The sequence below is a fragment of the Argiope bruennichi genome, chromosome 9, assembly GCF_947563725.1.
Source record: "Argiope bruennichi chromosome 9, qqArgBrue1.1, whole genome shotgun sequence".
Lineage (NCBI taxonomy): Eukaryota > Metazoa > Arthropoda > Arachnida > Araneae > Araneidae > Argiope > Argiope bruennichi.
In genome coordinates this window covers 11,082,054-12,235,486 of record NC_079159.1, presented here as the reverse complement: position 1 = coordinate 12,235,486, position 1,153,433 = coordinate 11,082,054, and the positions used below count along the sequence as shown (strand labels likewise).

At 28.5% G+C, this 1,153,433-nt stretch overlaps 2 protein-coding genes across 2 annotated transcripts; both read right to left on the bottom strand.

The window, feature by feature from the left end:
* Positions 1-124,211: 124,211 nt before the first annotated feature.
* Positions 124,212-129,647, bottom strand: LOC129983983 (uncharacterized). Its single transcript, XM_056093721.1, has 2 exons — positions 128,936-129,647; positions 124,212-128,707 (listed from the first exon to the last, which is right to left on the bottom strand). The coding sequence occupies exons 1-2, from the start codon at positions 129,645-129,647 to the stop codon at positions 124,212-124,214; spliced, it is 5,208 nt and encodes a 1,735-aa protein (XP_055949696.1).
* Positions 129,648-404,885: 275,238 nt separating this feature from the next.
* LOC129985171 (hemicentin-1-like) lies at positions 404,886-920,636 on the bottom strand. Its single transcript, XM_056095097.1, has 13 exons — positions 920,204-920,636; positions 593,603-593,938; positions 586,704-586,811; positions 577,041-577,244; positions 565,191-565,487; positions 551,914-552,204; positions 487,422-487,712; positions 441,364-441,561; positions 440,922-440,949; positions 430,168-430,262; positions 426,957-427,085; positions 417,455-417,583; positions 404,886-405,140 (listed from the first exon to the last, which is right to left on the bottom strand). Exons 1-11 carry the CDS (start codon positions 920,421-920,423, stop codon positions 426,982-426,984), a joined length of 2,172 nt encoding a protein of 723 aa, XP_055951072.1. The 5' UTR covers positions 920,424-920,636; the 3' UTR covers positions 404,886-405,140; positions 417,455-417,583; positions 426,957-426,981.
* Positions 920,637-1,153,433: the final 232,797 nt, after the last annotated feature.

Sequence of the window (1,153,433 nt, the reverse complement as noted above, 5' to 3'; positions counted from 1 at the left end):
AATAAACTGAAATTTTGATATCCGTTGTGTTAAATTTTGTCTTTTTTTTGTTGTCGATAATTTACAGAGATGGTTAGGAAGACCCGTTTATGAAACAATTTTTGATTTATTTGTCTAAATTTGTCTTTTTTTTTCACTCAAAATGCATCTTTGCTTTTTTGCCTCTTCTAAATAAGCATCTTTGGAACATTAAAGTGTATAAATTTCTATATTTTTCATTGTATATATTTTTTTAAATTAATAATGTTCAGTTTTTAATGGAGATTGAATTTTTTTGGCAGAGGGTGAAGTAGTGACAATTTCTGTTGTTGTTACTTCTGGCACATGTCATTGACAAGCCCACTGGCTAAATCAACTTTTTAAACCGGCGTCCTGGCCTAGGAGTGGAGCGTCCAAGGTTCGAGTCCTGGTTCAGGCATGGTTGTTCTTTATCTGTCAGGTGTGTGAAAGAACCTCCCTCTAAAAAGGGGTTGTGAAATTGAATGTATGAGTGTCATTTTCATATGTGCTAGAAGTCAGACTTCTGACCTCGGGTGTTCAGAGACCCTTACCCTCAGAAGTTACTGCACAATGACAATTTCTAACATTAATTAGTGCCTTATTAAATACTCATTATTATTTATAAATGTAAAGTAGTATAAGAAATCGTTAACATTTACGATGCGATAGCAACAATTCGTAATCCCCGCGCATTTTAAAGCAACAATATGTCTTGCAAGTATTTTTTTTTCTCGGTAGTCAAGAAAGCATGCTGCAAATAAGTACTTATTAGATGCGTAATTGAGTAATTTGTTTTTCTTATTCCCATCAATTAAATGTTCAAGAAGTGAAGATCCCGAATGTAGTAATAGTAGTAATAAGCAAGAAATTATTCTTCCTTTTAATATAGGCAAAATAATAAATTTACAGTAATTAAAAAATAAGAGAAAAACTGGCAAAAATTTTGACACAAAACTAGAACAGTTCTTTTTTAATTATGGAAAATCTGTTGTCACTCTAAAATACCCGTGAAGTTATTATCTCTGTCTGCCCAAAATGCTAATCATTTGAAACATCCTTTATCGGTTTAATTTAACATGGAAAGATATAATAATTATTTTATAAATCAGTAACTCTTCCACACAGTAGTCAAAATGTCATCATATGTATCTCCTGTGATGATAAAATTTATAGTACGGTCCTTTTAAAATTTGTAGAATACAGGATCAAATAGCAACTAATGTTTTACATAACTGCACAGTTTGTATACTCTATTTGTATACATGATGCATATATTTAACAACTGCCATAATTAATTTTCATAAAATGTGTATTTGCTTGGGCCTTATGGATTTGAAATATATAAAGTGGATTTTAGTTAAACTGTATTTTAGTTTCAATCAAATTATTTTTTTTCTTTTCAGATCTATTTGAAAACGGTACTAGTTTCATTCAAAATACTTTCATTGCTAACCAAACCAAATTAAAAACGATACTGCTTTCAATTAAACTACTTTCATCTCTAATCTAATCAAACTGAAAACGATATTGGTTTCAATTAAATTACTTTCATTTCTAATCAAATCAAATTGAAAGCGATGTTGATTCTAATCAAATGTTTTTATTTCCAATCAAATTGAATTGAAAACGATACCGGTTTAAATAAAATACTTTCATTTCTAATGAAATCGAAATGGGAGCAAAACAGATATAAAAAAATTACTTTTATTTCTAATCCAATCAAATTGAAAGCAATATTGGCTTTAATTAAAGTATTTTCATTTCTAATCAAATCGCACTGAAAACGATATTGAATTCAATAAAATTATTTTTATTTCTAATCAAATCAAATTGGAAGCGATGTTGATTTCAATCAAAATACTTTCATTTCTAATCAAATTGAACTGAAAACGATGCTAATTTTATTCAAAATACTTTCTTTGCTAAACAAATCAAATTAAAAACGATACTGGTTTCAATGAAATTACTTACCTTTCTAATTGAATCAAACTGAAAACATTACTGGTTTCAATTAAAATATTTTTATTTCTAATCAAATTGAATTGAAAACGATACTGGTTTCAATTAAAATGCTTTCATTTCTTGTCAAATCGAATTGTAAACTATACTTTATTCAATGAAATTATTTCATGAAATTGTGTTGAAAAACTTATTGGTTTTCATTCATATTAAGAGGATATTTTTTTCAACTTCTCATAGATAAAATAAAATTATAGAGAATAAAACTTGCAACGAAAGTACATTGTTTATGAGCACACCACTGTTTTTCTCCGTGTCTCACAGGTGGGACACACATTTCCTTATTAATTAACATCGCCTGGTATAAAGCCATCTCATTACAAGTGAAGAGATTACAAAACAGAGAGTATTCGAAATTAGATGGGGAAAATTATCTTTCCAAAAAAAATATACAAAAAGAATGTTTACTCGATTCAGGTCAGCTGCAATTTCGGTCGGATGTATCATCAACATCATAAAAAAAATTAAGGTGCCAAGGACGCTTGAAAGGAAAAGAGATAACATCTCGAATAAAAATCCGGAAGCAGTAAATTTAATTTCATGAATATTTATAAGATCGCTTCGAGGCTTGCGGAGCTTTTGCCGTCCCACTAATTTTAACACCGGGTCACAAATTTAAAACCACAGCCGGTGATTCATGTTTTAGAAATGTGGTTAGTTACTCCACGTGCATTTTAAAAATAATTCTGGGGCTTTATTAGAATTTTTCTGTCATCTAGGGATAAAATGAGGTTACACGTAGACAGGGAATGAGGGGAAGTGGGAATGCCATTTATGATATGCCTCATTTTAGATTTTATGAGCCTTCCAACTTACACTTAGTTTCGCAGCGATTTTACGGCTCGTTGCTGGTAAATCCGTTGCAAGGAAAATTAATGCTGATTCCGCTCCAAGCATTTTCAAAATTGTTTGCATTACCAAATGTAATTAGAGTCTGGATGGCAAAACAAATGAGTGAAATGACTCTCGTTGCTTTCAGATTTATTTTTGTTAGGATTAACGAAGAGTGTAATTGTATTATTTAGAACGCATTAAAGTGGAAAACTGGTTTAACACATTTGCATTTTAACAAATAAAATTAGGCATTATTTTGCTTTTAGAGTCACAATAACGTAATATATCTTTTTTGACTAATAACATGTCATGTGTGATAAAGTTACATTTAACGAAATTTCTTTTTATAGGATTATTTGTAAATTCAATGATAGAAAAAAAGGAATAAATTATAACTCCATTGTTACGAAATATTAAACATAATTTTTGGATTTTATCAAATTGCTTTTAATATGTATTATTCTGCAATGTTTATAAATGTTTGAGATTTCAAAAGGGCACATGTGTTTTAAATGCTAAAATTTTTCGATTCAATTTTGAATTTTTTTTAAAAAATAAATAATTACTAATTTTCTGGTGTTTTACGTAGAATTTAAGCAAAATTTTGCTTCTTTGGAATCAATACTGATCTGGATCTTAACTTATAGAACCAGGTTTTTGCTGTTGCATGAAATCCTAAAAAAACAAATCACATGATTTGAAATAAAGTAACATAAACTATTATAATATTTTTATTCTATTAAATATTGGTTATTAAAAATATTTTCTTTTACTATTGTTTTTATCTTATCTTTGTATTATATATATAAACGAATGTTATTGATATTTTGAAAAACATGTCTCTGATAGTATATTTTTTCTCTCTCTGTACTTTTCAATTTTGTTAAAAGAGAAAAAATATACAAGTTGATTAAATAAAATTTATTTGTATTAAAAGGTTAAATTAATATTTTTCATAAATGCCTAATAGATGTAAATAAATGATAAAAATATATTAAATAAATATGAAAAATAATATTTTTTCATCAAGTTCGTATACAAGTTTAATTACTGTAAAAAAATAATGCATTTAAGGGGACAGTGGACTTATAAGTCTAAAATAGATTAATTTATATTATTACCTTTTAGACTATAATAGATTAGGGGACTATAATAAGATTTAATACAATATGATTTATCATACTGAATTCCATGATATTCATTAATGCAAATAGTTTATTTTCCTTTGTATAGCTGCTGAAGAAGAAAGGAATATAAAAAAAAATATTAACGAAAGTCCTCCATTTAATTGCAATGATTTTGGTTTATTTCTTTGACTTCATCAATAATCCGCATGAAACTCTTTAATCCATATCCTTATGAAGTAACTTCTTTTCATTTAAATATGAAATGCCATAAATAATTTTTTTAAAATTAGAGTGATAAATAAAAGTTTATTAAAATTAAATGAGAAGACCTTTGTGGTCTTTGGACATTCTCAATTTTGAGACATGAAAATCAAGTTTTCGAAATGCAGTGGAATGGAAGTCTTCTAATCCACATTAAAACTGACGAAGATCTAAAATTCGGCTAAAATTTCTCCCATTATAATAATTTAAGTATAAATAAAAATATTAAATACTTCAAAAACATTCTAAACATTCGGAATTCCATTGCTACACCGAAAAGTATTTTTGGAATTCACGTTGAAAATATTCCTCTAAAAATATCAATATTCGATGAAAAATTGTAAGAAGAATATATTATTTCTATTAAAAAACATGGCTTTGATATTTTTAAATGTATAAAAATAACATTTTCGTGCATAATAATTTCAAGAAAGTACTTCATTAATATTGTTTGTTGTATTCTGAATAGAAATCTGAGATTTCAGAAATGTTTTCAGATCTTGAAAAATAATGGTTTACCTATCTTAGAATTTTTCTTGAAATTTTTAAGTTTCAGAACATTTACAAAGATAAATATATATTATTATATATTTATTTTGTAAATATGGCATCGATAAGGCCATAATACGCATCAATGATGCATTTAAATCATTTAAGTATCAGTATCTCTCGCAAAAAGAGAAATATTACCTATTCTTGAAAGCTGAAACACAAGAAACTAATTTTTCCGGTTTGTATTTTCTCTCCGAATTATTCAATTACACACTTCATATAACAGAGCGAAAGACATGGAAAATCAATTTAGCAATAATCAGTTTTCTGATTTATCTGAATCAATTTCCAAAATGAATAAAACATTAAATATAGTCAAATTTAATTATATCCGATGTTTTAATTATATATTTATTAAATTTAATTATTTATGAAAACTTTAATAGAAAAGGACTTTCAAGTTCCCACGCAGTCCGGCTGGAAAGTAAGTGTTTACTAATTCTAGAATTTAAGAAGCATGATCAAATAAAAATAAAATATTCAAAATACAAACAAAAAAGCATAAAAATATATATGCAAATATATGTAGGCAAATGCACAGAACTAAAGTTTAAATAATACTGGGAAAAATTATATTAATATATGTACAAAATGGAATGAAAGATGATTTGCTCTATACAAAGGCAAATAAATGAGGAGGTCAAGCTATATTGTTCTTTAGAAAGCAGTTTCTGAGTTTAGGTCTAGGAATAAATTTGGTGTATTCAAATATCAAATGTTTGGCATACTGGACTGCACCATTGCAGCACGAATACCTATCAGTCGGCGACAAATTGAAGCGTTTTAAATATGCTTTAAAGTTTACATGCCCAGTAAGAAACTGGGTAAGCTTAAAATTAGACTTAAAGCAATTAGCCTTTAAACGTCTCTGTATGTAAGAAATAAATTCCTTAGTGAACTGCGCATTAGTCAATACTTGATATAAGGTATATCATTCAGATATAACCTTATCTTTAAAGACATAAGACTTCGGAATGCTCATAGGAATGAAATTAACTAGTTTTGTCGCTTCTTTGGCAAAACAATCGACGCGTTCATTGCTATAGATTCCCGTAAGACCTCCAACAAAAGAAAAAAAAAAAACTTGCACACTTCAGCCTCAAAGAAAACTCTGATTGGATTGCATTTTAATAATTATTTGGTTTATAGAAGTGATGTTATTTAAGGCATATAGGGATGAAAGGGAGCCTCTGCAAATTAAGATTTTCGATGCAAGGTTTTCATTATTACAAATCTAAGTAGCTGCTTAGGCTATGGAAAGTAATTCAGCCTGTAAAACATTACATTCGTCACTCATTCTGAATTGGCGAGTTTCAGTTTCAATATAATCCTGTATTTATTAATCCGGGTTCACATAATATGTGTAAATTTTATCATGTATAATGAAAGCATGCTGTACAGGACTTAACATCAAACTAAAAATAAATGCATTTGGAATACAGCTTTTTTTTGACATAAACTGCGAAACAGTAAAGGATTTTTCAATTTTTAATTAATGATGCATCAAAATTTTAATATAGCTTCAGCAACTTAGGAGGATTTAATGTACACTAAACCTTTTAAACATTTTCGGTTTTTAATAAAAATATTAATCTCTCAGTGAAATTAGTTTTATTTTCTCAAAATGTTTTTTTCTATTTTTACTAACTTTTAGATACATATATTTCTAATTATTCTTTGCAAAATTATTTATTACAAAACAAATTATTCAATTACAAAACTACAAATTGCTAAATTATTTTAAAATATACTTTATAAAACTATTTCACATTCTTTTATTTTCTGTAGATTCACTAACTTTTAAAAGTATCAATATAAAATATAACTTATGTATATACGTTATCTGCGCTATAATATATACATTAAATTCAAAGAAGGTTGAATAAATCATAAAAGTATTGAGATGTTATGATGTTTCTGATTAGAAATTCAAATTTCCTTTTTGAATGAAATAAAACACTAAAGAAAAGAATATTTCAATGAGAAAGTTTTAAAGCAACATTAGGATTATTTTTGGACGAGCCTCGTATTTTTTTAATCGCTTTCGGATGATGAGGATGACACCTGATTAGGCACCCCCTCTCCAAACTTGGAGGGGTGGGTGGGAGGGCGTTGGGACCAGTGGGAGGGCGTTTGGCCCTGACGTATTTAGAGGCCCAACAGGCTCGCTTACACTGCGGTTCTTTGGTTGAATCGGGCCCCGAACCTGAATTCCTCCGGCTTTGAAGCCAATACTTTAAAAAAAAATTCTATGTATACCATTTGTTTCTTAGTTTCCAACCTTATAGTATTTTAGTGGGTATAGTTAAAATTTGAATATTTTGCTTGTTTCTCTCACTTTAATTAATGTTATATTTTTTTATATTAATACATATAAAGCAGTAGTACATTATATATATTTTAGTTGTAAAATTGGAGTCATTATATTAAAACTCTGATTTTATACGATTTTTTTTTTGTAAAATCAGGCTTAACTATGCAAAATGATTGGGCCTGTGGACATCGCTCCTTTTCCGGACGTTCTGTCCCGTGATAGCACTTCGTTATTCACTCACTGGGGATTTTAAAAATATATTTAATTCAATACACTATTAATGCAACAGCAAATTGGTTCATAGCGACAGCAACTTAAAATTTGTTATACATTTTTTTTAATGAATTCAAAATAAAATTATGTTTATTAACACCATTACTGTGGCAGTTGTTAATAGGAAATCGGAACTAACTGGATTTAAGTGAAGCATATTACAGAGAGAAAACTTTTACTAAAAGGCAGCCTCCATTATAAAAAGGAAGAATCTGGTAAAAGGGGGTAAAACATTCACATAAATAATTGCTTCAAATAAAACTGAAACCTCTTTTACCTCTCATCTACAGCTATTTCCAAAAAAAAGCAAATAATTAATTAGAACGTAAGTTAAACTTATTTCTCACAAATAAGTATGAGCTAATAAATTACCGAAAAATATGATTAAACTTGTTCAAGTATACAATTAAAAGTAGTCGAGGGACATCTTTAATTTGCTCTAGTGCAAAAAATATACATAATTAATGGATGTTATTTATAAAGTTCTAATGAATAAGTAGACAAAAAGGGACATTCACTTTCTCGGAAATATTAATACCATTTTTGGAAAGGAACGTTTACACAAGAAATTTTTCTTACGGGAGAAATTATAAAAATGACAATCGAACCTCTTCGCGTCTTTTAAACAGGCTTATGTTAATTAACTTTTGGTTTATGAATGAGTTCCTTGTTTGTTTTCTAGAGTTTCTTAGATAATTTAATTAAGTCAAGAAAGCGTTGAAAGTTAAAATAAATTAAATAATCGGCGTTCTTGCAGAAAACAACTATTAATGTGTTTTCTAAAAATGGCATTTTAACAATGATGGATTCCATTAAGCGCAAAAAGTTTCCAAAGGATTTAATCTTCTAAAGCGGAAAACTTAATTTTATTTAGTGCTGGTAGCGTAAGCGAATAGCCGATTCTCCGGGAGTATTGGTTATATTTGATTTTAGACAAATCGTTTTTTTTTAAACTCCACGTTCATGATTCAGCCAAATTGTCTGACATTAAAGCCCTACGATTTTACTCACCTTAGTTAAGTTTCTTTTTATCGTGTGCTTGAAACTTTCTAATCGAGTGAGTCCCATAACTTCTTGACGCTATTAAATAAAGTAAATATCTGATTCATTTACTTTCTAAATTTCACAATATTATAACTTCATTTTTTTAAAATTTGTCTTTTAAGCTACACGGGTGTTAAATATGTACGTTCTTCTTTCAATAATATATGGAAGTCATGTGATTAAGTATTCGGCGAAACAATGGAAATAATTTGAATTTCGAAACCATAATGTATTATTCCATGAGGTATTGTAAACATAATGTAATCTATTGTTGCAAATTGGGAAAAAAAAGAAAATAAATAAAAATAAAATATAAAATAAAATAAAATAATTCAGATCAACAGCAATCAGAATTCATCTGTAATATCAACTAATGCAGGTAACCAGGTGAGAGATATTCACTAACTATGAATGTGACAATTATTTCATATGAATGGTTAAAATAGCTTCCGATGCACTCTATTATCAATCAGATAATTTAATAATGCCCAAGCGATTGCTGTTCTTTAAAAAAAATGGCATTTTCGATTCAAGTTTCAAGCTGGTGAGAAGGTTGAAATCTGTTGTCTAATAATGATCGCATTTGTCACTTTTTTGCGATTTCAGCTCGTCGCACTAAAAGAGATTATTTGGTATCTATTTTGCCAGATGTTTCAAGCGACGTTTTTGGGAAAGGGTAGGGGTTTCGAAGGCCTTATGCTTATAAAGAATCCCCCCGGGGAGCGCCTCATATATATATATATATATATATTCGTATTCTACCTTATTTTTTGGATTGTATATCTTATATGCATTTCAATGAGAGTAAAAATTCAGCTATGAGTTAATTCAAATGATCTAAATGTTTTATATGAATTTTCAAGCGGAAAACATGCTTGCGAAAAATATGTTTATGAAACTGAAAATATTTAATTAAATTGAATTATGATCTGTAATTTTAACTAATTTGAATATAAGAGTATTGAAATGAGTCACAAAGAAAATATAGTTTTGATCTTGATATTTTTCTTAAATTTATATTTCGTTAAATGATGCTTCTTCGAATTGTAATAAGATCAAAGCGTCTCAAAAAGTAAAACAATTAAATAATGTTAATTAAATTAGCAGCATACTTTAATCTGGTTTTGGTCTAAACGATAATTTCAAAACCAGGAAAAACATTAGAACTGAATGCAAAAAATTGCTCTTCAATAAAATGGAATTCAAACAAAAGTATTTTATGGAAACTTTAAGAAATCATTATTGATCAGTGGTGTTAAAGTATAGGAAACCATTGATTAGACAAAAATTATTAAATCTAATGTTTTATATGATTGATTTCGGCATTTAGTGTATTTTTTTTAACTGGCAAAATATTGTTGCGAAATTCTTCAGCTGAATTCTTTCTGATTTATTGATCGATGAAATAAACAGTCCTTTAGTGACAGACGACGACTTTTATTAACACGAAGACGACAAATAAACAGCCGAGACAAACACAGGAAACACACAACAGTGCACTACAACAAACAATAGTCCACATATAGTAATTGGTAGTAAAGACAACCACAGCACAAAAAGCGGCCACACAGAATTCAGGAGAAAGACAGAATCTGCGTAGTTTCATTCTACAATCTCCCCAAACGTCTGCAATTCCCCACTATCTCCTCACTTTAGCTCCATCCAAATGCCTAAACACTACTACTCGACTCGATGCTGCTTCCACAATAAACACCAGAACTCGTCACACACCTCAATTCAGCAATCGCTTGAGCTCCAAACAACGCTTCTGTTCGCTGAACTCATCCAACTATTCGCCGCAGACACTTTACACGATTGATTTTAGCTTGCAACTGCAGGCCTTTTATAGTTTCCTGAGGCGTGCCGAAATGACTCTGGACCAAAAAGGTATATCCCGGTTCCTATTAGCTGAATCGCTAAAATTCTGGAAGATTCCATTATTATCTATTTTATCACCAAATTCATTGCAAAGTCGCCAAATGTTCGGCAAGTTTGTCGCCAAGCCCTGAGGTCACTGATTCGGCGCCCGATCAGTATCGAAAAGAGCTGATCGTAAAACGGTCTTTCCAGTGATTGAACCATCCATGCTGGGAAGCAACATCAGAGATTTGTAGCATTATGCCTATCTGCAACAATGTAAAATGTTAGCTCCTCTGCAACGATGTTGAGAGGGTACATATTGTAATCCTTGTTCACAATGTAAGTATGTGTTAATGTCGTATTAGTTATTTCTGTTAAAGCGTACATTCGACATCATCTCATAATTTAAGCAGATAAAAAATTTAATGTAAATTTTAATTTCAAAAGTCTAAATTAGATATTCCTATTCATATATAATTTATTTATAATGCAGTTATATCATATATCCCTGCTTCAACAAAGACAAGAAAAACCATTTTAGTATTTCATTTATAATCCAGATTCTAATTTCATTTGGTGTGATGTTTGGCCGCCATTGGCAACGTCTGCAGAAACTATTGGCGAGATTCGCCTCCACCATTGGGGGTTATTGTTTTTTTTTTATATGATATGATTGAGAAGAGCTGGTGTGGCAGAGGGAGAAGAATGGTTATGCTTTTGCTTTGATTTTGAATAGATAATTTTAAGAAAAGTCTGAGTGCTGTGTTTTATTTGAGATATGTGTTTTCTTTAAGAATACGCTCGTGTCATTAAATTTTGGGACAAACAATTTACTAAACAATTTTTAAATCTTTGACTCAGTTTTCATTTTCTTTTAGACGAATTTAATTGATTCCAGCCTCGAAATTGGCGTGTAATTTATCTAAAGTTCCATTCCTCTTTAAGTTAAAAAAGAGTAATTTACCCTTTTCTTTCCAGTGCTTTCCATAATCTTCAACCATTTTTAGGTGACAGAAAAATCTTAATAATCCTAAAAGCGATTTAAAAATCCATGTGAAACCGCAAGCCACAGTAAGGAGCAGGATAAGGTTTACAATTTGAGAGACGAAGTTAAAATTGAAAGCGCTGATGTGAAATCGGTGCAAATAAAAATGATGTTATAAATATTCATGAAGCTAAATGAGCTGTTTCAGAATTTTTATTCAGACCACACATAATTCCTCCTTTGGTCAACTGTTCTTTACTACTGTTGTAGTTTTGAGTAATGTAGACTGTTCCACAAAAGAGACGAAAGTTATAAAAACTGAATTTTAAAAATTAAACCAATATAAAGAAACGAAACTATTCTTTGGCATTTATGACGGAAGCAATTATTTCTACGGTAAATAGAAACCCCTTTCTAAATATAATGGAAGTACTTACCTTTGATTTTATGAGATGTCAAGGTCAGGGGATTAATGAGTTTTATTAGAATAAGAAATTTTAAATTTTTATGACACTTTTTTCCATGATAAACTGTTATATATAAAAAAAATGTTTAAGAGTACAATGGACGATAAAAATGTAAAAAATCGATGAAATCTGCGATTTTTTTTTATTTTGATCTTTTCTGTATATTTAGAGTGTAAGCTATCGTTTGCAAAAATAATTATTTTGATATCCTAATTAATTCGTTGCGGAATGTAGTGAGTTAGAGCTCCATTATATTCAGAAACACTGGTTTCTTTTTATTGTCATTTTCATAACAAATCAAAAATTAAGAGTTGAAAAGCTTTATTAAATTCGATATGACCATAATTTATTTAAAATACATTAATGAAAGAATCCAACTCTCTAAATATATAGAAATTGAAAAATTCCTATAAATAGAATTGAAAAATTCCTAGACAAATGTCATATGTTAAATGCATAATTATCGAGTTTTTCAATGAAAAAATTATAATTTTGGTATTTCAAAAATATGTCAACTGCTTCAAGTTCCCATTCCAACAATTTCTTTACTTAAAGCGAATTTAAAATCCTACATTATAACCAAGCTTCAAAATATCTTAAACAACTTAGCCTCTTTTTTTTATGATGTTTGTAATTGTTACGTTTCTAAAACAAGTAAAAAAATTGCTAATTATTTTATTTCCCAAAGTAAACTTTTAATAATAGCATTTTTTGAATGAAACAATTGTACTACTGTACAATTTTGACTTTTTTTTTTCAAATTATTGCAAGCCTTTTTCGTCAAATTCTTGCATGTTTTTTTTTTTCACAAATTATTATTTTCGCATGCTTTTATTTTCGTATTCTGTCTTTATTTGATTTTATATATTTCAGATGCCAAGACACACTAGGATTAAAAGGGAAAGTTGAAAGTATTAAATTAATGCTAATATTATTTTGTAATTGTGTGCCTCGACTGTGGTTAATAAGGAAATGATCAATGGAAAAGTATTTCAGTATTAAAAAATCCCTCAACAAATGATAAAAAATAAATGCCAAGTATCTACATTCAAAGAATAAAAAATTCTAGAATGCATTGGAGAGCTCTGAGGAAGATGAGATTTCTCGAATAAGTCCATATTTATAGAAATTGAGGAATGCTTCTTAATGTTCTTCATAAAGCTTTTCTAGCCATGGTGGCCTGGTAGTAAGGTCGGTACCAGATTGTTTCAAGTTTGAGACCCGATTTTTCCAAAGAACCGTCATGTAAGATGATATGGTGCACGTTATTTACGTCGGGGCCAAACGTTAATGTTGGTTTGGTGTGAAGTTAGAAAAAGGGGTGCCAGCTCAGGTATCATCCTCATTATCTGACCGCGGTTCAAAATTACGAGATCCGTGCCCAAATAGCCCTAGTGTTGCCTTAAAACAAGACGCTAATACAACTAAATTAAAAGCATTTCCGCATTTCATGATTAATGGCTTATTTTAGTGATACGAAATCAGATTCATTTGTTGAATTTATATTACTTCGTTAAAAATTAAAATGTTCCCTGAAAAATATTAAAACCAGGCATTACTTCATTTATTCTTTGTGATGGCAGACAGGAAAAGGTCAATCCCTTCCAAGCACTTCTAAAGCAAATCAAATTGATGTCGGGGGACTCGTAAGTAAAAGAGCGATCAGAAGGATGACCATATAAACAAAGATTAATCAGGTCATTTATTTCACATGACACTTCTGACGAACATCATGAATTGTCCTAGGACAAAGTAACCTACCGCAATTCAATATTCAACATGAACATCAACAGGAAATTGATGGCATGACCTTTAAAAATTAAGCTTGGTTTATTTATCGTGGTAAAGTTCTTGTAACGGAAGAGTGTTAGGTATTTTATTGATGAGTTTATTCATTTGTTTATAGTCGGGGAATTTGTAATATTATATCTACCTAGGAAGAAAGAATGGAACGTGCATAGAAAAGTTTTACTGTAAATACAAAATTTGATATACATACTTGACCCTCCATGTAGGGAAAACCGTTTTGTATTTCCATTTTCTATTGGATATGTAAACATATTTCAGCCTTTGAAATTTGTTAATTAAGAATATTCATATTTTTATATCTTGAATATTTTTGTACTTTTTATTCACAATTAAGAGTTCCCGTGAAAAGTGCTTTCGTAGTTTCAAATTTTTTTCCATATTTTTTTAGAAAGTTTCGAAGATTTTAAAATTGTTAGGAAAGTTGGCACGTTCCCACTTTACTTTTGCTAACGCTATTATATTTATTAGTTTTTAATACATAAATATTTACTAAAGATGTTATGTCTCTATAGACTATAATTCTAGGGACCAAGACTAATGCTTTAGAATGGGTTTGAAATATGTTTATGTATTACTTAATTAACAAGCAAGAATGGGTCACACAAAACTTTCTCCCATACGCGTTTTCTCATACTTGTTATGCCAGAGAATGATTTACATGGTATTAGCGTACAATAGTTACATAATATTAACTTTTGGCGCAAATTTAGCATATGTACTGAATCTTTAATGCCATTCTTGGCAAGGTATTTGGTGATTAATCACTGGCATATGGTTAATAGTATCCGAAAATCGAATTTGTGTTTTATACATATTTTTTTCAACTCATTAAAGCAAAACTTTGACGCAAAGCTGCACCCGTAGTTACAAAATCCCATACCAAATTTAAGATAAGCTATGGCGTTTTTAATCAGCGCATTTACATGCTTGTGAAAGTACAGACGGAAAGACTGTCAACTAGTTGTTGGATTTGACCCAAACTCTGACAGATGTCTACACTAAATCTGCACAACCGAATATTATATATCTAGTCCTCTTCGTTTTGTAATTATCGTGTTAACTTACATTCGAAAAGCTAAGCAGACGGACTTTTCCTGAATAGTATTTACTCAAAACTTGGTATAAATCTACAAATTTGGTGCATAGACCTTATTCCAAACTTAATCCTCTATTTCAAAACGTTTTTGAGTTATCTTTGTCACAGACAGGCAGACAGACAGAACTTTTCTAAAAATGTGGTTTTCTAACTGGGAGGTCTAAAGCAAGTAGATTTAACAAAATTTTGAGTTAGAATTGTTTGACGATTCCTGCACTGTATATGCGAGAAAGAAAAAAGCAGTTAAAAGGAAAGAAGAATGTGGCGTCATGTATTAGTTATGGAACTTAATATATTATACTAATGGCAACTTTGCTGATATTTCCTTTTTAAAATATTTATTTTATCAGGAACCTTCTCCACATTTGAAACCTTTGAATTCTGTAACTTTTTCTAAAGAATAAATATTTGTGTTGAATGAAACAAATAAGATATTTAAAAGAAATAAAACAAAAGAGAACAGCCAATCCTCAGAAGAAAAAAAATCAAGATATTGACGGAAAAAATAACTTTGCAAAAATATAAAGTAAAACAGTAACAGAAAAGTTTCATAAAATTCTAAAACGTGCCACAAGACATTATTCTTTGCTTTCTGCTTTTGATTAAAAAAATAGTTTGGTTGGTGAAAACAATTTCACTAGATTACCATTAATAGTCGCTGGGTTTCATTTTCTTGAATGCCTGGTAAAATTAATTACTAGCTCTGGACACTAAAGAAGCTTCAGCAATCAACGAGGGAACACTTAATTTCCGAAATCCATGTTTGCTTCCACCTTGGGCTGCCCCAGTCTGGCATTAATGAAGATCGATCTTCTGATTCGGTGGAAAAAAAAGATGCAATGCATGAGAAAAAGTGAACGCATTGCGAAAAGGGAAATAATTGTTCTTCCACTTGGCAGAGGAAGAATCACAATGAATAGGGAAATCAGCATTTGAATAATCAATATTTGCATTGTCTCCTCAAGGAAGAAATCAAAATCTACAAAGAATCTGTGCTCGGTGACTCACAGTAAACTCTGTCTTTCACTCTGTCTTATGTACTTACTCATCCCTTTTTTTTTTACTTTAATTATTTTGTTATAATGCATTTCAATTAACGTTTTTTATATAATGACTAAATATTTCTTATTAACTTCTTGAAATAATAATTTAAATTTAAATACAAGGGTAGCAAGAAATAAGTTACACACTTCAGAGCGCTCTAAAATGCTTTCTATTGATCCAAATGAGATAAAATTTGAACTACAGATTATTCAGATTTATATTTATAAAATAAAAAAGTACAAAAGTTTACCTTTAGGTGGCGTTGTAATACACATAAAACAATTTAATATGGTTTATAATTGTTAAATAAAGTAAAATTAAAATTGCTCAATATGTCCTCTTTCATTTACAGCAATATGCTCTAATCGGAGAACCATATTTTCTATAGATGACCGGAGTGAGTATGCCGGAATATTAAGAATATGGCGCCGAATGTTGTCTTTCAGATCTAGTAGAAATGGTAATCTTTGACGGTAGATATTGTCCTTCAAATAACCCCACAACTAAAAGGCACAAGGAGTGATGTACGGTGAGCAAGGAGGCCATGCTATTGCGAAATGATGGCTGACAACTCGTGATTCTGTAAAATGCTGTATTAACAACTGCTTTACACGGCGATCAATATGAGGTGGTGCACCATCCTGCATGAAAATGTTGTCTTGAAGGCATCCGCGCTGTAGAAGAGTTGGGAAAACAAAATCCCTCAGCATATCATGGCACCGTTGTCCTGTAACGAAAGAGGTTTGGTTTCCATTTGAAGTTTTCTCTTCAAAGAAATACGGACCAACTATAAGCGGAACCTAGTTATAAAGCTACGGAATAGCTTATACAGCTATTTTATTACGGAATAGCTTGTGCAGCTATTTTACAGCTTACGGAAGGTAGCTATAAAACCAAACCATACTGTCCCTTTTTCAGGATGAGGGTTTTCCTTTGCCCAAATTCGACAGTTATGGGTGTTAATAACTTGTCCAGTGAGGCAAAAGTGGGCCTCATCACTCCACAGAATGTTCTATGGCCAAGTTGTGTCAACCCCATTCGAGCAAGGAACTGAAGTGAAACGTTTCATGAACCTCTAAGACCCCGTCCTGCAACAAGTGCACAGACTCGATTTTATATGGATGAAAATGCAAAATCTATCGATTGATTTTCCGTGCAGTTGAATACAGCACATCCAGAACACGGAAAACTCACATTATTATGCGGCGACTGACTGCTGGCTTCAACGAGCGCGGTCAAAATATTTTCGACACTGGAAAATGGGATATTTTAGTCCTCTACCTGGAAGAATGCCAAGTTGCCCAGGTTTTTCAAATTTCGGCATCATCTTGAGTTGAGCTCCTGGTGACATTGAACCTCTCCGTATCTGCTTCACGCGACGAAATTCCTTTAGAGCTGCAACGAAGTTTTGTTGGTTCTGGTAGGACAATTTTACCAGTAGTGCATTTTCTTGCAACGTAGGCATGACAAACAGAGAAGAAACTAATGTTCTTGCAGAATCCGCCTTCTTTTTATCCAAAGAAAAATGACAATAGACATGCGCTGTAACGCAAATTATGTTTCACATTTTCAATATATGCAAATAAATGCCATTTGTGTTACAGAACCATCTTTTGGTGAATTTTTGTACTAAACCTTTTTAATCAATAAATGCAATGCGCATCATCTGAATAATCTGTAGTTCAACTTTTATCTAATTTGGACCAATAGAACGCATTTTAGGACCCTCTGAATTAGGTAACTTATTTCTTGCTAACACTGTACATTTCCTAAGTGAAATTTGAAGTTTACCCGTAGCTAGACACATGAATTTCTTCACGTCACCAGAGACAAGGAGTCAAAATGACTGCATTATTATTTTTCTTTTTCGTCTTTTGAAAAGCATTGGAATTTATTTTGGAAGCACAATATATTCTGGAAATGATGTAGTTACCGAAAATATTAAAAACATTAATATTAAGAATGTTAAATGCTATAATATTAAATGTCGGAAAGATATAAGAAAAACCTAAACAATATTTTAATGCGTATTTACTTTTGTTGGATATTACGTAATTACACTAATATCAATAACTGTTAGAAGTTAACAAACAAAAATGAAGAATACAATATTTAAAAATATTTTTTAAGAATATATCTTTATTCTATTTGCATTATTCAAATTAAAAGTGGTTTCAGAGACATGGAATAAATTGCTCCATAAATAGCAACAAAAACTTTGAAAAAGAATAACTCGGTTATATGCATGTGTTGACACTAAGATTTTTGCCAACCTATTGCTGAAAGAACAACTCGAAGGTACTGAGGAGATGATTGTATTCAAGGACAAAATGCTATGCCATAATCAGAGTTAATGAAGAACGCAGAGTCAATTTGACTCCCGTCTTCAGTTACGGGTTAAAAATTTCCTTGAAAAAATTATTTGAGTATCAAATTTTGATTGACATTGAGCACATATTATTTTAATAGGTGTAAGCTTATTTTTTATTATGTACATGAAGTCTTTTAATTGACTTGAGTTTTTGACGAATATAATACTTTTTCTTGATATACTTCCTATATGAAGAAATGAAAATTTGGATCCGTTTTAAATAATAGTAGAAAGGGTACCTAAAATCACTTAATAATATTTGTGGACAGAATTCAAAAACTTTATATTACAAAGCAAACAATTGTGTTAGGCTGTAAAAGATTTATTTACGAAGAATCACAAATTTTTGACTTTTGACAAAAATAACGAATTCTTTCTTTTGCAATATTGCTTTATAAGCTAATATTTGGCATCTAGATAAATGCTTTATAAAATTTTCACATTTATAAAAACATTGATGTAAAAAAAAAGAATTTTAAGAAGCGTTATCTTTGATATTTGAACGTTTCATTTTTTTTTAAAACAGCATATATCGAATTTTTAGATTTGTATTCACCCTGAACATTCTGAGTCATATGCGAACTGGTATGCTTCGCGAAGCACGAAGTTCAAGCATCAGTTAACATTATTGATATTTCGGACTGAAGCGTATCGATATGATTTCTAACCCTTCACATTTCAGTCATCTATTCTCGGTCATACATAACTTCAATGCCGTGAAAACTCATAGCTTCAATATTAAAATCGCGTTCCCCCCTTCGTGGTAGGAATAGTTCCTCTGAATAATAGTTATTATTCTGACATACTATGTTATTTTTCATTCTCATTCGTTTATAATGGTGTAATAGTATATTTTAGACATGCAATAAGTTTGAATTTTTCATTTCTAATATATACAACTTTTAAGTGGAAGAACATAAAGTATATAGAATTTTTATATAGGCCTTAGGCGAATAATTTAATCAGCAGGTAAGAAGTATAACCAGCGTGAGCTGTCTTCCGAAATTATCATCATATATTCCAGAATAAAGAAATTATCCACCCTCTTACTTAAAAATAATTGCTATTGAGCTGGGTTATTAACAACGCAAATACTCGGATTTTTATTTCTAACATCCCACACAACTCTTCACAGAATAATGTGAATAAGTTTGTGCTTTATAGAAAAGTGAAGAAAGCGAAATAAGAATTTCGGGAATGTATTCTTTTTTCAATTATTTAAAATCAAATTTGATATAAAACTACGATTTCAGATATATCACTTTTGAAATTTCTTTAATCTAAGCCGTTGGATTTTTTGAGCTAACACTTAAACAAGATTCAGAATGTATAGCCTGACAAAACGTGAGCCATAAGATGGTTTTGGCTTAAAAATGAATATTGTTCAACAATTTAGATGTTGGAATTGAATATCAAATTTTATTGATCTAAATCTTTCCTTTTGGCTGTTATTGTGTGCACTTGTGAGATCGTGAGTTAATGGAAGTAATATTTTTAAACCAGCTACAAATGTCTCATTTATTGCTATATGAAAATTAAAAATAAACTACAATCGCTTTTTTTATTTTTATACAAAAGTAAATAACGTTAACTGCCAAATTATATTTGATAAAAATACTTTAACCTTTATTTTCTTAGGAATAATATATATAATAATTATATATCTCTCAATATATATTACATATAATCTTATTTTGCTTGTAATTTAAAAAAAAATAATTTAGAAAAATTATAAAACATTAGTTTTAATGCGTATTATAGTTTCAATTAATTTTACATTGAGCTATTTTTAATTATTCGAAGATCATAGCAAATTATCGAAATTAACTCCTCTCTGCATTAGTACTCGAAACAATGTGGAGGTGGAATTCACGATGCTTCCTAATAATCATAACAGTTACTTTGAACAACCCTTTGAATTGAAGGTACCTCACCTCATTGAAATGAAGGTAACTTTATCCAACACATATAATGTATTCACCATTGAATTGAATTATACACCAAACAGGAAGATTTTCATATCCTTATCTGAAGTGCTCCTTGGTGATCCTCCGCCTTGCCTCGAAGGCATTCGCAAATATCTGAAAGAAAAGAAACACGGTCACAACATTGAAGGGATCTATGGTTGAATTATAAGGGCCATCATCAGACACGGTCCAACCCCTATCGAAGAGGCAAGCCCCACTATCGGTAGAGGGTACCCAATCCCAAATTTATGGGTGGTGATATCAAACCACCATGCCAATAAATCCTCATTCCCATTTTTGAGGTGCTCCACGGAAGTACGTAGATTAAATAAGAAATACCATCAGCATTGAAAATTATCATTCATTATTCAGTCATATATCATATTTATTAGTATGTAAATTAAGCTGAAAAATACTTAAATAAGTTTGTCTTAAAAACCAGAAAAATATTCTAGTCCGTTTCTGTTCTATAAATGGCAATTCTTAATTAGACAAGGCGAATGAAGGGCACATTTCTTATTTGCCCTCATCCTTCAAGTGGAAAAGCAGCTAGTACATTCAATATACGTTTCCATCATATTTCTTGTTTTCTCGCCTTTATCTGCTTTAGGTGTCTGAATCCGGAAAATAAATCTCCATTGAATCCCTAGCTGGAAACCCCAAAGTGGAAGGAGACAGGATTTTGGAATGAAACTGTTTCCCCGCTAATTGCAAAGGTTCCCCAGTGAGTAGGGCTGGTAATTAATTTCATCAGGAATGAAATAAAGGCAGCTCAACAAATGACATTGGATAAACAATAAGATCAGTCGGCAGAAATCAAATATTTTTTTTATCAACAAAAGAAGTTGATTAAAAAACATGATTTGCACTTTGAATGCTTAGTTTAATCGTATGGATCAATTATTTTGCTTCGTATTTGTTCTGCAAATATGAAAGCCGTTTTTGTTGGTGCTCTTTAAATCTATTATTGTGAATTTTCTGCTTTTCTTTTCTTGTATGTTTTTATATTGGAAATAAAAACTATACATCTTATTCATTATTTGTTATCACTTGTACCACAGATATAATTATCTCACTTAAATTAGGCATAAAATTATTATAGATAGTTTAATACTTTTCGAGATACTAGATGGTATAAACACATTCAGGGGCACTAAGAAATAAATAACAAGAAACGCTCCCTTACTCCAAATAGACAGGACTTAAAAAGGTAAAAAAAAAAAAAAAAATCTGAAAATACTTTATTCTCTAATACTTGTTGAGTAAATAGCTAAATTTCATTGTTCAGTAAAAAACAGATTCTATTACTAAGGGATATATTGAAGATACCTTTTGAAAAACCCCTTATTTCATGCACATTTGTAACAGCAATTTTTATTACGAGGTTTGTGTATTCGCTATATGAGCACTGGTAAAATACTGCAGGTTTTCAGTAAGATTTTGAATTTAAAATAGCTCGCTCTGAATAGCTACAGTACTTGCAAACAGCGTTTTCTTGTACAACGAATGTTATCTTCAATTTCCTTTAAAGGAAGATTTCTGTTTTTGTTCATGAGGTTATATTTTATCTACAATGGATTTTAAATTATCTCTATATATCTTGACTTGAGTTTCTTCATTTTATTTAGAAGAATGTATTTTTTTAATTATTTCGGTAATTTTTAAATTCAATTCATCTTAGAAAGGATTAATTAATGGGATTCTGAGGAATTCAAACTTTTTTCGAAGGAAAAGATACATTTCCAATGAGAAGTGATTTTTAATTGTGTCTTATTTTTCTCATCACATTGAGCCAATTTAAATTCTTTCATTAATATTTACACGTAATTTCAACCTACGCTTTTTAAAACAATAATTTTAAATTGGAAAACAATTATATGCAGTATGGATTGTTGCAAAAAAATTGACCAATTTTATTTTAATATAAAAGTTTTTTCAGGACATCCTAATAAAAAATAGTTACATAAGCAATTTTAGAAAATGTTCCATGTTTGTAAATTTAAATGCAGTAAAAAAGAACGAGACAAAATTATAGCTACCTAACTAATTGTATACGCTATGTTAGGCGATGAATCTCGTAAAAATATTATTTTAGAGCATTCTAATAAAAAAATTATTACATGACGATTTCGTAAACGGCTCAATGTTTTTGGAAGTTTGAAATGCAGTAAAAAAAAAAAAAAAAAAAAACAGATAAAATTACCTTATTCTACCTTGCACTATTTTATGTGATAAATCTCGCAAAAAAAGTTATTTCATGGCATTCTATAAAGAAAATTATTACATAAAAATTTTAGAAATTGCTTTATAATGTAAAAGTTTAGAATACAGTAAAGAGAAGAGGATAAAATTACAGTCACCTTATTCATCGAATACCGCTATGTTATGTGATGAATCTCGTAAAAAAGTTATTTCAAAGCATTTTAATAAATAATTATTGCATAACAATTTTAGAATTTGCTCTCTATATTGCTCTAAATATAATAAAAAGAACGAGATAACTGTTACCTGACTTACTCAACGAATGCTACTATGCTATGCGACGAATCTCATAAAAACAAAGTCATTCATCTTGATTTGGCAAAAATTGCCATTGAGAAAATCTCGGGTAGAAGGTTTATTGGATTTCTTCTTCTTGCTGTCAAATATTCTTTTTCAAATACTCACTCAGATAAATCCAGTTTTCTGTGTGGTTCCTCCATACTTCTATAAATCATCTTGATTTTTGATTTCGAATTTCCTTCAAAGTAGTTCACATTCTTCAATTTTTTTGAAATTGAATAATTATTCCCATATTGCGCTTATGGATAAAAATAGCATATTAAAAATGAAGTGATAATTGAAATATCTTAATGATTTAAAAATTATTTGTTATATGCTTAGGTATTTACTAAACGTTTAGCATAAGTGTTTTATGCTTTTCAATTGAAACATTTCCAGTTATAAAAATATATTTGTATGAACAATTGAACAGTAAAATTCCAGATCAAGTTCTACCATAAACAACGTTTGTTCTAAGAACATATAATTCAGGATAACTTTAAAAACAATTTTTATTTTTATCATTTCAATTTCGAATGCCAAGTTTTTGACATCAGACATACGATTACGTTGCACAGTCAATTTTATATCTTTCTTTATAAAATTCTTTGCATTTTATTACATTCAATCTTTGATAAAATTCATTTTTATATTCCAATATTTTAAGCTTTAATGTTATTTACCTATTCATTTGCTTTATCTTCAATTCTGAAATTTGGGAAAATCTTCTTTTCAGAACCTTATAAATTAAATTCCAATGAACCTTTTTTGTTTAAGTTCTGTTTAAAAATGTCTCAATATGCCCCGCAATTACTGAAATATATATAAAAAAACAGATTTGTACATTTAAGAAGATTTAATAATTGTTAAACGTACAATGGCGTTGGACTCGCATGCCTTGAGTAGTGAGTTCGAACACCACCGGCTGAAGATTCTCCGTGTGTGTGGTGGTTGGAACACGCATAAATCTGTCATGATCACAAAGTCCTCCTTGTCGAGAGGAATACCACTGAGAGTACTGGATCAGGGATGATCGTTCTCTGATTCAGGTCTAAATTGCGATCTGTGGATGAGTGAATGAAATGCATGAATGAAGCCGCTCCCCCATAAAAAGGGTTGTGAAACTTGAGTAGCTAAGTCGTACTCTTGACCCTAGTTGGCGCTACTGTTAAAAACAAGAGACTCGGCTTAAAACGCTGACAGATAACTGACAGCGGCCATGCTTGTAAATTGCCATAAGTTAAATATACAGCAACAATAATTGTTTAAAGATTTCATAATACAAAATAATTTTAAATTTGCTCCTTTCGTTACGATAGTCCTATCTGCCAGTGTAATGCACCTGAACGTAGTGCCGTTTTTAAAACTGTACAAAATGCACGCAGATTAAATATTTAAAATTGAAAGTTTGAAAGCCGGTCTCTCCATTAAGCACACTTTTGGCTAGTGATTTTTTGCTCTGATTTTGCATTGTTGGAAAGGATCGAAATACTATTCCTCAGTTCAGGAACACGATGATAGATTTTTCATGCTATCTTTAAAATTTTAAACACACTTTTTGAAAAAAAAAAAAAAACGTAATTTGGAAACTTTTGTTAAATTCTTCTTTTTAGCCTAAATGATTTGTTTTCCAATTTCAAACGTTTGTGATTTTTAACGGATATATATTTATTTCCTGGGAATTTTTCTTTTTTTAAATCTTAAGTACAAAAATACAAATATTTTAAATTTTTAAAAAACTCTTTCGCCAGAACGAGTCGAATGCCTTCACTCTATATTTTTAATACTAAGGCAAGACTACGCAATTTTAGGTTTCTGAGAATTTAGCACTGACGTCTTTTATAGGAGTTACAGATGAAATGATATAGCAATTTTCTTGAAAGTCTGACTATAATACTTGAAGCAGATGTAGCTGAATTATATGCTACAAGAAATAACTTACACACTCCATGACTAATTTTGATGAAATTCAATAGCCGTTCTTACAGTAAATAGAAGAATCACTTTGTGGAAAATACCCTCGCAGGCGCGTAACAATGTAACAATCAAGAGAAACTAGTAGGTGTGATAAAGTGACTAGATAGTTTAAGTGACACTAAAATTTCTATGTCAGCAATATAAATAAGAATTGTATTATTAGGTGAAAAATCATTTCAAGACAAATCCAGCCTGATTGATCACCCCAAATTTTCCTAGAATTTTCTCCATTAAATGTACTATCCTCTTTCTGTTGAAAATCATTATATTTGGGTAAAGCCGCATGTATTTACTGGATTTATTTGGTAATCTATGGCGATCCTTTTTCGATGATTAATCTATGGCATGCGATTAATAGTATTTGAAAATCGTCTTTTTATTTTAGACGTGTTTTTCCCATCAATTGAAATCAAAATTCTACATAGAATTAAATGTGTAGTCAAAGAATCCCATGCCATATTTGATACATTTAAGCCATTGCGTTTTTGAGTTATTTCGTTTTAAAATTTTGAAAGTACAGACGGACAGACGGATAAATTCTAGTTGGATTTGTCCCAAACTTTTTTTCTAGATGACTACTCTATAGATCTCAACTATGTGTAACGAAATGTATATCTCTAGATTCCTTCGTTTTGTAGTTATCATGTTGGATTATATCCGAACGGCCGGACAGACAGACTTTCTGTAAACAGTTGTTACTCAAAATTTGGTAGAAATCTACATGTTTCTTTAAAGACCATATACCAAATTCCACTCGTCCAGATGAAAATATTTTTTATTTATATTTATACCATTATCATAATAATTGGCAAATCTGCTTAAAAACGTATCTTAGAATGGATTTATTACATAAATAAAATTTCATTAATACCTTTTCCAATGTTTTTCAGTTGGCATATTTAAATTAATAATTAAACATATATTAAAATTAATAATTCTATGCTTTAAAAGTTTTTCTATCATTTCTTTGCCTTTTATCTGAATTTCTGAATGTTAACTTTTCTCTACTGTCTTAATTAATCAGAATTAAAAAAAATCTTCCACAGCTATTTATAACGCTGAGTGGAGTTTCAAGATATTCTCATTTTTATTGTTTGCTTCATTTTTGTATGTGAAATCCCAATTTCTGTTCTGTCGTTTAGTAACCGAGATATTTTTTTAAATATTTACATTGATTGATTTAACAGTTTATGAACAGACACGCAAATTATAAGCATAAATGCTAATTATAAATAAATAGCAAATATCAATGAATTGAGATCTGAAGACACTAATATTTTCATGTTGTTTTATATCTATATCTAAATCTTCATTATGTCTGATATTTTCACCTATAATTTTGTTAACCTATCTATGACAATCAGATTTGAGATATTTTTAAAAGGATGAAACCCGCCTAAATAAAAATTCCTCTAATAGCCTTATATTAATAACATATAATAAATAAAAAACATTCAATTTGTTGTTTTTGATGTATGCACTATAATTTTTTTTAAAACTTCCAATGAAACTGAATATTTTAACTAATCAATTTGTGATATAATTCTTAGGGCAATAAAATAATTCTACACAAATTCGAAAAAGTGAAAAATTTTAAATTCCAAGGCAAATGCATTTTTATCAATTTTAACGCTTTGTTGCATTGAAGGCATTTTCCTCCATATTTGAATCGAATGTATTCTATGAAATGAGACAGTGATGTTTCGTTCGTTTTTGTTTTCAGATGCTACAAAATATATATTTGAATATTCTTTCAATGCTTTAGAGAGACATTGTACTTAAAACACTCAAGCGAAAAAAGGAAGCATTTTAAAAATATCTTTGGAAAGGATAATCTTTGTTTCGCTTCCAGTGCTCAATGGTGAAAAAAACATAATTAAACGCAGATTCTTGGTGTTTTATATTTTTTGAAAAATAAAACCAAAGACAAACTGTATGGATTAAGTTTTTTTTCTATTGCGGGATATTAACGTAAATAGAATGAAATTCGATTCAGTATTCCGTTATAATACTTTTATTAGAACTTTTTTATTGTGTTGCATTGAAGAATTTTAAAAATTTTGGATTCTAAATAATTTTATTTATTAATTATTTATTAAATTATTTGGTGCTAAAACTATAGAAATATTATATCAGTTGTTTCTGCAACTTTATCTAAAATTTCTTTTTGAATCTATTGAAACGAATTTGTTTATTTACATTAGTTATGCCATCCTGTTCAAAGGAAAACAACCGACTAGTAATAACATGTTGCACTTATCTTTATAATTCAAATATATTAACAATTCAAACAATTATTTAAACAGTGTAGTATTTTTGCCATTCCAAAGCCGTATCTAGATATTTTAGACATTTAACTAATTTAATTTTTATATTAATTTGCATTTTTGTACTTTCTAATTGAACAACTTAAAATGTCCTGAACATTTTTATCCCAAATCAAAGGACATTCCTATGAATAGATTGGATCTTATCAAAAGAAATATTTTCTCCCGAAATAAACAATAGCAGCTAATGCAAGATAAATTATCAAAAATTATATTGAATTTCATTAATTTTTCTAGTATATTTTTAATTACATTTGTGTCTAAATAAAATATATATATAGTATAATATTTCCGAAATGCAATTCAATATATAATTTTTATCCATACATCGTCACTGATTTAGTAAAAAATTATATAAGTTGCCATTAAAGAAATCATTCAGCGGATTTTTATTACAAGAAGTCCAGCAAACTCGATAATAGATAATGACGTTTCATTCCATGGAAAACACAAAACTTAATTCATAAAAAGCAAGCACAAAATAAGAATTTTTAAGCATAAAAAAATAATAAGTCGCTCAATAGAAAATACTCAATGCAAAAATTTAGATTCACTCTACGGTATACGACACTAAGGGAGAAATGTGAGCCATTTGCAATTCAAAATCTTATAACAAGTTTAGGAATTTCAAGAACTAACCTCATAATGGAGATGTCGCTATAATTCCTGTTTTTTCCAAAACATTCTTTTTTTGTTACCAAATTCAACAAATTGCGAAATGGTGAACATTGGGAGTATGGAGAACATTCACCTGGCATTTATTCAGCATTCATTAAGTATATTTGCAAATTTCTCTTTCTATAAATATACTTGTTTCGAAAATCAAAATTAAGATTTCGTAACTTCATGTTTTTTTTAAAATTGTATTATCTAGTAGAATTTATTCCTGATTCAATTTATGATTAACAAATTTTTTAATGTATGTAAAAATTGTTTTAAATCAAAATCGGACAACATTATTTTTAACTTTGTTAGCAGTATCGAATAGCAGTATTCAAACACACATTGTTTATATTGAAAATAATTTTTCCTTCCATTGTTTGAGAGTATTTTAAAACTATTCTACAAATTAATTTGCTACTTTTTTCTTGGAACATCATTTTAATCTAAACGAAAGAAGTAAACAAGGAATTTTAATTAAAGGCAAACATTTCTTTTTCCTGCCGGTACTTCAAAATAATGATTGAAAACTAAAACATTTGCTTCCATAATTGATGTTATATTGCTCAAACCATTATTATTAACACACTCTGTGAACTCCTTAATGAAACGTTTGAAAAATTACCAATCTGGCATAATAAAATCATTTGCTTACGAATTATTTCACCTTAAGTTTTGGCTTATCGTCAAAGACATTGCAAGATTTCATTATGAAGTTTCACTATGTATTGTATTCATATAATTGAGCATTAGAAAATTCCACAACAGTTTTAAAATCAAGGAAACATATCTAGTAAATTGAAAGGTTTTTGTTTCTAAAGTTATGAATGAATTTTTCAGATTAATATAACGTTTAATTTTTTATTCATATTTATTCTTTAAATAATTTGCTGAGATCAAATAATAAGATAAACTTCTTACAATACATCAGGCGGATAATTTTATTTTTAAGTTTGATGGTGGCAACAAAAAAGTAGCCCATTGCCCAATCTATAAACAGCAAGACTCATTGCAAAATGTCATATATCAAAAATTAATAAATAAAGGATTGAAATACTCTCGTAAAAATGAATATTTATTTGAGCTTTTGAAATTAATTTTTAATTATAGTCGTTTCATTGTATTGTTGGCAATAACGGGAATCGTAGTTTTGACTTTGCCGAAACGAAGATATGCCTATTACTAAATTGCCCCTAAAAATATTCAATATACGACCTTTAACGCTGTGAGCTGCTATATACTTATACAAACTTTTATATAATTTCTGTCATATGATAACAGTTTTAAAATTTGTTTACTAGTTATTTTAATATTGCAGTAATTCTATAAGATTTCTGCGCATTTATAAATTAGTCAAGAACTCAGAAAGGAATAAATTATACACGGCATTAATTTGAAATTTAAGAAATATTTAAGGAAATCGGAAAAAGCTCTCTAAATCTTCTAAATGGAAGATTTTTAATTTCTTATAAAGGATTTGTTATAGGATCATTAGATAAATATCTGTGACATAATGGCAGATATTATATGCTCCTAACAAATATTCAGTATCATTCTTATCGATGATTTAATCATTCTTTGATTGGCTTTCCAACATTTTCAGAATAAATAACTAGGAAAACAATAAATCTTATACGATTAAACTAAGTATTCAATATGCAAATCAGGTTTTTTAATCAACTTCTTTTCATTCGCTGAATCTTCCGCGAAGCAAATATATATATATATATATATATATATATATATATATATCAAGTAGTTTATAATATAACTACATCATTTATTTTCTTAAACAGTGATGAATAAAATGTATAGTTTTTATTTCCAATATAAAAATATACATGAAAAGAAAAGCAGAAAATTCACAAAAATAGATTTAAAGAGCACCGACAGAAACGGCTTTCATATTTGCAGAACAAATACGAAGCAAAAGAATTGATCCATACGATTAAACTAAGTATTCAACATGCAAACCGTGTTTTTTAATCAACTTCTTTTGTTGATAAAAAAATATTTGATTTCTGCCGACTAATCTTATTGTTTATCCAATGTCATTTGTTGAGCTGCCTTTATTTCATTCCTGATGAAATTACCACCCCTACTCACTGGGGAACCTTGGCAATTAGCGGAGAAACACTTTCATTCCAAAGTCCTGTCTCCTTCCACTTTGGGGTTTCCAGCTAGGGATTCAATGGAGATTTATTTTCCGGATTCAGACACCTAAAGCAGATAAAGGTGAGAAAAACAAAAAATACGATGGAAAAGGGGATTGAGTGCACTAGCTATTTTTCCACTCGAAGGATAAGGGCAAATAAGAAAAAGGCTGCTATTTGCCTTGTCTAAATATCTATTGTCATTTAAAAATATTTTAATTTTCTGAAAAAGATAGCATTGATTTGAGTGCATCTATAATTTGCTCTGTCATTATCGAAAGCATTTAAGCAAAGCAGATTATATAAATTGGTAATCATTTATATAATCTGCTTTGTAATGTATCAAACATTTCCAAACCAATATGCCCAAACTATATATATAACAATCTAAAACAATCTAAAATTAAAAATATTTTGGAATCGAAACTAAACTATTTCGTAATAGCAGCTAAAAAATTATTTCTGATTCAAACTAAAAACTAAAAAAGAAGAACAGAAAAAGCACCATTGTATTTAGAGAGCGCAAATGCAGCTACAACTAAAACACAGATGAATCAAGACAATAGTAATAAAAACCAAGTTAATAGGAAAAAAAGTATCAAAATCAAACGAAATAAAATAAGAATCACTAGGGCTATTTTGGGACGGACCTCGTAATTTTGAACCGCGGTCAGATGGCGAAGACGACACCTGAGCTGCCCCCCCCCTCTCCACACCAAATCACACCAGTGAAAATTGTTTGATATTACAATACACACATACGCAAAAGAATTAGCTCTTCACCTTTCTTTCATTCTCTCCAAAATTCATGATAATAAGGCATTAGGTCCAAATTCGCAAATTGCAAAGTAACCATGAATAAAAAAAAGTAATACAAAATAATAAAAATTGAATTTTTTTTCTAGAAATTGGTGTAAAATATTCGCTTTCTCAAATATTTAGATGCTAAGTGTAAACAGATTATTTACAAGTAAATTGGAAAGTATTCTGCAACAGATTTCACTTTATTTCCGATTTTCAGACGGGAAACGGTGACTCTCCGTTATTTTTTATGATGTCTGTGTGAATATGAACACGATAACTCAAAAACGCTTAGATATAGATAGACGCTTAGATATAGATAAATGAAATACGGTATACGGATTTTCGATTGAATTTATAGATTCGTATTAATTTTTTTAAATTTCAACTAAGTATGTTCACAGGTAGTCTGTCTGGCTGTAATAGTAGAAGTTAACTCAATCAATACAAAGCGCAAAGAACTAGATTTTATTAAGAGCTAAATACAACTAGGTTTATTTTTTCAATTTTGAATGTAGGCCTGAATCGAACTGAATTCCTCAAAAAGTTGACAGATTGTAAGTCTATATTTTCGCATGCGTGCATATGCTATAATCTAATCATCATCAATGAAATTCGATATCTGTATGTTATTCTGTAATTGCCATTAAAGTTCCGTGTCAAATGTTGGCTCAATCAGTTGGCAAAATAGCTGCCAAAATACCCACTCCCAGGAAAGATTCAGTAAATATGCTAGATTTACTCCTAATCTCTATATTTGGTAACTATTGTTCGTCAATGAAATGCAAAGTATTCGTGGCTTTTCTAAGGTTTTATGCAGGGAGCAAGAGATGGCAAATTGCATGCGAGAAAGTTTCGAGTATGTCACTCCTACTGGTTGGAATTATTTATGTTTGCCTGTAAACATGATCATTCAAAACTGCTTTGAGCTTGACTGACAGAATCTGATATGCGGTATTTACATTTAAATCTGTGGCGTCTAACACATTTTCAGCTGAATTTTATGTCTACTAGAGTATTAGTAATTTATCAAATACAACCTCTAGTACAAATAAGCATAATAATTACATAATGCAAAGGCTTGATGAATGGTATTTGATTCACAGTTTAATCATCCTAGGTGTAGATACGAAACAAATTTTCAACAAACTCCGTTTATGCTGCATTAACAGCATTCCATTAACTCCATTATTTGCATTAACAGTATTCCATTAACTCCATTATTTGCATTAACAGCATTCCATTAACTCCATTATTTGCATTAACAGCATTCCATTAACTCCATTATTTGCATTAACAGCATTCCATTAACTCCATTATTTGCATTAACAGCATTCCATTAACTCCATTATTTGCTTTAACAGCATTCCATTAACTCCATTATTTGCATTAACAGCATTATATTAACTCCATTATTTGCATTAACAGCATTCCATTAACTCCATTATTTGCATTAACAGCATGATAATGCAAAAATATTTTGAATATTGAGTATATTTTTGACGGATAAAATTTGAAATGCTTCTTTACACTGAATTCGTAGATTACTACCAGTTTTTCAGCGAAATACTTGCATATATTTCTTTATAAATTTGTCTCATTCCGTCTAAGTGTAAATAAACACGATAGCTACAAAATGCAAGACACTAGATAAATGAAATTTGGTTCACTCTTTAAGCATCTAAAGAGCAGATATGTAATAAAGAATAAATTGAGTCTGTCGAAGGACTGACTTACGTCGGTTTACACATTTGCATGTATATAAGCGAAATAACTCAAAACCATAAATTAAATTTTGTATATAGCCATGGTAGTAAAAGTGCCATGTTCAATTATTGAAAGATTGAAAATTTTATATTTTTAATCACGCATTGCAAAATTATTCATATACATTGTAGTTAGCAAGCTTACATAAATAATCTTTATTAATTGATTATTAGAATTCATGGATCACCAAGGATTCGTGTTATTTGAATTATATAAGAATCTTAATTCTCACATTTTTCAGAGAAAGAGTTGTAGAAAAAGTTTCAAGACCGAATTATAAAATTGTAGTGTGAAATATATATTTACAGGGGGATCTTTGAATATTTCTGTACATCCAAAATTCTCATAAAACCTACTAAATGACAGTTTATATCTTTTTATTCATATCACGTTTATTAATATTATTTTTTTCTTTTTTAACAAATACTCAGAAGAATATTTTACGCACATGAGACAGCAGTGCAACAAGAAAGAATAATAAACAAGAAAATATCAAAATGGTGCATCATCTCACAGTTTCGTATATTTATGATTGTTTTTTAAAAATAAAGCCAGATCAAGTTTGTTCTTTAAATGTATGTCACATATTCGCTATCCTATCTGAAAAGGCGTGCTTCGCGAAGTATGAATTTCAAGCATCGATTAGCTTCAACGATATTTCGGATAGAAGCGTATCGAAAATGTGATTTTAAATCTTCCATTTGCCCCACATATGATCTGGGCCATGCATTCTTACATTGGCTTTGAAACTGAATGGCTCCATATTAAAATCATATGCGTGGCAGCCGAAACTTTTCGTCGATATTGCTAGAAGAAAACATCTGGCATGGTACTATTTTATTGCATCAGAATTACGTTTCTTTTGTTCCCCACCTCCACCCCAGTCAGCTAGTATTGGAGCACTTCGGAAGAGTTTATACTTCACTGAAATCTATTTTTAAATATTTTTATACACGTTTTCTTCTTCATTACGTTTGTATGTAATTATATTAAAATATTGAGATTGTTAATTGCCTTATAATGTAATTATTTTACTTATAGATGCTGAGAAATAATAACCTGTGCATATAAGATGCATTGAATTTAGCATTAAGTTTATTTCTCTTTTACTTAAGATAAAATATGGGGTTTCTTTATTTTCTTATTTACGAATTACACAAAAGGAAAGCATTTTATTCACAAATAATTTCGAAATGCTGATTTTGAAAAAAAAAATCTTATTTCAGATTTCTTGAGTACGAAAAATATATTTGTGGAGTTAAGTCGGTCTGTTCATCTTCTTTCTATCTGTGAACAACAGAATTAAAAAAAAAAGCCTTGAATCCAAATGTATGAAATTAGACATGTGATCTCTATACCAAAGTTGTAAATTTCTATAAAATTTTGAAATCCTTTCATAAGAAGTATGTTCCGTTCAGTTATGTATGTAAAATGAAAAAAAAAAAATGCGATTTAAATAATTTAGAACATAATTTCAGATTTTAAAGTATTTCCATATAAATGCTTAGGATACTCGTAATCATTGAACAAAATCTGGCAGAATATAACGTTTTATTGTTTCAAACGAAATTACTGCATTCCTTTAACGTAATTCTGAAATATTTCATGTGTATAGATAAGTACAATACTTTTTTTTAATGAAAATATAGATATTTTAATTTATATTTGTTATTTATGTATTAAATAACTAATTTCTATTCATATACAAAAAAATAAATAAAAAAAAGATATATTATAGGAAATAGTATTGCCGTTTAGATTTCAATTACGTTCGAAAATAATATTATCCATAATTTTAGGAACTCAGACTTCTGGCAGAATATAACGTCTTATTGTTTCAATCAAAACCACTGCATTACTTCACATAATTCTGAAATATTTCATGTGTATAGATAAGAACAATACTTTTTTCTTAAGAAAATATAGATATTTAAATTTATATTTTTTATATATGTATTAAATAATGAATTTCTATTCATATACAAAAATAAAATAAAAAAAGATATATTATAGGAAATAGTATTGCAGTTTAGATTTCAATTACGTGTTAATATTATCCATAATTTTAGGAACTCCGATTTTCGAAACAGGCCACTGATTTTATCTTGAGAGAATTTAAATGAAACGAATTGAGAAATTTCCATTAAACTCGGTTTAAATGAAAACTGTTATAATTCATAAAATGATTATAACTTATCCGTTCAGCTGCTCAGACGCCGGATCGGCATCCACTATTCTCAGGCGTCAGAAAAATGAAACGAAATATTACATTTCATTAAAAATGCATATGAGGTAAAGAGAAGTGCTACTAAATTCTGCACTCCTTAAAATGTGTGACCTAGTGTTAAAATTAAAGGCGTCTAGAATAGTTAAGCATGCAAAATAGAAATCTTATAAATATTCATGTAGTTAAATTTATCGCTTCAATACTTTCAGTTTAGGAGCTTTCCTTCCCCTTTTCCTTCCTGATTTTCACCCTCCAACGATTTGCTTTTGGTCAATACTGCCTGCTACATGAGCGAATATGAGATCGTTAAAATTTAACTGTCGAGAATCCAGCCTATTGGAGTGAAATTTCTACTAGTGGAGGTAAAAGTCTTATCTTGACTGCTTAACACTTCAGTACATGCATCCACTTTTTGAACAGCACACAAGTGGGGTCATTTTGAGCCCAAGTTATCAGGCTGTTATTACTCTCTATATTATTGGCTATTTGAATGGAAATAAAATATGGCCAGAGTATATGAATATTTTTTCATGCAAATATCTTCTTGTTCTTGTACATATATCCAAGATTCAATACAAGATATATATCTGCAGTTTGTATATATATATATTTCATGTTTCTTGGAAATGGTTGTAACTATTTGGAATAAGTTTTATATTTAGATAAGGTTTTGCTTCTTAAGTTTTTCTATATAGGTGTCTTTTCTAATAAAAAAATGCGATTTCGCATACAAAAAAAAAATATACCAACTATTAGAGCCTCTTTCAATATGGTTTCATACTGACAAAGTCATATCACACCATTTCGCCAATTTTTGTGGTACTAGCATAGTTGCCGTAGGATGATAAACTACTCATACCTCAAAATTTCATGAGATGGCCGTTATATGACATTATCCGAATACGAATACGTTCGGTTCACATCCAATAGCTACAATGCGATTATCGTGTTAACTAATTCGAATAATATGGCAAACTAAATGCATTCATGATTTTTTTTCTGTTTTAAAAAAAACCTGTTCATATGTAGGTAAGATTAAAAAATATCCATACGTAATTAGTATGTGGTTCATATCTAAATATTAAAAAAAACGATTTTATAAAAAAAAACCCGCCAAGCTAAGCTCCATATCTGTGATACTGCTCTATTTAAGACAATAATGCGGTTTTTAATGTGATACGTCTTTTTTGCGTATCTTTTCTGTATTCATTTCCTTTACCTTCATTTCGTAAATATAAATTATTTAACCCTTCCTAGGGCCGTGGGAAGTATGCTTCCCACCAAATTTTTCAATCTTTGTATGAAATTATGTAGGTTGGCATAAGTTCTGACAATTTTTTTTAGTATGTCAGAAACTTAGATGCTTCAGTTCTTTATCTCAGACAAAATGATGTGTCTTGATTTGTTACTTGATTATTAATTAACCAAATTTATTAATGAATCAAATTAAATGTATCTAATAAGCTAAATGAATCTCTTTTCTTATTCTAATTTCAAGCCTAAAAATATTTTAACATAATATGACTAGAAAAAAAAATGGCTCTTTAAAGGTTTAAAGTACTTTTTCTGCAAGAACAAGATAATCTTTATTTTACATACAGTTTATTTTTGAAATTTTTGTGGAACGGAGTTAAGACATATAATTTTGAAAATTCAAATCTGTATTTTATTTTTAAATGCATACTCCCAAAACATTTTAACGTTTCTTATTAAAAATAAAATGATTTTTTTAAATTAATTTCGAATCAATGCACTCTCATTATAAGAGAATTCATTTTATATAAGGATTTGTTATATTTTCAAATATTTTTTTTATATATATTTTAATATATTCACTTGAAAAAACTGCTTATTCTGTAGTTAAGAGATTGTAAGGAAACTAAAAATGAATTATTTCAAGTTTGAACAAAAAAAAAAAGAAATGCTTTAGCTTTCTTCAGCTAGAATAATTTTCAAAATTTGAATAACAAATATCAAATGTCATTAAAATACACATTATTCAACAATATGAAAAAAAAAAACGTAGCATATCAAAAAACAAACGTAAGGGAAAAAGTTTTAAAAGTTTTTATGAAAGAAATTTAAGAAATTAAAATAAAAAAAAGTGATTTTTTGCCAAAAATCGATTTTTTGAGGTAGTCATTAAAATTTAGTTGTTTTTGCGATACCAACTGCGTGATTTCAATTGAATTCTGTTTCAACATAATTTTCGTGAGGCTCAGAAATGAGGTGCAAATAAAATAAAAGAATGTGAAATATCTTTCTAAACATAATTTATGCTCTTTTAAAATGCTGAAATAGTATTTGTAATTGCCCCTGTGGAGTTGAAAAGGATGACTTGAAGCTATTTAATTGATCTATTAGTGTCTCGAGATACCAATAGCTTATACATAAGAACAGTTTTAATCAATATCATTTGTAAGCAAAATTATTGCAGTCATTTCTGTATTATCTATTTGTTCAGTAAGATAGCCAAATACACAACAACAAATTAAAATGTTAATTTCAAACCTTTATATAATTTTGAAACGAATGATAACGAAATACATTTGCATTGTTCGAAGTATAACATTGCATGATATTATTACTCAAAGGAAGAAACCTATTAAGGAAAAAATGCAGATACATAATGCTAATCGTAATAATAATAGTATTATATACATGTATAAACATTTAATTAGTACCATATATTATGAATTTAAATTTTGAATTACTAAACATTTGCAGTCAAGATTGTGATATCAAAAGATTTTTATGAATAATACTTCAATAGGTATAATCATATTTTGTCAAAAATAAAATAAAAATTGGCCGCATGTATTCTGTGAAATTTAATAAACTATTTGACTACCATATTCATCTGCATTGTGGTTTTAATTCTCATTAAAGATGAAATATATGGAGTTATATCACGCCGTTATAAGAATAATAGTATGCATTTAAAAATATCCAAGCCTAAGTGCCTTAAGAACATTATATTATTCATAACGTATATTTAGACAAGAATGTTATGAATCGGGGCTATATTTCCATCAAAGATAGACTAAGAATGTGATTCTGTTTGAAGGTTAGAAGGTTTTAAGACTCTGAATTCGTGATGGTTGAATTGATACATGATAGTTGAAATTGATATGTCCCTGATGAATTTTCTTTTACGCTGTCTTAATCTTATCGTATCTCGGCATGATAGGCTTAGAAAGAAGCAGGCCTGCAGAAGATAACTTATTTCGGTAGACTATTAAATAAACTTTAAGTTTAAAAAATGCATCTGGATGATTAAGTAAGACAAATTATACATGCTATTCCCTCTAATTGTGACCAAAGACTAATTTATAAAACACTAGAGATAGATATATGCATCCAGTTGGAAAAAGTGTTCTAAATGGATTAAAATATTCTAAGGTGTTTCAAGCAGTAAATGCATTGCCAAAACATACAAAAATTTAGAATTCTATATATTTTTTCAAAACCTAATCTAAGGCCGCGATGGCCTGGTGGTAAGGTCTCGGCTTGTGAGCCGTTAAGTGTCAGGTTCGAGACCCAATTCCACCGAAGAACCGTCGTGTAAAGGGGTATGTTGCACGTTAAATCCATCATGCCAAACGCCCTCCCGCTGATGTGGAGAGGGGTGAGTGCTAGCTCAGGTGTCGTCCTCGTCATCTGACCACACTTCAATATGGCGAGGTCCGTCCTAAAATAGCCCTAGTGTTGCTTTACAATGGGACGTTAATATAACTAAACTAAACTAAGCGAGTAATTCCTATTCACCATATTCGTCAGTAAAATTTTCTTAATAGAATAATATAATGCTTTCTTATTCCAATAAATCTGGATGAGTTTTGAATATGACTATTTTAAGCCATTTTAATGGTTGTTTTGGAATTTTCTAATGAATGCATGGTATTTCATCAAAGTAGCTGTTGAGTGACCGAAAATAATAATTATAAAAGACACCAAACCATCATATCTCAGTCAGTTTTAGTCGTAGAAGACTAGAATTTTATTTAATGCCAGATATTAGTGTTTCAGAAATATTTTAATATGTACAATTAATAATGTACAATTAATATGTACAATTAATATGTCCGAAGCACCATGTAAAGAAATTATTTCCATAATTTTCCAGAAATTTATTAATTGATTCAAATCACAAAATTCAGAACTTCTTTTTTTTCCTTATCTAGTATAATGCCTTTATCTAACGTTTCAATTTTTCATAATCAATTTTGGCTTAACTGTCTATTGAATCACGATTAGAATGGACAATTTGTTTATCGAAGAAGTAATTATGAGACACTGATTTTGAAAAATTTTCCTTCTTACTATCTTGAAATGAAATAATTTTTTCATATTACGTTGAATAATTGAAATAGCTTTCTAAACTTTATTCAAATACGATCTCGGATAAATTGCATCTAACAAAGCAGAAATTCTACAACAATTTATTGAGAATCTCGATGACTCGATTACGATTAATCGCTATCAAATTCCTTCTAAAACGAATAAAAAATGTTCAAGAAGAAGAAAAAAAATACAATCAAAGTATCAGGGTGAGAATTGAATTTAGTGTAGAATGTATCAGAAAAAAAGTATTAGGAAATGAAAAGAAGAAATCCAATAACGTTTCATTCCAACAAAAGCAATTTTCTTTAAATCAAAATAAATGATTTTTTTCTTCTTATAACATTTATCAAAGGATATGCTGCTATTACTTCTGTAGAAAACAATTTTACCGGATATGACGCAAAGACTTTAAGTAAAAATAATAACACACTTAATTAATTTCGTTGGATGCAAGATTTTAATCTACGTCTTAATTAGAATTTATATGCATACGAAATTACTTTTTTTACAGTGTGGTATGAATACATACCGATGACTGAAACTGATACTTTTTTTAAACAGTTCTTACATTTCACAATTATAAAATTGGTTTTGAATTGATAGTCAATAAAAGTAACACGAAATATAATGCTAATTAATGGATTTGAAAACCAATGTTTAAAAAAATTAAAATAGATTCAAATCTTTGCTTAGAAACGTAATTGTAGTAGAATTAATTATTTTATATTTATGTAATTTCTAAATATTTACACTCAGTTATAAAACATATTACAAGCGCATGCGAATTAAAATTCGTTTATCATTGTTTTACATACTTACCGATTATACTAAAATGTATTTTTAGAAAATTTTAATTACTCAGAAATATTATGGAAATAAAATTGGCATCAATGAAGAACTAAATATTTAAAACATAGCCCTGTGTAAGAAAAGTAATGTCCTGTAAAGTCTTTTTTCAAATTAAAATATAATTTATAAATCGTTACAAACATGTGTTTCTAACTGGAAAAAATCATTTAAATGGCGTAAAGAATATAATTTTATGTTATTTAAGTCAGTAAATGTAATTTCGAAAAACTCTTGGTGCCAGAATTCCTATAAATGTAAAATGTTTCCGAATGTTTGTTAACAAAACTGGCAGATTTAAATTTCATAATTTTAGTCCAATTAATATGCATTGAGTGTTACTATGCATAGATTGGTAGATATTTATTTAAGTGCCAGTTGAAATGTTTTAAAATAGTTTAAAATAATGATAATGAAAAGTTCTTAACTATACTACTTTAACCGCATGTACATGATTTTTTTTTTTTAGTTTAACATATTTAAAAGTTAAGAATTTGTTTCAAAAAAGGAACGATAACTTCCGAGAAAATGTATGATATCTAGACATCGAAGTTTTTCCAGATAAACAAACAACACATAATATAATTCTTTACGATATTTAAAGCATTTTTCTAGTGGAAGTATGTGTCTAACTTTAGTAGTTTAAAAATTAGTTATAGAATCTTGATTATAGAATATCTTTTATAAATAATCAATCATTTTACTATAAAATCCACAATTCCTATTGAAATTGCATTTAGTTATACTCAATTTATTGCCGATATTTTAAAGATTCCTTTTGAGACTCTTTCGTATTTCTGAGCGTTTTTCCTTAAATATTTATCTAAAAAAATTCTTTTCGGTTATTTTTTCCCTGTTTAGTGGCATCAATTTGTAATCAGAAACAATGAAAGCGAAAGTATAAATAACTTATAATGAGAAAAAAACTCTAACCCAGTGAAAAATGTAATAAATATGAATATACAGAAAAGAATCAAATACAATACAATACAAGTCCTTCAATAGAAGGAATTGTATTGTATTGTATTTGTCTAAAGCAACAAAGCATGAGCTTTGTTGCTTTAGACATGAAAACTCATTACATTTTCTCATTTTTTAATACTTTAATTAAACATTTAGTTTGGCACAATTTGTTCAAAGGCTGATCTAGTTCAGATCCAACTCCATTTTCGTCGAAATCAGTGAGAAGCTCTTAACATTTGGGGCTCAGCAATCAACAGAGAAACACTTCAACACAATCAACAGAGAAAAACCTATCTGTATTCACCATGGGCTGTTTTGTCTTGCATTAATGAAGATTGATTTATCGCATAGAACAAATGGAAAAAAACCCCTAAGGATATATAAAGGATGCAGGAAAGTGAATTCATTGGATAAAAGGATATAATTCTTTTACAAGGAGACTTATACAAAGCCATTTGACTAATCAATGTTTGCGTTTTCTCGGTTAGAAAGGTTGATATCAAAATGTACAGAATACCTGCTATTTTTGAAACTCAAATACCTGCTATTTTTGCTAATTCTACACTGTCAGACTTCTTATTCCTATTGGAAAATTGCCTTCATTGACATAAATAACTGTTGATTTTTGTCTTATTTAATTTCAATAAGTAAATAGAAATTGAAAAATTCTAAGAAAGTGTAAATTTTAATACATTCTGCCTGTCTCTTTTTTAATATTTAGAATAGCATTTTTCATATAATAATATTTTAAACAAAAAGAGAACCATATGGCCTGTTAGAAATTCAAATCCCAATTGAAATAAAGAGAAGTTTATAAAGTTAGTGTAATGCATGTTAAGTCCATCTTGATCAAATGTCCTCCTGCTTGAGCGGCAAGCAAGTTTTAAAATGAAGATGTCGTCCACGTAGTCTGATCTCGGTTCTAAATTGCGATACTAGTATCAAAATGCCCCCCATGTTACTTCAAAATGGAGTGTAAATAAATCTAAATTAATTTCATGAAATAAATATATTTATGCTTTTGATTCAGATATAGATTTAAATAATTTAAAAGCATAAAATTAAAATCAAATTTATTTTTTAGTAATTTTTAGCTTATTATAATATGCAGCATTGTTTAAAAGCTTTCATTTCAGAAATAATTGACACTTTTTAGTATACATCATCATATATCCCAAAGAAGATTTCTAACTATTTTTTTTTCTTTTTATCGTGTACCAGGAGACTCCCTTTTAATTGTATTCAGAAAATAAAAGTTGCCCAGCTTTATCAAACTGAGGAAATCTCCCAACAGCGGAAGGTAATTTCCCGTTTTACTATTCGTTGATACTGAAAGCTATCTAATTTTTCACCGGTTAAGTGCTTTTCGATAATTAGTTGTCTCTCCTTTCACCTGCATTCCGCATATAAACTACTGCACGAATAAAGCGTGGCGACGGACACTTTATAATTCCGCTTTTTTGTAGGTAGGAGAAAGGGTTATTTGCAATGTGTTTCTTGCCCTGATGCTTTGCAAGTTTTGAAATAAGGGTAATCTAATTTATCTTTGTTTGTAAAACTTACATTCTTTTTTTATTGCCAATTTAGTAGCGCCTCTGTAATTACCATGTGAGGATTAGTGAAATGAATCTATGCTCCCGTTCTAAAATCCTCTTATGAATCAAGATATCATTAAAAATTTTTTTGATGAATATAAAAAAATTCTTTTCAGATATATGAATCAAATCTTTGTATTATGCCCAGTTATATTTTCTTACTATTGAATTAAAAGACTCAAATTATCATTTAATGAGTAACTCTTTTTCATAATATAAATAATCAGAATTGATATTACCAATTTTTTTAAATAATTGACTTAAAAATCCTGTCCATGTTGATTTCTAGAAAACAAATTACAATAAGAATTGACAAATGTATAACATGACAATATCGGCTTTATTCTAAATATCGTGAAACAATATAGTCGATTTTTCAAGTATCGAATTAGAAGCGATTTTAAAGCTGTATTTTTGAATTCTAATCAACGAAAAAATGATACGTTTATTCTTAAGTTACGTTAATTTTGTACTGGATGTGATTGTTAGCTACTACTACAAACAATGTTCTTTCTTTTTCAATGCAGAATAACATGAAAAACACTTTAAAGAAATTACACTATTCGTTTTGAGTTTGCTCATTAGGGCTAAATATTTAGAAAGCCTTGAGAAATCCGGATTTCTTTTTAATATAATTAATATAATTGTGTGCAGTATGTTATTAAATGAAATACTGTAAACAAAATATGAACCAACTTTTACTGAGAAAAGGGAATTTAATTTTCCGCTGACGTAATATTTCCATCTTTTATGAATAAATAAAAGTTAAAATGCAAAAAAGAACAAAGTAGGACTAGAGTATTAGCATAATTCGTGAGGCTGGTGGGAGACATGTCTGTCACATGATACCAGTGAAAGAAACTGGCTGCCATTTGCGAATGCAGTAGATATGTATACCAATGAACAGGAATCGATTGATTATGATGTCTCAGCAACTAATGCATTGAGGAAAATGATGTTTACTGCAACATAGAATTTACCATTAAGCATCCATTGAAAATTACATGCTTATTACATGCTTACTTCATTTTAATGAGTCACTACTAACTAAGCGAATTCTTGGGCGAAGTGAAAACAAGCGCCAATTTGAAAACTTAGCAACTGCTTAGTAGTGAAAAAAATCAATTATAATTTTAAAGCAATTGAGTTAAAAATTAAAGTACTTTTTAGACACTAATAGTACCTTATAAATACTGCCAATATTTGAACTTTCTTACCGAAATAAGCATATCAAAAAATTATATTTCTAATCTGTATTAGGCTTTTCAAATCATAATATTTATAAAATCGAAAGTTAAGAAGAACATTTATTTTTTAAGAAGAATATTCATTACGGATATCCTACAAACGGTCAAAGAGGAAAACTATTAAAATGTTACCTGAAAAACGATTAAATGTACCGAGGAAAACGATTAAAATGTTACCTGACACGTCAGTCACCTGCAATTCAAATTTGTTTTTTAATTAGATGCCGCCTTCATTACAACAGTTAAAATATGGCAAAGAAAGGTTTTATATTTCAATAAAAGGTCCAGTTTATAAATGTGAGTCGTAGCAGCGAAAGTGTTAAACAGAGCTTCTTGTTAATATTTTGGATTAAAACATATCGAAAATGCGATTTCAGACATGTAGCTTACACGCTATCCATGGAGTGATACCTGAACTGCACAGCTACATGCCAAATATCATAAATTAAAAACAAACTTCTGCATGGATATTTATAGAATAAAACAGCAGCTACGGTTAAATTCTTAAATAAGACACTTCCCATACGTGACTTTGCCCCTTTTGAGAATTCTTGAAATGCTGGAAACGCTTTTATTTCAATGAATTTCATTCCGAAATAAAAATGATTTCTAAGAGGTTTTTTTCTTTGAAAACTGAAATTTAATATTTACTAAAATGAAAGAAAAAAATTCCCCAGATTTGCAATAATTATCGATGTAGTCATTTCTCTGCACATAAAGGGGAGTTATTGAACTTAATTCATCGCTTTTATTAGACAGGTATCTCGTAACTTGAATTATGTGTTAAATTAAGACTATAAAATACAAGAGTTATGTTGTTATGTTGCGAAGAGATGTAAATGTTATGCATGCAATTCTTCTTTAGTGTGAAAATTACGTGACTGCGGTTAAGGAACTCTTATTTTTATTCAGACTAAATCAATTAAATAATTCAAAAAATACAAATAGTTCTAAATATTAAAATGTAAGAAATAAAATATGCTATTATATTCTCAAATTATGATTGTGTTTCGTTGTCTTTTATTATAAATGCTTTTTTCAAACTAATTTAAAAATTATGTTTATATTTATGATGGTTAAAAATTATGTTTGTATTTATGATGGTTAAAAATTACGTTTATATTTATGATGGTAAAAGATTATGTTTATATTTATATTATCTAAAATTGAGCCACAAATGTTTGCATCAATTTGACTGTTAAATAATGGGATAGTAATAAATGATTATATTATCTCATCCCAATAAATTGTTACTATCACTAATATTCCTTATAAATTGGAAATTGAACAGACTTAAACAATCATACTAGTTTTCTGTAGCTATAATATTCAGCTTGATCATTCGTTGATGAATTCAGACGTCGCGCTCTTTCCTCGGTTTTCCTTTTTGCTTATCGTAGCTACTTCGTAGTTTAATTGAAGGCCTCACATGCCACAATGGGACAATGGCAATTAATAGTCCCGATGAGATAACGATGTATGACTCTCTGAAGCAGTCTTGACCTTATATTGTGCACAATAATTGACCTAGCGTGAACCCTGCTTCATTCAACTCCACATAAACAGACACACTGTAAGATAAGACCCTTAACCACTGAAGGGAGATTAGCAAAGTATACAGAGATTGAAGTAATGTCATTTATTTTGAACATATAGAAGACTTAGGGCATTTTTAAGGACGCAGACTTAAAGACACTTACAAGTGCATAGCTAAAAGTACATAGATCGTATCTTAATGGATTTCCTGACTGTGAATCATGGGGTACATATAGCGTCAAGCTTTGACGTATTTCATCATAACTGCATTTTACTTGACGTTACCACAGTTGCTCCTGATTGGTCCGACCTATAATAATAATAAAGATAAATGCGTTTTTGATGGTTTGCGCCCTACAAGTCAAACCGTTTGAACTACAGTTACCAAATTTGATATATATGTATTTTGGAGTGCCAAAATGTACAACTGGGAAACATTTAGTCGGAAATTGTAATCAGAATTCTAATTCAATAAAAAATAAACACATTTTTGCGTTTTTTTTATTATAATATCAGGAAATATTATAGTTCAAAATAATTACATCATCTTAAAATTCAAAATATTACTGAATGGAGTTATCTACCATGAGCTCAGCTCGATAATTTGATACTCAACATGCTCAGGCATTATACTGACTATATATCATCGTATGGGAGACATATAATGTATTATCATACCAAGCAGGTAAAGTTGATTTTTTGTAAGAAAGATATTCTTTGTAATTGCTCCAGAGAGCAATAATCACAGTTTTTATGAATAGTATCATACACATACAATATTTTTTTTTGTTTAATAAATGGGCTTTATGAATAAGTGATGTTTGTGCTATTTTTGAACCTTTATTTGCTGAAGCTGGCATTATTCTTAGTTTATCGGCATCAGTGTAAATCTTTTGAAAGTAAGACTGAAAACTGAATATTTTGATGAAGCAGATAAATTTTTTAATGAATATTTTTTGAGGTATAGCATATATTAAATAAAAATATTGTGTTCTGCATATAAGACTTTATTGATGGATGATTCTGTTTTCTATACATCAATTTAAAGAAATTCAGCAAAAGTTGTTTTTTTTAATTGATGTTTAACTATTCACGTCTCAAATCAAAGTTCAAATTGTATGGGAGCTCATTGAAAATAAGAGATATACATGTGTGTTGTGATTTATGGCTCTTAGGGCTAAGAATAAGACTTAACTACTCATACGTCACAATCCTTTTTACGGAGGCGGACATCATTGATACATTTCGTTCACTCAACCACAGATTTCAGAGAACGACCACCTCTGAACCAGTATCCCATTAGTATTACTCCCGATATAGAGGACTTTGTCACCACGACGGATTTATGCGTGTGCCAGCCACCACACACTCGGAGAGTCTTCGGCCGGTGTGATTCAAGCTCGCAACCCAAAGGATGCGAATCCCATGCCCTACCAATCAGGCTATCCCGCACCCCAGAGATACACCTAGTACAATGAACAGAACGGCATGAGATTTCTATCATAAAGTATAAGTTGCATAACTCTCGAAATTTGAAGATTAAAATATTTTGCTGAAAAAGATATTTAAAGCCCATGTAACATAAAATATTTTATTAAACATTTTAACAGATATTATATCCCGGTGAATCAGCTAGTCGACAAAGGTGATTAGCATGAAATAAAAATAAAGTAAGCAGCCTATTATTTCACGCAAATATATTTTCTTAATTGTATTTTTCTTTTGTATAGATATTTTTCCTTAATTGTATATATTTGCATGTGATATTCATCACTAGATGCTCTAAGTTTTTATGTTGATAAATTTTCTAATATTAAGAAAAGTCTCCTGAAATCATTTTGTTTCTCGGTTTTACGCATCACTTACTATCTGCGATCAAGTTTATTCCGAGTGTTTCACTAGTCACTGAAGAGGAAGGAAAGAATAGTACACAAGCTGTGAATGTGATATTTCTTTAACATGATTCGTAAAAATTCTTCTCGATACTTTTCCTTTCCCACTCATGCAGTTATCTGTCTTAATGCTCGAACAGTTACATCTTGAGATAGAAATGATACATATGCAGTTCTCAACTCAAGCTTGGTAAGATAGCATGAACTGTTGTGAAATAATTCGCTCATTTTTTCTTGCTGTTATTCCAGCTGTCATTCCGTCTGAGAAAAATGTGTGCGTATATTTCGCAACAGATGCTATTGTAAATGTTTGTGTGTAATCAATTTTCATCTTTTGATGTGGATTTATCATTTGATCTATTGAAATGTTCAGTTAAAGATAGGAATTTAAAACTGGAAAATATTTAATATCATCTTCGTCATTTTTCTATTGGAGTGTTTTTGAAAATAAAAAAATAATTAATCAGTGTTAGGTTTGCATGCATGTAATGTAACAATAAGTATTTTGTTATTTTAAAGTTATTATATAGAAAATTGATTTTGATCTTGATGATGATCGATTTCAAGCTTTTTAGTTAAGGATAAAAAAAATCAATTTATTACAATCTGCTAAGAAAAAAAGATAAATTTTCACCAATATCTTATATAATTCATCGTTAAATTTAGAGCAGTATTCATTTAAGAAACAAAACTAATTATTCTGAAAAATTCTAGTATTTCTTTAAAAATTTAATTGGATTTCCAATCATTCCATTAACTCTTTGAATCCTAAGCCAGCCTAATCGGACCGTGAATGTTTTATACTAATAGACCGTTTTTGAGCCGAATTCTGTTTCAAAGTTGGTGTTCAGAGTATAAAGCAAGTTATCACTTAGGATGACCTCGTTTGAGAAACAAATTTCCCCCGAAACGATTTTTTAGTACAGAATTTGAGTGTCCGAGTCAGTGGTGAGAGGGTTTTAAGAATAATGAAACCCAATAAGTATATTATACAGTATTTAAATAAATTACTATAATAAATCTAATGAATTATCCTATCCTATTTTTTTTCTGGAATTTGGTCTTGAAATTTGTAAAACTATGTTCAAACAGAATGATGGGAATCAAAATAAGTTTTTCGAAATATGTGGAAAAAAATAGCAAACACAAAAAAAGTTACAAAATTGTATTATTATTCATTACAGAAAGTATTCTTTGTTTGAAAGTGAATGAATTTACAAAAATGAGATTTAAATAAAATTAAATTAACATCTACATCACAAATTTCTATACCCTTGGGCGCAAAATTTTTTGAAGTCATTGAATCAATCCATATTTATTTACTAATAATTTTATTCGAAAATGTGATTTTTGAATAAAATTCCGACAGTTATTTTAACTCTTGAATAGTTATATTCATGGCATGTCAGTAGTTATCTGTAGTCCTAAAATCTATCACAACTTATTTATAGATGATATTAAACATAATTGTTTGCTTTTCGCTAATGGTATGTATCTTAATAAAAGAGAAAAATTCAATCTGGCTCCTGAAGTTATTAATATTAGTTTTTCTTCCAACTTTCCATACTTTGTAAAAATTAAAGCATATTATCACAAGTTGGTTTTAACTTATTTATTTACATTAATACCCAGGTTTGGAAAAAATAGAGCTATTTTGGACTTGATATCGTTAGTATGAAGTAAGGTAAGATGAGAAAGAGTCTAAATCTGCAGCTTTTTCCAAATTTCAACACCAGGCATTTGGGAGTACTTTTAATCCACGAAGTCAGTTTTATCGTTCATAATATCGTTCAAGTTAAAAAAAGTTATGAGCCTAATGTATTTATGGGTGATTTAAACTCTTTGCCATCATTTTGAGCACTGATAATTGATTTTATGTTTATTGAAGCTCAGTGCTTAAAATAAACTTTTATAAAATCCATGGAGCACTTACTTGAAAACCTACTTTAGTAGGCATTAGAAACGGTATGATAACATATTAAAAATGCTTCAAACCTTTAAAAAAATGTAATGATTTTGATTTATTATAATAAAAATCTCTCAGCCTGTTAAAACTAAAAAATATATATATTTTGCTCATTAACATAACTATTAAATAATAATGGAATTTTGTTATAATGTAATGTTGCATGCAAAGAAATACAATTACAAACTGTTACAAAACGTACTTCGATGTCAGAGAAATTTTTTTAGATGTAATTAAATGGAACATATCCAACATGACATGATAACAATAAATATCTAAAAAACTGAAAAAATACTAATTTGAGATTTTAATTTTAAAAGCTATTTTTAAATTAAACTTAACTATAGCACTTTTTAAACCAGTAATTTGTAATTAAAACAGAAACAAACAACTAAATAATGGAAAAAGGATCCTCCAAGCTAACTGTGGAACACTAATTAACGATAATGAACAAAAGTATGAAGGATAAAAAGTCGCTTTATTTTAACTCTATACTTATAAAAAAAACATGTGCATTTTCACATTTTATTATTGTTTGTAGGTTATTACTTCTGCTTTTGGAGATAATTGTCATTTTTGTTTCAAATATTTTATTTAAATTCACATTTGAAATATTATAATTAATGCAATTATTTTTCAAAAAAATAACAGACAATTACAATTCATGTTTATCACATTTAAAATAATCTTTAAGAAAATCAAAAAGTCTTAATTTTTGATTAATTAAATTCATTTAACAGATTATGTCAATCCTTTAATGAAAGAAGAAAATTTAAAATATCTTTTATTTTAATAAAATAAAAAAAAAATATTGCTTTTAATATTTGATTTCCTGACTTGTTAAAACAGCAAAGTGCTTGATTTCTGAATGATCTATTATTTAATAAAAGAATTACTGAAAATATTTAAAAAGAGAAGAATTATGACTTATTTGTGTTTGCACGATATGAAATATAAAAAAAAATATCTAAAATTTTCAGTTGCTAGTATTTATTATATTTTGAACAAAGAAAGAAACAAATAATTTATTAATGTGCATTTTTCATTGAACTTTAACTCTAAACAAAAAAAGTTAATTAAAAAGAATGCTTAAAAATAAATTTTTATTACTGCATTATAAAGGTGAAAATTACTTTCATCTTTTTAGTTTTCTGTTTGTAATTTATTGTTATAAATCTTACGAAATGAGATATATTTTTTCTTTGGATTCAAAACTAAATTGTACTACAGTACATAAAAATGCTATGGTAAAATTACATCTAAATTCATTGAATAAAATATGATTAAATTCTTAAAATATAAAGAAAGATTTTTATCTACCACAGCAAGTGGGCTTAACACTTTCTTAACAGAAAATCGATTGCAAAATTCAGCCTTTACAAACATGAAGAAGATTCAATTAAATAAAAGTTGTGTGAAAAATTATTTACAGATATATTCAACATGGACTTTTCTACTCATATAAAATGAAACTATATATAATTTTAATCTTTTTTACTTATTGGCATTTACTATAAATTCCGGATGTTTGGAAAGTTTCGACATGCATTTAATTAATGTATACTTATATGCAATTTACCACTCCATCACATTATAAAAGCTTTTATTTGTATTCGTCTATTGTCTATTTCATTCGTCTATTTTGTTTTCTTCAACTAACAATAGTTTTTTTTTCGGAAGTTATAGTCAATAATGAAAATAAAAATGACAACAAAAATGGCATGGCGAATCAAATCTATTTTGATTTTTTAAAATATTCTAACAGCAACTTTTTTTTCAAAAAGAATTCTAAGTTATCATAGAAAAAAAAAATATTCTGAAATAGTGATGAAACGTCAACATTAAAGATAATTATGAAATTTTAAGAAAATATTTTATTTAAATTTATAGGAACGTTTCGCTCTAAATACTTAATGCAAATAATGTTTGACTCATTATATATATATAGGTGGGGGGGGGGGAATAAGCCTTGTTATATTTTGGTTGTATATTATTATTTATTCTGTTGTATTTTAGAATATATTTGTCTAAACTCATATTTCATACTAACTAACAATTAATCAAAAATAAAATAAAGTTTACTAGTTTAATACGTTTTGTTATTTAGTATAATATAATAATTGATTCTGTTTAACATATCAGAATTTGAAGGATATTTTTATCGTAGATAATTGAAACGAATAAAATTTATTTTCGTTTCAAACAATTAAAACTTATTTAAACCTAAGTACTTCAATTGCAAATTTTGTTGTTAAAGCTAAAAAAAATAGCGTAATGACTGGAATGGGAAATAAAAAAACAACTGTTTTGCCAATTAAAAAAATTCTAAATAATAAATTAACTCTTCATATATGCTTAATACAATTTTAGAGAAATCAGCTTCTTTTCAACTAAACGCTTTAATAATTTATTAATTATCTCAGAAAAAACTTCACTTTAGTGAAATAATTCGTTAGATTCGTTAATTAACAATGAAGAAATTTTTGATTAACTAACGAAGAAGTTCCACCATAAAGCATATAAAATTAATGAATCGCATTTTATAGTTAATGAATTTTATTGATTGATAACCGAAGGGCTCTCTTTTAATCTTTACTCGTTTTTATACGTTTTTTGTTTATAATCTATATTTTGAGTGAAGTCTAAAATATGATATAAAATATTCAATAAAACGAGTGATTTGTAATATATATTCTTGTAACTTTTAGAACATCTTGAATGAAATTTATTATAAGTATGTGTCCATGAATTTAAAAAAAACTACAGGGTGGTTATAATTAAACTTCCCCTATGAAAGCATCATACAACGCAAATGGGTGAACGAATTGCAACGAAATTTGGTGTGTAGACTATACATGAGATGCGCGTACGGAATTTTGAAAATAAAAAATAGTTCCAAAATGTCCACTAGGGAGTGCCTTTACCGGAAAAGCATTAAATTTAACACAATAAAAGACTAAAATGGAATACAGAAACAATATTAACAATCCAGAACAAAAATTATGAGTAATAAAATGCAAAACCGGGAAAAGCTGTCGGTTGTAGGAAAAAATGTAGATATTTGTATGCTTGCGAAGAAGAGGAAGCTTTATGGTCACAGGTAAGGGTAAGAAAGCTTTATGAACATAGGTTAGATTTTTATAACAGGTTAGGATAAGAAACGTTTGCAGTCGTTGTCATGTTTTATGTCGATGTTTTTGGCTGTAATGATGATGATATCTTGCTGCAACGTTGAATGAGTTAACGAACTCCATAACGCTTCATGCACGAAGTATCACAACTGATCAGTTGCGATCGGCTGTTGAACACACTGCCCATCGACTTGAAATTTTGCAGATGAATGAAGGTGTTCAAATTTAGAACCTTTCCTTACATCATCCTGTGCACGATTAACATCTGTTCCTCTTAAGCAAGTTCGTCCTAATTAGTTCTTGTTTCTGCAAATTGAGCTGTTTTTACCCCTCTCAAACAGTGTACTGTTATTTTTTCCTCACCTTTGCTTAATGTGGTTCGATGACAAGGTGATCAGAAACTAGTCAATAAATGTTAATATTGTTTCTGTATTCCGTTTTGGTCTTTTATTGTGTTAGATTTAATTTTTTTCCGGAAAGGGCCCTGATAGATACTTTAGAACTAAAAATATATTTTTTGAAATTCCGTGAGCGCATCTCTTGTATAGTCTATGTACGAAAGTTCGTGGCAATCCGTTCACTCGTTTGCGTTGTATGATGCTGTTTATAGGGGAAGTTTAATTATAACCAACCTATACTTGGTGTACCTTAGAGAAAATTAAAGTTCTGAGTAATGAAATATTTGCATTATATAAAAATGATGCAAGGGCTAGTTAATGCATCATAATTCTAATGCATCATAATAATTTAGTCGATATCTATGTATAATTGTTTTGCTATCATGCATTTATTACCATTTGATCACTCAGTATTATCATTCATAAATTAAAAAATGTTTCTTAAAACGAAGATTTTAAAGAAAATAAAATATTGTTTTCGCTGATTTCTAAGGTAAAATTTATGGTTTTTCTTTCCACTTTATATTTGTTATAGTGTAGTTTCCTCTATTTCATTTGTAATAAACCAACATGAACTGTTTATCATTATAATTTAGAAAAGCTATTAAAATAATCATTAGATTTTACTGCAGATAAGCCTTCCAGGGACTGTGAAATTCTAAAATTTATTTAAAATTTGCATGAAACTTTTGCTTAGTTAAGAAAAAAAAATCTTTTGATATTTTGGGGAACAAGATTTTTTTTTCTTTCACTGCTGACTTAAAAGAAATTATTTTTGAAACGTCATATTTATATATACTTTTCACTACTTAAACAAAATTAAAATCTGTTTAATAATAACATTCAAAGACCTGAAAATGAATTATGATAGCGACATTGGAAAATAAGTATTCACCGCAGGAAGCAAAGCAGCTTTATAATTTAATCCTCAAATTAAGCTTTATTTTTAAATGGAGTTTTTTCTTTGTTGTTGGAAATTTTCTGCTACGTGTGCGTGACCAAATTCCTGCTTTCTTTTCAGATATCAAAATCCACTGGCCTAGAAGTCACCTCTAGATGATCTCCTTCAAAATGTCCCATTCATCGCACAAGACAGACCTCACAATTAAATCTCCTTTCAGATGCATCCTTGAAAGCGAAATGACGTTCGGAACCCGACATTTCTTAGAAGATTAAAAAATTCTGGAAGAAGAAGAAGAAGAGAAAAAGAATATACCCCGATGATTGCCAAATACCATTAAGCCAATAGATGTCATTAATCTCGATTCTCCCGGCCTTGCCATTGGCTTGCAATCTAGCAGAACTTGAGTCATAGCGAAGACACTTTAAAACATTTCCGCGGGGACACGTACTTTAAAGCGCGCATAAATCACTTTGGCCTGTGAACAAAAAGGATTAAACTGTCACAAACGGCGCAAATTCTTCGAAGGGGGGGGGAGGAGGGGGAACTGGCAGTTGCTAGATCAAGTCCATTTATATCTATCAAGAGCATGGCGAGCAGTCCTTGACATAGAGTCTGGAGGCCCGTCCTACTACTTCCCCAAATTAGGTTTAAGGACGACTTTTTTTCTGGGCCAGTGTCACTGTCAAACAGTTTATTGGAAATAAGCGAAAATTCTGCTGTTTACGTTTTGCTTTCTCTGAAACGGTTTTCTTTTTCTTAAAATTCACGGCTAATTTATGCGGTAAACGCTGCTTCTGAGGAAATATAAATGATTTTTTTTTCTATTTAGTAAAAATAAAGTTAAATAATAAACTGCTATTGAAACATGTTCGGTTTTTCCCCGTAAAAAAAAAAGACTGATAGTTCAAAATAAACACAGCCTTCGGCTCTTATTTCACTATGTAGAATTGTCATCATAATGTTAAATAGCTTTAATGTTATGACTTAAATCTTCAGAAGAAGTTTTCATTTTTATGCTTATTCAATTTAGCAAATGAATTAAAAATAATACATCAAAAAAGTATGAATCTCTCATAAAAATATTAAGTTCATCGCGATCATAACATCAAAGTTTGCTCATATTCATAAAATATTTTAATTTTTAATGATATTTTAAATTTTTATTTCAATTGATATTCATTTTGACATAATTTCATTATTATGTTCATCCTAGCACTTCCTGCTTTTCTTTTACACCGGTGTTTTTAAAAATATGTTCTGCATGGTAGTACAGCAATAAATTCAACTATTTTAAAAATGATATTTTAATATTCTGATATTAATGATATTTAGATTAATGATATTTTAAAAAAATTATATTAATCTTTAAAATTTTGTTCAAAGAAATCCTGTCTAATCCAGAATACGCGATATAGCAAATATATATATTTTTTTTAAGTTAGTGTGTGAGTCAAAGTATTGAGTAAGTCAGAAAATGAGTCAAAATTTGATTTCAAAATTATATATATATATATATATATATATATATATATATATATATATATATATATATATATATATATATATATATATATATATATAACCATATCTAAAAAAAAAAAAAAACATTGTGGAAACAAAACTAAATAATTTCGGAATCGCAACTAAAAATTATTTCTTATTCAAACTAAAACCAAAAAAAGCACCATAGTATTTAGAGAGGGCTAATGCAGATACTACTAAAACAGAGATGAATTGAGACATATATATATATACAGGGTGGTCAAAAAAAAAACTTCCCCTATATATGAAACCCTAGCTGCCTATCCGCTCAACCAATCGAACCAAAATTTCAGACATGGTTGTTTGAAGGTATGTGCTGGAGATTGTGATGATTCTAAACAACACAGGGTTCACGGTTACGGTTATAGTTAGAGAATTTTGAAATTTTCGAATGACAACACCCACCTTTTCCTTGCGCAAATTGATCAGCGTATTAAAAAACCACAAATGGCTTTAGAACGATTAGCGTGTGACGAAAATTGCCGCCGCAAAGCATTTGCAAAGAAGAGCATTATAAAGGACTAATGACAACACAAAGAGGAAAGAGAAAAAAGTTTTTATTGGAATGGAAGTTATAATTACAGGTTTTCAACGTGTTCATCTTCGCAGGCGACAACACATTGCATTCGGGAGATTGTGGACAACAATGCCGAACATAACATGAAGGGAGGAATCTGCATAACTGCACGTGTTAAGGCATCTTGTAATTCTGACACATCTCGTGGACCAGGCGTGTAAACCTTAGATTTCAGATAACCCCAGAACCAGAAATACATAGGAATGAGTCGGGGGATCGCGGTGGCCACGAAACTGCAAAGTTACTAGAGATGACTCTATCAGCAAAGTGTTGTTGCAGCACTGGTCGAACACATTGGGCGACGTGTGGAGGAGCCCCATCTTGCATCCATACAATGTCCCTAATGACATTTCGTTGCTGGAATTCAGGAATAACGGAATATATATATATATATATATATGTGTGTGTGTGTGTGTGTGTGTGTGTGTGTGTGTGTGTGTGTGTGTGTGTGTGTGTGTGTGTGTGTGTGTGTGTGTGTGTGTGTGTGTGCACATGTGTGTAAAAATTAGAAAGAAAAGTATAAAATTTTAAGATGATGACAAATCAAAATTACTTACATTAATTATAATTTCGCAGTACACATATTTTACTATTATTTTGAATTCTAATTCTTTTTCTATTAAATAAAATGTTGCTATCTTAGAAAACTGAAATTCATATTCTTTTCTTTTGATTTCATAATATTATGAAATGTTTCGAAGTACCCAATGTTCGCTAAGGATAAGATCTTTTAATTTACTTAAGCAAGACAACAGTTTTATTTTAGAAAAAGGACACATAAATAAATACTTCCAGTAAATAAAAGACATTGATTCTGTTCTATTAAATAAGTATTCTTTCGAGAAAAAAATGTTATTTTAAAATTTTCACATTTTACATAACATGTTGTTGCTTGTTATACATATTCATTTATTGCATTTCTGGAAAGAAATAAAATAAGTCTTTGTTAAAATTGAATTAAATTATCCCCTTTACGAAATTAAATAAATACTTGATAAGTTACTATATGTGATCAAAATAATTGAGCCATTTTCTACAGTTTGTAAGGGTTTTCTAAAAAAATTTTCGAAACTATTTCCATCAGATTCAAATGTATTCAATTCCCCATGAAGCCGATAAAACAGTTCTTTCACTAGATTTGCCACAAAAGCGTTCGCTTTCCTTTAAGCATTATTAGATTTTGCGAATAGAATAATCGAATTGTTTGGTTATATGAAACTTTTTGAAGACAAATTGTCGCTGTTTGATCTTTGCTCTACAATGAAAGATTCAAATCACTCAGATATGGAGGAATAAATTAAAAGCCAGGCTTGGATCGTCTGAATCAAATTTAATCCTGTTGTAAGATGGAGCGAGCATTTTCCTACTTGAAAAGTCTTGCCTTTAAAATTTTTTAATTGCGAAGGCTTTACCAATAAGCTATAATGCATAAAGAGAGAAGAAGGATTACCAATTTTTATTGTAGTTTTCAAAGAGAATAGATAGATACTATGCGTCATTCAATCAGTTTTAATCCTATTGGATGATGGGGCGTGAATGTTTACTATCTTTATACATTCTTTCTTTCTGAGAATCTTATTAACCACATTAAGAACCTTTGTTTAAAATATTTTGATCTTTGGTATTCGGATATGCTTCATAAGTGTTGTTAGAATCGTTCACTGGATATGAAAGAATTATCTGCTCACTTTTAGAGAAGTTTGTTTCTTCATTTATTTCTATATCATGCTTATGATTTTTATTTTGTAAGAACTTGTGAAATATTTAATGGAAAGTGTGAAGATTTTATTAAATTCCTTCTTAAGTTCATATAAAGCTGTAAATCGTAATTGCAATGTTACATAAGAAACAGAAAGAAGAAAGGATAGAAAATAACATTTGAAGATATTAGTTTTGGATTGCTCAATATTCTGACATATGAAACATACTCTTTTTTTAACGAAAGGAAGAACATATTTTAGTTACCAGAAACTCAAAAGGAAATTGATTCCAGCACCAGATATTTTACTGAATATTTATTAAGGGATCGATGATTTAAAAAGTAAAGGACATATTAAATTTTCTGAGTGAATTTTTGTAAAAAGAAGAGTCAAAACCAGATTAATATCTTAGTTAACTGATAAAAGAACCATATTTTTCTAGTAATAGCGGATTGTTATGAGCGAGGATAGAACCTGGGACCTTGTGGTTCGCAGCCGAGTAACAAGACCACAAGACAAAAGTAATACTCATGTCTCGTAGCTGTTAGCTGGCTTATAAGCTTCACCACAGTATCTTACAATAATTTTCAGTTTGAACTTATTTGTTGGTCTCTATACAGATTATGCTGTTTAGATATATGTATATATATTTTCTTTAGTGTGCCAGTTATTGAAACTAATTTATACCAGACTCATTAGATGGTTGTTTCACTTTGGCACCCGGTATATCTATTGTCCTGTAGCTAAGCCTTTGAGTCTTTAATTTACTAGGTATCCTGCTGAAGATGGCACTAGCATTAATACCATCTATATATACTTATATAAAGCTCAATGTGTGTTGTGTGTGTGTGTTGGCACTCTACAGGCCAGACCGTTCAACCTACAGCTACCAAATTTGGCACATGCATACCTTGGAGGTCGGGAATGTGCACCTGGGGTCCCTTTTTCTGAATTTTTAATTATAATTTTAATTATTAATTAAAAACTAACTTTCCAACCAAAAAAGATTATTTCAGATCCGGCAGAGGATTAAATTAAACATTGTTAATGAATCGATCTTTCAGATTCATTCTGAAGTACTTTTGAATTAAAATAAAACAGAATAAAGGAAATTTCTAATCTACATAGCGTTACCCCAACTGGAGTAGAAAATTTACGCATTTGCGTTACCATAATTGGCGTTGAAAATTCACGCTTGCGCAATGTCTTCTGATTGTTGACAACGGATACGGACTTGGTTTTGAATGTTTAATATGTTTTTGACAGATTATTTCAAACGATTCTATTTATTTTTTTAGTGTTTTATGCATTTAAAACTAAATATTGTTAATTAATCTATCTATTCATGATGAATCTGAGAAAATTTTGTTGAAAACTTCTTGAGATATAATATAAATTAAGAAAAATATTCTTTAGTGCCCATAAGGTTTAAACACTCAGCGGCTCTGTTTTCAGTACTCATATTTTTTAAAAAAGCTTCGTTTCAGTAAATATATATATATATATATATATATATATATATATTGCAGTTTAATCATTTCCACTTTAATTTAAATCATAAATTCTACTGGAGCTAACAGGAAATTAGAGAGATACGTATTACGTTATGGCTGAAGGCCTTTATAATATTATGAGTGAATTATATGATTATTAAAATTTGAAGTTTTAAAATATTTTAATGAAGAAGCAATTAAAATGGGAGTTCCATAAAATATTTAATTATTAAAATTTTAACGTGCATTAAGATTGTCGAACCGGCTGGTCGCCAAAGGCGAGTAGTACAAAATAAATTATAGACTATAGTAAAACTGTATAGATTATAAACTATAGTATATTATTGTATATAATGCTATTTAGAAATGAACGTCAAATATAAAATTGTAAATTTTACCTCCAGGTTACTTATCATGCTAATTTTTCCAAAAGGGAACCTACTATGAAATGTTCGGTCTATCTGCAGGATGATTTTAGATTGCATCATTTATTGAATTGAGGACTTTGATATTTTCCTCTTTTGCACATGTAAAAAAATCTAATTATTGTCTTTTCTATTTTAAAACTTGGTTTTTTTGTTCCAAATAACTAAACTTTGTAGCAAACTTTGTAACTCTGTAGCAAATAACTAATATGCAAACGAAAATGGCCATCTAGTCTGTATTTCAATTAACTGTTTTCTTCTCAAAAGTCATCAATAAGAAATTATCGTAACTAAAAATTTAATCTATCTATTTAGCGATATGTTTAGTGATTTAATATTAATTATAATTTTTATCTGGTGATTCTTAAGCATAATGAAGAAACGGTAGCAAGTAGCAACGATTTTAATGCATTTTTACTATTAAAAAATCTATTTCATGACATTGATATTACTTTATTATAATATCCATAAGAGTTTTAAAATGTAAGTTTCAGTTATACTTATATTTAGGTAGTAATATTTTGTGTATAAAGTGAAATTTACAATAGAAGTTTTCATAAATTTTTCACGATTCTCCAACCAATTCTAATCATCGATTTTCCTTCACTCTCGACGTTTTCAATGTCGCCTGTTCCAGACGGATTTCAAATATTGTTCGATAAGTGACTGTTATTGACATTGATAAATTTTACTTCAGCAACAAATTCGTGATGTCTTGGCGACTATTTGTTACCCTTCTGTCGCCACCTCTTTCCTAGACTGCACTGTAAAATATGATAAAATAGATTGGGCATGAATTGAAGCATTTTGACTACGATTAGGAAAAGTGACTCTAACTAGGCACAACGCATGGTTACCGCTGACGTTAGTGACTTTCTCCATACTTGAATGAAAGTACCTAAAGGAGAATATTGAATATTCTTTTTATTTTTTCGTATACGAAGTATGGAGTATTGCAATTCTAAATCTAGATTTTGACGTATTTCCACGTCTCAAACGATGAATTTGAATTTCTTCCTGAATTCGAAAATCGCAATTTTGCATTAGATCTGACTGTTTATGAACATGATAGCTTAAAGACTCTTTGAACTAGATGGCTGAAATCTGATGCATGGATTCACTACCGAATTTGTAGATTTCTATCAAATTTTGGATGAAATTCACTTGCAATGAAGTGTAACTGACTGGCTGTTCGAGTACAAGTGAATTTGAGAATTACAAAATGCAAAGAGATAAGTGAGCAAAATTCAATACATATATTTAGAAAATCCTAAGTATAGATAAATATCAAGTTTTGAACCATATTCACCAAACGGTCGACGGTCTGTCGGTCAGTGCTTTCGCATGAGTGTGAATGCAGTAAATCAATGAAATTCGATATGCTACACTGTAACTAAAAATTTAGATTTGTGTCACATTTTGGTGTCAGTAGGCTGACCAAAAGTTATCGAGAAAACATATTATATCGAAAGATTTAGCAAACATGGTAAATTTGCATCAAAGACCTATTTTTCATAACTATCGTGCACCAGTGGCATGCATTGGTGAATGATTGACGCTTTTACAATTCTTAGATTTGTCCAAGGTATGCAATTTTATATGGAAGGAAAGGAATTAGATATTTATTAGAGAATGAGCTAGTAAGTTTCGAGCAGACAACACCAGTAAGACTCTACTAGACAATTTTCTGAGTAATGAGTATAAATTTATGGAAAATAATACTTCAAAGTACCTCCGGTGTTTCGGGTGGTACTTCGATGAAGCCGTTAAGGCAATTGATCATAGCAAGTGTAAATCAGTCTTAACTTCTCTGTCGTCTATCTTTGTAAACAGTGAATTAAGAGTATCACTTGATTTCCTTTTCCGGAATCGAAAAATGAAGACACATGATAAAAATTTATCATTGGTTGAACTATACATTGGAGTTGTATGCCTCTTTTGAATATACAGCTACATTATCTGAAATTGTCTTTTACTGTACTTGTGAAATTCAGTAAAAATTATTTTATGAAGAAATTTAGAAATTCAGAAATTTTTAGTAGTGACTTGTTAGCACTTTTCTTATAATGAATGATATAAGAAAATCTAGCTAGATTTGAAATACACATAGTAAAACATATATATGCATTCTCAAACTTAGTTCTTAATAGGAATTTAATCCAAATTAAATTCATGAAATAGCATTTTGTTCTCATCTATAAATTTTAAATACACACACACATATACAAATCAAATACTAAATAAATTTTGGGACAAATTCGATTAGAATATTCACTTTTTAAAATGAAGAGAAATCTTCTTATTAATTTATTGAATGCACATGCTAAAATTAATAACACGTTTCCTACAATCCCCGAGATGTTTCTTGGATTTTGCTGGAAATAGTTCCATCAAATTCGAATTAAGTAAATTTACATTTCGTCCATTACACGAAACATTTCCTTTCTAAATTTTTGCTAATTTTTTTACTTTTCTATTTTTTAATCAGATTTTGTGTGATTTCTAATCAAATTTCTCATCTCGGAAAAAAGCAATCATTTTTACAGCTTTTTTCTAAAAGAGAATGACTGAAATCACTCAGAGATGTGAGTGGAATTAAAATTCAAGCATTCTTTTATGTAAATGTTATTTGTATACTTTAATTTTAATTTTGTTAGACGAAAGGAAGACATTTCAGTTTGAAACATTTTGCATTTAAAATACTTTAATTACCAAATTTTATCGTGATATTCTATTATGAAAATAAGCAACAAAAAAATGTTCCACTGTAGTTTTCGAATAGAACACACACACAGGAAATTTAGGTATACAATTTTGTGATTACAATTGTAGTTCTGTATCATATCCTGGTTTTAATCGATCGGAAAAACGGTATTCAAAATGTACTTTCGGTTTTGTAGCTGTTTTATTTTAACCTGCAACCAGAGATTAATTGCATAAATAATAATCAGCTATCGCACTCTGATACTCTTTTACAGTTGTTGTTCCCCGATGACAAGTAAATAATGATTTATCAGTACATTTATTTCTTAGAGTGTACGTATGAAAATTTAGGGAGATGAATCCTGCTAGTTTCTTCCTATTCTTACAAACTACGAAGTAATTTCGACAATAAGAGAGGCTTCATATTTTCGAATGATTTCTAAAGATTCTAAATGTCATTCTTTAAAATTTTATTTGAATGGTGGCATATAACTGCTCTCTTGAAGCTCATTTTTGTCCTTTAATTGAGCTGTTAAAATGATTAAAATGTTAAATCTTTTACTTTTTATCACTTTTTTTATTTCTCAATCCAGCTAACATATATTAAAGTTCGTCTCAATATTTATTATATCCTTGTTAATTTTAGAAAATGATTGAATATATTAGGGAATTCAATGTCTGTTAAATCGTGAGGCTTATTTATGTGTTTTATTATGTTTTTTTTCCCTCAGTTATTGCTCTATAGTATAATTGCAATGAAATTATTCAATTTTGGAGATTTAAATATGATTCTATTTGAGATATTTTTTAATAATAATTTTTACACAATTTTTAATTATGAAATTCATGTATCATCCATGGTCATATAATTTACACGGTCTGACTTGATTCAACAATAAAGAACAAAAAATTGTCTAAACCTTTATGTATACTTAAATTTATTTTTTTTAATATTATACACATATAATTTTATAGCATATTACACAATGAATATTAATTCACTTCTAATATCACAACCTACTTCATTATATGATTAGGTGTCCATTTATGTAATGGCTTTGATTCAATTATCTGCCCTTAGAGCTTACAGATATATTTATAAATTTAAAAAAAAAGAAATCTGTTTTGAAAATTGTATTTTGTTACAAAGTGAAAAATGATTCAGGTTAAGAAAAACTGATTTACTAGTAAACTGGGCTTAAAACAAGTGCGTGATTGAATTTTAATTAAAACGTTACCTGAAATAAGAATGACGAAAAGTTATAAGTAGCAACAGCCCGTAGAAAAGCAATTTTAAACTTTTTTTTTTAATTTTGTTTGCCATCCAGTTTATTAGATATTTAACTCGGATTTTCAGATTAAAGAAAAATGAAAAGAATCACTAATATGAAATGTATTTGACCTAAAATGCAATTTTTAAAAACAAAGCAAATTATCCTTTTAATTAGTTGGACAAATATATTTTTGAAAAAGATTACCTTTATTTTTTCCAGTCGCGTTAACAGACCAGTTTGTTGGTGCATGATGGCTATTTAGGGACGAGCCTAGTAAGTTTGGGATTCTGTCAAATGCCCTATAGGTATATGATATCTATTTAGGATGTCTGACCAGTGTACTTCCATCTATGTGTAACAAGCATTGTGTTCAAGACAGAGGTTTGCACTACAGACTGGGTGTACACCAACACCACATGAGTGAAGAAAATTAGGGAAACGGGAAGCGTACGGAACATTCTCGAGTATCCGGTTTCTTGACTATCCGGCTTCCGTATTATGACTATCCGGCAACGGCAGTCTTCTGTGATCCTCCTACGTGTCGTCTGCAAAATACAAATTGTGGCAGGAAAAAAGCAGCGTTTTGCTCGTTTTTTTTTTTTTTTTGTGTGTGCATGTGTGTGTGTGTGTGTGTGTGTGTGTGTGTGTGTGTGTCATTTATAAAAGACTTTCTCAAAAACTAAAATTAAAGTTTTGACTCTTATTTTAGGGTTACTTTTTCATATGTACAATCATTTATCAGAGAAAGATAAAATAAGTTTGAGTAAATATTCTTAAGAATTAAACCTATGATTTAAGCTAATGTTTTGTTTATATTTCATGCATTCGAACAATTATGTTAAAATGTGAAGAAATATCTTTTAATTTCCTTTTTCTCTAATAAATTCTTGAAACTTACAGTACAGTATATTAATATATATAAACTAACAGTACAGAACCTTCTATTTTAATTCGATATATTACTGGCGATTGCTTCTATTATTCACCTGGTCGCTACCTCCTTCACATTTTACGTGGATTGAGATAAATGGATGGCTTAGAACTCAATAAAAAGTGAGAAATTGAGTATTTTAACAGTGAGTTTTCGTACAAAAATTTTGTCTTCTGATATTGGTGGGAAAAGAATTGAGTTCATAGAACTCCGGAATATCCGGCTTTTTTGTTATCCGCCCTGCCCTTTCGTTACACTCGGGAGTGTACTGCATATCAAATTCGAAGACTTACTGGAATTAGGATACAACAACGAAATATGTTTCTACTGATAACCCTTAATGACAAATACAACTCGCTTCTTTTCGAAAAATAAATTTCACTTCCACTTATCGAAAAAATAAAATATACTGATTAAATAATAAATAAATCTTCCGCAAAATTCCATTGAACCACCCTTTAAGCACAACTGTATATTTTTTTCCTAATTTACTAAATATAGTTAAATAATTTTCTAAATATTTTCTTCAGGTTTTGAGATATTTTTCGACATATTCCCAAAACAAATCCACTTATTCAAATTTATTAAATTTGCGTTTTTCCACTCGAAGATATTCTCGTGAAGCTAATACAATTCCGATGTCTTTCGATTCACAAAAGCTTTTATTTCGGTGTGTTTAATCAAATTTCGTGAACCATCTTATCTTATTTTCTAGCTCTTTTGAATCAATGGAAAAAAAGTTTTTTTTTTTTTCATTTCTTTTATCTGCAGGGAGAGGATTCAACTAATTCCGCCATGGCGGACAAAATTAAAATACTGTCGCTCCAATTCCAAAATGTGATTCGTTTGCCTCACATTTAATCCTGTTTGGTGGAAGCGTAGATGTTTGGGTTTGAACCCCTTCGCATTTATAATTTTGAAATGGCGAATTTCTACACAGAAAATTGATCTGTAGAAAAGAATTTTTTTAAGAGAATAGATAGTACTTTATTGTGATCTTTCAGTCTGTTCTAGTACTGTTTGCTGCCTGAATGAATGTTTGAACTTCCATTCTTTTCAAAGAGAATAGTTTAAATTTTCAAGACTTGTTTAATATGTCTATGTTGGAGTACCGACACTCAGACACATTATTTGAGACATTTAGTAGAAAATTACAGATTAGGAACTAATTATCAGTACAGCTAATTTTATCATATTGTTCAAATTTCTATCACGTAACTTCTAATTATATGCCTTCATAAATGATATGGATAAATGATCATTCGCTTTAAAATTGAAGAACTGAATAAACAAATTCGTAATGTTCCACAAGTACCCAAACAAAGGTAAAAGACGGATTTAAAGATTATACAGTTCAACGTTTTCGAGATGGAATTAAATAAAAATATTCTTGATATTTATGGGCATAATAACGGATATACTTAAAATGCTACAAATACCTTTAGAGATCACTGTTGATATAAGATGTTTGATAGAAAATTAGTAAAAAGCTACGGTGCTCTACAAGTTAAAAGCTCTAATTGATATATTAATTTATTCCCTAATGAAATTGTGCTTTAACATTAAAGAAACGTTTTAATTATTTAAATCATATTTTTCACGAAACTTTTTACAATAATTCTTTAACAATTAGAATCCTTCGTTGAATAGAATAAATATGACAATGCGAAAGCTATTAGAATATTTTTCTCATTTTAATGTTGGTTTTATAGATATTACAATCAAAATATCTCAATCTCTATTTACACCTTTTTAATTTATATCTTTTCCATGTAAATGTAACTTTTTTCTTCTCGCTGTTCTTATATAATTTATTCATATATTTATTATTAATTTACATTTTAACTAATAAACCTCTAATAAATAAAATTGATCTGTGCTTTTTAGTTTATGCTATCTTACTGTTAATGTTGCTTTTCAGTGTCTGTGGTTTTGGGAAATATATTGTATTTCTCTAGAATATATTAAACTTCATAGGATTAGTAAGGATTTCTTCGTGTGATGCGAAAAACTACTCCTGAGCAAACTTAATGGCTTATTCAGGAATTGAATGTATATAGATTTCTTTTCTTTTTTTTTCTTTTTTTGTTATTGTTGTTTAGTTTTGGTATCTTCATAATTTGTGTGAATCAAAGATAAATTAAAGTGGTTTTTTTTCCCTTCATAATTGTGGGATTTTCTTAGAAAACTGATATAAATTATTTTCAACTGGAGATGTATATTGATATTTTTAAAATTTAAATCTTATTTTAAGAGAACTAAGTATTAGTTATTATCATTATTATTACATTTAGGCTTGTTCAAATGTATTCATGCAATGCTTAAAACATGCCAGTGAAAGAAAGAAATCATATATAAAACAGGGAATATGAATGGTATGTTTCTGTTAAAATTTAATTCTCAAAGAAAATATCTTAATTATGATATCTTGTAAATACACTTTGAATATCTTGAAACTGATACACACTGATAATACATCTTAAAATTTTCTGACAAAATTACAATATTTACATTTAATTTTAAAGAAATATAATTAATTCTTGTAGATTATAATTTTACCTTACATTTTATTGTTTCTATCATTTAACAAATTCGGAATTTTGTACAGATTTTAAACTCGAAACTTGGCATCTGTAACGAAATAAATAAGATTAATATCTTTAAAAAAAAACTCAAAAAAGAAATTTTAATTATTTACACATCTCTGTACTTTATGTGCGTATTTTATCGATAAACAATATGCTGAAAACGAGACAACTAGTTATCAACGGCTACGCGCAAAATTTCAGTAAGAATGAAGGGCACTTTTCAAACGATGCGCACTTTCTAGTCCTCTTCATATGTTACGGGGTGGATAAACGCGAAAATTGATTTGAAGAAACCCCACAGCCAGAAGTAGCAGGGGTTAAGAACTAGTGACCTGCCTGTCAACATAAATAGTAAAATATGCGTGATGACACATTCATCAAGCAAATCAGCTTGTTTCACGTTCTTTATACTTCTTACCTTACGTATTGCATAAATATTATGGTAGCCAAACTGACACTTTTCCAAAACACAAGCCAAACAGGCACTTTTCCATAACACAAACCAAACAGGCACTTTTCCATAACACAAGCAAAACAGACACTTTTCCATAACGCAAGCCAAACATTATCCTCCAAAAGCCTTCTGTATCATTCACTGGTGACTGATACAGCTGGTGCACCGAATGAGTTCGTTCATTGTGACTTCTTTGAAGAACTACGACGATCAATGAAATTCGTCGTGAATCAATACCATGCCTTGACGTAATCGGAACGTATCGGCTATTGTTGAAAACAAGAGGATTGATATAACCCTATATGCAACAATTCTTTTTTGTTTACAGCATCATCTAAGTGAAAATTAGTTACATCTGTCCATAAGATATGCGATGGCCAATCCTCAACCATTTGCATCCTCTCTATAAAACGCAAGACAAAATCAAGGCATGAATGGTTGTAGTAGAAAATACATTTTATACGAGTGCAACTTCAGAATTTCGAATAAAATTATGCCTACGGTTGCCACGGAATGTCATGCTATGCTATTACAGTATTTGAATAACAGTGCTCATGCTATTACAGTATTTGAATAGCTATCAGATATTTCAACGTACACATCATACTTTTAATGTTTTTAGGAGCATAGGCCTTTTACTTTGGCACTTTTATAAAATAATTTTACAATTAATATGTGCTCCTTCTTTCCAAGTGGCATTTCACTGTGGGTGAATGATTTCTACGAACCATACGCATCAATTTTACAGTGAAAGTCAATGAGTTACTCAATAATATAATGTTTTTGCAGAACAGCGCCATCTATTTGCGAAGTGTCAAATTATTTTTCTGAGAGTAACCTTTTCCTCATGGTCTGAGTAACAAATATAAGAAATTCCATTCGAATTCATTCAATGGAAACGAGCTACTATTCTTTGAGTATCATTTAACTATCCTGCTCAACTCTTATATCTCAAGATTTATAAGAGTCTTAATTTTCTGCACATTTAAACAAATTTTGCGAACAGTTCTTACGGAATTTCTGAGTTTTATTTTACCCAAGGAAGTAAATGCTTATATTGTAATCTTTTCTTCTGAAGAAAATGCTTGAAATCACTCTATTCAACAAAGCCATTCAAATTAAAAATCCGGAAAAGCATTATGCAGACGTGATTCGTCTACGTCAAACTTAATCTGGTTAGAAGGAAGGGAAAACTTCCATTAGAAATTCTTTATTTTGCAGTTTCTTATATTACAAAGCTTTATTGAGAAATTCTATTATGGAAAGAAATGGGAAGGACTACCCACTTTTAACTGCACTTTTCAAATAAAATAGATATGTACCGATTTCTATAATGTCAATCAATTTTAATTCTATTGCGCATTTAGAAAATTCACATTTTCTTCTTATCTTTTCAAAGACATTAGCTAAACTGAACAAACTTACGTTTAATGATTCTATTGTTTATACGCAAGTTATTCTATAAAATACTATTTAAGCATTTTATTGGAAATCAAAGCATAAAGAATTTATTTCTTAAGTGCCTTATAATATCTGGAAGCAATGATTATGCATGAAATAATTCACAAAATTTTTCTCAAGTCTTAACTGCATTATAGTAGAAATAAAGAAAATATTTTTTTCGACGTAATCTTTTTATATTAGTCTAATATTCGAGGCAAAAAAATATTTCTGATGTAGAAATGAAAATATTTCATAAGAAAACGCAGTGCAAGACATTATTTGCCTTTGTTAAGTTATAATAGAAAAATCTGCCAAATGGAACGTTCACTACATTTTCTAAATAGGCAGAACAGATAATATTATTCAAATAAGCGCTCTAATAAAGAATTCTTTAAAAATAAAATAGCATATTACTTAAACTTACGTTTTCAGTCTAAATAAATTTTAGTATTTTGGTTATAAAAAGACATTAACTGATTTATACAATGTGCCATACAATGTTCTTAAAATGTGCCAAATGGAACGTTCACTACATTTTCTAAATAGGCAGAACATATAATATTATTCAAATACACGTTCTAATAAAGAATTCTTTAAAAATAAAATAGCATATTACTTAAACTTACGTTTTCAGTCTAAATAAATTTTAGTATTTTGGTTATAAAAAAGACATTAACTGATTCATACAATACCGCAATTTATCATCTTTATATATTTATTCATATAATCAATATTTTCGATTTATTAATGCATTAGCGTAAAAGATAAATTCACGCTTTTCTTGCCTTCGGAATACAGCAAAAATCAAGTTATGTTGTTTTACCATTTCATAAATATTTTTGATTACTGTGCAAATATATTTAACCAATACTTTTGCTCAACGTATAAAAAATATGTTGATATTTTTATATTTCACTTGTTTGTGCTTCAAAGGATTGTAAGAAATTTTTCATATTTCCTCAGTATTACAAAGCTTATCGAATGAAGTGTAACTCCAAAAATTTTTTAAGTAATGACTGTAACATAAAATAAATGAATAAATATACCTCTAGAGACAACTTCCATGAAAAAAAGCAAAATTAGATGTTGGAAAAATCTATAAATCTCTTCCTTTTATCTTTCTTCATTCTCAGAGTACACAAAAAGGACTGTTTCAGATGACACTTAAATAGTATCCAACAAACTGGTCTTAAAATGGTAATCATCTTTTTATCAATAAATTACAAATGTATTAACGATTGTTTGTTCCGTTTTCATAATCTTCCAAGGCCCTTACTGCCCAATAAAATGTGCTAATTTTAGCACATTTATGATAAGATGATATATTTATCACTTTGGTGTGCTCTACGATGATATGTTTCTTATTTTCATAAAATAATTTACATTATCTGTATAATAATATACATTATCTGTAAATAATATAAATTATCTGTATAATAATATACATTATCTATAAATAATATAAATTATCTGTATAATAATATACATTATCTATAAATAGTATAAATTATCTGTATAATAATATACATTATCTATAAATAATATAAATTATCTGTATAATAATATACATTATCTATATAATTTCTTATTTTCATAAAATAATATCCTCTTGAGCCCAGAAATATTTGTACGAAAGGATTCTATTGCTATTAACTTTTATTTTTAATTTGATGTCGTGATATTCATTTAAAATAATAAAAATTAAAAATAAACATTTTTTTCATATGTATGTTGTTATTTTCTGCAAATGTCCACAGTAATTTAAAAAGTTTCTTATCAGTTAATTATTATCGTAAAATGAACTCAAATCAATCAATAATATTATTAGTATTCTTTTGATACAAGGAAATAAAATTTAGAGTAGATTTTTTTATTAATTCTACATGATTCTTCAAACAACCTTGATCGTCGATGTCCCTTCACTCTGAAGTACACATCAGTACTTGCTTCAAATGGATTAAAAATAGTATTGGATAAGCAACTGTTATTGACATTGATAAAATATCTTTTGAGAAACAAATTGATATGCGTAAGTGACTATTAGTTACCTCTTCTGTTGCCGCCCAAATCCCTGACTGCTCCTGTACGATGTGTCGAAATAGATTGGATGCCGAATGAAGGTCGTTGACTATGATTAGAATCAGTGACGCTAATTGGGTTCAAAGCACAGCCTTTGGTCACTGTTCATCATTCAAGCCATTTCTACTACACACTAAATACGAACATCGATCGGAGAGTATACTTGGTCACATTTTTAGGACAATGAAACGAAGATTTATGGGAAAAAATGCTTTAAGGTATGATCAGCGCTTCAGTTAGTATCCTCCTCTTGATTGTTTGGTACATTACCAGTAGTTCTTCTAATTTAACAATTCTATTTTACATGGCAAGATTTCAGAAAATAATTTAATGCAGTAGAATTTGAATGATTATCGAAAGTTCTTTTTCAACTCAAAAAACAGCAATTCTTTAAAAGTAATTTTTTTTAGAAATGAATTACAAAAATAATAATGTATGATGTTTTTCATCAGCACTTATTTTAGTGGCGATACCTTAGCTTAAGTTCCTAATATTTTGCGTTTTCTACATATTTAATAACTAATATTCGCTTTCTGCTCAATTTAGTATTTCTTGTATGATTTCTTCAAAAATAACAAGATTCATTTTGTGATTTTATGTAAAGACAGTTTACTGCGTCTATATTCAGAAGAACTGCCAAGCAAAACACATTTGAGTTAAAGACATATAAATGGCTTACATATATTTAATATCAGCATGCTAGATTTCATATCATGCAAAATCTTCGAAAACTAAGATGTTTTCGAAGTCCGCAATAATATGTGTTTGTTCTTTATATTGATGTTTATCTCAAAAAGTTTAGGTAGCTTAGTTTTAGAAGCATATTGTATAATAAATTTTTAAATGAATATAACACTCCGGCATTTCAAAACCTATGAAGAATTATATACAGTTAGTCAAAAAAGGACAGAACCAGATGATAAACGTTAGTTTATACCTGTGTATCTGTTAGGATATTATTAAGTGAAATGGTTAAGAGAAAGTGATAAACCGTAAATATGAATCCATTTGGATGTAATAAATTTCTCTATAATGATTATGAATCTTTTAGATCTAATTTTGATAAGTATTGAAAAACATTTATCTGCAACGTATGCAATGTGGGTCGTTTTTCTAAATTATTAAAACTGCATCTAAATACTGTAGGTTTCATAACTCTTTATCGTCTTCTTGGTTTCTTATTTTTTAATTTTTGTATTAATTTAATTATTAATTATCATGAAATTTGGTCAAAGTAAAACTCTATATATTTTAAATGGTTTTCACCTATAATTCGAAATTTTATAAATTTCTAAGAAAAATATTTTAGATTGCATTGATTTTCTTGAAAACAAAATAATAAAGCGATATAATCATTTAAGATAATATCACAATTTATTTATCATTGTAAAAAATATTTTTCTTGCATTCGAATAGATGATATAACTTATATTAAATTACATATTTCTTTAAATTTCATTGATTTAATCATTCCACAATTCCCAGGCTGTTATTTTTATTTATGTGGATTTTAGACTCTGTTATGGATATTTACCACATAAGTTCATGACACTAAAGCATTGAGAGGCAAAATAATATAATATAACTAATATTAGAAACATATTTTGCAAAACATAGTGAGAACTAGAATACTAATAAAGTGAAATAACTGGATCGATTGATGATATCACTCTCTTCATAAGATTCTTCTCCCAAAAAGTAACACGAGTCTGTAGACAAAAATATTTTTTAATGGAAAAAAAAATTGAGAAATCATAAAAAATTTTAAAAAAAGGAAAAAATTAATTGAAGCATTATCTGAAAGATACAGAAAGATTATACAAAAGATTTTTTTTTAATTTATATACGAGCCAAGTCTTCTTCCAAAAAGAGAATTCATCGAAATGGCTTCTGTATAGTGGTTGAGAGATATCAAACTACTTTGGAGTTCCTATATTTGCTAGGAAAGTCCATGTTAATATCTGATATTTGCACATATTACAAGTACGAAAATAAATATTACATATGCGAAATACGTTTGCAAAAATAAATGTACGGCTATGTATAATAGTTTTTGGATTATAATATATTTTATAAAGAATATCTTATTAAAACTCTTCTATCTAAAGAGATACCTTGTGTTCGCGTTGTATTTTAATATATAGCTAAACACTCTTTGCTTCGGAATGAATCAAGCAGAAAAAACAATAGATGTAGACTGAATATTTGAGACAATAGACATCGATTAGTTGTGAAAAATTGCCACTATAAAAGATATTTGTAAAAAAACTACCAAAAAAAAAGAACTTTCATTATATTCTCCTTACTTAACATTATTTTTATCACTTGCTGTCATGTTGAACAATTGCTTAACATAACGAATAAATAATTATAAATCAGAAATAATTAAGATAATTATAAATAGAAATAGAAATTAGAAAACGCAAGCTTGTGATTTTTCTTATTAATATAAAATATTTTATCAATGATATAAACAGATCACCAAGATTTACAAACAAATATCAAAATACATCTTTCTAATCTTGATGTGAACAAGTTTGGACTATTTTTGCTATACGCTTAATGTTAAATAATATCCCTATAATATCTTCTAAGAAATAATAAGAGTTTATAACCTTTCCTATTCCAAAATCTTCGGGAAACATCTTTTCATATCAGAATTTTCACACCTGATGTAACTCAAAACTTGATGAAAAATATATCATGATATCACATCCAAGCCACTAAACAATGAGATTTCCTTCAGACGATTTATTCTTGTCACCAAACGATACTGACCAGCTTTAGTGCTGGACCCTGGTTGAAATTTATCTCCAGGATTTAGCCAAGGACCCTTCGGCTGTAGTGACACAAGAGATTTTCAAGACGGATTGAATCCAGTATTTCTCTTTCAAACCTCCTTTGATTTTTTCTTTTACTTTTCCTTTTAGGGATTTCTCTATTGAAACCTTTCTCAAGAGAGGATTTCAAAATTCGTTTTAGCCGCCGTTTCTGAAGAGGCCTTCGAATTATCAGAATAGGAAATGAAGATTTCTACCAGGGAATCTTCCCTGTTTATAGATAAGAAGGTAAACCTGTCGATTTTTTTTTTCTTTTCTTTATTTTTGGGGTTAAAAAAATATACATTAATTTTATAAAAAGTAGATATTAATTAATTTAAAACATTAATTTAATAACGTAATAATTAGCAACGCATTCATATTTAAATTTAATATCATAATACTTATTCACATTCAATAATTAATTTAAGAACAAATTACCAAATTATTTTTAATGCACTACATGCTTTTGAATGTCTACTGAAAAATAGCTAATTCATTTTCAATTATTTTCAACTTTCAAGCGTTATAATTATAATTCAGTAATTTAAAGAATAGAAACGTTCTGGAAAAAGCTGTTCTTTTAACATGTTATTAGTGTTGCTTTTTTTCAACCAACTTTTAGACAATGCTTTATATCATAACCAAAGAAAGTAAATGAAAACAATTTATAAAAAAGTATTTGACAAAGTGAATAATGATTTTAAAAGTAATTTTAAAAAATAGTTTTCTATCTTAAAATTTGTCTGAATTCAGAAAAAGAAAAACAGGGGCTTCATTCAATTTATCTTTGATTTAATAAAGTTCATTTATTTCTAAATCGGAATGTTTATGAAATTGGTAATTTTCAATTATTGTTTTAAATTTTAAAATTATCCGAAGAATAATTTTTCGTTTATTCGTCCGTTTAAATTAAACAATTTGGTAAATTCCAGCATTTAATTTATTTCCATTTCTAAAATAACGGAATACAATTTAAAAATAAATGCCAGGAAAAAAACTTTTTTATGGTGGCACGATGATGGCATTCATTGCTTCTAGATCAAATTTCTTTCTTCAAAGTAAGAAATGGACCTGTTCAACACCGCCATCGCGAATGTTTGTATAGTTGAGGTATTTTATATACTGATATAGTTGAATGGCATTTCAACATTGATAAAAGTGCATATGATTCTTCATGTTCTGTCAACACTGAAGCTGAATAAATTTTAAAAAAAGAAATTCTACTAGAATTTACTAAAGAACGTAAAATATTACTTTCAATGTTAATTTGTGTATGAAAGAAAATTATATATATATATATATATATATATATATATATATATATATATTTCATTTTCCAACACAATTCCCTTTTTTTTCTTCATTATCTTAAAAACGCTACTTCTTGCGATGCATTCTATATATAGTTATAACGTAACTTATTTGTAATAAAATTCGTTTCTCAGTTTGATAAAATACAGTATTTAAAGATTTTTTTCAATAATTATAGTGTTATACTTATAAATGATAAAACGCCTGCAAAGTAATTTGAATCAGGATATAAAAGGACATGTTGAGATCATTCGCTACCATAAAGGAAAACTTTAAACTATAGACAAAAAAGATCAATAAATGGGAAAGGAAATTGATGAATTGTCTTAATTTAGAGCAAACAGCTCTAATAAATTGGATTAGTAGAAGACAAAAAGATTATTTAGATATAAAAGAACATAAAACATAATATATTCATTGAAGAAATTTGCATTCGCAAGTTCATTAAATGTTGTTATACGAATCATCTGGTGAAAGAAATCTAACATGTTTGATAATATAAAAGACGATTTTTCGCCCAGAAAACACATAACGTATATGGCAAAATTCAACAAAAGCTCAAAAAAAAAACATTTGTAAAAATTTCAAATTTTGAGAACTTGTTCTGTGAACTGCATACAAAAGATAGAATCGATATTTAAATCCTCATACTAATGTAAATTTTCAGATAAGGAATGGAATTTTCCAGAAGAATAAAAATTACCCTCAAAATTACCTTTACAATAAAAATTACCCTCATTTTTCCCCCTTATTTTTGTCTGCAAATTCACCATCGAATAATCGTCAAGGAGGGGGATCATTAACCTAACATCCATTAAGAAACGTTCCAATCCATCTTTTCAATCAAGACACTAACTTAACATGGAGACTATTACAAATGCATAGCAATACATTTAAAAGAAGTTGCTAAAAGCAGGAGAATTTTTTATCAGAACCTTTTATAAAAATAGGCCTTGATCCAATTGAATCTCTAAATGGTTTTTCAAAAACTAAAATACCTATGCAAAATGTAAATCAAGCTTTTCATTTTTAATGAAAATGAAGTTTAATTTCAAAAGAAATATTTTAATGAATTCATTTTTATCGTAAAATCTAATCGGTAAACAGCTGGATTAAATATTTAGCATTTTATAAAATAACATAATTGCTTAATGGTCCATTTTTATAGAAATTTAGAATAATCGTTTTAAATTCACATTTTTAAATTTTTTTCTCGCAAATACTGATTCATTGCACTTTTGTAATATTGTTTTAGGTAAATCTGTTTGTTGGTTGTAAAGAAAATTCAAAAGTGAGAAATTAATGCTGGTTTTGCATATTTTTATCGAGAGTATTAAAGCCAATGCACACCCCAGTTGGAAACTTTATTTAATCCGAAATTTAATGCAAATTCCGTAGTTAATCATTCCATTAAAATAAAGTATTTCGTTAATTCGTCTTATATATAAAAAAAGAACGCATATTTAGAATTCAATACCACTTAATCTTCTTGATTTTAAATCTATTTTTAAGCAATCTGCTACAATTTTTAGCTTGAAATTCTTATTTTCGGTCAAAAATTAATCTTTTCTGACAAAATGTAGAAAATATATTCATTTCAGCTCATATTTTTTACTGGATGTTCATTAAAATTATAGAAAAGAAATCCTCCTTCGATAATATTTTTAAATTTTATGAATTTGAAAATGAAGAATAATTTATTTCGTAATTTTAGCAAAAGGTGTAATGGAATTTTTAATTTTTACTATTAAGTATAACATTCTGTGATCCGTAATGCAGTTTACTAAGACCTCGATTTCAGATTTTCAGAAATTAAGGTCTTAAATGGCCCCATTCCCCACTTCTCCAAAAAAATATTTTTGGAATTATATCTGTGTGCGGATGTTTGACTACCTATCTTTGCATATGTATGAAAAAATTGGGTCAGAAATGCAATGAAATATTGATGATATTCGTCATGCAAACGTAACATAAATACTCAAGTCTGCATTGAGTTTTACATACAATCAATCAGATAGATTCGCTTCTCCAATTAATAAACCAAAAGTTTTTCTCCCGTTCTGTAAAGTTTAACAAAACGCGTCATATTTATATCTAGATTTTTAACTATCCTTATTTATTCCGTCTCAGTTCAGTATGATTATAAATTTTTTTAATACATAAAATGAATGTATAAAATTTAGTCTTCATAATATTTTCAAAAGTGATTTTATTGATTGAAACAAAATAAAATATCATTATGGGTAATTTAAATCTTTTTGAAAGCAAAAATAAAAGCTGTATTTTATTTTTTAAAGCCGATATTTTCCGTAAATTATAAAAAATATATATATATTCTGGAGTAAACATAAATTTTTAAAGATTCTATTCTCTGTACTCATATTTTTAAAATCCTGTTTGGATTCAGCAGGGAAGGGTTTATGATATTTGAAGTTTTAGTTGGAATTTTAAGGAAACGTAGAAAAAAAAAATGTAAAATTGAATTAATTGGGCACTTAATAGAATGGTGTAAGGTATCTAAAATAGTATGAGTTACATGATTATTAAAATTTTGAGTTTCAAAATATTTCGCTGAAACAATCATTAAGATCAAGCTTCATAAACTATTTAAATGAAGATTTTAGTGGCGATTACTCCCAGAAAACTAGCTAGTAGCTAAAGGCAGCTACTATCAAAATATTAAAAAATCAGGTAATTTATATATGACTCATTTCATTTGAAATACAAATTTTTGAAATAAGATAGATTGTTCGTTTAAATTATTTCTCTAAATATTTTAACTGTAAAAGGACCTTAAAAATTTCAGAGATAATCACTTACGATTAGATATAAAACACAGTAATGGTATTATCGTTCTCCTTCTCTCAGTTTTACGCTAGAGGGGATGTGTTACACCATACATTCAACTTACACTAGGTCTGCATGCCTGAAATAATTAGGTGGAAGTCAATTTAAAACCTTAACTCTCAGGATTAAAGCCGACAATTTATCACAAGACTCTTACGCGTCCTCAAAATAGTCAGCATCTTTCTTGTTCCAGAAGTAAATTTTATGTAAACATTTTGAAAAAAATTAAATGCTTTAAATAACAAATATATTTTTTACAAAATTCTATCAAAAACACTCCTTAAAAATTTAAAAAAAAGTTTTTTGTTTTCCTATTTTATTGAATAAATGTTAAGTATACCTTCCAGTTTTTGAAATTTTTCTCTGAAAATCCTCGAAATAAATTTACTTGTTCGAGTTTATTAGAAAACCTTTTCTCTACTGCAAAATGTTTTCTCGGTGCCATTGCGCTTCTCAGGCCTCTCAAATGCTTTTCTTTTCCTGAATGTTTAATCAAATAATGTGGTCCATCTTATCGAATTTACAAGCTCTCGGGAACTCAAGAAAGCAAGAAATTGCATCTAAATTATTTCTCTTAAAGAAAATAAATGAAATCATTCGAGCATGGAATCAAAATTAGAAAAGCCAACGTTCCGGTTCTTTCATGTGATTCGTCTGTGTCATATTTAATCCAGTTGGTGGGAATCGGATTCTTGCGTTCGAAAATTTTTACTTTTATAATTCTTAAATGATGACTTTCTGCATAGAAATCCTATTAAAAGAAGAAAACAGATTGATTAGTGTATTTTTCTGTACTTTTCGAAGCTAATAGATACTTACTGGGTTGTAAACTTTCATTCTTTTATAATCCCTTTTGATATGTGAATAAAAGTTCTTTTAAGAGCTTTTCTAAATCTTAAAGAGTTCGGCTAAATTCTTCAAATGTTTGTTTGTTATGTCATCATTATAATAATACTAATATAAGTGTGTAATAATAAGGTGACAAAAGTAATAAATAACAATATTTTGTATCATTTAATGAGAATTAATGGCATTATCAATTGGTAACTGTTGCAGTATTTTTATGCCTTAGTTCAAATTTATTTGCTATAATTTGTATTGATAAGCTTCTTAAAATATCTTAATCACCTGTTGAATGTTAACTTAAATATCTTGGTAGCATTAATCGCGTTGCTTCAAATTAAAAATGTAAGGAAATCGTAATGCAAGATTCAAATTAATGATGCAAGATAAACGAAATGCAATATTAAAATTAAAGAAGAAATTCTATTTCTGAATATATTTATAGTTATAAAATAAAAGGATTTTAAAGGCATTCAATAAATCCTATATCGGAACAACACAAATTAATAAAAAAAAAATATTACTAGGATCAGATGTTTGTTTGAGAATTTGTGAAAGGATTATAAAGCTTCAAAAGCTAGAATTGAAATGATTATTAGAATTACTGTTTTTATGAAAGCGTTTTCTAACCACATACACGTTTTATCTGTTTAACATAGAGTTTTATTTATACTTTTTACTTTGTTCACGTATCACAATTCACATAATCTATGATAGAATTTTAGGAGTATCAAATACAGGAGCTCGAACAATGCCTGTTTGAAATCCTGTTTGAAATTAATATTGCAATGTAGAGTGTTTCAATGTATAATTAAGACAAATGAAATTTTTATAAGGTCGTCTTAAAATTGCATGAATGCATATTATTCATATTCCCTACATAATGCTATTTGACTTTGAGACAGATATTAGACAGATAATATCCATAATACTTGCAATATTGTATAAAATTTTGTGGTTGTTATAAATTTTCTGCATGCGGCTCTAATTACATCGAATGCTAATTTCAGTAGTTTGCCTATATTCGACAAAATATAAAGCATAAAATTACCAATCTAATCTTAATTCTCATCAGCTAATGTTTCATCCTCATAAGAAATAATTTTCTATTACAAAGACATTCATTCTCCAATAAAGTAAACAAATAAATGTAAACATGAATCCTAAATGTGAAACTGAAAAAAATTATTTAATAATGGTTTTAAGCTCCCTACGGGAAAACCATTGGCAGAAAAATCATGAGAAAACATGGTAGAGCAAATACCATTAATGCATAATGCATAGCATGTTACAATAATTTTTGAAATGAAACTTATACAAACATATATATATATATATATATATATATATATATATATATATATATATATATATATATATATATATATATATATATATATATATATATATATATATATATATATATATATATATATATATATCCTGTCGGTAAAATAATATGTAACATTATTTTGGTTGAAGCAGAATGGCAGAATGCAGGTTCGAAGACTTTGAAGAGACATGCTATATTTTTCAATTAATTTTAATATACATTTGGTGAAAGCATAATTATTTACAAACAGATGCTAGTGGCACAAAAGCAGAAGTAAGGGAAAAACTGCCGAAACAAATGATCACTAGTCTTATATAACATAGGATTTCTGGCGAAGAGCCAATGGAATACATGTTTTGACCTTTGATAAGGGCAAATAAAGTATCACTTTCATTTGATATGTAGTACTGATGGCGCATTAGGTTTACAAAGGAATTAGTTAAACCGAAAGTGGAATTGGATAGTGAAATAAGAGAATATTTTAGAAGTTACTTGGGTTATAAGTTACTATATATATATATATATATTAACTATGATGTTATGAAAAGACTATCATGCTTCTATTGATTAATCTCTTATGAATCTAATCAATCATGCTGATTGCCACCAAACTCTTAATAACTCTAATTTCTTTATTATTTAATAAGAAATTAACTCTAATTATTTTATTATTTTATATGTAATTAACGTTAAAAAATCCCATTATAAATTATAAAATGTTCCTATTAAGGACTGAAACATAATGAAAATTTATTTTGAATTTGGCTAATGTTACTAAAAATTCCAGTATTTAAGAAAAAAATGTCCTAATATTCAAATTAAATTTTCATTTTTAAATAAAAAAATAACACTATTTTGAATTCAAGTAAAAATTCTATCTTTATTTCCAGTAAAAAAAAAAGTCTATCTTTATCTAAAGTTTCCGTGTGAAAGTCTATATTTATTTCCAGACATAATTATCAATATTGTAATCTAGTGAAATAAAATAAATGTAAAATCTCGAAAATCATTTCGAAATTATCATCATTTAAGTGCTTCTAAGGCTAAATTTCTTGGTGTATGTTTGGAATAGTATTAGAAATAATTATTTCCTGCTTAAATCTATTAAATTTACGTCAGATCTTTCTATAATGCCTGTTAAGTTCTGGTATCCCGCGATCTTACAAAATCTTTTGCTTTCATGTATTCATATTTTTTATTTCTTGAGCTGTCTTAAAACATTCGTGAACACTGGAGTACTTTAGCAAATTATTACTCACACTTAAAATGTTTTGATATATAATAATTTAAGTCATCGCGATTTTAGGGTTGAAATTAAAAATCTAACACTGCATTATACAGGTGTGATTCTTCTATGTAAAGTTTAATAGTATTAGAATGAAAGAATTTTTTTTTCCAAAAGAACTATTTTGCATTTATAATTCCTACATTGCCAATCTTTATTGAGGAAATCCGTTGTGGAGAGGAAAAAAAGAAGGATTAACAATATTTACTGCACTTTTAAAGAAGAATATATATGCATCTGACAGTAATCTTTCAAGCAGATTTAATCTTGTTTGAGGAGTATAGGAATGCTTACAGCCTTTTATGCTTTCTTTCAAAGATAAATGAAATACGCCTTTACTTAACATATTCACTGCCTATGTTCCAATATGTTTTGTAGATAAGATTTGGATATTTTATGGGTTATTAAAGCACAAGGAGATAAATATAATATAAAATGAAAATTATTTTCATTACGATTTATTCTGCACCTCAAACTATATGGAAGAAAGAATCCTAAATTCAATTATTTGAGACATTTTGATATAGATTACATCGAACTGATGGAATCTAATTTACATTAGAAAAAAATGAAGAGAAAAGATTATTTTCTGCAGAATACTTTTGTATCTATCCAATAAGTAAATGGAAATATTTGTGTTTGAGAAACCGCTATAATGGAAAATAAGTTAATTGAGAATAAGTAAATATTGAGGAAAGATAATTGTAATTCAATCATTCCTTGTAATAAATTCTTTAAAATGAAAAGAACATTATCATCTTTTCAGTTTAAATTTTAATATATCTTTAATATTTTTTCATTTTTAAAAAGAAGTTAAAACATTTAAAACGGTGATATGGTCTATCATATTATCTCTATTCCATTTACGGTATCGATCTTTTGGATTTACTACGAGCATCAAATGCATTTGTGCAAAAATAAAGTGCAATATTATGTTTGAAAATGTGTGCAACCTCTAATTGTTGATGAAAAGTAATATAAATTTAACGGTTTAGTTTAATGAAGTTGTAAAGAATACCGAAATAGCGTGAAATCATTAATGTAATAATAAATGTGTATAAATTACTTTAAATGAATCTTTATCTAAATATTTATATTTTACGAAAACTGCAATATTATTTTCCGGCCTAAGTTATCACTGTACTCATGTGTTCAATGTGAGCATCCCCGTACTCATGTGTTCAAAAATTAAGTTTACTAAATAAGTAGTGATATATAACATTATTTGAGTTCTTCGATAATAAACACATTGATTCATTGCTATAAGAGTTTTTATCATATTCATGAAAATTTCTTAACAAGTGAATAAACTTCTTTTATTATGTTTTGGTGTTAGTATTTGATTGATTTAAATGTCGTTTCTAGAAAATTATACCCAAATAAATATCTATTATTTTTTATCTACTGAATAGACTTTATTTTACATTTTTAATTTTTTTAACCTTTCATATTTGATCTAACTTGGGCTACATTAAAAGTAATTATTTCTTCTACATCCGTAACATTGCACTTCAAGTATATTAATGTATCCGAATATTTGCTATAAAAGAAAGGAGAATTAAAGTGTGATGCATTCATAACGCATATACTGAAGCTATAAAAAGAAATATATGCAATAATATTTAGAAATTTAAAGATACTTATTTGTTATTTTATCCCAATGTCCACGGTAATTATCTTTAAAATGTCATTTTATTTATTATCTTGATAAAGTGATCTGAAATTAATCTGTAGTTTTTTAATATTTTATAGAGTAAAAAAAATAAAATTGAACAGAATTTTTCAATAATTCTGCACGATTCTCCCAATAAACTTGATCAATCACTCTCAATGTACTTACCAACTTGTTTCAGATAGATCCTAATTAATGTTCGATAAGCGATTGTTATTCACATTGATGAAATATTTTTTGAGCAACAAATTGATGAGTGTTGGTAACTATCTATCATATCCTCTGCCACCATCTTGGTCACAGGCTGTCCCTGCAGGATGTGCAAAAATAGATGAGGCATCGAATTAGATGCGATGACTCTAATGGGCCACAACGCACAATACTCGTTGACTCTCTAATCATTTCATCTACATATTAGATGCAAACATCTAGCAGTGACTGTTGCTTGATTCAGTTTTCAGAGCAACGTCTTACGGGAAAAAAGAATATTTAATTTTAAGAAGGAATATTTCATATCGCAACTGTGATGAAACCGTGAGTCTAAATAAACTGGATTATTCCATAAAAAGTTGTTTATTATTCTTAGCTTCTTTGTAACCCATCTGTTGCTAACATAGAATTCAGAATATAACAAAGTCTTATATTGAATTCTTCTATCTTCTATGGAAGTACCAGAATGAAGTGTTTCTGCAAAAGTAGCTGATTACTGTTTGAATTACAATTAGAAATTTTATACATCCTCTGAATGTATAACTGTATTGTCTGAGGTTGTTTGTAATTAAACTTGCGAAATCTTATGCAAAGAATTCTAAAAAGAAATTTAAATTTCGTTGAAATATCATTGGTAACACTTTCGCTCTTAAGCAAGGGATGAATTTTAAAAAAAATGGCAAAGGCTAAAATGCACACCTTAATGTATGCAAACTCTATATTAGATTGATATTCTTGATTTGCTAGATATATAACCTGCGTTTTAAATTCATTAAACAGCATTTTATTATTGATTTTTCTATTTTGTTGCATTCAAATATTAATATTTTTAAGGAACTGTTCTACATGTACCAGTTTCAGATATTCCTATTTTTAGGCAGGCGGTTGAATAAAAAGCAGCTTTTACAAAGATAATTTAATTTCTGTTCTAACACACAAGAGTAATAGTTTATTTAAATACCGGATTAAAATTTAATAGTGAAATAATAATTATAATGGAAAAACAATACACAAACAGCAATGGGAATTTAATGATTATGTTATGTATTGTAAAGTTTAGGTAATATTAAATAGAATTTCCACAAAATATACTTAATTTTCTTTAATACTGAAGTTTCAATATATATATCTATATATAACAGCATTTAATAATGCAGCCCTAGAATGAGTAGAAGAGAATTTAAATACTATAATTTTTAATTGAAACAATTTTATTAAAAAAAATCCTATGTTCTTGTATTAAATGATTTCTTGTATTAACATGTTCTGACATGATTTCTTGTATTAACATGTTCTGACATGATTTCTTGTGTTTTTATCTTCAGAAAATTCCATTTTCACTCATATATAATCAATAAAGTTATTATATATAATCATAAGTTAATTATTAATTGCATGACAAATTTCAAACCATATTTTTCCTTTAGGAAGGAAACGTAAATACTAATTAAAATTAAATGAATATTCTTAATGAACATTTTAAAAAAACATTTTATAATTATTTTTAATATAAAAATCATTTTTAAAACATTAGTTATTTATTTTAAGTTTTCTGAAAAGAAAATAAATGAAGCAAATTGTAAATAAGGCTTAGAATGTCTCATAAGAAATCTACATTGAAGATTTATAAAAAAAGAATCGTCTTGTTAATTTGCTAAATGTTCGTGATTAAAATAATAATGTCTTTTTCTGCAGTTTTCTGATTTTTTTTATCTGACTATAGAAATAACTAAATGCAGTTCAAAATTTATTAAATTTCTTTTTTTTTTCATTCTAAGACGCTTTCCTTTTCCCCCGAAGCTCTTGTTTTCTGGCTATTTAATCAAAATTCGCGAAATGCTTAGTAAAATTCTCCAATTCCCAGAATTTCAGAAAAAAAGTAATTGCTTTTTAATCATTTTTTCTGAGAGAAAATTATTTAAATCACTAAGACATGCAAGCAGAATTAAAGCGCCAGGCTTTTATAATGCAAACATGATTTGACTGCATCAAATTTATTGCTATTAATAGAATGGAAGACCTTTCTGTTTGAAACATTTTTCGTTTAAAATATCTCAATTATGAAGATTTATCGAAAAGTTCTATAATATAAAGAAATACGAGAGACTGATAAATTTTAATTTTAATTTTCGAATAGAATAGATACACAGGGTGTCATTCTAATTGCATTATTGCATTGCCAACACACAATGCAATAAAAACTCCTAAGAGAAAAATACTACTTCTGTGATTACTTCACATTTCATTGTTTGACGTATGGTATGGATTTTCTAGAAAATCTTTAGATTTCGAAAGATAAAAATCAAAAACATACATTTTTCAGAATATTTTTTTATTGACAAAGTCGTCAGGTTTTTGAATCAATGACCAGGCATTCGTTCAGCATCCATTAAGAATCGCTGCAAATCTCTCTTTTCATTCATGGCATGAAAAAAGGCGGGAAAGCTTTATAACAAATTTTTCACAATAATTACAAACGGTTATATATTTAAAACTCCATTCTAATATGAAAAGAATCCAAACAGTGTCTTAATTATTCAAAACATTAATTATTTGATTAGCATTCTGAGTCTAATTAAAAAAGATGTGTGCTAGGATATTTGTTTCTGATTAATTGATATTGATCTGTCAATTCTAGGGCCAACCTGTGGAAATAAAAAATCGAGACAATTCAATAAAAACATCGTTATTATTGAATTCGATTTTTTCGTACACGAACTCTCGAGGCTCAGCAGAAAGATCGCCGGCGTTATAACTCCAAACATCGGATGGTGGCATACGAACCAGGGGATTTGGTAAGGATTTTTATTCCAGTTCGTAAAATAGGGCTTTCAGAGAAGCTCCTCAAGAGGTACTTCAGCCCTTATCGAGGCGGTTGTCCGACTCACCTATGAAGTAGCCGACTTTCGATTCTAGTTCTATAAGGCGGAAATCGAAGGCAGTTGTCAACGTCTTACGCATGAAGCCACACCATGACAGAAGAACAAGACGACCAACATTCTTATGAAAGTATGGGGGTACCGGAAAGAAACATTTCTCAAGAGATACTCCCCGTGAAGACGCGACGACTTATACTGGCCCTGTGACTTGATCAAGAACTAGAGCCACAAAATTAAATGTTACAACTTCGAGACGTTGTTCTTCTAAGGAGGGAGCAATGCCGCATTGAAAATAGATAGTCGACTCTCCATGGCCGAATGGTCATAGCGCTGGTCTCTTAATCAAGAGATCGTAAGTTCGAATCCCATTAGAGACAATGCGATTCACAGTCTGTGTACATATATAATTCCTTGATTTCATGCTCTCCTTTATTCCATGTTCCAGAAGATTCTGGACATTTCTTTAGTTTACTAGACAATTGTTCTGGGCTTTTCTTACTGTCTCCAGAAAAGTATTCTGGAACTTTCCCTGTTTGTATAAATGCAGAAAATCTGTCAGTCACTGTGTTCTCAGTTCAGAGTTGAGTTAATAAATTGGTTTAGCTCCACTTCTTGTGTGTGTCATTGAGTTCCACACTAAAGAACCTAGGTGACAATATCATTCATCGTTGAAGATATACATTCATATTATGAGTAAAAAAAAGCACAAGGCATACAACGTTTTATTCTCGATATCGGAACACGTTTTCCTGTCTCCCTGAAGATAGTCACTTCTTTTCTTTACAGTACCTTATGTTCATAATAATTCCATTTCTTTTCATAAATACACAACATTAATAAATTTGTTAAGTTCTTTAGTAAAAAGAAAAGTGTTAATTTCCAATCATGGAAATTAATACTTTTCCATGTTTCCATACATGTTCCATGTTTCAGTGTATGAATGACTTGATTTATATTAATTCTCTCCATTGTTAAATTTATTCATTCTACCTCCACAAAAATATTTTCCGGTAGTAAATTTCATTTTGATAAATATTTAAATGCCTTTAGCATCATATGAATGACAGTATTATTTTATATATTGTAAATATGCAAATCTGAGATTGCCGTATATAATATATAATTATGCCGTATATAATTATAATAGGATATTTATCCTTTTGAGAATAATTTGAAAATAAGTACAGTACTATTGTTTTAAAAAAAAAATTTATGCATTATTCAGTATTTGAGAAAATTTAATCACTTAATCTCCTAATTTTTATGAACAATGTTATAAATTTTTATTGAATTATGTGATAAAACAAGTTTATATTGACAAGTGTGATTTAAAAAAATTAGCTCCGGATCTTCACGAATAAAGACCTTCATCAGAGGAACCTGTCTATTATGCCTTTTAATTGCTTGGTTAATTTCATGTCTCAAAAATATAAAATATTTTGATACGTTATTATTAATATACCATGTTGTAATACACGAGGGCTATAATAGAGAGGTTCTCGCAAATTTGGGCTTCTATCAGATTCCAAGCTTAAAACGAGGATGGTAATTCCTGGAATCCAGGATTTTCCTGGATGGGAATATGCCGGAAAAGAGGGGGGAGGTGTAGGATCATGGGATTCGGCATGTACTTGATCAACATGAATGAAAAATCATCTGTGAAAGATCTACCAGGGAGGTTTTCGACCCTCAAGGCGAAAACTTACCATTTACCATAGTAGCTTGATTGATAAAGATTGATAAAGTGATAATGTTGAATAATAAATATAACTACTTACTTTTCAACGAATAAACTTATCATCCACTCATCAATAAAATAAAGTAAATAAATTCGATAGCAAATAAGAAACTATCAATCCAGAAATAATCAATATGAAAATTCACCTATATAAAATTTCCTGAATCTATATAATAAAGTATACAATGTATTTAGAGAGCGCTAATGCTGCTACAACTAAAACACAAATGAACTTAACAAAATTAGAAGAACTATTATTAGAAATAAATATTAAAGCATGTACTTACAAAGAATCAAAAAGAAAGATAAAATGAATCCGGCCTTAAGACTTTCTCAAACTGACCCCTCGTGACCGAAAATCCCAGGAAATTGAAGGTTTGGAGATAAAATTAGTACCACAAGATTAAAGATAATTATTTCCAAAATTTAATCCAAATAAGAGCACAGCAAATCAAACAACGACATACCATGAAAATAGAACCAAATTCATTTAAATAAGAAAGCAAAACACATACCAAATGAAAGTAGAATTCCAAAAGACAGTGTGAGGCAAAAAGGCTTGTTAGTGCAATTGCACTTCGTTAAATTAAACTAAATTTAATTTTTCAGCGTTTAAAGCAATACGCCTACCACGTTTTGTCATAATGCATCGCCATCATAATTGAAGCGCCATCTTTTGAGTTAAAACTCAAAGCGAACAAACCTGTGGAAGTCAGAAATTAGACAAACCCTCTCTTATCAAAACTTCTATATTGCAAAAGTTTTTGGGAAAATCATTAGTAGTTAAGTTTTTAATGTGATTGTTTGTTGCTAAAATATAAGAAATTTTATTATTGCAAATTTTTTTAATTATGTTAAATTGTGAAAATATCAAATTTTTGAAAATTTTAGAGTTTAAATTAGAATGGTAATTACTAAGTTTAATTATTTTAAAGTTAAATTTATCCCTTTTATCACAAATACCTATTAAATATTTTCCATTATCAATTTCTATATTTAAATCTTAATAGTTAGCTTTAAGTTTATTTTCATTTGTTTCAGTTAAAACTAAATCTTTTGGGTAACAATTAGTAACATCATTAGGATTATCCAAATTTAAAAAAATTAAGTCATCAATATATACCCAGAACTTTTTAAGTTGTGTTTAATTATTTCTTTTTCATAATATTGTAGGAAAATATTGGCTAAAGCACTTGAAAAAGCTGTTCCCATTGGAATTTCCTTTACTTGTTTATAAAAATTAATTCCGTTAAAAACATAGTTTTCTTTAATATTAAATGTACATAACTCTAGCCAATTACTTTTTGTAATAATATCTCTATTTAAATATTCGTCATATATAATAGTACAGACATCTATTAATTTTTCATGAGGCAGATTAGTGTATTCATTTTATCTTTCTTTTTGATTCTTTGGCTGTAAACTTAGTATTTATTTCTAATAATATTTCTTCTAATTTGGTTAGATAGCAAATAAAATTTTTAATAAATTTCGTTGAAAATTCCTTTTAAGGAATAAAAACATCTCTTCCTCTAATTTACTGAATATAATGCTAAAAATATCTAAATATATTTTCTTCTAATATTTGAAATATTTTTCAATTATTTCTACAACAAATCTATATAGATCCGGGTGAACCATGATATCTCTAAATTCTCCAAATCTTCTATTTTCAATATTTTTAACAAATTTTTCATACTGTCTTATTGAATCCTCCTATCCTTCAATTGAAAATCCTAGCTCTTCGAGACACAAGAAAACAATAAATTTACTTTAAAATATTTTATATGTAAGAAAATAATTCAAATCACTCAGAAATAACGAATGGAATGAAAAATCTAACACTCCGGTACATATATGTAACTCATTAGAGGCAAATTTAATCCTGTTTGTGGAAATGAGGATTCTTGCGTTTGAAAACTGTTGCATTTCTAATTATTAAGTAGTGTAGTTTTACTGAGAAGACCTGTGATATGAAACGAGAAGGATTAGTGATTTTTCACTGTACTTTTCACGTAATATTTACTCACTGGATTGCAGTATTTCAATCGGTTATAATACTGTTTGTGGTTAAATAAATGTTCAAGTATTTAGAATTTTCATTCTATTCAAAGAGAATGTCTAAATTCTTTAGATATTCATTTTTATCCTCCTTTTTATAATATCCATTAAACCGAAACAATATATAATCGCTATTTTCAAGTAGTCAACGGGTATTATTGGATTAGCAACTAATAATTAGTACAGATGTTGTATGTTTTTGTTTGAATCCCGTAACTTATATCTATGAGCTTCCTAAAATGTTTCAGAACAATGATCATTGGATTAAAGAGCTCAGAAACCATAATATCAGTGTTTCAAATGATTCAAAACAATGTAAAACAGTTTTTAAGATTTTATTGTTGAATGCATTTACACATTGAGAAAAATAAAAATGTGCATGATTTTTAACATTCACATTTCATAAATAATAAAAGAAGCATATAATAAATATTTAAATTCTGGAAATAAGCTTGGGGACCAAAGTCGGAATTAAATATTTGATTGAAAATTTGAGAAACAGTATAATATAAGGCTTTCTTAATCATTTTAGACATCATTTAGATTTTATTACTGACATTTCTACTTTTAGGGAAATGGTTTTAAATTCGAAAGCACATCTTTGATATTCGAAACTTGTTAAATTTTATTTTTTTCATTTCTTACAATTATTATTACAAGTGGTGCATATATGATATGAGTGTCTATTACAGTATAAGGGACGATATACATATAATTATCCTGTGTGAATTAATGTTGTTTATGTTTTTATATAAATCTAAAAATTAGGATTTTTTACTTCTTTCTGCATCACAAAAATTAGTCTTTCTTTTAGGTAATTCTCTCAATATAATTTATTTATACATTTATTATTTTTTTAGAATGTTTCAAGTAATGCATGTCTTAGTTTATTTCTAAAGCATAAGGATTTAACTATTTTATTTCGTTTTGTCGATAAAATTAATTTTCGTACTTATTAAAGTTTCTAGCGATGTATTATTATTTTAATCATCCTAAAATAAACACGTGTAAGTATATATCATTTAATATGCTCTTACCTGATCTTCTTTCACATTTATTAACTATGCAATATCTATAATATATCAGTGAAATCATACCATGTGTGTTATCTATGAAGATATTATACATCTTTTAATATTTGAAATACCATGCTGAGTAATATTATCATATATGTTTACATTAGACTCCGATTCCAAATCTTAAGGAAAATTAATTCCACTTTATTTTATTTGCACCGTTCACAGACATTCAAGAATTAGGTTGTGATTATTATAAACGATCACAAGTCACTCCTCCTGATTGTCATATAGTTATGCACCTCAGCTCCTTGTAAGAAATTTCAGATACATTATAGATATAGATTACTAAAAGCAAATTCAGATTATTTAAATTTCGTGAACTACTAAAATACAGATGCCATCATTGCTAAACACTAAATCATCAATTTCTAAATTTAATTTTTTTAATTTTTTGATAGTAGAATTGAAATACCTGTTGAAGACTGCGAGTATAAATGAGATTAATTTAGTCATGAAAATAAATCTTGATGAAGTACATCTTATCACTAAAGATAACTCATTACTTAAGCAATAATGATGAAACATTCTGAGTGGTTAGCTATACTTTAAAGAGGTGAAATTAATTTGTAACGATCCTGAAATTCGAAAAATTCGCTCCGTACACAAAATCCTTTTACACTTTTATTTCGTTTATTCTGACTGGATCTTTTTATGAACGAATTTTCAACATTTTCATCTGTCCTAACTTGATATAATTGAAACTTAAACTCATGCAAAAAGTCTTTGAATGTTCACAAAAGCGATGTCTCTCATTATTTATTGAAGTAAACTTGTGAACAATCCTAACGTGGAAACTATTTACAAATGACGATTAACAAATTTAACCTGAATCTGCGTTCACATAATTGTTTTATATAATATATAGAGAGAGATGGGAAAATACAAAATAAATTTTCTATACATTATAAAATAAGCATTCAGTTTTATTTGCACAATGTGCGGTTCGAAGATAACAAAATTCCATTATTTAAACGCAAGAGATATATCTTGACTAATGTTCAAAATAGCTCTACTATGCTTGAATTGAATAAATTTACATTTCTCCAGTACGATATGTTCCCATGAATCCACTAACATTTTGGCATCTCAAAATTGTAAAGAAAAATGCGTTTTACTTTTCTAAATGTTTTAAAGAATTTTGTGCATCCTGTAATCAAATTTCTTAGCTCTATGGAATCTTAGAAAACAACTACTTCTTACTTTTTACTCTTTGCTCTAAAAGGAAGTGATTCAAATCACTCAAACATGGTGGTCTAGATTAAAATTCCATTACTGTGTTAAACAGAGGTGATTCGTCTTCTTCAAATTTAATCCTGTTACAGGGAAATCTTTTTTCCAATAGAATTACTTTGCATTTATAATTCTTCAATTACAAAACTTTACTTAGAAGATATATTGTGAAGAGAAAGACAGGGATTTGCATGTTTTCCTATTCTGTTCGACGAGCATTGATATGTATTGTAATCTTTCAACCATTTAAAATACTCTTTGACGTGTAAAGGAACGTGACGTGTTTGATGTGTTTAGCCCTTTGCATTTTTCTTTTTTTCAAACAGAGACAAGCTGATACATTTTTCAGATACAAGCTGAAATGAATATGCCCGGATTTAATATTTCTTTTCTTTATGTACCAACATGATTTTTAATTATTGTTTGATAATTATATCGTTTGTTAAAGGATTAAATAATGACTTAAATATTAAGATTTATTTCATTAGTTCCTTTACCCCATCAGCAAACTCACGTGGTCTTTCTGATGCCATCATTTTTATTTTGTTTAGACATTCTAGGAATTCATAAAATTTTACACCTATTACTGTTTACCATCTCCACCATATTTTGTTCAACAAAATGACGAGATGCCCCAGAATCACATTGAATGGATACATCATCAAGAGAACCAAATTTTTTAAATATCTAGAAATCCATGTTGATGACCAATTAAACTGGTTGGATAGAAAAACAAGGAGAAAAGGCCATTAAAATGCATAAAGCCTCAAAAGAATCGCTGGCAGCACATAGAGAATCTATCAGAAGCATAGAAGAGTTCTTTATAAAACAGTAGTTGAGATAATTCTCGCCCATGGTTCATCAGCCTGGAGTCTAAACCCAACATACAGAATGAAGAGGAAACTCTCCTCCAGACCATTTCTTCTCTATATTTCTGGTGCATATCACACAACTCCAACAGCAGCGCTATATCCCATTCTCGGTTTTCCACCCCTGACCTGCAATTGCAGTTTGAAGCCAGACTAACTTCAATATATCACCTAAGAATTTCTCTTGCTCATAACATAACAGCTAGTTGGTCCACTCACACTTCACAGCATCTGAATCCCAACCATATCTCCTTGGAAGACGAAGGAGTAAATATTATCTCATATGAACAATATCAATATCTTTACAGATGGCTCGAAAACAGAACGTGGATTTGGAGCTGCGTTTTGTGTCCTGATCATTGATACATGGTCCTGGCACTGGTCTGCCAAACTGAATGAAAACAATACTGTTTTTCAAGCTGAACTCACCACACTTCATGAAGAGTTAAATATGCATCTCAGTTTCCAAACAACAGTACTTTTAAAATACATGTAAACAATAGAACAAATATCATGGCATCCTCTAATTCAAAGAGTACAAACAATATAGCAAGAGGAATGTTTAGTGTCCTGCTTTCAAATCCAACAATAAACGCCTCATGGGTAAAAGCACATGCAGGGAATATAGGCAAAGAAAAAGCAGACCAACTGGCGAAGGATGAAACGCGAACTGGGCAATTTTATATGCTAACAAAGCTTCCTAACCAGATATAAAAACCTTCTCAGGAAAAGTATGTTAGATTAATGGCATATATATTGTAACAATGTTGATACAGGGAGGAAAAATTTTAATACCCTCCCTGCAGTCAACCTTCATCCCGCTAACTGGATCAGGGAGGATATAATTTTCTTCTCCGAACACGTCCCTTTTCTTGCAAACCTCAAAAGTTTCAGTCTGTCTCAGAGTGATCTGTACAGTTGTGGTGGAATTGGCATGGCACTTCATGCTACTGAATGCATCCTAACAATTTCTTGGCATATGAAACAAAACCATCAGCATGCTATGAAGAAGAATGGCTGAAAAGAGTCGCTAGCCACTTCAGGCAAAAATTCCGTAGGATTCGCAAAAATCGCATTTGTATCTTAAATAAGAACATATTGTTACAAACCTGTAATTTTGCTTCCCAGCAAGAATAGTGTAATCATAAGAAAGACCGTTTTACATTCATCTGTATTGGATGCTGTCGGGTGCCGAGTCAGTGATCCTAGAGCTTGGCGACCATTTGGCAACTTGGTGACGAATTTGGTAACTTTGGCGACAAAATGAATAATGCTCGAAACTTCCAGAATTTTGTCGATCCGTCCATCAGGAACCGAGATACGCCTCATTGGTCTAGAAGATTCTAGGCCCGCCTCCCAGGAACTATAAAAGGCCGGCACTCTCAAGCTGAGTGGTCGAGAGTCGTTGTCGTGAATTGTAGTCGGACTCACCGACAAGTAACGTGTCTTCGAGAGGACAGCGAAGTAATAGCGGAGTGCCAACGTTGCGTGGAGCGAGTGCTGAACTGCTATGTGCCGAATTCTGTTGTCTACTTTGGAAGCAGCGTCGTATCTTTTGTGTAGTAGCCAGTTATGAGAAGTAGTGAGCCGGTAGCTAAAGCGAGAAGAGACAGTGATAAGTTCAGCCTTTGGAGAGAGAAGCTCCGAAGATCATTTCTCCTGCTGGATTTTTTCTGACCGCTTCGTGTGCTGTGGACGATTACTACTTGTGGGCTACTTTCTGCTGTAGTGCGCTTCTGTGTACTGTCCTGTGTTCATCTCGGCTGTAAATATTTGTTGTCTGTGTATTCGTCGTCTTTGTATACTCGTGCTCTTCGTGTAAATAAACGTCGTTGTGTTCTACTTAGGCCTGCCGATTGTGTTTTCTCCACCATATACCACTATCTAAACAAACCAGGCGGTGAGAAATCCGTAGCAATATTTGCATGGAGAAACGCACTCTGACCATATTTTATTTTTATACAAATATAATTTGGGGTGAAAATGACCCTGCTCATGTGCTTTCAAAGTTCAAATAATAGGTGCGTATGTTGAAAGGTTAAAATACATGGAAGCAATGATCGCATATTGTATAATGTGCAGTAGTTTGATTTTAGATATAGAACGCCATATTAAATGTCACATTAGAAACAAATCCAACAAAAAAAATCGATCTGTTCAATATTCAAAATTAGAGAAAAAGAAGTGTTGATTCAAAAACACACAGAAATAGAAGCATAATAATAACACAAAAATGTTTGAAAATCTACAAATGTATTATGAATATATGTCAGATGCGAAATAAATAATAGATAATCTTACTGGGAGTGCTGATTTCTAAATATTGAGGACCAATCATCTATTTGCCTCCATAAATAATTCTTATAATCTGAAATGATGATTATCACGTTTCGAAACAGTAATACACTGCATAAAAATGTAGAAGGACAGTCGTTTCCAGCAAAATTTCTTTTAATTTTTATCCTGGCTAATAGATTCTTATGCAGATTATGTTAATTTAGCAATGTTTTTTTAATTTTCAAGTCAAAATGAAATAGCTACTGCTATTTACAATTAGAAAGATGAGAATATATGATTTACAGTGTGTAACAAAATATGAAGGACACACGCTACATTTTTTTTTGGTGGGATGTGCACGAGTAGAAGAGTAAGTATATACTTTAAATTTTTTTTTCTTTTTAAAGAAACGCATTTTGTTAAAAATTTTACTTTTCTTTAATTTCAGAATGCCCAGAGATATATCCCTAAAAGATTTTCAAAAGGATTAAATTGTTGCATATAAAGATATAGGTATTAGACAGATTGTTCATATACAGCAAGTCAGAGCCAATACAGTTTCTAACTTTATTAAAAGTCCAAACAAAAACAGAATAAGAAATTAGGCTTGTAGAACTAAAAATTTAATGCCTCGTAATGAAAGAAAACTTGCTCATGAGTTAGAAAAGAGTAATGGAAGTGTTGCAAAAGCTCGAAATCAAGCAGGATTTATTCATGTGGTCAATCAAACAGTACACAGCTACATCCAAGGTCCAAAAAATTCGTTTTCAAAAAACGGATACATCATCCAAAGTGGTAACAAAAACATATTAAACCCATGTCATGGACGAAAAGATTAATATCTGTGATGTTTTCAGACGAAAACTTAACTTAGACAAAAAATTAACTTTTCAGACAAAAATTAACTTAGATGATGCAGACGGTTATCAATACTACTGGCATTGTCTGAAGAATGCAGAACAATATTATTCAACTAGACAAATGGGAGGAAGAAGTTTGATGGTCTGGTTAGCAAGTAGTTATGGAGGAAGAAGAAGTTTGGTCTTTCTCAATGGTAGGCAGAAGCATAAGACTACATTAATGCTCAGAATTCAAAGCTTCTTTCTTATGACTTTAATTTAGGAGCAAAACTGTAGATGTTTCAACAAGATAGAGCCTCAATCCGCATCTCCAATGGAGCTAAAAATTGGTTCTCTGCAAATAATGTACAGGTTTTACTATGGCCAGCTAAAATCCCCAATCTGAATATAGTAGAAAATATTTGTGCAATGTTTGTTCATCAAGTTATGCTCGTGGGAAGCAGTTTAAATCGCTCTCTGAGCTTTTAGTGGCATTAAATAAATCATGGGATAATTTTTGACAAACAGAAATCCAATTTTTGTATAATTTACTTCCAAATAGAATATTCGAAGTCATAAAAGCTAATGGAAAGAGTATTCCTTACTAAAACCGCTTATATTTTGTTCTTTTTATAACTTTCCTTTTACTTTTTTTATACGGTTTCAAATAAAAGAAGTCATTTTTCTTGCCATTTATACTTTAAGTTTGAATATCATGGTAATGTTAGTAATATTTTTTGGGTGAATGATAAAAAAAACAATTCTTATAAAAATAGTTGCAGTAAAAATAAAAATCCTTTTTTTTTTAATAATCTAGTGTCCTTCTACTATTTTTACACTGCATACTATGACTTTTCATATTTTCTGAATGTTTGAATCAATCACATGATTTTTTTATTAAAGTATCAAATGCATTAACTCAAAAGATATATTCATGTATCACTTTCATGAATATATTTTAAAGATGCCAAAATATTTTAATTTATGTATGTTTAGACGTATTATATTTCAACTCATTATAAGCATGTCACTATATTGTGCAAATATAAATGCTGTTATTCAAAGTTTAAAGAGGTATGTTAGTATTTTGATAAATATTTCATTTGCTCTTGATTCAAAGGATGAGTAGAAGTTTCTCATACTCCTTTTGTTGTGCTAAATCTTTCCATCCAAGTAACAATAATGTTTGCTCCCATATGAAATGCGTATGATTTGTTTTCCCATATCCTTTGAATAGAAACACAATGATTCAGAGTATCTTTTCATATCCCTGTCATTGTCTCTGCAAATAAATATATATTATTATTCTGATACTTCAGTATTCAATATTTTGTTGATTTAAATGCCGTTTCCGAGAATACACGCGCATATAAATACCTATTATATCTTATATCCCGAAGTTATTTGTAATTTAAATTTATTAAGCCATACAAATTTTATCAAAATTTTGCAACATTGTAAAAGTATTTTAACTATAGCTATAATAATGATTCCATAGTAAATGAATACGTTTCCAGAACACTTTTAAGAATACTTATCGATGCATCGATGTTGTAGAATATAATAAATATGCTTGTAGATATGTATCAATAGATAGGATGAGATATAATATCTGCCCTCAATATTCAAAAATCTGCATTTCCACCAAAATAATCTATTCTGTACTTTCCAATTGAAATGCATTCATAGTGTATATTTAACTGATCAAATGATATTGCTGTTATTCTTATTATTATATTTTTATGCGTATTTGAATCGGAAACTTCTTTTTCTCTTATTTTGAACCTTGATCGGATAGAAATTAATTAGTCTTTTTGATGTGTTTCTAATGTAACTTATTCAATATGGTTTACTAAATCTAAAATCAAACTTCGACAATACAGAATATACGATCCTTCCTTCTATGGATTTCAATGGGCGCATGAAGTAAATCTTACAATCTACGGTATCTTTTAATCTCTTAATAACCGCTATAATTATCAGATAATAATTAAATATTATGTCGGCACATAAATAAAAAGAAATATTAGATATAATTTCATTTTTTTCAGCTTTACTTTTTGAGAAGAAGAAAAATGCAAAGGTCGAAACATTCCTAAGAATATCAAAGAGTATTTTAAATGATTGAAACATTACAGCCTGATACACATCAATGCTTCCTTGGAAAGAAGAATAAAATCGGTAAATTTTTGCCTTTCTCTTCACAGTACATCTTCTCAGTAAAACTTTGTAATTGAAGAATTATAAATGCAAAGTATTTCAATTGGAAAAAAAATTATTTCCCTCTAACAGGATTAAATTTGATGAAGACGAATCACGTCTGAATAACACATTTGTAGAATTTTAATCTAGACCACCATGTCTGAGTGATTTGAATCAATTCCTTGTAGAGGAAAAAGTAAAAAGTAAGAAGTAGTTGTTTTCTAAAGTTCCATAGAGCAAAGAAATTCGATTAGAGGGCGTACAAAATTCGATTATACATACAGAAAAGTATTTTTTTTTTATCTTTAGATAACAATATTTCCGGTGGATTTACGGAAACATTTTGAAATGGAGTCAAGCAAATTCATTCAGTTCAAATATAATAGAGTTATTTCGGACATTAGTCGAGATATATGTCTTGAATTTCCATGGAGGAATTTTGTTATGCTTCGACTGCACATTGGAAAAATGAAAAGGCATGATTATTTGGTAAATTTTGAAAAGGATTTCTTTCAGAGGAATGTATTGAAAGATTATTTTGCATTTTTCTGTATTTATATATAAAACAATTATTTAATTAGCAGAATCAGAGGGAAATAATTAATCGTCATTTGGAAATAATTTGCACATTCGGATTGTTCACATGTTTAAATGAACGAAAAATAAGAAACATCACTTGGTTGAAAATTTTGACACATTTTGGATGAGTTTAAGGCGATTAGTTTCGATTATATTAATTTAGGACAAACGAAAGTGTTAAAAAATCATTCGTTAAAAGATACAGGAAGAATGAAAGAAATGGAAGTGTAAAAAGTTATTGCGAACATAGATCGTTTGAAACATCCAAAGTATCGAAATTTGAAAATTAATTCCACCACTTCGAAGTATTAATATTATAACTCAGAATGCTCTGTCGTTGTTGCTTAAGTATAGTTTAAAATAATGAGTTATGATAAGGTGGCTTAATCTAAATTTAGATTTACGACTAAATTTGTCTTATTTGGACCTGCCATCTCCAACAATTATTTCTATGCTATTAACATTATTTCGATCAATTTTGATGAAATACTCTAATCAAAGTAGGAGAAAAGAAATAGTATTATTGTTCTCTACAGTCTTCCCCTCTCTCTCTCTATAATCAGAAAATTTCAAATATAGAAATTGTTGATTTAATGTTTAGCAATTATTATTAATAATAATATATATATTAAAAAGAAAAGCAGATGTACCTGGAAAATTTCGAAGGTTTTAATTATAAAAAAAATCGCCAAAATTCTAAATGTTTTGGATACTAAAAATGTTAAGATGACTTTAAAATAGAATTATTTTAGATTAAATTATTTCTAGATTTATACATCGAGGATAAAATGGTAAGAAAATAAATGTATGTGTGTCTGTAAATCTGTGTAAATGAAGTATTGTCATTCATAAAGTACTTTCAGCCAATGTCTAATACAAACATATATCTTTGTATTACTCAACGAGTATTAATATTAAAAGCTTTATAAGGTATTCATAGATACCACTCCTGGTATGGTTTAATTGTATCACTGATACATTTTAGATATTACATGAATAAATTTGAGAGAATCGCAGCTTAAATTATATACGCATTCGTTTGCTTATTTGAGACACTAACATAATAATACATCCCTTGCAACTTTAATAATAAGTATCATTTATTATGTTATATTTCTTTTTCTAATTTTGTTCTTAAAAGTCCGTTTAGCAAACACAAGTGCGTCAGGAATTTTCATTTGAGTACTTGTACATGGTATACAGTCAAGTATAGTTCCAAAAAATTCTTACAAATAAAGATCACTTCGAAGAATTCGATCAAAGAATTTCGAAGGTCCTTATTATAAAAAAATCACCAAACTTCTAAATGTTTTGGATACTAAATATGTTAAGATTGGGTTATAATAGAATTATTTTAGATTAAATTATTTCTAGATTTATACATCGAAGATAAAATTTTAAGAAAATAAATGTATGTGTGTCTGTAAATCTGTGTAAATGAAGTATTATCATTCATAAAGTACTTTCAGCCAATGTCTAATACAAACATATATCTTTGTATTACTCAACAAGTATTAATATTAAAAGCTTTATAAAGTATTCATAGATACCACTCCTGGTATGGTTTAATTGTATCACTGATACATTATAGATATTATTGAATAAATTTGTGAGAATCGCAGCTTAAATTATATACGCTTTCGTTTGCTTATTTGAGATACTAAAATAATAACACATCCCTTGCAACTTTAATAATAAGTATTATTTATTAAGTTATATTTCTTTTTCTAATTTTGTTCTTAAAAGTCCGTTTAGCAAACACAAGTGCATCAGGAATTTTCATTTGAGTACTTGTACATGGTATACAGTCAAGTATAATTCCAAAAGTCTTACATATAAAGATCACTATAAAGAATGAACTATTGATATTGCAGCCGTCTAAAATATCTTAGTTTGCGAAGATTCTGCATGATATGAAATCTAATATGCTTAAATTAAATGCATATAAGCCGTTGATACGTCTTTAATGTAAGCGTTATTGCCTGAAAAACGCGAAGACAAGTGTTATTTCCTTAAGGCTGTTCTACTCATAAGATAGAAAGCTGTCTTTATAGAAAGTCACAAGAATAATAGTGTTGCAATACATTCCCGAATATCCGGTCTAATGTGTCGGAAGGGCCGGCAGGATAACAAAAAAAAAAAAAAAAAAATCCATATAGGCCAGACATCTACGAACTTATTTCTTTGTCCATCAACACCAGAATACACAATATTTTATGCCAAAGTTCACTGTCATAATGCGCATTTTCTCACTTTCTAAAGTACACTAAGCCATCCATTTATTTCAAGCCACGAAGAATGTGAATGTAGTCGTGGCCTAGTGAATTTTAAAAGCAATTGCCGGTAACGTGTCGAGTTAAAATAGAAGGCTCTGTACTAGTAGTTTGTATATGTTTATATACTGTACAGAACCCTTCAAGAATTTATTAGAGAAAAAGCAAGTTAAGAGATTTAAACTGGATTATAATCATTTACATAAATTCTGCAATGTCTAATTTACATGCCGGAAAAATAAGCAAAACAACATAAATCGTAGGTCTAATTCTTAAGAAAATTGACTCAAACTGTTTAATTTTTAGTGATAAATGAATATACAGATATGAAAATGTAATCCTATGATAAGAGTCAAATCTTAATTTTATTTTTCTTTAGTTTTTAAAAAAGTTGTTAATAGATGTTACTACACAACGCTACACAATGAAGAAGCAATGAACACCGAGCAGAACTCTGCTCTTTTCCAGTCACAATATTTTGCACACGATACATAGAAAGTTAGTAGCGGACGCTCACTTCCAATGACTAAGCGATGTTGGTAACACTAGGCCTTACTTTCCACCTTTAAGTACGAAAAAAGAAAACTAGTCCGGATAATACGGAAGTCGGGTAGTGACAAACTGGATACCTCAGGAGTATCCGGTTTGTATCTTGTATTCAGGAATATCTTGTATTTTTAACAAAAGTCTGTCAAGTGCTTAAATTCAGCAGAAAGCGAATATTAGTTATTAAACTTGTAGGAAATGCAATAAATAAAGCACGATAATTATAAAATTATCGTTAAAAATAAGTAGTGATGAAAAACATCTTCAATTGAGGCATTAATATCATTTTTGAGTAACATTATGCCCTGATACTCAATACGCGCAGAATTGCTTATTTCTAAGCTGAAAAATTGCTGCTGATAATAGTAATTCCTACTCCATTAAATTATTTTCTGTAATCCTCCAACGTAGCATAAATTAATTATGTACAAAGAATTATTTGCAAACAAGCTACTTATTCTAGAAATTACTGTCAATCCAAAGCGCTGATAGTAATTCCAAGTAATCTTTCAGGTCTCTTTTTCTGTCTCTTCATTTTTCAGCATTGATCATGCCATCAAACATTCTTTTCTATATGTCTTCATTTCATTGGACAGAAAAAGAGATCAAACAACGCTCTTCCCTCAATGTTTGCATCCAATATGGAATAGAAAGGGTAAAAGTGATGAATAGTCACCGAGGGCGGTACGCTGCGCCCAATTAGCGTCACTGCCTCTAATCGCAGTCAACTAGCTTGATTCGTCGCTCCATCTATTTCGGTACATCTTACAGGGGCGGCCTGGGACCAAGGCGGCGACAATTGGGTAACAAATAGTTGCCAACGCGTTACAAGTTTGTTGCTCAAGAGACGTTTATCAATGCCAATAACAGTCGCTTATCGAGCACTATTTGAGGTTCGTCCGAAACATGCATCTTTGAGATCGTTGACAGTAAATAGAGACCGAAAATCAGGATTGGACGATGTATCGAGCCTTCATATTAGATGCAAGCATTGAACAGAAAATATTGCTTGTTCTCTTTTTCTATCCACTGATATGAAGACTCATGGAAGAAATACTTGATAGTATTATCAGTACTGAGAAATGAAGTCTTACTGTTCAGATTACTTGGAATTACTACCAGTGAATTGGATTGTTAGCAAATTCTAGAATAAATAGCTTGGTTGCAAATAATTCTTCGAATATAATTAATTAATGCATTGTTGAGAGATTACAGAAAATAATTAAATGACAGAAATTACTATTATCAGCAGCAATATTTCAGCTTAGAAATTAGCAATTTTGCAATCATTGTGTTTCAGGAAGTGAAGCACTTCAAAATGATTTTAATGCCTCAATTAATGATATGTTTTATGTTTAATGATTTTTAATTTAAGTTTCATAATTTTATTGATTGATATATCGCATTTCTGCATGTTTAATAACTAATATTTGCTTTATGCTCAATTTAGAGCTTTTTACACTCTTCTGTTCAGAACTAAAAATATTCCTTTTATAACTTTATGTAAAGACAGCTTTCTTTGTCTCTAATGAATAAAACAGCCAGACCCTTAATACTTGCCTTTAAGACGTATCAATGGCTTATATACATTTAATGAACCATTGATAGCTTAGATGCTTTTAATTTAAGCAAATGAGATTTCAGTTCATGAACAATCTTCAACAAGTAAGAATTTTTAGAAACTGTATTTGACTATATAGCATGTGTATATATTAAAATGAAAATTATTACAATAATTTTATTTGATAAACGGATTTAAGAACAACATTTTTTTTAAAAAAAGAAAAGTATATAAAGTGGGATTCAATTGTACGATACGGATTATGTTAAATGAAGTTTCTAAGACATAATGAATTTAATTAAAATAATAGGAAAGACAAAAGTATGAAATAAACATGAATTTGATGAGTGATTAAAGTTTTCAGAATAATTACATTTTACTCAAAAATAGAGATAATATTCTGGAAGATATATTTTGAATTGATACGTACAAAAAAAAAAAAAAACATCGGAGCTGTTAACCTCACATATCTCTACAGTATGTTTCCTACATTTATCCTGCGAAATATTTATTCAGTGTGTTTATAGTTTCATCCTTTTTACCCGTAATTTTTATAACCAATTTTATTATTACTCATAAATCATAGAAGAATCAACACATTAAATATAAATAGTCGGGACAAGTTTTCTAAATGAGTTTAAGGAATTCTTCATGTCTGCAATTTAAAAATTCTAGAAAGTTAAAAATATCCAATTTACAAAGCTTTCCTAGGAAATTCTTCCATATAAAAAAGTCTTACCTTGATTATAAAACTATACAAAGAAAGAATCATAGTATCATAACATTTTTATCATTGTATAGATGCATTTTTAAAAACTATTTTATCATCTAGTAGATATCACAATATGTTTATAAATGTCAAAATTAAGTAACATTTTAAATAAATTATATTTTATGATAGTTAATCACTCCAGGAATCATAGTAAGCCTTTTTTTGTTCATTAGAATTTTGAGATTATGAATGGTATTTATATTTTGAATGGAAAAATAAAACATAACTGGTCTGTTATTAAAAAGATAGATCTCGAGAACTAGGTTACTGCTTAGTATTCCTTTAGTTAGGAGAAGAATTGGTATTAAAATTTGATGTCTGCCAAATTCGGTAATGAAATTTATATTTTCAACTATAAATATATTGCAATATATAATAGAGGTCAAATCATAATTTTTGCCATGATAACCTCATTAAAGGTGTTTCAACAAAGGAAAGAACTGGTGTACACGAGGTATTTTATTCTGTTTGGTCATGCATTATATATGTGGCAATCTAAAATTGAAATTCGACTTTTTTTTGCTTTAATATATAGCACATATATTATTATACTACTGTGCAAATACAAGCAACTGATACATCTACTAATTTAAACCATGAAATATCATTTCAATGTTGAGATTCACTAATGTAGCTCCTTATGTTTGCTAGGCGCTGATTTTAAATAATAGCTTTTTCACATCGTCTGGGAAATAATATGAATTTACAATCTTTCGTATTCCCAAAACATCAGATAAATCTCTTTCATATCTAAATCCTAGCACCTGACATAACTCAAAACCTGATGAAAAAATATCACACACAAGCCACTAAACAATGAGATATCCTTTAGACGATTTATTCTTGTCACCGGAGATACTGACCAGCTTTAGTGCTGGACGCTGGTTGAAATTTATCTCCAGGATTTATAAAAGAAAGTGTCGGTTCTATTGATACATGAAATCTTCAAGACGAATTGATTTTAGTATTTTTCTTCGAAATCTGTTTCGAATTTTTCTCACTATTTTCTTAAACATGGGTTTACGGAGGAAACTCCTCCCAGTGAGGATTTCAAATTTCGTTTGTGTTGCTGTTTCAAAAGATGGCTTGGAAGTGATAGGATATTAGATGAAGATTTCTTTCAGGGAAACTCCTCTGCTAATAGAAAAATCATATAAATTTTATCCACATATTTTTCATTCTCGTTTTTAATTTTTAAAGACAAACTTTGAATTTCCTTTTCTGAAAAAGAAGTCATTACGAAAAGTAATTTCAGGATTAAAATTATTTTAATTAATTAAAAAAAATTATTAAATTAAAATAATGTTTTTAAATTTTAATTGATAAATTTAGTTTTGTTTATTTAAATTAATATATTTTTATTTAAAATTTTTTGCCTTTTCATATTTATTTGAAATCACAATGATAAATACTATATGACTTTGGTTGCTATCTACAGGTGTTTATAAGGTATGCGACCAATAATTTTTACATATTCAGATAGAACACGTTAAGAGGAATATTTTGATATGCAACATGTTGGGTCCCCGAATATAGCATCATAGTTTAGTTACACGAAAAACGTTTATTACGAATCCGACAATTTGTATTCTATACGACGATTGCCCAACATGGAAGCTTCCCTAGGTGACTATGCAAATTCGTGGCAACCAATGAGATGAACAGCACGTCTTCAAATAAATATGCAAATTCTTGCAGCCGCACATAAGGCTAGAAAACACGTTTGATGAGAATGAGTCGAGCGTTATTCGTTAAAAAATTTCTGTGTAGTGTCCGTATTCGTTGTGGTTCTGAAATGAGCAAATATTCGAATGAACGTGTTTTCATGGTGCTGACTTATCATGAATTGCAATCATTTCACAGTGTGGTGAAAAAATTCGGCAATCACCACAACATAATGGCACGACGATCCAAAGAACGTACGAAAGATCTAAAGAAACCGGCTCTGTGTTGGATAACATGCTAGCAAAAATGTGAAAGGAAAAAAGAGATGTGTGCAAGAACAGAACCTTAAGTTCAGAAAGCGAAAGCTTTTGAATTACAGTGAAATCCCATTCTTGCATGGCATAGATAAAATTAGCGATTATGGGTTTATGCTAGATGATGCTAGGCATCGCCGCCCTTTCGAAACTTCTATCTCATAGCTGAACATTTTTACAATAGACCGATCGAGTTGGATTCCATTATGAACCAAATAATGGTAGAGAACGGCCCCCTTCCTCCCTGGATATTAACCCTTGCGACTTTTTTTTATGGGGACGTTTGAAAGACACGGTGTATCTCATACAGCCCCCGATATTGGATGACTTGAGAGCAGCAATTGAAACAGAGATTAAGGAAACTGGGACAGATGTTTTGCAGGAAACAATTGAGAACTGGATTCCAAACTTCGTCATTTTATTTGTTCGAACGACCGACAAGTCGAAATTTTATTGTATTGAAAATTCTCAATAAACATTTATTCTCATTTGGCTTTGTTCTCATTTCTTGAAATTTTCATGGCACAAACTTCACACCTTAATTAGACTATGAAGCTATATTCGGGGACCCTACATATTATACATCAAAATATTCGTCTTGACGTGTTCTATCTGAATCTGTAAAAATTAGATACCTCATACCTTGTGATACATCTTGTAGTTCATGAAAATAAGACAATCATTGATTGTATTTAAGCACTGCAGTCTCCTGTCACACATTTCATCAAACAGAGATTGTCTTCATTTCCATTTCCCAAATTATTTCCATCTCATTTTTTTTAAAAACTGCATCCTGATCTACTATATCATAAAAAATAAGTGAACACAGATTATATGCATATTTTTACAAATTTTATCTCTCAATCTGCATTCTATTTCTAAATTTTTTACTACAAATTATATTTCTAAGTTGAAAAATTATGTAAACGGTCTCATCATAATATAATTTCTTATATAATTGTAAATTCTGTAAATAGTTATTTTTGTTTCGTTTTCCTATTGTAAATATTTTGTTAATTAAATAAAATTCCCGTAAAATGCCTACCAAACCGTTCAGTGACCAGAATGGACACGTATACGGGGGTATGAGACGGCGTTCTGTTCTGTATTTATATACATTTAAGTCTGCAATGTATGACTTAATGTTAAATCAAAATATAAAGAATTTTAGCATTTTGACAGATATTAAAGACGTGTTGTTTTAATTATCTAACGTCTATTACTTTTATCTTGTGCATGAACCATCTAAATGTAGTCGAGCTCCTAGATATTAGGCCCAATCTAGTCGTACGAAGAAATATCGCCATAGGATGCGCAGGGACACTATCGAATGGAGATCCTGATAAATGTTATACAATAGCCAGCAACTTTAGAAATTGTCTCAATATCATCAAAACTTTGATAGTTGAGCGTTATAGCGGACAATATCTGGTGTTTGAATAAATAAGTATAAGTATCTTTTTAGTTAATTTATGCCCATCATTAGCATGTGTACACCTTTTATAAATATTCATTCATATTCATATATAATTTTTATGAATATGTGACTTCATTTGTCGTTCGCCATCTTGTTTAACTGGAGTAATGACTCCATCAAAATTGGTGTTATGTCGCCTTAATGGAGTCTAAACCCAATAAATCGCCATTGGATGTGCAGAGACACTATATCCTGTAAGGTGATTCCGATAAATATTATTCACTAGTGAGCACCTGGAGAAATTGGCTGAATATCATCAAAGCGTTGACGTTATTGCAGACGATATTATTGCAATCTCTGGCTATATAATGAATAAATAAAATCTAGTGAATCTTTCTAGTGAATTTATATCCATAATTAACATGTGTAAACCTTTTATTAATATTGAATCGTATTGCTATAAAATGTATATGAATAAATGACTTCACTTGTTGTTCGCCATATTATTTTATTGGAGTGATGTCGCCATCAAAACTGATGTTATGTCCCTTTATTAGAGGCGCAACCCAATAAATCGCTTTATCTCACATCTTATCTTTCTTTATTCACATCACATCTTATCTTTATCTTAAATAAAATCTAGTGAATCTTTCTAGTGAATTTATATCCATAATTAACATGTGTAAACCTTTTATTAATATTGAATCGTATTGCTATAAAATGCATATGAATAAATGACTTCACTTGTTGTTCGCCATATTATTTTATTGGAGTGATGTCGCCATCAAAACTGATGTTATGTCCCTTTAATAGAGGCGCAACCCAATAAATCGCTTTATCTCACATCTTATCTTTCTTTATTCACATCACATCTTATCTTTATCTTAAATAAAATCTAGTGAATCTTTCTAGTGAATTTATATCCATAATTAACATGTGTAAACCTTTTATTAATATTGAATCGTATTGCTATAAAATGCATATGAATAAATGACTTCACTTGTTGTTCGCCATATTATTTTATTGGAGTGATGTCGCCATCAAAACTGATGGCGACATCACTCCAATAAAATAATAACATTAATTAACATTAATAACCTTAATAACCTTAATAACATTAATAACCTTAATTAACATTTCAGACGCTATGCATAAGGAAAAGAACAACTTAAAAACTAGAATTACAACTAAAAACTTACTACAGCTGAAAAAGAAAAATAGGCAAATGAAGCGGTTAGAAGAGTTAGCAAATGTCGAAATGAAAGTCAATAAAAATAAGGAATTATTGTTTAATTATCCATTTACCATTCAGAGAGATAGATTTAAAAAAAAGTAACCTACAGTCTTTGAGTGATTCTTTAAATATCTGGTGATGATGATTACAAGATATGTCCTTGTGTGAGAATAATTCCACTTACATGATACTCTACCTGCTAATGGTACATTAATTGTACTTCGACGTGTAATAAATATCAGAGATAGACATAACCCACAAACATTATATGTATTATTTTTATACACGATAGAATTGCCATGTAGGTATTGCTATGAAACATTGAAAAGTGGACCCTTCGGGAATGGAATCTCTAAACCAGAATATTAAAAAGTGATGCTTTAATTCCTGTCATACCAGAAAATACAAATCATGAACACAAAAAATACAACTAATTGGTAAATAAAGAGTTACATAAGTAGACCTTAACAGCTGTACAAGCAGGAAAAAAGAGAAAATTATTTAATTATTTTTTGAATTTAAGAAATTAATTTCCTTGTTTAAATATTTATGTATGCAATTTTTAAATAATACGGAGAGAAAGCCTTTTTATTTTACATTTAATGAATTTTCTTATATATTAATTTCGAAAATAAATAGAATAATAAAATTAATAATTTTTTCATAAAAAAAACCGAATTTATTTTGTTAAGAAGATTAATGTCCTATCAAAAATAAAGATTACCTTCAAAAAATGATATAGGTACATTTAAAACGATTCTGAAAAATAAAAGGGATTAAGTGGAATAAAGTTCTTAATAGGCGATACCCTTTCTAGTTTAAGGTTTAATGAAATGATTAACTGCGCAACTCAAATTTAATTCCTGGATTAAATTAAATTACAAACTGAGGATTGAATGCGCTTCAATATAAGCTCATTAAAAATAAGCAAAGCTTTAGTTTTGAAAAATAGCTAGCAAATAGTTTTTTTTTAATTCCTTAGAACCTGCATTTCCTTTTCATTTTATAAATATTGCAATTTTCAATTGCAATATTGCAAATTGAAATGAATTATTACTGAATCGTAAAGATTAAATTAATATGAGAAAAAAAATAAAAATTTGAATACCGAAATTATTGTTTTATATTATAAAAAAATCATACTATGAAACGTATATGTTAGTTTTAAGAAAAGTGTAATTTTAAATAATGTTTAAAATGAAAATATATGTAAATATTAGGTATTTCGGATCAGACTACTTTCTCCTTCTTATAATCACAAAGCTCTTGCGTCTTTTGAAATGGTAAAAATGGAAATAAGCAGATTGAATTCCATTTATATATTTTTTGCTCTTGATAAGTGTTTTAGGTCAATAAATATTAATACAACAATTTTTATTTAAACGAATAGAGGATCTAATACAAGTTCCATAAAATACATGGAAATTCCCAGTGTCGTTCACTTTGAAATCAAACTTTATTTTATTTCGAAACGAATTAAGATTTATTAAAAAAATCAGTTAAATGCCTAATTTTTAAAAATTAATTTCGATTTTTATTTAGATAAATAGTTATTTAAATAAAATATTCTAGTAAAATTCTTTTCTTATGAATTTCCACTGAAAGCATTCAAAAGTATGTCAATACAATTTTTTTCAATGAATTATAGAGGATTTAAAATTGATTTATGCTCTTTTTCTCCTAAATAATAATTTTGCTTCTATTTGTTTATTCTTTAGATGTATTCTCAACATTAAAAAAGATTTTTACCAAAATCTATATCCATTTTTTAGGCTTTTCGTTAATAGTTTAAACTAGATCCGTTATGAAAGACTTAGTAATGAAGATCATATTTTTTTTTTTTTGGAAATTCGGTTATTATCAACTATTTTTTACATTATATGATATATAAATCATCAAAAATACGTAAATGAAATGCTCATTTTGTTTATAAAAAATTGAATTCAATCGTATATTAAATTACAAGATAATTGTTACTGCAAACATAGATTAAGAAGAAACATTTTTCAAGTTTTTGGTTAAAACAATGGTGATGCATTGTTAATTCACCTAGATATTTTTTACACATTTTAACATTAAAAATATTATTTCACTTTATATTTTGTAAATAAAGTTAAGTTAAATCAATACCAATAAACCAAACAAATCATGAAATTATTTTAAATGAATTTGTGATATAGATAAGCCTTCATTCTAAGAATGAGAGTCAACTGAAATTTGATTACATCAGAGTTCTTTTAAATATAAGAAAATGTAAATTTTTAAAAGTTTTACATTTTTGATGTAGGAAAAAGATATTAATTTCCCAAATAGAAAATGAGAAAAATTTAATCTTAAAAATGCGTGAATCTCATAGTCTTTGATAACTCACATTATAATGGAAGCCTAAAACAATTCGATTCTTTGTATTGCACATTACCCTAAATTTCTCTCATCTTCCCTCTTGACACTCTTAATTTTTATATAAGTGAATAATTTAAAAAAATCGGTTCATTCTTCTGTGACCAAATTTGCGCAAGCAAGGGCATTTGAATATTAATAGATATAACAGTATGGATTGCTTTTTATGTATTCTCCTGTAGATTTTTTTCAGTCCCCCACTTGCCTTTTGTGCAAAAAAGATACAATAAAGACATTAGGTATGTTTCAAAATCTGCATGATAACACAGGAAAACTAAAATATATTACTACTATGGTAATTAATATAAATACTAGACATTTTCTTGTTTTATTTCTATCTACAGACATAAAATTTGTAATATATTGAATTAAATTTGCATAAATCCATTGTCATCCATTGCATTACATTGGATTTTTAATCCTTTGCATCCATTGAATCATGATTGATACAATGGATACTTATTAATCCTTCCCCTGTGAAATTATTAAAGAGACTAGAAAATAAAAATTTCTTCAAAAAATGATATTAGCCTATATAAAAACTGATAAACACTAAGTTTACAGTGAAAACTTTTCATTTGATTCGAGAAGAACAGCATTCTACCTAATTCGCAATTTAAGTTTTCTGCACTTTTTTCTTTGGTGGTTAGGAAGCTAGATTGGAAAAAATGGGAGAAAATCCCCAATACCTCATTTATTGTTCAGTTTATTACTGAATAATTTGCATTGTCATTTCCTGAATGAAAAATTGAAATGGAGGTCTCCAATTCTTTAAATTTATCATTATAAGGTGAATCAGAGAAATAATTTAATCTCGCTTTAATCTCATTTAATTTACATCACAAAATTCGAACTCACTGGTCTTGACATAAAATTTTTCAGCGAGGAAATTTAGTTAATAGAAACACATCAAATTATTTCAATCCCTGATGACACTATTTTTTACATCTATTTAGATGATTTTATAGCGGGTGAAATAAATTCGTGTCGAATTTCTCTTTAAAATGTTCGATAAATCCATGAAAGTTTTGCACCTAATAATATCGGCTATAAGTAATTTTATTTTTATACTTGTTAAAAATACGTCACATCAATGAAAATATTCACATAACCAAATGATTCCAGGAGATTTAATTGTGTCAAGGAATTAAATAAAATTAGAATTGTTATCATCTTCATCGTCCAATTTGAAATATTTGCTTATATTGAATCTAAAGATAGTAAAGTCTATTTAAATTAAAAGACCAAAATTTGTTAAGTACTAAAAGAATTGATGCATTTAAGGATTAAAATGTGCAAACTTTTTTCAATAATTTGATGATAATATTGTTATAGAAAACATCTGATAGGCGTTCAGTGTATTTGGTATATCTATCTGGATAATTGAAACGGAAACTCTATTCTTCGAAATTAAACGAAGCGCAAGTATCTAAAACACAATGGAAGAAGACACTGAAAAATGCATTTATAGAAGGTTTAATATAAGCAGACAGCAAGTTGCGAGTTTGAAAATAGTAAGAGCAATCAGAATACCCAAGTAGAATTATTCCTCAAGCACAATTCTGGAGCGAAAATACTTGTGAATTCTTCCAAAATGATATGGTATGTTTCAGAAAAGACTTTAATTCCCGATCATAATAGAGACAGAGCCAAAATTTTTGCATTTTCCAGAATATTCATTTTTGTTACCAAATTCACCTAGATGGGCTCTCAATGATCTGGCGTTTATTCAGTATCAATTTTTTATTAGAATTATTTCATTCAGCAACTCTGTTTCCAAAACGAATTGGCAAAACAATTTTTTCGAATATTTCAAAACAAAGTTTATAAAATGATGAAATAATTTAATCAAATGCTTTTAACAAATAATTAATTTCATTTCTGATGAGATAAAATATTGGTTAAAAATTATGGAATATTGATTGCCCTGAAACCAATTTTACATTAACAGTTTAAAAAGTAAATAATTTTCTTGGCCATTAATTTGTAAACATCTGATCATCCAAAATCATTATGTTATATCTATATTATAGCGTTACAAAATTGGGAGAAAGTCAGTTTTAAATAATTTGGGTTATTCCAGAATCTTTTTAAATTCTAGATAAATATAGAGCTAAGCAAATAATCTGAAATGTTCCGAAATACGACACTAATTCTTAAGTTCCATGAAAAGATTTTTTTTATATTTATAAATTAAATTAATTCTCCAACTTTATAAAATTATAAAAGATAATTAATTAGAGGATATTATATGCTTTAACTTTCCTTTAATTCTTTCACTTTTTCTACTCTGTAACTTCATTTATATGACAGAAAAATATGAACTTATCTTCCGTATAAACGAAGGATAATTGACACAGATGGAAAAATGCTGTATGATTCAGACGATAGAGACATTCTTTGCTAACGAAAGAATCATAAAAAAAAATGTGTCATCAATCTAATGCTACTCGGAAGGATTGAGTCCCTTTTTTTGTGTCACGTCTGTCCCAGGTCTTTTATATTGTCTTTATTTTGTTTATTTTTTGTTTTGGGTCAGTTGATTTGCAATTCAACTAGAGATCTTCCAACCATGACAAGGAAGATGATATATGAATCCTCCATGGTAGGTTCCATGTATTGATTATTACAGAAAAAGAAGAAAAGAAATATTCATCAGAAAATGAAATAACTGTCATGTCTTTTGATGACAAAAAATATACAGTTTATCTAGATGTGATTTGAGGAGATTTACATTGATGACGTTCCAACAGCTTCCGATCCATGAAGAAATGTTTGTAATGCGACTGGACTTGGAGAATCTATTTAAATTTAATTAATGTTACAAGCGTATGGAAGATGCTACTAAAGTGCAATATATATCCTTTTAATTTGTTTATTAAAATATATTATCATTTAAATAGAAAATAAAACTTATCATTTAATTAGTGTTGGTAATTTAAACAGCTTTTTTTATTAAATAGAATTTTCTGATTTTTTTTTTTTTTAACTTTCTGATCTTTTTCTCTGTAGTTTCAATTTTTGTAATTACTGAATCTACAGGTCGGGATAGCCTGGTTGGTAGGGCGTTAGATTCGCGCCCTAGTGTTGCTAGTTCGAACCCCGCCGCCCGATGACTCTCCATGAGTTTTGTGGCAGGCGCACGTATAAATCTGTCGTGGTCGCTAAGTCCTCTAAGAGTAATACCACTGGGGGTACTGGATCAAGGGTGATCGTTTTCTAATTTAGGTCTAAATTACGATCTGTGGATGAGTGAATGAAATGCATGAATGTAGTCCACCCCGTAAAAAGGGTTGCGACGTGCATGAAGCTAAGCCGTGCTCTTGGCCTCAGATGGCAATACTGAAAAAACAAGAAACGCACCCTTAACTTAAAATCACTGACTTCGTCAGTGGGCTTGTCTGTAACAAGTGCCACTAGAAACAACAACTGAATCTCCTTTAAAGCACTTCAAAGACTTTCTTTAAAGTCATCAATAAAAAATATATCATCACTGTGGAACAATCTCGACATTTTCTTCAACAGCAATTTCTTTCTTTCTTTTTCTTAAGTCATGTATAATTCAGATTGTGCTGAAATTTAGTTTTGGAACTTAGTAAATTCTGAAAAGATTTTCGAAATTAATTTTTTGTCAATTGCAATATTTTCTCTATACTTCGTATACAAGAAAATAAAAGAAGGGAAATGAAATTCGAATATATGATTTATTTAGGTTTAAATGCATAATTTAGCAATATAGCAGATATTTCTTTTAATAAAATGATTAATTATCCGATAATGATTATCGATTTCATTTATGTCCTGTTATATAACTATATAACGAGGTATAAATGAAATCGATAATCAATACGACGGCAGTTTAATATCCGACCTCTTAAATTTGAGTCTCGGTTAGATACCAAATGCGATGTATGTATGCCAATGGCAGAGGCATGCCAAACAGATTGAGCATGCACCAAGTTCCCAGGGATGAATGATCTTATGCAAAATCGAGTTTCGAATCTTTAGCATTCTAGCCTAAACATCGAAAATTTCTAAACCTAATCACTAGATCAACATGGGTTCAAAAAACTCATGTGACAATTTAATATGACTAATAAATCAAAAAAGAAATCACAATTTTTTTTTGAAAATAAATTTTTATTTTCTAATAAAATACTTTTAAATAGAAAATAAATTTTTCTCGAAATTCCGTTACACTGATTCCTTAAGAAAAATATATTTCTAATTTAAAGAATATTGTGATGATAAAAAAAAACCCTTAAAAGTTTTAATTTTTGAGGTATTTCTCAGCAATACAGAAATAAATTCAACTATTCGTGTTTATTAGAATTACGTTTCACTATTCCACAATAATCACATGAAACAGTACTCTGATGTCATAAGATTTACAAAAGCTTTTTTTTTTTTGTATTCTTCATCAAATTCCGCTGACTACCTTGTAGAATGTCCTCCGGAATTCTAGAGAAAAAGAAGTTGGTTTTAAACCTTTTATCAGCAAGGAAATGAATCAAATCACTCAGTCATGGCAGGCAAAATTAAAAAGCCAATTCTACAGTACACACATGCTATTTGTCTCAATCTTAATTCTTTGTCTGTCTCAATTTTAATCCTTTTTGATGGAAATGAAGGATTTTTGTAGTAGAAAACCCTAGCATTTAAAATTCTTAAATGTCAAAGCTTTACTATCGGGGTAGAGAAATAAGGAGTTTTAATAACATCTTACTGTATTTTTCGAAAAGAATATCTATATCTTGTACTCTAATTTTTCAATCTGTTATAATCCTTTTTGATGTGTGAATGAAGGTACAGGTTATGGACTTTTACTCTTTTGAAATAGAAAAGCCAAATTTTTCAAGCTTTTGTTTAATGTGAAGCTTTTGTTTTGGTATGCAAGAATATTAAATAATCATTATTTAAATCATTTCAAAGGGATTGATGGCTTAGCAATGTTTGTTTGCACAGTAGTGTGGTTGAAATTTCTTGCTCACAATTTTTAATTATAAGCCTTTTAAAATACTTCGGAATCTCAATCACACACATTAAAATTTGTATTAAAGATGGTAAAAATAATCTCATAAAACAATGAAAAAATATTTTAAAGACTGCATTGTTGAATGCTTACAATTTTTAGAATAAGTAAGATGTGATGAAATTCTATAGCATATAATAAATCTGATATTTAAAATTCTGTAAAAATGTTCAGAAATTACTGCTATGGCCAAGAGTTTTATTGAAAATTTAGGAATAGGTTAAAGGATTCAGAAATGCAGTAATCTACTTTTCCTAAAAATGTATTACTGCAATTTATACTTATTACGCGGAAGGCTTAAATTTCCTTAATTATATAATCTGTTGTTTGAAAAGAAAAAAAAAAACAGTCTTGTTAAATTATTATTACATATTTGGAGAGTAATTAATATTTTCAGCAGAAACATTTACCTTTTATAGATTAAATAATTTAAAAATAGATTTTGAATGTTTTGGATTTCCGTGAAAATGCTGTGGAAAAGCATATTCTTTGAATTTCCAAATTAACATTATTAGATTAAAACGAAATCAAAATGATTTTATAAAACTACATACATATATCAAACTTTAAAAAATATCAAACTAAAATAGATGTGAAATTGGAAAGTAAATTGTTTTATGTATTCCATTAAAAGATAAACATTTTAAATTTTATAAAATAATCTATATTTAAATATTGGCAGACTATATTTAAAATAATTGAATTCTTTCGTTTTCCCTTTTTTACATTTAATTCCATTTTTTGGAGAGCATTTTTATTTTATTTTATAGTTAAACTTGACATTTCGGGGATTAAACCTCTACCTTTCATGTCATGATTGAAAATTAACTTGTTTCAATTAATGGAATTAATCAAAACCGCATGAGAAAATGAATTGGAGATATGCTAATTTTTTTCTTATATGCAGAATATGATGTGTCATTTCATTTCTCTTAATCGGTACATACTTCTCAGCGAGGTATTATTTTACAAGAAACTGAAAGTTGTCTCCACGATGTTGCCCTAAAATCTTTTACCCAGAACAGAGTGAAGTTATTTAGCATTTTGTAATTAAAGGGGAAATGCTAAATTGTATAACTAGTTCATCTGTCTGATTGGCATAACAGGAAAATGGCGTGGACGGAGATTCACCATGAACAAGAAAGAAATGGTGTAATTATTTACATTTAATGAATGGAAAAATAAACTGGATATATTTTCGACAAAAAAATAAGTCTTATTTTGTCAGAACGATTAATTTTCAATAGAAAGTAAGAATTGTAAATTTAAAAAAAACATTGCAAAGGATTTAAAAGGAATAAAAAAGAATAAAAAGAATAAATTTCTTAATAGCTGCTCTTTTTTTCTGTGAGAAAAGAATTAACCAAAGATTAGGTTTTAATGGAATGTTTAACAGAGCAACTTATATTTAATTCCTTAAATAAATTAAATTGCCAACTGTGGTGTGGGCGAGGTGAAGTGAAAGCAGGTTAAAAATCAGGAAAACCATCAATAGTTTCAGAAAAACTGTGTTACTCGTACTTCCGAAAAATTTCAACACTTATTTAAAATAAAATAATTATGAGTCTCAATGATTTGAAAAGAGAATTGAACATAACAGTTTGAAAGAGAAGAAGGAAACATAAACAAAAAGAATGATAATTTTGACATAAATGTTTCATATTTTTAAAAAATAGTATTTTAACATGATCATATATTTCTTATAAATTAGAAATATTTAATCAAGATTTAAATTAAAATATGTATAACAGATCTGGTTATGCACTTGTATAAATATGATGAAAATACGGATATTTAATTTAAAATTAAATCTTATTTTTAAAAAAATAAGATAGCGAATAATTTACTGTGTAAGTTCTTGTAATTCAGTTCTAGATTCAATTAGATACAAAATTATTGATATGAAATGTTTTGAGAATAATATACTTTTATCAACTATCTTTAAATAAATTGTTACGAATCTGTAGTACCATTTCCCTATGAAATGTGTGCCTTAGTCAAATAGATTTAAAACTATTATTAAGGGATACAAAATGTAATAAGTAATAGAGTCAATACCCATGATCATGGGAGCAGAGTTCGCGCCCTTTTGAGAAAAAGATTTAGTGAAAGAAAATAAAGGTTATGGAAAGTGAACAAATATTGATTATATCTGATCATTAATCAAAACGAAACATCAGATAAATAATAGTGGCTAGTGTTTCAGAAAGCTTTGTTTTTAAATCCCACCAAAACTGAAAGAAAAAGAGTGTAAATTTTAACATTGAAAACATTCCTTTCGAAATTATGTACAGTTAATATGAAAAGTTATGTACTTGTTATTTAAACTGATATATTTCATATTAGGAAAGTTAAAAATTCATAAATCATATAATTCTCCATTCCTTAGAAATTAAAACATTTAAATTCAGTAAAAATGTATATTCAAATAGTGTTGCAAACTATGATATAATATATTTTTAGAAAATATATTTTAGAAATTATTATAAATGTGTTATAGTAATATGTTATTGTTCCATTTTTAGAAGTGGTGATCTCTTTTCTATTGATTTGATTGAATTTCGATGGCGATTCCACAAAAATAGCACAAGATATTGGCGAATCAGCAAAATTTACCATAAATTGTAAATTTAAAATGAAAAGAAAAACAACAAAGAACCAATACCAAACTCAAATCCAACTCCTGGTCCAGTTTCTTCAATTATTCATTTTATATCAAAACCCATGATATCTAGATATGTCATTAGAGATCACTTGCCAGCCACCCCAATCTTCCTAATTCCGAGAGAAATCTCGAAAATACTTCGTTACCAGGGATTCTCAGAAGGGAAAAAATAGCGATTAAGTATCCCATCCCCTCGCAACTAATAGACACGACAAAAATTATCGCTTTCCAGAGCCGGGCTTCTCTTCGAAGGGGCCTGGGTGCAAGAAGTCATTTGGGGCCCTAATTTTTTGTAAAGCAAAAAAACAAACAAAAAAAAACAATTCGAACATATATTATTAATACATATTAATTAGTAACGTTGACAATCATAAATCTGAGGGAGGAATCTTATAATGACTTGAATTTGAAAAATTGTGGTGACAAAACTTTACAAATTCATAACATAATTCATCGCCATATATTTATAGCCAGTTATGACAAAGAAGATTAAAGGACTTATGGCCAGAGCCGGCCTTCTCTTCAAAGGGGCCTGGGTAAAGAAAGTCATTTAGAGCCCTATTTTTTGTAAAGCACAAAAAAAAAAAAAAAAAAAAAAAAACATATGGCGGGCCCTGTCGCATTTCTTTCACCACCATTCATGTTCGAGAGAAATTTCAATAACTCTACTTCGTTGTACATTCTATTAGAGGAAAATATATATGAGACAATGCAGCAGTCCTAAGGATTATACCGATTTCACCATTTATTATTTTATATGAAAACAATTATTCCCAGGTGCATATTTAATATTTGTAAGAACAAGTTTTTGAGGTAGCTTATAAATATTGAATATGCACCTAGTATATAGAAATATTGAATATTCACATTTGCAAGATCCCATTGAGAAGAGATTTCAAGATTTTCTTCCAAGGTTAATTTCAATACATTGAACCGAATCATTGCGCTCGGTGCGCATAATGAAAATTGAAATAATACTTTTCTATTGTGATGAGAAATATCATAATCTCATAAGAAATATGAGCATAATTTAATCAATGCTAATAATATGGTGTATAAACAATTAATATCGAAAATATACAATTAAAATTTCAGTACTATAAGACCTACAATAATTAAAATACATTTCTACTTTTTGTTTAATTATTTTAAAATTTGTATTGTGCTAAAAATCATAAGTGTTATAATTTGTTATTAAAGGTATGAAATATGAATCCTCTCTTAATAAAACAAAACTGTACAGAGACAAAAAAAAAAGAGAAAAGGTGGTTTAGATTTATCTAATCTTCTATCAGTAGGCATTATTCAAAAAAAAAAAACACATAACTTCATTTTCTATCCTATTTCCAAACCTCATTCAGAAAGGACAGCCAAAATGAATTGGAAAAATCCTCTCTCTCAGAGGTTTTCTACCTATACTTAAATTCAAGAAAAGAAAAAAACTTCTAAAAAATTCGAAAGAGATTTTGAAGAAAAATACTAGATTCAATACGCCCTGAAAATCTCATGTGTCAATAAATCCAAGGAGTCCTTGGCTAAATCTTGAAGATAAATTTCAACCAGGGTCCAGCACTAAAGCCGGTCAGATCTCTGGTGACAAGAAAAAATCGTCTGAAGGAAATCTTATTGTTTAGTGGGTTGAATGTGATATTTTGATACATTTTCATCAGTTTTGAGTTACATCAGGTGTGAAGATTCTGATATGAAAATTATGTCTTACGAAGTTTTTGGAATAGGAATGGTTATGAATTTTTATTATTTCTTTAACGATGCGATAGGGCCATTATTTAACATCAAGTGTATAACAAGCATAAAGAGCTGCGTCAGTGAATTTCAAGATTGAAATGATAATTCAAGGTTTATATTAGTAAATCTTAGTGACTTTTATCCGTAATAGTGTAAAATAATGCGTGCGTTATATATTAACGTTATATGCACTATATATTCTAATATGAAAATGGTGTCTCTCAAAGATTTTGGAATTTGAAAGGTTATAAATTATTATTACTTTTTGGATGAAGTAATAGGGCTCTGATTTCTGGCATCGAGTTTATAGCAAACATAAGGAGCCGTGTCAATAAGTCTTAAAATTTCTCGTTATTATTTAGTGAATTTAATAAGGTCATAATAGGTAGCCATACCTATTAACTAAGAAAAATCGTATGCATTTTAGTTTCTGCTTCTATTATGAGATTATCATTTATATTTTCAGGAATTATGTGTCACTAATATTATATAATTACATATTTTTACTGTTAGTAATAAAAGTAATATAAAATTATTTAAAATCCAAACAAATCAAACGCCTCTTCCTTTGACAGTTTATGATATAAATATTTTATATTTATGTATTTTTCTTCTTATTACTCGACAATGTCTTTGTTATCCTTTTCCTACTTTCAAGGACAATTTATTTTTAGCTGTAGTTTAAAATACAGAGTGAATTCAAGAACTTCCTTGTGACCAAGATCTTTAATAAGATGCTCAATACAAAAAATAACGATTCAATAACTCATTTACATATACGTATATTTATTTTTGTAATTTGTAAATTTTTGTAATTGTAATTTTTATAAGGTGCAATTATCTTTAGAAATATAAAAGTATGTCTTCTTTGTAACTCGAGGAACATAAAAGTGATGTATGGATTGATATATTTTTTTTTTCAGGAATATTAAATATATCTTCCGTTGCTTTACACTTGATGTTTCAATGTTTGGTTGCTTTTGATTAAGCCAAATGCATACTATAACGTATTAATATTGTCAATTTATATGTTAAATATCTGTAACAACATCTAAAATTCACTTGAACGGAAATGAGCAATTGGGAAACATGGAATGAAGAAAACGGTGCCATGTCTTTAAAAAGTGAATCTTAATTCAAAGCTTACGTTTATAATCATGTTATTAAACGTTTATAAAAATTATCTATTTGATGGCAGAAAAGACAGTAAAAATATGTTTAAGCAATGATAAAAATGATGTACATAATCTTCTTTTTTCTTTATACTAATTTTGAAACCAGGACATGTTTTTGTAAGTTGGTAGATTACTATTTTTCGAAATTTATGTAAGTGTAATTTTCTAAAGTACCTTGTCTTTAAAGTTTTTATATTTGTTTGAAATAATTTTATTGTTGTGTGTTTTACTTAATATAAAAATTAAGAAAATATGTATAAAAGAAATGGATAAAAATTAAAGAAACAAAGTAAGAAAAATGATATAATCAGAAAGAAATTTATGTAATGGAGCTGTTGTGTTATCATTTCTGAAAATAATCAATGTGTTTAATGGGCATAGCAAAATTTTTCTGTACCTTTCGAAATTAGCTCAGCAAGGATTAAATAATATGGAACCTAATTATCGTTGAATTTATAACCCTTATTTTTTCTACTTATAATATAATTTCCTTCACGGTTATTGCTTTATTAAAATATTTCAATTTATAACGTCTGCAAGATGAAGATTACCTTGCATGAGCAAGATAATATTTACTTGTAGGGAAAATTTAAATATCAATCGTGCAATTTAATAAAATCCTGCTCCTAGGCTTTTAATGATATAAATTAAATGTGCGTAAGTTATCTATGTGTCTTTACACGCTACAAACACGTGCTATCAATCAGACTGTCAACAGATATTTACCCAGAAATTTATTCTAGCAGAGAGTCACAGAAGGATTTGTTATTTTTCAAAACTCCTTCAAAATTTTTTGCAAATCAAGTACAGTAAGCAATAGATGGTGATTAAATTATGATTGAATATTATTAGAGAATTTCATCGCCAGAAAAAAAAAAAACATTTATAGAACTTTTGATTTCTGAACAGAAATATAGATGCTCATAAAAATCTATAAAAATAATTAAAAAGCTTCTCCATTACTAGACTAACTTAGAACTAACTTCATAAAAATGTGTATTATTGTTGAATTTTTTTATGCTGTAATATATTTAAACTTAGAATTTACAGGCTAAGAAAAGAAGATCTCTTTCATCAGATCATAAGGAAAAGCAAAAATATTTTTAAAATAAATTTTATTTACTTTTTTCTTCTAGAAACTAAACTGAATATTCCCTTAATTTTTTTTCTAAGAACTTTCAACGTTGCACCAAATTTTTACATTAAATATATATATATATATATATATATATATATATATTTGAATTTCATACCAACGTGAAGCATTAATCATATTATCAAGTTTCTTTTCCAAATACTGCTCTCTGCTAGATATTTGCATCCATTGTTTAGAGAACAGTCACCAAGGGCTAGCTGTACGTAGTGCCAAATTAGCGTCACTGCTTCTGCAATTGACGATCTTCATCCGACACTTCATATATTTTGACAAACCTTACAGGGACAGAATGGGATTGGGACGGTTGTGGTAGAGTTACAAACATTCGAAAATAATATCTAGTTTGTTGCTAAAATGACGTTTATCAATGTCAGTAACAGTTGTTTATCGAACGCTATTGTAAAAATTTTATGAATAATATCGAGTTTCGTTTTATTTTCCTGCAAAGAAAAAGGGCCGCGGGGACCTGGTGGTAAGTTCTTGGCCTCGGAGCAGGAAGGTTTCAGGTTCGTGACCCGATTCCACAGAAGAGCCGTCGTGAAAGCGGGTATGGTACACGTTAAAACAGTCCGGGTTAAACGTCCTCCCGCTAGTATGGCGTAGTGTGGAGAGGGGGGGGGGGCGGTGCCAGCTGATTTGTCGTCCTCGTAATCTGACCGCAGTTCAAAATTACGAGGTCCGTTCCAAAATAACCCTAGTGTTGCTTTAAAACTGGACGTTAGTATAACTAAGCCTGCAAAAAAAAATGTATCTAGAAATCCAATTTTTACTTAATTGAACGTTAGTGTAACTATAAATGAAAATAATCTTTTAATGTTTAAAAGTCAAGTAAAATGTATGTATTGGAATAAATTTAAAGATAAACACTTCTTGTTTATGGATAATATATAATAATTCTTGCATTATTGGTATGTTTATCTGGCTTACGATCTTTTAGATCAAGAATCAAACTACGGTGTGATGATTTTAGAAAATGATTTTAGAAATTTTTATGGAAATTTATACGGTTGTTTTGGTGTACAGTCATATTTAAAAGATTTTTTGCAACATTTCAAATGATTTTACAGAACAAATTGTATTACCATAATAAAATGTAATGCATTTTCTTTGCTTAGTAATATTTGCCATTTCGGAGAATCAATAGAATTAAATTTCTTGTATCCTGAAAAAGCAAAATTTTTTTTTCTCAGAGGTTAAAACGAAATAAACTCAGCTCTATTGTTAGATGTTTATAGAAGTCTCAAAACTTCTTCATAAAATTTTGCTTACTCTGTCTACTGTAAATGTGTTTTTAATTAAGCTTTTCAATTCCTTTTTAATACTAGTTTAATTTCATATTAATCCTTGACTGATGTATATGGCGCCAGAACTTTCATCAAATAAATCTAAATGTAATCGCGCCATTCTAACTCTATTATGTGGTTCAGTTATTTAATAATCTACATCTAAAATCTATTTCTAGCTTTCAATGAATCGAAGATATCATAAAACACAGAATAACATTTATTGACGAACACGAACACTAAGCAACATAGTTCTACGTTACATCTCTAATTAGGCATTACAAATTCTGAATCACAAAGTAATAAAAAAGAAGCGTATCAAAGTTCAACAGAAACTGCGCATGCGCCGGTTTCCTGATCACTACAGCAGAAAAAGGGGAAAGGCGTCTCTAGGATGGAACATCCCGGCCCCCGTTGGACAGTTGTCCAACACCTTCTTCGAAAGGGAGTGGACAGAGTCTGTTGATACTTCGCCGAAAAATTCCTTTAGGGGTTCTGATGTCTGCGACACGGACTAGTCCATCTGTTCCAGGATATGTCCTTTCAATTCGGGCCAAATTCCATTCCATGGGGCTCTTGCTATTATCCTTCAGGAGTACCAGCTGTCCGGGTTTGATGTTCAGTTGAGGTAGTTTCCATTTAGCTCGAGACTGCAAGGAGTTGAGATATTCTTGGCTCCATCTTTTCCAGAATTTGGATCTAAGAGACTGGATGAGAGACCATCTAGAAGATAAAGAAATGTTAGTCAAGGAATCACTGGCTTCTGGTATTGACAATAGTGGTGCTCCCACCAAAAAATGACCAGGTGTCAAAGGTTGAAGATCAGCTGGATCGGCAGAAAGAGGACACAGTGGTCTTGAATTTAAAACTGCTTCAATCTGAGTCACCAGTGTATTAAGCTCTTCAAAAGTCAACACTGTTGATTTAGTCACCTTCAACAAGATCCGTTTCATAGCTCCAATATTGGCCTCCCATAATCCACCGAAGTGAGGAGATGCTGGAGGTATGAAGTTCCACACTATACCTTCCTTGGAACAAAATCTTTGCACGGCATCCGATTTGCATGCTTTTAGCAGGGAATCCAAAATATTTTTTGCGCCCTTAGAATTAGTGGCATTATCACTCCATATGATCGATGGTTTTGACCGTCTAGCAATGAATCTCCTAAGACAAGCTAAAAAACTCTCAGTAGTCAAATCAGACACTACTTCAAAATGGGTAGCTCTGGTACTGAAACATATGAAAATAGCAATGTATGATTTTAAAGTCACTCTAGATCTTTTAAGATTAGGTTTAGTAATTATGGGACCAGCAAAATCGAGTCCCACCTTTTCAAATGGTCGAGATGGGATAACTCGGTCCCTGGGCAGGTCGCCCATCATTTGGTTAATAGTTTGACTTCTAGCTTTAAAACAAGTCAAGCATCTATTTATCACACGTCTGACTCGATCTTGTCCCGAAGGTATCCAGTATGATTGGCGAATAAGAAAAAGTGTCGTCTGCGTGCCTGAATGTAGAGATATTTTGTGAAAATGTTCTATAATCAAATCTGTGAAATGGTGCGACTTGGGTAAAAGCAATTGATGCTTCTGGTTATCTGACAGATTTGAAAATTTTAATCTTCCCCCAACTCGTAGCAGCTCATCTTTGTCAAGAAATGGATTTAGGGATAAAATTTTACTATTCTTCGGAATTGGATGCTTTAATTGTAAACACTTTATTTCTGATTTAAATTCAAATCGTTGTACATACTTTACTAACATTTTTGTAGCATTTTGTATTTCGATAGCACTTAAATAATCTTGCTTTCTATTAGAAATATTAATTTTACAGTTATTAATAAATCTTAAACACCATGCAGTGATTCTAACTAATTTGTCAAATGAAGAATATTTTATAATTAAATCGTTCTCTGAAGGGCACTCTACAATTGTTGAAGTTAAAATAGCTCCTTTGCAAAGCTCGTAATTTTCTACGTTTTCAATATTTAACTGTTTTGACAGTTCCAAAGATTTAGGCCAAGAGTGTTCATTCTGTGCTAACCAATCAGGACCATGCCACCAAAAATCACTATCACGAAGTTCGGCTGCCGACATACCTCTTGATATTAAATCGGCAGGATTATCCTTTCCAGGACAATGACGCCAATCTTTTGGATCAGTAAATCTTTGGATCTCTTGAATTCTATTTTTCACAAATGGTTTAAATCTACTAGGAGCGCCTTTAATCCAAAAATAAGTGATAGATGAATCGGTCCAGAAGTAATGAGTTAATGGATACTTTATAGCTTTGGAGATTTTATTACTCAATCTAGCTGCCAAGAGAGCACTCATTAACTCAAGTCTAGGTATTGAAATTGTTTTTAATGGAGCCACTCTGCACTTTGATGCTACAAAATTAGTAAAACTCTTTCCGCCCTTTAATGTTACTCGAAAATACACAACCACTCCATAAGCCTTCTTAGAGGCATCTGAAAAACAGTGCATTTGAATGTTATCTATTTCAGTGGAATGAGTATCTCCAAAATAGTAACGGGGTATATTGAAAGTATTCAGTTCTAGAACTTCCTCACACCATTCATTCCAATCAGTGTCTAATTTCATTGGGAAACGCTCGTCCCAGTCCAAACCCAAGCACCACAGTTCTTGGATTAAAATCTTTAATCTAATTATAAATGGCCCAAGAAACCCTACAGGGTCAAAAATACGACCTGCAGCTTGCAACAGAAATCTTTTAGTGTTCATTCGTTTCGAGAGAAATTGTATTAAACTTTTAGCATCGAAATGAAATAAATCCTGGTCGGGGTTCCATACAACTCCTAGTACTTTAGAAGGAATGAAAGCCTCGTTTTTAGGTTCAGTGGATGGACCAATGTCCATTCCAATATCTTTCCATCGATCACGTAATTCGAATGAATTAGTCTGCCACTTTCTTAAAATCATACTTGCATCCTTAAAAATCTTAAAACTTTCTAAGCTCGTTTTTAAAGCCTCTTCTACATTTTTCCGACCACTAATTAAATCATCGACATATAAAGAATTATTTAAAATTGCACAAGTATCAGGAAAATTATCAACATACCTTTTCAAGTGATGCTTGATTGTTGCAGCGAGAAGGAATGGACTTGAACTTACCCCGAATAAAACACGGGTCATTCTATATATTATCAAATTGTCTCCTTCAGAGCTATCTGGTTCCTGCTGCCAAAAAAATCTGGTCGCATTCCGATCCTCTTCATTAATTTCTATCTGGAGGAATGCCTGCTTTATGTCAGCTGTAAATGCTATAGGATTTTCTCTAAATCTAATCAGAAGAAGAAAAATATCAGGGTTTAAATTTAATCCAATATGTAAACAATCGTTCAAGGATAGTTCTCCTTTACTATGGGAAGACGCATCAAAAACAATGCGTAATCTACTTGTCGTCTTATCCTTACGGATCACTGCTCTATGAGGCAAATAAAATGTTGGTTCGTTCGTCTTTTTATTCAACCCACACGTAACTTGTTCAATAATGTTCTCCTTTAGATACTCATCCAGAACAGTTTTGTATTCAGTGAAAAGCAAGGGGTCATTAAGGAATTTCGTTTTTAACCCTAAAAACCGTTTTTGAGCAACTTCACGATTATCGTGTAACTGTTCCTTCATACCAGGTTTCCACGGGAGCTTTACGTTGTATCTGTTATTAGAGAAAGTAATTCCCGATTCAAATTCCTTCATAATCGTATCGTCAAAAATGTTTTCATCGGTATCAACCTCAACGCCTAAGTTTTCTAATTCCCAAAATTTTTTTAATTCATCCGATATCGTTTTTTCTTCGACTATAATTTTCATTTCCAATATTTGATTTGTCATATCGATTTTTCCTTGGAGGCACCAACCAAATAAAGTTTCAGTGGCTACAAGCTTATCATTTAACCTTTTTATTCTACTAGTAACTATATCATAATAGTAATCAGCACCCACTAAAAGCACAATTTTGTTATTTCTAAATTCATAGCAATGAGCAAGCTGTAATCCTTTTAATTGTTTATTTAAGTTCGGAATATTTTCATTAGGAGCAGGTAAATTAGTTGCAGTTATTTGTTCAGTTTCTAATGCTTCAATTTCAATATTTAAAGTCGGTTCGTCGCGATTCACTAATTTAATTTTAACAACATTATATGTTCGTTCAGTTGTTTCTTTAGCACCGAAACCATATACCGATAGAGTTTCCTTTCTAATAACAGGAAGTTTAAGTTGTTGAGAAATTTCTCTTGAAACGAAACTTCTCATGCTACCATTGTCTAGCAAAATGCGAACTGTTTCAAATCTATCATCATCAAATGGAGAGCGAATACAGGCAGTACATGTTTGCAATAATACGGAACACTGAGCGTTTACTCGAACTTCCGGTTCTTTATTTTTTATATTATAATTGCAATGGGAAACTGCGGATACAATTTTATTCTCTGCATTAATAGTTTTGTTTTCCAGTTGATAACAGAGCGATCGGTTATGTTTCTTGTTACAATTTTCGCACATATCCTTTTTCCTACAGTCTTTAATTCGATGATTTTGTTCTAGACATAAGAAACAACGACCTTGTTTTCTTAAAATATCCTTTTTTTCATCAACTGTTAAACCATCACAAAGTTCCGAAATATGTTTATCATTGCAATATACACATTTTTTCTCAACAACTGGTGCTAAATATTCATGAGTTTTTGACGAATTATTATTCCACGGAATGCGACTTCTATTATATTGCCTGTCATTTGTAAAGTTTTTTCTATCGCATGAATTATTTTGATTGTATTTAGGATTTTTAAAATCTACGTTATGAGTGACGGGTTTTTTTCTTTCACCTTTCCAGCCACTTAGCAAAATAGATGATTCTCGACATTCTATTTCAATTTTCAAAAATTGTAACAATTCCATAACATTGAATTTATTTTCTTCCGTTTTTGCTAAGTGTTTTCTATTAAAATCTAAAACTAGATCCTCGGGTATTAATTTAAAAAGAATTGGCTGAAGCAAATGACCATACATTCCAGATGTAACGTTAAGTGACTCTAAGCTTCTGATTTGTATTTTACAAATGTCATATAATTTTCTCAGTCCAACTATATTACTTGAATCCTTTACAGGATAAAGAATCAACAGTTTTGACATATGAGCATTAATAGCGAGCTCATCTCTCCCAAATCTTTCTTTTAATAACATTAAAGCTTTATCATAATTTTCGTCGGATAATGCGAAGCCATTCACCACATTACCGGCAGATCCTCCTAGTAAGGATTTTAGATACGTAAATTTATCTATTTTTGTTAAGCTTTCGTTTTGATCAATCGAGTTTTGGAATTTATTCCAAAATTCTAACCATAAACATGGGTCCCCGAAATATTTATCGATACTCAATTTAGGTAGACGAACAGAATTGACAGTTCTATTAGAATTAACAGCAGATTCAATAACCGAATTATGTAACGAACCATTCTGTGTACTCAATGCCAAATTTGGGTTAAACTGTGATGAAATACTAGAATCAACTTTAGAGAGTTTATTAATTTGTATTGAAATTCTAGAACATAATAAAGTAATCTTTTCATTGTATTGAAAAGCAGCTTCTATTTCCGTATCAAATTCGTTTTCTTCTGAAATAATTTCTTGAATCTTACTATCTAATTCTCTTAATTGTTTTAACATCTCATTCAAATATTCTAAATGCCCTCTTAAGCTATCAACAGATTGCTCATCAAATTCGCTTTCTAATTTATTTATAAGTTTAGTTACTGCTGTACGAATGACAGCTCTAGACTTTTTCAATTTCTTTTTTTCATCCATTCTTATAATATATAAGTAACTAAATATAACAGTACAATATCAAAAGTAATTTCAAAAACAAAAGCAGTATTTCAAATCAAAGAAATATTCATCAAAAAATAGTAATCAAAATTCTCTAGAAATTCTATAATCAAATCAATTCAATCAATATCAAAGGTTTTATCACATCAATAATATCAATTTCTATATCTATATCTAAAAATCAAAATAATATTTTCAGATGAGTTCTAATTATTTCTATCGAAATTCTATACAAAAGGTATTTCTTACCTTTCTTTCTCTTTCAACGCAGCCAGTATCCGAAAACGAAAGCGATATTCTAAATCATGGTACTATCACATCCGACTTCCTGTTTCCCGGCCGATGCACCAAAAAAAATGACTGATGTATATGGCGCCAGAACTTCCATCAAATAAATCTAAATGTAATCGCGCCATTCTAACTCTATTATGTGGTTCAGTTATTTAATAATCTACATCTAAAATCTATTTCTAGCTTTCAATGAATCGAAGATATCATAAAACACAGAATAACATTTATTGACGAACACGAACACTAAGCAACATAGTTCTACGTTACATCTCTAATTAGGCATTACAAATTCTGAATCACAAAGTAATAAAAAAGAAGCGTATCAAAGTTCAACAGAAACTGCGCATGCGCCGGTTTCCTGATCACTACAGCAGAAAAAGGGAAAAGGCGTCTCTAGGACGGAACAATCCTATTTAATTTATAGCAGAAAATTTCAATTCCCAATACTTCATAAAAATATTAGATATAGGATAGGTTAGTTTTAGATGAATTGGTTTCTTTTGATACATCTGAGACCATTGTTTTGAAGTTCAGATAGAAACATTAGGTAGGATTTTTTTATTTTTTTTATTTCATGTGCTATTGAAAATTATATGAGAATAAATGAAAATGCTTAAATTATTCTAGTCTATACCGTAACAGCACAGTATTCCTTACAATCTAATTCGATGAATTTCATCACAGCATTCCGATTCACATAGATTTTTTTAAGAATCAATAGAACATTTTGGGATGCAGGTAATTTTTACGAATAATGATAAATTATTTGGATTTCATTTAACTTTAAATGCTTAATTTTACTTTTAATCATTAAATTTTACTTTAATCATTAAATTTAATTTAATTTTAACTTTAAATAATTAATTCTTACTTTAATCATTAAATGTAATTTAATTTTAACTTTAAATAATTAATTTTTACTTTAATCATTAAATGTAATTTAATTTTAATATTAAATCATTCGTGTTTTGTTAATTCAATGAATGAATCTTCATACTAAAATGATTACAAAGGATTCAATTATTATTCTTTCTTTCCAAATTGAGAACATATTCACCAATTGAATCTCAAAATATTGCAGCCAAATTAGGATAAATAAACAATTACGATTTGTTAAATTCCAGGAAATAATTTAAGAATTTTACAGTAAAGTTAATTACATTATTTCTAAGAAGCACTATTATTATTTTTAATAATGAGAAAAATTAATTCCTTTTTAAAAAATAAATTAATAGTTAAATAAATAAATGTTTAAATGATTAAACACAAATTTCTGAAAATAACCATTTTTCATGAATTATTGATTATGTCTGATATGCAGAAAAATCTGACTAATATTCTTTTAAGTTAATTACTAATATTCTTTTTAAGGCAAGAAAAAGAGGAAAATGCCTTTTAAATGTTTAGTCTAAAATCCTCCATTAATGTACCTGTTTTGCATAATTTTTAAAAGCACACTTTAATTTTACCAATAAGCTTAAAAAAGAAGTGATTATTTTTCAGTTTTGAATTAACTGTTAGTGAAATAATTACATATTTTGATGTATGAATAAAGATAGAATTATCTTGTTAGAAATAAAATGACTTTTCTGATCATGAAGCTGTAAGCATCTAAGCGCCCGAAATCATCAGAACTGTCATTATAGGATTTAATGCAATTTAAGATCTGAACAATCGCGAAAGTATATGGAATAGACCAGTTTCATCCAATTTTATTGGTTTTAGAATGATTTTATCTGAAATGATTCAGTTCCCTAGATGAAGTATACTGAGGAAATAAGCTCAAATAAGATCTACAAAATAACAAAAATTCTACAACGTGTTTATGAACGAATATCTCAACTTTGCAGATCTGTTAAGAGAAAATTAATTTCAGACGTATTGTTCATTGTAAATAAAAAAGAAAAAACTTTTGAAAGTTTAAATGTAACGCATTATAAGAGTTCAATATTAGCCACTTCAGAAATATTAAGGATACACACAGTGCGATAACTCACCCCACAATTTTTTTCTGTATGCCTGGCGTAGAGGCCGTGGGGACCTGGCTGTAAGGTCTGCGAGAGTTCAAATTCAAGATCTGATTCCCCCGAAAAACCGTCGTGTAAACGGTTTGATGCACGTTTAATCCGTAGGGGCCAAACGTCCTCCCACTGGTGTGGTGTGGAATTTTGGAGAGGGGATGCCAATTCAGGTATCCTCGTCATCCGACCGTGGCTCAAAATTACGAGGTCCGTCCCTAAACAGCCTTAATGTTGTTTTGAAATGGGACGTTAATACAACTGAACTAAGCTGAAACTAAACTAAAGTATGTCTGGTGTGAAGCTTTGAAAAAATGAGGTATGCGTATATGGCAATACTTTATTTTTTTTTTTATATAACTACGTTGAACAGCAGGCGTTTGTTCCGCCACTTACAAATGACGTTAACTCACTTAAGACATGCATTTATGAAGGCTTTCAAAGCATCCAATTAAAGATTCTGAAAAAGTATAGGATGAGTTATCATATCACCTTGGTATGCTCGTATTTTTGCAGGGCCTCTCAATGAAAGCTTATAACTGTGTTGAATTCAAATTTTCATTATTTGTGATTTCCGATGGACAACAAGGAATTTAAATTTCCAATTGTTATTTGTGATTTCAGATGGACAAAAAAGGAATATAAACTTTCAGTTGTTATATGTGATTTCAGATGCACAACAAGGAATTTAAAGGTTCAATTGTTATTTGTGATTTCTGATGGATAACAATGAATTTAAACGTTCAATTGTTATTTGTGATATCTGATGGACAACGAGGAATTTAAATATTCAATTGTTATTTGTGATTTCTGATGTACAACAAAGAGTTTAAGCTTTCAATTGTTAATTGTGATTTAAAATGAACAACAAGGAATTTAAATTTCCAATTGTTATTTATGATTTCAAATGAACTACAATGTTGTATTTAATTTTCTTTTCTTTTAATAACTCAGAAAGTTAGAATATTTAATTATAAACACCCTGTATTGTCTGTAAATCAGAAATATTCTGAAATGTGCCAGTCATTCGTAATTGCATAGAAAGCTCCTTCTTGTGCTTATAAAATATATCAATTTCCAGATTTTCTATGTTTTCCAATAAATTTGGTGTGTTTTCTTCTATGATTCCTTTATTTATTTTATATTTTTACTAGAATCTTGATATAAAAAAAGGAATATATCTTCCGTTTAAGCGAAATATAAATGACACAGATGGAAAAAAGCTGTTCCATGCAGAGGCAAAAGACGCTCTTTACTAAAAAAAGAAGAGTTAAAAAAACATGTCATCAATCTCATACATGCTTGAATCTGTTGGTTTATCCCACGTCTGTTAAGTTCTTTTATGCCCTCTTCATTTTTTGTATATTTTTGGTCTGTTGATTTACAATTCGAATCAGGGTCTTTCATCCGTGTCATAGAAGATAATATATTAATCCTCTGTTTCGGCTTCCCATATATCGATTAATAGATAGAAAAAGAGAAAAAATATTCTTCAGAAAATGAAATAAATGTCATAAATTCCTATGGCAGAAAAAATAGGGAGCTTAACTTTATTTTGCTTGTTAAGCCCAACCATGGATGACATTTCCGGCTGTTTTCAATGTATGGAAGCTTGTTTGTATTTTAGAAGATGTTGTATGCTAGAAAAAAGAAGGCTGGTTAAATGATTATATGTTTGTCGTTGATAGATGTCCAACAGTATTATTATACATTTCGTACAACAATTTTGTAAAAGATGTCAGTTAAATCTTTATAGAATGATGGTACATTAAGAACTTAAAGAATAATATTTATGTGGTTGCAGTTCACTTGGAAGCTAGTTTTCTTGTTTATTACGGGGCACTGCCCATTTCTTGCTTCATTTCATTTATTCTTTGAAAATATATTATTCTTTAAAGGCTGTTGTTCCTTTAACAAATCATTGGTTGGTTTTATTAATTCTTTAATTTTTTCCAATCGATTTCAAATGCTACAAAATTCTGTATCTCTTTATTAACAAATTTAATCCATTATTTAAAGGAAATAATGGCAATTTTAGCGTATTGTTTTATTAAAATTAAAATTTAGCATTTGTTCGCATTTTCGTCGCCTTTTTATTCTCTGTAGCTTTATTTTCTGCAATTGCTTCGAATTTTTATGCGCTTAAGTTTTTTTAAAATCATTTTATAAACACACACACACACACACACACATATATATATATATATATATATATATATATATATATATATATATATATATATATATATATATATATATGCATATAAAGGAAGTTCTACAAAAAAGGTGATTGGATTTTAAAGAGTGGATTACTATTTGAAAATAGTTGTGTTAAAATAACTTTCTAATTAAATTTGAAATATGTATTCAAGGATCTTATTTCAATTATTAACACAGGCTTTTAAATCAAAAGGAATGTCTATGGAATTTTATAATTTCATGAAATCGTATTATATATACATAAAATGTATTACAACATGGGTTTATATTACTAATTAGACGTTTTGAAAATAATGTTATGTATTTTTCAAACAATATCAATGGATTAATACCGTTATTCTAAATCAGAATAATTTAATAAAATGATACACAAATTTACGATAATTAATCATAATCATCTTAATGTTAATCTAAATTACATTTCATGCATCTTAATCTAAATTATATATATATTACAAGACCAAGAAATGTTAATATTATAATTTAAAGATTTTATGTCTATTATAAGCACATTCATTCAAAATTCTTTTAATTGTTGAAAATACTACAGCATTAAATTATAACACAAAACTATATTAAATATCAAAAAAAAAAATATTTATATATAACAAAATTTGTTTGTTATGTGATATTTTAATACATATTTTATACATTTACATAAGTTTTATTATAAAAATCCTGATCTATTAGTAAATCTGCATGTTTCTCAGAATAAATAGTATTAATGCAAATCAAAATTTCATGATCTGAGATGATTTCGCTGAAACAAAGAAAGAATGAAATGTATTTACAGGAAATAAATTGGATTTCGTTCTTGCCTAGCTGACAATCCAAGCTGTTGGAACTAATGCATTATGGGTATACATTCTGCTCCTTACAAAAAAGGTAAATTTATAGCCGTCATCGGCTATTTTATGTACTGAATGTAGAAGGGAGGAGGGACAACTAATTATTGAAAAGCACTTAACCCGACGAAAAATCAAATAGCTTTCTGCATCAACGAATACGAAGAACGCGGAATTAATGTTGTTTGGAGATTTTTCCAGCATGATAAACTGGCAGAACCTCTTTTATTAATGCTCTTAAAATCGTATTTTGAAAGTACAAGAAGAAGTATAACAGCACAAAAATGAATATTTTGTTTCATAAAATTCATTATCGTATATTTAGTATTAATATCTATCGGGTGTATGTAAAATAAATAGTTCAATATGATAATGATATACCGGAATGACTTGTACTAATATAATGAGTTGTTTGAATATAGAATGCATAAACCACTTGATATTTTCAGACCAATAACCATTTGTATTCAAAATGGAAATAGAATTTATTTTCTGGCAAATATTAGATTTCTAAGCACAAACCACTTAGGAAATTGGTTTAAACTTGTATATAATATTGTATACACGTATAAGGCTGATTTATATTCAGCCTCTTGAAATTTAAATGTTAAGGAAGAGTTCTTAATTAGAAAAATAAAAATCTATTATTGTGGTAAAGCATCTGCGTTGATTACAACCGTGGCGAACATCGACAACCAAACATATGTTGCCAACATTCGTTTTCACAAGTTAATATAAGCTAAGCGATTACAATTCTTTCATCGATACACAAAGTGTACCTTACATTCGGCCCCGCTCAATATAAAATTTAGACAGACAGAAGAAATTTTAAATTGAAGTGTAAAAATAAAAGAAACAAAGTTTTTGATGAAATCATAGTTCAAGTCTCTGGGGAACACAGACCAGTTAATATCTTTTTGATGATGGCTCAGTGGCTCTCATTCTCTTCGTCTGTGCTGTTTTCCTCGATGGTTGGTGAATTTCGTTTAAAGTAAGGGCGAAGATGTTGTACGTGGACAACCTTGATAAATTTGTTCTGCTGTGTTGTAGACTTGATCTCGTAGCACACGGCCCCGACTGGACGTATAATCACAAATGGTCCTTTGAAAATGGGAGAAAGTTTGTGATCTCCTTTTTTCGGCCAGTCGTACAATACGAGATCCCCTGCCTTGAAGGAATGGGATCTGCGATGGAGATCAAATCGTTTCTTGTTCTCCAAATGTGTTTCATACACACTATTTGCTGCTTCGGCCCTGGCCAAAGTTAAAAGGTCTAGTTGGTCTTCACGTGGGGTGTCATCTATGAAGCTACCAATGTGAAGTTCACGTGGAAGGCGTGGCTCATATCCATGAAGTAAATAAAATGGTGATTTCTTAGTAGAATTTTGTTTTGTGGTGTTAATTGCGAGTAAGGCATTTGGAAGTAATTCGTCCCATTTATTCGGGTTTTTGTCAATCATTTTTTTCAAAGAGGACACAATGATGCCGTTGGCTCGTTCAACGATACTATTAGCTTGTGGTGAATAAGGTGGTGTCGTTGATTGTGTGATTCCATATTTTTGAAGAAACCGCTGAGTGTGGCGTGCGGCAATTACATAGCGTGTGGCGTGGTCAATTTGGACAAGCATATTTGTATTTCCATTTCTTGTTTCTGGCAAACAGATTATGTGGTCAGCAGATACAATTTCCCAAGGTGTGGATGGAATCGACAATTGCTGCAAAAGACCATAGGCATTAGCAGTACGTCGGTTGACAATTTGGCATTTATGACAGCTTCGAACATATGCTTTACAGTCCTTGCGCATATTTGGCCACCAATAACGTAATTGCAAATTGTGAAGAGTTTTTTTTGCGTCCATATGTCCAACATCATCGTGACAAGCGATCAGAGTTTTCTCTCTCATTGCCTTAGGAATCACTACTACAGATTTCGAATTATTATCTTTAACTCGCACAAGAGTGTTGTTATCGATATTATAATTGCATATGATTGACATTGTCCTTTTGTTTGGATTTTTTTCTCTGAGAAAGCGAAAAATATACTGACAAAAGTCATCTCTTTTCTGTTTCACACAAATGTCTGATTCATAACTTGCAGTAACTGTTAAACAAACAGGTGGTGTTGGAAAACGTGAAAGGTGATCAGCGATGACATTTTGCTTTCCGGGTCGGTGCTCAGTTGTGAAATCAAATTGAGCCAAATCCACTAAATATCGTGCAAATTTTCGATTAATTGCAGATTTTGCAACTACATAAGCGGTTGTATAGTTGTCTGTGATGAGTTGAAACTTGTGACCTAGGAGATAGAGTCGAAATTTTTCAGTTAGGGCCCAATGTACAGCAGTACATTCCAGTTCGTTACTGTGGTAGCGTGTTTCAGCATCTTTTAAGGTACGTGAAGCATATTCAATAACACGACGCTTTCCATTCTGTTCTTGAGATAAAACTGCTCCTAGTCCAGAATAAGATGCATCAGTTTCTACAAAGGTTGGTAATCCTTGTTTGAAATACGAAAGAATTGGAGAAGTAGTAATTGCAGTTTTTAAAGATTCAAATGTACGCTGTTGGTCATCTGTTAAAACTATGGGAGCATTGTTGGTCTTCTTTTCTAAACCTTTTAAAACGCTTGTTAAAGGTTTAGCAATAACGGCATAGTTACGAATATACTTACGAAACTGATTAGCAAATCCAAGGAAACTACGGACTTCATGAATTGATTTGAGAGTTAGATAACGTTCAATTGCTGCTATGCTTTCCGGATCAGGACGAACACCATCTTGAGAAATAATTCGACCAAAAAGAGTTATTTCTGATACTGCAAATTGCGTTTTTTCTCGTGTCAGCTTGAAGCCAGCTTTTTGAGTTGCTTCAAAGATTTTATATATCACTTTGAGATGATAATTGAAGTCATCATGAGAAGTTGATATATCATCAATGTATGTGTTTACATTGTGGTGTGCCAGATGACTGTAGGCTAATTTAATCGCTCTTGTCATTGTAGATGGGCCATTTGTGACACCAAAAGGCATTCGAAGAAATTCATAATGTCCGTCAGGAGTGACAAATCCAGTTTTGTAGGTGTCAATGTCTCTTATGGGAATGCAGTGAAATGCAGATTTTACATCCATTTTAGAATTGTAGCTCTTGCCTGCCATGCGTTGAATAACGTCTTCCATTTGGTCGATTGGATGCGGATCAATATTTGTGATAGGATTAATAGTGCGAGAGAAATCTACCACAACTCGCCTAGGAGTACTTTCATGAAAGGGCTGCTCCACAATGAAAGCTGGTGCTGCGTACGGTGAGTTGGAATGACGGCAAATTCCTTGTTTTAACCATTTTTCAATTTGCGTTTTTAGAAATTGGCGATCAGGCTCTGAAAGTCTATAAGGTCTACATCTAATAGGCTTTTCATGTTGCAATTCGATTTTGAATTCCACATATGGACATAGTCCAATGTTATCATCATTCGAATAAAAAACATCAGTAAATTTTCCAATTACTGCATCAAGTTGAGCTTGTTGAGTTGTAGAGAGTCCTGCGGATTTAGGGATAAGGTTTGTTTCGGATGAAATTATATTGGGTGTTGCTTCTGGCAAAGTAACATCATCTAATGATGGTAGTGAGGGTGGATGAAGAGCGACACAGTTGATGCTGGGTTTCGAAGCATGAATACATTCGTACAAATGAAATGAAGTTGCAGTAGAAATACATAATGAGCCATTAGGGTCGTAAGTGCATCTAGCTTGAACTTGTTGTTGCCAATCGAATCCTAAAATAAGCTTAAATGGAAGCTGGGTGCACACTCCAATTTTAGGCATCATATGTTCCAAATTACCAACAATTATGTTTAAAGAAATCCAACCTATTGGCTTTATTTCATGGTCAACAACTTGGAACTGTCCATCAGTCCAATGGTTAATAACAATATCATTTGGAACACAAGATTGTTGAATGACTGTGATATCTGCACATGGATCACAGAGGGCTTGAATTTCTGTATCATTGTTGATAATAACAGGTATTAAGGCACGTCTGTTAGTTTCAGTTCTAATACAATTTATGGAATTATTATTTGCACTATTTGCGGTTGTAGATCTTCCAGATGTCGAGTTGCGATTGTTGTTGTTGCGGCGGGAATTTGAAGAGTTCAAACTTATAGCTCTGACTACTGTGTTATTATCAGAACTAGTTGAACTGCTAGAAGATGGGATTTGGGCATTAGTTTGATTGTTGGTATATTGATTTTGTTGTGACGTGTTTCTTGGTTGAGCTATGGTTGAACCACGTGGAGGAGGTGGTAAACTGCACATAAAAGATGCATGGCCTCTGTTTACACATCTCCAACAAGTAATATCACGAACATCGTCAGTTACTGGATTGTATTTACGACGTTGTTCATCATGTGAATAAGAAGATCGAATTTCTGATTTCGGAGAATGTTTCTTATGCTCTTGTTTTGCACTGCGAATAGCATCAAGTGCAGTTGCCCTGTCAATTAATTCTTCAACAGTATTCGTATTTTGAGTAGCTAATGCAATTTGCCATTTTTCCTCGGTAATATCACCTATGATCATAGAAATACGGTCAGGTTGGGGAATGGTGAAGGGAGCTTTTTCCAAAAGAGCGTCTTTTGAATAAATATAATCTACTAAACTTTCATTATGCCTCAACTTTCGTTCACTTTGGTGAGCCAAAAATTCTTGCATTGTAATACGCCTTTTAAATCTTGAGGCGAGAGCATTTTTCCAAGTAATCCAATCATTAAAATTTTTTCCTGTAGTTAATTGCCAATTTTTTGCAGATCCTGAGAGACGAGAAATAGCATTAGGTAATTTTAATTCGTCGGACCAGTTAGCTAAAGTTGAAATTCTTTCAACTTTCTTTAACCATTCAAGTGCATTTTCAATTATATCACCTTTAAATATTTGGATTGAATTTGCAGTGTCATTTGTAGATGTGATTTGAATCACATTTGGATTTACTTGTCTTTCTAAAAATTGTTTTTGCGTTTCTATTAATGTAGAAAGAATAGCTGCGATATTCGGATCTATTTGAGAGGGCGGAGGCATAGGAAGTGGCGATTGTGTAGAAGAATTAATTAAAAGTTCTACTTGTTTTCGCAGAGATTCAATCTCTATCAATAAATGTGCATTATTAGAAATTGTCTCCTCATCGTTATTAAGATACTGCACTCGAAGAACATTTATTTCTTCCAAAGTTCCTTCACTACTTCTTTTATTATTATCCTCTACAATACGCAAAATTAGTTCATTCTTATTTCCAGTTAGCGAAAGATTTCTGAAAAGTAATTCTTTTTTCAGTTGAACTATCGTTAAATTTTGTAGCGGTTGCGAGTCTAAAGAATTAAAAATGATATCATCTTTTGTTGACATTTTTTTTTATTTCTGTTTACTGTTCTTGACGAACGAAATAAATTAGCGAAGATTGCTTGGCGACGTTCTTGTTTAAAAAGCGAAGATTGCTTGGCGACGTTCTTGTTTAAAAAGCGAAGATTGCTTGGCGACGTTCTTGTTTAAAAAGCGAAGATTGCTTGGCGATGTTCTTGTTTATAAAGTGAATATTGCTTGGCGATGTTCTTGTTTAAAAAGCAAGCAATAAATTTTGCAAACAGAATAATTTTTTTGAAGGTAATGCGAAATGAATATTCAACATTCGTTAGAATATTCGCACTGATTTGTACAAGGTTTTATCACAAGTAAAATGAAAGTATATAAAGTATCTCATAAACTTCACTTACTATGCGTGGGCGATTTTTGGAATACGTTCAGGCAGAAACAATCTTGGCAAGATTATCATTCCTTGGCGAGGATTCTGAAAGTTCCAAAGAAGGCTTAACGTGTGCGATGTTTTTTTTATAAAATATTATTTGAAATTCCTTTTGCAAGTCCATTAGATTCCGGCTGCGCCATATAAGGCTGATTTATATTCAGCCTCTTGAAATTTAAATGTTAAGGAAGAGTTCTTAATTAGAAAAATAAAAATCTATTATTGTGGTAAAGCATCTGCGTTGATTACAACCGTGGCGAACATCGACAACCAAACATATGTTGCCAACATTCGTTTTCACAAGTTAATATAAGCTAAGCGATTACAATTCTTTCATCGATACACAAAGTGTACCTTACACACGTTACACTGAGATTCTATTTAAGAACGATGAAGTTACGTACAATAAGTATTGAGAATTTGTAAAAATGCGATTTTTAATGACTTTCGAATTAAAATATTAAAAAAAAGTAATTTTTTTTTCATATTACAATTTTTTATCATTTGTGATATATATATTAGTAATAAAACCGCCTTAGTCGTTTGCAGTAAGAAGGGGGACTTCACTAGTTAAGCCATTCTTATATTTAGTAACTCGCACAAAAAATTATGGGAAAGGATGGAAAATTATGGGAATATATCTTATGATCGTTTAGTTTATTTTTTGTATAAATTAGATCTCAAAGACTGAATGAAGCGAAGTTAAAATTTTAAAAGTACCTTCTTTTTGGCCAAGGATTTGCTAAAACATGTTTACACACACACACACACACACACACACACACACACACACACACACACACACACACATATATATATATATATATATATATATATATACATATATACACAAAAATATTAAAGTCAAGTTAATAGGAAAATCAAATAAACCAAATAAAAAAATATTTGGTTTATTTGATTTTCCTATTAACTTGATTTTAATACTTTTGTCTCAATTCATCTGTGTTTTAGAAGTAGTTGCATTTGCGCTCTCTGAATACTATGAAATCCCTTTTTTGTATATTAGGATAAGCAACACAAATGAATCTTTGCCAGTTGATGATATTCATATTTCTTTTTTTTAATCATTTTTCATCAAATAGAAAACCAAATTCTTACCGTTTTAGTTGATGTTGTTTTTTACAAGTTACTATTGTTTTGGTTTTTGATTTGCAAAATCTCTCAAATCAATTTTCATTATCGACAAACTTAGACAAGTATCTTTGGTATCAGACAGGGATATCGGAGAGAAATTGCACTCCAAATGATTGCAATTGCCTCCAGTTTTCTGGAATTGGTTATTAATTTCATCTCTGATAGAACCGAATGGTATGTAATAAGTGGTATTGAATAGACGAATGAAATGATTCTTATTCAAAAAAATATCTTTAAAGCGCAGATAAAACTAAAATAGAAGATGAAGTTGTATTAGATATTATATATGTTCCAAAGATCAAAAGTCTTTTCCTTTGCTTTACATTCTACTCTTAAAAGCTGAAATATCACTTTTGTCAAGGCTTTCGAGTTTCTTTCTCACCGATTGACCTTTGTTTGGGTAAATTTTTTGGATTTCTTTTTACTGTGCTACCCTCGAACTCATATTTTTGTTTTTATTATGCACAATCGCATATATTTTTAGAGTTCATAGAAAAAGTGAAGATATCCTGGGAAAAATGATTTAAATTAATTATTTCAAAATACTTCATTTCATAACGGTATTACTTACAAAAATTATGTAAAAGACTTTAAAAAAGAATTAGTGTTATTAAGGCATGAATATAATTTGGTATTTAAAGTGGACTAAATCTGAAAATCTTGGACGATGTTATTGTGCTTTACTATATGCAAGATTCGATTATTGGTAAAAATGTCAATGTTCGTTATTCACCATTCTTAATTGTTGTATAATTTGCTTGTGCTGGCGTCCTGGAGGTAGCGCGTCTTCCCAGTGGTCTGGGAGTCCCAGGTTCGAATCCTAGTTCGCGCATCGTTGTTCTTCCACTGTGTTCTATCTGCGAGGTGCGTGAACTAAATCTGAAAATCTTGGACGATGTTATTGTGCTTTACTATATGCAAGATTCGATTATTGGTAAAAATGTCAATGTTCGTTATTCACCATTCTTAATTGTTGTATAATTTGCTTGTGCTGGCGTCCTGGAGGTAGCGCGTCTTCCCAGTGGTCTGGGAGTCCCGGGTTCGAATCCTAGTTCGCGCATCGTTGTTCTTCCACTGTGTTCTATCTGCGAGGTGCGTGAACTAAATCTGAAAATCTTGGACGATGTTATTGTGCTCTACTATTTGCAAGATTCGATTATTGGTAAAAATGTCAATGTTCGTTATTCACCATTCTTAATTGTTGTATAATTTGCTTGTGCTGGCGTCCTGGACGTAGCGCGTCTTCCCAGTGGTCTGGGAGTCAAAGTTTCGCATCGTTGTTCTTCCACTGTGTTCTATCTGCGAGGTGCGTGAACTAAATCTGAAAATCTTGGACGATGTTATTGTGCTCTACTATTTGCAAGATTCGATTATTGGTAAAAATGTCAATGTTCGTTATTCACCATTCTTAATTGTTGTATAATTTGCTTGTGCTGGCGTCCTGGAGGTAGCGCGTCTTCCCAGTGGTCTGGGAATCCCAGTTTCGCATCGTTGTTCTTCCACTGTGTTCTATCTGCGAGGTGCGTGACCTAAATCTGAAAATCTTGGACGATGTTATTGTGCTTTACTATATGCAAGATTCGATTATTGGTAAAAATGTCAATGTTCGTTATTCACCATTCTTAATTGTTGTATAATTTGCTTGTGCTGGCGTCCTGGAGGTAGCGCGTCTTCCAAGAGGTCTGGGAGTCCCAGGTTCGCATCGTTGTTCTTCCACTGTGTTCTATCTGCGAGGTGCGTGAACTAAATCTGAAAATCTTGGACGATGTTATTGTGCTTTACTATATGCAAGATTCGATTATTGGTAAAAATGTCAATGTTCGTTATTCACCATTCTTAATTGTTGTATAATTTGCTTGTGCTGGCGTCCTGGAGGTAGCGCGTCTTCCCATTGGTCTGGGAGTCCCAGGTTCGAATCCTAGTTCGCGCATCATTGTTCTTCCACTGTGTTCTATCTGCGAGGTGCGTGAACTAAATCTGAAAATCTTGGACGATGTTATTGTGCTCTACTATATGCAAGATTCGATTATTGGTAAAAATGTGAATGTTCGTTATTCACCATTCTTAATTGTTGTATAATTTGCTTGTGCTGGCGTCCTGGAGGTAGCGCGTCTTCCCAGTGGTCTGGGAGTCCCAGGTTCGCATCGTTGTTCTTCCACTGTGTTCTATCTGCGAGGTGCGTGAACTAAATCTGAAAATCTTGGACGATGTTATTGTGCTTTACTATATGCAAGATTCGATTATTGGTAAAAATGTCAATGTTCGTTATTCACCATTCTTAATTGTTGTATAATTTGCTTGTGCTGGCGTCCTGGAGGTAGCGCGTCTTCCCAGTGGTCTGGGAGTCCCAGGTTCGAATCCTAGTTCGCGCATCGTTGTTCTTCCACTGTGTTCTATCTGCGAGGTGCGTGAACTAAATCTGAAAATCTTGGACGATGTTATTGTACTCTACTATATGCAAGATTCGATTATTGGTAAAAATGTCAATGTTCGTTATTCACCATTCTTAATTGTTGTATAATTTGCTTGTGCTGGCGTCCTGGAGGTAGCGCGTCTTCCCAGTGGTCTGGGAGTCCCAGGTTCGAATCCTAGTTCGCGCATCGTTGTTCTTCCACTGTGTTCTATCTGCGAGGTGCGTGAACTAAATCTGAAAATCTTGGACGATGTTATTGTGCTTTACTATATGCAAGATTCGATTATTGGTAAAAATGTCAATGTTCGTTATTCACCATTCTTAATTGTTGTATAATTTGCTTGTGCTGGCGTCCTGGAGGTAGCGCGTCTTCCCAGTGGTCTGGGAGTCCCGGGTTCGAATCCTAGTTCGCGCATCGTTGTTCTTCCACTGTGTTCTATCTGCGAGGTGCGTGAACTAAATCTGAAAATCTTGGACGATGTTATTGTGCTCTACTATTTGCAAGATTCGATTATTGGTAAAAATGTCAATGTTCGTTATTCACCATTCTTAATTGTTGTATAATTTGCTTGTGCTGGCGTCCTGGACGTAGCGCGTCTTCCCAGTGGTCTGGGAGTCAAAGTTTCGCATCGTTGTTCTTCCACTGTGTTCTATCTGCGAGGTGCGTGAACTAAATCTGAAAATCTTGGACGATGTTATTGTGCTCTACTATTTGCAAGATTCGATTATTGGTAAAAATGTCAATGTTCGTTATTCACCATTCTTAATTGTTGTATAATTTGCTTGTGCTGGCGTCCTGGAGGTAGCGCGTCTTCCCAGTGGTCTGGGAATCCCAGTTTCGCATCGTTGTTCTTCCACTGTGTTCTATCTGCGAGGTGCGTGACCTAAATCTGAAAATCTTGGACGATGTTATTGTGCTTTACTATATGCAAGATTCGATTATTGGTAAAAATGTCAATGTTCGTTATTCACCATTCTTAATTGTTGTATAATTTGCTTGTGCTGGCGTCCTGGAGGTAGCGCGTCTTCCAAGAGGTCTGGGAGTCCCAGGTTCGCATCGTTGTTCTTCCACTGTGTTCTATCTGCGAGGTGCGTGAACTAAATCTGAAAATCTTGGACGATGTTATTGTGCTTTACTATATGCAAGATTCGATTATTGGTAAAAATGTCAATGTTCGTTATTCACCATTCTTAATTGTTGTATAATTTGCTTGTGCTGGCGTCCTGGAGGTAGCGCGTCTTCCCATTGGTCTGGGAGTCCCAGGTTCGAATCCTAGTTCGCGCATCATTGTTCTTCCACTGTGTTCTATCTGCGAGGTGCGTGAACTAAATCTGAAAATCTTGGACGATGTTATTGTGCTCTACTATATGCAAGATTCGATTATTGGTAAAAATGTGAATGTTCGTTATTCACCATTCTTAATTGTTGTATAATTTGCTTGTGCTGGCGTCCTGGAGGTAGCGCGTCTTCCCAGTGGTCTGGGAGTCCCAGGTTCGCATCGTTGTTCTTCCACTGTGTTCTATCTGCGAGGTGCGTGAACTAAATCTGAAAATCTTGGACGATGTTATTGTGCTTTACTATATGCAAGATTCGATTATTGGTAAAAATGTCAATGTTCGTTATTCACCATTCTTAATTGTTGTATAATTTGCTTGTGCTGGCGTCCTGGAGGTAGCGCGTCTTCCCAGTGGTCTGGGAGTCCCAGGTTCGCATCGTTGTTCTTCCACTGTGTTCTATCTGCGAGGTGCGTGAACTAAATCTGAAAATCTTGGACGATGTTATTGTGCTTTACTATATGCAAGATTCGATTATTGGTAAAAATGTCAATGTTCGTTATTCACCATTCTTAATTGTTGTATAATTTGCTTGTGCTGGCGTCCTGGAGGTAGCGCGTCTTCCCAGTGGTCTGGGAGTCCCAGGTTCGAATCCTAGTTCGCGCATCGTTGTTCTTCCACTGTGTTCTATCTGCGAGGTGCGTGAACTAAATCTGAAAATCTTGGACGATGTTATTGTACTCTACTATATGCAAGATTCGATTATTGGTAAAAATGTCAATGTTCGTTATTCACCATTCTTAATTGTTGTATAATTTGCTTGTGCTGGCGTCCTGGAGGTAGCGCGTCTTCCCAGTGGTCCGGGAGTCCCAGGTTCGAATCCTAGTTCGCGCATCGTTGTTCTTCCACTGTGTTCTATCTGCGAGGTGCGTGAACTAAATCTGAAAATCTTGGACGATGTTATTGTGCTTTACTATATGCAAGATTCGATTATTGGTAAAAATGTCAATGTTCGTTATTCACCATTCCTAATTGTTGTATAATTTGCTTGTGCTGGCGTCCTGGAGGTAGCGCGTCTTCCCAGTGGTCTGGGAGTCCCAGGTTCGCATCGTTGTTCTTCCACTGTGTTCTATCTGCGAGGTGCGTGAACTAAATCTGAAAATCTTGGACGATGTTATTGTGCTTTACTATATGCAAGATTCGATTATTGGTAAAAATGTCAATGTTCGTTATTCACCATTCTTAATTGTTGTATAATTTGCTTGTGCTGGCGTCCTGGAGGTAGCGCGTCTTCCCAGTGGTCTGGGAGTCCCGGGTTCGAATCCTAGTTCGCGCATCGTTGTTCTTCCACTGTGTTCTATCTGCGAGGTGCGTGAACTAAATCTGAAAATCTTGGACGATGTTATTGTGCTCTACTATTTGCAAGATTCGATTATTGGTAAAAATGTCAATGTTCGTTATTCACCATTCTTAATTGTTGTATAATTTGCTTGTGCTGGCGTCCTGGACGTAGCGCGTCTTCCCAGTGGTCTGGGAGTCAAAGTTTCGCATCGTTGTTCTTCCACTGTGTTCTATCTGCGAGGTGCGTGAACTAAATCTGAAAATCTTGGACGATGTTATTGTGCTCTACTATTTGCAAGATTCGATTATTGGTAAAAATGTCAATGTTCGTTATTCACCATTCTTAATTGTTGTATAATTTGCTTGTGCTGGCGTCCTGGAGGTAGCGCGTCTTCCCAGTGGTCTGGGAATCCCAGTTTCGCATCGTTGTTCTTCCACTGTGTTCTATCTGCGAGGTGCGTGACCTAAATCTGAAAATCTTGGACGATGTTATTGTGCTTTACTATATGCAAGATTCGATTATTGGTAAAAATGTCAATGTTCGTTATTCACCATTCTTAATTGTTGTATAATTTGCTTGTGCTGGCGTCCTGGAGGTAGCGCGTCTTCCAAGAGGTCTGGGAGTCCCAGGTTCGCATCGTTGTTCTTCCACTGTGTTCTATCTGCGAGGTGCGTGAACTAAATCTGAAAATCTTGGACGATGTTATTGTGCTTTACTATATGCAAGATTCGATTATTGGTAAAAATGTCAATGTTCGTTATTCACCATTCTTAATTGTTGTATAATTTGCTTGTGCTGGCGTCCTGGAGGTAGCGCGTCTTCCCATTGGTCTGGGAGTCCCAGGTTCGAATCCTAGTTCGCGCATCATTGTTCTTCCACTGTGTTCTATCTGCGAGGTGCGTGAACTAAATCTGAAAATCTTGGACGATGTTATTGTGCTCTACTATATGCAAGATTCGATTATTGGTAAAAATGTGAATGTTCGTTATTCACCATTCTTAATTGTTGTATAATTTGCTTGTGCTGGCGTCCTGGAGGTAGCGCGTCTTCCCAGTGGTCCGGGAGTCCCAGGTTCGAATCCTAGTTCGCGCATCGTTGTTCTTCCACTGTGTTCTATCTGCGAGGTGCGTGAAAGAACTACCCTGTAAAACGGAGTTGTGCAAGCGAGTGTATGAGTGTCATCTTCATATGTGCTACAGTCAGACTTCTGTCCTCGGTGTACTTAGGGGTCCTTACCCACAGAAGCTACTCCATCTTTCTTTCCACGATCTCTTGGACTTGGTTTGAATTGGAGTTCAATCCAAGGGAGTTTAACAACAACAATTGAATTAATAAAAACTGTTTGAATTTCATTTCTACATTCAATCTTTGGGAAGTTACATGTACATGTTTTATATATGCATAATATACTTTTTCATCTACTTTACCTATTTGAATGCCATTTTCTCAAATTCTGAACTTAAATTAAAATAAAATTATCCTGAGAAATTAAAAACTAATGCATTCTTTTTTTCGAATGTCATGTGTTAATTTCGCAATGTTTTCTTGATTTACATTATAAAGAATTTCTTCATTTTTACAGATATCCTAATTACTTGAGGCTTCATAAGGCGAAAAAAACTAAGAGTTTCTTCAATTTTCAGTAGAGGTAAAATATATATATATATATATATATATATATATATATATATATATATATATATATATATATATATATATATATATATATATATATTATATATATATATATATATAATCGTACAGATTTTTAATTTTGCTTTTAAGGTAATAGTCTTTCATTCCAAATTTTGAGTCAACCTCCTATGTATACTGAACAAAATCGTCTTAAAGCAAAAATATAAGATTTGGTTGAGGCGCATGCAAAAATTTCGGAAAGTGATCTAAAAAATCATTATCTCTCTAATCATAAGCCTTAATTAAAACAAAAATTGTTGGGTTCGGGATGGGTAACTGTTTCATTGCCATTTTTTATAATCTCAAATATATAAATAAAGCATAGTATAATAAAAATAATATTTTGCAAAATAATACTAACAGATTGTATAGTAACCTCCAAAAAAATTCATATTTTAATCTATTTTAAATAGAATTCTTTTTCTGAACAAAGCTAAAATTTTATAGGTTCTTTAAAAAAATGGGAAATATATGTGAAATAAATGTATTTTAAAATATATAAGAACGTCATTATTTTATTTGAAATTCCATTTAGTATTACAAAAATATTTAATTTTATACACGCATTTAAAATATTTGATTTCTAATTATTACCAATCAACTAGTAAATAAGCATATCTACAATCTAGTAAATAAGTATATCTAGTTATACAAATTTCAGAGTTTAAATCAAAACTCTTTCCTTCAAATAACTTTATATTGCCATCAAAGTTTAGACTGAATTAATGAGATTGACTATGTTAATGCGACTTATTCAACTTGCTGCTCTGTATTTTAAGCTTATTCGTTTGGCGCACATGAATGACAGATTGCTGACACATAAAGAGAATCTTCATTTCCATCCAGTTTTCTTTGCTTTAGTGTCTTCGAGCAAAAGATAAGGAAAATTTAGCTTCATCGCTGCATATTGAAGATAAGAAATGTTCCCGTCAACATATGAAAGAGTCAGATGTAAAACATTCTTTAATACCGAGACAATAAGACAGCAGAGGGAAAAAAGTAAACAAATGAATCCGGAATTATTCGACAGTATATTGCGACAGCCTTCTGAAATCCAGGAGAGATATAGCATGCGTCATTTCACATCGTGTCAAATCTGCACAAGAATGGGTTAAAAAAAGAATACCGAAGCAGCTTTTCAGATCCATATTAAAGAATCATCATACTCTGCAAATGATTACCTGCTCTTTGCTCAACAATTGAGGCATTGCATTGAGTGAATTTTTATAATTTCACTGTCAATGCAAGGAAAAAAAAAATTAAAACAATTTTTTCGTGATTTTCTCTTTTTAGACATTCTTAAAAATTTTTCCCATAAAATTAGCATAATTATGTGCCCATTCAAGTGTTAGAAGTAATAGATTTTAACGTTTCATTAGCTTCTCAAGATTATATTAAGACTTTAAGAAAGATTGTTAAATTTTAGATTAACTTACTTGAAATTTTGAAATAAATGAGTACAAACATTTTAATTGCAAAAATTTTTTTCTAGAACTCCTTCTTTGATACGGAGTCCATACACAAACAATTAAAGCACATATATTATATGAGCCTTACGCACATTTCCTATATTTCCTCATCTCCTAACTTTTCTCACATAATATCATAAATGATGGCAGCAGCTATTTTTGACAGCCCAGAATGCGATGAACATATAAATCTGGCATAACCGTGCGAACAAAAGAAAATGAGGAGTAAGTCATCAATAAAGGAGAAAAAAGGTGAAAAAGAATTCTGTACGTCCTTTATATTGCTTTGAGAGAACGGGAAAGAAATGTCATCAAATGAGTCCTTGCTCATATAGACTAAGAAATATATCTTATCTTATAGTTTAAGCGCATGGAAATTCACTTTTTAGAACAAAAAGACATTTGCACTGCCCATCCATCCAGAAAATGACCAAGAAATGACCGAGAGGTCAACATATATCAGATGAATATTCTCATGCTGCTGAAAAAGAAAAATATATCTACTAATAAGTTGTACGCAGTCTTCTGTGCTGCTGCACAAATTTGTAAACATTTCTAGAAAAAATATATGAAGATAAATCTGATTAGATAGCCCTGAAATCGATAAAATGCTTTAAATAATATCAATATATCGGAAACGTGGACCTGAAAAAAATGGTTTAAAAACTGCAAGCATTTTGTCATCATTGGCAGAGACAAAAATGTGGTAAGAAAAAAAAGGAAAATTATATAAATTACTACCACTATTCAGATTGTATGCGGTTCTTTAATATGTGAAAGTTGATAAAAATTTAAAAAAAAAATTCTACTTGATTATAAGTGTGCATGTTTTTCATTGTTGATAAGCAGACCAGAAAGTTATTTTTATTTATTAAATAGGGCTTAAACTCATTTATTACAAAAAATCATTTGATCTATAAATATCTCAAAATCTGGCAAATAATTTTTATTTACGAATTTTAAAAAAATATTTTTTTAATACCTCCATTGAAGAAATGAATAAAATCAATGTTTAAAAATAAAATCGTATACCATAAAATAATGAAATCTAAGAAATGTTAACATTTTTAACGAAAAAGGTGAAATATGAATTATAAAATTTCAGAATAAGAAATTTTCTAGAGGACAGTGTCAAAAGACATTTAAAACTTGAAACATAAACAGCAACTGGTGGAGACATTTAAGCAGTATGTAATCGGGTATGGTGACTCTGAAGTATGGCCTCCACTCTTACTAGATCTGAATCGTAATGGATATTTTTCTGCTTGGATAACTAAAATAACAAATTATTCGCTCACTTTATGATGAAAATATACACATTATTATAGCAATAAGAAATAAGAAAAAGATGTTAAGAAAATGATGAATGAGAAATGTATGTAAGAATTAAGGACAAACTATATTTTTTTTAAAAAAAGGGGATGACGTTTTATATCCCCTCTTGCAGAAAAAAACTCGATGGCATGCTTCGCCAAAGCTATCCTCTTTCAATCCCTCTCTCTAAAAATAAAAGCAAAAAAGGTCTTCTCATATTGCTTGAGCTTCTGCAAATTGACTTTCTGAAATAATGTTGACCTTTACATGACTTTTTCTACCAGTAAAGGTCTAAAAATAAACACACAGAGTTAATATATTTCTAATGTATATCTTTTCCTACTGTAATCTGTGTCGTATGTCCTTATGCTTTATAACATGTCCCTGGACTCCTATACCACTGCACCCTTCTTCAAATACTTTTGAAAAATGAAAGATGAGAAATCTTATTAGATGGCCATAAAATAGATAGCGTTCTTAAACTGACATTAAAATATCGAAATATATATAAAACTAATAGTATGGACTTTAGAAGAGATGGAAAACAATAATGGAAAATTTTCATTTATGAAGAAAATGGAGAAATGATATCTTCTAAAAAACGGATCATTAAAGTATGGGTTCATATGTTGATATGTATTACGTTATTTTCGTTTTCTAAGAAGAAAGATGAATAAAGAAGATTTCTAAGAAGAAACCGTCTGAGAAATCAGCGGGAAGCAAAATATGTTCATCTAATATACATGCAAATGGTAAATAAAACAGGGATTTTATAAGATGATGATAATGAAACCGTTTCATTTTTGCATCGTTTATGTTTGTGTTAAACAACAATTCTACTTTAGATTTAAGAACTAAACTTAGAATAAATTGTCTTTTGAATTATTTGGCGAAGTTGGAAATTATCAGTTCGCTATTGGGCTATTTGTATATGCAGACTTTTTTTAAAGGAACAGAAGCCAGTTGAATGTGTTCTTGGGTTAGGATCACGTGTGCAAACAATCAGTTTTTGAATATAATGAAAATATTGCATAATATATGATAACATTTATAAATGTTTATTGTAAATAAAATTTCTAAAGATTTTCAAACGCAGATAAATATTCAAAATATTTGTTGATTTCGCGCTGTAATGCATTCGGATTAGATTATCATTTAGACCATTATACAATATCGGAGAATTTGATAATAAATCAAAGTGAAAGAAAAGAAGTGAAATAGATAATAAATCAAAATTCTAATGCATTATATAAGCAAATTGAAAACGGAACAGCGAAAATACAAAATAAGATAAAAATAAAAATAAAATGAAAATATAATTATGAAATATAACTATAAACTAAGTAAATATCTGATTTTCCATTTTAATTCAACATTTAATACTGATTTACGATATCTATCTATCTATATGTACATATATAAATACACACTCACACATGAATACATACACACACACACACACGCGTGTATGTGTGTGTGTGTGTAAGAAATAATCAAAAATATAAGAATTATGAAAATTCCGATTAAAAATTATTTCTGAAACTATCTAAAAAATACTAAAATTATTTCGGGATCAAACTAAAAAAAAACACAATTATATTTAGAGAGTGCTAATGCTGCTACTACTAAAATACAGAAGAACATAACAAACTTAATAAAAATAAGGGAATAAAAATAGAATCAAAAGTAAAAAGAATCCGACCTGAAGATTTTTTAAAGGGTCACCTTCAAGTAGGGATTCAAGACAAGAAATTTTTTCTGTGACGGGTCTGCCTTATAGTCCAACAATATTGACCCCTCGTGACCCGAAAATCCTCTGAAATTGAGGGTTAAGCGATACACCATTTTTTACAGAAATAAAACAATAAATTGCATAAAATATAACCTCCAATTTAAGCTAATTGTTATCTTAAGCTAAATTTAAAGCTTAATTTAAGCTAATTGTTTAATTTATTGTTAATCATTATGTTAAGCTAACTAATTGTTATCCAAAAGATTTAATTCTAACTGAAACAAATAAAAATCAACTTGATGCTACCTATCTGGATTTAAAAATCGAAATTTCTAATGGTAAAACATTAGTTGGTATCTACGATAAAAGGGATGAATTCAACTTTAAAATTATTAAACTCAGTAATTATGATTCTAATCTAAACTCCAAAATTACAAAAATCTATTTTTCTCACAATTTAACAGTACTAAAAGAGTTTGTAATAACAAAATTTCCTATATCGACGAAACAAATAATATCTTTAAAAACTTAACTACTAATGAATTTTTCAGAAACTACTGCAATACTGAAATTTTAATAAAAGAAGGGATGGTTCGCTCCTAATCTTTTAACAGAAATAAAAAATAGACTTTCCGTTACATATTATTTAACGCAATGGATGGCGCTGAGACACTCTAATTATTTATCATATGAAATGGCGTGTCATTTCTAACCAGGAACAGACGCTGGTAACAAGAAAAAACACGAAGGGACACTTTATTTGGTAGATGTTTTACCTGCACTGGTATGTGCTTTCCTTTTTGTTTTAATAATTATTCGTGAGTGTTATTAATAGTATATTATTATTATGTTATTGTAATTTTCGCTTAAATTGGAGGTTATATTTTATGCAATTTATTGATTTATTTCTATAAAAAATGGTGCATCTCTTAGGCTTCAACTTCAAGGGATTTTAGGGTACCGAGGTTTTGTCAATATTGTTGGACAAAAAGTCAGACCCATCACAGAAAAATTTCCTTGTCTTGAATCACTACCTGAAAGTGACCCTTCAGAAGGTTTTTAGGCCGTATAGATGTATAGTAGATATATAGGTATAGATATAGATATAGATAAACCGAGAGATAGAGAAAGAGATAGATATATCAAATACTTTATTTTCCCATTCAAGGCAATATTTAGAAAAAATAACAACTGTTAAAACATAATAACAATCATAAAAATTGTCAATACGATGTCGCTAATGATTTAATCCGTTCTTACTGGAGTTTCCAGGTTCTCAATAACATAGTAAAGAAAAATCCTCTCATTTGTTGTTTATTTTACCTTTGTTAAAGACATCAGAACAAAAACCATCTACCATCTTCGCTAAAGAGAAGCTTGTTTTTAATCGTGACAATAATAAAATTTTGCGCAGGTATCATTAATGATCCTACAAACCTCAATACGTCCAGTGTAGGGGGAGGGAGATTAAAAGCTACATAATTTGACGGATCAACAAATGACTGAACACTTACAAAATTACCTATATCTGTCATTGATTTTTTTTTTTTTTGTCTTCGATTGTTAAAGATACCTGCAGCCGTTGCACACAATATATTGAATTTCTATCGTATTTCCTGGAATCAAGAAAAAATAATTTCTCATTCTCGAATTTATTTATTAATTTAAGGAAATTCATTTATTATATATATTTATGGTATATAAATGTATATATATTTATCCTATATTATTTTTTATGCTGAATAAATGTAATTAACGTGTTTGATTATAATATAGGAATGTGATTGAAAATTTTGCAAATAATTTCTGCTATAAACTTTATTGTGATCAATTAGTTCACTTTATATATCGTAATTAATCAAGAGTTTATTACTAACAATAGAAATTAACTTCTAATACTTCGGGTACAACGGAATTTCTGAAAGTCAAAACTGGTAATATATAATTCCTGTCTTTAAAGTCTGAATTCTTTCCTGTATATCAAGATAAGTTGTTTTCTGAAGAGTATTCAGAAGAAACTGGACCACATTTATATACCCAAATGAAAAAAATAATAATAAAATAAAAATAAGCAAGTTATTCAGTAGTTAGTTTAAATATAGTGCGTAATTTAATGTTGCAACTCATATGGCTTTACCATATTTTTGGATAATGCAGATTAAGAATATATTGGAGGTTAAAGCTCATAAGTTTCATTACATCTGTAAGTCATGATATGCCTCATTAAAGAGGGAAACTGCTTCCTCGTCTAAGTTTTTTCTTGGTATTTATCACCTTTTTAAAATATATTTAAAGTTGATATTTTCTTGTGCGTTTGCTATGCAATCTGAAATTTGCTGCTGGCAATAAATCTGAATAGAAGTCGAACATTTTTCCAAAAATAAAAACGCGCATATGCTTTTAGTAAAAAGAATGTGATTAAAATGACTTGAAATGACACGATTTAAAATTACTAATTGATGATGACAATCGTTCCGCTTTTGTTTTCTAAAAATTAAAAAAAAAATGACAATCTTTCAGTTTTATTTTTAAAGTAGGGAATGAAAGCTGCAAGAATAATTAAATCGAGATCATTAAATAGGAACAAACTTTTTCATTTTCAAACTCTCTACAAAAATGAAAATAATTATTAACAATAGCTAGAGAACACATAAATTCTACGGCAGTGTCTTACTGATATTGCCAAGAACAAATGAATTCCAAACGAAAATTATACAATTACGACAATGAACCTTATATTCAGAAAAGTAAACAAGATTATTCTTAATTTGCTATGACATGAAAATTTTTTAATGATAATCTTCTTACATAGGGCATGAAACCCCCGGGGAGCACTTCGAAATGAGTATGAGATGCAGTAGGCATGGCGGTTTTATCTCGCGACCCTGGAGGGTACACAAATAGGTGGGAGATCTGACTTCTCCCATCGATGGCGGGACGTACTTCCTTCGGAGAGAGTTGTACCGTGGCCACTGATGACCCTTAAGACTCAACCACAGTTCCCTCCGGTGTTGCTGTTGCAGTGGTCCGGTCATTCAGTTTTATGATTTAAATCCGTGTACCTTCGTTGCGGGTCGGAGAGTCAGATGGATGATTTACATAGGGCATTATAGGCTCACATTATCCGATAGTTACTCAATATACAATAGTTAATACCCTTAAACACATGGAAATAGTCTTTCCTTTAGAACCATGGTATTCCATTCTCAAATTTATAAAGAAATATGTGTGATTGATATATGCATTTTTGTCAAGCATAATACCTATAAAGATGATATTTGACTCATGTTTCAGTTACTTTTATATGTAGATGAAGATTTAAAATGTTTTCAATCGAAATACTTCCCATAACATTTCTTCAAATTATGTGTTTCATATACAGTTTCCAGCGAAGAATTTTTTCATGCCAAAGACTTTCTAATGACGATGAAGGAAAAGTAAACATGTTACTCAGTAAAAAATGGCACTTTTGCGCACAAATCACCATTTAATAGATGAAAATGGTAAAGAAAAGAAGGAAGATGACTATTTGAAATTTTAACTTACAATTTTTGGATTTGAAGTCACATAGCTATATGATCAATAAATTGTACCTTTGCCAATATATTTCATGCCATGTGAAGAAATAAACAAAATAAATTCGACCTTAAATTATAAATATCAATAAAACAGGCTTTAATAATACATAAAATATCTATGTATAGTCCTGAGATTGAAGATTTAAGGACTTCTAGCCAGTTTGGATGAGCATATGCAGAAAACTCTGATAATACAAATAGAATATCCTCTTCTGTCAACCACTTTGTATTTCAAAATACCATTTTATCATCCAAACACCTCTATAATGTATTCCAAAGCTTCTTCATTTTAATCAAATCAGACATTTTGTCTTAACATTCTCTTGAACTTCTCATCAATTAATTAATGCAGCGTCAAATAAAGCCTTTCTTTATGATGTGAAGAGACCTCCATTTAAAATAGCTGTCAGTAAGTACTTGAAACAATTAAGGCAAGGTTACCTCTTCAGACTCAACTGAGAAGAAGTGGTTCTTCCTTACACAAATGCTTTTTTAAAATTTAATTTCAACAAATCTCATTTTCATTTTGCATTTTCAACAATGTTTTCCAAAAAGAGATTAATGAAGTGTAGAGGGTTGCATGTTTGGAAGCCGTGCCAACTAAAGCTGTTGAAGCAGTTAGTTTCACTTCATGAATATTTATAAGATTGTTTATGTTCGGCAAACACTTGTTGGCATCTTTAATCTCAACACCAAGTTCCACACTTTAAACCACAGGTGCAGGTTGTGTTTTATTAATGCAGTCTGCTTCAGGCATGTCATTTTCAAATAATTTAGGAGTTTTGTTAGGATTTTTCTGTCACCTGAGTATGTTAGGAAATGATCCACAAGTAAATTAAAATCATAATAAAATGGTATTCGTTTTTTTAATCATAGTCATTTATCCTCGCTACTATGTCTATAATAAATTCATGATTCATTGATGTACAACTTCATTTGTTCATTTATGTTCAATTTAAGATTTATTCGTTTCTTTTAAACAAATAAGACGCCATGTTTCTAAATATTCGGAAAAAAAATAATAAGTTTCCTAATTCAATTTGAGAGGACAGTATTAAAATTTTCAAAATGCTTACCCTCATTCATGCAACTACGTTTAGAGTCAGTAAATTTCACCAAGCTATATGCACGATGCAACCTGTTTGAGAAAACAATTCATTCAAATGTTCTAAAGAGTAGACCATTTGAATAAACATATGAAATAGAGAAAGTATAATTTTTTATAATAAGTGCTAGCTAAGTCTAGTCTTGAAATTTAGAACATTTTTAGTTAAAAATTACTCTTGTATTAACCTTTCCCTCAATAAAGTTAGACCATATTATTTTCCACGTGTCTTTCATAAATCACTTTAAAATTAAAGAAACATTTTATTCAATGTCTCGTTTTATAGAGAGTTATATATAGAGTTTTAGCAGTTTGCAATGAAAATTGAAATCAACAGCTAATAGTTCATTCGGTGAAATAGGAGGATTTCAGTGTTTTTTAATGTGAAGATGAAGAATGCGAGTTCAATTCTTGAGAAAATCAATAATTTTTTGATACTTAATAATCTTTTTGATAGTTATTTAATAAAAAAATAACTAAAATAATTTTTTTATTTGTTGACCTAAATAGGTATTGAATTACTTTTTTTTTATATATTACTTGTTTATATATAAAAAAAGTTACTGATTTTACTTTACTTCACTTTACTTTACTTTACTGATTTTAGTTACTTCAGTTACTGATTTTAATTTCACATGAATTTGACAACATTAAATAATACTTTTGCGTATCCATGCTATCGCTACTATAAAATTGAGAACACATTTTAAAAATAAAACAAAGATTGGTGGTTGAAATCTAAAACTTTATGTACTATTGAATTTAGGCATAAAAGTTTGAATTTCTTTAATATTAAGTGTACCATGATTGACCCGACATATAAATAAGTTTTAAAGAAATGACATTTTTATGTGCTTACTGAGACCAAGAAATATTTCTACCAACTTTCGAAGGAGATAAATGTAACATATTCCTTCCTACTGAGACTAAATGGGGACAAAGATAAAAAAATAAACAAATAAGCTGATAAATATTCTCCAACACATTGCGGATGTTTTCGAGACAAAATATGAATATGCTTCCTTCTGTTTCGTGTCAGCTCAGCCATAAAACAGCCTTCACGAATCTTATTAAAGAATCATCACATTCAGAGGACACTTTCGGTTTGACGTCTAAACCAAACTCGTGGTGAAACTAGATTTTATATAAAATACCCCATGAGCGTGCAAAAATGTGAATAGTTAATAAATTTTGAAACATTTTACTTGGAAATTATAATTTTTTTTATGTTGTGGGGAAATGCAAGTAATCTGTATATTTATATCGATATATTTCGATATTTGATTTTATCGATATATTTTTACTTCATTAACTTATGTATGTATTTAATAACATGGAAGCCATGAAATAATCTCAATTACTATGAAATCTAAATAGCATATTCTTATTTATGTTAAAATAATCATAAAAAAATCGGAGCATCGTTTATTATTGACAGCATATTAAATAAGTTCGTAAATATATATCCATTTCCAAAAACAAATAAATAATTTAAAAACATTATGTAATTTCAATTCAAATTGAAAATGTTTCGGCGCCTTTTTTATATCGCTCTCCAACTTATGACAACCATTTTGTATTTTTATTTTTCAGAAAATAAATTGTGACTTAAACACTTTAAATCCTATAAAAATAGAAAAAAATAGAAAAATCCTATAGAAATAGAAATAGTAAAACAGGACATCAAAGATTTCTGTAAAAAGCGATAATAAATACATTCGATTCTCTTCTCTCTTCATAGAAAATATGCCAGCGTGTATCATCAAAGTTGTCCGTCCTTAATTTATTTTCCCAGAAGACAAAAAAATGACGAGAATCTTATTGCCAGAGCTTCTGCCAATTGGCTTTCTAAAATGAAGTAACCTTTTCTATTGCTTAAACTTCTGATAAATAGTGGAAATTAGTACTGGGAGTCATACATAACCACAAGATGTCGTATTGCTAATAAGTATCTTTAAACTTAATGATTTTTCCTCTAACTCTTATGTTTTTCCATCGCATGTTTTTTTTTTTTTTTTTTTTTTAAATGGAAGAAAAAAATTTATTATATGGCCTTGAAAAAGTAGCTTAATTAAGTTGATTATGATAACATAAAATATTTATATTGCATAATATAATCTGAAAGGACATTGATTGAACTGTTAGAAAATTTTGAATGTATTTTGCCTTAATCTATAAATGTGAAATAGTAGTATAGATGGATTGATATATGGGGAAAAATGGATGTGTCTAATTTGAATTTTTAGATGGCAATGTTTATTCTTCTTTCAGTATATATACTTTAAAGTATATCATAATCTCCGTGGTGAATTTATTGTAAAATATTTAATTTTGAATCTTGTATAAAATGTTAGAAGGATAATTTATGAAACTAAAATACCTAGTTAAAAGCAATTTTTAATTAGAAGAAATATAATATATTGGGTAAAGAAAAAGTATAAAGTAAAAACTTCTTGTTAAAAAAATTACTTAATCATTTTTTAAAATCCTTCTGATAATTAAAATATGTGTTATTTAGTACTTTAATCTATACTTATATAAAGCTCAATGTGTGTGTGTGTGTTGGCGCTCTACAGGCCAGACCGTTTGATCTACACCTACCAAATTTGATACATGTATACCTTGGAGGTAGGAAATGTGCAGCTGGGGTCCCTTTTTTTTGAATTTTTAAATATAAATTTAATTATTAATTAAAAACTAACTTTCCCTCCAAAAAAATTCCCCACCGCCATTGAGTAAAGCCTTCAGTTTTCTTTCCCCACACTAATCAGGCTTGGCTTAAGATTTTTCGGCAGATTATTTCAAACGATTCTGTTTATTTTCTTAATGTTTAAAGCGATTAAAATTAAACATTGTTAATTAATCGATCTTTCAGATTCATTTTGAAATACTTTTGAATTAAAATAAAACAGAATAAAGGAAATGAAAAATGTCTAATCTGCATAGCGTTACCCCAACTAGCGTAGAAAAATTCACGCATTTGCGTTACCGTAATTGGCGATGAAAATTCATGCATGCGCATTGTGTTCTGATTATTGACAAAAATTTTCAACGGATGTTGACTTCATTTAAATTATTTTTAGGTTAGTTGTGTGCTTTTGTAATTAAATTGCATTTATGTTAGGTATATATATATATATATTTTGTATATGCTTATAGTTTTAAGCACATCGGTTTTTAAGTAGTTTTTTTAACCTGTTTTCGACCGATTATTTTAAACAATTATGTTTATTTTCCGAGTATTTGATGCATTTAAAATTAAACATTGTTAATGAATCGATCTGCTCATGATGAATCTGAGAAATTTTTTTAACAAATTCTTGAGATATTACATAAATTAAGAAAGATATTCTTTAGTGGCCATACGTTTTAAATACTCAGTGACTCAGTTTTCAGTAATCATATTATTAAAAAAAATGCTTTGTTTTAGTAAAAAATCTTATTATATTAATTGCAGATTAATCATTTCCACTTTAATTTAAAGCATAATTTCTACAGGAGCTAACAGAAAATGAGAAAGATACATATTACGTTGTGGCTGAAGGCTTTTATAGTATTATGAGTATGAAAATTTGAAGTTTTAAAATATTTTGATGAAGAAGCTATTAAAGTAGAAATTACATAAAATATTTAATTATTAAAATTTTGACGAAGCATTACGATTGGCGAACCGGCTGGTCGCCAAAGGCGGCTAGTAAAAATTAAATAAATTGTGTATATCTCAAAGCAATAAATATGGAATGCAGCTGATAAGGAGAATAAAATATTAAACAATGTTTCCATTATGAAACATCAAAATAATTATAAATTCTTTCTAAATCAGAGAGATTTAATATATTGAAAACAAAGTGAATTTTAAAAAGGCAGAAAATATTAAAAATAATTATATCAATTTCGTAAAAATGTATGCATCAGATTTTAATTAATTATGATTTAATAATAATGCTTAATAATGCGTGAATTAAAAAGTTGCATTCTTTTTTATACGTAGCAGAAAAGTTTTTATCCTACATTATTAGTGCATGATATGATGTCAATTGCCGGTATAAATGAGAAAATATAATATTCACCGTTTGTTTCGTCTTTCATCGACGTATTTGATTTGTATCGACTTTCATCGAATATTATCGACTTCTGCCGGATTTCATGTTTGCAATGTCCAATGCATTAGGCATTGCGTGCATGAAATCTAGTAAACAACAAAATAAAGCAGACTAGTTATTTTTGGAAACAGGCAGACTAAAATAGCAATTCATTTGGGTTAGTGTGATGATATTTTAAGAAAACCAAAAATTTATCGAATATTATCAGAGTTTCTTAAAAGCAAATGGATAAGAACTATTTCTCGTCAAAAATAATAAAATGGCATTATTTGTTAGTTTCCAAATAATCTATAAAAAAGGAAGCCTCTTATATGATACTTAGAGTTTTCTTCTTCTCTATGAAAAATCAGAACAAAATTAATCTGATGTTTCAGAAACTGGCCGATCAGTAAATGGTGGACCACTTTGTTGATATACTTTCTCTTTCTATGAATCTCCCGATTTCCGCTGCTAAAGAAATGTAAAGTATTTTCACTTAATGTAATAGTCGGTTAACAGTGTTCCTTAAAAGCAAGTAGAAATAATTTTTTCTCTTCGAAGATAAAGTGACTTTATTCATCAAAGTTCTATCTGCCAAGTGAGGTGAGTGGGTTTATTTATAGTTTTGAAGCACGATGAAACATTTTAGAAAGGATTTTTTGTCGAAATAAAGTAAAATGCTAATACGAGTAAAAAAAAAAAAATGTTGGCTGCTCCTGGTGCTGTTATTCATGAAATCTGCCTAGGATTTTCATATTTTATGATAAAATTTATTTTAGCATAAAATATGAAAGAATTCCTCAATTTTTTTTAGAGAAAAAGTTATATATTTTATAGAAAAGTTGATTTAAGGAACTCATGAATAAGGATTTTTAAATTATTATTGGATATTTTTCTGACTGAAGATACTTTTCTGCAAGCGTGAAAAAAGAAATACATATACATTGAAAGGAGGAAAACGATAATATGATTGAAATTAAATTTTTAAAAGTTGAAAATTCATTATTACTTGAAGCAAAATTAAAATCCATGTGGTATTTTCCCCTGATAATATTCAGATTGCCTTATATTTATGTCAAGAAGACCCGATAGTGTCAGAATTTCAGTGTATCAAAATCCACGGAGACTCAGAATGCATGAAAACAGAATAGAATCACCTCTCCCATAAGAGCGGCTAATTGAGAATTACCTTTCGAAGTTAGATTTCAGTTACGTCTCCCAAAATGATCAGGGTAAATTATCAACTAAAAATTATTCAGAAAAGTAATCGACATAACTGAAATTATTCTGTTTTGTAATTATTCGGCAAAACTTGAATAATTTTTTTATCTCTGTATCATGTAAATTATACCTTACATTCTTACAGTTCCGATGATCCTCCGTGAAAAGTGTATTTAGTCATTCGATAGGATTTTCTTTCACACATTGTGATATTTTGTTTCGAAAGTAATCAAGATTCGTAAAAACTGCATAAACTCTTATCGGAAATACTGCAAATTACACATCAATAAGTGCATTAAATGAGTAAACATATTTCTCGTTATGGCAGCGCAGCACAAAAATATAATATCACACACTTGTGCTTCCCGTAGCAAAAATTATGAGAAATTTTCGATGACCGATCTCGAAACCATAAAAAAAGAAATTGATAAAATTCCTCAAATCGGTTTAAGGTGCAAAGTGGGTTCTTGTTGATTTTGCTGAACTTAGATAATGAAAGCGGCATAAAAGGAACAGAATATGCAATAGAGGAATACAAAAGTTCCTTTACAGTTGGACTGAAACTGTATATAAAAAGATTGAAACTTTTAAGAATATTTGAATATACTTAACTTGAAATAACTACTTATATATATTGGTATACTTATTTTACTTGAAATAATAGGATTTTAAAGCAATTTTAAAAGCAGCAAGTAGATATATTTTAGAGCATTATATAAATTAATTTTGAGATGATTAAATGATTTAAGCATTATTGAAAAGAAGCTATATTTATGTTTAAATATATAGTTTTCTATACGTCGCAAATAATTAGGCATTAATATCAAGCTTATTGAATATTGTTAATTTAATGAGATTTAAATTAAAATTCCCCCCAAAAATAAACATATAATATTTTAAATATTTATGCTTATAATAATTGTAAAATTGGAGATTAAGATTATTATGATAAATATTATTTTTTTAAATGTCTGCAGTGTTATTATGAATCATCAGATTTTTTTGTCATGGATTCCGAGGGACGTTGATAAATAGCTTACATGATGTTTTTTTCAATAAATTAAAAATATTTTATATGTATTACGATACAGAAAATATCTAAGCTAAAATAATCAAAGCGAATTTTAAAATTCTAAGAAGAATATGCAACAAATAATAAATCGAAGTCAAGTTTTTTTCTGGCAGTCATTGAAATCTTTTCTTCTCAATAAGTCATCAATGTTCCATAACATTTCACCTCCATTCGAATTCTAAAACCTTACCACTTTCAGAATAAAGAAACTAATTATTTTTCCCTGCAATGGTCCTCCTCATAAAAGGCTGTTTGCACTTCATTTATTGCTTTATTCCTTTCATACCCTTACTCTAAACCTGAACTAAAAAAGAAATATACCTCGTCTATAGATGAAGCCCAATTGACACAAATGAAAAAAAGTGTCTTTCGATGTCGAAAGCAGATAATTCATTTTTTTTCCAAAACCATAAATAAGCGTCATCAATCTCGCGCTACTTCACTTTTTTTATTGCCAATACTCTGACATTTTCTGTTTTATACATATTTTTAGTAATGTCGATTCGTAATTTAAATAGATCTATCAACCATGACTCGACAGATGATTTATTAATGTTGTTCTGTGTAACGTTAACATACAAAAAAAATAAGACAAATACTCATTGGAAAATAAAGTAACTGTCGTCTCTTTTGATGACAAATAAATGTAAAGTTCAGTGTGATGATAGTCGTTGCGTCTCCCAATAAATGTTCTGTTTGATGCAAATAATTCTGCATTGTTTGTTCGGTAAAAAGTCAGTAATTGAACTGATTTAAAGCTTAGAAACATATCCTTTAATGAAAAAGGATATAAATTCATCAATTTTTTTTTATTTATATAGTAAATTTGATGAATTTTTACATAAAATAAATACATGTATTTTTTTTTAATGTAACTGATGTATTTATTTATCACATAAATAAATTTTTGTAATAAATTTGATGTATTTGTTTTATTACATAAAATAAATGTTTGAATTTGTTTATGTAACGGATGTATTTATTTAGTATATAAATTTATTTATTCATAAATTTGTCGTAAAATGTATTCGAGCGATTTGGACTTCTAAAAGACAATTAATTGAAATGAAATAATTTAATTTTTTGGAATTTCAATTGAATTTCGCCAGTTGTGTTGCAGGAAACCTAGGCACATTCTTTACTGGAAAAGGTATTCAAACCATATAGAATTTGAGAAAGAAATAATTTGTTATTTTTCATTAAATCAGTGATATTTCGTCATTATCATATTAATAGGAATCTCGAAACATGTTTAAACATAATTAAATGTATTTTTAATCATATTAGACTTGCTTTTTATTTGGCTTCTTTCAAAAAATTTAAGGGTTTTTTTTTTTTTTTGTATGAAATGAAAATATTCACATAATAAAAATGGCTTAAGAATATTTGTCAAGTTTATATAATTATTTTTTTTAGAAAATAAATTAGTTACTTTTAATATATTCGTATTAAATATTTAAAAAAATGAGTGATATTCGCCATAAAATTTAACCATGGTTATTATAAAAGTTTTTTGAAAATTGAGAATAATGAATTTAAAATAAAGCAATCATACTTTATTTTAAATGGAATCATATATATTTAAGCAATACAGAAAGTAAATACAGTTTTATTTTTTATTGCCATATAATAATATATATTTGAATTGGTCAGACATTTTTAAAGCCTAATTATCCTAATAAAAGATTCTCTAAATTCAATTCTGCTGGAATAATGATATATTTAATTTATTCTTCTTTTTACTTTCACTTTTGGCAAATTATTTTCTTATTCTTTATCATCGTTTCATGCTTTGTAATGCTTATGAAATGCGACCGATAAAAAAAAGGATTTTTCCTTATCTATTTATGAAGCGTAAATTCGAAATTATGTTTCATTTGTCTTTTGACTTCGTTTATAATTTTCATTTATATATGTTCTTCTTTTATTTTATCAGTTAGTGTTCAGAAGCGATTAAATGTACTAAGTCATTTTATATATATATATAAAATATACTTAAAGATTCTAAAATATTTTCATCATTTGCCTTTTCGTTATATCTTTGCTTTATACACTGATATATTAAGATATATTCCTTTTCTGTAAATAAATACAATTGACAAGAAATGTCTTTCATTCAGAACTAAGTGAAGATGCATAAATATTTATCATCCGTCTCATTTTATCACTTCTTATCCTTGTTTCACTTCTTTTTGGATATCCTATTCTTTACATTTCATTTTTTTATTTCTTATCTTGTCATTTAGTAATTCAATTAGTGATTTTTCTATCATGACATGGTGGAAGATTTGTTAATCCTCTCTCCTATCCAATTTATATACTATAAAATAGAGACGAAATAAAATTCTCCTCTCTGAGTGAGACATTAGCTATCTGGTATACTATGACTCGTTCATTGATTATTTAGTTATAGTAAAATCTGGCTGCCTACATGGAATCATTCATTGGTATAGTCTAATTTCAAAGTTTTATCTTTCAACATATTATAGACAGAATAAAATAATCAAATCACCTGAATTAAAATAAGAAATGCATTTATTTGTAGAAACTTATATTTTTAAAAGAACTAATTTTCAGCGTTTTGAAATAAAAGGGAGTATTTAATTTTTTATGAACCCTTAAGAAAATGAAGCAATATTTTAAAAGCGTACTTAAATCAGATAAATTATTTGTGAATTTCACACGAAAAAATAATTTCGACCGTAAAATATACTAGGGATGATTTTCATTCTCATTATATTACCGATTTAATAATTTTTAGAGTAAAGTAATGTTGAAAGTGTCATGAGATTGTCAAGACTTGGCGATTATAGTTTTGTTTACATAATTATCATTAAGGAAAATGATGAAGTTGGAGTAAGGTGAAAGAACCTAAACATGTTTTATAATGGAAAGTATGGAATGTAATTTATTTTATGAATAAGATATCTGTAAACTGACTATCGAACTTCATTTTAGCAACATTAAGTATTAACAGCCTCGAGTTTAGAATTTCTATAAGATTTCTTAGGAATGATAAATGAAAGTTAAAATAATAACTGATAGATTCGTTCCTAACTTTAAATCGTTATATTATTTTATAGTTTCAGAAAAAAATTTAAATGATGGAAAGGAATATATTTTCTATAATTTAAGTTCAAAATGCAATGCATAAAATCAGAACGCCAAATTTTTTTATGCACTATTGATGTTAGTTAGTCATATTTTTAAAAATACTATTGATTAATTCATATTTAAAATAAAATAGTTAGCTCTTCTGTGATACAAACAAAAATTGAAAATTCGATTAATCTGTACTGATTTTCGGTCGTTTCGGCCATTGCTCCTTAAAGGATCATCATTTCCTGTCTATTCGAGGCCGGAATATTCAGTAATCTAAAATAAAGAAATACTAAACTTTATATTTCAATTAGAGTTGCTTACAAAAGAGTGAATCCTTATTTTTGCTAAAATGTGTGTAGAGCGAGACTATTTATTGAATATTGATTAATGTGATTGGGATAATAAATTGAATCTTTGATGTATTTTATTTTATCATCAATGTACTAATTAACTGAATTTTTTTTAAAAAAACATATCCTATTGCCATTTAAAGCAATAATTAGAAACATATATTAACTCTATTGATTTAGAAAGTTATTTACTCTATTTTTATGTTACTCTCTTTCTTTATATAATAATATGTATATGGATTCATGAATATAATAATATATGCAATAAACAGAATTCAGCAGAATGGCATTTAAAGCAAAGTGGGAAGAAAGAGGGCATTTATGATAGCAGGAATATGGTGGAATAAATCTCTCCGCTTCTAACTTTTTCCAAGGAAATAAGATAAATAGATGTCCCCAAAGTTGTTTCTTCTCAAACACTCTCTGGAAAGACAGACAAAAGAATAAAAAAAATCGTCTTTATCACTTGAGCTTTTGCATATCGACTCGCTGAAGTAAGCTATACAAATGTACTGCTCATTTGGCAGGTAACGACTGAGGATAAACACAGAGAGTCAATACATATTCAACAAAGGACCCTCCCAAGATTACAGTTTGTTATGTGCCATTATGGTAAATAATGTGTTCCTGAATTCGTATGCTTTAGCACTTATTATCAAACACCTTTGAATAAAGGGAGAAGGTAAATTTTATTTAGAATGAATTGAAAGAGAATATCAAGTCAATGAAATACACTAAAGTATAAAAGAGTTCAAATAATTATTTAATTTATTATTTTTATTACTATATCAAATCTGTTATTCTTGCAGATCACTAGAATAAAAAAAATATTTTCCAAATAAATAAATATTAATAATAATATTATTATTATTATTAATAATATTAATATTAATAATAATAATAATAAGAAGAAGAAGAAGAAGAAGAAAAAGGAAAAAAAAAAAAAACAGGAAGAAATATTTTTGAATTGAAAGAGAAAAATAAGACTGATACAGCTTTGAAATATATTTTTCTTTTAATAATATCCCAAATAATATCCGTAATAAATTATTAGGCGAAAAACAAGCTATTTCTTCTTTAACAAGAAAACTGTTTATTTATTATATGTTTTAAAATTAATATCATAATAATTATATTAATCTAATAATGATTTGAATAAACTCTATCTTGCCACACCAAATGAAATTTTTATCTTAGATTAATCTTGCAAGATGGGAATTATAATTATGTTTAATAATTTTATATGGATTAAACTTGCATACTTACTATTGAACTCGTATGCTTTAGAAATTATTATCAAACACTTTTTTTAAAAAAGAAGGTAAGTCTTATTTAGATTGAACTAAACGAAAATATCAAGATAACGAAAAACGTTTAAAAACATACAGAATTTGATTTTTTTTTTTCATTTATTCTTTTCTAACTGTATCCAATCTGTTATTCACAAGATTACTATAATATAAAATAATTTCTAAACAATTAAAAAAAATAACAAAAAAAGATTAAAGTGTAAAAAGAAGGGAAAAAAGAAAAAGAAGTAAAATAGAAAAACGATGATACAGCTTTGAAAAATATTTTTCCTTTAGTAATATCCTTTAGTATTATCTTAAGAAAACCTTTCATTAAATAATTTTGGGAGAAATATGTCATCTCTATATTAACAAGAAAATGATTCATCTATTATGTGCATTATAATTAATACAGTAATAATAAAATTAATCTCATAACGCCATCGATAAATTTATACCAAAGTTTATCGAAGTATCTTGTTACACCAAATGAAATTTCTATCTTAGATTAATCTTGCAGGATAGAAATATATCACTCTAATTAATAACTATGCATGAATTTAATTTTAATTTGGTACAAAAACAATTTATGTGAAATGAATGCTTTGTCAATGTTTTAATGTATGATACACTTGAAAATACAGAGCAGAAGCCATTGTTGATATAATTAGACACTATGAGCTTTCATAAAATTAAAACTGCTGTAACTGGTACAATTATTGTGATTGAGAAATGATGATATTCCCTCACATAAAAAACGAGTTGTGAAGAAGATTTTAGAAGATATTTTTAGAAAAGGATGTTTACTTCAGTATCGGCAACTGCTATGGACGTTTTAAGATTTCATGAGCATTTATGCGATATACATTTTTACGAAATTGGTACATTGATTGAGGTGCGAATACCTGAATTAAAAATAATTATCCTTAACATCGTTACCTATCTTAACATGCCACCAATACAAGAATTACTATAGTAGTGAAATAATTTTGAATATTCTGAAATGGTATAACTTTTGTGTAAAGCTATTGATAAAATTAATGGCTGAAATATTTAAAAATAGCTATCAAAAGTTCAAGACTCATTGTAAGTAAAAATAGATATATCTCATGGTATAGAAAAAAAAGCAGGCAAATGTATGTATGCACGTATATAAAAATATGTGCATATCAATTCAATAAACTATAACTTATAATTTAAAGAAAATTAAATAAGAAGAAAAAAAAGAAATATAAATATGACAAATATCTTCACAGATTTTTATTAAATCGTTTCAGTCAATTATCAACTAATTAAAGACAAAAAAGGATAAAGAAATTTTCATTGAATATTTTATTGAAATAGTTTGCTATTTATCTAATTAGAAACCACTTTCTCCCAAAACACATATGTCTATACTAAATTGATTATCCTAGTATACGAACCAAACTTAAGTTGTTGACATCGGTTCTGCATATTAAATCAAACATGGAAAGTTCCTTCAATTTCAGACTCTTTTGTTTAGTCTATAAGAGCATAAAAACTCAACAGGACTTCTTCGAGATGTGTGCTATTGGGGAATAATGTGTCAGATAATTTTAATGATCTAACAAACCTCATTGCTTCCAATGTCGGAAATCCCCGAAGCTCCAAAAATCGTCGAGTCAAGAAATGAAGGGAAAATTGTGAAATGACCCCTCTTTTCTTTGTTTATACCCTCTTCGATTGCTGGAAGTTGAAGGCATTGCACTAAATGCATTAGAGACTTATCAGATTTGTCTAAAAGCAACAAAAATCAGGTTTTTTTTTTGTTTTTTTTCGTATCAGGTATATCGACTTTTTTTGCTATCAATTACACTTATCTTAGATTTTCATACACTGAAATATAGTAACACAATAGTGTAGAAAGAGAGAAATAACTAATTGTTTAAAGAAAAATTCTTTTTTTTATGCAATTATCTTTTTTTCCACGCAAAATCGTGAATTTTCCTAAAAAATTGGTTATATTATTTTTTTAATTAAATTTCTTTTCCATAAATTGTTTTCTTTATTCAATTAAAGCTTCTTTTCTGAAAGCTAATTCTGAATTCTGAAAAATTAATTTTGGATTTCAAAATATCTTCCAGTAATATTTTTTTCATAATTGACAAATCTCTACTCATCTTTCATCCAGGAAAATAGTAAAAATAGATGTCGCCATAGTAATTTCTCCTCAAACATTCTCCAGAAAGACAGACGAAAGGAGAGGAAAAAAATCATCTTCTTTATAGCTTGAGCTTTTGCATATCGACTCTGAAGTAAGCTTTACAAATGTACTGCTCATTTGGCAGGTAGCGACTGTGGATAAACACGACGAGTCACTAAATATTCAACACGGAAACCACCCAAGATTACCGCTTGCAGTAAATAACACATTCCTGAACGCGAATGCCTGAACACTTACTATCAAACTCCTTTGAATAAAGGAAGAAGGTAAATCTTATTTAGGTTGACTTGAAAGAGAATCTCAAGGCAATGAAATATTCTAAAATGTAAAAGAATTCGAATGATTCTTTAATTTATTATTTTATAACTATATCGAATCTGTTATTCTTATAGATCACTAGAATAAAAAAAATATTTTCCGAAGTATGAAAAAACCGCATAAATATTTTTTAATGAAAGAAAAAAAACGCTGGTACAGTTTTGAAATATATTTCCCTTTTTATAATATCCGAAATAATCCCGTATTAAATAATTTTGCGAGAAACATGCCATCTCGTCGTTAGCAAGAAAATGATTGATTTATTCTATATATTATAATTAATATCATAATAATAAAATTAATCTCATACTCACCTTGATAAACTGTGTTTTAATACCAAATGATATTTCTATCTTAGATTAATCTTTATCGATAGAAATCGATCATTTTGTTTGGTAACTACTCACGAATTCAATTTAAATTTGGTAAAAAGAAAAAAACTAATTTATAAGTAATAACTGTTTCGTCAAGATTTTTATTACTAGAACAGCTGAAAATATGGAGGAGTGGTTATTGTCAATTGCAACTAGACTACATGAATTTTTATAAAATAAAAGTTTTGAGTATAGTACAATTATTGCAAATGAGAAATGGGAATTTTTTCCCGCACGTAATGAAAGCATTTTGTAGTAGAGTTTTTAAGAATTTTCAAGAAAAGGATGCATGGTAGATTACCAACAACTGCCATTGATATTTTCAAATCTCATGAACCTTTTTATAATAATTTTTAACGAAATAGGTATATTAATTGCGGCTAGAATACCTGAATTAAAAAAAAAATATTCAGAATGCAGTTACCTACCGTTACATACTAATAAGAAAATTAATATAATAGTAAAATAATATTCTGCAATGTCATCAATTTTATGTAAACATTTTACTGACTTTAAAAGTTGAAATGTTTTAAGAAAATAATTATCAGAAGTTTAAGACTCATTTATCCATCAATTCGTAAAGGGAAAATAGTATAATCTTGTATAAAAAGAAACGCAGCGGAATGTAAATCACCTGTTTTAACAGACTGATAGGAAAATTAATACAGTAGTAAAATGATATTCGATAGTGACATGAATTTTGTGTAAGAGTTTTGTTAAAATTATTAAATGAAATGTTTGAAAAAAGCTGTCAAAAATTTAAGATTCGTTGATCTATCTATTCATTAGGTGAAAAGACCATTATTTCACGGTACAGTTAATCAAAACGCAGCAATATACAGGGTGGTTATATTTAAAGCTCCAAAACTACTACTATTTAAAGCTCTGAAACTGCTGAACCAAAATTGGTAATAGTTTAAAGAAAGTCATTGGATTTTCAAAATAATTAAATAATAATAATAATAAAGTTTAAATACTCACCATTCAGGGGAGGGGAATGGAATGGGAAAATTGTTAAGCAAAGACATCGGTTTAAAATGCATTTAATTGTTTTAAAACGTGTTACAAAGCATGTTCAGTGTGGTGTGCATCATTTTCTGAAAGCAAGTTAAATCATTACTGCTTTTTCAATAATAGCTTTTAGCATATCTAGAGGAAGGCTACGCACATGTCGTATATTACAGTTCCACCAAATTGTTTCGATTATTACCATTAACTGTGTTTTTTTTTTTTGTTAACACAAACTGAACACGCTTTGTAACAGGTTTCAGAAATGATTAAACACATTTCACACTGAAGTCTTCATGTCGTATTTTGCTTAATAACATTGCATGTAGCGCCATTCCCCCCCCGGTGGTGAAATTTTAACCTTTTTTCGCAGAAAATAAATTCCATGAACTTTCTTAAACTATTTCTTTTAAACAATTGACAAGCTTGATAACATTTGGTCAGTAGTTTCCATTTTATGACCATTTCAAAGGAGAACTTTAACTATAAACGCACAATATGTATATATATTGATTTATTAATTCAATAAACAAAATCTTATAACTCGTTTTTTAAGAAAATTAAACAATAATAAAAGAAATATAAATATGACAAATGATTGATGACAAATGATTCTCAGATTTTTATTAGTTTTCAGTTTATGATCACCTATTAAATAAAAAAAGGAATAAATAAATTTCTTTAAGTTTTTTTATTGAACTTTCTGGCTATTTATCTAATTAGAAACTACTTTCTCCACGGAAACAAATGTCTATACTAAATAGATCATCCTAGTATACGAACCAAACTTAAGTTGTTGACATCAGTTCTGCATAGTAAATCAATGAATGAAAATTCATTCAATTTCAGCTTCTTTTGTCTGGTATATCAGAACATAACACTCTCTACAAAAACCAAGACATCTTCGTGATTTGTGCTGTTGGGGAGTAATGTGTCAGATAACATTAATGATCCAACAAACCTCATTGCTTCCAATATCGGAAGTCCCCGAAGCTCCAGAAATCGTCGGGTCAGCAAATGACGGGACGCTTGCGAAATGACCCCTCCTTTCTTTGATTATCCCTTCTTCGATTGCTGGAAGTTGCAGGCATTGCACTTAATGTATTAGAGACTTATCAGATTTCTGTAAAAGCAAGAGAAAAGAGTTCTTTTCTTTCTTTGGCACAGCTAAAAGTTAGACGTATATCGACTTTATTGCTAGCAGTTTTGTTGTCTTAGATTTTTACACTCTGGAATATGCTAACAGATTTTGCAAATGCTAATCTATTGTAGAAAGAGATAATTAATTTTTTAAAAATAAAATAGTTGTTTTATGTTATTATTTTTTTTCGCACAAACTACTTAATGAATTTTGATGGTAAAAAATAATTTGTATCTCGCATTATTTATGAGTTATTTTTTTTCTTCCACAAAATATTATCATTATTCCATGAAAGCACTTTTTTTCCGAAAATTTATTCGGATTTTTTCTGAAAAAATGAATTTGAGTTTTTAATATCTACCAGTAGTTTTTAAATAACTGTAAACAGTATAAAGCCTGCAGTGAAACATGATTTGTTCTCTTTTAATATAGGATCGATATCTTACTTAGAGAAGTAAAATCAGGACTTTAAATGCAAAAAGCAAGATAACTTATCAAAATAAAATTAATTAAATATGAATTATATTAGTTGTAGAAAAACAGTGTTAAAATTAAATTAGAAAAATAGATCATATTTTTAATAAAATTTATTGTTTATTAATGTATAATCTATAAACTTGAGTGTCACGTTTTGAAGAAGCAGGCAAAAGGTAATTGCGTTTCATTCAAAACGCTAAGTTTTATTTACCATTCACAATATTTCACTAAAGTTAACTCATATTTTTCTTTTTGACACTAATCGTGACTTAAAACTTTTGCATTAAATATTTTACTAACTTCATATTCATTAAAAAAAATCAAATTTATTTTGTTTTCTTTCCAGGCATATCTTCTCTGTGTAACAAATTTGTTTCTAGACTACAGAGGAAAAAGCACCCATTTCTGTGCAAGAGCTTAAGCTTGTAAGATAAGCTTAAAATATATGTATTAGAAAACGAAATCAGTATTTAAAAAAGTTTAATTAATTGCAAGGAATCATTTAATAAATATAAAACTGTTAAAGAAATTTAAAGCCTCTTTCATAAATATGAAGTTCAGATATTTTATTCGAATCCTCGTCAGTTTTATGTAAAGAATATTGTCAAAAAGAATAATGCGAGCTTTGGTAGTATATTGTGAATAGAAAATAACACTTAGTATTTTAAATGAGACGCAATTACTTTTTGCATGTTTTTGCAAAACATGCGACATTAAAGTTTATATATTATCCATTTATAAACAATAAATTTTATTAAAAATAAGCTATATTTTTCTCATTTTATGTTAAAAATATTTCCCTACAACTAATATAATTCATATTTAATTTATTTTTTTATAACTATCTTACTTTTTTGCATTTAAAACCAGATATTATTTCTCTAAGTAAGATTCCCCTCATAAATTAAGGAGAACATTCCCTTTTCCTCATTCCCTTATATTGTATTATAATCATTAAAAAATTTCTGGAAGATATTTTGAAATACAAAATCAATTTTCTGAAAAAAATTCCGAATAAGTTTTTAAAAACATGCTTTCATTCAATTAAGAAGATAATTTGTCGAAGAAAATCTCTTCATAAATAATATGAAAATCAAAATAATTTTTCCAACAAAATTCAAAAATTGTTTGAGGGAAAAAAAGATAAATTGCATAAAAAAATCTATTTTTTTAAATAATTAGTTATTTCTACGTTAATAAGCATATATACATACCGGGTGTTGCCGAATTCGACAGACAAATTTAGAGGGATAGTAATAGGCATCAGAAGGATAAAGAATCACCATACAACATGGGATCCTAAACGACGTTTAATTGGTGAAAATCGCAAAAATATAGAGCTTAGGAGAACTGTTGAAAAGTGTAAAAAATTAAGAAAAAGACAAAAAATGGTGTTTAAACTATGAATTTTTTTAAGTGAAAGCACATTCCAAAAACACATTTTATTTTATGCTCGTAACAATCGGATTTGATGATCTAGAGGGTCGCAAATTACTAACAACAAAAAGTAGTTTATAACCCATATTTTCAAAAATATTAAAATTAGAAGAAACATAAAAGCTCAAAAATGTTCGGCATTTTATATTCTATAATTTGATATAAGTGTGAAGTGTGAGAACCGGGGAGTTTTAAAGATATTCAAGAAAAACTAAAATGGTAACCAGAAAACGTATCTGTAACATCAGTACCGATGTTCGCAGAGAGCGTTGTCAAATTCGAAGGACAAATTCAGAGCAAGGATAATAGGCATTAAGTAGATGAAAAATTAACAGAAAACATACGGTCGCAGGTAACTTTATTCAGTAAAAATAACAAAAATAGATACTTAAAGACAATGAGTGTGGCGAAGAAAATGGCCCTATGAAAGCGAGGATTAGGAACAAGGTTATCGAGAAGAAGCTTTCTCGTATGTAAATTTTTCACGCCTTCGTGAGAAATAAAAGCAGCGAGCAAGTATTCATTAATGATCATGGTAGAATTAATATCGCTGTTCTTCATTTGTAAAGAATAAGTCCGAATTCACGAACTTAACTAAAATATGATGGGGCTCCCTCATGCATTATCCAAATTATCGGTGTTCCCTGCCATAAATCCGGATGAACGTGCTGGCAGAAAACAAGATACTTTTTGCCACTGAGGCGTTCGGGCAGAAGATACGATCCAAATAGAAGACTCTGCCCAGATGTTAATATCAAAAGTGTGTTGTTATTCGACGAGGTAGTGATGCGTTGATTTTCAGATGACCAAATATTCGCGTTGTGCGTGAAGATACTGTTTCTCGAAAAGCAGGCTTCGTCTGAGAATAAAACTCTTGCAGAAAGGTGTGCATATTCCTGTGTGGCATCAAGAATTAGGCATGTAAACTCCACTCGATTTGTGATTTTCATTGAAAAATGTTACCTGCTACCCTATATTTTCTATTAATTTTGTATATAATTAATGCATATCATTCCTGTTCTGAATTTGTCTTTCGAATCTGACAACCGCTCTCTGGGAACATAGGTACTGATGTTGAAGCGATGTTTTCTGGTTCCCATTTTAGTTTCTCTTGAACATATTTAAAACTCCCCAGTTCTCAAACTTCACACTAATGTCAAATTATCGAATATAAAATTCCGAACATTTTCAAGCTTTTATTTTTCTTCAAGTTTTAGTATATTTTCAATATGGGTTTTAAACTAGTTTTTCGTTTTCAGTAATTTAGGATCCCATACATCATCAAATACACATGTTACCAGCATGGAAAAAAAAACTTTTAAGAATGTGCTTTGACTTTAAAAAAATTCATAGTTGAAACACCATTTATTATTTTTTATTAATTTTTTTACAGTTTCAAACAGCTTTCCGAAGCTATATCAGCGTCCTTCTCCTTCATTTTAAAAATATTTTTTTTACGTGTTTCTTTTATTTTTTGGAAAATATTATCTATTTCAGTGATATTTAAAGGCAGCACATTAAAAATAGTTATAAGAGAATAAATTAAAAAAAAATAATTCAATTTTTTTTTAATACTTTAGCGTATTCCATTGCCTTGAAATTCTCTTTCAAACTAAATAAGACTTACCTTCTTCCTCCATTCAAAGCTGTTTGATAGTTAATGCACATTATTTACCATAATGGCACCTAGTAGGCGGTAATCTTGGGTGGGTTCCGTGTTGAATATGTATTGACTCGCCACGTTTACCTTCAGTCGCTACCTGCCAAATGAGCAGTACATTTGTATAGCTTACTTCAGCGAGTCGATATGCAAAAGCTCAAGCGATAAAAAAGAGGATTTTTTTTCTTCTTTCTTTCTGTCTTTCCAGAGAGTGTTTGAGGAGAAACAACTATGGCGCCATATATTTATTCTATTTTCCTGGATAAAGCTGGATGAAAAGAGATTTATTCTACCTATCTATTCCTCCTATCATAAACGCCCTCTTTCTTCCCTACCTTGCTTCACATGCTGAATTAAAGTAGTTCACATCGTTTGAATTTTATTTGTAGCATATTTTCTTCTATTCATGAATTCATATACATATAATTATATAAAGAAAGAGAGTATACACAAGAATAGTGACTCGATAACTAACTTATAAATTATTAGAGTTAGCGTATATTTCTAATTATTGCTTTAAATGGCATAAAGGATTGGATATTTTTAATGTTCAGTCAATAAGTTCAATGAGAATAAAATATAAGAATTAAAAGATTAAATTTAGTATTCCTATCAAATAATTTGATAAATATTCTTGCACCATGAACAGTTTAACAAAACTAAAAGTTTACTCTTCTATGAGTACTATTTTGTGATTACTCTGTTTTTTATTTCTTTAGTTTGGATTAAATAATAATCGAACAACGAAAGAACAGACTGAATTGAAAGGATGATCCTTTAAGAACTAGCTGAAGGGACCAAAATTCTTCTTAAAATATATCGATTTTTTATTAGTTTGGATGGCATAAGTACTTAAATTACTGATTGATTATTGCATGCACGATTTTTTCGTATTCTTAATGATAAATAAGTTAAAGCAAATTGATTGTTCTCTTTTAAGTAGAAAACAAAAGCATTTGAATAAAAAAAGGGTTATAAAAAATCAAACATGGAGAAAACTCCCTCTGTAATTTAAGTTTGCGTATATATTTCATTTGTTACCGCAGCTAAAAATCGAGGTAACTTCTATTTATCCTCTAAATCACAAAGAACATTTATGAATTCAAAGTTTTTGAGTTTAATTTACATGAAAATACACAATTTCTTGATTATTACTTCTGTAAAAAAATTACACGTATTTAAGGGAAACTAATTCATAAAATCATGGATAAAGAGGACTGATAAAAGAGCATCATGAAACAGGAAACTTGGCTTAAAAGTTATTTTATATTTATTTATCTTGATTTGTGCCACTTAAATATTATCCCAACTAAAATAACCGAGATAGTTATTTCAAAAGCTTTTCAATGCTACAGTAAAGAAGATTAACATGCCTATCAAAAGTGCCTTTAATTTCCCCTTTTTATTACTAACTTAAATGGAAACTGACAGCTTAAAAGGAATATGTAATGTATGTCATGTTGCAATCAAGCTAAAGGAGAATTCAATTTTAATTAAAATATCAAAATTGCATGGTAAATAAATTTGAAATGTAAATTCTAGTTAATTCATGATTATTAAATAATAAGTATTTAATACAAACAATTTCATTTCATATAGAAATGTTGATCATCAGAAGATTATAATAAAAGCTAAAAATAATGAATAATTTTTAGGTTTGTATTAAATGTCCCTTAAAATAATTAATAGCATTTGTAAAGTATAATGTAAACAGATCATTTTTAATTAAAAATTAATTTCCCGAGCCATCATATTCTACAGACAATCAGATGTTTCCGTTCTGATTAATGCGGTTTTGATGTAACTAATATATACTGATATATTTTCAATAAGTTTTAGGGTACATCAAAAGTAATTTTGGAGTGATTTTTTATTAAAATTTTTATTTAATAATTAAAGAAATGATACATCATAATACTGTTACAAATCTATAATGTATCTTTTTTTGTGTGTGTGTCAGCGCCATAGTTGGAAAATTTTAGTGAAAGAAGTTGATAATTTTATCCTGAAGGGATGACCGGCCATTTGTTTTCAAACTTAGTGACCCGTTTATTGATTTTGGGGAGGGCAAGATGTTTGGCTCTATCTCTAATAGGCCCGAGATCTTAAGATTCTTCTGAAGAATTCCATACGCCATTGGGGAACTATAAAAAAAGAGTTTCCTCACAAATATTAATTCTATGTTTAGATTTCTTTCAGGTTCTCTAGCAGTAGCTAGGTAACCAGAGAGCTAACACTCTTTTCACATCACATATTTGTTCAAATAAAATGCGTCTGGTGTGAATTTCGACAAGGACAGTGTTTGTGTATGTATCGACTGTATATTTTCTAACTGAGCTTCTAATTAACATGCAATGGAGAGCCATTTTTCATTATTAAACGTATTTCACTTCATTCACCTTACTCCAACATCACCATTTTCAATAATTGTGTGAACAAAACTGAAAGCTCACATCTTGATAACTTCATGCAGCTTTAACTTAGTGTACGAAAATAATTGAATCACTAATATAATGCTAATGAAAATTATCTCTACTGTATTTTACAACCTAAATGACTTTTTTCCAAGTGGATTTTACAAAAATTTTATCAAAATTAAGTAACTTTTTAAAAGAGCACTTAATTTTCCTAAGAACTCATAAAAATGAAATACTCACCTTTTATTTTGAAAAAGTGTAAAATTAATTCATTTAATAATATTAGTTTCTACATACAGCTTCTTTTTTCAATTTAATTCTATAAATTTGATTATTTTATTGGGTGTATAATATGTTGAAATATCAAATTTTGAAATTAGACTATACCAATGAATCATTCTTTGTTAGACAACCAAATTTCCCCATAATGCCTCATTCAGACAAACAAATATTATGTAGTATCTATTTTATAATATACGAGATACTGGATATGAGAAAATATTAATAAATGTTTCATCATGGCATGGAATTAAAAATCACTAAATTGAATTACATTACGCATTGATAATATATATATATATATATATATATATATATATATATATATATATATATATATATATATATATATATATATATATATATATATATATATATATATATATAAGGATGATTAATTCCAAGTATTTGTAGAATAAAGAATAAGAAGTGATAGAATGAGATTGATGATAAATATTTATGTATCTTCTGAATAAAAGACATTTCTTGTCAGTTGTGTTTATTTATAGATAAGGAATATGTCTTAATCTGAATTCAGCAAGAATATGAGGAAAATGTAAAGGATGAAAATCATTTGGTATCTTTAAGTACATTTTTTTATAAATATAAAAGGGCTTAGTATATTTAAATGCTTACGATGAAATAAAAGAAAAGCATTATGTATAAATGAAGTGAAAAGGCAAACGAAGCATAATTTCGAATTTACGCTTCATAAATGGATAAGATATTTTTTTTATCGGTCAGATTTCATAATCATTAAAAATCATGAAAGGATGATCAAGAAAACGGGACATATTTGCAAAAAGTGAAAGGGAACAGAAGAAGAAATTAAATATCTCATTATTTCAGCAGAATTGAATTTAGAAGATCTCTTCATAGGATTCTACGATTTTAAACACGTTTGACAAATTTAAATATATTTTATTAATTAGCTGTAAAACGCAAAATTATATTTAGTTTGAGTATGGTTTAAAATATATATGTTTCCATTTAAAGTAAGGTATGATGTTTTATTTTATAATTTATTTTTTAATTTGATGATTATTTTCATTTTACATAAAAACCTTCACAATTATGATTAGTTAGATTTTATGTTTAATATTGCAATTTTTATTTTTAAAAATATTTAATAAGAACGTACTACAAAATAATACGTCCATTATCCAAATAGTTATTGATATAGAATTGAGAAATTTTCTCTGTTTGTTCTGTAGTTTTCTCTTCTATGTGAATATTTTCATATCTTATAAAAGCTAAATTTTCTGAAAGAGGGAAGTAAAATGAAGCTAATATAATTAAAATATTCATATTTTAAAAGTTATATTTTAGCCTGTTTCTCAGTTATAAACTTCTTATAGTTTTTCGAAATTGCTATTGATAGAATCACAATTATATTAGAAGATATGGTGATTTTAAGAGAAAAAAATATCTTTTCTTTTTTTCCCAAATTCTACATGGTTGGGTAATTTTGTATATAAAAAACGTGTTTAGGTTCCTTGCGAAGGTGAAATTCGGTGGAAATATTAGAACTTAAAATTATTTCATATCCGATAATTGTGTTTTGAAAGTCCAAATCACTCGAAAAAATTTTATATAAAATCCATTACATAAATAAATTTATGTAATAAATAATGCATCAATTACATAAAAATAATATGTGTAATTATTCCATGTAATAAAAAAATACATCAAATTAATTACATAAATAAATTTATGTAATAAACTAATACATCAATGACATAAAAAATTATATGTGATTTTATATTATGTAATAAAACAAATACATAAAATTTATGTCATAAATAATACATTTGATGTATTTATATCCTTTTTAGTAAATTGTATGTTTCTGAGCTTTAAATCACTTCAATTATTGACTTCTTATGCAATAAAAAATGCAGAAATGCTTGCATCAGATTCTAACAGAACATATATTGAGGTCACAGCAAATATCATCACATTGAACTTATTTTACATTTATTTGTCATTGAAAGAGACTACAGGTTTCATTTTTTTTTGTATTTTTCGCTGAGTATCTCTCTTTTTTATTGTATGTTAACGACATAGAACAAAATTAATAAATCATCTGTCGAGTCATGGTTGATAGATCTATTTAAATTTCTAATCGGCATTACAAAAAATATGCATAAAAGACAAAATTCCCGAGTATTGACGATAAAAAAAATGTTAAATAGCACGATGTTGCTGACGCTTATTTATGGTTTTCAAAAAAAAAAAATATTTGCTTTCAACATCGGAAGACACTTTTTTCATTTGTGTCAATTACTCTTCATCTATAGAAGAGGTATATTTCTTTTTTAATTCAGGTTTGGAATAAATGTATGAAGAGAATAAATCAACAAATAAAATATAAATTACCATTAAAGGGGGAACATATGTAATTGAAAGAAGAAGAAAAAATGGTAGTTTCTTCATTCTGAAAGTCGTAAATTTTTATATTTGAAACTGCATGATATAATATCACGGCTCATTGTAATATTATATTACACTTTTAATATATATCAAATACATTATTCCATTAGAGTTCATAAAATGATTAGTCTATTATTAATTCACAAGACCTCATAAGATTATGCCACATGAAAAAATGCATAAATTAATGTCATTTATCTTGAGCCACAGCAACTGTCATTGCAGTCAACAGTTCTTTTACTTGTCATCCAAAGAGACAGCAGTTATTTCATTCTCCGAAGGGTATTTCTTCTCTTTTAACTTGACACAGGAGAGGATTAATAAATCATCCACCGTTTCACGGTCGAAAGACCGTCTATTCGAATTACAAATCGACAAAGTCCCAACAAAAACAACGAAAAAAAAAGAGATTGAAAAAGATGGATGACGCTTATTTATGCTTCACTAGATCTAAAAAAAAATTCGAATAGGTTCTGCATCAAAAGAAATTTTTTTTTATCTGTGTCAATTATGATTCGTTTACAAAGACGAGAGGTTGTTTTTTCGGTCAGCGCTTCAGCAAAAATACAAAAGAAATAAAGGAACAAATAACAATTTCTTTTAGAAAAAAAGAAAACCCTCGAAAATATTAATTGTAGATAACATTATTTCGAGGGATTTAAAATTAAGATAATTATGATTTGTTTGATATATTTTGGTGCATTTCTCAACTGTTGTCAAATTATTTTATTGATGAAAGTAATACATAATTTCACGTCGTTTATGAGAAGGGTTCACTATACATTTCTAGAGTTGTTAGCTGTGATTACTTAATATTTTTTTTTTTATAATAATGAAAGTTTATTTTTGATCTTCATGAGTAATTCAGTTATAGAAATATGCGAACTTCACCCTACCGTCTTTTTTTTTTTCAATATGATCCATTTACGAAATCGGATGATACTTTTTGCCACTCTAAAATATCTACAAATTTATTCCCCTGATAAATCTGACATGTATATGTACTGTTAATATTATTTCCTTTTATGTGTCTATTAAATGCTGATTTATTTTCAAACACACGCAGATATTTGTATATAACCGAACAAAAATATACCTTAGAAATATACCTTAAATAATGCCAAGACAACCATTGCGATCGATAGTTTTCCTTACTTCTTATATGACAAATATTCTGCCTTTCTTCTAGCAATCCTGATTAATAGACAGCCTCCCAATCTTTTTTATGATACACTTCCTAAAGTTTTTTGTTATATAAATTATTTAAATCCATATATATATATCATATATGCAAATCATGAGACATTTGTTTACAAAAAAACGTATTATTTCAGTGGGTATATCTTAATAAACCTCATAGCGAATTTCGTAGTCATATGGCGAATCTGAATAAATATCTATCGCGTTTCATAAAGGTAATATCTGTTAAAATTAGTCCTTGTAGTAGATATTTCTCATGAGGCATGTAGTTCATTGAGAAATAATTATTCCACTTTTCATATTCATTTAATTGCTAAGGTATTTAACTCATCTTAGTAAAAAAAAATTATAATAATAATGTTTAATTCTTTAAAAAAAGTCATATTTCAAAAGTCAATAAATTGACTGGTTGAAAATGAATATGGATATTTTAATCTCTTAAATGGTTGCTTAAATACCTCCTGTGAACTTGGATCATAAAATGTTCAATAAGAAAAACAGGAATAAAGATACATAAAAAGGATTTGAAAAATGGAATAGAATCCAAATAAAAGGATTCTAATTGTCTTTCTTAAACTTTATGGAACTCGGAAAAAAATTAATTGATAGGAAGAAAGATAAGCTAAACATCTTTCTTTGAAATTTCTTGTTTAAAAATTATAGAACGGGAAAGTAATGCTCTACTTTTTCATTCTAATGTGTAATTAAAATTTTTTAGTTCAAATTTTAAAAAAAATAATCAGTTAAATTATTTTGTATCTTTCCAATTTACTTCGTTCTGCTAAAAAATATAATTAACATGTGAATTTAAATAACATTTTTTATGATTCTATATAAATTTGAATATCATCTATTTATAATTTGCATACGTATTTAATTAATTACCACAATTTAGAATATTTTTAATTATCAAAATTTAGAATATTTTTCAAACTTCGTAAACTTTCTTAGATGTCTTTATCTTGTTTTGTAAAAAAGTTCATGTTGAATTCATGATTTGCATATATAATATATATGGAGTTAAATAATTTAAATAAGGTATAACTTAAGGAAATGCATCATAAAAAAAGGATTGGAAAATTGCCTATCATACACGATGTAATTAAGCTTGCTTGTTATATAAGAAGAAACGAAGCCTATCTAACGCAAGGACTATCATGGCATTATTTAAGGTGCATTTCTAGATAGTTTTGTTTGATTATATACAAATATCTGCGAGTATGAAAAAAAAATAATAAACACCTAAAAAGAAATAATATTAGCAGTAACTACACATATTAGATTTACCAGGAGATTAAATTTGTAACAGAAATGTTACAGTATCTAAAAATACTATCCAATTTCGTAAACGAGAAAAAAAAGTATTAGAAAAGATGGAGGAGTGTGGTATTTGCATCTTTCTATAAATGACATACTTATGAATATACAAAATAACTTTTCTTTATTATATAAAATATTATGTAATGACAGCGAACAACTCTTTAGCAAGTTCAGTGAACCATTGTCATAAACGAAGTGAAATTGTGTAGTACTTTCATCAATAAAACGATTTGTCAATAACTGAGAAATGCGCCGAAACATATAAATCATAATTTGATAAATTTTAAATCTCTCGGAGTAGTACCATTTATAATTAATTTTTTTCAAGATTTTTTTTCGAAAAAAACCTGTTTCCTCTTTATTTGTTTCTTTATTGCTTTTGTATATTTGCGGAAGCACTGACCGAAAAAGTAATGTCTTGACTTTGTAAGCGAAGCATAATTGATACAGATGAAAAAATAAATGTCTTTTGATGCAGAACCCATTCGAATATTTTTAGAGCTAGGGAAGCATAAATAAGCGTCATCCATCTTTTTCAATCTCTTTTTATTTTGTTGTTTTTGTTGTGGTTCTGTCGATTTGTAATTCGAATAGACGGTCTTTCGATCGTGACGCGGCGGATGATTTATTAATCCTCTCCTGTGTCAAGTTAAAAGAGAAGAAATACTCTTCGGAAAATGAAATAACTGTTGTCTCTTTTACTGATAAATAAAATAACTGTTGACTGCAATGACAGTTGCTGTGGTTCACGATCAATGGCATTAATTCATGCATTTTTCCGTCTGGCATAGTCATATGAATACAAATCAATTACTATTAGACCAGTCCTTTTATGACCTCATATGAAATGATATTTTTTATATATTTAAAAAAATAATATAATCACATTAATTTTAAGAAGTTTTTGACTCGATTGATATTTTACTGCGAGATTACATACATGCATACATACATATATACATCTTGCAGTTTCGTATTTTTCTGCTTATAATAAATAAATAAAAAGGCTATATAAAAATAAATTTTTCAAATTCCTTATAAAATATGTCTGCCTCCACCCTCCGTTAAAGATAAAGTAACTAGAAAATAAAATTTATGACTAAAAATGTACATCTAGATGTGATATTTAAGAAAATAAACTTTTGCTGCATTTTTATGGGGAATCTTGTCTATCTAATTCTACACTAATAAAAATCTCATAAATTTATTCGAATAAGAATTGTCCGCTTCTAGAAAATAATATTAAATTTAAAAATTGCTTAATTTGAATGATATAATTTATTTATAAACTTAAGAATTATTTCCTGCACCATTTGAGTTGCTCAAGGTTTTAATGTAAGTAACCACCTAATAGTGTGTAAAATATTTTCCTTTAATTTTCGGCAATTTTAAAACTTTATTCTTAATCATTTCCTCATTATCACATAAAGATATATCTGGGCAATTTTGAAATTATTTTTACATTTTATTTCAAACTTAATTTTTTAAAAAAAAGATATCTCTATGAGGACCCATTAAATTTTACAAAACATTTTGTGTTTTTTGAGCTAAAAGTTTTTTTTAACCATATAAAATACTTCGAGACTTAAATTGTATACACGGATTTTATTTTAATCTTTAGCAAGATTTTTTTATGCATAAAACTCATGTAAGTGTTGCGAAAATCAAGGAAAAAGGCAACAAAAACATTTCAAAGACATTTAAATTTGAAGGGAATATCGCTTTGAGAAGAGGATACCAAAACATATTAATTCCTCTAAACCTAAAAATATTCAATTCATTTAACAATCCGTTTTCAATTCTGTTTTAGCCACACATAAGCATATACTTTGGAATGAAGTTTCCAAAACGAAATTTCACATTTCAACTATTTTTCGTTTATATTATAATTCTCTTAAGTTACTAAGGAGAACGAAATATCGATGCGATAATGTGTCAATAGCATACAATTATCTCATCGTTTATAATGATGTCCTGAATCGATTCTTATGGCAGAAGATAAACATTCTTATGCGCTGCTGTCGGCTAACATTTATTTCATTGCCTTGACCAGGATGATCTTTCCTTCCGAAACTTTTGAGATAAATATTACAAGATATCTCTGCTAATGAGCCGCTGTGCGTACGTGTGTGTTGGATCCCTACATGCCAGACCGTTTGAACAACAAATCCCGTCGATACTGCTACGTTCAGCGGTGGCGGAGTGTTCGTCTGTACGTAAAAAGAAGGCGAGACCGTTTGACCTATAACTACCAAATTTAGCATATGCATGTCTTTCAGAGCGGAAAAGTACACCTCTGAGCGAATCTTCTGAAATTGTAATTAGTATTTTAATTAATTTAAATATATGTAAATTCTGCGCTTTTCTTGGGATACTGGAAATATATTTAAACAAAAATGAACTTTTAACGATTTCAAAGTTCAATAACATGTTTAGTAGTGATATGATGTCATGTACTGTTTTATATTAGAATGGTTCATGTACACAGGAAATAGAACGGGTGCATAAAAAAATTATTTTTTTTTTTTTATGTCTGACAATTTGACGGAATAACAAGAATGAAGTTATGTATAATTTGGTATGAAGTTATATAGTTTTAATTGAAAATAAAATATTCAGTGAACTAACTGGTCGCCAACGCCAGTTAGTTCACTGGCTTTTAAGTTTACTTGAAAAATGTTCAAAAGCTGGTATATTCTCCACATATTTCGATATGTTAGAAAACAAAACTTACTCAAAAATCTCTACAATGATACCTAAAACTACTAAATTTATCACTATTTAAGCGTTAGGTAGAAAAATGCTGTTTAAAAATAATTTTAAAAATATCAAATACAATTGTATTAAAAAATTTCTCCAAAATTATTGCAGTTTTTCACAACATCTTTGGGGTATATTATAACACAAAAGCTAATTTTGCATCTCTTTAAAATTAAAAAAAAAATCAGTGACGTCGATTTAATTTTCACACATATTTTTCGACAATTTTAATAATTTTTAATTGTAATAATTTAATAATTTTTTTAATTATTTTAATTTTAATAATTTTTAATTATACAGCAATACTTTTTGTTTTATTATTGTATTTATACATATGACGATGTCAAATTCAATTTTTAGTTTAAATATTATGCTTATGAAAATTGATTTTTATATAAGAATATTTTTGGAAGTTATTATAATTAAATACCAAAATCTCAATTAATTTTTATTTAACTAACATTTTAAATAAAATTTCCACATAACAGCATTCCCACCGTCAAAAGTAGATACGTAATAAAATATATCTTTTGATCAAACGGTCTTGCGCCAACACACAAACATTCTACTTTATTATTAGTAGGGATTGCAAAAAACATTTTTATACAGGAATAATTTTGGAAGTTATTGAGCTAAAATACCTACATCACATGATATACATGATTTTTAATTAGTTAACATTTTAGTTAAAATTTCAAAATAACAGCTTTATTTGTCAATCACATTTCAGCCTCAAATGTATGCGCTTCCGAATATATCTTTAAATAAAGCAGTCTTGCGCATAGAGCGTCGACACGTATATCCATACTTCTTTATTATTAGTAAGGATTGCAAGTTGATGTAGAGAGTATTGATATATTTCTACTCTTTTCGCAACACAAACATACTATAGAGGTACAAGGATTAATTGGCAGCAATCCTGAGATATAAAAAGACAGCGCTTTTTTATCAGCAGACATATTTTTCGAATAATCAGTTGTGTTCTGGGGATTATTAATTGCAAACTATACAAACTTTATATATTTATAATAGTTCTTTTTAAGATTCATAAGAGTGAAACTTCAAAAAACTGAACTCTCGTGTCAAAACTTCTAATGACACCGAAATAAACCATTTCTCCTTTGCAAAAGATTCGAAATGATGTATTAATTATTTGTCAGTAAAACACTTAGACTCTACTACAATTTTGGGAGAAAGAAGAGTCTGGATTATTATTCTTAATTATAGTCTGGATTAGTCTTATTAATTATAGTTTTAAAGGATTTTATTTTAGACTTATTCAATACTAGCCGCCTTTGGCAACCAGTCGGTTCGCCAATCTTCATGTTCGTTTAAATTTTAATAATTAAATGCTTTACGCAATTCCAACTTTAATAGATTCTTCATCAAAATATATTAAAACTTCAAATTTTGATAGTCATATAATTCACTCATAAGGCCTTCAGTCATAACGTAATATGTATCTCTCTAATTTTCTGTTACCTCTCTTAGAATTTATGCTTTAAATTAAAATGGAAAGAATTAATCTGCAATTAATATAATAATATTTTTTACTGAAACAAAGCATTTTTTTATAATATGATTACTGATAAAAGAGTCACTGAGCGTTTAAACTTTATGGGCACTAAAGAATATCTTTCTTAATTTATGTAATATCTCAAGAATTTGTCAACAAAATTTTCTCAGATTCATCAGGAACAGATAGATTCATTAACAATGTTTAATTTTAAATGCATAAAACATTAAGAAAATAAACAGAATCGTTTGAAATAATCCGCCGAAAAATGTTAACCCTAGCCTTATTACTGTTGGGAGAAAAAAAAACTGAAGTCTTACTCATTTGGCGGTGGAGAAAATGGAAGATTTTTTTGGCGGGAAAGTTGACGGTGGGGAAAATGGAAGATTCTTTTGGCGGGAAAGTTAGTTTTTAATTAATAATTAAAATTCTAATTAAAAATTCAAAAAAAGGGACCCCAGGTGCACATTCCCGACCTCTAAGGTATACATGTACCACATTTGGTAGCTGTATGTCAAATGACCTGGCCTGTAGAGCGCCAACACACACACACACACACATTGAGCTTTATTATAAGTATAGATTATATAATGTTTTATGAAAGTTTTCTTAAAAATCGTATTTATTATTCTCACACAAAGAACTTTACATTAACTTAATTAAAATTGCAAAGTGACTTACAAAGGTAAAAAAAAATGTAAATTTCTATTAATTATTGCACTATCAATTTATTGGTTATTTTAATTAACTATTTATTTTTAAACCACATGAAAGCTTCACCAAACAAGAAATGAATTCCAATATTTAAAAAAAAAACTTATCTTTTTTGTTATCATGAACAAAATAGCTATGGTCTAGACAAAGATATATCAATAATGAATAGATAGTTTTTGCCAATATTTGGTGAAACTGTTTGCATCAAATCGTAGCAAACCAGAACAAAAGTAATCTGAATAGTTTTTTCTTTTATTTCTGTCTGGGAAATTACAGCAACAGTAGTAAAGCATCTCTGCAAAAAAGAATATTTGCACCTAATCGCGATTTGTGCAGTCAGATACTATTATTGATACACGGAACTTCACTGCGTCCATTATCGGGAGTCTCTAAAGGATCAGAATGGGGCAAGTCAAGTCAGCAGATGATAGGAAACTGCGAAATATCGTTTTCTTTTCTTTTCTTTGATCAACCTCTTCTCGATAGCTGGAAGATGCAGGCCTGCACTTAATGAATTAAATTGTTATCAGATTTCTCTAAAAGCAATGGCGAAGAATTGTACTTTTTTTCAGCAGAGTAAAAAAACTAACTATATCGACTTTTTCTCTATCAATTTCTGTTATTTTGTCTGTTCATACAAAGAAGTATATTGAATTACAATCTGTAAACGATTACTAATGAATATATATATATATATATATATATATATATATATATATATATATATATATATATATATATATATATATATATATATATATATATATATATATATATATATATGCAATAATTTTTTTTTCTTAAACAATATTTGACTATATCTAAAATTAATTTTATATTTTAAATTATCTTCCATTATTTTCTTTTGTTTGAAAACAGTATAATTCTTAGGAGTAAATAAGAAATATTCCTTTTAAAGTATGAATGAAAATTCACTTAAGGAAATAAAGTCTTAGCTCTAAATGCATTATTAGCAACATTATTCATAAAATGTTGAAACTATAAAAAAATTTAAAAAAAATAAATACAATAAAATGTTATTAATCAGAAAGTGAAAACAATGAAGAAATGTCATTCAGAAAACTGAAACATATTTAAAAAAAATTCTTAATAAATTATCAATATATAAACTTATCAATCTCAGATGCAGAAAAAGTAATTAAATACCAACTAAATTGACACTGCAATCTTCCTTAATTATGCACAAAATATTTTATGGATAATTTGATACCCTTCCCCGCATTTTGACATCCACGTTTCAAAAGTATTTTGTATCGAAGTCTTTATTTTCATATTATGTGTGTTCTTATTTCAAGTAACCCTATTGTGTGTAATTGATACAGTTTCAAATAATATGTCAATAAATGAACTAAATGACGATTTTCCTTCAATTGTTTCTATTATTTACTATTTCTAAAAAAAGCTGCAGACTATTTACTTAAATGTGTGACATTTTTATTAGATTTCTATTAAGGGAAGAGTAAATATTATATTTCCTCTTCAAAAGCGTTGAAAATCAGAGAAAAAAATGAATACATTTATCGATTTTCGTACTATTAATCGAGTGTAACATACTTATTTAAACTTTCATACTTTGTTTTCATATCGAACAATTTAGAAAAGATTTCGGATGACACAGAAATCATCAGTACTTTTGGCAGTAATATGATTTTGTCATTAAATTGCAATTCTATGAATTGTTTAATTTGCTATTTATTTATTTATATTAATTAAAATATATTAATAAAATACAAAATAATTATATCTTAATTTCTTATTGAGAAACATAGAAAGTCTGTTAAATAAACTAAGTATAGAGGAAAGAAAATGAATTTGATCTGAAACTTATATTTTCACCCATGACGGAATAGAGTAAAGAAAAGCATATCCAATTTTTCGGGCAATATATTACTTTAAATATAATATCCTAGGTACATAAAAATATAACATTTCAATAGAAATATCAATTTTCATATCGAGATTTGTTCATAAAAAATTTCTAAATTTTCCAAAATTCAAGTTTAATTATTTAAAGAGGTTAATTTTAAATTACAAAAATAAAGAGTTTACTTTCAGTTTTAGAATGTAGAAACCAAATGGATTTATTTATTTTAGTTCCGCAAATATTTTATGAAAGAATTAATAAAAATTCATTTATTATGTAATTATTAAAAAAAAAGACTTTAAAATTCAATTATCAATTTAAACATGGATTTTTAAACATTTTTAAACATGTATTTAGTTCAATAACTTATTGAAAAAATTTAAGAATTATTGCAAACATTTAAGTCATTTTTTTACTAGATATATGTCTAAGGATTTCTTCTGTTTTATTTCAAATGCTTTCAATTTATGAACATGATCTACTAAATCACGAAATTTTACTACAGGGCTTCGGATTTTTAAAAGAAGGGGGGGGCATTGCAATCGATATCTAGTAGGGGTTATATTATGGTATTTAATTAGGATCTCAAGATACTTATAATTGTTTTTACAATATTTCATTTCCTTTTTCTGGAGAGACAAATATTTGGTAATATTTGAGTTAAAATTTTAATAAATTGTATTGGTTTGACACAATTTTGAAAGTATTATTCTTTTATTATGTGTCTGTTTAAAAGTTTGTAAGTTTTAAGTGAGGAGAAATATTTTTATGTTACTTTAAAAATGAAGTTTATTTTACTTGTGAATACATACTTTACTTACTATTACTAATTCATCTACAAAAAAGAAATACAAAACATAATTCGGTTAGAGTTACTTACAATAAATTAATCCCTTAGTTTTATTAAAATATGCATGGGACAAGAATATTTACCGAGCATTCATTAATTTGATCAGGCTACTTAATTGATCTTTATTTTGTATATTTTATCCTCGATATATTTATTGGCTAAAAAAAATTTTAATGAAATTTTTTCTATCAATTAAAGCTGTAGATAGAAATATATGCTACCTCTAAAGATTTAGAAATTAGTTATTGAGTCACTTTCTCAGTGTTCGCCCTCTTTCTTTATAAATTTCTATGCATTTGAATAAATGAATAGAAGAATATATGCATAAATAAAATTGAGCAGAATGACATGTAAGGCAAAGTAAGAAAAAACTAAAAGAGGACTTCTATGATAACAGGAATATAATAGAACAAATCTATTTTCATCTAACTTTATGCAGTAAAATAGAATAAATAGATGTCGCCAAAGTTGTTTCTCCTCAAACACTCTCTGGAAAGACAGACGAAAAGAGAGAGAAAAACAATCATCTTCTTTACCACTTGAGCTTTTGCATATCGACTCGCTGAAGTAAGCTATACAAATCTACTGCTCATTTAGCAGGTAACGATTCCGGATAAACACGGAGAATCAATGCATATTCAGCACGGAGCCCACCCAAGATTACCGCCTGCAAGGTGCCATTATCGTAAATAACGTGTTCCTGAAACCGTATGCCTTAGCACTTACTATCAAACACCTTTAAATAAAGGAAGAAGATAATACTTATTTACAAAGAATTGAAAGAGAATATCGGGGCAATGGAATACGGTAAAATATAAAAGAATTAGAATAATCTTTTTATTTATTCCTTTTATAACTATATTCAATCTGTTGCTCTTAAAGATCACTGGAAATAATATAATATAAATAATATTTTCCAAAAATATTTTTGGAATAAGAGAAAAAGAGAAAAAAATACCACTAATGCAGCTTTGAAATGTATTTTCTTATAATAATAATCCATATAATCCTGTAATAAATAATTTGCAGAGAAACAAGCTACTTATTCATTAATAAGAAAATGATTTATTTGTTTTTTACTGCTGGTATTTACACAGCGATTATTTCAAAACATCTAAAGCATTTATTTAAACAGCAGCACTCACAGGAAGGCTTTGCAATGAATGATTAACTAAGAAGAGCACGATGGAATGTGAGCAACATCGGAAGAATTCATCAAACAAAAATAATACATGTCACTTAAACATCAAGTATCAAACACATGCGCAGTTTCGATAGCTTACGTAACGGCATATACTACTTTAGGATAAAGAGGGTTAAGAAAGAGAAAATGAACATCGATATCTAACACATGAATTTCAATCAGTACGATAATAATAATATTAATCTCATATATTGAACTCGATAAGCAATATCTCTTCCTTTAATTTAACTTACAAGCCATAGATATTTCTGATTAATAACTACATATTAATTTAATGTAAATTTAGTAAAAAAGCAATTTTTAGGGAATAAATGCTTTATCAAGATTTTAATTTACGACACACTTGAAAATAGAGAGCAAAGTCATTGTTAATGCAAATAAGCACCATGAATGTTCATAAAATAAAAATTATTGAAACTGTTAGAGCTATTGTGACCAAGAAATCGATGAATTTCCCCATAATGAATGTCTTGTGAAGTCGATTTTTAAGAATTTTCAAGAAAAGGATGTATGGTGGAATACTGGCAACTGTTTCTGATTTTACATACTTGATATATGGTACACTGAAATCGGTACATTGCTTCAGGCTACAAAACCTATATTAAAAAAAATACCCCGAATGCAGTCACCTACCTTAACATGTCAATACGAAAATTAATATAGTATTGAAATAATATTCTGCTGTGCCATCAATTTTATGTCAAAATTTTATTAAAATTAATAGCTGAATTTTAAAAAAACAGAGAAATTTAAAACTCATTGATTCCTCAATTTATGAGATGAAAAAAGCATTACCTCGTAATATAGAAACCAAAAACTCAGCAAAAATTTAAATCTCCTACCTTAACACACTAATTAAATTAGTATAGAAAATTAACATAGGAGTGAAATAATATTCTACTATGGCATTTTCTGTAAAAATTTTGTTAAAATTAATAGTTAAAATGTTTTTAAGAAATAGCTGCTACAGAATGCAGTTTTGAAGACGGTAAAGATACTTTTGATTTCGTGACGTGAGAAGCACGCATTATGTACAAGCTGGGGCGACGAGTAATACACAGCACAGAATGACACAGAAAGAAATGAGGAAAAAGCTCTTGAACATTTTATTCCTGATCTTATATAACCTGATATATTGATTGGAAAAAATATTTATCCATAGTGCTTATATATATAAAGAGATTTCGATAGGGTTTTACACTACACGCGCCGACGAGGCAAACGAAATACAGGAATCTTTTAAAAAAAGAATTTGTCACTTCAGCGGTATTTTGTCCCTTCACTCGTAGTGTGGGAAAGTTAGGCTTTTAGCTGATTCAGCAGTTTTACAAAGCTTCTCTTGAATTAATTAAGTACAGAAAGTGGAATTGGATCAGGAAAGAAGAGAATATTTTAGAATGTAATTATCATGGGCTAAATTAAAACCTTGGACATTAATTAAATGGAAATTAGTACAAAATATCATTACACACACACACACGTATATATATATATAGTATATACTAATATATATATATACTAATTTTATTAACTTATTTAGTCCATTACACATTAACACTTTAACTCCAACTTTTAAGAAAATTAAACAAAAAATAAAGTAATAGAAGTATTTCAAACTCTTCACAGTTTTTATTAAATCGTTTTCAGTTTATTATGAACCAAATAAGTACAAAACACGGTATAATGGAATTTTCATTAAGTAATTTATTGAATTTATTTGCTATTTATCTAATTAGAAACCACGTTATTCCAATGAAAGAATTATCTATACTGAATTGATTTTCTAGTGTATAGGCCAAACTTAAGTTGTCTGCATCAGGTATGCATAGTAAATCAATGGGAGAATTTTCATTCAATTTCAGTGTTTTTTTGTTTGGTATATCAAAACATAAACACTCTCTACGAAAACGAGGACTTCTTCGTGATTTGTGCTGTTGGGGAGTAATGTGTCAGATAACATTAATGACAAAACAAACCTCATTGCATCCAATATCGGAAGTCCCTGAAGCTTTTGAAATTGTCTTGTCAGCAAATGACGGGACACTCGCGAAATGACCTCTTCTTTCTTTGATTATCCCTTCTTCGATTGCTGGAAGTTGCAGGCATTGCACTTAATATATTAGAGACTTATCAGATTTCTGTAAAAGCAAGAGAAAAGAATTCTTTTCTTTCTTTGGCACAGCTAAAAGTCAGAGGCGTATCGACTTTTATGCTATCAATTCTAGTTAACGTAGATTTTTATGCACTGAAGTATGGTAATACATTTTGCAACTATTTAGTAATGTAGGAAGATAAAACTATTTTTTTTTTTTAGTTTTTTTTATGCAGTTAATCTTTTATCCCCGCCAACTTCTTCTGAATTTTGATGGAAAAAATAATTTGGATCTCGTTTTATTTATGAGTGATTACTTGCCACAAATTATATTTTTATATAATTAAAGAATTGTTTTCCGAAAAGTAATTCTGAGTTTTGGATTTGAAAATTTTTTTCCTTAATTTTTTTAATAATTATAAATAATATAATGCATGGAGAGAAAAGGAACTTATCTTCTTTAATTTATGAGTGGCATCTTGTTTATAAAAACAATAGCATGATTTGAAATGCAAAATAAGCAAATTATATTATAACTGTTTTCCTTAAATTTTCTCATCCTGAAAACGAAATTAAATGATAGAAAAAAAGCTAAGATATGAATCGTTTCATGACATTCATCCTAATTGTTATCCATAAATTTACAGATACTGAAAACGAAATTGTTGTAACAAAAAAGTGAAGATATATGTATCTTTTCATGAAATTTCATTTTCATCAATTATAGAGCGAAAAGGTGATTCTGTAATATTTCATTCAAGATTGCAGATAATATATTATAGATCTAATTACAAAATAAATTAGTTAAATTATTTTAAACCTTTCCAATTTAAGTCATTCTATTGAAAAATATAATTTACATATGAATTTGAATAATATCATTTTTAATCCTACATAAATTGGAATATCATCTATTTCAAATTTATATAGGGATAGCCGCCTTTGGTGACCACCGGATCGCCAATCTTAATACTCGTTAAAATTTTAATAATTAAATATTTTATGTAACTCCTATTTTAATAGTTTCTTCATCAAAATAGTTTAAAACTTCATATTTTGATAGTCATATAATTCATTCATAATATTATAAAGGTTTTCATCCATAACGTAATATGTATATCTCTAATTTTCTTTTAGCTCCCGTAGAATTTATGCTTTAAATTAAAGTGGAAATGGTTAGATTGTGATTAATATAAGAACATTTTTTACTGAAACGAAGCCTTTTTTTAATATGAGTACTGAAAACACAGTCGCAGAGTATTTAAACCTTATATATTTTAGAATATCTTTCTTAATTTATAATATCTCAAGAAGTTTTCTACAAAATTTTCTCAGATTTATCATGAATAGATCAATTAATTGACAATGTTTGGTTTTAAATGCATGAAACTCTAAGAAAATAAACAGAATCGTTTGAATAATCGCTCGGAAACATGTTAAGCCTTCAAAACCGTTGAAAATAGATTAGATAGTCCGTATCCGTTGAAAATAGAGTTGTCAACAATAAGAACACAATGCGCATGCGTGAATTTTCAAAGCCAGTTATGGTAACGCAAATGCGTGAATTTTCTACGCCAGTTGGGATAACGCTACGCAGATTAGATATTTTTAATTTCTTTTATTATGTTTTATTTCAATTCAAGACTACTTCAGAATGAATCTGAAAGATCGATTTATTACCAATGATTAGTTTTAAATGCATCAAACACTAAGAAAATAAACAGAATCATTTGAAATAATCGGCCGAAAATATGTTAAGCCTATCCTCAATAGCGTGGGAAAAAAACTGAAGCCTTACTCATTTGGCGGTGGGGAAATGAAATTAAAAGTTGAAATTGGCGGGAAAATTAATTTTTAATTAATAATTAAAATTCTAAATAAAAGGGAGTGGAAATGATGAAGAAGGGTGAAATTTGCATCTTTCGATAATACATTTAAATAATGAATATAAAAACACAACATTCTTTATTATGACTATTATTATATAATAATAGTTATCTGCATTTAAGCTAGTATAATGTTCCATATTCATATACGACTTGAAATTATGTATTACGACAATCAATAGAATGAATTGTAAAAAGTTGAGAAATGTCCCGAAACATATCAACCAAATCCTAATTCCATAAATTTTAAATGTCTCCGAAAAATACCATCTACGATAAATTTTTTTCCTGATTTGTTTTCTAAAAGTACTTGTTTCCTCTTTAATTGTTCCTTCATTTATTTTGTATTTTTATTGAAGCGCTGACCAAAATAATAATAATAATAATAATCTCTCGATTTTGTAAACGAAGTATAATTGACACAGATGAAAAAAAAAGGTCTTTTGATACAGAACCTATTCGAATTTTTTTAGAGCTAGGGAAGCATAAATAAGCGTCATCCATCTTTTTCAATCTCTTTTTTTCGCTGTTTTTGTTGTGGTTCTGTCGATTTGTAATTCGAATAGACGGTCTTTCGATCGTGACACGGCGGATGATTTATTAATCCTCTCCTGTGTCAATTTAAAAGAGAAGAAATACCCTTCGGAAAATGAAATAACTGTTGTCTCTTTCGATGTCAAATAAAAGTACTGTTGACTGCAATGACAGTTGCTGTGGTTCACGATCAATGACATTAATTCATACATTTTTCCGTCTGGCATAGTCTTATGAATACAAATCAATTACTATTACATCCATCTTTTTATAAACCTCATATGAAATGAAATATTTTATATATTTAAAGAAATAATATAATCAAGTTAAATTTTAAGAAATTTTTAATTCAATCAATATTTTTCTGAGAGATTGAGATTACATGCATACGTACTTATATATATATATATATATATATATATATATATATATATATATATATATATATATATATATATATATATATATATATATATATATTAAATGATTATAGAAAAATTGAACTCAAATCTATGTTACCCTTTTGAACAACATTTTCTCAAGTTGATGAATTATGTTAGGATAAGCATTATGTTAGGAAATATTACAGCCATGTTAAAAGAAGAGTATGAGTTCTTGAAGAATAATCCAAACTCTAATGCTATTTTGATGGAAAGTAACTATTATAATAGTTTTAAATTATTTTATTTTATAATTATACAATTTTACAGAAATATTTATGGGAAAACGAACATATAATTTTATAAATACTTACTTAAAAATCATGTTACCGATTATTACAAAAGTGACTTCAAATTAAACTAATTAAAACCATAAACGGATTTATAAAAGTAAATAATCGTTTGTGAATGTTTTATTCATTTTATTACTATCAATTTATTGGGTAGTTTAACTATCTATTTATTTTTAAACTTCATTATATAAGAAATAAAAACCGGTTTAAAATCAGACCTTTTCTTTTAATCTAATTCAAAATAGCCCTCGTCTAGACAAATCTATATCGATAATGAATCGATATTTTTCGTCAATATTTGGGGAAACTATTTGCATCAACTAGCAGCATACTAGGAAAAAAGCCATATCAGTAGATGTTTCATTTTTTTTCTGTCTAGGACATTACAGCAACAAATCTCCCTCCTAAAAAACAAAACTTGAACCTAATCGCAATTTGTGCAGTGAGAGAGCAATGTGTCAGATATTACTGATACACCGAACTTCACTGCATCCATTATAGGGAGTCTCTGAAGTATCTGAATTAGGCAAGTCAGCAGATGAATGGATACTGAGAAATGTTCCTTTCTTTTTTCTGATTAATTTCTTCTCGGCTGCTGGAAGATGCAGACAGTACACATAATGAATTCAATTGTTATCAGATTTCTCTAAAAGCAATGGCAAAGAAATATTTTTTTTAGCAAACAGAAGTATATAGTATTTTTGTACTTATAATTTCGGTTTTCCTGCCTGTTTATACATAGAAGCAGAATAAAACACATTTTCTAACAATGACTAATGAAGAAAAATTATATAAAAAATATCCAGTTAAGTGTTTTTTTAAGCATTATCTGAATTTTGCTAAAATTAATTTTAGATTTTAAATTTTTCTATAGGATTTTTTGTTTGTTTAAAAACAATATAATTTTTGGGTGTAAATAGGGGATTTCTTTTTAATCTATGTGTGAAAACTAACTCTAAAGACAGTATAAAATGCATTATTCATAAATGCATTCAGTTAAAAATAAAAATTACAGAAGGTTATAAATCAAAATATGAAAAATTCGACAAATTCAATTAGAAAAATACTATGTGTTTTTTTAAAGCAATTAAATACCAACTAAGGTGATCATTGCGATCTTCCTTTATTATACAAAAAATACCTCGTTGAAGATTTTATACTTTCACCGCATTTCAACTTCCGTCTTTCTAAAATTTTTGCATTATTATTTTTGTATTCAGGGTATGTTTTCTGGAATAAAATTGAATTTTAATTTAAAGCATATTCATGTTCTTATTTCAAGCAGCCTTATGTGTAAACATGGTTTGAATTACATGACAATGAAGCTGCTATTAAACAAAATGACGATTTTCACTTCTTTGATTGCACTATCACCTATTTCTAAAGGAATCTGCATACAATTCATTTAAATGTGTTACTAAATTTCTATTATAGAAATATTATATTTCTTCTTCAAAAACGTTGAAAATCAGGAAAAAAGTGAGTTTATTTATCATGGATATCGAGCTTATTTATACTTCCATACTTTGATTTCATATGAAAATTTTAGAAACGACTTCTAATGAAATGAAAAACATTGATACTTTGTGCAATGATATGATTTTTGGCGCTGCTTACAATTCCCTGATATTGTTTTATTTAATACTAATTTATTTATAGTTATTAAATTATAATATTTAAAAAAAACAACTAAATTTTAATTTCTTATTGAGAAACTTAGAGAATTTGGTAGAGAAACTGAATGCAGAAGCTCAAATATTAAATTTTTGCTTTGAAATTTATATCTTTATTAATAACAGTATAGAGTAAATAAAAACGTATTTTGTATTTCGAGAAATATATCTTCAGGAACGATAATGTCGCATTAATATAACAATACAACATTTAAGTAGAAATATCTGTTTCCATCTGATAATTTATTAATAATCAAATTTCTACTTTTTCAGCATTTAAATCCAGTGGAAATCTCATGGATACTGTTATACTGTTTGAACTAAACATATATACACCTGATAACTGTCACTACTATATTCAGCAGCAAAATCAAGTTTTTGTTTTCTTCTTACGTCTGTTTGAGCTACAAGGAAAGTTCTTTTTGCCTGGCATCAAGAGAGTTTCAGCTTTGGGAACAATGCTTTTCTTAAACATTGAAGCTGTTTTTTTTTGTTCTGTTTTTTTACTGGAGGATTTAAAATATAAAATTAGCAAACTGGGATAGTTTAAAAAAGTAAATTTACAGTTAGTAATTATCAAATATTCCTAATTAGAATTATTTTTCAAAATTTATTTTTTGTTAAATAATTTTATTGAAAAAATAAACTTTTTTTTGGCAAAACATAAATGAAAAATTTGAAAAATGCATTTCAGCTTTTCAGTGTTGGATGTAATAATCATTTTAAAAAAACCGCTGATTTATAACAATTCATTAAATTTCTAATAATTGTTTACTATTTATTACTATAATTATTGTTTATCATTATTGTTAATTACTTTATTATTGCACTATGCAGATTTATTATTTTTTGGGGTTTATTGTTTTTTTCTAATTCTCATAAATAAAAAGATTATTCAGTTATTTTCTGATAAATATGGAATTCATGAATTAATTAAGCTTGTAAGGGAAGGAAACATTGTTAAAACATTTATTAAAAATATTTCACTAATTAAATTTGGATTTCCTTTTCTATATTTAACATTTTTTTCCCTTGAAAACAGTACAATCTTTCCTGAATGAAAATTTCCAAGCAACGTCATCGAAAATTGCTAAGGAGAAGTCATTCAGGAAGAAACGGATTATAAATCAAGCAGAATACTTTTGTAAAAAACATTTCAATACTTAATTTAAAAAAATAAATATAAAATGCATTTTCCATTAATGCTGTTTATAGAGTGGAAAGCTATTACAAATCTATAAATAGCTTAATAAAATCCTTTCACATACAAATGGAAGATAACACGAATGCAATACCATTAAAAACTATACTTAACTAGCCCTGTTTAAAATAGTTTTGATAAGAAGAATTTACTTTTCAAGAAGTCTAAAGATATGAAAGGAATATTCCGCAGTTTGAAAGTGTCGACAACAAACAAGACGTATGCATATTTTGATGAAAAGAATCAACTTTAAATCTTGAGAGAAAATTTGGGCTATGTTTTCAAACATTTCAACGATCCTTTGAAACAAGCCGTCAAATTATTGCAACAGATTATTTCTGAAAACAGTAAAAAAAAAAAAATACGACTATCTTTATAATTTTGATATTTATTTGAATTTGCATTCGTTGAATATGAATTTGCAGTATAAATATAAATCATTATAAATAAAATATTTGTAGTACAAATGGAAAGCAGTATAAATAAAATATTCGCAGTATAAATGAAAACAGTTTAAATAAAATATTTACGGTATAAATAGAAGGCAGCATAAATAAAAAACTTTCAGTATAAATGAAAAAAGCAGTATAAATAGAAACGCATAGTAAAAATAATGTTCATGGTAAAATTTAGATGCTTTGGAAACATTTGCGGACCGTAATCAAGGTTTAGACTAAATGTAAAATTTATTAAAAGCTATAATACACTTTATTTTCTGTTATACGAAGTATATGGATAGTATAGAAATCGTTAAAAAAAATTCAAACTTGAGCATTTGATGAACCTCTGCTTTGCAGTCTTCCATGAGGTCGAAAAACACATTTTTGGTATTATTTCTGTCTAAATAAGAACACGATAACTCAAATATGTTTTGAACTACATGGAATGAAACTTGGTATAGTATTTTGATTACTTATATCAAATTTGATATTGTAGGTATCTATCAAGTTTTGGAAATAAATCCATTCAAAGACATATTGTCTCCCTAACTATTCAATACAAGTGGATTCGAAAACATCAAAAGGTAAAGAAATAGATAAGTAGAATTTGATAGACAGTTTTAGCATCTAAAATGTAAATACTTATCAAATTTTAAACCATATATCTTAAAAGTTTGACCTCCTGTCGTTCTATACTTTCGAGGGATGTAAGCGAAATAATTTCAATCAGGGAAATTCGATATGTGAACTTTTGACTGTAGTTGCAGCTCTGTATATTTTCGATTCGATAAAAATCGTCCAAAATACATAATCACACTGTAGATTCAGTAGAAATGTTAGATTTTTACCAAAGATCTATCCATAACTATTTTTCGCCAATGCCATATTTGAAATTCACAATCTTATTCAAGTTTCACAGTTTCAATATACAAGAAATACAAGCATATACGAGAAAGTTCTGGAGAGACCATCTCGCTATTTTATTCTATTAGATATATATATTTATTTTTCCATGTTTATATAGGTTTTTCTCAAGAATAAATCTTCAAATCAAAATAAATCTCAGGAACTCGGTTCTTCAGTAGGAAAATTTAAATTTCACCAATTCTGTATTCAAAGTCGTTTGGAACATAAGCATAAATCTATAGGAGGTTGGTCCATTTCTTTTCTCACTGTCGAAATACTCAGGGCTCTAAACCAGAAATGTCACGGTAGCACTTCAGCATTAGATTGCTTAGAAGAAAGGTCCTATTTTGAATTATGTTGCATAATGTTTTAATTTATTTAATTCTTTGGTATATTATATTTTCTTGTCTATAGCGTGCACTTTTCAATTTTTTACCGACCGATAATCCCTAAAATTCTTTTAAAAATTTCCCATTATATATGAATTTAAGTCTATAATATTAAATGTTTATTATTACATGTGAATTATTCTTTTTTTTATATAATGAGATTGCATATAAATTCTGATGCATGTCCTCAAAAAAAGTAAATCTTTAACCCCTTGCCTGTCCCTGGCGTATATATACGTCTCCCTAAGTCAATGTGTTAACTGCCCCTGGCGTATATATACGTCTCGCAACTACATATATACGCATATATATTCGTGGCACTGGGGACCGAATCTCTCAAGTTATCCTCGGTGGGTAAGGGGTTAAGGGATAAATTATATAGCTTAATCTAAGCAAGTATGGATGAATTATTTTATTTTATAATAAATTTAAAACAAGATTTATAAATATGAAACTAAGGCTTCCTCCTTTGTCTTTATTATCAATAATATATTTTTAATAACGATATTACATTTATAGTTTGAAGATATAAATGCATATTTTCCGTTACATAGTACTTTAAAATACTTTTTTCAACACATTTTACAGTTATTCAGCAAACTTCGTGTGAACGTAAGTTTGTGTAGAATTTCAAATGTGAACTGGGATCTCTTGTGAGACAAAATAAAAATTCTTTTTGTGATTCAAGAATAGTCATCTACTCTCCAGAGAACCTTTCTCCTTTTTTTTGTATAAAAAAGACATTTTCCGGTTCGAATGATAAAATCAGATTGCAGAAAATATATTTCTAAGCCTCAGTAGAAACTGAAAAACTTCAAAGAAGTTTGTAACATATTTTATTTCTTTATAAAATTCTCCTTTTATTACATGCTTCCTACATTTTGAAACTTAAATCAAAATTTCCTATTTCAGTATTGATTCGAATAAATTTAACATATTCCCAAACTTCAAACGAATTTCTTTAATAAACGTAATAGACTTTAAAAAAAATGACATCAAATATAATTTCGAAAAAGAAATATTTTCTTTACAAGTTAAAATTACTATTAACACTCTATAAATAACACAACACAATGTTTTTAAGCGTTTATGTTTAGAGATACATGTTTATATACGTTAACACCCCGTTTCTTAAAGGACTCGACATCTGAATTCTACTCGAGCAGCATTTGAACAAGCCTTTATACACTAAATTTTTACGATCCAGTAATTTCATCTAGTACAGAGCATTTAATATGCACAAAATCAATATCTTATCTTCTTTAGAAGCGAGTCTAATTCCGAAATGAGAATATGAATTTATCAGATTTCCTTAAAAAATTATGACGTTATAAAAGTTCGCATTTATGTAAGTAAAAGACCCAGCTTCGCAAATTTTAAAATTAAAATTTATTATGAAGTTAATTTTAACACAGGTTAATAAAACTTGAGGATAAAACCTTTTGCTGTTTATTCTCATCTTCCCAAAAAATCATGTTTTGGTTTTGAACGCACAACGGTCGCCCGGAATAGTAATAAAAATTATTACATTCATTACTAAACGTAATTTTAAATTATTTATGCATGTAATACTGACATCAGTTTTCATTAATTATTAAAAATTATTCCACGGAAAAGAACCTGATTATTCCGCAGAAGCAAGCACATAAACAACCCGAACGTGCAAACTGTTACCAAAATGATGAACAAATTCTGCTTGAATCTGACACCGTATAACCATTTTATATATAGCGATTATTTTTCATTTTCATGAAAATAAAATGGAAGAAATTTTCTTTCAGCTTTATGCAATAAAACAAATACCATATTCTATTGTTGCTAGCATTAAGCATCTGGTTTTCAAAACCACTATTATAACGTTAAATCAACGAAGCCTTCATTCAAAGTCATTTGTTCTTTATTTTTTTTCAATTTATTTTTATTTTACTGTCTATGAAGCAAACTACTTTCTTCATTTTCTCTTACTTAAATACTATATATTAGAAATATCGATATTAGAAAAAGTACATATTTTTATGAGATTTGAATCGATATGAATTTTTCTAAAGTTTTTCTTTTATACTATTAAAGTAAAAATTAATCATAAATCATACTACATAAACTGTTTCCTTAAATGCGCCCTTAAATTTAAGATTATTCGATTCAAATGGTACTCCAATAATCTATCTCCCTATAGATGTGTGTGTGTGTGTGTGTGTGTGTGTGTGTGTGTGTGTGTGTGTGTGTGTGTGTGTGTGTGTGTGTGTGTGTGTGTGTGTGTGTGTGTGTGTGTGTGTGCGCGTACTTACTTGTGCGAATGCATTTATTTGCTTATGTGTGTGTCTGCTTGCCAGCGTGTTTTTCTTTATGTGTTTTTCTGTGTGTGTATGTGCGTGCCCGTGTTTGTGTGTGTAAGTTTTCATTTGTTTGCGTGTGCGCATTTTACTGTTTATATATTGTCTAGGTCTAGGTTTTAGGTGTCTGCATGTATAGGCATACTTGAGAAATAACAAATATCTAGAAGAAAGCATAAAGGAAAAATTATAATGTAATGTTCTCAGTTAATCTTCTACTAATTAAATCAGAGGCTCTGGCAGTGATCTGTGCAGCTATGATACGAATTGGCCAGATAATGTACTATTTTAATATGGGCATAAAAATATATATCCATATGGGCAGCAAATATATATATCCATCAATCATCTATCTTTTCAAAAATAATCACAGGGGCAGTTAATTCATCAGAGAGATAGAGGCAGACACTTATATAAAGAAAACATATGATATAAATCATTGGATTTCTTAAGTGATATTAATAAATGATATTTTAAAGTCATTAAATATTATTATTTAAATTATTTATTTTTTCTTTGAAAATGTATTTAATCATAATATTGGTGTATCCGTATACTTTCTGGTGTTTCTGTCATGAAACTTACTATGACCGATTTATTTTTCAAAGATCTCTTGATTCCTAAACAATACATTTACAATATAAGACTCACAGCTAAAGTCAGCATAACTAGCTGGCCTTAATCCAAGAATTAAAATAACAAGTGATTGAAAGGACGAAAATTAGAGATAAGACATGGGACGCTTTGGAAATAGTTTTTGCATCCTCAGGAATTTTTGATTCTGAACCAACGCTGTTAAAAATCGCCTATCCAAATTTAAAAGAATATTTAACTAAAGTATATCTAATTGTTCTGAAAATGATGCCCAATAAGTTTGAGAAAAAAATTGACATTATCCTCGAATAAGCAATTTGACTTCTGATTAAATATGTATATTCCTTGTTAATAGCCGGATTGAAGCAAATCATAGGTGGCCTCGGTTCAAGAACTGCAGTTACGATTGGAAATGAAATAAAGAAATAATACAACAAAGAATGGCCATAGCCGAAACGTAGTCGCGCATGGAAATATTCCTGGGGTTGAAGAAGGAAGAACCCAAGGAATTCAATGTTTTTCTGCGGGTTCATGTAATGGCCAAAGTTTTCCGGTGGGTAGTCTGGAAGCATTGTAGCATTCTGTAGTATGTGATGTCCACAAGAACCTTATTTTGTATTGTACTCAGGAAAAAAAAATCTAAAATACAATCACGTTTTTCAATTTTCACGCTGGAGAACATAGAAGTATTTCGTTAAATTCTGTTACAAAAAGTTTTTCGCTATAAAGTTTGAGATTCCAAGGAAATAGTTTCCCTTTACTTTTCTGCTAAAACAGTATTTTATTAAAACAAAACCTTGTACTTTGCCTTTACAGGAAAAATTAATTTTTTTAATTGCTATCTTTAAATTTAGCATAAATTATATAAAAAATTTATTAATTAAAAACTAAAACACCTTTTTCAAATCTTATGAGAAATTATTGTTCAATTCCATTATGACTGTTTATTAAGCATATTGTTAATTTATGACTTATACCAAATCTTTCAAATCAATCTTTTTAGTGAAATGCGTCTTCAGTGATTGAAAATATTTAATTTCCACAGAGAAAGAGAAAATTCTGAATGATTGTTTTTATATTTACGTCTTAAAACTAGGAAAAGGTCCATCACATAGTGTTAAGATACAATGGTAATAATGGCTCTTTTATGACTGATCACAGCTCTCTGTCAGTGGACGATTGTTGATAGTTGGTAGATTATATGTGCTAATATAGTATATTCCATGTATAGCAATTCAGCAATTGATAATACTAAGTAAAAGCAAACTATTATTCTCTAATAAAGCAATACCCATACAAAGCACATAAACAATCCTCTTTTCGCGCTGAAATGAAGTCATATCGAACGTACGAATGGACATTAATACAAGTTGCTATTAAATTAAATCAATCAGTCATCAAGACTGAAGAGAGCCAATTTAAAAAATACTAAGACATTTAATTAGTTGAAGTTATTTACAGAATTATATACAGGATTTTTTAGTATTAACATATGCAATGGAGCTGTAACATCACACATCGCAAAGTTCGCTGAAGAAAGTTCCAAATTTGTTTTCAGGAATTCCAGGAGTTGAGTTATCTCAGAAGAAGTGGAAGTGTTTTTCGCGACAAATGCTTCATTCATCGACATTGGCAACATATTGAAATTTATAATACATTTTATTACATTTATAAATTAAATATGAAACATGGATTAATTTGGATTTTATCAACTCCATATCGTATTGATGCAAATATATTTCATATTTAAGTGCAAAGCATCCGATATACAAAATATAAATAATTCAAGTGAATATATGAAGACTTGTTCCATATGTATATATATATCGATTTTCACAACATAGACCCTTTTATGGAAAAAAAAGCTGAGAATCATAATTGTTTATTTTGCAAAATCTTATTAAAGTGATTAATGTTAAGCATTTTTATCAAGAAATCTCAAAGTATTAAATTATATATGATAAATAAAATATAATATTGCGTCAAGATCAAACTCAATTTTTCTTCAGTATTTCTAAGAAAGTATTAATTATATTTCTATATATTATATTATAGATATAAATATATCTATAATATAATATAAAATAATATAGATATAGATATTTCTATATATCTATATTATTTCTATATTCTATATATTCTATTAAAATATATTTCTATTTATTGTTACGGAAGATTGGCCGTTGCACACTGAATGAAGTCCAAACAACGATGCAACATTCCATGAATATTCCATCTGATTGTAAAATAGCTTTTCGTTTTTTTTTTTTTTTTTTTGAATATTTAAAATTAGACTCATTTTTACTATGCTAAAAATAATTAAAGAGAAAACATAGCATTTTACTATCGATTGCTCTATGATAAAATAGGGAATTCAATATATATATATATATATATATATATATATATATATATATATATATATATATATATAATATATATATATATATTATATTATTTCTTTTTTTTATATTTATAAACTTTGTTTCCATCTTTTCTATTTAGAAAATTTAAGGAACACATTATTTGTGGGGGTTTAAGTTTAAAATAAGTTTTATGCTTCCATTCATTTAAGACTTCAATCAATAAATGCAATTTGTTTCTAGAAGAAGATTCGGAATAATTTTAATGAGATTGGAAATGGAAGCAGGAAGATTAAAAAAATTGAAATTTATTTGGTAGAATTTTATTGCAAAGAAGTAATTTTGAATTATATATTTTATTCTGAAGAGTAAGTTAAACTCATAAAAGTTATTCTCTTTTAATTAAATTTCGAATAGTGAAAAAATTCTTTCATCAACTTCGCAGTCGTCAACTTCATCGCCATTCCTTCATCAAACGAGTAAAACTTTTACTAAATATTTTTCTAAGTAATGAAATATCTTGAAGTTGGAACTCAAACAGAACTAAATCTAATCTTTAAAAATATCGTAGTAAAATTATTTTCTATCATATCTTGATTTTTTGAGCTAAAATAATTGAAACATAGTTTATAAGAGAAGCAAGAACTGCTTTAAAATTTTAATAATATGAAATAAATTGAATTTTATGTAGGAGATTTTAATCAATGAATCCTATCCCTTACAGGCAGTTCAAATAAGAAATTTATTTTTGAAATGAATTTCTCAAAATCGTTTTCGTCATTTCTTCTTTAAATCGAAAGTGATTAAATCATGGATGCTACTGATGTAGGAAGTTGAAAGATGAGAAAGTTAATTTGATTATCTACATGATTTTGTCATATTTTACTATCCAAAATGACGCACTGTTTTCACGAATAAATCTACATGACAATGGAATAACAGAACTTCAGAATAAAGTGTTATGCAAAAAAAAAGTATTATTCGTAGAACAAATCTAATACCAGAACTTCATTAAAACAAGAATGTAATAATCTACTGCAAACTTTTAAAAAAAATTAATGTTCATCCTACTTCTTATTTTCTTCCTTGAATATCTTTGAATGATTATCGATTTTATAAAAATAAAGAGAAGTTGCTTACATTAGAAACACTTTAAAAAGAAATATTTACGATTTTCCCCAAGGGTAGGTTTCAAATGTTCGAAATACTTGTTTAGTTCTTAGTCTTTTTCTTCAAATGCATTTTAACTTTTAAGCAGATCGATTTGATGATGCATTTTTTTTTTATTCGGGAATTTATTTCCTACAATAAATGCAGCTTTGAGGAAATGTTGCTCTAAAATTAGCTATGTTATTTGAACCTAGAATCATAATTGAAACATTCACAGCGTCTATTAACTGCACATTTTTAAACCAGTTATTATTAATTTAAGAAATTATTATTAATCCGATTGTTATTTTTTTGTATACTTTACTTTTAACCAAATCTCTGATATTGAAAAGAAAAAAAAAACTTTAATCATAATGCGTGTGTTTAAAATGATAATATATATATATATATATATATATATATATATATATATATATATATATATATATATATATATATATATATATATATATATAAGTATATATATATATATATATATATATATATATATATAATGTTCCAAAAATATAGAAGTTAACAAAATGTCCTATTTTTCTATTAAGAATTATTTCATTTCCGTGAAGCAAATGATTTTTTACGTAGAATATTTCATTTCCAAGTCAGAAAAATTATAAATTAAAAAAAAATTATAGACAATTTTTAATTTCATATATATATATATATATATATATATATATATATATATATAATGTTCCAAAAATATAGAAGTTAACAAAATGTCCTATTTTTCTATTAAGAATTATTTCATTTCCGTTAAGCAAATGATTTTTTACGTAGAATATTTCATTTCCAAGTCAGAAAAATTATAAATTAAAAAAAAATTATAGACAATTTTTAATTTCATATATATATATATATATATATATATATATATATATATAATGTTCCAAAAATATAGAAGTTAACAAAATGTCCTATTTTTCTATTAAGAATTATTTCATTTCCGTTAAGCAAATGATTTTTTACGTAGAATATTTCATTTCCAAGTCAGAAAAATTATAAATTAAAAAAAAAATTATAGACAATTTTTAATTTCATATATATATATATATATATATATATATATATATATATATATATATATATATATATATATATATATATATATATACAAAAGTATTAGAATCAAGTTAATAGGAAAAACAAAAAATCATATAAAAATTAAACCAAAAAAATTATTAAAAAAATATAAAAAAAAAAAGAATCCGGCCTGAAGACTTTTTCAAGGGTCACCCTCAGGCAGGGATTCAAAGAAAGGGATTTTTTCTGTGAGGACATACAGACATTGTCTAATAATGATTCCTCGTGACCCGAAAATCCCCTGAAATTATGCTCAAGAGATATACCATTTTAACAGAAAGGAAATACAAAATAACAAATTAGAAGAAAAAAATCACAACAAAGTAAAAATACAATAACAAAAATAACAATAAAAACAAAAACTAGCACTAAAATTAAAATTAAAAACGAAAAGTCCAGCACATACCATCCAACAGTCAAGGAAACTTTAAACTATCGATTGTGATTCCCTGTTTTTAAAAAAATTAACGGTAAATTATTTAAACAGAGGTAGGCTCCCAGCGCCATCTATTGAGCGATCCAATATGCAAGGAAAGTTCTATTTTTATTTAAGCCAAAGGATTAATCCCAAACCATACCTTGTTTAATTAAAAAATTGACATTACAGTAATTTCTAGGAAATTCATTTTTAATTAAATTTTTAAGGAGGATGTTTGATGCTTTATGAATGAATGAATTAAAAATGAATTTCCTAGAAATTACTGTAATTTCAATTTTTTAATTAAACAAGGTATGGTTTGGGATTAATCCTTTGGCTTAAATAAAAATAGAACTTTCCTTGCATATTGGATCGCTCAATAGATGGCGCTGGGAGCCTACCTCTGTTTACATAATTTACCGTTAATTTTTTTAAAAACAGGGAATCACAATCGATAGTTTAAAGTTTCCTTGACTGTTGGATGGTATGTGCTGGACTTTTCGTTTTTAATTTTAATTTTAGTGCTAGTTTTTGTTTTTATTGTTATTTTTGTTATTGTATTTTTACTTTGTTGTGATTTTTTTCTTCTAATTTGTTATTTTGTATTTCCTTTCTGTTAAAATGGTATATCTCTTGAGCATAATTTCAGGAGATTTTCGGGTCACGAGGAATCATTATTAGACAATGTCTGTATGTCCTCACAGAAAAAATCCCTTTCTTTGAATCCCTGCCTGAGGGTTACCCTTGAAAAAGTCTTCAGGCCCAATTCTTTTTTTTAAATATTTTTTTAATAATTTTTTTTGGTTTAATTTTTATTTGATTTTTTTGTTTTTCCTATTAACTTGATTCTAATACTTTTGTATCAATTCATCTGTGTTTTAGAAGTAGCTGCAATGGCGCTCTCTAAATACTATGAAGTTCTTTTTTGGTTTTAGTTTAAATAGGTAATAAATTTTAGTTGCGATTTCGAAACTGTTTTGTTTCGTTTTCATTTTAGTTTCGTTTTCAAACTTTTTCTTACTTTAGATTGGTTATATATATATATATATATATATATATATATATATATATATATATATATATATATATATATATATATATATATATATATATATATATATATATATATATATATATATATATATATATATATATATATATATATATATATTTGCTGATGCGCTTGAATAGTGCGGTAATTTAAAGAGAAAATATTAAAAAGTAAGCTTTTATAGAGATGTCTACCTTTTTTAAATTAATAAATAATATAAGCAATTACATAAGTAATAAATAACATAAGTTCCCGATACTTATCACTTTTGTTCTCCATGGAAAGGAATTTTAATCTTCCTAGGAAAGAATCCTTCCTAGAAAGGAATTTTAATCTTCCTAACTTAGATATTATAAAATTGAAAAAAGTAAATCTTAATTGGCAGCTGTTCAAAATCGTTTGCTAATAAGTAGAAATATAAAAAGGAAACAGAGAAAATTCAACAGTAATAAATTCGTTATCAATCCATCAGAAATATGAAATAAGAAATCTGGTATGTACCTGTACTAAAATGCGAGTATATCATCAAACGAAAACATTAATATAATCAACAGAAATATATCACAAAGATATGTTTACACAGAAGTCTGAAAGAGAATTTTAAACATTTCATACGAATATTTAAAGAATTATTTATACTAATATGTGTTTTAACTAGGTGCACTATTTTACTGGAAATCAAACATTTAATTCCAGATTTAAATGCAAAATAATTATGAAATTCGTAAAATTTACACAGTTAGAAAATATTAGCTTACTATAAATAGCTGTTAATAAATAGAATAATTTCGTATATAAACAAAAGCGACCCAAATTTTGATGTACTTTCAAAACATTCTTCTTTTGCCATTTTATTCCTTCAAATGGTAAGAAATTTTAGAATAATACTTTTCAATCAATAAAATGAATATGATGAAAGATAATAAAGTCAATAATCCACGAGAGGAGTCTCGATTTTTATTAAAATACTTTTTAAATCTTAAAGAGGAATAAATTTAGTTTTTTGGGATAAGCTCAGCAAATTATAGACTTTATCTAAATATAAGGTATAGTTATTCAATATTTATATTCATATATAAAATCAACTTCCTACATAATTTTAATATTTATATGTTAATCGAAGTTAGCGATTATCAATATTTTTCTAGTGAATGTCTAGACAAATCAAATAATTCAGAATGAAATCAAATATTTGATTATATTCTTATTATATCGAACCATTGCCGATGCATGTGGAATAAAACAGATAAGTTCTGGTGAGAATTGAAATCAGAAATAAAAATTACAAAGTACGTAGTTGTAAAAACATAATTTAATAACGTTAATCATATAAATTTATGTAAGTAATAAAATTATATTTAAACGCATCAGTATTTAAGAATTGCGAAAAATATTTCCAATTTAATAATTTTTCTGTTTCTGATTTATTTTAGAAATATTAAAATTAAAAAAAAATAAACTCAAATAACCTGATATCATCAGCCATCAATAAGAAGTGCGTCGCAGCAAGAATTTTGCTTTAAATTTACAGTAAATATTTTGCATTATATATATATACTAGCCGCCTTTGGCGACCAGCCGGTTTGCCAATCTTAATGCTCGTTAAAATTTTAATAATTAAATATTGTATGTAATTCCTGCTTTAATAGCTTCTTCATTAAAATATTTTAAAACTTCAAATTTCAATTCACTCATAATATTATAAAGGCCTTCAGTCATAACGTAATCTGTATCTCTAATTTTCTGTTAGCTCCCGTAGAATTTATTCCTTAAATTAAAGTGGAAATGATTAATATGCAATTAATATAATAATATTTTTTACTGAAAAAAAGCCTTTTTTTATGTAATATGATTACTGAAAACAGAGTCACTGAGCATTTAAACCTTATGGGCACTAACGAATATCTTTCTTAATTTATGTAATATCTCAAGAATTTGTCAATTTTTTTTTTCAGATTCATCATGAGCATGTCTATTAATTAACAATATTTAACTTTAAATGTATCACACACTAAGAAAATAAACAGAATCGTTTAAAATAATCGGTCGAAAACAGGCAAAAAAAATACTTAAAAAAAGATGAACTTAAACTAACAAAAATACAATTTAATTACAAAAGTATACAACTAAACTAAAAATAATTACGCTTCCGTTGAAAATAGATGTAAACAATCAGAACACAATGCGCATGCGTGAATTTTCAACTCCAGTTACGGTAAAGCAAATGCTTGAATTTTTCTACGCCAGTTGAGGTAACGCTATGCAGATTAGAAATGTTTTTATTTTCTTTATTCTGTTTAATTTTAATTCAAAAGTACTTTAGAACGAATCTGAATGATCGATTAATTAATAATGTTTAATTTTAAATGCATCAAACATTAAGAAAATAAACAGAATAGTTTGAAATAATTGGCCGAAAAATGTTAACTCTAGCCTCATTAGTGTTGGAAAAAAACTGTAGCCTTACTCATTTAGCGGTGGGGAAAATGAAAAGATTTTTTTGGCTGGAAAGTTAGTTTTTAATTAATAATTAAAATTCTAATTAAAAATTTAAAAAAAAAGGGACCCCAGGTGCACATTCCTGACCTCCAAGGTATACATGTACCAAATTTGGTAGCTGTAGGTCAAATGGTCTGGCCTGTCGAGTGCCAACACACACACACACACACACACTTTGAGCTTTATATTAGTATAGATATATATATATATAATATTGCAAGGTATTTAATGAATCTTAAATTCCTTTTAAAATATGCTCTTCAACTCTTTTTTTATTGTAAAGGAAAAGTTATCTTATGTTTTTATATTTTACAAAACATTTGAATTTTAATTTGAAACAGAAAAGATTTGGCGTCTTTTTCATGAGTTCTCAATCTCCAATAAGCAAAGCTGTTATGTGTATTTCGAATGAGCGATTCTGCGAAAGTACTTCTGATTGTGGAACTCTTGTAAACTCGTGGAATCAACGAACCTTGAATTCCAAAAATTATGTGGTTTTGGAAAATTTTAAAACTCTAATTACGGGTTGAAGCAATATTCATTTTCAGTTTGTATTGTGAAATGCTAATAACTTGAATTATTATATAATAGAAAATAAAATATCTACTCCTTCAGGCATTTTATTTTTTATCAAACTCTTCGCTAGATTTTTAAATTACACATCAATTAAATAGGCTGTCAGATTGCCTAAACGATTTCAAAGCATGTTATTCAGAAATGTCCATTTTATAAAACTTTAAACTTAATTTAGCTTTTTATTGAGATAAATTTTCCTCTAATTTTATTAAACACAACAAGATATTTTTAAGTATATTTTATTACTGTACTTTTTGATATGTTTAATTATTTTTTTTTTTTACACAGGCATGCTGTGAAGATATTAAATACAACGTAAAACGTATATAAAAGTCTTAAAAATAATGTAAGGATATATAAATTTAGACCAAAATATTAAGATTGAGATTAATGGTTCGAATCCTTCCTCCTACTTTATAATTAATGAAGTTTTTGACAGTTTTTGACAGTTTAAAAAATTTCTCTCTCAGAAAATTTATTTCCAAGTTTTCTTTAAAGTCTTATAAAAATAATTTTTCTTCCATTTTATATATCTTAATGCTATACAACAGATATATTGGAACGTAAGATTTTTGAGTCGAATTCAGATCTCTTGAGGGACATGAAATTTGTCTTTTTTTCCCCTGATACAAAAATTGTTATTTGATCTCCAGAGAAACTCTTTTTTTTTTTTTGTACTTTAGAAAAAGATAGTAATGGTAAAGCCAGATTTCAGAAAATACATCTCTAAGCTGAAAAAGAAAATGAAGCAGGGTTTGTATATTTATATCATTTTTTTTTCGTTTTACACTTAAAGTCTTTTATGAAATGATAGTCTAGGTATTGAGACTAAACTTAATATCTATTTAATGGTGTATTCCATAATGAAATCACTGCGTCCTTTAAGTAAATTAGTCCAATACTTTTTCCTAAAGGAAATATAAGTCGTGAAATTATGTCGAAAATTTAATTTCGGAATATAATGTGTGGTTTGTTTTTTTAATTTAAAGAACAAATGAAAAAAAAAAATTAAATAACACACAATGGATCTTACTGAATCGCATTACCTTTGAATTCCTAATTGTAATTAAAGAAACAAAAGGTTAAGAAATCTAACATGTTATTCAGTCTAATATCATAAGCTTGTTTATATGGAAAATAAATATTTTTAAACATTTTAAATAAAAAGTATACGTGCAATAATCTAGTTTTTTTTTAATTATATATATCTAAGGTAAGAAAAAATAAGATTGATTTTAAAAGGGCTGGATGTAAAGAATTATAAATATAAAACAAGATTGGTTTAAATTTTTCTTTGTTAAAAGTGGGAATTCTTGGAATTTTTTAAACAAAAATAGATAACTAAGTTTTGTTTCCAAGTGAAAAAAAGTTGAAGTTTAAACGCTAATGAAAAATATTACATGTGTAATATTTATCTATCTCGTTTTAGTTATAAAATTGTCGATTTTTCATAAAATAAATGTCAATTATTTATGACTTTACTTGTTTCTAGTCTGCTGTTTTATAAGGAAATTTTTAGTGCTATTAATATTTCGAAACGTAGCATCTTAATATTATACTACTATTTTATTTTAAATTATTTTTTTATTTACCTTAATGTTTTTTGTTTATAAAATTAAGCCTATTCTGGAGTAAAAGTAATAAAAACAAATTTAAAAATTAAATTAAAAATAGCACTATTTAAAAAGACCACATATTATTTAATATTTAAAAATATTTTATATTTTATCCTTATAAAAAGTGAAATATTTAATTTGGAAATTCCTGGGCAGTCGTAATTTCAGATATGAAGTTTCCTTTTTTTTTCGCATACTTTGAAAAGTTTTTTTTTTTCCAGTAATTTAAATCTAAGAACTGATTATGTATTTTCAATCTCAAACATTCTCAGAAGCATCTGTAATCTATTTTACAAATATTTCTATTCCTTCTTTCTACTTGTCAGTGCTGATGAATTTTTATTATTAAATTATGAGAGAGGGTTCCGGTTATATTGTAAACTGTCAATCAATAAGATCTATGCAGTTATTTGACTCAAAATTAACCTTTGATGGTTTAAAGGCATTCTTTACTGTGAAATGTATATTCTTTATTTTTAAATGACATTCTTTATTCTTCTATTTTTGTGCCATTTTTTTGTCAGACGTCTAATAGTTTTTCTTAAGTCAAACAACTTCCATGATTGGGGATGCACTGTGCATTCTCTAATTTTTCTGCAGACCTGATTAAATAATAGTCTCAAATTTATCTTTTAAATGATTGAGGCATTGTATCTATTTCAAATAGTCTTGTTACAGCATACTAGAAATTATAATTATAAAAAAGAAAATTGATAAATATCACTTATCATGTTGACTATTTGGATATATATCTAAGAATGCTTTTTGACTTCCCATTTGAAATTTCAAATTTATTGCATCAGAAGAATTGCAGTTTCTGCCTAACAGGCCACATTAATTATATCAATCATTCAGATACATATTTTGATGCCGTAAATATTTAAATATTGCATAAATTTCAATTATCATTCATTTAGCTGAATGGTTATGTTTTTGCATTAAAAATTACATGCTTTTCAAACTTAATATAAATTTGTGGTATCAGTTTAGTTGTTTCCAATCTATAGATAATATTTTCCAGTATCCCACTAGCTACATATATGAAAATTTAAAATATGAAATATATATAAAACAGCTTGAAAAATTAAAATGAAATCTACAATCACAAATTTCAAGTTATCATGTGAGAACATTATCATTTCTTAAGTAATTATCTGTCTAAATTCATTTATTAACCAGTTTAAACCGGTTTGAAACAATCACGAGACTTCTCTCTCTCTCTCTCTCTCTCTCTTTCTCTCTCTTTCTCTCTCTCTCTTTCTCTCTCTTTCTCTCTCTCTCTCTCTCTCTCTCTCTCTCTCTCTCTCTCTCTCTTTCTCTCTCTTTCTCTCTCTCTCTCTCTCTTTCTCTCTCTTTCTCTCTCTCTCTCTCTCTCTCTCTCTCTCTCTCTATATATATATATATATATATATATATATATATATATAGAGAGAGAGAGAGAGAGAGAGATAATGCTATTTTTTAAACTTTCTTTTTCACTTTTTCTAGTTAGCAAACAAAGTTTTGGATCTCGACCGATTTTAAAATGAAATAACAGCTATGATGTCATAGTTCTATGTCAATCTTTTAAAAACGCGTCTGCTGTCAAAGAAGCATACGCAATAATAAAGCAATACCGGTAAAAGCATGCCAGCATTTAAAAAAAAAAAAAACATATGCTATCAAAGAACCATACGTAATAATAATGCAATACTGGTAAAAGCAGGCAAAAAATGTGATTAAAAGATGATGATGAAAATTGCCATTTATGCTTTATTTATTGCCTACGCGATTTCGAGCTTCAAAATTTCCGAACCGAAACAACATCATGTTCTCACATGATAATAAAAAACAACTGAAATATTCTTTTTTCAAAGAATAAAAATTATCCTTCTCATGTGTTGCTAGTAAGTGAAGTAAGCGAAGAAATCTTTTCCGAGAAGGAGATTATAATATTTCATAGGAGTTAAAAAGGAAGAAAGATCGTTGAAGCTTCTCAGTCTCAGAAATCTTCTCAACGGTTGATTTGCACTTCTTTCCTATGTTATGAAATGTCAAAGAGAAAAATTAGATATATAATATATTTGAGTGTATATTCCACTTGGTATACCTTGAATATTTTTAGACATCTGAAACTGCAATAAAACCTTTTTTAAGCGAAATATCTAAATAAAAAAAAAACCGATATCTTTATTCAAAAAAATATTTTCACACCCACACACCCACACCCATTCTCACACCCACATCTCTTGTAAGTTGCCGAAGTAGACTATCAAGTTGCATACAAGTACCTTTGCTATTCGTCACGTCTGGTCTGGTTTCTGTCTGGTCTGGGTCTAGGAAAAGTTTTAGTTATGTCAATTTTTAGAAGAAAAAAAAATGCTAGTTATTTCAAAAGGTTGCTCAGTTTTTGATATTTGAGAGATTCATTCTATAACTATAATTCGGAAGTTCTCATATAAAATTCATATAAATATTTTCACAATTTCATTCTACCCGATGGTCTGATACATATTTCTACTGAATTTTTATATTTCTTTCCGTCTAAGGAGTTTTGCTTTGAAATAGAAAATTGTTCAATCACTATCCCTTTTGAAGCTGAAAGTTTGGAAATTAATTGAGAAAAGGAAAACTAATCCCTGCCAACAAGTAAATAAAAGTTTTTCAAAAAATCAATTAAATTATTTTTACTGAAATACAACTGTAAGATTGTTATTCTTATTTATTATGTAGTGCTTGTTGATTTGTTATAAAATTTTATGTAGTTAAAATTCTTCTAACATATTTAGAAGATAAATATAATGGTAAATAATGAATTAATTGAAGTAAATAGAAGTAATTGAAGAAATTAAATTTGTAAGTTTACAAATTTCATAATTTTATCCGATATCTTATATTAAGAGGTATCAAAGATAATAATTTTCCTAAATATATTTTATGTAAAGACACATATAGTATTTTCAGATTACAAATAAAAATTTCAATAATAAACATTTTTTCAATTTAAATTAATCTATTCAATTTCATAGTTTCAAATGCGTTTCATATAAGCATAATTAAAGGTGAAGACAGTTTTGTATGACTTCAATCTTTAACGAATAAAGTAGAAAAAAAACATTAAAAATATACATTTAATCTGAATATCAGTTTTAAACATTTTCAAAAGTTTTCATACTTTCTTTTTTAATATTGTGGAATATTTAATTTATTTAAATTATATTGAAGTAAATATATAAATTTTTGAAATTGTATATAATGTATATAACTAATATAATGTTTTTAGATATTAATTATTAATAGTTGAACAAATTTTAATTATTATTAATTTTTTAATTCAAATAAATTTCTGGAATAAAAATATGCTACTTCTTATTTGCTTAAGGATATTGTATTTTCTTGATATCCCTCAAAATTATCTTGTGAAATATTACATTGACTTAGATTTGCTCATTCAAAATTATAATGAGCTTATAACCATTTATTAAATATCAATTATTCACAACTTTATTTATCAGTTAGTTACAAATGATATTTAATCTTAAATACTTTAAAAATTCAGAGTATGTTGGTAATCACATGAGTTACCTCATTAAATAAAAATTTCGTTGCGCTGTAAGCTAAAAGATGCTACAAGTATACAACAATTACAAAAGTCTTGGCTAACAAAATATAATTAACGTTAAAATTACTAATTTATGAAAAATACAGAATAAATAGAAATAATAATGATATGTGTTGAAAAAAAATGATAATAACACTAATTGGATGAATAAATAAATCAATTAACAAATACAATTTATTCTATCAATAAAATCATTCCTCTATTCATGTCTTACTTGATAACATATAGGCCATTTATTTAAAAGTAGATACAGAAAATTAAATAACTTTATATTTAATTAAAATAAGGTTTTATAAATAGTTGTGGCCATTTTTTAAAAACTTTTGAAGGGTTAATTCATATGTCTAAAACATTAAAATATTATTATCTTAGATTAATTAGACTTCTACCTTACTCGCGTTGAAAAAAATGAAATGCCTTAAAATTTAATTTTCCTCGGAGTTAATTCTTAATCAATCGTATATAATTATTAAATTTAGTTCAGTAATATCACTTTTTATTCATTTAAAATATAAATAGATTTCATTAAATAATTTGACTGAAATAATGGTCGAATATCGAATTATATGTTTCTTTTCTAATTATCCAGTAGTTTTGTACCAACAATCATTTTATTTTGAAATTTAGTGCTAAATATTACAATATAATGTTTTTGCAACTATTCTATATGTAGCTGTGTCATTTATTTATTGTTTTTGATTCCTGAGAAATTAAATTACATTGGAATTAAAATTGAATATTATTTCAGAGCCACTGAAATAGATGAATATAAAATTAATTACTAAAGAGGCACTATTCTTAAAATTTAAAATAATGTTTACTTTTTAATTATATCATTTAGGTTCAGTTACAGTTGTGTTACATTATTCAGGTAATATTCAGAAAATCAGATATTGGTAAATAAATCAAGTTATATTCAAGAAATATCACCTTTCACAATTTTATTAGTCAAGAAATATTATTAGGATATTTTCTAAATATCTTTTGAATTTAACATTTATTAATAAAACAAGTCAATATGAAGATTTATAAAACAGTATTGTTTGAAAAAGTAGACAATAGTAGTTGCTCATCTACATTCTGATGTCATTTTTATTGTTTACAAATATTTGCTTTTAATGATATCGCACCATTAATCTATTTCACACTTATAAAGTAAAAGAATTCTTAAAAATTGAGCATATATTATTCTAGTTGAATATATATATATATATATATATCATACGTTGAAAATCATCAAATACATTACTCTTATAAAAATAAATATTAATTAAATTGTAAACAATGTATAATTTTAATTTAAAAAAGAAATTCCCTTTCTGTAAGCAATTTAACTTCATATTTTTGCATTTATTAATATTTTAAAATATTTCAGAAGTTTTGAATTTAAAAACGAAAATACGTCTTCATGCTTCAATTTCTCATGGGAATTACGATTATGACATAAGTATAACATTTTCAATTAAAATTATTCAAAATAACTATAGAAAAGAAAATTCGTTAAAAATGTATCGTACATTGTCATTTATCCTAATGAACTAACAATTCATGTTAATATATGCATCAATAGTAAAAGTGATTTTTAAAGATTTATTTTAAATTATAAGGCAAAGTATTATTATAGATCTTATTTTTTTTAGTTTGATCATCAAAGAAATATATTCCCAGAAAAATTTCTTCACAGAAAATGAGTATTTTTTTAAAAATAATTTTTCTTGTTTTTCACAGTGTAGCTGTTATTTAAAAGAAAAAAATAAGTCGTGAGAGAATGTGAAATCAAGGTTCCACATCACTTCATTTTGCCGAGAGACATTTTTACTGGAAAAAGGAAAAAAAGGTATGTTAAGTTTCCATGTGTTGATAGTATAGCAAACAGGAAATGAAGATCGGTGGTGGATTCTCAATAAGAAAAAATTGCTATTTGCTCTTCGGGAATATCATATCCAAAGCTAATTTTTCTTGTGACAAGTGGTAAAAAAAAGAAACCGAAACAAGATGGATTCTTCAAAAGGCATTACATTTTTATACAGTAAATAGATATTTCTCATAGATTTTAAGCAAACAATGGAAAAGAGAAATAATATAGATTACTTTATTATTGATTAGTTAACGAAATTATTTTCGGAAAAAAGTTGCAATTTTGTATGAATCACTATATTGAGATGATGTTTACTCCTCAAAACATATTGTAGATAGTTTGTAAATTGAATTATTTTACTTAATTGCACAAATAAAATTGAGATCAATGATATAGTCTAGATATAAAACTAATTCTTGTAAATAATTAAATCCGCTTTTTGATAATAAATATGGTCTAGTCGTAATAATATAAACAAATAATAATCATGATAAAATACTAATATATATTTTTTATTTAAATTATTTAAAATTTATTTTGAAGTGAAAGATTTTTTATCAGACCAATGATTCTTCACAGAATCAAATATAGTATGTTTAAGGGAAAACTATCAAAATGCTGTTGAGGATGCTTTTTGTTTTAAAAGAAAAATTTGTTGATTTTATTTGTTGTTTTCTCTAAAATTTGTAAATATATATATATATATATATATATATATATATATATATATAATTTTGATAAAAATTAGTAGTTAGAAGCATTTATAGACTTTCAATGCTTATTAAAATGTTTATATGTATGGAAACTTCCATAGGATATTTTGTCGCATTCATCTCTGAAAAATCATCAGAAAACAATATATTCCCATAATTCTCATTGCAAAAGAAGTTTTGCATTGTGAGGTACGTCAGTAAAGTATCTTTATTAGAATTTTTAAGGTTATAGAGACACAATACATAGATGTAAAACAAGTAAGGCTATATATATATATGTAAGCTACTCACACACTGCACATTTGTAAAAAAAAATGTTTTTTCATACTTGTGTGCAACATATTAAATAAGAAAATATGATTTGTTTTAAATACACAAAATAGCAAAACATAAATCGATGCATGCTTTCAATATATACTTTCTCATTACATTTTGGTACAAAATGCTATCGAAAGAGACGCGTAATAATTCTTATATATTCCCATGATCTCTTTATACCTGTGCAAAATATGTATAAGGTGATCATTTCTACTTTGACCTTTCTATACAGCGAACATACTCTGTGTAAAGGCTCCAAAATTGTTCAACACACTATTCAAGACATGGGAAAATGGATTACGCAAATAAAAAAGATTACTTCAAGAGGTATCGATAGATGACGCTGTATAACAGAAAATATGGTGAAAAGACACAAATAATCACTAAAAATACATATACACATGCGTTATGGAATTTTTTCTTCCTAATTTCTATTGAAAATATGACAAACAAAAGAAGATAAAAAAAAAAGTGAACAAACTTTAACTGTCATTGTGGCTGCATTTAAAGTAATCACAGTAACTGCGGATAAAGGTGGGAAATGTTATTCTTATCAGCGATAGCTTGCTTTGCTTGTGAAGTTGTTTTAGGAAAACAAAGGAATTGCTGCAGCTGCATTTCAAAAGTTTCGTCGACTTAAGAATTTTCGGAAAGAAAAAGGGGGTACCAAAACATGATAGAAAATTTTGTTGCACCCCAAGTGCAACAGCGCTCGTGCCTTGATTCAATTACCTGTATGCAAGATAGAACTCCTCTCACATTGGACTCTGTGTATAGTAGTTTCTTCGGCAACATTTTACTCATGATAGAGAAATTAGTCAACCGCTTCCGGCAACCTAACCATCTCGTTCTAAACATCTTAACCCTTATGATTTTTGGATTTGGGGATGCTTAAAGAATCTGGTTTATCGAGGACGTTGGCAGATTTGAAAGACAATATCACTCTGCATGTGAGAAGCATCTCAATCGATCAATTACAGTCCGCAGTAGAACATGTTGTCTACCGAATGCAGATTTTACATCTCGAAGATGGGAACCATATTGAGTAAATTCCTCTGCACTTATAAGGTCCTTATGATTGAATGTTTGATAAGGTCGAATAAAATGTGTTACAGATGTGTGTTTTGTGTTTTTTCAGCATATTTTCTGTTGTACAGTGCCATCTATCGTTTTTCTGGAACTATTTTTTTCGCATAATCCTTTTCCCCATGTGTTGAATAATATATTGAACAATTTTGGGGTCTTTCATTGTACAGAGAACTCAGAGTAGGGGTACTTTAATTCTGATCACCTTGTACATCTGTTTTCTAAAAATAATCGCAAAACCAGTACTTGTAAAAAAATATTTTAATGTCTAATTTTTTTATCATATATATAAGCTGTGTTCAAAAAAACAACAACATTACATTTGTTTTTAATTCTTACCTCTTAGAATGTATAAAGTCTGAATCATTAAACTTAATGAGGTTTCTCGGAATCTTTCCCTTTCAGAAAATAAAGTGCGATGAAATAATGATAATAATAATAATAAAAAATAAAAAAAAAACCTGCAGAGAAGTAAATTAAATCTTAAATGTTCTATTGCGTCGTATATCTTAAAATATGGATTATATGACATTTAAAGTAATTTCAAAATCTTCAGAAAACTCAATCAACTGTTTCAAACAAATTAAAAATCTTTTTCCAACATGTATCTCTTAATAACATGTATTTAATTTTAGAGCAGAGAAAAGAGCAAAATACATTTAAAATCTCTATCCTGCCTGAATTTACTTGCAGATTATTAACTGACACGCACATTTTTATTCAAGGTAAAATAATCAAAATATGGCTTAGATAAGTGGCAAGAAATGATTGAAGATTCCATTAGTGTAAACGAAATTACTTTTGAAAGAGAAATATTTCGACAATTAATTTTATTTCTTATGAGGAAAAATAATATCAAAGCCATATCTCGATGAATTTTCATAAAATACATCTTGCAGTTTTTACTTTATTTCCATTTCTACTGACAAAGTTAGTTTATAATGGAAATATTGGAATTTATTTGCAAACTTTAGCACTTTACATGTTTTTGTCATTAAAGAAATCTTGAGTTAAAACTATTTAACTATCACACATTAAAAATTATACACACTTATAAATAAAGTTTAATTTCAAAAATTACTTTTTAAATCAGAATTTTATTTTCAAAATTTTAATATATCAGTAATGGTGTAAAATTATTGTTAAAGAATCTTGGAAATATGTTTATTATACTTGGAATTTCTTTGAAAAAAGGCAAGCTTTTGCTTAGTGAATAGATGGTTCCATTCTGGAAATCAGTTTCAAAAGAAATAATAATTTTGGGACAAAAATATTTTTAAATTTATAAGTTTCTTCATTTTGACAAAACTATTTGAATATTAATCTTTCATAATTATAATTAAGTGAAGAAAGGTTCCTTTTCTTCTGAGTATATATTTTTATCGCCCCTTAAATGTATCACAAACGTTGCTAATGAATATGTTGAGATGTTCAACATGTTCGCTAATATGTTGAGATGAAATGCTATATTTTATATGATTTTTCTTATCTAGTTGCATTTTTAATTATATTTCGTTTTTTTTTAAATTTTATATTAATTTATTCATTCAGAGAAGATAATGATAAATATTTTTAAATAAAGAAAATCCATTTTTTACTTTTATTTTATTCAATTAATTTGAAACAAATAAAATTGGAAAATGATTTTAGTAATTGAAACCATTTATAAAAAATTAAAATCACATTATAGTGAAATATAAATAAAAGTTTTTTTTTAATTCAGCAAGAAAATTAAAATTCGAAAATTCAATTTGTATAATTAGTTAATTCAATAACTAGAAGTTTTTTAACTCTTAAAAGAGTTTCGTTCGAATTATTCAAATAACTGATAATTTTTTTTCAGGATCAAATAGTTTTCTTATTCCCATTCAGAAATATCACTAAGAAGGCTGCTAAACCAGAGGCCATAACAACAGAACATAATAATAAATTATTTCCAAATAGTACATCAAATCTAATATGAAGTAAAAGTTGTTGAATTCCTGGCAAATCACTTGAGATGATGGACGTATAGAAAGGATTATTTACCAGAGGATCTTACCAAAAGTCAGCCTACAGGCTTCATACCTTGTTTTCAATGGGTCATTAGTTGTTCTTCTTTGCACATTCATCAATTTGGTCTCGTCGAACCTCCATATTACTATTGAGGGATATGATATCCACTAACCATTCTTATCATTTAACACCACCTTGCATTCAATATTATTCAATATCATTCAATATTGCTGCATTCAAGTTTAGTTCAATATTGCTTTTGTGGTGGAGCAGACATCTCTCTCAATTCTTCTACACAATATAGCCTGACCATCTTTTATCATTTAATTCTACTATACACAAAATATCGGCAAGTCAGGTTCCATGTTTCTCTTATGGAAGAATAGGAATCTCTCATAATTGTGCTACAGAATATTTCTTGACCGTCTTCTTTCATTGCACTAGGGCTGCGGTGGCCTGGCGGTAAGGTCTCGGCTTCGGAACCTGACTGTTTCAGGTTCGTGACTCGATTCCACCGAAGAGCCGCCGTGCAAGGGGGTATGTTGTGCGTTAAATCCGCCATGACAAAACGTCCTCCTGCTGGTGTGATGTGCAGTGGAGAGGGGGTGTCATCTCAGGTGTCGTCTCTTCATTTCACCGTGGTTCAAAATTACAAAGTCCATCCTAAAATAGCCCTAGTATTGCTTTAAACGGGACGTTAATATAATTAAACTAAATTAAACTTTCATTACACTGAATATCAGCCAACATGATTTCATATTGCAGTCAACTATTCAATCTTAAGAAGTAAACTCAGGATTATTCACGTACTACAGAATGTTAAATGATTCTTCATATTCCTTCCCAATAAATTTATACGTATAATCAGCAATCACAATTCTAATCCAGTTGCACACAACGTCCTTCCATAAATTCTGAAATCTCCGGATAACAAATAATAGATATAGTCCATCCCAATATTCTTAACATAATGTCGTCTCTTCATCTGTTCATCATTCTTAATTTAATGTTGGTGCTTCATTCTTAAGGAATTGAGTATTTTTTCAAGAAGATATTTCTTATTCTTCAGATCTGGAATCACAAAGTTTCCAAGCAAAAACCGATCTTTGAACTCATAGTTATCAAGACAGTGAAATCCATTAATACTGTATGCTTAATTCCTTGCAGCACAATTTTAATTTGATGATCATGTTCAGACATTTTTTTCAATTGTTTATGATTGCTATATGAAATTGAGTATCAGTCATATGCAGACTAGCTATAACCGGCATTTGCCTACATATCGCCAAAAATCGGACTGGTATAACCGTCAATTGCGGCAACGTGTTAAAAATTGTGACGGAAGGTGTTTAAACTGCATGAATAACTTAAATGAATTAATGAGATATGTCAGATTTATTAATAGGTTAATTTACATGACTACATTTGCCTTTTTGTATAAATTCGTAGTCACTATCAAAATCCCTATTCATACTGAATAATGGAAAAGTTTTAAGTTATTCTGAAAAAACAGAAATTTTCTCAACAACAACGATCCTTCTCATGAATTTATATGATCAATATTTTAAGTAGCAATTTATGGAATTCAAACACATAACTATGTGTTACATCTTTGTTTAATGATGAATTTTATAACATAAAGAGAATTATTATTACTGTAGAGATATTTTTGTATTAACTTCTATAAAAATTAGTAATATAATTCAAATCTTATCAGCAATTCAAGAGCAAATCGATTTTTAGAATTGAAAGATATATTTCAATATCTTCATGATCCGAGTACTCTATTGAGATAATAATATACTTTCTTAAAAAACGTTTTTATTTTTTTATAGGAAAAGAGAGATTTCCGGTTGGATTGGTAAAATCATATAACGAAAGTACTTCTCAAAAGAAAAACAATAATTTTCAGATATTTGTAAGACTCCTTTCCTTCTATCACTACAATTTTATTACATTTTTAGCTCTAAATTGAAAATAAATTGTAACTTTTCTTTGTTACAAATAAATCTGTGATTAAAGAAATGTTTTCTGTCTCTTTAAACTGTTCAATGGTTTTATTTTATCACTTTTCTTTAGTGGTACAAATTTAAGTTCAGACACATTTAGAAAAACAGAAGGTAATTTCTTTCAGTTTATTGTATGTTTCTACTTTTAGTAAGACTGATCTTTTTTTTTTTTTTTTTTTTTTTGGAAACTAAAAATGTTCTATTAAATTAAATGGAACAAACTGAAGAGGATAAAATACAATGTATACTTTTAACATCAGGGATGTGTATTTTTATTGATTTTAAGATAATAAACAAAAAGTTAAGAATTTAAACTAAGCATCATTATTTAAATTAATATCTGCAAATGTCTATGCATTTGATGAAGTATTTTACAAATAAAACTCATTAGAATCAGGAAGTATGTACAATTTTAATTAAGAAATAAGTATTTAAGTAATATCAAAAAAATAAGAGTAAACAGACATCTATATTTACATGATGCATTAAGTTTTGGTGTAAAAATAGCGATTTTTGATATAATAAAGTCGAATTTTTCTATGACGTTTATATTGAAATCATCGATGGTTTAATCTGTAACTAAATTAGGCTTCATATTTCATAAATAAAAGCATTTTTAATCGTTTGATACATATATTTGGTCTTACGATAATTATAATTAATCTTTTTACAAATAAAAAAACTCAGCTAAAATGGTCTCAACAAAACTTTCTCTCATACTAATAAGGATACTATCACAACCCCGCAAAAATTATGGACAGGCGGCAGGATAGTGATTGCCACCAGAGCTAAGATTTTTATTTTCAGAATCCTTATATCAGTGTTTTGTCCGTCGTCGTATAATAATGAAAAACAAACAAACAAATCAACAGTTGGGGCTTGACTTTTGGTATGATATGAAGCAAAAATTTGACAGAGGACTACAAATTTATTGACAAAGTCAGTTATCAAATTTCCTTTACATAAGTCCTTATGTCTCTGAATTATTGTGTTAACATGCATGCAGATGTATGCACCAACAAATGGTGGATTGACAGGTTTATTGCTGATTTTTACTTATCTTGGTTTTACGTTTTACAATTATCGCCCTAATTTGCTTTGAAGCAGACAAACGTTCTCTCTATAAGTTTCGCTCAAAACTGGACATAAATCTTCAAATTTTATGTAAAGCCAATATATTGTCACCAGTCCAGTTAAAAGAGTTACATAATTCTGAAATTGTTTTGAACTAAGGGAGCTTTGTAACAAGGGAATATTTACAATTTCTGTTTTTATTTTAGTGACTGAATTGAAAAATATTTTGTTTATCTTATTGAATAATTAATAACTGATTACTTTTAAAAACTCAATAATTAATATAATTACAATAAATATATCCGTTTCAGGATTAAACGATTTATTTAATTGCCAATAATAAATAAATGTTCGGAAACCACCTGAACAATCCGAATGCTTCTTGAAAATAAGAAAAAAAAATGCTATCACCCAGAAATATATTTTTCGATTAAACTTTGAATCATCATTTTACTATTTTCTAGAAAAAAAAGTATCAGAATTAATACAGTTAAAGCATTTCAGAATATCCTATTTGAATATAGTTTGACTTTCGGTATAGCTCAGACTTCAGAGACCTAATCCATGCTAGAGCCTTTCTTCGGACAAAGAACTCTTAGTATTAAAAAAGAGAAAAAATGCAAGCCATTTTCACCTATAATAATAATCTTATACCTTCGTATCGTTCTTGGAAATTTCGATATTTCAATTAAATCATCTTTCAAGTGAAATTCATGTTCTTTTACTTTTCTTCTTACACTTTTGATTCTATTTATTATTATTTTTTGTCAAGAACTGATGCATTGGCATTTGTTTTTGGAAGAAATTGCATTTCTTGGAATTTCAAGAGTCTGGATTATTTATTTGTTTAAAGAATTTGAATGAGGTCAAAACCAAAATTCCCATATGGATGCACGATTTCCATTTCCATAGAGGACATTAACACAAACTTTCTCATTTCATCTTTCAACATTTTCTTCATGATCAAAGATTTGTTTTAGCTAGGAAAATAATTTTGAATTATTTATTTCTTCTGAAGCTATAATTTTAAAGAGAATAAAGTAAACAACAAATTGGCATGTAAAACATGATTTTTAAAAATAGAAGAATGGTTTTTGAGTAAACATTGTTTTTTTTTGTTTTTTTGTCATTTTAATACCTTTACTTCTTTCCACATAGAGCAATTACAATTTAAAATTTCTTAATAATCAATATTTCTTTGAAATTCCTGCAGCTAAAACAATTATATCAATTAAATTGAAGTGATTATTACAGTTCAATATAGCTATAGATTTCTATTCATGTATTAATAAAATCTTATTTTTAAGTTATTAAAATATTTATCACTAATTTTTCGAAAGAATCATATGTTAAATGTCAAAATTAGCATGGCAGAAGTGAATGATTCTAAAACTAGTAATCTAGTTTCACTAATTATTAAAACTGATTAATTCATTCATTTAATTCATTTATTTTAATACGTACTCGAATAGTACCGGAATATAGTAAAGAATATAGAGATGAATAATGATATAGAGATGATATTAAAGAATAGAATTATAGCTTATTTGAAGTTCTGTTGAAATCGTTTGTAGTAATTTATCGAGGTATTTAAACAAGAATTTGATTTTATATGAAAAAAATCATTTCTTTATGAAAAATAATTAATTTAAAATAAGACATTATATCATTACGTTGAAACAGAAAAATTTTAAAGTGACACTTATGAACTGCAGAGATTCATTAATGTTTCAATTTCATAGACTAAGAACTGAATTAAGAAGTTTTTAAATTAAATAAATTCGTAAAATGAAAGCCAGCTATTTCATACGTTGTTTGCAATAATAATATATTTATAAGAAAAGATACAAAACATATTTTGTTAAAGCTTTTATTTCTATTATTTCACTGTATTTAATGTTGCAAAATAAACACTAATAATTGCTAATGCTGAATACTTGAAATAAATTATCTCTCAATAACAGCTTGAAATCTGTTAACGTCACTTCATAGGAAGTTAAATTATATGGACGGCTTCTTATTGAAATTCTGATAAATGATCTTGCATTCATTAATTAAATATTAACTATTGATTAATCTAGTTTAATAAGCTACTGAAGCATAAAAATTTCAAAGTGACGCACAGAGAATCGAAAATTCTTCCATATAACAGTGTCTTATACCAGCGATGATTTTAAATGGATCCCTCCTAGGAAATCCACCCATTGCAATAATTTTAAAAAAGAATTTGCCCCCAAGGTGAAATCAGTACTTTTCAGTTAAGTCTGAATATTCCTTAAATATAAAATAAATAATGAAAGTAGGAAAAATATGTACAATTAGAAATAGATTATGAGTTTGGCAAATAGCAAATTTCTCTTTTATTTTGTTAAAATATATCAAATGTTTAGTAAATTATTCCCTTTTGATTGATACATGCAATATCATGAAAATAGTCTCACTCTGAAGCAAAAGATAACTTATAAATATCTAGCGATTTTTCTATTGCTATTTATTTTTAACCAAATATTAAAATTGAACAGAAAATGAATTGCATGTTATGATCCATGAAGCTAACAAAATACTTTAACTGTAATTACACTTTACTGTATTTACTGTAATGACACTTACAAAAAAGTTTGAATAATTAAGTACACCACATTATATGCAATTGAATTTTAAATAATAATTCATTTCGTACTATATATATATATATATATATATATATATATATATATATACCTCATGGAACAATCAATTCTAATAAAATGCCAATTGCATTGATACTTGGGTAAATCACAATAATTTATCAAACGTAATTATATATGATTATTTTTATATGGAAATACAGTATTATATAAAATGTAGTTATAAATTATCTATTGTAAAAGTAAATGCTAAAAACAGTTTTAAATCATTGTCATAAATTTGGAGAGTGAAGATAATATTGAAATAAAATATAGATCTATATAATTCAATATAATTTGTTATTATTCTGGACAAAACATATGAATTCTGTTCTTATTAAAATATTCTTCATTAAAATATTAATATTAAAATGTAATTTTTATTAAAGAATCTTTTTTAATTATAAATATGCGATATTTTAGTATAAAAATTTTTTATTCTGAAAAAAAGAATTTTATTTCATGCATGGAATTTCATTAAATGATAAAATTTCCTACATTTTAATTCTCATCTGCATTCCCGGAAAATTGCATTAATAAACTTTAAAGTACATAGATTAGAAAATTTACTAAGTAATTACGTGATAGTGAAGTATTTTAATTTTGAAATTCAAGCTGTCCGGAATTCATAAAGTCGTAATTTGAAATTCAATATAGAAACAATGTCGTAATTTGTAACGAAGTATAACTTCAGGGCTTAATAAAAAAACTTTAATTAAATAAATGTGATATTTATTATCTTCAATAATTTTGAAATAAATTAAACTTTTCCCAGTTAATGAAATATTTTATTTTTAGAATGAATGAGCAATTGCATTCGTAGAAAATAAGTATTTCATGAATAATGCAATGGCTTGCAAATGCACTCATAGCAAAATTATGAAACTTAAATTAAAAGAAAATTAATTTTGTTAATCTCATTTGGAGATTCCGTTCAGGTAAACAGGCCCTGCAATCGAATATTGTTAAGTAATAATGTCATACTGTATTAAGGAAAGTTAATAAAAATTCTACTTTTTCAAATTCATTTTAAAATGAATTCTGCATTCATTCCTATTTCACCATAAATGCTATTTAATCATGGGAGAGCCTGGAATTAATTTTCGAGTTTTAATTACCGGCATGACATCATCACAGCAGAGTTTTCGTTAATGAATTTGCAACTTTATAAATTAGAGGCAAAATGACAGATGGCAAAATAAAGCTGGAAAAAAAAAACTTCGTTTCTGAAATAAGCTGTGTAAACTTAATTTTGTTTCCAATATTTGTATTAACATGATAATTCAATGATTTGAAAGTCAAAAATTTCAGTACAACTGACACTTTAACTTGCATTTCTTGAAATATGTTTGAAATTTTTAAAAGATATTTTGATTGCATCTGTTAAATTAGTTTTGGATTTTATTTAATGAAATATTTTTCACTTAGAAAAATGATTATTCTGTAAAATTCACATTTCATAAGTTTTTATTCTTTAAATAACTAGAGTCTCTATTCTTGAAGAAAATCTGCTGTAATTCTAATTATTGATTTGTAAAATATATACAGCTCTAAGGAAAAGGGAAATCAATGCAATATTAAATAAAACAAGTAAGAAACAAAGATTTTAATTTTATAATGTTTTTCCTATATCTCATTCTTTTTTTTTTCTTTTTTTTCTATTTTTGAAAATTTATTTTTCAAAAAAATATTTTAATCTTAAGAAGACAAGAAATTCAGTCGGTCACAGCTTTTTATCATTCATAAGAATCAAGTATATGTCAGACTCATTCTAAAATTTTCGAACATTAAAAATATATATATATATATATATATATATATATATATATATATATATATATATATATATATATATATATATTTCAGCCATAAGTGAATTTTTATTGTGATTTTTCATTATATAATTATATATATTAAGGAATGATTATATATTTTTTTAAATAATACCTTAAAAATCATTTGTATATCTTCTTCACAAATATAACTTTTACTTTTGAATTATAACAGGAGAACATTCATTTCTAAATCCTGAAGACAAAATGTTTAAATTGTATTTATATTTTAACTTGGAACTTTATTTGGTGTTTATCCTTAACAGAATGTCTTATCTAGCATTACTTTTATTTTATTAGGAAATTCAAATTATAGCAAATTATAAATAATACATTTCCTCTGAAAAAATTATTTGCATGCAATTTTGAGATTCATTTCAAATCTTGTGATGACCAAAGTGGGAAATTCAAAATTATTCATTTCAGTCAAGTTTTATAATTCCTAGCGTTTAAAAATGTGGCTATATTATTCATGTCATCAAAAATATTTATTTTAAGAAGATAATTCTTTATTAGAATAAATATTAACAGGATAATTATCTTCCTTTCTTTCTTTCCTTAAAAAATTCAAATATTGCAAAAAAATTGTTTTGAGGTATCACAATCAATTGAATGAAAACCATATTCTGAAAAATTCACTGAATCAGCAAATAAATAATACATTCGGTTCTTGAATATAAAAGAATTTCTGTTCATTAAGATATTTATTTCAATTATTATTTTTCTTAATCTATTTATATGAAGTTCCATAAATGTCATATTACATTTATACAATTTTATTTAACTTCCTGTTTTATGTTTGAAAAATGAAATATTTTAATTGAATTATCTTTCATATTCTTGTATGAAACAAGATTTCATTTTTATTAAAAATTCTTTATTCCTGACAACAGATAATTATTTTAATATTTATTTAATTTTGATTTTACATCATTAACATCATCTGTTAAAGTATTAAAAAAAATAATTTTAAATATTTCTTAACATTTGTGCTATTAAATAGTAAATTAAAACTGAAATTTGGAAATAATTTAATTAAAATAATTACTTATTTGTACACTAGTAAATATGTGTTATTAAAATTGTTTTTATTATATTAATTGCACTTACCTTAAGATATTTCACGTTGTGTAATTTTATAAATGATTTCTCAGACTCCTTCTAAAGCTTCAAAGGTTTAAAGTGGTATATATTTGTACATTCTAGATGAATATTCGTTTTATTGAAATATACTTATTTTAAATATTAATTAATTAAATTACAGATTATTTCACATAATTGACCTTCTAGTCAATTAGAAAAATTGATTTTAAAGTTCCTTAATATTTATGAAAATAAATTATATAATATGACATTTATTTATAAAGAAATGTAATTAAGAGAAATAAATTCAAAGCAAAAGAACAGAAAATGATTAAAATAAATTTTCCAGTTTTTGTATACTAAAAATATAATGACTGAATAAAATTTTTGAATTTATATTCTTAAGAAACAGTTTAAAATTTATTATATAAAGTACATTTTACTCTTACTTAAAATCAATTAAAACATATTATTATTTCTTAAAATACATTAAATTTTATAGTTAGCATGGGATACTTTATTGTAGGACAAAGGTCAAAGGGTTGCAGTTCTTAAATGTGTTCTGTGGTTCGTCTTTTCACCGAGCATTATTCTTGAAATATCTCAGCATTTAAAAGATATATCTCTGATAGCCGCTACATCTTACGATATCCTCCTTGCATATATCTTGAATATTTCCAGACAGTGCAGAACTAGTCAGTAGTTCTACAAAATCTTTTTTATTTTCAAAATTCATTGCAAATGCAAGACGAATAAAAAAGAACATTATTTTTCACCTGAGGTAAGCCTATATTTCGGTTTCAGCCCCTGGAAGATGCTGAAGCCAGGCTATATTCTATGTCATGGTAAATTCGTGTCTTTTGTTCCTTATACTTCTGCTTATTTTTCAGTCTGGATCTGTTAGGTTTCATGTTTTTTTCCAAAATAATAACATTTCATGGCATATCAAAAGATAAGGTTTATGTATTTGTTATTTTGAACATATCCTCACTCGACTCAAATTTGCAGAGAAGTTGAAATACATAATATTTTAATTGAAGCATTAAATATTGCTTGCTTGTTGTATATATTTTTGCTTGAGTAAATAATTCTGATTCCTACTTCAACATTGTTTTCTGAAGTTTCGTCAAAAATGGAATAACGTGATAATATTGAAAAGTTGACATAGCAAAAATATCTAAAATATTTTTATTAATTGATATAAATCTCTGTGAGCTAACTTCACAAAATCATTTGATTTTTCAGACAGCGTTAATTCTTGAAGAAAATGTATTTAAGTTTATTTCTTAATTAACTTACTTTAAATGCTATATTTAATATTTGTATGTTATTTTCTGCAATTTCTAAATATTGGTAAACGCTTCTTACTGAAAGGCTTTTAAATTCTAACTAAATACCCATTTTTTGCTAATTCTTTTTATAATTAGAGAATTAATAAATTCTGTTATTAAAGAAGGACATAATAAGCAATCTATTCATTAAAAATATTTGATAAGTATTTTAATGGTCCACAATGAGTAAAAAAGTTAACATTTCATGTTACTTATCAGAAATAAAAATATTTCTTCATTGAGGAATTTGGTGCTGAATTCTTTAATTTATCTGCAAGAATTTCTCAGATTTTCTATTTCATAAACTTCAGAATTGAATAGCTTCTATTTGATATTTCTTTTTAGTCAAGAAATTGCTTTTATTTTGATCCTTATTCTTCTTATTTCTTTCAAATATGTTTGCATTTTAAATAATAAATATTCGATTTTATAGATAATTTATCAATCTATTTTAAGCTATAATTATTTATTAAAATATTTTAAGAATTTCATCCTTTCATTCTACCCTAAATCACTCAACAATAAGATATCCAAAAATTCAATACATTTCTTTAGTATATCTAGTCACACTTTACAATATTGCGAAATTCTTTTTTTTTTTTTAGAATTGTTTTTCAAGATGATTACCATTTGCATTTTCAAAAATTAAATAATTATAATTACGGAATTATCCCTCATGAACCTATAATAACTTTTTAAAATTATTTTACTTCTAATGCTTTTTTAAATATACATATTTTTTTGTATATTTGCAGTTAAATTATCTGTAGAATCATAAAAATTAAACATGGAATCCTTTTACTTGTTTTTGTATTTAATAATATCAAATCCAGCTGTATTCGGTATACAGATATACAGTGGCTCAAAAAATTGAGAGTACACCTTACGTTTACTTGATAAATGCGACTTTCAATATAAATAACACATTACCGGGAAGTGCAAACTTGTTTTTATTTTTACACATAACAAATGGTTTAATTTAGAGTAAAAATAAAGAAAAATCAACGAAAAATTTCTAAATTGAAAATTTTCAGAAGCATTTTAAATAAACATACGCAGATTTTTGCCTCAAAAAATTGAGAATACACCAATGAAATTTTTGCAATATCAAGCATAGAAATAAAGTATCACTATTAAATTGCATGTCTTTTGGCTCTTATAATAGTCTCTAAATGTCATGGTACCGATTCGATCAATTTTTGGTGGTATCTGAAGATATTTTACCCCATTCTTCTTGCACCACTTGTTTTATATAATTTTTGTTTATAATTTTGTATTTTTGAACCACTTTTTTGAGTATGGCCCACGAATATTCAATGGCATTGATATCAGGGTACTGTGGTGGTATGTGTAACTGTTGTTTATAATGAAAAAGACATCATATTTTAACATTATGTGCATTCTGTTTGGGGTCGTTGTCTTGCTGGAAAATGGAATTTCCATCTAAACCCAAATTTTTACCACTTTCCTTTAGATTGCTGCTACCATATGGTTCATCCAACTTATTGCAGAAACTTTTCAAATCATAGGCAGAAGTGTAAGTGCTTAAACTGTGCTAAATGCCATTAGACAAGCTGGATATAAAAGTAGTATTGTTAGAGAGAAACCGTTCATCTGCTTGCAAATTCAGAAAAAGCATTTGAAGTTTGCAAAAACTCATGAATTGAAGACCAGTAACCTTTGGAAGAAATCTATATTTAGTAATGAAAGAAATCTCAACATTTTTGGCAGTGACAACCATCTTACTGTATGGAGAAAACCTAATACTGCTTTGTGTCCAAAAAATTTACATCCTACAGTTAAACAGGATGGTGACTCCGTGATGATTTGAGGTTACGTGGCTTCATCCAGGGTAGAAAATTTAATTTTTATAGATGGCATTATAAATGATATGGTTTACTTTGATATACTTCGCAGCAATCTAAAGAAAAGTGCTAAAAATTTGGGTTTAGATGGAAATTTCATTTTCCAGTAAGACAACGACCCCAAACAGAATACACCTAACTTCAAACTATGGTGTCTTTTTCATTGTAAATAGCAGTTACACCCACCACCACAGTACCCCGACATCAATACCATTGAATATTTGTGGGCCACACTCGAAGGAGTGGTCCGAAAACACAAAATGAGAAACAAAACCCATTTAAAACAAGTTTCGCAAGAAGAATGGGGTAAAATATCTTCAAATACCACCAAAAGTGGGTCAAATCGGTACCATGACGTTTAGAGGCCATTATAAGAGCCAAAAGACATGAAATTTAATAGTGATACTTTATTTCTATGCGTGATATTGCAAAAATTTCATTGGTGTATTCTCAATTTTTTGAGGCAAAATTCTGCGTATGCTTATTTAAAATGCTTCTGAAACTTTTCAATTTAGAAGAATTTCGTTGATTTTTCTTTATTTTTACTCTAAATTAAACCATTTGTTATGTGTAAAAATAAAATCATGTTTGCACTTCCCGGTAATGTGTTATTTATATTGAAAGTCGGATTTATGAAGTAAAAGTAAGGTGTACTCTCAATTTTTTGAGCCACTGTATATCTATTTAAAAAAATTACATAATGGCTTTTTGATAAATGAGTCCAAGAGGTAATATGTGATAAACAGTTTAAACAAAATATAAGAACTGTTTCAAATTTGTTGGATAATTAATTAAACTAAATCTGATATTGCAAATAAAGTAATAAGATTTTTTTTTTAAAAAATCAGATATAAGTGGCTTACTGTTTGGGTAAAAGCAAGAAATAGGTAACTGCTTGATTTATTTTCACATTGTGAAGCAAAGGAAATTGCATAAAGGCATCCAAATATAATCCTATACTTAGATTGTAAACGAAATGCAAGCCATCTAGTTACCTAACCACCCATCCTAGCTACCTAAATAAACCAATTAAACCATACCTTATCAAATTTGATTGGCCTCTTTTAGTAACGACCGCATTAAAAGGAATTATTTCGTTTAGTTTATATTTCAGATATTACCGTTAAAGAGTCAACATATTAAAACAATATATTCTATTTTTATATTATCTTCAAGACTAAGTTTAAATCTTGATAACTTCCTATACCAAAGCTATAATAATAACGTTTATAAAAAAATTGAAAAGGAAAGTTTTTGATTAGTACATAAAAATGAGATATTTATTTAGTGCTCTCATTCACTAAATTTAGATGACGCTATTCACATTAACTGCCAGACGATTTTTAATAAACTTCATGAATTATTTACGTTATTTAATTATTTGTGACAAATTGTGTATAAGATATGTATTATTTTTAAAATTTGTGTCAGCTAAACCAAAATTAAAAATAAGATTTAAATATAAACAAAATGTGTATCAGATGTCTTTTCTAAAAATGTGAATACACCAGATGTCATATAAAAGTTTCTGTGTGAATCACGAGTTCTCACTGGAACCAAAATATGAGACCTAATAATAATAATAATAAATTAAAATTCAGTATAGCGAACCAAATATGGTATTTCATTTAATCGCTCAAAAAAAGTTGTAAAATTATTGAAAACAAATATTTTGCTGATATTCTGAATATTTTATGAGTACAGTTTATCTTATTTTATATGATAACAAAAATAATTCCATGTACATATGCTTTCTGTTTGTTGTGTAGAAGAGGGTTAAATTCAAAAACCGGAAATAAAGAACTTAATATATTTATAAGAAAAATAAACTATTTATGAAAAAAATTGTTTCAAGCAAATCTAAAAAAAGATATATTTACTTCCACGTTTTTTCTTATAAATGCCTATTCTTTTTAATAACAGTGTCTTCGTTTTTGGCAGGCAAGAGTGATCTCAAACAAAATGTATTGAATACAATTTTGGTATATAATTATTCAGCAACTCACGGATATTTGAAAGATGAGAAGGTAAAAATTTCAGAAGCGTTTAGGAAATTTCCCAATGAATATTTTTTTAAAAATACTTAGAATATTTCGGAATGAAAAAATTTCAGAAATACTTAGAATGTTTCGCAATGAAAATTTCTCGTAAATACTTAGAATATTTCATGAGGAACAGAACAAATCTTAGATTCATAAAATAACAGAAATCTAAGGTACATTGTCCTATTTCCGCTGCGTTTTGCTGGAAAGTTTAAGAAAGAAAAAAAAATTATGGCAATCGATAAATCTGAGGATATTTTTATGGTATATATCTCAAGTATTTTTTGATGTCGGGGAACTAGTTCGTGTAGTCCGAGCGAAGTAGTGTTTCTGACTCATACCGAAAAAAAAGGAAAGATATTTTTCACCGAAGCTAATATCATATCTCAGTTTCAGCTGCTGGAAGTTGCCGAAGTCAAGCTGTATCATATGTCAAACTCAATTCATGTTCTTCTACCTTGCTTCATACACAAGAGATTATTTTTTGGGAACTAGTTTGCTGTTCGGACTAAGCTCGTTCCAGAAAAAAAAGAGTAGAATTTCCTGATATTCCAAAAAAATTGGCTTATGCATTTGTATTATTCTAAACCTTATCATCAATTAGAAACATATAAATACCCAACATTTTTGTATTCAAGGAGTACTGCAATTTTTAAATTTTCTTAAGTGTAATATCTGCTTAGTTTATACGGACCACTTCCTTTTACGAAAGATGCTGTTTCAGAATATTTTTACAATTTTATACTGTAAATTGATTATGTGTTAAAAGTGAATTAAACAATTTAATAATAAAAAACTTTAATGATTATCAGTGTAATGTGGTTGAAGGTCAATACTACTTTTGTCATTTATCAAATCAACGTTTAATATATTTATAAATGTAGTATACTTATAATAGTGCTGTAGTATATTTATAAATATGCTTACTTATTTAAGTAATAATTATTTAGATGGCAATGATATATTACTGAAATGTCTTGCACATTTTTCTGTTGATTGTTTATAACAGTTCAAAAGAATTTCTAGATTTAACCTGAAAAGATCGTCTAGAATTTATATTATAAGCAAATTTCAAATAATACATTAAACAATTGTATTTTTGAATTAAAAGCGTATTTTTTTACAGTAGTGGCATTTTCCTCAAATCAGTATCGTACTTCTGTTCTAAAAGTTTTGAGTTTGACTAGAAACAACAAAACCTTAGAAAATCTGAAGGCAGCCGGGAATTCTTTAATCAGTAGTACAAAGGGCATTTATGTGTTTGGATTGTTTCTGGAAAAAATAAGAAATAAGGTCCAATAAACAATGGCCAATGGATGAACTGCAAAAACTCCCTCGATCTTTCCCGAGGGAGAAAAATAGCCTTTTCCCTGGCATCGCATGGAACGTCGAAACTCAGGATTCCTTCGGTTATCTATGATCCCAGGACTTTTTCTTAGTTCTACTGGGCCATTTGCTGGTGTTTCCGCCGTCCTTTATATTTGTTACTTCATCTACCAACAGAGGTTTCTTAAACCATGACCGACTCAGATTTATGTTGAAATTGACTTTCAACGGATAGCGTTGGGATGTAATCATGCGTAAAATTGTTCATTCAAGTACCAAGTCCAACTTTATTCCAATGATGCTGCTGGAACGCTTTTTCACGCCAACTGAGTAGATTTGGCCCAAGAGTTTTAAGTAGATGGAACAAAATGTTTTATTTCTAGTTCACAATAATGAAAATGAAAACATGAGTGAAGTTTGATGCTTGAATGAAAACATGAGTTTATATTTGTTACTTCATCTACCAATAGAGGTTTCTTAAACCATGACCGACTCATTAATTCGTGTGATGATTCGTGTTGCTAGAAAAAAGTTTAGTTACTGAAGTTATAGTTACTGAATACTATTTAATTATTATTAAATAGTATTCAGTATCAATATATAATGGAGAAAATTTCTGTTAATATTATAAGTATGAAACTGTATAACTTTCATGATGAATAACAGTTTCGATATGATGATGACAGGAAGGCCCGAATGATGAATAACTGTTTCATCAAGCGAACTTTCCTGTTTTTTCAATGTTAGTGCTAATATTTTTTATGATGAATCATTATAATTGTATAATATTTTTAATTTTTGATACAAACATCGTTTTGTGAGTATATATTTTAAGTTATTTAAAAGTGTGTTAGAATGCTACTCAATAAAATAAACTTTTAACGTTTCATAAAACTTGCCCATCATTTTTCTTTAACCCTTTCTTTTCTTGTCTTCTTTTCTTTCTTTTCCTTAACTTTCTTTTCTCATTCTTGTGATCATTCGTGTTCAGGTCTTCAGAATACTTGAATGTCCGAGTTTCCTTTTTGAAGGAAATGTTAAAGGGAATTCTCTAACTGTGTCATCCCCCCCCCTAAAAACGCATTGACAGACTATGTTTTTAAATAATTGCTATAAAAAAGAATATCTTATTTACTGAGTTAAAAGTTAAGCAAATTTATGCTTGGACATCCGATAATAGAAATTCTGCCTGTCTCCTAAATCTATCTCGTTGATCGTCTATAATGAATAAGTAAAATGCCTCATATATTCTTAAAAAATTCTCAGATACACTTAACAAAAAGGGAAAGAGAATTTCTCCATGCCTCTCGGGTGTCCGCCGTATTTCGTTGAAAGCTTTTGGGACCTTTTAGTTGATAGAGTTAATAATTTTTCCTTGGACACTCAAGTGAAGTTTTAAAAGGGCATTAAAAGTGTATAGAATGTCCCTAAAAATTTTAACAAATTAAAAATGCACACAGATGATTGAAATAAGTAGGAGATTTGTAATGTGAAGTTTGTATTGAAAATGCGTTTTTAAGTATAATGCTAGTTTTTTTTTTAAATTCATAACGGGAAATGGTCTGCTGACCTGAATCATCATTCAGAGAAAATGGTTAATAACCTTAATATTAAAACCGAAAAGTTCTAAATTTTGCGCCCATTTGCTTGCACAGACTGAAGTAGTCAATAAGGCAACAATCTTCTCTATTCTGAATTTAGCTTTTACTCTTCATTCAGTTTTCGAAAATAGTAACTTTTGATGAGATCCATTCAGTTGTGAAAAAGATAAATGACTTTCAAAATATTTATGAATTATATCATTTCGTGTTGTTGAATTATTTAATTAATTCCAATTAAAATTAAAAAATTATTTTAATTGGAGTAAATTTAAAATAAATCCTGAAATTTCATCTTCATCAATTAATAAATTTAAATTTATTAATTCATGGCATTTAATTTAAATCAAATTAATTTAATTATTTGTCCTTAAATTAATTAATTTTAATTAATTAAAAATAATTAAAATTTAATTTAATTTTCATTATTAATTTATTCATTCATCATTAAATATAAAATTAAATTTAATCCTTAATCATTTACATTTTAATCCTTATTGAATAATTAATTTCATTCTCAGTTAATTTAAATTAAATCTCCTTAAATTAATTAATTAAAATTTCATCCTAAAAATTTTATTCTTAAATTTTCATCCTTATATCAATTCCTTAATTGATAATTTTATTGCATCTGCACTATTAATTAATACGAAACCACATTAATTCCTTGCCAGTTGAAACGTTATGATAAGTTCAACGTTTAAAATAAATAATGTTTGACAGCTCTTAAAATGAATTATTACTATTTTAAAACAATTCAACATTAAAAATCATTAAAATTATTTTATAGTTCAAGCCTTAATGTTAGAGAGGTTTATCTAAAATATCTATAGAGGAAAATACACTAAACCAAAGTTTTTTTTTTTTTGCTAACAATTTTAATCCGATTTGTTTGGTTAAATTTCAATTGTTATAGATAGTTCTCTTCCTATATTCCAGATAATTCTTCATTAAATACACTATATATAAAGGAAGTTTTATAAAGACTTTGCAATAATCTGTACAATTATATTTGTCTTCTGCAAGTGCAAACGCTAAAGCCTTTCATTAGTGTACACATACATTTAAGCATACAATATAATTTAAAATGCTTGCAAAATTGCTTGTTTGTTTGATGCAATCCAAAACCTCATCATTTCTCGAACCTTCAATAATTAAGGGAACTGGTATGAAAGGCTGTAATTAATTGATATTTAATGTTTAGTATTTAATCAATGCATGTCGATAATTTATTACAATTTCCATTACGAAGTCTATCCATACCAAATTAATCTAAAATTTGAAATAAGATGCCTTAGTTGTGTTCCGGAATATCAGAGAAATCCTAATTTATATTTTGTAATTAGCATTATTAGCCAATTATAGATATTGAAATAAAATATTGTTAAAGAAAATTAGTAAAATAAAAATTTTATTCTTCTTTTAATCTTTTTGTTTCCAGTTATTTATTTTTTTGAGATTTTATGAAAACATTTTTAATACTTGGCAAAATTTTAGAAAGACTCCAGAAATGTTTATTCACTTTTCATTCCTTACATTGATTCCTTTTCTTTTATGTTTTTCTTAAAATATTATTTTAGACTAATCAACATTTTTTCTTTATTTTGCAACGGCGAGTAAAAAAAAATATTATGGTTGTTTTGTTGTTTTCAATTATTATTAGCAACTCAATTTTACTAATTAATTTTTGTAACATTTGGAAATTCTGCTCTAAAAATACACGCAATCTTTCAATGCATTGTAATGAAAAACCCTTCTAAAACTCCATTAGTAGGTAATAAAAAATGCTTCTTTCGTAAAAGCTTAAATGATATCTTTCCATTCTGAATCTGTTTTTTTTCTTTTCTGATAATAAAAATAAACAATATTTAAAACATTCTCAGTGTTTTTCTGTGTGAATCATTTTAATTTGATACATTAAGTATTTTCTGAAAAATTGTTTTTGTTTAACCCCTTCTTTTCAGTGATAAACAACAAAAATACATTTGTAGGCAAAAAATATAATGAATTAGGAACAAAATATTATAACTTGATGTTTAATTTAATAAAATGGTCATTCAGTTTCATATTGATTAAAGTAGAGCTTTAAATAAAAAATATTTAAAAATTCGAAAATTTGATAAGAAAAAATTTGAACAAATGAAAAATATTTCCATTATATTGGATTTAATTTTCATATATATTTATTTCACAAATCGTCAATGAATGTTTAGAAAATAATATTTAACTATTTTTAAAGAGATGACTGTCAACTAACCAAATCTATCAAACATAAAATTCATCCTCCAGTATTTAAAAAAAAAAAACATTGGTAATATTTGATCAACATAGAATAAAACTTGTATCTCTATCTTCATTGCATAACCGGAATTTGGGGTGCTTTTGGCAGAGTGAAGAATAGTATGTTGAGTTTCTACAGGGCAAACCACTTGGCATTTATATACCAAATTTTGCACAAATTTACTTTGGAGGGTAGGAATATGCACATCCGGGCATTTTTTTTTCTTTTTAAAAAATTCATTTGGTTATTATTCTAGCTTTATGGAGTTTCCAAAACAGGTTCTGCAAACGTTTCAATTTTTTTTTTCCTTTGAAGTTTTTATTTTTTTTATTGCTATATTTTCAATCAACCTTTGAAATAACAATATATCTTAATTAAATAATTTAAATTGTTGTTTTGATGAATAAGAAATTAAACTTACAATGCCGCAAAAGAAAACAAAATGTCTGCAAGATATGAAAAACTCATTTTTTTATATCCTCATTTTTAGCTGACCTACAATAGTGTAAAAACTATCAAATAAAATATAATGAGAAACTGAAAAATATACTTTATAAGATTTCCAATTAATGTAAAGTTTCTTTCAAAATTATTCAATTTTCATATTTGATACTAGAGAGTTTAAACAATATTGACATAAGAAATTAAAGTTTTTTTTAAGATTATTTTTTATAAAGAGTTAATAGTTCATAGCAATTGAGAATTAATAATTTTAGAGAAAGGCAACACCAGTTAATTATTAACAAATAATGCTTTTTTATTGTTTCCAATTAAGTCTTGTTTAGATTATCACACTACAAACTTATCACAATTTTTTTTTATATTTGATTAGTTATTTTTATTATAAAGTATGTTGCATAATTCTAAGTTCATTAATATTTTGATTACCTTTATCATACCTGATTTACACTAGCCAAGGTAAAATTTTAATTACGCGATTTATTGTTTCATCTACTCTTTTTGTAATGTAACAGAATTTTTGAAAATTGTACTGTATAATAGTAAAATTAAAGTTGATTTAATTATAAAACAACTTTATATGAATAGGATTTTTTTTTTCATTTTTCATTACTTAGAAAATGGAATTTAAATCCTCGCTTACTTTTTTAAATGGTTAATGAGAATGACTAAGGAAACTTAATTTAAGGATAATTTTGACAGCAAAAAAGGGAATATATTTTTAAAACCATTAACTTTTGAAAATATACTAATATAATAAAAGTTTATGTTTTAAAGTCATACGAATCTTGAATGAATCGAACTTTATATTTGTAAATAATGAAAAAATTCCATTAAGCATTTTTATTAAGAATTTAAAGTTTAAATGAACTTTATGGAAAAGGTGTTATTTTAATTTCTGTATTAAAAGATGAATATTACGATTTCTTCTTATCAGAGGCTAACTGCTGAAAATAGAAACTTAATATAGAAATGGAAAAGTATTTGGAAAAGAATTTAGTTAGATGATTTATAATATAGCTGAATTTACGAATGGACTTATTTTACACTTAAAAGGAAACTATTCCTTGCACCATTTTGATCAAATTCTTGGTTGCTTTCAGCTCTAAAACAAAACTGATGGATAGTAGAAACATTTATAATTATTTCAAACTTTTTTTATTATTTAAGTATCTTTGAAAATTTGAGAACCCCAATGTTTACTTCTGGAAGCAATTTCGCAATAAATTGACAAAATGCAGACAATATTTGTTGAGGATAATAAATATTTCTCTTCAAGGATATTTAATTGGCTTTCATTATTTATATTACCGCAAAAGATGACAGTTATTTGAGTAGAAGTTAAAAATTCTAAGAAATATGTTTCTCCTTGTTTGCTATCATTTGTTTATAGAAATGAATAAATAAATGCGATGTCGATTACATTGATGAAAGGAGTTTGAAAGATACCGGAAAGAAGTGAATTATATTTTCCCGAAAGCTAATTTAAATAGATTTCTGCTGATTAAATACTTCGTTTCTTCATGTTTGTAAAACTTCATTTTGAAACTAATTAATTTTAAATATATTCATTTGTTTTCTAACTTCGAAATTCTAGTTTTATAAAATAATTCGAATAAACAATGACAATTTCTGATTAGAAATACTTTTATTTTTATAATGAAAAATTTAATAAGTCGGAGACATTTTTTTTTCTTTGAGAATGCACTCGCATTTATTTTCAGTTTAATTCCTTTCATCTTTAAATATTTTTTCGCTTTGGAATATGAAAACAAATCCGTAAATTCATAAGTTTGTATTTTTTATTACAAAAATAAATTGCTTGCAAAAGATTTGTTATAATATTAATAAATATGCTGAAAAATGTGTTTCAATTTTATGTCCATTAGATTCGCGATATGTTGTATATACTGATTTTTGCTTCAAATTATGAAATTTATTATTTGGAATTTGTATTGCAAAAAATTTCAAATTGAAATATTTACTTAAAAACACACTGAGAAATAATGATTTTTATTGACTATATTGAATGATTTTTTTTATTATTATTGGGAGCAAAAATTGTCTAGGACTGATATATTGCAAATTCATAGTTTTCGCTTTTACAAGCTTTGATTAATTATTTATCCCAATTTCCTGGCAAATCTATGTTCTAATAGCTCTGAAAATAGAATAAATGCTTAGTAATTATCTATTCTTTCAGAAATATTAACTAGTAACTCTAAAATACTGAAATAGTTATGGGGAGATATTAATTAGTTACAGAAAAATAATTTGTTGAATCAATGAACATTAAAAATGGAATAATATTTGTCATTATAATTACTAAGCTGTATAAATGACGATCGATATGTCTCATGTATAATTCTATAATTATGATTTGGACAGTTTTGGGCGATCAGATGCTAATCCTTCAAGGGCAAGATAAGAAATAAAGCGTATACTTAAAAAATGTACATATTCCGGGAGTGACGCAAAATTGTCATGCAATATGATATGTCACAAATCCAGATGCTTCTAGTGGAACGTTATGGAAATAATGGATTATATTTCATAAAGGCAAATTCAAAAGTATAGTGTTGCAAATTAATCATAGTATTCCTATACCGAAAAGTCAATCAGAAACTCGAATTGTTTTATTGCTGGAATACTCATTTTCAACACACATTAGTATAATTAAGGTAATGTATTAATTCAAGAATGAGCTATGGTATCCTATAATGCTGATCAAGTTTCCTATTAAAATACTTTAGAATCAAAATATTAAAGCACTCTTCTGTTATATCAATTGTGCATTTCAGTGCCCCTAATTATGTTATCGGCGTAACTAGTATATTGTTATAAATCGAGTGACCTTCCTCATTTGTGGCGTTCCCCAGATATGAAAATGAGAAACATCTGATATAGAAGTTAGTTCTACTTCTTTGGTGGACAAAGTATCGGTGTGTGTTCCAATTACCTTCTAACGATGAGGGAATGTTTTTTTTTCTGCGGAAGACAATAGTAGTGCATTATGACAGCTGATTGTCATTAGCACTGGGTAATATTTTTTCTTCGGTGAGGCGGATGTAATCCCGGTATGGTTAAACATAAATCTGTAACTTTAAAATTGCCCTATTTCAGTCATTTATCACAATTTTTGAGATAGAATCCCTAATAGCTAAATTTCTTAACTTGTGTTATTGAAATAACGTTAATTCTAAGCATTCTGGGGCATTGAATAGTTGTTTGTTTCATTTTATAAACAAAATTGTATCCCAATGGTGTTAAAGTACCTAGAGTTAAAATTGCAATAAATTAAAATAATTTATTCATTGATTCAACAATTTAATAACAAAATAAATTTTCTGTATTGCTCAATAAATGCATTAGTTAACCCAGAAATGTCTAAATATCATTATATGATTGCGGATAAATAGTTTATAAAGTGATTAAACTCATTGTTTTTGTATTTAAGCATAATCTAAAAAAAATTAACCTGGCATTTTAGGAAAAGATGCATTTAAACATGAATGATATGTCTTCGAAGTATATTTGACAAGTTGTAAAATCTCATTCAGAAGATAAGAATGTTAAGTTACTAAAAGTGATAACTTAACTCTTTTTTAAACACAAAATAAAATATACTGTATTTGCCCTTTATGTTCTGCTCGTTATTATATTTATATTAAACGTTTGGACGTGAACTAATATTTTTAAATCATTGTATCGCTTTTTGCTGCAAGTAAGTCATAATATGCAAAGAAGTAATTGTTGCTCCTGCTGAATCCGCCTTCTTTCTTATCTAAACAGTAATTCTAATAGGATGCGTTAGAACTAAAATGTTATTTCACATTTTCAATATATGCAAAGAAATATCATTTGTATTAAAGCTATATTTATTGATGAGTTACAGCACGAAATTTTGTTTATTAATTAAATATGAAACGCCCAATTTGAGTTATCTGTAGTTCAAATTCTGTCTCAGTAGAACCAAAATAATGTTTTTTTTTAGTCATCTGAAGAGGAAAACTTATTTCTTTCTCTCCTTGTATTTTCAGTCACACATGAATGAAAACTTAATGATGACTTACTGTTGCATTTTCCAAAGAATAATCATTTTCCGAAGAGTGCGCTTATTCAAGGAATAGCTAGATTTCATCCAATAAATATCAATATTTAAATTATCATGAGTATTATTTTTTTATTTACTTTCTACCAAAAATATATCTGTTCGTCACTAAATGTAAAAAAAAATAACATATATCATACAACAAGAACAAATATAAAACGTACTAATGGTTCACTAATGCCGCTACCTTCATTTTTTTAAATTAATGTAATTAAATCTATGTAATCATAAAAGATGCTTTTTTTTCAATGATAAAATATAAAACAGCCAAAAAAAGTAATAAAAGATACAAATTTCAATAAAATCATTTCATAGGCATTCAAAAGAATTTTTTTTCTATTTCCATGAAAAATGTTTGCATTTGTAATGTGTTGACTTTTGTTCTTTTCTCTCTAATACGATTGAAAGAGTAACAATATTTTTTTTTCTCATTTATTGACGAACAATAATCTTATCAATTTCAGTATTAAAACCTTCGATCTCTTGAGTCTAATATAAACAAGAATATAAATACCGAAATAAATATTTGACGTTCTGACAAAAAGAAATGCTTTTGAAATATATATTTAAAATATTTGTTGAATAAATTTTAGAAATATTTTAAGAGCTCAATTTTTTATGTGCATTCTTTAGTTTATTTTTACAATTCGAAATCTTACTTTTAATTATTATTAGACTTGCTCTAGTGGAAAAGTCGCATGGTATGATAATTTCAAAAGCCAAACATCTGTTTAATATCAATTCCTTAGATGAAGTACAGAAGCAAGGTGTTAATTATTCTTCTTGCATTTTAAAAGAAAATATTACATAAAACTGAAAAATTTCTTTTTATCACTGTAAAGCTCTAAGAGTCGTATAAATATGGTTTTCAAAAACAGTTAATTAACCCTTTAATAATTGAAACTATATTTCCATTAAAAATTATTCGTTCCAGTAATTCAAAAAAAAAAATATTATTATTAAACATTAAATTATTTTTTTTTGATAGATTACAATAAAAGAAAGGTTGCATGTTTCACTTGACTTACTTTTAAATTCATTTTTTGCATTCAGTTTGTTTTTTGGGGGAAAAAATGTAAAATCTAAGAAATATGTTAATTATAGAAATTATGTTTTATGTTTTGTATCTTGAATTTAAAACAATAGCTACTATATCAGTTAATTCCTGTGTACAAACTTGTAAGAAAGTACATGTTTGTGTGGGTGGATGAAGGAGTTTTGGTTAAAAAAAACTTTGTACTTTTAATTTCAATTTGAAAAAAATCCAAAAGAATTACTTATTTACTTTTAACACGCATTATAGAAAGAAGATTTCGAACAGTAAAGAAAGATTTCTTTTTGATTTAGATATATAGTAATGAATTATTAATAATTATATAGTAATGAATTATTTTACAGAAAATCCAAATGCTTGAACATCTTCATTATTTATCTTCGATCACAGATAATTTATATCAAATTATTTCGTTAGAGGAAGATTTGCAATTATCTGTAAAGTCATAATTAATAAAAATAAAACATTATAGAAATTAATAGAATTTTTATTTCTAAAATATTTGTTTGACCTACATTGTGATAAACTGATAATTCCCCAAAAAATATCAGTTTTTGATGTAAGTTTCATGATGTAATCCAAAATCATTTACTGCTAACAACCATAAATAAGTAATTTACTGAAGTTTCCTGGAACAAACTTCTCTGATAGCATTCAAATTAAAGAAATAAAGATTCGAAGTGGTTTTTCGATTTCTATTTAGTAATTAAAATAATTGCTAGGCAATAAGCAATATCACTAAATATTGTCTTCGAATTTAAATTTTAATTCGAGTCTTTATTTCTTATATTACTTCATAAAAACTTGAATAAAAATCATTTCTTACTTATAATACGCTCACTACATATAAACATTTATATTGTTTTAAGGGTTTTTGTTCCAATTGTAATCTGTTTAGAGAAAAATTAACCGAAACGTAGTTGCTATCTTTCCATCATTTTTAATTTCGTAGTTGAAATTTCTTAAGGAGTCTCCTGTTGAAATCGTAGTTCTAGTCTAAACCTAAAAATCTTAATGCAATTGTATTACATCATTTTTATATAGTTGTTGATTTATTTGAAGTTTTAATACAAATCAAAATTAATTTCGAAATGTTTATTTTTTTGTAAATAAAACCTACACATTAGTAAACGCTCAGCTTTCTCAGTTCGGTCAGTGTTTATATCTTCTTCTTGATGTTGCATAAGCATATGTTCAAATTAGTTCGGTAAAAATTCATAATATTTTTGTATTGATAATTGTATTTTAAATCCTTATTTTTCTATTATGAAAACTAAAAGTCATCAGATTTAATTTATAAGAAGTAAGTAAAAATTACACATTCCTTTATATTACAGTAAACAAAACACATTCCTTTATATTACAGAAAAATTAACTTAAAAGTTATTGCTGTTCAAATTTGAAAAAAAAAATGTCATCTTATATAATTGTTATAATTCCTATTCAGTAAAAATAATCATTATAAGTATAATAAATATTTCCTGATATATAAAGGTAATCCAATTTTCCGTTAATAAATTGATTAATTTTTGTATGTCTATTATTATTTATATTTAAAAATAATTCAAACAAAGAGATATAAAATTCAACCATATTTAAAGAATACTTATAGAAAGAGGTTTAGAATTAGAATCAGATTTCTAAATTAATTAAAGATTTATCACTTACATTTCGAATGGGAATCTTTGAAAACCTTCAAAACATTTCTTTAATATTTCAAAGTGAAAAATTTATGCATGAGAAATGTATGCTATGAGCCCCAATCCTAGTCACTACTGTATATATTCGAAAAACAATTTGAAAGAAAGAAATTAGAAATTTTGATGTCCAAAACATTTCCGAATCTCCCTCATGGATATATCCTGAAAAATTTTAGGTATAGAGAATTATTCTCTATAGTTCAGCAAAAAATATTTCTTCGACGAAACAACTGTATTATTGAAAACTCGACAGAGGATAAGAAAGAAGGTATATTATCCTTCAGCTAAGATAAACTCATATGTCTCTTATATTCTAGAAGTGTTCGATGTCTGGATATATTGCATAACAAGGTGGCTTCATGCCCCTTCGTCATTCTTCATGCTATATTACTCATTTTTCTATTTGGATATTTGTGCTGCATACTTTCTCCAAAACAATAACTTTCATGACATTTCAAGGGGCTTTGCTGATATATATTTTCTTTTAGTATTCGAAACGAACCCTCACTCAAAAGTCGTATAAGAATCTAGAAGTTGCAATTTCAGAGGTGGCGGCAATATGTATTTTTCCTTCCTTATTTCAACATTCTTTTTTTTTTAAACTTTTTGTTTCCTAATAGAATGCGGAGCTGCTGTTGTTCCCTGTGTAGCTATAATTTTGGAAGTCGGTTTGAAAGTGAAACAAGAATATTTTGAGAATAAAATATGAATGAATAACCTTTTAGATTAAAATAATTCATTCATATATATGAAGTGAAGTAAGAAGCGAATAATTCAATCAATATACTTCTGTCTTATTCTAGTATTAGGCGTTCTATATACTATTTTAACACTGTTGATTATTTTATGTTATTTACTCATTTATAAATCGAAAATGTGCATGCAGGAAATATTTAATTACAATTTTAATAAAATGGAAATCTAAGAGTGAATTTGACAGGGTTTTTTTTTAGCGATGAGGCCTGAGAATATTTTTGCATAGAATTAATTTTAAACTTTTTTAAAATTGAAAAAAAATTTTTTTAATTACACTATTTAAATTGCTGTATAAAGTTGTCCTTCACTTAGGCGTAAAGATATTATTGCAAAATTTAATTTTTGAATTATTTTAAAATGTACGGAATCGTGTTTGTCAAATTACTTTTTAAATTGCCTTATAAAGCTGTGCTTTACTGTAATATTTTTGTATAATTTTCAACAATTGACTTCATCATCGCAGAGAAATTCAATTTATTCTAGTTGCTTCCAAAATATTTAGTTACGGGCTTCTCTTCCGTTTTAGAATATTTTTAAAAAATTGTATTCTGTTAGTTATTTGTGCAGGTTATATGAGGAATCAGAAATTTAAATGGCATTAAAGTAAAACAATGGTAATTTGAAAATTATATAGTAACGTTCTCCCTCTGGAAATTTCATTTTTTTTTTAATTTTAGGATAATACACACTTTTAATTTTTAAATTTCTAATTATGGCTGTTTAAAAACTGATGAATTTTTTAAATACAAGCAAGACTGCTCACTGCTTTTATATAACTTCTAATTTATTTTATAGCTTCCTTTAAATTGAACCTAAGTTTCGCAAGATTAAGAAAGAATGGGCTTTTATATATTGAATGGATTTATTTTAAGGAATCTAGCTTCTTCTATTTAGAATAACTGGGATATTTCCCAGAATAATGTTACGTATTGTAAAAAGGCACTATGCAACTTTTTTATACTATTTTTTATACCAAGAGGTAATATTGCAGATTATGAGCAGTCATTCCACTTATAAATAGAACAAATACCCTTTTTTTTTATTTAGAAAAAAAAAATTATGGGATTACTTATTTTTTTGAACTTCTTTAAATTTATTTAAAAATAATTCATAATGTCCATTTCTTGTTTTGGAAAAATGTTATACAACATTAAAATGAATTAAACAATGCTGTAATATTTAAAATTCATATTTATTCCAAATAAAAATAGGATTTTTTCAGAAGAAAACGAAAATATTGTTAAAAAAAAGGTAAAAATGTATTGCTAATATTTACACACCACAATTATTGTTTTCTCTATATATTGCTGGTATCGAAGAGGTGATCAGTAACTACTGTAACGTGGGACTTTTTGCCGATGACATCATCTTGTGGCATTCTGCCTCTGACATAGGGAGAATTGCATCTAATCTCATCTCTGCACTTGCTGAGGTATGTACTTTTGCTGAAACACATAAAATGACTTTCAATTCCCCAAAGTACTTGGTTACTTTCTTTACTACCAACATACGACTTTATAACTATCAACCAAGTGTCTTTATGAATGGCTGTCTATTAAATTATGAAAAAATGTCAAATACTTGGACTGCTTTCTCGATTAAGAGATATTGAGCAACCGCAACCGACATACAGAGGCTCTTGTAAATTAATGTAGGAAAACACTCAACATACTTAAATATATTTCTGGACGAGACTGGGGTGCAGACGCTGATACACTGATAGCCACCTACATCTCTTCTATCAGACCAATTCTAGAGTATGGTTTCGGAATTTACTTTTGTGCCTCAAACGCTAATTTAGACAAACTTGAAAGAGTGAAATTAAGTGCTTCAAGAATAATTACTGGCCTTCTTAATAGCTGCCCTAATGATATTGTACTGTACGAGAGTGATCTACCACTTCTTTCTCCGAGAAGAAGTTACTGTCTTTCAAAATATTACAACAAGCTCTTTAGCTACAATGATCTATACAGAACTTCTGCTTATCTTTATTCATGGCATAATAATAAGCGTTTAAAGAAACACAGGGTCTATCTTCTGGAGATGTGGAACCACATTCCTTAAAGCCTTATTGGCATTTTAAGTTTGACCTTGATCGAATTTATTTCCATACTGATCTCTTGGCCAAGATTAGAAAAAAGTCAGAGTTACCTGAATTTATTAGACAAATGTCTCTGGAAACAATTCATAGGATTCCGTCTTCAGCTCTGAAAAAGTACATTGATGACAGTAAAGGAGATGGTGGCGTTTCTGGTAGTGGCGTGCACATTGAGACTCCTGACGGAATTACTGATATTTTGTTTAGTAATCTTGTCAACTGTTCTGTATTCTGGTCCGAACTTATTGCAGTCTATAAGGAACTTCAATATATTGGAACGTCCTCTGAAATTTTCTTCGGAGACATTTGGATTTTATTTAATAGTCGTTCCTCTATACAGCACATTTCTCATTGGAAGAAAGTAGGGGTCAAGATTAGCTTGAACATCTTAGACCTTATCGCCATGCTCTCAGCTGATCACTCTATACACTTTCAAATGGTCCCCTCACATATTGGTTTAAATGGTAATGAGATAGCAGATAACTTAGCTAAGACTGCCTCAGCTGACATATTTCATGGTAATGCAATACTAACTTATTCTAAAATCTCCTCTATAAAAAAAAATGGAGTCGAGCGCACTTTGGAAAGTAACACCTGCTCACCCTTGGTACATTGGTAAGAGTGCTGGTAGGTTCGCCGCCTGAATATCTCCCGAAAGCAGCAAATAGCTCTCTCTCTCGTTTTTTGAGTGGTCACACCAAATCCCTCACCTTCCAAAACGAACGGATGATCTTTGCTGACTGTTCTTGGTGCAAAGCAGATCAAGCCTCCCTCAATCACATTCTTAAATGTTTAAATTAAACGAATTTTGAGATTTTAAAGGATCTGCTATTGTTTTTGGACATTTTAGAGATCTTTGGTTTCATGGAGCTGGTATAGCGCAGCTATAACACCTGGGATAAGAAACAACAACAGCAACACACCACTATATAGATTTGAAAAGTGTTAGAATACGCTATTCGATAATATACCTAAGGTAAATCCTTAGAGCTTTTTTACTTACACCTTTGTTTCAGTAATTAGACATAAAAGATATAGACTTATAATTTATGGCAATTGGATTTCGTATTTCATTATGTTGCGCCTTACTGCATTGTCTAAATTTCTGTCATGCGTTATTTGCTGTTTGAACTGCATGGTTTATGAAACATTAAACTTTAAAACATTTTAAAAGTTCTAGCTCAATTATTTAATTATATTGTTGAGTATGCATTTCTTATCTAAATATAAATATAAAAGTTCAAACTCCAATGGATTTCTTGATGTTTTTGAAACATCTTGAGCATGTTTTGTTACAGGAAATTTGTTAGAAGATTGTTGCAACATTATTCTTTTTGAAGATAATTTCTTTTTAATGTTTCAAAAGTGAAACAACAAAGTTCGAGGGAAAAAAGTGAAAGAAATGACTTCTTGAATTCCTTGAGAAAAAAATTACACTAATGTAGTGTCGCAAATTTGCTGTATTCATAATAGCTGTAGTTTAAAAATTTGAATAAAATTACATATTATTTAATATATTTAACTACGATTAAGTTAATTAAGTAATTTATTTTTTAAAGCTGATTTTACATTCTATTAAAAACCGTTTTATTTCTATTATACAGTTTTTAATTAACAATTATATGTTACTCTGGGGGAGGGGGGCGATAACTGGTAAATGTCGTTGTTTTCTGATGAATATCAGTAAATTTTTCAGACATATGTCAATCGACTGTTAGCATTTTCAATTTCTTGGTGAATATCCAAAACATCATTACTTTTTAAGTAAAGCTGGAAATGACGTCATTTGATTGATAAAAATGGTGAATAAAAAGGAGTATTAACATGGAAATAGGGTTAAATCTTATAACGGAAACCCTGCAGTGAAAATGCACTGCTCAACCTTTGACAAATAACGTATCCTAAATGAGAAAAAATATAATAGGTGACAGTATTGTACCTTTGACCGATTTTCAATATATATTTTTTATTAGATTTATATATAAGTTCACAATTCTCTTTTATAGCTGATCATAATTCTACTTCATTTTAATGTATAGCATATTTTAAAATACCAATCCTTTTAATTACTACATTATTAACTATATTTAAAAATTAAAATTGTGCCCTTAAACGGGTGGTATTATATTTTAATTATAAAAATAACATAAAAAGGAAAATAAATTTTATTTTTACAAAATAAAGTGATAGTTAATTTTGGCTTAATCTCTCTTTTATACATAAAAACATGTTATTTTAAAGAGTTCGTAAGGGTTTTTTTCTCAGTTTTTTTTTAAAAAGAGTGTATATTTTTTTCTTTTATAACATATTCATTGTGTTACTATTTACTGAACAAGGGATACCCTTATTTTTTAAATTGAAAAATATTATCATTATTTCCAAATTCATCTTTTTCTTAGTTCCGTAAAGCACCAAATTTTCTTTTACACTCATTTCTCTGTTTTTTGTTTTTTTTTAATGATCTGGGGCCATTTTTTGAGTCTAATCTGCAAGTCTAATATTTCAATACTTTTAAACTATAGTCTACTTTTAATTTTATTTTTCACTGAACTTTAGAGAAATACTCCAAACTTCGAATAGGATTATGGTTCAGTATCTGTGTTAACTAATCTTTAATGAATCAATCACACATTAAATATTTATATATCTTATGGATAAATGATAACCTGTAAAGATATTTGGATGCAAAAAATATAAATGATGGCCTGCCAGTGCCATATGAAGACAAATACTCCTTGACATTAAAAATATTATTATTAAAACAGTAGGAAGCTTCACCTTCTGGTCGCTTTTGCTTGTCAATCTCAGTATTCTTGATACTATACCCAATGTTTCTCAGTTTCAGTTAGCAAGTTTTTAAACTTTGCTGGATATTCATACGATGTTGGAAACTAAATTTGTCCATCATAACAATATATATTTACATATAGACCTATTTCTGATTCAAAACTAAAATCGCCACAACGAGAACATTTTTTAGGTCATACCTCCAATATCTAATTAAAGATTCAATTTTTCATGTTTTGTTACCAACTGCACGATCGGCTTATTTTTGCAAATTGGCAGATACTCGCACATCATTTCGTATCCTGATATTGCCGGAAGACGCATTATTATTTTTAAAAAAATAATCCAGGGTTAACACATTTATTGATTAGGTATAGTATAGCCGAGAGACGAAAACCGTTACTCCGTTACTTGAAAATGGTAAACAAACCAGAAAGCTATTCATTAGTATTGGCGCAAACAGTGTGTTTAAAGGTAGAATGGGCAAATGATATTGATTTAAACTCATTTTCTGTTAATTTGATGTTAACTAAAACTTTAATTTTCCTTTTTTGCTACCATTCCGCCGTTTAAAAGTGTAATAATAATAATAATACTTATTACGAAGTAGTAAGGACTTAAATTAAGTATTCTAATTAATACTGGCCAAAAAAAACCTCAAATATCATGCTTCAGGAAATTTGCTATTTGCCAATAATAAAGCGAATAAAAGTCATTGTTTACTTAATTTTATCTATACTTTAGGTAGATAAACAGTAACATTTTCTAAAAAAAGTATAATACTAAGATTATACATGATATTATTTGAAATTACATGTTTAGTAAGCTAATTTAGCCCCATATACGATAACTAGTTTATCATTAATACTAGGAGTTAACATCCGGATATGTATTCATTGCACGGATTATATACATCTCTGTCAAACGGATACATTTTATAATTGTGAAATTGTAGGACCATAATTATAACCTTTGTTTTATAATCTTGAATATAGAAATATATATATATTAATATAATTATGATTAAATATTGTAACCGACTTACTACTTCCGTCGGGGTTCTTTTTTTATTTGTTGGACGATGCTGAAATAAAACACAGTCCTTTAGTAACGGACGGCTACTTTTATTGACACGAAGACATTAACACAAAGACGACGAATACATAGACGACAAATATATACGGCCGAGACGAAGATAGGCAACACAGCAGCACACTACAACAAACAGTAACCTACAAGTTGTAATCGGTTGGAATCTTCGAAGCTTCACTTTAAGGTATCTCCACACGGCTATAGTTCTTTACTGTCTAAACGACTGGCTACTCCTCACAGGATTCGATGCTGCTTCCACAATAAACAATAGGCTTTGGCCCACAGGTCAGTTCAGCAACCTCTTGAGCTCCACACAATGCTGATACTTCGTCGGACTACACCGCCATTGCTTTGTTTCCACTCGGCGACTCTTTTCACGACACCGACTGTCTACGATTCCTTGCAGCTTGAGATTACCGGCCTTTTATAGTTCCTGGGAGACGGGTCGAGAAGGGGCTAGGACCAATCAGGTGTATCTCAGTTCCTATTGGAAGGATCGATAAAATTCTTGAAGTTTCCAGTAATTCCTATTTTGTCCCCAAAGTCGTCAAATGGTCGCCAAGCTCTAAGATCATTTACGCGGCAGCAACCACAGGGCTGATCGTAAAACGGTCTTTCCAATGATTCGACTAACTATGCTGGGAAGCAACTTTACAGGTTTGTATTAATATAATTTATTTCTTGTGACATCTTAATGATCCATATTCCTGTACTCGATGAATGTTAACAAAACCTTCAATGCAATAAAGATTACCAAACACGTTATATGTAACTTTTCTTCAAAATAAAAAAAATAAAGCAATTCATGCTAAATTCGCCAAATTAGCAATTATTGTAATAATTTCAAAATCAATTACTAATTTGTTCTTTGAAAATATATTCTGTTCCAAGATGCAAATATTAAAAACAATTTAAATTCTTCCATCAGAGAAAGGCTTGGTGAACACATACCCCTTCTGATTTTTTATATTTATTATATATAAATTTTAAGTCAACGATCATTGAAAAGAGGCAGTCAACTCTCCATGGCCGACTGGTCATGACGCTGATTTCATAATCAAGAGATTGTGGGTTCGAATCCCGCTAGAGACAATGCGGTTCACAGTTTGTGTAAATATGTAATTCCTTGATTTTATGTTTCTCTTTATTTCATGTTGCAGAAGATTCTGGACATTTCTTTAATTTACCAGACATGTGTTTTGGACTTTTCTTACTGTCTCTAGAAAAGTATTCTAGAACTTTCCCTGCTAGCGTAAAAGCAGAAGATTTGTCAGTCACTGGGTTCTCAGTTCAGAGTTGAGTTAATAAATGGGTTTAGCTCTACTTCTTGTGTGTGTCATTGCGTTCCACACTAGAGTATCTATGTGACAATATATTTGATTGTATTTCAATGGAAATGACATTACAATACAAAAAATTGTTTGTGTTTTATGCTAAATAAAGAAAAAAAATCTGTTTACGCCTACAATATTAATCAATTATTGAAATAAAAAACTTTTTGCTTAGTATTAAAATTAAATTAAAAATTGATACCATACTTTGAAATAACCACATAGAGTAATTTGCGTTTTCTTTAGCACTCCGAAGTACTAAAAATATCTTCCATTACTTAAAGGATTTTTTTTATGTTACATAATCATGCTCTTTCTAAGAACAATATTTTTAATATTTTCTTTCCGAAATCTTACATATATTTCTAGAAAGAAGGTAAATTGTCCTCTTTTCATTTCCAGGATACTTCGTAATATAGCACAAATGCACATGCAAAAGAAGAAAAAAAACTAACCGGAAATGGTAAATCCACCTCATTTCTTCTGTACAATGACATTTTTTTTTCAAAAACCTCTTGAATCAAGTCTTCCAGTACTATGATACCAGAGATTATTATTTTCAAGTGCGAAGGATGGAACTACGTAACTCTGAAAGGGAGAGGGAGAGTTTTGGTTTATTACTGAGAAAAGATTGTTGTTTGCCTTCCGCTTGTGCAATGTCTGATGCTAAATTTTCCTAGGATTCAGTGAAGGAAGAAAAATAATAAAAGAAATGCGAAGGGTAAAAGAAAATACATGGATTTCAGCACAGATTGTTTTTCAAGAAACACGAGATTTATCCACTCTTCAAAATTCTTCCAGAATAAATTTCAAGAACTGTAGCGTTACTATGAGATGAGTAAAAATGAAAAGTTGCATGACGATAATGAGATGTGTTTTTCTAAAGCGAGGAATGGGAACACCTAGCAACTAATTAGAATTGTTGATTTTGATATATTCAAGAATTTACAGAAATAATTAAATTTTCTTATTTTTTATGACCACATATTAGTGACGGTTTCATTCTTTATCAAATATCCAAGATAAAATTCTTATTTTCTGCTTTTCTTCAAGATTTTTGATTTTAAACGGTCAAAGTGTTTTTGATATATATATATATATATATATATATATATATATATATATATATATATATATATATATATATATATATATATATATATATATATATATATATATATATATATATATATATATATATATATATATATTACTTAGTATTATTCTATTTTTTTAAATATCGTCTAAAGATGCTATAAAACAAAATGAATGTGCTACAAAATTACTTAAGACATATATGAAATACTATATAATGATTTCATTTCAAAACAAGATTTCTTTACATTGTACAATTAGGATTTCTATCAAGAGTCTAACAAGTACAGTCTATTTGTCCAGAAAAGAATATAAAAAAGGACCGAAAACTCAATTACGGATGGAATGACGGATAATTTACATATCAACATTATTAAAATATTATAAAGCTCTTCATTAAGAGATTAAGTAATCTTCTTAAGTAACTAAGTTCTAGATCTACTATTTGTCTATTACTTCTAATTTTAATAAATAATTCCGAATTGGTATGCTTTTTTTCAAATATAAATGAATTATTATATTTAATATTATAAATGAATTGTGCATTTAATATTATAAACGAATTATGACATTTAATATTATAAATGAATTATGACATAATAATATACATGTTTCCTCTTATATCCATTACCCCCTCCCCTTCTTCTCTTAACTTCCAAATGGTAAGATCTTCGGATATAAAGTTGGTGTTATGAACCCTATATCAAATTTATGACATTATTTAAGCTTCGTTTAAGGATATTCGGAACTTATTACATATTTTACAAATGTAAATAAATTATGTCTTTTTTTAACCATATTCCAATCATAAAATATATTCATTGTTATGCTGTTATTTTTGTTAAAGCCATTTATTTTATCCCAAATATGTCAAACTCCCAGATCTTTACATCATTATACAATCATGATCGTTTATGCCAAAAATACCATAATTCCGATTTCACGCAAGGAATTTCTGAATTTGTTAGGAATTTAAAGTATAAAAGCATTATGTCCTTTTCTGCTTCCAAAGTGAATAATATAATCATAAGATCAGTTTTCATCCTGATCTTATTAAATTGATATGTACTGTTCAAATAATAAATGAACAAACTCTTATCTTCTGTTTACAAACATTTCAGGCTTTCCGTCGCCTGTAAGACCAATTCATAGGTACTCCATCAACATTAGGCACCGGTTCATTGATTACAAAATAAATCCACTGACATCAAAATAACTCTCAAATTACGATCCAGTATCCTTCCTTTATCCTTGGATGAAGACTTTTATTGAAGAACAAAAATTCTTAAGATATTAAAAAAACTATAAGGATACTGGAGGAAATGACAAAAAGGAACTTTTTATCAGCTATTTATATCTTAATATGAATGACACCAACAAATGTAAATACATAAAACAAGTACAATTATTTCTGAGAAATCTTCAAATAAACAGGTTCTCTCTGTGTTCTTTTTCCTTAGAGAATATTTCGGGAATTCTGACGAACGAAGTAGTATACATGTATAATCTAAAAAAATAATACTATTCAAAAAAGATAATAAGAAAAGGCATCAGTATTCTTTCGCTTTTCCTGACCAGAAATTAAGGGGGTTCCAAAAATGTTTTAATTAGAAATCGTAAAAGAAATGAATTTTTATTTGAAAAGTTCGATACTATTCGATTTGATAAAAGGGAATAAAAGTATTTCAGGTTTTATCTATGTTTTAATTTACGAAAATTTCCATTTCCCAGCCTCTTAATAAATAAAAAATATCATCAAATTGTAATTAAATATTTAAGTTTGGAAATCAAACTGGGAAAAATTCTTAAAATATTTATATCTAGACTACGAATAAGAAGCTTTGCTATGTTTCACAAGGAATAGAAACATGCAATGAGAAAGCGATCAAAACTTTTGTGAAAACAGATGTAAAATCACTTACAAGTTGAATGAATATAAACGAGATTACATTTTAATTAGTAGACTTTCTATAATGAATGATGCCCTACCAAAATAAAAGAAAAATACGAAAAATATTTCTTGCATCATTTTTTAATCAGATTTGAGTTATTTCGTCTTGAGTTTATTTCAGTTTCTGAAACAGCACTGATTGATCATGAAAATTTCCCGAGACAAGTTCACCGTTTTTAATAACTCGCATGTTTTTGACATTGCAGATTGAATGCTTGATTAATATATTTACAAAGTTTTCATCAAGAGAAATTTTCCTAGGGAATAAGCGAATGTGAAATAAACATAAAGAGATGATTTGTTTTTAAAAAAATGTATTTTCATTCACCCCCTCCCCTCCTCCCCCACACAACTTAGGTATTCACGAGATTTCTATTTATGATGCAATAAGCAAATACGAATCAGAAGTTCAAAATTTTAACAAATATATGTGCTTTTTTTATTTCAAATAAATTGAATTGATAAGTAATTTACCAAATAGATAAAGATGTTTGCTTTTTCTTAAATGAATTGGAAAGAGAATCTGTCGGATTTATTTCGCCTGTGAAATAATTTATTTTTGCAGAAAAATATTTTATTTTGATTAAAGGAGATTTTAAAAGTTCTCAAATGATCTTTATTGCTTCATATCTTTTATATAAGAAATGACTGTCACATCTATAAATTAATTAAATTTCAACTTTTAATTTATTATATATTTTCTATTTTAATAAGAAAATGTTCGATTGCAATCCAATTTTTTTCCATTAACTAATCAAAATAAAGTTTAGTAGCTGAATCGTATTTTTTGATTTAAATTCGTTTCACTGATCTTGTTGATCAAATTTTATAATATGTGTGTTTTCTAGAACGTTTTTTTTTTTTTTTCAATTTAAAAACATAATTTCTTAAAACTTCTAACAGCTTTAGATATAGGATATTAAAGGGAGTGTATATAAGGTGCAGCAAAATTTTATTCAGATTGCATAAATAAATATTTCTTGTCATAAAAATTATAATAGAAATTTAGGAAATTCTAATCTTATTGTAGAATAAACATCTACAGAAAATTTCTAAAGTTTCAATTTAAATTGCTGAAAATATTCTTCATGTCTTGAAATTTATTACCTAATTTTATTTAAATTTTGCCCAATTTTTTATTTTAAAAAATCCTAATTAGGAAATAAACAGAAAATGTATGTATTAAATGGTAAGTTATTTTACGAAGAAATTTTCATTAAACCTATCGAGAATTATTTGAATTTTTTTGAAAATGTTTCAATATTTTTAGCCTACCGGTACAATAAAATAAATTAATATTTAATTCAATGTTGATGTTTTGAGTCTAGTTTTACACTGTATATTTTATTCTTAAAATAATCTATATTATATTTTATTCTCAAAATTAAAAATAGATTTATTTTTAATGCTTTGACTTTGTAAGTAAAGACTAACAGACTTGAAAATAATTAATTTTATTTTTTAATTTCATATAACCAAAAATACATGCTTTATGAGGATTCTATATACAAGTAAGGAATGGGAGTGTTTTCCCCTTCAAAGCTAGTAAAGGTTGTTGTTTTAAATTAAGATGTTAAATATTTCTTTAAAAACTTCTAAATCCATTTTTTAAGTATTTATTACTATACATTATTATTTATATATTCAGTTTTTAAAAAAATCACATGCAACGAAATTTTGGTAGAACTTAGAAAAATGAAGAGGACACCGTGTCTGGAATTATAAAAGTATTATTATTAAATAAAGTTGAACATGTAATGATAAATTCCGAAATGTTTATGTTCTTCGATATTCCATGAATAATATAGTCCATTTAAAATTAAAAATCATAATTGAAAGGCATTATTTTTTAAATATTGTGTTATTAGATTAAATACTATTTTTGCATTTTTCTGATTTAAATATCGGTTAACAAGTAATGTCAATAGCTACTAGCAAATTGAAGTTTTTTCTTCTTCTTTTTACATATAATGTTTAAGGTTGCTTTGATTTTTCCGTTTGCTTGATAATTTAATTTGTGTATAACAAAAAGTTTATTTATTTATTTATTCATTTTGATAGAGGAAATAAAAAAATATATTAGAAAAAAACCTTGAAACATCTCCAAGAAAAGAGAAAAAAATTTCATTTCAAATCTGAAAAATTAAATTTTACAGCTGTATCATATCAAGTGGAACTCCAATATTTTAATAATATTATGAATGAAAAAGAAAGTATAAGAAACTCATTTTTCACAAATTATTTGTCATATCAAAGGAAATTCTAGTTTGGCTTCTAAGTTTTCTTTAAGAGATGATTTTTACTTTTTTTTATATATATCAATATTCAGAACTGGAATCTAAAGTTACCAGAAGAAGAATATAAGTAGAACCACCTTGGGATTTTTAAAAGGGTGTAAAATATTTCTGAATAAAGAAGAAAAAACGAAAAGAAAAAAATATACTTCAGAGCAGTTCTTCGCATCACCACTATGCTATTTCGGATAAATTCTGAGGCCAAAAGAAACTATGATATCCGATATATCTCAGGATATCCTACTTGGATATATCCTGAATATTTCCAGACCTTGAAGGACTTGTCTGCTGTGCAAGAGAAAAGTTTTCTTTGGTGAAGGAGCTATGCGGAATCTCGGCAAAAAAGTAGAAAAGGGAACATTATTTTTCACCTACGGTAATCTCATATTTCTTTTTTCAGATGCTGGAAGTTGCTGAAGTCCGGCTATATCGTATATCAAGCTGAATTCATGTTCCTTGGTTTAGTTTCCTACGTTAAAGGTATTTTTTTTTTTGTCTCGGCTGTGTTTTCTGTTAGGGTTTTAAATGCTTTCGAAAATGGCAAATATTCATCATTCTTAAAAGCTATATCTTATGGATATTCGTTATTCATTGCAATATTGATTTAATAGCTAATTTAATAGATTTTGATTTCATAGTTAATTTCTAATATGTTACAAATAGGGATTGCAATACCGGTATACCGGGATACCGAATACCGGTATTTTGAGCCATTTGTACAATTTCGTAATACCGGTATTCACAAGTTTAAATACCGGTTTTTCGGTATATACGTTTTTGTATATATAGTATACGTTTATACTATATACGTTTATATAGTATTATACAAAATAGTATACGTTTTTGTTTATATGTCTCCATAACGGGCGAAATTAATTAGTTAATTAACGGCTTAACTAATTGCTTAAATCTAAATTAGCGAAACATGGATTATCCCTGAAAGAAAATATTGTATCCATAACGACTGATGGAGCAACAATTATGAAAAAAGTTGGAAAGTTGATTGGTGCAAATCAGCAGTTGTGCTATGCACATGGAATTCAATTAGGAGTAACAGATGTCTTACAAATATGCATTTCAGTTTAGAGCAATTCTCTGACGATTACAATTTTTTTTTGGTTTGAATCAATAAATATTCTGTTGAAAAAATTAGTTAATTATGACAGTTCTATTGAATATCTGGGTTTAACTGTCATATTTTGTGAAATATTTTAGCCAATCTTAGATTTTAAATAAAGCTAAAATTTGTCAAAACTGTCATATATTTTCAAAGCCCGTTTCAGATCATTGCATTGGATCATTTTAATAACTGCCACAAAGAATATATTATAATAAACTCATAACTTCTTTTACCTAGGCCTGTTAAGAGACTGAATCTTTTGTCACACAAATGGATTAAAAAAATCATATTTTTCTTTAAAAAAATATTTTTCTGAAGTAGCCTTTCCTTATAGCCGTGCACCTTAAACTCATATAAATTACTTTATCAGTCAGATATAGCATAAAATTCAGCTAACCATTGTTTCAAAACTACTGTGTGAAGTAAGGGCAAAAAAATGAAAAACACAGAGAAAGAAAGGAAATAAAAAGCTGCAGCAAATGATCATTGTCCTAAACACAATTGTGCTTAGAAGTTTCAGCACCATAAATAACTGTAATATTTCAGCTTCCATGCGACACATAAGGAAACAATTTTTCCACTCTGTAAGGATAGAAAGAATTACTGTGATTCTCCGTGTTAGTAGTATTTCTAGCGACTTATGTATTATTACTGCAATAACACGGCATTTCTGTAGCAGAGAACTCCTGTTGAAAATAAAAAATTGTTATTATCAGAAAGCCCTCTAGATTGCTTTATTTTTCAATTTTTTTTCATTTTTTTTTTAAATCCTTAGATTTATATTAATTTGAGTAAGCATCATTTATTTTTTAAAAATAGTTTATGTCATGCAATCATGAATCATATTGCTTCCATTTTAAAGTGTGCTTAATTTAAGACTTAAAGTATAGTCACTTCTCTGGAATTGATCTGTGTTATAATAAAATAGATCAATATTTATTTTTTACCTTTTTTTAAAAAAATAAATCAAATTGTACATAAGATTATATCGAGCAGATAAAAGTAATTTATGGTATAAATGAATTATAAAATTATTATGATGATATCAATGAATAATAAAAATTACAGCATTTTTAATATAAATAAATTTTGTGGTTTACCTTATTTCTTGTGTACTTACATGTGTTTGGCATGGTGGTATTGAATCTCTAAATTAAAATATAACTGTTTGGGATAGCATTGTTTCATAAATAACATGATAAGATTTGGCGAAGACAAATTATTTTTACTCTAATTAATGATTTCGTATTTCTGTCACAACCATGAAATGGTTTATGCTAATACTTTAAGGAAAAGGAGCAAAGAAAGAGACAGTAAAAGCAGTGAAAGATATTTGAAAAATTGTATTATGTTTTATGACTCTCTTATAGCTATTACTCTTTATATTGTATAATAAAAATTTTATATTAATTATAAATGTCCAAAGATAAATAGCAATTAGACATTTGCATATTCATTTCACTTCGGCGTATTAAATGAACTCAAAACGAGACATTTGTTACTTGTTTGCTTTAAGTTTTACCAAAAAATTTTATTTCCAGATTGTTTTATTATTTTTGTGATATACTCATTTTGATTGTACTCCTTCAAATAACATATTTTCCATTCAATATTTCCTTCGCCAATATCACATATATCTCTTAAAATACGAAAAGTCTAGTTCATTTTTGCAAAATAATTTCTGCTGCAACTCAGTTTTACAATATATATATATATATATATATATATATAATGAGGAGATAAAATAAAAGAAATTTCCACTTCACTTCATTCTTCCGACGAATTTTTATATAAAAAATATAATAATTAAAGAAAATAATCATTCTACTTTCCCTGAAATAGCTTCCCCAAGATTAATACGCTGACATAAAAGATATGTTGATATAGCTTCGAAGGAAGTGTAAAGATTTTTGCATTATCACAAAAAAAAAAAAAAAAAAAAAAAAAAAAAAAACTGCCGCTTGCACTTGGTAAAATACCATATCCGATGCTAATTTTTCTGAAAACATTAAAAATAAAAATAATCGAAGATATGGAAAAAGATTGTGTTTCTTCTTTGATTCTTCAAGAGATATAAAAGTTAATTTAGCTTTCCTTTATCCTCTTAATAAATCTTCAGGTTGGGTTCATAGATATTAATCAAACCCTGATTAAGAAAAGAATGGAAGTTGTTTGAATCAAGAGGTTTTTTAGAAGAAATGAAGGATTGCAAGGTATTAATTATTCGTAGTTTTTTTCATCCTATTTTGTATGAATTACTATACTGAATGAAAGTCATTGTTTTATATATATATTGTCGTCATCTTTATTATAACAATTTAATGATTAAAATAGATTATTATATGGTATTTCTACATTGTCTTGTAAACAATTGCTATAAAACATTCATTTTTAGCATTCTTTATTAACTTTATAAAATGAATTGAATGCTAAACTAAATCGAACGATTTTATTTTGTTCCAACATTTTTCAAAATATTTTTAAAATACAAATAAACGATAAAATGTAATTTTCAATTGTACTTTTCATGAATTGTAAAATTCTTGTTACTTCTCTCCAAGGCATAATTCATTTCATAATTATCCTAAGAGAACAAATTCACAATTCTAAAAGACCTTTGTTTCCTCTGAATCAATGACGTAGCATTTAGAATAGTTATTCAATATATTTTAATTTTCAAAATACTAATTAACCTTGGTTAAACAAGTTAAATGCATGATTATTACTTCATAAATATCAGTGAACAAACGAACACATCTATATCTAATGTGCATAATTCTATTATTCTAATAATAAGGAAGGATGCGCATACACCAAGAAGAGTAAATTTCTAGTGCTCTCTTCTCTAGTACATACAGCTTCTTCACCCCATCCTACAATTTAAATGGAATACTAGAATTCATTAGTTAGATTTTTCAAGGAATAGTTCAGCCAAGAAATTTGATACATATCCCGAATCTTATAAATAATTACAGTTGGGTGCCAAAATTATACTAACAGCCATGATTTAAGCACCTATTTTAAAGAGGCAGAACGAGCATGTCACTTTGTACTCAAGTCAGCCAACCAATAGTGATGAAAATTAAGGCATAAGTCGCACAGCATGAATGGTAGATGTAGCATACGTCTACTGTAATCTCTCAAAAACTGAATAATGACAGACCTGTCGATGTTCAAATAAGGAATGATTGTTGGAATACGGAGCTTTGTTTGCTCGGTAAAGGAAACAGCAAAATATTTGAGATGTACAAGGAATACTACATCAGCCGTTATGACAGCGTACACGAAATGCGGAAATGTGGAATTTGCATAGCACAACATGGGATGAAAAAAAAAAGTTTAATGAGAGCAATCTTTACTCAGATAAGTCTTAGATAAATAATCATCGAAACCTTGTCGCAGGGATAACAGTCTGAAGGGATCAAATGTTTATGGAAGAGTTGCAATTCGTAAACCTTTGGTAACATCAAGTCACGCTTTTCAGCTACGCCAGTGGTGTAAAACACAAAAAGAACCTGGACTTTACAGTTAGTCATGTGGTCTGAAGAATCCATCCTTGCCATATTTCAAATGTAGGGAACGAACACTGTATCATTTTCTCTTGACTTCCTCTTGACGACCGTGAAGCACGAATATGGCTCCCTTATAGTATGGGGTATGCTATATTTGCGTGGTCTTGAGCCGCTTGCTATTATGCATGGGAAAGTTACAGCCGCTCAATATGTTGGTATTTAAGCCCCCCCCCCAAAAATCTTTTTTTTTCATGTTTTATTTCCAGGAGAATGCCGACTTATTCAAGACTCCTATCCAACTGCTAAAATCACCGAAAAGTTGTTTGATGAGTATGGAAACAACGTAAGATATCCTGCTTGGACGCCTCAATCTCCTGATATGAGCAATGTTGAATATTTGTGGGGGCATCTTTGTGTTCGATTCTTTCCGTCAACTGTGCTTTCGAAACAGAGACCGCTTGCTCTCAATGAAGAATGACTTTCTATTCCATTAAATGTTGTCCATGACTTCTGTACATCCACCCCACGTCGAACAAAATCTGCAATTAAATCAAAAAGAGATCAGATCCTCTATTAATAAAGCTTTTCTCTTAGTTCATGGCTGTTCTTATTTTTTTGTCACCTATCTATATGTAACAGTTGCAAAACATTGCAGAAGATATTAGAAAAATCGTGTTTACATCAAATCCCACTTAAGTAGATTCTAGAATGAATTCTTTTGATCCAATGGGAAGAAAATGTGAATTACACATAATTATATATATATATATATATATATATATATATATATATATATATATATATATATATATATATATATATATATATATATATATATATATATATATATATATATATATATATATATATATATATATATATATATATATATATATATATATATATATATATATATATATATATATATATATATATATATATATATATATATGTGTGTGTGTGTGTGTGTAATATTTATTTGTAAATGAATAGAAATATCATTCATGCGCAAATTGGCCTGATTTCATAGGGATAAAAATGAAACATCTGCCATAAGATTTTTTTTAGTGGAATAAGGATTATCCATTACAGTTGGTAAACAAATGGCACACTCATCATGCGGGACTGACGTTTCAGATGTGCTTTGATTTCGTCCTCTACTTGGAAGAATGTCAACTTGTTCTGTTATTTCAGATTTCTGTATTGTCTTCAAAAAGAAGTGTTGCTATTCTTTATAGTCTTCGTACAACTTATACTGATTCTTTACACCTGCAACGAAGTTCTAATGGTACTGGTTGAGCATTTTTACCTGTAACGCATTTTCCTGCAAACAAGGCATGATGTACAAAGAAGTAATTGTTGCTCCTGCTGAATCCGCTTTTTTCATCCATATAATAATGCTTATAAGAATGCTTTGTAGAGCAAATAATAATTTATATTTACAATATATGCAACTAAATATTTCTATTAAAGCTCTGTCTATTTCGGAGTTCTGCATTCAATTTTTTTATTAATTAAATATGAAACACAAGATTTGAATTAAATGTAATTCAAGTTTTATTTCATTTGAACGGAATGAACGCATTTTACAACCCTCGGAAGACGGAAACACTTGTTGCTAACCTTGTATTTTCAGTCACACATGAAAAAAAAATCCTCATGCTGGCATGCTGTTAAATTTTTTTGAAGAATAATTATTTTTCAAAGCGTGTGCATATTCAAAAATTGGGAAGGCTTAATAAATATCAATACAAGCAAAAATGAATATTATTTTTTCTTTATTTATTTATTTCAAAAATATACATATTTTTCAATGAAGTAATACGATAAATAAAAAGTCGTAATACTTACAACACGAACAAATGTGGAAAAATATTTGTTCTACCTTGTTTAATGTTTTTACCTTCAACTTTTTTTTTCTTTTCCGTTTTTGAAGATGTTTTTTTTTTCCTCGATGATCAAATGTAAAAACTCTCAAAGAGCCAAAGTAATTTACAAAAAATACCAGTTTCGGTAAAATCATTCCAAAGAAATGCAAAGGAATTTCTTGAATTTTCATGAAAAAATGTTTCCATTTGTTGTTTTATTTTTCCTTATTTTTCTTCAATTTTCTCTAATATGATCCAAATATTTATGAAAATTTTCATTTATTGACAAACAATAATGTCATCAATTTCAATGTTAAAATCTTCGATCTTTTGTGTTTACTATAAACATCAATATAAATAGAAAATAAATATTTGATTTTCTGAAAAAAAAAAAATGAATGGCTGTGAAATATATATTTAACATATTTGTTTAATACGCTTTGAAAATCTTTTTTTAAAAACTCAAGTTTTTGGGTGTGTTCTTTATTTCATTTTTATATTCCGTGATATTTAACAGTTCAGTTATTTTTTTAGTTTATTTTTACTCTCCGACATCTTACTTTTAAATCTTATTAAGTGTGATCTTGTAGAAATTTCTCATGATATGATAATTTCAAAAGCCAAGCAACTATTTAAAATTAATTACTTTGATGAAGAAAGGCACAAATTATTCTTCTTGTACTAAAAAGTATTACTTAAAATTGAAAAAAAAAATCTTACTCATCGCATTAAAGTTCTAAGAATTGCATAAATGCAATTTTAAAAACGCTAATTAATACCCTTTCATAACTGAAAATATATTTCGATTAAAATTATTCAATCAAGTGATTAAAAAATTACTATTTAAAATTAAAATATTTTGTTAATAGATTTCAATAAATAAAAGTTTGCACGCTTAGTTTGACTTTCTCTTAAAATATTTGTTTGCATTCAATTTACTTTATTACAGGAAAAAAATGTATTAATTCCAAGAAATGTATTAATTATAGAAGTTATGTTTTACGTCTTGTATCTTCATTTTAACACTATAGCTATTTTACCTGTTCATTCCTGTTTTCAAGCTTGTATGGAGGTACAAGTATTTGTGGGTGGGTGAATGTGTTTTGATTAAAAAACTTCGTGATTTTAATTTCATTTCTAAAAATTCCAAAGGAAATCACTCGTTTATTTTTAACAAGCATTACAGTAAGAAAATTACGAACAGCAACAAAAAAGATTTGATTTTGATTTTGATATCAAAAAAATATCCTTATCTTTTGAGTAATATAGTACTACTGTATTATTGAAAACTCGACAAATGATAAGAAAGAATGAGTATTATTTTTCAGCCAAGGTAAACACATATGTTTCTTATATTCTAGAAGTGTTCGATGAAAGCTCTATTGCATAACAAGGGGACTTCGTGCCCCTTCGCCTTGCTTCATGCCATATTACTCATTTTTCCATCTGGGTCTCAATACTGTTTGTGCTGCATACCTTTTCCAAAACAATAAAATTTCATGACATTTCAAGGGGCTTTGCTGATATATATTTTCTTTTAGTATTCGAAACGAACCCTCACTCAAAAGTCATATAAGGATCCAGAAATTGCAATTTCAGAGGTGGCGGCAATACGTATTTTTCCTTTCTATATTTCAACATTCTTTTATTGCTTTAACTTTTTGCTTTGCAATAGAAAGTGCAGTTGCTTTTATTCCCTCTGTAGCTATAATTTTGGAAGGCAGTTTGAAAGTGAAACAAGAATATTTTGAGAATAAAATATGAATGTTTAAACTTTTAGATTCAAATAATCCATTCATATATATGAAGTGAAGTAAGAAGCGAATAACTTAATCAAGATATTTTTATCCAATTCTAGTATTAGACGTTCTATATGCGTAGATTTTAAATCTCTTTATTATTCTAAATAGGCTGTTTACTTATTTTATTGCTTAATAAAAAGGGTGCACGGCGAAAACTACACATGTTAAAGAGTTTACTACAAAATGAACAATAAACATGCAATAAATAATTAAAAAGTTGTAAGTATTGAATAATAAGAGTTAATACCCTATTGCGTAAGTTTGTTAAGCTTAAGATTTGTTAAGTTGCCGTCATTCCCTCTTTTATTTTTGGAAGTCGGTTTTAAAGTTGGACAAGAAAGTTTGGAGAATAAAATATTAATAAATAATCTTTTAGATTCTAAGAATTCATTCATTTATGTGAAGTGAAGTGAGTAAAGAATAATTTAATCAAAATAGTTCTATCTGATTATAATATTAGGCTTTCTATGTACTTATATTTTTTGGATTGTTTATTATTATAAATATGTTAATTACTCATTTATTAATAGAAAATGTGTCTGCAGAAAACACAATGGAAGTTCCAACGTGATTCAGATGCTTATTTTCGCAATAAAGCCTGAGGAAATAATTGCACAAAGTTAATTTTTGAACTATTTTAAAATTTAAAGAATTGTATTTTTCATGATACTTTTTCATTGTCTTATAAAATAGTAATTTGCAATAATATTTTCGAATTAATTTTCTATGAAGTTCAATTTAATCTTGTTGCTTCTTAAAATATTTAATTGCGTAATTCTCCCCCGTTTTTGAAACATAAGGACAAATTTATTGTTTCCTTTTTCTGTGCAGGTTATAAGAGGAATCATAAATTTAAATTACATGAACTTCAAATGTTTGCAGTTTCAAAAATATAGAGTAATATTTCCCTTCTGAAAATGTAGGTGTTTTTTTTATTTTTTTTTATTAAATACATTAAAAAACTATCCTTATCTTCTTTTTTTTTCTTCTAATTATCGCTGTATAATAACTAACGCACGATGGATATTTTAGAAAAAAGAAATCTTCTGTCGCTGCTTTTATATAAATAAATTAATGATTGATTGTTACAATTAGAAAAAGAAGATTTTTGTAAATTGAATGGATTAATTTTAAGGAATATGGTTTCCTCTCCTGAGAATCCTTGGGATATTTCCTGGAAAGATGAAAAGAATCCCACATACCGAAAAACACATCCTGCGCTATATGCATCCTTTGTTTAATTCACTTTTATTACAAATGGTAACATTGCAGATTTTTAGTTGTCATTTCATGTGAAAATAAAACAAGTTCTTTTTTAAATTTAAAAAAAAATCAAATATGTAACTACTTACTTTTTATATTTTTCTCAAAAAATTATTTAAAAATAATACATTATGTATATTTATTTGAAGAAAGTTTTATATAATTTTAAAATGAATTAAACATTTCCGTATTTTTTTAAATGATTTTTATCTTGAATAACTATATGCGTTTTTGCAGAAACAACAAAAAATACTGTTTTAAAAAATATATATTTCTAATATTTACAGTAAGGACCATTGTTATATATATTTGAAAAGTATTAGAAGAAAAGAAATTATGATTATCAATAAAGATCAATAACTCTTACTATACGTAGAAGGATATTGGAAGACATTATCCTGAAATATATCATTTCGGAATACGATATTTTATAATATTCCTACAGTACATACTTACAGCATATACGTCCTATGCCATAGATTCATAATACGACCATATGTTTAAAAAGTATTAAAAGAAACTACTCAGTTTTCTACAAAAAATTCATACAGGACAAACCATTGAAAAAAACCCATTAGAGATGGATGGAATGAAAATAGAAGTTATTTTTTTATTTAAAGTAATCTAATATTTTTGTTCCAGTAACTAGAAATAGAAGATATTTAGTTATATTGAATTTCAATTCGATTTTGTATTCCATTATCTTGCATTTTATCATATCTATCTTTCTGCCCTGTGCGATTTGCTGTTTGAACTTCATGGTTATGGAAGACGTAAAACTATAAAATGTATAAAAATGTCTAGCTCAATTATTTAATTATTAAATGTTGTATAGGAATATAGAAGTTTAATTTCCAATCAGTTTCTTAAAATGCATGATATTTTTGAAGCATTTTGTACATTTTTATTGCAAGAAATTTATATTCGACAAAGAATATAGTTACAATCATACTCTTTTTTGAAGAACTTTTTTAAATTTTTTGCAAAATGAAACAATAATCTTGTGAATAAATTATAATTAAAAAGATTTCTTTTATTCACGAAGAAAAAAAAAAGTTCTTGTAGCAAGTTTCTACAACTGGTAATTACTGTAGTTTAAAAACTTGGGCAAAATGGCATTTTCTATCATTTATTTAAGATGTAGTTAATTAAGTAAATTATTTTTTCAAAGATCAGTATTCATTCAGTTAAACAAATCTGCTACTTTTCATTTACAATTTAACATTTATAGGTTACTCTGGAGGACTGATATCTGATAAATGTCAACGTTCTCTGGTGAATGTCAGCATTCTTACAGTCGCTTGCTGAATGACTGAAACATTTGTTAAACATCAGTATTTTTCAAGTACTGCTGACAATATCTCTACGTATTTTTGATGTATAACTTATTTAAAACAACAAAATTTTCAATTTCTGTAATTTAACTGTATTTAAAAAAGTAAAATTACACCCTGAAATAGGTGATGCTGCATATTTAATTTCGCTTATTATTGAAATGAAGATAAATGTGAAAATAGATTTTATTTGCACAAAATAATGTGATCCTTCATTTTTACTCAATCATGTTTTTATACGCAAAAACATGTTATTTGGAAGACATAGTTGCGAAATTTTTGTAGTATTTTAGTTTTTCTTTTATAACATATTCATTGTGAAACTATTTCAGGAACAAAGAAAAATCTTTTTTTATATATATAAATTGAAAAAAGATTATCATTATTTCCGAAATTAATCTTTTTCTTAGTTTATTTTATTGGCACCGAATTTTATTTTGCACTTATTTCTATGTTTTCTTTTATGATTTGGGATCATATTTGAATTCAACGCATATAATTCTAATATACCAGGACGTTTATCATATAGTTTTCTTCTATTTGTTATTATTTTTCAACAAGTGAAATGCTTCAAACCTTGTAGGTCTTTGGTTCAGTATTAGGGTTGAAGAATCTGTGATAACTGCGCCATGCATAAAACATGGAGAAATCCTATAGGTGCATGGCAGCCTGTACAGATGTATGTTGCTGTTGTTTCTTATGGCACTTGCCATAGGCAAGCCAGCTGTTCGAAGGCAGCGGATTTAGGCCTGGGGGGGGAGTGATTCTTGTTTCTATAGTAGCGCCATCTAGGGCCAAGAGAACGACTTAGCTACACACACGTCACAACCGTTTTCACGGGGCGGACTTCATTCACTCACACACAGATCGTAATTTAGACCTGAATCAGAGAACGATCACCCCTGATCCAGTACCCCCAGTGGTATTACTCTCGACATGGAGGACTTTGTGACCACGACAGATTTAACGCGCGTCAGCCACCAAGCACGCGGGGAATCAGCCACCAAGCACGGCGGGGTTCGAACTCGCAACCTAAGAGACGCGAATCCGACGCTCTACCAACCAGGCTATCCCGGCCTAAAAGATGTATGGATACAATAAATATAGATGATAGGCTGCCAGTGCCAGATACCGTAAAAATATTCCTATTAAAAGATCATTTTTTTCAAACAAATTATAATATTGATGCCATCTATGATATTATTTGAAATCATAGATTTAATAAGACAATTTATCATATATGGTAAACACGCACTGTCAAATTTGTTACCATATAAGTTTAACTATGTTGCCATATATCTTTGATCATATGGTAAGCATTGTTGCCAAAAGTTTGTTTTATCTTCTTACATATGGAAAGATAAACGTTTATGATAAATCTAACTATGATAAAATATAATTTGAATCTTATGACAGTTTAATGATCCAGATACCAGTATGCGATAGGTATTAACAAATGCTTGAACGCAATGAAATTTAGTTAATACGTTATATTATTTTTTCTGGAAAATAAAAAAAAAATATCAATTACTAATAAATGCAGTAAATCAGCAATTATTATAATAATTTCAAAAGCAAATATTTATTCTTAGAAAATATATTTGCATTCAAGGTGCATATATTAAAATCAATTCAAATTCTTCAACAGAGAGTTCTTTGATGAACATATACAGCCTTGTGATTTGTATATATATTATATTTAAATTTCAAGTCGTGGGTCATATGTTTGATAGTATTTCATTATAGATAAAATTACTTTACATAAAAAATTGATTGATTTCTTTTTTATGCTAAATAACAAATAACTATTTAAGTCTACAATATTAATTAATTATTAAAGTAATTTTTTATATAGCATTAAAAACAAAATTAAACATGCATAGCATACTTTGAAATAACCGAACAGAGTAGATTGCGTTTTCTTTAACACGCAGAAATATTAAAAATAACTTTCATTACTGTTATGTTTATGTTACGTAATCACGCTCTGTCCTTCAAAGAAAGATATTTTTAATGTTTTCTTTCCAAATTCTTACATGCATTTCTGGAAAGAAGTAAATTGTCCTTTTTTCATTTCCAAGATACTTCATAATATAACTCTAATGCACACGCAGAAAAAAAGAAACTAACCGGAAATAGTAAATCCATCTCATTTCTTCTGTGCAATGACTTTTTTTTTTTCTTTTTTCAAAAACCTCTTGAATCAAGTCTTCCAGTACTATGATACCAGAGATTATTATTTTCAAGTGGGAAGGATGGAACTACGTAACTCTGAAAGGGAGAGGGATATTTTTGGTTTATTACTGAGAAAAGATTGTTGTTTGCCTTCCGCTTGTGCAATGCCCGATGCTAATTTTTCTTAGGACTCAGTGAAGGGAGAAAAGAATAAAAGAAATACAAAAGGTAAAAAAAATACATGGATTTGAGAACATTTTTTTTTTCAAGAGATACGAGATTTACCCAGTCTTTAAAATTCTTCCAGAATAAATTTCAGGAACTGCAGCATTACTATGAGATGAGTGAAAATGAAAAGTTACATGAAGATAATGATATATGTTTTTTTAATGTGTGTGACATGAACTGTAAGCAATTAATTAATCTTTGTGGATTATGATATCTTCAACATATTACAGAAATCGATAGATTTCCTATATTTTTTTGTCACATTCATTAGTCACGACTTTATTCTTTATCAAATATCATAATTTAATACTCATTTGCTACTTTCTATCAAAAATTTTAGCTTGAAAAATTCAAAGTGGGCTTTTCAGAATTTTTTTTCTCATTTGTATTATTTTTCGAGGATACTCCGAAATAAGAATAATTTCATAAAATTATTAAAGACACATTTGAAATGCGATCAATTAGTTTCAATTAAAAACTACTCGCCTTCTATACATTATAAAATTTAAATCTTTATTAAGATTCTAACATGCATAGTATCCAGTAAAGAATATAAAGAAGACCAAAAACTCAATTATAAATGAATTCGGTAATAAGACACACGAATCTATTAAACGATATAATTAAAGTATTACAAATCTCTTCTTTATAAGATTAAGGAATCTTTTGACAATTTCTGCGTCTGCAATCTGTCAATTACCTCCAACTTTAATAAAAAAGGATTCCGAACTGGTAATTTTTTTTCAAATATAAATGAATTTTGACTCTGCAGCGCCATTATTCAAGCCAATATGCTTTCATAATTGTACACAGGTTTTCCACTTATATTAGTTACCTCCCCTCCTCTTAACTTCTAAATGGTAAGGACATAAAGGTGGTGTTAAGAACCCTACATGTAAATTATGATATTATTTCAGTTTCATTTAAGAATAATCGGAACTTATTACACATTTTACAAATTCAAATAAAGTATGCCTTTTTAGAACTAGATTCCAGTTATATTATATATCCATTATTATGCTGTTATTTTTGAACCGTTAAATCCATTATTTTATCCCAATTATGTCAAACTACCAGCTCGTTGCTTCATTATTGAAACATATTTTTTAAAAATGCCATAATTATGGTTTTATTTAAAGAGTTACGGAATTTGTAAAAATGTTCGCAGTATAAAAGAATTATGCCCTTTCCTGCTTAAAAATCAATATATATAATCATAAGATTAGTTTTCATCCTGATCTTATTAAACTGATATATATTACTCAAATATTTACTGCTTAAACTCATATATTTTGTAAGGCCATTTCATAAGTACTCCATCAACATTAGGGGCCGATTCATCGATTACAAAATAATTCCACTGACAACAAATTAACTCTCAAATTACGATATAAGTACACTTACAAGATTGGCTTATTTCCTTAAGATAATTATTCCTTTATCCTTGGATGAAGCCTTTTATAGAAGAACAACAATTCTTAAGAGATGAAAAAAGACGATAAGGATACTGGAGGAAGGGCCATTGGAAGCTTTTTATCGACTATTTACATCTTAGTATGAAGGATATCAAAAATTGTAAATACGTAAAGCAAGTATTATTATTTCAGAGAAATCTTAAAATAAATAGGTTTTCTCTGTGTTCTTTTTCCTTAAAATATCAGTTCGGGAGCTCGGACGAACGAAGTAGTATGCATGTATAATTTAAAAACATAATTCGATTAAAAAAGAGAAGCATACATATTTTTTCGCCTTTCGTGACAAAAAGTTAAAGAGGTTCCAAAAATGTTTTAATAAGAAATCCTGAAAGAAAAAAAAATCGATACTATTCGATTTGATAAAAAGGAAGAAAGAAATTTCAGGCCTTATTGATGTTTTTAATTACGGAAAAACTCCTGTCCCCAGACTCTTCCAAATTAAAATATATATATATATATATATCATCAAACTATAATTAAATATTGAAATGTGGAAATCAAACTGAGAATAATTTGTAAACTATTTGAATCTTTAGTAAGAGTAAGAAACTTTTCTTTGTTTTACAAAGAACAGGAATATGCAACGGGAAAGCAATCAAAAATTTAATTAAAACTGATGTGAAAGCACTTAAAAAGAAAATGAAGATAAACGAGATTACATTTTATTTAGTAGATTTTCGGTACTAAATTTTGTCCTACCAAAAACAGTATAAGAAAAATATAAAACTATTCCGAGCACATTTTCACATCAGAATTGAGTTTATTTCAACATCTCAAGCAACACTGATTGATCATGGAAATTTCTGGAGACAAATTTATCGTTTTTAATAACTTACATGTGTTTGACATTCCAGAATAAATACTTGATTAATACATTTACAAAATTTCAGTACAGAGAAACTTTCCAAAGAAATAAGCGAAGACGAAATAAATCTGAAGACATGATTTGTTTCAAATAGAAAGTAATTTCATCCCGCCCTTCCACCAACTTAGATGTTTCCGAGATTTCTATTTATGATGCAATAAGTAAATACGAATCACGAGTTCAAAATTTTAACAAATATATAAGTTTATTTTTTCCGAAATATATTGAATTAATAGGCAATTTACCAAATAGAAATAGATGATTGCTTTCAGGAAATGAATTTGAAAGAGTATCTCTCAGATTTATTTCGCCTGTGAACTCTTTTTTTTTTTCGGAAGCTTATGTTGTTTGAAAGATAGAATATTTCTGAAAAATTAAATTTCAAATGTTCTGTATTGCTTTTTATATCTTATATAAAGAAACGTGTGTTTCAACTATAAATTAATTAATTTTTGAAACATTTTCTCTTTTCAACTTTTGATTTATTTTACATTTCTTATTTTAATGGGAAAATGTTCGATTCCAATCTAATTACTTTTCACGATATAATTAAAATGCAGTTTAATAACTGAAAAAAAAATTATTTCATATTCTTTGATTTAAATTCGTTTCACATAGGTGCTGTTGATCAAATTTAAAATTTTGGGTAATTTCTAGAACTTTTTTTAAAATTTAGAAATGTAATTTTTTTAGACTTGTGACAGTTTTAGATCTAGAACCTTCAAGGGAGTATATGAGGCGTAGAACATTTTGTTCAGAGTACTTATACAAATACGCCAGGTCATAGAAAATATACCTGAAAATGAATGGAAAAATATATTTTTAATTATTTTATCAACTATTTTGATTTTAGTAACAAAATTGCATTAAACTTCTAGCCGCTATAAGCATAGTAAAATAAACATCTACAGAAGATTTCTAAAGTTTTTTGAAAGATTGCTGAAAATATTCTTCAGTACTTGAAATTTAATTCCTAATTTTATTTAAATTTATCTCTAATTTTTTTAAAGGAATTAGGAAATCTTCAGTAAGAAATGCTTGTATTAAATTGTAATAGTTATTTTACGAATAATTTTTCATTAAATTATCGAGAATTTCTTTATTTTCTTTGAAAAGAATTTGATACATTTTGCTTACCGATACATTTAAATAAACCAATATTCGAAAGAGTAATGACGTTTTAAGTGAATCTAATTTTAAACTGTACCTTTTAATCTTAAAATAAAATATAGACGTATTTTTAATTCTTTGATATTGTGAATAATATGTAGCAGAGTTAAAAGTAATTAATTGTATTTGTTTAATTTGGATTAATTACATATGCATGCCTTATTCCTTGCTTTGAGGAGATTTTATATACGTCGGAAATGAGAGTGACTTTTTTCAAAGCAAATAAGGAAAGTTATTTTAAATTACTATGAAAAATGTTTTAAAAAAGGCTTAATAATTCATCTTTTAAGGTATTTATATCTATGAAATTTTATTTATAAAATCATTTTTTTTTATTCTAAGGCAACGGAATTTTAGTATAACTTACACAGATGTAGTAGACAACACAGTGTCTAGACCCATAAAAATATTATTATTAAATAATGTTGAATGTGTAATGATAAATTCCAAAATTTGAACCTCCCTGCCTCCCGATAATCCATGAGTAAATTGTTTCATTAAAAATGAAAATTCTTATTTAAAGACACCATTTTAAAAAAATCCAATTATTACATGAAAAAAGATTTACGCATTTTTCTGATTTAAATTATTGGTGAATACTTGGTCACAATGACAAATAACAAAATTGAATAGTAATCACCTAAGTGAACAATGAGCTGCAATGAAATTTTCTTTAAAAATCGCAACAATTTTTATTTAAATATATTAATTTTACATACAATACTTACGACTGCTTTGATTTTCAGTTTGTAAGACAATTTATTTTTTATAAAAATAAGCTTTTATTTTTTACTTAATAATTTTGATAGAGGAAATAAAAAATATATATACAAGAAAAATATCTTCGATTATTTTCAAAAATTTTTTTAAAAAAGATATAATTTCTAATCAGAAACATTATATTTTACAATCCTATCATATCAATTAGTGCTTCAATATTTTAATACTATGATGATCGAGATTAATGAAAAATGTATTTTTAGCAAGTTTAAGAAACTCATAAATTTTCATGAATTATATATAATATAAACAAAAATTATCTTGTTTGGCTTCAACGTTTTCTTTAAAAAAATCATTTAAATTTTTTTTCATATATAATTATTCAGAACAGGAATCCAAAGTTAACAAAAAAAAAGGGTATAAAAGCAGAACCAACTGGAAATTTTTAAAAGGGTGTACAATATTTCGTAAAAAAAGAAAGAAAAAAATATACTTCAGGACAGTTCTTCGCATCACCACTATGCTTTTTCGGAAAATTCTGAAGCCAAAAGAAACTATGATATCCGATATATCTCAGGATATCCTACTTGGATATAATCTGAATATTTCCAGACCTTCAAGTCCGTAGTGCAAGAGAAAAATTTTCTTTGGTGGAAGAGTTATGTGAAATCTCGGCAAAAAAAGTAGAAAAGGAAACATTATTTTTCACCTAAGGTAATCTCATATTTCTTTTTTCAGCTCCTGGAAGGTGCTGAAGTCCAGCTATATCGTATATCAAGCTGGGTTCAGGTTCCTTGGTTTAGTTTCTTATAATAATGTTTATTTTTTTGTCTGGGCTGTGTTTTCTGTTTGGGCTTTAAATGTTATCGAAAACAACAAATTTTCCTCATTCTTAAAGATTATGACCTGTGTACATTCGTTATTCATTCTAATATTGTTTTGATGACTAATTTCTAATTAGCTATAAATAATTAGTTAAGTTAGAATAATTTTCTGAAAATTATAATTTTTATGGTTTGAATTGATAAGTATTCTGTTGAAAAAGTAATTAATGCTAAAATTTTTGTGGAAAATCTTGGTTCTAACAGTCGTATTCTGTAAAATATTCTAAACAATTTACATTTTGAACAAAGCTGAACTTCTTCGAAAAAAACTCGAACGTTTTCTAAATTCATCTCTGTTAATTGAGTGGACCATTTCAATAAATGCCTCAAAGAAAATCTGCTAATCAGCGCATAACTTTTTTAAGCGCCTGTTGGGAAAATGAATATTTCGTCGCAGAGATAATAAAAAAATTAATTTTTTTATCACATTTAAAAACAAACTTATTTCCGAAAATAGATTGATCCATAAGCCTTGAACTCATATTCATTACATTAACAGTTAAATATAGCATAAAGATTTGTTAATCGCTGTTCTAGAAGTATTGTTGGTGTAGGTATGTAGGAATTGAAAAATACAAAGAAAAGAAAAAGCAGTAGCAAATGATCATTGTCTTGTTCTGCTTCCATGCGACACATAAGGAAACAATTTTTCTACTCTCTTGAGATACAAAAAATTACTGGGATTCTCCATTTTGGTAGTGTTTCTAGCTACTTATATATTATTACCGCAATAACACTACATTTCTGAAGCAGATATAGTTTTTGCTGTTGAAAATAAACTTATTTTTTATCACCAGAAATTCCTATAGATTGCTTCATTTTTCAAATCTTTTCATAATTTTCTCAAAAAATTCTTAGATACGTATCAATTTGAATAAGCAATATTTTTTTAAATGTTCCTCTTATGCAACTAGGAATCATATAATTTCATTTTAAAGTGCGCTTTCTTTAAGATTTAAAATATTGTTTCGCATCTAGATTCGATCTATGTTATATTAAAATAGAGCATTATCCTATTCTTCCACTCCTCTTTCTAAAAAATAAATTAAAATGTACTTAAGATTTTATCGAGGAAATAAAATTGAAACTTTATGATATAAATGAATTATAGCTTTAATATTATGATATAAAGGAATTATTAAATAATATTTATATAAATAAATATTGTTGTTTGGCTTGGTGGTATTGAATATCTAAATTAAAATATAACTATTTGGGGTAGCATTGTTTAATAAATAATATGCTTTAAGATATATGATAAGATTTGGTTATGGCAAATTATTTTTACACTAATTAATGATTTCGTATTTTTATCAAAACCTTGAAAGGCTTCAATGCGAATATTTTAAGGAAAAGGTGTAAAGAAAGAGTCAGCAAAAGCATTGAACGAAATTTTCATTATGTTGTATGACTCTCTTATAGCTATTAGTCCTTATACTGTATAATCAAAATTTTGTATTAATTATAAATATCTAAAGATAAATAGCAATTAGACATTTGCATATTCATTTCACTTAGGCGTATTAAAAGAACTCAAAACGAGACATTTGTTACTTATTTGCTTTAAGTTTTACCAAAAAATTTTATTTCCAGATTGCTTTATTATTTTGTAATATACTCATTTTGATTTGACTTATAGAAATAAATTATTTTCTATTAAATATTTTCGTTAAATATTTTCGTAATATATTTTAAAAATAACCCCAGTTTCAACTCAAAGAAAATAAGCTATGGAGAGAGAAGAAAATACATTTCCACTTCACTTCATTCTTTCGACAAAATTTTAAATAAAAAAAAATGTAATAAATAAATAAAATCTTCGTTCTACTTTCCCAGAAATATCTTCTCCGAGATTATTATGCTGATATAAAGAAGATGTCGACATAGCTTCGAGGGAAGAGTGAAGATTTTTGGATTATCACAAGAAAAAAAAAGACTGCTGCTTGTACTTCGATAGCATCATATCCGATGCTAATTTTTCTGAAAGCGCTAAAAATAAAAATAATCGAAGATAGCAAAAAAGAAAAAAAAATTCCTTTTGTGATTCTTCACGAGATATGAAAGTTTATTTATTTTTTCTTTCCTTTTTAATAAATCTTCAGGTTGGGCTCTTAGATATTAATCAAACACTGATTAAGAAAAGAGTGAACATTCTCGACAAAATAAAAAAAGATTTTTAGAAGAAGTAGGAGTTGCAAGCAATTAATTATTCGTAGTCTTTTCATCCTCTTTTGAATGAATTATTCTACTGATAGAAAGTCAACTTCGATTATTTTTTTATATGTTGTTGTCATCTTTATCATAACAATCTAATGATTACAAGAGATTAGTATCTAATTTTACTACATTGCCTAATAACAAAATTACTATAACACTTTCACTTTTAAGATGTTTATTCACTTTATATCTTGCTAAAATTATTAAATATATTATCTTTTATTCTGAAATATTTATTAAAGACGTAAAAACGATTGAATATGATTTTCAAATGGACTTTTCAAGAATTGTAAAACTTTTGTTGCTTCTGCCCAATGCATAATTCATTTTATAATTATGTAAAATTGACAAATACGTAATTTTAATAAATTCTTCTTTATTTTTAGTTAATTCTGTAGGAGTTTCAAATCAAATAGGTCGGTGACAGAGAAGTAACATTATTGTTTCGATTATTTAGTAAACGGAAGTACTTCCGGCTCAATTGTAAGTGGTTGTTACTTGGTTGAACTTGTAGATTTAATATGATTGTACTTTTAAATGTGAAAAACGTACACCGACTTAGTGTGTATTGTGTATACTGCAAGATGCAGACATTTTAGTTTATTAAAGATTTTATTTTTAAATCAACTGATAGTATTTGTACTGTTTGCATTCTGCTGATAAATATATATCTTTTTGGCACGAAGCACGTTAATAACTTCCATAGCATAACTTTCAAGCTATAAGCAATTATTTGCATTTTCAAAATAACATTTAATCTTGGAAAACAATTTAAATTTTGGAATTTCGCATCATAAATATCAATACTCATTTATATCCAATGCCTTTAAAGTTCGATTATTATTCGAATATGATTCTCTAGCACATATTGCTGCTTCACCCCACCCCACTCCTACAACTTAAATGGATAACTAGAATTCAACAGTTAGATAACCCAACAAGTAGTTCAATTACGAAATTCGATAAACCATCAGATCTTATAAGCATTTACAAATGGGTGGCTAAATAATGCAAACATCCTCGGGTGGCTAAATAATGCTAGACCTCCAGCCTTAAAACACCTGTTTAAAAGAAGCAGAACGCTCATGTTACTTTGCACTCAAGTCTGCCAGTCAGTGGTTATGAAAGGTAAGGTATCAGTCACTCATTAATCATAAATGGTGCATGCATTTGCCGTACTTTCTGGAAAACCGACTGGTAAGGTAGCCTTTTCGGAACGCGGTGGTCTGGTGGTAAGGTAGCCTTTTCGGAACGCTTGGAAGCCAGAACTGTGCGTACCCGCTTACACGACATCTTGTAAGCGGGTACATGTTAAATCCATCGGGCCAAATTCGCTTCCCCTGGTGTGATGTGGAAGTGCGGAGAGGAGCGTGCTGCTTCAGGCATATCCTCGTCATATGACCATGGTTCAAGATTACGACGCCCATACTAAAATAGCCCTAGTGCTGCTTGAAAATGCACATCAATATAACTAAAATTGAATAATGACTGACTTATCAAAGTTTAAAAAAAATGTATTTCTGCCAGTTTTTTTCCCCTTCCACTCCTGCTTCCAGAGAAAATGGTTTCAAGAAATCTGTATGCATTCATCTTTGCTATTAACTCATTCTCATTAAGTCCCATCAACCCTTTCCAAACTATTTATTAGAAAATAAAATTGTTTTCCTCGGAGATATTTTATCGTTATACCATGATGGTATGATACAGGAAGCTTTTATGCTAAAACATGAGTATCGAACACAATGAAGAGATTAAAATTTAAATTTCTTTGGTTAAATTTATTATTTAGATCAAAATAGTTACATTTTTATACTGTAATGTCCACATATTTATGGAGACATTTTTGCTACAACATGTGTACCACCCTAAGGAATATATTGAAATTTAAACTTCTTCCTTATATTTCAGATGTTCTTAATAACAGATATATGCCAATAAGGAAAGCATTAACAAGTGCCTTCTGCTCTATTACGATACTTCGAAACCATGGCCAGAAGGAAAAACAAATCTAAACCAGTCTTTCACTCCAATTAATTCATTGAAACTCGTTCTTTTGTTCAAATGATTATTCAGTGATTTTAAAATATATCCTTGAAATGTTTCTAAAAAATTTAAATTTTTTAAAAAAAATTTGAAGAACTTATAAACAAAAAACATCGATGACGTGACATAACTGGGTTGCATTTATTATTGTATATCTCCCTGAATTATTTCTCTTTTAAAAATTATTGAAATATCTCAGTTTAAAGAAATATTTTTTTCATATCATTCATAATTCACAAATATATTTCATTATGAAAAATATATACATTCAAAAATAAAGATGTTTTGTCTTTTGAATAATTAGTCTAACGAAAATAAACGTAACATTCTATAAAATTGATTGAAAAATTTAAGATAAATTTTATAAATTATATAACATTAAAAAATAACGGTTTAAGAATTCTAATTAATACATAATATCATGACTTCTAAATATCATTTTTGATTTTATAATATGCCTATTATTGATATTTCTCATATCCGTTCATTATTAAATATTTAATATCATATCGTTTTTCCTTTTACTTTGTAAGGTGATGAATAAATATTAAATTCTTTTCTTTAAAGTTAATATATCTTTTAAAATCTTTAATCATATTTAATTACCAATACAATGCACATATAATCAAGTTTTATCTTATAAAAATATTTTTAAGAATTCATCAGTTTTGTTTATAAAATGCAGAAGATTTCCCCAATTTTTCTCCATTTCTTTCATATAAATTGCAAGCAGAATTTTTTTCTTTTGTCTATGCCAATCAAATAAGATATTTAGGATACAATTCCTTACTACTCCTTTGCTTCAATTTATTCATTTTATTTTTCAATTTAAAACTATCCCACTATCTATTATCAGTAGATGAAAATTCAAACTATATACAGTTTAATTCCTTTAAAAATCAAATCTCCCACTATTCCAAAACACCACGATAAACATTGTATTTGAATGGAATGTTTGAGACATGATAACACTTGAACAATCTTCGTCAACATTTGAATGTGGCATTACTCTCAGATGAATACTGTTCGAAGATACTTTCCTTGCAGGAGAACCAACAAAAGACAAAAGAAACCAGCAACAGCTGGTCATACTCATACTCCAGAATACTATGTATTCATAGATGAACTAAAGAATCTGGTGTTTCGATCTTCAATGCCACTAAGAGGAAAGCCTGTTCTCAAGTTCGCTGTTTTTATTTCTTTTCGTAATCATTAATGATAATATTTATTCTACTTCGAATAATCAGTTATGTTTGAGTCGCTGAAACTTGAAAATTTCATGTCAATTCCGTTTTTGCTTAGAGATGATGTTTCTAGCAAGAGCATTTCATTAAATCTATTCTTTACATTTTCTCGGGAATATTTTCTTGGTATGGGAAGGAATGTAACATAAGAATGATATTTATGTTTAAGCAATACAGTATCAGATGCTAACGTTTGTGGGAAAATCTGAACAGAAGAAAAATAAAATAAAAGAAATAATAAAATTTAAGTAAGATTCTTTGAAAGATTTTTTTTTATTTTATTATTATGGTATTCCATCAAGATTTGGCATTCCATGTCTCATATTAGATGGAAATATCTCTCAAATTGTATGATCATTTGTTCATCTACAAAGTCTTAATCACACTTTTAAAAATCAAATATTCAAATTATGATAGCTTCCTAATGCATTGATAAACAACATTTAACAAAACAAACAGTTAAATATCTTTGAAAATAGGAAAATAAGTCATCTTCGAATAAAATATTACTAAGCAGATATGAATTTTAGAATCGAATGTTGAAATATTTTATTAGATAATCATAATAGATATTTAAATTAGCTATTAGCATTTTTAATATATTAACTTCCACAAAAAATTACCTTCTGGAGATCAGTATTGTACCACATATTTTTGTAAGTATAAATAAGCACTCCTAGAAACCTTTTCCTGCCTTCAATACTTGAACTTGCCCTCGAATAAGATATTTTTCTCATGTTAAAAAGCGATAAGTACATTTTAAAGATATCTGTTTAATATCAACTTGAATGAAAACATTAAACCACTAATCTTATATCACATGCCTTAAAACCATTATCATTTAAAATTTTCAGCAGTTCAATGGTAAATTTTTGAAACAACATCGATGTATTTATTTTGTTTTTATTGGTAATTAAATATAAATAGATTATTTATTCAGTTTCCTTATTTCAGTATTTCTTAAATCTTTAAATACTGAAAAGTGCCAAACCACTATTCATCTAAATTTTGATGCACGTCCTACAGGTCCGGGTACCTCTGCGAAATGTCCTTTCCTTTCCGTTAAGTGCAATTGCTTACTTACCAATGGCGCATACTTTTTCCGTTAAACAGGCTTGACCATATGAGTTTGAGTGATAGGGATGATCAATCAAAGGATGTCTGAGTATACTTTTTCTCAACAGTCATCAGATAAATAGTTTCTTCAATAAATATGTCCACAAATCCTTTAAGATTACAAATTGTAATTTGATTTTTAAGACGACAGGGAATTTTTCTTGAATGTATGAATATTTATCTTTAATGAGAAACACTTGTGTCCCAATATTCTGGACTTGAATATTCTTAAAAATCAGAAGATTGATTTAACAAATTTATCTGCCTTATAATTTCCTGCAATAAATAATTTAAATAATTTTTAAGGAATATTTTACAGCAATATATTTCATTGTGGAAATAAAATATAAATAGTTTTCTTGTTATCACTAATATTTCATTATGGTTATTTTTCCACTGATCAAAATAAGAACATTGGGCTTATTTTTTCTCGCTGAGTAGGTTTCCGTAATAGACACGATTTTAAGATAATTTTTGATTTTTGTTTTGTACTTAAAATGAAAGTTTATTCTAAGAAATCAGCCGTGACATATCTATCAAAATTTAAAATTTAAAAATGAATTATTGATCTAAAATATGCAACAAAATTATTCAAAATAGTTAATTAAAATGCATAGTAACCATTAATTCCTCTGACTAGTTGTCAAAGGTGGTTGGTGAAAAAGGAATTTAATACAGTCAAAAAATATGACTTAAGTTCACAATCTCGCTTTTTGGAGCCTTTTCTATCAACATTTAACTTTGAAACTTTTCCTTCCTTCTCAAGGGTCAATATAGGAAAACTAAAAAGGCTTTAAAAAAGGCAGAAGATACGAAGCCGAAACCCAGACAATACTCATACATCTCAAAGATAATACACGGTACTTCATTAATAAAATTTTTCAGTTTGAGCACTGAAATCTTATGCAAACATTAAATTATGAAAAAAATAGATAATATGAGATTTATTTAGTTGTATTAATTGATGGCGGCTTCTAACAAATTATCCATAATGACTTTTTTGCTGTTGTCCAAAAATTTACAAAGTGATCAATATTTTTTATTTTAAATAAATCAACGTTTTCTAAAGCAGAACTTTAAAATTTCTTGGAAATATTTTAAAAATAACTTTGAAATTTTTTCGACATGCCTAAAATTTTTCTCAACATGAATGAAGTTAAATTCGGATATGTTTAGATATTTTCCCATATTTGCAAGAATGTTTGTGAAAAATCTAAGAAAGAAAAAACTATTGTGATCTATTTTATATCCGAATGTATCCTAAATAAGTATATCTTCTGCATTTTTAGACAAAAAGAATTGACTTCTAATACTGAAATATTTGCTTTTAATCAAATAACTATAATGTATTCTCCATCAAAATAAAGCACGAAACTAGGATAAAAAATATTATTTTTATTTTAGGTAATCTTAGATATTTGCTTCAGCTTCTGAACGTCAGCTACATCGAAGAGAAGCTGTATCGTATGTCGAGCAGAATCCATGTTACCTAGCCTTGCTTTTGATCTCTATGCTTACCTTTCTGTTTTGGTATATCTGGGTTTTTGGTTACATATCTTCTCGGAAACAGTAACATTTCATGACATTTGAAGAAGTCCTGATTGCTTGCTTTTATTATTCTGAAAGGATTCCCACCTAGGAAATGTATAGAATCTAAAACTTCCATTTTCAGAGGAAGTTGTCATACATTTTTACTGTAACTTATCTTATCGTTGCTAGTTTTGTAAACTATAAATAATTCATATTTTATTTCTTTGAAAGTTATATTTGAAAAGTTGGCTAGGTAATGGAAATGAAATCTATAAAATAAATTATAAAATAATAAAAATAAATTATAAAATAATGTTTATATAGAATTCAAACATAATTATGCATCACTCATATAGTACCTCATATTTTTTGTTTGAATTTCTTTGTAGTTGTATTGCAAAAATGTGTGTTGATTTTAACCAAATTATAATATTCTCTTGTAGAATGGTTTCGAAGGAATGAGCATACATATGCGGATAACTATGAAGTAAATTTAGGTTTTTTGGGTTGTAATTTAGATACCATAGCGTATGAACGTATCTCATTAAATGAATTAATAAATAATTATATCAGTTTTGAATTAATTAATTATTCATAAATTAATATCATAAAAATGCTTTTAGTGGCGTATAATTCACTATTTATTTCAGGGAATATGATAGATCAATGATCTTGCTTTTATTAGATGATATTATTTACAATGTCCCAAAATAATTGCCTGTGCCCCTAAATTTTCTGAGTCATGTTACCTGAAATTGAAACTATTTGTTTGCATTTTGGAAGCAAACTTGCATACCCTTTTGAATTTCCATAAGCACTGTCTTACCTTTTCTTCTTTTTTTCTTTTTGTGGAGACCAGAATGTTTAAACATTTGAGCTTTTGTTGACATTAGCTTACACGCCATCTTCTTTACTTTAGCCAATTTGTAATCTACAGTTCTGTGAATTAATGAATGGGATTACATCTTTCAATATTGTCAGATCGCTAGAAAAAACACTGCTACTAAATACAATTGCCATTGAATGATGTTTTGTGACATCAAATATGTTTTCAAAATTCATTTTAATTTTGTGGATTATTATCCGTTTGAAAATTACGAAAAAAATATCATTCTGATATATTTGAGATGTTTCAAATAAAACATCTCTCTTTCACTTTATCTACTGCGCAGTCATGTGATGGCGTTTATTATCAGGATTCTGTATACTATCAATCTTCTGTGAAAATATGGTTTGAATCTATGATAATATGGCGAGTTTTTATTATTTGCAAACATCAAAAACATTCGCGATAGCAGGTAGGAGAAAAGAAAAATATATATTTTTGTAATCTTCATTAGATTTTTTTACCTGATAAATTAAGAATTCCTTAATTTTCTTTTGTTTAAATGGCATCATCAACAATGGCAATTTTATCAACAATGCCATTTGTTGAATCTGTATTTATCATTATTTGTTGAGCATTTATCTTTGTTGGCACAGTTTTAAATCGTCTACATTGATTCTACTTTGCCTGAAATATTAAAATAAATCTCCCATCTCATTTTTCGAATATTGAGAATTACTATCACTGCAATAGCACTATGAATACATTTTATGCTTAGAAGAAGTTTTGTTCATTAAAGAAATATGAATAATTAAAATCTGACTGGTGATCGCATATAAAAAATTATAAAAAGTGGGAAATAAATCATAAATATGAGTATTTAAAGACTAAGATTATATCATTTGTTACTTTTGACTTATTTAAGATTTAAAATATCTTCGTTATTGCTTCCGTTCTTTAAACACCATCTTCGAAAAAATATTTTCTTTTGTTTCTTATAGAATTCCATTATTTAGAAAAACCTTAAAGCCTTAAACCTTAAAGAAGAAGTAACCTTATTAGCCTCTACACTGTCTGCAACATAAAACATTATAACACAATTGTTTCTAATCTATATGAAAGAAGGAACTATTGTCATTCTTCGAAGGCAGGCTGGTTCTGTATTCGAACATAATTTGGCGCATGATTGCACATGGAATATCCGTTAAATATCAGATGACCACAGATGAGTACTCATGGCAAATGGGCGAAAGAACGAGACCAGCCAAAGTAAACTACTAGAAATGGTAGTGGATGAAAAACAAAGCCGTGTTTAGAAGTCCTAGCATAATAGATAACCGAAGAAATCCAGTGTTTCAGTCTCCCAAACTGCCTGGAGAAGAAAGTAATATTGTTCGATGATTAGCGTTTCGAAGAGTTATTGTAGCTCTACCTATCACTTGTGTTTGTTCAATCTAAGTGTGAATTAGTCTGTGGAGTGAGGTATCTAAGAATAGACATACTTTTTTGTTTCGGTACCGTCGGGTTTCATCTAATTTTTATAGTATTTGCTTTTTTGAATGTAAACTTTACATTGAACTAATATTTTAGCAATCCATTGTGTTTTTAAATAAATATAACTTTTTTAAAATTAACAATTTTTATCATTCGAATTAGTATATATATATATATATATATATATATATATATATATATATATATATATATATATATATATATATATATATATTATAGTAATAAAAACCAAGTTAATAGGAAAAATTCAAAATTAAATCAAATAAAAAAAGAATCCCGCCTGAAGACTTTTTCAAGGGTCACCCTCAGGCAGGGATTCAAAAAAAAGGGATTTTTTTTCTTTGAAGGAATACAGACTAAACAGTCTAATATAGATTCCAAGTGACCCGAAAATCCCCTGAAATTAGGCCTAAATACTATGGAGCTTTTCTTGTTCTTTTTTTTGGTTTTAGTTTGAATAAGACATAAATTTAAGTTGCAATTCCGAAACTATTTAGTTTCGTTTTCAAAATATTTCTAACTTTAGATTGGTTACATATATTTATATGCATTGTTTATATAAGATTTTATAATAAATGATCTATAGGGCCATTAGTACAGCAAAAAAATTTAGTTTCATTGCTGATTAAGTGATGTTTAATATACGAAATTTTTAGTTTCTCTATCAGAATGAAAAATCCATTTCAAAATTCCTTCTTTCAAACAAGAAAATGTTGAATGATATATAAAGTGGAGAAAAACAGAATAACCGTTCTGCAATGAAAAAAAATTATAATTTATAGCATGAGGTCTTAGGGTATTTAATTAGAGGACCCTAAAAAAAAACAACATATACAAATTTTACAGCTTTTAAAATATAACGAGCATTGTAATTTTTATCAATCTCACTTATTGAAAAACAAATACTTAAAGGTCTGGTCAGCATTTCGCTTTTGTAGAAGGTTCAAAATAAATTGAAAATTATAAATAATTTAAAAATAAATCATCATAAAAAATAAAAATCGTCGTAGTAAATAATAAATCGTAGGTATCATAATAAAATACAATGACACAAAAATATCAATATTTTCATAGTTTTTCATTATTATCGATTTCAGAAAATAAACAAATAATAAAAAGGTTTGAAAGCTACCTTTAACATAAATGAGAAAATATATCATCTTTTTCAGAACTCAAAATTATACTAAGCGAAATATTTATTTTCATATTTTAAAACATGGACATGATTCTAAAATTATTTTCTTCCATGGCAAAATTGTACCATATTCATAAATATTTTCATATCTTATTTTTTTTAAATAAGCTTTACACAACCTTATATTAAACCCCATAATGTCAAAATTTTGGTGCTAAAAATGTCTAGAAATTTTTAGATTAATTGTTTTTAATATTACAAATTAGTAGGTCACTTATTTCTTGAAAATATTGTATAGCGTCAAACACGAATGTAATAGTAAATATCGTGGTGGGAAAAAAAAAACAACATAAGTACAATTTCTGCTGAAATTCAACTATTATAATAAAAAATTATATTCTTCAAATATCTGCACCATTTTAATTTGGAAGGTGAGAAACAGGCTTCCTTTGTGATTTTAAAAAGAGAAAAATATTAAAATTTTGTTTAACGTCAAACACAAATGTAATAGTAAATATCGTGCTGAAAAATAAAAAAAAATAAAAACATAAATGCAATTTCTACTAAAATTCAACTATTATAATAAGAAATTATATTCTTCAAATTTCTGCACCATTTTAATTTAGAAGGTGATAAACAGTCTTCCTTTATGATTTTAAAAAAGAAAAATATTAAAGTGTAAGGAAAGAGCATATACTTTTTTTGCGAAAGTTCTTTAATCAAACTGATTTTATCAAAAATTTTTCATTTAAGAAATATAATATTTGTAAATTGAATCTTTGTTAGTCTAATTAATATAATAAAATTAATTATTATTACATTAGTTAGTACATTCGTTTTTATTATTGTCAGTTGGCTTATATTTTATTTCAGAAATTAAAGTTAAAAATATTATAAATTGAATATATCATTTTTGGCATACATGTGCTTTTTAAAAAATAAAATTAAAAAAAAATATTTACTTTTGCGAGATTTATTAACAATGATTTAAAGTTTTTAAATTTCACTTATTTTACTGTTTTGAACGAAAATGCACAATTTTCATGTTTTACTAACTTAAATATAAATGAATAAATTAACTAAAACCCTATTTCTTATACAAAACGTTACGTCGTTTCAAAAGTCAGAAAAAAATATTTCAAGATTCTAAAATTTTAAAATGTAAAATAAAATAACTCATTCAAATATAATTAAAAAAACTTTTTTTCACATTTTGAATATATTAAAAAAAGGTGCATTCGAGGATTTTTTTTATTAATTTTGTGTTTTCTCAAAATTAAAGTTGCATGTGTTTTGAAAACTAACATGAAAAATACAAACATGCAATTTTAATTTTAGGTGATAAGAATTTATATTAATTAAATAAAATAATTAACACTATTATATGTTTAGCATTTATTTTTTTAAGGCAGAGTCATAAATAATATTTTGGAACATAACTTTTAATATCAATAATTAATATGCACTGAAGCTAAAAAGAAATAGTTAAACTTTTTCAGGATTTGAAAATTTCACAATTTACTGACGCAATCATTAAAATTTAATGTTTGGATTAAAAGAACACTCAAATTAATTTCTGCGAAAAATCAATGTTCTTACTAGATCTTTATCTCATAAATACAAAATGTTGAAAAATTGTCAAAAATATTATTATGACTAAAATAGTTTAATATAAATATTTTAATCAAAATATTTTTAACTATTTTTTTTAAATTATATCAAAAATTTCTATATATTATAAAAAATTTCTTTGAGATATATAGAAATATTTTATAATATAAATCGAATTTATCATAAAATCTATCTCATCTATCTTGACCTCGCATTATTTTATTTGTTACTTATTAAATAAACAAAATGCTCCCTTTCTTAATTAAAACAATTAAAAAAATATTAGAAACTATTTTTTAAAAAATCAAATAATTAATTGAATCAATTACTTGATTCTGAAAATCATGATTATGGTAGCCATTATTATTCCGATAAGAAAAATAAAATACATTAATTACTGTCATAAATTACATTTATTCATACATTCTTTATAAATAAAATACATTCAAGCCCTAGTGCACAGCTTTTGCACAATATTCGACAATATTGGGAGATATTGAGAGATAAAAGTTGGTTATTCACAAAATAATGTTTGCCATCGAAAAACTATAATTTAGCCAGTTTAATGATGCACAACTGTCGCATTAAATTTATAACCATCTACTGTATCGATCCTACTGACGTATAGAGAATGGTCTTCAATATGATTTCCCAGCCGTACTGATAAAAATATGTATATTATATTTGTCAGCATTCATAAGCACTATAATATATAAAATATGGTAGTAATTTCAATCATGGATTCATTAATATGTGAAAAATATAATAAATTGCCAACATGGTAAAGTTCAAGAAGTTAATTTTTGATTTCTCAATGAATATTATTTTGCCATGTTATTAATATTTTTGTAGAGTTGGAAATTAATACGCTTGTAAATATAAAAATGATATTCACGTTACAATAAAAATTATCAAGAGTAAATAAATATTGCTTCCACGCAAGTATCAGATTCTACAGGCACATGATTTATATTACTAAGCAAACTTATTTTGCATACACTGACTTAGAGATCTAATAACAACATTTTTAGGTTCTTTTTTAAATATCAATGCAACAAAAGCGAATTAAAGATATCGAAAAATATTTATAACAAGTGAAAAGTATTTGTTTGAAAATATCCAGTAGGTCTGCTATTAGCTAAAGAGTACCAACTGTAGTCTCCCTTCCAAACAAAACTCTTTGATTCTAGTATGTACCCATTTTTAAAACCTATTGATATGCTATTAATTTATAAATAAAAAAAAATCTATAATTGTTTTTACAAACATTACAATGATTACATAAGTTAAAATGGGACTAAGTTAAAATAAACCCGAACAAAAAGACTTTGCATATAATTATTATGAAATTAAAGCAGAAAGATTTAAAATGAATTTTCAGTACTTTTGATACCTCTTTTTAAATAAATGTCCTCTAAAGAGTAATTATATAATTTCGTTATTATCATTAGAATAACAGCTATTTATTCAGTTGCTTAAAAATATTTAATTATAATACCATTTTATAATACTTTTTCATTAAATAAGTAATAGAATGTACCAAAGTAATCATTGTTTCTTTGAAATTGTCTAAAAAAAATTTCACTTAAGTGAAAAACGTTTTTAATTTTAAACAATGTGTTGATGAAATTATTATTTGAGAATATGAATAATAAACATAGCTTAAGCAACATATATTTAAATCTAGATACAATTTTAATTTTTCCATACAGTACATGTTAGAATCAATGATTTTTAAACATTTTATATAATGAGAAATATGCAATACTATTTTCTGTAAGTTTTGCTTTTATATAGAAATACAAAATGGCAAATTAATTTCATTTATAGTAATCATAAATGCTACAATAGAAAAATATTATATCCAAGTATAGAATTCTGTTCCATAAAATTACAAAAATACACTTGATCATTTAATGGTGAAATGCAAAGGAAAAAAATCAAAGCAAACGGTTTTTTGTAAAATCGATAAGTTTTTTCAAGATAAAAAAAAAATATCCTATCTATCTGAAAAAAAGGCTATATCGGTTTCTTTATTTTTCCTTAATTGGTCACTGGCAGAAAAGAGAGAAATGTTATTGTTAATGCTTTAAATGTTTGCAGTTTATATCCATTAATCCTATCCTTTTGGGGGTTTTTTTTTGAAATTAAGTTCTAACGACAATTTTCTTTAGTAATATTAAAAATTTCGAAATCTGTTGGCAAGTTTAAAAACATCATAATGATTAAAAGCCTATATTTTTTAATCAAATCATATATTTATTAATGCTATTGAGAATTAGGAAAAGCTTAGTAGGCTTGAAACAGTTCATTAAACGATAGATCATTTATTAGTTTTGTATGGTATGAATCAATTTTTGGCCAGACTGCTCCATTTATAAGCTCCAAATAAATCCTAAGAGATTGAGGTAAACAAAAGAATAATGCTTATCTTTTGAATAATTATTAAGGTTTTTTTTTTTTTAAGGAAGAACATTTCTTTTAATTATAGAAAAATCAGATATATGAAAGTTTTGAAACAAGAATAAAATATTTAAAACTAACAACAATTAACCTTGTCTTGTTTATAAGCTAGTGCAGAGTTTTCTGAGAAAAATATAAGCAGAATTGCCAGAATAAACGGACTTGTTTGTGGCTAGCAATGCAAATTTCAATGCCTCCTTAATTTTAAAAATAAATTATTTGCATTGTTAATTTGCTTTGGATGCATTGTTAGTCTTTTCGAAAATATTTGTCTAATCTCAATTTAAACAAACACTTTCTATTGTGTTTAAGAATAACACATCCGAATCAAAGAATTCAAAAGACTTGAATATTTAAACTCCAATAAGCTCAAATTCGAATAATCCGAAAACATATTTGTTCTACGTTATGGAATAGAAAAAAATCGTTTCCAAAATGGATTCAGTAGAAAAGAAAATTTAAATACAGAAATGTTTAGAATAAATTTATTATTATAGCCGTTAGATTTAAAAAGTGCAACATCAACATAAGTATTTAAGTCTGACACCATAAACAAGTATCTACGTATCGATGTATATATGTATAACATCACACCGGATAAATGAAAAGAAAAATGAAGATATTTACACTTAATTATAAATTTTAAGATATTTTTATGATATATTTAATGTTCAAATATACAATCTATAGGATTTTTATGCACATTTAAACCAGGGTTTTCTCCTAAAATTATTATTATTTTAGCATATTTGGATTGAATAAATGTATTTGCAAATGAAGAATTAATGTAAATTCCTAATGAACTCTGCATATAGAAAAATTAATGTCATTTTTCAAAAAGTACAGTTTATGATAAATGAGTGATGTTCTTAAACTAATGACCATACAATAACTTCTCATCACTAATTAATCAATCAGAAATAAATAGTACTAATTTGTCTCCAAGATGAAATCGCTATTTCCTCTGTTTGTCTTCTATCTCAGTCTTTCTTTCTCACACGCACGCACGCGCATATTATTTAAAATAATCGATAACACCTAAGAATATTGGATTTTGCTTAACTTTCGTTCATTTTCGAACTTTTTAAAACATTTCGAAGATCATCTGCAATGGGGTCGGTGGTGGGGTCATTCCTTTGGATAATTATTTTAGTAGTTCTCATAACCATTCAATTTTTTTATATGTCTTCGGACGAGGAAGGTGTAGCTAGTTCATGGCTAATCCATGAAATTGACTTAAGAATCCTATATTTATCTAGCGCTTTTATTGACAATGGATAATTGTTGCAAATAAGAAAGAATAAGATGATAAGAATAAATGATTAAAATATCTCATATTATAAGAATATTAGAAAATGAAAACACTTTAAAAAAACACCTTTAGATTTCTTATTACTAATAGATTATATACTTCCTATAGATTTTAGAAAATTTAATTTAAAATTATTATTTAAAATTTGTATAATGGATTTAAAATCTGTATATGGAAAATTATGCATTATTTACTATCAGAATTGCAAATATGATAAGAATATATTATAAGAATTATAAATATCCGCCATGTTTAAAGTTTCCCTAATATTTTGTATTCTTCGAACTTATTTCAAAAATTCTTTTCCGCATATGCTTTTAAATGTTTATCTCGTGCAATTTCTAATATGCTTTTAGTTATTTATAATAAGTTTTTCATTTGATACAAAATAAAAGCATTTTACAAGAACATCAGAAATTAAGTTTGGTTTTCGGTATAGGAACTGAATCAAGTCTTGTTAAATTTGAGTAATAATTAATAAGTTAAATATTTTCATTTTAGATATTGCGGATGATTTTAAATTTCATATGTGCTCTTTAAGTTAAATTATCAATGAAATTTATAATGTATTTAAAGAAATAGAAATTAGATTGGCAGTCCATTTGCATAAAGTATCTATAATCAGAATCATTTGTAAATTTTAAAAAGTAATTATTCTATAAATATTTTAAATAATAATGGAAAGATATCAATAGTTTACCCGAAATAAATCAAAATAAAATTCCGATATAATCAAATGAAAAATTGTTCGTACATTTATGTCTTCTCAACGATTTGCATTGAAATTAAAATTCGAGCGCTAATCACAGAGAGTTTCATTAAAAAGCTCGGAATGTCTCAAAAATTTACATTTAAATAACTTTCAAAACAAATCTTTTTCCTAATTTTATTTTTCATTAAAAATATTTTGGGAGCTTTTATAATTCTTTTTTAAATTACTAAAAGTACAAAAAAAAAGTAAATATAAGTTTGAATATCTTAATTCTACGGAGGTTTCTAACCTGCATTTTTTTTTCAAAATATCTAATTAATTTTTCATGATAAATAATCTTAAGAAAGGATTTTAAACTTCAGAATGAATTTTTGTGATGCCTGCTTTTATTATCCTAATTTCAGTTAAATCCAAACAGGCAAAGAATGAAATTCATACTGGCGGGATAATATTGATTATTATATTTGTGCGCAATGTTCCATGTATTGTTTATATACTAGCATGCTATAAATGAAGTGTATGAAGGGACATATATAGTAAACAAATCATTCCAAATGCAGACCAGTGGGTCTAAGGATAAATTAATAAATAATTGATGTTATGAAAATACATGTTCACTAAGATAGCATTTTTCAAAATTTTAATTATATATTTATTTAAAAACGATTCAAACTGTTTAAAGTTTTTCTGTAATAACTTTGGAACCTATTATTGCACAAAAATCTTTTTAAAATAAATAATAAATTTTTCAATTAAATTTAATTTCATTAGAGTGAAGTTTTTGTTTTTTTACTTTTCATAATTCTTTAAAAAGTACTTTTAAATATATTTTGCAACAATATATATATATATATATATTTTTGCTGATATAATTACAGGATTTATAAATATCTGCTTTATGACGAAATTTTTTTTGTACCCGCATTATTCTGCCTTATAATAAGAAAATAATTTTATCGAAAAAAATGCCAAATGAAGTCTAAATCATTACAGTGTTACAATTGGATAAGGAGATTTGAATTACCTTTAAGTTTGCTGGTTAGTTTTGACTTTAACGGTGGCGAACAAGGTCTCGTAATTCTAGATAAAACTTTGTTTCAGAAACAACTGTGCGACCTTTAACAAATAAAAGAAGAAAACATTTCCTTCCTGTGAGATTGCCTTATATTTTTGCTTCAGCTCCGATGTCAAACTGTATCGTATGTCAAGCCGAATTCAAGTACCCGAGCTTAGATTTTTTTTATTCATTTTTCTATCCGGGTTTCTTTATTACTTATGTTGTATACTTTCTAGAAAACAATAACATTTCATGATATATGCCAAGAGGACGAACTTATTTATCTGTTTTTATTATTTGTATTTTATTCTCACAAAACTTAATATAAACAATCAAAAATTCCAGTCTTAGAGGAGTTTATAACATTCTTTTTTTTCATAGCTTTTGAATTTCAAGAAATTTAGTTCTTTGGAATAAATGGTATCTATCAGGTTTATTCTCTTATAAGCTGTAATTCTGAATATAGATTCAAAAGAAAAATTTAATTCTTTTCTGTATAAAAAATTTTAAAATTCCAAAAGTTTTCAGTGAAAATATGTAACATAGCAAGTTTCAAGTTTTCTAATACCTTAACTCTCAGATGTGAAAAATTTTTTATTCAAAATTATATTAATTTATTTATTAATGAAAACCCGGGACGCATGTAAATTAATTAATTATTCTTTCTATGATTTTGAATGATGTACATAAGAAAAAATAAGCGTATTAAAGATGCGACGCTGGAGAGTAAATAAAAGTAAGAATATTCCTTTTGGGTGGTTCACGAATTTACTAAAACGCTTTTAATTTATACATTTTTTATATTTTCCTGAATTGATACTGCATTAGAAACCTTTACACTTTATTTTACATTAGCTTGAGTACCTAGTTATAATTCAGAATACCTCAGCTTCTAATGGAGTTTTATAATTCTAGATGTGAATGAATTTATCTTTAAAGAAAACGAATTCAGAATCAGAGAGTTATTTTCAAATGCAATTTCAAATTTTATTTTATAAAATAAAAATTGTATTTTTCCTATCCTCTACAGATAGAAAAAAAATCCAAAAAACAGAAGGGAAAAATAAATTACTGTTTTAAATTGTAATTAAGTTATATTTAGCAAAACTTAAAAGTAATTATTATTTGATCAGATCTAACGTAATTATGAATTTTTATTGGTAGTTTAGTTTTAATTTATTTTGATACTGTTTTATTTAGCTTAATCTTTTTTATGTTAGTGGCAATGGAATTTGAAATCGATTACATTACATTTTATTTGCAATAATCAACACTTAGAATTATCGATGTCAATGCTTTATCTCACTAATTTTATAAAATAACTATAGTTATTAAATGAATTACTTTCAAATTACTATAAGAATTACGATTTCTACCTTATTTATACAGAAACTAGAATTATACGTATTTGACAAAAGCATTTCATTTCTTAATTAAATAATTTAACATCATATGTCTTTTAAAAAATTTATTTCTGTTAAAAAGTATTTTTTCACAATTTCTTTCTACTTTCCATTCTTTTATTTCTGATCATTATTATAACTATCGAGAAGTTTTTAAATAATTTTTTTCTTTAATTCAGATCATGTCTAACAAAATGAAGTGAATTAATACATAAACAAATAATTTTTTTATGAGAAATATTAAAATAGTGAACTGTCATTGACAATGCATAAGGGTTAATTTCTGCACGCAATTAAATATAAAAATGATAACACTTTTCATGTTTACTAACATAAAAGTCACGTTAAATAAAATCGATTAAAATGACTTAAAACCAATAATACAACTAATAATGCTGTGAAATATAAATTTATAATGTAAACATACATTTTTTATATAATGAAAGAAGTATTTTAGCTAAACGAGTTTGAAATTTATTTTTTAACAGATGAAACTCTTAATTAAAAAAATATCATTTTAATATTTCATTCTACTATGTCATTTAATTATCCAGTGCATCTGGTGGGTTTTTGTTATATAAATCATCTTGTGCTATTACTTTAGTTGTGAAATCCATTGTTTCAGATTACTTTATTACTGACTGCCATCATGGCAGCATGATATGCATTGTGAAATTATTATTAATATTTATTATTCTTTCATTTCTACACGTGATTTTATTTTTACTGATCTTCTTCGCAATGCAATTGTTTATTATTATAATAGCCTCTTTAGTGGAACCCCTTTTGTGAATGAAATCATTAGCAATTTTTGATAAGGAATATAAGAAATTAAATTCACGAGACACAATACAGAACAAAACACGGGGAAAATCTAGGAGTGAATAAATAAGACTCATCTGTCGTCTTCCGTTTTGCCTCCGCTTTTAAATATGTAAACATAAATAGAATCTTCGGGAAATGCGAATATATTTTAATTCAATAAAAACAACGATAATAGCAATGTATCTACAGATAAAATATGATAAAGCATGAAATGGAAGTAATAAAATATCTAATTATAATACAAAATTCCAATTTTTTTCCGTACAGCACCTGCGCTGCATCGTAACTGAATCATCGCTTATTAGAGAATACAAACTCCCGCCATCGGTAATACATAGATAAAAATGCTAAAGCACTTCAATAAATAAATGATGCTGTTTCTTAGGTTCGAAACAAGATCTTTAACTAAATTTCCAGAAATAATTTTCTCGAGATTAAGTGATGATAAGGGGAGGGTATGGAAAGATAACTACGAAGAAAAGAAGTAGAAATTTGGATTAATACAAAGGAAAAATTGCTGTTTGCTTTCCAAGATCAAAAAATCCGATGCCATTTTTTTTGTTTGTTTCTTGAGGTACGGCGAAAACGGGAAGGAAAAAATAAGATTGAGAGAAAATAAAAGAAATTTCTTTAGAGAAGGATAAAAAAAGTATTTTTTCCCACTTTTAATAAATCTTTCAGTTTAAGTCTTCAGACTTTAACCAAAGAAAGAAAGCTGTTTGATCATGTGAAGTACTTTTTAAAGTGTGCTCAATTAATTATTTAAAGTGGATTCATGCTGTCTTGAATGATTTATTAAGCTAACGGAGAGTGAACTTTGTCAAATTTATCTCAGATATCTTGATGTTTTTATGGGTGTGAATTAATTATTCGCCGGAAGTGCAGTAAATGTTACAGTTGATCGAAGGAAAATTAAATTAATGCGTTGTGATTTTTCGTGACATATAATAGGTGAAATACAATAATGACATACAACGGGTTGAAATTATTCATCTCATATTTCTTTGTAATTTAAAAAGTATATGAATAAAAGCGGAATGTTAAATTTTCTCGAAAAATCTTTAATATGGACACCAATAGCAATAATTTTATCTTTAAGAATGATATTTATTGAAATATAAAAATTAAAATTAAAAAAAATCATTTCTAAAAAAACCCATAATTTTTAATTTGAAATTAAAAATTTAGAAAAGTCTAATTATTTTATAATTAATAAAAAAAACTTTAAATATCAGGAGAATGAGGTAAAACGTTGGATTATTCTTTTATTTGTTTAATTTTATTTATCTATTTATTTTTCTTGTGACAGATTTAGTTTTTCTAACCAACATATATTACAGTAAGTTATTTAAAGAATTAAGATTATTTTTACCTTTATTTTATCATTAATAAAAAGAGCATTGTATTTTTTCATATCCTTATAAGTAACTCAAGGTATTAAACCATAATGTCACTTTCGGCTACTTGTGAAGATTAAAATAAACATTTCTTTCCTAATTTTATTAATAATAAAATATAATAATAATGCTTACTATTATTATTGGCAACTATGACAATTTTGAAAAACCCGAAAAAAATATTTAGGCTTTCTGTTTTTCTCTACAAGATGTTTAAGAAATTCTAAAATAAAACTATATATAAAATAAAAAGCTCAGTTTTTTTTTTCTTTAAACCAGATATGATATATCTTACAATCAATGTTTTATTTAGGAATTCCCAGAAAAGCAAAAATTTCAGTTGATCGAAATTGCCTCAGTATGCCTTAAAGGAAAAAAAAGTGAAAAGCTAATTGCAAAGTTCAAATATTTTACCTTTATAAAAAAAAAATTAAAAATCATAATTGACACTTTTAATTTAAGCACAGCAACAGTTGCAAAAATTTTAATTTAAGATAATGACGGCAAAATAATTACTTACTGTAAATTATATTTTAGTAAGCAATAGTATTTTCAATTTTCCATAATAGTTAAAACAAAAATCTGATTACAACCATAGACTATTTGAATTACTCCAAAGTTTGAGGAAAAACTGCATCAAGTACATTAACTGCACAGCACCATTATATAAAACATATTTCAAAGTCATAATTCACATTTTTAACTTAACCGCTCAAAAGCAGTTTCAAAACTTTAAAGATTGAAATAATGATGCAAAATAATTACTTTTTATTAATCATATTTTAATTTTTCTTAATAGTAAGGACGAAAACTGTGATAGCAACAACAGATTACTTGAATTGATCCATGGCTTGAGAAGCAATCATATTTTAGATGTTGGATTCTTATATACTAATTGGCTGAAGAGAGTAATTTGTTTTAATGTAATAATATCCCAATGTACATCACTTTCCATCACAAAAAAAAAAAAAAAAAAAAACGAGTTGGCAATATTAGCTTCTAGTTTTTATGGCTTTATAAAGGCAATGTTTATGGTTCAAAATTTTTGCACTTCATATTATTGTTCAATTATAATATTGATGTATAAATGTATTCACTTTCAATTTCTAACTAGAAAAAGTTATTTTTCAGTCAAAACACAAGACTGCATCTTATTCCATAATATTAGTAAATACAAAGGTTTATTTTGAGAAAATAGTATCATTAGAAGATGCAGTTGTTTATTTCAGTTCTGATTAAGATTTTTCAGAGCGAGTGTATGTCTTTCTTCTTATGTTGAATCTCTTCAATCAACATAAGAAAGAAAAATTAAACTTTATTGCAATTTATAAAATAATCTGAAGTTGCATAACCCTGCTGAGAACCTGCTGAGAACCCTGCATAACCCAACGGAGGTTTTTGCTTTCCTTCATAACAAAAAAAGGTATAACCTGATTTCGTATATACTGTTTTTTCTTTAACAATAACATTCCTAATATCAATCGAATTCAAATGATTCAATGTGCGGAAATACCGAAATTTTTCATTCAAAGTTAAGAAAAATTCTCTATACCCTTTCAAAAGCATAATGACAATCGTGTTTTTAAGGGACTGATGCATAAAATAGAACACACTCTTAACTCAAGGTTACTAAGCAAATTCATGATAAGTCAACCTTTCAAGATTCTCAATAAATCTGACTGTGCTCATAATCCACGTTATCATATGAACAATGCACAGGCTTCGAGTATTCATTTCATCACATGGGTGATTCTCTCTCAAGGTAGGGTAGATTTTTAAGATGGATATTTATAAATCAATCCGCAATGACTTCGTTGTTTAATTATATATATATATATATATATATATATATATATATATATATATATATAATTAATTAAATTTAAAAGATTTTCTTATTATTATTATGCCAAATTAATTACTGCGCTAAACGATTATATATTATACCTTTATCAGAATATTTTCTTATGCTAAATATAAAACAACTTCTTTATCAATAAAACTATGGTTTTAACTAAAACCTTCGATAAATGACAATATATTATTGTGGGTGGAATTACCAATCAAGCTATGCACAATTATCACTATAATGTACAACATACCAATTCACCTAATGTACCTATTAACTACCAATTTCAATAATGAACAATTAACCATTGTACCTCAAAATTATACAATGTTCTATGAAATATAAATATGGATTGATATCTGATTTCATTTTATTTAATTTCAACTCATTATCATGAGAACTTCAGGAAGAAATATTGAATATTCCTGATGATACATTGGAAAATAATTGCAATGTCAGTTTCCGTTGCAGAAAAATTGTATTTTACTGACACAAAAGCTGTCACTTAAATTTGAAAAAAAATGTTATAAAATGTTGTGAATTCATTCATTATAAATGGAAAGGGATTGTCGCAGAATTTGAAGGTATATATTAACTTTCTGCCATAATGTTAAAACATATCAATATTCATACTGATTTCTTGATCATAATAATTAATAAGATTCAATAAACGTAAATGAAAGACAGAGCAACACTATTTCTGTATCACTTAGTTATGTGAAAGAAACTTCTTTTTTTCCTTCCGATGCACGAACGTTGAATCACTGAATTTTCTGCGTTATTTCCTAAACCTGAATTTATAAAATACAACATTGTTCAAATCAAGATTTTTTTCACGTTATTCTTTAAGTAATTAGTTTTTTAATAATTTCCTTGTATTAACATACGCCTACTTTTTTTAATGTTAGAGTTTTAAAATGCCTATTAAGATATAATCGATAATAATATTACCTATAAAATAGATTATACCTATTTGTATAATCAATATTAATATGACCTAATGAAAATTTCTAATAATACCTAAATACCATATTATCTGATGGAGAAATATTGTAACATAACATAAATCATTGTAATATCATAATTGACAGTGCGCGGAAAAATAGTAATAACTGCATGTATGAATTATGGAAAATATACATTATTTGTGAAATTATAATATCATATAATATCTGAAAAAATGCTTAATACATTAAGTTGAACTTCACATATGAATCTCCGCCTTCATTTTAATGTCATAAAAAATTTGAAAAAAAAAGAACTTAAACATAAGAATAATGCTTTATTTTGTAAAGTTTTGATTATCATCCATTTTGATTTTCTTATTATTCCTTCTAATAATAACAATAATGTCTTATAAATGTTTGTGTACTGTGTTTGGAATAATTTTATGGAAATAAAATTAAAGTAATATTTGATATGTACTAAAAAGGGGGTTTTGATTTTAATATTGTTCTGAATGCCAGTCAGTTCAAAACAAATATTTCCCATATCATCAAAAATAAAAAAGTATGCCTTGGATACCTAATTATTTTGAAATTATACTCCATGTAACATTAAATAAATGAATATTATTTATTTTCAGAACTTTTAAAAGAACGACAATCCTGTTTCATAAAATATTTCTGAATAACTTTATTAAATAAATTGGTGCTGAATGAAATTATTCAGAAATAAATAAAGTAATAAAATGTAAAAATGCTACATGTTTTCACTTTATTTATCAATACGTATATTAACCAAATATTTAACAACATGTAATTTCAGAAGCAGAAATACAGAACAGAACGCCGTCTCATACCCCCGTATCCGTGACCATTCTGGTCACTGAACGGTTTGGTAGGCATGTTACGGGAATTTTATTTAATTAACAAAATATTTACAGTAGGAAAACGAAACAAAAATAACTATTTACAAAATTTACAATTATATAAGAAATTATATTATGATGAGACCGTTTACATAATTTTTTCCAACTTAGAAATATAATGCAGATTGAGAGATAAAATTTGTAAAAATATACATATAATCTGTGTTCACATTTTTTATGTTATAGTAGATCAGGATGCAGTTAAAAAAAAATTCAGATGGAAAATGATTTGAGAAATGGAAATGAAGACAATCTCTGTTTGATTGAAATGTGTGACAGGAGACTGCAGTGCTTGTTTTTTCCCTTAGTCTTTTTTGGTATGAGACATGATGTTGAGTGCTATGGGGGCGAGAATAGGTCTCTATTTCCACTTATAAATTTAATTATACTGTGGATTTTTTGTCTGGAAAGGAAGTTGCCGGCGACTCTTTTCAGCCATTCCTGTTCATGGCTTGGTGATGGTTTTTTCATATGCCAGGAGATTGTAAGGATGCATTCCGTAGCATAATGAAGTGCGGTGCCTATCCCACCACAACTGCACTGGTCACTCTCAGACAGGTTGAACATTTTGAGGTAGGCAGAAAAAGGGCCGTGTTCTGAGAAGAAAATAATTTCCTCTCTGTTCCAGTTAGTGGGATTAAGGTTGACTGAAGGTAAGATATTAAAAATTTTTCTGCCTTTGACACCATTGCTCCAATATCCTTGCTATTCCTCAAGCATGTTTTTCCGGAGGAGGGCTTTTATATGTGGTTTTGGTATCTTTGTTTGCATGTAGAATTGCCCATTTTGCGTTGCGTCCTTTGCCAGTTGATCTGCTTTTTCGTTGCCTGTATTGCCCGCGTGTGCTTTAACCCATGAAATTTTTATTGTTGGTTTTGAAAGCAGGACACCAAAAATGTCTCTTGCTTTTTGGTTTGTGCTCTTTGGATTTGAAGATGCCATGATACTAGCTCTATTGTCAACATGTATTTTAAAAGTATTGTTGTTAGAAAACTGAGATGTATATTTTACTGCTTCATGAAGTGCAGTGAGTTCAGCTTGGAAAACGGTATTATTGTCATTCAATTTGGCAGACCAGTGGTAGGACCAGGAATCATTGAACAGAACACAAAACGCAGCTCCAACTCCATGTTCTGTTTTTGAGCCATCTGTGAAGATATTGATATTATTTATTTGAGATAAATTTATTCCTTCATCTTCCAATGAAATTTGGTTGGGATTGAGATGCTGTGAAGGGTGAGTAGACCAACCAGTTGCTTTCTTCTCTAGATCTTCTGGTTGTATCTCTGTTATATTATGAGGAAGAGGGATTCTTAGGCGATATATTGTCGTTAGTCTGGCTTCAAACTGTAATTGCAGGTGCAGGGGTGGAATGCCGAGAATGGTTTGTAGCGCTGCTGTTGGAGTTGTGCGGTAAGCACCTGAAATGTAGAGAAGAAATGGTCTCTGAATGGTGGAGAGCTTCCTCTTCATTCTATATGTTGGGTTTAGACACCACGCTGATGAACCATGGGCGAGCATTCTCTCAACTACTGTCTTGTAAAGAACTCTTTTGTGTTTCTGAGAGATTCCCCATGTGCTTCCAGCGATTCTTTTGAGGTTTTGGTGCATTTTAATGGCCTTTTCTCCTTGTTTTTCTATGTGTTCTAGCCAGTTTAATTGGTCATCAATGTGGACTCCTAGATATTTAATAGATTTATTTCTCTTAATGATGTCTCCATTCCACATGATTCTGGGACCTCTCGCCATTTTGCTGAATAAAATATGAGTTGTTTTTTCCGTGGAGATGGAAAGTTTATTATTTGAGCACCAGGAATTAAATTTGGCTATTGCAAGTTCAGTTTCTCTTTCCAGGCTATTTTTTGTGTCCGCTTCGATAACCAGTACAAAATCATCTGCAAAGGCTTGGATGTGTACATTTTCTGGCCAGACCTGCTTGAGAATTTCATTGGCTACGAGATTCCAGAGAGCGGGACCACTGCATGATCCTTGAGGGCAGCCTTGTTTCTGATCTTTCATGGCCCTACCTTCTGGAGTCATTAGGGTCACTTTCCTGTTTTGGAGAAGACTGTGAAAGAGGCGATTGATGTTTAAAGGACAGGGACTTTCATCCAGACTTTTGAGAATTTCTTTGTGTTGCAAGTTGTCAAAGGCTCCTTTTATATCAATAGAGAGCACTAAGACATGCTTGCCCTCTCTTCTTGCAGCTTGAATTTTGTTTATCAGCTCATGGATGGCTGTGTCTACAGATTTACCTTCCCTAAACCCATGTTGAAGCTCACTGAGGCTATTAGTGGTCTCAAGATGATAAGTTAACCTTTGGGTCATTAATTTCTCTAGCACCTTCCCGATTGTTGGCAGGAGAGAAATGGGTCGATATGAAGATGCCAGTCTCTGATCTTTTCCTTGTTTTTGGAATAAAATAATATTTCCTATTTTCAAGGAATCTGGGAAGCAACTTAATTCTAGGCACTTATTAAAGAGAGTTGGGAAGATATTATGAAAGCGCTTGTGTATAATTTTAAGAAGGAGGTTGTCAATTCCATCAATACCGGGAGCTTTACCTGACGGAAGGTTGTCTATAATCATTGAAATTTCTTGGAGGGAAAATGGAGGGTCAAATGGCTGCGTTGAAGTGTTTAAATTATAGTTAGTTGAAATAGCAGGAGATGGGAAAATCTGGTCCAAGATGGTTTGCGCTGCTTCTTTCAGACTTCCTTTTGGGTCACTGTTCATCAGGTATGGGATTTGAGATGGGAAAACAGATTTCCGGAAGGCGGCTTTGTAATGCTTTCCATATGGGTTGGAGGCTGAACTGCAGAAATTTCTCCAGCCCGTGTTTTTTGCTTTTTTAATATGTTTTTTGTACTCTGTTTTTTCTTTCTTGAAGATCTGGTATCTCCACTGCTTTTCAATTTCTGGTGCCCTCTGTGCTCTCTTTCTTAGTGCTCTTACTTTCTTTTTATTAATTTCCAATTTTTCTGTCCACCAGTTTGGTTTCGTTAACAAAAGCTGTTTTTTGATCTTAAAGGTTTTGTTGCAGGCATTAATAATAGAGTTTTGAAGAACTATTGTAGCGTCATTTAGCTCTCTGGAATTTCTTGCTGTTGCTATTTTATTTTCTAGATAATAAATATCTTTACCAAGTATATTGAGAAATCTAGGATGATTCCCATGGCGTGTCTTGTATCTTTTGTAGAACTGGTTAGCTATAGTGGATGCTATTGTTGTTTGTATATATCTATGGTCACTTAAGGAAATATCATCCAGAACCTCCCAGTTAATGGAAGAGTCTATAATTGATTGGGAACATAATGTCAGATCTGGCCAGCCAATGCTGTTATTTCTTTGGAAAGTTGGTGGAGCATCTGATTTATTTAAGATGTATAAATTATTTGCTAAGATAAAATCCAAGACTTCATTGCCTCTGTTGTCATTGGATCTGTACCCCCAAAGGGTGTTGTGCCCATTGAGATCAGCGCCGATGATAATCTTTTCCTCCGGGAGGCTGGTAATGATCTCTTGGATTTCTTGGAGAGTTGTGCTGACATCTTGTGCTGGTGAGGAGTAGGCAGAAATTATTGTGATGGGATAGGAGGATGTTTGAATTTTTACAGCTACCACGTTCACTTTTGTTGCCAATAGAGCAGGTTTTATTTGGGCTGACGGGATGAGAATTGCAGCTTTCTGGTTAGTGGAACTAAACGTTTTCCATGAATTTGGAATTCCACGGATTTCGTTGTTATAGTGGTATTGTTCTTGCACTAGGATGATATCCGGTTTAATCGTGCTTGCTGTCAAATGAAGCTGGTTGGTGGATGCTTTGGCTCTAGCTAAATTTAGAAGCAGAAATACAAAGGATAGTAGAATTATAAATTTTGTTTAGTCTCTACTAATACGTTTTTGATCAGTAAAAGAATATTTATTCATATTTTATTCTGAAGTATTTCATTCCTCTTCTCCACCAACTTTCAAAATTATAGCTGCAGAGGGAATAAACACGGGGCCATTTATTCAACGAAACTGAACTTTCAGCATGAAAACGGGAGCCGTGGAGAAAAATGCGAGGCATTACAACTTTCCATGGAATTGGAAGTTCAGGAACTTTATATGACTTTTGGGTGGGAATAAGTTCCGAATAATAAAAGCGAATAAATAACCTGCAACTCTTGATATGTCAAGAAGTGCTATTGTTTCCGTGAAGGCACATAATCCAAACAGCAAAAGACCTCTCACAGAAAAATACGCAGGATGGTAAGAAAGTAAGGTCAGGAACATGACTTCAGCTTAACTTACGATATAGATTTGACGTTGGCATTTTCTAGGATCTGAACTAGAGATATGGGACAAATTCGTAAAAATAAAGTTCGTTTCTTTTATTCGCAAAAAAAAGTGTACACTTCTCTTGCCGGCATTTTTTTTTTTTATTTTCTTTTTCCGTAAGATCAAATTTATACATTCCACAAATAAGATTTCTGAATATATTCAACAAATGTGGCAAATAGGATATTCTAAAATATATAGAAAGTCATAAATTTATTTTTAAATTATTAAGTGTTTTAAAATTAACATAGTGGATAAATGAACTGCAGAATATATGTAAGAAATTTGTCTAAGACTTTGTGTTTTGTATCATAGGGTTTTAAGTTATGCAATAAATGAAGGGAAGTTCTCTTTGGTCGAACAAGGCCAGATTAGGTCCAAAATGGAATATTCATCTATGATTCTAATAATACAATTATATACTATGCTTCATACGTCTTAATATTCGAATTTATAAACATTCTATTCTTATACACAAAAATATACAGAATTATTTTTTGTCATTAATTTAGCGCAAAATCTGTGAGAAACTTATAATTCTAATGTAAAAGAAATATACCAAATTTCAAGTTCGTTAGGGTTTTCAGTGGGCCTGTGTCAAGCTCCAAGTTTGACTTCATGTTCGAAATCAGATTCCATCAGTGAAGCACTATGACTTTTTGTTTTCACTTTAAAATTTAAGTACATAAGTAATAGATTGATATTCCAAAGAAAAATCTCAAGAAATCATTATATTTCCAAAATATTTTTTTAAAACACAAAAAAAAACTTCTAGATTTTTTTATGTTAGTTTAAATAAATTTTGTTAATTATAAATGTCGAAATTAAATGGATACATATATTTAAGGAAATATGTTTCCTTTTTAAAAATTTTGTTTCATTCTAAAAGAATAATTTCCTCATATACTTCATTTATAAATATTCATTCCCTTTATTTCTTAAAAGTGTGAAATAATAATCACATATACATTTTCGATAATAATTAGATATTTTCCTATCAGTTATGTAAACTTCTCTGAAACTTAATTTAATCGAAACATAATAATTCATAAAATAATCAATATTATAACAATTGGAAAAAAAAATATTATGATCTTGCTTTATCCATAAACAAATGACTTTTTTTCTTTTCAGGAAATGTTTTATTTATTCCAAAGAGTCATATCTTGTTATTCTTTCAAAACATATTGCACAACATATTATCATTATTCTGGGTAAATAGAAATGTTTCCTTTCTCACTTTGGTACAAACTATACAAAAAGAAATATCACAATAGGTATTTTATCTTATCTCGGGAGACACATTAGTAAATTCCCACAGTGCTCTTCATAATGAGAATCGCTTATTTCCGGATCGAAAGTGATTCTTCATTCCAAGGTGCTATCCCATCAAATTCTTTATGAATAAAATCTGCAATTTTTTAAAAAATGGATCCCATGATGTGAAGAAATATTTTGCTATTTTTTATTTTGATTTCTTATGTAATTTTAGTAATAAACATCCTCTTTTAATAATAAAAAAATAAATGAAATATTTCGTATATATGAAGTAGATAACCTGAACTGAATCGGTCTGAATTTAATTTTTCGACATTATGAATTAAATTTAGAGGGAAAAAATATCTTTAGAACGAATGCAAATAAGTTAATAATTATCTTAACTTTCTTTTCTACTTTATCACTTGGTTAATCTTTAGCCTTTTTTATTTATTTATTTACTAATGCATTTCTATGAATTAACCATTTTCGGTTTTTGAGACTTAATCACTTGGTTAATTTTTGGCTACTATTTTTACTAATCCAATTCTATGAATCATCCATTTTCAGATTTAATCATTTGCTTAATCTTTGGCTATTTTTTTTATTAATGCATTTCTATGAATGGCTCCTTTTAGATGTTGCAAAATTAATCATTATGTGAATCTTTGGCTATTTTTTTTATTAATGCATTTCTATGAATGGCTCCTTTTAGATGTTGCAAAATTAATCATTATGTGAATCTTTGGCTCTTTTTTTTACTAAATGTCTTACTATGAATTATCCATTTTCGGTTTTGCACACTTAATTTTCGTTTTTTATTTTAACATTTGGAGTAAAGTAATAATTTAATCAATTTAACTACATCATCATTTATTTCTTGGTTTTATTTCATGAATCCGCTTGGATTTGTAGTTCACAATATGAAATTCTACTATATAATTATTGGATAGGTGTAATGTAATGTAATGTATAATAATTTATTGAACAAATTTTATTTTATTTATTAATTGAAACTAATATTAATTTCATAATATCGTGATAAAATGAAAATATATTGTTTGATTTATGGCGAAAGGATAAATCTCTTCTTGAGTTTCAGTATTTCCAATTCTTCAAAACACGTTATTGGAGCTCTATTGGAAGTTCTTTTTTTATTCTGATTAATGAATAATTTAAGTTAAACAATTTTAAATAATAAAAATATATTAACAAAACTCCTTTAAATTTTTATTACTTTCATGAAAGCAATTTCCTACAAATTCTTAAATGGAACTTCTTATTTATTTTTAAAATCAATTTTATATCCGCTTACATAGAATTATATAAGACGTCTTTTATATCATTTATTATATAATATCAGTTTTACTTAAGAGACATACTTATTATTAAGAAAAAAACGAATTACAAAGTCCGTATAGCATTCAAAATGAAGATAAGACGAATTCTGAAATAATATATCTCATGATTTTATGAATTATTTACATGAAACATTATGCCTGCGGCATTTTAAGTCTAATCGGATTGTAATTAAAGAGATTTTCAGCAAAATTAATTTTACTATAATTACCTTATTTAGAATAAAAAAAACTGAAAAACTAAAGAGATAATTGTTTGAATTTTTAAAAGGCACACATTTATTTGTATGTTGTACACTTTACCAAAATCTGTGTCTTGAATAATTTGTATTCTTTATAATTGTTTTTCTTTCTTTCTATAGCGAATTTGTAGAATTTCACACCTCTGAATATTCGTAAAATATCCCGAACTCAAACGCTGCATGCAAAATCGTTCGCTTTTATAACATAATCTAAAGTTTTTTTAGTTATATTTAAACCCTTTTTTAAGCAATACTAGGGCTATTTTAGGACGGACCTCGTAATTTTGAACCTCGGTCAGATGACGAGGATGACACCTGAGTAGGCGCCTCCCCTCTCCACACCACGCCACAATAGCAGGAGGATGTTTGGCCCTAACGGATTTGACGTGCAACAGACGGTTACAGGACGGTTCTATGATGGAATTGGGTGTCGAACCTGAAACCCTACGGCTCATGAGCCGAGACCGCGGCCCTTAACATAATCTAAAAAATTATCAAACTGGCATTGATATTTTTGAAGATCAACATACAACTATGTCGATAATTTTAGGAAATTAACTGAAATTATCATGAATTCTTAGAATTTCATTCTAAAGAAGTAAGAAAAATATCACATTTCAAAGAAATTCTTTACATTGCATCTGTCCATATTTACTATCTTATATTTTAAAATTACTGAGATATTAAAAATATTGAAATTATACTAGCTAATATATCGTAAGATTAACAAAATAGCTGTAATTTGAATATTTCTGCATATTAGAGTGTATGTTTTATAAAATATATTTTCAGGGAAGGAACTATGCTGGCTTTCGACAGAAAAAGAAAATAAAAAATGTTATTTTTCATCTCAGGAAGTTTCTTATTTCTGTTCTTGAACTTGCCGAATTCGAGCTATACATAACTCATGTTACTTCTTTTTTTTGCTTCTTGCTTTTTTGCCCACTTTTCTGCTGGGAATGCTTCCTGTTGTAGAGGCATTCATACGGAAAAATAATAACATTTCATGGCATTTCACGACGCCTAGCTTATTCATTTTTTTTTATTACACGGAACATATTTTAACCCAAAAGCCATTTATGTATTCAGATCTTGGAATGTCAGAAAAAATTGTAATGCATATGCTTTTTTTGGGGGTGGGGTGCTTTCAGTTTCACTTTTCCGAAATTTTAGTTTATATCAAAAATAGTTTCAAATTTAGTTCCTCTGCAGCTATAATTTTAGAAGCGGGTTGAAAGCTGGACCAATTACATACATAAAAAAAAAAAAAAAAAAAAAAAAATTGAAGGAATATCGTTTTGCTCCATGGCAATGTAACAGTGTTACAGTGTTTTATTCCCAGATTCTCGTCTAGAAATATTTTTTTGAAAAATTTTATATTAATGTACTTATTTTTTACTTACTTTTACTTTTGAAATACATGAAAATATAGATTAATTCAATTATAATCAATAACTGAAGTCAATTTTATATTATTCCACTATATTCAATAACTAGTCGATTTTATATTATTCAATTACAGTCAATAAGTGAAGACAATTTTATATAATTCGTTTACAGTTAATAATTGTCGTCAATTTTATTGCATTCAATCTCAGTCAATAATTGAAGTCAACTTTATATTTTTTAATTATGGCTAATAATTGAAGTCAATTTTAAATCATTCAATTATAATCAAAAATTGAAGCCATTTTTATATTATTCAATTATAGTCAATTATTGAATTCAATTTTATATTATTCAATTATAGTCAAACATTGAAGTCTCTTTTATATTATTCAATTATAGTCAATAATTGAGGTCAATCTTATATTATTCAATTACAGTCAATTTTATAATCGCTTAACTCTCTTCTTAGAATATTAAGATGTACCTTTTAGAGAAATTTTTGCTGTGATGGGAATGTATTTGTTTAGATAATAATTTATTTGAGTGAATTGTTTATTTCGGGCGAATAATAATGAAAATAATAAGGCTTTATTTTATAAAAAATATTAAACAGTACTTAAAATCTTCTTGAAAGAAAATTTTTAGATCATTAGAGAAGGTTTTTGACATAGTTACTAGATTTATACTCCCCATCTTCACGAAATATTTTTTATGATATATTTTTTGCATGTAGTCTTTATAAAATTTTAATTAAGAATCAATTTTATGGAAAATAAAAAAGGGTATGAAAATACTTATAATATTACAAAATAAGAGTTTTATATATTTCTTTTATTTCAAGATAAGAAATATATTTCCTTTATCTAAAAATTTATATATAGATCTAAATCACCTTTAAGTTTCGTTGGATATTTTCAAATCTTGGCAAACTAATCCTTATAGTTCTGCCAGAAACCTTTCCTCTGAGAAATACGTGTGCGAACCTTTAACGAATAAAAGGAAATAAAGCATTTCTCTTGGTCTGAGATTGTTCCATATCTTTCATTTAGTTCCAGGAAGTTACCGAAAAAAAACTGTGTCGTATGTCGGGCTGAAGTTATGTTCCTTAGCTTCGCTTTCTACCTGCTTTTCTGCGAGGACTTGTTTACTGTTTGGGTTGTATATTACCTTCTAGAATACAAGAGCATTTCATGATATGTCAGGAGCTCGAGCTTATTTATTTCCTTTAATTATGTGGAACTTATTTCCACTGAAATGTTATAGAAAAAATACAGAACAAATTTATAATACTCTTTTGTTTCTTCTAAGGTTTCGGTTTTCATAAAGCAAATTTAGCTTTGTGGGGTAAACAATTCTGAAACTAATCTTTCTAAAGCTTTTACAAAAAAATTATTTTTAGAAAAACATGCGACTGAATTTTTTTTTTTTTTTTTTTTTTTATGAAAAATAATTTTTCTTGCTTGTAAATATTTCCTTCCAGTCACATTAAAAAACTGTATGCAATATAAATAATATTAGTATACAGGGTGATTCAAAACTTTTCTTTCAAATTTCGTGGCGGGGAGAGAGGAACCTCAGGAAACCGATTTCACGTAGGAAAAGTATTTCCGCAACGTCATCTGCATGGACAATTTAAGGGAACGCAAAAGAACAGTAAAGTTAAGTGGTAATGAATGTGATTTTTATTCCAACAAGGTAGAGTAAATTCAATACCAGTAGGTGCTTCTCAGTAGGTGTTCAAAATTGCTACCATTTACAAGAACATGGGATTCACAGCGCCGTTGCATCTACCACCGAACAATTTCAAAAACACCAAGCATATCACGGACAATGCCTGCAGCGGCCACTATTCGTGCAACATGGGCCATTTCATTTTCGACGGGGATCTCGCACACATGGTCTTTCATGTCCCAACGCAAAAAGAAATTCATGGGTGATAAATCAGGTAACCTAAATGGCCATGCGATCGGTCCACCTCTGCTGAGCCGTTAAGCTCCGAATGTTCGGCTCAGATAATCACGCGCAAGAATTATGCTATGTTATGGAGTTCCGCCGTTTTAATACACATATCCCGATGATATGTGTATCTAAACGGTGTCCATGATATGCCAAGCATTTTTGAAATTGTTCGATGGTCGATGCAACGGCGCTGTGAATCGCATGTTATTCTAAATGGTAGCAATTTTGAACACCTACTGTAAAGCACTACTGGTAATGAATGTACTTTACCTTGTTGGAATGAAAGTCACATTCATTACCACTCAATTTTACTGTTATTTTGCGCTCCCTACGATTGCCCATTTTGTCCATGCAAATAAAGTTTGCGGACATAATTTCCTATTACTTACCTCCCCACAAAATTTTAACAATACGTTTTGAATCACCCTTTAAATACTTTCTAAATATAACTGAAAGTATATACTTTTCTTATTTCGTAAAATATTAAGACATATCTTTCAAAGATAATTTTTAAAGATGATGACAGATTTATTTGTTTTGATGTTATTCTATTAAAAGGAATTATTTCACATTTGTGTATAGAGTAGAGACTAAAAAAAATTCTTTTTAAAAAATTGAAATTTTTTTCTTAATCCAAAAATTAGAAAATATCTTTTGTAAATTTTATCCAAACTTTTAAGCAAATCGTTGAAAAATTTCTCAATTAAAAGGGATTCGTTGTTTACGTCTTTATAGTTAAAAAACACATTTTCCGAATTTTCAAAGTATTTTTAGCATTTAACCGATATATTTTATTTCAATCATTTTTTCAATCAATTTTAAGCAAAAATTTTTAAAAAAAATACATATATATAAAATTTATAAAAAAAATCATCGATAACGTAAGCACATCTTTAAATAATTATTCTCAAAGATGTACTTAAGTTTTTCTAGAAAAATGCATTAAAATCTGGAACAGAAAAATATTACATTATTTTCTTTTATTTTCATAATAACGTACTATACAACTCAACTCCACAAAAATAACCCGAGATGGATCGCGAAATAGCACTTCTATTTCAATTCGTTTCTTCTTCACGACGATATTCTTGCTAAAAAAAAGTCTTTGAAAACATCTTTCAGCAATATCTCGCCCGAGATTATTATGCTGATATAAGAAGGATATAACAGCACAGCTACGAAGAAAAAGAAAGTTTAGGATTATCGCGAAGAAAAGATGACTATTAACTCTTCGATACCGCCATATCCGAAACTAATTTTTCTTCGGGACACGGAAGATAAAAAATAAAATGACTGAGCTGCAAAAAGAGAGAAATTTCCAGCAGAGTTTCGTATAAAGATATGAAGTTTTCATTATTAATAAATCAAGCGTTTAATTTTTTAAACAAATTAATTGAAGCTTTTTAAACAAATAATGATTGAAAAATGTTATTTCATATTAGAACTTGATGGATATTTCTTTAAGAAATTTCTAGTAATTAATCATTAAACGTTATTTTTGTTGAATAATTTTTTGAAAAGTTTTTGGAAAGAATGCGTTCAAAACATTGGCATTTTAAATAATTTTCAAAAAAAAATTAAAATTTAATGAAGAATTTCAAAAGTAAGAAATTTAAAAGCCTAAATATCCAAAGCATACGTTGTCAAATTTGGTATTTTCAGGTTCATTTGTTTTGTAGATTAACAAAAACAGACAGGTGCATTGTTTTATTTTTTAACATTACGTATATTAGAAATAAATACACCAATAAGTTTATAATTTTTAATCATTGCATGAATTTAACAAAACTATTTTTTTTCGATCTAAAGCACCACGTTTTATTATTTATTTATTTATTGAAATAGCAATTTAATTACATATACTAAAAAAAGACTTTTAGAAAAAAAATCATTTTAATTTTAAACATTTTGGTATAATGTTTTTTTTAAAATTTCTTAAAAATTTTCACTTCCCAACTGTCTTTTACGTTTTCGACTTTTACATTTAAAAATGTGACAAAACATTTTCTAGATAAACTATTTTAATACAGAATTAGAAATAAATATACCCATGAGTTTAGAATTTTAAATCATTATACGAATTTAATAAAAATAATTTTTCTATCTAAAACACCAATTTTTTTTTTGAAATAGCAATTTAATTACATAATATACTAAGAAAAGTCTTTTAGACAAAAAATCATTTTAATATTAAAAATGTTGGTATGATGTTTTATAAAATTTGTTAAAAATGTTCACTTCACAACTATTTTTCACGTTTTCGACTTTTACATTTAAAAATTTGACAAAACATTTTCTAAATAAACTATTTTAATACAGAATTTCAAGCCCAAAGTCATTCAAACAAAGATTTAATGAGATTCTCAAAAGCCGAATGCTATAATCTCTTACAAATGTATTTTAATTTCGAACAAAAAAAATTGCAATTCCAACTTTATTTGAACAAAAGTAAATTTTTAAAAAAATGCATAAAAGCAAATTATACTGCTTTTTAATAAGTAGTTTTTCGATAATGCATTTCAGTTTGAAAAAATAAGGCAAAATGGAAAGCGATTTATTCTCTCATATTCTGTAACGTTTTTGTCTCTATCCATTGTCTTTTATTTATTTTTTAGTTAAATCTTTTACTTTCTGATCATTTAAAAACTTGAAGTTATTTCAGAATTTTAATTACAGCATGTCATATCCATCAGTGATATTTTTCGATTGAAAGAGTTTAAATGTTTCTTTCAGGAAAAATATTGACTGAGAATTTTTATCATTTAAGACAATTCAGAAACTATTTGTTTTCATTAAAAATCCATTTCATAAAAAAAAAAACACTTTGTTTTTTTAAGATGTATGACAACACGAGATGACAAATACAGTGAGCAAAAATTATAAATCTTAGAAAACGTGTTCGTGGCAATTCCCTTAAATATACATAAATTCGAGCCAATTTTGTTAAATGAATTGTTGATGATGTGTAAAGAAATAAATACGTTTTCATTTTTTTATACACATCTAACGATTTTGTTTGTAAATATGCTAAATATACTTCTTTTAACAGTCCAATCAAATTTTAATGTAGTAAAAGCAATAAAAGATGCAAAGCAGCTATTTCATTGCTTTAAGTTGTTAAATTGGCTATTGAAATGAGGACTGAATGTTTACACCAGGGAATGTACAAAGATCGTGGATAAAAGGAGGGGGTTGAACTTTAAACACCAATTTTCCATTTTTAAATAAAAATCTTTAATTTTAGAGGAACGATTTCAACTTAGAAGTTATAGGTATTAAAAAAGACTTATAAAATGAGAAATAGAATAGTATGATATATTTATAAAATCAGAATGTTGCAATTTGGAAATATATTTTTTTTTTATTTTCTTATAATTTAAATGAATATTTAGAAATTCCACTCAAGTAACTCTTACATAGGAAAGAATAAATTTAAAAAATAATGATAAATATCGACTTAATTCTTTAAAACTTTCGACTTTGTTGAAAAAAACTGGATAATCAAATGGATTTGTTTTTTTATATTCAGAATTCATGGTCGGAAAATCAAATTCTACTCTAGAAATGTTATCCTTCGGTATTAAGAAACTATCAACCAAAAAAAATTAATTCTAATGGTATTAAATAGTTTCACAATAGTTATTTTCATAAAAAAAGACATTAAAAATATATTTTAAGCCAATATTTATTTTTAATTTTTGATATTTTTGTGATTATTGTTATGCTTAAGGACATTAATGTTTAATATTTTTTGTGAATAAGTCGCATAAGAATAAGCCAATTTTTTTACAAATAAGATTGTTTTTATTTTTTATTTTGAAAATCAACTACCATAATTCTAGTTTAAATCGAATAATATAGCTTTAAGAATATTTTATTTTCTTTCTTTGAATTCAGACTGACAGAAAAAGTACTAATAGATATTTTAGAAAACTTAGGATTTTTTTAAATTTTCAAATAATGTACAAAACATTTGAAATTTTTAATGTTGATTTCATTTTTTATACATCTAACGTCTGTTTTATTTCTAAACATGCTAAATTTACTTTTAATTTTAAAATCAAATTTTAATGTAGTAAAAGTAATAAAATGTTCAAAGTAGCTATTTCATTGATTTAATTTGTTCAATTGACTATTGAATTGAATATTTTATGTTTACACCAAGGCATGTTCAAAGATCGGAGATAGAAGGAGATGGTTTATATTTAAACACCAAATTTTCCATTTTCAAATAAAAGTCTTTAATTTGAGAAGAATGGTTTCAACTTAGAAGTTAAACTTATTTAAAAGGACATGAAATAAAAAATGGAATATTATGATATAATTATAAAATCAGAATGTAACTTGGAAATATTTTATTACTTTTTCTTATAATTTAAATGAATATTTAGAAATTCTACTTAAGTATTTGTTACAAATAAAGAATTTTGTTTTTAAATTTCTCATTGTTATCGTCCTTGTTCTTGTAAAATTCAAATTTGTTGGGAAAAAAAATGGGCATCAAAAAATTCTTCATTTACTTTTGCATTTAGAATTCATGGGCAGAAAAATAAATTCTCCTGAGATTTTGTTTCCGTTTTTAAGTTTGAAGGTTATTCGGTTATCGTGACGTTCAAGGACACTAATCTTTAACGTTTTCAGTGAACTGATCACCTCAAAATAAGCATATTTTTTCAAATCGATTTTTTTAAATAGACTGCTGTAAATATACTTGAAAAAAGAAGCTTCCTTTTGTTTTCTATATGTAATTTCAAACAGATTGAAAAGATCGTATGGATATTTTTGTTTTGTAGTAAAGAAGACTCTGTTTCTATTTAGAACTATTTTTACCAGTTATTCTCTTGTATGTAAAGGATTTTGACTCAAATTTTGAAAAAAAAAACATTCGCTAGATAGCAAACTACTGCTAAAATAGAAATAATTAACATAAAAATATTGTTTTATAACATTTTTCAAATTATGTTCTTTGCAGGTAATGTATATCGTGCTTGGATTTAAATGGTAATAAAACATTTTTCAAATGATTTCCCACCAGTAAAGTATCATCTATATTAAGTAATCTGTTAAATTGATCTACTAGGTCATTTGATTCTACGTTCTCCAGTGCAACTGGTGTGTGTGTGTGTTATAGAAAGCATCTTGTTTTATTGCGTTAGTTGTGAAAATTTATTTTATTTTTGGCTTATGGCAGCATGATATCAAGGCAGCATTATTATGGCAGCATGATATCAAGTATGTTGAAATCCTTACAAATAGTCGTGAATCTTTTGTTTCTATCCATAGTTGTATTCTTATTGAATTTGTTTGCAATGCAATTATTTGTTATTATTATATCCGCCTTGACACGATCTATCTTGTAAATAACTTTATCAACAATGTTTTGAATAGGGATTTAAGTAATTAAATATACAAGCATAACTTAGAATAATACGAAAACCAAATAGTGAACACGAGGAAATAGACTGAAGACGAGAATCAACACGAGAAAAGTAACATTTATCTGTCGTCTTCCATTATGCTTCCGCTTTTAGATCTGTAAGCATATAAAATGTCTTTAGGTACGAAGAATATATTTTTATTCAATAAAAACAATAGTAATGACAATTAATTTACAAACAAAATACATCAAAATATGAAACTGAAGTAAAAGAATATCTACTTAAGATATAGAATTCCAAAGATTTTTTTAGCCATGCACCTGAACTGCATTGCGAATTAAATCGTTGCTTGTAAGAGAATAGAAACCCCTCCACTGATAATAAATAGATAAAAATGCTAAAGCACTTCAATAAATAAATGATGCTGTTTCTTAGGTTCCAAACAAGATATTTAACTAAAATTTCCGGAAATATTTTTCTAGAGATTATATGATGACAAGAGGAGGGTACGGCAAGATAACTAGGAAGAAAAGAAGTAGAAGTTTGGATTAATTCAAAAAAAAAAAAATACTGTTTGTTTTCCGAGATTGCAAAATCCGATGTTAATTTTTTACTTGAGGCACAGTGAAAAAGGGCAAGGAAAAAATATAATGGAGAGAAAATAAACGAAATTTTCTCAGAGTCGGATAAAAAAAGTATTTTTTTTCCTATTTTTAATAAATCTTTTAGTTTGAGTCTTGAGATTTTAAACAAAGAAAGAAAACTGTTTGATCATCTGAAGTATTTTTTACAGTGTGCTCAATTAATTATTTAAAATGGATCCATGCTGTCTTGAATGATTTATTAAGCTAACGGACAGTAAACTTTGTCAAATTTATCTCAGATATTTTGATGTTGTTATGAATTTGAATTAATTATTCGTTGCAGGTGTAGTAAATGTTACAGTTTATCCTTGGAAAATTAAATTAATGCCTTGTGAGTTTTCTTCAGAATTATAATGTACATTTGGTTGAAATTAATCAACATTTAATCTCATATTTTTGATTGTTTGAAAAATGTCGAGAAATGATCAATGCTAAATTTTGTGGGGAATTCTTTAATTATGGTGAAAAACAATATGTTTAAGAATGATATATATTGAAATCTGTATGCTTATGGGTAAATGTAAAAGTTAAAATTAAAAAGAAACATTTCTGAAAAACCGTGATTTTTAATTTTAAATTAAGACCTTACAAAAGTCAAATCATTTAATAATTAATTCTAAATAAACATTAAATACTAAGACAAGGTGGTGAAATTTCGGACCGTATTTTAATAATTTAATATCATTTATTTATTTATTTTTCTTGGTATGGATTTAGTTTTGCAAATCAACTTCTACTAGAGACAGTCATTTAAAAAATGTTGCATTTTTTTAAAGAATAATCTTATCTCAAATAGTAACACATATTTTCCTTTTCACATCCTCAAGGTACAAAATCATAATGTAACTTCGGACTAGAGATGAAAAATGAAACAAGCAATTGTTTTAGAATTTTATTAATAACCAAATTCAATAATAATAATAATTAATATTGGTAGTTTTGACAATCTAAAGAAAATATTTGTTTTTTCCCTCTTCTCAATGAAATTATTTAATAAATTCAAAATAAAGCTGCATGTAATAAAATTTATCAATTTTAAAACATCAATTATCAATTTATCAATTTTTAAAACCAGATATGGTGTATCTTGAAATCACTGTTCTATCTGAGTACAACAGAACAACTCAACATCTGAGTACAACAGAGTATCTGTACAACAGAAGTAGATATTTGATTCTAGACATTAATTGCGATTAACGTTGCTTAACTGTGGTATTGAGTATTTGGAGTTTAATCGGACATGGTATAACATAATTTATAAACAAGAAGTTTTCTGCATCGGCGTAGTGTTTTGAAATAATGACTTGTTCTTCTCTAGAGCTCTAGAAATAACGCTATTACAAATATTAACTATGTTATTATTATTTTACTATTTAATCTCTAATGCCCAAATAATGTGTATTAAAATTGCTTTTCAAGTATTAAAGAAAGTTATTTTCCTGTCAATATTTAATAAATTAATAGGTACATAATCTCGATATGATTATGAGAACAATTATTCAATAATTTAAAACAAATAATTAAGGAAAGGGGATTAGAGAAATAACGTAACATAAAGCGAGCGAGAAGAAGATAAGTGCTTTCTTAAAAATAATTAGAGTTCAAATATGACTAATAGAATAGGATTATTAGTTTAATTTAAATCTATGGTGGGCAATGAAAGAATTTGAATGTAAAAGCTTACCTTTTTTCGCAATTTAATATATATATATATATATATATATATATATATATATATATATATATATATATATATATATATATATATATATATATATATATATATATATATATATATATATATATATATATATATATATATATATATATATATATATATATATATATGTATGTATGTATGTGTGTGTGTGTGTGTGTGTGTGTAACATTATTTTGTTTGCAGCAGAAGGCAGGTTTTTGAAGACATAGATGAGACGTTGTATTTTTAATTTCGTTTATTCTCTTTCGGGAATACGTAGAATTGATTACGCAGTAATTTTTAAACAGATTCAGTTAAATTAAAAATACAAAGTCTCTTCGCTGCTTGTCAAACCTGTATCTAACAAATTTTTAATTTGCTTATTTATTTCAATTTCATCTCTAGCAGAGGCTCTGTAAGCCCTTTGTGAAACTGGTAAATCAGATGTTAAATTTATTCTGTGAAGTTCCATTCTTATTCTACCAACATCATATTTATTTTTTGCAAACACATGAGAATATTCTGACACCAGAGATAACGCAGGTTGAGATAGTTTGTTTACAGTCAGAGGTGGAAAACTTTCCTCTGAGGTATTCACTACCTTGACCTTATTATCACCAGTGTTATTATTGTCAGCAGTATGTAAATACATATAATTATTATTGGTATGCAAGTTGGTGATAATTTTTCCACTTTGAAATATTTTGTTTTTATCACAATCTATAATTAATTTATATAAACTACAATCTTGAAGTCCTAAGATGATATATGGTAAAGGATTGTCCAAAATATATAATTTGATTTTCTTATTTACTTTGCCAACTTTTAAATATATATCACAAATCTGGGTCAATTGGAACGTTCCATGAGCTTGTTTGACTCTAATAGGGTTTACATTCTTTCTTGTCAAGTTAAGTTTTTGTACAATATCTACCGATATAATTGAAAGAGTGGATCATGTGTCAATAACAATATTTACATTACTATGAGGGTTATAAAAATTTGTCCAAGTTAGCTAGACTTGGTAAAGTTGAGATGTGTCCGGACGCTAATAATTGTAACTGTCCTGGTTCAGAGACCTAATTAGAAGAATTTGGTCACAATTTAGAATTTTGAAAACAGCCTAGAAGGACATCTGAGCATGAAGAAGTCAAATTGCCTGTTATTGGAGTATTGGTCATAAATTGAAGTTGATAAAATGGACATACTTGTGTCCAATGATAAACATTTGGAATACCTATTTGAGTACAAATTCTATATGGAGAAGATAGTAATTTTTGTTGGTAATGCAAATTATGACCAAAGTTATTGAAATTATTGGGACGTGGTCTTATTAAATTATGATAATTTTGTCTAAAATTATTGTGAGCTCGAGGAATAAAAGAATTTTGAAATCTACAGTTAAAATTATGCTTAGGTGTAAAAGGTGCTGCTTGCCTTACTTTGATTCTGGTTTCATTACACCTTCTTGGGTTTTGTTCTGAAGATTCTTCCATTTTTTATAGTTTAGTTGTTATTGTAAGCCATTCTGTATTGGTACACGGAGCTTTTATGCTTACCAATTGTTTTAGTTGAGTTGGCAATCCATCACAAGACCTTCCAAAATCAGACTCAGGAAACACTTTTTTAAGAAATCCCAAAAGGTAATTTTGAGCACTGATTAACTGGAACTTCTCTATGATGACAAGGAGCACAAAAAGATAAGGATATTGAGCCGGAGCGTCGGATGAGATCACAGGTTATGGCAGGAGCCATCATTAGTAGAATTTCAGCGACGAGGTCGGATCTGAAGACTAATTAATTATAGATTGTGATATGCCACGGGAGGTAACCCGACAGGGACGGCAAGGAAGTGGCCGAGCCAGCACGGAACCATCTTCAGAGTAACGGCGAATGAAGGAGCCGTACTGTAGCTTCAAATTGCCTCTTATTCTGGGGATTTAATTCTTTTCATTCATTTGAATATTCTTTTTCACAGGAAACTATCCAGTCGACAAAATAATATGTAACATTCTTTTGTGTGCAACAGAAGGCAGGTTTGAAGGCATAGACGATACGTTCGGAGATATTATGGAAAAACATATATAGGGCATCAGAAAAGTAATGCATTTCTTATCAATATTCTGCAATTCGTTTTCTCTCTGTTAATTAAAAAAATCTTAAAATTAAATTTATGATTTTCGAAATATTTTAGAATATTCTACTTGCGCCTATACTGACTAAATTTTAAAAAAAAATCCATTTGTAGAATGAATCCATTTCATCTTATGAAAAAAAACATGTATATATCGATAACAGAATTTCACCCGTTTTCTTTTTTTGTCGAACCTTATTTAACGAAACGAAACAAATGTTATTTTTTTTCTGAAGTTGTCCCAAATCTGTCGTACTGATCCTAGATGTTGCCAACGTCAAACAGATATCAAAAGTTAAGCTGAAGTCATGTTCCTGCTCTTACTTCTTACCATCCTGCATATTTTTCTGTGAGAGGTCTTTTGTTTTTTAGATTATGTGCCTTTACCGAAACCATAACACTTCTTGACATATCAAGAGTTGCAGGTAATTTATTCGCTTTTGTTATTCGGAACTTATTCTCACCCAAAAGTCATAAAGTTCCGGAACTTGAAATTCCGAGGAAAGTTGTGCCTCTCATTTTTCTCCGTGGCTTCCTATTTTTATACAGAAAGTTCAGTTTCGATGAGTAAATAGTCCAGAGTTTATTCCCTGTGCTGCTATAATTTTAAAAGTCGGTGGAGAAAAGGAATGAAATATTTCAGAATAAAATATCAATAAATATTGTTTTACTGATCAAAAACGTATTAGTAGAGACTAAATTTACAGTTCGCTTGTGCTTTGCATTTCTGTTTTTAAAATAACATATTACTAAAGATTAGATTAATATCCATATTTATAAGTAAAATGGCAATATGCATTGTTTTTTTGCATATTTAATTACTCTATTTACTTTTGATATTTCTGAAGAAATTGATTTAATATCACATGGCTTGTAATTTCAAAATAATTAGATAAATAGGAGATATTTCTTTTATTTATTTTGGATGAGATATAAAATATAAGTTTTCAATTAGGGTTTAGTATAGTAACAAAATCAAATTTATCCCCCTATTTGGCACATATCAAATATTTCTTCATTTTTTATCCCCGTTAAAATTTTTTGAAACTCCCTGAACCTATTTTTATTATTAAAAGAAATAAAAAAAATCTAAATGCAAAATGGACAAATTATTTATAACTTTGAAATGAAAGTGTAAGTTCATATGTGCATTTAAACTTAATCATTTTCTCAGATATTATATAAATATTATTATTCTTTCACATATATTATATATTTTTAACAGTTCATAAGTGCAGTTATCACTATATTTTCCACGCATTATCAATTATAATATTACAATGATTTATATTACAATATATATAGTTTTTTTACATTAAAATGTTTTATTTGTTTCTGGATAATTTCACTCAATACCTTATTTTCTAAGATATTGAATGGAGTTATTCAGAAAACTCTTATGAAACAAGATTACCCTTCATTTAAATATATTGAAAATAAATGGATATTAATTTATTTAATATTAGATGAATTAGAATTTTAAAATATTTAGATATACAAGATATATATATATTTTAAATTTTGGAAGTATGTATCAAATTTTGATTTAGCGTTCAGAACAATAAAAAAAAATCAATGCAATCTTACGATTTGGAGCGTATCGAGTATTTCTTTGTTTTTTGTCCCCCATTAAAAATTTTCCAAACTCGGTGAATTCATAAGAATTTATTATTAATATTACAAAGAAATAATAAAAAAAAATCAAAATGATCTATGGACAAAATTTTACAAAATAAATTATTATTCTTATGTTAAGCGAATGATTTTTTTTTTTTAAGATTTGATTTTGAAATGAAGGTGCAAATTCTTAAGTGCAGTCAAACTTAATCTGTTAAGACTTTCACAGATATTATATATAATTATAATTTCAACAATAGTATATATTTTTTCACAGTTTGTATGTGCAGTTATTACTACATTTTCCAAGCATTATCAGTTACGATATTACAATGATTGCATTAAACTGTTATACTGTTATAATACCTTCCATCAAAATTATATAAATGATCGTGGAAAATATTACATTATTTAATTTAAAAAAAGATCCAGTAAAGGAACAGGGAAAAAAAGAGCAAATATCTTAATTGACATTGTAAAACATTATTATGCATGGTTACTCTTCATTTACAATGCGGCCATTTGTTAATATATGGACAGTATTATTATTCCCGTACCAAAGAAGTGTGGGAATAATAATTTTGATGTGAACAAAGTTATAATTTAGAAGCTCAAGCATGACAGAATCCATTGATTCCATTTTTCATATGTCACTTGGAAAAGGGAAAGTTTCATTCTCATGATTATGTAACACAGAAAAGGAGTTCTTCTGTTTTTCATTTGCATTCACTGAACCTCATTACTTTGTGGTGGCAACTCATCTTACTGGACAATATCAGCTTTGAATGCCAGAGACAACTCAACTCTTATTTCGAATCTTGTATATTCAATTTACTTTCTTACTGCATAATTTCCTGTTTGATGCCCGTCAACTCAAAATTAAGTATGTCCTAATGTAAATAGTTATATATATATATATATATATATATATATATATATATATATATACAGTGGGTAAAAAAAGTATTGGCAATTGCATTAATTTATTCATATTGACAAATAAATAAATTGTTATGCAATTTTAGCTGTCGTAATTAAATACAAGATATCTTGAAACAATACAAGATATAAAGAAATGAAGGTTTAACTTATCGTACTATAGGAGTGCAGTTGAATATAGGTTTATTTACTGTCAGAAGTGCTGTAGAAAAGTTCAAGGAAACAGGAAAATAAGACTAAAAGTGGACGACCTCGAATATTTTCTACAAGAGAAAAATGTGCCATTATTAGCAAGGTTAAGAATAACCCTAAAATAAATACCCCAGATAGCTAGAGATGTTGCTTTCACTTCGCAAAAGACTTTCAGCGTATAGACTGTACGGAATGTTTTACACGAGGGACGTTATTATGGAAGGGCAGTTAGAAAGAAACCATTCATCTCGCAAATAAATAGGAGAAAGAGGTTAGATTTCGCAAAATCCCACGTTGATTTATCCGAAGAGTTTTGGAACACAGTTATTTTTTCCGACGAATCAAAGTTTAACATTGTCGGCAGTGATGGACGACGATATGTGTGGAGGAGGTCAAATACTGAATTGGAAGAGCAACATTTAACTGCTACTGTAAAACATGGTGGAGGCAACGTCTTAGTTTGGGGCTGTATAGCAGCTAATGGAGTTGGCAACCTGTATTTTATTGATGGTATTATGCCAGAACGTAGATACATTGACATTTTGCGCCATAACTTAAAAATCAGTGCCCAAAATCTTGGCTTGGGAACATCATTCGTTTTTCAACAAGACAATGACCCCAAGCATACAGCGAATCTCACCCGTGAATGGCTACTCTACAATGCTCCTCGCCAGTTAAAAACCCCACCTCAATCGCCTGACATCAATCCAATTGAAAATTTATGGCACCTTCTGGATCTAGAAATCAGGAAACATAAAATTTCAAGTAAAGACGACCTCAAACGTTTACTCTTGCAAGAGGGGCACAAAATTCCCAGCAGTACAACAAAGACCATAGTTTCCTCTATGAGAAATAGATTACAAGCTGTTATAGATGCAGAATGTATGCATACCAAGTACTAAACATATACTGATTTTGTTTTCGCTCATAATTTTGTCAATACTTTTTTTATCATGTAAATTTTGGATTTTCTCGTAGATTTTGACTAAAAAAATATTTAAATGAAAATTTCGTTATATTTGTTTGTCTTTTCTCCTTCTGTAATCGCTATGTTAAAATAAAATTTGTAAACATACTTTGTTAGCAAATATGATCATCTATAGGCAATTGCCAATACTTTTTTTATCCACTGTATATATATATATATATATATATATATATATACGTAATTGTGTTGCAATTAAAATTAATACTTTTCAAAATCGCCTCATCAAAATGGATACGTAAACCATACATAAACATCACTCCCCCATAACTTAATATGATCAAGAAATCAATTCGAATGTTGAGATATTTTTCAACATTATGTCAGAAAGTTAATTTATACATTCAAATGCTGCTACAATCCCTTTGTATTTATAATGAATAAATTCAAAAATTTTATAACATAGATTTTCAAATTTAAGTAATAGCTTTTAACTCAATAAAATGCAAATTTTCTCCAGAGGATCAAAATTGTATAATATTTGAGCTTGAAGTTCCCATTATAATGAATTGAAATTATGTAATTAAATTGGAACCATATATCAAACCATATTTATATTTAATAGAATATTGCACAATTTTTATGTACAATGGTACAATATACATTATTGAAATCGGTAGTTAGTTGGTACGTTAGGTGAATTGGTACATTGTACATTGTTGTGGTGATTGAACATGGTACAGTTTCAAAATTGGTGATTCCATCAAGAATAATGTAATGCCATTTCTCGAAAGCTCCAATTAAAGCCATATTTTCACTGGGGATCGTAGTGTTAATTCATCATAATAAAAGATTTTGATTAAAGTATAATTCCTAACTGTTTAACACAGAAGTGTACTTAAGTGATTGATTTTGCATAATGATAAGAAAAAAATTCTCGTACAATTGTTGCCTTCTATGTCTAAATATTTTCCAATCTGTCTTGTTTTTAGAGAAATCAATGTGAGATGACTGCTGCTTGCCTCAATTTTAATCAGCTTTGAATTTTTAAAAAAAATGTTCTGAAATATATTTCTCTCTCGCTCTTTTAAAAGAACTCTGCAATTTTAAAAAGAGAGAAAAAAAATTATGAATTTTATTAAAATGCAAAAAATATTTAAAATAATTATTTTCAAGAAAAGAACAGAACATTTAGTAAAAAATTATTTGAATAAAGAGAAAAGTTGTTTTATTACATTTTAGAAATTCTTATCTACCAAATTCCAGAATGAAAAAAAAATCAATATTTTTATTCCACAAATTAAAATAAAATTATAAATAAATAGTAAGAAACCGATGAATTGATACAATAATTCCAAAAAAGGAAGTGTTTTATTTTTTGCAGGAAAAATTAATTGAAGGAAATTATGTGTATGTTGAATCAGAAAAGGATTTATGTTTAACAAGCCCCTTTTCAATTCAAAATTTGAAAAAATTGGAAAATTCATTTTAAATGCAAGATTACTGACAACATCTGTAAATACATAGAAAAAATACGTCCTTCTACGAAATTTGGCGCCATCGAGTGCAAATGCCTGAATGATATTCACAAAAAGTTGTCTTTCAATATTTATTTAGCTTTGTATCAATTATTTCATGTCTTGTATATTTAGAGTACTTTTAGAAGGAAGAAAATTCCCCATTAGATGTCAGATTGTAGAAAAATGTATTCCGAAAATTGTTTGGTTTTAAATAAGAAACAAATGTATAAAAGTATCTCAATTATTAAATTCTCTGCGTTCAGTATTCATTTACAGATCAAGGAAAAATAAATATGCAACTAAAAGAGAAGAATTCTCAGATAACTGCTTCATCCATTTCTTCGAATTTATTTGCAACTATGTCGATAAATTAAAATTGAAACTATTTGTAAAGAAATAATTTTTGTTTCGGAGAAAAATAATTTTAAAAATAATGTAGTTGCTAGGGATTATTTTTTCTTTATTTATTCAAAGAATAAGCCAAATCAAACAAACCTATTTGAATTGTTTACATGTTTTATTTACAAACCTGTTTTTAATTTTTATATATGCAGCTTGTTCTGAGTAAAAGAATAAACATTTCTACTGAGCTCATATCTTTTTATTAAAATACCTTTCTTTTTAAAATATTTTAAGGTTTTTTTTTTTTCATTTAAGATTGGTTAATTAAACACTAAGCCATTAATTAATATTTTTTTCATATTTTTTGTAATGTTCTAAGAAATTGCCTTTTATTTAAAAGTAAAAAAGAAAATTACGATTGCTAGAAAACCTACTTCTGACTAAAGAATAAATAACATGAAATGTGCTTTTTAAAAGTTTGTAAATTCTTCTTCATTCTGCAGGGAACTCGATTCTTAGTTCATTTTTCGTTTACTGAATAAACATAAATTTATGGAAAACTTTTTAATGTACATACTTTAAAAGGACTTATGAAAAGCCAAAAGGAAATTATGTAAATTTTTAATGAAATTATTTTCAATGAAAGATTTAATGATGCATTCTATATGATATTATTCTAATCGTTTTCATTGATTAATTTTCCTTCTAGGTTCTGCATATTGTTATGATTGGAAGTAGGTAAAATAGTCTGTAACAATGCCAAGCAAATTATATTAGCACCAGGATTATTAAAAAAGCATAAGTCTCAGAAGCAGGAACAAGCTCTCTAATGAATCTCATTCAAGGATGGTGACTTCACATAGTAACTGATATAAATAGCAAGATTGAAAAGAAAACCGTGATCACAAAAGAACGCGGGTCCTGAAATGATTCTTCCGGAGGAATGAGGTAATCGACTGAATAATAACAGAATAGAGATCACACAAAAAAGATTTAAATCCCGCAAATTAGTCTCATGCAAGCAAGAGGTAATCAATGGTGATGTAATGTAAAGCAGGAACAGAATAAAAAAGGAAGCAGACATCTCTGTAAGAGAAGTAATATGCTCAAATGAGTCTGATGTAGGAATGAGGTAATCGACTGAATAATAACAGAATAGAGATCACACAAAAAAGATTTAAATCCCGCAAATGAGTCTCACGCAATCAAGAGGTAATCAATGGTGATGTAATGTAAAGCAGGAACAGAATAAAAAAGGAAGCAGACATCTCTGTAAGAGAAGTAATATGCTCAAATGAGTCTGATGTAGGAATGAGGTAATCGACTGAATAATAACAGAATAGAGATCAGACAAAAAAGATTTAAATCCCGCAAATGAGTCTCATGCAAGCAAGAGGTAATCAATGGTGATGTGATGTAAAGCAGGAACAGAATAAAAAAGGAAGCAGACATCTCTGTAAGAGAAGTAATATGCTCAAATGAGTCTGATGTAGGAATGAGGTAATCGACTGAATAATAACAGAATAGAGATCACACAAAAAAGATTTAAATCCCGCAAATGAGTCTCATGCAAGCAAGAGGTAATCAATGGTGATGTAATGTAAAGCAGGAACAGAATAAAAAAGGAAGCAGACATCTCTGTAAGAGAAGTAATATGCTCAAATGAGTCTGATGTAGGAATGAGGTAATCGACTGAATAATAACACAATAGAGATCACACAAAAAAGATTTAAATCCCGCAAATGAGTCTCACGCAATCAAGAGGTAATCAATGGTGATGTAATGTAAAGCAGGAACAGAATAAAAAAGGAAGCAGACATCTCTGTAAGAGAAGTAATATGCTCAAATGAGTCTAATGTATTAATGAGGTAATCGACTGAATAATAACAGAATAGAGATCACACAAAAAAGATTTAAATCCCGCAAATGAGTCTCATGCAAGCAAGAGGTAATCAATGGTGATGTAATGTAAAGCAGGAACAGAATAAAAAAGGAAGCAGACATCTCTGAAAGAGAAGTAATATGCTCAAATGAGTCTGATGTAGGAATGAGGTAATCGACTGAATAATAACAGAATAGAGATCACACAAAAAAGATTTAAATCCCGCAAATGAGTCTCATGCAAGCAAGAGGTAATCAATGGTGATGTAATGTAAAGCAGGAACAGAATAAAAAAGGAAGCAGACATCTCTCTAAGAGAAGTAATATGCTCAAATGAGTCTGATGTAGGAATGAGGTAATCGACTGAATAATAACAGAATAGAGATCACACAAAAAAGATTTAAATCCCGCAAATGAGTCTCACGCAATCAAGAGGTAATCAATGGTGATGTAATGTAAAGCAGGAACAGAATAAAAAAGGAAGCAGACATCTCTGTAAGAGAAGTAATATGCTCAAATGAGTCTGATGTAGGAATGAGGTAATCGACTGAATAATAACAGAATAGAGATCACACAAAAAAGATTTAAATCCCGCAAATGAGTCTCACGCAATCAAGAGGTAATCAATGGTGATGTAATGTAAAGCAGGAACAGAATAAAAAATTAAGCAGACATCTCTGAAAGAGAAGTAATATGCTCAAATGAGTCTGATGTAGGAATGAGGTAATCGACTGAATAATAACAGAATAGAGATCACACAAAAAAGATTTAAATCCCGCAAATGAGTCTCACGCAATCAAGAGGTAATCAATGGTGATGTAATGTAAAGCAGGAACAGAATAAAAAAGGAAGCAGACATCTCTGAAAGAGAAGTAATATGCTCAAATGAGTCTGATGTAGGAATGAGGTAATCGACTGAATAATAACAGAATAGAGATCACACAAAAAAGATTTAAATCCCGCAAATGAGTCTCACGCAATCAAGAGGTAATCAATGGTGATGTAATGTAAAGCAGGAACAGAATAAAAAAGGAAGCAGACATCTCTGTAAGAGAAGTAATATGCTCAAATGAGTCTGATGTAGGAATGAGGTAATCGACTGAATAATAACAGAATAGAGATCACACAAAAAAGATTTAAATCCCGCAAATGAGTCTCACGCAATCAAGAGGTAATCAATGGTGATGTAATGTAAAGCAGGAACAGAATAAAAAAGGAAGCAGACATCTCTGAAAGAGAAGTAATATGCTCAAATGAGTCTGATGTAGGAATGAGGTAATCGACTGAATAATAACAGAATAGAGATCACACAAAAAAGATTTAAATCCCGCAAATGAGTCTCATGCAATCAAGAGGTAATCAATGGTGATGTACTGTAAAGCAGGAACAGAATAAAAAAGGAAGCAGACATCTCTGTAAGAGAAGTAATATGCTCAAATGAGTCTGATGTAGGAATGAGGTAATCGACTGAATAATAACAGAATAGAGATCACACAAAAAAGATTTAAATCCCGCAAATGAGTCTCACGCAATCAAGAGGTAATCAATGGTGATGTAATGTAAAGCAGGAACAGAATAAAAAAGGAAGCAGACATCTCTGAAAGAGAAGTAATATGCTCAAATGAGTCTGATGTAGGAATGAGGTAATCGACTGAATAATAACAGAATAGAGATCACACAAAAAAGATTTAAATCCCGCAAATGAGTCTCACGCAATCAAGAGGTAATCAATGGTGATGTAATGTAAAGCAGGAACAGAATAAAAAAGGAAGCAGACATCTCTGTAAGAGAAGTAATATGCTCAAATGAGTCTGATGTAGGAATGAGGTAATCGACTGAATAATAACAGAATAGAGATCACACAAAAAAGATTTAAATCCCGCAAATGAGTCTCATGCAAGCAAGAGGTAATCAATGGTGATGTAATGTAAAGCAGGAACAGAATAAAAAAGGAAGCAGACATCTCTGTAAGAGAAGTAATATGCTCAAATGAGTCTGATGTAGGAATGAGGTAATCGACTGAATAATAACAGAATAGAGATCACACAAAAAAGATTTAAATCCCGCAAATGAGTCTCATGCAAGCAAGAGGTAATCAATGGTGATGTAATGTAAAGCAGGAACAGAATAAAAAAGGAAGCAGACATCTCTGTAAGAGAAGTAATATGCTCAAATGAGTCTGATGTAGGAATGAGGTAATCGACTGAATAATAACAGAATAGAGATCACACAAAAAAGATTTAAATCCCGCAAATGAGTCTCACGCAATCAAGAGGTAATCAATGGGGATGTAATGTAAAGCAGGAACAGAATAAAAAAGGAAGCAGAAATCTCTGTAAGAGAAGTAATATGCTCAAATGAGTCTCATGTAGGAATGAGGTAATCGACTGAATAATAACAGAATAGAGATCACACAAAAAAGATTTAAATCCCGCAAATGAGTCTCATGCAAGCAAGAGGTAATCAATGGTGATGTAATGTAAAGCAGGAACAGAATAAAAAAGGAAGCAGACATCTCTGTAAGAGAAGTAATATGCTCAAATGAGTCTGATGTAGGAATGAGGTAATCGACTGAATAATAACAGAATATAGATCACACAAAAAAGATTTAAATCCCGCAAATGAGTCTCATGCAAGCAAGAGGTAATCAATGGTGATGTAATGTAAAGCAGGAACAGAATAAAAAAGGAAGCAGACATCTCTCTAAGAGAAGTAATATGCTCAAATGAGTCTGATGTAGGAATGAGGTAATCGACTGAATAATAACAGAATAGAGATCACACAAAAAAGATTTAAATCCCGCAAATGAGTCTCACGCAATCAAGAGGTAATCAATGGTGATGTAATGTAAAGCAGGAACAGAATAAAAAAGGAAGCAGACATCTCTGTAAGAGAAGTAATATGCTCAAATGAGTCTGATGTAGGAATGAGGTAATCGACTGAATAATAACAGAATAGAGATCACACAAAAAAGATTTAAATCCCGCAAATGAGTCTCACGCAATCAAGAGGTAATCAATGGTGATGTAATGTAAAGCAGGAACAGAATAAAAAAGGAAGCAGACATCTCTGAAAGAGAAGTAATATGCTCAAATGAGTCTGATGTAGGAATGAGGTAATCGACTGAATAATAACAGAATAGAGATCACACAAAAAAGATTTAAATCCCGCAAATGAGTCTCACGCAATCAAGAGGTAATCAATGGTGATGTAATGTAAAGCAGGAACAGAATAAAAAAGGAAGCAGACATCTCTGTAAGAGAAGTAATATGCTCAAATGAGTCTGATGTAGGAATGAGGTAATCGACTGAATAATAACAGAATAGAGATCACACAAAAAAGATTTAAATCCCGCAAATGAGTCTCATGCAAGCAAGAGGTAATCAATGGTGATGTAATGTAAAGCAGGAACAGAATAAAAAAGGAAGCAGACATCTCTGAAAGAGAAGTAATATGCTCAAATGAGTCTGATGTAGGAATGAGGTAATCGACTGAATAATAACAGAATAGAGATCACACAAAAAAGATTTAAATCCCGCAAATGAGTCTCACGCAATCAAGAGGTAATCAATGGTGATGTAATGTAAAGCAGGAACAGAATAAAAAAGGAAGCAGACATCTCTGTAAGAGAAGTAATATGCTCAAATGAGTCTAATGTATTAATGAGGTAATCGACTGAATAATAACAGAATAGAGATCACACAAAAAAGATTTAAATCCCGCAAATGAGTCTCATGCAAGCAAGAGGTAATCAATGGTGATGTAATGTAAAGCAGGAACAGAATAAAAAAGGAAGCAGACATCTCTGAAAGAGAAGTAATATGCTCAAATGAGTCTGATGTAGGAATGAGGTAATCGACTGAATAATAACAGAATAGAGATCACACAAAAAAGATTTAAATCCCGCAAATGAGTCTCATGAAAGCAAGAGGTAATCAATGGTGATGTAATGTAAAGCAGGAACAGAATAAAAAAGGAAGCAGACATCTCTCTAAGAGAAGTAATATGCTCAAATGAGTCTGATGTAGGAATGAGGTAATCGACTGAATAATAACAGAATAGAGATCACACAAAAAAGATTTAAATCCCGCAAATGAGTCTCACGCAATCAAGAGGTAATCAATGGTGATGTAATGTAAAGCAGGAACAGAATAAAAAAGGAAGCAGACATCTCTGTAAGAGAAGTAATATGCTCAAATGAGTCTGATGTAGGAATGAGGTAATCGACTGAATAATAACAGAATAGAGATCACACAAAAAAGATTTAAATCCCGCAAATGAGTCTCACGCAATCAAGAGGTAATCAATGGTGATGTAATGTAAAGCAGGAACAGAATAAAAAAGGAAGCAGACATCTCTGAAAGAGAAGTAATATGCTCAAATGAGTCTGATGTAGGAATGAGGTAATCGACTGAATAATAACAGAATAGAGATCACACAAAAAAGATTTAAATCCCGCAAATGAGTCTCACGCAATCAAGAGGTAATCAATGGTGATGTAATGTAAAGCAGGAACAGAATAAAAAAGGAAGCAGACATCTCTGAAAGAGAAGTAATATGCTCAAATGAGTCTGATGTAGGAATGAGGTAATCGACTGAATAATAACAGAATAGAGATCACACAAAAAAGATTTAAATCCCGCAAATGAGTCTCACGCAATCAAGAGGTAATCAATGGTGATGTAATGTAAAGCAGGAACAGAATAAAAAAGGAAGCAGACATCTCTGTAAGAGAAGTAATATGCTCAAATGAGTCTGATGTAGGAATGAGGTAATCGACTGAATAATAACAGAATAGAGATCACACAAAAAAGATTTAAATCCCGCAAATGAGTCTCACGCAATCAAGAGGTAATCAATGGTGATGTAATGTAAAGCAGGAACAGAATAAAAAAGGAAGCAGACATCTCTGTAAGAGAAGTAATATGCTCAAATGAGTCTGATGTAGGAATGAGGTAATCGACTGAATAATAACAGAATAGAGATCACACAAAAAAGATTTAAATCCCGCAAATGAGTCTCATGCAAGCAAGAGGTAATCAATGGTGATGTAATGTAAAGCAGGAACAGAATAAAAAAGGAAGCAGACATCTCTGTAAGAGAAGTAATATGCTCAAATGAGTCTGATGTAGGAATGAGGTAATCGACTGAATAATAACAGAATATAGATCACACAAAAAAGATTTAAATCCCGCAAATGAGTCTCATGCAAGCAAGAGGTAATCAATGGTGATGTAATGTAAAGCAGGAACAGAATAAAAAAGGAAGCAGACATCTCTCTAAGAGAAGTAATATGCTCAAATGAGTCTGATGTAGGAATGAGGTAATCGACTGAATAATAACAGAATAGAGATCACACAAAAAAGATTTAAATCCCGCAAATGAGTCTCACGCAATCAAGAGGTAATCAATGGTGATGTAATGTAAAGCAGGAACAGAATAAAAAAGGAAGCAGACATCTCTGTAAGAGAAGTAATATGCTCAAATGAGTCTGATGTAGGAATGAGGTAATCGACTGAATAATAACAGAATAGAGATCACACAAAAAAGATTTAAATCCCGCAAATGAGTCTCACGCAATCAAGAGGTAATCAATGGTGATGTAATGTAAAGCAGGAACAGAATAAAAAAGGAAGCAGACATCTCTGTAAGAGAAGTAATATGCTCAAATGAGTCTGATGTAGGAATGAGGTAATCGACTGAATAATAACAGAATAGAGATCACACAAAAAAGATTTAAATCCCGCAAATGAGTCTCATGCAAGCAAGAGGTAATCAATGGTGATGTAATGTAAAGCAGGAACAGAATAAAAAAGGAAGCAGACATCTCTGAAAGAGAAGTAATATGCTCAAATGAGTCTGATGTAGGAATGAGGTAATCGACTGAATAATAACAGAATAGAGATCACACAAAAAAGATTTAAATCCCGCAAATGAGTCTCACGCAATCAAGAGGTAATCAATGGTGATGTAATGTAAAGCAGGAACAGAATAAAAAAGGAAGCAGACATCTCTGTAAGAGAAGTAATATGCTCAAATGAGTCTGATGTAGGAATGAGGTAATCGACTGAATAATAACAGAATATAGATCACACAAAAAAGATTTAAATCCCGCAAATGAGTCTCATGCAAGCAAGAGGTAATCAATGGTGATGTAATGTAAAGCAGGAACAGAATAAAAAAGGAAGCAGACATCTCTCTAAGAGAAGTAATATGCTCAAATGAGTCTGATGTAGGAATGAGGTAATCGACTGAATAATAACAGAATAGAGATCACACAAAAAAGATTTAAATCCCGCAAATGAGTCTCACGCAATCAAGAGGTAATCAATGGTGATGTAATGTAAAGCAGGAACAGAATAAAAAAGGAAGCAGACATCTCTGTAAGAGAAGTAATATGCTCAAATGAGTCTGATGTAGGAATGAGGTAATCGACTGAATAATAACAGAATAGAGATCACACAAAAAAGATTTAAATCCCGCAAATGAGTCTCACGCAATCAAGAGGTAATCAATGGTGATGTAATGTAAAGCAGGAACAGAATAAAAAAGGAAGCAGACATCTCTGTAAGAGAAGTAATATGCTCAAATGAGTCTGATGTAGGAATGAGGTAATCGACTGAATAATAACAGAATAGAGATCACACAAAAAAGATTTAAATCCCGCAAATGAGTCTCACGCAATCAAGAGGTAATCAATGGTGATGTAATGTAAAGCAGGAACAGAATAAAAAAGGAAGCAGACATCTCTGTAAGAGAAGTAATATGCTCAAATGAGTCTGATGTAGGAATGAGGTAATCGACTGAATAATAACAGAATAGAGATCACACAAAAAAGATTTAAATCCCGCAAATGAGTCTCATGCAAGCAAGAGGTAATCAATGGTGATGTAATGTAAAGCAGGAACAGAATAAAAAAGGAAGCAGACATCTCTGAAAGAGAAGTAATATGCTCAAATGAGTCTGATGTAGGAATGAGGTAATCGACTGAATAATAACAGAATAGAGATCACACAAAAAAGATTTAAATCCCGCAAATGAGTCTCACGCAATCAAGAGGTAATCAATGGTGATGTAATGTAAAGCAGGAACAGAATAAAAAAGGAAGCAGACATCTCTGTAAGAGAAGTAATATGCTCAAATGAGTCTAATGTATTAATGAGGTAATCGACTGAATAATAACAGAATAGAGATCACACAAAAAAGATTTAAATCCCGCAAATGAGTCTCATGCAAGCAAGAGGTAATCAATGGTGATGTAATGTAAAGCAGGAACAGAATAAAAAAGGAAGCAGACATCTCTGAAAGAGAAGTAATATGCTCAAATGAGTCTGATGTAGGAATGAGGTAATCGACTGAATAATAACAGAATAGAGATCACACAAAAAAGATTTAAATCCCGCAAATGAGTCTCATGCAAGCAAGAGGTAATCAATGGTGATGTAATGTAAAGCAGGAACAGAATAAAAAAGGAAGCAGACATCTCTGTAAGAGAAGTAATATGCTCAAATGAGTCTGATGTAGGAATGAGGTAATCGACTGAATAATAACAGAATAGAGATCACACAAAAAAGATTTAAATCCCGCAAATGAGTCTCATGCAAGCAAGAGGTAATCAATGGTGATGTAATGTAAAGCAGGAACAGAATAAAAAAGGAAGCAGACATCTCTGTAAGAGAAGTAATATGCTCAAATGAGTCTGATGTAGGAATGAGGTAATCGACTGAATAATAACAGAATAGAGATCACACAAAAAAGATTTAAATCCCGCAAATGAGTCTCACGCAATCAAGAGGTAATCAATGGTGATGTAATGTAAAGCAGGAACAGAATAAAAAAGGAAGCAGACATCTCTGAAAGAGAAGTAATATGCTCAAATGAGTCTGATGTAGGAATGAGGTAATCGACTGAATAATAACAGAATAGAGATCACACAAAAAAGATTTAAATCCCGCAAATGAGTCTCACGCAATCAAGAGGTAATCAATGGTGATGTAATGTAAAGCAGGAACAGAATAAAAAAGGAAGCAGACATCTCTGTAAGAGAAGTAATATGCTCAAATGAGTCTGATGTAGGAATGAGGTAATCGACTGAATAATAACAGAATAGAGATCACACAAAAAAGATTTAAATCCCGCAAATGAGTCTCATGCAAGCAAGAGGTAATCAATGGTGATGTAATGTAAAGCAGGAACAGAATAAAAAAGGAAGCAGACATCTCTGTAAGAGAAGTAATATGCTCAAATGAGTCTGATGTAGGAATGAGGTAATCGACTGAATAATAACAGAATAGAGATCACACAAAAAAGATTTAAATCCCGCAAATGAGTCTCACGCAATCAAGAGGTAATCAATGGTGATGTAATGTAAAGCAGGAACAGAATAAAAAAGGAAGCAGACATCTCTGAAAGAGAAGTAATATGCTCAAATGAGTCTGATGTAGGAATGAGGTAATCGACTGAATAATAACAGAATAGAGATCACACAAAAAAGATTTAAATCCCGCAAATGAGTCTCACGCAATCAAGAGGTAATCAATGGTGATGTAATGTAAAGCAGGAACAGAATAAAAAAGGAAGCAGACATCTCTGTAAGAGAAGTAATATGCTCAAATGAGTCTGATGTAGGAATGAGGTAATCGACTGAATAATAACAGAATAGAGATCACACAAAAAAGATTTAAATCCCGCAAATGAGTCTCACGCAATCAAGAAGTAATCAATGGTGATGTAATGTAAAGCAGGAACAGAATAAAAAAGGAAGCAGACATCTCTGAAAGAGAAGTAATATGCTCAAATGAGTCTGATGTAGGAATGAGGTAATCGACTGAATAATAACAGAATAGAGATCACACAAAAAAGATTTAAATCCCGCAAATGAGTCTCACGCAATCAAGAGGTAATCAATGGTGATGTAATGTAAAGCAGGAACAGAATAAAAAAGGAAGCAGACATCTCTGTAAGAGAAGTAATATGCTCAAATGAGTCTGATGTAGGAATGAGGTAATCGACTGAATAATAACAGAATAGAGATCACACAAAAAAGATTTAAATCCCGCAAATGAGTCTCACGCAATCAAGAGGTAATCAATGGTGATGTAATGTAAAGCAGGAACAGAATAAAAAAGGAAGCAGACATCTCTGAAAGAGAAGTAATATGCTCAAATAAGTCTGATGTAGGAATGAGGTAATCGACTGAATAATAACAGAATAGAGATCACACAAAAAAGATTTAAATCCCGCAAATGAGTCTCACGCAATCAAGAGGTAATCAATGGTGATGTAATGTAAAGCAGGAACAGAATAAAAAAGGAAGCAGACATCTCTGTAAGAGAAGTAATATGCTCAAATGAGTCTGATGTAGGAATGCGGTAATCGACTGAATAATAACAGAATAGAGATCACACAAAAAAGATTTAAATCCCGCAAATGAGTCTCACGCAATCAAGAGGTAATCAATGGTGATGTAATGTAAAGCAGGAACAGAATAAAAAAGGAAGCAGACATCTCTGAAAGAGAAGTAATATGCTCAAATGAGTCTGATGTAGGAATGAGGTAATCGACTGAATAATAACAGAATAGAGATCACACAAAAAAGATTTAAATCCCGCAAATGAGTCTCACGCAATCAAGAGGTAATCAATGGTGATGTAATGTAAAGCAGGAACAGAATAAAAAAGGAAGCAGACATCTCTGAAAGAGAAGTAATATGTTTAAATGAGTCTCATGTAGGAATGAGGTAATCGATGGTAGAGATACATGGTAACATAACAGAATAGAGAAGAAAACCTAGATCATAGAAGGATGACCAAATCCCGCAAGTGAGTTTCGAGTGGGGATGAGATAACGGATAGTGATGCTACAAAGTAATTGCTTTCAACAACAGATAAATGAGGGTAATTGAGTAAATAATTTGGGTGTCATCTTTCATATAACTATATTAAACATTGAATATAAATTTACCGTTTTAGAGAGAAAATCTTCTATTTGAAATTATTTATTTAAGGCGTTATATTTTGTATCATAGGCTTCACAAGAAAGATAAACAAAGAGGCAGTCTCTTTGGGCGGACAATGTCAAATCAAGTCAAAAATTTGATATTGAAATATAATTTCATTACTTTTATATACTTTGCTTCATATATCAAAATATTCGAATATAAGAATATAGTATATATAAGATAGAATATATGTAGTATATATAATATAGAATATATAAGAATATAGTATATATCAAAATATTATACTATATTCTTAAACACATAGATGTGCAGACGTATTTTTCGTCATACATTTAGTCCAAAATTATTGAGAAACTAATAATATTGTTGTAAAAATAATATACCAAATCTCATCCTTCTTATTCTTTGACCTTTTGAGTGGGGCTCAATATATCGGTATCAACATTACTGTTTGGCTGCTAAAAGATTTCAAGTTGGAAATCATATTCTATCTATGACAAACTATTATCAATAAAATTATTTATTTAAAAGGCATTACAAGAAAATTATTATAAACTTAACTTTCATTTTAAAGATTAAATACATTAGCAATAAATTGTTATTAAAGATGAAAAGCACAAAAAATCCTTTTATTTGCAGAATATTTTTAAAAAAAAATAAATGGGAATTTCTAGCTTTTTATGTTAGTTTAAATAAATTTTATTGATCATAGCTGTTGAATCATTTGTTATTATATTAATTAAATATATAATAATAAAACTTATAATTTTTTTAAAATTATATAATAAAATTATATAAATTATAATATAATTATATAAATTATATAATATAGTTAAGTTATATAAATTTTATTCAGAAGCTATTGGAATTCATATTTTTAAGAAAATATGTTACCTTTTAAACTAATTTGATTGTATTCTAAATATATTTCTTCTCATATTCTCCATTCATAAATATTCATTCATTTTATTTCTTAAAGATGTAAAATAATAGTTACATACGAATATTTTCATAAATAATTTCTTATCAGCTACATAAACTTCTCAAACTTTATTTTATCAAAACCTAATCATCAAAAAATTATTATGTATTTGCTTTATCCATAAACAAAAGGCTTTTTTTTATCCAGTTGTTTTATGAGTTCCAAACAGTCATATCTTGTTATTCTTTCAAAACTTATTGCCACATATTATTATCCCTATTCTGAGTAGATAGAAATGTTTCCTTTCTCACTTTGGCACAAACTATAAAAAATGATTACAATAGGTGTTTTATTTTATCTCTGGAGACACATTGATAAATTCCCACAATGCTCTTCATAATGAGAATCGCTTATTTCCGGATCGGACGGGATTCTTCACTCTAAGTTGCTATTCCATCAAGTTCTTTATGGATAAAATCGGCAATTTAAAAAAAATGATTTTGTGACGTGAAGACATATTGTGCTATTTTTTTTTATTCCTTATATACTTTCGATAATGAACATCCTCTTTTAATATTAAAAAAAATGAAGTATTTGTGTATATGAAGTAGATAAGTTTATTTGAATCTGTCTGAATCTAATTATTCGACATTATGAAGAATATTTAGAAAAAAAAATCTTTAGATTGAATGTAAATAAGCCAACAATTATCTTGACTTTTAACTGCATCACTTGGTTATTTAGCTATTTTTTTACTAATGCCTTTCTATGAATTATCTATTTAAAGTTTTGCAGATTTAATTTTTTTAATTTTATTTTAACATTCGGCGTAACATATAATATAATTAATTTAAAACTTTTACTGATTATCTGATTTGGAATAAAAACAGAACACTAAACAGTTAATGTTTGAGATTAAATTGTATTGAGGATTTTTGATATATACATTTTAAAAGCAAATAAAATAAAGCCACATAAATCTCATTTAATTTTTTTGAATTTTAAATACAAACACCATTATTTTGTGTGTTGTACATTTTGACAAAAGCTGTGTTTTGAATAATTTCTACACATAATAATTTACTTAATGGTATACTTGATAACATTATATGAATCTAATCATTCCACATTATGAAATAAATTTAGAAAAAAATAATTTTTAGAACGAACGCATATGTCATTAAATATCTTGACTTTCAATTCTACTTAATCACTTGCTTAATCAATGGCTTTTTTTTGCTATTGAATTTCTACGAATTATTCCTTTTCGGTTTCTCAAAACTTAATTTATTTTGTTTATTTTAAGATTTGATGTAAGGTATTGATTTAATCAATTTAACTAAATTGCGATTTATTTCTTGTTTTTATTTCATGAATACGTTAGGATTTGTTATTCACAGTATGAAATTCGACTAATATTCGAATAATTTATTGAACTAATATTCATTTCATTATATCATGAGAAAATGAAAATATATGTTTGATAATTCTCTTCTGATGTCACAGTATTTTCAATACCTTAAAAAATGTTATTGGAGTTCTATTTGAAATTAATTTTTTGTTCTGATTTAATTTCTAATTTAAATTAAACAATTTTAAGTAATAAATACATGATAACAATTTTTTTATTTTATTTTTATTACTTTCGCGGACGAAATTTCTTGCAAAATCCTTCATAAAACTTCATTTGCAAGAGCAATTTTATATCCACTTATATTTGATCATGAAGGCGTTTATTATATAGTTATCATATAACATTACTTTTACTTAAGAGAAATTCTTATGATTTAGAAAGATACGACTTAAAAAGTTCGTAAAGCATTCATAACGGAGATAAAACGGATTCAGGAAAAATGTAAGATAATATTATGATTTTATTCATATAAAAATTTATGCCTGCGGATTTTATAAGTATAACCATGTAGTAATAAATGACATTTTCAGCAAAATTACTTTTATTGTAATTACATTATTTGGAAAAAAAAATATCTAAGTAATGTTTGAGATTAAATTGCGCCTCAATCTCAGTTAATTGTTTGAATTTTAAATATGTACTCCTTTATTTTTGTGTTGTAAACTTTGCCAAAAGCTGTGTTTTGAATAATTTCTGCTATTTATAACATCGTTTTTTTTCTTTATTTAGCTAATTGCAGAATTCCATACCTCTAAGGTTTAGTAAAAAAAATTCCAAACTTAAATGCTGCAAGCAAAAATTTCACTTTTATAAAATTATCTGAAAAATTTTAGGTAATTAACAGAAATCTTCATGAACTCCTAGAATATCATTCTAAAGAAGAAAAGAAATATACTTCTTTTCAAAAATATGCATTGCGCTGAATCTTTTCATATTTTCTATCTTTTTTATAAAAAATTACTTAGAGATTTTTTAAAAAATCAAATTTTACTAGCTAGTGTATCGCATGATTTGAAGTAAGAAACAGGCAAAATCTGAATATTTCTATATATTAAAGCATATATCATAAAATATATATTTTTCAAGGAAGGCAATATGCTGACATACGAAGAAAATACAAAATATAATTTTACATCACAAAAAGCCCCTTATTTCTGTTCGTGAAACTTGCCGAATTCGAGCTATACATAACTAATGCTCGGTTTTTCCTCCGTTTTTGCCTATTTTTCCTGCTGGGAATAGTTCCTGTGGAGGAAGCTTTTGTCTCAGAAAATAATAACATTTAATGGCATTTCACGACGCCCAGTTTATTCATTTTGTTTTATTACACGGAATATATTCTCACCCAAAAGCCATTTATGGATTCAGATCTTTGAATGTCAAAGGAGGTTGAAATACATTTTTTCCCCTAGCTTTTAGTTCCAACTTCTGAAATTTCAGTTTATATCAAAAATAGCTTCAAGTTTATTTTTTTTTGCAGCTATACTTTTAGAAGTTGGTTGAAAGGTGGACTAATAAACTAAATTCAGAAAAACAAAAAAATCTGAAGACATATCGTTTTGCTCCGTGACTAGGATATAATGTTCAGAGAAAACTTTATGTTAATATAAATAAAATCCTGAAATATATTAATATGATTACTTTTTTCATAATTTTGCACTTGAAGTACATATGAATTCAGTTACAGTCAATAATTGGAGTCAATTTTATATTATTCAATTATATTTAATAATTGAAGTCAATTTTTTTTATTATGCAATTATAGTCAATAATTGAAGACAACTTTATATTAGTCAATTATAGTCAATAATTGAAGACAACTTTATATTAGTCAATTATAGTCAATAATGGAAGACAACTTTATATTAGTCAATTATAGTCAATAATTGAAGCCAATGTTATATCATTTAATTTTAGTCAATAATTGAATATAATTTTATATCATTCAATTATAGTCAAGAATTGAAGTCAACTTTATATCATTCAATTATCTTCAATAACTGAAGCCAATTTTATAATACTCAATTATAGTCAATAATTGAAGCCAATTTTATATTATTCAACCAGAGTGAATTTTATATTCGTTTATCTCTTTTCCTAGAATATTAAAATCTACCTTTTATGTTTCTATTGTATTTTATTTAAGTGGATTGTTTATTTCCGCCGAAAAATAATAAAAATATTCTTAAAATAAATATTCTTAAAACAAATTTTTCAGATCAGTAGCGAAGGTGCATTTTTTAAAAAAAAATCTTAGTTACTGGAGTTATGGTTCACATCAATACGATATATTTTTATGATAAATTTTTTGTTGAGTTCGTATCACAAAATTTAATTAAGAATTAAATTTGGGGAAAATGAAAAAAGGACAAATAAGGCCTAAGATATTACAAAATTAATACTTATATATTTATTTTAGTTCTAGATAAGATAGATATTTTCTTCAGTTATAGATTATATGTACAAATCTGAATTACCTTTTAGTTTCCTTGAATATTTCATTATCTTGTTCAAACTAATCCTAATATTTCTCCCAAAAAACTTTTTTTGAGTGTGTGAAATGTGCAAACGTTAAACAAACAAAAAAAATTAAACTTTTCTCTTGGCCTAAGATTGTTCCATATCTTTGATTCAGTTCCAGGAAGTTAGCGAAGTAAAACTGTATCATATATGAACCTGAATTCATGTTCCTTAGCTTTGCTTTCTACCTATTTATCTGTCCGGGTTTGTTTACTGTTTGGGTTATATGTCCTTTTGAAAACAAAAGCATTTCATGATATATCAAGACGTCGAATTAATTTATTTCTTTTTATTATATGGAGCTTTTTCTCACTCAAAAATAATAAAAACAATCCAAAACTGCAATCCTAGATAAATTTGTAATACTCGTTTCTTTCTTCTAAAGTTTCAGTTTTCATAAAGCAAATTTAGCTCTATGTAGTAAATACTTTCAAGAATATTCTCGCTGAAACTGTAACAATAAATTGTTTTCAGAAAAAAGAGCGAATGAATTTGTTTTTAGTTCATAACAAAGAATTTATCTTGCATGTAGAGATTTTCTTCCAGATTTATTAAAACACTTTATCAATCTAAGTAAGATTAGCGTATATATATACTTTCTAAATACAACTGCGTTTATAACGACTACAATATCCATGTGTGAAATAGACGTTAGTTTATTTATAAATAGTTATATGTATGTTGATCTTATTTCGTAAAATATTAAGACACATCTTTCAGAGATAGTTTTATATGCTGATAATCGATTTCTTAGTTTTGATGCTATTCTATTAAGATGAATCGATTTTTCTATCGGTGCATCGATGTGTATAATGAAGACTAAAAGGGAAAATTGTATTCCTTAAACAGAAGACAGAGAGAAAAGAAAGAACAGAAAAGAAGAAACAGAAAGAGCAATTTTTTATAGTTCAAGAACAACAAAATATAATTTCTAAATTTTATCCAAATTTTTGAAGAAATCACTTGAAATATTTCTCAATTAAAAGTGCTTTGTTGTTTATGGCATTATAGTTAAAAAGTATATTCGCATTTTCAAAGTACTTTTAGCCTTTAATTGATATAGTTTTTCAATATTTTTTTTCAATATGATATAATTTTTAATCAGTCTTATGCCAAAATTAAAATACATAAAAATTGATAACATTAAAAAAAAAAAGAGCGTACGAATAATGATTAAAAAAAAATACAAGCAGCAGCATTTGGAAAGTAGAAGTTGTGGATGGAAATATTGTTACTCAGAGTGGATACAGATGGTGCTAGTTGTCTTAGACCGGTCATTTGAGCAAATAGTGTTAGTACTGAGACCTGAAACAGCAACAGTAAGGCAAGGCGTCTAGAGAAATGGTCTTTCACAGAGGTGCGAGCCATGATACGATTTCTATGGGCCAAGAATGTGTCCCCATCTGACATTTAAAGACAAATCATTGAAGTTTACTGGGGGCCAAGCAACGTATAGACAACAGGTGGTGAAATGGCGTTGTTCTTTTGAAGCGGGCAGATAGATTGCTGGAAACGTTTAGGTGGGAGGTCTGGAGCCACCAACCCCATACAGCCCCAATCTGGTAACAATGACAATTTCCTTTTCCGGGCATTGAAGAAACATCCGTAACAAGGTTGACATCATACAGTGATGTTCAAAAAGGTGCCGAGAACTGGCTCAATAGCCAGGCACCTGATTATGATCATGGCGGGTTAAACAAATTGGTCCAGCGGAGTAATAAATGCCTCAATAGGTTTGATTATTATGTAGAGAAGTGACCACCACATATGTCTATTAATTACTATTTGTATCCTGAGTCTATTGTTGATAAAGCATTTTTCATTTGCCTTGCAAACCTTTTTTTTATCACCTCTCGTAGTTGCATGTTTAAGTAATTATTTTCAAAAATGTATCTTCTTGATGAACTAGAAAATATATTTCTAACTTTTATCCTAATTTCTAGATAAATCTCTTGAAAAACTTCTCGCTTAAAAAGATTTGGCTGTTTATGCCATTTTTATCTTTAAGCCATAATCGATATAAGACATTCCGAATTTCATAAGTATTTTTGACTTTTAATTGATATATTTTTATTTCAGTTATTTATTTAATCAATTTTATGTAAAAATTGAAAAACATAAATATTTCATAAAATTTCTCAAAACATTTCATCCGGATTTGTAGTCACATCATTAAATAATAATTGTTCTCAAAAAATGTATCTCCTTTCATTTTTTTCTACAAAATGGTATTAAAATATCGCACAGAAAAATATTATATTCTTTTCTTTTATTTCCATAATAACGCAGTATACAACCCTACTTTACCAAAAGTAAGCCGAGAGAGATCTCGAAAAAGCACTTCTATTCCACTTCATTTCTTTCTCACGACGATATTCTCACTAAAAAGAAAGTCTTTGAAAACGTCTTCCAGCAATATCTCGCCCGAGATTATTATGCTGATATAAGAAGGATATAACAGCACAGCTACGAAGAAAAAGAAAGTTTAGTATTATCGCGAAGAAAAGATGACTATTTGCACTTCGATAGCACCATATCCGAAACTAATTTTTCTTCGGGACACGAAAGGAAAAAAAAAAAAAAAAAAGACTAAGCTACGAAGAAAGAGAGAAATTTTCAGCAGTGGTTCGTCTAAAGATATGAAGTTTTCATTATTAATAAATCAAACGTTTAATTTTTTTAATAATAGTAATTGAAGCTGTTTAAATAGATAGGGATTGAAATATATTATTTTATGTTAGAACTAGATAGCTATTTTTTAAAGATATTTATAGTAATTAATCATTAAAAGTTATTTTTGTTGAATAATCCATTTGGAAATAAAAAATGCGTTCAAAACATTATTTGAATAAATTATTTTAAATCAAAATTCGATGAAAATTTTCAAAAGGAATTAAATCAAGAGCTTCAATTTCCGAAATATAATTAGCCAAATTTGATAGTTCCAAATTCCTTTTTTTATAGATTCACAAAAGCAGATAGGTAAATTGTTATATTTATTAATATTATATTTTTATAAATATATCCATGAGTTTAGAATTTTAATTATCATACGATTTTATAAAAAATAATTTTAAAGCTTTAAAATACCATGTTTTTTTTTTTTTTCGAAAAATCAATTTAATTACAAATAGAAAGAAAAAATCTTTTATGCAAAAAAAAAATCACTTTAACTTTACAAATTTTAGCATGATGAGGTTTTCAAATTTGTCGAAAAATTTCACTTTCCAACTATTTTTCACGTTTCGGGCTTTTACATTAAAATCTTTTTTAAAGTTTGTCAAAACATTTTCTAACTAAATTGTTTTAAAACAGAAATTCAAACCAAATATAATTCAAACAAAGCTTAAATGAGATTCTGAAGAAACAAATGTTTTAATGACTTAAAAATATATCGTGATTACCTACAAAAAATGTAATTGCAACATGATTTTAACAAAAGTAAATTTCTAAAAGAATGCATAGAAGGAAATGAAACTGCTTTTCAATTAGTAATTTTTCGATAATGAATTTCAGTTTTGAAAAATAATGCAAAATGGAAAATGTCTTATCCTCTTATATTCCCTAAAGTGTTTATTTACATAAATAGTTTATTTTTTATTTAAATCATTATTTTCCGTCTGAATTATGCCTGAAGTTATTTCAGAATTTTAATTGCCGCATGTCATTTTCACCAGTAATATTCACAGATTAAAATAATTTAAATGTTTCTTTCATGAAAAATCTTCACTGAGAAATGATATCACTTAAGACAAATCTGATTTTTTTTTTGTTTTGTATAAAAATTCTTTTCCTTCATAAAAGATTATTTTCTTAAGATATATGACAACACTTGGTGAGAGATATTATGTGATCAAAAACAAGAAATCTTAAAAAAACGTGTTTGCGACAACTTACTAAACTTATACAAATTGTGTTAAACAAAATATTGATTCTAAGATGGAAACAAATAAATGTATAAATAAATAATGGCGTCATTTTTTATACATTTAATGATTGTTTTATTTTTAAATATGCTAAATGTACGTCTTTTAAAAGTCATATCGAATTTTAACGTAGTAAAAGTAATAAATGATACATAACAGGAATTCTATTGCTTTAAATTATTTAATAGACAATTAAAATAGGATCTTAAGTTTTATATGGGGCATGTTTCAAGATCAGGGATAGAAGGAGAAGTTGAAATTTACAAATTGTCTTTCCATGTTCAAATAAAAAAATTTAATTTCAGATGAAAGGTTTAAACTCAGAGAGTTATAAATATTAGGAAGATCTAGCGAATGAGGTATGGAATATTATAATAGCTTTAAAAAATCATAATGTTCAGATCTGGAAATGTATTTTTCGTTTTAATTATAACTTAAATGAATGTTTAGAAATTCTACTTAAGTATCTATTATAAATAGAGGAATACATTTTTAAAATTTCTGAATTTCAAAATTTGTTGTAAGAATTGAGCAATCTAAAAATTACTGAGGTACTTTTGCAATCAGAATTCAAGGTCAGAAAAATGCATTTTACTCTATAGAGTTATCCTATATTATTAAATAGCTGCACAATGGTAGATTTCCATAAAAAAAAGTCTAAAAAAATTTATTTGGGACTGACATACTGTAATGTTAATTGAAGCTTAGTTTAGTTATATTAACTTCCCGTTTGAAGCAACACTAGTGCTATTTCGGGACGGACCTCGCAATTTTGACCCGCTGTCAGATGACGACGACGACACCTGAGCTGCCACCGCCCTCTCCACACCACATCACACCAGATGGAGGATGTTTGGTCAGGACGGATTTAACGTGCAACAGACCCCCTTACACGACGGTTCTTCGCTGGAAACGGGTCTCGAACCTGAAACCCTCCGGTTCCGACGCCGAGACCTTACCACCAGGCCACCGCAGCCTGTAATGCTATTTGAAATAAGAGAAGAGATATTTTAGAATCTAATTTCTTCAATTTGTAATTTCAGGCAGTTTGTTTTCTTCAGACTGTTTCTTTTTAGAAAAGATCTCTCTCTATATATTTTTTTATTTTTAAATAGTGCAGAGAACATATGAAATTTTTAAAAGTTATTCCCTTGTATGTAAAAGGTTTTCACTTAAATTATGAAAAAAATAATAATAATAGTTTTTTCATAATTTGGCTTTTTTTAATTTTATAATTTTATTGACGTATAATATGTTCGCCACAGAGCAAGCTACTGCTATCATACAAATAATTAACATAATAATATTGTTTGACGACATTTTACAAATTAGATTCCTTTCAAGTAAATGTAATGCATATTGTGCTTATATTTAAATGGTAAAAAAATATTATTCAAATATTTTCCTACCTTTAAAATACTCTCAAGTAATCTGCAAAATGGATCCGCCAGGTCCTTTAATTCTACGTTTTCCAGTGTACCTGGTGAGTTTGTGTATATAACGAATATGCATCGTTACATATGCATTGAAATTATTATCAACAGTCGCGATTCTTTTATTTTAATGTATCATTTTATTTCTATTGAACTCGTTCGCATTACAGTTACTTATTATTGTTATAGTCGTTTTGGCGTCATCCCAGTTATGAAATTCTTCATCAGAAAATTTTCACCAGGAACTTAAAACATTAATTAGACGCGGCACACCCAAAACAAAGCACGAAGAAAAGCGAATTATAAATGAATAAAACTTAATTTGTAGCTATCCTTTTAGCCTCCGCTTTAGATTTGTAAACATAAAAAAAATCTTCGGGAATCTAGAATTATTCAAACGAATTCAATAAAATTCAATAAATTCAATATAAATAATAATAACAATTTATTTAGAAACAATGTATAATAAACGTGTAAATAAAATTAAAAAAAATATTTAATTAAAATATATATAAAATATCTAATTATAATAAATATTAATAACAACAAAGGGTTTTTTTTCGCCATGCACCTCAGTTGTTTCGTGAACTGAATCATTGCTTATTAGAGAATATAAACTCCTCCTCGGATAATAAATAGAAAGAAAAAAATGCTAAAGCACTTCAATAAATAAATGATAATGTTTCTTAGGTTCAAAACAAGATCTTTAACTAAAATTTCCAGAAATATTTTTCTTAAGATAAAGTGATGACAAGGGGAAGGTACGGCAAGATAACTAAGAAGAAAGGAAGAAGAAGTTTGGATTAATACAAAGAAAAAATTACTGTTTGCTTTCCGAGATTGCAAAATCCGATGTTAATTTTTTTTCTTCTTAAGACACAGCGAAAAAGAGAAGAAAAAATAAGATAAAAAATAAGATAATAAAAGAAATTTATTCAGAGAAGGATAAAAAAAAAGTATTTTTTCCCACTTTTAATAAATTTTTCAGTTAAAATCTTGAGACTTTAACCAAAGAATGAAAGCTGTTTGATCATGTGAAATACTTTTTAAAGTGTTCTCAATTAATTATTTAAATTGGATCCATGCTGTCTTGAATGATTTATTAAGCTTACGTAGAGTGAACTTTGTCAAATTTATCTGATATTTTGATGTTTTTATGAGTCTGAGTTAATTATTCGTTACAGATATAGTAAATGATACAGTTTTTCGAAGGAAAACTAAATTAAAACGTTGTGATTTTTCTTCGCAGTTATAACATACATTTGATTGAAATTAATCCACATTTAATCTCATTTTTTACAGTTAAAAAATGAGGAATGTTAAATTTTCTAGAGAAACCTGTATTATGTTAAAAAATAAGATTTTTATCTTTGAGAACGATATTTATTGAAATCTAAATGTTAAAGGTGAAATGTAAAAGTTAAAAAAATTTTGAAAAAAAAACACATGATTTTTAATTTGTAGTTTGTAATTTGGAAAAGTATAATCATTCATTAATTAATTCTAAAAAAAACGTTTTGTATCAGGAGACGATGTTAAAACTTCGGACAACTTTAAAGAAATAGTTTAAGTATATTTATTTATGTTTCTTACAAATGATTTAGTTTTATTAATCAAGATCTGTTACAGCTAGCCATTTAAAAATATTATAAGTAATCATTAAAAATATTATAAGTAATCATTAAAAATAGTAATTAAATAATTATTTTTAAATGTATCTTATCTCAAATCCATAGGTCAAAGTATTTTTTCTCTTTATTATAAGCGCCTCAAGGTACGAAAGCGTAGTGTAACTTGGGCCTACGAATGAAGACTTAAATGAACAATTGTTAAATTTCAATAATAATTAAATATAATAATTATTATTATTTAGGTCATTGGATTGTTTTGATTATCTAAACAAATATTCGATTTGTTTTCTCTCCTCAGTGAAAATAATTTTAAAAATTCTAAAATAAAGTTCTATGTAAGAAACGATTTAGTTAATTTTTTATAAGCCATATATGGAAATTCTTGTAATCACTGCTTTATCTTGAAATTTCAAGAAAAGCAAAGTTTTCGATTGATTGAAGTGACTAAATATAACAAAATGGGAATAAAAGCGAAAAAAAATTTAGAGGGATAATGCAAATAATGATTTATATAAATAATAATTCAAAATCATAGTTGAAATATTTAATTTAAACAGAAGCAACACTTGTAAAAATATAAAAAAACTATGATGATGATGATAAAATAATTACTTACTATAGTTCATATTTTAATTATTATATTATTTATTGTAATAGTAAAGATAAAATCCGTAAAAACAATAACATTCTATTTGAATTACTCCAGAGATTGAAGAAGAATTACATTAAGTCAGTTAGTTTACTGATTAGCTGAGAGTAATTTAAAAATAGATATTATATATCTTGAAATCATTACTGTGTGCTTGGGATTCTTCTTGAAGGAAAATTTCATTTTTCTCAAAGCTCAATAATGAGTTTTCATGGGAAAAAAATAGTGAAAATAACGTTCTCGTTTTTAGTTTAAGCACTAGCAACAGTTGTAAAAATGTACAAATCAAGATGATGGTTACCAAATATTGAATCCTATTTGTCATATTTTAATTTTTCATAATAGTAGCGAAAAAATCTGTAATAGCAACCACAAATTACTTAAATTGCTCACTGGCTTCAGGTGTAATAATGCCTAAGCCGTTCAATTCTCATACATGGCTGAAGATTGTAATTGGTTTTAAGGTAATAATATCCCAGTGTATATCACCTTCCATCACAAAAAGAGTGAGTGGGTGACATTCGTTTTCTAGTTTCACCGGTTTCATAAAATCAACAATTATAGTTCAAAATTTTTAATATATTATTGTTCATTGATAATACTTATGTTGATATAGAAATGGATTCACTTTTTATTTCTATTTTTCGGTTTATTTATTTATCTATTATTTTTTTACTACATGACCAGTCAAGAAATTTGCATGAGCTCCAAATTCATGAAAATGTGTGTGTCTTATGAACAATGCTCAGCTTTCGATAATTCAATTAATAAAAAGGGTGATTTTTGCTCAGAGATAGAATGATATTTATAAGAGGTATTTATAAATTATGCAAATCAATCACCAAAGGAAAAGCAATCTTTTTTAAAATCGAAATATTTATCTAGAATAAATAAAACACACACAAAAAACACACAAACGCACACACACACAAACACACACAAGCACACATACACATACTCACATATATAATTCATTGATATGTAAATGCTAATTAACAAAGCATTTACAAACTTATAATGTAATATGCATGACCATGCGCATTTTGAATTTAATACAAGAATTGGCTGCATATTAGTCTCACTCTGTCTATGAGATTTTAAATTCCTAATTGGAAAAAAGGCCACAAGTTAGATAAATGAAACTTCAGTATTATATATACAAAATGTCCATTTTGATATTTTAGAATCAAAAGTCCCAGAATAGATATCAAAAATTCCAAAATTCATTTCAACTAAGCTACGCACCAAAATTTGCAATATTCTACGAAAATTTTAAAGTTTTGTGGGGGGAGGGAGGATATTCTTCCCTTCTGTTTTTTCACTTTATCAGATATAAGGTGATTTAGTGAAAATATATCTTAAAAGGCAATTACTGAAAGACTATCAAATATTTAAAAACGTATTTTTTATCATTAGCATTTTATTGTTTGAAAAAAAGTATTTAGAAGATGAAACGATGTTTCTGTCATTAAAACCATATTGACAGAATTGATTGTACTTCACTTGCAATAAAAATAGGTTTCTTATTTATCAACTTTCTGAGCGCAAGTGCTCAGAAAATTTAAAGAAATCCGTAACATAAAAAAAAAAAAATCTTTTAAAATTTATAGAAAGGCAAGAATGTTGTTTTTCCAATAATTTTGTCATTGAGGCAAAAATCACAAAGTGTCATCTGAACAAATGTTTTTGTTTTTGTACAAAAATATGCTTATTTGCTTAGTAAAATCCAATTATGTCAATAACAACCAGTTCAGAAATAATGTTTATAATTTCGAATGTTCTTTATAACTCTCTAAATTTAGATTATCAAACAAATTACACCCCGTCGTTCTATTTAAAAGAAATAGAAAGAAAATTGTAAAAAAGAGAAAGAAAAAATTAAAATGAAATCTACTATCGCAAATTTCAAGTTAGCATGTGAGAACATTATTATATTTAACATTTAACTGGGGACGTGCGGTCTGTGAGACCACCAGCGATGGATTTTCTGTCACCTCTATTCTATTTTCATCTCAATGGAATGGATTGACCCTGTAGCTTCCTGTTTTGTGACCTTCAATACACGATCACTTTTTCAACCGATTTCAGCAGATGCTTTTTAAAGTAATTCAGTTATCTCTTCGAGCGCGGTCTCTAAGACCGCATCTCCCTGTTAGTGTCCCAGTGATAAACAAGGCGTAGCAGATGGCGTTAAAATTTGGGCCCCGAAATATCGTCCAGTTTACTGGTTCTATTATGAAGCAGTGCTCCAGACACTTTTAAATGAAACATAAAGTGATTTTAGTGATAAGGATAACCATACAGAAGAGTTTTTCGATAAAAGTTCGCATTCAACTGATTTTTATATGTATGTTCAAACATAATTAATTTTTCTAGTGATAATGTATTTTGAAAAACTTATAAAATATATTAATATACCAAGAGATATATATACAAAATTTATAGGTTGATTTTTATACTAGTTATTTACCTGTATGTTTAAAATGTCCTAGGAAACCGTGCTATGAAAGTCACGCAAGCCAATAAAAAAAGGGCCAATTTTACCCATTGCCACTTTTTTAATTTTTCATATAAATGTTGAATTTTACATTATATTGTCTTCTATATACCTTCATATACTGTAAAAATAAATATAATTTAAAAAGTAAAAAGTAATATGCCTTTTCAAGAATATTATTTATTGTAACATGTAATTTGAGAAGAAAATGTATGTTCCAACGCATTTACTTTTTTCAATTATAATATATTTTGAAAAATTTCTAAACAATATCTATATATCAAGAAAAATATCTCCAAATTAGATGAGCAGTTTTTCATACAAATACATTCATTAGATAATTTAATTTGAGTGTAAATGAAATGCGGTCTCGTAGATCGCACCTCCGCAATTAAGTCCCAAAATTTCACCTCCCCAGTTAAGGGTTAAGTCATTATTTGTGTTAATTAATTTAAGTTATTAACCAGTTTAAACCGGTTTGAAACAATGACTAGTCTTCGCTATCCGTCTCTACCCTCTCTGTCTCTCTCTTTATATATATATATATATATATATATATATCTGTGTGTGTGTGTGTGTGTGTGACCGATTTTGAGAGAAAATAACAGTTATGATGTCATAGTTCTTCGTAAACCTTTTAAAAACTCAACTTCTTTCAAAGAAGCATGCATAATAATAATGCAATACTAGTAAAAGGAGGTAAAATTATATGCGATTAAAAGATGATGATGAAAATTGCCATTAATGCTTTATTCATTGCCTAGGCGATTTAGAGCTTCAAAACCCCCTTACCAAAACAACATCTACGATTTATCATGTTCTCACATGATGAAAAAAAAACAATATAACTTTTTTTTTAAAGAATGAAATAAACATTCTGGTATTTTAGTTTCAATGTTCTGTTTTGGTCATATTATCAAACATATAGGGAAATAAAGTCTGGAAAGACTTTATCTATTCCGAAAAAAAAATGTAATATAAAATGGAAGAACTATTGAGAGATCTTTTATTCATTATTAGAAATAAAAGACCCTTATAATAAGTACTAAGTCAAATGCATCGTTTTGTTGTCAAAGTTTGGTTTCTTCTATTTTTTCAATCATTACCATTATCGCTTGAATATCAGTTTTACTGAAACATTATATTATCTCATATTCTATGAAAAATAGTTTCATCTTAATTTCTCTCACTATGTTTGATTTTTGAAACTTTTAAACTAAATAAATATATGGTGGATTCCGAAATATTTTATATATATCGATAGCAAACATTGTAAATACCTACACAAAGTGTTGCTTTATTAATATATTTTGAAAGTATTATGATCTCTTTCAAAATATTTACTTAATTCCGATGTAAGCAATTTTCTCCTAATCATTGTAAGGACAGTAAAATCATAATAAGGGGAATTAATACTGCTATGTGTCAAAGGATAAGGTAAATGAATAGAATTCTAAATATAAAAAAAAATGCCTAAAATGCCGTGAAAAAATGCTTATTATCACAGGTGTTTTAGTTGAAATGAAATTAAGTTTAATCCGTTTAATAAATTATATTTAAAACTAATTTCTTTCGTCAAGCATCATATATATATATATGTGTGTGTGTGTGTGTGTGTGTGTGTGTGTGTGTGTGTGTGTGTGTGTGTGTGTGTGTGTGTGTGTGTGTGTGTGTGTGTGTGTGTATGTGTGTGTGTGTATGTGTGTGTGTGTGTGTGTGTGTGTGTGTGTGTGTGTGTGTGTGTGTGTGTAATCAAAACTATTTTAGCATTTTCGAATTTACAACCAGATTGTTTATAACCAGAATTTACAAAATATTGTTCCTTCACTTTTTCATCATAAAAGGCGAAGGAATAATATTTGAACATCTGCCATACGAAAAATATTTGAAACTTGGCACTTGGCTATAAAGATTCACTCACGCGGAACATTTAGACTATTAACTATAAATTGATATAGAAAAAAAATTATATATATATATATATATATATATATATATACAGTGGTGGCCAAAAGTGTGGACATTTTTTGAAAGTTTCATGTTTTTCAACTTTGCGTGCTTGTATTGTAAATATTAATTTTCACTTAAATACAAATGTTTATATATCAAATTGAAGGTTATTTAATGTAGAATTTAATAACAAAAACAGTATTACAATATCTGTATTACAAAAAAGTTACGCTTATTTTAGTAGAACAAACAAACACAAATCGTTTTGAATAATGACATGTTTTGTAATAAAAGCGTACTAGCCAATCACAAAACTGTTCTGAGGACCAATCAAATGTCTGTAACTATAGTTTAGATTATTTGGATGGTAAAAGAGTTATTGTTGTGGAAATATTTTGCGGAATGATGCATATTAGTACAATTAAATAGAGTACTGCTGTTTTTTAATATTTTAAGTCCTTTTTTATAATTAAACTATTTTTAAACAATATCACCAACAAGAAGAACTGATTGGACATCTACAAAAAGAAGCCGAATTGTCATATTGAGAGAAAATGGCCTCTCTTATGCTGAAATTGCAAGATAAGTTGGTGGTTCAGTTACTTGTTCTGGTGTACGAAAGTTCTGTTTACGTTACGAAAAAACGAAATCAGTGGGAAATAAGGCCAAATCAGGCCGAAAAAAATGCACAAGTGCTACTGCCGATAGAAAAATTAAACGGCTATGCCTTCAAGATAGAAAAATTTCATCAGATGCCATTAGATGTGAAATGAGTGCAGCGGGTATTGCAGTAAATTCAAGAACAATAAGTAGAAGGTTATCAGGATTTGGACTACAAGCTAAAATTCTAAGGAAAAAACCATATTTAAATCAAAAGCAAAGCGAAAAATGAGTTAAATGGGCAAAAGAACACATTAAATGGTCAGAAAATCAATGGAAGCAAGTAATCTGGAGCGATGAGACTAAAATATCGCTCTTTGGTAGCGATGGTAGAAAATACGTGAGACGTAGAGTAGGTGAAGCGCTTCATCCTCATTGCATTGAAGCAACTATGAAAACAACAACAAATGCCATGATTTGGGCATGTAAGTCTGCAAATGGTGTGGGCCGAATTCAAGTGATTGATGGCATTCTGAATGCCAAAAAATACATCGAAACTGTCCTGGAACCAAAATTGATACCTTCCATCAGGGATTTCTTCCCCAACAAAGCACCATTTATTTTTCAGCAGGATTCAGCTCCATGCCACACAGAAAAAGTATGCAAAGCATGGTTTCAAAATAAAGGCATATATGTATTACCATGGCCAGGAAACAATCCTGAATTCAATCCAATTGAAAATTTGTGGCGACGTTTGAAAATGCTTGTACGACAAAAACGTCCATCCAATAAAAGACAACTTATTGAATCTATCATTGATTCTTGGCACCATGTTATTCCGAAAGATGAACTCCAAACACTCGTTCACTCGATGAAAAGACGCTGTGAAGATGTCTTAAAAAATAAGGGTTATCCTACTAAGTAGTGATTGTGTAAGTATCACTTTAAAAAAATGCAAATCTAAGATACATCTTACTAAAATTAGCGCAACTTTGTTTGTAATACAGATATTGTAATACTGGTTTTGTTATTAAATCCTACATTAAATTACCTTCAATTTGATATATAAACATTTGTATTTAAGTGAAAATTAATGTATTCTACAAGCACGCAAAGTTGAAAAACATGAAACTTTCAAAAAATGGCCACACTTTTGGCCACCACTGTATATATATATATATATATATATATATATATATATATATATATATATATATATATATATATATATATATATATATATATATATATATATATATATATATATATATATATATATATATATATATATATATATATATATATATATACATATACAGGGTGGTCAAAAAAAAACTTCCCCTACATATGAAACCCTAGCGGCCTATCCGCTCAACCAATCGAACCAAAATTTCAGACATGGTTGTTTGAAGGTATGCTCTGGAGATTGCGATGATTACAAACAACGCAGAGCTCACGGTTACGGTTACAGTGAGAGAATTTTGAAACTTTTCGAATGGCAACACCCACATTTTCCTTCTGCAAATTGATCAGCGTATTGAAAAACCACAAATGGCGTTGGAACGATTAGCTTGGGACAAAAATTGTTGCCGTAAAGCATTTGTAAAGAAGAGCATTATAAAGGACTAATGACAACACTGAGAGAAAAGAGAAAAAAAGCTTTTATTGGAATGGAAAGTTATAATTACAGATTTTCAACGTGTTCACCTTCGCAGGCGACAACGCATTGCATTCGGGAAATTGTGGACAACAATGCGGAAAGTAACATGAAAGGAGGAATCTGCATAACTTCATGTGTTATGGCATCTTGCAATTCTGACACATCTCAGGGACCAGGCGTGTACACCTTAGATTTCAGATAACCCCAGAACCAGAAATCCGTAGGAGTGAGTAGGGGGATCGCGGTGGCCACGAAACTGCAAAGTTACTAGAGATGACTCTATCACCAAAGTGTTGTTGCAGCACTGGTCGAACACATTGGGCGACGTGCGGATGCCCCATTTTGCATCCGTACAATGTCCCTAATGACATTTTGTTGCTGCAATTCAGGAATAACGGAATTCTGTGACTGTTAGAATTGCAAGATGCCATAACACGTGAAGTTATGCAGATTCCTCCTTTTATGTTACTTTCGGCATTGTTATCCACAATCTCCCGAATGCAGTGCGTTGTCGCCTGCGAAGGTAAACACATTGAAAATCTGTAATTATAACTTTCCATTCTAATAAAAGCTTTTTTTCTCTTTTCTCTCATTGTTGTCATTAGTCCTTTATAATGCTCTTCTTTACAAATGCTTTACGGCAACAGTTTTTGTCACAAGTTAATCGTTCCAACTCCATTTGTGGTTTTTCAATACACTGATCAATTTGCAGAAGGAAAAAGTGGGTGTTGCCATTCGAAAATTTCAAAATTCTCTCACTGTAACCTTAACCGTGAGCTCTGCGTTGTTTGTAATCATCGCAATCTCCAGCGCATACCTTCAAACAACCATGTCTGAAATTTTGGTTCGATTGGTTGAGCGGATAGGCCGCTAGGGTTTCATATATAGGGGAAGTTTTTTTTTGACCACCCTGTATATATATATATATATATATATATATATATATATATATAATTTATATATATATAATTTATATATATATATATATATATATATATATAATTTATATATATATATATATATATATATATATATATATATATATATATATATATATATATATATATATATATATATATATATATATATATATAGATCTCTCTCTCTATATATATATATATAGAGAGAGAGAGAGAGAGATGTATATATATAGTATAGTGTATGTATATATATATAGATGCTCACATAAAATTATATACAAAATTTCACGTACTTGGGGAAAAAAGGCACAAGAAAAATCAAAATTTAAGATAATTTCGAAGAAATGAAACAAATTACTGCTTCAAATGATTTGCCTTTTTTAAATTGCTACTTTGATTCGATAGAGTAGTTTTATTATAACGGATATAGATATTTGATCCCAGATATTGATTACGACCAAAGTTACTTTACTGTGGTAATTAAGTATTAGGTGTTTAATCGGATATGATATAGCATATTGTATAAACACGCAGTTTTCTGTATCGGCGCAATACTTTGAAATAAACACTTTTTCTTTTCTAGAGCTCTGGAAATAACGCTATAACAAATATTAACTTTGTTATCATTATCATACTGTTTAATCTCTAATAATCAAATAAAAAGTTTTAAAATTTCCTTTCAAGTATTAAAAAAATTTATTTTTCTATCAATATTTCATAAATCAATCGGAATATAATTTCGATATGGCTATGCAACCAATTACTCCATAATTCTGAAAAAAAAATTTAGAGAAGTTAATAAAGGAGGGATACTTTGAGATATACTTAGACAGTCCTTAACCCAAGATATTTTTTATCAATTCTTTCTTCAAGTAACATATATTCTCGATATAAAATGTGCACTTAATTTGCATTAAAGAGACAAGAGTAGAAGGTAAATATATTTTTATTTATTAGCACAAAAAAATAGATTAATGCATTTGTAAAAAGGATTGTAATTCCAAATATGACTAACAGAGTTATTATAGATTATGAATTTTGTTTAATCAGTTATTTGTTTTCTAAGGAGGGGGATGAAAAAGTTTTAAAGTAAAAGTTCAGATTTTTTAACAATTTGAAATTTATCATTTTCGTCACTCTTTTACAAAACTTTGTAAATAAATTCAGCAAATGATATGTGATTAGGTGTTTATACTCTTCGTTGTACCCAATATATACATGTGGTTGGATAACCCAAATATAGTTAAAATAGAATCAACTAAATAGTTCGATGTATTAATAAACTACGTATTGTCAAGGTTGTCAGATTTCAATAATAACACTTCATTAAATTAGCATCATTTGTTCATTGATTATAAGATGTATTTAACTTAAAGAGATGTTTGATTAAAAACTTATTTAAGTTTTCTGAAATATTAAATATACGAATTTATGTACAGACAGATTAAAAACTGATTTAATATCTAACTGATTTAATTCTAATCTAAAACGCTTATATTGTTTCTGGAATGTTTACTGGAAGAAAAGAACATAAATTCATATTTCTTTAAAAATAAGAATGATCTACCCTGACATTATTCATATATTCATGTATATATCCATACATGTGACGGTAAATGTGGTTGATGCGGTGATAATGTATAAACACCGGTGATAATTCATCACCGCCTCTTATAATATTTTTTGCTAATTGGTTTGATATTTTCTTAGTTGGAAAATCATTTCTGAACGGAAGTCGTCAAAAATTTAAATGAATGCAACATTTTTTTCAATAAAAATGTACTTTATCAAATATATTCAAAAGACTGAAAATGGAATTTCGAATCTTGGACGATATTGTGGAAAAATTATAGGTATAGCATTAGAAAAGTTATGCATTTCTTATCTATATTCTACATTTCGTTTTTCAGCTATATTAATCTATTCAATAATTTAAAACTGAGTTTATGATTTTCAAAATATTTTAGAATATTCTACTTGAATATATACTGACTATATTCAGAAAGTTCGTTTGTAGAATCAATCAATTGGATCTTAAAAAAAAAAAAAAAATGTCAGTAAAAGAATTGCATTCATTTTGTTGCGAATAAAAGGAACGACTGTTACTTTTTTCTGAAGTTGTCCCATATCTTTCGTTCAGATCCTAGAAATTGCCAACGTCAAACCTATGTCGTAAATTAAGCTGAAGTCATGTTCTTGCCCTTACTTCTTACCATCCTGCGTATTTTTCTGTGAGGGGTCTTTTGTTCTTTGGATTATGTGCCTTCACAGAAACAATAACATTTCTTGACATATCAAGAGTTCCGGATTATTTATTCGCTTTTATTATTCGGAACTTATTCCCACCCAAAAGTCATATAAAGTTCCAGAACTTCCAAATCCGAGGAAAGTTGCAATGCTTCGCCTTTTTCACAGCGGCTCCCAGTTTTCATGCAGAAAGTTCAGTTTCGTTGAATAAATAGCCCCGTGTTTATTTCCTCTGCAGCTATAATTTTGAAAGTTGGTGGAGAACAAGAATGAAATACTTCAGAATAAAATATGAATAAATATTCTTTTACTGATCAAAAACGTATTAGTAGAGACTAAACAAAATTTATATTTCTATTGTCCTTTGTATTTTTATTTCTTAAAGTATACGTTTCTAAACATTTTCTTAAAATACACAAATATTTATGGGTAAAGTGACAATATGTATCGGTTTTTTCCCTTCATTTAATTACTTCATTTATTTCTGAATAACTTCACTCATTGCCGTATTTTCTAAGATATTAGATAGAGAGTTAATTAGAACTTTTATAAAATAAGATTGCCACTCATTTAAACAGTCTGAAAATAAAGAATATAAATTTATTTAATTTTATATGAATTATAATTTCAATATATTTAGATATCCAAGAAATATTTTTTTTCATTTTATATAATATATAAAATATTGGTTTTAAACTAACTTTCAAAACAATAACAAAATTAAAACTCCCTATTTGGCTCATATAGAATATTTCTTTATTTTTTTATTAAAATTTTTCGAACCTCAGTGAATGTATAAGAAATTATTGTTATTAATAGAATAAATAGTAAAAAAATAAAATAGATAATGGTCAAACTTGACAAATAAAATATTATTATGTTGAATGAATGTTTTTTTTTTAATTTGTTTATGACTTGGAAATGAAGGTACAAGTTCATATATGTAGTTAAACTTAATCTGTTAAGCATTCTTACATATATTATACATTATTATAATACCACAGATATTATATACTTTTTCACAGTTCATATGTTAGTTATTGCTATATTTTCCATACATTGTTAATTATAATATTAAATCAGGGTTTCTCAACCTTTCAGTATTCGCGGCCCAGTTTTCAATCATAATTTTCATCGCTCCCCCCCCCACTTACAATAAAATGTATACAATAAAAATGTATATTGAGTATTTTGGATTCTGTTTTAAAATTATTTTTAAGTAACTGCCAAAACAAGAGTAAAAGTGAGCCAATGTTGGCGAGAAACCCCATTTGGCATTTTGCCATGCGGACGGTTAACAGATGAAGCGAATGAAAGCGGGGAAAATTTAAATATTATATTTGAAATGAAAGCCAAACAGGGAGATAACGTTAAAAGAATATGAAAGTAGAAAAACTCGTTAATGAAAGACGGGGTGAGCTAAATTTAGAAACTGTGAATACATTTTTTTCGAAAAATAAAGGAAATAAAACATAAACATAATTAACAAAAGAGAAAAGAAATAAGTAATGTATGTGGAAAGGAATCCACTCGACCGATGCCGTCTCAAGCATGCGCAGAGCAAATATTTTCTCATATGAATAAAGAAAATGTTCGGTAACGCAAGTTTCAATTCCAGCTAGTCTCATTCGAGTCGATCCTTTTATCGCTATCAAATCTATCGTGAATGTGTATGTTATATATGTTTTCGTGTTAATTACAATTCACCATATTAAATATTCACGGCAGAAGATTTATGCAGTCTCATGGATTCTTAAGCGGAAGTAAGCGAGCATTAGACGACAATCAAGCATTAACAAGTACACAGACGGGCGTGGTTCCGAAAATAAAATCAAGAAAATATTCTCAAGAATACTTAAATTTTGGATTTACCAGTACTGAAGTAAATGAAGAAGAAAGTTCCCTGTGTATCATTTGCTCAAAAATGTTGGCCGCAGACAGCATGAAACCTAATAAACTTAAACGACATTTGGAAACGCTTCATAGTGAGTACGTAAGCAAACCCAGAGAATTCTTCGAATTAAAATTAAAATCTTATAAAAAGCAAAAATCATTTTTTAAAGAAACTTTGTCTGTGAATAAAATAGCTTTAATTGCATCTTACAAAATTCATATAAAATAGCCAGATGTAAAAATACCTCACACCATTGGTGAAGAGCTTATTTTGCCAGTAGCAACTGAGATTGTAGAAACTATGTTTGGAGATAATTTTTCAAAACAATTGCAGTCCATACCTTTTTCAAATGATACTGTTGCTCGTCGAATTGGTGATATAGCTGAAGATATACAGTGTCAGCTTTTCTCGAAGTTCCGTGACAAATTGTTTTCATTACAACTTGATGAAGCAATAGATAGTAATAAAGATGCTCATTTAATTGCCTATGTTCGATTTTGTGATAATATGTCAGTAGTTATAAGAACTACTTTTCTGCAAACGAAATAACTCAAAACAACAGCGCTCGCATTATTTGCTATTTTAAATGATTTTATGAACGAGACAAATATAGAATGGAAAAACTGCTTCGGAATATGCACCGATGGTGATCGTTCAATGTCCGGAAGATTCCAAGGAATACACGCATTTGTAAAACAAAAATCTTCTCTGTGCGTCTGGACACATTGCATGATCCACAGCACTAAAAACAAGGGCATTTCGCATTCTATTACCATTTTCAACATCCTACCTTTGTGAAACTGGATTTTCTGCTGTGGTTTCTTTGAAGCAAAAATATAGATCTCGGCTAAATATATAAACAGAATTGAGAGTGGCTTTTCTAATACTAAGCCACTCTCTTCGAAAAACTTTGCTCTGCAAGACAGGCACAAGGAAGTCACTAATAATTATTAAATTTGTTTTAATTTAGTATGTTTTGATTAAGTAAGTTTTTATTTAGTAAATTTTGATTTAGTAAGTTGTTTTATTTTAATAAGTTATTAAATATGTCAAAATGTATTTTGCTTTCTATGTGTATGTGTGCTTTCCTTTTAATCAGTTAATCAATTTTTTTAATAATATTCTCTCTTGGATATTCTTGTGCCCCCCTTCTAGTGTGCTCGCGCCCCCCTAGGGGGGCGCGCCCCACAGGTTGAAAATCGCTGTATTAAATGATATATATACATTGTGATAATATTTTAAATCAGAATTATATAAAAAATCGAAATTGATATTATCTAATTAGTCTGAAGAAAAGATCTAGTAGAGAAACAAGAAAAAAAGTGAAAATATTTTAATATACATTTTAAATCACTATCATTATCAAGGTGGACATATGTTAATAAAAAGATATTATTGTACAAAAGTATTACGTAAAGAATAACGAAAAAAATCTTGATCTGAACAAGGTTGTACTTTAGAAGCTCATGCATGAGAGATAACACATTGAATCCAGTGATTCAACGTTTTATATGTCCACAATCAAAAAAGGAAGTCTCATTCATATAATTATGTGTCATAGAAATAATATAGTTGATGTTAAAATTATGTACGTTCACTGAACCTTATTACTTATTATGATGAATAAATCAATATGAATAAATGTTATGATAAAAAGTTAATAGATACATTCAAATGATGTCTCAATCCCTTTGTATTTATAATGAATACATTTTTAAATAATTATAGTTATTTTATTCTAACATTTCTCTCTATATGCAATTTTAATCCAAAGGGAATGGAATTGTTATTGTTTTCCAATATATCATTTGGATTATATAACATTTCTACCTGCCGTTTCTCTGATAATGTTAAAATAAAGTAATTAGACTGGAACAAAATATCATTCTAGATTTAACCCTAAAGTCGGCGAATTTCAGAATGCTATCCTTACCGAAAGTGGCAAGGCGGAATAACAGGTTCAACATTAAAAATATCACGGTTTGGTCAAAAGGATTACTTTCACCTTTCGCGGTCAGTTCAGCGCTGCAGGTGGGAAGTGATTAGCAAACTTCATGGTGTGAGTAATAGGTGTTGCTTGCGATGTTCACTTTCAAATATATCGATTTTCAGCATTTATCTGCATGATTAACAACTATTTAATATAATAAATGTTTATCTTTCCAAAAAAGCCACTTTTATATGTTGGTTCTATACAATTTAAATATCTCCCCCGTTTTTGAATACACTTATTAATGAAAACTAAAAAAAAAAAAATATTTCATTAAAAATTAAAAAGTCTCGTTCGCTAAGTAAATTCTGTACATAAGTTTAGTGTCTTATTTTCAAAAATATGTTGCATAAGCAATGTCAATTCGAAAAGCCTTAAATGAAAGCACGCTATAAAAAAGAAACTTGTCAACAAATTTTATATATTTTTTTATTTATTTTTTAGATTAACTATTTTTTTATGCTAGAAAGCTTTAAAATCTTATAGATCAAATTATTAATAATAATACGTATATGTATTCATTTAAGGTAAATATTTTCATACGTTCAATTTTATTCTCGTTATTTAAAACTCATTTTGGATGAGTAATTATTATCAAAATCTCAAAAGTAACGGCTCAGAACATAAGAGAAATTTCAAAATGCTTAAAATGACGCGAGTAGGAAGACGTCAATCATATCGTCCACTGATAATGATTCACTTTTCCTTATCTCACATTTCCTTCTCATTATCTCACATCTTGAGGTTGGGGGAAGGGAAAAAAAACAGGAACCCGTAAAAATACGGGCAGTGACAGTTTTAAAGGAGTTTTTGTTTCCGTCTATAGACGGATCCCATTTGATACATACATACAAATAATACAAATAATTCCTAATTCACAGTAAGTGAATTGAACCAATTAATAATCAGTTATTTTATAATTCGCAATTACTGCTATTTGATTAGCAAATATCCGAATAGTTTGGAAAAAATGGATCACTAATTCGAAATGCCTTTGCCATTACAAGGATTATTATTCGTCTTGTGAACTAAATATGAGTCAATAATATAAATAAATAACTTATGTAAATTATGAAGATTCATCATAAAATTTGTAAACATACAGAAAAAGAATATCTCCGCCTACGAAATTTGACCCCATGACCGAATTTAATAATTCACAATCACTGCTATTTACTTATCGAACTACCGAAAAGCCGAGAATAAATGTATCACTAATTTAACATATATTTGACATTGTGAAAATTATTTCATGTTTTGTTTATATATATATATAAGAATAATATCAATAAATAATATAAATCAATTTTGAATCAAGATTGTAAAATAAATTGTTAAACACGCAGAAAACAAAATACACGCCTGTTTACGAAATATGATGCCATAGAAAGAAATTGCTTGAATGATATTTCAATATTAATATTATTCAAGTAACTAAATTTATAATCCACTATTAGCCTTATGTGACTTTCAAATAACTTGGAAATGGAAAAAATGGATCATTTGGTCTATATTTATTTAGCTTTGTTCAATTATGTCAGATTGTAAAAAAATAATCCTTAAAAACGTATGGTATAATAGGAAACACATTTCGTAATGAATTCTCTGTGTTCAGCATCCAAAATTTGTAGCTGAAAGATAGAAATTATAAAGATAGTATAGATAAATTTTTAGCTCTTAGAAATCTGCAACATCCCTTTCCTGAAATTTCTTTCAATCTATGCAGATGAATAAAAATCAGAAGTTTTTATAAAGAAATAATTGTTGATTTGGAGAAAAATAATTTAATATATATTACCATTGATAGGGATTTTTTTATATAATCAAAGAATAAGATAAAACAAACAAAGCTATTTTACTTGTTTCTATATTTTATTAACAAAATATTTTTTTAGTTTTGATACATCCTGAGTAATATATATTTCTACTGAACTGATACTTCTTTGTAAAAATGCCTTTCATTTCGAAATAATTTTGATGAAACATTTTTTAATTTAAGATTGCTTAAATGAGCCCTATGCCATTAATTAATATTTTTCATATTTTTTTAATTTTCTAAAGAATCACATTTTATTTAAAAACGAAGAAATTTAAAACTGCTAAAAAAACTATTTTTGTTTGAAGAATAAATGATATAAATGTGTTTTCAAAATCCTCAAAAGACAATTTTATATATTCTTTTTCATTCATCAGAGAATTAAATTTTTCGTTTATTTTCCTTTTAACGAATAAAAATTTATTTGGTGAAAGCCTTTTAATATATATACTTTAAAAGGATTAATAAAAAAGTAACAGAATAAGAAAATATTTAAATTTTCAATGGAAAATTTAATTATGGCATTTTTTATTATAGTTAGATTCTATTATTTTTCATGCTTTCATTTTTTTAAAGTTGAGTATATTTTTTATATTTAGGAATAGATAAAATAGTTTGTGATGGCGCTTAGTAAATGATATTACCATCAGGATTATTAAGAAAGAAGAAATCACAAATGGGGGAAATTCTGACAAGTGAATCGCATTCTAGGATGGATTTGTGAATGGTGACTTCAGGTGGTCATTGATATCAATAACAAGATTGGGAAGACAACTGATATCACAAAAGAACCAAAATCCTTAAGTGAACGTGTACAGGAATGAGGTCATTGACTGAATAAAAACAGAACAGCGATCACAGAAGAGGCAAATCCTGGTAGTAAGTCTGGCAGATAGGAGTAAAGCGATGGTGATGTAATGTGATTACTGATACCAACAACAGTGAAGAAGAGAACAGAAATCGCAATAGGAAAATTAATATGCTCAAGTGAATCTTGTACAGGAATTAAATAACTGTTGGTAAAGATACACGGTAACTTACAACAACGGGAGAATAGAGAAGAAAACTTAGATCATAGAAGGAGAAGTAAAGCATGCAAGTGAATTGCGTGCAGGGATAAGGTAATAGATAGCAATTACTATTAACAACAACGCAATGAAGGTATTGGAAATTTACTCAGGGATTATTGCAAAACATCAAAAACATTTATTTATACAGCAACAAGCACACTTAGACATTAAGGTTAAGGATTAACAAAGAACATGGAAGCAAAAATAAGGATCAGCGTTTGAAGGTTTCTCATTCATATAGAATACATGAGATGTAAACATCTAGCGCAGCTTTGGCAGATGACGTAAAGGCAGATTCTACTTTAGAACAATGTGGATTGAATAGAAGAAAAGAACATTGATATCTAACGGAATGAAACTGAGTAAACGCTTTTGGTGTTTTCTTTCTTCGAATTGGGTCGAATAATTATTATAAATTCACTGTTTTCTAAATCAAATCATTTATCTACTACATTGTATTTGTATCTAGGTTCTCATAGGTAATGCAATAAATGAACAAGCGGTTTCTTTGGTTAGACAATGTCAGATTAGGTCTGAAATTTGATATTCTTCTAAATCCAATGATAAAAATGTATACTATGCCTCGTACATCTAAGTTTTAGAAATTATATATACTCTATACTTATATACATAGATATGTAAACAGATTTTGAGTCTAAAATTTAGCCCGAAATTCGAGAGAAACTTGTAATTCCGATGTAAAAGTATTTTACCAAATTTCTCCTTCTAGTTCTTTAGGTTTTCAAGTAGGTTTCAATGCCTGGATTTCAAGATCACGATTAAAGGTTCCCAAGTTTGAAATTAGATTCCATTGATGAACCAGTTTGATCAACGAAATTATTTATTTAAAAGACATTTCAAAAAAAATCCTGCAAATTCTCTCTTTTATTTTAAAGTTTAAATACATAAGGAGTAAATTTGTATTCCAAAATTTAATCACAAGAAATCATTATATTTTCAAAACACAAAAGCAAACTTCTAGGTTTTTGTATTTGTTTAAATAAATTTGTCAATAATAAATGCCGAAGCTATTTGATTATATATTTTTAGATAAGTTATTTCCTTTTAAACCTCTAGTTTCATTCAAAAAAATTTATTTTCTCATATATTCATTCATCAATATTCATTCAATTTATTTCTTAAAGGTGTAAAATAATATTCACATACAGATTTGCAATAATATATATTTCTTTACTATATTTCTTACCAGATTTGTAAATATCTCTGAAACTTTATTTAATCAAAACCTAATCATTCAAAATTGTTATGTTCTTTCCTGATCCACAAGCAAATGACTCTTTTTCCTTTCAGACAAATGTTTTATGTATTCCAAACAGTCATATCTTGTTATTTTTCAAAATATATTGCCACAAAATATTAACATTATTCCAGTCAAATAGAAATATTTTCTTATCACTATGGCACAAACTATAAAAAAAAGTATTGTAATAGATGTTTTATCTTATCTCGGGAGACACATTGGTAAATACCCACAATGCTCTTCATAATGATAATCGTTTATTTCTGGTTAGAACGTGATTCTTCATTCTCTGCTGTTATTCCATCAAGTTCTGTATGGATAATATCAGCAATTAAAAAAAATGTTTTTGTGACGTGAAGAAATATTTTACTATATTTGGTTTTGATTTCTTATATAATTTCAATAATGAACAACTTCTTATAATATTAAAAACATGAAGTATTTCGTATATAGGAAGTAGATAAGCTTATCTGAATCTAATTATTCTACTTTATGAAGTAAATTTAGACAGAAAAAATTTTAGAAAGAACGGAAATAAACCAATAATTATCTTGACTTTCAATTCTGCTTAATCACTTAGTTAATCTTCGACTATTTCTTTACTAATGTACTTCTTTAGATTATCCATTATCGATATTCAGACTTAATCACCTGGTCAATCTTTGACTTTTTTTTCGCTAATGTACTTCTATGGTTTATCCATTTTCGGTGTTCCGACTTAATCACTTAGTGAATCTTCGACTATTTGTTCATTAATGCATTTCTATGAATTATCCATTTTCGGTTTTGCTGATTTTTTTTTCTTTTGTTTTACTATTTGGCATAAGCTAATAATTTAATCAATTTAACAACATTGCAATGTATTTCTTGTTTTTATTTCATGAATACGTTTGGATTTGTTATTCACATTATGAAATTCTACTATATAATTATTTAAGAAATGTAATCCAATAACTAATATTCATTTCTTATATCATGACAATATAAAAATATATTGTTTGATAAATGCCGAATTGATAAATCCTTTCTGATGTTACAGTATTTTAATTTTTTAAAACATTTTATTGTATTTCAAAATGAAGATTTTTATATCTCTAATTCAAATAATGAAATTCTTAAATCTTTAATACTTTCGTGAAAGCAATTTCTTATAAAAGAGTAAACGGAACTTCTTTTTTATTTTTAAAAGCAATTTATAACCACTTACATCTGATTTTATAAAATGTCTTTTATATCATTTATTATATAATATCAGTTTTACTTAAGAGAAATACTTATTGTTAAGAAAGAAACGAATTAAAAAACTGTGTATATCATTCAAAACGAAGATAAAATAGATTTTGAAATAATATAAGATAATCTTATGACTTCATGAATTATTTATATGAAACATTATGCCTCCAGCTTTATAAGTATAATCGGTCAATAATGAATGAGATTTTCAGCAAAATTACTTTCATTGTAATTATCTTATTTGGAATAAGAACAAAGAACTGAAGAGATAATATTAGAAATTAAATTGAGTTGAAAATTTTTGATTTATACATTTAAAAAAAAATACCTATCTCAGTTATCTCAGTACACCTTTATTCATACGTTGTGAACTTGTTTTGATTAATTTGAACTCTTTATAATTTTTTTCCGAATTTGTACAACTACACTTAAAATATTTCCGAACTCTGTTGTTGTAAGTAAAAATTTTCATTTCTATAAAATAGTCTGAAAAAAATCATAAAATCAATGTTGAGATTTAAAAATAATCAGCATCCAACTATGTGGGTAATTTTAGAAAAATTTGCCTAAATGTTCATGGATTCCTAGCATATCATCCTACATAAGAGGGTAAGAATGCTATATTACAAGGATATTCTTTTCGTTTCATCCGCTCATAATCGATATTTTATTTCTGAAAATTACTTAGAGATTAAAAAAAAATGAAATTATTCAAGTCAATGCATCATGTGATTACCAAAAACATGTATACTTTGAATATTTTTAGATAATACTGCGAATGTCTTATAAAATATTTTTTCAGGGAAGGTACTATGCTCACTTTCGACAGAAGAGAAAAATAAAGAATGTTATTTTTCATCTCCAAAGGTCCCTTATTTCTGTTCTTGAAACTTGCCGAATTCGAGCTATACATAACTCATGTTACTTCTTTTTTTGCCTATTTTTCCAGCCGGGAATGGTTTCTGTTGAGGGAGCATTCGTTCTGGAAAATAATAACATTTCATGGCACTTCACGACGCCCAGCTTATTCATTTTGTTTTATTACACGGAACGTATTTTCACCCAAAAGCCATTTATGGATTCAGATCTTTGAATGTCAGAGAAGGTTGTAATACATGTTTTTTTTTTCTTTTTTTTCTTTCTAGCTTTCAGTTTCCCCTTCCGAAATTTTAGTTTATATCAAAAATAGTTTCAAGTTTAGTTCCTCTGCAGCTATAATTTTAAAAATGGGTTGAAAGGTGGAACAATAAACTGGGTTTCCAAAAAAAAATCTGGAGAAATATCATGTTGCTCCATAACACGAAAACAGTGTTGCATTTTTTTTTTATTTGCAGATTTCCTTGTAGACACATTTTTAAAGGAAAAAATATATTAATGTAATAATTTATATTAATAAAAAGTATAATAAAAAATTATATTAATATTATACTTTTTTCTTACTTTTATTTTTTGAAATACAGATTAATTCAATTATAGTCAATAATTGAAGTCAATTTTATATTATTCAATTATAGTCATTGATTGACGTAAATATTATATTATTAAATTATAGTCAATAATTGAAACCGATTTCAGATGATTCAATTAATTCAATAATTGAAATCAATTTTAGTTTTTCAATTATATTCAACTATTGAAGTCTATTTTATATTATTCAATTATATATAATTTTATATTCGCATATTATTTATAAAAATATTAAAATATGTCTTTTAGAGGTATTTTTTATTTTGATGGGAAATATATTTTTTTCGATTGTGTTTCATTTGAGTGAATTGTTTCTTTCAGACGAAAAATAATTAAAAAAACAGTGTTTGATTTTATGAAAAATTACAAAATTACTTAAAATCTTCTTGAAATAAAATTTTCAGATCATTACAGAAAATATTGACCTTAGTTACTGAAATTTTACTCCTCGTCATTACGAAACATTTTCTAGGATTTATTTTTAGCTTGGGAACTTTCAAAAAATTTATTTAAGAATTAATTTCAGGGGAAATAAAAAAAATAGAGAGGTCTAATATATTGCAAAGCTAATACTCTAGCTTTATCTTTTATTTCGAGATACAATAAATATTTCCTTCAGTTATAGATTTTGAATACAGATCAGAATCATCTTCAAGTTTCCTTGAATATTTCAAAATCTTGGCAAACGATTCCTTATAATTCTGCAAGAAACGCTTATCAAAATATAATACATTTATCCTAAACTTTAACAAATAAAAAAATAAAACATTTCTCTCGGCCCGAGAATGTTCCATATCTTTAATTCTGTTCCAGAAAGTTACCGAAGTAAAACTGTATCGCATGTCAAGCTGAATTCATGTTTCTTAGCTTTGCTTTCTACCTATTTTTCTGTCCGGGTTTGTTTACTGTTTGAGTTGTATATGTACCTTCTCGTAAATAAGAGCATTTCATGATATATCAGGAGCTAGGGCTTATTTGTTTCCTTTTATTACATGAAGTGTATTCTCACCCAAAAGTCATAGGAACAATCAAAACTACAATTCCAAAGAAATTTATAATTCTTATTTCTTTTAAATAAGATTAGTACGAATATATTATTAGTCTTAATTATATTAAATAGTCGAAATATAACTGAAATACACATTATCGTCAATATAGTCAATTTAGTTGAATATGCAATATTATCAAATAGTAAAATACACATATTATAGTCAATATAGTCAATTTAGTTGAATATGCAATATTATCAAATAGTAAAATACACATATTATAGTCAATATAGTCAATTTAGTTGAATATGCAATATTATCAAATAGTGAAATACATATATTATAGTCAATATAATCAACAAACCCATTACTGTCAATATAGTCAATAAACTCATTAGTTTATTTATAGATTTTGATGCTAATGATAGATTTGTTAGTTTTGATGCTAGTCTATTAAAACGAATTGATTTTTCTATCGGTACATCGCGTAGAAAGGAGACTAAAAGGGAAAAATTTCTTCCTTAAACAGAAAAATATTTTTTTCTTACTTGAAGAACTAGAAAATATATTTTCTAAATTTTATCCCAAATTTTGAACAAAACGCTTGAAAGACTTCTCAATTAAAAGGGTTTTATTATTTATGTCTTTATAGTTAAAAAAACGTTTAGATAGAATTTTCAAAATACTTTTAACCTTGAATTGATATATTTTTTTTAAATATTTTTCCATATTTTTCAAAATAAGATATTTTTTTCGATCAATTTTTTTGAAAAAATTGCAACACATAAATATTTGACATTTAAATAAATAAATAAATAAATAAATAAAAAATCCTGGAAAATAATTATATCTTTAAGTAATTATTTTCAAAATGTATCTCTATTAAGTTTTTCTAGAAAAAAATGTATAAGATCTTGAACAGAAAAATGTTATATTATTTTCTTTTATTTCCGTAATAAAACGCACTATACAATTCCACAAAAAGAAGCCGAGGAAGATCTCGAAATAGCACTTCTATTTCCCTTCATCTCTTTTTCACAACGATACTCTTGCTAAAATGAAAGTCTTTGAAAACATCTTCCAGCAATATCTCGTCCGAGATTATTATGCTGATATAAGGAGGATATAACAGCACGACTACGAAGAAAAAGAAAGTTTAGGATTATCGCGAAGAAAAGATGACTATTTGCACTTCGATATCGTCATATCCGAAACTAATTTTTCTTAGAGACGCGGAAGGAAAAAAGACACTAAGCAATGAAAAAAAGAGAAATTTTCAGCAGAGGTTCGAGTAAGGATTTGAAGTTTTCATTATTAATATAACAAACGTTTGATTTCCTAAAACAAAGTAATTGCAGTTGTTGAAACAAATAGTGATTGAAAAATGTTATTTCATGTTAGAACCAGATGAATATTTTCTAGCAATTCATCATTGAAAATTATTTTCGTAGAATAATCATTTTTGGATCTATTGAAAAAATGCTTTCTGTACATTAACATTTGAATTAATTAAAAAAAAATATTATGATTCGATGAAAAATTTCATAATGAATGAACTCAAAAACCACAATCTCCGAAGTATACTTGACCAAATTTGGCAGTTCTCAGTTTCAGTTCATTTGTTTTGTAGATTAAGAAAAACAGTGAGGTAAATTGTTGTATTTATTAATATTAGATTTATTAAAAATAAATGCACCCGTATGTTTAGAAATTTTAATTATCGCAAGAATTTAAAAATAATTTTAGTGCCCAAAAACGCAACTTTTTTTTTGAAAAAACATTTTAATTGCAAATAGTATGAAAAGACTTTTAGACAAAAAAAAAATGATTTTAATTTTACACATTTTAGTTTGATGAGATTTAATAATTTGTTGAAAAAATTCACTTTCCAACCATTTTTTCAGATTTTCGATTATTACATTAAATTCTCATTAAAAAATTGACAAAAGAGTTTCTAGATAAACTATTTTAATACAGAATTTAAAACCGAACATCATTCAAGCAAATTTCCAAAGAGATTCTCAAAAGCCGAATTTTATAATAACTGACAAATATATCTTGATTCACTCCCCCCCCCCAAAAAAAAAAAATGTTTCTAATTTTATTTCAACAAAGTAAATTTTTAAATGAATTCATAGAAGCAAACGATACTGTTTTTCAATTAGTAGTTTTTCGATAGTGAATTTCAATTTTAAAAATAAGACAAAATTGTAACGTTTTATTCTCTAATATTCTCTAAAGTTTTTATTTCTATCCATAGTTTATTTCCTTTTTAAATCACTATTTTCTTATCATGGAAATGCTTGAGGTCATTTAAAAATTTGAATTGTCCCATGTCATTTCCATAAGTGATATTGTTCGATTGAAAGAGCTTGAATGTTTCTTTCAGAAACAAACTTCACTGAAAAACGATATAATTTAAGACAATTTAGAAATTATTTGTTTTGATTAAAAATCTCTTTCTTTCTTGAAACTTTATTATTTAAGATGTATGACTTGGCTTTTCTTTTCTCTTTTGAGTTCCGTATTTGATCCTCTGGCATCATTTGCAGCATCGCTTGTCGAATAGATAAAATGCTGTTAGGCTAAACAAAGGTCCTGGATTTGAATATCAAGGCAGGTTGCAGGGATAAGGAAATGAATTTTAAGATAAATAGAAAAGTAATAAATGTCTTTTAAATAAAAAATCTATATGTAACATACGAAAGTAAACATTTTATTTTTCCCGACATTTTAATATGAAATTATGCTTTAGAAAATGTTTCACCATTATATAATATTGAAAACTATATTACACATTATCTGCTCGAAGTTTCTAAGTATGGAAAATCTATTGAGAAACATAACATAGCCATATATTTTATATTGTTCCATTGCTTTAAAATAAAACTATACAGCATTGGTATTTTTAATATTATTTTTATATAGTACCTTACAGAGAATTATAAAATATATTTTAGTGCTTTATAAAAGATTTTTTTTTCTAACTGATATATCTAGTAAGAAATGTGCATTATTTAATTATATATATATATATATTCAAACCAGACATTCATTTATTTATTTCGAAAAAAATATTACAACATTGTATCAATATTTTTGTGGACAAATTGATATGCTCCTCGCTTCTCTGCCCTATAAACTGGAGAATAAAAGACAACAATATGTATTTTATCATTTCTCCGGAGACACATTGGCAAATTCCCACATTGCCCTTCGTAATGAGCATCGTTTATTTCTGAAGCGAACGTGATTCTTCACACTGAGCCCGCTTTCGCCAAGTTCTCTGCCAACGAATGCTGGTATTTTATAAAATAGTTTTGTGATGTTGAAAAATATTTTGCTTTTGTAATTTTTTTTTCATTTATTGTCGATTATGTCAACTGTCACCTAAGATTAAAAATTTCAGGATTCCTGTATTGTGGGAGAATACATTTTTAATTTTGAATGTCAACCAAAGTATTTGATATAACTTGTGATTATAATTAAAAATGATATAATAATTAAAAGAAAAATCCAAATTAATTAACACATATTTATTCATTTTTAATAAATTTCTCATTTTTTAAAAATTATTTTGAGAATATTTATGGTTTAAATAAATCTATCCATCTCTTTATATATACAGATATTTTACCGAGAGCTTTTGATTTGCCTTATCCTTTAAAAAACTATTGTTAAATTTTTAAAAACTATTCAAATTATCAAAATGATTATTAATTATCAGTATTAATTAAATTCAAAATTGTTAAGTTCAAAATTATTATTAATTATTATATTCAAAAATTAATTCTTTTCAATTTATTTTCCTCTCGATTTCAAAAATTATTTTCTCTTTGTCTTTCAAAATTCAATTTCCAATTAATTAAAATGAAGCAAATACGTTATGAATTAAAATGCATCAAATACATTATTAATTAAAATGTGTCAAAATTTTTATATTCGCATTAACATTTTTTTTTCTTATGGAGTAGTATATACACTGAAAAGGAAAAGTAAAATTTTGACTCTTATATTAGTTTTGTTTAGTTTAAGTCTTATATTTGTGATACATAATTGAGTAGTCATGATTTCTTTGAAAAAGCACTTTTAATCCAAATTATGAAATATATTATAACTGTGTTTGCTTAGGTAAGCCTACATCTTTTTCTTCTAGTGCGCGTGAACAACACTTTAAGAGTACAATCCCGTGTATCTTAATGCTACAAAAATATAACATAATGGATTATTTGACATTTAATGACACATTTGAGAGAGATAAAAAAATATATAATAAAGTAATAGCACAGTAATAAAAAATATTTGCATATTTAAATATTGTACAATGTAAACGTTCGAATTTCATTGAAGCAATGAAATTATTGTTGAAAATGCTTTAAAAAAGAAGTCCCTTTAAAAAAGAAATTTACAAAAGTATGTCTCAAAAACTCAATTTGTATTGCTAAAATGACAATCTTTTAGATTCTAAAGTGGCCTTAAATGCATTTTCAAGAAAAAAAGATTTGAGAAATTATCATTAAATAATATCAGTAACTAGATTAATATTTAATAATTTAAAATCGTCATTAAAATGTAAAGAAACTTCCTCTTAAATTTACATTCTCTCATTCCAAATTTAATTTGTTTCGAAATGGTTTGTTTGGAAAATTTGGAAGCTCTAGAACACATTTTGCAGTTTATAAATACAAGCATTACACGCTCTCGAAGTACGTGATGAATTTTGAAACATCTACTAATTTCTAATACATCTACTACATCTACTAATTAATAAAGATAAATATGCGGATGTATGTGTGCTTATATATACATATGTATTGAAACATTCCTCAATATTCCATAAAAAGCGGTAAAATTGTTGGGTCCTAAGCATTTTTCTGAAATTTTAGTTCATTCTATAGTTCTGAATTTTTTTATGCTTAAGAATGGGTCAAATGATTGTGTCTTTCATACACGATTAAGTTTTTTCTGCCTTGAATTTCGAACACTTTTATTGCAAGAACTAAATTTTTTCATCATTTTCAGATATAAATACTTGTCTTTTAACAATTTCGATTTAGTTACCGAACAATTTTTCCACAGATTTTCATAATTTTGAAAAAATAATATTTTGCATGATTTAAAACAATTGTTTTGCATTGCTGTATAATTATTAAAGCCGTTTTCGTTGTTTCATCAAATTTTCAATGGCGTAATTTTCTTCCATTGTTGAAATCTAGGGAAGAATGATTCCGTTAATTATTTGCGCAGCTTACACGAAGAATCAGAAAGTTAAATCACATTCCTACAAAAGACTGCATGCAATTTAAAACAGATTTCCCAGATACTTAAGATTTTAATGGCACTACGATGTCATAGAGAGTGACACAGTTAGGCTAATTCTTCATTGTAGAGAAAATCCTGAATATTCAGCCATATGTGAGCGCTATAATTGAAATTAAATATAAGATAAAAATAGATTTAAAAAATTAAAATCTGCTATCACGAATTTCATGTTAATATGTGAAAACAGTACTATGTTTAAGTCATTGTTTGTTTTAATGAGTTTAAGTCATTAACCAGTTTAAATCGGTTTCAAACAATCACGTGACTGTCAGATTACACATACGTCTATATTAAGAAAACGATGGGTTTTTTTTTCACATCTCAAAATTGTTTGAACTCCAAAACTTTTTTTTTGCTATTTGGAATTTTTTTTTAAATTTATATATATATATATATATATATATATATATATATATATATATATATATATATATATATATATATATATATATATATATATATATATATATATATATATCTTGCCTTTTATTAGTCAGGACAGAGAATCGAGTACACGACGGACATTTGCGCCAAGTTGTAACATTTGTTGGCGGTAAGTCTTCGAATGTGACAACCTTCTTTATCATTTTCTAATAATTCTAAAGGTGAATAGTTCAGGTCTCAAATGCGATAAATCACCAATTTTCTGCCTGCATTTTGGGGTTTCAAAAAACTCAAACCAAAACAACTAAACAACTACATGTCCTCTCATGATAATAAATAATGTATATGATAAATAGTAAAAAATAATCCCTAATTTTCAGATTCTGGAGCGGATTTTTGTTTATTTATTTTCGGATAGTGATAGATATTATGTACAATTTTCGGTAATATGGACAAGAAATCCAATATTGTTTTCTAAAATATCATGGGAATAAAGTTGGAGGTTTTATACCAGCCATGACGAATAGGATGAATTCTGGAATTAGTATTAAAAGAATATACAACATGTATAGTCTAGTGTTAATAAATAAATTTATGTTTTCCTCTTGTGAATGCTGGTTCCTTTTATTTTAACTGTGAGTTCGTTAATGCCTTATTTCATTCTGCACTATTAAATTAAAAGTTTATTCTTGAAAAGTAAAATATTATATAATAGTGCATAATGCCAATAGACAGACACTCGTAGAAGAATTCAAAATTGTAAGCAGATGTGCACTTGAAATGACAAAAATGTGTAATGGATTTTATTTATCTAGCTCTTTCCGTTTCATTATTAACTATAAATAGAAATTAATGCATATATAAAACTCAAATAAAATCTTCTCTATAAAAATTAGAAAAGATGCCCCAAAATAAACGCAAGACTTAAATTTATCTCCATTCGTGCAATAAAGTTTTAGCAATAATATTTAAAAAAAAAAAAAAAACATTTGACATCTGACAATCTAGGGTTAGTAAAAAGGGAGCGTTACACGATAGAACGACGTGTTTTTCATTGTTGAACAATATTTTAAAAATAAAGAAAGTCTGGCTCTACAGCTCGAAATTCGAGAATTAATTCCTATAGATCCTGTGATTTCACACCAATGAATGTCTTTTTATGGGGTTATTTGAAGTCATAGATCTATGCCAACAAGCCCACAGGCATGTGTACATTTAAAGAAAAATTTAGCGTTACTTCAATGAAATTCTGCCACATTTATGAAAAATGGTCATGGAAAATTTCGACAAAAAAGTGCATATGTGCCAGCAAAGCCGTAGAAGTCATTTGCCCTATGTGTTATTCCATACATAACCCTATTCTTTGTATATTACGTTCCATAAAAAATATAAAAATTTTAAAAAATAAAACTGTTTTTTATTTAATTTAAATCTTGCGTTAACACATTGTGCTATCGCGTATCGCTCCATTTTTACTCACTTTAAACTACCATCTGCCAGTGTTTTTAATAGGGTTGCGAACACATTGCTGCACGAATGGCGGTAAATTCAAACCTTGCGTTAATTTTGGGATACTCTGCATAATACTAACAGACAGATACCAAATGGCCGAATTCAAAATTTATACAGACCTGTACTTTAAATGACAAAACTGTGCAACAAATTTTATTTATCTAGATATTCCCGTTCCATTGTTATCTATATATAGAAAATAATGCATATATAAATAAATGTCAATTAATATATCTATATGACTTTATATAGGTCCATAGAATTCAAACAGATGTCTTGTGAATAGATTCAGTTTGTAATAGGAGTCATATAAATATATGATTCCAAAACCATAGACGAATTGTCATCTGTCTAACTTAAAAGCATTTCTGAGTTACCGAAATCAATAATAAGCACATTTCAAAAAAAAAAAAAAAATGTGTGCGTGTGTTACTTAGAAATATCCGGATCATGGAGATTCATCAAAATCTCTATGCATGACTGTTGGATGATTAAAATTCGTAAATTAAAATACATAAATAACCGCACAAATTTAACTCAGAAAATCATAACTTCTCAACTATTCCGACTGAAAACTGAAAAAAAAAAAATCATGAACTATCTTACATATGTTCTAAAATTTTTCTGGGTGCCTTGTTTCCTGCACCTTCCTATAGATTAAGACAAATCATTGAACCCTTCCTTCTTGTTTCTCTTCTTGGAGTCAGATAAAACCAGCAAAAAATAAAAGGATAAAAAAAAATGTTGCGGAGGATAAATTTTGTAGCGGGCACGAACCGCATTCAATGAGCCACTACCAAAGGGATTAGTGTTGCGGCATTTACGAAAGTCATTTCGGGTTTGTCGGTTACTTCTCGCTAAAGCCGACAAAAAAGATCTCATGGAATTGAGGCGGAAACGGCCATTACTTAGGCTTCAGATCCAAGTTTTTTTTTTTCTCACATCCTAGCATCATTCCTTGGTTTGAAGCCAACTGCTACCTCCTCCAGCCCTGGAATTGCTTTGTTTATGACAGACACATATGTTGCGAGCATGGTCGTAAAGTTACTTTACGGTTTTAAGATACCGCCAGAAGTTCATAAATTCTCTGCACAGCAGGCCGCAATTATAATACTCAGCAGTGTTCTCTTGTGAATTAAGTCTAAATCTGTGCAAGTGATTAGGATTCTTATGAAATGTTATTAGAAAAAACGATGTTATGACAGAATAAATGCGTTGTAATCAAGTGATTTATTTAGTTAATCTATTTATCACAGCGGTAATAGATGTTTTATGAGAAAATTTTCTCTCTCTTCATTTCAGCTGATGCATTTACTAAATCAATAAATCGTTAAAGTTTCATCTATGTATAGGACCAGTGGCTGATTAACGACTAGGCAAATAATGCAGTCGCCTCGGGTGTCTGGTCAAACAAGGGGAGTGACTGGTCAATTTAATGGTGTTACAATATCCTAATAATTAAAACTGTAGAAATATGAATGCATGCATTTTAAGGATTACAAAGTATGCTTGCATTTAATTATTAAAAGCATTATTAACAACCTAAATGAAAATCATATTATTAAATAATTAAAGGAATGAAGATTTACAACGTATTTTACAATATGTTAATCGCCTTTGGCAACCAGCTGGTTCACCCAGATTAGTATGTGTTAAAATTTTCTGAAAATTATTTAGAAAATTTTATTTTTTAATAGCTTCTTCTCAAAAAATTTTTAAGCTTTAAATTTGAGATTCCCGTAAGTCACATTATTGCAGACGCCTTAAGTCTTTCTGTTAATTCTGCTATTTGTCTAATTTTCGGTCAGTTTAAGAAACATTTGAACTTTAAATTGAAAGAAAAGCAATTTCATTTCAATTGACAAAAAAAAATCTTGTTTGCTGAAACCAAACATATTTTTTTAACAACGGAAAAAAAATCGTTTATCATTGAAGTGAACTACATTTTTTTTCTTTTAATGTAATTTAAGCAATAACTCAAAGAATCATTTAATGAAAATTTCACTGATTTACCACAAACCACAGTTTTTTTTTTAGTTTTTTTTTTCAAAAGGAGTTATATGGCTTAAATAAATTCAATGACTTTGGTGTAAATGACTTAAATAATATTTAAATTACAATCATATTTTATTTTGTTGCTGTCAATAAAAATAATTCTAAAATATTATAGAATCTAAATTTTATACAGTCAGTTGATTCTGAAGAATCATATTCAGTGAAATATTCTTAACACCCCATCCTTTAAATATAAAACAATATATATTTTCTGAGACCAAATCTAACCGAGTTATGAAGTTATCACTCTTTAAGGACAATCAATATTTTCATAATTTCAGGCCAATGAGACTATTTATATAATGGAATAAAATCGCACGGCCTTTTTTCAGACGGTAATATTGAAATTTCAAATCTCACTGAGTTTTAGTCGCTTTGCAATGGATTTTCTTTTTTTCCCGCTCAAAATTGGGCGTTACAGGGATGCATGAATAATGTGTATAGTTACTGTCTTATTAGAGCGATGCTTCTCAACTGCAATAATTTCTCGTGCTTTCAAATTCCAATTTATTCCACTGGAAGGATTATACTCTATTGAATCTCTATCTTCTTTCTCTCCTGATCAGATCTCCGCTGCTTTTTTGCTGTGATAAAAATGCATCTCTTCAAAGTCTCTGTAATTCTATCTATATCCTTCTATTAGCCCAGCGATGTATTTCTTCATCTCTACTTCTATAATTTTGCACAATCTCATCGAATAAAGCTTCACAAGCATTTGCTCAAAGCATTCGAAGTCGCTTTCGACAACGCTATGTGGGCAAAACTTTTCCTATATAGATATAATGATCTTCTTCTAACAAATGCTCGACATAGACGAATACAGAACAAACCATCCTGTGATCACACAGAGTATTCTCAAAGTTCTGTCTGTGAAACCTTGATCTTTAAACGAGTCATTCTTTTATATTTGATTTTGCTCGAAAGGCAGATCATTCGATATGAGAGGTCTCCATTAAGTGAGATGTGAATATTGTTTGCCTATATAAATTTATGTTCCAGAAATTTGTTTCACAAAAACTTATATAAAAATTTCTCGGCAGTTTATTCTAGTATATTATTCTGTTTACTTCATTCCCTATCAAGAGCGGTTCCCTTCACATCTAAGAGCCTATTTTCAACTATAAAAATAATTTGCTTCTCTATGGCTGACCTACTTTTAATATATTTCATGAATTTAGAAACGCTCATTTAATATGCGAGGATAATAAAGCGCTTTTATTGAGGATTACACTATTGCAGATTGAGATCAGCGAGGATAGAACCTGGGACTTTGTGGTTCGCAGTCCAGTAACATGACCACAATACAAAAGCAATTGCTCATGCAGCGTAGCTGTTAACTGGCTTATAAGCTTTCACCATAATACAAAATATAGAACTTAACGTAGTTGCAACAAAATGCTTCACACTTTTCTAATTATTGTTTTAAATTAATCTACATCCTAATACAAATGTTTTCAGTGAAGAGGAAATAAAATTTTGTGTATTTTTTGTTTACAGATATTTGTTTGCAGATATAACCAGTGGTAGTGGTCTCGCCAAACCTTTCTCGCATATTCTCTCATAAATGTGCCAGCCCTGAGAACTCTTTACACGGTATCGGAGTACAATAGTTACGAAATATTAACTTTTGGCTTGAAATCAGCATTTTGGCAAAATCTTTCTTGTCGTCTTTGCGGAACGTCTTGGCGATAAATCTCTGGCATGCGGTTAGTATCCAAAAACGGAGTTTGTGTTCTACGAAGGTTTTTCTCAACTGATTTAAACCAAAATTTGACACAAAACTGCACTTGCAGTCACAAATTCCGGTACCAAATTTGACAAATTTAAGTCATTGAGTTTATATGTTATCACTGTATATGTTTCTGTAAGTACAGACCGACATACATTCAATTCCTTGTTTGATTTCTCTCGTTAAGTGTCTACACTATAGATGTTAAATTTACGAATTTTATCTAAATTCGTAAATTATTATCAATCTAATTTAGATTGTTAAATTTACGAATTTAAAAATCTAAATCTTTTCATTTTGTAACTATCGTATTAACCGCTTACCTGCCTAGGATAACTTGCGAGATTCGGTCCCCAGTGCCACGTATATAGTTGCGAGCGAGACGTATATATATACGCCAGGGGCAGTTAACACATTGACTTAGGGAGACGTATATATACGCCTGCGGCAGGCAAGGGGTAAACATATTCAAATAACCGTATTTACTCTCATGAGAATTTACTCAAAATTTGATAGAAATCTTCAAATTTAATGTAAAAACCATATAACAAATTTCAACCGTCTAGCTCAAAGCGGTTTTGAGTTATCTATGTTTCAGATTGACTGATTGTCGTAAATTTTCTAAAAATGTGTTTTTCGAACTCAAGGAGGTCAAAAATGTAGAGATTCGTCAAAATCGCGAGTTTAAATTTTTTGACGATTCCGATGCTTACTCTTTACTATGTATACGAGAAAGCATCGGAATCGTCAAAAAATTCGATTCTCTATACTGCGTATACTAGAAAGTAAAAATGTGCGGAATATATCCAAATTTTAACGTGTGTGATATGTTTAAAAGATTTCAATTTTATTTACCAAAAATCAATAGCTTGAAAATATTAAATATGTTACGAAAAAATCACTCATTTGTTTTATCTTGTTTCGAAATGTTTGTGTGTTAAAAAATTACAAATATATATATTCATATTCGTCAGTCAATGTGCCATTTTAGTGATGTTTGTTTTTCTATAAGCGACTTTATTTTCCATTTTCTTATCCCAAAATAATATTTTTAGATAATAATATTAGCGTGTCAATATTTTTTTGTATTTAATATTGCATTATTTCCTTTTGAATTATTAGGCAGTTTCTCGTTCTTCTTTGAACATATAGATGGCGGTACATGGCTCCTTCCCTAAAAGTGAAATGGTTCGAAGAAAAAGTTTTACAATTATCTATGGAACTTTTAAAAAGCGTTCGTTTAAGAAAGCAGTTTTGTTATTTTTGCATTGATTGGTAACTATAAGCTTTTAACATTCAGCCAAAAATTCTTGTTGGTGAGCTTGTCTTTGAACAGTGTATAATAAGTGATCAGATTTTATTTTCAGTCATGTATTTCGTGTGTTGTAGTATAGTGAAGAAACGAGAATACTTTTAATACATCTTCCTGTTTCATGATGAAATCCAAAATTGGATAATTTTAGTAGCAGGATTATTTATCAAGTTTCAATTTTATGCAAATGTTAGTCTCTTGATAGAATTTGGTTCAATTATGATACAAATACAGATTTTAGATGCGAAATCAATTTTCATTTATTCAAGTTTTTGTGTTAACGTGTGTGGAAAAGTACAGATCTGCCCAATTTACGTTTTGGACTTTAAATTTCTACTTAATTCAACCAACATTTTACATCTTGCAGTTATCGTGTTCTCTTGTATTCGGACAGCCAGACTGACAATGTTCTTGTGAAAGGATTTCTTTCAAGATTCTATAGAAATATTTAAATTTATTATAATGATGGTATACCAAATTGCACTCATCTAACTCAAAGTTTTATAAGTAATAGATTTTATGGATAATAAGATATAATTTTTAAAATGTGTTTTTCCCTGTAAGTCTGCAACTTGTATATTTCTCAAACTATTCGATTTTTTAACTACAGTTTTGACCATTTCAAATTTTTCTGGCTGAATCTAATAAATGTACCCACTAAAAATACAAGTAATTAATCTAATCAATTTACAAATTCTTAATATAGAGGAATGTACATGTGCGAATGATTAAATTCGTAAATTCTTAATATAGCAGAATAAAAGAATTAAAATATTTGACATTCTTTCATTTTATAAAATAAGAGAGTGTTTTAATTTATAAGATGATTTCTAGTCCAATATAAATAATTCATTAAACCTGCATTTATCTATAAAATTTTCTGATTACTCAGAAATTTATTTTATCACTTAGATTTTCTCATTTCTTCAATATTCCCTTTAAATACTTCCCTTTTTTTATTCTCAGAGCATGCGCATAAGAGTAAGAAGATGTGGAATAGGCAATCAAATATTTTGCGTCTATAAAATTTTTCTTTCTATTCATGAATCTTATAAAATGTTTGAGCAATTTTGGTTTCCTTGAATATAATATATACAAAGAGAAATACAATTATTTGAAAACTCTGTATACGATTTTGATATCATTAAAAGTTTTAAAAATTATTTCTAAGAATATATATTCTGCCTTTCTATAAGCATAAAAGTTGGAAAATTCAAGAGCTTAATCCATCAAATTTGATAACAAAAGTCTGCATCCAAGCAATTGATTAATACCAATTTTGGATCAAATCTGGCATAGGAAAAGCTCATTTGTAAGCAAACATACATAACTGCAGTGAACCTCATAATTGAAAACTGCCATACAAATTTCATGTTCAAAAGAACAAATTGTTACGAAATTTATAATATTGGTTCATAATGCATTAAGTTTCATGTTAAGGAAGGTAGTTACACAGAGTGCTCTGATGCATACTGAATGGAATCTTTTTAATGCTCTAAAATGTAAGGTGAACTTATAGAAATGTTTGAATTCACTTCAAAAATTTAATCTACAGTGGAAAATTATACAAAAAAAATATTTTTTTAAAATTCAAAATTTAGGAAAAAAATTACGAAGCGTTTGAAGTGATATTGAAGAAAAAACACTCAAAAATTTTGTATGGTATAAAAACATAATTTGCGAAGCAATATTTTAGGGGATCATTGAAATAAAACTAGAATTTTGTTTAAATTTTAATTAAATATAATTTTTGTTCCTAAGTGTTCAACTCCAAATATAGATATAGCAACGGTTTATCCTGTATAACTCCAGTACACTCAAGTGTATTATTGTTGGAAAATATAAATTATTCTACAATGGATTTTTAGTTGTTTGAACAATAAATGCAATTATATTTTAAATAAGTAAGAAATGAATTCATAGTTACCATTTAAAAAATTAATTCCTCTTTATGTTATATTTATTAAACTACATTTATAAGTTCATTACATCTTGGAAAATTTGCTGTGATCTTTAAATTGTCACTCTGTCCTCACAGATAAGATCCTGATTCTGGCGTGTAATTCATCTAAGGTAACAAGAAATGGGTGGAGAATGGATACAGCTTGTCAGGTAACACCTCAAAGTTCTTACAGCTTTGACAAGATGGACGGGACAAAAGGATAAATGTAGCTCCTGAGAGGATTCTTGATTAAGAAATAAAGGTTTCTTCAAGACGTAAATGTTTCTTTCGATTTATACGATCATCAGGATTGCAATAAACTTGTTTAGAGCTAATTTGCAAAATAATTAAAAATACTGATCAAAATGTAACATCATTTCATATATATATATATATATATATATATATATATATACTGTTTAAACAATGGAAATTATATTTGTAAAGAGAAAACCGCTTCACATTTTTCTCCATTAAATGCAAAAATAGTGTTTCAGTGCTGTATTTAGGCAGTAAGAAAACAAAACAAAATATGTAAAAAGGACATTTTGTATAATTGGCAAATATTTGCTGGTTATTTAAGTACTGGAATTAATTTTGAGTAATTGCTTTTCTATTTTTATTATGTAGTTAAATTTTTACACAACTGAAATTCATTTGTTGATTTTAAATTGTAAAATTTAATTCTGCTTCTTTTAAATTGAAATTATTTGAAAAATGCGTTCAATATATTTTCTTTCATCTTACTAATATATATTTATTCTGAAATGAACACGATTGATTGCATAATGGAGCATCACCATATCGATTTCTTTAAAGAATGCTTCATGGTCCTTTAATTATTCTAAACTATTCACATTCAGAAGTGTACAAGATATTTTAAGCAATCCTTTATTATAAAAACCAAGCATTCTCATAATTCAGTTGCACCATAATTTTTTACAATAGGCAATAACTAAATGTCAAAAAATGGACTTCATAAAAGCATTATATGTTAATAAAAATATAAGTTAATCCCGTGAAACATTTCCTTTCTAACTGCTCTTTTTATTAAGAATTACTGCAACACGAAATGTTATTGTGTAAAATTTGAATGGTGATTCACCGATTTTAGATTTTTCCGTGAAAAATCTAAAATCCCATACTGCACTTGCTAAACAGTAAAACTAGCCTCAAGATAAGGTATTACTGGTTCAAGAGATATTAATTTTTGCTCGAGTCAGTCTCATTTGCGTTAATTAAATAATATTAAGTAAAATTGTTCCATGGGACATAGTAAAAAATGTTCCACAATCATGATAAAGGATACGGAAGCTTTATTCCTTGGAAAGTCGAGATAACACAGAGCATTGTCAACAAACCACAGCAAATGGACACATGGAACAACATTTGTAGACATTACCAATATAGACAGATAACAAATCTCGAAATAAGAAATAATAATGTACCATAGCGAAATCAACTAGGGAGCTAGTTCTGCCATCAACAGTGCAAAAAGAGCAAATGTGCCAAGTACTCTTGACCAACAAAACGTGACGACACATGAAATTATTTAGAATAATTTATAATGTGGTTTTCTATAGATATTTCTATAAAATTTTACATTTTTTCAGACTCTTTAATTTTGTCCAAAGTTTTTTCCCACACTTTGTCATTTTCATGACATTCATTCACCATCCATTAACAATATCTTCAATTCTGTCATTCCATCAATGAGACAAACAATGTAGAAAAGAAGTATTACAGATTTAGAACAATACCTAATACAGAAAATGAGAAATATTTTTGCTTCCAAAATATATAGGTTATCTATAAATTCCATGAATAGGAGCTTAGTATTTTTATTTTGATATAATTTGCTCATTCTAAAAAAAATATCAGCTGGTCAAAACTCAAAAATCAATTTCAGTCCTATTCATAACCATGATCTGAAGCTCCCACTATTGCAACGCACACAACCCACTATTGCAGAGTTAGTGTAGATTGGAAAAATACACGGGCAAATATTAGCGGTAGATTGCATAACACATAAGCGCATTCCTTTATCCGTAATAACTCTAAAAAAATCCCTTTTCTGAATGTTGCTTTATGTTTTAAATATCTTTTTAGTTGAAAAATAAATAATTAAAGAATTTAAAGATGAATGAAACAGCATAATAATAATTGTTATATTATTTTTTTATTAATTGTCTGATGATCATTGAAGTTTGCTGAAGGCTACTTAAAGTGTTTAAATAAAGAATATGTTATGTCTTTAGATCATTAAAAATGTATTTCTTTATTTTGTTAGATAGAAAATTATTTGCAGCTATCAACAGACTTGTCTCCATGCTTAACAATTCTTTCAGTTTATCTGCTATCTTATACAAATTCTTTGCGTGTATGAGTATGTGTTTACTCACGAACACTACTAAAACTGTAAGATTAGTTCCCATTTGTGATCAAACTGTGTAAGATACGGCTATTATAGTGATAAGTAGTACACTTATTTCTGAACTATGTACAAGGGATGTTCAAGTGAAAAGGTACGAAACGACACTGTTGGTACACATGAAAATTTATTCAAAATATACACCAAAATATACACCCTACCTGAGTAACCCCGGTCTTTTGTTCTTGATGGACCTGCGTAATCTTCGGAGTGTCTCATAGTACACATTTGAGTTAATGGTTTTTCGGGGAGCGAGAAATTCAACAAATAGAAGACTTTGGGTGGCGGACTCAAGGACGCTCTGAAGGACTGGGTCTCGTCACGGCCTCAGGAATTCTGGGAAAAAGGAATCCTTCGGATCGTTAATCAGTGGGATCGTTGTGCTCTGGCCTCTGGTGTGTACTTTGAAAAAAGTCCACATTTATACTCCCAATGTCGTTTGCACCTGTTCATTTGAACACCCCTTGTGATATCATTAATATAACCTTTTACGTTATTTTCTGAAAATAAGATATACTTCTTTAAGTTGTAACTTTTAAATATTACATAACAAATCTATTTAGCATAATCTACAAAAAAATTCACAAATGAGATATTTTATTTAAAAAAATACGAATTGACCTGCTAAAACCCGGTTGTATAGCTTTCATCATATTCAGTTTACAAAAGAGAGAGCTCCAATTTCTGATAATACCATTAAATCTTTGAAAAAAAAACTTACCTGGCTTTAAAAATATTGTATCACATCACAAATTTTCAGTTCTAAATTCTACAAATTCTTCAATTATTGTTGGATCTTCCTCTAATTGGTCTAAACAAATTATTTATATTCATATTTAGAACTTTGGATGCACTTATTTAATATTATCAGAAGGAAGTTGCATTTCGCATACCAGACATTTAATATTGCCAGTTGCTTTTGAATTTCAGTAAACAGTACAGTTATAATTTAGATAGATTTAACAAAAATTAGCAAAAACAGCTTTCTGATTGCAAAATCAGTACTTCGTACTTTTTCAAACGATATTTTTTACTTAAATGACAGTTAATTAGGACAAAAAGAGATATTTGTTTCAAATTCAGGAGCATAGATTTATTTACCAATTATATATATTTATTCATTTTATTTTTTAAAAATTTTATTGGGAATTAAAATAATAGGTATCTTTTATTCTGTTCGAAATGGTCAACAAAATAATCGCTTCTTTTTATTACATGACAAAACTTTATAAATAAAAGAAGAAAAATTCATTTTTATTATTTATTTTCTTTTTTGCTGTTTCATACACTCATATTTTATGATTTTTCGCAACATGATCTGATTGCTGATTCCAGTTTTTTTTTATTTTTTATTATTATTATTATTATCATTATTAACAATTTTACGAAATAAAATCCATTTATTTGCTCAAATTAAATAAATAAGAACTTCATAAATAAATAAAAGATTTGCAATTTATAATGCAATTGATATCCGGATATTCAAAGAAACATTTTTTTAATTATACGTTTTATGGGGCTGTAAAACTTTTAGGGGTGAATTTACTTAATCATGCAATCATGATAATTAGTTTTCTCAATGCACATAAAAAATATTGGTCCTTAAACGAAAAGCAGTTAACTTAATGTTGTAAAGGTAAGTAAAACAATAAAATTTTTAGTATTATATTAAACTATTAAATTAATAGTATTATATCTTATTAGTATATTTCATGATTTTTATATATCAATCTACGAAGTTCACTGATTGCTGCTTAAGGCATTTTTATAAAGATTTTTTTATAAGTTTTTAGTTTTTTGACAATTTTTAATTCTTTAAATAGAGTAGCAATTATTTATACCTATTAACCATACCTATTACCGTTATGCTTTTCATTTATTATATTTTAATTTTAATTACTTATTACTTAATTTAATATAAATTAATAAAGGTGAATTACTTTTTTATTCTTTGCTTTTTTTTAATTGATTAAAGCAACAAATAAGTTAAAAAGTATATAACAAATAAAATCATTTATTTGACTAGAAGTCATCAGAATATTTTTTTATAAAAAAGAAATTTTAACCATGAAAGAAATTTAAATGACAAAAAAAGAAACATTAAATATTTATTCGAGATGATTTTTACATTTTACTTTTGTACCTGTGTATTTTTTTATTAATGTGAAATATGCAAACACAAAAAAAGGAATTCTATATATTTTAACGCATGTTAATACAAATACATTTTGAAATGAAACATTATTTGTTATCCGTAATAGAAACTAGAATAATATTAATTTAAATACTTACAAAAATAAAATTTTAATTCCAAATAATATTTCTAAGAAATTTCTCGTTTAATATGAGATTTAGTCTTTTAATTTTTATTCTAATTTCATTCAAATAATTCATTAAATTTCGATGGCAATCATAATTTAGAAAAGAAAGAAAGAATAAAATTAAAATACCATGTAATTTTTGAAATTAGGTTTATTCGTGTGATTTAAATATATATGGGGAACATAAATATGAAATTGGACATAAGGATATTAAATTATATGTAATCATAATGTACCTAATCTTAATGTAAATATGTACATTAGAATATTAAACATCCTTTTTACTTATTATACATCCTATCTTTGCATTTTATATAATAGAATCAGCAAAATGCATTGCCATGCAAATGCATTCATTTTTAATTGATATATGTGTAGTTATCTCGAAATGAGTGTATTTTCAAAATGTTAATTAATATAAAATAAAATATTTCCTAGTATGTCAAAAAATCCTAATTAAAAATATTCTTATAATATGTATGGCACTGTGTTTTCTACTTGAATCTTCAAGATTCAGTCTTTGTTATTTTTATCTTCTTACTTTGAATATTATTACGAGTTTTTTTCCATTATTGTACAGTTATTAATCTGGAATTTACTTATAGGAGACCACATACTGAATTCTAAATTAAGGACTTTTGTAATTAGTGTTTCTTTATTTAAGAATATTTTTATTAAGTAATGAGTCTTTCTTGTATTTTTGTAATTCATATTTCGTATGTTCTATCATTCTTCGAGATTCCTAAAGGTCGAAAGTCGTCTGCTTGCGAAGACATGTAAAATTGATATTTTTTCCTGCTTCGGTGCTTAAAAAGCGTTTAGAATATTTGAACAAAAACATGAATTAAAATTTTCATATTTATGGCGCTTAAAATGTGTATAAGACAAAATATACGAACAAGTAATATCAGTATGAAACAACGACAATGCATCTGCATATAAATAAAGGTATTTTTTCAAATGTTTATAATATAATGTTCATACTCCTATAAATTGTTCCAGTGATTTTTAAATCAAATAAAGTATGAATTACACCAAATTATTTTTACAGTTTCCTCACTATTTTTTCATATTATGTTGATGGTATAAAAACATACAGAATTTGTTTAAACATTATGGAAGGAATAAATGAAATAATTTAAAATATCATTAACAACTAAAATCAAGAGAAAAGAAAAAATGAAACAAAAAATACATTTTCTATATATAGTGACGGTTTTTTAAAGCTCATCAAATCTTCTAAATAATTTCTTCATTGTTTTACATTGTATAATTTAACATGCTTCAAGCCATAATTATATCATATTAAATATAAATAAACTAGACTACCACTAATACACAAATATAACAGTAACACAAAGCTTTGAAGTTATTTTACACTAAAAGGACAAAAAATCGATAGAGACACCTTTATATTCTTCAGCATATCAGCATGTACATAGCATGTGCCATTACATGGAAGCATAGGATTTTATAATAAAATCAAATTTTTAATTAATTGTAACGATATATTCGTTTTGTTCTTCCTATATTTTACAATATTTACGAGAAATTTTTTTAAGAAACCTATTGCGTAATTTGCATTATTATTTTGCAAAATATTTTTATATTTAATATTTTGATATAAATAATTTTTATATTTAAATATAGCTATGAAAATCAACTTCTAACCTGATTTGTAACTATAAATATCAATATGTCTTTATATGAATGAAGAAAATCTTAATATAAGCATACAGGGTAATCTTTGTCCGATGAAAAGGAAGTAAATGATGGAGCTAAAATGTGATATTTTATATTTCAAAGTTTATAAAAAGTTGTTAAGTTGTTAATCAAAGTTTATAATATTTTCAAAGTTTATAAAAAATAATATCTAATGTAAAGTTAGAAAGCATTTAAATCATTGTGAAGATATTTTTATTTATTGTTTATACTTTCTTGTAATAACAATCAATGCATTTTTTAAAAATAAAACTTATGCTTAAGTATGTTAAGTGTTATTATGTAAAAAAATGTAATATTTAAATATTACTTAATTTTGTAAAAAATATATATTCCGAGTTTAAAAGTTTTATTTACAGTAATTCTTTTTATTGTATTGTGTTATAATTGCAGTATTTCTCTTAGAAATCTGCAAAGAATTTTTAATAGAGTGATAGATTCCGATAAAAATTATATAGATTTTGGTGGATATTTTTGAACTTTCCTTTACTTGAAATAAATAAGTAACTCAAAAAATAATTATGTAATATTTATTTAAATAAACGCAAACAAAACACAGGGTGCAATTTTTTTATTACGAAATAAATATTCCAATTTGTAGAAAAATGTTATTTACAATGAGCAGGCCGAATATTTATTCTTTTTTATACACTTTCTATGTACAACTGCATGTAAGTCTGTATTGATCATGATATTCGACAACTGTATTGAGAGATCTGCTATAGATCAGTGGGAATGTATCAGCTAGAGTTTGTGTGTGACAGTTGTCAGTCGTAATAAGGCAGCGTTCGAGGTTTGTAATGTAGGTCTGTCAGTAAAACTAAAGCCGAAGCCGCAAACCTTCTAAGAGAGCATACCTGAAATAAACAAAGCACAGTCATTTGTAGAAAAGATGTGAACGATAAAATGGCTAAATGATTTTTTTTTAATTTCATAACATTATACTTTATGTAATCTAAGAGAGCACTTAATTACAAACAAAGTTATCAAATTAGTATTTAACATATACATAACAGAAACACCGAATAATAGGAAATCTTAAAAATAACATCATTTAATCATCATCAAGAATTTAATGCATCCTCATTGGTTTGTATTTCGGCTGAGACGTAAGCCAGTACTTGATGTCACGCCATCGGTGGCTTGACAATCTATATCATTTAAGTTTTGCTCATTCATTGAATTGCTTATTTATTTTTTTAAACATTCATTTTGACTAGATTTCTCAATCGTGCCAAACCAACAGCATGCATCAGCACGCCACTGGGTGAATCCACATTTCGTAGAGTACTGCAGACCTCTATCCTTTTCATGACCTCTTTCCACTTCCTTCCACATTCAGAGAGGACCCATTCAAACCGGTTCAATGGCAATTAGAAAAGAATGGATGACCAACTATGCTTTCCATTGGAAACAATTAAATGGTAAATTGAGGTAGGCTTATTGAATTGATGGTAGAAAGAGGGGTGGAATAGATATCTAAATTTACATTCCATTCTATGGAAGTTGGAGAGAAATAGATACCTGAATATGCATGCTATTCTATGGATATTGGAGAGGAATATATATCCAACTATATGTCCCATTTGATGGAAATAGGTGAGGAATAGATATACAAATATGCGTTATATTCGATGGAAATTACATAGTAGTGGATATCCGACTATGCATTTCATGCGATGGAAATAGGGGTGGAATCAATATCCAAGTATGCTTTCTATTCGATGGAAATTGAATTGGAATATATATCCGACTATTCGCTGCATGCAATGGAAATAGAATGGTGGAAACAGGGGTAAAAAAAAATATCCAACTATGCGTTTAATTCGATGGAATTCCGAAAGAAATAGATATCCAAATATGTATTCCATTCGATGGAAATTGCATAAAAATGGATATCCGACTACGCACGCTTTCCATGCAATGAAATGGAGTGATGAATATTAGAGAGGAGAAGATATTCAACTATGTATCATATTCGTTGAAAATGGAGTAATGTAAATTGAAGAGGAATTGACATTCAACTATTTGTTTTGTAAGAAGAAAATGTAATAAGCAAGGGAAGAAAATAAATTTCCTCCCATTCGTTCCTTGCAATGGAAATAAAGTAATGGAACATAAAATGAGGTGGATATCCTACCATGATCTCCATGTGATGGAAATTAGGAAGGTGGATGTATAGCGAATCATTCTTTTTCTTTGCACTTGAAATTGAAATATAGCAATTAGTATGTAAAAGATACTCAACCATGCTCTATAACCAGCAACTTAACAATGACCATTGATTTTTCAATTTTAGTGATCAAAAGAGCTGGTGCGAAGTAACCGCTCAACTGAATGAACTGATTTCATTCATAATTTATGCAACTCGTGTAACACATTAATATATGCTATACGTTAGATTATTACAAGAGATTGAGTATATAGTATGTCACATAAAATTGAATTTTTTAACAAAAATATTCTCTCGGACATGTAAATTAAAGATTTTTCTCTGATTAATGATTTTAGGTTATAATACATTGTATAAAATGTAAATATTAATTAGGAAAATCTGTTAAAAAGTCTCTAAGTAAAAAGAATATTCACTGGGCATGAAAATTAAATCTGCAACCAATATAATCTTATAAATGTAGTTCGAAATTCTTAAAACTTCTTAGAAAACTGCTTATAAATTATCTTATTCGTCAAAAACGAAACAATTATTAAATAGTTAGAAATTTAATCTTACAACTTTATTTCAAAGTATTAATACTTGTCATCTGAAGGGGTTGGTAGTAACCTGTATCATTGTTATATAATGGTTTTGTATTTCTAATATAGGTTTTAAAAATTTCCTTATTGTAAAGTTTCAATTATGAAATCAGAGAATCATAAGTTGAAAATCCGTTTCCGCTAAATATGAGTCATTTTGTTTATGCTTTTTAAACCTAACTTCAAAGGTCAAAAAGACGGGAATAGATATCCAACTGGAAATTTGGAGATGAGTTTCTACCTCGTCACGGTTAGAAATTAGAGCTTTGTCTGAAAATCGCTTTCGGACAGATAAAACAACATTATACAGAGGCATAAGATAGTTAAATAGAGACATTAAGCTCAGACAGATACATAAAAAAAGTTAAATCGAAGCATGACTTTAGGTACCTAAAATGAAATGGTCTTAAATTATAAACACAAAGATTAGTTAACCGTATTGATTATCTCACTTCCCTAAAATTTAAAAAAGTTCAAGAAACATCACTAAATTCTAAAATCAAGGATGTTATTAAGGGGATGCAGCATATCCTTCCCTTCTTTTTTGCGGATAGTTTTTAAAACACGAAAATATTTATGTTTCAGATGCAATTTAAATACATTTGTAAAAGATCCATAGTAATGTATTTAGGTACAGTTTTTTTATTAATGAATAAGAGGACGTATTCCTGTCTGATGTTTATTTCGCTTCAGTCAAGTGATTTAAGAATGCCTGAATTAATCTCATTTAAGTGGATAAATCTCTCTCTCTCTCCCTCTCTCTCTCTCTTTCTATATATATATATATATATATATATATATATATATATATATATATATATATATATATATATATATATATATATATATATATATATATATATATATATATATATATATATATATATATATATATATATATATATATATATATATATATATATATATATATATATATATAATGAATGATGACTTTTTAAAAAAAATTAGTGTCTACTAAGAGCTTAATTATATATTTTTTGAAAGTACAAAATTTATAAGAATGTAACCCCATTCCTATTCGAATAAACCGTGAATGGGGTCATTATTTCGCTTACAGATTCAAAAAATAACATTCATTTCAATAACGTCCATAATATAAATAGCTTATATATATATATATATATATATATATATATATATATATATATATATATATATATATATATATATATATATATATATATGTAATGTTATATTTTTATGTTTGTCTAAAGTTAAAGACAAGATTAAAGCTTGATCACTTTCAATTCAAAACACTTTTTTTATCAGAATAATCAATGATTTTTTTTCAGAAATTTCAAAAATATATTCAGCTTCACTAGCCTGAAAAATCTCAATATTCCCGAAGAAACTTTGAAGTCAAGTGTTTGTGTCATGTCGAGGTACTTGAAAATAAGATTTATTAAGGAGTCGCTTTAAAAATACGTTGCACTTCTGGATAGAAAAATGCTTCCCCATCTTATGTACGAAAAGATTCAGAAATTTCTTCAAGGCGCGAAATTTCTTTTTCTTCTCTTCGCGATGCATTGTTTTTCCACAAGGAATGCAATTCTTCTCTTATCGATATTCGCCATGCACGGACCATTACCTAAATTCCTGGACATCTTAGAAAGTAGAAAATGCTTTTTGATCTTTCCTTTGCAGATTTGTAGTCCAAAAAATCGAAAGACATAACGCTCAGGATGTGTTGGAGAAGACCAGGAGTGATTTCGTTTTTATGTCTAGATTCATATTTTTTTTTTCTCCTTTCATTTTTGCATTTTTTGGAAACCGAAATATCTTTGGAAAATTCCAAGAGGCGTTATGAGGGTAATCGAATACCAATAAGAGGAGAGCTGCTTCGAAATTTTGATTGAATGATGAATTGCCAGAAATTTCTTCGAATGATAAAAGAAAATATGTGTTTTCAAAGGACATTTTTCATTTCTTTCGAAAATCATAAATGGTTTAAATGTAAATGCGTTATTATTGAAAAAAAATAATGATTTTAAAAATGAAATGTAAGATAATTGCAACTTTTGAAATTACTTAAATAAAGAAACCTTATTAATCAATCTGTAATCAAAGTGTTAAATCAATCAAATCATTCTGTTAAAAATTACGAGGCAGGAATTAATAATTTTACATAAGGCAAAGTAAAAGTGGAATAAAAAATACCATTTCGGAGTTAATGTACCAAAAAAGTAATATTTTCATCTTCAACATTGAAGAAAGCATGATATTGTAGGTTTTGATGGGATACTTAGAATTTCAACACGACATTGTAAATGATAGCGTATTAAATTAAATTAAAAAAATAACGTAAAAGTGAGGAAAAAATTGCTCAAAAATGGAACTGATATTCTTAAAATTTCATTTAATTTTTAAATGTTAAACAAACTGTATTTTTGAGATAACAGTTTTAGACGATATCGTCCTTAACTTTTTTAGATAAATTAGATCTTCGGCTTATACTTTAAGGCAATCTACTAATAATTGAACTTACTCTCATGTTCATTTGATCAATTTTTATTATCTGCTTATTGATTTTTTTTACATATTGATACTTCTGATCGAGTTTAATTTTTGTGACATCTTAAGCCTTCCACAGAACATTTCTAACCATATTTTGCAGTTTCATTAATTAGTGAAGCGTTGATTTGAGTTCAGCTATAAAATATCAAATAAAATAGTATGAAACGTTCATATAGCGATTTGCTTACATTTGAATTTTGTCATTCGCCAATAAGAAATAAGAGCAAATTTTGCATATTGTTCATCATCATTTTATGTGTAGCAAGAATGATAGTTTTAAAAACTGAATTTGTCTACCATAATATAAAATCTGTAGTAACATGTATTTACACATTGTGCATGTTTAAATGTTTAATTAAAGAGTACTTTTAACTTGAAATAATTATATTTCATATTTATTCTAATAGTTATATATTACAACTTCTTGAACTGGATTTCATTTAATATTATAACTATCAATAGCTAAGTTGAATACTTTCTAAAATCAAGATAATTCTTCATATTTTAAAAATTAAAGCATTTTTTAATCCTTTGCGCACTAGCATAGCCGATATCGTTCTCAAGTGGATATATATTGCTGAACAAAATAAACACTGGCGAAGATGGAAATACTCTGACCCTTCTAATATTCATTAGTAATTTTTATTCATACTGAAACAGTTCGATCAATCTGATCGCACATAAATGTGCGTGAAATATTCTGTGGTGCAACCTGAATATCAAGAAAGATCAGAAAATTATCCTTACAAAGCAATTTTGGTAGATTTAAACGTTTCATTTAGTAATTTATTTTTAAATAATAGTTTAAGTGATTTATTCAAATATTTTAGGAATAATTAATGCCAATAATTTGGTATTTAACTTTTTAAAATCAATCTATTAAGCTTATTATATTATTAGTTCCTTACATGGCTCGTGAAAACTAGTGTCACTTTCTTGTGGCCAACTACAGTAAGATTTGACACACGACTGAATTACCTGGCATCATTATAGAAAAAAAGATAAATAAAGTAGAAGTTGGAGTTTTATATTATCTTATTGCAGGTTTCACGATAGCCTGACACCAGATGAGTGAAGATGATATATATATATATATATATATATATATATATATTATTTCGAATATTAAGGCCATAAGTCCTTCATTATAAGTTAGTTAGTAAGTAATTATATTTTAGTTCAGGAACTAGATAATGGATTTCTTAAATTATCTACAAACTGTTATGCAAATCATTTCATCAATCTCCAAACTTGAAGATTTTTGCTTTATACCTCTTTATAACCAACAATGCCCCCTTTTTCCAATCAAAAAGTGTTTTGCCATTTAACTGGTATATTTTGATTTATAGATCTTTTTTTTTTTTTTTTTTTTTTTAGTAAATAGTCAAAATATAGCTCTTTCGAACAATTTCCAAACTATTCATTGATTCATTTCGAACGTAGTCACATACCTAAATTTCCGTAAAAACATAACAGATTCATGTATTAAAACCTATTACAAATGCTTTTAATTTACGGCTTTATAAGTATATCAAAATAAATGAAGCACATATATTTGCTTATTATCTTAGATCTATTTATTATGATAGTAAGATTAATCCGAAATAACACTACTAAAACAGTTATTTATCACAAATTCATCATATTATAAAATTTAAAAAATACTGCACCTCGTTACATTAGATCTATCACTAATTATTGTGTTATATCCAGTTTAAATGTAAATTCTTAATAATAAATAAACGCAAAATGAAGTGCGACAGTTGAGAGAAAAGAACTTTCTATGAGACAAAGCATCAGTGGATTAAAATCGAAAGAATGCTGTCGTTAAAAAATTGCTTAGATGCCTTTATAAAAAATGCTTGCTCTTCAAATCTCATTGAGCCTCCTTTAAAGCTGATTGGAGTGTTTTCTGTGGTAAATCAGGTCCCTTCTTCAACTTCTTGGGACATGTTAGTTAAAACTCAATAGCTTCTAGCATTTTTGAAAAATAACTTGCTGAATTTTTGAGCACAATCATCGGCACTTGACACCAGATGATGATTTCTAAAAGTAGTTTCTTTAGCAGGACAATTTTTTTATACTTTTCAGCAATCAAAGAGTTCTTATAATATTTGAGGAAATTAAATACAGCATTGAATAAATTTGAGCGGTTTTGTTGTTACTTATGTAATTTCAGTAACTCGAAAGAAATCTTAAAATGTCTACGCCCCCAAAAATACCCTTTATTTTGCATAAATTGATTATTTTACGTAGACATTAGAAACAAAATTCCAGATAATCCTAAGTATGGGGAAATCTTTTTCTAAAAATATAGGTCCGTATCAAGGAGCAAAAACAACAATTATGCAGTCAATTGTCAGATTGCAGTTCATTAACATGCAGCTCTGCATGCCACGTGCAAGTTCAGATCTTGGCCCAGAGATGACAGTATTTGTCAAAACCTAAATTGAAAGCTTTCAAACAATATAATCATAACATTACAAAACAAATTATTAATATTGGAACAACTAAAATAGCGACGACATATTTTTGTATCAACATTAATCATTATATTCTCCTTTTTTTCAGTGAAATGAAAGAAGTGCTGGTCAGAAAATAGCATTCTTTTCCTGGTCATTTTTCATTGCAGTTCATCACTACTAGATACATATTTACAATAATATTTTGGATTTAGTAGATCTCCAGATTAGGCTTTAAGATCTGTAAACTTAAAACCGTTAGAATCGGAGAAGCTTGAGAATGGTGGTTGCATGAGACCGCCTTACACATCGTCAAATATATATTCATTGCAATATGAGTTGATGAGATTAAAATCTGTCAAATTAATAGCAAAATAATGATTCATAGTTAATATGAGTCATTTTGCTATCATATTTTGTGACGATTAAAGAAAAACTCAAATATCACACTAACAAGAGTTATAACTAATGAAAATGATTTAAGGCATACATTCGTTTGCTTATGAATTGCTACGAGGAATCGCCCGTATAGATATGTCAATGGTGATAGTAGCCTAGTAAAATATTCTTTAGAAAAATTGTACAAAGCGACACCACACTGAGTAGTTCCTATAAGTATTCTTGAGGCTCACACTACAAGCACTCTTGTATTTAAAAAAAACACTTTATTATTTAAAGGTATTCTTAGATAACGGAGGAGAGAAGTCTCTTTCTTAGCACAAGATCATGGAGATAAAAGTTGCCTCAAATAAATAAGATGAAAATACCATGTATGTTACAGCGAAATTTTCCTTTACTTGTGTATTACAGAGAGGCTTAATGTATAAATACCAAAAGGTCTTCTGTCTGCTTCAACTTATTTTGCTAGATTATGTGTATGTAGTAGTATGTGTGTGTGTAGTAGTTTAAATTGGTAGTTATGTGGAATAAATGAAGAGACTATTTGAATGCACTTTATTTTATCACGGAAAGCATAATTTTTACAAGGGAACAAAAAGCGATTCTGAGTTCGCCACCAAAGACAAGAGCAAAAATAGCTCAGAAATTTTCCCTTTATTGATTTTATTACGAGATTCCAGCAGGATTTTTTTTACCCGTGTCGAATCTTATATACAGGGTGATTATAATTAAAGTTTAAGTTTCAAAACGCTATAAAAAAGAACCACTGATGAGAATGACGTCAAATTTGAACGGCATCTTATTGAAGAAGGCGGAAAGCGTATGGCAGAAGAAAAAACTTAGTTTCCTATTTTAGCAACAGATGGCGCTGTAAGCGGCAAAAGATGTAAATTAAAATACCTATCATGCATACGACACATTTCAGTGTTATAAAATCGCCAGGTACACGGCTGTTCCTCATTTCGCGTCTCAGACGTTCGCCATTAGTGTCTCACTGCAGGACCGTGCTCTGCTGGTAAAGCTATATTACAAGAACGATGATTGTACAAAAGTAGCTCTGCAAAAGTTCAGGACACTGAAGGGTATAAAAGAAGGCTTTGGTCCAATGAGTGTTGTGGGTCTGAAGAAAATGATGCAAAAATTCGAAACGACAGGTTCATTTGATGTGCAATCTGGTAGAGGGAGAAAACGAATGCATTCGACGGTAGTTGAAGAAGTGGCTACAGCATTACAAGAGGGGTCGGCAGGTGCTGTGCAACCGTCAGTGCACGAGGAATTGCCCGAACATTTGACAGGCCTACAAGCACGGTGCTGAAAATTGTACGGAACATCCTGCAATGCTATCCATACAAAATTGGCTATGTGCGGGAGTTGCTTCCGTCTGATCTGCCAGCGTTAGAATTTCGCATGGAAGTGGATAATGAATGGCCATGGAAAATATTGTGGATAGATGAAGTTCACTTCCATCTGACAGTGTACGTCAATACTCAGAAATCTCGAATATGGGCAACAGAAAATACACTGGCAACGCGCCCCGTACCACTTCATCCTGAAAAGGTCACGGTGTGGTGATGCTTTAAAGCATTATTCATCCTACAGCCATATTTTTTCGAGCAGACGGGTGCTTCCGGTCCTGTTACCGCTACCGTCACTGGTCATCGCTATGCTTATCTTTTGCGCAACCACGTCATTCCAGCTCTGCAACAGCATGGATGTGTGGATGGAATCATTTTTATACACGATGGCGCTACCGTGCACATCCCGTGAAGGAGCTGCTGAGGCATCATTCTGGAAGTGCTCGAATTATCAGCCGCTATTTCCTTACAGCCTGGACGTCCCGATCTCCTGATCTTACTCCGTGTGACTTCTGGCTGTGGGTTATCTGAATGATGCTGTGTTTCCTGCTCCAATTGCAAATTTAGCGGTATATTAAAGATATGCATTTCGCAACACATTCTGAACATCACCCCGGAGACACTGCGATATGTTGTGGAACATGCTGTTTGTCGCTTTCAACGTGTTGCACACAACGGTGGACATCATATTCAACATGTTTTGCGCCAGTCTCGCGATATTTCCGAACTTCTTTGATGAATGGTTCTTATGCGGTATGTCGCCGCCAAACTCTTGAAACCGATTTGTCCCTTTAGATGTGATATGTATAGTCATATGTATAGTCATAACTACTCAACAATTCTAATCTGTCAATGCGTTTGAATGTGTAACTTACACCTTAGTCGTTGTTTTATGAATCATTTCTCATTTCTCGTCGCGATTCTGCCGTTTACAGCGCCATCTGTTGCTAAAATTTGAAACTAAATTTTTTTCTTCAGCCATACGCTTTCCGCCTTTTTCAATAACATGCCGTTCAAATTTGACATCATTCATATCAGTGGTTCTTTTCTTATAGTGTTTTGAAACTTTAATAATAATCACACTGTATATGAAACTTTTGCGTAGGAGTTAGGGATTTTAATCCCTTCTCCTGTGGCGTGGAAAACAAAGTAAAATTTATTTTTAGAGTACGCGTAGGCAATAATTAAATAAAATACTAGAATTTGGATGAAGAAAAAAGAGAAATTTTTTAAATAGAATAGCATGGATTAATTTATGGAAAAAAATAGGAAATTATTTAAAATAAATGAAGAAATATCATTACATATATACAGGTAAAGGTATTGCTTGTGTGTGGTTTTATAGGGATACGTAGTTTTAATTATTAATTTCATTTTTCTTCATTAATAATAATTCGTCATATAAGTTTTATAAGCAATTAAACAAAGATCTATTATTATTAAGAATCAGAAATCTTAATTTTTAATGTACTTTTTGAATCCATGTATTCATTTTCTTTTTCAGCTTTTCTTTCGGCCACATTTCAGTATTCTTTTACTTCATTAATTAGTTTCCATCTGAATTCTTTTATTATCTTTTTATGCATCTAAAAAACTGTGACATTAAGGAAACTGCGTTTTTACTCATTCGGATCCTTCACTGAAAAATATTTATTTAAGAGTTTTTTAAGCCCGTTTCCATTATAAACTTCAATAAGAAAGATAGTTTTAAAATAAAAAAACTCCAATATTAGAGAAATAAGAAATTCATGATTCATTTTTGAAAAGAAATGTTATTTTTAGTAATATCTCTGAGTAAAAAAGAAACGCTTTTTTAATCAGAAAATTAATACATTAGTAAGCATAAGAATGCAGATTATTTAATAATAAAAAAAAATTACGTTTGGATTATAAAAGTCATATTTTTATATTATGAAGATTTTGTGAAAAAATTGCATATGAAAAAAAATACTTTAACTCAAATTTATGAAATTATTTATTTTAAACGAGTTTTTTCGTTATATATCAATCATAATTAAGCTTATGATGCTGTGAGTATTAGAAAAATACATTTAATTTTGTAAAATTATGAAAAAAAAATGTTTAAAGGATTTAAGGGATTATTTTAAAAAATACCAGAGAAATATTCTGCTGTTAAATATTTCATTGTTTGATTAAAATATAAGTACTCTTTGTAAATGATCAAATATTTGAAAATAATCTGTTACTAAGAATACTTAATTTATTTCATATCTCTACTTTAAACAAATATTTTTGTAGTTCCTGAAGAAGAATATTTCAATTTTGTAGACATTATAACAAATTCAATTAGTGTTAGATATGTTCACTTAATTATTTATTTTCATACAAAATCCCATTCTTAAAGTTAAATTTTCTGTTAATTAAAACGCAATCAACCAATGCTTTAATGAAAATTTTGGAGACTGTATATCGTTTGTATTATTTATTAATGTAATGCTATTAATTTTTAATATTATTTTGTGTGTATCATTTAATTAAAGAATTCGATTTTTTCAAAATTGATTTAATTACGTCATTACTATTTTATCATCATCCTGAAAGTTCACGAAAAAAATTATATGTCTAAATTAACCAGCCTATATCGAAAAACAGACGATAATTATATTTTCATTTTACTTTGAAATCTACTCACTTAACTAAATTAAAATTTATTTTAATTGCACTGAGTAAACAATTTGTTAGTACGTAGCTTCATGATATGGATGTTGTTACGAGTACAAAATTCGAGTCATCTTTGTATAAATTAGTGTAATGTTTACAAAATTGATATATTTAAGATTTTTCTAAGCAAGTTTTATTAGAACTCAAATTCGTGTAATTACCCAATATAATTATACTTTAGGTAGTATTTTCATTGTAAATAAGAAAATATTTCCACTTACGTACAAAATATTCGTATTGAGTAATTATTAATAGCAATTAGTATTCGAAATAAATCTAAAATACTATCCTCAAATACTCTTAATTTAAAATGTTTCAGCACTGAATTCTCCAATGAAATTCGCTTTATTAGATCATTATACTTCTTTAAATTCATTACATCCACCAATTTATTGCAAAAAAATGAAAAATATATATATTATTAAAGTTTTTGGATATATATATATATATATAACTGTTTTTTTTTTTTTACTTTACGTGCATGCTATAAAGAAAATGTGGACAATATTAAAAGAAGTCAATTTTCATACTAAGAATTACTATTGAGTAAATTAACAAAAACATTTTAAATGGTTTTCTTTTCTTTTCTTTCTTTTTTTTTCTTTAGCAAATTTATTTCTGTTCAAAATTTTTAGAAAGACATAAAAAAATTAAATAGTCAGTTATGATGTCTATTAGCTTTGATTTTTTTTTATTCGCGCATTTTTTTTACACTTTCACCACGTTTTGTAAATTTTCTCTCCATATAATTCTTGAAAGCATGAATTTTAAGATATGCCAATCATAGCAGAAAGAATATCCAGAGAGTGAATAAAACTTTTTTGGACAAAAATAAGCATATCTCATTATTTTTAACAGCTATGTAAACACAGACGTGTAATAAATAAAACATGGGCAACAGTGTTCAGGAACTATTAGGTTTTTGTCTCTTGCATAAGAAAAGACATAATTTTAAGTTTTCAAAGTACAAAGAGATTCGCTTACTGGTTCATTCGATGGGCAATTTTCATCACAGGGAACGGCAACAAAACAACGGATTCCATTCAGTTTCACCTCGAAAGCAGAGCAAACCTTTTTGGATGAGCCTTTTGAGTTGTCAGGAAAATCCTACAACTGCAGAAAAAAAATTTAAATTAAGCGTTCTTAACGTACTTGATTCCAGGGAATATAATGTTTATGAAATACTTGATGTATCTATACTTATAATTTTATATTCAGTTTTGGTTTAAGATAAAATATTTTCACTTGAGCAGACGGATTGATATACATGAGCATGACTTAATTAATTAAATTAATTGATTCTTATTTTATACTTTGTACTGTTAATTCGATGAAGCCGATACAAAATATCATTATAATGCTAGAGTTATTTCTTAACTCTGTCAATATGAGAAGATCACGAACGCTCATTGAACGAAGTTACGGATCCCACCTGAATCGCCTGTATGCCAGAGACCATATTTCACATTTGTTTTGTTGTGATTGATTGAATACCCATGGATTAAGCTTTGTACGTTAAAATCGCTCGCCCAAATGGCTTTGGGGGAGGGATGCTGCAGAGGGGTTTTCTATGAGCGTTCAAAGGATGTCTGAACATACATTCGTTTAATATTTATCAACTTAGTGGAGACCTCTATTGTAAAACAACTCTGTAATACCATAGGAGGTCTGTAGTGACCTGGGCCACAATAATACTTGAAAAGAGAAAATCTCGTGCGCGTCTTATCTATCCGAGGAAAATTTAGTCAGTATGGATAAAAGCATATTAAACTGAATTTGGAAGCGGTAAATAATCAGTAATAATATAAATGGCTGTGGAATTATTATACATGTGTTTCGATATTTTTATTTAAGCAATCCTTGTCGCCTAGTATTTTCAAAATTGGTGTGATGTAATGAATAATTAAAAGGAAAAATGACTGATAATTTGAACTACGCAAAAGCAGAGATGCATATTTGAAACACTGTCATTACGACTTTTGGGGGGATGGAGATGCGGGATATTTGCTTATCTTTAAATATGAAACTCGGGCATTCCAGCATTCTGAGGTACGTTATTTAAAATGATCTTAGAAAATAACAGGCTTAATTTTGAAAGTTTTATAAACTTGCAAAATATTTTTGATTTCAACATTTTCTTATACAAACAACTGCAATGAAAAAAAAATTTTAAAAAAAACTCTCAATTCATAAATATACTATGTTTTTTTTTTTTTTTTTTTTCATTTGTGAGAGATTAAATGATCTCTAAATGGGCATATCATATCTGACGAAAGGAGAAAAATACGATATCCTTTCCTTATATGCATCGCAATTTTATGATTTATGGGAGATCAAACAGCCATTTAATAGAAATACTGCACTTGCGCTACTGATAAAAATTATTTTCCCACTTTTGTATCCTATATTATTTCACCTCTTTATTTTGTCATAATAAGGTTAAATGGAGATCAACCTTTGAATTTGTTTTTTTTTTAGAAAATTAAAAAAGATTTCGATTTATTCCAAGCACTAATCAATGTTTATCCTTTATTATAGAATAATATCTTTTTACTTACATACATTAGGGCAATATTTTCCATATTCTTTAATTTTCTATGTTAATTGAATTGTATGATGGTATTAAATAAATATAATTTTCCAATGTAAAATCTAATAGTCTTATATTTGTAAGAATTATAAGATTAAAAGAAAATATTTGCATCGAAAATGGAATTGATTTCATGTGCCTCGGTGGCTTGGTGGTAAGGTCTCGGTTTTGGAACCGGAGGGTTTGAGATTAGAGACCCGATTCCATCAAAGAACCATCATGTAGGCGGGTCTCGTACATCTTAAATCCGTCGGTACCAAACGTCCTCAAGCTGGTGTGTTGTGGAAGTTTGGAAAAAGAGGTGTCTACCTCGGCAGCGGTTCAAAATGACGAGGTCCGTCTCAAAATAGCCATAGTGCTGCTCTAAAATGGGACGTTATTATAACTAAACTAAATTAAAATGAACTGATTTCATTAACATATCGATTTTGAATTCCCCATATCCACGTAGATACAATATATCATCTTATCTGGAAAAAAACATTTCCAGATTATTTCTTTCCTACCTACAATGTATATAAGAAAAGAATATATTTTAAGCTTAATAAGATTAATTACAATACTTTTCTAAGACTATTAAAATTAAATTCAAAATTCAGTAGCGATTTTTTTTTCTGATAGAAATATCAATTGCGAATGTGCCAATCATTTTGTACGTTTTTATCTCCCAATTTCAATTTTTAAAGACATTTTGTAGGAATTTATTTTGTCATCTGCATAAGTTTCTTTTATAATCCTTTAGGGAAAAAAACACAATAACATTACAGAAAAATGACAAAAATGATTAAGTAACCTCTCAAATTTAATTTATTTAGCACTCCAAGTACACGAGAAAAATTTCTATAAAATGTATGTGATAATTATTCAAAACAAGGCTTCTTTCATGGTTTTTACAAGTAGTCATTAAAGTAAAAAAGAATAAAAGATAAAAAACGTAAAAATTCAAAAACATTCATTTATGAAAGTTTAATCTGCAATTTCTGTACCTGAAACTCTTAAAGCAGTGGAAAAGATGTGATAATGCCCACCATTGCGTGATTTGAAGTCATATCTTCAACATTACGTGAATAGCACGTAGAAGTAACAAGAATATTAAGAATCCCTAACCGTCATTGGGAACTAAAATAATTCCAGCATATCTGATAAGTGAAATTTAGCAGAAATTTATGGTTAGATCTTAACCTTATTATGATAAATTATTAAAATTAAACCTCTTCTAAAGCAGATGTGGTACGTTGATTTACAAACCTTTATTTAATAGCATTTTGGGTTACTTTTATGTCTTGTGTGTGCGGTTTGGCAAGAATTCAAGGTGTCAGACTGCAAGACCTATATAGTATATAGTGAATGTTAATAGCATACTTTACCGGATGAGTTGCATTGTCAAGAATGTAATTTCTATAAAGAATGCTTCCATCGAAATTTCCTTACTGAATAGATAGTCGGTATTTACTACATTGCAGTTTAAGAATTCCCTATTCTGATTGCAAGATTTTATCTTATATGAATATATACTAAACAAATTATGAACTTATACTTTTCTATTTTGCACATATATCTATTACGGTTTCATAAAAAATGATATTTTTATAAAAAAAAAATATTTATTTTAAAAAGAAGGGAATTTAAGATATATTGTAAATATTTTTTAGTCACTGATATATTTAAATTTAAAAAAAAAAATAATACTCTTAATTACTTCAAGAGATAACTACATAAAAAAATAATATTGCAAATATTTTAGTTCTTAATACTTCTTAAATATGTTTATTATGTCAAAACTGATCAAACATATTCTTTAGAATTTATAATAGCGCGTTTGTTTTTCATGAATATCTTCATTTAATCCATTGGTTAAAAGTGACTAAATTTTGAAAAAAATAAAGAAATCTTGATTAAAATTGCACCAAAATTATTCATTTTGTATCTGTTTTTAATTAGAGGTATGTGGATTTTATCAAATATTTTACATTTAAAGAAAAGTATAGAGAAAGCTATCAAAATTTAGCTTTTAAATTTTGATAAGCTGTATTAAGTCTTAAAACTCCCTTGAATATTCAAAAGGATTAAATTTATACGTGACATTTTCTTTGCTTTCAAATAAAAATATTGCATTATTCAGGAGACATTTTTTTTTTTTGGATTTTAGCATTTTATGGAACTCTTGGATGCATATTTAACAAAGTGGTTAAACTGAACTGAAACATAATTTTGATTCCAATTTTAAAATTTTATTTATTTATTTTTGAAAAAATGATTTACACAACTCAACTTTTATCACATTCAAATTCATGGTTTCAAGAAACATTTGACTAAGAATAGTTTGTTTTATATTGTAAAAATTGTGCGATGCTTCTACTTTTAAACGTAAAGAATAAGAAAACGTTAGAATTTTTATGAAAATATTCAAATGTAATAATTTAATTTTTTAAATAGGAATTTAATCTTTTATATTTTTCTCTGTTCAAATGAATTTTCTTATAATAATTAGAAATATTTGTATTCATTGTTTAGAAAAAAATATGAAAAGAAATTAATTAATAAAATTAAAAGAGATTTTTCTTAAAAATATTTTTTTTATCAAAAAATAATCTTACTTAATATGAGTAGAAAAATTATTATTAATATACTGTAGATAAATGATATATGTCATTTGCTATTCCTTTTATATTTATGTACTTATTATGTTATTTTTATATCAAAATGAAATTATAATTGCATTCTTAATGGTAAACGATTTATGTTCAAAGTATTCCTTTTTATTATTATTATTATAAGAAAAGCGTTATGAACGTAAAAATTCTTTCTTTTGAAAAGTTTCATGAAGTAATAATGTCATAACTATTATTATTTCATAATTATCATATTAGCATATTTCATAATTACCATATTTCATAACTATGGTTCAAATGATTTTTATTTGGAATTATAAATTACTATTGTGGCTGCGAATAATTACTGATTAAATTTATTCTAATCTAACAGTTGTCGTAGCAATTTCTTTTCCAAGTCTTACCATTCCTAAGATCATTCAATTTCAAATATCCCAGAATATTGGAGCACCTGATATTCTCATTCGAAGATAAGAATATTTTCCTACCCAACCTCAGAAATCATAATGACAGTCCATGTTCTTAAGAAATTACCATTCAAAGACACAATAGCTAATCTTCATTTAACAAATGTACACTTAGGCATCTTTTGAGAGCACTCAGAAAAGCCTTCTTATCCCTCAAACCCTTCATTAGATAACCTGATTTGTGTGAGGTTATCTAATAAACAAGGTAAGTTCCGCATATTTTCATTCTACCACACACTAAATGGAGATGAATTCTGTAGTGTTATCCAGGCTTCTCAGACGACCACCATAGTGTCGCTGAAGGGATGTTTAAATCTAGCAGTCCTGATTGTTATTGGTGTGAAAGTCATGAATGTCCAAAACTAAAACATCTATTCTCTCCTTTCTAAACAATGCTATGATCGAACAAAAAGGAATTTTTCGATATTTCTTGTTAAAGTACAGATGGAACTTCTTGATTTTTTTAAATATATAAATATACAGGGTGGATATAAAAGACTTCATTTCGCCACTTATCAACTGAATAATTTGAATAGAAATTTCCGATGTTGCTACTATATGCGATCGAGATTGAGATTATTTAAAACAATAATGCTTTCAGAGTTGCTGTTACCATTACAAGTTTTTAAAATTTGCTAAAATCAATATCTTCTATTTTCAGGAGCGATTTATTCAAAGACTTTCAAAGCCAGGAATGGCATAGGAAGGAAACATATATAACGAATATTGGAGCCTCAAAGCATTTGCAAAAATGATAATTGTAAATGTCAATGCCAACGCAACAGAGGAGATATTAAAAAAGCTTTTTATTCGGATTAGAAGTTTCTAAGGCGGTCACCTTTGTGACTAATTCGCATTACAAGTAGGAGATTATTGACAAACAATGATAAACTTAACATCCGGGGTAAAAATCTGTACAATTTATTTTATAGCATCTTTCAATCTTGATAAATTTCATGGATTAGATGAATACACCTTAAATTTCAGAAATTCCAGATCCTGAAATCCAGCGGAGTAAGTTCGGGCGATCGCGGTGGCCACGAAGGGGATGACTTTATTATCAAAGTATTGGTACATCACTTATCTAACTCCTATAGAGTATTTTGGATGTGCACCATCTTGTATCTGTACAATCCTGCAACTCGTTATATACATATAGAACATGCCATGAAACACAATTCCAAACGTGTTGGAATTGATCTTTTCTAAGAAGGAGGAACCGAGAACGAATGTGATTGCAATGCTAGACCACTCACTCAGTTTATCTCCGTGAAATTGACATATGGTTAGGATTTTCGTCAGTGTAGTTCTTCTCCCAGTTAGAAGGAAAAATCTCTCGTCCTTTCATAATACCTGCAAAAGCCATTTGCTATCTCCATCATATCCAAAAAAATTCGTGAAGTCGAAAAGTTGTTGTTCGTCTCCAAACTTCAATATCTGGACGCGTTGGAATCAATAAAGAAATGTCCTTGGAATAGAGAATAGAAGCTTTAAGACTATCGTTTTCGGTATATCTAAATTGTGGGGAAAATTCTGTTTTTAGCAACCATAATATTCAGTTCCACAAGAACTTCAGTACTAACAGAATGTCTTTCTGACTGTGATTTTTACACAGTTTTTGTAAGATGTACAGAGTGTACAGTTTTTTTTTTTTCATTTTATTCATAAACATTCATTTCATAAACTTCCCAATTTGAAATTGATAAAAAAATGTTGGAAATCGAAAAACATCGTTTGCTTCTCAATGTATTTAATTTACAAAACATTGCAAGAGCATGATAACCGTAAATGCATCCTAACATTGGTTTTTTGCTCTTGCAAAATGATGTGTACAGTTATAAATTATTTGGTTTTCTAAAAATCATTATCACGAAATAGATGTAAATGAACTAGATGCAAATGCAAAGTAGCTTATTCATTTGTTTTAGCATTGGAAGATCTATGCAAATTCTATATATATTGGAAGATCTATCCCAGCTTATTTAATACATCACGTCTATATAAAAGGGGTATAATTCTCCTTCATATTTCAGTCACATATTTTTAGGATTACAAGCAATTTTGAAAGAGTATTAAAAAGAGCAAAAATTTATCTTCTAATAAAAAATTAAAAATGGCATTGAGAAGGAAATAAAGTTACTCATCAATGGATAATGTAAAGCTCATCATTTACATTATCCATTTGAATTCTAACTTACAATACATTGAAACCAAATGATAAATGAAAATGCATCCGATTTAAATTCATGTCATCTTTGTCATTTGTTTTCGCATAGGCACAATGATAAGCTCAAATGCAACTCACTGATTTCAAGTAGATTTCAAATATAATTTGGCGCAGTTGATGTAAAATACTCCAAGACTGGTGGAAAGCAATTAATTTTCCCTCATATTTCAGTCACATATTTTTCGGTTTATCAACAAGTTTTGATAGAGTAGTTATAAGAAGAAGGAAAACTTTCGCATCGGATGACAAATTAAGAAGGACCTGGTATTGAAAAGTAAATAAAGCCAGCTCAGTTAAAAATTACCCAATTTGCATGCTATTCAACGTATTCATGAGAAATGACAAAAGAGCTGGCGAGCTACAGAAATGAATTCTTAGAGCAAATCTTCCGCAAGAAGTTGGGAATGAACACAGAAGCCTTCTGCCATTTTATTTTACTGAAAATTCAACCGCAAACATGGAAGCAAAAGTTTTAAAGCAAATATTTAAGTTTTGGTTGAATGAGTGGAATTACTTTCGTAGCAGAAAGTTGATGCAGGAATAAAACTTTCTAACTGAAATATATATGTATTAAATTCTTGATTCAATCTTTCATTTTAAAGCATTCCTTTTAATAATGAATTAATTCCTTATGAAATATTAAAAATCATTTAAATAGACTTTTATAATTTGAATGAAATATTTTTAATAGTTCGTGAAAAACTAATTTTATTTTCATTTTTTTATTTGCTTGTTTTAAATGTAACTGACCTTTAACATTATAAATTATTTAATTAGTTTAATTAGTGATACAATGATTCAATCTTTCATTATAATATAAAATTAATTCCTTATGAAGTATCAAGAATAATTTAAATTGACTTTTAAATTTATTAATAGAAGGAATAAACTATTTCTAATATTTTGAGAATAACCAATTTTGCTTTTATTTTTTCATTTGCGTTTTCAAATCCAACTGATCTTTAGTATAATAAATTATTTAATTAATTTAATTAATCATGCAATGATTCGATCTTTCATTTTAAAACACTGATAATTTCTTATAATAAAGAGTTAATTCTCTACGAAATATTAATATTCCTTATGAATATTAATATAATAATAAAGTCGAGAATAACTAATTTCTATTTCATTTTTATTTGCTTGTTTCAAATTCAACTGACTTTTAATAAGAAAAATTATTTAATGAATTTAATTAAAGACGTATGTTAGTTTAATTAGATGCAATGAAAACTAATTATATATATATATATATATATATATATATATATATATATATATATATATATATATATATATATATATATATATATATATATATATATATATATATATGGTAATAAGAGTCTAATTAATACCTTAAGTTGTTGTTTTCTTTATGTAGGTAATTAGTATCTAGAAGATGTCATTTCAAATAATTTTACAGAAAGGATAATGCAGCATCTCTGTTATGCATTTTATCGACACGTATTTTAAAATCGCAAGAATTTTAACTTTTAAGAATTTAATTCTTCATTCGGGACATATAACATGTTTGCTAATTAATCAAAAATTCATGACTTATTATAGAATTATGACTTATTATTATAGACTTATTTCATAAATATATTTATATTCTTGAAATTCTTTTAATCTGCTGGGAAATAATAAGACGAAACTGTCTTGCACGGTTTCATATATTTTTCCATGACTTTCAAATTGTGCTTCAAGATACTTATTACTTAGCTGCTCATTTCCATTATGTGTTAAGAATAATTATGCTTATATCTGGCTAAAAAAGGAATCCATTTTTTTTCAAAGGTTACTTAGTAGAATGAGCTTCATACAAAACATCAGAAATTACATTAACTGATTATCTCAAAACGTGCAAAGCCAGTAAGTTCGAAAATTATACAACTGACATGCTACATTTACATGCTTACTGCATGCTTACATTTATGAAACAGTTTGGCTTTCATAAATGTAAACAGATTTTTAAATAGGAGAATTTTAATGACTAATTAATGACAATGATTGTGCTATTCGAAGATAAAATCCAGCAAATATTGCATTTTAAATACCATTTTACTTAACAATTGTTTTTCAATAATCGGAAATTGCTCTATTGCTTTTTTTTTTCGTTGTGATGATTCAAGCACCAAGAAAGTATATAAAACACGCTATAAGGCAGAATGATACTTAACACTTTGATTGCTAAACCTGGCCCAAACCGGTAGCGAGATCTCTATACTAATTGGCAGTTTCAGAGTCGGTGGTTTGTTTTAAACGAGGCATGGAAGATTTAAAGCAAGTTATCACTAAGTTAGCTTTCACTTTACATCCTGAAAAGAAATTGATTCCACAACACATTAGTGTAGAGCTTGTAGGGTCAGGAAAGTAGTGAGGGAGGGCTTAAATGGTGAGATTTCTAGTAAACAAATTAATGTATTTTCTAAATTAATATAAATAAAGGAATTGCTGCAAAAATTTATAGAATTCAAATATGACCGATACATTACTATATAGCGCTAAATGAGAAATTGAAAATTAAAATCATTCGATTTCAAAAACTAAATATGAATGAAGAAAATTTACAGAGTTAATTACTTACATCCAACTAATGACGTGAATCTCCGTTAAACACACGTCTGGCTTTCGACTGTGTAGTAAACTTCTGCCGATTGCTTGGGAAGTCTGGGGGAAGTTGAGCACATTTCGACAGCAACAGTAGTTGCGTACACTAAGAATAGATAATTTATGCAAGCATAATTTGAGATGAGATAAATGAATTATTTATAAAGATTTAATGTAAAAAGATGCCGGGAATGTATAGCATTAAGAGAGCACATGAGATGTATTTTTGCATTGTTACAGATTATGCACAAGAATACGTATTAGAAATAGAAAGAAAAATTAGAGCAACAAGAATTTTAAGAATTTATACAATAAGAATGTATAATTAGTACAGGAATAATTTCAGATGAGGTAAAGAATTATTTCATTAAGAACTTTAGAAGTTAAAGTTAAAATATACCGAACATTAATAACATTAATGCTCGGTATAGCTATATTTTTGTATAAAGTTAAAGTTAAGCTTAAGCTATATTTTTGTATTGTTATAGAGTATGTACAAGAATACGTATTAGAAATAGAACGAAACAATAGAAAGAAAGAAGAACTGCATTTTTTATAAAATATAAGATTGTGATTCTCTCATAGTACCAAAAATACGACATACAGGCAGTTTCGTTTCTGAAAGACATGTTAGCTATAGATGCTCTGATTAATGATAGATATTCTGACATGATTTTAAAGTTTGGATTCACAGCTGGACTATTATCAATAAACCAATTGTTTGCGCTCGCAATTTGAATTAGAGGTAATTTGAACTTGATTTTAATTTTACAGAAGCCAACAACTGGGAGGTGCATTGTTATGTTATCTGAAGCTTTTATGAACATGTATCAAAATAAATAATGTTGTAAAAGATTTAGGGCTTAGCTGAGCTTGGGTTTTCGATTCATCTATATGGAATGAACCTATTTTTTTTCTTTCATCAAGTAAATTAACTAGTTATTTTGTTTACCGTATTTGTGGATTCCTAATGATGCATTAGTGCAAAATTTCAATGCATAAAGACATACTGATTCATGCAAAAAACACTTTCAAAATGGTCTGGCTATCATTCCTTTCCTACTACAGGCTACGCAATAAAACTTTGGAATCCGACATTCTGTTTGCTCCAGTTGTACGAATTTTGAACATCCTTTATATCTGATTAATTTTACAATAAGAAAGACTAACACAACTGTTTATTAAAAAGAGAATATTAATACATTATCACAAAGTTAGGTGAGATTCCAATTTTAAGGAAATGATCCATCCTTTCAAAACCTTGTAGAATATCAGTATATTTTACTTTTCTCCTGTATAAAAGCAGAAAAGTCAAACGATTTCTGAATATCTTTGTATACCACCTAAGGTATACTTAGATATCTCATACATCTTAGTTTTTATTATCGGTTTAGGATGTATTTTTTAATAGATGTAGCTTCCCAAACTCTCTAGAGAATAAGAAATTACAAAATATCTATATTACGATGAAAGTAGGGCATGAATATTTCTACATCATTCAAAATGGCATCAAAAAGCAAAACGTTTTAATAAGCTAGTGATTTGCAAAATGGCAAATACTTTTTGCGATGGTAGTAGTAAGTTGAGAAAACAATCGTAGACAAATTATAGTATTGTTCACAATCGTAATAAAAAAAGTAAAATACTTTTGAACGAGAACGTGGTAAATAAAAGATGTATTATTTCATCAATATTAAATATGGAAATATGAATATAATACATGACTTATAATGTATATAAATAGATATACATGAATATGAATGGAAGCACAATCGTAGACAAGTATACCGAGTGTATCCATAACAGATATATTTGCTGGAATTTTTTCCCTGTTAGTATATATGATGTTCCTTATAAAAAGACTTTACACGAAAAAAACATTTAAACCGGAGCCTTTACACAGATACGCTACAGAAAAATTATAAATGCTGTTGTTCATATCCATGATGGGAGGTCAAAAGTAGGATTATTTTGAAAGAGAAGATAGAAAAAATGGATTCATACTACAGTAATATAGTTTAAATTAACATATTTTACATTATTACGATTTGAAGCGCCATGATGTATATGCACCAAGAGTGGTTCCCATATAGACATTAGCCAATAATCACTCCACTGGATATTTTCTTCTGTTAGCATACGTACTTTCCTTATATAGGAAATACTAGCAATATAGACTGTCATGTTTTTCCAGGATTGACGTTTTCAAAATTTGAACAAAATTGAAATATATACATTATATTTATTACTGTCCGAGATATAAGTAATGAAGCCGAAAGTAAAAAAAAAATTCAGAAATCCTCTATAATGTAAACAGGATATTCCTTTAACTCTCATCGCAATATGTTTTATGTTTGAATAAAATAACATTTTGCACCTTTATTAACTAATATTATTACATATAAGAAATTATCATGCAAAAATGACACGCCATGAACTGGTGGGATCATAAGAAAATTTTATATATAATCTATTCTAATATTTGTGTATTAATTAATACTAATATTTTCTAGCGTTTGATTGTATTTATATTCTCCTATATATACAATCTCCTATAATACAATATATATATATATATATATATATATATATATATATATATATATATATATATATATATATATATATATATATATATATATATATATATATATATATATATCTTTTTTTTTTATATATATTAAATTTTGATTTCCTCGCGTGAATTTCTTCCTAATTATAACTAAAAAATCTGAAAATATTTCAGTTTACAATTTTGAATTAACTTCTCGAGGCTTCACTAGATGTCACTAGGAATGAGCAGAAAAAGATAGAGCTTAAAAGAATATTCTTCAATCTCACTTTCATGATAGTTTTACTTTACTATCATTAACTAGTGAGATAATATTTCAGTTCAAACATATATGTTAATTAAAAATATTATCCTCACATTTATGAAGTAATCTGTAAATATTATTCCTGCATTAATGTTGCCCCTGCATCTCTCATTAATGTAGCTCATTTTTCTCGCATTCATGTAATGTGGTTACATCACGCAACATCATGGTACATAATTAAAAAGTTCAAGCAAAAAAAAAGTTTTTTTCTTACATTACTTCTGTAAGTTTACACAGTATTAACTCTCAGCTTCATCAGCTGTAAAAGGATTTAAATAAATTAATGTAATGCCAGAAAAATTATTTACTTACCTTCAATATCGTTTGGAAGAGGAATTATGTCTGGGCTTTTCTCGTTCCCATCTACTAAACTATCGTTTGGCTCTTTCTTGATTGGTGAGGGATATCTAAAAATTGATTGATGCATTTTCAAAATTAAATAAGAGCAGCATCATAGAAGATATAACTTTTACATAAAACGATTTAAACAAAATTAATTTAATTTTGTGGTCTAAATCATTTGAGAAATATTTGTCATTTAATAAATATATTTATTTATTCCATTTTCGATGATTAAATGCCACATTCTTGCTTAATCAATCCTCAAAACTACCTATATTATTATTCTGATTTGTATTAATAATCAATGTTTAATGGGAAAAAAATCTCAATAGCTATATTCTTGATTGAAAAATAAAAACACAGTTTTTTTTTTCTTTTCGAATTCAAGCTTTTATGATCTTTTCTTATTTTTGGTTACATAGTTACCTAGAAAATATCTCTTCTACTGCTTTTGAATCTGCTCTTTTTCGATCTTGTTCTTTTTATTTCGTTCATCTGCAGATTCCAAAGTAAATAACGGTAACCAGCTACAGCATTATTACCTGCAGCAAAACTAGTCAATTCCCAAAGCTACATTTCCTGACGCAAAATGTAATATCAACATTCCAAACCCGTCTCCAGCACTAAGCACAGGGAACTTTGCCAAAAGAAATCAACCTCTGCTATTATAGGAACGATTCGTCATTTGAAAAGGTAGCTTATTTCAGTTCTATGATTGGAAATGATTGGGGGAAACTTTGGCTCAGGTTGTCCAAAAAGAAACTTCCACCAGCGACAGACAGGCACAGAAAAAAAAATTATTGTTTTCCGCTCCAATTTTATCCCACTCCACCCTTTTCAAAACAACTCTTCCAGAACTATTCCAAATATTTACCCGTCCCACAAAAGTGGAATGTGTAAAAGAAATGGCGAAATAATGACACTAGGCGAAAAGTATTCGGCGACCATTAAATCGTCCTCGATGCGATCATAATAGTTCCATTCTTTTTCGAGGCAAAAGATATGCCAAAATTTGGGGCGCGTGATTGTATGTAGGTTGGGGGTGAGAAAGAAAATGCTGGGAAAAGTTCTAAAGCCTAATATCTCCTTCATCCTGGGCAACTTCCGCACGATAATTGAAGTCGACTGAGGAGGGAGGATCCAGGCAAACGATCTCATTTCCTCCCATGGGAACTGTTGCCAGAGAATAGGAAGTAATGTTACATATTGTGCCAAAAAAGGTGTTATACGTCTATGAGAAGGGGTGTGGAGATATGCCGTTTTTTATTTCCTTTTCATGATTCGGCAGATTACTTGGGTTTGGCAATTTGATAAATGTTGCTGTTCCTCTGGCAAAAGCTCTCTCAGATAAGAAATGTTACGGTTATCATCAGCCGTTTAGTTCTATTGGGTGCAATTTTCCCAACAATTGATGTCTGCAAGGTGCTTTTATAAGGTTATTATCGATATAGATTGCAGTAACTATCAAAAAATGTTAGTTTACAGGAAATGGCTGTAGAGAATGACTTTTAGTATGTATTAAAGGTACTTGTAAATAGCCATTTAATTCATTTATAACCTGTCCATCTTATCATCAAATAATAGATAGAAATATTTGGCTCAAGTATCCAATTAAAATACGAGATAATTTTCATTCAAATATGAACTGCAGTATATTTGATGAATGACCATTTCATATTCTACGTAGACTCCCCCCCCCAAAAAAAAAAATCTGTTCTGAACTATATATACCTAGCAGAACTTAAATAAAATCAATCTAATAGGCTCTGTTAGTAAATGGAATAGAAACCAGCAAAAAGAAAATAAAAACAATTGCCAAAATAATATGAAATGTTCTATCACAATTTCAACAATAAGCTGAAACACATGCTTTTCAAATGTCTGTTAAAATATAAATTTATACAAGGTGTAGACATTAATCGTGGTTTAATAAAAAATTTCTAAACTGCTAAGAGCAAACAACTAGTTGAAAATGAAAAAAAAAAAAAAAATTAAATCAATCGTATTTAGTAAAATATATTTGATACGCTATCGTTTTAAACAAAAAGTGCATCTCTTCTACTTTCAGACTGTTTGATATTCGTTTCAAGGACTGACTCAATAAATATCATAAAATTAAGGGATTAATTTATCTTAAGATGGCTTTTAGTTATTATGAAATAATGAATTTCAAAGCTTCAGGAGTCTATCAGCTTTGATTGCAGATAAGTACAGCATTTTATAGCAAAGAATATCTGATAGAACCGACAGACTGTGTAGAAATTTAGTTTCCGTAGCTTAAACACAATCATATTTAATAACTGAACCAAAATTGTTACAGATAAGTGGCTGAAAGGAAGACAAATTTGGAGGAAACTTCAATTTATTTTTCCACAAGAAAGCATGGATTGTGCATGGGGCCAAAGGTGGAAAGCGTCCGTTCAGAACCAGAACATAAAGGCGACAGTCTGAGAAATTTTTGGGGAAAAAGAATATTAGATGTCTTTGGTAGATATGCTATAGATACTAATGATTTCTTATCCTTCTGTCGCAGCATGAGAACTAAAGTGTAAATAATTTCTTGGAGCGCTTGTAAGAAATAATGAAATAAAACAATATATATATATATATATATATATATATATATATATATATATATATATATATATATATATATATATATATATATATATATATATATATATATATATATATATATATATATATATATATATATATATATATATATATATATATATATATATATATATATATATATATATATATATATATATATATATATATATATATATAAATGTAATGATATTTTAATTTTAATTTCAATTTAATTAGTTTCCAAGAATTTATCTTAATTTGGCCCATAGTAACTTCATTCTAAAAATTTCTCTTATTTCGTGATCCAATTCCACTTTCGGTTTAATTAATCCCTTTGTAAAAATAATGAGTCATCGGTACTACGTCTGAAATGAAAGTGATCCCTTCGGTGCCCTTGAAAATGTGTCAAAGGTCACCACGTGTATTGAATTGACGCGTGGCCAGAAATCATATCTTATATAAGACTAGTGATCATTTGTTTCGCGCGTCTTTCTTTCTTCTACTTTTGTGCCGCACTGCGTCTGCTTGTAAATAAATTGCTTTCCCGAGATGGATATTAAAGAGAGAAAAAAACTAAATTAACAATGCTAAATCTCATCTATGTCTTCAAACCTGCCTTCTGCTTCAACGAAAATATGTATATATATATATATATATATATATATATATATATATATATATTTCGAAACTATAGATAACTGAATTGTTGAGAATTATGGATAATTCCGAAACACTTGGACTGTACGGATATTCATAGATTTAAAATCTTTCAAAAAATTCTCAACATTTAGAGATGATGGATGCTTAGTAAAATCTGTAAATAACAACAAGAACTTGTATTAAATAAAATTATTATTTCAGGTAAAATAAGGAAAATAATTGTCTAATCGAATGCAATGCCGTTAGTAAATTGTTTTTCCAGCGTTCTGAGAATTTTCGCCTTACGATTTACAGATCCCCGAAAAATCTCTGCCGTTAATTACATCTGTCACAAATCCCAGCTTTGATGAATCCCAAAAACAGTAACTTTACGATCCATTTTCCAGATTACCATTAGCCATTTTTTCGCGCAACAAATCACCGCGTAAATCATGTCTACTGCCTCCCTCAAAAAATAAAAATGAAAAAAACAACAAAAATTCAGCTCATCATTAATCTGCAGCGATTAGCTGAGGTTCGAGAGAAGTTTAGATAATCAATTCACGGCATAATTAATTAAACCCTCATGTTCGTGATTTGTGTAATGCTAGTAAAGTTAAAAGACCACCAAAAATGAAATTTTCAGTAACGCATGGAACCTCGATAATAATAAAAAAAAGAGGAGAGTTTAAGATAATGATAGACGATATATCGGCAGTTTTCCTCCACTTGTTTAACCCAAGTCAGCTGTTTTCGATGGCAAAGTTAACCGCTGGTGTATGATTAAGCATAGTAATGGTCTTATATTAAGTTGAAGTGGAAGGAAAAAAAAGTGAAAGGCTTACTCTTTTTATGCTCCAATACTCTAGGCATAAACAGAGATTAAATAGACAAAGTACTTGACTAAGTAGGTAGTAAAATCGCATATTAAGAACTGCATTTCAAGTATTTAGAGGAGGTTTCTGCTGTAGTAAACGCAGTTAATTTTTTTGAGCCAAATGAACTATCGTTTTTGTCCGGAAACTCAAAGCTCCGTATATAAAAATGCTTGCAATCTTGACAACCAAGATATTTTTTTCCACCAGATGTTTTCATGTATCAGAGAAAAAAAATATTTGCAAAGTAATAAATGAATTCTTTTTTTTTATTTAAAATAAAAAAAAAGGTTTATACTTTTACGGCAGTTAACATTGTTCATACAGTTCAATTATTTCACTAGTGAAATAAAAAAAATACTATCCACCTTAAAAGTTGCAAATCTTCTTTGAAGGTAAAAAAAAATGATGAACTTGATTTTTTTGATATTAATTTCACTCAAAAATGCAAATAAAGAAATAAATTCCAAATTCATATTTAAGGAGCATTCTAATTTTTTAAGATCAATTTTTATTCCATGGATATTTCATCCACTGACTACTTAATGTCTTCTATTTCTAAGAATATTTCCCTAAACACCTGAAGTGGTCTTCTTGGTATTTTCTAGAAAATTCTCCTATATATATATATTTTTATAATCTTCCTCTCAAGTACAATTAAGAAACTTGAGTGGAAATATCTTGCATGGTACTGATGAACGATCTTTACAGATTATAGATCTTTGGCGTAAATCCAGCAATTTTGCTGCATCTGTCGTTCGAATGTGCATTTTAAGCACCTCTTTTTAGAAGAATTAACCCCAAAATTTGACGCAAAGTAAAAGTTGTAATCGCAATATAATATCACGCATTGATTTACGACATTGCATTTATGTGTTGTTGCGTTTCAATGCATGTGAAAGTACATTCCGACAGACTGACAATTTTGGCACTTTTATTCAGAATTAAATAAGAATCTTTATTTTAGATGTTAAGCTTGGTTGCCAAATTTTATATACCTAGCTTTTCGAGTTTTGCCCGCTTGTACTCGAACAGCCAAACGGACGGACTTCTTGTGAATGGATTTCATACAAAATTCGATAAAATTGTACAAATTTGGTTGCAAGTTCTTAAACTAAATTTCTTCTGTCTAGCTTAAAACATTTATGAATGATCTTGTATTACACAGAATTATGATTTCCGGACTCAAAGGATGTCGGAAATATCTTGGGAGTGGATTTCTTTGGCGATTACAATACTCGAATTTATATACGAGATTATTACTTTATTAGAAATGTTATTTTAGAACTTTATTAGATTAGAAAGTTATAAACGAAAAAAAATGTTAGTAATCTGACAATCTGGAAGATAATTCTTTTTGTAACGTCTTCTATAATAATATATCCTTTAAGAAACATTATATAAACCAATTACAAATTGCATTCATTTATATAAGAAATCCCAATCGATTTTTAAGCTGACATTGTTTTTTGTAGTTTAATTACCTTATTAACACATTTAATTCCATTATAGCATTTTTCGAGCCGTAGAAATTTTTTTGTCAATGATAACCAACAAAAATGATTTAATAGATTTTAAATGAGCTTTAATAACGATTTGAGACCAAATCAAATTGAAGCACATGAGCATTATAAATCGGCTTTTACTATGATTTCTTGAAACAATATATTTTATAAATGAACGAACATTTGCCAAAGATTTGCAGAATGATTGCAGTTTCTTTTTTCTTTCATTTATATGACATATTTGATTTACAGGTGTTAGTAAATTAATATGACAATGATATTTCTTCACAGAACTGATTGGATATTACATATCGAAACTCCATTAACTATTATAACATGAAATTCCAGTTTTAAATTTGTATTTTAACAAGATGTTTTATTTATGGATTAGGCTGTACTATTAATTTTATAACAACAAGAGCAAACAATCCTAACATGAAACCTTTAGAAAATATTTCTGCATCTGAATATAAAATTTCTAAATTGTTTTATATAAGTTTGTAGATATTTATGATAAAATATTCCTATTCCTTCCAGAAGATTCGATTTTACATAAGTCTTTCTTCATAAGTCGAACATGAAGGTAAAGTATTATTTTACTTAAAATATCTTTCTAATGTTGGGATTGTTATAGGAACGAACCTATAACAATCCCATCTTCAAGATGAGATACTAGCAATAGACCAATTCTCTGCAGCCATATAACAACAGAATTTAAATGTGTATTGCTATGTTTTTATTGAAATGTAGGGCTATTGTCTCGTTATTACTAAGGGATCGTAGACACTAAATGTTTAATTAAAAATATTAATTTTTAATTAAAAAGTTGTTTAGAGTAATAAAACAATAATTCGGCTAATTTGAATAATTCTTCCTTCCCCAATATGGGTGATAATTATAAGGAAATAAAAATAGTATGCCCTTTCAATCACTTCTAACCACTTTCTGCTATTGGCTAGCCATTTTTAAGGGACAGTAAACAGCACATATTTAATAAAAATTTTAATTTTTAATAAAAAAAATTATTTAAAATAATAAAATAATAATTTGGTTACTTTGAATAATCTTTCTATTTCCAGTAGTCCCTCTTTCTGATATTGTCTTGTTATTTCTGATGGTTAGTAAACATCAAATGCAAAAATGTTAAGAATAATAAAATAATAATTTGGTAAATTTAAAAAATATTTGTATCTCTAGTAGGTCATAATTATAAGGAGATGGAAATGTTATTCTTTTCCAGTTATTTCCTACCTCTTTCAGCTATACATAATAACTTTCGTCCGCTCATAGTGGAAAAATAATTATCAACAAAGAAAGAAAAAATTATCTAGAATATGGAACTTTTTCCTGACTGTGGAGAAAAAAGATAATTTCTTTCAAAGGATTGTTTTTCTGTATTGTTTACTTATTATTGAATTTAACAACAGAACCAAAAAATTTTGCACGAGGATGTTTTCACTTCAAGGGAATTTGACTGGCAGAGATTATCCACAGAGGAGATTATACAGAAATGAAATCATGAATAGGTTGGTAGGTGATAAAACGTGCTGTGCTGTATAAGGGATACGTAGACATATTATAGGAAATTTATATGAAATATATTAAACATGTACACTCATGTCCATAAATTAAGGATAATTTAGAGTCACGCGGAAATCGATGTCAAAAGTGCATGTATCACCCGTGTCACTGCATATACACACATCTTCAAAAATCATATGCAAATTGCATTAAGCTTCCATATGACACTGATAGTACGTCACGATGACAAGAGTGTAAGAGAGTGATGTATAAGGAATACAGGCAAAGAAGTAGAATTGTTCGCAAGCGCTTTAAAAGCCTTTCAGTACAATAACCACATATGACCCAAAGAATGCATTTGGATGATTTTTTTACGTAGTAGAATTATCTGCCATCTGTAATATGGGCGTACCCAGCTAGAAGTATCCAAGGAACTTGGAATCGCCCAGAATGTCATCTTTGGCAACAATTCCAAGATGATGATAATGTGAGTAGACGTTACAGTACAGGACGACACCCAGTTACAACGCCGAATGAGGACCGGTATTTGGTAGTTACTGCTAAAAGAAACAGACGTAGCACAGCAGCAGATCTATCTCGTCAGCTCTCTTCAGCCACTGGTACGACAATTTTAAGGCAGACCGTGTACAGACGCTTAGGGCAGATTGGTCTATATGCTTTTAGTCCTGTCAGATGTGTTCCACTTACTGCAACTCACTGTCGCCTGCGGTTTGTCTGGAGCAGGGAGCATGTATTGTGGACACCGCAACAGTGGGCTTGTGTGATGCTTTCCAACGAGTCCAGGTTAATTTGCAGTCTGATTCCCGCCGGACATTCATATGGAAAGCCCCAGGTACCCGTTACCACCAAGAGAACATCATCAACGTTATGGTGGCGCAATTCGTTTGGGAAGGAATTCAGATTAGTTCTGGGTTCCAGAACTAATCTGTATGTTCAAATTGGACCCATGACAGGCCAAATCTATCGGGACGTCATTCTGGAATGATATGTACGTTTGTTTCGAGACGCCAAGGGCGCAGAATTCATATTTATGGATGACAACGTCCCTCCTCTACGTGCAAACATAGTAAACGAATGCCTTCGATCGTAGGATATCACCCATATGGACTGGCCAGCATTCTCACCGGACTTGTGCAGAGCATATGTGGGACATGCTTGGCCGATGACTTATGGATGACGGCATGCTTGGCCGGAACGTCGGAGAGCATCGCTTGATGAGTGTTGTAATATTCCGAAAGATCGATAATTTGATACTCAGCATGCCTAGGCGTTATACGGACTGTATTGCATCTTCTAGAAGACATACTATGTATTAACTATCATACCAAACATGTAATACAGGGTTTTTTTTTTTGTAATTTGCTTCAGGGGGCAAAAAATCGTGAATTTTATTAATGATATCAAACATATATAATCTTTTTTTTTTTTTTTGCTTTTTACCTTTTGTTTAATAATTAGGATTTACAAATAAGTCACATTTGTTTAGCTTCTGACTCTTTCTTTTCCTGAACAATTTATGCACATGAGTGTATTGTGAATCGATAAATTTATAGTAGATATCCATCTTTGAACAGTCATTTAATATTTTCTACACTTTTATTTTTTTTTTAATTTCCTAACTATTATAAACAAAAAAAAATATATTTCAGAATTCGTGTCGTATCTATTTGGTTGCATTTTCTTATTTAGTCGGAAATATTTTCTTCGCACATTCTTGACACATAGAGTAAATAAGTATTAAATTCTTGTAAAATGGCAAAGAATAAATTTGGTGAAACAAAGTATACTTTCCTTTAAGCTTTTATTCGTGACAAATCAGTTGCTTTCGTTGGAAAGTGGCAAAAATCGTTTGCTTTTAACGAAAACTCCTCTGAAAAAATCAGTTAAATAATCTCATGATGTTTCGAAATTTTTAAATGAGAGTAAATTTCTAAAGATAAAAACAAGTATTGTTACTTTTCTTACTCTCTATCAGGATTATCAAAATTAAACCTCAAACAATATCCAGAACTGAAGATTTCGATAAAATGTATCAAATTTTCTAACAAAAAAAATTCGTTTTAACGAAGATTTAGTAACGTTTTAAATGATTTTTTTTTTACTTTTCTCGTATGAAATCGCAAACAATGGCTTGCAAAAATACATAAAATATTAATTACTTGTGAATCAAATGCCTACCGTTGCAGTTTATCGAATTGAGAAACTTTGAATGCTAAATTTTTCCCGAAAATACAGATGTAATTAAAATGTCATTGTAAAAATGCATTGGCTTTATTAAGCAACCAATTATTTAAAAAACTACTTAGATAAACTAACATGGATGTTCAAATATTATTAAAAGTGAATTTCAATGTTTAGAGGAGTTCTTATCATTGCTCCAACTAAATGCGTTTGAACGAAAAATTTAATTTTCAAAGTTCTGAATATCATCCGAAGAAATATTTTTACTAATTTGTTGTGAATTGATTTAATATAGAAAATTATATAAAATGCCTTATTAAACAAAAGAGATTTTTATTTTATTTTCAGAATTTCCCTCAAAACTAGTCATCAAAAGTTTGGTTTTAATAAATTTTTAAATAAAAATTTATAGAAAAAGTTATATTCGTTTTAATTATGAAATAATCACTATACAAGTTCAAAGAGAAAAATTAATCGCAAATCAGAGATGTTATCTATATATGACTTAAATAACAAAATACTGTGGTTACATAACGAAATTTAATACAAATAAATGGTATTTGTTTAAATATTTTTATCGGTAATTATAAGAAAAATCTCTTTGTAAATTAAATAAAAATTATTAAGTTAGCAGGAGTTCAAATTTTGCTGTAAATTTATTTTACTTCATAAAAGTTATATCAAATGAAATATGATTTCACCTTTGGTTTCAGTATTTCGTTTCTTTCAAATTTAATGAAACGAAGTTTTGATTATTCATTAAATAAGTGTCCATCTTTTTATAAAATGACTACATTTCATAAGAAAACTTATGTTTCAAAATCAGTTTCACAGATAATCTAGCTTATTTATCTAGAATGAAATTAAAAATAGATAAATTTAATCTTCTCTTATACACTTCAATTTTGCTATTTTTCATGTTGATTAAAATTTGAATCAAAATCCTTTGATGAAAAATAAATAATCTCGGAAAATACTAAAAAAAAAGGATTTTAAATGTAAAAGAAACGTTTTTCTTTCTTTCTTTCTTTCTTTATTTATTTTGATTTCCAATTTAAATATAGAAATGTCTTTGCATATTTGAAAACTTAATATAGTGGTTGCTTATAACTTTACCAATATACAGCTGCTCTCAATGTAATTGTAAGATGATTTAAAATTCTTAACTATAATATACAAATACATTAAAAATTAATTTATTTATTAAAGATGAGGTTAAAAAAATCTTTTACGATGCTGATAAAAAGGTAGCTGGTGCAGTTACTATTGATTCTTTATTTAGAATACCAAAAATGACAATCAATGTTAATATTTAAAAATGTTTAAAAGTGCTTGTCATTCTTTTTATTGATGCTAAAATTCAAGTATAAAATATTTGTTCACTTACTTAAATTTTTCTTCTTCAAAGTAAGTTCCTAAAAGGCAAAAAAGAAACAAATAAAAACATTTATCGCCTTTTATAAAGCCTATTTGAAAATATTAAGAGCAAAAACATTTTTATAAAATTATTCATTAAATCAAATTAGATTCATTACAATATTATCGATTCAAAATAATAAGACAAGAAAAAAAGAAATGTCCCTAAAAATTAGAAAATTTGAAACATTTAGGTAATTTTCGATTCCAATATTTAAATATTTATATTAGTTTTCAAAAGACCTGTCAAAAATTTTTGAATATAATAATGTGCATATATTTGGAAGAATTGAATGTTTTTGAAAATATATATTTGAATTCAAAACACTTTAGTTATTATGATTATTTTTGTTGGAACGATAAAAAAATGTTCAATAAACAAGCAAAAAAAAAAAAAAAAGGATGGAACGCACTTCTAGTGGGCGGAGGACTCTGCACCCTCATGACGATGACTATGATGAGTGCCATGACGACGAGAGCAACCACGACGCCCACCAAGACACCCACCGCTGGAGACATAACGAAGCCGGACTGCTGACCCTTGCCCTCCCCTTCTGCTTCCTCTTCATCCGTGGAAGGTGCCAAGACGCCCATATCGGTTGTCACCTCACCTGTGGAAGAAAAAACATCGAAGAATTAGTAACCATCGGAAAATAAAAGGAAATATAAACAATTCAATCTGGATTGAACTCTTTTCTTTGGGGGAGAGGGAGGTATTGAAGGTCAGTACACAACTGAACTCCCTTGTAAAGTTATTCACATGTGAAAGATTTGAAAGTTTGTAAAATATATGAATAATGCGTGTGCCTGTTAGAGAAAGCGGGGGGGGGGCGACAGTGGTGTGGAAAATAACAAACCTAAGATCTTGAATTTATTGAATGATTCTGAAATCTTAAGCAACTATAAATAAAAATTATTCGTAAACGAATGGATTAATAGTAATATGACATATCTTACGAATGTAAAAACATTCGTAAGACAAAACAACTGAGCTCTTTAAAAAAAAAAATCCCATGTAAGATTTTGAAAATTTAAAAAAAAAATGAATAATACATGTCCTTACAAGTGTAGAAACATTTGTAGAAAAGAACTTATGAAGAATGTCAGCATAACCGATATTCAAAATACAACAATCTGAAATACATGTGCATTTAGTATGCGCATGCTGAAATAAATAAATCGTGGTGACGTTCTCAAGTTGTGAATCAGTTTTTGCTCTCCTGTTTACCGTTTCACGAGTAATAATTATTACAACAAAAGCCTTGTTACATCCTCGTTTCTAAAAACGTAAATCGATCTTCAATAGTTTATAATAATGTCCTTGGAAAGGAATGACACACAAATTTATGTTTTACTTTTAAATGAAAAAGAAAAGAATAAGAGAAATTTTTAAAATTCTGAGAAATACAATGTGGAAAACTGGAATAGATTATACAGGCATGAATTCAGAGAATTTCAACAAGAAAAAGCATTGCTGCATTCGCATTTCTCGTCATCTCCTTTTTATTTCGCAGTATCAGTACTTAATATACGGAGAAAAGTGATCAGTTATCTTTTCAAATGTGATTTTTCACACAAAATTAAACACACACGAGAGAGTAAATCAACATACACTTAAGTACGTACAAATAAAAATACAAAAATTTCCTACATTGCTTCAATATGTTTGCTAGAATAAATCTAAACAGCTATAAAGTACTTGATTCTGGTAAATAACACACTGCATATATATATATATATATATATATATATATATATATATATATATATATATATATATATATATATATATATATATATATATATATATATATATATATATATATATATATATATATATATATATATATATATATATATATATATATATATATATATATCGACAGTTAATAATTATATAATTTTTAATTAAGTGTTTCTTCATCTGTAGGAGGTATTATATTGAAACAGATATTTGATATTTGCCCGTATAGCCACAATAAAGTGTCAGTCAGATGATAAAATCGACTTCCTGTTTTCATGACTTACAGGATGTGCACAATCAAAGTATTAATGTCAAATGAGCCCTTAACTTCAGATTGAAAGAAAATAAATTTATAAAGAGAAACAGAAAATGGCATGCATACTATTTATACCAAAGTCAAAACTTTTTTGTTTGCTGTCTGAATGCATTTATTTCTTTGTTATTCCATGAGAGAAAAAATAGATATAAAAAATGTTAAAAATTGTTAAAAATGTAAATGATTTATTAAATCGATTAGACATTTTAAAGATAAAAAATTGCTTCAGGAGATAAATTTTTGTTCTTAACATTTAAACTTTGCATTTTTCAAAAAAGCAGCTTGCATTTGAGTCTTGCAAAATTTTGCTCGTAAGTCTTTAATCCTTGTGATTTTTAATGGAGGAGTCATTTGAGCTCCGTGAATAAAAATGGTGTACTTGTGTTAAAACAATACATATCAAATAAGTCCATAGAGGAATGTGTATTATGATATTCTTTTCAAAATAACCATTGTGCAAAGTATTGAAAGAAAACACAATAAATATTTTTTGTAAACAAGTCAGGAAATTAAAGAAGCTAATTAAAAAAAAAGTGAACTGTAAAACTAACTGAAAATATATAAAAATTCATTTAAACGTTAAAAACGAAATGAGAAGTTCAGGAGTAATTTCCATGTTGAAATGTGCCTTAAAATTTAATCAATAAGATAAAATATTGATTTATTTAGCTTGTATTCGCATTTTACTCTCAAATTTAGCCTGGAGCTCTAAATCTTTATCTAAAGACGAAAATAAGAACCATTTCCGTTCCCTATCATTTGTGCCATATCCTTGTGATTTAAGTCTTATATACGGTACGATTAAAGTTTGCAATTCAGTTATTTTTTAATTATTTAATAAAAAAATATTAAGATTTATCATTATTTTCAAAATCTAGTTTTTTTTTTTTTTTTTGAAATACCTAATTATATTATAATGAAATAATGAATTTCATATTTTATCTATATCATGTATATGCAATGGTTTAGCGTTTAACATTTTTTTTAGCTGAATTCTATCTAAACTCTTATACTTTTATCACGATCGTATAATATTAATTACAAAGACTTGTATTTGCAATACATTAGGAACTCCTTCTCTATTCAAAAATATTTCTTTATATATTCAATTTAATTCTGAGAAAAGATGACATTAATAACCTTTCTTGATTTTTTTGATTAAAAATAAAATAAAAGATGAAAGGACATAAAATTAACTTCTTTTAAATACCATTTTGATAATTTGCTATTATTTTACGTTATAAATTGCAGCGAAACAGCATACAAATTCTGTAATTGTTAAAATTTTCAAAATATTATTTAGCAAATCATCAGAAATGGAAAGTAATATTTATTACACATATATATGTAACCAATGTAACTCATAATTTAATCCATTGAGTGAAAGGATATAAGAGAGTAAATACCATTTCAGCAGTACTTATTAAAATAATATATAATCATATTTCTACTTCTTTTTAGTTAAAGTTTAGGTACAAGACAAATGCCATTAAAATTGAGATTAATATCATACAATTCGAAATTCATTTGTTTTGAAAAGGTAAATATAGTTTTACATGATTTGTTCTATTAAAACCAATCTTTACAAACGTATTTTATTCCTTTTGTACTTCTTTCAACATATTCCAATAAAAACAATACAAATCTAATAAGTAATATAAACCAAAATATATATTTAATATAATTGTGAGAATTATTTGAAACATACATTTTATCTTATTCTATAAAAAATAATATCGAATAAGTAATTGTTTCATATGCATTTTAAACTCTCAGATTATTGCAGACCCATGAATTTCAATTATGTGGAGGCAGTTTTGCTTTAACGAAAAAAAGAAAGCTTAACACAAAGTAAACTTTTTCTATAAATTCGCTCAGTAAATCAGATTTTTCATTCACTAAAATAAGCATTATTTATATAAACACTTAACGCTTTAGGCGGTTTTTCTTTTAAAGTTTGCCAAGAATTGAATTTCAGTGCACTTGAGTGCGTTTTTGAGTTCTCTTTTATCTTTTCTTAAGCAATAGAAATACTCCATACAAACCGCTTTTGAAAAAAAAATAATAATAATAATAATAATAATAAAAGTACTTGCATTCGGTTATTTTATTTTATTTATTTATTTTTTAGGGGGGGGGGATTTGTCGAAAGTGTATATAATGCACATTTTCCTTTTCCTGTTTTTGCAACTGAATATATTTTTTTTTATTTTAGTTTTTATCTTTGCAAGTTTATTTTTTAAAGAACCGATATACTAATAAATTGCTTTATGTAACAAGGTTTAAAAAAAATTAAAGTAAGTTTAAGATTACATAATTGAAATTCCTCTGTATTTAATATATTATTTATATAGAATATCATTTCATTTGCAGAAAAAAAATGTTATGAAATATGTACTGTAAATGACAGTAATTTATCTTCTGTGTAGTGGAAGGTTTTTTTTAATAAAAAATTTGTTTTTATAAAGAAGGCGAAAAAAAATCTGTTTTTAAAGCTAATAGATATTTTTGCAAAATAATTTCCCATTAATCAATTAATTTTGGTCGAGCAATCAATATAAGAGAAAGTCGATTGCTCCACTTTGGCTAATGAATTTGAGAACGATTATTCATGGATTAAGAAGAAAAAAAAAGTCAACATATAATTAAAATTTTGAAAATTGGCTAAATAGTAGTTTTTAATCCATATAAGTATTTTACAGCCTGTTTCAGTACAGTATATTCACACTTTTGAGTTGGGAGCAATGTTTGAAGGGGAACTGAATTTATACGCATTTCAGATTTGAAATATATGTTACAATGATATGACAAACAGAAAATAAATAAGAAAATGGAATCACGCAAGTAAAGAATATTCTTATATTGAAACTATTTTACGTTTATGTCATTTTTTTTTTCATATCAGTGTGAATCTCATTGCTGAATTGAGGAAATGGATCTTAATAATAGAAGAATAGATGACAGACAAATAATATTGGTAAACAAAATGAAGTTTCTAGCAGATACAAGAATTATGACGATATCTTTGGTGAAAGCTAAACATAGTAGTTTTTTTTTTCTAGAAAAATTGAAACCGGTTATGAAAAATATAAAAACATGAGATAGCTAAAGATAGCCATTCCAATGGATTTCCTCTTTGTAATTGAAGGGGTAGTGGCGGCTTGGTGGTTAGGTTTAGGAATCGGAGGGTTTCAGGTTCGAGATCTGATTCCACCGAAGAAACTTCGTTAAAGAGAGTCTGATGCAGATTAAACATCCTGACCAAAGTCCTCCCGCTGGTGTGGAGAAGGGGTGCCAACTCATTTGTCATCCTCATCCTCTGCCCGCGGTTCAAAATTACGAGGACCATCCCAAAATAGACCTAGTGTTGCTTTAAAACGGAGCGTTAATATAATTAAACTAAACTTTGGAATGATGATCAAGGAGCGAGCTCTCCAACTGTACACTCTGAAAGTTACAACCATTTTGAATTAGCATTCTCCGAGAACTAATTTTCAAAAACGTCGAGAACTTACGCTTCTCAACCAAAAATTAGGCCCAAACTCTAGTCCCTCAAATAGTCACAACAATATAGGCGTTTACGAAATGAACACAGTTAATATACATTGTTCGAAATTGAATTCATTAGTTGCAAATTGCAACTGATTAGTTGCAAATTATTTTAACTTCAGTTTAAGGTACCATTAACATTCTAGACAATCGATTTGAATATTAGTCTTATATACATGTTGATTTGTGAAAAAGTGAAAACTCAGTATTGGTTCAATCAACATCATATCCAAATCCATATTCATCATTAAAATTACTATTTGGTTAAATTTTACTTCATAAAAGTGAGTAGAATTAAGATTCTGCATTCATATTGCATAGTTCAACAGTTCCTGTACTAGTTTCTCTCTAAAAGTACTTAGCCAACAAAATGTAATCATTTCAGCCTGTGCTACATGCAGTTTACATATGTAAAGTGGTTACTAGCCTCATCATGGTAATCCCAACATTATCTAAAGTATTCCCTTAATATAGTTTTATATAGTGCCGCACGATGCTTTCATGACTGTGTGATTCTAATTTATGTTAAGGACCCCCTCCCTCCCCTGAACCTTTCCAGAAAATTTTAAAAATTGCGCAGAAACATTACTATTTGGTTACTATTACTATTTGGTTAAAATTACTATTTGGTTAAATTTTACTTCATAAAAGTGAGTAGAATTAAGATTCTGCATTCATATTGCATAGTTCAACAGTTCCTGTACTAGTTTCTCTCTAAAAGTACTTAGCCAACAAAATGTAATCATTTCAGCCTGTGCTACATGCAGTTTACATATGTAAAGTGGTTACTAGCCTCATCATGGTAATCCCAACATTATCTAAAGTATTCCCTTAATATAGTTTTATATAGTGCCGCACGATGCTTTCATGACTGTGTGATTCTAATTTATGTTAAGGACCCCCTCCCTCCCCTGAACCTTTCCAGAAAATTTTAAAAATTGCGCAGAAACATTACTATTTGGTTACTATTACTATTTGGTTAAAATTACTATTTGGTTAAATTTTACTTCATAAAAGTGAGTAGAATTAAGATTCTGCATTCATATTGCATAGTTCAACAGTTCCTGTACTAGTTTCTCTCTAAAAGTACTTAGCCAACAAAATGTAATCATTTCAGCCTGTGCTACATGCAGTTTATGTAAAGTGGTTACTAGCCTCATCATGGTAATCCAAACATCTTCTAAAGTATTCCCTTAATATAGTTTTATATAGTGCCGCACGATGCTTTCATGACTGTGTGATTCTAATTTATGTTAAGGACCCCCTCCCTCCCCTGAACCTTTCCAGAAAATTTTAAAAATTGCGCAGAAACATTACTATTTGGTTAAATTTTACTTCATAAAAGTGAGTAGAATTAAGATTCTGCATTCATATTGCATAGTTCAACAGTTCCTGTACTTGTTTCTCTCTAAAAGTACTTAGCCAACAAAATGTAATCATTTCAGCCTGTGCTACATGCAGTTTACATATGTAAAGTGGTTACTAGCCTCATCATGGTAATCCCAACATTATCTAAAGTATTCCCTTAATATAGTTTTATATAGTGCCGCACGATGCTTTCATGACTGTGTGATTCTAATTTATGTTAAGGACCCCCTCCCTCCCCTGAACCTTTCCAGAAAATTTTAAAAATTGCGCAGAAACATTCTGTACATATCTATAAAATACACACGATATACACACAATACACAATCATGTGTGTCAATTTTTACCACCATGTCTACTTTATTCCTTAATTCTTTTAATTTTCTATTGTTAAAGGATTTTTGAATCACCCAATATTTCAAATCGAATCAAACAATGTAATAATGACAGAATGGATAGTCGACTTTCTGGTCATTTCTCATAAACTTAGGTGAATTAAGATAATAATTTGTAGACATTACATTAATCTTTAATAAAAATCAATTAAATAAAGGAATTTGTATGAACTCAAAACAATATTTTGCAAACGTTACATCATATTTTTTCAATATGAATTATATTCTAAGCAACTATTATATTTTTAATCGTCGGACCAACTTTTCAGTATGTATTTTTAAAAGTTTGAGTATAATTTGTTCGGAATACCTCAAAATAAAAAAGAAGAAGTTCAAAAATTCAGTTTTTATTTTTATGTAAAACATTTAAAACTCTCTTGAATAGATTTGAATATTCGCTTCACTTTTAAAATGATTTCACTTTATTTTAGTCATTTAATATAATTTTTAAAATCTACAAGCATTTCTGTTTACTTGGCAGGAAATTAAATATATTTGTTTGAATGTCTCCCATAATCCAAGCCACAATGAGAAAGATATGAAAGTCGATAATAACAAGTTCTATCTTAACAAGATAATAAAAAATATCCCATGAAATAAATGCATCTCTTAGATCATCTGCCTTCTTTTTTCGTTTTTTATCACATGACGACCGATTGGGAAAATATTTGATACAAAAAAAATGCAATATTTAATATGTCCATAAAACTAAATATGCTAATGGGATCAAATTTTAAATTAAAATAATTTTATGATTTTATAATTTATCAGACGGTTACATATTCAACTATTTGCTCTTTTAAGAACACACAAAACATCAATGTGACACTGCAAAATGACATAATTTTTCTTCTCAGAAATGAAAAGTAATTAAGTATTATAACAATTCGCTGAAAAGCCCGCCAACTGCTCGATAAATTGAGAAAATCTATTCGAATATACTGGAATTTGACCTCATGAATATCAATATTTCTCCTTTATTCTCTCCTTTAATTTTTAATGATACACGTCCATGAGCTATTCATTACTGCCTTTGATAAAGAGCGGAGACATCGCCAATTCCTTTGTTAGCGGAAGTTCAAGCGTAATGAATCCCCTTTCCATGTCCCCTGGCTGCGTTTAGTCGTTTGTCTTGGAGTAAATAATTTCATAGCAGCGCTGTACGCGAGAAAACGTGTTCTACGTCGACGATACCTTGTCACCTGGCACGCGACAAATGAAAGGACTTGGAATTACTGGGTCACGCGACTGGCTATCACGTGACCCACCGTGGTGACTCGGCATGGTTATGAATAACGCATGACAAGAGATTCCGCGTTGTGGAATCTATCCTTTGTCCCCTCTGCGTTCCCCGTGCCATGCAAATTGGCCGCAGAGATTAGAACGCATGAATAAAAGGTAGTTTTTAATCCCTTGGAATGTTTTAAAAGCCCCTTGAGTAGATGTTAGATAAAGGGGGTTTGCGTTATTATTGCAACAAGGTTGCAGTGACAAACGAATTCTGGCTGTGACAATTTCGGTGAAAAATGTAGAATGATGTATTGTGTCGAGGAATTCGAACTTGTGTCTCGAATCTAGCCAGGGTGTTCTTTATAATATTCTCGGTAAGACGAAGAAGTATATATGCGAAGAATTTATGTCAAAAGTTCTTAGTAAATTTTAGGGAAATGTTGTTATATCATAATAATTTTAGTTGTTACATTCTAAAAACCACAATTTTTCATACTAAACTTTTTATTTAAATCTTGATCTTGAATTCCGGCACTAATATCAAATCATGAATTTTATATAGCTATTATCTAAACATAATGTGTATTGCTTAAATAATTTTAAATATTTCAATTTTGGTGGATTTTTTGATAGAATATACATTTTCTTGAATTGAATTTCTAATTGAAATTATATTATTTGTGTTTTTTTTCAATGCTTCTATTAAATTATCTTTCATTATTTTGAGAATGCCTGATATTCCCCAGAAATCATTAATAAAAAATTCATTTTCAACAAATGCAATTTAAATATGAAATTTATTAGTCTGTAATTGTTTATTTTATTCTATCTGTTTATGTGATAAATCGGAATTTTGAGAACTATATCGAATTTCAATTCAACCTACTTTACTTTTCTAGTTTATTTATTTATTTATTTATTTTTTTATTTGGATTAGGAATACTGCTCTAACAATGTGTTCATTGCGATATATGCTGATTCGTATTGCTGTTGAATTATATTGTTTTGGGGATCAACTGTTCTCATTCCGTGTATATTTTTTTCGATAAAACATTTATATTTTGTGTAGTGTTTTGAAGTTAGACTTGCCTTCACTATTTTATTTCGTCATTTACGTTCTATCGCTCTATCTCTCTCACACACACAGATACAGGTGCACACACACACACACACACACACACACACACACATATATATATATATATATATATATATATATATATATATATATATATATATATATATATATATATATATATATATATATATATATATATATATATATATATATATATATATATATATATATATATATATATGTACATTATTTAAATATAAAATAAAATAATACTAGTTGTCAGAAATGATTTTTCATTCTCAAAAATAATAATTAGATTGCTGATTGAGTGGCCTAAAATAAGAAGCAATCCGTAAAATCATAAGTCATGATTTATTTTCGAGAATAAACTTGCTTCAATAAATATATTTTTTTCACAATTTTTTGTTATTATGTTAAAAAAAAATATCGCATAAATACATAATCTTCCAACATAAAGTATGCGTCATACTAGTAAAATATTAAATTACTAGTATAAAATTATTAATTACTTTGCTAACTCATCAATTTGAATAATATTTTTCAGAAGTAACTAAAAAAAGGCAACTTCTTAATGATAACTTAAAGAAGTCTTATTTTGTAAACCAAAATCTAAATCAGTGCAATATCACTTTGGTGAAAATTCTTTAATATGCACGTCTCTTCGTTTAAGATGAATGAATATCTCAAAGAAACAGATACAAACTGCAATAGCATAGAATGGTTATAATAGATTAAATTCAATTCAGATGCCGATTTCAATGTAATTTGTTATTTTAAGAATAGCATTGCATTTTTAATAATGACAATGTCACGAAAGTAGAAGAGTTATTTCCATTATTGAATCCATGATTGATTAAGCATCTTTTATATCACACTTTAATTTAAATTCATATCTTGAAATGAAACACTTTTAATGCTCACGCAGTATAAATTTCTAAACCCAACTTACCATAGAATTTCCGTTAATTCAGTTTTTATATTTTTGTAAGAAACTGACAGCAGATTTTATAATACTTCGGAGCCATATAATATATTGCTCTAAACCAGCTAGAACCAATTTTAAACTTCTCTTTCCATCAATATTTTCATATTTGAGGCATATGAAGTTATAAAAAGGAATTTATACACATCACATTTTTCCTTCCGAAGTTCCATAGGGGAGAAAGGATAATCCCCTGTTTAAGTTTAATATTACCCGACCTCAAAGGAAAATAAAATCCGCATTCTCCCAAGTTTCGATACCCGAAAAAGCCATCGCATATTCAAAGAAGATTGCTAAAAGAACAAGCCGTAAAATCAATTCCAAAATAAGTTTTAGTCCCCCACATATCATGTACGGCAACAACAAAAAGAAGTCAAACATCATAAAAACAGCCGTTTTATTTCTTTCGCCATTTTTTTTATGCCGTTGTTGTCCTTAGCCTCTTCTTCTTCTTCACAATATTTAGCTCGTCGAAGGGCCTTTTTTCATTTCATTTTACTTCTTTACCTGCACTTTTTATTTTATTATTTTTTTCACCCGACCAAATATTTGGATCCTTCGCCTTGTTATTTATTTATTGCCAGATGGAAGTCGAAAGTTCGGCTCCCTGAGTCCGCCATGTTGAATCTCAGATTTTATGAGTTTTGGGGGGTTATTTTGACGGGTTGGTTGTGCCGTTTATTGACACCTGGCACCGTTCCAACTTTCACACGAACGCACAATAAATTTTGAGGTTCAGATAAGTGCATCGTTTGAGAGTGTTTTGGTTGTGTCTTTTCTTTTCCAGAAAAGTTTGATTTTATCGCTGGGTCACGTTGAAGTTTCGGACAAACAGAAATGAAGAGAGCTTTTGAAACGAAACTAGCTTCGTTGAAAGAACTCTGGGCTCGATTTGATGATGAAAGGGAATTCTACAAGTGTTTTGATGAAAGGCAGTAAGTCCTGAAATTTTCGAAAGGAAAGTGCTTATGCCCATTACAGTTTCTGGAAATGAAGGTAGAAGTTCTAATCTTATCTTTTGGAAGAAAAGTTTGTGGAATAAAATTCAGATAATCGTAAAAATCTTTCGTTTATACTTTATTTCTGTTAAAAATGAAGGTTTATTGTATGTTATTATTAATAAAAGGGAATGATATAAGATATTTTTTTGCTCATTTGTTATGATACAGTTTCTTCATGAAATGATTTTCTATTATTGTTAATTTAAATCATTAATATCATTTATATTAGAATCCAGATATTTCATTTTTAAATCATGTTTATGCATACACATTGTGCGATTTAAAAAAGAAAGTATTAAAAATTGAAAATAAAAGTTTCAACAATGTATCAAATAAATTTAACAATATTTATTTTAAAATTTAGTTTAACGATGCAATTATTTGACCACATCTTTTTAAGCAAATCTACTCTGTCTTTTTGCATAAAGATTTAATTTGAAATAACATAGGTAATTTCAGAATGACAAAAATTGGGTCGTACTTCCACATGATTTGGCAGTGGGCTTTTGTAGTATTAATTGATGATAATATAATACTGCCGCATTGAAGAAAGACAGTCGAATCTCCATGGCCGAATGGTCATGACACTAGTCTCTTGATCAAGAGACCTGGGTTCGAATCCCGCTAGAGACAATGCGATTAATAGCATATGTAAATACTTAATTCCTTGATTTTATGTTTTCCTTTATTTCATGTTCCAGATGATACTGGACATTTCTTTAGTTTACCAGACAAATGTTCTGGATTTTTCTTACCGTCTCCAGAAATATATTCTGGAACTTTCCCTGCTTGTATAAAAGCAGAAGATTGTCAGTTACTGTGTTCAGAGTTCATTTAATAAATTGGTTTAGCTCTACCTCTTGTGTGTGTCATTGAGTTCTATACCATAGTTCTACGTGACAATATTCTGGGATTTTAAACGAAAAGTAGTGGACTTTCAAGAAAATCAAGTATTTTATGAAGTATTGTTAATAATAATTTATTTTATTATTAAATCAGTTTTACAAGAACTATTTGTTTATGGACAAGAATTTTGTGTCCCTGCACTGCAGAAATCTACCGATATCATTCTATTTAAACTCAAGATATTATTACACTTTACAAAGTTTGAAATATATCAAATTTCGGTATGCCCGTCAATTTATTTTATAATGTTGGTGAAGTCTTTCACCAAAATTAAATTAAATGATGCAAATAAATTATAATATGTAATTTAATTTTTTACGATGGTTTCAAAGAGAAATTTTTGGATGATACACTTCGGCTAATTCCTTAATTTAAATTTGAATGAAGAACAAAAAATGTTTCGTTTATTCTTTCTTTCTTTTAAAAATGAGAGTTTATTGTACATTATTATTAATGAAGAGGAATTATACAAAAAATATTTTTTTGATTATTTGCTGTCTTCATAAAATGATTTTCTTCTATTTTTGATTTAAATCGTTCATATTATTTATCTTAAGTTCGATATATTTTATTTTTATATCATGTTTAATCATAAGCAATGCGTTATTTTAAAAAGAAATAGCATTTAAAAATTACAAATAGCTTCCAGCAATTAATTTAATTATAAAATTGCCATGCACAACGATAAAATTACATTCAATAAATTTGACCACATTTTTAAGGAAAATTTAATCTATATTTTTGTATAAAAAATTAATTTGAAATAATTTTGATAATTTCAGAATGACAAGAAACGTTCCAGATTTCTACGTGATTTGATTTGATGATGGGCTTTAAATGTAATAATTCATAATAGTATATTATTCGATTTTAAACAAAAATTAGTGGCCTTTTAAGAAAATCAATTATTTTATTAAGTTTTATTATTAATAATTTATCTCTTTTACAAAAACTACGTTCTTATAAACAAGAATTGTGTGTCTTTGCACTGAAGAATTCTACCTATATCGAAACTCAATATATTACTCTTTAATTAATCTCAAATATTGCAATATCTCAAACTTTGGTAATCCCGCCAATTTATTTTACGATGTTCATGAATTTCTTTATCAAAATTAAATAATAACTTTGCAAATAAATTATAAAAAATAATTTCTTATTTTACAAAAATTTCAGGCTTAAATTTTATATTGATACATTTTGGATTATTCTTTAATTTGAATGAAATGGAACCAAACAATGTTTCTTGTAGAGTTTAAAATACATCTTCATTTATTGTCCAGTAATTGATTAAGGTTTAAACTTGAACCATTTATCTTTTAATATCATCGAATTCTATCAATTTTTTAAAGCTAAATACGATTCTATTAATTTTTAATACATTTTTAATTTATTTATTTTTATTCTATTTTAATTTTACTATGCAAATAAGTATAATTAGATAAGTAAGAGCATATATGTAGATTTTAATTAATAACATTTAAAATAAAAATATGAATATAAATCGACAAGTCAAGCAACAAACATTTATTTTTGACCTCTAAACACTTGAATTTTCCTTTAAAGAACAATTTACTCTTGGAACAGCAAAAATAAGAATGAAAATAATTAATTAGAGAAGTATCGAAATAAAATTACGATGAAATATTGTTGTTTAAATGCAAAAGATAAAAATTGATAATCGATTTTCTAACTCTTAATTAGGTAAGGTGGTTAATTGATTTTTTTTTATTTCAAAACTCATTGTGAAATTCCATTGCCATTAGCAATCTCTTTATTATCTCGTAAAGCAGACACTTTCGTTTTTGTATGTCTTTTAATCGCCAAAAGCGATTTAGAATAATTTCGAGTGTTAATCAATAATTCATTTTGAGATCTTCTTGGGAAAAAAATCATTGCCCTCTAGTGATGTCTCAGACTTGTAAAGTTTATTTTTGTTTTAATGATTATTGTATTTCTTTTAACATACAAAAAAGAGGAAACTATTACACGACGAAAGAGAAATGTATTGATTTTTAGATAACAATCTGACTTTCTTTTATCGCGACACTTGCATGACAGAATTATCTATATTTTTTTTCGCTCGATTGAACAATACAGTCAGTCTTCATTGAAAGTTAATGAGGCATCTATAGACTCGTAATCACAAAAATTGGGATAAAAAATTATGTGTGAAAAGTATGCATGCATTTAAATGCCATCATAAGTGATTGATGTAGTTGCCTATTGCGCTTGTATATTTACTATACGTATTGTTTATTCTTTCTTTCAAATTGCTAAAAAAATGTTCCATTCATACCTTTTTTGAAAGGGGGGGGATATGAATGTCTCATTGTTACACAAGTAACCACACTCCTATAAAAAGTTATAACAGTAACGATTAATAAATTTCATAAATAATTTGTAAACGATTCCATAATGTGATAATAGATATTTACACTTTATATTACTTTCTAAAAAGTTTTTAGTTAAACTTTTTATTTCCTCTTGTACCAAGTATGAAGTATTTTGTACGATGCAAACTAATTTACTTTGTATACAAAAAGAAATACTGCAATCTGCTGTAAGAAATATTATAATAAAAGTCATATTGTAGACAAAATACTGTAATGATGAAACAAAAATTTCGACTTCCAGATTTTGATCTGGAAGTTCAATCTCCCGGGTTCAGATCACATTGAGATAGAACTTTTCGGAATTCAAACAGTCTAGCGGTTGATGTACCAGTAAGTGACGCGATGGCGCAAAATACTAGGCACTAGATCAATCAAATTTTTAATGTGGTCTTTATATCGATACTGTAGATATCAAATTTTGCACAAAATACAATCAGAAAAATTGTTTTGTACGGTTGTCTGAAATTAAATAATTATTTTAACTATTAAAAGCAAATATATTGAACTTTCGGAATTCAAATAATCCAGCGGTTGATGTGCCAGTGAGTGCATGCCATAAAGCAAAATACTAGGCATTAGATAGATCAAATTTTTAATGTGGTCCTTATACTAATATTGTAGATATCAGATTTTGCACAAAATACAATCAGAAAAATTGTTTTGTACGGTTGTCTGAAATTAAATAAATATTTTAACTATTAAAAGCAAATATATTGAACTTTCGGAATTCAAATAATCCAGCGGTTGATGTGCCAGTGAGTGCATGCCATAAAGCAAAATACTAGGCATTAGATAGATCAAATTTTTAATGTGTTCCTTATACTAATATTGTAGATATCAGATTTTGCACAAAATACAATCAGAAAAATTGTTTTGTACGGTTGTCTGAAATTAAATAAATATTTTAACTATTAAAAGCAAATATATTGAACTTTCGGAATTCAAATAATCCAGCGGTTGATGTGCCAGTGAGTGCATGCCATAAAGCAAAATACTAGGCATTAGATAGATCAAATTTTTAATGTGGTCCTTATACTAATATTGTAGATATCAGATTTTGCACAAAATACAATCAGAAAAATTGATTTGCAATTTGCATGATTGTCTGAAATTAAATAATTATTTTAACTATTAAAAGCAAATATACTGAACTTTCGAAATTCAAATAATTCAGCGGTTGATGTGCCAGTGATAACGCAATGACGCAAAATACTAGGCCACGCGATAACGCAAAATACTAGGCTTAGATAGATAAATTTTTTAATGTGATCTTTATGCTGATGCTGTAGATATCAAATTTTGCACAAAATACAATCAGAAAAATTTATTTGTATGATTGCTTGAAATTAAGTGATTTCTTTAACTATTAAATGCAAGAGCTGGACGAATAAAATTTAGTACACAGTTTTGGAATTTAAAATGTAGATTAATATCAAAGTATAATATTTAGTTATTTGATGTTCATTTATGGCTTTATCAACTGTCAGTTTTTAATATTCGCATGCATATACGATCACTAAAAACTGGAAGGGTATTTATTAATTAATTTGGCATGCGATTTTGCTACTAAAATTTTAATTTTGTATCAAACATTGGTTTCAAATGACAGAAGATAATGGTTCAAACTGCATGTTTTGTTTTCTTCTTTATATTATGGGGCATGAAACGTTCATGAGAGAGTGGAAGTATGTACAACTGCATAGAAAGACATTTTGCAACTCAGTAAATTCCACAGATGACCTCTAGGTGAGGTTAATAATGACAATATTCTTCGAGAATAGACAAATCAAAATTCAAATGAGAATATAGCAATGAGCTCGCAATAAGATGCAATTTCTAAACAGATTGTTTATGCCGAAGTTCTTTACACGAATACCACTACAACTAAAGACTTATTCATCTGTAGTCTTTTTATATTCCTAGAATAATATTCTAGAATATTCAACCAAGGAGTATATATAGACAATATTCAACTTACATATATTCAACATATATTCAACTTGCATACATTGAATTTGCATTAATAATAATTTGCAAATAACTTTAAAAAAAGAAATAAATGTAAACATAATAGCATAGGTGCTCTAACCGTTTGGCTAACGAGTCCTCAGCTAGCATGCGACAATATTTTAAAGAGAATACAGATAACTTAAAATTTTAAAAATACAATTCTGAAAATTGAGATTATTTAACTCAAGATTATTTTTTTTCTTCTCTTAAAACAGATTTTTAAATTTTTTTTCTTTTTTCTCCGAATCGCAAAACAAAAATAAATAAATGGATCTAATCATGGTATATTAAACAATGCATATCTATCAAAATTATTTTTATTCTCTAAAATATTTGAGTTTTATAATACCTTGATACAAAAATTTCTATAAAAACTAAATACATTGAATATAAATGTAATTTACTATATACTAATCCAATAGAAACAAAATTTGTGAAATTTGATTTGAGCAGGCAATTTTAAAAATATGTTCATATTTTCGTGTTTAGTATTGAACAACTTCTTAGATGATGCTTGCAATATATGATATAATTTGACTATGCAAGAAATCTTCAAAGATAAATTTTTTAAAAAGTATCGATTCTGCTTCCTTAAAAAATCTTATACTCTTTACTAATTTTATTGAAAAAAATATCTGATACATTGATCTTCTTAATAAAATAATATATATATATATATATATATATATATATATATATATATATATATATATATATATATATATATATATATATATATATATAACCATCAAAAACTTCCAATATCAAAAAATTTCATTCCATTTGGATTATTATTTCTATTTCTTACTAAAGAAATATGTTTTCCAAAAATTTAAAATTATATTCGATTGTTTCTTACCTTATTATGGAGAGGAAAATATCACCATTGTTTTTGTTAAAATATTTCATCATTTTGTTGAAGTTTTGCTATGAAATACGTTGATAAATATAGAAAGTCAAAAAAGGAGAAATTAATGACATAAATAAAAATCAATGCAAATTCTTTAGAACAGTCATGATAGTATATAAGTCAACCAACTCAAAATTCTTACCCATTTTTGAATACAAAGAATAACCAGCAAAAGAGAAATAACTTTTCCCCCTTTTAATATATCAATTTCCTTATAATTGGAAACAAATAAATATATGTACAACTTTTTTGAAGCGATACCATTTCCATTCATCAAGCATGACTTTGACATTTTAGAATACTACTTTTAACAGTCATGCCACCCCCCCCTGAAAACGAATATTATCAATAGAAAGCTTCAATGGAAATAAAAGAAAATATTTTCATTAGTGATTGATTTTATATTCTTTTCTTTCATAAAATATTTTTAAAAATTACTGTCGCTGCCAATGCAAAAATTTCATTGATAACTTGGTGTCTTCGGTGACAATTTCAAAACTATTATACTCTGTTTCAATAAAACTATCATTTTATTTTAATATTAAAACAAATGTTAAAAACTCTAGATTAATGAGCAAACAGAAAAAACTTTAAAAAATTAGCAAAATTTAAAAAAAAAATGAAATACACTTACTATTAAAAAATAACAATTCTCAGTATTATTAAATTCCCTTTAAACGAAAATATTCTTTTTGTTACCATATCAATCTTTACTATTAAAACTTGCAGAATTTTACTATAATTCTAGGGTCGTATTCTGGAAAATAAGAATGGTATTTATCAAAAAAAAAAAAAAAAAAAAAAAAAAAAAAAAACGCTAACTTATACTTCTCGTATTGTTGTTATACCAAAAAAAAATCGCAAAGTTTTTCTTCGAAACTATAACAAATCCTCTCAATAATTTATCCAAATCCACTGTATGGAGAAGAAAATGAATCCATTATTAAATATGAAAAATTTGAAAAAAATAACTGCAGATATTACTATTGCTTCTACACAAAAGTAAGTACCTGTATGACTGAAAGATTAAAAAAAAAACTCTTTTAAATGAACGGAAATTACATTTTGGAGAGAGGTCACTGTCTGGGTTCTTTTCAAACGAGATAGTTTCATTTTTTGAAAAATAAAATACAGAACCCGTTCAATATATTCTCCATCAACTTTAGCGTAACACTTCATCTTTAGTTTGCTCTTTTGAATGCGTTCATCTCCTATTCATGGATCTGAACTGAAAAAAAAAAGAGCAAAGATACGAGGTTCTTGTTGCGCTTTTAAAAATGGAGAAGACGCCAAATGAAATTGAAAGAACTTCCCCCCAAAAAAAGGAAATGAGCTTCGCTAAACCTCTAGAGAGGGGTGCACGAAGCAAGATTTACTGCAACCTGACTTTGAACGAACAAAAGAATCGACAGTTAGAAAAAGCTGATTTTACAAAGTTGCATTTAAATTTGGAGTGCCTATTCGGTTTGGCGTGTGCATTTATTTGTTTGTTGTTGTTGAAAGCGATTCCATGGCTGGTTCATTTTTTATGCATTTGTGAAAATATTTGAGTAATATTATGGGGCTGGAATTTTATGGAATGAAATGGTATCTGAAATAAATATTTTCCAGTTTTCTAAGAAAATTTCGTTTTTTTAAATTTATTTATTTATTTATTTTGAAGTATAGTATATATTTAATTAGTTTAATTGGTGGAATTAATTACGGTTTAAGGAATTCTTCAATACATATGAGGATTGTATCATTTTCCCTGAATGTTAAATTTTTAATTAATAATTTATATGCATGCTATTTGAATTTTTAATTAACAATTTATTTTCATAGTATTAATTTATTTATTAAAAATGAAATTGATATAGAAGTTTAAAAAATTATTTCATTAAAATTCTGCAGACAGATATTTTGATTTTATAATTATATTTAATACAAATATATTAAAATCGATTTTCTGTTAATAATTTCATTTTTGAAGTAAAAAAAGTAAGTAATAAAATAAATAAAATAAAATAAATAAATAAAATAAGCCATTTTGTTACCGAAATTTATCGAGGAGAATCAAAGCTATATTTTGAAAAAGGCGTTGAAATGAATCTTTAACATGTAAAACTTTATATATATATATATATATAACCAATCTAAAATAAGAAATAGTAATAGTTTGAATATATATATTATATATATATGTATTGCTATACGCAAAAATGCATATGTTAAAGAGGAGAAACATTTATATTAATTTCTATCTTTTGGAAAAGTATTTTAGTTTTTAACAATGGATACATACTAAGTTTTCTGCATCACATTTCTGATTGATATTTTACAGTTCGCACCTTGAGAGAAAACTGTTTTCATGGCAAAAACATCATTTGTAATATATTCATCCTGCCTGCAAAATGTATTAACTAGGATTCAGAAAACATTTTTTTTTCTGACTTTGGCATATTTGGCAGATTTATTGTTGGTACACATTTTTTTTTTTTTTTAATGAGCATCAAGCTAATGTAGGATTTTATCAGAGAAACAGTAAAAAGAACTTCATCTACATTATCTCGAAACAGTGTCACGGAAAGGTGAAATATAAATTTGAAGACACAAAAATGTTAAACCTTTTTACAGGATAAGTGAGAGCATATGCTTTGTCATGAACCACAATAATTCGCAGTTATCTCTTTGCAGATCATTTGCAGCTGTAGACGTGTAAACATTTTTTTTTTTAATGTTGTGCAAGAGATCATGCCCTTTTCGGTTTCTAGCATTAAATTTTATTTCCACTCATAAATTGAAAAATCCAACAGAATTTACATTATTTATGAAACACCAACAATTAGGAAACAAAAATTTATTATTTTTAATTAAAATATAATGATTATTTGGCAGTTGAATTTAGATTCAATAATTTCGAAAGGATTTGGTGTGATTATTAAAATCATAAAATTATGTAAATGTAAATAAATGATACTCAAGAGCTATGAAATGACAAGTGAAAAGATTTCATTTTTCTTGGCCTGCCTGAAACGATTGAAAACTAAATTTGTATTGTTGCAAAAAAAAAAAAAAAAAAAAAAAAAACTTATCCTGTACTCTTAAGGAAAATTCGTTTGATTGATGCAATATCTGTGATTATTGATTTAATTTCAATAAAAGTTGTGACTTTTATAAGGGAATCAAAATTCTTTATAAAAATGGTGACTATTATATATTTTTTCTTTTCAGAAAGGTGATTATTTGAAAAGGATGTAACGAAGAAAGAAGTTTGTTTTGATCTGTTGATTGGCAGCGGCACAATTCTTCATGTGGCGAGTACTTTCGATACAATGCTAAAAAGAGAAATAACCAATGATACCGTGGTAAAATGTGTGGCGAAATCTCCTTCGTCTTCGTCTTTAATCTGGTTTTATCAGTGATGGAACATATCCTTTTAAATTTCATGATACATTTTGCTTTGGTGTATGAAGTATTATGTGTGTTGCATTAAAGTGTGTACTATTTGAAAGATGGTACTACCCAAGTCAAAAGTATGATATCAATAATTTCTTTAACCGTTAGTGGAATTTCTTTTCTCTTAGTTCACCTTTCTGAAAGTGAAAAAGAAATTAATCACCGATTTTCCCATTTGTATGGATAATTATAATTTATCTTTTCTAACCCTATATTTTGTCGTTCTTATTTTAAGAGATCAAATATTAAAATTATATTTAGTTGAAATTCACAAGCCTGTGCTCATCTAAATACCTAAGTCACCTTGTTATAATGCAAAGAATAATACTGGCATCCGTTGACGATATGAAGTTAAATTAATAGCCAAATTTATTTCTGATATACAAATTTTTGTAGCATTAGTTACGATATGTATCAAAAATGAAATTACCCATATTTCCATATGGTTCTAGACACAAAATAAATATAAATGTATGAGTTCATTAAAATAAAAAATTTTCTTCATATCGTTTTATCTTTTGCAACTTCAAAACTAAATATTATAAAATGTTTTAGACTGAATTTTGTTTCTTCTCTTTAACTATTACATAATTTTTATCATAAGCTCAACTCAAATACAAAGTATTTATTTGACAAAATTGTATCAAGTAGATTTTAATAATATTCATTTAAGAACTGAAAAGGAAAGAATTTGAAAAATATTTGCCAAAGGGAACTTGACATGTACAAAAAAATCTATATGTCACAGTGAAAGTAATTATGCATATCAAATATTATTTTTGAGAGCAAAGAAATAGCGAAAACTTTTTGAAGAAATGATAGAAAAAATCAATTATTTTTTCAAGCACTTTATTAAAAAAAAACTATAGAACAGAGATCTATTATCCTTTTTTTGAATTTAATAGAATACATTGCTTTCATAATCTGGGCAAATGTTTGCATAACTCAATTCTATTTGGCTAATTCAAATTTTAAAACTTTTTTCAATGACTATAGTTATTCCGTGAAAATTCTGAAGAAAATAAATGAAAATTCGAAGCGAAAATCAACAATTAAAAGTAAGTTTGCTTTTTTTTAGTTGGTTTAAAAACAGGATATTCATTTTTGACTGCATTAAGAAGAAGAAATATATATGGAATATTTTAAATTGATTTAAATGTCTTTGTTTAAAAATCAAAAGGAAGCGATTTATAAATATGTAATCAATTTATGAATATAATAAAGCTCAAATAGAGGCATTTTGTCATTTTATTTGTCAAAAAGAAAGAGTGAACCTTTATTTTAATTAGAAATCAAAGAAAACAATTTGATTTACTTATGTAAAACAATAGGAAAGATGAATTGCAGAATTTCTTCGGACTATCTAAATTCAAGCTATCTTCCAACTGTTCTCCATTCGGAACATACTAGAAAATTTTAAAATGGTTGGCAAATTAGCAATTAGTGGTGTCTTTCATGTAACTCAGTAAAAAGACTTAAAAATGTATATTATTTAATTAAAGAGGCTAGATACGCAGATCTCCCCTACTTATATTGTTGAGTTTTTGAATTAGCAAGTTTATATGCAAAAATACAGACAGACGGATGACCATTCTCTTGCTGGATTTTATTTCAAATCTGTAACAATTCTACATTTTGGATTCTAATCCTATAGACCAAATTTTATTTATCTATCTCTTTAAGTTTTGTAGTTATTCTATTCACTTTATACTGGACATCAGACTTTTTCTGAATGGATTTCTTTATTTGATAGAAGCTTACAAATATAGTGTTAAGTCCAAAGATCAAATTTCATCCGTCTATCTGAAGGCGAGTTTCTATATTTTCAAGAATAGATAGATATAATTCGACATATGTGTTCAGGTTGGACTAAAACATGATAATTCGTCGAAATCTCGAATTCAATTTTTTTAAAGACTACAATACTTTATATATTTCATATACGAGGAAGCAATAATTAATGTTGTAAATCCAAGAAGAGTTTTAGTTTTATTATTCTTTGTATTTCTCCAGCATTGATTTATTAAAAGAATTTGACCTTTATTCATGTCGCTAATTTAAAATGCAAGATTTTAATTTTTTTTTTCTAATTTTACTAATGTTCCAGACATAAAATATTTCTTTTCCAAACATTTTCATTTGATTCTCAAAGTCAAAAATCAGCAAACCGTCTTTGTCCAACCACATTTACAACCCTGCCTTCTTAGAAGAAGAAAAGTTAAGCGGAATTCGCGAAGCTGAGGGCAAGTAACTACTTTTTCTTATTACTTCCTTGAAATTATCTCCTTGACGGCAAAATTTACGATCAATCTTGGGGGCAATAACCAAAGATTTTTATGACAAAAATGGTCGAGGAAATGTGGTCGTTGGAAGAAATGAACTTATGCCCTAGACCGTTTTTCTTAAAAATCACTATCAACAATGAAATTTCTTTTTTTCAAAAAAAATAAAAGAAATAAAAGTGAAATTTCTTCAGCCGATAAATTTCAGGCAGCTTTACAGAACGTGGTATATTTTTTCCTTTATTTTTCCAAGGAGTTAAAATGATGTTGGCAGCATCTTCTGGTCCCCTGATAAGAGAGCATTGTGGTTTCTTCAACAGTTTCATAAATTAGTTTTGAAAGAAGAAATTTGTCGTTGTTATCATCTAAAAGGATAAGAAATAATTCATTGATGATGTATTGTAGCTATAACAGTTCTTTTTACGCCTTAAAGTAGGTTACAGTGATTTCTGCAAAAGCCGCAATTAATTTAAATTTTTATAAACAATATATCAAATTATTTAGCAGATAATGTTTTCCATGCATCATTTGTTATCTTTTCAATTCAGTTTTTTTTGACAACTTTGTTATTAAATGGCAGATAAGCAACACTAATGGAAAAACCTTAATATCAATACTGCACAGTAAATACTTACATAATTTCGTTGTCACAAGTTGTTAAACCATTGGAATTGACATTATTATATAACCATGACATCATCATCATTACTCAAGATGTTTATAAGAGAAAAATTGCGTTGATTAATCATTACTCCTAATGAATAGTCCTTAAATATTATCTTTATCTATCTAAAACTATTGATACGTTTGAACAAAATTTAATTTATGTATTAATAATAAAAAAAAATCCAAAACCAAAAGGAAAGTTTGAAAGATGAAGATATTCCAACTGCTACAGGAACCATTTTATTAAGCAATATGCCATTAAATGATGATTTTTTTTCAAGCATTTTAAGTACTGTTAACCGCTTAACTGTTTTGCTCGAGTGCCATACGTGCATCGATTTATCGAATTTTATAGCTGTTAGCAAAAAATAAAACATTCATAAAGATTATAATTCAATATTAAAATTACTTCGAATACATAGATAAGTCAAGATTTAATAGATTTCTATTTGAATCAAAATAAGAAAATATTCCTAAAATAGAAGGTGTTATCTTATTAGATAGCAAAGAAAATAAAACAGTTAAGGGTTTAAAGTGTTTGTTAAGTTGTTTGATGCATATGAGAAAAATGCATCAGGTATGTTTTAAACAAAATTGACCTAAGGATGAATTTGGAGGGAATAACAAGTATCGACATATCCGTGACACTAGGCTAAGATGATACTATAGGATATCGCCATATAGAAATTCTGACGTGTCGTAATTACATGGATTATCATAGGTTTCTTGGCAAGCCATCAACGCTTTAACTTTATGATTGCCAGATTAAAGGATCCTAGATATAACAACGCTTTGATGAAGAGCCAGAATTCTTTTCTTGCATAGTTAATTGTCTAATTCCATTTTGGATAACACTAAAATTTTTCTTTTCTTAGCATTTGACGCAAATACTATTCTCTGTCCAGCTCATTTAAAAAATATATTATTCAACGATAATTTAACATTTTTGTTGATTTCTGCAATGTATCCTGTCCTTAAAGATATTCATCTTTAGTTATATCACTTTTTTTTTTCAAAACAGAATCACTTCATAAAATTGCATAAGGAATTGCAAGTTTATATGTACGATGCATTAATATGTTATTTCAGAGAAAAACTGTTTTCTAAAGCTTGTATCTTTTCCATACATTCATCAATTCTTAAAAGAAAAATTTTAATTGATGGAACTTCCATTATTGATTTCTTATCTATGAATAAACTTACAGTGCAACCTTCTCGATTTATTTACATGGGTATAAATCAATTATTTTCCAGAAATTCTATATACAGACATTGAAGCACGTCAGATATTTGCACTATTATTAGCAGATGTCGAAAAATAATAAGTTAGAAAGCTTTGAGTAAAATTCGGGAAATTAGAAAGCTTCGAGCTAATTGAAGTGGCATCTATTGGAAAAATTTTGTACTAAAATGGTTTTATTTAATAAATGTAAAGCGTATCATCTGTATTTGAAATTTCGTCTCATTTGGATCAATAGCGAGCATTCTTGAGTCATCTGGAGTATTAAATTTATTTCTTGCTAGCCCTCTATCTATATTTAAAAGGGACTTTTTTGTAAAAAAAAAACAAGACATTTTCTAGAATTATAACTGGAAATATTAGCATTAAACAAACATAACATAACGCTTGAAAAATGATTACAGCTGAAAGAAGAAGCTATAAAAGGATGTCTAATATTCATTTAGGAAGCAACTGAGATATTTGAACCTATTCGATCTAGGCTCAAATATCTCAGTTGAAAGAAATATCTATAAGAATTTTCCTGTAGTGATGAGACACATTTTTAATTCTTCAAAATTTAATGAGTGCAAAATAATGAAAAAGGATATATATATATATATATATATATATATATATATATATATATATATATATATATATATATATATATATATATATATATATATATAAGCTAGAACTGTAATAATCACATGACATTATTAATAATAATGTGAAATAATTAATAAGATTCTAATAATTTGATCTTTCCATAGCCTTTTTAAAAGTTTGATGCTATGTTAAAATAAATGAATTAATATATTTTTGTAATAATTCGATGAAAAACTAACTGCTGCGAACCGAATTTAATATAAATTTTATGAAATATGCATTAATATAGAACGATAATAAAAGCCGGTTGAGATGGTATCAACCAGCTTCCATCAAAGTAAGAAAGGGAGGAAAATGTTGAGCTCATGCATTATGCGCATTTGTAGGGTAACTTCATTGATTCCCAAAGCAGTGAGTATAAAGCTTTTGAATTCTCTAACAGTTAATTACAATTCAGAGGCTATTTTAATATAAAAATGGAATTGTATAAGATTTTGAACAAATGAAACCTAACATTTTGTTTTTTAATATTACATAAGCAATCAAATATTTATTTCAATTAGCTAAGGTTTTGTAATCCGATCTAATGTACCATAATGTATGAATATGATGAGATTATAAAATATTTGGAGATTTCAAAACAAAATTTGATAACTGTGTACGCTAAAATATTTCTTTGCACATAGAAACTGCATGAACTTTGCATGATGCGAACCGTTTCCTCGATACAATTTTAATAATAATATAAAATAATACGGACATATACCAAGAACATAATAATCTTGGAATGCTTTATATCATTAAACAAGTACTAACAAGAAAATTAAGGAATCAAATTACAAAGATTCCGCATTAATATCCTAATCTAATCAATACATTCTCGTAATATTAATAATAAATGTGAACGATAAATCAAAAAATTGATTAAGAGTAATTTTTATGTAATCTGATCGCAATCGTACAGTTCGATTCTATTTCTAAACCCTCTAGACCATTTGTAATATGTCAATCTACTTAGTTGGTTATTTTTTCTATAAAAGAGTATAAATAGCATTATATTAGGTAGAATTCTTATTTTAATTTACTATAATTTTCTTTTTACTTTCAAATTTTTAAAAATAGAGATTGATAATAAGTTTAAAGAGTTATTTGTAAAGAGTTCTAGTAATAATTGTAAAGAGTTTATTTGTATATTTTTGGTTCAGAACTATTTGTTAACATTTATGCTTTCTGTCTTTGATGAAATTAATTTAAATTTTTTATAGCTCTGAAATTTCCTGAAGTAAAATAATTGAAATTATGAATTGAACCATTAGTTGCATAAAACATTACAAAATTAGAAATCCGTCTTCTTTCGAATGTGGACCAAACTTGATTATCCGAAAATGCCGGCGTGACACACAGCAGGAAACACTTAAAATGCAAAAAAGGTTTTTCTTTGTTCTGCAAACAAACATTTTCAGCGCCCTTTTCTAACACCTAGAGTACCTTCCTTTATAATAATGGAACGGCGTTAAAAAATTAAGTGCATGAACGAAAGATAAAAACTTGCTGGTGCCAAAGTGCACGTAATATTCGCTCAAAAACACGCCAGTATTAGCATATTTAGGAGAAGAGTTTCCCTTAATTTATTCATAGAAAAAGACAGATGGGACCGGCTACGGAGATGAGGGGAAATGGCGCTACCGTCATTTGCTTGACGGTGATAAAAGCAAGTCATAAACTGTTAATAATTTCAGCAGTAAAGTGGGGCATGTCAAGCATATTATTATGTGCCTTTCTGATCTATAAGTTCACTTTAAATGGCAGTGTTTTATGCATGAATGGATGGAGGCCCTTCGTTAAATTGATAGGGGCAAGGAAAGGATTTGTTAAATTGAACGAACTAGACATGGGGTGAACGGCTTATTAAAGGGTATGTTAGATGACGAACATTTAGGAAATGAATGACTTCAGAGAGATGCATGTAAATTTATACCTTCACCTTCCTGGAGGGCTTATTTTTTGAACGGCTAATGGAATGTTCAAGAATTTTCTTTTAGATAAAAATATACATTTTCCAATGAGCAATCCATGTATCTCTAATTTAACCATTTTAATATCATTACATTATATTAGATTATTGTACTAAAAAGACTGTTTATATATGCACGGATAGAGAGAGAGAGAGAGAGAAAGTAATATAAAAGTAAACGAGAAAAAGAGAAAATATTACAACAAAAATTACAGCAACAGTAATCTCTATCCAACCAATTCTACGATATTGGTGTATTGGTTTGCTACAGCATTTAGGATGAAGACATCATTTAACATACATTCCACGAATAGTTCTATATTGTTTTAGGAGAGGCAGTAATTTCTTTAGACATCCGAATAAATTTTCCCTGATGAGCAAATTAATGCGTTGTTTATCCAGTGTATATATTGGAAGAGGACGATTGGGAGAGAGTGAAGAAAAAGGGATTACAGTTCCACAGAAAGAATATACATATGAAGTCGAACTATTTTATAACGAAATGAGAGTTGGTAACTTAATTTATGATCCATTCCATCAAATTGCATCAAAATACCTGGTTAGAGGGGTTACGGATATTCACTTCTTTATTTTGGTATTTTGGAGCAATATTATCAGACAATGCGTTGGCGATAGCGTTTGATAAATATCCCCCCTCCATCAGGTTGCCTCTTAAGAATACAAATGTTAATAACAATATAAAAATATTCTTCTAGCACTAGGAGAATCAAACAAATAGGCTTTCACATTATATATTCAAAGAAAAAGGCAGTTCAGACTAGGTTTGAAAATGAAAGAATAATGAAAGAGAATGGCTCTATTATCAATTGCTCGACACTGAAAAAAACAAACAACAGATATAATACAACCAATATATGTAATGATATTTATATTTTAATAATATTAATTTAATTATATTTTAAACTCTTAATTTAATTATATTTTAAACTCTTAATTTAATCCAAATAAATTTCCAAAGTTTTATCTTAATTTAGCGCATAGTAATTCTATTTTCTTATTTCTTGATCCAATTCCACTTTCTGTTTAATTAATTCAACTGAAGATTCGTAAAAATAAAGCGCCATCAGTCCCACGTGCCTAGGGAAAGTGATCCCTTCGGTGCCCTTTTCAAGGTCAATGAGAGTATTGAATTAACACGTGGGTGGAAATCCCATGTTATAGAAGACTAGTGAACATTTGTTTTGTCCCTTCTTTACTTCTGTTTTTGCTTGGTACTGTTGTGGACGTGTTCTGTCAGCACCTGCTTGTAAATAAATTGCTTTCCCGGGATGGATAAAAATGTAAAATGTCTCATCTATGTCTTCGAACCTGACTCCCGCTTTAAGAATTATATATATATATATATATATATATATATATATATATATATATATATATATATATATATATATATATATATATATATATATATATATATATATATATATATATATATATATGCTCGGTGAAGAGCATTTGGAAAATGGATGAATTTGGAAAGATATATGCGGATATGTGAATTCATAGTGATACATTTGTGGACTTAACGAGGATTAAAGTTACGTTCAATTTTAGATTATTTTTTTAGATTAATTATAATATTTTATAAACCTTATTTTTTGATATAATTTTATTCATATTTCAATATTTCATAAGTATCTCAATATAATATTTTGGTCCAGTCAGAAATTTGGTTGGAATTTCAAATAATCATTACCGAAATGACAAAATAATTTGGATGACAAGCGACCTGTAGATCATTTGGTTGGCATTTCTGAATAAGAATTCCTATAATATGATTATCGTTTTGTATTTTCATTTTGTCTTTATTGTTTCTTTATTTGAAATATACGAATTTTTGGATTAAATATTTGTTATATGGAACATTTACTCTTACGAATTATAAAATGGTGGATGCCTCATTCATGTTATAGTGATATCCAACAAAGCATAAATTATCTACTAAATGCCGATTAAGTGTTCCATGTAATTTCGATCATCTGATAATCTGATCCATGCGTCTCCCGTATTAACTAAGTTTAACTGCAACTGATGTAATAATTAAGAGGATGTTTTTGAACCCAGATGTGAAATATATCAAGCCAAGTATATACCAATTAAAAAGTTTCCAACAACTATCGGCTTATCATTTCTGAATTTCCGTGTATTATTTTGGTCATGCAAGTGGCATTTCCAGCCAATATTTCTTGATGGTGTTTTTTCCTCCTATCTATTTGAGATCTTTACATTCTGAAGTTTAAATATTTTATTTTTCAATAACAGAAGGTTGACTTTTTATTTAGAGAGTAAATGTTTAATTACCAATTTTAGAAGGTATTTAACAATTATAACGTTCTCTAAGTATAAAGCCTTAGAATTTTAAAAATATAATATTTTTTGAATAGTAAACAGATATCCCTTTCGGGACCGGAGGCCTCTATCCTAGACGCACGCACGGGATGGTGGGTACGCGAAAAGAATCATCCCACAGGACGGGAGTTTTGCGTCGCTAAGCCTTACTTTGAAAATAAAATCGCAGAAAATAAAGCTTATGTCCTAACGTCGTAACTTTGATTAAAAATTATTTCAGTTTAAAATGCATCACCGTTTCCTGAGTTCGATTTCCAGAAATGCACGGATGGTACGCCCGGCCGTGAAAGACGTTCTTAGGTGATACATATATGACACGCACGTTGAGAAACGGGTTAATATTACTTGAAAGAATATTATTTTCAGTTTATAACATTTGCCTTGAAGTTATATAATTCTGATAGTGCTCAAAAATTCTTCAAAATAATTCATTTTTAAACAAAATGTAGAAACTTTTCACATTAACGAAAACAAGTCAAAATGCCTATCTCAATTAAGATTTATAGTATGAGTAATATACAACACAAATTTGTATTGATTATTCAGTGATCAATGCTCTTAAGCACTTTCATTCCACAAAATTTCAAAACTGGATTGGAAACGAATTAAAAGCTTCCTAATATCGATATTTCCCCCAAACTATCGATTTTTTCTTAAAACCTTTAACTTAGAATGCATTTTTAAAGATTCTAAATACATTATGGAAAAGCATATTATTCAGATGATGAAGTAAAACTATTGATTTAGAGGTAATTTCTTCATTCGTTCATGAAAATTGCAGTAATTCGTAGAATCAAAACCTTTTGACATACTTTTTACATTTTTAATTTTGATTTTTCTATATTCACAGAACTCTCTGACAAAATACTATATGAAGCATAAATCGAGTGATATACCGTTCGAAAAGGAAATCCAAGAGATTTCTTTTCACAAAATTCCGAACCCATTCGCTGCATTGTAATTAACTGAGTTGTTGGTCGGGAAAAATGGATGGACCAATCACAGAGCGGGACAATGACAGATTGAGTTGAAGGAATCTGTCATCGAATACTTTTGCACGAATCGTCACTACAGAAGATAGTCAATGACATATTACTCGGTGCACGCCCCATCTTTATCTTGGAAATAATTTTTTTTTCCTTTCTTCTGCTCCGTTGTTATCAATCGCGATGATGAACGGCTGTTCAGAATGACGATAATTTCGTTTGCCGTTGTAAAATTAAAGGATTCGTTGTAATTTTGAGATATATATTATGTATCCTTGAATCCAGGAAAGATAAGAAAATAATCAAAAAATGGAGAATACCGTTTATCTAAGAAAAATTTATAATTAACATGCATGTAACATATTTAAATGAAGATTTATATGTCAGATATATCGAATTGCCATCATAAAATCAAAGTATTCGTTGTAATTTTGAAATCCAATTGTGCTTGAATTCCGAAAATATAAGAAAATAAGAAGAAGTATTTCTTATCTAAGAAAAATATATAATTAAAATGCATGTAACATATTTGAATTACGATTTATATATCAGATATATGGTATGCCAATGTAAAATGAAAGGATTCGTTATAATTTGAAATATATATTATTTATCCTTGAATTCAGGAAAGATAAGAAAGAAAGCAAAACAATAGAAAATAACGCTTATCTAAGAAAAATATATAATTAAAATGCATGTAGCATATTTGAATTAAGAGTTATATATCAGTTACATCAAATTGCCTTTGTAAAAATTAAATTATTTGTTGTAATTTTGAAATATATATTATGCATCCAATTGTGCTTAAATTCAGGAAAGATAAGAAATTGAGTAAAAAGTAGCGCTTATCTAAGAAAAATATATATATAATTAAAATTCATGTAACATATTTGAATTAATATTTATATATCAGATATATGGCCATGCCATTGTAAAATGAAAGGATTCGTTATAATTTTGAAAAAATATATTATTTATCTTGAATTCAGGAAAGATAAGAAAATAAGCAAAAAATAGAGAATAACGCTTATCTAAGAAAAATCTATCATTAAAATTCATGCAGCATATTTAAATTAAGATTTATATGTCAGTTATATCGAAATTTATTACTTGTACTTGTAGTTTAATTTAACAACAGTTCATAATTTTTCTTTTTCAAAGAATTTTATTTAGTAGTTATTAAATTAAACTACTAAAAAAGAAAGGAGGTTTAATTAAAAAAAATAATATTGTGATTTTATCAACAATTTTAATGTCTAATTTTTATAGCATATTATTTCTGAACGAAAATTTTATTTTAATTTGTATTAATAACATTTTTGGGAAAAGTTTGTGTTATCATGCTATAAACTGTCACAAGTATGTATTTTCATTCACATTTTGAACCATAATTCATTTTTTTTTTTTGATAAAACTCATTTCTCGTTACAAAAAAAAAAATGTCATTATAAATTTTATTTTTGCATATTTTTTAAACAATATTTTAAGATTTGAAGCTCATATAATAGAATATCAGTCACAAATACTAAAAGAAAATATATATATTCTTTTGAACTTTTTTAACTAATAAATACAGATTTGTGCACTTTGGAGAAAATATTATATTTTCTTAAAAGGCAACTATAAATAATTTAAAGAATATTTTTCCGCCATTTTTCAAAGAATATTTAATATATATTTTGTTGCTAAAAACAACTTTCAACATTGAAATTTTTTTAAAGCATATCACGTTTTCATACTTTCTTAAAATATAGATTTTACCATTGTATGTTTTTACTATTTCTATCACTAGAACTCTAACTTCCCAAAAAAAAATGAGAGATAATTTATTTAATGCATATTCTTAAATATCATGTTTTTTAACAGTAAAATTAAAATTTGTATTTTTTAATGAATTTTTCAAAATTGTATGCTTTTTATTTTAGCTTATTTCAAGGTTTGTTTTTTTTAGTTTATTACAGTTTTTAGGGATAAATAGTGAAAATTTGATGAAAAATAAAGGAAAGGATTAGGGAAACATACGAAAAATATGTAGAATTACAAATATACATGTAGAATTTTAAATTCGGCATGCATATAATTTCCTTCTTTTAAAAATTATTTTCAATTAAAAAAAAGTCGATGATTTGTTTGAGTAACATTTCTACATTTTTTTTTCATTTCTTATCTAAAAATTATGTACCTATCTGTCAAGAAGTCACAAAAGAGTCAATAATCTTCATTTTAATTTAAAAAGAACCGAGATACACAAAATAACAATGGATGACTTTGTTAAGCTTACATAAATAAATTAGATGTATTTTTTCATACATACACAAATGCGAAAGGATTTTAATATACTTAATCTCTTTCATTGAAATTAAAACTTTAAAAAAAAATATACTTTGTTAATTATAAGAATAGAAATGCTTTTAAATTATACGACATATTTAATCCTTCCATTTGAAATGTATTTGAACAATTACCAGAAAGAACAAATCTCTTTTTTTCTCTCATTTCGTTTAAAATAAATAAATCATTTTCATGGATTTAATGGTTTAACTTATAAAAAATATGCATTAAGAATGAATAGTAAAATGAATGAAAAATAAGATTAAATAACCTTAATTCATACACTTTGGAAGAAACTTTTTTTCCTACATTTATTAGATTCTCTACACCTGTGAACGCAATTAAACTGATAAATAACTTTACGTCCAAGTTCGTAAATTAATTAAATGTAAGAGATTTGTTAGACACTTCAACTAACGTTCCAAGCTGAAAAAAATATTAGTATTGACGTTATTTCAAGAGAACAAAAAAAAAGGAAGATTGAAAAAAAAAGTATATGATTTCAAACTCCATTTCATTGCCAATTCATGCATGCTAAAACCTTGTCCAGAAACAATTTTGTGAATAATGCAGTTCCGTGTAAATTGACATGCTTAAATATTTTTTTCTCACGCTTTCATTTTCAGTTCTTTTTTTTTTTAATTCTTTTTCAACAATATTCACTGGCGTTCATTTTATTTTTTGACGCCATTGATAAAAATGACTTGACTTCAAAAAAGAACAGCCCATTAATTAGTTTACGCATGATGGGAAAAATCGTCTGCTTTTTAAAAATTAAAAGAAGTGAAGAAAAAACGAGAAAGGCGCAATAATAAATCGGAAACGCTATCATTTTGTCAAAGTTGAGGATAGTTGCCGTTTGACAAATTGACGTTTACTTCATTATGGTTAATGTGCTACCCCTTGTCTCTTTTCTTTCACATAAATAATCTTTAATTAGCTAAATTCTGTCTAGGTAAAATTGGAGGGTCTTTTTTTTGCATTCCTTTAGACTAATTTGCGGTATTATATTTGGGTTCGTAAGTATTTTTTATCCAACAGAGAAGACTTTAGAAATCTTGTTTATCATGTTGAGTATGTTTTTTTAATGTACTTGTAGATTCATTAGGGTTAATTTATGAAAGTCTAGCAAAAAAAAAAATGACGTTAATAAAGGCTGCTTTTTAAAACATGCTTTATAATATCCCACAACAGAATAATCCATAAAAAATACTGTTTTTATGCAATCATTTTTTTGTGATATACTTCAATTCTAATAAGTGATTAATAACTAAAAAATATTTTTTTTTGTAAGAAAGCTTTTTAATAACGAACAAAAGTAAAATCTCGAGTCAGATACAGCTGTATTTTTTCAAAATTAATACGTAAAAAATTAATTATTTAAACTAAAAGCAAGTTTTTTCTTTATTGAAAATTCCTATGCAAAATAAAAATAATTTATAATTTAATTTTCTTTTTTCATAAAATACTGAAATGAAATATTTCTGATAATATATGTGTGTAATTTATATTATAAGTATATTTCTAATCCTTTAAAATGTTATTTAGAAATACTTTTTTTTGAATTTCATGCATTTTAAATTACAACCAAGGATAATTATTCACCTAAGATATCTGAAAATAAGAAGTATCAAAATATTCTTACCTCGCATCAAACATTACTTCCATAGTGTATGTATAAATAAAAAATATTCCAATCTGTGTAGATTCCAATTAATGAGAAAAATTCGTCATGAAATTAATTTAAAAGTATAAATAATAATTTGCATTAATGATAAGCATAAATATGTGGATAAATTTTAAAACTTTGAATGTATGATGATAGAGTTTCAAATTTAAAATCTACGTGAAGCATTACATTTCATTAAATCAGCGATTCTCAACCTGTGGGGCGCGAGAATATCCAAGAGAAAATATTATTTAAAAAAAATGGATTAACTGACTGAAAGGAAAGCACACATACATATAGAAAACAAAATAAATTTCGACATATTTAATAACTTATTAAAGTATAACAACTTACTAAATCAAAAAGTACTAAATTAAAACAAATTTAATAATTATAAGTGACTACCTGGGGCCGGTCTTGCAGAGCAAAGTTTTTCGAAGGAAGGCTTAATGTTAGAAATAGCCACTCTCAGTTCTGCCGAGATCTATATTTTGTCTTCAAAGAAGCTACATCAGGAAATCCAGTTTCACAAAGTTAGGATGGTAATAGAATGCAAAATGCCTTTGTTTTTAGTGAAGAAAAATCATCCTCTACTCCTGCCCAAAATTCAAATAGTGTTTTATTGCTAAATTGTTTTTTAGTTTCGCCACTTGTCGTGAAGTCTATGAATATTTCTTGCTCATCAATTGAGAGTCCTTCAGGAGTCTTATGAAATGGTTCCCTAACTCACTCGCTATCAGTTTGTCGTCAGCAAGAAAATACTTTTAAAAATTCTTTTCCAGCATGGCTAAATGATTTTCAGTGGTTACCAAAACGACTTTTACATGTTCTTCTTCAGCCTTGTAACTTTTAGGACAATCATCCACATTTGCAGACATTGTTAGATTTCTTTGCTTTAAATTTATGCTCCACAATTCCAATTTTCTACAAAAAGCATTAACTTTATCACTCGTATCCAACATATGTGTATTTGCTCCTTGGAGTTGAAGATTCAAGTCATTTAAGGTATCTGTCTACGTGCGAAGACAAATTTTTGAAAAAACTGTTTAATTTTCATTTTTAGTTTATTTTTTAGGTTATTGCAATTCAAAACAATGAATAATACCATTTAAAAAGTTTTATGTAATTTGCAACTCAGTCAAATGGGGAAATTTGGGTAAAAAACTGTGAAAATTGGTGTAAAACGCAAAACATCCTAACAAGAATTCTAATCAAAATTTTCAAATTCTTTTTCTACAAAATATAGTTAGAGCTTTAGTGAAGGCAATGAACTAGGATCTAAGAAATATTTGCATTTATAAGAAAGTTATAGCAGTTCGAGTATTTCCTAACTGAAAATTTATCAAAATTCTTATGCATAAACAACATTAATGAGCTCTAAATAAAAAACTATTCATCTCAAAACTATAATCCTAGTTCATTGCCTTTAAGATAGTATAAATAACATACATACAAAATTTCATTAAAAAATATTCATAATATTTTGAGATATCATGTTTTGCGTATCAAAATTTTTACAAAATTAAAGTTCCTCAAAAAATGCATTTAAAGTTTTTAATTGTGTTTTATGAAAAATATCTCTCTTCATTTTTATTAATATTCACCACATTTATATGATACACCTTCTTTGTTAACAATTTTATCTGTTTTCTTCTTTCTAACAGCTCTTAATTTTTTCCTGGAAACTTTTGTTGTACCCAATGACTGCCTTTTTGACGTGATGATTCTTTCTTTATCGAGAGAAAGGAAGTGTCTCAGGGTATAATCCCCAGGAGTTATTCCCAGTTCAAAAAAAATTGCCAAGAGACCATAAAATCCATCATTAAAAATTATTGCAGTTATTGATGCTCCCAAACGTAAAGTCTGTAGCTCCACAAATGTGTTTTTGGGAACTATTGTCCACAAAAGATTATTGAAGCTTTCATTGGCATTTTGAGTCTTACCGTGTAAGCATTTTTTCAATAAGTTTTGATCGCATAGCTGCATATATGTTGGCTTAATGATTTTAATAATGTTCTTTGGAAGACCTGCATTTGTTTCTTTGAATTTTTTTCCACAGGAAATTGCACGTTGATATTTACACCAACTGTCCTTTCCTGTTGGGCACTGTCCATGCATGGGATGTTTATTATTAGAACATGTGTGAGCAAATGCAGCAATGGTTGCACTCTGCATTTGCAATAAATTCCCTGCATTAGCTCTAATTGCTATCCCATAGTAATTTTGCAACTTATTTATGAAGGAGTCTGTTAATTTCCCTTTGCCACCAAGAGATTTATTCGATGACTTTAATTTTCTCAAACGAGTGCCTACTCGCTTCTGAATATGGCCAATGCATTCCAGTTTTGAAACGGAATCTTTCCCATAAATGTCTTTAACTGTATCATAGCCCTTAGAGTCACCATCTCCATAGTATTGTGAATAAATGAGTTTACGACAACTCTTGGAACGCTCAAATATTCTGTAAGCACCAAGCACTTCCATACTTCCAGATGAACCCTTATGATTTGCACACTGATGTTTTGATGCACATGATAAATTCAGCTTTTTCGTGTGACACCATTGGCAAAACTGAGACATCACTTCAATATCCAGCACCTTACCACATGTCACAGAGATTGCACTCACTACTCCATTCAGTGATGAAAACCCTCTCCGTTGCCATGTTCCATCAACAGATACACCACATTCAGTAATAGCAGCAGGGTTTTTATTGTCTTTTAACTCAGTAGCAGCAATATTCATTGAATTTTCTGCAACAGAACGAGCAGCACGAAGAAGCTTCAGTTCCTGCATTCTGAATGCTTGTTTGGAAAGAAAAGATGGAAAATTGAGGGTAGCAAAAAATTTCTTTCCAGCCGTATAACCCTTTCCAATGATTCTAAGTGCACACACAAGTCGAGTGTTTATTTCATTGGATGTGTTTTTCTTTTTAGATGAAGAAAAACCTTTGTAAAAGGAGCAATTCTTGCATTTGAGGCAGAAATTCGAACACAATCCAAAGGTAGAATCCTCTATCAAATACAAGTTGCTTTTGAAGCATAAAGGACAACATAAAAGAGTAAAAACACTTATTAATATCTCGATATCCATAATTCGAAATCCAGAAAGGTTATTTGTTTTCAAATCAGGAACATTATCTTCACATAACTGCGAATTCAGCAGTTTCTTTTCGCTGCAAGTCTTTTGTTTTGAATCTGATACACCAACAGAGTCTGCAGCTTGCATGGAAGAAGAATGCCTATTTCCATGAAACTTTCGTTTCTTACTTCTGTTAATGCTTTTTCCACCCATTTAAAACACTTTTTAAACAAAAAGCAATAAATATTCAAATCAAACTAAGCTGTATTCACTCGAAAAAGCAAAGTAAATAAACATATAACACGAGACGAGCAGATGTTTTCAAACGTAAACAATGTTCGAGAAGCAGCTGTTGCCAATCTTTTCTGTATATAAAGAGCTGAAAATTAATTCAAATTTAGGTGGCTTGCATATAGTTTTGTATAAATTTAAAAAAATAATTAATTTCTGATTTTAGGAGCGTATGTTTGATGAAACGACGAAAAACATTCAACTTCCGGTAAGCACTTCCGGTTTCGTTTTCGACTCTTTTGAATTACATAAATCTTCATATCTCCATTTCTATCAATCGTAGGAGAAAAATAAATACAGATTTAGAAAGCTAAATAAATGCACTTTAAAATAAAAAAATAAAAAAAAAAATTGTGAATTTTGACCAAAAGTGGCCTTTAAGACGTAGACAGATACCTTAATTTCGCGAATATGTCGACCAAGTAGCTCAATTTCATCACAAATAAACCGTCGCGAAAATTCACGGCCTCCGGTCTGTTTTCTTCTTCTAGGAAAATGGCGATTTCTTCTCTTAATTCATAAACACGTTTCAAAAATTTCCCACGTGATAACCATCTTGCCTCGCAATAAAATAGCAACGTTGAATGTACTGAATCTATGTCTTTACAAAGTGCTGAAAAGATTCTCGATTTCAGGGGTCTCATTTTTATAAAATTTATTACGGTTACAACTGTAGTTAACACAATATTCAGTCCAATTTTGAGTTCTATTGGTTTGCAGAAAAGTAGTTCTTCTGCTACTGACATATTATCACAAAATCGAACATAGGCAATTAAATGAGCATCTTTATTACTATTTGTTGCTTCATCACGCTGTATTGAAAACAATTTGTCACGCAACTTCGAGAAAATCTGATACTGTACATCTTTAGCTATATCAGCAATTCGACGAGCAACAGTATCATTTGAAACAGGTATGGACTGCAATTGTTTTGAAAAATTATCTCCAAACATAGTTTCTACAATCTCAATTGCTGCTGGCAAAACAGGCCCTTGACCAATGGTGTGCGGTTTTTTACATCTGGCTATTTTATATGAAACTTTGTAATATGCAATTAAAGCTATTTTATTCACGGACAAAGTTTCTTTAAAAAATGATTTTTGTTTTTTATATGATTTTAATTTTAATTCGGAAAATTCTCTGGGTTTGTGGACTTACTCACGATGAAGCTTTTCGAAATGTTGTTTATTAGGTTTTATGCTGCCTGCGCCCAACAGTTTTGAGCAAATGATACACAGAGTCCTTTCTTCTTCATTCTCTTCAGTACTGGTAAACCCAAAATTTAAGCATTCTTGAGAATGTTTTCTTGAATTTATTTTAGGAACCACGCTCGTCTGTGTACTTGTTGATGCTTGACTGTCGTCTAACGCTCGCTTACTTCCGCTTAAAAATTTATTCATGAGTCTGCATAAATCTGCTGCCTGCTTAATATGGTGAATTGCAATTAACACGAAAACATATATAACATACACATTCACGATATATTCGATAGCGATAGAAGGATCGACTCGAATGAGACTGGCTGGAATTAAAACTTGCGCTATCGAACATTTACCTTCTTCCTATGAGAAAACATCTGCACATGCTCAAGATGGCATCGGTCGTGTGGATTCTCTTCCACAAACATTACTTATTTTTTACTCTTTTGTTTAGTCATTTAGTTACTTTTATTTCTTTTATTATTCGAAAAAAATGTATTTCCAGTTTCTAAATTTAGGTCACCCCGTCTAGGTTAACTTTCATTAATGATTTTTTTTTCCTTTCATATTCTTTTATCGTTATCTTCATGTTTGTCTTTCATTTCAAATATAATATTTAAATTTTCCCGCTTTCATTCACTTCATCTGTTCACCGCTCGCTTGGCAAAATGCCAGATGTGGTTTCTCGTCAATGTTGGCTCGGTTTTGCTCTTTTTTTGCAATTAGTTAAAATAATTTAAAAACAGAATACAAAATACTTAATATACATTATTGTTTTATACATTTTATTGTAAGAGGGAGGGGGGGGGAGATGAAAATTATAATTGAAGACTGTGCCGCGAATACTGAAAGGTTGAGAAACGCTGCATTAAATATAAAAATTAGCTCTAACAAACTTCAAAGTATGTTTTTTTAAGTCCTAGATCTTTTTTCATACAAGGAATTTAATTTTAGATGTTAATATATTTATTTATATGAAATTTCTATAGGTTTAAACCACTTGAAGAGATTTTGATATTTTGATATTTTTAAGATAATGAGAATACAGATAACAAAATTGAATTAATATCTAATGTAGAATAAGATAAGGATTAAAAGATGTACATTAATCGAAGAATGTAATCACATAGTTTCTTCAGCAAATAAAGCTAAGAGGTATTCCATGGAGATACATACAATTATTTATAGAGAAAAATAACATTTTTAAAAATTTTAATATATCACATCTAATATATTTAGAATTAAAAAAACAAGATATGACATCTGATGATACTTTTACTTTAATGAATTTATCCTGAACGTATTTCAAATATGGATAAAAACATGTCACCGCAACATATTACAAAGCTTCAAAAATAATTTTTATTTGTCAAAGTATTAAGTGGAACATTAAAATTATTAAACTATAATTTTTAATGGAAACATGTCTTGGAAAACGATTCTAACATTTTGTGGGTTTTTTTTTAATATATGACACCTGATGTTGACTATAATTTATTACAGTCGCTATTAGGAGAATGACCAGTTTTGGTTTCTGTATACTAATATGGAAGTAGATGTATATGAAAATTTAACTTTCTTATATTAGCATGATTTTTAAATTCCCATCATTGCTCTAACTGGGTTATTTTTCTGGTTTAACTTAGGTTTGATATTTACTTATTGGTAGTTTTTTTGAATAAAAATATTTAAATTCAAAACTTTATTCCTCCTTTTTAGTAAACTTAAGAAGTGAGGCATTAGATTCTAACTTTCTTGGTTTATCTGTCATCGAATATATAAATGTTTGATGATTCACATTTACACGATATATTGTTCTTTTTCAATATTAATAACTGTTCTGAATAATGTTTTTTTAGCTAAGCGCTCTAACGGTGACAAATGATGCAAGTCAAATCTTTCTTTCATAAAGTTTTTGTAAATCAGCAATTTCCACGAATATAAAGTCAACAAAGGAAAGTTTCATCTCCTTCAATATTGTTACGAATTTGTAAACATGCTTTCTTGAAATGTTAACCACATTGATGTAAAAAGAGATTTTCAATTATTCTCAATGGATGACATATCAGCAACTCTCGCGCCCTTAGTGATGAATTGACAAAATGGCGAAGAATTTGGCGACTTTGGCGATAAAAATTCTCAGAAATACTAGAGTTATGATTTCTCTATGAGGAAATAAAATCGGAGATTCCTTTGGAATTTTGTATATCCCTCATAGAGACTATATGCAAGAAAATGTTGTCATGAAGCCAGTGAATTCTCTTTTCAGAGTGTTGATAACAGAGTGAGCTTTAGTGTTGCACTTTGAGTGCCATTGCTAAAATCTATCTACTTGTACAGCGAATGTCTTTGTGTACATTTCGGCTGTTTTCTTCAGAAACGTGTTTTCTTTTCAAACGCAGTTTAATACACTTTAAAGTCTATATTTTACTTTATAATTTATACTTTAATGTATTTAAAATCTATTCTTTATTTTAATATACTTTAAAACCTATAATTTACTAAATCAATACTTCCTGTACTTTGAAATCAGATATTTGGCAATGATGGTGTCTTATTGATTGAAGTAAAAATGCATAGTTTTCATAAGATGTTCATCCATTTCTCATCATTTTTGTTTGGAATTATATCTACGAATGACTTAATTTGGCTGTGTAATTGGGAAATATGATTATTTGAAACATTCATGACTCTTGGATACCTCAATTTAGGGTTCTAATGATCTGTTAAGATTTGAACTTTCAAACCGAAGAAGCAATTTCATAAGAGTAAACTGAATTTTCTATGAATATCTACTTCCACCAAAAATAATAAAATGCCAAATTACAGTCCTAGGTCCAACTGTAGATCTCTTTAAACATATTTTAGCTTCATACATTTTTCAGGTAAAACGTGGGTTCATATTATCACATTAGCTAATATGAGTAAATACCATCGTTTAAAAAGTATATGCTATTAACATTTTCAATGCGACTTCATCAGAGTCTATTAAAAATAATAATGATATTACCAGATAGATAAATTAAGTCTTAGATATCAAGTAGACAAGAAAAGAATAAAATATTTTATGAGCCAAATTTATATGATGCAAATCAAAACCAAATCACACACTGAGGTTTGGAATATAAAATAGAACAAAACGCCATTTTTAAATTTTCTATCACACGCATAAGATTCTCAAAATCTCTAAAAAAAGTTTTTTTATTATTGTCTAAATACTTTAACCCATTCTAGGGCCGTGGGAAGTATGCTTCCCACCAAATTTATCAATCTTTGTGTGAAATTATGTAGGTTGGCATAAGTTCTGACAAATGTTTTTAGAAAGACAGAAACTTAGATGCTTCAATTCTTTCTCTCACACAAAATGATGTGTCTTGCTTTGTTACTTAATTATTAATTAAACAAATTAATTAATTCATCAAATTAAATTTATCTAATAAGCTAAATTAATCCCTTTTCTTATTCTAATTTCAAGTCTAAAAATATTTTAACATAATATGGCTAGAAAAAAAAAGTGCCCTTTAAAGGGTTAAATAAGGAAAGCTAACTGAATTTAGAAATAACAAATTTTCGTCCACCTGCATATTATTTCAACAGAAAGGACAGACGAAACTTTTTATTTAAATCTGAAACATTATAAATCTAATGTGATATGTTATAAAAGAATTTGTTACTCTTTATATGGAAAACAGGATGTTTCACTTATAAGCTTTGTCTCTTAAATGCCAGATTACTTATGACAATTCACGCTATCCGAGTTCACTTTAATTATACAGCTGCATCACTTACTCTTGAACACGCCAGAAGTAGTTCCCCGTGCCCTCCTACTAATTGGTTTTAACCATCAGATTTATTTTATGAAAATGGTTATTTAATTAAAAATGAGGTCATGAACAAGCTAGGCTTGTTTGTATATCATTTAAATGCTGTCCCACTATAACATCTTGTTATATTTATTCCAGACTTTTAAGTGAAGATAATGTGTTTTTGTTTTCTGTTCTTTTTCTTTTTTCAAAATAAAACACTATAAAATTATTACAGCTCGTACCGTAATCTTATAAATTGAAGTAAAATTATATGAAAACTATAGGATATTATTAAAATTAGTGTATGTTGTATATTTAATTAATTTCATTTTTATCTGTTAAATAGAGATATAAGATTAAATAATTTCATAAATGCTTTACTTGGAGAATTCCAAATTATTTTATATCAATATTCTCTTAAAAATGTAGATTTCAAATTATTTGCAACTTATAAATTAATTTATACTGATTTATTCTAGGTAAAAGTCTTATGTGCAAATAATTGTTTGTTTGAATGGTTTTTTTTATGGTTTGATAGATTTTTTAATGATTTAATTCCAATGTACAAGTCCATAATGAACTAAAAATTTTATACTCCATTTTCTAAATTTGTTTTAGAAACATAAAAATTCAATATAAATTTTATGCAATAAATAGAGTTCCGTTTTGTATGTTATATAAATCTAAATTTAGAAAGATATTCTTATATTAAATTCCTTCAAATCAGGCATTTGGTATTTATGGAAGTCTTGTATTTATATAATGAAAAGTTCTATTAAAATAAATAATGGTATATAAATTTTGAGATTTTGTGATCAAAATTCAACAGCTATTTCTCACAAAACATTATCATACCTGTTGTTGGGGCTTTAAGTAAATGAGTTGTTTGAGTTTTTCTGGTCCAAGAATCATGGTGCTGACTATGTAACGCCAAACATTAGATGAAATCATACCAATTTAAAACAGCTAACGAAGGAAAAGTAAAAAGATATTCTAAAGTGTAAGAGTTCTTAGTGATTTAGTTAACATTATACTTGCTTCAAAGTGATTCATTTAAATAAGTATCAAAATATAATGATGGAATTAAATAAATATCCAATTTCTGGCTAACTATAATTTTATTATCTTTCTATTATTTTATTTTAGTTTTCACAATACACTTTGTAATATAGATATTTGTGTTCTACTTACTAGTATGGATCTGTATTTTCTGATTCGATCTAGTGATTTATTTGTGTTTTGACATTTTCTTAGTGCTTAGAATCTTTGGTTTACATTACAACTTATATTTGTAATCTATTCTATAGAAATTTAAATTGTACCATCCTGTAAATCTGATATACACTTGTTATAACTTTGTCATATCCATTAGTGTACAAAAGCATTTTCTACACTAATTGATTAGGCTACAATTATTGACTGGGATTTTATGGCCCAACAGCCATGGTGCTGACTATGCAGAGCTAAATATTAAGGGAAATCGCATCAATTTAAAACAGCCAGCGAATGAAAAGTAAAAAGATCTTCTAAAGCGTTAGAGTGAGTCGTGAATTAGTTAACACTGTACTTACATTACGATGATTAATTTGAAAGCTTGCCAAAATATAAGATAAAATTAAATATGTATCTTATATTCCTATCATTTCTTGCTAACTGTAATTTTGCTATCTTTCTTTTATTTTATTTTAGATATCGTAATACAAACATTTTCTTAGACATGAAGAAGGCTTTAATTGTCTTTAAAATTGGATCAAAAAACATTCGCATTTGAAAGTTTTAATTTCGATATCAGTTTTCATATCCATTGCAGCTAATTAAATTTTCTACTAGGGGCAAAAAGACTGTAGATATTCTTTTAAAACAGGAGTTTGAGAGTCAACAGATGCGTTTTATGATTTTGAATCATTGAAATTTAATTCTTATCCATTTACAATTTCTTGCATACTGTAAGTCTACTATATCTCTATTATCTTATTCTAGGTATAGATAGTAAAATAAGATAATAAGACACATATCAGTAAATAGAACACAAATATCTATAATATAGATATTTGTGTTCTATTTACTGATAAATGTCTGTATCTGCTGATTCCAGTGTCTTCTCTCCAAGTCAAGTCTCCAGTGAAATATATTGTGTTTTGACATTTTCTTATTGTTTAGAATTTTCGGTTTATACTTACAACATATTTAATGCAGAGAACTTACTTATTATTAACTTAATTTATTGCAGAGAATTTTATATTGTACCATCCTACAAATCTAACATACGTTTACTAGAATTTTGTCATATCCATTAGTGTAAATAAACATTTTCTTACACATGAAGCAGATTTTATTTGTCTTCAATATTGGGCCAAGAAACAATTTCACAAACAATTTTCAATATCTGTCTCTCTCATTGTGTGGAAGTTTGCATGACAGGTTGTTCGAGCCATATTAGTTGTAAGTAGATTAATATAATAATTAAAACTTATTACTCCTGTGATATAGTTTCTGAAATTAATTGATGTATCTATAATATCTATAAACGTTTTGCATTCAGAATTTGTCTTATTTTCACTGGAATAACAAATAATATATATATTGAAAATTGAATATACTCACCTTCAGGTACAATGTGAGATATACAAGGGACTCTCTGCACCCCAGCACTGTTCTTTCCCCAGCACATAATAGTTCCATAGTCTCCAAGGTATCGAGGTACATAGTGAAGAATGTGAAAAGTCCTTGGGTGTCTTCTCTTCAAGTCTACCGTTCCTCGTATCGTGTTATTGAGAGTCCATTGAAATGCATTTGGTCTTGGTTCGGCGTCTACGTCACAAGTTATGTTAACCATTTCTCCTTGGATAACGTTAAATGTGGTGGTGGTATCAGAAGATCGACACACTGGTGAATCTGAAAGGAGAAAACAAATGATTGAGATGGAGCAATACAGTTGAGATTTCTTGTCCAGACATCGACTTATGAGACCCGCGTATACACGTATAGATATTTCATGATAACTTCAGCAAATTCTAATTAAGTTGTAGTTTAAAAATATACAGAATATTAAAAAAATATTTATGATGAAGTTATTTAAAACACTTTCAATTTTCCGCATATAATCGCATGTCACATTCTTATATATTTTACACGAAATTTGTGGAATAAGAATGTGACATAAGACTGTGAATGTGCATGTCTTGGAATGACTTGGAATGTAACATTTCAAATGATTCTGAAATTTCACATATTCAGGGAAATGAATGTCTAACCCATTAAACAGCCATTAGAAACCAGAACATCATTTTTTTTAAAGTCTGGATGTCATAAAGTCATATATTTTAATTTAATATTCATTTCACAAATGTGCCCAATTGGGTACTAAATGTCCTAAGAGGTTAATAATAATTTCATTGAAGCCAGCGATTAGAACATTAGTAACTTACGATTTTTTTTTCATATTCATCCGCTCTGACATATATGGTTGAAATTATTATGAACAGTTAAAAAAAATCTTATAAATTCTTTGTTTATTCAATAATATTTTTCAATATTCCAATAATTGTTTTTGAACGATTTGGTATGAAATCTGCACATAGCACGCAGCGACATAATATTGCAAAAAGAAAGAATTTGAAAAAGAAAAAAAAAGTCCTTAATAATAATCCTATGCTTGATATATGTAGCATAGATCCTTTTTTTATGTGAATCTATCGTTATTTATAAGGAATTTAGTCATTATATGATTCATAATAAAGAATTTGGCGATTATATGTTTCACAATAAGGAATTCATAATATGGTTCATTATAAGGTATTTGGCCATTTTATGGGAAAAGATGTCTTCAGATACATTCTGAAAATGTACATTATGTTTCAGCAAGAGATATTGTTTAAATATCGGCAATCACAGGTTAAGAAAAGAGCAATTTGAAAATCTTTTCATAGTTAAAAAAAAAAAAAAAAAGAGTATGCTCATTAACAAATCTGTGGAAAACTAACTAATATGAGTGCGCATTGGCTTATGACTTGTCTTATTCTCTTATTTTTATTACTTATTTGTGTCTAATTCATGTTGAATTATCATCTGATGATAAGACAGTCTTGATAGCTTTCCTCCTAATGATGGATCTGAGTAAAAAGCACCTTGGACTAAACGGACAGTGGGATTTCTTACTGCAAATGTGCTATTGTCTACATATTAGCTGATTTACAGATGAGTTCTCTTTTACTTGGCTGTAAAAGGATTTGTGGTTCATTCACATTAGTACAAATCCTGCATTAATTTTTTTTGCATTGAGAATTTGTTTATACAGCGTCAATGACAGGCTCTATAAAGGTCATTATAAAATCTCGTTATCCGTCGAAATTTAGAAATGACAGCATACATTAAACAGCATATCTTTGGAACTTTAAAGAGCTGTAATTTGTGTAAAACAATGGCTTGTCAGTGCTCTTTATTTTACATTTTTTACGTATGATAATATTCTTCACGTCCAAATCTAATTTAATGAGATTTTGTTAAAATCAGATCACCTTTTAATTACTCACCTTTATAAAAAATCATCCGAGAGTGAACGGGCAGTAAAAAGATTAAAAGAATATTATTTTTCGTGTCAGCGTTCACCCAAATATATATTTCTTTTTCTCATCTAGCCTTAATAGGGTATGTGGGTCATGATAAGTATACATTTTTTCTATTTCCAGAATTAAAAAGAAAATTAATTGATATTACATATTGCTAAATTGCATGCATTTCATGCGCTAAACGCTCGTTTTTTCATATTCATAAAAATTATATACAGCTAAAGAAAGTTGTAGTGGTTAGCATTAAATCACTTCAAGATGGTCATTTGCAAATGGATCCAATGGGGACGATTTGCACATGTCCTTTGAAGATCAAGTGAAAGCAAGTGACATCTCCCTCCCCTATACACAGGCACACACACACTCCGGCAAAATGAATGACTCATTACCATTTACCCTTTTTTCTGAGACCTTGGTGAAAAGGTTTAAAATGGGGCATGTTGAGCTTTGAAGTCAGAAGGGCTTGTTGGAAGGTAAAAGAGGGAAGGTCACAGGAAATGAGTTACACTGAATGATGTTGAGAACGGTTGTATAGAAGAGAGTTTGAGAACTGAGGAACAATATTGATAGAAAATGAGTCCCGTAAGAATAGAATTCTAAAATGCAGTTGAGACCGTAATTAAAATTTAAGAGACGAAAGTTTGCGTTTGGATTGCAATGGAGATGGTTTTACTTTTAACGATACATACATTAATTTGCATCCACATTGCGTAGCTGTCCATAAAACATTTTTGTATTTATATTTTAATCATATAATTAATCAAAAATTAAGAGTAATTTATGATAAACTGTTTGTAATCTTTATTCTATACAATCTATATAAAAAGAATCTCAAGTCATAATTAATTAATAATTAATTTATTTTCTAAGTAATATTTTAAAAAATCATTATAAAATACAGATTCAATCTTTTAAATTTTATTTATAATATATCTAGTAGCTCTAAATTTAAAGTTCTGATCTACAAGGGACCAACACACTCACGCACTTATTTTGATTTATTACTACAAAATATAACGAATCAAAAATTTATGAAAGAATAAACCTAAAGAAATTATGATTTCTCAAAATTTATAATTTTATCTTAATGTTAATGAAAATGAAATAGTAAATTCCTATATTAAAAGTCAGCACTTTACATAAAAGCCTCCATCTCAAAATTTATCCTAAACAAGTTCAAGTAAAATTTCGCTTGGTTTGGAAATTCTGATAAACTTTAATATTTCAATAAAATTCTAAATATTGAAATCGAGAAGTATCTACATTTCAACTTTCAATCAATTACTAAAGTGTCTTTTAAGTTACATGCACACATTTAAAATAAAGTGCGTCCTTATTATTTCAGCACTAATAACTTAACACTTGACATTTTTGCTTCAAATTAAAACTGAAAATTTATAAGTATAAGCATTTCCTAAAAGGCTTACTTTTATTGGAAAGAATTCAACCGTTTGAACTGTCTGGAATGTCTAATAAGCTTAACATTAAAACGTTTCAGATTCTCAATAAGAATTTCAAATGCACTGCTGGAGAATTCAAACGGAGAAAATGCAAGTCGCTTTCAGTCAAACGTTTATTTAAAACATGAAACAAATCTTAGTGCCGGTAAGGGTAATATGCATTCGTATGCGCGCTTAAATCTTCAAGGATCTAAAATGAGATGGATAATAAATACATCGTTAGAAAAGATTCCTTGAAGTAATGAAGTAGATTCAAACTCAGGGCATTTGAATGTCAAATGGTATCTGCTTTCAATTTAAAGTATTGCATCTTCATTTTAAGATCGTAAGAATTTGTATCGATATCTTTTGTTTCAAATGTTAATGATTTTGAATGATTTAGTATAACATTTATATCGATTTATGTTCAAAGAAATAAAGCAATATCAATGGACAATTTGTTAGTGCTTGAGTAATTGCTAAGAAACTTTCATAATTTTTCTCTAAAATATATGTGCCATGAAAAGAATCGAAATAAAATTCATCACCAATTATTTAATGTAGTTAAATTTGATAAAACTAACAGATTTTTGGAAAAAATATTGAACACTTTTCGCTAAATATTCTTGATTTCTGGGCAATTTTCTATATAAAAGCATATGATTTTTTTTCTACTTCCATTTTGGGAGATGTACATTCATTTTCATTCACGTCATTATAATATTAATTTGTATAATGCATGTTATATACTATTTTTTTCAAATTTGAATGTTATTATTAATAAATTTTTTAATTCTAAATTTTGGGAATCGATACTTTATGAATCAAAATCTAAACAATATTTTTCATTGAAATTTTCCGCAATACTTTATCAATAGGATTGTAATTCTTTTATTAAGGAATGACCAATATCTTCAATTGATTTTGGTTGTTTCAATGCTTTATAAGAGAAAAAAATTAATCTTTCATGGGTTTTTTTATCAGCCGAAATTCAGCACCTAAAGATACAATAGAAAAATTATCTACTACATAAATCATGAGCTAGGTTGATACATTTTGTATCTGAGACAGTTTGATAATTTCTTTGACAAATTTTCAGGCAGAAATTTTTTTTATTACTCTTTTTAACAAAAACAAACCATATATACTAATTTCAAAACACTTACGGCTTTTGTTTGATATATATTTATTTCATATGTGTTTTGTATCATTCTGTATTTCAAAATTTATAAATGTAAATATTTTATCGTGGTATCCGAAAATGTCATCAAGAGCAAACTCACATCTGATTTTGAATTAATTATTAAAGCATTTATAATGGCATATTTACAAGGATTTTGTAGGCTTTGTAAGAAAAATTAAGGTTTTAGATGAAGTTCTATGGCATTTTTATCATTCATCTACCCATACTTATGTTATGAAAGAATTTCACGAACTCTGGACGATATTTTTTTTAATAATAAAGATAATTTTGATAAGAAATAAGGAATATGCATTTGGTCATTCTAATACTTCAAATTGTTCTAAGTAAGTGTATGAGAACATATATATATATATATATATATATATATATATATATATATAATGCTTACGTGGACGTAAAATCATGCGGAATTTGTTAATCAACGTTTGGCAGCACTTTGACCATCTCGCCAGCGAACATCAACACGCGGTGTGATAAGATTTCAAGCAAACGCTATTCTTGCATTTGTTTGAAAAATTTTTAAATAAAAAAATAACGGTCAAAAAACGGACAAAATTTTTTACGATGAGTTTAATTCGCTCCGTATCGATTTTAAAACGAAATCGTCGAAAAAGAGAAGACAGGTGGAATGAAAATGATCAAGAATCATTCATAAGAAGATCCAGTCGTAATGAACGGTTTAATAGATGGCGAACGAGCTAAGCGATCCGAGAGGACTGCATTAATAGTCCCTGGGGATTGGCGAGCATAAGCGAACAGGGGGCAGAACCCCCTAGTTAAAAAAATATTTTAAAAGAATTTTTTTATAGATATATTTTAGTTTTGTACAATATTTAGCATACATATTATCACTGAAAATGTAATTTCTTGTTCAAATTTTGTATTATTTATCTTCTTTTTGGAAATCTCTTTTCAATGATAATTCAAATTTGTAGATGATATATTTAGGCAAAATTTTATAAACATAAGTTTATTCAATATTGAAAACACAGTTTTAGAGTTTCTACCAAGAATGTGATATAGATGAGGATGAAATATACTATAAGTATATTTCCGTAATACATTTTCAATTCTAAAAATATGTACAAAATATGTTTTAAATTTCTAAACAAAATATGCTAAATATCAATAAAAGCGTTTATATTGAGTGACTGATTAAGAATCCCCTTACACTAGTTTTTCACATTTTCATTACCTATTGCACTATTACAGGTTCATTTACTTTTCTAACACTTATCTTTTAAGCCAGTATAATATTGTAATTATGAAATAAATTCGATAATTATAAATCTATGATTTTTTTTTTAAGAAAACGTTGTCATATTTTTTTCAAATTTTCAAAAAATTCATAATAATAATAAAAATAATATTTTTTTTATATTCAATAAAGTATAGGTAAACTTTTTAACATTTTATTTCGATTTCTATTGATGCATTAATTGTAGACTTTTTCCTTTCTTTCGAGCCAGGGTAACCAATTTATCAATTAACAATTTAGACTAATGAAGAGACTGAACAATTTACTCCTGTTTCTTGCTCAGATGCCCTTTGTTTTATAGGCAGATCGATAGAAACATGGAAATGCATGAACATTAATAAAGGCATAATTTAAATTGATTTAATCCAAATATTTTGATTTTTTTGCTAAATCACCTCATCAAATATTTGCACATCTTTAAAAAAGTACTTCATTATGATTTTGATACGAAGAACTGAATATTTGGACTTTAATGCACACAGGAATAAAACTCACTTTAGATTATTGAAAACATATTTCAACTTTAAGTACTACAACCAAGGTTCTTCTGGAGTTTCAAAGATATATTGTACACAATATCCTTAATTTTCTTTTTGACGTTTTCTAACTGTGCAAGCTTTTTCTCTAAGTTATGCATTGCTTTAAAGCTATATGCATATACTTTTCGCTCAATTTTGTAAATTCTGCTTGAGTCCCTAATGAACTGAACACCAAATTCAACATTTTCACTTCAAATCAAAGTTAAATTTCTAATAAAAATTCATATTCACTAAAAGATACATATTTATTCTGAAAAATTACATCGGTTGAACTGTTGGAAAAGTCTAATATCTAACACATTGAAACCTTTATCCAAAAGTTCGATAAGAATTTAAAATGTACTGGAAGATAATTAAAATGCAGATATCTTCCCATCAAATATATATTCGAAAACGGAATTTAAATTTAAGAAATTTTTAAATGGTAATCATTCGTATGCATTCTAATATATTCAAGAATCAATTTAAGATTAAAAATATATACAAAGTTACAAAATTTTCATTGAAGCACCTGAGAAAACTCAACAATAACGAATTTAAATAATTTATATTTCTCTTTTATTTAATCTAAAGTATTTGTACTACATTTTAAGAAATCCGACTAGGTTCGTATTTTAAAAAAAAAAAAAAAATATTTCCATGTTTATAAGATATTTTTTTATTAATACAAGGATAAAATGATGAATGAAAATGAAATCTTTATTTATATATACGTAGCTTTTGAAGAAAAATATGTTGATGAAAATTTTTGCAATTCTTTACAAAAACTAGGATTGTTCCAGAGAAAACCATCATTACAATTTTTTTTTATTTTCCTCTGTAACATTACATGTGTAACATATCTGAGGGTGTAAATAACTATTTTCTAAGAATTATGTTCAAAATTAAAATTTTTGTGAGCAATATATGAAATTTTAGAATTGTTTTCAACAGAATTTACACTAAGCAATTATAACTCTTCTCCTGGAGCATTCAATATCAAATACATAATTCATTACATTCTGCAAAACATAACGAGCACTAATTGTAAATTTAATTAAGATTTCAATGATTATTTTTGAGATATAATTATACTCAATGGAAAAATCCCGTTAAAAATTATGAAAAAGCTTGTTTTACAGTAAATTCAGCATGGCAAAACTGAGTGCAAATTCAAAAATATAAGTAATGTTATTTAAATTGTAAAATGAATACTGTGATATAGCAAGTCGTTTCGAATAACATATTAAACTAAGTGCATGCATGATTATTTTTTTATTAAATGACCCGTTTAGATTGAAAAATATCCATATATAATCAGTATGCGATTCGTATCTAAATAGTTTTCTCCGAAAAACACGATTTCACAAATAAATAAATAGAAATTAAAAAATGCTGCCGATTGATATATATATGTATACAAATATATATATGGGTATGTGTACATGTGCTTGAGGGAAATAACGAATCATTTTTTTGTGGTGAGAAATCAGTAATATTCAACTTCTATTTAATCGTATTGAGATGCAATATTAATGTAATCTAAGCCGACAACAAACACTTTCATTTAGAAATATGTAAACCGTTTATTTTTTATTCATTTCACATTCCATTTTTTCAGTTTTGCTAAACAGCAGAATCAACGAAACGATTATTACCTTTATATCTAAAATTCTAACCTTTTATACCCAGGTTGACATTTGAGTGCACTAAGTGATCGTTAGTCGTTGTGGTTCCGTTGACAATAATCACCAATCCATTTATCACTTTGAACGTCCCACAATTGCTAGAAACACTATCTCTAAACCATCAATCTAAAGACACAGCGGTCACTTCCACAACTTATCATCCGCTTGCTATAAAGTTTGAAGTCTGGGCAGCTGAGTCCAGTTCTTCAGGAAAGGGGGAAGGGGGAGGGATGAAGTTATCGGCGATTGTCCACGGATTCAAGTTCGACGTCGCTGATGGTTTGCGTTAGTAATTGTTACTAAAACCATCATTGTAAATCATTGATATAGGTTAAGTTACGTTAAGGTATCTTTTTCCTTGATAAGATAGTATTTGTTACAACAAATTAGGGCTTATGCTGATAAATAATTGAGATTTATCGATTTCAGATAAATAAGAAATGACACTACTGTTCAGATAGTAATGAAATATCTACTGTCGAAGATATTTCGTTATTCTGTTATTTATTTTATTTGTGCAGTAAATCATGACTTACACAAATGATAAAGGAATAAATAATGTTTTAAATAAATTTTATAAATATATATTTGGTATCTGCGAAATTTTAAAAATATTGATTGTTTAAACATATAGAATTTAAATTAAAATAATTCTAACAAAAAAACCCATCTGGAATCGTTTAAAGTATTTTGATATTAGGATCAATATAAATGATGCAAATAATGTTAGTCAATATTTTGGAAAATTTTAAAAAAAGGGGAATATTTGCACTATTTTAAATATATAAATGTTAAAAACACAATTTCCAATTTTTCTTTCATTACAATAGGGAAAATATTGTTCTTTAATTGCTAATGCACTTTCTTTTTTTAGATTTATTAACATGAATGAAATTAAATTCTGAATTCATTGATTTCACACTTATATCAAACTTTTAAAACTTCTTAAAATAAGATATCGAAATAACTGATGAGGATGTCGTGAACGCGTTACCACAGAATGAAGGTGCAGTAGCTTCTGTGAGTAAAGACCCCTGAGCACCCGAGGGCAGAAGTCTGACTTCTAGCTTATATGAAGATGACACACACACTCTCGCTTGCAATACCCCTTTTTACAGGGGGGCTCATTCACACATCACACAGAGAGAAGACATTGGAAGAACAACCATACTCAAACTAAGATTCAAACCCGGGACGCCCAGATCATGGGGAAGAATTCAAATAACTCAAAGAAATAAATGATAAGCTTTAAAAACTTTATAATTCCAACAATTAAATTATATTTCTTCCCTATGTTTTCCTTTTAATTTGCAAGCTATCAATTTTCTAATAATTATAATGAAAATTTTAAAAAATTATAAATTATTTGAATTCAAAAATTTTAATCGATTTTGCATATCATGCTGTGTTTACTCTACTTTGAAAGTGTCAGAGTTCAATGCATAAGTTTAAGTATTTCTTAATTATTAATAAATTAATTGAACATGAACTAAATTTAAATGTAATATCATCAATTATACTTAAAGGATCATTTTTATTATATAGGGAGTGTGCTTTGAAATAATAATTGTTCTCTTGATTATAATACATGAAATGAAGCAAAGTGCAATTATCTTTTGATTGAAATTAACGCTTGTAAATTTAATAATTTAAATAGTTAATAAAAATGGGTTTTGCTTGTTGTATTTTATTAATTTTATAAACTTAACATTTGGAAGAGAGGCATATATTATTTGGAATGGAATTTACAATTGGAAACCTAATTTAGAATGTAACAGAGGAGAATTTTACCTGCAATAATAAATTTAACATGACGTAAGTACATACATTCTCAATTTATCAAGTTAAATGGATTTCTAATCTAGAATTATCAGATCAATACAGTATTATTACACATATATGCTTGCACATGAGATCGTATCTTTAGAAACAGAAAGTATTTTTTTATATTAAAAACTGCATATTTAAAATAAAATTATTTAGGTTGTAAATTTAAGAAATAAATATAATACATTGTGTTCCAAAACATATAAATAATGAAATGTTTTTCTTTAGAGAAAAAATAAATAAATAAGAATTGATGCTAAAAAAGGGAAATAAAAAATAATAAAATTAGCCATTTTTATGAAGTTAAAGGTAAATTAGATCTGAAATCAAAGTACAACAAAAGCAAATGAATTTTTATTTTTAGAAAGAATGACTTCAAAAATATTTTATCTTAAAAGAGATTTTTAAATTATTTTAAAACTAAATACCTTTCAAAGGATGTCAGATTTATTTCCGTGAAATTTTTCTCTAATTAATATAAATTTTAAAATTTCATTTAATAAACAAATGGCGACAATACTTTTATTATTATAATGAAATGCGAATTTTCTTTTTTATTTTATCAAACGTTCCAATTGTACGATTTGCGATATTCAAATTAAGATATAAAGTTGTTTTACTTGGACATCAACCTCGAAATAAAATTTTCATCTCTACAAATATTTCGTAAGATACATGTTCTAATTACTATGTATAAATCAGTGACTCAATATAATTCCATTTTACTTCATGAAATAATTTATCATAACTTATATAGTTATTTCATAATTTAAGATAATAATATAATTTATAAAATCCCATGAATGCTTTAACGATAACATATATTTTTGTTGTCACGCACATTAATTCATAGTAGATCGATTTCATTATGTCTATACTTTCAGTCTAATCAAATAAAACGGTATGCATTCAATATTAATAATTCAATATGCAGGAAAACCGATACTTTACGCAAACAGAGTTAGCTGCCAAAGGTGACTATTATAGCATAAAATTAATCATTTTTACAGTTAAGTAGTGTTGATAAAATTAAATCTAAATCCATTCAGATATATTTCATATCCACTGCAAAATATTATTCAAATAATTCGATATTAAAACATATTGCTAATGATATTGAAGAACATGTATTTAATTTATCTCTTTTCCTTCATATTAAAACATATGAAAGAAAATCAAAATTCACTTCGGCCTACTGATAAAACCATTACCTCATAGATTCCGTTAGAACAAATCGCGATTAATATATTTAATGCGAACTAAGTTAGCTGCCAAAGGTGACTATTATAGCATACAATTAAATATTTTTGCAGTAAAACAGTGATGATAGAAAGAAATCGAAAATTATTCAGATAAATTTCATATCCACTGCAAAATATTGTTCAATATTTATAAGCAATGTTAGTATGGTATTGAAGGATATATATTTAATTTATCTCTTTTCATTCCTATTACACATATATGAAAAAAAATCCAAATTCCCTTCGGCCTACTGATAAAACCATTACCTCATAGATTCCACAACACATTGCGATTAATATATTTTAAGCGAAGAAATTCAGCTGCCAAAGGAGAATATTATAGCATACAATTAAATATTTTTACAGTAAAACAGAGATGATAGAAATAAATCGAATATTATTCAGATAAATTTCATATCCACTGCAAAATATTATTCAATATTTATAAGCAATGTTAGTATGATATTGAAGGATATATATTTAATTTATCTCTTTTCTTTCATATTAAACATATATGAAAGAAAATCCAGATTCCCTTCGGCCTACTGAGAAAATCATTACCTCATAGATTCCGTTACAACAAATCGCTATTAATATATTTAATGCGAACAAAGTTAGCTGCCTAAGGTGAATATTATAGCATAAAATTAAATTTTTTTACAATAAAACAGTGATGATAGAAATAAATCGAAAATTATTCAGATAAATTTCATATCCAGTGCAAAATATTATTCAGTTTTTATAAGCAATGTTAGTATGATACTGAAGGATATATATTTAATTTATCTCTTTTCTTTCCTATTACACATATATAGAAGAAAATCCAAATTCCCTTCGGCCTACCGATAAAACCATTACATCATGGATACCGCATACAACACATTGCGATTAATATATTTTAAGCGAACAAAGTCAGATGCCAAAGGTGGCTATTATAACATAAACATTAATAAAAATGTAAATGAATCATTTTTACGGCTAAATAGTACTCATGGAATTAAATCGAAATTTATTAAGATAAATTTTATATTCATTGTTAAATATTCTTCAAATAATCCAATATTTATAAGCGCATTCTAGTATGATATTGAAGAATATGTTTCTAATTTATCTCTTTTTCTTTCATATTCAAAATAAATGAAAGAAGATCCAAATTCCCGTCGGCCTACTGATAAAACCATTATCTCATACATTCCGCTACAACAAATCGCTACTCCTTCTATCCCAATCAGCTAACCGAAATCTCAAAGGAATATGTCATTTTTTTCACTTACCAGGATATCGAGCAAGTGATTCTTTTCTCTCCTATTGTCAGCTGCTTGTCAGCAGCATTCCTTGGATCTGGGTCACTCTTTTGTGACTCAAAAATACGTGATCGCCCATGCGTTCAAGGGGATCGCGTATCTTTTAAGAGCAGCACTGGAAGGGATACGGTGATCTTTCATGTATGGATATCAGGTAGCGTAAGAGTTGGGTAAGATTAAAAGTTGTATTCTTTTGTGAGTTTCTGCCGGCTTGGAAATATATATGAAAGAAGCTTTGGTATATATATTTTGTTGTGCAGAGGTCAGGAAAAACATGCAATTATTTCTTCGTGCCAGTGAGGTTTATATATTGCTCATTAATCGCATTTGAAGATCAACTGAGTTGTTGGGAATATTGATTGAGCCCACTTTCAGTGAAACTCCTGAACTTGATGGAACTATCAAATTTTCACAAAGATTAAAGTCGTGTCATTTTAATAACCTTACATATGTTATAGTTATTTTGTGCATAAATCTTTCTAACGCAGTATATTCCCATGAGAATGAAGTGACATTAAAAATATTTAGTTTTCTTTTTCAGATTGCGTGTTATAGTACACAATTATATTACTGTAATGGGAAATTACAAACCATAAATCTTAAGAAATATTTAAGTAACTACTTATAAAGTAAATATTTTCTGAGTCTAAAATTATTAAATGGAAGATACATTGTACTTAGAGCTCGATAATGTGCTGCTACATGTAAAACACAAATGAACTTATCTAAATTAAAAATAAATGTTAAGTTTAAATTGCAAAAAATAAATGAAATGGAATAAAAAAGATTAAGATGCATCTGGCCGAAAGACTTTATCAAAGGGTCACCCTCAGGCAGGAATTCAAACTAGGGATTTTTTCTGTATGGGGTCTGACTTTTGTCCAAGTATTGACCGTTCGTGGGCCGAAAATTCAGATAATTTGAGGTTTTTAAAGCCAAGAATTAAAATCAATAAAGCAATGACATAAAAATCATACAATAATAAACAAAACATTATATAAAAATTAAAATCCAAGCAAAAAAACAAAAAATTGAATCAAATCAAATCACTATGACCAAAGACAAATATCAATCTATAAAATCAAAAAAACATAATCTTTCAAAAACAACATTGATGATCGATTTTTATTAAACAAATATAATGCTAATGGTGTTATTCATTGTTATCAAATTAATAACTGAAACGAACGAAAAACGAAGCATATTTACTTTTTGGATTTAAAAATAGAAATTTCTAATCAAAAATCTTTGGTTGGTATTTACGATAAAAGAAATGAGTGAATACAGAGTAATTAAACTGAGTAATTATCATTCTAATTTAAATTCTAAAGCTTTTAAAAATTTGATTTTCTTTGTGTATTTTAAAGGGATAAAAAAATTGTAATAACAATATTTCTTATATTCAGGCAGCAGACAATCTTATTACAAATTCAACTTTAAATGATTTTTCTAAAAACTATTGCAATATAGATTTTTTAATAAAAAATGGTTTATCTCTTTTCTAACATATAATCTAATATTTTCAAAACTAAAGATTTGCTTTCTAGTTTATTCTTATTATTTTTTCATTTCAACTTAATAGATGGCATTGAGAAAGTTTAATGTATATCATATGATGGCTAAGAACTTTGATCAAGCGTTGTAGGCATTCCAGCTTTAAACACGGGAAAATTGAATTTAGTTTAGTCTATTTGTCTGCAATGGTAAATTTAGTTTTCTTGATAACAAACCTTTTGAAGTATATTTTTTGTATGTTCTTTGTTTTTATATTTTATTGATGTTTTTTTGTTTATTCAATTTTAACTTGAATTTAAATTTTGAAATAATATTTTTGTTTATTACTGTATAATTTGAATGTCATTTCTTTATTTATTTTGATTCATATATTCTAAAAACTTCAATTTCTTGGGATTTTTGGGTGTCAATATTTGAACGAAAGTCCGACTTCTTGCATAAAAGAATCCCTTTTTTGAATTCATGCCTGAGAGTGATCTTGGAAATGTATTCAGGCCGGATTCAACTTTTCCATTTTTTATTAGAATTTATTGACTTTTTGCAATTTAAGCTTAATATGTATTTCTAATTTGGTTATATTACTGTAAACGTAACTTTATTTTTTGAATGCTATGTCAAGAACGCATATAATAAGGAGAATTTTTCGGCTGTAGTTTTCAGCAGCGGAAAAAAATTTTCGCGATTGAAGTAACGGTAACAGTTTAGGAGATGAAAATATACTAAAACATCGGAAGACTAAATCATACATTTGTGCATTATGCACATAACTGTATTTAAAACTTAAAAAAATTTAGAAAAAAAAAATAAAAAAATAAATTGGTATCATCAGAAAGTGTTTTAATTTTAAAAGTCAGTGTAAAAATTAATTTTGTGCAGTAATATTTACAAAAATTACATAGAAAACCTTCAGAATCTTACTTAATTGCCCTCTCTTATTAATGTGTATATGAATATATAAATACTATTATATTTATTATTTTATATCATAAAGAGAAATTTTGATATGAATTTTTTAACAACTGCTGCTTTTTATAAATTAGAGGTAATAAACAATTAATCTTAGCATAAATTAATTATTTATTACTTCTCAAGTTTTCTCAATTCCAAGCAAAAATTACCTTTTAATTTAAACATGTAATATCTCTTTGAAAAAAAAATTAAATCATTCCTATTATGCACTTTTCCAGTTTTCTCTTTCTTCCCTATTATATACATAATTTTAATTCATACTAAATTATAGGCAGGAATTATTGCGAAAAAAATATTTTTCTTTCCTTATGTATCCGGACATAAGGAAAGAAAGAATTAAAGAAAAATCGAGCTAAGTTCTTTCAAAGTTATTATTGTATTCTCTTTATTTAGAATCATAAGATTATAGATTGAATCGAGCAAAACAGCGTATATTTCGGCCAGATTATGAATTATTATATTTTTTATTGATGTAAATATTTAAATAAATGAAATTGAATTAAAAATTAATGATTAGATTTATGATATGGGCTGGGTTAGAATGTGATGGATACGTTACACTTTCAGCAGCAATAAAATTAATACGTATGCTATTTTATTAATATATACTTATAATTATTTTCAATTAATCTATACTTTTGTCATGTAATTTCGGATATTAATCAGCAGATTTAATTAAATAGCATAACGAAATTTAATGAACTTCATTTAGGACCGAAGTCATTAATATTTCATTAATGGATTTGAAAACAACTTCGAAAGATTCTGATTGATTTGCTTTCGCTTGATTTAGGGATACATGTATTCCATTATTCAAACTTCGAAATAGCAATGAAGTATTCCAGTTAACTATTCTGTAAAACTCACAGTCTTTTAGCATGAATAGTTAACTTAATGAGTGTTTATGAAAGATTTGAATTCTTTGAAGACAATTTATATCTTTAGATCTCTGAACCTAACATGTTAGTTGCATTACATTTTTAAATATTTACAAAGTTAAATACAAGTCCCATATTTACAAAGTTAAATATGGGACTTGTAGAAATAAGTTCGATGAATGCCAAACGGAAAACGCCTTAAATTAATGAACAATATTTCTTTCATAACCTTATATTACATCATTTAATTTCAAAACATCCGTTTGCTTTTTATTAATGTAACCAGACATTTGTTAATATTTTCAATATTTTGGATACGCTGATTGAATGTTCTGAAAATAGCATAAATTAATGAGTACGGTTATGAAGCGTAAATAATGAATTCTTTAATTCATAGATTTATATATCTTTTCAAAGTCCTATATTTTTAAGATAATCAATATATAGAAATGTGTGCAGTAAAAATGTTAACTATTTGCCTTTCATTCAAATCTAAATTTGCCTTTCATCTCTATGGCCTAAAGTTTTCTTATATCCTTATTTCTATTTTTCTTATTAAATCTTAAAATTCCATAAACTGGCACATGATAATGGACATGAAAAGCTTTCAACATGGTGGTTGGTTGCCAAATGAATATATTAAGTTACCTACATTTTCATGATGGGATTTACCTTTTGAGACAGAGGCGGTACATTGGGCGAGAATGCCCATTAAGATTCCAACTTTATTACCCAAGCTATTTTGAAAGGGTGAAGGTAACTTCGACTTTTGTTCCCAAGTTATAATTGTTTTGTTTGTAGGAGAAACTATTTCAATAGAATAGCAATATAAGCAGTTGGAAGAAAAAAAAATCAGTTCAAACTTTTAATTAATCACAGTTTTAATTAATTTTAATTAATTTAATTATTGTTAACTGCGATTAAATTAATTTAATTAATTTAATCGCAGTTAACAATAGGCATTCTGATTACTCACCTATTTAGTCTGAGTGAAGGTAACTTTGACTGAGTTATAATTACATTACTAATATTGAAAACGATTTTATTAAAATTATAATATGAGCCAACAGAAAAAAATAGTTCAGATATTTCAATGTAAAGTAAAATGTAGTTGATTCCTAGAACATAAAATAGAGAAAACCTAGTTGATGAATAATTTAAATGATTTATTTTTCTAACTCAATCCTTGATTCGAATGCATATAATCAATCACTGCACGCATATTTTGTATACTTTTGAAGTAGTAGTTATTTCGAACTTAACTATCATACAATATATTTCTCTACACTAGATCGCATTATATACGTCTGTATATCAAATCTCAAAATATACTTCTATTGTTCAGCAAGAAAGGGCATCATTTATTTATATTTGAAAATTATTTAAATATTACTATTCATTTTTTTTCCTTTAATAGTGTGGTGGCTAATTTTGAATGGACTTGGGAAGACGGATGTCACTTAGAGTCACTCATGCATGTTCAAAGTTGAAATTCAAAATCCATCCCCAAATTATTATTTTAATCATTGATATTAATTAAACTTGTTTTGTAATTAATTACTTCATAAAACTCGTGACATTAAAAAAAATAACGGATTCATTAAATTTCAATAAAAGCCTGCTGAAAAAAGAAAAGAAATCAGTTCAGATATTTCAAAGAAAGCAATTTAGGTATACTTCCTTCATAGACTATAAAATAGATAAAACGCAGTTGATGATTGATATAAATAATTTATTTTGCTTATTTAATTTTGTTTTGAAATGTTAATGTTTTTGAAATAGGCGTTATCATTTCTAACTACACTATCATGTAATATACTTCTGTACATTAGATCACATAATATATTTCTGTACATTACATCATATAATATAATTGTATTATTCAATAAGAAAAAGATATCATTTATTTATATTTGAAAAATATTTAAATATTTCTATTCATTCTTTTCTTTTCATGGTGTGGTGGCTAAATCTGGATGAACTTGGAACAATGGTTGTCATTCAGGTGTCATTCTAAGTATATATGCATGGCCAAAATTGAAATTCAAAATCCACCCCGAAATAATATTATAATCATTCATATTAATCAAGCAAGTTCTGCAATTTATTACTTCATAAAAATTGCGACGTGTTCTTAAAATTTTATTGACACGCTGATTTTTAATTTAATTTTTGTTATACTATATGCTAGATTGATCAATAAAAATATTGGTAATGTTTACTTGAAGAATAAAAATTATTGAAACTTTATTCAAAATAAATAGGCAAATTTTCCAATAAATAGTTTAGACACATATCTTATTCATCAAAGAATGTCTTTTTCATCAAGACTGAAAGCCAATTACTTTTTATTATTTTTTATTAATTTGTTTGCAACAATCACAACAGGTCAACTTTTCTAATAAATAATCAAACTTTTTATTTCATTAGATGCCATGCTTTATTTCGAATAATAAAAAAAAAATCATAGACCAGATGCGAATGCATTTTGAAGATAAATCATTAACAAGACATGATTTTGATTTCGAAAGTATACAAACTGACTCTCTCCAGAGATTTAAGATAAATCACCTGCTTTTGGCCACCAATTTGTTCTTATAAATTCATATTGATTGATATCATCTGGGTTTTATGAAAAACACGGAGAGATAATACAAAACAACCTAATATCGATACAAGATGGAAATCCTAAAACAATCGCTCTTTAAAATTGCAAATCAAGAATTTTGATTTATGCTCTCCTTCCCTGAAAGTATTAGGATTGCTCTCTCATCTACAAGACAAACAAATGTCTAAGCGACTGTGAAAACAAAATTCATTCCCTTTCAAAATCAATGCCACTTTCTCGTCAATCGAGTGCATAAGCGCTCTTCGATAATACAGTAATCGCTTGATGTATGAGCTTTTAAAACCTTTCATATAGATATCTCTCCTTCGCATGTACAGGCAGAAAAAAAAAAATATCTGTTTCATCCAACGTCTCCTTCCCAATTTCCTTGGCAATTTATTTCGATTTTATGATTACGGATCTGCTTCATCTCAGACGGCGCTGTCAATTTTTTTTGCTCCACCAAATTTTTTATTAACTTTTTTTGGGAGACTCTGCAGAGGAAATGACGTTTCTAATGTCATTTATAAGAAATGATCGCTTTGGTAGACGACGTCTTTTGTATCTTATATATATATATATATATATATATTAGGAGTTTTTTCTTTAGTAATTTTCTTCCTTCTTTTTCAGTGACGGGTCAATTACTCTAGGATATCTCCAGAACGTTTTATCTTGATTCGGTACGCTTTAGGGCCTTTTACTTACACCCATCGACGAAAGCGAGGTCCTGTAGTAGTAAGTTAGTAAGGTAAGAGCTTTTCCAACTGGAAAAAAAGGGTTCTGTGATAAGGGTTGGTTGGAAGCTGGCGCGAGATTCATTTTTCAATCGGCCCCGTTACATCTGCGAAATCATCGGAGCTTTGTAATTGATAATAGTTACAAGATTGATGAAACTTGGACAGCAATTTGAAGATTGGGAAAATTATCCCTTTTATTGGTGGAATGGTAAGAAACCACTGAGAACAAAAAAGTGTGCGGTCTTGGAGAAAAGAAATTGCGTTTTAAGCTTCAATTACTTTCAAATTAGTTCATTATTCTTTCAATATTTTTCGGATTTAAAGTATATAAATTGAATGTTATAGCTGGAATTTCGTAGAAAAATATAAAAATGATTTTTCCATCAACTTACAAATAATTGGTAACAAAATAAGGTACATGCCTTTTAACTGATACGTATTTATCTATTTTATCATTTCCAATTTGCAGTAATTCTCTTGAACATAGTTTCAGACCCGTAATTCATATAGCATTTCACTATCACTATTAATTGGGTTATCACGACCATGTAAGTTTTATACTAATGGGCCGTTTTGGAGTCTTTTTTTTTTTCTTCTGAATTGTCGAATTCAGGATCCAAAGGGTGGGTATACTTCTGGATGCCTTGATCCGTATTCTGCACTCCGTTTAACACAGAAACCGACCCAAAATGCCCTATTAATATAAAACTTTCATAACCGTTTTTGGCCAGATTAGTATCGAAAGGGTTAAATAGCATAATGAACCAAAACAATCGCAAGATTCATTTATGGAGCACAAAGTGATAATAGTAAGAGCTTTTCCAACGGGAAAAAAAGGGTTTGTTCAAAGCTGGGGCGAGCTTCATTTTCAAATCGGCTCACCGTAACATCTGCGAAATCATTGTAGCTTTGTAATTAATAATAGTTACAACATTGATGAAACTTGGACAGCAATTTGAAGAATGGGAATATCAACCCTTTTATGTGTAGAATGGTAAGAAAGCACTGAGAACAAAAAAGTGTGCGGTCTTGAAGAAAAGAAATTGCGTTTTAAGATTAAATCACTGACAAATTAGTTCATTATTCTTTCATTATTTTTCGAATTTAAAATAATAGGATCAGTTATAACTGTTATAACTGACATTTTGGAGAAAAATATAAAATTGATTTTTCTATCAGCTTACAAATAATTTGTAATGAAATAAAATACATACCTTTTTAAATATTTTATCAGTATATTTATATATATTTTATGATTTATAAGTTACAATAATTCTATTGAACATAGTTTCAGACCCATAATAGATTTAATTCTTTCGCTATTATTCGGGTTTAACACGAATCACTTGCAAGTTCTATACTAATGTGCCAATTTAGAGGAGGCTTCTTTTTTAAATGAGGAATTTAGAATGCAAAGATATCTCAATTATATATTAGATGAATGATATCATAGTTTCTCCCATTGCCCCGTTTAAAATAGAAACCAGGAAAAAGAAATACCCTTTTAGTATAGAGATTTAAAGGCCGGATGAGTAATGAAAGGGTTATATAGCATAGTGGCCCAAAACCAACTCAAAGTTTATCTTTGGGGTAAATAGTAACATTTTAATTATTTAAAAATGAATTGAGAAACTCCTAGCATGATGGTTGGTTCTCGATTCTGTATAATTATTATATACAGTGAAATTATTCATGGACTTAGCCACATCGATGACGAGAATTATCTCTTGGAGTGCTGTACCTCTGGAGTGCTTGGAGTATCTGTACCTTGATCAGTGATAGTGATTAAGAAGCAGACATATCTACCTCCATTTCTTCGCTAAAATGAAGATCAGTCAGTTTACCCCAGATGCTATGGAAGGGCAAATATAGTTCTATTCAGTTATAACAATATTTCCTACTTTTATAGCTATTGGATTTATTTATTTAAAGCGTGTTGCAGTGATATTAAATACTTTTTTTTTACATTTATGCTTTCGCTCCTATACATTTTGAAAGAAATTTTGCAAATAAAAAAAATGAAGTAAAAATCGATGAGTCAAGTCTAAAGCATTATCAGGTCATGATATTCCGGGCTAATGTTTTGAATTTCCTTTTAGTCGATTAAATAATTCAATTATAGAAAAAAATTAAGCAATTTATTCAGTTTAAAAAAACAAACTTATTATAAGTTTCAACTATTTAAAATATGCACTCAATAGGAGAAAAATTTATGAAAAAATGCAACAGAGGAATTTAAGAAACAAGATGTAGGCTTGAAATTCGATTTTTCCAAAGAATTCAATTTGATGCATTTAATGTTGAAAAAATAATTGCAATGAAAGAAATGATTATTTTTAAACTGAAATGGTAGTAAAGGTCGAATTATAATATTTATTATTTCAATTCAGATTCAAATAAAATAATAAAAAAATTAGTCATATTAATAAACAAGATTATAAAGATTCGAATAAAAATATTTATTTTTATAAAATTATTTTAACAATTATATAAAAAAAATTAATAAATAAACAATATACAGTTATTTGAATATAGTTTTAAATATTTACAAAATTAAACTTCAAAGAATGAAATAAAATTGACGTCTAATGTTTAAAATACTTTTTTCTAAGTAATGAGTCATTTTTACGCCTTTATGATTGAGTAAATTGTAGAATAATAAAGTCGCCATCTGAATGAAAATCTTTAAATATTCATTCATTCCTGTTTTTCACGGGTCACTAGACTCGATTTTATTCAAATAACGAAAGCAATTCAAAAATAAAACCATCGCTATTTTCATCAGATTTGGCTTCGAATCAACCAAATTAAACTCGGTAGAACCGTATTTTAACATTATGATAATCTAAAATTCAAAACATCAGACAAACATTCGAATTACTGACGCATTGGAATAAAGAGCTTACATATTAGCGAAGATCCACTGTAGTTCAATTCATTGCATGTCACATATTATTACATCTCCTAAAAATATAATGCTTTAATTTCCTAAAATCTAATGCATTATTGAAGCTGTTTTAGTATTTATCATTATTTTATTTTATAAAATATATTTAATCATTATCTTTCATCCAGGAAATTGCTTAATGCGCTACATTCACAAGATGAATAAAGCGTAGAAATAAGATATAACTGGATGAAAATAAAATCACGTAGCTCTTGAATTGTGTACTAATTCATTTTTTATGAGCTACTTAAGCATTCTACTTGCTTGAAAAAAAAAGTTTGGCAATTTCACTAAAAGCCAATTTACCCTATTTCATACTTTTCAAAATGCATAATTTAACTTAAGGAAATCTTATTTTCAACATTTTTTTATTAACAGTTTTCAACCGTTAAACAAACAAAAAAAGAAAAAAAAATGCACACATTTTTTTTTCATTAAAAGTTTCATTTTCTCTGCTTCTTAAAAGCTTTTTTGCTTTAGCGTTAGAATTAAATGCACCTAAATTTAAATAACCTTCCGTTGCTTTCAAAATGAATAAAAAAACTTTTATTCCAAATTTAGCAGAATATTAAATTTAGAGACAAAAAATACGCATAAATACTAAAAATGAATGCTAAGTTGTTCCTTACAAAATAAAATAATAAGGACTTCTATAGCTGTTTTTAAATCTCTCAGATAAAATACAAATGAAATTGATATTTAAAAATCTCTTTTGTTTGTGTTTTAAAAATGTTCTTCATTTTAGTTTTTACTTATTTTATCATCTGATCATTTTATTTAATGATTTTGAATAATGATCAGAAGATAAATAGTACCATTATTTAAATTGTTATAGCGTCTACTATTTAATTTCAATCTCAAATTCAGTAACAGAGATTGCCGCCGGTAATGAATCAATCGTTAATAACTTTATTACTCATCAAAAATTATTTTTTAAAAATATTATGAAATTGCGATCGAAAACATAAAAGCAATTTAAAAAAAAACAATAGAAAATTTCAAAAATATAACATATCAGGAAGAAAGAGAAAAGTTATGATTCACAATGTACATTCATAGCATTACTACTTTTACTCTTTATATATTCATAGAGAATATACAATATGAAATGCTGTATGCATGTACACTGCAAAATCATTTAAGTTGTCTGAAAATTTGAACTTCAGATTCTGATGTTAATTCGAGTCAAGAGCATTCAGCACTGATAATTATAAAATAAAAATTGAAATTCACTTTTTAGAAGCAGAATCTAAAACTACTAATCAATTTACCCTCGTTACAATAATTTCTCTTTTGAGTAAAACATGACATGACCTTTCCAAAATATGTCTTATGGGACGAAAAAAAAAATCTTTTGTTATAAAAGAAGATCAAAATTAAATTCGACAAATGTTTACACGAATGATCCCTGAGAAAAGAGCCGTTTTGAAATTAATGTATATGCAAAACCATAGTTAATTTCCACAGCGAAAACAAATTATTGATTAGATGGCCAGAGTCTCAGCTTACACGAGCTACATGCTTGCATATTGGGAATTTTTTTTTGTCTTGCCTTAGTGAAAATGTTAAGCTCACATCACATTTCAGCAAATTTTCGAAAGGTACATACACATTCCTGATCTTAAACAAGAAAGGTGAATATGTCTGCATGAACTTTATCATTAATATTGTAACTAGGTTTGAGCATGTAATGAACTAAAAAAATATTCATATGCAACTTGTTTTAGTATTTCTTAAATGTTTTTATCTGCGATATTCGATTATTTTTATAAACATACTTATTCCATTAAGAGATAATATTCTTAAATCACATTTGATAAACTAGTATATTAAATATGTTTTTTATTGTATAATATAATCAATCGTTCTAACTCTAACTGTAACTGTAAATAAACTTTAGCTTTATAATCAACTGTATTTGGCATTGTGTTCATGTGATTATAGAGTCCCACTGGAACATTCCATGCAGAATCTCGTGATTGCGAACGTGGTGTTTAATTAAATTATGTGTTTAATTAAATTAATTTTTAGAACAACGCAATGATATTTAAACTTATTTTGATGCATTATTTACTTGAGAGCAAGAATTTTCTTTAAAAAATTGTTATATAGCTATTCAATGTGTTTAGATATATTTTTACAGCTGATTATTAGCTAAAGTCAAAGATATATCACCACAGATGAACATATAACTGAAAAAGAGGCAATAGGGCAAATGAAAGAACTTCATTGATTTGATCGTGTTTAGCAAATCAGTATTTATGCATCAAAAGGTAGTTTAAATTTGGTGAAGGTAAAGCTAATTTAATTAATTATATATCTAATTTCCTTTTTTAAAAATCTGAAACGTATAGATGTATTCGTAATTAAAGATAAAAAGTACCTACTCGGAATGAATTAAACCATTATATTTTATAAGTATTTTTATTTCATATATGATGCAAATATGTATAAAAAATCTATTTATTCGCTATAATTTATTTTATCTAGAGTTATAAACAGTAAGACAAAGGTGGTACATCTAGAAATAATTTATCTTTATTAAGACAAAAAAAAAAATTCAATCGATTTCGAATTCTCAATTTTGTCATTGAATTTACTCCTTTAAACTATTTTTACTGTCATTGCGTATAAAAAATAGCAACACAAAAAAGAATTAGTTTTACAAAATAAAGAGAGTCATAAATGACATTATAATGACGATGTATTTCACGTAGATGACTTTACAACCTTCACATTACATTGCATGTTATATAACCTGCCAATGCCGACTCAAAATAATAAATTTCTCATTAATTATTCTGTGTGTCTTCCCAATTGAAGACAAATACAGATTCACATTTCATATAATTACCCTTCCTGCAGTGCTCGTGCAACCAAAACTGAGATTATTTGTCCCACAAACAGCAATTAACAAAGTATCATCCACCGTCTGTCAAAAGAGGCCAAGGATAGGGATTTGTTTGGGACAGTAAATATCACTAAGGACCCCCCCTTCAAGGTTCATCTTGAGAGAAAATGAAAGATATGATTGATCACCAGCTTATGTTGACCACGCTTGCATATCACGGCCAAATATTTGGACCTGTCCCAATCACTGATGCAGAGATTTCCTGGCGAGTGAAATCGATTTTGATCATTAGGAAACCGACCCACAAGTGGTACATAAATCATTATCAAAGTCGATCCTAGAATTCATCGTCGTCAAATTACGATGAACTTCCCAATGCCCCAGGGTGCTTTGGGCTTAATCAAATGAACCTTATTGAAACCCGGATTTGCAATGACTCTGAGGATGTAATTGAGGCAATCTCGTCAGACGAGTTCCGAGTGTTGTCAATTATCAGAGAACATTCCTAGATTGCAATCAGCTTTACTACGTCAAATTAGTTATGAGGGATGGAGGAGTGGGCCTCTGAAGGTTGACACGTCTGAGTGTAATCGTTAAATGATTATCAAATTTGAGTGAGCAAGATCTTCATAATAGATGTGTTTTCCAATAATGAATGAATGACGTTGTAAAGTAGTTTTCACCAAGTAAGTATCACTTGTATGTAAGTAGAAAGTTAATAGTAAAATAGGCTGAGGTATATATACAATTATTTATGAGAAGATTCTTGAATCTTGCATTTGAAAATAAAAATAAAAAATTATTTTACATAATTATAAATTAACTTCTAAACACCATATTTAATGTGGTCCTAGTGATTGCTTTTCGTAACGAGACATATGCGAAGTATAAACAAAGTAATATAAACCTCAAAAAATTCGAACTCGAGTTTTTAATGGATCTTCATGGTTTAGATTGAGTTCGAGAAAGATATTTAAAAATATCTTCTCTTTGTTATAAATATAATTCAAAAATACTTTAAGCTAGACAGATGAAATTTGGTGTACGTACAGATTTCCATCAGAATTTGAACAAAATTTGTTCAGAGGAAGCATGTCTATCCGGAGTTTCTAAAATAAGTTAAGAAGAAAACTGTAAAAAATAGAGAGCTAGATGGTTAAAATTCGGCGCATAGATAAAGCGTATACAGTGTGGACATCTGTCAAGTTTTGAGCCGAATTCACCGAGGAGTTGATCGTCTATCGATCTACTGTTACAGAAACATGTAAACTTAATAACTGAAAACAACAATGGCATAAATATATCGAATTCAATATGTGGTTTGAGACTCCAAGTATATTCTCTGTCGAATTTTTGGTTAGATCAGTTGAAAAACCAAATTCTATTTTGAAATATTGTTAACTAACTGCATACCAGGGATTAAAACAATTTTCTTGTTTTTCAACTGAAAAGCAGTTAATCAAAAAGAATTCAAAAATTTTGATTAAATGCTGTTTAATGATAAATAGTTCTTTTCTTTACGATAAATGATTTTATTTATTTTATCTCAGAATTTCTGGATTAAATTTAGATCATAAATGACTACATTTTTATTTTGGCATTATAATAATTTTCAAAGCCTTCAAGTGATTTTAGGATAAGGACAAAAAATGGAAGAGACACAAAATTATTATTCTATTAATTATTATTCAGTTCTTTTTTCCAGTTTTCCAGTTTCCAGCAGCTAGAAAAGAATAACAAAAAAGGAGGATGGCTATTTTTTTATTAAGTACAGTTGTTTTTTATAAAAATTATATATATAATCTCATTATGTGTGGTAACATGAAATTAACGAATGTAAAATTGCAAATCAGAATTCAATATACTTTTCTCATTACTTCGATACAAAAATGAATCAAATTTAATCAAAAAGTAAATCAATTCCAAAGGTCCACTTTAATCATTAGGAAAAATTTTATAATTCTCAAATGGGCTTGAAGAGAAGATCGATAAATCGCAAAATATTAAATCTAGCTTTTATAAATGTTCGAATATTGAAGGAATGTTTATATTTTATATCTTTTTCTAAAACTTATGAAAATATTTGAATTTATGAATATAATACATAGTACTGTTTTGCTTATTAAACGCCCGTAGTTTAATAAAGATTCGAAATTAAGATTTTTTTATATCTTTTTTAGCATTTCAGAAAAATCAATTTCATTAATTCATACTAAATAAATCCCTTTGTATTGTATTATAATTGAACAAATGTATAATGAAAATATTAAAATCACCTCTTTAACACTTGCGTTACACATTATGATTTTTTTTTTTTTTTTGGAATACAATACACGGTTGCTAAAATTGTTATGTAGGTTTCTCGATTCCAATAGAGTATTCCTGATTTAAGTTATATGGAATAGGAACAAACGTCTTTTCTTTTCTTTTTTTTTTGTAAGCTATAAAAATGCAATATTTTTCAAATGGATGCTGTTTCAGTGTTTTCTGAAAAAATAGCTTACATTTAGCAGTTCCTTTTGTACATTTTTTGAAAATTGTATTCTTCTCTAATCAATATGACAAATACAGAATTAATTTCGAAGTTCATGTTCCAGCATACTTATATATCCCACATCATTTATATAATTGAGCACGCAATGTTCACATTAAAATAATATATACTCTTTTCTTTTATATTGGATTTTAAATCATTACTGAATATTATCATTATTTTTATGTCATTTTCTCTTCTGTTTTCAAAATATTTTGTTTCAGAAATCGCATTAATTCTTATCTTACAGTTTGTCCTTTAATTTGTTTTTTGATTATTTTTTTGACGTGTAATTATTTTATTTTGTGTCTTTCCTAGATACACAAATTTCTTTTTTTATCTAAGAAAACAGAACAAATATTCAAAAAACAAATCATGCAAAACAGCAGAAGATGATTTCGTTAGTTCTTGTTACATTTTCTCATAAATTAACAAACTTTTTTTTTTGCTGTTTTGCATGATTCATAAATCAAAATTCCGAAATTTGAAGTTCAAAGGTCTAATTTTCGTAGATTTGAAAATACAATGTTCTCTTTTTTTATTTTATTATTTTCTCTTTCCTTTTCTTTTCAGAATATTTAATTTCATAAATAGCATTCATTCTCATCTTACAGATTGCCTATTTTTTGTTTTGTGAATACCTTTCTCACGTGCAATCGTGTAATTTTGTGTCTTCATAGTTCTTGCGTATCGACATGGGTCAGTTAAGGTTAGTTAGTTATGTATCACATAAATCAACTCAACCAAATGAATGCGCTACTGATAAAGCTGTTTTTGTATTTTTATGTTGAAGAATTGAATTTTGGCTTCAAGAGGATTTAGACGAGGATCAGAAACCCCTAGTAGGCTTTATTTTCTACTTCATATATGCATAATTACTTAAATAATGGTAAAAATTATAACTACAGGGACATGGAATAAGGCTATATTATATGTCCTATTAACTTTAATGTGTGATTTTACACCAAAAAAACAGCTTAATGTCTTTGTTAGCTGAAAAGCTGTTATTCCTATTCGTTCTTAACATACATTTTATAATGAAAAAAATAATGCAGATTGATGTCGAAAACATAACATGGTACAGTTGAGTTTCAAAAGTAGTATTGCATACAAAAATATAAAATAATCAAAATAATAAACTGAAATTTCACGGAAAAAGTTTCAATAAATGCATTATTTTATTGTTTTAGTAAGCAGCGGGATTTATTACATGATAATAATTTTCAGTCAATTTTTAATTACACTATCAAATGTTTCTAAAACTCACTACCAAGCGAACACCAATAGAATATATTTTAATTAATAATAATCTGATAATTATTTCCTTAATATATTAAAACAATCATTGCCATCGAGGACTTCTAATACAAAATCTAGTAAGTGAAAAATCGATTACAAAATTATATTTTTACAGTCATTCAAACAAGTTAAGTTCAATAAAAATGCTTTAAAATTGACAGTGAAAAATCAGAAATAATAACAACTAAGCCTTCTCAGGACTGCTAACAAGGAGACTGTCCAAGTTATGACTATTTTATTTAGAAGACACCAGTATCATTTGTGTCAGTTTAAAAGTAGATAATTTATATATTTATGTGATTCAAATAAAAAAAAAACAATTTTTAGTGTTGTCTCTCTTCTCTACCATGCATAAATAAGTTTCTATCGTTTCATAAAATATTCTTAAATCAAGTTCTATAATGTGATTCGAATCTAATGTTCTTGATTGCAATATGTAGGTTTAAATATGCAAATAAACAGGACATGTGTGTGTCAATTAAAATAACATGTCTTCAATTCCAACTTGATGATGTTTCAAATTATTTTGCTAAAGAAATCATCAACATTAAATTTTACATAAGAAACTTTGTTGAAATTAAACATAATCAATAATCCTGGTGAAGCAAATAATCTCTAAATGCAGCATTCTAAAAGGATTTTTCAGTAGTTGGATAATGATGATTATCCTTTTTAATTAACCAAAACTTCGTTATTTAATCAATAGAAGAAAATGCTCAAATGAAAAACAATATTTTCTATTGTACTTTGTTGCAACTAACTCCAGAACTCATTGTCAATTTGAAGAAAAAAGAAAATAACTTTCATTTCGTCGTGTTTTCAAATTTTTGAAACTGAATAATGAATGTGAAGTACGATTTTATACGAAATTTTGATGTAAAATGAATTATTATTCATTATTAAGTGAGAAATTTCATGAAAATGCAAATTGAATTTTACGACCTTTGCTTTGAACGAGATTCCTAATTATTTTATTCTGGTTACCTTGAATCAATTTACCTGAAACTATAATCTGTAAAATGTATAAAATCTTTCTAAAAATGATTTCGTGGTAATATGCTGATATATTGTCTCACATGATTCCTGAAATTTACATAATTATGTACTTTAACGAGCTTACATCCATAAATTAAGGGAATCGAAGTTTATATGAAAAGATAAAATAATTACTTTAGAAAAAAATTACTTTAAAATATTGCTTCAGGAAATAATTATTTTAAAAGAATTACTTTATAAAATAATTACTTTAAAATAATTGCTTTAGAAAATAATTACTTTAAAAGAATTGCTTTTGTGTTTTGTGCAAAGATGCAACAGTCCGTAAAATATTTAGTGCATATGATATAGTATTCCTTAATATTAAAAGAAATACTCCTTCACATAAAAAAAACTACCTTCTTTCTACCATATCATTTGGTAATCCCAATATAAGATTGGATATGAAAATTGAAACAAGAACTCTGATGTGCTAATTATACTATGGAGCTATAATAATACTGGTTTCACATCGAGAATCTTGGTTTTCATTCATTAATATAAATGTTACAATATTTGACCGTGGGGATAGTTAACGCATGAAATAAAAATGAATTATTTATCTTTTTGTGTATTCTTAAAAAATATATGAAATTTATCATTGATTTATTAAGAATATTTACATTTTAATAATAATTTCAAAATCAGTTATACATAAAAGGTCATTGTTTACATTTACACATTTCCCAAATTATCAGATTCTTAAAAAAATCTCTAAAATTAAAAACAGGAGAGCAGTTTCATACTTTCGAATTATTGAAAGATAATAATTCTTTTGATAAGCTGCTTATTATACTCATTTACATTAATTAATTAATTTTTTTATATCCACTCATTTTACACATCTATATTTACCCATTTACTTATTGATATTTATTCATTTTATTCATCTACATTTACTTAATGATATTTGCACCTTTTCTATAATTCTAGCAATCACAGAAGTGATGATGCAATTATATAGGTGATTTATATAAGGATTTTCTACAATTTATACTTACGCAGAAGAGAAGCGTAATCAAATTCTTATATCTTTATGCCAGTCTATTTCGAAAGAAAACATCTATTTTAATATTTGCATCGTTTACCTCTTAAAAGGCTAAATATAATAACGCTTTTTTTTGTGCAAAATCTCTATCACCTTGATAAAACTATTATAGTGGTACAGAACCTTCGGCAAAAGGATACATCAATGGAGAATGAATATAAAGCTGTGACTGAATATCAGAGATTTTCTTTCTTTTAGTGTATACAATAAGAATGGAAAGAGTGGTATATGGTCACATGGTCAATGACTTAAATGCATCTCCTTGTGGTTCCAGTTAGCGGTTAGGTAGTAGAAAGGGATGACGGAATCGTATATATGTTACTGATGGGCACTGTACTTGAGCATGAGTACTACTGTACCTGGACATGAGCACTGTACCTGAGCTGTACTGCATATTTGCATAAGGGTACCTGAGCTGCATATTTGCATAAGTTTGCCGCAATGTGGAAGACTTTTCAAAAGATCACATGACTCGTATTATTACATACGATGGTCCGGCCTTTCATTTCACATTAGTGCCTGAATGCATAAGTTGAATATTTTTTTTTTATAATTGAAACTATATATTTCTCTATGTATAAAATTAGTGTACTAAGGACATCAATATATTATATTACAAATTGCGGAATGGAAATGTGGAAAATCAGATGAATTACTAAAAGAATGTTAAATTTCTTCATTCATCATTTTTTATAGCTGCATAAAATTTAAAGCTTTTCTAATTCATGAAGCATCAAAATGTTATTGGAAATATTCTGGATAAGGCTCACTTAAAACTCTATTCGATCAGAGGAAGGAATATGTAAAAAAAAATCAAGTAAAAAGCGTCATACGAAATTTAATCAAGCGGAAAAATTGGCTTAATCATTACCTGTTGGGTAATTGATTTCTATGTAGATTGATCACCATATCTTCCAAAAACATTTTTTTTCATAAAAATGGTTTTTGCATTATATTAAAACTTTACCGAGTTTAACTTTTTTAATGATATCAGTTTTATTTCTTACAGTGTTTCATTTTTAATAAATAATTTTAATGTAATATACAGTTTCTAATAATTATTCTTTAATATTAAGATGAAAGTCAAACTCATATATCAAAATATTCCTTTGCATGTTTTTGCCAATACTATTATTAGGATAAAAAAATGCTTTCATTGGCCTTTAATTCTGAAATAGGATTAACTTTTCAGCTTTCCTTAAATAGTATATACATTTTTTTTTTAATATGCACGCTTTATAGTTGGGTTTTTTTTTGTATTGAAATTCATTGTTTTTTTTTTTTTACTTATTCAATTAAACTTATGTTTTTAGTCTTATTAAATAGTAAAGTAAAATACAATCCACATTAATATTTAGCAACCTGAAAAGTCAATCTGGGCAACAAGCTGGTAGTCCAGAATTCTGCTGAGTGTTCTAGTAGTGAAAATAATTGCTTATATTTTCATTAATAAAATACTTATGAACCAATATTAGAAGTATGCGCCTGCAGATCAGAATAAATTCTTTATAATAAAGCAATGAAATCAATAACGTGAAACAAAAAAAAAATACTTATTAGCTGCTATAAACTATACAAATCGAAAGTATCATCTTACTTTGGATACATCTTTAAATATATTTTCATTTCGGAAGCTATACATACAATAAATACTAAATTACGAGCTCCGACATTCTTATGAATTTTCTATTGCTTATCATTACTAAAAAATCATTATTTATTAAAGATCAGCATTGCATTTTCTATCTCATTTGTAGGGTGAAATAGGTATTAGTTTGCCTATGAATATAAAATTTGTTACTATAAAATGGAGTTATGTTAATAGTTAGGATTTGAAATGAGTCACCAAATTTTTTCTTGATTCTGCTGTGCACGTATAAAAGGAATGTGTAAAAAATTATTTAAGATATATATTTATAGATAAAAATAATTTATTGAACACGAGTCTACAAAAAGAAAAGCAGGGAAATGTAAATAATAACATTTAAACTATGATATATTGTATTTTGTTTTCTGGATTTCTATAAAATAGAATGCAACTGTCGATATTTTTGCTCGCATCAAAACGTATGAAAAGTAGCAGCGTTATCTTAATCATTTTTTGACATTAAATACAAAATACAAATTATGTATCGTATATTTTTGGAAATAAATATAAATATAACTAATCCAAATCAACACAAAAAAAAACACCAACAAAATACCTTTATTTGTAAATAATACAATAAAATTAACTAGATTCTTGAAAACAGTTAATAATTTATTGAACATAAATCTTTAAAAAAGTAGCAAGCGAGTTTGTTTTTAAATGCATTTAAACTAGGAAACTATTGTATTTTGTTTTCTAGGATTATAAAAATGTGAATGCAACCGTCTTGTTCGCATCGAAATATATGAGAAGTAATAGCGTTGTCTTAATCATTCTTTTGACATTAAATACAAAAGAAAACCTATCTTGTTTCAAAAAGTAATGTAAATACAACTAAACCAGATCAACACTGAAAAAACAAAATACATTTATTCTTAAATATTACAAGAATAAGAATAAATTCTTAAAAACAGTTACTAGCAATATACGAGAAATATTAATAAAAAAATTCCTAGAAAGTTTTTCGCATCTCGATACGCTCAAGCCTATCAGCACTTAAGCTACCCAAAAATTTGCTTCAAACAAAGATTAGTAAACTACTTTCCCTTCAATTCGGTGCTATAACATTAGGAATTCAAGGGGTGTCATTTCCAAGTGGTTGTCGACGAGAGCCTTTTAGTTTCGACAGACTTATCTTTAAAATAAAAGCGGTGCGCAAGGAAACAATTTTCTTCCCTTTTGCAGTTCATTGCACCCTCTATGATAAAAAAAAATCCCTACAGTAGCTAAGAGAAACAGCTCAGAGTACTCTTCTGCTGTTTATGGATGAGAACTCTGGGGGGCTTCGGGAAGAAAGTAATATATGGCTTTCGACAGATAAGGTATAGGAGTGATTGATGGGGTATTCTTCTCAACTGTACAGAAATTGTCTTTCGGGTGAAGTGAAAAGCATGAAATTGAATATATGGGTTAGAGCAGAAGCTTTCTTCTGTATTTGGGAGAGGAACTGGAACATTTCTCTTATGCAAAATGGGTTGTGTACATTGTAGAAAATTTTAACATTGTTATTAAACTTCCGCTATGTGTGGGAATTAAATGTGAAATATTAAGAGTAGCGATCTCTTAGAAAATTTTATTTTTATTATCCTGTAACAGGCTGAATTCTTAATATTTATAATTTAATACCCAATGCATGTTTTATTCTCAGAAATGGAATCCATCTCAGCTTTTGTAAAGGGTGACACACAATTAACTCAAGATTTGAAGCTGCTCCTATTCGTGCAGTAAGGTGTTGGCAATCTTATTAAAAACATTTGACAACTGTTAGTTTAGGGTTAGTTAAAATGGAGCATTAGACTACTTGTTAGAGCAATATTTGAATTAAATAAAAAACACATTTTCTTTAAATTGTTATATTTTTATTGAATCGTAAAGGATAGGGTTATGTATGAAATAACACATAGGCCAAATTGCGATCACGGCTTTGCTGGTACATACACACACTTTTGTTGAAATTTTTCGGGACCACTTCACATAAACGTGGTTCAATTTCGTTGGTACAGCTTGGAATTTTCTCCTTCAATTCATGTTTATTGTGGGCTTATCGGCTTTGATTTCAAATAATTCCATAAAAAAATCGAATGGTGTTAAATCACATAACCTAGGGGACCAATTACCAAACTTATGGACTTCCGACTTTTATTATATTTAAAATATTGTTTAAAAATGAGATCACGTTGTTCTGTCGTGTAACACTCCCTTTTTGCTAAGCCTAAACTATCAGCTTTCAAATGTTTTTTTTAATAGGGTTTGTAACATTTTAATGCAAGAATAGTGGATACTTCAAATCTTTCGTTAATTTATAGACACCTTTTAGATTTTTCTGGATGTTTAGATTTTATTAAAATTTAAGTAAGAAGATAAATGGATGAGAAAATGTTTACATTGTTAAGCGCAATGTAAGTCCCAATTATCATCAAAATTAAGAGGCGTAACAACCACTAATAATGTATAAAATTTAATTAAATATATGAAAAATAAACGCACCGAATTTAGTACTAATATAAAATAGTCAAATTACGCAGCAGGAGTGATCTACCCCAAATTATCTGCATTCTTTCTAATAAACTTGTCTTGCCAGAGAGCGTATTACATGGCATTGGCGTACAATTTTTACATAATATTAACTATTTGACGTGAATTTTTCATTTTTACTATCCATCGTGTCATCCTTGGTGATTTATCAGTGATTAATTTTTAGCGTGTGGTAAATAGTATGTGAAAATCTAATTTGTGTTTTAGAAAAGTTTTTTCTCATCCGATTGAAACAAAAATTTGACCCGAAACTGCACTTGAAGTTACAAAACACCATACCAAATGTGATATATTTAAGACATTGCATTATTTATTACATTTTCTGAAACTATAGACAGATAGATCGTCAACCCCTAATTAAATTTAGCTAGAGTTTTAAATGGTGTCTACACAATAAATGCTAAATCTATTTTCCCAAAATTATCTTGTTAACTTATATCCTAAAAGCCGGACAGACTGACTTCCTCTGAACAGAATTTACCCAAAGATTGACAGAAATCTGTAAATCTGCTGTAAACACCGTATTCTAAATTTCAACCGTCTAGCTCAAAGCGTTTTTGAGTTATTTTTATCACAGACGGACATTTTCCAAAAATGTGTTTTTTGAACTCAGAAAGGTCTAAAACGTAAAGATTCGTCAAAATCTTGAGTTCGAATTTTTTTGACGTACTATACTTTATCTGTACTTAGTATACGAGAAAAAATAACCAGGAGCCAGTTATCTGAAAATAAGAGTATTTAGCAATGAACCCCAGAGATGCGCCCATTCATTCACTGCATCCTTCCCTCCAAAGAGGGGAGAAATTGCCCCACTCCCCCCCCAAAAAACATCTTCAGGATACTGAAACTAACAGTACATATTCTTGTACTGTTATTTTCAGTATTTCCGTATTTTTCACAAATAGAGATGAAATAATAATAATAATACTCATTATATTATTCAATGCAATTTAGAGGAGGAAATTAATAATTTTACTCATGATGATCTTCGCCTTTACACAATTTCTAAACAAATTTGTTCAATACTCGATTCTATTTTGTATCCCATATCATAAGTATTATAAAAATTTGAAATTTGTAAAAAAAAAGAAAGATAAAATTCTATTATTCAGTGAGTTATAATTATAACATGGGGATTATCATTTCTGACATTTGGTAATGGGCACTGATGCAAATACTTTGTGAATCTTCTTTGCTTGAAGTACTATGGAGATAGTTAAATGAAAAGCGAATACAGAATGTACCCAATGAAGGAAATTCGAATAAATAAACTTATCAAGGAACTATATCCATATTATACATGTATTTCCTGTAATAATAAATATCTGTGAATATTTTTGGTGATTTATACTACAAGATATTAATCTAGGGAAACCAAATTTGATATAGATATACTTTGTTAGGTGATAATTTGTATTTTGGAATGTTTTTTTTAAATTTTAATTATAATGATAATTAGTTTAATAAAACGAGACGAAATTTTGGTGATAGTTTCTTAATATATCATACTTGAGATTGGTTTTACATCATTTCATATATTAGAAAATCATCGTATCAATAATATCTATTTAATTATTGTGTAAATTTATTCAAACTTTGAAAGCTTTTTAGAAGTCCTTTTTTTTTGTCTAATTTTCAAAAATATGCACTAATTGTTTAACTGAAATTCGATATTCATTATTTCTTCAAATACTTACTACCGTAAGCGGAGACGCAAACTGACGAATTGGAACAAGTGGCGCCAGAAAGGTATCAGGTGTGTGTCAAAAACCAGTTCTTTATATATGCTACCCGCACATTGAAAAGACATGTGACTTGCTTTTACATATCAAGATATTCCGTACAAATCACTTGTGCACTTTTTTTATCGAGTTGCAGCTTTTCGGTTTAATAAAGATTTTAATCTCCAATTCGTATTTTTACAAATTCAGAACTGATTTTCAGATCTTATCGCTATGATCATTTTGGGAGTCTCTGACGTGTTAAATGTTTCGCTTCCCTACTTTTGAATGAATTGAGACTTAAATTGTTAATCGTTCAACATATATTCCGACTTTATTATTGCCTTTTAATGTTTATCATAATGTCATTTTGCAGTAAGGAAAGATCTTAAGTTCATTAGTAAAAAGAAAAAAAATCTGCTTCCGAACATTTTTTTAAATGTATAAATTCCCTTCAAATACATATATATATTTTTACTAAAGTAAATAATTATAGCTGAATATTTAGCTATATTCTATATTTTGATTGTTAAAATATGATACCTGTTATGATATCTAAAATGCAAACTTTTATATTTACGATTGCATGAAGTCTAATATAAAAAAGTTATTTTTCATGAAGCACCCATTTAATAATCACTGATTTATTTGTGTTTCGAAATATTTAAATGCTTAATATTTGTGTGATTTCAAATAATTCCACATAAAGACAAATGTTTAAATTTCGGATTCCTTCTAAACTTTCTTCTAATTTGCATATTAAAATAATCGAAGCCTTAATAAAACATTGATATATATTACAAATTATTTTCAAATATTTAAATAAAAAATGTATTCTCTAAACAATAACTATCAAATGTTTTGAAATTTCTTTAAATATTCATTCTTTCAGAAAATATTTACAAATTACGAATTTTATTTCATTTTATCTAGTAATGATTATAAGAAAGATAAACAATTATACATTGTTTCATAAAATAAGTAATTTTAAGTTTATTTAATAAAATATTTCTCAATCTTACGACCTAAACAGCTTATAAGTTACAGAAAAATTATCTTTATTGACATTAGAATATTTATTTTAAACTTTTTGTGCAATCTTTTGCTTCGGTGCTAAAGGGAATATGAAATGTTTAAATCAATGTTTAATCAAGAAGATATTTGATCATATTAATCTGGTTTACATTAAGTCATGCATTTTAAATCAAAGACGTAATATAGATATTTTGCTTTACGAATTTTCTTCAATATATTGGGTGGGACTTCTAAATTACTATAAAATGTACTAATTTATTTTTCAATTGTTGTACTATTCACTATTACAGCAAAGTATATAAAAATTTAATGTGTAATTGAGTTTATACAGTTAACGTCTGTAGAATAAGGAAAACGTCATACTTGTTTAATGTGAATATACTTTAAAAGAAAGAAGGAGATGACAAATCTAAAATAAATTGGTAGAATAGTAACATTAAAAAAAATATAAGTAATTTAACGATTTTATTATTTTAGAGAAAATTCAAATTATAGTTATTTTTTAAGGAAATATAATATCATAAAATTTATGATATTTACATCTTATTAATTGCTATATAAATATTTTTTAATATTTTAGTAATACTATGTTCTATTTAATATCTAAGGAGCGAAAAACTATTTTATACTCCCAGTATTTTTAAAAACATACTAAATTATATATTGTGAAAATATTATTAAGAAATTTTCAATCCATTATACAGCAGAGTATACATTACGCAGTAGCTAATATTTGATAATATACTGTTAGAGTTTTTGGATTCTTTTATTTACTTTATCTGATTTTAGATTTGTAAAAATGAAACTTTGTAATAAATTTTCTCGTCTTTAAGAATGTTTGAGAATTTTGAATTTTGGAAACCTTAATGATTGAGATGACTACACACTATTTTTAATATTTTCCAGGAACTGATTATCAATTAATCATTTGATGTATTTAAATTTTCATATATGTGAAATCATCTTTTAAGGAAATTGAGAAAATTTTATTTCTTGATTTCTCAATATTTATATTAATGGATCATAAATTAAATGCATAGAAGTTGATACTAATTAAATTTCGTTTATCTTCAATTATTTATGTAAAATTACATTTTTACACATTGCATTTATTAAACTTATTTTTGGAATATCTTGATATAACATCAGCATCTCACAATGTAAGATAAAAAATTTTCTTTTTATAAACCTCGGATTTATCGGATTTATTTTTGAATTATTTTAATTTCTGCTATCGAAATATCTTTTTATAGACAGCGGATCACTTGAAGTAATCACAAGGTAAATTGCATGCAAATTATGGTAAGAACACTGAGAATTACAAGCCCAGTCACTGTGATTTGGTTTTTAAAGGTCTTTAAAAGGCAATTATTCTTTGTCCTTTGACGTATGAATCTACTTAACTTTCTAATTACATGATGCAATCTATTTTAAGACATTTATTGTCATTTCCCTCTTTATAGCTAGCAAAGAAAATTTAAGGTACTTAAGCATGTTCTAGGGATTTTTGTCATTAAATTTAATAGCTACGTGTACCTAATTATATATTTTTCAAAGATTCAGTAATTCGAAGTAAGGTTAAAAATTAAAGGTAAGAAGGAAAAGCATTAGGAATAATGTTTTATACATTTTTATTTTTAAAGTCTTACTGAAAATATTTGCAAGAATTTTTCTTTTACTTTTGCTTGCAGAATTTAGAAATGTTAATTTTAGAGGAAAAATCTTTGTTCCATAGTTTTGTGAAGTATTCGTCATATAATTAAAACAAATATGAAGGTGCTGTCTAAAGATTAAACAAAAAGTTTCCCTTCATCTATTTTTATATTTAAAATATTCTCATTAAAACTTTAGTAAAATGAAAGAGAAAATTCTATCGTTTGGTTTTTACATGCCAATGTTTATTAAAATAATCTCCTGATTTTTATTTCAGTTCTGAAGTAACTTAAACCTTATAACTCCTCGCATATAATCCATCTTAAAGTGAACTGATCTATTAAAATAAATCAGTTATTCTCAAAATATCTCTTAAACATACTAGTCTATTAGTCTATTCCAAATATTCTATTTCCCTGTTTATATACCGCTTCCAACGGTTTTTTTTTTTTTTAGAGATAAAAATCAGCTGGGACAAATTTGGAGAGTTACAAATTGTTTTGTTAACATTTTGGAGAGTTACAAATTGTTTTGTTAACATTTTGGAGAGTTTTAAGTTGCATTTGAATGATCCAACAAGCTGAATGCTGACAATGAAGACTGATTTGAATGATTATTTCTGGCGCGATTTTTATGCCTCCAGATTATTAATCAAACTTGTGTGCTGCTTTGTGACAAAATTCTTGTTACTGTATCGCAATTTCATAGTTATTCAAGCGATGACTTATATAAATCATATAAATCAATGTATGCAATTCCTTGAAGTAAAAATCATGTATTAACTATTTTTTTTTCTGTTGGAAGATTTAAGGTATCAAAATCTGTTAACTCTATTCCGCACTTAAGCTAGTGGTAAAAAACCATGAAATTCTAATAAAAGATATGTTGTAGGTTTACTCGGAATTTAATAAAGATTCGTTTCATATAAAGATATAAAAATCGCCTTGAATCTAAATAGTATTTTACTATATTATTCATAATCAGTGACAAAGTGAAATCAAACTTAAATTTAAAATCAGAAGATTTTAATGTGGAATTAATAGTTTGGTATGTTAAAACTCTAAAACAGTTTACTTTCATCCGATCCTGTACGTAATCTGATTGCTATCAAAAATACTATTTCTTTCCATACTTTAGAATCTCAATTTCACGCTAATATATGTTTATACAAAAAGTATCCGACCATAATTTTTCGGGAGAAGATAAAGAAAACTAGGCAGTCAAAATTTGTCGGTCGTCGATGGACAGACGGTACCTAAAGCATCATAAAGGAACGGTGCGGAAAAAATGCTTGAAGAAAGCTAATTTTGGAAATAATTTTTGAAAATTATTAAGTGAAATTGGGAAGGATTATTCGGAAGGATCCAGATCCAATCCTTTGGAGTTTTAGTAGGATCAACAAGCAAATAAAAGAACTTTTCAATAAATGGCAACAAATTGGAGAAGAGTGAAGGACTCTTCATTCTCGGATTCTAAAACCTTCTGAGTATTTGCGCATGCTCCAAAAGCTACTTATTTAGTAAAACTAGGGATGAGAGGAAAGGAGATGTTTTATTTTAATGCCAAGGTGAACTCATATTATACACAGACTAGGCGTAAAAAACTGCAAGTAACTCGTAATATTATCGGAAAATTATACTAATGCACAATAAATTAATTCAGAACAATTTTTATCTATAGCGATTTGTTTAAACGTTAAATTATGTTGAATGAATGGAAGATTTCTTTCCTTAAAAGTTTGATAATTCATTTTTTTTTACAAAATAATATTCAATTTTTACGTTAAGCCACAACTTTTATACTTATTATTGACAGTTTTTAATTAAAATTTTGACCGGCGTCCTCGCCTAGGAGTAGCGCGTTTTCCCCGTGATTTGGGTGCCAAGGGTTCGAGTCCTGGTTTGGGCATGGCTGTTCTTTGACCTTCGTTCTATCTGTAAGGTGTGTGAAAAAGCCCCCTCTCCCCCTTGTAAAAAGGGATTGTGCGAGCGAGAGTGTGAGTGTCATCTTCATATGAGCTAGAAGTCAGTCTTCTGTCCTCGAGTGATCATGGGCCTTTACCTTCAGAAGTTACTGCACAGACTCGACTTAAATAGCCGACTTTGTCAGAGGAGTTATCTATGATAAGTGCCATAATTAACAATAGTAGATAATCTCAGTCACATTTAATGAAATTTTTTCGTGCTGTTCTGACAGTTTTTTGCTACTTGAACTAGCCATAGAAGCATACGATTTTTTTTTTTTTTTTTTACAATAATTCAATCAGAAACGACGTGAGACTCTGGCATATAAGTGGAAAAAATAGAATTAAAAAGTATCTAATTAGGGGATAGAAACCAAAGTCAAAGAATGAAGCATAACTGTTATGGTGAAGCATGACAGTTGGAAATAAATCTACTGGACTGCTAAGTAACTTTAATAAAGTTCTTATTAAACACTTATATAGATGTAAAGTGAAATTATTGTGGTAATATAATTCATATGAGCTAGAAGTTAGTCTTCTGTCCTCGGGTGATCATGGGCCTTTACCTTCAGAAGTTACTGCACAGACTCGACTTAAATAGCCGACTTTGTCAGAGGAGTTATCTATGATAAGTGCCATAATTAACAATAGTAGATAATCTCAGTCACATTTAATGAAATTTTTTCGTGCTGTTCTGACAGTTTTTTGCTACTTGAACTAGCCATAGAAGCATACGATTTTTTTTTTTTTTTACAATAATTCAATCAGAAACGACGTGAGACTCTGACATATAAGTGGAAAAAATAGAATTAAAAAGTATCTAATTAGGGGATAGAAACCAAAGTCAAAGAATGAAGCATAACTGTTATGGTGAAGCATGACAGTTGGAAATAAATCTACTGGACTGCTAAGTAACTTTAATAAAATTCTTATTAAACACTTATATAGATGTAAAGTGAAATTATTGTGGTAATATAATTCATATGAGCTAGAAGTCAGTCTTCTGTCCTCGGGTGATCATGGGCCTTTACCTTCAGAAGTTACTGCACAGACTCGACTTAAATAGCCGACTTTGTCAGAGGAGTTATCTATGATAAGTACCCTAATAAACAATAGTAGATAATCTCAGTCACATTTAATGAAATTTTTTCGTGCTGTTCTGACAGTTTTTTGCTACTTGAACTAGCCATAGAAGCATACGATTTTTTTTTTTTACAATAATTCAATCAGAAACGACGTGAGACTCTGACATATAAGTGGAAAAAATAGAATTAAAAAGTATCTAATTAGGGGATAGAAACCAAAGTCAAAGAATGAAGCATAACTGTTACGGTGAAGCATGACAGTTGGAAATAAATCTACTGGACTGCTAAGTAACTTTAATAAAGTTCTTATTAAACACTTATATAGATGTAAAGTGAAATTATTGTGGTAATATAATTCATATGAGCTAGAAGTCAGTCTTCTGTCCTCGGCTGATCATGGGCCTTTACCTTCAGAAGTTACTGCACAGACTCGACTTAAATAGCCGACTTTGTCAGAGGAGTTATCTATGATAAGTGCCATAATTAACAATAGTAGATAATCTCAGTCACATTTAATGAAATTTTTTCGTGCTGTTCTGACAGTTTTTTGCTACTTGAACTAGCCATAGAAGCATACGATTTTTTTTTTTTTTTTTTTTTTTTTTTTACAATAATTCAATCAGAAACGACGTGAGACTCTGACATATAAGTGGAAAAAATAGAATTAAAAAGTATCTAATTAGGGGATAGAAACCAAAGTCAAAGAATGAAGCATAACTGTTATGGTGAAGCATGACAGTTGGAAATAAATCTACTGGACTGCTAAGTAACTTTAATAAAGTTCTTATTAAACACTTATATAGATGTAAAGTGAAATTATTGTGGTAATATAATTCATATGAGCTAGAAGTTAGTCTTCTGTCCTCGGGTGATCATGGGCCTTTACCTTCAGAAGTTACTGCACAGACTCGACTTAAATAGCCGACTTTGTCAGAGGAGTTATCTATGATAAGTGCCATAATTAACAATAGTAGATAATCTCAGTCACATTTAATGAAATTTTTTCGTGCTGTTCTGACAGTTTTTTGCTACTTGAACTAGCCATAGAAGCATACGATTTTTTTTTTTTTTTTTACAATAATTCAATCAGAAACGACGTGAGACTCTGACATATAAGTGGAAAAAATAGAATTAAAAAGTATCTAATTAGGGGATAGAAACCAAAGTCAAAGAATGAAGCATAACTGTTACGGTGAAGCATGACAGTTGGAAATAAATCTACTGGACTGCTAAGTAACTTTAATAAAGTTCTTATTAATCTCTTATATAGATGTAAAGTGAAATTATTGTGGTAATATAATTCATATGAGCTAGAAGTCAGTCTTCTGTCCTCGGGTGATCATGGGCCTTTACCTTCAGAAGTTACTGCACAGACTCGACTTAAATAGCCGACTTTGTCAGAGGAGTTATCTATGATAAGTGCCATAATTAACAATAGTAGATAATCTCAGTCACATTTAATGAAATTTTTTCGTGCTGTTCTGACAGTTTTTTGCTACTTGAACTAGCCATAGAAGCATACGATTTTTTTTTTTTTTTTTTTTTTTTTTTTTTTTTTTTTTTTTTACAATAATTCAATCAGAAACGACGTGAGACTCTGACATATAAGTGGAAAAAATAGAATTAAAAAGTATCTAATTAGGGGATAGAAACCAAAGTCAAAGAATGAAGCATAACTGTTACGGTGAAGCATGACAGTTGGAAATAAATCTACTGGACTGCTAAGTAACTTTAATAAAGTTCTTATTAAACACTTATATAGATGTAAAGTGAAATTATTGTGGTAATATAATTCATATGAGCTAGAAGTCAGTCTTCTGTCCTCGGGTGATCATGGGCCTTTACCTTCAGAAGTTACTGCACAGACTCGACTTAAATAGCCGACTTTTTCAGAGGAGTTATCTATGATAAGTACCCTAATTAACAATAGTAGATAATCTCAGTCACATTTAATGAAATTTTTTCGTGCTGTTCTGACAGTTTTTTGCTACTTGAACTAGCCATAGAAGCATACGATTTTTTTTTTTTTTTTACAATAATTCAATCAGAAACGACGTGAGACTCTGACATATAAGTGGAAAAAATAGAATTAAAAAGTATCTAATTAGGGGATAGAAACCAAAGTCAAAGAATGAAGCATAACTGTTACGGTGAAGCATGGCAGTTGGAAATAAATCTACTGGACTGCTAAGTAACTTTAATAAAATTCTTATTAAACACTTATATAGATGTAAAGTGAAATTATTGTGGTAATATAATTATTTGTAAAATTAATTTCATTTATTATTCTTAAAAAAATATTTGATATCGCTGAAACTTAAATAAATGAATTGACTAAAATCAAAGGAATTAAAAGTAGAATACAAAATTCTCTGATTCAGTTTTTGACTCAAGATTAAAATTACCACAAAATGCCTTGTAAATAAGAATTAACTGCACTTATCGAAATCTGTTGAGACTTTTTACTTCTTAATTTTGTTATATTCAAACTGTTATTCTTATTTATTTTTCAAAGGCTTTGAAAACAATCAAATTTTGAGTCTCGCAACTAGCTTCACAGAAAAAAAAAATATTCTTGGAAAATTCTTTTATTAAAGCTTTCTTAAACACCTTTATTCCTTTTTAAAGTTTAGATTTAATAATTCTTTTGTCCACGTAAAAATATTTCGTTTCTTATTCGGTAAAAGAGTTAAAAAAATAACAATTATTTTTTCTTGTTTTCAAAATTATTTATCTTGCTTAGATTAATTCTCAACAGTTTCATATATTAAATTTTAGAAGAAATTTTGGCACAAAAGGGATTTATAACACACATTTTAATCCCGTCTAATTATACACTTGCTGGTTGAGAAATGCTACACCTACTCGTGTAATGCACAAAAAATAACATCTTTTATATTGGTGTTTCACTTAAGCTACGCATATGAAGCGCCAAATCCAAAGGAAGAAGAAGAAGAAAAAAAAAAAAAAAAAAAAAAAAAAAAAAACTGAGCAAGATTTGCAGCAGTAGTTAGAGTAAGTAAAACTTTTTTTTTTCGTTTCGCCTTTTAAGTTGCTTAAAAAACATTTCTCCAGAAAATTAATACATAAATGCCCATCTAATTAAAGTAAATCTTACCAGCTTAAAAAAATGCTCCAAGGATTTATTTTTAAAGGTGTGTAAATTAAAATTTATGGATTAAAATTTATCGTTTTCACCAAATAAAAAAATTGATTTTTTTAAAATGAGAATTAAAAGACTTGCTTAAATGTGAAATGCTTAAAGACATTTGAAATTACTCTATGTTGAAAGTATCATTATTTTTAAATGGAAATCATAAGATGGTTTGTAAGATTCAAATGCATCTTATATATTTAAAGACATGCTAAATTGAATTTTTGTTGAAAGAACCTCAATGGTAATTTTGTCTTTCAGTGCATTTTTATTAATCTTTCCTTTAAAGTGAGAATTGATAAATAATATTTCCCCTTAAAAGCACTTTAATAAAGTTTAAAAAAAAAAAGACAGCATTTAATCTATAAATGTAGAGAGCTTTGATTTAAGCAGTATATCAAGTGCTTACTTGAAAAATATTTTATCAATATGCTTTTACAACATTTGATTTTAAAATGCCTTTCTTTAAAATAATATTTTAAGAGCTGATGTTAAAGACGAATTCTGACTATCTTAATTAAAAGTTTATAAAATTCAAATATATTATTCTGCCATTTTTAACCATTATAATATTTGTGAAGCATGAAAAAACAAAAGCTCTACCACAATTAGTGAAACAAAAATAAATTATTGTTAAACACTATAAAGTTATTCATTATTTTTTTTTAATTTTTAAAGTTTAAACAAATTTTTAAAAACTTTATTTTAAATTTATTAATTGCATTGAAAAATTATAAGTGTTTGATACAAGCTGTTTATATTGAAACAAAGAAAATGTTTTCCAGATGATATTATTAATTTCAATGTTTTAATAATATCCTTTCAATGGAAAATAATAGCAGTATAAACTATACATACTACGAAGCGTTTTTTCAACTCTTTAAAAAAGGAAAATATGAAACACTGAAAATAATTATTAATAAATCCCTTGCAGAATGTATTATTTTTAAATATTACTTTTATATAGTTTTGATATCGCAATATGAATGACACTGTTTTTATTACACATTTTTATTATAATACTGTTAAATATATTTATATATATTTTATTGTATACTCATCAGAATTAATGCATTGGAAATAAAATTGTATTAAATATAGAAATGTTCCGTTAAAAAGTTTTATTTGCTTAGACTAAAAAGTTTTGTAACTAACCAAATTTTTTAAAAAAGAATAGGAATATTTTGAGAAAAAAAAATGTTTTTTTATACTTTTTAAAAATATGCGAATTTTTCATGTTTATATGAAATTACATATTTTTATTTAATAAATATTTAAACATCATTAATACGCATTTCGAACGATTAATAAATTTATTTTTTCACTTTCATGGAAACTTCTTATAATTATTGAAATAGATAAGATTTGGCATTATAGCATATTTTTCCTATTATTTAAAAAGATCTAATCATTTATAAAAAAAATTAATACGATTATTAAAATATCTAATTATTTACATATTTCGTATAGTATAAAGTTAAATGATTTTGTATTGAATAATGATAATTAATTCCTGTAATAATAATTTATTGCTAATAGTAACGATACTACCACTACAAATAATAATAATAATATTTAATTATAGTAACAATAGTTATTAGTAAGAATTATTATTATTATTAATATTTATAATAATGAGGGAATAATATAACCCAGATGATCTATGTTAAATAAAAATAATGTATAGTATTTTGTTACTAAAAATATAATTTTCCATTGCAAATTCCATTATTTTAGCAGTAATTACATACACTGCATATTTTGTAAAAGCTGCGCATTTTACTTTACAAAAACAATGATATTTTTTTCTTTCGACAAGTCTGTTCTTATTTATTTCATCATGGTTATTTTTAATTATATAAAGATTTCTGAACTAGAAAAAACCCGAAAGAGAATAAGATTAACATTCTCAATTCCTTTGCGACGAGGCTCCATTAATTAATTTCCCAAATCTGCAAGCTGTATTCCAAACAGTATCTTAATGACTTCATGAAGGACAATGCAGCAAGTCACAGCATTAGACGAGCAGTCTGAAAGGTTTCTAAAAAAAGCACAGATTTGCCGAATTCGTCTCCCTTCTTTTCAAAAATCAATGGCAGACAAATAGTGTTCCTTGGAATTAATACTTTTAGCTGTAGAAATGGGACGCGTCAAAAACGGAAATCATTTCGGTTCTTAATCACCGAGTCTCTGTACTATAGAAAGGGACACATTCTTTGAAAGAACACATTTTTTATTCTTTCTCCGAATTTCTAAGGCACTTATTAAAATATTCTTCCCCCTCAGCATCAAAGAGCGCTGTCATTCAAAGAAAGCCTCATTTACAACAGAATTTGTAACAACATTCAAAAAGAGCGATGGCAATAACAAAAGAAAAAATGGCGAGAAAGAAATGGAAAAAAAAAGTTCCATACTGGAGCGATTGAATCAAAGAAACCCTAAATAGAAACTGGGGAAGCATCTGCAATATCTATTCCCTTTACTAGATTTCCGAACTGACCATTAATTATTCGAGTAAGGACAGGGTTGCCGGGATAATTTATCAGCTGTCCCTAAACGGCGCCCATTCTAATATAGGAGACAAATTTCTTATCAAAACATCCTTGCTGTATTCAATTTTTCAATGATTTTCTAAAATATATTAAATTTTAACTGTAGAAGAGAGATGATACATTTTCCAATCAAATGATCTTTGCTATTTTGATATGGCAATAGATAATAGTTAATGTCATTTGCAACTTAAACTATTTTATCTTGTTAATATTCTATCAAAACCTATAGCACCTACAGAATTGAAATTCGAAAGCATAATCTTGATGCTAAGATATACTAAGTTTATTCGATGTATGATTTTTTATCGCTATCAGAAATATAATATTTAATTTTTTCGATTACATTTGCTTTTGAATTAAAAAAAAATATCCTTATAGAATAGGTTCTACATTTACATTCGATAAACTTAATTCTATTTTTAATTTATAAATAATAATTTTTTTATCAACGTATTACCGGTATGAATTTTGTATACAAAAGTAAAATTAAATTTGTGCCAATTTTTCAAACAGAAGGAAGAAATGAGAATTTTATAGAAAAGAATATAATGAAATTATTTTTCAAAACTCATTTTAATTTTGCAGACATTGGAAAATTAGCATACCATAGTGTGAACCTGAGTATCAACTTTGTATTTTAAGATTAAATTGTCTTTTTATCTCAGCGGTTTATATAAAGTGGGGATGATTAAAAATTCAGAATGCTTAAATTAGACACCATTTTATATTCGAATCATCTGCCTAACACGTTTGATATAACAGCTGATTTTATGTCCCATCCTCAGAAACCATTTTAATAGTTTTCGTCTTTATCCACAAATCATTTTATACATAAGCTGCTAAACCCGTGAATTTGATATTTTAAAAGACTGTCTAAGCACCCCGTTAATTCACCTTGCTTTTAATCAGATTTTATCATAATGGTTTTTGTTTTATTTTTGTTCTGACTAGCTTATTAGTAATGAAGTCTTCAGTTAGGGTTTCAGCTGATAAATGACAACTAATGAATTAGTTTCCTTCTTAAAAGTGAATTGTTTCTCTTACAAACGTCAACATTTGAATAACAATATTATAATTTTTTTATAATTTACTATTAAATATTTTATCAACGCAATGACTTAAAGACTAAAATCTCAATATTTGATTTTGTAAAATCTGATCAAATAATTTCCGTGATTATAAATTACAATTTTCTAAAGTTTTCTAAAAAAATGTTTTATTTGATGGATGGTTGATTTAGATTTACATATTTAATTGTTTATTATATGATTGTACATATAGATAATATAAGACTGGTAGCTAACAAATTAATGTTGCAACAATTTAAATTAAAATAAATAATAATGATAATACCAACAATAAATCAATTTTTCAGGATTCTTAATTGTATCACTAAGTTATTTAAATTTCAGATATGAGGCTTTGTCACAAAAAACTAAGTTTGTTAGAGATTTTAGGGAGATACATCCTAATAAAACAATCCCCAACAAATGAGTGAATATGAATAGGCCAGCTTATAAGAAGCAATTTAAATTATTTGACTGGAAACTATACATGTTTTAATAAATATTTTTCTCGGGCCAAAAGTGAAGTAGAACTTCCGTCTTTGAGACGAAGGAATAGGGGATTCTTCCTAGATGTAGTTTGTAAGGGAATGAAGATTTCACGAAGTGTCTATCGTCTATATTTAATCAAGTTTAATATATTTCCTCACACTCTAGTACAATGCTACATTTCAAGGAACTATTGTTAATCTAGTAAAACTGAATACATTTCTAGTTGTGTAGTGTGATATAATCAAGTTATGTAAACTTCAAGATCTGAACTATAACTAAATTCGATTCTGATAAAATTTTAAATTTAATATATAAATAATATATCTTAAGTGAATGAATATAGTATTAGGCTTCCATTCCTAGATAAGAGTTAATTTTCATCTCTGCTTATAGTAAAATAATAACTAGTAACATATAACTATAGTAACCTCTCTGCCTATAGTATAGTAATAAACAAACTCGATTTTACTTTTAAATGCTTATTGTGTTATCAAGATAAGTTTGTTTGGAATAATTTTCACATTCCAAATACATCTTAAGAATAAAATGGATGGAATGGGGAAATATGAAGTTGTGATTTATTTTCTTTAAAATCCTTATTAGAACTTATCCGAATTATTATTAATCTATACTTATATAAAGCTCAATGTATTATGTGTGTGTGTGTGTTGGCGCTCTACAGGCCAGACCGTTTGACCTACAGCTACCGAATTTAGTACATGTATACCTTGGAAGGCGAGAATGTGCAACTGGGGTTCCTTTTTTGATTTTTTAATTAGAATTTTAATTATTAATTAAAAACTAACTTTCCCGGCAAAAAAAAAATCTTCTCATTTTCCCCACCCACAAATCAGTAAGGCTTCAGTTTTTTTTTTCACACTAATGAGGCTAGGCGTAAGATTTTTCGGCCGATTATTTCAAACGATTCTGTTTATTTTCTTAATGTTTGATGCATTTAAAATTAAAAATTGTTAATGAATCGATCTTTCAGATTCATTCTGAAGTACTTTTGAATTAAAATAAAACAGAATAAAGGAAATTAAACATTTCTAATCTGCATACCGTTACCCCAACTGGTGTAGAAAAATTCACGCATTTGCATTACCATAACTGGCGTTGAAAATTCATGCATGCGCATTGTGTTCTGATTGTTGACAAAATTTATCGACGGATGCGGACTTGATTTAAATTATTTTTATTTTAGTTGCATGCTTTTGTAATTAAATTGTATTTATGTTAGTTATATATTTTTTGTCTATGCGTATAGTTTTAAGTACATCATTTTTAAGTAGTTTTTTTAACCTGTTTTCAACCGATTATTTTAAACGATTCGTTTTATTTTCTTAGTGTTTGATGCATTTAAAAATTAAACATTGTTAATTAATCGATCTGGTCATGATGAATCTGAGAAAATTTTGTTGACAAATTCTTGAAATATTACATAAATTAAGAAAGATATTCTTTAGTGCCTATGAAGTTTAAACGCTCAGTGACTCTGTTTTCAGTAATAATATTACGAAAAAATACTTTGCTTCAGTAAAAATTATTATTATATTAATTGCAGATTAATCCTTTCTACTCTAATTTAAAGTATAAATTCTACTGGAGCAAACAGAAAATTAGAGCGATACATATTACGTTATGACAGAAGGCCTTTATTATATTATGAGTGAATTATATGACTATCAAAATTTGAAGTTTTAAAATATTTTGATGAAGAAACTATTAAAGTAGGAATTGCATAAAATATTTAATTATTAAAATTTTAACGAACATTAAGATTGGCGAACCGGCTGGTCGCCAAAAGCGGCTAGTCATTTGATAAAAAAAGAACATTTTTATTCCTGATCGTTCATTCAATATAAACATTTTTAAGAAAGGAGCAGATTTCTCATAAACTTGTTATAGACATGTTTTTTATGCTTTTAAAGGGAAATAATTTTATTCATATTCAATATACATATTATGCTCATCACACTTCCTTTTGATGCTATTTTTTATATTTTATATATGTATATTGAGAGAATTTTGCCTAAATCTATGATTTATGAATATGTTTTTGGTGTTGAATTCCTTCTCAAGACTATTGAAATTATATTTGGATTAATTCCATTAAAGAAAAAAGTAGGTATAAATCTGAAGTAGAAATTATAAATTCATAGATATTGAAACAGCAAAATAAAAAGCAGAATTAAAGTATTTATACAATAAATACCTACAGATATTTTTATATTTCATTTTAGTATTCAAGAAAAGATTTATGTTTTAGAATATTTAATAAATTTTATTTATTTCTCACCAAACTTATCTAAATATTACAATTTCATTTGAAGATTTTTGTACAGCATACAAACAATATAATGAAATTATTAAGACAAATTCAGGATAGTTATTCAGAAATATAACAAGTTGGTTGCCGCGTGAATCTCATGTGATTCGCACCTATTTTCTAATTGAATTATGTGTTCTCTTCTACAGTTAAGTAATAACATAATTTTTTTTTTTGTTTAACTAGATTTTTTTTGCACGAATCATAAGCTTGAATCAAGGCAGCGAATGTGTTAAAAAAGTCAGAAGAACAATTTGTAGTCTTCGTTATCTTTCAATTTTTATTCTAAAAATCATGTACTATTTACTACTTCTTGAAACTCAAATATCCCCATTTTTTATTGACAGATGAATACTAGAGTAAAATGGACCATTTTGTGCATTTATTTTCAGTGATGAGAATAAACAAATCTCTTCATCTTTATCTCGAATATCAAACGAAACTTTAAATTTAACTCAAGATCTCTGCAGTTCTTTCAACTTTAAATCATGGCGACTGTCCAATAGCAACCCTGCTAACGACTAAGTTATGAAAACTGCCAAGTGCTGCGTGAATTTTTATTCTTCCAACAGTTCCCATTGCATGGGATTTGTGTACACGCTCACTCTTTGTCATTAAGACCCCATGTTTTAATCGCATTGATGAGTGCGTGAAAAATGTTCCTGCTGAATTTAATGAGTTCTGTGCACCCCCCTCGACAACCTCCTCCCACCCATCAGCCAATCACAACCGTCGGTTACTCAGTGGTTATAAATTCGGATTTCTTTAATTACTGAGAGAGGTTTGTCGAATGTGCTGTTGGAATTATTGTCATTATCTACAATGACTTTCAGCAACATGCATTACTGCACAAAATACCGAGAAGTTAGAGCTAATGGATGTGAAGAACTTAATTAGGATTTGGTGGAGATATAGAAGCCTTTTTTTTATTCGCTATTTGGGTTTTGGCAGACGATGATTTAACGGCATTTGGGAACAGAATTGGTTTGAAAAGTGCGTTGAAATGATTTATTTGCTGTTTGAATTCCCTTTGGATTTTAACAATCTCCATACCATGTATTTTACTTTTGTTACAATGAAGTTATATTTTATATTTATACGCATTAAAATATAATGTAAATATTCTTAAATTATGAAGCAAAGAACATCGTAAATGCATTCTTTTTGAGTTTGAGACTCTTGAGAAAAGATTTTTTTTCTAATCTAATAATTAGATATCCAATCAACAGTGTGAAAAAAAATTTCAAGGAGAAAACACTACTTCACTTATTCATATAACAAAAGAATCAGCCGGCGTCCTGGCATAAGGATAGTACTTCTTCCCCGTGATCAGGACGTCCTAGGTTCAAGTCCCGGTTCGGGCATATCTGTTCTACTTGTGAGGTGTATAAATGTGCCCCCCCCCCCCCTGTAAAAAGGGGTTGTGCAAGCGAATGTGATGCGTGAATAGCTAAGACGTACTCTTGGCCCTAGTTGATGCTACTAAAACAAGAGACGCTCCCTTGGCTTAAAATCGCTGACTTCGTCAGCGAGCTTGTCCATAGCAAGTGCCATTACAAACAACAACAAAAGAATCATGTATAATAAACATAACAAAAATAATGTTCTTATAAAGAATTATAATAAAGAAAATGCAGTCTTAATGAAAAGCAATAAATAAGATTGCTTCAAAATTGAAACATAAATTTAAAGATAAAATATTTGTTGATCCGATGTGGACCATTCGAGAAAAATGAAAATCCTCTCCATAAGTACACGATGCTGTTCCATATTTTGAATTTTGTTAAATATCATAAAGTTGTCGTAATATTGTAGTTGGATAATTTTAACTATAATTGGATACTTTTTAATAATCAAAAATCTTACCTTTAAAATTGAAACTTAATTTTCAAGATGCAATTTTTGTGAATCCGTTAAGAACAATTCGAGAGAAACTAGAAGTGTCTATATTAGCACACTATTTTTATATTCTTATTTCTGTACAATATCATGAAGTTATTGAACATATTGTACCTGGATAATTTTTAATAATCATAATTGGATAATTTTCAATACTCAAAAATTTTACTTTTAAAATAGAAACGTAAGTGTAAAGGTAAATTTTTTTATGGATCTGATAAGGATTGCTCGATAAAAACGTGAAGTATAGCTATTAGCATACGATGCTGTTCCATATTCGGAATTCCTTATAATATCATGTAATTATCGAAACAGTTTTGTTGGATAAAGATGATACGCTTAATCAGTGAAAACAGATTGCAGAGAAACAGCGAAAAACATTTCCAACCTGTATCAGATTAGAAAAATAAATCCACATTTCAAAACTAAACTGAAACTAATAATTGATTCTTCAGTAATTACAGACCCTAAACGCCACTGAAGAAACATATGCCCTCATAATTCAGGAGTTACAATAAAAGAATTTTTATTTTGTTTGAATTCTATGTGATTATTAAAAAATAACGTTACAGAATTTATTTCTTTGAGTTCAAACATCCAAATATACGCAAACCAAAAATATCACACTCACGCGCATATATCTATACTTATATAAAGCTCAATGTGTGTGTGTGTGTGTGTGTGTGTGTGTGTGTGTGTGTGTGTGTGTGTGTGTGTGTGTGTGTTGGCGCTCTACAGGCCAGACAGTTCGACCTACAGCTACCAAATTTGTCATATGCATACCTTGGAGGTCGAGAATGTGCACCAGGGGTAACTTTTTTTGAATTTTTAATTAGAATTTTAATTATTAATTAAAAACTAACTTCCCGCCAAAAAAATCTTTTCATTTCCCCACCGCCAAATGAGTAAGGCTTCAGTTTTTTTTTCCACGCTAAAGAGGATTGGCTTAAGAAATGTTCGGCAGATTATTTCAAAGGATTCTGTTTATTTTCTTAATGTTTGATGCATTTTAAATTAAACAATGTTAATAAATCGATCTTTCAGATTCATTCTGAAGTACTTTTGAATTAAAATAAAACAGAATAAAGGAAATTAAAAATTTCTAATCTGCATAGCGTTACCCCAACTGGAGTAGAAAATTCACGCATTTGCGTTACCATAATTGGCGTTGAAAATTCACGCATGCGCATTGTGTTCTGATTGTTGCCAACTATTTTAAACGGATACGGTTGGTTTTGAAGGTTTAATATGTTTTCGACAGATTATTTCAAACGATTCTGTTTATTTTTTTAGTGTTTGATGCATTTAAAACTAAGCATTGTTAATTATTCGATCTATTCATGATGAATCTGAGAAAACTTTGTTGAAAACTTCTTGAGATATTATATAAATTAAGAAAAATATTCTTTATGCCCATAAGGTTTAAATGCTCAGTGACTCTGTTTTCAGTAATCATATTTAAAAAAAAATGCTTTGTTTCAGTGAAAAATCTAATAATATATTAATTGCATATTAATCATTTCCAATTTAATTTAAAGCATACATTCAACAGGATCTAACAGAAAATTAGAGAGATACATATTACGTTATGGCTGAAGGCCTTTAAAATATTATGAGTGAATTATATGACTATTTAAATTTGAAGTTTTAAAATATTTTGCTGAAGAATCTATTAAAGTTGGAATTGCGTTGGAAGAAGCAATTAAAGTTGGAAGAAGCAATTAAAATGGGAGTTCCATAAAATATCTAATTAATAAAATTTTAACGTGCATTAAGATTGGCGAACCGGCTTGTCGCCAAAGGTGGCTAGTATATATATAAAGAGAGAGAGAGAGAAACATCATGTATAATTCCTGTCTGAATTGTTAGACGTATCACATTTTGAGCAAATTTATTGAATTAAAATATTTTTTTAAAAATATTTTTCTTGTAATATAATGCACAATACGTTATGAAGACAACAGCGTCTAAATCAATAAAGAATTTAATTTTAAATCAATATTTATTATTATTTCTATAAATATTAATAAAATAATGCAATTTTTCCTTTCTTTTAAAATTTATTTAAACTGCCTATTGTACTGATTAAAGCTATAATTTTACTTAGTTTGATTTTTAAACATGATATTACAGTTTCTGTTTACATCGGATTCTTATTCTGTATCACAAATGAACGGATAGACATATCAAATTTTTATGTCCTTTAATACATGTTGGGGGTAAAGAAAGAATGATCAGTGTCAAAGCATGTATTTTTGTTTCTTCGTCGAATCATTGTATCAGCAACATTAATTTGATTTTTGGTTTACTTATATTAACGTCCCATTTGAAGCAACACTAGGGCTATTTTGGGACGAACGTCGTAATTTTGAACCACGGTCAGATGACGAGGACGACACCTGAGCTGTCACTCCCCTCTCCTTGCACTCCCTGGCACCACGCCACACCAGTGGGAGGACGTTTGGTCATGACGGATTTAACGTGCAACAGACCCCCTTACATGACGGTTCTTCGGTGGAATCGGGTCTCTAATCTGCAACCCACCGGTTCCAAAACCGATACCTTACCACCAGGCCACCGCGGCCTCATCAGCAACATTAAAACGCCAAAACAAGCAAAATTATTATTACATACTACTTTTTAAATACCGATCCATCTAAAAATAAGTAAGTGTTCCTAATAATTTTATCAAAGAATATAAGTCAATTTTGAAAGTGATTTATGTAGCAAGATTAAAACGAATCGTTAATAAATTAAATTAAATAATCTTACAGCATGAGAACAAGAAACAAAAAAAAAGAATTAAAACAAATATAAAAATAAATACTCAAACAAAATAAATCGGTAACAGGGTATAGAACTTAATAATAATGCAGAATATTATGGTCATCGCAAGAGAATAACGCTCTCTGTCGATATATTCTATTTCAGCAAACACAATTTACGATGCCAATTCCAAAGCCTGTTAAGTATATACTTTAAATACAAAATATTACTTTGAATAAATATAATTAGTTCTGAAGTAATAGAGACTGTGAATATTGGAATATTATAGCTACCGTGTTACAACATTGCATGACATATATTCATGGATACAACTATAGAGCAAATATAATTTACAAGATAGTTTATATGGTAATGCATATATAAATGTCCAATAACTGTCATAGTTTCTAAATAGAGTCAGCATTGATTTCCCGTGATGACAAAATAAGTAATCAAGCTGATTATGAATTATGAATTGCATGATGATTGTAATTTAAAATCGCAACAAATAATGGATGAAAAAATTTGATGAGTTGGTTAATTAAACTAATATATTTTAATACAATACAATGCCATTTTAACCCTGATGATCGGATTAATAATATTCAAATTGCGACTTAAATAATATCAAAGTGTGCTTGGAAATAGGAGAAAATTGAATCTGATTGAGATATACATGTCCTTAAAATGGAATCCAGAAATGTGAAGAAGATGCGTTACCTGAGCTTCTTCCGATTCATCAGATAGGAAATTATAATTACTAAATTACCAACCTTGTTCGGATTACCTCAGCAAAATTTGTAATACTGATGAATGGTACAATAAACCAATTCATAGATTCAATAATTACCAACTCAGATCGAATTCTGACTGCACTAATGAACTAAATCAATTCTGATTCAGCTTTGATTAATCACAGGAATCCAATCAGTTGTCCTGCTGATATTCATTCCGTACTGATGTTACATATCGGACCAAGGTTTGAGTATATAGATATAATAGATTAGATATAATTTCTTCTAACACATTAAATCAAGTTTAGTTGAATTCAGTTTAATTTATTTTGTTTTATAACCTCTTTAATGAAAGTAATCGATTAAAGATGTTTCTAATGAATGATTGATATTTGTTTTAAGTTTCTATTCTGGATAAAAAGTTATATGGATGTTGCAATCCTTGCAAGCAATTATTGCAATATTTTAATAAAATAATTATTCAACAGATATTATTATAATAGGATTATTCGATCAAGGTTTCTACCTATTCACCCTATTAGTACAAATGTCTAATAACTTTGTTAAGATATTGTTACGAAATTTCCGGGGTTCGTTTGGATAGTGGGGGTTATATGGTGTGAAGAACGCTCAATCACCAGGCGGCAGTAGAAAATAAAACAAAGACGTTTATTTACACGAAGACACACAGGACAGCACAAAGACGACAACTATATACAGCACAAAGACGACAACTATACACAGCACAAAGACGACAACTATATACAGCACAAAGACGACAACTATATACAGCACAGAAGACGATTATCTTCAGCCGAGACGTGCAGCATACAAAACTCGACTACAGACAGTAGCACACAGCTTATTTCAGCACTAGTTTCAATCCGTCGCTGCTCCGCTTATCTCTGGAAGGCCATTTCTTTATCGTCGGTTCCGACTACTCTTCGATTCCACTGGTTCGCAACCCAATTCACCACCACTGCCCGGCAGCTGCGGGTGCTTCCTTTTATAGGTCTCAGGAGGTGGGGCTAGAAACCTCTAAACCAATCAGGAACGTTCGAGGCGTATCTCCGTTCCTACTGGACGGGTCGGGAAAATTCTCGATGTTTAGGGTATAATCTATTTTGGGACCAAAGTCGCCAAAATCGTCGCCAAGTCGCCAAATGGTCGCTAAGCTCCGGGACCTCCTAGGGAATCAACTATGCTGGGCAGCCGCATCAAGGATTCGTAGCAATATCTTCACGATACTGATTGGCATTCAGAATATAGAATAATATCGTGGATACAACGCACACTATATTGTGGTAATATTCAAACAAACTTAAGTTCAATGTTTGTTTACACTTCAAACAATAATATAATGAATAATTATATAAGTATAGAAAAGTTCATAATATTTTAAAATATTCTTATATATAATCGAAATGATTTCGACTTAGCATTATTTTTATAGGCTTTGTGGTATTTTTGGCAACAATTAATAGTTTTGAAATTAAGAGGCTCTGAAACTTGAGACACGGAAAAATTTCCAAAATTCCATATCTCACCTTGCCATAGAATAATAAGACACCTTCCTAAAAATTTAGTTTTGTTTTAGAGTCGGCAGAGCAATTGGATGAAATTAAATGAGCTTTGCTATATGAGTGTTTTTATGATTAATTTCTTGTGGTTTATTTCGATCCATGTTATAAAACGATTATGTTGTCAGTTATATAAATGGTCTTTTCCTCATGAATTTGATTATTTACTTAAAAATTAATTGCAAAATAAATTAATTGAAGGATTGCAAGCCATAATTTCCATCTCTTTTCCCAAATGAAAGATGGAATAGGGTGCAACAATAAATTTAAATCATTCTAAGCTAAGGTGCAATTTAATATTTTAAAAAAAAGTCATTTATATATGATGAATTGATTTATTCGAATTCATTATCTGTAAAGAATCAAATTCAAGAGTAAATAAAAGTCACATGGTTTCATGATTTCTAAAGGAAAGGCGAAGCAAGGAGCAAAAATAATCAGAGATTCTACTCTTAAGGTGTGTAAGTACGTTCCAGATGATGTTTTTTTTTTTTTTTTTTTTTTTGAAAAATGTTGAAAAATAATTATATTTTTAATTTTGCATAAAAAAAAATCTAAGAAAACAAAATATACATGTTAAATAAAGTAATTATTTTAAAATTAAAAAAATCCTTTTTTTTTTAGCTAAAAAAGATATAATTAAAATTCTCCAATTTCTTCATATTCATCATTTGTAAAGCATCAAATGCAAAATTATCAAAAAGTGTCATATTTCATTATTTCCGAATGAAAGACAGAAAATGGTGCCACAATATGTTTAGATATATTAATCTTAAGAGAAATTTTATATTTAAAGAAAAGACAAATTTTTAATTTACTTTCATTCGTAGAACGAAAGTATCAAATGCAACAGCAACAAAAACTGACATGGTCCATGATTTATAACATGCGTCTATCGTCAATTCTAATTCGACAGGGCAAGAAAAATTCTCCAGCTTATGAATACACTTCAATAAATTGTCCAAAGTATTCGAGAGTAGGCTTGAGCTTGTAGGCCTTCTTTTAAGGATCGCAATAAAATTCTTTCAGATGGAAGCAATGAAATCTACGGCAACGGAAGTTTGCAAACCAGAAATGTATGCAGTGATATTAAATGAACCACCTTCTAACAAAATAAGAAAACTTGTTTTTATTCATCGTATACAGCGACATAAAAGGGTGACACCTTAAGGTTAGAGGAACTTCGTTCCTCTGTATTCATTATGTAAGCAGGAGGGAAAGGGTTAGAAGGTTACTGGATCATGGGAAGCTAGATCCTTGGAAAATAAATAAAATATACGGGGCCTTGTGTTTGCTACACGACTGGAAATCGCAAAGGAAACCAGTTTGTGTTGTTATTTGAAATAGCTATTTATGCTCCTTATGAATTACCTTTTTGCAATGTTAGAATTAAGAAATTACCTAGAAAATTATTTGGTACAAAATTCAATTAAAAACATAAGAAATTGGTCTATGAAATTATGCCCTAGTGAATATTTCATATTTTGCATTTAAACTCCCCAAAACTCATTTGAACAGAATGGGGACCATGAATATGATTCCCCCCCCCTCGTGCTGTTGAACTAAAAACTGCAATTCTGGGCTGATAAATAAAATTTTATATTAGTTTTAGCAAAGTTTCGTTGAATGAATGATGAAGAGACGAAACATCATGTGCAGGATCGATTTGAATGTTAGGTATCACCATTTGTTTGGAGTGAATCTTATTTCTGCATGGAAGAAACTTTGGTCAGGTATCGTTATCGAACGCGACCCTTTGCAAGAGTTCGTGAAACCTTAATTGATGAGAACATCTCCCTGACAAAGATTATTAGGCTAGAGGTAGACTACAAAGGGCATTGATGAGCTAGTAAAAGAGCATAGCCAGAATTACCAAAGAATTTATGGAGCTGCACTCTGTGTCATAGTAAAAAAAAAAAAAAAGTTGCTGATAAAATTTGGTGAGGAGAGTAGGCAATAACAGCCTCAGCAATGTAACAATCTTGCAGTAAAATAAGGGAGATGCTGAAAGCGTGGAAAATTATAGCAGTTCAGCTCAGTTCAGTTATATTAATATCCCGTTTTTAAAGAAACACTAGGGCTATATCGGTATGTACCTCGTAATTTTGAACTGCGGTCAGATGACTAGAACGAAACCTGAGCTGTAACCCCCTCCAAGCCTTCAGACAACAACAATGGGAGGAAGTTTGGCCACGGCGGTGTTAACATTCACTTGATCCGCCTACACGACGGTTCTTCGACGGAATCGTGTTTCGAGCTTGAAACCCGGTTTCGATACCGAGTTCTTACCAACATATCCCCTCAGCACGGAAAATTATTGCATCATACGTTGAGAAGTATCACACTAATTAGGTAGTAGCTATTCGTTCTAAAATTCATTTAAAGATATTGCTGTGTATCTTTTTCACCAATTTTTTAAACATAGCCAACAGGCATATGTTTTTATACAACTTTCTGGTAGAAAAAGCATGCCTTGTAAATAATAAATTGTATAATTATAAATCTGCTTAAACGGGTTTCGAAATCGAAAACATTATCCTTTTCAACATGGGTTCCTATGGTGAAAAAATTGTTTCGTTTAAAGAGTACTTTGCATTACAAGTAAAATTTGATAAAGAATTATAGTCGCTAAGCAAGGCCCCATTCTATCGAGAATTTTACTGTATTTTTAAGCTTTAAAAAATCAAATTGGAAAATATGACAACTCTTTCCCACGCATGAATGCATTCCGTAAAAAGTGTATCAGGCTGGTGAATGTAGTTTTAACAAAAATCTCTTTCAAAGCCCCACCAAAATATGTATTTATATCTCTAAAATATATCCTTCTATTTAAATTCTTCCACTATAAAATAAAAAAAGGCCAGTCAATATTTTCAAAATATTGATTTGCGGAATAAGCTTTTGTTCCGCCATTCTCTTAATTTAGCTTTAAAAAATAATATGAATTTATTCCGCAAAACACTAAAAAAGGAGAGGAAGTCACAAAAAAAAAGGAAAGAAATTTGACGGAGCTGAGGCTTTTCAACGCAAGCTGGAAAACAAACAATCGAATGTTTGTTTGGAATGTTTCAACCCCATTAAAAGCTTTCCATTCTTTCGCAGAAAAATGTTTTCTCCTGAGATAAAAATGACAGTTGATTACAGGTTGCTTCTCTCCTCCCAAGGAAGGATTTCATTCTATAATCAACGACGACAAGGCATAGCCCCGCTCTCAACCAATTTCTCAAACTGTAATCTAGCTTTAGATAATACGTAATATTACATTTGGCTCGTTTTTTGTCGCGTTCTTCTTCTTTAGGTTCATCGTTTCCTGGAGTTTTCAAACAAAAGATGAAAAAAAAAATATCTAGAGAAAAGGTTTATCCAGTAAAATACTTTTTATGACGTTTCCCTTTCATTTTTCTTTCACAATGTAGAAAACTAGTTATTAAATATTTTAAAAATTCAATTGTTTATTCTGAAGGAGAGAGTCTCTGCAGCAGAGTTTCGTGAGGAATTTATTCTGAGTTTAATTTAGTCCGTATTGAATATTTGAGTTTATTTCTGCTTCAAATTGGACTTTTTTTTTCTCATTTCCCTTTTCTTCAGATTGCCTGAATAAAATGCATATTTGTCTATTTCTTCATCGCCTATTAAAATTGCTACGAGAAATCTTGACAGCAGAAAAAGTTCTTTATTTTGTCTTTGAGAAATATATAAAATATTTTTCTCTTAAATTTCAACTTAGCTTAACTTATTATATCCTTTCAATGAAAATATTGTTACTAATACACAAATACACATACTTATAATGTATATATATATATATATATACGTTACTAGAAACGTAATAAACTATTGAATATTTATCAAATTTACTGAATAGTTTAAAAAATTAACAACTCGTAATCTGGAATGTAATAACTTCTGATTATTTTGAGAAGTTCCAATTTTTTTTTCAAATAACATAAGAATTTCTTTGTTAGCAATTTTAAGGGTGTTGTAACTGATTACAATAATTATATTTTCATGAAAACTATATAACTATATTTTTATTGAAAATCAAGATACTAACACACAAATACACATGTATGCGAGTGTATATGTGTGTTTGTGTATGTGTTATGGTAAATGTGATATATTATTGAAGATTTATTAAATTTGATGGATAGATTGTAAAATCCCCAACTCATAATAGGAAATGTAAGGACTTCGGATTGTTTTGTGGAGTAACAAGATAATTAATTTCAGTACATGATTTTCAAATAACATAACAATTTGGCTGCCAGGAATTTTAAGAGCGTCATGATAACTATTAAAACTGTTGGGAAATTAATTTTCAACGAAATAAATTAAATGAAAGTGATGATTTTTCACTTTCATTAGAGAATATATATTAAAGAATATCCTAAGTTATATATGTCGCAAAAGTTATGTCTAATTCTGGTGAAGTTATTTATTTTTTACTGTTATTTACTTATTATTCCCCATTACGAGTTGGGGATTTTACAAACAAACCGGTAAATTTTACAACTATTCAACTACTTATTACATTTACCAAATTTACCTTTAATTTAGTGCTTTGTTCATTAGCTCTGATTATCATATCGTATTTGTCCTTGAATAAAATCATCTCCTCTGTACCTTCAAGTTGTTCTTTCAGCTGTAGGTTGGCAAATGTTTAAGTATGATCACGTGCGTATAACCGAGTTATTTTTTTCTTATTTATAGAGTTATTATTCCATGTCTCTGAAACTGCTTTTAATTTGAACAATGCAAAAAGAATAAGGAACTACTCTTAAAATAATATTTTAAAATATTTAATTCTTTATTTTTTTATTAAATTCTAACAATTATTAACATTAGTGCAATTCCGTAATATCTAAACTAAGTAAATAATCATTAAATTATTGTTAAGTTTTTGTTATAACATTCTTTCTAATATTTAACAATATAACATTAAAAATTTTTTAATATAGATATTTTTAATATTTTTGGTACCTACGTGATTTCCACATTGTAGTCCAAAGTAAATTTCAACGCTGTTGACAAGAGACGAAAGATAAAAATAACAATAGAATCATTTTGACTCTATATCTCTGGCCACGTGAGGAAATCCATGTCTCCAATTACGGGTTAGTGGCGATTATGAATGTCCACGACGATACTTAATAATCAATTTATTACATTTACCATAATTATATATATCGAAATATATTCTTCGCATTCGTGTTTAACCATACACTTTTTTTGCTAGAATTTATTAATAATGATTATCTTGTGTATTTTGAAAGCGATAAGGTGTAAAATATATAAAAAATAATAATAATAAGTTTCACTCAATTTGAATTCTTTCTTCCGAAGCTGAGATTAGACATATATCTAATACCTTATTTTTTAAAAAAAATTTTTTTCAGAATATGACATGCAAACTTACATTGAATGTCCAACTTGACAACATCGCTTTCTCCTTCTCCTTCAGTATTTGTCGCTTGACAGCGGTACATTCCTCTGTTTTCTCGCCCCACTTTTTGAAGTATCAGTGATTGGTTGTTTACATGTATGCCCCGGGAGATATTGGTGACGAGCTGCTCGTCGTCAGCGTACCAGGTTACCTCAGTGACAGCAGGATTAGCCTTGATGTTGCATTCGAAATATACGTCATTGCCTTCTTTGATTGATGAGTGCTGATTGCTAGTCCCGAGAGCTAATCTTAACTGTGGAGCATCTGCAATTATAGAAAACAAACAAAATTCTATTATTATTTGAAAAGAAACTGAAAAAAACATTACAATAATTTTATTAATATATATATTGACAAAAATCTTTTAACTTGTTTCAGAATTCTTTCCAGGATCCTAATTGGATTTGGAAAAATATATGGCCAACAACTATTAATTATCATTCTTTACTTAACGAATTGAAATATTTCAGAAGAAAGAAGAAATGGTTTGTGTCAACTAGGACATTTTCGATAACGAGAATTGCTGAAACTCTAATTGTAAGTAAAAAGGGAGTTTTCCACAAGTAAAATTTGATACCTGGTATAAAATGTAGGAAATTTAAAATGAATTCTTTCTTCTATTTGTAAATCAGCAGAAAAATATTTGTTTCTAAGGCCGACATTGCCTACATTGAAAATGGCATTTTTCGACCATCTTGTTCAATTTTTTTGCAATCATATTTTAATTCAAATATTTTTCTTTCCAAAACCTTTTTCTTTTTAATTTATGTCATCTAGAAGCCGAGATATGTCAAATTAAAAAGTGCAGTGTACTTGAAAGTTAACCGGAAGTCTCAGTCTGCAACCGGAAATTGTTGTAAAATGCCACTTTTAACATATTTTTTACTTTTTTTTAGTTTTAAAACGAAATAATTATTTTATGATGTTGCTAGGGCATGATACTGTGAAAAATATATATAGTGCAAATACGGTCACCATATTAGACTGTATTTATTGGTCATGACCAAAAAAGAATTGGCAGTCGATTACAGAAATTGAAAAAAAAAATCAACAAAGGGCCTGAAAGGAAAGGGCACATTAACTGATAATTTTATCGATAGATTACAGAATGACTATGTAATTGCCATTCGTAGTAATCTTGAGAATCTAAGAAACATTCTATCTGGTGTTATTGTTGCATTTTGTCACTTTAGCTCAAGCTCGAAACATTCTATGCATGGGCAATGTCTAGTAGAAGCCAATAGCTGGTTTAAATATCAACAAAAGCGAACAGGGGAAAACCTTTCTTGGGAAATCCATTGGAATACCTCAAAAAATTATAAATAGCATACATCCTGTATATATGAAACTTTGTGATTAAAAATTGTTAAAGAAAAGCTTGCATGGAATGACACAAAACGCTAATGAGAGTTTTAATAGTTTGCTCTGGAATATAGTCCCGAAACAACATTTCGGTGAACTCCAAATGATATTGGGGTCCTATATTGCTGTCCTTCAGTTTTATAAAGGTGGGAATGGCATAAAAATGTGTGTTATCAATTGCAAATAGAAGTTGGATGTTACTCTCAAGAAGGACTAAAACGTTTTGACTCTGAACGTATCTGTAGTTCAAAAAAGCATTAATTACTAGCTGCAAAAGTTCACAGAAAAAAAAAGAGAACTCAGAAAAAGAAAAAAAAAATATATACAATGCATGAAGAAAAAGAAGGTTTAACTTATAAATGTGGGGAATTTTAGACTGTTTTATGAAGAGAAAATACTTTTTTACATTAATAGTAAACTTTAAACTCCTTTTTTTCAAAATAATTTTTTCAATAGAATTTGTAAACCATTTACATGATATCTCCAGTATTAATTAATATTTTTAATGAAATTTTCAGATAATGTTCTTTACACTATTGTCAATGAAATGAACTAAAAGTTTTGATGTACAGTAAATGCTTTTTTACTTATAGCCTTTTATGTTAGAAAATAGCTGAAAATTTAAGAATAATGTCTACATTGCAACATAAAAACCTTCACTTCTGCATTTTAATTAATCTCTTAGATTTTAGTTCATTTTGAAAATAACTATTTTATGCATGATATGTGTAAAGAAAATTTTAATTGCTGAATTAGAATTTTGTTAGAGTGTTAACCGTTTTGGTTAACTGTTGCTAAAATTTACATCAAATTTATAAGTTTAAAATAACGGGACATCCACAGAAATTTTTTTATAGATGTTTATTCTTTTTATATCCTTATTTAACTAGAAAACACAAATTAAAGCTTAAAAAAATAGTCTTTTAAAAAATTGTCACTAACATTGGCAATCACCTTAAAGTACTTTTCTTTAATGGCAAATCAAATATATGTTGTGATGAGATAAATTTCAAATTCGTAACCATAAATCGGTACACACAGAAAAAAATAATTTTGAATAAAATCATTCCAAAATCAGCATAATATGTGAGCATAGCTTAAATAATTACAATAAACTTATTTTAAGTAAATATGCTTAGAATAAAAATTTCGTAAAACAATGAATTTCGTATAAATTTAAAATGTAAAAAACATGCATAACTATATGATTTTTTTTACATGGTAAATAGAACTATTGCGAAGAAAAAATAAAATATGCTTAGTAAATGTATAATGATTTAAATATTAATATATAAATTTCATACGATCACAATTAATAGAATACATTCTATACGTGTTGAAACTTTTTAAAAATGTTTTAATATGAAAAGGCAAATAAAACTCCTTCTTTTTATCATAAGAGTTCCTTTTGGACTCTTTGTTAATGCATAATTTATAAAATTTCTACTTTTCAAACCGATACATATTATACTTTTTTATATTCAACGAAATGCCCTCCTCCCTTCTATTTTATTAAACTACAATTGAAAATCAAATAGGCAAAAAAACAAAAGATGTTTAAATGCAGTTAAAGGGCTTCACCATTTAGATTTGTACTATAAAATTGATATAAATATAGTTTCTTTAGTTCATCTTATGCTCATCATTAATCTTCTTCTTAATCTTTTAAAAAATTCAGTACAAAATCGTGCTTTGAAAAAGCAAGAAGTGATATTCCAGTTTCTGAAAAACTTTACCATTTTCCGAAATATCGCATTGCCGTTTCGATACACAAAACAATATTTTCTTGATGTTTGACAAAACTGGACTTTTGAAATTATTCTATGACTGGAACTTTGAAACGTAACATATTTATCAACATATTGATAGTAATATGAAATAATTGCTATTAATTCATGCGTAAAATAGATTATGAGGATGATATAAATAAGGTTTTTTTGTTTATAAATAATTTTTTTTTCTTAAAATTACTTTCTCAATAATCTTTAGCTTCCTCAATAATCCTAGTAGCAATAGATTCTGTACTACATACTACATCCTCGCGATGTTGCTTGATATTCTGATTGCTGTTCAATATCGTGTAAAGATAGTAATAAAATTGTTGGGTATTTCGTGCTAAATGCAATTTTTCTTCAACTAAAGATTCTTCTATTGTCTGGACTTCGTATTAGCGTGGCTCGGAAGCTGAAGCAACTACCATTGGAAATTGTGTTGAGATAATATATGCATATTCGTACTATTCCAGGTAATTTAATGTTCATTGTGCTCTATGCACAAGCGATGCGAATAACGGATGTTTAAAGGATATATTGTAATGGATTAGGTCATGTACGAAGTTATTCTAATAACAATTTCAGCATATCATACTAGAATGTTTAAATGTTCATAGTTTCGCATATGTATTTCGCTTAGATTAGAATTGCTAAATATATGCGCGCAATAGTTGATATAATTATCTGTAAGAATGACGATCTCTATTACGGAAAATAGAATCGGTTTTATATGGGTCACGAAATCATGTCTTTAATTTTATATTAAAACTTACACTTCCTGTTGAACTTCCTGATGTTCTTATTTGTTATCTTATTGCCATCAGAACGAATAAGACATTGAATCAATAGGTTATGAAATAATATCTTTAAATCCGTATTAAAACTTCCACTTCCTGTTGAATTTTCTGATGTTCTCATTTATTATCTTATTGCCACCATAACGTATAAGACATTGAATCAATAGGTCCGCATCTTTAATTCCGTGTTAAAACTTCCACTTTCTGTCGAATTTTCTGATGTTCTTATTTATTATCTTATTGTCGTCAGAACAAATAAGGCATTGAATCAATAGGTTATGAAATAATATCTTTAATTCCATTTAAAACTTCCACTTAATATTAAACTTTCTGATGTTCTTATTTGTTATCTTATTGTCATCAGAACGAATAAGGCAATGAATCAATGGGTTATGAAATAATATATTTAATTACGTATTAAAACTTCCACTTAATATTAAACTTTCTGATGTTCTTATTTATTTCTTATTGTCATCAGAACGAATAAGACAGTGAATTGAATTTTCTGATGTTCTTATTTATTATCTTATTGTTGTCAAAACGAATAAGGCAATGGATAAATAAGATACCAATGGTTATTTCGATTCAATTATATCTGTCTTAAAATAATTATTTAGTTTATAATCGTTGCATGGTTTATGCGATGATAATAATATGGTTTAACCTGTGCATTCACGGATAAACCATATTAAAGTATAATGTGTTATCTTTGGAACATAACAGATTTAAAAGTATTTTCAAATAAATTTTAAAATATTTTAGAAATATTTTATTTATATTATCTTTAAAACTTAATTTTTATCTATAAAACTTACTCATTGATTTTGATTAATAAATAAAATTAAAGATGACAAATAAATGCAACTTAGTTTCAGAAAGATTTTATTTATATACATTAAGTTTTTATCTTTAAAACTTATTTATTGATTCTGATAAATAAATAAAAGCTAAGTTTTACAAAGAAATGTATATTCACTTCAGAACTTAAGTAATTTTATATTATGATTACTTTAATAATAGCATGGCATGAATAAAATTTATTGCATTAAAAATGGTTTTCAAATATTTAACTTAAATAGGAAAAACAAATCAATCATCAACTACTATCATTTTTTTTTAGTGAACAAAGTATTAAGAATTTATTGCTAGGAATTATGATATTAACTAAGTTAGTTCAATTTTCCGAGCTCGTTTGATGTCAAATGCAGTGAAACCAATTGATTACATATTTTGAAATCCTGCCACAATAATTTATACACGCGATATAAATTACCACGAATCAAATATTTTATGGTTTCCAACACGAGATCCAAAATGAAATTATTTCGTTTCATTAACAACTTTTTCTGACAATTTTTACAGCATTTACTAATATTTTGCAAAATATATTAATTTCAAAACGAACAAATTTCTATTTTTCCAATGGCAAATAACTTCTGTTAAATTGTAAATAACTTAACCTGTTTTTTTGACACGTTTAACCGTCTTTAATAATAGTCAGCTAAATATATTAATTTCAAAAGGAAAAAAATTTATTTTTCCTTTTTAAATAAATTTTTTAATGGTAAATAACTTTACCTATTTTTTCTGACAATTTTTAAGGTATTTAATAATAGTTAGCAAAACACATTAACTCCTAAACAAAAAATTTTCCGTTTTGCAATGGCAAATAGCTTTTAAAATGCACAGACGATTCTCTCACACCTAAAGCCAAAGAATACCAATTCGCTCTTGAAGTTCGTACTCTGTTCTATAACTTCCTTAAAAGGAAATGCGTGGTTCTGAATGATGGAAATCCCGAAAGTTTCCAGGAATGCAGGTGGAAAAGGGGGAAATACCTCATCCTTATTCCCTAAATGTCCCTCGCTCGGAAGAGCGTCGGACCGGATTTTAAGCATCCGCGCTGTGCATACACGGAAATGAAAGTGTCCTTCTGGAAAACTTGAGCGGCAACGATCTTGTATTTACCAAATAGTTCTTTTTACGCTCCGGCGAAGGCTTTTGGCTTGTTTTCTCCTCCTTTATATATTTCTCCCGGAGTGGACCCAGTGTAAACAGACTTTTAAAGCGATGTCGATCGGTAAACTAAGAGCTGATGTGTATTTAAGCGTTGGTGAGTGGCTTCGACTTCTTGGAGGCGGAATTTGTCCGAATAAGGAGGATGGTTGATTCGGGATTTTCGGTTACTTTTCAAAGAAGATTCGGCTTGGGGTTTTTTCCCACTCGTTTTGAAGGAATTTAAGCGACGTGAATGGTTTTGGCTGTGCTTGTTAAGGACGAGATAAGATGCGTTAAAGGGATTATTTGCTTTTTTTTCGGCACCACTTTACATCATAAGAATTTCGAAGGAACTGTACTGATTAAAAGTTAGTTTTTAAAGGATAAGGGGAGGAGAAATCTCTTTAAATCATAGTTAAGACATTTATCTGGTAAAGATAAAAGATTTGTGGCTTGGGTCTTTAATAGTTTAGTTTTAATTTAGTATTACATTTCAAATAGACTCTTACATTTAGTTTGTGGCAAGTTTTGTTAAGTTCAAAGTAGAAGTTTATAATCCACTTTTAACTTAGTTGTAATTAGTTGTATGATTCCAGACTTGTGGAAATTAACATCTTCCTATGGCTATACGATTCATGCATGTGTACGATTAATGTATCTTCCTATGGCTATACGATTCATGCATGTGTACGATTAATGTATCTTCCTATGGCTGTACGATTCATGTGTCTTCCTATGTTTGTATGATGCAAGCATTTTTATGATTAATTTATCTTCCTATGGTTGTACGATTCATGTGTCTTCCTATGATTGTACGATTCATGTATGTGTACGATTAATGTATCTTCCTTTGGCTGTACGATTCATGTGTCTTCCTATGTTTGTATGATGCAAGCATGTTTATGATTAATTTATCTTCCTATGGTTGTACGATTCATGTGTCTTCCTATGATTGTACGATTCATGTATGTGTACGATTAATGTATCTTCCTATGGTTATACGATTCATGTATCTTCCTATATTTGTACGATTCATGTATCTTTCTGTATTTGTACGATTCATGTATCTTCTTATGGTTGTACGATTCATGTATGTGTGAGATTCATGCATCTTCCTATGGTTTTACGATTCATGTGTCTTCCTATGGTTGTAATATTCATGTATGTACAATTCAAGTATCTTCCAATGCAAAATTGATAAGGTGCTTTATTAGAAACCTCTGTAGAGTAGAAATGCGAAGTTAATTCTAATAAATTTCCTAATTAATTCACTCATCTAAAAACTGAGTGAATTAAGTGTTAATTAATTCTTACTTATTACTTCTACATTCAAAATATTTATCCAATTTAAAATTTGTTTCAGCATTGTTAATGACAGAAATTTCTGACGACATTCAGATGAATTATACCAGAATAAACAGAGGCTTTCTTCTGGTATAATACTTATTTAAAAATTATATTAAAGAAGACGAATGTATATCGAATGTTTCTTGTTTGAACATATTAAAATGTTTCTTGTTTTTCATTCATTCAACAAAAAGGTCGAATTCAGAGTTTTTTATGTTTATAGTTTATTAATTCAGAATACTTATTAGTTCTAAAACTAAGTACAGTTTTGTTAAACACAGGAATTTCTATTTGCAATTGATAATGATTGTGTCAGAAGAAATAGAAAATGTTGCTAATTTCCCTTTAGAATATCTATCATTCACTTAAGATGCTAATTACTATTAAATACTTTATTTAGTTTTTAACAGGGAGTAATTTAGAGCTCTATGTTTAAAGTGTCTGATTTCTCAGGAAGAAAAAGTCTGTTATACCGCAGGGAAGAATTCAGCAAAAAAGACAAAAATCAGAGAAAAAGAAAACAACAACTGCTGAATAATTTAGGGAACGCTCAGTCTCTATCATTCATCTCTTATTTGCAACAAAAGTTGAATTTCTTTGGTGGATTAACGTTTCCAGCAAATTACATAAATAGTTTTTTCCAATTTACATACATATAAAAAAATCTAATTTAAAAATTTGGCGATCATACAGAATATAGGAAAGTAAAATTTAAAATTCTGAAATCGTCAAATAATACAAAATAAGAAATGACACATAAGGCAGGAAAGAAGATGAATAAACTATAAAATAATGACAGAAACAATAAATATTGGAATATTTCATCACACAGACATGGTTTTTTTCTTATAATATTCCAGAAAATGCATATTAATTGGCAATTACAATACCATAGCTATAGAATTGTTTTTCAAATTTCTTTTATTGATTCAGAAAGACATGTTTAAAAACTTGTCCAGATAAGAAAAATCTTACAACAGACAACTCAAAGATTCTTAGAAATTTAGTGATAAAAGGATGTACAGCACAAAGAAAATTTAGATTAGATTCGAGACTGATCTTTCTGATACAATAAACATTTATTCCAATCAATATTATCCTTTGATTGAAAACTTTTAATCCCTAAATGATGTCTTGAGTAAAAAAAAATTATTTCTTAAATGAGTTGATTAGCTGTTCAAAATGTAGAAGCCGATGCAAAATATCTGTGTTATTTCCAACTAGATATATTCCTTCAAACCAGTTACATATGAGAAAAAAACTCCTATCATTAAACTGGTTAGTTCTAAAATGAATCAATTAATTGTTCGCAATTCGTGAACTGATATAAAATGTTTGCTATGCTTTATTCAAGCTATAATTTTTAAAATAATTGATAGGAATCCTTATTTTATATTCATCAAACTGCGAGGTGATTTTATATTTCTTTTTGATTGGGTAAGTATAAATATTTTGCTAGACGAACTGACAAATCTTCCATGAATCATTTCTTCAATACCCATTTCTCAACCCTAGTTTCATGATGGTACGTGTTCCACGATATCGCCACAACTTCGATGTAGTTACTGCATCAGTGTTACCCATGTCCATCCAATGCATTCTGGATAATGTGAACAACGATCCTTATAAACATCAAGCAAAATGGAACTGATGTTGATTTCTAATAATCATCACTATGCAAGGTTCAATCACTTTCATGAGAAATAGATAAGAAAGCATGAGAAATGGATGTATATAGACCACACAGCCTATTCTTATCGTCAAATCGGAAAGTAATCATTGATTTCTTTTTGATTGAGTAAGTACAAATATTTTATTATCTAACTGACAAATCTTCCATAAGACATTCCTTTAACATCCATTCCTGAACTTCGGTTTCAAAATGAGAAATGTTCCATGATATCATCACACCTCAACTACACTTTAACCATGGCAGAATCCTTCAAAATAATTCAGTATAAATCAAAACTCCTATCATCTAATAGAATGTTGACTATACATTCCCTTTTGATTGGATAAGTACATGTATTCTGTTCGTCTAATTGAAGCTCCATGAAGGCATTTTAATATCAATTCACCACCATTATTATTTAATATCCATTACCTATTTTAGATCAAATTACTTCAACCTAATTACTCTATCCCTGCCTAGGCATTCAGGACAATAGGATTAACGGTCATCTTGACAGTACGAAGCGGGCAACTAAAGTTATTTCTAATGATCATTATTAACCATAGTATAACCATCTCCTCAGGAGGAACATCCAAGCTTGAGAAATGGAAGCATATTGATCCTACAGCCTTGATGTACCTACACCCTGTAGCTAAAAATGAACCCTATAGCATAAACTTTTTATTCTCATACCGCGGTTTCTACAGGTAAGACCCTTCGACAAAATAAAAATAATAAACTTTAAACGTGTATTTTAATGCTTTTAGCAATGAATAATGTTATCGATTATTTGCTAACTTTTTATGTATAGTAGATGCTAAAAAGCCCTAAGAAGAAAATATTTTCACTGTGAGGATGCAGCTATTCACCTAATTTGAATTATTTTTTTTAAAATTCAGTGGTTAAGGAATATTAGGGAAATAAAAGTTGTTATTTTTTCACACACAATTCTTTTCCTCCTTTTGCTGAAGTCATGTCCTCAGAAACATTGTAATTAATTGATTTCCTAAAAAAAAAGGTTCACTTAATTATGTATTTTTTGTATATGATGCAAGCTATTTTTATACCACATTGACTTTCATTATTATGATCACCTAAAATGATGTTTCTGTGTTAATTATTTTTGATAAATCCACTGCAATTTTTTTAAATTTTAATTTAGACAAATCTGCAGACTCTTCTCTTGTTCATATACGAAACCATGTGTAAAATTATAGAATTACATGGATGCTTATTATAAATATACATATGATTTATCCATTTGTGATCAATAAAAAGAATTCCAAAGCGATCAAAGCGAATAAAATGAGTTCAAAATTCATAAATATGAATTTACAACTCTTGTAAGTTTTCCTCCATTAATCTAACAAAGGTAAAAATATTTATCATTTCAATAAGTACGGTCGTTCGAATTTTGCATATCTGCATATTTTCTTGCAGAAAGAGATTCGTAAATAAAATTTCAGAATCGGCATCCATTTATTTTCACTTTCATACACACAGAAAAACTGTTATTATTAAAATTGCATTATTTTCTTTAAGACACGAAGCCATTTCTTATGAATAATTCATCTTCACAAATATGAGTTTTTCTTCAAGAGAGTTTAATTCGAATATTCAAATGTATTGTCAAATATGTTATGGCCAAAAGTTTAGCTCTCGGAATAAGTAATAAGATAAAATGGTTTACGATCTATTATATTTATTTCATTTCAAATTCTGCGACTGCCAATGTAAAAGAACGAACAAGATACCCACAAAAAAGTATCTGCAAATAAACAAAATCAGAAACATTTTATGTTCTCTTGAATATCTGTTTAGAAATGGGACACAAAACGAGCATACAAATTCCCGCATTGGTAGAACTTTGGGTTGCGTTTCGTTTTCCGTGGTTTCTTATACCCCATAAAATGGCTTTAGCTAAGCTGGGCGATGTGAATGGCACTGCAGCGCCTCACTCGGCAGTTCTGAGAACTAGATATACTTCAATGGTACAACTGAGCAAAGCCAAGACGAATAAATAAATAAACATCAAGCAAACCAAGAAAAGAAAGAGATGCTTCTTACAAGACTGCGAGATATATTTTTCGGAAAGCATGAATTGCACTTTTACTTTTATTCCATAAAGGGAATATTCTTTTTCTCAGAGGATGTTTTGTAGAAAACCACGACAGAAATTGCTAAAAAATAGAGCATACGTTTTCATAATATATTTTTATGGAACAAGAGCATAAAAAAGGGTTAGGCTTAGTGTGGTGAGACTTCGAATATTTCTTGCTCCTTTGCTCTCGGTTTCAACAGCGTTCCAAAAACCTCACAAAGGACGGATTATTGTTGGCATAACCCGACGCTATAAAACTTTTGGCGGGAAGTGAACTGAAGGCCTACATTCAGGGTGGTTGTAAAAAAAGAGAAAACTACAGTTTTTATCGGTCAAACATGTCGATTCAATTTGATATAAAACCAGTATTTTAAGGGCCGAAATGTGATTCAAAGATTTTTACGACACCCTTTTCTATAAATGACTTCCGTTTGGCTTTAAGTGATAATGCCTCTGAATTTGGACCATTTTTCTCAGAATAATAGTTATTTAGGTGGATGCTCAGTAAGAAAGAAGTTTTATATTTTTATGGACGAATATTTTCTTTTCAAGTTAATATTATTCTTCTGAGGTTAGAGTACGCAAATATGATTAATATCATAAAATCTGTAATAATTTTCTGTTTAATCAACGTTTAATACTTTACCAGAGGTAAAAATTTTACTGCCGCGAATATATTAGAAAATATGTTTTATATATTAGTACAGATTAGTTTGAATGTTTCGTATAAGCAAAATCTAAATAAAGCGATATAAAAATATGTGAAAAAATGCTATAATCTATCACAACTAAATTTTTGTCAAGTATTTCCTGGGTTGTGACATTATTTTTATTAATTCATTATTATGCATTATATTATATTGACTCATTACCCTCGACAACATGACCTAAAAAGGATAGAGATGAGTTTAATTTTTAATTTTCAAATTTCTCTTTATACCTTTGGAACTATTGAACAGAAAAAATTTTAAATTCTTTGAATATTTTTTGAACTATCACTTCTTTGATTGAATTTAAACTTTTTATACATCTCTTTTATAATTTTTCAAAACTTAAATTTGACAATTAGTAAGTGAAAAACATTACTTTAAATTTGAAAGCAATGCATTGTTTTGATTAAAATAATATAGCTTCGAACAATTAAGAATTATTCTAATATGTCAAATAGAACGAGGTATTTGTTAAAAAATACTTATTGATATAGTTTGGAGGACATAAATGTGCAGTTCAGAGCTTTTTTTGAAATTTAGGCATTATATTTAATTAATAAATTTTAAACGAGTTTTTGATAGTTAAATTGTTATCAAAATTTGAGATTAATAAGTATTAAAGGGAATTTTACTAATTAATTTTTTCTCAACATTTCAGATTAATAGATATTCAACGATATTTTAGTAATTAAATTTTTATTAACATTTTAGATTAAAAAAATATTAAACGATATTTCAATAATTACATTTTTATCAAAATTTCAGATTAATAAATATTAATCGATATTTTATTAATTAAATTTTTTCAACATTACAGATTAATAAATATTAAGCGAGATTTCTTGTAATGACTTTCGAAGATTATTGAACAAATATGATCCTTACATAATTTTAAAATTTGGAAAAAGTTTCTTGTTTATGATAATTAATTAATTTTCAAATTTTAATTTTATGATAATTAATTTTCACATTCAAAGTTTTGTAGCTTTTTCAAAGTATCTTTGTTTTGTTAATCTTCAAAAATAGATTTAATCATTGAAATAAACTCAACTTGCTTTCATTGTTTTCCCAAAATATTTAATCATGGGATTTTCTTCCATTGTTGAAAGTTTATAAAGAAGAATTCAGCATAATATTTGCATAGTTTATAAAAGGGATCAGAAAGTGAAATGATGTAATCTCAAATACGTTTGCTGTTTTTATACTTAAGCTTTCAAGACAATGTAGATTACGAGATTTGATTGTATCAAGAGCATCCATATATACAGTGAATAGGCGTAAATACTTTTAAATAAAATGAATTTATTTTCTGTCATTAAATGATGCTTACAAATTGTTACCTGGAGCCTAAGCATCAATTATAAATAACTGATGATAAACTAAACCATTATCACTAGCGAATCATCTGCTAATCAAAGCTACCTGTATACCAATAAAGTTATAAAGCAATGAAATGGATATTGTTTAAATCATATTGTTAAATATACTCACAGTGCACATTCAAAGTAATGGTATCTGAAATGGGTTCCATTTCCAAAGTAGCATGGGTAGCTTTGCACATCAACGATTTTCCATTATCTTCAGCTTTGGGTGTAAAAGCGTATGTGCTCATGGTCAGGTTTCCGTCTTCCAGAACTGTTTCGGTGGTTCCTTCAACCTCTTTACCTTCCCTCCACCAAGTCAATTCCGCTTGAGGTCGTGCTCCTCTTGCCTCACAAGTCAGCTGTGCGATCCACCCAACGGATACAGGTCGACGCCGGGGCATTACTTTCACTTCAAGAGGTCTTACTGTAAAATAAGAGATGAAAGTTAGTGTATGTTTTACATAGAAATATTTATGCTGAAATGCATGACCCGTGCACTGAGATCGTTGTTGGCATTAAATGTAAATATATTTCATGTATATGTCAATATTTGCAAATATAAGAAATGAAAGACAAAGAATTTCTCATCGCTATTTTGATAAGATGCTTGGTTTAAACATCATTGTAACATTTCTCTAAATCATTTCTGAATTTATGATTGTCTTTTGAAACAACTCACATACGGAAAGAGTTAATAAGAGAAAAAAATTGGTACGCATTAAAAGAGAAAAATTATTAAAAAGAGAACATTATCTGTCCATCTATATATATGGCAATAAGGTAAACCAAAAATGAAAATCGAATTACATAAATATAATTTGTTAGTGATGATATCATAATCCTCATTAAGATTTTAACTCCAGATGCCAAAATTGGCCTCAATTTGAAGTAAAATATTCCAGCAATTTAATCGTGTGTTAATGAGAAGTATATATTTAGAAATATAATAATAGAAGAATGAAAGTATGTCAGTGGTTCCCACAATATCTACTTTTAACGACCACCTGGTTTGCCGAAATTCACACAAGTTAACATTTTCTATAAATATTTTATGTAACTTGCCTCAATAGTTTCTTTAGGAAAATCTGCTTAAATTCTGATATACAACTTATACTAATATAGAACTCCTTACGCTATTCTGTTCATTGCACTATATCGTTACGAATCTGTGATGCGGCTCCCCAGCATAGTTGGTTCCACCATCGGAAGGAATGTTTTACAGTCATCTGTATTGGAAGGAGTCCGTGTGTCGCGTCGGAGGTCCCAAATGGCGACAAACTTGGCACCATTTGGCGACTTTGGCGCCAAAATAGATTATACCCGAAACATCAAGAATTTTCCCAATCCGTCCATTAGGAACCTAGATACGCCTCGAACGTGTCTGATTGGTTGAGAGGCTTCTAGCCCCGCCCCCTGAGACCTATAAAAGAAGGCGGCCGTGGCTGCCAGGGTCGTCATAGTCGGAATCAACGATAAAGAACTAGCCTTCCAAAGGTGGCGGAGCAGCGACGGAGTCAAGCTAGTGCTGAACTAAGCTGTGCGCTACTGTCTGCAGTAGAGAGTCTTGTTGTATGCTGCACGTCTCGGCTGAAGATAATCGTTTTCTGTGCTGTATATAGTTGTCGTCTTTGTGCTGTCCTGTGTGTCTTCGTGTAAATAAACGTCGTTGATTTATTTTCTACTGCTGATTGAGCGTTCTCCACACAATATAACTTCCACTATCCAAACGAACCCCGGAAATTTCTTAACAATATATATCCCTCGCTTTTTGCAGTTCCTGCAAACTTTTTTTGAATTTTCAATTGAAGTAGAACTTTCGATTTGAAAATTTAATTGAAGTGGGAATAAAAAAGTTTCAATTAAAGCAAAAATGTTTTTTTGAAACTAAATAAGTTTCTCCTTTTTTAAAAATATGGCTACCAAAAACAAATCAATCATCTTTGAAGTCTTAGGCGTACTAAAGAATATTTCTTTATATAATTTTTGCAATATTTCCAAGAATTATTCAATAAAACATTTTTTTATTCACCTTAAAATCCAGTTTTTAATTTTAATTTCAAAATAATTTAAAATCATGTAAATAATAAAATTTTATATTATTTCAGCAAATAAATGTACTTCGCAAAACATTTTGAAATTACAAATTTTATAAAATTCTTTGATATAATTTCATAAATATTCTCTGAATTTCCCTGGAGTTTTGATTTTCTCTAAACTGTTCAACAGAAAAATCAATTTTATATTTTTGCACATGACCTCGGTCCCATATGCCATATAGCAAAATATATTTGAGACACATTTTAAATAAAAAGAATGTTCAGTTTTATTGTGACTATAACTGAGGGATTTATGAAGTTTAAATATTATTGTTTTTATAAAATTGTGCTATTTAAATCTCACCGCCTCAAAGAGAATACGCTAATGAGCACCTGCGGTTTTCCTACTGGCTAATATAATTTTCTTGAAATTATTCATTGCTCAAAAATATTGGTATTCAGAAGTCCATAATTTAGGCAGGTAACGTAGAAGTCAGAATTAATTTTTTATTTTAAAGTGGGAGTGCCAAAAGTGTATCACATAACTCCTCAGGACAATGTCCTGAGGAATTATATTGTGTAATACATTCTGTTGTTTCAAATTCAGACTTTATAATTTTTTTCATAAATAAATTTATTGACTCAAATAAAATAAAACAACATTATTTGGGAAATTTTTAAATTCTTTTAAAAGTAACAGTAAAAATAGGAATTTATGTTTAATCAGATAAAAGTTTATTCAATAATTCTTAAAAATATTGCATAGATTATAAAAAAAAGTCACATGTAATGCACATGATTTCAATGCTGAACAAATCTGTAATGTTTTTAAATCACATATTTAGTTACAGCAAAATATTTTTGTATTAATTTAAGTTTAATCACTTCTGCTTCAATTAAAGATCACGTTTTATGTAAGCTGACAGAAAATTAGAGAGATGCATAGAGCAATGAACAGAACCAAGAAAACACATTTATAATTTTATAGAATGTATAGAATATACTATATATAGAATTTAGAATATCCTGTTCATTCATTAATCCAGCATATTTCTTCCTACAGCAATCAATAAGATCAATTATATCATTTTGGAATATCTAATAACTTATTCTCTCATAAGATAATGAAATTTATATATTGGTAGGTAACTAATTAAATTTACTTTTATAAGAATATTATTTTTTTTAATTATATAACTCGTATATTTTCTGAAATATCACTTTTAATTGAATAAATAATTGTGAGAATTCTTATATTTGGTTATTGAAAGAATATAGAAATATTTATCTAATTTTCATCACAGCAAAATTCTCAGGAGAAAACGTTAATTAAACTGCCAATGCAAATGTTTAATACCAAACAAATCAAAGTTAAGAATATAGATCCTCGTGGCTAAATCAAATCAAAGATTAGCTAAATACTATGATAGTAATTGTCCCTTATGTGATAAGCTTTTGACCGTAGACACTATATATATCAAAATATATATCTCGTAATTGTTATAAATGGATAATTAAATCGCAAAGCAAGAAGCTTCTTCATTCCGTTGAGAGACGAATCTCCATCCGCTTAATTAGAGTATTTCTGTAAGTATCGTGGAATGATACAATCTAAAAAAAAGCATCCAACTAATTGAATTGTCATTTATTCATACGAATCGAAATTCCTGAAAATATTATCTCTAATTATATGTTTATCTGTATATATGTTTCAAATAAATATTATGATTTGAATAATAATTTCAATTATGTATATGAAATTAATAGTTAAGTCTCAGCTTTTAAAAGAAATTTTTAGAAACTGTGAAAATTGCATAAACCCAATACTCTAAGAATTTCAAGGATAAATAAATATGATGAACATATTTTTTTTTATAATGAGGCTTATATCATGGTATATTTTCTATAAGTAATATTTCACCATATGCATGATAGAAAAAATTCTTCTAAATGCTCTACAAGATAGACCGATGGAGCTAGAATTACCGAGTAAGTCACATAGTTTCTTTTTAAGTAATAGATGCTCATTAAGATAGGGTTTCTTACCATGCTTTAATAAAATTTTCGACCAAGAGTTAATACTGATTATAATGTTATTTCTCAATAACTTTTCTATATATCGTTACAAAAAAAATGTTTCACTTTAAAATTCTAAAAATAACATTTTAGAGAAACCAATTTTTATTTCTGCCAATTATTTTTCTCCCATTTTAATACATTAAAAAAACCCAAGCACATTTTTATATATTTAATTAAATAATTATTTTAATAAACTATTTTTATATATTTTGTATGTAAATATCATAAGCATATTTTATATATATTGATTACTCGAATTATATTCATGCGCATTATAAAGCCATTCAAAACAGTTTTTTATGTGTTCGATACTTCTGCCATGTGATTAAGAGCAATTTTAAAAAATTAAATAAAAATAGAAGAACCAGACCTAAAACTTTAATAGTCTTCGATGTTTTAGACGTTCTAATTACTGAATTTTTTTATGAATTGTTTTCAGACATTCCAGGCCAGAGCTACTTGAAGTATTGAAAACCCCTTGTTTCATACCACTTCATAATTTATGGAAAATCTTCAAAACTAAATTATATTGTTCTTTCAAAAGTTTTAATTTGTTACATAAATTCTGAAATTAAGATCATATTTCAAATTTTATAATTACTTATAATGTTTCTTATTTCATATTATTCTCTGTAAATATATGGTATAAGAGTATTTGGCTGGTATTTTTTTTTTAATTTCATGTTAAACTTTAATTACTTAAAACAAAATAAAATCCTGACGCCTCCCAAAAAATGGAAATATCACCATAAATATTTTTGTACCATCTTAATAATATCGATACCATCTTAAATTCTAAATTGATTGTTTTTGTGATATCGATTTAGCTATCTTCAAATAAATTTATTTTTCTATTTTAATAAAAGAACATATTTTTAATGTATATTTCCATTCTTCCTTTCATTCTTGAAATAAAATAATCAAACCAATTTCATTGTTTATATAAATACGTATGGGTGTGTTTCTTATCCATTATGTGCACCTAAGATGATCATTTGATTATATAAACTTTAATTCGTTCTTTCTTTATTATATTTTATTTCCATGAGTATTTTATTTCCATGAGTTTTATCTAGGTAATAAGCTATTGGACTCTAAATATGGCACACTTTTGTTGTTGTTTCTAATGGCATTTGCCATAGATATGCCAGCTGACAAAGTCAGTGATTTTAAACCGAGAAAGCGTCTCTTGTTTTAGTAGCGCCAACTAGGGCCAAGTATACGTTTTAGCTACTCACGCATCACATTCGCTTGCACAACCCCCTTTTTACAGGAGTGTATATTCACACTCCTCACAGATAGAGCAGGTGAAGGACAACCATGCCCGAACCGGGACGTGAACCCGGGACTGCCAGATCCCGGAAAAGACGTGCTTCCCTATGCCAGGACGCCGGCTGACACACTTTTATAACAATGAAATGAAATGCATATTTGTTTTTTAGAGGAATGAAAAAGATAAAATCAATGAAGTGAATTAGTTAACCCGGATGTTTACTAATGCAATAGGAACGTTCATATCTGTGATATACCAAGGAGTATGGTCGCTTAAAGTATGCAAATATTTATCATGATTTGTTTTTTATAATTGTCTTACAAAGGCAAACCTAAACAGCAAAACATGCCCATATGTTATGAATGAGAGTAAATATAATCATCATTTCAGACGAATAATCTAGACATTGAAGATGGGTAATATAAAATAATGTACAGAGTGTTTTGGAATAGCTATCCCTAATTGAAGATATCTGGAACTAAAATTAAAGAGAAGAATAGAACCAAATTCCTATTTTGACTACGGAGGTATTATAAGAGGGATACTGCAAATGCGATATCTTATACATATTGGGAAGGTCATCACCATGAAATTGTAAATAGTTTATTAATAAAAAAAATACATTCTATGAATTTCATACTATATTTCATTCATTTTTTATAACCGCAGCGTTTCATTACACGTAAGCTAATGAAACTTGGTTTAATCTATTTTGAATGTTTCCTTATAATTATTTATTTAAATTATAATTTTACTATTCCAATCCAGCATTGTTAAAATTGTCTTTTATCTGTATTTTTTTCTGTTCCGATTTATTTCTCTGTGTGGATTTCTTTCTTTCTTTCTTTTTTTTCCTTCTCTTCCCTTTTCAAATCTTTTATGACAGTCTGTATATGAATTTGATTTCCTGTTTTTAATTATATAAACATACAATGAGGAAAATAATTGAAACAAGACTGTAATAAGTATTACTAATTATGTTTTAGTGATATAATTAGTACAATTTTGTTACTTCTAGTTATTGAAATGCCAAATAAAGAATACAAATTGAAATTCTCATTACTCTTTTCTTTTATGCCATATTTCTAAACTTTTTTTTCAGTTAGTTCTGGTTAGATTTAATTCTGGTTATAACACAGCCCCATATACCAGCTCCTATTTGAACTAAGATGCCCTTTAAAACATTTTTCTATAAGCACGCCAGGCAGAATGTGAGCACGCATCAGTTTACTTTGATTTAAAATAAAGCGAATCTTTTCTCTCAAGTAAATAGATAGACTGGGGAGGGACGGGGCAGAGGAAAACTCCTTTCCACGTAAAAACGCCATTTAATGGCCAAACGCCGCATAATTGGAAATTCAAATAAGAAACTTTTGTTCCCCCCATAAAATCCATTTTTGCTTTGTTGCAAACCTTAGCACACGAACCGAACTCACAACGCATTTCGTTTAGATAACGCGGCAAAAAGCGATTAGTGTAATTAACCATTAAAAAGACCTTAAAAATGTATTTTTCCGATTTTCCAATTCTTGGCAAAGCTCCCGAATCAGATTTTTCCCTCTCTTCACAGCTAACGAAACAAGAGGAAATTAAAGGTTTCTAATGATTTCGTTCAACTCTATTATTAAATGCCGCCAAAAGACAAAACCTTCGAAGATATTTAAGTCTAAGTTCCTGGGGTTGATGGCGGGGAAAAAAAGACAAGTAATAATAGGCTATTTAGCGTATTTAAAGATGAAATAGAGGCTCTCTTTTTAACAAATAGAACAAAAGATACTGTTTTCCATTTCCAGGGAGATAAAGTTTATTTAGAGGGGGATTAACCTAGACATTATTCTGTTACTTGTTAATTGGTACACAAAACTGTTTTATTAGTTCAAACAAAAGCGTCAAATATTCATGAAAGATTCATGGTATTATTAAAACTGTTGGATGGCTTTATTGCTCAGTTTTGGGAGCAATTTTTACTTTCTCGTGTAGGAAATAAAGAGAAATTATTGTAATTAAAAAAAAAAAATGTTTGATCTTAACGTGTTGACGAATCTTCGCCTTTCAGACTTCCATGAATTTGAAAAATACATTTTTGGCATTATGTTTATCTGTCCATCTGTCTGTAAACACAATAATACAGAAACACTGCGAGGTAGTATAATGAGATTTGCTATATGGACTTATGACCAAATTTGTGAATTTCTACCAAAGTTTGTGAGCAATGCATTCTTGAGAATCTGGGATCTCAGGTCGGTACAATTCAATAGGATTCTATAGTTACATTTCACATTCAACTCGGTAGCTTGACTGGCCACAAGTTTAACATATCCAAAATGTAATTTCTTATCAAATTTTGATCCATATCTGCCAAAGGAAGAACCGCCTATCTCTTTGTATTTTTGCTTGCATATAAACACAATAACTCATAAACACTACAATTTAAATCAATGATATTCGATATATTGCTTCTACAACTGCAGTCAAATTTAGATTTCAATTGGTCTTAAAATGACGTCATAAATACAGATTCGAACGATCGATTCATTAAAAATGCTTGCTTTAAACTAAAGATCCATATTTCATAACTAGTGTTCGCCAATGTTATGAAAGACATTCGTGGTCTTACCCAAAGTTTTATACGAAAATAACGCCATTTTTGTAAATTACGCGAGAAAAGTTCGGGGAAACTACATCCACTCATTTAAATGCAATAAAGTGAATTATGACAAAACATTATCTTAAAAATTATCTTAAATTATCGCAAAAAATTAGCGTATGATTATCCCAAAAATATGCAATTTAGAATAATATTGATTAGTTAATTAATTAGTAAATTATAAATAAAATTCTGATTAGTATTAATAGCAATCACCAATTTATTGTACTAATCGGATTTTTATATAATCTAATGTTAATCCAGCAACTCTGAATAGAAATGTTACTCCACTTAATTCTAATATAATCGTGTACACTTTCTCTTATCAAAGTTCTCATCTGTACAAATATTCAAGCTAATATGATTCATAGTCACTAAGCGTAAAATGCTTTATATAGCAAGTATGCTTCATATTATTTTCATGTATCTCGAAAGAAAAATCCTTCGAAAATATTTAACTTCCAATGGGTTGATGGCAGGAAAAAAAAAAGACAAGTAATAATAAGCTATTTAGCGTATTTAAAGATGCTCTCTTTTTAACAAATGGAATAAAAGATACTGTTTTCCAATTCCAGAGAGATAAAGTTTATTAAGAAGGGGATTAGGCTAGACATTATTCTGTTACTTCTTAACTGGTACATAAACTTATTTTATTAGCTCTAACAAAAGTCAAAAAATGATCATGAAAGATTCATGGTATTAATAAAACTGTTGGATGGCTTTATTGTTCACTTTAGGAGGAATTCTTACTTTCTCACGCAGAGAGAAGATGAATAGAGAAAGGATTGCAATCGTCAAAAAAATTCGAACTCAACATTTTGGCGAATATTCGCGTCCCAGGAAGCACAACCTGTTGTACAATATTGTATAATATTGTTATATGATATTAATCAATATTCCACAATATTGTATATTTCTGCGGATATTGTTCCATGTCATAGAATACTGTAGAATATCTGCGTGTTACTAGGAGCTTCAGCCCTCCCGGAGTTCGTAAAACAAGTTTTTTGGCATTATGCTTGTCTGTCCATCTGTCGATTTGTAAACGCAATAACACAAAAGTATTGTGAACTAGTCAGACGGAATTTGGTATATGGGTTTACGACCTAATTTGAAAATTTCGGCACGATTTCAAAATTTGAAAATACATTCACAAGGATATTATTTCTCTGTTGATAAAATTCAAGTAAATTTGATAATTACAAATTGCAGCCTGATAGATAGATGAAATTTGATAATAAGCTTAATATCTAAAATTGAATGTCTTATCGAATTTTTATCTTTGTGTCTCTAAAGAAGAATCAACTATCAGCCTGTACTTTCTCTTGCATATAAAAGTAATAATTCGCAAACGCTGCAATCCAAATCAGTGATATTCTGTATATTATCTTGTGTTTGCATGTAGTTCCAAATCAAAGTTTTACTTAAATGGTCAAAAAATGACATTTTAAATACATATTCTCACTATTGATTCAATAAAAAGGCTTGATTCAAACTAAATATCTACATTTCGTAACTATTGTTTGCCTATATTATGACCTTACCCAAGATCCAAACTTTTATACGTAGGTATAAGGACATTGTTTTTTGTACAGAATGCGAGAAAACTCCGGGCAAACCACTCCTTCCAGTTTCAATGCAATATGGTGAAATATCACAGATTATTGCAAAAATAGCCATTTTACAGTAAAGCGATTAATTAATTTTTATTAATAAACTCTGATTAGTATTAATATCAATCACCATTTTTTGTTCTAATCACAATTTAATAAAATAATGTTAATCCTAGTAGAAATATTTATCCCATTAATTCTGATATGGTGTCGTATACTATCTCTAGCCCAAACGTTTTGCTGGGCAAACTTTTAAACCTAATTTGAAGCATAATCACCAATACTAAGATGCTTTACAACACAATACTTAAGAACAAAATACTTCAAGTTATTTTTGTGAACAGAGTATTTCTGATTAAATTTAGTTTTCCGAAAACACTAAACAATTTTAGTCAATTGAGTTATAGTAGCCAATTAAAATATCAGCTACATTGATGCAATGGTGTAATTATTGTAGTCGATATTATTCTGGAATTGCCGATGTAGGGAAATTGTGATGTTAAAAGTATCCAGGCACAATGTAAACTTTATTATCGAAAATGCATCATGTTGTAAAGTGAAATGCAGGTTCACATTATAAATTTATTGAAACACAATTAATAATTATGTATTAAGACATACTGGCATTCATCATGATGTTAACGAAATGACTTAGTCGTCACACCAATTAATCAGTTTATGATAGCAACTTATTAATAAAATTCTTCTAATCCAATCTGACCCTTAGTAAGACTCGTAAAGTGAAAAGCAGGTTAACATCATAAATATGATGAAACAAAATTAATAATTATGTATTAAGTCAGATTGACATTCATGACGACATTAACGAAATGACTAAGACGTCACGCAAATTCATCAGTTTTTGACTGCAACTTACAATTTAAATCTAGCATGACTAATCCAATTCGATGTTTGGTAAGACTCGTAAAGCGAAAAGCATATTCACATTATAAATATAGGGAAACACAATTAATGGTTATATATTAAGATCGATTAGCATTCATGATGACATTAACGAAATGATTGAGACATCACACCAATTTACCAGTTCATGGCGGCAACTTACAATTTAAATCTATCATGACTAATCCAACTCGAGTCTTGGTAAGATTCGTAAAATGGAAAGCAGGTTCACATTATAAACATAATGAAACACAATCAATAATTACGTTTTAAGACCGATTGGCATTCCGAATGAAATGACTAAAACGTCTACTAATTCACCAGTTCATGACCGCAACTTACAATTTAAATCTAGCATGACTAATCCAATTCGATGTTTGGTAAGACACGTAAAGCGATAAGCATATTCACATTATAAATATAGGGAAACACAATTAATAGTTATATATTAAGATCGATTAGCATTCATGATGACATTAACGAAATGATTGAGACATCACACAAATTTACCAGTTCATGGCGGCAACTTACAATTTAAATCTATCATGACTAATCCAATTCGAGGCTTGGTAAGATTCGTAAAATGGAAAGCAGGTTCACATTATAAACATAATGAAACACAATCAATAATTACGTTTTAAGACCGATTGGCATTCCGAATGAAATGACTAAAACGTATACTAATTCACCAGTTCATGACCGCAACTTACAATTTAAATCTATCATGACTAATCCAACTCGTGGCTTGGTAAGATACGTAAAATGGAAAGAAGGTTCACATTATAAACATGATGAAACACAATCAATAATTACGTTTTAAAACGGATTGGCATTCCGAACGAAATGACTAAAACGTCTACCAATTCATCAGTTCATGACCACAACTTACAATTTAAATCTATCATGACTAATCCAACTCGAGGCTTGGTAAGATTCGTAAAATGGAAAGCAGGTTCACATTATAAACATGATGAAACACAATCAATAATTACGTTTTAAGACGGATTGGCATTCCGAACGAAATGACTAAAACGTCTACCAATTCATCAGTTCATGACCACAACTTACAATTTAAATCTATCATGACTAATCCAACTCGAGGCTTGGTAAGATTCGTAAAATGGAAAGCAGGTTCACATTATAAACATGATGAAACACAATCAATAATTACGTTTTAAGACGGATTGGCATTCCGAACGAAATGACTAAAACGTCTACCAATTCACCAGTTCATGAGTGCAACTTACAATTTAAATCTATCATGACTAATCCAACTCGAGGCTTGGTAAGATTCGTAAAATGGAAAGCAGGTTCACATTATAAATATGGGGAAACACAATAAAAAATTACGTTTTAAGACGGATTGGCATTCAGAACGAAACGACTAAAACGTCTACGAATTCACCAGTTCATGACCACAACTTACAATTTAAATCTAGCATGACTAATCCAACTCGGGGCTTGGTAAGATTCGTATTCGAAGCCTGACAAGTGATTTCTACGAGGAGGTCCGACCTCTGTAGGTCTGTGAGTAAAAGTTCATTTCTCACCACCTCTTGTGGTGTGATGTTGTAAGTGTCGTCTATGAGGATGTTGCCTTTCCACCACGTCAGAGAAGGCAGCGGTTCACCTAAAAAATAAAAAAATAATAATTAATTAGTTAAATTCAGATTTAAAATTACAATTTGCCGAAAGAGACAATAAAGTGCATATAGTAAGATTATGAGTTTCGAAACTTTCAGTTTTCCAATATTAAAATGAAAATTCCCAAAAATTATAATAATAGGAATTATTAAGCCATTTATTCAGTAATATTCATATAATTTGGATAAAATGTTTGCATTTCATGAACAAAAAATACTTGAGGAGATATTTGAGATTTTTTAAAAATAAACTTTCACAGTTGCGAGTTATTCTTATTAAATTGAATGTAAATGTAACCATACTAATGAAATCATTGTTGGAAGTTTCTAATCATTATCTACTATCTTCAAAATAGAGATGAGAGTTCAAATCATTTATTTCATCGATTTCTGGAATCTTCACGTCAAAACGTGAAATAAAAGGAATTTTTTTCACATGGTCGAATTTCAAAGACAATTTCTCCAGCATTTCTGGAAATTTTGGAAAAAAATTTATAAATTTGAATTAATTAAGCTAAACATTGCCTGATTAGGATTAATGTTAAAAGTCAAGAAAATCGTTACACAACACATAATATATACAGTTGCATTCATTATGTGACTTGATATTAGGTGGATTGACTCTAATTTCAAAACTAATTGATTTGTATCACATCATCATCTATTGACTGTATCAAGATTTCATCACAGAATAAAAACGTAACTTGAAAATAATAAACTGTTTAGGTATTTATTCCATTGTAGCTATGTACAAAAGAATAGAAACGTAAATTTAAAATAATGAATTAGGACGAAATCATAAACAAATGCTTAAGAATATATTCCATTGTAACTATATACCACTGAATAGAAGTGTAAATTTAAAATAATGAATTAGGACAAAACAAATTCCTTATGAACAACTCCTTATTTATTCATTCTGTTGTAGTTTTGTACCAAAATATAGAAAAGTAAATTAAAAATAATGAATTATTACAAAGTCATAAAAACAGATTAAAATCCAATCCATTGCAGCGATATACCAAAGAATAGAAATATGAATTTAAAATAAGGAAAAACTACTATACAAGTAAACAATTACTTAAAATTTCCGCAAGGAATTTATAACAAATTGAATTTCCAAACCACGAAAGATTATTGATATGAAATTTATTTTGAAACAACAACAACAACAACAAAAACGTTTTATATATCTTTATAATTCAGTTAGTTTAAAAGAAGAAAAGAAAAGGCTTATCATTAATATTAAAGGCAACAACCATTTTTTTATGTATATGTTCCGATAATCAGAAATTAGATTTTACTTTCTGTGATTTTTTTCCCCCAAAGCCTTTAGAGAATAATTTTAATTAGATTTAGGTTCCGAAGGGACGAAAAAAATGTCATTTCACAAGGCGAACCAACTGATAATAAGATAATATCTTCGTGTTCATAATTATGGTTATTAAGTTTTTATTTTAGAGTCAAAAAGCATGTGACTCACATTCGGTTTGTGCCCTTTCAACTTAATTGCTCGAAATTTATGAGATTGTTATAGATAAACCTTCGATTATGCTAATTTACTTGCTTATGCTCTGATGAAAAAAATGCAGAATTTTCCCAATACTTATTCTTTCAAAGTTAATGAAGCCCTTTCATACATAAATAATTGTTACCTGCATTTGAGCGTTCAAAATTCCCAATAATTTTAGTTAAAAAAAGATTGCATTTCTGCATTTTGCGAGATTATATTGCATTTGTTGTATTGATTTCAAAATGATTCACGCATTATGAAGAATGCGCACTTTCCCTTTCTGATCTCTATTCAAATAAGAATATTCTGCCAACAAAATTTACAGTTGCGGTAAATTTAAATTACATCATTAACAAGTAAATACAAATATAACAAGTAAATACAAACTTTAATTATTCCTAGATTAAAGTTTGTGCACAGCTAGTCTTAATGTTATATTATTAATCATACAAATAAAACCCTGCCGATTTTTTTAATAATTGCATACATATATATATATATATATATATATATATATATATATATATATATATATATATATATATATATATATATATATATATATATATATATATATATATATATATATATATATATACAAAAGTATTAGAATCAAGTTAATAGGAAAAACAAAAATCAAATAAAAATTAAACCAAAAAAATTATTAAAAAAATATTGAAAAAAGAATCCGGCCTGAAGACTTTTTCAAGGGTCACCCTCAGGCAGGGATTCAAATAAAGGGATTTTTTCTGTGAGGACATACAGACATTGTCTAATAATGATTCCTATATATATATATATATATATATATATATATATATATATATATATATACATATATTAAAATTAGTTTACATATACATGGAAAAATAAATTTGCATATAAATACATAATAGCATTTATGTTTATCTGATATACATACATCCAAATAAGATCATCATTTCGATATACAATAATAATATGAGATACACCATATTTCCAAGAGTGGCTTTCAAACAGTTAGGATTATAATTACTTTGCATTTAATGTTTTTAATTTTTTTTTGCAAACTTTCTTGGAAATTTAAAAAATTAAAATACCTCCAAATGAATAGTAAATATCCGTTGCTGAAACGTGTTTACGATTGACATATACGATATTTTGTTCTTATATGAAAGTTAATGTTTTCTATGTCATCATTAATTTTAGATTCATTCACACCGTCTGTTACTGATGCAAATCCGAAGATGACTATAAGCAAATTAATGAACATAGTGGCATGAATCATCGAGAAAAGCGTCTTGAGTGGTTCATAGCCTTGACGCATCAGAACAATAGTTACGTTGAAGCGTATAAGTATTCAATAATCCCTTTTCCATGCATTTATTCGAAATTTAATGTTTCTACTTTATTATCAATTTCATATTTGCTCTTAACACAAATCTTTTTTTTTCTCTGAAAAAAAGGAGTTCGTGTCCCAGTACATGTGACTTCTTATTCTAAAAATTAACTCGTATTAAGTAAACAAAACATATGTTACACTGCATATATAGCATATTAACGCAAAATAAACTAGAATATTTCCATGAAGATCGAGATTTTGATTATCGTATAATATCGTGAAGATATTGTATTGCCATTGTTTAATGCTACACCAACTTTTCTCACATCTAACTTATTAAACTATACCAATCTTTGCTTTAGGTTACTTCATATTTGTTAAAATTATATTTAAATAATATTTTTTAATAAAAGAAACTATAAAATACTAGGAAAAAATAAACAGTACGTTACGTTGGAGGGTCAATAAGTTCCGGAAGCGTTACAAAGCATGTAACACACCTTGTTATCTCTACATGTTCATTAAATTTTCAATTTCTACAGAAGTATATTTTTTGTTAGCAAATAAATAAAAAATAAAATAAATTTGAAGGATATCCGATGAACTCTAAAAGAAAACATTTTCTTTACTATTGTTCCCATGCAAACAAAGCTTTTTTATGCCCAAACCTTCTCAAGTTTCGAATTTTTTTTTAAGAATATTCAGTTCCTGCAGTATAGGTTTCTTTTCTTTTTGATATAGTATTTTCCTTTTCTAAGAGAAATTTCAATGAATTTCCGAATAGAAATACAATAGATTTTTCAACAATATGTTTTGAAAATGTAAGTAGGTGTTCGAAAATGGAAATGCAATTTTTCTTGAATAAATTTATTCCCTTTCCCAAAATGCATTTAGCTGTTTCTTAAATATAACTATTCAAGAATATTTTTAGTTCGGCGTCATGTTTCTTATTATTAGGTATATCAGTTTATTTTTCCACACAAGTTTACGTAGTCAATAGGTAATTCAAAGCGAATAACATTTTAAGAACATTAATATTTTATAATCTATCTATAAAATGATTCCATTTCCAAATATGGTATCTAATATGTATTCTTACCTAATTTTTCTTTATTAAATAAGGACGATTTACATATTAACAATTTATCAGAACATTATTTGAATTTCATACCACGTTCTTACACACCGAAAAAGTTTTCATATAATATTAACAGTTAAATCAAAGCTAAATCTAATCACATTATTTTATTTATGAAAAAGAATATTTCATGAATGTCTCTCTGAAAGGCTTCTTATTTCTTGTATATATGCGCCTTTCTATCAACTTAATTTTTGTTGTAAATCCGGTAAAATATATACGCAGTTTACTAAAACATTATCCCAGCATTTTTTTCAGCTTATTTGTATTCGCATTTCATGCAGACATAACTAAATTCAACAGTAAGCTATGCTATTATTATAGGAATATTGTAATGGTATATTTAATTCTTTAATAATTTATAAAATATAACACAAAATATAAATTAAATTAATGTATATAATCATTTTTGAAGTAAGTAAAAGTCAGAAAAGAAAGAATGTAATGTATTTGTGTTAAAAGATATTCAGTTCGTATCTAAACTATTTATGTTTAGATACAAACATATTTGTATCTAAACTATTTATGTTTAGATACAAACATATAAATTGTGCTGAAATTCTCTTGATCAAGCTAGTGAAGTTGGTATCCTGATGTTATAAATTAATTTTGATTAAAAATTTATAATTGACAGTTTTGCTTGAAAACTTTCTTGTTTTATTTGTGTTTAAATTATGCAATTGAAATATGCTTCGTTGCTGCTTCAAATAAATATTTTATGATGTCAAATTTTCTCCAGAGTGTCTTAGATTTATTTTTAAAAATAAATATACATTTTCGATATATATATATTTCTTTACATAACATTTTATATACTGTTAAATTTTCTTTTAGTTCAAAATTTTATTTTTGATTTATATATCTTACAATGTTTGCCTCAAAAAAATTTCAATGAATTAAATAACATTTTAAAATATTCTTGGAAAGCATAATGCTTTCTTTACTTTGTGAATCGCTTACAAAATGGCTATAAGAAAACATATTTCCTTTTGGTCCAATAATAGATTTTTTTCAAACCTTATGATTAGTATTTGAGTAAAATGACATGATAAAACAGTTTTTCAAAGGTATTAAAATTCATTTCATATACACAAATATAAAATAACTTCTTAAAAGTTAAATTCCAATTAAAAAAATAGTTGGGATTTTAAAAGCTGAATAATGTTTTCCTTCATTCACTTTAATAGGAACGAAGAGCTATCAAAACGGTAATAAATATTTAATTTGTGAATTTTTTTTATTCAATAAGTCATTTATTTGATTCCGCCTATTACATAAAACTATTTCAACAGCATTTTTTTGATTATGTATTCTATTTAACATTGGTAATTCTTTAAATATTTTTAAATCTTCAATCCAATTTTAGCTTACTAAAATAAAGGCATTAAATTCAAAGATGTTTATGTATGTGCAATGAATTCATGCCTTAAAGCAATGGAAGGGAAAATAAAAGGAGTGGTAAGTCTTTAGAATTTGTAAGCAAGCCATATCAAATGTTTGCTTTTTCTTCTCCTTTTTTGCTTTGATACGCACTTTACTTTCAGGATATACAAATGCTTTAGAAGATAACAACCTTCTTTCTTCATCAAAGCTGGGAAACTGTTAGCAGTTCATTTCTTCTTTTCGTTGTTTTGATATAAATCATTGCTTTAAATATTTATTTTCAAACTGTGGAAAATACAATTTTAATTCAACTTAAAGTGTCTAAAAATTAGAAATACTTTAATAACGTTGATGTTGAGGGTAAAGAAAAGTTAAACTACTTTTTATTATTGTTTTTTTTAAATAGTTGTGGTAATGTCTCAGTTACTTTAAGATTAGATAGATATATTTGGGCAAAATCAAGATTCCAGTTTTAAAAGGAAGGCCTAAAATTAAGGAAAGAGTTGAGTTAGCCACCATTCGTGCAGTAAAGGGTTGATGACCCTATTAAAAAAACATTTGATAGATGGTTTAAGGTTAGTAAAAATGAAGCGTTACACGATAGAACAGCGTATTAACGCAAGATTTGAATTGAATAAAGAAACACAGTTTTTTTTTCATTAAATTTTTATATTTTTATTGAATTGTAAAATACACATGATAGGGTTTTATTTGGAATAACACATAAGGCAAATGGCCTCCAAGGCGTTGTTGGCACATATGCACACTTTTGTCGAAATATTACATGACCATTTTGCATAAATGTGGCTGAATTTCGTTGATGCAACTTTGAATTTCCTCCTTGAATGCAGGCTTGCTTGTGGGCTTCTTGGCATAGACCTTTGACTTCAAATAGCCCCATAAAATATTCAATGGTTTTAAATCAAACGATCTAGGGAGCCAATTTTCAAACTTTGACTGTGGCTGTCAGACTTTCATTATTTTTGCTATATTATTCAAGAATGAAAACATGTTCTTCGAATGTGATATTTCTCCATTTTTATTAACCCTAGCTATCAGCTGTCAAATTGTTTTATAAACAGGGTTGCCAACACTTTACTCCACAAATGATGGCGATGGTTCATACCTTCTGTTAATTTTGGAACACCCTTTATAACATATTTTCTTTAATAAACTGACATTTTAACTTCTGTACTAAAATAAACTTCAGTTAACCCTAAAGAAGCATATCGATGGCTTCTAAGTACCGAGAACTTTGAGTATATATCACAGGAAAACGGTTTTCTAGTGTAAAATCTCCGAATTCAAAATATCTGTATTCAAGGTCTTTTGGCAGCTAACTACAATATTTTGAGAAGCCCTTTCGCATTTTCTTATCTTAAAAAAATATTTCCGAGGCTTTCAAGTCCTATTGTCCTTTTGAAGTCCTGGCAAGTAAGTTTTATTTCGAATTTTGAAATATATATATGCTATCAATAATTAATAATTGAATTATACGTCTTGCATAAGTCTTGAGTGTTTCAGTTTTCAAAGTACAATAATCTTCGAACCTGAAATATTTGTGGAATATGATACATAATAATTTTGTAAAAACTTTTCATTTGTATTTTGTATACTATGTTTTCATAAAAATATTTTTTTCATGCCGCATAAATACATAAATGTCTCTAGACCTCTGAAGTCTGATGCACATTCTCAAATAATTAGAAGTCACACTCATATCTGTGGGTTAAATTCTTGGAACTTTTTCCGGTCTGGAAGTATAAGAAGGAATCGGCATCATTTATTTGTATTGTAGACGCCAAACGATTTTACGTTTTATCATCTTGAAATATCGTGAAATGTTGATTTTAAGCCATCAAAATAAATGCTTTAAACTCGTTTAGACAAATTCCATTGGTTAAAGAACTATTAGTAAGAATATGAAAATTAAGTAGACAGCAAAATACTTTTTGCAATACATGAATAATTTCTTGAAACGTTTAGTTAAATTCAGTTCAATTGATTATATTTAAAAATATATCATCACATCTAAATGAAGTAAATGTTTCTTCTCGTCTGAGATTTAAATAAAATGTTCTATGAAACTAAATAACTCCAGTTTTAAATTTAAGACTCAAATTTTTCATAGAATGTTGATGGTCGTTTCTAAAAGCTATCACATTTCAATCACTTCCATATCACGAACTTCACTTTTCAAAGCATTCACTACGTATAAAACATCATTTAAAAAGTCACAAATATTCTGCTTCGATCAGAAGGTTTGGAATTTCTCTTTAAATTCTGTCAGTTAAACCCTTTTTTATATAGTATTTTTCTAAAATGTGTTCCATCAAATTCATATTTCTTCGGGAATCATTTCCATCAAATGTTCATAAATCATACAAGATGACGGTGTGAAAAAAAAGGTTTATCACTAGACTTCAGAATTTTATATGTTTATTCTCGCCAAATGTTGAGTTTTACTTTAACAAAGAAGGTAAAAAATCAGAATACTTAAAAAAATTAAGAAGAAAAATCAAATTTGATTATTTAATAAATTACTTCATAAAATTCTAAATAATTATTATTTTATTCATTTTCATGATTCAAATTATTTTATTTCAAAGAAATTGAATATACACTTTTAACAATAACAAATTAATTGTTTAGTTTAAAAATTATTTTTAACTTTAGTCTTGATTAAAATGCTTCATTCAATTCCCTTTATTGTCATACATTAAAAATATGAATATATAAAAGAATATTCTAATATCTTATTACCAATATTAGTGAATTATGCAATAAATAAGCGAAACTCAATCATTGCTTTTTCATTAAAAATATTGCATATTTTTCTACAGTAATTATAAGATAAGCAGTATGCACAAGCAATTGATAATTTTAATTTTATTGCATATTTAAAATTAATTACTCTATAATTTGTCGACATCGAATTCAAATTTCGCTTTAACTTTCATTTCGGAGTTGCAAATGTCCCCGTGTTTCAAACTTATCATAGACTACATGCGTGGAAATTAAAATGTATGTTAAACTGAATTTCGGTTAATCTGCTCACACACACACATATACAATAAAAATTCAAAAATATGAGTTAAAAAGTCCTAAAGCAATAATTATTTTACTTATTAATTTTATCATATATATTATTTACAACATAAATCCCCTGAGATTAAAGAAATAATTGTTAAAAAATCATTTCATCTAAATCTTAGTAAATTTTTCAACATTTTAATTTTTCATTAGATTTACTGTGAGAAAAGAATTTACAAAGTACTTGCAATCTGTACCTTCATATTAAAATGATTTCGCAATTGTATTTCTTAGTGATACCTTGAATTTCATGCTCTAATGGATATAATATTTCAATTGCTAACGTCAAATCAGTTGTGATGGATATTTAAAAAAAGAGATAACTTTTCTAAAATCTCTTTTGTAGAATTATTATTCCGAATGTCTTCCAATTAAACAAGTTGATCAATTCATGTTTATTTTGTGTGAGAGCAATTCTGCTGCTAAATATATTCTGTAAAAATATCTTATAACCCAAATTCCAGGTAAAAACATTAGATTCTTACTGATACCGACAAAATGAATTTTTCTTTCTTGGAAATAATAAATCTTCAAATATTTTTATATAATATGCAAAAAGCGTTTATTTTATTTTTAATATAATGCGAATAATTTTAGCAATATAATTTGAATAATATTTGTAATCTAATCCTCAAGGCATTAATTTGAATAAAAAAATTAGATAAAAAATAAATATGTATATTGCACTCTTTTAATAATATTACTTATACTATTCAAAATTAAAATTTAGGAATACAGATTTTTATATACAAATGAATTCAGTTATATCATTGAGGAAAAAAAATTCGAAAACTAATACTTTCCGATTTAGCTGACTTTAGAAGGGGTTGCAAAAATATTCTGTTTGTGAATTTTCAAATATTAGTATTTCACATTACAATAAGTATGATAATAAATTCACTACTGAATTTCACATTACAATCATTCACTACTGAATTCAAATAAAGTGAAATAATATTTAAATATTTTTAGCATGACATCCAGTGCAGGACACTTACCATCTGAAGCTTCACAAAATAATGATACTGATGAGCCTTCGTCATAAGGTCCTATGACGTCCTGCATTGTTTGACCATGTTCGTCCGTTATCACAACTTTGGGAGGCACTGCAAATACACACACATATATTATATCAGTGAATTCAATCATCAAATTTTTAAAACTAACATATTTATGAATTTTTTTATCAAAGAATGTTCTGACTGAAGAAAAAAATTGAAATTAGCGTCTGTTTTGCAAAATGTGCAAAATTTACAAATTACGTTTATTAAAAAAAGGAATAAGCGCCATCAATTTTATGATGAGTATTGTCATTGAGAAATTAGATACTTTAAGGTAAAATAAATAACAAATCAAAAATGAAAGATTTAAAAAAATGTATGTTAGAACCATATGAGAATTAAATGCAGAATTTAAGTGTGTTTTACTAGCACATGAACTGTATTAAATCAAGTTTTGCAATATTGAAATTGAGGATTAATAATTTCATCGCAAAGTTTAAATAACCAAAGATATGGCAACGAATAAAAACGAAAGATATGACTAAAAATTACATGACACTAAACGTTTATAACGATTGTGAAAAAATCAGAAAATATTAGATGAAATTATTTTAAAGTGGTATTGCACAGAGAATTGAATATAGACATGTTTTGGCTAGTTTTTTTTATCCCTATTAGATTTATGGTATGGTTTTGGCATCGAAAGGTCTCATTTACCAGATTTATTCACCAAATGTATTTAACACACTTGTATGTATATTTGACACATATTAAATTTTAAATCATTTGACAGATTTCCTTACGCGGGAGTGGCATAGTACAGTGGTGGGAAGTTAGTGTGTTCGGATATCATTTTAAGTGTCTGATCAAAGTTCTAAATAATGGCATTCATTCTATAATTTTAGAATCTCTAGAATTATAAAGAAAAGGTAATAGAAAATTTTTTTTAAAAAATACATCACCAAAATATACAACAGATTTTCAGAACTATAACATTTGAAACACTATATTTAATAATATTTCATTTTTTAAAAAAATATTTTTCTTTAATAGGCTAAAGATTTTTCAGATATTTATATCCTAATATATATGTATAAAATATTTCATAGCTATAAGCCGGTAATATGCAAAAGTGCTTAATTATTCTCATAATTGAATAAATATTATATATTTGAATTTTGAATTATGCAGGTAATATAACTAAAATTAATTTTTAATTTTCTAATTTTTAATTACAAATTATTCTAAACAATTTAATCACTTTATTTTGTTTCTTTCAATTCAATTCATAGTGAATATATATTAAGATAAAATTTTCAAACTTATTATAGATAATTAATTCTATTATGTGCATAATATATAGTTGAATTAGTTATCTTTTATCATTATATTTAATAAAATATAAACAAAACAGTAAAATAAATAGAAAGATTGAGAAGGAAAGAAATTTGAGCATGGAATGAATGTATACGAATAGCTTTGGTTCAGAACCAGAAAAAAAAATCCGATCGGTAATTAAAGATTTTAATTTGAAAAGCTTCATTTAATTTAATCTCTCTATAGAGAAAATTTGATAAAAATACTAAATTTAATTAAAAGATGTTTTAGCATTATGTTTTATTATATAACGTTGATTCAAAAATTAAATGGGGTAAATATTTTAACTTAAATTAATGATTTCATGAACACGATATTCTTGAAAACCATTTAATTATTAACTTTTAAAAATCTTAGAGATAATTAATTTTCAGAATTGGAGTGTATGCTTTAACTGAAATGTTCATTCAAACAATTCGAAGGAAAGAAATATATATAGAATAATATGCACATACGATCAAAGTAATTTATTATGTTATTGAGCGATGTTTATCTTCAAATCGCCCTCATTTAAAGTTTAAAGCAGGCAATATTGATTTTAAAGAATAATGTTTGAGAAATTCTAAGATATTACGTTTTAGTAATTAACGATTCAACGATTCTTAGTTAGTGGAAAATATTTTTATTGTTATGAGCAATTCTTTGAAATGGATTAGAAATGTATTAACCATTCTATTGTACCATGTATTTTATCAGCATTCTTAATGTACTTTATAAATTGTAGTATGTGTTTTATATCGTATATCCTATATCTTTGTTTTTAAACATTATATTTTAATTAAAAATTATCATGTGTAAGTAATAATAATTAATTTAAATCATAAATATTTAAGTTTTGTAAAGAGTTCAAATTATTGCTGCTGAATGCATCAACGGGTATCTTTGATTCATTATGTAATTTCAAATAGGTATTTTATATATTGTTAACTGTTAAATATATTTTTGAATCATATCTTAAAAGCCTTTTAACTTAAAATCCAATTAAATGAATGTAATTGACGTTTATATATGCTATGATAATTAGAAATGGAAAGCGCATGATTATATTTCTTTATGAAAATTCCATGCTATACCCGAAAAGTAATCGAATGATCATAAAAAAAAAAAAAAGTTGTAAATCATAAATCCGACCGGTAAGATTTTTTTTTTCTTTTTTTTGTGATTGAAGGTTTTTATAATGATAAGGTTAAATAGTATATTATTGATTCGAAAGTGTTTTTTTTTCTGGTTAAAATGTTCTGCAGAATGTGGCCACATGATCAGAATATATATATATATATATACACGTTGCAATAACGTAGTATACGTTGTTTTGACACTTCCCCTCGTTGTTTTGTGTTGATTCCCGTTTCCCTCTTTATGCCTTTGAGGGCGATAAGTTTTTATAAAGCTGACTTTTATTGCCCAGACAGGAGTATAGGACACAAAGCAGATGTTCATGCCAAGTTGAGTTGGCCGTCATAAGTCGTCAAATGTGACATCCTCATTAATCCTTTTCTAATAATCCTAAAAGCGAAACATTGATTCCTCAAAAGCGATAAATCGTCAGTTTTCTGCTCGTGCTTCAAAAACCTCAAACCAAAACAACATCCTATTCTGACACGATAAAAATTTAGTTCATACAATTTTGACTGACAATATACCGGTGCATCAAATTACAGTAAACTGAAATTTATCTATTAACTGATGATAAAAGTATGAATTGCATTAAAGATTGTCAAATTAAGTAGCTGGGTATTTCAAATATGGGTCAAGAGTTTTTAAGAAGTGCCTCAAATTTTCAAATTTGTAATTCAAACTATGATTTACAAGTAAACTCCACCTTAAAATATCGAAGATTTAATATTTTAAGAAAGCGAGATGAAAATTCGTTCAGATATTGAATAGTAATAAAAAATTGGATTCCCAACGGTCGTTCCAGCAATAGAAGAAACTTCGAAAATCTAAACCCTTCTATTCAAAAGAATTTTTCAAGTGAACAGCACTTAGTAAGATACAGTTTTAATAATTATTGATTCATTTCGAAAGTTGGCTTACTTTTTGGTCGTGGATTGTGTATAACATGTATTGAAAAGATAATTGTTAGTAGCAAAACGAAACAAAAGTCTTTGAAAAAATTTGAAAATATTCAGAAGCATACAATCGCCATCGGAAGGATATAATGTCTTTCTGTTTGGATCTTGATTTTTATTTGAAGCAAATGAAATCTGATACCAAAATTTCATAAAATAAATTTTTGTTGCTAATCATTGTCTTTTCGATTTTAATATGGATTCAACTCTGTTCCATTATGTATGCAATTAATATAAATTGCTAAAATCAATGAATCGCAATTTTGATGCGCTTTAATTGTGCCTCAACTGTAGAATTATAAAATCAACTGTGTTATATTCGAGCGCGTGGATCAGAAGAATTATTTGAAAAATTGTGTTCATTGATTTTAACATAATAGTTAATTATTAATAAACATTAATAATTAATTCATAAATTTATTAAAAAAAACAAATGTTTTTTTTTATTATTTTTTTTAAGCAAATCCAATGGAATTGTCCGAAAATAACAAATGCATTATGATGCATTATTCAAACTGTTTTGATATTTTTTGACTTAAATTATAAAATTTAAATTTAATTATATATTAAACCTAAATGGGGTTTGTTATTACATATATTTATTCACAAAAATTAATTTTCCATCTCAATGTATGAAGTTGCATTAAAAATATGGTATGGAGCGAATATAATAAAAAGTCAGTTATTCACCTGACTCTAGCTTAGAAAATAATACTATATAAATCAAGAATATATTTCACGATAAATTGTTTCTGGATTATATTCTATCTCAGTACGAAATTTTAATTAAATTTTTCTGTTCCTAAACATTTGAAATTCTAAACAATGCCTCAAAAGATTTTAAAAATAGAAAAAGATCTGCCTTGCATATTATTAATATTTTGTGCATTATTATTCATAAAATACTTTAGAAACTTCAGTTTATTCTGCGAATATATTATATATAAATAATTTATTCATGAAGCTATGCCTTCTGTATGTTTTAAAATTATCAGTGAAATAAAGCATTGAAAATATTCAACACTCAACATTTATTTGTCTTTGAAACCACTGAGGGATTCATGTTTGGCAATCAATAGCTGTAATTAAACTCACCCTTTTGATTTACAAAGGTTATTAATATTCATATCATCCACGTGAATAAGACATGAATATACTTCGCATTTATTAATGAGAGTTGTTTGACAGAAATTTGAAATACAACATTATGCCAGAGCGACATTTAACTCGACAGACAATGCTTTGATTAATATGATTTAAAACCTAAGGCATCTGTGTTGTGATTCAAACCGCGGAACTCTATATAGTAAACGACATAAAACAAAATTTAGATAAATACACAAATGTCATTACAATGATTTAAACATCTGAAGCGCTAACTGTGCTTTCATCAATTTCGTCGTTTTGAGGATGATCTCAAATATGAGAGGCATGCTCACAAAAAAAAAAAAAAGCTTATCAATTCAAAGCTTAACTTAATTAGCCTTATCAGATCTATAAAAGTAGTCTTGCAATGTATAAAAAAATCAGATAATTACACTACGTGACATGTGAATTTATTAATTCATTTGATTCAAAATTAAGCGTTCCAGTTTGATAGAGCGATAAGGATTAGCAAAAGAAAATGAGATGATTCAAAATTATTCCTTCAAATCTGATAGGTTAATATGAAAAAGCAAATTTAACATTTCCCATTTGGTAGAATGGCAGAGAATTATTAAATAACAAATCCAGGTAGAATGTGTAGTAGTAAACTTATGTTTATGGAGCTGGTGAGAGTAGTTTTGTCCATTCTTTATTCTTACATACAAAATATTTCAACTCCCGTTGCAAGTGACATTAGAAAAGCAGCAAGGATTGCAATTTCCTCGGGCACCTGAGTGGTTGCATGATGAAAAATAACCCAATTACTGAACACTGCAGATTTAAAAATAAACATTAGATTTATCTGCTATCGATTATTTATTTCCATTTTTAGAAGGGGGAGGTTCAAGAGAGATTTTATGTACCAGACTCATGTTGATATTGAAATTTGTAGATTGAAACTCAGTTTTTACACCTCTATCTGTGTTGTTCCAGACTTTTATGGAATTTCCATTCAATGTAAAATTTCTTCCAGTCTTTACCAGCATCAATACTGAATAATGATTGAATCATTGAACATCTGATTAACCATGTAATAATCCTGAAATCCTATATATTTTGAACTTTATCATTTGATTTAGACTTTTCAGACTTTTTTTTTTTTTTTTTTTTGATTTAACGAGAATATGTTCCTCACATAGATATAATCTTTTTAACCATGTTGTGTTACTTGAAATCATACTCTTTTCAAGTTTCAAAAAATCGAGTTTTTTAATCATCGAGTTTCAAGTAGAATCAGAAGCAATCTGTAGATTTTAAGGAACAGATTACAATGTTGTAAATATATATAACAGCACAACTTATTTTAATCCGCACTAGTAAGCTTTTAATGTGGTAATAGAATTCAAATATGTAATTTCTAGTAACGTGTTCAACACCAGATTCAGTACTCCCAATTTTTGTCACTTTCACTGAATAAAACTGAAAGTAAATTTTACCCAGATGAAGGAAACTTATTCCAGATTCGATGCTCAACCACGACACCCTAAAATTCCTACAAAATTTCAAATTATTTCTAAATTTGCATTTATAAAAAATAAAGTGGTTCAATGGTCGCATTATATGAGCTTCGAACCTGAAAGTTGCATTGTCAAGTATCAAATCTGGTGCAAGTTTTCTTCATTTGGATAAAATTTACTTACCTTTATACTGCGAAAATTGTTAAAGATTTGTGGTATTGAATCAAGTATTATTTTTTACGTCATCTAACCTCAGTGGAAGATTACGTTATAGATAGATATTTGAATTTTTTTGCGGATTGATTTGATTATTCTTTGAAAAGGAACATTTGCAGCTAGCTGTGTTTAATGTTTTATTTATTACTCATTTCTCAACATTCTTGTTTACAAGAATGTTAGATTTATTGAAATATGTGTTTATTAAGATTTAGATTTAAGTACATTAAATTATTCAGTAGTAAAAAAGTATTTGATAAGTGAGAGAGATATGACTTTTTGTCTTTTCCTTTACTTTTACTCATTTAGTTTTTACTCTGTACGCTTCCGTAATGCATATTTTGGCTTTTTTTTCTGGATGAAAAGAATGCTTGATTTCAAACTATGGATCATGGGTATTTAATTGGTTAGTTTCAATTAAAATCACTCCAGTATTTATGTACCTGAAAGTCAAAACAGCATATATATTATTTTGCAATGGATGTTATGTGTAAAGATTATAGGAAATCTATCTTATGTGACACATTAGTAACTGCTGGATCTCATTTAGACGTATACTTAGTAACGTTAACTCACATTCAATCAAAATATTTCACGATCTACTCATCTGCGGGTCAAAGTTGCCTACCTATTATTTTGAGACGGATGTAGTGTATGAAGGTCCTGGAACGCCTGAGGTCCACCCTACATTTGTAGTCCCCCTGGTCGGACTTCCGAATGGGGAAGATTTTGAGCAGGGGCGGGTGGACGCTGATGTCGAAATAAGCTCTGCCCTCCATCTCGGAGCTGGGGAAGTGGCGCGCCTTCTTTAGCGCCACTTTGCGGATGTCGAGGGTGTAGATGGGATTGGGGAGGTCCTCCCGGTACCACAGGATGAGAGAAGCGGCGTCATCTGCCAGTGGGGTGGAGATGTTGCAGGGCAGAGCGGCCAGCTCTCCTGACACTGCTAGGAACTCCGGCCGACCTGAAAGATAAAGTAAATGATGTAACTACAGGATTTTTCGTTTCTTTTTTTGATGAAATCGACATTTGAAATAAAAAAATAAGTCTATTGTTAAATTTGGTACAAAAATGTATATGTCTAGGTAATTTATTGGGTTGTGACACATTTGCAATTATTCTTCAGAGGGTACACTGCACATTTTACCAAATTAATGAATATTTATCAATATAAAGTTTAATTTTTATCTATAATATTTTTTTTTCCATTTTGTTTTATGAAAGGTTTTGATGATTAACTTTGTACCTTAGATTCAGCCATGAAAGAGATAAATGCACCTGTTCATAACTTCCAATATACTCAATATACCAATTTGAAGGCAGTTAACAACTTCTTATAGATTTATCAAATATTGGTAAAATACAGGCGGAACAAAATCTTATGTCCACGATATACTGGTTTTAGAATTTAAATATTACTACCGAATTTAAATGCAATATAATGCAATGTATGCAATGCAATATAAGATATAATATGAAATTCCACCGCATGTAATAAACCCTAAACTGGCTACTCCGACCCACTGGAAGGCACACGGAAAAATCTGAATGACTGCATTACCTCAACAGCAACACTGGCGGAATAGTGGTTGGGTCCCAAGAGCAATCACCGTCCGTGGTACAACCCTTCCCTAGGGAAGTACGTCCCGTCATCGATGGGAGAAATCAGACCCCTATCTTTTTGTGTATTCAGCAGGTGGCGAGAACCAACCACCACTCCGGAAGCTTCTCATTCTAAATTACGATGTCCCCCCCCTGTCGGTCGAGTGCATGCTTTAAGAGTGATTTCAATGTATGATACAAAATGAAGTTTCAGCGCATTTTCAGATAAAACTAAAATTTCCATTGAAACGTCATGACTTTTCACAATTTTATTAGTATAATTATTATTTAAATCTGTGGAATACAATAGAGTTACATATTTTTAAGTGAAATAATGAATAAATTTCAATTCAAACAAAATGATATTAATTTTACTTCGGAATCATCTACTGCGATTCTGAGAGTTTCTCAACAATATAATATTTATAAGAATCAGTAATCTGCTTTTGAATAATCAGTCTTTTTATATAAAGAAGATGAGACAGTCGGTACAAATTTTTTAATAGTGTTTTATTCAATTTATATCATCAACAGCTCCATATTAATTTTACAATGATACCAACATGGTTAATTTTATGAAGAAAATTTGGTTTTCTGCATCAAAAATGTTTGATAACCTGGTGTTTCCTAACATTTTAAAAAATCCTTTTTTATGATAATACATATGATTTCTCATAAGAAATACATCTTCACAAGAAAAAATTGATTCTATTGGGGAAAAAAATGACTCGTTTTTCATTCTTATGAAATAGTGTGAAAAAATACTAAAGCTGTTAGAAAAAGAAAGTGACATGGGTTCAAAAACTAAAATAATTCTATTTCTGTACAAGACATGAGTTAGAAGCATCCATATTTATAATGAATGTCAAGGAACTTATTGCATTCTACTTTAAAGCAATTCATATGTTCTAATTTATAAATTATATTCCAGATGGTAAATTTTTAAAATATGTATTATTTTCTCTCTTTTTAAATGATCATATTTTTTCAATGATTTGTCCAAAGAATTACCATATTAGCATTCAGATGACCGGTGCAGACCAGTGACCGATGACCATGAATGGTACTTATGAATACTAAATTTAGTTACAAAGTAGTCAACATTTTCTAATGTCATCTTTATTCAAGAGGAATCACCTGCCTTTGGAATATAGCCATTGCAACCACGTCATCTTCATGATGCCTTTCACAACTCGCTTATTTATCTGACTTCATCACATTCACATATTCATTATGCTTCCAAGAAGAATTACGTTACAAAGAATTACGAAAATGAAAAAAAAGTTGTGGCTACAAAAGATATCCAAAAGCAATTGTTGTGGTTTCTTGGCTAAGTTCTGTATCACAGAGTAATCAAAAGTGCATTATTGGAGATCTTTCTTTTACCTGACAACCAGGATAGGAAGAATATGGCAACTTCTTTCAATATATATATATATATATATATATATATATATATATATATATCAGATAGTTTCTTACTTTTAAATATTTTCTTGAAACGTTTTATTAAATTTAAATATAAGTTTTATCTGTGTTTATATACATTAATATTATAAATATTTTTATCTCTCATCTTTAAGCCTTTATTTACCGAATTTTTTTACCATCCATTTTCCAAATTTATTTTTGAACAATTAGTTAAGCTTTGGCACAGAATAAACCCTGAAAGTTTAATTTTTTAAATTCATTAAAATAATTTAATTAATAAAATTAATAATAATAATAAATGTTATTTATGGTTTATATCAAATGCTTTATATCTGAAATATATTCTTCATGTCCTTTTTAATATTGTTAGAATAAATGGTCATATTGTGAAGATATCAGCCGGATTTAAATGGTGCTTAAAGTATAGACGGTAAATAAAGGATTAATCTGAGAGTAATGGAAATTATTATCATAAGAGTGTTAATAATTAAGTGTCTTATTTAATATATATTTATATATATTTTTAAATATTAATATTAAAATAAAATTAATCAGATAGGATGAAAATTATGATGTTTAGTTAGTTATTTATTTATTTTGTTTAAAATGGTCCATCAAATATTTCCACGAATTCAACAATTCGAAATATATTTTTTATTTTATTATTCATTCAAATTTCAGATTTTTGGCAGGCATTATATGTTTTAACAAGAAACAGTGAAAACAATCATTTGTTTTTTCATCAATGGATTGTCGATCATTTGAGCTTTTTAATACTAATCAAAATACCAAATATGAGTGATAAAATATTAAACACATTATCATTTTATTCAAAGACATAAATTGGTTTTGTGGTTAAATAAAAAAAAGGATTAATGACAAAATTTACTTTAAAAGAAATGAAGGAAAAAAAAACAGCGCTCTTATTTAGTCCCAAGTTTAATATTTTACGTAAGATCCAGTTTATAATAAAAGAGAATCACACCAGGCGGGAACATCCCGAAATTGGGGATGAAAGGTTTCCGGTATGGTGGTTTGTTCTCCTTAGCGTGGGGTCGAGTTATTTCTACTCTGATGACGGGATCTACTTTTTACTAGTAATGATGGTCATTAGAATTCAACCTTAATTCTCAAAAATGTGCCATCACAACGATATTGATCATTCTGCTCATTCCACAGGCTGAGAAAGAACGAAGGTACCTTTTTTTTTACGATTTGATTACATCAAAAAAGAGAAAAAATAAAAATAAATTCCAATTGTTGTCTGCGTTCAATCTAATTATGAGAAATTTGATTATATATTTCATTATTATATATTAATTATAAATTAATTAATTGTTATATTTGTCCTTGTTAAATTTTCGTTTTTGTTCAACTATATATATATATATACTTTTTTTCTCCGCTATTTAAATATTAAAATAGAAAAACAGAAAAAAAATGTCCCATGATTTCCTCTTAGTCCGTTTTAACATGGAGATTCCTCTAATAGCCAATTTACTTCAAAGTAGAAGTTGAAAAAAAAAAAAAGGAACGTCGAATGCCCATAACTTAATAGACAACAAATTTTATATTTTTTTTTCCTGAAGTATCGACGTGAAAATTAAACAAAAAATGTTTTAAATAAATTTTGTTTCAGAATGGCATTTTCTCCAATTTTGCTTTATTTGCCTTAAATCTGTTTACTAACAATGTTCATTATATCGTTTTACTAGAGAAAGAAAACTAGAGTACAACAATATATGTTTAATTATTGAATTTATACGAACCACAATTTAGAATATGTTATAAATAAAATATTTATACATAAGAATTAACAATAGCAATTAGGATAATCATTTCAGTTTTTTTTTTTTTTTTTCATTTCAGAAAGTTTAATTAAAAGTAATAATTACAAATATGAAGATAAATAAAACCTTTTAATTTCAGTTTTTTTTTAACACTATTTCTAATAAAATTAATCCGCATTATTACGCTTTCTTTCATACATATTATTCTAAAACAATAAAAACTTAAGAATAAAATCAGAAATTTTAGTATTTTTACAGCAAAAAACATCGATGCGATTTATTCATTCACTATGAGAGCATTGTTGAACTTAAACCACAATATATTTTCAATAAATCTATTTTTTCAATGAAGCTGTAAAACATTAGATTTTATATTTTAGATGAAATAAACGTTTCGTAAATGGATATGATCACTACCAAGGTATTGAATTATTTTTCGTTTTCCTTTTCTCAACAGCATTTTTAATCTATCAATAGGAATCTCTTTTACTATAACAAATAAACCACACAAAGCAGTGATGAGACGGTAGAATAAGTTTCGAAAGAAAAAACTTTTAATTGCTTCAATATTTTTTTATAGTTTCAGGAGAAATTGTGTTCAGTAATTCTTTTTTTTTTCGTTAAATTGTCGTTACAGAATTTTTTAAATATTTTTATTGCCTAATTCTCTCCATCGATAAATAAATATTTTTCCAATGTAGAATCAAATTACAATACAAATATTATTACAAGGGTACATACATTTATTCCTTTTGTTAAATAATACAAGAACAAATTAGAAGTTAAGACAACAGAATGGAAGAGTTAAAATAATATTAAATATTTTAATGTCCGTTTATTTTTTTTAACAATAGCTGTTTAACAGGTTAAAAGAAAAGTAAAATTCTTTCATTCCAATGAAAAATAAAATACTTTTCATCTGTCTAACATAATCAAGAATAACATTATTATAGCTCAAGATAGCATTTTTAAAAAGATTTTCATTTCGAATAAAATATTGAAAAATGTTTATTTATTCATGATTTGAAAAGACTACTGAATTAAAAATGAAATTTCTGTCGGACGCATTTAGCTGTTTTCAAACATACATTTAAATAGTAAGTGATTTTCTTAGAACATAGTTGCTGGGCAAAATATTTGAAATGGTACATCATTATACAATTGCAACTTAAAAAATATAGGAATAAATTTGCAAAAACATTTTACTTTCATTCTTGAAAGTATACATATTATTTTTAAATACCAATATTTTTATATTGGTATATATATTATTTTTAAATGTAATATGTTCAATCATTTTTTAATAATTTTCTTGAATTTAAAATTTTATTTTGTTTTATTCCTCTTATTCAAAAAATAGAGTTAATTTCACAAAATTAAAAAAAATAATAGGAGCCTATTAAATATATTTAAATTTTGAAATATTTTATTTGTATAGATTCTAGGTAGTTAATAGAAAAATTTAGAATAGAAGCAAATGCAACCACCAACAATAAACCTATATTTTGAGAAAAAATCGGAATTTTTACTGTTTTATATCACAGATATAATTTTTTATAGTAAAATGATGCTCTAAATTTATATTTCTTTTCTTGAAAAAAATGTGCATTCTCTATAAATTTTTAATTGATAATTTGTATTTTTTGATAATAAAACAATCAATAAATTTTGAGAATTGATAGACCCATTCAGAAAGACCTAAATACTTTTCAATTCATCTAAAACTTATCTTGCTAAATGTAATCGTAATGTTAACTTTTTATCCATATTTGATTTGAAATTTAAAAAGAGCAGCTTAATACTCTATATGTTATATATGAAAATTCAAAAATGATCCAAGACTCATGGCATTATATTTTAAAGACATTATTAAAGACTTTATGTTCCATTTAATATATAGTCTAAATACTAATTCTGTATCTTCACATTCTTATTTCTCTTTCAACGAACAAAATATTAAATTGAGCCCTCCCTCCTTAGTTTCTAACATGGAAAAAAAATTGTCGAATTTAATAATATATAAACAATTAAAATTGACTTATTTAAGTTTGTCTATTGTTGTTATTTATAAAAACTAATTTTTTTTTAAATTTCGCAAATAATTATACTGTAAAAACTTGCCAAAATTCAGTATAAAAGTTGCACTACAGTTAAAGTAATATCATTAAGAAGACTATGTTTTAAATTTAAAATGATGTGAAATCCGTATTTTGAGTAATATTTTTGCGAATTATTGCGGAGAAGTGCCGGAATTTGTAAATTTTTTTCTTACTTAAAATTCAAAATAAAGTTTTAAATAAACATCCGATTCCAGTCTCCAAAGTATATTTTTGCCGAATGTGGTATCCCTACATCTAATGGCCTGTGCAGTAGTGTACGCGCAACGACGGTAGAAATTTCTAAAAGTTATGGATGAATTGGTTGTATAAACACCAGTAGATTTTTTTTTTGAATTTTATTATTTTGTATTTTTTTTGAATTTATCAGACGGATTATACTATTAAATTATTTATAAAGTTTATTAAATAATAAATTTGTTTTATACACTGGATGCATTGAAACAATATATATATATATATATATATATATATATATATATATATATATATATATATATATATATATATATATATATATATATATATATATATATATATATATATATATATATATATATATTGGTTTATAGGAAGACTTGGATGCCGACTATACAGATATACGTTTAAATTTTAAAAGATAGCATTTCTGCACATAAGTGCACTATTGCCAACATATGCATTTTTAGTTGTCTGTTCATCGACTCAATTGCAACTTGTTGATGTCACTTCCTTCTCCTTCGCTTGTAAGCTCGAATCAGATTTCACACCAAAAGTTTCTTTCATAATGCAACATTATCATCCTTTTTATAATGCAAAATCTTCTGCCAACATTTTTAATCATAATAAGAACTCGATAGAATCTTTTTATGTATCAAAATATCTTGAAGTCTGCAGATATTACAGCTAAAATTTCCATTTCTCAATAATGGACATCATCAGCAGTATTTTTTTAATCGTATGGAAATTTCGATGGAAGACTTTTATCTTAAAAAATACTGTGAGATTGGGAGAAGTATCATTTTTCGGAGGTAAAAGCGTTTGATGCATAATGCTCCATATGAAAAGTTTGTATCATAGACTTTAAAATCAAAATTAATGAAAAATAACTTATATGCGAAGAATACTTTCAAATGCTTTCAGTTTAATGACACTGTAGTACCGTTTTTCTTTACAGAACCAAATATAAGCTATTTTTCTACTTTAGAAAATCGAGCCTAAATGCACAGAAGAATGAAAGATAATCAAAGCAAATTTGAAAAATATTATTAGTCAAGTTATTGGAAAACAAAATTTATCAAATATTCAATGCTATGGAATAAGTAGGATACTAACCGCATCTCTAGAAATATAATTGATAAAGTTTCTATTTGCTACATAATGTTTACATAGTTATTTCAGTATTTATAAGTACTTTAAATAATTACTTTAAGTTAATTAATAAATACTTTAAATAAAACCTAATAATAAATACTTTAAATAAAACCTAATAATAAATACTTTAAATAATACTTAATCAATAAATATTTTAACTAATAGAGTAATAAAATGTTTGTGTTGTACATTCATGAGTCATAATCTCCACTAATAACAAAGTTAAAGGTACCTGTATATATATGTATGTGTACGTGTGCATTTGTGTAATGTGTGCATGTGTTTGTATGCACGTGCGTGTGGATATATGTATGTATGCGTGTTTACGCGTGAACTTCACATGTCAAACTGTTTGACTTATAGCTGTCAAATTTGGCATATATACTGAGGTCGACACATCTTCCTCTCTTCTTTTGTTCGTGATCAATTAACTTTTTATACATTTATCAACTTCATAATAGCTTACATTTTAATACTGATATAAAATTACAAAGAGCTTACAAACATTTCAACACATCCCCCGAAATATTCACATTTTTAACTGTCTAATTTATTATCTGATCCTTTAATTTATATGTTGATATGAATATTTCGGGGGATTTTAAATACTTATATTTAAGACTTTACCCACTATTACAAATTTACTATGCTTTTCATCAAACTGGACTCATATCATGGCAATTTATGTAATTAATATTATTATTTTCTAGATTTTAAGAATTGTGTATTTTACAAATGCGCCATCTCAATTTTTCGAGTCAATATCTTCTGGAAAAAGTTTTATTTCTTATAAAATTTATATTAATGAGCCATTTAACTTTTAAATGTAGATTGTAATATTTACTTCATACCCAACTGAAATGATTATCAATATTAATTATTCATCGCAATCTTACCTATGAAAATGAACCGTTAATGTATATTATATTTTATTATTCATTTATATGATCTTTAATATTCCATACATGAAATTAAATAAGACTTAAATAAAATAATGCATTTTAAATTCATTAATTTATAAAGTAACGGTTGAAGATGCTTAAATGGAAATATGTCTCATGAGGAGTGTTATTTAAAAATGAAAAATAAACTATTCTTAATATCTGTTATGTTCTTAATGAATTTGAATGATAAAAAAAATGATACTATTTAATAGGTATTTTTATGATTATTTAAAAATGAAATCAAATTTCCAGAATCTGACTTTTTTCAACAGCAAAAGAAACTAAACTAAGAAATACATAAATACATTTTCTTTTTGAATATATCCTGTATCTAATACAAAAACCAAGAATTCAATTCAAAGGAATGTATTCCATCTTGAATACAGCGATTACGGCATATTGCTTTCTTTCAGATGATGTCCTATTTCCCAAGTTTTTCTTCCATACATTTTTGAAAAAAAAAAAGGTCTAACACTGAATAACACTGACGAAAAGTATCAAATAGAATTCCCTTCGAATCTCTCCAGTTGTGAAGCAAGGTATGTAAAACGAAATTGTTTTGGATATTCGAAAAAAATGGGAAAAAAAAAGAAACTGGACTTCTTTCTTCCGAGCCATCCATTCTTAGGATATCCTAAGGATTTCCTCCTGGTGGAATAAAAACATTTGTATCCAATCCTACTCCTGTAGAGCACCTGCAATCTCCTGCATCTGGAATTCTAGTGATATATTTTTTTCTTGTATATCTCTATTTTTTGCACTTTTCTATAACCCTTGGTCTCTTGTCCGTCGATTTTAGAAAAAAAAGCCTTAGACTTGCTTTTTTGTATATAACAGCTCTGACCTTTTATATTTTCTTTTAAACCATTTTTTATACACATCTTGAATTTATTTCTTTTTTATTTATTATTTTCTTTTTCATTTTTTTAACCCATCTGCATGATTCTCAGGATTCTCCTTCACTCGTCTTCATACCTTAATTCCTGCTTGAATTTCTCCTTTCTTGAAAACGGAGACGAGAATCGTGACCCAAATGATGCGAGGGATTTTCTTGCTCCTGATACTTTTTGTGCATTGTCTGTTGTTTGAGGATCTTTCTTCTTCCACTTCTATTCTTTATTCTTTCATTCTAAACTCTGAATTGAATAGGGCTTAGAATAGATACTGAAATTCAGTTTATTGCAGCTGGGATTATTAATTTTAAGTAAAATATAAGTTTTATGCAATATAGCGAATTTGAATTGTCGTATTGGAACTGAGACTAAAATTTTAATTTAAATATTTTGGATATAATACTTTATAAGATTTAGTGTTCAGTATTTGAAATGTATGGAAGTGATACAAATGAACTGGAGTTTCTAAATTTCAAGGAAGTTATTTTAAATTTAAGATTCATAATAATTCATTCTGCTATTTTTAAATAGTTTTTCATTTCTAATACAATATCCATAATACGAAGATCCATTTATGCTTGTTTTTAATTTTGCAGTCAGCGTGTTTAATCTGTTATTATTAATATTAAACATGATTGTTATTAATTATAACTAATTAATCATTTTGACCTAAGATATACACAAATAACTGAAACATTAGAAAGAAGAGAATATTAAAATTATCAAAATCTTAAAATGTTAAGCAAAACATACAGGGTGGTAAAAAAAACAACTTCCCCTATATATGAAACCCTAGCGGCCTATCCGCTCAAACAATCGAACCAAAATTTCAGACATGGTTGTTTGAAGGTATGCGCCGGACATTGTGATTATTCTAAACAACGCATAGCTCACGGTTACTGTTACAGTGAGAGAATTTCGAAATTTTCGAATAGCAACACTCACTTTTTCCTTGCGCAAATTGATCGTTGAATTGAAAAATCACAAATGGCGTTGGAACGATTAGCGTGTGACGAAAATTGCCGCCGTAAAGCATATGCAAAGAAGAGCATTATAAAGGACTAATGACAACACAGAGAGGAAAGAGAAAAAAAAGTTTTTATTGGAATGGAAAGTTATAATTACAGGTTTTCAACGTGTTCATCTTCGCAGGCAACAACGCATTGCATTCGGGAGATTGTGGACAACAGTGCCGAACGTAACATGAAAGGAGGAATCTGCATAACTTCACGTGTTATGGCATCTTGCAATTCTGATACATCTCGTGGAGCAGGCGTGTACACCTTAGATTTAAGATAACCCCAGAACCAGAAATCCATAGGAGTGAGTCGGGGGATCGCGGTGGCCACGAAACTGCAAAGTTACTAGAGATGACTCTATCAGCAAAGTGTTGTTGCAGCACTGGTCGAACACATTGGGCGACGTGTGGAGGAGCCCCATCTTGCATCCATACAATGTCCCTAATGACATTTCGTTGCTGCAATTCAGGAATAACGGAATTCTGCAACTGTGTAAGAATTGCAAGATGCGATAACAATGTGAACTTATGCAGATTCCTCCTTTCATGTTACGTTCGGCATAGCTGTCCACAATCTCCCGAATGCAATGCGTTGTCGCTTGCGAAGATGAACACTTTGAAAACCTGTAATTATAACTTTCCATTCCAATAAAAACTTTTTTTCTCTTTCCTCTCTGTGTCGTCATTAGTCCTTTATAATGCTCTTCTTTGCATATGCTTTACGGCGGCAATTTTCGTCACACGCTAATCGTTCCAACGCCATTTGTGATTTTTCAATTCAACGATCAATTTGCGCAAGGAAAAAGTGAGTGTTGCTATTCGAAAATTTCGAAATTCTCTCACTGTAACCGTAATTGTGAGCTATGCGTTGTTTAGAATCATCACAATCTCCGGCGCATACCTTCAAACAACCATGTCTGAAATTTTGGTTCGTTCCGCTGGGGTTTCAAACATAGAGGAAGTTTTTTATTTGACCACCCTGTATTTTAACTCATCTGGGTCCTTAAAACTTACTTTAAACCTCAATATAATATTTTAAAATGTTTCAAATAGAACTTTGAAAAAAAAAGAAATTATAGATGGTATGGCTTAAACTTATTTAGATAATATAAATAGAAGAAAAATATTTATTTATTGAAAGTTCTGTTCAAACATAGAGGAAGTTTTTTATTTGACCACCCTGTATTTTAACTCATCTGGGTCCTTAAAACTTACTTTAAACCTCAATATAATATTTTAAAATGTTTCAAATAGAACTTTGAAAAAAAAAGAAATTATAGATGGTATGGCTTAAACTTATTTAGATAATATAAATAGAAGAAAAATATTTATTTATTGAAAGTTCTGTGTTGTAACAAACTCATTATTTTCATTTTTAAATTTTAGAAATTACTGTTCATATTTTGAAATATGAGCTATAGTATATAATCTTATCTGTAACGTTGCGTCTCAGCACAGTTATTTCTATCGTATGAAAGACCGCTTTACGATCAGCTTAATTGAATGCTGATCGGATGTCCGGTCAGTGACCACCGGGTTTGGTGAGGAACTTGGAGACCATTTGGTGACTTTGGCTACAAAATGGATCATATTGGTATCTTCAAGAATTTTAGCGATAGAGCCAATAGGAGCTGAAATATGCTTGATTAATCGAGAACCTTATATGCCTTGACTCGGGAAACATAAAAGGCCGTGAGATTGAGTTGGGGGCAATCTTTTGAGTTCAGCGAGTTTTTCCCCTGAGCGGTTCGAGCTGCTTATCTTTGTTGTGCTTCTTGTATCCCGTTGTTTGCTAGAATTGCTGCTGTTTATTGCTTGTTTACTTTTCGATTGTCTTTTGTGTTTTCGTGTCTACGTGTAAATAAAAGTCGTCATTTGCTATTGAGGCCTATTGACTGATATATCACCATACATCACCATATATCCACCACAAAGAACTAGTTGAGTTTACGGAATTAGTGGATAAAATTACATAACAATATTTTGCTTAGAAGTATAGACGCACATTCTAATTAAATGATTTAATGAGTTAATTGAATTTGGTAAAACTCCTAACATGAGAATTATTGCGTCATTGACATTTGTATTAACTCAAATTGAACAAAAGACATTATATGAATGAACCAATTTACAGAAATAATCACTTTACGTCAATTGCAAGTTTAAAAAAAATAGAATTATATAATATTAAAAATATATAATAAGTTACCATACAAACGCATTAACAATGAAGTAATTTCAATGAACGTATCATCAACATATTTAAAGAATTAAAGTAAATTTTCTTCATCTGATCAGAATATCTTACGAATAACAAATATGTTTTTTAAAGCAAAGCTTAATTAAATGCACTTATCCCCTCCCCGACATTATAAACTCTATTGCATGTACCAAGTAGGCGAAGCAGATCTAGAGACGTCTGGATATTAATTGACAGTTCATGGCAGAAATATCAAAATAATTTTGTTTCAATCGTGGCATGTTCGTTAAAATTATGGAAAATTAATTTACGATCTGAAGTGATATTTTAGATTAATCCTCTAGTTAGTCAATAGAAGGAAAATGGAGCGAGTGAAGATACGCATTAAGAGGAGAACGCGAAATCGAAGAAATAGAAAGTTTAAAATTTGCTTTATTCATTCAAAAAGGAAATCATGTCGATCTTAGTAATTCTGTAGCTTTACAGGCGCTGTAAATAAGAAGGATTTACCTTATTCTTAAATCAAAATTGAAGTGCTGATATCTTTAATTAAGATATAGACATGTACGAATTAAAATTAGAAGAATATTTCCATTGAATAAAATTGGGAATGATTATATATATATATATATATATACGGCATGGCGTTGTAAATACTTAGTTTACTTGATGTGAACCACGGATATTTGGGAAATGTGCTATGAGTAAGGTAATGCAGGCAAATCACGAATGAACTTAATTAAAAATATTCTAATTCATAATTCAATAGTAAACGCAATGATGGTAATGGAATAATAAAAACAATGAATGTACAAATTAAACAAATTCGTGCAATTAAAAAAAACTGCACTCCATTTAAAGTATGGAGAAAATGTTGCTTGAAATTCCAACTTGATTTCCACTAAGACTTCTCAGAAGAATTCAAAGAAACATTTTGAAAATCTTTCATTTATTAATCGTAGAATATATATTCGACTGTGTTCAGTAAGGATGTGATCCTGATTTGAAATCGCCAGCAGCCAATTAACCAATAGATAAAAGTATTGCGTATATTAAATCTGCGTTCGGTAGCTGAGGGAAATAGCATTATCTTAAGGCTATCCACCTTCAGACATTGACATCACGAGACATAGATTAGACTATAATTTACGGCTACTTTACCGATGACAGAATATACCTTTTTAAATAAGAAATCATTTAGTTTCCTGGCGTAATTAATACCATTGAGGGTAATACTATACATTCTTTTTGTTTGACTTTGTGTGCCTCTAAGATCAAGTAAAGTCATTAGGGAATAATAATGCTCAAAACTGGACAGATTAGTTTTGATATCGCAGTAGAAAACTGCAGCAAATTGTTATATTTTATACCAAGCTCCGAAAACGATGATAGACTTTTCTTTTATGAAAATCTATAACAATCTTCTCTGAAGTATATTAATTTGATTTTGTAAGTGAGTATAATTTAGAGAAAACAGTACGAGGAATAAATTCAAGAAGACAGTACTCGGAATAAATAGACTTTTGCTCATATTATTTCAATAAAACAACAACAACAAAAAACTATTATGCATGGTCGACTGACATTTTTTTGAAGAATATTTTCCACATACTAAAATAATATAGAACACTATATGGAACAGGAATTTCACCTACTATTGAATGGACAATTAGCGATTTTGCATAATCATTTCTTGTTTCAAGAATTTCCACATTTTTTTTTTCTTAAGCACTTTTTCGTTTCGAGTGAATATTAAATCTCGTTATATTTGCTCAGGTCAATAATTTATTCAAACTCTAAATGATCCTTCGATGGTTTGGGTTAAGCATTTCTGCTTTCAAGATTTTTTTTTCTTGAACATTTTTCTTCCATTACTTTCACTGGTGTTTATCAGTTTATTAAGTCCTGAAAATACTCTATTTGCCTTTCGTTAGAAAGATTATTTGCAATTGATCCTTTCGATTCCATTTTCCTTTTCTGTAGACTGAAAAAAAAATCCCATTCTGTTGTTTTATAGCAGATGTTCATTCAACTATTCTATAGATCAGTTTTTATTAATACCATCGAGAATTTTTTCATTAGATTACCTCCATGAAATGCTCCTAAAATTTCTTAGGCATATCTATGGAAAATAGCGCAATTCACCTAATCTCCACTTTGCATTTTTTAAATTTCAGACTATTTATTTATGTATTCACTTTTCAGCCTTTCAAGTCTTATTAATGATGGATGTATCTTATATTTGAGAATATCTATAAAAAATTTCTTTCAAATTCATTTATGAAAGATGGAACACAATCGTTTATCCTCCATTTATTTTGAATATTTTCACTTCGGCTCGTTTCTTCTGTACATAGCTTATTTTATTCATTATTGATATTTATATCACCATTCTCTATTTATTACATTTTAATGAGAATTCCAGTTGGAAAGCACTTTGAAATATTTTTCGTCATTTATAAATGCTTAACATTTTATAAGAAATGACTAATCGTTAAGCTCGTATAATTTGAATGGCATGCTATAATCCTCTACATTTTGTAAATATAAAAATATTCTGTCTAAAAGCATATTTTACAAAAAATGGGATTGAAATAATTATATATGGATAAGCAAAGTTTCCTTATGTCTAGGAAAGACGCATTAAAACGCTTTTTTTTTAACCGAAAAAAAAATATTATCCATAATGGAATGTATAAAAATCCTCATCTTGATTTCAATCTATATGATAGTATGGATAAAAAAATAGTCAAATATTCAAACAATGGAAATTGTTTAGTATATTTTCATGCTATTAGTTTTTTGTTTATAACCATTATTTTTACAGTATTGAAATTGTAGTTGAATTTTCTGATAGTTAAATAATTTTGCATGAAAAGAAAAATATTGTTTTCTTTGTTTATGCAGATTTGTCTCCTGATAAATAATATAGTTACTGAAATTATATTATACAAGTAATAAACTCTATATAAATGATAAAAATTTGATTTTACTCCTGACAAATAATATACTCACTAGCATTACATTATACAAGCATTAAGCATTATATAAGTGATAAAAAATATCTTACTCCTGATAAATAATATAGTTACTTAAATTATATTATAGAAGTAATAAACCCTATATAAATGATACAAATTTTATTTTACTCCTGGTAAATAATATAATTACTAGAATTACATTATAAAAGTAATAAACTGTATATAAATGGTAAAATTTTATTTTAATCTTGACAAATAATCTAATTACTAGAACTACGTTATATAAGTATTAAACACTATAGAAATGATAAAAATTTTATTTTACTCCTGATAAATAATATAATTAATAGAATCACATTATACAAGTAGTAAACACTGTATAAATATTACAGGTTCAGGTGGTTTTCATTTTGTTAATCGTTCATTTTGTGTAAATCAATTAATTGTTATTCTTTACACTGTCAAAAAATTAACATTAAAAAATAAAATGGTTTTAAAAATAGTAAAATTATCTATTGCGTTATCAGTGTACATAAAATAATTATACTTCGCTGTTACTTGTCATCCCAAAGATATAATTACTCACAATTTGTATTGGAACGTCGAAAAGAAGAATTAATTCTCCAAGCAGCGTATCTGTCCATCTTAGAACGAAAAAATAAATACATTGATTTTTTAATATTAAATAATTGTTTTTAAATTAAATTAATTCTTTCCCTTTGCACTTGTGATTGATTTTTTTTTTAAGTGAAATGATTTCTACGTTCAATATGTTTAAGAAATCTTGAAAAGTAATCTATCCTCGATTATTAAGTCAGATCTCTCTAATCTTCAATACCAACTACCCATTTATCTTGCTATATACCTTTCCTCATTACCACGAGGGCACCTCATTAACAAACGTAGACCGGGAACCTTTCCCATTATGATGAATGTGACGTAGACCACTGAGCATTGAGATAGATGGAATACGTTACCGCTAAAGTACTATTAATGATGTCAGCCGCTCATCACAAGTACGGCGCTTATCAACATGTGTCGTTTGTGGTTACGCTATTTGTCCACATGAATGGTGGACGATTACTGACCAATCCATGCACGTCTCGTATCACCCGTAATAAACGAGCCTTTAACGAAGTCCGCTCATGCAAAAGTAGAATATAGACTCATGCAATCCGCGATGCTGCCACACATGATGAATAAATAACAAGCTCCTGCTGCTGGAGCTGCCTCCGTTGGATTATCTTCCAGCCTATTGGATGAACTGTCTGTGCATATATAAAGTCGTTGGTGTGTTGCTTAACTCAAATTCAAGGAGCTTAGTAGAATAATTGTATGCAAATAATGAACTTTGGGTAGGCGTTTCATGTGGGCATGGTTTAGTGGTGTGATTTATAGGGAGAAACGTTTTATCTGTCATGATTGTTAGGATTATAGATAGACTTAGGAAACGTTTGGTTGAAATGTTCTATTTCCCTAAGTATGTCGGTTATATGTTACTAATCCTTTAAGAATATTAATTCCTTTTGTCAAAGGAATTTATCAACATCTAATAATCATTAAATACCTGGAATGAGAAATTCAGCCCTTATATTGCAGTTACTTATTCCAAAGTAAACATATTTATGTATCTGTCTATAGATAGATTGATATTGTTTGGCATTATTACCGTAATGGAGATTTGTATTTATAAAATAAATGTGTACAACAGCTAGTTACTACACTCGCGATCACACACCTTTTTATTAGTTCTTTTTCTCTCTCTTTATATATATATATATATATATATATATTCCTTGACTGTTTATGTACTGGCCTTTTCGTTTTTAATTTTTAATTTTAGTGCTATTTTTTGTTTTTATTGTTATTTTTGTTATTGTATTATTTTTACTTTGTTGTGGTTAATTTCTTCTAATTTGTTGTTTTATATTTCCTTTCTGTTAAAATGGTATATCTCTTGAGCATAATTTCAGGGGATTTTCGGGTCACGAGGATTCATTATTAGACAATGTCTGTGTTTCCTCACAGAAAAAATCCCTTTCTTTGAATCCCTGCCTGAGGGTGACCCTTGAAAAAGTCTTCAGGCCGGATTCTTTTTTTATATTTTTTATAATTTTTTTGGTTTAATTTTTATTTGATTTTTTGTTTTTCCTATTAACTTGATTCTAATACTTTTGTATATATATATATATATATATATATATATATATATATATATATATAACTGCTATAGTATTAAAATAAGCATTAATAAACAAAATATATATAATAAATCAGTGAATATTTTATCCAAATAATGAACTTTAATAAGAACACAGATGAATCATAAGAAAACAGTTAATTGAAAACATTTGGCAGCAAAATAGTTCGAATGAAGGAAAATGCTTTAGAACATAATAATTACGGTATTATGAACATGTTTATTAATATTGTTTGCATAAATCTATTTTATTATTATTCTGATTACTAGATGCTCTATTCATGTTTCTATAAGTAATTATTAAATGCATAATCGCATTGTTTCTATCGCAATAAAATATATATATAAAATTCACTAAGCAAATTATATATATATATATATATATATATATGTGTGTGTGTGTGTGTATGTGTGTGTGTAATATTTCATTATTATTAATGAATTTTTGTCACAAACATTAACCATTAGTTCGTAATCATTTTTATTCTTTGGATGTCCCCATTATATCTCACAAATATAAAAAAAAATCTATGATATACTAATATTATTTCGATCATTTTCTTCGTAATTTTTGTAATTAAACCAAATAGAAATCTAAATATCTATTTTGCACGAAATATTGATGCTGTAATGTTTTAAAAGTAGCATTAAATAGCAGAAAATCGTTGGATTTCAACTAGCATTCGCATCTATTTAATTCTGGGATTAACTTATGATAACATTTATTTTTTGCCATAGAAAATCATTTTGTTTTTTAATCACTAATGTTTTAATATGGCCTTATTAATATATTATATTGATATTTTAAAGAAAATATTAAAATAAATAAATACTTAGTATAAATTGTTTTTCAAACTTCTGTCTAAAATTTACTTTTTTATATGCCTGTAAACTGAATCATTGAAGAATGTGTAGTTATTGGAAAAATTCTGTATAAGAAAGAGTCTTATATCATGCCTTTCTACTTCATTTTGCTAAAGAATGAATTTTAAATAGGAAACTGCAAATAATTCCGATATAAGTCTTTGGGATCAATGAACAACTCGTATGAAATGAGCGAACGTGCCGATTTCGAAGTATAATCTCATTTGTACATCAAGGCAGATTCTTTTACATTTTTATGCAAAAACTTGTACCTTTCCTAGTTCTTCATGTACTAAGAAAAGAAACAGACATACAATAAGATTCATTTGTGATTTTTATAGCATTTGTTTGAAAAATAAATTTTCAGATAGACTCTATGGAAATGTTTTCATGAATAATTCATGAAAAATATATTTTTTGAATTACATTTTATAGAAAATAAACTAAGAAGTAATATTGATACTATTTTTGAATAGGGGAAATACTGGTGGTAAATACATCTTTTGAATATTGTAGTGAATTAGTTTTCAAAATTTTAACCGATATTAAGTTAATGCGGTCATCTAGACGTGATAAACTAAATTGAATCATGGAAAATTCAATTTAAAAAAAAACAGTTAAAATAAGGCAACTTTTTTTCGAGGTTTTCTTTAAAGTTATATGCACTTTAAGATATTTGTTATGGCACACCACCCCCTCACCTGAAAGATGTAGATTGTTTAATGGTTGGTTAGGATCATAGCAAATAAAATATAAAAAAGAACTATCTGTAAGTCAGATATTCCCATCATAAGCATCTAGAGTAATCACAAATTGATAGATCTATTACCACAAAAAGACCAACAATATTGTTATATGATATTGTACTACATTCAGAGTATAGAAGAATGGAAATAACATATTATATATTTTGATAAGAAGGAAATAATTTTGATAAGAATAATGAACAAAAACAAGATTTATAATAATATATATATATATATATATATATATATATATATATATATATATATATATATATATATATATATATATATATATATATATATATACATACAGTGGGTAAAAAAAGTATTGGCAATTGCCTTAATTTATTCATATTGACAAATAAATAAAATGTTATGCAATTTTAACTGTCGTAATTAAATACAAGACATCTTAGATATATAAAAATAGTAAAACTTTTATTTTTATTTGCATTTTCTACGATTTTTTCTTTCAAACTCGAAAATTTGCACGTCAAAAAAATATTGGAAAAGTTTTAATTGCTATGCAAGTTTTGTTACATTGAAGTCACGTGTTTCGACTGATAAAAAAACTCTACCAGTATAAAGTCTGCTAAACTACTCCAAAAGTGTCTATGCATTATTTTGCGATTACTGCAGTAAAATGACTTCGAAATCGAAGGAGTCGGACGTTAGTGTTAAAAACATGATTATTAGGCTCAGAAATGAAGGTTTAACTTATCGTGCTATAGGAGTGCAGTTGAATATAAGTTTATTTACTGTCAGAAGTGTTGTAAAAAAGTTCAAGGAAACAGGATCAACGGAAAATAAGACTAGAAGTGGACGACCTCGAATATTTTCTACAAGAGAAAAACGTGCCATTATTAACAAGATTAAGAAAAACTCTAAAATAAGTCCACCCCAGATAGCTAGAGATGTTGCTTTCACTTCGCAAAAGACTTTCTGTGTACAGACTGTACGGAATGTTTTACACGAGGGACGTTATTACGGAAGGGCAGCTAGAAAGAAACCATTCAACTCGCAAATAAGTAGGAGAAAGAGGTTAGATTTCGCAAAATCCCACGTTGATTTATCCGAAGAGTTTTGGAACACAGTTATTTTTTCCGACAAATCAGAGTTTAACATTTTCGGCAGTGATGGACGACGATATGTGTGGAGGAGGCCAAATACTGAATTGGAAGAGCAACATTTAACTGCTACTGTAAAACATGGTGGAGGCAGTGTCTTAGTTTGGGGCTGTATGGCAGCTAATGGAGTTGGCAACCTGTATTTAATTGATAGTATTATGACAGCACGTACATACATTGACATTTTGCGCCATAACTTAAAAATCAGTGCTCAAAATCTTGGCTTGGGAACATCATTCGTTTTTCAACAAGACAATGACCCCAAGCATACAGCTAATCTCACCCGTGAATAGCTACTCTACAATGCTCCTCGCCAGTTAAAAACCCCACCTCAATCGCCTGACATCAATCCAATTAAAAATTTATGGCACCTGCTGGATCTAGAAATCAGGAAACATAAAATTTCAAGTAAAAACAACCTCAAACGTTTACTCTTGCAAAAGTGGCACAAAATTCCCAACAATACAACAAAGACCTTAGTTTCCTCTATGAGAAATAGATTACAAGCTGTTATAGATGCAGAAGGTATGCATACAAAGTACTAAACATATACTGATTTTGTTTTCGCTCATAATTTTGTCAATTTCATACTTTTGCCAATACTTTTTTTATCATGTGAATTTTGGATTTTCTAGTAGATTTTGACTAAAAAAATATTTAAATGAAAATTTCGTTATATTTGTTTGTCTTTTCTCCTTCTGTAATCACTATGTTAAAATAAAATTTGCAAACATACTTTGTTAGAAAATATGATCATTTATAGGCAATTGCCAATACTTTTTTTATCCACTGTATATATATATATATATATATATATATATATATATATATATATATATATGCTGCCGTCAGACTATGTTCTACCTTTAAATAATACTTAATAATCGGATAAGAATTTCTCTTGATAGCGTATGGATATAATTTTAATTCTTCAGCTGTATATAAGATTCTAATATCAAGCTAATTGCATTTCAGTCATCTGATTGCTTAATGCTCACATCAAGTGAATAAAGGTCCTTCTTTTCCCAGTTTGACTGTGCATAATTCTACATGAAATTTATGCACCAATATATTCCATATCAAATTTCAATTACTATACGTGCTACGTTTTTGAACTAACGAGTTGACTTAAAAATATTATAACAGAAGACATATTTGATTGAATATTTGAAAATAAAAGCGTTTGTAATTTTATAATTAGAGCTATGATCTTGATTTCATTTATTTTTCAAGGTGTTTTTTTTAATACTTTTTTTCAAATGCACGTATTGACAGAAAATGTACTCTTGAATAATTTCAACTAACTTCGACCTTCAACTAACCTTACGGCTCTTTATTCATATAATTCTGAGCATTTTTTAATTATCCGTTCAACAGACGTAACATAACACCACTCCGAGACATCACTGCCATTGCAACTTTTAACACCACTCCGATACATCACTGAAATTGCAACTTTTAATTTACTAGCAGTATCATGGACATGAAGTAGAATACAAACTCTCACTTCGTGAGGGTATAATTTTTCTAGAAATAGCACAACCTAATCTAGAAATCCAAATTTTTAAGATAGGTTAAAGAAAAGGTTGAACATTAGTGCGTCAAAGTAATCTTAGACAAACAGATATAATTCACAAAAGTTTTCGGAATTTTAAACTTAAGTATTCATAAAAATACAGAGTTTTTCTAATGATCGCAATACTTTCTATCCAATGCTTTGTGCAAGGCAATATAAAAAATAATAATAAAATATAAAAATATAAAAAAATGGAAACTTTATGTCTCTATCTTTTTTCAGAAATTTAAATTAAAATCTATTTATTTTCCAAAAAAAAAAAACGGTTAACTTATGAATGTATTAATAAGAAACTAGCTATTAATAATATGTAATAAATGTATTAATAAAATATTTATTAACTTCTTTATAGAATATTTCCTTTTTCTGAAGAAAATTCAGATCCCTTGCAAGGGAGAAATACAAGTGAAAGCACATAAAATTCCGATAAATTTCTTCAGGATCATATTAAAAAACAAATCAAGGTGCCAGAGTTTCCAAGTGCACTTTTAATTTCTTCCTGCTAAACGGAAGCAATTTTACTAGTCAAATTCGAGACATCTTTTTCTTAACCGCAGTAATTCATATTATTTTTTAATTTTTCTGAACTTAGAAATATTATATTTAATATAAATCCTCTTCAGTGAGATTTTGTAATTGCAATTTTTTTCCAAATGCCCTTATTATTATTATTTTTTTGAAATTGCATGATTACATATTGGGAACCTGATAACTCAAGCGTGCCCTAAAAATAATGCATTTTATAAATTACTGACATCGCTTACTCCTCTAAGTCAAGCAATCAACATATCATGATAGAGCATAGTGGCGTGGCAAATTCAAGCAGATATTCTGAAGAAGAAAAAAAGAATTTGGAACAGGAAACGATAATGGATCAACTATTAATAATAATAAGCGCATGTAAGCCTTTCGTTCCTAATATCACTTGAATACAGGGACATCAGAATACAAAAACGATCGAGTTTCTTTTTCAAAAGTAAGGAAAATTTATCTCTTCCTTTTAAAAACCGCAATGACACCAAGTATCCTTAAATAATTATTATACAAAAGAAGTTTCTATGTAGCTGTTAAGAAAATTAATGCTAGGACATACTTTGAGTGTTCTTCCTTGTCCTTCGAACCCAATTTTGGGGAGCACCTCCTATGAACATGGTATTCAACCAATCAAATTTAATGAAAAGGTTCAGGAATTTAGCAGTGATATTTAGGCGACGAACAGTCTCCGCAGGTTCGTTGAACTTAATTTTATTTTCAATAAATCAATTATTACATTATAAAAATACTAGCACAAATTCTTGAAGACAACGAGATTGTTCCGAATATGTATTTATAATTCTAATGTTTACAATATACTTAAAATCATTCGCATGACTATTCTTGCATTAAATTAATTAACTGATATAAATCTTTACTGAATGAAGAGAACATACAAATATCCTGCCCCAATACCCCAAGGCAGTGCATGGCTGATCATCTTAGAAGAAACTTTCGAATTGAATCATCAGCGGTGCAGAAGAAAAATGGAAATCACACATGTTACTGATTGAAATATCAAATATATATAAGAAATAATATACGAAAAAGGCACAGCATTGTATGAGACTAGATTTCACTATAACAGCTTTCCAAAATCAATATCTTTCTATCCACCTCCTCACAAAACTCAACAATATATCATTCAATCTCAGCAAAATCCATAGAATAGAAATATTATAAGCCATAAGCGACCCAAAAGTATTTGTTAGAAATGAAAACCCACTTCGTTTACTATTCAGAAATAGGAACAACATCTTTCAACAGCATATTGAAGTAAATGTTACCAGAAAAAATAGCTTCTGAAGAGGAAACAGGATGAAATCCATCCAATCGAAACAAGCCAACTATTTTAAACTTCGCAACCGCAGATTTCCAAAATTCCAAAATCCTTCCATCCTACAAACATTCTTATAGAATTCAAGCTATTTATTCCTCAATCCCAGTTTTCCAAAAAAAAATCCGGCCACCTCTGAAATCAAACACAAAATGTTTAGTTGGTGGACATAGAGGGATGCGGCCTTCTTTAAAGATAAAGACTCGATGGAAAAGAGAGTGGAATCAGAAGTTTGGGGCTATCCCAAAAGTCGTTCGAGGCTATCTTTTGAAAGATATAAATCTAATATCTTTCAGACATTTTTTAGGGAGGAGGGGTATGAGGGATATCGCTTCTGGCCCATATGAAATGGGAAGTAACTGAAAAGAGAACCTGGGCCCCATTGACTTGAAGCTTGAGTTGGGATTTCGAATTTTATTTATGCGTTTTTTCGAGCGGCCGTCTTCTTCTGTATTATGGATGAGTATGGTAAGGAAGGCAGAGGCTAAGAGCACCCTCCCGTATCGATGGACTGAAATGGCTATGAAATCGCGTTTGGCGAGATATAAGATAGATATTTTTTGTGGTAGTAAAATGGTGAGTTTCATTTACCACTTTTTGATGTTTCAAGGGCCATTTTCTATTTTTAGATATGTTTCGCAAGAGTCAACTCGGAAATAAACTGGACTACATTTGCAAGCCATTTTAAATTTATTTAGTGCCGCAAAGTATGTTTCCTTTTTTTTTTTTTTGATACATGATTTTGATTTTTCTTTATTATAAAAATCCTTAATTTATTTTTATGGCGATCCAAAATCAAATACAATTAAATGTATTTAATTAAATATACGAAAAAAGGATTCATAAAATTTTTTGTCATCGTCTGCTGATCAAAAGACAATGCAGGACCTGTAGATAAAACATGAAAAGGATCTAATATATAAGATTATGATTAAACTCCAAAATATTCTGGTAAATTAAATTCTGAACGATTTTTAAGGGAAAGTGGTATATATTTGCTGCTCACTTAAAAAAAAAAAAACTTTAGAAAATAAATAACAATTTGATTAACTACAGCAAAATAACGTATCTAGTACAATATATGAACCAGAATTCCATAAAAAATTATCAGATGCTTTATTGCCTCAAACAGTGTTGAGTGCACCATCTTGTAGTGACCAGGTAAAAATTATATTCTATTTTATAAATCAAATCTGTGACAAATTTAATATATTATATAAATGGCAAAAGTACAAAAATATTCTAATTGATTGCCTCCCTAAAAGGTTTTTAAGAATAATTAGCATATATTTTTGGTTTACTTGCATGAAAACTAGAAAAATAGCAGAAGTTTGTCCAACCGCAGTTATAGATTCGTTACTAAGACACATAAAAGATAGAAAGTTATTGAATAAAGCAGATAATATCACATCTAAAGGATAGAGCCCATATGCATTTTTTTTCTTTCTGACCATTCTCTTCTTCAATTTCAGAATGCCATGTATACCATTTAATGCGGCACTCCACCCCAACACCGTGCACGAAGCACATAGTTGGCCGCCATGTATACCAATTCGTTCAATGGCAAGCAGGGGTTGACTATTAAAACAACATTAAGGAGAAGTTAGTCATTCAATGCCCAGAAAAGATGTTTTTTTATTTAAAGAGTCAAAATATTTAAATAGCTTTTAGACCAATAATGTGAAGATTATGAGTAATTAATATCTAATAAACTTGATAATAATTCATTGCATCTAATATAAAATATCTGTGCAATTTATTTAAAATTTACCATGGCCACTTGTTAGCTCGTTTTTTATATTTATTTTTAACTGAAAATAATCTTGTCTCTATACTGACACTCGAAATTGATGGAAAGTTAATCAGACAAAAAAAAAGACATATCTGTAAAAATTCATATAATAGGTAATTCGTAAAACAACTTACATGAGTTATTTTCCAAATATTTATTTAACTATAATAGCATTTCTAGTTACCTTAAAATAGTTTACTCTTATCTTGTTTTCGAATCTTTAGCCCAAACCATGTGACATGAATCGACCCTGTTTTAACTATTCTCGTTATCTCTATTTCTGTGACGTAACTATCATAATGCTAATACGAAAAATGAACAAAGTGATTTGTAAAAGTCTTAACTACGCATTAATTAAATTTCCAGATCTTAAGAAGATAATTGACACGTCACTGCTTTACATGTTGTTGAAGGGATTAAATTGTTGGGTAATATTGATTTAACACCTCCTGAGAATTGCAAATGTCCTGTTAAGCCATCCCGTAATAGAATTATCTTCATCAGTGAAGTCTGATAAGTCATGCATTTAGCTGTTCCTTAGAGATCTTTTTAAACAACCTTCAAAACCAATTAATTTATTCATAAATTAAGTGACTAATAAACTACCCATAGTTAAAAATTTTTTGAATATAATGAATTTATTTTATTTCAGCTTTTTATGTATATTTTAAAAATATTATTAAATATCTACTAAAGAAAAAGTTTGTTTCTAGTATCACGGATTTAGAAATAAAAGATACATTTTGTTCGTTCATAAGCGATATAACATAACATGAAGTAATTCAAGCATAAAATATACTTCTTTGTTTTGTTTTTATAAAATATACTTTTTGTTCCTTAATAAACGATTTGGCATACCTTGAATGAAGCAAAAATGAGGCAAAATTCAAAACTTTTATTGGTAATTTTATGAAATCTGCACTATTAGTAGGACTCAGATAAAATATCGACAATGTTTATTTTAAAATTACTTATAGATAGAGGGTTAGAATCGTCTTGGGAAATGTCTCTTAAAACAATAATTTTCTCAGTATTATTAGTTTTTTCCTTCTTATCTTTTTATCATTCAAAACAATATTACGTTTTCGTAAATGCAAACGTTACATCAGCCTTTACAATATAATTACTGAAAAATGTAAATTAAGGTAAAAAATGCACATTCAGCATTAATTTAATTTAATTAAATTAATATTATTCGCCTTCAACGGACAATTGTTTTCGGACATCATCTATATATGTAAAATTATTTGCAAAATTAAAGAAACATTTCTTCAGCCAGCAGTTTCACATCGATTTTACCGATTTTTTTTCCACATGAAATCAATGCCCCTAATTATCATAGGAAGATCCAATGAATTTCATATCAAATCACTATTGCGTTGATTTAACAAATATCAGTTACAGTATCGAAATTGGTTCATTGGTTTTAACTGAACATTTGTTCAATGGTGCTGCTTGTTATTTTAAATATGTGGGCAACAGAAACATTTTTTAAATTTGTATGTTCAAAGAAGCCAGAAGTAGATCATTCATTTAAACATCATGGAATATTTTGTATATTTTATTCGTTATAACATTTATATTTTATTAGAAAACGTTTACTATGTTTCAATATTATTTAAGTTAATGTTATTGGAAATTAATGAAATAATTATATTCGTTAGGATATAATGTGAGCGAGTGAATGGATGAGGATTTGGCAGAAGCCTAAGATGCAAAAAAGCTTAATATATATAGAAATAGGGTCCACAAATTCAGAAATCATTTTCAAACTAAAATTTCAAGTTTCGAGACTGGCTGGCCAAGGCCAAATGTTAGAACTTTTGCAGAGTATTTTGCACTTTCAGCGCAAAGAAAGAAGCGCTATGTATCAGCTTCTTTCAGGTTATTTCATTACAAATAAGAGCGAGATGTATGTTACTACTATGGTAAGACATATTTACATAGAGTGTACGCAAGAAAACCGCTAGCCTGACTTAACAAGACTATACAAGAGTTTTCATTAACACTGAACAAGAAAACATGTTACCACCAAGGCACTGTACAGAAAAATATTAATACACAATGGTACTAGTCAGCATATATTTCTAACTAGATAATTGTTTCGAGATCATCATCAATCAGCAACTGATTGATGATTCAGATATTATTGAGAGGGAAGTAACGACGCCAAATTATGATTTCCTACATATAAATTTAAAAAATATATATTTTGTATTGTAATTTGAATGAAGTTTCCTTTACAAAAAATATTATAATAATTGTTTGATTGATTTATGGATTGCTTTGAGAATTTTTTTTTCTTTTAAAGAAACAGAAAATACGTGTTGTGGCAATAATGAGGTAGTTAAATTCATCGCACGCGTATCATGTGCTCTCGAGAATTTAGTCTTGCAAGAAAATACTTTCCTAATATCTAACAACAATAGTGAATTTTTTAAGAACAAGTATTTTAACACAACTTAAATATTGTAAACGTAACAACGTAAATTAGTCAAAACATTTGTTTTACATTTTTGAAAAATTATGAGAAACTGGAATTATTTCTTTATTGCATCAAACTATTAAAACCTTGCATAAAATATTATAAATGTTTATTGATTAATTGAATTTTTTGTTAATTACTTTCCATAAAATAAAGAGCTAGAAAATACGAATGCGATAGTTCCAACCATTTCACAGTTGTCATGCGATTTTGAAGATTTATCATAATATGCAAGAAACAATAAGTCAATTTATTAAGAGCAATTATTTCGACACAAATAATTAATTCAACTCTCTTTTCTCTTGCACTTTTATCGAAACATTTAAGAAACTGAAGCTACATCCTTTTCGCATCAAACTATTCAAATATTACTATACCTTACATGCACAATTTAAAAAAGTAATTAAATTCATGTCCTTAATATTTTATATTCTTCAATCAAATCTGAGATTTTATTGGCAATTCATAGCTACAAACATTTCATCTTTAATAGGCATTGAAATCTCAACAGTCTATACAACACGCCACGCTTCAGATCACAAAGTGAATCGCTGTCCCAACAACCCAACCAAAGCCTCCACGCTCCTTTCGGTTTAAAATATTTCTGACTCACTTATCTCTCTGTACAACTCACTCGTTAATAGCGAGCTTCGTTGCCATTCACGAGGTAATTCGCGGACAATAACCATTTACAGCTTCGAGTAATGGAGCATAAGAGATGCAATATCACGCGGTGATGAGGATTCAAAAGGGGAGATAATCGTAAAAGCTAAGAGCAGCGCGAGGCAGGGCACTTTCCGAATTTAACTGGATTTCACTGAATTTTATGACGAGTACATAGCGGAGGAATCCCCCGGGGAAGGACAAAGGTTTCCTAGAAGCTTTTACTGTAAAGGTAAAGCTTAAAGTGTGCCGAAGGAGTTTCCTGGAATAACTTCAAGGAAGAGTGCTGAGTGAATTTTATTTTGTAGGTATTTTAACCCGAGTTGGCAAATGGACTAACGGAATGGCTGTTAGTGGGAAAAGGTGAATTTCTGGTTCTAATACAATGGCACTGTGAAGCGGAGGTCTGTGGGACTGGGAAAAGTCTGATTCAAAATGGAGCGAAAAAGAAATGTTGGATTGTGATTTAACTTAAATTATTTATTAAAGAAAGTTTTGTTTTAAATGTTTTTGTCTTCCATGTTTCTCTTTAGATTCATTTACTTCTATACGGATGACATGTAATAAGATTTTCTTTTAAATTTTTTTGTAATTTAGCATACATACTGTGTTAACAGATTTTTTACACTTTAGTGGCTGCTTACATAACATGGGTGTGATATCTAGAACAACTGTTAATGTCCTCTCCCACAATATGTGTGATGCTACCTCCAAAGTTATTATCATCCGGTACCACATTCTCTGTGTGATGATTGATGAATTTAAATGCTTTTTTTAAATTCATTCTTAAAATATGTCCGGCCTCTGGCTGTTTTCGATTACGTAGACACTCGTCTATTTAAGTGTTAAGAGTAATCATGTACATTTTGCCCATTAATCGTAGCTCTAAGCCATTTGTAGATTGTTTAAGTACCATTTTGAAATACTTGACAACATAAGATTTCTGGAATTTCTCATAATGATGGAAAAGAATAACAATAAATAATTTTGTCCATAAATATATTATAAAAGCCTGAGAAAGAAGAAAGCCGCTTGCATGTTTGTCCTCTAAAGTTCAGAAACTCCCCATACAAATAAATATACTGGATAACTTCCGTCCGATTAATTGAATTATTTCTTTCTCGCCTCATATATTTGACTGCATATTTAAAACATGATCAGATGGAAAGAATGACATTCTGGTTGTAATACTATAAAGCTGTGAAACAGAGCTGTGTGGATTGAGAAAAGTCTGATGGAAAATGGAGAGAAAAAGAGATGCTGGGTTGTGTTCCAACTTAAATTACTTATTAAAGAAAGTTTTCTTTTAAATACTTTCGTCTTTCATGTGTCTCTTCAAATTCGTTTCCTTATATATGGATGATGTACAGTGAGATTTTCTGTAAATTTTGTTTGTAATTTAGCGTATATTATATGCTAACGAATTTTTAACACTTTAAAAGGCCGCTCACATAACATCTGTGTGTGATTTCCGGAACAACTGTGTCCGCTCAAATAGTATGTGTGATGCTACCGCCATAGATTATTGATCAGTGAAACACTCTCTGTGTGATGATTGATGAATTTAAACTACTTTTTTTTTAAAAAATCAGTCTTCAAGTATTGACGGTCCCTGGCGACGTTCGATTACCACTTTTGATAGACCTACAATTATTAAAACGTTAAAAATAATTATCTACAGATTCGCTTCCTTATATATGGATGGTGTACAGTGAGATTTTCTGTAAATTTTGTTTGTAATTTAGCGTATATTGTATGCTAACGAATTTTTAACACTTTAAAGGTTTCTCACATAACATGTATGTATGATTGCCGGAACAACTGTGTCCGCTCAAATACTATATGCGATCTACCGCCTTAGATTATTGATCAGTGAAACATTATCTGTGTGATAATTGAAGAATTTAAACTACTTTTTAAAAAAATCAGTCTTCAAGCATTGCCGGTCCCTGCGAAGTTCGATTACCACTTTCAATAGACGTGCAACTATTAAAACGTCAAGAATAATTATCTGCTGATTCAGTTCCTTATATGCGGATTATGTATGATGAGATTTTGGTTAAAACGTTGTTTTCAATTAAGCATATAATTTATATTGATAGATTTTTAAAATGCTAATGCTTTTTCACACAAGTATGTGATAGCAGGAACAACTGTTTGTGTCCGTTCAAATACTACGAGTGATGCTACCGACATAATTTATTGATCAGTGCAACACTCTTTGTGCAATGAGTTTTTAGTTCAAATTAGTTTTTCAGTTTAGTTCAAACTAGATTTTTTTAAAAATTAATTCTTCAAATTTTGCTGGTCTCTGGTGTCGTTCGATTGTGTAGACTTGTGGCTATTAAAATGTTAAGAATAATTCTCTGTGTATTCGGTTCCTTCCATGCCGATTATGTGTGTTGATATTTTTTTAAACCTTTATTTGCAAATTTATCATATATAATATGCTAACAGATTTTTAACAATTCAAGGGACGTTCACACAGCATGTGTGTGATAATCGGACTGGCTATTCCTGTGCGCCCCAAAAATATTATGAGGCTTTTGCGGAAGGTTATTATTATTTAATACCACACTCACTATGCAATCATTGCTAAATTTAAACAAGTTCTTTTCATTCATTCTTCAAATATTGCCTGTCTCTGAAGGCATTCGATTGCGTAGAAGTGCAGCTTTTAAAATATTAAGGCTCATTATCTATAGATTCGTTTCTTTCTATGTGGATTATGTATGTTGAGATTTTAAATATTTGTTTGCAATTTAGCATATATACTAGGCTAATAGACTTTTAATACTTTAATGGCCGTTCATGCAACGTATGTGTGATAGCCAGATAGCTGTTAATGTCCGATCAATTAACATGTGTCTGATGCTACCATCGAAGGTTATTGGCCGGCGTTACACTCTCTGTGTGATGAATGGTGGATTTAAATAATATTTTTATATGCATTCTTAAATATAATGCTGTTCCCAGGAAACATTTGATTGCATAGACATGCAGCTTTTAAAGTGTTAAGAATAATTCTACACATTTTGCATACCAATTCCATCTCTAATCGGCTTGTAGATGGTTTAAATACCTTTCTGAAGTACATGACAGCATACACAATTTTTCACATTGTTCATAATGATGGAGAAGAAAAATGAATAATGCTGCCTGTAAATAGGTTACTGGTCTTATAAAAGCCAGGGAAAAAACACGTGTATGTTCAAAATATTCCGCGTATTCCTTCCAGATAATTTATTTACTTCTGCTTCCCATTTTCACTTAACACGTAGGTGGACCTCATATATTTGAAACATGGCCAGATGGAAAGAATGATATCCAAAATTCTTCTCCCCAAACTTTCACGCCTCACTAATGGGAAGGAAGGCATTTTGTCCCAATACAGTTAATATGTTCTGTTTTCGGGAGCAATATGGTTCTTCGATGGTATAAGATTTCGAATCTGGAACCATATAGTCTTGAAACTGAGACCTTCCCACTAGGCTGGCTACTCCTGCCTATAGGTTACCCGAGCTCCCTAAATTGAAATTAATGTTTATATTTCGTATTGCCTTTCCCTAAGACTTTGATTAACTAACTAACTTAAGATTTAACTTTTTCTAAATAATATTTTAATAAAGTTTGTTTACCCAGGCATTTTTGGTATGTTCATTTTCCTTAATTAATAGAAGAGGATAGAACATGGGATAGGATAGAACATTTGTAAAACTGATTAGATTTTAATTAAATACAGAAGAAAAAATTAGAGCTTTGCATTCTGGATTGCGATCAAAGATTTGAGGTTAAAAACATGGATCAATATTTTACCTTCTGGTTTAGTGCAGTGATACTATACGAATATAATTACTTAAAGCAAAATACTAACTTAAGGAAATTGAGCCTCGAGGAATTCTGATTTGCACATCTTGTAAGAGGATTAACAAATGAGATTTCGACTTTCAGTAAGTCTTAATTTAGGGAATAAAACTTAATTTTAAATTCATATGTATTTCTTAGAAATTTATATATTTGTATTTTAGAGAAAAAAATATATTTTAATATATCCTATTCTTTTTAAAATCATACAAAATCTTGTGTAATTATTCTGAATATAAAGATGATCCAATACTATGCCTAGAAAATCAAACTGTCTTTCAAAAATTCATGTTTGTAGAGATTTTATAAATTTTTCTAACCTATGCGATTACAATCAGATATAAAGATTGGTCTGATGTAAAATTAATATTTTACAAATGAAGATACAATACATATTTATTTTTAATGGAAAAGTTCAATATGGATAATGAAAGGTGAAATATACTTATTAAAATCCAAATTTCTATCAATTTTATTCATTATCTTATGATCGAGAAAAATTTATAGGAAATGACTAGATATCAACGATTTTTAAATAAAAATAGTATACACAAAAACATAATATAAAAAGAATTTATCGGTTAATTAGATTAACTTTTGATATTTCATGTACTTTACTATCGTTAAATTTTGGATGTTGTTTCAAAAATAAAATATATCTTCTTCTTGTTACATTAACGCTTACACTACTTAATTACTTGAATACTTTATGAGCGAATTAATAAGCATGAAATTTTTCTCAAAAATAATTCTGACCGTAAAAAAATATTAATAACATGCATTAACATCAGATTTCAAGTTAATTAGCTGATAGAATTTCAAGTTTTCTTTTCACCAGTGAATTCGAAATTACACTAAATGTTAGTAAAACGACAGCATGGTAAATAATTGCTGTTTGACATGTTTTGTTTAAATAAATAAAAATTGTTCATTTTCCCGTTTTAAGCATATTTTTAGATAGTGCAGAAGCGTAAATTTCCCATCTTTATGTCATAGAGATCATTTTTATTTTAACTAATTAAAATCTAATCTTGAAAAAAATTCTAAATTTAGGTTTAAACATTTGTTTAAAATTATATAATAAAATAAAGGTTTTAATTCACAAAAAGTAAATTTTTAATTGTCATTTTTTATTAGGAAGAAGAAAAATTTCCACTACCTTATTTTAAATAATCATTATTCCCTAAAACAACTAAACAGTTATATTTCTTATAATGTCATGTGAAGTTTCTAAGTCTGCCTAGTTGAAAAAAGATTTAAATCAGAAAATAATTGATGCAGGAAAACTCGTTTGCAAAATTCATGGGCTTTTTTTTTAAACTTATTCTTGCACGAAATAAAACAAAACAAAAAGTCAAAATATCACAATCTGAGTATTTTTAACTACATTATTTTATATGTGACTTAACCATCATATAAATAATCAGGTAGGTAGACATGAAATTGTAATGATTTACTTGTATAATGCTGTGCCAGCCTAAAACCCAAATGAATAGATATATTGATATTGTTCTATTCACATCATTCATTCGAAGAAATACTATAGATTCATAGATTCGAAGAAATACTATAGATTCATAGATTCGAAGAAATACTATAGATACATAGATTCGAAGAAATACTATAGATACATAGATTCGAAGAAATACTATAGATACATAGATTCGAAGAAATACTATAGATACATAGATTCGAAGAAATACTATATTATTTGGAGCAAAATAATTAAAGAAAGATAGAAACTAGGGATTGGAATCTCAATGAATTATTAGTATAATGCATGTACCAGAGTAAAAGTAAACTGGTCAGTTTTCTGGTTCTTCTATATCCACATAAAGGTCTAGGGTAAAGCATCTGTGATTGCCATTAGAAAAAGTTTAAGTACCATGTATTGAAAGTAATGTTACATACGATACCGTTACGACTAAAGTAGTAAAAGGAAAACTTGAGCTACGAATTAAAATTTCAAAGGTTTTCCTGCAGATTGCATATGGTTCTACTTGTTTCATTTCTATGAATTAACCAGTATATGAGAGAAAGTGTAAATGTGTGAGTTCGAGAAAAGTAATAAAAGAAAATAGGAAAGGAAGAATTACATCTTAATGATTTACTGCAACTTGTGTATAACCGCATAGAAAAATCTTGACTGAACTACACGCCTTGGCGAATTTTATGTTAAACCGCTTACTATCCAATTAATCGCAGAAAGTAATAAACATGCGATTTTCGGTGATTAATGGGTGTCATGCAGTTAATATGCACGTGCTATTTGTTGATATTGTTACAAATTTTTTCTGCTACAAATACCGTCAATTAATCGTAATAATGCAGCGCATTTACTCGCTAGTTCAGCAGCTTTCTTGCTGTCTAATCCTCCAGTTTCTCTACGTGTCGGCGACTCCGACTCCTCTCACACACGACTTCTGACGATACATACAGCTTCTGTACAGCTTCAGATTGCCCGTCTTTTATAGTTCCGGGAGGCGGGGCTAGAATCTTCAGACCAATCAGGACGTATCTGAGTGTATCTTGGTTCTTACTGGATGGATCGTGAAACTTCTTGAACTTTCCAGTATAATCCATTTAGTCGCCAAACTCGTCAAATTCGTCTCCAAGCTCAGCACGCACACGACAGATCTTACAAAGGTTTTAACGGTTTTTCCAGGATGACACTATTTGTGCCGCGTAGCAAAATTACAGATTTGTAACAATATGGTGCATAATTTTATTCATTAACAAAGTTGGAAAATTTAATCATACAGATTCCATAAATTGCAAACAATGTATTGGAAATAATACTAAGCATATAGTTATTTCGAAAAATGTTATAAGATTAAACACATTAAGACAAAACTGAAGAACAAATTACTAATTAATGCAATTCAATACATCGTAAAAAGTGTATTTTTATCTCCATTGTTATTTAACTGTGTCGAGAATTTCTCTGTCATTCTATAATAAACGAATTAATGATGTCATTATTTTATTTTCATTTTTGATTTTTCTTAACTTCTAAATGAACCAACACACATTTATTAGAATAGAGCAATCTGAATGTAGCACTAAAAAAATGGAGAGAAAATGAACTTTGCTATACCACAAATAAGCAAGAAATCAGAAATAAAGTCTTCAGAGTGCATCTCCAACAATCCTTTGTCATATCTTTCTTAACAAAACATATTTCCTTTGAGTCTGGGAAACACAATCCTTTGTTGGAAAGATAATAGGATAAAAAAATCCTCAAAAGAAATACGAACAAAGTTAGGTTTTGAATGAATTCCTCTGTTTCATAATTGATGGTGTGGAAAAAGAAAAATGGATTTTCTGTAGCAAATGAAACATGTGGAAGAGACAAATAGGTTACAAGTTTTTTTTTCTGTTTTATTTATCATTTACTTAGCTTTCTATGGAATATAAATAGAAACTGAAAAGTAATGTATAATTTTGTGAAACACGATGTTTTCAGATATAATGAATTGAATGAAAAGAAATGCAGTTATTTTTCTATGTGTGTATGTAATTATTCATTAAAGCAAGAATGAAAAAGTGCGAATACATATCGAGTCTGGTTTTTGTTGATGTTAGAAAGTATGCAAATATATAATTTATTTTGTAAAGATTGGTTTCTTTGACATTGTGAAAAATTCTTTTTGAAATCTTAAAAATGCAGAAAAGTTAATGAGTAAAACTGCTGAAGATAAAAAAATCAAAATTAATCATCAAAGGTTTTATTTAGGAAATTTTTAGAAAATTCATGTTTTTAATTTTTAAATAAAAGGATGTCAAGAATATGATACGTCTTTAATACTATTGTGGACCTGTTGTACTTTGACTGTTTTTTCCATCAACCGTTTCATATTTTAATTAAAAATACTGATTTTTATACCAATTTCTTATAAAGATTTTGTTAAAATAAATTTTAAAAATATTATATATTGCTATTTTGCTTTAAAATTAAATACTCTAAAATTTAACATTATATTTAACATAAAAATATATTGTTACCAATGGGCATAATATGTGTCATGTTACTTTAAACAGTTACTTTAGGCTTTTTTTGCGTGATTGGTTTTTATATAAATGAAACATATTATTGCATCTCGAATTTATATCATAAAATATATAGAACCTTTTGATAAAAATTATTTTGCCCAAATGAGATGATATAAAAGTAATGTAAATAAAATTTCATTTAACTTACAATAAATGGAATTTCTCATAAAAAAAAAGTATCACACAAGGATAGAGAAAGCAAAACATTTACATTTTTGAATATCCTGCATCAGGGTTAAAATATGTGAACATGTTCAGATTGAATTTTTTAAAATACGTTATTTTAAATTTTGCATAAAATACATTTAAATGGTATAAAAATTACAACTGTAATCGTTTAATGTATAAACTGGATGCAGTCAGGAAAATCGATGAAGCAATCAATGCACGACGAATTGGACGGTTATAAAATTAGTATTGACGGTTAAAATCTAACTATTTTTTTATTCTTACATCATAATTATGAATTTAATTATTTGCATTAGCGTTTTCAAGCTAAGGATTAAGTTAAGATCCTTTTTCTTTACTTTCTCTAAAAATTGGGAGCAAATGAGAAAATGGTTTTTTAAAATAAAAATATCAACTTTTCTAAAATATTCTGAATAAATAGTGATACTTTTGATAATTGCATGGAATTGATTCATGGTTGATACATATAATATTTAAACACGCGAATAATTCCAAACATAACTGTGGTTTGTGGATTTGACTCTTATTCTTCAAATAGATTCGTATCTCGTATCTGAGTTTTCAACATGAATCTTGGGAATTTCGCCGAAATGTCAATTGCTTCATAACTGATGTGTTTCATTTACCATCACTGGACAAATGAAACGGTTTAGTTTGCTCTCTTATATATAATTGTCTGTAACATATAACATTGGTAACAATATATTTTCATTCACTGATATTATATTTTGTCTATTCGAACTAATATAGGTAAAACAAAGCAAAAGTGCTTAGTACAAATTTATTCATTCTTTATATTTTATGATTTTAACTGTCCTATGTTTGATTTTAAAGTTTTTTTATATTTTTTTTATATCTAAATAATAATACTTTTCATATTTTTTATCTGTGAAATTTATTAAACTCTAAAAAGTTTCTAAGAAATAAATGCATTATTTTGAAAATGTTTTTTATGAACTGGACGAAATATAACAAAATTTGGCCACCATACACATTAAAGTATGCGGTTTCGATTTATCAAGAAAAAACAATAGTACCAAAAGACGCTATTAGATGAAATACTGGCACTGCAAGCGCATATGCGTGGAAAAAATTGCATAACTTCTAATGAAAACAGTAAATAGCAACACACCAAATACCAATGAAAAACGCTTATTATAGCAACTGCCAAATTTGGCTCAAATTGATCACCAACTTGTTCCAATAATTGCATGCGGTTCACGAGGTTTTCGACGGTGGCTAGCAGGATATCGGCATTTGTTCGTCTGACATGTAACGTAATTTCATTTGTTAAAGTAGGGATGTCAGGAACATTTCCTTAATACACAACACCTTTCAAGTGAACTAGAACCGCCCCACAACCAGGAATTGCCAAGATTCAGATCAGTGTCATCAATGAATGGGTGTTATCTTATACGGATAAATTTTCAGGATCTTACGCAATATCTTTTGCACCCGTCGAGAACGGGACATCTGTTTGTCGTGATATTGAACATGCATTGCTGGTACTCTGCTTAGTTCTGGCCTGATCCCTAACGGCAGTTGCATCTTCAACTTGTTCCTGCTTGATGCATTTACGTCTTTGGCCTGGTTGTACATCATGAATTCCTGTTATTTCAAACTTTTCAACCTTTCTTCGTAAGTTATTCATTGTCATCGGCCCTCTAAGTAGCTGTTATAACCGCCTGTATTCACAAAGAGCAGCACTGTCAATTTCATCTCGCTGATAAAACAACTTGCCTAATAAGGCGTCTTCACGTGGTAACAACGCAATAGTCAGACGAATTCTTGCAAAAAAATTTAAATTTCGCGTAACCCTTCCTTTTATCTTCGATGACACGTCTCAAAGTACATGTATAAGCAAATTACATAATAATGTTTTCGTTCGCAGCGCTAGGATTTCTCCTAACTGAGTTCTTGGTACTAATTTTTTTTTTCTTGATAAATCGAAACCGCATACTTTAATGTGTATGGTGGCCGAAATTTGTTATATTTCGTCCAATACATAACACGCTACAGGGCTCCTAACTCCTCCTGTTATTTCTTGATCACCCTGCATATATATATATATATATATATATATATATATATATATATATATATATATATATATATATATATATATATATATATATATATATATATATATATATATATATAAAGAGAGAGAGAGAAGGAAATTAATGTGCACTAACTCGTCGAGTTTTCTGAAATGATACCTAAAATTTAATTAAATATCAAACAAATTGCAATACACTACGGGAACACTATTTGATTACACAAGCACTAAATTTACGTCGATAGCTCTCGCATTATTAAAAAATCACAACACAAGAATAAATTTGGACTCTTTTTCCTTTTATTCTGGTCATCATTGCGTAGAAGGCGCAGCCTTGCTACCGCACACACACTCGCTAACGCTACACGATACACTGAAGTGTTTTCCCTTTTGCCGCAAGAGGGCAGCACAGTGACAGGTCGGAACATACCGCCCGCCTTGACATAATGTTGTCAACACACACACACAAGGAAAAACTATGAAATATCACAATTCAATGCACAATGTTGAATAAAAACACACAAATTCAGATTTTAAACACTACACATTACAAGGTAATAACATTAATCACACAATAAAGAACACTAATATAAGATTACACATCAATAGGTAAAATACAAATTTTTGAAATGGCTCTTTTATAAACTCCAGATTGTGTTTTAACTTTTACAACTCTGACCCTTTTATCTTCACCCAGATAACACTCAATTATTCTACCTAATGCCCATTTTTGAGGGGGGTAGGTTTTCATCTTTAAGAAGCACTAACTCATTGATTTTTACATTATCTTTTTCTACCTTCCACTTGGATAAAGCTAGAGAATAGAAAATATTTAATAAAGTAAGTAATATGCATAACAAAATATTTTTTCTATATATTACTAACAGATATTAATCTCGTATTCAATTTTCACATGAGTTTGATATAAATAGCTGCATTAATTTAAATCACAATTTCTTATGCAATACTATGAAGCAGTTTAACAGTTAATATATAAAAATTTCACAAAATTGCTGTAACAGAATAATTTCCATAAAACAGCAGTTCTATCACATTACCATAATGGTGAAACAGAATCGAAAGTTGTACAATTTCCATCAATCCATAATAATATTAAATATTTCATCCGATGACATACTTTTGCCAAGAACAGGTTTATTTTTATTTAAACACCTTAACTCTTCTGAAAATTCCCTACTCTGGATTTCCTTTATTATGAAGGTTTCAGCCTTCCTAATTTCCTCTGTTTTCAAGGGACCCAGTATCCTTTCAGTTGGACTCCTCAAGTTGTGGAGAAATCTGAAAACATAACTTATTACATGCAATATTTTTGTATAACTATTACTACAATTAAGAATATCAGTAACACATGAATTGTTCAATGTAGTAACTAAAACACTTTCACAGTCAATTTTTTTAAGTTCACAGTCTACATCGTCCTTTATCACAGAGTCAGAGATTTCTCTGCACGGATATTCACTGTTTTTTAGAAAGGCAGGGCCTTCCCACCACAAGTTACTCTCGAGCATTTTGGACGGATTTACACCACGACTGATAAGATCAGCTGGATTATCACCTGACGAAACATGTCTCCACTGATCCTGACACGAAAGGTCTTGAAGTGTGGCTACACGGTTTGCCACGAAGGTTTTTAACTGGGACGTCTCTTTTTTAATCCATGACAGCACAATCATACTATCGCTCCAGTAATAGGTATTGGACACTTTCAATCGAAGAGCCGACTGGATACGCTGCATCAATTTCACCAGCAGCACAGCAGCGCAGAGCTCCAATCTCGGGATCGTGAGCTTCTTCAGTGGAGCCACTCTGGATTTACTGGCCACAATCTTGACAACAACCTCACCAGCAGGTGTTTGGGATTTGCAGTACACAACAGCTCCAAAGGCAGCTTCAGAAGCGTCGCTGAACCCATGAAGCTCTATAGCTTCGACGTCGGAAAATGGAAGAATACATCTGCTCACCTTGATGTTGTTAATGCACTGTAACTCGGTTGAAAACTTCTCCCATTCACTATGATTTTCAGGGGGAAGCTGATCATCCCATTGAAGATTCAGAAGCCACAATTTTTGTAGAAAGATTTTTGCTAGTGAAATCACAGGACCAAGGAGGCCCAGAGGGTCAAACAACTTGGCTATTGTGGATAGAACTGTTCGTTTAGTATGAACATCCGTTGAAGTTATGGACACCTTAAAACAAAAACAGTCATTAGTATGGTCCCACGTGACACCTAAAGTTTTGTTATCACAGTCTGCAAAGTCGTAGTTGCATCCAGAAGTGGTAGACAACTGAGGATGATTGCCTCGCCATTTATGCAAGTTCATGCCAGCTCGTTTTAACATGGAAGTGAGCTGCTGTTGCATCTCTATGCATACGGGTAAAGTCTTAGCACCAGATAGCACATCGTCCACATAAAAATCTTTCTCAACAACGGGTGCTGCAAGGGGAAAATTGTGTCCCTCATCCCTTGCAATTTGAATTAGCGTTCGAGTAGCTAAAAATGGGGCACTAGTAGTACCGTAAGTAATTGTCGACAGTTCAAACGTTTTCACTGGACCACACTCACTGTCCTTCCAAAGTATTCTTTGTAGGTTTCGCTGACTGGGATGAATGTAAATCATCCTATACATTTTCTCAATGTCCGCAATAAATGCATATGGATGTTTGCGGAATCGCATCATAATTGAAATTAAGTCCTCCTGCACAATTCCCCCATTAAATTGTAAGCTATTGAATGATGTTCCATTCGTGGTTGCACTAGAGGCATTAAATACTACACGAAGCTTAGTGGTCATTTTCTCTGGTCTATATACTCCATGATGGGGCATGTAATACACTGTTTCTGGTTCTGTCTCATGCGTCACGTCTCTCATATGTCCCAACTTTTCATACTCATTAATAAATTCTTCATACAATTTTAAATAAGTTTTATCACTAGATAGTTTACTCCAAAGTGAATTTAATCTTTTTAATGCTATACTTTTAGACTCGCCTAAACAACTAGGTTCCTCTTTAAGTGGGATTGTGACTACATATTTTCCACTAGGCTCCCTATAATGAGTTTTAACAAAATGTTCCTCATCGATTTTTGCCTCATGGGATTTAGGGGTCTCTAACTCAACAGTTTCTAGTTCCCAGAATTTTTTCATGGTATTGTTTAAATCTTCATCAATAATTAACCCACAATGAATTTTTGGGGAATCAAATTCCATTACACTACCGCAAGCCAAAAATCCAAAAACACTATTTTGAAAAAACAACTCTGCATTTGATGAGTAGATCTTTTCTGGCCTCAACAAATGATAGAATGATTTAGCACCTAGGAGACAATCAACTTTTTGGGGAACCATAAAATTATCAGCCAAATTAATATTAGAAGGAATTTGTTCTTTAACACTTAAATATTTAATTGGGGTTAACTCAGTGATTTTATCTACAACAAGAAACTCAAAATTTTGCTTAAAGCTCTTATCAGCATTTGAAATTTCAGCTTTAATAAATTTGGTAACAGTCATTGAGGAATTATTTAAACATGAAATTGTTACATTTATTTTTTCTTGTTTTAACCCTAATCTGTTTGCACACTCCGAAGTCATAATATCGGACTGACTTCCTACATCCAGTAACCCTCTAACACATTGCAGATTCCCAAATTTATCTCGAATATAAAATTTAGCCGTGCTTAACAATACAGTTCTCATTTGTTTATTTTCAACCGTACTCGTAGCTGAAAATGTCGATTGCACATTTTCATTAGTTGCGCAAGAAGTTGGATAAAAGAAATTAACTTCCGGGTTTAAAGTTGAACTTTCCCCTTTATTAACTATGGTACTAGTTTCGTTTTTACCACTCCCACTGAAATGATCAAACTCTCTGGGATAATGAAGTAACCTATTATGAGGTTTATTACAAAAACAATTTCTTGCAGAACACTTTTTCACATTGCATATTGGTGAGAGGCATTTAAAACATAAGTTTTGGGATTTCACAAATGCAACTCTATCACTAACAGAAAGTTTTTGAAATTCCTGACATTTAAATATTGAGTGGTTGTTCTGGCACATAACGCATTTAGAATTAGTATTCGATAAGAACACTTTAGAAACATTTCTATTACGATTCTCAAAATTTCCTTTACCGAAATTCCTTTGCTCATTTCTATTCGTAACGAATGCGCGGGAAAACTCAGTTTTGGTTCCGGTTTTAGAAGCCACAAATAAATCACATTCTCTACTTAATTCCTGCACATTAAAAACAGATTCTCCTTGTTTAATACTGATATGACTTTTTAAATCTTGAGGAAGAGTGCTAAAAATCTGATCAGAAACCATTAACTCACACAATTTAGAAAAATCATTCACATTACGAAGTTGAATGTAATACTCAAAAACAGAACTAACTCTTGAAGCAAATTGCACATAGTTTTCTGTTGGCAATTTTACTGCACTTTTAAATTGTTTTAGACATTCTTGATAAGTTGGTTGAAATTGTTTTAAGACAATAGATTTAATTTTTTCATAGTCACTCAACTCTTCTTCTTTGATATAAACCATTAAATTGCCAATTCTATCCCCTAAAAGATTTAATAGAATTTCCGCTTTAAATTTATCACTAACTGCTTTTGTTTTGAAAGCTTTTTCGAGCGAATTGAAAAAGAGATTAAAACATTCAGCATTTTTGGGAACAGGAATCGTCAAAACTTTGATACTCTTAATTAAATTCTCTAAACTAAAACTCTGTTCATTATCTCTAAGCTCACACGTTGAGGATTTGAGCTTTAAAAGCTCTATTTCTTTCTCTACACGCAAAAGCGAAAGCCTTTCAATCTCCAATTTTTGTTCTAATGAACGCCTTTCGGTTTCGGCTTGATCCGAATTTTTACTTCTTTCGTCTGAAATCTCTTTAATTAAATTTTTCACAACCTCAATTCTTTGCTTATAAATGTCACTATTCTCAATTATACTTATCAAATCTACAACTTTAGCGGAAGATGCAAATTTAATATTTAATTCCGTACACAAACTCTTTAATTCGTCTTTCTTCAAACTAGACAAAGACATAATGAAAATTTAAGTAATTGAACACTTACCCACAATAATTATCCTTGAGAATTGGGACGAGAGAATACGCGAAAACACAGAGAACAGAAACAAAAAACACCACTCAAGCACAAGTTTCGTTTCCTAAGCCTACGCTAATCCACTTCGCATATTTTCACACACAAAAAAAAAAAACGTAATCCATTGCTGATCGCTATTTCCACTCCTCCGAGACGGACCATATGATTACACAAGCACTAAATTTACGTCGATAGCTCTCGCATTATTAAAAAATCACAACACAAGAATAAATTTGGACTCTTTTTCCTTTTATTCTGGTCATCATTGCGTAGAAGGCGCAGCCTTGCTACCGCACACACACTCGCTAACGCTACACGATACACTGAAGTGTTTTCCCTTTTGCCGCAAGAGGGCAGCACAGTGACAGGTCGGAACACTATTTAAGAAAATAATTATTGGTCTCTCTTAAAAAACAATGGAATTATCCTTTCATTGCTCCCAGTTTAGCTATCCTGTAATTTCACCTACTTTTAATTCAATATAATTGTAAATACAATTTGCAATAATGCTTTATAATTGTAGTAATGCAATTCGTATTGATTATTTTTTTTTATTTCAACTATTTTATAAAGCTTTCTTTTCTCTTGTTGCAGATAAGAAATGTAAATTCTGCTGAATTTTCCATATTATTTGTACTAGTGTTATAAATCTTTAATTAATCAAATTGTTTCTTTTAATAATAAATAGAATTCTTCTATTTGTTATTACTATACGTGGAATTCCTCTAAGTTATTAATAATATTATTAAATATATCTAGTAAAATGAAAAATTATGTTAAGCTGTATGTCAAATTTTGCAAATATTTAATCTAATCTAAAGACAAATAATATTCCTAGCAATTCAGTTAATCACTAAAGACCACTGGTAAAAAAAAGAAGGAAAAAAATATTATACAAAGCTGTCTCCCAAGAGGTATTCTTAAGAAAAGGATAAAAGGTCATTAATAATAATAGAATTGAATAAGAATATTTTTTTATCCCCGAAATAAATGAATTTCAGTAAGACAGAAAATGTAAAGGAAAATAGATTCATTTGGATTTTAGTATGCTGTTATAAACCAAAATTATGTTATACTAGTTTTTGAAAATCATTCCATAAATCAACTGGCTTCCAGAGGCATTTTGAAGCCTCTACAAATTAGAACTTCAATGTAAATCACTTACTTTTGACTATTAGTGCAGTTTCCCACTCGAGTGTTATACGAATTTTAGCATCATTTGTTAAGTGTTTTGCAGGAAAAATCTTTTACAAAGGGTAATTCACTTTGAAGCATTGTTTAACGCTATTATTTCACTCTACTTCTAAAGAAAATAGGGCTTTACACTTGACAGATATTAAGTGATTATGGTATAAGCCAGCAATTGCTGTTAACTCAGCGGTGTAGTAAACGAAACTAAAACTAAAGCTAAAAATCATAAATCTTCCATTCTAAATTAATGGTTCAGACCAAGAAATTCTCGTAACTACAGACTGCGACATGACGCTTGGGAGAAAACACAGTTTTGTTCAAGTAACAAAGAAATCACAAAATCAGCGAAAAAGGAACTACAAAGCCATGTTGAAATAGAATATGCTTGGAAAATAGGTGAAATATTTCTAAGTATAACTTCAAAACTATCTATATTAACTATTTGCCAAACTAGTTCAGCGTCCTAGAACTTTTACAATTTAATTTTACATGTTTAAATTATAATTTAAATTTGGTAATGTACGTTTCATTATACTAGTAAAATACTTAATCAAGTACTCTATAATATGATAATCGGCATAGAACATGGTAATAATAAAAGAAATGTAAATAATTTCATAATAAAAGAGCAGAAGCAAAAGGGTCATTAATTTTTCTCCAATTTTCATTAATTAATTAAAGATTCTTTTATTCGCATTCTTTAAAACAATCGTTTACTGGTTTATAAATAATGAAATTCTAAATTTTGATCACAAAAGGGTGTAACTTTTTTAATTTAAAATTCAGAATATAGTGATTATTTATATAATTAATAGAATTATGAAAATGCAATAAAAATTAAGATTTCGTTGCATTTTCAGCTATGTATTTACTAACCAAACAAGATATATCTATTTAAAACCCACCTTACCTAAAAAACTGTGATAATCTTTTTAAAACAAGTAATTGTATAATAATTCCATGATATTCCTCGATATTTTGAATGCCGTATTATATCTTGAAAGTATCATACCAATATTGTACAGTATTTTAAATATAGTTGTTAATCAGTCAATCTCATTGTTTCAAACGTTGATTTTTATTCAATTTGCATTTTATATGGATTTGCGATATATATTTATTAGATAATAATTTCTAATTTTAATTTTATTTGAAATTAGATTTTTACATTTTATTTTTATTAGAAAGAAAAAATGACTGAATATTTGTATCTATAAATACATATAAATGAAAGTGTGTTTGCATCTCTGTTTAAAATAATGAATATTCGATTTCGTCTTTGAAAGTTTTTGTTATTTTTGATAATTAAGTGAGATGATAAACCTTTATCGGGTTTAGTGAACAAGTTCATCTGCTAATAAAGCACTGATATTGATATACTAATAAAATAAAAACTGTCGAATCGATTAATTATTTTCGATTTCCATCAAAGGTGCAGTTATTTTCTTTTAAATAGACATAAACATATCAATATTTAGATGCCACTATAAAATCAAAGTTCCATTTTTACAAATCTCGAATTTATTACTAAAAGCTGTATTCACATATATCCATTTCCCTTTCCATTATACTTTAATCGATTGCACAAGGAATATTTATTAATACAATAAGGTATTAAAAGATGTAACATCAGAGCTTTCTTAATACTGTTAAATTATGCTCAAATTACATACCAAAATACTGTATATAAAATTTATGCACAGTTATATATTATAGTGCCTAATTATATCCATCTCCTTTCTTGAAAATTTAAATTAAGTATGTTTCAGTATTTACATCATTTAGGAGATTTCAAAAAAAAAATTATTAAAAATATATGCATTACTCCATTTTATGTATCATTCAAAGTACGTATCAGTAAAAATGAAGCGATTATTTTCATTTAGAATGCAAATTCTAAATCCAAGCAGTTACAAATGCAAAACACATCTATGGTTATGAAGAAATACAAAGAAATTCAAATTTTTTTGACGATTTAAAAGACAAAGTATAATTTATTTTTTCAGAATTTTTGAAAAATAAAATTTGAAGGCACTCAGAGACTTTTTATACATTATTTATCAAGGGAACTTCAAATTTACAATACATATAAATGTACGGATTAACAAATTTCAAAAAGATACCTTCGTAGTGCTACCCTGTTTCAAATAAATTATAAGGCATTTGAATGTCGCATTAGAAGCTTTTAGCCATAAAAACCGAAAACGATATTCAATGGACTAGGGTGTGCTATAATTCTATCTAAGAAAACGTGATAGTATTAACCTTTCATATTTAAAAACATCCAATATAGTTTACAAACATTCGTAAATTAAAATTTTTAACAACATCATTATTTTTATAAAATATTAATTTAAGTTTTAAGAAAGCCGAAACTTTATTTTTAAATACATAAAAACAGAAAAATAATTATCGCACACCTAAATGACGCAATATGTTTGGATTTAATGAATTTATTGTTTACAGTCTTATATAGAATTATCTGATATATAGAACCTTACTAAGGGTATATTTTTTTAATTTCTAAATGCAGATCTAGCTCTTGAAATTTAAGAAATAAACCATTGAAAACTAGATATAGCCCTTGAAAAGTAAATATAAAACCCTTGAAAGTTAAATATAGCTCTTGAAAGTTAACAAACAATTTTTCCTGCGGCATCATTCGCAAACAATCGTTCATTCTTTCGTGTAGTCTAACTTCGCCTCAAGGACCTAAGCTAATCTCTTCTTTTCAATTTTGCACTTTAAACTTCTTAGCACGAGTACTTAGCCAATTTTGAACTCCTTATCACTGCAAAGGAGAAAACAAAAATGTGTCTGGAATACCATTATCACTTTTCTACTTTCTCGTACACTTAGCATACCGAAAGTAAAGTAATCGTCAAAAAATTCGAACTGGAGATTTTGACGAATCTCTACGTTTCAGACCCCCCCCCCCCGAGTTCGAAAAACTCATTTCTGAGAAATTCATTCTCTGTCTATCTGCAACGATGATAAATCGAAAACGAATTAAACTTGACTGGTTAGATTTGGTATACAGTCTTTACATCAAATTTGTACAACTTTATTGAATTTTTAACAAAATATGTTCAGAGGAAGTTACCCTGTCCGGGTATTATAATATAAGTTAACGCGATAACCATACAACGATGAGAGCTGGATAAATAAAATTCCGTTCTCAATTTTACCATCTATAGTGTAAATCCCCTGTCAAATTTTGAGCCAAACCCAGCAACGGGTTAATTGTCTGTCTATATGTACTTTTATAAACATATAAAAGCAATAACTCAAAATCTCAGTAACTTAAATAGATGAAATTTGGTATGGGATTTTGCGTCAAATGTTTGTCTCAGTCGGTAGAGAAATTCACGTCTAAAGCACAAATTAGATTTTCGGAAACTATTAAAGGCATGCCAGGGATTAATCGCCAAAATACTCGCCAAGGATGATGCAATAGATTCAGTAAAACGCTATATTCACTTTAAAAGTCAACGCCATGCAAGGCGATCCCTGGCATGACAAATTATTGGAGAGTATGCCAGGACGTTTCTGGTAGACCACTGCCGATGGTTTTTCTGTCTGATTAGAAAACATAAAATAGGTTCTCTACTTTTTCGATATATATATATATATATATATATATATATATATATATATATATATATATATATATATATTCTCTAAGCTTTAATATAACTTGGTAACCTCGAATAATTTTGCACACCAAATTTTTATCACTTAAAAATTTGTAAATTTTATACGAAATAACGCATTATACTAATATCAACGGACTGTTGTGAATATTGACAGTGCAACGATTGACAGAGTACGTAAAAGCTCTCAGTGAATTGATTGTTCAAAGAAATCAATACCATAAAATTAACATTCACAAGAATATTTGGATGGATTATGTAAGAAATAATAGAATTGCCTTGAGTATAAAATGAATATTCGAAAATATTAGAGACAAAATAAATGCAGATAGATTAAAATTACAATCAAAATAAATAATTGTTTGCTCTTCAAGATAATAAATAAGATTTTCATTTAATAGTTATTTCTGAGTGAAATGGTCAAAATAAAATAACTAAGAACTTCAAAATTTGACTTGCTTTTCTCTATTTAATAATAATAATTAATTAATTAGAATGTTTGGAAATATTACAGTTAATCTAGAAATGTACTTTGAATATCTGGTACAAATTTATATTGTTACTGTTATCAGTTTAGGAATAACTCTTGTAGACGGACCGACAAATACATATTCTGCTCTAAATAATACATTTATTTCAAATAACAAGTAATACATGATGTTTTTTATTTCATTTTACAGTGTTAAAGTAAAATATCCTGAGACATATCCTTTACAAGACATTTCATCTAAAAGAATTCAAAACCGATATGAAAAAAAAAATGCTAGGATTTCAAATGCAAATAAAAAAACTTCAATAAGTAAGAAAAGTAACAGATATTTAGGTAATATCTCCAAATCACACATATCCCATGTTTTATTTAATACGTAAGGGAAAGAACATTTACTCTTATCCGTCAGTAAAACTTGGCTTTAGGTGACTTTTATCTCGTTATATATAATTTATTTTCATCACTGAGCATGTATTTCTATCTCGCTTTATTTGATTTTATTGAGTTTCGATGCTAGAGATCTTAGGCATGTTAGAGCTATTTTGCTGAAATAAATTTTATCTCAAAGAAATCGAATAAAAGTGTTATCTAAGGGTATAAGAAATTCTTTGCTGCTGAATTTAAGTTACTTTATTGCTATCAAAGATATCAAACTTTCTTCTATTGTCATAAATTTAATATTAAGAATAAATGTATACAGGTACTTATTTCTATAAATAATAGAGAGGAAATGTGCGAATTAGCCATCTAAATGACAATTCGTATACCCTAGAACTATCAAATTTGACGAAGATATACTTTAGTAAATGGCAATGTTCACTTTGAAGCCACCTTATAAAATTTTAATGAATATAAAAATTAAGAGAAATATTGGATTTTGATAGAAGTAACGTCCTAAAAGTTTGAAAAATTTATTTCAAATTTCATGTTGTGGTTTTCGGTTCTTTGTTTCAATCTTCTTATTCCTCATGTAAATATCATTCCAAAAAATGTTAAAAAGTATCCTTTTTACTTTAGAGAAAGTATAGTAATCGTCAAAAAATTCGAACTCGACATTTTGACGAATCTCCGCACTTCAGATATCCCTAAGTTCCAAAAACACATTTTTTTTTTTTTTTTTTTTTTTTTTTTTTTTTTTTTTTGTAAAATGGCTGTTTGTCTGTTTGTGACAAAGTCAACTCAAAAACGATTTGATCTAACTGGATGTAATTTTGGATGGAATTTAGTACACAGTAGTCTTTACACTAAATTTGCAGATTTCTAGCAAATTTTGAATAAAATTTGTTATCAATCTCCCCGCTTATTCGAATATAAGTGAACCCGATAATTACAGATCCCAGTCGGTACATATATTTAACATCGATACTTGAGACACTTGTCAATGTTTGAGACAAATTTGATTGTCTGTCCGTCTGAACTTTCAGAAATATGCAAATGTGGTAACTCAAAAACTCAGTGATTAAATATATCAAATTTGGTATGGGATTTTGTAACTACAAGTTCAATTTTTTTGTTTCAGTTGGTTGAGAAAACCGTTTCTTAAACACAAATTTGATTTTTAGATGCTATTTACATATGTCAAGGTTGAATCGCCAAATAACTCGTCAAGGATTAAACGATAGATTCAGTAAATATGCTTAATTCACTCTAAAAGTTGATATTTCTTAACTATTGTAAGTCAATACCATGCAAGACGCCTTCTGGCATGACAAGTTTATTAGAGTGCATGCGAGAAAGTTTTAGGAGTCCACTGCTGCTGGCTTCCTTTGATTTCAACAATAGCAAAAACTCGCTTGATGGAATATTGAATAAGATAATAAAAACGGTTGAAATTCATTGTAACAATGAAATGTATTTGCAAAAATTAGAAAGAAAAACAAACATTTAAAAAAAATAATGAAACTGTAGAAACCATGAAATATTAAAAGCGGAATTAGTGTAACTAAATAGACAATAGATTAAAATTTAAATTGTGTACAATTAAATTTGTGCAATATGTTTCGAGAGTTATCGAGGTTTCATGCATAGAGGAAAATCCAGATCTGGGGTGAGCGCATGTGACAAATAAGCGCGATTATTGGTAGATTCTAAGACTGACGAATGCCCAAAAAAGATTATTCAAAGGTCGTTGTGACTCTTATCAAAAGGTATGATTTGGAAGCGAATTTTGGCGATATGATAATGATTCATTGCTAAATAAAGAAGAAAACAACTCTGAAATCACCTCATAACCCGTAAGCAATATTATGTTCTCGAAACCATAAATGGCAGCTGGTAATATTGAGTGGTGAGTAAATATGGAATTAGGATGATCTAGATTGGTGGGCGCCGTAATGTTGTGAATTGTGCAAGGAATATCGGTGTGTTTTTGGCTGAAGACAAGATGATGATTTGGATCACTCTTTGCGACATCAAGACACATGTTTCTGCGTTTCAATAGTAATCATCAAACATCACAGAATCATACTGAGTCATTGTTTGATGCCTTTTCTGCAGTGGTCATCAAACATCACAGAATCATACTGGGATATTGTTTGATAACTTTTCTGTAGTGCTCATCAAACATCACAAAGTCATACTGAGACACTGTTTGATAACTATCCAGTAGTGATCATCAAACATCACAGAATCATACTGGGACATTGTTTGATAACTTTTCTTTAGTGGTCATCAAACATCACAGAATCATACTGAGACACTGTTTGGTAACTTTTCAGTAGTGATCATCAAACATCACAGAATCATACTGGGACATTGTTTGATAACTTTTCTGTAGTGCTCATCAAACATCACAAAGTCATACTGAGACACTATTTGATAACTATCCAGTAGTGATCATCGAACATCACAGAATCATACTGGGACATTGTTTGATAACTTTTCTTTAGTGGTCATCAAACATCACAGAATCATACTGAGACACTGTTTGGTAACTTTTCAGTAGTGATCATCAAACATCACAGAATCATACTGGGACATTGTTTGATAACTTTTTAGTAGTGATCATCAAATATCACAGTATCATACTGGGACATTGTTTGATAACTTTTTAGTAGTGATCATCAAATATCACAGTATCATACTGGGACATTGTTTGATAACTTTTCAGTAGTCATCATCAAATATCACAAAGTCATACTGAGAGATTGTAGGATAATTTATGACCATTTACTGAACTCCTCCAACAAACATGAAATTCGGATTTAACCCTCCAAAATGCACACCAGATTGCATTTAATAGACCACATTTCAATACATAATTTTTGAGCACCATGTGCTGCAGAATTTAGAGTAATGGTAGACAATAATCATCGGTAAATGAAATCCAGAGATTTATTGAGAATTTATGGTACAAAATCGATCTCTTATGGCACAAAACCGTGCTTCGAACTGCAAATTTAGTTTCTTTGATTAAAATTTGTATTTTTGAATTTTTCTACAAAAATGGATATGCTTTCAGGTTTTTAAATCTTTATTACTTCATTTTAATTTCATTTTGTATAAATTTTTGAAACAATGTTCATTTTGTTTTTAATTTTTTAATCATTGCAATATGCTAAAATCAACTTATATTATTATAGAATTATATGTTTATATATAGAAAATTCGTCTGTCCAGTTAGAAAAACTGACACATGCATTAGGAAGCAAAAAGCATTACATCCTTAGCAAAGGCAAATGGGAATTATTACTTAAAAAAACATAAAATCTGTAGCTTTATTATTTTCTCGACACCGTTATTTTTAAATTCTACAATCATATAAATAAATTAAAAATATGTGGAGCTAAATTCCGAATATTTTTTTTTTCTAAAAGTAACCAGGTGCCTTCTTTTTATCATAAAAAAAAGTTATTTCTGTAACATGAACTAAGAACCTGTCGCTTATGTAAGTACTTAAATATGAACGCGCGAGGCTTATTTTTTCATCTTTACTTACTTAAGACCTCTTACTAACTGTAGATTATTAAATTTTCTCCTAGGGTATTAAATCTCTAATCACTTTAGATGTTGCTCTTCATTGTATACATTAGTGCTTTTATTAAAAATATATCTGGAAGGCCTAGCTCTATAATTAACGCTTAAGAGATTTCTTTCGAATTATTTTAGTTTTTTTATATGCTTTTTCTAAGATAATATTTTTTTCTGAAGATCAAGAAAATATCGTATCTGAAAAGTTTATCGTCATTAATTCGTTTAAAGCAAATTGAATGTATATTGATTTTAGTTAATTTGTTTCATTTATTTTTTAGAAGCGACATTTTCAGTTAATGAAAAATTAATTGATTTGGTCGCCTTAATTAAGACTAATTGATTGCTAAATAATTTGACGTGCTTAAAATTAAATATTCGTCATAGTGTCACTTAGCATTTTTCTTTTACTATTTTTTGGTACATTTACCATTGCTATGTAAGTTTGAAGAAAAAAAAAGCGATATAAATATGGGAAAAATGTAATGCATTTTTAATTAAATACACACGAAGATATTTACAGATAAATTATTTAAATGTATTCCTCGTTTGATTTTTTAATGCAAACATTTATATAAAGAATATATTATGATCATTAAAAAATTGATTTCGAAATTTTGTTAAATTTCGGTGTTTAGATTTCTTTGAATCAGGAAAATGAGATTTTCGAATCAAGTCTGTGTATTAGAGATTTTAATTGCTACATTTAACAATATATATTAAACAAGGTTCTATTATAGATGAAAAACATCGAATATTAAGTTGTTCGAAGCCATCATGTGGAGTTTAATTATACTTTAACCCTTTCTAGGGCCGTGGGAAGTATGCATCCCATCAAATTTATCAATATTTGTATGAAATTATGTAGGTTGACATAAGTTCGGACAATTTTTTTTACAAAGACAGAAACTTAGATGCTGCAGTTATTTATCTTTCACAAAATGATGTGTCTTGATTTGCTACTTAATTATTAATTAACCAAATTAATTAATTAATCAAATTAAATTTATCTAATAAGTTAAATGAATCCCTTTTCTTATTCTAATTTCAAGCCTAAAAATATTTTAACATAATATGACTAGAAAAATGGTCCTTTAAAGGGTTAAGATAAAAGTTTGATTTAATTACCCTTGTATGGATACAATTAATCTTTTCTAAGAACTTTCATAGGAAAAGTTGATACATTTTCTAATTTATCAACTTGCTAATCAAGTACAGAAGAAATCCTTTAATACCTCCAATAGCCATGCAATTATTTCAAGCAATTCACATCTAAAGATCTTTCTTTAAGGCACTTTCTTTAACACACTAGTCTTTCAAATTTTGAATAGTTCTGCTCAATATATCCTTAAAAATATGAAAATGATTTTTCTTTTAGGCAAGCAAACATTTCAAGTGCGATCTTTTCTTTTAAATTCAGCATGAATGTCTACATTTATTAGAAACTCCGTTCAGAAAAAAAAAAATATTTTCTTATAAATAATCACTATTTTCCTTTGATGTTTTGAGAAAATTGAAAAGGAAAACTAAATTAATTAATGATTCAGGAATATCACATTCATGAATTACCGTTTTAAATTCTAAAAACTTCAAAGAAAATGAATAACTGATTAGGTAGTTGTTTTCCTTAATCTTCATTTGGCCTATTCTTAAAACATCTGGTATTTTATGTAATTTTAAAATGTATTCATTGCAATATCCAGTTAACACTCTAGAAAATAAATATTAATTGTTAGCATCAGTATGCATTTGTCTTTAAAATGGTGGTTCTAATCTCCAATTACAATCCAGAGCCTCTGTTTTCTATTGCTAAGATCGCGGTTTCGATACCGTTGGTTCCCGAGTCGAAATTCTAACCACCGAAGTGATAGTAGGTAGATCTGTCCCAAACTAAATCTTTGGGGGAATCTATTCGACTGGTGCTGTAATGCTGATATTTCGAGAGGGGGCATCTACTCAGCATTCGCATTCGTCCTCTGACCATCGCCCAAAAATAGCTATACTTTTGCTTCAAAACAAATCATAAATATAACTACACTTACTTAAACCCGACTGCAATACTAAACTCTTTACTGATGAAAAGAGTATAGTATTGCAGTCTTTTTAGTATTTCTCTAGTCTTTCCTTCTAGTCAGAGTTTAGAATTTTTCTAAGAATGGAGGGCAAAATGGAAAGTTTAAATTTTAATTTATTTATTTCTTGTATTATTTTATTCATTTTTTTTTTGTAAAATATACAAAATATGATGCTTAGACAATAAACTTTGTCATTTTAGGTTTTATCTTTCTTCAACTGTCCTATTTAGATAACGCTTATTCCCTACATATCTGATATGGGACCTTCAGGATGCTATGCATAATGAAATGTTTCAACGATGTAAACACGTTTGCAACCTCTCTAGACCCGAAATAGTGTTATAAATTTCATATTTATACGAATAGGTCTTATATGCAACATTGCTATAGATCAATAACGTAATAAATATATTTATGAAAACAATTTAATGAACAAAAGGATTAAATGCATCGTGAATCTTAAATAACAGTGCTCCAATATGGCCACATACAAAAAGCTACTTGGACTGCTAAAAATCGATTTATTTGCTATAAATTATATACAAAATGTATTTTCTAATGTGCTGTATGATCATTTGAATCATATAACTACTTTCTATTCTGTAAGCGACAGTTGTGTATATGTGACATTGGAAATGCTCTAAATGTCATAAATAATTATAATTCTTGTAGTATGAGTGTATAGATGAAATTCTAAAAATGTCACAAACTTAAAATTCTGTATAATCTCCTGTTATATTAACTGCATTTACAAAACTATTTTTTAATACAAATATTTTAAGTATAAAAAATTCATTCTTCTACTAAGGAAATTAAATAAGTTCAAAACATTTTGAATTTCTTTTTCTTAAATTTATCATTATGGCCTTGATACAACGCCTGGTTCTGATTAGTTCGCTGAAATTTTCAAAAATAGCGATAACAAAGCTTCTTAACTCGCCTTCTTCAGTCGCAGAGCAAATTTAGCTGCTATTGGTTCAGTGTCTGAAAATCTTTTTTATAATTATTATTAAAAGAATTAGTAGACTAAAAAACCATATATCATAATTGATTTTTTGAAGTTTATTTTTTATTCAAAGAACATATGCTCTTTAATTCTTTATGCCAGTTAAATCATTTTTGTCATTTGGACGCACACATTATTTTAAATTGCTTAGAAATTAATTATGTATCCATTATTTGAATGAGTGGTTTACATATCACTCTTGTTTTACTTATTCACAGAACTTTTAGAAACATAAGCCTAGAGAAAGTAAATAATCATTCACTATATTTTAAGAACATAATGAATAATGCAAGTACAAACATTCTCATTATATCCCTGAATATTATTTGCAATTACTTTCTAAAATCATGCAGTTATGTTTTTATAAGTTAAATTTCGCTGCTCCGGCTTTATTTCGACAAAATTATTTTATAAATTTAAATTAAAGTTTACTTACATATAAAATTACGATGTCCTTTGAATGAAATTTGAAAGTGGATTAGTTAGTGAAAGACGAAACAGTTTCACGATGTTCTTTTAAGAAAACATTAATGAATCTTTAAAGAAATGCATATGCATAAATAATTAGAAGCTACATGTGAGAATTTAAAATTCCAATGAAATATATAATATGTTATTTCAAAAGCAGTTTGAATTACAAAGTTGATTAAGAATGAATTTTTTACCAAATACGTCTCAATATTTTGAATATTAAATACTTACACTTAATCAGTTTGATTTTTAAAGAAAACAGGGATGCAAAATGCATTTTATTTGATTATTTTTTCTTGCGATCGTAATTCTAGAAATATTTTAGATAGTGAAAAATCCAATAACTCCTAAAATTATATTTTTATAATAAGTAGGAAACAAATTTTAAGATATTTCCCAAATGGAAGTGATACGTTTTCATCATATTTCTTTTAAACATAAGCTTCTAATTACAGGATTTATTTTACAGAAAGCTTCTCTAATATAATTCAATATTTTCTTCTTTACTGCTAGTTTTTGAAATTGCTTTAAAATGATTTCATTATTTCGTTATTTTTCTAAAACATATGATGATTTTCAAAAATACACATTTATTTCCAAATTAACTGATAAATAATTTTTATATAATTCTCAATAAACGGCAGCGAAATATGCCATACAAATATTTCAAGTAAAAAAAATATCTACTAACGTCTTCCTTATTTAAACAAATTTTCTATAATAAATGTAATTTATATTCAACTAAATGATGTTTATTTTGATGAAATTTAATCTGATGATTTAAAGGAATTTTACTTTTTCTTATCTAATTGAAGTTCTTTTTCTTATTTATAAGTCGTTTAGTTTTATTAATGATAACATTCGTTGATTTTGATAATAATTAATTCGATACTATAAAAATAATTCATGAATGATATTTCATTTTTAATTTAAACTTTAACAAAATAAATATAATGGAAATGAACGATTCAAAATATTTTACTGGTGACATTTTTTGGTCTTATATTTCTTAAAAACGATAACTCAGACCATTTTAATGAAATGTTGATATCTAATTTGTCTGTTAGATTTATTTCAAATAAAAATGAATTTCTAAAGTACTTCATTAAATTCAAAATAAAGTTGATTATTATATGTGGATACCATTTTTTAAAACTCATCTCCACGTCATTTTTGTTTTTCCAGCATTATTTTGCAATTACTTTGTGAGCAACTCTTTGATATTCTAAAGTATTAAATAAATTTGAGTCTTTAAACGCAATGTTTTTTTATTAGAATCAAAGATTTAAAATTGAAATCATCTACCAAATATTATCGAAATTTATTATTGGCAAATTATAGAATAAAAATCCAGGCTTAAAATCCCTAAAAAAGAAATAATATTTTATATTTAAAAAGAAATACTAGCAGATTATCTTGTATAAAAGAATAATATTTACTTTTATCGACTTCCTTCAAGGGTTAGTAAAGGTTCTTAGATATGCAGAGCCAATTATTTTCAAAATAAATTATAATACTGCCCTAACATTGCATTTAAAAGGATTTAAAAATGAATTATTAGGAATCAGCGTCTCAAATAGGCAGCATTTTTTAAACGGGAAATCTTCCTCAATAAATCCTAAATTCACCAATATTTAACAATTTAACAATATTTAAATACTTCATACTCAAAGACAATTTAAAATTCCTACTTATGAATATTGTAAATTCTGTACCAATATGTCTTGTTTCATTTATATGCTTGCTCGTGTAAATGAGCAGCCATGGAAATAATAAAATTCTAATTCACACCCTAAAACAATCTTTTTTTTCTAATATTTTCTTATACTTTGTATTAATCCTTATTACTCTTGTTCCTACTAGGGAGTGCCTCAAAAACTAGGATGAGAATCTGCCAGTATGGTGATTGGTTCTCGCCTCTTTGGTGGATATAGAAAAAAAGTGGGAATTGGCTAAATCCCATCGATGACGCACAGCCCTTCCCTAGGGAAGGGTTGTTGCTGTGTTCGGTTGACTCTTGAGACTCAACTATAGCTCCCACCAGTGTTGCTTTCGCGGTGGTCCTTCATTTTTATCCATTTGTTATATCCGGAGAGGAGTAGTCAGTTAATAGTCATATTACTCCTTATACTTTCTCACCTTTTTACTCTCTTGCATACGTAGTTTCAGGAAATTATAATAACCATCAAAATATTCAAATTCGAGATTCTGCCGAATGTTTACGTTTAAACCATCCCCGAGTTATAAAAAAACGTGCAATTTCAGAAAATATCCATCTATCTGTGACAAAGATAACTCATAAACGCTTTGAGATAATAGCTTGAGATTTGGTATACGGTCTTCACAGCAAGTCTGCTGACGACATCATATTTTGAATAAATATGATCGTCAACTGTCATAGGAAGTCCGTCTGTCCAGCTATTGAAATACAAATTTGTACCATAACTACAAAACGAAAAGAGCTCGATAAATAAAATTCAGTATCCGTCTGTTCATTTGCACTTTCAGAAAAATGTAAAAGTGATAACTCAAAAACCTAATGACTTAAATAAATTTGGTATACGATTTTTTGATTTTAAGTGTACTTTTATGCCATTTTTTTCAATCTGTTGAAAGGAATGCGTCTGAAATACAAATTTGATTTTCGATTAGTATTAACAACATGAGAGAGATTAATCTACAAAACATTCGCTAAGATTCACGCGATGGAGTCAGTGAAAATGCTTAATTTACTCATCTAGTTAATGTTTCGTAATTATTGTATGTCAGTGCCATGCAAGGCGTTCATTCAGGTAACAACTTTATTAAAGAATATGCGAGAAAATTCTATCGAGACCACTTCCTCTGATTTTACTTCCATACCCTTTGAACTATCACCATTGCTCCACGTTTCTCAACCCCATTTCATTACTCATAATTATTGTCGTTTGCATTATTAAAGTAAGCTTAGAATTGATTAAAAACAATGTTATGAAGATAAAAATAGAAAGAGAGCTCGCAGAATCTGCTGACTAGCGCACAGGGAAATGAAGCACATAGACTACCGATTGTTAAATGGCGGCATGGTAAGTTTTCATATCATAACTTTATAACATTATATTTTAGAACTAACTTTATGTTATTACAATTTGTAAATACACGGAGTTAATATATTTATAATATAATATTTTAATATAAAATAGTACACAATACGTCCACTTCAAAATTTTACTGTACATAAAGTACAGTATTAAAATACTTTATGCACAAAACATTTTACTGCAAATAAAGTACAGTTACCACCATTAACATTTAATTGTAGTGCGAATACAATATTTATAATATGATTGTCAATAATGAGACAAAAAAAATGAACAAATTACAGCCAACCCATAAATTAACTCTGTTTTTACCCTAGATTATCTGTAAATGTAAATATTTATTACAGAAAGCATTGGTGATTACCTCCTATTCAATATAAAGAGTATTGAAATATACATATTATTATTAACAAGTAGCCGATAGTCTTTCTTGGTCCTTTCTCTTCAAGTACTGATCCTGCTGATAAAATTTTTTTCTAATGTATAAAAGAGAAATTTTTATGTTTTTGCAAGTTTACAAACAAGAATATCCTAAAATTGTTATGCTGTTTTTTTTTTTTTTTGAATAAAATCCAGGTTGTCTTGATGCGTTTTTCTAGCAATGCAAAACTATATTTTTGTGAAACGAAAATGAGTGAACGAAAATGAGTGACTAATCCAAAAAAGATTGTTCAAATTGACGGACCATAAACTTTTATAGTATTAAATTAATATAAACAATACTTCGACATTAGGTATCAAAGCTCTTTGAAAATAAACTAAACTGGTCAGCTCTTCAATAGTACACAACAAAATTCTTTACGGTAAGAGATGCAGATGGGAAAGCGAGAAAGAGAAATAAATTGTCGAGTATTGAACATATGGAAATTTTTCAGTTGGCAGATGCAGTTTTTAATATAATAATAACATTTTTTCAAATTTTCTTTCAAATTCAGATTTTTTTTTCAAATAATAGATTCTCAATAATAAAATCTTTGTTAGTGTCTGTGTTTTTTAACTTTTTGGAACTGTTGATTGAGCATGTAAATATGTATTTAATTGTTAGGAGAAAATGACATTAAAAGAAATTGTATTTAATAATTTATATTCTGATAAGCAGAAACAAGCAGAATTTCTTTAATATGTCTTGCTATAGAGTCTGTTAATATTTAACGTTAGCATAGTTAAGAATTTAAAATTTTCGATGATCATCTGTAAGATTCATATAACGGCATAACAAAGCAAGTGCAAGCCGATATTCTAAAGTCGACTTAAGAAACTACGCATCAAAATTTTGATCTATTTTCAAGGCATGCATTATATCTACTAAAATCACAGTGAAGGTAACTTTAAGATAACATACAAACTAAAAAACATTTATGAGACGATGAAATCATCATAAAATTTTAGATTATATATTAGAAAAATCAATTTCTATTTAAAAATAAATAACGTTTCCATTGTTTTATTCGTTTAAAAATTAACGAAATGGAAACACTGATCTTTCCACAGTTTCCGAAAACGAGAAAAGCATAACATACATTAAATACACACGATTGATTCAGAAATTTATAAAGAGTGTGTTAAAGTGCCAAAAGCATTAAACGATTTTAGATGCAAGAACAATCATTAGACAAATGATGTTTTACCATGAAGAATACCTTTTTAGAGGTGATTGATAAATCCCTGCTTCAATCTTTTGATCCTTCTTAAAGCATGCTGTTCATTCTGGGATTCGAAAATTTTCTGTGCATTTGAGCTTTATTTCGCCAAAAAGGGTTAGATGAAAGATGAGAGGAGGGAAATTTAAATATAGTATTAAAGTCAACTGAGAATATTAGTGAAATTAGGAGGCATAACTGCCGATCATGTTTCTGCGTACCAACTCTTAGCGAAGTGTAATAGACGAAAAGTTCTAATATCGGAATTCTAACCTGAACAATACTATCTTTACCTTAAGTGCATCCGTAAGACAAATTACATTAAGCCATTTAAAGAACTTTAAAACTTGTGGAACATCTGAAACATTCATGTGCACTGCAAATCGGTTATTAAACTCCAAACCAACTGTTAAGTTCTGAAAAAGTGATTAAGACTGAAAAAAACACTCAATTATTTGTACCACTTAAAATTAAAGAAACGAAAGAAAATATTTTTCCATGTTTTCTCGAAAAGAAAAAGTTTTTGTGTCTAAACGCCTGCTGATGACTCTTGGGAATTCGATGAAAAACATCAGAATGTCAAAAGCAAATTGAACTAAAGTATGAAAGTAGTGAAAAATAAAGGATTTTTTTTCTCCAGAATTATTATGTTAAAAAGAAGTTTCATGTAAAAATTATTTAGAAGATAAAAGTTAAAAAATAGTGTTTGAAAATCTTTACCATGACAACATGTATGACACTTAAGTAACAAAAGTCATGGGATATCTCCTAATAACGTGTTAGAATTCCTATTGTCTTGCGAAGTGCAGCAACTCCATGTGGCATGGACAACAAGTCGGTCGTTGAAAGTCCCCTGCAGAAGTATTGAGCAATGCTGCCTCTATAAACATCCACAATTGCGAAAGTATTGCAGGTGCAAGATTTGTTATAATTGCCCAGAATGCTCTTGAAACTTAGGGCAAACAACTATAACCCGGTGGCATGGAGCATCGACATTCATAATAGTGTCATTGTTGCTTAGAAGATGAATGAATAGCTGAAATCCATAAATGGATATAAGTGGTCTCTTAGTAGGTGAACGTAAACCACTTTAATTCAATGATTGGTTCAGTTGGACTAGCAAAACCAACTTATTCCGTGTAACAATTGCCCACACCACTTTGAAGCCACCACCAGTATGCACAGTGCCTTGTTGACAACTTGGATTCATAGCTTCGTGGGTCGGCGTCACATTCAAACCCTACCATAGGCTTTTACCAACTGAAATTGCAACTCATCTGAATAAGGCACTGTTTTTCACCCGATTTGTACGCGAGTACAGCAAAAGCGCAGTAGATGATATCGAGCTGTCAGGAAAGGCGTTCGATTCTTCTGTTGAAATAGCTCATTAAAGACAAATTTCGTCGCACTGTTTTAACGGGCACGTTCGTCGTACGCTTCACATTGATTGATACTGCTATTTCATGCAGTGTTATTTTTGGTTAAAACTCACAATGTTTAGCTGCCGTCACAGGTCTTGGTCATTAAATGCAGGCGGACGGCCACTGTGCTGTCCAAGAAGACGAAGGCTATGTCTGAAATTAGATATACCTGACATACTCTTGACAATGTGGATCTCTGAATAATGAATTCCCTTACGAATTCCGATCTTCTAGAACTTTCTGTTTTGTTAATTCCCGTCGTGTGGTTATAATCATGTGAAAGACGTTTCCACATGAATCACTTGAATATAAATGAAAACCCTGTCAATGCACTGCCCATTTATAAATTTTATACACGATACTACAGCTATTTTTATATTGGTATCCCATAACTTTTATCATCATCATGTATATTGTTCAGACTATTCATTTAAATAATCAGAGATAAGAAGAGGACTACTTTGTCTACTTTGTTTTTGTTATTCACTTTGCCTTTGTTTCAACATTTTGATTTATTTCAAAAATATACCAATTTTACTTTGATCATAATAAATATACATTTAATCTCTTATGATATTATGAAAATTAGTAAGTATTTTGGGATTTCGTGGTGCAAGTCAAATCTCCCATTAAATTTTAAAAAATCAGTTTTGTCTAGTAATATAACTCACATTCATAGTGTAATGCCCTTAAAATTAATGAAACAAAAACGTTTTTTCTAAACGTTCTTTCTAGCTAAGAGAAAAAAAATGAGTCCAAATACCCGCGAATGACTCTTGAAACTTCACTAAAAAGCGTGTCAAAATGTCAGAAGCATTAAAGGACTTTAGACGCATGAACAAAAATAAGATATTTTTTTGTTAGTTCTCCCACTTTCCACTCCCAGATCTCTCGTATCTTTTTAAAAGAATCCAGGAAATAGAATAGAAATAATAAAAGAAATACATAGAATGGTGCTACAAAAGAAAATCTACAGCGACTTTGCTTCACCGAGATGTTAGATTAAAAAAATAAGATAAAAAAATGAAAAAAAAATTATTCTCACATAGGCAGCAGCCATGAGTAGCATTTTATTCGAACGGCAGAGGTCGATACTCAGTGCTAATGACTAAGGTTTCCTTGATAAATTTGGGCCTGATCGGAAACGCTATGAAATGAAAAGGAGGAGAAAAAAAATAATTGAGGCTATAGGAAGAAAGAGAGAAAGAGAAAAAAAATCGACTCCTGGATCTAGAATTTCGATGAAAATGCCTTCTAGCTTGGCAAGCAGAAAAGTTTTAATTAAAAGTAGTTCAACATTCTTTCCGTTTTCGGTAGTGATTGAAGGTATAAAAAAAAGTCGACTCGTCCTCTTGTGGCACTGCTTACCAATGAGTCTGATTTTAAAAAAAGAAAATGAAAAGTACAGGCTGTTTAAGAATTTAGTTTTACTTTTCAGGGAATCTTTTTTTTTTAATTGAAAGCACTACTTACATAGAATACCGAAAAAATTTTGCTATTGATTATTGGCTAATGAAATTTGTTTTGCTTGTTATTTTCGCACAATTGTTAGAGAGCGTGTTAGAATTAAATTACACAACAACATTTTGTTCCATAGGAATTAATTTAGTTTAAGAAAAAAAAAAAAGAAAGAAATATTGCAATACAAGTTTGTTCCATAGGAATTAATTTAGTTTAGAAAAAAAAATAATAAAATAAGATTTTCTTCGAAAGAAAAAAAAACATGTTTGCAGAACTTTATTAAAAAAAAAAAAAAAATTCTGAGCTCTTATTGGAAATTTGATTATAACTATTGGTTTTTACGCACTGATAATTTATTCTTATGATGCTTCGAATGGGAATGAATTATCAACATATATCATTTTCATCAGCAAAATTCTGAGACGATTTTTCAAATTCCAATAGAAGTTAAAAAAAATGATAAGTAAATTTATTGATTAATTTTCTGGACTTCCTAATTTTAGATGTAAACGATTTAAGAAAGTACCTATAATTTTAATATTTATTACTAGATTGATTTAAGATGCATGTGTCAGTTTAATCGCTTGTATTGGTAAGAATACTTGTTGCATCAATTTTGCAGTATTGTACTTTTATTCTACTTTTATGGCATTTTTCGGATGAAATATAGTGTTCAAAGCTTTTGGTGGTTTAAAAAACAATTTATCAGAAAATAACTATTTTTGTTTCTTTCAGAATAAATCATTTATGTGAATTTATTTAAAAAAAACTAATTAATTTTTTTATTACTGAATGGCAATTTTTTTTTTTATTTTGACATATCTTTACCATGACAACATGTTTGAGACTGAAGTAACAAAAGTCATAGGATATCTCCTAATAACGTATTAGAATTCCTATTGCCCTGCTAAGTGCAGCAACTGCATGTGGCAAGGGCAACAAGTCGGTCGTTGAAAGTCGCCTACATTTGACTTAAACCAATCAGATTTATCAGGATTTTTAACGTCAGAGAAAATATATGTACAAAAATTTCTGCCTTTGCTCATGAGTTTCTAAAACTAAGTTATTCCTTAGCTTAAAATTAGATTGTGCTCCTAATGGTTCAAAGAAATTGACGTCTTTTACAATAAAAACAAAAATGTTGTGGATATTAAACTTTCTCGTAGTATTTCTGTTATTATTAGTGAAATAAAGAAAAAAACCCAAAAAAAATCATAATGCTAAGAGAATTCTTGGTAAAACTGGATAATAACATGAAGAGTATTTAAAAATGACTAATGAACCAAGATATTTCCAACAAATAAAACGAATTCAATACATCCCTCCGTTAAATTATTTTTTTCTTTTCGAACGACTAAGAATTAAATTAGGATTTTTCTATTATAAATATTTTAAAGTCACAATATTCAGAAAACTTCATTATAAATTAATTATAACAAATTAAACTTCAATTATGACGATTGATGATGATGATGTCGTGTCTGCGTTAACACGGAAAGGTGGATTCAGTAGCTTCTGAGGACAAGGACATGTGAGCACTTGAGGGCAGAAGTCTGACTTTTCTCTCATATGTAGACGGCACTCACACACACGCTTGCATAACTCTTTTTTACAGGGAGACTCTTTTACATACCTCACAGATAGAACATAGGGTGAAGAACAACCATGACCGAACCAAGACTCGAACCCGGGACGACCAGATCACGAGGAATTTAGGCCTGGACGCCGGCAATTATGGAAAGTGAATTATATTTAATAACGGAACTGTTTACTTGGTTTAAATTATCAATATTTTTAGTAATCATTTTGAGTTTATTGTAGTGAATCATATTTTTTAAATATGCACAACTTAATTATTAAGTATGTCATTCTTTATACCCTTTTTTAAATGGCTGTAATGGGAGTTTTTTGTGTAAATATTATTCATTCATTGTTTTCTGCCCATGTTGGAAAACGCTTTGGAGCAATTTTCTTTTATGAAAATCTGTGATTCCATTTCAGCAATGTTCTAAAATATAACAAAAACTGGGCTCAGTTATATCAACTATAAATGCTTATTACTCTTAGTGAAAATATTATAATTTTAATTAATCAGAATATAATAAATATTTTAATTCTCATTGGTAAACTTTCCATTCATTTGAATAACCAGCTCAAATTTAGTCGAGAGAAATTAATTATTATCTCATTTATAATTATTAATTCTTTTCGAAGATTTTCAATTAATTTCATGAATAGTTAATGGAATTGCCCTTCTGGAGAAATTCCATGAAAAAATATTAAAAGAAATTAATTATTAACATTTCTAATGCATAATATTTTTATTCATCCCAAATGTATACATTTTCTAAATGTCTATCTTTAAAAACCATTATAAAAAATTAAGATTTATATTTATTTTAACGATAAATATATGTGAATATGAATTGCAACAGAAATTTCTGAGATTTACGTTCCTAATTCTGTTTTTTCGTGCTAATGAGTTTATTAAAAATGACGTAAAATATATGCCAATGAATTATATTTAGTTTTTTGTCACACTAAACAGCATATAAATAAGCGTTATCGTATAAAATAATTAATCACAGGTTTAGAGGAGTAAAAATTTGTTTTACAAGAGAAATTTCTTTCTTTCTTTCTCTCTCTCTCTCTCTTTTTTTTTTTTTTTTTTTGAAAATTAGAAAAAACAGAAAATAATAAGGCATTCGACTGTCATGAGGAACCGCTAATTTAGAAAAATTTACATAAAAATAAAATAGATTAGATGGTACACATTTTTTTTCATGAATAATTCATTTGCATTTATTAAAAATACATATAAAAAAAATGTGAGTCCCGTTTCTGAGAATAATTTAGTTTTAATAAAAGCAATTTTTAATTCATATCTTTCTTTTTAAGAACATTTTACAAATTTTCCTAGAAGAAAATGCTGTCAGATTTCTTAGTTTGTAAAAATTGGTCCTAACAATGATGTTGTTAACATTCAATGAATAATTTTCCTATGATTAATAATGAAATATTTTTGATAAGGCGCCTTCATTTATTTTTCATGAATGCATTTTCTTCAAAACTGTGGTTTCATTGTTTCCGATATGATATATTTTATTATAGGTATGAATAATAGGCATAATCTTTCATTCTCTTCGTGGAATTGCATTAAAGTCACTATATTTGAAAATCTGCTCAGTTCTATTTATCTTCGTTTATATTTTTTTACATGCAGTCTTTATTCTTGTCATTGTTTAGTAGAATAATTTCGTTGTAGCAATAAAAATCTTGTAAATTAGTTTAATGTGAATTGCGTGAAAAGGAGTAACATTGCTAAGTGGTTGGGAGAAATAAGCATAATCTCTTGTGTTTATTAATAATTTCGGTTCCTTTTTCATTTTTTCTTTCATCACTTTTTTTAATATTTTCTTTTTAATTTTCTGATGGCAGAATTATGATTTGACACATTTTAATGTCAAAATATATGTCCACTGTACTCGAGATTCATTTGCTATAGATAGATATTTAGTATAGATTGAAAAAAAATAAATGATTCAAAAGGGTAATTTTAGTTTACAGCAAAAATTAAATTCACTATTTGAAAACGATACGATTTTTTTTTCTATTTAAATTCTTTTATCCGGTTCTATATGCATTTATCAGTTCATTATTATTGACTCTATCATTTTTAACAGAAAAAAATAATCTATCTTTAAAATTTTTCTTTGTTTTATATCATTCAATGTCTGTCTCGAGGAAACGGAGTCTGTATGCTGGATGATCAATTATATGAAATAACTTTTAATAAAATAACATTCGTATCTTTATATCTTAACCAGTTTTTGCTGCAGAAGAATTAAAATATTTTTTCACTTAAAATTCTGGACTAAAGAGACTATTTTATTATATATGATTAGCAACAAGGAAATAGACATAAATTGGAATTTCTTTTTTGTCCTTATACATTTATTGCATGAAACATACTCAAACTGATCTATTTTTCTCTGATGCTATTTTTCGGAATCAGTTGTGGCATCAGTTAGTGTAGACGCTATGTATAATAATAAAAATATTTAAATTCTCACTATTATACCTATCTATTCTAACTATAAGTATATACATTTAATAGAGAGGTCTAACGTCCACTATATAAATTTAATAAAAATGTTCCACTCTTCCATTAATTATAAGGGCTTCCTTCAAAATGTATCGATTATGAATTATATTGATTGAAATAAAAATTGCAAGATGAATCAAATTAAGTATCGAAACAAAAGTAGTGTGAAATATATTCGATTATTGTAACACCAATCGAAATGTAGATGAGAATATAATGAGTAAATTTTTATTGTGTGTGTAAGAAAATGTTAGTAAATAGGTCAATCATTCTAAGTAAAATGCAATGATTAAAGTAAATGAAAAAAAATTAAAAACATGATTCACCAACTTTGCTTGAAATACTATATTAACATAATTCGAGGGCAGTTTAACATGAATAATAAATATTAAAAATTTGTAATATTTTAGAATTTATATTTTTAAACTAATTGATTTTCTAAATTTAAAAAAAAGCAAATTAATAATTCTGTATAGATTATTAATTTACAAGATTTTTACGAGACTTTTTAACTTTTTTAAGGCGTTAATAAATTTTAAAAATAACTTGCAATCATTTTCAAATTTATTTTAAATCCGAACATTTTTTTCCCAAATTTTATTCAATGCTTTTTTTTTTTGACAGACTAATTAACTTTTTTTTTATAGGAAACAAATTCTGAATTTTATAGTTGTTTGTGGTTCTTAAAAAAAATGAAAAATGAGAAAAATGAATTACAATCTCCATTTTATTTTACTAAAATGAGTTTTTCAATTTTTTAAAGAAAAAAACTTAGTTGATAATTATGTAAAGGCATTTATTTTTTAAATCTTTAAAATTCTGTCCCAAACTTTAACTAATACAGAAAAGAACTATTCCTTCCTTTTTTTCAGGGAATATTTTTAAAATAAATTAGAAGGAAAATGCATCGATTTAGTAGAGTAAAAAAAATGGGAGAAACACTTCGTTGCTATTAAAAATATATTAATTATTTTTGACTTGTATTAATCATTTCACATTAGCGAATATTTGAACCTTAGGAAAGGTTATATTTTCTTTTTAGTCTTTTTTCATTAAAATTCTTCTAAAGAAGTTTCAGTCAAGAATTTTATTTTTGCTTCTTGAAAGATTTTTGCAATCAATTGTTTGATAGAAAAGTAATTAAATCCAAAGAAAATAATAAAAATGACAGTATTTATTTTTAAATAATGAATATTTTATTTTCAATTAGTGTTTGATGTCTGAAATGTGCATTAATTTAAAATCACTATAACGAGGGGTTTTTTTTTGAAATATGATTATTATTCATCGAATACATAAAATACAAGTTAAGCCTATTTTTTTTATTTTCAATATGTGATAAGCATTTCTTTTTCCTCACTTATATACGAAATAATAATTCAAACTGTGGATTTAAGACTCTTCGAGTTTATATCTCCCTAAATCGAAAACAATGGGCTTTTAGAATTATATTAGTAGATTGTGAACTGATTATTAGAAAAAGATTTTAGCTAATAATTCAAATTTGGCTTACATAGCTTCCATAAAAAATTATGTTATTGAAATCATTCTGAATGGGGAGCTTCAAACAGATTATTTTTTTTTCTGCTGTTTAATCTTAGGTACTGAAATCTAATATTTCAAAATTCTTATGATATTTGTACATAACATTTGACAAATGGATTTCTCATAATTATTATTAATATGTATAAAATCCACAAATGAATTTCTTGTCTATCGATCTTTTTGTCTGTGAATATATTGACTCAGAAATACTAAAAATAAAATTTTGGTACGTTATTTTAGCCGTAATAGAAGCATAGTTGTATGCAATTTCTATCTGGTTCTTTCTTTGTGATACTTTACTATATCACTAAGTTAAAGCTCAAATAACTTATATTGTGTAAATGTGCAGAAACACGAACGATGAGAGCTCCTGCTGGTTTCCATTATGCAATACTTGTGTGTTGTCACTTATGGTACTTTACAAGTTCGCTGACAGTTTTCTGCAAGCGATTTAAGCTGAGTGAGCGTCTCTTGTTTTTACAGTAGGGCCAAGAGTACGACTTAGCTACTTCATGCATCACATTCGCTTGCACAACCCCTTTTTTACAGGGGGGGGCGCATTCACACACCTCACAGACTGAACACAGAAGGAAAACAACCATGCCCGAACCGGGACTCAAGACCGGGGGCGACCAGATCACGGGGAACACATGCTACTCCTGAGCCAGACGCCGGCATGCGATACTTACTTATGATATTGTGATATCCTTTTCTGTAATATTCGTCTTATCACTGTGAAACGAGATTTACAGATGCTTTTTATTGCTGCTGAAAGGATAAACCAATCGATGAAATACTCTTTTAACAACTACAAAAAGGCGAATTTGTGAAATCTGGGAGGGAGGGAAATGAATTTTCATAAAACGTTCGATTATGAAAGATAGGTTTGTGAAATTTGGTTACAGGATCATATCAAGGAATTTTCTGAATTTGAGGTATTGCATTTTTTATATAGATGCTTAAATAAATATCGATAGGAAAGAAAGCAAATAAAATAAACTGAAGGCATGATTTCATGAAGAATTCATTCGCTTATCATGCATTTTTATAGGTATTATGGCTTCGTTTTATTGAAACGAAGTTCAAAATTCTCATTTCACCATAATGGAATTTAAAGTTGAAACTGAACAAATTGTAAAGCAGGATTAATTATTTCAATCGATTCATATAAGAAAATTCTTATGTCTATGTTACAGAGGAAAGCGAAAATATATGCTAAAAGTAATTATTAAATCTCTTTTTAAAGTAAGTAGCTGAAAATTTAAAGCTTTTGAAAATATTAAAATAATTGCAAAATTTTTCTTGCAAAACCAAAAAAAAAAAAAAAAATCTGGGATTTGTGTAAACACCCATCCTATATTTTCGATCTTGCTTTCAGCGATTTCACATATTTTTGCGCTTGAAAAAATTCCTGACGTCATCATTGTCTGACAGACGAAGATCTATAGGCAACAGTGACATACTATCTACATTCTCAGGTGGTAGGACATTATTCTACAAAATCTTATCTCAGGTATAACAAGTATTGCAATTCCGTTATTTATTTTTATAAGTATATCAATTATTTTTTCCATTTTTGCAATGAACTTACCAGCTCATTATGTTTTGTTTCATTTTACAGTCTGACAAAATATTAATTTCTGGATGAATCCAATTTATATACAAAATAATATGTAAACAAACGAAAAAAATATATAAATAAAAATATAGCAGCAAAATAAAAATGAAATGAAACCCAGAAATAAACGAATGTAAAGCAGACAAGTGTCTGAAATAAATGAAAAAGTGAAAGAAAAAAAGATATACGAAACTAATGCAGAAAAAGCTATAAGTCTTAAAGGCACTGGACGCTGAAGAAATAAATCGTAAATCAACAGTAAAGATAGGACTAAAACTAAACAAAAAGAAAAAAGCATGATAAATTAAGTAAAATTATATTATCTTCATCTCAAACCCCACAGTACAACCCCACAGTACACTAATAGTAGAAAGATTTAAAAAAAAATTGTAGTTAGTTGAAATAAAGCACAAACTTTTGTATTTTGCTACATTAAATATTTTTTCCTTACATTTCTTCATATTTATATCTGTATAATAATTCTATTTTTATTTACATTGCTCTGTTATACACTTTCATAAATAATTCATTTTACAGACTATTTTTCTCTTAACTATTCCATATCTTTTTGCAGAAAATGCTGTAATTCCTCTTGCAGTATACAATAATTTTATCATTTGACGGTGCTATTAATGCTTTTATAGACTTCACTGTTGATTATATATATATATATATATATATATATATATATATATATATGTGTGTGTGTGTGTGTGTGTGTGTGTGTGTGTGTGTGTGTGTGTGTGTGTCATGATATATTTTAATGTAATTTGAATCTAATTAATTTCCGAATTTTCATCTGAATGTGGCCCATATTAGCTTCATTCCAAAATGTTATTTTATTTCCTGATCCAATCCCCATTTTTTTATTTAATTAATTCTACACACGTTCTAAAAAACTGCTAGTCTAAGCATTTTCTCATGCTCCGAGTGAAAGGATAAAAATCCTTAATGCTTAGCCCATTCTTTTAAAGATACCTAAAATTTCCTTTCCATAAATGACACGTGTCAAAGAAATTCGTATCAAAATCCCATTGTAAAAACAACTGAAGGGGAAAATTTCGGCCTTTAAAATTTGTTTACATATATATATATTATTGTTTTATTTTTCTAATATTTTCTACCCAACGACAGTCAAAGACAGTTCTTCATATTTAGATTACTTAAAAAAATAATAAAATATATATAAAAAAAATTCAAAATGAAGAAATTACAAGTTTTAAAATTTATAAGACATTTTAAAAAGAAAAACATCATTCTTTATTTTTATGCAAGTATAAGAGATTCGCGAATAAAAATTATGAACTCAGAAAATCAGTTATTATAAAGTTTCCTTTTTTTTTACTTCCAATCAAACTTTCATAAAACTTTTTCGAAAAAAAAAAGAATGTATTTTAATCTCTTTAGGGAAAGAAAGACATACTCGAGATGCCTTTTATTAATATTCGAACGCATGTTGGAATTTTCCAAGTACCTCGCAAAATGGACCAATGAATAAATTAAGAATTCAAGAAAAGTCGGATTTTCATTTTCTCCCACTGAATAGATACGAGTCCGTATTCATAATACCCAGTAGTTTGGAGACGACGATAATTAAGTTTGTGAAATATTCATAAATAATAAATTAATATGCCCTTTGTATTCCGGAGTTAATTTAATCAGTTCTTCGAAGAAGGTGTAGTTGATTTTCATAGAAATGTGTTTATAGGTTTAAGCTAAATAAACTTGCATAGTCTCATAGTTTGAAAACAGTCATTTTTCCGCAGACGCTGGCTTGCAGATTGCTTTCAATTTGACTTGTGATTTGTGTTATACATTCCATTTTATAATTGAATAATATTTATTTGTTGTTTATTCATTATTGAAGAAAGAAAATTTCTAGCATTAATTATGGAGTTAAAGAGGCCGAAATATTGAAATTTTGTGAAACGCTTTACTCGAATATGTTTAATAATAAAGAATGTCTTGTTTTTAGTTCTTAAAAACCATTTTTAAATAAAATGTAATTATTATATATTTCGCTCCACTAATTTGAATTATACTTTCTAATATGTTGTTGCGATTTTAGAAATCCTGATAAACGTTATGATGAAAGCAATTAATCAATGATTATGTATAATTACCACTTATTATTAATTGCTGATTAATAATCACCCCTAAACTTATCGGTTAGTATGAAACTCATCTGTAATAATACATAATCAATGATGTATTACATTTACCTCAATGATGTATTACATTTACCTCAATGATGTATTACATTAACCTCAATGATGTATTACATTTATCTTTATCCACATAATATTAGTTTATAATTGAATGAAAGACTTTCCAATGGGTTGGAGAAACCATTTAATAAATAAAACCAAAGGAAGTGGTATCACCGAAATTTTTTCTAATGACTCACACTAGGGGCCCTTTCAAATATAAGGATGAAATGCTATCGGTATGTGACTCGTTCTCACCAGCCTGGAAGGTACAAAAATATCATAGAGTAGTCTATTCCCTATTTACACAGGATGCACATCCCACTGGAGAGGTTGTATCATGGCCGGTGACGGCCATGATACTGTTGAGTTACTGCCAATGCTGTTGGGCCTGTCCGTTCATTGTGATTTAGTCGTGTGCCTCAAGACGAACTGGGGTAGTGAACTCGTGATATTCTTTAATGATCACATACTCCCTTCTCATAAAAATTGTAGACTTTGAGCAAGATGGTGAATGTTACGAATGTTATAATACTGCCCATAAGCGTTTTGTGCTTCCTAGTACTGAGAAGGAAAATGAGTATGAATTCCGATCACGTTTGTCCCGACATACAATAACCAAAATTTGATGTAGGATTGCAATTGTACTTGTAAAATCACATACCAAATTTCATTAAAAATCTTTCTTTTTTTATAACATATTATTTGCTTTATTGAATATATGGACAGTCATATGTTCACTTCTTAGATGGATATTTTTGAAACAAAATTGATATGGGTTTATAATTTAAATACTAAAAATGTGCTTTGAATTTATTTATATAGATATTCAGCTTTGTAATTAGTGCATTAATTTACTTTAAACCAACCTGGGAACGAATTTCTTGTAAAAGTATTTCGTTCAAAATTTGATAAAGTCTGCGAATGTTTGAAAAGATGGCGTAACAAATTTCGTAAGCCTAACTCATAATATTTTTGAACATCGCATTCACAGAGCAACAAAGAAATGGATAGATGTAATTAAATATTTGTGTATTTTAGGAACACTAGGAAGTTTGAAAAAAGTCTTGGAGGGAGATTCTGCAAAAACTCAAATTAGAAATGTTTAACCATAACTATAACTGTCTCTTTTTATATTCCATATATGAGGGAAAAAATTCCTGCTCTTCACGGATTTTGAAAATTTCATACTAGTTATCGCATGGATTTAATTCAAGAAATAGTTTAAGAAATATTCAAACCTTATTTAATTTTATAAAATGTATCTTATTTCCTCCAAATCCTCATTAGATACTCATTTTAAGCTATGTTAATAATAAAATGGAATTAAGTTTAATTTAATTTCAACTATTTTTAGTTTCTTAAAAATATAGCTTTATATATAAAATTAACTTATTAATTCAAATTAGTTTTCAAATAGTTTTTTTTAAAGTTTTAAAGAATGAAATTTGATTATCCACATAAGTTATTCCTTGCATTACATTTCAAACATTAAATACGATGAATGCAATATTTTCAATCAGAAAACTATAACTGTATTCGAATTTAATTTAAGATGGACACTTTAGCACTTCAAAGTATATTTTTACCTTATCTTATATGTTATTCTGATATTTTGTTTAATAATGAACCGAAATATAAAGGAATTTTGAAAATAAATTTAACTTCTTCCTCGTTTTAAAAAGGAAATAATAAGTTCATCTGATTTTTCTGAATATTTCTTCTGCATAAAATGTAATATGAAATTAACTATTATTCATAACTTGAACCATTTAAAAAAGTTTCTTGAGCATCTCATATATTATTATTAATTACTCTTGGCACAGTTTTATATTGTTTATACGTCTTAAAAACTGTTTTGTATAAAAAAAAAAGAAAATAAACAATATTGTTAAAGAAAATTAATTATGTCAGCATTTTTATTTCTTACAAAATGAATAACAGCTTTAAAACCAATTCATATAATGTATTTCCTTTTATTAAAAAAAAAAAACTCAATTGAGCTATATTTTATTAACAATTAATTCAGAGTTCAGATCTTCTAAAAGTTGTAGAACATAAACTGATGATTTTTTTAATGGACTTTTCATTTACTCCATTTCGAATCAATGTACGTTGGCGAGAACAAGATAATGAAGTTCGTGGGAAATTCAAGAGGAAGTAGTTAATATGCACTTTGCCTACCGAAACCAGTTAAAGATGTCTTCCCGAAGTATATTTGAATATCATGGAGACAGTACATAGCCGTAAGCTAAATGAACTTCAATTGTTAAACGATTAGTTTTGATCGAGTGGACTTTCGCTCATAGTAAGGCTTATGTATGACGCATTGGATTGAAAGCTATATATATATATATATATATATATATATATATATATATATATATATATATATATATATATATATATAATTCAAATTTATTGTAACAGTTTATATTATAACAGAATATTCGATTGCTGTTATAAAAATGTAATAGCTATTTAATTGCAGCTATTTGATGAATATTATATTTCTCAAAAGAATAATTTTCATAATGCAATAAAATTATTTGATAGGCATGATATTATAAACATTTTTAGCTGATTCTTAGCATTTAATTCATATGTTTCTCTTTAAACTTCTAATAAACAATTGAAAATTGTTTACTGAAAAATGTTTGAAAAGATTTTTGACATTTTAGAAGTTGCCAAAGCATAAATTCCAAAATATATCATAAGCGTCAATAAAAAAAATCAAACGTTTCCAATTTATGTCGAAAATTTCTATGAAATTCAAGGAATTGTTCAAATTGATCGAAATACTAACTACTAACATGATGAAAAAAATTATCATTCTGAAATCTCTGAATATGGTATCATTATTTTTCCTGACTATTTATAGAAGAATACCTATATTTTATTCCTTCATCTATTTAATTAGATTGACTAAAAAATATCAAGTCAATTTAATGGAAATAGTGCATTTTTAATCCTGCGAAAAATACAATCAGAAAATAATGATCAGATTCTCAATGGCCTACAGGTAGCAGTAGAAATTCCTAATGAATGATGAAGATTTTGGTACTGGAAAAAAGCACAGAGAAAACTCTAATAATAATGTTCTAAATTTATATTCTAATATTCTAAATATATTTACTACACATCATGTTTTGCAAGTAGAAATGCATCAACTCTCCTGTTATTAATATGAAGTGTAATGGACCTGTCAGGTAAAATAAAGTACCAACAATCCGCACAAAACCCTTGATAATTAATAAACTGACACCATTCCCTGATTGGCGAGTTAAACAATGTTCACTCTAATGCAGTGTTAGCAAAATCCAACTTATGGGCAATAGAAGGCAGGTTTTCCACAGAAAGATCACATGACCACAATGGGACAATGGCAAAAATTGCCTCATCAGGTCCTGTCCATTGTCCTGTTAGGGTCACGTGATGTTTCTGAAGTAGGCGTGGCCTTCTACTGCCCATAATAGTTGGCTTCTTTTGAGCGATGTTTTACAATTCCTTAATCCATGAACTAATCTCTCATAGGATCGATAATTTCGAATCTTTAAATGCGTTTAAATAATTCAGTTTCATCCTATCCGGAATTTGAAAGACAAACGGCAGATTTCATTCAAATGTATATTTATTCACCTTTTAGTGATGTAGGTAGCCAAAATTATTACATTTGAAGTTTGTTCCTTGAAGTTCACATTACTCATTAGTTAAGCACATTTTGAGAATTGGCTCACTAAATATTATTCATCAGTAAAAAATATTAAAAATTTGAAGTTTGTTCCTTGGAATTCACATTAGTCATTAGTTAGGCACATTCTTTGATTTGCTCCTTAAACATTATTTGTCAGCCAGAATTATGTTGCTACTTTGTTCCTTAGGAATCACATTATTCCTCAATTAGGCACATTCTGAGATTTGGCGGGAATTGATTCCCTAAACAATATTCGTTAGTCAAAAATATTACATTTGAAGTTTGTCCTTGGAAATCACATCAGCCATTAGTTAGGCACATTATGAGATTTGGCGAGAATTGGCTCCCTTAACATTATTCATCTGCCATGCAAGAATGAGCAGTTTCCACTATGAAATGGGCAATATCTTTTGAATTCGTTTGAGATTCCTGAATGATGCATATATACAAAAAGGGTTTTCATTCCAGCATGTTTTATAATAAGCAGTTTGTTGATGAAATAATATTTAACATTTTCCCTATGGGTTGTACAAATTCTGATTAAAATCATTAGGTGTGCAAGACTTTATAGAATTAATTCATTGATTATTAATTAGTAAATAATGAAACAAATCTGAATTTTAAATATTTTTTTTATTTAAACAAAGAAAAAATACATGAATGAAAGATTACCAAATCATATCTTAAGAATATATAATTGATGCCATTTTGTAAACATTTTTATTAGGATTCTAAAAAGTAGATTCTTTTTAATTTAATTACTTCAACTTTTTCTTTACATTTATAATAGATTATTTTGCATATTATTGTTCCATGTCTTCACAAAGAGATAATACTGCTTCTACGGACAAGATATTTAACTAAATTGATCATATCAGAATCAAAAAATGTGATAAAAAAAAATTTAAAAAACTTAAAAAATCTAATGTACAAAAAAAAAAGTGAAAAAATTCGTAACAAAATCCCCCTTTAATAATCATTAAATTAAACAAAATGCGTCGAAATTCTCAATTCAATACTCCGTTATTAAAACCCCCTTTAAGTGCGCAAATTTGGTTATAACCAAATGCTTCTTAATTATTACCAAAATGGCGGAACTGTAATCAAAAAATAGATTATGAAACCTGAGCAATACTGCTTTTAATTCCAAATACAAATATTCTTTCATATTAAAATATAAAATTCAATAAAACACAATTGTTTTCATTACAGCAAATAAAAAAGCACAAACCTGGGCAATCTTTCATTAATATTCGAACGCGAGTCCAACTTCCTCAAATGCCTCACAAAATGGACCGATGAATAATTTAAGAATTCACGAAAAGTCGGATTTTCATTTTCTCCTTCTGAATACCTGCGAGTCGGTATTCATAATATCCGGTAGTTTGCAGACGACGATAATTAAGTTTGTGAGAAATTCATGAAGAAGAAATTAATATGCCTTTTGCATTCCGAAGTCAGTTGAATAGCTTCTTCGCAGGTGGACTCGCAGGCCGTAGAAATGAAATGTGTTTATGACCTTAACTTAAATGAACTTGTGCCGGTCCATTCTCCAAAATCCGCTTTTTGTTCTTCAGTTTGTTCGATTTCTTTTGTCATTTTTTTTTCTTTTGTTACCAGATATTCTTTTGTTATTTTGTTCTGTAAAAGTTAATTTATAACGCAACATTTTTTTTTTTGATTTATCTTTTCTTAAAAATTAAAGGGAGATATTTTATGAAAATTGTTGTATTATGAACAATAAGCTCCTCTGAAGTAAGATAACCTGAATTGAAATTCGATTATTGTTAAAATTTGTTTGTAGGAAATGTATTTGTAAAAAATGAGGCTTCGCTTATTAAAAATAATGTGACGTACTTTATTATTTTTTCTGACTTTCTTATATGAATTATATTTCTAACATTTATAATGAAGTTTAATTACAGACAAATAAAACTGAAATAATGGTGAAGACATTTTTAAGAAATTGAATACTTCTATTATGAATATCAATAAAATACAAAAAAAAAGATCGCTTCATCGAAGAACATCAAGCCTTGAATAACTCCTTAATGTCTTCTATATTTTATTATTGATCTTATCATTTACTGTATTTGGTATGAGATGGTGTTCTATTATGTATACTTGTCGCCTTTGGCTATCAACTGTTTCGACAATTGAATACAACAGTACTGGTTGTATTCAATTTCTATTATATGTTTAGATAAAATTTCATGTCTATAATTCAGTTCAAATTGCTAAGCATTTGAAGTTGTGTTATTGTAAATGTTTCCGTATTTTATATTCATTGAATTAGTGAACCTAATTGAGTCAGTTTGGCCCTATAATATCACGGCGCCATTGAAAAGGTAAATGTGCAGCTCATTTCTCTTCTACATTTCACTTATCGTAACTTCACATTTTTATTCGAACAGATGTAAAACAGAATTCTTTTGCTTTAGTTTCCAATAAAAGTAGTAAATCTTACGAACAAATATTCGATTAAACAATGAAGGCGGTCTGAATTTCAGAGTAATGATGCAGGTTAATGCTTTTGTATCTGTATTGCATGTGATGGAACCTTTTATATTGATAGTTACTTTGTAATTCTGTGATGATGCTTACTTAAAAAAATAGGTTGCAGTTATTTTCTCAAAAAAAAAAAAAAAAAAAAAAAAAAAGAAATAAGAGTAGAAGATCTTTTTTTCTTTATATTAACATGTATACCAAATGATTATAAATAAAACAATTTAATATCGAAAAAATATACTGAATCTTTATATATTGATTAACAACAATAAAGGAAGGAAACAAGAATGGGTTATTATTTGCAACAGTGAAAATAATTTACAACACTGAAATTATCGTAGCAAAATGTACTATGAAAGGTCTTTAAAAGTTAATTATTAAGTCTAAAAATGAGCGACAAATAATTGGTACCATTGGAAAGATTTTTTTTTTTCATTTTTACGTTGGCGGATTGATATGGATATTCTATAATAAAATGAGTTCCAGAGTGTTAAATGATTTTTCAGGTTCTTTTGTCATTTATTTCTCAGACTGTTTGTTGTATCACTCGAATTACTTTATCTAGTATTACCTAAATTCTTTAATGAATAAAAATTATGTGAGCAGCACTATAGGTAATATCTCATGCATGTCCAAAGTCTCCACTGCAAACAATAGTATAACGGGAATCTTCTAAAAATGCATGATTAAATTGTGTTATGAAGTTAGTCACGTGTAATTTTCGTGATATATTGCTCAGCACCTCTGAGCAATAATTCTCAAATACTCATTCTTATTGTTGGCGAAATTTATGTTGGTTAGCTATATGTCTTATATTTATTACCTTTTTGCATGATAATATGTTATTGTGGCAATACATATCGAGATAATTTTTTATGTGTATTTCCATACCGGAATATTTTTGGAACCTGTGAAATTAGTAGACATTGGAATTCCAATGCCTATTTGAGCAATCACCGCAGTAGAAACTGGTTCAATTAAAATTAACGTACTATTTATATTTAAAGTAGATCGATACATTTTGCAAAAAGAAAATTCATTAAACCATTTCGCCATTTAGTCAAATCACATAGTAAATTTTTCCATATAAAATTGAATGTCCATTTGTTTGAACCTTAAACTATATCACAACTTCATGACAGATTGTAACAAATGTTTGACACAGATGTTCCTCAGCACTTAGAAGGATTAACTGATCTATTAAAAAGGGGAAAAGAAATAGTGATTAAAATATTTTAAATTTTTCCCTTAGTAACTTCTGAATGAATTATGGCAGGAATATTACTTTTACATCACCTTAAAATATAATTAATTAGCTTTATATTGATATCAATTTCCTTACCCCCGTAGGATTTCTCTGATTTTCAATCAATTTTTAAAAGTTAATTTGAACATAACTTATATTAATTCCGATTGTATGAATTGCAAATATAATTCATACAGTGTTTTCCTCACACATATATATAAAGCAAATAGACGAAGGTGAAGCTGCAGCGACAGTTACTAGCATAAAATAGTTATTTCACTAATTTAGATAAATATGATCATTTGTTCCAAGATAAATATAAAAAAATAAAAATCGTAAAGGAAATGATATATTACCTTCATTTTACACTCAATGGAACTTTAATCAAATTCTTTCACATCATTTACTAAAAAATAATTTGATTCATTGTTACAAAGATAAGTAGATTCGTGGAATCTTTTATTAATATCAAATTCAATGTACGACTCTTCCAGATATCTCCCAAAATCAGCCGATGAATAATTTAAGAGCGCAAGAAGATTCGTATTTTCATTTTCGCCATTCTGATTGGCTGAGAATGAGTAGTAATAAGATCCGGAATTCAGGGAAGATGATAATTGAGCTTGTGAGAAAAAAATTAATATGCTCTTTGCATTCCGAAATCAATTAAATAAGCTCTTAAGCAAGTAGACTTGAAGACCATGGAGAATGTATTTATAACCTGAAGCGATTGACCTCGATTACATCCATTGTTAAAAATCAATTATGTTTACTCAGGGATTTTCTTGAAATTCCTTTAGTAATTATCATACTTCTTTTGTACTAGTAAAACACACAGACGGATGTAATGAATTTAATAGTATATTTTTTAAATATTTCTAGTTAAACTTGTGTAATTATAAAACTATAAATTAAACCTCCATACAATAAGTTTTATTAGATTTTATTTGAAGAAGAATGGGATATTTTTTGTAGTTGTGTTTCTAAAATTATAATGAAATCCATTAAATTATAAACAAAGCTGAAAAAAATTTCTTCGAAATTTTAAATATTTAAGTTAATTAAAAATTCAAAAGCACTTTAAAAGTTTTATCAATATTTTAAAAGTTTTATTAATATTTAATAAATATGCAAAGCTGATAAATATTATAATTATTCCACCGCTACATTATGATGTATTTAAAATCGTCTAAATTTCGTTAAAGATATCATTTTTAAAATTTTGTAGAAGAACTGCGGTTTCTTTTACAATAAAATTATTTTTCAGAGGAATACAAATGAGAATGTAATATATAATGAAAAATAATTCATTGTATGTGAAGAAGATTTGAGATATACAATTGAAAACGTGGAAAAAAGTTATTATTAATTGATTTGTGAGCATTCTTTTAAGCTAAAGCCCATGATAGAATGAAATCATTTAAAACCCACTTACTCACCACTGAAATTAACAAGAAATCTGTGATTTAATTAATAACCCGAAAGATAAGGGGCCAGAAGATTGCAAAGTTAACGAAAGTGGAGACGAATGGGGACTAATTTAAATAGCCCATTGAGTTACCAAATATTACATTTAGTGCAAAGAAATATTTAAAAAATATATAGAAAATTATTCTATATTTAATAAATACTAAGAAATATGAGTAACACTTCATTTTTTTATAATATGGAGAAGACAGTAAATGTTCTTCAGACAGTAACTTGGTCTTGGTCTTCCCCACGACGATCCACCAACCCGAAAGGGTGTAAGACTTTGACGATTGCCGGGAAGATAACCATTATTTATTTATTAAAAGACATACAGTCACCTCCAGATTATGGGCAGTAAATAAGGGTGTACATTAATATCTCATTTGCCTAAAATAAAATATTTAAATTAAATAGTTAGCAAGCAAATTCTGGGTTCAGGAGACTAACTTGAAAACTACATATAGGAAGTAGTAACACACATAAGCATAAAAAAATATAACAATTTCCAAAGGATGGATGACATAGTAGATATAGTAGTATAATAGACATATACATATAGCAATATCAAACAGTGTACCAATATCTAAAATCATATATCTATTCAGACAGACATTGGCTATTTGTCAAAGTAGCTGCCAGAACAGAATTGATAAAATTAGAAAGCAATATTGACGGCAGGAAGAATTAAATTTTTTACACCCACTTACCCCTCACATAAATTAACAAAGATCTGTTAACTACTTAATAACCCAAATGATATTCGACCCCAGAAGACTGTAGAGTTAATGAAAGTGGAGAGGAGGGGGCATTCGTTTAATAACATGTTGAATTACCAGATATTATATTTTAGACAAAGAAATATATATATATATATATACAAAATTATTCTATATAGAATAAATATTATTAGGTAATCTGAGTATGACATTTCTTTCAATACGTTGGAGAAATCAGTAATATCAGTAGGTAGTGATTTGTCGAACTAACTGCCCGGACCGAATTAATATAATTGAAAAATGCTGCTGATATAAAGAACACAGTTGTTAAAAATTATGCATTGAAAGATGGATATTACCTTAAAAAAATTCAAAAGTTCCAGCCCATTTCTGAATAAAGAAATATTAGAAAAGAGTGTGAGGAATTAATGCTGGGATTTATGACAATCCCAATATCTGAATTAATAACTAAGGAATTAGAAACATATTAATAATTTATAATCCAATCCTTATCACGTAAAATTAATAACTAAGAAAATTGCTTAAAAACAAATATTAATAATACACCCCTTCTTCCATACACAATACAAATGAAAATTTTAATTTAACTTTATAGTTCCATTTAAAGAATATAAATGTTTCCTCACCGGGACAGAAAAATAAACTGGAGTGATGTTTTATTAATATCCGAACCGATGTTCAGTGGTTCCTACTATCTCCACAATAGGAAGCGAGGAATTAGCTTAAGAAAATATGAAGAGCTGGAATTTCATTTTCTCCATTTTGAATACCTGCGAGTCGGTATTCATATCCGGAGTTTGGAAGACGATAATAATTGAGTTTGGGAGATATGGAGAAAGAAGAAATATTAATATGGCCTTTGCATTCCGCGAAGCTTTAAGTAAGTCCTTCACAAGTAGAGTTGAGAAGCGTGGGAAATGTGTGCATAACCTTAAGCTAAATGGAACTGCGAGCCCCTTTATTCCAAATCAGTTTTGTTTTCATTGACATTCCGGTGGAGTTTGGCTCTAACTTTTCTCTTTCTTCTTTTGTTTTATTCATGCAATTTTAAAATGGAATGTAATTTATTCTTATTAGTGGAGATGTCTTTCAGAATTGGTTTTGCTAATATAAAGGAATAATTATATTTTAAAATATGGAATGGTTTTATTATAGATTAATCATTGGAAACACATTTTAATTTTTTAATAAAAATCATTATGTAGATAATATGGTAAAGTTTCTTACGGTATTAATTGCATTAAGATTCTAATATGGTATTATTTTTCATAAAGATAATATTTAAAAATTGACTTATCTTTATCAATTCATTAGATGGAAATGATCTATAAAGAAAAAATAATGACTAATTTAAATTTCGGAAAAAAAATGAGTTACAAAATTATTTCTTTCACACTAGTGTTATATATTTTGAGTATTTGTTTTACTCATGCAATTTTAAATGAAATGTAATCCATTCTAGTAAAAATGTATTTCAGAATTGTTTTTGCGAGTATAAAGTAAATGTTACATTTTAAAATCCTGATTTTTTTTAAATTTTAAATTAATCATTGAAAAAACTGTATAATTAAATTTCTGGAGAAACAATGACTTACAAGCAAGAATTCTTTCATATTATAATATAATGACTAATTTAAATTTTGGGAAAAACCATGACTTACAAAAAAAATTCTTCTACATAGTATATAATGCCTACTTTAAATTTCGGAAAAACAATGACTTAGAAAAAGAATTCTGTCACACTAATATTATATTTTTTCAGTTTAAAGTTCCTCTCATTTTGATATTTTTTATAAACTTACAAAAATGAACATATGAATGAACAATATACAATTTTGTTTGCTTCCGTCACAGAATTTTAAAAAATTGAATTTTATTTTAAAGAAATAGAAAATCATATTTTATGTATCTATGTAAACATGATGAAATATCCATAAAAATTGAGCAAATTGAAATATATATATATATATATATATATATATATATATTCAAAAATGCATAACAAGAAATTTTTTAAGGATATTAAAATAAATGTCATAACAAATTCATGTGACAGAGAATAAGTTTTTTTCCCAAGGTTTTTGTTTTAGTAATACAAAAAAAATGTCTTCAGATGGTGATGCTGATAGTAAACACGTAAATAAAGAAATAAGTGGAAATTAAAACAGTAATTTTCACGACAAAACAGTATTATCACAACAAAAGTTTCCTTCTGCTGTTCAGCTGTCTATTCCTCTTCCAATCACAAAACATTCCTTTTAAAGTCGAAAGAGTGAATTCCCCCCCTTCTGAGGTTGCGTTCTTTGATGACTTGCATGCGGGAAAAACAATAAAAGGAACTTGCAGCGTCATCTATCGACTTTTTTTTTTTATCATGTGAGGAGAACATGATGTTGTTTTCATTACAGGGTTTTGAATAATTGAAGGCAACGAATAATTGAAGCTCTAAATCGCGTAGGCAATAAATAAAGCATAAATGGCATTATTCATCTCCATTTGCTTTACCTGCTTTTACCAATATTGCAATATTATTATGTATGCTTCTTTCAAAGTAGATGCGTTTTTAAAAGGTTGTCCTGCTGTTATAGACATGGCTTTTCATCATAGAAATCCTACGGGGCTATAGAAGACCCACCATAAAGTCATCTGCTGCGCATGCGCATATAGTTTTCGTTATATCTCGTAAACTATATATGTTACAATGGATTTTCACCATAGTAATCCTACTGGACTATAGAAGACACCCTCCCCCATGGATTATTATTTATATATGTTTTGGTATTTTAAAGAAATTTTAATATATCTTTATTGTGAAATCTATTTGAGGTCTGTTATTCTGAATTTTGAGTTAGTAACCCTTCAATCACTTCATAGGTTTGAACATTTTAGTTCGAAATTTTAATTCTTATTTCTGGTTAAGTAAGAATCAACCCTCTTACCATTTGTTCTTATAGTCTGTTAAGACTAATCACTAGCAACCTTAATTAGTCTCCTCAATAAACGATCAGAAGGGTAAATGGCACAACTAAACTCCATTTGTTATCGAAATGTTCTTTAATTAAATTTGCATCTTTATTCATATCCTCCTCAGAAAGAAATTAATTTTTATTCCCCCCCCCCTACAAAGCAATTATTAAGTTACTGATTCCATTTTCCACCACTTTCACCCCTAAATAAACACAATAAGAAGCCGAAAGAAGAAGTCTCAAGGCCTTCAATGAGACCATTATTTAAATAAATAGTTCCGACTGTCCGAAAGCAAATTAATTAATCTTTGCCGGAATAATTTCTTTAAAAGAAATGCTTTAAGCGCAAGACAAGCACAAAGGAGATCTGCCTCTCCTTCATTTACTCCAGTTCTGACTCTCGATTAATCGGATTTCTTCCCCCTGTATTTGCAATCATTAACCGATGTCCTTTTCCGTCTGAAATGCTGAATTCCATGTAATAGGGCCTTCCTGAGCTAATCATTGGGAGCAGACCCAAAAAAAGGAATCAAAGGGAACAGTTTTCGTTGACCAATCACGACAGGTCAATTCCGATTAGTACATGTTCTCGAAATGAAGGACGATTAAGCAATCCTCATGTGGGACTTGGAAGATGATTTTTTGGTTTTGGAGAATAATTCTGAAGTAATGTACTGGTGTTTAAAAATAGCAAATTGTAGAAGTATGCCTTTTAGATACTATAACAAAACATGACGAAAGGTAGAAATTTTATTTTTGATCTGCGATACAGGGAAAAACTAGTCTTGAAGCTATAATACCATGCAAGAATTTTGATATTTAGTTTTATACTTTTAGTTGTTTCATTAGATAAGAATTGGACTTTTGAAATATATCTTACTTGCATGAAACCTCAATTTGGTAATGGTAAAAGGGAATATCTAAGATACAGCTCGGACAAGAAAATCACTCCAGATGCAGAAATGAGATTAGCTTATAGAATATTAAATATTTTTCACTCATTGAAATAGATTTATTGAATTAAATCAAACATATTGATGAAAAATATGCAAAAAATATATTTGTGAAAATAAGTAATGAACAAGATTGGCAAATTAAATTATGTCAATTTTATATAGACATAAGTACGTCGAACTCACTTCTCTTTAGTTTTAGTTTAGTTATATTAACGTCCCATTTTAAAGGAACACAAAGGCTATTTTGGGACGGACTTCGTAATTTTGAACAGCTGTCAGATAACGAGGACATCATATGAGCTGGCAACCCCTCCACACCACAGCACACCAGCGATTTAAAGAATGTTTGAACCCAGTTACGAAGGAAAGTTTATTTAGTTTCGGTAGAATTGCTATGCGGTTTCCAAATGTTTTGGGATGATATATATTGAGCTTGGAAACGGAGTTATATATAAATGTTTTGGAAACGGGGAATCATATATTGATTTTTACTTGGGACAGAGGAAGCAGTTATATATATTTTTTTTTAATAATTTGTAATTGACATTTCTTCCAGTAAGATGATACCCTTCATGATAATTCGCCTTTCATTCTGAACCTCTTAGAATTTTGAATATAAATTGCTTTACCTCTAATATAGAACTTAAGTGGTCTGGTTGGACCAATTTAGTAATTAGAGGTTAAAAGTGTCAAAAGTGAAAACAATGACTGATGGTCTGTGTTTGGCGGTTTTTTTTTTTACTATTTATTTAATGCCATAATACAGTAATTACAGTACACTTATTGCTAATTTCGCTACTATAGTTCATTCCCGAGTATTCGGCCTAGTGTGGTTTTAAGGGCAAACCGGATAACAAAAAAAGCCGGATAAGTCGCAATTATATGAATTCATTTCTTTCTCCGCTGATACCAGAAGACAAAGTTTTTATACCAAAACTCACTGTTATAATACGTATTTTTTCACTTATTACTGAGTATTAACCCCTACATTTACCTCAATGTGGACGCAGCTGTGGCTCGGTGAATCATAGAAGCAGTTGCCGGTAACGTGTCGAGTTAAAATAGAAGGCTATGTACAGGTAGTTTATATATGTTTATATACTGTACAGCACATTTCAAGAATTTATTAGAGAAAAAGGAAGTTAAAGGATACAAACTGTTCATATTTTAACATAAATTCTGTAATGTCTCACTTAAATGCAGGAAGCATGAGCAAAACTTTAAATTATACGCTTAATTCTTAAGAAAATTGATTCAAACTGATTTTATTTTTTCATTGATAAATGATTACACAGATATTAAAAATTAACCCTAAGATATAAGTCAAAACCTACAGCTTTTAATTTTTGAAAAAGTCCTTAATAGAAGCTTTGTCATCCTCATTTAATTAGGTTAAAGAAAGCTAGACCGGATACTACGGAAGCCGGATAGTCACGAACCGGATACTCAGGAGTGTACTGTACATTGAACAATGACACCATATATATTCTTTTGTGTTATATTTCTCCACAAGATAAAAAAGAAAAATGGTGTATTCTCTGGAATAGATTTTAATATTCTTAATCTTGCATTCATATTGAACTTGTCTGTATCTTAATAATCAATTTAAGAGCAGTCTTCTTCTTCGATTTCTTTGGCTCCCATTTAACACGATTTTACTTGCTTCCACTTTTAAATAAAATACATATCTACCTTCGATAAAAAAGTTTTGCTAGTATGCCATTAAACATCAGAGCATGTTCTGCTTCTTCAGCAGCAGGGCGATATATATTAAATAAGTATTGAATCCTAGTGTTTATTCCGGTCATTTCCCGGCAGGATGAGCCGAGCGAAAGCTCACTCTATCTCAAAAAGTCAATTTGCTCAAGCTCAGGTGATAAGGGAGGATCTCTGTTTTTCATTTTATCTCGAAGAAGAGTATTTGAGGAGGAAAGGTTTCGGTGACATCTGCTTTCCAGTTTTTCCTTCAGAAAAGGTGATGAGGATAGATTTATTCGGCAATTTTCATGCCATGGCTGATGCCTGCTTCTTCTTCGCAGCCATTTTGCTGGATTTTTATGCGCTTATCGCATATCTTTCTGTCTGAAATAGCTGCTGAAATCAGGCGTGGCACTGTGACAGATATGATGCAGATTTTTTTTTTTTTTTTTTTTTTTTTTTTTTTTTTTTTTTTTTGCACAGAGAGAAAGTATATGTAAGGTTCATTAAATTACTATTTCATATATGTCATTGATTACTGATACTGATTTAAGACTAATACATAATCCTTTTAACTAGATTACCCATTTTTAAAAGGATTGTAAAGGTAGTTTGATATGCATGTCAAGGAATAAAATGTTGATTTAGAAAAGAAAATTTTAGCGTCTCTTTTCATACATTTTATGAGTATTAATTGTAATTTTGTAGAGAGACGAGACTCTTTACATTTTAGATGAAAATAATAGACGAGACGAGTTTCAGGCACAGTTATTTAATTATTTTCTAAGTTCCACATTTCACAAGACAAAACAGACACAAACATGAAAATACACGACACTCACTTAGAATACAATCCAATAATGAACAACCAAGAAGGATCACGGGAAATATACCTTGATGTTAATATGGCAACGCCATCTGCTGTATCAAAATAAAAGCTGGTAGAGTTATGTAACCGTTACAATTTTAATTAATGTAATTTCCCTCTGAGAGTCTTTGTAAATTTATATTATAACACACAAGAGAAAGGAAAATGTATTGCTACAATTTGATCTTCATTTTTATTTAACATATATTGTTTCTTTTACTGTTTGAAAGTGTTGGAAATTTCTTATGAACCTGTATTTCAATGGATGTTTTAACAATTATAATCCAAGGAAAAACCATTGTCAAGTGCTCTTGCTTTGATCTATATTACTTTAATTCGGAGGCTTTTCCTTTGTCATTAAAACGTGTGTATTACGATAATGCTTTATACAGAATGAGAAAGAATCATATTGCAGTCAATACACCTATATTTTACAATTATACATTTTAATAAAAGGATTTATTTGTTAAGTGAAATCTGATATGACTGAAAATTAAGGTAATCAAATTATTTCAGAATATATATATATATATATATATATATATATATATATATATATATATATATATATATATATATATATATATTATTCTTATACCAAGTATAATTTATCTCCTTATATATTAAATGTGGACATCAATGATAGACATAGAATACTGAATGCATACAATTTATTCGATACTTAATCAAATTAATCACAAAAAAACTATACATTTCCCATAAACTGAAATTGCTTTATGATAAGCATTTATAATAAATTCATGTTTGAGGTATTATTACATAAACATAATTTCTGAAGACGCCCTTCTAGGGTAGAAACAAATAATCTGAACTTTTAGCTTCAACAGTTTTTACTTTTGTCGATGATGTCAATTAAACTTAATTAATAAAATCAATTGTTTTTTAACTATTGATTAAAATAAAAAAAAACTGTTTTTAACTTTGGACCTGCGATTACCAAGCTGCTTAAAAGACTGTTTCTATAACTAATGGTTAAAAGGAAGCTGAAGTATTATGCGGAACTCACGAGGTTGGAATAAATGCTTTATCGAGCAGTTTTCAGAAGGAAAAAAAACACTCTTTATAATCTAATATAATCTACTATCATACTCTCTTTTTCTAATTTACATCTTGACGTTATGAACATATCCTTTGAGTTCCTGTTAATGTAGTTAAAAATAACTTATCAAATTTACTAACTAATTGACAAAACTCTCTCACTATTGAAGAAAATAATAAAACTCTGGTTTCATGTTAACTGTGTTGCTGCTTATTTCTCAGAAATATTTCATATATGTGTCCCTGAATTGCTTATACAGATTTACATTTGACGTTTCGTAATCTATATATACCTCCAAATAAGCATTCTAGGGCATATGCTATGTTGTATGGCAAATATTTTAAATGAAACATGAGATCATTTTGTCCTATCAACTTCCAACCTTTGCTCACCTCCACATATTTTAAACTCCTATAACATCGAGTCAACTGCGGCAGGCAACGTTAGAATTTAGGGTAAAATATTAACTTTGGGCACGTGACATCTTCAATTACAAAGAGCCGCCCAGTTTTAGTGTAAGCCCTTGCTTGATTATCGGCGCCCTGGCCACAAATATAGCTTACGAAAGACAAGGGGGAAATTCATTACCATGTGTCAACTGTGAGGCTCCATGAATTAATTTTAATCCCAATGGAATGTGTATAATTGAATGTTTGAAAGTAATTGCTTGTCTGAAGAGCCTCTCGGGTTTTCAATTGTATGGTATCTGATGTTTGATGTATGAATTTACTTAGTGGAAATATAAGCAAATTGGTGGAAATAGATTGCGAGAGTAAATTCTCAATAGGTCAATAAATATAACATTAGTCTCATTATACGGAATTTTTAATTTTTGCAAATACAAATTCATGGTGACTTGATTTTTAATAAAAAACATGTATAGAATTAAAAAAAGGGAAGACATATTTATTCAAAATTGAGCAGTATTCCATTAAAATTATCATTCTTAAAATGATTTAATAGATAAAAAGTTTTTGAAAAGTATTATTTCATTAGTACAGTAAAAAGAAGAAAACATTTAATCAATGTTCAATAAATAATCTTTAAAAATAAAAGAAAGATAAAACGAATTAAACCTACAGCATTTTTTTTCACCATACTTTGGATTAGAAGTTCAAATCCATTCAGTTCTTAAATGAAACTGTTTCCCTATTGCATAGCCACGTCTATTTATTCTTCTTAAGTATACGAAAATAATGTGTTCTCATTTAAAATCAACAGTTTTTCCTCAAAGTTTTAGATTATAAAACTTTAATAAAAATGTAGAATGAGTAAGTATAAATAATTTGATTTCAAAGCGTTAATATGAAAAAATGCTTGAGAAAAAACAATGCGAAATTATTTGATTGCATAATTATTCACGTTTATTTTATTATTGAAAAAAATGGAAAAGCTTATCTATACATAAAAGAGAGGATGAAAATATTAAATTTTAACAAAACGGAACTGAGAGAAAAAACGTTATGCTTTGTTTGGCTAAATGAAATGAAATCATTCCTTTCTGTTCAAGAGTAACTTAGGTGGGTATTTGTTACATCATTTCGTAATAATTAAGCATTGAAAGCTCACTAAACAAATGATGTAAGTAGTTATTTGTAACATCACAAATGCTGAACATTGTATAGTAAGAAACAGAATAATAAAATCGTGTATTTTGAAGTACAAAAGAAACACACACTGAAATATGCAACATTAGTTAATCTAATTATACACAGAATAAAAAAAATTAAATTTAGAAGAAGAAACACTTATTTAATCATAAGTGCTCTTCTGAAATATTTTTTTATATATAATCTAGGCACAAATCTATACCCAATCTACATATGTACACTCATAGAAAGATTTTACGCACTAAGCTGATGTTGCATCTAAAACTGAAACAGAATTGTACAATGGGAAACTTGGTTATATACTCGAATTATAAATTATTCTTCTTATATCTTTTGAGCAATTTTGTTTTATAATTGTTCACGATTCTATGTGCATGCATACTCAAAGAAAATTTCTACATATTAGTTTACTCTTTTCTAAAACTGAAATCTAACTTTACAACTGAAAATTTGTTTAATCACTCCAACTATTAATTAATTTTTTTCATAACTTTTGAGTAATATATATATATATATATATATTTATATTTAGGACGCGATTTCATACTCTCCTTGTGCATGTATACCCGAAGAAAATTTCTTTACATTTAGATTTCTCATCAAAAACTGAAATCGAACTCTAAGGTAGAAATCCTTCTTAATTACTTGAACTGTAATTTATTATTCTCATACCCTTTGAGCAATATTTTTCTTTTATAATTAGGGCACAATCGTTTTCTAATCTTGCGCATGTACACTCAAGGAAGATTTCTACATATTTAGTTGATTTCTCAACAAAAATTAATGAATCTTGATCTATAATGAAAATCTTGCTCATTCACTCCAAATGTAAATTATTCTTTTTCTACCTTTCGAACAATATTTTTTTACAACATTACCTTTATTTTATACAATATTACCTTTGAACAATATTTTAGTGCACAATTTCATAAAGGCCTTGTGCATGTAAGCTCAAAGGAAGCACATATAAATTCAGATGATTTCTCATCTAAAAGTGAAATGGAACTCTAGGCTAGAAAATTCGCTTGATTTCTCAAACTATAAATTATTCTTCTCATACTTTTTAATAAATAAACTTTTATAGTTAGGATACGATTTTATATTGATCTTGTACATATATATCCTCAACAATTTCTACACATTCAACTAATTTCTCGTCTGAGAGTGAAATTGAACCTTACAATGGAAATCTTGCTTATTTACTCGAATTGTAAATTATTCTTTCCATTCCTATTGAGCAATAAGTTACTCTAAAAAGGACATTTTTCTACACTACCCTATCATATGGATACCCAAAGAAAATTTCTACATATATAGTTGAATTCTCATGTAATACTGAAAGCAAACTGGACAATGGAACACAATTATATTTATTCGGACCGACACATTTTTATCACAAAATGTTTTTTTTTTTTTAATCTTTTATACATGTATTTCATTTTTTTTAATTTTTTGAGAAATTTTACACAAAGGAATTTAAATTTTACCAAACTGAACACATCTATAAGTGCATCAACTTCAGCGCAATAACTTTTCATTATCGGGACAAGATTTCATGCCGTTTCTGTATATGGGCACCCATAGAAAATTTCTACACATTAAACTAATTTCCCATCTAAAACTGAAAGCGAATTGGGCAGTTGAACACTTGCATATTCATTTAGTCGACTCATTTACATCATAGCACGGCCTCATCTTTTATACACGATTCCCATTCTTTTTATCTTTTAGAGAAATTCCACACAGATAACATCCGGCGAATTTCACTCTATCCGGTGAGACTTTGTCAGCAAGACGGCCGGTCATAACAATGATAAATGAGAACGACTGTCAAAACCAATTTCCATCATCATTTTTCGGTCGAAACGCAAAAGCATTGTTATCGCTGTTTGCCCAGTTTGTGTCGGAATTTCGGAAATGTCCAATCGATAAAATCTTTAGCGAATAAAAGCTTCCGAGTTGTCTGATTTTCCCAGGCATCCCTGAAACTAACGATAAAACTTAGCAATGCAAATGAGATACAAATGGAACCCTCTTTAAATACCTCCCTGGATAAACACTCCGTGACGGGGAAAACACCTCGAAGATAAACTCTTCCAGCTAAGTGTAAATATTTCCAATAGAAACTTGGCACGTATTTTATATATATTTAATGACCGCAGAAGATGAAGAAAAAGCCAAGAAGATAAAGTTTTTAAAGAAAAAAATAAGCCAAGCTAATATATATCTTGCTAAGAGGAAAGAAGTAGAAACGCTTAATGGACTTATCGTTAAGAACAAGCACTTTTCAGAAGGTGTGGGAATTAATATTCGAAGTATAAAGAAAGTTACTTTGCGTTGAAAAATGTTTAACTTAGTTGTAAATAGGTTTTTCTGATTTTGAAACATTGTGCCATAAATAAAATGTAAAGCATTTGCATTTTGTCTTGGAATATGTATTTTAAATGGTTCGACCAATTTAAGAGCTCTTTTAAAGTTAAAAGGCGATGGATTTTATTTATATTGAAAAAGTCGAAATACATTGAAAAAAATGAAATATCACTGGACTTTACTGTTTTTAATAAATGCTTCATTTTTATGAATTTTTTATGTAAACATTTAGGAATATGGATAATTATAATTATGCTTATCACAAATATTAGCTAGTTTAATGTGTAACATTTTAAAGACTAATTTGAATACACACTTAAAAAAAAGAGATTTTAAATATATGTTTTATTCATTTTTATTAAAATATGGTTTCAAATTTAATTTAAAATACGATAGCTGTAGAAAACAGAACTTATCTATTTCACTATTTTTTCTGATTACAGTTGGTTTCGCAATTTCAATTTTATTTGCAATGCTCGATTATTTTTAAGAATATAATTCACAAAAAACATTTTAGTAGTATGTACCTTTGAAATAATTTATTTTTATAGATGACAGGTCCATTTCTTTGCTGCCAATTATGTTAGATTCTTATAGGAAAATTACCTATTACAATAGTTATCGTGACAAGACAATGCGCATACGATTTGCCCATGTTATCTTGTGAACAGTATGACTAAGTTTGTTTGGATTTTAACTCACATGGAATATGTTGTTAGAAATGTAAATTTCTAAATATCAGTTCGTAAATACTAAAAAAAAATTTCGAAAATTTCTAAATATGAGTTCGTAAATCTAGCTCAAAAGGGTGTGGAAATGGTGATAGCGAGGGTATTGAGGATTTCATTTCGTTATAACTTTCTTAATATTGAAGATAGAAAATAAAGCTAATTATCCAATATAGCGCTACATTAAGACGAATAACTTTTAAATTTAGTTTTTCATTAACTGCAATATTTTGGAAGTGAGGAGCTAAAAAGTTATTTTCGAGCCCTCATTTTCGCTGTTTCTAACACCAATAATTTATGTTTACAGATAGTAACTTAGATGTAAAGGAATCTACCTTTGCCTTTCAGCTTGTCGACAGATTTCTTTTTCAATTTCAACATTTTTTTTAGTTAATATTATTTTTATTGCTTTTATTATACTTATTACCTTACGATTGATTCTTCAATTATATATAACTTTCGAAACATTGTATATTTCCTGTGAATGATCGATGAAATTCTTAGGCATATAAATAAATCAAATAACAAAGTACTTGTGTTCAAATGAACAAGTATGACAATTTTTGGAATAATTATAGCATAATACAAATGTCGAATTTGTAAAAAAGAAATATATATATCTTTCCATTGAGGGTTTTGGGTTATATTTTATCTATGAATACGATTCTAGTAGAAAAGATAAAAATCAAATCTCATTTATTTAAATTTTTCAACTTTTGAGATATCATTCTCAGATAATCGAGTACGTAATTTCTCAAAATAGTTCTCAAATAGATATGATAGGTTTGAAGCTCCAAAATTTTCAAAGCTATAGATATTTTATATTTTTGATGTTTACTTTATTATCTATGTGTGAAATTTGTATATAAAAATTAAAAATATATTAAATATTGAAATCTACAAAAAATGTTCCAAAAATTAATATTTCTTTTGATTCAATAAATAAAAGATGTGTAAGAAACTATGGTTTAATTTAAGCATAAATGTTAATAAATATTATAAGCTTTGTGAAGTATTAGAGATGTTATAGTTCAGAAAGATTTCCATTAAACTTAATTTAAGATTTCTGTAAAAGGTTAGTTCTGTATTTATAAATATTCTGTAATTATTTATAAATATTTTGTATTTATTTCTTTTCTGTATTTATAAAATGATTACATTTAGAATTTTGTAATAACGAAAACTCTATTGTGAGCTATGAAAAAAAAAAAGAACATACAGTGAATTCATCAGAATAAAATATGAAATGAACTGAGTAGGCTTCTGTTTACAGCGCAACAAATCAGAACCAGGCAACTCGTTTCTTTTTAACAAGAAGATGCATGAGAAGAGCACCGGATGAATATCATATTTGCACTGCAACGCAATAGAATTCCTAATCATCCATATTCTTTCCTATTTTTTTATTTCCTGTTGGTGAATTTTTTTCCCATTAATTTCAAATCGTAATAATCATGGTATATATAGTAGGGGAAAAAAAAGGTTATTTGAAATACTGCACTTGTATAAAACTTGCAGTTTCTGTATAAATAATTAATTATTATTAGCGCATTCTATAATAAATTTCTTTATTCTCCGTTATGTTATGAATTCAAGGAGTGTAGGCAAAATCATTTTAGTAGCACCTAATGTTTCTTCCCTAAATTTAAACAATATAACAATTTTACAAATATTCTTGACACCTTTTTTTTTCTACATCAAAATGAAATATATCAGTTTATTATTCAAGGACGGATGTCCTCATATTCCTAAGTTAAAAATATCAATTATACTATTACAATAGGATCCGTCAATCCTTAGGTATGTAAATTGTTTTGCTCTAAGAAAAAGGTAAAATACTAATATGATGCTAGAAATCAACTTTTGGTACAAACGACAGAATGCAATTTACAATTTTAACTATGATTATAAATAAATTCTTATTATTTTCTATGATATAATTTATTTGTAATTAAAAATATAAATTAATTATAATGCCAAAGTCTAAGTAAATATATAAGCACCAACAATTTGGCCTCCTTGAAAGTCCGTGAGTTCTGCCATTTTTATAAGGTTATAACCACTTTTTTAAAATTTCTGTAAAAAACAATTATTTTAAATAAACATATCAAATAACAAAAATAATAAAACTAAAAAACATTAAAATATGTCAGGTTTTGATTGTTTATAATATGTTCAAAGATTATGATGCCAAAATGTTTGAAATTGCTTATTAAAAACAACATCATTTATTTTACATATATTCGTACCTTCAATACTGATGTTAGGTTATTTTACCAAAAAAGAATATTCTTTTATTTACATATTTAAAGTATACAAACATATTATTGGGATCTATATGATTTGGATTTTTTCTCAGATTAAACACTTTATATTATTAATTCAACTAGAAGGAATAAATATAAATTCATGAAAGTATCTACTCTTATAGTAAATCAATTCGAGTAGAAAGGAGCTATACAAGTAAAGTTAGTCATCTTCTTTAAATATAGAAACATTTTCCAGAAATTCAGTCTATCCTATTTTATTTATAGCACTTTTTTCAATATATCATCAATTATTTCGTTTCATGTCGGTGAACTATATACATCAAATAGACAATTTAAATGTAAAATTAAAATGAGGGTAACATTTCATTTATTCTAAAGTCACCGATTTATATTTAACCCAGAAAATGAAACAGAGAAAAAAAATAAACAAACTGTATGATCTAGCATATGGACTTAGAGGAAATAATGATATATGTAATTATGTGATTCCTTCCTACAAATAGGAACAGCGTCTTCTAAAACAAAATAAAACACTATTTGTTACTGTGAAGAACATAAGGCCAAATAATAAGCATAGAAATGCATAGCGCAAGTTTTTACATAGTTGGTGACACAATATTAATAGAAAACAGTGAAAAACAGTGTAGAAACGATTCTTAATTATCCCTTAACACAATATTTTTCTGAACACATGGACAACTGAAGTTCCTGGATTTAATATTTGATATTAAAGGTCATATTTAACAGAACATTAACTTCGTACATACAGTAAATGCAAACAGAACGGCAGAATTAAATTCATAAAACAAAGCGTCTAAACGGTGGCATAGTTTGACTATAATAGGTCAAACTATGCCACCTTAGTATTCCGAGATTTAAGATAAAATATATATACAATCACTCAAACATTATTTTGACACATGGTTTGAATAGATGCAAAGGTCTTTATAAACTATTTATCACATTAAAATAAAAACAGAGTGAATCAAGAAATATTTTAACATTTGGTGTATAGTTTGTAAGGAAAATTTAATTGGTATTTTAGAATTATAAGTTGATATAGCTTTTAAAATATATTTCGAAAACAAATAGGAGTCTAAAAAGTATTGAGAGAATTTTGAAATGAGAAACTAAACAACTATTTAGCACATCCATACAATTGAATTTACTACCACTTTTTTAGACTTTAATTTTAAACTTAAAAATTTCAACAAATTAAATTACTTATAGAAAAGAGTGGAGAAACAAACATATAGCGGTTGATGTGGGAAATCTTGTAATAAGTGATTGGAAAAATAGAAAATTAGTTTGTTGTATAGTACATATCATGAAATTGAGTAAGTCTACTGTTTCTAACATTATTCAGGATTCAAGGAAACAAATAGGGTTGAAAACAGGCACAGATCAGGGTTTCCCAGGACATTTAATGAACTTGAAGAGAGGCGAATTGAGAAACAATTTAACTTTAATCCAAAAACGAGTGTAATAAAATTAACTCTTCAATGTAAAAGTAAGTTCTAGAAATTTGTAAATTTTGAAACTGTCAGAAATGTTTTAAGAAAACATAAATATCATGGCAGAGGACCTCAAAGAAATCCTTACATCAATAAAGCTATTCGACAAGCTAGGCTGGCATTTGCTAAAATATATGTAAAACAGTAAAAAAAAAATTGGGAAAATATAATTTTTGTTCACGAAAGCAAATAAAACACTTTTGGATCGGACAGCAAGTAAAAAGTTTGGCGGAAACCAAATACAGCAAATGGATGTCAAATATTTATGCCCTACTGTCAAATACGGAGGTGACAATCAAATAGCTGGGGTTGTATGTCAATCATTATCGCTGGGTACCTACATTTTATTGATGTAACAATGAATAAATATGTTTATCTTGACATTCTCATTCAAAATTTAAAGCAGAGTGTAAGCAAGCTGGGAATCTAAAGACATCTCAAGATAAACCAAGGTAATTCCCCAAAACATATTTATAAGTTATGTTGATATTAGCAAGTTACGGATCCTCTACCACTGTTATTAAGACTTCTGGACAAAGTCCAGACGATCTCATTGAGCATGTGGGGGATTACTTTCAGCAAAAACTGTATGGACATCACATTCCTAACAAGCAGGATTTAAGAAAATATTTTGTGGAAGAGTTGGCCAAAATAGATGGGTCATTTTGCAAAAAAATTATTCCAATCCAGGCCAAACAGACTACGAGAAGTCAGAATAAGCAAACGCGGCCCAACAAGATGTTACTCGTAACTTTTAAGTTTGCTTTACTTTCTTTATTTTATTAGGAAGTGTCCCAATACTTTTCTCAGCACACTTTTTTACTTGATTTCTTTTTATTTTTAATTACAATAATAATTGTATTAATACGAGGTTTTGTTCGAATTGTTATCATTTGTATATATCAAAACAATATTTACTTTGTTTTGGTTCCATTTTTTTATTTAAGTAAAATATTATGATAAAAAACGTGTAGTGTGTCCCAGTACTTTTTTGACAGACTGTATATTGCTTTAAGGTTTGGTATGTTTAGTACTTTCCTTCATTGGAAATAAATGTCACTGTATTATTAATAGAAAATTCCTTTCTAAAGGGAAAAATCTCAAATTACTTTTACTCAAGTCTTAAATCACGAATAAAAAAATCTGTCCAAATTACTATCGAAAAATACTAAAATGATTGCTCTGAAATGAAATACTGATTTCCTGTACTACTTTTTCTATTACTGGAAGCTAGACATTCCCTGTTAACAAAAAAGAAAATCAATGACCTAATTCCGTATCTATTTTAATGCTTCACATTTTTGTCCGAGGATTCTCTCCTGCCATTTATTAGGTTTGTCCGTACTTCGTGAGATTTCAGACAGTTTTTAAACTCTTTCTTTTGGCTTATAACAATCCATTATGAAGCCTTATCGGAGCGAGCTGAATTGAGACACTTTCTCATGACACACATAGAGAGCAAAAATTTGTCAGAAATAAACTCCCCATGAATTCTGGGTATCATTTTTCAGAGTCGTAATTCCTTTAAGGCTCCGACGAAGGTTGCGGGCGTGAAATGAAGGGTAAAATGACAAATTTGCTCTCTCTGACATGAACTGGATTCCGACTGAGAAAAGAACCGATTCATATAGACTAGACTTTCTTTTTTTCTTCTTCCGGCTTTTCTTTTTCTTCCATCTTAGTTAGAGTTAAAATATAATATATTTGCTATAGCAAAGAAAAGCATTAGTTTATTGCATTGCAAGTCAAATAGTTAAATTGCAATTAATATCTTTAATGTGATTTTTAAAGAATTGTCTCTGCTTTAGGAAGTTATTTAGTTAATAATGAAATTTATGTAAAAGTCATAAATTCTCACGAACTAAACTTATTTTCTTACAGAATTTATTTATTTAACTTACTTAAGTACACAATTAAACCAGTTTTTTTTTTTACCCTTTCGCGCCAATAAGGAGTCAGACTTGCGTATCGAATTATTCATATGGACTATTTTTTTTTCCCCTTCCGACTCCTAAAATATAATATATTTGCTATAGCAAAGAAAAGAGTTAGTTATTTACATTGCAAGTAAAATCATTAAACCACAGTTAATATCTTTAATATGATTTGAAAAATATTGCATCTTCTTTAACATGTTACTTATTTAACAATGCAATTTAAAAGTTTACTTAGGGACTTATAACTTCCCAACTTACTAAACTGACTTTTTTATTGAATTTCTGCCATTGGGGCCATCTCAAAAATGAATGGGAAACTTCCGATATAGTGGTTGGTTCTGGCCTCCCTGGTGGGCAGTGGGTAGGTGGGGTTTGGCTACCTCCCATCGAAAAATGAACGTACTTCCCAAGAGAAGGGTTGTAACGCAGCCGGTGATCGCCTTTTGGACTCAACCATAGTTCTCGCCATTTTTGTTGTCACAATGATCAAGTCATTCAGTTTTATCCACGTGCCTTCAAGTGGAGAAAAGTTGTCAAATGTGTGATTATTAATGAATTTATTGATTTAATTTACTTATGTGGGCAACCCCTTAGCGCGCCAATAGCGAATTAGATTCACACATCTAAATATTGAATTTTAAATTGTAAATCTGCAGTAAAGTGAAAATATTAAGAGATTTAAAACACAAAAATTAATTATAAATACTTTAATATATCAAATGTCCCAATACTATATAAAAATTAAAAGAAATAATGCATGTCCCAAAGCGTATGCGTCATCTAGGAAGAAAAAGTAAATTCGTAGGTCGAGGGGAATTTATTTTGATGCTTAACTTGGTTATTTAACTAACTTATTATCGTACATAAGATATATACTAATTTAATTGCATTATTTATGGAATTTTAGTAACAATAATATACAAGTTGCATTAAATATTAATGCGTAATTAATAATTTATTACAACATATTTACTATAAATACTTTTATAATATTAAATATTTGTTTTATATAATTATGCTTCAAAAATTATTTTATACAATCAATACTTTCGAAAAGAAAATGAATTAATGCAAAATACAGTTATAGGTTCTTTGTAATATGCATGTAATATGCATGTAATAAATTGTAATAAATTCATTGCACTTTTTCTCTTAAAATAGTCCTATGGTGACTTGGTAACTGAAGGTTGGCTCATTAGAATGTTCAAAGTTAACAGGTTTGAGAATTTATGTGCCAAGTTTTCGCCAAAGATAGAACATTTACGCTCTCTTGATATATTGAAACTTTCGGATGTGTTGATATTTTGAAGTCAATCACAGATGTCATACTTTTCATTTGCTTACAGTAGTTTCAAAAGAAGGGTAGTTAATCCAACTGAAGACAAGATCAACATTAAAATAAATTACTAAAAATTTATTTGTGACATCTTTAAAATTAACATAATTATCAAAAAGTTTGTCAGAATACGTTATATCAAATTTTTCAGACAGTTTATTGATAAATATTTTTGTATTAATTTGTCATATCTGTTTCCAAATGATGTTTCTGATATATGATAGTTGTATATTCTCATTAAAGATTACCTGTCGCTAGTAGTTCTAGAGTGTTACTTCAAAATTTCGTACGATTCTTATGTACAGTTTCTTTTACATATACAGAAATCTCAAACAACACGAATGTGGGTAGCGATGGCTCGGTCCCGCCTCGTGAACCGTAGGGTTTCCGGTTCGATACCCAATTCCACCGAAGAACGGCTGTGTAAGGGACCTGCTGCACGCCGAATCCGTCAGGGCCAAACGTCCTCCCACTGATGCAGTAAGATGTGAAGAGGTAGGCGCCAGCTCAGGTGTTGTCCTCGTCATCTGCCCGCGGTTCAAAATTATGAGGTCCGTCTCAATATAGCCCTAGCGTTGCTTTACAACGGGACGTTAATATAACTAAACTAAAAGAACAAACAAGAAAATTGGTACAACTGATGATTTATTTATAATATTTCTTATTCTTTTCCATATTTGAAGAAAGTCTAAAAATATTAGTTTATATGAGTGATCTTCATTAGGCAATTCTGAATCGAAAACTTGTTGTTTTGCTAATTGCTCCATTATTAAACGACAGCATAAGTATCAAATTACTTTGGAAAAAGCTGCACTCTTTCAACAATGGATAAATGACCTTGGTAAGCAACTGAAGTGCATGGATAAATGACCTTGATAAACGAATGAAGTGCATAAATGAAATGAAAGCATAGGACAGGTCAGTGTAACAGACAAAGTTTAATGGAAATGAAAAATTCGCTAATAATTTTTTGCATAAAATTATGATCTTAATGTATTTAAATACAAAATAATTTGACTTATGCTTTTTTTTAATATTGTACAGCCAAGGTTTATACTTTGTTTTGTATACAAACCTTGTATACAAAGTTTATACAAGGTTTGAAACTTTTTACTAAAGTTTCAAAAATTTATTAAGTGCCTTATTATAGTTTTTAAATGTTTTCAAGTACATTTTATTATTTTCCATTAATTTAATCTTTCATAACTTTTTACATACAGCCACGCAGCCTGGATCTTTTAAAATTCCTGCTGATCACAGAATCAGATAAGTTGCCACTGACTATGATTAAAGGAAGGATGAATTATCCCATCCTTATTTTCCATCCTAGTTTTGAGGGTTGTAAATTCACTTTATAAATTCTAAGAGAACTGGATAAAGTTATTTATTATTTCATTTTCTAAGATAAAATTCTTAAACAACCAGCAAACATCTTTTACACGTAGCAGACAAATTGATTTATCAATAATACAATGAAAAGACAGACTATTTTTGGAAATTTACTGGCCTTTAACAACGTATATTACAGTTCCTACGTAACTGAAATTTTAATACATCGCATTGGATGGTTATTGTGTTCGATGCCTCAGACAAAACATTTATCTGTAATTCCATCCAAATAAAATGGGCCTAAATATATTATTGAAATGAAATAAATTGATGAGATACACCGTAGCACCCATTCGCTTTCGTGGCTACTTCCACGTCACGTCTCTATGAAGGACGTTAATAGAATACCTTATCATTTCATTATCTGAATTCCGTGAGTAGATGCTGAGTTTATTTCCTCTATTTCATGAATAACCAACAATCAGCTGCAGTGCCAGATGGAAGATTCGAAGAATGTGGAATTATTTAGTTCTTATTCTTGTTAGCCAATATCTTTTCTATAATCAGATATGGTAACGGAAGTAATTTTTTCTTGGAACACTGTTAATACTATAAGGAAGTAAGGCTTAACAACTGAAGTTTTAGATCTAGGGAAAAATACAATTCTGTCCCCAAATAGGTTTGGATTATTTGTATATTGAGAAGAATTAATTATTATTTCTCATTTCTTAAATTGTACTAAAATTTAATTTTATGCTTCAATCCATATATATGTATTATTTATATTTATTTTCTCTATTTCATAAATTATCAACAACCATCTGCAATACCATATAGGAAATCAAAAATGTTTGGAATTCATTAATTCTTATTACAGAAGCTAATATCTCTTCTACAATGAAATATGATGATGAAATTACCTTTTCGTTTTCTTGGTAGTCAGTAAACAATATATATATATATATATATATATATATATATATATATATATATATATATATATATATATATATATATATATATATATATATATATATATATATATATATATATATATATATATATATATATATATATATATATATATATATATATATCCTTGAAATTTGTGTTTTACATAAAAAAAAGGATATCCTCTTTTTTTGCTACTGAATATTATATCTGAATTCAATTTCAATATAAATAAAAAGTCTGAATTGCTTTTATTATTAAAAGTTTAAAAATATTTTTCCTATATATGAAATTTATAATCAAATATCAATATGATTGGAATTCTGGATCTATTTCTTCAAATACTGGATTCTATACTTTCTACTGGATCTATTTCTGCAAATTTAGCATAATATATGACTTAGTATAAGAATTTATTCATTTGAATGATTTTATCTTTATTTTATACATTGTAAAATAACGAAGGGACAAATAAATACAAGATAAGGAAATGGAAGTTCAATTTCCAACTTTCAATTATTATGTAACTGGAATAATGAATTACACAAGTTTTAGAACTTCAAAAACTAACATTTTAAAAATAAATTACACAATAAAAATAATTTTTGTGCAGTATTTTTATTGGTAAATGGAGGGATTATTGTTTTATAATTATTTGTGTTTGGTTAAAAGCAAAGTTTATTCTGTAAATGAATTATTACAATAAATACAAATCATACCATTTTTGTCAATTATCAGGGAAATACGGCATCAATTTCACTTTAATTCCCAATTGAACTTACCTGAAAAGAAAAATAATGTTGTAAAAATCATATAATCGTACATATATTTCATGCAATGTAGTTACTAATAACTAATTTATATTTATTGATGTTAAGACAACAAATATACAGGGTGGTTATAGTTAAACTTCCCCTATAAACAGCATCACACAACGCAAACGGGTGAACAAATTGCAGCGAAATTTGGTATATATACTATAAACGAGATGCGCTTACGGAATTTCGAGATTTTTTTTCCCAAAATGTCCACCAGGGAGCGCCTTTTCCGGAAAAACATTCATTTTAACACAATAAACGATCAAAATGGAAAACAGAAACAAAAGTAACGTTTATTGACTATCTTCTGAACATCTTGTCATCTAAACATATTAAGTAAAGTTAATGAAAAAATAACTGTACGCTGTTTGAGAAAAGAATGTTCAGTTTGCAGAAACAATAACAAATTAGGACGAAATTGCACAAGAGGAGCAGTTGTTAATCGTGTCCAGGATGATGTAGGGAAAGGTGCTCCATGTGGCCAACCTCATTCACCTGCAAAAAATTCATGTCGATGGACATTGTGTTCCGTAGCATATCGTAACTGATCAAATGTGATGCTTCGCACATAAAGCGTTATAGAGTTCTTTGTCATTTAACGTCGCAACACGATACCGTCATTATTACAGTCGCAAGCATTGACATAAAACATGATAACGACTGCAAACATTTCTTATCCTAACTTGTTTTGCATAAAACTTCCTTTTCGTCGCAGAGTGCAAATCTCGACATTTTTTATTCCTAGAATTGACAGCTTTTTCAGGTTTTACATTTTATTACTCATAATTCTTGTTCCGGGTTGTTAATATTGTTTCTGTATCCCATGTTGGTTGTTTATTGTGTTAAATTTAATGTTTTCCCGGAAAAAGACGCTCTCTGGTGAACATTAAGGAATTAAATCTTTTTTTCGAAATTCCTTGAGCTCATCTCGTGTATAACCAATATTACAAATTTCGTTGCCATCCGTTCATCTGTTTGCGCTGTAGGATGCTGTTTATAGGGGAAGTTTAATTATAACCACCCTGTATATATATGTAATCTGTATTTATATTTATCTATCATTTATCTATTTATGTATGCGTAAAGAAAGATTATTAATAAGATGAAAATGTCAGAAAGACTGAAATAAATTTGTAACATTTTGAAAGAAATATATGCATACAAAAGATGAACTTTTTATTTGTGTGCCTTTTATATAAATCTGGTGTTTTCGAAAGAATTAGATAAAGTTAACACTCTTATACCTTAAGATTAAAGTAAGTAAATGTCCATTTTTAAGTTAGATAAAATATGAGCTATTAAAAATTAATCAAATGTTTAGTTAGTTAGATATAACTTCCAAAAATATCACCTCATGAAATTCGTTATTAATTAAATTAAGTTTTTAAGTAAAATTTAATTTAAATAATTTATTCAATTAAATTTAAATACTTTATTCTAGGAAGTTATTTTTTTTCATGTCTTATATAAAATGTTATCTTTCTGAACGATTTTCTTTTCAAATTGAATTTACTTTCAAACCCATTTTCTGAATTTTCCACATTTACTCGTCTTAATTTATATTACTAAGACTTGTTTGAAAATTTAAAATATTGCTTATGTAATATAACTTTTGAGTTCAAAATTCTCACACTTTAATTATTGCGAAATAAACTGTTATATTACGCCAATTAACAAATAAATTTATTCTTCACGGAAATTTAAATACTTATATTATAATTACTTTATTTGAGTAGTTATAAATTCAATTATTCTCTTTTGAAATTTATGTGTACATATTGTACATATACTACTTTTTTTTATTTTTAATCTGAAAAATAAGGGGGAAAAAAACCCTTCAGTCTATAAATATTAAGAATTTGTAAGAGATAATTAGTTAATTGAATTTCCATCAAATAATTTTCCATAATAATTTCTAAAATAAACGTAGTGGGTAGGGTAATCAATTTCCTATGTTTGGCTAGCGAGATATCTTCAAGTGACGTGGGGCGAATGCGACGTACCAAACAAAATTTGAAAAACATTTAAGTCTTTGTATGTCTATTGATTTTAAAGCTCGTTCAAAATTTGATATCATACGGAGGAATAGTAATGTTTATAATGCGACAAGGTCATTATACATTTTACATGTCGAGAAATAAAACACACATTAGCAAAACAATATTTGATTACAGATGGCGGATACGGTTACATTTGTAATATAAAATAAATATCTTGCTTTTTTTTATATGAAAACGTGTTAAGAGCAAGCAAATGTAGCCTAGTTTGACAATAGGTGATGATCGCAGTTGTTTCTAGTAAGACAGTGATCTTATGCATTTTGCAAGTGGTTGAATGACGTCACAGAGCATGCAATGAACGCAAGTTTAGACTATTGGTGGCAAGAACAGTTCAATATTTATTCAGTATAATGAATTTTTTTTGGTGTTATTTTATATTTTCAGTATAATTTTTAATATTATTTTATAATTTCAGTATACTTGTTTATATTAGTTTATATTTAGTATTAATTTTTTTATTTCTTAATTTTTTTTTATAATTCCTTTTTTTTCCCTTTTTTTTATATCTTTTTTTTTGTCATCCAGCATTTGCAGCGTAATGTCCTGGTTTTTTAGTATATTTTGTTTTGTATCCTTATTTTTTAAAAATTTTGATCGGTTTAAATTTTGGGGAGCAAAATTCTTATTCTTATTTTAGGTAAATGTTAATGAGATCTTTACCGGTATAACGCCACACACCCTGTATTCCTTAATCTTATCACTCTTACTCTTTTAATGAGACAGTGGCGTCGTGCATTTTGCATGTGGTGAGAAAATGTCACAGTACCAAAAAAAAAATAATAATAACGCGAAGTTTAATTTTAGATTACGAGTGAAGTTCTATAAAAAATGTGACGTTAGATATTAGTTATTTTGTATACGGACATCAAAGTAAATATAAGATAACACGAAGTTTGAATGAGCATAGAGAATGGACCTAGTCAGGTTTGTAGATAATGTTGTTTTGAAAATTCAAAACATTAAGAATACTTAATAATAAAATATCAACGTGACTTTAACAAAGTCTGCTTTAATTATCATGTGATGAAACGTGATGTAGTTTTTGCTTGAGGTTTTCGAAGCCACAGAATGCACTAGAAGAAAATTGGCGATTTATTGCTTTTATGGGAGGAATTTTTCGCTTTTAGAGTTATTAGAAAAGGATAAAGAAGGTTGTCACATTTGGCGATTTATCACCAAAAAAGTTACAACTTGGCGCTAATTTTCATCATGTACCCGATTGGCAAGTCTCACCAATGAAGGAAAGGATTGTAAAAAGGTATTGCGCAAAGAAGCACACAGAAGAAAATGGGAATGAACGCAAAATAGCGAGGTAAAGTATCCACAGTGCATCACGTAACTAAAAAAAAAAAAAATATTTTCACATGATAAACTGAAATTTACTATAACAAATTTCCCTTTTTTATCAGATCACTTCACCGAAGAAGTATCCAACCGGATAAAAAATTATCTCTTGTACGAAACTTTATTTTATTTAAATATATTTAAGTCTATAAATACATAGAGTTCTCATTACTATTCAACTCATAAAACATATAAATAAAATTGTCCTTGGCCCAGTTTTATCTCCTTCCATTTCGAAGCATACCAATTTTCCAACATATGCAAACTTTCAACCTTTCCTGCTCTTTGAAGAAATATATATGTATCTGGCACAGCAATACAAATTAAATTTATTTCCCTGAGTTTCCAGCATAAATATGTATTAAATGAAATGATAGGATAGAGGTGAAAGCTGAATTGAATAAATGCCGCATTCAAATCACGAGATCTGAATTTTATTTCCTTCCTTTTTAAAATATTCTACAGGGGATGAGGTATTCAACTAAAATCTCGTTTTCAGAAAACGCAAAATGGAATTTACATTTGTCATTCCGGATAAAAAAAGAAGAAAAAAAATAATTTGTGGAGATCTCAGAAAACTGAAAGCATGAGAGAAATATGGAGAACGCGTTTTAGATAAATTAAAAGAGTTCCAATGTATTTTATTTGTTTTATTTTGCTGTTTGCGATATTCTTGAAAGTAGTGTTTGTTTAGATTGTGTAAAAAAGCCATTTACCGTGTTATGCTTGAAAATCCGGCGTTATTACGAGATATTTGCCTTTGTTTATTAAACTGTACTTATAAGATCGTAAATTATTTAGTTTTCGTGTACATCTGAACTTGAAATTTTGTTCTTGGAACTATTAATGTCGCAAGAAATCACTTTAAAAAAAATACACACCTTAATGCACATGCTTTCTTTTTTGCATCCGAGAGTAAAAGACGCTGTATAGCTACCAATGAGTTGTTACAATGCATGATTTTTGGGTTCTTCTTTTTTTAATTTATCGCACAATGCCTGATTGAACAAAGACTCTGTATCAAATTCTCTATCAAACGTATAGAGATTCTTAAAACATAAAATGCAACGGGTGGTTTTAAACGACGTTATGGGGATAACATGTATTAAGATGTGGTTCAACTAATTTAAAAATATCTGCATTATTGTTAGATAGTGGCCAGTGTCATGGGGGACCCTAAATCGCACAGAATGCAGCTGCTGTTATGAAAATGACAAATCTGATAAAAACATGATCTGATATAGATAGAACGGTGTTATCGAATGCTATCTGCCAATTCCGTGATGTAGTTAGGTGGAAAAGGTTAGACTTCTGACGTCAGAACATGACAACAGTAATACGACAGAATTTCTAGGCGAAACATGTATTTCCAGTATCTAATTTTCTTCTCTATTCTCCAGACAGGATTCCTTGCAATTCCTAGCTGTTTCCAGAGTTGAAAATGACTTTGAACTGAACCCGTTTAAAAAAAGAAACGAAGAGACAATGAAGAACCCAACAACCCAACCAGAAATTTTTTAACATTGGAAGATTGGGTGCTTGTTTAGTTATATTAACGTCCCGTTTCAAAGCAACACTACGGATATTTTTGAATGGATTTTGTAATATTCAACCGCGGTCAAATTGCAAGGGTGGTACCTGAGCTGGCAGCCCCTCTTTAAACTTCCACCCCACACTAGTATTATGTTGTCTGGCTCCACTGGATTTAACTTGCACCAGATCCGCTTAAAGACATTTCTTCGGTGGAATCGGAACTCGAATCTGAAAACCTCTGGTTTCGAAGCCTAGAACTTAGCACCAGGCCACATCGACCCGCGGAAGATTCGGTGATTTAAGTGTGTGGAAACTGAAGGAGCTTACATTGAAAAAGATTACGGTTCCAATTCCGACAAGTGAAATATGCCTTTTTTCATTCACATGTCAGATAATTTATATTCAACCTTTGCAAATAGATGCTCCTAGTGATTTAAGTGAAAATTTTATACATGGATTAGTAAAAATTATTCTTTTTATTAATCTTAGAATGGAAAGAGTTTATGTTAAAGTAATGTAAATAAATACTACCGATCATTTTCAAGCATCACTCAGCAAATATATCAGTATTTTTGTGTGTTCCGTTTTAGTGATGGTTTTGAATTCTGTAGAGGATGTTGTTCTTTGAACAGAGCTTTTTCCCATCATTTATACTTTAACATTCGAAATGAGTATGCATATCTCGGGTAAAATAAGCATATATATTTGTGTATAGATAGACAGAAGTTGGTAGGAATAAATGGATTATTTTTTAAGAATAATCAAATGTGATAGTTTACTTAGCATTTTCATTGAAAAAAAAAAGGCAACTCAGTAAGAATTATCCTAAAACATCGAGGTCTACAATAAGGTATTCTATCTGTGAGATGAGGATTAATATTTGATGGGTAAGGACAAGATAATGAATGAATCTGATTATACAGTTTGAAAAATTGAGATGTCAACCTTAATAAGCATTATAGTATATCAACAAATGTCATAGCTCAAGCATGACGAAAAAATTCTACCCGCTAACAAGTGTCTTGTATTGGATGAGAAGTGAAAAAAAATTATATATATATATATATATATATATATATATATATATATATATATATATATATATATATATATAGTAACCAATCAAAAGTAAGAAATATTTTGAAAACGAAACGAAATAGTTTCTGAATCGCAACTAAAATTTATATCTTATTCAAACTAAAACCAAAAAAGGAACAGGAAAAAACTTTATAGTATTTAGAGAGTGCAAATGCAGCTACTTCTAAAACACAGATGAATTGAAACAAAAGTATTAAAATCAAGTTAATATGAAAATCAAATAAACCAAATAAAAAAAGAATCCGGCCTGAAGACTTTTCAAGGGTCACCCTCAGGCAGAGATTCAAAAAAAGGGATTTTTTCTGCGAGGGAATGCAGACAAGAAAGTCTAATAATGATTCCTCGTGATCCGAAAATGCCCTGAAATTAGGCCTAAGAGATATACCATTTTAACAGTAAGGACAATACAAAACAACAAATTAGAAGAGAATAACCAGTAATAAGTAAAAATAAAATAACAAAATAACAATAAACACTTAAAACACTAAACCGTTAAAGCAAAAATAAAAGGAAAGTACATACCAGCAGCAGTCAAGGAAATTTTAAGCTATCGATTGTGATTCCCGCTTTTTAAAAACACAAAACCAATGTATTAAAGGTAAATAATAATTGTAGTCTCCCAGCATCATCTATTGAGTGATCTAATATGCAAGGAAAGTTCTATTTTCATTTTAGGTAAAGGATTAATCCCCCTTGTTTAATTAAAAAGTTGACATTATAATAATTTTTAGGAAATTCATTTTTAATTAAATTTTTAATGAGGTTATTTGATTCTTCAATATAGGAATTTTTGTTATTGCAAACCCTTTTGATCCTGTTAACTTGTGAGAAAATTAGATTTTTGAAAATTTTAGAGTTTAGATTGGAATCCCTGCCTGAGGGTGACCCTTGAAAAAGTCTTCAGGGCGGATTCTTTTTTTTATTTGGTTTATTTGATTTTCATATTAACTTGATTTTAATACTTTTGTATATATATATATATATATATATATATATATATATATATATATATATATAGATCTAGAGAGTTTTTTCCGTAAAATCGCATGAGACGTTATAGAAATAATATCAACAAACACATTCTCACGAGCATTAGTTCTCTTGCTGGTATTATATTCTTGGAGTCAGCTCGAGCTTTCCACTTTCAGTGTTATTACCATTCTCGAATCTGGTACCTGCTTATGCTCAAAATTCTACAAGTGTTGTACTTTGTTTATGCTTTTGCTATGTCGTTACTACTTGTGCTTCATGTTTCTTAAGGAATAAAACATTTTTTCATAGGACTTTTGCTACAATATCATAATTATAGACGAAGTATTAGACGAATATAGTAAAAAATACAAAATTATTTAGCATTTTGTTTGAAATAAAAGGCTACTCAGTAAGAATTAGCTTAAGACATCGAGGTCTACAATAAGGTATTCTATCTGTGAGATGAGGATTACTGTTTGGTGGGTAAGGAAAAGATAATGAATCAATCTGATTATACAGTTTGCAAAATTGAGATGTCAAATTTAATAAACATTATAGTATATCAACAAATGTTACAGCACAAACATGACGAAAAAGTTCTCTCTATATATCTTTATATATATATATATACAGCTTGCTGACGAAGTATAAAGGAACTGAATTTTTGCTTACAATGCAACTGTTGCTAATTTTATTGCTCCATTAGTAGCCTTCACTTAAGATGAGATTTCCATGACATATTTCAGATTTCACCAATCTTATTGGAAATTCAGATTTCTATTTAACGTTAAATTGAGGTTTGAGTGCTCACTGATTTCTCAGGGTTTCATTATCAGCTGTATGTTATGTTCATAATTAATTGTGAAATCATTAATTATATTTAACATAAAATATTTTTTATTTAAAAATCCTTTTAATTCATCTAATACATTATTATATTAATAATTTATAATTATAGAACACTATTACAAATTAATAAATCCTTAAAATCTATTATCAGAAAAAATGAATTTCGGAAAAAAAATCTCTTTGCTTCAAAAAGATTCTCATTAAATTTCGATTTCTATAGAGTGGGTTACAATGCGTAAAAGTTAATTTACCCCTTTCTCTAGATTGTATCAAAGCTGCGAAGAAAAAATAATACTATTTTAGAAATCAGTTAAAATCCTGATTTTTAAGAATTTTTCACAAACATTGCCTCAGGTTAAATCGTGATTTCCGATAACTCAACAATCCCTGAATTTGTCTCTCTCCCCTTATTTTTATGTAGCTCCGAGGCGCTGTCTTATTATTTTCCGTGGGATTTCAAATTTGCATAATCTTTAAGAGAAGCAGAGTGTAGGAAATCCATTGCAATTGGTTTGAACAATTCCTGCTTTCCGGTTTCTTAACAATGTTGACAGAAAATACAGTATTTGTCCAGGAATAAAATTTTCTGAAATAAAAATCGGTCTGTGAAGTGTGCAGTATTCTTTTTCCAAATTAAATATTTTCAAGCGAAATCTCAGGAGTTATATGGTGTAAGATTTTAAATTAATTAAAACTAAAATCAAAAAATTCCACTGAGAATTGTGGCTGAATAATCTTATTTTTTTGAAGATAATTAACCCAATTGGTCAGTTTTATATGAATCAGTTTAGTTTAGTTATATTAACGTCCTGTTTAAAAACAGTAGTAGGGCTATTTTGGGACGGACTTAGTAATTTTGAACAGCTGTCAGATGACGACGACGACGCTTGAGTTGGTACCCCTTTCCAAACTTCCACATCATACCGATGGGAGGACGTTTGACCCGATGGTTTTAATGTGCACCAGGCCCGCTTACACGACTGTCCGGTAAAATCGGATCTCGAACATGAAACCTTACCACCAAGCCACCGTGGTCTTATTTTGTGCTCGAATACAATCATCTCCTCAATAACTTCAAGCTGTCCTTTCAATGCTTGCAAAAGTCTAAGCATAAATACGTGTGTATAACCGAGTTACTGTTTTTCAAAGTTTTTACTTATGGTTATATAAATAGAGTAGTTATTTATGGAGTCATTGACACCATATCTGTGAAACTGCTTTTAATTTGAATAATGCAAAAAGAATAAAAAAAATATTATAAATAATATTTAAAAATATTATATTCTTCATTTTTGTTTGTGAAATTCTAACGGTTATTAGCATTAGTGTCATTCCATAATATCAAATTGAAGTAAATGCTCATTAAAAGATTGTTTATATTTTTCTTACTTTACAACATTCAATATTATAATATTCAACGTTTTTAACATTAATAATTTAATATTTTTTAGTAACTACATGATTTCCAGAATGTATTTGGTTTCCAAAATAAATTTCAATACTGTTTACATAAGACAAAAATGAAAAATAACAATGGAGTTATTTTGAATCCATGTCTCTGGCCGCGTGAAGAAATTCATGTCTCCAGTCATGAGTTAATAATATTTTATGAACATGTGTTTCTTATAATTAAAATGAAATACACAACACACACATATGTACATATATGTTTCCTTTTCAGTGAACTTAATAATCTCAATAAAATTAAGTTTAACTCTCAAAGGTTGAGTTATGATAGAAAATTATAGACAATTTATATTCCAATTTGCTTCAAAAGGATGTAAGAGTTTTACAGAAATATCTCTGCTACTGGAATCCAATTCCCTTAGTTTCCTCATAAGTTCATTTACTAAACTAAGTTTCTATAAACCTGTTTACATAATATCCTCTCGCTCTGCACCTTAACTGCTGTAGAATTCAGAAACTCCTTAGCTGTAATAACGTTCAGAATGCCGACAACTGAGTTTATACAGACGTCTTTAAGAGAAGTCGGACGTTTTCCTTCACATAAATATTTCGCATTATGTCAACCGACATCAAATAGAAGCAGAACATTCAGACATAGAGCAGACATTCAGCAATTATGCACCCAAACTTACAGAAATTAAAGGAATTAATTGACTTTGGGAGAAGCAGAATTGCATGCAATTTTCAAGAATAGTTATTGTTAGGAGTTTGGAATAAGCATACGCACTTTTAGACAAGAAGTTAATTAAATTTTAACATCAATTAATCATTTTGCATATTTGTTTGGTATAAATAATTTGAGGAATTCGGGTTTGTTTATTAATTATTCTGATAACGCCTGTGATATTAAAAGACTAATTGTCAGAGAATAGTTAAATACCGTACATAATGAACCAAAGGACAATGAATAAAAAAAAACAATTGATTTCTTAAAAAAAAGCGGACATATAAAATGCATTCAGTGACTCATAATTATTCAAAATTTGCTTTCGAAATTATAAATTTATTGTCGCTATAGTTAAAACTTCCTGGTATCCGAAGATTTCTGTTCTATATATTAAAAAAACATCAACTTTAGTTTCCTTTTGTTCAAGACGATATCTTCGGTAAATAGCTCAGATGCATTTATATCAAATCCATTTCTTTTCTTCATTCAATTCTGCTTCTTTTTTGCTGTGAATGCCTAAGAGAGTTCTATTAAAAATACTTTAAATGAGCTAAGATTAAGTATTGAAATTCTAGAGGTAAATAGTTATCTAGATTCATGCAAGATACATTTTTAGAAAATAATATTTGCTTTTATAAATTTTTAATAACATAGTTTCATTAAGAACGAAAATATTTTCCTTTTACTAATTGATTTATATTTACACGGTTTTTTTCGATTCGTCTGTATTTTTCATGACAATAGACAAAAATATTATGCCCCCTTGAATTTAAATCTACATATTTAATATTTTGTTTATATGCTCTTTATATATATATATATATATGTGTGTGTGTGTGTGTGTGTAAGGACAAAATTTGAAAAAAAAAAATTGCCCATGATTCCAAGATGCTTTTTTTAAAGATAATTTTTATCCTCATTTAGTCATATATCCTTAGTTTATCCTTACTTAGTTATTATATTCAATATTATATCAATTATATATATATTACAATATCAATGTAGTTCTTACTGATGTTACGACATAGAATATTTCGAAGTATCAGTTCCTTTTAATAATGCATTTTGATATATATTCACAACAAGATCTTTCTTTAAATTTGGACTGGCAGATCGCTTGTACCTAGTAAACGCGGCCTTAATTCTGGGTCTGAATATGAGCTATTTTAACTCTGTGACTACAAAAACTGCACTACGATGAAGTGCTTTGCGTGAGAGGTAGACAGTAACAATTGCTAGGTATTGAATACTTTTTCGCGCAATAATAATAGCGTATTTTTCGTGAAAATATAAGCTGTATATTTATACAAATTAATGCAATAGATAATCCAATTATTACTACTTTGTCCACTCCAAAACGGATCTGAACATTTTTTTTTATTTCCTATACAAAATGTTTATTCATCATGTCTATTATCATCATTTTGTCTATTATTATTTGTCTTTTATCATCATTTTGTCTATTATTATTTGTCTTTTATCATCATTTTGTCTATTATCATAAAGTTTTAAAACAATAATCTGATAATTATAATATATGTATATGAATTCTAAAAATAGAAGAATAAATAGCAAGTAAGTAACATAAATTCTCCAAATAAAAACAAACATTTTCTTTCCAAAATAAAAAAAAAAGAAGAAGAAAATTAATAGTTCAATAGCGTATGGTAAATTTCAAAACAAGTATCGGCCCATAATCTGATGTCGCATTTTGTGCACCCGTTTGTAGTATCCCTCTTTTTTTATATTTCCTGCAGACGACACATTTTCTTCTCAAGTTTTCAGCTGCATTTAAAATGTATATTAAATTTTGAATTTCAAAATTACTTTTCTAGAGAAGTAATTAGGATCAAAAATATTTTTTTTGAAGTTTTTAGTACATATTTACAGAAGAATCAGCTAGTCGGCAATGATGGTAAAATATAATATTCAATTATTTTGTTTATAGTTAAATATGTAATCATAGTTTCTGTTCAATATAGAAACAAAATAAAGCATCACAGCATGCAATACATGGAATATTTCTATTCATTTAGGGCATTTAGTAATTGCACATGCTTCGTTAGGATTGTTAGTTGTAGAAAAATAATGAAAGCAATCATTTTGATAATATTTAATTTCCATTTAACAAATAAATGGCGCATTTCATTTTACATACAGTATACTCCCAAATATCAGCACTAATGTGGCGGAAGAGCAGGCCGGATAAAAATAGCCGGATAGGTCAGAGTTCTATGAATTCACTTCTTTGCCCATCAATACCAAACGATAGAGTTTTTATACCAAAGCTCAATGTTAAAATACATATTTTCTTACAACTTACTGAATACTAATTCTTCTTATTGAGTATTACTTATCTAAATGTGAACTCAGACCCGCCCTAGTGAATCATAGAAGCAGTTGCCGGTAACGTGTCGATTTAAAATAGAAGGCTTATATATGTTTATATACTGTACAGCACGTTTGAAGAATGTATTAGAGAAAAAGTAACTTATAGGATATAAACTGCTCACGTTTTAACATAAATTCTGTAATGCCTAATTACATGCAGGAAACGTAAACGAAACATTAACGTAAATCGTTGCCTAGTTCTTAAGAAAATTGGCTCAAGCTCATTTTATTTTTCACTTTTAAATCATTACACAGATAAAAAAAAGGTAAACCTAAAATAAGAGTCAAAACTTATAGTTTTTAGGTTTTGAACTTTACTTAATAGATGACTTAATAGATGCCTTTCCTTCCTCGTTTAATTACGATAGAAGAAAACACTGCCGGATATAACTGAAGCCGGATACTAGGGAATGTGCTATATTTTATTTAGGGATCTATACCTTCTATTGATCGTCTTTCGCAAAATATTTTATTTTTAGAAAAAGAAACCCTGTAATTTACTTAAGAGATTGATGAAATTTCTTGATTTTTCTGTTGATCGGATATTGCTGTATTCATTTCAGAATGCTTAGTTTGATTTTAGACACTCTAAAGTGAGAGACAGTTTCAACTTGAATTCCAAATAGTAGATTAAGTGGACTGTATATGATAATTTCATTTAGAATGCTAAATAGTAGATTCAATGGACCGTATATGATAATTTCATTTAGAATTCTAAATAGTAGATTCAGAAAACTTGATACAATAATTTCAACTAGAATTCTAATTTTTAAAAAACTCAAGATTCTGTTCGATAGTTTCAGGAAGAATTCCAAATTTTGGATAGAGATCATGTTATTATTTTGGGCGAAAATGGTCAGTCTTAAAAAACATTTCTTTTTCTATCTGGTGAACAAGAAATGGATTATAGGTTCCAAGAAATAAATGATTACTAAATAAAAAAATAAGGTGGCCATGTCCTTTGAGACCTTTTTTTAATGTCATTTACCGAGAGAAGAGCAAAAAGTAAATCAATTTTTAAGATTGTGACTCTCTAGAATCCCAAACTGAAAATTGTTTTCTCTGTCGAGTCGTTTAATACGTTATTTTAGAATAAATATTTAAATTTATTTGAATAAACTTATTCACAAATATTTCAGTTGATGTCCCAGCTGAATCTTATGATCCTCTCCTCGAAGCCTTGGCATATTTTAGTTTTCCTACAAACGCAAACTGAATTTCTACTCCATATTTGCTTAAGACCTTGTATCGTCGAAATACGATTTCCTTTGGATTTTACAATATGTTAGTCACAGCAGATACTGATTTCATATTTCATTTTTGTAAGAATATTCCATATGTCTCCAAGAATTTTGGATAAAGAAAAATGCTACATAAAATTTTGCCCTTTGTATTTCGTTATTTCTTTCAGGTGTTCAGATGTATTATTTTCGCTGAGAAATATCCTTATAAAAAAGCCAGTATCGCTTCGTAAAATATTATGTTCAGCAATTTTTTATATGTGAAAAAGAATTTGAATATTGTTCTAAAACCTGCGCGATTGAATTGTGTCACGCAATAAAAATTTTCGATTCTCGCTTGATTCAATAATAAAGAGTTTAGCACTTCTATCAGAAAAAGGCAAGAAATTGAAAATTTTATAAAGTTTACGATATTTTATTTTATAAATAAGGAATAATAAAAGAAAAATTGTAGTTCTGTTTCAGCCTAAACCATACATATAAATTGAACAAAACCAATGAGAACAAGTGTTTCACATTTATATTTAATAATAATAGAAATGCTCTACAAGATATAATACAGTAAGATTTATACAGGTTTTTATTTATTCAGATATATTTAAACTGTGTAATGGAAGTGCTTTTCGTCTAATGGAAGGAAAACGTTTTCAGTTTTAAACGGTAAAGTATTATAAAAATAATTTAACACTGTGGATTTTTAGTATCATTTTAATAAAGGACGATGACTATTCATAAATCCCTGGAAAGAATTTTTCTCATGTAAGCAGATAGCAAGAGAACGATCATACAGAGTTGAAGGAAATTGAAAATTTTCTGAACAGAGATATCGCTCTGCAAATTTGAATGGAAATTGTAATTAGGGTTACAATTATAGGAAAGATTTTTTTCACATCTGGGATTGAAAATTGAGTCATGGAAGTTTTTTAAAAGATTAATATATGATTTTAGTAGTTTTATTAGTTACTAAAAGAAATCAAAGATTTTTCAAATAGAGACTTAGAAACTTCCAACCCACACATATATTAGCACGTTTTTTTTCTATTTTTTTTTCTATTGATCTTTTAAATTAAGTTAAAAAATGTTTTATAACTAAATAAAATTTAAAACCCACATTTTAAAAATAGGATTGATTTTGTATTTGTTTTTTTTATATTTCTAGATTTAGTATAACGTTTAAAAAATGGCATTAAAATTAATGTATTTCAATAACTATATTAAGAATATTTTTGGGAAGTATGGTCTTGTTTTCTCTTTTCCGTTTTTTTTTCATGATAATTAGAATTTATAAACGTTTTTGGAACAATTAGTATGGTTCCTAAGATAGATCTTCTCATATTATAAAGCCAAAGCAAATAGCGATTATGTTTTACGGAATAATCATTGAAAATATCCCGATCTTTGGAATTTTCTTCTTTCTCAGGACAAAATAATCACAAGAATGTCACTGATTAGAACTGTCTGGTAAATATTTTTTTCCTAAAAATATTTATAAGTCCATTAACATTGTATGATCGTGCTCCCACTATCTGCGTCTCTTCTTTTTAGTTTACTACAATTTAGAGAAACCAATAAAACAATAATTTTAGAAATGTGTTATATTTTTTTATTATTAAGAGATCCACTGTATATACAAGAACATTAAATTAATTTAGATGAAAACTTACCGAAAATAATGCTGAAATAATATTTTTAGACAAAATACGTGCTTTTCTATAAAGTTTTGGAAGGCTATCTGAATTCCAAGTCTTCTCAGAAGTTTGAGAGCATCAACATGGGGATTTTGGTATTTATAGCACTTAACACTCCATGCTGTAGTTACGCATGAAATAGATGAATTGGTTCAGGGGATATTATCTTAAAAGAATACAAATGTAATTAAAAACTCTTGTTGAACAGAGAGTTTGAATGATCAGGTTTTACCATATTGTGTTTCACTGATTGCTACCATTTATCCTGCTTAAATAAAAATGTTCACCAAGTATATAAAGATGTCAGATGCTTTCAACTGGTGATGTTGCTAAAGACTGATGCCAGAAGGAAACTGGACGTAGAATTTTTCTTAATGAGGACACAAGGGTGCAAAAATAATCACCTTGCAATGTTTGAAATTCGATGCCCTAGTTTTCCAAAAATATCAAATTTCCTAAGTTACCGGTACTTGATACCGGTGAAGTTGCAGTTATAAAATAAAGATTCAACAAAAAGAAATCAGACTTCTACTTGTATAATATGTGACTAGATGATTTATATTATAGTCACATCATTTCTTTATTTTTACTGAGATCTTTTGAAATATTTAATCAATTAACAATGAACATATATTTTCTATTTTCGTTGTGCTGTCATTGAGAAGTAGATCAAAACTGTATCAGTGGTAGAAAACTATTTCTATCAACTTATTAGAAGTTCAGGCCTCATACAGACCATACATTCGAAATAAAACCACAGAGCAGAAAATATCGAAACAATGTTCGATCAAGCACTAAATAAAAAAAATAAATAAATAAAAGATAAAACAAAACAAAAATAGTGCGTGACGTTTACGGCAAGTTCATGATTAAGTGTCTAGAGACCTTGGCACTATTGCTCGCTCGAGACTCATTTGGGCTTCACTGTTCATCAATTTTGACCATCAGCTCCTTATTGTGACCGCTGTTTTTCTTTTGCCTCGACCTCAGACACTGCCGGTTGCCCCTGAGGAAACCCTTTACTATCGAATAAAACCAAACGTTTTTTAACTCAGGAAATTGTATTTTTTTCGCCATTTTTATTTTCTTGAACTTTACAAAAGAATAGCATGGTCTTCTGTGTTAAATTTTATTGGGTGATTCGGTTAGAGTTCGGGAATTATTAGATAAGTAAAAATAGCTTAGCAGAGATAAGTTATCTATCAACAATTGCTTCCTTTTTTTTGGTCGTTCTGTTGACGAATGGTGCAGATAAATAAATGATAGAAAGGAATCGTTTTGTTGGTGAGAGATGGAAGAAAGGTTTCTTTTGTCATTTAACGAAATTACTTACTAGCGAATTGACAGTAATGAGATACATGGTAGGAAAAAAAAAATCTAAGAATTAGATAAAATAACGACAAAAAAAGCGGAATTAGGTCTTTAAAACCAAAAAAAATATAAATTAAGTTACCTAATCGCAGTATTTTGTCTCTTTAAAAATAGTAAACATCTACAATTCTTTTTAAATTCCTCATATAAAAAGCGTTGTAATTATCTCGTGATTCTTAATCGATCTCGCGATTCTTATTTGTCTATACGAAAGAATTATCTGTATTAAAAATATATATTTAAAAATGTTCGTTTCTTTTAAATATTAGAAATACCTTTGATTGTTTAGCTCTTTACACGATAATCCAAAAAAATAGAAATATCTGAGATAATGGCATTTTATTTAAAAATCTTACATAGAATTTGTATCAAATTATTAGCAAAATCTGCTAATATTTGGTCTCTCTATAGGCTTTGGTTTGGTTTGGTTATATATTAACGTTCCGTTTTAAGCAACACTAGGGCTATTTTGGAACGGACCTCGTCATTTTGAACCGCGGTCAGATGACGAGGACGACACCTGAGCTGGCACCCCCCTCTCCGCACCACACCACACCAGTGGGAGGACGTTTGGTCATGACGGATTTAACGGGCAACAGACCCCCTTACACGACGGTTCTTTGGTGGAATCGGGTCACGAACCTGAAACCCTCCGGTTCCGAAGCCGAGATCTTCCCACCAGGCTACTGCGGCCCATCTCTCTATAGGCATATCTAATCTCATGTTTTTGGAATCCAATAATACAGTAAAAATATAAAAATCTTTTTTTTAGGGAAGCCCTCATATAAGTGTATTAAGAATAAAAAATATATTTTCGACAAAATTCTAGAAGAACAAAGAAAAAAAAAACTAAAGCATGATGCGCAAACTGAAATGCCTTTAGGTAAATAAAATCGAATATCAAACAAATCAATCACATCTTTATCACATCAATCACTGCCTTTATCAGAATGATATTTATTTTTTTTTCCTCCTTATACTAACTTATGAATGTGTATTTATTCATTCTTATACTTTCAACTTCTCAAGCGTTTTAAATTTTGATTTTGATTTTAATTTTCAGATTTTTGAAAAATTAAGTTTTTTTTTTCTTATAGTACATTTATAAAAGCTTTTCTATATTCATTGTGGCTTACATCCAGTACAGCTTTACAGATGGACCTATGATATATAACCCTTATCCGGAAAACGTAAGATTTCACACTGGCGCTACATGTAGAAAATACATTTAATAACGTCATAATACGCGAACGAATTAACGAATATTAATCCAATAATTCAAACAATTACAATTTGAAAAATATATTAATACAATATATTAATATTATACTATATATTAATACTAAAATTAAATATATTAATATTTGAAACAAGTTTTTAATTTTAAAGTTGTTTTAAGAGCGATTTCATTTAGCTATACACTCTGACGCAAGGGAGAAAACTTTAAAATATTGATTAATTCTTAGTGAAAGTCTTATTACAAATTTTGAAAGTGTCTTCCATTATTAAATATTTAGGAATGACGTATTAAATTTGAAACTCTAAGTCGTCATGAATGTCTCAATATACAAATAGTATGTAAACTTGAAAACATTATTGTTCACACAAGTTGTTCATTGCTTTTTAATAAGTGACATTAAACCCAAATTATATTTCCAGTAATTCATAAATTTCATTGGATTATTCATCTGTAATATCTTCTGATACAAGGTAGAATTAATATCTTTCCGTTATACAACAATTAATAACTTCTGATACAAGGTAGCATTAATATTTTTCCGTTATACAACAATTAATGATAAAATTTGTATTAAATATTCGCAAACTCAAGCATGCTTCGAAAAATAATTTGTTTATGTCATAAAACCAATATTTTGTTTATGAAAAATAAAAATATATACTATTGTTATACCACAGTTAAAATGAACTCTTTTTGAAAAGATTCTTACCATTATGCAATTTACTAGAATTGAGAATGTGTTACAAATTTCACCTCACCATATAAAGTATTATGTTCAATTATGCTATGAGAAGTAATTTTCTTGTCGCGTGAAATCGGTACTTTGTTGCAAAGCAAATTTTCTAGCTATTGTTATGCATCATTTAATGGTAAACTCTTTTTGAAGAGAGTTTCATCAGTATGCAGTTTACTACAACTAGAAATTTGTAACAAATTTCATATTCTCATATAATGTACTGCTTTCGATTATGCTTCGGAAAGTAACTTGTTCGTCTCATAAAATCGACATCCCGTAGCGCAATTTAATCACGGGATTGGCATTCTACCGGAACAATCTAATCAAGTGAAAGACAAATCCCCATTAATAAAATTAAGGGACATATATTTAATAACGTTTAATGGTGATCCAGAGGAAAATTCACACCAGTGTTAAGCGCTTGCAAGCGTTCTTCTATGAAAATCGTTCGTGAGATACTTAACGAATCATAGAAGCCTTCCACCGTAACTTCAGCAGATGAAGATTGATATACTAAATCCTTAAATAAAGGATGCTATAAATCAGTAAATGGCAAGTAATTTCAGTTCTATTTAGGGATGGGATGGTTCCTAAGTATGATGTAATTAGAGATATGATAGGATAGAGCATATACACTACGGAGAATTAGATAACCTTCACGCCTGCAAATTTATTAGTGTTTGCATGAGAAATGTTTGAAAGAAAATGTGAAAATATTATATATATGATTTGAAAAATATAATTAGATTATAAAATAAATGAATTAATAGTCCACTTTGAATCTGAATGAGGCCATTGGAATGAACCTCGTAATTTTCTATCATTTATGAATAACGGAGTCATGCAAGCTGCAGCCATGCTATTTAAATTCTTATGTCAATGCAATGTACAATTTTATACTCGTCATAGATACGATTTAGGAAAGACTAATAAATAGATGGTATTTTTTTATTGCAAATTGCTAAAAACTCATTTTAAGTCGATTTACTAACTGGCGATAAAGGATTGATAAACACTTATAAGCGGAAAACGAGTTGCAGAAGGATTAAAAGAGGATTTGACAATAATTATAATTGAGAGAAAATTAGCATAAATCTTAGCCGAATCAATAAAAATAAACAAAATCAATATAAAATAAACCATTTTTATTCAACGTAACTAAAACTGAAAAGAAATATCAGCATTTCTTAAAAATGTCTTCTTGGTTCATGAATATTTTTCGGCAATATACAATGATGAAAAAAACTAAGTTAAGTTCGCCATTATGTGTGCAAAACCTTAAAAAAATTCTTCTACACAGTATAATATTGTTACAAATAGTGAATCTGTAACACCATTTGTTGCAGTTTCGTCTTTAGAAAGTGAAATTCACAGAGTTTCCAGATGGCGGTTTAGTGTATGTCAGGCGAGTGAGTCCGCCTTGACAACGAACTCGACCACAGAATCGGAGATTCTGGGAAATATAAATCTTATATCCCTTTCTTGATTAAGAACCGAGATCTAGAGAGTGTTCCGTAAAATTGCACGAGGCGTTATGGAAATAATATGAACAGGCACATTCTCACGAGCATTAGTTCTCTTGCTGGTATTATATTCTTGGAGTCAGCTCGAGCTTTCCACTTTCAGTGTTATTACCATTCTCGAATCTGGTACCTGCTTATGCTCATAATTCTACAAGTGTTGTACTTTGTTTATGCTTTTGCTATGTTTTTTTCTACTTGTGCTTCATGTTTCTTAAGAAATAAAACATTTTTTCATAGGACTTTTGCTACAATATCATAATTATAGACGAAGTATAAATATTAGACGAATATAATAAAAAATACAAAATTTCATTACATCACTCTTTCAGTGACTAGAAGTGATTTGGGGGCCATTAGAATTTTTAGAACATAACTACTACAATAAACCAACTAAAATATTATATATAAAATGATGGAACTGAATAATGAACGATCTATAAGCTTAAAATTCTTTTTTTTAAGTATATAAGAAAAAAATTATATATACTTAATATATATAAATAAAAATTTTATATACACTCTATCATAAGGAAAACGCTGCCGAAAAGGCTACCGGATAATATTGGCACAAGTCAACCTCTAAAATTAAATATTACCTTTATTACCTCTTTTAGCTGCCAAAAGAGCAGCTAAGTAGATATAATCTCTACTGCGTGAAGTTAATATTCAGATAATATATATTAATTTAAAACCTGTTAATTAATTGTTATACATGGCAGGTTATATTTAATAATTAAAACTGTATATCGTTCATTTTTAATCCTATAAGCGCGTAATCTCCTACAATATTTCTACGATATGCTGAAGGTATTATCCAATGCTTAGAATATTAGACATGAATATTGTTGGAATATCGTACAGCATATAGCACTAATAAGGAATAAACTGCTTTTGTGGTCAGATGATATACCAAAATATAATCTTAAGTTCAGTTTTTGTCAATTAAATAATGCATCTCCAAACATTTTATATTCTTGCTACACACATAAGTAACATATAAAATTATAAAATCATTCATAAACTTAAATTTTCACTTTTTAAGTGATAATATAAATAATATATCTTGAAAATATTTATATAAACATCCCATTGAGTATTTATATCAAATCAATCATAAAGAGTTTCGAAATAATCACCACATAAGTATTAATGCAAAGAGTGTTGAAAAAAAGTCAACATCTAGCAATTATTGTATTTATTACCTTAGGACTCTACTGAACAGCTTCTTAAATTTCAAGGTTGCTTGTTTCAAAATAGAGCATATCTTTCACAATTTTTACTAATCAATTTCGTCAATTTCGTGGACAATTCTAATATTTAAAGAAAATATTATAATTTATATTTATCAGATTATATCGGAAACATAGTAAATTGATTAATATTTAAGAAACAGTTTTCTTTAAAAATATTTTTAATCCATGAATTTCGCGGGGGAGAAATGAAACTCATTTTTCCCCGTTTCAAGTAATGGAAATATGATATTTGGTGAAAGTTTTTCTCATCCTTGAGGTTTATTTATTTCATTGAAAGTTAGATTAATCTTTACACATAAATCAAAATTCAAAGCTATTTAGAGAGAGAGGATAGTTGGATTAAAATCTTATTGGATAATTTGCAATTATTTGTAGCAGCCATGGAGAAAAAATAAATACAAACAAATATAATCAAATCATACAATTTAATTACTAAATATTTACAATAGAAAAGAAAATTCAGCTAAATGCTTTTTATTTAAAATTTTGAGTTTGCACCCTAGCAAGATCTTATTACCGAATTTTTATTCTCCATTAAAATGCCAAGGTTCATATTTTTATAAATTAGTTTATTTAATAAGTTTAATTAAATCGATTTTTTCTCATTTATTACGTTTCAGTAGTAATTTAAATTCAATACATTGATTTCAAAAAAGAAAAAATGCAAAAATTTAATGATATGTAATATGTGTCACAAATATATATAGAGAGAATTCGTTCATTAATTTATATTTAAATAATAATATTTTATAAAGATTTTTCTTATTTAAATTTTTTTAACTTAATAATTTCTTGAGAATAAAATTGTTCTGTAATAAAAGCAAATAATAAACTTTATGAAATTAAATTTATTTTTATTTGATTTTATTTTTAAGTGTAATTTAAAAATTTAATATAATTCGATTTTTTTTCCTAATATGTTAATTTTTAATTATTTTTTATCTTAATTAATTTAAACAGATACAATTTAACTAATATGTCTTATGCATTTATATACAAATTTAATGAAAATTATTAGATTTTGAGGAAAATTGATCTTAAAATGTTAAAATACTGTAGTCAACTTGTCAAAAATGCTTCATATACTTTGTTTCAATGAAAAATACCTTCCCAGCACTTACCAAGAATTAACCGAATTTACTTTGAGGAGATTAGTTTAAAAAGAAGAAAAGTTCACACAAAACTTTTTGGGCTATAACTAGAATGATTGATTACATTTCAGGAAAGTTCTTCGCTCATTCATGAGCTTTGAAACTAATCCATTGAACATGCCAGTCTGTCACGTTCTCCTCAATCACAAACTATAAAAAATTCGAGCTCGGAGTTTGCTATGTTAAACATATGTCATGATTCGCTTAGCGTTTACCATGCAACGTTAAAGATTGGATGAAGAAATAATTATTTGCCTTCCTTGTGATTGATATCACCATGTTTTCTGTATAATAAAGAATGAATTTTTACTATTCTGGAATTCTTAGCTGCTTCTTTTATTTATATGCTCACTTCTATTTGACTTCTATTATTTCATTATTATTATAAAAAATGCTGTTACATGTCTTATCATGTCGCTCGAACAACATATTAATGTAGGAAAAAATGCTTTTTCTTAAATAGAATAGATAATAAAAATAGAAAAAAAAATCCAATAATCAATATCAAGCAAGAAGAAAAAAAAATATTATTTTTGGCTTATTTTCTTCAGATTATACTTCGATTTTTATGCAGGAAGAAAGCAAATTTTGCGTCAGAATTATTTAGAATTTCTTTAAAACAATTATTTATTAACTATTTTAAAAATAACTTATTATAACTGCTATTATTATTATAACTAAATTATTAATTTTAATTATTTAAATCTGGTTTCATAATTAATAAATAATCTGGTTTCATAATTTAAAGAAAATTAATAACTGCCAAACAGCGATTAGAAATGCATCACACACACACACACACACACACACACACACACACACACACATGTATGTATAATATACATACACAGGGTAGTTGTAATATATATATATATATATATATATATATATATATATATATATATATATATATATATATATATATATATATATATATATATATATATATATATATATATATATATATATACAGTATCACACAACACAAACGGGTGAAAGAATTGCAACTAAATTTGGTATATAGACCATACACGAGATGTGCCCAAGGAATTTCGGAAAAAAAAACCATTTTTAGTTCTAAAATGTCCACTAGAGGGGGCCTTTTCTGGAAAAATATCAATTTTAACAAAATAAACTACCAAAACGAAATACAGAAACAATATTAACATTCATTGACTAGTTTCTGATCAACTTGCCATCGAACCACATTAAGTAAAGGTAAGAAAAAAAAATAACAGTGCGTTGTTTGAGAGGAGTAAAAACAGTTCAGTTTGCAGAAACAAGAACAAATTAGGACGAACTTGCTTAATAGAAGCAGTTATTAAGTATGATGTTTCAGGATGATGAAGGAAAAGGTGCTCCATGTGACCACCCTCATTCACCTGCAAAAATTCAAGTCGATGGACATTGTGTTCTACAGCATATCGTAACTGATCAGTTGTGTGATGCTTCGTACATAAAGCTTATGGAGTTCTTTATGCCAGCGATTCTCAAGCTGTGGGGCACGCCCCCCCTAGGGGGGCGCGAGAATATTCAAGATAAAATATTATTTTAAAAAAATGATTAACTGACTGAAAGGTAAGCACACATACATATAGAAAACAAAATACATTTCGACATATTTAATAACTTATTAAAGTAAAACAACTTACTAAATCAAAATTTACTTAATCAAAACATACTAAATTAAAAAAAAATTTAATAATTATTAGTGACTTCCTTGAACCTTTCTTGCAGAGCAAAGTTTTTCGAAGGAAGGCTTAATATTAAAAATAGCCACTCTCAGTTCTGTTTCTATATTTTGTCTTCAAAGAAGCCACAGCAGAAACAAAGGTAGGATGTTGATTGGTAGTAGAATGGAAATGCCCTTGTGTTTAGTGCAGAAATATCATCCTTATTCCTACCCAAAATTCAAATAGTGATTTATTATTAAATTGTCTTTTATCTTCGCCACTTGTCGTAAAGTCTATGAATTCTTCTTCCTCATCAATTGAGAGTCCTTCGGGTCTTATGAAATGCATCCCCAATCCCCTCGTAACTTGCTATCAGTTTGTCGTCAGCATGAAAACACTTTTTAAAATTCCTTGCCAACATGGCTAAATGATTTTCAGTAGTTACAAAAACAACTTTTACATGTTCTTCTTCAGCCTTATAAGTTTTAGTACAATCGTACACATTTGCAAACATTGTTATGTTTTTTGCTTTAAATTTCTGCTCCACAATTCCAATTTTTTACAAAAAGCATTAATTTTATCACTCGTATCCAAGATATGTTATTTGCTCCTTGGAGTTGAAGATTCAATTTCTCGAATATGTCGACCAAGTACCTCAATTTCCTCACAAATAAACCATCACAAAATTTCTCGGCCTCCTGCCTGTTTTCTTCTTCTAGGAAAATGGCGACTTATTTTCTTAATTCATAAACACGTTGCAAAAATTTCCCACGTGATGGCCATCTTGCCTCGCAATAAATAAAATAGTAATGCTGAATGTACTGCACCCATGTCTTTACTAAGTGCGGAAAAGATTCTAGATTTCAGGGGTCTCATTTTTATATAATTTACTACGGTTACAACCGTAGTTAATACAATATTCAAACCAGGACTCATTTCTTTCGAAGCCGAAGTTTCTCTGCGGATCATGCTATGTGTGCACTGAGGCGATTTTTGCTTTACATATGCTTGTTTACCTTGGAATCTTCCGGACATTGGACGAGCACCATCGTTGCATATTCTGACGCAATTTTTCCATTCTATGTTTGCCTAGTTCATAAAATCATTTAAAATAGCAAATAATGCGAGCGCTGATGTTTTGAGTTCTATTGGTTTGCAGAAAAGTAGTTCTTCTACTACTGACATATTATCACAAATTCGAACATAGGCAATTAAATGAGCATTTTTATTACTATCTGTTGCTTCATCAAGCTGTATTGAAAACAATTTGTCATGCAACTTCGAGAAAAGCTCATACTGTACATCTTCAGCTATATCGACGAGCAACAGTATCATTTGAAAGAGGTATGGACTGCAATTGTTTTGAAAAATGATCTCCAAACATAGTTTCTACAATCTCAATTGCTGCTGGCAAAATAAGCTCTTCACTAATGGTGTGAGGTTTTTTACATCTGGCTATTTTATATGGACTTTGTAAGATGCAATAAAGCTTTTTTATTCACAGACAAAGTTTCTTTAAAAAATTGATTTTTGCTTTTTATATGATTTTATTCTAATTCGAAGAATTCGCTGGGTTTGCTTACGTACTCACTATGAAGCGTTTCCAAATGTCGTTTAAGTTTATTAGGTTTCATGCTGTCTGCGGCCAATATTTTTGAGCAAATGATGCACTGGGGCCTTTCTTCTTCATTTATTTCAGTACTGGTAAACCCAAAATTTAAGTATTCTTGAGAATATTTCTTTGATTTTATTTTCGGAACCACACTCGTCTGTACACTTGTTGATGCTTGACTATCGTCTAATGCTTGCTTACGTTCGCTTGAAAATTTATTCGTGAATCTGGATAAATCTGCTGACGTGAATATTTAATATGGTGAGTTGCAATTAACACGAAAACATATATAACATACACATACACGATAAAAGGATCGACTCGAATGAGACTGGCTGGAATTGAAACTTGCGTTATCGAACATTTTCCTTCTTCCTATGAGAAAATATTTGCTCCGCGCATGCTCGAGACGGCATCGGTCGTGTGGATTCCCTTCCTCAAACATTGCTTATTTTTTTTCTCTTTTGTTAATCATGTTTATGTTTTATTTCCTTTATTTTTCGAAAAAATGTATTCACAGTTTCTAAATTTAGCTCACCCCGTCTTTCATTAACGAGTTTTTCTACTTTCATATTCTTTTAACGTTATCTCCCTGTTTGGCTTTCAATTCAAATATAATATTTAAATTTTCTCCGCTTTCATTCGTTTCATCTGTTCACCGCCCGCTTGTCCAAAATGCAAGATGTGGTTTCTCGCCAACGTTGGCTCGCTTTTACTCTTGTTTTGGCAGTTAATTAAAAATAATTTAAAAAAAGAATCCAAAATACTCAATGTACATTATTGTTGTATACATTTTTTTGTAAGCAGGGGCCGCGATGAAAATTATGATTGAAAACTGGGCCACGAATACTGAAAGGTTGAGAAACGCTGCTTTATGCCATTCAACATCGCAATAAGATACTGTCATCATTACCTGGACATAAAACATGGCAACGAATGCAAACGTTCCATTTCTAACTTGTTTTACGTAAAACTTCCTCTTCTTCGCAAGAATGCAAATCTCGATATTTTTTCCTAGAACTGACTGACAGCTTTTCTCGGTTTTACATTTTATTACTCATGATTCTTGTTCTGCATTGTTAATATTGTTTCTGTATTCCATTTTGATTATTTATTGTATAAATTTTTATGTATTTGGGGAAGGAGCTCACTGGTGCACACTTTCGAACTATTTTTTTTTTTTTCAAAATTCCGTGAGCTCATCTCGTGTATAGTCTATATACCAAATTTCGCTGCAATCTGTTCATCCGTTTGCGTTCAAGAATGCGTTGAATTTATTGGGGAAGTTTAATTATAACCACCCTGTATATATATGTGATGAAAAGGGGGAAATCAATAAGAAAAGGAGGATTTTAGTTCAGATACAGCTTTCGAGATTAGTTAAACTAGTACCAGTTAACAAATCTCGGAAATCAAAAAAACTTTTATTTCTAAAAACAGAATACAAGTTATTCTGTTTGGAGGAATTTTTTGCATCACGTTCATTTAAAAAAAAATAAAATGCAGAAATTGCATTGTCTTCATTTTTTATAGATCATTCTGCATCGATGTCTTTTTACATATTTTCTTAATTGAAATTTTTGAACAAAAAGAATGTACATTTGTCTATTATGAGTAATCGCAATTTTTCAAATAATTATCCAATTTTAATGAATTACAAATTTAATTTAATTTGTCAGCTACTGAATTTGAGTATTTCCAATCTTAAATTCTATTTACTTCATATTGAAAATGATAATAAAGGATATGCAAATCCAAAAAAAAGCATTATGATCTGTGCTTCCACCTACTATTATTCATAAACACTAATATCCAATTATTTTCCAATGAATCATCCAAAGACCACCGTCATTCCAAACAAAATCCTTGAAAAAGCCAATTTTAATGGAAAACTATGATTTTTAAAAAGGTTGAAAATGGCCTAGTAAAACCAGCGAGTATCTTTTTTACTTCTCGCGGGGTTTTTTTTTCTCATTTTTTTTTTTTTTTTTTTTTTTTTGTGAAGAAAATCAATTACATATTTTGGATAATAAATCCCTTTTGGATAGACTTCGCTCAAAATTCATCTCAAACCTAAAATTTGTTAAAGGAATTTTAATTAACAAATTCTTAACATAACTCATTTCTTCTTTTGAATTACCATCTATGTACTTGGACATAAAGACCTCACTTTAATAGATTCCTCCCATAACTGATGTTGAAATAAAATTTTCGTATAAAGTTATAAAAATCCATTTAATTTTGGGTTTCTTTACGTTCAGAAACACAGAAATATAATTTCAAAAACGAATTTTCCCTGATTCAATGCTTTTTCACGTAGACAAATGTTTTTATGATTTCAGTACCTTTTATTTTGTATACTTCCTCTATGAAAATTTGAAAATACAACTTCTATGATTGATTTTAAATTTTATAACTACCCAATGAGCCTCTTTATCGATACATTTATTTTTTTTAAAGTCAAAACAATTTTATTATTGGCTACTTACTAAACACTTGAATATAGGTTGAGAAAAGATTAAAAGAAAGGATAAATGCAATTTAAAAAGCGAGTATAAAATAGGAAATTCTGTCAATTATTCCTTAGGCAATATTCTGACAAATGAAACGAGAGTCTTTTAAATCATGAATGACGTTGTATTCTCTGATAAATTTCTATCGGTAATGTAACTGAAATAATCTCTTCAAATGTAACTGAAATAATCTCTCCTTTGAGTCTCGGAACTTTCAAGAGATACATACTATTAGACCTTACTTTATGCTTGAATTTAAATGAGATTTTACAGCGGAATATTCCCGTTTTTAAATCGTACTCAACTTAATTGGCTGCGAAAGCAACCGTGAGTGTTTTGCATATCTTTATGCTGACAGCGAGAAAAATTCTTCTCTGTACTTATTACTGTGAAGATAGAGATTAGCATTATTCAAGCAGACAAATCTCAGAGCTAATTACATAAGATATACCCACAGGAATTTCAGTTTAAATTTGGTTGCAAATGTTTCCAAATTCGAAACGAAAATTTCGAAGATTTAACATAATTATTTTTGAATTTAAACTGTACATCATGAAACTCTTAGAGATTTATATTATCTTAATTATAATTGAAGATTAGCTGGATTTGATTTATTATTTTTTTGCTAAAAAGTATTAAAAAAAAGCAATAATGGGATCAGAGGAATGAAATTTATGGAATGATTGACCTTTGGGAAAAGATATTTTATTAAAAAAAGGAATTCAAATATTCTCAAAGAATTATCATTTAAAATCATGTGATTAGATGGCAATGATTGGTAAATTTGCAATTGAAGTCAATTTGTAATGATTTGTCACGTTTATTGCAATCGAAGTCAATTTGTAATGATTGGTCACGTTTATTGCAATCGAAGTCAATTTGTAATGATTGGTCACGGTTATTGCAATTGAAAAATTCAAATATTTTAATCACCACCAATCATTAGTCATTGATGAACCATTTTCTAAATATCATTTTTTGTCGAGACAAAGATTCATAGCTTGAAAGTAAATAACATGGACTGAAAATAATTGCATAAAAAATAATTGGAATATTCTAAACGAATTTCCAGCTAATGTCTTGTGGTTAATAATAATTATTGAATATTGCAATCGAATAATTAATGAATTTTTATCACCACCCGTCTTTAACCATTGATGAACTATTTCCTAAATAATTTTGTCCAGACAAAGATTTATAGAATAAATATAAACAAAATTCAAACTTATAAACTGTCAAACCTTATCTTTAACCGATATACAGACATCAATCTAAAAATGTAAATATTATAGATTGACCAATCAAATAAACAATTTTAGCAAATAATTTCATAAAATTACATTTTTGAAATGCCATTTTTCTTAATGTTCTAATAGCATTTATTATTTTAGATAAATTTCAGATTTAAATCTTAATTTTACCATACATTGTGCTAAATATTACGAGGTTCTCAAATCATTTTTTTTGTAATTCATTATCAGATTCCTGAAAGGTGAAATAAAAATTTAATAAAATAAATTAATTAATGTATAATTAATTTTTTAAACTATTAAAATTTAGTATTTTCATAGCCAACATATATTTTAGAAAGTCCAGTGCTTCAAAATTAAAATTAGAAAACTCCAATACGATAGAAGAAAACACTAGATTCATTTTTGATATTACAAATTTAAAATAAATGTAAAAGTGTATTTTATGATTGCATAAAAATTCTAATATTTAGTACTGTGAAATTAAAAATAATTTGCTCATTTCAAATCATATATATAACTGTTTGACTATTCATTTATTATATGTTTCAAAATGCGCTTCAATAATTTTATTATATACATTTACAAATATTTAACTTTCAAGTTTATTATCGTTTGAAAATAAATTTAACACTAACGTGTTGATAATTATATATCTTCGTATTCAGAAACCAGAGAATGTTTAATTACATCTAAACGTCCTTCTGGTAGTAAGGATTATTATACATGTTTTTCTCTCATAATAAAATCAATCAAGTGATTCAAAGTTGGCGTCAAGACTCATATAACCAGATTCCAATTTTATTCTCCAATCATATTCAATTTATTGATACATACACTGATCCTAACATTAGAGGAAATGTGCCTCGTGACGATGCACGGACGTTTTCCGCATCATTTCGCCAGATACAACTTATTCTAATTATGCCATTTAGTTAGCAGTGGCGTGAGGTAATTAGGTTAGGTTAATGCGAGAAAGCATCAATTATAGATGGAGACGGGAACTGTAGGATGGTGCCGTGTAAAATTATGTACCGACGATGTTTTATGGCGCAATGTGTTTAATATTTGTACGAAGCTGTAAAATGTTCGCCAAATGAGAAATGAATTAATATCAATCTTGGTGAAAAAGAGAAATATATTCCTTCTTAGTAACAGGACATTTGTATATTGCTACAAGATGTGTCATAGAGGACCTGACTTCTGTAATTAGGTAAATAAGATTTGGTGAGTTATAACTTCTTGGTAATTTAAATATGCTACTAGGAGTAATTTGGCTTATGAAAGTTTTAATAGCATGAATTAAGACTAATGCAGGATGATTTTTATTTAGACTAATCTTAATGGCATCGGGAATAGTAATTTCGCAGAAAGAATTTTCATGCCAGCTTCAAAAATATATAGGATGGCCATGTTTAGGTGAAATTTCATATGATGTCATATGATAATAAGTCATATGATAATAAATTGTCGCAATCAATTGTGCTATTCAACGAATATGATCTTTGATACAGATAGTTGACAATGAAAAAAATATCATTCAATTAATAATAATTCTCCATATGAAATGATTGAACATTGGAGGTTTATGGGAAATAAAAATAAATGTATGGAATTTGAGAAAAAAATATATTTGAAGAGACAAATATCATTTTGAACTGTATATGCATAATTTGGCCAGGTACTGGGGATTTATTTGAAATTGGTTGTAGTATAATAATGCTATGCAATATTGTTTCGCTGTTGCTGCTAGTCTCATTGTAAGTAAAACGAATAGACAGACATTTTTTTATAAATACTGATGGTATACCAAGTAATTGATATTCAGCTTTGATGTAAAACCTAGCGAGTGTTTCTTGACTTGGAGACGAATTTGGTAACTTTAATTAAAAAATAAATATTTTAGGAAATTTTAGATCTTAAGTGCTGTCTTTATTAGGAGCATAAATTTCCTTCTAGAAAATTCAATGTTCCTTTGGGAGACTATCTAAATGGAGGCTCACATACGAACGTTATTTTTTTTTTTAATTGAACATTGTTCTCCGTGTTGCATTCTGAGTTGATATTACTTTGTGTTTTTCATCATCCTCAATAATTGGATTTCCTTTACAATTTACCTTCAGGAAGAGTTTTGCAACAGTCTGTATATATTTATCAGAGATATTGAAAAATATATCATATTATCAAATATACAATTAATTTATTTTCCTCTAAATGACTATTTGTGAAAATTTGTTTCCTTACCAACGTGAAACTCTATTAAGAAATAGTATTTCATTATTTTCCTTTTTTTAAAGATGAAATATATTCTGAAAAATAGAGTGCTCTTAATAGAAGTAGCTCTTTGAAAACAAAGCCATATCGATTTCGGATTTTTATAATCTAAAATGTAAAAAAAAAAGTTAATCAGAGAAACGAATGGTGAAATGTAATTATCAAAATAATATATATATATATATATATATATATATATATATATATATATATATATATATATATATATATATATATATATATATATATATATATATATATATATATATATATATATATATATATATATATATATATATATATATATATATATATATATATATATATATATATATATATATATATATATATATATATATATATATATATATATATATATATATATATATATATATATATATATATATATATATTACGTATGCAATCTGATTAATTCGTTGAAATTAATCGTAAATATATTTGAGAAATGTTGAACAGTGTTTTGCATGTTTATAGAATACAAATACTTTTTTAAAAAAGAACTACATTGATAATACACCCTTAGTGGCATCAATAGTTACTTAATAATCTTCAAATTTTGTAAGATATGCTTCATAATTAAAGACTGTGTAATAGATAATACAATGCCTTATACTTAAATCTCATTTTTTTAGCTTCTAAATGCGCCTACTTTAGAAATATGCACTTGAATTTATTTAAAACTCAAAAAAAAAAAAAAAACTCGATGAATTGACGTTTTCACATATTCAGTGCTTAATTATAATTCTCTTTAATTCTTAATTTTAGGTTTTAATTTTTAAATACATCAATTGTGGGTACAAGTGACTTAAAATTACAATATAAGTTACATTGATGTCAATATATAAAAATTCAGTGTTATTAACTCTATAGAATATAAATTTTTCAACGATTCATCTCTTTAAAGGATTTCCTTAGAATCATCTTCCTTTTTGCAAAATACATTTGAATGCTCCTTGCAGAGTGAAACACATGCATTCAAATCAGGCGACTTTTTTTATTTATTTATTTTCTAAATTTAAATTTGATTCCAAGAATGCTGTATCAAAGGAGATTCCTTGGGGATTCCTACGAGGCGTCTGCTTTCCATTAAATGAAACGTATATGTATCTGCATAAATATTGAAATGCTATTAATGATAAAGTAACATAGAAATCATTTCATTGAACACAGGAGGCAGTGTATGATATAACGTAATTTCATTTTTTTATTTGTATTTACTTTTAAAAAAGAAATTATTCTTTTCTGGAAGAATTGTGAGATATAAATTGAATTTTAGGACAACATACATTAGGTGATGTGTCTTCATTACGGATTCAAATGGAATAATACGAAAAATAATTATATACATTTTATTCTACGTAGTTTGAATACTTTGAACCCATTTTTTTCAGTTTAGAAGGGTTATCAGCTGAAATGTATAAGATGTTTTATGCCAGTAATGTTAATTTAAATTTTTTTTTTTAATCTTGAACAGGAAGTTGACTTATTTTCTTCTTATTGTTCATATTAAAAGTATCTCTATTCAATATAGAAAATAAAAAGTTGTAGTAATTATGAACAGATAAGAATAAAATATAAGGAAATAAGGAAAAATGAATAATAATGTGAAAGAAAGATGTTAAATAAGAAAAATATAGAAGTAAAATAAGATAAATAAGAAAAATACAGAAATAAAATAAGATAAATAAGAAAACTGTTTTCTTATCTATTAATGTTTTCTAATTTAATTTAATTTTACTTTAATATTTTCCCAACTTTTTGAAGGAAAAATCTAAAATGCAAAAAAAAAAAAAAAAAAAAAAAAAAAAATCAGATTTAACTTTTTATGCATTTGAACCTAATGTTTGCCAACATTTATTCCACATTATTTCATTGTTTTACATTTTGCCAGTATGAAATTTTCATGTTTCTAGGTCATTTTCTACTGACATTACGACTGAAAAACGATGCATATTGTTGAGTAATAATCAAACAGTTAAGAATTTTTTTAAATATCATTTGTAGTCATTCATTTAATCCAAAATCTCCGAAAATTTCAGTTTAAATGTTTAATTTCACTGACAATATATCATTTGAATTTTATTAGGCTTTTGTTAATTATTTATGTACTTTTTCAATATTTACTGATTTCTGAAAAGTTAGAAATCGCATGTTTATGAATATTAAACCAACAGATAAATGTCCATCTATATTCCTCAAAGAACCATAAAAAAATATTAAAAGTAATCTATATTTTTCCAAGTAACGACGATTAGCTAAAATCTTTTCCTTCAGCATTAAACAAACGACGATTTCATGCAAAGTGCACGAGATTTTGTTAATATTAAGTAAGTACTGAAAGCGTGTATCTTTCAAAACTTTTGTTTTCTCCATCCGTTCGCTCATTTATTTACATCCCATTTAAGATTTTGGTGGTTGCATTCCATTTAAGGTACTCTTAAAAAGATATTTTTTAAATGAAAAGGAAATGACTTCAGGAGGACACGGAATCCATTAAAAAATCATGAGAAATTTTTCTCCTCTACTTCCTAATTATGATTTTTTTCCTCCAAAAGCTTAATGCATTTTTCATATAAACTCATAAGCGAATTCTATTGCACAGATCGAAAAAGCAAAGAATATTTCCATCACTTGAATCTATTTTTAAGATTCTCTTCTGTTGCCAACGCGGCACTAAAAGTTAATTACGAAAATCTACCCCAGTAATGTGAATGGCGTGCACGTTTTAACCATTTGCAACCATCACCGAACGCGCTTTTTTGATAATAGTGAGTGGCGAAAGTTAAGATTCTTTGCGAAGACACTGATTTCTTTCTTTTTTTATTCCAAGAATCCTTTACTCAAAAAAACAGTCCACCTTTTTCTTAGCGCAGCCTACACGAATGAGAAAAGGATTGATTTTTTTTAATCTTTTACTTAGTATTTTTTCTCCCCTGGTACAAAGTCAATTATTACGAAAGGCCCAGCCTACGTGCCCTGGTATGAAAGGTGTAGAATTAGTCCTGACCTGACTAGAAGAGAACTTGGGTTTTCTCCTTTCATTTCATCTCTCTTTTATGAAGAAAATTGCAGACACGGAAAGTCGATGAGGAATTAAAGGATTAAGAGAGGCTGGTTGGCAACGAGAGGGATTCATTGCCAATTCTTTCTGCTTTTGTGCCAAATAAGGAACTGTGCGCCTATTTTCTGAAAAAAAATAATTCCCTTTCCCTAACGTATATTCATATTTGTTTCATATATTGTTTTACTCAGGCTTCTAGACGTAAACTACGAAGATTAATTTTCATGTAGATTTCTTTGAAATTAGAAAAATGAATTAATTCAGTATTGGTTAGCAAATAAAGTCATGATTGCATTCTCTCTATTTCATTGATTTTTTTCTGTTGAATCTTATATTATTATTGGAGAATGCAAGTTATAATCAAGGATTCATTATCAAATATTACTGCTTTCGAGCCAAATAAGGAACTGTGCGCCTATTTTCTGAAAAGAAATAGATTTCTTTCCCTAGCTCATATTCATATTTGTTTTGTATTTTGTTTTAATCAGATTTCTAGATGTAACGTAAGAAGATTAATTTTGATGTAGATTTCCTTCAATTAAGAAGAAAGATTTGATTCAATATTGGTTAACAAATAGCCATGAATATATTCTCTCTATTGCATTAATTATTTTCCTTTGAATTATTATTATTATTATTAGAGTTTCTTGTAGAATGTGAGTTATAATCAAGGATTCGTTGCCAATTCTTTCTGCTTTTGTGCCAAATAGTGCCTATGTTTTGAAAAGAAGTAGTGTCCTTTCTCAATAATATATTCATAATTGTTTCGTATATTGAATTAAACAGACTTATAGACGTAAGGCAAGAAGATTAGTTTTTGTGTATATTTCTGTCAAATAAGAAAAATGATTTAATTCAGTACTGGTGAGTAAATAAAGTCATGAATGCATCCTCTCTATTGCATTGACTATTTTCTTTTTAACATTTTAATATGATTGGAGTTTCTTGTAGCATGCAAGTTAAAATCCTTTTGGCAATGCATTCCTTCTTATAGAAACTGTTAAATCGTAATATATAATGTTTTCGGTATTTCATAGAAAAATCTACCTTCAATAATTTACATGGCTAATAATTTTTGGAAATCGAAAAGTAAGTCATGAGACCTCAAAAATAATTCATCAATAAAATCTGTGATGTTTACCTTATTGTATTCATCCAGATAGTTTTATGAAATATTGATATCCAAAATTTATTAAAAAATATGAAGAATGTTCCAAAATTAAAGCATGATTACAAATTGCCACCATTTGTGCAATAAAGTTTTGGAAACTTTATTGAAAAAAAAAAAACATTTGTCAGTTGATAGTTTAGGGTTAGTAAAAATGGTGTGTAACACGATAGAACAACGTGTTAACGCAAGATTTGAATGAAATAAAAAAAAAAAAATACAATTTTGTTTTCTTTAAAATGTTATTTTTATTTTATTTTAAAGTACACAGGGTGTATGTAATTATGAATGTAATAATACATAGGGCAAAAGGCCTCCATGGCTTTGCTTACACACACTCTTTTACACACTATCACATGCACACTCTTTTGTCAAAATTTCCCATAACCATTTTGCATAAATGTGGCTGAATTTCGCTGATACAGTGTTGAATTTCCTATTTCAACTCATGCGTACGTGTGGATTTGTTGATATAGCCCTTTGACTTGAAATAGCCACATAAAAAGAAATCCAATGGTGTTAAATCCCACGATCGAGAGGGCCGATTTGGAAATTTTCGAACTATGGCCGCCAAACTTTCATTATTTTTGAAATATTGTTCAACAATGAAAACAAGTTATTCTATCGTGTAACGCTTCATTTTTACTAATCTTAAACTATCATTTATCAAATGTTTTTCTAATAGGGTTGCTAACACTTTACTGCACGAAAGGTGGCAAATTCAAATCTTGCGCTAATTTTAGAACTCCTTTATCTTCATGCAATCATATTGTCTATAAAAAATATTTTATATTTGTAATAATGCGTGCGTGGTTTGGTATATGTATGCATGTGTATTGGCGTTTACAGACAAATACAACCAGTATTTAATCGAAGAACTAACAAGTCGGCAAAACGGCAAATCATTTATGAAGAATAAATGAGTTATTTACCAATTCGTTGAAGAGAAGTTCCTCTTAAAGAGAAATTCAGTTTGTTTAATTAAATGCTGTTTATTTGTCTGAATTGAGAAACAGATTCTTTCTTCATGATTGTGTAGAAGTGAAATTTACCAGCCAGATTTTTTTCTGTTATGACTTTATGGCCTTATCCGAGCATTGGTGGACTATTAATATGACTGTAAAAGACTGTAAAAACAGGTGATATGGAAGAAATTGTAGTTTTGCAGCGAAGAAAAAGTTGATCTGGCATCCCTCAACATGAAAAAAAAATTCTTAAGAGAGAATTTGTTTATCAATTCGTATAAAATATAGAGATTAAAAATGAAAAGATTCCCCATCAATCAAACGAAATGTAGAGAAAATTTTGTAATTATCATAAAATTCGAACTCGCGATCTTGAAGAATTTCTAAGTTTCAGACCCCCCTTCCCATTAGTCCAAAATACACATATTTGTCATTCCATGTGTCTGTCTGTCAGTGAACATGAATATTCGAAACTACTTTGAGCTAGTCAGTTTAAATGTGTACGTTGAATTACGATCAAATCGATTTCTATCAAATGTTGTACAAAATCTATTCACATAAAGTCTGCCTATTTAACTGTTCGATTAAAAGTGAATTCGTTAATTACAAAACATAAAGAGCTAGCGAAATAAAATTTGGTACAAAACCTTAGCATATAATATATTGATATTTTTCAAATTTAGAATCAGATTTATCAAATGGATATCCGTCTGTCGGTATGCATTTTCACATGGATGTAAACACAATTACTTAAATCAATAAAATTCGATATATTTTATGAGTAGTTTGTGTCACATTTTGGTGTTGACAAAGTTCTTGCTCAAACTACATGTCATCATAATAGATTCAGTAAAAATGTAAGACTCACGCTAAAGTAACGATCGTTTTAGTAACTACTGTTCCCAAATGGCATGAAAAATATTCGTGACTTATCTAAGGTCCACAATTTTATGCCTTTAAGTAAGACATTTATTGGAGAGTACATGAAAAAGTTTCGAGATAACAACTCCTGTTGGTTTTTGTACCATATCATGTGGAAAGTAGCTTTTCATGACAAAAGAAGTCAATTTAGTACTTACGAGAGATATCAAAGTCGAAAATAACGGAGAAACGTTTGTATTAGTAGGTAGTAATCTGAAATATCTTACTGAAACTAATACAATAGACTAGCTTAAAAAAATGTGAAATTACTTTCTAAATTCTTATTCAAAACATTCGCTGTAGAAAATTTTTTCAGATATTTTCTTCCCTATAGTATATAGACATACTTGGCGATCATTTGGTGACATGACGAAGGATTTGGCGACTTTGACGGCGAAATAGAAATTACTGGACAAATTTAGTTAATTAATATTTGAAAAAATGCATTAGCATCAAATCAAATGCATAATGATTATTATCTTCTAATATTATGAAACAAACACTTTTTGGATTTTTATAAATATTCCGCAGCAATTCAGTGTAAAATTAATAGAATTATCAAACCGAAGATATACATTATTTCCAACTGGTACTTCCGTTTTCGAGAATGGTTAAACTCAAATATGCATAGATAAATCAATGCTATCAAAATATCCAAAATGTCTTTTTTTGTGTGCTTCTATTGCAAACGTTAAAAAAATCAGAGGAAATAACTCAAAAAATAAAAAAATTGTAATAACAACAGTAAGAAAACAGTTTGCAAACAGCGTTCGCAATTTACTGAATCTATTCATATTTAAAAGAGCGTCTATTTTTCTTCACGACTGAACTCAACGGTTCAAAAAAAAAAAAAATGTTTAAAACTATCAAAATCCATATTTATTGAAGCGTTATTTACAGACGATACTGTTTTTGATTTTACTTTCCTAACTTTCATACCTTTTTGTATTTGTATTTTCCTTTCAGCAAAGTGAATGATCTTAAAAATGTGCATTTTGTTATTTTTTCCCCCTCTGTTTAGGAAAAGTTGCTAAGAGCAAAGAATTTCTTTCAAAGAACTTTTCAATGGGTCACTGATTTCAGCTCATCAAAGAACAGATGGTTCTTTCAGCAAAAGAAGCAGAAAGCTGTTTTAGTATTCGCTGGGAATTTGGGGCATATAACATGAAAAAGATTTAAAGATGTTCTATCAATGATGAAAACCATTTTCAATGATCGCTTTCATTTCTTATATAAATCTCCATAGCTCTTATAGATGCTATTTTTAAATAAGTAAATGTCAATGATATTAAAAATGTATAACATATTACTGACATAAAAATACCAACAGTTATATAACATCATCTGTATGTTTTTATGTATATCGTTTTCAATAATAAAATTAAAAAGATGTCCTACCGATAAATATTGTTGCTGTGTTTCCAATCTGCCGTTGGAAATAAAAAAAAAAATTACTCTATAATAAAAGTTAGCATTCTCTCTCTATATATTGTATCTCTCTGTATATATCTCTCTCTATATCTGTATATATCTGTATATCTGTATATATCTCTCTCTATATCTGTATATATCTGTATATCTGTATATATCTCTCTCTATATCTGTATATATCTCTCTCTATATCTGTATATATCTGTATATCTGTATATATCTCTCTCTATATCTGTATATATCTGTATATCTGTATATATCTCTCTATATATATTCTCTCTATATATATATATTAGCGCTTTTGTCGACAATTGATCTCTTGGGATTTTTTTTTTTTATTTCATTGGAAATCCTTAAGCTTAAATAATATATATAAGCATAAAGTCGTCTTGTATGATAACTTAATTGTGTAGATGACTATTTTAATAATGTCTGCCCCGATGACATCATGGAATAATTAAAATACTTAAGGATGATTAGTTTCGAGTCATCTGTTATCTTTTTTTCAGTAATATAACTTTGCTTCCTGATTCTTCATTTAAATTTTGGAGATAAGTAGTAAAATCTGTTTTCCTTACGTTTAACAATGCAAGAAAATAAATTTGTTATTTATTTGGTGGAATAAGTTTGATCTTTTATTTTTATTTTTTGCAACAATGCAATTTATTAATAAAAATTAGGCAGGAATATCTTTGCTTTTAAATGTCAAGATCCAGGATGGAAATTAAATGGTAGCAAATTTACATTTTTAAAAAGATATATATATTTTTTAAAATTTGACAATGATGAAAAATTACCGCAATAATATTTTCGAGTCTTATTCTAAGAAAACGTCATAACCTTGATAATTTTTGAAATAATTAAGGGGACTTGGCATCCTGAGAAATTCGGAAAGTACCCAAGCCGCTTAACTTTTTCCATGAAATAAAAAGCAAGACAGTTGTTTGATACTGTAACGATTAAATCTTCGTTTGCTCTTAGTTATACTGCTTTCGCTTTTCTTTTCGATTGAATTTCTCACTGGTTATTACAATCATCTTCAAAATTACTAATTTTATTTGCATTTCATTGAAATTATCTAGAATTTTTGCTGTGTATTAACTTATATGTGATAAGTAAAATTGCAAAGCATTTAGTAAATATTTTGTCCAAAACATTTTATAGGACAAAAACAAAGTGAAAATTTTCAACTATTTTCTAATAATCCCAATATATGAAAATGGTCCTTAATATATATGATAATAATATATATTAATAAAATTAATATCTTAGGATTTTCAAATGTCACATCACTACTTTGAGAAAAAAATTAGCTTCATATGATCTATTTTTATTACAATTTTTTTTGTGTGTTGAAAACTTTAAAGCTGTTTTTCTCGGTTTGCTCTTTCCAAAATTCTGTTTACTACAAAATATTAAAAGTCATTCACTTTTTACTGTAAAAATTGCATGGCATTTTTCTACTTACTCTTAAATGCATGTTTAATAGAAATAGGCAGGGATTTTTAAAAAGTTTGAGTAGAATGTTTTTCAAAAAATGTTCAAAGTGAAAAATCTCAATATTTTCCAAAACTATTTCACAACATTTTGATCAACATTTTTTCTCCGAAACTAATATAGATATCAAAAATTGGATTCCTAATTTTGTTAAATACAATGTGAGATCCCTTTAAAAAAATTTGGGGAAATATTGAAAATTGTATGAGAAGAAGCATTTTTAAAAAAGGGTTGACATTTTATTTTTTAATTAGAATATTTAAATTTGTAACTTTTGAATCTAAAAAATATTTTCCAAATTTATGTTTATGCACAATTTACATCTATCTATCTATCACAAAATAAAAAAATAAAAAAAAGGAAAATAATTTAGGGGATAGGGGGTGGGGTACCGAGTCCCCTTAAATTACAAAAGCATCTTTCTGGGATATACATTCCTAATCTTCTATTAATATTTGGACAACATTTAGTAATCCTATGTCAAACAGTCGATCATTTTGAATATCCGCACTGACATAGCCAGCCACCCAGAACAATTCACGCATTCACTCCTTTATTAAAAGTGGAGATTGAATTTAATGCTTTGCAACAAAAATTCGCGTATTACAACAGGCAGCAAAGAAACACAGCGTCCAAATGAAACCCTAAATGCATATCAAAATGTTCTAGAACATTTCTCTCTTTCAAAAAGAATGGAAGTAAGAAAGAACGACGGATTGCGCATTGATACATATCATTAAATGAATTAGAAGGTCTTATTTCTAAATATTTTACAAAAAAAATGGTCTATTCTTCTTATAATAATGACTCTTGATAAATAAATCTGAAGATATTTTAGGCATGACCTCATATTTACAGGATTCGAAGGACTTCACACAGATTCATTTGCTCTAGTAACTGAGATCTCGGTAATTTTTAATGAATATATATATTTTTTACTTGTTACATAATGGTAGATTAGCAACTATACCAAGGAAAGACAATTAGTTCATTTATAGACTACAAAGATTGGATAATCCCTGTGTTAAATTCTAATAATAGCTTGAGCTCGGTGAACACATTTGTTAAATAACTTTCAATATTTAATAAAAAATGCAAACAGATACATTGATGAAACTCTTTGAGAACATATAATTTGAAACTTGGCAAAGCCATTTCATAATAATAGAAAAGATAGATAATCTTTTTTTTTACATCTTTAAAGTAGACCAATGAAATTAAAAAAATATATATATAAAAAGTATAAGGCACTAAGAAATGCATAAATTACGTAAATAATTGTATCCCCCCCCCAAAAAAAAGAAACAAATTCAAGCAAAATTCTTTTGTAAAATATTCTAACTCTAGTAGCATAACAAAGAAGAAAGTAAAATAAAATGTCAAAAGATAAAATTTAATAATTATAAAAACATATTTTAGTAAAAGACTCTTGGATAAAATTTGAATTTGGAATGTTAAAAAAGGCATTTAAATAGCAGCTTCTACTTTCTCTAGACACATATAAAAAGTAATTTTTCCACCACTAAATGTATTACAACCAGTAATTTTTACATTGCACAACCTGAAATCTTTATAAAGAAAAATTACACTAATTAATAAGTGACTTTATTTAATCCTATCAGAGATATAAATAAAGTAGCAGAATTATCAATAAATACTCATTTCTGAAACAAACTTTCTCGTCCTACATCGAAACAAACTAATATTATCTCACCATTGCATTATCAGTGCAGTTGGTTAATTACATTAATTAATTAGTGACTCTCTTGTGGTTTTGTTCATTTCTTATTTAGGAGACGAGTAGTATTACATATTATTTTTATAGAACGCATTCGCCATTAAATAAACAACCTCCCTTCTGTAGTATTTCCAACAAAGGTAAAACCAAGGAAACCATATTTGTTCGTAAAAGAGAAGAAAAGGTCTAGTTTATTTACTGAATAGCTTGGGAAATTGGATTTGTCAGAATCTGCTAGCCTATTGCATTCTCTCTTCTGATAGCTTTGAGAAGATAGAATCGAAGGTAGACATATTGCCATGTCTGAGTGTGTGTGTAGATGGGAAAATTATGGAAACACCTATATTTCTTAGAGAGATGAACGTGGATGAGTTCCTTTGAATAGATTTTGTTTTTGAGATATATAAGTGAATTGTTTGGATTTGTTTTGATGTTCTGTGAGTTCTTCTGAAAGAGTTAATAAGGTTGCATGCAATAAAGAGATATAAAAGAAAAGCAATTTCTTCTCAGTGTAAGAAGAGTCCTATTTCTTTAGACCTCGAATTTCTGTAATCTATATTTATATGATTGATGTTCATAAATGAAAAACATAGATAACATGTCTATAAATATTCTTTTACAAGGTATAAAAGTTAGAGATTTTTTTCTCTCTCTCTAAATCGACTCGTTTTGCAGTCAGAAAAGGAGTACTAGACTTTACCAAAGAAAGTCAGAGAATTACAGCAATAAATTTATTAATTTTGGAGAGAGCTTCGTTTAGGCTGATTCTAATTTAATAATGAGAATTCCAGAATTAATTTTAGAAAAAGCTTCTTTCAATTGATTCTAATTTAAGGATGAAAATTCTAGAATTAATTTTAGAAAACGCTTCTTTCAATTGATTCTAATTTAAGAATGAAGATTCTAGAATTAATTTTACTGATGGTCTTGTGCAGGTTGATTCTAATTTTAGAATGAAAATATTAGAATTAATTTTAAAGAAATCTTCGTTCAGGTTGATTTTACATTAAGAATGAAAATTTTAAAATTAATTACAAATGCAATCCTTTGATAAAAAAATATTTTAAATTCCAGTTTTTAGATGATATTTTGATTATTTCATATAAGAACGGTGAAGTTTTTAACCAACAAAATTCTCGAAATTTTGATTAGTAATACATTAAAGTGTTGTACTTACAAATATTATACATTATAAATGAAATATATAGAAAAATGTTTTTATTACAAAATAGCAGAAATATATGTGTTTATTAAAGTATTTGTTCCAAAATAGTAATGCTAATATATGTGTTGATGAAACGATCTTTGAAATTCATAACCAAAACTCAGTTCACTGAAAAAAAAAAAAGAATTCAGAATAAAATTAATACAAAACAAACGTGATTTGTGTATGAATGTTAAATAAATGTAAAGAATATAGTTTCATTGGAATATGCTGAAACGAATTTTAAAGACATATTGAAGATTTTGAATTGGAATATCTAAAAAAATATATTTAAGATATTTTTCATAGCATATCGATTTATAAATATATTTCAGAATTAAATATATATTATAAATAAATATAATAGATTATAAAATATATTAGAAATAAATAAAAGTAGATTTAACAATTGTATAATGATTGTAAATATTGAAATATAAAATTTTATATGAATTCATCGAAAATAATTTTATGAATGTGTATTGAAATTTGAAAAGATAAACTTCTTTTGAGTAAAATCAAGAAAAAAAAATCTACCATAGGCGTCCATGCCAAAAACATTTAAAAAGTTAATGTATAAGGTTTCAGCTTTTGAATCGTAATTATATATTCTGTAATTAGTTAAATTTCCTTATTTTTGAAATTAAAAACAAAAAATAATTATCCTAGATAGTGTAAATATCCTCATTTCTTATAACGAGGTGTTAAAATATTTATTCACTAGACAAACAAATTTCAAAATTTTGAGAATAGTATAAAATGTAAATTCTGAGGAAAAACATAATATTGTAATTATGGTGTTAAAATATTTATGAATAGAATAAAATTTAGAAAAACTCAATTTGTATTGAATAACATTTCGCAATTTATTCTGAAATACTTTGCATTTGTATATTGCATTTTTCAATTAGTGTTTATTGAATTATTCTGAAGTAAATTGCATGTTTTAGTTATAAAAATAAGAAATGAAATATTATATGAATATTGGGAAGGAATCAAAATATAACTATATGTTTATCTTGTCCCCTTGAAAAATAACTGCTTGCGCTGTTATAACAATTTCATGAATTTTTCTTGAAGTCATGAATTTCTAATTCCCATTTCTGATGTTCTATTTTATTCCCTAACTGAAAATATAATAGGATTTAGAACTTTTTATGACAATTTTACAGACTAAAGCAGAGGCGCAATTTAAAATTCATAGAGATAAGAATAAAGAATCATTGGCCGAAGTGAAAAACCTTTTAGAGTTTTAATGGCATTGTTAGAAGAAAGAAATGCGATGCTTGCTTATAAATTTTACCTTGGATGCTTTTAAATTATTTTAATGTTATGAACGCTACTTAATGTACAATATAAACAAAAAAAACTTATATATGTCTTGCTCAGTTAAATACTTATCATTATTAAGTATATTAAGCGTAAGTAATAAAATTTTACATTTCATAATCCTTTACTAAAGACATATTGAGTTCTAATCCCTATTACATGATTTCAAAAAAAAAGTGAATTTTTATTTCAGAACTATTAAAAGTATACTTTAAAATGAAGACATTTTTTTATGAAAGAGATGTTATTATTTTCAATATTAATCAAATTGATATTAAAATAAGTTAACACCTTCCTGTTTTCTGCAGTTTTAAAAAAAAGTGTATTGTTTGATATCAAATTTTGTAAACATTTCTACAGTAAATATTTTATCATTTTAAAGTATACCTTCAATGGTTCTGAAATGATAACTTAAGTTTTTTTTTCTCTGATATCGTATAACAAAGGTTTTGTACTCAATATGTCTTCAACAAAAGTTAATGAAATGTAAAATGTTATTATTTTATAAAGCAATGAAAGTGACATTAGATGATTGTAAGAGATAATTGTATGTATTGGCCGTTTTGCCCTGCATTACAAATCGACAGCATTTAAATTGATAAGCATTGTGTTTAAATATATTAATAATGGAGAATCAACTTTAATAATCGCATCTAATGTGAATTTAATGTTGATTTAATTCACAAATTTAATTTTTGTGAATTAAATTTTAAGCCCTTAATGGGAGTCCAATCAACCTTGGAATTTCCAATCTGATGCAGCATAACTCGCTATATATTTTTCATTGTAATTTTGACTTGATCCACCGAAAACTCATTAGCATCCAACCTTAATATTTTAGCTTTATGTATGGTTATAGTAAGCCCTGCGAAGGCAACTATAGAGAACTTTTACAAATAAAATGTAAATAAAATATTTATTTTTTTTTAATTTAGAAATTGTTCTTACTTTTCTAAAGGGTAGATTGCTTTAAATACATTTCATTGAAGAAAAAGACTGTGGCTGTGAGACTGGGGTAATGATTTGCTCGTATTTCTATTGTTCATTGTTCTAATGGTCTGTTCAGAGAATGACTGTATTCATGATTTCTGATCATGAGCTGATAGAGGAAACTATTTGAAATCACGTGGACTGCAACAGTAAACAGCGATTGTCCTTATTAATCACGTTCCTAAAGATGAAAACTCTCAAAAAAGTTTTGAACGAACGAAAAGGGATAAGAATTTTTTTTTCAAATAACTGAAATATATTTTCATCATCATTATGTTAATTTATGTTTTACCTCATTAATTATTAATCACATATTCATCATTGCCAGAAAAAGAAGAATATTTGTAAGCAAGACGATGCCAAGAGAGATATATTAATTCCACGACCAAACTGTCAGAAATATCTTACATTTTAGTGCCCTGATGTCACAGTCTATTATACAATATTGTAATGTATTATTGAATATTCCTCAATATTTTATAATATAAGTATTATTTTATATTGTACAATGTATGTGGGTTACAGTGAAATTTGTATTTTCCTAAAAGCTAAATTAACAATTACTGGAACATATGTATAGTCTAAGAAAAATTTAAGAATATAGAAAACCAATTAAGGATATAATATATTATATATTTGCTTTAACACAAATTAATTTGATTTTCCTTCCTTTGGCAAAATCATTTGTTACAGATTATATAGAATATCATACTTCTGCTTTAGTATAAAACAAGAAAAACATTCTCATATAAGAAATTTTTTATCGATAATTCATTTTTGGTTAACTTTCTCAAAGTTTCCTAATTGCAAAATTGATAGGTTAAAAAAATGTTTTTTTTTTTTCTTTCTTTTTAACTTAAGTAAAATTTTTATTTTATTGTTTTACTCAAGACTTTTTTTTAGTAATTGGTTGTTATGTATGCAAAAATAACTGAAACAGATACATATTTTCTTTGAAATAAAAAAAAACGGTTTTATGCCTTATTTAAGAAGAAAATATCACTAGAAAAACGATGGTAAAAACGCATCTTTTACCATGTTTTAATAATCCAATTTAAAGGGGCGAAAAACACAATGCTAGTGTCAGACGTGGCTCCACGTCGTCTGTGTGCTGGAAATTATAACTTCGGAAGATTTGCGCTACACTTAACATTTTGCCTGCCACCTCTCCAAAAGAAAAGAACGTGAAGCTGTAAATTCAATTATTTAGAGTGCTGTTAACGAAAAAAAGCTTAAAATGAGGCCATAATTTTCATCAAAAACTTTGGTAACCGTGTTCTTGGAAAAATTCTTATAAAACATCCTGAAGATTACTATAGAATATGTTGTGGATGGTTGTAGGTCTTTTTACCTAAATCATGCGCTTTCAAGAATACGTTCTCAAAATTAACGCTAGATAATATTTCTCTACGATTTTATCTTAAAAAAAATTTGCGTAATTTAAAGTATGCATATGTAAAGTATTAAATATGTATACATTGTCTGGATAAGATGCATTAAAACAATAAGCTAACTGGGTTCTTGAATGAATGCATTGTTCTCAAAAATATATGTAATTTTTAGTTGCCATTTTCAGCATTCTTTCAATGGAAGTATTCTGCTATTTCTATGTGGAAATTACTTTTTATTTACTTTCTAAACATACACGAATACATATAGTTAATTCAAATAATTGATTATTTTTAAAATTGATTATTTTAATAATTGTTTATTTTTTAAAATTGTTTCTTTTTTAAAATTGATTGTTTTAATAATTGATTTTTTTAATTGGTTGTTTTAATAATTGATTATTTTTAAAATTGGTTATTTAATAATTGATTATTTAAGATGAATGAAAAGCAATAAAAATTAATTATGTTTATGGTATAAAAACAAAAGCCATGAACTTATATTATAATTTTTTTTTTAAATCTATTTATCCATTTCACATTTAAACTAAACAAACTTATCCAATTCAAATTTATAAAGCTAAATGTATTTCTAAAAATATTTATCTAGAAATTGTTATACATTCAGTCAAAAAATTTCAAGATAATAGAATAATGTACTGAAATAAAGAATTTTAATAATACTTAATTAAAAATTCATGAACTTAATTTTTAATAAATAAAATTTAGACATTACTTTTATTAAATTCAACATTAGCATTCATTCGGAAAAATGAAGTCAAAAACTGATGTAATCTATCGTGTGATGAGTTTTGTAGTATTCACGATTAGATTAGAATAAATCGAAATACCATTGTTGAACGTAAATTAGAAGGAAGAGCAGAAAACAAATAATTATTTAATATAAATATTTAAGCAGTAAATATTTAATAAAAATATTTAAGCAGTTCTTATATTCTGGAAAATTAATTTCAGTCATTTAACGAATAAATATGTTTTTAAAAAATTGCAAAAAGGATAGAAAATAGCTAAAATCACAAAAACAAAATAAAAATTATAATTATGCATAATTCATTTAAATAATTATTAATATTAGCAATGAATTAAATTTTAAAATAATTTTCATGTAAAGAAAATGAAAATTCTATAACATGTTGAATAGAGAATATTTTCAATTGAAATTTCTTGTTATTATAATATTTGAAATGATGGATGCTTTAAATTAAGTAAATTAAATATTTGCTTTCTTATTTGTTTTAATGATATCATAATTTGACAACCAAGTTGAAGCAGAAAATATCAAAATATATATTAAAAGTAATAAGTTAACGAACAATTTCTGAATATGTGTATACCATTCCAAATAAATATATTAAATAAACCTCAATTTCATTAAAATTATGAAAAGATTCACTTTTTTATTTTCACATATAAAATAGGTAGGCATATTAACAAGCACACACGCAGGAAGAAAAAAATTCCAAACGATATCTTTTTTCTTTTACCAAGCGTTTGTTCGGGACTAGAAAACATTAATGCCATTAAAAAGTCATGAATATGTAATTTCTATTAATAAAAGATTGATAAAAAAAAACCTCTTTTCTGTTTTAAATTTTCTATCAAGATCATATTTATTGTAAAAACGCAAATGAATGTCAAATATTTTTCATAAAATTAATATGCATTTAATTTGTTAGAGATTTTATCATTTCTTCTCTGATAGTGTTTCAAATTCATTTTATTATTCAATTATTTTGCGAATATTTTATTACATAAAATAAAGTAAATTAAAATATTTTCCATATATCCCAGATTAACTTTTGAATTTATGAATTCAAAAATTAGATATTTTAGGATTAGAAAAATAAACGACAACAAATTAAAAGGAATTTCTTTACAAATATTAAAACGAGAATCATTGGAAATTCTCTTGATGTAATAAATTTTCCTAATTAGGAAATTCTTGACCTTGTTACATGTCGGATGTTTAAATAATATTCATTTAATTGAAATATTTATTGATTTATGTGATCATTTCAATATATATATATATATATATATATATATATATATAGTAATAAAAACCAAGTTAATAGGAAATAAAAAAAGAATCCGGCCTGTAGACTTTTTCAAGGGTCACCCTTAGGCAGGAATTTTATTTGGTTTAATTTTGATTTTTTTCCTATTAACTTGGTTTTTATTACTATTTTCTCAATTAATCTGTGTTTTAGAAGTAGCTGCATTTGCACTCTCTAAATACTATGGTGCTTTTCCTGTTCCTTTTTTGGTTTTAGTGTGAATAAGAAATATTTTTAAGTTGCGATTCCGAAACTATTTCTAGATGTACCTGATATCGTTATGCAATTTCGCTTTAAATATTACGATACACATAAAGAAAATATATTTACAGCGTCCATGTGCACAGAATGGTAGAAATGATTTTTATTAGATTTATTTATTAGTTTTTATTCTTTAATTAATAATCATTTTTCAAGACGGGAGTCAAAATGACCCCGCATTGTTCATTACTTCTGATTATCAAGTGGTATTTTGTCCTGGAATGCAATCATCTCCTCAGTATCTACAAGTTATTCTTTCAACATTATGTGGTCAAAACTCTAAGTATAAACACGTGCGCATGACCAAGTTATTCTTTTGTTGCTGTTACTTATGGAGTCATTGACTGCATGTCTCTGAAACTGCTTTTAATTTGTATAATGCAAAACAAATAAAGAAATATTCTTAAATTTATATTTCAAAATATTACATTCCTCATTTTTGTTTGTTAACTTCTAACAGTTATGTATTAATATATGCGTAATTCCGTAATATTCTTAAGAAGTAAATACTCATTAAAATTTTGTTTAGACTTTTCTTATAACATCGTTCCAATGTTTAATATAATAACCTATAACATTTTTAATATTTGTGGTAACTACAACAGTTCCAGAATTGGGTTCTAAAATAAATTCCAATGTTGTTTACAAAAGACAAAAAAGAAAACTAACAATGGAGTTATTTTGACTTAATGTCTCTGGCTGCTCGAGGAAATTCATTTCTCTAGTTGCGGTTAATCGAGTAATTTCTTCAGCGATCGCTTGAATGTAATACAATTTCAAAGCTCTAGCAAGTCAAAAACAAATGAAAAATAATTTTAAAAACCCACAAAACATAAACATAATTAAAGCTTTTTTTATTTATTGAAAACTTAAATAAATCAATAAGTTTAAATGATAAATTTTTAGTATCTATGAAAAATCTCTTAAGTCAAATATTTTCAGCAAAATATTACTGTATCTTTTCAAAAACTTTGATAACTGAATGTATTCCCAAGTTTGCATAAAAACATTTTTAAAAACTGAAATCCTGCCATGCAAAGTTATGCATTTCAACATATCGCAAAAGGATAGATTTTTTTTAAAAATGTGTAAACAGTTACGGAATTTTCAGAAGCCGTTCCCTCTGTTCATTATTTGCATGCAGAATTTTGTATCAAATTAAAACTATTCCCAACTGTGCAAAATCTCAGATCGTGTTCTCAAAGGGGATAAATTATTTCAAATGCATTTATACAAAAAGAAATATTAAAAATTTTATTATTTTATTTGTTTTTATGCAAGATAATCTGTTTTCTCGTCTTGCTTAAATTTCATTATCAACAAAAATATTCCCAAGAGACAAAAGTAAATAACGAAAAAGAAAATACTTTTTGAAAACAACTACTTAGCATGATAAACAATGTTTATTAATTTAGATGGCGTAAGAAAAATAATAAGACCGTCGCAAATGTATTTTTAAGTGTAAAAAAGTGATTGTTGATTTGCAAAGCCACTTTTAAAACTGTTATTTTATCCTAGCTAAACATAAACTAAAGAAAAAAGCTAAAGAAATCTCCATAGCATTATCGAAGGAAAAAATATTTATCAATAAGAAAATTTTATACATATGATAGGTTGCATTAAATTCAACTTTTCTCTTTTTCTATCTATAAATATTCTATTATTCTAACAGCTCCGGATTTGATATGATTAGAAATAAACTCTTTTTAAAGTAATATATTCAGAATAAAATTATCCCATAACTTTCTAAATAAAATTACAATAGATTAAAGCATTTTAAAGTACCACTAATTTATTATATATATATCTTACTGACTTTTTGGCTCTCAGTTTTCATGCGAAATGATGAAAATCTCTATCCCATATGACATTCTTTCAAAGATACCTAAGATGAGATTTCCTTTTCTATGTGTATACTTCTCCAAGAAACCCCTATCAGAACCTCTTCGTAAAATCACCCCGAGGGAAGACTCTTTCGCTTTGCTGTGGTATTGAGATGCAAACAGATGCCTCTCTTAATCCGTACTTCTGCCCCGTACAAAAGTTATGCCTCCCATGGTAAAATAAATCAAAGTTAAATTTCCATATTGGGTATTTCTCTCTCTCTTTATATATATATATAATTTTCGTATATAACAGAGTAAAAAAATGGCTCCATGAAAATCACTAGCTAACTTAATGATAAAGAGCATTTAATTTCATTGTAGAATTTCTTTCTTTCTCAGTATATCTATTGTTGAAAAAATTAAAAAAAATATTAACATTGTCATTTACTTTAGGATACGTCTCAGACATTTTAGGCTGCCAAAAATGAGATATCTCATATTTAACTGATAACACCATTCTGAGATTTGAGAATGGAGAAAGTAGGCCCTCTTACTTCAATCCAAAGCTAGTCGATTAAATTCCTCCATTGACCTCCATTATACCTTAGCATTATACGGTTACCTACTTACTCGGGAAAATTGAATGTGAGAAATTCAACTGATATTTCGACTTAAAACTATAAAAATTAGATGGTGAAATATGACAAAATTACATCTTCCTTTATTGAATATTTAAAATGCTTTTAGAGAATACAGAACCGTTTATGGTAACACCAAGAATATTTATTATGCTTTATAATAAATATTCAAAAAGTTGAGAAAATATATTTTAGAAAAGAAATGAATATGGAAATTATTAAAATTAATGATTTGCTTTATTAAGATTTAAATAATTAAACATAATACTGAAAGCCATTCTCCTTATACTATAAAAAGGAATAAAGAAATATTATATAAAAAATCCACATCATTGAGTAATAAAGAGATAATAGTTATTCACTGAATATGTTTCTTATAATTTTGTTAAGAAGCATTGTATAATGACTTATCATCGTATTATCTGTCAAAAAATTAAAACCAAAGCAACTTTCTTAAATGAGATTAAATGTTAAATTCGCAAAATAGCAAAACATCATCTGAATTGTATATGTATGTATTTATTAGAATATGTATGTATTCATTAGAAATATGTATTCACTAGAATACATATTCCTAATGAAGAAATAATAAATATTCACTGAATATCTTTCCTATAATTCTATCAAAAAGGCATAGTAAAAAGATTTTTTTCCCATATTGTCTGTTAAGAAATTAAAACAGAAGAAATATTTTTCTATGATTTTAAATATTAAATTTCGATGAACACAAAATATCATCTATAACACAGCATTTTTAGTTCGCTTGTAAGAAATCATAATCTTATTTTCTTCAGACCTTTCTAAATTTTACATGACCATACAGGGAACCGAATATTAGACATTCAAAAAACACTTACAATCCTTAGGACTGTCTTTATACATTTTTCTCGAGAACATGTTGCATTGTTGAAATAGCATTTTTCTTTGAGCTTCAAGTTCAGAAAAAAGAGATGCTTGAACAAAAGATATAAAATATTTATCATATCTACCCTTGCAATGCCAGAAATAAATTATGAAACATTCCCCAAGTGACTGGGAAAGGAAAAAAATACTAATATTTGAACTACTGACTAAACATGAGACCGTGAGTGATAAAAAGTGTGCACAGAGGATGTACGATGAAAAATATTCTTAAAGCACTGGAGAAAAAAAAAGGTCGTCATATATTTGCAGTTTTTTGGGTCTCTTCGCCTATTTTTACAAAAGAATTTTTTTACCTACTCTCTAAGGATGTATGTGAAATGTATTTAGAGCCGGTGACGGTAAATTTTATATAATATGATTCTTGTCATACGGAGGAAATAGAAAGCTTTTAGTAGCAAGATATTACATATGATAAAAAATGATAAAGAATATGAGTTCCGTTCTCTATATTTTTTTAAAAATAGAAGGTTTTCGTAATATAAAAAAAAGAATGTTATAAATGGAATTATTTCTTATTAAAGTCATTAGTATTATATCATTATCATTAGTATTAGTCATTATATATACATATATATATATATATATATATATATATATATATATATATATATATATATATATATATATATATATATATATATATATATATATATATATATATAATAAATGCGAGTGCGACTAGGAACAGGGCTCGACGAGCTTCATTCATATGAAAGATATATTTAACTTTTACTGTGCTTATTTGATAAATCTGGTATTATGTGGCCGAATAGAGTTTAGGTGAGAAGAAAATGATTTTGGTTTCCTTAATTTCTCCGAAAGTAAATTTACTCCCGTTCATAAAATACGAGCTGTGCGTGGATGCGGTGGCTTCTTGATTCGGAAACTGAGTAATTAAACTCTTTTTTTCATAATCCGAATACCGATTCCATTCTACAATATCTTTGGAAAGAATAGGAACCTTGAATTCAAGATTCGTCATAACGGCCCACATCAATGATGGACATAATCCGTTTTCTTTACAAAACATTTTCCAATTTCTAGGCCATTCGGTGAAATTTTTGATTGCAAATTAATACATAAATTTCTGTAAATGTGCAGTTCCATTAGTTACAATCTCCATAATGCAATAAATGATACTGCACTTTGCAGCTATTATTATGCAAGCTCTTGATTTGCTGAGAGCATCATGAATATTATTCTAATCTTAATTTAAATGAAATACAAGCAGTATTCCCGACGAAAGAGTTGGGCCCGAAGGCGGCTTGTTAAAAATAAAGCTTAATCGACATAATCTTAGTTTCTTCTAATATTTTCTACATCAAAAATTGCTCTAAAACTACTGCACATAAGATGAATAAATTAAAGGTACGCACAGATTAATCATCTTATAAAAAGTTATTAATTTACACATTATAAGAAATTTGAAAAACAAATGCTAAATTTTACTTAATAATTAAAAGAAAAATATTGATTGATTCAATATGAACATCATTAATTACTTGGAGAATATCAAATCAGTTGTAGAATGTCCCCCATATGCTGTTCAGTATTTTTAGAGTCACTGTATTTGTTTCTGTGATGATTTGATTTTCTTAGTTCTTTGAATCTACAAACTTATGCAGCAGAAACTCATTTAATAAAACTCATTCATCAAAATAAATCGAATAATGCGATATTGGGAGATTGTGAAGGCTAAAAAGTTATCCAACTTTACCAATTCACTGAGAATGTTGTATCAAAGACACAAAACATGTTTCGTTTCTAAAAATATTTTAATGGTCTTTTAAATGATTGTACTATTGGAAAAGTTTCATTAAAATCACATCTTAATTACCCTTAAATCTTTTCAGTATTTATATTTTCCATAACTGATATGCTCACATCACTTTTTCCTTGAACAACTTTTCTTTTTGTGGAAGCAATCAAGTTTCAATGTTGCAATTCGTATAGACGATGACAAATGTTATTCCTTGATTTAAAGATAATATATATATATAAATAATTTGATTGTTAAAATTTATTTCCAATTTAATTATACTAACCATTGAAAACGTTATGGAAAATATTAGAACAACAAACATTTTATGGCAAAATATAATAACAATTAATTAGACAAGAAAATAAGGCAAGCTTAAAATACATTCCATTCTTTCAAATTTGCAGATAGCATCTGGCCCTGGGTTTCCGCCCTAATTACAAAAGTGGTACATTCCTGTACGCTTCATCACGTACACTCTGAACGCAATCGAACGCCAGCCGAATTATTAAAATGGAACCAGAAAAGGGATTTCGAACTGAAAGGTAGATACACCGTTACAGTCATCACTCATAATTTGCAGAGCGGAAACATCAAATCGAACTCAAGCGCTGATTTTAAACGCAGAGAGGAACACTGGTTTATTGGGAGTGGTGGAAGTGAAGAATAATTTCCTACTATTGATTACAGATGATGCCACAATCTTCCTAAATGCCTCACGTGCCATGGTACAAACACAGCGTAGGGAAAAATCTTGTTTCAGAAATTTATGACCAAAGTAATTTTTCGTTCTACATAACGTATATTCCGTAAAAGTGAAATGGGAAAAAAGAAGAATGTTTTTTGCAGTTGTGCCTGGTAAGGTCATTCATCATCTTGTTATGTTATAGATTTTTGGAAGGAATATGTTGATTTTAAACATGTGTTGACTTTCTTTTGGTATAAGTAGATAATGTATTTTCAGTAATGACATAAATCTCCTTTTTCTTTTGTTCTTTTGAAATATTTGAAATCGAATTATCAAGATTATTTATAGGACAATTATTGCATTACCTCAACCTTTAAAAATTATTATTTTTTATTTTTCAAAAATATTTTTGTAAACAAATATAAAAAAGTGTATGATTCAACGGAAATAGTAGAAAAATGAATTACTACGCTTTTATGTAACCTGTTAATTAAAGTTTGGATTTTTTTAACATTTAATTCTTATTCTGTATGCTACATTTATTTAAAAAAAATCCCATTTTCATTATTAAAAAATCATATTAATTTAAAATCAATTTTCAATTGGATTTTTAATGCTATGTATAATTTTTTTTTAAATTCATATATTTTTTTTTTTAATTTTTAATTAAAACATCACATTTTTAATTTTAAATCACATTTTGTTTATTTTCACTTTTTGTAATTAATATAATTGATTTTTTTAAATAATGAAAATAAAACACTCTTCTTTACAATATATATATATATATATATATATATATATGTTGAAGTCGCTTTTAGTTACGGATAAAATATAACCTTCAATTATATTTAAATTCTTCAACTTTTTGCCATTAAATCAATGAAAAAATAATATTAATTTAAAATCAATTTTCAATTGCATTTTTAATGCTATGTATAGATTATTTAAAATTCATATTTTTTTAAAATTTGTAATTAAAACATCACATTTTTAATTTTAAATCACATTTTGTTTATTTTCACTTTTTGTAATTAATATAATTGATTTTTTTAAATAATGAAAATAAAACACTCTTCTTTACAATATATATATATATATATATATATATATATATATATATATATATATATATATATATATATATATATATATATATATATATATATATATATATATATATATATATATATATATATATAGAAATATTGTAGTCGCTCTTAGTTACGGATAAAATATAATCTTCAATTATATTTAAATTCCTCAACTTTTTGCCATTAAATCAATGAAATTTATAAAATCTTGGAATTGATGTTTGAATTTTATTAAATTCTCTGCATTTATCTATTTAGAACTTTATTATTCCGCTCCTGAAATTCTAATGATTATTCCTTTACTTTATTACTGTGTCACACATCGAAACAAGAATATTAATCTGATATTCGATACTTTTAATTATTTACCGCATCTTATATTCACCCGATGATCATTCGACACATGCTTCCTGAATCATTAATACGACTACCTTCTAATCTGCTATGCGGGACCTCAGAGTTCACATTGATTTATTCAAAGCACATCTTCAATGGTGCTGCTGTATGTGATAAACAATTCAATTATTCTGGGCTAACAAGGTGGATATGACTCTTTTTCGAAGAAAGTTATTTCTGTGTATTTTAGCAATTATTCTGACTGTCTAGAGAGCCAGAAAACATTCTATATTTGAAAGTGTTTTTAGAATAAGCATTTATCGAGATTTTTTTTAAGAAGTCTGTCAAATCATATGTTCTAAATATTACATTGGTTGATAATAAATCATTTTCAATTTGATGCAATGAGAAACCTTTCAAACTCAATGAAACGGTCACTCATGTTAGTCTTAAGCTGGTCCTCGTCTTATTATTAAAATCTCAGTTTTCTGATGGATGGTTCAGGCTGGTACTGCGAGGTATATTTTGTTCAAATTAAGTATATCTTTTTCCAGTGATGGAGATAATACATATTGAGAATTGGATCTAATGTATTTGGAATCCACATGCATTCGGAAGATATTTGAGAAGTGGCCTCAACTCAATTTCTAAATAAATCGAAGCCTGATGATAGGTCTAAAGTACTATTACTCAATTGTCATGAAACAAAGATTTCACACTTGTGTAGTGTAGGAGAACGATATATCTGTTCGCGAAGTAAATGGCTTAAAATAAATTTAGTATCGTATTTTAGTAAATAGAATTACACTTATGTTGAAATGCTGCACTGGGTTGGGGTTAAAACCTTTTTGTTGGATAGTTCCACTTTCAAGACTTTATTATTTTCTGTATATATGAGCCTAAAACATCTTTATGTGGAAAAAATCAGTCTCATGTCTGAAAACACCTCCAGCATTGTAGGAGTGGATCAATAATTTGGGTGAGTATTATGTAAGACATCCCATGTCCATTTAGAAATCATTGTACGTAATATTTATTAAGACAATCCGCAATAAAGTGTTCAGCTATTAAAAAGAGTTTATTTTTATCAACGTCCCTTTATTTAAAGCAACACTAGAATTATTCTGGGACGGACCCCGCAATGTTGAGCTGTAAACGGAGGACGCCTGAGTTGGCGGACCCCTCTCCAGACTTCCACGTTGCACCAGCAGGAGGACGTTTGGTGTTGGCGGATTCGGCATTCATCAGGCCCGCTTACAAGACAGCTATTCATTGGAATCGGGTCTCGAACCTGAGAACCACTGGTTTCATAAGTGGCATATGGTTATTATATTTTTAATCACTCCGTTTAACCTACGAAGAAACTCTTTTTGTTACGTTGGGTACAGTGACACAAGACTTCTATAGTGTGTATGTACTTTAACTTCTTTATTTTAAATAAGATATTTGTTTCAAGATATATTTTCGAGCATTTTTGAATTAATCCGTATTCACTATTTATGTTCAATTTCTGAATTTTAAAGTAGCTTACCTAATACAAAATCGAATTCAAAGAAAAATGTTGTTCATTTGAAATCTCGAAAACAGTCATTATTTAAATTTAAACAACAATTGAGAGTAATTTTTTTTTTGAAATATCAATATTTGTTGATAAAAATAATTGAAAAGCTTACTTTGCATTATAAATAGGCTTCAAACCATGATTGCAATTATTCGCTTTAAAATATGAAATAATTATTTTTCAGAGATTATTCATTATATTTTAAGATATCATCTGAATAATAAATTTGAGTTCTAACGGCCATTATTTTTCTAATAAATAGCCTGTTTAGCATTAATATTATTATAAAAAATAATTATATGCAATGACCAATTTTAAATTTAATAAACATAAATTTGTATGCCATTTTTTTTTTTTTTTACAAAAACGAGTTTTCGGTATTCTATCACGTGGTGGCCTGGTGGTAAGGCCTCGGAACCGGAGGGTTTCATGTTCGTGACCCGAACCGTCGTGTAAGCAGGTCTGGTACACGTCAAAACCATCCAGACCAAACGTCCTCCCCGCTGGTGCGGCGTGGTGTGGAGAGGGGGGTTGCCAGCTCAGGTGTCGTCCCTGTCATCTAACCGTGGTTTAAAATTACGAGGTCTGTCCCGAAATAGCCCTAGTGTTGCTTTAAAAACGGGAGGTTAATATAACTAAACTAAACTAAAACTAAACTGTATTCTATCACAGTGATAAAAGTAAAGGAAAATAGTCGTATAAATTGCTATATAAAAGCGCGAAAAATGTAGATTCTTTCAGTTCTGCTGAAAGAATCTATTTGATAAAACTTTGACTATCTATTTGATGTTCTATGTGATAAAAGCATAAATTTTAACATTCATATAGCTCATTCTGAATCAAATATTTATTCGTGTCCTATAATTAATTGTTCCAGAAAAGCAAAATGCGAATCTCAAAGTTTTGACTTTTCTACCATTTATCATCCATGTTCCATTTCCTACTTTAAACCTTCCATTGTGAATTGTTCTGGTTAAAAATAGATTCAACTGTGTATTCTGACTGGCTAAATAAGGTTTCTGTAGAAGCAAAGGGGAAAATATTTAATAGAAACTCTTTATTATTACTGTTCCCAATTTCTTGTTGCTTAAATTTTTTGAGTCTATTGTTTGTTATAACAGCAGCACTTCGGTAATTCAAATGCTTTAACTGCTGATTAATAGGTAATTATTTATTTTTGAATTAAAATCATGTTTAAAAGCAATTTGAAATTATTTTGTTTAGTTCAAATACAAAATTAAAAACTGTCAAAATTAAATTTCTTAATCATTATATTTCATTAAATGAGTTTTTGATCTTATTTTCATAATTTTGAATGCTTTCAGTTCACTTAAAAATATCAAGAAAATGATCAATAGGAAAATAAATAAAAATTTTATCAATTAAAAAAAAATTAAAACTTATATATGATTTGTATAGATATTCTGAAATTTCATTTTATTATTGCATGATTTCTATTTTCTATTTATTTATAATTGATTTCTATTTATTTATAAGAATTTTTAATTCATTAAGCGTTATTATTGTTTCTAAAATTAGGAATTTTAATGTCATTCATAAAAATTAGAAATTTTAATGTCTTTAATTATGCTATATTATAAATTTTACTACTTAATTTCTGGATATAAACATTTTGAATTTTGTATTATACATTAAATTTTTTAGTATAAATCATTACTTCCATTTTTAACTTAAAAATTTGTGTTTTCCCTTAATTTACATATTTTTAGACCTAATTCTGTTTCACTTTTCTGAGTAGACCAACTTTTACTTTCTCGTATACGAAGTAGTATGAATGTATAGCAATCGTCACAAAATTCGAACACGAGATTTCGACAAGTCACCAGATTTTTGACCTGCCTGATTTCTAAAAACACTTTTTTTGGAAAATGTCTGCTTATCCGTCTATCTATAACAAGGATTGCTTTCAAAAAACGCTTAACGCTGATTTCTAAAAACACATTTTTGTAAAATGTCTGCCTATCCGTCTATCTATAACAAGGATTGCTTTCTAAAAACGCTTAACGCTGATTTCTAAAAACACATTTTTGTAAAATGTCTGCCTATCCGTCTATCTATAACAAAGATTGCTTTCTAAAAACGCTTAACGCTGATTTCTAAAAACACATTTTTGTAAAATGTCTGCCTATCCGTCTATCTATAACAAGGATTGCTTTCTAAAAACGCTTAACGCTGATTTCTAAAAACACATTTTTGTAAAATGTCTGCCTATCCGTCTATCTATAACAAGGATTGCTTTCTAAAAACGCTTAACGCTGATTTCTAAAAACACATTTTTGTAAAATGTCTGCCTATCCGTCTATCTATAACAAGGATTGCTTTCTAAAAACGCTTAATGCTGATTTCTAAAAACACATTTTTGTAAAATGTCTGCCTATCCGTCTATCTATAACAAGGATTGCTTTCTAAAAACGCTTAACGCTGATTTCTAAAAACACATTTTTGTAAAATGTCTGCCTATCCGTCTATCTATAACAAAGATTGCTTTCTAAAAACGCTTAACGCTGATTTCTAAAAACACATTTTTGTAAAATGTCTGCCTATCCGTCTATCTATAACAAGGATTGCTTTCAAAAAACGCTTAACGCTGATTTCTAAAAACACATTTTTGTAAAATGTCTGCCTATCCGTCTATCTATAACAAAGATTGCTTTCTAAAAACGCTTAACGCTGATTTCTAAAAACACATTTTTGTAAAATGTCTGCCTATCCGTCTATCTATAACAAAGATTGCTTTCTAAAAACGCTTAACGCTGATTTCTAAAAACACATTTTTGTAAAATGTCTGCCTATCCGTCTATCTATAACAAGGATTGCTTTCTAAAAAAGCTTAATGCTGATTTCTAAAAACACATTTTTGTAAAATGTCTGCCTATCCGTCTATCTATAACAAAGATTGCTTTCTAAAAACGCTTAATGCTGATTTCTAAAAACACATTTTTGTAAAATGTCTGCTTATCCGTCTATCTATAACAAAGATTGCTTTCTAAAAACGCTTAACGCTGGTTTCTAAAAACACATTTTTGTAAAATGTCTGGCTATCCGTCTATCTATAACAAAGATTGCTTTCTAAAAGCGGTTAAATTAGATGGAGGAATTTTGATATATGATCTGTACAGCAAATTTGCATATTTTTATGAAATTTGGAGAAACTCTGTTCTAAGGAAGTTCGTCTATCAGGTTTTTCGAATATAAGTTAAGACGATAAATACAAAATGAATAGAGCTGGAGGGATGAATTTATGAATTTCAGTACGGGAATTTAATATCTATATTCTATATAAGGGATTGAACGTCTATCTGTGTGTATTTTGAGAGAAACTTGATAACACGATAACTCAAAAATGCAGTGACTTAACTATCTCAGATTTAGTATGTGACTCTGTGAGTGCAATTCTATCTTTGTGTCAAATTTTGGATTTTATCTGTGGGAAAACATACATCTAAAACACAAATACACCTTCATTGGGAAGTATGTGAGAAAAGATTGGGCAAATTATTTCCGTTGGTTATAATTATGCTCTCGTCAGGTTTGTATTTATTAAATTACACTGCATTTATATGTTTTGTGTTTAATTATTTACTATTCATGCATCATAAATAAATTTTGAAGAAAAGAAATATCCCAAACTTCTGAACATTCAATAGTTTACTATCCGCGTTGAAAAGACAAAGACTTTTAATTAAATTTTTACTTTCCCAATTCCGGTCACCCTCTCCTCCTCTCTACTGTTCACAGAATCCACAGAAAAGATCCAGGAACTAGGCCATTATTCCCGGCAAAATTAGATTTATCTTCGTTTTGAGCTGGTTGCCGTTTTAACTGCCATATCTTATCTTGCGTCCGACAAGAAGAGTTAAAGCTCATTTGCAAAATGGACCTGACGTGCCATTTCGGTGCCGTGCGTCCATCGAAACGTCACTCGGTCTAATTATCTGATCATAATTACAGTTGCGAAGGGAAAGGCTGTATTTCATGCGTTTTCCCTCTGCCCGTCGTGAAATATGCCAGTCGCCTTCATCCCCCTAGAACAGTTTCTGATAGTTTGGTTAACTATACGCATACTGAATTTATCCATTAATGGAGGACGAGAAATATGGCAGAGAGGGCACTGTTCAATTGTTCATATCTCTCGCTAATTAAAAGGATTAAATAGAGAGAAATGGAGACCCCATTTTTTGCCCTGGAGCTGTAAATTTTGCCGCTGTTGGGAGTCGTGTTTGGACGGAGTAAATGCGAAGGGTGATTAACTTTGTAAATTATTTGTAGAATTTGATTTAGGTGAGACAGGATTGACAGTTAAGTGTGTCTCTCATGGAATTCAATTTAAGAAGTGTGATTTAATAGAAGCACAGCTAATTAGTTTGGTGGGGGACTCTCATTCCTTTCAAAGCTAGGTCTATAATTTAATTGCGGAGCTTTCATTTGAGATTAAAGAGGATTCTATGAAGGTGAAAACGTCAAGGTTAAACTAGTAAAGCTATTAAGGTTGAATTAAAATGAGCTGCTTTCCTTCTTTTACTTTTTTTTTCACTTCTGTTTGTTCCTTCGCTTCTTTTTTTCTTTATGAGAATGAATGAGTGTTTGCATTATACTAACAGATTCCATAAACGCTTAAAGTAATTTTAACACATTAATTCTTTGAGACACGATTCTACTTTTTTTTTACAAGTTTCGGAAATTCTGCTTTGTTTACTTAAATTAATCTTTGTTAACTGAAATTTTATTTTTTTACAAAGGTATCTTCGCTAATTATCTGAGTATAAAAAAATAGGTGTTATTCTAATATAAACTTATCCATAAATCAAATAGGTTTTTAAAAAATGGTTATGGTGAGCTTTTTTTACTATCTCGTATATGTAAAATAGAGAAAGTGTAGTAATCGTCAAAAAATTTGAACTCGAGATTTTGACGAATCTCCACATTTTAGACTTCCTTTTAGTTAGATCTTAGAACTTAAATTTAAAAAAAAAAAAAAAAAAAAAAAAAAAAAAAAAAAAAAAAAATTGGAAAATGGCTATCTGTCAGTGTGTCAGTCGATCTGTGACAAATATAACTCAAAAAGGACTTGAGCTACGTGGATGGAATATTATGTATGATCTCCATACCAAATTTGGAAATTTCTATCTAATTTTGAGCAAAATCCATATAGACGCAGTCTGTCAAAATCATACAGGCAAAATCCATACAGACGCAGTCTGTCTATTCTGCTGTTAGAATATAATTCGACATGGTAACTGCAAAACGAAGGTTCGATAAATAAAATTCGGTTCATATATGTAATTATAAAAATCTATTCACATAGATTAGTATTTATTAATTCATGATAAATAAAATTCGGTTGACGTATTTAAAATTTATTGTGTAGATACCCATAAAAATGTGAGCCAAATTGAACAAAGTTTGACAGTCCGTTAGTCTGTACTTTCGGAATCACGTAACCACGCTAACTCAGAAATCCAATAGTTTAAATATATATCAAATTTGGCATGGGATTTTCGGATTACAAGTGTAATTTGGGGTGATTTTTTTTTGCTTCGAAAGGGGGGAGGGGACGCATCTAAAGCACAAACTCGATTTTAGTATATTGTTAATCGCAAGACAGGGTGTAATCTCCAATAAACTTGCCAAATCTGACACTGTAGATCCAGTACGAATGATAAATCCACGTCAAAGTTTAGTGTTTTGTAATTATTGTGCCAACTGCAAGGCGGTCTCCGCGAAAACAACTTTTTTAGATAGTATGCCAGAAAGTTTTTGGGTGACCACATAAATATATTTTTATGAACTCGCTTTCTTCTTTATCTGTCTGATAAGTGAACATTTTGCAGTCAATTTTAAACTAACTCCAAATGAATAGAAATGTTGAAACTTTAAACATAGTTCAGAACTGGATAGTAATGAGATATAAACTCGCTTCCTAGTTTGTCTGTTTGTTTATCTGCTCGGTACAAATATGCAATCGATTAAAAAATGTATTTGTTTGCATATAGCACTATGTCAAGCAGTGAAATCCTCGTAAAAGAAGGTCACAATCACAAAATTATGTGGAGAGGGGGAGAAATTATTTTATACTTTATTTATAATTAAAAAGCTAGAATATTCATTTTTTAAATTTAATTTAAAAATTGTTTAATTCTTTATCAAACATTTTTTTCAAATTTCGATTTTTTTTTTATTTAAAAATTCTGAAAATGTTTGCGGAAAAATATATTTTTTAGACATTTTCTTAGAAAAATTAGAACGAAAATTGTTTAAGAAAAAAAAAATATATATATATATATATATATACTTTATTAGTACACAGAATTATCCTTTCAATAATATCTTTGTATATGAAAATTCTTACTGAATTCTGTAGCATTAAATTCACTAGTTTGTTTTGCAAATCCGTAAAACATATAATGATGGACAGATAGGCATTTTGCTTTATCGTTATCACAGAAAGAAGTTCTTTAGTACGATTGAGAACATATGGTTAAGATGATTATTAATAATTTAGTAAATAACGGAATTTAAATGGCTATTTTCAGATTTTTTCTCAAATATTTTAGGAGAGACTACAGATAACGTAATATTATTGCAATACCGACGGAAATAAATATCTAGTTTATTTGTGAAAAAAAATTCTAAGCAGCTGTTTAAAAATTTAATATATATATATATATACAAATTATTGTGTCCCACAACCGATGAGAGTTATCATCATCCAGAGGTGAGAAATATGATTATTAAATCCGTCCCAAAAGGGATTACATCAATGTAAGCAAAGATAATGTTTTCTTTTATTAGGCGGAGGACGAAAACATCTGCGAGAATATTACATATCCTTTAAAAAAAGGATGGCGGGCTTTTCTCTATTCTTCATGACATGATTAATAATATAGTGTCACAATATTTCCATTTGGCATATTTCCATGTGGATGACGCATAAATTTCCATTAGCCGGAATTAACTTCTAAAAATGTCCTAATGTCGTATATTATGACTATTTCTTTTGCATTTTTTTGACATCAAACTTAATGGTCTTTATCACAATCCAATTTTTTTTGTAACTACACATCCCCGCTATAATGTAACAATTTTAAACCATATTATATATATAATCATATACAAATTATTTCCACAGTTTTGTATCAATATCATATGATACTAGCTATCATTTTAAGAAAGAATTAAATTGATTCAGTGGTTACTTTGATTGCATATTTGTATTTATTTCATTTAACTACTTAAGTTTATATGAAACCTCTAAAGACAATAAAAGTTGATAGTAAAATATCCAAATGCGAAATATGAAACATCGATAAGTAACTATTTCCTCATAATCATGTATAACCTCTGTACACAGTTACAAAATCCACTTTCTTCAACTCCTTCAATCATATATACATTTTAGGCAGATAATATAAGAATAATTATATATTTATATATTAAAACAAGAAAGAGTTTATCTGAGTTTATAAATTATCACTTGTTCAGCACCTGCTTAAAATGTTCATAAATTTATTTGCTTGCAATGTCATTCCTGAATCGTACTAAATATTCATAATTTAATTTCATACTTTTAATTAATACTAATTGTTTTAAAAAATGCTACTGGGGGAAGGTTAAATGCTTAGTGTATTCATCAAGTTTTCACATGGATAGCTATAAATGCCCTGAATTATATATATATATATATATATATATATATATATATATATATATATATTAAATATATATATATTATACGTTTTATGTATAAAGTTGATGGCTTTTTGCAAAATGCCTCCGAACTCTAGAATATTATTCTGGTAAAGTTTATCTTCCATATATAAGGTAAATTGATTACATCCCTCGAAGATTACAATAATATTTCGTATTCTTTAGGGACTTAAGACAACTCGACATAGCTGAGGGCTAATAGATGGATTCATATGAGAAAATGAGTTCATTTATTCTTTCCTTCAGGATAAGTCACTGCAATCAGCAAAAAAAGGAGACTGGGATATTCAATCAATCACAATTAACAAGGGAGTTGTTTTAAATTTTGGATTAATTTTCTGGCGATAGTCGTAATTTGTTTTGTTGCTATTAGCGATAGGCGAGGACCGAACTCGCAAACTCTGAGTTTGTAGCCGAGTAACATGACCACAAGACAAAATAAATTTCTCATGTCTCGTAGCTGTTATCTGGCTTATAAAGCGTCACCACAGTTTAAATGAACATTTTGGACTTCGCAGTATTGAAAGAATAATTAATCCTGCACTCACAAGTGTGCATAATACAGGAAGAGAAAGTAAAGATGAAAGACAAAGGTAAAGAAGAATGATTTAAATTGCATGAATTAATAAAAAAAATTATGACTTTCTAGAATTATTTTATTATTTAAGATTTTCTGGTTTGCAGGTAGTATGTAAATGTTAGAAAGCATAAATTATGATGTAATTCTAAAATGTTTAAAAGTCCAAATTGATTTTAATTCTGTTTTCATGTTCTATAAGATAAATGTCATGAAAATTGGTCTCTGTAATGTTAATAAAATTGAAATAATCTCCGAAGACGGCGGATATTAAAAAGATTATTTAGTCATATCAATCAACATTGATAAACTACATTTAATCACAAAAAATAATACTATGTCATTTTCATCACATTATTTCAAATTATACTTGGGCAATAATAAAAGATAATTTAGAATGGCAAATACCCCAAAGTGCGAAATTAATTGGCGACAAAAATTGATGTTTCAGAAACTTCGAATCATTAAAAAATATTTCTTCATATCTCTGTTATATCATTCTGACTGATCTTCTTATAAATGCTTTATTTCTTTCAAATGTTTTCTCATTTTTCAAGATCTTGATTTATTACAGAAAATTGCTCTATTTCAAATACGTAATTGAATATTTCGATGATTGAGTTTGAATTCCATCGCAGAATTCTTTTATTGTTACATATAGTGTGTTAAGTGAAATTAAAAATAATTATCAAATTAAAAGGTAGAATGCTATGGAAATGAAATGGATAGCATTAAAAAATTATTTTTTTTAGTCTAAAGATAAACCAGAGATTAACTTGTAAGATGATTGTTTTGGAAGATATGTACATTCATTTCCTTATGCAAATTATCATGGTTACCAATCCGGCGATGTTTAAGTCTATTTTGGTACTAAATTAAACTTTCTGTTTGAAGCCTATTTTTTGATTTTTCTTCTTTCTTCTAACATCATAGAATTTTTAGAGAGACAGGGAAACTTTCCCCGGAACATTTTAAGTGATGTTTTACAACTCCATCAATTTGCTGCATGAAATGTTAAATGCAATGCAGCTGTAAAAACGTTCATTGGAAAAGTCTGAAATTCGAATAATAGTTTGCTTTTGTTTGATTCCTTCCATTCTACAATCAGTATTAAGAGCAATTTCTGTACCACGTATGTCTGCAATTTACACATATAAATATACTTATATACTTCCTGCTTTTAGTGCCCCGTTTGTTTGCCAAGTTTGGACTTCTGGAGTCGCTAAATATTACTGTAATTAATGTAATTTGAAAAATAGTTCTTTGGTTTTTAAATTTTCGCAAAATTTATTTTTGTGAGATTTTTGAAAGATTCGCTCATCAATTTCCTTAAGTATTCCCTGTGTATTCCCTTCCTGTTAAACATTGTTTTCTGATTTCTGTACTTATAGTGATTTGTTTGTATCTGACTGTTGCCATCCGGCATTATGTTATAAGAGTAATTTATGTGGCGTGTACGCTAGTGTTTTATATATAGTAAGAAATAGATAGATATATAAACATTTAATACATTTTATTTCATATTTTTGTTAGTAAAAATAAATAATAAATAAAAGTAAATAATAAATTAATACTATTATAAAAATATTAATTTACTAAAAAATATGCTAATAAAAAGTTCAAAATATCTGGTCTTTTAATTTTAAGATTAATTGCTTTCAGTAAAAGTTTTGAAAGTTTTCACGAGAAAAAGATTTAATTTTGCTTAACTTTTAATTAATGCAATTTAAAAGAATTTGAATCGCAAAAGCACATTTCCTGCTTCCAAATTATGCATGTGTTCAATCCGGAAATTCTAATTCTTACGACTTTAACTTCTATTATTCATAGAGAAAGCTGATTTTTTTTGGAAGTTGGGATTTTATTTTGTCATAAATATAATATATTCTTTCCTGGACTAATTTTTAGAATACTTCTTTATCGCATCTTATCTGTATTCGATATTTTAAATCAATTTATATATGTAAATTCTTGATATATACGATAATTATCTCCAGAGATTCAGAAATAAGCATGAAATGAAAATTTATTCCCTATATTTTAATTAAATTTATGTATAATTAATGTTTTCATTGTATGAAATCAAATATATATTATGTTTGATAAGAACAATCTAATCAATAACAATAGCCTTAACAAAGTGAAAAATCACAGATGACTTTAGGGAATTCTGTCCAGGGAAAAATGAATCTGACCATTTGTGTGGCTTGGCATCATATATCACAACCCTGTCTACAAGATTCCATTGAGCAATCATACCAGAGCGAAGCCAAATTCTGGAGAGCGCTATCTTCCAAACCCAGGCATTCATAAATCTTGCAAATATCCCGATCATCAGTCAGTTCCTAATTCCATTCCCTCTGGAAGTATGAAATATACGACCTGCAGTTTCATTCATAGTAGGGTTCCTCTAATAATTAAATTCTCATCTGCGGCTGACTTGAATTCGCATGCCACCATTATGTAGATCAGAAATTGTGCTACCAAGGATTGCTGTTGCCTGATGTGCTATTAATGATGGATCTCTGTTAACATCCAATAGCGTGTACTATCTATTTCTGCAAATACGCTCTGTAATATCTTTGAATTCTGGTTTGTTGTGGTCTGACAGTTATAAATGGTTGTAATTAAATATATGTGCTGTCTCAATTTTATTGAAGAATACTTAAACTGGAATTGCATGTATCCTCAATAATTTAAAATACAATTTATTCTATACCATATATGTGAATGTGAAGTGATTTGCATGCTCTTGAATATGAGATCATTCCTGTAGAAATAAAACCAACAATTTATCAAATCCCATTTTGCGGAATTAAGGAAATATGTATTTTTGAATTAAGTTCTGTTGAACTCGATTTGACTTCACTGAATATATGCAGTTTTTATCTTAACAAATAATATATGATTGCAAGAATTTTAATTCCTTCTTAAAAATGTTTTTTGAAGAAAATGTTCACTGAGGCTTTTCCAGTAGGCTACAATGTGTAATATACATCTGAAGATGAAATCTACGATTATTTTTCTGCAAATAATTTGATAATTCTAAATATATCAATTCCATAAATAATTTAAATTAAAAAAGAGAGAAGAAAGTTGGAGAGAGAGTTCAGTTTCTAGAAGAACTGAAATTTTTTTTAAATATAGCTTTTAATTAATTTTATTTTAATTTTTGATTTTAACTCTTTGCAATGGAAAGCTCTACTGCAATGCTCGTATCAGGCGAGTATGGACTCTATTAATAGAAATACTTAATTCTGATTGAGGTATCCTCATTTTTTTCTGAAGTTATCATCATATTAACTTATATTTGTTTAAAAGAATGACCATGGGTCACATTTTTTTCCATTTTCAAATACAAACGAAACTTAGTAAGCTAGCTGAGATTTGGTCAATGATTTCATTTTAAAATGTCAAAATTTACTATCTGTAGATAATAACGCTCCTTAAATGTATATATTTGGAAAACATTATTCATTATTTAGTAAGAAAAATTTATTTTTGAAAGAAGAATGACGTAATCGGGGAATTTCTATGACTTTATTCACTAAATGTATCATAATGTTATGAATTTATATAATATTTAATTTCTGCAAAGGGAATCGTACCGTTGATAAGAGATATTTACAGGTAGTGGATGTTAATTCAATGTCCCCCGATATTGGCGACAAAAATGAGGTTCGGAAAAATTTAAGAATTTTTGCTCGATCTTTATTTTGATAAGAGATCTGGAGATTCTCTTATAAAACCCTACATCTTATCGGATCCTATAAAAGGTGAAGTACTCAGAGGAGTCAAGTGAATTCTCTTTTTAGAATGTTGATCTCAGAGCAAGATTCTGTGTCATATTGAATGTTGTAGTGCTGTGCTGCTATATAATTAGCGATTTACTAATCGTGGGTGTGTCACCAGCGTTACATATGCTGCACTTTGAAAACATCTTGTTGTGTTAATAATACTTGTATTACTTGATTTCCGGAATATTCAAAAAATGAAGGATTATCTCCCATTATCCAACGCAATGGATTTATTTTTTCCAACATTCGTAGAGATATTTAGGTAACAATATAACAATGTAACAATGCAACAACTCATTTCATCTTGATTCAATCTTTTTTTTTCACATAATCAACTCGTTTGGAATACTATAATTAAAAACATCCGATGCATATGTGCTTCGAAAGTCAAAATACAGCTTTCCATTTTTTTTTAAAGTTTTGTTGTTGTTTATAGATTTTTAAAAATGAATGACTAGGTGACTTGTTATAAATCTAGCATTTTGTGGATTGTTGATATTTGCTTGTTTCTGATAGCTCGACGACCAAGCAGACATCTTTGAAAATATATGTTTAGAATACTTTGGATATTTTTTTCAAAATCTTAAAAATAGTTTTTTACCGAGCGGGAGTTCTGCATTTAAACTTTGCAATCTTATTCTTCAAGACAAGATAAATAATACTCTGAAATGGAAATGTTTTAATCTCAAGAAGTCTAGGTATCTTATCATCTTGTTGTTGTGTAACTAAGCTCATTTTTTTCTCTGTTGATATGACCATCCGTTAATTCACGCATCAGTGTATTATATAAGCATCGAATTCTTAAAATTATAACATATATTAAATGACTGGAAGAAGCTATAATTAAATGCTAAAACTTGTACATAATCTACGAACAACCCTCTGGATTATTAATAAAATCAGTGAGACAGCACATCCGTGGCGCAAAAAGGGTAATCTAATAATAAGAATTGACATACAATTAAGGAGTTAGAATTTTGTTAATACATTTAAGTATAATGTAACTTGTAAAAAAATCAATTTAGGTAACAACCATCATTGTTTCTGTAATTGATTTAAAATTTAATAAAAAAGTTCGATGTGTAAAATTATAGACTCAGTTTAAAGTCTGTTATTATTTTGAAAGCCTTTTGCTTCAATAAATAGCATAATATCAGCCTCATTTATCTAGTAAATTTCCCATAATCAGAAATTCAGTGTTTCTTCGTGCCATCATTTTTACGGTGCCATCATTGTTTCAATCCTTACAATAAAATATAATAAAAAGTTCGATATAGAGAATTATTGAATCAGCTTAAAGTTGGTTATTGTCTTGAAAGATTTTTGCTTCAATAAATCAAATAGTAAATAGCCGTATTTATCAAGTAAATTCTTCGCCATCTAGAATTCTATGTTCTCACATTTCATTCCAGAAAGTACGTCATTACAAATTTAATTCATCGGTATTCGAATAACACCTGCTTTATCCCACCGAATTAAAACATGACACATTTCGCCTAATCCTTTTACATGTAGAATAGATTTACTGAACCACAAGTTACAAGCTTCAGATCCCGAAATTCCAGATTATGTATAATTCGAAGTACATCATGAGGCTAAATTTGAATTAAACCGGATAATAAGTACTCTCGATGGATAATGTCAGACAACTGGCAGGCATCAAAGTTGAATTTGCCTGTGAATACCAATCTGATATAATTAAATGACACAATTTTAACAATCTTTAGAAACATGTGTAAATCGAAGTATTTTTTTCTAAAGGCAACCCGTATTATACAACACAAAAAGTCTGGAAAATTGATCTATTACATTTCCAAATAACATATTCATAAACATTTTGTGCTAGAAAATATCTTTTAATTTATTTTGTAAAATTTATCTTTCCGTTTATTAATTGAAAATTCAAAATATTAAAAGTCAAAATATTAAAATTTTTAAATTCTAGATTCAAGCCTTTAATTTGAAACATCAAAACATAATCAGATATTGTGCTTGATTCATCAATTTATATTCTATTTTTAGAGTAAAAAAAATCTAGATTTGAATCTCTAATCCAAAACAGAAAAAAGTAATAGTATTTTGGTCTTGATTCTTAGATTTTTATTTTATTTTGAGACTTTACTCTTAAATACATACAGTGGCGAAATTTCATATATTTACAGATCATAACATTGTATCACAATTCAGGAAAATGTCAATAATTAAATCAAAAAATAGTAGATTTTTAAAAACTTATTAAAATCGCAGAAAATATTTGTATGGAAATCACTAAAAAGCTACTCACTTTTTAAAATTGGAATCAATATAAAAATAATTTAAATACTATAGTACGCCCAGTGTTATTGATGAAAAACTATAAATTTTAAATAAAAGTCTACTTAAAAATTTGAGTAACTTTAATGTGACTATAGTCTTATACCATACAATAATTACTACGCGCCAAATTTGTTATCTGTAACATTAATAGTTTGACCATTAAAATACTTTTAATAATTGTTTTCAAATACATATAGCACGTCGTATTTTACAAGGAGTATATCTGTCTATTATCATTGTAAAATAGTTAATCCAAAATAGTGGTACCATTTCTTTAGTATTCGGTAATCAATACAGCAACTAAATAGCTTCGGTATACAGTAATATCTGTGTAATGGAGTCATCTACACAGTGACCCTTTAGGGCATTAGCACAGATATGCCAGGATATGTAGGATATCCCATGTTGTAATTAGGACTAGAGCAATTATATTGCTACATTAGGTGGGTGTCTAGCCCTGTGGTCAAGCTTGAAGCACAAGTAATAGCCATGAAACTCGAGTTGCAAATCACTGCTAACATATAATCTGCCATATGCAATATGCTTAAACCGGCAATAATTAGCTATGCGTTCACGAATACGAATTAAGGGAATTTAAACGTTTTGCATAAGAAAATAAATTCAATTTTAGTAGTAAATAAAGCATTTTTGCAAATAAATTCAAATTGAAAGGATTTTTTTACAACAAGCAATAATTAGTCATGCGTTCACGAATAAGAATTAAAGGAATTTAAACGTTTTGGAATACGAAAATAGCCAAATTTTTAATTGTAAATAAAGCATTTCTTAAATAAATTTAAATCTGATGAGGAATTTAATATGCAAAGAAAAGTTATCTGTCTTCATAATAAAACAGCAGATAAATATTTTTCTCTAAATGATTTTTTTCTGAAAGAATATCAAATGTGAACTGCAATGGGAAAATCTTATAACCGCAAATTATGAAAAATAAAAAAATCTCTAAACATTAATTCTAAAATTAAAATGAATATGATATATTCAGTATAAGTTCAAAATTTATAGTGAACATTTTCTCATCTTATTATTTTTCAATGATAAGAATAAAATAATAAAAATAATAAAATATCGTGTAACTTGAAAATTTAAATAATTAATAATATTTTTCCTGAAGAATATACTCTCAAGAGTGTACTGACTATAAAAAAGTGTACTGAAGTGTAAAATAAATAAAAAAATGATGTTCATATAAACACATGTTTATAAAGATTGTTACATAAGAATTTATATAATTGCAATGAAAAAAAAATATTCTATACTCCATTCATAGTATATAGTCAAATTACATTCATAGTCATAGTCAAAAATATTCTTTACTCCTCCATATTCATAGCTCCATTTTTAAAATTCAATTTATGAGACATAGGAATTTCAAATATTTATACATTTCTATAATCAATGAAATATCTCTTATCTTCTGACATTAGAAATAATTTGATTTTGATATTTTAAAAGAGTTTAAGAGATTTTAAAGAGTTATTTAAAAGAGTTTCTGATTTAAAAAAAATCTCAAAAATATCCCTTTTCCCTTATTTTTTGAAACATCAAATATCACCATTTCCCTTCAACACAATGTCAAAACACTTCACAAAAAAAATTACATCAGTCCATGGTGCTATAAAATCATTAAAAGTCTTTATTATCTTAAATGCCTTAATTAGTAAAGCCAATCAAAACTCTATAATAGCCAAAATTGAAATTGATTTATTGCGCTACTGATTGATATTTAATACATGCGTGAAATTAATAGGATTTCAACGGAAAAATTCAAATTTTACTACTTTATAATACAGTAATCACCTCTTAATGTTGTTTTCGTCTTCAAAAAGTGATTATTAGGAAATCATTCAAAATGAAAATTATTTTATTCAAATGATAATATAATTCAGTGTATTTCACACGCTGAATCCTATTATCACACTCATTTTTCTTTCTATATGAGTACATTCATACTGCAAATTACCTTACAGTCATCAATGAAATTATTTTCTATATGTGCAGAAAATGGATGGGATTTTAATGAGAAGTTTCAAATTTATCAGTGATAAGAAAGTAATTTTTGACTAATGTTTTTCCATCTTTAAAAAGCCATTATGGCAGAAATATTTAAAAATGAAACTATTTAATTGATTGAGAATATGATTTGAAAACATTCTGGGACATTGCTTGTTGATTGATTGCAGTCCTATTGTAAAATATTTAACGCCCTATATTTGTCTAATTGTATGATGTTTTAAATGAACTTTAAAACTTCTTATGTTTTCGTATATTTGATATGTTTAGACGATTTTAAAATTAAATTTATAAAAATTCAAAGAAATGAAATTGCATTAGCAACAGGTAGTTTAATTTTTTTAATTTGAAAATTTTTATATTCAAACATCTGCAACATTCCTGTAAATATTGCAACATATTTTGTACTTTTATATATATTTTATTATGTGAAATGATTATAAGTTGAATGGAAATAATTCGCCTGGTAATTTTTATAATATATGTTAGGGAATTAGCATCTGCGTTACGATATGTACAATTCTCACTACAAAGACACCACGCTTAAGAGAAAGAAGATCTTCCGATATCGTAATCAGTTCTCATTTCGCTTGTGAATATAATGATGGTATGAACTACCTGTATTTCATCAAGAATTTGTATTTCTGTGTAAAGAATATGGGAGGTGATGAAAGCATGAAAGCACATCATGAAATAAGTATGCATTTCAAATTTCATGGCAACTCAGTTATTCATATTACTACGAAAGCTATGGCCAGACGATAATCCTTACTTTGTGAGTAACGGAATTTATAATTCATATCAAGAGTCACTTCAAGTTGAAAGATGGGAAATCGTCATATAGGAAGCAATGTCTTGCTTCTTTGGTGAACATAATGCTGATGGGGGATCCAGTTACCTCCACTCTCATGTTGTAATTCAAAGAGATCCGGTGGTTTGGTCATGGCCATGGATTTTTTCACATCTTGAAATTCTATCTTAGCCATTCAGATTCTGTCGGAGGCTTAGGTAGGGGGGATGTAAATAAATTTTAATTCTAGTTATGGATTTTATAAGTATTTTGGCTGAATAATTTTGAATTTTTACCCGGGATGTTGCAGATGTTAGCAATAGCCTTTCCTTACTATTGAATACAACTTTTAATTACTCCATAGATTCTCTGTTTGTTACAGTATGAACAGCTATTACTTGCTACAGCTTATATATTCATTTATATTTAAGAACAAAGAAATCAGAGGAAACTTTAAGATTCAAATAGGACTTCGAATGGAAAATAGAGTGACCCTATTGAAAAGTTTATCATAACTACTGTTATAATTGCTGCACAGAATAAATGCGTACATTTTCATATTTAATATATTGAATCTTAATAGATCAATGTATAAATATTTCATTTCAATAGGCCCAAACCTTTCATTTGCTTTACATCATTCACAAAATAAGTATACATGTTCTATCCCTAATGACAAACTGTAAGACATCAATTTATTGCCCTCATTTATACACCTATTTACCTGCTGCAGTGACTAAAGATCTGTAATTTCTCAATTAAATTCAAACATTCCAGGACGCATTAAATGATATATATTCTAATGATGACTGGGATTTCAATTGCAAATTGGGATTCACCTAACTGCAAGATCAAATACCTTTGATAATGAGGTAATCGCTTATTAGTCAGCAGCATATTTGATCCAAGAGTTTCAGAAGATGATTTGCGCAACCTAACTAGAGACGTATATAAATAAAGGTACGTGCAATGAAATGATTGCAAACCAATCAACTACAGCTGAACACTGTTGTGTTAGTATAAATGTTTGCATCAATGAGCTATGTTAGATGTCACTTCAAGTGCAATATTGAGATAAGTTATTCAGGTGTAAATAGTAAGATAAGGTATTTAAATCTTGTATTGAGATAAGTCATTCAAGTTATTAATTACTTGGCTAACGTAGTATTAAAATGATTACATTTTTCGTGAACTATTCACCATTACAGAAAATAAAATGCGTGTAAAACTGCTAGGAAAGATTAATAAAATTCCTGAAAAATATATTTTTTTAATTCATGTTATTAATAGATTTAAAATATTCTGTAAGAAAATCCAGTATTTATGGATATTATTAAACAAATATTTTCAGAAAAATTTCCTTATAAGGGCAATATTTTTTTAAAACTTCCACCTTCTTTTAATAACTAAAACTATAATATGTTTAAAATCGCTTACCTTGTTAAAATAATTCCGTTGTCGAAACAAAATTATCGTGTTCAAGAAATTATAAAATCAACTTTTTTCGTTACCATCCGAATTATAAAAATATTTTCCACTTTTATAAGTCGTCTACTTGCTGGAACTCCTGTGATTCTTATCATGAGTGCTGGTATTTACAATATTTGTACAGAAAATAATTTTCATCTTTTGAAATCTTATTTAATTTAAATTAATTTCAGAAATATAAGATCATTTATACCAAGCAAGAATTTTCAAATTATTTGAAGAAAAACTATTTTCTATGACAATACTTAATTTTTAAAAAAAATAAGCTTATATTGCAAATTACAAATTTTTTAGAAAAATATTAAAATTATAAAAAAAAATATTAATGACACAATGTATATCTTCAGGTTGCATATCACATTTCCAACATAATAAATATTGTTAAGATTAATTTGATAGCATAGTAACGTAACATTAAATTATAATAAAATTTCAAAGGAAAAATAATTTAAGATTATTCATAATTTAAACTTAATTTTCAGAAAAAACTCCATTTTTGAAACCCTTTACTTCATAGCTATTTTTACTTCAAGCTTTTTTTGTTTATTCATCATAATATATTAAATCTAATCTAATCTCAATGTATATATCATTTCTACTATTATAAATTAGAAAGAGAAGAAAGAGAGAAATTTTGGCACTTGTACATTTTATATATTGCATACATAAATCGTAAGCCCTGAATGTCTATTCCATGCTCAGTTTTACTACATATATAATGATAAACATGTACATTTAAAATGAAGGCTTTATCTTTAAATAAAGAACAATGCCTCAGTAATGAAAAATGTAGTATGGAGGAAAACTGCGCAATACTGAAAAACCCATTTGCATACTTATTTCATTTACTATCGTAAATGAAATAATCGTAAAATACTATCGTGAATGAAATTCTAAATAATTTCTGCTATATTAAAGATATAATTCTGCAATTTTCACAGAAAGAGAAGAACGGGAAGAACAAAATTTAATTTATAAAACAAGGATTAATACAGCGTGTCCCACAAGGTATGCAGCATCCAGTATTCACAGATTCGGATAGAACACATTGATAAAGACAAGAATTTTGATGTACAACATGTAGGATCTGCAAATATAGCATCATAGTCTAATTACACGAAGAACGTTTATTACAAATCCAACAGTTTGTATTTCCAAATTATGCTGGATACACGTTGGATTGCACAATGTGGTAGCTTCCATAGGTGACTATGGAAATTTGTGGCAACCAATAAGAAGAAAAGTGCGTCTACAAGTGAATATACTAATTAACACCGAGGAATATAAAGCTAGAAAACAGGTTTGACAAGAATGAGTCTGGCGTTACTCGCTAAGAAATTACTGAGTAATCGCTGTGGTTCTGAAATGATTTATGCAACATGGGGTTAGACCTCACCGCACTCAGCGAAACTTCGATCTCTTAGCGGAACACGATAGACTGATCGGGTTGGATTCCATTACGAAAACAGACTATGTTGATACCTTTTTTTCCCAGGATATTAACCCGAGAGACTTTGTTTATGGGTATGTCTGAAATACACAGCGTATCTCACACAGCCCTCAACACTGGACTGAATAAAGAATAAGAATAAGCGCAGCAATTGAAACCGTGGTCAAAGAAAGCGGAACTTGTTTTACAGAAAACGATTTCGAACTTCGAATCCAAACTTCACCCTATCCTTTGTTCGAACGTTCGACATTTCGAAAATCTGTTGCATTGAAGGAGCAGCATCTCCTGCAACACTGATTTTTACTTTTTTTCTCTCATTTCTTGAATTTTTCATAAACAAGCTTCACACCTTTATTGGGATATGACGATATATTCGAGGACCCCGCATGCTATATATCAAAATACTCGTCATGACGTGTTCTATCTGAATTTATAAATATTAGACGCATATCTTGTGGGTCATTCTGTAATTTGATCCATTTTTAATTAATGCCTGCTCTTAAATTTCATTTTCCTTATTTCTAATAAATTCTGACATAAATTCGAAGACTATTAATACCAAAGTTGCTCACATTTTGGCACCTAGGTAGAAATATTGAGAAACGATTTATTTTATTTCTTTCGTTCATTTCCTTTGGAATAGAAATTCAAAAATAATTTTAAAATTATTATTCCTTATTATCGTTATTATCGTTTCATCATATCCGGTAACAAATATAAAAGCTAGGCGTTTTCTATCGGAAATGAATTAATTATTTACTAAAACAACAAAATAGGAATTCGACAATATTTATTTAGAAATTTAAATCCATTGTTCAATAGAATAGATTGCTTTGAATTGACTAATTTCCATTTTCCTTCACAATAGAATCTCTTCTCCACTTTTACTTTATCCCCGACGTTGAACATGATTTATGACATTTGCTAATGTAATTTATTGTACGTAAACTAACAGAGAACATCTCATCATGATTTCGGAAAGTGATGAATTACGTTAATTAGGACATAAATCACACCTTTTCCCTAGCTACAACAATGTTGCATCTCTCTCAAAATGTTTTTTGGATAAAATTGTCACATTTCAAGCAAGTATATTTTTTCTCAATACACTATTGTTCATTCTGAGTACTGAAAGATAAAATATTATAGTTTGTAACATATTCCAATAGAAACTGTAATTAGTTTATTGACATATTGGGAGCAATCTATCATACAATTATTTTAACATAAATTCAGAATACACTGCGACATTTATTCGTAATGTTTAGTGGAGTGATTGTAAGCTAAATGCTGTGAAATATTCCTTTAAAAAATTAGAAATTTTGAAAATTGAAAAATATTTTATTATTAAAATATAAATATGTTACTTTAGTTATCTCCAAATATTTTCATTAAATGACACGAAATATGAAATCTATTTTATTTATAATGTTTTTATTTGCAAATTTCGCATCTGAAGTTCTTATTTTTGTTTTAATAAATTCAATCCTGTGAATAATCTAGTAATCTCTAATTTAAATAAAAGGAAGTACGAATAAATATTTTGTTAAGAATAATTTATTTTTTTCTTTAATATTATAAGACTTTTGATTTAAATATGTGTTTAGAAAGACTTGAATTTATTAATAGGTGAAAATAGTGTTTTTTTAACTCTGAGAAGCTAAAAAGGTCATCCCCTCTTTCTGAATATATATATATATATATATATATATATATATATATATATATATATATATATATATATATATATATATATATATATATATATATATATATATATATATATATATATATATATATATATATATATATATATATATCCAATGTTTCTGTGGTTTCAATGTTTTAAAATCTTGACATAACCTGTATAAAAAAAACCCAGCAAAAATTCATTTCAAAACAACAAAAATATAAAATTATTTTTAAAAAATTGTTTTATTAAACTTTGTTCTTTGTTAAGTTTGCTTCTTTGCCGAGAATTTTGATCACGTTTAGTTTCAAATTAATGTTTTAAACAAAAATTTAAAATAATGATTTGCCGAATATTGAAATTACATTTAAAATCTTTCAATTCTAATTTCGTTATAAAATTTTAGATTGTGACAAACATTTACATGCTTTTATAAACACTGCTCATTTTCATTTTACTGTCTTTAAGAAATATCTCTAATAGAATTAAGTAATTTTTTGCTTTATATAACATTTAATTGCACATTTTCGCCCCTAAATTCAGTTTCTTATTATTTCTTAATTTTCATGTGGAATATACTACCCATAATAATATTAATTTGAAACTCAAATGTTAGAAAAAAAACTAAAGATTAGATTAGACGTTTGGTCTTCTTTGGTGAATTTCCTGAAATAATAAACTCTTTTTTTTGGGGGGGGATTTGTTGCTGTATTACGCAAAAATATTGAATCAGATGAATTAGAATATTGCTTTAGCTTTCATCAAAGACAGAAAAATACTCAATTGGCTATATAAGTAATGAAATTTATTAAAATTTTTTGGCAACGATGAAAAGAATTTTTATATTTGAAGTTTAAAAAAGTTTTGAGCCTTTATCACGGTTCGGTGGAAAAAAAATGGAAAAAAATTAATTAACATTATTAAACTTTCAGTTTTGGGAACTTTTAATGGAGTTAAAATCATTTTTACGATAATATTTCCAAATGTATCGAAAAGGCACCAAATTAATTTTTAGATTTTCATTAATATAAATACTTAAACAAATTTTTTTTAACATTTCTCCAAGATTAACACTTTAGTCTTCCAAATTTTACTTTTTTTGCAATCTATTAAGTCAAATTCTGTTCAAAATATTAAAAAATAACTCCAACTTCAGATTTTAAATCTTACAAATTCATCATTGCAATCCTCCATTTCGTAGTTTTATATCCGGGGGCCTACACTGTAAAACACTAATCTAATATGCAGGTCAGTGCCTTTATTATTAGTAAAAGAAGTCTTTAGTTAGAAAATAGGTTTTATTCAGCTTTTTAAGTTATTAAGGCGACAAAGATAGGTATAAAACTTTTAAAAAAATGACCATAAATACGAAAAATATTCTATTTTATATTTAAGAAAACTAATAAAAATAACTCCAAATATTTTGTATTTGTAACTATTTAACTGAAAATATCATGGGAAAGATCTATAAAGCTGTTTTACATGTGATATTTGAAATGCAATGTTTAAAATGAACGATATAAAATCCAAAATGTGAGATTTAGTAAGAAGTAAATGTTCGAGAAAGTTGTCATCTCGACTCTGCCCATACAAAATGCGATGATTTGAATTATCCTGATAGAATAAAGAAAAAATAGAATTTGCCTTCAGGACCATCGACCCTGACAATTTCGGTCCATTGGGTTAAACTTTTATTCCATTTACATACAAATATCAAAAAATAAAAATTTAATTCTTATCAGAGTTTCGCTTATTCTGTAATAAAATCGTAGAGCTAATTTATCCATCTAGCTTGTTGTTTTCTTAAATTATCAGGTCCGTAGTGGCCTGGTGGTAATGTCTCGGCTTCGGGATAGGAGGCTCTTGGTTTCGAAATCCAGTTTCACCACAGAACCACCACATGGACGTGTCTAGTGCACTTTAAGTCTTTCCTGCCTAACGCCTTCCAACAATTGCTGTGCAGGAATTTGGAAAGATATACCACCTCTTATATCGTTGTCGTCATCTAACCGCTGCTCAAATTAGAAGGTTTGTCCCAAAGTAGCCGTCATGGATTTTTAAAACGGGATATTATTATAATTAACTTCTAAGATATCATGCTTTAAGGCAGTGGAAGACTCAGAGAGACAAATTCGTCTTTATAGGATTTCGTCCGAAATTTGTTAACAGTATATAATATCAGAGTTCAGTTAGCGTATTGAATTTTACTGTCTATCGTATTGCATATTTGAATAATCGCGTTCACATGCAGAATTGCATATACAATTCCGAAATGATTTGTTTTAAATGAAGAAATCTAAAACATAAATATTCACGTAAATCTCAAGTCAAATTAAAAATCACAAGTTTTTTTTTTTTTCATTACAATTGTTTTACTCTTACTTCGCATTCGGGAAAAGAAATAACATTCTTCATTAGAGATAACAATTATTACAAATACATTTATACTTAGATTTATCTATTAAATTATTCTAATACATAGCACAACTTACACATATGAAGAATTTGCATCTATTTAGGAAATTAGTAACTATCTAAGAATCAATACAGCTTTGTGTGTGTAGTACTGCCTTTAATACTCCCGAAATCCTGTAACATCTGTAGTTGAACTTGGAACTTGTCTCCCACAGATGTAAGCAGATAAGATTACCGTGCTTATGGTGGGTAAATGATTTCGAATGTCTGTTACGTCAAATAAACTTCACGCAGCTCCGATGCAGTTCTGGCAGTTTGAGCAATTCGCAAACATTCTCTAATACCTAAATGCTTAGCTTTTGCGACCTCATATGTTACAGTTAATAGAATAGGTTCCTTTGAGTTTCAAGTATTAGATAGATATCCGTATATATATATATATATATATATTATAATTAAAATATTAATCAATATTTCCTGAAATTTTCATTGAAGTACGTTTCCTCTAGATTAACAAAATAATATATTTTAATTCATTCGATGTTAATTTAGTGCTTTAAGCATATTTCAAAAGCATTTTCTTTGAAAAGCAATCCTATTGAGAAAAAAACTATTATTTAATGTGTTTAACGCCATTTTTTAAAATACTTGAGTACGTAGAAAGACCTAATCTTGTCGAAAATATCCATAACTTTTAACACAATTACTGTTTAATTATTTTTATTCATAAAAACTTTTTAATTTTGTTTCTAAGTTCGTTCTGTAAAAAGGTAAGTTCCTTTGTATAAATGCGTGTATTATACGTTTCACTGCTATTATACATTTTTAAATATTATTTTCCCAAATTCTGAATTTCGGTAAAATATTTTTAGGAAAACATTATTCATTAACCTTTAGCCCTCAGAAAAGTACTTTGATGCATAATTATTCTTCTAATACAAGTACTAATACTTTTACATTGCTCTTCAAAATTAATATACATAATTATTATCCCCGAAAAATCAATCTTCATCTTCTAACCCATCTGTGAATTATTTTTAAAAATCACAATTTTTAAAAATAAATTAATTAAAAAAATTTCCACCTGGAATGGTACCTGAGAAGAAATATCCGAATATAAAGTGTTAAAATCATATGCATATTCTTTGCCATTCTAGTAATTCATTTCGATTCTTGAAATTTTTCAACAATTATTGACCGTTTTTTACCTACAGAATAAAAATAATAGTAAAAAAAAAGATTTTAGATTTGTGTAATTTATTCATAATGCGAATAAAAGTGAAAACTTAAGTTTATTTTTCAGTCGATTCCAGTGTTTAAAATCAGGATAAAGGTATAGCTTTTTTTTTCTGCTTACTTGAGCTACGAAATATATTTCTTAATGGCTTCTGTAATACTCTGAATAAATAATTTGACAAACTTCTAAATTAAATAATTTTTGCTTTATATTACTGTTTACAAAAAAAAAAAAAAAAAAAAAAATCCGAATTTTAAAAAGCTTTTGGAATTTTAAATTATTTAATTTTGTTTCATGCGCGTTTTTTTCAATCAATTTATGCAAAAATTCATAAAGATAAGTATTTTGTCTTTATGAGTTTTGTATTTTATTTTTAAGTATAAGTATTTTCATTTATTAATCAGTCTGTTTTCATAGTAAAATATAAGAAGACGAAACTAAGATTAAATATACAGTTGCATATTTCTATTATTTTAATACTGGCATTTGTATCATCATTTTGATAAAAAAAAATTTGCTCTTCTTATTTATATTTCTTAAATCAATTTTCCAAGAAATTATTTTTTCTTTATTTTTTATTTATGTTCCTTAAAATTATTTTCAATTTATTTTTATTTTATACAATTTTTTTTTCTTCTTATTTAATTTTTTTATTAAATTCTGTAGTAAATTAGTTTTTATTTATGTCTGGTTTTTTTCTGTAAACACCATATTAACTATATTTTTCAGAAAATTAATTTATTTTCTTTATTTATTGATTACCTTGAAGCTATTTTTAAGAAATTTTATTATTCAAATCCCTTAAAGAAAAAATAAAGCTTTTAAAAACATTGTAGATATTTAATTTACCGATTATATAGTTCGATATACATTTATATATCAATTTTTATATAATTTATTGAATTTTTAATGCATGAAAAATAACTGTTACATTCACAAATACACTTCAGTATTTTAGGGTCAAAAACGTTATATCTCAGGTATGGAGTAATGTAAACAATTGAGTGCGACAAGTAAAGAAATTTCGTTTGAACAAGTGGCCGTTCGTTTTATTAAATTTTAATCTAAATGAACTTTTCTTATTACACTAAAGGGCAAGATATATTTGAAAATTTGATATATCCTTTACCCCGAAACGCTTTTTTTTTAAGTTTAATGATTACTTAATTTGATTTTAAAAAAATTTTAAGAGCGAAATAAAGACTGATTATGGATTTATGTAAAATTATTCAATAATGTCAAATTTTTTTGATGGTGAATGTAAAATTTGCTCTTATTTTATTTTGCGTGTATGTTATAATTTCTTTTAAATCTTAATACAATTTTTGGCATGAATTTATAAAACCAGACATTTATTAATATCACATACAATTAAATAATAGTCGAAGCTTATTTAAAAGATTCTTATCTAAAGTTTTGGATCTTTTTTCGTATAAATTTATATAAACTAAATTTTCGAAATTGTACATTGGCCGCCTGTTTGTCTATACTTTCATATGCATATAAACACAGTAGTTCTTAAACGCAATGATTTAAAATAATGAAATTCGATAAGCTGTGATGTAAATGATAATTCTGTATCAAAATTTTTTGTTAATCGATCGGCTGAAATGCGTTAAAATATTTATTATCACAATTGACTCAGAAAAAAATGTTAGATTCACGTTAAAGATCTATATTTTGTATCTTTCACCAATGTCATGCAAGATACTCGGGTGTTTCCTCAATATTAACAATTTTATGTGTAGGGAAGAGTTGGAAATTTATTGTAGAATATTCAATAAATATTTGGAAAACCATTTTTGCTGGTGTCCACAGAATCAATGTAAAATAGTGTACAATTCATCCCATTCCTCAAACAAGCCTTTAATAATGTAATTTATTATCTATAAAGCAAGATTTTACAAGAAAGTTGTCTAGAGGCATCTGCCTTTGGTTATGCTTCAAACTATCAAAAATGAGATACAACTTTATTGTAAAATGCATTTGCAACGCTTATAGAAACTACCTTGTTAGAATAATATTTCTTAAAGTGCGATATAATAAGTTCCCATGGTTTCATCATCAGACTTATAACATTGGAAAGTTTTTAATCTGTTCGGCTATTATTTCTTCCTCTCCTAGACAAATCTCATCCTCAAAGTTTTAGCGAAGCACAGAACGCATTTCCATGAGCTTTTTGGTAGTTCTAGCTTTATTTTCCCACTACTATCAAAAATGAGATACAACTTTATTGTAAAATGCATTTGCAACGCTTATAGAAACTACCTTGTTAGAATAATATTTCTTAAAGTGCGATATAATAAGTTCCCATGGTTTCATCATCAGACTTATAACATTGGAAAGTTTTTAATCTGTTCGGCTATTATTTCTTCCTCTCCTAGACAAATCTCATCCTCAAAGTTTTAGCGAAGCACAGAACGCATTTCCATGAGCTTTTTGGTAGTTCTAGCTTTATTTTCCCACTACTATCAAAAAATGAGATACAACTTTATTGTAAAATGCATTTGCAACGCTTATAGAAACTACCTTGTTAGAATAATATTTCTTAAAGTGCGATATAATAAGTTCCCATGGTTTCATCATCAGACTTATAACATTGGAAAGTTTTTAATCTGTTCGGCTATTATTTCTTCCTCTCCTAGACAAATCTCATCCTCAAAGTTTTAGCGAAGCACAGAACGCATTTCCATGAGCTTTTTGGTAGTTCTAGCTTTATTTTCCCACTACTATCAAAAATGAGATACAACTTTATTGTAAAATGCATTTGCAACGCTTATAGAAACTACCTTGTTAGAATAATATTTCTTAAAGTGCGATATAATAAGTTCCCATGGTTTCATCATCAGACTTATAACATTGGAAAGTTTTTAATCTGTTCGGCTATTATTTCTTCCTCTCCTAGACAAATCTCATCCTCAAAGTTTTAGCGAAGCACAGAACGCATTTCCATGAGCTTTTTGGTAGTTCTAGCTTTATTTTCCCACTACTATCAAAAAATGAGATACAACTTTATTGTAAAATGCATTTGCAACGCTTATAGAAACTACCTTGTTAGAATAATATTTCTTAAAGTGCGATATAATAAGTTCCCATGGTTTCATCATCAGACTTATAACATTGGAAAGTTTTTAATCTGTTCGGCTATTATTTCTTCCTCTCCTAGACAAATCTCATCCTCAAAGTTTTAGCGAAGCACAGAACGCATTTCCATGAGCTTTTTGGTAGTTCTAGCTTTATTTTCCCACTACTATCAAAAATGAGATACAACTTTATTGTAAAATGCATTTGCAACGCTTATAGAAACTACCTTGTTAGAATAATATTTCTTAAAGTGCGATATAATAAGTTCCCATGGTTTCATCATCAGACTTATAACATTGGAAAGTTTTTAATCTGTTCGGCTATTATTTCTTCCTCTCCTAGACAAATCTCATCCTCAAAGTTTTAGCGAAGCACAGAACGCATTTCCATGAGCTTTTTGGTAGTTCTAGCTTTATTTTCCCACTACTATCAAAAATGAGATACAACTTTATTGTAAAATGCATTTGCAACGCTTATAGAAACTACCTTGTTAGAATAATATTTCTTAAAGTGCGATATAATAAGTTCCCATGGTTTCATCATCAGACTTATAACATTAGAAAGTTTTTAATCTGTTCGGCTATTATTTCTTCCTCTCCTAGACAAATCTCATCCTCAAAGTTTTAGCGAAGCACAGAACGCATTTCCATGAGCTTTTTGGTAGTTCTAGCTTTATTTTCCCACTACTATCAAAAAATGAGATACAACTTTATTGTAAAATGCATTTGCAACGCTTATAGAAACTACCTTGTTAGAATAATATTTCTTAAAGTGCGATATAATAAGTTCCCATGGTTTCATCATCAGACTTATAACATTGGAAAGTTTTTAATCTGTTCGGCTATTATTTCTTCCTCTCCTAGACAAATCTCATCCTCAAAGTTTTAGCGAAGCACAGAACGCATTTCCATGAGCTTTTTGGTAGTTCTAGCTTTATTTTCCCACTACTATCAAAAAATGAGATACAACTTTATTGTAAAATGCATTTGCAACGCTTATAGAAACTACCTTGTTAGAATAATATTTCTTAAAGTGCGATATAATAAGTTCCCATGGTTTCATCATCAGACTTATAACATTGGAAAGTTTTTAATCTGTTCGGCTATTATTTCTTCCTCTCCTAGACAAATCTCATCCTCAAAGTTTTAGCGAAGCACAGAACGCATTTCCATGAGCTTTTTGGTAGTTCTAGCTTTATTTTCCCACTACTATCAAAAATGAGATACAACTTTATTGTAAAATGCATTTGCAACGCTTATAGAAACTACCTTGTTAGAATAATATTTCTTAAAGTGCGATATAATAAGTTCCCATGGTTTCATCATCAGACTTATAACATTGGAAAGTTTTTAATCTGTTCGGCTATTATTTCTTCCTCTCCTAGACAAATCTCATCCTCAAAGTTTTAGCGAAGCACAGAACGCATTTCCATGAGCTTTTTGGTAGTTCTAGCTTTATTTTCCCACTACTATCAAAAATGAGATACAACTTTATTGTAAAATGCATTTGCAACGCTTATAGAAACTACCTTGTTAGAATAATATTTCTTAAAGTGCGATATAATAAGTTCCCATGGTTTCATCATCAGACTTATAACATTGGAAAGTTTTTAATCTGTTCGGCTATTATTTCTTCCTATCCTAGACAAATCTCATCCTCAAAGTTTTAGCGAAGCACAGAACGCATTTCCATGAGCTTTTTGGTAGTTCTAGCTTTATTTTCCCACTACTATCAAAAAATGAGATACAACTTTATTGTAAAATGCATTTGCAACGCTTATAGAAACTACCTTGTTAGAATAATATTTCTTAAAGTGCGATATAATAAGTTCCCATGGTTTCATCATCAGACTTATAACATTGGAAAGTTTTTAATCTGTTCGGCTATTATTTCTTCCTCTCCTAGACAAATCTCATCCTGAAAGTTTTAGCGAAGCACAGAACGCATTTCCATGAGCTTTTTGGTAGTTCTAGCTTTATTTTCCCACTACTATCAAAAATGAGATACAACTTTATTGTAAAATGCATTTGCAACGCTTATAGAAACTACCTTGTTAGAATAATATTTCTTAAAGTGCGATATAATAAGTTCCCATGGTTTCATCATCAGACTTATAACATTGGAAAGTTTTTAATCTGTTCGGCTATTATTTCTTCCTCTCCTAGACAAATCTCATCCTCAAAGTTTTAGCGAAGCACAGAACGCATTTCCTTGAGCTTTTTGGTAGTTCTAGCTTTATTTTCCCACTACTATCAAAAAATGAGATACAACTTTATTGTAAAATGCATTTGCAACGCTTATAGAAACTACCTTGTTAGAATAATATTTCTTAAAGTGCGATATAATAAGTTCCCATGGTTTCATCATCAGACTTATAACATTGGAAAGTTTTTAATCTGTTCGGCTATTATTTCTTCCTCTCCTAGACAAATCTCATCCTCAAAGTTTTAGCGAAGCACAGAACGCATTTCCATGAGCTTTTTGGTAGTTCTAGCTTTATTTTCCTACTACTATCAAAAATGAGATACAACTTTATTGTAAAATGCATTTGCAACGCTTATAGAAACTACCTTGTTAGAATAATATTTCTTAAAGTGCGATATAATAAGTTCCCATGGTTTCATCATCAGACTTATAACATTGGAAAGTTTTTAATCTGTTCGGCTATTATTTCTTCCTCTCCTAGACAAATCTCATCCTCAAAGTTTTAGCGAAGAACAGAACGCATTTCCATGAGCTTTTTGGTAGTTCTAGCTTTATTTTCCCACTACTATCAAAAATGAGATACAACTTTATTGTAAAATGCATTTGCAACGCTTATAGAAACTACCTTGTTAGAATAATATTTCTTAAAGTGCGATATAATAAGTTCCCATGGTTTCATCATCAGACTTATAACATTGGAAAGTTTTTAATCTGTTCGGCTATTATTTCTTCCTCTCCTAGACAAATCTCATCCTCAAAGTTTTAGCGAAGCACAGAACGCATTTCCATGAGCTTTTTGGTAGTTCTAGCTTTATTTTCCCACTACTATCAAAAATGAGATACAACTTTATTGTAAAATGCATTTGCAACGCTTATAGAAACTACCTTGTTAGAATAATATTTCTTAAAGTGCGATATAATAAGTTCCCATGGTTTCATCATCAGACTTATAACATTGGAAAGTTTTTAATCTGTTCGGCTATTATTTCTTCCTCTCCTAGACAAATCTCATCCTCAAAGTTTTAGCGAAGCACAGAACGCATTTCCATGAGCTTTTTGGTAGTTCTTGCTTTATTTTCCCACTATCTCATCATGTCGTTGCTGTCAACTTTCAGTTCCATAATATTTATTAAAGTTATAATCTCGTGGATTATATGCCTTGCAGGCGACCTGAAATTCCTCTGAGTCGCGTTCGACAACGCTATCCGGTCAAAGCTTCTTCCATGTAGAAATTACTGTTATCTACAAGCAGACACTCAACACAGACTGATACTCCATATTTTGCTAATCATGCATGTGGCATTAAAATATCCCCTCGTCATTTATTCTCTCATTCAGTGAATATCTCCTTTTTTATATTTTATTTCACCCATTACGGGGATCAATCATCAATATGAATTATGACTTATACGATTTTTCCGATAATTGTATTCAACTAGTAAAATATTTGGAATTTTATTCGTTTTTGTAAAACTGATAATGATATGTTTCTGTTTGTTTATCAATTACTAATTTTTTTATTATTCGGGATTTCATATTGATCCGAAGTACGCATGCGTGTTTTAATGGAATTAGTCTAGTCTCCCAAAACTGGAAACTCTAGTTAATTATTTTTCTAAATCACTTTTATGTTTCATTTTATATAATGACCTTGTATTTATCTCAATAGTTCTCGTTTTTTTCTATTCATATCAATTTCCACCATTTTCTCCAACATTCATTACTTACTTTCTAAGGATATCCGTCTAGGATGGATAATGATACTCAACCTTTTCGCTTCTTCGTCATTTCGCCAATTATTAGCAGCTCGCGTAGTTCATATGATTCTGTGTAGTATCTCCTGTTAAGAATATTTAGATAAATATTTATGTAAATACTCGAAGCAGAAGTGTAAGAAAATCAAGTAAAATAGAAATATTCATAGTAGTTATCTAATTTCTGAGCTAATAAAAATTACCAAGTAAATGCCAAGTTTACTTCATTATAAAAGGGGGTGTTTTTGATATTTTAATGTAATAAACTTCTTTCGCAATCCTGTTTGTGTGTGTGTGTGTGTGTGTGTGTGTGTGTGTGTGTGTGTGTGTGTGTGTGTGTGTATGTGTGTGTGTGTGTGTGTGTGTGCCAATTCAACCCCTCAATTCATAAGCTAACATCTGAACATTTATATTCTGATTTTAACACCCTTTTTCAAATATTTAAGCTTGCAAAATTCAATTTTCTGGAAAAACACAGAACATTACTTTTTTCTTTATAATCAATTCTTTTTTAAATAAAAATTATATATATTTAAAATTATCTTTAATAGTTTGATACATTTTCGAAAATTGAACAAAGAAATATATTATGCAAATATTTGCAACAATTTAGACCCGCTCGCTACATCCGAACGCCATTCCCAATCCTCAAAAGGTCTTACATTTGTCAAAACAACGCCTTTGGAGAGAATCAGACTATTGTTCGATGATTGAATTCAGCAATCTAGTCCGCTCGGCGGGAAAGATTAAACGTGTAGAACAACAATAACCAGTGCGGCGGCCATTTGCAGAGAATTTCAACATTCGCCGATTCGATCAGAGGTAGAGAGATGGAAATTAATTCAACCAGATGTATTAGCCAATGGCGGCAGATAATTATTCTGTTGCCCAGAATCAACTGATAAATTAGTAAATCAATTAGATACAGACCGTAATTGTTTTCTGTGGTGAATGTTTGTATCTCAGAAAGGGGAGGAATTTTTTAAAAAAATAACTAAATGGAATATATTATGAAATTCCTGCATTGTGATTTTTCAATTACTTTTATTAATTGAATTTAAAATAAATGTTATATAGTGATGTATACATGCTCTATTATGATATTTGTAGCCAATGTATTTTTGTTTATTTCATACAGTCTATCGCTATGTCAGAGCAGAACGCCGTCTCATGGCCACATATCCGTAACCATTCTGGTCACTAAACAGTTTAACGGGCATGTCACGGGAATTTTATTAAATACTAAATTATTTGCAGTAGGAAAAAGAAAAATAATTGCAATACAGAATTTACAAACATATAAGAAATGAAAATGAAATGAAATAGTTTACAAAGATTATCAACTTTGAAAAAAAGAAATATTATTTAAAATAATAATATGCAGAAAGTTGTTATGTACGAAGAAAAAACAGCTGAATTCTGCGTTCACTTTTTATCGTGAATATCAGCTATGTCAGCGTGTCCATGACGCCTAATGGGTTAATGTATTCCATATAAGGGGCAAGATTAAGTTTTGTAAAACTCAAAGCCAATGCAAATTTGGGACCCATAATTCCTTTTTTATTTCTCTAAACTAAACATAATGTATTGCTTTTCATTTAATTTCAATAAAAACTGATATTAACAAACATAAGTTATGTCAATTCAAAATAACGACTTATTCCATATATCAATTTGCGGATTATCTCCAGAATATTATCTTTTAGATAATTATATTTATTAATATTTTAAACAAATCTGTGTGAAGTTATGGAATAGTTTTAAAATAACTAAATATTATTAAAAAGTACACTAGGGCTTCTAATTGATGAGATAATCGATAAACTGCGAAATCTAGGATCATAGCGAAGAACGAAAACCATGAGTAAATAGCTTTGAAACAAGTCCTAAAATATTTTTTTAGAAATTTAAACGATTCTTTATTTTTATTTGAAGAGGTTCGAATACAATGTTCTTGAATATTAATTGGAGGTTACGAAATTGATTTTGATGCCTCTTCACACACATCAAATCATCAAACACATGTGGTGCTGTTGTTTAGGCTATATTCCTGAAAACGGGTCAAACCTTCCACGAAATGCTTAAATTTGGTGGTTGGCGGTTGGTATTGGAGGACGATGATTGCTTTGTAGCTGAATTTAGATCCGAATTACGATTTTTAGAAGCCAGGTATTCAATTGGTATGGACGACTGAATGCTTGATCGGGTGACATCGAAAACACTTTCTTGCGTGTTTGAAAATTTGTATACGAATACATTCATAAAATTATTTCCTACCAACTTAAAGCCAGATTTAAAAACATTTCCATGTTTCTCACACCCTTGGGATGTAATAACGGTAACTTTGACTGTCTTAAGTAACTGCCCTAGAAATTCTTTGAGTTCGGTTCCAGCGTAATTCCCGAAACACTTTCTAAACTTTTAAAACTGCGGACTCAATTATCCATTCTCTTTTTGATTCCTATTTTCCTATTTTTAGCGAAAATGCTGCGCCACATTTCTCAACTGTGATACTAGCTTTTATATGTTACCGTCAAAGTATAAAACCCGGCATTCTATAGAATGCCGGGTTTATATATATATTATATTATATATAATGATTAGAACTGGTCTGCAATATACAAAACGGTTCATATTTCGCCCAATTCTAGGCATTCTATAGAATGTAAAATGAGAAACCAACAAAATATGAAATACATCTCTGACAAATATGAAATAACCCGGCAAAGTATGAAATATATCTAGTCATGCTAGAAAAATGACGATGACCATGCTAGTTTTGTACACCCTTTGTTTCAAAACTGAAAATGCTATTAAAGGTGAAAGAAATTATAAAATCAATTTGGAAATATAAGCCAAAAAGAGGAAAATAAATTCAGAAAAAAAATCCCAGTGCTTCTTCGGGAGCTATTGTGCGAGTTCCTATTCACGATGTCCACAAGACGCGAGGGGAGTCGCTCAGTGTACTGGCTATCGTAATGAGTGTGGCAGAGGATGGTGTCATGGAACTTGGGAGTAATCTTGAAACAAGTATATGTGAGATCACAATTTACTTTATGCCCTAAGAATTTTCTTAGAATTAAAGATATTCCTGATCACGAAATTCCTCTCCAGTCAGTTGCAATTGCTTAGTCCAAATGGAAGCAGCCCAGAATTCGTTAAATATATGTGTAAAACAAAGTGCTAAAATAGGAAATGTCTTTGCATGAAAACTGTAATGAGATGTCATTCAAGCCTGCCATGTTTCAAAAAGCAAATTAATATTCATTTCTTATTTTTTATTTGAAATTTTGGTTTCCCTTAATAACAAAGGCGTTTTTTTTTTTTTTTTGTACAATTATATCTTTTTTTTACGTATTTTGAATAAATTTTTTTAATGGCACTCTCATTATTTTTTCAGAATACCATTTGTATTTTTGAGGAATGCACGTCACTTATTTAATAGTCTTATCAGGATCTTTATAATATTTTGCCTAAATTGAATTTGTCATTCTATAGAATGCCTAGGGAAAGTTCATAATAATTCTCTTATTTCATACTTTGCCTCCAACAACATCCGAGATTATATATAATGCCTAGATATTCTATAGAATGCCGGCATTTCATACTTGGCTGGTAACAGATATTTGAAATAATCTTGAAAATCACATTCATATTTCCACTTAATAAATCAAATTATCTATACGGAATAATGTATGTTTTGAAACGAATGTCTACCATGTCTATTTTTAATAGAAATATGTCTATTTTATAAAATCATGTCTATTTTAATAAAAATATGACATTTTTTTAAAAATATTGTCTATTTTTAATAAAAATATGACATTTTTTTTAAATCATGGCTATTTTTAATAGAAATATGTCTATTTTTTAATAGAAATGTCTCTATTTTAATGGAAATATGTCAATTTTTTAAAATTATGTTTATTTTTAAATTTTTTCAATGCACTATACTATAGCAAAAAAAAGTTTACCTAACATTCTATATATGTAGATATATACTCCCATTGGTATTATAGAATATCAAAATGTATTGCTAATGATATATAGCAATAGAAAAACACGAAATCTCAACTAACTATTCAAATTGGGGCATTTAAAATAAAGAAATACAAATATCATTTAAGTGAATGCTAGCATGTTAAAAAAATCTTATTATATTTTCCAAACATTTAAGAATCTATTCAAAAATACTTGTTTTTTCAGCCAATCTGTATAATTACATAAAAATGAATGAAAACCTTTTCATAAGGAAGCATTTTCCAACAGTTTCTTAATGATGCAGAGCTGGAAGGTAAAATATTTTATTTTTTAATGAAAACTTAGTGTTGATAGCAAGAGGAATATTATTTTTTGAGTCGAAGTCATTCACAGTAAAATTTTCAAGTCATATAAGTTGCTTTTTGCTATCTTTTGCTCATTAATCGACATTTAAGTGCTTTATTCACATATTAAAGAAGCTACCTGCTGATGAAATGATGGAATTTTTTTGACAAAAAAAATGCATTCACCCCTCAGTGATTTCAATAAAAAATGAAATAAATCGTCTTCCTTATTTCAGTAATGATGTACAGTTTCGCATAAATCATTTCCAAATGACAATTTAACATTTATTCGTTTAAAAACGTAATGTTCTATTTTTGCGAGTGATTAGATTATAAGCAATTAGTCATTCAAATAAAAAAAAAATCATTAAATTTTTTATGATTTAAAACGACTTTCCTGATTTTGAACTGTTACTTCACTTTCAAAATAGATTGATTTCTAATTACAGGCTAAGACTAACGGTTCCAAACAAGTCCTTTAAGCTGCATACTTCTGAGTCATTAGGATAGTCATTAGCTGTTAATGGTCTTCGCAAACAAGTCCTTACTCTGTCTTATTATTTTTTCTAAGTCACAAATAGGAGGAATCTTCATGTGGAAGTTTGTTGATGTATAGATTTCGAAGAACTAGCTATAGTTTTATTCGAAACATTGTCATTTAGGAATATAACAAAAGATAGAACTGGAATTATTCTCCATTTCTTAACGTCAATGAGCTTTAAGTAAAACTCAATATTATTGTAACTTTATTATGTATTATCTCGTATATGAAATCATAATCAGGAGTTATTGCAATACAAGATAAATTATTTTAACCGTTCAAAAATTCTAACGAGGTTTTGACGATTTCTCACATTTCATATCTCTCTGAATCAAGGAAATAACTGTAAAGTATCCAAAGACAATGATTAGAATTCGGCAATTTGATGCTCTCGATGGCTCAAAGCTCTCAAAGTACAAGAAAATCGTTTGTAAAATTATACATTTTTATCTTCCCATGAACATGATATCAAAACTAATGGAAATGATATCCTTATGTCTTTCTTACATATCCTCTAATAAAAATGTTATCCTCTTTCCCTTCACATAAATTGGGGCTCCTGGGTAAAGGATTGGCGAATAATGTCATGCCTTACAAAATTCTATAATGACATTTGGCGAGAATCAAGCAGTTTCACTAAATTTACCAAGTGATTTTCGGCTCTTTTTTGGTGATAATCACCTATATGGAGCCTAAATTCTTGATGTGATCTTCGGCGCTTTTTTGGCGATTAATCCTTGACAAGTAGTATATATTTATCAAGAGATCTTTTTGGTGATAAATCCCTGGTTTATAGTTAACGCAAAAGTACACCAAAACGGAATTTTTCATGCATTTTTTTCCGGCCTATTAAAAATAAATTCTGACAGAAAATTATATTTGTAGTCAAAATATTCATAGATTGGTTTGAATTTTTAAATTGTCACGTATACAAAAATATTGACTAATAAATGGTCAATTAGTTGATAGACATGGTTCAAAATTTGATGAGAATCTTAGATGCTAAACATATGCACCAAATATTTTATATCTAGCTTTTTATATTTTGTAGTTACCGTGTTCCCCCGCAGTCGGGCAACCGAACAGTAGAACTTCTTCAGAATGGATTGTGGCCAAAATAGATATTTACTGTTTGATTGAGTCAGATGATATGACAGCTATCCACAAATGTGGTGTACTGTCTATATGCTAAATATACAACCAGGCAGACACATGTAAATACAAAAATTAAATGTGTTTTGGAATCAGGGAGATCATAAATAGAATTATTGAAATCTAGAACATGAATTTTATGACAATTTCATTATTTTCTCACCTTATATGTCATATACGAGATATTGAAAATAATAAGTGATGGATAATATTTCACACAATACCTTAGCAACGGCAAATCTATTCATAGCAAATATTTCCAAATGCATATGAAAATATTAATAAAAAATCGAGTTTGGTAGATGATATCGGGCAATAAAAAATGTTGGGGATTTTTAAATGCTTTTGGGGAAAATCCCCAGTTTGGAAGTGAATGGAGTTAGAACTAAAGAACTACTTTCCCAGCAGCTTAAGTAATTTTTATTAGAACAAGAATACGAATTTTTTTACCTTCCCTAGCAAGAATCTTCCTTCAAATCATCTCAGTTCTCGGAATTTTCAGGCTGTCGATAAAGTGTTCAATTATCGAAATTTTCGCCTTAATTATAAAATCCAATATTGCATTACTTGGAATTTTGTAGCTAAAACATTTTATTTGCACAGTATCGATTCGTACTTTCAAGCAGGCCATGGCATTTAATAATCCAATAAGCATGTTCAAGGAAGCTCGTGGCTTCATAGCGCATCTTGCTTTTGGGTGACATGAAGGCTTGATAGTAAAATGATTGTAACTTTTCTTGAAATAACATAATTAAAGCTAACTCTAGAAATCCCCAGAAATTTTTCAAATGCATAAAAATTGTTCTATTGCAGCAATAACATATTTATTTTCATACCATTAAATTTCAAAATAAAATAACAAACTATATAAAATAATTCTAAAATCTTTTTCAGTGAACAACATGCTTATTCTAAAGTTCAGTTACTGCGGAACATAATAATAAATTATTACACCGAATTTGAAAATGTAATAGTTAATAGTTAATTTGTAGACTTTCCATAAGAAGATGTGAGCAAGATTTGAAATTTTAGAAAATGACATTCAAGGATGTAAAATATTATTAAAACATACATTGCGCAAATATACAAATCAATAAAACTTTCCAAATTTTGAACATAAAAACGAAATTTTAAATTTTTTATAACTAAAACTGTTCAGAAATTTAAAAAAAAATATATTGAATAAAATTTTTCAAAATTTACCCCCATAGTCGACTTTTTAAAGTAATTACTTATATTCCATGAGTGAAGATGTTTTAATTAAAAATGAACATTTGTTCTACATGAATTAAATCTTGTAAACGAATCATTTGTAATTTAATATTCTGAGATGAACATTATTGGTAGCAAATTATGTGAAAATTTAAAATTTCGCTTTTAATTAAAAAAAAAAATATTTTTAAGAACGATACATTCTAGAATCTCATTCTTACTTGTAAGCATATTTTTATCTATAATATATTGCCAAATAATTTCTTATATAAAATCTTTTATTTTTCCCTTCCTCCAGAAAGAATTCTTTTATTTAAAGTGAACTTCTTAGAATTTCTAATTAATAAAAATGTCTCTGATAAATAGTAAAAATTATTTTTTATAAAACTATAAAAATGAAGAAAAAGATTTAATTAAGAATGCAGATACAAAAATGCAAAAATGAAATGGAATATTCCTTTTTACTATTAAGTAACCAGACCTAATTAGTTCTACAGAACATGTACGTCAGATTTAAAAGAAATGTAAAGAGAAATTCTTTGTGAGAGAGAAAAAAATTAAAGAAATTCTTATATAAAACGACGTTTATTATTTTGAAGAAAAAAAATTTGTTTCCTTCGTATGAATAATCTCATATTTATTGTGATAAAATAAGGTTAATTAAATATCTTTTTCGCAATTTCATCCATATTTTTATGTAGAATATGCGTCAGATGTTAAATATTCTCATGATTTCTTTTTTACACATGGGTTGCATTATATAATTCTGATAAACTTGTTGTTTTATGACTTTTTATATCAAAGATTTAAAATTTCAAAAAATATATATATGAAGAAAGTTATAATGAGCTCACAATTTAAAAATCATTAATACTTTATTTTCATCTTAAAATTCAAAAAATTAAAGAAATTCAGTTACACATTTTCAGGCAACAGCACGTAAAAGAGTGAAAAAAAATGTGTCGACATTATTAAGTTGAAGATATTTACAATGAATAAACTACAAAATTACTTTGTTTGCTCACTATTTATAAATCTTTTTAAAATAAATGTGTCCTTAATAAAAGAAATGAAATTTTAAATTCGAAAAATAGTGCAAACTCGTTAATTACCGTATGAGATTTAAGTTTCTTTTTATTTTATTTTTTTATTTTCCTGAATTCAAAAACATGTCCGTTTCTCCATCTGTCTGCATGTTATAAAAATAGCACAAAAGCGCTTTCAGCAAGATGGATGAAATTTTATATATTGTATTTACACTAAATTTGTGAATTTCTATCAAATTTAGAGCAGAATCCGTTCAGACGAAGTCTGTACGACCAGCTTCTGGAATATGAGTTAACAGGATATTTATAATACTTTGAAATCAAGTTGGACAAAATTTAATGCACAGAATTAGTCTGTATGTTCAAAAACATATGAAGGTGATAACTCAACAAACGCATTGACTAAATATATCAAATTTGGCATATAAGTTTGTGATTAAAAATATGACTTTCTATCAAATCTTTAGCAACTTCATTCTAAAGTATTCCCTTATTTCGTGATCCAAATCCACTTTCGGTTTAATTAATTCCTTTGTAAAACTAATGCGCCATCAGTACTACGTCTCAAATGAAAGTGATCCCTTCGGTGCCCTTGAAAAGGTGTAAAAGTTCACCACATGTATTGAATTGGCGCATGGCCAGAAATCCTATGATATATAAGACTAGTGATTATTTGTTTCGCTCTTCTTTCTTACTTCTGCTTTTGTGCCGCGCTGCGTCTAATAAATTGCTTTCCCGAGATGGATATGAAAGAGAATTAATCTGGTCTATGTCTTCGTACCTGCCTTTTGCTGCAAACAAAATAATATTACATATTATTTAGCCAAAATTATTCGAAAAGCATTATATATATATATATATATATATATATATATATATATATATTATTTCATTTATTTTCATTTTTAATTGCCTACTTTTAACCTCTTCACTCTTTTTCCTTTTATGTCATACAAATAAAAAATTTCTTTAGAATAACATTAATTCCATCCATAACATTTATTTCATTTTGATTAGCATATTATGTACCCGATTACTTAATAAGGGATATTATAAAGTACATTTAAATATCTTGTGTAATATGGTCTTAATGGCTTCCTCAGCAAAATATTTAAAAATTTTCAAAGGCTGTTTTCATACTATTTTAAAAAGCAACATTATGTGTAATTTTCTATCTAAGTCTTTATACATTCAAACTTATCGCAGGAAAAAAAAAAAAAAAGATAATAGTTTAAAGACTGACACAGTTTTAAATGTTTCACCACTGTTAAATCCTGAAACTGACCCTTAACTGTAAAAGTCCAAAATTTCAAAATTTTTAAAAGCATATATTATATTAAAATTAGCTCAAATGGTAATATAAAGCTTATTATTTTATTTTAATCCTGAACAATGATAAAAAAAAGTATGAAAAAATATTCATAAAAAGAATTAGCTCGATTAATTTTAATTTTAATAATGATATTTTTCATTGTAACATTTGCTTAAAATATTATTTAAAAAAAATTAAAAAATAAAATGTGATGCGACCAAAAAAAACCGACATCATTTAAAAGATTATAACTTTAAAATTAAGATGACGTTAAAATATTTTGGGGGGTAAAATCTTCAGAAGCTATGGTGATATATCATCAACATTTTGCTGCATATTAAATTAAATAAAATTTCAGTAAAAATTCTCTCAATTGCAAATCTTTTCCTTCAAATTATATATGTTTCAAGATCTAGTTCAAACGGTCTGCTCTGTCGAGTAGTATCCCTCAAAAATAACTCGCATGAATCTTTTTTATAAGTACATAATTTTGGTGCAGCATAGAATGAAATGACAACTTATGACTTGTTTCAACAAGTCATAAAACTTAAACAAGTAGCCAACATTTCAAAAAGACAAAAAAAAGCTTGAGTTTTAATGTGTCAGAATTTTCCTTTTTACGAAGAAATTCTAATATCTTCATATAATATAATAGTTAATAATCTTTTCAGCTAAATAACAAATTATAAAGTGATTTCTTAATCCCAATTCATGATTTGTATTGCAGCTAAAATTTAAACAAAATATTTCAATTAACTGTAGGGAATAAAACAGTTAAATATCGCAGTCAGTTACCAAAAATTCAATTTTTATATGTGACAGATTAGTTATTTTATTCGGATATGTAAAATATTGACTTCGCTATTTAACAAAAAGCACACTTTTATAAAGCATTTGTGTCTTTTATAATCATTTTCCCTGTTCAAAATATAAAAGTTCTATAAATGTACAAACTCCAAAAAGCTCTCTAATGAAAGCCTTCCATTCCTTTTTGTTGCCAAAATTTTAAACTCTTGGCAAACATTTTAAAGATTCTAGATATTTTTTTCCAAAATGTTACGAACAATTAAACTCCAAACTCCAAAAAACTCTCTAATGAAAGCCTTCCATTCCTTTTTGTTGCCAAAATTTTAAACTCTTGGCAAACATTTTAAAGATTCTAGATATTTTTTTCCAAAATGTTACGAACAATTAATTTTAAATTTCTTAAAATGAATACCATCGAAATTCATGGGAATTGCCCTTTATCAAGACTGCATACATACATAATTTCTGTCCACATGTAATGCAAATATTTTTAATGAGTCATGAAATAAACAAAATAAATGCAATTCTATGCAAGAAAATCAATATGGTAAGATATTATCTGATAAAATGTACGATTATCTGTTGTCGATATGCAAATATTTATGAAGCTACTCATATCTGACTGAGTAAAACTACATATTCCGAAATCTGTTCTATTTTCAAAATATTTAACGATGCAGATTAAAAATAAGAGTTTCAGTTTTCATTCTGAACGGCGATGTACTCACTTTTCTCGCTTAACTGAACTTAATTCTGTGAATGTGTTTAAATTTCTTACAATATTCAAAACGAAAATGTTGGATGAAGGTTTTTATTCATTTGATATGTTTACTTTAAGGAAATTAGTTCCTTGCTAAATAAACTCGGTGAAAGATTTTTTTTTATTTCGTTTATTGCTAAAATAATATTTATTATATGTTAATAATCTCTTTTTTTCGTTGTTGTTGTTGGACAATTCTTTTATCTTTCAATGGTCTAGTCAAAATAATACTCAGACATGTCTGGAACATTAATTGAAACTAAATGGGACTTCTCTCTGAAAGTTTTGTATATAGAGAAAAAAAGTTCTTTTTGTGTAGAAATAGCTGAATGGCCATATGTTTAGTGTGTGCCATTAAATGTTAAATCCCATTTATACGTAAAAATATTACTATATGGTAATATGTGAATGCTTATTCTTCTAAATGCTGATTAGAATTATTATGCTTTGAAAAAAAATAATTAAAATCATTTGCAGTGACTCGTTTGCAAAACTCAAATTTGAAAAACATTTCTGGAAAGTATTTTTAAATGCAACCTTTTTCTTTTTTCTTCACGATTAAGCAACATTTTCACTTTTAGCAACTTTTTAAACTCATAAATTAAATCTATGGCCATATTAAGCGATACAATCAGCAAGGCGGCAAACAGTGAAATGAGTGAAAAATTTCAGCGCATACATGTATATTCAAAAAGTCATATTATGGAAATCTAGCAGAAATTATATTTTATTTGTTTGATTTTTTTCTCAAATTATTTGATCTGATTTTTTAATTAATTAAAATTTACAAAAAAATCTTCCCGAAGTGATCGTTCCTAATTTCCAAAGTATATATTATGAATGTATTATATTAGGTCAAACGGTCTCGTATTTAGAGTGTTAACACACATATATTCCTTTTTTCACATATATGATTTTTTTTCTCAAATTATTTGATCTGATTTTTTAATTAATTAAAATTTACAAAAAAATCTTCCCGAAGTGATCGTTCCTAATTTCCAAAGTATATATTATGAATGTATTATATTAGGTCAAACGGTCTCGTATTTAGAGTGTTAACGCACATATATTCCTTTTTTCATCATTAATAAGGAAATTGATAGAATAAGTAATTAATAAATAATTTGTATCGAACAAGAGAAATATTGCTGTTCCTCATAATAAAATATAAGAATGGGCTGGAATATAAATAATTAAATGATACTAAACCAATTTAAAACATTATGAAATCAATAATGTCTTAAATCCATGGTTAATTTAATGTATATTCGAACGTAACACACATTCTTATACTTTTTAGTAATACATCAGTGTTATTATCAAACCATATTTGAACAAACTGATATCATAGAAATCTTAACACTTTTAATGAGGAATGGTAATCTATTTAATCCAACAAATTCTATTAAGAGTAGTTAATGAATGCAGATATAATCTCTTTCATTACTATAATTTACTATATTAAGATCCGTATCATAAATGAAACAATCATTAATGATTGCAAAATTCCATATTAGCAGCGCCATTATACGAATATGTTGTAATCGTACTGAATGTGTCTGGTGGTAATTCTCTTGTGCTAACTCAGCAATAATTTATTTAATATCATAGATAAGAACACTATATATCATCATTACAAATATGTACTGAGTTTATATTATTAATTTCAATAACTGTTTCATCAAATGGATTACAAGCTGTAATTATATTTTTGAATTATTAACATGTTCCAGATAAGAAATTAAAAGTTTAAGACGCTATTTCATTGTAAATCAAAATATGCAATTCGCTAACATAGACATTTCTGTAATTTTGCAAGGAAATATCCATTCGTTCAACATTTATCAGACTTTCGAATATTATAACGATATTGTAGAACGGAAAATCTTCATTAAATGTTATTTTAATCCAGGGAATGGAGTAGTTTCAGAGCAGCTATTTGAAAGGTCACAAATTGGGAATCTCTTTATCTTAAACCTCCAAGCATGACATTTTATGGAAGCGATATTTATATTACTACTGAAAAGTACTTTGAGAAGTTTTTCAAAATTATATGCCCTGAAATTTTTATAGGGCTATAAAAAGTATTTGAGAGAGTTTGATTCGGTAATCGTATAAGTTTTCAATTTCTTCAATACAAATGTATTCTTTGTCATTTATTTCAGTCATTCAATGATACTAATTGAAATAAACATCAATTACTATAAACTTTATTGATAATTATTATTAAAAAATAGTTGAATGTGACATTATTAATAAAATGCATCAATAAAGTTTATATTAATAATAATTTCAATTATATTTAAATTTCTTTAACAGTATTTTATAGGCACGAAGTTATTTAATAAGAAATAACAAGCTTAAATTATTTCTTTTTAAAACTGTGAACACAAAAGTGTGCATTTAATTTCCGTGGTGTTGTCCGATATTTTTGACTGCAATATAATTTTGTGAAGATATCGCAGCAAAGTCGTTGGACATTTTTTTGCTAAAATGAAATAGAGAGACATTTAAATCATAGAATAGAGGAATATTTATCAGTTATTATTATATTTTCAAAATTCTGATAAATGCGGCTCTGTTGCCTTTTTTATGAAAAAATATCGAAATCTCAGGAAAAGTCATTTTGTCTGCTAAAATACACGAATTGTGAATCCGTTTAGGCATTACAGTATACAGTTCGTTATAAAGCCGACAAAAAAGTGCCACGTTATACCATTTCTGCCAGATTCACAAATGATGAATTTTTAGAAGAATTACAAGTGCAAAAGGAAGTACTAATCGCCTTCGCATGTCAAGTGAAAATGTTAGACATATCCAAACAGCGTAACTATTGGAAAGTATATTTTGAATGCTTAAGCAAAATTGCATAACCAGAGAAGGGCTTAAGAATTTCGCGATGAACGGCGCTGCACCTGCTTAAAATCTATGGCTGCAACTTTTCAATATCGAATTGTTGCAATATTGAGTTTAATAAACAAGGGACAGTCATTTTACGTGCGGAAAGAAATGGACTTTTGACTTATGGTTTAGCACATAGCAAATATAACTCCTGTTGAATGCATACAATAAACCTTCTAACTTCCTTTGTCTATTGATATACCATATGGATCTCTATTTAGTGTTGTTCAATAGAAATTCTTGGGATAATCACACTATCATCACATTTAACTTTCACATCTCCGTAGATTGTTCTTATGAATTTCGCCACTTTGCATGGCAATGCATACTTCAATAAGGCATATGTCTGAAAAAAAAACTTGTATTCTTGGTAGATTCCGATCGGGAGACTGCCTATTCCAATGGCTCTCATGACAACACTTCGGGAATATATATATATATATATATATATATATATAATATTTTAAACTCCTTATTTCAATTTAATTAATTTGCAAAATTTTATCTTATTTTAGCCCATAGCAACTTCATTCTAAAAATATTCTCTTATTTCTTGATCCAATTCCACTATCTCTACTTCATTAATTCAAGAGAAGCTATGTAAAATTGCTGAATCGTCTAAAAGCCACACTTTTTCACACTCCAACTTTTTCACCGCTGACAAGACAAATTCTTTTTTTTAAACCTCCCTGTGTTTCCCTTACTTGTGATTGACATGCGTCAGAAATCCCTATCAGAATCTTATTAATATATTAGCACTAGGAAGAAATATTTTCCCTATCCATATCTCATGTTATAAGACGAGAGATAATTTATTTCGTTCTTCTTCCCCGCTTCTGCTTTTGTGTCGCTCTGTGGCGGATGTGCCATGTCCGATCCTTCTTGTAAATAATATTGCGTGCTTCTCCTATATGAAATAAAACAACGTCACGAAATCAAAATTCTCTTTACTGTTTTGAAACTGCATATATATATATATATATATATAATGATATTTTATTCATTCAACTGAAGCTTTGTAAAAATTGCGTCAGCGATTCCCACGTGCCGTGTGAAGGCATAGAGAATCGCTGATGCAAACAGATTTTTCTAAAGGATCCCTCTGTTTCTCTTGTCAAGGTCGACACGTGTAAGAAATTCCAGTTAGAAAACGGCCCGTGTCAGAAATATCAAGTTATATAAGACCAGGTATTAAATGTTTATCAGCTTTCAATCACTTCTTCTTTTCGCTATGTGTTGTGTGTGTGTGCTCATGGCTCCTACTTGTAAATAATTATGCCTTTCCGGGATGGATTATAGAGAATTTAAAAATGTCTTTTATATACCGGGTGTCCCATAAATTTGTAAATATTTTAAAAATTCATAAAAATTAAAGGAATGAGTATATTTTAATGCGGTTTGCGAAATTGTTATTCTCATGAAGGGGGATTTTTTTCATACAAAAAAAAAGAAATAATTCAAAAATTTGTCGATAGAGGGCGCTAAACACAAGCAAAACATACAATTCTACGGGAAAAATACTTTTATTTGCATGCAAGCAATTGTTTACAAGCCTATCACACCAGTACTACAGTATTTGTTCTATGTGTCCGCCATCACCACAAATAACAGTTTGGAAGCGGGAGACAACACTGGTAACTGCATCATACAGCATACCCGGATGAAAGCATGAAATTTCGTGGCGAAAGGCTTCCTTTAGCTGCACTAACGAAGTTGGCCTATGGCGGTACACCCGAGACTTAAGGTAACCCCAGAGCCAAAAATCAAGGGGTGTTAAATCTAGTGAGCGTGGGGGCCATTCATGTGTAAAGTGACGGCTGATTATCCGTTCTTCAGTAAAAGTTCTTCTCAAAAATGCCTTCACTTCGGTGTCGATGTGAGGAGGTGCCCCGTCTTGCATGAATGACACTGTGTCAAGGACATCCTGTTCCAATAAGGACGGTATCACTTCCTTCTGTAACATTTCCAAGTAACTTGTTCCATTAACTGAAAATGTCTTCCATCCTGCTTTTTTTACAGTACTTTTCAAAGAAAAAATGGCCTACAATAATGGATGCAGTGAAACCACACCAAACAGTGGTGAATGCAGGGGCTTCTCATTGTAAGCATGTGGATTCTCTTGTGCCCATATTCTACAGTTATGGGTATTAACTGCTCCATGCAAAGCAAAATGAGCCTCATCTGTCCACAATATTTTTCCAAAGCCCAATTTGAGAATCCCAATCTCTTAGCTGTATCATTTGGTAAGAGCTGATGTAGCGATTGCAATTTGTATGGGTACAATTGCAATACACCATGAAGGATACGGTACACCGAAGTCTTTGGTACACCAGTTATTCGTGCCACTTCTCGTGCGCTACTGACTGCACTTGTAGACTGTTCCCTTGATTGATTAGCCAAATTAGCACCTCATTAAGACGAACAACTTTTGTATTTAATGCTTTCGATAACTGCAATATCTTAGAAGTTAGGGCTTGAAAAGTGATTTTTAAATCCAAATTTAGTCTGTTTCCAGCATCAACAATTTTTGATGCCAGATGGTACAGATAAGATGTAAAAGAATCTACCTTTGCCTTCCAACTTCCCCAAAAGATTTTTTTATGTTCTTTTCACTAAATCCGTGTCAGCTAATATAAAGGATTTGAAGTTACTTGCAAAGATTTTTATTAATTGACTCTCCACATAATATTTCTCAATGGATAACTAACAGAAATAATTATTCTGAATCTGCATGATCTCTTTGAATTATTTTAAATATACGTGATATTTTGAAATTAGTTTAAATCTGCGTGGTCTTTTTGAATAATTCTGTACGTGTGTCTTTTTATTAATCCAAACCATGAAGGAATCCATCAAATGAAATCATTAGATAAAAAAGCAATTTCATTAATTTAAATTTCTATAAAGCTTTATTTATTTATTATAAATCAGTCTTCAACTTAGGAAGGGGGGATCTTTTTTATTCGGTTGCAGCATGAAACCAAGATTAGATTGAATTTTTAAACAATTTAGATAAATTCTACAAACTATCTTTATTCTAAGAAACATTTGAGAAACAGAACTAAAAGCCCTTGAAGCAAAATGTATCCATGAATGATTAATCCGTATAAAAGAAAATACTTTAATCTGATTTGAAAGCTTGCTTTTCTAGTTAACAGAGCGAAGGCTCAAGGCATTATATGCCGGTAGAACGCCTTATTTTTACCCACTTCTTGCTCTTCTTATACTTTTACGTGAGTTTTGGCCATTTTCGTATGTAACTTTTCCTGCTTATGGCAAACATTTTCTAAGAAGCGTGCACTTAACCTCAAGTTCAGAAAAAAAAAATCTACCGTTTTCTATTTTTTTTAATGCTCTGCCATTTTGATTTCTTTTAAAAACATCAATCCACCGCGAGCAAAAACGAACAAAATGCAAAACAAATGCAAATATTCTACCATTCCTTCCCTTCAGGAGGTATGCTTAGGTTTAGTCGTTTGAAAAGGGAAGCGAAAAAGAAAAGGAAAAAGGAAGGAAAAAAAAAGGACATAAATAAAAGAAGGGGAGGAAAGTAGTGAAAAACCTCAACACGAGGCACCAGAGGCAGTTCGGTGCATGGGACAAAAACCTTGAAATGAAATGTGTTGATTTAATTTCGGAAGAGTTTGGGCAAAGTCGAATGAAAATGTTTAGATTTCCTTTATTCCTTTTGTAGAATGGCTCTTTCTTTGACTTCAATCGGTATACAATTTTTTTTTCTATATTGTTTATATTCAAGCACGATTTAATAGGAGCTTTTCTAATATGATATAATGCAATGTAATGATAAAATCCAAGTACTTTATTTTCAGTTTATTGTACAAAAAATAAATTACACTGCAATTTAGATCAAAGTTTTTTTTAAAAAAATTGTCTTGATTCCGAACTTGAAAACAATATTTCCCATTTTAATGTAGCTGATACTTCCCTTCATTTTTGTCGTTGGATCTTGAATGAAAATGTTTATAAATACGCAGTATTTAAATTTTTAAAACAATTATCAAAAGTAAATTTCGTTTACTTTTTTTTTTTCAAAATGTTCATTTGAAATTGAATATTATCATATATAAGAATAAAAATAAATAAAACGTGTTCAAGAAAACTTATACATTCCATAAATCTGAAAGATGTCTTATTCATTCCTCGTGATACGTATTAATAACTTATTTTAAATGTCTGAGATCCAAATTCAAATGTTTGCACATGATTTTAATTCCAGGGAAAAGTGATCAAATAAAATGCCAATTAAAAATTTACAAACCATAATATCAAAAGAAGCTTTCATTTGAAACGGAATATTATCATATTTAAGAATAGAAATAGATAAAACGTGTTCCAGAAAATTTACACATTCCATAAACCTGAAAAATGTCTTATTCATTTTTCGGGATATTTTAAAAGACTTTTTTTTAACTGGGTGAGATGCAAATTAAAATGTTTATATATGATTATAATTTCAGTGAAAAGTTATTACATTAAATACCAATAAAAGTTTACAAACCTTAATATTAAAAGAAAATAACTAATCTTTATTCGGCTAGATCTGAATATAGGTTAATATTCTGTCAGCTGGTTATGTTTATGAAATTTAATTTTCATTAACCAGTTTTGAATATGAGGTTTATAAAAATTATTTATGCAATTTGCTCTTTTCTTTGAGATTCTGATTTACACTTAACAAAAATCGGATATAATTTCCTCCCCCATTCCCTATAAAATTAATCTAAATTTAAAAAGTTGTAATTATTCCTTTCAAATGCATTTTAATTACTCTTATAAAAAATAAATAAATGGTACAGTAAATAATATTTTATACTAAGGTACAGTCCTTGTAAATAAATCTACAGAAGGAGAAACTCCTATTACAACAACATCCGAAACAAGCAGTATCTTCAAACTGAAGGCTTAGTAATGCATTAAAAGCTAATAAATAAATATTTGCGGAAACAGAAAAAACGGTATCGTCTCTATACAATAATGATAAATATTGTTGAATATTAGATTAATATAATCGTAATTTTTAGAAGGATAAATATATAAATAGAATTTGAAAAATGTTTAAAACTTTTTTCAAATTGAAATAATCTTTACATGTTTTTGTGCACACATTATTGATAGTGTATGTTCCTTACTATTAGAAAATACATTTTGTGTGAATTTGGCTTGAAATAATTATTCTAACTATTTTTCCCTCTTTAGTAATATTGTGTACATATTTCTGCTTTATATTTTTCGTACTTCTTTTCGAATCTTGTTATTTAGAATTTATGCTTTTTTATATAAATGATTTATAAGAGGATTATTTTTTATCATTGATATTATTTGTTTCTTATTATTAAACAATAAATTCTGTGTGCATTTGGTTGTATATATTTATTCTAACTATTTTTTTCACTTTATTAATACTGTGTACTTATTTCTGTTTTGTATTTTTCGAACTATTTTTTGGATGCTTCTTACTTGGAATTTATACATTTCTTATATAAATAATTTATGAAATAATTTTTTTAAACTTTTTTTACTGCCATTTTTTAACTGTTCACTTGATATTTTTGTAGACAATATAGTAATATCTATGTGTAAGTTATATACAGTATTTTCATTTTGATACGTTCATTTAATTTTCACACATGCCGGCATCTTTCCCCTTTCATTTTGCCCAAACTAATTTCTATATACTTGTGTTATACTTATTAATACAAAAAATTCTAATAACATTTCCCATAAAAAATAAATCTTCTAGTAATATTTTTCCTTTACTAATATTTCTGTCATATCTACTCGCACTTAATCCATCGTATCAAGCCAAGTGCATGAATCAGGAACTCAAAAAAGTCAACAATAGCATGAAGGCATGTTTACTCAGCCTCCTCAGATATTAAATACACATTAACAATGGCGATCAGACAAGTACCGAACTATTGTGTATGTATCGACAAATAACATTTTGCTCAGAGCTGCTTCATTTTTAGATAGAGTTTAATCCGTTAGTACAGAACTGCGATCAGTGTAATACTCATTCTAAATAATACTAAACAACTTATCAATTATACAGCAATACTAAAATTTGATTTTAATTCTTATCCCTCTATATTCTTTAAACGGAATGCTAACTATTCATAAGTTCCTAAATTTTATATTCGACATATTCAGAAATTATTTTGATGTAACTATTTATAATATTACAATGACACAGATTTGTACCATGTACTGTACTGCATTCAGTGTAGTACTCATTCTAAAAAATAATAAACAACTTATCAGTTATACAGCATTGCTGAATATATTAAAAAATGTATTGAGACATTATTCAATGAAACATCATTCATTCAAAGCATACAATAAATAAATAATACCTTTTTCCTACTTCTAGAATAAAAGAATATCTCTACATGTAGCAAAAATCTTGTATTTTGCATCCTGTTCACAGCTAATATTTAGAAAGTCACTTTCAGAAAAAAAAATAACAAAATATCCTTAAAAGTATTAAATAAAAGCATTTTTTTGTTTTGTTTAAGAGAAAGGGAATAAAGTTTTAATCTTTTCAAAATCTCTTGGGTGATTCTTTTCTTATTAATAATCCGGCAACATCACTACTTCACAAAAGTAGCCAAATAAAATAAACCGAATTGTGTTTGGCAAATCATAATGAAAACTTTTAAATTTAATCCTTAGATAGTATTGAATGAAAACAATCATCCCTCAGCTGACATTATAATGGAAGAAAGCAGCGCTAAAGAATTTTGCTACATTCTAACATTTATCAAACCTTTAAGGAGTTGGATTTGATTCGCTTTCCTTACTTTTTTGGTTAAGGAATAAATCACATTTTTAGTTTACAACTCAGAGGAAAAAATATATAAATAAAATTTCACTCAGGAATGTTTATACTTTGAATTCCTTCGAATCATTTCTAACATGGACGAGAATTTCTGGTAATAAATATACTTCGCCTTCGCTGAAAGTAGAAACTAGGGACGAAGCAATCAATTTCAAATCCCACTTCAGTGTTTTCGAAAATTCCAACTTAAGATTATAGTCATATGATAGCTAGACAACGTAATATTTCACAATCTTTCGAATGACTTAAGTACCGGTTATAAAAATTTCATTGCAAACTGCAAGGAATTTTTGTAAGTGATACATTATCTGTCAAACAGTGCTGCTATAAACATCTAAAATTTTTATATGAATTCTGCTGAATTATCATCTTTTCTCTTCTACTTTTATACATTATTTTCCCCTCATATTTAAAATTATTATTCAATTTTCTGAAATATATTTTTATATCTTTCTATGTGTGATAATTGTACACTAATAAAATAGAGAAGTTGTTTTTTTTTATCATGTGAGAACATGATGTTCTTTTGCTTTGAGGTTTTAAAAGCCACAAAATGCACAGGCAGAAAATTGGTAATTTATCACTCTTCAGACATTAATTTTTCTTTTAGAGGTTATTAAAAAATTATAAAGAAGTTTTCACTTTTGGCAACTTATCGACAACAAAAAGTAACAACTTGATGCGAATGTTATCCGATTCTCTTGTGTGACCAATAAAGGGCATGATCGTAAAAAAGTTTTAAAAAAAGGAATGTATCTAAAGTTATATATACATATATATAACCGGATTTTTACCAAAATAAAAATCTCAAGATAAATTTAGAAGCTCAAACGATGTTGAGATTTTTTTTAAAAAATCGTTTTTTTAAATATTGATGCATGCTTAATTTGAGAGTCATATGATTGTTTCAAACCGGTTTAAATTGGTTTTTGGGTTAAAAAAGGGGGAAAAGTACTGAACTCAAAAAAAAAAAAAAAATGAACTCGATTGATTTTGAGAAGGTCAAAAACTGTCGCTTTTCTAAATGTTGATGATTGCAAAATATGAGTCATCTGTAAACAGGATGTTTTTTTGTTTTTTTTTTCTGTCGGATTGATACGGCGTGACTTTAAGAAAAATATTGAAATTTGCGATAGCAGATTTAAATTTTTTTATGATATTTTAAGCATATTTTCAAAAGGAACCTGTGAGTCCTCTAATAGCATAGTATTTAAAAACAAGACATGACTTAAGAGTTTGAATTACAGGAAGGCTTAGGATTCTATCTTGGGTTAAGGTTAAGGATGCTTCTGTTTTTATCCAATACTGGTAGTGCGACTGGGAAGAAAACTGGGGATACGGTTGGGTCCGTTGCACCAAAATTGGCTGTGTCAGGATTTTCTATTCCAAACATATACGGATATGGACCAGTTACAGACTGGAAAATGCAGCAAATATATCCCACATACAAGAAAACAATCTACATGATCAAATTCAGGCTTCTGTCACAACTAATGCTGATAGAGGCCGTCAAGATTTTTTCGTGTGATTTGCTTTTGACTAATTGAAGCGAAGTCGAAAAAATCAGTAAAAAAGCAACAAACTAAGTTGTTGTGGTTGCTAAGATCCAGCTGATTTAATTAACAATCAGTATGCCCATATATAAATTTTTGGAATGCTCCAAAGAGCATATGAGGCGACTGTTTATTACTTGTCTTTGAATTACATAATAATAATTAATAGATGACAATTTGCTGAAATGCTTTCTAAGGGAATAATAGTTGATGATTTTTATACATTTTTCTCACACCACTATATTACTTGCTTGAGGGTTAAATGCTTTTCTTACCACTGCGGGAAGGAAACATTTCAAAGAAACCTTAATGACCTTGGAGTACGTACAATAAGCATAAATAAAATATAATAAAAATCATAAATATACTGCTGAGACATAAATAAACTCATTTATTGTCATGAATAATTGATTGTATATGTATAAATAATATAAATGAAATCTTCAAAAAGGATATTTTTTAGTAATGTGGCTCCATACATAAATGGTTAGGAATGAGATGTAATGGTCACAGTACTAAATATTCAAGATAATAGAATAAATAGTACTTCTTGGAAAAATAATTAGTTTATAAAACTGTGGAATAAGATGTACATATAGGTGTTGTCTTATAGTGTCCAAGGTTAGAGTTCAGAGATGTTCAGAGTTAGGTATTAAAGGATAAGGATTAAGAGGTGTTTAGAGAAGCAGGATTAGGTGTTCAAATTCTTTTACTAACAAAAGCTCACAATCATTCTTTATCATGTATTCAAATTATTCGTAAGTACGCAAAACTAAAGTCAACCAAAATAATGGAACAAAGATGTAAACATGATATTAGACAATATTTAATATTCTTGAGAAGGAAACACAATATATATAAATATATATAAATTATTATTTGTTTTGCACAGTAAAAATTCCAGGTGTTATTCCGGATAGACACAAAAATCTGGCTTCATTTACAGTCAATTAAAATTCTAATTAAGATGTGAAAAATAAATTCCTATGTTCACACTCCTATTGATTAAAGAACATATAATATTATATATATACTAGTGAAAGAGTTAGAAACTCTGGATCTAAGAAAATTATCATGTAGAGAGCCAATAAACAAACAAACATGGGCGCACAAATAAATACACAGGCATATTATCTTTTCTTAATGGTAGAGAAGACATTTCCTATTTTTGCTTGCTTTTTGAATCATCATCAACATATCTTCATAGGAAAATCAGTGTTACAAATATAAAATGAGAATTTAATGATACAATTCCAACAACATTTTAGAAAACATAATAAAGATAATTATACAATTGCAGAAAAGCATGATAAGGAAAATCAAGATTAATTACGTAGTAATGCTAATTAGAAGAAAAATGACATTTTTTTCTTACCTAAACAAAGGATAGAGTTCTATACAATAGTTGCTAATAAATGTTGTTATACAAAATTATTAAATAGTAAAAAATACTTAATAAACTTATACACGTATTTTTTCATTCAGATTTTAATCACTTTATCTTTAATTATAGAGAAACTGCTACAGAATAACTCAATAAAAATATGAATCTGAAAAACAAATCTGTAACAAAATATTTTAAAAAGAATAAAAAAACGATTGAAAAAAAGGCGTCTTAAATCTTATTAATTAAGCACAGTACCAGGAAAATAAAGTTCTCAAAAATTATCTATCGAGTCTTCAAGCATTCAATCTTTATTAAATCTGAAAGATCATTTTTTATCATTTAAATGAATTGGATGTGATGGCTGTTTCTTGGAGAATTTCGGTTTTGCATCCCAGATTTAGTTACAGATGTAAAGAATGCACATTGATTCCGATGTTTTTTAATCAATCAAGTAGAGAATTTTAATTTCTGCAAAAGATTTATTATAAAATCAAAGCGAATATAATAATCCCTATTAAATTTTATTTTACTAAAAAAGATGAAAATATATTTAAACTCGTTTCAGATAATGTAAATAAACAGTTTTTGCTCAATTCCTCAATAAAAAAATAACTTGATAAATTATGACTCGATTCGAAATAAATGCTAATTGGCACAAAATATTAAAAGTTACTCCATCTCTAAAGGGCAAAGTGGACACTATTGGACACTTTTGTGAATTATTCAATTAGAATTATGAGTTTTTATGCATATTTACCAATATATATATATCAAATATTTACAAAAAAAAACCTCTTTAAATGAAATATATATATTTTTTTAATTAAATGTTAATTTCAAAATATTCTAGGCGATTTCATTTTTAAAAATTTTTTACTGCTTTTTCCTCTTTACTCTATTTAAATTTATTCGGAAAAAAATTGTACATGATTTTATAATCCAAAAAAAAAAAAAAAAAATAGAAATATTTTTATGCATACGCCCTGAATTTTCATAACAATTTTATGCTTTTCTTAGCTAAAATTTAAAAAAAAACTCAGAACTTAAAAACAATACTTTATTTTCTTTCAATGTTTAAATGATATTTCATCATCAATTTTATCTAAATTTCTCAAAAATTAAGACACTTGGAATGCATTATAAATACATTTAAATCTAATTAAAATATCAATTTGAGAAAAATCATTAAAATGCACTTGCACTCTATACTATTTAAGTCTTCATTTCATTGAACAATATATTTTATGTTGCTATTTTAGTTGAAAATAAAAATATGCTTTCGGAAATTAAACAACAAAAATAAAATTTCATATTTTCGTTCATTTTTTCTTATTTGAAAGTCCATTATCCCCTTAATATAAAATAAATATTGGCTAATAACTACATATTTTTGTCTCTCTCTCTCAGCTAATTGCTGTAACTTTTTATAACGTTCATCTACTATATAATTCAATAATCACTGATATCAACAAACTGACAAATCACTCTTTTTTTTAAGGAAAATCAACAAACTGACACTCTTTTTTTTTTTTTTTTTAAGGAAAATTAACAAACTACCAAGTCACTCTTTTTTTTTTTAAAGAAAATCAACAAACTGCCAAGTCTCTTTTTTTTTTAAGGAAAATCAACAAACTGCCATTTTTTTTTTTTTAAGGAAAATTAACAAACTACCAAGTCACTCTTTTTTTAAGGAAAATTAACAAACTACCAAGTCACTCTTTTTTTTAAGGAAAATCAACAAACTGCCATTTTTTTTTTAAGGAAAATTAACAAACTACCGAGTCACTCTTTTTTTTAAGGAAAATCACCAAACTGCCAAGTCGCTTTTTTTTTTTAAGGAAAATTATTGTTGTGGATGTATATATGATTAGAACACGTTTTTATACACACTTTCAAGGAGAATACAATGCTGTCAGTAAAATGAAGTTTTGGATCTAATTGTAGAATAATAAAAATTATGATTCAACGAAATGTTCCTATGCTTGTTTACAATAATAAGCGATAAATATTACACATATATATTTTTTGTATAGAAAGACGTAACATATCAGTAATTTTTCATCAATTTCATTCTACTTTTGTTAACTGTTGCTATAATAGTTTTTGCTTTGAAAAAAATAGTTCAGAAACTACAAATGCTTCATATAATATTATGGAAATATAAAATATGTAACGCTTAGCCTATTAAAATATTTCATTAAATTAATTAGGTGCTAACTATTCTTTAACAGAAACAAACAGTTGTTTTAGTATTATTGCAGATAATTAGAGCAAACAAAATTATTTGTATATTTCTGCATTTACGTTAATGAGTGTTCAATAAGTAAACATATATAAAAATACTTTATACACCGAAAAAAGGAAAATATATAATGTATATAAATTACACAATTATTCCATTGTTTATGAAAATCTTGCAATATGCAAATGTTTGTAGAAGAAAATTACTTTTAGAATTAATAATATATATAAATATATTTACAATGTTTTGAAAAATTAAAGTAAAAAATTAATTTGAGATATCTAATCATAAGTATTAAGAATCAATTTTAAGTATCTATTTGTATACATTTTTTCAAGAAAGTGAATTTATTCTACGTAAATATTTGTAGAAATTTATTAATATGCAAAATACGACAACAAAAATTATTTATTTAAAAAGGATTTATATCTGCTTGTAATTTGCAATTATAAACCTTTTTTTTCATATTTCTCTTATTGCTATTTTGAATGCAAACAAAACTAATGACAATTTTTATACTATTATTATAGTCTGATTAATAAATTTATTTCTAATCACGGTATAAGAGTCATTTTTAATAATTATCTGGATTCAAACTTATCGAATTATAGAAAAAATTAAACAAAATGAAGCGAGTCATATCAATACTAAAAATTAGGAAATGTAAAAAAAAACATTTAATGGATTTTTAAATTTAAATTCATTTTTTGAAAAGTTCAATTTTATGCAAGTTTGCTTATAATAATTTTACAGATATCTAAGTGAGAAAATCGTTCCTTATAGGACCGGAAGTGAAAAGTTATTATTCTGAATATTATGAAATCTTATAAATTATCGTATAAGCTCTAGAATTTCAAATTAAAATGGTGATGAAATAAGTTTTCGGAATATGTTTCTAAAAAGAAAATAATTATTTGAAACCAATATACATAGCAAACGCATCTTATCTTAGTATGGAATATTGTATGCATTATTCTTTAGAAATCAATAGATGCAGAATTAATTATAAATATTTTATCAATATCAGGAACGCGTTTGTTCTGTAGAGAGACAAATTTCCATAATAATATATTGCATTATTCTTTTTTGACGGCATCCATGTTTCAAAACTTTAGATATAAAATGACATCTCGTTTTAAATAATATTCACTAAATAAACATTAGAAGCGTGCGAGATACCCTCCAAAAATGCAAATATATTTCTGGGGAAAGTGTAAACTCAGACGCGCGGAAAGAATGAATAAATTGCTCTGCAACATTTCCATTTCTGTATAAAATATTTTTGATTCCGCTTTGACAGCGCAGCAACAATGCAAAAATGTCTTTTCTCTTCTGTCGTTTTCTGCGAAGATTCTACATTTAGGTTGCATAAAATATAATTGGTATTATTTTTCATTTTGACTGATACGTTTAGAAATAATATTATTTTTTTGTTTTGGATAGTCAACATGAAATGGAGGACATAAAGTATATTGATGCACAGTATTTAAATGTATATTGATTGTTTATGATATCAGTAAATATCACTTGACAAAGAAATAACAGCATATGTTCAAATGTGACTTAGTATCAGATATTATGATATTACGATACTAAGTGATATCTCCCCACTGTTGTTCTAATATTTTGAATATCATACAATATCTTGAAGATATTGTAAAATATTTTTAATTATTATGTGCTGATAGGATAAACTCTTCGAATTTTCATTTTCTCCGTGTCCAATTGGATTTCTTTCAAGAAAAATTTGCAACATTTCCTTTCAATGTTAAAGATTTCTGATTCCGGTTGAATAACACTGTAACAATGCAGAATTGTGTTTTCTTTGCTGTTCGTCCCTTGTAAAGATGATGCATTAATGTTGCGCTGAGTGTAATTAATTTTATTTATTATTATGAGTGACGAAATTACAAATAATATTAATTTTTGTTTTGGATAGTTCAGACCGAGATGAACAATATAAAATGTTAAATATATATTGATTGCTTGTGATGCGAGCAAGTATCAGCTTACAAAGAAATGATCAATTATATACTCAAATGCAACTTCTAATGGCAGAAAAAAATTACATGGTATCTCTACATTGTCTTTCGATATTCTGAATACCATACAGTATATTGAAGATATAGTAAAATATTGTTAATTATTATATGCTGATAGAACCCAGACACTTGGAAATCACGTCTTCGAATTTTCATTTATTCCCTCACGTCTTATTTGATTTCTTTCAAGAAAATTGTCCAATATCCATTTCGGTGTAAAATATTTTTGATTTCTCTTCGATAACACAGCAACAACTGGAAAATAACTTTCCTCTTCTGTTCGTTCTCTGCAAAGATGCTGCATTAATGCTGTGCAATAATGTAATTGTATTATTTCTTATTCTGAGTGACGTATTTACAAATAACATTATTTTTTTTCGGATTGTCAAAATACTATAAACGATATAAGAGTGTAAATGTAATCTATTGATTATTATATGAGCAAGTGTCCATTTACAAACAAATGGCCAATGGGATCCTTAAGTGCAATTTCTCATATTGTACGATGTTGTTCGATATTCTAAATTACATACAGTATCATGAAGATATAGTAATATGTTGTTGGGCATTTTATGTTAATAGAATGCAAAAGCTAGGAGATCACGTCTTGGGATCTTCTCTTGTCCAGCTTCACTTCTTCAAAGAAAAATTTCGAAATGTAAATGATGAACATGTTAAGATACACTAATAGAATTTTGCTGTCATTCAAGATTAAATAATGGAAATATTCTGAATATCGTGAAGATATAGCAATATATTGTTGTATTTACTAATAGAATTCTAGAGTTTAGAGTTCACATCTTGGAAAATTCACTTTCTCCATGCCTAACTTGACTTATTCCAAGAAAAATATGGAGCTGTAAATGATGAACACATTGAGATACACTAATAGAATTTGGCTTCCATTCAAGATTAAATAATGGAAATATTCTGAATATCATGAAGATATAGCAATATATTGTTGTGCATTATTTACTAATAGAATGCTAGAGTTTTGAGATCATATCTTGGAAAATTCACTTTCTCCATGCCTAACTTGACTTATTCCAAGAAAAATATGGAATTGTGAATGATGAACACGTTGAGATACCTTAGCATGAAAATGCTGCAATTGAAGATTAAGTGTTCACAGGAATGGCAATATTGTGAATACTACACAATAGCTTGAAAATATAGTAATATATTTCTAGGCATTTTATACTAATAGTAAAAAGCTTGGAGATCAAGTCATTGAGATATCCACTTTCACTATGCCTAACTTGATTTATTCCAAGAAAAATGTGGAACTGTAAATGATGAATATGTTCAGATACCCTAACAGGATATTGCTGCCATTTAAGATTAAATCTGAAAGGAAATGGCAATGGGTAAGTAGTGAATTTTAATTTTAATTCGAACGCATATCAGAAATTGTTAACTGTAGAAATGTCATGGACACTATAAATTATTAACTTTATTTTTCTGGCATTATCTCTCCCCTTTCATTGTTAACCAGAAATCATCTTCATGTTTATTAAGCGACATTTAAAAACTTTTAATATTGCTAATAATAATTTTATATATGGATTAAATTAGGTAAATAAATGTATCGTATATTAATCTGATCGTGTGACTGAAGTTCACTATCAAATATCATAACATGACGACTCTATTTAAAGCATGGTTATCTGTAGGCCTGAAAGATTTTATCGTCTGTAACTGAAGGAAAAGTATACAAAAGTAAATTCTTGTGAATAAAATACAAATAATTAATTTTTTGACAATAATAATTAAGGAAAATTTTCTCAAAACCTTTGTTCCATGAAAAGGCGTTCAGTAGAATCTCAAATAAGACTCTTCTTTGCATTCAGCAGTGATAAGTTTACATATGTATATTCATTGCGAATTTACTATATTAAATGGTATGATTAATGAGAAATTTCTCAACATCTTTGTTTTATGAAAAGTCTTTCAGTGGAATCTCAAATAAGATTCTTCTTTGCATTCAGCAGTAAAAAAATTACATATTAATATTCATAACTAATTTACTATATTGTAAAGGTATTGGCATAATCCATTCAATATAAAATACAAATTTACAATTTTTGTGCATAACTAGAATTGAAACTCTATCAATTTCATACAGTTTCTAATTAACAATTTTTGAATACACTCAGACAAACAGATAGACGCACATACATTGCTTCACCTACGCATTCTTCTCAGATTCAGGGAATTTTAATAGATAGAGATACATCAAATATTATATTAAACTTTATTCTTATAGAGTGTGCGTACGAGAAAAAAATTATCTGTTAATATTACTTCTAAATGAAAGAACTAATACATATAGAAAGCTATTTCCAAAACGATATTTCGAAGCAGTATAAGGAATGAATACACCTGGCTTTATTAAACAATTCAAAGGAATGAATATATATGACTTTATTAAATGATTCAAAGGAATGAATATACATAACTTTATTAAGTAATTCAATCTCAGTAATATTGTAAATTGTTAAAGACGTTCATTTATCCAGCAGCCATTGATTCATATTTGTATCGATGGTATTTTTCTTTCGATTTTTTTTTTGTTTTGTTTTCTGAAATGTTAAGCTTTTGTTTTTCCATTGAAAAATACAGCATTAGAATATCTAAAAAGTTATCTTAAATTAAATACACAGTTTGATTAAATTTATATTCCATAAGAGTGGCGCCATCTGCTAGAGAAATGTGAAGAAAACACTATCAAGGTTCCAAAATATTTATTAATAATTTAGAAAATGATTAATATAAGGAAAAATTTATAATGATGCCAATTAGTATGATAAGTTAACATTTTGAATAAAAAAAATTGTTTCAAATAATCTAAAAAAAATTAAGAATAATATTTTAAGGATCAATATCATATATTCTCTCTTTAACTTTACGAAAATGTTAAAACAACGATGAAAGATAGCCTAAAAATGAAAACGCAATCAAAACACATGCATTTCATAATAATTTTTGGTACATGCTCATTTTCTTGCATTATGCAATTCCACCATCATTATTCATTCTTATTTATTTACGACTTAATTCCGTAAAGATCTTCCTAACGTATAAATTCAAATGAAATGTTCCGAAGAACAAAAATAATTCTTTCCGTCTCATTCTTTTCAGTTTTTCCCATTAAAAGTTTTTTATATCGCGAATTCTGCTGGCAGCCTGACACAGTCAGTGCTTTACGCACAACGACAATGAATTAAGGTGACTGATGGTATGTTAGGATATTTTATCATGGAAAATGAAGTACTTGACATTTCCTTGTATTTTTTTGTTTAAGTCGTAATATCAAATGCATCTAATGCATTTCTCTAAAAATGTAAATTAGAGCCTGCGTTTTATATCAGACTTTTGGAAATAGTTTATTGTCCTTGTTTTGTTTGAACTGATATATAATAAATGCATTTTAAATTTAAGTTCACTACATTCAAATATCGTTATGAAGACCTTATTAAAATTTAAAACTTCGACATACTTGACAAATCTAATTATTTTTTAATGAAAAAAAATAAAATTCAAACTTAAAGTAAATGAAATTAAACTAAAAAAAATTATAAAGAAATGAACTAAGATTTTTGTATAGAATAACAACTATCAGTAGTAATAAATTGCTGCTTTATTTGCCACCTATAAAGAATTAAGGAATATCACAATTAATTGGTTTTCATACTGTTAAGACCTATTATTAGATTTTTTTTTCATTTTCTCAAAATTTTAATGAAAATGAAATTAAACTAAAAAAAATTATAAAGAAATGAACTAAGATTTTTGTATAGAATAACAACTATCAGTAGTAAAAAATTGCTGCTTTATTTGCCACCTATAAAGAATTAAGGAATATCACAATTAATTGGTTTTCATACTGTTAAGACCTATTATTAGATTGTTTTTTTTTATTTTCTCGAAACTTTAAGACGAATAAACATTCTTCAGGAAATCAAAAAAAGTAAAATATACTAAAGTCAGCATGAATAACTAAATGGGTGAAATGAAGGTAACTTAAAACTATTTTAAATGCATGCTTTCAAAAATAATTCATTTATTTAATAAAATTGTAACGACATGTAATGCAGTAAATGACTTTATTATGATTTTACAGTTTTTTTTTTCTTTTTCATTTCAATCATATTAACATGTATCTTCAGAAATTAACTTTAGTTCATAACTTTATTCAAACAAATAAATTTGCATGCGAGATACACACAATATGGAAAGAATGTGCGCTGCTCACCTAAAGAAATATTTAATATACCTCAGATAATATGTGTTTCTATAGATTCGATTTTTATATAGGGTCGCATTGTTTTAAAATTTTGGTTCTTTAGATTCAGTAACTGAGATTGCGCAAACTTTCGATTTTATTACATTGTGCTGAAGAAAATAAGTTTTAAAACACTCTTCCTTAAAAAGAGTTTATATTTTGCTCAACCATCATTATTATAATTACATATATTATTATTTTATCACAATTATGAAAGAACAAAAAGAAATCCAAATTACATTCTAAATTTCATAAAGATTGATGATATTTCTCTCTAAAAGTAATTAAGAGTTCATTTTCGTTTATAGGATGGTCTTTAAAACAAATAAACAAAAAAATTAATAAATATTAAATTAAGGGCACAAAAAAAGTACTAAAACATTACAAACTAAAAGTAATCAAATATTACAAACACTGACAAACTAAAAATAATCGCACATTTAAAACATTTACAATCATATCCTTAGGGGTCCTGTACTTTTTACAGAAAATGTTAATCTTGATTTCAGAATCGGCAAAAAAAAAAAAAAAAAAAATCACCTCTAAAAAACATAATTGCGTTATATAGAAGAGTACAGAGGTAAGATTGGTTTGGTTATATTAACGTCCCGTTTGAAGCAACACTGGGGCTATTTTGGGACCGACCTCATCATTTTGATCCACGGTCAGATGACGAGGACGACACCAGAGCTGGCACCCCCCTCTCCACACCACACCAGCGGGAGGACGTTTGTTCATGACAGATTTAACGTGCAACAGACCCCCTTACACGACGGTTCTTCGGTGGAATCGGGTCACGAACCTGAAACCCTCCGGTTCCGAAGCCGAGACCTTACCACCAGGCCACCGCGGCCGTACAGAGGTAAGAAGACTGTATCACTGATATATCTTTACAGGAAATATTAAAAAAAAATTCTTCTCCAAAATGGCTGCCCTCCTAATTTAAATTCCTTTTCATAATTATCAAAGGACGAGTAAGATGCTTGAAGGTTAAATTAATGTATCTACATTTTATTTTCTCAGAAACATTTAATAATAAATTAATAGCTATCCAAAGATAATAATCTAGTACTTTTTGGACATTTTTATTTAACTGAAAATTTTTCATATATATCGATCTGTATTTTCACTCATTTGCATACGTGTTTTTGGAATTGTGTAAGCAATATGTATACATTAAAATAAAGATGTTTTAATATACTTATTATTATTAAGTAAACTGTTAATTTAACAAAATTTTATGTTCGTAAAGTGGCGCCATCTATTTGCTCTAGCTGCATAGGTATTTGTAAATTCAATAATAATTATGATTATTAATTATGAAATATATTAAATAACTATAAAATATATAAAGATTGAAAGGTATGTTTTTGAACTCATCTTTTTAATAATAATAATAAAAAAAAATATGAAATATATTTTGTTTCGGAAAGCAAGCAGTGGTTTAAACTAAGACACAATGAATGTCATTGTAAATTGAGAATTCATTAAGATATAAACTTAGTTTTAATTTAAATTAGCATAAATTATTTCAAATCTTAATATCATACAACTATGGCTCTAATTTGGTAACCATAATTTTGATAAAAGACTAATTTATATGAGAAAGCATGAATATTCTAAAAAAAAATAGAATGTTTTTTTTTTTTTTGTTGTTGTTGTTTTATTTTTGAATCCAGGGATTTCTAATGCAACTTAAAATATATGATGCATAGATAGTGAATGAATTAGAATATTTATTTTTGTAAATTTAGAATATTCGGATAAAAGCAAGTATATGCCTTCAAGATGGAATTTTATATAAATATTTATAATATGAATGTGAACTACATGAATATTGCATAATTTGAAATATAATTTATGATTTTTTTTATGATTGAAGAGGATATATTCTTTTATCATATTTGAAACATTTTAAAATTTGAAGGATTTGTCTCAGGGATTCAAAAATAACTCTTAATAACTAGATGATAATATTCAATAAAACTTTTTGCAAAAGGCTTTCATTTAATGTATTAAAAGATTTATTTTAATCAAAGGAATTTTTGTTAAAAGTCGTAAAGCCTGAAGCATAAAAAATAAAAAAGAAGTGTATAAAGTGACAACGGATGACATAAAACAAAAAAAAATATCATATTCTGCATTCATTATCAATTACATTATGAATTCGATTCAAATTCCAATTTGGACCATTTATCTGCACTTTTATCAAGTTTTGTTTTGAACTCCAAATATTACATCAAAACATAATTTCTTTTGAATGCACAATGTTTTTTTTTTGAGAAATGTTTCTTAATTTTGTTATAAATTATAACTATTTCAATTATCAACATTTATATCTAAAATTACAAATTATCTCTAAATATACCTGGAATCATGGCATAATATGAGTTATGCCACGTAGTGATTTATTATTTAATTGAATAATGAAATAATATAAATTTTGAATTATATGCAATACAATAAATTAGATAAAACTCGAAACTTTACTCAAAATTTATTTTATCATTTAATAATATCTATCTTTTTATACACTATTTTCTTTAACTATTTCCAATTTTTTAAGAAAAATTATTTCACATGTAAAAAATATTACCATGATAAAGAAATGGAAATAAATTTGATCCTATATATTTCGAATTAATTTTGAAACGAATAGATATCGAATGAATACATCCAATAACAGAGGAAAGAAACAAGAATTTGGGTTTTTCGAATAGTTAGTTCAATTTGAAAAATAGAAAAGAAAATAGAAATAATATAAATTTTGAGTTGTATGAAATATAATAAATAAGATTAAACTCGAAATTTTACTCATAATTTATTTTATCATTTAATAATATCTTGCTTTTTAACACTTTTTTCTTTAATTTTTCCATTTTTTAAAAAAATTATATCACATCTAAAAAATACTACCACGATAAAGAAATGGAAATTAATTCTATCCTATATAATTCTAATTAATTTTGAAATGAACAGATATCGAATAAATACATCCAATGACAGAGGAAAGAAACAAAAATTTAGGTTTTTCGAATAGTTAGTTCAATTTGAAAAATGGGAAAGAAAATAGAAATAATATAAATTTTGAATTATATCTTATATAATAAATAAGATTAAACTCGACATTTTACTCATAATTTATTTTATCATTTAATAATATCTATTTTAATACAATATTTTCTTTACTTCTACTAGTTTTTAAAAAATTATTTTACATGTAAGAAATACTAACATGATAAAGAAATCGAAATAAATTTGATCCTATATAATTCTAATTAATTTTGAAATGAACAGATAGCGAATGAATACATTCACTTACAGAGGGAAGAAACAAAAGTTTATGTTTTTCGAATAGTTAGTTCAATTCGAAAAATGGGAAAGAAAATATTCCATAATCGAAAATCAAGATAATATTAATCTATCGATATAATTATGTCATTCTTATATAAAAACAGAAGGGTGGATCCAAATATAATTGAAAAGAGACGAAAGATTAAATTCGTAAGAAATAATTTGCTTTATACGAATTATAAAAACATTTTACTTATAATCATCTATACAATTAATACAGCTTTCAGATATATTTTTAGAAACATTTTAATTCAAAGTGATTTTTTGAAATTATTTTTATGAAATTTATAATTCCTTTTTGAATTATTTTTTTTAAAAAAATACATAACATTTAATAACAAAAATTCTTTTAGCGATATATATATTTTTTCGAAAAAAAAATATTCTAATCCGTTTCATCAATTTATTTATGCTAATGACATCAAAATCAAAATCAGTTGCTTAAAAAACTTGTACACATTGTTTAAATCTTTTCATTAAAAGTAAATACTAACGAACAAATTTTCGCATTGTTCGAAACTGCATTCTTTGCATTCTTTTCACTCGACATAGCTGTTTTAACTATTCTTTTATAAAGTTAAACAAAATTAAGCATTTCTTCAGGGCGTGCTAAGCTCGCAAAAAAAAAAAAAAAGTGCGCTGAAATTAATTGATCTTTCCTTAAATAATCTGAAAGGAAAACTGAATGTTAGTCTTCTATCTTTAAAACAAGCAAAAAGAATTTTTTTTTCCATTATTTAGTTTCAATCAACAGTTTAAAACGCTGCAAAAAATGTCATATTTTAATTAAAGTAAATGTTTTGGGAACTCCAGAAAAAGAATTCATTAGTTTAATTTTTTTACACTTACGTTTGAAACAATACAAAAAAGAACGGAAATGTTAATTAATGACTGGGACGACAATATATATTAAATAAAAAAAAGCAGGCCCGTGAACGGTGGGAATAACTCTTTCTGACTGAAGAACTTCATAAAAAATTCAGTAAATTAGAAAAAAAAATCAGAACACATAGTTTTTGAAAGTATTCATTAATTTTTTGATACTGCAGTATGCCACGTATTTTTTAAAACTATTACTGCTATTTTTTCAAAAGGTGAATATTAAATTTAGGGCTAATTAATGCAAATCTTTCTAATGCTCTTATTGTAATTAATCTAAAAGAATTTTAATAAAGAATTTTGACCAAAATTTATTCATAAAAAAGTGGATGCACTTCATCTTTGATAAATTTACGTAGGTAGAAGCCAGAAAAAAAATTTAGCTTAAATAATGACTTTGGGGTACATAAAAACATAAAGAATATAAAGCATGCAATATCTACTGATAATAAAATATAATATGTATATGTGCATGTGTGGATATATTTGCATTAGTATTATATGACAGTTCATTTCACTTACAACTGCCAAAATTTGTATTAATACTTATGTGGGAATTTTGTACCAAAAGTGTGGAAAAGTGCTCTTAGGGGCCTTTTTCTGAAATTTTAATTTATTAAAAATTAATCAAAATGTTGGGTTTTTTTCCTGATAATTCCCAAAATTATTATTCCATAAAATTCATTGTCATCGTTAAGTTGTTAAGCAATTTGTTTCTGAATTTTGTCAATCGGCTTTTTTATGCAATTGTGACGTGCTTAGTTTTGAGTAACACATTTCATTGCTATACAGATATTTAATTCATTATCATTATTAAATTAAATAATTAATCACAATATTTTATTTCCATTGATAAAACCTAAAGAAACAATTTTCTAATTCTTGTCTGTGGAATTTATATTAAGAATTAGAAGCAGTTGCTTTCTATTCGTATTTTATTGTATCTGATGGAACTTATATCGGTGATCAGTTCATCATCAAAATCAGCTAATACACAATGAACAATATTTATGGATATTTTCTCATCCCTAATCTCTGGTTTACAAGCAGAATATGGCGCAATTCGTGTAAAGCTGTTGTACAGTCAAAGTATCGAATAAGTATTCCAACATTTTCTTTTGATCAATAAGAATCATTTGGAAGTAAATTTACAATATTGATGTCAAGACAACAAACCAAATTTCATTTATCTGTCTTATTGTCATCAATTTCCAACGAACAGAGAGTCAATACTTTGACAAAATTGGGTTGATAGTGGATGATTCATCGACAAATTTAGTGAAAGTTTGAGTGTATAGTGAAAGTTCCAATGTGAATTGTTCAGCATTACCAGGCAAACTTGTAGCAGAATATTTTTGAAATGAGTTTTTTAATTTTGGTATAATAAATGAAATGAAATTATCTATCTATGTCTTAAATATGCTTCTTTAATTTTTAAAACTATTTGAAAATTATTTTTCAATAACATTCATTCCTCACAAATTTTGTTCCGAATCAAAATATGTATTAAGAGAAATATAAATTCCAATAAAGATATGAATAATGCCTTTCTTGTTCTTTGAAACTACTATTAAATCAGCATTCAGTTTTAAAAGTTCATTCTGGTTTTTCTCAAGATATAAGAAATTGAACAAATTTAAGCAGTTATTCGCATACAAAATATTCATTACATGATAATAAACAAAATATCTAAAACACTCTCTTAAACATGATTCATGCCTGAATTGCAGGTCTGGGTTTTTTCGTTTAAATAAAAATATTTGAAGGAAGTTTTGGGAGGAGGAAATAAACGATGCATGCGAAATGTGTATGACTTCACAGTACCAATCTTTTGAACATTTATTTTAAATACACCTAAAGTTTGCTGTTGATACTGCATCCTACAAGCATTATCCTACTTAACATTATCATATGAAGTCATTATCATATTTACCATTATCATGCCAAGCTTTTTCCATACTTTTCATTATCATGTCCAATCATTATCATATGAAGTCATTATCTTGTCAACCCCTTTATCAAATCATTCACATATCAAGTCATTATCATACTTATGATTATCTTGTCCAACCCTTTATCAAATCATTCACATACCAAATTATTATCATGCTTATCATTACCAAATAATTATCATACCTGCCATTATCAAGTCATTATCGTAGTTAACATCATCAAGTCATTATCATAGTTAACAACATCAAGCCATTATCATATTTATCGTTACCATGTCGTAATATGCTTATCATTATCATGAAAATTCGCTATCATACTTTTAATTATCATATCACGTTACTATTATATCAGCCTGTGGTTGTCTAGCAGTTATTATTGAAATTAGGTTGCGGTATTTTGCATTATGTTTCGTTATATCTGCATGGAACTTTTTATTTGTTATATTTGTATTCTTTTCCCTTTATTCACTCAAGAAAACAACCATGTTGTGACCATTTGTTCCAGTCTCATTCTCTAGTCTGCAGAGTTGAATTTACTTATAGTAAAGTCCTGTTTAAAAGTAACATAATGGCTGTTTTGGATCAGACCTCGAAATTTCGGAGTCTTGATCAGATAACGACACGCTCTCCATGTTCTATTAAAAAGAAAATGAACTTCTATCTGTATGCATGATCTATTCTCAATGTTTATAAAGAATAAGTGGCAAATGTGTAAGTATGATCACATGCGAATAACCGAGTTAGTCTTTTTCAAAGTCTTTGCCGTTATTTATGGAGTCATTGACTCCATGTCTCTGAAACTGCTTTTAATATGGATAATGCATAAATAATATTGGAATATTCTTAAAACGATATTTTAAAATATTGTATTCTTCATTTTTGTTTGTTGAATTCTAACAGTTATTAACATTAGTGTAATTCCGTAATATCTAAACAAAGTAAATACTCATTAAAACATAGTTTAGGTTTTGATTATAATATCTTCCCAAAATTTCATATTATAACATTTAATATTTTTTATATTATTATTTTTATACTTTTGGTAACTATATGATTTCCAGTATGCATTGTGTTTCCAAAATAAGTTCCAATGCTATTTACAAAAGGCAAAATAATAATAACAAGGAAGTCATTTTGACTCCGTGTCTCTGGCTGCGTGAGGAAATTCATGTCTCCAGTTACGGGATAATAATGTGACGTAATTGTTTGAAGAAGAGATGTAGCCTCCAAGTCTCTTTCATCTCTCCAATGTTTGTCTTTAAAATTACGAAACTCATATTACAATATCCTTCGTACATCTTAAAGACGAGAATAAATCAAAATCTAATTATTTAAATATTATGAATTCATGAAATGAAAGGATTTCTTTGAAGCGGTTGATTAAAATTCATAATTAGACAAAACCTTAGAAACTTATTATCTTCTCGTTATAGGGCAATCAATAAATCTCGCACAGTAACTAAACTAACGTTGATCGCTTAAAATTCATTAAAATTAGCAAAGACTATTAATTGGTTTGAAAGTTACATCTACCCCAGATATGGCAACAGGTAATAAAGCCATAAAAATCGGCAATTTTAAACAGCGCCGCTAATTAATTATCTTCGAGAATTACTTCATTCAACCGAGATAAATTGGAAACAACCCTCGCAGACAACATAATCGAGAAATAATGACAGTTTTCAATTTTCTCTTTTAAACCCAGAGACTGGAAGGAGGGCAGTGGAGAAGACGATAAAACACTGGCCCCCCAGAACTCCCTCGTTAAACATGAATACTTTACACCCAATAAACCGGTAACAAACGACGGCGACTAGCTTACGACGCACGTATCGATTATGTCAGGAACTAATTTCAGAGAAACGTCACTCGCACAGTATCGAGCTAGTGATGCATGCAAATTAAGTTTGGAGAAATATAATTCTGCTTGTTTATTCAAAGATTTACTCCAATTTCCACGTCAATGGATGCGCTGCGTCGGTGATTTTTGTGCTTTGATAACAGAACAGGTAGGGTAAAATACTCTAGGGCGATAAGGTGGTGATGGGAATATTGCCGAGTCAATCTTCTATCAAGATGTCTCGAATACCGTCCAAATTCACTTCGCTGCTCATGTGAGTGTCTAAGTAAGAAGAAACAATCTCGGTGCACAGTACATCTTATCCTTATCAGAAATTTTCTTAACACAGATAAACGAATTTCTTCTTGGTTTATTTCACCCCATCTGCTGCCTATATGGAAGACGATAGAAAGAGATTAATTCTGACTACTAAAGAAAAACAAATGCTCTAGTTATGAACATGTTTTTGTTCGAACTTACGAAGCAAGTATGGATTATGTCAGAAACTAATTTCAGAGTAAACGTCACTCTCACAATATCGAGTTGGTGATCCGCGAAGAATAATTATAGAAATATAATTCTGCTTGCTGATTCAAAGATTTGCTCCAATTTCCAGTTGAATGTATATTCTAGGTCATTGATTTATGTACTTTGATAAAGGAGTATGTGGGCTAAAACAATCTAAGCGTTAAAGTGGTAATAGGAATACAGTGGAATTAAAAATCTATCGGAATGATTTGGATATTGCACAATTATACTTAGATGCTCACCTGAATGTCTCAGCAAGAAGAGACAGAATCGGTGTACAGTACGTCATCATATCATAAATTTTCTTAAAACAATATTATTAAACGAATTCCTTTCTTTTTTCCTTTCTTTCGCTGCCTATATGGAAGTAGATAATGAGATATTAACTCTGAACTAGTAGAAAAATATGATATATCTAGTCATGGACAAGATTTCATTCTAATAACAATGATTTAAATTAACTTTTCATCTCATAAAACACGAAAAGTAAATAGCAACGATCCATTTATGAAGTATGTATCGATTATGACAGTAAAAAGTTTTGGAGAAATTTTAAGTGCACAGTATCGATTTTTGAGATATTCAAATGAAATTCACAAAAATATAATTCAGCACTTTTATTCAAAGATTTTATGCCCCCTTTTATAACAACACCTTTGTGCATATTGGGTTTGAGAATATTATAGAGACATATCGGGGAAAGGAAAAATACATAGAAAGGGGATGAGGTGATAAAGTGAGAATGAAATTATTGTCTAATCTAAATCTTAATCGATTTTCTTTGTTATATTCCAAATAAAATGATTTCCCAATCAAATCCGTGATTGGTTATAAAAATATTGTAAAAGGCCATTTAAGGTCACTTGTTTATCTTTCTATATTATTCATATCGTCCCTTATTATCATAATTTGTTCAGTATTCTTCAATCATTCTTTATCATTCTTTTTTTCTTTTCATTAGTCTTTCTAGATAAGTCAAATTTCCAAGAAACCTGTTTAGATAGACCTGTTCAGAAAAATGTCGTGTTTCATTCTTTGTCATTTGTTTTTACTTTAATCATAAACGATAGCTCTTAGCTCAAGCAAAGTTTCTAAAAGACTGGGCTCTATGAGAAATTTTTAATTTATTTAACACATTTTTTTTATATGCCATATAGTTTTATACATTTTGCGAACTAAATTCAACAATAACCAATTGAAATTCGAAAATGTTCAAATATAATCATTGTTCAAAAAATTTCAATGATTCCCTGTACAAAAGATATTGATTTAGACATACGATGATGTAATAAGTGTGACGATTTTAGACATAATTTATAACGATAAATATACAGTGATATGGCATAAGACAAAAATAATCTTTAAATATAATTCGTTTTATTGTGTTGTAACGATAAATTTATTTTCAAAAAAAAGTATTGTACTTCTTAATGCTCTTAATTTTTTTATATCATCCCAGTAGATAAAAAGATTATATTAACTTGCATTTCTAAATATATAAAAAAAATGCATTATTTACTTTCCTGTACCACTATATCCTTTCGTGAAAAAATATTTAAATAATTCTGATTTTAATGAATTATAAGAAAAGCCTAAAGAAAAGTAAGACGATTACCATATTGAAACAGTACTATTTCTAAAATTACCTTACAACATTATACGTTTTAAAACTTCTAATAATGTTGATTCATCATTATTTTATTTATTCCAATTTCGATATCATACTGTAGACGTATGGTTGCTAAAAAATGAAAAATTATAATAAAAAGAAACTTCACCGCATTAAAAAAAATCAATTTCCGCGGTTATTTTAAGTGACAATGATTTATCCTCAAGTACACAAAAACATGAGTAAATTTGATTAAATCAGATAAAGTAATTATGAAGTAAAAAATGCTAACATAAAGTACAAAGTTCCAAAAAAAAAGCAATTTCATGATGAAAATGAAACTTTACGTAATCACCTAATAGCTTTGATTAAAAAAATAGTAACGGTGCAATTACGATAATTACCTAACAATTAGCAACATAAGCATTTTATGTCGTAATAACCCGTCCTTACTCAGTTTTATGCTCGTTAAAAATTAATCACATTAGATTTGATTTAGAGTGAATAAACTGAAATTATGTTTAAAAAAATAAAACAGAATGGTTAAAAATATTCAGAGTACTTGTATTTTTGGGAAATTTAATTTGAAGTGTGCTCCACACAAGCTTGAATTGAATTATATAAATAGAAGGCCATCTCGATGTTCGTTCATTAAATTATTTTGGAAATGAGTAGTTATTTATTCAGGAATGAAAAATGGAACATGTCATTAATTTTTCATTTCTGAATTATATGCTTTCAGAATAAAAAGAATAAGTACGTAAGCTACATTTTTTTATATATAATTATCTTTATGGTTATGATTTTCTTTCTTTTTTTGTGAAAATACATTTCGTATTAGAACGAAATATATAGAAAATAAAGCATTATAAATCAAAAAACAATTCGTCAACGAAATTTTGAGATATCGCCATAATCGCACCTGCAAAAAATCGTTTCGGAAATTATACTGGACTTTTATTGTATGCGAACATTGCAACTCAAAATCAAAGTCTGGCAGATGGGAAAAATTAAGCAAATAATGAATGCACGAAAATTCTTCATCTGTATATTTTAAAGTACTCAGAATCACGTCTGCGGGTCTTTTTGTCTTTCTATTAGTCTGCTTGTGATTATGAGAATTAATAAATGGTTGATATTTTGAAGGGTTTATACCTTGCCAGTAATAAGTAGACAGTAGGCAGCACATGCGTAGAAAGGCTGAAAAATACTGTTCGGTCCGTGGCAAGTACTTTTTCCGACGAGACAAAAACATGCCATTATATTGTATTAACATGCCATTATATTGTATTTTTTTCCTACTGCTCATGCGTTTGTAGAATTTGAAGGTTTTTTTTAGCGTGAAAAAAATTGATCACATTGTAGATTAATTCCGACATTTTTTGCTCTTTGTTCTTTTTGATGCGAGGTTGTGCTTTCTTTTTTTTTATTTATTTTATTTGCCATTTCTTCTCTGTAATTTTTCAAATATAGGTATGTTAATCTTTTTTTTTTTACTATTTTATCATCTTTCTTTGTGAAAATATCCATCATTTTTATAACATACGCATTGAAAAAGAAAAATTCAGGAACGCCAAAACGGCAATTGGAATGCCTGAATCTATCTTACGAAATTGTGGCCAGCATAATTCAGTCCCTTACTGCGCATGCGCTTCCTACTGGTCTAGTGTAAACCCGGCATTCTTAAGTGATGAATCAAATTTATCAGTATTATAGCAGCAGCGCCATCTAGCGAGAAGAAAAGAGACTGATGTGATCGAGTGAAAAAATGAATTGGGAGTAAAGGAGGAAAAATAAACATGGTTGATGTTTGATGTTTGTGTCTTCGCGGCATGATATTGAAATTTCCGCAAAGTATTTCGTTCGGATTAATATACAAACGCATCTATATATCTGATAGACCTTTTCCGTGTGTTTTGTGTTATATGAGTGAGATCAGAATAAAAGAATTTAATGTCCATGGTGATAACCTGGACTATTTTTATCAGATCAAAACTAGTGAAGTATGTTCGAATGTTTTGATAAAATCTATCAGTTTTTCACTGTATTTCGATCAAATAGTTTAAAATGCAAGGAATTTGATCAATCTTTTATGGTATATGTTTTTATCATCAGATGTGTAAATTAGTATCGAATTTTGAATAAAACTCACTAGAAGAGAGAAAATGTATATCTACTTATGTTTCTGAGCTCTATGATACAAAAATTCAACAAGTTACGCTAATGAAATTAATTATCTAGTCATCACATAAAACCTGTTGATCGAATATTTTCAATCCTAAAAGCAGGAGGCACTTAATTTTCTTTCTTTATTTTATTTATGCACTTTATTTTCTTCATTTTAAGGCAAAGTTAAAATGAGAAACGAATTTTATTGCTAAAACATTTGAGAAAATCAAAAAGTTAAAACTCTTCTTGATATCTGAAAGAAAAATCCTCATGCAGAAACGGATTTTATTTATTGCTTTAAATTAATTTTGAAATTGCGTTCAGTGTAAAATCTTACCTGAGCTTTATATCTATAACACATCATTAAAAGAAGAGAAACATTATTTCTGCATTGCTAAAATCCAATTTAATTTATTTACAATTTTATAATAATGTAGACAATATGAAAACAAATAATTGGAGTCTATATATTTTTGTAAATAGCTTAGAAACAGAAAATATTTGCATAATATTTAGAAATTTTTCAATATTCCTCAAAGTTATGTCAGAATAAATAAACCTCTCCAAATCAAGTATAAAAAAATACATATTCAAGACTTATCACATTTTAATTTTCTTTGTATCATGATTCAAAAGATGATTTCGAATGAAATTACAATTTATTTAATTAGTTTTATTCCCTCATTTTTCAAGTATGCATGGCCAAACTCTTCCAATAGTTTCAATATTTGAGTTTGAAAGTATTTTTCCAATATAAATAAAGTCCATATGATTTTAGAAATTTAAACTGAAATATCACTCTGATTTTAGTAATGATTATTATTATTTTGGAATGTTAAATTTTAATGAGTAATAAATTATTTTCATACTTTAAATCATTTGCGGTGTATATTAAAATTCATATTTTTCAATTATTCTGATTTCAAAAACTTTGGTTCCCGGTGTGCGAATTTATAAGCATGAATCTACTTCTTTATAAATATATAAATCCTATCTTGAGATTTCATTTTGTAGTTTTCATTTCTTTTGGATTTGTATGAAGCTTTCGGCGATTTTAGAAATTTATTTTGTCATTCACAGCTTTTAACCATGAATTCTAGTTATTTAAAACGTTATATTCATTTTACTTTCATATAATTTTAATCTTCATTTTAAAACAAAATGTATTCCTATAAAATTTCAGCTTCAATTTTTGTTCAGAAAAGGATTTATTATAAAAATACAGAGTTATTATCAACCATTTAGAAAAATCGGTCTCCTTCGTAAGAAATAATAAAAATATGATATAATAATTGCAATAATATGTTTTTCTTAATGTGAAACTGTAGAAAAATTTTTCATAAAAATAATAAATTAAAAATCAAGTTATAAGGTGTTAAGCACTGATATATTTGCTACAAACTATTTTAATCACAATATATATATATATATATTTTATTTTTATGAGTGTTGAGAGTATTTCTTTTTTATGACATTCAGTGTGGTTTAATATCTTTATAATAATGCGTTCAACGTCTCATAATTCTAATTTTTTTTTATTTAGCGTGCATATTTTTCATAAAAGTATTTTTCATTTTTTATATAATAAAGATATAAGATATTTTATATATAATTAAGATATTGTCACACTGCCATTATTTTATATACAATAAAGATATTTATAATATTTTATTTTTTTATCTGCTTTTATTTATCTTATTTTTGTACTCGATAGCTATTTATTCTTTCAAATATCAAATGTTCATAGTTGTAATTATTAAGGAAGCCTGTTATATGTTTTTCTTAAATTTATCATCTGATGGCACGGATCAAAATTAAACAAGATTAAGGCTTAGGTGGTAATTAAGATATGAATATATGTGAATATCTCATTTTTCCTCTATGGCACCCAAATTTACACCATTTCATTGAAACATAATTTCAAAAAGAAGTTTGTAAGAAATATATATTGCATTGTCTCGCTTTTTAAGCATAAAACAAATAACATTAAATAAAAATGCATATAAATTGAATTCATATAATATATATATATATATATATATATATATATATATATATATATATATATATATATATATATATATATATATATATATCTTTGTCCTTATTATGTATGAGTATTTTTCCTTTCTTTGCAGTTGATAATTGAATTGAGTTTTATTATTCATAATCCGCCACGGATTAAAATAAATCGGAGTATAAGACTTTTTCTAGTTATATTATATATATTATCAGAAATAAAATATTGATTAATTTATTTTCAATGGACCTCGTGTAGCACCATTTTCCGTAGCATCGAGCCGCTCTGCGCAAAAAAAGTGCTAAATGCTCTGATTTTTATTTTCAAAGTGATTCGTATCTGAGTTTTGTTCTACAAAATATAGGAAGAGAAACTGGTTGCGCATTTTACATCTTTTTTCGACAGAATGAAATTGAATTTTGTCAAATAACTCCACTTTTTGTAATAAAGTTATGTATTAAACTTATCTATTTAATTAATCGTTTATTTCTGTTATTGCATTTTCAAGCATGCGAAGTACAGGCAGAGAAAATATCAGCTCTTTGACGGATAAGACCCAAAAGTCTTCTAGAATATGCATTTTAAATGTGGAAACTCTGCGCCAAATTTTATCCATCGACATACATTTGTTTTTCAGCATTTACTTGTATACGGAAAGATCATGTGAAGAATGATATTCTAAACTTGATATACATCTACGAATTTGATATAAATACCATATTCCAACTTTCAATCGTCTAACTCTAAACGATTTTGAGTTGTCATACATTCAGACAGAAATACAGACATTATCATCATATTCATCATTATTATTGCTCCCAACTTGTTCTGAAATATGAAAATTCGTTAAAATATCTAGGTCAAAGTTTTTGATTATTATAATACTTTTTCTTAGTAAAGAGAAATTGAAAATAGCAAATCTATATAACATCTGTATAAATAAAGAAATATGTCTAAAAATATACTAGTTTGACGTTCTAAAACGCGGTTTCGTTATAATGCATAAATAATTAAATTTGTTGTTAGAGGGCTGATTGCACGTTGACAAAATAAAAACAGTGAAAGAATAAATAATATTTTACATTTGAAATAAAATTTATAATTCGAGATATTTCATTAAATTGTCTTTGCACGTTTAAAGTATTTTTCTTCCCTTGCTTACTATTTTCCACTTATAACTATAACGGAAATTGTAACTACGTTTATAACTACCGTTTATAACTATAACTATTCTAAAAACGCTGAAATCAGGATTGATTTTAATTAAAAACGAAAAGCAATTACTTATGTAGGATATTAAAAAATATTTTTTTTTCGTTTGAAGCTTTATAGCTTTAACGATAGTAACTCAATTCATATTTTTTCTGAATTTTAAAAATAAAAATGAAAAATGTTCAGATGTAATCACAGAAAAAATATGAAACAATTGCGCACATGAGAGTAATTAAGTGTCTCACAAGTCTCATATACTTGACGGAAAACTCATTCCCGATTTTTTATGAACATCATAGTTTAATATTTTGAAATATTAATTCCAAGTTTGATGCTTAACAGTCATAATTTCGTTAAATTATATCTATTTAGTTTCAATTTTTCACTATTAATCACTTTTCTGTCATGATTCAAGCATCAAATTTGGACTATTTATTAAATTAGATGACACGTTTTTGTTATCGTTTTACTGTATCAGAGAAGGAAGTATCTAATAAGGCAGTACGTGTGAATCGCGCACGATTCACATGCACTCGTGAATCACAGGAGATTCACAAGTCTTTAAACCTGTACAAATGTAAATAAGTGCCTGAGAATTTTCATAATGAATTTTAATGACATTTAATCCTTTTAAACACCTTGAAATTGATCACGTTAATTTTTATTTTTGTTGTTTAATGCCATTCATATATTTTTGCTCCTGATATAAAATTTAAAAATCGTTAATATTCTTTATATGATTTACTCGTATACTCACACAATAAGACGAAATTATGTACTTTATATTTTAATTTTTGTTTTTATATTCTTAGGAATGAAATAAGAATTTAAAAAAAAACACATGAATTATTATATTTGAACTTATATATTCATAGATATACTTTTGTATTTTAATTCATACCCATTTAGTTTGGAATCAATTCATTTACAAGAATAGATAGAGTGACAAACAATTAATTCTATGTTCTAACATTTGATGCAGACAAACAATTCAGATTATAAATAATCTATCCATTTTGGCGTATTTCTGAATTTTTGCTTTTATCTACCTCGTTTTGAGCTAACTTGTTCGCATAGGCAGGAGTACATAAACGATTAGGCAATCAATCATTTGATTCATTTGGTTCAATATTTGATACAGGTCTCATGATTAAACCATACATAAAGTTCTTAAATCTAACTTGGTAGCTTTTCCTTAGTTATTACTATGACCACAAACACTTTGAGGGAGAGATTGAAGTTCAGAATATCATTGAAGATTTCGGTCAAAAGCTTAGAAATCTATAAATAAAATTCATATTCCAATTTGTAATCCTATCAGTTTTTTTTTTCATAATGCAAAAAAAAAAAAAAAAATCTTCATGTTTTTTATCAAACGACCCTAATTAAATAATTTAATGATTAGGCAATAATATGGTCGATTTCGTTATTACGGAACTAAGTAATACATTTTGAAAAAAAAAAACTTATTTGTAAGATTTCAAACAAATCATTTCATAAACTACATTTGATTTATAACTAGCCATTAGCTTCATAAATTAGAAGACTTTTGATTTATATGTTTTTTAACAACAACAACAACAACAAAAAACACATCACATTTCTTTCTATTGACTGATATATTTTTTGCTTAGTATGCGTTTTTTAAAATAATTTTTAAGCACGAATTTAAAAGTTTTTTTTCTGATTTCATATTCGGTATTTGAACATGTGAATCTGAATAACTTAAAGTTAAGAATTTCTATAGAAACAAACAAAAAAAAAAAAAAATGCGAAAGAAATGAAAATGATATTGTAAATAATTTATTGCCGAAATAGAATTCTAGAATGAAACATGCGTACGAAATTAGAATTGTCACTCGTATTACAAAATGGATGCATTTATTATCCAACTTCTTTAAACAAAAATTATTAGTCACACTCGAATAATGCATTCCGAAATCTGAAACAAGAACACACACACACAAAAAAAAAGCATCGGAAATTTAGTTAATACATTTCACCATCTTCGGCGGTTGGAAAAGAGCCAGATCTTTCAGACGAATTCTAAGAAGTTCCTTTTAAAAATACAAATGAGAGAAGAGCCTAGCAGAGCGGCAACAGATAAAAACGCAAAGAAAACAAAATACAAAATTCGATGTAACGGGATGATGACGAATAAAAAAAAAGGAAACACTGGAAAAGAAAGGGAAAATACTTGAAAGAATTATGTTGCAAAAACATAACCCGATGGAAAATGAGCAGTAGGAAAGATAACACGCCACAAAATTCTCCAGACATAACAAAGCAAACTGTAACTTTCTTTAGAAACCTCATTATAAATTGGACGCTACATAAGCAAATGAAACAAAAACGAAATAAAACGAGGGAAAGAAATTGACAAAAAATATAAGAAAACAACTCACAAAAAAACATCCTTATCTCCCGTTCTCACGCAGGTTTTGAAACGCGATAGAAAAAAAAAAAAAAACACACACACACACACAATGAAAACCAAGTCAGATAGAGTGAAACAATGCAGAGAACTAGGTTTTATTGATTTTTTTTTCTCTATGAGAAGGCTGAGACTTCTTTCGTTTTCTGTTCACATAGCTCGTTGGCAACACGTTTCTTTTATACTTAATTGAATAAATGTCCAGATTATTTTCTTTCATTTTTTTATAATGGAAAAAGACGTTTAGTCAAATGTTTGAGAATTTATAATGTAATATTCGAATGGAGGCGGAGCAGAAATGCTGATTCAGGACTTTAAAGTAATTGAGTAATTCCGTGAGTAAAACCAAAAGAAAAATCAATCTGGGAAGTCTGTTACTACGTAACAGTACATTTACGATGATAATCATGCAAGCCCAGCAAGAAAAGATTATTGAAAATTCGAGTTAGTTTTATATTTCCGTGCATTATAGTAATGGTATAATAATCATTATAAGCGATAAGATAAAAATTTGTTTGTTAAGATTACGCAATTCTGAATTAAGTTTTTGCAATCATCCATTTTAAAACTAATATTAAATTACAATCATAAAAATCAACAGGAATGTTTTCATAAAAAATTCTAACATGTTATATAATAAAGGCCTCATTCCTACTTTTTCCATATAAAATGATGGTTCTTTGGTAAGGATGTGAACACCGTGAGTGCGCGAATGTTTATTCTCAGAGTACAGTGCATCAGCGTTTTGTGGTGCCTATTGTAATACCACTGAAAGCAAATTTTGGCACATAATTGAAAATTTAGTAACAAGATCATATACTAAATGTCAGTTATGCAAAATGCTGCGTTTTTCAATGGTCTTATTTGCATGCATGGAAATGTTCAAATCAACAGACAATAAGTCAGCTTTTTGGAAAATTTATTCAAAATTTGGCTATCATTTATACTTTAGATGTACTAATGTACTAAATTTCTAATGTAAAAATTAGATGTACTAAATTTCCTTAATATTGAAGCGATACGGGATGTGCGAGGATAGAACCTGTGAATAAAACTTAACAATCATACCAAAACGTAGAAGAGTTGTTAACTGGCTTATATGCTATTCACCACAGTACTCTCCCTCCTGTGAGTCGGAGGTGAGACGAACGATATGACTGCTGAGTGATGATATATTGAGTAGCTGTTGTCTAAATGGGCCGGTACCCAGTTTGAATAGCGCCAAGCGTTATGGCGGCGAGCGTGTGTGGGTGCTGATGCGCCAAGTGAGTCTGACGGCTTTGTGTGCTGCGTCACGTGAGTCTGACGACTTTGGTTTAGCTGCGTCAAGTGAGTCTGAAGACATTGGTTACGGGTAGATGGCGCCACAACAGCTGTACGAAGGTTGAAAATTCATTGTCCGAGGTCACCAATGAAGCGATACGGGATGTGCGAGGATAGTACCTGGGACCTTGTGGTTAGCAGTCCAGTAACTTAACAATTAGACCAAAACGATCGCTCGGGTAGAAGAGTTGTTAACTGGCTTATATGCTATTGACCAAAATATAAATGGTGGCGTTTTTGAGTTAATGCATTTACTTGTGCGTGACTGCACAAACGAAGAAACGGTGAGCCCCTTGAGTTTCGATTAACATTTGACATTAATCAACAATTTAAATGTACTGCCCATCTATCAAGTACTGTATGTCTAACTTTTTAAATATTACAAGTATCGTCTCTATAGTTAGACAGTCAGACAGATTAACAATCTCTCCAAAAATTTCGTGTATTTTTTCAGACTAGAGTTATCGGAAATGTTTAGTTTTGACATTTCGAGTTCGAATTTTCCTTAACGATTACAAAACTTCTATTTTTTTCTCTTTTATATTTCTCATACGAAATAGTAAAAATACTTATGTATCACGTCTGCGGAATCCAGAAGAATCTGTCAGATTACCACTAAGGGATTTGTCCAACAATGAGTCCTAATGGTATCTTTTTTAATACTATGTGTAAATATGAACTTCTTATTATTGCTTTGCGTTTTTTTGTGTGTGATTTTTTAAAAGTATTTTCTAGTAATAATATTTTTAATAACCATTGGATTTATTCTATTAAACATGAAATAGAATAAAAATTGTTATTCTAAAGTAATTTTGTCCAACGTGTGACAAAATAAAATGAATATTTAGATTTATTTTTAAAAAAAATAACCAGTTTCCGCAAAATAAGAATTTAAAAACATTTTCTTATCAAGATTATAATTTCGACATATCTTTAAAATTCTGAACTGGAACATTTGACACCAATTTAAAATAAGAAACATGTATATATTTTTATTGATTTTTAATTAATTCTTTTCATGGAGAATTGAAATATCTTCATCGGAGAAATCAGAGGAACATATTCTTTCTTTAATAATATGATTGCGGAATGCTGTTCGTTTTGCGAATAGATGAGGGGAGGAGGTTCTAAAATTTAAGTTAACTGTTGCTTTATTATTCAGACAGATATGCGTGAATTTTTAGATAATTACCAAGCTATTCATGACATAAAACGCAGATACCCTTAATTACAGATCACCTATTGTTGTCAAGGGAATAAGAAATGGTGCTCTCAGGGCAAACTTGGTACTTAAGAAAGTAGCTGTTTGTTTCTTAGGACACGCTGGATTTAACATTCAGGAATCGGAGAGAGCTATTCTTCCTTCGCTGGCAAGATCACGAAATTTGGTTCTTTTGCGAAGTGAAGCACAGGTAAGCGGAGAGGAGTATGGATTGACTATTCAGAAATATAAGCGCGAATTTTTGAGTAACACTTGGATCTTTAGTGAGCATAATTCGAACATCATGGCATTAACCCTTAACTGGGGATGTGCTGTCTGTGAGACCACTAGCGATGGATTTTCGGTCACCTACATTCTATTTTTAGCTCAATTGAATGGATTGACCCTGTAGCTTCCTGTTTTGTGACCTTCAATACACGTGCACTTTTTCAACCGATTTCAGCGGATGCGTTTTAAAATAATTCAGTTATTTCGTTGAGCAAGGTCTCTAAAACCGCATCTCCCTGTTAGTGTCCCAGTCATAAACAAGGCTTAGCAGATGGCGCTAAAACTTGGACCCCTAAATATCATCCAATTTACTGATCCTATTATGAAGCAGTGCTCCAGACACTTTTAAATGAAGCAGAAAGTGATTTTAGTGATAAGGATAACTGTACAGAAGAGTTTTTTGATGAAAGTTCGCATTCAACTGATTCTGATATGTGTGTTCAAACATAATTTTTTCTAGTGATAATGTATGTTGAAAAATCTATAAAATATATTAATATACCAAGAGATATATATGCATAATTTATAGGTTGATATTTATACTAATTCTTAACCTGTATGTTTAAAATCCTTAGAAAACCGTGCTATGAAAGTTACACAAGCTGATAAAAAAAAACAATTTTACCCATTGTCAAGTGTGTTTTTTTTTAAATTTTTTTTTCATATAATTGTTGAATTTTACATTATATTGTCTTCTGTATTCCTTCATATACTGCAAAAATAAATATGATTTAAAAAGTAAAAATTAATGTGTTTTTTCAAGAATATTAATTATGGTAACATGTAATTTGAGAAGAAAATGTATGTTCTAACGAATTTACTTTTTTCAATGATAATATATTTTGAAAAATTTCTAAAACATATCTATATATCAAGAAAATTATCTGCAAAATATAATGGCAGTTTTTCTTACAAATACATTTATTAGAAAATTTAATTTGAATGTAAATGAAATGCGGTCTCGTAGACCGCTCCTTCTAAGTTAAGTCTTAACATTTCACCTCCCCAGTTAAGGGTTAAGCAGAGATAATTCTAATCAACAACACATGTTGTCCACAAGGGAATAGAAAATAACTCTTCTATGACAGACTAAATAATTAATGATGCTGCCGGTTTCTATTTAGGAAACAATATAATTACTATTAAAAAATCTGAGTGAAATATTCTTTTTTTCTGACAAGATTACAAAATGCAGTTCCTTTTGCAACTGAAGCACGGAAAAAGAGGGAAAGAGAAAAGTTGCTGACAAATGTCAACAATGCATTTAGTATTCAGAAAATACTGAGTGAAATGCTGGGTACAGCCAGGCTCTTTCTTGCGCTCAGTGAGAACCTAATGCCATAAAGCTCAAATACCTTTAGTTACAGAGCGCATATTGTCCAAAGAGGAACAGAAAATAGCTCTCTCATGACAAAATAAACATTTAGAAATGCAGATGGTTACTATTGGGTAAAAATTACATTTTAAATTTATGAATACACTTTTCGTTAAAAAACTGCAATTAAAACTGAAAATAGTTATTAAACGTGTCCAAATAAAACTGTATGACTTCAAAATTTGAAAAAGGTGCAACCATGAAATATCAAAATAATTTCTCAATATTTCCAGTATAAATCCATCTGCTTATTAAAAATGCTTTTAATTTTCAATTAAATTTATTTAATGATGCATAGATTTGACTTCATATAAGTAACATATGATATAAGTATTCACAACTTGAATACCACATCTTTTAATTAAAAAATACACTATTTAACCTTTTATGAAAATTTTAATTAAAAGGAATATATTTATTTAACTTTCAGACATTCTAAACACTCATTTTAGTAGTTCATTATTTCAAAGGGAACTCAATGATAAATATTAATTGCATGAAAAATTCCTCCCAAAACCGAAAGTTAATCAGATAAATACATCAAGCACTTTTTTTTGAAAAACCGTCCAATGAAACCACATGCCTTGTATATGCCGACATTCTTAATTAAGCTTTTAGTAAAATGCAATTTCCAGAGAGAATAATCGTGTCCCGACTAATTCATAAAAGTCATCACCAAGGTGAGGTGGCTATTTAAGAATTCAGAGAGATGGATCATCTCTTATCTTAATTAAAGAGAGTTGAAGCAATTAAAAGTTCGTTTAATTCATGAATGCTCCCAGGATATAAACTAATTGCATGAAAATAGCGTTCAATACCAATAAGTGCATCTTTACTGATAATAAGACTTAATTAATGTCTTTAATTCGCCGATGTTTATATCACTAAAACTTTTATTGGTAGACAAACTTGATATTTTAAATTGTAATAAGAATTGAAAATATTTCAATAACTATAATGGAAATGAAACCATATTTAGTTTAGTTATTTTAGACAGGACTAATTAATTTTTTTCTTGACTGTTAGATATAAATATAGACTTAGGGAAAGCAGGTAGATTTAGGCTCTTCGTTTTCAACAGATTAAACACAATGTCATTATTACGACAGTATATTTACAACAATATTTCCCATTTATGCAGAATTCAGAGTATCAACAGTATAGTAGCGGTGCACTGCGAAGTATATCTAGATATAAAAATGCAGAGATACGCAATACAATATTTTGCATTAATAAATGAGAGGTTACTTTCAATAATTTGCTAACAATCTTGTCAGGATGATTTAATAACTACCCTGGCATCAATAAAAAACAGTGTATGACAAGGGTATTTATTTTTGGGAAAAAAATGACTTAAGATGTGATTTCATTTATCATGCTTCCATTTATAAATAAATATTTATAGATCTAAAATGATATGGTTAATAATAGAACAGTGTAGTTTACAGATTTTTTTTACCAGTTGACTAATGCATAAAATATCTATGAATCCAAAACGGAAGGGGGGGGGAGGTGGACTAAATGTTCTAGTATATTCTCTAATAAATATACTTATTGGTGAACAGTAATTACAAAAGAATTAATTAGAGTGAGATATATGGTGAATCGCTGGAATGTTGTTAAAAAATCACCAAAAATCAGGTGTGCATTTCTGACGCAATTCTTTTCCCCATAAAATTTGGTTAAGACCTAAAATTGTGACACACATTTATATACAAAATTTCATTTATTTAAGATTTTGCGCTATTGAGTTATGCATGAGAATGTACAAACCTACAATTGGTTTCTTTAGGCAGATAAACTTAGTTTTAAATTTGATATATATCAATATTTTAGATGTCGATTCTTTCCATCAAACTTTATCGATTTAGCTCTCTTTGATTCATAGTTATTATGTTGACTGATATTAATCTGAATTCAAACATTCTCAAAATGAAATTCCATCAAAATTTGACAGAAATCTATAAAAGAAAAATACATTTGTCTATCTGAAAGCGTTATGCGTTATCGCATCCAGAGCCAGACAGTCATAATTCCAAAAGTGCGTTTTTCAGAATAGTGATCTCAAATGAGAAAACGTGCCAAAAGCTCGAATTCGTTTTTTTTTTCGGGTGGGGGGGATTACAATACTTACTCTTGGCATACTTCGTATATCAAAAAATAAAAATGGTTTTAAACTTATATCATTATATATTTATATTGCTGAAAAATAAGTTTCGTTATGATAATAAATTGTAAGATAGGGTTTATTAGCTGCATTGAGATAAAACTGATCACATGTAGTTTGTCTTCAGATTAGAATGTACCTTGATCGAGGTAGTAAAATCACATGCAGTAATAAGTATAATCCCCATCTGGGAACAGATACTCTCCGTTTCGGTTTCTCAATACTGCTATTGTTATCCTATATCATTATTTATATGTCGGGGCAAAATACCGGATGCTTCTGAATTTGAATAGAAATTGATAATTGGAAATCTATGCATTGTAATTTATTCTTCTCCCTTCCTCATTTTTGGCTTTCTTCTTGTCAACGGATTTTTGGATTTGGTCTGACTGAGTGAGGCCATGGAGATTAGCAACAAGAGATCTATGCATTGTGGAAATTGGATCAAAATATCTCCATGAATATCTATGTATTTAAGAACAAGCAAAATATATTTTTCTAATTCAGTAGAGAGTAGCAGTACATCTCCTGACTAATTTAGATTATTTTCAATTACATAATAACAGTAATTTGTTAATAAACTTTTAATGTTTATATCTTTTAATATGAAATTCACTATTTTTAAATATTTTTATAATCAAAGCTTTATTTTTTTACAAAAGATAAAACATTTAACAATTTATATGCAATGATATCATTGGGGAACAACAGAAATTTGATAAATTAATTAAAATTCTAATAAAATTATTTGACAGCCAAAAAAAATTAATAATCATTTTTAAAATTAAAAAAAAGGTTTTAATTAATATAAATAATTATAAATGTTTATTGATTTAAATTTTGGTTAACTTTATGGCTAGTATAAAAAGCAATAACAAGAAAGCATTCGACGTTGCTAACTTCGAGAGGTATAACGTTTGTATATTAAGATAAATTTTAAATCTTTTTAACTTAATGAAATCAAATATGTATATTTTTTTGTTTTTATATGATTATAAGTTTTATAAGAGGTTTAATTTAATAAACTATTTGAAGAAACATTTGTGTGGCAATCTCAGTCATTAATTCAAAAGAAAAAAGGACACAATGCATTTTTTTAGTTTTATCTATTTATGAGTCATGAATTAATTTTGTTATGGATACATACCCCCTACCAATTAGTTGATACATTTGATGATACATACAGAAAAATTTAAAGTGCCTAATTCACTAATGAAGCCTCAGAATCACTGAACAGCAATCTAATGAGTATGCAACAAATCAAACGAATTTGTGCACCATTCTTCAAATGAGTCAGAGTTTCCAGCAGCAGAAGCCGAAATCCAATTTACGATGTAGAATATCATTAAAATACAACTACACTGACTTTGAATCCGAAAATACTGATAGAAAATCTTGTACTACAAGTCCAGCGAAACAGATTGCGTAAAAATTATCCTCAGGTAATCGCGTTCACCGTTGACTTCACACAGATCGTTAAGGAAAGCGCCATCAAATGCGAATTAACTGAGCCCCCGACGTAGAGTTGTGCAGTAAACATTAACTTCGTTAATCGACCGGTGTGTGCGTCGTTAATCATTTATAACGCAGGATTCTCAGTCCTGGGGTTTATGTAGCTAGTTTGACCCTAGCTTGAAGGAAGGTTAATCTACAGGAACTGTTGCCGGGTTGGTAAGCTGGGAGTCTTAGATTGCCATCTTGGAGCGGGGGTCATTTGTTATAATAAAAGGGTGTCCGTCAGTGTCTGCAATCAACAACCTGAGCGATAAAACGTGCTGAACATGCTCGTTGGTAGGTTTCAGGAAAGTTGCCTACGTAGCGTTGAGGTAGCGTGAGTGCTAGATTAGTGTGGGGATATTTTGCTAAGAGTAACTAAGTATATTCTGGAAATTCATTAGGTGGGTGAATAATGCCCCCAGTTTGAATTTTGAATTTATGAAAAGCTCATGTGATACATAATTCTAAACAGTTGCAATACTTTTAAATAAGTTGCTTGATTTTCTTGTTCATAAATGTCGCAAAATTATGTGTAATACCTTTTTGAATGGTTATAGAAATGCATAATTAAGTTAGATAAATTAATGTAGTTTGTGATACGTTTCGAAGTTAAAAAGTAATTACAGTAATTAATAAAGTACATTACTTATATAATAGTATAAAGAATATTATAATAGGCAATGAAATAATTATTATGTTATGTTTGAATAATTATCAAAGAGTTGAAAATAAAATGTATTATCGTTTCAAGAATCGATTCAGGTTCCTTGTTTATAAAAGGCTTATGCAATAATTCAGCGAAATTTTAATATTCTTTGAAAACCCGACTTACTAGTCAAATATTATATGTAAATGAGATTTGTTTTATATTTAAATGTTAGACCAAGAATGAGACTAATAAAATGATTTCATAGCTGCATTTAAAGCAGTGCATTTTCGGAAATTGAAATTTAATAATATAGATATTTCTAAAATATTTTAAATATATAGTATAATAAGATAAATTTATACTTCAGAAATTATTTATGTTCTGTAATTGATTTTAAAATATTTGAACATTAATGGCAAAGCATACCAACGTTTAAATAAGTTCATTTTCGAGGTTACTTTTGGTAAATCAATTCTAATTACTTTAAATACATAGGGGAATGAAAATACAAACCTTCAAAATATATTATTAGAGTTTGGAATAGATAATAGGCTATATTCTAGAGTTGACCAGTTGACCAGTTTTCTAGAGTTCATAGGTTGACCAAATAATGTCTTCGCTTAGCTTACTTTTATAGACTGCAGAAAAGTTTAAGTCAACATTATTTTTTTTAGTTTAAAAGTTAAATTTTGTTAGAAAAAATATTTAATTCTGTTTATTATAAATATTTTCTAGAGATGGTTTTCCCGAAAATTTCTGAAAATAACTATGCATTTTTACATTAAGCATAGTTTAAAATCATAAAAACTGTAACCCATTTTCTATGAATCCTTTGCTTATTTACAAAGCGCTCCAATCTTTTTGGTAGAAAATTTTAATAAAATTTAATTTTTTAATATAATTTTATTATGTAAAATATAACATTTTCTTTATGTTATACTAAAATTGTATAGTTATAAAATTTTTCTTTGTGTTAAAACACAATAAGCAAAGAAAGCATCAAATTGGTGAGCGTAATACGGAGAACTTTCACCAAATCTCGCATATATCATCATCAAACAAATAGGAAGAAAAAAATTATATTTATCATTTTAAATATATATGAAAAAAATTTCTTTTATTTAAAAAAAAAAATTATCTAAAAATATGTTTCATATTATGATTTTTTTTATATATACACGATTCCTTGAATGATAACTAAGCAACATTAAAAATATAAATAACAAAACAAATATATAAGAAAAAAAAATAGTTATACTTAAAAAAACTATTCAAATGAGAAACATGTAAAAGCATTTGTAAAGAGCATTCAGGATTAAACACTCACGATAAAACAATAAAACTTTGACAAGAAAAAAAGCCTCACTAAAATGGTAAACATTTAACAACTGAGCAATCTATAAAATAACAACTGGCAACAAGAAAGAAACTGAGATATACAGCAGATGTTTGCAATAATTTCAAATTATCATCAAGTCAACTAATATCAATTTCTAGACTAATAACCAAACAATATTAACAAACATGAAATTAAAAATAATTGAAAACGAGCAAAAATAAAGGAAACTAAAAAACAATGCATCGGGGGACAATTAAAACATGCACAAACAATTGCAAATAGCTTTTATGAAAGAATAATGCTCACAATAAAATAGTAAAAATATGGCAAGTATAAAAACCCAATAAAATGATAAAAATTTAACAAATAAGAAAGCAATAAAACAATAATTTACAGTAGATAGCAAAGTTGAAATATACATGGTACTTTTAAGCGACATTGATTTCTTTCTTAATGAGTAAAGTAAAAGGAAGAGAATAGTATTATATTAAACATATCATATTGAAATCTCATTATACATAATTCATTCCTTTTAGTAGAACGAATGATGGTTTAGCTTCGAATTTATCATGACTCAATTTGTACTTTCCAGTAGTGCTTCGTCAAAATGAATAATTACATACATTTTATTATTATGTCCCCAATTCCAGTCAAAAAATAAATTGATGCGAATTTTTTTGAAAAAAAAATTTCTTTAATAATTAAATTCTACCATACGACACATAAAATTCTAAAATACTATGAATAGGCATTAACGATATTCATAATTGTTGAATAACTGCCCCTCATAAGTGATATTACAATATCTTTATAACCTGTCTAATTAACAGAAATACGAATAAATCAACGATACCAAGCGGAAATATGAAAGTCTATATGGCCATTACGTTTATAATGGAGTTAGAAAATTATCCGAAAATAATCCCATTTATTGAGATATTATAAACACATGGCTATTTCATCCTATAGGCCGGAAAATGAAGTATAGTTACTGCAAATGTAGCGAATGTAATTTGTGTTAGACAACTAAACTGTATACTTGAATAAATTATGAATTTTGAAATGTTACAAAGTGCAAACTTGTTCCACAGTTAGTATTTGATTGCTGAATTATTTGTGGTTAAAGATTTAAAATGGATGTTATACCATAACATTTTGTTTTCATTGAAAATAAGTTTTTAGTAAGTTTTTTAGTAAAACTGAAATATTCTATGAAATTTTTAGAAAAATGTAAATATTTAGGAAATGGGAAGGAAAAAAAAAACATTTGACATTTGTTACTATTGTATCATGTTGGGACTACCCGATATGATGTAATTTTGACTCATATTGACATAAATTCGAAAGAAATCATAACGATTTTTTGACTCAAATATTTGTAATTCTGTAAATCGTTTGCGTTTAATTTAATTTAAATTTCTCATTTTATTAATGTTGGTAAACTATGTTTTGAGATTCAGTTTGTCAAATCTGTTTTATTTCAATAATCTTATATTGCTCTGTTCATTGAGCTTGTGTATTTCCATAATGGAGTCGAGTCCTGTGGCATCATATTGTCATTTAAAAGTGGAAGTTAGTGGAATCGATCTCCCAATTACGCGTTATTCTTCACAGTATATAAGCTTCTTTTTCTCATTCCTTACGTAAGCTACATGCATTTGAAGCCATCCACTTTACTTCATCTTTTAACAACAGAAAATAAATCGCGCTATTAAATATTTGATGAAAAAATCAACATGTTAATTTAGAGTGCAACAAAAAATATCTTTAAGAAAATTCTTCAAAAAGAAATATTATTAAAATGCCCCGGAATTCTGAAAATTGCACTGAAATTAACTTAACATCATTTAAAAAAATACTTTTTTGTATTTTAAAATGTAATTTTTTTTTCTTATTATGCTGTAAAATTATTTTTGTACGATTATATTTTCGGTCAAAATTTCAATTAATTTGAAAAAAAAATATTACTAATTAATATTTTTAAAATGATGAATTTAATGATATATCGATGAAAAACTAAGGAATATATTACATATTTAAGTTAAAATTTATCATAGTGACATTTATGTGTGCACAATTAATTTATTTTTGCAATGAAGTGAATTCACTCGCCCTTGATACCCTTAAAATGTCCTTGAAATACATAAATGCATTGAATGAGCCAATTTAATTTCGGAATATAAATGTGTGTCTTGAATGTAAAAAGAAGGACAATCTCTCATTTAGCAGAACTCATTACAGTTGCTTTTGTCATATAAGATGAATAGGCTTTATTTGAAAATTTCTTTCCATTTAAATATTCATTGTTCCTCTCTTGGCTCTTATCATTTTGATATTTATTCTCTCAACAAAATAAAGTACAAAAAGCTGTATTTTCTTATTGGCAACATATAGTTTAAAAAGAATTACAACTACAATTATAAATAAGCAAATTTTTTTTCTTACTTAAATAAGTTTGTGAATTTCATGTTCAATAAGAGAGTTTATAGGATATGACTAATTATTCTGTTTTAAAAAATTCATTTATTTTAATTTTATAATACTAATTGATTGTACATTAATTCATTAATCTTTAAATATATCATCAAGCATCATTCATTAAAATTTCAACAAATCATAATATAAAATAAATAAATAAAATTGAAATCTGATTTCTCAAATTTCAAGTAATTATGGGAGAACATTATTAGTTTTAAATCATTGTTTGTCTTAATTAATTTAAGTTAATAACAAGTTTAAACCGATTGTAAATAATCATGTGACTATAAAATTACGAAATTTTTGAGCTCCAAAACAAAATTCCTTTATTGGCCAGACAGGAGAATCAGGTACATGGTGAACATTCGTGGCAAGTTGCAACATTTTGTAGGCGGTAAATCGCCAAATGTGACAACATTCTTCATTATTTTCTAATAACCATAAAAGAGAGAAATTTATGCCTCAAAAGCGATAAAGAGCCAATTTTCTGCACGTGCATTTTGAGAACCCCAAAGCCCCAAACCCAAACAATACCATGCTCTCACATGATAATAGCATTTATTTATTTTTCAACTGTATTTGATAAATACGTAATCACTATTTTAGAAGTTAAGGGCTCCTAAAAATTATAAAGAAAAAAGCAATAGTCAAACTTGTTAAAACAAATACGTGGGTCTAACAGTTTAATGATAAGTGAAGATTTAACGGTTATATACTTAGAGCAATATTTATTCCAAGTATTTAAAGCAATAACATTTCTATTTCACATAGCTTTGTTCAAGAAGTCATAAATACCCGAATATTCTAACTAGTCTAATTAATTACAATTTCCCCCAACAAAGCACACTGTATATGAAATAACCAGTTTACCACTTCGTAAGTTCAAGTTTCCAATGGTTGAAAGTGGCTTCCTTAATTACTTAGATATGACATTTGCACTTCAAGGACAAAGAAATTATGTTAAAGCAATACTTTTGCAAAGCTTGTTTACTGGAATCCCTTATTCCACGTCAAAAGCGTCTTGCATAATTTATTTACTTCCACAATTTCCGAGGAAAATGGAATAACACAGTCTCAGAGAACTCTATTTCGAATCGTCTGCTCTCTTTGTCAAATTCTACATTATCTATTTTTATGCGCAAGTTAGTTGTGCATAACATTTCCTTAACTAACTGTTCCAGACTTGTTTTAGCTTAAAAGACATATGCATTGTTGAATGCGAGTTTAAGTACGTCATCTTCCTAGTCACATAAATATCCGGCGGCATTTTTTCAAGAACAGAAAGAACTTGGTTGGAACTATCAACTAAATGAGATATTCTTGTTTATTATCCTCTTGAGTATTTTCCAGAGTCGTTAAAATGTATAAGAAATCCAGATTTATGCTCTGGACTAAGCATCCGAGTCCTAGGTAAATGGCTACATCCTTCATCTATATTTAATTATTTTCTTAAAGGGAGTTCTAAAACTTCTTGAGCAATCATAAACACTGTTGTGAACTTTATTTAGTCCTGTTTCCTTATATGACTCTACTGTTCTCATGCTTAAGGATTTTTTAAATATGTCCAGGGGAATGACGCGAATTAGGGTTTCTTTTTCCGAGTTAATGAGGGGTTGTGCTCAAATGATTCTTAAGAAAATCATTACTGCGTTGGATTTAAGTGTATCCCATGTCTAAGACTTAAAAATGCATTATTTTTTAAATGACTAGGACAAAAAAGTTTTTTCAGGTTGGAACTATTTTATATAATTAAATGCTCTTCAATATTTCTTCAAATATGCTTAATTTTGAAAAATATTGCTATTTACATATTTTATTCCCAAGAAAAGCTTAAGCGTACTGAATTAAATTTCTTCATAAAATATCTGTATACTAAAGAATTGATTTTAACTGCGGAAAATTCTAACTATATTTAAAAGTTTGGCGATTTCGTATGAATTGTTTATTTGCTTGAGAAAGTCTTACTTCAAGTCATTGGACTGTATGAGTAAAGAATTGTTTTTAATAGAAGAATAGTGTTAAATGCTAGTTGCCTTTGGTGAACAGATTGTTGATCCAAAATTTTTGCTTTCCTGAAAATTAAACTGCTAATACGGAATACATTTTTTTTAATTGATTAGACCAAAATATACGAATCTAATGAAATCACTCTACTAGAAATCATGAAATGTTTTCTTGTAGGGTTCGTACGAGGATGTGTACTTTGTCAGCAGCGTTCCTAAACCAATAGATGTACAAATTAAAACTTATGTCTTTCCTGAAAGTTAAAATTCTAATATGGAATGAATTTATCTAATTAAAAAGCAAAAAGAAAATGAATTTTACTGAATCAGTCTACTAGAAATTAAAAAATATGTTTATGAGAATCGAGTGTGTGTACTTTTACTGAAAGCGAAGTGAAAACACGATCCTTATCGAAAATATAAGCGCTTGGATATTCGGTATTCTTCTCACTGTTCTAATGTGAGATTCTCCTTATAGTTTTCTTCACAGAGAGTTCTTCCGAACATTTTCCGATTGTTTTTTTTTTTTTTTTTTTTTTTGCAGTTTATATCTGTCCACGGATATCACACATTTACTATTCCAACCCATCCTGAAACTTAAACTTGAGTCCTTAGGGACCATAATGTGGCCATGGTACAACCTTTCCCGTGGGAAGTAAATACTGCCATTGGTAGGGAGTAGTCGACTCCACATCATTTTTGTACCCATCCAGTTAGCCAGAACCAAATCTGAGGTGTCTCCGCTCCAGTGGAATGCTATCCAAGAATATACTTCTAGTTTTAATTTAAATGGAGTCATCTTCTGCGATAATCATGATCCTAATATTGCTCTAGAAATCCAATTTTCGGTTCTAATCAATTATTTTGTTCGTTCCTTGTTACTAACTTTTTTAAAAGTGTCGACATTTTTGTTAACAAATTTGTTGCTCATACCGTCTAATAATTCATGAAGAAAAAATCAGATGAGATTAGATTCTAGAAGATAAAATGCAATTCAATCCCATTTGCTACGAAGTAAGAATGGAAGTGAAAATTTTATTTCAGAAGTCGTCCAAATGATTTCTTCTAACCATATTTCACGAAAGATCTCACTTGCATTTGCACCGAATGCCTTTAATTACGCATCCGTTCCTCTTTTCCTTGTATTCTTGAGCCGACTGTACGCGTTTTGAGTAGACTCACATCGCCTATGATGTTTTTTTCCTGATATGTGTATGTTCATCACCTTTCTACTGAATTGCGTGTACTGATCGCAATAACCCCTTTTCTGGCAATTCTTTGTCTATTTGCTTAAAATTTATATTGTTGCTTAAGGTTTCCACATCAGTGTATGTATGTATATATATATATATATATATATATATGCATGCATACTGTTAGTGTACGTAATCTACTTCAAACATTTATTTTTCATCTATTTCATATTTAATAACATATATAAAATATTGAATTTATTATTTTGTTGATGATCTACAAATATAGTTCAGACCAAGAACTTTTATTTGTTTCATATATTTTTATTTAAGTTCCGGAAAAATTTAAATTAGCATCAAAAATATGTAATACACTATCAGACTACGCTTTCTAAATAATGATAAAAAAAATTATACTTCATTAATTTCCTGTCGTAAATTATATCAATTTGCCCAAAGGCATTTGGAAATACAATCAAAGTATTTAAATTATTTTCAGTAAAATAAAAATGAATGGATAATCTTTACAGTCATCAAATCATGAAAAATAAACGCAGAGGGATTTTGTAAATTATGTCATTTCATGCTACATTACAGATTTTAAACTGTTATAGAAAAAAAGATGATATAGTTTCTTTTAATCAGTGATAAAATGGATGGCGAGGCAATGACGTGAATTTTAAAAGGTAGGTTTATTTTAAAGGTAAATTTATGTCTTTTAGAGCTGGGTTACAGGGCTTAAAAATATCAGTTAATTATGTTTTAGATAGTTTAATATCAGTATAATATTCAAAGTACAAAATAATCATTTAAAATAATTAGCTTTTTATATTATATGAAACCAAGAATTTTTTTTATTATATCCGGTTTAAATTAAGAAATGCTAAATCACAAGAAATTTTTGAATATTTTTAGCATATTTTTAACCAGTTCATTGCCTATCATATTTAGATAATTGGTTGTTAAAATCTTATTTCAAGGTAAAGACATATTCGCAAAATATAAAGATATTTAGTGAATATTGTTACAAATCTGTAATTTTGCTACCCGGCAAGTATAGTGTCATCGTAAGAAAGATAATTGTACGATCTGTCCTGTGCATGTTGAGTGGATGCCGCGTCAATAACCTCGGAGTTTGGCGACTAAATGGATACTACTGGAAAGTTCGAGAACTTTCACGATCCATCCACTAAGACCCAAGATACAGCCAGGTATGCCCTGATTGGTCCGAAGATTCCAGCCCCGCCTCCCGGAACTATAAAAGACAAGCAATCTGAATCTGCAGAGAAGAAGTCGTGCCGTGTCGTGTGCATCGGAAGAAGTTGGTGGATCGTCAGAGATCGTGTGTGAGAGTGGTCGGAGTCGCCAACGAATAAGAGGTCTTGGAGGATTAGACAGCAAGAAAGCTGCTGAACTATAGTAATTAAATGTGCTGCGCTATTACAATTGATTAGCGGTATTTGTTGTATAAGAAAAATTTCGTAACAATATATACAAAACTAGATTTTTTGTATATAAAATTTTGAAATAAATACTATAATATATCTAAAATAATGGAAATGTTCATTAAAAATCATATAATATATTTTCAAAAACAATTTCATATAAAAGGAAGTTTCATAACTAGGATTTTTTTAATTTTATTTTGCAATGAAGTAAATATTTAAAATTGATATAAATATTTTACTATAATGTCGATACTTTTGTGCAATGACCATAGATTTGTGTAATAACCCCAAATTACCAGGGATATGTATTATAGAGTATATTTGTTCCAATAGATATTATTATTTAAAGATTATTCTCTTTATTAATTCCTAATTAAAATGGTTTTGTAATTTGAACTATTTACTCATTTTTTGAACTGCAGCCAATCTTAAATTGCAACGCAAAGTATATATCTCCCAGCTGCAGGTTTTGAAAGCACGCTTACAGACATGTTAGTTAGTTGGGAATTATGGTATTTAAATAATCTTCAAAAATTTTTTAATAAATTTATGCATTCCATATTAATAGGATTCACCATATATATTGAAATTTTAGCAAACTGAAATATTACAAAAATTAATAAAAGCAAAAGAAACTAAAAACAGAATCTTGCATCTTACCGCACATCATTAGATGCTTTTTTTTCCATTTCTTCTCCTGAGTAATTAATTAAAGAAGTTCAATGCTTAAAAAAAATTACTCTTAAAAACATAACAATTTGTTTCGTTCCAAACAAAAAAAAAATCATTAATTTTTTCCAGAAGTAGGAAACCACTTAACAGAGTGATTTTCAAGATTAACAAAAAGAAGAAAAAAAATGGACCGCAAAAAATATCCATTTCTTCTTTTTTTACTTAACAATTTCTCCTATCTTACCCTTTTTTAAAGTACATATCGTTCCGCGAAAATGTTGGATTTAAAAGTCGTGAAAAATGCAATGAGCCTTTCACAAAACATAAGCACCAATTTCTCTAGAAAAATGTACAAATGACAACGTTTTCAAGGAAAAAAATATTTCACATATTTGACTGAACTCGAAGCAACCAACTAAACAAAACATGTACCTAGTATTTAAAATAGAATACTTTAAAAAGTTTGCAAGGTAAATCGTAAAATAATCCAGGGCGATTTATGCGGATTAAGTATGTTTGAAATTCTTGAATATGGAATTCAATGCAAATTAGTAATATATCAAACATTTAATTTTAGAATAAATATGTCATTCGAGTATTATCTATATGGGTGATTTTATAAAAGAGCTCGGAAATGCTTATGAGAATATATGTGTGGAATAAAAAAAATATTTATTATCACAAAAAAAAGCATTTCAAATAAAAAATATATTGGTTAAAATTTTGAGATAATTTGTTTAATATTACAACATCTTACAATTTTTTTTTTTGGATTTTATGGTTCATTATATTTGTACAAGTAATTTCATTCCTTCAAAATGTATTTATATGCATAACGGATAGCCAATCAATTAATAAATTAAGTCAATGCTATTGCAAGCATCAACTCTATCCTGCAGACTAAGCTGTAAATCAACTGTTTTCAAAGAAATACATAAATTCAAGAAATCATACTTTATCCTGCAACATTTCTCAAACTGAATATACCAGTTAATTGGAAATAAATACTAAGGAACCAGAAAGGTAATTTTTTTAAATGTATGTTTAGGAATAAAATTCATTATTTTCAATAACATTTCAAACAAATAATTAAATAACTATAGATTTAACTTTAACTTTTAGACATATAGACGGATTCCTTTTTTCACATATTTGTTTTTATCATTTGAAAGTTAAAACGTTAATTACTAAAACTAGTCTTCTTAACCATTAATGCTAAAAATTCTGAAATCAAAAAATAAATCAATTTGTAATGACTCAATTCAATTTTAATGTATTTTTTTTTTACATAGGATTTTGTTTTATATATTTATGTGGCATTTAGTATGCCTGATACAGACAAAGAAAGAATAAAAATTAAATATGTTTCAAAATCTTAAAAAATTACAATATTTTTAGAAATGTCATGCTCTGTTTTTAACCTACATAGACAAACTGGTCTAAATAGATTCAAATATATTTAACTTCGATATGAAGAGTATAAAAAATTGCATTCCAAATGCTTGCCAAAGGAACTACATATTTTTATACGATAAATAAACATGAACAATAAAAAAAAATTCAAAATTTAGCTCCTTGTGGGAGAAAAGCAATACAAATGCTAAAAATACTAACTTTGATACAATAAAAACTCAAAAAATAAATCATTAATATGAGAGAAAAATTCATAAATTATATTGAAATGAAAAAAAAACATATAACATCTGATATCTTTATTAAACAGATAGCATGTTTCATTTGGTATATAGAAAATGTCATTTCTATCTACATAAACCTATGAAAACTTCATTCAAAAACAAAATGTAAAAGATGGCAATGTAATTAAATAAATAAAAAATAAAAGAGTATCAAAATAACAGCAAAATTAACATATGATATTAGAAAGTAAAAATGTAAATCAATACAAGATTAAGAAAGTATGGCTGTATTGTTTAACAATACAACATTAAGAAAATATGGTTGTATTGTTTAAGCATTATTTGAAGTACTTTCTCAGTGTCGATTTTTTAATCTTAACGGCATGTAAGAAATAATTAATAAGGATTAGGTATAAAAAATTTTAAGTATTTCCAATTCTATTTTGAAAATAAAAGAATAGAAAATTTAACAAGCGACGCTATAAAAATGCATTTTTATAATTTAGATTTCACAAGAAACTAATTTACTAAAACTAATATAAATATCATGTTTTTACATAAAAATTTCCGAAATCTATTTTCCTGTCAAATCGAAACTCCATTCAGAAATTCTGTCAAGTGAGGCTTTTTATTAGGTGCGGAAACCTTACAATGTTAAACGAATGAAATCCAGTCTAATATACCGATACCGAAAATGCAGAGATCGGGGAAAAACGAAGAAAAATCTACAATTCATTTCACGATAAATAAACATGACAGCTTCTTTGACAGTCAACCGTTTTCGGGGTGCGAAAAAAGTCTGTAAAAGGTTAAAATAGACGGTCTTGCTTTGCAGCGTCGTAAATATGCGTGTATAAATTGTCGAGTCGTTATGAAAAAAAAATGTCATTTTATTCAAAATTCAAAGACGTAAAAATTCGAGTAACTTTATCTGTACTCGCAAGGCCATAACTTGAAAGCAACGGCTCGGAAAAAAAGGCAACTTTCCGCTATAAATCTAAACACACTTTAGAATCCAGTGTCATAAACCATCGTTGTGTTGAACGCCACGCCAGTCCGTCTACCATTAGAATTTATTTAAAAAGCGCCGCCTCATTCATCACCATCCGTCATCCCCTCGAAAGGCTTGAAATGTTCCACAGGTTTTTGTAAAAGATCTGAGAAAATATTTAAACTATAAGCTACTCATTTTTCAAAAAGGATATGAGTAGCACGCTTGAATTTTGAACATAAAGTAACGCCAAAATAAGATTGGAATTCTGATAGGCATAAAGTTATTGTATCTCTATTTTGATTTTAGGGCTTAGTACTTTGTGCGACTGTATTAACATTTTTATACATTTTATTCATAAGCATTTTTAAAGATGAATGGCTCACAGAGTATTTTTGTATTATTTTGCAGCATGTTTTCTGTTATCCGAACTTCGTCCTAAGAAAAACTTTAATTCTATTAAAAAAAGCCTATAGCCATTGATCTGTTCGCTGTTAAACAGCTACATTTAGAACCTTACGTCCTAACCATTTCAAATTTTCATAAAAAAAATGGTTTGTAATGGATGTAAAGTACTTCAAAATGTCTAGTTACTGATTTGGAGACGTAAAATCAGCACATAATGATTTTGAAACAAATCATTGTACAAAAAATAATAATTTTGAATGTTGAGTAAACTAAAAATATAAGACATAACTATGATGAAGTAATCGCAAATTTTCTTTTAGAAATTCAATTCTGGCAAACATTTCAAACACATGTTTTGAAATATTGAAATAATGAGATTGAGCAGAAAATCAGTTTTTAGGGCATTTCATTTCTTCAAAGAATCATTCTGATAAGGAAAATTGAGATAATGATTTACCAAAATAATAAAATGTATGAAATTATTCCGTTCTTTTATTTAAAACAGTAACATATAAATTAACTAATATTATATTTTCATTTAAAATTCATAATTTCTATCAAAATAATATATATGTATATGTATTTGTGTGTGTGTGTGTGTGTGTGTGTGTGTGTGTGTGTGTGTGTGTGTGTGTGTGTGTGTGTGTGTGTGTGTGTGTGTGTGTGTGGTAAATTTACTCTACGGCAGGGCGCCCTGCATTTTTCTGATGATAGTCAGCAGCCAGATGGCTGAGTTCGTAGTTCAGCAAAGGAGACAGAGAGGTCAGCAGAGAAAGCTATGACCGGACCTCGAAAAGACATGACCCTCTGAAAAAGACCGATACGGGAATTCCTTCGCAGAAGAATTCATCTGCCAATGCTCAATGTACCGTAGGTTCTTTGAAAACATCAACTGTCCATATTCATATAATATAAATTCCTTCTTATTTATTGAATTCTTATTTGTAAAATCATCCTAATCATCCTTTGTTAATCAAGAAATAAAATCATTAAGCTAATCCAAGTGGACGGATGCATTAAAATCCATCACATCCACATTTGTATATATATATATATATACAAAAGTATTAGAATCAAGTTAATAGGAAAAACAAAAATCAAATAAAAATTAAACCAAAAAAATTATTAAAAAAATATTAAAAAAAGAATCTGGCCTGAAGACTTTTTCAAGGGTCACCCTCAGGCAGGGATTCAAATAAAGGGATTTTTTCTGTGAGGACATACAGACATTGTCTAATAATGATTCCTCGTGACCCGAAAATCCCCTGAAATTATGCTCAAGAGATATACCATTTTAGCAGAAAGGAAATACAAAATAACAAATTAGAAAAAAAAAAATAACCACAACAAAGTAAAAATACAATAAAAACAATAACAATAAAAACAAAAACAGCATTAAAATTAAAATTAAAAACGAAAAGGCCAGAACATACCATCCAACAGTGAGGGAAGCTTTAAACAATCGATTGTGATTTCCTGTTTTTAAAAAAGTTAACGGTAAATTATGTAAACAGAGGTAGGCACCCAGCGCCATCTATTGAGTGATCCAATATGCAAGTAAAGTTCTATTTTAATTTAAGCCAAAGGATTAATCCCAAACCATACCTTGTTTAATTAAAAAATTGACATTACAGTAATTTCTAGGAAAATCATTTTTAATTAAATTTTTAAGGAGGATATTTGATGCTTCAATATAAGAATTTTTATAATGGTTTGGGATTAATCCTTTGGCTTAAATAAAAATAGAACTTTACTTGCATATTGGATCACTCAATAGATGGCGCTGGGTGCCTACCTCTGTTTACATAATTTACCGTTAACTTTTTTAAAAACAGGAAATCACAATCGATTGTTTAAAGTTTCCTTGACTGTTGGATGGTATGTTCTGGCCTTTTCGTTTTTAATTTTAATTTTAATTTTAATGCTGTTTTTGTTTTTATTGTTATTGTTTTTATTGTATTTTTACTTTGTTGTGGTTATTTTTTTTCTAATTTGTTATTTTGTATTTCCTTTCTGTTAAAATGGTATATCTCTTGAGCATAATTTCAGGGGATTTTCGGGTCACGAGGAATCATTATTAGACAATGTCTGTATGTCCTCACAGAAAAAATCCCTTTATTTGAATCCCTGCCTGAGGGTGACCCTTGAAAAAGTCTTCAGGCCAGATTCTTTTTTTAATATTTTTTTAATAATTTTTTTGGTTTAATTTTTATTTGATTTTTGTTTTTCCTATTAACTTGATTCTAATACTTTTGTATCAATTCATCTGTGTTTTAGAAGTAGCTGCATTTGCGCTCTCTAAATACTATGAAGTTCCTTTTTGGTTTTAGTTTAAATAGGTAATAAATTTTAGTTGCGATTGCGAAACTGTTTTGTTTCGTTTTCATTTTAGTTTCGTTTTCAAACTTTTTCTTACTTTAGATTGGTTATATATATATATATATATATATATATATATATATATATATATATATATATATATATATATATATATATATATATATATATATATATATATATTTATATATATATATATATATATATATATATATATATATATATATATATATTAATCTTGATTTTTTTCAATGATTTAAAATATAATTAAATTGATCTCATCAATCAAATATTTCGAAGAATATTTTTCAAAAAGATTCTTCTGTCAAACCGCTTAAGGCACATACTATCATATGAAACAGTGTTCCAGAAGTCAGTAAAACGATACTAGTGTGTGTGAAAAATTCGAGATAATCTTTCTCCACTCCAGTCGAAGTGGACTGCTAAAAGCAATTAAACTTAGTAAGCTCCTCTGAAAAAAGTGGCACAATTAACCACTGCTACTTCCGATTAGTTTCGCAATAAATTTTAGAGCATAGCTTCCTTCTCCTAAATAAAGTAAGACACCAGAAAAAAAGAAATGTACAAACCTAGAAATTTCATTAACTTTATTACTGCATCAGTTGGTATGGATACACTTTTACTGCAAAAGGAGTAGGAGATCATTTCCTTTAAAAGTTTGATACGTTCTTCCCTTTTTTTTTATCTTGCCAGTACCATTAACTTGCCTGTTAAGTGCTTGCGCCATTACAATGATTGTTTTATTTCAAGGATAGCCTGGAAGTCCAAAATGCAACTGTTACTTTACAGACTTCACTTAAAGAAAGAAGAAGTTCTAATCTAGAAAATGTAGGACAAGTTTTTTTTTTCCTTTTCACCTTTCAAAGTGTCTTTGCTGCAGAATTTGAAAGCAATTATTTAGTTGCTCCTATTTTAAGAATATGTGGATCATTATAAATGATGGAAAATGTTGATAGCATATTTCATTTTAATCGATTTAATGTTTTCGAATTTTGATAAGTTTGAATATTATTACAACTGGACGTGGAATTTTCATTGTTATACATCAATTGTTGAATTGTTTAGAATTTGGATACTTGCAGTTACTGAAACCGTATATCGAATATCAGTATCGTCTATTAGACTATAAACTTGAGTCAAATAAAAATGAAGGTAAATTTAAATGAAATGGCCGAAATTAAATAAAGGAAATATCTAATTTTTAAGGAAAAATAATTGAAATCAAAATGTTTGTGAATATTTGTGAAATTGACTTCGCAAAGATAAGTTTTAAATCAAATTTTGATAGTTATTCTAATTTAATATTTCAACAACACTCAAGGAGAAATGCCTGTCTCCTACTATTGTACAGTACTGTACTATATTGCATTATTAAATGTCCAACAACATTGTACAGTATTTCAAATATTGTTTAATATCATGCAGTATTGTACAATACATATGAGCCGTTTATTTGGAAAATGGCCAGTGGTACCAGATAATGTAAGTTTGCAATCCAATAATGTTTGCAATGCTGATTAAAAAAATAAGAGTTTTATTATAACTAAATGGACTTGCCTCACTTTCAAAATTAATGAATTATTGTAAACCTACATTTAATACATTAATTGTTAACATTTAATTTAACTAACATTTAATTAATATTTCAGTTGAATTAGAATTTTTTGAATAATAAAAACTAAATGCTATTCAAATTTTTATAAATATTTAACCATTTGATAAAAAGTGATTTAATCATTTGATAAAAAGTGATTTAATCATTTGATAAAAAGTGATTTAATCATTTGATAAAATGTGATTTAATCATTTGATAAAAGGTGATTTAATCATTTGATAAAAAGTGATTTAATCATTTGATAAAAAGTGATTTAATCATTTGATAAAAAGTGATTTAATCATTTGATAAAAGTTCATCAGTATTTTTCTTTCTTTTTAAAACCGCTTTTTCCAGAGGTTGGGTTGAAAATAAATTTCCACGTTTCATTTCATGTACTAAAAATTTATTATATTTTCGACAATTTTGTATTATTTTATAGTAATCCTGGGGAAATGAAAGGAACTGGTTTCTGGATTGAATAGTTATTGGATAGTTCCACTCCAAAATCACAATCGTTCTGTAGAAATGTATGTCCTGTCAATAAAAATTTGTGATCAATGATATTTATTTCATTGTCACTGGCCTGAATAATCGGTGAGGGAAGTAAATGTATTATTATCAACACACAAAATTAAGATATACTTTTTAATATTTATGAAATACTGTACAACCACCGATTTTCAATATCAAAAATAGATAAATAGAAACACCCTAGATTTTCAGACATGATGTCAAACGGCCACATTTGCTTCACCATACAGCAAACGGAGTTAAATTTTGCCATAATATATTCGGTAAAATATCATTTCAATTTAAGATGGACTTGCACCCCTTTCAAAATAAACAAATTTACGATACTGTTAAGAGTTAAAAATTCCAGCTGCCAAATACTAGAATCTAATTTATTTTATTATAAATTTTTTACACAAAAAAAGATTATAACAAATTTTATCTATAACTGCCATTATCCCCATTTTTTTCGAAAATGGACTTATCCCACTTTTAAAATAAAAGGCTCATATTTACTTCTAGGGCAGGACATGATTTCAGCTGTAGAAGTGTTTTATTTAGCCTTGCTGAATTTCTATTATTAAAACTGATGAACAAGCGTAAATCCTTTTATTAAACATTTCAGTAACTTAAATAAGTACATATTTAAAACAATTTGATTGCCTGAAAAAAGAAACAAAAGCTAGCTCTAAATAAATATTTCTGACTCAAAAAAATTAATTTAAATGAAATGAATATGGATTACAACAAACAAATACAATCAGAATTCCAAGGAAACTAAAAAAATGTATGTACATATAACATAAATATTATAAAAATATTTCATAGAACATCGAATTCACTACATTTGAAATAAATTTCAACAATTTTATGAGTGTCAGCAAGTGCAATACTGCAGTTGATAATTTAATAACATCGGTTTATTTCTGGTATATAAACTTCTAGTTAATGCCATAAAGGCTAAAGACAAAATGAATATAGATTATGCCAAATAAAAATGTGCATTTATTAAATATCAATAAATCTTAAGACATTTAATGTATACAGATTATTCATTTCACAAAAAAAATCTTTATAATTCATAATTTATTTGTTCCAAATTAAAACATTCAGGGTGAAAAATGAAATAAAAATATATACTCTAGCAGAATTATTTTTAATAATTGAGACCATATTAGGAATATCTTCTATTCTCAAATATTTACATCATTCACATTTGCATTGGCACTAAATAATCGTTTTGTTCAGTTTAGAAGGAAACATATGCAAGAAAATATGGCAACACCAGTCGAAGAAAATGGATTTTTGGCTATCATCGGTTGTCCAAACGTAGTCGTCTAATCTCCCGCGACGGAAAATATAGAAAAATAAAATGTGAAGGAATTTGTTCAGCGATATTAAATCGATTGGATTGCAGAATTCTCACAAATTCCAAAATCTTTTCGTAAACCGAAAAATTGATGGCACGTATGACACATATTGGAACAGAATTTTCATTTCGTTCTTGAAGTCTTATGTTTTGGATTTGTTTGTATTCCATTCAAAATAAATATGGACAATGCTTAGCTATTCTCAGAAATATAATAGTTCGATTCTAACATGAAAAATAGAAAATTCAACATATTAGCATTTTCGAAATGTTAATACATTTGACACTATAAAAACAGGAATGAAATGCTTAAACTTTTGATTCAACGATACGCAGCTGATTTGGAGTTAAATCATGATAATAAACTATTAGAAAGTTTTAAAGAAATTCAACAATTCTTGTGAAAAGACACAATGGTTAATTTAAATGCTAAGGTTTTTCTGAAAAGGCTCTTTATTTCTTACAGTTCATTGCTATAAATATAAAAATACACGCTTAACAAGCGATATTTTCAATGGTTTATTTTATTCTATTCCAGTTCCGTTCCTTTTTTTATATTTATTTCTTTTATTCTTTTTGTGGTTTCATTATTAAGGAAATGTAAATAAGTTAAGATAAAAAGCTTCTTTTATGAAATATATTACTTTTATAATGATTTATATAGCATAGTTTTGCAAAAATCTTTTTTTTTTTGTCCTACTTATAGGTGTGTAAAAATAATCACACAAAATATAAGGAGGTTCTAATAAGTTATATATATATATATTAAGACTAACATCTACATTAACATTCTCTTTTCGATATTTTCTGAATAAATGGAATATCTATTAATGGTTATGAGATAAGAATTAAGCTCATATATTCAAATTCCTTTTTATTTATTATCATATTTTTTCATCATTATCTAAAAATGAGGCTGAATACTTTGGCTAATAAAATTAATGTGAAATCGATGATTAGCAATTGTGAACTGCATCCTTTATGAGAATTGAGAGCACCACAAAATACAAAAGTAAATACTTGTTGGGTCAGTGTTGATCGAAATTGAAATAATCTAACATAAAATATAAAAACCGAAAGAGATTCGTTATTATAATTCAAAACATCATAATATTATAAGCTAGATTCGTCTATACTTATATTAATTTTAAAATTTCTCTGAATTATATTGCAGTGAAAATGTTAGAGCTTAAAAGGCAATGTTTAGTATCGTCGCAATAGTCATAAGTATAATTCCAATAACCGGAAAAGGAAATATATTAATGGAAAATAAAATTATTTTTAAAACTTTGCCACCAATTTTATGTCAGCATAATTCAGAAAACACTGTATTTAAGAAAAAGAAATTAATAATATTCGAAAGTTTATTTACTAACTTTAAAATGCTTTTAATATAACATTACATATTTTAAAATGCTTTTAAAATTTGAGGCAATATTATTTAATAATTATGCATAAAGATAACCCACAATAAAAGAGAATGTGTGGTGAAAATATTGTTCGAGAGTGGGTGTTGAAATTAGTCCATTACATTGAATAATGGAAAAGACGCTTTGTTTCTGAGAAAAACATGAAACACAGATAAAAAATAAATGTCATCCGAGATGTGTATAAAGAATAGCACAAGTAGAAATTAACAACACGAAAGCGGACAATAAATTGCTTATTATATAATGGTACAATTTACAGTGATTCGGTGCACTAGCTCATAGTGTGACAAACACTCTAAAGAAAGAATAATTTCTCCTGCGAACACCATTACTTACATAATCATCTGATTAGCTGTGCCATTTTATGACATTCTCTGGAAGGATCTCTGAATCTCCATTCCTATTGGTAATAAGAACACAATTCTTGCATTTTCCAAACTTCTTCATGAATCGCCGAATGACCACTAAGGTCGAGAGTTATTTATTTGGAATATATTCGGTATGCATTAGGTTTCATGCATTATTCATCCAAATGTATATTTATTGATGTAGATATTTTTTTAAATTTTGGAAAAAGAATATATTTAATTTATTAATGATGAAGTGATAAAAAAATGCCATCCATTTTTTCAGGCAAAAACATTTTCTTCTTATTTCAGGATAACTGCCAACTAAAATGAACACAATTTATTGAATTGGAAAATTTTATTAATAAATTAGAAGAAATAATATATATATATTCTTTACTCAGTGTATCACCAGTGCTATCCACAGAGTGCATATCTGTGAAATATCCATTCTTACATTTTTAAATGTATTGAAATTATTCTTACATTTTTTAATGTATTTTAATTTCCTGTTTTTTGTAAAAGAAAATATCAAAATGCGTTTAGCTATTAATAAAATATTATTTCAAATACATATAAATGTATCATTTTCAAAAAAAATTGAATAGGCATGACTAATGCAAGTTTTTTTTTTTTTTTTTTTTTTTTTTATTTATCAGAAAGTGAAATTCAGATTTTAAAAAAAGATTTATCAAATCTCAAAGTATTGATGACTACTGGATAAAAATTTAAGTTCCAACATCAAACACGAGGCGTTGCCTTCAAAAATATTTATTTTTTTCAATCATCAATGCGGAGTAATTTTCAATAGATTGCTAAAGAAACCTTATTAAATATTGCTGCTTTTGTAGGATTGCTTTTACTGCTTTATTCTGTTCACACAGTTGTTTTAGATATTGTTCAGTAGTATATTTTTGATGTAAAAGATAAAAATATGTTTCTATACTAGAAGACTCAGTGTTTTTTTTTTGTGAACGAATCTTATTTTCCTGAAAGAAAAATCAAAAATACGATTGCAAAACCGGTCTATATCTTTGTTCGTCAGCTACCTTTTTCTTTCCTTTGTAGCATTTTTATTCCATAAAATTACCTTTTAAAAAAAATTGGGACAAAGATAAATCTTGTAGAAGCCAGCAAATATCCGGGAAATTTGTGTTGCTATTTTAAGAATCACAATAAATACCGCAGTGAAACAAAAGAAAGGCAGTTGGTCTTCTTGATAAAACATAATTTATTTTCTACTTTAAAAAGCCATCTCTTGTATTTTTTTACTGGAGAAAACTAGAAAATATTTACTTCAACACCGATTAAAAACTTAAAAAGTTTAATGAAAATTGGTAGTTATACTATATAACCTTAGATATATATGTAGAAAGGTTGAATATTATATAACCTTATGGTCTACAAGGGGGTAAGGGGTTGGTTTAAAAATGTTCCAAATTTGAGATATGCTTCTACCGAACATCTGAAATGAGCATGAGTCATTTTTACAAAATCTAAAGGCTAGTTTCAAGTATTATCCGATTGAAGTAATAATTTGGAAGTTTGTAGCCACTATGGTTATGCCGTTTTCATTTTGTTGCTATTTAAAATTCGAAGTTTTATCCTAAATTATCCTAGTATTTTTCGAAATGATCAATTACACGACTAAACAGAAACATTTAAACCGATAAATCCAACTTTGATTACATTTCTCAACGGAAATGCTGGCATATTTTATACTATGTGACATCTTCTGCTTTGATAAATGCATTTAATACAAAGTGATTTATGTAGAAAGTAATCCAGCACATGAATATTTAACGCTATAAATATATTCTCCGAAAGCTCGTTTTTACAAAATCTGTTTTGGAAGTTGAATAAACGTATTCTTATATTTCCGGAAGGAGATTGTTTCTATTTCGCTATTGTTCAAGTTATTAACCTTACAATCACTGAAGTGTGACAAAAACAATGAATCTTTGTGCCAGCTAATAAGCTCCTATTTTCGGAATGTGGTTTCTTTAATGACAAAAAAAGATGTACTGGAGAGTCTCTTAAATAATCACAAGACCACAACACGTGATAATTATAGAATTTTCGATCGTGCTTCGAAACGACTGGCCGTTTTCCAGAGAATGCTTTTCTTCAGAATACATGCGACGACACAATGGCAGATAATTAGTCCTTCTGAGTGTCTTGACGGAATTGCGGTGTTTTTTTTTTATATTCAGTTTGTTTCAAAACAGATTAATTATCTCAATCTCTCCAAAGATTCTGGAATTTTAGAGTATACTGAATTGAATAATTCTGTTGTCTTATTTAAAAATATCTCTTTGGGACCAAATATTGAAAGGATTTGAGAATTCGATTTGTTCATTAATAGATCTTCTTAAGCGGAATGCGTTTGTTGTATTTAAAATAAATCCTGAGTGCACTTTTAAGGTTGTTTTTTATTTAAGATAATAAATAGCATATAAAAATAATCGAAAATATTTAAATGGATTTATTTATAATAGTTACCGCATATAAAAATGGTAAAAAATGAAGGAGATTCAGGCATATGTATAATACCTCAGGTACTTCACACAGTCTTAATTTTGAAATTTCTAAAAGAAAAAGGAAGAACTTGTACGTGTTTCTGACTACTCTGATCCACTTGAAGGCACACGGAAATTTTGCATGATTGGTACTTCTTCACAGCGTAAGCGGAGTTACGGTTGAGTTTCAGCAGCTTTCACCAGCCACGGTACAACTCATCCCGTAGGAAACTCGTTTAGTCATCGGTAGGGTATCACCATTTTTGTACCTACCAGAACTGAGAAAACCAAGTGCCATATTGGAAGCTTCTCCGTCTTATATCTTAGATCTCCCTTGGAGATTCAGGATCACATTTTAAAGCAGTAATGACATTCCATTAGTGTTGAAATATGTCTAAAAGGGGAAACGGCAGTCAGATTTGGCTGGGTATGGAAGGATATGGACAATATTCCCTTCCGATCTCAAATGATCCCGAAAAAAAAATTAGTTACTGCCGGGTGGCGGGGTGGTCGGCTGTATGCAAGAAGAAGAAGTTACTGCCGGTTGTTTTTTCCCTGTACTCTATAATATGTGATTACATTTCAAAACAAGGTTCGTTTTGCGTTTAGCTTGTGGAGCAGTGCGGAAAAAAGCAAGTATCCATTACTATTTAAACAATCCATTACAAAATTTTGTATACAATTGAAATTCTGATATCAAAACTACGAAGGAGAAATAGTCTATTAGAGAATGCGTCCATCGTACATAATATACTTGTACAATATGGTGTGCAACAATGCAAATGATGGTGTGCACTTATACAAATCATGTTCGACATCATATTACGATGAAAATAACCTCGGATATGCATTTGATTTTTTTTATTTAATCAAATAAATTTAGATTTTATTGAAATTCATAACTCTGATTTCAAGACCATATATTGAGCATATCTGTTTTGTTATATTTTTTGGTGTTCAGCTTTGCTTGCACAAGAACTGACAACCTAACAGAGAGTCAATTCGTTGGCAAGTATGGTTTACACTTCTATATTTAATTACAAAGAGGAAGAGAGAGAGAAAAAATATTCTTACATAAACGAATAGAAGAATTTTTATAACACACATATTCGGTATCTCGATTTTCAATGATACTTGTTCAAAGCCTGCCCAACATAATTTTACAGATAAAGTTTCCATCACATGAGGCATTCACAAGCTAAGTAATAAATAATAAATACTGTTTCTGTTGTTGTGTTTTCATCTGTTTGATTGGAATATATTAAAATTCAAAACTGATAAAGAATTTTCTTATTGGTTATATGCCTAAAAGATCTTTCATATTTTTAAAATTCTTTCATGAGATTCTCATCTAATAAATCTAAAAACATGCAAAAAATTTTGCAATTTTGATTTAATAAACTTTAAAGCTAATAATTACTTTTGAGCTCAAAAATCGTATCGCCATACATGGAAACATTTTATGACTAAAATATTAATATATTTCATATATCTAAATAATATTAGATCGATTTATACGTACAAAAGAATAAGCTTATTTAAACAGTTAAAAAGTAGATATATAATGATTAACAGTATATATGTTTTAAATACATTACTAATACATACATTACTAATAAATTTATTGAATAAAGAACATAAAATATGCAGTCAACTGAATAAGCAAGTCAAATTTGTATTACATAAAATATAAAGATTCTGTTTGTCTATGAAAATATTTGCTGCTGGAATAAATTAAGAAAATATTACTTAAATTTATAATAATTTTTTAATGACATCAATGGAATAAGTTGTAAAATTTATATTATATATTATTCTATAAAATAAAAATAAATAAAAATATGGTTTGCTTATATTTCGTGACTGCGATAAACTTTGTATAGTTCGAATGATAAAGTTTTGAAATGTGCTTTTCGTCATACATTTATGTAAAAAAATTCAAAGTTTCTCAGAAGTTTTGCAGTGACATTGTCTCACTTTTACACATATTCTTTCATCAGTTAAATATTTTCTAATTTTAACCAGGTTTTATTTACTGACAAGGAACTTCTGAAAGCTTTGAAGAACAAAATTTTGTCCATTATCCATTAATTGGAGCACAATTCATAATGCATATCGCAAAAGCACTAAATATCAAAGATAATAAATGAAACATTTAGATTTAAATGTGTGTGACATGGATTAATAACTAAGATATGAAGAAGCAAACATGTTCTAAAAGGTTTTTTTTTATGACGAACAAATTATTGTAGCAGAAATTCTTAAAACTTTTATTACATTTAAAAGTCAATATTAAGATTAATATTTGTATTCCATTAGCGATATAATGCATTTTAATGGATGCTTTTAGATTCAACATCATTGAACAATAAATCATATCTCTAATTTTTTAAAATGGCGTCTTCTTCTAATCATTTTTTTTAAAATATATTATTACACATATCCAGTTCTTTTTAAAGTGTTGCCTGCTCTATAGAGTAATAAATTTCATTAATTAAGAATAAAAGTATAAGAACAAAAAGATACAGAAATTGTTAAGATTCACAGAAAACAAAATATCTACTTTGAGAAAAAATATATGTTCATCTGGTTAATGGATGATTATTAAATAAATAAACATTAGTTACAAATAAAAAATATGTTCCAAATGCATTTGGACATTTTGTAAATTAGATGTTGTATAGATGCTTTAAGAAATCAGTAGTGAGTTATAGGAAAATAATAATTTTAAATCAAACATCATAAAACATTTCACGTATTTTGTAAAATGTAATGGACATCCAATAAATAAATAAAAAAAAAAGATGAAGTGCCTTATAAAGTCAAATTAGTTTATATATTACTTTAATGTGAAAGAGATAGCTTGCTTCTAATCATTTTTTATTTTAAGAAATCATTTTCTTATATTACAAATTACTTTTACAAATCTCCATTAATCACGAAATGGAATTAGAATAATTAATTTAATTAGTAATATTAATCGATTATTATTAACTATTCGTCTCTGATGAAAAGTTATTTAGTTTTAGATAAAACGTTTATACATACATACATATATATAATGTATATATGTGTGTGTGTGTGTGTGTGTGTGTGTGTACAAACATACATTCATTTTATTCAGAAAATATAATATTACAATTTAAAATAGAAAAAAAAATGCTAAATAACCTCATTTATGGCATTTATTTAAATTTTTCATTTAAATTTGTAAAATTAATCTTCTTCTAACCTTTAATACACTTTGTAATGATAATTAAAAGCGTTTCTTTCAAGAAGGTTCTTTTTGTTTTAGATTTTTCTTTGAATTGATGTATTTTGGAATAATAAGTATCTTCTTAATAAAATAATTAAAGGAAAGTAAAATTAATTGCATCCCTTCTAGTCATAAAATAAGTTATTTTGGCACTCGACTTGCTCAAAGGTATTTTTTTGCTTATTTTATTGACTGGTAAACGGATTTTCTAAAGAAGAGCAAGTACTTAGCCTTGTTGTACCTGAAGATTAGGGAAATTAATGAAAGTAAGTCATGATATTCAGGGTGTTCTCACTAATTAGAGTTGTTCTCATAATAAGACTTTAATCATGGAACAACAAAATGCAATAGTCTTCGCATTTTTTTTAAGTAGCTCGTAAAATCGGAAACCGTTGCGATGTTTTCCAAATCAGTAAGTGCCACTTAGGATTTGTGAGTGTTTACATGTAAACAAGAAAAAAAATATTTTTCTTTAATGAGATGGACAATAAAGCATTTGAAAAACATATTTATTATTTTGCAGTTTAAAATGCTTTGAATTAAATTTTATATCAATTTATAGAGCTAGTGCATTTATTTTTAGTAAAAAGCACTCTCAAATTATAAATTTATAAAAAATTACACATTTTATGGAAAAATAAAAATGCTAAAATGTTTCATCTCATGAATATTTTCGAATAACTATGTGAAGTTATAAAATAGTTTTTAAGTAAGAGATATATTAAGATCCTTCGTAGTATTTAATAAATTACAAAAAAATTATTCTGTAACATACATATACGACTTAAATGTTAAGTGATTCTATTTTCTATAGTCATATTTTTAAAACACATGCTTAGTTTTAGAAAATAAAAATCCTTGCTTTTTCAAACATCTGGAGAGATGAAATAAATTAGTGAAATCATACCAAACATAATGATGTAATAAAACAATGTGAGTTATATGACCAGTATAATTCGCTGTTTAAGAAAGTTTTGCTGAAGAAGTGATAAAGATTAAGTTACTTAAAATAATTAATGGAAAATTTTAGCAATCATTAATTCCTGTGAGCTTTCTAATTGCCAAATGCAGCTAGTAAGACAAATAAGAGGATGTCCTTGTCTTGTACTTAATACTTCTGCCATAGAAAGTCCATAGGTAAATTATTTCTGTTTTCTCAATAGATTTTACAAGTTATTTTAAAATACAAATACACACTTTTAAAATACAAGTTACTATATCCCTAAATATTGCATATAAAAATGATTTATAAGCTTTTAAGTCAACACAAACAATCTAAGATGCCTTGTTAAAGACTAATAGCTCATAAAATCCAAAGAAAGCCGGAATATGAGAAAACATATACAGGTTGTTTAGTGTTCGAATAAACACTTAAATATTGAATGGCAAGACATTTTATTACTTTAATAGCGTGAAATGTTGAATGTAAAATATCATATCAACTAAGATCTATGTTGTTAACCGAAGATTTTATGATGTATTCGCAATATTGAACAACGTTGTTGCTGTTCCTTATACATTGCAGTAAAACTATGTTTGGTTTTAATATGAAGTTCTTCCAGCGAATATTTTAAAACAAAATATGATGTCAATGAAATATAAGATGAGACAGAACATATTTTGTTCCAGGAAACGAAAGAATCTAATTTGATGAAATTTCTCAAAAAGCACTTCACAATCACAGCACATCACGTTTAAGCAAGTTCTCCAATTGTAATCCACTTTCACAAACCTCTTTCTCTGAACTAATAAGAACTTCCATTTAGGGAACAAAAGAAAAATCTCTACCAATAGGAAACCATCTTCTACGGGCAAGGTATTATTATTTCTTATATTTCTAGGAAAAAATATTCCTTTTCGATGACGACAATGTTTCAAAATGTGATCCTAATAAACTTTAGCATAACTCGAAAATTCAATTTTAAAATATATTCCCTATCTGCAATGCCTGCTTGTAATGCCAAATCACTGCATAGCATAAGATAAATTTGGTTTTCATTATTATTTCCGTCAGTGTGGTTGATTCATACATTTCATTGGGTTATTTTTACCAACGTCTATTTGCTCACTGTATGTCTCCAGATAGACACACAACATAATACCTCTTCATGCCCCTGCAACTATAACCCTCAGGTTATTTAACAGCGTAATGAGCATGGAATGGGAGAGACATGGAAAGACGTTCCTGGTCCAGATATACAATGCATACACGTTTATTTTCTTTAATTATTATATCAGACAAGGCAGACAAAAATTTCGATTCAAGAAACGAAAAAACCTAATTTGATGAGACTGCACACAACCACAACGCACAGCATTTAGGCAAGTTCTCCAATTATAATCCAGTTCTCCACAAACTTCTTGCTCTGAACTAATAGGCTCTACCACCTGAGGAACGAAAGTAATCGCTCTACCAAGAGTAGCAACAGTTTTTTTCTAGCTAGGCGTTATTATTCACGTATTTTAGTAAAAAAAAATGATTACTCTTCTAAAAAGACAATGTGTGATGACTCTAACTATGAATTATTCAGTCAATGCGGACATGTGGGTTATTAGCACACCGATGAAACTCAATCTGGATATCTATTGGCTATTTTTATTGACTTTTTGTAGTGCTACACCACGTCACAACATTTGATATATATATATTTTTAATTTTCACTATTATTTTCATAAATATGACTGTGTCATGTATTTCAGTGATTTATTTTTACCACCGACAAATTTGTTCACTGGGTTTTCCCAAACGGACTGTCCATTCACTATATTCTATTTTCATTCATAGATAAGATGAGATGGAACAGAAAAGTTGTTATCAAAGAAAAAAAAAGAATCTAATTTGACAAGATTGCTCTCATAGCACTTCACAACCACAACATATCACGTCTAAGAAAGTTCTAGGTACCTTTCTTTCTGAACAAATAAGATCTTCCACTTAAAGAACGAAAGTAATGTCTCTATCGACAGGAACAACTTTTTTTTCCTAGCACAGCATTATTATTTCGCGTATTTCTAGGAAAAAAACATTCTTTTTCGAAAAAGACAATGTTTGAAAATGTGCTCGAGATAAACATCCACACAGCGCAGAAATTGAATTTTGAAATCCATTGGCTATTTCTATTACTTTCTTGTAATGCCAAATCACTGTATAGCATAAAATAATTTTGTTTCCATCATTATTTCCGTTAGTGTGACTGAATCCTGCATTCCATTGGGTTATTTCTATCAACTTAAAATTTGCTCACTCTGTATTTCCAAATAGACAGTGCAAACACGTTTATTTTCTTTAATTAGATCAGATAAGGCAGAAAAAAAATGTGATCCAAGAAACGAAAAATTCTAATTTGATGATACTGCACACAAAGCACTTCACAACCGCAACACACCACGTTTAACCGAGTTCTTCCCCAATTATAAGCCAACTTCCCAAAGCTCTTTCCCTCAACTAATAAGATCTTCCACCTGAGGAACGAAAGTAATATCGCTACCAAGAGAAGTAACATTTTTTTTTCTGGCAAGGCATTATTATTTCGTGTATTTCTAGGAAAAAAAAAAAAACTCATTCCTCTTCGAAGAAGACAAGGTGTGATGACGCTAACTATGAATTATTCAGACGATGCGAACATGTGGGTGGGTTGGGGGTAGGCCTTCCTCGTCACGTTTTATGACAACGAGTTTACTTCTGGGCTGTGTCTTCCTTCCCCCACTCTTTTTTAATGTGAAGAACAAAAGGATAAAGTACTGTAGCGAGTGCTTCACCTTCTGGGGCACGCTCACAAAAAAGATTAAATAAAGTTTGAAATGCATATCATAGGAATTTCGTTTGGGAATAAAGATCAGGTGTTCTTCTTTTTCTTTTAAAATGCATTTTAGCATTTATCTCGGCCAGGATATGAATTTCCAATGCGGCTTTCATTTTTTTTTGAAGTAAAAAATAGAAAGTTTTTATAAAGTTATTTTTTTCTAAAAAGCCATTTAAATTATTACATTTTTTGAGTTATTGTAGAATGCTTCTTGCTAATAGAATGAGAACAGTTTCAAGTTTAAATTAAATCTGTGATTTTACATAATATATTTCCCACAATATTTTAGAAACTGAAAAATGTACAAGTAAATTTAAAGATATATTTAAAAGCAAATGCTATCTTGATATTTTTTGCATAATACTGTAGAACATGGACACTCCGATGTTGATGGGATCACAAAACAGATTATCCATAAACTTCCATATTTTGAAATAATGGATAATAAAAAGCAATAAAAACTTCCATAATAACTCCTGCAATGGAAGCAAACATTTTAAAATGAACGATAACACTAGACTTGGGTTTGTAATAAGAAATAATTCATATAAATTGAATAACTAATCATATTAAGGTAATATATAATTAAAATATAGACATGAAATGAATAAAGATAAATATTTAACAAGTAAAATAGCGATAGTTTAGAAATTAATATTTTCAAAAATGGAACTTTTAATAAATTAATAAGTAATTTTAACATGGTAAAAGTACACAGAGTCGAATGGAAAAACCATTCAATGAAATCTGTTTTGATTGCATACTTGGTGCAACAATTAAATCTTTAATTGATTCAAGAACCATAAAAATTACCCATTTTCGGTCACAAAGGAAATAAATAAAACATTTATTTAACTACTAAAAGCATTTTTTAGAAAGTTTAGTTTTAAATTTGATAGTTTTAATTTGTGTTTTTTTCGGCAATAGTCATTTCTTATCCATGCTGCACCAAGAGAACATTTTAACCTTCTGTGAAAAGGAAGCTCATGGGCCAAATAAAAATGTGATTTAATGAATCATTCTGAATTTGAATGTTTGAATTAGTTAAATGTAATTCAATATATAATTCATTTTAAAGCCATATTCGGAAGAGAAGAAGAGGAAAATGATTAGTTCCTACCAAAATGTGAAAATCATTCAGAAAATAAATATTGTTTTAGTATTAAACAATTGCTTGATTAACTATCTTTCTTTTCCTTAAATGAATTACTAATAACTGTATTTTTTAGATTAGAATGGATATCTTTAAATATTTAAATGAAATATCTGCAGTTACAGAAGATTTTTTTTTATATATATCACATAGTTTTATTTTTTCGTTATTCCTTCAAACGATGAACATTTCAGTGAGTATAATTCACAGTTACGGAGAAAGAATTTCTCTTTGAACATAAGTATTAACATAATTATGACTGCTGAATCTCTCGGGTATAGATATTTTTACATCATCAAGAGGCCAGATCAATAATGTATTCAGTAAAGATATAACCATATTCATATTAAACTATGATTTCGACCCAATAGAATATCTTGTCAAAATTTTCTAGTAATATGATGACTTTTTTGTTAAATTTCGTAGCCATTTGGAAAAAAAAATAATATACATTTTACTTCATTGGTCCTAGGTGTATTGTATACAAATTTTATGCAAATAGACAATTCTGGTAAAAGAATACTATATAACAAATTTTATTTACCTGTAGTGTTGCGTATAAAAGCTGTAGCGTTCATTGAGAAACAAACACACAAAGAAAAAAAATCCTTTAAGGACTCACAGAGGTCTTAAACATGAAGACATCCACCATCTAATTCTAACATCCCGCTAATTATCGACTATTTATTCTCATTATATATTCCCTTTTGGATCTTTTCCATTTGTGGAGTAGAATCAAAATTTAACAAAATTAAAAAACATACACAAAATTATTGGCAAGAGAACTATATGTTAAATTTCAGCTATCTGTATCATTGGGTATAAAATTGATTTTGTTCACATATAAACAGATTCACAGAAAAAATTTTATGGACAAATTGAAGTCTTAAACATCAAGATATCTTAATTCGCCGAATATCAACTTATTATTATTATCTCTCCATATTACATTCCGGCTCTTTTTAATTGACCAAGTGAATCCAAAATTTAAATCAAAAACATTATTGACAAGAGAACTATATGCAATATTACATCTATAAATCTGGTCCCTCCCAATTAAATATTCACATATAGAGAGACTCATACATACAAGAAAAAAGATTTTTAAGGCCTCAGGGAAGCCGTAAATGGGAAGATTGCAAATTTTTGTCCAAAAAAATGGAAAAAATTGTGGTAACCCCTTCTAAATTTTACTAAGCAATTTTAAAATAGCAATAAGCAACTAACTTTATATAAAAGAACATTAAACTTAATTATAAAATTCTGAGATAAATATTTTATTAATGGACATAGAAATTTTAATACATATTTTTTTAATTTGTATTATCAAAACCTATAGCAGACAAAATATTTTCATATGTCTATCTCATTTAAACCAACTTTGTTGGATAGAACAGTAGGATACTACCAGAGAATGGATAGAAGTTACTGCAGGTACACTTCATTTCTCTGACTATACGAAATGCTATCTTAAATTTAAAACTTTTTAAAAAGAACTTTGGATGATCTTATTTATAGTACAAGAGGTATTTCATATGTCGTATATATCATATTAAGCTAACCCTCAGCCAGATAATTCCCAATTTTTCTTTCAACAACAAAATAATTTGTTTCAGAGTATACACGGTAAGAACGGTTTGAATTCTATATTCCATTTTTTTTTTGTATTCTCTTTGTTTCTCACAACGTTATCTGTAGGAAACTTACAAAAAAAATGTCTCTCATATGAAATAAAATTTAGGAAATAATATGCAACCAAAATTCTGATATTGTTATGGTAACATCAGCTTTTCATCCATGCATTTTTTGAGTAAATGTTTCTCATAATAGATACAGCATGAGGACACAATTTTTTAAAATCTCAAATCACCATGGATAAATCAATAATTACACGTGGTGAAAACCATGCTATATTTTTTAATTCATTTTTCAAAGACTGTTCCCAATGAATCGACAAAAAAAAAGTGACTCCAGAAAATATGTGACGGAAGTTGAGCCGAAAATATGACGCTAAACCATCGAATTATAATTGACGTCTTTTCAAAAACGCATTCCAGTTAGAGGCAGTAGGAAATATTTGACCGAAATGGAGCTGAAGACTTAGCACCAGATCACAAGCTTTATAAAATGACAAATATATTGGTTAGTGAACAAGGTGCTTTGTATAATGAATATAAATCACTAAATATAACTGGAGATCTTTAGTATCTCCTAATTGTAATTGCAAATATTTTCAAAAAGCGTTCCACGTTACGGTATTACTTGAAACAAGTACAGCTGAAGACCTTACACCAGACCACAAACTTTAAACAATGGCAATTATCTTGACAGATGAACAAAGTTCTTTGCATAATGAATACAACATAAGTAAATTATAATCTGAAATCTTTACAAAAAAGTAACAACATAAAGCAGCAGAGATTATTTGTTACGAACAGAGCTGAGAACGTGTAACCATACAACCTCACCCAGGAAAGATAGACCACAACACAAAATTATTTACATAATAAAAATAATAGCAACAATCTATAATTAGACATCTTTCAAAAATCAATTAAACCGGAAGTAGTAGAGCACTGGAGACTCATGTTAAAAGCAAATAATCTTTTTTTTTTAATGCCGAATTTACAATATCCCTAAATTTATACATAAACATTTATAGTCCGTCATGAATAATGAATCAGTTACCGCACAAGGCAAGATCGAGATTAATTTTGTTTTGAATTTATACACCATTCACCCATTTTAAACATTAGTTTTTCTGCTGAAAAAGGAAACAAGTTAATCGTTTATCTTCTGAAACTAAACACTTCACATTACGGTGCTTTTTCAGTGCATGAACAATGCATATTTTAAATAGAATTCTTATGAATAATTCATTTTCATAGGTGCAAAAAAGCACTATTGTGCTGTATGCAGTCACGAAACAAAAATGCAGCTCTTTGTTAGAGCTCTGCCGGTTGCTTTAAACGAATGCAAATGGGTTTGGGGTGGTATGAAAAACTTCAACAGCAATTGTGTATTATGACAAAGCTGAGACCTTAACAACTAATTAAGCTTCAGAAAGATATAATTTAGATCGAGAGTTATTGTTCAAAAACCTGTGTTCTCAGTTTTAATCGCGTGCAAAGTTTGTTTCCGCTTTCATGCTAAGATAAATAATTATTGCCTATGTGATGCATAAAAGTATCCTCAGCTTCGTGAAAGCTAGAAACAGTAGCACCATTCATAGAAATACTTTACCAATTAAACTGATATTTAAACTTCTCGAAATATTCAACTCATTCTCTAACCTGATAAAAATATCTAAAACAAAATGAAGATACAGTATCCTGAGCTTCATGATAGCCGGAAGCTGAGGATAATCTTATAATTTATGGAGGGCACTGTACTGATTAAACTGATACTTATTCTTTCCAAATATTTCAGTACAATTTATATCATTTATACTAAGAATATTGATATAACTAAATATTTTATATAGAGCATCTCAGCTTCTGGAGAACCCGACACATTATCATCATTTGTAGAAAATATTTTTTTTCTATTAAATCGATATTTAGGCTTCTCGAAATATTCAGCTCATTCTGTAACGAGATATTACAAAATATCTTAAAAAGATATTGAAAGAGTATCCTTTGTTTTATAAAGTCAGAAGCTCTGTCTAATTATTTATACAGCATACATCCTGTTTAAACTGATACTTATTCTTTGCGAATAATTCGTATCAATTTGTATCATTTAAACTAAGGCAATTGATATAACTGAACATTTTATACAGAGTATCCTCAGCTTCTGGAGAACCCGATACGGTATCATCAGTTTTAGAAAAAAAAATCAATTAAAGTCATATTTAGGCTTTTCGAATATTCAACTCATTTTATAAAATTTAAACATGGCGTTAGTAAATATTTTAAACAAGATATTGTTAGAGTATCCTCAATTTTATGAAACCCAGAAGCACTTATTAGTTATAGAATATTCGTATTAGATATAGATACTATTCCGATTAAAATGATGTTTATTTTTTCTGAACATTTCAGTGAAATTAATAACATTTATACTTAATATAACTAAATAGTTTTATATACAATTAATACATAACGGTTTAATAATTAATACATAATAGTTTAATACAAACGATAGTTAATACATGTTATAGTTTAATGCACGTAAAATTAATACATATAATAGTTTAATACAAATGATAGTTAATACATGTTATAGTTTAAAGCACGTAAAATTAATACATATAATAGTTTAATACGTAATAGTCAATACATGTAATAGTTTAATACGCATAATAGTTTAATAGACACTTAATTTAATGTAGCTAAATCATTTATACAGTATATCCTCAATTTCTGATATATCCGAAACAGTACCATCAATTCTAGAATGTACTATTCTAATTAAATGGATGTTAAGTTTTTCAATTTACAAAATGCATTCTAGGAAGTTTTAAAGAACAATCTTGATATAACTAAATAGTTTATACAAAGTGTTTGTGAAAAATTTAAAAACAGTTAACGCAATCAAATTACAGGTATTATTCATTTAAAACAATTCTATTTCGGGGTCTAATTTCATCATCATATAAAAATGGAATAATCGAGCTTTAAACAATTTCACATCTCGTTTTTAAATTATTCAAGTCTCGGTTTCTATCAACTTCTAACTGCCATTTCACTGTTATTATCTATTATTGAAATTAGGTTTAAAAATTAAATTTCTCTAAAAGCTCAAATCCATTTTTTTTTACAAACTGAAGTTAGAGATGAAATAAAGAAAATATGAGTAATATCGCATTGCCTATTTACAAAAGTATTAAGATATTACATAAATTTCCGAATTGGCAATTCTTTTTCAAAATCAAAGTCTAGAATACAAAATGTGTTTATTTATTGATTTTTGAAAAAAAGTAATAATTGATATCATTTTAAAAGAAAGGTTTGCTTGAACGATAAATAAGGAATCAAAGATTGCATTTATCTAAAAAAAATTAAAAATCGGTTAGATTTAATAAGCACTTTTTCTCTTATTTTATCTTTCAAAATCGTAACATTTTTGTAAAGTGGCAAGTTTTCATTTTTTTTTTTTTGAAATGTGTTTTCTGATTTTATAATCTTGAAATTCTTTACATTTATGCGTACTTGATGAAATATATTATTTTAGCATCTTAAAACTTTATTACTAGTTAGTCAATTAATTAAATTAAATGCTTTTCTATGTCAGTGAGGCCTTATGGTGGCAATTTGTTATAGAGTTTAAAAATGTTTCTGATATATATATATATATATATATATATATATATATATATATATATATATCGTCACTTTAAAAACACTTAAAATTTATATACCATTTTAGAACAAAACCATCTCTTCTTTAATTGCAATCCCATCCTTTTTTCTTATCCTATTGTTTCATTCGGTATACCTTTTTCAAATTTCATGTTAATGAGCACATAGTAATATATACTCAAGAAGTCATATAAAGGAAACATAATTCTATCTACCAGCGAGATATAAAATAAAAAAAAACTTTTTCTATCCGCAATTTTTAAAATAATGGACTTTAGATAAAATTGGAAGTTATCCTTAGCGCACTAGGATAAATCATGGGGCATTTTTCAATTCTTTTGTATCAATTTTTGTTTCCTAACTATAAAAATCTACATCTAAATGAAAAGTTAAAAAAGCTGTTTCCTGGATAATCTATTAAAAGCCCATATTCAGTTTTCTTTAAAATAATTTTTTTTCTTCAAATATATATATAGTTCAAAATGTGACACCAATAGACGCCTATCTTTTGCGCCACGGTAAATTTCTTTTATATACCAGAAATTTTAAATTGCCAAAGTTCGGTCTATCTTTAACCAGTACCGCTTCCACCTGGAGATACACCACACGCAAAAAAACAGGAAGATCCCAGATGGGGGAGCCTTCGCGGCCTTCTTCTCACTCGAGTTTCCACAAATTACGCCTTATCGGCCCCAGCCACGGAATCAGAACCTCCCTTTCTCCTCTGCTGAAAAAGAAGTGAGATTTCCGATGCCTCTCGTGGAAACTGACTGGAGTTTTCAATTTCTTCATGCGAGTTTCTTTTTAACCGGGTGAATACCTTCTGAGCGAATCCAACCCAAAAATTTGGAGCAGACTCGCTCCAGTTGGAAATCTATCGATTTTCTGGAAGTCATCTATCATGCTGTCCTTAAGCACGAGAAGACTCTGTAGACTTAAATTCCGAGATCCTCTTCCACCAGAATGTACTGTCTCCTAAGCGTTTTAAACTGGGGAAATGTCCGGACTCTGGCATAATTATTCTTTCCTCCAAAGCTGCAGTGGACGTGTGAAAATTTAGGGGCGTATGCGTCACTTCCAAGATAAATTATTTTAGCTTTCATATGTGTTGGTACAGCATATTAAGTACCATCCATTGTGGACGAGCGTACATGGAAACGCCATTTGTTTGATGATAAACTGAGCAAGTTTATGAAATAAGTTCTTACTAGAGCCTTTGAATAGGTTGTCCGTTTGGGGGTTTATTTTTGCGTGCTAAGTGTGAAGAAATTTGTTTTTATTATTTACTGTAGGATTGTCTCAAAAACTTTCTTCATGTCACTTTTATATTTCTTCACTGAAAACAAAATTAATTCTGTTTAAAAGAATAAAGTTTTACATATCCGAAATATGTAATTTAAAATATGGAGAAAAATTTCTTTTATGAAGCTAAAATAATTGTTTTCTCCTATTTATGGGATAGAGGTAAAATAATTAAATTGTTTCACCACGGGCTATATCACTATTTATTAAATTTTACTTTCATATTTTTCAACAGGATATTCTCGAAAAAATTTTCTTTTTCAACTTTTTGTAATTTATCAATAAGGAAAAAAGTAATATTCGAGAACTAATTTTTTGGAATTACAATGTGTTTTGAAACATAAAAAAATTCCTCGTTGAAATCTAAGTTTTAAAAAATGTGGATATCTATATTTAGATAAAGCAGTGTTATTTAAATAGATTTATTTTGTGTACTATTTGCACTTACTAAATTGTAAACATAATTACACAATAAATACATCACTAATAGCACATTAAAGTATTGTTATGTAATAAAAAATCGAATTTAATTCCTATACTACATATGTTATTTAGATATTCATTTGAAAAAAGTAATCAAGCAAGAATTTTCAGTTATATTCTACTTCTTTAGTTTAAGCATACATTCTATAATGGAATCACTTCACGCGTGCAGAATAAAATCCAAACGCATATATTCAACTTAAGATTTGGATCTTTGTGCATTTTGCAAAAGTCAGCATAAAGCATTGTAAAACTAGCACAGTTGAATTTATAGGATATGAGGTTTTCCTTTTCTTATGGATTCAAGTCGTCACGTGAATTAAATAAATTAGATATAAAATTATTTTCATTAGAAAGTTCACTTCCATATTTGAAAAAATAAAGACTTGCCTTTTTTTTAATGAAAAAAGGGAAAAATGATTTAAAATTATTCATTACTTCATACACTTAATATCAATGTATGTCATTATTTAAGATAAATCTATAAATCCTATTCATTTTTCACAATAAACTACAAAAAAATGTAACGCTCGATTCAAATAAAAGAGATGGAACACTGGAAAATAAATAATAATAATTTAATGCTGATTTCTGATATTTAAATGTTATTCTATATTTCCTGACTCTGAAGATTAAATGATGGCATCATAATAGTATTTTCTGTGCATACATATTATGATCTGTAAATTAAAAAGAGTAATTACCTTGATATTCTTATATTCTTCCGCATATTGGGGTATGGAAGTATATAAGAATATTGAGGAAGTGTATAAGAATGTTTTGAAGTATTTTATATTACAAGTTCTATATTAAATGAAATCAAATATGCATCTTAATATTTACCATTTACTAAATTGTGTGCAAAAACTTGATAAAATATTGGAGTCGGTAACTTTCACTAAATCAATTTTCTAGCTTATTGCATATTTCCTTTATTACTTTCACTCATAGTCCAAACGGAGGCAAGGCGACTTTCTGTATAAGATGTTGTCAAATAACTAAGCAGGTTCTCGTTTCCCTTATAGTTACAACAATATTACTGGATGAAGAGACTTATACTTTCATGATAGAACGTACCTCCTACGGATGTATTGTATCGTTGCCGGGGTTAGTGCGTCAATTATATCTGTCAAGATTTCAGCCTCAGTTTCCTCCTAGTGTCAAGGTATCGGGGAAATAACTATTTCCTTATTATTTCCTTTTACACATTATAGACAAACGGATAGGTAACATTCAATCTATTCACTGACGGTCTGTTTTGAAATGCGTTGCATCTCTATAATTTGAGTGTAAAAATTACATTTTTTTTTTTTTTTTTACTTTGCTCAAGGCAAAGAAAATAATATATTTATTTTGCATAAACATATTTTTAATCAATAGCTTTATTTGGATTTGGAATATGGGATCGGCTGTACAGTGATATCCAACTTTTATGGTTAAATCCACATATTGTACAATAATGTCATCTACTGCGTTGATGTTTAGGATTTACTTTTTTTAAATATATGATGTCCAAAAAGAAGAAAATTAATTCAAATATCGAAGGTAGGTATACCAAAGATTGCAATACTTTGTGCATTTGAAAATAAATAATAAATTGCGAAAAGGGAAAAAAATGGAAACCAAATTATTTTAGAGAACTGTAGATTCTTTAAGAGAAATATATAGTTCAATACACTTAAATTAAAAATTAAACATTTATTTAAATACTATCATAACATCAAAACCTTAAAGCCTGTTTTAAACTATTATTTTCATTTTTTTATAATATGCAAAACGCCTTTGTTTTAAATTTTTTTCACAAAGCAAATAAAAGAAATTCTCATTAATGGCATAAATGGTACATTAAATTCGTATTTTCAGAGAAAACATGCCAGGACTGTAATTAGAGGGAAGCATAATTATGAGTTTTTTTTCGCAAATGAAAACACTAATCTAGTGCCACTTAATACATTAGCACTATTTACCTTTTAGCTTAATTTTAGTCTCGTTGAATGCTAATTATTTCCATTTGTATTTATTTCATAATAAGCAGCTGTTATGACCTCGAAATAAGATAATTGGTGTTATTAATTTACTACAATGTAATACACATTATGTAGTCGTTACTTTGTAAATGTAATCTGATAACAATGTGTGGTATGATGTAATCTTATCATCTCTTTAAATGATAGTTAACATTCATTAACCATACAAGGTAATGAAATATTAGAAAAGGATACTTTATAATAAAAAAAGTATGTTAGATTGTCAGAAAGACTAATTTTTGAAAATAGCCACAGTAAATGAGAAACATAATAGAAAAATCATTAAAAATCTTATTTGTTGGGTTATTTTCGGAAATCAACAATAAATTATAGTTTGACTAGATTGTCTTTTATATAAAAAATTAAAGAAAATCTAAAATTTAGAATGTCTTTGCAGATATTATATCTTTTCTTTGATAATTTCTGTTTGTTGGATGATGATGAAATCGAACTTGTGTCGTCACGATCATATCATAGATTTATTTATTTATTCTATCTGTTTTCTAATATCTACTGTTTTACACTTTGTTTCGATTTCTCTTGTTTTTACATTTGATTGCAAACTTGCGGCAACAGTTGACTTGAGATTTTGATATTGAGAAAATATATATTTCTTAGTTTTCCCGTCTCATAACATGCCTAAGAATGTTCTCGAAATTTGTTCTTTTGCAGTATGCAATACATACCTGGAAGTTCATCCTATTATATCTACATATATGTTTGATAGCTTGGCGTTTCGTTATATGACTATAGTACATATCAATGAAATTTTCATTTTTCCAATATGACAAAGAATATTCATATTGGAATATTCTTCGTATTCAGAATTTATATTAATTTTGTATTCAGAATATTTTTGTTTTCTTGCTATACGTAAAGTGAATTTCTGATCAGTTCATTTTTTATTAACCCTTTTCGCCTAGGTATTACATAAAGAGTGCGCCAGCACATTCATATTGTTAAACCAAAAAAAACCACCAGCAAAGACGGAAATCCCAGCACTCCTTAACCTCTAATCAGCATTCCTCTAACTTGCTCAAATAGCTTCCATTGACCTTGAAATAGTTAGTTCTAACTAGTAGAATATATTAAGTTTATTCGTTGGATTTTCGTCATAAATAATAATTGTAACGGAATAATTATTGACCCAAATAAATATAAATATATCAAATTTTAAATTTGTTATAAAAACTTATTTTAATTTTAAATGTTCAGATAAATACACGTAAAAAAAGTTTTAATTTCCAAAGTATATTCTTATTTTCTCTAAAAAATATAATACTTTTAAAGATAATTTTATGAGTAATTTTGAATATGGCCTGAATTTTTCTCGCATAAAATGTAATTATTAATCTTAAAAAAATATATGTTTCTTTTTGGTTACTATTCATCAAGAAAAACAAAATAAATTTATAACTAGTGAACTAAAGTTTCTTAGTTAAATCTCCATTTTTGGAAAAAGAGATCACTATATCTACCACTAGCAATTAATTAATGCAATTAATATAGCAGGGCATGAGTGATATTTTGATATATAAATGCGATTTCGGTTGAATTTTTGCGGATTTTTATCTTAAAAATTAAACTGCTGCGCATAATATTCCCGTACATCTGAATAACAGCAACTATATTGATTTATTCAATACAAAGATATGCTTAAAATAAAGAATTTACCAGATTTCCTTATAATTTAATTTTTTCACTAAGGAATTATCATATTTATGATTAGTAAAATCATTTTTGCGTGGAGCTTATATTAAAACATATATGCAGGGTGTTTCAAAACTCATAGACAAAAATTTAGGGGTGAGAGAAAACATCTAAACAAGCAATTTTCACCATAAAATGCATGGGCCAAGAGCAAGCGGTGAACTGCTAGATGGTGCTGTAATGGAAAGCATAAAGCGTGAATTTTTCTACACATCGTCATTTCTATAGTGGATTTTATAGGGTATGGCAACGTACAATAATCAGGAAAAAGCGTATGGTCTGGCGAGTGGGAATGCTTTTGAAGCCTCAAGACTGTACAAGTAGTGTTTCCCGAAGACATGTTAACAGGATTGGTCGGGGTGGGCACACTCCTTGGCCGGCACCCTCAATAGATTTCTCCTGTCTTTTTCCTGAGGGATCATTTGAAAAGTTTCGTCTATGAAAGTCCTATTGTCCCCGACGAGGACCTAGTTGCCAGGATTTCTGTTTGCTGCCGGCGCCGTGAAATGCCGGATGTGTTTGAAAAAGTGCGCCCCTCATTACATCCAGATGTAACACCTACATTACAGCAACATGTTTGTCAGCAAGCATGCATGTTTTCAATAAAACGATTCAGTGCCTCCTCTATCCGTTTGGTGTTTCGTTCTTTCATGCGATAGTAACGGATACCTCCTAGCAGTTCATTGCTTGCTGTCCGCCCATACATTGTATGGTGAAAATTGCTTGTTTAGATTTTTTCCTACCTAAACAAGCAATCTGCTGAATTGCTTGTTTAAATTTAATTAGATGAATTGCTTGTTGAAATTTAAGATTCAGCAATCTGCTAAATCTCAAGTTTTTGCCTACGACTTTGGAAACATCCTGTATATTATTCAAATATACGAATAATTTCATGATAAAATATGGAACATCCTCTATCCAACCTAAATATTGGAAATAGTTTGAAATATTATTTATTTGGTGAAACAACGAAACAATTTAGGTTTCTAGTCAAAAAAATCCTTTTTGATATCGGAAATGGAAAAAAAATGTCAGGGTCAATATATTGAACACCTATTCAGCGAACCAAAATTGTTTATTCTCCACAAATAATTGTCGTTCTTTTTATAGATATCGAATTAGAATCTGACAATTCCTCCATATTCTAATTTTTTGTATGCTCAGATATCAGGAAAATCCTTATCTGCATCAAAACGATTTGTCGATTATACTAAATATTCAATATTTAGTGGGGGGGGGGAAGATATATCAGCGTAACTATTTTTGGATCTTGAACAGTCAAACAGACTTTTATTGTTGAAATCTTGAAAACCCTAACACAGTTCTATTAATCTCAGTTTAATTTCCATTTTAAATATTCCATTTTTATAAAAATTGTTATATTTTTACTATGCTATGAAACAATAAATTATTTTAGTATTTTCAGAACTTAGATTTTAATTAATAGATTAATTTAATAAAAATTTTATTTTCTAAAAGAGTGGAAGTAAAATACAATTGGAAAAAGGAAGGATTTCAAAACTTGATATTTTTTACACATAGCAGTTTTTATAATATTTACAAATAAATCAACTGAGTGATTTATTTGTAAATCAACTTTATATAAATCATCTTTATTTAAGACTATCAAATAAGGAAAATACGTAACAGAATAAAAAAAAATCTTAGTTTATATCAATAAAGTTGTGTGTTTTTCCAAAGCCGATTTTGATAAATTTTTTGCGCAATGTACACAGAAAATTATTTAATGTTATATAAATTTGTTTTATTGTTTCTAAACGCTCCAAGATGTGAATCCTTATATATATATGCATGTGTAAATATGATTAACTTCTAACATTCATATATATTTCTTTCTTTTATGTTTCACACTCCGAACCCAACTGCACGTAAATAAAATATAAAAGTTAATAATATAAATATTCGCGTAATATAAAGTATAATGTATTCTTCCTCTTCACTTAGCTAGCTAAATGGAGCTCTGTTTATGCATAACTATTCAAAAAAAAAAAATAGAAACTTTTACTAGAAAATATATTTATCTCTTATGCCTTCTAACACTTACTATGAGAACATAAAGCAATGGAACTTCAAAAGTCATAAAATTTATTTCTGAGAATATATACTTAGATTTATATAACCCTTTTTTAGATTTCCTATTTTAATACAAAAGGGTAGAATAGAGAATGCATATCTAGATTTATGTTATGTTGTTTTATATATTCTGTTCAGAAATATTATTTCTAACTTATAAAGATAGGCATATACTTCAAACAGATAATAGGTCGTAAATAACGTCATAATTAGTGAAATATTCATGACAATTTCTAGAAAAATCTACTATCGTCTTAAGAAACTATTGCGTAAGGATGGGCTGATTTTCTTTTCGAAGCGGTTATTGAAATTATCTATGTTATATATAAAACTAGTTATATATATATATATATATATATATATATATATATATATATATATATATATAAAATATAGAATAGTTATATATAGAATTATATATTTTATGAAGAAGAACATTTTCAACTGCATAAGGTTACAAATCTATAATGTTGCTTCCCAGCCCGGTTAGATGAATCATTGGAAAAACCATTTTACGATCAGCTCTGTTGGATGCTGATCGGATGTCGAATCATTGATCTCATTAATTAGCGACAAATTGGCGACGAATTTGTCGACTTTGGCTAGAAATTATATAATATTGGAAATATCCAGAATTTTGGCGATAGAGCCAATAGGAACCGATATATGCCTGATTATTACAGAACATTCTTTTCACTGCTCTGGGAACTATAAAAGACCGGCCGTCTAAGCTGAAGACAGTCGTGTATTGAAACGTAGAGAGAGTCAACGGTGAATTAGTTAGATTAGTCCTGCGAAGCGCAGGTGTTGAGTGAAGCTCAAGCAATTACTGAATTGAGTTGTGTGCCGAGTCCTGGTGTTTATTGTAGAAGCAACATCTAGTCGTGTGTGGAGCAGCCAGTCATGTAGTAGTGACACGGAAGTTGAATACAGCTAAACCGAGGAGACAGTGGAGAATTGCATGCATTTGGGGAGACCGTAGAGAATAGCTACTTAGATTCCCTCCTCCTGCTGAATTTTGTCTGGCCGCTTTGTGCACTGTTGTTGTTACTACTACCAATTACTACTTGTGAGCTATTGTTTGTTGTAGTGTGATACTATGTGTTGCTCGTGTACGTCTCGGTTGTGCATTTGTTATCTGTGTACCTGTTTTCTTCGTGTTTAATAAAAGTCATCGTCCGTTACTTTAGGACTTACATTCATCGATTAACACAATGAAAATAGATTCTAATACAATGAAAACAGTATGGCGTATAGATCTATAGGTTGCTGTACGGATGCCAGATCAATAACCCCCGGCCTTGGCAACAACCTCGACCACTACTTGGGGTTGAATTTGGTAATTTTGCTGACAAAATAGAAGTTTTTCAATTTTCAAAAATTTTGGCAATAGATCCATTAGGGTAGGATTTAAGATGATCTTTCGAGAACCTTCTCTGCCATGTTTTGGGAACTATAAAAGATGGTGAAACCATCCTGGAGGCAGTCACTTGAGTTCAGCTGAAATTATTAGTTGACCGAGTTCTCTCTCCGAGCGCTTCTATCTTGTTATCATGGCTGTAATGCTTACGTTCTGCAGTTTGTTGAAAGTACTGAGGTGTATTTCTTGTGTACGTCTCGGCTGTATTTCGTCTTCTTGTCATTTGGTGTGTATTCGTGCCTTTGTGCAAATAGACATCGTTATTTGTTATCGAGGCCTGTTGACTGTGTCACCATACACAGCAAACCCGTCGAGATTTCAGGAGTTATATGTAACTATAAGATTTCTAAATAAACACATAAATATTTGTTCATTAAGAGAATTTATTTATTTTTAGCTTATGATTAATTTAAACTATTTGGAAATTAGCTGTTTGGTTATGAGTAGTGCTTATACCTTATATAGTGTACTTGAAATTACATAATGTAAATAAAAAATACATAACTTCAGTTAGAGCATTTTTTACTGTTGTCACTTTATACTTACTGATAATGGTTTGAAAATAAACTTGGGGGGGGGGGGATTGGGTATCCTATATAGTACATGAAAATGAAATTATGTTGATTTATTTCAAAAGTTCTTTTTTTTTTTGCGATAAGAATTCAGTTGAATTTAGATATTTAAAAAAATAAACCAGAGATTTTAAGTGAACTACTAGACTGAATTAGCAAAATTTTATTTTATATGACAGATATCTGATCGATGAGTGCCTGCCCAGTCACCCATACAATATTAACGAACAATCTTGAGAAAACTATTTTAATTCCAGCAGCGAGCGAGAGCGCGCAAGCACACATGCATATAATACAAGGTGGTTATAAAAATCGTTGTCCATATATGGACCTTTTGCAGACGGTCCATTCTATAGATCGAAATGAGATTTCAGGTACAATTATTCAGAGGTATAATAGGCTCTGAATTCGGTGAACGGTAAGAAAGTGGTCTTCACGGTTACCGTTAGAGGAAAAAAAACTCGATATTTTCGAATGGCAACGCCCACTTTTCCAGTCTGAAAATGCTTCATGTGTGTGAAAATCCTGAAGAGCATATTATAAAAAGTGGACGTGTTATGCAAGAAGAAAAAACAATTCTGTGACCCCCCCCCTCAAAAAAAGACTCAATCTCTCTCTGGGATATCTCAAATCCGGGATACACTTGATCAAATACTTTATCAAGCGTTAAATTGCAAACATCTCTTATGTTATGTTACGTTCGGTTTTCCGTATGCAATAAGCAATTGCCGTTGATGGGACCCATGAGGAAAATGTATTATGCAAATAAGTTTCCTTATCTTCGATTTGTGTTGTCATTAATGATTACCTTTGTCATATGCAAATTTTCTTCTCGTGCACAAGATTGTTTTTTTTTCTTTTTTTCCATTCTTTCTTTCTTTTTTTTTAACCTGTTTGCAAAGCTGTTTTTTCTTCTTTTGATGTGTTTGTGTGTGTGTGTGTGTATGTGCAAGCATAACAAGCCGTTTTTATTCCTTCTGGTTTTTTTTTTTTTTTTTTTTGTGACACACATCTTATTTCTAAGTTCTTTTGGGTTTTCACATGCGCTGAACAATTTGCGATGGGAAAAGTCGGCGTTGTCATTTGATAATTTCGAATTTCTATATTTATAACCGTAGCCGTGAACGCCACTAAGTTGTCGGTCAGAGAATCTCGAGCACATCATCTGAATAATTTCTATACCTAAAATATCATCTCGAATGGTTGTTCTGACTTGCCTTTAGAGGTATATATATAAATTGTATAATGTTCAACAATATTTATAATATTGTGTAATACCTTTAAATATTCAATAATATTATATAATATCTCACAATATTTTGCATTAGTAGATGCTCCCTGAGTTGTATCTTTCCTAAAGGTTTAGTTTAGTTTAATTATATTAACATCCCCTTGTAAAGCAACACTAGGGCTATTTTGGGACGGACCTCGTAATTTTGAACCGTGGTGAGATGACAAGGTCAACACCTGAGCTGGCACCCCTCCCTCTCCACACCACACCAGCGAGAGGACGTTTGACCCTGACTATTTTAACGTGCAACGAAACTTCTTCGGTGTTACGGTAACGTAACTTTTTGAAGTAACAAAACTGATGGATTTAACGTAACTTTCTTCGGTGGAATCGGGTCTCGAACCCAAAACTTTTAGGCTTACCACAAGGCCACTACGGCCCACCTTTACTAAAGGAAAAACCGTTTAGCATAGTTCTCAAACTGCAGCTGTTTTCCCTATTCCTCGATATTTATTTCATATAAAAGTTTAAGAAAATTAAATCCGCTGTAAATTGCGATCCATTTTTGGAGAGAAATCGCAAAATATAATTTTAACAGAGTTGTCCGTCTTGCACAGCTGAAATGAATTTTATTTATTATTTTAAATATATATAAATTATCATTTATATAAATTATCATTTATTTTGTAAATTTAAAACAGTATTTTAGATCTATAAAATAATCCATCTGAGCTTTTTATTATACTGTATTATAAATATTATATATGATGGAAATTTGTTATTTCGGGCAATACAACACTATAATTATGGATTTAAAATCTTTTATATCCGGTTTTACAAAGTTGTTCAAAACATTACTCTCATTATAATATAAAATCAAAAGACATTTAATTTTTGAATCTCCACTATCCTCAATAAATATCTGAGTAATCTATAGCCGAAAAATTGGCTATAGATTACTCAGATTATTGACTATAGATTATTGTTTATAGGTTTATGCCGGTGTATTTAAAGATTCGGTGAATATTTGTACTAAAACGCTTTAAAGTATGGATATTGCATTTAACTAAGAAAATGGGATTACATTTCAATCACATAAAAAAATGGAATAAATTAGGACATAACATGACTGAGCAGTAAGATCTAAAATATCAGAAAAAGGCACGGTGAAAATTTTTCTCATTATAATTTTTCTTTATTTCGTAGTTATATTTCCAACATTTGAACTTTTAAATTGTTTTTCAATGAGCTTTACAATACTTAATTTGCAGTTAATGACAGCTTAAAAACACTATTTAAAAATAATGAATACATTTTAACATATTAGCCTATATATGTCTTTTTTTCAACTGTAAATTAGTTGTGAAAGCTAAGCAACTTTAAATTCAGCCACATTCCCCTAAAAATTTTGGTAAAAATTACTGATTGAAAAATATAAATATCATTAAAGTTAAATTTATATAATAAGTTTGCAATTAAAAAATCACTCTTTTACGGATCAATTTCAGTATTATTGACTGCAAAACTACAAATTACTGAGTATACAGTTCTCAGCTTGAAATCGCGCAGTATACTGATTATCCGATCATGCAGAACAATTGCGTTATTAATGATGATAACATGATTACTTAATTATCATATCCCCTCTTTAAATTGAGATATTTAAATTTGATGATTAATGAACGTATCTGTCAAACAGTCGTAATAAGTGGTTTTAATATGATTCAATAACGCAGCAAGATTATATATAGTCTAACAGGCAATAATTATTATACAATCACAATCATTATAATAATGATGCATAATTAAATACAAATATTATATAACCCATAGTGTGAATAATGCATGTAAACTGTAATGTCATTTCTTGTTTGATATTTCCATAAGCTATTGTTCTCAAATTAAATTTCCTATTGATGATTTAAAAGCTTTATCTCTAACAAGAAATTATTAATTAAAAAAATACGTATTAATGAATAAAAAATTATAAATATTATTTTAGTATTTTTCAAAATACTAGGGTCTCAACTGCTTATTGAATAGTTTTATTCGCCAAATTAAAAAAAAATAATAATCTATAATTTTTGGTTATAGTCTCTAAGTAATATTTTAAGTTAAGGCAATAGGGTAATAATCTTAATGTTTATTTTTGACTTTGGTATATATCTTATACTAATGTATGACCAATATTACTAAACTCAAAAACTATTAGCTATTCGCTAAATGTATGTTGGCCATGTGATTCATTTCTGGTTATAGAAGCACATTTCAATCTATATTATAAGCATACAATTATATCTGATTTTAGACCACTGAATTTCAAAACAGAAAGAGGCATTGCATTAAATTATGTTTCAAAAATTTAGATAAATATAGAAGAGTATATCATTAAATACTTTGTAATTATAAATAGAAATATAGAGTATAGTATAGTACTAAAAATAGAAATAAAGAATATAGTACAGTACTACAGAATAGCATAGTACAAAAATATAGAAATAATTTTCCGGATCAATTTTTATTAAATTTTTAATCTAATCAAGACTGAAATGGAATGTAAGATATAAATTAATGTAATTCAAAAGCTAGATAAAAATGCTAATTTGCATAAAATTTTGAAAACTGTTATCCAGGGAAAAAACACATACTGTAATACTGTAATAAAAACAAATAACTTTAACATTAAACTCCGATTGCGGTGTACATTTTGTTTTTCGATTGCGAAAAATTTCTGAATAAAACATTTTAGATTTTAACTATGAAAACGTTGGCTAAAATAAATAAATAAATTATTTTCTTTGGATGGAGTGAATATGTGCAAATGAAATTTTAAAATAGTATACTAGTATAACAGTTACAAAGAAATATTTATAATATTTCTTTGTAAAATCTGCTTTAATTTTGAGTGACAAAGCGTATCAGGTTGTTTTTATTGTTAAAAATTATGGAATTTGCTTAATTTCAGAATATAGTGAAGCCAATCAGGTATTTCATTTGGATAAACTCTTCGCACGTTTCACAAATATGGCACAGCATTAGATACATGTTTACAATCTGACTCTAATGGCTATGTATGGAACTTCTATCTAATTCACAGATGATTTGAGGAATACATAAGTAATACATAATACATATGAATTAGAAAAGTAGACAGACAAAAAGTTTAAATCATGAAAAATGATTCTACAAGCTCATTAACTTAATAACATTAGAAATGATCGAAATATGAACTCAAATTTTTAGAAGATAAGGTCGATTTTAGACGATGCATTTGATTTTAGTCAAATGATTGATTCATCACAGACAGAGAGAAGTGCTTTTGCTACAGTAGTTTTTAATGATCCAATTAAATTTTACTCAACATTTCACCTTTTGATTTTGTTAATGGTGAAGAAGTTGCAATAATTGTTGCAACTTCAATTGTGACATCGCTTTATTCTAATTTATTTTTACAAAAAAAAAAAAACTGAAGTGTAAAAAACTAACTATCTGCCCGATTCGCATCGATATAATGACACATGCTTCCAAAACCTAATTTCCCGCAAAAAAATAGGTTGTTCGAATATTCGAAAACTTCTTTGATTAGGATTCAAGTGACTGAGAATCATCAGCGCACCTTTCAGCTAATTTTTGTTCGTTGCTTACTGTTTGGAGCTTGTCAGTTTAAATTTCGCTACATGGTGCTACAAATTATCAACACTCCAATGATGCAAGGTGTTCATTGTAAATTGCAACGGAAGTTTCACAAAACTTTCCATACGAACTATTGAGTACTTCGTATACGTGAAAATAAAGAAATATACTTTGATGACTAAGAAATTTATGTTTATGACATAAATTGATGACTAAGTCTAAAGCTGTAGAGGTATTCTGGAAAAAAGGCACGCTCGACCTTGAAGCCTGTAAGCACCAGAAGAAAGAGTTTCGTTTCGTGACGTCCCGTTTTGAAATGAGAAACTATCTACTTTAAAACAGACATCCTATTCTTTTTTCAGGTAAATAAAATGATTCAACTGACATTCCCACCCACCCCAAAATTGGAATTCAAATAAGTAGAAAGACTTTCATCTCCTCGAAGTTTTTTTTTTTTTTTTTTTTTTTTTTTTAGGAGCGCTAGATGCATTTACATAACTCATATTCTTGCGAAACCAGAAGCCTTGACTTCCAGGACATTAACGCCATACCAATGAAGTAAGAAATATATACTTTACTTAATTTGATAAACATGAACATTGAAATCTGGCAGGTCTTTATATAAATATTCAATACACATTTTCCAAATTTTTAACAAGTTTTTGTGTCCAACAAAATAAAGTAAATTAATTTTAATAAGCAATACATTTTATTAAATGCATATTTATTTTTTAAAATATTTATATATGCTTTTGATTTAAGCTAACATTAAATCATGAAAATAACGAATATAGTTATTGATATTCTAACGATTTATTAAAACATTTCAACCAATATGTGCTTTAAAATATATTAAGACATGCATACTCACATGTTCTTTTAGAAATCGTTCGTTTGGAATTGCAACAGTCTAAGCTTGGTTATATCGGTTTCAAAAAGGATTTATGTTAAGAAGAGTTTCAACACTTTTTCGACATCATTTTCACAGAAAATCCCCTCTGGGGCTTGCATATTAAAATCAAGCTATTCGAAGAACTTTTCACATAAAAAGGATGGTTCGGAATCGTATAATTTTGTACTTAGTTATATGTATCCTCAAAATATATCCTGTCGAGAAAGAAAATATCCTTTTCTAGTATTTGTATCAAAAATAAAATACTCAGATAATATACTGTCACCATAAATGCACGCATATACATGTACGAGTGGGAATTTCATCCTGAAGTAGCAATAACCTACAACATATTCTCATCTTTTCCTATTTCCATTTTTGATCCTTTTTCCATTTCATTTTGTAAGCATCAACTTTGCATCCCCGCATATCCCAAGGGTTTAGCTCTTTATTGATGTGTTTGGTTTCCTCTATATAGTTTTATTTCTCTTTAAGTATTGAAAATATATAAATCGCACCGATTCGTTGCAATGCTGTTTATTTCCAGCGAACCTTTTTGAATCTGCAATGCCCTTTTGAATATGCATGCAAAACTATGGATATTTTATTGTGTTTTCAACTTTATAAATAACATGAAGTTTCAATATTAATACGAAAAATATTGCGGTGAATATTGAATCAGTAATATGTAGAGAGAGAGAGAGAATTACAATTCCTTTCTCGAGATAATGCTTTCTTTTCCTGCTTGGAAGTGAACATTTAATACTTTACATGATGTTCTAAGCTCACAAATATTATTATAGCTGGCATTAAAAATAATTTTTAAATTGTTTTTCCTTGTAAATATTTGACATAAATATTATTTTGATCTACAAATTTAAAAAAAGAAAAAAAAAATAGAATAAAAGGCTTTAAAAACTTATCAGACGAAGTATTATTCGCTTAGATCTTATATAAGGTATGTTTTTCATAATTATCCAATCAAACTTAAAAATTATTCCCTTCTCTTATTTTTTAATTCAAATTTAATTGTTTCTTTTAATTTTTAGCAGTTTCTAATGCATTAAGGTATTATGTTCCCTAATGCATTTTTATGTTCATATCCATTACGGTATATGCATGTTTAATATAAGATATTAAACTATAATATATTAAATAGGAATAAAATGAAACATGCTCGAAATATTATTATGTTCACCAAATTTTTATAATAATAATTGCATTGAATGACATTTTTATATCTGGAAATGATTCGTTTAATTCATGATTTCGTTTTCGTTAAATGCATCTATTTCTGCTATTAAATGCATACAGAAAAAGCAAAAATGTTTTTAAAAGTATTGAAGGCATACAATAATATATATTCCTGCATAATATCATCACCATATATACATTATGTTTCATTAATATACTCATAAATTTCAGAAGAGGGATGAATGCTCAAAGATGAATCGGTATTAAATATATGATGATTAAAAATGCCACCTTCAGGAGAAAGGGGATGTTTGAAACCATTGTGTAATGCATCATTGCTGCATGATAGAAATAGGCATTGCCAGAACATTCTATCACAGTGAATTCCAAACTTATTTAAAAAAATATAAAAATTATGCAGTATCTTGTATTACCCTGACGCCAGCATATATCACGAAATGTGATATTAAAACGCCTGTAAAAATATCTGCGTCATTAGAAAAACCGCTAAATTAGGTAGTATATTAAAAGATATAATATACATGCTATAATCTATAACGAATGGTAAAGCAGGTATTTTTAAGGAAAACCTTGAAGAAAAGTTGATGGTAAACACAAGAACTGACTGCGGACTTTTGGAGAGAATACAGTGATTAAAAATAACTACCCTAGAAAATCACTTCGAAAAAACTGCAGCCGCATGTTAGGTGAGTAAAACGATGAAGCATAAGATAATGCATGAGTGTTTACCCTTGTTCCAGTGCAAAATTCACACATACAGCAGCTTCATACCGTATCCAAAGAGTAAAGGAACATATTTGCAACTAAATTGCTGAGCATGATTGATGGTGGCAATATTGATGTGAACTCTATATGATTTTCAGATCAAGTACATTTTCGTCTCAATGATTCATCAATAAGCAAACTTAGCAAATTTGGGAGCTGAGAGCCCCCCCCCTATGTGTGTGTTCTAAAATCATTCTATTCTCAGAATTGATTTTATTCCATTAGAGACGTGATTAGACCCTTTTTTTCTAATTGATACATTGACTTCAAAGATAGATATTCAAATTTTGAAGGATTTTGTGGACATTGAAAACGTTTTATTTGAACCATATGCAACATCCTGGTTTATGCAAGATGGCGTGAGGCCTCGCGGTTCTTCAGCTGACGTTTTCAGATTCCTAAAGGTGTGTTTTGATAGCCGTGTAATCGTTTTAAATTATCCATGCTTCACAGGAGAGGGAAAACATTGGCCAATCAGTTACGCATGTGCAACCATTCTGTTGGCCACTTTCTAGAAAATGTCTACTAATTTCGTCCTCCGATTACAATATGTGATCCCGGCTGATGATACACATTTCGGTAATATTATGTTGAGATTTTCATTTATTTAAAGATATCAAAAAATTCTGATGAGATTTTCAATTATAAGTTTATTGTCAACAGCGCCATCTATCGGCAACTTTATGGACTAAAAAACCGTATGAAGAAATATTTATGCCCTGTCACATGAATATGCTGCAGAACTATATATATATATATATATATATATATATATATATATATATATATATATATATATATATATATATATATATATATATATATATATATATATATATATATATATATAAATTGATCAAAAATACAAGCATTGTGAAATTATTTCAATTAACAATTATTATTTATGAATCAAACTAAAAAAAACTTGATTCATAAATTATTATTTATGAATCAAACTAAAAAGGATCCAAATGTATTTAGAGAGCGCTAATGCTGCTACTACTAAAACAAAGATGAAATTACCAAATTAGCAAACGTATTTTATAAGCAAAAGGAATCAAAAAAGGAAATGATGAATCCGACCTGAAGACTCTCTCAAGGGTCACCCTCAGGCAGGGATTCAAACAAGGTTTTTTTTTTCTGTGAGGGGTCTGACAGTCGTCCAAAAATATTGACCCCTCGTAACCCGAAAATTTCATAGAATCCTTGCCTGAGGGTGACCCTTAAGAGTCTTCAGGTCGGATTCATTACTTCTTTTTTTTAATTCTGTTTGCTTATAATAATTTAATATTTTTACTAAATTTGGTTTTATATATATATATATATATATATATATATATATATATATATATATATATATATGGAAATTACAGAACATTCTAAAAAACAATAAAAAAGAAATAAATTTCAGAATTCACCATATCGCCAAAATTTTTCTTCCACAAGGAGGAAATAATTAATAAATATAAATACTAATTTGCTATAAATATAAAGCTGATATTATTTCTTCTTATCATTATAGGTAAATATTTAATTGAAAATCTTATTCTTACTTTTCTGAATACAACTTATTTTCATTTCATTCAGCATGCTAGTTTAGAAATATTAAATTCACAGCAAATATATTCGAAATTTTGTCATCTATCAATTCGCAATAAGCTTAGATATCCTCTAAAATTCCTAAGTAGTAGTTTTAATGCAATATAAATAAAAAACATAAATGTTTGCAGTATTAATAATCTGTAATATATCATTTATGAGTAATGAATCAAAATTGGGTAAAGATACTAAACAGCTTATTACACAATTTTTTTCATTTTCATTTCAAATTTTAGGGCATAAAATAGTGATTAATGGTACTTAATGATCATAAACATTTAAATATAACAAAAATCTTCAAAGTATATGCGGGCTAATCGGATTTTTCAACATCAAATATCTACGAACATTTGCACAGTGCATTGATCATCTACAAGCATGCTTTAATACGACGCCAATGGTTTAGCCACGGAGAGCGGTATATGTGTTATGCGGAATCTCATGAGGGGTTACTAGCTTAGCATTTCCAGCCTCAGCATCCAGTGCCGATAGCTCAGCAGCTCTAGCCTCAGTATTCAGTGTCTATATCACAGCGGTTCTGGCCTCAGCATCTAGTGCAGGTCAAGCCGGTATATTACCTCAACTCACGAACAACTATCAGGATAACAAACCATTGAACCACGCCGAGCACATGACAAAGTTCTTCAATATTACGTACAATTTTCCGGGTACCAACTGTCCAACTCTTTCTGAGCTATATGGCAGTTACGGTATGAGGTGTATTGTTATAAATATCTACTTGCAGATGTTTTTTTTTAATTGCTATTTTTCTCAATATTGGATAATCTTATAATTTTTTTTTATTGTAATATATTTCCAATGTTTATTTGCCTGGAGTATTAACTAACAAGCTCTAAATGTGTCAAAACTTGAGGCAGCATAGAACCTTAAATCTCTATAAGTATAATAGGCACATTTTCACTGTAATGAAACAACTTAATTCGAATTTTGTCGAACTGTTAAGCAGGGTTGTAATTGTTTAGTATTTTAATGTTTTAATAAAATTATTATTCTTTTGTTGTTGAAAATGTTAATACATCATTTTTTTTGTCAATGTCATACCATCTTTTCTTTTTCTATTGCTGTTTTTCTCAATATTGGATAATCTTATAATTTTTTTTTTATTTTAATATATTTCCAATGTTTATTTGCCTGGAGTATTAACTAACAAGCTCTAAATGTGTCAAAACTTGAGGCAGCATAGAACCTTAAATCTCTATAAGTATAATAGGCACATTTTCACTGTAATGAAACAACTTAATTCGAATTTTGTCGAACTGTTAAGCAGGGTTGTAATTGTTTAGTATTTTAATGTTTTAATATAATTATTATTCTTTTGTTACTGAAAATGTCAATACCATCATTTTTTTTCATTTAGAAACATTTTTGTTCGATATACTAGAAGTGATGAGCTAACTAGGGTTTTTTTTTGGAAATCAGCTATAGAATACTGAAAAAAATATTAGATAAAAAGAGTCATATACGAATCGTAAAATAAAGTACAAAGCTTGAGACATATTGGTAAATCGTTTATCAAGCAGAATACAAGAATAAGGCGGACCGATTCATTGGCGAATCAACGCGTTTTATCGCATCGCCGACTACCTTTCTTATGTTGCTACGACTTGTAAAGCGATGTTAACATATTCTTTCTACTGAAATGTTGCATTAGAATCATTAATCGCTTTTCAGGCATAAACAACTTTGCTTATACTTTTTACAATGAATCCTGATCCATTTGTGTATTTCCATTAATTTTAACTTTTGGAAGGTAATTTAGCACAGAACACGTCATTTGAGTGAAAATTAAAGCTGTTTGTTTTCTATGTATTTTACGTGGCTTTGACATTATGTTTAATTGATAATTATGAAGTTCTGGTGCATAATAAAAGTTTTTATTGAATATTGTAATGTTACGCTAATATTTAGTAATACAACTAAAGACTTATTTATCTAAAAATATGTGATAACGATTGAATTGTTTTTAATGTTGTAACATTATTAGATTTATTTTAATATCAAATTTTTTATTTTAATAAAAAATCAATGAAAATGTATATTATTTAAAAGTAAAAAAAATAAAATAACTTTTTTAAAACAGGATGTATATATATTTTTTATTTTTAAAGAAGCAAAAAGTAAAAAATAAGCCTTTCGAAGTTTAGTAAATAAATTTGTTGAAAATTGTGCACATAATACTATATTATTCTGTTCTGTATCTACGAAATAATCAGTATTTCCATTCGTTCTTTAACTATTTGACTTTTATTGATAAATAAAAAGAAGTTTTAATTTTTTTGTTCGCATTATAGAACATTAAATAAACAGTAAAATATTTTCAAATGAGCAGACGGTTTATTTTCTAATTTAAGAAATTCAGTATGTATTAAAACTTTATTATGCGAAATTTGAAAGAAGAAATGAATTAGTTTTTAATTTATAGTACTTCTTCGTAAGATTTTTCCAAAATTTGGTATTAAAAAAAAGGGAATTCAACTATGTAAAACAACATTACAATATTTTTTCTTCAATTGCAAAAATAAAACTTTCTAAAGAATGACTATAGAAACAAAATTCAAGCGTTTTACGTGATAAAGTGTTGGGAAACAAAGAATGTTGAATTAAAAAAAAATATATATTCAACATTTTTTCCAAAAATCAATTTTAACAACCATTATATGTGTGTTTGCATAATTTCGAAGCCTTCTATACGATTTAATGATACCATTTGTGGTGATTTTAACCAATTTTGGCCTGGTTTTTTTTAATGAATTTGACATTAAATTAATATTAAATTGAAAAATTTAGAAAGATTGTGGTTACATACAAAACAAAAAAAACATATGTTTCAATGTATCCAAAATACGTATTATACATCAAGATGGAATTCAGATTTAATGGAAATTTAGTAATTACTAGTAAAATAAGCCTTATTCGCTATCGGTCTTTAAGCAGTTCTCCGTTATTTTTTTTTTATTTTGATTATTCGCTATCTAAGCATTTCTTCGTAATTTTATTATTTGAGAAAAAAATATTTTATAGCAAATTGTACGGTTACTTAATGAATTTGATTAGATGAATGCTTCATTGGCGATTCGGAATATGGCACTGTTCGGATATACAAAATCCCCTGTCTGTTCTACCGAAAAAGGTATGAATGAACATTAGTCAGCTTCATTTTTACTATGAAATAAGTTATTTACAATTTTCCAGTAAATCGAGTCCTTTCTATCAAAAAAACAAACTTCATTTACATCACAAATATCTCATTTTGAATTCTTTTTCATACAAATAACGAAATTTCTTTTTTTTTTAAATCTATCCATTTTTTAAAAAAAAATTTAATTTAATAAATTTGTAAGATTTTTAAAATATAAAAGTGCTTTAATTCTAAATATTTATTACAACTATTATGAAACATTCGTGAAACCTTCCTTTATATCAGGATAGAATTTTAGATAGTTTACAATTAATTTATTCATTTAGAATTTGGAACAATCAAATTAATTTTAAAACGAAACATCTAGCATAATAAATGACAGCAATAAATTTCTCGCATTTAGAATCCTAAATGCCATTGAAATAGTAAAACGTTGCAAGTCTTATTCCATTCCATTTTAAAAATAACTCACAAACAGATATTTACTTAACAGAAAGAAGAAAGTTTCATTATTGCTAGTATAACTTAAAACTTAAGTTTATGGGCCTTTGCCAAATGTCAGCGGAAGTCCTCTAATACGACAACTTCAGATATAGCGGGAAACTTCGGGCAGTGTTCCATAAAATGGACCTTAACCCCCAAAATGATGAATGCCCAACCTCAGTTAAATTGTATTTTTATCATTGCTTTACTCTTCAAAACAAATGGGTTTAGAAAAATGGAAATTCTTTTTAATTCATGGTTTGGTGGATTTGCCCGAAAAAATTGTTATTTAAGAAAAAATTGTATTGATATAATAATATGTTAATTAATGCTGGATGCCCGCTCTAATCTCTGTCTGAAAAGTCTTAGATTAGAAAGGTGATTTAAATGACGTAAAGAATTTCAATTTGTTGTACTTGAGACTATAAAGGTGCAGCTGAAATATTAAATATAATTTTTCTGAAATTCCTTTTTTTTATTAGTGATATTTATTAAAATTTTCTTGGTGCACAAATGTTTTGAACAAAACTCATTATCTAATACTGAAAATAACAGAGTTATATGATTGTGAATACTGTAATTATAGACTCTTTCAACTGCTAACTCCAGAAAGAACCAGCAGACAAAGACGCTTTAAAGAAATGATAATCGCTAATTAGCATGAAATAAAGAAATTCAAAACTTTATAAATTGGATAGTTTCGGTCAGAGAAAAGTCATTTTTTTTTAAGATTCTAATATATCGCTAAATATAATATTTCATTAAACATGACCAATAATACTGCAGGAGTGTAGCTATAACTATAAACAGATATTCCGAACCCCCGTATGCACACAGAAAACATCTGAATAACCCGACGCCACGAAGCATTGATGAGAACTAAGGTTGAATCTTAAGGACGATAACAGGCCACAGTATAACCACTCCCGTTGGGGACACTTCCTGTCATCCGTAGGGAATAGATGGCCCTACATCATTTCTGTGCCCATCAGGGTGGATAGAACCAACTACTATTTCAGAAGCTTCTTATCCCGGTATCATCGGGTAGCAATGTCAGAATGTATAAACATTTAGACCTGGTAAAATTTTTGCATACACATTTATTGTATTGAACTATTATTTTTTTTATATCATTTAAAGCCTTTTTACAATTAGAAATGCGTGCTCATTTCTAACATTAAGAACATTGCTACCGAAATGGATACCTTGAAAGTGCTGGTAGTTATTAAGTTCGTGTTCGTTAAAATAAATTAGATCATTTAATACAATATTTTAAGGTTTGTTTATTTTAATACAGTAAATACAATCTTTAATAAGCAAACTCAATTATAAGATTCTGAAGAAAATTATGTAAAATCATTTTAAAATAATTAGCATGGACCGTGCTTAACTTCGAATTACAATGGAATACTGTCTATGGAACAATATTCCATTCATTTCGAATCCTATAATACAAATATGAACACAGAATTATAATTGTTTGACGAATTTCATATAACTTTCTCATCGCAATTCTTGAATTATTACCTCACATACAATCACATTATGATTAACATATTAATTAGTTAAATTTGTGTGATTAAGGTATTAATTTGTAACTTAATTTCGTGTGAATAACATACAAATCTGCCGCTCATAAAATCCATCAAAAGAGAGACGAATATCTATAATCTGATGATAATATTACTTAATATCGGCCGAACTGACTCTCCACCGTATTGTACTCTTCTACAGTTAGATATAATTCTAAAAATGATTTTTTTTAATTCGTTGAAGTCTTAAATTTGAAGATTTATTATAGACGGAAGGTTGAATTTGTTGATATTTACAATGCATTCACTCTGACCACTTCATATTCGAGAAGATAATTACTGCAAATGGAAACAATGAAATATAATTGTTTTCATAATGTTGGGTATATTTTAAACAATTCTTAAATGGAAGGATACCTAATTTTAGTACTGGCTATTATAAACTTATTAATGAACTATTTTTTCAAAAATATTATAGTTTCAAACTTAAACGATTAGTATATTCTTTCTTTAAAGTCGATTATTAACTTTGTGCATAATGTTATGAATCTGTAATATTTCTTTCTAACAATCACTTCTTATTCAATTTATTTTTCTTTCTCTTAATAAAAGAAATTTACAGGTAATCTTAAAAGTAGTTGAATGTATGTGAAGTGAGTCCTGGTATATTTGCGGCTATTATTATTGGGTTGGCAATTAAGTAATAGCGGATTTCACTCATAGATGGCTTCAGTTGAATTTTTAGGTTTGAAGACGTTGTACAAATGTAAAACACATTTTGTTATTTGATAGTTGGCCATTCAGTTGTCAATCAGTAAAAAAAAGTTTTTTGATCGGTCGCGTAGTTTTTGTTTGGCGTTCGTTGAAAAATGGAAAATCAGAAGGAACATTTTCGTCATATTTTGCTTTTTTATTTCCGCAAAGGGAAAAATTCATCGCAAGCTCATAAAAAAGTTATGTGCTGATTATGGTGACGAAGCCTTAAAAGAACGGCAGTGTCATAATTGGTTTGCCAAATTTCGTCCTGGTGATTTTTCACTCAAAGATGAAAAACGCTCTGGTCGTCCAGTTGAAGTTGATGACGACCTAATCAAAGCAATAATCGATTCGGATCGTCACAGTACAACACGTGGGATTGCAGAGAAGCTTCATGTATCACATACATGCATTGAAAATCACTTAAAACAACTTGGCGAAGTTCAAAAACTCGATACATGGGTTCCTCACGAACTGAAAGAAACGCATTTAACGCAACGCATTAACAGCTGCGATTTGCTAAAGAAACGTAAGGAAAATGATCCATTTTTAAAACGACTGATAACTGGCGATGAAAAATGGGTTGTTTACAACAATATCAAGCGGAAAAGATCGTGGAGCAGGCTAGGTGAAACAACATCAAAAGCTGATATTCATCAAAAGAAGGTTTTGTTATCAGTTTGGTGGGATTACAAAGGAATTGTCTACTTTGAACTCTTACCACCCAACCGAACGATCAATTCTGATGTCTACATTGAACAACTAACGAAATTAAACAATGCAGTTGAAGAAAAGCGGTCCGAATTGACAAATCGAAAAGGTGCGGTATTCCATCATGACAATGCAAGGTCACACACATCTTTGGTCACTCGGCAAAAATTATTGGAGCTTGGTTGGGATGTTTTGCCACATCCACCATAGAGTCCTGACCTTGCACCATCTGATTACTTTTTGTTTCGATCTTTACAAAACTCCTTGAATGGTAAAAATTTCAATAATGATGATGATGTCAAATCGTACCTGATTCAGTTTTTTGCTAATAAAAACCAGAAGTTTTATGAACGTGGGATTATGATGCTGCCTGAAAGATGGCAAAAGGTCATTGATCAAAATGGGCAATACATTACAGAATAAAGTTATTTAGTTCCATGAAAAAATTGTCTTTGATTTTCTAAAAAAAATCCGCATTACTTAGTTGCCAACCCAATATTTATATTTTTTTCTTATTTAGCGATTGTCTCATTGCTTACGAATTTCGAAAATTGCTGTCTTTTATGTACGCCTGGTGATGTTCTTGTTACATGCGTATCACATTTTTCTTGGAATAAAAGGTCATATTTTATTATCCAGTGTGCGAGATTTCTTTAATTGTACATCCACCGGACGATTTCCATAACAGTATTTTATATTTTAACTTAAAAATATCTATAAATACAATTTTCAAGCAAGTTTAAATTTATTAAACGTATGACTTATCTTTAAATAAAAAAACAAATCAGCAAAAAATAGTATTAAATTTGATTAAATGCTACTAAAAGGTGGTATGTATATATAATTTGAGCACTTTTTTTTAAATGTTATTTCGCAGGCGTTTTGTATGCGATATACTTTTTATGTCAAATATAATGTATTCATTAATTTAAAAAAATTCTAGATACACGTTTTTAAATAAATTTAATTTAATTCCAAAAGCATTGTACTTTTATCAGTATAACTTATTGCCAGAAGAATAAAAGCAGTACGTATGTACAAAAATACATTTTTATCTCTCTGTCGCTTATGTATGAAAGCCAAATATTAAAATAAATGGAAAATTCATTATTCACGACATAATGCATTTCTTGATATATATGTTTAATATAAGATTATTTATACGGAATAAACCATTTCAAATGCATTAGATAAGGATTAGATTAAGAATTTATAATTGATTTTTTTAAGGAGAAAGCACATTTAACAATATTAATTCTAATATTATTAAATATCTGAATGTTTAAAATGTATTTCTAATACTGAATTAACATTTCTATAACTTCTCTTGTTTAAGTTCGTCCAATTACATTTCTCACATTATTATATATTTTTTATACTATAAAAATTTCGTAAAATTAAAATTTTCCCCGCCATGATTCTCATAATCCATTTAGTTCTTTGAAAAGGCTATGAAATATAATTAAATAAATGACTTTTAAAGGATAAAAAATTATTTATTTCTTTTGATGCATTAATAAAGTTACTTTTTGCTTATTTTTAGGCAATAAAAAAGCTAAAAATTCAAACTTTCAAAAATATTTTGTGGTTAGTTTTTTTTTATTTTAGACTTGAGTTTTACTCAGGATCATGAAATTTTAATGAAATGAATAAAAATAATACTTTCAATTTTTAAACTATTTTTTGAATTTTCATTCATTATATTTCCAATATTTAAAAAAAAATGCGAAAATCTATTTTTATTTTTAAATTATGCTTTGCATTATTAAAAAGGATTTGAATTTGCACGTTTTCCCCAGGACTTCTTGAACTAAACTTTTAGATTTTCTGGTAAATACACTTTTTCTCATTATTTATGTCTACCAAACAACTATCTATCCAATTTCAAGAAAATAGGAAGTTAAAATAAACTTGCATTTATGCTTGTTTTCAAGTTCTCAAAATAACAGATACATCAAAATAATTTCCTTTTAAAAAGATAAATTATTCATTTTCTGAATCTAACAAATGTATCAATTTTTAAAGTTGCGAACAACATGCATTTATAATTACATTATATTTATTCAGTGATGCAATTCTGAATTTTTTCATACCTTAAGGCATTTAATTTTTTTAATTTTTTGTCACTTTTACTTCAGCTTTTTATTCGATATTTTAGACTAACTAAATAAATTAACCCCTTTCAGCCCAAATTTATGGATTGAAGCTTTTACGACAGCATAGAATTTAAATATGGATGAATGAAAATGTCTTCTAATAAATAAATAGTTTTTTTAAAAATAAATTATTACTTCAATTGCATATCTTTATTTGGAAAAATTAGTAAAAGTCTCATAAGTAAATCCCTATTTTATTCAAGTTTTGCTTACTTAACAGTAAACATTTCTGGTTTCTAAAAATGGAGACAGTTCTCGACTTAGTCTTTTGCCTATATTATTAGTTAGTTCAGCTTCCGTAAAGATCGTTTACTTCCTCACATTTTATCACAAAATGTTCAACAAAATTGCATTAAACATTTTCTTTATATAGTGCGGCATTCTAAATATCGGGAAACAGTATCGTGGAAATTTTGTATAATATATTGAACGATATTTTCACGTACTTTGATCTAATAGTTCGATTGAAAAAAAAACTTATGGCATAATGATCATTTAAAGAGCTTTAAGGGCGTTAAGGATTCCTCATATTTGACTATTGTTCTCATATTTTTTGTAAAAGATTTGTATAATAATTTAAAATATTCCAACTGAAAAAAAAACTAGCTCGAGTGGTCTTCCCTTTCTGGTATACTCTTTAATAAAGGTGTTATCACCCTCTACATGTATAAAGTTGTGAGCCTTGGACAAGAAGAAAAACGCCACAAGCACTTAAATTTTAATTTTTAGAATTTCGCAGATGAGAGCTGTGTACTTTGGCATACAATAAGGAAAACCGACACTTGCGTATTAATTGCTTGGCATTGGTGCGTAAGAGCTACGATATATCAATCTTTAAAGTGAATCAAGCATTTTTATTTAATCTAGCGTGTGAACATGGTGATCAATCGCTGCCATCCTGTTAATTTCGCAAGAACCAAAAATAAAAAAAAAATGGTATGGCGAAATATTGTTTTTTCGAACTAAAACCACATTTTGTCCTAGAAATAAAATTGTATTCACAAGATCACATACCAAATTTCATACATTTAGACCATTATTCATTTGAATTATCGAGTTTACATATTTGTGAAATTAAAGACTGGCAGAGGTCCAACACTTGGTCGGATCTAGTACAATATTTGATAAGAATCTACACTTTATATACTAAAACTAAGAGCGAACTTTCATTTACAGAATTGTGAAATTTTGTATTAGCCCGTTCACATGCATGTGGAATTATTGACAGACAGACGGTTGACATCTAGACAGATTTTATCTCCATTTTAGATGCTAAACATATCTACTAAATTTTATTTATCTAGTTCCTTACATTTTGTAGTTATCGTGTTCAGTTGTACTCAAACAGCTGGCAGATGGACTTCCTCAGAATGGATTTCGTTCAAAATTTGATAGACCAAATTGGTCTATCAATTTAAAAGACCAATCTACCAATCTGGTGTAAAGACAAAATTCAAATGCCACCCTTCTAGCACAGACGAGTTTTGAGTAGTCGTATTCGAGAGGCATAAATCGAAAAACATGTTTCTCAAACTGAGAGAGGTCTAGAAAATTCGTTAAAATCTCGCTTTTACATTTTTTTGATGGAATACAATACTATTAATGCTTATGCTTCGTATACAAGATAATACAAAGATCACAGTAATAAACGGATGTTTAATCATTGTGCTTTTTTGATATACCTTATTAACAATATGGCATGTTCACTTTTCACTAGGACAAAGTGAAAAGTGAACATGGATAGATCATAATTCGAAACATGTTTTTCCAATTTAGAGGGATCTGAAAAGTGGAAATTCGTTAAAATCACTCGTCTATTTTTTATTACAATGCTGATGCTATTCTTATATAAGAAAATACGAAGATCACAGTGATTAACGAATGTTTGGTCATTGTGCCTTTTTAATGTATCTTATTAATAATGCGTCATGTTCACTTTTCACTAGGACAAAGAATATAGGACATAATACGGAACATGTTTATCTAACTCAAGGAGGTCTGGAACTTGAAAATTCGTTAAAATCTCGTGTTCATTTTTTTTCGATTACAATACTATCAATGTTTATGTTTCATATACAAGAAAATACGAAGATCACAGTCATCAACGGATGTTTGATCACTGTTTCTTTTTGGTGTACTTTACTAACAATACGTCATGTTCACTTTTCACTAGTTCAAAGAGGATAGGACATAATTCGAAACATATTTTTTCAACTTAGGGAGGTCTGAGACGTTAAAGTCGTTAAAGTCCCTCGTCCAATTTTTTTTGATGATTATAATGCTATCAATAGTTATGCTTCATATACAAGAAAATAAGTAAACGGATGTTTGATGTGCATATTTGATGTACATTATTAACAATGTATCACATTCACTTTTCACTACGACAAAAGTGATAGGATGTATAAGTATTAAGCAATACCGCCAACTCTAACATGTCAAATTGTTCATTAGAACCATTACAGATATTTGACTTACCTTGACATTAAAAAATCATACAAGAGATTGGTCTGATATTCTATCATGACGTCATAATCCATTTGTCCAAATATCTTTAAATATACCATAATGCTTACATCATTTAATTGTTCTTACATTTATTAAATCAAACTAAAGGAGGTGCCTAAGAATTTATTTTCTAGGCACCAAAATCCCTTTTACACAATCCCATTTGTAGTAGGGGTGAATAATTTGCAAATCCTAGTCTTATCCGATGCATAGCTCAAGCTTAATTTTCCCAGTACCATCTGAAGACAAGGATCATAATTAATAACCTAAACCGTAACTGTGAAACCCCTAGAACCTTTGCTCCCTTTAAATACTATTATATACATTCAAACCCATAAGACTCTTAACAGCATCCAATAGGTTTATATGAGGAGGCGGTACTACTAATGGGTATTAGCATCAAACATACGTCATGCTAATATATTATTATTAATTTACGAAATTTATTATTTATCTATCGCTTTTATGGGATTCAATTATTTGATTGAGGGGTAGCATGATTAAATTATATTCAGCTTCCATGAAGTATGACACTGATATTACATATTGCTTTGGATAAATATTTAGACAGACTGCAAGAAAATCGGTACGTTAAATAGAAAAAATAGCATCTTGACGCTACATTTTTTTCTGTTTAACGTTTAAAAATTTAAAACAAAGTAAACGCGGCTTGGAATATGAGTATTTGATATTATGATATAAATAAATAAAAATTAATTAGGCTACTAAGAAATCTGATTAATCACATATAGGGCATTAACATTGATATATTTTGCAGTAAATGCAGAAATTTACGGAAAAAGGGAACATCCGACCATGAAATGATCATATTTAAATAAATAATCAATATCTTAACAAAACTGCTGATTATCGTTTTGTGACAAGATGCTTCTTTCATATGTAAGCTTTTTATGAATAATTTTGTAGATTTTTCATGAATAAGCAAATAAAAAAAAACTTTTTAAACATAATTAACCCTAAGAATTATTTAATATTATCTTTCCAAACATAATTATATAATATACATATACATACAATGTATATAATACATATGTCTGTAAGTTCTTTATAATAATAACTTATAGATCTTAAGAAATCAATTACTTGACAAATATAATCAGTTATATGTAATCGAAACTGGATCGTTCTTGGTAAAAAAAATGTCGAAGCATGATTTGTGTTTACATACAAGATAAATATTATATCTTAAGCAAAACTGATTATATAGAAATAAAGCAGAATAAATATACATTTTTTCTTGAAATATTTTTAAACGCAAAAGAAATACGTGCTGGAATGCAATGATCTTCAATTACATAAATACAAATGGACGTATTCAGAAAATAATTCCCGTATAAAAGCAGTCTAAAATTAACAAAATATTCCAGAATAATTCATAATTTTAATGATTTTATTTTTCTATTAATATACTTACAAAACTTTAAAAAACGATAAACCTTCTGTAACATAAAGAGCGGAAATATATATATATATATATATATATATATATTTTATAAAAAGCAACATAAAATATTTTTTGACGTAAATTAAACATAAAAATTTAAGGAATCTTAATATTCATAAATATATTAGTTACAAATATCATTATTAATGAAATTAAATCGTTTTATGCATAAATGTCTCGAATTTTTTTTTTAAATCTTGAGAAAAAAGAAAACAAAAAAAAAACCCTTCAAATAATCTCCCGTTAAATAGTTTCTTTTTTAAATATAACCATAAATTGTTGATTTCCCAAACATATAAATAGTTTCCATAATTCATGAAATGACACCTCTTTTATGAAGTTTACAGGAATAATTTTTGGTTAAGACTCTGCTTTGCAAAATTTAATTATTCCTATTACTAAATTTTCCTATTAGAAATTATACTATGCAGATCTAAATTGTCTGGAATCTAATATTTCTTGGGGGTTTTTTGCGACCCACTACTACAAATGCTTCATACTGCTGATAAATCAGGGAGACTTAATTATCTTGCTTTGGATAAATTTTAGAGTAAATCCTTACAAAATATTAAACAGTAGACAAAAAGATCTTGATTCTTAAATTTACTCCACAAAAAAAAATGTTGAATTTACATGCGATGAATTTTAGTTGCCAAGAGACATATACACTTCTGTATTAAGCAAAATGTTCCCTGTTTTGTGAATCTAAATTATATAAATTCATTTTTGAGGTTTAAACGCCGTTCCAGTCCCATTCACTCATTTCTTTTAGAATCCAGAAATTAAATGCCTCGGCTTTGTAAAATTTAATTCATACCGTCTTTCAATTCCTCGATACATATTCTTATTAACAAATAGCTCTTTCGGTTAAGCGTTAAAAATTATATTATGCGGATAAAAATTATCTGGGATCTTTTACTTTCACTTATTGTGAAGCAACAATGGCCAAACTAATATAATGATTCGCAATACTGATATATCTTTTAAACCTATTTACACTTAGATTAAACCTTATTATTGTATTTTAAATCTATTTTATTTGGAAAAAAACAATATAAGTTATTTTATACTGTATAAATAGTATCTATATCATGGATGATTCGGAACCATCAAAATAATATACATATGTGCGGTAAACTTCATTCACAGTATTTTAATATTACAGGTTGGGAATAAAAACTAGCATTAATGTAATGTTATAATTTACAAATTTTATTATATTTTTAGTTTTCATGCATTTATTTACATTAATTTTTTTTAAAGTTTTTCTTTGTTAATATAATCCTTTTTTTTTTTTCATTTTGCAATATTTTTAAAATTAAATCGCATTTTAATTGCCAAGTGAACAGAAAATGGAATTATTTTTAATACTGTTTTATGTATAATAAAGAATGTATAATAAGTTTTATGTATAATAAAGAATGTATAATAAGTTTTATGTATAATAAAGAATGTATAATAAGTTTTCTGTATTATAAAGAACTCCATCATATCTTCTGATAAAAATATTTCCTTCTTTCTCTATTTATGTGTATACGTATACATTTAATTCGCTCATATACATATTTGATCACATATATGGATCTTGCCTTATATGGTGCGAAAAATATTTTCGTATGTTTGACTATGATTTTATCGTCTGCATTTCGATTTGATATTACAGGTTGTAAAAGATACATTCAATTAATTTCATTTTCCTACAACTTTTCCCATTTTATCAACGTTATTATGATTAATAATAATTTTTTGAATAATATTTTTTTTAAAGATTTTTGGGGAAGGGATTGATTGATCATTGTTTTCACATATTTGAATTTGATTTTATATTTTTTTACATTAATATATTTAAGCAAATCATTATTTCGCGAATTTTTTCAGAAAAAAATGAAATTCATCAACATTTTTTATTAATTATGATACATTTTTTTTAAAGTTTCAGGAATATAATAATCAAATTTGTAACTTATTTTAGGCATTAAATATGTAAATGTTTCGATATACAAAGTTTAATTGAGTTCTTCTTCATTTAAAATCCTTTTATCTAAAACAAATATTATATTTCTTTATCGAGCATAAATGTCAAACTCTTCTATCAGCTACATTTCATATGCCCATGGATATTATAAAATATTATAATGTCTCACAGTACGAATATATTATTAAGTTAGTTTAAGAAAAAAAAATACCTCCTTAAATGTGTAATAAAAAAGTTTAAAAATTTTTTAAAAAAATGCCAAAAATTATTAAAAACATTAAAAAGTTTTAACATTTCTCGAAATTAAGGCGGTTTTCATTTGAAGTACCCTTTTGTGATTTGTTGTTGTCTGTTTAATTTTTATTATGCTTGCGTTCAAAGAATTATCTTCTTCGCTCGAAGCGAATCTTGTTGAAATATCTATATTTGTTATTCTTGACCGAAACTGTGTGTATTATTAATGATATCATCCATTTCTATTCTAAATTTGAAGGACAGTCCGCTTACCGGGTGATGATGTCGCCGAGCAGATCTGGAAGAATCCTATGCAATGTAGCACCAACGAAAACGTTAAAAAACGTAACGTCTCTGTCCACCAAGAGATTGATATGCTCCGGATGATACATAGCAAATATATCATACCACACCAATACCGCACCACAAGGTGGTTCAACAGACAAGTCGCCCTCCGGGCATACCATTTGTCCACATCTGTAGAGGGAAACATGCGGAAATGACCTGTCCGTCCGCGCACAAACAAACTAAAAAATAAGTTTCCTATTAAATCCTCGGGATGGCCCAAGGTCCAGATTGGTCACGTCATCTGGCCTTCAACGAATCATAAAAATCCTTTGATAGAACGAACTTCAAAAAAGTCGTTTGGTGTTCCAAAGAGCGCGCCTCTGTCTTTGGGTCAAGAGCAAGACTGGGCGATCGTGGTATCCTGTCTCTCTAGTCGACTACTAGGATTCTAAAGTAAGCGCCGTCCAGGAGGGGTGCACCAGCCGGACGAACCGGAGTTTGCCGGAAGGGGGCGCTGGTGACATTGGTCGTCGTTCGATAAGGCACCGGCAGGAGATACTTTAATAGCTGGTGGATACATCATTTCGCTCTTCGGACGGAAGAAAACTTTTCCTCTTCTTTGGATGCACTCTGCCTAACTCCAAAGAAGGAAGATTTTTCTCACGAAAGGGTGGAAGTAATGTCGGTTACCTGCTATATCACCCATCCAGTTCTGGAATTGGTTTGTCGGAGCTAAAAAAAACTGTCTAGATTTTTTTTTCTTTGCGGTACTTTCATTTGAAGTCTCATGGAATAGTTCTAATAAATAGGAAAACTGATGTAAGATGTATAAATATTGAGAACGATATAGAAAGAATTTTTCGAAATTTAAAAGCATATTTAGGAAAGAAAGTAGAGTATATCCTTTCACTTTTGAAAAAGTTTTCAACTTTTAATAATAGTTAAAAGCATTTTCTATTAATAAAACTAAAATCACATTTTGAGAATGAATACTTAAGACACATTTACATGTGATGCTACGAATTGAAAATAAAAAGCGAAAATATAATAAGAATTTTCTTCCAGTGTATTTTTGATGTTTCTCAATTATGTCTTCAAAACGATACTTGGTTTTATTAATAATTCTAAATAAATTGTTATCAAATAATTCTAATCAGTTGGTTTTATTAATAATTATTCGAATCAAAAACTAGAAATTATAATTCTAATTAAAAACAAGAATTAATAATTCTAATAAATAATTAGAATTAATAATCCTAATCAAAAACTAGAATAGTCCATATTTGTTTTTGACAAAAATGATAAAATATAACTTAAAAGAAAGAAGAATGAATAATTATTTATTGAGGAACTTTTATCTCATACATTATGGAGCTGCCTTAAATTGAAATTGCAGGTAGTTAAAAATAAATCACACCTCCAAAAATTCAAATTAAGAAGAACTGAGTCTAAATATCAATCCATCATTAAGAAACAATAATCGCTAAGTTATAAAAAAATGAAGTGAAAATTTATTTCAAAAAATTTAATAGATATTTCAAGATAAAAGTACCTAAAGTTGGGAATTTTAATAAATAAATTGAGGATAATAAAAAATTAAATGGCAATTTCAGAATCAACGAAATAAATATTAAAATATGCATAAAAAGTGTTATAACTTTTCAGAATTCAGAATTATTTCTAATTTCTTGAATGAACATTTAACTAAGTATCATAAAACAAAATGTATATTAGATACGGCTGTATTTAAATTATGATTTTTATAAATGTTTTTTAAATTTCAATTCATACGATGCACATGCAAGCTCATATTTAACCTATCAAAAAATTATTAAATTTTTAAAAAATTTTAAGTTGCCATTAATAGAGGTAAATTCAAATTAAGATCAATATTTTAGCTTCATGATAATAGAAAATTCAAATGATTGAGAAAAAATTCAAGTTATTAATAAAATAAAGACCCTAAAACAAAGGTTGAATGGAAATGTCTCAAAGATTAATTAATAACTTTAGTAAATACTTCTTTTTGCTATTGAAACACCTTTGGAACTAATCAATACATTTATTAAAATAATTGATAGCAAATATTTATTAATGAAATCAACCATTAATTATGCAAATAAAAGTGGAAAGGAAAAAAAAAATAAGCAGCAAAATATATTATACAAAATATATTATATATATATATATATATATATATATATATATATATATATATATATATATATATATATATATATATATATATATATATATATATATATATATATATATATATATATATGGATAAATTGAACAAAAGAAATAAAAATAATAAATGCTGATGATAAATGAATATTATTATTGAATCCTAAGAACATTATAAATTTTGATGGAAATTTAATAGTTGCGTACAATTATAAAATATATTCAAAATTATATGAGCTTTATAAATAATAATCAGGAATTTTAAAGAAGCAACCACTTTACATAAAAACTATGCCAAACTATGCATTAAAATACCAATTCCTTCAGTGAAAATAAAAATTGTATGACAAGAATCCATGCATATAACTATTTTTGACAAAAACACTTTGAAATAACATGTTATTTTATAAACTTTGATTCTATAAATTGCACAGTAAAATGTAATCATGTTATTAACTACTTTATTGATAAAAAACAAGAAAAATAGAAAGCAAAAAAGTTTTCGTTGGATTTTATACTAATGTCAAATATTATGCATAAGAAAATATGTAGATAACGTGTGTAAACATTTATAAATGATAGCAACTAAAAATTTGAACGAATATACATTATTTTGCTTTATACGAATCATTGAGTTATTAAACATTAAATTGCTAGGGATTTTCAATTTCTATAGAAGGACATGAAAAAATTCCAAACTTCCAAAACATTTTCGAAATCATTATTATTGATCGGAGCTTGATTTAAAATTTAAAATATTTTCCTCCATAAATTTGTATAACAATTGTATATATTTAAATTCGTAAAATAATTTATTTTTATATATTTGATAAATTGCGATTTTTATTTAGCATGCAAAACTAAATGACAAGCAGATAGTAAATAAGATATAAAAAGCTGTTGAATTAATATTTGATATGAAGATTGAAACGAACAAATATGTTGAAATTTTGCTGAAAATAATTAAATTGTAATCAAATTTTGGTAAAGACTTATATGAACCACTAACTCTCTTTCTACAAAGCAACAAAAATCTCTGAATCATAGTTCGGAATATGTAAGAAATAACGAATTAAAATACAGAAGGATTCAAGAGATTCAGACAAACGATGTAAAATTACAAAGCTTTACTTTTGAAGTTATAAAATTGAAATTGACTTAAATATATTGTGTGCGAACCAGATGCTGTTGTTTGAGTAATGTGAATTTAGAAATCTAGGTGAAATTCGTTTCATCCTGAAACTATGACTTTTCCACAATTCTACTAGAATAAGGATTAAGTTGCAGAATGGTGAGAACTTTTCTCGGGTTCTTCATTGTTTGTCTTTGATTTATATCCCATTAGATACATATATATATATATATATATATATATATATATATATGTGTGTATTGTTGCTTCCCAGAACAGTTAGATCCATCGTAGGAACGACCTTTTTACGATCAGCTCCATTGGATGTTAATCGGATGACGGATCAATGACCCCAGGGCTTGGCGACAAATATGGCGACCGTTTGGTGGCTTTGGGGACAAAACAGATGATACTAGAATCTTTAAGAATTTTGGCGATAGGACCACTAGGAGACTAGACATGCTTGATTGTTCGAGAACCTTATGTGCCATGCCCCGGAAACTATAAAAGACGGCAGTCCAATCCGAAGACAGTCGTATATTTGTAACAGTTATATAGCGAGTAAACAGCGAATTAGTTGGATCAGTCCAGCAAGTTGAGTTGAGCTCCAGCGATTCGTGAATTGAGCTGTGTACCGAATTTTTGAATTTATTATATAAGCAGCATCGAACTAGTTGTGGAGTAGCCAGTCGTTTTTGGAATACAGCTAAAGCGAGAAGACACTTGAGAATAAAAGGCATTAGAGAGACCCTAGAGAATAGCTACATAGATTCCCTTCTGCTGAATTCTGTCTGGCAGCTTTGTGTGCTGTGTTTATTTTTAGAACCGATTACTACTTGTGGACTGCTGTCTGTTCTGAGTATGCTGTTGTGTATTGCTTATGCACGTCTCAGCTGTGTTTTATCGCCAGTGTGTTTGCGTCTTTGTGTTACTAACTGGCGTTGTTTGTCACTGAGACCTGTTAACTGTGCTACAGCATACACTCACACTAGGTGAACCCATTAACGTTACCGACAAAGTGCATGAAGTTCCGTAACAATACTTTTGAGCTCTATTTCTTCCCAGGTGCATGTGAGTGTCATTTCTGATCGAAATATTTTAGTGTTACTCAAAATTTCATATTAATTGTTTACATGGCTAGTTCAAGTGGCAAAAAAACTTTCAGAATCGGCGAAAAATATTTTATATAATATCATTAAATCTGGCAGAAATTATTTACCGTTATTAATATCAAAATGTTATCAAAAAATCATTTATAGGGGAAGAGGACCACACTTCGGAGCATACCGATCTCCAAGCGTCCGTGTCATGCCAATGAAAGAGCATTTGACTTTCGACTTCAGAGTTAGCGAGTGCAAAAGATCTTCAGCGGAAAGAGGTTTTCACCCCGATACCATTCAACTCCTTAGCCAAAACTTTATCACTAGGCCAGAAGAACCTCAAACCCCTCGCAGAATTTATCGTATCAAGATATAAAAATCTTACACCTTTATTAATAAATATGTTTGTAATAATAATATTAAAAACCTTCACAAATTCTGGAATGCAGCCTTCGTAACTTCTGTTTCCCTATGAAATGAATACTTTTTATGACTTTTAACAGTCTGTTAACTTATATTTTGCTTCTAATTTATTTTATCTAAAAGTGAACGTTTTAAGAATGCCATTCTTCACTCATGAGTTGTTATTAAACAATTAAAAAGTTTTAAATGATTTACCCTTTCAGTTAAATATTATCATCCTTCTTTTAGTTAAATCACTTCAATATTAATTACCTAAAGAGTTTAGTTAACGAAAATTTAATTTAGTTAAGTGGTTTAGTGTCAAAATATTTGGAAATCCAAGTCGCAGAGACAGAATGATGGCACTTTTCGCAGGGCATTTTGCTTAACGATTTTTATAATTTGTTTAAACAATAAACCAAATGTTATTAAGCTCGCCCAAAACTGTCACTAATCATTAATATTATGTAGGATTTTGTTCTTTAAAATGGTGCTTAATTTCCTCAAACCGGCTTCTATACATCTTATTCATAAATTAGTTCAAATTTATGAATTAAATGTAGATTAATAAATTATCATTTAATTTCTTTATTTTAAAAAAGCACAAATTGGAAAATAAATTCTCAGCTAAATATTACGTACATTTTTATATTTGTTGAGTAATGCTTATAATTTTATTTTTAAGATATTTATAGAAAATAAAACCAGAATATTAGCAATAAATTGCGAATGAATATCAATGGTTTTGAACTGATTTTGATTTGGCAATGTAAATTTCAGGATGGACTTACCAAAATCGTTGAGAAAATCTATTAGCTCTTTTATTTTATAGTCCTATTTTATATATCTCTTCTAAAATTATTGCTCTCTCAAATTACCTTAATAATAATTTAATTAATTAATAATTAGTATAATCATGAATTTATTAAATGATAATTAACTAATTTCTACGATATTAAATAATTTATCATTTAATAATAAAAAAATTATTTTTCTTTTTTCCTTAAGGTAAATAAATAATTTTTTTTACTTTAATAAATTATTCTTTAATTTCTTTATTTTAAAGAAGCACAGATTAGAAAATGGTTTCTCACTGAAATTACGTATATTTTTATATTTGTTGATTAATATTTATAATTTTATTTCAAAGATATTTATATAAAACGCTATTTATATAATGAATATCAATATAGATATTTATATAATGAATATCAATAACATTAAACTCTTCTAATTTTAAGGCCAATGTATACTTCTGCATGAACTTACCAAAATCATTGAGAAAATCTATTAGTTCTTTCTAAAAATATTGCTCTCTTCACACTTTCGTTTCGCATATATCTATTCTAAAAATATTGCTCTCTAAAATTATTTTAACTATAATTTTATTAATTAATAATTTATATTATTATTAATTTATTAAATTATAATTAGTAATTAATTATTATATTAAATAAGAAAATAATAAAATAATTTATTTTTTCATAATACATTATTTTTTTTTTTACTTTAAAGAAGTATTTTAAAGTAAATAAATAAGTTTATTTACTTTAATAAATTATGATTTAATTTCTTTACTTTAAGAAGAAGAAATTAGAAAAAGATATCTCAGTTAAAAATTACGTACATTTTTATATTCGTTGACTAATATTTATAATTTTATTTTTAAGCTTTTTACATAAAATGCAACCAAAATATTAGCAATAAACTGCCAATGAATATCACTGATTTTGAACTCTTCTAATTTGGATGGCTTTTTATACTTACGTTCTTCTTAACGAAATCGCTGAGAAAATCTATTAGCTCTTTCGAAGAATATTGTTCTGTTTATACTTCTGTTTACATTTATCTCTTCTACAAATATCATCTCTCAAATTGCTTAACTACTGAAGGAACAAGTTAAACACTGAACGAGCGATACTAATATTTTAGTCAATTAATGTACAGGGTGTATTTTTTAAACTAACGGTACTCAGATACGTCTGTAACTTGAACTACCAGCCGCAAAGCCACCAAATTTCATACGGGGACTATTGACGACATGGAGAAAAAGGAATCCGCGAAGAACAATTTAGTTACAAAAGTTTCCGATAGGGAAAAATGTGGCGCTTTACACTTTAAGACAGCTATAATTTTGCATATAACACAGGGGAAAATTGCAAAAAGCAAAATCTCGATCACTTAGTCGACACTTAGTTAGTAGCCAGTATTTTAAGTTGTAAAAACAAAGCGGGACATTGAAAATATTTTCAAGTAGCAGTTGATTTGTAAAATGCGTCTCACTTTAGCACAGCGTGCATTACTTGTGAAGCTCTTTTCGCGAAATCGAACAATTTACGTAACAAGTCGGAACAATTTACGTAAAGGACCTCTATCAATTAAAGAAGTGAAAGCAACGATTAAAAAATTTGAGGAAACAGGTTCTTCTGCAACTCGGTTTGGTAGAGGATGGAAACGGGTATCGGTGGATACGATCACAGATGTTGCTACTGCAATCGTTGAAAGAAATCAGACGAGCACTGCTAGTAATAGCAACACACGTGCAGTTGCCTGATAACTGGAGGTTAGAGCTTTAACAGTATGGAAAGTTTTAAGAAAAATTCTTCAATTTTATCCATATAAAATTAGACTTTTGCATGAATTAAAACCTACAGATTATGATCGTCGATTAACCTTTGCTTTGACATTTCTTGCCAGGATGGAGGTCGACGAGGCTTGGCCTTGGACAATTCTCTAGAGTGATAAGGCTCATTTTTTTAATGGGATTATTAATACTCAGAATTCTAGAATTTGAGCATCTTAAAAAGCCCATGCATTTCAAGAAATCCGACTTCATTTTCAAAAAGTAACTATTCGGTGTGGTTTTACAGCAGATTTTAATATCGGATCATACTTTTTTGAGACTATTACCCAAGCAGGATCGCAGACCTGCTCCGTAAACTCTCAAAGATATCATGATATGCTGATTAGATTTGTTATCCCACAACTTCAGCAAATGCAATGCTTAGATAAAATTGTCTTTATGCAGGATGGTGCACCATCATATATTGGTACATTCATACAGCAACTGTTGCGCCTTCATTTTACAGAAGAAATAATCACTAGTCACTGTTTTCGTGTTGCATGGCCACCTCTCTCCCCGGATATAACCCCATGTGACATTTCTCTGTGGAATTATTTAAAATCGGTTTATCTTGGTGGAGTCTTGAATTTATCAGTTTTAAAGAAAAACATAACACGGAGTGTTATGAACATGCCTCCTGAAATGTTGCATTTAGCTGTAGAGTGTACGGTGTGCAGAATGCAATGCTAGGTTCAAGAAAATGGAGATTATATTGAAAATAGCCGATGCCTTTCACGGGAAAGAGATTCTACTGAATAAAAACAAAAGAATAAAAAAATAGAATCTCCTTTTTTTTTTTTTTTCAATTTGTAACAATTTGCGGAAGTTATTTTTTCGAATAGAGCACATTTGTGAAAAAATTAATTCCTTGTTATTCATTTATCTATATATTGTAGTTTTTCAAAACTTTATCGTGCAGTTAAACTTAAAAATTAGATCAAAAGCATCACACACACCCTTATCGGCATTTTTTCGAACTAGTTTTTTTTTCCGCGGATTATTTTTTCCCATGTCGTCAATAGTATCCGTACAAAATTTGTTGACTTTGCGGCTGATAGTTCGAGCTACAGAGGTCTCTCAGTACCGTCAGTTAAAAATAAGCACCTTGTATTTTCCATCTTATTGTAAAATCTCAGAATTGTTTCAAAATGGGAAACATCCTATGAATTATAAGATTTGTGGAAAAATATTTAAAATTATATACTGAATAGTTAAAGAATATTTTGATTTGGCAACTCAGATCAGTAATTTAAAAAAAAGTTATCGATTATTACTTTTTAAAAAAACTTTGCTGGATCGGCGCTCGAATTTTTATTTGCTCGCCCTAAATTTAGTATATTGTATAAAAATTTGAAATATAGTTACAATGATCAAAAATATAAATATCCAATTGCTAATAGACATTTAGGCTGAAAATGTATCATTAGAAAAAAAGGAGATAGTTTGAAAATAAATTAATAGTTGATCATAAATCCTACTTTTCTTAACTAGTACATATTTTTCAGAGTAGCTGTGCGACATTTTAACTTATAGATGAAGTTGTATACTTCCAAACCTAAAAAGTATTTTAAACATTCATAATGGATCAAAAACAAATATTTTATTTTCAATTTTATAAATTATGCAAAATGAAAAACTTAAAAGCAAATTTTTCATTTTCATATGGTTGTTATAAGTCCCATTTTCTTAACTGAGGCTATTTTTCTGGAAAGTTATGCGATATTTTAACTCATAGACTGAGCTGTATTCTTTGAAGCTGACAAAGTATTTTTTACCATGTATAATGAATCAAAAACGAATGTGCTGCTTCATATTTATAGATTATGCAAAATGTAAAATTTAAAAGAAAATATTTCATTTTCATATAATGCTGAATTCATCATATAAAATTTTTCTTACATTTGTAATCTTTCACGGTTTTAAATTTTCTTTTGAAACTTCATGCATTTTTCCTACTTTTAAAGGATGCCTTTTATTGCTTTTTTTACATTCTTCAAAACTTTTCTACCGTTTTCAAAATTATATGTGCTTTCAAAATGTTTTGCGCTTTTCTTTCTGAAAACTGAACTCCATGATTTTTATACTATTAAAACTTTAAATGCATATTTTAAACGAAGGGGAAAATATAGTGTTCAAGATAAATTTGAAATATTCAGCATGAATGTAAAATATAAGAAAATTCGAAAATTTGAAAAATAAAGATTTATAACTAGAGTCAGTTTTAAGCAAACTTTTATACAGAGTATATACTTTAAAGCTTTTTCTCTGTTTGAATCAAAACTTTGAAATAAGAAAATAATTATGTTTTCTTTAATAATAGCATGACTGAAAAAAAAAGTTCCTAACAATTTTGCAATTTCAAAAAACTGCTTTTTATACTTTTGCTATCTGTGAGCGAATAAAATGAGGAGGACGTTTTCTCCAAAAAAATTTTTACTACTGAGCAACCTCAATTTTCTTGTAGTAAAAGATTTCATATCTATTCATAGGTATTTTACAAATATACATTAAATATCTTTTTATTTCAAAATTATTTCTTTTTCTGTTGAAATTGTTTTTATACACCACGCTAAGACTGATAACAGGGAATTTGTGATATTTATCTTATGTAAATCTGCATCTTTAGAGTTTGTGTTGCTTAAATAAATGCTTTAAAATAATAAACGCAATAATTCTTCAAAAACATAAAGAAACCAATTATATTCTTATTTATGTTTTAATCAGAAGATTGCTCTGAAAAGGAACGCAGCCATTAGCAGATATTCTTTGTATCTTTCATTTCTAGTTTAATATCTTCTAATTTATTTCTAGTTTATATCAATTTCTAGTTTAAGTGGAAAAATCATCAGATTTTAACTAACATTTTCAATCAATCAAAATTTTTCACCAAGTCTTCGAATAATATACAATTAAGATACATAATAAATTAAATAATAAAAAGGTACACAATTTTTAAATATTGAATTTAGAGTTATTTATTTTCATATCAAACATACATGGAAAAAAATATGCCGTAAAATTCAATAATAAAATGGTTGCTTATAAGAAAATAGACTAAAATGTGAATAGAATTTGAATTAATAATAAAAAAAATAATGTAAAATAATATAAATTAAAAGTTGAAATGCAGATACTGTTATTTTATATACTACAATGCATGATATATCCTATAATATGTTTCCTATAATATTACAATGCATGAAACCTACCATATTATAATATACGAGTGTTTATTTGATGGAGAGGTATAATGACTAATACATTTTGATAATTGTTTGTCATCTGAAAAACAATTATCTAAATAATTAATGATTTGGTGTTTTCAGTACCAAATATCTTTCTTTAAATCATTCTTTTCTTTAAAAAAATAAGTTATTATAATTATTTGAATGAATAATATTTAATAATAAATAGGTAATATATGTAAAAAGATACCGATGTACAATGTGAAAAAGAGGTAATAAAGTAAAAGGACCCTTTTATCTTAAACACTAGGTGAAACTAGATCTTATCGAAAAGCAATAATAATGTGTACCATTGTAATAACTAGCATCAATACAAATAATATTTATAAGCGAAAAATATAAAACCGATAAATAAATTAGAAAAGGGATTAAAATTATTTTAATTTAAAATAACGGGTTTTTTAATTTTTTTCAAAAACAGTCAAAGCATTTGCTTTTAACTACTAAGATTATTAAACTTCAAAATATGCAACAGTTTACTTAAATAGAGGAAATAGAGGACGTTGATATATTTCATATTTTTAATATTACGTGATACTGATATTTCTCATTTAAAACTGAATAGACCAGAGCCTTCGTTGGGCTAAAAGAATCGATTCCGGAGGCAAGACATCTAAATTTAGATGTCTGCAAGATCATTATAATGATTATCGTTTTACAAGTCAGCTTCATTCATGGCACAGCTAATTCACAGCGAATGTTTCGCATTCATATTCGTCTGTTTATTTTTTTGATATTATTAAATTTAAAAGGAAATGACATGGTAAATCAGGTTCATCTCCGTAGCACAAGTTTTTTTTTTCTTAAATTTTTTTACAAGCCTTTAGTTATTGCTTATTTTGCATTTGCATGAAATTTGAAATATTTTTTTGACTGTTTCTTAGTACTCAAAGAAGTTATAATTCTAATAAACAAATTCCTTTGTATGTCTTGGGGAATTTATTTATATATATTTTCAAGAACTTGTATGTCATTTATGTATTGATGAAAATGACCACGCTAACAGAGAAAAAAAAAAGGAACTGCTGAATGGTTTATTGTCATTTTAAATGCCATCGCTAAAATAAGAAAATTCTTATTTATCATTGCATCGAGAGTATATAATATATATTGCCCGTATACGATATTAACGATTTTTTTCTGTTATAGAGAGGGCATTTCAACAATAAAAACATCTTCATTAATTTTTATGCATTTCAATAGAACACTATACTAAAGATGTATTGTCCGGTAAATCACACTGTAATATATACACGGCTTATAGCCATTTTTGCATGTTTTCTTACATATTTTTTTCCTTTTGCTTTCGCGCTGATAGATTTTACCTCTAGAAAAGTTCTTCCACTGCTGTTGTTTTCCTATTTGTAGAAATAAAATGTCAAAATTACATAAACTCACTTGGATTTTTATTTTCAGTATAATTCTATTCGAAATTATGCTTACAATTTTGTTGAAAAAAAGTGAGTAAAAAGTTTTGAGTGAAACTGAAAGAAAAGTTGTTTTTAATATTGCATGCAGCAATATTATTAAAATAAAATATTTAAATCAAATTTCAATTTGTGATGTATTGCATTTTGAAATTTTTCTTCAAAAAAATATTTGCTTTTAAGAGCCGAACTATTTACTTGTATGGTCAATAAATGGTTCTGAAAAGTTGGTCTTTAAATAAATATAAAGGTTTCTTTTATATTTAACTAAATCTCTAATATTCTGTATAATTTATTTTTTTAATTACAAAACATTTGCGGACAACTAAACCTATTACCATCGGAACTGAACATGGAAAACAGATAAAGGCAATTTCGCCATTTAAAGGGTTAAAATCGTGCCATTGCTGTTTCAAAAGCGGACTACAATTTTCTTCGTACTTGCAGTTGCAATTATTATATCAGTAAACGATGGATCTTTCATTCCTGTAACATTTCTGTCTTTTTTTTAAAAAAAATCAGCCGGCAGGATGATTGACTACTCCCCTGAGATATATTATCACTCACTGTGAGATGTATAGCTTTATCAGCAAAGATAAAAAGCTATAAAGATGATCCAATGGGGATAGAAATAACTAGAGATGTTATCTTATTAATAAAGTAGAATTTGTTATGTTTTATTGTCAGTAACACCTTGCTGTGACGATGTTTCAAGTTTAATCTGACACGTTATCTGAAGTTTAACGTTCGCCTACTGTTTCATTTGAAAGATTAAAAGGGTTCTTTAAGGTTGCGGCATTAAGTATTATTTTTTATGAACATGTCCCAATATTTTAGCATTTTAAATTATTAATACTAAGACATGGCATAGAGATACTTCTTATTAAATAATCAAAGAATAACGTTATTATTGGAGGTGTCCTAAAATCAATGCAAGATTTGAATTTGCCATCATTCTTCTAGTAAAGTGTAGGCAACCATATTAAAAGGCCATTTGACAACTAATAGCTTATTAGCAAAAAATCTAGAATTACACAATAAAGCAAATTGTTTTTTTTTCTTTTTGTTGTTGTCGTTGAACTATATTCTTATTTTCGTATGGCGACCACAGTTCTAAATTTGAAAATTAGTTTATTGTGTAATTCTAGATTGTGTAACTAGATCCATCGGATTTCTTTCTATGGGTTACTTGAAGGCAAAGGTCTATGCCAACAATCTCACAGGCACACATGCATTGCGGAAGAAAATTCAAAGCTGCATCAACGAAACTGAGCCGCATTGATGCAAAATTGTCATGGAAAATTTCGGCAAAAGAGTGCGTATGCACCAGCAAAGCCGCAGAGGCCATTTGCCTTATGTGTTATTCATACATAAACCTATCCTTTGTACATACGATTTGATAAAAAAAAATAACAATTTAAAGAAAAAACTATTTTTTTAAATTTAATTCAAGTATTGCATTAACACTTTCTAACGTGTAGCACCCCATTGCTACTAACTCTAAGCTATATCAACTGTCAAATGTTTTTTTAATTGGGTTGCCAACACTTTAATGCATGATTAGTGGCAAATTCAAATCTTGTGTTAATTTTGTGACGCTCTTTCTGTGGAGAAATAATTGTGGTTATTAGATGAATAAATGATTTATACTGTTCTGATATCTTCACCTTCTTTTCCAGAATATTCATCTTTGGAATTAAAACCAGAAGGATACCCAGTATGCTGCCAATAAAAGAATTTCAAGATAATTCTATTTTGTACTTAATCAAAGCTTCAAAGCTCCTAACTTGTTGAATTGAAATAACCAAATGGAAAGGGATACCATATTTTTTTTGTGATAATTTATCTGTTATAACCAAATAAATTGCCATTTTTTATATAAGGAAAGTACCGGGTGATCCAAAAGTCAGGAACAACTTTAAAAATAAATAATTCGAAAACGAATAACGATAAAAAGATAGGTTTACACCAAATAAATGGAAAAGAAACCGGATTTTGTATGACGCAATAAAAATTGTTCTGTTTTTCACTAACAGATGGCCGTGTAGTGTAAATGATATCGGATTATGCAAGGAGACTATGATATTAGAAATTTTTATTTGACAAACAGATTGCTTACTCAAATAATAATTCGCTGAATTTTATAACTGTTCAATGTGCTGTTCGTCAGTCAGCAGCACAGCTGTCAGACGAGAAACAATACAGTTAACAACATTCAACAACATTTCCTTCGATATTGCAGACACATGTTGGCGGATGGCCTCTTTCAAATTTTCAAATGTTTGCGGTTTACGTGGTATACCCTGGATTTCAAGTAACCCCATAGCCAAAAGTCACAAGGTGGCAGTTGGGAGATCTTGGAAGCCATACGTTTTGAAAATTTCAACTGATAATGACTCCCCAAATTTTGAGCGTATCGGTCGTTGTATTGGCACAAATATAAGGGGGAGGTGCTCCATCTTGCATAAAGGTGACCTGTAGTGCCTGACGAGCTTGCAATTCTAGAGTAATCTGGTTCTGCATCAATGCTGAATATCACTCACTAGTGACAGAAACTGTTTTTAAATCCGTCTCAGTGACTTCCTCGAAAAAAAAATAGGCCGATTAAAAAATCAGCTTTGAAACCACACCAGACGGTCACTTTTGGCTCATACATGGGTTCTTCAACAAATGCATATGGGTTTTCTGTACTCCACACACTACAATTATGTGTGTGAGCATTGCCAGACAGTATGAAATGCACATCATGTGTTCAAAGTACAGTACGAAGCCAGTCGTGCTGTTGTTCCATTTGTAGTGTTAACTTCATAAGCCAGATAACAACCTCCAGAAAAGAATGTACACTTTTGTCTAGTGGCTTTGTTACACGGCTGTGAACCGTAACGTTGCGAGTTCGAACCTCAAACTTGCACACATTTTAACGAATATCCAGTTCGCAAAATCTCGTGGCTGGATGAAATCGCCAGGATTCATTTCTTGGTTGTGCTGCAGCTTGTGTACGGATATCGTTTCAGTGTTATTCATAGTGTTCTCCAGACGCATCCGTAAGACAAGCCTTTCTGCAAGGAAACTTCTCGAGCGCTGCAATTCCCGTGTGCAGAAACGACTGACATCGATTTCACACTCTGTTCCACTGTCGGGACAACAGTAGCAGATGCTGTAGATGGGCCACTTTTCAGACGTGAAGCCAAAGAACCTGTTGTTTCAAATTTCTGCACCATTTTGGTCAATGCAGAACCTGTCATTGGTCCTACAACATCTCGCATACCTTTCATGCTACAATATGCTCGCAATGCCAGACTGAAACTTTCTGCATTTTTCTAAAAGAGTTTAACTAAGACGGCTTTTTACAATAAGGATAGCATTTCAATACCTTCAGTTTCGACTAGCTGATGAATCCGCTCTTTTTATACTACTTGCGTAATCCGATATCAGTGACCCTACAGTGCCATCTGTTAGTGGAAAACAGAACAATGTTTTTTTTATTGCGTCATACAAATCCGGTTTCTTTACCATTTATTTAATGCAAATCGCATCTTTTTATCTTTATTCGTTTTTCAATTATTAATTTTTAAATCTGTTCCAGACTTTTGGATCACCTGGTACTTTCCTTTACACATTTCTTCTCCTTTTTTATATTTGATACATATTTCCGTCCATACATCATTACTGGTGTAAGGCTAGAGAGAAAGCAGAATTGTCAAATTAATTTATAATTTAGATAAGATCTGACAGAATCTTCTTTCATTGCATATATCAGAAGAAAATACCTTTATATCACCAGAACTCCAAAATGTGATTAATATTATAAATATAAAATAAACATTATCATTTAGAAGAAATTACTAAAAGCTTATTTTAAATGACCATATTATCGATCCACAATATGAATAAAGATCCAAGTAATCAGTTTGCTAATTTGAGATTAAAATTTTAAACAAAAATCCCACTTTGGGATGACGTTTTATTTCATTGTCTGTTGTATCATTAATTGATTCGGTTGATTAAAATAAAGAGCAAATAAGTAGGATTTCCTATTGTGGCTTTCTGATTTACAGTCTAGTTTAATTATATTAACGTCCTGTTTTAAAGCAACACTACAGCTATTTTCAGATGGACCTTGTAATTTTGAGTCCCGGATAGATGACGAGGACGACGCCAGAGCTGACACTTCATTTCCAAACTTCCACACCACATCAGCGGGCCCTAATTTACAGGAATGAATTTCAATTTCACATTTAGTTGTTTTTCTCTTTCTCTTTAGTAAATGGTGCGGCAGCATAATTTGAGTTTTGAAGGGCTAGTAAAACAAAGGACATTATAGGTACTATTCTAAATATTTATTTACCATATGTTACATACATGGAAATTTACTTGGACACTATATTGAAAGTTGTATCGAGCAAGTGTCGTCCCCTCTTGGCAATACACTGAGTGACCCGATTTCTGAAGTTTCGGTCAACTCTTTCCAACATAGTGATTGGTTTTTTGGCGATTTCTCGGCAAATGTTGTCTTTATTTTCAGCAAGTGCCCCTGGATGATCAATGTTGACGAGAAATTTTAGATACCCGAATAAGAAATAGTCACAAGGGGCCATATCGAGTGAGCACTGTGTCCAATGAAGATCACTCCTCAAAGAAATCAGGCACCCGGGGAAGTATGTACGTAAAACACGCATTTCAGTTCTCGCCGTGTGTGTCGTGGTGCCATCCTGCTAGGATTACACATCCCCAGCATCCATTTCGTCCAGCTGTGGCAAAAAGAGTTCTTCCAGCATTTTCAGGTAACAAACTGCTGTCACTTATCATTGCAATCTCATCCTATACCAATAATCCAAATTCTGGACACTGCACACCGAATACAATAAAGGGGCTTCTCGTGGAGTTCTTTGGACTGCTTTCACGAAAGTAGTGCATGTTTTGCTTGTTGCGAAGTTGTACGGAATGTGTTGCATGCATGTTGCCGTGCAACATAATCACGTGCATTGAGTTTTTGCACCACAGCCAACTTGTAAGGATGAAAGTGGAGCTCCTCATGCAAAATTCGTCTCTCAGAACGATCTGAGATTCCAAGGACAGCTGCTTTTTTGCGTGCCGAGCGCCGAGGAGATCGTAAAATAGACAGCCGTGTCGTTCCGATGTTAAACATAAACCTATGGAAGAAGATTGCGGCTTTCAGTTTCTGTTTAGATGCCTATCTGGAATTTATAAAAAATACTGAGGCAGTGGGCATTTTGATACATCGTAACTCTTGAGAGATTTAGCAGATTTAATGCAAGCGAAATACAAATCAAGTTGTATTGAATGTCCACAGAATAATTAAAATTTTCTCTTTGGCATTCAACTGACATATCAAAATATGCTAGACCAGTTGTAATTAAGATCTCCAACAGTAACGGGAGAACATTTTATTACACATTTGATTAAATATATTATAAATATTTAGATTAAAATGTATAAATTATTCTCAGAACGGTCTTATTTACTCACATTAAATTAAAATGCAAAACGCAACTGAATTTAAAAGCATCGTTAAATCTAAAAATTCAATTAAAATGTACAAATTCTACTTTATTATTCATATAGTTAACACGAATTTATAATTAAGAGAATTAATTTGTAATACATTTTGATTAGATTTTCTTTCAAAGTAAATGCCTCGAGAATTTAGAATAATAAATAATTAGTTTAAAAAAAAGAAGTAAGATTTTAAAAGTAAAGAAATAAGACGTGACTTTAATTGACTAAATTTAAATTCATTACATCAATCCAATTTCTTGAGAAAATTATTCCAGAATACACATTTTTTTAGTGCATTTTAGAAGAAGTATATTCTAATTTAAAGCCTTTTAAAGTACTTTATATTGCTTAAGGGACAAATGTTATTTTCTTATTCACATATGTCAGTTAAGCAGATAATCCAATAGAAAATACGCAATAATTTAAATGATTCCGTTTCTAGGAAAATAAAATAAAATAACTTATTAAAAAAAGGAAGAAAAAAAGCGTATTTATTAGGTTTTTAATGTTGAGCTTTGCTGCTGATACTCTTGGAATTGAGAATAAATAACAAAATTACTGGAAAATACGAAGTTTTTTTTTTTTTTTTTAGTGAATTCGGCAAAGTAATCATTCATTTATTTTATAATAAAATTTGTTCAAAAATTTTGCTTGCTTCTCTTAGAAAATGTAATTATGGTATGAAGCCTATATTTAAATTTCACATATTTTTTTTTGTTTTAAAACGACTTCCAAATGGAATTGACTGTAATTTAATTCAACTTGATTTTGTTCTAAAAATAGCTGAATTAAATCGATTGTATAGTGCACTATTCTAATATAACCTGCATATTATTAATTGTATTTAATATCTTACTGCAATCATATATCCATTGTTCTATAATAAGTTTATTTTATTTCAATGGATTGTGAAGTTATGGTCACTTTATTTCAATTGATATTTATTTACTAGATCAAATTCTTTTCTTATTCTAAATTAAAACAAATTTAAATGAATTGAAATAATTTTATACAGAAAGAGATATGCAAATGAAAATATATCATCGATATAATTTTCGAATCTTCTAAGAAGATTGAATGGTGTTTTTTAGTACAGCGTGAAAAGCAGTCTTCATAAATATTTAAAAGCGTGAGCGATCGCGTGATTCTTATAGTGATCGTGATCGATAATAGTGTAATTCATATGATAAAGAATGAAGAAAGCAGTAGGAATAAGCAAAATATATATCTTCTTAAATGTAAATATATATTTTTTGAAAGGATTTATTAAGTGAATATTTTTTTTCTAGCTCTGAAGAAAAGAATATCATGGTATCCGCTTCAGGACAAAAGACTTTCAGTTTTAAGTCATGTGTCACTAAATATATAATGCAATGTTAATATACATGTTAATCAGCTGTTTAAGTTCAAACACTTATCCTGCTATCTTAAACATAACTACGAAATTTGAATAAGAGAATACAATCTAAGGAATCATCCATTTACATCTAACAAATAGTAAAAACCAATAGGCATGACCAACCCAATCATATATTCTTTAATAAATGCACTCCTTTATTATTAATCATATACCGTTGACGATAAATCCTTGTTATTATCAAGCCTATTAGAGCACCACTTGGGCTTTTTTGGTGATTAATCGCTGGTATGAGGTTGACGCGCACACGCAAAAAAAGCTATATGGCATGCAACTTCCAAAATCTAGAAAATAAAATAAATATATCAATACGTTTCCAGAGTTTGAATCATACTAGGAAGGACACATATCTTATATGGAAATGAATATCTAAAATGGTAAATGGTTACCAAAGCTGCCGATATGGTAAATGGTTCTCGCTTGTCGGGTTAAGTAAACAGTTATTAAAAAGGCAAAGCTACGATTTAGGAGATCATGTTACCAACTTTTCCATTATAGGATACACATATTATGGGTAGCTTTAACCATTAAGCAATCGTCTAGTTTCTGCCTTAGTGATCTCGCAACGACGGCCTTTCAAATTATTCCTAATGCTTAGTAATTGCCGTTGTATCAGATCGAGCAATGAATGGTGATTTGTCGTAAATATAAAATCTAAAGACATAAATGCATTAAAAGGTCCTCTCTTATAAGACGTTCCTTATAGCATTTTTGACGTTTCGTTATACGTAGAATTGAGGTTTAACTCCTTCACTACTACACCAGTCTAACCCGGACATGAATGTTTTATATATATATGCCATTTTGGCGCCTGTTATTCCTCATTTGAAAGAAATGGTCCAAAAATAGTAATGGCCCATTAGTATAGAGCTTATACTCCTGGGATGGGCGGGTTAATAGTGAGAAGGATTTAACTTTTGAATCAAGCAAATTGGAAAAAAAAACAATCAGCCAATTTTTAAATTATTGTTGCTCTTTCCTGTGGTATAATCGTCTATATAAAGATATAGACAGAAAATTAATGAAATGTGTAGTGCAATATTAACGGCCTTAAGTTTTCTAAAATAATATCAGCCAGTCAAGTCAATTAAAATTTCTAATCTAAAAATGTTACCACATTATATTGCCACAAGTTGTTTCATATATTTAATTGAAAATTTTAGCGAGATTTAATATCGGCAAACCAAACGGTTGAAAAAAAAACGAAAGTTATTAATATTTTAATGAAGTTTGTATTTAATTCCAAGAGATATCAATTTCTATAATGGCGAAATTCAATTAAATTAGTAAAAGATTTCAATAAAAGATTTTAAAACAATTGCATAACTCACTTCGGATAAAGTTAAATTATTTTCATGGAAGTTAAAATAATCTAATCATCAAATTAATTTTGCCAGTGTTATGAAATGAATCCATTATTATAAGTACTGAATTTACACATCGTTATTATCGAACGTATAGAATGATATTTACAAAAGTATTTTAAAGTCCCCGTTTTGTATATCATCAACAAAGATATAAAATCCTTTTGAACCATTAAATCTCATTATTCATGAAAAATTGCCTGTTCATTTTACATCCAGATGTTATTCTACTGGTAAAGTGAAGCAACTTCACGAGATGAATTTGTTTCACTTTACCTGTAGAATAAAATGTTGTTTTTATTTAGTTGCCTAATGCCTTATTCAAAGCCTTCTGAATAATCTGTTTCAAGTTGATGATCATATGATAGCTAAGCATCTGGATCTTATTTTATAAGAATACCTCAGGAAAAATAAAAATAAAGCAATTGTTTCCTCTTTTCAAGTTTTTGAAAACACTTGTTTCAACTCTTTCAATTCAAATATGAATTGCAGGATTTATGTAAGGTATATTTATTCCTTTTTTCTTACACTTTATTTTTATTTATGTATTTAATTTTGTGATAGGAATTAAGTATAAAAATCATTAAGGGATGCACTTTCAAAGTATTTTCTACTTCATATTGAAAGCGAATTTATTTGAAAATATCCACAAGGATGAGAAATATTTTTTCTTGTAGTACGACAATTAAAAATTTAAAACAATAACTAATAAATAATAACAAAGGATTTCTAAGAAATACCTTCTTTGGTAATACAGAAATACGATTTGGCAACGGTCGAATTGATCTCTACAATAAATATTTCAAAACTGAAGATAATTCTGTTTAGATATTAGCGAAATTTGAGTTTAATGGTTTAGCACGAAATTCAGGCCAAAAGTACTTCAGAGCTATTAGTATTAAGAATTCACGAGAAATACTTGCTTGAAAAAAAAGAATCAACGTACCTTACTTTTGACCAAGAGAAATCGTGTTTCTGCAATACATTCAAAGGGATGATAGATTTGTGTTTGTCATAATATACGTTGTTTATTGAAAGAATTGGGAATTTAAGCTCATGATGCAAAAAATAGCGATTGTTCATCGGAAACTCAAAGTATAACTTGAAGTGTGCCCTCCTGTACAGTGGAAATGTATTTGGTGAAGTTCCAAATGAGCCCTTCAGTTTGTTCTCATCAAGAATATGAAAATATAAAGAGAGTCTCTAAATTATTTATTTTATTTATTTCTTTTTTGCATTATTACGCACATCAATCAATCATCTATGTTTACCTTAAAGTTATCTGCTTCCTACCATGAGCTCAGATATACCAACTTTTCCTGCTTCTTGTGTATGTGTTTTTACCACAGTTCTTGAGAATCATTGGGTGCAGATCAATTGGTCGCTAAGATCTCCCCTGAAACCTGGTGATCGAAACATCCTACATCAATCAATTTCGACTAATAATTATTTCCCAATTTTGGCAGAAAAGTGGATTTTATGAAGAGATTTATTAAAGAGTTATCAATTCAATTATACTGTTTCAAGTGTCTCATCACGGAATTTCCCAGTCTGTCATTTGAAAAGAAAAAAGTCGATATGTTTAAAAATCCATAGATTCGGTAGAACATTTCATCCCGACAATGATAGAACTTGAAAGGGATGTTTGTTTCTTCATAACATAACCAAATACTTTTTTGGAAATAAAGGAGAATAGAATTGCATTGAAATCTTTTAGCATTTCTTGGAGGACTTCAAAATGCTTGGTTGAGACATGAGCATCTAATTGCATTTCTTACATAGACTTCTTGTTGACTTTTCAAAGGCTCTTGGTGCAGTCAGTGATAAGCAAGGTGAGCAATTCCTCCAAGATTTGAAGGTTGCCGAGGCGCAATATCAAAATAGACGGGATTTAAAAAATGATGGTTGAGTATTGTTGCAGCATGAAGCAAGAATGTCTACAAATTAAGCACTTTAGAAAGATTTATAAGCGAAACTTTTTACGTTAATATATATGTTTTCCTTTGGTTAAAAAAGACTTCGTAGTTCGTATGATCAAAATTTAACTTGCAGTAACTATATACTATTTTTGTAAGAATAAAACACATATTTGGTAATTTATTCCTTTATTTTCCTTTATACATACATTTTTATGATTTTTGTACCAAAAAGAGGGTATCCTGTAGCTTAAAAAATTTACATGATAGACAAAATCTGCTGTTACTTTTGGATCCAGAAGCAAAAAGTCTCCAGAATTCGCAAGCATAAGACAGCGAAGCTGCTGTTCCTATAAGTCATCATCAGTTACATTGCTAATATGTAGATGAAAAGAATTTTTTTTTTCTTTTTCCAGAGAGTTTACCAATGGTAGCATGGTCATGTTAGCCACATATTGATGATGATTCTCTTTGATTTATAGGGCATTGATTCATATTTTAAAATAATCTAAGAGCTAGTTAACTACTCATAGCGACATCACCAAACTCCTCCCCCCTCCCATCGACCATAACAAGAAGAGGGTTTATCACTTATATTCTTTGAGAAAGCAGTGAAGGGGGTATCACGTAAGCAAAGATGAAGTGGAAGTAAGCAAGCTTAACAAGAGAGTACAGCAATTTAATGGGGTTGAGCTGATGAAACGTTTTTAATGACAGAACGCAACTACAACAGAAGGAATTGTGTTGTACCTAGTGTTACCCATGATCATAAGGATATCTCAATCTAAAAAAAAGAGTCCCTGCTGACTCAACGATTGTCATTTAGATTATTTTGGGTGACTAGAGAGCCCAGGGGTAACTCATTCCTTATCATCATCTATGAGCTTAAAATATTAGAACAAGATTAGAGTCATAAAACACCCGAAATAAATGAAAAGATAAATATTAATGAATAATATGATACAATTAATGAGTTAAATATACTTTTGTTTTAAACCAAATAAAAAAATAAAGGATTGAAGAAATGAAAATGAAATCAAACATGAAAATGCATTAATTGAAAAATAATACTAAGCACTATAGCAGTCACGATTTAATCCTTTGTTTTAGAATAAATGATTAAAATAATTATAACTAAATCAAACAGTGTAATATATTAAGCTTCATACTAATATTAAAATTGAACAAACCAACTTCCCATGAAAAAAGAAATAGACAAAAAAACATTCTACAGCAAAAAAAAAAAAAAAAAAAAAAAACACTAATGTAAGCTTTTTACTCAAAATCACATGAAAAGCAAATCACATTAAAACGAATATAGAGCTTAATTAATGAATTATAATATAAATTAAAGATATGAAATCCATAGGAAACTATTTGGGCATGAAATAATAAACTGAATTACTTTGAACAACATTTAGCATTTGGCGGAGTGATAAATTTAAAAGATTCGATCTCAAGAATCAGGTTCAGATTTATCATCTTTTGATTTTTTTCTATGAATATAGTAATTACCAGTGGTAACAACACATGGTGTTTGGTATTACCTCATTATAAATATATATATTTTTTAATTAAAACTGTATTAAAATTTTGGTAATCCCTCTTCTACTGATAATCTATTATCCAAATTGTAGGTGCCGTTCAAAATTGATAATTCTAAGCTCATTGATTTGCTATGTAAAGAATTTTGCGCGTTTTTAATTTTGAATCCCACATGACGTTATTTACACATTGTATTTCAGAATATAAACATTCAGGTTAATTTATTTCATCTTTAATAATCATCTCTTTAAATATAAGTCTACATATGTTCTCTTTAAATATAAGTCTACATATGGAAATATGTTCTACTTTTCTGATGTAAAACGGCGTTGTCTATTGTTTTTATATTATAATGTTGTAAATGCAAATACTTCTTATAAAAGTAAAAGATATTCACTTACAAGATTGATGAATTGTTTGAAAATAATAATAAGAAGATAAAGTAAGTTTCCTCATTTAGATGTTTTAAGTATTTTAAGCAATAATATTTAACTTTTATTAATTATTAGATCTTTGCTATATATTTTAATTCATTAACAATAATAAACCCTTGATATAAAACCATTCTTCGCATGAGAAGAAAGTATTTGAAGAAAAGTAACTTTAACCACGAATTAAAATTCATTTTTCTTGAAAAAAAATATTTAAAAAATTATAAACATGAAAAAAAATGGAGGTGACTTTAAAAAGTCAGCTAATTAATTTCCCCAACCTTGTTGAAAACCTTGAAGTGGGAAGACAGACGTAAAAAACGAAGATAAATGCGTAAGTTTCTAAATTATGTTTTTGACGTGTAGAAGAGCACGCTTTGTTTAGGTCTGCTTCAGGGTAATTTTCCTTGTCATATCAAAAAAGTGCCTGCTTCTTTAGACGCAAACACTTAATCTTGTTTGCTAATGCATCCCATGCTCTCTGTTACGTTTAAAAAGACCCGGCTATTATTTGCCATCTAAAAAGATCTCTAAAATGTTTTTACTTCATTTCCAAAATATTGGAGTGCATTGTCTCGACCGTTTTTTATAATTCTGCTTTCTTTTTTTATGTCGCTAATTTAATTATACAGAAAGCAGAAGTCTAGGAAGGATGCCATGGCGAAAAAATACACATTCTTGATTTATTTAAGCATAAAAAAACATACTGACTATCTTTACTTTTTTATTTCGTGTAGTACTGCTTCACTCGGCATTATATTCAAGGGTACATAATTAAATCTCACATGCTATTTCAGAAAATATATGCTTAGCAATCACCAAAAATACTATGCGTTAAAAATGAATTCTTGCAGCTCTTTCTATATATTTATTAAGGCGTCATGTAAATTATATAATTACATAAATAAAGAAGAAAGAAAACGGAGGTGAACAAAGAAAAATTTCGAAATTCTCTGCATCGGAATATTTATCTATGATAAATTTGAGAACTAAAAACTAAACTTTATAAGAAATCTGTCATCTAAAAGATATGGATTAAAGCTCAATTTAAAATATCTATTCATTTCAGCTAAATTAAATTTCAGTTTATTTTCTTATATATGCAAATCAAAATAATAGATTACATTCAATACGAAGAAATTATAAATAAATCAATGAGATTAGTTTCCCTTAAACTTTCTCGTATACTCTCCATTGAAGTTTGTGTCCCCCATTTCCATCACATAAAATTTTAGATCTAGAGTCAGGCTGCAAATTCCTTGCTTGTCATTGGTAAGTTATAGTTACGAAATTTACATCTTGCAATTTTACTGAATCTAATCTATCGTGAGAATTTGTATTTACAATCCCTTTTTGTCAGCCCTTTGGCACTAAAATTTAACAGAAAACCACTGCTACAAGAACCCATGGAGAATTTCATTTATTTAGATGATTTCGTTTATGAGTTATTATATTTACTTGCGAAAGTACAGACCGATAGACGTCCAATCGTTTAACAAATTCGATTCAAAATTTGGATCTAGAGTAAGACCGCGAATTCCTTGATTGGTATTGGTAAATGATAATTGAGATATATACATCCTTTCAACTGAATCTAATCCATCGCGGAATATGTATTTGCGACTCCTTATATGCCAATCTTTTGCACTAAAGTTTGATATAAAATTACAATTATAGTCACAAGATTTCATATAGAATTTCATTTATTTAAGTCATTCCGTTTATGATTTGCATGGACTTTTACATGCATTCAAAACTCCAGACCGACAGATGGTCAACCATTTGGCAAATTCGGTTCAAAATTTGATATCTATATTTTAGATTATAACTTGCGTATAAAATTTTATTTGCTAGGCTCTTTGCTTCTTATAATTATTGTGTTCACTTGTACTCAAGAACTTGTCTTGTAAGAATCTTGTTAGGAATCTACATACTTGACCAAAATTTCATATGTCAAATTTCCGATACTTAGCTCAAGGTACTTTTGAGCTAAATGTCCTAGTAAGGTTATTGGATGATTCTTAAAAACATACACTTATATATTTTTATTTATTCCCCTTTTTATAAAATAACTTATGATTCTCTATACCTGTTGTAAAATTCTTAAGCCCTAGTTGCATCTCAATGCTTTGGAAAAAATATATATTCGCCGAAACAGTGTTTCTAATTACATTTGCAGAAGCATTTTATATATATATATATATATATATATATATATATATATATATATATATATATATATATATATATATATATATATATATATATATATATTGTATGTGCAAGTCTATTATTATTAATACTTACTGCTGTGAATACTAATAATAGTTGATTAATATTAAAAAATAATCAATCACATCGTCCGTAACGCTTATATATGAAGGGAGGTATTGGCCCGGAATAGTAAATTTCAAATTAAAAATATTTATCATAATTAATTGTTTCCACCATAATACCATTAAGGAATAAACTTTGTGGAATATTTTTCAATTTCTGTCGACACCAATATCAATGAAAACACAAATTTATTAATAAATAAAATCGTTAAAAATACAGATTATACACTTGTTCCACTTCTATTTAGAGTTTGTTAATGATTACTTGGACTTCAAACTTCAGTCGAATTTCATATCAGCAAATGAGAAAACAATGGTAACAAGGTAACATATTCTTATGTCTCTTTTGCTGTGGCCTCATTGATTTTTCGTTTACACGACTTGCCCGACGTTGTGGACTGTGCCCTCCCCTTCAAATTAGACTCCTGCTTCACTTTAAAGTAATCTTCGGAATGAAATAATTTCTTGCACGAGTGGGAATTACATCAAAAGCCGATTGAGGGGGAAATATATTAGTCCTCGCATTTGCCATCTTCGATGGTAAGACGAATAAGGATAACGCAGTAATTAAACATTAAATCTTCAACAGTCCCCAACGATAGGGCTCTCTCACATGAATTATGCATTAAAGACGATCTTCGATTCCGAAATCCAGGAATACGGCATTCTGACTGTTCACAGACTTATCTCATTCTATACACATGGGAATGCATCAATGGCAGAATAAAGATTTTTACTTCAGAAGACCGCCCGTTTGATCAATAGCCGAAGCAAGTGTCCATTCTTCGGTGCCTCTGGCAAATATCTTTTTTTTTTTTTTTCTTTCTTCTCTATCTCTAGAGGATGATAAAAAAAGCAACAATAAGACTATTTCACCGCTGAGGACATTGGAATGAATACTTTATTCAACAAAGCTGTCCGTTGTTCACGAGAGTGGCTGCGTTTACATGGAATGGAACTCAAGTCTGCTTATTGAATTGTGTGAAACCTTAACAAGACTTGTTCAAGAAAACTTTCTGTAAGAGAGATTCTTTAAGGAACTACGCTCAGATCAAAGATTCTTTTGAAATAATTTTAAATAAATAGAAGAAATAGTTCTTTTAATTTGAAAACAGTACAGAAGAATTTTTAAGATATAATTTAGTGCGATATTACGTTTTTAAAATAAAGGATCTCTTACTCATAATTTCACTTTTGTTACCAATGCAACCAGTTAGAGGAATACACGCTTTGTTGATTCCAATATTTCCCGGTATTCCCAAGCGTGTCTGTGATGTGTATTACAATAAATATGTATCAGTTTCCACGCGATTAAATGAAATGTAACTCAAGCCTGTTTCTTGAATTTTGTGAAACCTTAACAAGACTTGTTCAAGAAAACATTTGAGGTTCTTTGAAGAACGTCGCTTAGATCAAAGATGCTTTTGAAGTAATTTTAAATAATTATTTATTTAAAATTCTATTGGTTTTAAAACTGCACTGAAAAATGTTTAAGAAATAATTTAGTATGACATTAAATTTTTAAAATAAAGGATCTGTTGTTTATAATTTTACTTTTGTTATCAATGCAAGCCAGTTAGAGGAATACACTCTTTGTTGATTCCTATATTTCCCAGTATTCGCAAGGGTGTCTGTGTTTTGGGTTACAAGAAATGTGTATCAGCTTTAAGTTATGGAATCATAAATATGTCTAGAAAAGCGGGGTGGATGAATCATTTAAGGGCTTTCAAAGAATCGTATTTTAATACATAAAAACTTCTTTGAAATAACTCTCATTTATAATATATCTTTAAAATTGATATTTAAATAATTCTGAAATTATAATCCTTAGAGATAATATCGAAGTAAACATTCAGCTCCAGAATTTTTCTTTATTCTCAGCAGAAATATAACATTATCTTACTTTTAAAAAGGAAAAGAAATTTTATTAAATAAAAATTACCATACATAATTGTATTTTAATTATTACTTGGATATTTTTAAATTGTACTGACAGAACCCGTTTTCCATAAAACTGTAACTTATTATTTAGTAAATGATATAAAAAATAGTTCAATTGTTACATTTAAAATGAGTACCAAATCAGTACATTTAAATCATAGATAGTATAGCGAATTGAGATGCGTGGGGTGATACCAAATGTGAGGTGATAACCATGATACCAAAACAATTGCTCGGGTAGCAGAGCTGTTAACTGGCTTATATGCTATTCACCAGAGACTCTAATGACTCGGAGGTGAGACGAACGATATGGCTGTTGAGTGGTGATGTAATATTAGCTGTTGTCTAATGGGCCTGTACCCAGTTGGGTTGCTGCGTCACTTTTGTATTACTGCATCACGTGAGTCTGACGGCTTTGGTTTGCTGTAGGTAGATGGCGCCACGACATCTGTACGAAGGTTGGAGGTTCATCGTCCGAGGTCACCAATGTAGTGAATTGAGATGCACGAGGATAGAACCTGGGACCTTATGGTTCGAAGTCCAGTAACATAACCATGATACCAAAACAATTGCCCGTATAGCAGAACTGTTAACTGGCTTATATGCTATTCACCACAATAGCAATAAGTCGAGGGGAAAAGGGAGGTCTAAAACGCGGAGATTCGTCAAAATCTCAAATTCGAATTTTTGACAATATCATACATTCTTATACTTTGTACAAGAAAAAGTTAAAATTAGCTGCTTATGACGACCAGCTGGTTCTCGAAAATATTAGTTATATTTAATTTTGGTTAAAGCGTTTAGATATAACTTTATGCCCATGATTCTTCCAAATTTCCAGGTCTTAAATCCAAGTTATTTTAATTGTTTCTACTAATCCGTGTCTGTTTAATTTTGCTGTCTACTGTGAATATGAACCTCTCTAATGGAAACCAGACTTATGATACCTTAATGTTATAAAAACATAAAGGCCCAGTTCAACTAACTTTTTTTAATTTCATGGTAGGGTACCTTTATCTTTTTATTCGGGTTATAAGCAACATAAATATTAAAGAAAATAATTTCTCTTAAGTTTTTAGAAAAGAAAGAAATTCACTCTATATAATGTTTGATGAAGCAATAAAAAGTTTCAGTTGCAAAGCGGTGGTGTTAGAAAAAAGGCAAAAAAAAAAAAAAAAAATATTTTTAAAAGATTGCCAGAATTCAAGAAAAATTTTGCACGACAATTAAATTGTTATAATTAAAAAGACATTTGTTTGAATTTTGAAAGGATGTTAAATACATTTTTGTGCAATATTTTCGAATGTTATCGCTGGAAAATTCCAAATTACAGCTTATTTTTTTAATTAATTAAAATGCTAACTAATTTTTTTTTTAAAAATCCCCTGAGATGCATAGTTCCTCCTTCCTTGGTATATATGTGCCAAACATTCTTGCATGTTGAATAATAATGCATATACACATTTTCATTTTTCTTATTAGTAGATAGGGAGGTATAATCGTTTTTCGAATAGAAGTATACTCCTTAATTACTTGTTTTTAAGTTTTCCGTTACATTCTTTTATAAACTGAAGAGCACTCTTTTGCATATTGCTGTTGCACTCTTTTGCATATTATCAATGACGCTTTCTTATATTCGTAATATATCCAAACTCCAAGAATTCTGAACTATGTTAAACAATTAATCGGGATTTTTATTTAAAGTGTTTACCAGAGAAATATACTTGAAATACTGGGAAGTGCTGATATTATTTACAAAGATGTAAATTCATTGCTATTCAAAAATCAAGCAAAATTGCATTTAAATTACCGATTGAAAAACCCATCATTCCAGTATGATGTTAATCTTAGAACGAATAAGCAAATGAATAGTTACATCTTTTACTAAATCTTTCCTCTGAGCTCTCTACATCTAAAGAGTATTTTAATTGAACGTAAATGGATTAACAACATAAATTAGATCTTAATAAGATTAGTGACTTACTTTAATTAGATTGGCTCATTCTTTGAAGAAATGCACCAGAATTCGTTTAACTTTTTAAGTATAAAAGATCTAAGAAAGAGTGGAAAGAATTTTTGGAATTTTAAGAAAAAAAATAATTAAGCAAGATATATGTATTATAGATTGTACCACAGAAAATTTAAAAAAAATGTATTGTTATTAGAACTACATATTTTTAGAATACTGAAAATAGAATTTGAGAATTCAATCTCATGTAAGATCCAAGCAACTTTTGCCTTTTTTTCGAAATTCTAAATAATATTCTTTAATAAATCTTTTGTTTTTCTATTTGCAAAGAAATCTTACTTGACTTTTTATTAAAAATTTAATGTATGCATCTTGAAGCTGCAAGAAGAAAGCAAAATGAGACGTATTTCGGAACTAAATTCGATTAGGAAAAAAAATAAAGATTTCAACTTTGCTTTTTATGATCAAAAGAAATTTTAACAAGTAAATTTCACATAAAAATAAGACTCGACAGAATATTTCCTTTTTCTGAAAATTATATTGCAGCATTTCTGATATTTCCTACTGTCTTCTATTTTAAAATTACTAAGAAGAATGCATTTTCTTCTAGACAAGAAACTTCCATTTTATCTTATAAATTATTGATAAAAATTCAAGAAAAAAATATTTTTATGTAAATATGCAAAAGTTAATTAAATAAGTATCTGAAAAATTATTATTTAAAATAGTTTTTCCTCAGGTATGTAATCTTAAGGTATGTAATAGTAAGAGATTTTTGGTTTAAAAACAAAAGGTATTTGATGGAAAATTTTGTTTAAAAAAAGTAAATAAACTATATATTTAGAGATATTTTATCTAAAACCTATAAATCATTATTAAATGAAAGGCCTGTTTTATATTGACATTTTCAAAAAAAAATCAATTCAATTTTTAACACATTATAATAATAGAAGAGGAAATTCTCTTCAAATAAGTTTGAAATTAAATCACATAGACAAAGTTATATTTCTTAAAAGAAATACATGTTGCGACTTTATTTTTTTTAATTATATGAAAGATTTTAACTGATTTGTAGGCTATTTTCCCCATTAATATATGGACAGAGATTGGTTTGTCTTTCTCTTATAGTTTTATTAGTGGGTTTAGTATTTGAATCCCTTTGAAAGTACATTGACTGATTGTGACAGATGTGTGATTTTTCTAATAGTTATTTTCTTTAAAAAATATAACTAAATTTGTCATCTAAAATATTCATATATTCAAGATTCAAACTCTAATGTCTGTTTTTGTTAATAACATCCATAGTAAATATATTATTAAATCAATTTATAATTTGTTTATGCAACTAGAGTGCTTATTAAAAATAAATAAAATTGTGTTAAAATAAAAAAATGTGACTCGATACCCATTTGTTTTGTTTAAACAATTAAGAACGCCATTATTTATTCTGTAATGTTGAATTAAAAGTTTTTGTATGAAATAAAGGTTAATAAGCCTAATATACCACTCTTTGCAAGTTTTTTTAAGTAACAAAACCCCTGTAATGCCAACTGATAACGAGATAATTCTATACAATAAACTATATCTAAAAAAATGTTTATTTAAATCATTTTCTTTTAATTTACCTGAGAAATGTAGGTAAAAGGATATATTTAAATACATATTTTTTTAAGCAAGCATTTAAGGGCTAAAATGACATTCTGATTTTTTTTTATTTAATAATTCTTGGAATTTCTGCTGATAGCAATAAAACAAAAGCTTTATTCCATATTCAAAATATACATTAAATCGTTCCCTGTTTATTCATTATACGTTATTCATAAGTCAATTTTGTACATTTGTTTATGCAAATTACAATTTTTTTTGTTTGTTTTAATTCATTTTTTTTGTTATACCATGATCATTAAATGGTAGAACATATAACGTTATGGAGGTTTTAATAATAAGGAGTGTTAAAGAGTATTTAAAAGGAGAGTTTTAACAATAATAATAAAAAAATTATTATTCTTTTGTAACAGCATCTCAAACACTGGGTAAAAAACAAAACAAAAAAAAAATAATAAATAAATAAACAAGCACAGATAAAACTGATCGTGTATTGATTGTCATAAAATACTGATAAATCTTGACGTATACGGATATTGCATGTCCAGAAAGAGACGTTGAGACCCATTGGGATAGCTTAGCCGTTCTAGAACTTGCTACTATTTCCTTCGACGTATTTTGTGAGCGTCTCCTTCAAACAATGCTCTTACACCAATGAGTAGCACATGGTCTTCTGAAACGCCTTTCCTTCTTTTAGGTTACTAATCATCTGAGAAATACAGTAATCATGGAATCGGATAATAGAATAATGTCCTCCTCATCCTTCGCTGGTAAACACGTCAGTTATGCCCTTCTTTTTTCTATCTCTCTGATTGGATATTCACTAAAACTTTATATACTCCCTTTCCCTTTTTGGATTCAGATCTTCAAAGTGTACTGGATCAAATAACATATCAAATATCAATGAAGAAAATTCATTAATCAAATATCCATCCATGAGAACGAATTATTAAATCCGCAACCACATTGAATTCATACATAATAATGTCAAATACTCGTACCCATATTCTGTTTCTAAATGGTCACTTCAGCTCTAGCTGTCTTAATCTGGGATATTTTGGTCTCCACGTTTCTTCTTTTCAAAACCTCTAACCATTATTTAAACAGCATCATCTCAGAAGACTTCCGTCTCAATTCAGCATCAAACGCTTTCAAGTAAACCATCGATGTCCCATCTCAAATTTTTCCCGACATTCAATCAGAGTAGAAGGGCATTGTTGTGTTGACACTCCAATATCCATATAATATGTGTATGTATGTGATATTCAGTTCAATTCCTTGCTTTACCGAACATGATAACTTCTTCGAGACCAAATTCACCGGTCATTTATTATGAACAATTTCTACTCCCCCCCCCCCTTTTTTTTAAAGTTTGGCAATTGCCGCTCCATCTTCTTAAAAGGCATGGTCTGGTTCCTCCCATCGATGATGGTGCGTATTTCCTTAGTGGAGGGTTGTACCGTGGCCGATGAATGCCCTTAGAGCTCACCCACAGTTCTCGCCAGTGTTGCTACAACAGCGGTCAAGGTCATTCAAGTTTATCTGCGTGCTTTTCGGTGGGTCGAAGTAGTCAGTGTGGGATTTTGATTCCGCGCTTCTTCAAATTTCTATTATTATTATGTTTTTTTTTTGTTTCTTTTTTTTTCTTTCTGAATTCAACATCTTTTCTAATGTAACTTCACCTGCGTGATATTTTACTTTCAACATTGTTAGATCCGGAGGTTAAGAACTTCGAATTCAAATACTCCTTGATCCATCCCTCAAACTGGTAAAGTAAAATAATGGAATAAAGGACAAAGCAGATCACTGAAACTATTTATAAATTTACTTCGCCAGAGGATTAAATTTGAGACAAAGTGTGCCCCCTCCTTTTCTCGCGACTGTAATTGATAACAACACTAGCTAACTTCTATAATTTTATCAAACTAACTTTATCTACTAAACATTAATTTTATGTCTTCCATTAAATTATGCTTAAACTCACGAGGAAAATCTAACATGTTGATTTTCTTGAAATCAATAACTGAGATTAACTCTCCAGGGTTAAAGAATCCGTGAAAGGCTTCTACTCAATTTTAATTAAATTCAGCTGTTTGCCCCAATGATATCTTCAGTTATTTAACGAATTAGCTGGATTTTAGTTCTCAAATACCGTCTGCTATCAAATAAACTTCGCTTTCAATTCCAATTCTCAATTGTATGTATACTTGATGTAGATAAAACTATTTCGTTTAGATATATCTGTGTTTATATTCTGAAAACGTTCTTCAGTCCATGGAATTTTGCTAGATATTCTAATTATTTATCCATAATTTTCCAGCTATTAAAGCATAAGTTATTTACCTTTTCTAAATAGGAAATTCTATCAATTTATTTATAAATTAAATAACAAGTCCGGAATGTCGCTGAATTTAACAGCAGTCGTTATAATTGAATGTAAAATTAGGATATTAACGTTTAGAATTCAATTACGTGCCTTGAAAATAAATTAAAAAAAAAACTTTTAAATGATATTCTGAACTAGATAATATTATAATCTGTACGTTTCTCATTAAATTATAATAGAAAATATTTTGAAAAACCAACTGCAATATTTAAATTATAGATTTCGTAAATTTAAAATAATTTTTCATTCTTCTTATGCGTAAATCATACAAAATTTAAAAATGATTATTTTAACTTATGTAAAATATCTTACAATAATTCTTCGCAATAAAACATAATTTTTTAAAGTTAATAAAAGAGAAGTATAATTGAGCTTCATAATGATGGATTAAATTAAAATTACTTAAATTTATAGTCTCACAAAACAACAGTCATGATTTAATTTTACCTACAAATAAAAAATAAGAATCAAAATCAAAGTTCTGCTTTCGAATCAAAATGTCTTCCAGTTTTATTGCAATTATGGTTATTTGTTATCAAATTACCTAGTAAAAAATGCTATATAAAATAACTGTTAACTATTTAACAGAATACAAAGTATATTATTTTCACTTTCATTTTGAAGATATAAATCTATTTTCTTTGGTAAATTTCGAATTTCAGAAATTGCTTCCTGATGGAAATATGCAGCCAATTACTCCTAGAAATAATTTCAATAATGGAATTATTAAAATTTGGATTGATATGTTGGATTAAATTTTTGCATAGATTAATTTATTAATACAAAAAATGAAATATTCTTGCCATCTTATAACATAAAAAATCATTGTTGTTAAGTATATATGTATGCTCCATACTATATACTTAACATATATAAAAATTACTACCTATACATAGCATAGAATATTAGTATACATACTACTGTATACAAGATATACGTACTATATGCTATATATATATATGCTATATATATATGCTCCATACGTATACTTCCTAAATAATATGGTCGAATTCTATCAAATTTTGCATTCTTATTATTTAAGGCAAAAATAATACCATAAACTTTCCAAAGATCAAAATTGAATTAAATATTTAATTAATTAAAAATTAACAAAAATTCCTAATTTTTTCCATTATAACTTCAGGGAAGTTATTCCAAAAGAAATGTTTTTAACCATTTTAAAATTTAAAATTAACTTCAAATGATATCGATATCATTTCTCCTTAATATATCTTTTAATTTTTATTAATTTAAAAAAATATGAAAGATTAAAATTATAATTAATGATTTATTTTGTACTACTGAATCACTATTGTTTTAGATTTCTGTTTTATTTTCAATTTATTCATGCTGTTATTTTATTTCATTCTGTTTTATTTTTATTTTTTAAGCTTCGGTTTTTTTTTTTTTTTTTTTTTTTTTTTTTTAGTTTGTATTTGCTTTGAAGTGGTGATTCAACAATGCCTAAAATTAGGCATGAGTCATTTTTTTTTCAAAAGGAAGCAAGAGAAGCCTTGATCTTCCGACAAAATGAAACAAAGGCTCGGCTACTGCAAGAGCGTCAAACTATGAGAAATTAATCAATATTTCGGTTGCTTTTTTACCGCAGAAACTTTGAAAGAAATTTCTCCGAAGAATTGTATACTGTCTTAAAAATTTTATCCTTACAGAGATACCAGTTCCTTTTTTTTTTTTTTTTTTTGAACGATTTTGTTTTCAATTGCTATTAATTCTTCAGAAAATTAGACGCACATAAATTTTGAAACCGTGAAATTTATAAGCATTCCATCATTGGGAGATATTAAAGCTTTGAACTTATCTACCCTATTTTTTAAAATTGTTCTTTTTATTTGAATACATATCTTGAAAGGGGTTTAGATATATAATATAATATATTTTACACAGAAGTATTTCTTGCATTAAAAAATATTATACAAGGAATAACATTTCATCCCGAGCAATGCTAGGTATATAAACTAGCATATATTCATATATGATGTCCCAAAAAATGGAATAAGCATATTACTTGCTACACAGTGCCATTTCCTTTTTTGGAGCGTTCAAAATATTATCTATTTCATAAATCTAAACCCCATACTGAAAGGAACATGTGTACGGAATTTTCATGAAATCATACAAGGAGATATCTCTACGTAGAGGTATGAAAACCTCGATTTTAGTTCGGGCTATCCTGCATTTGTTTTATTTTTTCATAAGATTAGAAGGAAGATAATAAATTATTAATTTCAATCTTTTACCAAGTGCAACTGCTAAAAACTAAACTATGAATAAAGTAAAGTAAAATAAAATGATGAATGATTTGATATTTTATTTAAAAACAGTCTGAAGAAATATATTATCTTAAGGAAATAAATTAAGAGTTTTAATTTAATAACGTAATGAAATATAAATAAATGGTATCCAACAGAAATTAATGTATGAATTAACTCTTTCACTGCTGCCAATCAACCATGCAAATTCTATCTTGACAGGACAGTTTCTATTTCAAACGAGAGGTGCAGGATGTGATAGGAGTTATCACAAGAATGTTTTTGCTTCGTATCCTGCACCTCTCGTTTGAAACAGAAACCGTCCTGCCAGTGTAGAATTTCTATGACACTGCGATTGCAAATTGCGAAAGAGTTAATACTTCTTGCGTAGGATTTCGGCAATACTTTTTTCTTTGACCTGGTGGTAAGATTAAGGTAGATAGATATACAGCTCATAAGCCAATTTCCGTAGAAAAATTACCATGTAATTGAACCGATACATCCACATCCTTTCCTCATACCTTTCCACAGGTATGAGGAAAGAGCGTGGAAAGAGAGGATCACCAGTTCATTCAAAATTATGAAGCACATCCGAAAATAGCCCAAATGTTACTTCGAAACAAGACATTAATGTAAATAAAACTTTAAATCTTAAAATTTTTTCTAATTTTTTTTTCCTTAAATTCTCACTTATTTTTTATATGTGTAATTTTAGACTTTATATTCTTCCGAAATTTCTACAACTCAGCCCAATTTATTCAAATTTAGATACACCATCCGAGTGCAAAGTAAATTAATCCTTCGTACTCGGGTGGTGCCTCTCATACCATTCAAGATGGTGCATCATTTTGACGTTTTATTTATTTATTTTTCACTTTTGATTGTCAGAAACCCTTACAGAATGGTAAAAATATGGATATAAATTTTTCAGGGAAATTCAACTTAAAACAATTATATATATTTATATTTCGGAACAATAAACAAGCCCTTGTATTAGGTGAATTATTATGCATCTGAATACTTTTCCAAGTGTAAAGGGTTAATAGCTTTAAAATATTTTAGACTTAAACCTTTTGTCTTATTCCCAAAATCTTAGGTTTCATATTTCACGTTTTCATTCAACCATATTGATAAGATAATAAAAATATAAAATCTTATCTAAACGTAATTGACTGTTACAAGAAATAAATGTACCAATGAAAATTCCTTCTATAAAATTTCTGCATATTTCAGAATGGCTTACTTATACATTTAACTACAAATTCACAAATATAGTTTGAGGGCTGCGGTGGCCTGGTGGTAAGGTCTCGGTTTCAGGTTCGAGACCCGTAGTGGAAGAGGGTCTGGTGCGCGCCAAATCCATAGGGGCCAAACGTACTCCCGCTAGTGTGGTTTGGAAGCTTGACGAGGAGGTGCCAGCTCAGGTATTGTCTTCATTTGACAACGGTTCAAAATCACGAGTTATGTTCCAAAATAGCCTTAATGTTGCTTTAAAACGGAATTTTAATATAATTGAACTAAACTAATCTATATAGTTAGGATTTCCTGGCCTTGACTTTTTTTCAGAATTTTTCAAACTTATTCAAAATGAAACCAAAATAATGAAGAATTTAGAAATGCCTTAATTTGATAATATAAAGCCTTGCACTATATTTCTGTCATTTTTTTTATTCACTCATATTTAAGAGATTCGAAAGTTTATTATTTATAAAGGATATAGGTTAAAGATTTCTTACACACACTTCTTGATGCATCGTTTCAAAAAGGATTATAGACCTTCAGAATTCTTCCTTCTTGTAAGATTTACTCACTATAACTCTTTTCAGCGAAAACAGACCACATTTCCTCCGAAAGTTTCAAATACCCTCCTGATATTCAGCCGCAAATCAATCACTGGAGTGCGAAGAGCAACTGTAAGGGATTACGGCCATATTTCAAGTGTCAGTCCCCGCGTCAGAGGACTCTTTTCATGGCGAACTTACTTCACAGTCGTAAAGGAAGGGAAATATGAAATCTGCTTTTACAGCTTTTCTGGAATTCTGCTTAGTATTTTGTATATCTGCTTAGAGGATTTCCTTTTCTGGCATAGACAAATGAGAGATAAATGAAGTCAAGGGGAAATTGCGAGATCTTTGTGAAAAATTATCTTGTGGTTAGGAATGCGAATGCATATTTTAAAGGAAATTATTGCGATTCAGTGGGACTTATTTAATTTGTCCATTTAAGTGTATGCAGCTTTAAAGTATGACAGTGGAACTTAAGCATCAAAAATGCAAATGAATTTTGAATCTCATAGCTTCATGTTGGGATTAAAAAATTATTATAAAATTATATTTATTTAATCATCAATCACATCGAGTTGAAGTATGCCACAGCTGAAAAGCAAGAAATGAAGTCAGAAGGTTAACACTGCATTCTTTATGTATGCAATCACTCAAAAAAGTATTGGAACACTTGACAAGAATAACTACAAATCTATTTATAAAATTACTTCTCGTATTAAAATAAAAGCAAAATGAATCAAGAAATATTTGGTGCATGGTTTGTAAAGAAAATTTTATAGGTATTTTAGAATTATAATTTGAATTAGCTTCTCAAAGATATTTCAAAGGCAAATATGAGCAAAAAAATATTGGGACACTTTTGAAATGAGAAGGTCAACAAATATATAACACATCAATATAAACTGAATTTACTATAACTTTTTTAGACTATAATTAACATAAAAGATTCAACAGAGAAGATTACTTATAGAAAAAAAATGGCTAGAAAAACGATATATCGGTTGATGTGAGAAATCTTGTAATAAGTCATTGAAAATCCAGTTCTATGTATAGGAACATATCTTTAAATTCAGAAAGTCTGCTGTTTTTAAGATTATTCACAAGTTCAAGAAAACAAATAGCATTAAAAAAAAGAAAAGAACAGGATGTTCATGAACAGTTAATGAACGTGAAGAGAGGTGGAATTTGAAAAAAGTTCACATTAATCTAAAAACTAGTGTAGCAAAATTGACTTTACAATGTAAAAGTAAGTTCGGAAAAATCTCTAAATCCTGAAGCTGTCAAAAATGTTTTAAGTAAACATCTAAATACCATGGCAAATAAATCCCTATATTAGCAAAATATATGTAAAATAACCAGAAGAATTTTCGGAAAATGTAATTTCTGTTGATAAAAGAAAATATAGCATTTTCGGATTGAAATGGCAAGCAAACAATTTGACTGAAATCAAATACAGCAATGCATGTCGCACATTTACGGCCTACTGTCAATTATGGAGATGACTGCCTGGGATTGTATGGTAAGCACTGTTGTCGAGAACTTTAAATTTTATTGATGGTACAATTAATAAATATGTCTATCTGGACATTTTCAAGCAAAATTTAAACCAAAGTGCGAGCAGGCTGGGAATCTCAAGACATTTTAAATTATACAAATATATTGACCCGTAACATACTACTGATATTTGTAAGTTTGGGATAATTTAACACTGTCCTAGTATCATTAAGACGCCTGCACAAAGACCAGATATTAATGCCATTGAGCATATGTGGGATTATTTCCAGCAAAAACTGTATGAATATCAAATCTCTTACAAGAAGGATTTGAGAAAACACTAGCTCGAAGAGTGGGCCAAGATCGATGGGTCATTTTGCAAAAAATTATTTCAATACATGCCAAGTAGACTAAGAGAAGTCAGAAAAAGCAAAAGCGGCCCTACAAGATATTACTCGTAACTTTTAAGTGTGCATTGCTTTCTTTCTTTTATTAGGAAGTGTCCCAATACTTTTCTGAGCACATTTTTTTACTTGATTTCTTTTATTTTTAATTATAACCATAATTGCATTAATATGAGAGTTTTGTTCGAATTATTATGATTTGTATATATCAAAATAATATTTACTTCTTTGCTTTGGTCCCATTTGTTTATTTAAATAAAATATTATAATAAAAATCTATGAACTTGTAGTGTGTCTCAATACTTTTTTGACAGACTGTATATGCATCATTAACAACTTATAGACCAATGTGTGCTCCAGAACAAATATTTCAGCATAATCCTGAGGGCTAATACAGTAATTTCTTGAAGCACAATGTAAAAGAAAGAAATATTTTTCCATTTATGATTTTAGTATGTCTTATCTATATATAAAATAAGTGAGACTTTAATTTTAGATGCTGCTTAGATGTTTCAAGGTCAGTTAGGCCAAAATAAATAACACTTACTCACTGACACAAACCTTTTTGTTGTGTTTTGACTTATGGCACTTTACAAGCCTGTTGACAGTTGTTAGCGATTTCAGCATCTCTTTTTTTTTTTTTTTTCATTAGCGTCAAATAGGGTCAGAAATGCGACTTAATTACTTCATGCGCCACATTCGCTTACACAACCCCTTCTTACAGGGGGATACATTCACAACTTCACAGATAGGACACAGTAAACGAACAACCATGCCCGAACCGGGACTCGAACGCGGGATGCCCAGATCACACGGAGGATGCGCTGCCCCTATGCCAGGACGCGGGCACACAAATTTTTGGTAATTGAAACCGATATAAGAAAGTCAAATCTTATCCGAATATTGAAAACAAATCAACCTTATTTATCATGTGCTATTTCGATGCTTCAAGATCATTTGACCGACAGATTATTCACTATTTCATTATCATGTCCATAATAATACAAGAACGGAAATTATATTGCTAAGGGTTCAGGCACCAACAGTCATGAGATATTACCATTATATATACATTATACTCAAGACCTTTTTGAAACTACCCCGAAGGCGGAATCTACCCTTATATTTAAAATAAGTCGAGCATCTACAGTTAGGTATTTCAAGGCTTATTTGTCTACCATATGAATCGCTTGCCCTTTTATTTGTGGAGAATTTTACACCATGATTAAGAAATGATAAGGCTTGTAAACTTGTCATTAATGATTGGAAGTGATAAGCTAGGTATACAGGGTTTAAGTCAGATTAAAGTTGTTCTCGTTATATAAGCATTATAATCATAAATCATCTCAATGCGACAACATTGCAACTCTGAAACGACGAAAAGCATATCAAAATAACAAATTTATTTGCAATAACACGACGAAAGGAAAACATTTAATTACCGAAATAAGTACGAATTAAAATAAATTTAATTTAATAGTTTTGTGAAGGAACTAATTATCGTAAGGCAGTTGAATCACTTTGCTACATCACTGAAAAATGTGGATTGGTGTTCCTAAAATGAAAAGTTTGGAAAGATAGAGAAGAAGTCTTCATAAAAAATACAGTTCAATTTTCATTGCATAAAACTTCAAATGCGATTATTGTGTATATCAATTAAGAAATGTTAATAATACGGATGAAAGATAAGGTAGACATCGTATTGTAGCTATAAAACAGACAGTAATATCATTCATTAAATCAAAAAAATTAATAAATATATGTTAGGTAAGAGTTCAGCGTTTTCTTATATATATATATATATATATATATATATATATATATATATATATATATATATATATATATATATATATATATATATATATATATATATATATATATATATATATTCGAAATATTGCTATGAGAAGAATATATTCTATGTATTCTTGTCTTTTCATTTTGAAGTACTCTTCTTTCACAAAGAAAGAATACTAAGTTTCATATGAATGAATCTGAGATATTCGAAGCCTATTATTGAAATCTCTTTGGCTCTTTTTATTTTCTTTATCTGCACTAAATGTATCAGCATAATAGGTAAATAAAATTCACTATTTTATCTTATAGTTCCGTCCTCTTTTGAACTGTTTGTAATGTTTATACTATTTTGCTGTACTGTTACATTACATCGTATAATGTTTTTACTATATAAATCATCTTATTTCTCGATCACTATCTTAGTTATTCTTTTTTTTAATTTTAAACTTTTATGTCTTTATTTTATAAAATTTATTAAGAGATTTTAAAGGGATTGTTGATAATTGAGAAGGGATTAAACGTTCTATTGATGAAAAAAGAATGATTCCACTATTATTGCTATAATTAGAAGAATTATTAATGATCTTCAAAATAACAGTGCAAATTCAAATTGTGGTTAATTTACTAACAAAATCTTAATTCGATAGTAAGAATAGCATTGTTAGTAGCCTCACATTTTGTAGTTATTTTAGAGATTACTCCTTTCCAGAATCTGGATTTTGTTTGAAAACTAATTAATGAATAAAATGAATGAAAGCTGAATAAGAAATGAAAGAGTACGTGAACACTTTTTATTGTTCATTTAATTGCGAAATATATGATGCATATTAAATATAACCTTATATTGAGAATTCTGCTTTTATACACCATAAAAAAGCAGATAAGGGTTGTTGGTGTAAATAAATGATGTAAAATTAATTTATCAATAGAATTCAAGTATCAAAGCATATTAAATGTCAAGTTTACGCAGGGAATCATAGGAATTTCTTAAATTTTAAATTCAAGTTTTTAAATGTATATCGTGCCAGATGCCTTCGTCAATCATATATACATTCAACTGGCAATTTTTTAAATGATTTTGTTCGTTATTTCTAACAAAAAATTGCTTAGTTATTCTATGATTCAAACTGATTTTATTGTTTCATCAAATATTTGATAGCGTGATTTTCTTTCATTGCTGAAAACTAAAGGAGAAGAATTTTGTCTGATATCGATGTTGTTTATAAGAGAAATAAAAAATTAAATTACAATATCTCGAAATTAGAAGATCAATGAACTGGGCATTTATGTTTTTAATAGCATTGTGATGTCATAGAATGTCTCCGTTAGAAAGCTTCATACACACAGTGAATGGAAATATTTGGTTTCAAAATTCTCTTTTCCCGTTATATAAGTCAAATGTTCATCAAAGCAATGTTTTCAAGTGTATAAAAGGCTATTAAATGAGACGGAGTGGAGAATTTTTAATTTCCGAATAATGCATTCATGCGATATCTGTTCCCTGCCTTTAGAAGATGAAAAATTATATTATTAGTGGATTTCTTCAACCTTTATTTCTGGTTTGCAACATGATATATCTGCTAAAATTCGTATTTTACTTTGTATTATAGGATAGCTTAATATTTTAATGCAATAGGAATTGTATCACTATACTAGGAATAAGATATATCATATAGACCCATATTATGAATGCTTTTAGCATGACATGCGAGTATATGTTTTTGCGTTTCTTCTTGATTCAAAATTAAAGTTTCATTTTGTTTTTATACGTCAGAATCTAGAGATTTGCTTATGAATATCTTAATTTATTACTTTTGGCCAAAGAAGTAATTTTTGACTGACATTCCAGAGCATAATAAACTATAATTTGAGAAAATGATGAAATATAAAACCAGGAAATGATACAGATCATATTTGCTACGTAATATGCTTTAAAAAATGAATCAGTAGTATAAAAATATTATAAAATCAGTATTGTAAAAAATATATACTGATATTTTTAGAAGAAACTTTTAGTTGCATAATCAAAATTGATATAAACATGTGCCCAGACTGGAACAAATCAATTCCAACTTCAAAGTCTGTAAGTTTGTATATTAAATGCGATGAAGGTCATTAAATGTTACAGTTTTAAAAAAGTCCAAAGACATCAGCTACTTCTTGCTGTATAAATAAAATAATATGATGTTCCTCTTAAGGTAGCCGACTACGTTCGAAGCAATATTTTTGAAAAATGGGATTTTTTTAAAACTATTTATGGTTTTTAGATGTATTGTCAATTATAAACACTATATATACAAAAAAATTATTTGTAAATATAATATATTTTGAGAAATAGGAAAATTTATAGTAAATTTTAATGAAATTTAACATAAACGGTTAACACTCTACACAAAATTGTAATGCAGCAATCTTATTTTTCTTTGTACACAAGTTATAGAATATAATGATGAATAAAATGAACCAAAATCTAAGAAACATTTTGAGATGCAAAGAAATTATGGGTAAAAATGTACGTATATAAATTTCCGTACGTATATAAAACGTCCATAAATTTACAACTTAATTTTTCTAAAAACACCTATAAATGAAAAAGTATTTCACCAACAATAAAACTTTTGGTTCATTTCATTGCCCACAGTATTTAAAACACACGCTGAAATTTTTATGTAAATACCTCTATTAGTTTTTGAGATATCATGTTAACGGTGGAAAATTTTTATAAAAATTAAAGTTTAAGAAAATTGAAGTTAAAGAAATATTTTAGCTAAAAATTGTTTAAAATTATCCTGGATGATAGATCAGACCTTTTTTTTTCCTAGAAAATACTATTTTGGAAAGAGGAAAGCTTGAACTACAAGAAATAATAATAAAAGAAGAATTCGCCAATGTGGTAGAAAATCAGTATTTTTAACGTAGTCGGATACCTTAAGTAAAAATACTATAAACTAAATAAAAGGATTTTTTGAGAAATAAAAAACAAAAACCAAATAATATTTGTAGTCCGGGCTAAAATTAAACAACTTTTAAAATATAATTTTGAGCATTTTGTAAAAAAATTAATGCTTTTATATATTCATGTAATGAAACTTTTATATGGATGAAAATCTTTTGCATTTTAATCTTGGAAACATTAAATTGCAGTCAACAACAATAATTATAAATTTCAGTTAAAAATAAATAGTTACAACTATGCAGTTAAAATTAATAAGGATATAAAAAAATTAATTCAGAAATAACAAGAAATAATACATTTGTGATCATCACTAAGTAATGTTTTGTGTAATTATCCTGTTGCCTTATCCGGATCTATCGCTTTCTACGGAGGCCCAGCACCCTACCTAGCGCACCACGGTTTCATAATTTCGGCCAATATCAATGGAAAAGTACTCTCCGACATCTAAAATGTGAAAGAGGTGTTTTGCACTTAAAATACGTTTAAAATGTGTGAAAATTATTTTAAAAATTCATGCGTAACAATTATATTCTCTTTAAAATGATTAATTTTTCAGAAAAGTCTGTTCCAGGTAAAGAAAACCAATCTCTTCTTTCCCGATATACATAGTAAATTGCATTAACTTTAGTATGAATAGCTGAGAAAAAGTAAATCAAAAAAGCAGAAAGTTTCATCTTTACCCTTCAAAGAAAGAACGAAAGAACAACAGTTATTGGCCTAGAAGCAAGAGGTAATGTCAGTTTATTGATCATCATTGGATTGCGAAGCATACACTAAGTTCATTTTTTATTTTGATACAATACTTTACAGAACTTAAACTACCATCAAAAAAAGATAAAACTTCTTTAAAAAAAACTTCAAAATAGTTAAAAGATCATTTTTGTTATCATTCTTTCAAGAGTTATTGACAAAAAAATTAAGGAAAAGAGACCGAATAGGATTTTCAGGTAATTTAAATTTGGTTTAAAAATGGTTTCAGGTTTTATAATTAAATCTTTCAAAACATATTACGTTAAAATGAGTAGCTTTAGGTTTAGTAGACAGTTTTGTAAATTATGAGGCATACTTTTATAATTTGTAATATTACAGAAGAATACGAAATTAACATAAAATCTTGAATATGTTTTTAAAATGTCGTCATCGAGATTTGCTTATTCCCTTCAACTCTTCTTTCACGGAATTTATTTTTAAAGAAATTCTGTTTTCATTTATAATATAACTTGCCACTCATGACTTAATGTATTATTTGGCTTAATAAAATAAAATTTATACTCTGATGGTAGTGTCTAGACAGTCAAAGAAAACATCCCTTAACTATATCAACGAGTTGGATGTCTAATAATAAATTTAGGACACATCATTTTAAAATTTAAATTATTATTATATTTATAATAATAATTTATTATTATGTTTATAATAATAATTATGTCACATTATTATTATATCGCATTACCTCTATTATAAGCCTTTATTATATCACATTACAAGTAAAATGTATATTGCTAAAACATATTTTTCTTGCGTTCAATTATAATTATTAAAACCTAACCTATTGAAAATTAATTGAATTCAATATCCAATTATTTTAAATGCATGCATTGCATCATAAACTCTTGCAAACTTCAAAAATGCCTGGTAAAAAGTAAAACTCGGAAAAGATTTCGATTTGTGCGAAGATGATCAGAGAGACATTGATTTTTTTTTCATGTAAAATTATTCTAAAAGTTATCAAAATAACCGCTCACTCAAAGTAATAACGTTTAATAAAATATCTTTAATAACTTTAAAGTAATAAGTAGTAACATTTTATGCAAATAAAGTTAGAAATAAATCAACTGGCTGGAAATGGAATCGTCCTTCGCTCTGAGTAGCTATTGTTGATGATGAATGCTATTGTGAATGCTATTGTTAGCATTTATCATGCTGCCGGGAGCGAATGACGAATGTTATTATTACCAGCATAATGTTTAATGAAAGAGAGCAAAATCATCCTATTGAATTAAATAGGGTATTGAAAAGAAAAAAAAAATCACGAATTTTTCAGTAAATGGAGGTGAGAGGGTTGACATTTTCCTCTACGCAGTGAAGTGTATCCACGGTTAAAAATTGCCGTTGAAGAATTAGCAGCCGACACATCAACAAAAAATAAAATGCTTTAGAGGCTGGGAGAACAACATGTATTCCGAAAACGTCGATTCCATATAATATAACATATTCGAATCGATTCTATTCTATATAAAATTTTGGATATATATCCGGAAATGATAGAGATATTCACCAGATATTATCAGCAAATGATACTAGTTTAAACTTTGCAGCATTTGCGCAGGCAAAATGGAACATGACTCATAATGGTAGCTGAAGATTATGTGGACAAATGAAGCCATTTCTCACTACATGATGACCTCATTGTGGAAAACATTCGTATTTGGGTGACGTCAAATCCTTGTAAGTACTTGATCATACCACTGCATTCTCCTCACATGAATGTTTGGTGCCTTTAACCAAATATTTTATTCTGTGACTTTTCGTTCATGAAGAGTTATGTCTTATAACCAAATGGAAAGCTTATACCGCCGTAACAGAATGATGTGTGGCGCTTTTTCGTGTTCGCGGTGTGAATGCATTGAAAAAAAGACATCGGTTACTTGCCTTCACTTTCATAAAAGATATTGTTTCGTCCAATGTTGCAAGTAATATCATGACTTTTCTGTGGAATACTTTCACTGAATAGCGAATGAAAAGTCTAGGTTATAAATTTAATTGGCACTCATAATCAACAGACCTGTTCTCTAAAGATTATTAATTGTGGAGATATTTAAGTTTCATGAATGTACCGGGAAGCCTGGTTAGGTGGAAGATGTCATTCGACATACCGTAGATGGCATTTATTACAGCATGCTTTATTCAGCTGTAATATCCGTACTAATTCCCCTCAATTTCCTGATACATATGATCATGCTGAATATCTTCTACTTAAAATAAATATTCACAATCTGCGATTGCTTGATTTGCATAGAATGTCTCAGCTTCAATGTGATCTCTCTATTTCAGTTATTTTTCACATTTTCATTTTATACGTGAAAAAAAGAATCCATTAGCCCTTTCATCCAAAACAAACTTTTTCACCAATTATTACTTCTTTTATTATGAATATACGAATTTTGTACGAATTTATGACAGAATCTGTATATACATATATACTTGAATTCAAAATTTAGAGACTTGAATGATTCCTGGCAAATCAAGTAATACATTCAAAGATAAACAATTCTTTTGTTACAAAAGACTTTATTATATGTGAAATGATGCATTTCAAATTTACACTGACGTATTCAAAATTTATTAAAAATACTTTTACAAGTATGCGCATGTATAACATACCATGTTAGAAATAATTGCTTTATTTTTTAATTCCAATTTAATAGACGAAGTTATAGAAGCGATTCGTTTGTAATACTTTACGTGAGAACTCAAGAACACAATTGAAAGTATTAGAAAATAAATCTATTAAAAACTTTTAAACTAATATAAGAGGAGATCAAAAGAAGAAATAAGCAGTGTAATTGCATTGAGAACATTACAGAGAAACTATATAGATTTATCTTCTATAGTTTTACTAAATTCGAACGAAAAATATAAAGCTTCTAACCAGCCAATTTTTATTGAAATGCTAGTTTCAAATGTTAGAAAACTATTTTAAAATTAAGTACTAGTTTAGAATTACTAAGTTAAAATTTTAGTTGGAATTTTGTTTCGTTTTTCCGTCTTGAGTTTCGAATTTAACGAAATTTTTCTCCAGACAGAACTAAATCAACATTGTTTGAAATAAATCAAAGTGCATAGAGTGGAATATCTAGTTAATGATTCTGAAAACCAAGGTTCGGATTTTTTTGATTTTTTTTAACAAACAAAATGCTTTTTTTTTTTTTTTTTTTTTTTTTTTACTAACAGAATGTCTTGGTGCTTTTGTACTCAATAAACATCTTTCTCAGGACATTGAAAAAAAATGCCATTTAAGTGTGTAATCATATTTGGTTGACTGTAAATGGAATTATAAAGTTTAATATTTAATACCTGCTTCTTCTGAATACCAGCTGATTTCCCACAATATTGTTTATGTTTCACTTCAAATAAATAGTTTAGATAAGGCATATCATGTCCAAGATTTTGCCAAATTTTCTGACATTAAAGCCGAGTTATTTTAATTTATTTTAGTTCTGTGTATAGTGTATAGAACCATTCTAGTGGAGGTAATCCCATAACATCATAGGTCTATTAAAAATGTAAATATCAGGTTCAACAATCTTTTAAATTTTGTAATATTGTAATTTCATTTTTATTTTTCTTCTACTCTACTCAGATAATTGACAGAATCTTTCATCTTTAACTTTCGAAAATGATAAAAGAAAACCACGTGATCACATAGCTAATGAGTTGAATGAAAACGTTTGTATATCAGGACTATTGTTGGAAATCAAGCAAAAAGATATAGTTTAAGAAATTGCTAAAAGTAAGTACACATTCGCACAACTATTAAACTGATATCTGTGAAAAGACATTTTTTAAACCTTTCTAAAAGCTTGAAATAAATTTTTGTGCAATAATATTTTCGAAAGTTATCACGGAAACACGCCAAAAATAAACGATTTTTAGTTTATAAAATTCTAATTAAAATTTCAAGAAATCCCTCTTGGATGCACATTCTTGTCCTTTAAAGTATATATGTACCAAATTTAGTAGCTATAGGTTGTAGAGAACCAAAACACATATACACACCTTCTTCTTGAGTATAAATACAAATGTAGCTACTCTTTTACTATCATTGTACTAAAAGCAATTAATCATATTTTCTGAATAAGATTAGAAATTAAGTCCGAAATATTCTTCCCAGTTTCGCTAGTAATTGTAATATTACTTGCAACTATCATTCAACTTCATTGCAAAATCAACTGAGCATATTCGTAAGCCTTACTTTAAAGTTTATGATAAAAGCTTTTATCGATGAATTTGAAAACAATTCAGTAACGGCCAATTTTTTAGAGTAAATCGCAGATTTCCTATAAAAATCATTTAAAAAATCCAAAGAGAAATAAAGGGATAGATAGTTCTAAGAACCATACTTGAATTTTCAGAAAGATTACAACTATAAGCTTAAAAGCAGGTTAAATTTATTTGATATTATTTTTCTGAAACTATCGGTCCCACGGGGAGGGGCACCTCATAATTGAGGATGAGAAGCTTTCGGCATGGTGTTTGGTTCTCGCCACTCTGGTGGGTACACAAAAGGGTAGGGGGATGGCTAATCCCATCGAAGACGGGACGTACTTCCTTATAGAAGGGTTGTACTGTGGCCGGCAGTCCGATCATTCATAATTTTCCGAGCGCATTCCGGCCGGTCAGAGTAGCCATTTTGTGATTCCGGTAATGAAATCATCAATGTTGAGGAGGTTATATGCTACAGATATTTAGGGGAGATGATTGCACGCCTTGTACAACGCGTTTTTTCATGCTTCCTTCAAAGTTCATTGATTAATAAATACGACGGTACTCTGGTTAATAAAAATACTATGGTTAATACATAATATAATACTGAATAAAAAATTTTGCAAAAATAACAAAATTTCGTTGGAAAGGGATTAAATTAGATTATGATTATTAGTTAAAATATTTAAACTAAGTGAAATGTCTTTAAATTTCCTTGCCTAAAGGAATAAAAAAAGAAGAATGTGAAGAGAGGAAATGAATTAACCACGTCAATATTATAGGAGGTGTATTTTGTTCTTAGATTTAATTAATTTTCAATATTTTATTAATAAATTTGTGTCATTTCAAGCGACATTTCAAAAATATAGAAAAAGAATATTGTTTTTGTAATTATAGTTTTTTATAATTTAGTTTTTAGTTTATTTCATATATGTATAAGTATTTATAAATAATTTTCCCCCATTTTCTCTTAATTTGAGTATTTGTGTGAACATTTTATACATACAGTACTAATTAAGTATTTTTTTTATAATTATATAAAAAATAATATTACTTATTATTATTTTTATAGGCATTTTTTTATAATTACCTATTGAGATTATAATTCCTAATTAGTATTTAAATTAAATTTTTCAATATTTTGTTAAGTTCAATCACTATTCCCAAATACAAAGAAATACACATAATAGCTGTAATAAATTTAGACACAAGTTAATAAAGTTGATAGTTGAGATAAAATGTCAAAATTTATTGAAAATATGATAATTTAAATTCTATCTAAAATGTACCCAATAACACATTTTATTATAAAATTTGGCAGAACTTATAATAATGGAATTACAAAATGCAAAACGATTATGTTATGAAGTTCTTAATGTTCGAAGGTTAATTTCAAACTCCAAAAAGCATTCAATTGATTACACAGTATGAAAAAAAATTTTGCTTTAACCTCCATTTAAAAATGTATGCATCGTATATGTGCATAAACTTACCTATCGATTAAATTAATAAGAATTTTCATCTTCAACTGTTTTGTTTAAAGACCTTATAAAACCTTTAAATGCATTCATTTAATCTTTTACTTATCACTCCAAATACAGACTTAAAAACATTACTTAGATAAAAAGTTTGCAAATAATTCTAGAAAGCGGATTATTATATATCGATAATATTATAATAACAAGAATAAAAGGAAACGAAAAGAAATATTAAATTTCGCTATATAAATAATTCTGTCCCCGTGATATTCCTCGTATGTCATATCTCCCAAGAAGAAATAGCTGACATTTTTAAATTATTTAATTTAGAATTTTCCGTGAAATTCCATTATTGAGATATCTATCAAAGAAAAAAATATTTTTATTCCAATTCACAACTGCCAAAAACATCCTTAGAGGCATGATTTTCTTTATCAAAAAAAAAAAAATCTAAGATGAAAGATTTTGAAAATGTTGCTATATTTCTCACTCTGTCTGAAAAGCATATACATTCTTCCTCCAAAATATATATATAATTTAAAGGCTCAGAAATCACGTACAAAGAAAAACCAATATCTCTTAAATTTATTTTCAGACCACGTTCTGCCTGAAAGAGAGTGTTTCGCCAACATCATGGAACTAGCTTTGATTCAACGAGCGAATGAGTCTACCTACGGCATCTTAAACGATGCCGGATAATCGCGTTTCACCAAACTCCTTTCTCCTTCCTGGGTCGTTATCCTTCCAACAGTATTCATAATTTCCCGTTTCCCTCCGGATAATCGAGCGGCCGTCCTCACGAGGGGACATCACGGAAATTCAATTGGTCATCACGCACCGTTACCGGGGAGATGAGTATTGGTTTCCGTGCCAGGTCAACGACGCCATTCCTCCCGTAATTCCCACTCAGGACAGTGTCAACGATGGCACTGGTATGTCCACCGTGAATGGTGGTGGTACAGGGGTGCCTCAAGGTGGAGTTTGAGGGGATATATTCGTTAATATTGACTATTCATACCAGCTGGGTGAACAATTTTTGCATGCAAAACTTTAAAATTTTAATAAGATATTTATACTGGTAATGAAAATGTTAAATATTTTAATCTTAAATGCTTAACTCTTGAGTACAATTTTTATATTTACTATCATAGTGCGACTTCTTCTACTGGAATTTGGCACACAAAATCAGTAATGAAAGGAAATCCAAATATATCCGAATTTGGATTTCGTTTATCTCCGAGTGAATCACTTGCAGTCGGTTTCGAAATGACGTTCATACGATTAAAGATATTACAGAAAGATATTATTAGACGAACATAGATTTTTTTTTGAAAATAATGTAAGTATGTAAATAAATAAGTTTGATTTATGATAAAATTACTTGAACTTAAATGTTAAAATTAACTAACCCTGATATTTATATTGCTTTTAAGAGCAGGTCTAAATATTTACCCGCTCAGAATGTTTTTCAAACACTTTGACGAATCCTAAATCGAGATTTATTAAATGGATTCTTCAAATTTGATTATATGAATCCACTGTAACACTGTTTTTATTTAGGATAGGAGACTACATTAAAAATTCATTTTTTTTTCTCCCGAAAAATATGAAATTATTTTATTTAATATTCTTATTTTTCAAACAATTTTTTTATAGAACCGTTTGAATTTCGTTTTCAAGTCCACTTTTGGGGGAAGTTACACTGATTTCTAAATATGTGTTTATATATGTTTTAATGCTGTTTCAGATCTTTAACTGTTATTTTCTGACAATCTAATTTTGGTAGAATTTTGTTACGGAAAACCTCATAAATTGCAATCAAAGACATATTTTTTGCTCAATTTGATGTAATAATTTCTAAATATGTTTTGTATTTCTCAAATTATAGAATAAGTATTATATTCATTTAAATATATTTTATAATTGATTTAGTACTTCATAATGCGTAAAAAATAGTAAGTTTCTTGTTATTTATCAGTAGAATCCCAAAATTTAAAGTGTGAATAGAAATACAGCTTGATTTTTAGTTCAATAATTTTTTTTTATAAAGTAACATGTTTCTAAAACTGTATGCAAAATTTTAGGCAAATCATTTGATAAACCTCTAAATTTAAAAATCGTTTTATTTTTACCACGTTTTATATTTTAAAAAAAAAAAACCTTTTTCAAATCGAAAAAAAAAATTGACATTTAATGGCATTTTTTGTTTTGTAACATGTTTTTTTTTTAATCTATTTTCCCAGAGATTGAAAAATATAAATATTTTAAAGTGTTACAAAAAATTCTTCCCAAGCTGCCATATACGTTAAAATACTTGCAGATTTTCAATAGTATAACGATGCTTTACAGATGAGACAATTAATTAGCCACTGAACCTTAAATTTTAAAATGAATGTTAAAATTCTTTGAGACTTCATAAACTTTTGGACGATGCCTGGCAAAAAATAAGAATAAACAAATATAATTCATCATTGTTGAAAGCATTTATAATACCTTATTTTTCTAAATTATACACTGTTGTTAACATACATACGCATTAAAATCGTTTGATCAATATTATATGAAAACTGCCAAATTATTATTTTAAATTAAATTTCGATTTAATATTTATATATTTTTTATTTATTTTCAAAATTTAGGATAGGTTTTTCATGTGAAAATGTATTAACAATTCTTTTACTAATGAATAATGTCAGAATTTAAAAAAATTTTTAAATGTCCGGAATGTATGTATATTTTCATAGTATGATAGCAATACAAGTGTTGGAATAATGCAGTATCAATCTAACAAGATCAATAAATAATAGAATAATACTATATCATAAAAAAACTCATGGAAACATTACAGAAATATAAATTTTCAGAAGTATAACCAAAGGAAAACTATTATATAAGATGAAGATAAAAGATTGAGAAAAGTAGGAAAATTGCAGTGCAGAAAAGTAGGAAAAGTGCAGAACTGCTGAAAATCACCAACACCCCACAAAAATATTACATTCTTTGTTTTAACAATAAAATTTAAATGTGTTCCAAGTAGAATGCAATTTCCATGATCTTCAATAGAAAAAGAAATATATATTTCCTTGTTCTAATAATATTTATTTTTTAATATAATGTTTAATTAATCAAAAATAAAAAGTTAAATTAATCGATCATATTTTAGTGAAAAATGAATGTAAAGTTGCATGATTTGTGTATACAAAATACATTTAACAATTAATTTCCATATACTTTTCCAAACATTTCGATTGAATTTCTTGTATTTCAAAACTAGAATCCCCCAGACTCCAATAGGTCATTTGGTTGCAATGTACGGATTTCAATTCGAACAAGAAAATGGCAGAAAGAAAAATTCCCATTAAGCCTTGCGGCATTCTAAATTCCATTATATTTTTCAATAGATAGGTCCCGACGTTTTCAACAAACAAGGAAGTATTCCAGAGTCATTATCAATCGTTGAAAACCCGAAACGTATTCGATATAATGGATCGACAGCAGATAAACTTTTTAAACATGTAGCGTAAACGAGTTTTTCTTTACTGAAGGAAAAAAACTTTATTTCTTCTTCCTCGTAAAAGAAAACTAAAAAAAATGGCTTTCTATCATCTCCACTTCTGCGGAAGCGATTACTTTCTGCAACAGCAACAACCAAAACAAACGAAATCTAAGAACAAAAAACTCATTCAATGCTTTATCAACTTTTATATACATCTATATTGTTTAGAAGGTTCGTTTTGGCTTTTTGTTTCTGATTTGGCTTCTTATTTTTTTGACTTCAAAGAAGATTTTCTTTCTTATTGGTTTTCTGAAATAAAAAAAAGAGAAAAAAGAAAAAAAGAACATCTAATCTCGTTGGGTGTTTTTCTTTTTCTTCAAAAAATGCTGCATAATGAATTAGAAAAAAAAAAAGGAAATTAATTTCCACTCACGAATATATTAGATTTTAATAGCACCGAAGCTTCAGACTTATTCCTATCTGACAATGAAAAGAAAATTAAACTTTTTAGAATGTTGTATTTCCCGAAACTTAAGAATGAAGTTTAATAAATCATTATCAACCTCTCTTGAAATTGTTGCTTAGCTTAATGAAAAAAACTGATTACTTCAAACTTATATTTTTCTTATGTAATATGTTAGATAAATAAATAAGCTTTTTTTAGATATGTTGAAAATATTCTTTTCATTGGTTTCGGATCTTTTAATTTTTTTAGTTCCAGCTTTGTATTTTCAATTAAATGTATGCAGTGCACAGTATTTTTTTTTTGTTTTCTTTTCATGTATAAATTTTGTTGACAGAAATAGAAGTTTACTATAAAATCTAAACTGACAGTAGTAAAATCTCAATAACAATTGCAGATTTTCTTAGTATGCAATTAATTCAGTCTTTTTTAAATACTTCCAAAAATAAAAAAAGAATTATATCAGTATATTTGTCTGTTGACATGCTTCAGAACAGCCTGTTTAATTTAGAGTTGCAAAATTCGGCACATATTTTTTTGCGAGGTTGGAATGTGCACTTTAGTTTGAATTTCGAATTTTAAGTAAAGTCAAATTAAGAGAAATGTATTCATTTAATAAGAGAACATTCAAAAAAATGTTATTGCACAAAAATTGTTTTTAAATCACAGAAATAAAAAAAAAATCTTTTCAAAATAATAAAGTTAGTTCTGGTTTAATTTTCAAGGATATTGTTTTTAATAAATAGTTATATGCTGATTTACTACATATTTTTGTAATAAAACTCAGCCTACTTTTTTGTTTCGCAGAATATTCAGAAGACACGTTCTTTTTCTTTTAAAGAAAAGAATTATCTTATTTTAGACTCTCTCTAGACTTTAATTACTCATTATGTTTAAGCTATCAAAAGGTATTGAATAATTTTATAGTTTTTATTGTTTTACTGATTCTAAAAATTGTTTTATTCAGTATTATAAGTTATTTATTCAGTCGTGATATATTACATATTTACAAGAGCTCATCATGTATTTTAAAAACCTCAAAATGTATAATTTATTTCTTCTATATTTTATACTAGCCATCTTCAGCAACCAGCTGGTTTCCTAGAATTATTGTACACAAAAAAGTTTAATTGTATGTTTTGCGTAACTTAGTCTGCTAATGTCCTCTTCAAGAAACTAATTTCGCTAGTTACATAACTCATATTATTATAGAAGACTTAAACCGTTCTTTTCATTGTACTGTGTGTCCTCCTTATTTTCTATTAGTTCCCATAGAATTGAAATATTAAATTAAAGTAGAAGTAATTAAATTTCAATCAATACAAAAATATGTTTTGCTAAAAATCAGGAGCGTTTTTTTATTTTTAATATGAGCTGTAAATCAAAATGGTTCGTCATTGAAGTCTCATGTGCGCTACAGGATAATTTTCATAATCTGTGCAACATACCGAAGAATTATTCATAAAAACTTTCTGGCTCATCATAATATTCGGCTTTCAGTTTTTATTTTCAAATTTTTTTTTGTATAACGTAAACAATCACTTTTATTCTTCGATCAATAAATATACTTAAAAAAATTATGCAATCTAAATAGTCTTGAATCTCCAATCTCCAAATTAAAAAATAAATAAAATATTTCTGTTAACTGAGGTCAAATCTGATCGAATTATGAAGTTCTTAATATTAAAAGTCTAGAAAAATCAGCATTTTCATAACCTCAAAGCTTATCAGTTTGGGGAAAAATCTGGGCACTGACTGGATATCTTCTTCAGACAGTCGATAGAGTGCGCACGCTTTTATAAAATAGTAATATTCAAGTATTTCAAAACTCACTCAATTTTAGTCGTAATAGAATGTGGATCATTCATTTTATTTAGAACTATTTGCAACGCTCTGGTTCGTTGGAAATACGATTTCATTTAATTTTCTTTAAGGGGCCTCAGGACCCTTAAAATTCATTTTTTTTTTTGTATTTTAATTTTACCAAAACTATTTTATCGTTTCGGAACACGACTAGAATCTTTGAAAATGTCTTTCTTTATCTGGCTGCGATTTCACTTCGGCTCGTGTTGCGATTTACGATTATTTATATAAAAAGTATATAAAAACTTGCAGGAAAAATTATTTTCGGGCCGAAAAAGGTAAAGACTAACGAATAATATTTATATTTTTGCATATACTGATAATTTTACGCAAGAAAAATGTAGCTTTTTTTGTGTTGCAGAAACACATAAATGTGCAAAATCTGTTCTACACATGCTCACTAAACCCAGAGGATCATTTCATCCTTTTGTCGTCTATGGATATACAAAAAAAAGCACTAGTCACTGATTTATATTTTTAATCAGATTGAGGTATAAAATTCCATTACATAAAGGTATCACGCAGTGATCATATAGAAAATGCAATGTTCCTTTATATTTAAATGCTAAAAATAATTATTTCATGAATTTTCATGTTTTGTAATTTAATGAAAGGGATTATTTATGGTTGCAACATTATATTAGAATAGTAGATTTGAAAACTGAAGAAGTGATTGTTCATGATAATGTAGAAATGCATCTATATGTTTTTTCCCCGGAAATTAAAATAAAAAAATCTCAAGGATTTTTTTTTTTTTTTTTTTTTTTTTTGTACTTTTGCCATTAACTGCAATCATTTCCCGTTTGATTTCAAATTTTATTGATTAAAAATAAAAATTCATGCATTTAAATGTTAAATGGAACATTATAGTGGATAGAAAGAGGAAATTAGTACAAAATTATAGTTTTTTACTTTATTTTAGGTTAAAATTATCTCTTATATTTATATAATGGAAACGTGGGAAAATCTGAAACACAAAAATAAAAGAAAAACAGTTTTCCTATTGTAGCATATTTATTTAAAAAGTGCTTTTGAAAACATGGAAACTAATAAATCACTTCAATAAAAAAGGAGATTAAGTTTGTATTTTGATATGTTTCTTTAAAATACTAGGTAACTTTTTCAAAGCTGCTTGATACATTAATTTCTTCTTGCTTTCGTCATTCGTGTGGCGATTGACGTATTTCCAAACGACCTTTTTCAGATTCTGCGTCAGTTTGTGTAACTTTTTCCGTCCTTCACTTTTCTTTTTCGTATTCTCTTGGGATGCATTGTGATGGTGGTCTTTTATTTGTTCCTTACTTAACTTACTATTCTTTTTCGGAGTTTTTTTATGGAACATTATTTCTGGCGGATTTGTGCGCTGCTTCTTAGTTGTGTTGGTTCTCTGATTTACATGTTGCTTCTTAATTATGGTGGTTCTGAAATGTCTGTTCTGTTTCTTAGTTGTGGTGGATCGAAAATCCGTGTGCTGTTTATGAGCTACGGTGGTTCGGAAATGTCTATGTTGTTTCTTAGTTGTGGTAGCTAGGAAATCTATGCGTTGTTTCTGAGTGGTGGTAGTTCGGAGATTTATGCGATGTTTTTTAGTCGTGATGATTTGGCGATCTGCTCCTATTTTCTTAGTTGTGGTGGTTTTAAGTTTTGCGCCCATTGACTTAGTTGTGGTGGTTCTACGATGATACTTATGCAATACTGCTGGAGAAACAGTCGTAGTATTCCTGCTTACTTTATAAAAAGCATCAAGAAAAGTATCTAAGCTCGTATTTCCGAATAATAAGGCATTGACCTCCGGACCTGTCAAATTTTGTAACAATTCATCAGATAAATAATTCTTATTCGATTTGCTATGAATGTCAATGTTTCGTTCAAATTCCAACTTTTTCTTTAATTCCAAGGCTTTTTTATTTTGTATTTTGTGAACATCATCATAATTCTGACTTACGGCACTTATGGCATGTGAATTATCATGACTTGTCTCCTCATAATTTACTAGTGAAAGATCATTCGGAACCTCAAGACTCATATTTTTTGTATCCGTTAACAAACTTAGATTTAAGGGCACATCATTATAATTAGATCCGACAGGTTCAGAAGGTTTGCTAAAATCCTTAGAAGACGATACGATCCAGTCAAGGAATAGTTCAGGCGCTATTTTTAAGTTTACCTTATTTCTTTCAAATGAAACTGGCTGCGTTGATTGCTCGTTAAATTTGTATTTGTTATTAGTTGTTGTTGTAGATCTTTTTCTTATGTTGCCTAAATATTCATGCTTTTTTATTTTCATCCTGTGGTTCCTTCCTGATTTTCGTAGACGTCTTTTATGTTTTCTGTGTCTGTTTTTATGATTCAAATGAAATGATCTTCTATTCATTTGTGCTTTATTATCAGTTTCTTCAGTTCTTTTCACATTATCTATCTCTACAGGACTGAAAGGCATTTTTTCCCATTTCCCATTTTTCAAGTTTTTATTTGACATTAAGTACTTTTCAGATAATACTTTTTGATTTCCACTGAACTTCTTATTTTTCAATAAGGATTTATGACTCTTCTTTTTTTTACCCTTTGCATTTGCTTTACTGACGATATTTTCATTACTAGTAGCATTATTTAAAACATCGGATGACTGATTTTTCAGAACATGTGCTTCTGTAATACTATTTCTTGTCGAACTTTCACTAGGCGCGGATTCGTCAATGTTTGCTAGATATTTCCTTTGCAAAGAATTGTTAGGGAAAATAATGTGCTTATGATTTAGTAAATCAGTACTTGTTGGTAAGTCAGAATTCATAAGTTCTTGACCATTATCAAATGTCGACGATTTGTTCGATGCTACTATTTCTTTTTGAAAATTTCTCCTTATTTTGACATCATCTATATCCTTATCTGTCATGTATTCAGATATGTGATCGACCATTGTTTCACCTATTTTGAAATCTTTCGTTTTATTATCTGAGGATTTCAGAATTTTTTCCGGGCCTATTAAACTTGGTACATTTTTGAGAAGATTAGTCGATGAGACTTGTGAAATCATTCCTGGTGCTTGTCTAAGTCGTTCATTATTTCTGCCAAGAATAACTTCATTCGCAAGTTGCCTCAAAATACTTTCGGGGATTTTTATACTAATTTCTATTGCATCATTTTGACCATTAACTCCCGAAGTAGATGGAATAGCTTTCTTGTACGTTAGCTTCTTTGATGCCCAATCATCGTGTGGAGAATAGATGATGTTCCTTAATTCAGGAGACGTATTCACATTTTGAGATTTGTTATTCATGTATTTATATGGGCTACTTTCAGTATACTCCAAGTTATCTGGTGAAATGTATAAATTTGATGAATTTCCATTCAAACCCCAAAATCTATTTGTTGTAGAAAGATGCTCTGATACGAATATCCCTTCTATTGTCGTTATTAAGATATCTTCTGGATATTCTGTCGAAGAAAGAGTTTGTTGATAATTGATTGCACCAGATGCTGAAGATTTATAAGCTAGCGTAGAAGTTTCTGGAATTTTCAGCACATTTATATCTGAATAGTTCTTAAAAGAATCATCGTTTAGATATTCATTATTTCTATGGGAATTACCTGGAAAATTACTTAACAGAGCATTTGATTTATTGCTTGTCTGTCTTAAATCCATTGATTGAAGATATGATGGTAGATATTTGGGTATCACATTGGTTTGGATTACCTGGTATTCAGGAAATGTTTCGTCTCTTTTCTCATCATAAGTATCCACTAAAAAATCAGTCATTTTAGAATTTGGATCAAACTGAGATTGGTTTTGAAATGAATGCTCAGGCCTGAATCCGCCTGAATTTGGATGCCTATTTCTGAGATATCTGCCATAGACCTCTTCTTCTCTTTCTGAATTTCTTTTACTGACATTCAGGGAAAAATTCTCTAAATTGGCAGGAATTTGAGGAATTGTAAACATTTGAGGTTTAAAGTGAGGATTTTTATTTTCAGTATGAACTTTCTCTTGAGTCATAAGTTTTCTTGCAGTTGATTTTGAATGCAGTTTCGGAGAAAAAAATATATCATTCATTAAAGGATTATTATCTTGAGATCTTTCGTCTCGTGATTTTACGTCGAATTCTTGATTTGTTATTTTTATCTTCAAAACATTGTTATCTCCCTTATTTCTCTTTGCAATTGTAGGCATTCCACTATTTAATAAAAAAGAATTATAAGAAAGTTATTCAATATTAACATTTTCTAATAACATTTTCATAGAAATGTTATTATTTTGTGTGTGTGTGTATATATATATATATATATATATATATATATATATATATATATAGATAGATAAAAAGAGTAATTTCTTTCTAAATATTTACTCTTTATTATATCTAAGATATTCAGAAAATATGAGTTTATTTAATATTTTAACAACATTCGTGCATATACATAAATATAATAAGCAAAACATTGTTATCTCCCTTATTTCTCTTTGCAATTGTAGGCATTCCACTATTTAATAAAAAAGAATTATAAGAAAGTTATTCAATATTAACATTTTCTAATAACATTTTCATAGAAATGTTATTATTTTGTATATATAGATAGATAGATAGATAAAAAGAGTAATTTCTTTCTAAATATTTACTCTTTATTATATCTAAGATATTCAGAAAATATGAGTTTATTTAATATTTTAACAACATTCGTGCATATACATAAATATAATAAGCAAAACATTGTTATCTCCCTTATTTCTCTTTGCAATTGTAGGCATTCCACTATTTAATAAAAAAGAATTATAAGAAAATTATTCAATATTAACATTTTCTAATAACATTTTCATAGAAATGTTATTATTTTGTATATATAGATAGATAGATAGATAAAAAGAGTAATTTCTTTCTAAATATTTACTCTTTATTATATCTAAGATATTCAGAAAATATGAGTTTATTTAATATTTTAACAACATTCGTGCATATACATAAATATAATAAGCAAAACATTGTTATCTCCCTTATTTCTCTTTGCAATTGTAGGCATTCCACTATTTAATAAAAAAGAATTATAAGAAAATTATTCAATATTAACATTTTCTAATAACATTTTCATAGAAATGTTATTATTTTGTATATATAGATAGATAGATAGATAAAAAGAGTAATTTCTTTCTAAATATTTACTCTTTATTATATCTAAGATATTCAGAAAATATGAGTTTATTTAATATTTTAACAGCATTCGTGCATATACATAAATATAATAAGCAAAATAATGAATTGGATTGTTGAAAAATATACACTTTGAATGCTTTATTTATTTTTTTAACTAGAAAAATTTCAATTTATTTTTTTAACGAAATTTAAATTGATGTCACTAAAAATTAATTCTGATATCGTATTTTAAAGGTACATATCGAAACTAGTCCTCAAGAATCTTAAATACACGATTTTTTTCTACCAAGCCAGACTGTTCAGAATCTTTGTCAATGATATGAATATTATCTATTTCGGGAGGTATTGACTGACATTTCGATAACTTATTCCGATTATGATAATAGTGGCAAGACAGTAAATCAAAATTCAGCGATATAAATAGTTTAAACCCTAGTTTCTTTAAAGACAAAAACCAGCATGGGAAAATTTTTTTAGTCACACATTTTCATAAAATTGTCCTATATTTAGCAGATGGTAAATGATACACAAGTTGATCGAAAAAGTTCTTTTTAACTGTTCAAGTTCAAAAGGCCTCTGGTATGGTCGATGAAGTATCTTTTGTATCTATAAGAAAACGATTATACTGATTTTTATTGATACAAGTTACAGATCTCCTAACGGCAAAATTAGGGCGTTGTAAAAAAGAACTAAAAAAATTTAAAGAGATTGGCCAAAGAGTCCAATTAAAATTACACTTTATCATAATAAATACACAAGAAAAACGATTATGAATTATAAATTAAACATTTCATCAAAGAACATTCACATCACATTCAACCAGAATTATGGATACTCTGTGATTTGAAAAAGGGTTAGTCCTAAAATTAAAAAATATATATGTATTCTCATATAATATAATATAATATAGTTTTTCAAAGTTAAGTAATTATGAAATGAAATTTAAGCAACGTAAAAAGTAAACAAAAGTAATAAAAAAAAATCTGAAGAAAATTTTCGAATGGGGATGGAATTTTAGGTTACTGAGGAAAACCTTTCAGATGAATCTCTTTTAAGTCAGGAAAGTTTATAATTTTATTGCACATATCTCTGCCAATTTTATAAAACATTCCAGGGAAGTCTTTCGTGTGTTTTTATTATGAAATAGCGTACATTTTTCTAATTGAACTTTTTGGTCGATCTTCTTTATTTTTTTGGTCTCATTTTTTTAACTTCTTTATTTTGCAGCTAGGGGTGCTGTAATATCTTTCAGTAAATTCAGAATATTCACTTTTTTATTGGTACACGACACTTCCTTGGCTATGTGATTTGACCTTTTTAAATAGGGAACTTAAAAGAACTTTCACGTTTCCTATGCATATATTTAATCATGATTGCAATCATTTATCATTTCGTTGACATTTTATTTATAATAATGATCGAAAAATGTACTTACATTTTTTTGATAGGCTCATGGGTAAACGAATCTATTTTACTATTTTTTGCAAGGAATGGTATGATGTGTTCGACGAAAAGTTTTGTTAAATCTTCTTCAGACATGAGAGAGTCAGAATCCGGCACAGGCGTGAAGTCGAACACCTCAACAGGAACAACTGTGGATTTCAATTCAGAATTCACTTTCTGAGCGATGTTGGCTTTAATCAACATATCCTCTAACTGATCTAACAGCTCTCCTGTTTTATCATCTTCACCATCCGCACGTTTGTGGCGAATTTTTTTCAAACCATTCAATTGTGATCGTAGATTTCTTTCTTTGTCCAGTAGTTTCTTTAGCTTCTTGAAATTAGAATGATGATCCATGATTCCTTTATCTCTAAATTTAAAAAAAAATAGTTAAAAAATTATCTGATTTATAACTATCAAATACACTATTTACCAATAAGTATTTGAACACCCGTGCAAATGAGGATATCTGCAGTTATGATCGACGCAACACCTTCTGTACTTAAACATCGTGTATGAAACCGCACTGGCACTGCCATGAAGTTCAGAGCTGCCTGACTTCGAGAGAGGCGTAATTGTCGGATATCATAGAAATGGCCGATTCTTAAGGGACATATCTAGTGAGTTTAGCATTCGAAAATTGGCAACGGCTTGAGTGATTAAGAAATGGAAACTGAGTAACTATTGTCAGAATGTGCTTCCACGGGAGAGCCACGAAAATAAGAGATACAGATCGGCGAATGTTGCTCAAAGAAAATCTGAAAATCTGCACCAAACCGACAGACCACACATTCTTGGAGCTCTAACAAATATCCGGAAAATGTTTCTATAAACACCATCCGGAAGGAAGCGCATTTGCTTGGTTTCCATGGTCGTGCTGCAGCCCATAAGCCTTTAATCACAAAACTCAACTACACTATTCGGAATATATATATATATGAGCAGTTTATTTTGAAAGTGGGGCAAGTCCATTTTTGAAAAAACATGGAGATAATAGCAGTTATAGATAAAACTTGTAGTGATCTTTTTATGAGTAAAAAATTTATAGTAAAAAAAATATTTAGATTCTAGTATTTTGGAGATGGAAGTTTTAGTTCTTTACGGTATTGAAAATCTTAATTTGAAAGTGGGGCAAGTCCATTTTTGAAAAAACATGGAGATAATAGCAGTTATAGATAAAACTTGTAGTGATCTTTTTATGAGTAAAAAATTTATCGTAAAAAAAATATTTAGATTCTAGTATTTTGGAGATGGAAGTTTTAGTTCTTTACAGTATTGAAAATCTTATTTTGAAAGTGGGGCAAGTCCATTTTTGAAAAAACATGGAGATAATAGCAGTTATAGATAAAACTTGTAGTGATCTTTTTATGAGTAAAACATTTATAGTAAAAAAAATATTTAGATTCTAGTATTTTGGAGATGGAAGTTTTAGTTCTTTACAGTATTGAAAATCTTATTTTGAAAGTGGGGCAAGTCCATTTTTGAAAAAACATGGAGATAATAGCAGTTATAGATAAAACTTGTAGTGATCTTTTTATGAGTAAAACTAATTTATAGTAAAAAAATATTTAGATTCTAGTATTTTGGAGATGGAAGTTTTAGTTCTTTACAGTATTGAAAATCTTATTTTGAAAGTGGGGCAAGTCCATTTTTGAAAAAACATGGAGATAATAGCAGTTATAGATAAAACTTGTAGTGATTTTTTTATGAGTAAAAAATTTATAGTAAAAAAAATATTTAGATTCTAGAATTTTGGAGATGGAAGTTTTAGTTCTTTACAGTATTGAAAATCTTATTTTGAAAGTGGTGCAAGTCCATCTTAAATTGAAATTATTTTTGACCGAATATATTATGGCAAAATTTAGCTCCGGTTGCTCTTTGGTGAAGGAAATGTGACCGTTTGACATCATGTCTGAAATCTAGAGTGTTTCTATTTATCTATTTTTGATATTGAAAATCGGTGGTTGAACAGTATTTTATAAATAATAAAATGTATATCTTAATTATGTGTGTCGATAATAATGTTTACTTTCACGCGGATTATTAAGTCCAGTGAGAACTAAATAAATATCATTGATCACAATTTTTTATTGTCAGGACATTCATTTCTACCGAATGATCGTGATTTTGGAGGGTAACTATCCAGTAAATATTCAATCCAGAAACCAGTATCTTGCATATTCCCCAGTATTACTATAAAGTAATACAAAATTGTCGAAAACATAATAAATTTTAGTACATGAAATTAAACACAAAAATTTATTTTCAACCCAACCTCTGGAAAAAGCAGTTTTAAAAAGAAAGAAAAATACCGATGGCGCAACCGTGAATTGATTAACTATATGCTGGATCAGATTTACAACGGATGGATGCACCATGCAAAATGTTCAACAAAACTTCGATAGAACGAGATTTTGAATTTAAATTTATCGATTTGTTAACACAACGAGGAAGGTAAATAATTCCAAGTAATTTCAGAAATAAAAATTATCTTTTATGTAAGAAAAAAAGGAGATTTATTACATCTGAAAAATACAAGGATATGATGGATTTATTACCATATATACCTCCCGTTCATCATGAATATTTTAAAACGTTAAATCTTGAATAAAATTCAAATTGATTATACCTACGTATAAACTGAAATATATAATTTCATTAAAATTCTTAATAAAACTGAATTGTTTGTTGCTATGTTATATTTTCTACTATAATATTCTTGGTTTTGTTTCCCTTTTTATCAAATGAATAAATATTTATATTAATTTGAATAGTATTTTGTTTTTATTCTTAAAAAAAGGATGATGCAACTAAAACATTATTTACCGATTAAAAGAATTATTGCAATAATTCTTTAATTTTGAAAGTGAGGCAAATTCATTTAGTTATAATGGAACTCTTATTTTTTTAGTCAGTACTGTAAACACTATTGGATTATAAACCTACATTATCTGGTACCACAAAATACAAAATATATATGTATTAATACTTACCAATATATTTAAATTCATTGAAAAGGAAACCTTTAAATATCTCGCAATAACAAAAAATGGACTTGACCCATTTTTTAAAAAAAAATCCCGGCTCATATATATATATATATGTGTGTGTGTGTGTGTGTGTGTGTGTGTGTGTAATTAATGTGATAATGTTGTGTAATTAAAGTAATTATAATTGAAGCTAACCCTTGTTTCATAACTTCATTAAGGGATTTGAAATAAGTGTCATTAATAAAAGAACAGAAAATTTAACTAGTAATAATAAAAATAATAAAATATAATAAATTATATAAAAAATTGGAATAGTAAAAATTCGGATTACTTTCTCACTATTTTTTTAATTTAATGTTGTTGAAAAAATGGCTTTAAAAATGCCTCTAAGTACAATCCTATTATTTTAAATTCAGCAAAAAAATTAATTCTATGAGTGTTATTCTACGATTTCAAATGTTATCATAATGGAAGATTTTCACAAAAAAAATTAAATTTGAAAAAGAAAATAAAAAATCTTTGCGGGGATTAATTCTGGAAAAATACTATAAGTAATGTTCGTGTAACGGTCATCGAAAAATGAATCTAGGAATAAGAACTGAGAAAAAATGTTAGTTTTAAATTTAATTTTTACTACTTTTTTGATATACGATGATTGTGATACCATTTAAACTAGTTTAATAATCTTTTTTAGAATAATTATTTTTTTCGTTATTCTGACTCATAGAAAAAAGTTCTTGAAGCATTTTTTAGGGAACATTTTCTTTATAGAAGAAAGTCGAATTTTCCATAAAACGGTACTTGTACTAGACTGAAAATTTTAGTGAGTTCGATTCTTAGAAGATTTTATGATATGATTTATTATTAAGCGCTTGCAACTTTAAGGAGCTTTTCAAAACTCAAATAGTTGGATGGAGAAATTTTGATGTCCAATGAAACGTGACTTGCAATGAATGTCCAATTTGGCATACAATGACAACATTTTCAATCCTATACTCTTCACCTATGTCTTTCGCAGCAGTACATTCGCAATTAAGCAAATGATATTTATAAGTACTTATATCAGCTTATTCAATTTGTTTCAGAGGACATTCTAGAAAAATCTGTTTTTAATTTAGTAAAATATAAAATAATAATAGTTAAAATGATAATTATTAAAATAGATTAAAAATTAAATGATAATGATTAAAATAGCAAATATTTATTTCGCCATATAATTCGTAAATATTTATGAAATTCATATTCCAAAATAAAATTGCAGTTTTATTGTAAAAATCAAATATTCGTTAATGGTAATCTCAAAATATCGCCGCTTAAAAAGTAACACCAACTATTTAAATTTTTCCATGTTTTTTGAGGGAAAACATAAAATGATTTTTTTTTCAATACATATTCAATAAGGAGTAAAATGTATTGTTAAATTGATACATCATAAAATCTTATATTGGTATCAGATGGGGGCATTTCGCCATAATTATTATTAATTGCGAAAAAAATAGTTTTTCCCCCTTCCTCTAGAATAGTTAGAAAATGAAAATGATTAATGTCGTTTGCTAAACGACGATTTATGTATGAAATCAACTATTCATCAATGATTGTAGTAAAAATATTAAAATACAGAGTATTTCTAAAATAACTTTATATCATATTATTTAGGTTCGCATATATCTCATGTTTGAATGGAAGTTATATATAGGCCGTTTATATGTCTGGTAAAACAGTCATTTATATTACAGGTATGGATTTCTGCTAGTTCAGATGACCTTGAACAAATAATCTTAATCCTAAATGCAAATCCTACCAACTGTGCCTGACTAATAATGAATAACGTTTATATTCATTATATATTATTCTTCAAATAATTAGCTGTTCTGAAAAAAATATTACAAAATATCCTTTATTAATCCTTTCTATTGTTTTATTTCCTATTGATAATATCGTGTAAAGATTCTTACTTTTGAAATTGCTGGTGGCTGCGTCGGAATTGGTGATTAGGGCTTTTCACTTCACGGTTACTTTTCCTGAAATTCTTTAAATTATCGTAAATGTTATTAAATACAATATTTTCTTTGGCTAAAGGAGGATCATTTCCTCGATGATTTCGAAATGATTTTTTAAACTTATCAAATAATTTTGGATTTATCTTTTCTGCTGCATCATTTGAGAAATTGCTTTCATTGCTTCCAACTGAATAATCATAGATCTCTTTTGTGTTATTTAGTTTTTTTACAGGAGATCTTTCTTTGGAATTGGAAGCAGCCTTCGTCATACCTGTAACATTATTTTTTAATTTATGAAGCTTCAAAATCCCACCATGAACTTTTGAATTTTCATGGCGTTTCTTTTTATTCACAAGCAGTTCATCTGTCCCAAGTACTTTCACTTTATTTGTATGAGTAAAACGAGATTTTCTGGAATTTCTTTCTGCTGTCACTTTGATTTTTATGCCAACTGCCGGCTCTCGAAAATCTTCTTTAAACTTATCTGACTTACCATGCTGCTTCATTGGTCTCATGTTCTTAAACTTATCTGACTTACCATGCTGCTTCATTGGTCTCATGTTCTTAAACCTATCTGCCTTACCATGCTGCTTCATTGGTCTCATGTTCTTTTTCTTTGAGCCATTGAATCTACCTTTTGATTTTTTTCTATTTCTGTCAGGATAGTCATTAGATTCATAATCGCTTTCGTCTTCTGAAGATGATTTACCGTATTCTCTGGATGAATAATCATCATTATTGTTATCCTCCTTCATTTGCTCATCGTAATCACTCTGAGATTCTGATTCATCGTTTTGATTATCTTCGTCATAATGATCATCATCATTAGAGGACTTAGATTTATAATTTTCACTGTCTTGATCGTTAAAGTTACCATCATCAGATGATTCAGATTCATGATTTTCTCTCTCTTCATCATTAAAATTATCATCATCATCATTTCTTTCTTCAGATTCCCGAATAAAGACAACTGGCTTGTGATTTTCTTCGATATAACGAATAGTAGGAAGGTAAGAATGTGATCTCTTAATAGTTTTATCTCCAGAGACTGTCTCTTGCTTTTCATCTATATCGACTGTTTCAGTGCTTTGTTCAGGAACCAATTGATCAGGATCATCTCTTTCTTCAGATTCCCGAATAAAAACAATTGGCTTATGGTTTTCTTCGATATAACGAATAGTGGGAAGGTAAGAATGTGATAGCTTGGTAGTTTTATCATCTTCAGAGACTGTCGCTTGCTTTTCATCTATAACGACAATTTGAGTGCTTTGTTCAGGAACCAGTTGATCAGGATCATCCTTGTCTGTACCATAATCGTCATCATTTTCAGAATCATCATCGTCTGAAGTGCGTTTGTTTGCCACAGAAAGTGATTCTACGCAACCATCTTGTAGGAGAATAAGCAGACAAGCAAGGGATATGAAAGTGCCAAGCTATAATATAAAAACAGTGCAGGAATTAAAAAAAGCAATTATAACTATCAATATGTCAACATCAATAATTATGGTAGCAATCAGAGATATCTAAACATGCAATGATTCATCGACTTCTTTCATAACGTGATTATTTAAATATCTAAAGTATAAGACATATTATTAAAAAGACCGTTCATAATTAGAAATTAAAGTAATACACCTTTTATATTATGCTTCATTACATGAAATTGCTTGTAAAAACCTATTGAAGCAGCATAATCATTATTAAAAATAATAAGCATATATTATCAGAATTAGGACTAATCCATGTAAATAATATTCATTTCTCAAATAACTCTTTTTCTTTGCTCGCAAATACATCTGCACCAAATCAACCCTGAAAAGTTGCGTGACTAAAGAAAAAAAAGGAAAACAGCGTAATAAACAGGAATCACTAGAGAAGTGATGAGATGGATTATTCAGCCACTTTAAAAGTGAACATTTTTTGTATTGCACGCGATCAGTTGGAAAGACATTAATACTAAACCACTTCAAAAAACGCCTAATAGATGTCAGTAAAACAGCATATTAGCAATGATCATTGATTTAAATAACAAATAGGAAGACATATCTGAAGCACAAAGGGCTGGCTTATCCCAAGCGCATTTTTTATTGCAGCCATTATAAGCTGGTAAGTCAAAAGCACTGGCATGATGGATGATTGAACAAGAAGTCCATTTCTGTGCTCATCTTTAGCGATATAGAAAATTCAATCACATCTGTGAAATTTATAGAAAAAATGCAACGTATAAAGAGATAACATTTGAGAAAAACCTACTTACAGAAAGAATGCATCATTTGTTTTGATTGAAATATATTCTAGAAATAAGTGTATGTAAAATTACTAATTGGAAAATTGATGTGAAATTTCGTTCTTAAAAATTTTTTGTCTTTGTTTAAGCCATAAGAGGAATTTTAACTTCTTAGACATATTTTAATATGAAAGATTATTTCTTCACAAGCACTGCTACTCCTTATATCCAATTCTTCCGGTGTTTTTTTATTACAACTATGCTGCTATTCTCGATCCAAGAATAATCCACGTGAGCGATCCTCCAATCTAATTGTTTCTACAAAACGGCGTTCTAAATTTAGTATCTTATTCGTTGAAATTGGTATCTAGCGCCTTCAGATTTTTTTTCTCCATGCAAAATGTTCGCAATGATATAATTGATTCACCATTCTTCTAGAGAAACTCATCGACCAACACTCAATATGGAAATATTAACATGTTGGTTGAATGAGGAATTTTTCATTTGTTTTGTTTATATCCTGATTTGCATAAAACATCTCGGTATCACGTGTGAGTGCCTTCTTTTGGTCACTCTTGAAACCCTTTTTTTATGCAACAAAAAAAAATCCAATCTAGCTGTGTTCATATTCACAATTAGTAACACGTCGTAGTTTGTAAGAGAAAATGACATCCATAAGAACCTCAGCATTGCAACATTTCAAGAATTCAACACACACAACCAGGTTCTTTAAGAAAATAGATAGAAGAGATGACATTGTCATCAAAGAAATCCAAATTTACGACCCAAAGCATCTAAAAAAGACAAACAAAAAAAACCCTCGCTATCTTACTCGTGTTTAAAATTTTGTAATGTTTTTACCACACCGATTTAACTCTGGAACGAATTTATCAAAGAATAATTGGTGTTGAGTTCTGTCTTCTTTATCTTATTTTATTATTTTATTTTCTCTCTTTTTTGATATATTAATTATAATCTGTTTATTGTTCCAAGAAAAAATATTCGATTAATAAAGCTCTACCAGTAGTTGCTAAGTAGTCTCAATAGCATGTTAATACCCATATCACTTGTTCCCTCCGGAGGTTAAGAGCCCTCAGTTCAAGAACTCCGTAAAACATCTCTTACATCGAAAAATCATAAACATTTTTTTTTTTTTTTTTTGCCAGTAGTACTTCTTCTTCTTCTTTTTTTTTTTCTTTTTTTTTTAAGTTTGCATGGATTTTTGACACACCCCGTTTAGAAATAAAATGAATTACAGGAGACGCAAGCATATATTACAATTTATTGATGCTACATTATGTTTCATCTGACAAATATATTCTATAAATATTATAAATAATTAATATTAAAATTAGAAAAAAATATGAAATTTATTTCAAGAAATAACCAATTAAATTAATTTGTGTCGAATGTTTGAAAAAATTCTTTTCAATATGTATTTACTTAAACAAAATTTACTTTATCGTGGTCACCAAATAAGAATTTAGCTGAAAAGAAATATTTTTTTATCGAAATTTGATCTTTAAATATATATACTGTCCTTTTTTTTTAATGTAATTTTTGGTTAATAATAACAGATTTTGTTTTTTATAGAGTTTTTACTATCATTTTTTTCCCAAAGATTCAAAAGAAAAAAAATTGCTTGTAACGTCTTTCAATATATTATTTTAAAAAATATCTTAATTAAATAATTTGCTACTAATTTTACACTTAAATGAATATAAATTCCCCTTACTATAAACTTTTAAAGAATTTAATCATAATTAGTTTTTAATTTTGTTACACTCTCTAGTCATAACAAAAGCATATGAAAATGTATGACTTTTTTATATATTTATACAAATAATTACCACAAAAAGTAAATAAATCTCATTAGGTATTCAACTAAAATAAAAACATTAATTAATATAACGACATAAAAATGTAATTTTAAAACGCGAAAGAGATTAAATTGAATTCTTTAGTATTTTTGAAATTGTTTATTTTTACGCAGAGGAAAAATTTATTTAAATTATTAGTTCTTTGACAATTAAGCATATTAATAGAATGGTTTTTCAAAACTAGTTTGGCGAGTAATTTCATTTAGTTGCTTTTAAATTTCTTAAAAATAAAAATTGTATTCTTGAGTTATAGAGAACCAGCTGATTCTCCAGAAATGAAGGTTATATTGGTTTTCAGATTAATGGTTCAGATATAATTTCATATCCATAATTCCGCTAAATTATTTGACATTGAAACTGAGTCATTTAAATTGTTTTACTTTGGTTCTATTTATTGTGTACACGATCTTCATTAATGGATGTCACACATAGGAATACTTAAAATGCAAATATCTGGCAAATCTATCTTCGAAATTTTGCGATACTGAAACATTTTTTTTCAATCTGCCTTGAAAATTAGATTTCTACTTTTCTCTTCTTATCAGTTTTAGGGGGCAACAGAAGTGACATATTATTTAAAGCTATAAAAGCATTGGATTTTATTGCAATAATAGAAACCAATATGACAAATTGTGATTAAAATTGTTAATTAAAAAATTTATTTAATCGTAAAGCAAAGCAAGTAAATGATTATCACTAAACCGATAATTACTTAATCTTTAAAATGTCTTATGTTTTGAAAATTATAGGTAAAAAACTGAGCAAAATGTCCAAAACATGGATTTTTATTATTCAAATATCTTTAAAATTTACTAATTTTAAAACCTGAATTTAGCAGGGCTCTTTTAGATGTGATATTTAATTGAAATGTGCAAATTTTGTTCCGACATTGTTTAGTACTTAAGAAAAGTTCTTGAATTGTTTTACTTGCAGAAACGCATATTTTTAGATTTATATAAAAGATATTAGTGATCCTAAAATTCAATTTTGCCGGTATTTTTCATCAAATGAATTTATCACAAAGTAATCAAGGTTATTTAAATGTTTAGTAGTTTATTAAATTGCTTCATTGTGTATTATCAATTTTCCATTTTAAATTGTTAATAATTAGAAAATTATATTTTATGAATTATCAACATGATTTGTTGTGTAGATGATTTAATTAAAACATTTCAGCTTAACACTTTCTTATGAAAAACGCAAATGATAATTTGAGGAAATTCTTTTACTATAAATATGAATTTCATCAAAAACTCTTTCCTTACAACTGTGAGCTTTATTTTGTTACTCAAGCAAATTTGTCTAGTTCCATATCAATTTTAGGGATTGAAAGAATCGGATTTTCTGGCATTTTGGTAATTGAAGTGGTTTTATTCATTATATTTTGTTTCATAGTAAATGCCAATGCAATTTAGTTGTTTCCTTATATATGTTACACAAAAATCACTGGTTAAAAACTATTATTGCAGTTGAAAGTGTGTTAAATTCGTGAAGATGCAATAAATCCTTGTTATAAATGGAAACAAATAGGACTTCGCCAATACCGGGAAATATTTTTTTAACAAAAAAAAAAAAAAAAAACTAAGGGAATAACATTGGAGCTTCAAAAAACTTTCGTTGACTAAAAGAAAATTATATGAAATATTTACCAAGGAATACTTTTCATATATATATAGTTTTTAAAATGTCGCATTTAGAAATATTTTAAGCATGAGTATTTTTAAAGAATTTTAAGGATTATTACGCTTTAAAATTTCAGAAATATAAGACTTGCTTGAAATTATTATTTACGATAAAAAATTATTTTATTAAATTCGAAATAAAATTTATATCAAACTCTTTTCTAAGCAATCTGCCATTGAAATGCAAGCGAGTACAGCTGGCTTCATACATCCAGATATATGTTTTCAGATTTAAAAGAAAAAAAGTGGCGAATTTTTGTAGAGCCTGTCGTTAGCTTCCACATAACCTTGAATGCAACATCTTTGAAAAGATGTTTTCCCACCTAAAACTTGATTTGTTTAATTATATTTTAACCGGTAGAAGTGGTCTTCCTAAAACTTTCTCGCATACTCTCTAATAAAATTGTTATTACAGAGAATGCTTTTCATGGCATTGACGTACAATAGTTAAAAAATGTTAACCTATAGTATCAAGTTAGCATTTTTATTGAATATATCGTGTAATCATTGGCGGTTATTTGGCGATTAATCACTGGCATGTTGTTAGTAGTATCCGAAAATGAAATTTGTGTTTTGGAGTTTTCCCAACCGGTTGAAACAAATATCTGACACAGAACTATAATTGTAGTCGCAAAATTTGATACCAAATTTCATCTATTTAAGTCATTGCGCCTTTGAGTTATTGCATTTACATATTCCTGAAAGCTCAAACTGACAATCAGACAATCTCTTGTTAAATCTGTCTTAAAATTTGAAAGGTGTATAGATTATAGTTGTTAATCCTGTATCTTTTATTTTATCCTATTTTCTTCCTCTTTTTTTTTTTTAGTTAAAGAATTAAATTATATTCGAATAACCGGACAGATAGACTTCCTCTGAGTGGATTTTGCTTAAAATTTGACAGAAATCTAAAAATTTGGCATTCCATCCAAATTCCATCCATTTAGATCAAAGCGTTTTTGAGTTAACATTGTCACAGACAGATAGACGGACAATTTCCAAAAATGTGTTTTTCAAACTTTTCAGGGAGGTTTAAAACATAGAGCGCCGGTAGCATATTTTCTGTCACAATATTGTCCGATATTATATTATACCATTTAAAACTCAACAATATTATACAATATTGCGAATATGCCTTTAATATCATAAAATACTGTACAATATGTGTCTGCTACTCTGGAGTCAAAATCTCGAGTTAGAAATTTTTGACTAGTAATATGTATAGAGAGAAAGTAATAGTATCTGGCTCCAGACTCTCAATGCACGTCCTTTAAGTTAAATATTAATTTATAAATATTGGCCGAAGTAAAACTTTAAATTTGTCTAAATATACCCTTTCATTTTCATTAAATGCTAAAATTGCATTTCTAATATTAAAATTGCTAATATTAAAGCAATATTTAAAAATATTGCTAGTCTTTAAGCATTAAATTCTAAAATTATTTAAATTGAATTTCTGATAAACAGCTAAACCTTGTTGAATGTTTTATTTCATTTTTTTTTCTATTTCTTCCATATTTAATTCAGGAGGTAATTTCTAGGGTTTAATCTTGCCAGCACGGTCTCTGTCTACTGATTCCTTATTTCCAACACAAAAATAACCCATCTATTTATATTGAAACCTTATCTTGAGTTCGAATTTTTTGACTATTATTATACTTTCTCTATACTACGTATACGAGGAAGTAATAATATCGAGAAATAATAATAATAATTTCTAAATACCCGCTGAAATAAAACCGTAGATTTTTTTGAATATATCTTTTGTTTTTTGACATTAACAAATCATTAAATACTGAAACTATTTCTATTAAACTTGTAATGAAGAACTAAAATGTTCCCGCTTTTAATTTATTTTTTATACTTCTTCCACATTTAATCCAGGGGAATAAAAACGATTCAGATATAATTGTTATCGCTTAATCTTGTCAGCATGATTTCTTCTCTGTCTGCTTATTTCTTATTCTGAATACCAAATTATTCCATCTAGCTTAACAACTCTATTTACACCGAAACCTTATCTACCATCAGTTATCCCCTTTGGAAGATCATTCTTAAAAATTCCACTGGAACAAATGGACAGAAACTGCTGGGGAGTTAGTCGAACAACTTTTTTTCACGCTCTCAGCCTTTCCCATTGAATGACTACCGGGAAAATATCGCTCGGAGTAAAGAAGGAAAGGAATATTTGAGGAGACAACATATAACAGAAACTTCTCGAAGACACTGAGGGCCGGATACGCAAAAAGATACCATCGTTTACATTAACTGAGAAGACGTCTTCTATTCTGTGAGCAGAAAATAAGAAAAAAAAAGTAAGAATAGGGCCGATCCACCGCTGACGGTGGAAGTGGTGCAAGTCTTAAGTGGCTGCGGGAAGGAAAGTGATCCCAGTTTAAGATAAAGTAATTTTACTGAAGAGATCTAAATTCCCTAAACGGCAATCTACAAGGCTTAGTTCCTTTTGGTAATTGGACACTCTAAATTGCCATAATCAATATTGCCTCTATCAATGTAATTTTTGATTTTCGTAAAGTGGTTTGGAGAATGATATCAAGGAACTTTCAAGTTTACTGTGCGTTTCGTATTTGAGACTCAAATGCAGGAGAAAATATATTGAATTTAACTATATTCGAAATTTATCTTTTTCTGAAATTAAATTGATTTGAAATATTTAAATAAATTATACTTCGAAGAACCGGATTAGATCGAAAGAATGAAAATGCTACAGGGACAGCACATAATTGTTTCATCAAATATTGCATATGGATATGAATTTTCTATAACTATTTTATCAACATTATTAGTTTCTTTATATTAAGACTTCTTAATTATAACAGCTGATGAAAGGAATATATATTAAATATCTATTGTACAGAAAATTCAATGTATCTTTCACATTATTTCCCAAAAAACAAGGATTTGTATTTTGTTACATAAATACCGTATATCAATAAGAACAAATTGCATTTTAATTGTATTATTTAAAAGTCTACAAAAATTTGTATATATTCACCGATTTCACATTTTTAAGTGCATATTAATCATAGTTTTACTGCTTTTCATACTTGGTACACATTTTTTTTCTGATACAGGCGTTAAATATATTTTAAAAGCATTACAAAGCATTATTGACTTTACATATTCAAATTATTTTTTTCATAGAAATAAACAAGATCAAATGGCTTATACTTTTAGAACTACGTTGTTTATCACTTTTCATCATCTACAAGTAACATAGGAGAATGTTTGTAGAATTTGATGGTCGGGTTGGGATAAAATTGTGGGTGGACTCGTGATCTTAAAGAGCAGTCTATTGAACCGAGAGTTACCATAATTGAAACAAGCATTTTTTAGGGAGATGGAAATGTGCACATTCGAATGATTTATAGAGGGAGAATTTCAGGGAAGATAAGGATGTTTTAATAACAAAAGTAATTTTTACATATTTTTTTTAAATCGTACTTTGATTCGTATCAATTTATGTGGATGCAATATTTATCCAAAGGTTCACAGTTTTTTAACATAAATATGTTTTATATATAAATCCCACTTTCCACAAATTTTGATTAAAATTTTTTATATAAATTCCAACTTTTTAATAAAAGCCAAATCGAAGGGTGAAAGATTTTGTCTAATGTTTTAATAGTTTGAATATCAAAAGGAATTTTATGATCTGCTTAGCGTATGATGAACTAGATATCTTTTCAATAGTGCTATGAAGTCATGGGGTATGGTTATTTCACGTGCAAAATGGCTTGAGCAAGTGCATGGCTATTAAAATAAACGACCTCATGCCTATTACAATCTGATGCTTAAAAATGTTTTATTTTGACTGAAATTAAATAAAACAAATATTTTCCCCAAACTGTGAGGCTCCAAAGACGGCTAGTATATTAATTTATATGACATTATATATATATATATATATATATATATATATATATATATATATATATATATATATATATATATATATATATATACAGAACATACAACATTTTTTGCAGAAATAAAACAATAAATTACAAAAATACAATATCTAATTTAAGCGAAAATTACAATAACATAATAAAAACTGTAAAAGAACACTCAAAACTAATTATTAAAACAAAAAGGATAGAACAAACCAGTAGCAGATAAAACATGAAATAATAAGCTAATTCATCTATTTTTAATAATCCAGAAAGTAAGTTCCGTTTTCCAATGAAGAAAAAGAAACAGTAATTTGAAACTAAGGTTAATAAATAATGAATTACAATGATCAGACTATATTTTGACCTAGGTTCCACTGTTTTTTTAAGCCTTTATCGCCGCGGAGTACGAGTATTTCGATGCCCTCGTCAAAAGACTACGCACACAACGAACTAACGAACACAGCATATTCTCGGCGAAAATTGGAAAGAGAACTCATTTTCTGGATTACTTGCATATATATTGCATGTACGAAATATTTTACGGAATCATAAAGGGAAATATCTAATAAATGTGCAAACGTTTCGAAAGCAAATATTTGCATAGAAATGATTTTCAAAATCTTTAATGGAATTTTATATCTTAAAAAATAAACGTATTTCCCATGTACGTTAGTGATTTGAAATTATTACTAGTAGTCGCCTCTAAAGTTTTAAAGAAATGCAAAATAACTTGAAGACTAAAATATATAATAAAAGTATCAAATATATTTAATTTAAAATAATTTTATATTTTATATTTTCAATTCATCAGTATTTCTTTTTAATATTTGATCGTTTATCCTTTTATTCATCTTACATACTTGTGTTAAGATTTTATTCCATTTATCCATAATATTCTAAAAAAAAATGAATATATCCTCCGAAGAAACGGAATACTTTTTTTTTCCTTTTTCAGTTACAAAATAATAATAATAATAACAATATTATAGGTTCCAAATACTTTTTGTGGTTTTTGAAAAAAAAATTTGGTGTGTGTGTGTTTTATAAATGTTTTGCTTCCCCCAAAAAATTGCCTTTTACGCGGACATATTATTTTGTTTTTGATGTGCATCTTTTGGCAAAACAACTATTATTGCCATCGCTTCTCTATTGTATTAATAGAGAAGCGATACACTCCTCTATAGCTTTCTTTTTTATTTTAATAATGAATTTACAATTGCATTTATTTTAATAATCATTAAGATTAACCCTAACATAATTTTGATAAGAAAATTAATTTCAATGTCATACTTTAACTATTTTATTTTTATATTTTTAATAGTATTTCAGCTATTTAGCAAATTAACTAAATTCTGTGTATTAAATTTTCATTACATTCTTCTTGAATAAAGCTTTCACTGCATTCATTGCGTAATAATTTTTTCAGAAATTCATTATTTGATGAAATTTTTCCAATTTATAAAAATTAAATATACCTCTAGCAAGTAAAACATATTAGTCCATAAATTACTTCTTAAAACAACAAAAGAACATTAGATTTCGTTATTAATTTATGAAGAATTTAACGATCTCAAAATGTCAAAACTTATCAAAATCTTCAGATTGAGTTTCTCATCAATATACGATTGCTCTTTGAGTATTATATGAGAAAAAGAAAGTACTTTCAATTTTTGAAAATAGTTTTTGAAGGAAAACTCCTTTTTATGTGTGCTTCGTAATACACTCCTCTATAGCTTTTTTAATGAATTTTTAAATTCAAATTTAGAATATCAGTTCCCAAAAATATTGCTCTTCGTTTGTAAATATACCGTGGATATTTTATTCTACTCATCTTTCGCAATACATACGTGATCGAGTAGAAAATTCTGTTCCCTTTCATTCTTTATGCTTTCTCCTCCAAGTTTTTCAATGATAAAAAGATTTGGACTTATCTATAGAATCAATGCTTTTCCTTCGCTTCACAAAATATCATTTTCAAGTCTCTATAAAGTGTAAATCCAACGGCATACTTCGTTTCACAAAATCTCACGTCTTCGTCAGATCCTTGACTATTTTTTAGGGCATGCAATAGACTTCTCAAGACTAGCATAGTTTTATTGACAACAAATTCTAGGATATTTGAAGAAATATATATGATAGTTTCTTTGAAAAATATGATAAAAAATATTGATCGGAGTGATTCTGATGAAACCAGCTCAAGATATTGAAATATTTCTACATCATTTTCACTTTGTTCCTTTTATTAAAGCCTAAAATTCCTATGATATACTATTCAAGAAATCATCATCTTTATTTCCTTATCAAAATGGGTTTTTTCAAAAAAATTCATAACGAAATATTTTATTTGTTTTTTTAATAGTAGTTGAAAATATTTAACCCTTTCGCCATTCTCTCCTGTCCACGAAGATTTCTGTTTTGCCTCTGTTTTTTCACCGTTTTAGACCAAACAAAAATAAAAAAACTCAAACGAGTAAACATTTATAAAACATTTTAAATGTTTAAAAGTTTTAAAATATGGAAAAACGCTAGAAGAACTTTACAGCCGCTCGGCAGAAGTTTCACTTGAACTCGCTAAACAGGTTAAGGACGGCAAAGTGGTTAACGAAATGTTAAAGAAGCAATACAGAGTGCGCTTAAAAAACTCATATAATGACTACTTTCTTTTCTGAATTCTCACAAAATTATTCCTATTTCTCAGTTTAAGAAATAGGATATATCAGAATATTTATGAGTACTTATAGGTATTTCATTTTCAAAGCATTTTTCCACATGAAATGAAAAAAAAAAATTATTTTTGATTTGATGGATGAAATAAAATTGTGATCACCAATGTAGAAAATGTTGGTTAATTTTATTTCGTTTTCAGAAGAAATGATCATTTGGAAAAAGATACCACTAAGGAATGATGAAGGAATGATTTGTGATTATTTTATTGGCTAGGAGTAGTACCATCTGCTACACAGCATGTATTTTCATAAAAAATCATAGAACACAGATAACCCCTGACACAGTTGAAAATCTTATCAAGAAATTCAAAAGAATTGGATTCTGTTACTAATGTAAGCAAATATGTTACCATTTTTTTAAAATTAGAAAACAACAAGTCAACTCTTTCATCATTTGTTTGAAGACTTGTGATTTGCCTTGTACTTTACTAAGTAATAAGAGGAATATATATATATATATATATATATATATATATATATATATATATATATATATATATATATATATATATATATATATACAAAAGTATTAGAATCAAGTTAATAGGAAAAACAAAAATCAAATAAAAATTAAACCAAAAAAATATTAAAAAAAGAATCCGGGAATCACGAGGAATCATTATTAGACAATGTCTGTATGTCCTCACAGAAAAAATCCCTTTATTTGAATCCCTGCCTGAGGGTCACCCTTGAAAAAGTCTTCAGGCCGGATTCTTTTTTTAATATTTTTTTAATAATTTTTTTGGTTTAATTTTTATTTGATTTTTGTTTTTCCTATTAACTTGATTCTAATACTTTTGTATCAATTCATCTGTGTTTTAGAAGTAGCTGCAATTGCGCTCTCTAAATACTATGAAGTTCCTTTTTGGTTTTAGTTTAAATAGGTAATAAATTTTAGTTGCGATTTCGAAACTGTTTTGTTTCGTTTTCATTTTAGTTTCGTTTTCAAACTTTTTCTTACTTTAGATTGGTTACTTATATATATATATATATATATATATATATATATATATATATATATATATATATATATATATATATATATATATAATTCTGTTTCTGCAATATCATGTACATTTCTGAGTTACAAAAATAAGATGTATCAGAACTACGCAAGACTGATGATTTCTTCATTTGATGTACTTTAAATATAAAATGCATTTTTAAAACTTTTTATCTTTATATCTGACACACTGGGTGAGAATACTTCACTAAGCATTAACAAAAAAATACTATAAGCTATTAAGTTACGAAGCTAACTTCTAAGCTACAAAAATAGAATTATCTTTGAGAACTAAACAGTAATTATGCTTATATATCCAGTACATTTTATATTTATTGTTCTTTCTTGCATAAAATAAAAATAATTAATGCCGTAAAGTTTTATCAACAATTTTAAAAGATAATAAATATCATGACTTAAAAAGGACTAAATATGACTTCAGTAGCTTCAGAATTTCACTTTATAAAATCTTATCGTAAATGCTTATAAAATTATTTTAAGTAGTATTAAAAATATTTAAGTATTAAAATTATTTAAACTTTAAATTATTAAAGTTTATTTTAATCTTTTTTACATTTTTTGGAGTAAAATTAATTGTTAAATTACTCTCAAACATATTTTTTATTATAATTTTGGATTAAATAATAACGAAATCTTTTTCATTCTTCCAAATTTTATATTCTAGGGAAAGTTTTCAGAATAATTAATCAACATAAATGTAAAAATAAAACAATGTATTATGCATTTTAATATCCTAGCACCTGCTTTATACCAATAATCACCTGTTAAAGAGGTTATCTTTTAACAAATTTGTGAATAATTATCAAAATTAGTTACAAACTCTTTGTATTAGGCCACACATTTTGCAGCGATTGTACTCATTAAGACAAATTTCGCGATTTAGAAAAAAAAAACAAACAAAACTCTGAAGTGTTTCATGCTCAAACTCTAGTTTTATAGCTTAACTGAATTTGAAGATTTGAATTAGAAATAGTATGCCTTTCAGCTAAAAAATTATTCATTGTCAGCCAATATAAATTACAAATTCTTTACTTTTGAACACAAGATGCTAGTATTTCAGTGAATACAATTAATGCCTGTACTTTATATTCTATGCTTTTTGTTCTATAATCTAAGGTTTAACTTGGAGTCTTGGTTGCTTTCTTCAGTAACGGACAATATTTTATCGAATAATGAAAGTGGAGTTATTCACTCTTAGTAACAATATTATCTTTAAAAAAATTATTACCTCTTATCAATAAAACATTTTTCATTATTCAATAAAAAATTGCCTCCACTCAATTAAAAATTTACCACTTCACTTTAAAACTGTTGCCATCAACCAAACTAATTTCACGCTCAATAAAAGTTGAAGGAAAAACCAAAGTACGAACTCATGCTTTGTATCAAAATCGTCCATTAAACATGTCATTTCCCAATAAAATTGTGATTAAATTTGTTACTCTTTACTTCAAGCTACTCATTTCATAGTGCTTTCACTCAGTAAATCAAACACTATTCATAAAACGCAAAGGAAGTACTGAAATTTCTTATGTTCATACACTTATTTTATTTCGAAAATTTGAATTAATGGAAAAAATTGTTGAATTATCAGCCAATATAAATTACAAATTTATTGCTGCTGCTTGCAGGATGCTAATACTTATGTTCAATAAAACTAAAGTCTCTATTTACTATCTTAATATATATTTTTCAATATCTACTATTAGTTCACACTCTCCCTATAAAAATTTATATATCTTGTTCAAATTTTCAATCGTTAATAAAATACTTTTTATTCATCCACTCAAGTTCAAATAAATTTTTTTAACTTGTAGTGGATGACACTTGATGTTAATGCAGTTTTTTTATAATATTAATACATTGATTATTAAATTTAATTAATTTTTCTAGTTGTTGTTTTTGATGGCACTTGCCCTGGACAAGCCCCGCAGATCGAAGTCAGCGATTTCAAGCCGAAAAAAAACGTATCTTGTTTCTTACTAGTGCCAACTAGGGCCAAGAGTACTATTTTGCTACTCACGCATCATATTCGCTTGCACAGCCCCTTTTACAGGTGTCACACATCTCATAGATAGAACAGATGAAGATCAACCATGTCCGAACCGGGACTCAAACCCAGGACTCCCAGATCATGGGGAAGACGTGCTACCCCTATGCCAGGACGCCGGCAGTTAATTTGTAATATTTTGAATAGAGTTTTAGCAGTTTGTAATGAAAATAGACGTGAACAGCAGTAACGCAATCGGTAAAATGCCAGGATTTTTCACGTGGAGGTGAAGAATGCGAGTTCAATTCTCGCGAAGGTAGGAATTGACTTATTTTTTTATGTATATTACTTGTTTGCTCTATAATCAAAAGGTTAACAAGGCAAGCTGGTTGTTCTTTTGAGAAATGGGGAACATTTTATCAAATAATGATAGAAACGTTATTCATTCCTAGTAACAATTTTATTATTAAAAATTATTATCTTTTATCTATACAACATTTTTTATTATTTAATAAAAAAATTACTTTCATTCCTTCAAATAGTTCTCACTACATTTTAAAAATACTATCGCGATCAACCAAACTAATGTCACGCTCAATAAAACTGAATTGAAAAGCCTACTTTTTTGTACTAAAATTGTCTTTTAAACATGTTATTTCTCAATAAAATCTGTGAATTACTCATCAAAATGTGCTGCAATCTGTTTACATGAAATTACGTATTTTGCAATGATTTTTGTTTTTGTAGCAAATGCCACTATTCACAAAACGCAAAGAAAATATTTAAATTTCTTATATATTCAAGATTACTTATGTTCAAATATATGTTTTATAACAAATAGTTTAATATAAATATTACGTTTCTCGTCAAATATTTTTAAATTATCAGCCTATATACATTGCTGCGGTCCACAATATACATTACAAATTCATTGCTGCTGTGACTGAAATCACCATATTGGTAATAATTTTCTTGACGCTTTTTGGAAGCCGTTACAACGGACAAGTATACAAAATTACATCTAATAAATAAAATATTTCTCATTATTCATTGTCTTCATTTAATTTAGTATTTTCCACTATAAGTTAAAACTATTGCCATCTCCCAAACTAACCTCACGATTAATGAAAATTCAAGGCAAAGCCTAAGTACAACGAATTTTTGTGTTAAAAATCCTGCTTTGGACCCAAGTCCCAAAATATTAATTTCTGGCAAAGAATACAAATCGTTTATATATTTTAGTTGCAGTTTCCATGCATGAAGTACCCTATAAGGTATGTGAAAGTTCCTAATAACAGAAAGTTTCTCCTTCTGATTCACATGTACCACTGTTCTCCTGTCCCCTGCCCAACTCAGAAAGGTTGGCTGAAGATAAGAGAAGGAAAAAACAGACAATACTGTTTCTCCCTTAACAAAGCAGGTTAGATTTTCACCCCTTACCCGGAAAATACGGTCAATGGAAAATAGCAGCGAATCCCACTCCCGGCCGAATTGATTCTGATTCTTCAGAAGATTGGGCATGTCTTTCGATTATCTCTTAGCCATCTTCCCTGGCTCTAGATTTAATATACAACAGCGGGGCCCAGAAAGGGAATCCGTATCTTTGTCAATCAAAAAGGGATTCGATTGAAGCCAGCTGTCAGGCGGACATGTCCAGTAACTTTTTTGCGGAAGGCGAGAGGTGTCTCGGTGAAATTGAGAATCGGATAAGGTGTTATCATATCTTCATGGCAAGAGGAATAGCAAAAGGGGAAAAGATATTATTAGAACCAGAAAAAAAAACATTTTCTGTTTGGGATTTAGAAAGAGTTTTTGAAGCAACGAAACATTCGAAAGTTGGCTTGTAAAAGCATTTCTGGATTTTTTTTTTATTTGCATAAAAATATATTCCAAATTCATGGGGCATTATAAAGAGATATTTCTCAGCAAAATATTCGGATGCTTTCCCTAAACATTTCTTTATATCCTATATATGTCCAAATAGCGAAATAAAATCCATAGGGCATCATTCGTAGTCAAATTACCCTATAATTGTCATATCTTACTATAATTATTTTGAAGCAACAGAACACTCGATAGTTGTCCAATAAAAGCATTCAAAGGAATTTTTTTGTTTGCATAAAATATATATACCAAATCCATGGGGCATTTTAAACATATATTTTTATTAGCAAAATATTTATTTGTTTTCCAAAGTATTTCTTTACCTCTTACATATGGCCAAATAGCGAAATAAAAGTCACAGTGCATTAGCCACATTATCCTATGATTATCTCATTTTACATTGAACATGTACTTAAAGCTATTTAATTCCAATAATAATATTTTCTGCATTTGTTAAATATGATTAAAAAGCTGTAACGTCTGTCACAAAAAAATTAAAACAGTTGTTTTTTTTTATTCTAAACATAAATGTTTATTTAAAAAGTTCCTATGATTGGTCTGAATGAGTTCTAAGCTATATTAGGATTTTTCTTAACTTACTTCTTAGGAAAAGATAACAATTTAAAGAAATGTGACTGTAACATGATGAAACATGAAAGACATGATTCATTAAATGTGCTGGATTATGAATTGATATTCAAAATGTTAATCAAAATCACAGAAATTGCATATATGTTTAGAGTAATGAGATATAAGACCTTGCCTCAAATAAATACCCAACACATTTATAAAAAGCTATATTAGCGTCATAGCAAGCATTAAATAAGATATTGATCATAATGAATAATTCCAAAAAAATTCAAATAGTCTTTATTTTTCAGACAATAGGTAACTGATTTTTTTTTTGTGTTTTTAAGTGAATGAGTGATACAATTTCAGAATTTGTTTTCCTTCTAAGCTTACTTATTCTTATCTTTTCACACGATAAATTTTTCTATCATAAACAACGGTAAACAATAGATGAGTGAAATCAAATTAACTTCAAGATCATTTCTAATGGAATACTAATGGCTTCATTATAAATTATTAGTACCAAAGTGGGCGTAGAAAAATTGCATAGGTGCGATATATATATATATATATATATATATATATATATATATATATATATATCACTGATAAGTTAACAAAAACAGTTAATCCAATTAATAAATTAAGATGTTATCAGGTAACTTATTATATTTCATTTCCTATTGAAAGCTCGAAATAAATTCCCTTTCTTTCAAACGCAAATTGTATGTTTAAAAGGTTATTTATATAGAACCTGAGATGTTTACAAGAGAAGCTTAAATAGGCAGGTATAATATCAAAGAAATAACATTACAAATGCTGCATTAATTTCTAAATCTACTAACACAAATAGTTATTCTTTTGCCAATAAAATTTTATCTCAGTGTAATCACAAAACATCAAATTTTTGTTTTCTTTAAAGACATTTATATATTTTCCAAACATCCAGAAATAGTATTTAATTCTATGCACCATTTAATACATTTATAAATAATTAAGGATTAAGAATATATCAGTTAAAAAAATCACTCACCATTACAAACGGGACTGCAGATTTATATACGCTTTAGATATCACGCATTTTACCAAATCCAATTTTAGAGTTCCTCTCATTTTGCTGAAAAGAATTTGCAACAATGGCGTTTTCAAGGTAGCTTCGCAAGAATACAATCATTACAATTGATTATTTCCAATACAAGATCCCCATTTCCGTATTCCATTGTTTGAGCCAACAATGGATTTGAGACCGAGGATCAGTTCCAAATTAATTGTGAGGAAAAGGATATTTTCCATTTCAGATTGCCATTGTATTCTTGCCTAAGAATATCCATTTGTGCAATGGAAAGGAATTATTTTCGGTTTAATTCTTCTACAAATGGTGAGTTAAGTTATCAACAACTGCCTTGATTTCAGTTCAGAGACTTTGGTGCTCATTTATTTGCATGAAGGGAAAAAGTGATTCAAACTGAAAATGAATGAAGAAATTCTCATAAGTTCTATTATATATGTGTATCGAAGTTCTTCATTATAATGACATTAGCTATCGAAATTGTTTTTGAATTTCCGCATCATTTAATCTGTATAAGCATCAATTCTACTTGGGAAGATGCATTTAAAAATTATATGAACTCATTGAGTGAAAGTGAATTGAATAAATAACGTAACGCAATAATGGTTTCTTGAATCTCTTTTGCAAAGAAATTCAGCAAGTGACTTGTTTAAAAAACTAAGAATGATGACAGTAATTATTGAAACAATAAGATTAATCCATAGAAATCTAAAAAGAGCCATTTATAGCACCAATGGCCTTAATGTAAGATATATTATACAAGGAGCAGCAAAACCCGGACAAACAATTTTTAATATAACTTGATTAAAAATAAATAAATAAACAAAATATAACAAATAATAATAAGAGTAGACTTTTCCCAGTAAATAAATTTATCTGTTTTCAAAGCCGGCCGCTTTTTGCAGCAATGCAGAGAAGCAAACGATTATAGAAATTTTCAACAATAGGCCACAGGTCTTCTATCCTCAATCTATCCCATTCCCGCCGAAGGTATTGCTTTAGAGAGGCCAAATTTTTGTACGGGTTTAGTGCAAGTCCTAGATACATTCTAATACATGGGATTGAGATTCGTCGAGTATTTTCCCCACTCTCCAGATAATATCATTTCCGGAAATTGCACCTTGCACCACTCTTGTGTCCTTTTTGGCCTTGTGAGCTGGTACGGAGTAATTTTGAAACATTCACTTTAATTACCAAAGTGTGTTTTGGTCTACGGAAGTATAGCAGCTTCTAGAATGTCTTGACATTCTAGACATGAAATGTCTAGAATGAATGACAAAACCCAGAGGTATTTTGCAGCTTGCACAACTTACACCTCATACCATGAGTGACTTTGGATGTGGGCGATGTTTAACAATTTCTGAAGCGTTTGCAGTGTTTGCAGACCAAATCCTATCATTTTGAATGTTAAGAGTATGTTGTACGGTAAAGAGTTTCTCATTAGTGGAAAGGAATCTCCCTAGGTGTTGGCTTGCGGCCCATCTCAAAAGTTATCGGCATCTTTGGAGTAGAACAAGTTTGTTTTCTTCAGTGAGACGCTGAACTTTTTTGGAACTTGTAAGGCTTCAGTCCAACGTCTGTTTTCGCCATTCCTCGCACTGGTCGGTCACTTATTCCTATTTCACGAACAATCCTTCTCATAAAAACACTAGAATTTCATTGAAGTGTCACTTTTTGATTGCCTTACGACTATTGAAAGAGTTCATCGTACGTTTTCGTTCATTTCCTGGACGTTGACCATCATTACCCAAGCTCTTTGAAGTGGCCGATTGTATCAGATACCGTTTACCGAGACACATTAAGCAAACGAACGAGTTCACACTGTCGTTTTCCTTGCTTAAACAACTCTAAAATAGTAGATGTTTTGCTTGACATTGAAAAAATGTCAAAAAACAATACGAAAATAAAAATATATGCTATAAAATATTTTGTAATTGAAGTGGCAGACAAAAAGAAATGAACAGAAATTAGTTAACTTCTATTCTATGATTCAATAACATTGTCCGAGTTTTTTTGCCGCACCCTGTAAATGCATTTTCAGTTGAATAACTTTTTATCGTATTGAATGATAATAAATAGGGAAAAATAACTTATTAAATGATACTTGTTTCTTAACCATGTGCCAGTGACAAAATTCTGGCTTAATTATATAGCATTTATGGACTTTAGGCCTGACCGCATACCCTTGAGGAGCACAGACAATTGAATTTTAGCGATTTATCGCTGGTTGCAATAATCATGATATTTTTGGCGATTATTTCTGGGGCAACTATTCGCTGGCACGTGGTTAATTCTCAAATGTCTAGACGAATTTTATAAATGTGCAATCCATTAGATTTTACCATAATGTCATTTCTGTGTTTACTCACAAAATTAGTTTCAAATAATTAATCAAAATGTATACTGTTTTAGAACTAAACTTGCTCTCTTTTTTAAAGCAATAAACTATATATATATATATATATATATATATATATATATATATATATATATATATATATATATATATATATTAATAAAAAAATATTGCCTTAACACAGGAAAAAAATTAATGACAAATGAAAAAAAAACGAAAAGAAAAGATATTGTGTTGTTTTTTAAAACGGTTTAATGATGGTTTTCAGAATGGCGAAAAAAAAAATACAAAATCACATTTAATGTTTAAAGAATCAAAATTATATTTCAATTTTCAAGGAAAACTTGATCTTTGGCACATTTTCTCACTTTCAAATGCATACTTGCCCATTATTACATACTATATTTGTGACAAAATTTAGTAGGTCTAGCTCAAGTAGTCTGACAGGCAGAAGACCAATACGCAGACACACACATTCTCCATTATTTTTTGTCCTTTATTATTATTAATTCTCTTTTATGATGAATTCTCTATAATAAGACATTTGATAGCGATTGCATTTCATTTCTCCTGAAAAATTGCATATCAATGCATACATTGATGAATAATTTGTTCTTAATTATTAATATTTAATTTTATAAATTATAATGATATCTTTCAGCTAAATTTTTAATGATAATGTATTTTAAGTACTATTTTTGTTTTCTTTATCCTCTTTTTCAAATATATTTTGTCCTTTTGATATTTCTTTCTTATTTTACTTTTGAATTTGTTTTATTTTTTGAAAAGAAATCGTTTGCTGCAATGATTGAATTATATAATACGTTTTCTTTTATGAACATCGGGACTGTATTTGAGGTATTGGAGGAAGGTTTGAAGTTTAATAATAAATAAAGGAGAAAGAAAAAGAAAATAAATTTTGTCACTCTCTCAAAAGAAAGTGTCTTTGGGAGGCAGTTAAAAGCCTCGCAGAAGAATTATAACCAATTTATGATTCCAAAAAAGCACATAAATAATAATTATAAAACATTTATAAATTATTTATAGATATTTACGTAATTTTCATAAAACGTTTTACAACAGAGAAATATACAAAATATCAAATATTTATAAATAGTGGAGTTAATTTTAACGGCAAAAATACAATTGTGTCCTAGGCAAAAGTAATGGTTAAGATGTTAGCTAAGATTATCACAAAAAGACAATTTTATATCATAGTTTATGACAGAAACAACTTCAAAAGAAGCTGACTATTGTTCCTATCGAATAATAGCTCTTGATAACAATATCAACATAATATAGTGTTTTTCTACAGATAGACTGAAATAATTTCATCCTACTAAAGATAAATATCTGTTCATATTTCTTTAGCGATATTATCCCCCCTTTTTCTGTATGAAAACCATCACTTTTCTAGATAAACTAAACATAATAAGATAAGAAACAATCTTGAGAGAAATAGAACGCGAACATTGCTGCAGGAAAAATAAGATTAAATATAAATACAGAAAGAAATTATATAAAAGCTTTTTGTATTATACTGATTATTTTAAAAAAAATTATTTTATTATATTTTAATTAAATGTAAGTATATAAATATTTAATCATATTAAATACTTAAGTACAATAACATAGATGCATCTTATAATAAAAAAAAAAATCTGATTTTTTTTTAAAATTTAAAATTATTAATTATTATTATTATTATTTTTCCTAAACCAAGGTGTCTTTGGAGGAATTTGACTTTAACCATGGCTTTAAAATAAACATATTTATGTTTGTTCCTTTGAGGGGATAATAAGCATTGTCCGCAAATTTAATAACATAATCAAATTTTAATGCCATAATCGAATTTATTGTTGATTTTAGTGCCATTCGATCAGTTTGAATCTGACCTAAGTGACAGCAGCAGCAAACAAACATTTGATACAATAAGTATATTACTAGGTTTTCTAAAATTTTCTAAGTTAAATGCACGAACATGAATTTCATCCTTACCATCCTTCATTTATCCTAAAAAGAAAAATATTGCTAAACAACGTATATGTCAACAACAAAAAAACTCAATTATGTAGAGTCAAGAATTGTTAAAGACGGCAATACAATATTTTTATAGGTGACAGAGTCAGGCTCCTGCCCTCGGGTGCTCAAGGACCCTTGTCCTCAGAAGCAACTGCACAAACTCGGCTTAAATCGCTGACTTCGTCAGTGGGCTAGTCTAAGACAAGTGCCATAAGTAGCAACAATAACAGCAATAGGTGAACGGAAAATGAATCTTCAGATTTTAAATCATTTTAAGAGGAACCGTCCTCTGCTGGTTTCCCAATCCCCAAGAATCACACTTCGATTCTTTCGAGGTCACTACTTGACTCCAGATTGCTTTTCTTGTTCCCCAATTATTCATACGTTTCTGCTAAAGATAAAATTTTATAAATACCTTTATTACTAAAATTAAATCTAAAATTTTAACATTAATATTTCATCAATTACTAAAAGCAAAATCCTTCAATCAAAAAAATTGAAATTTTCTAGTAACAGTAATACATATGTAAATAATAGGGGGTAGAAATATATAATTCCAACATGTTTAAAAATCAGAATTGGATGTAATTATGTTTCCTTATTTTGATAAGATGCTTTTTATTAAAACTGGCCAATATTGAAATCATCGCCAAAGACATATAATATTAATAAGTTTAATTTAGTCATATCATTCTACTTCGATAAACTACATCTTGTCAAAAAAATATGTCATTTTATTTTTATCATATTATTTTAAACTATAGTTGAATAATAATAATGGTGAAAGTTATAATTCTTTTTACTCTTTTTGTTATATTGTGGTTGGAGACAATAAATACATTTGGTTAATCCCAAAAAGTTTATTACGATAAAGATGGCAAGTTAATGGGGCACAACACAGACACATAGTACACTTAAATTACAATTACTATTAATTAGGACACATAGAATTACGCTCCTAGAACTCTGGTTATTATTCATTGACAGATAACCCACTGTACTATACACAATTTCACATACCAATATAGGGCATTTCGCCCAACTATCCAGAGTTGAAAGTTAAAGAAGAATGATTCTGTTTAATATCTGTGTAGTTTACAAGACAAATAAAAAATGGTGTTACAATATCGTGAAATTTAGAAGATAGATGAGCTGTATATATGCGTTTCTAATAGTGCTATGGTGCTGTAGTATTGTCCCCATTAGAAAGGTATGAACAGAGAACAGTCCATTAGAACAGAGCATGTCTTTATTGTCAGACAATAGACTCTGACTGCTCAACACACACGACTTCCAGGTTGATGGTTGGGTTGACGGGGCGCCTAGCCCCGGCAGGGGCTTATCCCCGGTAAGGAGAGACTTAGCAGTTCTTTGCTGTCTATACTTTGCCGTGGCCGTTTTCGACGAGATTTGGAGATGGCGAGTGTCAGGACTCATTGTGAATGTCTGATATTAGGGTGAGGGGGAGGGGGGTACGCTGCCGTTGGGCTTAGTAAGTTTTTACTGCTTGTGAGCTAGAATTGGCTCTTGAGATACTGTTTAATTTGGGTTTGAAAAATAAAAGTTAGGAAGAAAAACTAAAAGGCTGAGATAAATTAAAGTAGTATATTACGGGGTCTTCTAGAGTTTGCAGATGGTTTATATTTAGGGATTTTAGCTATTGCTTCATTTTCATTCTTATCCATGTTTTTAAAGAAGTTAGTGGCTAGATTTTTAATGAATTTTTTAAGAGGGGGATAGTCTAGGCATAAGTACATATTTGTATTGGGCATGTAGTATTTCATATTGCAGAAATTTCTAATTAAGTTATTTTGCTGGCGTTCAATAAGTCTAAGATTAGTCTTGGCAGCATATCCCCACTCAGGGCAGGCATAAGTTAATACTGGACGCAAGTAGGCAGAGTAAATAAGCATTTTATTTTGTCTACTCATACACACGACTTCCACAGCTTGAAAGCTTCTTTTATAGTTACGGGAGGCGGGGCTAGAATCTTTCAGACCAATCAGGGCGTATCTGAGTGTATCTCGGTTTCTAGTGGATGGAACGTGAAAATTCTCGAACTTTCCAGTATTATCCATTTTGTCGCCAAAATCGCCAAAATCATCGCCAAGTCGCCAAATGATTGCTAAGTTTGCCGCCAAGCTCTAAGGTCATTGACGCGGCAGCCGCTCAGCATACACAAGACAGATCGTACAACGTTCTTTCTTACGATGACACTATTCGTGCTGGGAAGCCAAAACTACAGTTTTTTTAACAATACATAACAATCATCTAAATATTTTCAATAGTTCGTTTAAAACCCCATAAAATATTATTTAAAAAAATACAGCCCATTTTTTTTATAAATGTTTTGAGATTATGTATAAAAAAGATTTTCCAGAACAAAATTATTTTAGATTACATTTCTACCACAAATGAAAAAGTAATCTAACATAATTTTCTAAAAATAGTCTTATATCAATAACCTTTATAAATTTGCTTATTATTTGTGCCTACTGAAATCTAATTACGATTTTGGCTCTCACTGCAAGGCACGTGAAAGACGTAATAAGCAAGCATCCTAAGTAGTCCCTAATGAGAGACAGGGTATATGGAATTTCTTAGATATTAATTGGTAGAGACCGATATAGAAATGCGGAAAGTAAAATCCTGTTCAATCCTATTGAATCTGTTGCTCATTAGTTTTGAATCTTCATGAAGATTCCGACGCCCCGCAATCTCACTGCTGAAGCAGCAGCAGCTAAAGAAAGAAAGATACTTCCTCCAGAACGCTCTTGATTGGTGCATGGGATTCAAGGTAGAAAATCCGCCATCTTTTCATCAGTTGCAATTCGCGATAAGTTAGTTTCCTTTGACTCTTCACTGCTTCTTCCTTTGTCGAGGGACTAATAATCACCCAGGAATTTAATCAAGATATTTTGAGAAAAGAAGCCGGGAATTGCTTTGGGATTAATTGTTTAGTTAGATGCATCCGAAATTTAAAGAGTTTTCGCAATGGTAAAGATAATTACAATGATCCCTAATTGGGGGTTGGATTTATTACTCTGTTGATACTTAGTGTCTAGATTAAACCTGATAAAATATTCTTTTGTGTTTCAGTTAAAAGTTTAGTTTCAACAATTGTTTTAAAATTAATCAATTTTTATGATGATTTTTTGATCATATTGCTGCAAACTGAATACATTGTTTTAAAGAATTTGTAAACTACAAGGTAGGAAGCTTAATAATTTTCTAAATTTCATTCATTTATAAATATAATTTATTAAAAATAGTTTATGAAAGCATTTCAAAATTAGTACCTCTATTGATACTTAGTGTCTAGATTAAACCTCATAAAGTACTCTTTTGTATTTGTGTTAAAAGATTAGTTTCAACAATTATTTGGAAATGATGAATTTTTACAATGATTTTTCTGAATCTTTAGCTTAAAACAAAATAAAATATCTTAATGAAAATGTAAATTACAATAGTAAAAAAACTTCATCATTTTCTAAAACTCACTAAATTATAAAAATTATGTATTAAAAATAGTTTATGAAAGTATTTAAATAGTTAGTTTCAACAATTATTTGGAAATGATGAATTATTATAATGATTTTTGATCATATTGCTTAAAACAAAATAAAATATACTTAAAGAAAATGAAAAATAGTTTTTTATGAAAAATAGTTATGAAAAAAAATTATGATTTTCTAAAACATATTAAATTATAAAAGTTATTTAATCAAAATAGTGTATGAAATTATTTAAAAGTACCTCTTATTCTAAATTATTCAGCACAATCATTAATATAAATAGGCGATTGACGTAAGTTCATCGTAAAATAAATACTTTTAAGGTACTTGACTAAGTTCGGAGGGGTTTAACCCTCCAAGCGGCAACCCCGGAAAAAGACGGAATCTTTTCTCCCTTCAAAACGGCGGACCCGTCTATAGACGGAAACAAAAACTCCCTTAAAACTGTCACTGCCCGTATTTTTACGGGTTCCAGTTTTTCCCTACCCCCAATCTCAAGCTGTGAGATAATGAGAAGAGAATGTGAGATAAGGAAAAGTGAATCGTTATCAGTGGACGATATGATTGATGTCTTCCTGCTCGCGCCCTTTTAAGCATTTTAAAATCTCGCTTGCGTTCTGAGGCGTTACTATTGAGATTTTGATAATAATTACGTATCCAAAATGAAATTTAAATAACGAGAATAAAATTGAAAGTATGAAAATATATACCTGGAATAAATACATACATAAACGTATTATTATTAATAATTTGAAACATAAGATTTTAAAGCTTTCTAGCATAAGAAAATAGTTAATGTAAAAAATAAATAAAAAATATATAATTAAAATTTGACAAGTTTCTTTTTTATAGCGTGCTTTCATTTAAGGATTTTAGAATTGACATTGCTTATGCAACTTATTTTTGAAAATAAGACACTAAACTTATTTACAGAATTTACTTAACGAACGAAACTTTTTAACTTTTAATGAATTATTTTTTTTAGTGTTCATTAATAAGTGTATTTCAAAACGGGGAGATATATAGAACCAATATATTAAAGTGCGATTTTTCGGAATGATTAGTATTCGTTACATTAAATACTTATTTTTATAACGTAATAAACTATATATGAAAATTGAATATTTGTTGCATTCTTTAAACCTTATAGAATTTCACACTCTTTGACGAATTCGAAAAAAAATGTGAGCATTGTAGAGATATGTTTCATTGTTTTTATATTTTTCCTCTGGTTTTTAATAATATTTTCAAAGTTAATATAAGCGCAGTTTTTAAAGGTTCTATTTTTTGTATCGAAATATTAATCTTGTTTCACTGTACAATCTTATATATACATCGCACGATTCTGTTTATATGAAAGTGGTTTATATTGACATTTTTACTTTTAATGCTGAGTAATTTAATCCACGAATTTTAATCCACTTGAAAGTGAGTGAATGTGTGAGTTAAATGTGAGAATAAATAATTTTAATTTGTTGCCATTATTTTAACTCCTTGATCTAATTTTATCTCATATGTTAGCATTTAAAAAATTTTTAATGCGTACAACTGGCATTTAGACTATTTTCTTCTCCTGTTTGGTCAGTTCGAGTTCACTGGATGTGATTTTTAACAAACAAGACGGGATATGATCTTTGTTTTATTTTATTTTTGATCACGAGAGTAAAAAAAAAATCGGAAACTCCCACTTCCATGTAATTTGAAATTCTTTATTCTTAATAACCTTTAGCCTCACATTTTCATTTTTTAAAAACAGAACTAGTTTGAACAAGGGTGTCAGACATGAAGGTCGCTTGCGAATATTTCTATTAAAGTAGCGAATATCTCTAATTATAATGAATATGAATGTTCGTATTGGCGATCTCCAGATCAAACTGTTTGGCTTAGAGCGAACGCACTTCGCCATTAAATAATTAGAAAACTGTTAACGTTCACCTCGAGAGGAAATTTTCAAAATTTTAATTAAAACTTCTGTTAATTAAAAATTATTTAAAATTTTACCATTTATCAGCGATAAAATACGAAATTATTCTAATATAATTTATACAATGTGTCATTTATACATTTGAATGTATCACCAAGAAAAAGCATTCTTTGAGGTAAAATTAAAATCTTGAACTTTTAGTGTCTTATTTATTGAGATGCTAATTATGGAGCATTCTCTTCAGCCACATGGTTTATTTGTATTTCAGTAAAGAAATTTTTACCCCTTTGCTTTTAGCTTAGATCTTTTTAACCTTTTAACTAAATCATCATCAATGGGTAAAAAGCCGGAATGAAATATAAGGATAACAATGAAAACGTTTAGTTTCAATTCAAAAATAAAATATATTTTTAAAATATGCTAAAATATTTTTAATTTAATTAAAAGTGGGGGAAAAAATTTGAATTCACAATTAATGTACAAATTATTTTTCTACTGTGATATTTTCGAATGAACTTTAAAATTTTAATAATTTTTATTAACCCTTTAAAGGGCCTTTTTTTCCTAGTCATGTTGGAGTAAAATGTTTTTAAAATTAAAATTGGCCTAAGAAAAGTAATTCATTCAACTTATTAGATCAGTTTAATCTGATTTATTAATTAATTTTTTCCAATTAATAACTAAGAAATAAATCAAGACACTTCATTTTATTTGAGATAAACAATTGAAACCTCTAACCTACAATTGAAACCTTACTGAAAAATTCGTAAGAATTTATGCTAACTTACATAACTTTATTCAAAAATTGTTGAATTTGGTGATGAGCATACTTCCCTTGTCCCTTGAAAGGGTTAATTAAAATTTTAAAGAAATGATTCCCACTGTCCAATGTATGTAGATGCAGATTTTGGTAATTCTATTTCAAATTGTCTGGTCTGAAAAGTACCAATACAACCAGACAAGTAATGACACACACGCACTTGTCCATCTTTATTATTAACTTAGACGAATTTTTGTGCGTGGCGTCTATTAGATCTTCTATATATATATCTTAGTGGAATATGCATCTTAGAAAATAAAAATGTGTAAAATGTTTTTTTTCTGAAAATTTTTAAAAATTATGAATTAAAAATAAAATGAGATTTTGAAGTGTATTCCATCATAACTTTCAAAATTATTACAGAATAAGAAGGAATTTTTGGAAATTTTTATTGAATAAGAGATATGAGAAATCATCCGAGTCATTTCAAAAATTAAAAAGAAATATTCAGTATATACATAAAACTTTATTGCTGAATGATTCTATTCCCTGTATTTAGAAATTTAATAAGCCTGATTGGTTTCAACAAAAAAGGTTTTGCATTAATTGAAGTTTATTCACTCCCGTTTTAAATTAAGGAATTACTGTCAAGGAGCTGACAGAAAATTAAAAAAAATCTGCAATACAGAATGGTACAATGAGTCTGCAATAGTATGAATTATATGACTATCAAAATTTGAAATTTCAAGATGTTTTGCTGAAGAAAACATTTAATTAAAAATTTTATATTGGCTAGTAACCACGACGTAACACATGTGCTGATCACCAAAAGCAATAAATAATGTAAAAGTAATAAGTAAAAAAGATCAATGCAACTGTATTTGCAAAGCTTTTAAATTCAGATTTTTCTTTTTAATGATTCGTTTACCCCACGGTTTGTCGTTATCCGATTGCAAAATAGTAAGAGCTTTGATTCTAACCCGAAAAACTTAAAACTGAGATTTTTCAAAAATTGTAATTTATTTTAAAACAGTACTTAATATTCTGTAGGAACTTTATTTGCAGGTATTCAAAAAATTCCAGTTGCAAATGGTTAATTATGAGTCTAAATAATCTGTTTTATTTGAGTCATTTTTCCAGGCCAAATTTGTATCATGAATATTACAAAGAAATATTTCGACAATTATTTTTATTTGTTACAGTCATAAGGCACATCGACCAGTTATTTCAGCATTACTGAATAACTGGCCAATTAAATATTGTACAGTATATTTAATTATAAAATTTTAATCATGCAGATAAATACTGAAAATCGATATATTTGAAAGTGAAACATTGCATGAAATTCCCTAATTACACAATTATTTTTTTTGAATGCTGAAGAAACAAAGTTATAACGTAGTGTTACTTATCACAATTAATGTTTTAAACAAGCATTTTAAAATATTAAAATAAATTAACAATGCGCTGAAAGGGTTTTTTTTTTTAAAAATTAAATCAGTTGCAGGTAATGTCGAGAAATAATTTCACAGTACTACGGAATAAAATAGTTTGCGAAACATATTGCAATGAAAAAAATATTAGACGAGGACTTTCATTTTATAAAAACCAGACTAGTATCAAAATAAACATGATAATAACTTATACCTAGCATAAATTTTATGTATTGTTTTATAAAATAATCGAAAAACCTCTAAAAAAACCAATCACATTTTCGCATTTTCAATCGATGTTATTGTCAATCTCTTCCTAAGCACTGAAAGAAAATTGCTCTTCGAAATCGAAAGACTACGATAAGAAACACCTGCTACTCACAGCATGAAATTTGCTAATCACTTCCCGCCTGCAGCGCTGAACTGACCGCAAAAGGGGAAAGCAATCCTTTTGACCAAACCGCGACAGTTTTAAGGTTGAACCTGTTATTTCGGCGTGCCGCTTTCGGTAAGGATAGCAATCTGAAAGCCGCCGCCAGGAGGGTTAAAAAATATTTTTGATGAATTTTTAGCTTTTATTTGAAAAACTTGAATTATACTAGAGAAATAAAATTGTTATTGTTTTTCATTTCACTTTGTAACATTACATGTGTAACGCATCTTAGAGTGTAACTGTATGAATTGAATTCAATTATACTAGAGTGTAACTGTATGAATGTAGTTTTGTGTGTAATATATGGCAGTATCTTTGCAGTTTTAGATTTTTTTAACAATATTTACATTAAAAAGTAATAAATAAACTTCAATGTCATTTAATATCATATTCGGGTTCATTAAATTCTGCATAACTTAAAGAGCTTTAATTAAGTATTTCATTAAGATATCTTGAATACTTTTTGAGATGCGACGATATTCGTAAAGAAGAATTATGAAAAAAGCTCATTTCTCAGAAAATACATTTGAAGCTTTTAAATCTTATAAATAAGCATCATTTACATGTTAATAGTTTGCTATAACTCGGTTTCTAATTGGCTTAGAGACAAAATAAATGATCACTAGAAAGTGAAACGTACCTACTTTTTGAAACTGCAATAATAATAATAATAATAATAATAATAATAATTAATTAATTCAAATGCAAATTTTCATCCAAATTCATGTTTTCAAAGTAAACAGATACAAACTAAACAGAACATGCAAATTTAAAGGTAAAATTACATCTGTTAACATCAAATTGTGTTTATCTTATTGTCATAATTAATTGAATTTGCACATGCCTAAAATGAGGATGTTTAGTTAAGAATTGTATACCGATAATATCTATTTTATCCTAGGAAATTTACGGAAAATTCTGTTTCTACTAAAGAGAACTTCTTGGATTTGTTTCAGATAATGGACTGTTGATTCTAGCTTCTTCAGTATGTATAATAAAGGTTTGGGCTGATAAACCTCCACTTCCTTTGTCTCCTACGGGAGGAGTTGTAACATCACCGGTAATGGCCTGAAATATTTTGATCAAGACCGATGAAATAAGAGAGAAGCGTAACCAAATAATCCTTTTATTTACAACCCTATATAGTCACAAAACAACTTGTTTTTATCTAGACTAATATTATTTATGAAATTCAATTATCAGTTCAATCACGAAATAGTTCCTCAATCAAATCGGAGAATAAATCACCTCAAAATCCACTAACAGGCTGTTATGTCTAAACAGCTGATTCATGGCTGCTTCAGAAATCCACCAATCTTTATCAGGTGAGAACTAATACAGAAATTCAAATCCCACAAAGCTTCTCAAAAAAAAAAAAAATCAATAACAACATTTCCATACCCGAAGTCCTTTCTAATTCCATTTCGAAGCCTTTCCCTCCTCTGCTTTGGAAAAAAAATACCGCATTTTATTTCCATCCGATATCCGCCTCCAGTTTCCTCATTGGTGAACTTCAGTTCCCTATCCCTACCAATAGCTACTCAGAAATGCTTCCTCAACGGTCTCCACCTAACCAATGGAGTGCTATTAATAGACTATCTTGGTGACGCATCGCCTCTTGAGCATTCAATCAATTCGCAGCTAACGCTGACTGAAATGACCTGAGTTTGACACTTAATGACAACGGTTGCTGGCGATTCTTTTCTTGATGGCTTGAGGAGTCTCTTCATATTTGGAAAAAGTTTAGCATCTGGATGCTTTTACGTTCCTATCCCTTGAAGACATGATGAATCTGTTTGAAACGACGGGGTAAACATTTGTTTTGCCACACCTGGATATAGTCATAAACGACTAGACGCAATGACTCGCCTAGTGAAAGGATCCACAGCTGGAGGTCCGTATGCACTTAGCTATGTGTGAGAAAACGGGTGACGTTACATCTGGTCTGAGTACCAATTACCATGAAAGGAGAAAGGGGAAATGTTGCAGGTCATTAGGATTCACCAAGAATTTCCACCTCAGAGCTGTCGTGAGGATTTACATTTTTGTTTACTTGAGATGCTTCGCCAGAACAGGGATAGCTACTTTAGGGTTAGTATTAAAGAGGCAAAGGAGTAAGAAAAATACATTGTAAAGGCTATTCCAAGTTAGCTGGACTGAAAAAAAAAAGAAAACTGATAAAATGTTAGCATGTATTTCTTTTACAAATAAGACAAAAGAATGGTATTTGTGCAATTTATATGCTCCAGTTATCTGAATTGCATCGTAAAACATTCTAGTTTATATACATTATAGATTTTTTAAACATCGCAAATCATTGCAGCAGCTTTTTAAAGAAGAGCATTGAAGCATTATTTTAATAGCATATATTTATTTTATAAGAATCTATTTGAATTTCACGTATAAAACATGGATATTTCTTTTTCAATATGTTTATCGTAATCCAGAGAAACATTTCTAAAATTTGTGATTTCACTGCGAATACAATTTGAAATAATTCAAGAAAATTCCGTGAAAAGAAAGCAGGGAAATGTTTAGGTTAAAGTGTTCCAGTCAACTTAATCAATTCCTACAAGAGATATTAACTTATGAAGTATAAAATAGTTAATCAAATACTTTATACTCAAATCTAAATAATTATATCTTACTAAGTGTTCTTCTTTTTATGTATTCTTTAAAAAAATCTAGTCGCAAATGATTCAATTCATTGCAGTTGTTGAATATTAAGATAGAATTAGCATGAAAACCATAATTGGAGAGTTCCTTTAACATTTTTAAATACATTTATGTTAGGACTAAAAAAACCGTAAAAATTTGAAAATCACTTTTTTATACATTTAAAAATAAAAAATGACGCATAAAAAATGAATGATAAATAAAGATTGAAATGAAATTATATTACTTTTGAATTAAATGCAAGGAATCATTGAACCCGACAAAATGTTAAGTTTAATATTTTACTAATCAAAATAGTTAATGAGATATACAATTTCTAATAGTGATTATATAAATCACGCACAAATAGATATTCATTTAAATTAATATTTTTTCAATATCAATTAAAAGTTAATTTACCAAAGGGAGAAATTTCTCTTTGATGAACTTTAATTTAAATGATAGAAATATCAGTTCAATAAAAAAAATTATTTTCCTTCTGAAGTTATATTAATAAATTTATTTTCATATTTTAGATAATGTTAAAAATGGCATCTCATTTTAATTCAAAATGTGTCATGTTTATCTCGGAAAAATTCTAATTGCCTAAGAAATTCCGATTTGTTAAAAATCAGAACTAAAATATTCATACAAATATATTTTATATTTGCATTTAAAACCTTAATAATACCCCTCTAAACAAAATAAGTTAAATTCTGAAGGTTTGAAATCAGGATAATTATCATGGTTTGAAATTATCATGGCTGCTATTAAAAATGTAAACATGTGGTTCATTTTTCTTAAAAATTCCACGGTATTGTAGCCACTTTTTGATCTGTCTCGTAAACTGCACATATATTAAACAAACTCTTTCTTCTTTAACTTCCAACAATGGAAGAACATCACAAGATCAAATAATCGATGAAGCATTGATAACGGCTTGAATTTCGCAGCAATAATGTAATTAATGTATTTTTCGAAACTAAGCAACAATACATTTAAAAAAAATTGACAAATTTCAGTAATTACATTCACAACTACAAAATTGTTGTTATTAAAAATACATTTTTTTTGGCATTTTAAAATGATATTAAATTATTTTTTGTTTAATAATATTGTCACGTAGATACTTTAGTGTGGAACGCAATGACACACATCAGAAGTAGAGCTAAACCAATTTATTAACTCAACTCTGAACTGAGAACACAGTGAATGACAAATCTTCTGCTTTTATACAAACAGGGAAAGTTCCAGAATACTTTTCTGGAGACATTAAGAAAAGTCCAGAACACTTGTCTGATAAACTAAAGAAATGTCCAGAATCTTCTAGAACATGAAATAAAGGGAAACATAAAAACAAGGAATTAAATATTTACACAAACTGTGAATCGCATTGTCTCTAGCGGGATTCGAACTTGCAATCTCTTAATTATGAGATCAGTGTTCTGACCATTAGGCCATGGAGAATCGGCTGCCTCTTTTCAATGCGGCAATATTTTCAGAAGTAATCGTCGAAAAACCTGCAATATTATTCACACAAGTTCTTAAAGAAAAAATTTAATTTTTTTCATTATTTTTTTAACTTTTTTTAAACTAATGAGACCCCTTTCTTAATCAGTACATATTTGCAAAGAATTAATTCTACTTCACATATGGCTTCCCTAAGCGAAAACGCCCTGCACATTCCTGTATTGACAATCTAATTCATCCCATCAATAAACTGATGTGGCGCATTATGTGAGAGAAATTAATTAGAATTCAATGTTATAAAAAATGTACATATTGTTACAAAAATTTTCCTACAACAAAATACCGTTGATCAATCATAATAACGTAACACATTTAAAGCTATAGTTCAGCAGATTGCTTGTTGTCTAATCCTCCAGTTTCTTTACTTGTCGGCGACTCCGACTCCTCTCACACACAACTTCTGACGATTCACACAACTTCACTGCAGCTTCAGAGTGCCTATCTTTTATAGTTCCGGGAGGCACGACTAGAATCTAGCAGACCAATCAGGACGTCTCTGGGTGTATCACGGTCCCTACTGGATGGATCATAAAACTTCTGGAAATTTCCAGTATAATTCATTTTGTCGCCAAATTCGTCACCAAGTAGCCAAATGGTCGCCAAGCTCAGCATGTACAGGAAAAATCTTACAAAGATTTTAACGGTTTTTCCCACGATGACACTATTCGTGCCGGGTAGCAAAATTACAGATTTCTAACATTGCTCCCCTCTTTAAAGACTGACGTCCCGGTAGTCCTGCTTCAATCCAACAGCTGGCGTAGGCTTCCGAATGATGTGATGGTGATGTTTTAGGCGACTTCCGCACTTTCGAAGATGACATCATTTACTAATTTGGCGGCGACTAAAGATCCATCCGAACCTTCTCAATGCCCCCCGACTCGGACCTCTTCGTTGTTTCGGATTGTATACCCAGACTTGATTTCTCTGCTTAAAATGCAATGTGTCCCATGGAGCCAAATGCTGGATCCTAGCATAGTTCTAAGGAATGAAATCTAGACAGACTGATCGGTTGATTACTTTGAATTTCTTCCATCGAACCAACCGAATGTCAGGATGGTCCAATAGTGCCTTCAAGTGTCCACTTGAAAGCCAGGGATTCGCCTTCGTTGCCACGGGAATATTCCCGCCCATTTCTAGTACATTCTCGGTACTCCAGAACTTTCCATATCTCTCAGTACAGGATTCTTTGAAGAGCGCATATACCTTTTCTGGAAGGGTTCTTCTGCGACGACGTAATTTGTCCGGATATGCAGAAGATCCGCCGGTTTCTTCTTGCATCACACTCTTTTGCAAATCCGCAGCAAGGCCGGGTTCTTGAGGGAAATAGAGGCCGAGACCACAAGGATCAGCGATTCCAACCACGAAGTCTTCTTCTGTATCACAATGCAAGGAAACACTAAGAGGCTTGCTAAGAGGTTGTCCCGTCAACATCTGGGATGAATCCGATCCAAACGGGGTCGCATTAACTCCCGCATCCATAGGTATCGAGCATGGGTCTATTAGACCAACTTCTGACTCGTCCAAAGAGAGTTAATCTTCTCCATCCCCAAGTGTCTGCTCCTTCGATTCCACTTCAGGGGACTCATTCGGAGAAGACTGTTTCAGATTCTGCAGAACTGCAATTGTTTGACAGTCACCCTGTTCGTGCATCTCCTTATTGAACTTTGGTTCATCCTCCGGAGGGCTAAGTTCCTCCTCAGTGACACCGGTCTCCATTCGGTCATCGGTCTTTTCTATCTTCCACTTGGCTCTCGCCGTTTTCTTCAATTTCTTTTATGATATCTTGGACATCTTCGATTTTGTTACCTTCATCTTCTAAAATTTCTTTCTTTAATTCATTCTTTATTTCTTCATATCAGGCTTTCAATTCCTCTTGTCCTTTCTTCAGCTCTGCCATCATGGCAAGTAACTCTGCGAATTTTTCATCCATTCCTCTGGTCCAAGGCATACGCAGGAAAATCCCACTTCTGACACCAAATGTTACGAAATATTTTCTGCTACAAATACCGCCAATAAATCGTAATGACGCAGCACATTTAATTGCTAGTTCAACAGCTTTCTTGTTGTCTAATCCTCCAGTTACTTTACTTGTCGGCGACTCCGACTCCTCTCATACACAACTTCTGACGATCCACACAACTTCACTGCAGCTTCAGAGTGCATATCTTTTATAGTTCCGGGAGGCGGGGCTAGAATCTCCCAGACCAATCAGGACATCTCTGGGTGTATCTCGGTTCCTACTGGATGGATCATGAAACTTCTGGAACTTTGCAGTATAATTCATTTTGTCGCCAACCTCGCCAAATTCGTCGCCAAGTAGCCAAATGGTCGCCAAGCTCAGCATGTACAGGACAAATCTTACAAAGATTTTAACGGTTTCTCCCACGATGACACTATTCGTCCCGGGTAGCAAAATTACAAATTTGTAACAATATAATAATTTAAAACAAGATATACAGATTCGGTTACAAATTTCTTTAACGAAATAAGAAATTAAGAATAAATAGGACACAGTCGTTTAAAAAAGTAAATAGAATCTTCATTTCTTAGATATTAACAAAAGCAGAGAAAAAAAAATTTCAGAAATAATGAAAACCTTTAAGAGGGCATCTCAGTTGTTACAACACTTAATGAAAATTTAGAATGTTATACATAAAATATGATTTTAAAACTTGCCAAATTTAAGCAAAAAAAAAAAACACATCAGTTAAACTAATATTATTAAAATGATAATATTTTTAATTTTAAAACAGTATGAAAATCGTTTAAATATCAATGGAAAAATAATTAATATTCAGTTAATTTTTAGGGCTTAAATTTCTAATAAAATAGCTTTAAATTATACATAACTGCACATTAAAATATATATCTGCAGAAGTCTATAGAACATTTTTTAACAATATGTAGTGATGAAAACTAATAGATGCATACATACTGAAAAATTCTGTTTTATTATTAACTAACCTTTGCCAACCAGCCGATTCGCTAAGGATATTGGCTATCGGTAGTTTCAGTTTTATCTTTTAGATATAACTTCATATCCATGATTTCGAGAAATTTATAGGTATTAAATATGTATTATTTTAACTATCTTACACATGCTTCTCTTATTGTGTACATGAAACATCTAATAGAGACAAGGTAGCAAAGCATCTAAGTGCTATTAGAAACAAAAATGTAAATTGCATCTATTTTCTAAATTTTGTGATTTAGTAACTTCATTTTTTTTAATTCCTCTTACGAACCACACATTGCTTTGGGATTAATTGTTTAGTAACAACATCCAAAATTTAAAGAGTTTTCGGAATGGCAAAGAGAATTACAATGATCCCTACTTGGGGTTGGATTTATTACTGTGTTGATACCTAGTGTTCTGGATTAAACCTGATAAAATATTCTTTTGTGTTTCAGTTAAAAGCTTAGTTTCAACAATTGTTTTAAATATTGATCAATTGTTATGGTGATTTTTTATCACATTGCTTAAAACATGATAAAATATCTTAAATAAAATGTAAACTACAAATTAGGAAGACTTTATAATTTTCTAAAACACATTAAATTATAAAAATTATTTATTGAAAATAGTTTATGAAAGCATTTAAATAATAAGTACCTTATTCCTAATTAAAGTTTAATTAAAGCTTTTCCAAATTAAAGGTACTTAAATTCCTAATTAAAGTTTAAAAATAGAGTTAAAGTAAATATAATCACCCACTGAAATATATATCTGCCGAATTCAATAGCGCTTTTCCTGTTTACAGTTTGGCAACTGTGATGCTGAATACGAATAGGCGCACGCATATACACAAATTCGCTTTTATGATTCACTAGTCGTCTTTGCCGACTGGCTGGTTAACCGGCGATATCAGTTATCTGTAATTTCAGTTAAATCGTTTAGATACATTTTCATATCCATGATACCGTGAAATTCCAAGACATTAGTTGTCTTTCACATTCTCAACTCACTGTGTAAATTAAACTTTTTTATAGAAACCAGGTTTCATGGAATCTTGGCCCTTTTAGAAACAAAAATCTTCATTTCATCTATTTTCTAAATTTCTTGTATAGTAACTTCATTTTTTTATTCGTCTTATGAACCACACATACAATCTTAGACATAATGATATTTCTTTATCTTCCAAATATTGAAGGATATCACGCCATTAGATAGTTGGCGCAACAATGAAAACAGTTTGAAATTTAAAGCAACAATGTAATCTATTGCTGGAAATAGATAAAACATGTTTTCAAAAATATTGCCAAATTTTGTCAAAGTTTTGCAATACTAGTAAACTGGTGTTATTAAAAATTTAACGGTGTTATTATTATTATTTTAAATTGCGAAACTTTGAAAAATTTATTTTTACGCGATAATATTTTCAGAGAATATTATGAAAAACTCCCAAAATTCAGCTTAATTTTTAACTAATTAAACTTTTAATTAAATTTTCAAAAACTCACTCCGAAGGGCACATTTCCTTTCTCCAAGTTATATATATGGCAACTTTAGTAACTATAAATCAAACAGTTTGGCAAACAGAACGACACCGCAAACACACATTCATCTTTATTATTAGCAGAAATAAAGATTTACAATTTATCATTTAATTCATATAACTGTATTTCATAAATTTTTTCGACGAAATCATAAAATGAAAAATATCATTTATAAACCAATCATTTCATAACTCACTAAAATGACGGATTTTTTAAAAGAAATCTAGGTCTTTTAACTCCAAAAAGAAACGCTAAAAAAAAAATGCTCGAAATATCAAACTTCGATTCTGTCATCAAAGAAACTAAAATATCTTTGACCTGATTGTACCGGTGCTAGAATTTGATCAAGAAACTTGAAAGTTCGTTCTCTTGCACTGTAATTTAAAAGCCATCAATAGTGATTTTATCTCTAAACTTCCCGAGAGCTTCTTCTTTATTCTACGAACTCTCCGAAAATAAGAATTAAAAAGCTCTCCTTGAAAGATATATATCCGTTCAAGTTGACTTTAGAGAGATAATAGCAAAACTTTTGGAGAAGAAGGAGATAAATCGGAGCTTTTATACGAAGGAGAGTAGTGAAAATGATTGTGACACCTACTAGTGAAGCTATTTTAGAGCTAAGCCTTTGATTCTGCGTAATGAGGGTAAAATAGTTAAACTATCGACGCATCAGCGTTAGGTTAAGCAACGTACGGATGGTAAAGTGTTTTAACATCGATATTTTTAATTAATCGTTTTATCGCACTTTGCATGATTTGGCTATCTGCCAATAGTCTTTTACTTTAATATGTTAGAAAAATTTGTGCTGAATTTTAAATTGAAAACGCTTTATGTTATCTATTTGCTACTTCATTGGTTATTGTATTAGTAAAATATTCATGTTCAGAAATTATGCATGATAATAAATGTGTTAACTGCAGTTAATTGTTTGAATTTCCATAGTAGAATATTTTTATCCGCGTATGTTCTATGGATTGGTGAAATGAATTTATAAGTTAATCGATGAATTTAGAGTTAATATATATATTAAAAGTAGTATGAATTGTATCCTTGAATATGTAATGGTGCTCTATATGGCCTTTTCTCGAACTACAGATATACTCTATGAGATAAAAAGGGACTTCGATGTGATTCTTTGAAATTTTAATTATTCAAAAAACGAGCAATTATTCGACTTTAATTTCCGCTCTATAATAGTACTCTATTATACTACATAATAATTTTTGAATCATTTTAAAATTCAAAAATGTTTTTGATACTAATAGAATTGCCGATGATTTTCTTGCTGATTTTAATACTTTAAATATTTTTTGCATAATTTGTAATAACAAATTTCATTTCTGCAATGGAATCTATATTATTTCCATTGTTTCATTTCATTTTGTATTTTAATATTTAATAGCACGTTTCTTTTCTTCAATTTTTGAAAATAAAATAGGAAATAAATCTGCTCATTATTTAAAAATAAGAAATTTGAGTACTATGAAAGAAACTATTCACTTTCAAATAATTTTCTTAAACATTTAAGTTTTTAAAGATGGGCCTGAACTCTTTTAAAAGTGGTTCGTGTTCACAAAATATAAAATAATTAAAAAATAATTTAACTTACACAGCTATCAAATAACATTGAGAAAAAAAAATAAACACTACCAGTATTTCTAGCAGACCAGTTGGTCATCAAAGGCACCTGATTTTCAAAGAATCTTTTTATTACATAAAAGAGGAAATGGCTTTCTATTATTACAATTTCAATTGTGCAGTCTTTGGGTAATAAAATTCTGTGGTCCCTTTTGATCGAATATGACGCCTTATTTCTCCTCTTTATCAATAGAGATCCAAAACAATGCGACCAGAAGACAGACGCTTAAATTTCGCTGGAAGCAATGATTACACAATGCACAAATTATGTTTAAACTAAAACTGTATTTGGCCAGTCATTACAGTATGGCTAGCCTATATTGACAAAATTAAAGATTCAAATGAAGCATGAAAATGGGTTCTAATTTTTTTTTAATTGTGAGTTAGGGAATAATCAGGATAAGCGTTGTTAATTAAATTGCGATGTTTGATATTAACAGAAGAAATAAAATGAAGTTTATTTAGTTTCTGGAAAAGAACATAACAGGCACAAACAAAGAATGGTTAGATTTAAGTTTTGTTAGTGTTAATGTATGCGTTTTGTTAATGCGTTAATATTTTTTTTTAAAAAATTCATGTATGAAATTAATATGAGGCAGAAAAAAGGATCTGCAGCATGATGGATCTAGAGTTATGAAATGTTGCATGATTGATCAATAAAATATTTTTTTTTCAAAATTTGAAATATGTATTCATTTAACAGTTAATCAATATTTTTTTTTCATTTTTTCACAAAAAAAAAATGACATTTTAATTAATTTAAAATTCAATTTATAAGCTGTTTAATGATATCAATTTTATTTAAGTTCGTCTTCTTCTTAGGTTGAATAAATTTTAAAAAATACTGTAAATACATTTTTGCAAATAATAATAATAATATTTTTTTTTATTCACACATGTTACGATGATATTAATACATTTTATCTGCTCCCGTTATCTATAATGTGTGATTCAGAATATACCCTGACGGAGAAAAAGTTATTGTAGAGTAATGAAATTTGGACAATGTATTTGCCTAGTTAACATTTTTAATGGATCAAATTTTCAAGATCACAGGTTAATTTACGCTCAAGAAAATGCATTTCAAATGTGAAATGTTGTTACATTAATAACCGGTGTATCCTCTAGAATTTTCAATAAAAGCCTGCAAAAGTTCATGCATTGTATCATACAGATGCCGAATGCCACCACTTTGTGGTATGGAATTCTATGCTTGTTGTACTTGTTCTGTCAATACTGGGACGGTCAATGCTGGAGTTGCCGTCCAATGATATCCCATACGTGCTCAATTGGAGACAGATCTAGTGATCTTGTAAGCCGAGGTAACATGTAGATACTTTGTAGAGCACGTTACATTACAATAGCGGTATGAAGGCGAGCGTTATCCTGTTGGAAAACTCGCCATTGAATTCTGTTCATGAATGGCAGCTGAATAGGTTTAATTACCAGACTGACGTATAAATTTGCAGTCAATGTGTTTGGGATAACCACGAGAGTGCTCCTGCTGTCATAGGAAATTGCTCCCCAGACCATGACTCCAGGTGTAGGTCCGGGGTGTCTAGGCTACAGACAGTTTTATTGCAGTGCTTCCCTGGCCTCTTCCAGACCAACACACAGCCATCACTGGCACAAAGGCAAAACATATTTTCATCAGAAAACAAAACAGATCTCCACTCCGTCCTCCAATGAGATCTGGCTTGACACTACTGGCGTCGCAAACGAAAATGGCTTGGAGTCAGTGAAATGCACTCTACAGGGTGCCTGGTTCCGAGCTGTCCTTGAAGTAACCGATTTCAAACAGTTCATTGTGTCACTGTGGTACCAACTGCAGCTCGAACTTCTGTCGCAGACGCAGACGATGCGCCACAGCCATACGCCGAATATGACGGTCTTTCCTCTCAGTAGTGCCACTTGGCCGCCCAGAACTCGGTCTTCTTGAGGACCATCATTTGACCACTGCCACCAACAATTATTCACTATGTATACATTCCAACCAAGTCTTTCTGCAATATCACGGGAAGAAAATTCACCTTCTCTTAGCCCTATTATACGAAATAGTTCAAACTAGAAAAGCTGTTGATAATGGCTTCTTCGTCTTATTAAAGGTATTCTTGGCTAACATCAACTCAATACGTCAGATTTCAAAGATAAATGAAGCTCACGAACATTAAAGCACGCATTTAAATCAAACCAGATATGTAAATTCTGAGTGGCACTACTAGCGCCAAACTTATGTGGGAAGCGCGAAATTTGAATCTGTATCATCTTTCAGATGGATAAACAAGTGTACAAAATTTTGTTTATCTAGCACAAGTCATTTTTGTTGGAATTTGGTGTTGGGATTTTTTTTTCCCACCAGTGTATTTCAAAAAAATTCGAATTCAGAAATCAAACAAATAGAGAAGAATCAAGCCTAAATCATTATCATGCTACCATATTTCAAGTTACAAGTTCGTATTATTTTACTTATTTTTTCTATTAGCAAAACATTCACATTTTTTTTTTTTTTTGCTTAATTATCTCTTCTTCGAAGAGAAGATAGAAGAGTGTGAAATTTTATATTGATTTGTAGTTATGTTTCTACTTATATAGATAAATCTTTCTACAGAAATAACATCTTAATAAATAATATAATAGCATAAATAAATAACTTAATAACATAAATAAATCTTTCTACAGATAAATCTTTCTCCAAAATCAGTGAGTGACAAATGCCATTAGAAACAACATCAGCTTACATCTTATCTGACACAAGGTTTTCTACAATAGTTACTTATCTTTATTACTATCAAAATGCGAGTTCGCAAATTGAACAGACTAAGTCTATGGCAAAGGATACCGACGTGCTCTGATTGGTTTAAGCCTTGGCATCTTTTTGGTAATGTTTTGCACTCAGTGTAGTTTTCGCTTATTTGGCTCAAAACTTGTACCTTTCATTAGTTTTATGGAAGATACGAGTGAATATCAACACGATTTAATTTTTATTAATATAATTGTTTTCTCTAAATATTACTAGTAATACTACTAATACTAATTAATAAAAATAATAATAAATATTACTAATAATACTAGTAATACAAGTAACTAATTTTGTTTATGCACAGACGTATGAAAGTAATTACTCAACATATGATGCAGCAATTAAATAATTCTTATTTTTCTATGATTTTCGTGCCTTTATTAGATAATTTATGCAGTCATTGAAACTTGTTGCTGAACGTTTGTTACTTTCCCAACAACTACATATGGGGAGATGATTATTTAATATCCAAAATGTATAAATATGTAAGCTTTAACGGAATATGTGATTTCGTAGCTAATTTATTTCGTTATATCAAAATAATATTAAGAAACACACACATAAAAAATTTTTTGATGAATTGTAATTTTTATATTTTCTGAATTTAGGTTTCAGGATTTGATCTTTTCCGCTGTATATGTGTTCCAGATTAATATTACATGTAAACCGTAAAAAATAGGAGGGGAGATAAATTCACAAATTTTATTTTTATAAAAATATATTTCGGTATGGCATCTTTTTGGCAATGTTTTGCCAAAAAAGGCTTGAACCAATCAGAGCACGTCGGTATCCTTTGCCATAGACTTAGTCTGTAGAATTTGCGAACTCGCTATCAAAATGTATGTTTTACATGATATTGTTTTGGCTTGAGGTTTTTGAAGTGATTTGAAGGTAACAGTCGGTGAAGCCTCAAGATGCGTAGGCAAGAAACTGGCGATTTATCCTTTTTTTTTATTTTGGAGTCGGCTTTCACAGTATAGCCTTTGAAATATCCATCGTCTGCTAATGTAGTTTTATTTTGGAGTCGGCTTTCACTGTATAGATTTTGAAATATCTATCGTCTGCTAATGCAGTTTTATTTTGGAGTCGGTTTTAGCAGTATATTTTTCCATAATCTATCCACTGCTAATGTAGTTTTATTTTGGAGTCTGCTTTCACAGTATTTACCTTGGAAATCAAAGTGCTATTGTCTAACTCGCTGAACATTTTAAAAAAAATAAACCAAGCAAGTTAAAATATTGTTTGTTTGCTTAATCGATAAAATTGTTGGTTCACGGATAATTTCAACTAATTAAAATAAGCAATTTTAATTAGCAATTATCGCCAACTAAAGTTACAACTTGATTTCTAAATTATACATTCTCTGAATTCTTACGAATTATCTTAATTAATTTAAGTCATTTACCAGTTTAAACCAGTTATAAACAATCACGAGAGTATCCAATTACGCATGCGTTGATATTTAGAAAAACGATGGGTTTTTTTTTTTTCCATCTTAAAATCGGTCGGGTTCCACAACTTTGTTTGCCAGCTCGAAAAATTGAAAATGAAAGTTTAAAAAAAATATCATTATATCTATATATGTGTGTGTGTGTGTATTTTTATAATATTTTAATAATTAATTTAATCCTAATTAATTTCCTAATTTTTTAACCTAATTCAGCCCATATCAAAGTCACTCTAAAATATTCTGATGCTATTCCACTTTTTCTTTCTAATTAATTCAACTGAAACTTTATAAAAATGATTGCGTCAGTGGTTCCCACGTGCCGAGTGAAGGAATAGAAAATCGCTGATGTAAACAGATTCTTCTAAAGGATCCATCTGTTTCTCTTGTCAAGGTCGACACGTGTGTCTCATGTTATATAAATCCAGTTATAAAGTGTTTACCAGTTTTTTCTTCTTTTCTGTCTGTATCGTTCGGTGTTATGTGTGTGTTCCTCACTCCTGTTTGTACATAATGTTGCCTCACCTGGATAAAATAAAACGACGTCAAAAAATCGAAAGTCTTTTCAATATCTACGAAACTGCCTTTTGATTAGGAAATTATATATATATGTGGGTTAGTGCTAGTTTCAATTACCTAACCTACAAATTTGCCTGCCTAATTTAAAATATGCTAGAGCTAAGAAAACAAGGTTTAAGTTAAAGAAAATTTAATTACAACATATTTACAAGACTTTGTACAATTGCGAGATTAGGGAAAAAAACACTTAAAGATCCAGTCAGCATCGTTCCGGTCGCGGCAGCGTTTTTTTTTTCTTCTTTTTTTTTTTTTTTTTTTTTTTTCCTTCTTGCTTCGCGAGCTTAAGTGTGTAGAGAGCGTGCGCATGAGACTGAAGGAGTCGTTAATTTGCATACTTGCCGAGATCAAAAATAACCACAAAGCGGCACTATCAATTTGATTTGAACCTCGTGGCAAATGTCAGTTTTTAGTTGCACGTTCTAGTACCGCTATATATATATATATATATATATATATATATATATATATATATATATATATATATATATATATATATATATATATATATATATATATATATATATATATATATATATATATATATATATATATATAAGAGAGAGATCGATAGATAGAGAAGTCTCATGATTGTTTCCCACCAGTTTTTAACTGGTTAGTGACTTAAATGAATTAATACAATTAATCACTTCAAAAATAATAATGTTCTCACATGATAACTTGAAATTTGCGATAGTATGTTTCATTTTTTTTATTATTATATTTTTTTCGTTTTCTAAAGTCTTTTTTATTTCATTTTATAAAAGTATATGCATTTTTAAAACTTACTTTTACACAAAGTTACACCTTATCTTACACAAATGCACAAATATTTCTACAAAATTTACTTATATTTATAACTATCAAGTTAGGCTTTACGTTGGCATACCATTACTAATTCTCAATTAAGAGATAAACAGAGCAACAATTCTAAAGGAGATTTAAATGCTCACAAAATTATACGAATTTACTGACTCCCGGTTGAAATTAATTTTAGATGATCTATAATAAAATAAGCGTGGAAATGAATACTACTAACGGTGCTCGAATTTTAATCGAATCTAGCAAATACCTGGAAGTGTGTTTGGATATCAAGATATTAATAACATAAACTATTAATAAGTTAATTATCAAATATACTTATATATTCATTTAAAATTAAAGTGACCTGTTGAATATTGCATTTTCTCTGCTCGAAATCTGAAAAGGAATTAGGTTATTTATAATTAAATTTGAATTTATCTAAATTTTGATTTAATTCCGGATCTTTCGTGCGTTGAATTATTTATAATAAAGCATATTACTTATAACATTAAGGCTTTGGTGCATAATTTAGCCTTAAAAGGGTTTAATATTTCATAAACTAAGATAAATTTCGGAAGTATCCCTACATTTTGAAGTATTTTACAAAACATTAATTAATTATGTCATTCCGAAAAGCAAAAGAAAAGTATTATGTGACTGAATTATTGCAGCGTAATTTATCCGCTTCAGAAAATATAGCGCATGTACGTAGTTCTGGCTTACCTGCATTAAAATAATTTTCGTGCCAAAGAAGACCAAATTATGGATAATCTATAAATATATTCTTGAATAAAAATTACTTTTTAAAATGTCACATTTCGGTATTTTCAGATCCAGCTTATATGTCAGATCTTGGCCTATGTGTGTGTGTGTGTGTGTGTGTGTGTTTATAATGTAAAATAAATATTTTTTTAGCAGTTTCGTGGCCGAAGACAGAGAGGACAATTTTGAATTTTAAACTTCGCGTTATTTCATCCTGGGAGGCATAATTTATGTACAGGTTATAAAAGTGTTATAAAAATAGGGGAATTAGATCTTGAAATAAGAGAAACTTTTCGAATTAAGTTTATATGGGTAAATTAAGATAAAAATTAGGATTTAATTTACAATTAGAAATACAAGAAACGCAAGAAGATGCAGAAATTTGAAAAAAAAATATAACTGGGCAGCTTTGCGTTCTTCCAGGTAGAGGATGAAAAAAAATTCCCGTCTTCCAGCGTTGAAAATGTTGTGACAGCGTGCGTTCATGCCAGCAGTCAGTTGCCGCATAGTAGTGTGAGTTTGCCAGTTGTGTCCAGTGTTCTGGATATGCCGTATTCAACAGTACGAATAATCGTACGGCATACTTTGCATTTTTATCTACACAAAATCAAATATGTGCGCCTGTTGCAGGACGGGGACTTAGAGGTCCGTAAAACTTTTGCACTTCTTATTCCTTGCCCGAACGGTGATTGACACAACTTGGCAATGGAACTTTCTGTGGAGTAATGAGGCCCTATTTTGTCACAATGGGAAAATTAACACCCACAACTGTCGAATTTTTGCAGAGGAAAACTATCAAACCCTTGTATAAAACCCTTGTATCCTGAAAAATTGACAGTATGGGATGGTTTTACAGCTACCTTTATCATTGAACCATACTTCTTTGAAGAAATAACTTCAAATGGAATCCACACCTGTTCCGTCACTTGACAACAATACCATGATATGCTAAAGGATTTTGTACTTAAAACTCTTCTACAGCGTGGCTGCCTTCAAGACATCATTTTCATGCAGGATGGTCCACCACCTCATATTGATCGTCGTATAAAACAATTATTAATACAGCATTTCACAGAAGCACGAGTTATCAGCCGACATTTCTCAAAAACATGGTCTCATCGCTCGCCGGACATAACCTCTGGCGATTTTTGATAGTGAGGTTATTTGAAGCACAATATCTACCAGTCAAAGGCCATCATCTCTACCAGATGTGTGTGTAAGACAACATCCGGCGCCATATTCTTAATATTATGGCAGACTAACTCCGGTCATTTAAAGAAAATATGGTTCAACGATTCGAGCAAATTTCTGAAAATGAAGGAAGACATTCTGAGCAATTTTAATTTCACTTTATTTAGCAATTATAAACCATATAAAATGGTTTTATATTTATTAAAACGCCAACCTAACAATGAATTTTTGTACTATTTTTTATTTAATAAATATAAAGCGCATCATCTCAATAATCTGTAGTTCAAATTTTATTTGGATCAATAGAACGCATTTTAGAACCCTCTGAAGTGGGTACCTTATTTTTTGCTAACCCTTATATATATATATATATATATATATATATATATATATATATATATATATATATATATATATATATATATATATATATATATATATATATATATATATATATATATATATATACACATTGTTACTAAATTTCCGGAGTTCGTTTGGATACTGGGAGTTATATGGTGTGGAGAAAGCTCAATCACCATGCGGCAGTAGAAAATAAAACAAATACGTTTATTTACACGAAGACACACAGGACAGCACAAAGACGACAACTATATACAGCACAGAAGACGATTATCTTCAGCCGTGACGTGCAGCATACAACAGCATACACAGCAGCATACAACAGTATACACAGCAGCTCTACTCCGTCGCTGTTCCGCTAGTCCCTGAAAGACGAGTTCTTCTCCGTCGCTTCCGACTACTCTTCGACTCCACTGGCCCATGACTTAATTCACCGTCGGTTCACAACTACGACGACTCCACTGGTCCACGACCACTGTCGCTTCCGACTACTCAATTCACCACTGGTTCACCCCCCCCCCCGGCAGCTGCGGGTGCTTCCTTTTATAGGTCTCAGGAGGTGGGGCAAAACGCCTCTCAACCAATCAGGAACGTTCGAGGCGTATCTCCGTTCCTACTGGACGGATCGGGAAAATTCTCGATGTTCCGGGTATAATCTATTTTGGCACCAAAGTCGCCAAATTCGTCGCCAAGTCGCCAAATGGTAGGCAAGTTTCTCGCCATGCTCTGGGACCTCCTATGGAACACTCTATGCTGGGAAGCAGCATCACAGGTTCGTAACATTGTCCCCCTCCTAAGGACTGCACGCCCCGGGCAGTCCCACTTCAATCCAACAGCAGGCGTAGGCTTCCGTATGATGTGGTGATGTTGATGCGTTTGGCGACTTCCCCACTTTCGAAGATGACATCATTCACATATCTGGCGGCGACTAACGATCCATCCGAACCTTCTTAATGCTTTTGGACACGGACCTCTTCGTCGTTTCGGATTGGACACCCAGACTTGATTTCTCTTCTTGAAATGCAATGTGTGCCATGGAGAGAAACGCATCGTAGTAGAGGCCTCTTGAATGAATTCTTGCCAGGCTGCTCAGTTGGTCCCTTTAAACATCTTCCATCGAACCAATCGTATATCAGGATGATCCAACGGTGCCTTCGGAAGTCCACTCGAAAGCCAGGCATTCGCCTTCATCGCCAAACCTTCCGCGGGAATATCTCCGAGTATTCCCGGTTCATTCTCGACACTTGAAAATTGTCCGCAGCTCTCCACACTGGATCTTCTGAAGAAGACATCTGACTTTACGGGAAGGGCTCTTTTGCAACGACACAACTTGACCGGATACACAGCAGATTCATCGTCTCCTATTTGCATAACACTCCTCGAAAAATCCACACCAAATCCGAATTCTTGGAGGAAGTCGAGGCCGTGACAACAAGGATCAGCGATTCCAGCCACGTAGTCTTCTTCCGTGTCACTATGCCAGGAGATACCAAGAGGCTTGCAGAGAGGTAGTTCCTTTAATCTTTGGGACGAATCCAATTCAAACAGGGTCGCATCAACTCTTACATCCATAGGCATCGAGCACGGGTCGCCACCAACAGACCCGTCCGCAGAAAGTCCATCTTCTCCATCCCCAAACGCCTGCACTTTCGGTTCCACCCCAGGGGACTCATTCGGAGAAGACTGTTTCAGTTCCGCAACTATTTGACATTCTCCCTGTTCGGTCCTCTCCTCATTAAACCTCGGTTCATCCTCCGGATGGCTAAGCTCTCTTTTGGCGACACCAATCTCCATTCGATCCTGAGTCTTTTCCTCCACTTGGCTCTCGCTGCTTCCTTCCATTTCTTCTGTGATAACTTGGATGTCTTCAGTTTTGTTAACTTTATCTTCTGAAATTTCTTTCCACGACGAAAGGTCTTTCTTCAATTCACGCTTCATGTCTTCATATCCGGTTTTCATTTGTTCCGTGAAGGCTTTCATTTCTTCCGTGAAAGCTTTCATTTCTTCCGTGTAGGCATTCATTTCTTCCGTGAAGGCTTTCATTTCTTTCGTGAAAGCTTTCATTTCTTCCGTGAAGGCTTCCATGTCTTGCAAATGTTTCTCTTGTCCGGCTTTCATTTCTTGCAAAAGTTTCTCTTGTATAGCTTTCATTTCTTGCAAAAGTTTCTCTTGTCCAGCTTCCATAGATTTCTTCATCTCAGCCAACAGAGCAAGTAACTCACCATTGCCGCTATCAGCCATCGTAGTCTGAGATCTCGTCTTCACCATACACTGTTGACCACTACCCCACTTCTGATACCAAATGTTACTAAATTTCAGGAGTTCGTTTGAATAGTGGGAGTTATATGGTGTGGAGAACGCTGAATCACCAGGCGGCAGTAGAAAATAAAACAACGACGTTTATTTACACGAAGACACACAGGACAGCACAAAGACGACAAATATATGCAGCACAGAAGACGATTATCTTCAGCCGAAACGTGCAGCATACAACAGCATACACAGCAACATGCAACAGTATACACAGCAGCTCTACTCCGTCGCTGCTCAGCTAGTGCCTGGAAAACGAGTTCTTCACCGTCGCTTCCGTCTACTCTTCGACTCCACTGGTCCATGACTTAATTCACCGTCGGTTCACAACTACGACGACTCCACTGGTCCACGACCACTCTTCTCTGTCGCTTCCGACTACTCAATTCACCATTGGTTCACCACCCCCCAGAAGCTGTGGGTGCTTCCTTTTATAGGTCTCTGGAGGCGGGGCAAGACTCCTCTCAACCAATCAGGAACGTTCGAGGCGTATATCCGTTCCTACTGGACGGATCGGGAAAATTCTCGATGTTTTGGGTATAATCTATTTTGGCTCCAAAGTCGCCAAATTCGTCGCCAAATGGTCGCCTAGTTTGTCGACAAGCTCTGGGACCTCCTATGGAACCAACTATGCTGGGAAGCAGCAGCACAGGTTCGTAACAATATATATATATATATATATATATATATATATATATATATATATATATATATATATATATATATATATATATATATATATATATATATATATATATATATATATATATATATATATATATATATATATATATGCTCCACTAGCATAGAAAAATCGAAGGGTCTTTTTTTCCCAAGATGAGAATATCTCCTATGCATTCCATTCTGTAATGCATAATTCTGTGATTTTCAATTCAAAAGTGTGAAGAATTTCAAAGGTGATACGTTATACATTGCCCTCATCTTCTGATTGTCATTTGCGATAATCTCAATAATAGCATTATATAGCACATCGAAAATAGCAATTAATTTAATTATATTAAAATTAAAGAATGAACAATCCATGGCTTGGGAGTTGAAACCGAAATGCGCATTCCAAGAAATGGGAGATAATTCACTATATTGTTTCAAAAATGAATGGTATTGTAAATATTTTAGATATTATCGATGTGCTATTATATGTGCTATTAAAGCATTAATGCACATTCGGGTTTGTTACAGAGGCAGGACTACCAAAAGAATTTTATTACATTATTGAATGATTTTTTTATTCCTGATGATTAATAATATTAAACAACTTCCTTTAAAATTTATTTAATTAAATCAAATAAATTAATGATATATCATTGTTATTATTATCACACAATATTAACAAAGTACAGGTACCATAAAATTAATTTTAGATTTTTATAAAAATTAGCATAAAACTTCGAAGTAATGTAAATTAGTATTTTAGAAGAGCTCATCTGGTAACAAAGGTTATAAAATCAACTTGTAATAAACGAAAATCAAGAAAGAAAATTTTTTTAAAAAGTGTAAAGAAAATATGTGAAGTTTGAATATTCATTAAATATTTCTTAGTTTTTACACACTTCGATTCTGCATGAAATCAAGCAATATTATCTGTCAAAGGGAAATTGCAACTTAGCAATATAATGGAAATAAAAGCAGAGCGCTCTGCTAAGTTACTACGCTATAAGCTCTGCATGCATAGGGCGTCAGAAGAGTTCTTTCATCTATAGAAAATGTCAAAAGTGTTTTCTCATCTACATAATTCTATTGGCCGCTTTTGATGACCAACTTTTCTTCATCATGTTAGAGATATCAATGTAATCACGCCAGACAACCTTGATGAGCTAGATCTAATCATTATAAAAGAAACCATTAATTTATCTTTTTTTGCACAGCAAAGAGAAATCATTCGGAACCCTTTATTCTTGCAAAATACTGAAAGAAATTATGAAAGCGGAGAATATGTTTAAGCTGGGAAGTTATGCGAATGCTTTATTTTGTGATACCTCTCGAAATAGAAAGAAAGGGGAATGAATTTAAAGTTTAGCGTGTATCTAAAAGTAATCACATTTCATGTAAAATAAAAAAATGGGGGAAATTTTAAAGTGGGTGAAATGGGGGATTCTGTTACGATTTTGTTCTTGAAAGGTAAGTATAAGGCAGTCAGCTTTTTATTTATTTATTTTTTTCAAAAATGATGGGCAATGAGTGAAGCTATTCAATGATGTCATGTATTTGGATCAAATTCTTTCTGTTTTAATAAAAATAAGCTAAATCTGTGAAGTGGTTAAATCAGCGGGACTATTTCTCATATTTTGACAATTATTTTAAATCAGCTATCTTTGTCGACCGACTGTTTTCCCAGGATGAATGGTTGTTAAAGCTTCCACTTACATATTTTATATAGCTTTCCATTTATTGGTTTCTCAGAAATGTATTTTTAAACTTAAAAATTGATAGATACATAATACATACAATTTTAACATCAATGCATTGTTCTGTTTAGTGCAAAATTCCTCTTCTTAATTTTCGTAAATCTCCCTTAAAATATGATATTAATTTGAAAAATTGAGCTGTTTAAATTTCATCTAATACACTAAATAAGCATTCATATTTAAAAATTGAGGACACAAATTCGAATCTCGAATATTCTACAGGATATTTTCATAAATCCAGAAACCAAGAATATTAATCAATAACACTTTCTGTAGTTAAACAATAAAAAAAATACAGGGCACAACAATAAAAAATAATATTCAAGATATAAGAGTAATGCTATATTTTATATATATCATCACTCTTATATATATATATATATATATCATCACTCTTATACCACGAATATTATTCAATAAAACATTCTCTAGTCTATACTTATAATAAAGCTCAATGTGTGTGTGTGTGTTGGCGCTCTACAGGCCAGGTCATTTGACATACAGCTATCAAATTTGGTACATGTATACCTTAGAGGTCGGGAATGTGCACCTGGGGTCCCTTTTTTTGAAATTTTAATTATTAATTTAAAACCAACTTTCCCGCCAAAAAAATCTTCCATTTTCCCCACCGCCAAATGAGTAAGGCTTGAGTTTTTTTTTCTCCCAACAGTAATGAGGCTAGGGTTAACATTTTTCGGCGGATTATTTTAAACGATTCTGTTTATTTTCTTAATGTTTTATGCATTTAAAATTAAACATTGTTAATTAATCCATGTTTCAGATTCATTCTGAAGTACTTTTGAATTAAAATAACACAGAATAAAGGAAATTAAAAATGTATAATCTGCATTATACATTACCCCAACTGGCGTAGAAAAATTCACGCATTTGCGTTAACGTAACTGGCGAAGAAAATTCACGCATGCGTATTATGTTCTGATTGTTGACATGACAACCAACGGATGATTTAAATTATTTTTAGGTTAGTTGCATGCTTTTGCAATTAAATAGTATTTATGTTAGTTATATATTTTTTTGTATATGCTTATCGTTTTTTAAGTAGTTTTTTTAAACCTGTTTTCGACCGATTATTTTAAACGATTCATTTTATTGTCTTAGTGTTTGATGCATTTAAAATGAAACATTGTTAATGAATCGATCTGTTCATGATGAATCTGAGAAATGTTTGTGACAAATTCTTGAGATATTACATAAATTAAGAAAGATATTCTATAGTGCCCATAAAATTTAAACGCTCAGTGACTCTATTATCAGTAATCATATTATTAAAAATGCTTTGTTTCAGTAAAAAATATTATTACATTAATTGCAGATTAATCATTTACACTTTAATTTAAAGCAGAATTTCTACGAGGGGAACAGAAAATTAGAGAGATACATACCACGCTATGACTGAAGGCATTTATAATATTATGAGTGAATTATATGACTATCAAAATTTGAAGTTTTAAAATATTTTGCTGAAGAATCTATTAAAGTTGGAATTGCGTAAAATATTTAATGGTACGACCGGAGTATTCCTGTTCAACCTATTTAATTACTAAAATTTAAACGAACATTAAGATTGGCGAACCAGCTGGTCGCCAAAGGCGGCTAGTTAAATAATAAAAAAATACAATTCATTACAATAAAAAATAATATTCAAGATATAAGAGTGATGATATATTTTAACTCTGGAAACTCTATTTATTCTGAAAAATATACTACTGATTTTCCATTTACGCTTTTATATTAATTTATCTCATCTTTGTTTACATGTTTACAAAAAACACGATATTATTATTTTCCTAAGAAAATCATATAAAAAAGTTATAATGGCATGATAAACAATGTAATGATTTTAACCTTACAAGTATGCAATTTCATGATCCATATAAATACTGTTTACGATCCTGGTGTGCCGAAAGATAAAAGTATTACACAGAGAATATCATACATAAATGCAATACAGTAGACGATTATAATTTTCTTTTACTTCGCAACGGCCAGCAACAACCAAAATGAAGGTGTACAGAAAAACATCTCGCAGTATCTTTATTTCCCCATAGGCAAACTGATCAAAGTAATCTTCGAAACGCTCTGAGGAAGTCCTAGTAAAGCGTCCTATGTCCTATTATACTCACGAGGAACATAATCCATTTAGGCTACTACTCCTACACAAATTGGGTTCCTTGCTTGTTTTTCTTCATACGCCGTGGATTATTTTGCCTTAGCTCGACGGATATTGTTGCATTCACCAGCTTAGAGCGGGCATTGTCAAGGGCTTGGGATATTTGTTCCGAGCATTAATAGTGATAGTTCAACATTGCATTGCTGCCGGTATTGGATTTTTTAAAACTTAGTTAAGATGCAAGTGTAAGTGTCTTTACAGCTTTAAATTTAATTTTGGGAGAAATATAATTGCTGGGAAGCTCAATTTACTAAACACAATGCAGTATTTTAATGCTCCCAAGTAGGAAATATAATATTGCGCTCAAATATTGTCATACAAATCATACATTATTGTACAAAAATGTTGTCATACATTGTTGTACACCAATATTTTAATACATTTCGTACATTATCGTACATTAATATTGTCATACAAATCACAAATTATTGTACACTAGTGCCGTCATACAAATCATATATTATTGTGCACCAATAAAGCATATAATTTAATATAAAAAATCTCATATCATACAATATTGTGCAATATTGCGCAAATATGCTATGCCACCTGAATTATGGTTATTTTGTAGGATTTGTCACGATATATTTTAAAATGAGACAATCAAAGATAATAATGATGAAGCTTTTGAGCCGATGTATCTCCTTATTTGAAAAAAAAAAAACATTTTTTAAACGTAACAATTTAATAGGAATAATGCAGCATTTGACTATGCACGATTAGTATGTTGGAATGGGACTCATAGCATAAAGAACGATCTGATGATGATTTAAACCACCATTTTTTCCACTCGTCCAAAGGAGGAAAGCGAAAGAATATTCGACTTTGAAAAGTTTAAGAAATATCAAAACCATATACATTTTTTTTTGTAGAATCAGGAGATCAATTAAAGATTGAATCCGAATCCGATATAGTGCCCACAAACTTAGAAAGATTATACATGATTCTAATTTATGGAACACCAGATAAAGAATATATTTAAGAATGACAGAAAACCTGCTATTGCTATTTATTCAGTCTGAAATTCTGAGTTTATGATGTTATTTATTTTTATCTATATATTTATATCACATAAATTATTCTTCCTGTGACATTAAATAGTAAAAGACATGATAAAATCTGTTACTTTTAAATACAAATATTTTATCAATTTTATTTTTAAATAGTTAGAAATTATTCAATATCAAATACATAGTCAATGATATCGTTTCAGATTATTAGGTTAGTGATATGTGTATTCCAGCTTTTCGAAGCATTTTAAAATTTTGTTACGTGCTTTAATGTGTTACTGCATTTTGATTTGCTTTTCATTATCTCTAATTCTGTTATTAATAAAGATGTGTGTGTGTGTGTGTGTGTGTGTGTGTGTGTGTGTGTGTGTGTGTGTGTGTGTGTGTGTGTGTGTGTGTGTGTGTGTATGTGTGTGTGTGTGTGTGTGTGTGTGTGTGTGTGTGCGAGCGTTTGTGCGTACGTGCATGTGCGTTTGTGTATGTGTGCGTGTGTGTGTCTCCGTCTGTGTGTGGGGGGGGGGGCTAATTTTCTATAGGATAAATCGTTTGACCTACAGCTAACAAGTTTAGCACTACCTTGGTGATGTGGGTATCTATGGCATCCTATATTTCCAGGATCGAATTTTTGAAATTTTAATTAGTTAAAAATTAATCTGAATTGTGGCATTTCGATATTATAATTCCCAGAAACATTACAGCATAAAAATGTTTTTACTTTAGCTTAATTCAAAAAAAATTATCTTTTAAATAATAAATACTTTAAAAATTTAATAATCATGCTGTTTTTTTCTGTTTGTAGAGACTTTTTATAAAGAGGAGAACTAGGCAAAAGATTTGCCTACTTTCTAGCAATAGATTATATTGTTGCCATGAAATTCAGACTATTTTCATTGTTTTCTCAAATATTTAAACGCGTGACTTTCTGCAAACTATAAAGATAAAGAATGATTATGTTTAATTTTTTTTTTTTATTCTTCAAGTAACCGATTATGTATCGGTTACTTGAAGAATAAAAAAATGAAGTTACAAAACCTGACATTAGGAACGCAGATTTGCATTTTTAACAGTGCTATGATGTTATCAGGCTGCTCTCCATGAGAAAGACAGTTACACAGAGCAGAATATATGCAAATGAATTAAAATAGCAGTGCTTTATTGTTTGGCAGAAAAAAGGAATCATAGACCTGAAATTATATCTACACGGTTTAAAGATAATTAAATATAACCGATGTTTTCAATGAACCAGCTGGTGACCAAAGACGACTAACAGAAAATGAACTGTTACAATGGCAATTTTAATGTTTTTCATCTGGTTTAGTATATTATTCACCAAGTGATTGGGAATTATATTCTTCAGAATAGCAATTAAGAATTAAAACTCCGAAGCACAAATTATCTGTTACATCTCGATGTCCTTGCATTACTTCATATGTGATAGCAATATTTATTGGCAATGATGCTTGACACGAAAAATCAACTCGATTGACAATTTAAACGAAGGCAGATCTTTTCTTCAACTGACTTTTTAAAAGGAGCAACTCTTCATTCTTTTTTCTAAAAAAGTTTCCAAACTTCCTATTTCATTTTTTATTTATATTATTGACGATAATAGCCATTTTAAATATTATTTGTAATTATTAATATTTCTAAATCTATTAATTATGTTTGCAATTTCTATCTCATAGATCCGAGTTCAAATGGAATGTTTCGTCACTTTCCCCAAAACTGATCTTTCATTGTCTAAAATGCTTTAGTTCAGGTTTCAGAGCTTGCAAAATAACAATTGTAAGGTGTTTGTACTAATTAAATATAATTGAATAATATAACTTATTGAATAATATAACTAATTAAATATAATTGAATAATATAACTTATTGAATAATATAACTAATTAAATATAATTGAATAATATAACTTATTGAATAATATAACTAATTAAATATAATTGAATATATATATTGTGTGAATCAAAATATTATAAAACACTGTTTTATAATATTTTGATTCACAAAATAACAATGACAAAAAACATTTTGAAATTTACACATAGCATTTTGTTATTTGAATGCAAATATAATTGTCGAAACAATCGAATTCTTCCTGTAATAATTATGAAATGTAACAGGACATCTGCAATTAGTGTCTTTATTATAGCAATGAAATGTTGTTTAAATAGAGAGTGTGTGAAATGTGAATTCCTGCATCACTGCAATGGAAAGACAGTCATTGCATCTCTAACTACATAAATGACAAGAATTGAACTCTTTCCCAATAAAATATATGACGGTTTAGTAACTTTATTACAAGTAATGAACATTGAAGGTATGCTCAAAGTTGTTTTACAATTGCCTCATTTCTGGTTACTTCATTTCACTCAGCTGTAGGATATATTTTGAAGTTTAGTGCATCGTTATATATTTTAAAATTAAATAGCAATATTATCCGTATTCATGAATCTGCTTATTAATTGTGCTTTGATGATTATTCGAAAACGCTAGAAAGAAATCAGTGGGTGTGGTATCCTCAAATCTTTCTAGCATACACTCTAATAAAGGTATTATCCTCCAAAAATGTCTGACAAATCATTGGGACATAATAATTAAAATATTAACTGTTTTAGCTGATTGAGATGAGCGAGGATAGAACCTGGGACCTTGTGATTCGCAGTTCAGTAACATGACCTTGATACAAAAGCAATTGCTCGTGCAGGGTAGTTGTTAACTGGCTTATATGCTATTCATTACACCGTCTTAGTTTTGTAGTTATCGTATTAATTATATTCAAAGTGCCGGACAGTCAGAACTCTTCTGAATGAATCTTGCTTTGATAGAAACCCAAAAATGTGGCGTAAAGATCATATACCAAATTTCATCTACCTTGTTCAAAGCGTTTTTGAGTTATCTTTGTCAATACAGACAGACGGAAAAACAGATATAATGAGGATAAATGTGGTTTTCGAACTCAGGAAGTTCTGAAACGTGGTCAAACAAACCTCGACTTCGAATTTTTTGATATCACAATACTTTCGTTGTACACCTTATAAGAGAAATTAAAAAAGAAATTAAAATTCAAGGGATTGAAATAAAAGTAAAGCAAGGGGAACAATTTGAAATTATTTGGGTTGATTGGGATTAGAAATGGGACATATTTATTGTAAAATTATATAGTATGGGGATTTTGAATTCGAAAAAACTTCTTATTATTTATGTAATTTTCTTTATAAATATATACAGATTCTGAATAAATATATAACAGAGATTATTCAAAACAAATCTGTGTATTTCCATATTTTAGTAATTCCATTATTATACATTTAAACTGCTACGTAATATATTTTAAACGGCAAAGTTTGTTATTAGAATCAAAACAATGATTATTCAAATATCATCAACTATCAAGAGGATAGTGTTGGAAGTGGTCTTTTGTTATTAATATTTATATTTCAATTTGATAATTGTTTCGCGACTTCATTAAATAAAACGTTGATATAATAGATATTATTAAAACTAAATATTAGAAAAATATTATAAAATAGATATTATTAAAACTAAAACTTTTGAGATTACAATAATCATATTCTGAAACAAATATTTTGCAATGAATGCCACAGAAAACAAAAGATTTTATTATTAAAAATATTTTTAAAGTTAACCTGTTTATTTAAAATTTTTATCAGTTTAAATGTATGAGTTGATAAAACTTCATGGATGAATGAATGTTTTGTAACTTCTCATTCTCAAGTGATTACTCAACAGTAGATTGCACAACAACAAAAGTTGTTGAACAGACGAACAAACGCAGCGTGTCATTTTTCAAACCAGAAACATAATACTCATGTGTAATTATTGAAGTTTCTTTACCTTCAAACGAATCCTACGAATCTCAAAGGTCTCGCTAAGTGCTTAAAAGCGACAAGTCGGTTCTTCAAACAATGACGGGAAACAACATTCTTCTTTACCATTTTGCTACCTTCGGAAAAAAAAGAATAAAATAAAATAAATTCCAAACTCTCATCACAATTTAACAAACTGGCATTTCTCCAAAAAGGAATGAAATGGTTGAAATAAATAAAAGAAATAAGAAACCCCGATGTTCTGTTATTTTTTCCACTACAGAGGAAAGAAGAAAAAAACGATAAAAGCAAATAGATGTTATTTCTCTTCTGTTGTTTTTTTTCTCTATTACCACCAATGGCAGTTTCTATATTAACAACCGAGGAATTATAAGAGTACCACCAAATGTTCGACTTTTCTTGAAGCTAAATCCATTTATACTTTGATCGAAGAATGAGTGGTCGTGTCATCAAGGGAGCGCCATTTGGGGGCATGGGACTTGCTTGTTTTCACACGACGCCGAGATTAAAGAAACCCATTATTGCACTTGGATTTGGTTATTTATACGAATTGAAACAAACATTTCGTGACCTTGGGATACTGAAGTCACATAATTAAAGATAAAACTAAAACGAAATCCGTTATTTTTGTAATTTTGTGTGAAGTTCCTCAAAATTCCTTTTTGAATAATTCTGAAAATCTATTCTATAATGATGCTTTAGCGGGGGGGGGGAGGGTCTTTAGTTTGTTTTTAAAGGTTTAATGAATTCCAAACCAAACCGTTAAGATTCTCGTTTTTTTAACAGATAATGTTAAGATTTATTTCCCAGTAACACATATAATTAATGTATGTTGTTGTTGGTGCTTATCCGGCTTGGATTGAACTTCAATTCAAACCAAGTCCAAGAGATCAGGGAACGAAGATAAGGCCACTTGAGCACCCATGGGCAGAAGTCTGACTTGAGTTCATCTGAAGATGGCACTCACACATTCGATTGCACAACCTCTTTTTACAGAGGGTCTCTTTCACACACCTCACAAGCGGAATACAGAGTAAAGAACAACTATGCCCGAACCAGGACTTCCAAATTACGGGAAAGACGCACGGCCCCTAGGCCAGGACACTGGCGTAAATTTGTACAGTATATATAATTAGTTTTTCAATAATTTATTAAATATATATATATATATATATATATATATATATATATATATATATATATATATAAAGAGAGATATTTTTTCTTTGTACAAAAAAGAGTCTGAAGTAAGTAAAATATTTGTGAAAAAATACTGAAATCTAGAAATCAAATATTTTTTTTTTCAGAACGTTATTTAACTTATGTTTTTATCATAAAAAAATCATATATATCTTTGTATGTATTGATTTTAAAATATTTAAATTAGAACCTGTACCAAATATAATGTTTATTGACAAAAAAATATCGAAATTCTGTTCATAGATCAAATTTATATTTTACACTGCTACTTTGTGTATGAATATGATTTCATTATTTTTCAATTATAAAAATTCATTTTTGCATTCATTCATTTCAATTATAAAAATTCATTTTTGCATTCATTCATTTCAATTATAAAAATTATTTTTGCATATTTTGCCATCATTAAAGTACAATATGCAGAAAAGGGAAAGTTTAATGTCAAAATATATCGAAAATCTATTGAGAGATAAAATTTATTTTTTACAATGTTACTCTGTGTAAAAACGTAATTTCATTCTTTTTTCTAATTACGAAAATGCAATTATTTCTTAACTGTAAATAACATATACGTTTGCTAAAAGGAATTTTTCTGATATAATGTTGTCTGGCTGAAATAACGAAATTCTTTTAAAAACTATAAATGCATTATTTCTTGCATTGTTGCTCTTTTTTTTCGGAGGTCAACATTAAATGTCAATAATTTCCTTATTTCTTTTATCTTATTTTAGATTAAGTAGGTGGCCCTTTCTCTATATCTGAAAACATTACGTCTACCATCAATAAATATTAAAAGCAAGAATTATGTTACCCCAGAAAATTATAATTGCACAAAGTATAAAGTTCATCGTAAAAAAAGTACTGGAATTCAACCACATTTTTTTTCTTTTTTTTGCGTCATTTCTCTGATTTTGTAGTCAGCACTTAAATGTAAAAAAATGATTTCATTATTTCTAAAAATCTTATTTTAAATCCATTAGATGAAACACTGCATACGTGACTCCATTTTCTTCAGAAAATAATGCGTCTATCATCAATAAATCTTAGAAGCGATGAATATATTAAGCCGTAAAATAATGAATTAATAAATAACTCAGTATTTGAAAATAAGAAGTAAATTTTTCTTAAGACCATAAAACCGAGACGGTGACGACGTTAAAAAGGAAAAGTAAGATTGCTGGAATGGAAAAACCGGTTTTACGATCCATTTCAGTGGTGGATTTTTATTGCACCTTTGGGCGATTTGGTTCTCTGTTTCAATCCTCCATATCCACGTAACACCCAGAATGCAGTGCGGGTAGTTAAGCACAATAATGGGCTATTTGGTCAGTGCCTGTGGCTTCGGAATTTGCTTACTGCCCACCAAACTTGAACGTTAAATAATTTTTTTTTTTTTTTTTTTTTTTTATGTTTCAGTAGTCTCAGTATATTTATCCGCTGAGCTCTTGATCAAGTCTAAAGCTACGCAAAATTGCTTAAACCAATTTCTGTAGACTCATTATTTTGCTTATAGATTGCAGCTTTCATTATTATGGTTTCAAAAGACCTATTCAAAAGAATTTTTTTCTCCTCTTCTGAATGCCTAATTAAATATTCATATTCAGGTTCAGTATTAAGAAACAAGAATTTTATTAAAACAATTTCTACTTTGTCATTAGCATTCTTAGAAATTACGATCCTCAATATTATATTTTCTTAAAATCTATACATTTTTTTTTATATAAAAATCATTCTTCAGCTTTGGATATCTGTCTTTTCAATGTGAACACAACTTAATGATGATTAGTATACAAAATAAAATCAGAAAAATGGAGACTTTTCAAAGTTTTAGCATTGGCAATCAATATACATATATTAAAGGAGCATTTTATCTTTCAATATTTGCATATTGATTCTAAAATAGCCTTCCATATCACTAACTTTTCCTTTTTCGTAGAGTTAATTTTTTTATATTAAATTTTCATGATACATAATTTTTGATCATTAATAATATTGAATGATTAATAAAATCTTTAGCTGTCAAAATAGAAATGAGAATTTTTATTGTTCTTTTAGTGATGCACTATCTCTAAACTAATTAAAAATCACGAGTAATCATGTTTTGAAAAATAATTATCTCAATCTAATTATTGCAAAATTTGCTTAGAATTCTTCAATTTCCGTTTGAAATATTATCATGTCCAGCAGCAATTGTAACAATTTAATGTGCCTGTCTGAAAATCTTATAAAATGGAAATCCAAGAAGAGTGTTTTCTTACTAAACTTTCCCATTTATCAAATACTCTCATGTAAAAATATGCTCTTACTCCTTCTTCCAGTCTTATTAGTTTCAGACTTGTCGGCTTCATAACCTAAGTCATGTAAACTATATAACTTCAATAATTTAAGTTCTATAACATCAGCTTTATAGGCCATATTGCCTAAATCTCATGTGTCTCACTAAGTATATGACTTCAATCATTTAAGCTATAAAGCTTCAGTTCTATAGGCTATATAGTCCAAGTCTTATATACTTCAATCATTTAAGCTATATTGCTTCAGTCTTATAGAATATGTATCCTGTCTCATAAACTATATAACTTCAATTATTTAAGCTATATATATTCAGTATTATCATCCATATAGCTTCAATTTAATTATTTGTAAGGCTTATAATTAATCCATTATGATCTGCATTTAGTTATTTTCCTTCGAATTTTTGAAATGACAGGAAATTTTTAAATTTAGTTTAGCTTTGTAATATAAGTTACTCAAGCAGGTAGAACAGGTTTACTATACTGGATCTCATAATTTTGAGAATGGAATTATGCATATATCAGAAGAATGTATAGAATCAAATGGAGTCAATAGACATTAAAAGTGCCATTCTCTTCTCTAAACTTCACATCACACAAGGTACGTTTGGCATATTGTTGAATGAAAAAAAATCTGATCCCCATCTTTAGGACAGCTATATTGATGAACAGGATCAGGGAACGTATGCCTTCGTCTGGAAGTCTAGAATATCCAAATAACACAGTGAAAGAATCTGAATTTTTGACTTACTTAAAATAACTGAAATGTTAAGTATGAAGTATGTTGCTGAAAGTATGTTGTTGGCATATTTTATCCAAAATTTGATACCTTTCTGAAATCCTGTAGATGAATTAGATAAAACCTAAAAAAATCGCCATGTATATAATCTTTTGGAAATATGTAATAAAATCTGAATTACTTAATTTTAAAAATGGTGAAATAGAATACATTTCTAAAAGTTAAAATGACGAAAATACGTTATTTCAAACAACAAATTGAGTCTTTTAGGAACCATAACTTTAAGTTTGTGCTCATTTATTTAATTTGACTTGTTTCGTGTTACCTGTGATGGAATTCTGCAATCGTTTGTCTTTTCAATTTCTGAAGTGCTAAAGTTTTAAAATTTTGTACAATCATGAGATCTTAATGATGATACACTATTTTGTCTTTTTAAAAATTAAATAATGAATTTATTAATAAATATAGTTAAACCTTATGCCGTATACATGGTAATATAAGGTAGCGAGTTTAAGAAAAATCTATTTGAATTCCATGTTATGGAATCTCAAGAATCCATGACATTTATTTGAATTGCACTATAAATTAAGGAATAAAAATATAGTGATTGAAATAATTTTCTTCGTAAATTTAAACTTAAAAAAAATTATAACGTATGTTTCAATTCACCTTATTCTAAAGCAAATTATTAAATTGAATTAGCAAACATTTATTATGCTTTGAAAATATTTATCTCCTCTTAGTAGTAGGTTAAACCTTAAACAATAATTAACAATCAAATTAAGAATTCCACGACATTACCGACGAAATGCAAAATAATGAAAACTTGAGTTTCCTTTTAAAGCGTCTTTTGATATTAAGAAAATAATCGTAATTCGTAAATTACGAAATATCTAATTTAAGATACTTTATGTATTCGAATATCTAATTTCAATTATTTGATGCTTTGTTTACAATGAAGTTTACTGACTGATAGTTTCCTATTTTCACTCTTTACAAATATCCCCCACACCTAAATAATTGAAAGCTTCAAGATTTCCATTTCAGAAAACTATTTGCTTTCAGTGAATAATTGAACGTAACTAATATCAAAACTGCATATCTAAAAGCGTCTGTCTCATGTGATTTAATTTAACAAGCAGGCTTTAGAACACCTGTGTTACATTCCTATACGCATGATAGAAATTCAACGTGAGACCCGCAAAAGTAATTAAATGAACTTATTGTAAATCCAGCGCATAGAGGAAACTGTTGAAAATTAGGTAAACTCTATTAGTTTCAATCGGGATATTTTCCCTTGGCGAATCAACTCAAACCTAGACCGTAATCATGACGAATTCCTTAATAGTGCATGAGCTACCATTTCCTAATTTAAATATTTGAATATTTAAATTATCTGCATATTGAAATATATGTAGCTAATTTGTTGGTTTTCCTAAAATTCTGGTGATTTAAATTATTAATATCAACAAATTATTACATAAAATGCAGAAAAAGAATTTTTGTAGATGAAAAAAAAAATATTCATGCTTTTATCATATTTTATGTTAATTATTTCAAATTTATTTATGTTTCAGAAAACGAATTTCTGAGGATTAAAATATCTTCCCTCTTTTTTATCATATTTTATGTTAATTATTTGATTACGTAATGTTTTTATTATTTTGAAATTCGGAATTTTGATTTAGAACTTGCAAAATGTTCACTTATTTTTTAAACGATTGGAAATTGTTATTATCTGGTATACGATAACAACATGTGTATGATATCTTTAAGCGTAAAAGCTAAACATATTAGTCCATGGAAATTCTCTAACACATGGCGTAATAGAAAATCTCCAGAAGTTTTTATTTATTTTATTGAATGCAGACAAGTTAGAAAGAAACGTTAATTTTGATTGATATGTATTATCCAATATAAACGACCAATATGGTAATTTTGAGACTTATGTATGATATATGATATCCTTAGAATATAAAGGAAAAGTTGCAAAACCCATTAACATGTAGTAACAACGTTACGAACCAGCGATCCTATATCAGATCCAGAACCTATCTTACTTACCATGCGCTGCAATAGAGAAAACACCAATGATTTAAGTACATTATGCAAACTCTATTTCAAATGAAAATATTAATAATTAAATAAAGATGAAAATATTATTTTGACCTTTTGGATATACTCAGTGATACTCACAGCCAGAAATAAAATTTTGCTGAGTATATTTTATCCTGTGCAAACTATCTAGTAATATCCATATGAAAACATCACATGTTACTCGCTAAAATATAGAGAGAAGGAAATACATTACCTGCAGAGAGCAACAAAATGATTTGTTAAAAGTGTTAAATTTGAATTCAGTGAAGTCGGGAATAGGAGGCAAGGAAATGCACAGATTTTCCTGTTGTACGTCTTAGAGGAGACCATGGTGCCAAAACAGTAGTTTCTTTTTTATTATTTTAAGAGAAATTCATGAAAAGACGAAAAATTAATGTTATGCCTCGGTCATCACTTTCTATTCTACTGCATGGATTTTAGTCAATGATGACCTAAAATTCAATTCGAAAAGAGTTTGATGAAAAAGGTGTAAATTGGAATGAAAGAAAATTTCATTACGTTGTTGGTCACTTTTAAACGTCAAATATAATCAAGTGAATAATCAATTAAGTATTCCATCGGGTTCACTTTACACTTTTAGAGGACACTGATTACGATTAGAAGCGCAAAAAAAACATATTATATCCGTAACTCACTTTCTTTGTTGCGCCACTGATAGTATTGCTGAAAAACATGCATTTTTCCAGATATTAAAGGCTTTTTCAGGTATATTGGAAGTAGAATAATTCTCTGAATTTAAATTCCTTCTTATTCCTGACTATATAAGAAATGTATCTTTAGTTCATCAAGACAGAAATATTTACACATAAATAATTAAAAAATGAAACATCATTTTTTTTACAAATATAAATTTTTCTATTTGAAGTTTTTAGGAGTGCCCAGCCTTTGTCTCTGAAAAGCTTGAAGAAAATATTTTGTTTCTAAGATAAAATCATGAATATGTCAGTTGGTTGAAAAATGTAGTTCAAATTTTCGAAGCAAATTATCAATTGTTTCCCTGATTTTAACTATGAAAACAGAAAAGTTCAAAAGTTCAATTTACTTTTATGGATCGCCTTATTATTTTGCCATTTATTCTTGAATCGTTTAAAAAATTATTAATAACTGCTTACAGTGGAAATAAAACACTTTAGTAGAAGAGAAAAAAAAAGTGATATCACTGACTTTGACGGTATTAAAGAGGGACATTTTTCTTTTGCATCGGAATAATTTCATAATATGTGGCTAAAAATATGGATTTAGCGTGCATTTTTACTAATTAATAAATAGTATTGTTCGCCTGTATAATAACAGTGATGGAAACAATATTTCTGTTATCTATATAAATTTCTCTATGTTCTAGCTTAGCAGAGCTCTCTTCTTCAAATAAATTCTTTAAGAATGCAAGCTATTATTCCTCTCTTCTCATATAATTCTTCATTCTGGTTCTCTTCTTCATATAAATTCTTTAAGAATGCAAGATATTATTATTCTCTTCTCGTATAATTCTTTATTCTATTTCTTTTCTTCATTTAAATACTTTAAGAATGCAAGAAAAATATTCTTCTTTTCTCACATGATTCTTCATTATAGTTCTCCCCTTCATTTAAATACTTTAAGAATGCAAACTATTATTGCATTTCTTTAGAGGGTACGAGAGTAGGGAATTTCTCTTTTCTTTGAAAGATGTTACGAAAGGTTTTTCTGAATTCAAGTCCCACAGCTAACAGACTACAAAGAATCCAAAAATTAAAGCCACTGTTTATCAAACAAAATTTTACTTTTCTTGTTTATTATTTTTATTCTTTTAGATTCAAATACATAAGGTTTCTACTATGATTATTTACTTCATTTAGAGAAACATTAAAAGTTATTAAAAAGTTAAATTAATAACACGAGAGTTATTATTTTTAAGAAACATTTTCTAGCGTAAAGAAATAGAGGTTTATAAAAACTTTGCAATTAATGCATGCACAAGTAAATAACATTGCGATAGTGTTTAAAAAATGCATATAAATATAATAAAAAAGTTAGAGCTAGTAATATTTTTTTTATTATTTTTAACTATTTAATCCACAATTATTTATTTAAATTCAAGATTGTTTTTTTCAAAAATAACTACGACGTCAACCAGTTCTGAACTGTATGCGATACAAATGCTATCTAAATACTGAAAATAATTTAAACATTCCTGTCAGATTGTTAAAATGTCATTTGAGAATTTCCAGTCTGCAACATTTTGACAAAATCCTAAGCTGAGCAAGTAAGTAAAACTCTTTTCAAACGCTTTTTATTTTCAATATTCACTCAAGACATAATTTACCAGCTCTCTTTTTAGAAAAATGTAATCAAATCTTCAAACTAAATAAGCTTTCGTATCAAATATGAACTTTAACAGAACAAAAAAAGTAACATTCCCCAGATGAATTGAAAAACTTCTTCTAATTGAAAATCATTAGCTCACAGAATTTTGAGAAAACAGATTCCGAAAGTCAGAAGTGGTCCCACCTCTTCATTTTCGAAGGCATAAATTCATTAGAGGCGCAAAAGCCTCTTCATAAACAAACTCGCAGAAAACATTCTAATTAAAAGTTTTCGAAACCAGCCTTCCTCTCCAGAAAAGGGCGGCCATTTTGCTGCCGAGGAAGCTCTTCCAAGATTAAACTTAATTACTCTCACTTGTAAATATTTCGAAGAGGATTTGTGAGGCTTAGAGGAGAAAGAGAACTACATCAGTGAAAAAATAAAGGAAATAAAATAAAGAAAACCGTCCTAATTAAAGCACCGAATATTTACTTGATCTTCTATCTTAGAAGCTATTTGGAACATCAGAAGCTTTCTAGAAGACTGAGCGATAGCCTTTCATTGCGCTGATAAGAATGAGGAGCCACTTAAAAGTTGTAACACCGTGATGAGATGCTGTTGAATAAATGTGACTTTAAATGTATTTGTTTTTAAACTTGTCTGATCGTCGGATGAATGAAGTATTATTTGTTATTGTTTTCCAATTAAGGGAACTATTTACACAAAAGTAATTATCTCAAGAGATTTGTCCTTAAATAGGAATCCCAGTCGGGGCCGATAAGTAATTCACTGAACACGGTTTTAGGACACAAAATAATAGTACCGTATTAAGAGCTGAGGCTTATTTTTAGAAACTGTTATTCTATAAATGTATATATGAAAGACGAAGACAGCCTGCTTGATTAAATCTGCTACAAAAGATGCTACAAGGAAAGGACAGTATAATAAATAAATTGCATAAAATATGTACATCTATGGCAGGGATAAAGAAGTGTAAAATTTGTGCCTTTAATATTTTTTAATTAATGTTTTATTTATTAAAACAGATTTATATTAGGTTTAGAGGAGAAAGAGAAGTACATCAGGACAGCTGATTGAAAAAATAAAGGAAATAAAATAAAGAAAACAGACCTAATTAAAGCTCCGAATATTAACTTGATCTTCTATCTTAGAAGCTATTTGGAATAGCAGCTTTCTAGAAGACTGAGAGATAGTTTTTCACTGCGCTGATAAGAATGAGGTGCCACTTAAAAGTTGTAACACCGTGATGAAATGCTGTTGAATAAATGTGACTTTAAATGTACAGTGTGATCAAGAAATAACAGGTGTTTGGAGCCCTGAAAGTGCACTGGACGAAATACAACAAAATTTGGTCACCATACACAATAAAGTATGAGTTTTAATTTATCAAGAAAGAAAAAAATAGCACCAAAAAACGCTGAAAGGGGAAATCCTGGCTGGCTCTGCAAGCGCATATGTGAAAAAAAAATACACAATTACCCATGGAAACAGTAAATAGCTACACACCATATACCAATGAAAAATGTTTATTATAACAACTTAGAAATTTGGCTCAAGGTGGCCACCAATTTCATGGTCCAATAATTGCATGTGGTACACGAGGCTTTCGACGGAGGCTGGCAGCATATTGGCATTTATTCGTCTGACATGTAACGTTATTTGATCTTTTAAAGTAGGAATATCAGGAACATGCCCTTGAAACACAACGCTTTTCAAGTGAACCAGAACCGCCTCACAACCAGAAATTGCCAAGATTCAGATCAGTGTCATCAGTTAATGGATGATATTTTATAGGAATAAAATTTCAGGATCTTACGCAATATCTTCTGCATCGTGGAGAACAGGGTATCTGCTTGTCAACGTGCACTGATTATTAGCTATCACATGATCCACAACGGCAATTGCAACTACTTCGACTTGTTCCTACTTGATAACTTTACGTCCTAGGCCTGGTTGCACACCAAAAATTCCTGTTGTTTCAAATTTTTCAACCATTCTTAGTAGATGAGTTTTTTTTTTAATTATACAAATAATTTACACCAATTAAATCTTATTTATAAACATATAATAAGACTGAATAGTTCGATAATTGTACAAATAATTAAGATCAACTATTTTTGCTGATTCTTTAGTGGACTTAGTGTTACTTGAATGTTTAATAAATTATAGACGGAATGTTTAAAAAAAATTATTACATTTCTAAGTCTGTGATAGTATAAAAGCACCTAATCTCAAATGTTTTTAAAAAAATTATTATAACTTTCAACTACTAAGATTTTAGCTTCTATTTTCAAATTGTTCCATTGTTTCTATTGAATAAAAAGGCGTTCTCTTGACTAAAAATGCATTAGTTGAAATTTGATGAATATCTTAGAAAAAAAGTAGCATTTGATTCATTCAAGCAGTTCAAGTTACTTATTTGATTATGAAAAATTTTAAATTAAATATTAGCATCTTAGCATATAATACGAAATCAACTAATGCATTATTCTTTTATAAAACTACATGCCTAATTTAGTAAGAGAAATTATAAATTTGCATCTCACAAAGATTATATATTATCTTGCATGATAAAATGCAAATTTCCAACCTTAATTAAATTCTTCAGATTTTCCTTAGTATATTCCCGAACTAAATGCAAATTTCAGATGCTAATGACAAATTTATTTCAAAAGTGAATTTAAAGGCGTTGATAATATTATATGAATAGATTACCTCTTTATTCCCTCTAACAACATAACTTTTATATAAAGATTATGTTCCTTTTTTAAAAAGAGTAGTTTCATCATTCCAGCGAAACTAATATTTACTTGAAATCAAATAGCTGGAGTTCGATCCGAAAACTTCTTGGGGCGATTTGAAATGCAAACTGTAAAAGCTGAATCAATGAATACACAACTGTTGGATTGAGGCCCTCAGAAAATGCATTCATAATTAATACAAAACTATGCTATGAAGAAGCAAAATAAATCTGCTTAGTGATTGCCAAATAGCATTTAATTAAAATAATCTAAAAATAATTATTCAGGTGATATTGTAATCTCTAATGCACATAACTTTAATATAGTTACTTTGATTAAAAATAAGTCTGCTTTTGTAAATCAAGTTACGAATAACAATCTTAGATTGAGTTTATTTTTTAATTTCGTTCAACATTTCATGTGAAATAGTAGTGCAAACGGAACTTCAGAATCCATAATGGATTATATGTATTCATATATTTAATTTTGAAACCGAAGTTGCTCTAATAATGAATGGATGTTTGAATAAGATCATTCTTCAAAAGTTTGCACTGAGAAAATACAAACTTTTGGAATGATACTAAATTTATCTTTCAAACGATTAATTCTCTTATTTTGAATTTGAGAGCAGAAAAACAGGTTTCATTAGTCAGAGTTAATTCGTCAATAACAAATTTCTCTAACTTCGAAAGTATAAGACAATAATATCGTTAAATATTCTTTTTTCTGGATTTCATATGATCAAGTTATTTTCTAAAGAATGCAATAATTTCAAATGCATTTTTCTCATTTTCATAACGTTTATTTAATTTATTTGCATCGAAATTACATGCAAAAAATGCTGTACGATTTTTAAACTTTTGTTGCACTTTTTTTTTTTTTTTTTGTTCTCCATAATATATCTGCCTTAAATAATTAAAATATCTTTATATATTTATATATTAGTTCCAAAATATCTAAAATTACCAGATATTTTTTGAGCAGCATTTATCGGTATGGTTCCGATATCTATGACGTATAAATATTCAAAAAAATTCCAAATGCTTAATCTCAGAAAAATCATGAATATTCTATAAAATGATTTATAAAAGAAAAATACATTTATTGATTTTTGTAATTTTAAAATCTTTATACAAATAATTAATACCATGAGAGCTAAAGCATTTTTTTTTTAATTTTTAAAGTAATAAATTAGAATTGATTTTGTTACCATTAAAGCTTTTTTTAATAAACTGCCTATTAGATTTATAAATGCATTTAAAAATCGAAAAAAAATGCGACTTCATAAAACTTTTTAAAAATTTTCCATTAACTGCAATATTTTCGTAAACATTTAAGTTATTATATTTAATTCAAATTTTCCTGAAAATTATTGGAAATCATTACAGCATTCTTATCTTAACGTTTTATTAAATCTTTTCGATCACAAAATTGATGTATTCACGGGAATATTCCCTTTTTTCTCCTCACATAAAATTCAAAGCACTCTAATCATTCAACACGTATGATTCATAAAAATGCTATTGTTCCAATTCATATTCAAAGGATTCTTTAACCTAATATACAATGGACAAAAATATACAACAAAAACATGTTCGATAAAGGAATCGAAGTTGAGATGAAACACATTAAGAGACCAAAACGCTTGAATACTGAAATTTTTTGAGCGAAACGAATAGTTCTTTTGTTCCTCGCGAACGATTGTGGAACAGCTTAAACAATTTTAGACGATCACGAACTTTTCAGAAACGAAAACACTCTAACTTGAAGTGTCGATGGCTCGCTCACCATCTCATTCCTATTCTGAGAGTGCTGTTGCCACTTACCAATCGCAATTGTGAAAGGTGGCAGGCCAGAAATTAAAAGATACCTCAGCGCGGAAAAGAACGTGACTTGAAATCTCAAGAAACACTTCTCCAGTTCTCGAATCTTTAAATAAAGAATGCCATGAAGTAAAGAATGGGTTGATGGAAGGATAATTCGAGAAGCTCGAGTTTTGATGGTTGGTACTTTAGATGAAAATAGGAGAAATTGGGTTCGGAAAGTATTTAAACGGATTTGGACGTGACGATGAAGCATGAGTCTTTTCTTATTTGAATCTAACAAAGTAAGAATTTTAAATTCTAAATGGAAATAAATTATTTTAATCAAAATGATAATGTACCCGTAATAAGTGGATACCTTAGGAATAGGAATTTATTTCTTAAAAATTTGCATTTCTGTTTATTAATTGTTAAATGTTATGATGTGATGTAGAAAAAAAATCGATATTTCAAACTTTTTTCCCTTTATATTTAGTTAAATATACTTATGTTGCATCTATAGATCTTTATCTATTTAATTCATAGGTAATAAAATTCCATATACATGAATTGAAAGCTTAGATAATTTCATACATTTCTGCTTTTAGTTTGTTGCTGAAGTTTATCAATAACTTAAACAACTGACATTTTTCAGTTGCATCCTTTCAAAGAATTTCAAAAAATTACCAATGCAGTAATTTAACTTAGATATTTCAGATTTTAATGAGAACTTAAGATTTAATTCAAAATTTCATACCTGCCGTTTTGCAGTACATGAGAATCGATTGAGCATTTCCTTTGTAACATTAAAATTATTTTGAAAACAAACTAGTTTCATTTACATTAAATTATGTAATTATCATATCAGATAAGAATTTCGAAAAAGACTTATAATATATTTCTAACTGTGAAATAACTTTAGAACATTTATTTGAGAATATGTTAACAATTTTAAAACTACTTTTTCAAAGCTCGTACAATCTAAATAGTATCGTTACATAGTGTCGTATCTTCTTAAATCTTACTTTCATCATCTAACACACACACACACATATTCTTACCTCTGATGAGGTTATATATATATATATATATATATATATATATAACTGATCAGAGATAAAGTAATACAGAGTAACAAGCCAGTTTAGAGGATTGAAAAATTCTATTTTAATGGTACCTGTACATCTCGTAGTAAAATTTCACGAACGTTTCCATTTCATTGTGTTTGATGGGTGGAATTTATTCGTGCAAAGACAAAATAAAGTAGAACTGATACATTTCATAAAATAAATTTTAATAATATAATTATTAATTTAATTCAATATTTTTATGATCAGAAATCTTATATTTTTATTTTTAATTGCAAATATTATCCAGTGCTTAACAAAGTCGCATAAACTTGTTTTTCAGAATTTTATGCAAGACTTTACTAGTACAAATAAAAACGCACTGAAAATCTTCATCAGATAGTCTGTATCTACATATCAAAAAATCTCATTCGTAAGTCTGAAAACATCAATAGCTTATGTTCATAAACTTTGAAAGGAAGATACTTCAAAAAAAAAAATTGTTTGTCTTCTATATGCCCTGAGAGATTTTCTGAAAAAAATATCTTTTCCAATGTAATGTTTGCATAATATGTCTAATAAGATTTCAAAACATATATATACATATATAAATAAAATATAGAAATATATAAATAAAATATAGAAATATATAAATGAAATATAGAAATATATAAATAAAATATAGAAATATATAAATAAAATATAGAAATATATAAATAAAATATAGAAATATATAAATATAATATAATATATATTCTGGGAGAAAGGAGTGCTCCCGGAGTTTTAGTACATATTGCCATATAAAGGTATTATTTCACCGTGAATAAAAATGTGAATCTTCGTCAAGAACGACAGACTCCCTCTTATCTAACCAATATAATCATACGTAACTACCAATTTTATGCAAAGAAATCTTACATTTTGTATGTATAAATGGCTCAAAATTTGATATAAATATACACTATAGAAGCTGAAACAGTGTATGTAATTTCATTTATCTAATTATCTGTTATCTGTATGTAATTTTATTCATCATCTGTTTTCTGATAACCAGTCAGTTATATATTCTACAAATAGATTTGATTCAAAAAATTTTCTATACATTTATGTAAAGACTGAATAATGGATTTTTACCATTTAGCTCAAAGCATTTTGTGTAATTGTGTTCTGAAAGACATAGTGAAATGCAAATAGACATAATTCCAAAAATGTATACTTTCGATTTAGGGAAGTTTGAAGCATGGAGATTTATTAAAGTCTTCGCTCCAATTTTTGACAATTCCAATGCTTTCTTTTTGGAAACTCCTGTATTAGAAAGTAAAAAGAAGAAAAATTAAACCAGCAGGGGTGATCTCTCCGAAACTTGCTTGCATATTTCCTTATAAAGATGCTGTTTGTCTCCGCCTAGTATAAAAATTGTGAATTTTAAACAAAGTCTTGAATACTATGAGTGAACAGATTTTTAATCTAATTTTTCTGACATTTTTTTTTTTTTATTTTAACGTTGCCTAATTTTTAGTGTAATGAAAAATCCGATTATGTCTTTTAAGCACATTTTTTGCTGCATGATTGAATCAATCAAACTTTGATATATTGAACAGCAATTGTAATAATATGATCATATACAAAACTTTATTTATCTAAGTTGCTGCGTTTTTGAATTCTTGTTTTTGCTTACATGCAGATCTTCATTCAGTTCATGAATTATTTTAACTTTTGAAGCAAATTTACATTTTCGATGCCAAAATTTTCCATTATTAGAATACTAAAATGCTGATTAATATGGTTGGCTAATCTATCACTAAATTCATTAATAATTGTGAGAATTATGAAATTGCTTCTCCCGCTTATTTCTTTTTGACTACAATAGACTTTTCAGATGCCTAGAAAGGATCCTTTTTTATTTCCTTAATATAATTGCATTATATTGGAACACAACTTATAATTCTGCGGATGGTTTGTTTTTGTCGATCGTACACACTACAGCAATTGGGATTGCTTGGCCAATGATGCCAGTATGTAATACCAGACCCTCACAAATGATGGAGTTTTAGTTTAGTTGAATATTAAAGCCCTTAGGCTATTGCAATGTAACAAGGGGAGTCACGGGATTAAAATCTGAGACCGGATGAGATTTAGTATAATGACAGTATACATTTAGAATGTTCATTCGTGAAAATTTTAAAAAGCAATGGCCAGTCAATTTCGAGAAAAAGGTCCTCGAACTTTTGATAAAGCTTATATACTGATACCCACCATGATGATCCCGATGGCATGGTTGTCTAGGTAACCGTCTCTTATACAGAAGGTAAGGGTTGGAAACTGGCTACGTTTTTTTTTTTTCTTTTTTAATAACTTTTATTCAATTAGAAATTGACAAATACTCTTAATTAATATGTCTTTAACTTTTTCCAACAAAAAAAATATTTTTTATCGAAATACATAATAATAAAATTAAAATTTTAAAAGAAAAAAAATATAAATACACATGCATTTTTAAACAAAATAAAATCATTTAAATTTAATAAACTATTTACAGATAGTTTTAATTAATGTGGTACTTATTTTTATGCTAGGACAAATGTTTATTCTTTTAATACTTAAATTATAATTTAATGTTTAAAGGAAAAATAATTAAGACGAATATTAATGGCTAAAGATAATTTAACTTGCTTGCATCATTTTAAACAATTTATTTTAAAATTCTTGGATTTTAATAATAATAAATTATCAATTCTAACTCAACGAAACTGTATTTATATGAAAAATTGAGAGTGTAGCTGATATTTGTTGAATATGATTGCAAACACCCCCAACTGCAGTAATCAAAAGAAATAGTAGAGAGCTGGTGTTAATTTATTGAATGCGTAGCCAGAGAGTCCAAAGCGTACTAAGCGTATACAAAATTTTTATTTTATCGAACATGATCAAGAAATAAATTCTTTCGAAGATAGTGTAAAAATTCAATCAATTGTATACCATCAATTATCATCACCAATTTTTAATAAGATGATAAGATATGCATAGTACGCTGTCCAACTTTCTGAAGAAAGAAAGATATTTTTAAATGCAAATGAAAATATATTTGAATTCAAATGATTTTGAATACTGTTGTGGACAATCATCATTTATCAGTTGTGCAAGATGTCTAAATATATTTTGTTTCCAATGTTTTTACTATATTTAACATTCTGGTTCTTGTATATAATCGAAAATAAATGCATATAGGATAATTTTTTAGAAATATTGAATAACTTTTTTTTACGATGCAAGTATTTATAATTAATAATTATCAAAATTTATGTTATATTTATTACTATTTTTTAAATATTAAATTACAATTTAAGTATTAAAATAATAAAAATTTATTCTGCATAAAAATAAGTAGCATATTAATTAAAACTATCTGTAAATAGTTAATTAAATTTAAATAATTTTAATTTGTTTAAAAAAATGCATCTGTATTTATAATTTTTTTCTTTTAAAATTTTAATTTTATTATTATGTATTTTGATAGTAAATATTCATTTTGGATGAAAAAAATTAAAAACATATTAATTAGGAGTATTTGTCAAGTTTTAATTGAATAAAAGTTATTGAAAAAGAAAAAAAAAAATCCAAGCCAGTTTCGAATCCTGATTTTCCGTATGCTAGACGGTTACCTAGACAAACATACCATTGGAATCATCGGGCCGGGAGTCAAGTTATCAATATGCAAGCTTTACCAATAGTTTGAGGACCATTTTCTCGAAATTGACTGGCCATTCCGTTTAATATTTTCATGAATGAACAATCTAAATGTATACTATCATTATACTAAATCTCACCCTGATCTCAGATTTCAACCCCGTGACCACCCCTTGTAAGATTCTATTTTAAGGAAAGAAATATTATTTAAAGTTTTTTTTTTTATCGAATTTGTTTAGTTTAGGAGAAAATTTTTAATATGTTGTATTGCTTGATTCTAATGTTCTCTGTTTAAAAATCTGAAACCACACCTCAAATCTTTGATTTAAAAATTCGAGAAAAATTATTAAATTACTACCAATTGGCAATCTTTTCACAGAAACCCAAAGAGAATTTAACACTTCTTTTTTCTGACAGGTCTTACAGTATTTATACTCATAAAATTTAAATAATTTTAAACAATTCCTCTCCTAGAATAAAAACCAAAAATTACATTTTTTATAGTTTTGTAAACAGTACAACAGATTTACGCATTCAGCAGGAAATAATGCGTATATCCTTTCTAACAAACTGTCGAAAAGCCATTCAGAATTCATTTTTTTTTTCAAAGCATGCTTTGAGAAGAAATAACTGAACTATGTATTTTCAAATCATGAATCTCAGAGAAAAAGAATTTTATTAGAAATAAATTTAAAGACTTTATCTTATAAGACTTTTAAAGTTTTTATCAAACATTATAACACACAACCCATTTACCATTTACGTGATAATTGTTACTTTACGCCAAAGATGTACGTGGAGCATGATTCTAAATTTGGAGAGAAATTATGTTCTTTAATTTTACAATGCATTTTACTCAACTTTATATATTGATGATATGAGATCAAGGAAGAATTATCCCAATCCTACGAATCATGCGAAGTAATTTAATTGATCTTAGTTGCGACCACACGGACGGGAACCTAAAATTGAAATACTTTTTAAACGAAAGGGGTATAAGGTATCTCGTCAACGAAGAGGAAATAATTCTCACAACTTTGGTACATTAAACACATAAATTAGGATCAATGAATAAACCGAAGGCGTTACATCTACACATTTAGAAAGTCTATTATACTGGAGTGGAGTATCTACTCATGCCTACTGATCTACAAATACTGGAGTGGAGTATATACTGATACCTACTGATCTACTGATACTGGAGTGGATTATCTACTGATATTGAAATAGATTATCTATGGACACCTATTGATCTACTGATAATTAGTAGGTGGAGTTTCTACTCATACCTACTGACATTGATCTACTGATACTAGAGTGGAATATCAGCATGTAAAATAATTATAAGCTTTGTATGGCAACTGTTACAAAATGTTCTTCAAGAAGTAAAAAAAAAAAAAGTAAAATGATAAATGCTTTTGCATTAAATGTTACAAATACATATTCATATAACGTCTACGGTGAAGTCTGTCATTTGACCGAAATGCCAAGCAATTTCAAAACCTTTTTTATTGCTTTTTTTTCTGCAAAATGTTGTGCAAGGCTTAAACAAATAATAGAATGTTAAATGCCTTCCATTAAATCGTCGAGTTAATTACTTAGCATTTGATCGTGACATCATACGAATTCGTTTCATTTTCATGCAAAAACGTATAACAGCAAAATATAATTTTTATCTGTGAATAAATGGTAAAATGTTAATTAACTATTATTTAATTAGTGAGCCAAACATTTAACAATTCACTTTTGACATCATATGAATTCACTTCATTTACATACTTAGGTGTGCATAAGCAAATTATAATTTTTACTTGCAAAATATTATGTAAGACGTAAACAAATGATAAAATGTTAAATAATTATTTAACTGTTGAGTAAAATACTTGACATTTAACCACGACATCATATAAATTCGCTTCATTTTTATGCAAAGGTTAATAGAAGCAAAATATATCATATTTTTTATCGTGAAAATATTGTACAGGATATAAGAAAGGGGTAAAATTTAAAATACTTGCACATTAAATCTATAAACATATATTCAGATGAAATCCACAGTTAAGATTGTCGTGTGATCATGACGTCACAAAAAATCGTTTCTTATGCAAACGGATGTTGAAGTTCTTCCAGAAATATTTTACTTCCATGCAAGATTTACTTTTTGACTTGCAAAAATAGAAATCTAGACAAAGTATTACAGTGTATACTTTGCATACACATTATGAAAAATTCGTTTCGTTAAGTTTGCTGCACAGATGCAAAAGGAAAGGGGTAAAAAAAGAATCCGACTGATAGCATTCCCACAAGAGAAACGAAAGAAGAATATGTCTGCAGTTTCAACAATGATAGTTATTACGGAGAACACAACACATATTCCCCATAGATCATGTGGTGATATCAGAGACATAACGATAGGCTATTTTCTCCACATCTGCACTAGTTCAGATTCTCGAAAATCATCCGGCGCAAATCACGACAAAAAGGCCAGGAAAGCAGTCAGCTCTTCTTGGGAAATATTTTATGAAAACATAGCACGAACTACACTTTTGAAAATCTAAACAATAAAACAAACGTAAAAGAAAGAATAAAAATGCATGCAACCCCAGAGGAAAGTAAAATATTATTTCAAATTCTTTCTTTTCTTGGCCGAGCGGAAAGAAAGCAAGAAGTAGGGAAAAATGGATTTCCTAAAAGTGAAAAGTTCGGCATTATGTGTTTGGCGCTGAAGAATTTCTAAAGTTCCGAATCACAAGTGGAAATTTTATGTCATTGGCTCTGAGCGGAATTCGCTCGCCCCATGAATGAATTTGTTGGGGGAAGAGACTAATAAATGCTTGCTGCTTCAGTTCGAACTCCCTGATCACGTCTACGAATTTGTGCCAATTTCAGTTCTCGTCGCCAACTGTTCCTTTTTTTTGTGATGGTATTTATAAACGCCGAGATTTAAAATTTTATGACAAATGAGATAAAAAAATTTAAAATTCGATACAAAGTATTTATATCATTTCTTTTTCCCTTCGGAGAGAATAAGGATATTAAATTGTTTTGTTTATTTGGAAATGTTATATTGTCACTAGCATTTTAAATTTGAAACCTGTATTTTGGATAACTATTCAGGTACTTAGATAAACTTTTGAATTTCCTGAAATGTTGTATTCTATAGACAAAAATTTTTGAAGTTTCTGTAACTTTGTAATCTTTCAACAGGAATTTAGTAACATATAAACAAGGAATTTGTATTCTATAAACAAGAAGCATGTAATTTATAAACAAGAAACTTGTAATTTATAAACAAGAAATTTGAAGCTTTTGCAAACTATAAACTTTGTAAGCTAGATTTTATGACAATAATTTTTGAAGTTCTTTCGTTCCATAAATAAGAACATTTGAAGATTTTGTAATCTTGCAATCTATAAACAATAAATTTGTAATTTATAAAAAAAAGAACTTTCCATGTTCTTGTAATCGCAAGTCTAGATATTATATAATCGGTTCTGCATTAAATTCGCCTGCCTCATGAACGAATTTATAACGGAATGACTAAAAAAATGACTGTAACTTTCTATTAAAATTCTGTAATCCTATCTTGGAGCTTTATGCCAACTTTGAGTCATTCAGCCAATGTTCTATTCTCTTTCATGTGATAATATATTTAAAACTAAGAGTTTGTTTTATTCCTTTTAGCATGGATTTGAATAAGAGATAGAAGAGAGAATACAATTTATTTTGAATTATTTTGATATTACCATTTAGTAACTCAAATTAATGCATGATTTTATATAAATGTGTAGTAACTATTCTATTTATATGTAGCTTGCTCACCCAAAACATCATCAGTCTTTTAACTGTATACTTCAATTAAATAATTTACTTTCGGTTTGCAACATATGACTGCTGATATGCTCTCAAACATTCAATAGAACTTTATTTGTCATTTACTTCCAACTTCATGCTTTAAAATATATGGAAAAAGTCTGTTTTCTCGGTCGAATAGAAAGCACCGAAAGATGTTCAGATAGAAAAAGTTCATATATATATTCTTACAATCGGGATTTCGGTGAAGGACCTGTATAATGACTTTCCCTCTCCTTAAATCATTAAAGTTTAAATTCTATGGTCTTTTTGAATGACAAAGGGACAGCATTTCGATGTCTATTCTTACTTGAAACAAATACATCGATATATGATAGGTTGATGCAATATGATAGAAAAATAAATCTATCTGAAATGTTGTCAAAGGCAGATTGCTTCCACCATAAATTAAAAAACTGCAGAGAATTTTTTTCTTACAATGTTATTTTTTATTTGCTCGTATAGCAATTATAGAGGTAAAAAATTATAGAGTAAAAATACTGTTATAACAATTATAAAGTAAAAATACTGTAATAGCCAAAAATTTGAACTTGAGAACTTAATGAATCTTCATATTTCGGACCACCTTGAGTTTAAAAAGTGCATTTTGGCATTATGTCTGTCTGTCTAGATATGAACATATTAATTCCAAAACGTTTTGAGCTATTGGGTAAAAATTGATATAAGGACCTATGACCAAATTTGTAGATTTCTATCAGATTTTAAGTGAAACGTATTCCCAGAAATTTTATCAGTCTGGCTGTTCGAGTAAAATTGAAATTAATAACTACTAAACACAAAAAGCTAAGTAAATAGAATTTGGTTCACAGATTAAGCTTTTAATAAATAGATAAACATCAAATTTTGAACCAAATTCCTCAAACGGTTAACAGTCCATTGATTTGTAATATCTTATTTTAATAATCTTTATTAATATCTTTGTAATCTTATTATATAAATGCAATAAATCATAAAAGCGATGTCTCAAATCAATGTTATCTTCTGATTACAAGTGTAGCTTTGTGTCAAATTTTGGGAAAATTAAAGGCGTCCAAAATACATAGACTAATCTCTCAATATATTCTAAAAAAACGCTTTAAACTTACATTAAAGATCTATGTTACTTCGCTATCTTTCCCCCACGTCATGCAAGTCCTTACCCAAAATCCGGAATTTTTTGCGGAAGAAGGGATTTAATACCTTTATTTTAGAGCATACGAAAAAAGTTTGGATGAGAAAATTCTCTCTGATTTTTAAATTACATTATGTTAATTTTTTCTGCTCTTTTTCCTGCAGTAATACCTCTGTGCCATACATATAAAAATAAAATCTGATGTTTAAGGTTTTTCTGAATAATTCCTTCAAAAGTCACATATTTAGCTGTGAGATTTTTTGCATACATATTTGAAACATTTCAAACATACAATAGTAATGATGCATATAATCATTGCTAATTTTTTATCGAGCGAGTAATTTTAATTAAATAATATATGGATTAATTTGATTATAGTTGAATACTTCTTTTTGACTTCTGCCAGAATTCAAATCTATTTTCTAAGCTATTAGCATGATTCTGTCAAAAATAATAATTGAAATGATACTAAAAATCTTTTAAAACTTTGTTAATATATTTCTTAAATTTGATGCATATTTATATTTATCTATTTAATATTGTATTGCGTATAATATTTTTCGATATATTGGTATTTAGAAAAATTGAATCAAGTGGAGTATTCCTATTCTATGATGATACACCATCATCATTTCTACAGGATTTCAGAAAATTATAAACATTTATATTTTTTTAAGAAAAATCTATTTCCGAAAATGATTTCTGTCTACAGTTTGATTTGTTAATCAGCAAATTTTTATTATCATTTTCACTATGATTTTCTACGTATAATGGATTACCATTATCATTTTTTATTGAGTTAGTATATTCAGATAATAGAATGAAATATGATTAGCTAAATAGGTTATGATAATAATTTTGCAGTCATCAATTTCGTCATTCGAAACGTATGTTATTTTTTAACGGAAATAAGTACGTTTATAAATTATTGATAAATTATTTTAGGGTTATCAAAAAGATCATAAGGGGTTTATGAGATATTATCAATAGTTTATCGTCCTTTTATAAAAATAAAAATGTAAAATAGGATGAAACTTTTCTTCTGCTCTCCCCATGTTAAATTCAAAATCATATAAACAAATTTATATAAGCAATTGTTTCGAGTGAAATTAAAGAATCAAGTAACTAACATCAAATGGAAAAAAATATTTATGTGTGAAAGAAATTCTTCGATATGTTAGTTAAAATATCCATTAATAGTAACCATAATTATTTTTACATCAATTAATAGTTTCAGCCTTTGTTTTCTGTTGATAATGACAAAATTTATCACAAAATGAAACGCAATAAGTATTGAAAAATGTGAAGAATAGTACTCAACTACACAATAATATTCTAATAATTTTTACATTTCATTATAACAAATTTGATTGGATATATTGCATGAACAAATACTTTAATTCAATTCGAATCCTTAGTTGTTATTCAAACCCTTATTATCGTTTATTTTATATGAATACATAATATTTCTGCTATAAAATTAACAAAAAAGTGAACAACGATTGATGTCGAAATCCTTTTAAAACGGTACTCATGCATGCAATAGCATTCTAATACCAATCAAAATTGCATTATTTCTTATTTTATTCTATATATCACTTGTACAAAGACTTTATTTCATTTCGTAAACTAAATTATTGTTGTTTAAACACCTAGTAATCGGGAACTTAATAACATTATTTGATATTATTGTTCGTAAAATTAACAGCAAATTGAGCAACGATTGATATCCAAATCCTTTTAGAACGATGCTCTTATACGGAATAGCATTCTATTATGTATTTAAATTCTATTATTTCAGATTTAATTAGCATATATTATTTGATCAAAGATTTTATTTCATTTGGGAACTTTTAATATTGTTGATTTTATTTCATTTTGGAACTTCAAATGTTGTTGATTTTATTTCATTTTAAGCTTTAACTATTGTTGATTTTATTTCATTTTGGAACTTCAAATATTGTTGATTTTATTTCATTTTAAGCTTTAACTATTGTTGATTTTATTTCATTTTGGAATCTTATTTATTATTTCGAAATCTCTAATTATCGTTGATTTAATTTGAATATATGATATTCCTGTTCATAAAATTAACGGCAAATTGAGCAACGAGTAATATCGAAATCTTTTTAGAACGGTATTTATGCATGATATTGTATTCTAATATGAATCTAAATTGCATTATTTCATATTTAATTGCATATATTACTCGTACAAATCTTTGTTTCATTTAGGGACTTTAATTATTGTTGTTCAAACCCCTAATTATCATTGATTTAATATGAATATGTGATATTCTTCTTGCTAAAATTAACTGCAAATTGAGCAACGATTGATATCCAAATTGTTTTGGAACGATACATTTACATAGTATAGTTTTCTATTATTATTTAAACTGCATTATTTTATACTTAATTGCATGTATATTTAATAATTTTTTAATGTAATTTTGTAACTTTTATTATTGTTTTTCAAAACCTTAACTACCGTTTATTTTATCTGAATATCTGATATTCTTGTTGATAAAATTAACTGTAAATTGAGCAACCTTGATATCGATTGTTTTTAGAACAATACTCTTGCATGCAATAGTCTTCTATTATGTATCTAAACTGCATTATTTCATATTTAATTGCATATTTACTTATACAAAGATTTTATTTCGTTTCGGAACCTTAATTATTATTATTCACACTCCTAAATATTATTGACTTAATATGAATATCCGATATTCTTGTTGATAAAGTTAACTGCAAATTGAGCAACATTGATATCGAATGGTTTTTAGAACAATACTCTTGCATGCAATAGTCTTCTATTATGTATCTAAACTGCATTATTTCATATTTAATTGCATATATTACTTATACAAAGATTTTATTTCGTTTCGGTACCTTAATTATTATTATTCACACTCCTAAATATTATTGACTTAATATGAATATCTGATATTCTTGTTGATAAAATTAACTGCAAATTGAGCACCATTGATATCGAATTGTTTTTAGAACAATACTCTTGCATGCAACAGTCTTCTATTATGTATCTAAACTACATTATTTCATATTTAATTGCATATATTACTTATACAAAGATTTTATTTCGTTTCGGAACCTTAATTATTATTATTCACACTCCTAAATATTATTGACTTAATATGAATATCTGATATTCTTGTTGATAAAGTTAACTGCAAATTGAGCAACATTGATATCGAATGGTTTTTAGAACAGTACTCTTGCATGCAATAGTCTTCTATTATGTATCTAAACTGCATTATTTAATATTTAATTGCATATATTACTTATACCAAGATTTTATTTCGTTTCGGAACCTTAATTATTGTTATTCACACTTCTAAATATTATTGACTTAATATAATTATATGATATTCTTGGTGATAAAATTAACGGAAAATTGAGAAATGATTGATATTAAAATCGTTTTAGAACGGTAGTCTTGTATCGAATAATACTCTATTATGAATTTAAATTAAATCATTTCATCTTTAATTATTTATATATCCCTTTACTAAAAATTTTATTTTATTTTGGAATCTGAATTATTGTTGTTTAAATAAGAAATATGAATATATGATGTTCCTGTTTGTAAAAGTTAGCGGCTAATTTAGCAACGATTAATATCGAAATGTCTCTGGAATATTAATCTTGCATGCAATAGTATATATACTATTCTGAATCTAAATTGAATTATTTCATATTTGATTGCATATAATTTTTGAACAAAGACTTTATTTCATTTCGAACCTCTGATTGTTGTTAAACATTTTTAATGAGCGAGTAGTTTTTAAGTCTTGTTTCAACAATCTCAAGCGTTTGTGAACCAAAAGAGAATTTTAGTACCATTTGTTAATTTGCATCATTTCCTAAAATAACATTTTAAGCCCTCCTAAGGGATCTCGCCTAATAAACACGGTGGTTTAATGTCCAGTCGTAAAAGTACTGCATCATAAAAGTTGATTGAAAATTCAGGCCGGTCGTAAAGTTGACAACTTTTTCCCAAGAAGGAAATTTGAAGTACAGGCTACACAGAATTTCGTGTTTGCATTAAGTTTAACGTTTTTCTAATAGTTTAAGGCTAAGACAGTGCCAGTTGAGAATTTTGGAAAGTAGGTAAAAGAAGGAACAGTTCAAACACTTAATTTTTATCATCATCAAAGAGTGTAAATAATTTCAAGTATGTGTTGGGATGAGCATTATATTAGATAACAAGATTTTAAAATTATTCAATTTTAGCTCGAGCACAATTTGTTGATCGATTTTAGTCAGTAAAAATCTAACTTCGAGACATTGGAAGTATGGTTCTTTAATATCGTTCTTTTTGTTTATTTACAGCCAGTCACCTTGTTACCACAGAACTAAGCAGTAAAAACAGGACAAATAAACGTTATAGGACATACACTCTCGACATTATTGTCCAGTAGGATTCATCACTAGTGTATTTCTGTTACATTTGGAAATAATTCATATATTTTAACATAATCATAATACCTAAATTCTATAGAATGTCTATATTTAAATCCCTTAAAGGACCATATATTTTCAATAATATTGTCACGTAGAACTATAGTATAGAACTCAATGACACACACAAGAGATAGAGCTAAACCAATTTATTAACTGAACTCTGAACTGAGAATACAGTCACTAACAAATCTTCTGCTTTTATACAAGCAAAGAAAGTTCCAGAATACTCTTTTGGAGACAGTAAGGAAAGTCCAGAACACTTGTCTGGTAAATTAAAGAAATGCCCAGTATCTTCTGGAACATGGAATAAAAGAAAACATAAAATTGAGGAATTAAGTATTTACATATACTATTAATCGCATTGTCTCTAGCGGGATTTGAACCCAGGTCTCTTGATCATGAGACTAGTGCCATGACCATTCGGCCATGGATATTCGACTGTCTTTCTTCAATGCGGCAATATTATATGAAAATAGCTACTGTATAATCAACTTCTCTTATCTATATACATGGAAGAAAAATTGGAACATATATATTTCTATTTCCTAGAGTTTTTATATTGGACCCAAAGATGTTATAATACAATTAATTACTACACTAAAGAATTCGGATAAAAGAAAATTAATGAAAGCGTTTGGCGTAAATGTGTTTCTCTCTATGTATATTTGGCTTCGAGTTCTCATCTACTAGAATCTAACAGCATATATTAGACCAAAAGGAGACACATGAAGTTTCTAGGTCCACAGTACTGTTTTCATTTACGTCTAGAGAAGTCTGCTTAAAATACTTTTTTTGCACAAATACTGAGTAGATTTTTGTTAAAAGATTTTAATTTTTATTAAAATTGGGATCTTTATCTAATGTCAAAAAATCAAAATTAATATAGTATGTCAAAAGTCTTCAATGATAGTAGAAAAATTTGTAGATTGCCCATGTTTAGTACTGAAGTGGTCTCAACAAAATTTTCTCACATACTCTCTAATAAAAGTGCTATTTCAGAAAACGCCTTCCGTAGAATACGCGTACAATAGCTACGGAATATTCAACTTTGGCCTGAGTTTAGGATTTTTACTTAATCCTTCACGTGAACCTTTTCAAGTTTTTTAGCGATTAACCCATGGCTTTTAGTTAATCTTATCCGAAAATTGAATTTGTGCTTTAGACATGTTTTTACCAAGCGATTGAAACCAAAATTTAACACCAATTGTAATCCAAACCAATAAAAAATTTTATTGCCGTAATTAAGTATTTTCATATTGTTACGAATCTGTGATGCGGCTTTCCAGCATAGTTGGTTGCATGGGATGTCCCAGAACTTGGCGACACACTTGGCGACCATTTGGCGACTTGGCGATGAATTTGGCGTCTTTGGCGCTAAATTAGATTATACCCGAAACTTCGAGAATTTTCCCGAACCGTCCAGTAGGAACCGAGTTACGCCTCGAACGTTCCTGATTGGTTGAGAGGCTTCTAGCCCCGCCTCCTGATGCCTGTAAAAGGAAGCAGTCCTTTCACTGCCGAGTAGTTGTGAACCAGTCGTGAATTGAGTCGTCGTAGTCGGAAGTGACAGAGAAGTAGTCGTGGACCAGTGGAATCGAAGAGTAGTCGGTATCGACGGTAAAGAACTGGCCTTCCAGGGATAAGCGGAGCAGCGACGGAGTGAAGCTAGTGCTGAACTAAGCTGTGCGCTACTGTCTGCAGTAGGGACTTGTGTATGCTGTTGTTTATTCTGTTATATGCTGTTGTTGCTGCACGTCTCGGCTGAAGATAATCGTCTTCTGTGCTGTATATAGTTGTCGTCTTTGTGCTGTCCTGTGTGTCTTCGTGTAAATAAACGTCGTTTTTTATTTTCTACTGCCACCTGGTGATTGAGCGTCCTTCACACCATATAACTTCCACTATCCAAACAAACCCCTGAAATTTCGTAACAATATCAACTGTTACTGAAACAGAACTCCAACAATTTCAAAACTTAGAGTCCTGATTAATTTTTCAGGCTAGATATTGGTTTTATTTTATAACATACATAAGATGTTATAAAAGCATCAGAATTAAAATCGACAAGATATTCTGATGAAATAAAAGATGGAATAATGGAATCCATTGTAGTTGAAAATTATTAAAAATTAATTAATAATTATTTTTTAAATCTCCAATAGTTCTTGTATTATCAGGCGATAGCTTTTGGAATAATACCATTCATTGTTTAGACTCACATTTTTTGAAAATCATAATAGTATTTTCTTGTCTTTGAGAGCGAAGAATAAAAATAATTTCGTAATGTGATAAGAGAATCCATAGAAATCTTTCCTTCATATGGTACGCCTAATGCTTGTACTAAAGCTATTTTCATGTCCAAACTCTGTTTTATTTATTCCTTCCATTTGTTTGACAAAAACTCAGACATCACCTGAGACTATACACAAAAAGCAAGAATCTTTCATCTTTCACTTCAAGATATTTCCATCGGAGAGTACGTTTTTAGTATTTTCTGGTGTTGACATGTAGTCACCTGGGAGAAAACAAAAGATTCACACCCGAGGCATGAAATCCCTCTTTCTACCCAGCAGCTGTGTTGAATTTTTATCCTTGATTTTTGAAGGCACAAAAAATATTAAATATCCGCACAGTTTTTCAGTCGAAGTAATATTATTTGTTCTAAGATCATAGACTTTCATATTTCATTCATTTATCTTTGCTGAAATATCTGCATATATATAATAAATAAATGGGTAAAATCGATTTATATAATAAGCTAACGTATGAGGTGTAGAAATCTATACATTATTTATTATCGAATGGCAACAGTCAAAATCTAAACAAATATATCTGAGACTGCTTTGTTGAATATTTTTTACTGTTGCATTAAATTTTGCATTTAGCTTTGTTAATTAATGGAGCTGCAAAATATTATTAAATGTTTCGGAACGGATTCACCATGCCATTAAAAAGTCCATTTTGTCAAGGGAAAGAAGATGCTATAAAAGAAATCAAGAAATGAGATTTAAAGAGATAATTTAATCGAGCCGAAACAATAGGCTTTGCCGTCAACAATCGCTGACTTATCTATGGAAATCTATGCTCATATCTTCGGAAACAACAATCTTATAAAAGTATTCTTTGTATCATTTTAAAATTTTAAAAATGACCTATAAAATGAAGGCAAATGTATTTGCAATTCATTCAATTTGATATATTATTTTTAAAAATGTTTTGCAAGAATTCAAACCGATCCATCAAAACATTGAATAAGCTCTTTTGTCGATCATTAATTCTTTAATAGGTTTTTCAATTACACTTTTATTTTATAATGCATATACTTTAATTTTCAGTAAACTGAATCAACTGAATTCATGTTCTTCAGTCAAATCAAATAACAATGCAATTTTTTTTTAATAAAAATATATTCCATATTAATCTTTTGTAAACTACAATGTGAATAAGAAGATTAAGTTTTTAATAAAATTATATTCTATAATAATTATTTTTAGCTGAAATATCTATCTTCTAGGCTAAGAATTGGTAGCCAAAGGCTGACAGTAGATATAGTTTTAAATACGTTTAGAATTTTGAATGATCTGGAACATATTTAATGTTCTTCGTTTTGAGCGAAGGTGAAATCATTATAACTGAGAACGTCGAAGCCAATAGAGAAACATTAATTTGAAGAATGCTTGTCAGTATACATATTTTTACGGATCTTTCCACCGCCGGAGGGTTCTTTTAATAATGGATGTATGGTGAAGAGAACACAATGAGCAGGCGCAGTAGAAAACAACGATGACGAATTTTATTTGCACGAAGACACAAAGGCGACGAATACACAGACGGCAAATATTTATAGCCTAGACGAAGACAGGACAGCACACAGTAAACAGTAGCCCACAAGTATTAATCGTCCACAGCACACGAAGCGGCTAGACAGAATCCAACAGGAGAGGGGATCATCGGAGCTTCGTTCTACGGTTTCTCGAAACGGCTGAAATTCTCGCTTTAGCTGCCGACTCACTACTTCTTACAATTGGCTGCTCACACAACACGACACTGCTTTCACAGTAGATAACAGAATTCGGCCCACAGCAGTTCAGCCCTCACTCCACATAATGTTGGCACTCCACTGTTTCTTCGCTATCTTCTCGAAGAATCGTTACTTGTCGGCGATTCCGACTACAATTACCGGCATCGTGAGATTTCCGTTCTTTTATAGTTCCTGGGATGCGTGACTAGAAGCTTCTAGACCAATCAGGCGTATATCGGTTCCTAATGGACGGATCGACAAAATTCTCGAAGTTTCGAGCATTGTCCGTTTTGTCCAGGCTCTGGGACCACTGGCTCGGCATCACGCAGTATCCAGTACAGATGACTGTTAAATAATCTTTCTTATGATGACACTATTCGTGCTGGAAAGCAAAATTACACGTCTGTAACAATATATAATTTCATTTCAACTTAAGTGTCAATTCATTCTTTGTACAGAAGTTTATTTCAAATATAGAAATTCTTTGTAGAAATTCTACATAGAAAATCTTCGTCATAATGCTTAAAAGAGGGAAATTTTTGGTTTTTTTCACAATTACCTCGATAAAAATCTTCTTGAATAAACAAAGCATATACGTATTATAAATAAATTAAATAGATATACATGGCTACTATAAACAATTAGTTCCTTTTAAAAAGCACACATTTAAGAATATTACACGTAAATATTGGAATACTATATGGAAATAACTATAAACTCAGCAGTTTGCCATAAAGTTGCATTCCATTTATCCAGTAGTGTGAAACATCATAATGGACGTTTTTAAAGTACTGAAAAATCAATGTACAATTGTGATTATTTTATTGAAGATTGTGATATTCATTAAAGATTAATGCTTTAGCAAAATTTCGAAGATAAAAAAAACAACAACATTGAAACATTTGAACGAACCATTTTTCTTCTGTGAGAAGACTGTGATTGTTGCAAGTTTCCTGCACTTTTATAATTATGGCTGTTTAAGCAACTGCCTGATAATTTCTTGGATTTTTATCTTCGAACAAGCAGGGCATCCCTAATTAGAGCATTCAAGTTCGCTTTTACTTGTAACTTAATTCGCTTTTACTTGCATTCGACCAAGATCTGCAATTCCAAAGCAAAAATCACACATTTCAGTTAGTATCAATCAGGGATTTGACACGGATCAACAGTTTTGAAGGTTAAACTACAAATACCAATCAATATCCATCAGAGTTTTGACACAGATCTCCAATTATGAAATAAAAATAACACATTTCAGTCAAAATTCACAAGCGATTTAACACAGATTTGCAATTCTGATACAAAATCCACATTTTTCAGTTAAAATTTATCAAGGGATTACAACAGAGTTACGATTTTGATTCTGAGTCCACATCTTAAATTTGTCAGCAGTTCCGTAATACTGATATATAAAATATGCAAACCACATAAAGATTTTTTTCTAGAATTTTTGCTTTTGAGTTTATGCTTGATACTCTTAGACAAACGGAAAAACAAAAATAATGAAACATTCAAATTGATGTCAAACATGGAAGTAAGTGAAAGTAGTCTGAAATTTTCCTTATAACATCATTCTTCGATATACCTTCAAAATGAGGAGGAAAACAAAAATGAATTCCCTATTGGCATTCATATCAGTGGCTATTTAAATAATCAAGATGAATCACAAATCTCCGAGTCAAAGGGGATCATGTAAGGCAAAATCGCGAATATAAATCTCAATCCAGGAAATACCGCATGCGGGGTATTTCCTTAAGTCCCAAGCAGACCGATTTCAATTGTTGGGATACATTTCAACCAACACATGAGAAACCCACAAAGAGTCAGACGTTAGGTATTTCGCTGCATGAATAATTTTGTTTGCCTTTGACTATAAAACTCGCCGCATTCGGATCTCAGAATAAAAATGTTCGGAATACCAAGCAGTGCCTTGTTCCATTCTTTATTCTGTATCGAGTTTACTGCGGACGCTGTCATTGAAATTCAACGGAGCTGACTCCTATTTAGAAGTCTGGCCGGCTTTATAGCGCAGATTCTTGTTACCGGAGAGTGCAATAAGAAAGTATTAGGTATTATCTACTTATCATATAAGAAGAATTTGAATAGTTTGCTTCAGTTATAATTTATTTTAGGAAGTGATGTTATTGTAGAGGGAAAAATAGAAATATAGTGAGAACTGGATTGCATATATCTATGAATAAATTCAAAAGATTGTTTCATTTTAGTAACGATTTCATTTTTGAGATTTCAAAATCTCTAGATTTATTTAAAATCTAATAGTTTTACTTTATTATTTCTCTTTTCAATTTAGCATGTGTATATCTTAAAGATGAATAATCTTAAAACAAATATTATTCACTGGGTCTATATATGAACGTTCCGCATTTCTAAACAACTGGAATAAATTCAGAACCATTTTGTTGACAAAAACTACTATCAACTTTTGAAAGTACAAAAATTGAACAAATGATTAATTTTTTCAAAATAAAACGAAATTTTTCCCTTTTTTTTTCCTTTTAATTTCAACGGAATTTATTCAAGAAAATTTATTTTTGCAAAGTCTTAAAACTGAAAATAATATATTTTGCAGTTAAGGAATTAGATTTCCAGGTAATGATTTATTTCTTTAATTGTTATTAAATCTGTCTGCGTGCACCATATCAGCTTACAAGACGGTTCTACGGTGAATTGGGTTTCAGAAACCTTCCAGTTCTGAAGTCGAGACCTTACCACAGGGCACGGTGGTCCCCTAATTTAATTTTGTAACTCATTAGAGATGGTTACTTATTTCTAAATGACGAACTTAATTTGTTATTCGATTAAATGAACACATTGCTGAAACGTTATGATATGAAATATTATGATATCTAAATGTTTATTCAATTTTCCGATCCTAATATTTACTTTTTGTAAAATGTCCTTGACATAAAGCATTACAAACAAAAACTGTTTCACGGTTCTGTGCCCATATGCTGATCGAGTTAAGAAGTTCTGAGTTTCATTATTTAAAACACTTCATTCCATGAAAAAATATCGTGCAGTGATTGGATGATGTATCTCAATGTTACCAGTAAAATTGTTTTTGGAGATTTCAGAAGTTGCATATTTCGGTCCTGTTTAATCATGGAAGATTTTATAAACAAATCTGAATTCTTAATATCAAAATTTTAAATATTTGACAGCATGACTTCCCATGAAAAATGGGTTTTCACGTGTTTAAAATATTTTATTTCGAACATTTAGGATGTGATTGCATTTTTAACACATTTTTTTGTTTCTTTTTTTCTATTTTATTTCTACACTCAATGACAACTCAGCAGTACGTAGAAAGCTTGTATAAGCAATCTCATCAATAATAAAAAAAAAATTTTTTTTGTCTGAAAGGTGTATAAAAGACTCTCTAAGAATACAGTAAATTTTTGATTAATCTTCTCGAAGATATGAAAAGAATAATTACTACTAAATTTATTATATATATATATATATATATATATATATATATATATATATATATATTGTGTGTGTGTGTGTGTGTGTGTGTTTCATTTTCTTATATTGCATCAGTCATAAATTATTTATTTATTTATGTTTTCTTAAAATGCTTGTTCTATGTACAAAGAATCTACATAAGACTGATAAAACAAGCGGACTGCAGGAAAATTCAAACAAACACAACAGAAATGAAGTTCTTTATATCACTTATGCTATTTTCTCAGTAAGCAATATTATAAGCATTTCTAAAAATTATTTTATAATTTATAATTTTTTTAATTCGAAAATTTCCAACATTCAATTATACATACATTATATATGCATGATTGAAAAAGGAATGCAGGACAATTTCCACGAGAATGATTAGAAATTTATATTCATTTAAATAAAATATTTGTCTATTTGTTGCAATTTCAGATATTTTAAATATTTTACTTGGATAATCGCTTTTCCTACATCCCAAAATGAATTTTTTTTATACTTCATTTTCAAATCTCTGTTTTCATTAAAATTTTAAGTTCTTACCCGATTTTTCATTATAATATTGTAATTATAAAGCGTACAAATTTTAATAGCCCTCCGTTCTTCGTATTGAAGCCTTTATTTCTTACATATTTTAGAACTTGAAATGCCGGCGTCCTGGCATAGGGGTAGCGCATTTCCCCCTTAATATGGGCGTCCCGGTTCGGGCATGGTTGTTCTTCTTCTGTACCCTATCTGTGAGGTGTGTGAATGCCCCCCCCCTCCCTTCTAAACAGGGATTGTGCAAGTGAATGTGACGCATGAAATAGCTAAGTCGTACTCTTGGCCTTAGTCGGCGCTACTGAAAAAACAAGAGAGGCTCACTCGGCTTAAATCGCTGACAGATAACAGTCAGCGGGCTTGTAAAGTTCCATAAGCACAACACACACAACGCTGAATTTGAAGTGAATTCAATAAGTTCTTTGAAAATGAAAATAATATGATCATAATATATAATTATTGAAATTTTGCTCAAAATGTATGCATGAAGCTACTCAGTTTTAAAATTTTTTCGACATTAGAACAGAATTGATTAGCTATTTTATTACAACATAATAAATGGTTTTCATGCTTCAATTTTTTTTCAATTTGACATTTGCATTCATATTAATTGTACATTTGTCTGACTTCTATAATTATTCCTATAATTCAGAGAACCTATGGTCATATTGTTAACCAGTTAATTGTTTTAACCTCTTCGGAAAATGCGTATCTAAATTTTGTCGAAAAAAAATTTAGAGATGACGAGTATACTCGTCAAACACAGAGTTTATGTAATATGAAATTATGTTGAAATGAAATGAATTTCCTTTTTTTATTTCACTAATCGCATTTATTAATTTACTTAAACTAAAATACCTTTTTTGCAAATTAACGGGAAGAAACAAAAATATATATATATATATTATTTTTATTGCTTTTAGAAATTGGTATTGAGCAAAGCATTGTACAAAGCATAATAATATTTTATTTATTTCTATGATTTCGACTTGGCCTCAAAATATTTTAAACATCTTGAAATTTATAAATATGTTTCCTTTTTTACTAAATTTGTAATACAAACTGCAAATTGTCACTACTTATTACTCTGTAGAATAAATTTATTATAACGCAAATTATTGTACTTTCACCAACTCGTCAAAAACAGTTAACTAGTTAAATCTCACAGTCTCAAACTAACATATGAAGACGATATTTTGAAGAATTTTCTTAATAAGCGAGACAAAGTAGGAAGAAACGTCAGACCTTTATGAATTTAATGTAAATGTTTAATAAGTGCCAAAAAACCAATAATGTTTGCTTCATTAAATGACTCATGCAAAATTTTGGTTCAGAATAAGAGAAAATGAAAAAAAAAAGTTTTTAAAGGAAGTTATGAAAAAAATGTTTATAATTTTATTTATTTTGTGTATTAATAGTCATTTTTTTTGAAAAAACAGTAGCTTGGCTACTGATTAAAACAGTGAAATAAAAATCTTTAGATTTTGTTCTGTAATCCAATATATCGAAATAAATCTTGATTTAAGGAGTTGTGACTTATTATGATTATATTTTATGAAGCTAACTATGAAAATAAAATAAAGCTTCCATATAAAAGCAGCCATACATTTTACGAAACATTAATAAAACATAAATCAAATTTTTAACTAAATGACATATCAAATTATATTGAGTTATTGTCGTGCATTTCAAATTGATTAATTGGATAAATTTCTTATTGGTAATAAAGATATATTTCACATTTAATTTCTTTTACGTTCAAAAATTTGAGAAAAACAATGATTTTATGAATTGCAAATAAGAATATCTATTCTTATATGTAAATTCTTTTATTGACAACTTTATTATTTATTACCTTATTCTACTATGTGCAAAAATACAGTAACGCTGTTTAAAATCTAAAAAAATAAATAAATAAATAAACATTGTTTTAAGACGAATTTCTTACTTCAATTTCTTGATGTTAAACTTAAATGACCCCATTTGGAAATGGGGTCATTTAAGTTTTTTTAAGAATTTTCTTTTATTAAGTTTGGTATATTTTAAAATAAACAATAAATTATCCGAGAGAGTAATTCATAACAGTGCTTTTACCGCCAATAAATTTCAATTAGAATTACATTAGCTGCAACTGCAATAGATGTGAAAATATCGGTGTCACAGAATTTGGAATGCATCTCTGTTGTCTAAGAAAATCAACATAATAGGTCATAAAAATGCTGATTTATTGCTCTTAATTTTCAAAATATAATGTTTTATATATTACGTAGTCAAATAATTCGTAATTTTTCGTTATAATTCGTCAAATAATTCTTCATTCGATAAAGGATAAATATATGGCGCTAATTTTGATTAATTACGTTGTACATTACATATATTACCATGCAAGTTATTAGGAATAAGAGATGGAAACTTGAATTGGATTGGTGTAGGTGCCATTTTCCCCCATATTTATAGTGCAGTTATAATTTTAAATAATAGTTATAATGAGATAATAAGAAACTCATCAAATTTGATTGGTTCTGTTAAATATGTACTATTACTATTGCGGACAAACATTTGATCGAAGAAGAACGCAGTTATTTATTTATTTAAAAAAGATTAAGAAACTATATAAATACCAAAGCAGTTACTTTGGAAGCATTTAACATCAACTGATAAAAGAAACAGAATTTTCCTTCTTATTACGTATATCTTTCGCTTCAAATCACATCTCCAACTAGACAGAAGTATTTCTGACAAGAATCCTGGAATACATTTCTTCCCCTATTGAACGTAAACGAAACTAAATTCTTTTCCCGATTTCATTTCTTCTGGAGCCTGAGTAAATAGAGGTTGTTACTCAAGTAATCCGTACCGAAAGAATCGAGTTTTTATTTCTACATTCCATTTCTTCTGTTGCCACTCCAACAACAGAATTGTTTTTCTTGAAATAAAATTAAATTGCTTATTTCTGAGAGACAGTAATAGCCTTATTTCATTTCTCTGGAAGGCAACACGTAAAAAAGAAAAAAGTTAATGTTATTATTTGAAAATACAAGTTCTAAGAGTTAGGATTTATTCTTTTTTTTTCGCCATCGAAGTAAATGAGAAGAAAAGAATGGAATGTCATTTATGTAATTTGTAACAAAATGTTGAAGATAAATGGTGTAAACAAAAGGAGGATTACATAAGATTTCAAAACATATTTTTTTGGTAAACTTACTAATTTTTACTTTCTCACAAACAGGAAAATTCATTCATCTGTGCTTATTTATTTATTTATTTATGATTTCAACGAAATATCAAATGGATATATTAATTCACGAACATTTGAAAAGAATCAAGAAATGTGTAGCACCAATTTATTATTTTCTCATTGATTAATTCATAAATATTTCAGCGTCATATCAGGTTGATATATTTCTTCATGATAGCTAATTATTAAGCAAGCGATTTATCCTCAGCGATTTAGCCTAGAAAATGATTGTGAATCTTATAATAAAAAACATAAAAGTGAAGAAAACCAGCGTAAATAATTCAGCTATTAAATAGTAAATGATTACAGAGCTGCAATACATTTGTTTCCTTAATAAAACAAGATGTAAACATCATTGATTAGTAATAATTTAGTTGATATATTTTAGTTTATAGATTTAGTTGATGATTTGATATATTTTAAAGTTAAAAAAGAAGTGCATGATGCTGTTAAATATGTCACAACGATCCTTTTAACTGCAAAAAAAAAATGGAGAATAAAAACTATAAAATATAGATATCGCTTGATAGATTAAATTGAAGTATTTTTCTATTCTCAATTTACTATTTTTATAATCAGTGCATTTCGATTAATAATAAGAAAGAAGGAGTGTCTCTTCTTGTATGTGTATGTTGCTGTTCATCAAAATAACTCCTTTGGCTAAGAACTGAAAAGTTTGGTACAGATGTATATTGTAAAATGGAAATGTTACCAAAAACGCGGCTTTTTTTAAAATTATTATTAATTTACAACCAAGCGAATTTTAGAGTTTCTCGCTGACAATTTCTGGAAATATTATCGTTAATAATTTCTGGATAGTAATTTTTGTATCATCAAAAAATTCAAAACAATTACTTTTTTATGATTTAAATATTCTTTTCCAAAGTAATTTTAACACTTTTCTACAAATATTTTTATGCATAACTAATAACAATGTGTGTGCTGTTAGAATTATAATGAAACTGTTTTCATTGTTTTTACAAGTATTTAATAATATTTCCTCTTCCATTATTAAAATGTAGAATTGAATTATATTCAATGGATTTTTGCTTTTTATGTCAGATTTTTTCAGCGATATCTGGAAACAAAATCTTTTTATAATATTAGAAAATTCATGTAAGCTCCAAATTCCTGTCTGTAAATATTTTTATTAATGTATCAAATCAGTTATTACCTTGCAGAAGGTAAAATGTATCGATTCGTTTTAAAGTCAAAATTCAACGCATGTTTTACAAAAGAATAAGTAAGTGGATATGATTCTGAGAACGAGAGATTGTTTTTAGAATTAATTAAAGATTTGATGATATTTTAGCATTTTTTTGTCATAACAATTAAATATATTGCACAAAACTGATGTTTAATCCATTTTAAAACCAAGAAACCATTTTAAGATTTTATTGCATTTTCTTAGCAAACAATAGACCAAAGACTTTAGTGCATAGCCGCCTTTGGTGACTACATGGTTTGCTAGAAATATATATATTGTATTTATTTTCAATGAAATTTCTTTGGTGTATTTGTATCAAGTATAGCTTCCTGCATTACTAGTGTCATATCCATTATGAAATTTTGTTTATAAAAGTGGTTAAGTTTTTGTGTTACATTGTATGTATACAGTTGGAAAATCAGTTGACCAGCGAACATATATAATCCAAATTTCTACACAGATGCCCAATTTTTGGGCATATATCATAGATTAAAATACAGTCTTTTGTGTTTTTGAACATTCAAGGTGATCAAGAAATAGTAAAAGGTGTTCGAAGCCTTGTAGCGTTTTATGTACTTTACGAAATATATCAAAATTTGGCCACTATACACATTAAAGTATGCTGTTTCAAATTATCAAGAAAAAACATTAATACATAAAAGCACCGATTGGGGAAATTCTGGCGCTGCAAGCGCATAATGTGTGGAAAAGCAATACATAACTGCCAATGGAAATAGTAAAAAGCAAACGACAAATTCCAATGAAAAACGTTTATTAGTGCAACTTACAAATTTGGCTCAAGCGTACCACCAACTTGTGTTCCAATAATTGCATGCGGTACACGAGTTTTCCGACGGTAACTGATTTATTCGTCTGACATGCAATGTTATTTGATCTTTTAAAGTAGGAATGCCAGGAACATGTCCTTGATACACAACGCCTTTCAAGTGAACCAGAACCGCCCCACAACCAAAAATTGTGAAGATTCGGATCAGTAATATCAGTTAATGGGTATTATCTTATAAGGATAAAATTTCTGGATCTTACGCAATATCTTCTGCACCGTCGTGATATTGAAAGTGCACTGCTGGTACCCTGCTTATTAAATATCACCTGATTCATAAAAACAGTTGCAACTTCTTCAATGTATTCCGGCTTAATACCTTTACATCCTCGGTCTTAAATTCTCGGTACATCAAGAATTCATGTTGTTTCAAATCTTTCAACCATTCTTTGTCAGTTAGTTATAGTCATGGGTCCTCTACGTAACTGTTTTAACCACCGGTATTCACGAAGAGATGCACTTGCATTTTCATCTCCCTGATAAATCAGTTTGACTAATAAGGCGCGTTTACGTAGTGACATTGCAGAATGACTTAAATTACCGCAACCCTTAATTTTACCTTCGAAGTCATGTCACAAAGAACCAGTATAAGCAAATTACATAATAAAGTTTTCGATCGCAGCGGTAGGATTTCCCCCATTGGCGTTTTTGGTACTAATTTTTTTTTCTTGGTAAATTTAAACCGCATAATTTAATGTGTATGGTGTCCAAATTTTATTATATTTCGTCCAATAAAAATTCCGAACACATCCTGTTATTTCTTGATCACCCTGTATATACATCAATACAAAATTTGTATTTAATAGATTTGAAAAAAAATTTTTGTAAATCTACTGCTTTAAGGATCATATATTATGCACATTATTATAATTTAAACAGACTTCACGTATATTGATTACATCCCGATTTTGTAAAAAATAATCTTTAATTATGATTTATTATTCATGTACAATTTTTAATCTACCCTCTTCATTGAGTGTTTAAATAATTTAGTTGACTTCTATACATATTTCCAGAAATAACTGTCTGTATCTCAAAAAGCTCCAAAAGCAAGAGATTATCAAAGTCTCGAAATCAAAATTTTCGATGATTCCAATCTTTTCAATTCGTTATTTCATACATCATAAAATGTAATTAATATTTTTTTTCTCAATCTAAACATTATCCCACAAAACACTATATTGATATCTCATATATTCTGTTGAAAGTACAGAGAAAATCAACTATACTCACATTTTTGATGTATTATTTAAATATTTTCTTTTTCAATATTTAATTGCGCAAATTTTATTTTTGAATTGCTCGTGGCTTTTTTTACCCATCGTTTGAAGTTTCTCTCTGGTATTACATCTTTCCTTGGACAAGATCTATGACAATCTTTTGTTGTTATAATGCCAGAGGGTTGTGGCGTCTCCCTGAATTTAACCATGTTTTCGCTTTCCCAAGTACGTTTACGTTTCCGTGGAATTAAATTACTTTCTTTTCGTGTCTGGCTCGGAAAATTTCCATTCCGGAACATACTATGAAATTCTAAACTCAATTTATTCTTTTGAATTTCCTAGAAATATTTTATGTGTTTTTTCAGACAACGAAGCTTCAACATTTACAATTTAATTTCTTATTTACAAATGTTCAACTGTTTAACAATTTAAATATATTTTGTTATTTCTTATCTCTTAAATAGTCCCTAGCCACAGTTTATCTTGTATGAAAGTTTAAATTCGTATGGTGCTCGTATAAACGCTAACTATTAACAATGGAATTTTTTTCTGTTTTACAATCTGTGTATGAAATAAACTATTCCATTTAATTTTAAAATATATTTACAAGCGTTTAGATTTGCTTTTCATGATGTTTTTCTTTAAGCGTCGAGTACTACACTCTGCCCTCTTAAGTTTATAGAATCATATATTTTGTCTATATGCTTTGGATAAGATGTATTTCAAAGCAATATACTGCATAGATATATTTTCTCTTTTATATTGAAAGAAAAAAAAACACCGATTAAACTCCTTATATTTAATGCAGTTTTTAGATCATAGAATAAGCAGAAATAACTTGCCAAAAGCTTATAGACAAATGCAGTTTCATGCAAGTATGGCATCTGTATTCATAATGTTGAACGTAATAAATACATTGTAGTGAAAAGAAAGTGGACGTTTGTTCTGCATTTTAAGATGTTAAAATTTCGCAGTTCACTAAAAAAAGATGTGAATAAAATTCTGAGTTTAAAATTACTTGATAGAACTATTAAATAAGTGTCGAAACTTTTAACCCTTAACTGGGGACGTGCGGTCTGTGAGACCGCTAGCGATGGATTTTCGGTCACCCCTATTCTATTTTTAGCTCAATTGAATGCATTGACTCTGTAGCTTCCTGTTTTGTGACCTTCAATACACGTGCACTTTTTCAACCGATTTCAATAATTCAGTTATTTCTTCGAGAGCGGTCTCTAATACCGCATCTCCCTGTTAGTGTCCCAGTGATAAACAAGGCTTAGCGAATGGCGCTAAAACTTGGGCCCCGAAATATCATCCAGTTTACTGATCCTATTATAAAGCAGTGCTCCAGACACTTTTAAATGAAGAATAAATTGATTTTAGTAATAATGAAAATTGTACAGAAGAGTTTTTCGCTGAAATTTCGCATTCAACTGATTTTGATATGTTTGTTCAAACATAATTAATTTTTCTAGTGATAATGTATTTTAAAAAAATGTATAAAATATATTAATATACCAAGAGATATATATACAGAATTTATAGGTTGATTTTTATACTAGTTCTTAACCTGTATATTTAAAATGTCCTAGAAAACCGTGCTATGAAAGTCACACAAGCCTATAAAAAAAGGGTCAATTTTACTCATAGTCATTTTTTTTTATTTTTCATATAATTGTTGAATTTTACATTATAATGTCTTCTATATACCTTCATATACTGTAAAAATAAATATGATTTAAAAAGTAAAAAGTAATATATTTTTTCAAGAATATTATTTATTGTAACATGTAATTTGAGAAGAAAATGTATGTTCCTACGCATTTGCTTTTTACAATGATAATATATTTCGGAAAATTTCTAAAACATGTCTATGTATCAAGAAAAATATCTGCAAAATATATTGGCAGTTTTTCATACTAATACATTCATTAGAAAATTTAATTTGAGTGTCAATGAAATGCGGTCTCGTAGACCGCATCTCCCCAGTTAAGTTCTAAAATTTCACCTCCCCATTTAAGGATTAAAATGTTCTCAAAAATACGATTTTCATGCATTAACTCTTAAGGCTTGAAATGAGTCAAAACCTTGTTCGGTAAGGCCACTAGTGAGGGATATCCTCAGTGATCGGACGGATACAACGAATGGCTTAAGTCAGAAAATGTCAGTTTGTGAAATTACTATTGTAATGTTCAATAATACTGTTCACAGTCGAACTATATAATCTGGTTGAATGATCCATTCAAACCGTCTTAAGGCTCAAACATACCCTTTACAGATGATTTTATACCCTACAACTCTTTACTTTCTCAAATATAGAGGAAGTATAATAATCGTTAAAAAGTTCGAACTCGATAATTTGACAAATTTAAACATCTAAATCTTCCTGAAATCGAAAAATATATTTTTGGGAAATGGCTCTCTATAATAAAGGTAATTCAAAAATACTTTGAGTTAGACGGTTGAAATTTGATATATGGTCTGAACATCGAATTTACAATTTTCTGTCAAATTTTAAGTAAAATTACAGTTAAAATACAAATTTTTTATAATGCGGATACTTGTCAAATTTTGAGCAAAATTCAACAACGAATCAACAGTCTCAATCTTTATTTTCAGAAATATTTAAACACAATAATTCAAAAAAGCATTGACTTAAAAACTACATATTTTGTATGGGATTTTGTGACTACAAATGCAGTATTGTGTCAAATTTTTGGTGCAATCGGTGGGGAAAAACTCTACTCAAACACAAATTCGATTTTTGGATACTGTTAGCTGGACAGGGATTAATCGCCAAATAACTCGCCAAAGATGCTATGATAGATGCAGTAAAAATGTTAAATTCACGCCAAAATATTATTATTTGAAGCGTAAAACGCGATTCAGAAACCTATAATTATAAATTGGAAGCAATTATACAGTAGAAAACCACAAATTATGAATTTTGTGTTCATTTTTGTCAAAATTGCCTTCTGTAATTGTTTGTTTCAAATTAAGGCAATATGAATGTGTTGAAAGTTTTCCATAAAAGCTAACGTTAATAAATGTAAATCATGAGAGATATGTTGTCCAATAAAAATTAGTACACGGGCTAAATCCAAAAATGTATAGATTCCAGTAAAATATATGTTTCAGCAAAATGGAAAGGCATGCACAGAAATACCAATTATGAATATGTTTATTCAAAACTTTTGCGAATGAAATATGCAGAAAAAAATAAAAAAAATTCTTTTTTGTAACAAAATTAGTTGTTTCAAAAGTTTACAGAATACGTGACATTTCAACAAAAGGTGCTCGATGCAATGATTTTACTAGTTTTAAAAATACTTTTATTTTTCTTTATGACATCTTAGGCACGTTTTTTCATCAACATAATTAAGATTTGTAACATCTCTAGATAGAAGCTGTACTATGCAATTTAAATGGCTTTTTTCAAGGTATTGATGGATAAAAATTTATTTCCATTTTCATATACCATCCGTAACACACAACCCCAAGCATTTTCAATTCACTTTTGATCAGGGCTCATCAATATCTAATAAAAAATAGTAACGATTTTCGAGTTTAAATAACATTTCCTGGTATTGGAGATATTGATGTGAGCATTATCATTCAGATTGTCCCAATTTCATCCCCCTTTGTTTTATTGCAAATGGCGTTAGATGATTTCATAATTTTTCTATGCATTAAGAAAAATTCTGTCAATCATCTAAAAAGGCCAAACTCATTTGACTATTTAAACCGAAAGCCGCCCATACCATTTCATATTCATTCTTCTTTCTCTAATGAAAATGCTCTAGGGTACTTTTCCTATATCATGCTAAAATTTTAAATTTCTGTCAGGTCCATTGAGATTCCATTTTTTTCAATCACTGAAAAGGACATCCATCTATTCATGATCATGTGACATATGATTACGAGCCAATTGTAATCTCTTACTATAATGTGAAGTATGTATTCCAATCAGAATATTTTTGCCAAAAATAGGTTATATTCAATAAGTTGTTCGTCTTGATATTATTGCAGAATCAAATCAATCAAATCGGTTTTTATTGTAGAATTTCAAAAAAAAAAAAAAAAAATCCAGAAAAAATAAAATGTGGAAAAAAAAAACTCTTACTTTGTAGCGAGTGACTGGATCGTGAAAAAGCCTTAAATAGCAAGAGCATTCGTGTGTGTGATCATCATCTGGTCATTAAATAGTGATAGTGTTCGTGAGAGTGAGAGTCATCGATAAATGTGTTCCGATTTAATAATTTCCCGACAATTTTGACCGTTGTTTCTGAAAGTTGATCTTTATAAAACGCTCTGAAATCTCAGTGCAATTATTTTGGAATCGGATAAATTTTCAGTCTAGGAAATCTGACTTATAGAAAAGTGTTTATAGGCATTTTTCGACGAAATGGATTTTTACAAACGTAATTCGAAGAATGATCTAAAATGTTTATCACCTATTCATTTATGTACCAAGTATTTAATTGGAATTCCAAAATTTTATTCGCAATAAAAAAGTAAAATACAAATTTAATGGAATCATCATTATGTTTAACAGCTAACTTTATAGGCCTTTATAATATTTTAAACATTTTAGCTCATACATTTCTTCACGATTTAAGAGGTGTTCTTTTTATAATTAAAATGTGATGTTTCCACCCCTCTTTTAATTTCTCTCCTTACCTCTTATCCGCTAACATATCCGAGATTAAGAGGACTATTTTGCACAGACAATTTAATAAACTAAAACAGAAAAATCTACTATTATTATTTCCCCCTCTTTCTCGATGCTTTAAAAAAAATCAACTAAAATTATTTATAATGATTCTTATAAGAAAAGGCTTTTCTTTTTTAAATCCCTTTTAATTACTTTTTAAATCTAAATTTAATATATTTAATGAAAATATCATTAAAATTAATGATAAAATGACAATTTATAGATAACTTGCGCAACCATCTTAACCCTTCAAGCAAATTACACCTAGTACTAAAAATTAATTTTTAAATTTCAATTAATAATAACAGAAATTGTTTAAGGAAATTATCTTCTGTCCCAGATACATCATAGTCTCCATAATTAAGAAACTTTTGAAATCTATTATAAACTCAATTTTAATAGTTAGCGATAACCAGAAGTCAAAGTATTTGATTTCCCTCGCTAAAGCATCACTCTAGACTTCAAGAAAATTAAAAATTATATTTGTGCACGAAATAAAGGAAACTCAGAAGCTCTTAAGGAATATTTAGTCTCAAAAGAATTCTGAGTGACAGATCATCTGACGACGAAGATGAAAAAATTCTCCTCCTAACTGAAGCCGGAAGCGGTATATCATACTTTACTGAAAAATAAAAATTGGCGAAAAAATGAATTCTGACAAATCCTCCAGCTTCATTTCCAGATCTTAAAAGGAATTGTGTGTACTATTCTTTCATTCGAAAATTGTATGGCTCCAGTCCAAAACCATTTCTTTTCGTATTTGTGGCTTAAATTTCCTCTCCCGGTTCCTTAAAATTTCTTTAACATTACTTCGTTTACGAAACTCGTATTGGGAAGGATTTATTCTTGAATGTTAATGTCGCCAAGATGCAGCCAATTTTTTTTTCTGTGCAATTACCATCACAACTGACCTTAGAACCGAATAGCAAGTTTTTTTTTTTTTATTTATGCGCTGCTTAGTTGGTTATTTATGTGTTTGTTTGGAAAGGAATCGAATTGAAATGAGATGAGGTTAAACATGTGTAGCCATATCCGATGGGAATTTGGGGAAGATTATTCTTCTCGTAAATTGATGCTGTATTTATTTTCCTTTCTTTCTGATATTTAACAGACAGGAATCAAGTTAGAGTAAACAATATAAATAACTGCAATTCTATCGAAGTTATCCAAAAAAAACTGCTTTTTTTTATTATTTTTAGTTGATGGATTTTGAAATTTGATAGTAAGTGTAAACAATTTAAAATATATTTATCTCTATTTATTTATTCTTTTTTTATGTTATTCATGATATAAATAATAGTTTAATCATATTTTTATTCTTTTTAGGATACTATAATTAAAACTGCACAGCTGAATATAATGCTTTTCAAATGATAAATAGAAGCTGTTTTTTTTATGATGATTTATGTCAAAGCGTTTTTTTATGATATATTTTCAGGTAGAATCGGGATTATATTTCCTCACATTGACTGAGACAGAGTTATATTCATCTTCAGCCTCAAGTTGTTGATTTCTTATGTGTATTTTGGAATCCTTGATAAATACAACAAAAATATGAGTTCCAGGAAAATAGCAGAAGTTTCACTGTTTGTTTAACAAGTTAAAATGAGAAAAAATAATTCAAATAAAGAATAATTTCATGGCTTATGGAAATTCTGACTTTCATGAATCCATTCTATATTTCTCATATTCCCTATGAATTTGGAATATATCCAGCACAATAAAATTGTGAAAAAGTATTATTTGACATACTTAAGCATCCATGTCTAATGGAAGATGATCTAAGTATGGTTTTCGAAGTAATGAAAAGAAAAGTAACTTGTTGATTGATTTTTACATGAAATTTGAAGGAGATTGCAACCTATACTCTAAAACACCATAGAAACATCATAATGTTGTTAATATTGTTGTTAAAGATGTTAGTAAAGATGTTGTTAAAGATTAATCCTCAATTTTATGAAATCAATAACATATACAAAACATTTGCATTTATTATTGTCATAATTCTTTTAAGCATAATACGATGAAAGGTAAGGTTGTAAGATACATTAAAAGTATTTTAAATTTAACAGAAAATTGTAAAAAAATAATGAATTTCTAATGACGTGAATGCTAATTTTTTGTAATCATATTTCTGAAAAAATGTTTTTGTACAGTAAAATGTGCTGAAGTTATTTGCTAAAAGCTCGTGAAGTTTCTATTATTTTTTTAATTAAAACTCTTAATAATTTTTTTTTAAATTATTATGGTGCATACGTACTAAAACTTACCAAATTTTAAAGACGTAAATCAAATCATGTGTTCTGTAGGGCATTTTGAACAATTTTTGTAATACACATGTCATAATTTGTTCATACTATCTAGCTTATAAACATTGAGATTTATGAAAGGTAACTGAATATGGCATATCGTGCATTAAAATATAAAAGAAATGCTAAAATTCATGATCTGAAATGATTAATATTTTTTCTTTAGGCACTTAATTTAGTTTAATTAGATTTAGGTGTCGTTTTAAAGCTAAAGGAGATTCATTTTGATGCAGAAGGTATGATATTGCAATGATGTAATATAATGAGAATAATATCTGTGCTAGCACCTTTCTCTCCAAACTTTCATACAACCCTATTGGAAAGAAATTTAATTTTTCCATTAGATGACTGGAAATTATAAATTAAGTATTTGCCACAAATACCGCATGGCTTAAAAATAATTGGCTATGAATATTCTCACTCACAAATAAGCTTTATTCTTCATGTAGATATGTAAAAACCACTCATTAGGCCAATGAAATTAATTCATGGATAATTGGGGGCTTAAACTGTATGCAGGATTTAATCATATTGTTTACAGTTTCACAATATCCCCCCCCACACACAATTCTATGCATTTCCAGTAAAATATATTTCTACTAATAATAAAGATGTATGTGGTTGTGTGTGTGTTGTTGGCCTGCGGGCCAGACTGTTTGGAGTGTAGCTACTAAATTTCGCATAAAATTATCTTTTTAACGATTAAAATTAAATAGTCAAGCAACATTTTCCTGAATTCTGACACTTTTTTAAATATACTTTTTTTGGCTAATTATCAGTTAGAAATTTCATTGCTGCTGCAATGAAATTCAAACTGGTTTCAAAGTCCCATTAAAAATTTAATCATGTGATTTTTTCATCCGCTGTTGAAAGATAAAGCAGGATTCTCCTTATCTTCTGTATATTTTATAAGATAATTAAAAAAGCTACAATACGGCGAAAATTAGAAGAAAGGTTAACCTAATATTTTCAATTTTATCAACGCTATGCTGTTGTAGCACTGGTCTCTGTTAGAAAGGTTTATGTACGTAATAAACCTAGAAAAACGTATAAAGTAAGAAAATTAAAATAAAATGGCTATAATGTCTGTCATTTTGAAGCAATCATTCTGGTATAACATGAAATTATATCTAAACAATTTATGTGAAATTAACTTATCTGAATCTGACATAACATTTTATTTACTTGATCTAAGCTTAGCAGATGTCTAAAATCAAACCAGACAAAAATGGAAATTCTACGCGAAATGCGATATGTTTTCTTAAATTTATATTTTATGAAGTCTGGAGTGTTTCTACGGAATCTACAAAGATTTTTTATTTGTAATAATGGAATCTTATCAAATGAAAAGAAAGCTATGCATTCTATTTCAATTTAAAAATATATGTTAAAACATAAAGGAAAGCACAAGTAACATGAACTCTTCTAAAATAATATATAAACTATTCTTTGGAACAGTATTAAAAAAATTACTAGACACACATTTTTTTTCCTTTTCTTATAAATGTAAAAGTATTTAAATGAAAATTGTTTCAGATTCATTTATTATGAACTAGTTTCTAGATGGTCGGAACAAAAAAAAAAAAAATGCACATTTATTATAAATTGAATAAAGTGTAAACTAATATATTACAATATGCTGTTCCTTATTACTAATAATATAACATATTGTACTGTTATAATAAATATAATAATAAAATATGGATAACTTATAATACGATATAGTATTTTAATTTTTAGAATCTTTTAAAATCCTCTTATAGAATTATAATTGTTTTTAATTAATTGAAAATAACTTCTAAACCAAATAGGATTTTCAAGACTGTAATTTATTTTGTTATTCAAATGCATGAATAACGAAGCATGATGTAAGATTTAATTAACTTATTGATGATATAAATTTAATTGATTTGATCATTTTGCTCATAGACATAGACTATAAAACCCTCAATAGCTGCTATAACATACAATATCGCTCACATAGTGAAATAGTAAAATCACTTTAGTATTAGATTTCTTATTTTTGTTTTTACATATTTTTATTTCTTTCGTTAAATCAAAATGCATACAGAAATTTAGCAAAACATTTTAATAATGGTTATGGCACAATGAATTAAAACATTAATTTTCAATAAATATAAATTTTAACATTTATGAGGACATGTTTAATATTCTTACGATCGTGAAGGATATATTTCGCATTTGTTACAGTGCAAAAAGTCCAGGAAGGTCGTTAACGGATCAAGTAAAATAGTAAAGTAGATAGCGAAAATTGCTCCGATGCGCACAGAAAGAATACAAAATTTCACATAAGCAAACTATATCGTGAACTGTGATATTGCTCAGAGAGCTCACTTCACGATAAAATTTTCGTGTGAGGAATGTGCCTTTTTATAATTTTACAATATATGGATTTTTCTAGAAGGATCTACAGATCTCGTGTCCCAACAAGGATAGAGACAAAATTCTTGCATTTCATTTTTTCGTTAAATTGTTGTCAAAATTTCGGAAATTGATCTGGTATCCCTCAAGAATATCCGTTAATATCCCTTGTCAATATTAAGATTGCGGGAAAACAATCTTGATGTTGTGTCGAAGCTTGATGAGTTTGTTACATCTTAACTATCATTTTATTACCTTGTTTCTTTAAAATGGAGATTCTTTTTCGTAACATTTCCATAAATTAACTAAATCATACTGAAATAAATGTGAATATCATTTTCAATATACTATACACTCTAATTAAATTTTTAATAGAATAATATTTATATAATTAGTATTTAATAAAAAATTGGTTTCAACTTTAAATTTGAACCTGGATTAACTTGAAAATGTTGCAATGCATATATATAAGAGAAATTTAATGAGGAAACTGTGAATGAAAGGTATTTGGAGGGAATTTGTACTATCACTTTCTAATTATTTCCAATAATGATCAGTTTTATATTAGAAAAAATAACGTTAAGTAAACTCAGTGATTCTTTCGAATATATTTGTACAAAATCATTCAAATATTTTAAGATTGCAAGAAATATTTTGTGAATTAAGAATAATACTTTTTTTATTGATTTTAATGCATATTTTTGGGTTGTTCCCTATTTTAAATGTTTAATATCCATAAATTTTATGTGTTGATTGCCAAAATGATTTATTACTCAAAAAATATTTTAAATAATTATAATAAATAAATGATGGCTTATTTTAAATGTGTTATTTATTTATGTTCTAATGTGTCATATTTTATCCATCAAGTTTTCATGTGCAAATTCATGCGCTAACGGATTTATATACGCTATATATATATATATATATATATATATATATATATATATATAAAACACTCTTTCGTTTCACGGATTTGTACAAAATATGAGAAAGTTCTACAAATTTTTGTGTTAAGACAACATACAAGATTTCATCAATAGAAAAACACGTGTTGTGATTGCATTTTGAGTGGAACATAAACAGTTGGTGGGTGAAACTAATTGCCTCACATAAAGAGAAAGATATGAGTAATTTAATATCCCAAATCTCAAAGTAGAACTTCTGACTAAAAATTTTCATCCCATAAAATACTAATAATACTGAGTAGAAATGCATTTACAATTAAATTATTAAATTTACAACTTCTTAAAATTTAATAATTAATTAATTTTTAGAAGCGCATGTATTTTTATTAAAGTATGGAGATTCATTGCTATTTTTTAATTTTAAATTCAGAACTATTTAAAATATGGAGTAAATTGCTTTTAATAAAAAATATATATAACAAGTAACAGGAATACTTTAATAGAAAAAATTATCAAAATTATTAATTTCAAAAAAATTATTTTTATCAATAATCAGTTAATATCAGTAATATTTCAATATCAGTATCAATAATATATATCAATCCTGAAAAGTCGTAATTCACCTTTTCTTATTACACTATCAGCATTGGGCGATATTGCTGACATTTATGTCCCTAAGTTTATGCAAAAATAATTTACCCCTAAGAATAAATATTTAGGTTTGTTGTTTTAATATTACTAAGGATAACAACAACTGGTAACTCTCAATTGCTAAAGAAAAAAAAATTGTCTTGCATTTAAAAAAAAAACCTTCACAGATTTTATCAACAGATTGATGAAGGTGACGGATATCTACATGTCTTTAAAATATACTGAGATAGAGCATAAATATGTCTTGTAAAGGCATAAAGACTTGATTTATCTTATTCAAACAAAAAAAAAAAGATTATCAAGGTTGTCGATTGAAAATTGTAAAATGTTAAGGCTATAATAGTGAAAATACTTGGATTTGGGCTACAGAATCCTAATATTAAAAGATTTTTCAGGGAATTTTTTGATGTATTTCATTCATTTCTTTTTTTAAATTTGTATTGCTTTAAAAATAGAACACGCAAAATTTTAAAAAGATTTTTTTTTATAATTTATATAATTTTAAATATTTTTTTTAGCAAAACAACTTTAATTATTGCATTATTTTCGAGTCTTATAGTCCCAAAACCTTTACCCTATAAGCGATTATTTTTACTATTAAGGTATACAACTTTGCTTCCGTCATTTTTTTAACCGAAAAATTGAATAGGTATTTATTCTTAAAAAATGAATACATGTTCAGTAGTCAAAGTAATGTCCGTCGATAGGACTACTCTTCTTCAATGTTTGGCAATTGTCGAATACCGTCTCGAAAACTCGATACATTTTTGCAGATTTTCTATCAATACATTTTTTGCACATGTGATAATTTTAACATGTTTCAGCATCTCATAATCTACGACACTTAGCTAATCCACCAAGGTCAAGGTGATGCAAAGTGCATCACCTTGGCATCATGAACATTTGGCCTGCAGGATTGAATCCACTCACGATAAGTTTTTTCACTAAAAGCAGGCTCACTGTAAGTACTCGAGAGCATTCGATACACCTCAGCAGCAGTTTTCCTCAAATGGAAGTAGGAAATGTCAACTTGCCACAAATGAACAGAATTTGACTCGAAACTGGACATCTTTGATCGAAAATAAATTCCTGATGCAAACCCAAATGTGGTGTTGTTGTTATGTTGCAGACGTCCAGACACATTGTGTGACATGTTTTATCTTCTTATTTCGATCAGCAATAACAGCAGTAGCCAGTTATCGAAAAACGGAAGAAATAAAATTGTATATATGTTTTTTCCTTCTAAATTAAAATTTCCAGTTCTTATATGGTATATACTTTGCCTGAACCTTCTATTAGTTGCAGAAGCCCCAAATAAAGAAAAAAATTATGATTACCTTTTCCATCAAGATTTATTTTACAAATATTGAATCCCCTCGTAATTGAGGATGTGAAACTTCCGGCATGGTGGTTGATTCTCGCCACCCTAGAGGGTACAAGAAAAGGTGGTGGTCTGTCTTCTCCCATCGATCTTACTTCCTTAGAGAAGGGTTGTAGCGTAACCAGTGATGGCTCTTAGTACTCAGCCACTGTTCCCGCCAGTGTTGCTGTAGTGGAGGATCGGTCATTCAGTTTTTTATGCGTGTGTCTTTGAGGCGGGTCGGAGAGTCAGTGATATAACTTTACAAATATTGAAATATAAAATAGGTTTTAATGAATGACTTCAGACCATAAATTGAAAGAGATATTTTTTCATGAACAAAAAACAAATTTGAAGAAAATTTTATCCTGAATGACAATATCATCTAATACTTGGAATAGAGAAAACTCTTTATTTCCTTCACTCAACTTAAAATAAATCAATTATCTTCAATACAAGCTATTATTATTCCGTTTCTTATTTATTTAATGCGCATTTAAATGAACGCTTCTTATTAATAACTCATTCAGTTTCATGGACAAACTGCAACCTAACAAATAGCTCTAGAAATATCTTTCTATTTGTTTGCTTTATTTGTAGACAGAATAATCAATATATGAACGTGTTAATATAGAGCAGACGAAACTTCAATTTACTATCCAATAAATTTATCGAGTTTGCTTTTCAGTGACAAGGCTAATTTTTCGAATACACGTCTCCAAGCTTTTACAACTTAAATTAGAACTAGACGCATTCATTTTTCTTGCATTCGTCGAAGGGTATAAATGATCTAACATAATTCTTCGAGATCCAAAATCTAGCAGTAAAAGTCGAGAAGCTTTCAATATATTTAATGTCCTTTATTCAACTATGATTCACTGTAATTGCTTTTCATCCCATTTGAAATCTGTAAAGACATCGTAGAGAGAAAATTAAATGCATATATCTGTTGGGAAAGGGGGCCTAAACGAGCGGGACGAAGTCTCATACCTCTGCCAGCAATGAGCCGTATGAAAACTGACAGAACAAAGATGTAGTAATTGTAAATTGCATTGGAACATGTCTTTTTACAAGCTTCCGGAAGAGACAAAATGCAGAACATTTATTTTTGCGTGGAATCGATTTCTCGTTTCCGTTTCATTAGTTTCCAGGCTCTTATTTTAAGTTTTGCAGCCATAAATATCGTCTCTTTTAACGATAGCAGTCGTAAAGGAGGTTGTAAGTAATTATGCAAATCATTGACGTAATGTCATGAGTTAAATTAATGCACTTCTTGCAAGAAAATTGCTTCTGGTGAATGCGAATTCCTGTGGTATAAGGTATGCGTGATATATGTTTAGAAGCAATGCCTTTATTTGCTTAAGACACAAGTGATTCACTTTTGATTGCTATTCATGTTCTTCCTAGAATGTTACTGAATAGAGCATTCATATATAACGCTGCTCGCAGTAAAGATATAAACTCAAAAACTGATTGATATCCCTAGTATTAGTTTGTTGCTGTTCATGTACTTCCCTGCAAATTACTGAAAAGAACATTCACATATAACGCTACTCATAGCAAAGATGTCAATTCCAAATTGATATCCTTAGTGCTTGTGTATTGCTATTCATGTACTTCCATGCAAATTACTGAATAAAACATACGTATAGTAAAGATATCAATTCAAAAACTGATTGATATCCTTACTGTATGTGTATTGCTTCGAATGTACTTCTATGCAAATTACTGAATTGAACATTCATATAACGGTGCTCATAGTAAGGATATCAATTCAAAACCTGATTGATATCCCTACTGTTTGTGAATTGCTGTGAATGTACTTCATACAAATTACTAAATAGAACATTCATATATAACACTGCTGATAGTAAGGGTATCATTTCAAAAATTGATTGATATATCCCTACTATTTGTGTATTGTGTATTGTGTATTGATATGAATGTACTTCCATGCAATTACTGAATCGTACATTCATATATAGAGCTACTCATAAGAATCTCAAATCAGTACAAAGTTTAGCTCGATTGAAAATTATTAATCCGCACATTCTTTATAAAACCAACCTATGTCAAACGGTCTCTTTTAACGATAGCAGTTGTAAAGGAGGTTGTAAGTAATTATTCAAATCATTGACGTAATGCCATGAGTTAAAATATAATACACTTCTGGCAAGTGAATTGCTTCTGGTGAATGTAAATTTGTGAGGTAAAGTTAAGCCTGATACATGTTTTGAAGCAATGCTCTTATTTGCTTCAGACACAAATGATTCACTTTTGATTCCTATTCATGTTCTTCCTGGCGAGTAACAGAATAGAGCATTCATGAATGGTCTTTGCACTATATTTTCAGATTTTTATGAAATTTTGAGCAAACACTGTTTAAAGGAAGTCCGTCTATCCGGCTGTTTGAATATAAATTAACACGATAATTAAAAAAAAGAAGAAGAGAAATAGATATATAAAATTCGGTACACAGATTTAACATCTACAGTATAGATGGCCAAAGTACAGTGTAGATGGTGTTTTAGGTCAAAACCAACAGCTGGTTGACTGTCTGTCAGTCTATACTTCCAGAAGCATGTAAACGCGATAATTCAAAAATGCAATGACTTAAAAATATCAAATTTGGTATAGGAGATTGTGATTACAAATGTAATTTTGTATCAAAATTTTGTTTCAATCGAATGAAAGAAACATGTCTGAAGCACAAATTTGATTTTCGGATATTATTTACTTTGTGCAAGGGATTAATCGTCAAAAAAATCGCTAAAGACCACATGAAAAATGAACCAAGCATTCAGTAAAAATGCTGAATTCGGTCAAAAGTTAATATTTCGTAACTATTGTATCCCAGTACCATGCGAGGCCGTCTCTAGTATGATAAATGTTTTAGAGTTTGGTTTGGTTTAGTTATATTAACGTCCCGTTTGAAGCAACACTAGGGCTATTTTGGGACGGACCTCGCAATTTTGAACCATGGTCAGATGAAGAGGACGATACCTGAACTGGAACCCCCTCTCCACACCACACCAGCGGGAGGATGTTAGGTCATGACGGATTTAACGTGCAACAGACCCCCTTACACGACGGTTCTTCGGTGGAATCGGGTCGCGAACTTGAAACCCTCCAATTCCGAAGCCGAGACCTTACAACCAGGCCACCGCTTCCTCTGAAGTGTTTTAGAGAGTATGCGAGAAAATTTCGATTAGACCAGACTTGCTTATTTATTATTTGAGGAAACTTGGTAAGAGGTAGAGTTTAATTCATCATACAGCCAATGTTAAAAAGGGTTTGGGGATGTTGATTAGTTTTATTTAACTAAGAAACTATTAATCAATCTTAACTGATCAGCATACTAAAGAGATGATGTCCCAAAAGAATGAATTTAACCCATACCATATCAGAACTAGATGTCTAGACTGGCATCATGTGGTATTTATGAGTATGTTTGACATAGTAATTTTTTTCAACAAATCTTCACTTGATCGGATATTTTCAGTTTCAATTACAAATCATTTTTAGAATTTCATTTTAATTCAAATATTGCCTTTAACTAACATATAAGTATGAATTAATTATCTGAAATTCTGAGTTTGTTTTAAAAGTTTTAGCATTAATTAAACATATCTTTAAAGTTTAAAATAATAATTAGAATTTAAAAAGAAATTAAGAAATATAGATTTTTATATCAGTTGGTAAAGAGTGCCTCAGGATTTAAAAAAATCCTTGTTGTAAATTTCAACAAAATGATAATTAGATTAAAAACTCTTCATTGATCTTGAGTTTTATGGAATCCAATAATTTAAAGCAAGTCGGCAATAGAATGCAAAAATTTAAAGAAAGGAGACAATATAATGCAATAATTTAAAGCAAAACGTCAATAGAATATAATAATTTAAAGCAATGTAGCACAATAATTTGAAGAGCAATCTTTTAACAATATAAAGAGCTTTAATTATCTTTGTGGAAACAAATATATCATAATACTATGAAAATTTGTTAAAGAAAAAAAGGATTCTATATGTATTCATAGAAAAAAGCACCAGTGGGATCTCGTGTCCAAAAACGTCCAGAAAGCATTTTTATAGATAAGCGTGCCTTTGAATATATTGATGGATTGTCATGGCTTCTTCGAATAATGATTGCAGTCTATTCTAAGAAATGTCTAGAGAAAAGCTATTTGAGTTCCGGGAAAAATTTTCAGTCTGACAGATTTCATTTAGGTAAGAAGAACAGCATGAGCAACAATAAAATTCCTCTCATTTGTTGAATAAAATACTCTTTGCGTTTAGTTTCAAGTAGCGAATCAGTAAGGCTGTCACTGGTAACACTAGTTCTTGGAATAGCGTCTTCATTCATCCTGAGATTTATATAATGGCGATTGGTTCTTGGAATAGAAATATTCTTCTTCCTGAAGCGCGCGCAACAGAGAATTCACGGTATTCCATGAATAAATAATCGCCCAATCTTTCCTGTGAAGACTTCCTTTCACTTAAGAATGTCTCTTCTAACATGTGGTCAAAAATTAGTAAGCCTTTTCCTAATAACACATGTGGTATACTTGTATTAGAGCATATATGTAGGTATATTAGCACACGTATGGTATACTTACAAAAAAATCATTTATCTAGCTGACTACATTTTTGAATTAGGTTATTTAAATTTATTTTACGTTTTTTCACAGATAAAAGTCGAAAGATATTCATAATATGGCATTGCAATATGAATTTCTGTCAGGTCTTTGTAACTCTTTCTGAATATTATGAATGTTAAGGAAGTGAAAACCAACTTACACCGAACAATGACGAAACGTCCAAGAAAAATAGATAGATAGGCAGATAGACTAACATCCAAAAATGAGATTTTCATACTCAGAAAGCTCTGAAACATGGAGATTCATACAAATATAAGAGTTCGAATTTTTCTCACAATGGAAGAATTTTCTTACAGTATTCTTGAAGTTTCACAAAATAAAAACACATACCGTTTTTGTAATAGATCCATTTTTATCGACAGTTTTAAATAAGTTCTAAAATGTATTATTCGATTCTGTTTGAACTTATTAAAGAGTTTGTTCGCAAATTTATTCTTTTTCAAAACTCTTAAACTTTTAAGTCCGTTTAGGTACTACACGATCTTCAGCTATTGAATGAAGAGCCAAAAGAATTTCAGACTAACTCAGATGTTGGTTGAACATTCTCTACTCTTTCCTGCAGTGCATTAAACGGTGAAGCATAATACATTCACTTTCTGAGTAAGGAGATGCATTAAATTTAGCAAAAATCGTTGGTTATCCCTCCATACAACAAAAAAGAAGAAATTGAAAAAAAAAAAAAAAGAATCTTGTCGACGGAGGGGAAAAAATCTTTAAAATATTCTCAATTCAGCAACCCTTCATCCTTTCAATAAATTCCTAACAAAATGGTATGTAGCGAGTTTCGCTTGTGCACTAATACGAACTTTCTAAAGCTTGCACTGCTGTAGGCGTAGAGAGAGGGGTTGTTTGTGCGTCGAAAAATGCATTCTTTGTGTGAAGAAAGATTTTTTCCGCTCTCCTTTCAAGCTTTCTTCTCTTTCTTCCTTATTTCTTTTATTCGGATTCTCTGTGTCATTTTCGTTTCCAGTCCTTATTCAAATGATTTCATTTAGAAAACAGGGACTGGTTGAAATCGTTTCATTGAAAAGGTGAAATTGGGAGAAGTTTTGGTTCTTCTGTAATTGCTATCTTCCTGCTTTCCTCCCCCGACCGCATTTAAGGGGAAACCAGATTCCCGCAAATTGGTTGTAATTGAATCGATTCAAAGTTTTAAAAGGGGAATAGTTTTCAATCGAAGGAAAGTTTGCTGAATGACACAGCCGATTATGCGGACGCAAAAGCTTGATTATACTCCCAGTTGCGGTTTTGGTCCAATGAATAGTTGACTGATTTGCTTCAGAACTTTATTGATAGCTTTTTCCCTTCCCGGAGGAGTGTATTTTAACTTCTATTCGAATCTTTTGCAATGATTTAAAGTTACTAATCAATAATGACTTCATAAATATATTATGTTCTGAATGAATAATTAATATATTTTTTTTGCTAATCAATGATGACTTCATAAATATTTTATAATCTTAATGAATTATTTTTTATTCACAGTTTGGCTGGAAGTGCATTTAATTTTATCAGCGTTTCTCCAGAAGAAAATATTTTAACTTGTATTGAGTCTTTTTCAATGATTTATAGTTAGTAATTAATAATGACTTCATAAATATTTTATGTTGTTAATGAATTATTTTTTTTACTAATCAATGATGACTTTATAAATATTTTATGATCTTGATGAATTATTTTTTATTCACAGTTTGGCTGGAACTGCATTTAATTTTATCAGCTTTTCTCCAGAATAAAAAAAAAATTTAACTTGTATTCGAGTCTTTTTCATTGATTTATAGTTAGTAATTAATGATCACTTCATAAATATCTTATGTTCTTAATGAATTATTTTTTTATTCACAGTTTGGTTAAAAGTGCATTTAATTTTATCAGCTTTTCTCCAGAAGAAAATATTTTAACTTGTATTCGAGTCTTTTTCAATGATTTATGGTTAGTAATCGATGGTCACTTCATAAATATTTTATGTTCTTAATGAATTATTTTTCTTTACTAATCAATGATGACTCCATAAACATTTTATGTTCTTAATGAATTATTTTTTATTCTCAATTTGGCTGAAAATGTATTTAAATTTCTTTGATTTTCTATATTTAACAGTTATAATGCAAAGGGTTTTTTGTTCATATACTCATATGAAGTTAAGAGGTTCAATTTGCTTTTTTCCTTATGAATGGTAAAAATGTCTTCAAATTGGGGTTTTTTTTTGCGTAAGCAGAATATATTATTAGTTAATAATATATAAACTTAAAAATATAATAAATAAAAATATATAAATGTAATAAAAAAATAAATATATATAAAGGAAAATATAAATATATAAATGTAAATTATATATTTTTATTATAAATTAATATTACCGTATAATTAAGAAATAAAAATTATAAAATCTAAATATTTTCGCAGCTTCAAATAAATATTGAAAGACTAAACTTCAGGGGAAGATTTTAAAATGCATCAACTAGACGAATGATTAGAGGATCAGACGATCAACTACACGATTGATCGCAACTTTGAAAGATCAAAAGCCTCGATTTTATTTTGTAGTACTTTTAGGTTTTTGTGCTTTTTTTATATAGAAAGATCACATACTTAAACGCATTTTATTTAAATTAAAGTATCTTTTAATTATTAGAACAATATATTTAGGATATTTTCAAAATCTGACAAAGAACATTGCAATTCCATTTCCTTTTTAAACAATTCCTTAAATGTTCAGTAAATTAACAGTCTTATATAATTCTGTATATAAATATTTTAAAATTAAGTTGAAAAGCTTTTCTTTGACCATTTCGTTTAAAAATATTTTTAAATTAATTTTTTAACTACTCGAAATACTGAAACTAACTCTTTTGTAACCCATTTTAAAGTAATTTTAGTGTTTGAAATAATCGCTTGAAAATTACTTATTTAGACATTAAATAGAAATTATTAAAAAAATAATGAATTCTAGAAATGATTTAAAACTTATTCCGAAGAGCCTCTACAGAGCAAAATCAGGCTGTGCTAGGATTTCAAAAATTGAGTACGCATTCAGAAGCTATGCAACCATCTAATCTTCTCATTAACCGTTTTACTACTCCATTTTATTTTATTGTTAAAAAAATGGCTTAAAAATTGTTATGGTCAATGAAGAAACGAAGTCATCAATCAGATACATTATTGTTTCCTTTAAATCCTGTAACTGTATATTCTTTGCATTATATTTACGTATGTTTGTTTATTGTTAGTGATCTCGCTTTCATAAAAATATTAATATTTCAGAAATTACTTTTTTAACATTAATAAGTAACTTAAAACAGTTAGTTACGAATACTTTTGCAGTGTAAGATTTTGAATATGAAGAAGAAAATTTGATAGAAATGAATTTAATGATATATCTAGTAACCGCTTAAGAAATCTCGTTTACAATTTTTTATTAAAAATATTTTGAAAAAAATAATATTTTTAGATTTTATAAAGGAGTAAAGAAAATGTTGTTAAAATAATAATCACAATTGTATCTCAGTGATATTTAATATAATATTCATTCTCCATAAATTATAGTTTATTAACCAAAGTTGAGTTAATTTTAATCTTTTTTACTTCCGCCGTTGTAATAGTATAATTAATTAAACACAGTTATATTATAAAATTTATTTGAATCTGCCTTTAATAACACAAACCTAGAAATTGTATGAAATAATGACAGTTATTTCTATGTTGACGGATTTAAGTGATAATTAAACATAGTACAGAAACTCCAAATTACTTTAATACTTTTAAATTTGTAGCGTAATTTAAAAATTAAAATAAGGAAATGACGTTATATTATTTATAAAATGAAAGCATTTATTTAAATTATAGTAATCCTTTTTCATCGAATAAAAATTAACATAATTTAAATGAAAATACACGGGTTTTCGTGATTTCATATTTTGGGCAATAATTTTTATAAATAGATGTGCTGTTATTTTAAAAAACCGTATCTCGAAAATGCGTTAAACTAAATTACAAAAAAAAAAGTATATATGTTTTTATACCTTTACCAATATTTTTCATGGTCTTTTCAGTATTCTTTTTTCAAAATAAATAGGATTTTTTTTTTCAGCATTTGCTGTTTTATACATCATTGTAGGCATTTTTTCAATGCCAGAAGTTCTTTTCTGGTTTTCTTCGTTCTTTTATTTATTTCTCGGATAGGGTGACACTTCTTTACCATTTAATCAAAATGAAAAACGCGGAAAAAGAAAGAACGGAAAAAATATCGTTTGTCCTGTTTTGAAAAAAATTAGGTTAAGCAACGAGTGGCATTGTTTCAAAAATAAAGGGAACAGAACAAAGAAAAAAAAAACAGAAAACCTATCGATTATATTCAGTATACAAGAAATGTAAAGTCATCCACTGTTCCGCAACACATGAATACATTTTAATGGAAAAAAAGAGATGATACCGAATAATAACATAAAATAAAAATAATAAATGGCAATCATTCTTCTTACATTGCAAAGGCTGGCCGTTGGCAACTTGCCAACTATCTCCTGCCTTTCTATTCCGAGTAGCGAAGTTCTGTTCCTAACTCGGAATAACTGTTTCCTAAGGACTGAAACGAAAGCAGATCTTGGCATTGTAGAGGAAGCTGTTCCCAATAGTTGAATTTCCTGCTCAGAGCTTGTAAGAATTTATTCCAGGTGTTAAAGTGATAGAAAGAAAACTCTAGTTAGGCTAGAATTTTAGCTTCCGCGAGCGAAAAATATCGTTTCTGTGGATAGTTCTAGTTTTACGAGAGAATTTTCGTATCGCTGTAAAAAGCGTGTATGTTTCACTTTCTCGTTTCCTTACCTTTTATGTGAGCGTTTTAAATGCTTACATACTACGTGCAGCTCTAGTTGTAACAAGCTAAAAATATAGTGAAATTCTCGACTCTTGCCGTATATTTTGCTTGCATTTTTCAGGGGTGTTTGTGCTCCGGGGAAACCCCGGAATTCCGGGGATTTTGAACTTCGATACCCGGAAATTCCGGGGATCGTCGTTCAAAAGGAAGTAGGAATAATAATGAATTATTTATTTTGATCTGGGTAATTTTGTTTGCTTTGAAAGCAGAAAACGCAAGGTCAGCGTGTGTGGTGAAAACTTTTCCTTTCTTTCTCCAAAGGCAGTGATAATGCGTGAAAAGGGGGGAAAAAAACTTCTTTTTTGTTCTTTCCTTATTGCGAGTTATAACTGATTCCCCCGTTTCTCGGACATTCTCTTCTGGATTCTTTTCGGCAAGTAGGCGCGGCAGAAAAAAAAGGGAGAGACTTCGTTCGACCAGATGTGCGATCACGTGACTCTGGGTTCAAAGGACTTATCTCTCCTGGCGTGGCGCCAATAAGTAGAGAAGGGGGATTCTTCTCTACTTATTGGAATTTCTCTACTTATTGAAATTTCTTCAACTGTAAATGAGGAAAATAAAAGTCAATCTTCCTGCAATTATGAAGTTCACCACAAAAGAAAGACAAGCCCACAAACATCAGAAAATAAAAAAAAGCAGCAGAAATTAGATAATTTTTTTTTAAGAATTAATTCAGGTAATTTAAAATATTTGCATAAAATGTAGTAGTTTATATGTTCGAAAATTTATGGTTATTAATTTTGCAAAAAAAGTAATTCATTGAACTTTTATAATTAGGTCATTCAATATTTCATAATTGTAATTTTTCATTTCTCTCCCCCCCCTTCTCGAAACTCCAAAATGCCGGTAGTAAGTCCGTAAAAGTTTCAGGGGATTTTTTGGGGTCCCACAAACACCCCTGATTTTTAAATAAAACTCTTGGAAAGTAATTTTATTGAATCAAGGGTTTAACATTGCATGTTAAAAACTGTTCTAGATATTGATAAAAAAATTCGTGAATGAAAAGCACTTTTATGGCAAATAAAAGTGATTCTAGCGATAAATTATTAATCGCAGAATTTCATGCATTTTCTGGAATATGAAAAATTCCAGATAAAGAATTAATGGGTGTATTAGATATTAACCCTAGATTAAAAAACTCTTTAGAAGTTTCAATATCAAAGTTACTTATTGCTTTACTACAAAGCTACTTTATTACAGTTACTCTACACTATCTAGTTCTTAGATGACCGTCACCAATAATATAATGGATTCACTGCACATTTTGTGGTCTCATTTGTAGATTTAAATAAAAACCGCAAATTTGCAAATTTTTTAGAACTGAATTTAAACTTCAAATTATCTGCTGCAGTAATTTTTAAAGTTTGTGAAAGAAATGCGATAAATTCTTGCAAAGATAAAAAAAAACACAAACATTATAGATTTCATTTTGTTCAGTGTGTGAATTGTCCTTTAATTTACCCTATTTTTCACTATACTGAACATGAGATGTTCAATGAATCCTCTTCTAAAATGTAAAAGAAAAATGTTTTTAATGTCATATTCTATATTTTAGAATATGTCTGATAAGTTAAAATAATAAATTTGATAGTCTATTACTGATTGCCATTACGAATATAAAGAATAATTATCGATTATTTATATCAATTCTAATAGTTAGTCTTGAAAAATACTTTATAATTGTCATTTAAAATCAGTACTAACAACCTTTATTATTAATGATAACCGTTTTATAACCAATAAATTGTGTAATCGTAGCATATTCTTATTTTTTTATTGGTTTTTGTTTTAAGGAAGATTATTTTTGCCTTTGGTTATTCTATAAATTTATCCTTTTTTTCTTACAAAACGTATGAGCAAATATTTGATATCGTAAATGAACCTTCGAATATCTTTTCGTTTTTTTAAGCATCTTTCAGAATTTTTTTGAATAATATTTCAATTAAAAATGCTTTCCTGTATATGGACGTTTAAATATATTTCTTGTAAATTACAAACATTAAAAAAATAATAAAATAGTTTTCTTTCTTAACGCGACATAAACTGAATTTCAGATTTTTAATAATCTGTGTTATAATTCTGCAATTTTTTCTCAAATAAAAGCATTAATTTTTCGAAATATAAAAGTAGTATTAAAATATGTTTATTTCATTTTATTATAATTATTCCCTTTAGTAAATAAAAAAAAGTCTTCAAACTATAAGACTTTTAAAACAAGCGAATTGAAAAATCATGAATAAAATTTTTTAAATGTTAAGAATAAGAATATTCGTTAAATGGCAGAATCAAAATTATTCATTTTACTAGTAATGATATAAGGGGATTTTGAACAAGAATTATCTTATTGAAAAAAGATTTTAGATTGCTTTTGAGTTTGGTTGCAATTATAATAAATTAACAAAATAATAACTTTTTTTCACATCTGGCAAACGATATAATCATAATGCTTAATATATGAAAATAATGTCCCCACATTTTTTGACATTTATCGCATAAATTTAAATATAGGATTACTGAACAAATAATCTTTAAACTTTGCAAACGGTTTTCGTAGAATAAATGTTATAATTCAAAAGAATATTTTTATTATTATTACATACTTATGGATATGAATATTATATTTGATTTTTAAATGAAATATGTCCACTCAAGTAACAAGACAACAGCATACAGCATAATTTATTTAAAACTAGAACAAAAGTTGAGCTTTGGATTGAATTTGGAGCAGAATGAAATTTTTGAAATATTACTAGGTTTGAGGATTTTCTTTTCTTCTCCAGACTTAAAGTAAATTTAAATTTAATTTGTGAAATGTTGAAAAAACCAACTGTTTAAATCAAATGTTGAAAAAAGCAACATTTGATTGCTGCTAAGAGAACCTTCCTTCTTTAAGAAGAGTTTGAAAAAAATTAAATGGTTTCTTCCTAAAATACAAGGTAGATTTAAGTTTAACCCTTAAACATCGCCTATAAAGATAAACATTTAACATCAACAACCATCCTAGCAATCATTACAGGATAAAGGATATTTTCGTTTTCTGTTTCCTAGTCAATCAAGTCCCAAAATCCATGACGTTACTATCATTGATTAGTTTGCTGATTTGAGAGATTGATGGTGGAGTACTGGAAGTCAAAGTTCATAACCTTTATAGCAGAATCTAGACAAAATAATGCTTACAGTAAAAAAACTAGTTTAATATAGTTATTTAAAGCTCCGTTTTAAAGCAACACTTGGGATATTTTGCGACGAACCTAATAATTTTGGAACGCAATCAGGTGACTAGGAAGATACCTGAGCTGGCGCCCTCTTCTCCAAGTTTCCACACCAGTGGGAGGCGTCTGGCACTGACAGATTTGGTGCGCCTCAGACCCGCTTACAAGGCAGTTCGATGATGGAAACGGTTTTGGAACCCAAAATCCCCCAGTTCCGAAGCTGAGGCTTTACCACCAGACCACATCGGCCCTAAGTAAAGTACCAAATAGATGCTATTACACGAGATCAGAAAATTACAGAAGAAAAATAAAATTTCAATATACGTGACAAAAGTGAAGATTTTAGAAATGAAGGAAAAATAAAAGAACTTAAAGGGGTGGGGGGGTGAAAAAAAATTGTATTAGGAAAATCTGATGAAGGTGTTATGCCTGGCAAAACAGTAGTGGGGCAAATGCATACAAACATTTGCGTACAGATCATAAAAGGCCAATAAATCATGCGTAGCTCTTTGAAAAAAAGGGGGTAGGGAGTAATTAGTCTAGGTTTGCTAAAACATATGTTTTCTGTTGGCAAAAGTATTTGGCGAGAAAATGTATTGATATTTTAACTTAATTTTGATACTTAAACACAAGGAAAAAACTTTTGTCTCTATGTCTATATACTGGCTCTGCACACACCATGTCATCTGCCTATCAAATTTGGCAAATATATACTTTGGATGGCAGGAAAGTGATTTTTTGAATTTTTAATTAGAATTTTAATTAATCAAAAATTAAGAGAAATATTGACTTTTTTTCGTGATAACTTTCTAAAAATTTACAGTAATAAATAGTTTTTACTTGCAAATCATATCAATTCTCTGCATTATTCATTCACAGTCAAAGTATGCTAAACACAGTTCTCAAATGAAATTCAATAAAGTTTAAATGAAAATCTGAAACAGAAACACCTGAACTTAACTATTATCATCAGAAGCGATTCCAATTGTTTTAAGATAAGTGGATTATTTAAATGTGCATTTCAGCTAATTAATAACACACAAGTCAATAAGAGAATTTAACAGTTGATAAATTTGCTACTATTTGAAATTAAATCTGTTCAAAGCTTTTGAGAAAAGCTTCTGGTAATCAAATAAATAATTCATATACACCTGAATGTATAACTTGACAAGCCTGATATAGTTATAAAAATACATCTTATATTTAAAAATCTAGTATTCTCATTTATATGAAATTTTTATCTTTTCATACGTAAATATAGACAGAAGATCTTGACTATAAAACATACATGCTATCTAAGATCTGTATTCTTTTTACAGAATAAAAATACCCAAGGACTAATAAACCAATAGAATGAATGTTATTTTAAAAATTTTAAGATCATTTACATGAGAGATAACATTATTTTTTGTATTAATATTTTTAAATGCACTGAATTGCATATTTCTTTCTCCCAAATATAAGTGTGTTAAATTTAGTATCTCTACGTCCAATGGTCGATATGTTAAATAGATTGATAGACGCATATATATACATTCACTTTTATTCTTGGAAGAAAATCTTATTTTGTTAATTAAAACTTCTAGATTAAAGTCTGAATATTCCACACTTTAATTTTTGAATAATTTTAAACGAAAAATTTGGAGATACCTGTGAAATTTAAAGTATATGCTTCCGTGTTTAAAGTCAATTTTTTCCATTCCCTTCCCTCCCCCCTCCTTTGTGTGTGTGTGTGTGCGCGCGCGCGTATGTTATCAGGTATTTTGTTATTTAAGTTCCTAAATCAATCCTTATTTTATTTTATGAATTAAAAATAAAATTCGGGATATTTTAATGGAACATTACAGCTGAAAATGGAATAATAATACGTAAGAAAGCATTTTTTAAACTTTTCCCGAATTTACTATTTATTTGATTTTTATAATATCGCAATGTATTGAATATTATTTTAAAATAATCTAAGTGTGATTTCTTTTATCTTTTGTGACATTGTTACAAATTTAGATAATTTTGAAATACTGTATTCTCTTATTTTTCCATTGACGATGTAAATTTTGAAAGTAGAATGCATAAGAAGCTTATAAAGAATACTTATGATAAATATTAATCGCAAAATGCATATGCAAGTAAGTTAACATAATATTCTAATTGGATGAAGAAGTATTTAAATATGACTAGTCTGATTAAATGACAAATCTTAACAAAGAGTGATTAGTTAAAAAAAGCAACAAAGAAAAATATCCTCAGCTCTTGATAATTTTTAGTAGTTGTAGAAAGGTATTTAGTTTTATACTTTCATTTATGACAGACGACCCTGCAGTCAATTTATTCAAGTCATAATCAAGTATTTATTAAATTAATTTTGGAACTTTATTCTAGTAATATTCCTAATTACCATTTACAAGTTATTCGTTATGCTGTTTTATAATTCTAAAAAATTTGGAGCTTTACAGTTTAAAAAAATATATTTCCTCCTTTTACATTATTGGTTAGAGTGTTTTGTTTTCGTATTTGTTTTCGATAATTTTGCTTAAAATTTTACGTTTTGACTGTGCACTTTTTTTATTTGTACAATATTGAAATGGACTTTTTAGAAAGGGACATAATATTGCGACTTCAGTTTTCAAAATTTACTACTTAAAATTGCTGAATAAAAATTAAATTAAAATCAATAAAAAAATTTGGAGAGAAAAAGGGCTTTTAGATGTGCATTATCTCAAGGCCCCTGGATGGTTTAAACGGTCTGAAATAAGAAATAATTACATTGATTAAAATATGGAAAAAACGCATAGCTAATCAGTAAACATTTCAATTAAGGTGCAGATGTATTTTGTTGAAGAGTGTATCACCAGAACTTCATTCAAAACTATTTTTAATGATTTATTGTACATATAAGAACGATCTTCCATAAAATTAGTTTCTGAAGAACATATACCATATATATTAATGTAAAAATCTTTTCTTAATTCTATTTTATTTTTTAACAGTAGATTTGGATTATGGTTTAATAAATAGTGCAACTAGAAGAAAATTAAATTTGAATTCAGCTAATAAATCCTACAAATTTTCGCAGATACAAATGATCAGTTAGCAAAATATTAATATACTTCTGATTTAGTAAGTCGCTTATTTTATGCACCGAATACTTACAATATTTCATATACAAAATGTAAAGTCATACAATGAACAAATAATTTATCTTTATCAGGGTACAGATTTTTAAAAAAAATGTAACAATATTTAAATTATATCTACGATGACAAACAGAAAATTTTAAATTTGTAATGGCTTTCTACTCTGGAAACTGATTTTTTAAAAAATTGATATAGCATGGAAACATAACATCCGTAATTGGAAGCTTTTCTTACTACTTACGAAATTTCAAGAATTGCTTTTGAAAGTTTTCCCTCCTTACAAATCATTCCAATACCACTCACCTCATTCAATTGTACTTTAAATTTAAGAAACAACTTTTTTAAGTGTCTATATTTAAATAACATATTTTAATGTTCGAAATTATTGAATTAAATAAACGAATGAAGAAGAAATAAATCAAAAATTAATGAAACGCAAACTCTTTCGTTTAATGCAAAACGTTATATTTATGTAAAGTAATGCATTTATATCTAAAATCTAGAAAAAATTATTATTATTTCGAAGTGGGTACACTATTTATATGAGCAGAAATATCATTCCTCAATGTTTTTATCTTACATTTTTAAATAAATACATTGAAAAGCAATCCATCTTTCATAAAAAGCAAAGTGGAAATTATTTCTATAGTATATAAACGCATGAAATTATATTAATGAACATATCGTTAAGTATTCGAAATTGTGTCAAACATCAGGCTAATTCTCGCTTTTAGATAACGTTTAAGATGTTGTAACCCCTTCTAGAACTGACCCTTCTATCAGTAACACAACTGCATTGTAAACGAGACAATTGATTGACAGTTTTATGATTCGTACGCAAAGTGTATTGTACGCAAAAGTCATACAACCTGGCAAAACAAGGTTAACTGAATCCCAAAAAGAGGGTGATTGATTGTTGAATCATTTAAGAATTTTTATCTGTCTTTTCTATCACAAAATGTTATACAAAGAAATTTTCGGCCGCTGAATTATCAGAAAATTTCACCTCTCCAGTACAGAAACAGCCCGATTATTTATTTCCTCGGGTTAGGATGACATGTTTTTCGTTTTCTATAATTTATGCGACCTCAACTATCGAAAGTTGGGGCTCCGGAATCTGAAAATGAAAAATATCGGCAAAGAGCCAAAAACAGGTGTTTCTGCTAACTTACCGTGTCTTGTAATTGATATTAATTATGAATTATTATGTTACAAAGAGTATTTTTGACATTTTTGAAGTTGCTTCTTTGTAATAATGTTAGAGAAGCTGCTACATATTTCCTTCAAAATCATTTTGACCTGCTATATATAAAGGCAATAAAGAATAATACGTTTTGAATCTAAAAATAGATATATATATATTTTATTTAACTTTCGTTCTCATTGAATCTACAATTGGTATCAATCTTCTTTCTTTGATTCGATTTTCATACACATTAAATTTAAGGTCAGGTATCACCTTCTTATCTCAGGTTCTATTTTGTGTTCCATTTTTAATGCTTTTTATTCCATTGAATTTTTTATAGTAGTGATTTATATTTAAGTACAATAATATGTATTAATTATGTTTGTTTGTGTGTTTAGTTATATTAAAGTCCCGTTATAAAGCAACACTAGGGCTATTTTGGGACCGACATCGTAATTTTGAACCACAGTCAGACGACGAAAACGACATCCGAGTTGGTTCCCCCCCTCTCCACACCAACGGGAGGACGTTTGGCCCTGATGGATTTAACGTGCAACAGACTCCCTTACACGACGGTTCTTCGGTGGAATTTGGTCCCGAACTTGAAACCCTACGGCTCACCAGCAGAGATATTACCACCAGGCCACCGTGGCCTTAGGCATTAATTATGAGTTAACATGTTAAGAAGAATATATTTGACATTTTCAAAAATGCTTCATTGTAATTATTTCGAGAAACTGCAACATCAGTTTCTTCACAATCACTTTGACTTGTTATATATAGAGTCATTAAGGAATACTAATTGAATCTACGACAAGCTATCAATCTTTTTTTTTTTTTGAGATATAACTTTCATAATTATTTAATCTAATGCTAGGTATCAGTCCTTTTTCTTCGATTCAATATTCGATTTAAGATTAGATATCAGTCTTTTTCTTTTGATACAATTTTTATACATGTCAAATAAAGGCATCAGTCTTTTTATCAATATAATTTTTATAATCATGTAATCTAAGGATAGGTCTCATATTTTTTGCCCACGATTCGATTTTCATATATATTGGATCTAAGACTATATATCAATACTTTTTTTATTTTCCTCTTTTTCCATTTTGAATTATTTTTATTCCAACGAATTTTAAAGAAATAATTCAAAGTTTAGCACCGTAATATGTTTGCTGACAAATTACGGCTAAAATGTGAGGTTTTTAAAATTAGTTGTTAGTATTTACCCCTAAATGAAATATTATATCTAAGAATAGCTAATTATGTCTATTTTAAGAAATATAGAAATAATCTATTTCAGATGTAAGTGTAATAACTTATTCTAATATCTAACTTAAACAATCATTGTTTTACGAGTGCATAGCTCAACCGAAATATTTGCTTTCTTTGATAAATATGAATTGATGATGAAGTTTCTCAATAGTGTTACGAAGTGATAAAAATGTATCCCTGACTTGCCGACCTTGGCGACAAAAGTTGGTGACTTGGCGGGAAACTTGGCGGTCTTGGCGACAAATGTTGGTGACTTGGCGGGAAACTTGGCGGTCTTGGCGACAAATGTTGGTGACTTGGCGGGAAACTTGGCGGCCAAGGTCGCCAACATTTGTCGCCAATACCGCCAAGTTTCCCGCCAAGTCACCAACTTTTGTCGCCAAGACCGCCAAGTTTCCGGCCAAGTCGCCAACTTTTGTCGCCAAGATCGGCATGTCAGGGATACGTTTTTATCACTTCGTAACAATATTAATTGATGTTAAACAATTAATATTGAGCGCATTTATTTACAATTTCATCTTGTTAGGAAATTAAACTGGAAATATAATTTAATAGAATCTGTATGACATAAATTAAAAAAGAAAATGGGTTACAAAATGAAACCGGTTGGATACTCTACTTCAAAGTTAGTATCTAAAGAAAGCATTTTGTTGATCGTATTTTAACTTTGTCAAACACATGATGATGGATAGTTTGATAAAACAGTTTAAATAGTTAGGTTTTAATCATAAGAAAAAAAAATAACTTTTACAAAATATGTATAATTCTAAAAAAAATTATAGAAAGATGATGAGAAAAAGAAATTAATATCATTATGGTGATATTTTTTTATGTTTTAAAATAATATTAAAATCGATTTTATGAAATAACATTTTCGGAACGTACAATAGAAGACAGGAAAACAACTGCCACGTTTAAATGGTAATTTTCTAGAAAAATGTTATGATGCTTTCAGGATTTCAAAAGAAATGTAATTTCTTTTATTGGAGCATAATATTAAAATTTCGTACGTTTCAATAAAAAAATAAGTGTTATATAATTTGTTTAATTTGTAATTTTTTTTTCTGGAAAATAATGTTGTTGTTGTTTCTGATCCCAGGTGGTATAGCCGCATTATAGCACTTCTATGAAACCGAAGATCTCTAAAAAGTCTAAAAACAAAAGCGGATACCTAAAATCTCAAAAATAGTAAAATTTAAACTTTTAATAATATGATTAGGGGATGCTTGATCTGACTTGCAATAAAGACATTCAGCAAAGATCTTCTGGCCATGTTGGAAGGTGAGGGATTTGGTATGTCAACTCAAAAAATGACAGAGCGTCGTGAAAATATTTGAAATAATATTGCATTCAGTAAAACCATTCCACTTGCAATAAAATGCAATATTTTAATTGATATTATATTATTGATTGATTTTCAGATCCTTCATATAATTTTATAACATAATTATGTAAGCAAATTTATTATTTTACTGCCCAAAAGTAAAATTTCTTTACATCAATTAAAAAATAAGATTCCTAACGGAAAAATCCAAGTAAGGACATAGAAATCTCAGATATTTATTCATCTGCCTTGCGAATTCTTAATACATTGATAAATGTGGGCCCTAGGAAGCAAATCAATGCATAATTAAAACGTTCTGGCTCTATAATAAATCAGCTTACACCATTTCATAGAAATTTGTCGATATTTTAGTATTTTGAAAGATGATTCATAAAATAACTCTTATCAAGTCCCACCATATATTATATAAGCAGCGTTTTGTGAGAAAAAGGAAGTAGCGTTATTTGCAAAGGATATCAATTTATTAACAAGAATTATTATCATATCAAACAAGTATTTAGAATCATGAAAGAGTTTACAATGAATATTTATTCTAAAATAAGGACTTTTCTTTAATATGAGCATGCAAAGTTATAGTGAATGCTCTATTTAGTCCTTATATTCCCTGTTATTTTACACAAACATGATTTATCTATTCAGCCTTATCAACTCGCGAACAATAGGAATTGGCATAGAATGTATTTAATCTCCTTGGAAAGATTGAATGATTTCAAATCAATTTCCAGATACAATATATCCAACACAAACTTAATCCATGCCATACTGGTTACGAATTATAGTCCAATCCCAATCCTGTTGCCCAGATGACGTTACATTTCATCTTGAACATGACCAGGGGATCTTCAATTATTATCATGCGAACATCAACTACGATTTTAACTAACTTCCGCTTCTGTGCACCAAGGTGATGTCACTTGAGCTTGCCACTGCAGTTGCAAGAGCTTTGATAACTAACTCTTAAGCCCTCTGGTTAGTCAACTCCCGGCAAGTTCCCCAGTTGAATAATTCAGCTTCGGTCGACTTCAGTGTCGGAAATATTAAGGGTTCCTGGAAACAGTCGATTTCCGACTCGAAATGAGGGTTGGCAATTTGATCATAGATGTAGCACATTGGCTCCAAAGGCGATATTCCTCCGTGCCATTTGTATTGTTTCAGAAACCGGATTATGAGTGAAGTGCTAAAGGCCGTGGTAGAATTTCTATATCGTTTTCGGAAATTTAAGAAACAATAAAAGCATTTCATATAATTATATTTAGTTAGGCAACTGTTGTTATTATGTAATTATAATATCACAATATAAAAATTTTATTGTAATATTACATATTAAACACATTTAAACCACTTATCAATCTGATGGATTAAAATCCTGTTTCAGCCTACAATGAGCTATAGGCGTGAAATGTCTGGATTTTTTTCGAAAATAACTAACCAAAATGGTTAAATCAGTCCTCATGGTAAAAGATACGTGCAACGTTGTTCCATTTAAGTCATATTTCCCTCATTAAATAATAGAAATATTATTTTATATTAATAATTATATCATAAAAAATTAATCTGACAATTCTACCAAATTCTATGACGTTAGAGTTTTATGCACTCATTTAAACTAGTTTAAATTAATTTTAATCTTTCCCTAAACTTACAAATTACAATGGATATTCCAAATTGTGATGTGGAGGTGCTTGAGACCACTTTGAAGTACCGCAGAACTCCGAAACATCACAACATTGCCGTTGCTATTTAAACCACTCAAAAATAATGAAATAATAAGAAGACTATTTCTGATACTCTAATGCGGATTTAAATTGTGGCAAAAGTACTATGTAAGATTTAAGAGGCAAATAATAATCATGAATCTGATGTTTCCAGTATTGTTAATAATTTGTGTGAGTATAATATATATCATCTAAGTATAATATATATCATCTAATATGTATCATCTAAGACACATCGTATACTTTATTGTGGGATACAATATATCAATAGGTTACTGTAATAATGTGTAATATTACAACAGGTTGTAATCTGATTACAATTCAAATATTTGACTATCCTAAAAGATGAATTAGGATAGTCAAATATTTGAATTGCAATCAGACTGCAAGTATCTGATTGCAAAAATATGCTCGAGGCTTGCTATAAGTTTGAATAAAATTTATCAAATTATTCACTTCCAGTTTTGTTTTCTTCTTTCAAAAAATTAGAAAATAAAATTTATTTATTTAATTAAAATTAGCTTCTGAAAATTTCCTAGCTAATGGTCACGACGAATAAAATATAAAAATATAAAATTAATACTATATGAACCATTTCAAATCTATATTATATTTTTTTTTAAATGAGCTGCGAATGGTGATTCTTAATGCCATAAATGTAAGTTGTAATGCAGGCTTCCTATTTATCTAGATATAGCATAGACTTTCCACTTGTTGTAAAATGGCCTTTTAATTTCAGTTCAAGTTAAAGCTGAATTTAACTTTTGACTGAAAAATTGGCTGAAATTAATGAATATGAATGAATATACAATATCTCTTTTGAAATCGTTTTCTAGCCGAAAATAATTTATTACATTACATAATATTTTTTTAAAATTCATTAATATTTCATATAATTTATCAGAAAAGTAGATTTTTCAATGATATTTATCTTAATAAATTTAAATCAATTTCTCATAGTCAGAGTTGACAAACATTCTTCGGGGAAATAAGATTTTAAGAATTCAGACATAATGTATTAGTATTTCAATATTTCGATTTTACTTGATACACTCATTAAATGAAAATATTAATTAAATTTCTAATTAGATGCTTGTCAAACAAGTCCTCCAAATTTCAATTATTCATATATATTTAAAACTTCGAACTAATCAAAGAGAATACAATAAAACAAAACTAGCACCTGCAGTAACATTCAAAGGATATATCATTTCAAGTAAGTATACATTAATTGCCGAAAGCCATCTGTTCATTTTCGTCATTTCGTCGTGCATCATGAAATCATGTGATGGAAACTAAAGTGTAATTAGGTGGAACATATTTTATGACTAATGTGTTGGAGAATTTTAATTTCTACTTTCATTACCATTGTGATTGTTCTCTTAGGTTTCTGCTAAATTAGTACTTTAATGTCATAAGAATAAAATTTTAGCCGCATTTTACAGATTTGTCGCATATAGTTATATTTTTGCGTTCTATGGTTTAGAACATTTTAGATTCTCAGCATATGATTGCTGTTCCAATTTTATTCTAGTAAATTATTCCTCTTAATTATATTAGAGGGTGTTCTGTAAAGTCCTTTTAAGTCTTATAAATGAAAAACGGCGTCTCGTAGAACCAGGGATGTAACATGTATATGTAATAAAGTGACTATGCTGAATTTATTGAAAAAAGTTTACAATGCTCCTAACTGCGAAATAAACTAATTACCAAAAATAACTCGGGAAAATAAAGCAGATCGATAAAAAAGGTCCATTAGAAAAATGCATGCTGTATCATAATAAAAACACAGGAAAATTTTTATGAAGTTACATGTGAATTTAGTGGGGTTATTTGCAATTAAAATTCTGATATTTCTGTGACTTTAAGAAAGCTTCGTCTTAAAATTGAAAAATGGATCCTCAAATTCTTCTACCAAGCCCCAAAGGCGTTTTTCAGATTTTTTCGTCATTTTTGTGTACTTTCTTCATTACTAAAATTTCACTTTGCCGTTGTTTGACTAGGAAAAAACCTATGATTTTAATGGAGAATACTTTTTTTCAATTTTAGGTTAACTCTTTTTTAAGTCACAGAAATTTATAATTTTAATCTAATTTTTGAATTTAAAGGACTTTTAAAGATTTTAGCGATCACCCTATATATGTAAGGGAGACTAAGAGTAATATATTTTTTTTCTCACGACATTTTTAAAAGAAATAATTACAATTTTAAAAACACTCTTTTAAAATTTTTTTAGTTATTCAAGAACTATAAAAATTGTTTAGAAAGCGTTAGAAAAATTAATTCAGTAATCAGAGCAGTTTTATACGTTTATCTCTTATAACAAAGGTTGTTTGAAAAATCTGTAGCGAAATAAGTACTGCCACTTTAATTTTAATGTTTTTAAAATTTTCCCATTATTTCAACACTTTTTTTGTCAAATTTCTCTGAGATTCAATATATTTGTAATGTCTTGAAATTGCCTTATTTAAGTTCATGAAATTTCATACTATTTGTGCTTTTAACATCACAGGTAAATGAAGAAGGTTAAAACAGAATAAAATGACACTTTTAAGATAAATATGGAAGTTAAGTTTCGTGCTCGATTTCCTCAGAAGAATATAAGACTTGCTTCGGTAATAGGAAGTACTTTTTTCCATCTCGGTGGCTTAAATCAGATTTTCAGAAGAAAATTCGTATTCAGTCGAGAAAATTGCCCCGACGTGATAAGGACTTAAAGTAGATATGTAACAACTATTTAGATAGTTTGAAACAAATTATTTTTTTTTTCCATTTTATTAACAACAAGTAAGTAGAAGGCAAAAAGAATAAGTGACGTAAGTAGGATAATATTTTGTATAATTTCATTAGTAACCAGTAATTGTATTTTTCTTCTGGAATAAGTATGTCTTCGCATTTTAAAGTTCTTAAAAATTTAAGTGTTTCATGCAGAAGAATATTGTTACGAATCTATAATGTTACTTCCTGGCACACTTAGTTCCATCGTAAGAAAGACCGTTTTATGATCAGCTCTATTGAATGCTCACTGGAAAACGGATCAATAACCCGGGCTTGACGAAATATTTGCCAACCATTTGGTGACTATTTTGGCAACAAAAGGGATAATACTGAATCTTCACGAATTTTGGTGATAGGACCAATAGGAGACGAGTTATGCTTCATTGTCCCAGAACCTACGGTGCCCTTCTCCATATGCTATAAAAGGTCGAGTATCGAAGCCAAGATCATTTAGAGAGTCGGATAGCAAGTCAAAGACGAATTAGGTGGATCAGTCCAGCGAAGCGCAAACATTGAGTGGAGTTTAAGTCATTGGTGGATTGAGAATTTGTACCATGCACCGAGTTTTGGAGATAAGTATTGAAGCAGCATCGAATCGCGGGTGGAGTAGCCAGTCATAAAGTAGTGAGTCGGCAGTTGGGTAAACTAAAGCGAGGAGAGAGTGGAGAATAACAGGTGTTTGAAGAGACCGTAGTGAGGAGCTATGTGAGTTCCCTCCTCCTGCTTTCTGTCGGGTGTGCTTCTTTGCTTGCTTCTTGTCACACAAATTGGTCACTTGTGGCTGTGTACTTCCGATTAGTACTTGTGTGCTGCTGTTTGTTCTAAAGAGCTGCTGAGCGTTACTTGTATAGGTTTCGGCTATGTATTTGCAGTCTTTGTATTCATACCTTAATGTTAATAAATGTTATTTGTTATTGATGTTTATTGATTGTGTTACACTATACGCCCACCACCCCGTTCAAGTTTTAGCCGAATTCATAACTTCCATAACAGAATTATATTTTATTTATTGGAACTCGAACCATTTCGCCGCTGTATTATGAAATATTATTAAATTTTTAGAACATACTAATCAATTTTTTACTTTTGATCTAGTGTCTAAGAAAAAGACAAATACAGTGCAATATTAACAATAATTTTACAATACATATTTATTTGAAGTACGTATTAGGAATAAAAACGAAAATCTTTATAATACTAATGATTTGAATTTGTGATACATTTGCTTCCTTTTTAAAGAAAATTTTTACTTATATAAATGTTTCCCGCAGTTTACACTTTGTTGAAATCCTCATCATTGTTATCGTCCCTTTAAACGTGCGAAAGTGGATAGTCCTGTGTGTTGTAGGATTTGCATTTGCATAGTAGAAAAGATTTTTTTCTTTTATGCCGTTTTATGCCTTTGAAATTAAAAACTTTGTAAATTAAATTATTTCTAATGTAAATAAATAAATAATACCTAAAGCATTCATTGAATTCGAAAGAACTGAATAAAAAAATATTCCTTAATGCATGGTGTCTCTTCAATTTACTTGCAATTGCTGAATTCCTGTTACTAACAAAAAAAAAAGAAATTTACATCTCCCAATCACTATTTATATACTATCTTGAAATAAATCACAAAGGTTTATTCTAAAGGAAATCAGATAAAATTATTTCCTTACTAATTTGAAAAATAGTTGCTTTAAAATTTTTTCTCAGTAAATCAAAGAAAAAAATATAAAGCAACGAAAGAAAGTAAAACTAAATAAAAACGTTTAAATAAAACAAAACGATATTCAAATTACAGGAAAACCATCTTTCAAGCATCTTCCCCTTACATTTTTAAGACAAAAAATAATAATGAAAGAACATTGGAACGTTAAAATATTTTTTTCTTGAAGATTGGAACAGCCGAATGAAGTTGAGAGTATTTTTCCGAAGTAAATTAAATTATTTTCTAAATTACTTCGACTTTTTCAGCGTCTGCTGTGCTCTTACACATTTTTTTTTCTGAATTGCGTAAGTTGTGAATTAGATTTTCAAACTCTTAAGATTATTAAGTTACTTAGGAAAGGAAATTGTTTCATTTTGTTTTGTTTTTGGTTGTCTGTTGTGTTTTTGCGTATACAAATAAACAAATTGTCAGTTCAATACTAATAAAAAATCTTGGAGATAAATAACGAACTTGTTCATCTGAAGTGCCTGACTTCATTTAAAAGATAGAAAACATTGTTAAGTAAAATAATGTTTTTATTTTCCGCCCTTATTTCGAAAACCGTACAATAAATTTTGTTCTAATAAACAGATCATGTAAGCTACAAATGGAAAAAGAGTTTTTACTAAAGAAAAATTTTCAAAATCATTTTTACTTTATGTTTAAAAATATTTTATCATAGTTTTAACCATAAGAATTCAATTTGTGTTAGTTAAAGATTGAATAGATCGTCATAAATTCATAACTTGTAGCCATTTGCTATAAATTTAATATTATAACATTATTTACTGAGAAAAGAAACGCGATTTTCTCATTTGAAACATCGTTTCAAAAATGCTTATATCTATAGCAGAATTCAACTTTAACTTTATTCATTAAATAAAGAATTTAAATTCTACTTTATTTTAACGGAATAATGCAGTTAAGTAAAACATTTAGTCATTCACTTCAATGTAAATCATTCTAATTTGTTTGCTCTTGCAATAATAAAGAATAAAATTTGCTTTTAAAAGATAAGTTAAAAATTTTATAATTGTAAAATAAAAAAATAAAAAAATTAAAAAAAAAACTTTGAACAAAAGACTATAAATAATAAGATTGGAAAAACGAAATATTTACATTTAGTCATTTATTTCTAAAGGTGACGATCTAATTGATATCGAAATTGATTTTATAGGCTTTTTTGTTTAAAATAATGATTATAAATTTTAAAAAGTAATACTTCAAATAATGAAACGTTGGAGCATTTCAAAGGAATTTAGAACTCATAAATTAATTTTTTGATAAAAAATAGTTAACTTGTTTTGCTCTTAATCCACCAGCTATGTGCTTATTTAATTTGTATCATATAAAGCAAAGTTAACTTTTATGTATGGGACAACTTTTTTGTGTAATCTACAGTTTTAATCCCATCTTCATGAAATTTAATCCACGTATTTTTAAAAATGACAAAAATTCGTTTGTTTTTATCTTTATAAAATGTTAAACGTCAGCCGAAATTACAACTAAAATTTTAGAAGCATTTCTGCAATATCTTCCTCTAATTATTATCTCGCAGAAATCGTTTTTGCATCATTTTAAAATTAAAAGAATGTGCTTTCAATAGTAACAAGTAAGTTGTGCTACAATTTTTTTCTAAATTGAAAACATTTTAAAAATATTTTTTTAAGTTAATGACAACATTATTGTGCTGAAAATAAAACTAATCCCTTTTAATTAATGAATCATTTTATAATTACATAAGAGAGATTTTTTTCTCTATATTATTTACTAGCCGCCTTTGGCGACCAGCCGGTTCGCCAATCTTAATGCTTGTTAAAATTTTAATAATTAACTATTTTATGTAATTCCTACTTTAATAGCTTCTTCATCAAATATTTTAAAGCTTCAAATTTTGATAGTCATGTAATTCACTCATAATAATATAAAGTCCTTCAGCCATAACATAATATGTATCTCTCTAATTTTCTGTTAGTTCCGGTAGAATTTATGCTTAAAATTAAAATGGAAATGACTAAACTGCAATTAATGTAATAATATTTTTTACTGAAACAAAGCATTTTTTTTAATAATATGATTACTGATAATAGAGTCACTGAGCGTTTAAACTTTATGGGCACTAAAGAATATTTTTCTTAAGTTGTGTAATATCTCAAGAATTTGCCAACAAAATTGCCAAATTTTAAATGCATCAAACATTAAGAAAATAAACAGAATCGTTTGAAATAATCCGCCGAAAAATCTTAACCCTAGCCTCATTACTGTTGGGAGAGAAAAACATTGAAGCCTTACTCATTTGGCGGTGGGGAAAATGGAAGATTTTTTTGGCGGGAAAGTTAGTTTTTAATTAATAATTAAAATTCTAATTAAAATTTCAAAAAAAGGGACCCAGGTGCACATTCCCGACCTCTAAGGTATACATGTACCAAATTTGATAGCTGTATGTCAAATGACCTGGCCTGTAGAGCGCCAACACACACACACACACACACACACACACACACACACACACACACACACACACACACACACACATTGAGCTTTATTATAAGTATAGATGTAGTATTCAAATAAATTTTATTTTTCATATTGATTGCTCTCGTACAAGACGATATTTTTTATATCCATGTTGTAATTTTTTGTATCTATGATGCTTTATTTCATAAATATATTTGTAAACTCTTTAAATAATATATATATTTCTAAACTTATTTTGTTTAGTATATGCATAGAAATAAATCTAAAATAAACTCTCAACTTATTAATACTAGTGTTGCTTCAAACGGGACGTTAATATAACCAAACCAAACCAAACCAAACCTCAACTTATTAATAAGTTGATATTAGACATTTTCTTTTTAATTGGCTTCCTGTCTTCAATTTGAAGTGAGTAGTGAAGTCTAGTTCAAGTGATATAAAGCAATTATATAAGATTTCATTATAAAATATATTCTCACTATAATTTTATGTTGACAATTTTTTATATTGTTGTAAGGGGCAGTCATTTATTCTTATCTTTAAAGAGTTATAGTTTTATTATAATTTAGCAATTAATATAATGTGAGATTCTTTTCTTTTAGACATTTTGAATTAAAAATTAGCAACAAAAATATTTTCGTAATATATACCAATTCTGATAGATGTTTTATTCATAATATTTTAGTAAAAAACGCTACATAAGTTCTAAATTTGAATAATTTTCACATAATAACATCCGAGATTTAACATTCGATTTAACAACAGCTAAACTGTAGTGATTATTTTGATACATTCTGTTCTTTTTTCAAAAGTAGACATATAAAAATGTAAATTATATTTGCATGAATTTCAACAATCATTAAATTCATATTGTCCAACTTAGCTTCATCAGTAAGATGCAAAACTGAAATTTTAAAAAAGCATATATTACATATTAATAACTTTACAGTCAATAAAACATAATACCGGACGAGAAATCTAGCCATGAAAGGAATTAACATTTTAATTTTATTTGACTAGCATATATCCAAATATTTGTACATTGAGAAAAAATGCCGAAATGAAAATTTCGTTCTTTTTATCTTTTTTTGTGTAATTTCAAAATGAAACATTTTATTATAATTTTATTTTTATGGAATATTTTTAATTTTGCAACCAAATTTGAAAGGTGGCATTATTTTTGTCGAAAATCAATTTGTTTCCTCTTAATATAATTTCAAGATTCTTGGTATATTTCCGTTATGATAATTTTCCTCTCAGAAAAGGAAGATTTCATCATTCTGTTTGAATAAAGCAACAGTTCTATAGCAGATTTTGCGACTTTTGGTTGAATTCTTCACTTCGCCGCTGTTATTTTAGTGTATTACTAATAGTTTCTAAATTAAAAATAAAATCACTGCTACTTCTTTAAAATGCAGGCATTTCTTTTAAAAAACTCTTATACTATAAAGAATTAAAAAAAAATTATTATTTAATACAAAAACTCATTTTTTATAAAACTAAATACGTTCTATGTTAAGGGAAGATATGTAGATTTTATATTAAAAGAAACTTTGCTGGTTTTAAATTCTAATGAAATAATATTGATGAGAGAGTTCTAGTGAGTGGATATTTGAGTATTTTTGAGTAATAAAAGTTACATATTTCTAAAGAATTCTTTTAATTTTAAAGTAATAGATAAATTACTGACATGTATTCGAATTTTACACTTTGTATATAATTGTTGAACATTTTTCATTTAAAAGTATATTTTTTTCATATTTTAGAAATAACATATTTATTCTCTAGGATTTCTTATTTATTTAAGAAAAAAATATAGGCATATTTCTGCTACTAATGAAGGAGAACTGATGTGCATCTCTCTCTCTCTCTCTCTCTGTGTGTGTGTATTTCCACAAAACATATTTGAGTTAACTAATTTGGTACAGATATATTTTGGAAGGTAGGAATGTGGACTTCGAAATAGGAAGACGTGGGCATCAAATTTTTCATTGATTTAAAAAAATTGAAATAACATTCCAGGCAAATCAGTTAATCATCAAAAACGGCTACTAAATAATAAAGAAATAATTTAGAAATAAGCACTTGTATGTTAAAGATGCCGGTTAGGTGTTAAAATATTTTTATGGTCTTAATGAATCAATAACAAAACTCAGTTATACAAACTTTCAGAAATAGCCTTTTCGAATGACATACAAATTGATATAGTACAAATGGGTTACTTTGACTCACCCCGAGGCACACGGAAAAATCTAGAATTATTGTTGAGTCCTAAGGACCACCACCAACCACAATACATTCTCTCAAGTGGGAGGTAGCCAGAATCATTGGTAGCCAGAACTACACCATTTTTGTACCCACCTATTTGACAAGAACCAACCATCATACCGGAAGTTTCTTATTCCCATACCTGAGGTGACCCCAATAGGAGTCTCTTAGAGCAAGTATCTTGTGTACATAATTTGAAATAACTACCCGAATTATATTATGAATGTTAGGGAAGTGCACCTTGGAGCATTAAGAAATGAACATGAATTTCTGCATAATTCATTTAATTGAAATTAAGCATTACAAATATTCGAACTCATATATATATATAATATAATATAACTCAGAAGAATAGCTTTTCAGTGTAATGTTATCTTAATGTATTTTAGAAAAGCAAGAGAGTTTTGGAAGAAATCACGGTAATTTTTAAAAACTTATAAAAGAAAATAATGTTCCTTAGTAGAAAATATGATATTCTTTAATTTTTCACCAACTGCCATTTTCAGTTTAAAATAACCAAGCAAATTTGTAATTAAAAATATGCACTTATGCATGCAAAAATTCATTGTAATTAAACAAACTGTTAAGAATAATTTGTGAAAAATCTTTGAAGCACAACGCTCCATTTATGCGGTTGTTGCCATTTTTAGACAAACTTAATTATTGTAGTTTCTCGATTTTGTTTATTTATTTATTTTATTTCGAATGACAAGTTTTATTTCGACAAGCACTCCAAGCAGAATTTAAGCATTTATGAACAAACTGAAAATTATGCATTATTTTATAAAAAAATGCTTTACTCCCCTCCCCCTATGTAAAGCAGTAAACATAATAATTAATGTGTAACTTTTATTTTTCTTGTAATAATTTTACCTGTTCCCTATTAAGATAAGAAATAAATCGATTTCTGTCAATTATACGCTTAATTAAAAGTTTTTTTTCAACTCTTTTCACATCTATTTTTTAAAAAATCGATCACATTTTTCATTAATCTTAGTTAATTTTTCATTAATTTGTTTTTGTACTAAAATTTTATTTTTAAATCTGGTTTTGTTTGGAAAAATTCTATTATACAGAATTGAATAAACAGATTGCTAAATTTGGTGCTATTTTAATGATTAGAACACAAATTATAGTTTCGAAAATGAAAATATTAGCTAATTATTTAATACAATATTTATTTTTTAGCAATTATTAAATTTCTACAGCAATTAAATAACTATTGTTATCTCACTTATTAAATAAATATGCAAATTGAATAAAAATACTTTTATACTTTACTTAATTACTCTATTAATATTATACTTTTATTAATATAATTTACTTTTATTAATATTCTAAAAGTTGAAAAATAGTTTTAAATTTTATTATTTTCTGCTATTGTAGTCTTAATGTATATTACATACAATAAATTTTATGGAATCTTTAAATACTTTTTTATTAAATAGCCAGGTGGGGCCATTTATAGAACAGCAAAATTTTGTTTAATTAAACGATTAATTGAGAATAAAATCAGAATATATTAAATTAATGTACTGCCATAAATAATTTGACATTTAATTTTTCAAATCTCAAATATCTAAGGATTTGACTGAAAATATACATTCAAGAATTCTTCTCCAGAAACCTTTTTAATGTGGTTCGTAAAACCAATAAGATTTTAAATCTTTTTGCTTAATAGATAACCAAGAAATGTTTTAATGCGCATTTTTCTTGTAATTTATATAGATTATTGACATTTCAAACCAAATATTGAAATAAATTCAAAGGATTTAGAAATGATAGTATTATTATCAAAATAAATAATATTTAAGTACATTTCCATCAGGCTTATTTCTAATACTTATCAGTTATAATGTCTGAAACTTGCTGAAATTTCTGTCTGGGAAAGAATTATATTCTTCTTTATTAAACTTAAAGGTTTTAAAATATCGTTTCAGATATTATTTTAAAAAATTGAAATAATATCTATTTTAAGAGGATTAAATTAAATCTATGGCAAATAATGGTAATGTAAGTATAAAGACAAGACATATACAGCTGAGTGAGACAAAAAGGATGGCACAATTATTTGAAATATATTTTTTAAATACATGGTCATTATTAAATTTTTGAATTTCCAAATGAAACCCGATATTCGGAATAAATTAAAGGGATAATTTCTGAATTTCGTTGATAATTTAGTGATAATTGAGTCAATTTATTAAATTTCGAATGAAACAAGAAAGAATGTTAAGTTTATTATGTATGTATGTTACGTCATTTAAAATCTATGAAATGTTTAATTAATTTTAAATAAAATGCATCAAAATTTATTTAAAATAATGATTTAAAAGTTACGAAACAAGAATAAACAATACATTTTGATGCTTTGATACTAAATATAAACTAACGAAATATGATACTAACTTCATGTGAACCAAATATATATATATATAAATTATTAAAAATGACCATTTAAAAGCTTTTAAACAAGAATGAACAATACGTTTTTATACTAATTAAATACTAACTAAATATGATATTAACTTGATGTTAACAAAATAAATCTAAAAATTATTTTAAATAATCACATATAAGTTTTTAAACATTTATAAACAATCCATTTTGATACTAATTAAATACTAACTAAATATGGTAGTAACTTTAAGTTAACAAAATATATATAAAATTATTAAAAATAACCACTTAAAATTTTTTTAAAAAAGTATAAACATTCCATTTTGACATTAATTAAATACTTACTATACATGACAGTAACTTGATATTAACGAAATATATATATATATATATATATATATATATATAAAATAATCATTAAAAAGATTTTAAACAAGAATAAACACTTTATTTTCATATTTTGATACTAATTAAATACTAACTGAATATGATACTAACTTGATATTAACAAAATAAGTCTAAAATCTATTTAAAATAATCACTTAAAAGTTTTTAAACACGAATGAACAGATCAATCCGTTTTCATATTTTCCATCCAGACAAATCGCTTCTGCTTGTATGAAATACGTTACTTCTTCATAAATACTTGAAAACTTCTGATATTGGAAAAAGTTTTAGAAATCGATGAATCCAGATATCCAGAGGTGAAAAATATAATATTTTTTTCTGGTGATTTGAAGATGAAAAAGGAATTTGATCTGAACAAATTGAAAGTAAAAGATTTTTTTGCTATTTTGGAAAGTAAAAATGGACTTCGGAGATTAATAAAGTCTTAAGAGATAATATTTTGAACTCAAACTGACAAAGAAGTTGAACGATTTTGAATATGAAGAAAGTTGCTTTTTTCTTACATTTTGTGTACGATAAACATTTGCAAATGCATTTTCTTATAATCAAAATAGCGTTTTTAAAAACATTTTTAAATGCGACATGGTCAAAACTTTAAAAAAAACCCTTTTACTAATCTTTTATTTTTACAATATTTTCTACTTTAATCCCAATAAAAGGTATAAGTATTTCGCATTGATTTTACATCTTCTCGAAACAAAAAAACAAAAAAAAAAACTCTATTGAATTATAAAAGCAAATATAGTAAAATGTAATTAAGAAAAAAAGGATAAAATCATATGCGCTGAAATATTTTTAAAAAGCTATAAAGAGATATCTATGCTGCAATGCATATTTTACATTTTTTTTTTATCAACTGGCAAATATATAAAAAAAATATAGCAATTTTTTTTTCTAAGCATATAATTTTCAGGCAAACTAATGATAATAGGCGTAAATATTTATATCAGCTTAAACTTTCATGAATAGAAATCGAATGGAAGAAAACCGAAGAATATAGCAATTTTGCTTCAAAGCATACATCTTTCAAATAAACTAAAATTGCATGAATACATTTTTGGATGGAGTTTAATACACTCTTAGCACGTAGCTGAAGGAAGCGTTTTTTGGTCACGCTGATTTTGAAATTCGTAACAGAACAAATTAAATAAGATATTTTGCATTTTTTACTATTATATTAAAATGTGTATAAATTTAAATCCTTCATTATTTACTTATACCCATATGTTTTTTTTTTAAATTAAAATGCTGATACGCTGCTGCAAATTTTGAAAGAAACTATTTAAATCTTAACTGAGGAAGTTTGTCTGACACACCGCGGATATTGTATTTCTCATCACCTTTACTCTATATTTGGCTCAAGTAAAGGGATTTGGATTCATAGCTTCTTATTAAATCGCCCCAATTACTCTTGTACCGGTTTTTTTTAAAGTTTTCACTCTTGACTTTGTTTTTATATTCCAGGTTGTTTCTTTCTTAGAAACCTGGTAGACCGCTCTTCCCTGTTAGTTTTCTTTTATTTGCCAAGCCTTGGAGAATGGTACTGATACTTGGTCCTCGGAATATTCTCGAACCCTCTAAGATTTGTCATGATTCACAACTTCAGATATTTCGAAATGAAGAGATCTCAATGATGAAGATAATTGTGCAGGAAAAATATTATTATTATTATTTAGAATTCTTTTAAATAATACTAAATTCTTCTATAACTACTAAATTCTTTTTATAGTCATGTATTGAAATAAAATCACTATATGGGCATTTGTTGAACTAAAATCGATCGAAGCAGGCTATAACCTACTGCTATTTTCTATAGAGTTTTCGATATGAGTATTGACAGTCCATGCATTTTAAGTCAAAGTAAACCTGAAAATTGTATTATGAATGAAAAGAGATCATGAAAACCTCCGCAAAACAATTATTTATTCTCAAAAAGGAGGATGGCATGAGAATTGAAGCATATATTAAAAATCGCCCATTGGAATGAGGTGAATTTTAAAAAATAATGAAAAGTTTGAAGGATCAATAATTCCGGAATTATTCAAGTTAGAGATATAAGAACACATGTAATTTTTTTTTTGTCCACTGAAGATGAAACTGCATTTTTTATGTATGCTTTGTAAAAGAATAAGCGTACAAGTAGTAGAAAGTAGAAGTAGAAGTAGAAAAAAGTTTACAAGGTAAAGGACCAATGCTTTATGAACAATAGACATAGGATACACAGGGACATATGTGGCGGTCACTTCTCTACATAATCACCAAACCTGTTGAGGCAATTATCATACCCCTGGACAAATTTGTTTAACCCGTCTTGGTAATAATCAGGTCCACGGTTATTGAGCCAGTTCTCGGCCCCCTTTTAAACATCACCCTTTGATATGAACTTTTGAGTGTTTCTTCAATGCCGGGAAAAGGAAATAGTCACTGGGAGCCAAAGCGGGGCTGTATGAGGAGTGGCTCCAGACCTCCCACCTAAACGTTCCAGCAATCTCTCTGCCCGCTTCAAAAGAACGACACCATTTCGCCATCTGTTGTCTACTCATTGCTTCGTCCCCGTACACTTCAACGATTTGTCTGTGAATGCCCTATGGAGACATATTTTTGACCCATAAGAATCGTATTATGGCTTACACCTCTGTGCGAGACCACTTGTCTAGACGTCTTTCCATTACTGTCGCTGTTTCAGGTCTCGGCACTAACACTCTGCTCGAACGACCGGTCTAAGACAACTAGCGCCATCTGTCTCCACTCTGGATAACAATATTCCTATCCACAATTTCTACTTTCCAAATACTGCTGCTTGTAAACTTTCTTTTTTGGATCACCGATCGTACATATAACAAAGTTTAGTCTCTTCAATTGTCTCTGTCGCTAACAACTGGGGAAGTGCATGTATCTTGTGCGATTATAACAATTCATCCAGAATCTATGAAGTCGAAGATTCCGAAATCTTGTAATTCCCTTAATTTAATTTGCACTGCTACTCATTATTGATATTGCAGCCGCTAATTTTTCCTTCGCACTTTTTATGTGCAGTAAATCAATGTGGTCCTTGCTCAAGGATTGTCTGCTGTTTTATGGACGACCTTCCAAGCACCTCATTTAATTTAAACGTCGCGCTAAATTTTTCTACCACATTCAAGAAATATGGCTATTTTACACTTTCTGTCCTTTCTACGAATGAAACTTCCGGAATGCAATAGTTATAGATTCATCAATTTTGTAGAAAACTTTTATCAACATTTTGCACTATTAGGCATATTGTCGAAATTGAATGACAAATTCATTTCTACCCAAGTGTTTTATTGATATCCTAATTTACACAAAACGTCTCGGTATGACGTGCGAACGTCCCCTTTCGGTGGTCTTTGAAATAATTTTTTATGCATGAAAGAATTTTCATTTTAGATCATATTTGTGCGAACTGAAATTGGTTCTCAGCATTACTTCTTTAAGCACTAATTTCCAAAATTCGCACCATCTGTATTTTCCAAAGTCCAGTAAAATATTTCTTAAGTGCAGTATATACGTAATTAAAGAGAGTCAAGAACTTTAGAGCTGATTAACTTCGGTTTCATGAGTTAAGAATAAGTAATATCTTTCATTAATATTCCTAGATGTTGCACCAGGAAAATTCGTTATTGCAGAAAATACCAATAATTTTATATTTTAATATTTTATTTATTGTGAAATTAATCAAAAATGCAATAATTATGAAATTCAATTAAAAATAAAAACTTTCTGAACCAAACTAATAAAAGATGCATTGTATTTAGAGAGCGTTAATGCTGCTACCACTAAAACACGGATGAACTTAACCAAATTAGAAAAAAAAAATATATTTTAATCAAAAAGAAAGAAATGGCGAATCCGGTCTGAAGATTTTCTCAAGAGTCTCCTTCAGGCAGGAAATCAAACTTGGGAATTTTTCTGTGAGGGGTCTGACTTTCGTCCAAAAATATTCACTCCTCACGACCTGAAAATCCCCAATAATTGAAGCCATACAGATAAACCGGTATCCCAAAAATAAAAGATAATAAATTATACAATAAAGCAAATTATTATTTCTAAATCCAAGCAGAACCACAATAGAACAAACACAAACTACAAAAGACCGTTCAAACATAAAACCAAAAAAACATAATATTTTAACTAAACTTAATATTATTTTTTCTAATTTTATTTATTGTGAAGGCGCTTGTAAACTTTCATTTCAGCTCAATGTCTCAGATTTCTATTTCAATAAATATTTTTTTTAGGAAAGCAATGGTAAAGTAACACGAGAGAATAATCAATTAAATATCCATACATTGTGAAGATTAGTCTCCTTTAGAGACCAATTGGTGAGCCGGGATCAATGATTGCTAAAACATTTTATTAAATAATTTGTGTAACTTGACCGTAATGGCCTCCAGAGCAAAATATTTCTGAATTTCATAATTTTTTATAAATACAATATATATTTTCTTTGAAACTTTAAACTTTATGTCTATTTTTAATTAAGTTAAGAATTGGTTTTAAATATATTTAACAATAATACATTTTACTATTGTAAAGAATTGCAAATCATCTTCAATATTGTTACAGTTTTTAAATACTATATTCTTTTATCATTGTTGAAGATGAAGTTAAATGCATGGATTATTTTTTTTTCATAATGAATAAAAAGTGTTATTGATATAACTTTTGTAATTATGTATTAACTGAGGTTTGTCTTCACAGAAAGAAATGGAAAATATATAAGCTGTATTCTTCCTAAAAATGCTACTATTTCCTATAGTATACTTTTGCTGCTATGTCCTTAGATGTACGAAATAAAAAATGTATTATATTTCTTATATCGTGAATGTCCATCTTTGTCTTATATGTCCATCTTTCTGTAATAAAATAAATTTTACAATGAATCAGAAATATTTTTAATGAAATATATATTGCGTAAGTTATAAAAATACTAGGAAGTGCGTATAAGACTTAAATGCTGAACGATTCTATTTTCTAATATCGTATTTGTTTCCTGAACAATATATTTGGTTTCAATAAATAAGTTTTTGAATTACTTGAAACAATTATTTCCGTTTCAAATCAAAGTTAAAAAAATTCAGTATGATAGAAAATTAAGGAAATACACACTTAGGGCTAATTATCAGTTCTGCGAACAAAACGATATAAAGCCTCTAAAATAGTACAAATTATATGGCAATCAAAATTTTAAAAAAAATATGAATGTTTTGCTGGAGAAATCATAAAAATCCAATCGCTAAAAATGTTTTATTGCAAATATTATCAATACTTAATCTTATCGTATCACCAAATATAGCCTGTAAATCTAAAACAAGTGTTTTTTTTTCTTTATTACAAAACGCTATGAAAAGAAAACGATTTCACTGAAAAGCAAGATAAATCTTAACCAATAATAAAAGATTTCCGATAAGCATTCATCATAAAAACCAGATATCATTAAAAAAAAGAAATGCAAGCATATGTATAATGGGAATAAAAAATCAAACATCTAATGTTCTTACATTATTGCTTTAATATAACTTCTATAAAAATACAGTCAGAAATTCGAAACCCATTTTAGTGTCCGATAAAAGCAAAAAAATTGCTTTTCTACAAAAAAAAAAAAAATGATGATTTCTTCGTTTATTTACATGAAGAATAAAGATTTGAAATAACTTGTCAAAATAAAATGATTTTCGTCAGCGTGATCAAAGAAATAAAACATATGTCATGTGCTTCCATTGATAGAGAAGGGAATAATAGCGTAGCATATTACATTTACCGAGATATGAGGCATGAAGAAGTCTTTATCATCCGTAAAAATATTTTACAGATACAGATTACAACTCATCTCCACTTAAAAGACATCATCAGTAATTTCAGTGACTCAAAGATCATTTCTGTATCTGTATTTGTAACTTTTCAAAGGAAATAATCTACTGGATTTCAGCCAACATCATAAGGAGGAGAGCGAAATAGAAAAAAAAATCACTTTTTCTTTTTACACAGAGATAGAAATAGAACGGGTAAAACTCGTTTTTTTTTTCTGCTCACGCATATTGGAGAAAGAAAAAAAGAAACTCGAAAAGTGGTCTCCTGGGAGTGATGGGCATAAAAACAAACCATCTGTAAGAACTTGTGGTGGAATTTTTGTTTTATAGGAAGAAAATGCAGTAGAAAGTTTTCAAAAATGCTGGAAAGTTAATCCTTTGGGCTTAGAATATGCTTTAGAACTTTCAAAGCGGATCTTGTTAAGGTTTCTTCTTAACAGAAAAAATTTCAAAAAATGCAGTTCTTTTTTTATAAGTATGATTGAAAAAAAATCATTAAATATAAAATAAATTATATTGCCAATTAAATTTTTGTGAAGCAACAAAAAATAAATTTAGGCATTGTTTAAAATGATTCCATTAATACTGACTTAAACAGGATAATATTAGTAAAATAGTATATCTTTCCTATGAATATGAATTTCATCAAAAACTAGTCGTGATATTTGAAACAGATGCATTTCTTCACAAAAATGCTGTTACGAAATTAGAGTATTCGGAGATTACTTAATTATTTGTAATAATTAATTAATAATTATATTATTAGATCAGAGTATCTTAATGTAAAAAAAAATATCTATATCCAGATTAATAAGAGCATTCAACTGAATAATTTATAAAGTCAATAAGGATTTGCAATAATCAGGCAGAAGATAATTAAGTTTAAAATATGGATGCTAATTATGAAATTTTGTACTACGCAGATTATACTTTAAAGTATCAAAAAAAAGTAAACAACTTAAGGACATAAAGCAGACTTGAAATTACTTAAGTAGATTGAAAAATAAATAACACATTGTATTGGTTTAAAAGAACGCTCAAACATCAATATATATATATATATATATATATATATATATATATATATATATATATATATATATATATATATATATATATATATATATATATATATATATATTTCACATTTTTAATTTTTAAAAATTAGCCCAATATTGGAATTTTTGTGCGTTGACAGTTAGTACAACCGTTAATTTTTATGTTATAAAAGTGTATAAACATTTTAAAATTCAAAAAAAAAATCTCTCCAAGCAATTTCTATACAATTAATTGCCCTTCTATTCTTTTTCATCTAATTCTGAAAGTTTTAGAGCCCTTTGATTACTTATTTTTCAACTACAATTTTCATTTAAATGAATGGTGATCTATTTTTATTCTTTCATCAAATATCAATTCGTGAGCTTTTTACACAATGCAAAATATGGCTAAAGAAGATTTTATTTGTTTTATCAGTGTGTTTGGCAACGGCGATGGAAAATTTGATTGTATTAATTCCCTGGTATCTATTATCTTCTAAAATATTCAACGCACGCACGCACACACACACACACACACACACACACACACATATATATATATATATATATATATATATATATATATATATATATATATATATATATATATATATATATATATATATATATATATATATATATATATATATATATATATACATATACAGAGAGAGAGAGAGATAGAGAAAGAGAGCGACATATGTGTCCAATATGCTAGAAAATTATTTTATTTCTTGTTTATATATTTCTTCTTATCCTGCTCTTAATTCAACATAATATGTTTATCAAAATGAATGTTTAACTTTTGGAATCAAATGATCATTTTATAAGAGAAATATATATTGGTCTAGTGATTATTAGCAGTTTATAGACTTCTATTATTACTATTATTTCTATTTTCTTTCTTCTCTCTCTCTCTCTCCATATTGGAATCCTCCAAAATCTTTATTATATATATATATATATATATATATATAATAAAGATTTTGTTTCAGGAACAAATAAGTTTTGCCTCTGAGACTGAAAAGAAATATCATTACCTATTTTATCATTTAAAGAGGCTTATATATTATATATGTATTCCGCAGAAGATATAAGTGGCACAGCATAAACATAATTTTACGTTTCTGTACACTTTTTTCTTGAACCATGGATATCTAATAATCCATAAGTGATTGAACACAGGTAATATTTTAAGTGAACCAGATTTTTGCCGAAGTAGGTTTGTGATGCATAAAAAAATTTACAAAAATAGAATAAAAAGTTTTAGACCGATTTTTTTCCGTAATTAAACTTTGGATAATGTTAAATTTTGTGTGATTATCTTAAGCTATATTTAGATTTATCTATATCTATATTTATATATTATCTATGTTATATTATCTATGTTTATAGATAAATTTATTTATCATCTATATCTAAATCTTATACTTAGCGTATTAGTAAGACAAAATTAAGTTAAATAATTGATATATAAAAGTAAAACTAATTTCAAGTTACAGACTTCAAATACATTTTCATTATTTAATATCTATCTATAATGTGAGCATGATTATCCTCATAAGATATCATAGAGAAACACTTATAGCCAACTTACAACTCATTCATAATAATTTATTGCATTTCCATTAAGTTAAAATAAATTTTTTTTCTGGGATGAAAATGAAACACAGCGACTATCCAGTTCTATTTATTTTCTGATTTCTAATCTTCTTCTTATAATATTGAGTTTAAAAAGAGTTTTTAATATTTTCTCCAAATGAATGTTTTACCGATGACAGAATTCTTTGCCGGCGTCCTGTCATAGGGGTAGCACGTCTTCCCCGTGATCTGGGCGTCCCGGGTTTGGCCATATCTGTTCTTCCGTTGTTCTATCTGTGTGATGTGTGAATGTGCCCTCCTGTAAAAAGGGGTTGTGCAAGCGAACGAGTGGTGCGTGAATAGCAAAGTTGTGCTCTTGGCTCTAGTTGGCGCTACTATAAAAACAAAAGACGCTCCCTCTCCGGCTCAAATCGCTGTTTTTGTAACAGCGGGCTTGTCGGTGGCAAGTGCCATAAGAAACAATTTCTTTTCATTTTGAGATACATAGCTTGAACCCCAATATTCTAAAAATATATGCTCATTATAGTATTTTAGAAAATGATCCTGAGCTCTAAAGTATATCTTTATTTGAAATATACATAACAATGATATCTGGTGACTATATCAATACGATATTAGTTTGTCAGTTTTCATCTTCATTAAAAAAACATAAGGGTAATAAGCAGAACAATTTGTTTGGTGAGTATATCTCAATAGCAATAAGCGAAGATTCTACATAAACGTGCTTTGCCTACAAGACTATAGCGTTTGATGGTATCGCACATACAGCAGCTTAGGGATGGAAATCATTTACTAGTGTGCCAACAATGTAAATCCTGTATATACTTTAGCTACCAGTGCTCAAACTTCTACCGACTATTTCATTTGAGTTTTAAGAAAATTCAAAGGAAGTTAAAAAGAAATTTTTGAGAAACTAAGTTTATAAAAATTTGATTTAATTTCACAAATTATTTTCATTTTTTTTGTAGTATTTGTCATATGATGCAATGAATCATTTGTGAGAAAAGTGTGGGTTTATTTCTTAGCAAATTGAAAGGCAATAAATGGCATTTAAATTGTTTTACTATATTGTTATTTTTTTAAAGTGACATTTGTTATATTTGTATTATTTATAAATAACATCCATGACTTTTTTGTGAATGAAAGTAGGATTGTAACAATAATGTATTTCAAACTATCCGTTATAATTAATTATTTTTAAACGGCATTTAGTTGCAATGTTTGTAAAAACTAGTAACTAATATAAAAAGAAAAAATAAACTAGTATAAAAAGAATAATTATGAGAATCTTACAGCTGTCTTTGAAAATAAAATATTAATTACAAAAAATCTTTAATAAAGTTCATTTTGTGAAGTTAAATTTCACCCTGTTATGAAACAAAAGTATTTGCTTTGTATACGATATTGAATAGAATTCCGATAATAATGAATAATTTTATCATAAATTATAGAATTATGAATATACATTAATATGAAACTAGTTATTTTTATTCGAAAGATGTTTATCCATTGAAGAGTTTTAAATATGAGGGTGTCCCATAAGTTTCTTTCCTATTTCTAATATGAAATGAATACACAATTTTTACTGTTTAAGATATTATTTATTTTGTTATTAAAGAACCCTTTTGTTCTATTACCTTCCTCCATCTCTCAGGAAGCCTTATTATGCCTTCTTTCCAAATGTGTTGTGTTTTGGACAAGAAATAATATTCCGCTGATGGATTTAAAGCGCTTACTGTGAAGAGAATGTTTTAAGGACAGAAAGAAGTAATAATCATATGGAGCGAGATCTGGAGAGAAAGCAGGATGCGGTAAAACATCCCAATGGAATTATAAGAGCTTCTCTCTTACGACTAATGCAATATGTGGTCTCGCGTTGTCATGATGGAAAATAACACCTCATCGGTTCATTAATTCTGGCCATTTTTTTGCTATGCCATTCTTTATCTTGCAGAATATTTCATACTTCAAAGATGTAAGTTCTGTTAGATTTATGAGTTTTATTTAACACAGATGATTTTTTTATTGATGAATGATTCTTTATGGACGTTTATAAAAGACTGAAACATGATGCATAAATAAAAAAAGGACATTCATTTATAAATTGGAATTGATAAGCGTTAAATACAATGATATTTTTCCTTAAAGTATTCTTTTATTGTTTTGTGTTGTAATTGTTTATAAATTTAATTCATTCGCTGAGTTTATATAGTATTTTGGGTTTACATGATATTTTTTATTATAGCAGTCTTACTGTAAATCAGTGTTCAAAATGGGCCTAACAAGGAGTGATGTTCTCATTAGCTATTATAGAAATCGTCATCTTATATATGAATTGAATAAATTTTGAAACCACACTTCATAACCGAATCTCATTCAAGTCACTCTCATCATTCTCATTGAATGAGAATGATTTCAATGAGATTCATTCTGTTATAACTTGTGAATATTTATGTAATTTTATGAGTGACAAACCTTACTTCTACATTTTCATACAAAACTTTAGTTAAAGAAATCAGAGTCATACGAATATGGTTCGAATATTATTGGAGACTTCAAAAAAATAGCAGTAATAAAAAAAAATGGTGAGTTACTAAATCAAGCGATATTTTCTGCCAAAAACATGCTTTCCTTTCGAGTCAGTTGTCAGCAATATAGCTATCGTTTGCTCTAAAGAGTAGTTTTGTTCATGGCATTTAAGTTGAAATATTTTCTCTGATTGCGGAGTTTTTCGGATTATCAGCATTTATGATTCCTTTTATTACAGCCATTCTCCATTTTATGGTTGATGTGATCGAATCTGCGATGGCTTTGGTAGTGACAGCCAATGCCGAGTCAGTTGTTTTCGAAAAAGTTTCTGAAGCATTTATTAAAACGAAATCTTATTCTTTTCTGCCATTGATGTTTTTCATACATAGCTTGCGTGCTTTCCTTGCCGCAGAAATATCAGTATTTTAAAATATTCCATATTGTAATTTGAAAAAGAAGAAGAAGAAAAAACTCATTTGAAATGCTCGACTATTTGATCTAATCTGAAATAGATATGTAAAAATATCTACTTCAACTGCGTATTCTAGTTAGTAATTAGAAGCCCTCAGAGAACAGAAAAATCAAATTCGGCGTTGTTAAGGAACATTTATCTATTTCAAAAGTTTTTAATATTTATTACAACCTGATTCGAAAGATTTTGATTGACTTATAGAACCTATAAGAATAGCATGGCAATTTGATTAGATGTGATTAGATGTAATACGGATTAAATGAAAATGAACTTTGGTTCACAGAATAAAATGACATAGCTTATTTTTTAAAAATTACTTTAGTACTTTTCCCATTGATTCACAAAGGCGTATTCGTAGAAGTTGTTTAAGTGAGTTTCAAACTAATTTAAAACAGTGTCCATGGTTTTGTTATCTGAGTAAAAAATACGGGGGTAAATGCATCTTACAGGAAAAAATATCGAAGTTGCATGATAAAAGATCTTGGCTAATGGTAAATGTTCCAACACTGTCCCCCAAAATGTCGTCACTTTGTTCAGTGGGCAAATAGCGTGCATTGCCATGGAGAAAAATCATTCCAGAGGATGCGTAAAAAATTGCTCTAATCATGTGCAAAAATATGTGGCAATGGCTATCAGTGTTGGCCGTACATTTATTCATTCGTCGTTGATTTTTGAAATCCAATATCTTCTGCACTAAAAAAAAAAAGAATAACATTATGTGTTTCTTCTATAATTGCAAACATGATGAAAATGCAGCAGAAATTATAATCAATTATCCGCTGTTCGACTCCCTGGGCATATAATGTGTTTCTGTGCAATTTAGGACTTGGGTTGTCTTTCTGTTTACATACTTCCCTATGTCTATAGTCTATTTTCACCTACCATTAATTGTCCAAATTACCATTGTTCCGTTTCTTCCGTTTTATTAACATATTTAATAAAAAATATAAGCTCGACAAAAGAGATATTAAACATAGATAGTTGTCATGGGCCAAATTTCATCTTATATGCTTCTCCTTGCTTCTTCTATATATATATATATATATTGCGTAATACAAAATCTTCAGTTACCTGGTATTATAATCATTAAGCTGTACGTACACACTAGAAGATTTTTTTTTTAAATTTTAACTTTAAAAATTCAGTTTTTTCACAATAGGTCATTAATATATGTTTAAACTCAGTTCAATGAGAAAAAAATCCTATTACACTAATTATCAATTAATTAAATAATGTATTTAATTAATTTAATGAGCATAATAATTATAATAGAGTGTGATAATTTATTTATTTATTTATTTAATTTATTTATTAATAATAATTATTTTAATTAATTTAATGAGCTAATTAGCCTATTTTTTGAAACATGATATCTTAAATTCTAATTTGTACAGACACACAATTCTAGTTGAAAATTATGCCTAATATTAGTCTTCATGTTGTCTGCCTCAATCAAGTTATAAAAGTATATAGTTTTTTTTAAACAATCTTTTCATCAACGATGAATAGAAAAAGCGAGATTTTTTTCTGTCATTTTAACATTTAAATAGCTATTAAAAATTTATTTCTATGAATATAACTTTGATTGAGACACAAAACATCCGCTATTTCATACAGATAATTCTGATATATAAATAACTGTATTTGGTTCATTTCTTGTTGAATTATGATTGTTTGAATGAAGCAACATAGTGGAAAAATATCATTCTTCATAAAATGAGTTTTAAAACACCGTAACTAGAGTTTTTAATGAAAGCACCTCAAGAAAAATAATTATAACTCAAGAAATATTTCGAATATTGATAACATCTTGGTATCGTTTGAAAGCTAAATGATCAGAGAACATTATTAAGCAATATATAATATTTGGACGATTTTCGAAGTTTCAAGTGTGTACATACATTGAATTCAACAATTTACTCTTTTGTATTAAAACTATGTATCCATGATTGTAAACTTATTGCATAATAATACAGTATTAACTATTTCTTCATTATAATGATGGATTAATACATAAGCATCCCATAATGAGAGAGAAACGAAATAGTTTAAAATTCAAATATATTTACTTATCAGAATGTATTTCGAAAAATACATCAGAAATAAAAATAATTGACACCTAAGAAATTTAATTATTGCTTTGTACATCTGCAGTACCTATTCAATTAAGAAAAAGTCATAAAAGATTCCTGAAAGCTAAAACATCACGCCAAAAAATAAAAAAAGAAGGTTTCCTGTTGATGAAATATTCTTATTGAGGAAGTTTATCACACGTAAAAATAGTAAAAAAATGGCAAGATGTAATCGAATTTCCTGAATGTTTTCCATAAGAACAGGAAATGTTCTGGCTACTCATACCTAGTTACGAATGAAGATAGTAATCTGATCCTAATAGCAAGAATTCTTCTTTTCCGAACTTTTTTTGGACATTCCCACGAGCGTTTTTCCTCCCGAACATGACAAGAAGACGATAATCATGCACCTAAGGGAGGCTTCGGTGACTCTGGCTTCCACGGTTTAGATTTAATAGATTCGCCTTGAAATACTTATTAGAAGAATATATATAGAACGAGAAGCTGAATCGTATCGGAAATAGGCATATCTCAACAAATAAAAAGTAATCAATCCTAACAATAGGAGCCAAATATCTTTGCAGTTAGTTTTAATAATGTTTGAAATATTACATTCATTTATTAGATAAGTATCAGTTGATATGAAAGCAATATAAATTTATCAGAATAAATCTTCTGAAATAATATAACACGAAAAATTTATAGTAATTAATTTCAATACGAAATCTACATGAAGCTCTAAAATGAGCTGTCAAAACCCAAAGTAATATTCATTAAATCTCAGATCTATATGAACTTTTAATAAAAAATAAACAGAAAAAATATTTTATTTTAAAAATTGTTTTACAACTGCATTTAGAATAATTTATGTAATCACTTATTTCTTTGCATAAATGGCAAATTTTATTCTTTGGAGAGTGAGAAATGTTTTTAAATATGCTTAAATAAATCAGTAAGTGAAGAAAACAAACGATGGAATCTAAAAACTTTTACATTCCATTACAAATGACACCACAATTTCTTTTAACTGTTTAAAGGGCCTTTTTTTTCTAGTCATATTGCGTTAAAATATTTTTAGGCTTGAAATTAGAATAAGAAAAGGGATTCATTTAACTTATGAGATAAATTTAATTTGATTAATTAATTAATTTGGTTAATTAATAATTAAGTAACAAATCAAGACACATCTTTGTGTCCGAGATAAAGAACTGAAGCCTCTAAGTTTCTGACTTACTAAAAAAAATTTGTCTGAACTTACGACAACCTACATAATTTCATACAAAGATTGATAAATTTGGTGGGAAGCATACTTCCCATGGCCCTAGAAAGGGTTAAAATGAACTGCAATACATTGAGATAGTTAGTGGTCATTAT

Bases quoted from the DNA above. Each gene is read 5' to 3' on its own strand.
- LOC129983983 (XM_056093721.1), bottom strand. From the start codon at position 129,647: ATGGATGAAAAAAAGAAATTGAAAAAGTCTAGAGCTGTCATTCGTACA. The intron at 128,708-128,935 runs GTAATATAGTTG...AAATTGAAATAG, and splicing joins TTATCCTGTAAAGGATTCAA to AATGTCGAGAATCATCTATT.
- LOC129985171 (XM_056095097.1), bottom strand. From the start codon at position 920,423: ATGTTTCCCTCTACAGATGTGGACAAATGGTATGCCCGGAGGGCGACT. The intron at 487,713-551,913 runs GTAAGTTTGCAT...TTCTCCTTTCAG, and splicing joins TGTCAAGTTGGACATTCAAT to ATTCACCAGTGTGTCGATCT. The intron at 440,950-441,363 runs GTGCGTTCCATC...TTTGCCTTTTAG, and splicing joins GAGTCCTCCGCCCACTAGAA to GAACTTACTTTGAAGAAGAA.